Raw genomic sequence first — 1,031,815 nt, 5'->3', positions numbered from 1 at the left:
TAGTTCTCCTTTATTGGCGTAGGTAGCAGAGCAGTACCATGAGAGGAGTAGGACAGGAAGAAGGCAGACTTGAGACCTTTCAAAGTTTTGGCCCAGGCGAGGGGGTATGGGGGCATCATATGAGCTCCCTGCCTCAGGTGGCAAAATGTTGTGGGCCGGCCCTGGGCAAACCTGCATGCAGCTGCATCTGTGAAGCTAGTAGGCTCCATTGGTGTCATAAGTGCTGCACTTAAATGTCACTAGAATTGAGTTATATTAGATCGTTCTTAAGGAAATAAACAAGCGCTTGCATATTACTACAATTATGTATTTTTGAGCCCCCAGAAATGTGTTCAAGCCATCTAAGACATAACACCTGCCCTGAACAGAGGACAATCTCAATGTAACTGTTACGTGGTAAGTGAGGGCCAAAGACGGGAAGGGGAGGAGATAGATAAGGCTGACAATAATATAATTCTTACTTAGAAAGGACTATATGCTAGATGGTTTGGTTTTATTTTTTCTGCTACTGGATACTTCTCCCCTTCACTTTTCACAGTGAATATTTATTCAAAGATTTTGTAATAGTGAATGTTATCTAAAAATATATGAAGGAAATGTCTGGAGAAAGGTCTGAAGGTATAACGTAAGCATCAAAAAACCTTACAGCAGTTATAGATTTGCAAATGCAACTCTCTGGGATTTAAAAGACCTCAGTGATGTGATTAAATTTAGCTCTTTTGAGGAAACTGGAGCAGAAAGTATATTGAGAGCCTCACAGTGGCTTACTAGTTTAGTAAGTTCGTGTACCAGCTTACATTCAAATTTGACTTTGGTCACAAGGTAAAATTAGTTTTGCTACTTGTCCACAGTAGACATTCATCTATATGGCATAGTCACCTTGCAGTTTGGCACAATAGCTATAGGAAAAACTTTCAGAGGCTGTCTTCCATGTGCCTGACTGTCTAGCCAGTAGAATCAGTCCTGAGTAAATTGGTATCATTCATCATCAGCACAAAAAAATTAGCAATTTTTTTTAAATGGTGTAGCAAAGAGAAATTTGAGCCTGTCATAGGTCTCACCCCCACTTAGAGCTGTTGGGTTCCAAAATGGGGACCTGCATGGACTCCTCTAAACTAAAATCCTAGTTTAGATCTGGTAAAAGCTGCCACCACCCAATAATGTAAGTGTATTGGGACACAGTCCTTCCCCAAAATCCTTGGGGATCCCAAGAGCCCCAAATCCATGGAGTTCTTACACCTAGGAGAAATAAACCATTCCCCCCTGCTTCCTCCCCCCTCCCTTTTCCTAGGAGAGATACCGGGATCCAACTACAGAGGGATGCTTTCCTCCTCCCCCCTTCCCTTTCCCTGAGAATTCACCCAAGGAAAGATTAACCAAGTCCTTAACAGAAAAGATTTATTAAAGAATAAAAAGAAAGTAACTGTCTCTGTAATACCCAGATGGAACAATACACAGAGTCTAAACTTATCAATCTCTGGAGAGAATCCCCCCTCCTTTCTTTCTCAGTAAAAGCAATAACAGTACAGAATTAAAGAAATTCTATAGCAAACACACAATTGCAAATGTAGAAATCAAATTATAAGACTAATCCGCCTTTCTAATTAATACTCACTATGGATAGTAGGAACTACTCCAGGAGAACTTGAAGACATGTCTGGCCTCTCTTAGATCCAAAAAGAGAACGCAGAGCCAACAAGGAACACAGACAAAGGCTTCCCTCCACCGAGATTTGAAATTATCCTGTCCCTTGATTGGTCCTCTGGTCAGGTGTTTCTCAGGTTACTGAGCTTGTTAACCCTTTCCAGGTAAAAGAGACCTTAACCCTGATCTGTTTATTTATGACAGAGCCTATTACATGGAGTGGTTCAAGGAGTAACACATTTGTGTGACGTAACTATCTCTTTTTCCCCATCAACGCAAGCTACTTGCTACTCCAATGAGATTCCAGTTAGAAGGAGCAATAAAATAGCAATGTGATTTTAGTTATTCTGTCACTAGCTTATCCTATCTCAGTAGATGAATGTTCTTTTAATATTGCTGCATAAAGTCCAATAGCGCACTTAGCCTCTTGGTCCCTCCTGGGAACTGGCCTATATTTAGGATCTGATTCAAAGCCCACTGAAGTCTGTGGGAGTCTTGCCATGGACTTCAAAGTGCTTTGAATCAAGCTCTTACTGCATACCCTTGTGCAGATATTATTTTAAAGACACTTCTGAAAGTATCTCTCGCCAACCATATGACACTGGTAAACTTCTTTACCAATAGTGTTTAGATTAATACTTTTGCCAGCCCTGTTGAGTTTTAGAAGCAAAGTAAACGTGTTAGAAAAATTATTTATTAAAAATCAGTTGGCAGGTTTGGTGCAATATGATTTGGAAGCAGTTACAGTGTCCAGATATAATGAACAGATATACTCCGTTTTAGTGGGGAGGCTTTTTAGATATTTGTGCATGTTCTTTCCCTTGGTATGTCAGGTCCTGACCCAAAAGACAGTCTAGAAGAGTGATCACTTTATATAATAAGTAATAAAATACTAATAAGGAAACAAATCAACAAAGCCAGACGTGTACCCAGAAGCCTCCTGCTGCAAGACAAGCCCAAGAAAGAAACCAACAGAACTCCACTGGCCATCACCTACAGTCCTCAGCTTAAACCTCTCCAATGCATCATCATTGATCTACAACCCATCCTGGACAATGATCCCTCACTTTCACAGACCTTAGGAGGCAGGCCAGTCCTCGCCTACAGACAACCCACCAACTTTAAGCATATTCTCACCAGCAACCACACACCACACCATAGCAACTCTAACTCAGGAACCAATCCATGCAACAAACCTCGATGACAACTCTATCCACATATCTACACCAGCAACACCATCACAGGACCTAATCAGATCAGCTACAACATCACCGATTCATTCACCTGCACGTCCACCAATGTTATATACGCCATCATGTGCCAGCAATGCCCCTCTGCTAGGTACATTGGCCAAACTGGACAGTCTCTACATAAAAGGATAAATGGACACAGGTCAGATATTAGGAATGGCAATACACAAAAACCTGTAGGAGAACACTTCAATCTTCCTAGCCACACAATAGCAGATTTTAAGGTAGCCATCCTACAGCAAAAAAACTTCAGGAGTAGACTTCAAAGAGAAACTGCTGAGCTTCAGTTTATTTGCAAATTTGACACCATCAGCTCAGGATTAAACAAAGATTGTGAATGGCTATCCAACTACAAAAGCAGTTTCTCCTCCCTTGGTGTTCACACCTCAACTGATAGAAGAGGGCCTCATCCTCCCCGATTAAACTAACCTTGTTATCTCCAGACTGATTCTGGCCTGCATATTTATACCTGCCTCGGGAAATTTCCATTACATGCATCTGACTAAATGGATATTCACCCATGAAAGCTTATGCTCCAATACATCCGTTAGTCTATAAGGTGCCACAGGACTCTTTGTCACTTTATTACATATCCTCCTGTTTACTCAGGCTTCCAGTTACCCTCTATCTCGTGGACATTCTGTGCTGACATCTTAAAAAGGAATGCGTTGTTACTGTGTAATAGGGCCAGATCCTCCATAGGTGTAAATCAGTGTAGCTCTGTTGACTTCACTGGAGCTAATCAACTTACAGTAGGTGACCAGATGTCCTGATTTTATAGGGACAGTCCCAATATTTGGGGCTTTGTTTTATATAGCACCTTTAACCCCCCAAACTCCTTTCCTGATTTTACACACTTGTTGTCTGGTCACCCTAATTTATACCAACGAAGATCTGGGTTAAATTTTTCAAAAGCATCTTAATCCTATTTTTGAAAGTGACTGTTCAGTTAAGTTTCAGTGAGAGTTAGGGTCCTAAGTCATTTTCAGCAATGGGACTTAGTCATCTACGTTACTTAGACACTTTTGAAAATTTTACCCCGGTCCAAAGGTTGGAACACATGCCTGGTTTTCTGCTTAAATTGTGCAGCTCAGAGAGTGACATGGTTTGAATATTAATTCTATGTGACACGTTTGAGCCTTGCTGGCCCATGGAGTGTTACTTGTGTATCTGTGTCTCCCACAATGAACATGTGCAGCAGCCTTTTGCCAGGTTGCCAGGCCTCCTTCAATCACTTTCCAAAAAAGTACCTTTTTTCACCTGCTCCTGCATACTGTAATCTTCCCCATACAGCAGGGGTTGGCAATCTTTCAGGAGTGGTGTGCCGAGTCTTCATTTATTCACTCTGATTTAAGGTTTTGCATGCCAGTAATACATTTTAATGTTTTTAGAAGGTCTCTTTCTATAAGTCTATAATATATAACTAAACTATTGTTGTATATAAAGTACACAAGGTTTTCAAAATGTTTAAGAAGCTGCATTTTAAAAATTAAATTAAAATGCAGAGCCCCCCAGACCAGTGACCAGGACCCAGGCAGTGTGAGTGCCACTGAAAATCAGCTCGCGTGCCGTCTTTGGCACACGTGCCATAGGTTGCCTACCCCTGCCATACAGCATAACATAATTCATGACCCAGGGCACAACTGTTGTATTTTTAATAAGTTCAATTAATTTTTCAATCATCTGCAATGAGTGAAAAGGGAATAGAGGCAGGTGTTGGAGGACATGCTAGTTTCTGAAAGAGGAAGCATAGTGTCCCTTTGTAATTTGAATTGGCTACCTTTGGGAAAAGGGCTGCCTCAGAGGACTCTCAGAAACTGATGTAGTTCCTGCAAAAAAGCTGCTTGTCATGCAGATGATCAGAGTAAATACAGGTAGAGCTGTTGGGTTTTTTCAGGCTGTAGAAGAGCATTATAGTGTTGCTAAATGAACAAGCTCTCAGCTGGCTAACTTAGCTTTTTCTAGCAGGTAGTAAAAGCTTCTGGGAATTGAGGCAAGGGAATTAAAACAAGAAACTAATAGTTATAGGGGAAGCGTGTGTGTGTGTGTGTGTAATAAGAGAGGAGGGGAGGAAGAAATGAATTATTTAAATGTTTCTACAGAGGTAGCAAGTTAAAATTCCTCAGCAAGCAAGAGTTCTGAAGTTACAACTTCTTAAAGTTTAAAATGTAAATACTTCACTATAAGGTCTCTCTCATGCTAAATGTCACCCCTTGTGAAACATAACTTTTTCTGTTATAGTCTAAGACGGGGGTTGGCAACCTTTCAGAAGTGGTGTGCCGAGTCTTCATTTATTCACTCTAATTTAAGGTTTTGCGTACCAGTAATACCTTTTAATGTTTTTACAAGGTCTGTTTCTCTAAGTCTATAATATATAACTAAACTATTGTTGTATGTCAAGTAAATAAGGCTTTTAAAATGCTTAAGAAGCTTCATTTAAAATTAAATTAAAATGCAGAGCCCCCCGACTGGTGGCCAGGACCCGGGCAGTGTGAGTACCACTGAAAATCAGCTCGCGTGCCATCTTCGGCACACGCGCCATAGGTTGCCTACCCCTGGTCTAAGAGCTCTACAATATCATTATTTCCACTGAGATGGATTCACTGATGACTGAGCAGAGGAAGCAATGCACTATCTTGTGAAAGATGAGTTCAACAACAACCTAGTATTCACTTCTTCTGCAGGCCATGGACACAGCTGTTGATTCACATTATTATTCATTGCTTAAGCACCGTTGCAGTGCTCTGTGATGTTAAAGTGAGACCTTGATACAAAAAGCTGCCAGACAAACAAATAAGATGAAATGCACTAGAAGATCCAGACATTTTTTCTTTTATTATTGGGGTATAGAGGGAGCAATTGACTGACTTGGGGGATTTTCAGCTGGGCAGATGAACAATTATCTGAATCAGGGAGGGTTCTGGTGCATTGGGAGTGGAATGTCACTCCAGGAATAGGCACTGATAAACAAGAGGAGGCTCTTGAACTAGCTTCTTTTTACAGCTCCAACATCTGGATCCCACAAAGGACAATCCGCTTTTAATTAAACCTCTAGCCCTTTTACTTGAGGAGGGTTCTGAAAAAATAAACTGATGTAAACTGATTCCTGGTGTTGAAAGAAACAAGCAGCTGGGCCCCACTTCTGCAGCAGAATTCTGGGGAACCTAAAGATATCCCTTGCCCTGTCCTACATGTTAGAGCGCATGTATTTATTTAGATTTCAAATGGCAGTAAGTGCCAGTCCCTAATGGGGTCATATAATAAGAATAGATCCTAGAACTCTTTATTACCAGGGTTAGGCTATGATTACTTAAACCACGTGTAACCTGGAGTAGGCTGCCCTTTCTGAGTTGGTTTTCCAGTCTGCAGAGCACATCCCTTTCAAGTGACAAGCCCACGCCTCCACTTCTCTTTGTGGTGGGATCCTGGGATCCATTTTAGGCCATTGTTTCACCTTTTCTGCTTGGCTTCTTTAACAACTCCTTTTGACCTAACTCCATAGCAAGAAACCCATCATTAACAAACACAGAGAGGCATGCACAGTTGTGATGCTCTGTACCTCAGAGGAACACCTTACACTCCAATGTTCATCTTTATAAACTGATTGTGTGGTATCCAATGGCATGTTGGGTGTCTTCGGAAGGCTCATGATGCACTGAGCATGGTTGTTATAGTGATGTTATAGTAATTGTTACAGTAATGTCATAGTAATGTTATAATTTCATATATGTAGTTATGATGCTGAAAATATATCCTTGTGGCATAAAATAAGCCCAGGCAAAAACTCTCGAAAAGCAGAGAGGCAGTTCACACCTCATCAAGGCAGGTGTCGCAATCCGATTCATAGTTATGGCTCTGTATGGCCAATTGTTGGTCCACGGCCATCTTGTCCTGCTAAAAGGGCAAGGCAGCCTCCATTTTGGACCAGATTCTTGTTGTAGCTGTGTTTTTGTTTTTTTTTTTGTTGTTGGGCCATCTAAAGGTCAGGCTAGTTCTATGTATGAAGGCCTGCCTGATTCTGCCCAGCAACTTTTTTTTTTTGGTCGGTCGTCTGGAGGTCAGGTTAGTAGTAACTCCAGAGTACTGTATACAGAGCCTTAGTTTCTGCCCCAGACTCGAGACTTTCTTTCTTTTTTTTCCAGTCAGTCATCCAGGGGTCAGTTTGTTTTGTTTGTCAGCAACTCTGTGGTGCAAGCCTGGCTGGGTGGGTGGCACAGGGGTGGCACCGAAAGGGAGGAGGAGGAGGGAGGGATCAGGAGGAGCACACAGACAGAGGAGACCTTCTACAAAAAAAAATTCAAAATTTGTGTGGAGCATCCGCGTGTTAGCTGTGACACTGATGATCTGGTCTCCTCAGGGTCTCCGTCTCACTGTCGACTCGCTTGCGTGGTCGCGTGTTCGTTTCGATTGGACCTCCCTGTTGGCCTGTGTTGCTGTGGTGTCTGTTCTGCTGTCTGTTCTGCTGCTGGTTTGGTGCTGTGTGTTGATTTATTTTTTGATTAGTTATTTTTTTTTTCCCTATTACTTTACTTCTCTTACTTTACTTGGTATGTCTTAGTCTACTCAGGATTGTATTTTAGCTTAGCTTGTTGTATTTTTTAGCTAGTTTGTTATATTATTTATTTATTGTTTTGTTAATATTTGTTTGTTTTTTGTTTTTGAATCACTGCTGTGTCTGTGTGTCAGTGTGTGTGTGTGTGTGTGTGGGGAGGGTGCTCTGGGGGGTGGCTGAGTCCCTGAGTCCGGGTCAGAGGTGATCTGCGTCTGTGTGAGTGAGCCACCCTGCCTGCAGCCGCACCACACTCTAAGGGTGCAGTGGCCTGTGGCAGCAAGGGTGGCTGTTTCTCTGCTTTTCTGTCTCTCACCCTGGCACACCCTGCCTGATTCTGTGAGTCTGCCTGATTGTGTGTGTGTGTGGTGTGTGTGGTGTGGTGGGTGTGTGTGTGGTGGGTTGGTGTGGTTGGGTGGGTACTTTTGTTTGTTTACTACCAGTACACCCCCAGCCAATCCCAAAGTTGCCCAAGTTGTAATTATCCCTAGTTAAAATTAAGCCAAGCCACTTGGCTTTTCCTCTCTCACTCAATACCAAGCTTGAACGAACCCCCAGCTAATTCAGACAGCAGGTATGAGACAAACCCAGCCCAGCCTCACAGGAAGAAAGGACATTGGCCTAGGCAGCAACAAAAAATCTGTTAGATTCTCAAGGGAGTCACCCCCCTTCCTTTGGTCAGTTTGGGACTGCGATGAGGTAATGCTCACCTGACTCTGAAGGGGGGAGGGGCAAAGCCAAGAGGAAAGATAAAAGGAGAGACATTTGCCATGCTCTCTCTCTATTCCACCTACATCTATAGACACCACCACCACTAAGTGACTGAAGCGCTGACTAAAGGGGAGAGCCTGGCTGAAGAGCAACCAGCCAGCCTTTGGTGAGAAGCATCTAAGTTTGTAAGGGCATTGAAAGTGGATCAGCTTAGAATGTGTTTTGCTTTTATTTCATTTGACCAAATCTGACTTGCTATGCTTTGACTTATAATAACGTAAAATCTATTTTTATAGTTAATACATCTGTTTGTTTATTCTACCTGAAACAGTGTGTTTGGTCTGAAGTGTGTCAGAGACTCCCCTTGGGATAACAAACCTGGTACATATCAATTTCTTTGTTAAATTGTCAAACTTATATAAGCTTGCAGTGTCCAGCAAGCATAACTGGACACTGCAAGATGGAGGTTCCTAGGGACCGGAGATATTAGCTAGTGTCATTCGGTTGCACAATCCAAGGAACAGCTTACATTCCAGAGGCTGTGCATGAACAGCCCAGGAGTGGGAACTCTCACAGCAGAGCAGCGTAAGGCTGGCTCCCAGAGTCAAGGATTGGAGTGACCTAGCAGATCACCGTTCCGGATAACACCAGAGGGGAACGTCACAGCAATATTCATACAAAATGAAATTGATACTTCCTAGTTCTCCACAGTATGCATCCCATAATATACCCTCTCTCTGCACAAATGCTTCCTGACTTCTTGTCAGAGGAAGTTTTGCCACAGATTGAGGGCAGTGTATAGGCCTATGGGTTTGCTGTAATGCAAGGTTATATTTACCCCATAAATTAGTGATACGCAGAAGTCAATTCCACATTCTCTTATAATAAAACTCAAATAAAAAAAATCTTTAAAGTGCAGCTTTCAGTTTTTGGCTTTAATTCAAATGGCTAGAGACGAATGCTTCCTGCAGCCCAAGTAATTTTACAGATTAGAATGCAAGGTGAGATTGCTGAAATCTTATTTCTTAACATGTCACGTTAGAGATTTTATCTGCATTTTGTAATGTTCTAAGAAATTGCTGTTGCTAGCAATGAAGAATAGCTATCGAGGCAATAGAGATAAAAGAAACAATAAAGCATGTTTTCCTTTTCTTTCTATTTCCCCTGTCTGGTGAGTAGATTTTCCACAGCAAGTGAATATTTAATACTTGTTAAAGCTGCAAACAGTTGCTTGACCACTTCTCCAGAGTAAGATAAATAGAAACATATTTACAGAGGTGTGTCTGAATTTAAAATCCTCATTGTATTAATGGGGTCTACTCCCTGCACTGCCACTGATTTGCTCTGTTACTGTTGCTTTACCTCTCTGTGGCCTTTGTGAAGTGCTGAGAGAGCTGGAGTTGAAAAGTGCTATAGAAGTGCTAAGTGAGTGTGTTGTTTACATCTGTATATTCCTCCATCCCATCCCATCCCATCCCATCCCATCCCATCCGGAGATCTTTCTCTCAAATCGCATAGTTACAATATGCCAGTTGCCATAATGCACAGTAGGTTACACATTCAACTGATTACCTTGCCAGCAAGTGTAGACTAAAACGTCAGGAGGGGATAGTACATATATATAATATTTGACGTACATGGCCTGACAGTGGGCCAGTTCTGAGGTTCTTAATCAGTTTCCCCAGTATCTGTAATTTGGCAAGTAAAGCCAACAGGAGTTTTGCTTGAGTACACACAGCATGAAAACTGAGGACATCTCCTCTGTGCAGGAATAACTTTCACAATGACATGTAAACAGAGGTTTAATGTGATGTTTCCTCTGAATTCCCCTGGCAGGACACAGACTGGCACCTCATCTCTTTCATCTCCTCAGGAAGTAGCTTGGGGCCAAGAGCCTCTGGAGGCAAGGCATTTCTGTACACAGGTCTCTTGCCTCCACACTGCTGTCTGCCCTGTTAACTTCCATCTGCTCTTGGACAGCATGGTTCCCCTAACTCTAAGCTGTTCTTGAAGCCCCTACATCCAGAGAGCACACTAACTGCAAAGAGGTCATAGTGTGTAAGTTACTGCATAACTTATTCTGTCCATAGAAATTTACTCTACTTTGGTCTGTGTACGGGTTGAATTTGAATAAAATGTATCCTCCATATCTACTGATCTGGTGTTCTGAAAAAAATTGATCTCCCTGAATAACAACATTAACATTAAGAACTCCGTAATCATATTTGGCATTGGAGAGTAAGGTGACTCATCCTATTGCTATGCTCTTTAGTGAAAGGCTTTGAAAGGAATGATTACTACCTTTCTAGATGTAATCATCCCCAGGCTGCAATTGCTTCTCCTGCTCTGAATGGAATTACTGAAACCCCTACACCACCATTTCTGTTAATAAAAAGATAGTCACTCTTTTAATGGGCAGTGAATTGGCTTTTAATTTTCTTTCCATTCATTTATGAGGCTAATATTCCATTTATTCTTGGTCCTGCTACTCACACTTAAAGATGGGCAGATTGTTAAATCTCAAATGGTTCAATTCAGTCTTGGGTAAGTGCCCAAAAGTTTGGTTGTATACAAAAAGCTTTCACAAACTTTTTGGGTTCTTCTCTGCAGCCCTCAATAGTTCTCACAGTTCAAATATTGAGGGACCTGGATCTGACCAATGTCTCCTCTTCTCTTTCTATGGGAGATGTCACTAGTGGCTCTTTCTCCCCGGGTGTTCTGAAACGGGCGTATGGATGGTAACAGTAACAGGCATGTTTTCACCTGCAAATTGTTCTACCCTTCCTCCAGCTCCTTAAAAGTGCTCAGGGTTTATGATGATCTGATCCTAAGTCCTGTTGGCTGCGGTCAGTCTGGAGGGGTTCCATGGGAGAAGTGTGTGCTGAAATATACCATCTAAGAAATCTTCTGAGTGGTACAGCAGAAGCAATGCTAAAATTCCCATTCACTTTACTGAGGACAATGACTGCAACAGAATTCAACTGTGATAAGGAGCTGTGGGGGCTGCAAACTTGCCTTCAATGAGGAGGTAATGAGGACAGCTGTACAAATACAAAATATCAATTAAAAATGTTAAGTACATGTTAGAGAGACCAAGGCTGGCATTGCTTTGTAAACCTCCAGCTCCTCTGATTAAAAAAAAAAAAAAGCATTTTCAGTAAAACTACTCCATCCACTCTAAAGAGCTAACAATTTGTCTACTGTTTGTTCATTATTTTTCTTAATGTCCTCATCTTGTTGTGAATGTGCATATTTTACTGCACACTGAGCTCTCCTTTTAAGAAACAAAAAAGTATGGCAAGTTCTCAAGTACTGCCATTTAATCTGGGAGGTTATTTAGTTCTGAATAAAGCTCTGCATCAGCTTTGACCTTTTAAAAATGATTTGTTCTGTACTTCCTAGATAACCATGACTTTGCCACAATATTTATTTGCATCACTATCAAAAAAGAGCCACAAGTATGTGTCTATCAAATCCCACTGTTGAATTAAATATTCCTACTCTAGAAAATCTTTAATCACAGGTTGAATGTGAACTTTGACGTGTTAAGCGATAAATATACAATGAAGCCTTAAATGGCTGTAATCATGGAAACTTTTTGGAATTTTGTGTGATGTGCAACAGAGGGGTCCACTGGATTATTTCAGATGGTTTTGCTTCTAGTGGGGGAGGGCTGACAAAACCACTTGAGTCCCTTCAGTGCAGGGCTTTGTTTTATTCAGACATGTTTCTGAGCCCTCTGTAGCCTGTGTTTGTGTACACACACACACACACACACACACAGAGATATATAGATAGATATAGATATCTATATCTATATCCATATCTATCTATATAAATTGTATAATCCCAGGAGCATTGAAGGCTCTAACTTACTGTGTCCAAATCTAAACTGCTTGGTGTTTTTGTGCCCCAGTCAAAACATATCTCTTTGATATAAGAAGTAGGTCCAAAATCCTGCTCTGCTTGAAGCCAAAGGAAATTATGCGACTTGGAGTAGCTTCATGCCCAATATTTCTATGTTACTTTTGGTTCTGAACCTCAAAAGTTCTAATTTAGAATGGTATGGTGAATGCCCGAAGTAGCATATGATTGGATCCTTCTCTTTTCAGTCCTCACAAAGCACAAATTGGTCAGATGACAAAGCGCAGGGATTATGTTGTTTAATGTTTTGTTATCTGTTTTATTTCTGGTTGTGCTAAGACAGGAGTGAGTGAAAACTCTAACTGGTTTAATAAATTGTGGGAAAGCTTCAGTCCATGCCATGCTAAAATCGCTTTTTCTTATTGATAGGAAAGTTATTCTATACCATATTGCTGCTACTGCTGATTGCATCTCTGTAATTTCCATTACATGTATTCTTCCCCAAACAACATTAGCAGTATGTGGTGGAAAAGATAGAGCACCTTTTAACTTAACAAAGGCCAGGAATTGTAACATCTTATCAAGTTTCAGCCTTCCTGCTCCACAGGCAATTTTTAAAGGACAGACATATGCCAACTACTGCATGAGATCATTCAGAGGCATCACTGAAGATGAAAAGAAAGGAAAGGGATTTTCAGGTTGCAATGCTAAAAGACGGTAAAGATTTTGTTAACTATTCTCTTGTAAAAAGTAATGAGAAAATTGAAACTTTAGATCCTTTATGAGCTTTGAAATGAAGGAAAGATTTAGTTGAAGGTTCTTCATTAACTTATTAATGTTAACATATAATATATAGATAATAGGGCTGTCAAGCGATTATAAAAATTAATCGAGATTAATCGTGCAATTAATCACACTGTGAAACAATAATAGAATACCATTGATTTAAATATTTTTGGATGTTTTCTACATTTTCAAATACATTGATTTCAATTACAACACAGAATGCAAAGTGTACAGTGCTCACTTTATATTTATTTTTTATTACAAATATTTGCACTGTAAAAAAACAAAAGAAATAGTATTTTTCAATTCATCTAATACAAGTACTGTAGTGCAATCTCTTTATCATGAAAGTTGAACTTACAAATGTAGAATTATGTACAGAAAATAACTGCATTCCAAAATTAAACAGTGTAAAACTTGAGAACCTGCAAGTCCACTCAGTCTTACTTCTTGTTCAGCCAATCACTCAGACAAACAAGTTTGTTTACATTTTCAGGAGTTAATGATGCCCGCTTCTTGTTTACAATATCACCTGAAAATGAGAACAGGCGTTTTCATGTCACTGTTGTAGCCAGCATCGCAAGATATTTACGTGCCAGATGCGCTAAAGATTTATATGTCCCTTCATGCTTCAACCACCATTCTAGCAGACATATGTCCATGCTGATGATGGGTTCTGATCGATAACAATCCAAAACAGTACGGACTGATGCATGATCATTTTCATTACCTGAGTCAGATGCCACCAGCAGAAAGTTGATTTTCTTTTTTGGTGTTTCGGGTTCTGCAGTTTCCGCATTGAAGTATTGCTCTCTTAAGCATCTGAAAGCATTCTCCACACCTTGTCCCTCTCAGATTTTGGAAGGCACTTCAGATTCTTAAACCTTGGGTCGAGTGCTGTATCTATCCTTAGAAATCTCACATTGGTACCTTCTTTGCATTTTGTCAAATCTACAGTGAAAGTGTTCTTAAAACGAACACTTGCTCAGTCATCATCTGAGATTGCTATAACATGAAATATATGGCAGAATGCATGTAAAACAGAGCGGGGGCATACAATTCTCCCCCAAGGAGTTCAGTCACAAATTGAATTAATGCATTATTCTTTTAATTAGTGTCATCAGCATAGAAGCATGTCCTCTGGAATGGTGGCCGAAGCATGAAGGGGCATACGAATGTTTAGCATATCTGGCACGTAAATACCTTGCAATGCTGGCTACAAAAGTGCCATGCAAATGCCTGTTCTCACTTTCTGTTAACACTACCCTCTTCTTATTTACAATGTTATCTCCTATTTTGTTTTTGAGTGCAGATAAAAAAAGTCTACATTTGTAAGTTGCACTTTCATGACACAGAGATTGCACGACAGTACTTATATGAGGTGAATTGAAAAATACTATTTCTTTTGTTTCTTTCACAGTGCAAATATTTGTAATCAATAATAATATACACTTTGATTTCAATTACAACACAATATAATCTACCGTATGTAGAAAAACATTCAAAATACTTAATAAATTTCAATTGATATTCTATTGTTTAATAGTGCTAATCGCCTGAGTTAAGTGCGCTTAATGGACTTAACTGCAGCCCTAACAGATGATCAGAAAAATCCACAAAAAAGAGCTGATGCTGGTGTGGTTCTCTTGTATTATATAGGTCCAATTAGACCTGCGGTTCTCAAACTGTGGGTTGGGGCCCAAAGTGGGTCATGACCCCATTTAATGGGGTCACCAGGGCTGGCGTTAGACTTGCTGGGGCCTGGGACTGAAGCACAAGCCCCATCCCTTGGGGCCGAGGCTGAAAAGCCTGAGGTGGCGGGGCTCAGGTTACAGGCCCCTCACCCAGGGCTGAAGCCCTTTGGCCCCCCTGCCTGGTGTGGTGAGGCTCAAGCTTTGGCTTTGCCTCCCTTGCTCTGGAGCAGCAGGCCTTGGGCGGGCTCAGGCTTCAGTCCCCCGTCCTGGGGTCGTGTAGTGATTTTTGTTGTCAGAAGGGAGTTGTGGTGCAATGAAGTTTGAGAACCCCTGATCTAGACTAATATTCTTGCTTGACTGAATAAAAAGAAAAGAATTATGCTTTTGAATAACAGCATTTTACTCTGGCAACGCATACACATGGCTGTTCAGGTACATTAGACAAATAAAGATGCCTATATTTAATTTCATAGTGTCTATCACTAGATAGTACGAATCCCATTATTTTAGAAGTTTAACATGATACTAAAAAGCAGATGTGCTTGGAATCTTATAGACATGATTTACCACTTTTATTTTCAGATTGAAAAGTCACATTAGAAAACAATGCAGCTGGGCTAATTCAGCTGCTCCTCAATTTTTGCAATATACAGCCATTTCACTGTGATGTCTGAATCTATCCTACAGCTGGGACATCTTAGGTCAATTAGAGGTAGGGCCCCATGTATATTGGTATCATGTGGCTGCACAGATGGATCCATAATTTACCTTTATTTAGAATGCTGCATAAATTATGAATTATTGGTATTACAGTAACACTGAGAGACTTTAATCAGAACCATGACCACAACTGTGCTGAATGCTATCCAGGTCTATAGGAAGAGAGAGACTGTACCTGCTCTGAACAGCTTATCATGGTAATTTAGCTGTTTTAAGCTTGTCTGGCTATCATTTTCCGGGGCACCAATTGGTCTAAAATGGAGGTGCTAAACCGCCTTCTGTCTAGAGGGTCAAATTACTTATTTAATTAAGATCCCTGGGCCAGATTTATAAAGTTAGGGCTTTATATTTTAAAGGGATGTCTCCTATATGGGAAGTACCAATAAAAACTTTCAAACTAATAGATATTATTTAGTGTGATCACTGTGCTATTTATGGCACACCTTTTACTGGAAACAATGGGAAGTTTATGCAAAGACCAAAGTAGAATGTGTCCCATATATAGTAACAAATCTTTTGACAGTAAAGGTATTGTTGCGTTTTGAATCACTCAGTGAGGAAAACTATACTAGATACTTTTAGTACCTCTGCTGTTTCTGCCTTTTGTTTATTTGGGCTTGCAGTTACTTGATTTGTGCACACAGTTTTGGTAATTGTGCAAATTAGATGTACAGATGCTCACCTAAATTACTTGAAAATTTGTCTCTTAAAGTGTTGTCATTGAGTTTAAAAGGTTGAAATCTGGTCAAATTTCAAGAAATGGGTTACAGAGTTTCAGGTGCTAAACTTACATCCTTCTGCCATTTTTTTGTATTTTTTTTAATAATATTTTTTCCCATTACTTCAAACATTTTTCCTCTTCCTATTTCAGTGTGAAAGAATCACACAAATAAATGAAAATGACTGACTCTACCAGGAAAATAGTGAAACTGACAATAGAGAAAGTGCTGCCACATGCACTTAATAAACTGGAAAAATATATAGAAAACATTTTCTGTTCTTTGTCATGTTAATCTTGGGTGTTACTTGTAACAAGTAATTTAAAAAACAAAACAAAAAACCTTCGAAGTGTGATTTAAAAAAAATCTGTCCCTTTAAGAGTTAACATCTGAGATGAATGAATGCAGTTTTCTTCTTTTTTACAATAATTGTTGTATGCTGTCTGAGGACTCAAGAAGACAACTTTACATTGGTTTATCATCACTCAGTTCATGTTTGTGAAGTTACTGACCTAACCATAAGTGGTAGAAAAAAGCTTAGATTCTGCAGAAATTGGAACTGCCATGATGCTTATATTGATATTATGTGACAAATATGAATTTTGGAGAGTTTTAAAATGTACTTCACTCTGACTTCTTCAATCCTTGACATCAACCAGCTGCTCCAAGGTGCCACTCCCCCTTCAAGCAACAGTGGATAAGCACATCAGTTGGTTTTGTCTGCTAAAATGATCAAAAGTTAAATAGTTTGGTAACATGTAACTTGTTACCATTAGGTTTCAGAATCAACACCTCATTGAAATGAACATAGGCAGTTCACGCCCTTGGAGCTATTGCTTTGGGTCACCCTTTGGCAGATTCATGAAGATAACACTTTATCAGCTAAGAACTGGTAAATATTGGGAAAGCTTTCTAAAGAGGGAAAATGGTCATGTGGTTATACACCTGGAAATCAGAAGATCTGGGTCAAATCATCTAATTTCTTTCTATGTTGGTTCCCAATCTTTAAAATGAGAGTAATGATATTTCCCTACCTCATAAGGGAGTTGATAGGATAAAGTTGTTACTATTTGTGAGCTGTTCAGTTACTACAGTGATGAGCACGATAGAAAAGCCAATACAACTTAAAGATCTGGAAATTTATTTTAAAATGACAGCCTACAATTTGAAGCCAAATTCTTCTGGGGGGAGAATCTGTGGTTAATTCTGAAGCTGAGGATTTGCAGAGAACATAGGGCCCTGCTTGCAACCCTCGCACTGATCAGCATTCAGCTGTGGATATATATATGACTGCTTTCACTGTGAAAAACAGTGGGGCTAAATAAAAAAGCTTAATTGATTTGTGACTCTTCTTTGTACCATGAGTCAATTGTGTAAATCAGCATAGATCTACTGAAGTCAGTGGAGCTATGCAGACTTGCACCAGTCTGATTGCAAAAGGCAACATTTTTTCTCAGACCGCATAAAACCTAAGTGATACTAGTACAATTGCCTCCATGTAATAGCTTATGGTTTGGTAAATATATGACAAGCCACAGTATTGTAGAATTCTATCACTATATGGGACCTTGTGCAGAAAGGATTGTTTCACTATCACACTGTAAACTACCTTCTTAGAACTCAAGTGCTACTCTAAATGTGAGATGATATTTTTCTGTTTACTGCACCTTGATACATAAATATAGGTCTCTCTTCATGTCTCTTCATAGAACCATGAAGTCCATCCAGGCTAGAACAAAGTAATAAACTTTCTCTTCCCTGCCAGAGCAACTTTCTATAATAACACCTGCACCAAACGACAAAGATGTTGCAAGATTTGGAATAAAATTAACATCTGATACATAGTTACCTAAATGTTTTTTTCAAAATCTATATTGTTGGTTGCCATGTTACTTGTTTAGGTAGTGCAATCAGTTAGGGACGTATTTGTCTGGTCATTCTTTCTTTACGTTTCTCTCTTCTCTGGTTGCAGTGACTTGAATGTGGCTATTTGTTTTCATAAATGCTTTTGAATTTATCCTCTTGTAAATTGTCTATTTTTACATTTGAGCAATACATGTATTTTCCTATTTGGAAACTTTCTCATCTTGCTTGTCTAACACAAACGTATTGACTTTTATAACTCATTCCCACTGGTTCTTAAGTCACCGAGGCAGCAGACAATATTCATGTTGAGGCTTCTGAATATCCACTTTCAAAAAAGTTTAGTAGATTTTTATTTCATATAATGTCTGTCAAAGGTCTCACCCCCACTTGGAACTGTTGGGCTCCAATGTGGGGACCTGACTTGGTTTCCCTCTAAACTAAAATTCTAGTTTAGATCTAGTAAGCTGCCACCACTCAATCATTAAATGTGGATTGAGACACAGTCCTTCCCCAAAATCCTAGGGGATTCCAAGAGCCCCAAATCCATGGAGTTCTTGCACCCAGGAGAAACAAACCATTCCCCCTGCTTCCTCCCCCCTTCCTTTTCCTAGGAGAGACACCGGGATCTAACTACAGAGGGATACCTCCCCCTCATCTTCCCCTGAGAATCCACCCAAGGAAAGACCAAACAAGTCCTTAATAGAAAAGAATTTATTAAAGACTAAAAAGAAATACAGAATCTCTATGAGCCCAAGCTGGACACTCATAGGGTATAACCTTATCAATCTCTGGAGAGAATCCCCTCTCCCGCTTTTCTCAGTAAAAGCAATATCAGCAAACAGGAATAAAGCATTTCCTTTAGCAAACACACAATTGCAAATATAGAAATCAAATCATAAGACTAATTTGCCTTTCTAATTAATACTCACTATTAATTAGTAGAAACTACTCCAGGAGAACTTGGAGACATGACTGTCCTCTGTTAGATTCAAGAACAGTTCTCCCTAAGACAAAGGCTTCCCTCCACAGAGATTTGAAAAAATCTTATCTCTGATTGGTCCTCTGGTCAGGTGGTCACCAGGTACTACATGTTAACCCTTTACAGGTAAAAGAAACCTTAACCCTTAACTATCTGTTTATGACACGCCCCCCAAATCGCCAACAGTGGGAACTACTGGTGGTGATTTCCTCCTAGCACTGTAACATAAACAGATAAACAAAACACATGCACTATTACATATACTACTAAGTATGTAAACAACAAGATATTTGACATTGAAGAACACTTTGTATGCATTTGACCGGACATACTTGGCAACGTCCTTGCCCATTCCCTCCCAGTGGAAGGAATGTTTTTAACCTGTTTTTGCTTTGTTGACCCCAGAATGCCCACTGGGATGTCAGGGCCCAAGCTTAAGAGCTTGTCCCAGTACTTAGTTGGAACTACCAACTGTCTTTGAGGATGCTGGCCTTCCTGGTGTCCACCAGAAAGAATGTCCTTATATAAAATTCCTTGTTTTACAACAACCTGGAATTGGGTAGAAGAGCTGAGAGGCGGTGGGTTGCTGCGTGCCGCCGCCCAAGCTTTCTTAAGGCTGTCATCGGCTTCCTGCTCCGCTTGGAACTGTTCCCTTGAGGCGGGAGACACCAGTTTCTCTGGGAGTGATGTAGGTGATGAGGTTGTTTCCGTTGACTGTGAACCGCTCTCCGCTGGTGCACAAGGTGATATTTTAGGCTCTGGCTGAGCCTCTTGGGTAGAGTTGTCTGCTGCTTCTGCCAGTTTAGGCCCATTGGCGCCCCCTGGCGGTGGAGTTGCAAGCGCTGGCGTCAGTGCTGGCGCTGGTTCTGCCGCTGGTTGCTTTTCCAGTTCCGGTACTGGGACTGGATGTACTATGGCTGCTGTAGTTGTTGGCATGAGATCCGGTTCCACCACCTCTATCTGGGTCTGTGGTAACACAGACAGGGTCCTGGTGGATGGCTCAGGAACAGGGATGGGAGTGCCTGCTTGTTTGGCCTGGCCGCGGGTGACCACTCCCCCCCTCTTGGCCAGCTGCACATGGTTGGCCAAGTCTTCCCCCAGTAGCATGGGGATGGAATAATTGTTATAGACAGCAAAAGTCCACTTTCCTGACCAGTCCTTGTACTGGTCTTCAGGGATGCTGTACCCATGGCAGGTCCTTTTAAAATTTTTCAAGAAGGCCTCAGTGTTCTCACCTGCCATGTAGGTGGGAAATTTCTTAGGATGGGGAACAGTGCCTTCTGGTGCTGGCCACACCCCTCTGCAGTCAGTGAATTTTATGTGTGGCTTGCTGGTGTTGCTTTTTGGTGCTGGCCACACCCCTCTGCAGTCAGTGAACTGGTTTCCCCAATTCCTAACCCTTTCTATTCACGAAGAGACTGAATAGAAAAAAAAACTTTTCATTTGCAAATGTGTAGTTGCTGTTTGCTGATATACTGAGAAGACCAAAAAAAACCCAAACTGGTTTGTCCTGTTTCTAGCACTTGCTAAGTACCTCACAGTGGGGGTCCTTTCTAACAAGCCTCCTAGAAAAACTTGCCCCTCTTCCCTAGCTGTTTTTTCAAGCAGACAGAAAGAAAAAAGAAAAGAAGAAAAAAAAATCCTTTTCTAACACAGCCTGTACTTTCTTTTCCTCCAAGGTGCTTTTCTATGCCACCCGAAAGAAAACTGCTTTTTCCTCAAGCTGCCTGTCCAAGCAACCCAAAAGAAAAACTGCTTCCAACAAAGCCTGCTGGAAACTCAATTCCCTCCAGCCAACCTGGCTGAAGATTTCTTCTAACAATGGGTTCGAAACTCCGCTGCCACCATGTCAAAGGTCTCACCCCCACTTGGAACTGTTGGGCTCCAATGTGGGGACCTGACTTGGTTTCCCTCTAAACTAAAATTCTAGTTTAGATCTAGTAAGCTGCCACCACTCAATCATTAAATGTGGATTGAGACACAGTCCTTCCCCAAAATCCTAGGGGATTCCAAGAGCCCCAAATCCATGGAGTTCTTGCACCCAGGAGAAACAAACCATTCCCCCTGCTTCCTCCCCCCTTCCTTTTCCTAGGAGAGACACCGGGATCTAACTACAGAGGGATACCTCCCCCTCATCTTCCCCTGAGAATCCACCCAAGGAAAGACCAAACAAGTCCTTAATAGAAAAGAATTTATTAAAGACTAAAAAGAAATACAGAATCTCTATGAGCCCAAGCTGGACACTCATAGGGTATAACCTTATCAATCTCTGGAGAGAATCCCCTCTCCCGCTTTTCTCAGTAAAAGCAATATCAGCAAACAGGAATAAAGCATTTCCTTTAGCAAACACACAATTGCAAATATAGAAATCAAATCATAAGACTAATTTGCCTTTCTAATTAATACTCACTATTAATTAGTAGAAACTACTTCAGGAGAACTTGGAGACATGACTGTCCTCTGTTAGATTCAAGAACAGTTCTCCCTAAGACAAAGGCTTCCCTCCACAGAGATTTGAAAAAATCTTATCTCTGATTGGTCCTCTGGTCAGGTGGTCACCAGGTACTACATGTTAACCCTTTACAGGTAAAAGAAACCTTAACCCTTAACTATCTGTTTATGACAATGTCATACTTGATCTTCTTCCTACTGACAAAAAGGGCAAGCCTTTGGAAATGGGTATGCTGATCTTCATCTCACCAGTATACATTGACATCTCTCACCTCGGGTTCTCATCATTGATTGCGCATAGCCTCCTTTTCTTTTTTTAAAGCATCTGCCTTTTCCACTCTTTACCAGCCACAGAACCATTTGGCTCTTTCTAACTCTTCCATCCAACATGTTGAATATAATCACTCAATGGAAGAGTTGACAGAGCACAGTAATTCAGCTCATCATTCTGATGGCATTGCTTTTTAGACCAAAGAGCTAAATATATGGCTGTTGTCCATAGGGTAGTGCTGGTGTAAAAGAGAGGGATGTATATTAGCTGGAGCAATGTTTGGAGTCTAGGAGATGGTAGGTATCAGAAGATATAAAGAATCCTATAATAAGCTGAAGAGATGCTGTGAAGTAAAGTACCATTATTTTTGTAACATACCTATTTTAAGCGCAAACTGTCCATCAGAATTTTTAGAATTTATTATCTCTTCATTCCACACAGCAAATGCTTAATGTTAATTAGATTGTTCACAATATTGCATCATAAATGGTGTTTTTGTTTTTGGCTTAATAATGTGATTATCTGATTTGTCACCATTCAGTGGTAATGAAATCAATTATTCAGCAACTGAATCCAAATACCTAGTCTCTTAGTGTAAGATTTTGCCACTTTACTCACAGTCAGTAATATTTTATTGCATGAATATTCCCATTTATTTAAATGAGTGGCAGAACCTTCCCTTCTTACTAAGGCTGGGAATTTTCCACACTTACGCATGTTGGCAATACCTTAGGTTCTCATCATTAAGTCAAGGGAAAGATTTTGTTGACTTTAATGGGAGATGGGTCAGGCAGTAACTCAGGAAAAAGTCCTGCTTTAATAAAGGTGAATGGAATCTTTCCCTCACTTGCCTTCCATTTTGTTTGAAAATGACTTCAATTACTTTTTTTTTAAGTTCACTTCTATTCACATGGATTGAATTGATTTTCTGTGTCTACTTTTTCATTATTTTCAAAATTATGAGAATGGTAATTGTGCAGCATGAGATTGATCTTAATTTTTTCATTCTGGTTGCATTATTTAATTCCTTATACCAGTGTGACATGCTGTACCTCAAAATAGCACCCTGTAGCCTCCATATTCATCATTTGTATATGGTTGTGATGTTTCATACAAAGGTCATGATCTGCTGAAACTCATTGTTCTGTCAAAATATATATATCGTTATTGTGTATGAAGTTATGAGATTTTGCTGTATAGTAGTTATTGAAACATGTGAGTTTGGGAGATGCTCACTGCTAGCTGGGTGTGCTCTGAATGCTGGTGACTGAGTGATAACAGTACCTGGTAGAGTTTTCTGCTTGTCACTAGCAAAATATCATGAGACAGCCAAGGCTGGAGAGTTAAGGGGGCAAAGTGGTCCCATGGTTCCAGACTGTACCCCGGGGATCCTGTCACATCCAGTCTGCAGCTATCTTGCTATTTAATACTAGCCATAAATTTCCTCCAGCTCATTTGGAAGTCTCTATTGGTCTGTCTAATACTGATACACCAGTAGAGAGAACTATTGTTCCAGCTTGACTCCAGTTATTTCCAGGATTTCTTAGTGTTCCACTATGGGTCTGATTTCAGTCTGCATGAAGTTACTTATTGTTGGGGAAAGTATTATACCAGCTAATGGTTTGCAGTGCCATAATGATGCAGATAACACCTGGGCATACTTTAAGTATTTACAGCTACTATGATTTCAGTGTTTTCAAACTGAATTAATTGGTCCATTAGTTATGGAATCAATTATTGATATTGAAAGTATTGCACTGGGAAATCCTGAATTTGTAATAGTTCTTTTTGCTTAAAACAATTCTTGTGAATTTGAAGTTGTTTCCCTTAACTGTGCAATTCCTATGCAATTCCTATGGCTCCAGGGACATCCTCATTAAATTACAGAATATGTCATAAATGTTGGTCTCTTTAACTTGCTCTCTGCATATAATTATTGGAAAAGTCAGCAGCTAGACCACTTTTCTGGTCTTCTTTTCCAGTTTAATAAATTTCCCTGTATTGAGTTTCATTGGCTACTAATAAAACAGAAGGTATTTGGAGGCTGTGTTCCAATCTGTCTATATATATTAAATTCACCAACAGCCTGATTCAATACCTATTATAGTCACTGAGAATCTTTTCACTGACTTTAATGGGAGTTGAATCAGGCCCCCAATTATATTTATAAAACACTCAATTTGCGAATAGCTGGAGGATGAAGGTAGCAGCCAAGAACAAATCATGCCAGTCCAGCTTGATTTCCTTCTTTGACTTGGTAACTGGCTTGGTGGATAAGGGGAAGGTGGTGGACATAATATATCTGGACTTCAGCAAGGCTTTTGACACAGTCCCGCATGACATTCTGATAAGTAATCTGGAGAAATGCAGACTTGGTGGAACTACCATTAAGTGGATATACATACTTGGTTAAACAACCACAAACAGAGTAACTATTAATGGCATGATGTCAGATTGGAAGGAGGTCTCAAGTGGGGTTCCACAGGGATCTGTTCTTTGCCCGGTGTTGTTTAACATCGTTATTAATTACCTGGATGTAGCAATAGAGAGCATACTGGTCAAATTTGCACATGACACAAAGCTGGGAGTGTGTGTGTGTGTGTGTGTGTGCCAACCTTTGGAGGATAGAGCTAAAATTCAGAGGGATCTTGATAAATTGGAGAACGGGACTATAGACAACAAAATGAAATTCAGCAAAGAGAAATGTAAGGTGCTAAACTCAGGGAAGAAAAACCAAATGCACAAATACAGAGTGAGGGAAAACTGACTTGGCAGCAGCACTGCTGAGAAAGATCAGGGAGTTGTGGTGGATCACAATTGCAATGTGAGTCAGCAATGCAATGCGGTTGCAAAAAAACTGCAAATGCAATTTTAGGTTGCATTAACAGAGGCATAGCATGCAAATCATGGGAGGTGATGGTACAGCACTGGTTGGGCCTCAGCTGGAGTACTGTGTCCAATTTTGGTCACCAGTGTATAGAAAGGATGTAGAGAAAGGATCCAGAGGTGAGTGACAGAGATGATCAAAGGGATGGAATGCAGCCATATGAGCAAAGGCTGAAGGAACTGGGTATGTTTAGTTCGGAAAAGAGGATATTAAAGGGGGACGTGATAGTAGTCTTCAAATACTTGAAAGGCGGCCATGAAAAAGATGGAGAAAAATTGTTCTTGCCACAGAGAGCAGGAGAAGAGGCAGGGGGTTCAAACTACAGCATAGCAGATTTAGATTAACTCTCAGGAAAAACTTCCTAACTGTAAGGACAATAGGACAATGGAACAGACTGCCTAGGGAGATTGTGGAAGCTCCTTCACTGGAGGTTTTCAAAAGGAGGGGGGACAGCCATCTGTCATGGATGGTTTAGACACAACCAATCCTGTATCTTGGCAGGGGGTTAGAATATAGCAGTGGTTCTCAACCAGGGATACTGTACCCCAGGGGTACACAGAGGTCTTCTGGGGGCTACTTCAACTCATCTAGATATTTGCCTAGTTTTACAACAGGCTACATAAAAAGCACTAGCAAAGTCAGTACAAACTAAAATTTCATAGAGACAATGACTTGTTTATATTGCTCTATATACTGAAATGTAAGTACAATATTTATATTCTAAATGATTTATTTTATAATTATATGGTAAAAATGAGAAAGTACGCAATTTCTCAGTAATAGTGTGATGTGACATTTTTGTATTTTTATGTGTGATTTTGTAAACAAGTAATTTTTAAGTGAGGTGATACTTGGGGATATGCAAGACAAATCAGACTCCTGAAAGGGGTCCAGTAGTCTGGAAACGTTGAGAACCACTGGACTAGATGACCCTTGTGGTCCTTTCTAACCCAATGATTCTATGAATCATACCTTTTTATTCATTCTCTAAATAGCTTAGTTGTTATATATATTGTATTGTATTGAGTATGGAAATAAAGGAATTTATTTTGGCATTAGACTTCTGCAGTGGCAGCTGAATTGTAAAGACAAATTCTGAGGGATCATAGACTCATAGAATTTCAGGATTGGAAGGGACCTCAGGAGGTCATCTAGTCTATCCCCCTGCTCAAAGCAGGACCAATCACCAACTAAATCATCCCAGCCAGGGCTTTGTTAAGCCTGACCTTAAAAACCTCTAAGGAAGGAGATTCCACCACCTCCTTGGTTTACCCTTTCCAGTGCTTCACCACTAGTGAAAGTTTTTCCTAATATCCAACCTAAACCTCCCTGTAGGCATCCCTCACTCTTCTACTCAGAGGGAGGCCACTCTGGCTGGCCCCGTCTGGTCCAGACCAGGGTCTGCAGGGTAGCCGGGGGCTCACAATAGGGCTGGGAGATCAACTATCGCTACCAGGCTTCGGCCTGGTCTGGGGTAGCTCAAGTGGTTAGCTCCTCAACACAGTCTATCAGGAGTGGCTCCAGCCTGGGTGGGGCCCAAGCAGCCCACAACCAACCAGTCTTCAAGGGCAGGCCCTGGCCTGGGTGGAACCCAGGCAGCCAGTGAGCAAACAGTCTTTACAGGTGAGTGATAAGAAGCTCCTGTCCTGGGCTAGAGCCTCCTTGCACCATGTAGGGGGTCAGCCACCTGGGGTGGGGTGGCAGGGGGATGCAGGCCCACCCTATTCCCCCACGTACCAGCCCAGGGCCCTGGCAGGGGCAGGATTGGCTGACCCTGCATTGGCGGGGATCCAGCTGCAACACGCCGACTGAGCCACGCCGGGCTCTGCAGCTGGCTGCTCCAGGGCTGCCCCTGGGCTACTTCCTGCCTCCCTGGGGTTTGGCACGTGCAGTCTCCAGGCCTCTTCCAGCTCCTTGGGGTAAATGGCAGCGGATACTCCGGGTCAGTCCTCGTCCATGCCTGGGGATCGGGAACAGCCAGGCGCAGGTTCCTCTCGGGGCCTCTGGAGAACAGGCTGAGTGTCGTCCTCCATTGTAGGCTCTCCCCAAACTGTGCTGCAGCACCAGCCTTTTATACTTCTGGCCACACCCCGGTCCTTCTGGCATGGGGTGGGGGCGATCTAGGCTCCGCCTTCCAAGGGCCATGTAGGGGTGCCTTGCTCTCCTGCTCGGAGGGAGGCCACTTAGCCTCACTACACTTCCCCACCACAACTTGAGACCATTACTCCTTGTTCTGTCATCTAGTACCACTGAAAATAGTCTAGATCCATCCTCTTTGGAACCCGCTTTCAGGTAGTTGAAAGCAGCTATCAAATCCCCCCTCATTCCTCTCTTCTGCAGACTAAACAATCCCAGTTCCCTCAGCCGCTCCTCATAAGTCATGTGCTCTAGACCCCTAATCATTTTTGTTGCCCTCCACTGGACTCTTTCCAATTTTTCCACATCCTTCTTGTAGTGTGGGGCCCAAAACTGGACACAGTACTCCAGATGAGGACCAATGTCGAATAGAGGGGAATGATCATGTCCCTCGATCTGCTGGCAATGCCTCTACTTATACGGCCCAAAATGCCGTTAGCCTTCTTGACAGCAAGGCACACTGTTGACTCATATCCAGCTTCTCATTCACTGTAGCCCCTAGGTCCTTTTCTGCAGAACTGCTGCCTAGCCATTCGGTCCCTAGTCCATTCGGTCCCTGAGGGAGTCAAAGTCTGCTTTTCTGAAGTCCAGGGTCTGTATTCTGCTGCTCTCCTTTCTTCCTTATGTCAGGATCCTGAACTCGACCATCTCATGGTCACTGCCTCCCAGGTTCCCCTACTTTTGCTTCCCCTACTAATTCTTCCCAGTTTGTGAGCAGCAGGTCAAGAAGAGCTCTGCCCCTAGTTGGTTTCTCCAGCACTTGCACCAGGAAATTGTCCCCTACACTTTCCAAAAACTTCCTGGATTGTCTGTGCATTGCTGTATTGCTCTCCCAGCAGATGTCAGGGTGATTAAAGTCTCCCATGAGAACCAGGGCCTGCGATCTAGTAACTTCTGTTAGTTGCTGGAAGAAAGCCTTGTCTACCTCATCCCCCTGGTCTGGTGGTCTATAGCAGACTCCCACCACGACATCACCCTTGTCGCTCACACATCTAAACTTAATCCCGAGACTCAGGGTTTTCTACAGTTTCATACTGGAGCTCTGAGTAGTCTTACATACAATGCAACTCCCCCATCTTTTCTGCCCTCTCTGTCCTTCCTGAACAGGATCAAATTGACCTCCTGCTCCTGCTGGGCATCCGCATTGAAGCCAGTTAATACTACATGGCTGTGAATTAGTGCAGCATTGTTCTGTTGTTTTTCAACCATTGTATGCATTTGTGTTTTACAAAAAACTGTGGAATTTGTGTGAAATATAAATTTGATAGTTATTGGGGGGTGTCCTAAACAAAGGTCTTATTTGGATTTATATATCCATTTGTAAAACATACAAACATCTGCATTTAGAACTTTGGTATAGCTATTTTTGTAGTTCTCAGTGTTTTGGTTATTAGCCAAAAAGCTTTTCACTAATTTTATAATGAGGCAATAAACAGCTTGTTTGCACTTTTTACTGAGAGTAATGCCACTCTTCTGTCACTAAACTGGATAAAATATTTCTTCATGTGGTTAGACATGCTAAACGAGGTCTTTCCATTAACACACCACAAATTCAGACTATTATCTTTAATAGTAAGACAAAGTGGGAAGTTGGAAACATATTAAATGGTGTCCCATTTATAAGAGTCAGGTTTATGTTACTGTTGATTGTTTGGAATGAAAATACAAATTATGTTATTAATAAAGAAAATGTGAATGTATTCCCTGCCAGAAAAAGCTGTTAAGCTGGGACAATTAACAATAGTTATGAGTTCTCTGTTATCAAAGCTCCTAGCCCCATTTCAGGTGGTAAATTTTGACATTCTCTCTGCTTAACTTAGAAACAAGTTTATCTAGTTTCTCAAAGAAGATGGAAAGAAACTGACAAAAGCCATGCAGCTGTAGAGGATGTTCTCTTGCTGTGCATGCATACTTTCACTGATGTTGTGGATGAAACACTTGTTAACTCTTGGCACTAAGAATTTTTGGTTTATAAATGGACTAATCACCTGCATAGGCATAGTTTGACTTCTATATTTGGGGGGGTTGCTCCAGTCAGGCCAACGGGTGTGGGTGTGGGTGTGTGTGTGTGTGAGACACACACACACACACACAAATTCTGTGCCTGCCCATGGTAGTGCCATTTCAGATTTGGGGTGGGGACAGGACTTTAACCATGATTCCAAGGGCTACTTAGGCAACTGAAAACTCTAATATTTTATCTGACAGGAGCCTTATATCTAGTTCCTATATCAAGAAAGAAAATTAAATAAATATTAGACCCACTCAGCTCTAATACTAACATGTTCTGACATCTTGTGGCAAATCACTTATGGGACACTGGTTAGGTTTAAAATTGTAATGTATATTCTTACTCAGATACTTTTACTAAAGTCAGAAGGGACCATCGTGATCATCTAGTCTGACTTCCTGCACATTGCGGGCCACAGAACCTCACCCACCCACTCCTGTAATAGACCCCAACCTCTGGCTGTCCTGAAGTCCTCAAATCATAGTATAAAGACTTCAAGTTACAGAGGATTCACCATTTACACTAGTTTAAACCTGCAAGTGACCTATGCCCCATGCTGCAGAAGAAAGTGAAAACCCTCCACAGTCTCTGTTAATCTGACCCAGGGGAAAACTCCTTCCTGACCCCAAATGTGGCAATCAGTTAGATCCTGAGCATGTGGGCAAGACCCACCAGGCAGATACCTAGGAAAGAATTCTCTGTAGTAACTCAGATCCCTGCCCATCTAGTGTCCTGTCTCCTGCCGTTGGGGATTTTTGCTACAGGCAGTCACCGATGGCCACACACCATTGTAGGCAGTCCTATCAGACCATCTCATACATAAACTTATCAAATTCAGTCTTGAAGCCAGTCAGGTTTTTTGCCCCCACTGCTCCCTTTGGGAGGCTGTTCCAGAACTTCACCCCTCTGATGGTTAGAAACCTTTGCCTCATTTCAACCCTAAACTTGTTGATGGCCAGTTTATATGTATTTGTTCTGGGGTCCATATTGATGCTTAACTTAAATAACTCCTCCACCGCCCTGGTATTTATCCCTCTAATGTATTTATACAGAGTAATCATATCTCCCCTCAGCCTTCTATTGGTTAGACTAAACAAGCCAAGTTCTTTGAGTCTCGTCTCATAAGATAGGATTTCCATTCCTCAGAAGGGAGTAACCCTTCTCTGTACCTGTTCCAGTCTAAATTACTCTTTTTTAGGGCTTATCTACACTGGCAATTAAAAGCCCTGCAACTTTCTCGCTCAGGGGAGTGAACCCCCCACCCCCCGAGTGAAGCAAGTTGCAGCGCTGTAAAGTGGCAGTGTAAACAGTGCCCTAGCGCTGGGAGCCATGCCCCTCGTTGAGCTGGCTTTTTTAGAACGCTGGGAGAGCTCTCTCCCAGTGCTGCGCCATGACCACACAAGGCACAGTAAAACGCTGCCGTGGCAGCGCTTTAGCCTTGCCAGTGCAGACTAGCCCTTAAACATGGGAGACCAGAATTGCACACAGTATTCCATATGAGGTCTCACCAGTGCCTTGTATAATGGTACTAACACTTCCCTCTCTCTACTGGAAATACCTCGCTTGATGCACTCCAGGAACGCATTAGCCTTTTCATGGCCACATCACATTGATGGCTCATGATCATCCTGTGATCAAGCAATACCCTCACCTCTTTCTTCTCCACTGTCACTTCCAACTGATAAATCCCCAGCTTATAGCAAAAATTCTTGTTGTTAGTCCCTAAATGCTTGACCTTGCACTTTGCATTATTAAATATCATCCCATTTGTATTGCTTCCGTTTACAAGGTCATTCAACTCTTCTTATATGGTATTCCGGCCCTCCTCAGTATTGACAATACCTCCCAACTTTGTGTCATCTGCAAATTTTATTAGCACACTCCCACTTTTTGTGCCACGGTCAGTAATAAAAATGTTAAATAAGGTTGGTCCCAAGACTGAGTCCTGAGGAATTCCACTAGTAACCTCCCTCTAGTCTAGCCTGAGAGTTCACCTTTCAGTATGACCTGTTGTAGTCTTCCCTTTAACCAGTTCCTTATTTACCTTTCAGTTATCATCTTAATCCCCATCTTCTCCAATTTAACTAATAATTTCCCAGGTGGATCTGTATCAAATGCCTTACTGACATCCAGGTAGATTAGATCTACTGCATTTCCTTGACTAAAAAATCAGTTATCTTCTCAAAGATAATTTTGTCACCACCTCTTGAATACAACAATTGAAACAACTGTAAAAAAAAATCTGTAATTACTTTCTATCATTTAGGCTACTTACTTTTTGCAGTTCACCAAGCTTGGAACAGATCATTTAACGTTAGGAAACATCCTAAGAGCCCTTTCTTATTTTAATCACCTGTTAATCACTCTGTTTATAAACAAAATTCCGACTCCTTGGGCTGGTGGTGGTGGTGGTGTGTGTGTGTGTGGGGGGGGCGGGGTTGATGTAAGATACGCAACTTCAGCTACAAGAATAGCGTAGCTGAAGTTGACGTATCTTATTTTGACTTACCTCCCATCCACATGGCGCGGGATCGATGGCCATGGCTCCCCTGTCAACTCCGCTTCCGCCTCTCACCCTGGTGGAGTTCTGGAGTCGACAGGGAGCACGGCGGGGATCAATTTATCATGTCTAGATGAGACACAATAAATTGATCCCCGATAGATCGATTGCTACCTGCCGATCCAGCGGGTAGTGTGGACATACCCCTTGCCTCAGGGGCACAAACTGGCAGAATTCATTGCATTGCACACTCAGGATGCCTTCCCCTGAGGCTTGCAGTTTTGGGCGGCCAACATCCTCCTTTGCCCGCCAACCCAACTCCACCTATGACCACCTGAGAGAGATTGAGATGATTTTCCTGACTCTGAAGGAGCTCACCCCATCCCTGCCAGAAAGAACTAGCAAAAATTTCCTGAAGAACACGTTTTGCCTTAGAGTGGATCTTATTGCACAAAATGACAGGAATTCAAACAAACTTTGCCAGGTGGGAATAACCATTTATCCCTTTTCAAAGTTTTTAGCTCAACCCCCATCATCAGATTTTAGAAGCTGAACTTGGCGCAATATTTTAAATGCATTTACAATGTGAAGCTTGATATAAACTTTTGCCATCTTCCTTTGCTATCGAAAGGATTTTTGGTTATGGCAACAAATGAGGGGATTCCCCATTCCACTCCTGATAAAAATTCCCTCTGCAAGTAAACATGCACCTTGAACCCAGAGTTTATCAGAGGCTAATGGGAAAGTTTGCCGGAATCTTTTATTAAAACACTGGCATTTGTATTGTCTGCTCAGTGCCCACTATTAACTGTATGTGAAAGGCAAGTATGAATATATAAGTAAACCTCAAGAGCCCTTTTGGATTTGATTCAGATAAGCACCCCAAGCCCTGGATGCTTATTCAAACATCCACACCTCCTAAGTGTGAAAAAGTCCCTAGAGATTTTGTAAGAAGAGACTTTCTTGCAAGACTGTCAGAACTCCTTCCTTCGTGTCAAGTCATAAATACAAGATAAATGGGTCTTGGTGTTTCTTACGGTATTTCATCCCTTCCTATTCCATTTGGAACCACAAAATGCACAGATTTTCAATAAAATGAAAATGAATGGAGGAGTTGCAGGGCACGGATTTGATGAAACATTCAGTACAGGTTTAAGTCTAGGTAGGTGAAGATTCAAAAAATTCTTCTTTTTTTCCCCACACCTGTTCACCCATCCCTTGACATATGACCTATACTATCTCCCATCTTGCCTAGTGATGAGATCTATACCATCTTTTCCTGCATTTCTCATCTCTTTGCTGAATTTTAAATTTCAGGAGACAATGCTTATCAGCATGATGTAATCGATGTAGTATTGCTATCCCCAAGCTTTTAAAAATCATGAGTCAAAAATCATCAGATTGGCTTAAAAATAATAAAGTTAAAATAAACAGAATTAGAGGTTGTTTGCCTTCTACTTTTTGATCCTTTAGAGTATACTCAGTTCACGCTTTTCAAGCTCTTCTCCACAGCCAAGAAAGCTAGAAGCTTAATTACTTTTTTCAATGAAAGCTGGGATTTGCATGTAATCTCTGAAGACCACCACCAAATATTGTGAGACTAGTGATAAAATTGTGAGAGCTGGCAATGCTGTTAAAGGAGGCACACAAGATGTTTTATTTTCAAATTATTTATAAAACAAGATTTCAGAAGTCCACCCCCTCGAATGTTTATATTTAACCTTGTCTGATAAGGATGTGGGATAATGCTTCATGAAACCATTCTGCCTAATTGAAAATAGGTGTTAGATGAAAGGTGATGGGGCAACATGTTTTTTAAAAGATAGTCTATCCTAAAACAGATTGCATATGTTCATGGTTCTATGGATTGTATATAAAATAAGTAGCATAAAACATCAGGTTAACTTTTCTTTATAAATATGTATTTACAGTATGTTATGCCGTTGGCCTTTAGGCACATCCCATAGAGGTGCGCAGAGCAGTAGCTAGAATATTAGGGCTGGGAAAAAAGAAAATGAGTCTCTCATATACTCAAGTAATTTCAGTATAAAACCTGGCACCAGTGATGAGCTGCCAAAATCTTAACAACCGATTGCCTATAAAAAGTTCTGATTTAAGAGGGGAGGGAGCGGGGGAGGGGCCAGGGCAGGGGGAGGGGCCAGGGCAGGGGGAGACATACTTGTGGGGCCGGGGGCCCCTGCAGGACCTGGGGCAAATTGCCTAGAGCTTGAAGCACCCTCCCCCCTTACCGTGCCGGCAGCTGAAAGCAGCAGAACAACTCCGGAGCTCAGCTGAGCTGCCCAGCTGGTGCCGGCGGCTGGCCACGCTGCAGCTGGGGGGAAGCGGGGGGAAGGGCCAGGGGAGGCTCAGCCTGCCCAGCTGGGAATCCCGGGAGCAACAGGATGGTCCGGCCCACGGACTGGAGTTCTTTGCCCACCTCCTGGCCCTTTAACAACCGGTTCTCCATGGAGGTCTAATTTTAGCAACCGGTTCTTGGGAACCTGTGGGAACCTGCTCCAGCTCACCACTGCCTGGCACTGAAAAATCTTTCACATAAGAAAGCACATCTCCTGATTAGAACAACTCTCATTTTCTGTTTATTGTAGCAGCTACGTAACTGTAGTGGCACAAAAATGGTCTCTTGTTTAACCAGAAATGTGCCTTTGGTTTTCAAGTGTATGCAGTGTATGCCCCAACAGGTCATGGTATTCAATAAGCACAAGAAGGTGGTATAAAGACTACAAAGATAAATAAATAAGGGAGAAGGGTTCAGCAGGTGATGCATGTTTATGATCGCTGGAAGGGAATGTTGATGGCAGAAGAATATGAGGCAAAAAATGTATATTGCATGAACAATGGCATATCTTGAGGTGGATCAAAAGGACAATTCATACACAGAGATTAGCAGAGGATTCTACAGAATGAGCTACCATGGTTGCAAATCTCTAGTAATGGAGATTTCACATAAGAAGATGGGAAAAGGGTCCGCTGGGCTGAATTCAGGTGCTGAGCCCAGTTACTTTCTCCCCAGGCTGGAAAGAGCTATTGTGAGTACTGTGGGGAGATAGCATGATCAGCTCGGGCTGTGGTGAAAGCACCTCACATTTCTGTGGTGTGTCCTCCAGCTGATACTTAGACCAGTATCTGATTTTGAGCAATGCCCACTTGATTCTGGTCTTCTCTGAGTCTGCCCTCTTCTATATCTACTTACTCTTGTACTTTCCTATAAGGGCACAATGGCCAGTTCTCTGAAGTCTCCATGAGCCAACATATGGAAGGCAAGTGCTGACAGGTTGTGTGACTGGCACTCTATACCTCACTCCTGCCTCTTGGGGTATGTCTACACTGCAATTAAAAACCCACAGCTGGCCCACAGGGCTTGGGCTAATGGGCTGTTTAATTGCAGTGTAGACATTTGGACTTGGGCTTGAGCCTGGGCTGTAGGACCTTGCGAGGCCTACAACCTCTACACCTTAGTTAAACAGCCTCTTAACATGAGTCTTGTGAGCCTGAGTCAGCTGGCATGGACTAGCTGCAGGTGTCTAATTTCAGTGTGGACAGATTTAGTGTTCTGGCTTGGACAGGCACCTCTTCTCTCCTCCCTCTTAAATCCTAGGATCTTTCCTCATTGAAAATTCTCTCAAGTAGAAAAGCTTGATTGGGCTCTGAGCTCCAAAACAGGATGTTTAAAAGACAGGGGAGGTGCAATGAGGAAGGACTGTAAAAAGTTTGGGGTTAACCAGGAGAGAGATGAAACCTAACAAGAAAATTGCCAGGAGGAGGAAGCTGCTGGCCCATAAGAAGGTCCTGGAGAAGAAGGGATGTTAGTCCATATCTACCAGGCTAGATGATTTACCTTGTACATTAAAATTGATTCTGAAAGAGTAATAGTTCAGCTAAGTGCTTCTAACTATAGTTTTAAAAAAGATAAATTAAGACTTCTGTATTCTGGAGATAAACAGTTTTATTTCCCTCTGGGTCAAAGCAGTGGGATTAATTTGTCAAGAAAAGCACAAAGTTAGCCTCACATTGATATTTTATTTATGGTTACATATTCAATCTTTAAGTACCACACTCCTGGCCTTGATCCACTTGCTTTGTTCTGCTTAGACTCTGACAACTAACTCCCTGCCCTCCCCTCCCAACATTCCATGGTGCAGGAGGACAGAGGGGATAGGCACAGGGAGTGGCTAGAAACAACGCACTCTAGGAAGCCACAGATAGCTGCAATCTCTAGGGATTAGGATTCTGGAGATCTGGATTTAATTTCCAGATCTTACAGACTTCTTGTGTGACCTTGGGAAAGTCACAAATGTTTCTATCTCAAGTCCCCAACTGTGAAATGTGGATAATACTTCCTTCCTCCCACCCTTTGTCTATCTTTTCTATTTAGATCATCAGGTCTTTGCAGCTTTTATGGCCAAACGGAACCATTATGATCATTTAGTCTGACCTGCTACATAGCAGAGGCCATAACATTTTACCCAGTGATTCCTGCAATAAGCCGATATTTTTCTGGTGGACCTGGAGCATACCTATTAAAAAGTTGCTGTTCTCTTTTGCCCTTTCCACAACAATAACAATATGAAGGAACTACACACCCCAAATAACCATGTTTACTAAATATGCACAACAAGCAAGACCTAGTTATATATCTGTACTGCTGTTCTGGCTGATTTCTAAACCATAGAACACAGTGAGCTCCACTAGAGGGTTCACAAGCTATTTAAAGGGCTATTACTCAATTCCTATACATGACACACATCCAGTCCTGATTTAAAGACTTCAAGTGACAGAGAATATACCATATACCTAGGTAAATTGTTCCAATGGTTAATTACCTTCACTATTAAAAATGTGCTCCATATTTCCAGTCTGAATTTGTCTACTTCAGTTTCCTGCTAGAGGATCTTGTTATGCCTTTGTCTGCTAAATTAAAGAACTCTCTACTATCAGAAATGTTATTAGGTAGGTTCTTGTACACTATGATAAAGTCACCTCTTAACTTTCTTTTGGTCAAGCTAAATAGGGAGAGCTTCTTTGGTCTCATTGTAAAGCAGGTTTTCCAGACCACAAATCATTCTTGTAGCTCTCTTCTGAATGCTTTCCAATTTGTCAACATCCTTGTTAGTGTGGACACCATAACTGGAAATGCAGTGCTTCATTTTTAATGAAAGAGGTGCTGGGGTTCAAGCAATTTTTTTTACTTTCATAACTGATGTGGCTAGCCCAGAGGTGCCGGGGCTATGAATTGCCAAGCCCAGAGATGTTCAGGTTATGAACTGCCAAGCCTAGAGGTGACGGGACTCAGCCCTGGTACAAATTAAGCACTGTGGACATGGTATTCCTGGCATGATGTAATTGCAGAGCCATTGTCCATTATCTTTGAAAATTCATGGTGAGTGGGGAAGGTCCCGGAAGACTGGAAAAAGGCTAATGTAGTTCCCATCTTTTAAAAAGGGAAGAAGGAGGATCCAGGGAACTACAGGCCAGTGAGTCTTACCTCAGTCCCTGGAAAAATCATAGAGCAGGTCCTCAAGGAATCAATTCTGAAGCACATAGAGGAAAGGAAAGTGATCAGGAATAGTCAGCATGGATTCACCAAGGGCAAGTTATGCCTGACTAACCTAATTGTCTTCTATGAGGCGATAACTGGCTCTGTGGATGAGGGGAAAGCAGTGGATGTGTTATTCCTTGACTTTAGCAAAGCTTTTGATATGGTCTCCCAGAGTATTCTTGCCAGCAAGTTAAAGAAATATGGGCTGGATGACTGGACTATAAGATGGATAGAAATCTGGCTAGATCATCAGGCTCAACAGGTAGTGATCAATGGCTCCATGTCTAGTTGGTAGCCGGTATCAAGTGGAATGCCGCAAGGGTCAGTCCTGGGGCTGGTTTTGTTCAATATCTTCATTAATGATCTGGAGGATGGCGTGGATTGCACCCTCAGCAAGTTTGCAGATGACACTAAACTGGGAGGAGTGATAAATACACTGGAAGGTAGGGATAGCATACAGACGGACCTAGACAAATTAGAGGATTGGGCCAAAAGAAACCTGATGAGGTTCAACATTGACAAGTGCAGAGTCCTGCACTTAGGAAGGAAGAATCCCATGCACCGCTACAGACTAGGGACCGAATGGCTAGGCAGCAGTTCTACAGAAAAGGACCTAGGGGTTACAGTGGAGGAGAAGCTGGATATGAGTCAACAGTATGCCCTTTTTGCCAAGAAGGCTAATGGCATTTTGGGCTGTATAAGGAGCATTGCCAGCAGATCAAGGGACATGATCATTCCCCTCTTATTGGCATTGGTGAGGCTTCATCTGGAGTACTGCGTCCAGTTTTGGACACCACACTACAAGAAGGATGTGGAAAAATTGGAAAAAGTCCAGCGGATGGCAACAAAAATAATTAGGAGGCTGGAGCATATGAATTATGAGGAGAGGCTGAGGGAACTGGGATTATTTAGTCTGCAGAAGAGAAGAATGAGGGGGATTTGATAGCTGCTTTCAACTCCTGAAAGGGGGTTCCAAAGAGGTTGGATCTAGACTGTTCTCAGTGGTAGCAGATGACAGAACAAGGAGTAATGGTCTCAAGTTGCAGTGGGGGAGGTTTAGGTAGGATATTAGGAAAAACTTTTTCATTAGGAGGGTGGTGAAGCATTGGAATGGGTTACCTAGGGAGGTGGTGGAATCTCCTTCCTTAGAGGTTTTTAAGGTCAGGCTTGACAAAGCCCTGTCTGGGATGATTTAGTTGGGGATTGGTCCTGCTTTGAGCAGGGGATTGGACTAGATGACCTCCTGAGGTCTCTTCCAACCCTGATATTCTATGATTCTATAATGATCTCACTAATGCTGTATGCAGTGGTGGTAATACCATTTTACTTCTATTCTAACATACTATGTATATGTACAGTGCTTAGCATAATGGGAAACAAGCTTGGTCGGGGCTTCTAGGGCCTACCATAATACAAACAAATAATAATTTCAAGAGAGGGAGAAGAATGGATTCAGTCAGAAAGCAGCACAAACTGCAACCCCACAGCACCATGGCAGAATGGGCTAGACTCAGCTTCAAAATGAGGGACCCATAAAATTAGGGTCACTTGAAAAGCACTCTCAGAACAAATTTAATACCTGTTATTACATGGTTGTTAATCTTCAATAAATGTTTCAGTACTCAATTTCTATTTAACAATACAACAAATGTATTATTTAGTCTAAATGAACTGTGTGACGACTACTGTGATTTAAAGAATCATATAGACAGAATTTATCAAGTGTGTAGTCCATGTGACTTTATTTTGAATTAGTTTTAATTAAAAAACACAATCTGCCTGTGTAAAAGTATCCTGTAAATATTGCCTCTCACAGGCATTTGCTGGTGGTGGTGATGAGAAACTGTATTAATGGAGCTTCCCTTACATTATGGAGTTATAGTTCTGTACTGCTTTGAGAATAGCAGTATCCATATGTTTTCCCCCAACCTCCTTCCCTAAGGTAGAGCTCATCTGTTAAAAGGCTGTGAATTCTGACTGCTTTCCTTCAGGGAGATTTGTGATAAAAGATTCCTCGATTGCCTCCTGGGGAGAAGATGAAAGGCCTTTTTGTAAGAGACCTATATAGTTACATGGAGGCTACACTTCTGTAGATGAAATGACCATGATGTATTTAAAAAGTTGAATGACAATATGGCTTTGATTCTTTAAAGGCATTTCTAAATTTTTCTTGCCTTGATAGCAGATGTCATCAAAATTCTCTCAGGATGTCATATATTAGAAACAGCTGTATACTTGCCAGAGCTCTTTACTGATTTGGCTCATTCCTGTCAAACTTGCCTTTTGTAGTGTATAATGCAAGATTTCTCTGTACACAAAATGCTCAAAGAACAGAACACACAGAATGCCACCCTTCAGAACTCATTAGTGTACAAATCTGTTAAAATTGTTAGTGGTTTTCACTTGGCTTCAAGTAAGGTGGCATTGGTTCAAGTTTTCTTTCACTGTTTTTTTTAACTGTTCAAGAAATGCATGAATAGAGCTATGAATAGTACTGAGCAAGCTTGGAGCAGCCGTGGCAGTGAGTAGGAGGAATAAGAGGTGCTGATCCTTATTAAGTGTCCAGCCAGTTCAGAAGGTGCATAGGTAGCCAGAGACTTGCAGACTGAAACAACAAAGAGAAGGAAACACAAGTAGTCAATTAAAATATATTGAAGCATTAAAGTTTCAGTATTGTGTGTTGCAAAGATTCTTTAAGTAGTCATGTTTGTGAGAGAGGCACTGTAGCGGGGTGGCCACCCCATTCTGGCCCTGAAAGGGTTAAAGGCCTGCCCTTGGAGAGGGCTGGGGCTGGGAGCCAATAAGGAGAGGCTGGGAGGCAGCCAATCAGGGTCAGGCTGGGCCCTATAAAAGAGCTGCCGGGCCAGAAGGCAAGGAGTCTTGTTCTCCAGCCTTGGAGGGAGAAGGACTGGGCTGCCTGGGAGCTCTGGGTACTGGGAGTAGAGCAGGACTAGGGAAAGGCAAGAAGAGTTGGGGAGCTCTAGCTTGGCAAATCCCCAGGCTGAGGGCCTTGCTAAAGGCCAAAGCGGTACAGGGGTTGCAGAGGTGCAGTCTGGGGTTAGGCAGAGGCAGCTGGTCCAACCCCCTTGCCAATGATGAGTGGCCATTACAGACTGCAGTTTGCTCCAGTGAGTGGGGGATAGATGGTGACTGGCAGTAGCCACTGAGGCAAGGTGGGTTGGGGGTTCCCCTGGGATGGGAGACCCAGAGTATGGTGGGGTACTGCTGGGCAACACCCCAAGGTAAATGGCACCGGGGTCAAGGAGGGACACGGGGGCCAGCGGCAGGCAAGACACCGGCAAGTAGGAGGCACTCTGTATGCTGGAGAGCTAATTCCCGAGAGGACCAGCAGGAGGTGTCGCGCCGGTGAGGCATCGCTTCGCTACAGGCACCATTGTGTAGTGGCAAGAGCAGTCAGCTGGGAGTCAGGAAACCACAATTCTAGTGCTAGTTCTGTCATTTACCTACTTGATGCAGTTGGGTAAGTTGCTTGTTAATCTCTCTATGCCTCCAATTCTCCAACTGTATATTAGGAAAATGCTTACCCTACTTTATAAAGAGCTTTGAGATACCTGGATTAAAAATGCTATGTAAAATCAAAGTTTAATCAGGTTTTTACTTTTGACTTATTTATTCACCTTATATTCAAGTGGCTTGAATAGCCACTTTGTGGTACTTGCATAGTGAATTAGGGTATTGAGACTAATTCTTTGGGCTGTGGACAACTGCTGGTGACATGCAATTCCGGGGCCTCCCCTTTGGGTAGGTATGAAATCCAGAGATGCTTTTAAGAGAGATCCAATGAACTTTCTATGCGGTCATATAGCCAGGATCACCTCCATATAGGTTATGTAAGCATTCGTGTAGCCAGATGAGCATTTTTCATTAACACATTCGTCAACAAAGTACACTTAGCACTGCATTTCAGACCCTGTAGTAACAGATATCTGTTTTCTCTACTGAAAGATCACAAAAACACTGGGTCTTTTGATTTTCTCTCTTTATGGTTGGTTTATTCAGCACTGTATAGGAGAAATAATTTCCTTTGACAGCTCTGCATATTTATGTTTTCTTTTATTTTTCAGTGCGCTTCATTACATCCACTTTTACCTGTATTGCCTTGCAGCAAGAAGTCCCCAGGTGATTCTGGAGAAGAATGATGGTTCAAGTCACAGTCCAGTGACAAAGCAGCAGGATGCCAGTGGAATGTAGATTACAGAGAGTGGGAAACACAAAGTCAAAGGAAGTGGATATAGAAGACGAGAAATGTAAGTCCAGAGATACCATCTACTCTCTACCAAACAAATATCCATTTTAATTCTATGTATAATACCTTATTTTTATGTAGCACAACTTTCATCCTAAAGGATCCTAAACTGCTTTACAGAATACATATACAAGAATTGCTTCACTCACCACTGAAATGTGGCTTGCTCTGGGGCTATAAGCATCAGCTGTTTACCAAGAGCTCATGATGTGAAAAAGAATGTTGTGTCTAACTGACACAGTAGGAGGAATTGATTTAGCTAGACTGTAATTTAAAGCTGTCTTAATTTCCTCCTTAAGTTAGAAAATGGCCTATCTGTAGATGTGAGATCATAGAGTATAAAATGCACAGGTGATTACACCTGTTACTGAAAACAACTCCATGGTCATCTTTAACCAGCTCACACCAATAAAGTCATAGCTGTGTCTTTAAATTATGCTGCTCATACTGTTTTATCTGAAAAGTCAGGCCCTGATTACTTAAAAGCTTAAGACAAGTGTTCTTCCTTGAAAACATTTTATGGGTGCCCCTTAATTCTAGGTCAGCGTGCTGATTTTTCTGAAGAATCTTTTCTTGTGTAATTTGAATGTTGGTGATTTTCTTGCAAATAACTGGGTTTCAGACTCTGTTGTTGGACACTTGGCTTTCTTTATTGGGCTGACTGGGCAATGCTTTGATTTTAAAATTTTAGCATCTTTTTTATTAACCACAAGGTTGATGAAGGTAACAGATCCTATTTAATACATGGAGATGACTGATTACTATTAGTTATTTGATGTTAGATTTTTACTTGTAGCCTTTTCTCAGTCATACAGCTATTCAATGACAAAACTTAATACATCAAAGAAATAGCTGATGTTGAAAAAAACTTTCTGCCCTGATCAGCAGAAATTCCAGTATTGAAGCAAAGAAGGTGTTATAAGTAAAGCTGGAATAACAATCGGTAGCAAATAATTTATTTGATGAATGTTGCCTTTTTTTAGCTGGCAAATTATTTGCCAGCAGATTATTTTTTTGACTTTGCTACTTAAAGTTATTTTCTAAACTGTGACTGATTTCTGGTCTGTAGGTGGTTCATAAGCAGTTTGTTGCAACAATTGAAATGTGAGCTGTTTGATATGACAAGCAAATCACTTAGTATGCTTCTGTTCCCTGAGTAGACCATTCAAAACTCTTTGACTCAGGTTCCTGGTATGAATACTTGTGATTCTGAAATTGAAACTGGCTCTCCACAAATACTCAGCCATTTTTATATGTTTCAGTTAATATTCCTATTATCAAATGGGTTTAATCCCTGAGAGGGCTGTTAATGAGAGAGATCTTGAATCAAACTCTATTCATTGGGGAGCCAGTGCAGAGGACAGAGCATCAGCATGAGGCGCTCATAATAACCTGAATACTTAATCAAAAGGCTGCTGTTGTCTATACTGACTGGAGCTGTTTCCAGGACATGGAAATTCATTACTAGATATAATCTGAAATATTCAACACTGAAGACCATGAATGAGTGGAACACCTATTTAACAATCGAGACACAGGTATATTCAATAGAGGCGCAAACTCTGTGCATTTCTTTTCTCTTTCTGCAAATGTCACCTCTGTTTTGCCTGGGTTCAGCTTTCATCAGATGCTCTTCATCTAGGTCCTGATAATCGCTGGGTACTGGGAGATGCTGCTTTTCACATCTAATGTAAAGAGATGTAGTGCTGAGTACCTATGACATTATCCAGGGTACAATCTGGACTGATGAACAGCTGTCTCCCATCAGTTCACCAACCTGGGGGTGCCTTTTACACTGCTTCACTGTGGGAGTTAGTACTCCTGGTCTGCTCTCACACAGCCTCCAGCATGTAAGTTACTCCCAGTTCTGTTATGCGTGCTATAACCAGCCACCCTTGAATTACACTAAAGAGCAACATCAGCAAATTCCCAGTCCCCAACTTTCCCCAGAAATGTATGTCTTGTACTGCCCAGCCCCTCCTGAACAATACAAGCTCATATAAAGTCTGTCATGTTATTAATAAGAAATGATATGCACAAAGCCTGTTATCCCAAATGGAGTTTCCCAAACATTTCAATCCAAACACACTGGTTTAGATAAAACAATAAAACAAATTTATTAACTACAAAAGAGAGATTTTAAGTGACTACAAGTTATTTATATTTTATTTATTTATTTGATGTGTGCAATCTGGTCAAGCCAAGGCACAGCATTCTTATCAACAATGTTCAAGGCACGAAGACCTCCAGGAAGCTGTCATTTTGCAGTCCTGAACAATGTGTGTCATGGTTTGTGGCTGCCCAAATTGACATAGTGGACTGTCTCTAAAATGCCACAAATTCTGCTGCAGCACAAATTCCATGTCTGATACAAAACCGGTTGAGAAGGCTACCTTTCCTTTGTGGTAAATTAAACCCGGGTTGATGTTGAGTGGGGTCCAATACAAGATAATATTTTGTCACTTTCTCTGCGGACCATGAAACTTGTGGCGCGTCTTCTACTGTAAATCCATCATGCGATAAACTTATCCACAATGGATGACATGAAGGCATATGACCATGTCTTAGTAAAACCATACAGAGGAATCTTATAGCGTTATGTGCAATGTTGCCACACATATTTTACCAATACAATATTGATCAGCAAATTATTAGGTTTTTTTTCAAATGATACCTCACAAGTCATTCTTTGTACAAAATTTACCATAGTCTTGTGCAAGGGGTGAACATAGGGCTACAGACTGTCACAGTATCATTTTAATATCTGTTGTCTCACTAGCTCCCTTAATGACTTGCTACAGGTTTTAAAGAAGATGGGGAACGGGAAATGGACTGAGCTTAGATTCAGTCTGAGAGGGAAGATCTCAGCATTTCAGGGTGTTTCTTTGTCCCATGAAGCCTCTTGGAGGTGCCATAAGAGTATTTGGTTATCATCAAATGCCACTGAGATGTCTAGTAAGGTGTTTCTTCACTGTCTATGGACAGGATGATGATCCAACAGAGCAATAAACGCTGTCTCTGTACTGTGATTGAATGGCTTTCAGAATAATGGCTGTTGGGTGGTGTAGAAGAATATTCCTCTACCAACTTCTGAATTTTAGCTTGCTTAGAAAAGGAGATTAGACACTGGGAGTTAATTTGTGAGTTTCCTGGTATGATGGTTTCTTAAGCACAGGTAAGAAATACTTTTGCTTTTCCTGGCGGAATTCTCTCTTCAAAGGAGGTGTAGATGCTCTCTTTCGTAAGGGGTCCTAGCTGTGGTGAGAGAGACAGTTGGTGGCCTTGAATCCTGTTAGTACTTCCATGACTGCTACTGGTGAGAATGGGCTGAGTTCTTGGGGAAAAGGTGGGGTTTTTTTTTTGGTCTTGAGCTTGGTTTGTTGTTCCTAGTATTTTATAAGGCCAACTCAGATGTGAGGCAAGAGATTTTCTCTGAACAGAAATGATGGTTCCTCACCCTGGGGTTGGGTCAAAGCAGTTTAAGTTCATGAGAAGGAGGAGGATCTTTGACTCCTTCACAGTATTGACATGGGTACATGAAAATTCCATTGGGTCAGTTTTCCCCCCCCCCCCGCCCCCACCACCACACACACACACCCCGCCACTGACACTCAGATTTTCTTCCTTCCTGTTTTTTCTGTCCTGTGTCATCTAACCAGGTAGTGGGCTGGGAGAGGGGGCTTTGGTGCCAGGCTCTCAGTAGACAGAGAGTGGCTCTCTAGTTGGTAAAGTTTGCTTTGTTTTACAGTTTGGTGGGGGTCCATGCATTTTCAAGAGCTAGCATGGTGAGAGCTCTGATTTCCAGCTGAAGTAAAGGTTGGTCTGTCCAGGACAAGAATAATAGCCACATCTAGACCTGTGTGTGCCTGGAAATTATCTGTGAGAAACCTAAACTGCAGGGTCTGTAAATTTCTGATCTCCAGAGTCAGAAGTCTTCTTTACTCATGTGGATCTACGTATACAAAACTTTTTCTCTCCCCACCCCACCTTGAACCACTGGGCTCAGCTCTACAAAGGTATTTAGGTGCTCAATGCCCAGACTTAGGCACCTAAGTGTAGGTTCCATGGGACTAAAACCCAGGTCTGCAAAGCTTGGGATGGCTGACATTTCCCCATCACTACCAGGAGGGCACAGAGTCACATCCAAGAAGCACTGTGGTGATTAGGTGCCACAGGCAGTAATGTCCAAAGGATCCAGAGTGACAGCACTCTGCCACCTTCTGATTGGCCAAGTGCACTATTTAACCCTGGAGTTGTCTGGGCAACAGCATAGACTTCTGGCCTGCTGTGACTCCAGACCCCAGCATGCTTCTGATCTCCAGTCTCTGACCCCAGCCTGACTCTAACCTTGACTCTTGCCTCCTGATTTTCAGCCTCGTGGCTATCTCTGATTTACATTCCTGGCCTGACTCTGGCTTTTGCTTACTGATCTTGGCTCTAGTGATTTACTACAATCCCTGCTCACTGAATACCCCCTCGGGGCCATCCTTGACTTGTGGACATCAGCCCAGGTGTGACAGGTAGGCCAGACTGCCTGTGCTCCGGTTCCTTACACCAAGTCCCAATTTTAGGGTCTACTGCAATGACAAAATTCCCATTCGTTTGCTGCCTAACCGTGGAGATGCCTAAACTCACTTGGTGTCTAAATTTTTCAGTAAAAGTTCCCTATGTGCCTACGTTTCTACCTCTGTGCATGTGCACCACTGCCTCACTCTAGGCATCCAGACATGTATTTCCCAACTAAGTCCTGGAGCGATGCATAAACTGAGGGAAGATACTATGGGAGGGGGCAGGGGACCATGGCCCCCCACTTTTAAAAATTGGAGGGTTATGCCCTCCCACTTTTTACCGGCCATAAGGACAAGCGATGGTGGGAGAGGGATGGAGAGGAGCGAGCTGGGGATGGGGTTTTGGGGGGAAGAGGTGGCACGGGGACAGGGGTTCAGGGAGAAGGGGTGGCACAAGAGCGAGGGCATGGCTGGAAGTGGAGTAAATACTTCCCTATTCATATTTTCCACACCAATCATGACTTTATAGCTCTCTATCATATCACCCCTTAGTTGTTTCTTTTCTAAACTGAACAGTCCTAGTTTTTTTAATCTCTTTTGTTTCTCTTTTCTATACCTTTTCCAATTCTAATTACCTTCTTTGAGATGGGGTGACAAGAACTGCATGCAGTATTCAAGGTGTGAGTATACCATGGATTTATATAGTAGCATTATGATATTTTCTGTCTTATCATCAATCCCTTTCCTAATGGTTCCTAATGTCAAAGTTAGACTCAGAACTCACAATTTGTCAGACCACTCTGTTTTATTAGCAAAGAGCTCTGCTCATACACCCAGATAATGTGAGCACCATACAAGACACAAACTATCTTAGTTATACAGATAAAAGGGCGCAAACTTAACAAGATAACAAAAAGAAGCAGAATCTGATAAGTTTACCTGGCTAGACATGCATATCTTATTTCCTTACTATTACCGATCTCCTGTTAATGTCCCACCATTAGCTTGTGGACCCATTGTTTTGTACCTTAATGTTTCTCTTCTTGACAACTATATTTCAACATTCCTTATTTCTGCTTAAAGGAACATATAACATTTCTTTAATCCATTCTTATTTTTATAATATAATTCATTCTACTTTCACACTAACATCCAGTTAGCTTTTTTTGACTGCTGCTGGACTTTGAGCAGATGTTTTCAGAGTACTATCCACAATGACTCCAAGATCTTTCTTAAGCAATAACAGCTAATTTAGAACCCACAATTTTGTTGGGATTATGTTTTCCAATGTGCATTACTTTGCATTTATCAACAGTGAATTTCATCAGCCATTTTGTTGCGGCAGTCACATGAGATCCCTTTGTAACTCTTTGCAGTCTGCTGTGGATTTAACTATCTTGAGTAATTTTGTATGATCTGCAAATTTTGCCACCTCACTGTTCATCCCTTTTCCAGGTCATTTGTGTGGTTCAACATATCCATAGATCCCAGTACAGATTTTTAGGGGACACCTCTATTTACTTTTCTCCACTGTGAAAACAGAGCATTTATTCCTACCCTTTGTTTCCTATCTTTTAATCAGTTACTGATCCATGACAGGACCTTCTGTCTTATCTCATCACTGCTTACTTTGTTTACAAGCCTTTAGTGTGGGACCTTGTTAAGCCTTTCTGAAAGTCCAAGTACAGTGTATCAACTGGATCACCTTTGTCCACATGCATGTTGACACACTCAATGAAATCTAATAGCTAGAATATTGCATAGCTCAGTCATTAGCACACTTTCCTGAGAGACAGGAAACCCCAATTCAGAAGATAGGGGGCATTGAACCTACATCTTCCACATTCCAGATGAGTGCTCGAAGCATTGGGCTAAAAATTATTAGGTGTGGGAACCACCAAACCAACAACTGAATAACACAACATGTAAGTCCCTTTGTGGATCTAATGTGGGTTACTTCCCCTCATTACATTTAACTTTAAAACTTTTCTTTTCTCTTAAATAATGAATGACTCCTTCTGTAATGAAGCTGTCAACAGGCTGTATGAATTGTATAAAAATACAATGGATCAGCTACACTGGTGTAAATCTGGAGCAACTCCACTGAAATCAATAGTTATTCCATATCTGAACTGTAAAAGTTGAGATCAGTTTAATGGTTTGGAGTGGTCCCTCCCTGTCAGCCTTGGAGGGAGGCCACTCCGCCTCGGTATGCCATGTAGCAGCTGATAGCCAATTGACAGGGGATTAGCATGCTGTCAGCAAAGAGTCTATAGCCCTGGCCCTTTGGGGCAGAGCAGTAGCAGTCTATACCTCAGCTCCTCTGGCTGGGGCATACAGCAAACACAGTTAGGCTTAGGCCCTCTAGGTAGGGCAGAGCAGTAGCAGTCATAGTGAAGCTTCTCTGGCTGGGGCAGACAGCAAACACACACAGGCCACACAGCCTAAAATGTGTAGGCTGCCATCCCAGGGGTGGGGTTGGCAGCAAGGGGTAGGGGGACCTGGGCCCACCCTACTCCACTAGGTCCCAGCCCAGGGCCCTACCAGTGGCAAGTGGTCCACAGGGGTCCTGCTGAAATATGCTGTCTGTGGTTTCAGCCACACAACCAGACTAATGTCTGGTATCCCTGGGCTACTTCCTACCCCTACCTGCTTGTAAGGCTCTGTTGCTCGGGGAGTCCTCAGTCTCCTTGGGATACTCAGCAGTCAGCAATCCCAGCAGCTCCTTGGGGTATTTGGCAAATAGCAGTCTCAGCTGCATCCCTCCCTCAGGGTCCAACTCCTGGGATAGGCACAAATCAGTCCCTGGTATAGGGGCCATCAGAAAGGCAGAGTCATCCAGCTCCTTCCCTGCCTCTGGCCCAACTGAGCTGGAGGCCCCACCTCTGATACATTCTGTTCTGCCACTCTGCTTCTAGCATGAGGCGTGGACCCTGCCTGGTTCCACCCACCAGTGGGTGGGAAATGGTTCCTCCCAGTCAGCCTCGGAGGCAGACCACTCCACCTTGCTACAATCAGAATTTGACTTATTGTATTATATTGTTTTCTTCTTACTCCAGGTAGCAGAGGGTAGGTTTTTTTGAGTTACAGAATTTGGACAGGCAGACTCAGATGGACTGCAATTCAAATTTGCAGAAACAGGACATTTCTGCTATGATCCTGGAAAAAAAATATCGTTTTTAGTTTTTCAAACATAATGAAACTTTCACACTTTATTTTTATAAGTGTATCTTAGTCAACTGAGATCATACTTATCATCCATCAGGTGGAGTAATCACCTTGGATTTTATGTAGTCTTATATATCCATCGCTAACTGGAGATACAGTGTATATCAGTGTGTGGAGGAAGTAAGGCTGCTAGAGTTAAACTAACGGATCACAAGTCAAATCACCTATATCTATGGCAAAGCAGTTTAAAACACAGGTAACAATAGGGTGACCAGATGTCCTATTTTTAAAGGGACAGTCCCATTTTGGGGACTTTTTCTTATATAGGCGCCTGATACTGCCCACCCTCTGTCCCATTTTTTCACAGTTGCTATCTGGTAACCCTAGGTAACTAGGATGCTGGGTTTAATTACTAGGCCATACTGCTTTATATTGGGATTACCACTTCATAGCTGTTTCATGAGATTACATTTTAGATTAGTTTTGAGTAGAAAATTCCTTTACTCACTTTTTTGTAAACAGTGGTATATTGCAAGGCATTTTTGTTTGCAATAATATGACCAATGATTTTTGCACAGCTCACTGTATCACCACACTTTGGCAATGAGAAGTCATTGTCTCTAGGAAACAGAAGTAAGCAGATATTACTCCTCAAACTGGCTCTCCCCTTGGAAATAGTGACCATAATACAATAGCATTCAACATCCCTGTGGTGGGAAGAACATCTCAACTGCCCAACACTGTGGCCTTTAATTTCAAAAGGGGGAACTATACAAAAATGAGGGGGTTAGTTAGACAAAAGTTACAAGGTACAGTGACTAAAGTGAAATCCCTGCAAGTTGCATGGGCCCTTTTTAAAGACACCATAATAGAGGCCCAACTTCAATGTATACCCCAAATTAAGAAAAACAGTAAAAGAACTAAAAAAGAGCCACCGTGGCTTAACAACCATGTAAAAGAAGCAGTGAGAGATAAAAAGACTTCCTTTAAAAAGTGGAAGTCAAATCCTAGTGAGGCAAATAGAAAGGAGCACAAACACTGCCAACTTAAGTGCAAGAGTGTAATAAGAAAAGCCAAAGAGGAGTTTGAAGAACGGCTAGCCAAAAACTCCAAAGGTAATAACAAAATGTTTTTTAAGTACATCAGAAGCAGGAAGCCTGCTAAACAACCAGTGGGGCCCCTTGACGATGAAAATACAAAAGGAGCGCTTAAAGACGATAAAGTCATTGCGGAGAAACTAAATGGATTCTTTGCTTCAGTCTTCACGGCTGAGGATGTTAGGGAGATTCCCAAACCTGAGCTGGCTTTTGTAGGTGACAAATCTGAGGAACTGTCACAGATTGAAGTATCACTAGAGGAGGTTTTGGAATTAATTGATAAACTCAACATTAACAAGTCACCGGGACCAGATGGCATTCACCCAAGAGTTCTGAAAGAACTCAAATGTGAAGTTGCGGAACTATTAACCAAGGTTTGTAACCTGTCCTTTAAATTGGCTTCGGTACCCAATGACTGGAAGTTAGCTAATGTAACGCCAATATTTAAAAAGGGCTCTAGGGGTGATCCCGGCAATTACAGACCGGTAAGTCTAACGTCGGTACCGGGCAAATTAGTTGAAACAATAGTAAAGAATAAAATTGTCAGACACATAGAAAAACATAAACTCTTGAGCAATAGTCAACATGGTTTCTGTAAAGGGAAATCGTGTCTTACTAATCTATTAGAGTTCTTTGAAGGGGTCAACAAACATGTGGACAAGGGGGATCCGGTGGACATAGTGTACTTAGATTTCCAGAAAGCCTTTGACAAGGTCCCTCACCAAAGGCTCTTACGTAAATTAAGCTGTCATGGGATAAAAGGAAAGGTCCTTTCATGGATTGAGAACTGGTTAAAGGACAGGGAACAAAGGGTAGGAATTAATGGTAAATTCTCAGAATGGAGAGGGGTAACTAGTGGTGTTCCCCAAGGGTCAGTCCTGGGACCAATCCTATTCAATTTATTCATAAATGATCTGGAGAAAGGGGTAAACAGTGAGGTGGCAAAGTTTGCAGATGATACTGAACTACTCAAGATAGTTAAGACCAAAGCAGATTGTGAAGAACTTCAAAAAGATCTCACAAAACTAAGTGATTGGGCAACAAAATGGCAAATGAAATTTAATGTGGATAAATGTAAAGTAATGCACATTGGAAAAAATAACCCCAACTATACATACAACATGATGGGGGCAAATTTAGCTACAACGAGTCAGGAAAAAGATCTTGGAGATATCTTGGATAGTTCTCTGAAGATGTCCACGCAGTGTGCAGAGGCGGTCAAAAAAGCAAACAGGATGTTAGGAATCATTAAAAAGGGGATAGAGAATAAGACTGAGAATATATTATTGCCCTTATATAAATCCATGGTACGCCCACATCTCGAATACTGTGTACAGATGTGGTCTCTTCACCTCAAAAAAGATATTCTAGCACTAGAAAAGGTTCAGAAAAGAGCAATTAAAATGATTAGGGGTTTAGAGAGGGTCCCATATGAGGAAAGACTAAAGAGGCTAGGACTCTTCAGTTTGGAAAAGAGAAGACTAAGGGGGGACATGATAGAGGTATATAAAATCATGAGTGATGTTGAGAAAGTGGATAAGGAAAAGTTATTTACTTATTCCCATAATACAAGAATTAGGGGTCACCAAATGAAATTAATAGGCAGCAGGTTTAAAACAAATAAAAGGAAGTTCTTCTTCACGCAGCGCACAGTCAACTTGTGGAACTCCTTACCTGAGGAGGTTGTGAAGACTAGGACTATAACAATGTTTAAAAGGGGACTGGATAAATTCATGGTGGCTAAGTCCATAAATGGCTATTAGCCAGGATGGGTAAGAATGGTGTCCCTAGCCTCTGTTCGTCAGAGGATGGAGATGGATGGCAGGAGAGAGATCACTTGATCATTGCCTGTTAGGTTCACTTCCTCAGGGGCACCTGGCATTGGCCACTGTCGGTAGACAGATACTGGGCTAGATGGACCTTTGGTCTGACCCGGTACGGCCATTCTTATGTTCTTATGTTCTTATGTCCCCAGCATAACCCTTCTAATCTCTCAAATGTACTAAAGGTAACACAGAGTACACCATGTTCACCATTGTATAGTATGCCCTGGATATCAATCACTATATTGTACGAGTTACCCTACTGAGGACTGAAGCTTGTGTGCTCTACATAACCCACTTATTAAATACCTGTGTTCTGTCAAGTTTTGTCACATAGCACTGGTCTGGCTGCCCAGCCCAATGGTTTCCACAGAAGGAATGTAACTTTCATCAGCCACTTGGACAGGTTTGAGTTGTCACAAAATAAATTTAAACAGTGATTTAAATAAAGTTGGTTGAGGTTGAAATTTGCTGTGATGGATGGTGGGAGTTGTAGTCTTCTTCCCAGGCTGTCAGATATTGCAAAATGTAGCTGAACACAGAGTAGGGATCTGCCCTGTGCTTCGTGGATGGTGGGGGGAAATGGAATGAACATGGAAAAGAGACAGACCATATGCACAGCTGGCTGGGGATCCACAAGTTTGTGGCCAAGGTTCCTCTAGGGAGAACCCCTTGGCTCCCCACCCTTTTTGTGGGTGTACCTTCTGCCTTACTATGTCCCTGCCAGCCCTGTGGGGTTAAATGTGGCTCAGAGCCATGCATCAAAATCAACATGGCTTTTTGATTTTGTTCTCCTCCATACGTTTTTACATGGGAGGGGAGCATATGGCCCTGTGTATGTGTCATGCCAGGAATGTAACATCATGTATTTGTCTTGCCTGGATTAATTTGTATTTGTCCTGCTAATAATTCAACCCAATATGTTTGTTCTGACAGAAATTAAATGAGTTTGTTCTAATAGACTCCTATGTGTATGCTGCCAATAATTCAGTCCCTACTTTTCTTGCCAGAAATCATGTGCTATAGGTTTGCAGTGCCAGGATCAGAGGCCTTGGCTTCTACTGTATATTAGTCCTGCCAGAAATAAAACTCCTGTTTTTTTCCTGCATCAATTGAAGAGTAAATGGGTCTTGCTAGGAATCATTCATGTTCACTAGGGGACTTATCTGGCCAGAAATAATAGAAAAATCTTCAAAGGCAGAATTCAGTCCCATAGATTTGTCCTGCTGGGATTTGTATAATATTTCTCTTAAGAAAAACACATGTGGCAAAGCTACATTTTAAAGCTTTTGCCTAAAACTGAAGCAGCGCTGGCTGAAATTGATTCAGTAATGATGAAAGGAATTACAAGCAAACAAGTTTGCTGGTATTGTACACCACCTTCTTTCCCCCCCACCCCCGCCTTAGTCAGTTGCCAAATATAAGTGGCTATATACATGAATCAAAGCTACATGTATGTCATTTATCATGGTCTTACACCATTTACTTCCATGCCAGGCACCACATATTTACAGTCTTCTGACTCTGAAATGTGACTACCTTTGTTATCATATTTTGTTGCTGCCAAGCAATACACAAGGCTGCAGTAGTTTGTACCTTTTTGAAGATTTATTTAATGCACACTCTCATGATTTTGACATGGAAGACAGAGATTTTATGCCTTCATCATCCAGCTCTGCTCACTATGTGTGATTCACAGCCTCAATCAGTTCCACATACAAAGGAGAATAAATGAGGTGCAGATTACACGTTTCTATTTTGCCCCTTGGACATGTGGCCAGGCACATTGATTTATGTCCCTTTGACATATGCTATGCGTCCCATTGCTAATCATTTGTATGTAATGACAATGTTCAAAGGGGTGGGGGAAGTTCTTTGCAGTTGATCTGATTCCATGGGTGTCATAAGAACCCAGTTAAATTTGGTGTAAATACCTAAAGTTTCTTAATTCTAGTCACTAAACCACTGGAATGGGGATGAAATGGGGCAGATGAATAAAGTTAAATAGAAACTTATAATAGGAAAAGTATTTTTTCCTAAAAATATTTTTAATCTCAATGTTATTGCATATTAACAGAGACTTATAAGATATAGAATATCCAGTACAATGTTGTAGCTTGAGAACCTTAGTATGGTTGGTAATTAAATACACAAGATGTGAGTGTCTGCAGTCAGCTGCAGGAACTCTTCTTATAAAACAGTAATAAGTGTGTATCTTTAGGTGCACCTAGATAGATCTTCTACTAGCCAGTACCTGTGACAAGATGTGAATGCAGCCTTGTCTATAAAGAGTTACCAGGTTCCAGCCCATCAAATAGATGATCTGGGGGGAGTTATAAAATGAAAGGGGAAACTGATGCAAAGGGAGCTAGCAGCGGGGAAAGGTGCATTATCTCACCTCCCACTGTCTGAGACAGACGTGCTTGTTTGAGGGGATTTTGTTTAGTTTGTGAATATAAAGCAAGCCATGAAGAAAAGGAGATGAAAAAACCTGTAATGGTGACTTCCACCCCTTTCCCCCTTCCTTATTTGGTGAGTTGGTACACTGGCCTGCAGGAGCCATGTCTCAGGTTTTTATTGGGCTTCAGACAGGAATACCCCCAAATCTCTCACAACCGTCAAGCACAGAACATGGCAACATTCATAGCTCGTGAAGGGATGAGGTGCTTCTTTAAAGAGTGCCATGCAGATTCTTCATAGCTCCCGACTCTTTTCATACAATTATGATTACTGCATGGGCAGAGATCCCAGGTTGGTGTTCTCTAAATGGTTTAATTGCACTTGGACTTTCTCAGACAGGCCATGGTGCTACTCTGGCTCAGGTATTCAGGAAACTAGAAGAGGCCTTGGAAGTTGTAATCCAAGGGTACAAAAGAGCATACAATTATTTGAAATGAAATTGGAATCTCTGTGCGAAATGTCAATATGAAATAAAAAGTTTAGCTTTATCATATGCATTTAAAGATGGAAACAGTGACTCTGACTGCATTCTTTCACTATCTGAACTGGTGGCAGAGTCAAAAGGGGCATGCGATACTATCAGAAGATCTGACAATTTAGCCGTACATTAATCAGAAGATTTCCAGGCAATCTAATTTCATTTTTAAAAAAATGCTGAGTGAGGCTTAGGGCAACAATTAAAACACAGAATTATGAAAACGTATATGCATTAGCATGATGATAGCTACATAAAAAGCTCTTCTCCGAGCATGAGCATCTGCTCCCTTTTTATGATTTTCTGGGTGATCACATCATGCTGTTTTCTGTTTGCCAGTAGTTTTCAGAGTATGACCAAAGAAAGAAAAGTATTACCACCTCCACTAAACTTGCTCTGGCTCTCAGCCCCCCATTTTGGCTACTGCCTTGCAAAGCTCGGGAGTTTCAGTTCCTGGGGCTGTTTAGTTCAGGGGGTGTCACTCCCCATAAGTTTCACTTTGATTTTTTTTTCATTTGAACAAACTCACAAGCTCAGCCAAAAGTGTTTTAATTGTTCTTGGTTCCAGAGGGAAACGGCAAAACTATGACATTTAGAATGGTTTCTACCTTGTACTATAGTATTGTGTGTGCTTAAGGCTCAATTCCACCCTCAGTGAGAGAGCTTTCATAGAACTGGGCCCATACAGACTGTTTTTCAAAGCTGCTAAGCTCATGAAGCTTTCACGGACTTCAGTAAAAGCTGTGGGTGATAAAGTGATCAGCACCTTTTGATGCTCTTGTTAATTGTGGTTTAATGGCCTTTGCTGGTGATGGGTGTCTTGCATGTGAGAGATCCAGGGATTGGCCCTTCACTGTTGGAATAGAAGTGCAGAACTTGAAAGAAGCAACAATTCCCTCCTTTATATTGCCTGCAAAATGCCAGGTCAGTTGTAAAAATTAATAGCAACCAACAGAAAAGTGAATAAGAAATAAAACATTCTACTTACCTCAGAAGCAGCCCTATTCCCCTGGCCTCTGCATAGTCACACATAAGTCTTCTCTCTGCTTAGGCACCAAAATCCATTTAAAAACATTATAGACACAGGTGGATGAATTTTTGTCATTTAAAACCACTGAGGACTGTAAATGTATGCCTTAAGCATTTGTCTGGCTGGCAGTCTGGAAAATGCCACTGTCCTAAGTGTTAAAACTTCGATCTGTAAGAATGCATGTCCTCTGAAAAGGAACAAGTTAAAAGTGGTGTGTTTTATTTATATATATTTTAAGAAAAGAATTTATTTTCTGCATGAACCATTTACTTCTGTCAATAGGAGCAAAATATACTGCCCCACGAGGAAGCCGAAAGTGAAAATTCTGCTTTCTGCTAAGATTGTATGTTTTGGGAATTGAAAGCTTCCTGGGCATTCAGTATGTTTTATTGATAAGAAATGAATTAAAATAAAGAAATACAAATTTATGAAGAAATGGAAACATGATTTTTTAAAAAATGGACTGCTTGGTGTACAGTAATGCCCAAATGAACTTTTAACCACCTGATTGACTTTTAAAACATATCAAATAGACTACTTTTTAATCAGTTAATTTAACACTCCCCAGTATGGTAGAGTAATGCATAACTGGAAAAGGTTCAGATGAAAGTGAGTCTGCAAAATCATGCTGTAAATCTCATGAAAACAGGCTCTTTGGATCTCTACTTCATCCTGCTACAGGTGGATGTGGAAGTTACCCAAGAAAAGCTTTCCTCTTGGTATTTTGACATGCTCTTCCAGCCTTAGTCAGAATCAAGAAAGGCCCAGGCTTGTGAAAACTTTAAACTTTTTACATTTAAACACGATTTTGGCTCGGTTTGCATGAGCCCCAACCAAACCCCCAGATCTTGATTTGAATTAGATTTGAGCTGCAAACTCTCCTCTCCTTAATGAGCTGAATTGGAACACTGTGTCTAAACACTCTGATAGTTGGAAAGTTTTCAACTTTTATTTGACTTGCAGCTCCCCTTGTTTGGGAATGTAATCATCTGCTGAACTGATCTCTAGTTTCAATGGACATTGTTTTCACTGAACACGGTTAGGAGTGAAATAAGTCTGTTCCACTCTCTGGTGACACTGTACTGATATAGATATCCTAAACCAGTGTTTCCCAAACTTAGGACGCTGCTTGTGTAGGGAAAGCCCCTGGCAGGCCAGGCTGGTTTGTTTACCTGCTGCGTCTGCAGGTACGGCCGATCGCAGCTCCCACTGGCCACGGTTCGCTGCTCCAGGCCAATGGGATCTGATGGAAGTGGTGCTGGCCAAGGGACGTACTGGCCGCTGCTTCCTGCAGCTCCCATTGGCTTGGAGCAGCGAACCGCGGCCAGTGGGAGCCGCAATCGGCCGGACCTGTGGACGCGGCCGGTAAACAAACCGGCCCGGCCCGCCAGGGGCTTTCCCTACACAAGCGGTGTCCCAAGTTTGGGAAACACTGTCCAAAACCATCAGAAAATCCATGTTACAGGCACCCAGCTTATTCCAACTTGAAGCAGAAATAGGTTATCTTGCATCTTGTGGGAGCCTCCCGTTATTTCCTAAACTGGCCAGACATAGAGGAGAAACAGTGGTGGTGTTCTCCATTACTTCCAGTACAGAGAGTGGTGTGGAGGGCTGTATTTTCTGAGGTGCTGGCTGGAATGGTTGAGACTAATGGCTTGCCCTGCCACTAGTTCTTGGCACAGGATAGGTGACTGGTGAAGAGAAGCTCTGGAAATGCCTGCCTTGCTCCTATCAGTCTCATGGCTCTGGGGTTTTTTTTCTGCTGCAAACCAGGCTCTGAGGGAATTTGTTTCATAATGTGCCATGTTGGGCTGCACTGGGCTCTGGTGCGCCAGGCAAATGTAATGACAATAATCATTTCTTTTTTTTAATTTCAACTTATCAGTAAGTTGTCTAATTTAAAGCAATGTAAGAAGCATTTAGATTTGAAATATTCAGTTAACTTGCTTCTAAATATATAGGGTAAGAACCTCAACTGCTGCAAGTCAGTGTGATTCCATTGAAGTCAATGCGGCTATGACACTTTACATCAGCTGTTGTTCTAGCCAATTGAGTCTAGACACTATCTTCATCTCCATAGCAATATGGGAGAAGGGCGGGTAAGTTCTATGCAAAATGGAAACAATGCAGCAAACCAAACGGAAATGTTTATTACTTAAGAATGCTGATTTCTTCTTATTCTGAAGGATTACTATTCCCCCTCCCCCTTGAGTTAGGGTGTTGGAGGCCTACTTGATTGGTTGCATAAAGGCATGTTAAAGACAGAAGGCATTTATCTTTGTTCCTACCAATATCTGATCAGAGGAAATATTAGACCTCATTTCAATGCCGCTATCCACTTTACCCTGGGCTTCTCTTTTTATTAACCTGATTCAAAGAAAAGTTTTATTTAGGCTGAGTAACATATCAACATCAGAAACAGACCAAAAGCATTTTTGTTTCCAGTCAACCAACCCTCTGTGCATATAAATGACCAGAATAAAATTCTATATGGCACAACTCACATTCCTGCCTCGTTGATAAGTAGGGTGACCAGATAGCAAGTGTAAAAAATCAGGACAGAGAGTGGGAGTAATAGGTGCCTATAGAAGAAAAAGCCCCCGAAATCGGGACTGTCCCTATAAAATGGGGACATCTGGTCACCCTATTGATAAGTGTGTCTGTTGGGAATGTTCTTTTGCTTACTTTGCTTACTTTCTCTTGCCTTTTGAGTAGTGATCACAACTCGTGTTCGCATATCACAGCCCCAGCTGTTGCAGATTTTATGATGTTGCAACCCTGAGGAAAAATACCAAACCAAAATTTAAAATGATTCTTCATATGTATATATTCAGATTTGGGTGATCAGTACTCTTCCATTTATTTAATGCTATTGGTTATAAACCTTTTTATATGGTCTGTAAAGGGAAGTCAGAGCTCAAGGATTTGCATTAACCCACAGTTTAATGGTCCTAGTCTGCCCAGGCCTTCAAGTATATATTGGCTTTGAAACTCTTCAGGAGCTATAATAAAATATTTATGTTGTGAAGAAGCAGACTGGTGTGATCACTGGACTGAAAACAATTTGTAGGAGAAATCCTAGCCCAAAGTTAAACACATTTCTAAAATGATTTAACTTAAGTGAAACCCTGAAAAGTGACAGTCAACATGGTATCACTTCCCTCAACAAACTTGCTCTGGTTTCTGGGTATTCAGTCGAGTGGGACTGAAAGCAGGATTTCCATCAATGGAGGAGGACTGATGAGATTTAGCTTGAAGAATCTTTATTAGTAGTAGTGATGGTTGAGACAGAAATAGCACAGATTGAATTTTCAGGGTTAGCAATTAGAAAAAAACTACTTTTTATGTGAAAACTCCTAACAACATAAGGACAGCCATACTGGGCCAGACCAATGGTCCATCTAGCCCAGGGGTCGGCAACCTTTCAGCAGTGGTGTGCCAAGTTTTCATGTATACACTCTAATTTAAGGCTTCGCGTGCTGGTAATACAAATTAACATTTTTTAGAAGGTCTCTCTATAAGTCTATAATATATAACCAAACTACTGTTATATATAAAGTAAACAAGGTTTTCAAAATGTTTCAGAAGCTTTATTTAAAATTAAATTAAAATGTAGATCTTATCAGTTTAGTGTGATCCTTGCCCTTGCTTTTCCTTGCTGAGTTTTCCAATGTCTGGCACATATTTGGATACTTTAAGCTGCACACAGGCTTCTGAGTGATCAGTTGTTAACCGGCTGGAACCCCAGATTGGCAGCTGAGGTGAGTGGAGCTGGCGGCTGGTAGGGCTGAGCAAGGCTGGAGGCCTGGACCCTGTCTGGCAGGGGGCCTGCGCTGGAACTCCAACCAGAAGAAGGTGAGTGAGGCTGCAGCGGGGACCCCGGCTGGCAAGGGGCCAGCAGCCAGAACCCCAGAGCGGCAGCGGGCTGAGCGGCTCAGCCTGCGCCACATGCCATCAAAAATCATCTCTCGTGCCATCTTTGACACACGTGCCGTAGGTTGCCGACCCCTGATCTAGCCCAATATCCTCTCTTCTGACAATGCCAGATGCTTCAAAGGTAATTAACAGAACAAGGCAATTATCAAGTGATCCATTCCCTGATGCCCAGTGCCAGCATCTTGCAGTCAAAGGCTTAGGGACACTTAGAGCATGGAGTTGCATCTCTGACCATCTTGGCTAATAGCCATTGCTGGACCTATTCTCACAACATCCCCTGGTAATGAGTTCCACAGGTTGACTGTGCATAGTGTGAAAAAGTACTACTTTTTGTTTGTTTTAAATCTGCTGCCTATTAATTTCCTTCGGTGACCCCTGGTTTTAGTGTTGTGTGAAAGGGTAAATAACATTTCCTTATTCACTTTCTCAACAACAGCCATGATTTTATAGACTCTATCATATCTCCCCTTAGTCATCTCTTTTCCAAGCTGAAAAGTCCCAGTTTTTTCACTCTCTCTTCATATGGAAGCTGTTCTGTACCCTTAATCATTTTTGTTTCCCTTCTCAGTACCTTTTCCATTTATAATATATTTCTTTTGAGATGGGGCAACCAGAACTGCATGCAGTATTCAAGGTGTAGGCGTACCATGGATTTATATAGCAGCATTATGATATTGTCTGTTATTATCTATCCCTTTCCTAATGGTTCCTAACATTCTGTTTGCTTTTATGACGGCTGCTGCACACTGAGTGCATGTTTTCAGAGAACTATCCACAATGACTCCAAGAACTTTCTTGAGTGGTAACAACTAATTTAGACCTATATTTTTATATATATAGTTGGGATTATGTTTTCCAGTATGTATCACTTTGCAACATTGAATTTCATCAGCAATTTTATTGCCCAATCATCCAATTTTGTGAGATCCCTTTGTAACTCTTTGCAGTTTGCTTTGGATTTAACTATCTTGAATAATTTAGTATCATCTGTAAACTTTGCCACCTCACTGTTTACCTCTTTTTCCAGATCATTTATGAATATGTTAAACAGCATTGGTCCTAGTACAGATCCCTGGGGAACGTCTCTATTTACCTTTCTCCATTCTGAAAACTATTTATTTCTACTCTTAGTGTCCTGTGTTTTAACCAGTTACTGATCCATGAAAGGACCTTCCCTCTTCCCCCATGATGGCTTACTTTGCTTAAGGGCCTTTGGTGGGGGACCTTGACAAAGGCTTTCTGAAAGTCCAAGTACACTATATCAACTGGATCACCCTGGTCCATATGTTTGTTGATCCCTTCAAAGAATTCTAATACATTGATGAGGCATGATTTCCCTTTACAAAAGCTGTGCTCACTCTTCCCCAACAAATCATGTTCATCTATGTGTCTCAAAATTCTATTCTTTACTACAATTTCAACCAATTTGCCTGGTACTGACGTTAGGCTTACTAGTCAGTAAGTGCCAAGATCACCCCTGGAGCTTCTCTTAAAAATTGGTATCACATTAGCTATCCTTCAGTTATCTGGTACAGAAACTAATTTAAGTGATAGGTTGCATAGTACAATTAGTAGTTCTGTAATTTCATATTTTGAGATCCTTCAGAACTCTTGGGTGAATACCATCTGGTCCTGATGACTTCTTACTTTTTAATTTGTCAATATGTTCCAAAACCTTCTCTACTGACACCTCAATCTGGAACAGTTCCTCAGCTTCCTCCCCTAAAAAGAATGGCTTAGGTTTGAGAATTTTCCTCACATACTTTGCAGTGAAGACTAATGCAAAGAATTCATTTAGTTCCTCAAATTTGATAGGGAGTTATGGAAATATAATAAACTTGGGATCACACAATAATACTTTTACTGTCACTTTTCAGAATAGACTCACACTTTAAAACAGTCTATCCTGCTTTATCTTGTCATATATAAGTACACATGTGCTTGGTGTCTATATTACCCAGTGTAATTACCCCACACTGGACAACAAGGGTTTAAGGAACTACTCTGGGCTCAGCCAACCCTGCCCTAGCGCACCTGTAGGAAATACACCAACTGGGGAATGTGTTAATAGGCAGGAGAACAGCTCACTTGGGAGCAGACCAGGGAAAAGCGCAGACCAGCAACCTGCAGCTCCAGCAGAGAAGAGCTAAGGGAAAGCAGAATCTCTCCCTAAAACCTGCCGAAAGGTCCCTCCCTGAAGGATGGGAGGTTCTGCTTCAGAGAAGGGCCTGAGAAGAAAGCATCCCCCTCGCCCTCTCATATGAACTCTGGGTGTGTTAATTCCCTTTGTTTTGTTTGGACTTTCCCAAGAAGGTGGACTATACTACAGGAAGAGGCAGTTGCCACCCCAAGAGAAAGGAGGCTTTCACATGACGTGCAGACGCTGAAAGGTGACTTGCAGTGAGCAGACACCCTTCACACTTCCTAAACCCAGACGGCAGCCTTGGGACAATCACAGGGAAGTGGTAATAAGTGGCCCAGAGAGGGCAGTATTATGCGCCCCTGGCTGTCAGATCACTGACAGCCCTCAAAGGGCCTTAAGTTAGGGCCTGGTGGAGTGGGTGGAACTGGGTTCCCCTACCAACCACTGCCTCTGCAAGTTATGGGTCTAATCCCTGACCACTAGGTGATGCTCCTCTCCCAACCACCCCTGAGCAAGGACCATCACATACTCCTTTGACAACCAGGTCAGATTGGAGTGACTATAATTTTCAAAACAAGACAGGTTTTGTTAGCATTTTCTGCCTTGCTCCTCTCTCTTCATGCATGTTCTTTTACCCTCTCTCCTGTGGACCTCAGTTTTCCCCACTAATTTTGGTACAAGCCCTACCTTTTTCCTTGCTACTCTGCACTCAGTGTGCATGCATGAGTGTATTCATTTTTTTTCACTTTCTCCTTTGCTTCCTGTTCTGAGGGTTGCCTAAACCCTTCTTAATCTCCATTTAACCTACCAGTAGTTTGAAATGCTTGGTTGTTTGGCTTTGTAAAAAAATAAAAAATATAAATAAAAAGGGGCCCCTGTACCATGCTCTTGATATCCATGACACAGGTTATATGAAGAACATACTAACGGCATTTTTTCCACCAACAGAACTGGACCCCCTACAAACACCCTTCCCCAAACCTGCCTCTTTCCACCAACAGATCTTCGCCAATTTTATCCTCCTCCCCGACAGTTCTCCTTTACTCCTTCCCCCAGGTCTCTCCCTTCCTTCACTAGTTCTACATTCTTTATTATTATGGAGCTATAGTGTATACATATTATCAATTTTTCCCCTATAGCCTTTTTGTTGAATCAGGCAGGTTTGTGTCAAGAAGATGGTGTGACACGGTTCTTGACGCCACATTTGTGTGAAATTTGACAGTTTGGGCTCTAGGGGCTCGTATGAATATATTTTTTCCATTTCAACTCAGTTGGGTCTGAACCCCTGAAATTCAAAGTGAAAATCAGACAAAACAGCCAGGTTCACCTGGTGTCTGTGCAAAAAACATAAACCAGCCTCGTTTTCTCAGAACTGGGTTCAGTATAACCCCATGGAAGTCAATGGAGTTCTTCCTACAAGAACTGCTGTAGCAAAGTGCAGCATCAGGCCCGTTGTCTAAGTGTTGGAAACAAGGACATCTTGCCAAAAAGGGGGATTCCCAGATTCTGGGGTATTTCAATACCTGCTTGAAAATAAAAGAAAAAAGAGGGTTTAACTGGACAACAAGGGAACCAAACTAGATGACTGGTGATATTGGAATTTGAGTTACAGTGTGGTAAAAATGGATAGGCAGGCCCCTTATCTGGCTTTATCATTTGTATATGGGAACTGCCTTAGGCTTTGTACAGCAAAGTCACCGAACAGCATTATCCAAACACTGGCATTGTATTTTTTTAATATAGCCTGATCAAAATATAGAAGCTATTTAAGGCTAGTCAGAACAAAAAACATCTTTTGTGATTAATGGACTTGTGATTATAGGGGAACTTGTGAAACCTTTTTTAAAACATTAATGAGGCAGAAATGTGATCTTAATATGATGTGACATTCATGCACTTAGTCAAATTGCTCCCAAGACTCTGAACTTTGCCTTTGGAAGAAACTTCAGTGGGTGTTTTCCATAGAATTAGCATAAGACATGCTGAGACCTACATCATGTGTAACATAGAGAAGTCATCAGATATAGCTTGCATTATGCCCTTTGATTTTCAAGTGTTTCATTCTCAGATGCAAGCCGAGATAACTTTCATAGCTTGCACGATTTGTGTTGCATTGTCTCGGTTAGTGGGCAGCTTTACTGTTGGGCAAAAAATGAATTAATCTCAGTCTATATTCTTCCTACTGATCCACATTCTTTAGGGCAAGCCACACCCACACCAAGATGGAATCACAAACTGTTATGTTGCCAAGTATTTCAGTTCTTCTTTTGCCTGGAATACTGAGTATTCTCCCCTCCTTTTTTTCCTTTCCAGTTGGCCTATCTGCTCTCCATTATGCCTTTTTATCACCCTTCCCTACTCATTCCATACCTTTGATTCCCTCTCTGTCCTTCTTGCACACTCTTTCTGGCCTTTGCTTTGCCTTTCTTCCAGTCTTACTAGTCTTCATCTCTCTTTTCCTTCCTCCCCGACTACCTTCTCCTACATGATTCCCATATCTCACCAAGTTCTTATTCTTCCTCTTTCCTAAATTCCTCCTTCTTGCTCTGTGCCCCCAAATCTATATTTTGTCCCATGAGTTTCACACCCTATCCATTTCCTCTCCTGTCTAGTTCCCCTTCTTCTATTCCTCTCCCACAACAGACTAGGAAAGATGGTCTTGTGGCTAAGGCACACTACTGAATTCTATCCGGATTCTATCCTTAGTTCTGCCACATTATTCCTTTGAAACTTAGGGCAAATTGCTTACTTTCTTTGTGTGTCAGTTTCCTTATCTGTAAAATGGGGATGAGAATCCCTGTGTCACAGATGTATGGTTCAATTTATTAATGGTGAGCAAGCATTTTGAGCTCCTGAGATGGAAGGCTCTATATGCTGTAACAAATATCATTATTATTTTTCATAGGCTCTGCTGTATACTATAGCTGGTCAAACAGTTCTCACGTTATTGGACCAGCTGGTTCAGCACTGCTGATTAATCTCTGTCTCCCAACTCTGCCCAGGTAGCTCTCTTGTGACAGGTGGTCCGCTCTGCCTGATGCCACAGTGTATCTTTTTACATGGGAAGTACTGTATCAACTGGAGACAATGAACTACAGTTGTTAGCATGTTCAGTTGCAGTTTGACAGTAATTACTGTCACAGTATTCCTCGTGTTGAGTATAGGATTAATGCTGTGGAAGGGGCAAAACCGCAAAGCCGGAGATGGTCACCCTTCCATAATAGCTGACTCTGTGGCATGGGGTTTACCTGACCAGCACTCCCATATGGCATTGGCAAGCGCAGCATATTGACCTGCTCCACATGGCTTGCAAAATCAAAGCGGCATCTCTGCAAACTGGGGGAGCAGAACAGAGGATCAAAAATTGAGCAGGTGGTAACCTTAACTTTGTGTGTGCTGCTACAGATCTCACAACTCAGAGAATAACCAGTAGTGTGGGAAAGATGGGTAGAGAATCAGTCAATGCTCTGTTTAAATTGCACATATATATAAAAAATAGGGATGTCAATTAATTGCAGTTAACTCAAGCGATTTACTCAAAAAAATTAATCATGATTAATCCCACTGTTAAACAATCGAATACCAATTGAAATGTATTCAATATTTTTGGATGTTTTTCTACACTAAATGATTGGCTATTCTGGGATGGGGCTCTCTCTCTGTATCAATATCTAAATATTTTTTTCTCTACCTTGCATCACAGAGAATTTATTAGCATTTTTCAACAAAAAAAAGTTTTGCTGAAAAATTTCTGATCATCTGTAATACATGCACACCCAAAAACTTGTTTTGTAGGAGTCAGCTACTGAAAACGGCTGTCATGATGCTGCTTCCACTGAAAGCTGTATAGAGACCACTCTGCTGATCTGCTGTAACTAACATTGTGAAGAGGCATGAGATGCAGCAACCTCATATGCATATGTGCCTATGTCTGGATCAAGAAATGGTGTGTGTGTGTGTGTGTGTGTGTGTGTGTGTATTTATCTATATAACACTTTAGTTATAGCTGTAAGGGTTGTGAAACCTCTGTAAAATTCTGGCTCTGCCACAAACTAGTTGTGTGACCAAGAGCAAGTCATATAACCTTTTTGCCTCCATTTTGTTCCATTCTATGCATCCGAAGAAGTGAGCTGTAGCCCACGAAAGCTTATGCTGAAATAAATTTGTTAGTCTCTAAGGTGCCACAAGTACTCCTGTTCTTTTTGCGGATACAGACTAACATGGCTGCTACTCTGAAACCTGTCTTTTTGCCTCAGTTTCTCATCTATACAACTGGGATAATACCCACATGTTTATATCAGCAAAAGGACACTATGATAATACTTCACACTTACATTTATTATTTGTAAGTCTGCACTAACTTTTTTCAAACAAATATCATTGCTGTGTCTTATAAAATTGGTGGTAGCATATACAGTACATTGCTATTACCCTGGAGTCTGGACTCTTTCAAATTCAGGACACGTTTCTACTTTACAGCAATTTTTCTCATTAATATTCTGAAATCTAAGACTGGTAGCAGCAGGAATAAGTCACTCCACTAATATCAGTATGTAGGAATTTATAAGTGCTTTATTCAAATACTCATAAATGCCTGTAATGGTGTCCTTGAATCTAGGAGTGCCTGCTTAGGGCCACTCAAAATACTCTTTATGAAGAACTTAAAATTATCTGCAAAATCTATTATTGAATAATATTTAAACTATTGTTTAGAGATGCATTTAATTCTTCTATCAGCTTCATGACTATACAAGGGCCAAAACCCAGACACATTTATTCAAATCTCCCTGCATGTTGAGGATTTGGATAAAATGGAACCCTGATCCAAACCACTGCTTGATCTTGATTTTGCAAAGCAAAATTTTGTTAGGGTTTTACTCACAGCACCTGTAGTTTTGTTTGTATCTATTAGAAATCAAAATGGGCCAAACCCAGAACCACTTATCCAAACGCCCCCAAACAAAAACCCTTTTACACAAAGGTTTGCAGAAAAACTCCTACTAACATGATTGAGCCGAGCAGATGATTACAGTTCCATGAATGTTGATTACTGTCTTTCAGCATTCACTCCAGCTCTGCAAAATATTGAGCAACTTCAACTCGCCTGGATTTCCATGGGAGCCAAGGCCACTCAGCACAATGGGGTCAATATTGTGTTCACAGTCAGACTAGGCTGTATTAACACTTTGCATGCTGGATGTGCTGCTTCTGGGTCTTTTATCTGTACTACAATTGTTCAAACTGTTTCCTGCTGTCATTCAATATAGTTTGGTTTTAAGGCGAGTCTGCAGTGGCAATATTACACGGATTGTGAGAAAAAGTTTCCTTTTGCTGTAGAGGCTTATGGGTATGAAAAGCAGAGGCTTTGCTGTCAGGAGGAGTTTCATACAGAAGCCAGGACTCACTGCTGAGATGAGAGGAAGAAATTAAGAAAATACAAAGAGGTGACTGAGGGAATTTTAAGGTAATGTACAGTGAGTTATAGATTTTACTCCAAGAAGCATTTTTAATTGAAGATTGTTTAATAAGTTTTATGTTTTTCTTTCCCTGCTGGATTGATCTGCAAGTGGTGCTCTTTTTGTTCCATCTCTATTTTCAAAGGTTACTTTGTGCAGCATTAATCAAGATACTCCAGAATGCTTCTGATCTTGGAAAAGAGTTTGTTTTCTTTAGAAAAAAGTAACAATTTTTAAGATGAGGAAGAGAAAAGGAAGGAAAAATAGATGGTAGAAAGAAACAATGGAAGTGAGGAGGCAACACAGGCCAGATCCTCAGTGGATATAAATTGGAGTGTCTCCACTGAAATCAATAGAGCAATGCCAATTACACTAGCAGAGGATCTGGCAGAGAGAGAAGACCAAAAAATTCCAAAGGGAGTTTTTTTTAATTGTTTTTTTTGTATTTAAAACTGCTTAATCACATAGCAGCAATGTTCTTCCACTGCTCCTGACACCTTTAGTGCATTCTCTTTTCTTACTGTTGGTTTCCTGCCATTTTAATTGTGTGGAATTTATCGCTCTTAAAAAGAGAGCCATGGCAATTAATGTTTAACTGCAGTCTGAACTCAATGCTATGGAGTCCCAAATCAGAGCTTGTCTATCTGGAAAAGTTGCATTGGTTTAACTCAAGATAGGGATTTTTAAACCAATTTAGTTAAATCTGACCAAAAGGCTATGTGAACACTCCTATACTGGTTTAAACTAGGTTTACTTCAATTTAGTTTCGGGGCATGTCTACACTACAAACTTAAGTTGACTTAAATAAGTCAACATCCAGCTGCTGCAGTAATTGTCGGTAGTGCATGTCCACGCCACACTCCTTGTGTCGGTGGAGTGCGTCCTCCCTAGTAACGCTTGCATCGATGCTGAGAGCAGTGCCCCATAGGTAGCTATCCCACAGTGTAACTCACCGCAGGGGGTTTTGGGAAGGGCTTGCAATGCCTCTTAGGACCAAAACATTTTCACATGGGGGACTGGGCACATGGCTTGAACATCACATGATGCAATTTTCTCCCCCGCTCCCTTGATGTCAACTGCAACCCATAATATTTTGTGCCTTTTCTCAAAAGGCTGGCATAGCCATGTGTACGCCATCTCCTGAGACTCATGGATCCCGCTCAGCTGTGCACTATTATTGTGAGCAGGCACTACAAACATCACCCACCTTATCCTGCAGTATTTCCAAAGTTGGGAGAGGAGGTGATGCATGGAACATGGTAATGTCATTCAAGCAGCCCTGCTGGAAGCCATAGAACGAAACAATTCCCAATTGCTGCTGGCAGTCATGCAGCAGCTGAACATGGGGGAGCACTGGTTCTGGTCCCGAGAAACAAGCACTGACTGGTGGGATCGCATCATTATGCAGGTATGGGATGACGAGGAGTGGCTGCCGAACTTTTGTATGTGCAAAGCCACTTTTCAGGAATTCTGTGCAGAGGTCTCCCCAGCCCTGTGGTGCAGCGACACTAAAATGAGACAAGCTCTGACTGTGGAGAAATGAGTGGCAATTGCTGTGTGGAAGCTTGCAATGCAAGACTGCTACCGGTCAGTGGGGAATCCATTTGGAGTTGGGAAATCTTCTGTTGGGCTTGCTGTGATCGAAGTATGGAGGGCCATTAATCGCCTTCTGCTAAGAAGGGTTGTGACTCTGGGCGATGTGCAGGAGATACTGGATGGTTTTGCTGCAATGGGTTTCCCTAACTGCGGTGGGGTGATAGATGGAACACACATCCCTATCTTGGCACTAGACCACCTTGCTACAGAGTACATAAATAAAAAGGGATACTTTTCAATGGGGTTGCAAGCACTGGTGGATCACTAGGGGGATTTTAAAGACATCAGCTTGGGGTGATCAGGGAAGGTGCACGACGTCCACATCTTTAAGGACACGGGTCTGTTCAGAAAGTGCAAACAGGGACTTTTTGCAAAATCATTGACGTTGAAAGGCCAGTAGTGATCCTGGGAGACCCAGCTTACTCCTTGCTCCCATGGCTCATGAAGCTGCACACCGGCCACCTGGACAGTAGCAAGGAGCAGTTCAACCATAGGCTGGATGTGCCTTTGGCAGTTTAACAGGCCACTGGCACAGTTTGCTTACTTGGTTAGACATCAGTGAAAGCAATATCCTCATGGTTATAGTTTCCTGCTGTGTGCTCCATAATATCTGTGAAGCAAAGGGTGAGAAGTTTCCACAGGGGTGGGGCAAGGAGGTGAGAAGCCAGATACCAGGGCAAAAAGAAGAGTGCAGCATGGAGCACTGCGTCTGAGGGAGGCTTTGAAAACCTGATTCAGTAATGACCCTCAGGAATGAGCGCTGCTTCTGGAGTTGTGCCTTCCCATACTGTGAACCTTGCTGTGCCTGCTAGGTTTTTGTCTCCAGCAAATACCCTCTGTTTTCTCAGTTTTCCTATACCTCCCATTCTCCACTTTCCCCCATGGTGTGAAATAATAAAGATTTCATTCTCAGGCCATGGACTTTTCTTGCATAAACATGTTGGAAATGAAAGATCAGAAAAAGAATGCAACCTTGGACAGTCAGCAGAATACAATATGGATGGGGAAGAAAAACATTAATCCAGTATTTTAAATAGTGGCCTTGCCTGTCAAAGCTCACTGTATGTGTGCCTTTTATTACTAGTACCCTACCCCAGTGTTTAGTGGAAGGGGTATAGCATGTCCCCCCTCGCCTCCTGGAACATTTGGGAGAAGGGGAGGGGGAATATGGCAATGCAGGAATTCTGTTCTGCAGGGGTTGCAAAGGGAGTTTAGCCTCAAGGTGTTTCTCCTGAAGGTCTACCAAACACCTCAACATGTCTGTCTGTTCCTTCAGAATCCCCAGTGTCTCCTACTACTGCGGGCCATCCTCATGCTCCTGGGCTTCTCTCTTCTCCTCGCAATGTTCATGTTCAGTTTTTCAGAGAAAGAAATCCTCCCCGCTCTCTGCTCAGTGTCAGCTGTCCCAGAGGCATTCATAATCTCATTAAACATGTCATCACACATTCTCTTTCACCTTCTTCTAATCTGGGACAGCCTCTCTGCCAGTGTGGAAGATGAGCTGAAGAGCACACTTTCAGCTGTAAGACATGGAAAGCACAAAGCAATCATTGTCGGTGCATGCCCAGGGTCTAGTGCACAGTTGATATATAAAAATAACTCCCCTTATTCCACTGAAGTACAAGGCATAAACATTTTCATTTACACCAGGTATTCATTGAACCGGCTTGCTGTACCAGGCGTCATTGAACCAGCCTGCTGTACCAGGCATGGTGAGTATGGCCCGGGGACATAGGTGCCGGACTGTCTGCAGCATTGGGTGGCAAATCCGAAATGGGAGCACAGGGGACAGTGGGCCAATGCCATATTCCCTTTTTAACATGGACATTGTGTGGCCACCATTGACCCTGCCAAACTGCAAGCCTTGACAGAGGCAGTGCAGGGGGTGAGCTTGTGGCTGCGGGAGTGCACAAGCAAATTTCCTTTCCCTCCAAACCCCCCAGTGCCACTACAGCTAGCCATGGCTCAAGATTTGCAGCTTCTAAGCTCAACGCTGACCCCACCACCGAAACAAATGGCATGTCTGGAGCAGGGCCGTCCAGAGGATTCTGGGGGCCCGGGGTCTTCGGCGGCGGGGGGCCCCCGCTTCGGCATTAATTCGGCGGTGGGGGGTCCTTCCACTCCAGGAAGATTACTCCAGGAAGTGCCCCGAAGACCCATGGTGGGGGCCCCTTGCCGCCGAATTACCGCCGAAGCGGGACCCGCTGCCGAAGCGCAGCCAGGTCTTCGGGGCACTTCGGCGGCAGGTCCCGGAACGGAAGGGCCCCCCGCAGCCGAAGACCCGGCTGCACTTTGGTGGCGGGTCCCGCTTCAGTGGTAATTCGGCGGTGAGGGGTCCTTCCGCCCCGGAGTGGAAGGACTCCCTGCTGGCGAAGACCGGGAGAGGAAGAAGCTCCGGGGGCCCGGGCCCCGCAAGAGTTTTCCGGGGCCCCTGGAGCGAGTGAAGGACCCTGCTCCAGGGCCCCCGAAAAATTCTCATAGGGGCCCCTGCGAGGCCCGGGGCCTGGGGCAAATTGCCCCACTTCCCCCCCACTCCGGGCGGCCCTGGTCTGGAGAACCATTGCCTAATACAGCCACCCAGAACAGAGGGGAGTAAAGTCAGTGTTATGATACCAGCCACTGATCCATTCACAGATCCATATATTGCAACTAAATTCTGAGGAAATATGGGCAAGGTGTCTCTGAGAGGGAAATACTACAAGCAATTCAAGCTTCAGAAGAGTGCAGTGGGACCAAGTTGGAGTTAATGGAGTCTATAATTGAGTTTAGCAAACCAGCTCTTCGATAGAGTGGAGACTAAAACTAGACAGAGAAAGATGCAACTAATTGAAGAATATAATTTGATGCTTGAAACAGGGTGTGAAACTCACTGAGGGGTAAATTAGGGTTTTAATTGAAGAGTAATTAGTATGTTTGTATACAAACATATTCTGATTAGGGCTTTAATTGAAGAGTAATTAGTATGTTTGTATCCAAACATATTCCAGATATTCTGAGTTCCTGTTATGGCTGTCCCATGTTGTGGATCTTGAATATTAGTTTTATACGTAGTGAGATATTTGAAATTTGAACATTTACAACAATCTCTGTTGAAATAGACGTATGTTGGTTTGCTGGGCAATGGCCCTGATACCATGCCATGTAAATCAAGGAAGTTTTGCCATTGAGGTCAATGGGCACTAAATTGGTGTATATTTTTATCTGGTTATAATACAGCAATAAACCCTAAGGCTTCAGCTCTAAAAATATGAGGTTTAACACTTTGAAATTATTACCATTTAGCTAATCATGAGTAGCCATCATTGATCGTATCTTTGAAACACAAACTGTAATTTTGCCATCAGCAATGGAATTTTAATCTTTGAAAACAATGTAAATACTTAGACAGATGTTTATTAAAAATGATCTGCTCTGGGCTATGTATTAATTGGTTGAACCACCCTCAAAAACCACTGAGGACTTTCTAAAGTTGAATTAAGACTGTAAAACAGTTTCCATTAGAGAAATAGAATCTATAATTAGAGGGAATTTGCACACACATGATGTCTGACCAGAAAATTTCCCAATTAGCCATGTGCATGCATATACACCTGTATGCATTTAATTTTGTACACCTAACTTTGAAAAATCATCTCATTACATATTACAAATACACATAAATGCCAGTGAAAATATTTACAAAGGCTTCCACTTTCACTGGTTAACTCTTTTTTTTCCATTACATTTAATTCAAATTAGCAGGAACTGGCTAATTTATTTTGTAGTTAACATCATATTTTTCTCCTTTTAATTTTAATTAGCTTTTTAATGGATATGTTTAGAAAATTCAATCACTGATGACAAAAAAAATCTCCATGGTAGCTGAGAACAACAGACTTTCCTCATAATTTTATTGCACAATTGCCTATTACTTATATTTCACCTTTTTCTCTGAAACATCTAGTTTATATACACTTCTGGGGACAGGATATTGGACCAAAAGGACCATAGGTTTAATTGATTTGGCAATGTTTGTGTTCCTTTGTACCCTTCCTTAAAAAATTGCAATGGTATCATTGTTACCTTATTTTGTCTACTATAGGACAAAGACCATGCCAAATGGTCACTAAAATACAGGAAATACTGGATTGTGCCCTGTGTTATACTGGAAGTTAGACTAGATTACCATAATGGTTCCTTCTGACCTTAAAAAAAAATCTATTAAAGTGTTATTATTCTGGCATACACATAGCCATAGTTCATTGCTCTGTATTGTTTTCTGCTGACCTATGCCCTGCTTTTCATCTTTTGATTTATAGTCTCATAAGTAAAGGCCAACCTCAAATTACTACAGCGCTCTCTCTCTCTCTCTTTGTGTGTGTGTGTGTGTGTGTGTGTATAGACACTCTCTAGAAAACAGTTTAAAAATTTGTTGAAAGATCGTAAAACCGTAGAGCGGAAATCACAATGTGCAAATCTGTTCTGATTAAACAGGAACCTAAAGGCCCTGTCCAACATTAGGGTCCCATTGTGCTAGGCACTGCACAAACGCTGTAAGAGACCATGCCTACTGTGATGTTGTACAGTCTACATGGGTTTATAAAAATATGGTAATGAGTGAATATAATGTAACTGGAATATGCTTCATGCAAAAGGTCTCTTGTAAGGTATCATTACAAAGCTTATAATCTACTGAGTGTGATCATCCTATTTGTATAAATGTACCACTCTTGTATCTGGGACTAGACAGATGAAATATAACTCTGAGGGCCTATTGTATTATGCAAAGTGTGGGCTATTAATGGTGGTTTGGAATCTTAATGGCTCCCATCAACGAGGACAATTGTCTGGGGCTCTGTTTGTAAGCAAGTCTTCCTGTGAGTCAGGCTGGGAGGAATGAAGGCTTAGGTCTTACAGTGACATGTGATCATGTCACATGAACTGGAATCCATCTTTAACCTGGTGCTTTTCCAGTGTGTGGGGGGGTGGAAACCCAGAGAAAGACAAAGGATTCTCGCCTTATGCAAAAGATATATACAGAGGTGGAACAGAACAAAGATGAGGAGAGCCATCATGAAGAATCCCCTAGCTACCACCTGAGCTGGAACAAGAATTGTGCCCAGGCCTGGAAGGTTTCCAGTCTGAGGAAAAAACTTACTGAAGCATCTCTGAGGGTGAGATTATCTGTATTCAGTTTGATTAGACATTTGCACATTTTATTTTATTTTGCTTGGTGATTTACTTTGTCTGTTATTACTTGGAACCATTTAAATCTTACTTTCTGTATTTAATACAATCACTTTTTACTTATTAATTAACTCAGAGTATGTATTAATACCTGGGGGAGCAAACAACTGTGCATATCTCTCTATCAGTGTTATAGAGGGCAAACAATTTGAGTTTACCCTGCATAAGTTTTATACAGGGTAAAATGGTTTTATTTGGGTTTAGACCCCATTGGGAGTTGGGCATCGGAGTGCTAATGACAAGCACACTTCTGTGAGCTGTTTTCAGGTAAACCTGCAGTTTTGGGGCAAGTCAGACCCTGGGTCTTTGCTGGAGCAGATTGGAGTGTCTGGCTCAGCAAGACAGGGTGCTGGAGTCCTGAGCTGGCAGGGAACACAGGAGCAGAGGTAGTCTTGGCACATCAGTTGACAGCTCCCAGGGGGGTTTCTGTGATCCAACCCATCACACCTACCCCAAAGAGATTACATTCTCAATGGAGAAGACAGATTGAAGGTAAGAAGAAGGGGGGACATCATAAAATAAGAGGATTAGAAGAGACCACAAGGGTCAACCCCCTGCCAAGACGCAGGATTTGTTGTGTCTATACATTCCAAGACAGCCTCCTTTTGAAAACCTCCAGGGAAGGAGCTTCCACAACCTCTGAGGCAGTCTGTTCCATTGTCTTACTGTTCTTACAGTTAGGGCGTTTTTCCTGAGATTTAATCTAAATTTGCTATGCTGTTGTTTGAACCTATTGCATCTTGTCCTGCCCTCTGTGGCAAGAGAACAACTTTTCTCCATCTTTTTTTATGACAACCTTTCAAGTATTTGAAGACTACTATTATGTCTCCTGTCAATCTCCTCATTTCCAAACTAAACATTCCCAGTTAATTCAGCCTTTGATCATATTACTTGCATTCCATCCCTTTTATCATCTTTGTTACTCACCTTGGATCCTTTCCAGTTTCTCCACATCCTTTTTATTCATTGGTGACCACAATTGGACACACTACTCCAGCCGAGGCATAACCGTTGCTGAGTAGAGTGGTACTATCACATTCCATGACTTGCATGCTATGCCTCAGTTAATGCAACCTAAAATTGCATTTGCTTTTTTGTAACAGCATCACATTGCTGACTCATGTTGAGGTTGTGATCCACCACAACTCCCAGACCTTTCTCAGCACTGCTGCTGCCAAGCCAGTTTTTCCCCCATTCTGTATTTGTGCATTTGGTTTTTCTTCCCTAAGTGTAGCACCTTACATTTGTCTTTGTTGAATTTCATTTTTTTGTCTATAGCCCAGTTCTCCAATTTATCAAGACCCTTCAGAATTTTTGCTCTATCCTCCAAGGCGTTGACAACCCGCACTCCACAGCTTTGTGTCATCTGCAGATTTGATCAGTAGGCTCTCTATTTCTATATCCAGGTCATTAATAAAGATGTTAAACAACACTAGACCCAGAACAGCTCCCTGTGGGACCTCACTTGACAGGGCTGGATCCAGGCACCAGCATCCCAAGCAGGTGCTTGGGGTGGCAATCTGCAAGGGGCAGCAGTCCGTGTGTTTTTGCCCCCAAGCAGCGCACCGAATTGCCACCGCAGATGGCGGGGGCAGTCCGTGTGCCGTTAGGGCGGCACGCACGTTTCTGTGGCGGTGGCAATTTGGCGGCAGCTTCTATGTTCAGCTGTTAGCGGCAGCGCAGCTTCTGTCTTCCGGCTGAAAACAGCAGCTGCCTCCGAATTGCCACCGCGGAAACACACGTGCCACCCTAATGGCACACAGACTGCCCCCGCCATCCACGGCGGCAATTCGGCATGCTGCTTGGGGCGGCAAAAACAGTAGAGCTGGTCCTGCCCCATGAGACCTCCTTCCAATCTGATATCATTCCATTAATGGTTACTCTTTATTTGAAGTTGTTTAACCAATTATGTATCCACTTAATGGTCTGTCAAGCCTGCATTTCTCCAGTTTACTTATCAGAATGCTATGTGACACTGTGTCAAAAGTCTTGCTGAAGTCCAGGTATATTATGTCCACCATATTCCCCCTATCCACCAAACCAGTTACCCAGTCAAACAAGGAAATCAAGCTGATTTGTCATGATTTGTTCTTAGTAAATCCATGCTGGCTGCTAGTGATTATCTCTTCATGCTGTAAGTATTCCTAAATTGAATGTTTTATATATTGCTCTAGTAGTGTCTCAGGTATCAAAGTCAGGCTGACTGGTCTGTAGTTCCTAGGCTTCTCCTTCCCTTACTTTTAAAAGATGGGCACTATGTGGTGGGCAACCAGTGACCCATCAGGGTAATCTGCTGATGGTCTGCAAGACAGTTGGTTTACATTGACTGTCCACAGGCATGGCCGCACGCAGCTTCCAGTGGCTGCAGTTCGCTGTTGCCAGCCAATGGGAGTTGCGGGAAGCGGCGCGGGCCACGGGGACATGCTGGCTGCTGCTTCCCACAGCTCCCATTGGCCAGAAATGGTGAACTGCGGTCACTGGTAGCTGCGGGAAGTTGTGCCTGCGGATGGTCAATGTAAACAAACTGTCTCATGGCACACCAGCGGATTACCCTATGTAGGGTGACCAGATGTTCCGATTTTATAGGGACAGTCCCGATTTTTGGGTCTTTTTCTTATATAGGCTCCTATTACCCTCCCACCCTGTGTCCCGATTTTTCACATTTGCTGCCTGGTCATCCTACCATGATGGGTCACAGGTTGCCCACCACTGCTCCAGAGGAAGTAGCCATTTGAAAAGGGGGGGATAGGGTGTTTCCTTTCTAAAGGAGAAGCAGCAGCCATGCACTTTCATACATATGGGAAGAATGGCCTCCCTAAAGCATAACACTTTCCAGAACCTACACGTTGGCAGGCTGACTCCAAACCACCACCAATGCAGACCTCTGGCTTTATGCCACAATCTACACTATATTTAAAAAGATGTCTGCAAATACACTAGCCTGTTCCATAGTTATTATGACTGAGGGGAAAGAAGTTTCAATTCCATTTCACCCTTCAGATCTGTTACAGGTTTCATTCACGGTATTAGCAACATTACTATTGTTCTGCTCTGTCTATTGTTAGTAGTTGGAAACCTCCAGTTATACACTAGGGAACCTCCTACCTCACAACACAGATTCTACATTTGACTACATCACTAACACAGTGAATTACATGTATATTTAGAGACTTCCAGATCTCATATGAGATGGGGCAGAAAGCATTAATCAAAACTCCAGACTACTCAGCAGGTAAGATTCCTGCGAAAATAAATCTATCCTTTAACATCATAATAAGTGGCTTATAATTTATGTGACAGTAAAATAATAGAAGCCTCAGGAGACAATTTCCCTGCATTAGTCCATGGATAGTGAACACAAATTATTTGCTTAGATGTACGGTGACAGGTACTGCTGCTGCTGTAGTTGCCATCTGTGTTCTTAAAACCCTACAAAACAGGAGGGTAATGTGGTTAGCCAGAAAACATGAGATACCGCTTTGAAACTTTTATTATAGCTTTTATACTTGGTAATTACTTGTACCCACTGTATTAGATTACTCATTTACCCCTGTTGTCTTTTAAAGCCCCATAACATATTTACTGATATGGATAATGATTTTTATCCTTTAATTCCATCAAAGAATGAAGATTTCTTTTGTGTTAGAAAAAATCATTTTCAAATCCTTTTTTGTTCTCCCTTCACTGATTAGCTTTATTGAGTAAGGTGTCTGCTGAGGCAACACTTTCAAATATCCTATTATGTATGTACAGAAGAACCTTAAAGATAGGAACACCAGAGTTATGGACTGACCAGTCAACCAGACACCATGTGAAACTGGAAGTAACCAATCAGGCAGCAGCAAAGACACCCCCCCCCCAAAAGGCCAATTCTGTACTGAGCCTGTATTGCACTTAGGCGGGGGGGGGGGGTGATCCGTTAGCATGGGGCGGGCTTTGCCCGCCCCGTTTCCCGGAAACCCAATAGATACAAGTATAGCACGCCAGACTGAGACTCTGACCTCTTCAGGCATGGCTGGCTTCAGTGTATCGGCCTATTCAGGACAGTCTAGACAAAATCATCTTAAAGGTAGGCATATCTGGGCTGCCTGTTCCCACCCCTAGGAGCAGAGCAACCACTCACAGGTGTGAGGTGAAGGCACCAGTGCTGCCAGCTCACTGCAGCCAGAGCCTGCAGAGCAGGAGCAGTGTTGGAGACTGTGCTGTTTTCATCTCTCCCTCCTCCCACAGCTGGGAGGGAGATGCACTGTTTTAATTTCCCCGGGCAGGAGGAGGCATGCTGTTTTCACGCGCACACCCTGCTGGGAGGGGAACAAGCTTGCAAACTGTCCGACCCAGAGAAAGAAGCTGTCTGCAAGGAAGCTGCCTGTGTTGGAGCCTGGCCTGGAATGTCAGCTGCTGGGGCTGGAGCCCAAACAGCATTTTGTTCATCCTTACAGACATTTCAGAGTTATGGACAACCTTAATTCCCGAGGTAACTGTACCCAGAAAAGTGTATGTTTAAAGCATAAATAATAAGCTCTTCATTGTAAGGCTATTAACACTTTTTTCATACCAGGTACAGTTGTCTACTTTATTTAATACAGGCAAATCAGTTATTGTGGCTGCTTCCTGCAAATCTGAGGACTTTTTTGATTTAATCTTATTGCACCAATATTTGCTGCTGGAATTTTAGAGATTTTTACCCTCCACCCCTTTGTTCTGTATTTATTCTAATTAGGGGACAAAGAATGTGGAGGTGAGTTTTGCAAAAAAATTCCCTTTTCATTTAAGGCATTGTTTTTTAAGGGAAATTTAATTAAAGAAACCATATATTTATAAGTGAATGGAAGCCTGTGCTATGCAAACAACAAGGATTGTTTGAACGTAAGTCTTGCTCTGCTTCCAGGCTTGGAATAACATTAAATTTTGCAGCTGTTCAAACTTTGCATTTTGCCTAAACTCAGTGGAAATTTTGAGTTCTAACTCTAAAACAAGTCCCTCCAGTCCTACTAAAAACAACAAACAGATCATGATCCACAGAGAACATCAGGATCTTCACCTCCAGTTCCTAGTAGAGAGATGGTGAAATTGCAGATATGACTGTCATAGTTGGCACTTATTGGTTGGTGGTCACAAAGACTGAGGCACAGATTCTCAGCCCTTCTCTGCTCTCATTGCACAGCTCAGGTGGCAGGAAGGGAGTGGGGACTGGGTGCGATCTTGGCACTGGCATTTCCTTCACAAATAGTGAGGTTCCTCAGGGGGTCAGAGCCAGCATAGCCCTGGTGAAATGGATATGTCGGGAGTGAGGAGACACAGGGAGCAGGTGTGGCCAGATCCTGAGCCCGCTGACAGGTGGATCTTATGCTGTTCATGGCTGCAGCAGAGCTGGGGGCTGGGCAGAGAAATGGGGAATTGTAACCAGCTGCCTGACAGGACCCCTGGCTCTGCTTCATCATGCATAAACTTTGCAAACCAGAGAATCTAACTGAGAGCTTAATTATGCCATTTAGGCACAACCCATAGTAAGGGCCATATGGAGTTAGCAGATGTTTAGCCTCTATTCTGCATTCTCTCAGGGGCTGCATCTTACTCTCTCCTGTGTGAATGGCCAATTTTGCCTTTTTCTCTACCCATTCTTTCCAGAGGATGGAGCATTCTGTGAATGTAGGTGATGTATTTCTCCCTAGTCCTTATGCAAAGGGCACTGTGTGCATCAACATCAGAGCCAGAAAGAACCTGTCCCTGAATGAGCATGGATGGAGAGACCCTCTGTCTGAACATGTCCCTCTTTCCCCATGGAAGGGAAGTGGTGTCTCCCTGGCACTGTGTCTGTGCACCTTCTGAAAGGTCCTAGACTGTAGGAACAATTTAAACTGTACCCCTCCATGCTGTGTAAGCCCCTGTTTATGCTGGACGGTGTTAATGGTTGCTATCAAGTGGGTCTTTAATCTATAGACAAAGGTGTGGTTAAAGCCAGTGCATGTGCTTAATAGCACCCTTCTTTTGGGCTGAATGAAAGGAGCAGCTAAATGTCCCTGGCAATGTAGTGATAGATGGAAACAATAGGAGGCTACTGCCCAAGGCGCTTGGCCAGGCCATGTGGTCTGAGGGTTCCTTGACTGCAAACACACAGGCTGAGAGATTGGTTCTAGTTGTGTGTGTCTGTGTGTTTTGATCAGAAAGCCAGCAGACAGCAAGAGAAGCAGTTGTGAGGATGGCTCTGAGAGGGAGCAGAGACAGACTTCCTTGGGCACAGCACTCGTGGGTGAGGCAGACTTGGAAAGAGTGAGCAAGGAAACTGCCTGCTGCTCTTTGTTTTTACTGTGTTCAGGGAAACAGGACTTTGTGTATATGCTTTGTAACTAAACAGGATTGCACCAAAGACATGCCTAACAGGAACAACCCTACCAGGCCCCTTATATTCGTTAACCACTCAGGCCAAAGGGGCACTATCCCTTAAAGCAGTTAGGGATCTGTGGGGAGCCCGAAGCCAGTGTGGGGCACAAGGCATTTGTGTAGACATACCTGACTTCCGGTGGTCTCTCCAAGATCTTCAACAATCTTAAAAGATCCACAGATTCTGAGAATTGAACCCTGAGCTTTTTCCTTCTCATTAATACAGGAATCATAGTACTCTGTGTATTCCTTGGTTTCTGCAATTGCTTCCCCTTAGGCTTTGCTGTCTGGCCTTTACAGCTTTCTCTTGTTTACAGTCTCATTAACCTTTGAGGAATGAGGTGGACTGGACAACAGACAGTCAAAACACAGAGAATCTGAGAAGGTCAAAGCAGTACAAGTTTCAGCTGCACATCAAATAATGGGTTTTGTATTAATGTGTCCTGATGCCACACTCTTATGTCAAAGATTTCAATGAGGAGGAAGTAACACAATGTTCATCGTTCCCATAACGAACATTGAACCAGATTCTTATCCCCCATATGGTTCGTGGGCATTGCTCTGGTGGTGCAAAGGAATCCTGAAGCTGCCCCTAGCCTGGCCCCTAGGTTTTGCTTTGGCATGGAGGCATTCTTGTGTGATGTCAAGCCAGCACAGCCAACTATATGCCACCTTTTCCCAGTCCTGTTAGTCTAGGCGGTATGCAAGGGCATGCTGGAGGTGTGGCCAGAGTGGAGGACTGTGTTTGGAGTGTAACTGTGAGCTAGTGATTCAATGCCCCACTTGTGGGTTGTTACAACCAGTGCAATTTAGAGCAGCCTTAGGGTGATTTATGTTGGGTGCTGAACTGACCTCTGGCAATCTTGCAAATTGAGGAACTGCAATAATTATATAATATTTGAAGCAGCACCTTAAGGCCCTTATTGGAATTGGGGCCCTTTGACCACTGTACAAACAGACAGGTCCCAGTTCCGAAGAGCTTACCAGGGTCTAAGGAAACTCTGAATGTTAGGCTTCTATCAGTTGGCACGTTCTATGCTTTTTGGTACAGTTACATTTGGATCTGAGATAATTGTTTTGCTCCTTGTGATTTGCTCACTTTGTAAGTTCACTACAAACCACAGGGCATAGGGCAGTTTGGTTTGGTTTAGAAATATGCCTGATGACTGTTCCTTCTGGTTAAAACCTGCCATTGAGCCCTGCCTGTCTATAACCAACGTAGTGGAATCATTGGAAACCACAGACTATAGAAAAGGAATGTCAGCTGCAGAGTGCCTGTGATGGTGAGAAGCAGCCAATGATTATTCTGAAGGAATGAAAAGGCTGAGGGTTTTCTTTCACTGACTGCCACTAGCTCAGACTTCATTACAGAACTGTCGTTTCACACTCTGCACATTGCTGTGACTTTGCTATAGCTGAAGTTAACCACTAGCACAAAAAAGGATAAAAAGTAACCAATCTTTGTCCCATTGTAGCAACCCTGACCTCAGAGTGCTGTGTTTACTGAATGCTATTCAATGGTTAAAAAACTCCATTAACACAGAGTTAAGGTTGCTTGGGGGCATGTCAGCCCCTTGCAGAACACTGAGTTGAGCAAAACTGAAACTTCTTAAAACCAGGAAATGCACAGGTAGGGTTACCCCTGCAACCTTAACGCTGTCCTCTTTCGGCAATGACCCAGAATGTTCCATTAACCTTAATAGCTTTGCTCTTCCAACCCCCAGTTGCTGGAATGTACAAACTCTTCACCTACTTTTATAACTCATTCATTTTCATCATCCGTAGGCATCTACTGAACACCATTAAAGGCCAAAAAGGTGGGGGAGGTTGCCTCTTTCTTCTCTGAGTGATGCCTCAGTGTGCCAATAGCACATATACTACAAGTTTCAAGAGATGCCCGATCCTGGCGTATACTCACGTAGCCAACTCGTCAGAAGGAACACCACACATATACAATTAAATAGCTACCTCACAGCCTTTTATAACTCCCTTACACTTAGGGCTTGTCTTCACTAAAGAGCTAAATTGGCACTGCTGCAGTCGATGCAGTGGCATTGATTCAGCCGGTCTAGTGAAGACACGCTCAATCGATGGGAGAGCACTCTCCCATCAATTTCTGTATTCCACCTCAACGAGAGGCAGAAGCAGTGTTGGCGGGAGAGCATCTCTTGTCGACATAGCTCAGTGTGGACCCCGTGGTAAGTAGATCTACTAATGTAACTCAAATTGCGTAGTTTAGATTGACCAGCAGCGGTACTGTAGACCTGCCCTTACTCACAGGATACCATCTCAAACTTCACTTTAACTTAACCATCATTAAAATAATTAGAATCCTCTCATATTCCACCTCACTGATGACCATATCCTTTGTAATAAAAGCCCTATGCCCTGCTACTGACATAATCTACACAATTCTGCATAGAAATAATGCACCCTGAAGGTACACATGCACCTCCCTCCTTTCCTCATACACATGAAAGGATGCAAAACATAGATCTCCTCATGTCTCAATCACAGCTCTGTCACATACCTCAGAGTTCATTTCCATTGAATTTCCTAGTTTTTCTGAACAGGAAAAATACGTTATTGGTAGGAGTTAGTAGTTATTTAGGCAGTTGTACACATCATGTCCCACAATTTGCATATTGAGCCAACCAGGCCCCAACTGGGCCCCATCAGCCCTTCTTCAGCACATGTCTCAGCCCCTAACCCATGCATTGCATTTCCCACTCCAACCTGGCCCTCACTCCACTACTGTACCCAGGCCTCTCCCATCAAAACCAGGGAACACATCTCCCTGAAATCTTCCTTTATTGATTGTCAGGGACCACAAGTCTTGAACACTGGTCCACAGGGCTTGTTGGAGCTAGTAAGCCTCCAACTTGCCAACTGTTGTCAGAATAGGAGCTGAACTCTGACATTGGGTCTGGAATCCGACTGACAGAATGCTGGGTGTCCTGGTTGGTTCACAGCTTCTGTGTAAACCCAGCACAGGAACAGGAAGTTGTTCATGCAAGTTGGTTCTTCCTGCTTTAGAGTGCTTCCCCTGAGATATCTGCTCCTACTGCCTGCTGCTGATCACCTGGTAACCTGACCCTGTCTCCCTCCTGACCATAGGCGGCAGGTTTGTATAATTTTTGGTGGGGCCCAAAATGGTGGTGCCCCCCCCCGCCCCCCCCTGGCCGATATAAAAAAAAGCACAACAGCGCGCCAGCGCCACAAGAAAGGTCAATTAAAAGTGAAGAAAGTCAGCAGCACTTGCCACTTCTTATATACACTTACCACTCACTGTATAAAAAAATTTATCCATTTTTCAATCCAATCTAATTTAAAATTTAACATTTTATTACAATTATTTTTTTCAATTTTTCATTTTTTTAAGACTTACTTGTTTGTCTCTGTCAGTTTCAGACAATCCTCTATAATTTACTCCAGGTTTACTCCAGGTGTGAATCCAATCCAATCAATCATCACCTCTCTGTTTTTGTTTTGTTTTTTTAAGCTGTAATCAAAAGTCTTCATGGCTTCATCAAGCAAGTCAGAGCAGAGCAGCAGCCACTCTGCAGTAGGTCTTAGTCCTGGTCCAACTCTCACAAAAAATATTATTAACCTATATGATTGGGGCGGCATGGGGCCCCTCCCCCCCCTCCTCCACTCCCTCCCCTCCACCAGCTGCACACAGCTTACACTGCTGTTATGCTGTGGCAGCAGCAAGCAGCAGCAGGCAGCAGCAGCAGCAAGAGAGACGCAGGCGCAGGATGCTCAGGGGGGCAGGGGCGGGCCAGGGGGTTGCTTAAAAAAAAAAAAAAAAATTTTGCTGCCCCCTTGCCCCCTCCCCCCCCCCCCCTGCCCTCCCCCTCCCCCCTGCCCCCACTCTCCCCCTCCCCCCCACTCCCCACCACCCCCCCCACCACCCTTCCTCCCCCACCAGTGCCCTCCTCCACCCCCAGTGCCCCCCCCTCCTGGCCTGCTGCCCCCCCCTGCCTCTCCCCCCCTCCTGCTGCCCCCCCCTGCCACACCCCCTGCCACCTCCCATTGGCTCCCAGCCCTGCCCTGGTGGTAATTTGCTCAAAGGGGCGGGTCATTCAGTTTTCATATTTGGATGTTTGTGCAGTAACACAGACCGTGGAATTTGGTTAGTGGACTGGATGCAGCAAAGTGGCACAATTTTCATCTGTCCTGATTGGATATGGATATATTATTAGATTATAAGACTTTGTCCTCCATAAATGAGGAAATTTTTTTGTTATTTTTTTTTTTTCTTTTTCCTTTTTCCTATTTTATTTGCCAATGCAATATCACTGTCTTCCTTTAAAACAAAAAAAAAACAAAAATTAAAAAAAAATATATTAATTCTTCCCTAATTTTTTTGATTTTTTTTATTTTACTTTTTTTTGCAAGTTACAGGATCAGTATATTTGATTTGGGGAGAAATGAAGCTTGGCTGCCCAAAACTGGCTTGAGCACGCCTGGTGAATTTTGAGGTGTTCAAATCTGGGAGCTGGGGCTGGGGGTGGAGAGGGCTGGGGGGGGAGCAGGGGGGGCAGCATGGGGTGCTGGGCAGAGTCTGGGAGGCCAGAGGGAGGGGTGGAGGGGGGTGTGGCGGGGGGGATGGGGGGTGGGGGGGGGGGGGGGGGGGGGGGAGGCAGGGGGGGGGGGGGCAGGGGGGGGGCAGGGGGGAGAGGGGGGGGAGGGCACATGGGGGGAGGGGACAGGTGGGGTCCTGGGGGGGGTAGGGGGGGGGAGGGGGGGGGGGGGGGGGGGAGGGGGGGGGGGGGGGGGGAGAGGGGGGGAGGAGGGGAAGGGGAGAAGGGGGGGGGGATAGGGGGGGGGGGGGGGGGGGGGGGGGGGGAGTTGTGGGGAGGGGGGGTGGAGGGAGACAAGGAGGGGGGTGGGGGGGGGGGGGGGGGGGGGGGGAGGGGGGGGGGGGGGGGGGGGGGGGGGGGGGGGGCTGGGATTCAAAGGGGCTTGGGGATGCTGGCAGCTGGCTGATTGGAGGGGGGCTCCCCCTCTCTGGCTGCTGCCACAGCCGCCGCGCTGGGACTCCCTGGGCTCTGACTCTGCGCCTCTGGGCCTGCTGGTGCGCTGAGAGCCCTGGGGCTCTGGCCCAGGCCGGATTTAAGGCTGCTGGCTGTCTGTGCTGCAGGCTGCCCAGAGCTGGTCTCCTGATCTCGCTGCAGCAGCAGCTGGCTCTGCTCCGCCGGCGGCAGCCCAGCGCCCGGCCCTCGCGGCTGGACGCGGCGGGGATGCCTCGCTGGCTGGGCTCGGCAGGGGCCCTGATTCCCGGCGCCTCCCTGGGCCTGGCGCCCTGGGCCCTCTTGGCTGCCGGCCCCCCTCCCCCTGCTGCCCTGCTCGGCCCTGGTTGGGGCAGGGCAGCCCCCGGAGCCCCTCCCCGTGGCCCAGAGCAAGGGCCCTCTCTCCTCGCCCCAAGCAGGGCTCCAACGCAGTCTATGTCCTGACACCTGATTTGTGGTTTGCCCTCTGGCCTGTCTCAAACTCTGACCTCCTAGTAGCAGACCCAGCCTGACTCTTGACTCCTGCTCTGACCACTGTATCAGACCACCCACATCCTGGTCATGAAGTTGGACAAATGTTTCCATCTCCCCCCGCCTGCCATTCCTACAACCTAACTCAAATGCAGTGAATGGAGGGAATGTTACAGTGAAATACTGATCCTAGTTGTGTTGCACAATGGTTGGAGGTTTGATTTTATGGCAGGTCTGGTGAGAGAAATCACAGACAGCGTTTCTGTTCAAAAATACTGACACTTTTATGTTTGAGAGAAAGATCTTCTGTCCTCTATCTCCAAAAAACTCTGAGGTGCCAGAGCTTGTAATGGTTCTATGCCATACAGTACACATTTTCTGCTCAGCCAGAACCCTCTAATTTCCTAATTTAATGTTCTTCCAACACTTATTAATAACTTTCATATGGTCACGCTAGCAATTATTCAGACACTCAATCAAATCAGAGGGAACTGTCACAGCTTCTGGACACAAATCTCTGCTAGAGGTTTAACCTACTCTCATGTTTTTTATTAGGTACACATGAGGAATGAGGCCCAGATCATTTCTTCCATGTCATTGGTTAGACACTGTAGAGTGGGCAAAACATGATGCCATGTCTGCAGGTCATCTCTGCACCCTAATCAGCCCGTAATAGTAACCCCCAGGTCACGGTGTACTCCTTGCTCTCCCACAAACTTTTGCAACCTCATGACCAAGGAATTGCTGAGAATTCACACATTGGCAACCATGGCAGTGCACGTTCTCAAACTTTTGTACTGGTGACCCCTGTCACACAGCAAGCCTCGGAGTGCAACCCCCCTTATAAATTAATTACATTTTTTATATTTAACACTGTTATCAATGCTGGAGGCAAAGCTGGGTTTGGGGGTGACAGCTGAAAGCTTGGGACCCCCCATGTAATAACCTCACAACCCTCTGAGGGGTCATTTGAGAATCCCTGCCTTATTGGTTGAAGTACCTGCACTGTCCCATTCCAAATCTCCACACTGTATGTCTTTGGAAACAACATATTAGTCTGTCTCCAGATCAGGAGGTAGCTACTTGATCCCTCCCCCATTCCCCAGGGGCTAGTAAAATACAGATTTTTTTGACCAACCAATCCAAGGCTTGTCTGTCACCTGTTCTCATTTCCCACCTCCTCTCCAGTCCCAACCTTTCTCCCTGTCCCTCTTCTTTCCAACCTCCTTTGCCTTACAAAGTCCTCTGTCTGTGACTCTGGCTTTCCCCCTCCCAGTATAACAAAAATGTTGGTAAACTGGCTGCTGACTATTCTGCTCTGTTCCCAGTAAACCTCCCCATAAAATAAAAACATGTTATAACAGAGACAACTTGTAGCAAGCAATATGAGTTAGCCCTTCTTTGCTGCACAGGTGTAGAAAAGTTTGGATTAGAAATGTCATTGTTTGGGTGTTCATCAGGGGAAATAGCATTGACACATTCCCTCAAATTATTATTATTAAGCATTAACTTGTCCTTAGTTATGTTATGTGAAGAGTGAGTTCACAGCCTTCAAACTCAGTGAGGTCTGTGATTCATCCAGTCATTAGTACTTCTCAGTTTATCAGTACAAGGCAGCAGAAAGAAGCAGGGTTTGGGGGATGAAGGCTGTAACTTGGGAATCTTTTAGTCAAATGACCCCAAATTTGGATCACTAGTGCTATCCTGTGACCCAGGAGGCACACCAAATTTCAAAACAATCTGCGTAACCATTCAGATTTCAGAGCATTTACAAGAGTTCAGGTTTAAAGCATATAAAATGATGGGAATGGAAATCCTCTAGCCATTTTTCTCTATTGATGCATGTGCACTGTACAAATATACATTTTCTTAAATACCATTCTCAGTGATTTAGTGGGTGCCAGGCACACTACCTTGGATAAAACTTGGCAGATTGAGACCATTCTGATCCGCATCAAATCAATGGTTTGATCTCTAGCTTGGCTCGAAACCCCCCGACCTGGGAACTTTTTGAAAAACTGCTATTTTCAGGGTATATATCTTCAAAACCCCTAGCTCAAATGACTCTGAATTTGGTTTGCTCACTCTACCTTGCACTCTCCTGAGGCACACAAACTTTTGATGGAGTCTGACTAAGCATATCTATTTTAGAGGACTTAGAATGGTCGACCTTTAAGCAGAAGATGAGCTGCACCCATAACTATAGTTGTGCTGCTGTAATAACAATGGTATGCATGACAGTGTTTGGGTTAATGTTCTATATGGGATGGTTTTGTTACTCAGAAGCAAATCAGTCCTCTCAGCCACTCCCACTCATGCAGGTCCTCCTTGGAAATGTGGACTCAATAACTTAGATTGATGTTTGAAATCTTAATATAGCAAAGCAGTATAACACCTGTTTAAACAATATAGTATACAAAATTTCTAAAATACCTAATATAAGGTATTTTTAAAATGCCTCTCATCTTACTATCTAAGCACCAAGTAGATTAGTAGGTAACCCATGTCTCACTATAATTAAATGGTTACTGATATGTTGTTCATAACCACCGATGGGACTGTTTGCAGCAGTAAGCCCTACATTTGGTAGCAGGTATTCTCAGTTTAGGGGAGCCTAATTTATACTATGCTAATATGAACTCTAAGGTGATCACAATTAAGGATGTGTTTTGTAGAAATGCAGAAAATTTCCACTTGATCACTACTAACCAACTTGTATGCAAAAAAATATATATTACTCCTGTTTAAAACAAAAAGTAGCTAAAAAAATCCCAGTAATTTCCTATAGCAATATGCGGGCCTTTGGCTGTGACAGGGTAATTGTAATCATGCATGAGGTTCAGAATCTTCATACAGCTCTTCAATTATAGGCTAGTAATCCTCCCTGGCTCAAGAGATAGATATCTCATATACTGTACTCAAAGAATGCAGGAAGTTATGAATTTTTTTGACTACCATTCCAGTGTCTTTCTTGTAATAAAAGCTAATAAACCCATCAAAGGCAAGGGCTGAAAATTTCTTTTGTGTGATTTTTATATTAAAAGGGAGAGGGAGAATATGGGTGATGGCTTTGCTTGTATAGGGCAAAATTTGCGGTTTTCAAACTATAACACACTGGACAGATAAAGCTGCATTATTTATACTTTTGAAAGGATGGTACCTAGTCTGGAAAAGTAAGTTGTGATCTAATTGCTTGCTTATCTCACTAGAGAAGGCTTATTGACTTCATTAGAACTACTTTCAAGCACAGGGCAAACCGAATTTGGTCCTGTGAAGTTGCCTGTGCTTGTATTATTGCAGTGTCTCTGCATTTGTAGTTTCGAGAGGACCTTTTAGGTCAAAATTGGACTAATGTGTTATGTCCCATTCCAGCAAAATCAAACGGACTACTCATGTTCTTTGCTGGATATGAGTAATAAATTGTCGATCTAAAGAGGAGGCAATGTCTTCCTGATTGAAAATCTTTTTATTTTTTTAAATATCTTCTACTGTCACCAGGAAATTAAAACAACTCTAAACAATATCAGCTGTTTGTTGAAAACCAAGAGTGCTCTGTGCTTTGCAGAAACAGAATCTGGTTTTTGTGCTGTGTGATTTAGTATGGCAGAGACAGACTGTCCAACAGGAGAGGGAAGCACATGTGTGCTAACAAACCCCATGCTCACAGCACTGCTGTCATAATTGATAGCGGCGTTATCATAATCACTGAAGCTGCTGCATGAACAAAGAAGTGGCACAAGCAAAATTAACCATGTTAATTCAGCCCTATGGCAAACTGAATGATTTAATTGTTTGCTAAATTGACAAAGACAACTACAATTTCTTCTGTTGCTGTATTTTCAAGTTTGAGCGTGAGAGAGGTTTAAAGAAAGGAGAATAACAAAACAACTTCACAGCATCTTTTAATCCGAGGAGGAAAAATCCAGATGACTGGAGATAGAACATATTTTCCTGAATCCTTTATCTGGATTTTATTGTCAGTATAGGTTGTATCTAAATCCAAATGAAAACAACATTGGCAAATAGCTTACTTTGTCTTCTAGTTTCTCTTTCATCATTATCATTACTGCTTTTTACTTTTAGTCACCAATATCCTTTCACCTCCATTTTTCACTCTGTTCAGTCCACATTCAAATCATTTGGACAGTTGAATCTTTCAAGACATAGGTCAAACCTCCCAGATCGATGTGTAAGTGGCTCTAAATATGGACTTGTTTACACGGGCGTTTAATGCAAAGGTTTTGATGTGCATCAGTGCCTCACAGTATACGAGTTGCACCAATAGCATGCACATGGAACACTTGTTCCATTTTCAATTTGCATTGTGTGAACACATGGCAGCAGCTTTCTGCAAACTTATGGTGTAATGTTCTCTGGGCATATCCCCATGGTGTCACAGATCCATAGATAGTTCAACTGCGATAGACTACTGGTAGAGACTTGTACCTCTTCAGGGACTCCTGCAGCCCAGGAAGTATGTGCAGCGACAATCAATGTTTTTAAAACAGAGTAGAATTAATTAGTCAAGTGGAATTCTGCTTTGGAAATCCTTCGGTTAGCATGGATAAAATGGTTAGATAGAGATAAAGGTTAAAGCATAATCCATTCTGGTCAAGCCGGAGTAATTCATCAGCCACTCTGCCGAAAGCTCTGTATCACTGACTTTCTTAGTAGTCTCTGTTAATAACCAGTAGAGAGCTCCCAGCAGCAACTTCTTTCCTTCTTCTTTTTTTTTTTTTTTTTTTTTAGGCTAGCAGCCCCCCACAGCCCCCAGAAGAGCAGACAAGCAGCACAAGTTGTTGTTTGTTTACGCCTGGTATCTGTCAGGGATCTTCTTTCTTTTTTGGCCTAACTAGGGTTCAACAGTCTTTACCTGCTGCTGCTGCTATCCTGCTGACAGGTACATAGCAGCTAGCATATATAATATTCTAATAGAGGACTTGGGATCTGGGGGATTGGGTTGGGGGGGTTCTGGTTGGGGTCCCATTGGTTCAGGAGGAGGAGGAACACTCAGAACAGGGAAGTTCCCCACTCGCCTAGACTTGACTCTCCCCTGATCTGACTGACTCTGGACTGCTGTCTGGACCTCAGACCACTACCACCACACCACTGTTGTGTGTGTGAGTGTTCTGGCATTTTTGTGTCAAGGTCCATTTTTTTCATTGATATTTTTTGGGGTGGGGTGGGCCAGTCCTTTGATGCTGTCTCTTCTGTCAAACCACTCTCTCTCTCTCTAAGTCTCTCCATCTTCCCCCTTAAGTCTTTGCCCTAGCACTGACAGCACACCTTGCACAAACACTGAGCACACAAAAAAATGAGGCAAAAATTAATTAAAAAAATTACTATGTAAATTTTTACTTTGTTTGATGTGGCTTTTTTTGCTGATGAGGGGAGTGTTTGTTTTTGGGGATGTTTTTGTTTTTTTTTTGTTTTTTTTTTTGTTTTTTTTTTTTTTTTTTTTTTTTTTTTGTCATTTTTTTCTTTTTTTTTTTTCTTCTTTCTTTTCTTTTTTTTTCTGCTTCCTTTTTTCTGTGCACTTTTTCTATTTTCTTTCATGCTGCTCTGCACTGGCATTGCTGCAAGCAACAGTGCAAACACACAGATTACCTGGGATGTATTTCAGCACTCAGAGCTAGTTGAATTCAGCATCGGACTTTGCCCATTGCACTACCAAGCAGATGATGTGGGAGCTGGAGAATATTCTATGGAGGCAGGATGAGGCAGAAGAACAGGAGGACACTGAACTGTTTGGAACAAGAAGACTGGTTTCTGGATCACCTTAAGTTTTCAACACTGCTTCCTGGCCTGGGAAAGCAGTGGGAAATGGTGAGAGAGGATTGTTTTGCAGAGCTGTTATGACCAGCAGTGGTAAGAAAATTGCAGGATGGGTAGCGCTACCTTTTTTGAAATCCGTCAGAGCTCACCCCGGAGCTTCAGTGACAGTATAGCAACATGTGGTGTCTCACACCCATGGCAAAATGAGTCACCATTGACATATGGGAGTGACCCCTTTGGAATGTACCAGTCTGCAGCCAACCAATCCAGTGTATGGAGATCAGTTGTTGGGGGCCAGTCTCATGTATATCTGCTATGCCATTGATAAGGTGCTCTCTAACTGGGTCATGAAGATGGGCAACACTCAAGAAATTATTGATGACTTTGTTTGGGTGGGGTACCCCAATTGTATTGGGCAATTGATGGAACTCATGTGCCCATCATTAGCTCTCCCCACTCCCTCTTCTCCCCCAGGGTGCAGAATTAATAAACAGAACGGGGTATTTCTCCATGATAGTCCAAGGACTAGTGGACAACAGCAGGTTTACAGACATAAATGCAGGGTGGTCTGGGAGGGTCTATGGTGCTAGAATCTTTCAGTACTTAATAGTATTAAAATTAGTGGAGAAAGGACTGTTTGCGACCAGGAGCACTATGAACATTAATGGTGTGGAGGTTGGCCCAGTTATTCTAGGAGACCTGGCTTATCTCCTGATGTCCTGAATAATGAAACCCTACATGGGCTGTTTGAACAGAAGGAAGGAACGTTTGAACTTTCGGCTGAGTAGTTGCAGAATGGTTGTCAAGTGGGCATTTGGCCGTTAGAAAGGCAGGCGGTGCTGTTTATGAACTAGATTGGAAGCAGCTGTAAAAAATGTTCAAATCGTTATAACTGCATGTTGGTTTGCACAATATTTATGAGAGTAAGGAGGGTAAGTCTCACTGACCGGTGGAAGACTCGGTTGTGGAGACTTGCTCAGAGGTGCAAACGGCCAGCAAAATGTCCCACAGAGAACACAAACACCTGTGGGGATCAGGCAGGCCATTCATCCAGTTTTATGCTGGACAGGCCTGTTTTTAAATGGTTTGTCTCTTGTCCAGTATTGAGACAAAACTGGACATGGTATCATGGACAGAGGACGCCATTTTGGAGTGTGCCACTTATCCCCTCTGGCATGACTTTGAATGCACTGTGCCCGTGAGGTCATGCTGGTGGGGCGGAGCACTCTTCAAAATAGTGTTCTCCATGTGGCGTGATCTTGCAAGATGAGATTATGCCGGTGGGTCCACCCTGTTCCTGTAAGTACTGGAATATCCGGTATTCTGTGGATGCTTTAGTGGGAATGCTGTCAGGGATGGCTGCCGTTTGTTTTTCGAGTCACACACCTGAACACATTAGCCTGTCCATTGCGGGTACTGGGGTAGTGTCTGTGGGTGGTTGAAATTTAGTGTTTCCTATGTGTTTTTGTAAAACCCTATGAATTATTTTAGCTATATTGAAAGGATTTTCTGTGTTAAATACAATGATGACTCATAATGGATGTATTGTAAATGGTCTTTATTATGAAACAACCAATAAAAAGGGTTTTAATGACACCAGTGGAAAAATATTATCTTGCTATTTGGTTAGTTAAATGTATTTCCAATCTACTAAATAACCAGCTATACACAAACCTTCAATTAATGCAACAGTGCAAACAAAACTCAAAAGAACATTTCAAATAGAACATTTTTTGAGGAGTGCAGGTGCATAAAATTAAAAGTGAATGTACAACTTGCCTCTGGCTCTTCTTGTCTGCGTGAATTCTGGGGTTGTGCCCTGGCTCAAAATTCTCAGGGGTGTTTCAGGCCTCAAAAGAGCTGGACTCTTGGTGCCAGAAGCTGGATTTGAGAGGTGAATGAATGGGAGCACTGCTGTAGGGATACCAAAAATAGGGGTTGCATTGTTCAGGAACTGAAGGGCATGGCTGGATCCCAAAGCATATTTACCAGGAAGGCATTCTGGGTCAGGACAGCATCCATGAGTTTTTAGTATCTCTATGTGACTTTACCTCCCTGAGACTCTTACCGTCTCTAAAATTCCCCCAAAGAATGGGAAGTGGCCTGCATGTACAGAGGGTACTGGGTGCATTTGGATTTCTGTATCTATATTTTCATGCTCGTAAAGGTGGTGTGGTTGGAGCTATGTTTCAGATTTGTTTTTGAAGTTGTTTGTATGTTGGAGGCAGTTCTATGGCATCAGAGGTGAAAAGGGTGGTGGTGGTGGTGGCATTATTGGAAGCGACCTGTCTCCTCTACATCCCCTTTATGCTCTCCTAACCCTCAATAGTGTTATGCTGAGGTGATTGACTAGGAGTCAGAGATTGGCTTTACTCAAAAAGCAAAGAGCATACTTGCAAGACATGCTGTAATGTCCCCCCAGAAGTGCTGCAGGAGTGGAAAGGACTAGCAAGCTATACCACAGGGCCTGGGGCTATTCGCTATAATGTGCGAATCAAAATTGAGCAGTTTCTCAGCCTTAAGTTCTTCTATAGCTCCCCTGCAGATATTGAGACAGTGCAGAGAAGAATAGATAGGATCTCACACTGATTGTCAGCTGCAATGTGTTACAGGGCATTTGTACTGCAGTGGGGAGCAGTATTGTTTGTGCCTTGACTGGGGTAGTGGGGGGTTGGAATATGCACTTATACCTCATGTAAACTACGAAAGCTACTCAAACTTCTTTTCTGTAGCCACTGTCTCAAGAAATTGAATTTTGAACAAACAAATGCGTTTGTTATTTGAATCTACTGCAGGGTGGGTGGGGGGATACATGCCGCAACTGCATCATGCTGGCGGGAGCCATTCTGAAACAGCAGAAGGTGGGAGGGAGATGGGAGCTCCTTGGTCACATCACCAACAATAATATTAAATTATACAGCAGGGGTAGGCAACCTATGGCAGGGGTGCCGAAGGCGGCACGCAAGCTGATTTTCAGTGGCACTCACACTGCGGGTCCTGGCCACCGGTCCAGGGGGCTCTGCATTTTAATTTAATTGTAAATGAAGCTTCTTAAACATTCTGAAACCTTATTTACTTTACATACAACCATAATTTAGTTATATATTATTGACTTATAGAAAGAGACTATCTAAAAACGTTAAAATGTATTACTGGCAACTAAAACCTTAAATTAGAATGAATAAATGAAGACTCGGCACACCACTTCTGAAAGGTTACCGACCCCAGTTCTACACAATTAAAGTAGAACTCCTCACCCCAGGCACTATTTGGAACCTGCTGCCCACACTCTCCCCATCAAGGACAACCGGCTAGACCCACCAGGGAATGAGCAGAGGGATGCCAGAGATGAGCTGCTCCCTTAGAGCCAGGATCTTTGAGGGACCCAAGAATCTGATTCCAGCTGGCTGTTAAGACAGCCCCAGTCCTGCCCAGGCCCTTTTTTTGTGCTCTGTCTGAACTGAATCCAAGTCCAAGCCACAAACCCAGTCTGGAAGTAGTCAGATCCACTGGAAGAAACTTCAGCATGTAAATATCTAATCTGTATAGCAGGGGTCGGCAACCTTTCAGCAGTGGTGTGCCGGGTCTTCATGTATACACTCTAATTTAAGGGCGCGTGCCGGTAATACATTTGAAAGTTTTTTAGAAGGTCTCTCTATAAGTCTATAATATATAACCAAACTACTGTTATATGTAAAGTAAACAAGGTTTTCAAAATGTTTCAGAAGCTTTATTTAAAATTAAATGAAAATGCAGATCTTATTAGATTAGTGTGATCCTTGCCCTTGCTTTTCCTTGCTGAGTTTTCAAGTGTCTGGTGGCACCTATTTAGATACTTTAAGCTGCACACAGGCTTCTGAGTGATCAGTTGATAACCGGCTGGCAGGAGGTCAGCGGCTGGAACCCCAGATCGGCAGCTGAGGTGAGTGGAGCTGGCGACTGGTAGGGCTGAGCAGGGCCAGAAGCCTGGACCCTGTCTGGCAGGTGGCCTCCGCTGGAACTCCAACTGGAAGCAAGGTGAGTGGGGCTGCGATGGGGACCCTGGCTGGCAAGGGGCCAGCAGCCAGAACCCTAGTGCAGCGGGGGGCTGACTGCCACCACTCTGGGGTTTCCACCACCGGCTCCAGCCAGCTGGGGTCTCAGCCCACTGCCAGCCTGGGGTTCCTTCCCCCAGGCCAGCAGTGGGTGCTGAGAGAGACCCCGGCAGGGAAGGGGCCAGCAGCAGGAACCCCAGAGCGGCGGCGGGCTGAGCAGCTCAGCCCGCCCCACGTGCCATCAAAAATCGGCTTGCGTGCCACCTTTGGCATGCGTGCTGTAGGTTGCCGACCCCTGCTGTACACTCTGGAGCTACATCATGCACTCTGCTAAGGCAGCCTATATAGATGTCTATGATCTGTGATCTACCCATCTTTATCAACGTGGAGTAGTAGTAAATGCTTCAGTTCAACAAATTGCCGCAGATAGTTTCACAGCTGTATTGGTAGCTTTCTTAGACTCAGAGATGTGACTCAAACAGGATAGGGATTTAGATACAGGTCTTGGATGGTTAGTGGATACTAAAAGTGTCTCTGTGAAAACTGGACAAGGACATGTTTTCTCAATAGATGAGGCGTAAGGATGCTCATTTACCAGCTTTCTGGAAAATTTAGGGTGTAGGGAAAAGAAAATAGTAGAGATTTGTAAAGTATTTGACTTACCTTTTGATTTAATATTCTGACAATCTTATATTATCATCTTTAATTTTCCAGCTCGTTGAATTTGTGATGTTTCTTTGACTTACAGCTGTAGTTTTCCAGTCAACGCTTTTCAATTGTTTTCTTTTTCTGTGGTTTTATTTTATGTTTCCACTTTCCTCAAGTCCCTCTAGATTTCCATAAATACTATTTAAGGTCATTCTCTCATCTTTGCTGAGGACTGGGTTCTGAATCTTACATCTGCTTTGTATTTTTAACTCTGACATAATGTACTGTGTATAAATGTCCCTTTTCTGATATTTTCAAAAATGTTTACATTTAAAAGAAAACAGGATTGAAATCAGAGTAGAAGGCTAATGGCCCCTCCATAGCTTTCTTTCAGACATACCCTCAGTTGACAAGGCTTGTTATAATGTTCCATTATATAATGAAGCAGTCCATATAATACAATATGCTTAAATGTTTGCATCAGTAATACAGCATCACCTATTTAAACTTGGAAAATACATCTTTTTTCCTGCTACGTGATCTGAGCAATAAATAAAAAGAGAGTTAAATTTTTTTCTTTGATGTTCAGACTCTATAGATAATGACTTTGACTTTAGCTGGACCTCTTCAGGTGGTAGATAACCAGAATATGATGTGTATGATTAGAGAAGACAGTGTGGGGTCAAGAGGTTCAATTTCCAAATGGTCTTGGAGGATAAAACTAAAGGATTTTAAAGAGATAGTTAGACAGGATTTCAGAGACACTTAATCCTAACGAATTAGGCTGTTCCTGCAGGGTGTTCACTGTGCTAGCATATGGCTTTACATGAAATAAGGGCTCAGTAACTATTGCCTTATGTTCCTCAGGTCATTAGGCCTCCTCTGTGCATACAGTTTTCTTCAACAGCTGCTGTGTGGCACTGCTTTGGAGAAGGAGGATATCAACCTTCATGGTGAATATAATGTGAAAAGTTCTCCCATTTTATAGATCTCATATCATATGTATGTATCTGTAATTATATATTTATAAATATATAAAATAAATGGATGTGCACATCATTATGATCCCAATAATAAAACTGAGGAGCACTAAGCAGAAAATTTCACTGAGAAACAGAAGCAAAGTTTTGTAATTATTTTGTATTTTTTCTCCTTTTCCCCCACTAGTTCTGGAAGAGAGTAAGCATATATTGCCTTTCCTTACCCAACCCCTCCCTATTGTTTTCTTACTCATTGTGTTACATCCACAATTAGACTGTAAAATCATCTGAACAGAGACCTGTGTATTTATTCTGTAAAGCAGACTTGCGGCTGCTACAAAAAATAAATAATGCACTTGAAGCATACCGTAGAACACACATTATTAACATAATCAGTATTTCTACAAAATGTAGAATTCATAAATGGATAAACATTGAAAAAGAGGTCCAGACATTAGGCACTGATGTAATTTTCCAGAGGTCAAAAGAAGGGGAAAAAAAAGCAGTTAGTCTCCTTGGGGCATTAAATGTGTCCATTAACGAGGATGTGTTACCATTAAGTCATCATTTTAGTCCCACATAAAATCCAAATATTGCACAATGTGCGTTCAGATGAATTGCTTGTATTACTAGCAGTAGGATAAGTCTTAGGGCCTAGGACAGCGGCTTTCTTGTTCTCTTAGCTAGAACAGCTATTTGCCAGTAGACTCTGTACATAGTTTGTGCTTGAAGGGGAAGGAGTATTGAGAAAACAGTGGGAAATCAAATAATCAAGTGAATGAAAAATATGTCTGGCTTCTTCCTTCATATCTTAATAAAGAAAAGGGTGTCAGGAGTCATGGTGATTGCTTCCAAATGATGGGCAGGCTACTGCCACATAGCTGTTCAGAGATCGAAAGCTAAACTTGGTCTCTCTTTTTCCTAGGCCAGCAAGGAATTTTGAAGACCCATTTCAGTATCTAGTAAGGGCAATCTTACATCCATCCCCTCTACTGCCCCAACCAACCCTAATAAGTAACCAGTAACATAGTCAAGGAGAGTTTTGACCAAAATGATGCCTCGATCTAGCTCTAAATGCCAGTAATCTTGGACGCTAGCAGAGGGAGTCAAGTCTCAAAACAGGAAACCCTCCACTGGGAGCGTCCTACATTTATCCTTCAGAATCCTTTTTATGTTGTGAGACTGTCATGACAGATCAGCCAAGGTGCTTTTACTATTTCAGTGGAGCATACGGAAAGAGTCTTTCCTATTACATAGGTTCTAACCTTATAGACCTTATAAAGTAGAGCCGCCATGTTGAGTTTGCATGGAAATATGAGATGCAATTGCATAGATGGAGGATAGGAGTAACGGTGTTCGCAACAACCCACTGTGCTAAGCAGGCCATATCCTGAAGCATTTCTTCAATCGTAAGGTAGAGCAAATCTGTCTGTCCATCCCTTCTTGATCTTTCATGGATTTGTCTGTTTTGGTGACGAGATGAAGGCAATACTGATCAGATTCAATCTTCATTGTACTTTACTCCAAACTTGATTAATTTGAAAAGAAATGTGACCGAACATAGTTTTAAGAATTGTTCCAATGATAAATTCAATGAAAGGAGATGTGCCCCCATTGAGCAGAAGCAAAAAGGGACATGAAACATTCATTAAGTGCTTTGCAGAGTTTCTGGAGCTATAAATGCAAACAAAATTGGAAGAGAGAGCCCTGTTGCTATTGATTGAGAAAGTGTTTGGTATTTCTTTGCAAGATATAGAGAATATATCTTCTAGCTGTGTGGTAAGCTGTCTTTCAGAAAGAAACATGACCAGTAATGAGCAAGCTCTTTTAATCCTCCTGGCTAAACTCCAGGCCCATGATTTTCTTTATGTAGTAGGTGTTGATCAATTTCATAAGAAAAAAAATCAAGATTGAGTTCTGACTCAATTTATTTTTCTGTATACAAAATAGTCCTCTAATGAAATCAGCCTCTGTCATAATTATTCATTAGACGCAACCACCAATATTCGAGTGTATCAAAAGTTCATTAAGTTCCAATTCCAAAAAATGCCAATTAAAAATAACATGTAATCAAGGAAATAATTTATCCAAATAGTTTTATGTGCTGCTAAACACCTTGTTGGGCTGTTGATATGCCGCAGTGCACCTTTTTCCTTATTGCATTTGACAAGCCATTAGATTAAACTTTAGCAATAGGAGTGTTCTGTAATTGAGAATCCAAACTCATGTTTACAAAAGATATTCAGACATTTTTGATTCATAGATTCCACGGCCAGAAGAGACCATCATGCTTTTCTAGTCTGCCCTCCTGTATAACACAGGCCATAGAACTTCCTCAAAATAATTCCTAGACTATGTCTTTTATAAAAATGTCCAATCTTGTCAGTGACGAAGAATTGTTCCAGTGGTTAATTACTCTTACCATGAAAAATCTAAACTTTATTTCCAGTCTCAATTTCTCTAGCTTCAACTTCCAGCCAATGGATCTTGCTATATTTTTCTCTGCTAGATTAAACAGTCTATTATTAAATATTTGTTCCCCATGCAGGTACTTATAATCTGTAATCAAGCCGTCCCTTAAACTTCTCTTTATTAAACCAAATAGACTGAGCTTCTGGAGTCTATCACAATAAAGGATTAGAAAACTTGTCTTTAATCATTCTTGTGATTCTCCTCTACAGTTTATCAATATCCTTCTAGAATTGTGGACACCAGAACTGGACAGAATACTCCAACAGTGGCTTCACAAGATCCAAATACAGTGGAGGGCAGAGCACAGTGGCTTTTCTCCTGGAAGCTGCAGGAGGCATCATAGTGGCTTCAGGCACAATGTTTTCCATTGGTCTCTGTGGGGCAGTGCATGGCAGCATAATTCTCATTGTCTTCAAGTCACAGTTAAATATATATGGAGACATACCTATCTCACAGAACTGGAAGAGACCTTGAAAGGTCATTGAGTCCAGCCCCCTGCCTTCACTAGCAGGACCAAGTACTGATTTTGCCCCAGATTCATAAGTGGCACCCTCACAGATTGAACTCTCAACCCTGGGTTTTGGAGGCTAATGCTCAAACCCCTGGCCTTTGCTCTGATATTTCATGTTGGATACTTCCTTTGGAGGTAGTAAGAATATAAAAGAGAACCAGAAAATGTTGCAATCATCGTTTCTGTGTTCATGGGCTTTTTCTTCTCATTTTCTACTATGAGAAATTGTGGATGAAATGAATGCAGAAAATTGGCTATAATATTACATGACATATACATTTAATTATGAAAAACACCAGAGCTTGAATAATGAATGTTATAATAAAAACTTGAGTTTTACTTTTCTGGATAATCTACCAGGACCTATGCTTCTACATCAGATATTGCTACAGGGCAAAATAAAGAGTATTGACTACCTCATAGAGGGCAACTCTGACCTGCAGCGAAAACACTTTGTGCTTTGACCCATCAGATTTCACAAGCTAGGAAAGGTTGGGTTAATACAGGATTTCTCAAACCGGGGTCGCCGCTTGTTTAGGGAAAGCCCCTGGCAGGCTGGGCCGGTGTGTTTACCTGCCCCGTCCACAGGTCCGGCCGATCGCGGCTCCCACTGGCCGCGGTTCACTGCTCCGGGCCAATGGGAGCTGCTGGAAGCGGCGCAGGCCGAGGGACTTACTGGCCGCCGCTTCCAGCCACTCCCATTGGCCCGGAGCAGAGATCTGCGGCCAGTGGGAGCCGCGATCGGCCGGACCTGCGGATGGGGCAGGTAAACCCACCAGCCTGGCGCGCCAGGGGCTTTCCCTACACAAATAGCGACCCCTGTTTGAGAAACCCTGGGTTATTATCTGGATTGGAGATCGCAAGGGATACCTAGGCCTGGTCTACACTACGAGTTTATATTGAGTTTAGCAGCGTTAAACCGAATTAACCCTGCACCCGTCCACACAACGAAGCCTTTTATATCGATATAAAGGGCTCTTAATACCGGTATCTGTAATCCTCCCCGACGAGGGGAGTAGCGCTGAAATCGGTATTGCTATTTTGGATTAGGGTTAGTGTGGCTGCAATTCGACGGTATTGGCCTCTGAGAGCTATCCCACAGTGCACCATTGTGACCACTCTGGACAGCAATCTGAACTCGGATGTGCTGGCCAGGTAGACAGGAAAAGCCCCACGAACTTTTGAATTTCATTTCCTGTTTGCCCAGCATGGAGCACCGATCAGCACAGGTGACTGTGCAGTCCCAGAATCAAAAAAGAGCTCCAGCATGAACTGTACGGGAGATACTGAATCTGATCTCTTTATGGGGAGATGAATCTGTTCTGTCAGAACTCCGTTCCAAAAGACGAAATGCCAAAGCATTTGAAAAAATCTCCAAGGCTATGATAGACAGAGGCCACAGCAGGGACTCAACACAGTGCTGCATGACAAGCGTAACGGAAAGCCAAAGAATCATGGAGGGAGGGGGGACTGAGGACTCTAGCTATCCCACAGTTCCCGCAGTCTCCGAAAACCATTTGCATTCTTGGCTGAGCTCCCAATGTCTGAAGGGTCAAAAACATTGTTGTGGGTGGTTCAGGGTATATGTCGTCAGCCCGCCGTGAAAGAAAAGGGAAAAATCGTTTCTCGCCTTTTTTCAATGTAACCGTATATCTACTGGATGCTGCTGGCAGATGTGGTGCAATAGGACTGGTATCCGTCATCATCATCCCGTGAGTGCTCCTGGCTGGCCTCGATGAGGTCGGCAGGGGCGCCTGGGCAAAAATGGGAATGACACCCAGTCATTCCCTTCTTTAAGCTTTGTCTCCTGGATATTCAGTCCTGCCTGGAATATCATAGCAGCTGGAGGCTGCCTCCCCCCCATTTTATTTCAATAAAGTCAGTGTTGTTTCTTATTCATGCATTCTTTATTACTTCATCACACAAATGCGGGGATAACTGCCACGGTAGCCCAGGAGGGGTGTGGGGGGAGGGAAGCAATGGGTGGGGTTGTTGCAGGGGCAGCCCCTAGAATGGCATGCAGCTCATCATTTCTGTGGGATGTCTGTGGCTCTGACTTGGAGCAGCCGTTTGCATCTCTGGTTTTTTAGTAGGCGTGCCTGATATTCTAGGCAGGACTGACTCTACCTTTAAACAAAACATAAAGAAGGTAATGATCTGGGGAGTCATTCCCATTTTTGTCCTTGCACCCCCGGCCGACCTCACCGAGGCCGGCCAGGAGCACCCATGACAACAGCAGATGGTGCAATAGGACTGGTAACCATCTCTGCTAACTTACAAAGGCAAGGGGATACTGCTGTGTAGCACTGCAGTACTGCGTCTGTCAGCAGCATCCAATACACATACGGTGACTGTGAAAAAAGGCTGAACGGGCTCCATGGTTGCCGTGCTATGGCATCTGCCAGGGCAATCCAGGGAAAAGGGCGCGAAATGATTGTCTGCCGTTGCTTTCATGGAGGGAGGATTGACTGACGACATTTATCCAAAATCACTCTTGACACTGTTTTTGCCTCATCATGCATTGTGATCTCAACCCAGAATTCCAATGAGCCTGGGTCTCCTCTTTGCTGTGTTTCAAAGCCTGGGCTCCAGCCCAAACCCGAACATCTACACTATTTTTAGACCCAGACCGCAAACCCCACAAGCCCGAATCAGTTGACCCAGGGTCTCAGATTTGCAGGCACAGGGTTCCTTCCGCCCCTGTGTAGACATACCCTAAGTGTACATCTACACTGCAATTAAAACCCTGTGGCTGCCCCATACCAACTAACTCTGGCCCACAGTGCTCAGGTTAAGGGGCTGTTTGACTGCAGTGTAGACATTTGGGCTTGGGCTGGAGCCCAGGCTCTAGGTCTCTGTAAACTGGGAGAGTCCCAGAGCTTGGGCTTCAGCCCAAATATCTATACTGCAGTTAAACAGCCCTTAGCCCAAGTCAGCTGGCATGGGGCAATCATGGATTTTTAGTTGCAGTGTAGAGATACCATAAGAGGCAGAAAAGGGGAGTTAGTTAAAGATGAGCAATGCAAATGTACGTTAGAAAGAGAAAATGGAGCTTGTCCATAAACTAGGTAAACTAATGCAAGTTAATTTCCTTATCTAAGATGTAGCCTGTATTGTAGAGTGCACAACGGAACACCATTTATCTGCCTAGATCAGGGACAAAAATGTGTATAGACAGATGGGCAGCTGTGTGACAAATGTATGCAGGGCCATGAATGTAGGGCTGGGGCAGGGGATTGGGGTGCGGGAGGGAGTGTGGGTGTCGGAGTGGGTGTGGTGTTCAGGAAGGGGCTCAGGGCAAGGGGTTGGGTTTCAGGAGGGGTGCAGGGTACAAGAGGGGGCTCAGGGTAGAGGGTGTGGAGTGCGGGAGGGGGCTCAGGGCAGGAGGGCTACATCCTCAATATCAAACTGAATAACGTTATCTAAACAAACTGAAAATGTTTTCTTTGTATGCAACATAGTGTGTCTCAGAGTCTGACTTGCTGGGATATTAATGAAATATATTGACAAGAAGTCACTTTTCCTCTTGAAGAGTCTTGAACTTTCATATGCTCCAGCAAGGAATCATATGACTGGTACTAAAGTTAGACTTTGGACTGCAGTGGTATAAATCCACAGTAACTTCATTAATGGGATTATTCCAGATTTGTGCCAGTGTGACCGGGAGTAGTATCTGGCCCATTGAGATGAAGTAGCATAGATTTTCATTATGCGATTTTGAAGACTAGTCTGTGGTGTAATGGTATCATTTCTGATGATAAAGGCAAATGCATGTTTATACTGAACAAAAAAAGTCAGTAAATAGCACTCTATGTTTATGCCATATCAGCTCATGTGGATATTAAAATAATTTTGAAAGCTGCATGTAATGACAGGCTGGTTCATTAATCAATGTTTTGTACATATATCTTTTAGACAAATGATGTAGATCACCATCAGCAAGAAAGCCTCTTCCCTTTGACCCATCTGCATGTGCTCTTATGTGATTGACAGGAACTAGAAGTGTCTTCAAGGATAATAAAACCTTGGACTTCAAACCATTATATTCTTCTAGTTTGAGCACAGTGTTGAGTGACTCAGAAAATTCCACATTGTGTTTAATAGAGGTTTAAAAAAAGAATTATACTTGTCATGTTAAATTAGTGATTCCATGGGAGCCAGGATATGTCTGCATAAATGGTGGTGTGATGGGATGTATTCCTCACCCTGGCCCTGAGAGAGCTGAATTAGGCCAGGTGGGCACAATCTGCTAATTTAGTGGCAAACAAGGGAGATTTAGGCTGTGTGGAGAGCCTTGATTAGAAAGAAACTCACCTGTAAGGGAGCAGGAGGGAGCATCTGTAAGCCAGAAGGCTAGAAATAGTGTAGAGGAGCAGCAGGGAGGAAGCCTGCAGTCTCGCTCCCTGAGGTAACTGAAAAAGAAGGGGAGAAGAAGGGTGGTAAGAGCAGTAAGGATGGGGTAGATACAGACTGTAATTGTTTACTGCCAGGCCTTGGACTGGAACCCAGAGTAGAGGGTGGCCCTGGGTTCCCCTTTTGCAGAGGGGTGATGTTAAAGGCAGTGGATATAAAGACTACTAGGGTTGAAAATTTCAGTGGGATGTATTCCTGGACGTTTTATCAAATGACATAATCTTTAATTGAAGATCAATCTTTAATTCCTGGAGACTCCAGGGCAATCCTGGAGGGTTGGCAACCCTAAAGAGTCACTGCTGGCGTGACTTTGCCAGGGCAGCAGGCCTGAGAACTACCTGATGCTGCTTGTGGAAAGAGACTTTGAAAGATTACCTTGGAAAGGGAAACCACTGAGTGACCTGGCTGGATGCCTAACTCATGAACAGGCAGCAGCAGTTCCTGCAGTGAGAAGGGGCTGCACACTGAGAGAGAGGCAGAGTGCAACTGCAGGAAGGGCTGTCTGCCTTGCGGAGCTAATCCCCCAAACCGCCAGGAGGTGGCACCGTCCAGCAGTGAGTAGCCCACCCCATCATAGGTGGGGTTCCCCCTTTCAGGCTGAGGGTTGCAACTACTTTTGTTTTTAAGCTGTCTTCCAGGTAATTAAATCAGAGGGAATGGGATACTAGTTAATGGGATAAAATAATTCCTTGAGGACTGCATCACTCCAGGTTCTTTTCTTAGATTACCTGTTTATTCTGATAATCATGATATGACAGTAGTTTGGGGGGCTATCTACCTTGTCAACATTCAGAATTTTTGTGTGTGTGCAAGTCTTGCATTTGTGCTGACCTGTAGCTAAGACACCTGAGTAATGAGCCATGCACCTGACAATGAAACTTCCAAAAGTCCTTATAGATACTGTTGCCTTAAAATTCCAGAGAGGATATTAAACCTCTCACTTTCCCTCCCTAGTCCATTCCCCAAAGTTGCTGAGTAGGAAGTGCAAAGCTGTGCTGTGACAGTTGCTGAGGATGATTGCTTCCACTCCAGTTCCTTCACCTGTAGAGTGGAGCTCTTTTTCTCATATTAGTTTTGCTGATATTGTGTCTCTACTTAATGCTATATTTGCAGTGTACCTGCTAATTCTATCCAACAGTGCTTGCATTCATAGTGGAGTGAAGCAAATAATTCACTGCCTACAGTTAATAATTGCATATGTTTTCATTATTTGACACATTTTTGGTGGATTTTCCTTCCACCCTGTGGCAGACAGTTTGTTACTACTAGGGTTGGCTGGAACACACACATTCTGTTTTGCCAAAAATGGAAGATTCAACATTTGGTTTTGTTCCACATTAGAACAAAAACTAGATCTTTTGAGAGACTGACCCGTTGACTAATTCTGTGGTTAGAGCACTCACCATTAATGTGGGAGACCAAGGTTCAGCTCTAGCTGATTTGTAGCAGTGATTTGAAGCTGGGTTTTCTAAACCCCAGGGGATGTCCCTTTACTGAATCAGTTAGAGCAGGGATTTAAACTGCAGTCTTTTACATGCTAGGTGAATGCCCTAACTACCAGGCTATATAATCTGCTGTCTATTTATTTCATTTGGTGACCCCTAGTTCCTGTGTTTATGAGAAGGAGTAAATAACTTTCTCACACCAGTCATGATTTTACAGACCTCTATCGTGTCCCCCCTTAATCATCTCTTTTCCAAGCTGAAGAGTCTCAGTCTTATTAATCTCTCATCATACGGAAGCTGTTCCATAAATAATTTTTGTTGCCCTAATAATTTTTCCTAATAATTTTTGTTGCCCTTTTCTGAACCTTTTCCAATTCCAATATATATATATATATATATATATATATATATATATATATATATATATATATATATATATATATATATATATATTTTGATGGGGCAACCACATCTGCATGTAGTATTTGAGATAAGGGCAATATGATATTTTCTGTCTTATTAGCTAGCCATTTTTAATGATTCCCCACATTCTGTTCGCTTTTTTTTGACTGCTGCTGCACATTGAGTGGATGTTTTCGGAGAACTGTCCACAATGACTCTAAGATCTTTATTGAGTGGTAACAGCTAACTTAGACCCCATCATTTTATATGTATAGTTGGGATTATGTTTTCCAATGTGCATTACTTTGCATTTATCAACACTGAATTTCATCTGCCATTTTGTTGCCCAGTCACCCAGTTCTGTGAAATCTCTTTGTAACTCTTTGCAGTCTGCATTGGACCTAACTATCTGGAGTAGCTTTGTATCATTTGTAAATTTTGCTACCTCACTGATCCTTTATCAATATATTGAATAATATAAGTCCCAGGACAGAGCCCTGAAGGCCATCACTATTTACCTCTCTCCATTCTGAAAACTGACCATTTATTCCTACCCTTTGTTTCCTATCTTTTAACCAGTTACCGATCCATGAGAGGACTTTCCCTCTGAAGCAAAGTAAACTGTAATGGGATAAGAGCCTTTGGTGAGGGACCTTGTTCCTTTTGGGTCAGGACTCTCAATTTGAGAAACTCTGATTTTTTTTTTTTCTCTCTCCCACCCCGCTGAAATCTGTATAGTATAGTATAGGGTAAAAGCGAGCACACACACAAAGACAGATTTCACAGGGGGAGACCAGATTTCAAGGTCTGATTTCACAGCTGTGAATTTCGTAGGGCCTTACCTATTTAGGAAGGTCCAGTGTGCAAAAAGGGAAGGGGATTGGTACTCTTGGTTGGTTTTTGGGTTTTTTTTAATTGTTTTTATTTTTGTTTTTTTAAAAGCCTTAGCTGTTTGAGTCACTGATAGTTTGAAAGAAAATGATCTTGAATGCTTATGGATCAATGTCCTAAAAGATAAAGCACAAAATAAGTTGGTTTCTTCTGCAGACCACCAAATCACACTAGGGAAAAGGATGACCAGCTCCTTCCACATCTATCTACAACATGCAGGGAGAAAAAGCTGCATGATCATGGGGGACTTCAATTTGAGTGACATGCTGGAAGTCTCATGCTGCCAGTACTAAAACAGGACAATGACTTAACTTAGAAAGTGCTGCATACAATATGGGGGAATTGAACATTCAGTTTCATGTAGACCATAGTTTAGTTGTACATGATCATGACTTGATCACTTTATTCTGTTATCACATTACAAATGACCTGTGTATGTATATTTAAAAGGACCAGTTTCACAAAGCTGAAAACAATTATGAACCATATCAACTGGGAGGAAGAATTTAATGATAATGAATGATGATTGGGATTTTTTTAAAGAATACTTTGCTAGATGCCCAAAAAGCCACAATCAAGGCTGTTTTGTGTTTTTAAAAAAATGGTTCAGAAGGGAAGTATAGGCAGCTATAATAAATAAAATAAATAAAATTATATAACAAATGTAAGAAAGAGGAAGTTGATACAAATGACTATAAATCAGAAGCTAGGTATTACAGCAAATTGATAAGGGAAGCAAAGGGACACCCAGAAAAATCTATGGTCAGCAGAATTAAAGCTATAAGGAGATTTTAAAGTTTATTAGGGACAAAAAGAAACCTAACAATGGTATTGGTCCATTAGATAGATGTAAAAATTTCAATAATGCAGAAAAGACTGAAATGTTCAATATTGCTGTTCAGTATTTGGGGAAAACAGATGATCTAGTCTCATCATATGATAACTCTTTCTATTTAATATTTCAAGATGATTTTATAAAGCAGCTACTGAAGTTAAACATTTTTAAATCAACAGATCCAGATAACTTGTATCAAAGATACTTTAAAGAGCTGGCAGAGGAGCTCACTGGAGCATTAATGTTGACTTCCAAAAAGGTCTTGGAACACTGGGGAAGTTCCAGAAGATTGGAAGAAAGCTAATGTTTTGCCAATATGTAAAAAAGGGAAAATGGGATCACCTGGGTAATTATAGGCCTGTAAATCTGACATCAATCCTGGGCAAGATAATGGAGCATATGATATGGGACTCGGTTAATAAGGAATTCAAGAGGGTAATGTTATTAATGCCAATAAATGTGGGTTTACAGAAAACAGATCTTGTCACACTGACTTCATATCTTTTTCTTATGATGAGATTGCAGGTTTGTTAAAGGTAAGAGTTGATGTTAGAGTTCTGTTGGCATTTGACTTGGTACTGCATGACATTTTGATAAAAAAAACCAGAATGATATAAAATAATGTGGCACATGTTAAGTGGATGAAAAACTGGCTTATTGATTGGTTTCCCAATGTAACTGTAAACATAGAATCATCACTGCATGTGTGTTTCAAGTGGGATCCCTTAGGGATCTGTTTTTCACCCTAAGGTATTTGACACTTCTATCAATGACGGGGGGGGGGAGAAACATGAAATCATCACTGATAAAGTTTGCAGATGACACAGAATTGGGGATGGAGGGCAGGCAAATAATGAAGAGGACTGGTCACTGTTACAAAATGATATGGTTTGTCTTATAAACTGGGCATAAGGAAAAAAATGTGTTTTAATGTGGCTAAATCTATACATCTAGAAAGAGAGAATGTAGGCCATGCATCCCCCATTGGTAAGGTCTCCTGAGGAGCAGTGATACTGAAAAAGATATGGGAGTCATAGTGGATGATCGGCTGAATGTGAGCTCCCAGTGAGATGCTGAAGCCAAAAGGCTAATGTGATCCTACATTGGAATCTCAAGTAAGAGTAGAGAGGTTATTTAACCTCTGCATTTGTCACTGATGTGACCATTGCTGGAATATTTTATGTCCAGTTTTAGTGTCCACAGTTCAGGAAGGATATTGAAATCAGAGAGGGTTCAGAGAAAACCCTCGAGAATGATTAAAGGATTATAAAACATGCCTAGACTGAGCTCCTTGAGCATATCCCTATATTTAGCTTAAGAAAAAGAAGGTTAAGGAGTGACTCAATTATAGTCTAAGAACCTGTATAGGAAACAAATATGTAATAATGGACTCTTCAATCTAGCATGATCCATTGAATTTGTCTAGTTCAAACTTCCAGTCAGACTGGAAATAAAGTGAAAATAATTAATCACTGGTACAATTTACCAAAGGTCATGGTGGATTCCCTATCACTGACAAACTGTAAATCAAGACTGGATATTTTTGTAACAGATATGCTCTAGGAATTATTTTGGGGAAATTCTATGGCCTGTTATACAAGAACTTGGTTTGAATGATTATAATAGCCCCTTTCTGACCTTGGAGTCTATAAATATTGCCACAACATTAGCAGTCTTCTTGCCTTTTCCTGATATTCCAAGATTTATTAGAAATTAACAGGCCAGAGATCTCCTCTGCCTCAAGTTGACAGATGAAGGAGCTGATCACAGAACCTCTGCCTGCTCTTTTAGGACTCTTGGGTGCCAGTTATCTGATCCAGCTGTTTTAAAAATGTTTAACATTTTCTTCATTAAGGATCTGGAGGATGGTGTGGACTGCACCCTTAGCAAATTTGCAGATGACACTAAACTGGGAGGAGTGGTTGATACGCTGGAGGGTAGGGATAGGATACAGAGGGACCTAGACAAATTAGAGGATTGGGCCAAAAGAAATATGATGAGGTTCAACAAGGACAAGTGCAGAGTCCTGCACTTAGGACGGAAGAATCCCATGCACTGCTACAGACTAGGGACCGAATGGCTGGGCAGCAGTTCTGCAGAAAAGGACCTAGGGGTTACGGTGGACGAAAAGCTGAATATGAGTCAACAGTGTGCCCTTGTTGCCAAGAAGGCTAATGGCATTTTGGGTTGTATAAGTAGGGGCATTTCCAGCAGATCGAGGGAAGTGATCATTCCCCTCTATTCAGCACTGGTGAGGCCTCATCTGGAGTACTGTGTCCAGTTTTGGGCCCCACACTACAAGAAGGATGTGGATAAATTGGAGAGAGTCCAGCGGAGGGCAACAAAAATGATTAGGGGGCTGGAACACATGACTTATGAGGAGAGACTGAGGGAACTGGGATTGTTTAGCCTGCAGAAGAGAAGAATGAGGGGGGATTTGATAGCTGCTTTCAACTACCTGAAAGGGGGTTCCAAAGAGGATGGATCTAGACTGTTCTCAGTGGTAGAAGATGACAGAACAAGGAGTAATGGTCTCAAGTTGCAGAGGGGGAGGTTTAGGTTGGATATTAGGAAAAACTTGTTCACTAGTAGGGTGGTGAAGAACTGGAATGGGTTACCTAGGGAGGTGGTGGAATCTCCTTCCTTAGAGGTTTTTAAGGTCAGGCTTGACAAAGCCCTGGCTGGGATGATTTAGTTGGGTTTGGTCCTGCTTTGAGCAGGGGGTTGGACTAGATGACCTCCTGAGGTCCCTTCCAACCCTGAGATTCTATGATTCTATGAACATCCTCCTTGCTAATATACATCTTCTTCCTCAAATGATACAAGCCCATTGTTCTGTATTTGGAAAGAAGCAGGACAAAGGTAACACCCACGTTATGGGCCAGCCTGGCAGAGGGAATGTTGAGTAACATCCATCATGATTTGGACAGGAGTGAGGGTTTGGAAGGAAGACTAAAAACTCTGCTTTTGTCAGAGAATGTCTGAGATTTTAGGTTGAAAAACAGGAGCTGTAAACTAGAGAGGTAGATTTCTGAGTAGTCAGCATACAGATGACAGCTGCATTTGTAAATGAGATTATCTAGAGAGAAAGTATAGAGGCAGAAGAGGAAGGTGGTCAAGGACAAAGCTCTATGGGAGCCACACCTCCTCCTCCCCCCCAAAAAAAAAAATTGGATGGGGAGATGAGGATCATCCTCTGAACAAATCACTAAAGGATTGTTATTGGCAGCATTTGATTTTGAACGTTCAAAGTTTGACCTGTGTTGGTGATTGGACACATGGTTGACAGGGCTAGTGGGTAAGGGGAAGCAGTATATGTGTTAATCTCAATTTTAGTAAAGCTTTAGACACAATCCCACATGGCATTCTCATAAGCAAACTAGGGAAATGTGGACTTGATGAAATAACTATAAGGTGGGTGCACAGTTGACTGGGAAAAATGCACTCGAAGAGTAGTTATCAATAATTCACTGTCAAATAGGATAGGTGCGTCTAGTGGAGTCCCCCGGAATCTGTATTAGTCAACATTTTCATGAATGACTTGAATAATGGAGTGGAGAGTATGCTTATTAAATTTGTTTATAACAGCATGATGGGAGAGGTTGCAAGCACTTTTGAGGACAGGATTAGAATTCAAAATGACCTTGATAAATTGGAGGATGGGTATGAAATAAATAAGATAAAATTCACTAAAGTGCAAAGTTCTACACAAGGAAGAAAAAATCAAATCACCAACTAGAAAATGGGGAATAACTGGCTACACAGTAGTACTGCTGAAAAGAATCCGAGGGTTCATGGATCACAAATTGAATATGAGTCAGGGTGATGCAGTTGTGTAAAAGGCTAATATCATTCTGGGGTTTTACATACAACACTCCTGTTAAGACATGGGAGGTAATTGTTCTGCTCTACTTGGCACTGGTGAGGCTTCAGCTGCAGAATTGCATCCAGTTTTGATTGCTGCACTTTAAGAAAGATGTGAGTAAGAAGGATGTCCAGAGGAGGGTAACAAATGATAAAAGGTTTAGAGAACCTGATATACGAGGAAAGGTTAAAAACTAGGCATGTTTAGTCTTGAGAGTAGAAGACTGAGGTGGGGGGGAGCTGGGAGAAAGCCAACAGATGTGGAGGAGCACATGGTTTGGACAGAGAGATCCCTTAGGGGAGGATCTATTAATGGAGATTCCCTATGTCCTAGTAAGAAGGAGAAGATGGAAGATGATACAAGTAGGATCTGATGAGAAACAGTCAAATGTAGAAAAGTCCCATTCAAGTACATCATGTCATTTTTTAGCAGTCTGCCATTACAAGTTTTTTTAAAGTGTTTGTATACCAATGCTAGAAGTCTAAATAATATGGGTGATGTAGAGTGCCTAGTATTAAATGAGAATATTGATATAATAAGCATCACAGAAACTTAGTGGAATGAGGATAATCAATGAGACACATTTTGTACCCAGGTATTACTGTATTGGAAGGACAGAACGGGTCGTGCTGGTGGGGGAGCAGCACTATATGTGGAAGAAAGCAACAAGGAGTACAGATTTATTTGGGCATAAGCTTTCAGATGCATGGAATGAAAATTGCAGATGCAGGCATAAATATACTGACACATGAAGAGAAGGGAGTTACCTTTCAAGTGGAGAACCAGTGTTGACAGGGCCAATTCAGTCAGGGTGGATGTGGTCCACTCCCAATAATGGAGGAGGAGGTGTCAATACCAAGAGAGGGAAAATTGCTTTTGTAGTGAGCCAGCCACCCCCAGTTCCTATTCAAGCCCAAATTGATGGTGTTAAATTTGCAAATGAATTGTAGCTCTGCAGTTTCTCTTTGAAGTCTGTGGGGTTTTTTTTTTGAAGTTTTTTTTGTTGCTGTACGGCTACTTTTAAATCTGTTATAGAATGTCCAGGGAGACTGAAGTGCTCACCTACTGGCCTTTGTATGTTACCATTCCTTATGTCTGATTTGTGTCCATTTATTCTTTTACATAGAGACTGTCCGGTTTGGCCAATGTACATGGCAGAGGGGCATTTCTGGCACATGATGGCTTATATCACATTAGTAGAAGTCAAACACATTGTGTGTTACAGAGGTATAAAACAAAATTATACTTGTCATGTTAAATTAGTGATTCAATGGGAAAATAGAAAGGAGCCTAAACTCTAGCAAATGAAGTTTAAAAATATAATTAGGAAGGCCAAAAAAAGAATTTGAAGAACAGCTAGCGAAAGACTCAAAGTAATAGCAAAAAATGGTTTAAGTACATCAGAAGCAGGAAGCCTGCTAAACAACCAGTAGGACCACTGGACGATCAAGATGCTAAAGGAGCACTCAAGGACCATAAGCCATTGCAGTGAAAATAAATGTTTTTTTTTTTTTTTTTTGGCAGCAGTCTGGGGATGTGAGGGATTCCCAAACTTGATCCTTTTTTTGGTGCCAAATCTGAGGAACTGTTCCAGACTGAGGTATCATTAGAGGAGGTTTTGGAACAAATTGATAAACCAAACAGTAATAAGTCACCAGGACCAGATGGTATTCACCGAAGTGTTCTGAAGGAACTCAAATGTGAAATTTCAATACTACTAACTGTATTCTATAACCTATCATTGAAATCAGCTTCTGTACCAAATGACTGGAGAATAGCTAATGTGACGCCAATTTTTAAAAAGGGCTTCAGTGGTGATCCCGGCAATTGCAGGCCAGTAAGCCTGACTTCAGTACTGGGCAAACTGGTTGAAACTATAGTAAAGAATAAAATTGTCAGACACATAGATGAACATAATTTGTTGGGGAAGAGTCAACATGGTTTTTGTAAAGGGAAATCGTACCTCTCCAATCTACTAGAATTCTTTGAGGGGGCCAACAAGGGCAATCAAGTGGATATAGTATACTTAGATTTTCAGAAAGCCTTTGACAAGATCCCCACCCAAGGCTCTGAAGCTAAGTAAGCTGTCATGGGATAAGAGGAAAGGTCCTCACATGGATCAGTAACTGGTTAAAAGATTGGAAACAAAGGGCAGGAATAAATGGTCAGTTTTCAGACTGGAGATAGGTAAATAGTGATGGCCCCCAAGGGTCTGTACTGGGACTTGTACTATTCAACATAATCATAAATGATCTGGAAAAAGGGGTAAACAGTGAGTTGGCAAAATTTGCAGATGACACAAAACAATGCAAGATCATTAAGTCCTAGGCAGACTGCAAAGAGCTACAAAAGGATCTCTCAAAACAAGGTGACTGGGCAATGAAATGGCAGATGAAATTCAATGTTGATATATGCAAAGTAATGCACATTGAAAAACATAATCCCAACTATACATATAAAATGATGGGCTCTAAAACAGTTGTTACTACTCAAGGAAGATCTTGGAGTCATTGTGGATAGTTCTGTGAAAACATCCACTCAATGGCAGTCAAAAAAGTGAACAGAATGTTGGGCATTATTAAGAAAGGGATAGATAATAAAACTGAATATCATATTGCCTTTATATAAATCCATTGTACGTCCACATCTTGAATACTATGTGCAGATATGGTCACCCCATTTCAAAAAAGATATATTGGAAAGGGTTCAGAGAAGGGCAAGAAAAATGATTAGGCATATGGAACAGCTTCTGTATTAGGAGAGATTAATAAGGCTGGGACTTTTCAGCTTGGGGGGAAAAAGATGACTAATTGGGGGCTATGATTGAGGTCTATAAAATCATGATGTGTGAAGAAAGTACCAGTAAATAAGGAATTACTATTTACTCCTTCTCATAACACAAGAACTAATGGTCACAAAATGAAATTTAATAGGCAGCAGGTTTAAAACAAACAAAAGAGAGTTTTCCTGGTGCCCCATCAGTAACTGTCCATCCAGGGAACATGGGCCCCTCTGACTCCAGTTGAATTAATCATGATACATGTACCACTTCCTGTGTGAATACAGAGCTTCAACTTCATTTTCCATAAGCATTTCTTTGAGAAAAATGTTATCTATGGAATGTTTGCATAAAGTAAACCCCAAAGGGGCCTGCATATGATTGAAGCAAATATATTTTTAAATTCAAGTGAATGCTCCTGGAACACTTTATCTGCGGTAATTACCCAGCTTTAATTAATAATTGGACCTTCTTGTCTACAGCATAACTAAGCAACAATGTCTTTTTCATTCACTTATTTTGTGTCATGCTTCCTATATGCAATACACATTAATGCTCGTGACCAAAAATCTACTGACACTGCTACTACATAGTTGAATATTTCAGCTGCCAGTTCAAATCTATTTAAGCAATGTTGATTTTAAACTGTCAGAGTGTGCCAATGGGCAGAAGTGCCTATATTGTAATGGCTTTGGCATTAAGCCACTGCCAGTGAATGACAATCTGCTGTTGAGGGATATGTTGCATCTTGATAATGAAGGGTAATTGTTTACTCATAACATTTACCTCTCCATGCTCTCATTGTGTGCGACATCAGTATGCTGAGACGGCAGGAAAGCTTTTTATGTAGTGGATAATTAAGTCTGTAATTTGTTTTGCAAAATTTGTACATATGTCATAATAAATATAGGAGTCTCCCTGAACCCATTCACAGGGCCACCCAGGGGGGAGAGGGGGGAAGTGGGGCAATTTGCCCCGGGCCCCACAGGGGCCCCCATGAGAGTTTTTTGGGGCCCCTGGAGTGGGGTCTTTCACTCACTCTGGGGGCCCCAGAAAACTCTCGTGGGGCCCGGGCCCCCGGAGCTTCTTCTGCTCTGGGTCTTTGGTGGCAGGGGGTCCTTCTGCTCCAGGCGGAAGGACCCCCTGTTACCAAATTACCACCAAAACGGGACCCACCACCGAAGTGCCAGGTCTTTGGCAGCAATTTGGTGGCGGGGGGCCCCTGCCGCGGGTCTTTGCGGGCACTTCAGCAAGTCCCGGAGCGGAAGGACCCCCTGCTGCCGAAGACCCTAGGCCCCCTGAATCCTCTGGGCGGCCCTGCCCATTCATGGGTTTTCCCTCAACATTTATATGCTCCCAAAATGTACATCACTCACATCACCATATGCATCTGTATTTACTTTTTTGTGGATTGTGAGGTTACAAAATCCCATAGGTTTACAAGAATACAGATTGCTCAGCGAATGGAATTGGAAACAAAACCATGAGTCCCTCTCCCAGGCTCTAAAACCAGATTATGTAAATAAGTGGCAGACTTGTCTCTAATGTTTTTTAAGTGACCCTGTGTTCTGCAATACAGATTTCAGAATGATGGCGCATAGGGGGTCAGTGAAACAGGACAGAAGAGTAGGGACACATGGCCAGATTTTTTTAAGTCTTCAGTACTTGGGACAGTGAGTTGTTGAATAATTTAAAACAACAAGAGCTCTTGGTTACTGAGTGCTGTTGAAAATTTGGCTACTTCATTCAAAGGACTTAAAAAGCTCAGGTCCAGTTTGAAAATCTGGACTCTAGGGTAAAGGGAAAATAATTCTGTTATACCATTGCATTGTCCACACAGACAAAATAAAATAGTCTCTTAAGGTTACTGTTCTTCAATGTGTTTATCTCATAATGTCACAGTTAGCCACAGAGTCATAGAGTTTAAGGCCAGAAGGGACCACTGGTTCATCTACTCTGACATCCACATATCACAGGCCACCAACACCTCCCAGTGCCTGTACGCTAAGCCCAGTGACTGAAATTGGATCAAAGTATTACAGCCTACAGGAGACTAGATTATTATGTGCAACATGCAGAGAATAGCCGGGACTGAGGCACACCAGTATTTGAGACCCCCAATGATGGCAGGAAATGATTGAGATCTACTCAGATGATCCTGGCAAGTGACCCGCATCCATGGGCTGCAGACGAAGGTGAAAACCCTGCAACATCACTATCAATCTGACCTTCCCAACCCCACATATTTGATTAGTTAGTTTGAGCAAGAACCAGCCAAGCACATGAGAGAATATTTGGTTCCACCTCAAAATGCTGGTCCACTCTTCCCAGTGACTCATCTCCAGTTAAATAAGAGAAACAAAAAGGTGTAGGCGGCTAGGTCCCAGTCCTCAACTATATCCAGACACTTGTGTCCTTGAAGCAACTTGTTGACTTAAATACCACTCCACACAGGCACAAGGATCCACCATTATTGTGGTGCAGCAGCTGCACTATGATTAGATTGCCCTACAACTTCTGTTCAAAAGTTGACCTTGCTAAATCCTCTTGATGTGCTTGGATTCCGTTGAAATTTTGTGTGCCTCAGGAAGGTGTACATTAGGGTCAGTGACCCAAGTTTGGCGTTATTTGGATTAGGATTTAAGCCCTGGAAAAAATAGCCATTTTTCAAAAAGTTTCTAGGTCATTTTTTTTTTGTCTGTGTGGATTTTTTGTCTTTGTGATTTTTTGTACAGAGTTAGTGATCAAACTATTGATTGAGATGTCTCTGACCTGTATCACATTTGTCAAATTTTGCACAAGGTAGTACATGGCACCCACTAAATCTTTGGGGGATTTAGATTGAGAATGGTATTTAAGAAATGTGCTTTCATTATAGTGTACATGCACCGAATCAGAAAAATGGCTAGGGGTTTTCTATTCCTGTTTTAAAGCTTGACTTTTTGTCAGTGCTCTAAAATCTGAATAGCTACTCCTTGCTTTGAAATTTGGTGTAATAGGTCACAGGATTGCATTAGTGATACAAATTTGGGGTCATGGGATGAAGGGTTCCTCAGTCACAGGCCTTTTTCCTTCTGCTGCCTTGTACTGTTTAAACTCAGAGGTACTAATGACCGTATGAAGTACAGACCTCATTGAAATTGGTGGCTGCAATCTCATCCCTTTGGTATTTCTCCATTTAAAAAAAAAAAAAATCTCCTAGAACTGGAAGGGACTCGGAAGGGTCATTGAGTCCAGTCCCCTGCCTTCACTAGCAGGACCAAGTACTGATTTTGCCCCAGATCCCTAAGTGGCCCCCTCAAGGATTGAACTCTCAACCCTGGGTTTAGCAGGCCAATGCTCAAACCACTGAGCTGTCCTCCCCCACAGTAATTCAATTTACATAATTAAGGATAAATTAATTATAGGCCCCTACCTAACACAAAAGGCATTTTGGACTGAGTGACTGGAGGTTGCTATAATTGTCAAAGACATGGATGGCAGTTTTATTTTGGAGATAAAGTAATCAGTGTTTTGGGGGGCAAATAGACATGTGAATGCTTCCTGGGAGGGAAGGGGCATTAGGGAGCACAGGAGTGGGGGATAGGGAGAGTGGGGTTTGGGGCAGCAGTGAGGGGAGGGGGGTGGGGTCCTGGAGAGAGGGATAATTGGCAATGTGTAGTAGGGGAGGGTAAATATATGGGAGTAGGTTAGGAGAAGGGGAGGTGTGGGACAGTGCACTGAGGCATGTGGGGTGAGTGGTAGAGAGACTGGGGGAGAATAGGGGCCAGAGACACTTGTCAGCCCCATATTGTCCACATCCCATGTGTGAGCCCAGATCTGGGGGAATCTTGTTTCTTTAGGGGGCTTTGAGCCCCCATCCTTGCCCCCCTTAGATGAGCTGGGGAATGGGGGGCTTTGCCCCTCTTGGGGAGCCTAAGCTGTTCTCACTGCTCCCTGTGTGTTCCAGGATCTCGGGCGCTCATGATCATCTACAGGACTTGGACCCTGCCTCCCTACTCTCTTCCTATGAACAGGGTTCTGGAGAAGTCCTGCCTCCTTGGGGAGCAGACAATGTCAGGCATACTTCATGCATATCGCAGGCTCTAAAGCACTCAGGAGTGGGATGGGAACACTCACTAAGGGCTTGTCTACACTGGCAATTTACAGCGCTGCAACTTGCTCACTCAGGGTGTGAAAACACAGCCCTCTGAGCACTGCAAGTTTCAACGCTGTAAAGTGCCAGTCCCATTTTTAGAGCACTGGGAGAGCTCTCTCCCAGTACTACAGGGTATGTCTACATGGCTGCGGCAGTCCTGTGATGTGGGCAGTGTAGACATGCTTTATTGCAGGGGAGAGCTTTCCCCTGACAATTTTAAAAAAAAACCAAAACCACCTCTAATGAGCGTTGGTATCTTTATCGCTGTATATACTGGCACTTTTCAGCTCTAAAACTTTTGTTGCTCAGGGGTGTGTTTTTTCACACCCCTGAACGACCAATGTTTTAGCGCTGAAAGTGGGAGTGTAGACACAGCCTACAAAAGCCATGTTAAAGTGCTGCTGCGGCAGCATTTTAATGTTGCCAGTGAAGATGTGCCCTTAGAGGAATGGAGCTTTCCCATGCCTCAGGGCTATTGTTTTAAGCTGTAGTCCTCTCCATGGGGTGTTTTCATTCAGCTGAGAACATCACACTGAGGCAAATGGGCCACTTCACATCTCTTAGAGCCTTCTATGATGCAGATCATAGAATACCAGGGTTGGAGGAGTCCTCAGGAGGTCATCTAGTCCAACCCCCTGCTCAAAGCAGGACCAACCTGAATTAAATCATCCCAGCCAGGGCTTTATCAAGCCGGGCCTTAACTCTAAGGATGGAGATTCTACCACCTCCCTAGGTAACCCATTCCAGTGCTTCACCACCCTCCTAGTGAAATAGTTTTTCCTAATTGAAATGTCCTTTCCCTCCATCATCCTCTATCCTTCCTGTTTGAAGACTGACACTTCCACATATTCTAAAATTGGAATGCTTCCACAGATTTTCTTGAGATTTGGCATGGTTCATGGGAGTACAGAGTAGCATTAGTGACTCACATTTGGACCATTTGAGCAAGGTATTCCAGAGATATTCCTGGCTAATCTAATTGCCTTCTATGATGCAATAACTGGCTCTGTGGATGAGGGGAAAGCAGTGTTATTCCTTGACTTTAGCAAAGCTTTTGATACGGTTTCCCACAGTATTCTTGCCAGCAAGTTAAAGAAGTATGGGCTGGATGAATGGACTATAAAGTGGATAGAAAGCTGGCTAGATCATCTGACTCAATGGGTAGTGATCAATGGCTCCATGTCTAGTTGGCAGCCGGTATCAAACAGAGTGTCCCAAGGGTTGGTCCTGGGGCCAGTTTTGTTCAAGATCTTCATTAACGATCTGGAGGATGGCATGGACTGCACCTTCAGCAAGTTTGCAGATGACACTAAAGTGGGAGGAGTGGTAGATATGCTGGAGGGTAGGGATAGGGTACAGTGGAACCTAGACAAATTAGAGGATTGGGCCAAAAGAAGTCTGAGTTCAACAAGGACAAGTGCAGAGTCCTGCTCTTAGGATGGAAGAATCCCATCCACCACTACAGATTAGGGACCGAGTGGCTAGGCAGCAGTTCTGCAGAAAAGGACCTATGGGTTACAGTGGAGGAGAAGCTGGATATGAGTCAACAGCGTGCCCTTATTGCCAAGAAGGCTAACAGCATTTTGGGCTGTATAAGTAGGGGCATTGTCAGCAGATCAAGGGACGTGATCATTCCCCTCTTATTGGCATTGGTGAGGCCTCATCTGGAGTACCAGTTTTGGGCCCCACTCTACAAGAAGGATGTTGGAAAAATTGGAAAGAATCATTTTTGTTGCCCTCCACTGGATTGAGGGCTAGAAAATATGATTTATGAGGAGAGGCTGAGGGAACTGGGATTATTTAGTCTGCAGAAGAGAAGAATGAGGGGGATTTGATAGCTGCTTTCATCTACCTGAAAGGGGTTTCCAAAGAGGATGGATCTAGGCTGTTCTCAGTGGTACCAGATGACAGAACAAGGAGTAATGGTCTCAAGTTGCAGTGGGGGAGGCTTAGGTTGGAAATTAGGAAAAACTTTTTCACTAGGAGGGTGGTGAAGCACTGGAATGGGTTACCTAGGGAGGTGGTGGAATCTCCTTCCTTAGAGGTTTTTAAGGTCAGGCTTGACAAAAACCTGGATGGGATGATTTAGTTAGGGATTGGTCCTGCTTTGAACAGGGAGTTGGACTAGATGACCTCCTAAGGTCCCTTCCAACCCTGGTATTCTATGATATAAGCTCCTCTCCCCCAAAATAGCAGTTTTTCAAAAAGTTTCTAGATGGATTTTTTGCGCAGATCTATAGATCAGATTGTTGCTGTGGTGCATGCCAAAATGGCCTCACTTGGTCACTTTTTACCCAAGGTAGTGCATGGCATCCATTAAATCTTTGGGGGACCCAAGTTGTGAACCGTACTTGAGGACATGTTCTCTTCTAGTAATGTTGTAGGTATTTTTGTTAGGCTTATTGCCACCCGGTGGCCAATGCGAGAATAGCTATTTACTGTTAAGAGCCCTAATACCGTGCTGAGCATATGTCAGAGGGAAATTTTTCCACCCTGGAAGCTGATTAGTGTCTTTGTGAAGCTGTACCAGAGTAAAAGTCTCTTTTTTTTTTTCAGTTCTAATCTGTTTTGGGTCTCCATATACTACACTGGTGATGAGGATAAACTGAAAACAACCAGAAAGTTCTACACACTATGTAAGTGTCAACCCTTTTTCTCGCAAAGAAGAAGGGCTGCACCGGTAAAATGATGCAGAGCAGGAGGTCTGGATTCAAGATGCAGACTCTCCCAGTACTTCACTACAAATGATAGAGGGTGATAACAAACATGCCATTTTATTGAGTATTTGTGGAGTAAAAATGTATAGTTTAACTAGAAGTTTGGTGGCAGTGGAAAAACCCAGTGCCAAGTCCTTTGAGCTGGTGAAAGCTGTCATGCACCATCAGAGATTGTGCAGCATTTTAAATTGAACAGGTTCTCCTGCCAATCTGTAATGGCAGTGACAGTATTTGTAGCAGAACTGTGTCCTTTGCCAGAGCACTGTGGTTTTGGAGATGCATTGTGTGTGATATCAGTGATGAAAGAATTCAGAGATGTCTATTGGCAGAGTCCACCTTAGATTTTAAAAAGCTCTGGAAATTGCACAAGGCATGAAAGCAGCTGCACAGCATGATTTGGATTTACAGGGAGGCACTATGCAGCACATAAGCAAATGGTTGTGGGGACCATGTACAAATTGTCCAGCATTCCACACAAAGCAAATGAATTTTTAAGAAAACAGAGGTACGCGGGGGGGGGAAAACATAACCAAATCTCCTGCCAATACAAAGATATGAAGTGCAAGGTCACACTGCAAAAGTGTGATGTAAAAAAACTGACACGTGGAAGGGAAATGTGAGTCACATGAAAGAGCTTCATCCTATTTCCAAGGAGGAAGAGGAGTCAGAAGCTGAGGACTCTGTGTATACAATGTTTAATATTACCAGCAGAAGCCAAAAGGAGAAGCCACTGTGAGCAGATGTTACAACTAATGGACAAAGAATAACCATGGAGATTATGGACATAAAAGCTCCTGTGTCAGTCAGTAAGGTTACTTATCACCAGTGGTGGCCAAGGGACAATACACCACAATTGGGAGTGGCAAAGGTGGTGGTGGGTGGTGTGTGTGTACACACACACACACACACACACACACACACACACACACGTTCCTGTGAGAAGTACAGTCAATGTGGAGGTGGGATACCAGCACTAGGAGCTTTACTTACCTTTAATAGTAGTGAAGGAGGAAGACCCCAGTGCCATGCGATGAAACTAGTTAAAGTTATTAAAACTTAACTGGGCAGACATCAACCATGTCCATATACTAGTGTACTGAAAAACACTCAGCTGTTCAGCAAGGATCTAGGTAATCCAAAAGGGGTCACTGGCAGAATTTACTGGATCCAGATGTTAAGCCAAGGCTATTACCCTATGCCATGTGCAATAAGGAAGATCAAGAATTGGACTGATTACAGGCAGCTGGTATTATTGAGCCTGCCCAGTTCTCAGACTGGGCTGCTCCTGTTGTCCTTGTGCTGAAATCAAGTAGTGGGGATATACAAGGACTACAAGGTCAGAATCAGCTGTGTGGGCAAGCTAGATACATATCTGCTTTCCTCTACTGAAGACTTTTATTTTATCTTGGGAGGGAAAAACTTTCACAAAAGTCAATATAAGTAATGCATATGTCCAGATCCCCCTGGACAATAGATCTAAACCCTTTAACTATCTATACTCCCAATGGGTTATCCCATTACAGCTGCTTCCCATTTGGAGTGTCAGCAGCTCTGGGTATTTTTCCATGGGCAATGGACAGGGTATTCCAAGGCATGCCACACATCTATGTATACCTTGTTGGGGTTCTGTTTGCAGGGGAATCTGAGTCAGAACCCTGGCAAAACTAGGCGTGGGTACTATAAAAATGGCTGAGTGTATTCTTCATGTTGCTGAAGTCATTTACCTCAGACACAAAATTGTTGCAACTGGGTTATATCCACTGGAGGAGAAGATATGGGCCACTATTGAGGTGCCACCACCAAAGTCAGTGTCCTAATTGAAATTCTTTCTAGGCCTGCCAAATTTTTATGGTACATTTTTACCCAGATTGGCATCCATATTGGCTCTATTACACAAACTGTTACAGAAAGGGATACAAATCTAGTGAGATCAAAAACAAAAAGTAGCTTTTGCAGAATCAAAGAAATTGTTCAAGTAATTAAACCTTTTAGGCCAATATGATTGCCAGAAAGAACTAGTATTGTCTTGTGATGCCTCACCATACATGGGGTGGGGGTGGGGGAAGTACCAGCCCACCAGATGTCTGTCAGATTTAAGCATTCCATCAATTATGCATTAAGTAGGGTGACCTTATTTCCCCAAGGGAAAATGGTGACTGGGTGGGGCTAGCCTGAGCCCCACCCCTGCAGAGCTGGCTCAAGCCACTTGCCTGAGCCCTGACCCTCTGTCTCCCACACAGGGCTGGAGTTGCTGCTCACCCTCTGTGTGAGGCTGGGGCTAGCATTGCTGTTCTCCCCTCTACATATGCGCACACACACACCCCACACACGTTCCTCTGCACCCCACTCTTTTTTACAAAAGTGGGCATTTATCCTGTTTTTGTTCTTGCTAATTGATCACGTTGGCAAGAGCAAATGGGACAAATGCCCACTTTGTCCAAAAAAGTTGGGACAACTGGAACAGGGCTTAAAAAGGGGACTGTCCCGGCCAAAACGGGATGTATAGTCACCCTAGCATTAAGGTCACTAGCTCAGAAGAGAATTTACTCCCTTCTAGAATGAGAGAGGCTAGCAGTGGTTTTGAGGGGTTTTGAAGTTCCATTCTTACCTAATATGGCAGGTATTTTGTTGTACATTCAGAAAATAAACTTCTGAAAAGTTTGAGAGCACACCTGTACTCCCTATGGCATCTGACAGAATTCAGAGATGGGCTTTTCACCTTGTCAGCTTTTGACTAAGAGTTTGATTATAAGCTGGTAAAGCATTCGGTAACGTGACTATTCTGAGTAGACTTCCTTTACTGGATAGCTTGCCAAAAACACCTCAGCCTGAAGAAACATCCTCCTTATTGAGCTACTATCCACTTCTCTGATGCAGCACAGATGAAAAGAGAGACAGAGACCATTATTGTCCTGAGTGCAGAGAATGGTTACAAATGGCTAGACAGAGAGGGTAACACAGAGCTCCAACCTCATTACTCTAGACAGGGTGTTTAAAAGTTCAGGATGGCTACTTATTATTTAGGTCCCAGGTGATTATATCTCCAGTAAGTGGTGCTAAAGTTGTTACATGAAACACATCCTGGCATTGTACACATGAAGGATCTTGCATGCAGTTGCGTAGTGGCTGGGAATGGATCAGGAAATTGAGACGTGTGTGATTTGCCAATCCAGCCACCATGTTCCACTGAAAGTGTGATGGGAGCAGACACAGTGACCCTGGGTGAGGCTTCATGTAGATTATACTGCTCCATTTACGGGGAAAATGTTTTTAATAATTGATGCTCATTCCAAAATGGATGGAGGCACACACAATGCCCTCCTTTACAGCCAAGTCTACAACTGGTCAACTTACATTTTCTGGTAAGTTGGATTGCCTGGGACAGTGGTGAGTGACAGTGGTCCTCAGTTCATTGGTGGTGTATTTCAGGAATTTATGGGGGGGGGCAAAGCATTGAACACGTCATAACTGCACCATACCACCACTCCTTCAAATGGCCTCACGAAGAGAGCTGTGCAAATCCTAAGAGAGAGAATGAAGAAGATGGTACATGGTAGTATAGAAACCAAGATGGCCAGGCTTCTTTTCCAGTATCATGTGATGTCACAATAGGAAAGTCAGAACTCTTAATGGGAAGGAAATTAAGAACACATCTGGGCTCTCTACGCCCCAATGTGAGATGTAATTAAGAATACAGTTCAGCTCAGCAATACTTTATATAAGTTAGTTCCATATGTAATGCACTATTATGAGAAAAGGGCCTTTCTGTAATAGTCATAGTGGCAATAGGCTTTCAGCCTTTTTAGAAGTTATGATTTATGGTCCACATAAAATGTCTTTGTCTTCATTCGTCATGATAAAATTGCAGAGAGTTGCTTTAGATTCACCCCATTTTAGGTGTACATTGTAAAATAATAATGTGTCTTGACAGAAATTATTGTTCATTTAATTGAGTCCTTGTTAAGTTGGCTGTTTGATTTGGAAATGTATAGAAGATAAATCTTCATAATGATATTAGGTGATGAAAGTGAATGGTATTATTTTTTTGCTGTGGCAAATGAAAGAATAGAGAAAAACTAATTCATATATTTCTTATAAGAGAAAAAAGTTAATGCTTTATTCATGACAAATCTGCTATAGGTAAATTGTCATGTTAGCAATGAGTTGCAAGTCTTCCAAAACATGAATGCATCTGGTCTCTGATTTTTAAAAGGACTTCAGTGCAGCTTCTGATTGTATTGGTGCAATATTGTTCCTGCAATTCATTTCAGCCAATCTGGGTAGGTAGTTGTATAAGATCCTGTAATAGAGCAATTTTTGCCTAAAAATATCATTCATTATTGGAGGCAGGTCTGAGGTCCCTTTTAAAAATAAGAGCTTAAATGTTTAGAGTTGTGTGGGGTGTTTTTCCCCCACCCCTACTCTCCTGACCAACAAAATTGCTAGTGTAGACAGTCTAATAATCTGTTTCTGCATGTCTTGTCTTGTCCAGGGACAGATTAAAGAGTGGTTAATCTCTGAAAGACTTTTTTAACCTGGCATTGTGAGGATCTATGCTAATTGTTTGTTTCTCAAGAACTTCATAGCAAATCTGCATACTTCATTGGTAAAAATGTCTTTCCGACTGCCATGCTTGCAAACTCTCCTTTGGGCTCTAGAGTGAAGCTGTGTTCCTTTCTGCACTGGTAGCTGATCCAGGTAAGCCATGTTAGACAGTGGTTACTCTTTAAAATCTTTTCAGTTTTGTCTTGGATAACAAAATGTTTTCTTAGTGTCTGAAGGCAAGGGTTCCTCAATTATTCCTGAAGAACCTAGAACACTGCAAATACTAAAGACAGTTTATTTATTAGTTATCCAAGGAAAAATAGGAAAGATTGAAAAGCAATCACTGTAAATCTATCTAAGGATTTGTCTATACAGCAAGTTAGCACATGGCAAGCTCTGTGTACCATGAACTAAATCACCATGTGGATCCTGCTACCATGCACTCGGATTCTGTAGTGTACTTTGAACTTCTGCTATTTCAAACAGCGGTAGGTCAAAATGCAGTTATGGAGCTTCTAGTGTGCAAAGGGCCAGTTAGAAAGTGGCATACTAGAGCCCTGCAGGTTTACAATGCAGCTTGCAGCATCCGAGCTCACCCCATAGAAATGCCCTTGCTGTGCTTGCCATGCACTAACTTGCCATATAGACATGCCCTAAGGTGCAATTCAGTGCTGCATTTCAACCGTACCTTTTTTTTTATTCCTGCCTTCACATAATTGTGGCTTGTCCCCTTTAGAAATATTCTGTTTCGTCTTTTTCATCTCCCTAGGCGGAGAAAGAACAATCTTATCAGCACAGGCATTGAGGTGAGAAATCCCATGTGACTAAAGTCTGTCCCATGAGATACCTACTGTTTTTTTCCAGAAAAACATCATCATCATCATGTTCCTATTACACCTCTGGTGTTTAGGGCAGTGACGAAGCTCCTCCACTCCTATCTGTTTCTGGCAAGTCTTTCAATGGTTCCCCAGCTGTGCCCCAGGTTTTTCAGCTCGGCTTCCACAGCTCTTCACCATGTTGTTTTCGGGCGGCCTCATTTTCGCTTGCCTTCAGGTGTCCATCTTATTGCTACTCTGGTGATGGAATCAGTTTCCATCCGAAGCACATGATCGATCCATCTCCAGTGCCTCCTGGCAATGATGGTGCTCAGATCCTCTGTGTCAATAGATCTTGCTTTGAGATTGTTCTGGGCCAAAATATGGAGGATTTTTCTGAGGCAGGTTGTAGGGAATGAAGACAGTTTAGACATGTCAGACTTTCTCATTCCCCAGCATTCTGTACTATAAAGTAGTGTTGAAAGTACGCAGCTCTGATAAATCTTGAATTTGGTTTTGGTATTTTGTTTCTGCTGGATTTGACAGATGATGTTGCTCTCCTATCACATACCCAACACCATATACAAGGGGAAAAAAACACAATTAGACTCAATGCATTCAGTCAGCAAATTGGACTGAAAATCAACTGCAAAAAACAAAAATCATGACCTTTAATATTGCCTCAACATCACCAGGACGGATAGAGGATTACGTTCTCACCAGTGTAGAAACATTCACGTACTTGAGCAGCACCATCGGCCAGGATGGTGGAACAAGCCAGGACATCCGGAATAAAATCAATAAAGCCAGGAACACATTCAGGAGCTTAAATACAGTCTCTGGAAATCATCAAAATACAACTCCAAAACCAAACTCAACATAATGGTCTCTACTATTTGGATTTTGTTTGCCAGGGGATGGTGTGAATTTTCTGTGACTTAGATTTCCAATAGCAGTTGGCGTAAAATATAGGTATGGTATACCCAGGATACAATCCAGACTGATTAGCTGTGTCACCCCTACTCTCTAACCTGGAGTGCCCTTTACTCTGCTTTGCTGCTGTAGCTCCAGTCTGGACTGCTCACAAACAGTCTCTGGCATGCAACTCACTCCTAGGTATGTCTGTGTGTGGTGCAGCCAGCCAGCCATACCTTAACTCTTACCAGCCTTGGTTATATTGCAGGATGACCTCAACACACACCCCATCCTAGACTTGCCCCCCTTACTGACCAAACTTTTTGGGCCAGGACCCTTTCTCCAGTTCAGTGGCTGCTTCCTTTGTCTCTTCTGGTGCAGTGAATCAATGGGCAGAAACAGAGAGAGAGAAAGGAGTGTCTGCCCCTTCTTCTTATAGTTCTGTGGTCCCCCTTTCCCCCTGCCCCCTTGAGAAGCATTTCCAACTGGGAGCAAGGTGACATACAGTCTGTGCGGAAGGAAACTCCATGCTGTTTCTTTGCTAAAATGTAGCTTTTTTTTAAATTATTTTTTGTCCCTGCCCCATTTCTTGCCAAAGAATGACCACTTAGAAGGTTATGGTCCATCAGCCTTGTTTACACCTGGCTGAGGCATCAGCTTGCCTTTTGTCTCTGGGGCCACTCACTCTCAGGAAAACATAGTTTTAGTTGTGATCTCAGCTTTATGTTTATAACTTCACATATTAGTTGGATGACTTAGTCCGCATCAGAGCCCCATAAAGCGCCCTCAGTTGAATGCTCTCCAGGCTGCTGTGTTTGGGTCTCAGTATGCTGACCCATGTACTTTTAAGTTTCAGTTAGTCTGGGTAGGCTCCAGCCTTCTCTTTTCCCCTTGGCCTATCCAGTATACTTCCTGGACACAGTCTGTTACTCCTTCATAGGGGACCTCATGATCCAGACGTCTTAGGCCTCTAGAACCAGTGCTGATACCCCACAGAGATCCCAGTTGCTTAAGCACGTCCTTGTGGGACCTCTAGGATACAGTTTACCTCTCCAAGGTAATGTGGTGATTGACGCACATAACACAGAGACTTTACTCTTTAATCAATCTGTACTTTGGATAGCACAAAAAATACACAAATCCAGACAAAACTGTTGGTCATCCCTGCCTCGGTTTCATCACCATTTATGGAGTGTTCTTCAGGATCTGGGTCAGTGTCCTTTTGGGACTGCATGTCCTCTTGCCTGCACCTCACTCCTCATAGCTTCTCCTCTAGAACAAGAAGTCGATCCTCTGCTTCCTCAACCCAGTTTCCTTCACCTCTGTGGGTCCCTCTGAGGATATGGCTATACAACAGTTGGGAATGGTGATGCCTTGCTTGGGTAGACATATGTGTCATAGAGTTTAAAGCATGAAGGGACCTCTAGATCATCTAATATGACTTCCTGTATATTATTATCTTTTTATTCATATAACTAAATAAAACCTTTTTAAGTTCCTTGAAAAGATCTAATTCAATTTGACTTTTAGCATTTCTCAGTTTGTTTTCTAGCTTCCAAAAGATTTTTTTGACCAATCCCTTTTCCCATTCCCTTTAGGCTCTATGCTTACTCCTAATAACCTTTCTTGGGGTGGTTATTTATCCACTTGGGTATAGACCCTTTGTCCACAGGGTGGGTTTTTTCCCCCTTGTTTTGTATTTTCCCTTTCTTGGGTTGCAAATTTCAGTAGGTTTTTTTTTTTTTAATACGTGACTTGAAGAAATTCCAAACTTCCTCTGCATTTAAGTCCTTTAGCTCTTCAGTCCACTTCTCTTCTGGCAACCTCATAAGCACAGCTCCCCTGCAGCAGGCTAACTGATTGACTACACCACCTGACTGGACAGGAGGGGCCGCAGCTCTTTGGATGCTCAATGCATTCATGCATACAGCTCTGATTCTCCCTGGGCCTGCTCCTTGCCTCGCTTTAGTCCTATTCCAGCTTCATTTCCCAGTCTTGCACCTGCTCAGTCCCTGCTACCTTAGCTTGTTTCTGATCCTGACTTCTTTACAGGCCTGACCCTGGTTTTTGACTCTTGACTACTGGTTTCCAATCCTGGCTTTGACTTTTGGCTTGGCTATTAGTTTCTGGTCCTGCTTCTGACTCTTAACATGGCTACTGGTTTCTAACTCTGGCTCTGACCTTTGGATTGGATGTTTCCTTCCTGGCTTCTGCTTCAAGCACTAGAACTGGCTGCTCATGGCTTGGTCTCCAACACTAATTCCCTTATTTTCCCAAAGTCAGCTCTTTTGAAATAAAAAACCATAGTTGAAGACCTAGTTTTGATTATCCTACCTCGGCTTGCCTGCAGTGTTGCTTGCTAGTTGCCTCAGTATGTTCTTAGGCAGTCAGACGATATTGTTCTTGGACTGCTAACCAAAGCCACAGCTGCTATGGCCATGTTGCTATTTTTAGCACACTAGCTCAAGCAGAGCTAACACCTGCGTCTAACCATGCTGGAATTATGCCCTACAGCTGTTGTGTAAAAATAACCCGAGTTTTAAATTATGGCACTAACTGCTTTCTTTTGATTCTTGTGAAATCCCATTCCTTCAAACCCTAGTGCTGCCTATCTCCCCTTGCCCTCTCCCTTCCCCACAAAAAAGTTGGAGAAAACTGAAGTTACTCTTTTGTTCTCCCAGGTATGATCTATTCTGGTGCTGATAGTCTTCAACAGTCAGCCTATTCATGGACACACAGGCTGTCTACTTAGCACAAGGAGTACGAGGCAGAACACGCTCAAAGACAGTCAAAAGACATAAGGACACAGATCATAAAAATCAAACTAGAATTGATAAGTTGGGGCTTATTTACATCACAAATGTTTTTCCATGATAGCTATCCTGGCATAGCTATGCTGGCAAAGCCCCCTAGTGGCGACGCAGGGTATACTGAAAAAAACGAATTATCTTGCCATTATTGCCAAACCACCTCCCCAAATGACACAAACTTTACTGGTAAAAGGACTATATTTTGTTGGTATGACTTTATATTTACAAGGGCTTTTATTGGTATACCTATTGTCAGCTAGGGGATATGATTGTTCTCACACTCCTAGCTGAGATAGCTGTGGTTGCAAAAATTTGTAGTGTACGCTGAGCCTGGTACAAAGACAGATTCCCAGACTGTCAGTCTTTTCCCCAACATGCTAAAAATTGGTAATCATCTCTTCTGTTTCATAAGGTTTATTTTGTTTTAGCCACAGGGAAGAAGAAAGGTCTTAGGGTAACGCAATGGACAGACTCAGGACATTTGGATTCTATTCCCAGCTCTACCATTTCCTTCTTGTCCAACCAAGGGCAAGTCACTTGATCTCTCTGTCTGCCAGGCATTGTTATAAAACTAACGGGTACTTGTGAGGAGAAAACATTCAAATACCTCTCAAACATTTAAATGTATATGGTGATGGAGTGGGGACATACAGGTCCTAAATAGATAGGCAGAAGCACACAAGACCTGTTTTTTTTTCCCTGCGGTGTTTCTTGAATACTCTATTTATACAAAAAAAAATTTGGAATCTTTCCCCCCCACCCCCTTTCATCCCCTTCAAAGAGAGTCACAAGAATCCTGGTCTGCTTTAACGGGTGGCTGCTTCCAGATCAAGTTTCACATTTTACATTTTATTTCTTACCAGACATTCATGAATACAATGCGAATGTGTTTAGAAAGAGACGCAGAAGCAGAAATTTGGAGACGAGAGAAGGGCATGGCTTGATCTCACTTCTAGTAAAAATTAACACTCTCAGATGTAAATTCATTTATTGTAACCAATGTGTCCCATTCTTCCCCACTACTGTTTATTATCTTTGTTCCAGGAGGAGTTTAGAAATCATCCTGTTTTGCCTACATGCTCACAGTGGGCCTGCAAGGTGCTGATCACTTTAGCCTTGATCCAGAAATACATTTTAGCATGTACTTAACTTCAAGCACGTCAGTAGCCAGGCCTTCAATGGAACTGTGCATCCGCACATAGCTAACCATGTATTTAAATACGTTGCTGCAACAGGGTCAGAATGCACAGCAGAACTGATCTCAATACTGAGATATAATACATATGACCTTTTAAAATCCTCAGATACAACCACCTCACAAGTAACAAACATGTTAGTGTTATCTGGTAAACCACTAGTATATCAATCAGCATGGATATCATTTAGCATGTAGTATTAGAATTATTAAATATGCAGATTTATTAATATTTCACTGCATCATTTAGTTGGATGTTAAAAAAAAAAGATGTTCTGAATCTATTATTCAAATGAGATAAAGGATTATATGGTTCTTTATGCAGAAAATATCTCGTCTTTTACTTTATTATCTCATTTGGTTTTAGATGAAGGATGTCATATTGCATAATGAGGGAACCAGATCTCATTTTCACCACTGTTGCTCAAACTTAATGCATGTGCTTCAAGCTTCACCGTACTTCTAAGTAATACGCCTTTTATATGTCCTACTTTTTTTGTTTGTGAAATGTGAAGAAGCACATTGTGAAGTTTCTAATTTCATGGTGCTCAATTGCCTGTGACATTATTAATTGAAAAGATTACAGTATACTATGGCTTGCTGGGTTGGTTTTCTCCTCATTTTAATATGCATGGTTTTGTTTTTTCACAGCTCTTGAAAGGAAGAGAATGAGTGGGTCAAAAGCATTCAGCAATAGAATATTAACAATTTTTATTCATATACAAGGTGTGCATTTCAACTGCTTTCCAAAAATGTTGACAACAGAAGGAATTTCACAGGCAAAACTCTGTAAAGAGCAGCAACCAAGCTCCACCTTTATTCATATAAACATAACTAAAACTGAGCTGTTTTCCACCTAGTGCTCTATATAATTTTACAGAGACCTGTGTGTGTATCGGACTCCAGGTGAGGAAACCAGGGTGCACCTGTCTGTTCTTAATAAACCCTTGGATGGTTCTGTGCAGCTTTCCTTGAAGTGCCCAGAGTAAATTTATGACGCATAAATAGGGTGACTAGATGTCCCGATTTTATAGGGATAGTCCTGATTTTGGAGGCTTTTTCTTATATGGGCATCTATTACCCTCCACCCCCATCCCGATTTCTTTACACTTGCTATCTGGTCACCCTATGCATAAACCAATGGTAGTTAAATTCAACTGAGCCTCACTATCTCGCCCAAGGGCAGATTAGACCCTTAGAGCTGAATTGTGCAAGATGATAAGCACTATGGCCCCAATTCATACTTTTTGCTTCATTTGAAGAATGTGACTCAGTGCTTTGCTGGCTCAGGTCCAGAGTGTTCAGCACCTTGCAGGATCAAGCCCTAAATGTGCAGTTAAGTGTATGACATGAGGTACATTTATTTTTGGTGATTTGATTCAGAGTTTAAAGTTGTCTTAGGACTCTGACACCAAGATATTTAAAGAACCACATTCAGCACTAGGGCCCACTCTGTATAATTCCCCAGCATATATTACAAATTAACAGTGAAAATTGCCCAAGGATTCTACAGAAAGTTAGACATCATCTTCATTTGTATTTTATGTTATAGTGATTTGTAAAGCAAGCTTTGGTGGAGGTGGAAGTGGCTGTTGTATGAGTTAAGTGCCAGAGGCCATATATTTTCCTTATCTTGTTTAATAATTTCTTCTTTGTTCAGGGCACAGACTCTTATTCCATGCTTGTAAGCTGGTGATTGAGTTCTACTCACACTTACAGCAGTAACTCAGGATTTTGGCATAACACCACACCATTTCCTCTCTTTGAGTTCAGTATTGCAGGCCACAGCAACTTGCCTTTGTTACTGGAGAGTTAGTAAGTTTAACTGCATAAATATATTACTATGATGTCCTTAGTCTTCATATGTCTAACAAATGAATCCAAATCCCAAGTTCAGCACTCCAGCAATGCAGTTTAATTAAATGCCACCAGGTACTAATACTGGTAACAGCACTAGTCAATAGAACTTCATGCATTGTTCTAAATAAGTAAGAGAACCTGACACCTAAAAGAATGTATCTTGAACAAAAGATAACTCTTAATCTAAAGGCAGTGTATCCTAGAAAATAATAATTATTAGCCCATCCTGCCTGCAATATCTCTTCAGATGGAAAACATTTCTTTCCTATTTAATAGCTAGTTAAAATGTCATAAATAATAACTTTAAGATGAGTCATCTGGACTCATCCATGGCAAAATTTAGCTCTGTAACACAGAAAGAAATTGCCCCAACAGTATTGATGTGTATCATTGCAACAACCTTGCTTTAATCACTGCATTTTAATGGTGACCAAAGAAACCAGATTCATTAGTAATTATTAAAAAGATAATTGAGGATTGTTTAATTTATTTTATGAATAGGCTTTCCTCTGGTGCTCTTCACCATAGAGAGTGAGCCTCTCAAACATTTAGGAATTTACCCTCACAATCAGGGGCGGCTCTACCTTTTTGGCCGCCCCAAGCAGTCATGCGCGGGAGGCACCCCGGAGCCGCGGGAGCAGCGGACCTCCCGCGGGCATGACTGCAGAGGGACCGCTGGTCCCGTGTGGCTCGGCTGGACCTCCCGCGGCTGCGGACGGTTCGCGGGTCCGGCGGCTCCGCTTGAGCTGCCGCAGTCATGCCTGCAGGAGGTCCAGCCGAGCCGCGGGACGAGCGCCCCCTCCGCAGTCATGCCTGCGGCAGGTCCAGTCGTCCCGGGGCTCCGGTGGACCTCCCGCAGGCATGACTGCGGCAGGTCCGCCGGCCCAGCCTGCCGCCCCCCCGGCAGCAGGGGACGGGCCGCTCCTCGGCTCGCAGCGGCAGGATGAGCTGGGGCCCCAGCCTTTTGCCGCCCCCTAGATTTTGCCGCCCTAGGCACCAGCTTGTTTTGCTGGTGCCTAGAGCCGCCCCTGCTCACAATGCTATTCTGAGGCAGGGATGTATTATTTGCATTTAACAGAGGATCAAATTGAGATGCAGAGAAGTTAAGTGAGTTTTTCCAAGGTCATACACATTGTGGTGAACCAGGAACAGAATCCAGCTGAGTCCCAGTCCACATGACTATCCTTCCTACACATGGGGAAAACAAAATGACCTATAGTATATGATATGGAAATTCCAAGATGTGCCATATCAGAAATCAGTGACTGGAGTATAGGACACAGGGATCTATCTCAAACAGTAAAATTAATAATCATTAATACTATTATTAATGATCATTTCAAAGTTTCTCAGTCCAGTATCTTAACTATAAGACCATTCTTAATCTATGCATCTATATAGCTCTTAGTTAAATAATTGATTATTAACATACATCCATTAGTAAAATTAAACTTACTATTCCTATTAGACAATTTATAAATGACCAAAATGTCTCCTAATAAGATTGTTACAATTTTTTTCCAAATCAAGATATTTGAGAATTGTATGATTATAGTTTCCTTAAATGTTCACCTAGGTATGTGTAATATTCTCTTGAGTACTTTTTTGATGTGGAGTCTGATTTAATATCAGGTATTTTACATCAGCCAAAAAAGACTGCCATGTATGTAGGATTATTTGGTTTGTTTATACTCTAATAACATTTTATTGTTGCTTATGTTTAATAGCATCTATGATCGCTTATATTTTTTCTTTGAGTAATCCTGTTAGATAAATTCAAGCAGGTATCCTTTCACTGTCATTGGGGCAGAAAAAATATTTCAAGGAGAGGATAGACAAGATGGTGAATTTTACAGCTAACCCTCTCCTTTCTCCCCCCCCCCCCCGTGCACACTCAAAATCTATGTTGTAAAATGATGAACACATTTTGAATTTGAGAAATGAAAAGCAAATGAATCTTTATGCAAAACATCTTAAGGCACTTTGTCTGACCCCACATCCTTTGCACATCCAAAACTGTTGCTGTTGGGAAGAGTTTTGGGTGTGCATGGAGGGTTACATCCTGGTCCTCTTCCCAAAACTCGGGTAAACTCAGATCCCCCTTTTGTGGAAGATTGTGGGAGTTGGTTGGAGGGAAACAGAATCCATCACTAAACCATAGCCTAGGTATGTGGCAGCAAGATAGCTGATCTGCAGCCACTATTACAGTCTCTCAATTGTAGCAGTTGTGGCTGGCTGCACTCTCATACAAATGTTATGGTTTAATGAGGAGGAACTGCACTTGTGGCCTTTAAGTACTACCCCAGCATACATATTTAACAATACTGCATTGTGGGTCTTCCTTGATCCCTCCATGCCCCCAAAGGATTTCTCCCAGAATGTATGGTTGGGAATGAAAATAAATATAAGACCTTCTCTCTTTTTATTACATTACCCAGATCCTATGTGTTTCATGAGTACGTTGGAATTTTTAACTCTTAGCAGTCTTTTATACTGGAGCAAACTTGAGAAATGATGTGTTTTTTAGGAGAACAAAATTGACTACTTATTTGTCTTTCTGTATTAATTTCATAAGGCTTGAAGATGCTTGTTTGAATAAGGACACTCTACCTGTAGGACTGCCTGTAGTATCTTGTGGAAGAAAATCCAGGCTTGCATATGCAAAGTTATGAGGTCAATGCTCTGTGCTCATTAGCAGAGCTCCAGCACTCTGCTTGATATTTTAACAGCTGATGCAGTAGACTAACTTTGAGTGGTGATTGGGTTCTTAGGTTATAGAATATGGTGGCCGTAAAGGGACACCTCTTTACACTGCTCAGATTTTCTTCCTCCTTCTTCCTGCAGTGATGTCATAATTCTGTGTCTCTTGTGGTAATCTCTACATTTTAAGTTTAAAATCTATTGTCAAATAAGTGTGTGTGTCACAAATTCTGCATCATGAATTCACTGCAGAAGATGGACTGTGAAAATTATTGAAACACTAATGGATTTAGTAATTAGCAAGCATGGACACAAAAAATAAGGAAAAACTCATGAATGGTGTAAGTGGCCATAACTTTACAGCAAAGATTTAAAAAATCTCAGGTGTAAAAGCCCCCTTTAAGACATTCCAGATATCTACGTTTTTCATTCGATTTTAAATAAACCTTTTTGATACCAACTCTCAAATTTGCTTTCAACTCAACTCACATCATCTTTTTCAATTATCTTCTGTAGTGAGGCTAGTAATCAAGGCTGACATTATTCACATCACTTAGAATTTCATATCCTTCAATTAAATCCATTCTTGACAACCTATTTTCCTAGGCTATATTAGAAGTAGGCGTTGATCCATCTCTTAAAATTCAGAATGGGCTTCCATCCAGATTTTTCTCCTTGTCCAATTTTGGAATAGATTAGCATAGCAGCCAGCGTATATGAGAACCCTGAAGTTCCCCTCTTATTTTAGGTAGACTTTACAAAGTGGGAACAGCCATATAAGAGCTAGTGGTATTATTTATTTTGGGTTCTTAAAATTTTAGCCATGTGCCCAAAAGAATTACTCATTTGTTTGTTTTCACAGTAAAACTTCACAATTTAAATTTGCATTATCTCCATGCAAAAATTGCACTACAATAATTTGCAAATCCCTGTTAAAAACCCCACCATAGTGGGATCTTGTGATGCTTTTCCAAGGCACCCAGGCTTGTGAAGCATCTCACCACCACCCACCCATAGCATGAGGAAGTCCTGACTGTGCCTGCTCCCTGAAACCACCAGCCTCTGGCAACACAAGTGCTGCCTTGCAGGCCTCACTCTTTCTGTACAGGTTAGCGATAGGCACACACCACACCCCCTGTCCTCCGAGTGTCACTCAGCCCCATTCCACTGCATGCCCACAGAACTCTTAGGTTCATTGTTCCCAAAGGACTAGTACATGTTAGCTTGCAAGATGCAACTCAGCATCACCACTCTGCTTAACACCCAGCACTTAGATACAGTGAAAACAAGAATCAGCTTATTATTAAAGAACAAAGATTCAAGTAATAGTGAGAATACTGGAAACAAATTATGATTTTGTTTGATGTAACTATGTGTTTTCTAGAGCCTAAACTTAACTAACAGGGCATTCCCCTATCTCCTTACAAGTGAGCTTACTCAAATCCTTTCCTCAGTGTTGTCAACCAAGTTGGCCTACATCCCTTCTCCTAAGATACCCCTGCTGTTGGCTTGTCCTCACACACTGAAGGAATAACTGGGGATTCATCTGCAACCCTAATATAGCTTCAAAAATTCATTCTTACTCCTAAACAGGATAACCCCACCTGTTTTAGTTCTTTTCCCTGCAACCTCCACAATCTATTGATTAACATTTTGCTCAGACTGTAAATGGGCATCCATTGTGAACCATACAACACTTAATTTGCCAGAGTGAGATAAGTGTCTCTTCTTACCTCCCTGGAATATGTGGATCACTTTTTGGTGACCTGTCTTAACTTGCAGACCTAGAGAACATAATTTTTATTATATATACGTAAGTCTTCATGTATTTTTCCATACAAACCTCTTGCGATTATTATGACCAGTGTGACACAGGCTTTCATTAGAGACCTTACATGGCATTCTTTGGTGGACTAGTAGGTAGGTGCCAGACCCAGGGGATCTCTGTAACCCTTATGTACTCCTGTGGCCTCTGCCATTTGGCATCAAGAGGTCCTTGGGTCACAGATCTCACTGTATATGAAAACCTGAATGATGTACATTAATATTACTGAGAACTTTGATGTTCTTTTCTTTTACTGTGAAAACTCCCTAAGAATGAACCATTTTTAATGTAACAAATGTTTCAAAGTCTTCAGAGCTCAACTTAAGTTTAGAATTGGGTAGCGTGGTGATACATTCACATACAGAGTAAGTATGGCTAAATGTATACATCTCAGAATGAGAAATGTAGGCCGTGCATACAGGATGTGGGACTCTATTGTGGGAAACAGTGACTCTGAGGGTACGTCTACACTGCACACTCCTTACAGTGGCATGTAGAGTACATCCATTGAAGCCCTCTCTCTCCCCCCCCCGCCCACCACTCACATGCCCAAGCAGTGCCTCCCTTATCTACAGTGCTATTGTTAGCAGTTAGTTTCCCAGTGCAAGACTCCAGCAGTGAGGAAAGGCTGTGCTCCCCAGTGCCAGAGCCTTTTCCAGCTGCCTTCCCCTGCCTGAGCCTTTCACTGATGCATGTAGCTAAGCGCCACAATGCGGGCACAGCCTGCTTTTCACTGTGGCTTGGAGTTAAAATACCCTATACACCACTGCCAGTGATGTGCATTGTAAATATAGCCTGAAAAAGATCTGTGAGTTATGGTAGATGATCAGCTGAACATGAGCCAAAAGGATTAATGAGATCCTTGGATGCATAAACAGGGGAATCTTGAGCAGGAGTAGGAAGGTTATTTTACCTCTGTATTTGGCACTGGTGCGATCACTTCTGGAATACTGTGTCCAGATCTGGAGTCCATAGTTCAAGAAGGATATTAATAAATGGGAGAGGGTTCAGGGAAGGGGCAAGAAAATGATTAAAGGATTAGAAAACATGCCTTAGTGACAGACTCAAGGAGTGCAACCTTTTAACAAAGAGAAAGCTAAGGGGTGACTTGATTAGTCTGTAAGTACCTACATATGGAACAAATGTTTAATAATGGTCTCTTCAGTCTAGCAGAGAAAGGTGTAACATGACATAATGGTTAGAAGTTGAAGCTAGACAAATTCAGAATAGAAATAAACCACCCATTTTTAACTGTAAGTGTAATTAACCATTGGAACAACGTACAAAAAGTCATGGTGGATTCTCCACTTGAAAATCAAGATTAGATGTTTTTGTACAATGTGCTCTAGGATTTATGTTGGGGAAGTTCTATGGCCTGTGTTATACAGGAGGTCACACTAGATGATCACAATGGTCCCTTCTGCCCTGGGAATCTATTGGGGGTGGGTGGGACGGGGGGAGTCCTGACTCCATTGAAGTCAATGGAGGTTTTGCCACTGACTTCAGTGGAGCCAGAATTTTACCCCATGACTTAACATGGGAAATAGCAGGTTAAAACTGTTTTTTGTGAAGTATGTTAGAAGGGGGGCAAAATGTCCTGGAGCCATGAATGTGCACATCAAATCCCGTAAGGCAAGAGGAGAGAAGTAGAGAATGAATGGTTGAAGCAGGGTTTGAAGAAAAATACACAACTTTCTACTCCAAACTCTACAACTTGATCAACTTTGTGCAATTTGGAAGTTACTTAAATTAAAATTTTTGAAATGAGGTTGCATACATTTAATCACTTACTCCATGTAGAGATACCTGAATGTACGTGACCTGATTTCCATATTGCTGAGCAGTCACAACTCCAATTGATTTTAATATAGTGGTGGGGGATCAGCACTTACGAAAATCAGGCTGCATTAACTGAAATCTCTGTATGGGGATTTAGGTGCTGAACTTCAGACACTCAGGTCTGAAAATGTTGGTCTTAACTTCTTGAGCTTCAGTTCTCCCATCTATAGTTTAAGGCTAAAAGTGTTTAGTTTATAATGAAACTTCTTAGGTACAGTAAAAGTGTCTTGTTTTTTAAGTTTAATATAAAATTTGCTTGTTTGTTACAATTCTAAGTTCTGGTCTGTGCTTAAAATTTAGATTGACCTAGCCATGTTGCTCGGGGTGTGAAAAAAATGTGCAGCCCCGAGCACTGTAATTAGGTTGACTTCACTCATTGTATAGACACAAGTAGGTTGATAGAACTCTTCCATCAATCCACCACCTACTGCCGCTTCAAGGGGTAGATTAACTACATTGATGGAAAAGACCCTTCTGTCTAGGTAAGAAGCATCTACACTATGGTAATACGGCTGCAGCTGTGGCTCTGTGGTGCTCGAAGTGAAGACTTAGGGTACGTCTACACTACGGGACTATTCCGAATTTGCATAAACCGGTTTTGTAAAACAGATTTTATAAAATCGAGTGCGCGCGGCCACACTAAGCACATTAATTCGGTGGTGTGCGTCCGCGGTCTGAGGCTAGCGTCGATTTCTGGAGCGTTGCACTGTGGGTAGCTATTCCCTAGCTATCCCATAGTTCCTGCAGCCTCCCCCACCCCTTGCAATTTCCGGGTTGAGATCCCAGTGCCTGATGGGGCAAAAATCATTGTCGCGGGTGGTTCTGGGTAAATGTCGTCAGTCACTCCTTCCTCCAGGAAAGCAACGGCAGACAAGCATTTCACGGCTTTTTTCCCTGGATTGCCCTGGCAGATGCCATAGCATGGCAATCATGGAGCCTGTTTTGCCTTTTGTGACTGTCACCGTATGTGTGCTAGATGCCGCTGACAGAGGCGATTCAGCAGCGCTACACAGCAGCATGCTTTTGCTTTTGCATGACAGCAGAGATGGTTACCAACCATACTGTACCATCTACCAATCCATAAATTGGTAAAAAGATGAGCATGGCTACCAGTCCTTTTGCACTGCGCCATCTGTTGCTGTCATAAGTGCCCCTGGCTGCTCTTAGCCAGGGGCGCAAAAGCCAAAATTGGGAATGACTCCCTGAGTCAATCCCTCCTTTATGGTATCAAAAAACAGAATCAGTCCTGCCTAGAATATGGGCAAGTGTACTAGAGAACCACTGTATCATAGAACCAGAGAGCACAGCTGCTCTGTGTCAGATCCTGCAGGAATGATGAGCTGTATGCTATTCACAGGGGGTGCTCCTGCAACAACCCCACCTGTTGATTCCGTTCTTCCCACAGCCTTCCTGGGCTACCGTAGCATTGTCCCCCCACTTGTGTGATGAAGTAATAAAGAATGCAGGAATAAGACACAGTGACTTGTTAGTGATAAATGAGTGGAAGGCAGCCTCCAGCTGCTATGATAGTCCAGACAGGACATTAAGGAGTGTGGAGGAGAGGAGCCCAGCATCCCTCTGCTAGTCCAGGGGCAATTGAATCTTTTCTTTACACATGAAGGGTGGGGGCTGATGAAGCTCAGCCCCCTGTTGCTATGATGAAGACGGTTATCAACCATACTGCACTATCTACCATGAAAAATTAGGTGCACATGGCATTGGGGGACCTGACAGATGCTAGTCTGCATGGTTACCAGTCCTTTTGCACTGCACCACGTGCCAAAAAGCTCATGATGATGAGGACGGATACCAGTCATATTGCACCATCAGCCACCCATAGCGGGGGAGGTGGGAGCAAGGATGTTGGTGTTGACTGCTGCAGCATTGCGTCTATCTGCAGCATTCAGTAAAGATAGGGTGACATGTTAAATAGTCATGAGAGGATTTTTTTCCCTTTTACTTCTGGGGTGGGTGGGGGGGTGTACATTGCCGAGCTATGCCCTGAACCACCATGGACAGTGTTTGTTTGACCCTAGAGGCACTTGGAGCTCAGCCAAGAATGCAAATGCTTTTCGGAGACTGCAGGAACTGTGGGATAGCTTAAGTCCTCCAGTCCATGAGCGTCCATTTGATTCTTTGGCTTTCCGTTACGCTTGTCACGCTGCAGTGCGCTGAGTCCCTGCTATGGCATCTGTCTGGAGAATTTTTAAAAATGATTCTGAATTTCGTCTTCTATAACGGAGCGCTGATAGAACGGATTTGCCTGCCCTTACTGCGATCACATCGCATGGTCCATGCTGGAGCTCTTTTTTTATTTTTATTTTCGGACTGCATCGCCACCCATGCTGATCGGAGCTCCACGCTGGGCAAACAGGAAATATTCAAAAGTTCGCGGGGCTTTTCCTGTCTACCTGACCACTGCATCCGAGTTCAGATCGCGGTCCAGAGCGGTCAGTGGTGCACTGTGGGATAGCTCCCGGAGGCCAATACCGTCGATTTGCGGCCACACTAACCCTAATCCGATATGGCAATTCCGATACTAGCGCTACTCCTCTCGTTAGGGAGGAGTACAGAAACCGGTTTAAAGAGCCCTTTATATCGATATAAAGGGCCTCTTGGTGTGGACGGGTGCAGCGTTTAATCGGTTTGATGCTCCTAAAACCGGTTTAAACGCGTAGTGTAGACCAGGCCTTAGCTTAAATGTGGATGTTGAATTCTCAGTGCATCACTCATAGTTGCATTATCAGTACCTCCAGTTGTAGCTCAAATGACTATTGGTTGCCATTCCCACCCATCACCACTACTTCCCCTCCTCTGTTTCCTTTCACTTTCTGAATGCACTTCCTAACTTTCTTTCCAGCATAAAACCCTTTAATAATGCATACTTAATTTAAGAACAAACTGTTCCTAGCATGGGTATAAAACCATTTCCATCCTCTTCCCCCTTCTCTCAGTTCTACCTTTCCTTAGTAAATGAATAATTTAATACCTGTGATATTAGTATTCATACACATCCTGATCATTTAGTGCTGACAATTTATCAAGGCTGAAAACATGACTGTTTACAGAGAAATTAACATCTTTCATATATTGCATGCAAATGATATGTTATTTCCTCCAAGGCAGAATGCTCACTTTGCTAACATACTTAATTACTTCCCCTATCTCAGTTTGACTTGCGGCTCAGTTATTTTTTTTTTTTACTGTGGCATTTGGAATCCTCTTCCTCACAATGAATTTGGCATGTTGAATCCATCCTGGTGGAAGATGACACAAAAAGCCTTCTTTTAGACATCCTATTGCTTTGTGAATATATTCTAAACAACAGAAGTCTAAATTTAAACAGAAATGTCTACCTCATTACGCGTATCTTAGTTAAATTTGTTCAATATATTTGCTTTCTGTTTTTTCCTAATTAATTATTCTCCCCTTATTTGCAAGAAAAATGGCTCTGTCAAATATTCAATTGCAAATCTAGTATATAATCTTACTGTAAAACTAAAATGAAAACCAAAGTGTTGAGCATCTTAATATAGCACATTAACAGCACATATTTGTATCTGTTTGATAGTCTTTCAGGTCTGCTATATTTACAAGCTAAAAAAAATAGATTTCTTCATGAGTATGCCCTTTCTTTTGACAATTAAATAAAGGAATACTATCACTGAGCTTCCAAAAATCTGTACACTGCACAAGAGATGTGACACTCATATATCATCCTTTCTTTACCTTAATTGTAGAAATAAGAACAGCAACCAGCCAATCAAATGAATTGAAATATTTTGATACAATATAATGTTTTTTGTTGGTCATAGGCACAGTTATTTATCTTCCTGCACACTCTGAAGCCTTGCTTGCAGAAATCAACAGGGAACTGCAAGCACAGCTGCTGAGTGCTGGGGAGGTTGGCACAAGATATATAGAATAATTTATGATAAAGTCCCAGAATGCCTAAAGGACAATTTATACAAAATTGTGGTAAGAACAGCTCTTCTGAACAGATCAGAGACACGGGCGACCAAAGAGGCATTTGACAAGACCTGAAGCCATTGATATGAGGTATTTGAGGAGAGTGCGAGGGCTAATGGTGTTGGACCACATGTAAGATGAAGTCATCAGGAGTGAGACCAAGTCTGAGATATCAGATAGAAGCTGTAAGAGAGGAATTTGAGCAGTATAAGCACAAATGAAGGATGGATGAAGAGAATCCCGTCTGGGAGGCATTTGAGACTAGCGCTCAAGACTGGAGAGCAAGAGGGTGGCCAAGAAAACAGTGGATAAACCTTGTATGGTTTGAAGACTTCAGTAACTCAGACATAGGTTAGGGGTTTGTTATAGAAGTGGATGGGTAAGATTCTGTGGCCTGCTTTGTGCAGGAGGTCAGACTAGATGATCATAATGGTCCCTTCTGACCTTAAAGTCTATGAGTCTAAGAGGATGGAATGGATATGGAGTGAGTGTTGGATCAGCAAGTCTTGAAAAGACTGATCCAGTGACCTGACTCCAGGTACCTGGAAATGGGGAAGAAGTACTAAAGTGTGTGTTTGTTTGTGGATATATCCTGCAGGCAGCCTTAAAAATCAGTTGACAAAGGCAGTAATGTGCACATCTTCTAAAAAGATTTCTATCAAAACTAAATAATTAGCATTCCTCCAACGTCTAACTGCCTGTACGGTTAGTTAAATGGGCCTTGTAAGACTGTCTGCACTATTGCTGTCTGGTGACATATTAATAAGTCAATTTATGGGATTGGGGTACACTCTATGGGCTAAATTCTTCTATGTTACAACCCTGCAATTCCATTTACTTTGATGGAAATCTGAGTCAAGTATCACCAATTATATGATGTCACTGGTGGCTTAAACCTGCAGTTATGTCATGCAGTGAGGATCTCAGAAGTTGGGAATTGCCCTTAATGGATCTCAACATAACATTGTGCCTGTTTGTAATTAAATTCTCCATTGACTTTAATCCTATTCAGCCCCACTGAAATCACAAAGGTTGAAGTGGGGTTAATTCAGACCAGAATTTGGCCTCACCCCTGTTTATGTACATGTTAAGATTCTCGCAGGAGGGCATGTGGCTGTCTTGATCCCATGCAGCAGTTAGTGGTGCAGCTCTTACCAAAGCTGATATAGTTATGGATGCAGTATTATGCTGATTTTGCTGGTTTAATGTTTATGGCTTCTACATGATGGGGGGGGGGGGACTTTGACAGATAATTCACTATTGATCAATCTGAAAAATTGCCATTCATGAAGTTGCTGCTGCATCACTGTAAAAATCAACTGGGCTGGCCATCACTGTACATTGCCACTACAAAGACTCTGCCAACTAACACTGCAATAGTGGGTCAGAATAAATCTCATCTGGCCCAATGTGCTCCTGTGTTCTGATACTGATTATGTCAAGTGGACAAGGCAGCTGGTATGTCTTATAAAGCTAATGTGAAATAATTAGAGGTTAGGCAAAAAATGTGAATTTTGACCAATCTGAGTTTCAGTTCTGATCAGAAAGTTATTTAGTATGTCCAAAAGGAAATCCAAATTTTTACGATGTTGTATTTTACTTTGGTATTTTGTTTAACACAAAGTTGTAAATAATACTTCATTAAGTGAAACTAAAATAAAAATAAATTATAGTCCCTTCATAAGTTTGTCATCTTAATGTGAATGTTCTTGAAAGACTGTGATTCTTGAAGACTTGAAGTTATTTACTTCTTAATTAGTCCTATTAAAAAGCTGACCTACAGATTTATACTATACTTTTTTGTTCTTTGTCTGCTGCAGAGGTTCCCAAATTGATGTCCATGAGAACCTTCTCGCTGAAATGGGATAATTGAGAACTGTGCAAGGACTTAACTACTTTCAGAAATATAAACACAAAATAAATTTCTGTGACTTAGATTTTCCTCAATTGCTACACATACACATGCACTCACATGCTCAGATAACAATCCTTATAAACTAATTAAACTCTTTCTCCCACAGATATTATTTCTATTTTTAAACATTTGGTTTTAGAAATAAAACACAGATCAGATACGATGAGGGTAGGGCCACATAAATACCTATACAAATAGAAAAGCAGCTATTCAGACACAAACTTCTCACTTCATAGCATAGCAAGAGGAAAGATGCCTATTTCTCTCAGCTTAATATTTAGTTAAAAATCTTGACACATAGCACCACAATGAGGACAAGGTAGTCTTAAAAATCATAAGAATTCATGATGCATTAAATTTACTTGAAATAAATGGAACAATCCAAAATGTGAGATATATTAAAGGATTTTGTTATGAAAAGAGCAATAGAGCAGAAACGGTGTTAGTCTGGATGATTAAACAAAAAGACAAAGGAATAATTTCTACACTTAAAAGGCTTAACAGTGCATTGGTAGAAGCTAACAAGGAGATTAAGCAAGATTTTGTTTTCTATTACAAATTCTTATATAGCTCCTAGCATTCTTATAATAGCCATTCTCAGGAACAAATCAACAATCTAAAATTACCTCAGCTATGCTCAGAATAACATGGAGCTTTAAATAGGAACTCATAGTAGAAGTCATAATTAACATGATTAAAAAATCCCATCAGGCAAAATGGTTGGGCCCATATGTATTCATGGAATAATTTTAATAAGCCATTAGCAACAAAATTAGCCCTGCTACTAACTACGGTATTTTGTGATATTATTATGTGTTGGATTAAACCTCATTGAAACTGTGGGTGTAACAGCCACACTTCTTTTATTGATAAATTTAAGAAACAATTAAGGTCCTTTATGAAACCAGATAACTGAAACTATAGCAGCCTGTACCCAAAACAGCAGCATATTGCCACTCAAAACAAAGGCACATGCAAGAGACGTGGGTGGAGGGGTTTTTCAGGATACTGTTTGGTGGAGGTATGTGTGTCTTCTCTATGAGACAAGCAGCAGAAAGCCCCAGAGAAAACCAGGGCAAGCATTGGGAATGTGTTCCTGAGAAGAGCTTCGAGGGAGAGATTTTGGGCTGAGTGCTGACTGAAAAGAGGTTTTGAACTGTGAGCAAAGAAACTGTCTCCTGCTTTTTGATCCCTGTTTTGTTCAGGGAGATAGGACTTCCTAAAAAAAAATAGTATTGCATCAAAGAAATAACTGACTCCAGCATCAGTTTGTCCTCCTAATTGAAACCCACTAGATCTGAAATTTAGTTAACTGCTTGGGTTATTCAAAAGGAAAAATTCTTTCCATGTATGATATTGGCATCATGCTATGCCACAAAGCCGATTATGCGATAGATTTATAGCTAGCATATTTATCCATCTCATTATTAAATGCTGACTGAAATATCTCTTCCAGAATTTTGGCATTCAGATGGAAAGGGCTAATTTCTCTGCTCAGTCACAAAAGACCAAGCTGGGTTCATCCAGAAATGGCATTAAATAGATAACAGGTGTAGAGCAGTGAATCTAATCCGTTGGTTTGGTCCTTTGATAATCCTGCTATAAATCTCTCGTTAGACGCACAAAAAGCACTTGACCAGATTGACCAGTTACATATTCCAGCTATGGGCTTTGAAGGGAATTTTGTAAAGCAGCTTTGAGCATTATACACTTGCTGCCAATCAACAATAATTATAAATGGCACTAAAACAAGTAGTTTTAGCCTGGGGTTGGAAGTGGGCAGGGCTGTTCATTATCTCTGTTCCTTTGTAAAGTGGACTTAGGCCAAGAGTCTCAAATGTAACTATCTTTTGGTTGCCCAACTTGAGACAGCTTAAGCGGGGGTCTGATTTTTGAGAAGGTGGGTGCTCCAAAAGTCAGGGTGGGCACTTACAATTTGAGATACTCAGAATAATCAGTTACTTTTGAAAATATTGGCCATGAGAACTGTGTTCTGACAAAAATTATAACCGTTTCAGTATTGCATGGTTCACAGTGGATGCCCATTTACAGTGTGAGGAAAAGTTAATAGATTCCTGAGGTTGCAGGAAAAAAACAAAAACAGCCTGTGTTATCTGTTTAGGAGATCATACTTAGGATTCTGTGCATGCAATCAGCACACTCACATTTTGGTCAAAACCTGAAGTTTCTGTATTAAAATTGTAAATGGCACTGGAGGAATAGGGAAAATGTTCTGGGTTTATTTTTAACATTAAAAAATCTAATGCCATGATTCTGACTTTAAGTAAAGCTGAGAAGTATAAGGTTACTGTAGTAGAGAATGATTTTAAATATTTGGAAAGAAACCTAATATTCAACATTAGGTAGAGCTAGGAGAACTTTTTCAGAAGAATACATTATTTGCCAAAAAATGTTGGTCACCCCAAAAATATTTGGATTTGACTCCAGTTATTTTTGGCTAGGAAAAAGTTTTTCAGGGTTTGGCTTCAGCAAACTGTGCATGTGGAAGACCAGGTTTGAATCCCCATTCTGGAGCATAGCCTTGAATTCAAATCTCCCCTTTATCTCTGTGAGCATTCTCACCTCGGTGGTGGCTCTCAGTCCCTCCTGTTGAAGCTGTTGCACTTGGTATAAATATTTATGTAGTCATTGGATCAAAAGAGGGAGAGATTCTTTAGCCTGGTGATTAAGGCACTTGGAAGTAAGGTAGGAGATGTGAATTCAAATCCCTCCTCTGAACCAGGAAGAAGATTTTAAATTCACATCTCCTACCTCCTAGGTAAATGTCTTAATTACCATGCTATTGAATTATTCTTGCTCACTTGCTTTGGCCCTATGAATATTGAAGTATTTATACAAATTGAAACAGCTTGAGCATGATGAATTAAAACTGCTCCACCTCAGAAGAGCCGATAGTCTGGTAGTTAGGGCGCAAAGACTTAACTTCAGCTCCCTGCCCCAGAGAGAGGGTTCGGCCTCAGCTCCCCTACACCTATATGGGCACGAAACAAATTCCAAATACTTTTGGAATTGAACTGACTATTGGTTCTGATTTTCAGTTTGCTGCCATACCCAAAATAATAAGTTATTCTCCTAGTTCTACATTCAGAATTATTTGACTGGAAATGCATCTTGCTGCTAAAACAAACAGCCCAAGATTTACGTAACTGGTCCATCTTCTTATTAGTCAGATAGGTAGAATCAGGGTTATTTGTATGATAATCGTTTCCAGAATTTTATATTATTTTGACCTTCTACCTACTAATATTCCAGAGATCATCTTTAAAACTGGATGGATATAAGAAATTTGTCTGGAAGTGCAACTGACCACACATCAACTGGTTCACTATTATTAACCCAACAAACCTAGTTGGACTTGTATGTCCAGATTTTACTTCTAGGCCTCTACAGAAAGAGCTCTGATCAAGAGTTTCAAAAGTAGACACTGAAAATTATGCTCCTAAATCCTTAATTGAGCACTTACATTGGTGACCTGGTTTTTCAATTATTTTGTAATTGTTTTCAATGTCAACACTACCTGGAAGGTGAAATTTGAGCAATCTGTATAATTTTATTTAAAAATGTATATATAATTCCCTTGAAGAAACATGATCCAATGGTAACTTTTTTTTCCCCTGTTTATCTTCAGTGAATGCCATTAATTTACTAACACAATGGATGGGAGGGGAAGAAAGTGTCTTCATCACTGCCTTCCTTGATAATAATGAAAGCCTCATTTATGTTAACCATGTCAACCTGAAAATATTATCTGTTTCAGCATAAGAAAGGGCTTTAGAGAGGATGGAGTGGAGCATGTTCAGGAATGAACTCATGCATTAGTCAGACAATAGTATTTGCATTATGAGAGAAAGGAAATAGTAGTGACAGACACTTCAAGTAAAAGAGACAGTTTTATTTAATCTGACTAAAGGAGAAAACAGTGGAGCGGGGAGAGAGAGAGCGAGAGAGAGGCAGAAAAATAGAGAAGATGGAGGATCTGTAGATCCAAATTAAATATGAGTCATGATCAGGGGTGAAAGTAACTGAGGACACTTCCTGGTACGAGGGGTGAGAGGGTGGCTCTGGTCCCTGGAAGGGGCGGGGCCTTGGGCGGAAGGGGTGGGACTGAGGGTTAGCATCCCCCAGCCAGCCGTTGGACCGTGCTGCCCGCAGCTCCCATCTTGATTTAAAGGTCCCGGAGCTCCGGACACTGCTGTTGCGGTAGGGGCAGCGGCATCCGGAGCCCTGGCCCCTTTTAAAGCACTGCCCCCAGGGCAGCTGCTCCCTTTGCCCCGTGCCACCCGTCAGTGGCCGGGGGGGGGGGCTTGGGGGGGCAAAAGGGGCAGGGACGTTAAAGTGCTGCAGCGCTTTAATGTTGCTGCACCCTCCAACCCGCCCCTGTCGGCGGCCCCTCCAACGGGGAGGGTGCAGCAACATTAAAGCACTACCACAGCAAAGGACCATCCTTAAAGTGCTACCGCGGCAGCACTTTGATGTGTCTGCCCCTTTTGCCCTCCCTGTCGGCGGCTCTGCCGGTACGGACCCTACCGTCAGGGCAGCCTTTGAGGATCCTTAAAGTGCTGCCACAGCAAAGGACTGTCCTTAAAGCCGCCACTGTAGGGCTTTAACGTTGCTGCTCTTCCCCCCCTCCCCCGTACGGGGAGGCAAAAGGAGCAGGGACATTAAAGCACTGCCAAGGCAGCGCTTTAATGTGGGCTGGGCATGGGCCAGTGTGGGTTCTTACTGGTACGGAGTACCGGCCCGTACCGGCTCACTTTCACCCCTGGTCATGATGCATTAGGTGAGCATCCAACATTTCTCATCCATTAGAAAGGCACTCAGTAGTAGGTGTTTGATTTGTCAGTTAAGGCCCTGATTCAGCACTTAAGCATGTGAATGTAGTCACAGTGCCTTTTGAAGGGCCTAATTTGAAATCAATGCCAAGCTTTCCATTCACTTCAGTGGGGTTTGGAACCACGGACTAGTTTGGTATTTGCTGACAAGCAGGAGAACATCAGCTGTTTCCGTTGTGTTAACTCATCTTGGATTCTCACTACTGTTAAAAATGAAAATGATTTCACTTAATAGCAATATCAAATTTAATATCTTGTTAGAACCAAACTGACTGTCTTCAGGATTTTTCATGTTAATGCTTCCACTTCAAGTTCCCGATAATGTGATGTAAGTTATTTAGTATTTAAAAAAAAAAAATTCTTGCTGTACTTGGAGAGTAATAATACGTCTGAGCCAACTTACAAATAGTATAACACCATATTTATTATTTTTGACAAAGAAATATTTAGTATTTTTGTTACCTATCCTAGCAAGGAACTGGATTTAATGTTCTCAGATACTTAGAAATGTTAAGAAACAAAATGCAAATATGTGTCCCTGTTAAGGTAGAAATGTACTGACTTAAGTGGAGTGAAAAAACTGGTGAGGAGGGACCTCTTTGGAGTCACATAATGTAGAACACGAAGAACAGCATTCCCATTGCATTTGCTCTTTCATTTCCACCTCATTTACTTTCCATCTATAAACCTATTTGGAGCTTCTATTACACAGTGAATGGTTTTCCAATTTAAGTCACATTCATTCATATTTTACTTAGCGTCAGTGGATAAAAAAATAACTTTTTTGGCTTAAAGCTTAATGTAAGTCTTAATTAAACTTCATTTGGGTGGAATTTTAGTTCTGTAGTGTAGAGGGCATCAGGAATGAAGAATTGCAGATGTGCAAATTTCATGATTTCTGCTATTGAAAACTGAAATTTCATGGTGTTGTAATTGTATGGGTCCTGACCCAAAAAAGGAATGGGGGAGGGGTCACAAAGTTTATTATGGGGGTGTTTGCAGTATTGCTACCCTTACTTCTGCACTGCTGCTGCTGGCGGCGGTGGCACCGTCTTCAGAGCTGGGCAGCAGCTGCTGGCTGGGACCCCAGCTCTGAAGGCAGAGCCGCTGCCAACAGCAGCCATGCAGAAGTAAGGATGGCATAGTATGGTATTGCCAATGGGAGCTGCGGAGCTGATGCTGGGGGGCGGGGGCAGTATGCAGTGCTTTCCTGACTGCTCCTCTGCCTATGGGACGCATGGACATGCTGGCCACTTCTGGGAGCTGTGTGGAGCCAGGGCAGGCAGGGAGCCTGCCTTAGTCCTGCTGCACCGCTGACTGGATTTTTAACAGGCTGGTCAGCACTGCTGACTGGAGCCACCAGAGTCCCTTTTCAAGTGGGCATTCTGGTCAAAAACCGGAGGCCTGGGAATCCTAATGAGCACAGAAGTAAGAGTGGCATGCTATGGTATTGCCATCCTTACTTCTGGGCTGCTGTTGGTGAGGAGCTGCCTTCAAAGCTGGGTGCCTGGCTAACAGCTGCCACTCTCCGGCCATCCAGCTCTGAAGGCAGAGCAGAAGTAAAGGTGGCACTACCATGACCCCCCTAAAATAACCTTGTGACCCTCCCTCCCAAAACTCCCTTTTGGGTCAGTACACATGCCTGCAGCTGTGATCTCACATGCGCCTGGCCTGCTCCCAGCCTTGCTCCAACCCTGTTTTCCTACTGGCATCCTGACTTTGGTTCCTGACTCCAGCTCTGATCCCTTGAAGCTGGTGCTAGCTTCCTGACTCCATCTCCTGCTCCAACCACTAGGCCTGACTGCTCACATCCTGGGTCATGGTGGTGGGAGTCAGTCTTCTCTTCATTACATTGTGGTACAATTGAGAGTGCTACATTTTCTTGAGGCTAAAAGAGATTCTCTTACAACTACAAGGATTTCAGTGTTAGCATTTGAATTTTCTCTCTCGCAACTTGAAGGCCTATCCATAGTGATTGTGGGGTGGCTTGTACCACTAGCAGTGCTAGGCTTGTGTAGTCCTTGTACTCAAGTGCTCACAGAGACTGTACTTGTGAGCACTCCCCTTGGTGGAAGCTCCTTGAACTCTCCTTCCTTTGGTGTCAGAGGCTGTGCAAAATCTGGCACTGTATTTTGGTGGTGATGGTGGCTTAAGGTGATGAAGGGGGAAACTCTAACTACACTTTTGTTTGTACCTTTGTGTATAGAAAAAGTTTATTCCACCTGCTCACTCATTTTTCTCTCCTACAAATACAACAAAGCATGCCATGGAAAAAAGAACCCTTTTCTATAACACACACCTGTACAACTCCTTCCTCTCTCCTGTCGCCAACCTCCTGAAGTATAGCTAGGAAAATGCAACAGGCACAGAATGTTGTTTGAAATGAAACTTTTTACTAATATCTATCTTTGAATGCATTTTACTGGTAGTGCTGTGACCTCTGTCCCCTTCTCTTTTGTGTTAGTGAATGCTGCTGATTGTCAGGGTAAGGTTCAGAAGGAGATAACATGAGGGAGCAAGACGAATCTGAGCTTTGACCTCTTCAGTGAAACCATGCACTTTTTGTTTCAAATTTCACCGAGTGTAAGGTTTGTGGAGCTAGGCAGGAAATCTGGTGGGAAAGAAAGGAAGAGGCGGGGAAAATCTAAGGAGGGAGAAGGTAGAACACTTACAAAGCAAATAAACTGGACAAATGTTTGCTGATTCACTTGGTGTGTAAAATATTTTGCTTAGCTCTAGCTACAATGAATTCTTATTGTACTAGTTTTTTTTCTATTATACTTTGCAGAACTACATTCTCCAAAATAATGAAGTGAAATTTGTAGGTTCTGTAGTGCTTGAGGAATTGTCTAAATCTGAGCTTTTAATGTCTACATGGATATATTTGTGTGGGTGATTGTTTTATTTTATTAGCAAAAAATTTCTGATATAACAATAATTTGATTAGGTGTCTCCCTGCAATTTCTACTGAAGCATTTCAGATGCCATACATTAATTTAAAAATATCACGAAATAAAACCAAGTCCACATTGTGTCATTATAGAAAGGCAGTTCTGTAGTGTACTGTGTCCTGATCCTTTAGAGGATCCATTCTCCCCTGTGGTCTATGCCCTCAGTCTTCTTCTCTTTGTTGTCAGGACACAATTTTTTTCTTTGTACTGGTACATCTTAGGTCTGATCTTTTGCTTCTACTTCCATGGCCTCTTGTTACAACTGTCTCTTTCCAGGGAGCCTGTCTTACTTTCAGCCATATCCTCTGCTTTGCCAGAGTTTCATTTGTCTCTCTTCCCCCAGAGAACTTATGATTTAGATGATAAATGTCCATTCTGGTCTTATGGCTATGAATCTATCTGTTAACCGTTTGGCTGTGCCAATCGCAGAAACTGATATACTGTATATCTTTAATACTGGAGCTTTATGCCGCAATAACTCAGCTGAAAACCCCCGATATTCATTAGGTGATCTTATCCACTATTTGCAAATGTCTGTGTATATAAGATTATTGTTACTCATCTTATATTGTATAAATATCTTTCATCCAAGGATCTTAAATGTTCTTCATAACACTAATGAGTTAAGCCTCACGCCATCCCTATAAAGTAGGGAAGACTAATAGATTTTAATGCCAGAAGGGACCATTATGATAATCTAGTCTGACCTCCTGCATAATACAGGCTAGTAATTTCCCCCAGTAATTCCTGTATCTTTGTCAAGCATCATTATCCTTCTTTTACAGATGAAGAAACTGAGGATGTCAGTTTCCAAAGGTCACAAAGCAAATCTATGGCAGAAGTAGGCAGACAGCTGTGGTCATGTGAATCCCAGTCCCTTGTTTACAACTTCTATTGCATGCTTCCTCTCAATCTGTCCTAGTACTACTTACTAGAGCTGGGGAAAATAGTTCAGATAAAAGAAGAATTCACCTATATCTTCACTTCAAATTGGCACCTAATTTGAAGGGTTTTCCCCCAGCTTCAAAAATGTGTGTGGGTTATGTGTACGTATGTATGTCACAGTGTGTTGATTTTCTGAATTTCTTACATTTGCTGGTTCTGATGCCAGAAACGAAAAGCACTTAAAAAAACAAAAAAACCCATGAGACGTGCTCTTGCTGCATTTCTGACCAGAGTGGAGGAGATTTGATAAGAGCTTTGGATAGTTCATATATAGAATGGAGAAGTATAAAAATGTTGGAACTGATATGAACCCAACCACTAAACATTTTTGAGCTTCCTTCACCACTAATGTTAATTTCTCTCCCTAACACATACATTAATTGATCTATGTTTAGAAAATGTATGTAACCGAGAACACTCGTCTTAGCATAACAAATCTCTCCATCAGCATCCTGGGGCTGCTTGGTGTGATCTGACATCCCACACTGATGCTCTCTCACGTATACACTTGGATTGCACACCTTAAAGGGTCTTTTGGTTTTCTCTTACTTTGAGTTTTTTTCAACTTCCTTCTCCCGTCTAATCTCCATGTCCTATGTCTCCTATTCTTCCTGGACGTTCTTGCTGGTTCAGACATTCCTATGCATATCTTGTGGGAAGATCCCATGTTTATTCCCCCCCGACACCACCACACACTGTTCTTCACAACTTCTTGTCAACTGCTGGAAATGGGCCATTCTGATTACCACTATAAGGTGTTTTTTTTTCTCTCTCCTGCTGGTAATAGCTCACCTTAACTGATCACTCTCCTTAGAGTGTGTATGGTAACACCCATTGTTTCATGTTCTGTGTGTGTGTGTGTGTGTATGTATATAAATATATATATGTGTGTGTGTATATATATGTGTGTGTGTGTATATATATGTGTGTGTGTGTATATATATGTGTGTATATATATATATATATATATAGCTTCCCACTGTATTTTCCACTGCATGCATCCGATAAAGTGGGCTGTAGCCCACGAACACTTATGCTCAAAATAAATTTGTTAGTCTCTAAGGTGCCACAAGTACTCCTGTTCTTTTTGGAACTTTTGTGCTGCAATGGTTTATCTTTGGAGTATGTAATGTAGTTGTAGCTGTATTGTTCCCGGAATGTTAGAGAAAAGTGGGTCCAATAAAAGATATTTCCTCGCCCACCTTGTCTATCTTTGGAGTGTTGTTCATAAAAAGGAACTTGAAATTCTTAATTGTATGTGTAATAGTCTCATGGTACAGACTGGTACTGGTTTCCTAAGAAAATAAAGTGAATCTTATTATAATTTCCACTTTCAGTAGTTAGAGGGTTCCTATAGAAAATTCAGCTGTAGTCCTTTTAAAAGATAGGAATTCATGATCTGTGCAAATCCTGTAAGTCAGATAGAAGAATTCTGTAGCGCAGAATTGTAAGTAAATTGACTTATCTCCCCTCTACATAGGTTACATATACATTTCAGGAGGGCATGGCTTTTTTAATAATCCATGGTGCCCTAGCAATATTTACACCACCACAATGTTTTTGTTCAATAAAGACCCGGTGTTTGGCTGGATTAGAGCAACCCCAATCCACTACTGCCTTGAGCTGGCAGGCTTTATAGTACCATATAATGTTTGGAACAGCTAGCCATCCCGAATGAAGTATCTGCATTTACTCTGGGTCTTTTCTCAGTCCCTATAAATTCTAACATTTTCTGTATTCCTGCTAAAGTTTTATCTGGGATGATTCTAGGATTTTGAAACAAGAGAGACCTTTGGCCAAATATTCATTTTGACTGTGGCTTTTTGTCACATGTGTGGTCTTTGCTGCTCATGGTTCAGTGCCACTGGACTGGAGCACAAGCTAATTCATGCTGATTGAGTCCATGTGATAACATGACACCCTAGCAAATAAGGATCTCTCCCTGTCTATTGCAGCCCTGCCTAAGGTGTACTTCACACGTTTCCACCCTCCTCCTGTTTAACAGGAAACTTTCACCTGCTCTTCCCCTAAAGCAACAAACACACACGCCCTATTTCTCTCCATTCCCACACTCGTAGGCCTGGTTCTCTGTAACAGGAGAGAATAGCGGTGAGGCACTAGCCTAAGTGTTGAGAAACCAGTATTCAAGTCCCTGCTCTGCCACAGACTTCCTGTGTGATTTTGGGCAAGTCATTTAGTCTCTCTGTGCCTCAGTTTCCCAACAGTACCCAAGACAGAAAGACAGAGCAGTTTCTGGCAGATGAATGGAATGGATAAATGATTATTTATTCATTCCTATATTCTCCATTCTGCAAAAATAATGGGTGGGGAAAGTTGTACTCTGAATCATCAGATATGCAGCTAGAGGGCTACAGATAGGGCCCCAGGTTTGTTTCAAGCAGCCCTGTCCTGAAGGCAAAATTTGGCCCAATGACTGTGCAGGTTTGTCTAGACAGTACATTAATGCACACCAGCTAGGGTGTAAATTCTAATGTGCACCAGTGTGTCATGTGCTAACTGGCCTGTGTAGACCTTGCTGGCACACACAAAATATTCCCTTGTGCATGTTAATGTAGTATGTTTGAAATGGGACTACATCAATGCTCAGTAGGGTACTTTTAGTGTTTACATCTGTGAGCAACTTTGCTCATCCTTGAGCCCACCCCAGGATTTTAGCAGAATGGAGAATATAAGAATGAATGACTCCATGTGGACAAACCGTAACTAGTGAATAGATCCAGTGATCCTGCTGTCTACCCTGCAGAAGGTCAGATTCAGGAGGAAGTCATCACCCCTCTAGGAAAGCCTAGAATGACATACAGACAAAATTAGTACCATAGAGATTTAGGATACCTGAAAATACAGCAGGAGTTTGTGGCCTAGCAAGTTGAGTATTTTAGATATTCAGCCCCTTCTGTCCCACTATAACAGGGTAGACACATATATGATAGAATTCATCATCTTTCCTTTCAACCATTGGACCTTCAGTAACAAAAATGTATAAAATTGAAATGCTAACCTGCATTATAATGGAAGGAGAAGATCTGTGGTTTTATATTTGCACATTGTTGCAATGTCAAGAAGAAACTTTTAAAAGTTAAAAATAAAAGTGTAGAAGGAGAGTAGGAATATAGTTATAATACAAGTTGTTTTGGCTTACAAATATTGTTTAAAATAAGTCAGTGTATGCAATGTACTAATAGGTGCCAATCTTGTACTTGTGTGTGGTACACATTTGTATGCACACACATACATGGACAAGATGAGGGCTTTATTCTTGATTCAGCAAGATAAATAAGCACTCAAGATAAATAAGCATGTGCCTAACTTTATGCACGTTAATAGTCCCATTGAAGTCGCATGCTTAAATTCCTTGCTAATACAGAGCTTTGTGTGCAGAGAGGTGCTGTAGGTGTAGAATTTGATATCCAGAGTGTGAAAAACCTGCTCTGCACGATATAGCCTCAATTTTGCACATTGGTGGCTATTTAAAAAAAAAAAAGAAAGAAAGAGGGGGAAAAAAAAAAGCTAGCACTTAAACAAGATAGTGCAGGAGGTGAAGGATTTATTATGCTGGTTCAGGGACTGCAATCTCAGGTTAGCAGAAGAAATTTGAAAAATGAACTCTTGCATGCAGGGCCGGCTCCAGGCACCAGCTTAGCAAGCAGGTGCTTGGGGTGGCCTCTCTGGAGAGGGGCAACATCTCCAGGTATTCGGCGGCAATTCCGTGGAGGGTCCCTCGCTCCGGCTTGGAGCGAAGGACCTCCTGCTGAATTGCCGCAGATCGCGATCGCGGCTTTTTTTGGCTGCTTGGGGTGGCAAAACCCCTGGAGCCAGCCCTGCTTGCATGTGCAAATTACACACAAAATTGTACACCTAACTTGTATAAAAAAAAATATCAGATCTTTATTGTCTGCATCTTACAAAGTCCAGCAGTCTCAATTCTTTTTTATTATTGTTGCTTTGCTTTGCTCTGCAATAATCAGGAATGAACAGACACACAAAATAGATTATTTTCATAAATAACTCCATTATTTTTAACAATAAATCCTAAAATATCTTCAATTTTTCATATGTAACTCATATAACAGTGGGATTTTTAAAACTGAATAATGTCAGCAATGTAGGTATCTCTAAACCTAAAATGCTTGTTACTATACAATTGTTATCTTCAGAATTCCAGGCTCCTCTTCTGGTACTCTTAAGAATATTGTGTAGGTGCTGAATGTCCATTAAAATGATTTAAAGAAGACACATACTGGTATTTTTTTAAATAAAGAAATATCCATTTCCTATTAGAGGGGAAAAATGCCATTTTAATTCAGCAAGATCAAACAGAATGAATGAGTCAGCAGCAGAAAGGCAGGCTACAATCCATCTTAACACCTTTTTATCAGTCCCTGAGGAAATGTTCAGCTATCATTATTTTTTTTATATTTTTGGCATGTTTAATGTGAAAAACTTTAATGTGAGAGTTTAGATCTTCCCAAAAGGTATAATGGATAATAGTGATAAAATCATAATGACTTGGTCTGCATATCTCTACTGCATATCTGTAAGAAGATCAGGGATGTCATTAAGGGAAATTCTATGGCTGGAACGTAACATTTCCTTTAGGTTTTGTGCATGGAAAAAGGCAAAAAATATGTAGAACTTTAAAGATATATCCTGCAATTGGATACACCCCAGTGCCCATGCACATCTAATTGAAGGATATAGCCCTGAACATCTATTATTTTTCATCTTTTATTGATTATTTCAGGTTAAATTATGAGCTAGTCTCTTCAATCTTCAGATATGGGTTCAAATCCTCTTTGGCTCATGGGAAGAAATGAGTTTGGTAGTCTTATTCTAGTCACTAGTGGATAGGGTTCCACATCAATCAGTCAATTCACTAATCAGTTGTGCTGCTGGTCTGGAATGAGCTTCACTGGCAGATCTGTGCTGTAAGTTTGCAAAACACCTGCTCTCTGAATACCTGGCTCCAGACATTACTCTGAGTGCTTGATTCCTGTCATCAGGGAGTGAAAGTCATTACCATCTGTCGGTTGTTGTGTAGCTTACGTTATATGAAATGAACCAGCTATTTCAGTCCAGTTCATAGTCGACATCATAAAAATTACCACTACCATAAATGACACCTTTGTTGCAAGCAGTCTCAGCAGAAAGGCCAATGAGTTGAACAGATATAAGGGGGCAGATCCTCACCTGGTGTAAATTGTCATAGTTCAACTGAAGTTAATGGAGCTATGACAATTTACGGCAGATGAGAATCTGTTCCAAAGACTTTACCTTCTGACCCCTACATGTGGAAGGGAGTGGTGGGGAAGCCTGTACTGCAAATGTCCTTAGCTTTGGATTTATTGTTTTTTGACTAACTTAATTTTTTTCCCGGTCCTTCAGCAAACTGGCACTTTTCATAATTGCTAAGCTTAGTTAGTTATTATTTTTTTTCTTTTTTAAATAAAGGAAAGCAACCTTAGGTACCTCTACAAAATGGCCAAGGCTGAATTTACTGGATGTTTCATTCAAAGTCATGAAGAATGTCTTGTTTATGATTTAGTAATTGGGACTTAATTGAAAATATTACTATATGAATTGGCTTTTAATATCCTCAGTTGAACATTCAGGGTAGGTTGTAAATATTGGGCTATGTCTGCCATTTATTAAAAAAATAATTGACTTCTGAACTGTAATTTCTATTTGCTCATGAAATGTCCATTTGAACAATTCCTTCTTCCCACCCAGGTTTCTCCTTAGCTGGTATTAAGATATTCAAGTCTTCTGTGAAAAGCTATTTCAGTTTTAAATAATTCATGATAAATGTGATTTTCTAGCAGTGATAGATGACTGGTCATTTATCTATTATATGTCATGGTGTTTTATTTTCCAAAATAGAATTTTAATAGGCATTCAATCAATTAAAATGCATCTGGAAATCATTGCAGATTAAATGTTAAGGGCAGGATGCTCAATTCTCTTAAGAGATTGTTAACTCAAGAAGCTATGTCTTGATGTTGGTAATCTTCCCAATTAATCTGTTCTCTAGTCTTGTATCTGATAAAGGTTATGTTGAAGTGACTTTAATAATAATTGAAGTCTTACCTTGACTCTGCTGGTACAGTTTTAGGCACTAGTATGGTGAGGGAAATGCACTGGATTCATTTGTCAATTATCTTTGGTGGGTGAGAGACAATAGTCAAGTATAAATGATGAGTCTTTAAGATATATCAGCTGCTTTTGCTGTTTGCTCATGAGTTGTCTATAGGCTTGATATGGCTGCATATTCTGGCAATGATGGGTGTGCCGCTCTTGGGTGGCTCTATTCCTTTCTTGTTGGCATGGTCCACTGGGTAGTTTTGGGTGATAGAAAGTAGTGAATGGTTGGAGTGCCACAGAGTTCTGTTCCTGTTTATGTATGGGAGGCTGTTGGGAGAGAGAGTGAGGTTGCAGAGGAACATGGTCTCCAGTATGTGGATGACATTCAGTTCTATATGTCATGTGGCATTGGACCCAACTAGTGTGACTGAATGCTTTACCCAACTTCTTGAAACACAGTTGAGGAGGAGAACTGAAATAGTGGGGTGACAGTCTGAGATATTAAACATTTAGAGAAATGTCTGTAAAATTCCTTTTAATGAATGGGATGGGGACGCCAAAGGGAACTCATGCTATTGCACAGGGGATGATATGTAATTTTCATTAGTAACTACAATAATACTTTGATACAACACCTTTCATCCAGAAGCATCACAAAAGGCTGTATATGTCACATAAAGGCATCCCATCACCCTTCCCTGAAATGCAGCCTGTAGCCACAGCTGGGGTGGAACATCACAAGCACTTAACAGCACTATTCATAACTATTAACAGTATTTGTCACTTCATTCTTTTACCCGTTTTAAGATGGTAGACCCCAAACTTTTGATTGTGAGGAAACTTTTGTCTAACTTATCAAACTTTCAAGGCCCAAATTTCTCCTGCACATTCTGATGACCTTCTTCCAAATTTTTCATCAAAATGATTTAGCATCATAGCTCATTATACAGTTTAAAAATACAGACAGGAGTGTGCTCTCCCAAATTAATCATCCTTTATGACATCCTAACTGTCCAGTCAATGGCAGCTGCATCTCAAGTTACATCAGTCAGAAAAGTAATAAAGGTTTATTGTCACACTTGAAATATTGTTGCATATAACCGTTACATTCACTTTAAACTTTTGAATGTAATGAAAATATGAAAGAAGTCTGACCACACTTGTAAATAAAAAAAAAATTGCTGCTGATGGTAGCAGATATATAAATGTAAATAACTGAATTCTGCTTTGGAACTGAAAATGAGACGATGTAAAGTCTTGACAATCAGGTCCTGTTCTTCAGTTGCATCCTGAGGTATGTTTACACTGCAATTAAAAACCTGTGGCTGGCCTGTGCTCGCAGGGCTTGGACTACAGGGCTATTTAACTGTGGTGTAGAAGTTTGGGGCGGGGCTGGAGCCCTGGCTCTAGGACCTTGCTAGGTGGGAGGGTCCCAGAACCCCTTAGCCTGAGCTCCGCAAGTTTGAGTCAACTTGCACAGGCCATCCACGGGTGTCTAACTGTAGACAGTCCTGAGTTGCACTGGGCCCTCTTAGGGCAAGGGTATGTACAAAGGTAAGGAATTTCTCTTTGGTCCTGGTCTTCAATTTCACTTAAGCTACTTTGCAACCTGGGTCCAAAGTAGTCCTAAAGGTGTCTTAACTAGTAACGGGCGGAGGGGGGGGGTCATAACAGTACAGGTAGAGTCTAGAGTGACTTAGCATCAGCATAGTGACTTGCATGCCATCCGCCACATGGAAATTGGCATAGTTGAGGGAAAGGAGGGTGTGATGCTTCCCGATGGCTCCGCAATCCCAAGCTGCCATAATACCCTGTGAAAATGTGAATGCCTTTTAAGAGAACCAGATTAGCGTCACTCTAACCACAGTAAATTAGTAAATGGATAATCACCTGAGGCAAAGGTAGCAGGATAAAACAAAAACCTCAAGAGAAGTTCAAGTTAGCTTGGACAAATCTGGAAAGGGTATCCAAAGTCAGAGTTGGCTGCTAAGTCTTTTTGGGGCTATGGTCTTTTGTGATATTATTTATGCTAACTGTTGTTGTTTTTTTAGTTTCTCTTCCCATAGTGGAGAGCAGGGGTGTTGGAACAATTTGTATAATGTGGGTGCTGAGAGCCATTGAACCAAATGGTAAACCCAGGGCTGGTCTACACTAAGGGGAAAATCGATATAAGATATGCAACTTCAGCTACGTGAATAAACAGCTGAAATCGTATCTATATATATCACTTCACTACCCTCCCTCACGGCGATCGATCCGGTCCCTCTCCATGTCGTCGATCCCGCCTCCCATCATGTCGACGCCACCCACCGCGTGGGTGGTGGTGACAGAACGACAGGGAGCTCGAGGGGATCGATATATGTGTTGTGATGAGATATCGATCATGAGACGATCGCGATCGACGCGGGCAGTGGGGCGGGTAGAGTGGGCCCAGTCTATGATGGAAACCACTTCAAGCACCCCCAGTACCGCTATGTCCAGCACCTATGGTGGAGCAGACTAATACATTTTAAAAAATCACACTGAGCGATTGGGGCACCCTTATCTTCATAAGCTGATGCAGAACTTGGTATGCTCCTTGGGGCTATAGAACAGCCTCAGGACTTCTCTAACTGACACTGGGAGATCAGACCAATGAATAGCCAGCCTAGGATCCAGGGAGGACAAAGGTGGCTTAAATCCCTGCATCCCAGCTGGACTTGCACCAGTTGGGTTTTACCAGTGTTAGTGAGAGGAGCCTCACAGGTGCTCTAATTCAGTGGCTCTCAATCTTTCCAGACTACTGTACCCCTTTCAGGAGTCTGATTTGTCTTGCGTACCCCCAAATTACACCTCACTTAATAACTACTTGTCTGACATACAAAGGTCACAGCACACTATTATTGAATAAGTGCTTACTTTCTCATTTTTACCATATAATTATAAAATAAATCAATTGGAATATAAATATTGTACATTTGAGGAAAAATTGGAAAGAGTCCAGTGGAGGGCAACAAAAATGATTAGGGGGCTAGAGCACATGATTTATGAGGAGAGGCTGAGGGAACTGGGATTGTTTAGTCTGCAGAAGAGAAGAATGAGGGAGGATTTGATAGCTGCTTTCAACTACCTGAAAGGGGGTTCCAAAGAGGATGGATCTAGACTGTTCTCAGTGGTAGAAGATGACAGAACAAGGAGTAATAGTCTCAAATTGCAGAGGGGGAGGTTTAGGTTGGACATTAGGAAAAACTTTTTCACTAGTAGGGTGGTGAAGCACTGGAATGGGTTACGTAGGGAGGTGGTGGAATCTCCTTCCTTAGAGGTTTTTAAGGTCAGGCTTGACAAAGCCCTGGCTGGGATGATTTAGTTGGGTTTGGTCCTGCTTTGAGCAGGGGGTTGGACTAGATGACCTCCTGAGGTCCCTTCGAACCCTGAGATTCTATGATTCTATGATTCAGGGTGATCCTGCCATGGCCAATTAGCCAGGTAGCATGCAAACATCCCTAAGAGTGCAAAGTAAAAGTAAGCCATAGCACAGTTGAGTATCTGAACTAAAGAGAAGTCATGTTCTATTGGCTAGTATTTTTTAAGTGGCTGTGAGAATTTATTACATTCCACATTAATGAACTAGTGTGTTTAGATTGGGCTTCATACCCTCTCATTTAATTGTTTTGGATGTTGAGATTAAAGGGCATTACAGAAACTGGCTAAATAACAGCACCTATATGAAGTATTTTTAATCTCTTACAAATTTTACATGCCTTTTTATAGTGGTATAACATAAAAATAATTTGAAATCAAGACTTTTAACTAATAATTATTCCTTAATATTCCATACTGATTTTAAGAAAGACAAAATGGCCTTAAATATTACTTGTTTAACTTGAAAAGTGGCTACTGTACATAGGCACTACTTTTGTTCCTGATTTCATTCCAGGTACCGGTACATGGCTACAGAAATGCCAAACATTTTTATGGGACACATTTTTGCAGAGATGATACAGTTTATTTGTCATATATAAGACAGGCTAATTTATTTTATTTTAAATCAAAACTGATGTGTATATAATTCTATTCCAGAGATATCCAGTAAAGGGGAGAGGTTGTTTAACATTATATGAAAGTCCTTGAAATAGGTAAACATTTTGTGGGGAAAGGAGCACCATTTCTTTTCTGTACAAAGCCCAAGCTAGTTCCTCTCTCACACCTAGGCAAGTGACACTATCTGATGAAAAGAGACAAGATAATGCTGATTAACATGTAACCCGAGGGGTAAAAGTAAACAGGAGAGGGAAGTGACTTTTTCATCATAAAATAAGAACTATTTTTTCAGAAAGCTATTAAGACAATCATTGGGAAGCAGAACACCCGGCAATAACTTCAGAAGGGAGGGAAGGACAGGACAGAGTGCACAGCACTGAATTATGTTAACACGCATAACCAAACTTGTAGGCAAAGCTAGTTTAAGACAGCAGAAGTTGACACTGATTCTTTTAATTTTTTTTCAGATTATCGATACACTCCCCATTTCATACAATTCAATATGTAAGCTTTAGCTTCCATCCTAATTCTTCCAGATGTACTGATTTTGTACAATTCTGAAACTACATGTATGCTTTCTCCAATACAATTTTATAGCACAAGGTGGTACTACAGTGAGTCCTTGTTCACAATTATGTCCTTGAAGGCTATAATGTCTTTTGAAGGGGCGGCTTGGGCAGAAGGGGCAGGGCGTGCCGCCCATGCACACATGAGTCCAAAATGTTATAGGAAGTACTGTATAGGTGACTTACAAAAACAAACATCTTGTTACTAAGGTCTCCATCCTGCAACTGGATCCACCACTGCAGAGTCCTGTGCCCAGCGAAGCCTCATTGGGGGTCTTGGGGGCCATGATTATATGGATTAAGTGGTTGGAAATCTTTGCAGAGGGCTCATGGAGGGACAGCAACTAATGTTCCCATCTATATGGGAACGGTACACTAAAAATATGTAGGTTCTTATCTGTATTTCAAAAATTATCTATAGGTTGGAATAGGAGCATGCTCCTTGGTTGTGGGTGTTATGGTCACAGCATATACACCGAGGAGAAGATAAAACAGAATTTCTAGAAGGTTGCAGCGTTTCTCTACTTTATTTCTTAGAATTCAGAATGATAACCCACAAGCTGCTCCCTAAAGCAGAGAGGCTCAACTCCTCCCACCTTACTCTGGGCTGACTGGCTGGTTGCAAACTGACTGCTGCTAGACCCAAATTGGAGGCTTCCCTACAGAGCCCCTAGCATGCAAGCAGGACCAGGAAATTCCTGAGAACATAAAATAATAGATTGTAATTTTAACAGTTGTCAAAACAGCACAATGGTGACATTTTTCTTTCCTAAACTCCTGCAAAGGACTCAACATTTTGATTACTTAGGCTTTATGTATGTTTCTAGTACTAGAGCTATAGGGAAGTGGAGCAGAAATCTCTTCCAATTTAGCTTCAACATATTTCAGTGAGTATTTACTGTAATGAAACCTCCCTGTAAGCTGTATCTCTTTAGAATACAGCCTTTTATTCCATTGGTTGTCCGTTCCTCCTCTTTCAGGTTATGGATAAGGTGGGGGAATAGACTGTAGGGAGAATCCCTGACTTCCAGTATTTCTATATCTGCTCCCTTACTGAGAATAAAGCCTTCCTGGGCTGCACCACCATTGCCCTGTCCCATCCCCCACATATGAACACCACTACTGACATTATCCCAAACACCAGGAGTGAAAGAAAGCCATGACACTGTTCTTACGGTTAAAAGGAGATGGTTTGTCGCCAGCCAATCTTGCTAGTGAAACTCCATTTACAGTGATCTTGGGTGGGGTGGGGTGTGGGTGATGGGGATGGAGCAGACAGAGGTAGGGCGAGGAGGCCTCCAGCTTAGTTTGGGAGGATTCCAGCATGTCTCTTGGCTTTAGTAGGCTTTCATATTGTAAACCATAATGTAACACTTATTATCTGTCTGATCAATAAAACATATTCTAAGGAATCCCTTAATGAGCATTTGTCATCTCCATTTTAAATCAGTAAGATATTTACATAATGGAATTCAATTGACTTGTTTTCACACTGACACAAGAAATAGGGTTGTTTTAACAACTCAAATCCTTTAAATTTGGGGGGGATTTTAATAAAGAACCAGAAAAATGATAAATAAAATGGGAACTTTTTATTACAAGTCCTCATTTTGCATCTTCATATTTCATGCATCATCTATCCTTTCAGCATTTATATGAATCACAGAACTAAAATATATAAAATATTTAAATCCAGCTAAAAGAAACTTCTTGAAAATGTCTTGGCTCAATTTCATGGAAAAAATGAATGTTTGCTTCTAGAAAGTCAGGAGAAATAAAAATGGTACACTAAAAATATGTAGGTTCTTATCTGTATTTCAAAAATTACAGCCTACATGTATTGTCTTGAAAACAATCATGGATATTTTAAAATGAGGTGCTACATTAATATCTTTGTTATATATTTATGCTGAACAAATTATTAAATAGTTGTGATTCTCTGGTAGACAGGAGGAAAATATTAGAGGCAGGGCTGGAAACACAATGTATTATTACGGCTGTCTGACAGTTCCCATTATAAGACCAGGTTTTCTGTTGCTTATAAATTTACCAAACTTTAACTGTTCAGGCTGAAATTTTCCATCTCTGTATTAGGCCTTTTTTTAAAAAAATCAGCCAAAATGGTTCAGCCATTTCTGAGAATAAAATTAGGGAAATATATGTTGTTTTGTCCATATTAAAAAAAATGCTAGTGTCCTTTTTATTTATTTATTTTAATTTTTTGAAGAGCTCTTTTGGAAAATGGACTTAAAATTTGGCAGGGGGTTGTTTTTTGTGTCAGAGAGATAACTTTCCCTGTCTTGAAAATCCACTCAAATTTGGTAAAGTAATAAGCCTTTGAAAATTGAAGTTCTCACATGCTCAGTAGAGACTTAGATTTTAGCAGCTAAATTCCTGGAAGATACCATTCACACCAGGCATGCTCTAGCCTGAGACTGAGCAGGACTTCCTCTGCAATCACATCTCTGGGCTGCTGCTGCAGGCTGTGTTGGGACCAGGCACTTGAACTGAGAGCAGGGTCTCTTCGGTGCTCCCAGTGATCCTGCCCCTGCTGGGCCCAGGCAATACTTTGCATTGACAGAGGGAAATGGACAAGATGACTGTATTGTTCAAGGCCTTTTTCTACTGATAAAGTCTTGAGGTGAATATGTGAATTATAGCACATGTTAGAGATGGAAGGGCAGATTAATGTTTTGTATTTCCTTCCTTAGGTTTTGTTCTTATTTCCATCAGTCTTTCTCATCTTCTGTTGAACACTATATATTCTCATTATAAGGACATCCCTTGTGCTGCTTAGTATTTTATTGCAATGTTACCTAGTCAAAATCTATGATGCTCTAGTGGTTTGGGTCAGCTCTCTCAATTTAGTTTACCAAGGAGCCGTTTGTGCAGGGCTTTGTTTGTCTCTCTAGCTGTTAGAAGGCTGCAAAATTTGCAGCAGCACATTTGGAAATTGACCTTTTTTTGGGGGGTGGGGGTGGGAATGAGTAAGAAACATGTTAAATGTCAAGGCTATAACTGCAACTGGGTACTTTACACACTTGTTTCATGTACCATATGGTATTTTAATGGATCAATATTGGTGGTGATCTATGGCAAATGTTAGGGCCAATGCTATTACAGGACCTGATTCTGCAAGGTGTTCTGCTTTAAACATCCATTGACTTCAAAGAGAGTTGAGGGTGCTCAGCACCTCACAAGATCAGGTCGATTGTGCTGGATATGAAAGTATGAAATCAGCATAACTCATCATATCAATTGTAATACCACACATTACCAACATATAAAGGTACATTAATTTTCAGTGTAGTGTTTATACCATGTCATGCACTAGTTTATATATTGGATTTAACTCCACTTCAAATTGATTCTATTAGCTCTTATTAGCAATTGGGGAGGAAATTTGCCCAGGGTCCATTTCAACCCAATGTATTTATAGCTTAGTGTTTTACATTTGTAATCTAACAATTGAATTAGTTCCATTTAACTGGGAGGAGATGGAGGGCAATTATTGCCTTCCACATAAATATAAAGAAGCCTGTCAATACTCATTAAATATAGATCAAGTCAAGGGTTACGGCAACTGCTTGTTTTTTTCATTAACGTAGTTCAGTTTGAATTTGGCAATTAGAATTTGGAGAAATCATATAATCATATGCATAATGCATTTCTGGGATATCGACCTCAACTCCTACTTCTCATTTCAGTAACTGTGAAATTTGGGATATATAATTTATTTTGGTGGGGTTTTATTTTTTTAGCTACAAGATAAAATTGTTCCTGTGTAAGCACACTTGGAAGGTTAGCAATATTAAAGTTCATGATGTATATAAAAATTGAATAAGCATAGAGCCAAATGGGATTGTGTATTAAAGGGATATACACTGCTGCTATGATACTTTGCAAACTCATGGCATTGTAGCTTTAGCATTCAAGGGTCATATTATATTTAAGGAAATTTTCAGTCCTTAGAAGCTATAACCACATTTCCCCTTGGGGAAGAATTTTCCCAGCAAGGAAACTGTGCTGCCAGCAGAGGCCTAATATTGTTTTCAGACGATGAAGCTAATGTTACAGGTTTATGTTCCTATTTAACTTGTTGGCAGTACCTGGATCCATAAAAATTTAATGAGAATGACTAATAACGTGATGCATTATATTATAAATAGATTACTTTGCATCTTGTAACATGAAAAATAGGTATAATATGCATTTCCTCCTACCCTCCAGACTCATGTCAAAGCCTGTTTGAATCTTCAAGTGTGGGATCTCTTGACAATAGGACTTTTATATGCAAAAAAGTTGCACCAGTTTAAGTTAACGTGTGATTTTTAAACCGATTCAGTTAAGCCAGTGGAAAAAGCTTCATGGACACTCTCAATTTGTTTTAAAGCAGGCTTATTTGAATTTAGTTTAAGTGAATTAGGAATTGATTAAAGCTAAGCCTGATTTTAAACCAAAATAATAGTGTACACACAGCACTTTTACACTGGTTTAACTAAATCAGTTTAAAACCTGTGACCCAAGTACCCCTTAATGGCAACTGGCAAGGGGGTTACGGGAATATCTTGATTCTGATATGTACATTCTGGTTTACTAAAGAAAAACATATGAGGTATTAAATGAGAGCCAGGTCACACTGGTCCTTAGTAACTATACGTATATTTCACAACAATATTATGTAAGAAGTTATGTGTATGTATACTAAAAATGTTGTTAAAGTCTGTATCAACGCATTAGTCACCAGCAGAGGTGAAAAACAGGCTTTCCTCCAAACCAGAGGTAAGAAATGTTTCTCTCAGTTGGAATGTAAATTAATCATTGGAAGCTAACACAGTGAATACCTTATTTACACACAAAGTCTAATATTAATGACGAAATGTGAAGTCAACAAGAAAAACAAACCATGGGTGATTATCCTGTCTGAGTATTGACAATGAACTTTGGGGCTATATGTGGGAGGCCAAGAAGACTCCCCCTCACTCTGAACCAAATGTAAATAAATTGGCAGTGGGTTTACATTCATGAAGATGGTCTCTCAGCCAACCTTGGTTGAAAACACTGAAAAAAGACTTTGAGTGAGATAAATTTTTTTAGACAGGAGCTAACCTGATAGTTACGTTTAATCTCTGGAAAGCATGTTATGGTTTTTATTGATATGTAACCATTTGTTTCCCCATATCCTTACTCACTATCTCCTGAATCTCTAACCTTTGATGTATCCTTATTCATAGGGAAAACAAGAATATATCTCAGTGCTACGTGTTAAGCAAAGTGCTGGTCCTGAGCTGAATCGTACAAGCTGGTCCTTTGGGGCCAACAGGCCTGATATTTCTGTGAATGCCAGGGTCAGAGGCTGAATACCTCAAGAGAATGCTTCAAAGGGACTTGGGGTGCACCTATTTGTTAACTTGCAAAGGAAGGGGCTGACAGAGCCACTCAAGCTCTCTCCTCTGGACTAACAGGCTGGTGGTGTTAGGGAGCTGACACTCAACTAAGCACAAGCAAGAATCTCTCACACTGATGGCAGGGGGTTAACAAGGTGACTCAGAGCCCTGGGTACTCAGAGAACCATCACAAAACCACTTTCAGTTAAACAATGTAACTTTTTCAGGTGTTTTTCTTGGTTCACTTGCTCTGTTCACACAGCTTGTTCGTATCTTTGCTTCTGGTTTCAAGGCAAAATATTTCTGTTTCCTTCAAGGAATCTTCTTTCACCCCCTCTCCTTCTGGCTCCCCATTTATTTCATGTGCAGGACTTCAATCTCTTTCTAATACCCCTGGAAAGGAGTATGTTATCCACTTCAAGGGTATACCTACGCAACAACTGGGAGTGTGGGCAGACATACATGCACTAGCTCTGTTTGAGCTAGCACCTAAAAATAGCAGCGTGACTGTTGTGGCACAGGTGGTGGTGGCTTGGGCTACCAGCCCGAGTACCTACCCAGGAGGCAGGAGGGATAGTAGCTAGCTCAAGCTGCTGCCCATGCCGCCATGGGCACACTGCTATTTTTCAGTGCTAGCTCGAGCACAGCTAGTGTATACATGTTTACCCATGCTGGGAATTACACCTCCCAGCTGCTGAGTAGACATATCCTAAGGGACTGGCTGGAACCTATGGCAAGGACAGCCTGGAGTGTAATCAAGGAGGCCCTACCCTGCTCTAGGACAGGGCAATTTAAACAGGAGCAGAAAGCTGGGACAGAAAGAGAGGGGAGTAGAAGCCATCCTGGCTTCAGCGGGTGGTGGTTTCTCTCCCAGGCTGTGGGAGTTTAGCCTAACCTGACCCACACTTGTTTTGTGACCTTTAAGTTAGGGAGCTCGGAACCAGGGTCCTGAGATGAGGACCTTCTGAGCTGCTTGTTGTAATTGCTCCTGCCCTGAAACCTTATGAAATGGGGATATGCTATTTTGTTACATATGTTGGTTTCTCATTGCTCTGTGCTGTTAAAGTGAACCCACTGCTGCCCCAATTGGGGAAAATTAAGGCAGGGCCACACCGGGGCACGTGAGGATGGTCCATTCTTTATACCTCCTTTCATCCCCATTTTCCAGGCCTCTAGTTCTCTCTTTCTATACCCAGAGATTTTGCAGTGCCGTGCTTTGTCTTTGCTCTTTTGCAGCTCCTTCTTTATAAGGCTTCACTTTCAGAATGACTTTTTCTCTGCGTGTGCACATTCTCAGAGCCGTGGGAAAATGTGCATTCTCTGGGGCTATGCCACATACAGGGATGGCTGAGATTGTAGAGCTGATGGTGAAAAAAATTTCACACCCACAAAAATCTTCAACAAACCCCCCTTTTTTGGGTCAAAAGACTCGTTTGCAATTTTTCAGATTTTCATTATAAAAATAAAAGGCCCAAAGTGCGCACGTGCGCGCACACAAAAAACTGGCAAAAGCCCACATAAAATCCTTTAGGAGGGCATTTTTCACTGCAACTTCTATTTGAACCAAAGACTATTTTTCATCATACTATATAAATTAATGGAAAATGTTCAAGTAGCTCTTCTGAACTGGTTCTGATCAATTATGACCAGTCTCAGATTGCTGCTTCTTGCTGGTTTCTAGCCTAACATGAACCTTCTTTATAAAAGGGATGAGATAAGAAAGAAAAAATGAAAATATGCACAGCCTTCTGCACATGCTTTCCCTGATGTGTACAAGAGTCTTCTTGAGTAGATTGCATTCAGTAGTGGAGGAAGACCACCTGGGGAATATCACCAAAAGATGCAGTTGGCTGCAGGGAGAGAGAGAAGTCCTTCATTTGAGAAAGGTATCTATGAGTTTGAGTGGCAGCCTGCTTTTGGAAATAGTGTGGGAACATCTTTGCTGATCAGAGATGAGGGGAATGGGGGGATGGGGCTACTGAGTGGGGGGAAAAGGAAAGCAGGGATCAGATCAGATACTTTGGGGTGATGGGGCAGGGGGCTGGAAAGCAAAGTAGTATGGATAAGAACCTGAACTTTTTGTGGTGTAGCTGAACGTCTAATCCTTGTGAGAATTTGGCTGCTATTATGCATCAAGAAGGTCTGATACATATTTTAATAAGCCTTCAAGTTCATTCACTGCTATTAAATCACTCAACTATTTACAAAAAAGATAAATAGTACTGCTTGGAGGCATAGTGCTAAAAGAGAACAGAGGGAGAGTGACAAATTGTATGGACCTGGACCAGAGCAACTAGAAACTGCCTTCAGGCAGATTTCAAACCTAATTATAATAATGAATATCTACCCCCAGTGCTAGATTTCCATCATTGCAACAATACAAATTTGCATTTGTACAACTGTTTGCCTTCAGGCAGTGTCTAAGATTTTAGCACTATATTCTGTCCCCCAAGGTTAGATTTCTTACATTTATGAAAATATGGTCCTGACATTCCTCATTGTAGTGATTTGTATCACCAGAAGATAGATAACATTGGCTCTTTTTCTTTGTAGGATTTGTGCCTCTGGATCAAAGTTCTGTAATTATAGTGATATACTGTGTGGTAATTCCAAGGAGGATCTTCATTTTACAATGGTTAGCTGTATGTGGGCTGGCAATTGCATTCTGGCTAGATGTCTGTCTTCATATATAGATATACAGATAGATAGATATAGGAGTAGAACCTTGAACTTTGTTTCTAAGATATTATGCTGAAGAAAATATAACCTCTTTATTTTAGTGGACCTTATTTATTTATTTCCTCAAAAGATTTCAATATTAATTTCACTTCCAGCATATTCTGCAGGAAGTATTGCACCCTAAAAGGACCTTTTCCAAATCAAAAATATACAAATATCTCTGGGCAGAAAAATTTAAATTATTTTCTTTGCTTTAAAACTTTACAGATCATTCAAATAACAAAAGAGAAAAATAATAAATGTTGTGTCTGCAATTATAGTTATCCTCTGTTGGCTTTTCCCAGAACAGTTGGGGGATCAAAAACACATTAAAGAGTTTTCTTGCCTAAATAGTTGGGGAAAATATTTTCCATTTTGTTTTCGGGTATTTTTAGCTCATATTTGCTCACTGCAATTGGAAGTTTGTGAAGGAGAAACCGTGGATAAAGATATCCTTGCTGGGGTTTTGTGATTGTTTTAATTCTGTCACAATAAATGGAATGCCCCCAGAAAAAGGGCGACTATTTCCCTGGCAGGCAGAGCACAGAATAGGTGATGTTTGCTTGCAGGCTAGAGTATGAAGCCATGTATGGTTTTCTTCTGGTGTCACTTCCCCTGGTTCAAATTTGGTGGGTATGTAATAGAGTTTATGTGGTTTCAGGTGGGAATAGACTGACCTGTATTTGAAAGAACCTGAAATCTGCAGAATTAAGTGTTAGTTTTGGGTTTAGGATTGATTTTATACATGATTTCTCTCTGTCTACTGCATGAGGTATGTATTCAGGAGAAGGAGGACATTGTAAGTAAGGAGTTCTGAATTGTTTCAAAGGGTTTCCTTTTGTTATGAGAGTTTCTAGCCGTGGAAGTGCTTCAAGTACCAATGTCTGAAAGTTGTAGATAAATAAGTGTGATTGCAGGGGACAGTGGCACAAACTGTTAGTGTTGCCAACATTCATCTTTTTTATGATATATATTTATCTTAAAGCCCCAATTCCTGGGGGCTTCTCCATGAGAATCTTCCAGCCCTCATGATTGCAGAGAAAATCTTGAAAATGTGACCATTAAAGACTCACAAAACAGAAGGCAAATAACCCCCCCCCTAATTTATTATTTTTTGAAATCGTGGTTTGTTTTTGTTGGTTTGATCTGTTTTTTTAATTAAAGTCAATCTTATGGGTTTAGAACAGCTGAGGTTGGCAATATTAGTGTTACACCTTTCTTGTTTCTTGCTGAAAATTTAGCATGGGAGTTAAGCTCACTTAACATAGTGAGCCTTTTCAGAGGGCGAGTTCCAAAAGTGGGAGGTCATTGAGGGGCAGTGACATGGTTGTTCAACTAGTAACACTATACGTAGGTTGTGATGACAACCATCTTGGGCTCTTGCTTTGTTTTTTTCAATGTTTGTTGAAAACCGGATATGTTATTATGATTACTTATTGTATTCCCCCTCATGGCCACTAATATTCCAACATCCTGGTCTGCTTGGGTTGCCCATTTGGGGAAAAAAATGGCCTGTGAAGTGGTAAAAGATTTTTTCAATGTGAAAATAATTTTGTTGTTTGGCAGAACAAATCCCCCTGGCATTTTGTCATTTAGGATGTCAGGTTATTATGCTGAATTATGTTGAATACATTATACAACTACATGACTCACTTAAATGATGAGTACTTAAGACAGTATGTTGTATGTTACCTGCTGAAAATAGTTCTATCTCCAGTGACAGCACACTATGGCTTAGCAACTGAGATTAAATACTGAGAAGATAAAGAGATAAACCTTCATGTAGAATGTTATAAACCTGTTGGGACACAGCGATCTGAAGACCACCCCTTAGCTATAATCCTGACCATTTGTAAAGCAGTTCAGCTAGGTCTTTATTTCTGACTAGTAAAGAGTTATTAAACTGAGGCCTGCAGGGCACTGCTGTTTGGCCAAGGAGCTGGCTGGTCCTTTACTTCTGGTTCTCCTTGCTTCTAGGTGCTAGATCACATTTAACTCTTCCCGCCCCCGTCCCTTTGCATTAACTTTTTTCCTAGTCTTACGTTTTCATATACACCATTGCATATAAACATCACCACAAAGGTATTACTGGGTTACCAGTGGGAAGGAAGGTGGTCCACACAACAATGAATGTGTATGTAAAAACTTAGAGACAAGGTGGATGAGGTAATATCTTTTATTGAACCAACTCCCGTTGGTGAGAGAGACAAGCTTTCGAGCTTACACAGAGCTCTTTTTCTGAGGTGAGAATACCCCTAACTGGAGCTGAATTATCTGTGCTCTCCAAGTGACTGAACATCTGCCCCACCATCAAACTCGATACCACTATTCTTATGTTAAAACTTTACACAGATTAAAGACAGTCGATTCCTCAATCAGTGCTGTTCTTCAAAGGCTCTAGAGTGTGTAAAGGCAATTTTTGGCTTTGGCTATGAATGACTTGAATTTTATTTTTTAAGCTTGGTGACTTCTGCCAGAGTGAACAGTGATCTATGAGAACAAATCAGCTAGCAACAGCAACGGGGTTAATTGGACTTCTTCTGTTTATAAAGCTGCCATGTGACTAAGGCGACCAAATAAATGTCATGCATAATAAGCAGCCAAAGTGAATAGTATGTGCAACAACCTGTAGGCTCACATTTGTTCAAATGAGCTATCTGGAGAATACCTGTGAATATCCAGTATTTTTGCTCAAATTAGAAATGATTCACAAAGAGAAGGCCAAAATCAAAACAACCCCAAAGTAGTTCAGTTGACATAATTATTTGAGCCCATATACAAGCATGCCTCAGGTTACTGCATGATAGGTGGATACGGTATACAAATTCTCATTCTCCATAGATCAGTCACTTGTCATCGCTTTGATATTAAAATCAATGCTGAATTTATTTGCTACATCTCTACAGTTCATGCATAATGCTCTTCATAAATTACTTATACTTAAACATTGCTGCCAGATTACTTCAAGAAAAGGCACAAAAGGCTTCAAGAATATTGCTAACTGTCTGATTATACTATGTGTGCCTCTGTTGTTTACTTATCTGACATTTTTGCCAGTCATCGGGCAATAATACCAATCAATGAGTTAATGATATACACTTGGCTTGCATAGTAATTCAACAAAACAAGCCTGCTAGTCATAAAAGAAGTGATGCAATTTAGTTACATATTTTCCAAGGAAACACTGATATATGGCTCAAATGTAACTTCCTCACACAGACCATATTTCGTTAGAGTATCAAACTCCTAACACGTGCAACTCTAGAAAATAAAGTTTTAAAGCAACATGTGTAAGCATGGCTTTTTATGAACACTTCTTGGCCAGAACTAGATTGCTGCAATAGTTCTCTTCAAAGTGGAAGCCTGGATGGTAGCATATCCAATGAACAAAGTCAGCTTCTGTTGTTTTTGGTGTCCTCTCACTCTTCTACTTGTTCAGTCATCCACAGGACATGACTTCCGATGTGCCAATGGATCCTCGGTTCCACCAAAGGAAGCGTGCAATTTCAACAACCAGCGCCAAGACAGCAGTGATGAAAAACGTTGTAAGTAGCTCTCGGTGGGCTTCATCAGAAGTTAAGCAAAGTTTTTTGTAGTACAGTTAGATAGCTTTACTTATAAAATAACTAGCAGTGAACAGAAGGGCACAGAATTTCATTTTGGATGAAACTTCATGGAATTGTAGTTCATCTATTTTTTTTTTCTTTTACTCAAATGTTTCCTGCTTAAATTTCAATTTATATCCAAATCTGTATATCTTTAATGGATTTTTCTTATTCCAGGTACGTCACTAGATGAAACTTCCACCCAACCCTGCTTTCCTTTAATTCATAACCGCTTATTATAGTCAAAATGTATTAAATGTTAGCTAGATACAAACTTTCCCCCTGGAATTCAGGTCTGTTCTAAAAATAATTTTGTGAAAGAATTTTGGTAAAAATCTTTGTTGCAGGTCAATGACAGTTCAGTAATAAATGTTTCAGTTTTGTTTCGGTACAAGAATAGTGATCAAAGTAACACAGCTAGAGCTCACACAAAGTACTAAGTGAGCAAACAAATACAACAAAAGTTATGAATTTATAGCTTTGGCTTAATAACTTGAGATGTCATCAATGTTTCTGAATGTGGCTGTGGTCAAGTAGCCCTAAAACAGCCATCCAGATAATCTGAGTCCACTCAAGCTGGCTGCACTTACCTAGCTGAACTGAATTTACAGCTGACATTTACCTTTGCTATAACATTAAGCTACATTGCAACATACACATAACAATGCCCAGCACAAGAGTCCTGTTCCCTGAGAACCCTATTCCTGGAGCACAAGAAGGAGTTTGGATTTCCTGAATTTTGTGATTTTTAACTTAAAAACTTAAATGTCTCTGGTAGAACCTGGAGACTACCTTGTGGCAGTAGCTCCAGAAAACAGATGTTCACGTTAGCAGGTTACAGGCTTAGAAATGTGTATCCTGCAAACATAACCTTTGGTTTGGTTGAGCAGGAAGATAGAAGTGGGTTAAGCATTCTGTATGCAGTATCATGTTACAGTAGACAGGATTATGAATTACCAGGCAGAAAATTAAGTGCACTGAACCCCCTCACAAATGCAGTGCCAAGCATGTATCTTGGCAAGTTTCAACATAATAGCAGTTTGAACACAAGGGATGTTTGTATGTTATGTCCAGCTATACCTGAAAAGCTCAGTTTGAGTATGTAGTATATATGGTCCCTGGCTGTTGTTTCCTCTACAGAAGAATATTTCCTCCAGGCAGATAGGTCACTGAAATACACTCTCTGCTACATTGGCAGAATGTACAAGAAAACATGCCTTTTTGTTAATTTCTATGGCAGTTCTTTACACACTCTTGTTCAGGCCCATTCATAATTGTGCTACAGGAGAATCATTCATGTGAAAGCAGGAGAGGGAATAAGAGACCCCAAAAGACTCTTCTATAAAAATTATATCACCGGAGGCAGGAAACAGATCTAAAAGGGAAACAGACTTGAATTTAAATTAGAGATGGGAGCACCACAAAATTGGAAATCTGGATTTCAAACAGAGTTTGGGAGCATCTGAATATGAGGACAAGTATCAGAGGGGTAGCCGTGTTAGTCTGGATCTGTAAAAGCAACAAAGAATCCTGTGGCACCTTATAGACTAACAGACGTTCTGCAGCATGAGCTTTCGTGGGTGAATACCCACTTCTTCAGATGCAAGTGGTGGAAATTTCCAGGGGCAGGTTTATATATGCAAGCAAGAAGCAAGCTAGAGATAATGAGGTTAGTTCAATCAGGGAGGATGAGGCCCTGTTCTGGCAGTTGAGGTGTGAAAACCAAGGGAGGAGAAACTGGTTCTGTAATTGGCAAGCCATTCACAGTCTTTGTTTAATCCTGAGCTGATGGTGTCAAATTTGCAGATGAACTGGAGCTCAGCAGTTTCTCTTTGAAGTCTGGTTCTGAAGTTTTTTTGCTGCAGGATGGCCACCTTAAGATCTGCTATTGTGTGGCCAGGGAGGTTGAAGTGTTCTCCTACAGGTTTTTGTATATTGCCATTCCTAATATCTGATTTGTGTCCATTTATCCTTTTCCTTAGAGACTGTCCAGTTTGGCCGATGTACATAGCAGAGGGGCATTGCTGGCATATGATGGCATATATTACATTGGTGGACGTGCAGGTGAATGAACCGGTGATGGTGTGGCTGATCTGGTTAGGTCCTGTGATGGTGTTACTGGTGTAGATATGTGGGCAGAGTTGGCATCGAGGTTTGTTGCATGGGTTGGTTCCTGAGCTAGAGTTACTATGGTGCGGTGTGCAGTTACTGGTGAGAATATGCTTCAGGTTGGCAGGTTGTCTGTGGGCGAGGACTGGCCTGCCACCCAAGGCCTGTGAAAGTGTGGGATCATTCTCCAGGATGGGTTGTAGATCCCTGATGATGCGCTGGAGGGTTTTAGCTGGGGACTGTATGTGATGGCCAGTGGAGTCCTGTTGGTTTCTTTCTTGGGTTTGTCTTGTAGTAGGAGGCTTCTGGGTACACGTCTGGCTCTGTTGATCTGTCTCCTTATTTCCTCGTGTGGGTACTGTAGTTTTGAGAATGCTTGGTGGAGATTTTGTAGGTGTTGGTCTCTGTCTGTGGGGTTAGAGCAGATGCGGTTGTACCTCAGTGCTTGGCTGTAGACAATGGATCTTGTGGTGTGCCCGGATGGAAGCTGGAGGCATGAAGGTAGGCATAGCGGTCGGTAGGTTTTCGGTATAGGGTGGTGTTAATGTGTCCATCAATTATTTGCACCGTAGTGTCTAGGACGTGTAGATTGGTCCAGGCTGAGGTTGATGGTGGGGTGGAAGCTGTTGAAATCGTGGTGAAATTTTTCCAGAGTCTCTTTCCCATGGGTCCAGATGATGAAGATGTCATCAATGTAGCGTAGGTAGAGAAGGGGCGTGAGTGGACGGGAGCTGAGGAAGCGTTGTTCCAGGTCAGCCATAAAAATATTGGCATATTGTGGGGCCATGCGGGTGCCCATAGCGGTGCCACTGATCTGGAGATATATATTGTCATCAAATTTGAAATAGTTGTGTCTGAGGATAAAGGCACAGAGCTCAGCAACAAGTTGTGCTGTGGCCTCATCAGGATACTGTTCCTGACAGCTTGTATTCCATCAGCGTGTGGGATGTTGGTGTAGAGAGCCTCTACATCCATGGTGGCCAGGATGGTGTTTTCTGGAAGGTCACCAATGCATTGTAGTTTCCTCAGGAAATCAGTGGTGTCACGGAGATAGCTGGGAGTGCTGGTGGCATAGGGTCTCAGTAGAGAGTCCACATATCCAGACAGTCCTTCAGTGAGAGTTCCAATGCCCGAGATGATGGGGCGTCCAGGATTTCCAGGTTTGTGGATTTTGGGCAGTAGATAGAATAGCCCTGGTCGGGGCTCTAAGGGTATGTTGATTTGTTCCGGTGTTAGTGTAGGGAGTGTCCTGAGTAGATGGTTCAGTTCCTTAGTGTATTCCTCAGTGGGATCTGAGGGCAGTGGCCTGTAGAATTTGGTGTTGGAGAGTTGTCTGGCGGCCTCCTTTTGGTAGTCAGACCTGTTCATGATGACAACAGCACCTCCTTTATCAGCCTCTTTGATTATAATGTCAGGATGGTTTCTGAGGCTGTGGATGGCATTGCGTTCTGCACGACTTAGGTTATGAGGCAAGCGATGTTGTTTTTCCACAATTTCTGCCTGTGCACGTCGGCGGAAGCATTCAATGTATAGGTCCAGACTGTCATTTCGACCCTCAGGAGGAGTCCATGTGGAGTTCTTCTTTTTGTGCTGTTGGTGGGAGGGTAACTGTGTATCAGTGCGCTGTTCAGTGTTGTCCTGAAAGTATTCTTTGAGTCGGAGACGGCGAAAGTAGGCTTCCAGATCGCCGCAGAACTGTATCATGTTGGTGGGGGTGGCAGGGCAAAAAGAGAGTCCCCGAGATAGGACAGACGTTTCTCACCAGTAACTGCACACCGCACCATAGTAACTCTAGCTCAGGAACCAACCCATGCAACAAACCTCGATGCCAACTCTGCCCACATATCTACACCAGTAACACCATCACAGGACCTAACCAGATCAGCCACACCATCACCGGTTCATTCACCTGCACGTCCACCAATGTAATATATGCCATCATATGCCAGCAATGCCCCTCTGCTATGTACATCGGCCAAACTGGACAGTCTCTAAGGAAAAGGATAAATGGACACAAATCAGATATTAGGAATGGCAATATACAAAAACCTGTAGGAGAACACTTCAACCTCCCTGGCCACACAATAGCAGATCTTAAGGTGGCCATCCTGCAGCAAAAAAACTTCAGAACCAGACTTCAAAGAGAAACTGCTGAGCTCCAGTTCATCTGCAAATTTGACACCATCAGCTCAGGATTAAACAAAGACTGTGAATGGCTTGCCAATTACAGAACCAGTTTCTCCTCCCTTGGTTTTCACACCTCAACTGCCAGAACAGGGCCTCATCCTCCCTGATTGAACTAACCTCATTATCTCTAGCTTGCTTCTTGCTTGCATATATAAACCTGCCCCTGGAAATTTCCACCACTTGCATCTGAAGAAGTGGGTATTCACCCACGAAAGCTCATGCTGCAGAACGTCTGTTAGTCTATAAGGTGCCACAGGATTCTTTGTTGCTGAATATGAGGAGTTAGGTCAGATTTGTCTACATGGAGAAGCTATCACAAATTAAATTAGTTTTTTAATTTAAAGTGCAATACTTATTCCTCACTAGCTGTCAGTGCTGACACTCTTATTCCACACCAAAAGTGCCTTTGTGTGGATTAAGCTAAACTGCATAAAGGGACTTTAACATGGAATAAGTGTGTCCATGTGGACAAAAGAGCTATTCTGGACTGTTCCCTGTGTAGACAAGCCCCACGTGTTAATCATAAAATTCAGATGCAGATCTGGATTCTGATTTTGAATTATAACCCTATCATTGCCCACTGACCATCAGGGCTGTTCAGATTCACTGTTTTTTGTGTGAGCTAGTCTTTTGCTTAGGCCCCAGAACTGCACTCTGATGTGAATGGATGGACCCCTGTGCCCACGGAGAGCTCCACTGATTTAATTTGGTCTCTATATGGGAATAAGGGTTTTATCTGCATGAATCAGATTGTAGGACTGGAACCTCAAATATTATACTTTTATCACCAGTTTGGTCTCATCTTTTCTCTTTCACATCTGAGGTGTTTGTGCCTGAGAGAGAGAGAGTGGGATAAATTGTATATATATTGTATTTAGAATCATCTTTAAGCTGTGAGTTTCTATTGCAAAATATTCACTGGGGGAAAATGATAAAACTGCTCTTTTAAAATAATATTGCATTCCCAAAATAGCACTCTTGAAAATAATATATATATTAGTATATAAGTATGTGTGTTGGCTAAACTTTTAACTCTCCAAAAGCACTCAAGGAGCCATTAAAAATATACACATTATTTTCACTGGAAGTGTCTTTCTTTGTTGAGACAGTATCTTCTTATCAAAAATTCTTTAACATGTGATGCAGTGTCTCATGTTTCTAGAAAGATTATCAAAATTAAATAGACACAGTTGAACTTGAACTGTAGTTTGTTTCTCTGGGATTTAGACGATTTGTTTAACTTCGGGATGGCTTTAAAGACTGTTTTGTGCAAAACAAACACTGAGAAAAATGTGTCTAGAACAACCCACACATTTCATCCTCCTCCCCTCTGCTCCCCAAGCAGTAACTTTATCTGCATAAATTTATCTTCCAGCAAATTACATTGGACAACTTTCAAGTTAGATGTTCTGTGAAAATAAATAGAACTGATCTTTTAAAAAATAATCATGAGTGATCAGGAGTTTTAATTTAAAACAAAAAAACTGTGCTTCTTATTCTAACTTGTTGACATTTTAATTTGGTTTTTCAGCTATGGGAAATCTCCTGAGATAAGATTGAGTGTGATTCAGTTTATTTCATATAATACAACTATGCTCCAGCAGTGTTTGTGATAATGAACTATTGACATGCTTTTCAGCAACTGAAAGATATAGCACATTACCAAAGATGAAAACAGCAGCAAAAAAATAGCTGCTGGCTCAGCTAATCTATACATTAATCTACACTACAAATGCCTAAACCAGTGCTGTCTGCTGCCTCTTTTGCACCTCATAACTAATCATTGTGTTGCGTTGATGTGGACACAGAAAGAGAGACATACACCGTAGTATGGTTGAATGCAGAGGCTGCAACTGTGTTTAAAACTATTACCCAATGGTGGTTAGCCCCCCCCCTTTCCCCCCACCCCCCCAAAAAATTACCCAGCAGGGCTGTTCCATTGTGGACCAAAACTGGCAGCACTGGCCTGGCTTCTACAACCCTGAGGGTGGGTATGAAAGCCTCTCCGGGACTCTGACTGAAGCCAGCCATGATCCACTCCCTTCCTCCATGCTGGAGGTAGAAGAGACAAGATGAGGGGAACCACATGCTACATGAGATGTAGGAGATACCCTCTCACTGTGCAGTGTCATGCTGGAGACCAATGCCCAAGCAGCCCATTGCATTAAAGAGACTTCAGATCAGACTTTTATTGCATCAGCCACACTGGAACTCATCGCAGGAGACAACAGCAATCAGCTTGGGTATCTCTTGCCCCCCACCCTTGCATCAGGCATCTAGAGAGGAATCCACTCATTGCTTGAGGTGCTCCAAGAAAATATCCTACTCCTGTGTTGGATAGATATACCCCATCCTCTCTCAACAGTTTTGGGGGGCTGTTAAATTTAATTCCCTTATGGGAAATCACTATACCCCCTTGTCACTTTTATATACTTACCCGTTTCTCAATTCACTTCTTTCTTGGCCTGGTCAATCTTGGCAGGTCTGGCGACTCCTCACCAAACTTGTCTTGGTGTGAGCAGATCAAGACTATTTGAGGGGAAAGAGATGAAATGTGGCTGAAATCCCTCTTTATTCTAATGATCAAACTAGGCCCTTTTGCTGTGCCTAAGTAATTCTCCCCTAAGTGAATAATGATCACCGGCTGGGAATGGAAACAGCCTGCCATAGAGTGGATGAGGGGCACTAGCTGATCCCACAACCTCCTCTGATACCTCAGGCAAGCAACCAACATGGGAATGTAATCTAGATATGAGCCAGATTTTTGCCAGATGCCTCTTTATATGCCCAATAATTTTTTTTATTAAAGCTAATGTTTAAAATTATATAATACATAGGATAAGAAAAGAGTGTCTGTACATAGGTAATAATTGGAGATATACCAATCTCCTAGAACTGGAAGGGACCTTGAAAGGTCATTGAGTCCAGCCCCCTGCTTTCACTAGCAGGACCAATTTTTGCCCCAGATCCCTAAGTGGCCCCCTCAAGGATTGAACTCACAACCCTGGGTTTAGCAGGCCAATGCTCAAACCATTGAGCTATCACTCCCCCCAAAATAAAATATAATAGAATCATAGACTATTAGGGTTGGAAGGGACCTCAGGAGGTCATCTAGTCCAACCCCCTGCTCAAAGCAGGACTAATCCCCAAACAGATTTTTTACCCCAGTTCCCCAAATGGTCCCCTCAAGGATTGAGCTCACAACCCTGGGTTTAGCGGGCCAGTGCTCAAACCACTGAACTAGCTGTCCCCCCATCTGGGTATAGTGCTTAAATTATCCAAAAGTACAAAGGTTGGTTGAAAAGTCATACAATACATAGAGGACATAATCATCAATAACCCTATTAAGATTAATAAATTTAATGATACAATTTAGATATTAGCATCCAAATATTTGGGTACATGAACAGTTATGCAGAGAGTTGGTTATGGAAAGCAAATATATCAATGAGTGAAGATGGACAAACAATGGCTCTGAAGCCAAAGGGATGACTGCTTTTAATACCTTCATGGGGCAAGTAACCTTTTCACCACTCTCATTCAGCACAATTTTGGTACCATGACAAATCTGATCTGCTTTTAACTGACAATATCAAGATGACTTTTCCTTGATCCCATTGCAAGTTTCCTGTGGCAACACTTGGTTAGACTCATTGCTCTTTGAGCCAGAAACTATTTCCTCCAAGCTGAAAGCCCTCAAAAAGACCACCAGGAAGACTGCTGTAAATGGTACTGCTTTACTGACACTATTGCAAACTTGGGGAATTTAAGGACTAAATCTCTTTTTATCTGAATAATGATTGGTTTTCTGCAGTCTGCCTATGGTCCCCTTGAACATGGCCAACTTTCTAGTAATCTGCAAACTACACACTCAGTGCAAAAATTGGGGAATCCTTTTACCCCTTTACTCTTGACCTGCAATTGTAGATGAAGCCAGGCCTCAATGAACTAACTCTACCACAAACTGAATTACTTGCAGTTCTGGGATGGGCCATATGTGAGGTAGGCCTGGCACACCTTGAAATCCATAAACTCTCTGAAAATCTTGCTTTGTAAATTTGGAATGTCCGTGTGGCAGTGGAGTGTCATGCTAGCCGGAATGCAATCTGTAATCAAGGTTGCACATGGTATGAGGCATCACTATTGTGTCCTTTCAGCCTGTGTTGCTAATTCTCCAAATCTGAACACGAGACAGAGCATTGATCAGGCCATTATTAACACCAAGGACAGGTCAGGCTAGATGATCATAATGGTCCTTTCTGGTCTTGGAATTTATGTTTTCACTCTGGAAATGAACTCACTTATCCTGGAATCTGTTACCCAAATAAAGATGGACCCTAAGATAGAGGAAAACCCCCAGAAATCTGATGTCTTTGGTGATTCCCTGGATGATCCAGCCACCTCTGAGCACACCATTTCCCTTGGAAGTTGTGACAGGGTATACAAACTCTGCACTGGTTAGGTGAGGGTTAATGAACTGCTGGAAGCTCAAGCAGCCCTGCCTCACCACACCTACAAGATATGGCAGGGCTGGGGGAAGCTCAGCTGACTTAGCTGCAGCCCTGAGTGGACCACACACTTTCACATCCTCAGCTCCTGGAGGATACTATGGCTGAGAATAGGGATTGTTCACACAACCACAACCAATCTGAAGGGAAGGGTTGGCCAGACTCTGAATAGTTACTCTAGTACTATTGTTAGTGGTTCATCTTTGGCCATTGAGGTAGACTACAGCCTGTGAGAGGCCCCTTGAAGGAAGGGAAGCCTGGTAAGGGTGCTTGTCAGTTTGTTGGTTTTCTTTTTTCCTTTTTGTGGGCCTCTGATATCCCAGAAGGGGTAGGCTTCCACAGGACTCAGCCAGAGGGCTGAGTCTCCCACAGCTGTATCATCCTGACTCTGAGGACTGCAGGTTGGGGGGGTACAGGGCCCCATCACACCCCAAGGGGGTATTATAGGAGACAAACATCATGACAGAGGTACACTTGGAAGCCCATGCCACCATCTGTGTCTAAGTGGACCTGCAAGTCCACATCCAGCGTTCACTCTGCATGCCAAAATGATACCCCATTGTATTCTGACAAAAACATATCCCAAAACTTTAGGTCCCCTCTCATTTCCTTGGTCAGCCAAATATAGTGATGAGGCCTGGTAATACCAATTGTGGCTGCAGCTAGTGTATATTAAAATTACTTCCAGGAGCCATAACCCTGCATGCAAAATTTAGATGGCCAGTGATAACCTGCAGCTGTCAGAGGCATGCTTTCTTGGTTGCCAGAATGATGGATAATAATTCTCACAATTCTGCCAATTTTTCAAAGGGGTGATGAGAAATACTCGCTGCAGTATCCAATTCCAAATGGGTATCAGGACCTCTCATGTTTTATCTTGTTAATGGGGCTCCCAGACAGTGTCTGTTTCTGTTCCTCCTACAAAAAGAAAATCACCAAGATAATGAGTGACTTCTCTAAGTCTGGATTCCCTGACCAGTGCTGATTCTCATGCAGAACTAAGCTTTTCAAGGGCTATGCAGGAGGCGGAGCATCCCATTGGTATAATTTTGTTCAAGTAAAATTGCTCCTTGAATTGAAACCCTAACAAACTATGTCAGAAGGGTGTACAGGCAGAAGTCTGAAGTCTGACTTTACCATTTTTTTGCTATCAGAATTCTTTCTTCACACATCCTTATGTTCAGTGCAGGATTGAAGGAGGGACAGCAAACCATGCAGACAGCAGGATCAATAGCAATTGGGAATCCTGGTGGTGCTGAAGCAGGGAGGGGTGGAGAACAGGACTGTCCCCTTCTAACCTGGGGTGGGCTCCCCTACTGTGCCAGAGACAGCACCAGCCACTTCAGCAGTGGATACGAGGCCATGGGATCCTGGCAGTAACATCTCACCAATGGCCCCTGTGTTCCAGATTGTCCATAAGGAGGGAATACCATCCATAATTCCCAGAGGCATTACCACCAAATGGGGAGCCCCTACTGCAGAGGGGCTAGAAGTGCCTCCACCTCCCTCCTCCCCCGTAGTCTCCCCAGCTGAAGCAGAGTGTAAGGCAGCCTCAGAAGCTCCCACCAAAGCAGGGGGGTCAGCAGGCTGTTTCTCCCTGGGGCTTGGGTTCCTCCTGTCAGTGGCTGCTCTTGTTCCCCTTTCTGCATCCTCTGGAGCATCTGGTCCCAATTCACAGTGACTAGGCCCTGAAGCTAGAAGTGCTTTGGTAGCTGTAATACGAGTTAGAGCTCCAGGGCTAGCCTTGGCAGCCACTATCCTCAACACTTCTGAGAGGGCACTGCTGGGGCTGTTCAGAGGAACCGGCTTGCTCTCAGGTTCCCCTAAGCTGCCAGGTACATATCTTCTGCTCTGGCAGTGACCCCAGAGTTGCTGCTCCGCTTCACTCATTATGCAGCTAATCACCAAACCCCACCAGTACCCCACTGCACAATGGCAGCAGTGATGGATGGGGCATGCTCCAGCGTCTGAAAGAAGTATACAATGTCTCTCCTGTTCCCCATGCTGGGCGGCAGGAAGGGGGAAAAGAGAAAGAAACAGCCCCTTCCTCCTGAACACACGGTGAAAGAGAATAGGAGGGGAAAGCAGGGGGGACTGCATGGAGCACTGTCATACTTGCTCCCGGTTGAGATCTTCCCCCACCCCATCTCTGGTACTCATGGCCCCATCAAACTGGCACCCCAACTAGTGAAGTGAGCATTAGTCTAATTTAGTGCCCATTCATGGAAGGTGCTGAGTGCCTTATCCATCCATTGATGAGATGACACCCCCTGAGTAAGCATTCAGTAACTTTCAGGATTAGGCCTGTGGAGATTTCTGGGACTGGGTTCATACTTTCCTAATAAATGTTATAACCATGCTGTTAAAAATCCAGGGTTCAATACAGTGACAAGAAAGACAGTGGAGATAAAAATATTTGTGTTAAATGGTTATTTCCTAGTGTTTAATCTTCATTACTGCATGAGAAAGCCCTGTACTGACATGAATAATAGTGTGTATTGAAGCATTTGAAGTAAATGGTAACTTGATGATGTTGGCAGTATCTCTTAAGAAAAATTTTTATGCATTCAAAGTATTTTGCTAGCCTCCACAGTTTCCTGTACATTTGTAGAGATGGTGAAAATGCATATATATGGGACTTCATATGTGGTGGGAAAAGGGTCTGTACTATATCTGCAGTAGTAAAACAGGACATGAGATCATCCAGGAGATAGACATTGACTTTTTTTGCAACCATCATCCTCCCCTCCCTGTTATTCCCTCTGCATTGTTTATTGCTATTACTCATTGTGTCTGGTCTACAATTTAGGAAGTCTTTTTAGTCATTTAGGCTATTTCTGGGTGCTTTATAAGTAATAATTAAGACTAAGATTTTGTCATGGTTATTTTTAGTAAAAGTCATGGACAGGTCATGGGCAATAAATGAGCTTTTACTAAAAATAATCGTACAAGCTGTGGGGCAAAAGCACACTCCCCTGGCTGCAGCCCCTGCCCCAGCTTCAGCCACTGACAGGTGCAGCCGAAGAATTCAGAGGTCTGGTAAAGTCATGGAATCAGTGACTGCTGTGACTAAATCATAGCCTTAGTACTAACTAACAATTTATAATTTCATTTGTATCTATTTCTCTGGGTATGGTTGCATTATATATTTGCTCAATGAGTCAAACCTTTACTGCATACAGTTTCTGAAAACAGGCCTCTTTGATTAGGTTCTTCCTATGAAACATGTGACTTTGAAACTGACCTGTGCAATATGATGCATGGTGAGGACTTACAGACTGGATGGACTAGGAGAAATGGCCTGACCAACATGGGATCTCCACATTCTGACCACAATGGGAATAAAACTGGTAAGGGTCCCCTATATTTTAAAAAAGGAATAACCATGTCTTTATGAACTCCCACCTGTTTTATTTCACCAACTTAAAATACTCATGTTCTGTTGGATGAATTGCACTGAACAACAGGCTTGCAATTATGTTGTGTGAGGTAGAATCTTTTGTGTCCAGAGATGTTTAGTTGTCTGTTTATAATCACATTGTTTCTGAAATATTAGGTCTATTGTAGGCAATAGCATATGTCTATTTGGCCCTTCCAAATGAGCAATTAGTTATATAATTAGTCACTTGGTGTGCAAAAAACACAATTACATGCATTTTCTGAAAGCATGGGCCTATTCTTCAGATATTCATATTATTATTCTGGGTACTGGCATTTTTTTGATCTATATCCTGATCAACCTGTGGTCCACAGACCCGTGATCCACAGAACTCCATGAATCTAGCTCCACCTGCTGCACTTGATACACCACCACCTTTGGGGTATCAAGGATGGATCAAAAGCAAGGTCACTGCCCTGCACCAGCCAGTAGAGCTGGCTCTGCATTGGGTGAAGCAAATATTGTCACCTTTCAGTGGAGCTTGTGATTCTGAACATATTGTATTTGTGATGAGGCCAATTACTTTGGAAGCACCAATAGGATGATGCACCTCCACGCTGCCTCCAATAAGGCTAGTGCCTGTATAGTTCCAGTTGGGACCCTATTAAACTACCATTTTAGCAAAGGTTGCACTGGAGCACAAACACAGAGCATCCTCTTGAGATGTATATATTTTAATCCAGAGCCATAACAAGGAATATTTATGCCCGAGGCAAGGGCCGGCTCCAGGCTTTTTGGCAGCAATTCGGCAGGGGGGTCCCTGAGTCCCTGTCGGAGGGAAGGACCTGCCGCCGAATTGCTGACACCGCGTCATTCATTCTTTGGCAGCAATTCGGCGGCGGGTCCCCGAGTCCCTCTCGAAGAATGAATGAAGCGGCGGGGGCAATTCGGCGGCAGGTCCTTCCCTACGACAGGGACTCAGGGACCTGCAGCCGAAGAAGCGGCGGTGGTAGAGCTTCCGCCAAAGTGCTGCCCATCGCAGTAGAGCTACGCCACTCCGCTTTGCGCGCCCGAGGCAAGTGCCTCACTCACCTTGCCCTTGTTACAGCACTGTTTTAAGCATATTCCTGAGCACCATTTCCTTAATGATCTTGAACTGTATCAATAAATCTAAGCTGTGCAGTCTACAGGCAATTTCCCTCATTCGTGAAATAGGAAATCCATTCAATAATCATGACTTAAAATTTTTGATTAATTATCTTTTTCTGAGTTAATCTTGGCTGTCCCCGGGAATTTTATACTTATTAATCAAGTAATCAATCTGTTTATATGAGAGATGTTTTGGAAGCCTATTTTGAAAATCAATTGGGATATTAAGAGATGTGCTGTATCAATGTATGAAGTCAGCAAAAGCTCAGTGCACAGTAATTATAAGCAAGATATGGATCATTCTAAAATAAATTATAATCTGTTCATATCAAAATATGTAGCCTAAAAGACCTGCAAAATTAATGGTATGAAAGGAAAAAGAAGAAAATATAGTTTTTTTTATTGTTTTAAAATTGTTTTTAATTAAACCGATAAGAACATAGTGATTACTAGAGTCTCAGGCTTCAAAAGAGTCAGCCTTACTTTCTCTACTTACTTCACTTTAAAAGAACAAAATTGAAACCTATGGAAGATGATGGCAAATATATATATTTATATATATAGTGGTTTCCACAAAATCTCATTCTGTGTCCTTAAGCTAACATCCCACATTTTAAAAAGTGACCCATTTTATTACTGAGGTTGGAAGCGGTTTTCTGGAACACAGTTAAGGAAACAGTTATTTGAGAGTTATATAAGTGCTGGGCGAACCTCACTTCAGACTTGCTCCAAAGCCCATTGAAATGAATGGAAGGACTCCCATTGATTGTAGGCTCTGTTACTAGAGGCCTGGTTACCCTTCCTATTAAGGTTACCTGACACTTCCCATTATAAGACCCTGTTTTCAGTTGCTTATAACTTTGCCAAACTATAACTGTTTGGGTTGAATCTTATCATGCTGGGCATCTGCCTCAGGTTAAACATTTATGGAAAATTTTAACCAAACGGACTCAGTTATTTCTGAGAACAAGGCTAGGGGAAAATAGATTGTTTTGCTCATGTTAAAAAAATTCTGGTGCTTTTTCTTTCAGTTGCTCAACTCCCCCACGCTTTGGAGCAAGGTCTTCAAACTTGGCAGGGGGATGGCCTTTGTACCAAGGATGTACTTTTTGACATTCCCATGAAAATCTGCCCAAATTTGGCCAAGTTTCTGAGCTATTGAAAAATGATAGTTTGCACATGCTCCGTGTGATCTTGCTAGAGCTTTATAGCTAAATTGCCCAAAGATTCCATCTGCAGTGGGCATGCGCCTGTCAGCCTGGGACTGAGCAGAACTCTCTGTAAAGTTGCAGCTCTGTGCTGCTGCAGGCTGGGCCAGGCAGGGGAACAGAGCAAGAAGATGATGTCTCCTGTGCTGCCAATGGATGCTCCCTATTGGGCTCAGAAAGTATGGCAGAGGAAGCTACTTGATTCAAATGCAAAGGGGACAAGAGCCTGATTGGAAAGGGGGGTAGAGGGGATGACATGGCCACTAACGGGAGGCTGTTGGTAAGGAGGAGAGGGAAAATGGGTACTGGGGTTGGGGGAACATTAGGACTGGGGATTGGGGGGATACTGGGAGTTAGGGAGGGGAGACTAGGACTGGCCAGGTAGGGAGGCTGATCTGGGAATCAGTGGGGTGGGAGAAAGGAGATGTGGGGAAGGGGAGACAGATCTAATGAAAAGCCAGGATGTGGGGAAAATGCTGGGACTGATTGGGTAAAGAGATGGGAACAAGGAGCTGGGGGAGGGAGGGAAGGGAGGGGAGACACTGACATTAGATGAGAAGCCTCTGAACGGAAACTGGAACTAGGAACCAGTGGGGATGAGGGATGTGAGGAGGAATGGGGGTTGGATGACTGGAGACAAGGGGAGGGGAGAGAATTCGCATGATTACAAACCTAGAAAATTGTGCACAAAAATAAACCACATTAAAAGAATATTATTATGGTTGTAAAATAAGTCATGCACTGAAAAGTTAGGAAATGTTGGAATTAAGGTTATCTGTGCAACCTTAATTTGGCCCTGTTGTGCATATGCCTGATACAGTCTTTAATTACAACTATTTTTTACACAGAACTCCTGCCTCATTCTATGGACAGGATGGATTGTGCTCAAAAGGGTGTGGTAAAAATAAATTCATTAATGTTTATGAAGCACTCAGATACACATCATAGAAAAGCCCATGAGGGAGTTATTAATTCTGTCTTCAGAGCAGGGTTTGCATAGTGTACAGTCAATAAGGCTTGGGTCCTCACCTTGAACTGTGAGTAGAGTACAAAATATTGAATATCTGCTTATTCTTTTAACATAGTTTGTAATGTATACCACAAAAAATATCCTGGAAAAAGTCCTCTTATAGATAAATCTCCTCAATGTAATTATTTATCTGTTATTTCCATTCAGTTACCTTTTCTAATTACGAAATAATGTAATTTTTCTGGTATGTTCTATAGATTTGTTAGAATACCACTGGTTCTTAAACCTTCTATTTTATTCTTCTTCTTTTTTTAAATAGCCTATTTCCTCTTATTGTCCTCTGAAGTGGCCTCATCTCCTGCAACTTTAAGGAGCAGAGTTTTCTTCCCTACTGATAGCAAACACATTTGCCAGGTATTTGGACTGCACCTTCCTTTCATTATATTCTTGTCATTGTGATTTGCTGGAATAATCAGAACTTGTCTTTGTCCTAGATTGCATTTTACTATTGGATTGGTCAAATGAGGGGAACATTGATGGTGGGACTCCAAACACATTCTGATGGTGCTTTTGAAAACATCTGGCAAGAAGCAGGAGGGCTACAAAACCAGTGGAGAACAAATGTGATCACAATCAATAGCACTGAAAAATTTGAGGTTTGTAAATTTCTACAATGTATATTTATAATGGGGAGATTAGCATATGGTGTGAAGAGAAATATAAAAATTATCTTAGGTCTGGAAAATAATGTGAATCAAAAAAGGGATAGATGCACATTTTAGCTATTCAAGACCAGTATCATTTATTATTGCTTGAGTTCAACTTGTGGTGGAACTACTTGTGGTGTGTGGAAGCTAAAAACTGAAACCCACTTCAAATGTGCTCAGATTTTATACAGAACAATCACCCTTATAACATCATAAATTGGAACCTATCCATAAAAATTACTTGTTTCAGAGCTGAGATTAGTTATTGTATTCTTTCAGGCTCCAAAGAAGTTAACTGTTTTGCTGGACTGGAGCTTTTTGTATATTTGTTGGCTGTTAATTTTTATAGAGATTTGCTAGGTGATTAAATATTTACAATATTTAGTCGAGCTTTGAGACTTTGTTACACAATATATTTATGCAGTCCTTTCACTAGTTCTCAATTGCTGTAACCTTCTAAAAGTTTACTCAATTAGTTTCAACACTTTTATACATTAGTCTATGCGGACCACTAGCACAGTAAGGGATAGCATCATGGTTACAAAATGACATCATACATAATGTATTCTCACTGTTCTGCAGAATACTGTTTTTAAAATATCAGGGTAATTTTACTCCTAGCTTGTTATTATGAGGAACTGGCTATTATGCTTACCCTTCAGGTAAGGACCATCTGGTTATAAGAGCTCAGTAAGTCTCTGCTTTGTAATACATCTGACCAAATGCCTGATTACGCAATATACTTAGGGTGACCAGACAGCAAATGTGAAAAATCGGGACAAGGGGTTGGAGGTAATAGGAGCCTATATAAGAAAAAGACCCAAAAATCGGGACTGTCCCTATAAAATCAGGACATCTGGTCAACCTAAATATACTGTTACTGTCCATGGCAGTCATAATATCAAATCATTTGATGAGGTCTTTGCCCTTAGACTGAAGAACACTCATCACTGCTTGACTTGCAAAAGTGGCTACTATCCACTGTGACCTGCATTTTCAAAGCAGTGTGTGCCTCACCAGCTTACTAAGTTGCACATGTGCAGTGCAGCTTTCAGTTTTTGGGCTTATCTGACCTTAGTGGATACCCAACGGTGTGCAACTTCATGCTGGAGACCAAGATCTAGCATTACATTTGCTTTTCTATCTCCCATCCTTCTTTTTCGAGACTTAATAAGGGGTGAGGGGAATTGTTAATAGAATATGGAATCTTTTCCCTGTAATTGTAACTGTTTACTGGTTAGCAAACATTTTAACCTTCTGATAGCTGTTTGGGGGGTCATTGTGAAATAAGTTGATGGTCACAGTCCAATTCCTAGAGGACAGGTGTGCACCTTATAAAACAGATCATTACTACTGTTGAAATGTCACTGCTTTTAGCACTCTGATGAGAGTGGCCAAGGATCTGAACAGGCATTGAGACTGAACTGTCAGCAGAGCCAGCAATAGGCATAAGCAGACTAAGAAATTGCTTAGGGCCCCAAGCAACTTAAGCCCCTGCCCCAATTTGCTTTTTATTATAAGAAATTGCCTGTGTGTGTGTGTTGGGGGGGGGGGATATTTTTGCTAAGGGTCCCCAATGGGCTAGCTCTGGAACTGAAGTACCCTCTCATCCTTGGAAGTGTTCCCTCCAGTTCCAAGGGGAAGCATATTGTCAGAATCTTGTGTGTAATCTTGCAGTGCAAATGTCTTTCTGAACCTGGCCTGTGGATACTTAGAGGACCTCAGTCTACAGGGCTGTCAAGATGGCATTTTTCAGAAACACTGAACTCATGCAAAAATGAAAGGTAGAAAAATAACCATTGTGAAATAGTTAGTCAATAGCCATATTGGCTTATTGCCAACTACAGGGAGTTCTGATGTATTGAAATCTGCAGCTCTTTAAGCTGCCCATCACAAAATGAACTCAGCACATCCTTTGGCTAGCAGAGCTCTTTCTTCAAGGTTTTTTTCCCCGTAGTTGTTCTGTGCTGGAAATCTTACATATTAAATAACATCCATTTTTTGTGAGGCAGAGCATTGCTGTGAATAAATGAGATTGGGATGGTGGGTATTGTCCCTGTGATTCAGTCCCATACTTGTCATTGCTTCTGTATTTGCTGTCTGATTGCACAGAAAGGGATCTGCCTGCCTGGAAGACTGTTATCTTCATTGGGATTCAGCATTTGCAGAGGATTCAGCCATACAAAACAGAGCTGCCAATCACAGAAAAAGAGAAAGTGTCATAATCTTAGCCATTGTAATGCCTACACGCTGGTGGCCACTTGCACTACATGGTTAGCTAACAATAATAGGTCTGGTAGGAAGGAATTTTGATGCATTCATTGTTATGTTTATGTCAGCCAATGCTATTGCTAAGCTTAACAAAGCATTTCCATTATGATTTCCTCAGCCTTTTGGGCTGAATGTTTCCAAGCTTGGTCTCATGGAACAGGTAAATATTTATTGTTCAAATTTTGAGGGGAATCAGTTCAGTTGTTCTTGAGTTAAATGAATTGAGAGGGGGATACAGTTTTTGCCATTGGTGAAGAAGACCTTTATAACATTTTTAAAAAACAAAACAGTAGTGGAAGGTGTGAAGTAAGCATTTAACACCATCATTTTTCTCTTGGAGTAGGAAACTCAAGCCAAGTTTGAGAGAGAGAAATACAGAATTGGCACCCTTGAAGCAGAAAGGTTTAAAATTGGCATTGAACCTACTCCCTGTGAGGTCAATTGTATCAAGCCCTTCACTAGTACATTTTCAGTAGTGGTTTTTTTTTTTCCTTTCCTCGGTTTTATATTAGGAGATAAGACAAGTTCCCTGCATGTCCCAAGCCAGTATTGAATATTGGGCAAATAGCAGAAAAGTTTTGTGTCAGAACAGTGGCAAGAAGGTAAAGGAAAGGAAATATGCAGGAACTGAACATGTACAGAATTCCACAAACTTAAAAATTTGCCCATGCTGCTATTTATAAACATTGCTGCAATCTTGTTTTTCCATTCGTGTGCTTTATAATGCAACAAAGTGTTCAAACATATCAGAGTAATATATATCAATCTAAAATAATCCACTCGCTGGATGAAAACAGTACATCTTTAAAAGATTCATAGGAATCTGGGACATGTATAACCTCATGGGAACCTGTGATTATACCAATCATCAAGGCTGCTATTAAAGTATGGTGATGTACAATAACCATTGGTGATCTATTGCTAACATTTTTTGCTTTGCTAGGTGCAGGGAAGAGATGCTCTTGTAACATCTTTCACTGTGTTAAAAGTATTCTTCAAAAGATTCTGTGAGAGGAAGCTTGCAATCAAACTACTGAGGACATATACAGACCACTTCCTTAGATAGCTGAACTCTCAGCAAGTTTTTTTTCTTTCTGCAATAACTTTCTTTCATATGCATATGTTTAATACCTAGAGCTTCTATTTCCTATTAAATTATGCAGTCTTCACTATATCAGAGTCCACTGAGGTTATCTATTTCCCCAGAGAAGGCATCTGTCATGTCTTTAAAAAATAAGGACCAGATTAACCAATTTCCATCAGGTATTTTGTGCAACTCCAGTGACACAAAACAGCTGTAAACCCAGCTTGTTCAGACAGTTAAAACAGCTTTATGGCTGCTTAGCCTTGCTGATGCAAAACAATCAGTGTACTAGTGGATATGGCCCAAAAGGTGTTGGTCATCAAGTGTCATCAGAGTCAACTACTCTAGAAAGCACTCAATAGGTGCATTTAAGGGTATCCCCTTATATATGTGTGAGCGCGCATACACTGTTTTTATGCCCAATATCATCATCTATTATTAATTATTATTATTAGTCACAAAAATTCTGTGTGTGGGTGTTTAAGCAGGATAGCTGTAGTACAACATTTAATAATACCCCATATGGTAGTTCTGTAGAATATGGTTCTGAAACCGCTTCTGATTTTGCAAAGCTAAAACAAGACATTACTGCTCTAGTATTACCCAAATCATGCAAGTTCATCCCATCTGTACTCAGATTAGTCAGGGGGGTAAAATCAGGACAGTGGTTTAAATTGTTAAAAAAGTGAGCCTATTGAATAACCAGTCACATTCAACCACATACACAATACTAATTGTGAAATGGTCAAATGTTTGTTTTATTATTTTATTTGTACATTTTTAAACTCATGTTTGTTTTATTTTCCAAGTTATGATCCTGTGCTGAATAACATTTTTGGAGGCATAATTAAAACCTTATAATAAATAAAAAGGGAAAAATTGAATATATGATTATAATTACTACAGCATAACTCACCCAAGCTTTACTTGATATATTTAAACTTCTTTGTATAATATATGTATACATGAGAGATGGTCATAAATGGCCATCTCACATTTCAAATATCAGAGGGGTAGCTGTGTTAGTCTGGATCTGTAAAAAGCAACAAAGAGTCCTGTGGCACCTTATAGACTAGAAGACATATTGGAGCATAAGCTTTCATGGGTGAATATCCACTTCGTCAGACACGTGTCACATTTCAAAGTTTGTTTTCATTACAAATCGGAATGAAACATTGCATTTAAAACAGATGCTGCCTTTTGATAATGTTGAAACATAATATAGTATAAAATATATACAATATATCAGAATATTTCAATAAAATTTGTCAGTTATCAATTATATAGAATATTAAAACTATTTCAATATAATTCAAAACAAAATGAAACAATGTTTCATTTTCACATTACTGAAATGAGAAAGGTATTCTCCCATAGAACATTTTGTCAAGATAGATGTGTTCTTGAGAAATATATAGATTTTGATGAAACTATATGTTCTAACAGAAAACTGTTCCATCTGAATGCTTTTTGGCCAGCTCTAATATAAACTCACAAAATGGCACTGTTTCTGAATAACACTGTTATTTCTGAAGGGGCAGCTGCTCCATGTTTGGCTAGCTGTGGTTTGTCTGTAGTATTAATAAGGGAAAATGGTCACTAGTTATCCTACTCTCCACAATACTGCAGAGGCTGGAATATACACGCCATGGCTAACTCAATGTAGTTTTGGCAAATTCAGCTGTATATTCAGCTTTGAATGTGTATATATTTTGCTTTGTTGTACACAGTTCATATGGGTACACAAGCTATACCATTGCCTGTGAAGTTCAGACGGCGCCTAAAAAACGTAATGTGATTACAGTTTTGTTGTTACAGTAGTTAATGTTGTTTCCCTGGAGCAAGGCAAGGAATAAATATAATGATCATGTCCATGGTTCCTCAATGAAATCCTATGTGGTATTACCCCAAAATGTTTTGGAATATAGGTACCATTCTCTAGTGGAGAATATAATAATCTATGGCATAAATCAATTACAAAATATGGGTTTGCATGCCTAATGTCTTTACTATTAAGTTGTACAAGCAGTCCATAAAATTGTTCCTGAACTCTAAAACTAATATTGGAAGTTTTGCTGATTTAGTATTATCAACTTGACACTTGACACTTGAGACTAGATTGTGCTTTTAGATATCGTCCTTGTAAGGGCAGGGTGTAGCATCACCACACCATAAGGAGCCCAGGGAACTGTGATTCAGTGTTGGAATTCCTTTCTTATCGCCACTCCCACCTTGTTCCCAGGGGAAAAAATTACTACTCTTCCTACACCATAATCTCAGTTCAGATGCAGTGGCCCCCTCATGGTGGGGAGGCAGCAAAGCCTAGGTTCTACCATTTCTTACCTCTCTCCAGCCACTACTTGCTGACCTCTCTGATGAGGGAATACTGGATATGCAGCCCTACTCTCCCCACTTGGCCTGAGGCCAGGAGGAGGGAAGGCTGTACAGGGGAAATGTGCTTATGTGGTCTTATTCTCCTTATGTTCCTGTGTGGCAATTTAGGCTGGGTTACAATCTAGCCCTAAATCACTAACAGAAATGGAAGACATCTGTGCATAGCTCCAATGGTAGTATAGTTGATGGGAGAATATCTCCTTTGAGGCGTTAGTGATTAACAGCTGATAATTTTTGTTTCCCAAGATGCCAGTCTTGGACCTTCCATTGATAAAAGTTTACAGGCTGGAATGGCATTAACTGTCCTGCCTCTGCTCCAGATCTCTGCCTGGTAAACTCTGAAAATGAAAAAAAGCAAACTTGCTATCCCCAGGCCCTGGTGGAAGGAGTGACTTGATAATCCAATAATTTTTTTTCTATCTCTTAACCACTATGATCTTATTTGACTTAGTTCCTCTGAAAGGAATACATTCTGTTATGGTTTGCATGGGCCTTTTGGTTAAAGTCAACTTAGCTTTTGACCTGAAAGCATGATTAGGGTGTATAACCAGGGTGTATATCCACTAGTGATCAAAAGCCAGGCTGTTAATCTACTGAGATAATTATTTTTTTTGCATGACCTGGGCTTCTTTATTTCCAGTAGAAACTCTACAGTATACATTCTTGTGTGATTAGGCTGCTAGTTCACGTAATGTAACAACTTCAGGGAGTCTGCAGCATACAGGTATACTTTTTTTCCTCTTTATGTATGTGAGACAACGTGAATGACATTTTCTCCTAACTTGCTGCTAAACATCATGCAGGTTGTCATTCAAGGGACACTTGAGGCCTGGGGACCAGATGACACCATTGCTATTGATGATATTTCTTTCAGTGGTGGATGTTTTCCAGCATTTGGTAAGAATCCTTTCTTTAACCACACAAATAATTCTTTCCCCCTTAAGCCAAAAGAGAAAACGTAAAGAGGCCCTTTTGTACTCAAAAGATTTCTCAACTACTTAATCATTTTCATGTGGCTTATATTTTATTCCTCTAAATTATCTGCTATCAGATTTCATAAACACAACCACAAAGAAGGACAATAAATACTTTAACAAATCTGGTACAGTAACTCCTCACTTAACGTTGGAGTTATGTTCCTGAAAAATGCAACTTTAAGTGAAACAATGTTAAGAGAATCCAATTTCCCTGTAAGAATGAATGTAAATGGGGGTGGGGGGGGGTTAGGTTTCAGGGAAACATTTTTTTGCCATACAGTACAGTACTATAGTTGGGAGGTGCCCCCGCCTTACCCCACACAGGCACAGCCCACTGGCACCGGAGACAATGTGGCAGGCAAGGAGGCTGAAGCTGCTGTGGGCTAGGAGAAGCACAACCCTCAGCCCGCCCATGCCACCCCTTCCCCCAACCCCTCACCCTTAACCCACCTCTTCTTCCCCTCCCCATCCCCTTTACTCTGCATGCAGCATCCTCACTCCTCCCCCGTCCCTCCCCTGCCTCCTGCCTGCAGCAATCAGCTGGTTTGCAGCGTTCAGGGAGGAGGGGGGAGGAGTGAGGACTCAGCACGCAGGCTCCCCCGTCTCTTCCCAGCCTCTTTCCCATGGTAATCAGGTGGTTTTCGGCTTTGAGGAGACAGGGGAGGGAGGGGGAGCCTGCGTGTCAAGTCCTCGCTCCTCCCTCCCTCCCTCCTGAACGCCGCAAGCCAGCTGATTGCCGCGGGCAGGAGGCGGGGGGAGGAGGGGAAAGGCGCTGATCCGTGGGGTCTGCCAGTGGAGGGGAGGCATTGTGGGGAGGCATAGGGGAGCTGATAGGGGGGCTGCCATCTGTGGATAAAACAGGCAGCCAAAGGACGTTATAGCGAAGCATTGCACAACTTTAAATGGAGCATGTTCTGTAATTGAGCAGGGACATAAGATCGAAACAACGTTAAGCGAGAGGATGTTAAGTGGGGAGTTGCTGTATATTATAAATGGCTTATGAGTTTTCTGCAGAAATACCACCACAAAGTCGTCAATGGGCAGGAAAAATCTACCATTCTTTGCCTGAGAATTCATTATTTTCAGCCAGCTGAGGGAAAGCTGTGGAGCTGACCTTTAAAAAACCCTCAAACAAACAAACAAACAAATAGCCTTTTTAGGGTTTAAGGCCCTGATTCTCATCTCCACTGTGGATACTGCCTCTAAGCAGCTATTAAGTCAGTGTAGCCAGCCATGGGGGAGATCATCCAATGCACAGTGGTGCATTCTCTGGTGGTGTAGATCCAGTGGAATGTTTCCTATGCCAGTCCCCTTTCCGCGGCCAGTACACAGGGTTTGTCCAGGAGAAAATGGACATGACTGGGGCTTGTCTTCACTTCCAGAAGTCTCTGATTATAATAACAACCTTTTGGGGCCAGTGGCTGGTCTGGATTACAGCAAGAGATTGTACTTGCACACTGATGATCCAAAATTGCAGGAGTGCAAAGGTGACTTAAAACCAACTTTGCATCTTCCCACTCCTGAGTTGTGCTGAAAGCTGCTTGGCCTCAGCTTAGAATCTGAGGCTCCTTGAGTTTACTTTACCATGTTAGTGTATGTTTGCGATGCTCCCAGTGGTGGCGCAAGAGTGTGAGTAGAAACCTCAGAGCAGACTGCTGAAAAACCAGGACACAAACCCCAAACTCGCTGTGAGTTCTAAGCTTAGATTCCAACAACCAACTTCACCAAGTGCAAACGCATCAGGCACATTAACAGCCTTAAACAGAGTCACAGACAGTTCCCTTGGATACTCCGGTTTGTCTTGAGTTTATCTCTGTGATAGATGGCCCTTATGCCAAGAATCACAGCAGTGTTCAGGTTACTCCTACTCCCCAAAGACCAGACACTTACCCCAAGTCAATGGTGCCTTAGATCTCACATCAAGGCTAACGCTTATAAGCCAGTCCTATAATACACTATATGAAGATTTATTAAATAGGAAAAAGGAAATTTAAAAGTTATTTACAAGGTTATAGCGAGTGAATATAGACAAACAAATTAGTTAGTCTTAAGTTTTAAAAGGTAATAGAGGCTTCTATAATCAGCAAGCTGTATTTGTCCTTTAGGGTTAACCCAGGTTAAGTATCTGGGGATCTCTTGCTTATGCCTATGAAACTCCTTACTCCCCCCCCCCCACCTCCAAGACCCAGCAACATAGAGAGCCTTAGTTCCTTTTCTTTGGGGTTTTTATCTCCCTCCTGCCATGTGCTGTCAGTTACAAACTCAGTTGATGGGAGGAGTCCACTCACATGACTGATTTTCATGGGGAGGAGAGCAGAACAAAATAAGAGTCTTTAGCCCTTTTGTTGATGATTCCTCAATCCAGATGCAGGGAGTTTCCAGTTGTAAGATCCAACCATAACCTGTTGGGTATCAATGGGTCTCTTCTTGCAGGAGCTGCATAACAGTTTCTGTAGAAGAACAGCTCTTCTCACTATTTAATGTCCCTCTCCCGTATGGAGATTCATGGTCACAGAGGTTCAAATTACGCCCACTCAGATATTACATTATAGATGTAATACGGATCTGAGAAGTAAGATTAATGCATGGAGTAACTCACAAGCATTCAATACAGTCCAAACACTGAACACTTTCTTTTAATTCTAGTACCTATCTTATCAACGTTAACCCACAAGCGAGACAGATAGATTTCAGCGATGGTATTGTCAGTGTTCAGTTGAGACATGGGGACCTTGGCATGAACTGGTGTCTGGTCTGCCAGCATCACAATGTCATCTGGCATGAAGAATTTATACCTCAGATATATTTAGCTTTTGCAGACAGTTTTGTGAACTGGAGTCCAAAATAGGAGGCTCCCCTGAGAAGGCAATGGGAACAGACATCTAAAGTAGATATCCAATCTGATTAATATTTTAGAATGCTGAGCATCTGTAGATGATGTTACCTTCATCTTGAGAGTCAAACACAAATCTTTGGGACCATGATGATTTAGGGCTAGATTAGGGATATTTATTTCAAAGGACACATCTCTATTTAAATAGGAAAAATAAATTTCAGGTAAAGAAACTTGCTGTGTTATAAGCATTTCCATGCCTCAGATGCCCTGCATTTGGGAAAGGTAGAAGCAAAGTGGGATGCCAGGTGTACTTATTTACATGCCAGTACCCACTTGTAAACTGTTACCCAGCAGGGCTGCATAGGAGTGCTGGGAACAAAATTACAGGCTTTGTACCTACTTGCCATATGAACTGTGACTATTCTGCAGTGTGCTTTTTAGAAGACCAAATTTGAAACAGGGAGTCTGTGAAACTCTCAATGCAGAAATGTGATTTTTCTCTCTGTCTCTTCCTTGGAGGACTACTGCAGCTGAGATGGGATAATGGGACAGATGTAGAGAAAAAATGATAATTTGTCATTGTGGCCAATGAGCCAGTATGTCCTTTCTTCATTAACTGATTTCTCAAATAGCATGTGTATCTGTGTGTGTGTGTGTGTGTGTGTGTATATATATATAAATAAATAAAATCTACTGGCTTTATTTGTAAGCAGGGCTCTTTTAAAGCAAAAAATCCCCCACACTTGAATCATAGAAGATTAGGGTTGGACGGGACCTCAGGAGATCATCTAGTCCAATCCCCTGCTCAAAGCAGGACTAATCCCCAACTAAATCATCCCAGCCAGGGCTTTGTCAAGCCTGACCTTAAAAATCAATATATATCTTTAAATATAAGTGTTAAACTTATCTTACATATATACAAAACATGACGTATCAACTGATCTCTTGCAGCAGTACAAAGCACATCAGATGTGCTCAACCTGGAGCCATTTCTTGTGACATCCAAATTTAGAGGCACATGATATTTGACAAGTCAACTTCCTGAGATGACATCTCAGGTGCCAAAGAGCAAAGAGTCAGAAGAGTTTTAATTCCAGCTTCAGGAAAGAGGTTTTGCTGCAGCACGTTTCAAATGGAAGGTCAGATTAATGACCAGCTGAATGTAAACTCCTTATTGTGCTGGTCTTTGGGAAATGGCTGGGTAAGAGGGCTCTAAAGGGAGACTAGTTTTGATTTCATGAAATTTGTGGTGAAACTTGCATTTCTCCAGAAACTCTACCTGTCACAATACCGTGGGTACCAGCCATTTTGCACATGGAGCTACATTTGTGTTCACTGATGTAGAACTAAGCTTTTGGGATAACAAATAAATTAGCTTATTTAGGGTGTGTTCATTTTTTAAAGACTATTTTTTGGCCCAAACTTTGCCTGTTCACTGAAAACAGACATGGTTTCCCCCCCGAAAACAGGGCACATAAACATGCTACAAATAATTAATAAATATATATCCATGTTATGGCTCTGAATGGGCTGAAAAAGAGACACTCCCTCCTCTCTCTCTCTCATTCACTCACACACATGCACACACACAACCTCTCCTGCTTCTGTCCTCAACTCCTTTGCTCTCTTATTGTGCCGCTCCTCCTTCCTCAACTGTACAAGGAACTGCCTTCTGCTACCACCTTGTCTACTCCGCGCTCCCCCAGCAATCCTCTTCACAACTCTCCTCTACCTCCCACTGATTTCCACTTGTATGTAGCCCCCTTCTCCTGAAGTTAAAAAGATCCAGGAATTAAAAGTAATGGAGAGTTTTATCCAACTTCATAGCAAAAATATTTTCTATTCAGACCAAGACATTAGTAGAAAAATGTATTAGATGAGATATACTTAAATATAAATATCTCAAAACCCAGTTAAAATCTTCATTCTTTTATTAGAACTGGATAATCCAAAGTATTTCTAAACTCTGATTTATTTAAATAGGGTTAGATCCTATAGTTCTCTTGTAAAAAGAAAAAAAATTCCCACTGATGTCATCATTAAGCAATGATTGCTGAAATGTCAAACTACACCTCACTGTTCTGAGGCTTGTACATGTCTGTCATTCAGAAACATTGTAGAAGTTATATATGCCATGAAGGCAACTTTGGTTGGCTTGATATCAAGAGGGTGACCACTTTACATTTAAAATCCTTTGAAGGATTTAAAATGCAGTGGGAGCCATGGTCGGCTGGACCTGCGGACGGGGCAGGTAAACACACCGGCCCAGCCCGTCAGGGGCTTTCCCTACACAAGCGACAACCCCTGTTTGAGAAACCCTGCTTTAAAAGATAAAGCAAGATATTTGACTAAATTTGATGCTTAATTACATAGCTCAAAAAAGCCACAGATTTACAGCTATTATATAAACACATGTAAACTGCACAGAATGTCTTTTAATTGTTAAATAGTAAATGTTATAGAGTTGTTTTAAAAAGTCTCCTATAATAGCATATCTAGTGGAGCTTGCATTTCAAAGGTTTTCTATATACAGCCCAGTGTCTATGCTCCTATTACAGAAAAAAAGGATAGATACTGACATGCATTTTCAAGCATCTGCATTCTAATCTAGCCACAAGAAAAGGAAACAGTGGACTTCTGAAAATGAATGTTCCCAAAGAGGGAGAGGAAGGGACTGCTTTTTGTTTTGACAAAGTTGCATGTTTTTAAGTTTGCTAAATTCCTGCAAAGCTGGGGCAATTTTATGAAATATTTTAATTTTTACAAAAAATCTTAGATTAATTTTTTTCTCTCTCTGGAGACTTGAAAATAAGTCACAGTTGAGAGATTTGAGAGAACTTTAGGAAGTTGTGGTAATGTCCCCAAAAACTACAGGACAGGCCCAATTATTCTACTAAGTAGAACTACTCACATAAAGAGGGGTTGTACAAGTGAACCTCTGCATTTTAGATATACAGGGCTGGAGTCAGAAGACCCCAGGCTCTAATTCAACCTCTGCCACAGAATGCTTTTAATAACTAGAGTTGGGTGGAAAATGGTTTTCCCCTCTGGCAAGAATTAAAATTTTGAAAGGTCCCAACAAAAAGTCTAAATCGTCAAAAAATGTTGAAAACCAAAAAAAAATCAGAAAAAAACATTAGATCAGGTCAGTCAAACCATTGTATTTTCTAATGTTCATATTCTAATTTTTTACGCTTATTATAAAATAACATAATTCTTCACTCTGGAAGAATTATCCATCATTAGGCAGTGACTTTCTGAAGTGGTATCACTGAAGATGGCAGCCTAGAATACCAGATAAACCCACTGGTAGGCTGGTTACTTGTGAGGTAACCAGAAGCAGAAGGACTGTCAAGTAGTTTAATGAACATTAATTTTTAAAGGGAAATAATCTTATAAATAATGACTTCGGAGGTAACTGAATGATTGCTTTCCCATTTAGAGCAGCACGTTTGCAGTTTCGAGCTTGACATGTGTCACTGGAATTCAGATTCATCATTTGAACACGTTTCCTGGGTGCGCACAAAAGCAGGAAATAATCTTGCCTCAAAATCAGCTCCCCTGAAAGATCAAAGCAATGATACTGGAGGTAAGAATATAAAATAAATACATGGTTATTAGCTGCCATTAGCTAGACTGGTAATTTTTAGGAAAAGTCAGAGGGAAACTTTGTGGAAATAGAATTAAAAGTCATCACATGCTTTATTTTATACTTAAACTAGCCTTTATTTCGGAATATTCAGTATAACAAGATCTATACATATAGTATGAGAATATCAAGAGCTTTCATCTAAGTTTCCAAACAAGCTGATCTTTGAAAAATCAAACCTTACTCTAATATTTTTTGTCCCACCTTTGGGCAAGGATTACATCATGATTCCATAGCACATTAAGTCCTTCCAAGTCCACTGTCTGTTCCTTTTTGTCAGGTGCTGCTCTATATAAGCCTCCCATGCATTCCAAAGTTTCGCTTTACACCTTTAATTGGACCACCCAATGACAAAACAAATCGGTATAATTAATACTTAATTATAAATGCGAGCCTCTCTCCAGGGGTGGTAGCTTTCTGGAGGCATGTGAAGGGGACCACTCACTGCCAGTGCCACCCAGTAGTCAGTCCAGAGCGGGCAATTTGTCTTACTCCTGGACATTCCCCTTTCCCTCTATAGCTCTGCTTTGTGGTGGTCTGTCCTGTTAGTGACTCAGCCCTCTGACTGGGTCACTCGTTCAAGTCCACCCCTTCTGGGGTACACATAGGGTTACCAGATAGCAACTGTGAAAAAATGGGATGGGGGTGAGGGGTAATAGGCGCTTATATAAGAAAAAGTCCCAAAAACCAGGACTGTCCCTTTAAAAAATATCTGGTCACCCTAGGTACACATAAAGAATCCAATAATGTGGAAGTCTTCATGAGTCAGCCAGGGCTTCCGGGCTTCTTGGAGTCAGGATCATTGTACCAACTAGGTTCCCCACTGTCATTGTCCCCTCTTTAAAGGTTGGTAAATGAGTCCAGGCCCAACCTCTCCACTGGTCTCTGATCCAGGGCCCAATGGTAAACAGCTAAGTCCTACACCTTGGGGTGCTATGCAGCTGCCTCTGGATCACCCCCATCCCTCATTCCCACAGAGTAAAGTAAAGAACTGAACACACAAATACATTTCTGACCTTCAAAAGTCACTCTCCTTTGCGGCTTGTTCAGGTCAGCATCACCAAGCCTGAAGCAGCAAAAGCTCCTGTGGTGTTCCCAGCTCCGAGGAACTCAGAGTGTAGGTCAGCTACTTCCCCGCCTCCCTGCCACTGAGCTATTCTGTTTCCCATTTTTAAATGCCAGCTTGTGCAAGCTTTCCTGGTGCAGTGGGACGAGGCTGCTTGGGCCCAGAGCAACTCCTTATCCTCGTTTTCTCCAGTACGGGTTTGTATACCCCATCACAAGGTGTTACAACCTTAGTACATTTGCATTTGCCTAATCACCCGCCCCACAACTGTTCTTAATACCTGGAGGGCAATGGTCCCCCCTCCGTACAGACTTACATGAAATCCATGGCCCACAATGATACATAAACTTAATTCAATAAAGTTTATCCTGGATATTGCAGGAAATTGCCCCATCTGTCACAATTTCCACAATTGTCAGAAGCTGGGAATGGGCAACAGGGGATGCATCACTTGATGATTTACCTGTTCTATTCATTCCCTCTGGGCCACCTGGAATTGGCCACCGTCAGAAGACAGGGTACTGGGTGAAATGGACCTTTGATCTGACCCTGTATGGCTGTTCTTATGTTCTTAATGCAGCTCTCGCTACAATAGTCCTGGCGTTCAAAGCTGTTACACTTGTTAATATAATATTTTGGCAAAGACTTTTCAAAAGCATAAGAAACATCAAAAATGTCATGGAAAGGACCTCCAGGCCCATTTTGTTCTTGTCTTTTCTGTTAGGACTATAACCAATGTTTCTATGTAGCATTAGTTGCAATGGTAACTTTTTAAGTCTATAGCTTATTGATTGCTGTTTGAACTTTGCTGAGCCTAGAGATGCAAAATACTTCCTGCAAAATGTCATAGTAGTTGACATAGATGCTTTAAAAAAATAACAGCTGGTTGGAAGTTTTCAACTCTGTGTCCCAAAGTACTTTATAATAATGAATAAGATGTAGATAATGCAGTATTTCCCTCGTAGGCAAACATGGTTGCTATATGCACTTATTAATAGTACATATTTCTGGACATTAAAATGTGTTGTAGGGCAGAGGGAATGCTGCCTAGGAAACCAAGGTGATTCCTCCATTCTTTTGAATTATCCTGGGACCTTTAACTTCCACCTGGACAATTAGTAAAGAAGGGACTCCAATTTAACACCTCACATGAAGGATATTGCCTCAGTCAGTGACACACACTAACTTATTAGTGGAGTATTATGTCAGTAATGGCGATGAGCCTTCATGTGTGCCAATACGGGCAATGATTTTTCTCTAGATCAGGGCTTGGCACACTATGGCATGCGTGCCAAAGGCGGCACGCGAGCCGATTTTTAATGGCACACGGCTGCCTGCCAGAGCAGCGTGCCATTAAAACTCCTGTGCAGCCCAGCCCGGCCTGCTCTTCTCTGCTCTCCCCCCACCCCCGCGGGGGCAGGGGGCAGAAGCACAGGCATGCGCATGGGGTGTGCCCAGGCACACCCTAATGCAGGGTAGGGAAAATGGCCCCACTCTCCTGGCGCAGCAAGCCGTGGGGTCTGCGCTCCCGGGCTAGAGCACCCGGCTGAGTGCAGCAAGCTGCCGGCCTCCTCACTGGAGCCATGTCGCCGCACGTGCAGCACTCTGAGGGGCGGGGCTGCCCCCTCCTGCGGGGCAGCGTGTCTGGCTCTGCGCGGAGCAGAACATGCTGCTAGGGGCCTCATGGTAAGGGGTCCGGGGCCAGAGGGGTTGGATAAGGGGGGGCAGTCAGGGGACAGGGAGCAGGGTGGGTTGGATGAGGGTGGGATCCCCGGTGGGGTGGTTTGGGGCAGGAAGTGTCTGGGGTGGTTTGGGGCAGGAAGTGTCTGGAGAGGGCAGTCAGGGAGCAGGGGGTGGTTGGATGGGGCATGGGAGATGGGAGTCCCAGGGTCTGCAGAGAAGAAGCGGGGGCAGGGCCTTCGGGAAGAGGGGGGTGGAATAGGGGCATATCCCCTCCAGCCCCCTTCCCTGACAGCCCTCCCCCCCCACACAACACCCAGCCTTGTGCCCTGACTCCCCCCCCACACCCAGCCCTGTGCCCTGAGCCTTGTGCCCTGCACACCCCCCAGGCCCCTGCCCTGAGCCCTGTACCCCCCTCATACACACCCAGCCCTCTGCTTGACTCCTTCACCCGCCCCCCACGACCCCAGCCCTGACTCTGGCACCCCCACACATACCCAGCCCCCCTGCCCTGACACCTGCACCCCCCTCACATGCCCCCAGCCCTCTGCCGTGACTCTTGCACCCCCCACATACCCAGCCCCCCCATACACTCCCCCACATCCTGACTCTTGCACTCCCCACCCCACCCTGAGCACCAAACAGGAGCTCCTGCACACACACACACACACACACACACACACCACATTCCCACCTGCACCCCTTGCTCCAAATGGGAGCTGCCCAGGTAAGTGCCCCACACCCAAACCTCCTGCCTCAACCCTGAGCCCCCTCCCTCATTCTAGCTCCTGGCCAGACCCTTCACGCCCAGCCCTGTGCTCAGTGCAGAGAGAGGAAGAGAATGGGCCAGAACCAGGGAGAAGGTAGGTACCCACTGTATGTGGGCAGGGCCGGGACCCCAGACCGGCAGCAGGCTGAGCTGGTCCGGCAGCCGGGATCCCAGTCAGGGCCACCCAGAGGATTCCGGGGGCCTCCGCTTCAGCGGTAATTCGGCGGCGGGGGGTCCTTCCACCGCGGGTCTTCAGGGCACTTCAGCGGCGGGTCCCGGAATGGAAGGACCCCCCGCCGCCGAATTACCGCCGAAGACCCGGCTGCACTTCGGCGGCGGGTCCCGCTTCGGCGGTAATTCGGCGGCGGGGGGTCCTTCTGCCCTAAGCGGAAGGACCCCCCGCCGGCGAAGACCAGGAGCGGAAGAAGCTCGGGGGGCCTGGGCCCCGTGAGAGTTTTCTGGGGCCCCCAGAGTGAGTGAAGGACCCCGCTCCAGGGGCCCCAAAAAACTCTTGTGGGGGCCCCTGTGGAGCCTGGGGCCTCGGGCAAATTGCCCCACTTGCCCCCCCGCCCCCTGGTGGCCCTGATCCCAGCTGGCAGGAGCTGTTGGATGGAACCCCTGAGCAGCAGTGGGCTCAGCCGCATAGCCCACTGCTGGTCTGGGTCCCAGCCACCGGCCCCACACAGCCCGCTGCTGGTCTTGGGTTCTGGCTGCTGGACCCTTGCCAGCCGGGGGTCCCGGACACAGGCCCCGCTCAGCCCGCTGCTGGCCTAGGTGAACAAAACCCCAGACCAGCAGCGGGCTGAGCTGGCCGGCGGTGTAAGATCAACATTTTAATTTAATTTTAAATGAAGCTTCTTAAACGTTTTGAAAACCTTGTTTATTTTACAATACAACTCTAGTTTAGTTAAATAATATATAGACTTATAGAGAGAGACCTTCTAAAAAACATTAAAATGTATTACCAGCACGTGAAACCTTAAGTTAAAGTGAATAAATGAAGACTCGGCACACCACTTCTGAAAGGTTGCCGACCCCTGCTCTAGATGCTGAACACCCTAACTGCCCTTTTTATCTGCTGGAATGACTGTTGGGTATGTGACTGGGTCAAATTTAATTCCTTAACTAATCTGTATTGGAAATGAACATGTTTTTATATGCCTGTCATTCAGGTAGGTGGGTATCATTAATTGGGTAAATAGACACAAGTAATTGAGTAGGCTGAATATATCCTTCATAAATAATAGGTTGGGGCTGCTCTAAGCACTTTATATTATAAAGGAGAAACAACACATAAAAACATGAGAGAAAAGGTACAGCAGTACGCAGAAATGAATTCTTCATAAATGTTGGAAGGAATCCAAGAATTCTGAACTAGTTCAACTCATCTCTGCTTGATGCACACTTTTTCAGCATTTCTTTTCTTGCTAAGTATTCAAGTTATAAAGAGAGAGCAGAGGTCATCTTAATGACTGAAATGCTAAAAACCAGAGCTACAGTGTAATGAAGCCTCAAAAATTTATTGTAGGAAGGTTCAAACTTGCAAATAGAGCTTGACTAAGCTTTAGCTTGTGATTTTGATCAAAGCTTCCACTACCATAAATAGGAAGGGGTAGGAAACTAAATTACGGAGTCCAGGTCTAGATAATTATATTTATAAAGAAAGAATTGCCTATAGGATTTGAGTAATCCTCATTTCCTGGTATTCTTAAATTTAATAAAATATTTTCTGACCTTGGATGACTTTTTATTTTTTGTGTGTGTTGCTTCTTTGCTGCACTGGTTCTGTTACTTTATTTCTCCTAGTTTTTCTAAAGTTAGTTCTTTCAGAGTTTTTTCTCCCCTTTAACCTTATAGTTTCTGTCCTTACTGTATTTTATCCATTACCAGATTTTTTTTCTTTTTCGTTCTCTAAGCCTACACAACGCAGCATATGGCTCCCATAGTTATTTCTTCCTAAAAAATATCACAACAGATTCTACACCTTGGTTTAAAATAAACAAATAACAAACCTCACAAGTAACTACTGATGCAAATCCAATCATGTGTATGTCGTGAAAATGGCCCAAATCATTAAAATATATGTTATTTTCCCCAGATTTTTTCTTAAATTATTTCAGCAGTGAGAGGAGGGTTTTCAGTAGACAGAATTTCCAAAGCTGCTACTTGCCACTTCCTCATAATCTTGTAGGTCAAGGCCTTTTAAAATTTAGTTGAGAAGGGCATTTATATGAACTCCTTTCAGTGTCTATTATTTCCTTTTTGCTATGAATGTAATGGCCTTATACTGTACATCTGTCCCCTTACAGTAAAGTTTAAAATGTGTTTTAACACACTTTTCTCCAGTTTCCTAACAAAGCTTTGTTTGTTTAGTGGTAGGAACACACAAATCTGTCTAGTCCTATTCTGAAAGTGTTTCCATCAGTACTTGTTTATCATGTATCCATGCAACCCAATCAAAACTCTAAAATAAGAACCAAACCCTTTCCTGTGTTGTACTGATAAGTAGGGAGAAGAGAGCCTAGGCAGATGTTTTCCTCCAGTGCACTGTCTAGTAGTATGACTGGAGTGACTGGAGTCCTCGAGAGACCACTTAGAGTAGGATCCAGATTTCCCTAGGTGACGTGATCTCTTGGTGCTAACCATGCTCAGATCCTAGAGGGTAGGCTGAAATGTGTATCATACCCTTCCCTCTTACCTCTCTTGAAATGATCTGTAAATGTAACTGGGAATGCATTCCCCTTAGCTGCTTAGTGTGGCAGACCTGAGTTCAAATCCCTGCTCCACATCAGGCAGAGGGGGGGGACTGAATCTGAGTCTCCATATCCCAGCTGAATGCTCTAACCACAGGTCTAACAGTTATAAGGGAGGCACCCGCCAATCCCCGTTTGTTTGTTTTTTTAATCTAGCCTTTCATTTGCTTTGCTTTTATGTTAAAAAAAGTTCCTGACAACAAAACAAATTAGTTCATTTCAGGTTCAACAAGATATTTTGTTGAACCTGAAATGAAACCTTTAATGACTTTTTTGATTTACCAACATTTTTCACAATTTTCCAGTTGGGGTTGTTGAACCAATTTTCTGAAAGGCCCAGCAAATGAAAAAATCAGTTATTTGCCCAGCTCCAGATGTAATGTTATCAGCTGTAGGATTCTGAATTCAGTTGAAGAATGGGCACAAGAAATTCGACCGTTAATTTATGGCTGATTTCATAGTGTAATAGTCATAAAAATATAGATGCTTTCTGAATCTGCATAGATGTATTTTTTGGTGATATTGCCATTTCTATGGAGGTTAGGCTCTGTGATGAAGAGGGATAGCAAGCACTGTATTGCATTATGGAATCCTAAATAACAAGTGCAAAAGAGCAGCAATAAGGTGGAGTATGTGGCCTTTTTACAAAATCTACTGTAAACCTTTTTTATGAAATGACATTTCCCCCTTTTATGTTTCAAGTGTTCCAGGAGTAAGGTCTAAATTTGAGATCAAAATTATATTTACAGAAGGTGAAAGTGACTTAATAACAAACAAGGATGTCATGAAATATCTTAACTGGGAGCTGCAGAAAATAGCAAAGTATCCTGTGACTCATGAGGAAAAAAAGCTATGCTATAGCTAAAACAGGTGTCTTGTCTTTTTATTTCTGATAGATAAAAAGAGACTGTTGAGGACATAAGATATTCTTTTAGGCCTCTGTAGGAACACTTTTATGAGGGGCAGCAGGTCAAGAAAAGCCCAAATTGGTTTCCTGCTTCAGATGGAAACACAGTGTGCTGCTGACACTTTGGTGTACACATAAGCTCTATACAGATCTTACACCTCATGGTGTTTTCTGCAGGAGGACAGAATTTTTTCCCCCTTATTTCATTCTTTAGCAGATTTACTGTAAAATATATTTACTAGAAACATGCTGGGAAGGAAGAAAGACAAACTTCAGATAAAAGCCAACAATGATTAGGTATGGAATGACTGAAAATGTGAAGAAGCTAAACAGAATGTGGGACAAGTTGTGGCCTGAGACTATTACTGTCTGAAGTAACAGCTTTAGGATAGCATCAGCTGACACCAGTATTTGGGTGCATAGGGTTGTAGTATAAACAAAATCATTATAGCTTTTTTTATAAGAAATTCCCATCAATTCAAGTCATGTCATTTCATAATTTTAGAACAAGACAACCAGATCCTGGTGTTGAAACCATTAGTTGTCTTTTTGATTACAGAAACCCAGTATTCATATTTTTAAGGACTGAGGGAAAGAGGTGTCTTGTTAAATGGTACACTTTTTTTCTTTTCTTTTTTTTTCCAGGCCATTATGTGTGTGTGACAGCTAATGACAACACATTATACAAAAGTGCTTATCTTAACAGCTCCATGTATCACTGCTTTGGCAAGAATTGCCATTTTCAATTTTATTACTCCATGACAGATAGCAGTGTTCTCAAAGTGGTACTGTATACTAATAAGGTAAGGAGAAAACTTTCATTAATTTTCAGACTGTAAAGAAATGAAAGTCCTGCTCTGGTCAGTCAAAAAACCAGGAAGCCTTTGTTCAACAAACTTAGTATGTGTTCATACCCCACAATTAGGGACAGACTGGGGGCCAGATCCTCAAATGGTGTAAATCACTATAGCTCTGTTGAACGTCATGGAGCTGCACTGATTTAAACCAGGGGAGGACCTGGCCACATGACTTTTAAATCCTAGGATGTACTTTGATTGTCTCAGCCAGAATATAAGGCTTTCTGGGATTTCCAGGGAGCAGACGACAGCAGCACCTGTGGTGCCCTTTAAAATGATGTAATGTGTGCTTCCCTCCATGCTGGGCTAGGTCCCTTTGGGGAAAGTGATGCCACCTGCGTTGGTAGCTGGAGGCTCAGACTGTGCCTGTCCCCTGTGCAGAGGCAGTAGAAAGCAAAGATTCTTGCATCAGACATCCACACAAAGTTGGGAGCAACTCCTGCACCAACTGGTCACATTTTTTACTTCATTCTTTAACAGTTACCTTTTTCCTGTGATAAGCAATCACAACAAATAACGCTGGGTGCTAACTTTAATGTCAAACTACATTATAAATACTGGCTCACGCTCCTGTACTGTTCTGTTTGACCCCACCTCATCTGTAACGAGGACACATTCTGCAGTTGGGATTCCACTGAAAATCCCTAGAAAATCTCTCCCTTGTAATATTCCTGTCAAAGAACTTAATATTGATGCTACTGTACAATTACTCACTCAAGGCATGAGCACCGCAGCTGGTCTCATTAACTCGTGGCTCTCTATATTTTAATGATGGGACTAAAGAAATTAAATTGTCACCCGACACAGCAAGTATAATAAAGGGGGAGAGCTTTGTCATGCTGCATTCACAAGGCTTGCATATGAAATAGCATTGCCCAGTGGTGGTGTCTCGTGATCTGTGGGGCTGTCTTCACATACAGCGCTGCAGCAGCACTGGTGCAACTGCACCATTGTTGCGCTTCAGTGATGATGCTCCTGTGCCAATGGGAGAGTGTCTCCCATCAGTGTATTTAATCCACCTCCAGGAGAGGTGATAATCACATTGATGGTAGAAGCAATCCTGTCAACATTGTGCGGTGTATGCAAAGGGGTGGAGGTGGTGGTTGGTGTAACAATGTTGCTTGGGGCTGTGGATTTTTCACACCGTTGAGTGATGCAGTTATACCGAAATAGGTCTGTAGTGTAGACCTGACCTGAATATAGTAATGGGTAGCAGGAACTCTTGAATGTTAATCCTAGCTCCCCCACAAACTCATTATGTAGCCATGGGTAAGGCACTAGATCTTTTCTGTCTCATTTCCTTATCTGTAAAATAGGGATACTAATATTTATCTATCATATGGTGTTGTATCAGGGTACTGCAGTGTAGTGAGCATTCCAGGCCAGGATTTAGGAAGCCCCTACCTGCTAACACTAGACACAGAGTCTGTGTATTCCCATTTATATTAATTCCAACAGCGTTCCATCTCCCTGCCATCCATGGATCTATCAACTTCAGTAGATCTTCTCATGTACTTAAAATTATGCAAAAGCTTAAGTGTTTTGCTGGATTCGGGCTTCGTTATTTTTAACTGGTTTAATTTTTCTTTTTTTTTCTCCCTGCTTAAGGGAGAGAATAGGGGAAGAAGGACAGAAAGGTCAGTCTCCAGAACACAGGGAACTTAATCTAATTAATTGATAATAGGCTCATTGATATGCACACTCAAAGATATTTTATCGACAGTCCCTATATCAATTTGACCTACTCTGGTTCCACAATTTATCTTGTCCTTTTGATGTTCTAATTATTGCATTATTCTTACAGTCAAAATGTATTTACTGTATGTGAGTTTAGTAGGAACTGCCATGAGCTGTTAATCACATTGAAAGACTCTGCATAAAAGTCCCTTCAACTTGGCAGCTTACTGCCTAATATTTAAGGTGGGGGAAACAATCCATACTCAGTGCTATTCAGACATTTAAGCCTGGTCTAAACTACAAACTTAGGTCGACATAAGCCACGTTAAGTCAATCTAATAATGTATGTGCTATGCTATTGAGTACCTTCCACCAACCGAAGTGGCCTGTAAAGTTGACTTCTGTACTCCACCTCCGTGAGAGGTGTAGCGCTTGATTCGACATCCATGGGAGAACATGGGGATAGTGTAAACAGTGCATTGTGTAATTCAAATGAATTGGCCTCCAGGAGGTGTCTCACAGTGCTCCGCTGTGACTGTTCTAGAGAGCACTTTCAACTCCACTGCATGTCAGCCAGTTATGCAGAAAATAGCTGCTCCCCTGTTAAAGCCCTGGGGACTTTTGAATGTTCATTTCCTGTTTGATCAGCATGGAGCGCTCACCAGCCCAGCTGATAATGGAGACTCAAGGCCGCAGATTCACTCCAGCATGGAGTGCACATAAGGTGGTGAATCTTATTGCTGTGTGGGGAGAAGAGTCTGTGCGGGCCATGCTCTGATCCAGCAGAAGAAATGCTCACATCTATGCCAGGATTGCATGGTGCATGAGGGAAAAGGCTACCCCAGGGACACACAGCAGTGCCGCGTGAAAATAAAGGAACTTCGGCAAGCATGCCAGGAGACAAGGGAGGTGAACAGTTGCTCTGGTTCTGCCCCACAGACATGCTGCTTTTATGAGGAGCTGCATGCGGTTTTCAGCAGTGACCCCACCACTACCCCAAAATGCTCCGTGGATACCACCCAGGAGCCCCGGGCTACCTCAAGCAACAATGAGGAGGACGTTGTTGACGAGGAGGAGGAAGAGGAGAATCTAAGGCAGGAAAGTGGAGGATCCATTCCACTTGACAGCCAAGAACTGTTTTGACCCTGGAGCTCATTCCTTCACAGGACCAGTTGGTGGCAGAGTGTGATGCTGGGGAAGACACCACATTTCCAATCAAACTGTAGGAGTTACATGTTATTGTTTAATATAAACAAAGAAGTGGATGTAATAGGTATCGGTGGTCACTCCAGCTATGCAGAGGGTGCTCTCAGAAAAAGACAGTTTATATGCATGGGCCCGGGAATCCTCCATGGAGATCTCTAGGAAGCTTTCATGGAGGTACTCTACAATCCTTTGCAGAAGGCTTCTGGGAAGGCCTGCCTTATGTCATCCACCACGGTGGGACACTTTCATGTGCCACTACAATATTAACTCTGCTGGCATCATTGGAGTGCACAGCATTGCAGCATAAAGACCAGGTCTCTACCCAGATGCTTGCAGCATCTGCTCCCTTGCTGCCTCTGTTACCCTCAGGAGAGTTATATCGCATAGGGTCACCTATGGGAAACAGGGAAGTTTTCAGTGCTAGCCATTAAACTACAAATAATTCAACAAGTAATCTGCCCTCTGTTTGGTGAAATCTGGGTCACACAACCACGCTTTCACAAACGTGCATGGTTGTGGTTGCAAGCAACATTGAAGAAAAAAAAAGGGCGGGGGGGGATGGCTTTCAGTTTGCCTCCCTCCCCACCCAACCCAAGCCCAGTGCCACTTTTATAAAAAAACAAACTATTTGGAAGGCTTTACATTGGTGCCTGTCCTCAAGCACCATCCAGTTTGCTAGGGGAAAGGAGGCTTTTCTCAAGTTCCAACCTGTGATCCCAAGGATGTCTTCACAAAAGCAGCAGCACAAGACTTCTTGCCCATGCCTTGTGGCCTTACTCACCATGGCTGGAGCAGCAAACCAGCTCTTGCAGTAGCCAGTGGTTGTGATTACATTGTGGCTTGCAGTGAAGTGTATTGAGAGGTGATTTTTTAAATAAAAAAAATGAACCTTGCACCAGAAAAAATGAATGAGCTGTCAATGCTACCCTTGTGCTTTGCATTTCTTGCAGCTGAAACCTTGTCCGTTGGTACATCTTCCACACTGGGGACAGAGACTTTCCTAGAGTAGAAGACAGAAAAAGAAGACTTGGGAGGACATGTTGAGTGAGTTAATGCGTGCGTTCGAGAGTGACAAGACAGAGCCCAGCACATGGAGGATTACAATGTCCGAGAACCTGGACATGGACAGGGAAGACAGGAGAGCATGCACAAAACAAGACTGTGCCATGCAGGAAGAGATGCTGCGGATTATGAAGGAGCAATCTGATATGTTGAGGCATCTGGCTGAGGTTCAGGAAAGGCAGCTGAATGCTAGAGTCCCTTTGCAGCCTATGTTGAACCTGCTGCCATTTTCGCCCGGTTCTACATCATCCTCCCCCAAAGTCCTATGAGGTGGTTGTGTGTGTGGAGGGGAGTTCGGTATCCCTTGCACTCAACACCAGAGGAGGCTACAAGATCTGGAAGGCACCCATTCCCACACCTTTGTTTCTTATTACAGTGCATCTGTAAGCAAGCTTTCCTTGTTTCTCCCTCCACAGTGTTATCAGCCCTTTTGCCCGAGGTTATCTTACTTTTCTTTGCTGTCTCTGTGTGTTTGTGAGCATAATAAAGCTTAATAGATTGAGGAGAAAAGGCTCTTTATTCATTCAACACGTGGTGCTTGGTGGGTGTGGAGTTTACAGGTCAGAAAATACAATGGAGGGGACAGTTTGGTAAGGAACAACACAGATAAGTGTCACATTGCTCTGGCTCATTGCTGAAACTGGTATTCAAAGCCTCATGGAGACGCAGAGCTCCTTGATGTGCTCTTCTTATTGCCCTGGTGTCTGGCTGCTCAAAATTGGCTGGCAGACGATCTGTCTCAACCCCCCACCCTGGCGGAAACTTTTCTCCCTTTGTTTCACAGATATGATGGAGCACACAGCAGGCAGCAATAACAATGGGGAGATTGCTTTCACTGAGATCTAACCTAGTAAGCAAACTGTGCCAGCAGCCTTTTAAACATCCAAATGCACATTCTACCACCATTCCGCACTTGCTCAGCCTATGGTTGAACCGCTCCTTACTGCTGTCCAGGCTGCTTGTGTATGGCTTCATGAGCCAGGGGAGCAAGGGGTACGTTGGATCTCCCAGGATCATGATTGGCATTTCAACATCACCAATGGTTATTTTGCGGTCTGGAAAGGAACTTAAAGATGCACGTGTCATGCATCTTTCCCGACCATCCCATGTTGATGTCAGTGAAACGGCTTCAGTGATCCACCAGCCCTTGCAACAACATTGAGAAATACTCCTTTCAGTTTATGTACTCTTTGGCAAGGTGGTCTGGTGCCAAGATAGGGATATGCATTCTGTCTATCTCCCCACCGCAGTTAGGGAACACCCATTATGGAAAAAACATTCTCTATGTCCTGCACATTGCCCAGAGTCACTACCCTTCTTAGCAGAAGTCTGTGGATGGCCCTGCAAACTTGTATCACAACAAATCCCACGGTAGATTTATCCACTCTGAATTAATTCCTCACTGACCAGTAGCAGTGACATTGCAAGCTTCCCCAGAACTACCGCCACCTGCTTCTCCACTGTCAGAGCAGCTCTCACTTTAGTATTTCTGTGCTTCAGGGCTGGGGAAAGCTCTTCACAGAGTTCCTGGAAAGTGGCCTTATGTGGTCAAAAGTTCTGCAGTCACTGCTTGTCATTCCATAGCTGCATAACGATGGGGTACCACTAGTCAGTGCTTATTTCCTGGGCCCCAAAACAGCAGTCAACCATGTCAAGGTGATGTGTGACTGTCACTAGAAACTGTGAATTGCTCCACTCTATGTCTTCCAGCAGGGCTGCTTGCATGGCATCACATTGTTCCGTGTAGTGTATTGTGTATTGGCTCTGTAAATATTGCAGGATAAGACGTGAGGTGTTTAATGCTCACAATAACAGTGTAAATCTGAGTAGGGTCCATGCTTATCATGCTATGGCGTCCACATGGGTAACCCAGGCTTACGAAAAAAGGTGTGAAAAAGGCTTGTTTTTTTTGCTTTTGATTTCAGGGAGGGAGGGAGATAAGTGCATCATAGCATGCTAACGCCATGTTCCCATAATCACCCACACCAATATTTTGGTCCCGTAAGGCATTGCAAGCCCAACCCAAAATTCCACTCGGCTATGTGCACTGTGGGATAGCTACCCACAGAGCTTTGCTAGTGCATAGATGCAAGCCCTGCTAGTGAGGATGCACTTTGCCAACACGATGAGTGTAGTGTGGACACGCAAGATCGACTTTCTTAAATCGGAGGCTTGATGTCAACTTACATGAAGTCGACTAATTTTGTAGTGTAGACATGTACTAAGGCTATATCTATACTACAGACATTACAGCAGCGCAGCTGCAGCACTGTAAGGCCTCCTGTGTAGCCGCTCTATGCCAGTGGGAAAGCTCTCTTTCACCGACATAATCAACTCTCCCCCTGAAACGAATGGCGGTAGCTCCCGCCAACATTGTGCTATCCACACCAGCGCTTTTGTTGGTGAAACTTATGTCGGTCGGGGTGCGTGTGTGTGTTTTTTCACAACCCTGATTGACAAAAGTTTTGCTGACATAAGTGTTAGTGTAGACAAAGCCTAAGCTCTTGATGAAAAAGAGCAAGTGTTCAAAATTTGCCACAAAAAAAATGAGCCACAGAAACATCAGGAAATTTGAATGGTTCCTCGTGTAAAAGCCAGCAAAGCTGTTGAACTGCAGGGCAATGTTCAAAAGGAACTGACAATTAGATGATTTCTTACTAAATTACATTTTTTTAATCCCTAAAACTGAGTGCAGAGTGTTATCCAAGGCTGGATCACTGGAAAAGAGGAAAGATGAAATTACAAAAGCTCTTAGCTTGCCAACAGAAAATAGAGCTTTTCATCTCTGAATCAGGTTCAATATGGCCTATATTTAGAGACAGCAAATTGATCCCATCTGATGACTCTTGGGTGTCTTAGGTGGCTGATGTGAAATGAGGAGGTCTCAGTCCAGTTCTTAGAGGACAAGTGTATGCATCATTAAAGCTATCGTCATCCTTGCTAGCCATCTCAGCAGAGGCCAAGGATTGAATGGACACTGCGATTCTCTTATCCTGCAGATCAGGAAACCTGTTCACAGGATGAAGTAGAGAAACTTACATTTCTGTCCGTTGCACATAGAGAAGGACAGAGAAAATATTGTTTAAACCGCTCCCTCCAATGTGCACAGCACCTATCTCAATACATTCAGAGATAATACAGTGATAGTACTTGCCACTTGTAGATTGCCTTCCACTTTAAGGCATTTAGAATCATTAATATCATCCTCAACTCCGTAAAATAGATGAGCACCATTACCCCAATTTACAGATTGGGAAACTGAGACACGTAGATAATAAAGCCCCACTCCTGAAAAGATTTACAAATATGCATAACTTTAGGCATTGTGTCCCATTGCCTTCAGTTGGACTACTCACTGTGCATAAAGTTAAGTTCCTAAGTCTTTGTGGAATTGGAGACTAACTGACTTATTTAAGCTCACACAGGAAATTTGTGGCAGAGTCTGTCAGTCCTGCCTCCAAATCATGTGCTTTCACTGCAGAAGTTGTATCCTCTAGAAGTAAAACTAGGACAAAGGGGTTGAAGCCTTTTCCCTCTTGAAAATTAAAAGAACTGAGCAGTAACTGATTGTGTTGTGTGCAGATGTGATAGCCTGAACCCCAAAAGAGTGCTTTTTCTTGCAGGTTAATTTTGTTTTTCGGGATATCAGTCTGAGAGACTGAGACACCAGCTCATCAAAGGCAATACTTTTAAAAAGGGTTTTCAGAAATATTTTAAATGATTCATAGCTTTTACCTATCACAGAGAAGAGGCCTGGTGAGGAAAGAACAAAAACAGCCAAAAGAACATTTTATTTTTGGAGTGATTTTGCTTTATTATATGGTTTACAAAGCAGGTGGAGAGAAGGCAGTAAAAGATAATTTAATTCTTAACCTTCCATTAGGTTTATATGTGAAGGCATGTCCTCACCCACATGCACTGAAGTATCTTCAAATGTTCAATAACATTTACAAAAAACTCCCCTGCAGGCATAGTGAAAAATGGTCCCTTAGTCATCCTGGGGGGAAACAAGTATTTGTTCCATATTACTCACTGAAATGAAAGTAGCAGTGGGGTGGGGGTGGGAGGATAAGTGCAGTCACCACAGCTGTGTATATGAGTGCACCTGTAGAGAGATGTCAAAAATGATTTTTTTAATTTTTATTTGTATAACTGGAGTTCAGAAGGAAATAGTTCAGGGAAAAGATATGGTTATCTCTGCCAACTCTAAATGCCTCTTACTCCCATCTCTCCCTTGGAGTCCAGGCTGGAAGAGTAATGTAAAGATTACAAATAAAAACATGCAGTCATGTTTCCTCATGGAAAGTGACAGGGCAGACAGGAAGTTCTGGTTGTGGTATGAAAAGAGCAAGGAGAAAAAAAGTCCAGATAACTCATAGGGAGATAAACTTTTCTTTGTAACTTCTTATTCTACATATGACAGGAGGAACAAGTACTGTGGGAAACCAACACATCAACTAACAATGAGTGGGTCAGAGCAGATGTGCAGGTGCCAGCAAGTCTGAAAAAATTAAAGGTATGAGTGAAAAAGGCAAGCACTTGTCTTCTGAAAATGCATAATTTTTGTTATTGTTTTTAAAGCTTCTTGGAAACTAAGATAACTTACTAAATCATGTTTATTCTCAATGGCTCTCTGATTTTAACTGACTGGGTGCAACTTAGGCTCTGGTTATAGTTCCACAGAAAACAATCTAACAAAGCACTTCCTGCAGCCAGTAGCTTTAAATACAAATGTGTAAAAGATGTATCCCCATACAGTAGTCAGCTTGGCCCTGATTCTTCTCTAACTTCTTACACCATTTAACACTAGTGGAACTCCAGTAATTTCTGTGGAGTTACTCCTGATGAACACCAGTGTCAGTGGGAGGAGATAGCCCCATTTGATTCTTTTGGTTCAAAGAAGAATGCAAATTTTTCCAGTATTTAGTTCTTAAAATCTTCAGTGAATTATTAGGTCTCTCTTCTAATTTTGTTTGAGTAATATTGTATTTGTTCTGGTATTTTATACAGTAAGTAAGGTATTTGCAAACCCCATCAATTAAAAAAAAAGACTTCTGGGAAAAGAGAGAATATTTGGTTACTGAAAAGTATCTAAACAATCAGTTTCCCTAGTCTTTAGGTGTACTAGAATTTCATGAGCAAACTACAACAAACCCTTTACATTGCATAGATTATGTGCCAAGGAAACTGTAAAGAAAACAAAGCTGAATTAAGCTGAATAAAGAACAAGGCTTATGTCCTATGGGTTATTACATAAAAAACAACAAACAAAACCCCCACATTGAATTTGTACTCAAAAGTTAGGAAATGCCAGAATTAAGGTTGCCTGTACAACCTTATTTTGCGCCCCTTGTGCATACGCATTATCATAGGTGCCAACTCTGTGGGTGCTCCTGGGCTGGAGCACCCACGTAACAAAATTAGTGTGTGCTTAGCATACACCGGCAGCCAAGCTCCCCCCAGCGCCTCCCACCCACTGGCAGCCCTGCTGAGCTGTTCTGCGGCATGCAGGAGGCACTGTGAGGGAGGGGCAGGAGCGGGGATGGGGTGTGCTCGGGGGAGAGGGTGGGAAGAGGTGGGGTGGGATGGGGTGGGGATTAGGAGGAGGAGTTGAGTGGGGGCAGAGCCTGGGGTGGAACAGGGTTTGAGCACTCCCTGCGTAGAGAGGAAGTCAGTGCCTATGTGCATTATGATCGTCTTTAATTTCACGATAACATACAATTTTTTCAGCATAGTCCTCTACCTGTGGGGTAACTGGTAGCTCTGAGGCATGGAGGAGCTGCATCTTATTAATGAAACAGTTGTAAAAATAAAAAAACAATTAACACGGGCAATACATTTTTCTCTAGCCACACTCTTGGAAGCAGCTGAACCGTTAAAATAAAATTCATTGTGAAGCAGACACCCAGCATGGGAAATTTCAGCCTAAACAGTTTGTTTGGCAAAGATATAAGTAGCTATAATATAAGAGTCTTATAAAGAGCAGCTACCTGTACCATCTATAATAAATCCTTTACATTTTGTGAAAGAAAAATCCCTGTTTTCTTTTGTCAGTTCATATATTTTAACCAATAACAATTCTCACAGCTTGTGTTTGAAGGAACTATTCAGAGCAGGACAGGGTTTATCTGTCTGGATAACCTCCAGTTCTCAGACTGGGCAACAGAATCACCGGAGCTCTGCTCCCCAGAGGAGATCACCTGTGCCAATAGCCAGGGTGTTGCCAGTGGATCAGCCTGTGATTACCAGCTGGACTGTTCTGATGGAAGTGATGAAGATCCAACATCTTGTTGTAAGTCAGGGGTCGGCAACCTTTCAGAAGTGGTGTGCCGAGTCTTCATTTATTCATTCTAATTTAAGGTTTCGTGTGCCAGTAATACATTTTAACATTTTTAGAAGGTCTCTTTCTATAAGTCTATGATATATAACTAAACTACTGTTGTATGTAAAGTAAATAAGGTTTTTAAAATGCTTAAGAAGCTTCATTTAAAATTAAATTAAAATGCAGAGCCCCCTGGACCGGTGGCCAGGACCCAGGCAGTGTGAGTGCCACTGAAAATCAGCTCGCGTGCCGCCTTTGGCACGTGTGCCATAGGTTGCCTACCCCTGTTGTAAGTGAATTAAGTTGTTCTTTATAAAGAGAGGATGCCAAAAAGCACTGTGGTATAGAAGGATAACATGCTGTCATTCAGTCAGAGACCGATGAAATTAGAGAAAAATTCAAATTTTAGATGAAATTAGAGCAAAATCTAAACCCAGATTTAAAAAATATATATATACCTAAGAGATATATAAATAATTGGAGATAAGTCTGAAACACAAACATCATACAAATCTCTGTGCCCCTCCAAACTATTTAGGATTCATTATCTGGATCTGAATCTTGCTGCTGGGGCCTAGATAGATAGGAGTAGATAGATAGGTGTAGAAACAAGTGGAAAGAAAGATGGTGTGATCAGTTATAAAAAATTTTACACAATCTTGTAAATCATCCAAACCTTCTGGATGAAAGCTGCTATATAAACAAGGTACTATTATTATCAGTTTTCTATCCAGTTCTTCTCTAGTTATTATACAAATGTTCAAGGGAATATTTTCCCCCCGCTGTCAGTGGCTCTGCCGATACAGGGCTTAAAGCCTTGGCAGCGCCTTAATGTTGGCTGTGTACCGGCATGTACTGACAGCCACTTTCTTACTGGTACACCGTATCGTCCCGTACCGGCTTACTTTCACCTCTGGACCTAAGCACACATTAAATAAAAATGGAGTTAAGATAGAACCTTCTGGAATTCTACCTGAGGTGGTTTTTCTGTCATTCTGTAAAATATTTAGTCAGCATTAGCACTGTCTTGATTCCATATAGACTCTTAAAAAAGGGAAATCTATATCCAGATTTAAAATCCAAGCAGTGAAGACAGCCTATTGTAGTAGAAAGAAAGAAAGCTTGAAGCATGGGCCTGGTGCCTGGGGCCTGAACTAAAGTCAGCAAAAGTTATGCTATGAGCAACAGTCAGGCCATGTCAAAAGCAGATGCTTGCCTGCAAGCCAGTGTCCAGTACACAAACTTGGCACCAGTATTGCTAGCATTACAAAAACACACTGAATAAGTAAACACCAGTATTCCACCAGGCCAGCACAAGAACACCCCAACCTAGCACAAGACAAAATGATTTGACAAAAGTGATGAATAGTAATATTTTGCCTAAAATCTTAGGAGTGAAAGTACAAAGACAGGTGGTGAATAGGAATGTTTTGTCTGTAACATCAGGAGGAAAGTACAAGGGGAGGTAACAATAATGTCATAAAACGCGTAAGGTAATACGTAAGCTGTTGATCCTAGATTGTTTGTCTATAAATGTTGGAATATCTCACCTTAACCCTTTGTCCAGCCTAGGAAAGTCCTGCCATTGACTGAGCTGCATCCATTGTCATGGACACACATGTCGTAGTATCCTTGTAGAGTCTGCCGGGTGCTATTACCATGCTTTGTTGACAATAAACCTGGCCAGGCACCTTTGCTAATTAAGTCTTGTGATCATTGGGTAGTTCGATTGAGGTCTGCTGTGCCAACTATCTGAGCAGAGCTAGGGCAGCACACAAAACACACACACACACACAGCCGAACATCTAACACCACTTATGTAATTAAACAGGGATTTTAGGTTTGGACAGGTCTGTCCCTTACAAGAGGAGACTTCTGGCTAATGTATAAAGATTCTAACACTTGGATAATGCTATACAAATAGTAATATCCTTGCACAGTCACTTACTATGGAAAGTCTTTTTGATTAGTACCGTGTAGCCCATGCACTGTGAGCTTGTCCACATGGACATTAGTGCATGGCAAGTCAGGGTGTGAATGTACAGTGCACTAGCCTGCTGTTCACTAAGTTATCATGTGGACCCTGTTACCACATTCAACTTGTGTAGTGTACTTGAGCTGCTGCTGTTAGTACTCTTAGTGTGTTGTTGCAGGGTCCACATGGCCAATTATTGTGTGGCAAACTAGTATGCTATAGATTTAAACTCTGGCTTGCTGTATACTAGCTGACTGTGTAGACAAGTCTACAGTTTCTCATGCAGAAGATCTTTGCCAGGATTTGGAGGAGGCGGGTGGGAGGGGGCAGAGGAAATAGATATTTGTTTAAGTAAAGCAAATCTAAATGCATTCTTCTTTTTTTTTCATACTGCCCACATCAAATGACTGCCTAAGTAAGCATAATGCCTAGGGATCTGGGTATTTAATTAGTACACAGCAAGATAGCTTAAACTGGATAGCAATTTGCATACTCTGCTTTAGTGTATTAGCAATTGAAGTCTAATTAACAAGATACCTTGTCAAAAGCCTAAGCATTTCTTAATTAGATAAATTTAATAATATAAGGACCATCTTTAACTAATATACTATAGCAAATGGGGACCAGTGTATTAGATTAAAATTAAATGTGCATTGTAGATCTAATTCAGTGGTGCTGATTTAAGTGTTTTGTTTCTTAGCATAGGACTTATCAGTAGTTGGGAGAGCCTTTGTCTGCCTAGTGTGAGGAATCTTATTGCTGAGTCATGTGAGCAGAGCAGAACTCTATTTTATGTTTGCAAACTGTGAAAAGCAGAGCACTAAATGTAATCTGGAATGATAGTTGCATGATGTAATAAATGCTTTTGGATCTTTGTCACAGCCGTGTACAATCCCTCAGGGCCACTCAGAGGATTCCGGGGGCCTGGGGTCTTCGCCGGCGGGGGGTCCTTCCACTCCGGGACCCGCGGCCGAAGTGCCCTGAAGACCCGCGGCGGGGGCCTCCCGCCGCCAAATTACCGTCGAAGCGGGACCCACCACCGAAATCTTCAGCGGTAATTCGGCAGCGGGGGGCCCCCACCGCGGGTCTTCAGGGCACTTCGGCGGAGGGTCCCGGAGCGGAAGGACCCCCCGCCGGAGAAGACCGGGAGCGGAAGAAGCTCCGGGGGCCCGGGCCCCGTGAGAGTTTTCCGGGGCCCCCAGAGCGAGTGACTGACCCCACTCCAGGGGCCCCGAAAAACTCTCATCGGGTCCCCTGCGGGACCTGGGGCAAATTGCCCCACTTGCCCACCCCTCTGGGCAGCCCTGCAATCCCTACAGTACTTTCCACAACTGTGATAAATGCCCTAAAGGATTTAGAAAGGTATAATACATTTCCAGGTTGTTGTTCTGTGCTTGAGAAGAAAACTTTGATAATGTATTATACTAATAAATTATTTAATTTGGCTATAATTCCAGAGATAGTGCCTTCTTTAAGTTAAGTAGAAAATTGAGAGAGTGCAATGTTGTTATACAGCCAGTGTTGGTCTAATCTGAAGCCATTTGGACAACTTGATTGCAGTTTAATTGCCTTGTATGTTTTGGGTAAAATTTTCTGGTGTCTAAGTGATTAAGGAGCCTAAGTCCCATTTTCAAAAGTGACTTAAGCACTTAGGCCTTAAGTTCCATTGACTTTCAATGAATCTAAATCATTTAGGCCCATGAACATTTTACCATACATTCTTAATGAGCTTTCTCCTGTAAAAAGTTTTCCTTTTTAGTGATTTCAGGAAGTATTTGTAACTACTTGCAAATGAATCACCTGTTGACAGAACTCCATTAAGATTTCACCTTTAAAATCAAGAACTTCTTAATTAATACAGGCTTTTCTTCTTAGAATTGCGTGTATCACAACTGAGGATGGACAAACTTGTTTAGCATGTTACATACACTTTTAGAACATTGGTTATTCCCCCTCGCATCCCCCCAGAAAAGTGATTCAGATTGCAATAAACATACCATTCGTTCTTTTTTTTTTAAATATAGGGCAGACTAGTTTGCACTTGAGGAGAATAAGAGTGACAATTCCAGCATAAAACTGTTATATATAATTTTCCTTATTCTTGTGCTTACAATAGCAAATTATACTACGTGTAACTTTGAGTCTGATTTTTGTGGATGGAAGCCATTAAACACAGAAGATGCTAAGTGGAATATAATAAAAGGAGAGACTTCCAATGACACAAAACTTCCTAACAGAGATCATACAACCAACAGTGAACACGGTGAGCCTCTCTTGCATAGTTTCCCTTCTAAAAGTGAATTTTAATGCTCATGAATGATGCCTCACTGACAGCACTGGAGACTAAAAACTACACAATATATGTAACATGGATAGCATCCGTACAAGCTTATTCCCTCTGTCCCCTTAATGTTCCTCAGCTGTGCTCTTCCTGAGAAGTCCCCAGAGAAGTCATTGGAGTTTAGTTTCTATGCCTATACCATGATTAATTTCTTTGAGACAGCCAGTGAGGTGCTAATTAATGCTGGCTGTAATGTTGGTTTTGATTACTTGAGCTCTTGCTCGTTGGACAGAGACAGCCAACTTCTTTCATGTATACAGTTAACCACGATTATATCCAGTATTCAGACATGTTATAACAGACAGAGCCTATTATTTTAGTTATTTCTCAAGTAAATTTTCCACTGAAGCCAGGACTGCATCCACAGTAAATAATTTAAACAGTTTTCTTTTTCTACAGTACAGGCACACTGATCACTTCTGCTTGGGACAGGCAGAGCATGTGCAATATCCTTTGTATTGTTCTCTACCTCAGTCAGCAGCTATCTCATTGCTGTTGTGCAGTGTGTTCAGCTGAGGAAAAGGAATTTAAATAAAGAGGGCCCATTTGCATTCTTTTGCAAAAGTAAAATGCTTTTACAAAGCATTGTGCAATACTGAAAACATCTTACATGATAACCTACAGTGTCAAGCATTCTGTGATTGCAGCATTATCAAAATATAGGATTTATTATGCACTGTCCAGAGGAGAATAGACTAATTCAAAGCCTGACCACCTTTAGGGCGTGTTCCAAGACCAATTTTGGATAAAGCTTTCCCACTACTATTGAAATGAGTTTTTAAAAAATATTAGACATATATTACATACAAAAAATACTAAAACCATATTAATATTGCAAAAGTCAAGCAATCAACAATTAGGAAAAGCCAGAATTTAGGTCACCTGTGCCACCTTAATTTGGCTCCCTTATGTGTATTCATTATGATACAGTCTTTAATTACGTGATCCATACTGTTCTTTCCACAGGATCCATGCCTCTTTCTGGTTACAAAGATGGGCAAGCTCACTTAATGAGCAGCTCTTCAATATTTCATTTTATTTCATTTCAGTACGTGGTCCCACACATTATTTCCTGCACTCGATTCAAACCCTGCTGAATTAAGAGGCACAACATAGAACTTACTGCCCAAGAAAAGGATGCTGAGGAGTTTTGAAGCCACCTTTGTGCACTCCTAATCCGGGGGGGGGCTGGAGGAGTCCCAGGCATAACCTGGTCAGTCTTGGGAGCCTGATTAAGTTAAAACAGCCTCCTCAGGCTACCCTATGAGTTGCAGAGATGCCCATAATTCCTGCCATGCTGTGGCCCCACCTTAACAGATCCCTCCTAACCTCAGCCCCATCCCGACACTCCTTATGGCTGTCCATCACCATGCCTGCATGGGGGAGCCGCCCCTGGTTAGATATGAGGATTTTAGGGCCCCCTTACACTACTCTGACCCTTTTAAACAGTGTAAAGGGGCTGGAGTGGGGAGGGGTGAGGATCTCGCTGGTAGTTCTCCATGTTTCTTCAGTTCAGCTGGGTAGATTCACTCCTGATTTATGCCAGCTCCTGTCAGCATTTAGCAGGAGGTAGGGTCCCTCTGGTTGCAATAATTCTGCCAGCAGGAAGTTATAGATGTGAGATATGGCCACAATTTCCTTCTGCGGGGGGAGGGGAGCAGCACACCTAGAGCAGTGAGTAATGCTGGCTCAGGATAGGATGTGTCCTCCACAACCTCTGCTGGCAGGGCTACTATGGAGCCTCACTTACAGACTGAAGCTGTCCCCCATGAAGTACCAGAGAAAACACTGCCTGCTTATCCGTAAGGATGGCTTCCCTGATGCTGTGGAGAGTAGCAGGCTGTGTTTGTTCAGGAAGGTGCGCCTGGCACCTCTCTGTACCAACCGGGGTAACTCTAAACCTGTATATAATTGTGTATGTCATTAGTCACTTAGGGGGGGATCAAGCCCTCTGCTCCATTCCCATGGATCACTGGGGAAATGGCTACTGTGCATAATTGTGCCAGCACAGTAACTGATTTTCTAAGATACAAGGCGATGAGTGTAATATCAGTGGGCAAGAATGAGCCCTTGGTGTTACTTTGCATAGACTTTCATGAACAACTTTTCAGTATTCAATGAAGGCAGCATTGATGGCTCCTAAAATGTGCAGCTTCAGGGGCCCTTGAAGATGTTTATCCTTTCCTACCTTTGTCTTGAGCACATCTGTTCTAGTTCCAGTCCAAAGGCAGTTAGTTTGCCAGAATTCAGATTAGATCTTTAATTAAGCTTTCATCCCCACTAGCACAGACAACAATGTCAAGCCTGTGGACCCCAGGAGAAAATATAGCTTATTTCATTGGTTCACAACATTGTTAACATGCCTAAACACTGCTAGGCTGCCGTGGGAATTTGTTAAGGATAAACTGAATGCTGTACCTAATCTGAATTTCATTGAATTTTGATTCTAAACACTATTTACATCACTATTTAAAACCAATTAAAGTGTGTCTTTTGGAGCTCCCAGATGAGGTCTGTATTTTTTTTTTGATCTCCCAGGCTCTCAGCAATCCTAGTGGTGCACCCTACCTGCACTCTGAGAACTGGACCCATTCCAGAAGTGGGATGTGGAGAAGTGGGATAGCTGGGCAGCTGTAGTGCTTGACAGAGAGAGAGAGAGAGAGAGAGAGAGGTCTGAAGTTTTCTGTCTGAGAAAGGCAGATGCAAGAAGAACCTCTCTGGAGAAGTGCTGGACCCCAGCATTTGACCTTTCTTTGTAGATGTCCAGTGGTTGCACCCTCAACAGTGGCCTCTGAGCACTTTCAGGCACAATGATGGGGAGATCCTTAGCCTTGACTCCAAACCGCAGGGGCGGCTCTAGGATTTGCACCGCCCCAAGCAGGGCGGCACGCCGCGGGGGGCACTCTGGTGGTCGTCGGTCCCGCGGCTCCTGTGGACCTCCTGCAGACATGCCTGCAGAGGGTCCGCTGGTCCCGCGGCTCCGGTGGACCTCCCGCAGGCACGCCTGCGGATGCACGTCTGCAGGAGGTCCAGCAGAGCCCCGGGACCAGCGGACCCTCCGCAGCCATGCTTGCGGGAGGTCCGCCGGAGCCGCCTGCAGCCCTCCTGCGGGATGCCGCCCCAAGTGCGCGCTTGGCGCGCTGGGGTCTGGAGCCGGCCCTGCCAAACCGCCCAGTCACATACCCTTTAGAGTGTTGAGTGCTGCTGGAGTCACTAGTTTCTTCTTCTCCCACATGTCCCCCTCCCTTAGGACTTCCCACATGGGACCGCTGGGAGTAGGGGAGAGAGCGCCCTACACTCTCACCCTATCCTTTCAGACTCATACAGGGGCAGCCAAAATTTCCCTCGTGATCTATGAAGCACTAATGGAAGAGAATGCTACTCCAGTTGTTAGAATAAATGAAGATGTTCAACATGCATGAGGAGATCATTAAGGAAAGGCTAGTTCTCTCAGATAAATGTTCACCATTGTGGGACAGTGTTTCTAACATTTCATTTATTTTATTTTTCAGGATCATTCATTTATTTTGGAGGATCACTGCAGGCAAACACGAAACCTGTCATGTCCCACCTTGGGAGTCCTATCCTTACTAAGCTGTCCTTTGACTCTGCCCATTGTCAGGTAGCTGTTTGGTATGAATTGTGATCACTTCATGTCCTCAGGTGTTGTGTGGTGCTGCTAAATGCTGTTATAGTTGCTGTGGTTGAAAAATTGGCTGTATGTCAGTAGTGGAGCAAGTGATCATTGGGCCGGATTCTTTATTCTGGCTAAGATTAATGTATGAGCATGGGGATGGGCTAGCTGGAGGGGTAGAGGGCGGGACACACAAAGTTTTCCTTTTGCTTGATGTCTGGGAGCTGGCCAGTCTCCAGTCTAGCTTAGAGCAACCTCAGCCCATTCTACTTTTACACTGGGGCTACTCTCCTAGAGACTGTGGACAGCCAAGAATAGCCCTATCCATTCCCTTGGGAGTTAGCCTAGCACACCTCCCACATCACAGATTGGCATAGAGCCTTTCTGTCATCTCTTCCCCAGCCAGGAAATCCCCTTACACTGACATCTCCATGGTGGGAGTTCCATTACTATCTGTATAAATGTCTCAAGACATTGTGAATCATGCTGAATGTTAACTGAGGGGTGTTCAGTCCCACACCACATATAAAAAATACCCTAACATTTTAATTGAAAATAATTTGAGGTGGATGGGTTTTGTATGTTGATCAATGCAGTGTTTGACACATCGTCAGTATGCACTAAGCACATCATAGTCAATCAACTTGCACAACCTGGGCTCAATCTTGCAGCTATGCAGGGGAGTACAAGAGCAATTAGCAGGAGGAAGAGGAATGAGCTGGCAAGGAGGACATATAGGAAGCAGGCAGTGAGAGAGAAATCAGCAGAGTTGACAGTCAGGAGTTAGGCTGGTAGAAAAATGAAAAAACAATTTTGTGAGAAGTTTTGGAAATTTGAAGGGTTTGAAACTGAACTTTTTTGGTTTTGTTTTTTTCTTCCAAAAATGATCACAACATATATATTTTTCTTAATTTTTGAAATATTGAGGTTCCCCCCCCCTTTTTGCCACAGAACACAGAAAACATTGTAATAACAATAAATATTGTGCAGGTTTTAGTGGGAGAAGGGAGGGTTTCACCCCTCCCCCAATCCCTAACTTTTCAAAACTCTTTACACTTTTGGGAAATTATAGGGTCACAAAGTTACAATATTTCATTTTTCCTTTTGCCACTGTGTAACTTTTCTAAAGTTGAAAAGTTAGAGTGGAAAAAAAGAAAGTTGTGAAAACCTCCAAAATCCTAAACATCATTCATTCTATTGCATTCACTGGTGAAAAAGGCAAAAAAAAAGTGAGAAGATAAAATGTCAAAATTTTGACTTTTTTCAATTTTATGAAAAACAAAATGAAAATTTCAAGATGAAATACATTTTTTTTAGGAATTTTCTGTTTTGAAAAGTAGAAGAATGTCAACAAAAAATAATGGTTTGCAATGGGGTGTTAGGGAGAGAGTCTCCCTTATTTCTCATACTGAAGGAATCCTACCTCAGCTGGATCTAGGGATTTTAGAGCCTGTTTATGCCAATCTAATGCTTTCACCTGTCTAAAAGGGGCTAGAGTGAGCATGAGGAACTCCCCTTTTAATTCTTGCAACTTTACAGAGTGCAGCAAATCAAATGAAAACCATTTTCTGAGCATCTGTAAAGCATTGCCAGCATACTGCCCCTGCAGGAATTCCTGGAGGCATGGTGTCTGAGATGGGCAGGGTGTCTCTCAGAGCACAGGGGAAGAGCAGGTGCTAGATATATCCTTTGGAAGGTTCAGCTTGCACTTCTCCTTGTGTGGGGCCAGCCTGCCCGCTGGTGCTGTGTCGGAAGAGGGACCCTGCTCCGCCATCTTCACAAAGTTTGGTGTGACAGATGACATGAAACTCACAGAACGCTAAGCCCCTTTTATACAAGAACTGGGATTGTGCGCAGCCACTGTACATGGAAGCTCCCAGGACCCTCTCCCCATCCCTACTTTACACACCGATGTGTGGCAAGGCATAAGAGCCCTTCCTTCCCCTGCGTTAAATTTTAAAGCCTGCTAATATTTTCAACTAAAATGCTAATCCTCCTAGACTTGCTCCCACCAGTGTTTACAAATGATCCATCTTTAGAGCAGCTTTCCTCCAGAGAGGTAGCAAGTGACAGTATTGCACACCAACAACTTTAGGACATGGTTTAATTTACAGTAGGGAACTAAGGTTGAACAGTTAGCAGTGAACATTAATTTATAAAATTGTAGAAAGCTTATGAAAGCCCAGCTGGTTTGGTTTCTCCTTTGTGAGACTTTGATCAGAGGCAGATTACTGTTTTGTGGGGCACTGGGCCAGAGAAAATGGGGGCCACTCCCCACGCCTTCCGCCTGCAGTTCCCCCTGCACTCTACCAGTGTTACTGCCGGGGAAATGGGGTTGGGGCGCAGGTGCTTGCCCCGTTCCGCCCAGGCTCAGGTGAGTGGCAGCTGGCAGAGTGCCGCTGCAGAGGCCCTGCCCCAGTTCAAGAATTCAACGTGAGAGTACCCTGTGACTAAAAGGCCATGATATAAGACTGACAAACCCACATGTGAAGGCTTTGCTGTAGGGTAGCTGAGCGAAGGTCTTGCTTATACTTTGTGTTGGTCTTTCTCTGTTAATAAATAAGACCCTCTGAAGGGGGAGCCTCTTTAGTAACTGAAGACCTGCTTGGACTTATTTAGACCCTGGGGGAGAGGAAATCAAGGCAGAACTCATCCAGATCTCCATCTTTGACAGCAAGGGGGCATAGAGGGATGGCCTGCACCATGACAGTCCTGTTTCCCTGAACACAGTGGGAAGAAACAGGCAGTTTTCTTGCTTGCTGTTTCCCAGCCTGTCTTTCTAGACATTGCTCTGCTCAAAAAAAGCGCTCTCTCTCTCTTAGCTTCCTCCCAGGACTGCATTCACACTGCTTCTCCTCCTGTCTGCTTGCATTCTGGTCCTGTCTGCTGCTGATGATACACATAGCTGCAACTAAATTAATGCCCCAGACCCTGTATACTCAACCAGTCCATACTTCCACCTTTTCATGTTCTCTGTATGTATAAATATCCCCTGTCTGTGTGTTCCATTCTATGCATCCGAAGAAGTGAGCTGTAGCTCACGAAAGCTCATGCTTAAATAAATGTGTTAGTCTTTAAGGTGCCACAAGTACTCCTGTTTTTTTTATTGTCCCTAAGTTAGTTCTAGCTCAGGCCTTCCTGTGCAGCCCAACACTTTAGGCAGTGGCATCTATTAATTCAGCTGTCTTACTCAGAAAGGGGCTTAACTGTTTCTTCCATTTAGGCGATGTCTACACTATAGACTTCTGCCACCATGGTTGTGCTGGTCAGGGGTGTCATGAGATGTGATCCCTGACAGACATAGCTATGCTGGCAAAATCTCCTTGTGTACATACAGCTTACGTGGGCAAAACTGTATTTCTGCTGGTATATCTTATTTTGTTTGGGAGAACTGGAATAAGCTCTACAGGTGAAAGTTCAGTTTTGCCAGTATAAGCTGCGGCCATACTAAGATCACTTTGCTGGCATGGTATACCAACATAGCTATACTGGCAGAGTGCTCCTAGTGTAGACCTGGCCTTAGCCTGAATGAAAGATGGTTACCCCACCCATCAGCTTCAGTGAGATCTGTGATTGCCTATAGATCAAAGACAGACTTGCTGGCAGCCACCAACCCTCTCCAGTACAAGAGTGCTATGTAGTAGTTAACCTAAAATGGTTTGAGTTCTTTACATTTTTTTCCTTATAGCCTGTAATTTAAGAATAGGTAAATTGGAGAACATTTTCTATGTAATCCGACGATCCAAGGAACACTGTCGAAACTCAGCACAAAGGATGGATAAAGAACTGGAAAAGAGACTGTTTAATAGCCAGTTATATTCACCAGCTGAGTATCCCTTCATTTGCATTCAGTGATTATCAACTATCTAGGGCTTGCAGTGAATGGAGAGTTTTGCAGTTGGGGGATTCTAGCTTTTCAGTATCTAAAAAAATGGAAAAACTTATGAGAAGAAATAAGACAAACGTAGTTTCTTTGAAAATTGTATTTCTCTCCAGTTCTTGTGATCAGAATGGTTTTCAGAATACTACTTAATGAAACTAGGCCAGGATATATGAGCCAACAATCCTAGTATTACAGTGCTGTCTAGAGGGCTAAAGTCTTCTGTCTTGGTTTCTGTGCCTGCCACACCAGTCTTTCCAGCTGCTTCAATCCTGTTGTCCCCTCTTCCCAAGCTTTGATCCTGCACTTGCATTTCAGGGAACCGGTAGGATAATTTTAAAAAAAAATCCTCTCCCATAATTTTCAGCCCCTGGAAGGTTTATGGGATTGTTCCTAAAAACTGAGGATCAGATGAAGACTGGGGATGCATGTGGTATTTCATGGTTTTACATCATTCTCTGACTTTCCTTAAGCCTGGCTTAGTCTGCCTTTTCAGGTATTTCACCCATGTCTCAGGGTACAGTTTTGAAAACAAAAATTATTTTTCGTGGAGCTCCCTGATGGGAGCCCCCAGTGAAGTAAGGGAAATCATATATAGATGTCTATAGGTTATGATGGAAATACATTTTTTAAATCATAGTTACATATTTGTAATGGCTTTACCTTTTTGACACAAATTGCCATCCTTTCGGATCCTATATGTTCAAAGTGTGTTTCCTGTATGCCTGCTGCATTTAGACCTGTGGTTATGTACACAATACAGTGACACTGCATATGCAAAGCTAGTTTATATTATAATGATGTAAATCTATATTGAAATTGCTGTATGTTGGCAATCTCTCCAACACATTTAATAAATATTTCTTTCATCAGATAATATTTTGGTATCAGTTGTCTCAGGATTCCCAGCTCTCTGTCTTTAAGAGAACCATCCTTGGTGAGGATTTGCAAAAAATAGGTGACATGACAGGTTTGTCCAAGAGGCAGTGGACTAAAGCAAAAATTCTTATAGAAAGCAAACCTGAGGAAATGTCACCACCTTTCCAGGTAACTGTATTGGCAATTATATTTATTTTGTGTACAAATAGTTATTCCAATATGGCTTTTAGAATTAATTTATTCCCATAATTTAAAATAATCTTTACTTACACTTTTATAAAGAATTCCTTTAAGCTTTTTCTATAGATGTGGAAATAAAAGAGGAATGTCAAGTTTCAGAAGTTTATGCATTAAAATCACACATTTATGATGAAAATGTGATGTGCAGTATATTAAAAAAAATGGGATGAGTATTTGTGATACAGTTGTGGAAAAAGCGTATATCATTCTGGGGTGTTCTAATAGGACTGTTGTAAGCAAGATATGGGAGTCTCGCTCTATTCAGTACTGTATTTGTGAGGCCTCAGCTGGAGTACTGTGTCCAATTCTGGGTGCCACACTTTAGGAAATATATGGACAAACTGGAGACAGTCCAGAGGAGACAAAAACATGGTAAAAGGTTGAGAAAACCTGTCTTATGAGGTGAAAAAAGTGGGCTTGTTTAGTCTTGAGAAAAGAAGACTGGGGGCAGGATTTGATAGGTCTTCAAATACGTAAAGGGCTGTTATAAAGAAGATGGTGATCAATTGTTTTCTATATCCACTAAAGGAAGGACAAGAAGTAATGGGCTAAATATGCAGCAAGGAAGATTTAGGTTAGACATTAGGAAATACTTTCTAATTATAATGGTAGTTAAGCTCTGGAATAGGCTTCCAAGGGACATTGTGGAATCCCCATCACTGGAGGTTTTCAAGAACAGGTTGGACAAAGACCTGTCAGGACGGTCTAGTTTTACTTGTTGCTGCCTCATCACATGGGGCTGGAGTTGATGACTTCTCAAGGTCCCTTCCAGCCCTACATTTCTATAATTCTATGATTATACTAAAAAATTAGCAGCTAATGATGTTGGCTACAGGGAGGGTGAATGCAGCGTCCTGGACATTTCAGTCAGTAACAATCAATACTTGCAGCATTGATCTCCTGCCTTTTTTGCTCAGCTTCTCTCCTGAGAGATGGGGGAATCCATCTCCCTCTAGGTCATAAGTTGCTAAGTGTCAATGTTTGACTTTCAGATGATCTCATACCTGTATTTAACTAGGTGTAGAAAACAACTGTTGAATCACTCACCAACTAAAACGTAAAGCATTTAGCAAAGCCATCTTCCTGTTTTGGTCTTTACATTTTGTATGCCACCTTCATAATAAAAACTGTCAAACTATGGATTACAGCCAGGATCCTCAAACTTTTCCATAAGGAGATTGCTGCACAGATATCACAATTGATTAGTTGTTGAGCAACTTTCCACTCATTTCAGGTCAGTTGGACCACTTCACCTCCCAGTCATAATTGATAATGTGTCTGTGGCTACTATAGTAAAAATAGAAAAGTAGCACAGGGAAAGTGTTTGCACCTGTTCCTTTATTTGATGCTATTTAGCATGTGCAAATGAGGAGGAGAGTCAACAGCATGGGATCAGCAAGTGCTCCATGGTGCACGTGTAGTCCATAGAGCACAATTTGAGAACCTGGCCTACAGGTTTTTTTTCTATTTTAATGGAACCAGGGTCAGATCTCTAGGCCACTACAAAATTTTATGTTTCACCCATAGGATACATCCTCAGTGTTGATTCTGCAAATTGGTCATTAGCTCCCGCATTAAATATAATCCTTCATGTGGCACCGTAATATGGAAAATACATTAAGTTTCCCTCATGGAATTCTTTTCCATGGTGGGTGACGCAAACTGTTGACACTTTAGCAGAATCAAGGAATTTAATCAACCCAATTTCTGCTGTGCAGAATGCTGTTTGAACATCATTAGAGGTTAACAATGTGCTTATTTTATCAGATCAGTACCAAGAGGACAAAAGCAATAGCATTAAGCATTCCCAAATCAGCAATTATATATTGCACACTTCTTTAGTATGTCAGTAATGTTCTTATATTAGAATTAATTGTCTTCACATTTATAGGTTTTGTTTTTATCATTAGACATCTCATTAATATTGTTAGAAAAAATCTGTAATAATTTCACATGCTTCATTCCATATTGACATGGAAATTCTTGCCTCTTTTACTTTCTGAAAAGAGGCCATTCAGTGATACTATTGCTGAATAACATTAGAATCACTTCCTGCAATGAGTCTTTGGAGAATGTTGTAATGACCCCAAACTGAAAAGAGATCCTGTTTTGGAACCTACCTTATTTTGACAACTATTCTAGTAAAATCAAAGTAAATTATGGAACAGAGATATAGATAGGTCACATATAGAATACCTGATCAAACTGGCTTATAAAGGAGATCTCTAAAAATTTTATTTACCCACTTAGTGTATCTAAAGTAGTCAGCTGTCCTAGAAATATTGTGCCCATTCCTAAGAATACAGTATGGTACTAGAAATCACATCGCTGTGCCTGTCAAAGTCTGGGCCCAACATACATTACAGAAGTGTGGTCTTTAGGGACGTAGTATCAAATGTCATCATGAAAACTGCTCTACAGTGCTGCCTTATGCTATCATATCCTGAGGTAGGATCCACAGCAAGGCTCCATTGGTACTTCCTGAAATTCCAGTGCTACATCGGTTTAGAACATGGATTCCTCAGTTGAATAGTATCAGAGGGGTAGCCGTGTTAGTCTGGTTCTGTAGAAGCAGCAAAGAATCCTGTGGCACCTTATAGACTAACAGACGTTTTGCAGCATGAGCTTTCGTGGGTGAATACCCACTTCTTCGGATGCAAGACTTGCAAGACTTGCATCCGAAGAAGTGGGTATCCACCCATGAAAGCTCATGCTGCAAAACGTCTGTTAGTCTATAAGGTGCCACAGGATTCTTTGCTGCTTCAGCTGAATACTCTCCTTTCTGGATATGGTCAGAGACTGACATGTAGCAATTCCCACCAATAGGCACAAAGGGCCAGGCTGAGGGTTAAACACCCCCAGAGCCCTGACATGGGCACTCAGTTCTGACTACAAGAGTGGGACAAGGCAATCTCCCTTCAAGCACATGATGGGACATAATCATACTCCATCACAAGTCCCGCATGTCTTTTAGCACAGAATTTGCCTTCTGGAAGATATAGGGGCAGATCTTTTAGTAGATTTGCATCACTCCACCAGCATAAAGTCGCCATTAATCTGGTGAATCTGGCCATATGAAAATTCCTCCTGCATGTGGGCGGATCCTTGGGTTATATAGCACTGCATAGTAGCTCCTACACCACTCTTAACTGTGCAGGGGTGTGGCAAGAGTGTGCCAATGCCCCAGTGATTCCTGCCAGCTGGAATGGCCCCTTGTAAACTGTTTGCCTTTATTTTGGATCAGTCAATTGATCTGGGGTGCTCTGAAAAGTTTTCCTAAGGCATTTCATGGCTGGATGATCATGTGAACATGTCTTGTTTCATAAATGTGCCAGCCAGCCACCCCCCGTGATTATTTTTATCATCAAGAAAACTTTTTAAAATAATGCTAAGAAACAAAAACTATGTTCCACATCTGTGATATCCTGAATGACAGGGTGTAGTTCAGTGAATCAATATAGCTCTCCAGTGACTTTCAGGTATGAAATATGTTGGGGTTTTTTTTTACCATGCTAGCTGGCAGGGAGTTTGTGTGTTTAAAGGTATCTTTATATGCACACATTATACTGTATGTATTTCTTATATGGAAATGTCTTATTGATCTCAGCAGACATGGTATAAATGAACTCATGTCTCAATTAAATTGAGTTGTAAACCACCACATTTGGTTACCCTGAATAGCTCATTTAAAAAGGCATATAACTTAATGGTTCCACAAGGAAGACAGTACATTCAGGAAGTGATGATTATTATCGCTTAGGGTTGAAACAAGGTTGTTTAGGTTCCATAACTCTCTGTAAAAGTAGTTTATGTCTTTGAGAGTTTAGTTGTAAGTTTCTGCCTTGAATCTTACCATGCTAATCTCGACCATATGTTTCACTGGCTAATGGCGTTCTTCAAAATTGTGATGGTTGTAAATGGTATTTACTCTCCATACAGATACCGGGCATTATAAAGAAACAATATTTCCTTTTGTAATGTCAACTTTAATAAGGTTATTTATTTCTTTGTCATTATAGATCATTTTACAAGCCACTGTTCTATCAGAGAATGCCACTGTTGCTATAGATGACATCAGTATAACAACGGAATGTGGTATTGTGTATAAATCAATTTCAGATACCAGCCAAGAAAGCAAAGGCAAGTTAAATTAAAGCAAGCAAATTAAAAAAAAAATAGCTTGAAGGACAAAGTATGGTGTCAAGCTAACTTTCTTTTCTATACTTTGTTGTTCTTTCACAAAAAATATTCTTCTTGTTAATGTCATTTTGTGGTTTTCCCCTAACAAAAGAATTAAACAATGAAATAGCTAACTTGATTTTCAGATATTTTTAGCTTTTTATTGGCAACGAATTCCAGAATAATTTGAATTAGATATTACAGACGTGCAAATCATAAAATTCATACCTCAGAGTAATGTGGCCTTGTTAAAGTCAGAGTGTGAAAAACGATGCTACAAAAGTAGCTTTCAGCTGTATGGTTATACAGACACAGACTAAAAACAAGTGCTGTATATACTCGATCATAAACTGGTTCATTTATAAGCTGACCCCCCTAAGATGGAAAAGTAAAAATGGAAAAATGTATGACCCATTCATAAGCCGACCTTATAATTCAGGGGTCAGCAAACTTTGGCTGCCAGGCCATCAGGATAAGCCGCTGGGGGGCCGAGATGGTTTGTTTACCTTGAGCGTCCGCAGACACGGAGGTAAACCTAAGTAAACAAAGTGTCCCAGCGCGCCAGCTGCTTACCCTGACGGGCTGGGCCTTTTCTAGGCAAGTACATAATTTATCAGCACTATGGTGCACCCAATGCACTTAGGGATGTCATGGAAAATAATAATACACAAGTAGAAGGCTGCTGTCATCTAGAAAGGAGAATAACATTAACTGGATTTTTAGTTCACCAAAGATGGTGTGAAAAAGTCACTTTATATATAACTGATTCCATCTGTGTGCACTATTATATATGTAAATGGTGAAAAGAACATCTCTTTTTTTTTTTTAAAGGGGAAGCAAACTTTACAACCACTGAATCTTCATCCCTTTATTGCCCAGGGGGTTATTTACCCTGTGAAGATGGAGCCTGCATTTCATCTGACAAGTTTTGTGATTTCACACCTGACTGCTCAAATGGGGATGATGAAGCCAAATGCTGTAAGTGAAAACATATTGACTAGTAACTCATGCTGTAAGGGCATATATACATACTCACTGGGAGTATTCTGGCCACATTTCCATTACTTCATGAATGGTGTTATTTAATCAAGAGTAAAAACTCCAGAGATGCAGTGCTTTCAATATGAGTCTATATTGATGTCTCCTTTGTACTCTTTGTGCAGCTGCCCTGTTAAAGTTTAAAACAGAAAAGCTGTACACTGACTTATCAGCAGAATGGAGCTGTTTAAAAAAGTGTTTTATTTTACAACACCTATAATGTAAAGTACTAGATACAGTATTATGCTGGGCTCAGAAAATTATTACCATGGTAATCAAGGCCTGATTTTGAAAAAAAATGAGCACACACAATTGCACATGTCTAATTTTCACCTACAAATGCTACAATTGGATTTGTAAATCTAATATTTATGCATAGACATGGCCATTTAGAAGCATATACAGCTGCAGTTACTCAATTTGCACAAGCAATCATGGTTGCATATGTCCATATTAGCGTCCAGTTCCATGATGGCTGTGGGCATCTTACCATCACTGCAGCGTTTAGTCCCACCAATACCAAGTCCAACAACGCAGCTGGAGATATTTATAAACCAGAAACTCCAGTCAGTCTTTAATAAAACTCTGAGAAGTGATATCATTGTGATCCTGGGTGACTTTAATGCGTAATTAGGAAAGGCTAATGATGCCTGTGCAAGTATGCTCAGGAAGTTTGATATGGGCAGAAGAATAGGAATGAGCAGTGACTGCTGGAATTTGAGGGTGCCTATGACATGGTGATCAATGTCTTGCTCTTCGATCACCCTAAGTTTCACAAGCAGAACTGGTACAACCCAGATGGTTTCAGGAGGATTGATATTGATCATGCCCTCATTCACAATTATTGGCAGGCAACAGTTATGGTTGTATGAGTGCCCAGAGATGCTGAACTTGACATGACCATCAGCTTCTGCTAACAAAAGTGTGCCTCCAACTTCAAAGACCGTTGCCAGCTCAGTGGTGGAGCCTCAGCCCTTCAAACTTCATCCATAAATCAGGGAGCAGATGCTCACAGCAGTTGGAGCTAAGAAAAAAGTGAAGCTACAATTTGAGTCTTTAAAGACACCTTTCTTGAGAGCAAAAGCAAAGGCTTAATAAATTTGACTTCAGAATGTCATCCAGTCATTGTATAAGAAGACAGAATCGTCTGGTCAGCTCAGACAGCCAGTTGAGAACAGGCTGCTGCCAGGCACGGTCTCCACAACCTTTAAATCAACTTTGCAGCTGCAAGGGAAGGTGGAACCAGCTTATCCAGTAAAGAATTGGGATGACAGCATCCTCCAGAGTCTGCATGATCAGTTGCATCAAAGGGAAGATCATTTCAAGATACTCCACAATTGACTATTGTCTGTAGTCCATCTTCCACTTGAAGAAGAGGAAAAAGCTCTAGAAGATCCATCTTCCTTCAACCAAGAAGAGATCTGGATCATAGTCCATAAGCTGAAGTCTGGGAAATCACAAGGGATCTGTAATGTTACCCCCTGAATTGCTAAAGAAAGGTGAGAGTATTATTGTACCATGGCTACATAGGCTTTTGCAGACCATCTAGTGCACTGATATCATCCCTGATGACTGGAGGAAGGAGGTTATTCTGCCTGTGTTTATGATAGAGGTCCCTCTCTTCTTGGTCCCAGGGAAAGTATTTGCTTCCCTGTTAATAACTCAAATCAATTATTCACTTTGGAGTATATGCCAGGATATTTAGTGCAGCTATAGACCTGGTTGTTCCACTGTCGACCAGATCTTTACCTTGAGATAGCTTTTTGAGAAGATGACTGAATTTAATAAACTGTGAACATCACTTTTTATAGACTTCCACCAGACTTTCAGCTCAGTCCATTGAGCAAGTTTGTGGGATCTGATGAGGCATCTCAGTGTCCCTGGGAAGATAGTGTCACTGATAAAAGAGCTCTATAATGGGATGGAAAGCTGTGTTCGAGTCAATGGCACACGCAAAGGACAGTTTCCTTCCTCTACAGGAGTTCAGCTAGGCTGTGTTCTGTCACTATCATTGTTTAATATCAACTTAGATTGGTTGATGGATAAGCTTCAGGAGGCAGCTGTCGGTGGCATTGAGCTGAACATGATTCTGCTTCGAGATTTTGAATATGCCAGTGACATTGTCTTGTCTTAGTTTGCTGAATCACTTCAGCTGATGGACAATCTGGTCAGGCAAGTGTCCGAAATAGATTGCGGTCCGTTAAGCTTGGTATTGAGTGAGGAAAAACTGGCAGGACCAGAATAACAGTGAAAAGCCAAGTGGCTGCGTTTATTTGGGGGATAATTACAACTTGGACCGGGGGAGTAGTCAACTTTGGCTGGGATGGTATCAAAATTACAAACACACCCCAAAACACAGTAATAATACACTTTATACTGCTCACCACACCACACCAAATAGGCAGACACACCAATCACACAAGATGGGAACTAGGTTTGTCAGGGCGGTGCCCGGTGCAACACAGAAAAAGAGACCCACAGGCCACTGCCTCAACCGCCCTTGCTTTCACACTAAGGGTAAACCCAGAGTGTGGTGCGGCTGCAGTTGGGCAGATTCCACTCACACAGACCGCGGGGACAGGAACCCCTTGGTCAGCTAATCCCCAGGTGGAGACAGCTCCCAGATTCTTGCACTCCGGACAAAGACAGAGCAGTGATTCATACGCATAAAACAGTTTGCAGTTAACAATTCACTAACAACTGGAACAACTTTACAAGCTAGCTAAGCAATTGTGCAATTCTGAGCTCATTAATACAATCCTGATATCCTGAGTAGATACTTGGTACCGAGTTAGGGAGCGGAAAAATAAGAGGCTAGATAAGCTAACTGTCAGATATTAAAAAGCAAATACCGCACTCCAGGCGCAGCTGACCAGCAGAACAGACACCGGAAGCATGACGAGCTGACAGGGATCGGGTCCAAACGACAACGAATCCAAATGATACAACACGAGCGCGCTTTACCGGGAGGAGACCCTGGCCGAAAGGTTGATCAGGTCCTTCAGCTAACACGCGGATGCTCCACACAAATTTTGGGGGGAAACCTAGTTTTATTGAGAGGTCTCGCTCCCTCGTGTCAGTATCTGATTGGCTCCCTGGTCCCTCCTCCCTCTAGGCTTCGAGCTGTTGCCACCCCACGTTAGCAGGATTTGCACATGGCACACTGGAGTTGACAAGTAAACAAGCTTGACCCTTAGATGACTGGGTCCAAAAAGAGTGGGAAAGTGAGTCGCTGGGCAGGATTAACCTGACCTCCAGACGACCGACCCAAAAAACAGGTTGCCGGGCAGAATCAGGCCTTCACACACAGAACTAGCCTGACCTTTAGATGGCCCAGCAGGAGAGAGGAGAAAAAAAAGAAAAACAGGAGAACATACACAGCCAGTGTTGCTGGGCAGAATTGAGTCTCTGCCCTCTCCTATATACAAGAACCTAGTCCAAGATGGAGGCAGTCCTGTCCTTTTAACAGGACAAGATGGCCGTGGACCGACAATTGGCCATTCAAAGCCATAACTTCGTATCGGATTGCGACAGCAAGGAGCAGAAGTCATTGGTCTGCTTATTAATCTGGATGAAACTAAGTCCCTGGCCATTTCCATCAAACTGCCTCTCGCTCCAGATTACAATGAGCTCAGATATTAACCTGTCCAAATGGCCCATCGAGCAGGCGGTAGCTGTCAAATATTTCATCAGCATCATAGACTGTCCTGGAGGATGCTCAAAAGAAGTGGATGCTCGTAAAGTAACTGCTGCTGCCATTTTTCAGGCCCTTCAGTAGTCTCTGTGAGGATATCATGACATCAAACTTGCTACAAAGCCATGGATCTATAGAACTACAATTCTAGCAACTATGTTTTATGGAAATGAAAGTTGGTGCCAAGGAAGGCTGAAGAACCTGATTGACAGTTTTGATTCTTGTTGTCTCAGTAAACTGTTCCATATCAAGAGGCAGGACAAGATCAGAAATTAGGATATTCTAAGCCAAACTCAGCAACCTCTTCCATCAGCTCTGGTTCAGTTTCTCTTGGCTTTCTTGGTATGGATAGAAAAAAATGGAAGATCAATGAATTCTGAAGTGTATGTACCAAGGAATGCCACTACATGGCTGGTGATCACATGAGCACCAAAAGCGTTGATGGTGTGAAATGATTGCCAGTGGTGGACATATAATCAGACTATCTTAAGCACCTTGCTAGATTGATCTGGGGGCATTCAGTTTGCAAGGAGGTCACATACCTTTGGGATTTGCGATAATGATGAAATCTCTGTGTATGATGCCTTACTCATTGTGGTGTCTAGGCCAAGTGAGCTAGGATATTGTGCATATTATTTGAGATTATTTGAATTTGACACAGTTAACATGTCCTTGCTGAGAGATGTCATAAATGATTACACTATTGCACTGAATAGGTCAATTTGTTCATTGTTAATTGCAGTGTCAGTGCAAGTAACTAGAGAAATGTAATCTTGGTTTGCTCTGTGCAGTGTCTTAATGAAGCTCATAAATGGAATTGGGCCTGAACTTTACTGCCAGATCTGAATTCAGGATAAGAACAATCCCATATTTTAGAGGACCGGAATTCAGTGTTTGTATTCTCCCCATTAAGCAGAACTGGATAGGAACTGTGCTTTGAACCAAGATTCTGGGGCTGGATCCTGGGTTTTGTTTCTGGCCCAAAGCTACTCGCATTAGACTGCAATATTAAATTTCCTGTGCTGCCTATCAGAGAGCTCTCTGAACAGAATCTCATTCAAAACCCTCAATGAAACAAGCAGCTTTAGTACATGTTAAAAAACCACTAGATCTTAACATGAATAAAACCAGCATCTGCCATTATGCTAACTAGAAGCAAACGAAAGTATCCTAAACTCATTTCTTTTGGTGCCACTATCACTAAATAGGGCATAGGACAGAACCCTGGCCCTTGGTGGTGTATTTCTACTGAATAGGAGCAGAATTTCTCATTGTATATTCAGGGGCGGCTTTAGGAATTTGGCCGCCCCAAGCACAGCGGCATGCCGCAGGGGGCGAGCTGCCAGTCCCGCGGCTCCGGGGGACCTCTTCCTGGGAGAGTGGCAGGTGGCTCCGGCAGACCTTCCGCAGTCATGCCTGTGGGAGGTCCGCTGGTCCCGCGGCTCCAGTGGACCTCCCGCAGGCATGACTGCGGAAGGTCCGCCGGAGCCGCCTGCCGCCCTGCCGGCAAAATGCCGCCCCAAGCGTGCGCTTGGCGCGCTGGGGTCTGGAGCCAGCCCTGTGTATATTCCCTTGAAGATGATACTGGGAGAACTGCACCAGTCAGAGTATCACCTTCCCAGAGCACTTCTAAATGCTGAATAGTATTCAAGTGCCTCACAGTACTAAATAGAGTAATAGCTTTTTACAGTCATCTCATTTTATTCCGACCCTTGATCTTAAAGGGCTTTGGATTAAAAAGTAATCATTTTAAAGTACCTGTCATTATGCTTAATCTCCACTGTAGTCAAATGTCTAAACAGCAGATTTGCCAAGAGACACTGCTGTCTAAGGTGCTGATCCTGTAAACATGTAAGTAACATTAGTCTTATGAGTAATCCCATTGAATTTGCATGAGCAATGAACATGTATTGAGGTTCGAAGCATAAGGGCCTGATCCTTTTCCACTGAAATCAGTGGCAAAACTCCCTTTGACTTTGGCGGTGCAGGATCCAGCCCTTAGTGAGAGCAAATGCATGCTTTTTTTCTTAATCACATTTTCTTAAAAATATTTTTTTTCACTTCTTCAAACTATTTATTTGGAAGAGATTCCACCCCCCTCCCCACATCAACTACATATTATCCCTAATAATCCTCATGTCACATTCCAAGTATTTTGTATGCAGAACTTTATAAGGACTGACATTTGAAGATAAAAATGAGAAGGGGAAAGGATGGTCCTCTGATTAAAACACAAGGCAAGAAACAGACTGAAAATCTGAGCTCTGGTTCTAGCTCTGCCAAAGAACTCCCAAATGACCCCTGGCACGTTGCTTGACAACTTTATGCCTTAGTTTCCCTCCCTGCAAAATGGAAATAAGAATACTTACCTACCTTAGAAGGGTATTGTGAGGATAAATGCATTAATGTTTGTTCAGTGCTTTGAGGTCTTTGGGTGGAAGCACTATGTAATAGCCAAGTTTCGTTATATGTTTTATTGTTATACTGTGGCAACATTCAGGAATGAAAACATGCAATACATCTTAGTTCATTACCTGCATAACTTTTGTAATATACAGTATGTTTTTATAGAAATGTCTGTCACTATTCCAAAGATTAATTTCTCTCAGTGAAAAGAAATTTCTTTTTTCTTGTCAACTGTTGGAAATGGGTGACTTCCACCTTGATTGCATTGGCCTCGTTAGCACTACAAAAGTAATCAACTGTTGAGAGTAGGCCACTTCCACCTTAACTGAATTGGCCTCGTTAGCAGTGACCCCCCACTTGGTAAGGCAACTCCCATCTTTTCATGTGCTGTAATATATATACTGCTTACTGTATTTTTCACTCCATGCATCTGATGAAATGGGTTTTAGCCCATGATAGCTTATGCCCAAATAAATTATTAGTCTCTAAGGTGCCACAAGGACTCCTCATTGTTTTTGCTGATACAGACTAACACGGCTACCACTCTGAAACCTTCTGGACCAGAGGTTCTCAACTTTTTTTCGTTCTGAGGCCTCCCCAACATGCTATAAAAACTCCATGGTCCACCTGTGCCACAATAACTGATTTTCTGCATATAAAAAACAGGGCTGGTGTTACGGGTAGCAAGCAGGCAATTGCCTGGGGCCCATGCCACAGGGGCCCCCATGAAGCTACATTGCTCAGGCTTCAACCCCGGGTGATGGGGCTCAAGGCTTGGGCTTCCACCCATGTGGTGGGACTTTGGCTTTCTGCCCTGGGCCCCAGCGAGTCTAATGCTGGCCCTGCTTGGAGGCCCTCCTGAAACCTGCTTGAGGCCCCCTAGGAGGCCACAAACCCCTGTTCTAGACTCTTTAAGGTCTTTTTCCCCCGACTGGTTGCCCTGATTTTAAACTTTTTCACTCTCTCAAAACATTCTCAGTGTTTATTTCCTCTATATCTAACTTTCAAATGCTCTTTATACACATCTCAATCATATTTTGGTAATTTATTTTTCTTTTAATTAACATGACTGATTTTCCATAGATCTCCATGCAGCTGAAAATCTTTCAGCTTTGTTGCACTCTTCTGTAGTTTTTTCCCAAGTTGGATTAAAATATGTTATAAAATATTATGAGCTGAATGAATGGGGTTTTTTTGGTTTTTTTTGTTTGTTTGATGGCCAAACAAAAAAAAAATCTCAAAAAAGTCAGTTTTTGCTTTGTTCCCCCCCACACTCACACTTTTCAAGAACTATATAGCTAGTTAATATCTAGAAAAATAATTTCTAAACAAAAAGTTGGAAAGTGTTGCTTTTTTTTATCAATTCACCAACAAATAAAAAATAAATTCATTTTGAGTCAATCCAGAGTTGTATATTTTTGGCAAATAAACTATTTGTCTGAAAAAAATTGCCCAGGGCTATATAATATGTAATGAAAATAACAACAAAATACCATTAATTTAAATCTAAGAATATTTATCCCTGAAGCAGGGTGAGAATGTACAAGACTCTCATGCAAAACTATGCAGACAACTGATTTTTTTGTTTTGTTTGATGGCTGAACTGAAAATTTGGGGAAAAAATTGTTTCGGGTTGACACAAAATTAAATTTTTTAGATTCCTTTGTGAACTCAAAAAATCAGGAGAGAAAATTGTGAGACATTGTCTTCAATCTAAAACAAATGTTTCCATTTTGAGGTTTTAAACCTTTTTTTTTAGTATAACTGAAGTAAAATTTGAAATTAAAGGTCATTTTGAATTTTAAAAAAATCAAAAAGTTTTGTTTTTATAAATGCCAATTTTGAAAAATTTTCAACCAGAACAGATTTCATGAATTTGTGTCAAATTTGCCAATGTTTCATCTGATGTGACTACATTTTTTCTTCCAAAATAATTTGCCTAGCATTACTTGTGTGGACATTAAAATTCTTACAAAATACAACCTTCTGCCATCATACTGTATTATTTATTTGTGTTGTGATAGCATCTAGAGGTCTCCATTTAGAATCCTCACCAAGTAGTATATTTAGAAAAGTGATCTATCACATTTATGTGTGTCTTCTGTAATACCAGTATATGCTGTCAGTGCCAAAACCTGCATTGTACATTTTGGAAGAAATCTAAAAACTTTCTTTTCCAATCTAATGACGATGATGGCCTAATTGATAAGACATGAGATTGAGATCAGGAGACCTCAGTTCTATTATTGACCTGATGTGTGACCTTGGGCAAGTCATTTCACTTCTGTGTGTCCCACCTTTTATCTGTTTTGTCTATTTATACTATAAGATCTCTGGGCAGGGACTGTCTCTTGCTGTGTGTTTGTATGACAGCAATTTGGTCTCAGGTCTCGCAGTGTTTGTTGTTTTTCTTAAATCCCAGCTGTCAGAGTTATTCTATTATGTGAAAGCAGCAAAGAGTCCTGTGGCACCTTATAGACTAACAGACATATTGGAGCATGAGATTTCGTGGGTGAATACCCACTTCGTTGAATCTTTGTTTACATTTAAACAAAAACTAAAAAATGTCTAGCCTCGTGTTTGCAGAGAAACACCTGAAAACGTGAACGAGAAAAGCTAAAAAAAAACGAACCAAAGCAAAAAACAAACAAACCCAGAAGGCAAAGAGCCCCACATTTATTTTTTTAAAAATCACATTATTTTTATGCCCAATTCATAAGTTTTTAGTTCTCAGGTCTGTTGATATTGAAATATTGAATAGCTGCTCAGTAAATGAGCACCATCTATGCTATGCATTCAATGAGGTGGGGTCTTGTGGAAAAAATAGAATATGATCATGTAATTAACACGTTAATTAATCTGTATCACAATACATACAGACAAGACATACAGGAAAAGGGAATATTTACCTAGTATATTTAGCCTGTTACAGTGTAAAGTCAGAATTGCATCTCTAGATGGCAGTGGTAGTTTTACAAATTCTTTTTCTCTTCTGATTTTGCCTGTCTTGAATGAGACATTTTTCCTTCATTAAACAAGGCAAATATACCTATGTGCTGTGCCTACCAAACTGTCATGTCTGTCTATTCTTAAAATAAGCCTGTCATGCTGGCTGGAGTGGATTACCACTGTGAGGTAATCTCACAGTCAGGGCAGACTGTCAGAAAACAGGGCAGACTCCCCAAACTGGTGGTGTGTTCTACAATTAGATTTCACCAAGCCAGTAACAAATGTGAAGTCCTGTATCGCTATACCAGTCTTACCATGGAGTTAGACAGTCCCCTTCAACTCTCAAGCCTATCTTGCCACTCAGACAATCTGAACTTTGTGATAATGGTCACTTAAACCAAAAACCACACTACATCAGGTTTCTCCCAGTCCCAAGAGATCAGTCACTTGCCCCAGATCAATTTGTACTCCAGATCACACACCAAAGACAGCGCTGGCAGCCATTTCTGTAGTAAACTAACCAAAAGTTTACTAGCTAAGAAAAAGAATAAGAGTTATTGAGAGGTGAAAGCTTGTAAAATATATGTATAGGTGAATCACAGTTTGTAACTCCAAATGGTGGCTGTGATGTAATAAACTGCCAATTTCCTAAAAATCTTTCAGGGCTACCCAGAATAATTCTGGGGGGATTTCTGTCTTCTCATTCAATTATTCTGCCCTGTTAGAATCCAAACAGTCCAGAAATAAAGCATCTCTCTTTGAATCCATATTTAGATCTTTTCAGAGAAGACAAGCTGACAGTCTCTCTATCCACTTGGGCTTTTCCTTTGATGATGATGATGATTATGATGGGCAAGGAATGCACTTTGCACCTCTGACCTCAGGTCATCACCAGGATGGACATTTGCTTTGGAATTAGCACCTTTTCCGAAAAGTCCTTCATTAGCATTCCCCAAGGCTTCTTTGATGTCTGATGAGTTATTTAGTTACAGAGGTATAGGCAGTGTAAATGTTTACTATTACATTATAACAGGAACAGGTGAATGAAAACAATGCATGTAACATCCCATTCGTTTTATGAAGTTTAAACACCCAAAACACTAATTGCTTTGATCTATACTAATACACAAGTGAATTGACCTGAATACACTTTGACATTACCTGGTCTGCTGCTGTCACAAAGCCCACATGATTGAAATCACAGCTAGTTCTATTACATAACTGTTGTAACAGATTTTGTAACACATTCCACTGACTGGTGGAATGGGAAGCAAAAGAAAAAGTGTTGCCTGGCAGTTAAGAGCACTCATTGGGATGTGGGAGACCAAGGTTCAAGTTCCTGCTCTGAATCAGGCAGAATAGAGAGTTGAATCTATATCTTTCACTGCCCAGCTGATTGTTCTAACCTCCAGTCTATTACTTATTCCGAAGTAGGGTTCTTTCCCAACAAAAAAAATCACTGCATCAAAACATTCCTATCCAACTCTATTTCCAGCTTCTATGCCAGGACAATCCAGAAGACTTCCCTCTTATCTTTAGTATCTTATTTTTCCTTTTTCTACTTCTGTCTTTTTGTTTTTATTCACTTGGAGACATAACAACCTTCTTATTCTTTAACTTTAGGATGCAAAAGTGCAGTTGTATGCGTGCGTGCATTTGAGCATCAGTGAAGTCCATACAAGGAAGGTGCCAGAAAAAAGGTCCTCCAGTTTAAACCACCCTAACAATAATCTTATAAAATACTCAGTAAAATGGGTTCTGTATTTTGTGTTTGAGTCCTAGGAAACTGAAAGCTCTCAGCTGTAAACTGCCAAACAAGAGTCACCAAACTTCCACTTATCAGTGTTCTCTTAAAATCTGGATTGTAATCATCTGAGGGGGAGAGGAGGGAGAAAGGGTGAGCCACCACACTAGAATTGAAATCTAATGAGGAAACTTTAAAATTGGCTTTGAGGTTGTAGTTAAACATGAGATAATTTGATTTCAATATCAAAATATTTAACCAGCTCCAGGTTACGGATTTGATTGACATGGATAAAACTCTATAGTTGAGGTTTGTAACCAACCAGATAGGTACTTTCTCAGATTCATTTTTAGAATTTATATGGATTAATTATTGGTTATATTGATTTGATTACTTTACTAAGTGGATGATTTAATTCCAGTGCAACACTGTTGCTAACCTGTTAATTTGTTTTTGATTTGATAGTTGCAATGCTTTACTTTTCATTTAGTATTACCAACAGTAGGTTAGCTGAGGTGATTTTTTTCTTTATCTTTATTTAATATTTTAAATAATTTACAAAACTGATACTGAGTCACATTTCATTCAATAAACATCGTGGGTCCAGAACCTTGGAGAACCTGGTTAGGTACCAGCTGGTCAACCTAAAAGGCCACAGGATGGCATTATCATTAGTAGTAGTAGTACTGTAGTGCCTAGGAGTCCTGGTAATAAACCAGGAGCCCATTATGCTAGGTGCATACATATACGGTTCCTGCGTCAAGGAGTTTACAATCTAAGTATGCAAAAAGAAACAACAGATGGATCCAGACTGAGGAGTACAAGTAAACAATGAGAGAATAGTGGTCAGCCTGATAGGCAGCTGTCTCTGCATACCAACAGCCTAACCTTTGTTTTCTTTACCTAAATTACAACTTCAGATTACCAAACTAATTTGGACCTTTAAAGGTTTGTTTTGAGTTTTAGCTGAAAGTTTGAGTCAGTTCTTATTCTGTCTAAGTATATTCGTGCATTCCTAAACTGAATGCATGGTCTACTGCAGGGGTTCTCAAACTGGGGGTTGGGGATTGCAAGGTTATTACATGGGGGGTCGCGAGCTGTCAACCTCCACCTCAAGCCCCGCTTTGCCTCCAGTATTTATAATGGTGTTAAATATATTTAAAAGTGTTTTTAATTTATAACGGGGGTCGCACTCAGAGGCCTGCTGTGTGAAAGGGGTCACCAGTAAAAAAAAAGTTTGAGAGCCACTGGTCGCTCCCGGTGGGAGCAAAAACTAAAGGAGAAATAGTTTTCCTTGCCTATCTGTAGCTTCGTCTCTAATTATGTTCCTTCAATGCACCTACAGTCAACTCCACCAAATCCTGACTCCTTATAGATTTGCAAAATATTATTTGTTGTCGTGTCATTTTTCATCAAGATTTTCTTAATCATTCTCTTCTTTGTCATCTATGCTATACCTGCTTTTGGCATCAACAACACTGTTGATTTATATACCCCATATGAACTTATATTTTCCTTGATCGCATCCTGAATTTCCTTGTTGTTTTTCATTTCTAGGGTATTTATTTTAGTGGTGTCAAGTATCAGAGGGGTAGCCGTGTTAGTTTGGTTCTGTAAAAGCAGCAAAGAATCCTGTGGCACCTTATAGACTAACAGACGTTTTGCAGCATGAGCTTTCGTGGGTGAATACCCACTTCTTGCATCCGAAGAAGTGGGTATTCACCCACGAAAGCTCATGCTACAAAACGTCTGTTAGTCTATAAGGTGCCACAGGATTCTTTGCTATTTTAGTGGTATTCATCATGAAATATTTTATCTAATACGCTCTACTTAATAGCCCCAAAATTAGCTCTTCACCCCCGATGGCCAAATGATACATAAGCCTTTAAAATATGTGTCAAAGATTCTAATCAATCTCTTATGGAAATACCATATACAGTCAATAATTCTTCATTATTAAAAATAAAAATGGTACTTAAAACATATGATAAAGCTTGAAAATGATGGACAACATAAAACAGTGCAGAAAAAAGATAGAAATAACATTAGGTTAATTTATTTAGGATATCTGAAGTTTTCTATACCCTCAGTGTTCAGGATTCAGCATTTTAATGCCCATAAATGATTGTTTATTGCTGTAAATTAACAACACCTTTTCCAAGGCACTTGGATAAATTTGAGTTTAAAATGTACATTAACTTCTGTGTTGTGATCAGATGCAATTGAGTTTTATAGCCAGAAAGTGTGCTACTTGCTGAAGTTTCAGGTATTCTTTGAGGAGAATGTGAGTGATGCTTATGTTACCATGGCTGTCCACAGTTTTATTAAATCCAGTTTATATGAATAAATAATAAATCTCTGTATAAAATAACTACTTGAACGATTCTCTTTTAAACTCTCTTTTATAAAAAGAATGTATATATTGCAGGAATAAAATACCATTAAATTTGAGCAATTATATTTAAGAGAGTGGAGTCTGTTATTTTCTCATTTTTTGGTGTCACATATTTGTCAAGATTTCAGTAATTTGCCTCAACACTTCTCATTTATCCTGTCATCTTTTCACTTGCTTGAATATTTAGATATACTTCATTTAGCATTACACACATTTTCTTAAATTTTTACTTTTCCTTTAAATTAACCCCTCTGTCTTATCATTTTGGGGATGCAGTGAATGTATTTTCACACTTAACGCGGGGGGGCCAGGCTGGGGATGTCGTGGGTGCTGGGGAGGGTGGCCTGGGACCCCACTGGTGCTGGGGGGGAGGCAGTCAGCAGCATACAGCCTGGACTCCCCACTGGTGCTGGAGGGGGAGCGAGTGGTGGTGTGGCCCGGGACCCCTGCTGGGGCTGGTGCCGGGGTACAGGCAGTGGCACGCGGCTTGGGACTCATGCTGGGGGGTGGGGCAGTCAGCAGCACATGGCCCGGGCCCCCCATTGGTGCTGGGGGAGTGCGGGCAGCAGGCTCCCTACCTGGCTCCAATCAGCATGTCTCTTCAGTTCCTAGGAGGAGGGGCGGCCAGGGTGGCTCTGTGTGCTGCTCCCGCCACAAGTGCCGCCTCTGCACTTGGATGGAAACCGCAGTCAATGGGAGATGTGAGCGTGGCACCTATGGGGGCAGGCAGTGCACGGAGCCCCCTGGCCACTCTGCCTAGGAGCTGCAGAGACATGCCGGTGGGAGCCAGGGAGCGCACCCCACCCCCGGGTAAGCCCTTGAGCCAGCACTGGCTGCTGCAGAAGTTACAGAGATCATGGGAAGACTCAGAATCCGTGACCTCCGTGACTAAATCTCAGCCTTACCTATGATGCTTGATAATGATAAGGTAGATCTTACTACTAATCGAAGTATTGAGTGGGATTTGGAAGATATGGGTTCAATTCCTGTTTCTGACATAGACTTTCTGTGAGATCTTGAATCTCTTCATGCCTCAGTTCCCAATCTATAAAAAGAGGATAATAATATTACTTCCACTTTTTGCCTCTCTTGTTTATTTAGACTACAAATCGTACAATGTGCATGCTCATGTGCACAGTGCCTGGGCCAGTGAAGGCCTGAGCCTTGCTGATGACTATGTGCTACTGTAATTGAAATAAATATAAATTCACCTACTCTCATACCCTGTAACCCACCTGTCTTTTTCCTGGACACCTGCCTGGCACATTGTAGAAATGTTTTGGTTTTGAGCCTTGTTCTTTTACTTACATTTTGGAAAGTTTTTCCACAGTCTAATTAGGTGGTGGTGGTGGTGTTCAGAGCTACAAAGTGACTTATCTCTTTCAATATTTCAGCTGCTAAATGTGACTTTGAAACAGACAGCTGTGGCTGGTTTGAGACTGTTAGTGCAGATGGATTTGACTGGGTAAGAAGCTCCAGAAGTGCACTTCCATCTGCTTTTCAAAAACAAGCCCCACCAGAGGATCATACCTGTAACAAATCCGAAGGTAAGACATAAACAGGTCCTTGATGCAGATACACATACACTGAACTGCCTGCCATTAAATTGGGGCAATAACCCCTGCTGAAATCTTCTGTATTACCGTGTGCCCCTTCGCCCCTGTCACCATCAGTCAGGGTGTAACTCTTAATTATTTCAGCATTCACTGGCACACCTACAGGCTTGTAGCTCCAATTACTGGCAGCTAGTTTTACGGCCCCTCCACTGTCTATCTATTGCTGACGGGAGCCTTGGCCAACCTTATCTCTAGGGCCACTCCGGGGTTACTTACTTCCCAGGGTCCATAGTGGCTTCTACCTCGGGGGTTCTAACCCCAAACCTATGACGGACGCGAAACAACCTTCACAACACAGGCACGGCGTTGACAAGGAGTGCACCCCTGAGGTGTACAATCTTGTTAAGGTTGAAGCTTCCTTCCAGAGGAAACTGCAGTTTTGGATCATCTCTGGCATACCAATTCCACTTCTTTAAGTATTTAACAGTCGACTGATCATAATTCAAATACCTATATGCAGCAGGCGTGCTTTTGGGTGGGACCGGCGGGTCTTTTGACCCTCGGTTCCCCATACTCACTCCAGCTCGGTTTCACGCAAGCCAATCACACAAGGAATGCTTGTTAGGATTGCCACGGTTCTAACACCAATGGCTTAACCAGGCCTGCCCATGGCAGGAACACAAGGGGTAGGTCCCAAGGGAAATACTGCCTCCTCTGCCGAACCTACAGGGTAAGTGGGTAAGGTAGGGCGGGCTAAACGGAAAAGCCCGTGGTCCCCGCACGTCTCTCTTCAGCCCTGGGCACCAGCCTTCAAGCCAGTGGTGCTCAGTAGCTTCTGAGCTTACGGTACAGCTTCCTGGGGCTTCCCTCCTCTCCGAGGAAGGAAGGGAGCTTTTGGCTCCGAGGGGGGGGGGCAAAAGGGACTCTGCGGCCTTTTGTAAGGCAGTGCTCAAGGAGCGGTCACAGGGTCATGGGGACGTGGAAGGGAAGGGTAATGGGACGGGGAATACACAAGTACCTCGACTGGTTAGCCACTCACCAAGGCCTGCCAGTCGGGGAAACCTTTACAATCTCTCTTCAAGCAAGGTTGTGGGGCTTGCTTTCAAGACACTCCCGGTCACGAGCTTTCGCTTCGCAGGAGGCTTGGGCGTCTTCCCACAACCAGCAATCACACCGGCCGCACGGCCTTCACACATACAGGCACGTTTCCTGGCACAGCCGCCAGGGCGAAACAGTCCCCTGGTCCCTCCCAACCTAGTGGCTCCGGGACCCTGAACCCCCAACTAGGGGATCAGTCTACCTCCGGACCTAAGGAGCGCAGTCGGTCCGAGGTGTGGGGCTGCCGGCACAACCTGAGACTGAGACTAGAACTCAGCCTAACCTGAAACTGAGGCTGAAACTCAGCCTAACCTCAGACCTAAGACAAACAGACAAACGGACAACTACTGAGGCCTGAATAAGGGCGTCAAGCGTGCCTGACAATCACAAGGGTCCAGATCCAGCTCGTGACTTACCCCAGCCGGAGCCTACGGACCAGTCCTCTCCCAAACCCCTGCAGCAGAGATTTCAAAAGGTCTCTTACCTCTCAGATGGGCCCAGGGGTTGGAAGGGAACTGCCCGCGGTCTTCCGATCCAGGGATGTCATCTGTGGATCCCGGATGAGCCCCCAAATTGTTGTGGAAAATTGACCACATGGTTGATTTTGGATCAGGCAGCCCGAGGCACCTTTATTAGAGTACGAGTATGCATACAAGAAGGGTCAGCATGGCCCCACGCAAGGGGATAACTGGCCCCGTCTTTAACAGATTTCACCAAGCTTATAAAGGCTAAAACTGCAAATTAACACTTACTTAGATTCCCTTATTTGGGATTATCAATGGCAAATTAAGCAAGCTAGCTCAGTACTTTTCCATATTTGGTTTTTCCTGTTATTGTTCTTTGGCAGTTTTCGTTGGTAGTCTCCCTGCCTTTGGACCCCTGCTTGCGGTTACTTCTGCAAAAGCTCTTGCTAGACTCTGCATATTACAGCTGGGCATCTTAGGGCCGCTTGGTTCCTCTTTTTTGCTTTACTTCCTGGTGCCCTTTATACAGACAAATACATTTTGCAGAAGTATTAAACCCATTGCTCATATATGCTAGTAGGGCAAGGGGTTAAGGCCTACAAATTATGCCAAGCAGCAACGGGGGGTGGGGGTTAAGGTACGCTCAAAATTCTGGGCCTATAAGCGGGGTGGGGGATATTTTCCCTATCATACACATACACTGAACTGCCTGCTATTAAATCAGGTGCAATAACCCCAGCTGAAATCTTCTGTATTACACTGGCTCTGTGTATGAAAAGTTCTTTTCTATTTTTTTCCCCAAACAGGTCATTTTATGTTCATTCTGAGAAGCAGCAGCAGCATTTCACAGGTTGCTCAAATACGAAGCCCCAAGTTCAACCAGGCTGGATCAGGTTGCACAGTGTCCTTCTGGTATGAATTAAGTTTTATTTTAAATTTATGGAACATCTGACATTGCTTCTGTTGGACTGAAATTAAGGTTAGAATTTCCAGTAGTGTACATCTCCCTCGGCAATATTTATTGCCTCATTTTACTATTTAGTCGCACAGTCTTTGTTGTAACCACTAAGCAACAATAAGCTGAAGCATTTGGAAAACCAGACCTGAGACACAGAGTGGTTTTAGTTTTTGATCTTTAAGACATAATCCTTTAAAATGTTTTTTTCCGCAGAGTACACAGAAATCCGATGATGATTCCAATAATACATTTCTATCAAGGATGGATCAATCTCAAAATGTTAAGGAGGTTCAGTTTGGAATAGCTAACCACACAAAAGGCTAATGGCTCATCAAGGCCTCTGGGAAATTCTAAATCAGGCTGCAAATCTCAGAAAGACAGGCTTTATCAAATTATTTAGTGAACAAAAAAAAAAAGTTAAATGCAGGATGGTGGGGAAAGTTAACCAAGATTTGTGTGTTAAAGTTCAGGGTGGTGCTTATTTTTAAATGAACCAGTTTGTCATTCCTGAAATTTTGTTCAGTGAAAAAATTCAGAATTGGTTTTCTGAAGAAAGAGTCCATTGGAAATGACCTCATCTCTCTCATCATCAAAGAGTGGTACTGTCGTCAATGGGAGACAAGTCTGTTCAATGGTTAGATTATGAGACTGGAGGTTAAAAGTTCTGGTCTCATTCCCAGTTCTGGCACTGACTTGCTGTGTCACTGTTGGACCAGTCACATAATTTGTTTCTCTATGTGTAAGAGGGATATAGTAATACTAAATTCATGGGGATGTCATAAGCATTAATGTTTGTAAAGTGCTTTGAGATCGTTAGATGAAGTGCAAAGTGCCATTAATAATTACAGTGAAAGGAAGACATGTTCAGAGAAATCATAGAATATCAGGGTTGGAAGGGACCTCAGGAGGTCATCTAGTCCAACCCCCTGCTCAAAGCAGGACCAATTCCTAACTAAATCATCCCAGCCAGGGCTTTGTCAAGCTTGACCTTAAAAATCTCTAAGGAAGGAGATTCCACCTCCTCCCTAGGTAACCCATTCCAGTGCTTCACCACCCTCCTAGTGAAAAAGTTTTTCCTAATATCCAACCTAAACCTCCCCCACTGCAACTTGAGACCATTACTCCTTGTTCTGTCATCTGGTACCACTGAGAACAGTCTAGGTCCATCCTCTTTGGAACCCCCTTTCAGGTAGTTGAAAGAAGCTATCAAATCCCTCCTCATTCTTCTCTTCTGCAGACTAAATAATCCCAGTTCTTGTATACATCACATGTTTTGCTTTCCTTTAATGACACTTTAAATTTATCTGTTGAATTACATTCATACAATTAATATTTTGCCTGTGTGTTTTGTTAATTGCTTACTATGAAGGAGAATTTCTCTGTACAGTTGGGGATTCTAACTTAATTAAGAATCCTTCCTCCATCATAGTCTTAACTTGTTCAGAAGTGTCCATGATTCATATATCAGCCAAGTCTGCCAGAGCAGATAAGCTAATATAGCTATGATATGACAATGAGATCACATAAAGAATGGTGTTAATTGCTGCTGAACTGGATGTAGGCACTGTGGACTGACTTCATTCCAGGGGTGATTCCATTAAATTCCATAGAATTATAACAGAGCTGATACTGGTCCAGTATATTTAACATGATTCATCCTCATCATTTGCACCTTTTGAATTTTCTACTGCCTTTTCAGGTATTACAATTATGGACAGTCAGTTGGAGCAGCAGAGATGCAATTACATGTTGATGGACTGAAAAACGCTACTGTCCTCTGGAGGGTATACTATAATCAAGGAGAGCAGTGGTTAAAGGCTTTCATTCAGCTTGGCCGCCTCCCATGGCCCTTCCAATTATCACTGTATAAAGTCAGCCTTGGATTTTATGATGGTGTCTCAGCAATTGATGACATACATTTTGAGAACTGTGCTCTTCCACCTCCAGCAGTAAGCTGTGAAGGTGCTGATCGTTTCTGGTGCCGAGACACAAAGGCTTGCATCAACAGTTTATTGGTGTGTGATCTCGTGGATGATTGTGGGGACGGATCTGATGAGGAAAATTGCAGTAAGTACTTTCAGTTCTGTTCCTTGTCCATTAAAAAAGTAATAATAATGACCAATTTAAGACCTGGAAGTTGCATTGCTTACACTAGGGATGAATAGATCTGTTGTTGAAATACAATCTTAAAATGATTGACTGGTGCCATATATACCTGATGAGCCCTAGAAGTTAGCTCTTGTAGAAAATGAAAACAAATACGCACAGATCAATCGTCTTTATTAGAAATGAGGCCATATTTCTGTATTTTCTATGAAATATAGAAAGGCACTGCTTGTTCAGAATATAATTCTCAGAGTGGTAGTACGATGTGTGCTAGGGTTTTTTGTTGTTGTTGTTTAATATGTTAACTTTCCTTAAATAGATGAAGTATGGTGAAAATCTATATTCATATAAGATGTTGACATACTGTGGGGAATAATATCCCCCAATTCTGTATATGATGGAGGTAATAGTGAGATGGTTCTCCCCCCCCCCCCGCAGGGTACCACCTGGAACTGGGGTTCCACTGAGCCCTCTGACTCACCAGCCTGGGCTCCCTCTCAGCACTGTGCTGCTGTGACAGGCTACGGACCACTCCCAGTCCTACACTACCACCAGCATTCACAGAGGCAGGGACACACCTAGCTGCAGTTACATGCAGGCTTTGACCAGCCACTACATGAACCAACAATAGAGAGGCTACAGCCAAGATAACCCCCAGCTTCCCAAGCTAGGACCCCAGAGCTGTACTGTCCTGCCCTGATCAAAACCCCGACCAGTACAAATGTATTACTCAGTTTGCCTCTCCTTCAAAGTGGAGAGGAATATGCAACAAACTTATGTTATTCAAGCTAAGATTTTTCCCCAGGCACTTCACTTAAAGGCACACTGGTTTAGATTAAAACATAAAACCAGTTTATTAACTACAAAAGATAGATTTTAAGTGATTATAAGTGATAGCAAACAGATCAAATCAATTTAGGGCCAGAATTTGCCATGTTACTTTAGCATAACTCCCATTGAGTATGTTTATATTGCCACATATATGTGAGGAAAGCATCTAGTCCTTGTTTCTTGTTCAGACTGGGTTAAATATAATTAATTACACTGAGGTTAACTCTGAGGAGAAAAAGCAAATTCTAGTAGATCACGTTGTTTGATGTAGCATATTGCTTTCATTTGACAAGGTTTGTATCTACATATTTCAGAACCTGAGCTACAGTGTAATTTTGAAAATGGGCTATGCAACTGGAACCAGGACATGGATGATGACTTTGACTGGACCAGAAACCAGGGCCCAACTTCCACATTTGCCACAGGACCAATAAAGGATCATACTTTGGGCACAGTCAAGGGGCATTATCTCTACATAGAATCCTCAGAACCGCAAGTGTTCCAAAATAGAGCAGTTTTGCTGAGTCCGATATTTAATGGGATTTCCACTCATGGCAATAAAAGCTGCATTTTCCGCTTTCATTATCATATGTTTGGAAAACACATTTATAGGCTGTCAGTCTTCTGGAGAATTTTGAGCAACTCAAAGGGTTATCTGCTGTGGCAAAAGTTTGGAAATCAGGGCAACAGATGGATACGGCAAACACTCAACATTACAAGTGCTAAGCCTTTTCAGGTATGATTCTTTTAGTCTGTAATCTACTTACTAGAGCACCATAAAATGCTGAGAGAATGAGAGATTACACTAATGTAAACTAAACCCAAACGTAAGTAAGACTCTGATCAAATTTACTTTGAAACACATTTGTCATTTGATTAAATATGTTCCCAAACATTTTGTTCTGCTGCAGCCACATTTCCCCATAGCAAAATGCCTGGTTATCATCTTTGAAGATGAACACATGGTATTTTGAAACAGCTGTTACTTGGTTCTTTCAGCATTTTAATACAATGAAACTATGCTTGTGCCGATTGCAAAGCCAATTGGGAATATGGAACAGCTTATCTTTTTATTTTTTTGTGAAAAACCTTTCACTACATGACATTAAACTGAATATCCCATCAAAATATTTGGGTGAAGAGCCTAATGCTCATAGGTTGAAAAGTAGGTATCAGTTAGTGGAATACAAATTTATTATAGAGCACAACTGGAAATCCAGTGTCCTTTTAAAAAAATGCTTTATGTGTCATAAAACATTTAAGTTTTACTTTGTCTTGTGGGTCATATTGGGGTTGGTATTCTTGCAAATGTATTCGAGATGTTCATTCATTTGACTGTGTGATGCCAATTAATCAGAAATTTAATTGAAAAGAAAATATTAGCAAAAAATGAATTCCTTTATTTAACTGATCTAAGGCAATATTAGAGGTAAGATGGTGCCATGTTTTGTTTCCATAAGGACTATGTTTAGGGACAAAAGGCCACATTCTCATTGACACTAAGGCCCTGTTACATCATTTTGGCTATTTAGAGAAACCTTAGTGTGGGCGTAAAGGTTTACATCCATTTAAGGCCCCTTTGCACTACAGTCTACACTACAAAAATAAGTCTCCCTAAGTTATGTTGATGTATAGCCACTGCAGTAATTAAATCGCTTTTGCTCATCCACACTATGCTCCATGTGTCATCGGTGCATGTCCTGACTAGGAGGACTTGCACCGATTTAACTGTCAGTGTGGTTCATTGTGGGATGGCTTCTGAAGGCAGCAACAGTCGATATAACCAATGCAGTATCTACACAGATACTGTGTCAACCTAACTAAATCGACCTAAGTGCTACACCTCTCGCAGAGGTGGAAGTTGATGGAACCTACATAGAGCACCGAAGGGAGCTACATTTCAGTGTAGACAATTACAGAGTTACATTGATCTAAATCTGTAGTGTAGACCAGTCCTTATTGTGAATGAGAACAAGTGACTCTAGGGCAGAGAGTAACTACAGTAGAATCTGTGTGTATACAAACAGGTATCTAGTTCTTAAAACCTGGAACTAAAACTCATTCTCATACCTCATTTTCTATATTAATTTAGCCTACTACATAATATATTGATATCTAAACATTAATGCCAGTAGTACATACTGTGCTTTTTGTTGTGTGACATCTGGATTTGTTTTTATTGTGACCAGGCATGCAGTATGCAACCTACTTGGAAGGAATGTGAAAGACATTTTTTACATTGGCAGCTTGATTCTACTCTCACTTCTACCAGTTTCACACTGGGATAAATTCATTGTTTTGAAAGGAGTTACTCATAATTTATACCTGTGTCTGTGGGAAGTGAACCAGGCCCTAAATATGGAAACACTTGACTTTGAATTGAATTGAAATGTGCACTGCATTTAAATTGGAGTTTGAACATCTTTTAGTTCCTCTTTGTGCAAGTTCTGCATGCATACTTGGTTTTATTTTTTTGCATAGAAAGGAAGTATGTTGGATGCTTAATTGTTTGCCTAAAGAACTCCAAAATCAATAGTCATACACAAGTACTTGATTAGGGTTAGGAAGATGTTTTGAGTTAGTGAGAACACTTACTGTGACAGCACCACAGGGCTCTCCTATCTTTCCTTCCTGTACAGAGTGTTATGAATTGAATATAATCTTGTTATGGATTGAATTAAAACCTCACTCAAACTTATATGTAAATGAATCCATTTAAGATAGTTGTAAGAGACTGTTAAGGAGTCACGTCCAAAACAAAGTCTAATAGAGTCTGTCCAGAAAGTAGCACCAGGTCGGCAGACAGGTTGACTGGGTATTGTGTCCAAGTGGATGGGGGTGTCAGAGAGAATAGACAGAAACAGAGAACAGACAAGAACAGAGAGAGGGGGGGAGCGGGGCAAGAAAGCCATGCAGGAGCCTGTAAGCACAGTGTTATCCAGGAAAAAGTTAGAGAGAGCTTTGGGTCTGGTACTGGGTAAAGAGGCTTGAGGGCTGCAAGCTAAGAAACTGTTCCTCTTATTCTTGGTTCATTCTGTGTTTGAGAGTCAGGACTTCGTACATTCCTTGAAATGAAGAAGATTGCATCAAGAAGATACCAGTCACCATAAATTTTTACTTCAAACTGGAACTTCCCAGTTTGGAGCCCTGAATTTTGACTAGCTCTCAGGTCAAAGGGGGCAACAGGGAAAGCCCTAGGGCCAGGTTTGGTGTAAAAAGGGGAGTAATGGGCAGAGAAAACATCAGCATGATATTGAGTGCCTTGGATATTGCTCAGAGTTGGAAATTGTTACTGAGTTGTTCAGTTTTTGTCGATTGTTGCCTTGGCCATGTGTTGTAGAGTAAGCTTTTCACCTACCTTGATTATTCATTTGGGGATTTAATTGCTTTGGGAAGGAGAAGTCTACTAGGTCAGTTAGATCAATAGCTATGGCTCATTCCTATGCCCACTACTGTTCTTGACTGAATTTTGCTGCCGGGTTGTCTACCCTTCTTCCAAACTTAGTGATTTTCAAAATGAGATGGTTTTGGCTGGAATTAGAAAAGCACAAGTGATAATGCACGTTCCAAGTTGCATAGGAAACAGCTTGTTCTTCTGATTGCTGACATTTTCAATTGCAACGAATAGAAACAAAATGTGTAGTTTCAAAATATACTCTGGGTGGTGGAAATGGTACTTCATCCATGTGATTGGCTCCCACTTAGTGGAGGTGAAGTGTGCGGGGGGGGGAGGAGGAGGTCAGTTGATACTGTTTGCTCATTGTGAACTTCCTGTTTCAGCCCCACCCTTAATCTAGTTTCTGGATCTCTGTTGATTCTGGGGGCTTGGCTGGTCACCAGTTTTATGTTCTGGAAGGGATTTTTCCCATATGGCAAAAATGGCAAACTGCCGTGTGGATTTTTTTACCCTCCATCTGGCATGTTTATGGCATTTATGGGGGGAGGGATAGCTCAGTGGTTTGAACATTGGCCTGCTAAACCCAGGGTTGTGAGTTTAATCCTTGAGCAGGCCACCCAGGGATCTGGGGCAAAAAATTGGTCCTACTAGTGAAGGCAGGGGGCTGGACTCAATAACCTTTCAAGGTCCCTTCCAGTTCTAGGAGATTGGTATATCTCCAATTATTACCTTTATTACCATTGAAGTTACAATTGTCACAACTTTGACAGATGCATGTGGTGGTTTAGTTAGAAAAGGTCTGACTGAGGTCTTTGTAACTCAGTCAGACCTTTGTAATCTGCTTGGGTATTGGTTCTGGGCATAATTTTGCACATTGGGTTTGCCTCTATGTGTCATGCACCTTGTGGCTCCCTTTGTCTTATCTCTCCTATTTCTGGTGTGGAGGAATGGATGAGTCAAGACTGGCTTCCAATTGGGGCCCTGAGCCAGACCTAAGAGTATAGAGGGGCATGGCCTTCACATTCAATCTCAGGATTGTAGTACATGAGGGCCATTAGTGCCCCTTGAGATCAGCACTGGAACAACCCTGCTGAGTATTTTTGGGTTGTCACTCCAGTTGGGTAACACTGTAGTTTTAAGTAAAGTTGCAGCCTTTGCATTTAACCATATTAGGATATCTGTCTCATTGTTTCCATGTGCACATCAATGGAATGTTTCAGATCAAATCAATATTTTGAAAGGACATATTTATATTAGCTTGGAAATATGCATTTGGAAAATTGAAAAAATTCATAGAAATCAACATTTTCTGATAGAAAATATTGATTTTGATGAAAAAACTTTTTGTTTGAAAATTTTTGACCAGCTGTACGTATAGGTAAGGAACACATCAGAAGAAAAATTCCCTTTCCTCCCCCACTTTTTTTTTTCTCATAGATGGTTGTCACTTGTGTACTTAGATGTCCACTACATTCTAGGAAAGAGAAACAACTTGTGAATGATAAGCAATAAAGGGCCATATGTTAACATTATTTTTAATTATGGAAAGCAGGCCAAAAAAAGAGCAGAGATAAGTGATATTGCAATCAAGCCACTAGACTAGATGTTTTTAAAAAACATGTAATAATCTGCTGATTTGATGAAAGGATACTGGAGCCATGAATCATAGAATCGTAGGACTGGAAAGGACCTCGAGAGGTCATCTAGTCAAGTTGCCTGCACTCAAGGCAGGACTAATATTATCTAGACCATCCCTAACAGGTGTTTGTCCAACCTGGTCTTAAAAATCTCCAACTTCCCTAGGAAATTTATTTCAGTGCTTAACCACCCTGACAGTTGAGTTTTTCCTAATGTCCAACCTAAACCACCCTTGCGGCAATTTAAGCCCATTGCTTCTTGTCCTATCCTCAGAAGTTAAGGAGAACAAATTTTCTCCCTTCCTCCTTGTAACAACCTTTTATGTACTTGAAAACTGTTATCATGTCCCCTCTCAGTCTTCTCTTCTCCAGACTAAACAAACTCAGTTTTTTCAATCTTCCCTCATATGTTATGTTTTCTTGACCTTTTATTGTTTTTGTTGCTCTTTTGTGGACTCTCTAGTTTGTCTACATCTTTTTGTCCACTTTCTCTAGTTTGTCCACACCAGAACTGGACATAATATTCTAGTTGAGGCCTAATCAGCACAGTAGAGTGGAAGAATTACTTTTCGTGTCTTGCTTTCAACACTCCTGCTAATACATCCCAGAATGATGTTTGGTTTTTTTGCAATAGTGTTACACCGTTCACTCATATTTAGCTTGTGATCCACTATGACCCCCCCAGATCCCTTTCCGCAACACTCCCTCCTTGACAGTCATTTCCCGTTTTGTATGTGTTCCTTCCTAAGTGGACTACTTTGCATTTGTCCTGATTGAATTTCATCCTATTTACTTCAGACCATTTCTCCAGTTTGTCCAGATCATTATGAATTTTAATCCTATCCTCCTAACCAGAACTGATCCCTGTGGGACTCCACTCAATATGCCCTTCCGGTTTGACTGTGAATCACTGACAACTACTGTCTGGGAAAGGATTTCCAACTAGTTATGCACCCACCTTATAGTCACTCCATCTAGGTTGTATTTCCCTAGTTTGTTTATGAGGCGGTCAAGCGAGACAGTATCAAAAGTCTTACTAAAGTCAATATATACCACATCTACTGCTTCCTTTCTATCCACAAGGCTTATTATCTTGTAAAGAAAGTTATTAGTGTGGTTTGACATGATTTATTCTTGACAAATGCATGGTGACTGTTACTTATCACCTTATTATCTTCTAGGTGTCTGCAAATTGATTGCTTAATTATTTGCTCCATTATCTTTCTGGGTACTGAAGTTAAGCTGATTGGTCTGTAATTCCCCTGGTTGTCCTTATTTCCCATTTTATAGATTGGCACTATATTTGCCTGTAATGGGGCGGTACTCACTACTGCGGTGCCTCCTGGTGGCCATCCTGGGCATTAGCTCTGGTTTGCCAGTGCGCCCTCATCTAGTGGCATCTCGCCGCCATCGTCAAGACCTGTGTCACTCTCAGGAATGTGGTGTCCTCTTCTGGACACAGCTCTCCTGCTGTGCCCCACTCAGTTCTCTCCCTCCACTTCCCAGGGGGCCAGCAGTCCTCTGCCCAGCCACTTGCCTCAGTGGCAGGCTGCAGTCGAAGGTCTAGCCACCTGTGTCAGTGGCAAATGGCAGCCCAGACTCTAGCCACTCCCCTCAGTGGCAAGTGGGGCCAAGGGGGAGGGGGTGGGGGAAGCCTGCTACTCCAGGTCTCGGCTCAGCGACCCTCTAGTCAGCAGCCATGCACTGCATCACCTCCAACCCCCGCCATCTATTTCCCTGGGCCACTTCCCTGCAGCCCTAACACCTTCTCCACCCTTGTATCTGGGTTTCAGTCGGGCAGCGGTCTGCCAGAAGCTCACTCATGCTCCCCTGACATGGCCAGCACTGCTCTGACCATGGTGCTGTCTCTTATCCCTCCTTCAGGGCAGCCAGTCCTCCCTTCTCAAACTTCAGAGAGTGACTGAAGCTGCTCTGGTCAGCAGCCCTTCTTATATGGCCCAGCCTGGCCCTGATTGGCTGTCTCTACAAGCCCTTTCCTAATTGGCTGTCTCCTGTGCAGCCTCCCCGGGGCTGCTTTAACCCCTTTTCTGTCAGTGTGAGGCAGACACCCGACCACATTGCCCTAAATCTCTCCTGTCTTCCATGACTTTTCAAGATAATCGTCAATGGCTCAAATATTTCCTCAATCAGCTTCTTAAGTATTCAAGGATGTATTTCATCAGATCCTGGTGACTTGAAGACATCTAACTTGTCTACGTAATTTTTAACTTGTTCTTTCCCATTTTAGCTTCTGATCCTACCTCATTTTCACTGGCATTCACGATGTTAATGTCCAAATGGTACTATCCTTTTTGGTGAAAACTGAAACAAACTCTAGCTAGTTTGATCTCTTCCTGTGCCTTGGCCTTTCTAATTTTGTCCCTACATACTTGTGTTATTTGTTTCTATTCATCCTTTGTAAATTGACCTCGTTTCCACTTTTTGTAGGACTCTTTTTTGAGTTTCAGATCCTTGAAGATTTCCTGATTAAGCCAGGGTTGTCTCTTGCCATACTTCCTATCTTTCCTATGCAGTGGGTGTGATGGGATCTCCAGGCTGCAGCCTGGGACTGTGGGTCCTCTGTACCCCCTTAACTCTCTCCAGCCTGGGTTGTCTGTCTCAATGCCTTGCTAGTGGCCAGCAGCAAACACCTCCAGGTGCTGTTATCACTCAGCACAACTGCATGTGGAGACCCCACAGCCAGCTAGATTGCATGAATGCTCCCAGAGCCACTCATGAATCACACAGAGAAAGGCACCAGAGCCAAATCCCCCCTGCTCCCAGCACTGTACCTCTGGAATATACCTTCTTGCACTGCTCAAGACGAGCAAACTCACTGGTAAAGATAAACAGTTAAACAAATTTATTGACGACAAAAGATGGATTGTAAGTGATTATACATGATAGGTAAAAAGTCAGAGTTAGTTACCAAAAGAAAAGAAAATATAAGCACCTAGTCCAAACTCTTAACCCTATTAGACTGGGCAACATCTAGATTAAGCAGTTTTTCTCACTCACTGGATATTGCAGTTCATAGTACACAGATTTCACCCTTGAAATCTGGGCCAGTCTCTTCTGATTAAGTCTTCTCAGTGTCCTTCTTGCTTGCAGCATGGGAGTGGGCAGGAGAAAGGGAAGCATGGGCCTGCTGTGTTCTGTTTTATACTTTCAGTCCCATGTGCTTGTTGAACACACCACATGTCTGGTGGGCATTACTGAGTCCCCAGACAAGGTTGAGTAATTCCCCTGGAATGGTCTCATGCAGGTGAGTCATTGAATTGTAGTTTCCTTGCTGGACAATGGCTGTTGATGGGTTGTTTGATACCCCACTTGGGTGTTGGTTACTTTCCTTGCTGTTGTCTCTGGGTGGGGGGGCTAATATCTGGCTGATTCCCCAACTTACAACATGTTTTAGTGACAACCATACAACACAATTCTCATAACTTAATATGCATTAATGATATACATATATGAATAGAAAAATGATTTCAGCAGATCATAACCTTTCCCCTGATACCTCACATGGCCTGCTTTATGTGCAAGTTCACAATCATATATAAATGAGGAATATGGTGCTTACAGGGTGCTTTCCCAAGGTACAGAATGTCACAGTGGGACAGTTTGCTCTTGTACCCTTAATAATGTCTCTTTGAAAATCTGTCAACTCTCTTGAACTGTTTTTCCCCTTAGGCTTTCTTCCCATGGGATCTTACCTACCAACTCCCTGAATTTGCTTAAGTCTGCCTTCATGAAATCCATTATCCGTATTGTGCTGTTTTCCCTCCCATCATTCCTTTGAATCATGAACTCTACCATTTCATGATCACTCTCACCCAAGCTGCTTTCCACTTTCAAATTCTCAACCAGTTCTTCCCTATTTTTCAAAATCAAATCTAGGACAGCCTCTCCCCTAGTAGCTTTCTCCACCTTCTGAAATGAAAAATTGTTTCCAATACATTCCAAGAACTTCTTGGATAATCTGTGCCCTTCTGTATTATTTTGCCAACAGATGTCTGGATAGTTGAAGTCCCCCATCATCATCAAGTCCTGTGCTTTGAATGATTTTGTTAGTTTATTTATTTATTTATTTTTTAAAAAGCCTCATCCACCTCTTCTTCCTGGTTAGGTGGTCTGTAGTAGACACCTACCATGACATCACCCTTGTTTTTACCTCTTTTATCCTTACCCAGAGACTGTCAAGAAGTTTGTCTCCTATTTCCATCTCAACCTCAGTCCAAGCATATACATTTTTTAATATATAAGGAGACACCTCCCTTTCTCCCCTGCCTGTTCCTCCAGAGCAAGCTGTACCCTTCCATGCAAATATTCCAGTCATATGTATTATCCCACCAAATCTCTGTGATGCCAACTATGTCATAGTTGTTTGTTAACTTGCATTTCAAGTTCTTCTTGCTTATTCTCCATACTGTTCGTGTTATTATACAGACATCTCAGATACTGATTTGATTTTCCCCATATGTTCTCTCTTGTCTCTCCCTTATCCCTGCTATAATGGTCCCTGCTTCTCCCAGATTCCGACCCTTCTCCCAGGTCTCTGTGTTTTTGACTTACCTATAGGCATTTGTCACCTGCCTCTGTTGAATTTAGTTTAAAGCCCTCCTCAGTAGGTTAGCCAGTTTGTATCCCAATATACTCTTCCCCTTCCTTGATAGATGAACCCCATCTCTGCTTATCAGTCCTTCCTTCCAGAACTGCATCCCATGGTCAAGGAAGCTGAAGCCCTCCTGGTGACACTATCCTCACAGCCAGGAATTCATCTCCAGAATGCGCTGGTCTCTCCCAGGCCCCTTTCCTTGACTGGAAGGATCAAAGAGACTGCAACCTATACCCCCAACTCCTTCACCCTTACTCCTAGAGCCCTGTAGTCACACCTGATCTGCTCAGGGTCATACCTTGCAGTATCATTAGTGCCCACATGGATGAGTAGCATTGGGTAGTAGTTAGAAGGCCGGATGATCCTCAGCAGTCCTTCTGTAATGTCTTGGATATGGGCCCCCATCAGGCAGCATACCTCCCAGGATGCCATGTCAGGCTGAGAGATTGGTGCCTCTGTCCCCTTCAGAAGAGAGTCACCAACCACCCCTACCCTACATTTCCTCCTGGTAGTGGTGGCTGCGATCCCCTCAGCCTTGGGGGGTACATGGCTTCTCCTCCTCCACCTTTGGGGGCTATTCCTCACAGCTCATTGCCAGGGCAGCATAACGGTTCTTCATCACTTTGGTGGGTGGACTGGGAGTAGGGGTGGAACATTGCCTGCTGCCAGAAGTAACCAGCAGCCAGTGTCCTCCCTGTGACAGAACCACATCCTCCTCCCATGGTGGCCTGACAGCAGACTTCTCTAGCTGGATAACTTCCTCAGATTTAGACATCTCCATATGAATACTCTCAATGAATTCCTCGTGGGCACTGATGCTCCTCAGCCCAGCTAGCTTCTTCTGTAGCTCTCCCACCTGCTTCCTGAGAGATTCCACCAGCAGGCACCTTTCACACTGGGTGGTCCCCCCTGCCTGGCTTTGTGAGAGTGGGAAATGCAGGTGACAGTCTCTGCAAATCCACACCAGGATCTGGGTAGAGGCATCCATGGTTAGGTTCTCTGTCTGGATATAGGTGGAGAAGGCAGGAGCAATGTTGGCACTGGCAATGCGGCCCTTTCCAACCATAGTGATTATATTGGGGCTTCCTCTTGCAAAATCCCTCTCAAACTCCCCTGTTCACTAGCTCCCCTGGGTTACTTAGCCTCTGGCTTTTTAGGCCTTCTCTTCATTAATCACAAGATGGAGAGGGTGATCATTAGGCAGACTGAGGCTGATCAAGGATGATCTGGGGACAAAGGCTCAAACAGTGCCCAAACACACAAACCCAGCTGAACCTGTAACTTTAAAGAACCTGAAAGAGAAAGAAAAGCACAAAAAGCTAAACAAACTCACTCACCCCAAGATAAGTACTTGCACCTTGTTCGTTCAGCAGGGGATCTCCTTCTCTCCCTCTCAAACTTCCCTGTTTGCAGTCCCCAGTTTGCTAGCAGTTTGAAAAAAACATATCCTCATTGTTGGGGTTGGTAGTCTACCGAGATTAAATTTATATTGCCTTTGGTTGAGTTCTGTGGCATGAGCCCAGTGCAAACAGCACTCAGAGGCTTGTCTCGCTCATAGCACAGCCCATGGCGCCTTGTTCTCACACCGTTAAACGTCTCCAAAACTCTTTGTTCCAGCTGTAGTCAAAAGATTACTATAGTTTATTTTGTCACTGGTCCATCAGATATTGCACATCAAAGGGATAAATGTGATCTCAATGAATTGACAAGGAGGGAATGAGTGAAGAACGGGGTGGAGTAAAAGACGGTTTTAGAGGTAACTAATTTAAATGAAAGGAATGCAAGGCAGTAAGCCAAAAACTAAACTTAACTCTCACATACTAACTGACAATTAACAGTACCTGTCCAAAACACACAGCATATCAAATTCAGTTTTAGTTGTAGAATAGCGTGACACTGGGGTTCTCTTTGATTTCAGAATTGTTGACACAGTGGTTTGTAATGAATCTGGGTGTATTTACTAAAGGAAAGTTATATAATTTAATCTCTTCTTATGACTTTATCTTGTAATGTAAGCAATAACTGAACAATCACATATTTTTGCAATTTCTAGATGTGGTTTTGATTTGAATACAGAAAAAACTATTTTGCTAGAGACTTTTTTTTTTAACATTGTGTTGGTAGAGGTTCAGTTATGGAATGGAATGTTCACCTGTAATTCTTCAATTGTTATTTTAGCAAACTCTCTGATCATACAGAGCTCACTTGGGTATTCTTGTTGTGTAATATTGAAAATACAGCAGAGAAGCTAAATTCCAGTTCTCAAAACTGACAGAACTTTATTCCTTGTAAGAGAAATTACTTTTCTGGTCTAAGACATTCATTCCAATATGAGTAAATATAACTGGTAAGTGTATTTATCTTCTTAATCTCCTTTAGCAGTCCAATTTCATGTTTTCCATATAGGTGGTGTTTGAAATCATAGTAAAATATTGAACTGTCCAGGATAGCTCACTTATATTGATGATGCACAGTGTTTGCTTTATCATCAGTGGGAAATCAATGCCTGACACAGTTTCACCTCAGAAGAGAGGACAGGTTTTGATTATAGTTATTTGTTAGATAAATGTCATTGTTTTGCTCTGTTCCTTCAAACTGCCCCACATTTGGCAAAAATAAGTTATGATGTTATGTTTAAATTAATAAAGTGATATATAACAATATTCTTCATTAGCCCAGGCCCCTTCCTTTTAGTCGTGGAAGTTACAGAATGGATATAAATCAGATGCCTACAGTATCCTTTAAAATGATATTTAGGGACATTCTGGCATATTTTAAAATTAATGAGGTTATTTAAAATGTAAAAACAATTTTGTCCTGATCTATTTCACATTTAATTCATATGTAAGTTTTGTAAACAGAGTTAATTACAACCCTATGATATCGCAAGGTGTAGGGAGTCATTTAATGTCCCTAATCCTCTATGATTATTTCACAATGATCACCCCAGGCCTTCTCTAATGCCTATTCTGATTATGAAGCTTCTTTCAAATATGCAAATTCAATATTGAAATAGATTGCTAGCTACTGCTACTCAAAATTTGCATTATTCAGGTATAATTCTGCTACCATATATGTCATTTGTCTATTAAGGTATGAAAAACAAAACCCAAAAAGCAAGAGAAACCAAAACTAACTCTCGAGCCAAAAAATAAAAATGGAAGATACTAAAGAATATAAATCTATCTTCAAAATCACAATAATTTTCTAAAAAGTTGGGTGTAAAATATCTTTAGTACTTTATTAGTTTAAAAAATGACAAAGGAAGACATATGACTAAATACATAATAATAGTTCTGTTTTGACTAACAATTACATACTATTGTATCATAAGGTAGTTGAATATTGATTGAAGATTATGGGGATATATTGCCTATGCTTTATAGACAAGAATGAAAGCCAGGTCGCTGCTCTAATTTTTTTTTTTTTTTAATTTTTACTTGTGCTGTGGTGGTGCCCAACACTATACAGAAACAAATATAAAGACCAAGAGGTTTGCAGTTTAAGAGTCTGATCCTCCAAACACTCCAGGTTCCAGCCCAGGGACCCTATCATCAGCAGCCAAGGTCTACACTGTCTCAACAATCACTGCTCTTTCCCTTGGCTTCTTTCTAAACCATGTTCCACAGGCTTTCGTCGCCCAGAACACATCTGGGTAAATCCCTTCCATTGGGGACAGGATCTCAGGGCTTTGGCTCCCCTTTGGGCTTCATCCTACCCACCTCTTTGTGCCTGGAGAGTGACTGTACACTCTGTCCTTGCCACCCACTTCTGTCTCTTGACTCCCTGGCTTTAGACAAGTTGTCAGGCTGTCAGGAGTGGCTCAGGAGCATGAAAACCAATTTCAGGGCAGACTGTTAAGAAGCAGGGCATAACCCCAAACTGACTGTGAGTTCTATACTTAGATTTCACCAACCAAATATCAAGTGTGAACTCCTCAAGCACTATAACAGCCTTAACATAGAGTCACAGAGAGTCTCCTTGGGTACTCTGGTCTATCTTGCCACCCAGTTAAGCTTGCCTTTGTGATAGCTGGTCCTTTACACCAAAAATCACAACAATATTCAGGTTATTCCCAGTCCCAAAGGACCAGTTACTTACCCCAGGTCAGTTACACCTTAGATCCTACACCAAAAACAACGCTTGTAGCCAATCCTATAATAAACTAAATAAAGATTTATTACCTAAGAGAAATATTTACCAGGGTAGCATGTAAACACACACATATGAGTTACAGTCTTATGCAATAGAAGCTGCTGTAATATGCAAGCTCTATGTGTATGTCTACACAGAAAAGAAAATCCTGCGGTTGGCCCTGCAGGGTCCTAGATCCTGGGTACCCATCTGAGTCCAGAAGTCTACACAGCAATGAAACAGCCACATGAGCCCGAGCCATGGTACCCCAAGTCAGCTGGCACAAGCCAGCTGCAGCTTTTTCCTTGCTATGTAGACATATCCTATATGTCTTCTAGTGCTAACCCAGGCTAAGCAGCTCTGGATCCCTTGCTTATGCTTAGAAATCTTGCCCTCCCAAAGTCCAAGCAGCATAGAAACACAGTTTCCCCTTGCCAAGCATTTTTATTCTTTCCCCCCAGAATTCAAACTGTTGGGTGAGTCCTTGTGCATATCTTCTGTTCATGGGTCCGGGGGAGCAATCAACAAAGTCTTTTGTCTTCTGATGTTCCACAAAGGTTTGCCTGGTGTCTATAGGCCTTCTTTTGTTGGGCAGGAGATAATACCTCCTGTGGTAAAATAGTATTTCAACATTTGGTAATGCTTCTCTCCTGACTGGTGGTTTTATGGTTTCAGTGCAAACACCTTTACAATTACAAAGCAAACACTTAAATATTGCCTTATAACATGGGATACAGATATTATAAATGAGATTAATGCATGCAGCAACTTACAAGCATTTCATAAAGTCTAAACATATTTTCATAAACTTAATATCTATTTTAACAATACTAACACACAGGGGACCGAGACTGGTTTCCGGTTATGCATTTGTCAGTGTTCAGTTGAGGCATAAGGGCCTTGGCATAAGCAGGCACCTGGTCTGCCAAGCATCACACAAGCCCAGACTGCTCCTCCCCAGCTGGGCTTCATCTTCAATTAGTGCTCATTAGTCAAGCTTGACTGTCCCCGAGGTGCAGCCTTAAAGCTAATTGGCTCATTTTAACTCAGTCAGAGCTTGTGTGGGACACCCCATCATGAGCACTATTCACTAAACAACCAGAGATAATGGTTGGGATGTGACCAAATATGTCAAGATAGTGTTGAATTACAGCATGCATCTTGTTAGATTACCAGTTCATTATTTATACATTTTATATTTTAATGTGTTATGTGTAGTGTTTGCATGATCTGACATGTACATCCAGTACATTGAGTTATATATTGTTGTAACATACAGACAGATAAATGATACTAGGCACTGGCATACATTGAAGAGGTTCAGATCCCCACTGTCTCTGGGTGGGTTCAGGCATGATGCCTTTCTAAGTGGCCTGGTAGGCAGAAGGATGTGCAAATGGTGCGTCTGCTCCCCACAATGTATCTGACTTGCTTAGTGACTAATGCAAAGAGGAGAGAGAGACTGTCATGGCTGAACTTCCTCTTCACAACTTTGGATCAATGCATCCCCTTGGGAGCATGCTCAGGGAGTAGCCTTCCCATATGCTGCAACTGCAGTGGAGTAGTGTCCATAACCGGTGAAGGCTCTTTGCAAAGTCTGCTTTCCCATGCACCCTGGCAAAGGCCAGTCACAGTACAGTCCCATGTGTGATGCAGCAAAACAGTCATAGTTACTGTAGCTGGAGCTATTTAAAATATTTTTGTTACAGTGAAATACAATTTATATGAAGGTAACAAAGTTATAGTAGCTCTGGCTTTATTGAATTTTGTTTACAAATTAGTGATACAAATTAGATTGACAGCCACAGAGGGTCTCATCAAGAGTTACTGATCCATTAAGTAAATATTGACCTTAAAGTTAGCAGATGAACTTCAAGTGAAGAATTGCCTTGAGAGACAGCGTATTTGGGAATCACTTAAAACAGAAGCCAATACAAATATTGTTCTGTAGTCCATTGGTTTTTAGACATTTGCATTCTAAAAATTACAGAAGATAGAGTTGAAAATGCTGTTGCCATATTTATAATTAATATAGTATGCCAACACCCTTTATTTACTTGCAACAAACACAATATTCCAATACTAGGCCTAGATCCAATATTCCATACAGGCCTAGATCCAAAGTGAAGGAGGGCTCAGTGAAGCTCAGGAGGACTATGAAAGTGGCTTTTGATGTTTCCCTGATCCTGGATTAGCCAGCTAACAGCAGCAGGCAGGGATGAAATGGCAGCTAGACATTGATGAGGTGTAGGAAAGTCCTGGCAATGTCCTTTATACTAGAGCAGGAGTACATAGGGGTGGTGACTACATCACTGGAGGAGCCTCCTCCAGGGGAGTAATCTTCCTGCAAGGGAACACCCTGGTTTCAAGGCCAGAATCCACCCATTTGTGGCCCTACAGCACCCAGATGTGGGCTACCTGTTGTAATGATTCAGCAGTTTGGGTTTAATCAATATGTAATTTTGACTTGAGTGCATTGAAAACTATTTTCTAATACAATCTTTGCAGCTTTTAGTAAGTATTATAACAGAACAGCTTATCGATCAGGGGGAAGTTAAGTTTGAGATCCTATTTATAGGGATATAAGAGCATAAGTTTCCTTAGTGGTATTTCATTTGTGATCAGTTATATATAACTTTTTAAAGTCATTGGGAATCTTCTACAAAATAATATTTTGAAGTAGTATAACAATCAGGTTGTCCACTTTTCAAAGTATCTCAGGCAGCTGCTTCATGTTCTTATAGGCTAGATAGACCCAACTTAAAAGGGTGTATGGTGGGATAGATGCTTTTGAAATAAAAGAAGCTTTCCTTTAGTGCCTACCTAACCTCTTGATCATCATCCCGCTAATGCCCTCAGCAGCTATACCTGCTGTGCTGTGTGGAATTCCAGTGAAATACAGGGAAGTAGGAGGGTATGCCCTGAGCGTTGTATGGCTTCACTAACACTGTTTTGGGGATAGGCTTTCCACACCAAATGGTGAACTAAGAAAATGCACTGCTATTAATGCCATTACTATCCTATGTGCTGCACTGGAATGTAGTGGCATTCCTTTAAGTATCAATCTTTAACTGGAACTTCACTGAGGACATAGTATTGCATACAGATGGCTGCCCGGGACCAAAAGGGGTATTTTCCTTTATATGTGTTACCTGGTATAATACATGGTGTGCATCATGGTTATACTCTTAATTTACTTATTGAATGGTGAAATTTGAGCATAAAATGTACAGATTATCTGTGAAACAGTAGTTTATTACACGGACAGTTTATTAAACACTTCAAACTTCACTTACTATAAAAACACCCCTTTAAAAAAACAATAACAAAAAACTGGTCTTTGTATCCAGAAATATTTCATTTTCTTCAACACCTGCTTAGGGCTGCAATTTCAGGTAAGATTTCAGCTATTCAGCTCAGTAACTCACTAGGATACTCTAACTCCTCACTTAAAGTCATCCCGGTTAATATTGTTTCATTATTAGGTTGCTGATCTATTAGAGAACATACCTGTTTAAAGTTGCACAATGTTCCATTATAAGGTTGTTTGGCTTGCCCCATTCCACCCGCCCTGTGCTCCTGCCGTGGAGCGGGGGCTGGGGCTTGCCTGCTTCCTGGCTGTAATGCTGGGCAGGTGGAGTGGGGTAAGCCCCTGCACCCCAACCCTGCTCCCCAGCTGGAATGCCGGGCAGGTGGAGCGGGTCAAGGCTCTGCACCCTGACCCCGCTACGCCCCTGCCTCAACCAAGCTTCATAATCATCATTGGTGAGTACTGTATTAAATTTTGTTTAAAATTATTTAAAACTTATACTGTATGTGTATATAATGTCTTTTGTCTGGTGAAAAAAAATTTCCCTGGAACCTACCTCCCCCATTTACATTAATTCTTATGGGGAAATTGGATTTGCTTAACATCATTTCACTTAAAGTAGCAGGAACATAACTACAACATTAAGCAAGGATTTACTGCACTGGGTAATTCTGCAAACACAGGTGCCTATATTTGCATATTGTGCTGTCCCTCTGCTTTGCCTGTTTGCTCCATTCTTGTGAGTAGGCAATGTATACAAACATACTGCTCAAGGGTTCTGCTTTCTGAGCCTTTGGGGGATTCTTTTTGTGACAGATGTTACAAACATAAGCAACATCTTTACAGTCCATTGTTTCAAATTTATAAAGGTTATTTATACGTTGGAGCCAGTCCTTGAAAACATGAAAACTTTCCTTTTGAAATTTAAGTTAATTATAGTAAAAAAAAAAAAAGTTTTAAAATATAAAGGGGTTAAAAGATTCAGATTCATCTGAACCAAAATTTTGTTGAGATTGCCAGTTCATTAAGTTTCCCAGATTTTGACATTTCATCCTGATTTGAGATGGGAACATTTTTTTTTGAATTCTTATAAATTTTCCCTGGAAGGAAAAACTGTTCCCAGCCCAACCCTACCTGAGACACAGTTTCAGACTTACATTTTATTATTATTTCCTTGCAATAAGATAAAAAAAACCAAGTGTAATATGTTCAGATTTCCTGAGACAAGGTAGGTGAGGTAGTATCTTTTGTTGGACCAACTTTTGTTGGTGAGATAGATAAACTTTCGAGCAGCTACACAGAGCTCTTTCTCAGATCTAAGGAAGCTACTACGATAGTTTAACATAAGTAGTTAACACAGTAGTTAATATAAGAAACTATTCAAGGTAAAGTGGCCCATTAACATCCCTGTAGCCATAGGACAAAAAAGGGGGGGGGTGTTAATGGGATATAAATTATTGTAATAAGCCATAAATCCAGTGTCTGTTCAGTCCATGACTTTTAGTGTCTATCAGAATTATGAATTGAATCTCCCAGGCTCATCTTTCGAAAGTGTTGTGCAAGTTTCCTTTGAGGATGAGGACTGATAGGTCAGATATAGAGTGATTGCTTGTGAAAAGTGTTCACCCACCAATGAGATGGTGTTTTTGTCTTTTATCATTTTCTTGTGAGACTTCATTTGAAAGCGTAGTGATTATATGGTTTCATCCACATAGTTGTTATCAGGGCATTTAGTGCATTGATGAGGTATAGCACATATTGTGATAGGCACATGTAGGACACATGGATCTTGAAAGGTGTGTTGTGAGGGGTGTTGATCCTTGTAGCAGTAGAGATATGTCTACAGAGTTTGTATCTCTTGTTCTGGCAGGGTCTGCTGCCTCTTTGAATTGGTATATCCTGTTCGGTGGGGAGCTTGTCTATGGTGATGAGCTTGAAGAGGTTAGGAGTTGTTTGAAGGCCATAAGACAGAGTTCAGGAAAGATTTATTTCAAGATAGGATCCCCATCAAGTATGGGTTACAGTTGTTTGATAATACCCAATATAGGGTCCAATGTGGGGTGGTAGGTGACAACTAGGGTTGTGTGGTTGGAAGGGGTTTTATGTCTGTACTGAAGCAGGTTCGCTTTGGGTATTTGGGTGGCCCATTCCATGATTCAATCTACTTCTTTGGTGGAGAATCCTTGTTTGATGAAGGCGGTTATGAGTGTGTTAAGGTGTATATCTCAGACTTTCTCCTCAGAGCATTTTTGTAGTATCTGAGTGCCTGGCTGTAGATAAGATTTATTGATGTGTGTGGGGCGGTTACTGGATCACCAGGTGTGGTGATCCGTGGGTTTCTGGTATATCATTGTCTGTAGGATTCCATTGTTAAAGCTGATTGTGGTGTCCAGGAAGTTGATGCTAGTGTGTGAGTAGTCTCCAGAGAAAGTTTAAATGATGGGTGATGATTGTTGAAGTTGTGGTGGAAATCTATGCGGGAGTTTAAATCATCTGTCCAGAGGATAAAAATATCATTGATGTATTTCAGTTATATGATTGGTTTCGTGGAGCATTTGTCCAGAAATTCTTCCCTCAAAAGCCTATTTCAGAATTTAAGTAACTTTGCAGTGAGAGTGGTTTTTTTCCCTAATATCTAATCTAAATCTCCATTGTTGCAGATTAAGCCCATTATTTCTTATCCTACCTTCAGTGGACATGGAAAATAAATACATTGATCACTGTCCTCTGTATAACAGCCCTTCACATATTTGAAGACTGTTATTAGGTCCACCTCTTAGTCTTTTTTTCTAAAGAATAAACATGCCCCATTTTTAAAATCATTCCTCACAGGTCAAGTTTTCTAAACTTTTATCATTTTTGTTGTTCTTCTCTGGACTGTCTCCGATTTGTCCATATTTTTGCTAAGATGTTGCACCCAGAATTGGACACAGTACTCCAACTGAGGCCTCACCAGTAAAATGTAGAGCAAGGCAATTACTTCCTGTGTCTTACGTAGGACACTCTTATTATTACATACCAGAATGATATTAGCCTTTTCCACAACTGAATCACATTGTTGACTCATATTCAGTTTGTGACCCACTATAACCCCAGCAGTACTACCACCTATCCAGTTATTCCCCATTTTGTAGTTGTGCACTTTATTTTTCTTTCCTAAGTGTAGAACTTAGCACTTGTCTTTATTGAATTTCATCTTGATTTCAGACCAATTCTCCATTTTTTTTTCAAAGTCATTTTGAAGTCTAATCCCATCCTCCAAAATGCTTGCAACCACTCTCAGGTTGGTGTCATCCTCAAATTTTAGAAGCAAACTCTCCACTACATTATCCAAGTCAGTAGTGAAAATATTGAATAGCATAGAACCTCACTAGATATGGCCTCCAAATTTCACAGCGAACCATTAATAACTACCTTTCAAGTACAATTTTCAACTAGTATGCACCTATAGTAATTTCATCTAGACCACATTTCCTTAGTTTGTTTATGAGAATATCATATGGGACTGTGTCAAAAGCCTTACTAAAATCAAGATATATCATGTCTACTACTTCCTGCCATACACTAGTCCAGCAACCCTGTCAAAGAAGGAAATTAGGTTGGTTCGACACGATTTGTTCTTGACAAATCCATGCTGGCTATTCCTTATAACCGTATTATACCTCAGGTGCTTACAAATTGATTGTTTAATAATTTTTACCAGTATCTTTCCAAGTATCAAAGTTATAATTCCCCAGGTCCTCTATAGTCCCCTTTTTAAAGATAGCCCTCTGGGACCTTGCCCATCCTCTGTGACTTTGCCCATCCTCTGTGAGTTAGAAAAGATAATTGCTAAATGGTTGAGAGAGCAATATTAAAATAATACAAAAATTACCATTTCATTTTATATAGTGTGATGTAAATGCTCAGCCTTGCCATCTGCAAGACTGAAATAGTCTGAATATTGTATCCTTAGCTTCCTTCTCCCTGTGGATTTATGTCATAGACTCCTGAAGGATCCTACCATGTATCCTTCTCTTTAAATCCCACAACCCAAGATGGGTAAGCACCCAGATCGGGATGAGGAGAAGACTCAGAATTGACTTCAGAGTCAGTCAACATCACTCCTAGATCAGCTGGTAGGCAACATTACTGAGAAATATGATAGCATCCCTTTTCTTTGCAGACAAAATATGCTGCAACCATTGTGCTGCCAGTTTTCATGTGGCTTATCTACTGCAGGGTACACAGAAAGTGAAAAATTGTAGACTTCATATTGTATCAATGTAAAGAGAAAATAATGTTGAAGTCTTCACATAAAAAGGAGTCTGTTGGGATATACTTGATATTGTTTTTCTTTGAAGAATCAAACAAAAGGAGAGTTGGATCAATTTCAGTGAAATATTGATATTATCAGCATTGTATTTTAGACTACTTGGGATGAAAAAGAAAAATGAATACTAAGATTTTTCATATGTTATATCCAGCTCTACAATATAATAGGTGTGATCTGTGATGGGATCAGCAAAATATCACTTTAGTATTTGGCTATTCAAATGGTGGGGGAAGTATTATTTTTAATTAGCTGCAACATATTAATCCTCTGCTGTATTTGCTGTACAATGTTAAAATGAAGAATTTTGGCCTTATTTTTAGCACTAGAAATAACCTACTGAAAAATTACATTGATTGTAAAGTCAATTTCATTCATTTTGAAATATTGGATTAAAATGAATTGTTTTTCCATTTTATTGTGCTTATTGAGATCTTATCATTTGTCATCTTATTTGTTTAAAAATAAGATAAGTTCTACCTTCATTATACTGTTTTTCAGTTTACTTAGCCTATTAGCTCAGTCTTAAACTGATTTATTGTCAGTCACTCCTTTTTTTTAAGAGTAGTTTTACCCATAGAATTAGTTGTAGACTCATGTTATGAAATGTGAGTTATTAGCTTGGTCTTGGGGACAAAAGGTTTGACTTAGAAAATGGAGCTTTAGCTGCTTCCTTTCTTCTTGTTATGTTGACCAGAGGCACTAATGTGTTAAGCATTATATTCACACACTGTGAAAATATGGTGCCTGCCCCAAATAGCTTACTATCTACATATATGCTAGATGCCTGCAACAAGTATGTATGGGGGGTACTAAGTAACAGTGAGATGATTACAATTACTTTAATTAACAACCTCTCACTTACCTTCAACATGCTCCATTTGTATTCTTTGGGTGAGCTAGAATAAGAGTTCGGTCTTCATTCCATGCTGGGTTTTTGTCAACTGATCTATCACAATTTGCAGGTGAAAATCTTTGGCTTGACAGCCCTGTAGATGGAAGCCCTCTTTATGCACAGAATAGATATAGCAGAGGCAAAGCTAGCTTCTTCACACTTCTGGGTCAATGTACCTCAGACCTGAACTAGCAGGAGTGCTTCTCTGTGGCTAAGAGGCTCCTTCATTTCTTGACCTGTTGGATGGCGAGTTATACTAACTGGTTGTGGTTTTGTTATGTTGACACATGCCCACTAAGTGCTGCACAGAGATCACCAGCTGATTTTGCAAAATCTACTGAACAGTCATCAGACAGTAACGCCTAATTTCATATTTGTCATAATCTAGGTAAACAGAAATAATAATAATTTATGGCTGTGATATGCCATCTATCAAGGGACTGCAAGCCATAGTGTTATTCCCAATATAAGGGCAATTGGGGTCCCTCTATCTAAGCTGTGACGTATTTCTTGTATATATATATGTGTGTGTGTGTGTGCAAGTGTGTATGCAGAACCTCAGTATTCATATGTGTACAGCCCAATTAGAAAAACCAAACCAAACAAAAAGAACCCCCCAACCCTGATGTGCTACTGTATTTAACGCACAGGTCTCACAAGAATTTCTCCCCTTAGTTTGTGATAAGTAGAGAGGGGGAGGTGGGGGACTGCAGAATCTATTCTCATTTAAACCAAAGTGCTTTCTCAGAAAGGAAACACTTAACTGAATATGGCAAATAAATTGTGGATTTTATGGGAATGTTTATCCTTCTGTTTGTGTAAACTATACTGAATGTTTTGATAATTTTTATAACATTGTTATAGAAAAATAGAACAGTATTTTTACAAATTCTAAATATTAAACTAATATATATATTTAATTATGATGAGAGAGGGTCCACACAAATGGACTTTAAAATTCTCTAAATATTTACAATAAAAAATCTAAAAAATAAAAATATATATATATATATATATGAGAGTGTTCAACTTGTGTATCTGAATGAAGTGTGAGTGGGTGGAAATCTTTTAGTAGACCCATTTGGTGCAATGATGTATATTCTAATGGCAAAAAAAATAGTACTTTGCTGAAGTATTGTTATAAACTCCAGCAATGTCATCTCAGGCAAAGAGGATTTAGCAGTATAGAAAGGGGGGTGAAGCAGGAAAACCACTATCCAAGACAGGGAAAAACTTTGTTCAATATGGACACTAATTGAGACAAGGGTACTGAAGAAATGTTACTAAGGGCATGGCTGCACTTGCAGATGTAGAGCACTGGGAGTTAAACCAGCCCTTGGAGACCGCAGCAGGGAAAGTGCTGCCGTGTGTTCACACTGTCAGCTGCAAGCCCACTGGCATGTCCACATTTGCGGCACTTGTAGCAGCATTGGGAGCGGTGCATTATGGACAGCTATCCCACAGAGCACCTCTTCCCATTCTGGTGCTGTGGCTTGTGGAAAAGGGGTTGGGCAATGCGGGGCATTCTGGGTTCTGTCCCAATGCCCTGTGATGCATCGCTTTGCACCCAGCAATCCTGGTGCTTCTGTCCACATTTGGCACCATCTTTCAACGTTTTTTGTATTACGCGCTCTGTCTTCCTTTTTGACCTGTGGGAATTAATCCTGAACTTGTGAGAAATATGCTGATGGGTCTCACCAGCACATCACGAACTGCAGTCGAGTTACTCCTTAAACTACAAACTGACAGTGAGGAGTGTGATGATGATCTCAACTCACATAACGCATACGACACGAGATTGCTTGTGGCATTCATGGACATGCTCACCACAGTGGAACGCCGCTTTTGGGCCCAAGAAACAAGCACTGAGTGGTGGGATCACATTGTCATGCAAGTCTGGGATGATGAGCAGTGGCTGCAGAACTTTCGGATGAGAAAAGCCACTTTCATGGGACTGTGTGCTGAGCTCGCCCCCACCCTGTGGCACAAGGACACAAGATTGAGAGCTGCCCTGCCAGTGGAGAAGTGGGTGGCTATTGCAATCTGGAAGCTGGGAACTCCAGACAGCTACCAATCGGTGGTTAACCAGTTTAAAGTGGGAAAGTTGACCGTTGGAATCATGTTGATGCAAGTTTTCAGGGCCATTAATCGCATCATGCTCAGAAGAACCGTGACTCTGGGTAATGTATGTGAGATTGTGGCTGGCTTTGCACAAATGGGTTTTCCTAACTGAGGAGGGGTGATAGATGGGACACATATTCCATTTCTGGCACGAGCCCACCTAGCCTCCAAGTACATTAATCAGAAGGGGTATTTCTCTATGATTCTCCAGGTGCTTGTGGATCACCGTGAGTGTTGCATTGACATTAACGCAGGCTGGTCTGGAAAGGTGCATGATGCACGCATCTTTCAGAACATTAGAGGAGTGAAGTTCTGGAACTGCGTGCCACGGGGAGTAGTGGGGGCAAAAGACATATCTGGCTTCAAGACTAAGCTTGAGAAGTTTATGGAGGGGATGGTATGATGGGATAGCCTAATTTTGGCAATTAATTGATCTTTGATTATTAGCAGGTAAATAGGCCCAATGGTCTGTGATGGGATGTTAGATGGGGTGGGATCTGAATTACTACAGAGAATGCTTTCCTGGGTGCTGGCTGGTGAGTCTTGCCCACATGGTCAGGGTTTAACTGATCTCCTTATTTGGGGTCAGGAAGGAATTTTCCTCCAGGGAAGATTGGCAGAGTCCCTGGAGGTTTTTCGCCTTCCTCTGCAGCATGGGCACAGGTCACTTGCTGGAGGATTCTCTGCACCTTGAGGTCTTTAAACCATGATTTGAGGACTTCAATAACTCAGACATAGGTTAGGGGTTTGTTACAGGAGTGGGTGGGTGAGATTCTGTGGCCTGCATTGTGCAGGAGGTCAGACTAGATGACCAAAATGGTCCCTTCTGACCGTAAGTCTATGAATCTATGAAACACAAGCCTGTTCAGGAAGCTGCAAGCCGGGACATTCTTCCCAGACCAGAAGATCACCATAGGGGAAGTCAAAATGCCCACTGTGATCCTTGGAGACCCCACTTACCCTTTAATGCCATGACTCATGAAACCCTACACAGGGAGCCTTGACAGCAGCAAGGAGCAGTTCAACAGCAGGCTGAGCCAGTGCAGAATGACAGTGGAGAGTGCTTTTGGCCATTTAAAGAGCCGCTGACGCTGTCTGTATGGGAAGCTGGACCTGGCCAATGACAACATCCCCACAGTTATATCCATGAGCTGTATACTCCATAACATTTGTGAAGGGAAGGGTGAAAGCTTCACTCAGGCATGGACCTTGGAAGTTCAACACCTGGAGGCTGAATTTGAACAGCCAGAGACCAGAGCTATTAGAGGGGCCCAGCACGGGGCTGTAAGGATTAGAGATGCCTTGAGGGAGCAATTTGATGCTGAAAGCCACCAGTAATATTTGGTGCCCTGAATGGGAGTGAAGTGCAGTGGTTCCAATGTTAGTAGGAATCTGTGTTTGCTATGTATGATGCACTGACTTGCAGTGCCTGTTGCTTTCCTGGGCTACGGTATCTTTTACTTAATGCAATAATAAAGAATGTTTTCAAAGCCAAAAAATTCATTTATTGAAAAGAAAATTCATTTATTGAAAAGAAACAGAAACAGAAAGGGCATGACACATCTGTGCCATGAGGGACAAGGGAAGGAGGTGAGGTGGGGAATGGGACAATCAGAAATTTGCGTATGTCCTGTTATCATGCTCAGCCTTCCTGTCTGGAGTGCCATGCAATGACTGCTGCACTTCAGGATGGCTAAAATGCATGGTGATGGGAGTTGAGTGCAGTGGGTAAGGGTCATAATTTGCAGAGCTGGGTGGTGAAACTACAGGTGTTGGAGACAGCTGGTGGCGATAAGAATCCAGAGGTTGGGGAAAGTGGGTTGGCAGTGACATGGGGGCACAAAGGAAAGAGTTTTGGGACAAGGGCTGTGGGGGATGGGGGTTGGGGGCAGATGTGCTCTGCCTGCATTGCTATGAGTGACTGTATCAAGTCTGCTTGGCGCTCCATGATGCTTAGCTCCGTGCTTTGGTACTGGCAATCCGCATTCTGCTGGCAGACAGTAGCGTAGCTGGTGGGATTCAGCAGAAGCAGCTGCTTCCGCACAGCCGGAGGAGCCGCAGGGTGGCAGGCCGGCTCGGAAGTGCAGGAGGGAAGGTGAGCCGGGGTCCAGTCTGGGGCGTGGCCAGCGGGGCGGAGCCAAGGGGGGGGGGCTTTTTATGTTTTGTGCTCCCCCTAAGCCGAAAACCTGCTCCCATCAGCCTAGCACTGTCTACATTGGGGGTTAGGTCAGCTTAACTATGTCCCTCAGGGATGAGGATTTTTCACACTCCTGAGTGATGTAGCTGGGTCGACTTAACTTCTGAGTTTAGTCCTGGCCTGAGTGTCTGGGTGTTAAGCAGCTCCATTTCAGTGCTCTGATTCCAGCGGGGTGAAGGAAGTTTCAGGCTAGTTTCTCCCCTCTCTGTCCCCCACTCCCCATGCTTGCTAAAATGCAATTGATCTGTTCCTGCAAACTCCTCTCCCCTGCTGTGATGCTGAGTGGTTGTCTCCTTCCCTTGTTGACTTTGATACTACTGATTACTTTCTATGTAAATTGCATTCCCATTGTCTCTTAATGTACTTTGAAAATACCTCCAGATAGCAAAACCACATTCCTTTGTCTAGAGTGGGGTAACTTTAGTCCTGCCTGGCAGATATACTTTAAGAACATAATTTCCAATGTGTTTCTAATTTTGAATTTATCCTCTGTACATTCACCAGACAATAATATTAATGATCAGTATGTTATTAGCTTTATATTGATAGTTCACATGACACCTTCTAGATAGCGCTTATGACATTAGTGGGTTGGAGTACATTCAACTGGTTAGGCCAGTTAAAACTCACTACCAGATTACAATGATACCCTTGTCGTCTTCCATTGAGATGCTGTTAGGGCAGTGGTGGGCAACCTGCGGCCCATCAGGGTAAGTTGATTGCAGGACATTTTGCAGATGTTGACCATCCTCAGGCACGGCCCCCCGCAGCTCCTCAGATGACTGTTCCCAGCCAATGGGAGCTGTGGGAAATGGTGGGCCACAGGGACGTGCTGGCTCCTGCTTCCTGCAACTCCCATTGGCCAGGAATAGTGCTCATTGAGCTGCACATCTACCAATGTGATATATGCCATCACGTGCCAGCAATGCCCCTCTGCCATGTACATTGGCCAAACTGGACAGTTTCTATGCAAAAGAATAAATGGACACAAATCAGACATCAAGAACTGTAAAACTCAAAAACCAGTAGGAGAGCACTTCAATCTCCCTGGACACTCAATAACAGACTTGGAAGTGGCAATTCTTCAACAACAAAACTTCAAAAACAGATTTAAATGAGAAACTGCAGAACTAAAATTAATTTGCAAACTGGACACTATCAAATTAGGCCTGAATAAAGACTGGGAGTGGATGGGTCACTACAAAAGTAATTTTCTCTCTATTGATATTCACCCCTTCTTGTCAACTGTTGAGAATAGGCCACTTCTACCTTAATTGAATTGGCTTCGTTAGCACAGACCCCCCCCACTTGGTAAGGCAACTCTTATCTTTTCATGTGCTGTGATATATATACTGCTTACTCTATTTTTCACTCCATGCATTTGATGAAGTGGGTTTTAGCCCACAAAAGCTTATGCCCAAATAAATTTATTAGTCTCTAAGGTGCCACAAGGACTCCTTGTCGTATTTGCCATTGAGTCGTTCATAGAGTTTTACCTAAATATGACTCTTCTAGTTTGTAGGCACCAGCTTTCTTCTATTCAATTATATTCTTGACAGTGTAAATACAATAGGGTGAGAAAAACAACAAGGAGTCCAGTGGCCCCTTAAAGACTAACAGATTTATTTGGGCATAAGCTTTCATGGGTAAAAAACCCAGTTCTTCAGATGCATGGAGTGAAAATTACAGATGCAGGCTTATTATACTGACACATGAAGAGAAGGGAGTTACCTCACAAGTGAAGAACCAGTGTTGACAGGGACAATTCAATCAGGGTGGATGTAGTCCACTCCCAATAATTGATGAAGAGGTGTCAATTCCAGGAGAGGCAAAGTTGCTTTTGTAGTGAACCAGCCACTCTCAGTCCCTATTCAAGCCCAAATTAATGGTGTTAAATTTGCAAATGAATTTTAGTTTGTTTACAGACATCCCCCCAAACTGAAGCAAATACTCACCAGCAACTACATACCACGCCACAGAAACACTAACCGAGGAACCAATCCCTGTAACAAACCCCGTTGCCTACTCTGTCCCCATAGCGACACCATCAGAGGACCCAACCACATCAGCCACACCATCAGGGACTAATTCACCTGCCCATCTACTTATGTTATATATGCCATCATGTGCCAGCAATTCCCCTCTGCCATGTACATTGGCCAAACCGGACAGTCTCTAGAGAATAAATGGACACAAATCAGGCATCAGGAATGGTAACATACAAAAGCCAGTAGGAGAACACTTCAATCTCCCTGGATATTCTATAACAGATTTAAAAGTAGCCATACTTGAATAAAAAAACCTTCAAAAACAGACTTCAAAGAGAAACTGCAGAACTAAAATTCATTTGCAAATTTAACACCATTAAAGAAGTTCTATAACTTGAGCTATATTTTGTGCGTTGTGGGCTTGAGCACTCTGGTGCTGATCCAACAACACACATAAATACAGAACTGTGTGAATAACTGACTTTTTTTTTCATTCTGACACGTCAAACAAAAACTGATTATTTCTGGAATTTTCAGCAAATTGAAAACGTTGGGAAAAGATGGTTCGACCTGAAACTAAATGTTTTGGTTCAGATATACTAAGAAAAGCAAAGGAAACAAAGGGCTAGATTAATGGAAACAGAGGAGGAGGTAGTAGTGGTGCCCTCCTCATGACCTTAGGGCATTCAGCTAGGATGTAGCAGTTCCAGGTTTGAATCCTAACTCTGGAGCAAAAACTTGAACCTAGGACTCCCACTTCCCTAGAGAGTATCCTTAGATCTGCCTTTCAGCAAGTAAGCCTTGATTCAAGCTGGATCTGAGCAGTTCTTAGAGCTGGAGAAATCAGAACTATTTATCCTCATTCAAATAATAAGTGAGATGTGAAATGAGCTTCATGGTAGATAAGTTCCCTGCAGATTGTTTTATAATAGCATATTCAGTTTGCAGAGTTTCAGCTGGCAAATTAATTTAAAAGTGGTAAACATTTACAAAGGTTTCACATAGACCCAGCTATATATTGCAGAACTAGATCAGAAACTGACCCTGTTTCCGCTTTTAAACTGGCAAATACAGAGTAGTACTTAAAACAACCTCAGTGCTTTGAACAGCTATTCTTTTAGAAAGCCTGTAGAGAAATCAAAGGTTCAAATAGATTACAGATCCTTAATATGAGTTAGAACTACACTGTGAAATTTGTGTGAACTCATGTGGTTGATCCTGTGGCACAATTGAATGAACATGTCTAGTAGATACTTCCCCAAACAAACACGTTATTTTAAAGAATTAATTTGAATCATGTTTTATACAAAGGTATAGACCCATGATACTAGTCACTGAGTAACTAAAGAAGCCTTCCAAGAAACTCAAATTTTATTTTATTTTTTCTTTAGGGTAGTGAATTATCAGAGGGGGAAAAAAAAATCTTGAGTTAAAATTCACTAGATAAAACACTTTTTAGAAAATACCCAACCTGTTTCTATGTTTACATTGCTAATCTGCAGGACTCCTGCTCTCTTTCTGTGAATACAGTCCACCGAAAGATGTACATTAGGTCTTTCAGTATCACAACAAGGTGTAACAAGGACGATTATTTCCATTGTTCCCAAAAGGTACATGTGCTTTCACACTGTCATCATGCAAAGAACTGTCCCCTGCAACTTCCTATACCTGGATATTTAATATCCTTTAATTAAATGATAAAGTCCTTTTGGTAGGATGAGGGAACTAATTCTCCCTCCAAGGATAAGGGGCAGTGGTGAAGTCTGGTAGGGGGTGACAGGGTGAAGATGGGTTCAGAATTTGAGGAAGTCATGTTTGTGGGTGTATGTGCAGGAAATTTGTGGCTAGAAGCCATCAGCTGAGCTGACCAAGGTTTATAGCAGCAAATCACAGCACAGAGGTCACCAGCACATTTAAGTACAATAATAAGATTGTTTTCAGAATGCTCATTTTTATTTTCGGAGTATTAACTATATGATGAGCTAATAAAAACACCAGTCCTTGGCCTGAATTTTAGTCTGGGATACAGTTGTTAAATAGAAAACACTGTCAAGTTATAATTTAAATGCTGCACATGTGACTGACTAACTGGATTAAAATTGAACACAACTGAATTTGGAGTGTTGGCAAGTTACCTGTATACCTTCTTGTGTGGTGTTCACTAAAAATGGCTATCCTGATTTGTCCTATCACGGTGCCTTTTTTATAATGCCAGTATTAAAGAACGCTGATTGAGGTGTAACATGGACTCCATTTTAAGTTAAATGGAAAACAAAAGGATGGGATGACTATTTAGGATATGATTTATGTGTGTTATGGGGAAAAGTAACGCTCCTCGTTGAAAGGACAGGAGACTTGTTTTCTTGCAATAATTCTGTTGGTTTTTTTTATTAGAGGTTTTCATTTTAGGCACACATTATGCTGGATTAATTAATATTCTCTTCAAAAGCATGCTTTTTAAAAACAATCTTTCATGCATACATTAGTTAATTTCACCAAGAAACTAGAACACTATGCAGTGAATTAGTCAGTGAGAAATCACAAATGAGTGTCATCTTGCAACTCAGTACTTGCTTTGTCTACAGGACCATTGTTCCATAAATAAATTGCTGTTTTTGTACCTGTTCTTTTTATTGAATAGCTTTCTTTGATGTTGTCAACTATATGCAACATTAGAGTGGAAGCAGCATCCTAATTATTTAATGTTTGCACAGTGCTTTAAGATTTTATGTTATTTACAATCACGTGATATCCTAGTGGCAAACTATTCTTGCAATTTTCATGTGGACTGTGGGCAGGATTGTGCATTTTCCTACACGTATTCAGATGGGGGCATAAAGGTGAGCAAAAACCCCTGAATGGGTGACAGGTTATGGGCTACTATTCCCCTTCCTATTCACATGACCAGGGTGTGGAAGGAACTTGACCTCCAATACCCGGGTTACTGCAGCTGAGTTAATGCATAGGGGAACTAATCCGTACTAGGTAAAGCTCTGGTGGAGATTACATGCCCCTTGGTCTCCTCCTGGGGTTTGATTCTGCACCATTGAAGTCAAGGGGAATTTTGCTATTAACTTTAATGGGAGCAGGAGCAGGGCCCTGAAACAGTGCAACTACATGCTGCCCTTTACTCAGGGATTATGGTAACTCCACAATGAAGCCTTAAACCATCAAATATATGCAAACTCATATTTGTGAGGGGAATGTAGGAGCATATCTAAAGCAAAAAAAGTAATTTACCCCAGCCCTCAATCTGTATATTTTCCAGTAGTAAGAGTATGGCTAACTATTCACTACTGCCATTGTAGTAGCTAACCATTCACCATTCATTTCCTCTTCCTTGCCTTTACAGTATTTTAAGGTAGATTCCAGCTCCTTTAGTGGACGTGACTCCCACAATTTTAATCACACAGGATTCTTTGCCATGCCTTAGGGGACACCATAATTAAAAACAGGTATAATAATCATCAACTTTATAATGACTTTTATTATTAAAGAAAGAAATAAAGATATTACACAGAACATCACAAAACAGAACACAGATGATAAACAATTGTTATTTCCATTGTATTCTTTCCTGTATGTCTCCCTGGATGTGGAGAGCTTTTAACAGAGGTGGACCTCCCTTTTAGAATGCTTAAGAATGCTCGGGTGGGCATGCTCTTCTTTGGTAAATTAAGACCAAAATTAGCAAGGAGACCTGTCTTAATAAACCATAATCATTTTGTAGCTGTGCTTGAGCTAACTGTCTCATCTCTCCATGTTGTCTTCACTGGCTGCAGCAGCAGCGTTTTAACGTGGCTTGTGTAGTCACGGCACAGCGCTGGGCGAGAGCTCTCCAGGGCTCTAAAAAAACCACCTCCACGAGGGGCATAGCTCCCAGTGCTGGGGCACTGTCTACACTGGCACATTATAGCACTGAAGCTTGCAGTGCTCAGGGGGGTGTTTTTTCACACCCCATGAGCAAGAAAGTTGCAGTGCTGTTAAGTGCCAGTATACACAAGCCCTTAGCAAAGTCACTGAGGTTGTTTGTTTGGTGGTCCTCTGATTTCATTCTTCTTAGCAGTCTTGCTTGTGTAGACAACTGGAAGAGTTGTAATGAGTGCTATAAAATTAAGGAGAGCAGAAAATTCTTGAGTACCTTTTGAGTAGGTTTAATTAGAGGCTTTCTCCTGCAAAGTGTTGGGTAGGAAAGCCCACTTTAATGTTTTATGGCTTCTGATAACCTCTCCCATGCTCCCACCCCCACCCCAGTCTTGCATTCTTCTAAAGTCAGGACAAATATTTTTCAAAGTCTGTTGTTTGAAATAAAAATCATATCTGTGCCAAATGATATTTTAGACCAGAGTGGTGTTACATTTTTTGATAAAGACAATTTGTTGTCTGTTGCCTTTTTTCCTTACACTTCTCCTTAGATTTATGACCTGTTGTTTATAGTATTTACAACTGGCCATTAAAACTTCTATTAAATATTTTGTACAAAGCACAAATTGCAATAACCAATAAACACTTTAAAACATAGTACAAAATGGAAATAGTATAGAATTAAAACTAAGTAGTAGTTATAAAAGCTGCATTTTAGAGTCTTCATAAACATACTTGGATGTAGTAAACATGGTTTCATGGCCAAGGAAGTGTCACCTTCCTTTGACACATGAGACTTTTAACTATGGAATAGAAAGTAGAAGCTTCCTGAAATTTCTTTAATTAATTTGAATATCTTATTTAATAACATAAGCAACCAAAACCATAAGGTAATATTGTTATATTCTCCATGCATTGCGGGCATAGCAGAAGAGTAGGTATCTCTTAAAATTCAGTAAAGGCACAGACAAGTTTATAATGATCCTATATTATAAGAATAAATTATAATAATTTAATGATAACAATTTTTCATCAATATTGAGATTTATCTAGCACAGTGGTTCTCTTAGAGAGTAAAAACAAGCATCTGTAATTCTTTTTTCTATGTTGTTGGGGACCATGCCTGCTTGAGATGCAGTGCTGATTTCGGAAACTGTACATGCTTTAAAAGAGCTAATTAACTATAGGACAAAAAAATAATTAAAGCATAATATCCAAATGTATATTTCTGAGATGGCATTTGATGCCAGGATGCTTTATTCAAAATGCTACTGACATTTAATCTAGACACTTCCTCACAATTACCACATGTCTTTGGTGACTTTATTTGGAGTTGTGGTTCATTAATTTTTGGAAATAAATGTTCTGTTTTTGCAGTTTTAGACATTATTGCAAAAACATTATGTTTTTGTAGTACTGTGAAGCAGTACTGTGGCATCTTGTTACAACTTATTTTTTGTTCCTTTGTGTGAACTTGGTATTGAGTTCCAATGTCATGTGTTGAGACTTGCATTTGAGTTTTTAACCAGCATTTCATGGGCTTTGTGGAAACTCATTCCTGTGTGCATGTTATTTCAGTAATTAACTATGATGTTTTTTTCTTGGTATACACAGGTTATTAGCTTTCCCTATATAAAGTAAGGAAACCAGGACAGTAAGTGTGGCAAGGGCTATATTACTTAGTAATTGACCCAGTCACTCATGGGAGTCATCTTTGGTGTGATTGAACCATAAGTTGGGCAGAGGGACAGCTGTACCTTGCAAGACAACTTAAAATGTTTTGGGGATTCTCAAGGAGGTATTGGATCATTACAATGGGGGTGATCTAGAAATCTTGTTGCGTGTGGGGGGGAACCGAGATGAATTTTTTCTCCCTTTTTTAATAAAAAAGTTCTCATTTTTCAGTAAGCTCTAACCTTGATAAACATCCAACAGGGAAACAGGGAAGCCTGGTACATTTTTTAAAAAAAGAGAGAGCATTTTAAGGGAGCTGTATAAGAAGTAAGGAATTTTTTAAAGGAAAGTTAAAATTAAGAACATTGAAGCTGACAGGGTCTCCGTAACTGTATTGGTTGTGACATCACAGTGTTTGACAGTTCTGAATCATTCAAAAGGAAAGAAGCTAATTCTCTTGCCTGTTGTTTATTCTAAATACTAATCTGTTCTAAGTTTTGGCAATAATGAGAATAAATGTATCAAGTATCTGCTATTTTAATGAAATATGTACCTCTCTTTAAAGTTTGCTAGAGTATATCTGTATCTAATTATTTTCAGTTTAGTGGGAATTCTCATAAAAGTATATATCTTTTTCACATAACTATTAAAATAAATATGATTAATGTTATTACAGTAACTACTAAAAGAGCTAATCATAGTGTGCCATTTATTATACCATCTTGCCATCATTTTACGTCACAATGTTTCAGTGGATTTAAATGTGACTGTATAACCAACCACATTAATGTCATAGTTCACTGTGATGAATGTGAACAGCAGAGAGCATTGATAATGATTAGTCTCTTTCATGAAGTGTTACCAAATACAGTATCTCCACAAGAACAAATTTAAGCTCATTTTAAAATCATGAAACATAGTAAATGGCTCTTCTATCAATTGATATTTAAATATCTAATGAAAAGTGAAAGTCTAGTATATGCTGACAAATGGTTTCGTAATTATTGTTTCCCTAGATCTTGGTGGAAGGTACTGTGGGAGACGGTTTCTGTGGAGACATTGGAATAGATGACTTGTCCTTTACAGACTGTAGCCTTTACAATGGTGAGAACAAAGTCCGAAAATAACTATAAATCTCTTTGCACCCAGAGCCCTGGGACTTGTAATTGATTCATTTTGGTTAATAATGTCAGTGGAGGAACTTGTTCTGTAAAATGAAAAGCAGCTCAAATCTTGCCTCTCCTGTCTAACAATCAAATCCCAACTAGTTTTCCCATATGTCCAACCCTGCTACCCAGAACCTTACACCATCCCCTGGTAACAGTTAGCTAGCAATGTCCTGGAAATGTCCTCAAGCAGGTTCAAGAGTGTGCTTATTGAGTACAGAAAGGAAATATTGTGGCAATCGACATCTGGAAAACTAATTAGTGAAAAGCAGAAAATGTGATTTGATTATTACCTGTTCTGTTCATTCCCTCTGAAACACCTGGCATTGGCCACTGTTGGAAGACAGGATCCTGGGCTAGATGGACCTTTGGTCTGACCCAGTGTCAGGGTTCCCTCCCCACTCTGAACTTTAGGATACAGACGTGTGAACCCACATGAAGACCCCCTAAGATTATTTCTACCAGCTTAGGTTAAAAACTCCCCTATTCCTTGGATTAGGTAACGCTGCCACCACCAAGTGATTTAAACAAACATTTAGGGAGGGCCACTTGGAGCCCTACCTTCCCCAAATATCCCACCAAGCCCCTACACCCCCTTTCCTGGGCAGGCTTGAGAATAATCCCCCAAGGCCCAACACCCCCTTTCCTGGGGAGGCTTGAGAATAAATCCTCACAAATTGGTACAGGTGAACACAGACCCAAACTCTTGGGTCTTAAAACGATGAAAAAACAATCAGGTTCTTAAAAGAAGAATTTTAATTAAAGAAAAGATAAAAGAATTACCTCTGTAAAATCGGGATGGTAAGTACTTTACAGAATAACAAAAGACTCAAGAACACAGAGGATCTCCCCTCTAGGCAAAACCAGGGATAAACTTCCCTCTAGACAAGGAAAATCACAAGCCAAAATAAAAGTAAGCTAACACATTCCCTTATTATTACTTACTAATCCTAATGGAGTTGGATTGCTTGCCTTCTTGATCTGTCTCTGGCAAGCACACAGAACAGACAGACAAAGAACAGACAAAACAAAGCCTTTTCCCCCTCCCCAGATTTGAAAGTATCTTGTCCCCTTATTGGTCCTTTTGGTCAGGTGCCAGCTAGGTTACCTGAGCTTCTTAACTCTTTACAGGAAAAGGATTTTGTGCTTCTGTACTGTACTGTATACAGAACGGTGGTTACCCTTCCCTTTATGACACCCAGTATGGCCGTTCTTATGTTAGATATACCTGGTATCCTGAGTCCTGACCGTATAGAAAAAGGAAGTGCCTCTTGATACTTCAGCTCAATGTCTAAGATCAGGTTAGATGTGTAAGGGGAAGAAACTGTGCTCAGATGCCTGGGGACACTGGCTAGAAAATAAGCTCTGTAAGACAGAAGTTCCAGTATCTAGGGGTGGAGGGAAAAAATGTCAGCAGCTCTAAAAGTCAGTCACAGGAACTCATTTTCCATAACCAGCAACAAGGTAATTTGATTTCTTGAAGGAGCACCAAACTTCTAAAGCAGTGTAAATATATTAAAATTTCACTCAGCAAAATTCATTCCATCTTTTGACTGACACAGAGAGAGAGAGAGAGAGAGAGAGAGATCTGCACATACATATGTGTATAATCAATGTAATGAAGACATTATTCTGACAATGTCAAAACAAAGAAGTCAAACACACACTACAGTACACAAACAGTTTTAATGATACTACTGTCTGCCTGAAGTCTTCACTACCTAATTTGGTACAATGTCTACAGAAACATCATACCTTGTGTCCGAAGACATCTACAAAATCCCATGCCTACCGTGTTTCATTACAAAAACAAAACAAACAAACAAAGAGTAAACTTCCAAGAGGGCTGGTGTTAGCTGCAGAAGAAAATGAAATGTAATATATGGTCTGACAGCTAACTGACAGTAGTAAAAGAAAGCAGAAGAACAGCAGACATTTTAGCACAAAATGATTTTCCTAGAATTGCTATCTTAGCAGACTCTCATGCAGACAAACATAGTTTTAACATGCACAGACTTCTTCTAGGCAAAATGATTAGGTCCAGCAGGACTGTACTGCATGCTGTATGCTTTTTTCATGGATCATTTCCCCTTTTTTAAAATCAAATCTAAATAGTGCACAATACAACTTTATTGTGTATGGCATCTTTCACACAAACAATGTATAAAGTTAAATGATACAAAGTTAATGTAAAAATATCTGCAATGGTGGAGGGGGAGGGAAATTAAGAGATATAGACAAAGGAGCAAATATCTTCAGCTGACAAATGAAACTAGATAGGGAGGCAGAAGGATTTAAGAAGTCTGTTCCAAATGATAGAGATCCAGGGGGAAAGGCCCCAACACAAACAGTGGTGAGTTTGTATGAAGAAACAGAGGGGGCTGAAGGTGGCCAAAAAAAAAAAAAAGGAATAGAGGGATGATCATAAATGAGCTGGGAAAAGGGATAAACAGTGAGGTGGTAAAATTTTCAGATGATACAAAATTATTCAAGATAGTTAAGTCCAAAACAGACTGAGAAGAATTAAAAATGGATCTCACAAAACTGGGTGACTCAGCAACAAAAAGGCAGGTGAAATTCAATGATGAGAAATGCAAAGTAATGCACATTGGAAAATATAACCCAAACTATACATACAAAATGATAGGATCTAAATTAGGAGTCATTGTGGATAGTTCTCTGAAAACATCTACTCAATTTGGAGTGGCAGTCAAAAAAGTTAACAGAATGTTGGGAATCATTAAGAAAAGGATAGATAATAAGACAGAAAATATCATATTGTCTCTATATAAATCCATGGTACGCCCATATCTTGAATACTGCATGGAGATGTGGTTGCCCCATCTCAAAAAAGATATATTGGAATTGGGAAAGGTTCAGAAAAGGGCAACAAAATGATTAAGGGCATGGAACAGCTTCCATATGAAGAGAGATTAAAAAGACTGGGACGTTTCAGCTTGGAAAAGAGATGACTAATGGGGGATGTGATTGAGAAGATGTGGAGAAAGTTAATAAGGAATTATTTACTCCTTCACATAACACAAGAAGCAGAGGTCACCCAACGAAATTAATAGGCAGCAGGTTTAAAGAAAACAAAAGGGAGTACTTCTTCAGGTAACAAGCACTCAACCTGTGGAACTCATTGCCATGGCATTTTGTGAAGGCCAAAACTATAATGGGGTTAAAAAAGAATTAGATAAGTTCATAGAGGACAGGTCCATCAATAGCTATTATCCAAGATGGTCAGGGATACAACCCCATGCTCTGGGTGTCCCTGGCCTCTGACTGCCAGATGCTGGAAGTGGACTGTGGGAATTAGGTGCTTAAACCTGATGAGAAAGGAATCCAGTGGAGAGGAAATTGGCATGACACAGTCAGAGTGGTGGGACAGGAAGGTGATTGTCAAAGTAACTTTTTTTTTTCTTTCAAATGGACCGAACAGCAAGGAGATGATAACAAAAGGATGTTAGATAGGAGGAGATTCTCACAGCAATTCCACAGTTCAGGTGCAGAGATCAAAGAACTGTTGAATAAAGACATTGTTTGAATTATTTTTTTCATAAGGAAATTTGCCAACTATCTCATCAACACCCTCGGGAACTTCAGTTCCTGCAACACTCCCTACGAACAATTGCACAGAGAAGGAATTTGTCTGTAGAGAAACGGGCCACTGCATCCAGATGATCCAGAGATGTGATTTCAGACCTGACTGCTCTGATAAGTCTGATGAGTCCTCTTGTGGTCAGTGAACTAATTATTATGCTGTACTAACACATTAATTCTGAGATATTAAAATATTTAATTATTCCATATCTTTATTTGCTATTCTGTATTTATGTCCTGGCATTAATCTTCATGTAAGCTTCCCCAAAGAAAGACTAACCTTCAGCTTTGTAGTATGGGAATCTGAGATGTTATGCATCTTCAACCTTCCAATGTGCGGACTGGAATTTGACACTTTATATTTCAACTCAAATTACTTACTCAAAAGCTTATATCACTTAGTGTTTAGTTGCTATACATAGCCATTTTTAGAAAAAATAAATACAGTTTCTCAAATTAACTGAACCAGTAATTACTGCTCATCTTTTTAAAGCAGCAAGGCAATTGTTGATGAGCAAGAAATTAAGATAATATGGCATTAAGGGAAGAGTGGATATAGCCAGAAGAGTTACAAAGAAGTAACTTGTTTGTTGCTCCTGATGGATTTCTAGTATCAAGATACTTAATAATAGAAATCAGACTGTTGCTTTATATTTGTGTCTTAAAATATAGTCCTTGATAATCCTGGTCTGCTAGTTCACAAGAGGAAACTATTTAGACTACCCCTTCAGGACAGGAACTGTGCCTATATTAGAGGTGTGGGAAACCAGAATTTCCAGGTTATGGGAAATTCTGCAATTTCTAAATTTGTTTTCATTCTGAATTTGAATGAAACATTGAATTTCAAAAATTGCCACAAAACTACATTTTTTTTAAAAAAATATGTTCAATCAAAACTTTTAGTTTTGATTTCCACTTTCAAAAAAATCATAATACAAAATAAAATTGTTGTCATGAAAAGCAGTTTCAAAATTGGAAACATTCGGTTCTGAAAATGTTGAAATGGAATGTTGTGATATTATTGAATGCTTCATTTAGGTCTTTTTCTAAATGACATGTTGTTGAAATCAACACATTCCCATGCACAATTTTGATTTCAGTGAAAGAGCATTTTCCAGCCAACTCTAGTCTAAATGTTTGTTCAGCACTGAATACAATCAGCTGTTATGGATCTTCATAGTACAAATAAATAATAATAAATGATTTTTAAATTTTTTTAATACTCATGAAACTTCCTTGAATATAGCAGTTTCTTCAAAATTATTTGATTTTAATTTCACAAATCTCTTCAGTTTTTTCCTGTATAGATTGATTATGAATATTGAAAAATTAAGATATTGCATGCATATGATTGGTCAGCCAAATCACATGGTATTGTTTTTCTTTCCTGATTAAATGTGTGAGAATTTATAAAGTTAAATATTTTGTTTGTGTATGTACGAACATAAAATATATTGTCCACAAATACACTCGCATGTGATTTTGATATCTACTTTCTGTTAACATTTGTTTCAGTAAAACATTAGGCACTGAGTGTCCATGGTAAGTGAGCCATAATGGAAAAAGTGGAAGTGATTTACAAATTCAAATATTGATGGACATTTTCATGCAGTATTCATCCAGCTCTAGTTACTGAGGAGAAACACTGAAGTGAAACTTTAGCATAAAGCAGAGCTCACTGGGTAGAACAAGTTTTTTCTCACAAATTCACTTTGTCTGTCTTCCAAGTCACCCTTCATCTCTTCAGGGGGATAAATGCTATGGAGAATACTGCTTAATCTACTGCATGCAATCTGAAGTCTGCAGTCGCCACAGAAATGAATGCAATTCATCGCTTAAATGGCAATATCTGAATATGCCTGAAGTACGTCCTGCAGGCAGCAATCTGTGCACAGGAGGGTGTTATCCACTGTCAATTGCACTTTAAAGCATAATATTTATATAACACGTAAAACTGTAAAAGAATATGTGTCACTTCTCACTGTCAGAAAGCATTATTAATCTTATAGATAATTAGGCAGAGACATTGGTTGTGGTTAGCTTTACTGTAACTTTTTAACTAATAAAGCTGCTCTACTAGCCCCCCCTTCATTCCCCAACCTCTAGTCCCCCAAAGAGGTTACCCAGGACAACATGTTGTCCTCGCACATTATAACTTACCAATACAGAGATCATCTAAGGCAGGGATCGGCAACTTTTGGCACGCGGCCCATCAGGGAAATCCGCTGGCAGGCCGGGATGGTTTGTTTACCTGCAGCGTCCGCAGGTTCGGCTGATCGCAGCTCCCACTGGCCGCAGTTCGCTGTGCCAGGCTAATGGGGGCTGCAGGAAGGGGCGGCTAGCACATCCCTCAGCCCGCGCCCCTTCCCGCAGCCCTCATTGGCCTGCAATGGTGAACCGCGGACAGTGGGAGCTGCGATCGGCTGAACCTGCGGACGCTGCAGGTAAAGAAACCATCCCAGCCTGCCAACGGATTTCCCTGACGGGCTGCTTGCCAAAGATTGCTAATCCCTGATCTAAGGCTTGGTCTGCACTGAGCGAAGTAGTTATAGTGGCCTAGCCCCCGGGATAAACAGCTCTGCATTGATGGGAGGGCTCCTCCTGGTGACATAGCCACTACCTCTTGGGGAAGTGGAGTACCTACGCTGAGGAGAAAAGCTCTCTCATCAGCATAGGTAGCATCTTCAATAAGTGCTACAGTGGCACAGCTGCAGTGCTGTAAGTGTACATGAACCCTAAGCAGCACCAACCTTTACAAGCTGCATGGGTTAGCAATAAAACTTTCACATTCCCCTGTAGAATCCTCAGAGCGGTCCCCTGAACTAACCTGAGCTAATCTGTTTGAGCCTCCTGGAACCTGACAGGGACTCATCCTGCACCACAAGGCAAATTTGGAGTTTCTATAAAGTATTTTGGAAGTTACACTGCAGTTGATCAGTTCCCTAAGTAGTGGAAATGACCATTAGTAAGGCTATGTTTTAGACACAGTTATTTTTAGTAAAAGTCACAGACAGGTCACAGACAATAAACAAAAATTTACAGCCCGTGACCTGTCCATGACTTTTACACCTCAACCCCAATATAACGCGGTCCTCTGGAGCCAAAAATCATACTGTGTTATAGGTGAAACTGCATTATATCGAACTTGCTTTGATCCGCCAGAGTGTGCAGCCCCACCCCCCTGAGCACTGCTTTACCGCGTTATATCCAAATTCATGTTATATCGGGTCGTGTTAAATCAGGGTAGAGGTGTACTATATACCCCTGTCTAAAACTTGGGGAGGGGACGGCTTGGGGCTGGGGGGGCACTGCAGGAGCTGTGGGGAGGGAAGTGTGACGAGTCTGGGGCAGGCTCCCTGTCCAGCTCCTGAGCTCCATGTGCTGCCTCTGCTCTGCCCCAAGCTCCGGTTCTGCAGCTCCCATTGGCTGGGAACCGCAGCGAATGGGAGCAGTGGGGGCAGTGCCTGCCAGCACAGGCAGCACAGGGAGCTAGAAGCTGAGGGAGGAGAGTTGCTGTAGCCCTCCCAGGGAGCCCTCCCTAGATAAGCGCTGTCCTGCACCCCAACCCCCAGCCCTGAGTCCTCCCACACACCCAAACTCCTGCTGTTGGGGGGGTGGGAGGATGAGACTGCCCCAGCAGCAGCTGGTGTGACTGGCCCAGTGGTTGCCTGAGCTGCTCAGGTGGCCCCCAGGCGAGGCACACCGGCCGCTGCAGAAGTCCCGGAAAGTCACATAATCTGTGACCTCCATGACAAACACAGAGCCTTAACCATTAGCTTCTGTGTGTGGGGACACTGAGTGGGACAGGGCAACTGGAATACTCATTTGTCCCATCTTCAGGAAGGGATCAGCTAAGGCACAGGAGGCTGAAATACTACCCAAATAAGGCATTCAGATATGATTTGGATTGCTAAAATAAAACTAATTTGCTTTTTTGAGTTCCCTTCATAAAGTTGCTATCACAGTGATAGCTAATGGCTTTTACACTGATATCTTCGCATATGACGTCACCAGAGGAAATGGGTCCTTTTCATATATAATATGATCTGATGTTAGACACCAAGGTGAATAATGATTTTTCTCCCCAGATTAGAATTTATTCCTTAGCCAATAATATAGTGAGTATAATTGGTATTGTGACAATAGGGAAAAGCCATGCTTATTGATGCTGTATAAATACTCATTAAAGAAACTAAACTGCAATTCTCTTATACCCAATTGTTCACTAGACCCAACATCGACAGTCTGATCATTCCCAGTTAGTAGACATATACTAAGTATTCTAATTTTTTCTTGTAAAGCTGTGGAAGTTTGTGATTTTGAAGGTGAAAACCTATGTGAATGGTATCAACCAGTAACAGAAGTGGCAGCAGCAACTGTTTCAGTCCATTCCACTAATGCATTCCAGTGGGGCCTTGGAAATGGAGCAACCGTGCATCCTGGGGAAGAAAACCACAGGCCATCAACTGATCACACAATGTGAGTAAGATGTTCACACCTACACACTTACCTCTTGGGACTGTATATGGTTAGTCAGCTATGGCACTTGTGAATTCTGCTACCATTTGCTCATAAGTGTCAGTGTTAAGTTATTCTAGACCTGTACTAAGAGCAGAATTTGGCTCAGTGCATGTGAAAATTGAACTCTCTCCTAACATATAAATGTCTTGTATACCATTAGCAGGGGAGGAGAATTGCTGCCCCACCATGTCCTGCACAATGCTGAGTTTTCATCTGCAGCAGTACTAGCTCTGAGATGAGGCAGCCAATCAGTATTCCCGTAGGGACCAGGGTGTGAGCAATCATGCCTAATGCTTAGAGTCAGGTGCCTGAAACCAGAACCAGGGTCAGAGTCAGGTGCCAAGCCAAAGGTCAGAACTGGAGTCAGGGTCAGGGTTAGGATAGGAGCAGAGACCTGGAATGAGGCAGGAAAGCAGGAACTGGCAATAGAAAGGGTTCTGAAACCAAGAACAGGCAGGGCGCAGGAATCAGGCAAGTAGGCAGGGTCCATAGCAGTTGCCAGCCAGCCAGGCACAGCTTCCTGTGCCTCTTTCTGGTTTAAGTAATGTGTCCCTGCCACTCAGGGGACATCTCCTCCAAACAGAAGCTTTGTGGGCCCTCTGTGAGCTAGAGCTTCACTAGCCCACTTTTCCATATCTTTGGGTGAGTGGCTAGGCGGTGGTCACAGTCTCAGTCCTGCCTGGGGGCTCATGGCCCAGATTCTAGGGCCTGGATTACTAGCTGATGTGTTAGATCTGAGAATACAGATGGAAGCAGACATGGGCAGCATGTATAATAGGCCAGGGGAAGCTAAGCCTTCCCTAACCCAGGTCGTGGCCCCGCCCTCACTCCCCTTTTCCCCTAAAGCTGGTGGGAGCTCAGCTCAGGCCAGCGGCCTGGAGCTTGGTTGGCCGGCCACTCAGGCTGGCCAGAGGCCTGGAGCAGCTCGGGTTGGATCAATGCTAGGGCCGGTTGGTGGCCTTGGGATCAGGCCAGTCCTCGTCCAGCTGGGGGTCACGGCAGCTGGTGGCCCAGGATTGGGGAGGCTGGGGCAGGCGGGCCAGTGCTTGGGCCAGCTGGTGCAGCTAGGGCAGTCTGGCCAATGGCCCAGGGATTGGGAGAGCTTGGGTGGGTGGGCTGGTGCTTGGGGCAGTTTGGCCAGGGCTCTTCTGGCAGTAGGATGGAGGGGGGCCTCGGGGCCCTGGCAGGCAGGTGGGGAGGCGGAAGGGGAGGGGTAGGGGCAGGGCCTTGGGAATAAGGAGTGGGCTGGGAGCTAGCCTTCGCGAAGGGGGGGTTCACACACCACCCATTGAAGCAGTGACTCACTGCTTTGAGATTGTGGATAATTTAAGGGTATGCACTAGGGCTGATGATTAATTGCAGTTACCTCGCGTGATTAACTCATTAATTGTGATTAATTACATTGTAAAACAATAGAATATACATTGAAATATATTAAATATTTTTGATGTTTTTCTACATTTTCAAATATATCTGTTTCAGTTACAACAGAGAATACAAAGTGTACTGTGCTCACTTTATATTTTTATTACAAATATTTGCACTGTAAAAATGATAAAAGAAATAGTATTTTTCAGTTCACCTCATATAAGTACTGTAGTGCAATCTTTTTTTATCATGAAAGTGCAACTTACAAATGTATTATTTTTGTTACATAACTGCACTCAAAAACTAAACAATGTAAAACTTTAGAGCCTACGAGTCCACTCAGTCCTACTTCTTGTTCAGCCGATTGCTAAGAGAAACAAGTTTGTTTACATTTATCGAAGATAATGCTGCCCATTTCTTAATTACAATATCACCTGAAAGTGAGAACAGGCATTCGCATGGCACTGTTGTAGCTGGTGTTGCAAGATATTTACATGCCAGATGCGCTAAAGATTCATATGGCTCTTCATGCTTTGGCCATCGTTCCAGAGGACTTGCTTCCATGCTGATGAAAGCTTGTTAAAAAAAATAATGCATTAATTAAATTAGTGACTGAACTCCTTGGGGGAGAATTGTATGTTTCCTGCTCTGTTTTACCCACATTCTGCCATGTATTTCATGTTATAGCTGTCTCGGATGTTGATCCAGCACATGTTGTTCATTTTAAGAACACTTTCACTGCAAATTTGACAAAACGCAAAGAAGGTACCAATGTGAGATTTCTAAAGATAGCTACAGCACTTGACCCAAGGTTTAAGAATCTGAAATGCCTTCCAAAATCTGAGAGGGATGAGGTGTGGAGCATGCTTTCAGAAGTCTTAAAAGAAAAACACTCTGATGCACAAACTACAGAACCCAAACCACCAAAAAAGAAAATCAACATTCTGCTGCTGGCATCTAACTCAGATGATGAAAATGAATATGCATTGGTCCGCACTGCTTTGGATCGTTATTGATCAGAACCCATCATCAGCATGGACACACGTCCTCAGGAATGGTGGTTGAAGCATCAAGGGACATATGAATCTTTAGCACATCTGGCATGTAAATATCTTGCAACGCCGGCTACAACAGTGCCATACAAACACCTGTTCTCACTTTCAGGTGATGTAAACAAGAAGCGGGCAGCATTATCTCCTGCAACTGTAAACAAACTTGTTTGACTGAGCAATTGGCTGAACAAGAAGTAGGACTGAGTGGACTTGTAGGCTCTAAAGTTTTACATTGTTTTATTTTTGAATGCAGGTTTTTTTGTACATAATTCTACATTTGTAAGTTCAACTTTCATGATAAAGAGATTGCTTTACAGTACTTGTATTAAGTGAATTGAGAAATACTATTTCTTTTCTTTTTACAGTGCAAATATTTGTAATCAAATATAAATATAAAGTGAGCACTGTACACTTTGTATTCTGTGTTTTAATTTAAATCAATATATTTGAAAATGTAGAAAACATCCAAAATATTTAAATAAATGGTATTCTGTTATTGTTTAATAGAGTGATTAATTGCACGATTATTTTTTTTAATTGCTTGACAACCCTAGTATGCACTATTGAAGTCTTTAACCACAGTAGAGACTTTTACAAAATTGTTTTCTCTATTATTGATTGAGATGTTGAATCTAGTTATAAATGTATAATGATGAGACAAATCATCTATCTTGGTGATGCCTGGGCATTCACTGAAAATTATTGGGAAAAGGAGCAAATATTTGTTTCTTTGCTTCATGGTGTTAAACTTTTTCATGATTGTCCATCCAGTAGAGGGGACAATGTATGCAGAACCATTTCCCTTCCTTATGCTCATGGTGTACTGTGCAGTACAACTGAAACTGCTACAGACATTCAATGGAAACTTTGTAAATAATACCTCTCACATCTGTAATGCAGAAATTCATCATATTGAAAAATAAATCCACTCACTTTGCTCTTTTGTCAATAGATCAATGCTATCAGGATATTGTATTTTATAGTGATAAAATTCTACGAATGTTGTAAGCAATGGCTTATGTGCTCATCTCTAGATATGCAAACATCACTTTTGTTAACAGAGATTCAAAAATGAAAAAAGGGCCTTATCCCAACTGCTAAATTTGTATACCAACTTGTAGGGCTTTGTGCATGAAAAAAACCAACAACCTGGAGATTCAATTTTAAAGGCTTTAGTTTTGAGAATTTGACCTTAATGTGCATTAAATGGGTTGAAAAGATACAAAGTGAGCCAGCCTTTTTCCTCTAAACAGACAGCAACAACAAAACACAAAACCTATAGTCCACATAAGAAAAAAAATAGACGGGGAGGAACAGTTTAAGGAGCTCAGTCTAGTTTTAATACTTGTATTCTAGTTGATTGCTGACCCAAGTGTTTAATTTGCTCGGATTTTGCTCCTTCGTCTTAAAGAATATGGTTGGAATGATGCCTTTTGGGGCAGAATTTGCCATATGGACATGCCAGAAATCTTGAATAGAAGCCTGGAAGGAACTCCTTTATATTGGCTCTTATGTAGGGGAAAGAAAATCTTCTCCTAGTGCTTCATTCCTGTGTGTGTTTCTTATACTCTCTCAAAGGATATTATTGAAGTCAAACTGTCGATTCCAGATAGAATCACTATGATAATTACTAGCTCCCAATAAAAATATTCATTTCATTTGCATAATGAGCAATAATTTGCTTTTTCATTGAGATTTGCTACATTTAGTAAAGAATATGAAATTGTACTTTAAAAAAAGACTAATTCATTTAATTTATATCAGAATTATAATATTGACTATATTATAGATTGACTATATTGAAATATCTCCATTATCTCTATCTCTATCTAATCTGTGTGTGACCACACACACAAGTATGCTAGACAGACACATACATACTTCTATTTAATGTTGTATGAAAAAAATACCAATAGGCCAGATATACTTAAATACAAGCTTCTTTCAGTGATGTGCAACTCGAGCTCCAGTCAAGAAACATGGGGTTTCTATATGATCTGAGAGATGTTCAGTAATCTGAATAAAGAAAAAACAAGATTTTCTATCTGGAATGATAGATGCATGCAGCTCTCTGTGAAAGTATGAAATAACTATTTATATGTGGCAAGGAATTCAAAACAGAACACCAATGTTACTAATTGCAGTAAGAGTTATTATTTTGATGGTAGTTTAAAACTAGATTTATGTTTATTTTTAGTGTCACAGTAATACTGTAGAGCATTCAACCTGACAGCATTGTTAATATGAGTATAAAAGAATTACTGCATTTCAGCTTAATATGTTAAGGTTTTTAGTGTTAGTAAAATTACTATGTTTCTATTGTAAAAAGCCCCATAATTTAACCATAGTTAAAAATTACAGTTTTATTTTGTCATTTTTTTGGAAGCAATTTAGACTTCCTGCAGAACATCAGAATGTCTTCCTGCTTGAAGAGAAAAGGAATATGATAAATCAAGAGTAAAAAACTTGAACTGACTAAAGAATATAAAATCTTATGATATAATTGTTGCATAGTAGATAATACTAGCATCACATTTGCTGTTTTACAGAATCCTCTTACAGCATTTTCACCCTGTACATGTTTTAATGTACAGTGGTATTTGATCTCTTTTAATGTACAGTGATAGACATATGTACTAGAACTGGTTAATGTTTTTAATTGAAACTGTTTTTCAACAGAACATTAGATTTTTCATATAGTTTTTTTCCCCCCAAATGTGTCTGCTTCCACCAGAAAACTTTGATTTTTTTTTCATTTAAAAATAAACAACCTTGAATGTCATAAAACTGAAAAGTTTTGGTTTTCAGTTGAAAACTGAAATATTTCAGAAGAGAACTGAAATATTATGGTTCAGATATTCTACCACAGTGCCTCCTGCGAGTGTATTTTGGTTGCCCCATGTCCCTGTTCCCCTCTATGTGCTGCACTCCCTAGCCAGACTTTATCTTCCCATGATGCACTATGTTCCTGTATCAAGAGGGCAGACCATGGTGTGTTGTGGGAAAAGTAGTCTAACCAAGGAACCTGACCTACAGAGGAGAATGAGATCATGAGAGCACCCAAATTACAGCTTGCATGAGGTGCATCAGTGCCATTTCCAAAACAAAATATTTCTATTTTCCATTTCTCACTGACCTTTTTTAATTGTCATCAAAACTTTACATGGGGGGAAAACTCATTTTCTGTCCAGCTCTAATGTGTACACTGTGTAACTGCCTGTTTTCGTACAGTATATTAGATTGCCATGCAGAATGGATGAAACTCTTACTGGTTCAGAGAGTAGGTGTGATGGGGGGAGAGGGGCCCGTTTATTGAGCGGGGCCATCCCTGTTGTCCCAATGTGGGATTGGTACACCCCTTCACACAGTTGTCTGGACTCCTTGTGGGATCAAATATTTGCAACAATGTGGTGTCAGGACTCCTAATGGGGTCAAGCAAATATCAACCCTTTGCCCCCAGGCAGGGTAGGACAAGCAGTCCATAACCTCTGAGACTCCTGGCCGAAACAGATAATAACAATTAGGGTTTCTGATCTTCCAGGCAGAGTATAGCAAACAGTCAGTCTATAGCCCCTAGGTGAGGCTGAACAACCAATCAGTCTAGGGCCTCTGAGCTTCCTGGTTGGGGCAAGCAAGCAGCAACTGGGGGTGGGGGTAGGGGTGAGGGAGTTCAGACCCTTTGGGCAGGGCTGAACAAACAGTCAGTTTGTAACCCCTGGGTGGGGCAGAGTAAGCAGATGGTTTATAGCCCCTGAACCTCCTGGCTGGGGCAGGCAAACAAATAGTAGCCACACCTAGTTGGAAGTGGGGTGGGGTAGGAGAACCCAGGCCCACCCTGCTTCCCCGAGTTCCAACCCAGGGCCCTATGAAGCCAGGGGATTCCTCATTAAGGGTTTAAGCACCAACGTTCACTGCATTCCCTGGGTCGTTTCCTACCGTGAGGTGCATTTCGGGCATCTCCCTGGCTGGCAGCAGTTTGGCGTCCCCGTCAATCTCTGCAGTCATCTGGTTGTCCACAGAGTAGCCCAGGTCCACAGCTCCTACTGCTTGGAGAGTCTCAGGTGTCTCTACAGTAGCTTGTAACCCATGTCCTTCCTCCTCCTCAGCCTGCCCAAAGAGAGCTGGGCTTCCTCCATTTCATCTGTCCCTGCCACCTGGGGCATACGCAGCAGAGGTGAGGGGAGCCTGTCCCCATTGGCCCAATGCGAAGCACCACTTAAACTGCATAGTGCAGCATTCCAGCAGAATAGCTATAAAGGGTGGAAGCTCCACAATGGAGCTGAGTTAATAATTGATTTTTTGGTTCAGCCAGCAAATCGAAAAATCAGGGAAAATATTCAGTGTGATTCCAAAAATGTTCAGAATTTGTCATCAAATTGGAAAAGTCAATTTCAGGGCAGCAAATCTATGTATGCATGTATGTCTGTTTATGCCCCTCTCATATAAGTCTTAGCCTTTAGGGCACTTACCTGGGACACAGGAGACCATGGTCTGAATCTGCACTCTGGGGCAAGGACTTGAATTCAGATCTCTCCTTTGCTAGATGAGCACCCTAACCAACAGACTATCAGCTATTTTGGCGTGAGTGGCTCTCAATCTCTCATTGAAGTTGTTCCATGTAGTATAAATCATCTCAATGGGACTTCTAGGTGCTACTGTCATAAATAATAATAATAAATAATAAATAATGTATATAGGCTTAAACAAGTTCATAGACTAGGCAAGTAGCTAACTAGATAACTGCAGGCCTCATAATTCATTTCCACTTGAGAGAAAATGATTAGTGATATAGCAAAGTCTGTGGAATTAATAGGAGTATTCAGGTACCTTTGGTTTATACTTTGCAAATATTGCAGATACTTAGGAATCTGTTTCTTCTGTCTGCTGCAGTAACTTTGAATTAGATAATTCATATCCAAATATCTCATCAAAACCAATGAAGCAAAAACAACAAAAAGGATATGAATCCTAAATTCTGAGCTCACATGATAATTATTGTTTTGTAAACAGCTCCTTTGATAACCATATGCTTAGCACATCTGTCTTGCTTTGTGTCTGCTTTTCTGACAGGCATTATCCAGGTTTGGCATTCAAAAGGTAAAATAAAAATCAATAAAAAGAGAAAAATAACTAGAATAAACTGCAGCAAAAAGCAGTTTTTGCAGCAATCAGGGAAGTGATCAGAACTGTTCTAACGTAAGTGGTGATAGGTGAAAAAATGTCATGTAGTCACACAGGAGTGCAGTCACATAAAAAAATGGGAGGGGGGGCAGATCAAGAGTCAAGAAGTCTATAGAATTCAGCTACATACAGGGGGATAGGATAGGAAAAATTTAGCGAAGACACATGTCTCATTTCCCTACTCAGCTGAGGTGCCAATGTATTTCTACTTTTTCCTGCATGTCCTATTGCTTACCCTACATGTTCTCTTACGGTGCTTCATTCAGCTAATGTCAATACATAACAAATGTCAGTACATAACTTAGTGTCACTGTGCTTCCCAGAGCAACCACTTCTGCAAAGGGTATGGGGAGACGCATGCTGTTGGCCCAACATTACTTTTCCAATGATTCTAGTAGTAATATATATAAGTAATTTGACAACTGTAGCAATGGATCATAACACCTAGTAACTTATTCAAGAGCATGACTTCAACCTTTTCAGACATCCAGGAAGAGCACAATAATTTTTGAATGAAGATTTGCTGGAAACATCAGTCAACTGTTTCATTTAAATTAAATAATGACTTTAGCAATTTGCACTTCAGTGAATTTTGGTTTAATTAGGAATTTTGGATATGGGACTGATTCAAATTTTGGAGAGAATGAGAATTCAGATAGTCAGGCTTCAGGAAATTGGGTTTTACCTGTATAATCTTTTTTGACAAACTGCAGCATAATGTTAGCTTTTCTCCCAAGTGCCTAGGGGAAAAGTTTGTGTGAATCTCTTGTTAAAATATTGGTGGAGAATTGTAACAATCAATGTAGACACCATCTCCACCAGTACCTGGTGCTATATCTTTACCCTAGTTCTTGTCTTGTATATTGTTATGTTGATGCATTTGATATGGGAGTTTTAGCAGGACATTCAGTCCTGCCTGTCTATGCTGGAGTGGGCACTTGCAGTGTTTCAGTCAGTCCCTGTGATTCCTGGTGGCAGCAGCTTCTAGATGGCACAAGCACTTTTGCTTGAGAAGAAATGTATTGGTCATTCAGATGAGACTAGAATCTGCGAGCACTTGACAGACTTTGAGCTCCCAATAATTGATGAGGAGGTGTCAGTACCAAGAGAGGGAAAATAAATTCATTTGCAAACTTAACACCATCAATCTGGGCTTGAACAGGGACTGGGAGTGGCTGGCTCACTACAAAAGCAATTTTCTCTTTCTTGGTATTGACACCTCCTCATCAATTATTGGGAATGGACCACATCCACCCTGACTAAATTGGCCTTCAAAATTGATTCTCCATTTGTAAGGTAACTCCCTTCTCTTCGTGTGCCAATATATATTTATGCCTGTATCTGTAATTTTCACTCCAGGCATGCTGAAGAAGTAGGTTTTTTTACCCATGAAAGTTTATGCCAAAATAAATCTGTTAGTCTTTAAGGTGCCACCGGAATCCTTGTTGTTTTCTTAGGCAGTGAAGACCAATGAGACTAGAATACAAATACACCCTTTGTCACCTGTGCATATAACACCAACCAGCACTCAACTATCCATTGCTCTCTCTATGAGATTATTTTTGAACCCCCCAGACACATTCTTCCCTATGACTTGATGTTCAGGCAGCAAGGATTACCCATGCACCCACAGAAGTAAGAGGTATTGTGGAGTCTTATATCAGAGACCTGAGGACAGTATTGCAGAAGGTGGAAAAATAGATGAGCCTGAAGCAAGCAAGCCAGGAACATGGGAAAAAGAGAATTACATGCCCATCCAAGAAGGAGAAAAGGTGTGATTATGCAACTGGAAAAAACATCCTGGAAAAAAAATCTCAAATGTACTTCTTTTTGGAGAAGACCTTACACAGTAATTAAAAGACTAAGTAACTTATCCTTGCTAATACAAAAAGCAAGAGCTGGCCTCTTTATAGTGCTACTCCAGCAGTTTCCTGTGGCTCATAGTGGGAAAGTGGTTTTGATGGAGGAATTACAAGCATGTGCTCAGAACCTCAGCAGTCTACAGCCTTCAACAGTCTGTCTGTCCGCAACAGATAGGCCTGACCTAGAGGATGGGAACCCTGCACTCACTGATTTTCTAGATCCAACTTCAAATGATGACTCCATGACTGATTATGGGACTCAAGCGGGCAGAGCAACACAGAAACCTGTGTGGGTGGCAGACTGCATGGATTCCTAGGAGTAACTGTTTAAAATTTTTATTTAACTAGAGGGGACAAAGCTGTAATGATCACTGTAGACAGCACCTCCACTAATCGATGGTGCTGTACCTTTATCTTGATGTTAAGTTGTTGTCTCATTGCTGTTATGCTGTTGTATTTGATGTGAGGGTTTTAGCAGAAAGTTCAGTCCTGACTGTGTATGCTGGAGTTTGTGCTTGTAGTGTTCCAATACCTCCCTGTGATTGTATAAGTATTACAATATGTCTTACTGTTCACTCCGGATAACATTTGAGGTATCAGTAAAAGCAGCAAGAGCGATGTGTCAAATTTTCTGACACCAAATAAAAAAGCATATTTACCAAATAGTTTGCTGAATTAAAGTGAAATTTCATATTGTTGCAAACTGTAGTAGAATTTCAATTAAAAGAAATCATGCCCACTGTGATTAGAAGCTGTGGTGATATTTTTACTTCCATCTTTATTACTTGAGAGGGAGAGTCTATCCTATTGTTTCCTTTTCCCTTTCACAAGGATTTGAGCAGATATGATGAAATGCTAATGAGATGTGGCATGTTCAGACGAGCCACAGAAGAATTGTGAATTAATCACAGCTCTTTGTCAGTCAGGGGCAGCCAAGCTAAAAACTCCAAATGAAAATTCCACCTAACAATTGGAATAATTGTAATGCTATGATCAAAACATGGAATACTTAATCTCTGCTGCCATTTATTTTACATCTTGGTTTGTACGCTGCAGTGTTTAAATCAGATGCTGATAAAAGTGAGTTTTTGAATAGATATTTTTAAAGAATGATAACACTGATAGACTAAAACAAAGAAAAGAGAGCTGGAGGTAGAAAAAGGGATTATATCCATTAGTAACCTACTAATCTTAGCTCCAGGAATCAGCTATAATGGGCATTTATTTTGGCTACAACTAAACTGATCAGTTTTCAGGTTTTGCTAACAGCAGAGATTGGCTTAGTTGTTTGTGCCAAACTAAGATACATTTGAACCAAGTGGGCCAATTTCTGCTCTTAGCTGAACTTGTGCCTCTCAAGTCAATGGGGTTGTACATGAGTTTAAGTGAGGGACATAACCAGACCAGTTTGAAGATCCATGAACAGCACCGACGATAATCCACACAGATGGAAACATTTAAGAATTTACAGAATTTCAAGGTGTGCTCATGGGCATGTTTTGTTCTGCGGAGGACAAGGATTCTAATGTCTCTCTCAAGCAGCTGTCAAAGTAACTCTAGTGAATATGTCAACATTTTATTCTGTTTAATTGGTGATATGATTTGCTGTACTGCATCAGATCATTGGTCCATCTAGTCCAGTCATGCCTCTGTTTGGCCTACTGTGACTGGCTCACTAAAATTGTTATGATTTCTAGATAAGTTTTCACTCTGATCTTCAATCACATCTACATAGTATTCTACATTCTCTGCCCTTCAATTAATCCTGATCCTCTAAAGATTTGTGCAAGCGCTTAACTTTACACTTCAAGTAGTCCTAGTATCAGAGGGGTAGCCGTGTTAATCTGTATCAACAAAAACAGCGAGGAGTCTGGTGGCACCTTAAAGACTAACAGATTTATTTGGGCATAAGTTTTCATGGGTAAAAAACCCACTTCATCAGATGCATAGACTGAAAATTACAGATACAAGCATAAATATACTGGCACATGAAGAGAGAGAAGTTTCCTTACAAATGGAGATTCAGTGATGACAAGGCCAATTCAGTCAGTGTGGATGTGGTCCGCTCCCAATAATTGATGCGGAGGTGTCAATACCAAGAGAGGGAAAATTGCTTTTGTAGTGAGCCAGCCACTCCCAGTCCCTATTCAAGCTGAAATTAATGGTGTTAAGTTTGCAAATGAATTGTAGCTCTGCAGTTTCTCTTTAAAGTCTGTTTCTGAAGTTTTTTTGTTGAAAGATGGCTACTTTTAAGTCTGTTATTGCATGTCCAGGGAGATTGAAGTGTTCTCCTACTGGCTTTTGTATGTTACCATTCCTGATGCCTGATTTGTGTCCATTTATTCTTTTACATAGAGACTGTCTGGTTTGGCCAATGTACATGGCAGAGGGGAACTGCTGGCACATGATGGCATATATAACATTAGTAGATGTGCAGGTGAATGAGCCCCTGATGGTGTGGCTGATGTGATTGGGTCCTCTGATGGTGTCAGTAGAGTAGATATGGGAACAGAGTAGGCAATGGGGTTTGTTACAGGGATTGGTTCCTGGGTTAGTGTTTCTGTGGTTTGGTGTGTAGTTTCTGGTGAGTATTTGCTTCAGGTTGGGGGGTTGTCTGTAAGCAAGGACTGGCCTGTCTCCCAAGGTCTGTGAGAGTGAGGGAATGTTTTCCAGGCTAGATTGTAGATCGTTGATGATGTGCTGGAGAGGTTTTAGCTGGGGGCTGTACGTGATGGCCAGTGGTGTTGTGTTATTTTCCTTGTTAGGCCTGTCCTGTAGTAGGTGACTTTTGGGTACCCAGCTCTCTCTGTCAATCTGTTTCCTCACTTCCCCAGGTGGGTATTGTAGTTTTAAGAATGCTTGATAGAGATACTTGCAGGTGTTTGTCTCTGTCTGAGAGATTGGAGTAAATGAGGTTATATCTTAGGGCTTGGCTGTAGACAGTGGATTGTGTGATGTGTCCTGGATGGAAGTTGCAGGCATGTAGGTAAGAATAGTGGTCAGTAGGTTTCCGGTATAGGGTGGTGCTTATGTGACCATCACTTATTTGCACTGTAGTATCCAGGAAATGGATCTCTTGTATGGACTGGTCCAGGCTGATGGTGGGGTGGAAATTGTTGAAATCTGGGTGGAATCTTTGGAATTCTCCCAAATAAATCTGTTAGTCTTTAAGGTGCCACTGGACTCCTCATTGTTTTTGAGTAGTCCTGTTTACCTCAGTGAGACTACTCACAGTGTATAAAGTTAAGCATGTATGTAAGTCTGTCAGAATGAGGACCTTAGATATTCTTGGTGCCCATTTAAGAAGTCAAATGTGACTTTGTCTCCAGATATAAGACTTATGCCAGCATAATTTTTAACTCATTTATAAAATTCTAGTTCCTGCGGTAAAGCATATTTTAAATAGTGTACCCTGAATTTTTTTTAATTCTCTCAAAATATTTTAAAGAGGTTCTTTGCTTCTTTCTTGATGTTTCCTGCAAGGGAAAAAATGACTGAAGGAAAATTTCACTGGGCTACAGAGAAATTTACCATGTAAAAAGTGCTGTCAAATGCACAAAGCAAATAAAATGGAAAGGGAAAGAGAAAAAAAGAAAGGAGTATCTTCAAAAGATATCTCAAGTATTACTTTTAATAATAGTTAATTTTTTCAAACAGAAAAGCAATTTTCAAGTTGACAGTTCTCCCTTTAAATTGACTGATCTTAGCAATCATAATTTTCAATGCATTTTTATCCATCAAATTTTTAATGAAATGCTTTATTTAATTCTCTGGATTCATTCTGCTAGAATCAGGGGTTCTCAAATGTCATTGCATCATAACTCTCTTCTGACAACAAAAATGACTACATGACCCCAGGAGGGGGACCGAAGCCTGAGACTGCCTGAGCCCTGCCGCTCTGAGGGGGGGCAGGGGAAGCCCAAACCCAAGGGCTTCAGCCCCAGCAGGGGGCCTGTAATCTAAACCCTGCTGCCTCAGGCTTCGGCTTCGGGCCTGGGTGGTGGGGCTCAGCTTCGGTCCCGAGTCCTAGCAAATCTGAACCAGCCCTCTTTGGGGTACTGACCCACAGCTTGAGAACTGCTGGGCTAGACAATCTGTGCCTTTTCCTCATACTGTATCAGAAAATGTTGAGTGCATGTTGCCTCTGGCTTAAATATAAATGCAATATCTGACTGATGAAATATTTTTTTAAAGTGCACATCAATTTTTTTTAAAATAACTGTCTTAACCAAAAGAAAAAATAGAGATCTAAAGAAAACTGATAGTAGATCTATAACCAAATGACTAGAGGATAGCTAATGGGACACCAATTTTTAAAAACGGCTCCAGAGGTGACCCCAGCAATTACAGGCCAGTAAGCCTGACTTCAATACCGGGCAAACTGGTTGAAACTATAGTAAAGAACAAAATTGTCCGACACATAGATGAACATAATTTGTAGGGGAATAGTCAATGTGGTTTTTTGTAAAGGGAAATCATGCCTCACCAATCAGCTAGAATTCTTTGAGGGGGTCAACAAAATGTGAACAAGGGGGATCCAGTGGATATAGTGTATTTAGATTTTCAGAAAGCCTTTGACAAGGTCCCTCACCAAAGGCTCTTGAGCAAAGTAAGCAGTCATGGGATAAGAGGAAAGTACCATGGATTGGTAACTGGTTAAAATATAGGAAACAAAGGATAGGAATAAATGGTCAGTTTTCAGAATGGAGAGAGGTAAATAATGATGTCTCCCAGGGGGCTGTACTGGGCCCATTCATATTTAACATATTCATAAATGATCTGGAAAAAGGGGTAAAACAGTGAGGTGGCAAAATTTGCAGATGATACAAAACTACTCAAGATAGTTAAGTCCCGGGCAAACTGCAAAACTGGGTGACTGGGCAACAAAATGGCAGATGAAATTCAGTGTTGATAAATGCAAAGTAATGCACATTGGAAAACATAATCCCAACTATACATATAAAATGATGGGGTCTAAATTAGCTGTTACAACCCAAGAAAGAGATCTTAGAGTCACTGTGGATAGTTCTCTGAAAACATCCACTCAATGTTCAGGGGCAGTCAAAAAAGCGAACAGAATGTTGGGAATCAATAAGAAACGGATAGATAATAGAGAGAAAATAAATATCATATTGCTTCTATATAAATCCACGATATGCCCACATCTTGAATACTGTTTGCAGATGTAGTCACCCCATCTTAAAAAAGATGTATTGGAACTGGAAAAGGTTCAGAAAAGGGCAACAAAAATGATTAGGGGTATGTAATGGCTGCTGTATGAGAAGAGATTAATAAGACCAGGATTTTTCAGCTTGGAAAAGAGATGACTAAGGGGGGATATAATAGAGGTCTATAAAATCATGACTGGTGTGGAGAAAATAAATAAGGAAGTGTTATTTATTCCTTCTCATAACACAAGAACAAAGGGCCACCAAATAAAATTAATAGGCAGCAGGTTTAAAACAAACAAAAGGAAGTATTTTTTCACACAACACACAATCAACCTGTGGAACTCTTTGCCAGAGGATGTTATAAAGTCCAAGACTATGACAGGGTTCAAACAAGAACTATATAAATTCATGGAGGATAGGTCCATCAGTGGCTATTAGCCAGGATGGGCAGGGATGGTGTCCCTAGCCTCTGTTTGCCAGAAGCTGGGAATGGGTGACAGGGGATGGATCACTTGATGATTACTTGTTCTGTTCATTCTTTCTGGGACACCTGGCATTGGCCACTATTGGAAGACAGGATACTGGGCTGGGTGGACCTTTGGCCCGACCCAATATGGCTGTTTTTATGTGCTTAAAACTCACAAGTTAAACAAACACTACATTTAAATGCAATATAACGCATTGTGGGGAGTGTTCAATTTGTGTTTGCAGTTTAGTGGTTAGACACTTTCCACTGTAGTATATTTATGCATTGCTTTGAGGTAGTGTGAAATTAATATCGGTGTATTCAAAAGAGTCTTTGAGACAGAGAATGCATAAATGATGCCTGAGAATGCTATAGATAATCTTACATTTATACCTAAGTGGAGAAAAAGAATGAGTTTTATGTAATACTTCTACACTCCATAGATCTGTTCTCAAAGGTATTATTTACTTAAAAATGTATATTCATTCTATTCACAATGAAACGAAAAATAGAAAATTAAGTCCCATAGGCTGCACATCATTCTCTGTCACAATGTTATTCCAGGATTTGTACTCTCTGGGCAAATAGAACGTAGATGAAGGTGATGCTTTAGTTCTCTAAGGAGGAGATTATCTGCCATACCAGTGTATCACAGGATCTGTCCACCCAGGGCCTCTTTCTGATTTCATGTACTCTGGTGTAAATCATGAGCAACCCCATTTGAGTTACATTGGTGTAAGTTAGATCGGAAGAAGACCTTGAGTGCCTCCTGATAAGCACAGTTAATATTAGACTTGAAGTATATAGAGCAGACTGAGCAGTTTATGCTCCTGTCTGGAGACTGCCCAATACTATAACCAGAAGTTGGAGAGGACAAAAATGAGGTAAAATGATATGGGCAGAAGCTTTTGTTCTTTGATATTCATAGTCTCCAACACTAAAATGTTAGCGCAAAAAGGGTGTTACAGATAGCATCAGTTGTCATGTAATTTGTTCCTAAAGATAAATAACACTGGGTAACTCCTTATTTCAGGCAATTTACCCTGCCCATCCAGAATAAGCAGTAAAATAAGAAGGCTTCATTCTTGTTTGGTTTTATGTTGAGAATGTTCAATTAAGGCAGCCACTTGAACATAGTCCCTAAGTTCATATTGAACACAAAATATGACAATAGGTTGATGCCCTTTGATTAGGGAGCTATATCAGCCACACACTGTGATTTCTAATCCTGTTAGATGGTACAGGACCCATCTGTTTTTTCTCCATTAGCACACTGATGCACCCCAAAGGAGAAGCATAGTTCTCTCCCTGAAATCTAACAGTTTTCTCTCTATACTCACCCCAAATAGTTTAATTTTTGAGAAATCCATTGAAAATAAGTGTTTTGCCACTAACGTATAATGAATTATCATAGTTCAGCTCTAAGTTATAAGCATTCACAGGCAGAAAGAACAGAAAAGCCCTATTACTGGTTTAGTAGTTTTATATACTTTGATAGTTAATGATTCATGTATTGTAACACTTTCTGTCCAATGCCTGATACAATTATTAGGACATAGGGTGGACTGATCAGTAAACTTAGTTTTCAAGGTGTTCTAAACATAAATCTCCTGTACTCTAAAATCTTGTGGATGTGGTTTCTCTCCCTTCCCCCACCCTATGAGAAGAAGAACCAAAAATTGAAGTTTGAATATCAGGGTGCATCACACAATATTTACAACAAAAGGGCTGTCTTGGATAATGAAGTGTGGGTCTTATCTTTGTTGCATTATCACTGTGACTTGTCAGAATCAGCCTTTCGTTCTCTGGTTATTTTCTGTGTGCCAAGGCCAACATAAATATATATGGAAAAAGAACATAAAAGTGTACATAGCAATCACATAAATTCATTTCTCTTAAGTGAAATAGACATTGGTGTTTTTCCTATGTCTTCCAGAAGCAATATGTTATTAAAGACAAATTTGAACAACACACTGATAACTGATGTACGCAAAGGACCAAAAAATCCTTCACACTGAATGTTTATCTGAATGTATCAAGTAATTTTGAGGGCATCTGATTTTTTTCTTATTTGATCCAAGTATCTAGAGTTTGGTATCTTTTTAATTGACTCATGGGTTTCATACTCGTATTTTTGTTACATTTGTTTGTTGTTGAATTTGATTGAGGGCTTTCCTTATGTTAATCTATTGCCTCACCTTGCATTGGGACTACTGATATGAGGAAGCTGAGCAGATCTTGGCTTTAAAAGGTAGAAAATGATGTACCATTGGAGCAAACTATACATTGTATTCTGGCCAGACTGTTTGGCATTGAGGAAAAAATTGTTAATTGCAGCAGAGAAAGAGGAAGGAAATGAAGGGTCTTATGTAAATTCTAGTGAAGAGTGAACATCAAATGGTATGGTTCATTTTAGGATAGGTATCCAAATGTCTGATTGCCTTTCATATCTTTCCTGAACTTATACAAAGCTTTGTAGCCTGTACTTTCAGGTTTGAAGGTGGGTCAGAAGTACCAATTTTTTCCAAATCTACTTCCTGCCAAAACTAGCAAATGTGGATGAGCACTAACTTATTTAATAATATTCATAATATTTAACTGGATTTCCTGAATATCAGCAAATTTGGGTTAGTATCAGCTGGGTTTTAGGCAGAGGAATAAAAATAATGTAAAGAACTGGCTAGTTATCTACATGTGATGGAGTATATAAACACCACACTGGCAGTGACAGAGTTAAAGGGAGCCAGAGAGCTCATTTAACCTATTCTATGGCACCTGGAAAGAAGACATGTAATTAAGAATTAGACCTAGGAGTGGAGAACCAGACTGGGTGGTCCCTACAAAGAAAAGACTGTAGACAATAGGGAGATGGGACCCAGAGGAGAAGGAGTTGGGAGTTTCCACTTTCTGGGAAAGGAATCACATAGAGGCTTGCAATATGGCACTTGTGCCCTGGGACTGTCCTTTGGGGGAGAGGGCAGCTGAGGAGAAGAAGATGTCACTCCCAGAGCAGGTCTGGGGGAAGAGACATTCGGGGAAGAAGCTTTGAGGTTCAGCAACTCCGGAGGAGCTGGGCATCCTGGGAGAAAGCCCTGGGAGGTGGTAGCACTCTGTAACAGAGAGTAAGGAAGAACTATTTGAGGAACTTGCTGAGGATTGAGCCTGGGAAGGATGAATGAGTTTTTATTTCTTCAGTTTTGAGTTGGGACTCTGGACGAAGTGAGTGGTCTGCTGTTCATAGGTGCTGAGCACCTCCACTCTCACTAATGTCTACATTCGCCTTTGACACTCACTCCATTTGTTTAGGCATCTAAATATGAATTTAGGTGCCAAAATTTAAATACTCACATTTGAAAATGTTATCCCTAGCTGTGTGGCCTACTATCCCTGGACCTAATCCAATTTTTAAATATGTTTATGGGAGAAAAGGGAAATAAAATAACTATTAAATTTAAACCAAATACAAGGTAAACAAACCAAATCTCAAAATAAAATGTGAAAAGAGCCAGTTTTATCACCTCCCTGAAGCAGTAACTATAAAATTTCTGTCAGTAAAACTGCAGGATGATTGGGCCCCCAAGTTATACTTCTGAATGCCTTTAATAGGTATAGTTTTATTGCATCCTTTTGGATATCTACCTTTCAGCAAATTTACCTCTACTTAGCGATGGCCTGAAAATGATATTGCTTTTTAAATTTTGAGTTTATTATGCATGAATGTTAAACATTTGATGGAGGTGATGGGGCAGGAACGTTTTTCCAAAACCATGTTGGGATTATTTACTCTTTTGGGTAATTGCTGTTTAAATTACATTTTAGCACGTACTCTCCAAAGTGAAGATCCACATTCCTGACCACAGTTTACTTTCAATTCCTTTTTTAATTATCTGAGAAGTGTTCAAATAGAAAACAAAGAGTCTAAGATATCAACAGAGGAAAGCCTGCAGTATTGTAATCTTTCAGCAGTGCTTCTCAGTGGTTAATCAAAAAATGTAGATTTGAGTTACCAGCTGCTGGAAATATTTTAATAATTGAAAAGTAATGAGCTTTGTGAGTGGGGAAGGGGGAAAATCCTCTTCCTCTGACGCAGTGGCCACTGTTAATTTGAGCAAAAGATAAGTTTGAGTCAGGAGTATAGAAAAGCAATCCAGACATGTAGTAGAAGGATGAGATTATCTGGAGTTGATAATCCCTTTTAATATAATTGAAAGTTATACATTCTACTGAACATGATTTGCTTTAATCCTGTATATTTAGGCCCTGTTCCTGCAGTAAATTCCACACAAGTGGATGCCTTCATCCACATAGAAGCCTTTTTGAAGTCAGTGGGGCGTTGTGCAAGTGACTGAATAGACTGGGGGCTGTTGCATTAATTTAGATAGAATATATGGACTAAAGGTATTAATATGACCCAGACACTGGCCAACATTAAACAAAGTCCAGGGCTTGGTATAAAGAGACCTCAGTTTCCTTAGCACCATGATAAGCACACCATTTAAACAGTTAAATCATTTCAAATGTAAAGTATGAAATAAGGTGTTCATTTTAACAACATCCCTTGTTCCCTTTCCCTTTAGCCGCAGAGAGTTTTTAAAAGGAAACCTCCCTGTTGTTTGACAGTCTCTTAGATGGTATTAATGATGGTAATAACTGTTCTTTTTAGGGGAGAAAGAAATTGGTTGAGATGGGCTGCTGCTGCTGTTGCTCTTGTTAAAGTCCAATCTTAGAAGGACAAGCCCCCTTGTTTGACAGTCTCTCAGATGGTATTAAAGATGGTAATAACTGTCATTCCAGGTGGTGTTTGAGATTCAGCTGGAGCTGGTGGGGGTGGCAATCTCACCTGCATCCTTCTCTCTCTGACCCATTCTGGTTAGGACACCTCCCAGGATCAGGATGATGAAGGCCCAGGGTCCCAGGAAATGGTGGGGGTGGCTGCCATGCTGGTAAAGCTCACTCCAGTAGCTTCTGTCTGTTCTTTCTGTCTCTTCTTGTTGTTCTTCTGTGCTTTCCCCACAAAATCTTTCTTTTAAGGACCTGGAAAGCGAGTGATGGGTGGTGATTAGTTTGTCCACCAATTAGGCCTAATCTCCAACATACCAATTTCCCACTCCATACCATAATTTCAACACAGTCCTTGAATCATATTAACTTGGCCTTTTTGTTTAGACTAATTAAGTTATAATATCTCCCTTTTCCCATCAATATTTGCTACTTATAGATTATCGTAACATCTCATGAAAATTTACAGGGTTTTTTTTATGGTTGAGCTCACAATTTGGATAAATTTTTAGGCCCACTTGTCACAAAAGGACCTTAAAGAGTCTGTTTTCTCTTTATGTTCATGTAGACCAGGATACACTTAAGATCAGGAGATTACTATTTTACGTCCAAGTGATGGGTGCCCAATGTGCACAGATACACGCTAGGACACCTGAGAAGAACAAACACAGGGTGGAAGTTCTCCAACCCTGATTCTTGCCTCCTAAATAGCACTGACAAGCCATTCCTCCATGATATGAGCCAAAGAGATGAGTTGCTGGACAGTGCCTGTATTTCAGGGACATATGCCTCCTCACACAACGATGGCAACTGTCCACAAACTACGCTCCCAATATTCGCTTTTAACCTTTTAGAAGTAATAATATGCATGGATTGACTGTGTGTAGAGCCGATGTTGGCCAGAACATGGGTGATGAATTTGTTCTTGTATAGGTCCTGTGCCATAAATGCCCCTTTTCTTCTTGGTTAGAAAGCTCTTCCGAATTAGATCTGCTTGGGAATTTTTCAACAAAATGTTTTTCTTTTCATGGGAAAATGCCATGGAACCAAATCTCTCTGTGGAATGTATCAGTTTCAGTAAAAGTTTTTCAGGTCCAGGATGGAATTTTGAGAGCAATAAGGACTAGAATAGCTGCGGACCACGTGGTAGAGCACTCCCGTTTGTGCCTCATTTCATAGCCTATACGAATGCCCTAATCTCTGGGACAAGTCTCTCCAGAAAATTTTGAAAGATCTTGGTTTTGACCCAGTGTGGAATGGGAATATTTTTTGAAATCTCTACAAAATTTTGTAGGATGGAAAAACTATTTCCCACCCAGTGTGTAGAACTCTTTTGTGAGTATTTACAGACAGACTTGAGCTTGAAAAAGTAGCTAGGAGCTGCACAAGTTTTCCCTGTTCTGGATCCATTTCTGGGTTGTTTGCCCATATTTATGTATTTTTAAGTCTAAACTATAACTTTATCTATTTAAACTGAGTTGCCTTTTTTGAAGTCACTATACTCTGTTGCTTATCCTTTTAAGCTGGCAAAGGAATGTTAATATGGGTGCATGTCTGCACTGCTTTTGCAGCATGTAATGCCATCTCTGTATAGCTGAACTGTGCAGGGCCAGAAAGTGGCTCTGAAGTTTACACACTAAAAAATGTAAGTAAAATTTATACCACTTCCTACCTCCCTACAAGCATTGCCACAATAGCAGTTTCCTGACATTTTGTGTGTTTGTCAGAAATGCAGAAGGTCAGAATAACGTGTGGAAGGTTATAAACCTTGTAATGACATATATCATAGACTTAAAAAGTTTAAATAGTCAGAATTTTGACCAGCCTCTTCAGAGCAGGCTACTCTCACTGTAAACAAAGAATAATGATGATCAACGGAGGATCAAACTGTAGAATGATGGAAAGGTCAATGTAGCACAGATTACAACCATCTTTCATGGAATAGATGAGGCATTAAAATACTGATAGTGTACTCTGGTGACAAAGTACATGAAAGAAATGACACAACACAAATCATCTCTCAGAAGCATCATTGTAATGAGAAGAAAGGAGTTCTTTAACTCACTATTAGCCATTTGGTCAATGAGCTTGCAAAGTGAGGGTTCCTCCTTACTGAGACCACCAAAGGTGAAGTATTAATGCTTATGTTTGTAAACCGCTGATTCATCTGAGAACCAATTTATTTAGAGATTCTCTGTGAATTTGTGGTAGTTCCAAAGTAGAGATAAGGCTGAACTAAAACACCATCTGAGAGCATTTCCAATGGCTGGTAAAGGTCAGATTTTTATTTGAATTTTGAACCTAGACACTATCACTATATGGAGCCAAAACTTGATTCCAGATATTCCCCCAGGAGTTGGGAATGTTTTTTTCTGTTTTGGAGCCACTTCCAAACACTTCAGCTCCAGACAATCTCTATTGTGAAGCAAAGGATTAAAGTTTTACAACCTGAATTGGCAACACTGGGTTAGGGATTTTGGGAGGGCCTGCAAAACAATTTACACACACACACTCTCTCTCTCTCTCTCTCTCTCTCTCTCTCCAGCCTTCAAAACATACCAGAATCTAATCATGATCACATCAAGGTGCATGGAGCTGACCTGAAGGTTTTGAGGAGGATGCCTACTATAGTTTTTTTTAGGCATTCCCATATTTAGCTGACCTCCTGTATATAAAAGGGTGTTGGGAAGCCAGTGTTTGCAACAAACTCATACTTCAGAAGTGGAGTCCAGCTGCTCATGCTGAGGTCTGTGCTTCCAGTGAACTTCATTAAAATGTTGGCAATTTTGTCTTTTGAAATTATTTAGTGTTACTGAAGTGTTACAGGAATTCCTGTGTATAGGGAACACTTACACTAGCTCAGTAAAATTAATTGCTTTCAGAGGGTAAATGTCAACAATATAATGATGCCTGCTGTAGCTGTCAACATTGAGACAAGCTTTCCAGTGGATAATTTTTCAAATAAGCCAGGGATCTAGTGGCCACTAGGCCCCCAACCACAGAAGGAGTCTGTGTGCATTGTAGCACTCATGTAGCACTATACTGAACACCCAATTCTACCACCTTTATTAATGTCAAACTGTGCTCTGCTGCATGATTGGCCCCACTGATTTCATGAGGTGTCATTAACAAGTGTGGGTTTGAGAGTGGTCCTGCACAAAAACACAGCATTTTCAGATACATGTTAGAAATGAAAAGTGGTGAGTTAAGGGAGATGTCAGTAAATTGCATGACTGAGAACTGACACACCAAAAGTAAGATTGCCAGCTGACCCAACGTGCAATAGCAGATCTCCTAGACAGTGAGTTGGTAATATCTGAGTGAAAAAGCCTAATAGGATGGGGCTTGAGGAGTAGGGTCACCAGATGTCCCCATTTTATAGGGACAGTCCCAATATTCAGGTCTTTGCCTTATGTAGGTGCCTATCACCCCGCAGCCCCTGTCTTTATTTTTCACACTTACTATCTGGTAACCCTATCGAGGAGAAGTATTTTAATATAGCCAGGACCTATTCAGCTCAGGGGATTAAAAAACAGCAGGGCCAGCTCAAAGAATCTTTCACTTTAAAAGCAGCTGTTTCATGTATTGTGTGCTAGGTAATAACATGAAAGTATGCAATGTTTCTAAAACTAAACTGGCTCTCGATTGAGAGAACTTTTTATAAAGGTACTTCAGCTGCAGCTAGCATTCAAGCCATGGGCACGAAGACTGATTTCTTGGTGCCTCTTCCAAACTCTTCTATCCTGCAACATGCACTCCTACAAGCTTCATGCAATTGCTACAACAACCAGTGTAAAAAAAAAACCTCAAGGTGAGCACAGTATTCACCACTAGCTTCTCAGTTTTGTGAGAAAAGTTGCTGCTTCATTCTGTGTGACCTGCAAGCAATAGAAAAGCCTTTCTGGTGAAAGCCCAACTTTGCAAGAATTGCACCAATGAATTCCTGTGTTTTAGGTATCGTTCAAACCACTGGGGATGATTTTAGACACATCAGCACCATTTCTGGGGCATCGAAGCAGTGCATTTCAATAAGCAGCCAAATTTCTACTTCTCAAATGTTTTTGAGGTATGGTTCAGAACAGGGTATTCCTGTTGTGAAGAAGTCTATTTAAACTTATCCACACATCTTTTATGGAAAAGATTCTGATGAAGAAATCCAAAGCAAAACCAGAAATTCCAAATTACTTCAGAATGATTGAATGTCACTGAGGTAATGGCCTTTCACAATAAGACTAGCTATGGGAACAGCAATTAGACCCACTTGAACCAGGAGGCTATCTGCAGCTACGCAGGTTCCAGAGCATTACCATTTTCCCTGTGTGTAGCTTTATTGGGAAAAACTGCTAAAAATGCCAGGTCTGCTCTGAAGTTTTTAGTCTGACTTACCTTAATTCACATAACACTTGGGTAAACTTTGGTCTGATTTCTTATGACCAAAATAGCTGCCCTGCAAACATCTACATCATCATCTTGGAACAGTAGCTTTACAATTACTAGAGTCAGACCATCAGCCAGTGTAAATCTCCATTGATTTCAAGCTCCTTGAAGTCAATGGAGCAATATGATTTACACCAGCCCCTACTTTTTAAGATACTGTGTTCTGCTTTTGTTTTATGAAAAGCTTCACTGATAGATGGCTTATACAAAGTTTTATTGGTGAAGGCATTTTTAACAGGTGGCTTGGAAGGCCAGGCAGCCTAGTGGTTAGAGCTGCTGGCTTTCAGCCCCCTGCTTGGTTGAGGCACCACAACCAACCCGAGAGCAGAGAGCCAGCTACTCTAACCACTAGGCCGCCTGGCTTCCAAGCCACCTTTTACAAATGGAATAAGGGGACACAGTTCCTTCCTCTCCACCAGATCCCAGCCCAAGGCCCTGTTTACATCAACCCCTGAATAGGGGAGAGGGCGGGAGGAGAAGGGGGAAGGTGCCCCTCCCAGCAGGGAGTCAGAATCCACTGCCCTGGGCTACTTCCTACCATTCTGTTCAGTTTGGGGCATGGTCTCTCTAGTCCAATTTCCTGGGCGGCCTGCTTCCTATAGGGTTCCTTCTTGGGTCTTGGGCAGTGTCTTGACGCGGTCCCAGGCTTCTTCATGTGGAGCAGCCGTCAGCTGGTGACGGTGAGCCCCACAATGTCTCTGGGGTTCGCTCACTCAGTGCTGGAGGCTCCTTCACAGTCTCCCTTGGCTGGTGCTTACTCCCAGATTGGCTGCAGGTATAACAGAGCAAGGCTTGCTGAGCCAAAAGGCTCTCTTTAACCTCTGCTGTGCTGCTTCATCACAGTCTACCCATAAACTACCATGCACTTTCCTTCTGTTATAAGAAAGAAATATTTAAAGAAGGGGACTGGTTAGCAATGTTTTATGGGTGATGGTGGACACATTAGCTCTGATCATTACTATTTCTCTCATGCAAGTATTTGATTTCACCTGTGCCTACGTGCCTGGATAGACCCAGCCAACATGCTGCTGTGTTTTTATATAGTTCTTCATTTTTCCCTTATGAATCATACATATCTCATGTACCCCAATTAACATATGAGATTATCTGCACAATGACATACCATTGCCTGAATAAATCCTTCATTTTATGGGATCTTTTACTACTTCGTTTTTCCCCCCTAACTCAAGAAGACATGCTGGGAATTATTCACCTCTCTTTATTTAGAGAGGTTTTTACACCAGCTGTTGTAGCAATACCATCTTATACAATCAAAGCAACCTCACCAGCTAAACAAGGTATGGCTAGATCAGAGATTGTATGGGAGACCTTCAAGGAACACCTAGTGACTTTAGAAAAGTATTGCTGCTGATAACAGGGGGAAAAAAAAGATGACTATCCAATCAGTTCTGAACCATGCTGCTGAAGGTGTTCTGCACAGCTTCACAGTGATCTAGAATTTGCCTTCACTTCCCACTTCTACACTTCCTCTTCTACGCTACAAATAGGCTGAAACTATAGGAGGGGTAGAAACTCTTATGTTTCAAGACATAATTTAGCCATTGATTGCAGGGGTTAGAAAAAACTTAAGTCCTGGGCAATTGATTACATAATTGTCCATTACTGGGACTTTAGACCTTACTGTTCAGCAAAACTTTTAATAGTAAAGAAAATGAACCATTAGAACCCCATGTGGGATGTCGTAGATTTTCCATCACTTGACGTTTTTAAAATTGGGATTTGGATGAGTTTCTAAAACATATGCTCTCGCTCAAGCACAAGATATGGGCCTGCTGAAGGAATTACTGGGTGAGTTCTATGGCCTGTGCTATTACAGGAGGTCAGACCAGATTCTCAGAATGGACCTCGCCTTAAAATCTATGAATGGAGGCAGGATACTGGCTACAGTGATCATTGGTGTGATCTAATAAGGGAACTTCTATGTTTCTAACCCCTTATAGCATGCACTGTTCAGCAACCCCAGATGTTGTACCCCAGAGATGGATCATTTTACCTGCCAATGATATGCAATCATATGTATATCCCTCATCTACCGTAGAGGCATTCTGGGGCTTAATTAATATTTGTTATAACACTATCATCTTATGAAAGGTGCTGTATAAAGTATTATTACAGTTTTCTAGTGATAAACGTGCATACCTTCTCTCAAAGTGACTCCAATTGCAAAACTATCATTTCCACGCCTCAGAACAAGAGAGAGGAAGTCTGTGACTAAAGCATTAATGAACAGATTTGTATTCATTATTTTAAAATGTTCTTTAAAGAAGCAGTTCAAGTCCAAGGCTTCAAGGAATCTCAGCTGGATTATTGAAAAATGTTTAGAATTTGTAATATCTGTTCATTCCCCTAGAGCTGCTGGAACTCATCAACAAAACAATGCACCAAATTCTTAGTTCTAACTCAGTGGAAGTGACAAGATCCTTTAGGAACTGGGGTCTAATGGTTACAGCTGAGAGCCTGAACGTTAGGCTTCTATTTCTGGCTCAGCTGTTATTTTACAGAAGTATCTCTGCAAGACACCAACCTCCCAAGCCACTCCCTTATTTCTAGGGCGACCATATTTCCCAAAGTGAAAATAGGACACTCTGCAGGCCTCATCCGAGCCGCCTGCTGTAGCCTGTCACCCGAGCCCCACTGCCCAGTGCTGGGGCTGACAGCCTGAGGCCAGGTGCCTGGCGTTGCCATACACATGTGCCTCTAGGGGGTGTGCCCCACTTTTTGGGTAAAACTGGGCTTTTGTTCCATTTGCTTTTGCCAATTGATAATCAGTTGCCGGCCAGGCACAGTTAAGTCCAATTGGACCTTGTGCAAGATTTTAAAAAATGGGTCCTAAAGTTGAATCCTAAACCCTTCTTTAGTCTCCTAAATAAGTGATGCAAAATTGCTCAAAATTGCTGAGCACTCAGCAGCCTCCACTGAAGTCAATGGAAGCTGCTGGGTGCTCATTGCTCAGTCATGTATATCAGTCATGAAAATCAGGTTATTTAGGATCCTAACTTTAGGAACCAAATCTCAGCTTTAACTTCCCTGTGAAATGGGAATAACACCTGTCTTCCCAGGGGTTTTGTAAGATTTAGTGATATATTAATTAATTAAAGAGCTTGTGGCTCCTCAGATGATTGCAAAGCAGTATTACCATTTGCAAATCTAGAATTTTACTATGAATATATGTATTGTTTTAATAAAATCTGCTTCTCTGAACAGGGTTACTAAAGAAGGCTGGTATCTGTATGCAGACAGTTCAAATGGAGAATTTGGTCATACTGCTGACATTGCCACTCCAGTCATTTCGCTCACTGGACCCAAATGCAAACTGGTATTTTGGAATCATATGAATGGTGCAACAGTGGGTTCTCTGCAGGTACTGAAAAGACATTAGAGTTTTCTGAAATTACTGTATAAAAAGTCATGCCCTATCATTTAGTTTCCTTAAGTCTAGACTGCTAATAAATGATAATGAACAATTATCCACACTTCACTGCCCCCAATACGGTGTGATTGTGGGAAGTGTTAGCTGGAGTAAACTCCTGAAATGGTAACTTTTTACAGAATGGATGCAGCTTCTGTACAAGTAAAGCTTTGTACTGCATAATCTCCCTTGCTATTAAAATACATTGAGTGGATATCTGAACATCAAGATCTTTGGTTGTGACCAAAGGGTTACAATATGAAACTATCTTTTGTTAGTTGGGTTTTTTTTTAATTGGCTCATCTGTGTGATTTCCCCTTGAGGTTTCATTCATCTTGTTGCTTAATTTGATTGAAACAAGCCGAATCGAGATTTTACTAGCATCTAATTATAAAAAATATTTTACCCTTACCCCATTCTGCACACCACTGTAAAAAGGAAAGCACTTAGGCTTAGTTTACACAAATACCTAACCCATGTAACAGCATATTGACCCAATTCATCTGAACTAAGAGAATAAAACAGGGAAACAATTCTAGACAGGTTTTATTGCAGCAAGTATAAATAATTGTTATGGGGTTATAAATGTATAGTATAGAACAACAGCAGCATTTCAAAAATCCGTAGTAAAACTATTTTGGATAAAATACACAAAGGCCAGATCCTCAGCTGGTGTAAACTGGCAAAGCTCCATTGACTACTCAAATACTATAAGTACTTTTAAAAAGGATGCTGAAAAACTGGATAGAGTTAAGAGAAGAGCCACAAGAATGATTCATGGTCTGGAAAACAGTCCCAACAGTGAGAGAGATAAGGAGCTCACCCTATTTAGCTTATCAAAGGAAAGGTTAAAAGGGGAGTTGATGATGATCTATAATTACTTACAGAGGGAGAATATACGAGATACTAGAGGGCTCATTATTTTAGCAAATAAAGGTATTATAAGATTTGATGGCTGAAAGTTGACATCAGTATTGTTCAAACTGAAAATAAGACTTTTTAATAGCGAAGATAACTCATCACTAAAAACAAGGGATGTGGTAAATTCTCCATCACCCACAGTCTTTAAACCAAAATTGGCTCTCTTTCTAAAAGGTTTGTTTTAGTTCAGCCACAAGTTATTGGGATGGATGCAGGAATGACCAGGTGAAATTCTAAGGTCTGTGTTAAGTGGAAGGTCAGACTCATATTGGTCCCTTCTGGCCTTAAAAATCTGTTATGAATCTGTCTGTGATTCAAAAATATTCAAAATAACTAATCATGGAGCTTTCATTTAACTGTTTTGGTACCAATCAAAAGCTCTTTTCCAGTGCCTTGTTTGGGAATAAATTGGAAATGCTTTCCTCACTAATATTCCAAGGTCTGGTATCAGATTAAAAACTTGTGGTCAAACTCTGAATTAAGTACTCTCCCATTACAATATGCACCTCTATCCAGTAGAAACATTCTGTTACAAACATAAAAACAGTTGCATAATTGAATTGCCAAAAAACTGGATTTTGTATATGCAAAGCAAGGTGGACAAACTTTCTCAGCTTTCTATTGTATCCTTATTAGCTGCTGGATGTAGGTGTAACTTACTAGGAGAAAGAAACAGATAAGTGAGACAAGCTGGAAGCTTAAATCAGGCTTTCTCAGTGTAATGAGGATTCAGAACTGGTCATATATCCCCCTAATAGGCCTTCCCATCCTGCAGAGTACTGAATATTCCAGGCTTGATATAGAAAAACATTTAAGCATGTGTGTAACTTTAAGCATATGTCAAAATTTAGGTAAATAAAACCACAGAACAATTAGTATAACCTGAGTATATCTTCATTAAGTACTTCTGTCATACTTTTCCTTCCCAGGGCTCTCTATATCTCTTAAGCTCGAGTCTCTTTAAAGATTAGACATTTCTCACATTTTAAAAAAATAAAATAGATATACTTGGATTTTAATGGGTCATAAAATATGATTGCATTTAGTCTTTACAAAGGTATGACAACTGGCAAGAAATGGCAGAAAGTCTGAATTTCTAGTGAAGAGCTGGGACTTGCCTATTAAGGAATAGTATTTGACCTTGGAAAATTTACATCCAAGTCAAATTGTACTTTTTTAGAAGATCATAGTTATTCTCACGTTTGATAACAACGAAAACATGTAGATGTATTATAATGTACATTTCTGTTTTCTCCATTATTTTTACCTATTTCTGTAAGCCATTATTGATGGAGGATATCTGTAGACTCTTACCTTTCTTGTCACTCCTTATGCTTGGAAAATAATATCCCCATCCTCTGTTTTTTGTATTTTTTTTTTAAAAACCACTTCTGAAACCCCATGTGTTCTGTGAAGCATCTCACCACTGTGTCTGTCTTGTGTGTTTAATGTATTGCACTCTTCCCCGTTGTGTCTCTAGAGTGAAAGCTCTTCAGGGCAAGGACCCTGTTATTCATTTGGCACAGCTTACCTGTTGTACAGCATCACATACGCTTCTGGGACTACATAAATTTAAAAAAATGCCAGTTTTTCATTAAAGTGAAAAATGTCTAGGTCATCCTAGATCTCAAAAATAGGATTACACTGTGAGGGGAAGATGATAAATCCTTGAGAGGAGAGGCAGTTCTGGAAACAGGGGATGTGATGTAGTTTTGTCAGTACTGACTGGAGAGACAGCTTGACATGCTCCATCTACCTGATATTGTCAGCTCAGTTCAATTCAGATGCTCAAGAAGTCAGAGAGAAGCACATTTAGGATTGCTGCTCATGTGGAGAAGTGACTCTCCAATTCAGCGACTATTCACTGAGGCAAGACATTAGGAGGATATTTTGTGCACCCGCCATTGTCCAAACAGATCAAGTTTTCTGTATTGAGAGGACAAGTTTATTTATGAATAAATGGGATGTTTCTTGTGTAGTTGGGGCACCAAAACACTCCTAGAACCACAATGGAATAATCTAATAGACATATGAACTCTTAGACCTTTCATTACTCTTGCCATTAAGATTATTTTCTTTATTGCATTCGTGGGTTCTGAACCTATCGGTTGCTGAGCATCTCTTGTTTGTGGCTGAGTGCTCTCTACTCCTATTCAAATCAATGGCAACAAAAAGCACTGAACTCAGCATGCACACAGGACCTGCTCAGAACCAGTAGCATGAGGTTCACAGACTAGTAGATCACACTCATGATTGTTTTCCACTGATGATTTTAAAGTGTGGGATAGGGGTTAATGTAAGGGCAAACTCCGACTGAAATGACTATATTAATGAGTTGAGAGAGATTTGATGTGACCTGGAATTCACAATTTCTCTTCCAGATACTCAGTAAAATTGGTGATGTAACTTCTGTCCTTTGGGTTCAAAGTGGCTCCCAAGGCGCTCAGTGGAACAGAGCAGAAGTGTTCCTAGGAATTCGCTCTGATTTTCAGGTTTGTGCTTCTATTTCATGTTCCCCATTAAGTCAATTCTAGATTACATTTTATCTTAATCATTCCCATTTGCACTCTACACACTTTGTAGCTCTTCAATTCACATTGGTCTCCTGAATATTAAGAACAAAATCATAGAATCATAGAATATCAGGATTGGAAGGGACCTCAGGAGGTCATCTAGTCCAACCCCCTGCTCAAAGCAGGACCAATCCCCAACTAAATCATCCCAGCCAGGGCTTTGTCAAGCCTGACCTTAAAAACATCTAAGGAAGGAGATTCCACCACCTCCCTAGGTAACCCATTCCAGTGCTTCACCACCCTCCTAGTGAAAAAGTTTTTCCTAATATCCAACCTAAACCTCCCCCACTGCAACTTGAGACCATTACTCCTTGTTCTGTCATCAGATACCACTGAGAACAGTCTAGATCCATCTTCTTTGGAACCCCCTTTCACGTAGTTGAAAGCAGCTATCAAATCCCCCCTTATTCTTCTCTTCTGCAGACTAAATAATCCCAGTTCCCTCAGCCTCTCCTCATAAGTCATGTGCTCCAGCCCCCTAATCATCTTTGTTGCCCTCCACTGGACTCTCTCTAATTTTTCCACATCCTTCTTGTAGTGTGGGGCCCAAAAGTGGATGCAGTACTCCAGATGAAGCCTCACCAATGCTGAATAGAGGGGAATGATCATGTCCCTCGATCTGCTGGCAATGCTCCTACTTATACAGCCCCAAATGCCGTTCGCCTTCTTGGCAACAAGGGCACACTGTTGACTCGTATCCAGCTTCTCGTCCACTGTAATCCATAGGTCCTTTTCTGCAGAACTGCTGCCTAGCCACTCGATCCCTAGTCTGTAGCAGTACATGGGATTCTTCTGTCCTACGTGCAGGACTCTGCACTTGTCCTTGCTGAACCTCATCATATTTCTTTTGGCCCAATCCTTTAATTTGTCTAGGTCCGTCTGTATCCTATCCCAACCCTCCAGCATATCTAGTGTCATCTCCTCCCAGTTTAGTGTGCAAACTTGCAGAGGGCACAATCCACGCCATCCTCCAGATCATTAATGAAGATATTGAACAAAACCGCCCCCAGGACCGACCCTTGCGGCACTCCGCTTGATACCGGCTGCCAACTAGACATGGAGCCATTGATCACTACCCATTGAGCCCAATGATCTAGCCAGCTTTCTATCCACTGTATAGTCCCCTTCCTGGTCCCCAGACCAAGTATCTCAGCTGTATGCTAGTGAAATCTATGAGGGAGGGAAGAGAGGTATACTTCAACCCAGCCCCTGGAGCATCTCCATCGCTGCTACTCCAGCTTAATGAGTGGAGGCCCTAATGGCACAATAAACCCCAGCATACCCTTTCTAAGGTGGAAGGAGCCATGTAGCTGCGGAACCTCCCCTAGCCCTGAACCCCACTTGTGTGACAGCTTCCCCAAATTCTTTGTCAGGTGGGGCATTGCCAGGGTTGGGGCTAGGGTCCTAGGTCCCAGCCCTGTGTCTCCACACAAATACACACCCACCCTCCCTCCTAGGGGTCAGTGTCAAGCACCACACTTAACAATTCAACAACAATTTTAGCTAAGCCAGACAAAGCCAGAAGTAGACTCAGCACAGGAACTCTGGCAGGTGTTATACATACTCGCTTGTCCCAATACAGCATACAACACGTCTCCACCCCCCAACACCTAGTGCTACACACACACATCCCTCTGCCCCACAGCAATGCAACTCCCCATCCCCCTTGGGTCAGTCCAACCTATCCATGCGTTCTGATACTGGCCTGGGTTGTGAGGACAAGCTGGTGGGTTCTGCCGTGTGGTCTGAGGTGCTTTACAGTCTGTGCATCTGTATGAGTTCCCTTCTCCAAGCACCAGTGTAGCAGCTGGCTCTCCTCCAAGCAGCTCCTAGTTCAGACTCTGCACCCCTACACTCTCCTGTGTCTCTGTCCCAGCTCAGCACTGCTGCTCTTGAGCTCTTTCTTTGTTCTCTCTCCAAATCTTCCTGGACTTGTCCCTCATCCCCATCTGTTCATTGGCTCAGAACCTCCCAGGGTCTCCTTGTTTTGGTGGGCACTTCCCAACCAGCCAGTCAGGTTTGCACAGAGTGGCAGGGAGCGGAGAAAGGAAGGGCAGGGTTGGGGAAAGGTTGGATTTGGATGTGGAGCTCAGAGAGGTGGAGAGTAGGCTGAGGAGCTGGGGAGAGACAGGACAGGCAGAATGGTTTGGGAGGTACATGGACAGAAGGGTCTGGGCCTCTTTGTCAGGTGGGAGTTATCAGGGTTAGGTAAGGGGTCCCCGCTCCCAGCCACACACCTCTGCCCAAACACCAACACTCCCTTCTAGAGGGTCAGTATTAACCCCTGCAACAAGCACCAGGCTTAACAAGAGAACAACAGTTTTATCTAACCAAGGTAAAGCCAGGAGTAGACTTGGGTCAGGATTCTAGCAGGAGTTTACAGACTCCCTTGCTCTTGATACACAATAAGAGCATAAGAACGGCCATACTGGGTCAGACCAGTTGTCCATCCAGCCCCGTATCCTCTCTTCTGACAGTGGCCAATGCCAAGTGCTTTTGGGGTAATGAACAGAACAGGTAAGCATCATGCAATCCAACCCATATTGCCCATTCCCAGCTTCTGGCAAACAGACACTAGGGGCACCATCCCTGCCCATTCTGACTAATAGCCATTGATGGACCTATCCTCCATGAACTTATCTAGTTCTTTTTTGAACCCTGTTATAGTCCTGGTCTTTACAACATCCTCTGACAAGGAGTTCCACAGTTTGACTGTGCGTTGTGTGAAGAAATACTTCCTTTTGTTTTAAACCTGCTGCCTATTAATACACAGTACATGACCCCCCTACACCTGGCTAGGCGCACACAGACTTTTTGCTCCATGTCAGTGCAACCCTCTGCCCTGCCCCAGCCCATTGGGGCAGTCCAACCTATCTGAGTACTCTGATGCTGCCATGCACTGTGAGTTCAAACTGGTGAGTCTTGCTGTGTTTTCTCAGCCGTCCTGTCAGCTCCAGGCTGTGTGTCTGTAAGATTCCCCTTTTTGCAAGCATCAGTGCAGCAGCAACAACAGCAGCAGCCGGCTTTCCTCCAAGCACCTCAAAGTTCAGGCTCTGCACGCTGGTGTCTCTGCCTCAGCTCAGTGCTTCTGCCACTGCAAGCACTGCTCTTTCTTTGTTGTCTCTCCAAATCTTCCTGGCTTTGTCCCCCATCTGGTCATTAGCTCAAACTCTCCGTGGTGAGCCATACTTCATCCTATGGCCTCGTTTTGGAGTTGCACTCCCCAGCCAATCAGGTTTGTGGAGAATAGTGGGGAGAGTGAAAGGATGGGAGAAAGGAAGGGGAAGAGGGTCACTCTACCCAGTCCCATCCCTGTCTTTCCCTTGTGTGGCAGAACTGTGCTGATTCCACTCCAGAAGGGTCTTCTGTACTCATGGAAGGTAGGAGCAGGATTTTGTACCAAGTGATGTTAGTTAATACGTGTGCAGCACTTTTGAAAATATAGCACCATACCATATAAATGGTAAACATAAGCATCAATGCATTTGGGTTGTGACTGATTCTTATTCATATGTTTATTTAAATATCTGCCTAAAGCATCTGATTTTACACTCTTCAAAATATAAACAAAAAATTCTCCAGCACAACAGAAAGCACTGGGAAGTTTTCCATTGATTTCAAGGGGAACAAGATCAGCCCCTTGCTTTCTAATTGTACACTTAATGTATTTTTCTTTTTTGCCCTCTGTTATTGTAGGATTGTGGCTCCTCCAGCAGCTACAGTATCAACCTTTGAGGCATAAACCAGCACTGATTCATGTTTATGCAGCTTATATTTACATCAGTAAGAACTGAAAGCAATATCTAGTACTAAACATTTAGAAGACTTGGGCAACTTGCAGGAAGCATAGATACATCATGTTTTGTGTACTACACATGGCGTGTTTCAAGCTTTTATACTTTTCCCTCAATATTTCACTGACTTTTCTCTTTGTTAGATTATTTTCAGGGCAAAACGTGGTGTCAGTTATGTGGGAGATGTGGCAGTGGATGATATTTCCTTTGAAGATTGTTCCCCTTTGCTGATCCCAGACAGACCCTGCACTTCTGAAGAATTCACATGTGCCAATAAGTACTGCATCCCAAAGGATAGTCTGTGTGATTTTGTGAATGACTGCGCTGACAACTCAGATGAGAGCCCTAACATTTGCAGTAAGTATGGTAGTTCCTCACTCAAATTATCAGAAGTAACTGTGCCTGCTGTGAATTGTCAATGTAGCAACGCTATTGGCAGTTCATCAACAAAGAAATTTAAAATAAGGTTAATAATGTAAGTATATTCCTTAGGTTGGTGGGGTTTTTTTCTCCGTTTAATCTGAAATCATGTCTTGCAAAATAAAATGTGCTGCTCACAGATTTTTCCCAACGTAAATTAATTCAGAGAACAGCTCTGCCTTTTAAAACAAACAGAACCAAATCATTGTTTTCCGTATGGAAAAAATAAAAGCAAAAAATATGTCAAGCAAAATACATCTGGGATCTTAGGAACCTTGCTTATTTTGATGTGTCAGGAATTGTCAAGTCTCTTAGCTCTTTCATGAATACCAGACAACTTTAGTTTTGCAGCAGAAATCAACAAACAATATTTTCAGTCTAGAATTCAAAAACAGCACTTCATATCAAAAGTGTACTTCTGTAAAGGATTGGATCACACTATACTCTATTTCAGTATTGCTGGCAGCCTCTTCCGCCAATAAAATCTTGGTAAATTCTCATTCAGGCAAATCTGCATTGTTTGGTACACCTCAAACAGCTGTTTCATTGTAAATGTTATGAACACAGCTCATCAAAAATTAGATTATGACAAAGAAGAGATCATTCAGTAAACACCAGGTCAGATTCTCAGTTAGAGGAAATCAGTGTAATGCCATTTAAAATCACTTGAGCTGTGCTGATTTATATCAGCTGAGGATTTGACCCACTGTTTCTGGTTTCTGCATGACAAACATTTTCCTTGGTTTCCATGAATGGTGATGTCAGTGTAGACATACTGGGACTGATTCTGATTTCACACAGCTGTAAACCAGGAGTAGAGCAGATTGAAAATTTGAATTTCCATCTTGTGGAAAATTCTAATAGTTTCACATTTGTTTTAATTCCGAATTCGGATAAAAAGTCAAAATATCAATATTTTTTGCAGAATGGAAAGTTCTAAAATTTTTGTTTCAGAGCAAACAATATTTTGATTTGCAAATGTCACTTCATTTCAGTACTTTCAATTGAAATTAAATGGTTCAACATTCCCAAATTGAAATGTTTAGTTTAATTTGTTAAACCAAATCAAAGCATTTTGTTACAGCTTAATTACAAATTGAACTGCTGCAGTGCCTGCTGGTGGTTGTAGTTCGATGCCTCATGTCCTCATTCTTTGTATGTGTCAGGCTCCACTGTGAGACTGCATTTCGCATGATGCACTATGGTGGTTCAGCCAGATAGGAAACAGTGGTGCATCATGGGAAAAGTGGGGAACCCAGCTGGGGAACCCATTCCATAGAGGAGAGTGGGGACATGAGGCACCATGGCACTGCAGGCAGACCCATGTTCAGGGGCGGCTCCAGGCACCAGTGCAGCAAGCGCATGCCTGGGACAGCAAGCCACGAGGGGCAGCCTGCCGGTCGCTGTGAGTGTGGCAGTCAGGCTGCCTTCTGCGGCGTTTCTGGTCCCATGGTTTAAGGGGTAATTCAGCGGCGGGTATGCTGAAGGTGCGGGACCAGCAGACCTGCTGCAGAACCGCCGCCGAATCCGCGTGACCGGGATGGACCTCACGCAGAAACGCCGCCGAAGGCTGCCTGACTGCCGTACTTGGGGCTTCAAAAAACATAGAGCTGCCCCTGGCCACATTAATGCTGAACTGATCCAAAAATTCAGTTTGAAAAAGTTAAATGGTTAGATTTTGGTTGACCCAATCTGAAACCAAGTATTTTGTTTTGATTTTCCTGACAGAAAAGTTTAAACATTTTGGCAAAATTGAAATATTCCTGCAGAAAATTTTGCTTTTGTGGAAAGCACATTGTCTGTCAAAACAAATAGATCCTAGACATTTGGATGGAACATTCCTAATTTACTGTAAAAAAAAAAAAAAATCCAATAAAGTCACTGGATTTAAACACTGGAATGGCCCAAATTGAGAGAACAGGGCCAGAATCAGCCCTAAAGTTTCTATAGCAGAGTTCATTAGACATATGGCCTAATTTCATGCAACTGTTAAATATGGAGAGCCAGCTTATGATCCAATTCCTTTGGTTTAGTAACACCTTATTTCATAAGATGTTCAATAAGAGTCTCATAGTCTGACCCATAGTATCACCATAAAACACAGACTTGGCGAAATGGTCAACTTAACTTAGCCTTACATTTCCTTGTCATTGTACTTTGCAATATTTGTGTTGCCTTAACAATGTGTGTGGTGTTTTGATTTTCTTAGTGTTTTTTTCTTGCATTTAAAAGGTGCTAGAGCAGGGGTCGGCAACCTTTCAGAAGTAGTGTGTCAAGTCTTCATTTATTCACTCTAATTTAAGGTTTCATGTGCCAATAATACATTTTTACGTTTTTAGAAGGTCTCTTTATATAAGCCTATAATATATAACTAAACTATTGTTGTGTGTAAAGTAAATAAGGTTTCAAAATATTTAAGATGCTTCATTTAAAATTAAATTAAGATGCAGAGCCCCCTGGACTGGTGGCCAGGACCTGGGCAGTGAGAGTGCCACTGAAAATCACCTCACATGCCGCCTTTGGCACATGTGCCATAGGTTGCCTACCCCTGCGCTAGAGTGTACTAGTGTTTCCTTCCCTTTTCTGATACTTTTCCAATGCGAAAATTAGAGAACAGCTAACTGTAATTTGCCAACAAAAGAACAACGGACAGAAATGTCTCCTGTGTGTTCCCCCTGCCCCCTGAGGACATTATTTCTGTAACATAGCCTAATGTGACTTGCTCTGGTAACAGTGCCTCCTAGCCTCCTTTTCACATCCTCTTCTCTTCACAGCACTTAATGTTAACAGATGAAATTCTTAGAGACTGGAGCTAGAATCTGGAGACTTCAGTTATTTTTCATGAAAACATCTTTAAAAAACTGCTTTTAAAACTACAAAAACAGCAACCACCACACTCTTGGTCACTAAAGTGAACAGCAGATGTGGGCATCATAGTTTAATTTTCCTTTGAACTAAATGAATGACCGTGTAGTCAAATCTAATCTGCAGCAGGCAATAAATAGTTCATCAGCTTGCTTCTGCTCTCAGTACATTTCTGTGACTCTATAACTTGTAATAGTCACTTCTTATATTTTAAAATTTGGTTACCAGATCAAAGACATAAGCTTACCAGCTACAGGTTAATCAGTACTGCACAAACAGGAAGAGACAATATCTAAAAACATGTACTGAAGAAAGCATTCACCTTTGTGAATACAGCGAAAAATCCGTTGAAATGGCATATAAAAGTTGTGGCTTGTGTCCTGAACCTTTATCTTACCTTGGATGATGATGATAACAAATAAAGATTAGATTGTTTTTTTCAAGGCAAATTTCCCAAAAGAAAAGAACAGAAAAAATGCACATTTCTAATTCTGTGTAGTCATTTAAACAGTACAAAATGAGTTATGCATTTGATTGACTCCATTTCCATTCTAGAGACAAATATAAATCAGCCCCTAATATTGCTGACTACTCAAATTTACAGTCTAATAGGTTTTTGTCTGGGAAAAAAATCAGCAGTGAATTTGATAGTAGTGAAAGTGGGGCCTTTATAGCTTTGGTTTGAGCCTACACATAAGGGATATAAGGTAGGCAGATTCTATACAGTCTTCCCCACAAACTTCTGTCTGTAAGTGTTAACATGATTTTCTGTGGAATCCCAGTTTCAACTTACAATGGAGACTGCCAAGCATGGTAGATTAGTGGTTTTGTGCTGAAGAAAAGTATCCATGAGACTATATATTGAGATCACAAAACTCATTTTGACTCATTCTTTCAGGTCACCAGAAGTATCAGATTAGTACATGCTTATGCACACTGCAATTTATCCTCAAGATTTCTCATCTTTCAGTTCTTGTTTCATGGTGAAACTTCTGTGTAAACCAGATTTAGGTGGTCATTCTGTCAGTAATACTTGGGACTGATGGCTTTGGATTGACTGTTGATGTGGCTTGGCAGAAGAAAATTCCCATAAATATGAAACATAAACTTAAGTAAAAAGAAAAGCAATCCAGATTTTTCACTTTGATATTGCTTTTTCTGTAAGTATTTATGGTTACAAAAGATTTTGGGCCCAATTACCATTACAATACTTAATTTTATGGTATGCATATCCTATTCAACCCTTCTCATGGACAATAACAAGGGTTTTGTTTTCGTGTCATAATCCAGGTCTGACCTAAGGCTGACCTTTCAACGGTGAGCTTTTTTCCAGTTTTATGTCATGGTAAAGTCTATCCTAATTTACCCCAGAAAAGTGCTGTTTCCATTTCTTTTTCATTCTGTAGGCTGCCTCATAACAGAGAGCCATTAAAGGATCCCCCTGCCCACTGATTTTTTGTCACAATTGTTCATTTTGTGGAGCTACCAGAGAAGGATCCCTTCACCAACTGCTAAGCCGCAAATGACCGTTTGAAAACGATTCCCCCAGGAGTCTTAGGTCTGTGCTGTCTTCTGTGGAGTCCTTAGAGGAGAAAAGTCTGCAGGGTTCAAGTGTAGAAAACCAGAAATTGGTAGTGCTGGTGAAGGATGGGAGTGGGGGCAGGAAGCCTGAAGGATATGCTGATTCAGCACATCTGTTTAGTAGCTTTCAGTGATGGGCTTTTATGGATCCTTAGCCATAACTCTAGGTACCACTGCACCCCCTGAATGTAGAGAGCCAGGCTACTTCAGAAATTTGTGATTTTACAACTTTCTGCTCCAGACTGGGAGAATCTGGCCCATAATCTCTACAAAATCCATGACGACCCAAAACATGAACAGAGCAATATTGCAAGGCAATACCCACAAAGACAGTTAATGTAACGGTGCTCTAAAATATGATTCTTCTGAGACACTATTGCTAGTATGTTGTTCAGTATGTGAATCCATCTTGTGGATAAAGGATTTACTTCTGTACAGGAGTGCGTCTTCTCATAAAGGGAGTTTTTGTTTACAACACTTTATAGAGGATGGATTGTTAACTTTATAACTTTGGATATTTGTGCTGGAAAGCAGATCAGGTACTACAAGTGTTAGTGGGCAGACTAAGGTTACCCTGGGGACAGTCAGCTCTTTCAAATATCTGGGATTTATCCCTGCATATTGCTGCTGAGAGAATGATCAGGGCACAGCTTTTATCAGGCCTCTAATATGATAAGCACTGGTCATTCTATAGCTGATTAAATTTGTCACAGCTATTGTTCTTCAAATATTGTAATATGTTGAAGTGTATCATTAGTACTGCTTTGTTAGTGTAATTACACAGGAGTATAGTAACCACAGAATGGTGTCATCATGGCAGAATATATTGCAGCATTATTACAACAGTGTTAGGAAACTGCAGGCATCTTTACTGTACACTGAGGCTAACTGTGCACCAGAGGGGATCTCTGAGCCAGCTCTGAATAAGCTGATGTGGAAGTGCCTAGTGGAAGTGGGCTAAAAGCGGGATACATGTTTACTGTATGCAGATCCTTCTGAAAGAGGCTCAGTAGGGCAGCAGTGTTGTTCCAAGCCCAGAGGCTGGATGAGTGCCACTGGAGGGGCTGCACAGCCACCCTCTGACCTGTCTTTAGAGCTGGGTGAAATTAATTCCATTTCTATACCTCTCCCACAGTGAATTCCCTACCAAATCCTGGTAACTTGGTGTCCCGCTGTGTCTGTAGGAATGAATTTCACCCTAAGTAAACAATACTTATGTCAATTTAGTCAATGAATTGTTATGGCCCAGATTGCACCTGGCTCTATGCCCACCCCTGTGAAGCCTCCCCACATCTTAGTTCAGGGGCTGGGGAGGAGAGCAGGGCTTGGAGACTGGAACCCCCCCTCCCAATATGTAACATGGGTGGAGATCCCCAGGAAGCAGGTGGAACCTTGGCTGTAAGTTTCCTGGGTAAGGGTACAGTTTTGGGAAGAGAAGTGCTGCACATCTTGTCTGCTAAAGAGAGACCTTAATGCTCATAAGTAAAGTAGTTTTGTGAAAAGGAATATGGCGGTATCATTAAGCAGTTAAACCTTCAACTGTAAATCTGAATTTTTAGTTTTCTACCCCATTTTTACTGGAAGAATGACCCATTTAAAATTGCTTCATTAAATAAATATAATAAAGGCCCTGAAGCTTTAATTTACATTGAAATGCTGGCAAAACAAACATCATAGAGCATCAGTTTGCCAACTGCAATTCTCCAAAGCATCTCACTCGTTAATTTTGCCAGCTAACAATATACTTCAGAATGAAGTTTTCATTTCCCCAGTTGTAAGATTGAAATTGTAATTTTTCATAAATTCTCAGACTAGAAAGGCACGTTAGCTTAGAAATAGGTTAGCTTTTGCTCTATTTAATTACCTCTTTTTATACAGGTGTCTCATGTAGGTCATGTGTGGCCAATATAATTTTGATCACATGCTTAACATTCCTAATATAAAATAATTTATTTCTTAATTATTCAACTGTTGTCCAACTGATTAACTAGCTAATTCACCAGCCCTGTTCCATTACTCCAGAAGCAACAGGTTGGCTTTGCCTTTATACCTCTTGGTTCACAGAGGTACCTGCTAGAGGGAATTTTACATATAATATGTGCAGCACTAGTTAGTATATTAAATATCAGTATAGTTTCAGGTCCTGATTCAGGAAAACATGCTTCTATGTGAAAGGTGCTTGAGCATGTGCATACTAAAGGGAGATGAATTTAGCAAGCGTGGGAGTCTTAAAACTCATAATGAACATGGGACAGAAGTTGGGGCTGCAGTGAATTTTGTTGGCCAGTTACTCGTAACTGAAAGTTATTATTATGTTTTGAATGACTATGTGCTAATCCTTTTTGCACAACTGACCTTTTGGTCATTGTTCAAGACTATACGATATTCACAAACAAAAATTGTCAGGAAAATAAACAAATTTTGCTTGAATTTTCATTAATTTTTTTTTTAGTTTTCCTTACTTCTTTTTTACAGACAGTTAAATTTCCAGGAGAGAAATGTTGGGGGTGTTTGGCTGTGTTGTTTTGGTTCAAGCCCATCTCTAGGGCTTGAAGAATCGTTGCCCTCTCGCCTGAGACTTCTAAACAGATGCCACTTAAAAACTGCTACCTCTTAGATGTTGAACTTTATCAGACCTCAGGTTCTGTTTGTACTTTAACAGAAGGCTTTTGTGAGTTCTTCTTTTGTCAAACAAATCAGGATGGGTCATTTGAAGAATTGAGCTTCAAAATACTTTTTCTTTCCAGCAATAACAACAAGAATTATTTGAGGCTTGATCCAAAGCCCACTGAAGTCAATGGAAAGATGCCCGTTAACTTTAGTGAGCTTTGGCTCAGGTTTGTAATTATCAGCAAATTTTAAGAAAATCTAGATAAAACTCTTAAAATATTGTAATTCTGTTAACATAAATTTATATGAATAGCTGACTTAAAATGTTGACCAATTTGGCACTTTAGAAAATAAATCTAAGTACTTGAAACTTGTGAAACAACTGTACAGGAAATATAAAACATGCATTTTATACATATAAATATAATCAGAGTTTGACAGCTTTATGTACAGACATAAAATAATGTTCAGTTATAAGCATCTCGATTTGCATATTGTCAATTAAAATGTGTGTGTTAATTCTTACTGAAAGCAAATGGTTAGAGAAAATAAGCTAGAATTAAAAGACAGAAGTTGTTTGGTAATCAGAAATCCTTTTAAAATGATCTAATTATCAGCAGTCTTTTTATGATAGTAAACCAACCACTTGTCTATTAAAAAGACTCATTAATAAAACAAGTTCATGGGGTTTTTTTCTGTTGTAAGGATGTAGATAAATCACTTGTTTGTCTATTTGGTTATAAGTTGGTTCTTTGGGTCTACCTATATTTGTACACAGTGTATTTTACAATAATTTTCACAGGTACATCCATGGGGCGCTGTGATTTTGAATTTGATCTTTGTGCCTGGGAGCAGGATCAGAATGATGACTTTGATTGGAATCTCAGAACTGGCAGCATCCTGAAATCTGGCCCTGGACCAGCTGCTGATCATACCTTGCAAGGGCCATCTGGTCATTACATCTTCATAAAGAGCTCATTCCCTCAGTTGCCAGAGCAGAAGGCCAGGATTTTCAGTCCCAAGCTAAGCAGAAGGAGCAAAAACTGCAAGGTATGTCAAGGCATAATACTGGGAGGTATGCACTTGATTTGTAGAATGCTACAAAGTAATCATCACTAATGTGATAGATTATCACTAACGTGTTTCTTAAAGAAAACTGGCATGTTCTAAAAATATTATGATCCTGATCCTGTGTTGACCTTGAAACCAATTACAAACATTGTGTTTCTCATGGTGCAGAAGATTAAAGAAGAATGACTTCTGTTGATGAATTAAGTACTCTGGCAGACTTGGAAGTAGTCAGTAGTAGAAGCAGATATTGTCTGTTCAGTGGGTGGCTTGGAAAAAGCTTATATAACAAAAGCACTGAAAAACCTGCATATATCTGCTTTGTGCTTTAATGGAGAAATTGAATAGAGGTACATTAACAACTGGATACAAAGGAGTGTAACTGGAAATGGAAGAATACATGATGAGAAGATTCTTCTCACTGATCTATCAGTGAGAAGGGAAGAGTAAACTTTTATTTATCAAAGTGCTACAGCACATTTGTCATTGGTCCTGAAAAAAAGCCTGGTAAACATTTGGAAAAAATGGATTGAAAGGCTGTCTAGTTTCAGTGCATCCTCTGCCTTCTTTGCTAAACTGCTGTTTTGTATCTTCTTCTTAACCTAGTGGCTTAAAACAGATATGCCTGTGGCTCCTGCAGTCACAGTACACTAGAATGGCATTTCTGGAATTTTTTTGGGAAATGTTTTTATAGTATTACGTGCTCTGTTTATATACTGTATTTTCCCACTCATTGACTCTTGTTTTCCACAATTTTAAGGTTTTACAATGTGCAGATAAATGGGGTTGTCATGACAGATTAACACTCTATTAAAAGAGGGTTATTAAAGCATTCTTGCTAACCTAATTGGTAATGCATGCATAACACATACACTTTCTTATTTAAATAATAAACCGTACACCCGAATCAAACATAAATATTGCCAACTCTGTGTATTTTCACTAGCAGAAATAATTTTGTTTACCATTGTCTCTCCTTCCTCCTCCTGTATTTAACTCCTGCCTTCCTTCATGCACCCAAACTTGCACATGTGAGCATGCATAAAACTACTGGAGGAATAAAGGATTTGAGGCCTTTGTAAGAAATATTTTTATGAGACATTCAAAGGAGGAAGGAAAGGAAGTTTGAAGGCAGCGCCAGGAAGGGGTTTCCAGGCATAAAGGGTGGTGTTGAAGAAGGCCAAGAGAAAAGACAGGAGATTAAGGGGTAAAGTTAATTTAGCATTTTGGATGGAGTAAAGACAAGGTGAAAGATAAAAGGAGATGTGGGCAGAGGTCAGAGAAACCTAAGTTGTGTACAGCCCTGAAAGTTAGGGGAAGGAATCTAATGAATCTTGAGTTTAAAAGCGAGCATTCAGGAAATATAATTTCGATTCATAAATGCAAGATAGAATAAATCACTGTTAGCATGTAAATATCTACCCAGCATACTAGCAGAAATGTCAGCCTTTTCAATTTATCCATTTACGTGTACACCTGCTCATCAGTTCTTTGCTGTTCTGATCACAAAACAACCACTCCTTCTCCCATCACCTTGAAGTATCTCCGCTACTAATTATATGGCTGGAATTCTTAATCCATCCTCATACAGTAAGTGAGTTCCAGTCCCTTGATTGAAAGAAAATACCAATGCCTGCCTGCTTGCACAAATTTTATCATTTTATTTAATTTTGACTTGTAAAAGAGGGTGTTTCATCTTTCATATTAGAATTTTGCAGAGATTCATTTTGTTTTGCTGATTAACACCTATACAGCTACTTTATCTTAGTTGCCCTCCTGACATGTCTAGTTTCTATATTGAATCAAACTATCAGAAATCTTCTTGATGCTGACAAATTTAAATTTGATTTTTAAAGAGCCTTTGATTTGAGCTGATTCTGAGTGTACAGGTGCAGAGCTGCTCTTTGGAACTGAGGCAGTCTAATCCAAATACATTTCTAAATAGATTTACTGAATTTTTCAAATGGAACCTCAGCTCAAACTTTAACCCCTTACCCAGATAGTTCATACTGAAAAAGAGAAAGTGTAATAGTGATTTGGGAAATTTACTTTTAACAGTTTTGGTTGGTTTGCTATTTTCCAGATCACTTGATTTCACTTTCTATATCTTCTTGTCAAATCCCAAACCCTTTATAGATAAGAAATTCAAGAAATGTTAAACAAAAATGATCAGATTTTGTTATACAAATATAACATGAGTAACTCAGTTTGTCAATAAAGAAAAAATAAACTAACCACTAAACATTTAACTTGGAAACTCTGGGCCATGAACTTGTGTTTTCCAAATCAGTTTCCTAGCAGCCTTCTGAAAAAGATATATGAAAAAACATCTTCCCCTATATTTGAAAATTTCTGCCTACATCCTTTCTCCTTATGCTCTCGGTCTCTTAGTCCCACTCCTTTTAACATCTATGTGTAAACAATAAAATATGCTTTGAAGAAATATAGACTAACTAATGATAAATGGTCCATTGTATGTATATTGATTTATACTGTATATTAAGTGCCAGAAGAATGGAGGAGGGTCACAGCTGGCAACAATTAGCTTGTTCATGACTAAATGTGTTTATCAGGTATATAGAATTGCCTTTAATCTTTAAGCAGAAGACCTCTTTCCTATTTTGAACCAGTCAAAGCCAGCTTTGACTTTTCAAGCACTTTTTTGAACATCTCTGCAGTTTTGAAGTTTCCTTCTATACCAGTTCTTCAAGAGAACTTGGATTTGAATCATATTGACATGCACACACAGATGGCTGGCTTTGTGAACTGTAGCCAACTGTATTTTGATGTTCAGAAGTGCTGGTGAGCATCAGTGATTGAGAGGCAAAATAGACATGGAATGGAATAAAGAATATAATGAAATAAGGATGATAATCTTGTGTTTCACAGAATACATTGATTGCCTACAGGGATCAGGAGGGTTTTCTCTCATGCACACAATTGCATATTTAGCTACATATATAATAGGGTGGGAATGGGGATACCATTTTCAGTTGATGCCACCTGAAGATGCAGATTCCAATCTCAGCTGACCAGTGTACTCGTCTGATATACAAAATCTTATGTTCCACAAAAACTACCTGTTTTAAGGCCCAGGACTGCACCAGAATAGATACGTTTTCTTATTTCTTAGAATGAGCAGGAGTCTAAATTCTTTGGAGTCAGTGCAGAAGCTACTAAAGTATACACATTAGAGCCATAGGGAGAAATCCTGGCCCCACTGAAGTCAATAGCAAAACTCCCATTGACTTCAATGCACCCACCATTTCAGCCATAGAAGATATGCAAATTGCTAAATGTAAAAGAGACAGAAGGCAATGAAGAAACAGTGTGGTTAAAAAGCAAGATATATTCAAGCCAAAACAGTATTCTTCAAAAAGTGGAAAGTGATACTAATAGAAAGGAGCATAACTTTATGGCAGGTATACTGTGTAATCTGTCATTAAAATCAGTTGCTCTACAGACAACTGAAGGATAGTGAGAGTTGAGTCTACATTTTGTCAAGTGCCAAGATGATCCCATAAATTACAGACCAGCAAGTTTTACTTCAGTACCAGGAAATTAGTTGAAAATATAGAACTCATAATTGTAATTTATTTTAAGAAGTCTTTGATAAATCCATCACAAGAGGCTGTTAAGGACACTCAGTAGTCATGAAATGAGAGGTAAAGTTCTGTCATGGACTAGAATCTGGTTGAAAGAGAACAAAGTAAAAGAATAAATGCTTCACTGGCAATGACAACATCTTCCCTTCAGTGTGGTTCTTCCTTGTACTTTATCTACTGTTATCCTACTTGAGCACTGTCATTATGTTCAATAGTCTATTTTTCTCTTTTCACTTATGAGTCCTTCTATTTTCCTTACTGTCTCTTTGTAGAAGCTCACCCTGAAGCAATCATACTAGGGTAGGAAAGAGCTCTGTGCAGGTGAGGCACTTCAGAGTCCATCAACAACACTATAACTAGCCTGAAAAGAGTCGCACTTGAGTGATTCAAGATACTCCCCATATGTTAAAGGATATTGCTTATACATTGCTCCCTGCCTCTGCTGTGTCATCAGTTTTCAGAGTTTTAAATTTAAACGTGAAATTTGCTCAGAAGAAGTCTACCAGCAGCTCTATAAGCCCTGAAATGTTGGTTTCCAAAATAGCTTTCATTAGTTTACTGAACGAATAGTTCTACAGATTACTACTAATGATATTTTTCCTTGTGTTTAATTAAAACCCTGGATAATGAATGATTCAGCAATTTTGATGCTCTTCTGAGAACTGAGGATCCTTCTGTAGTGACTATTTAGGGTAATTATAATGACAGAGTATACTTAATGTTCCCTACTGGGTATTTAATGACATTACTCTTGGTTGCAGATATTATTTTATTACAATATGTATGGAGTGAACATCGGATCATTAACCATCTATCAGGTGACAGCATCAAACCAAGAAGAAGTCCTATTCCACCTAACTGGAAACCAGGGAAATTTCTGGCAGAGGAAACTGTTGCTTCTGAATGCAGATGAGGACTTTCAGATCATCTTTGAAGGGCAAGTTGGGAAAGGATACAGGGGCGACATAGCAATTGATGACATCACGTTCACTAAGGAATGTTTGCCATCACCTGACTTATCAGCAGAACCCACAGCACTACCTTCAACAGGTACATTCCTATTAAATAGACTTAGCAATTTCACAGCATCAGATTCTGGAAAGAGTAGCAAACAAGCCTTGCTTTGATTTTTCTGTTTGGGTTTTAATGGTCAGAAATGAATATAATTTGAAGTAGCTCTTTAGTATGTTAACCAAAGTATTGCGTAGAAGAGCTGTTTGGAAAAGTGAGTCACTGATCCTGAATCTGCGTGACATACTCATCTTGAGCAGGACAAACTCACAGGAGTGGTCCCATTTAAGTCAGTGGGGCTATTCACTTGTAAAATCAAGTGTAAAAGGACAAAGAGTGCAAGGGGCTTGCTTCCCTAGAGCCCATATGCAAAGACTAGGCAGAATCCCAATGGGGAGTATAGGTACGGCTTCCTGCTAGCACCTCCCTGGATGCAAAAAGTACATGTGAGATAAGAGGTAGAGGGCAAAAACCCCTGCCTGCACACTTGCCAGAAGAACTGTTGCAAGGGTGACAGAGCTGCTACTCCAGCATATGCTCCCACTGTAATTAGTGTGCCACCAATCAACACATAGCTTCCAGCATGAACTGAAATTTAAGTCAGAAGCTAACCCTTAATTTCCATCAATTTTGATTGTGAGTGATTCATAGCCAGTGAATCAGGAAAAAGCTCTTCCTGTTTTTTAGACAGCATTTGGCAGCTAGGCTCTCAGATGCAATCTATGAATATGCAACTCAAATTGGGATTTCTGCCATGGCTTGAGGGCAGTATAGGACTCTCAGGATTTTGTATCTTTTGAAGGGGAGGCATTTATAACAGGTTTTCATTGAATTGGGAGTCTGTTATTTTCCTAAATCTGTTTTCAGAAAGCCTCGTTGAGACAGTGAATTGGGATACTATAAGCTGTAATTTTTATTTTATTGATCTTTTGTTTCACATTTGTTCTTTCCATAAGTATAGTAGTTACCATCAAATTGCATAACTACTTGAAAATTATGACAAACACAGTTTAAAACAGTCTAGGCTTGGCTGTGGTAGAAACGCTGTACTTTTCCTAGAGAATGATATTTTTCTAATGGTTGATGGTTTGGATTCACTTTCCTCTTTCTTCTCTTTGGGGTGGGGAAGATTTTTCTTTCTAAAAGGCCCTGTGATTCTGATCTTCAGCATAATATCCATACTAGAGCTGGTGGGAATTCTCTAGATTAAATGAAATGTTGTCAAAATATCCTGTTTTGCTGAGACATTGGTTTCAATGAAGTTGTCATCGGAGATTGGGGGTGAGACAGGAGACACACTGTAGTCTGAGGGTGAGGGCATTGGCCTGGGATTCTGCCTGAGTCACAGCAGAGATTTTCATCCTATATCAATCTGACTCCAAGACAGCAGAGACTTGAACCTGGATCTCCTAGATCTCAGCCAATACCCTAGCCAGACAGGCATATATGAACACACTCTTGCTTCCTGAATTGAAAAGCTCAGGTTTTAAGCTAAAAATAACTGACAATTTAGGTTTTTTTTAAATGGCTAAAATGTTTTGATTGTGTTCCAATGGAGAATGAAAGCAATTTTGAAACCTCAAATGTTGCTGCAAAATAGAACGGTCATCCTCCAGTCATCTCCAGTCATCCCCTTCCCAAAATATATATAGGCATCAGATATAGTTCATGCTAACAGTCATGGGTTCTGTGGACACAATGACAGAATGGCTAGCATTATCAATGACTGAGGCTGGTTGCAATGAGATAGTAATTGCCATTAGGTACAGAAAGATGGTAGTTGACATTTGCTATTACTCCATAGTGTTCATTGAAATCATCTGACCTCTGATGCAACATCAACAACAAATTATTTAGAACAAAAGATGTAAAATGTAGTTGTTTTTGTTAAACTGGATTGGACCATTATTAACAATTAAGAAAGCTCTTTGTCCCTCTTCATGAGGGTGTTATATTCAGTTTACCTACACAATCATTTTGAAAATTGCAGATGGCATGTGTACAGAAATCCTATCCCTTTCCATATCCCCAGGCTGAGACAGAATTGGTCAAAATTCTCCAACATTTTTGATTTTGCAATTAATTTTTTAATTGAAATTTTGATTGTGTGGGGAAACAAACACAACTCAGACATATTTACCAAAATCATTTTTTAACATTTTTCATAGATATCTAGGCTGCAATAACTTCTACAAAGCAATTATACACAAAAGGTGAGAGATTAGGGCCAGGGTGTGGGACAAACTGACTCCTGTCAGTTAGGGGCTATGTGTGAGCCCTAGGAGACTATGGCACCTACCTGCCACTTGACTGCCTCATGAGGGGAGGAAATCTTAAGTCACAATGAGACCACAATGAGATTCTGCTGCCCATATCAGGATGTCTGGAGAGATGCCTCCTCCCCCAGTGTCACTTCCCACTGCTCTCATGGCCATGCCTGGTGGTAGCAGGCAGGTCATGGACTCCGCACCGGGGAGAGGTAGTTTGGGTTTTGTGGTAAAGTTAATAGAGTGGAATTTTGGGGAGAGATTTTTCCTGGTTCTACCTTAACTTCCTGTCTAGGAACTTTAATATTTATTTAATCTCTCTTGTCTCTGTTCACAATCAATAAAATTAAGGTATTTTCTCATCTCACAAGATTATTGTGAGGAGGAGTCCATTAATTTGTGTGAGGTGCACAGACACTACACTGATCAATACCATGGAAAAGTCTATAGAAACACGGAAACTCATTATGTGGCTGCTGCTAAAGGATGGTTTTCTTCTTCAGAATTTCATTTACCACACTTCAGGCACTTGGTCAAGCTGGGCTGGAAACTCCATCTAGCACAGTTCATCAAGGTCAGAATTTGGCCCAGGGTGTGCAAAGGTTTCAAAATATATCCTTAATACCTCATCAAATCCTTACAATCCATGCCATTCACTGCTCACTTCAATCACAGCCCAGACTCTGTGGCCTTCATTACAGACAGGATCAATACTTGAAAAGTAAAACTTTATACTATTGTGACCCCAAGAAGTGCATTTGCTGAGGTTTCTAATTCTGTACTCTCTGATGTTTCTGGACCTGCTGCATTTGCAGTAGATGTGAGTCCCTGTGGCAACATTTGAAACTTTAAAAGCTTTGCTTTTGATGGTGAAAGGCTGTTCAAAAATACTTCTATCAAACAAAAGTTATTAAAGCCTAAGAAAAAGCCATGAGGGACCCATTCCTTTGTATGATATGTCCAGGATGTAATCTGTAGAACTTCAGATGTTCACAGCAATTTCAAAGTAACAGTATTGGTGCCTTAGGATTCATCTTAGCTGACATTATGTTTAGAGTTTATGTAAATCTGTTTTCCTTTTCTCACCTACAGAATATCCATTTGTCCTGACCAGAGATTTAAATTCTGATTTCCAAAGGTTCCAGCTAGACCTGCTATGAAACCATGTTTTCTGCTGCATTATGGACAATTATGGGGATGGAATTAGTTGCAGGAATTTGGACCCCTTGATACCCTTTGATACTGGGCAGAGAGAAACAAAGCAGCACCTGAAACTGTGCAATTGAGATAAACCAAGACCGAGACGTTTAGTCTTGTTTCCGTAGGTTTAATTTTATAATGACCAGTGGTGTGTTGTCTGTGTTTGCAATGAATGCATTGCAGGCCCCAGGACTGACTGTGTCCACAGGCCAATTCTGTCTGACCTCCAAATGCACCTGAAGGATGCCATTTTATAGAACAGGAGGAGAGTTGCTCCACCTCAGAGACTGCTAACAACAGAAACAGGGCAACTGAGAAAGGAGACAATCACAGGCGTCATCACTCCTGATGCTGCGTGGACCAGCTGCAAAGCAGTATGCCCCAAGAGGAGGGGCTGGTGATAGACGAGGTGCAATAGAACCTGATAGACCAAGCTCATATAGCTGACTCCAGAAAGGCTGTTTGAAAGACAGGCCACCTTTGCCTTTCTTTGTTTTCCTCCCAATTCCTCTCTCTCATAAGGGAAAGAGAGGGGACAGGACCTTTCTTTTGTCTGTTTGTTTGACATGGAGAATGCCTCATGTGCTGCAAACTGGTTTTTTTTTGGGGGGGGGCAGTATAGATGACAGGCAGGGGGGTGGAGGGAGCCCCTGTTCCCCACATATGTCAGTACCTGGAGACAGATAGTCACAGCTGCTAATTTTAAAAGAGAACAGAGGTATAATTCTATAATAAGGCACTAGTCTTCTAAGTATTTAAACTCTGTATTTCCTGTTGCTGTTTCTCTCCTTGGTAAATATTCAGTAATATTTAAAGGATGGAGGAGAGGGTTTGGCAACTTTTAAAAAAAAGTCATTTTGAAAGCATTGTCATGGACTGCTGACTAACTGCCTGTCTGCATGGCGCTGCTTAGCAACCACCCCAGACTGGCAAGTCACTCAGAGCTGCTTAGACTGTTGAGGCTCAGAAACAATAAAGCCTCATTTCAGGGCACTGCTTATCAACTCTTCACTGTATGAATAGTGATGGCTATTGTAGTATCTGGAGCTGTTCACATTCTACAATGGTAGCCTGTGTAGGAAGACAACACTACTTACTCCTTCCACTGTGGCTTTCTTTGCTTTGGGCTGGATTTGAAATGTACAGTCTGCCCTGGGTAAGGGGAAGCACATAGCTGCTGCACTTCTGGAGCAGCCCTGGAAAAAAACTGTGACTCCTCTGCTCTCCCTTTGCTCTGGAGCGTTCATCCCCTTTTCTGAAGTAGCCTACTCCCCACTATGTGCCTGGCCAGTCCACTGCCAGGCCAGCAAGAGGGGATTGGGGGGAGTCGTGCTAAGGTTCTTCCCATATTCCATCCCTCTCTGCCCCTTTGCTCACAGGGCGACTGTGACAGTGTTGGGGAAAACCCCATCCGGTGCGTGGTGAGTGTGCCCCATCACTCTCCTAAACCCAAGTCAATATACTCACCCTTCTTAGTAGGGAAAGGAGGCCTCATGGTCAAAGTCAATGTACTCTCCCCTAATAGCTGGGCAGTACGGCCCAATGGCCAGAGACAATAGATTCGCCCCTCTTGGCGAGGCAGTAAGGCCTAGTGGCCACAGTCAGTAAATTCACCCCCGTGAGATAGGGCAGTCATGCCTAGCGGCCAGAGTCCATAGGTTCATCCCCCATAGCAGGGAAGTAATGCCTAGTGGCCACAGTCAGTAAATTCACCCTGGTGAGACAGGACAGTAAGGCCAAGCGGCCAGAGTCAGTTAGGATGGGGGCTTCCACGCACAAGAAAGGGGGGTGGCAGCCTGGGTAAGAGGGTCCAGGCCCTCCCTCTCCACCAAACCCTAGCCCAGGGCAAGGGCACATGCCACTGAGTCAGCAGGTGGGGCAGGGGGACTGAACAAAACACACTGGCTCAAAATTCCAGTTCACCAGCTGGGCACCTATCAAATTTCCCTGGGCTGCTTCCTACCATCATTCCCGCTGCCATGGTCTGGGCAGCTCTTTTATGTCTCGGTTCTCCGGTCTGCACAGTCTCCAGTGACTCCGGACTCTGCAAGGTCTCTGTAGGTACCTTGGAATCTACCTGGGTTGCGGCATCTCCAGTTCCCATGGCTTCAGGCTTCAGATGATCCTTGGCTGGAGCCAGCAGCATATATCCTTTCTCCCAGCAGTCGGCCACCACTGAACTGACCTGCTCCCTTTTATACCAGTGCACCTGGAGCATGCCCAGTAGAGTGAAGGGGGCACGGTTTCCTCAGCCCACAATGTAGGGTTAACCCTTTCCCATCCAGTGCAGGGCTAGTGCGCCCTGTCACAGGGGCATATCAGGCAAGTGTCGCCTGTTCTCCTTCCACCATAGCTGGGCTGAGTAGGGGAGGTCAATAGAAGTCACTCCCTTGCACAGCCAAGTAATGGCTGTGGAAAGGTGTGAGGACCTTTCCATGTTATTAATTTTGGTGGAATATGAATAGATCTCAGAGTTAAGAGTGACCCATTTTGCATTTTCATCTATTAATTATTATTATTATTTGTGTTACTGTAGTGCCTAGGCACCCTAGTCATAGACCAGGACCCCATAGTGCTAGGCACTGTACAGACACAGAACAAAAAGGCATTCCCTTCCCCAAAGAGCTTATAAAATGGCAAGCCAAGAGGGGAAGAAGAAGTAAACAATGGAACAGTATTGGGCAGCTTGACCACTGGTGGTCTCTGTTCACTATCAGTCTAACTGTTGTCAAGTTTTTCATGGACATCATGGGAAAGAGTTTTGAGGAGGAATTGAAAGTGGATAATGAGGTTGTTTTGGGGATGTTAATGGGAGCTACTCCCAAGCTTGTGGGGTAGCATGGGAAAAAGCAGAAAGGTGCTTATCTGAAAATTTAACAAGAATGCAATGGAGATTGGCGTCATAGGCCAATCAGAGGCAAGCATTGACACTTCAGTTGTGAATGAAAGATGATAGATGGATGGCAGAGATTGACTATGAAGGGCTATGAAAGTGAATACAAGTAACTTATGTTAGAGAAGAAGGAACCAGTAAAGGAATGTAAAGAGAGAGATGACATGGTCAAAGTGACAGTCTAGGAAAATTATTCTAAATGGGTAGGAGTGGGGCAAGGTTGCATTTGCCAAGGCCAGAGAGAGAGAGAGGTTGCCATAATCAAGATGCGAGAAGATGAGAACCTGGACAAGAGTTTTAGCATTGTGGATGGCTAGGAAAGGCCATGTCTTAGAGATATTATGCAGAGAAAATGGGCAAGAATTAGATATAGCCTGGATGCACAAATTATGGGCCTGAGTTACATGGTGATGCCATCCACCGTGATCAAGAAATGAGGGGGTTGAGAGGTTTTTGGGGAGAAGATTAGGTGCTCTGTTTTAGCCATGTTGAGCTTGAGCTGGCAGCTAGACATCCACAAGGGGAGGTAAGGGAGACTGACAGAGATTTTAATTTGAACAGACCGATCTGGAGTAGAGAAATACAATTGTGAACCATCTGCATAGTGATGGTAGTTGAATTTGTCTTTGTAGATGAGCTTATCCAGAGTTAAGGTAGAGAGGGAGAAAAGAAGGGAACCCCCATAGAGAGTTGGAGGAGGGTCCTCTGAAGGACATGCTGAAAGAGCTATTATAGATGTAGGAGGAGAACCGGGACAGAGACACAGAAGCCCAGGGAAGACAGGATTTCAAGAAGAGGAGTCAAAGGTGATAGTGCCAAAGGTGGCTGACAGGTGAAGGAGGATGAGGATTGAGTACTGATACAGAGCTTTAGAGACTTTAGATCAATAGAGACTTTGGCAAGAGAAGTTTCAGTACAATGCAAGGGTTGGAAGCTGGATTGGAGAGGGCCTAGGATTGATTTGGAGGAGAGGAGCTCCTGAAAGCAATTGTAAACAGCCCATCTCTCTTTCATCTCTAAACTCATTGAATGGGCTGTTTATTTAAAGGTGGGAGAGACTAAAGCATGTTTGTATTGTGAGGGGGAAAGCCAGAGGAGAGTGAGAGGTTAAGAAGTAGAGTAAGGTAGGGAATGAGGGTGGGCACAAGGGAGATCAGAATATGGAATAGAATGGGGTTACTGGAGCAAGTGGAGAAGTTAAAGGAGGAAAGCAGATGAGAAACTTCTGCATCAGGGAGAAGGAGAAGAGAGTTGTAAGGGGAGAAAGGGGAAGCGTTCTTACCTTGACTAGGCTATAGCTCAACATTGACTTGGCTATAGTTGTAGTTGGGAAGGTGTGTAGGATCATTATTTAATGTAATATATGTATTTATTTGAACATAGCCATGGATGTGCATGACACTTTACAGACGTAACGTGGTAGGTCCCCATCTCAAAGAGCTTACAATCTAAGACAAAACAGTAGGGAGGATGACATAACCCATGTGGGGAGAAGATAAAGGAAGATTGAGTTACAAAATATGAGCTTGTGAGGCTATTTTTGTATGAAATATGCACTATATTAATTCTTATTTCACTGATTCAGGGATGGGAGTCAACGTTGTAAAAGTAACAGTAATAAGATACCAAAGATTCATGTTACAGTGTTCGGTGATTTAGTGTTCAGCACTCAAGCTAGAGTGCTTTGGCACCACAAAAAATATCATATTTACTACATATGGAATAATGTTACACTGAAAATTCTCTTAAGACATTCAGTTAACAGACAGACATTGAGGGGACATGACCTGTGGGGGGCATCAGGGGGTATCAACATATTCAAGTCTGTTTCAGATAAGATTATTTTAGACTCATAACACAAAGCTCTATCTCAAAATGTTTTACAGAATTCAGTAATGCAGTTAACATTAAAATAAATGAAAGCAAGAGGAGAGAAATTAAGAGGTAGAGGATGATCTTGAATTGCCAAATTCTGTCAATTGCTCTCAATCTTGTGTATCCAAAAATCTTCTGGGTATTCACCATGACACTATTTTCACATATACTGATGTGGCTTATTGCTACAGCAAGATTTAAAAAGATTTAGACACAAATAAGAATAACCTCTGCAGGTACACTAAGATACAATTACGAGAGCTTCAGAGTATAAAGTGATCTTCAGCTAGAGTCAGGAAAGAAATTTCTCCCCATGCACAATTAATTGAATTAGAGGGGGTTTATATCTTCCTCTGAAGCATCCAGTACTGGGTACTCTCTGAAACAGAGTACAGGATGAATAATAAACAAAATGATAATACATGTTTGGAGCATATTGTTGAGCAAATCTTGAAGCATAAAACTGCTTCTAAAATTGCACCCACAATTTCTATCTGCACCTAAACTTGTACACGTGTAACTAACTTTCAGGTAAAAATAGGCTATAGACACCTGACTTCCAGAGTGTTCCTGCAATGGTGATAGTCTATTTTATTTTATTCTCACCTCTGATTGCTGTGTACTCACAAAATTGCAGGTGCCATATTAGGAGGCCAAGTGAGGCCTATTTGAAAATTTGTCCTTTATATTTGTACAGGAAGGTAAGTACAGACTACTATCCTCTTTATACAATGGGAAAAATTGACACAGAGGTTAAATGAGTTGTCTAGAGCTACATAGTCAATGGCAAAGCTGGGATTAAGATGTAAGAAGTTCAAAGATTGCAGCTGAATCCATTGGATTTTGGGAAGGGATAGAACCATCAATAGACTATTCTGGTATGGGAAGTAATCTGTTCCCTGGTTTTTGGACTATTGCAGTTTAGATTAGTGATCCTAAAATCTGAAACTTCGTGATGGTTGTCAATTTAACCCTAGGATAGTGCCTCAATAAAAATGAAAGGTATGTCAAATTATAAGTCTACCTACTTTGACAGTTTCAATTATAAATATAACATGGTCTGATATCTGAGATGATGAAACAAAATTCATACAGAATAACTGTATTCCTTGAATTATAACTGAACTTTGTATTTGAAAAAAGATGTCTTAAATTCAACTTGTCGCCGTTCCACTGAAGTAATTATATGACAAATCAAAGGAGGCAGTAACAACAAAGTCTGCTGTGTAAATTCTCTTCTAAATGCCTTTTTACTGTGGCTTGAGTTCAGGTGGTTCTATAAAGTACAATAGACTCAGAAAGAAAATTGATATCAAATAACCTGCCTTCTTGTGTAGGATGGGCAAAGCTAGGATACAATTTCATACAAAAAATTACTTGACCAAGAACTGTTCTTCATTTTGTTCTCATCTGGTATGTGTTTACTGCCTTATTCACAAATACAGAAATGTGAATTTCTAATTTGGGCAGGAATGACCTTCCCAGATGAATCTGACATAAGACTCCACTGTATCAGCAATTTTCAGTTTTACAATTATAGTTAATTTTAATAGCATGAGATTAAAGTTGCTAACTTAATAGAGATGTTGTAGGTACTGTAATAATACAGTAGCAGGTTTAAAGTAATCTGCTGTACATAATACTATGCCACCTCCTGAAACTAAGACAAGATTTTTCCTGTACTTAGAAAAATAGGAGAAGGTGGAAGTAATGTAGAATGAGCGGGTTACTGTAGTAGCTTCACTGTATAACAATAACATTCCTCAGCATAAGTGATCCAACACTGATTACCCGGTATATGCTCAACAACTCATTTAACACCTTGGTAAGGTTCTAAAGGCAATTCTCTCCTACAGAAAGGAGTGTAAGCTGCCTACATTGCCTGGAATTTCATACTTTTTAGACCCTTGTATACCTTCTCCAGCCAAGCTCCACCTATGTCTCATTACATGAGTTTGGCTTGCTCTGTTGCATTAATACATAATTTTGGATCCAGCTATTTCATTCCATATGTATGTTTTTTTTAAATAAATTCAAAGGCAGTTGAAGTCTCAGAGCTAGATCTACAAACTTATTAGCATTTACTCTGAGACAATGCCTGTTCTTTTTTAGCACTACTTGAGGTCAGAACACCTGACACTTAAAACAAAACACAAAACAATCTGTTTCCTTCTTTCCCTCAGTTCTGGAATGCCCCCTCTGAAATTACTCTTGACATCAATGTTAGTTCAGGATCAGTGGCAGGTTTAGGGAGCAATACCTCATGACCTGTTAGGGCTAGAAACAGAAGATTCTCTTCTTACCAACAGGGCACAGAATTTGCTATTAGGTCACAGTACAGTGGACTTTAAAACCAAGACACTGGTATGTATGGAAAAGCTCCTTTAATTCCCTTTTAAAGGCTTCTAATATTTGCTGTAATTTTATCTCCCGCTGAGACCCATACAGTTTTGTATGTAGCATTGAACAGAGCCTGGCTGAATAGGTTAAGTGATATGAAAAATTGTGGCAATATGTTTTGAATATACTCAGACATCTTAAAAATAGTTTTACTGTAAGGCAAGTGGTGTGTGCAGAATGCAAGATAGCATGATGTGGTAAAAAGACCTGACTGGAACTTAATTGGGATGAGCTACATGATTCACATGTGGTTTGACCACTTGTGAGTAATATGGTCACCCAGTCACATGCTGATAAAACTTTCATGACACAGCACTTCATCATGTTCTTCTTCTCTTTATATATATATATAGAGAGAGAGAGAGAGAGAGAGAGAGACCCAGTCACACAGTACCTTGTAAAAATAAGTCTATATAATGAAACTGCTGTGCTTAGTCATTCTTGGGTCTAATACATTAAATGTAAGAATGAAAGAACATTCAGATCTATAGTGAGATCAGAGCATGGTTTGAACCATAATTAATTAAGGCTCTGAGAGTGGGACAATAGAATATGATTGTCATCTATAGCCCTTTGAAATGTGGCACAGTCAGCACTCATTTTCTCTTTGTCAAAGAACTTTGGTACCAAATAAGTATCTTGGCCCTTGGGCATCCAGAGATACATTTAAGGGAAATGTGTCACATCACTGACATCAAAGTATGTGACAGGTCAGGAGGAATTACTCGTTAAGGCAGGAACTTTGAAACTGAATGGTCTTTGAAAAACTGCAGTTAACAAAGCACATTTAAGGAGCTTGTATTAATTTTTGTGCATGCATGGGGCAAGCTAATGATTCCTCTGAGGCAATGGACTGCTGAGGGAGCAGGTATACTGTCTGATGGTGGTTGTGGGAGTCATTATGACTTTAAAACCCACAATGCCGCCACTAATGAAGAGGGACCCCACCGGGGAGTAGCTGTTGCTACACTTTTGGAAAGGCATAACCAGCATTGCTCTGCCAATACAGCTCTGTCAGCACTGGGAGCATAGTGAGTAGACCATGTCTGCACCCAGACCAGTCCTTTCTGGGGCCACTAGTTTTGCTGGCAGCACTAACTCTCTTTTCCGACTGGGTTCTCCAAATCCTGTATCCGAAGTCTGCCTCTGCATGGATGGACTGGAAAAGTGAGGAAGAGTGCCCCTTCCCCACTGTAATGCACCTTCTGAGGGCCAGCCATAAATTTTCCCACAGTGTATTTACTGTGGTACCTGCAAACAGATAGCCATAAAAACATCACATATAAGCCTTTCATGGAGGGGATTGTTGTGTTTTTGTTTTGTAGAGCACCCAATACAATGGTAGCCCCCAATCCCATTTTTGTGCCTGTGGGTACTACTAACTGCTGACACATAGTGATAATGAGGCTACAGTATGGAGTATATTTTAATTAAGATTCATGGAAATAGCTAGATCAACTGTCTCCACTCTAGATGTTCAGTTGCTCACATGCAGGGCTTGTCTACATGGGGGATTCTTGTACCAGTGTAGCTGATTTGAAACCAAAGGAAGTGCTAGCCCTGTTTTATACTAGTGCAGCACACTTGGCTGGCATTTGAACCAGTGTAGATACTAGCACAAAAAATCTCTAGTGTAGATGAATCCACATGTATGTGTAAGCAGGGAATGAATGAGCTTCCCCCTGACATCTAATGAGGAGCTGAGGGAAAAGACTTCAGGAGCAGACCATATTTCCATAGACACACTATATTTAACTAGGTGTTTAGCAAACAGAGAAGCTTTGCCAAAGTGATCAACTTTTGCCGGCTGTGGGTTACAATTCACTTTAGTATTGAATGCAGGAGTAGTGAGATGTTATTATCCTTATTGTATGAGTAAAGGGCAGACAAATTGTACTTAGCCTGCCCTGACTGTGGGCACAGAATTTGGGGGTCTAAACTGAACTGAAACCTCACTTGCTAAGCAGGAGGTAGGGATGCCAAGTCACAGTGAAACAGTGAGGAGGTGGGGACAGGTGTTCCTACAGGGTCATGTGGACCGTGCTTAAAGAGTCCTAGACATCATTTGACACTCCCCTCTCTAGTGTTTAAAGACAGAGCTGATTGGACTCAATTGAGAGTCCTTGTTTCTGGTCACTCATGACTAAAGCTAAAATCACTGAGCCAGGCCTAAGGGTTAAGCCTTAGACTTGGTGTGGGGACAGTGTTGCAGTGAAAGAAAAATATGTAGGCTGCACTACTGGTGGGGTTCCCAGGTACCCAGAGCTGGGTTAAGTGGCAGAATCTCAGAACATGGCACCGCAGAAGTGGCAGTGAGTGTCAAGCAGCAGCAGTGATAGTGGTGGCAGAGCTGAGAGGCAGCAAAGATAGTGGTGGTGGCAGAGATAACAGTAGCAACAGTGAGCCAGCTACAGCAGCAGAGGCACTGTTTGACATCCCCACCTTTCAGGGTAGGAGGTGAACCTATGTGAACGCACCTCTGAACTATCAGTCTCTGCTGACCAAATACAACCGTTAGTCAGGTGCAATGGAGGGAATGAGGAGTGTGGGCTAAAGAACATTCATTTGTTGGAGTTTCACACTGCAAGGTGGGAAACTGAGGCAAGGGACACTACCCAGGATACTCTGGAGTGGGTGTTTGCTTATGGTCACATGCTTTTGAATCATGGTTGCAGTGTTTTCCCAAATTAATGCTGGGCTTCCTTTTCCTGTTAATAAAAGTTTTGTTATATATAGGTTCAATGCTTGCGAGTGGGAGGCATCAAGTGCTGGTATTTAATTTTCCCAGATTACTGGGTGGGGGCTTGGGCTGTTTCTGTTTTGTATTGTTATGAGGTATCTCTAGATATTGAAGCTGGCCCTTGTTGCTGCCGACAACACCTCACAGGAAGGTTACATTTTGGGGGGCTTGTCTGAGATTCCTGATTGAGCGCCCTTCACTAACACACTTTGAATAATCCATTAATTTGGGGGAAACAATGTTATATTTTTGGGAAATCACAGATTGTATAATGGCTGTATACATGTTAGAGGATACAGCCTGAGGCATTCAACGAGGGCTCAATGGAATCTGCTTTTACCAGCAGCCAGAGAATGCCTGAGCAAGTGCAGAATGTGTGGGCACATGTTTATGAGTGAGGATGGTGCCTTAGTAGCACTCTGTGAGTTGTCCGTTGCTGTGGAACTTTTACAAGTTCCAAGTGAGCTAGCAGTGGCAGATGCCACATGGTAGTGCTGGAAGCCAGTCCCTGTTGGCTCCTGCCTCAGATGTAGAGTTGTTAAAGGAAATGTCGGTCTTCTTAAGGAAAGAGGGAAACACTCTGCCTGATATGCTGGGTTTGTTGGGCCTTGACAAAAAATCAACCTTCTGCTGGTGGCATCTGACTCAGATGATGAAAATGAACATGCATCTGTCCGCACTGCTGTGGGTCATTATTGAGCAGAACCCATCATCAGCATGGACGCATATCCTATGGAAAGGTGGCTGAAGATGAAGGGACATATGAATCTTTAGCGCATCTGGCACGTAAATATCTTGTGATGCCAGCTACAACAGTGCCATGCAAACACCTGTTCTTGCTTTAGGTGACATAAACACGAAGCAGGCAGCATTATCTCCTGCAAATTGTAACCAAGTTTATTTGTCTGAGCGATTGGCTAAAGTAGGATTGAGTGGACTTGTAGGCTCTAAAGTTTTACATTGTTTTATTTTTGAATGCAGATATTTTTTGGATGTAATTCTACATTTGTAAGTTCAACTTTCATGATAAAGAGATTTCACTACAGTACTTGTATGAGGTGAATTGAAAAATACTATTTCTTTTATTTTTACGGTGCAAATACTTATAATAAAAAATAAATATAAAGTGAGCACTGTACACTTTGTATTTTGTGTTGTAATTGAAATCAATATATTTGAAAATGCAAAAAACATCCGAAAATATGTAAATGGTATTCCATTAATGTTTAACAATACGATTAATCACACGATAAATCATTATTAATTTTTAATCACTTGATCGCCCTAATAATAATAATTATAATAGATTATAAAACCCCAAGATGATGGAAATAAATGGGATTAAAAGAATCCATAGCCTAGGGAGAAAAGCCATCCAAGCTTTCCTTTCTTGTTTAATCTATTTTGCTTTACAGAAATGGCTTTGATTTCTCTCAAAGACTTTAATGTAGCTGAAATCTGAACTGTTTCATGTAAGTTAACCAACACCAGCATTTTACCACCCAGATGCATTCATCAATACTGCTTTTTTCCTCTTAATAAAGAAATTTATGAATTGGCTATATAAAATGTTATATGACATTGTTACCTTGATGATATTATGAATAAGCCTAAGGGCATGTAAACTATGATTTACATGGTTTGCCAAAGAACAGAATGTGCCTTGTATGATAGAAGAATTGCTGTGCAAATGTTTGCAGTAAATTTCATTGCACATGGCAGAATTAAGTTGCAAGGCCAGATGCAAACACAATATTAGGCAAATGTCTGTCTTCTAATAGCTGGTTTTTGGAAACTAAATGATAAATAAAACACTCTCCAGTTTTATTTATCATTTAGTTTCCAAAGAATTATTGTCACTGATACAGAGAAAAAAGGAAAGCAGAAGTTCCAATGAATGCTGCCTTCCAACTGGACAAAAATGTCTTCAGAATGCCACTGCTTGAGGTTAATGCTTTCATTCCAGGTCATGGAAAATAATCTTTTTACTAATATATATGTATATAATATATAAAAATCTATAGAACAATAGAATGTATGGACCACACATTTTTATCTAGTACTATTTGGAGTTTTCTGTAACCAGGAGAAGAGAGTAGAGTTGGTATTTACAGTTGAAAAATTTTACCAAGCTCCTCTTAGAACATGATGTTACCCAATATAAATGTTTATCTTGTACATATTCAGTTATCTGAGGCATTTCTTGCATTTCTAATGTGAGATTTGTATTTACATACATAGATCATTCTTACTTCTCTCTCTCTCTCTCTCTCTCTGTATATATAACTTACAAATGTAGATTTTTGTTGTTGTTACATAACTGCACTAAAAAAAAGTAAACTTTAGTGCTTACAAGTCCACTCGGACCTACTTCTTGTTCAGCCAATCACTAAGAGAAACAAGTTTGTTTACATTTATGGGAGATACTGCTGCCCGTTTCTTATTTACAATGTCACCTGAAAGTGAGAACAGACATTCGCATGGCACTTTTGTAGCCAATGTTGCAAGGTATTTACATGTCAGATCTGCTAAACATTGGTATGCCCCTTCATTCTTTGGCCACAATTCCAGAGGACATGCTTCCATGCTGATGATGCTCATTAAAAAAATAATGCATTAATTAAATTTGTGACTGACCTCCTTGCGGGGGAATTGTATGTCTCCTGCTCTGTGTTTTATCCATGTTCTGCCATACATTTCATGTTAGAGCAGTCTTGAGTGTTGACCCAGCGTGGTGTTCATTTTAAGAAAATTTTCACTGCAGATTTGACAAAACGCAAAGAAGATACCAATGTGAGATTTCTAAACATAGCTACAGCATTCGACCCAAGATTTAAGAATCTGAAGTGCCTTCCAAAAACTGATCGGGACTGGGTGTGGTGCATGCATTCAGAAGTCTTAAAAGAGCAACACTCCAATACGGAAACCACAGAACCCGAATCACCAAAAAAGAAAATCAGTCTTCTGCTGGTGGCATCTGACTCAGATGATGAAATGAACATGCATTAGTCTGCACTGCTTTGGATTGTTGTCGAGCAGAACCCATTATCAGCATGGACGCACGTCCTCTGGAATGGCGTTTGAAGCATGACGGGACATATGAATCTTTAGTGCAACTGGCACGTAAATATCTTGCAATGCTGGCTACAACAGTGCCATGCGAACACCTGTTCTCACTTTCAGGTGACATTGTAAATGAGAAGCGGGCAGCATTATCTTCTGCAAATGTAAACAAACTTGTTTGTGTGAGCAATTGGCTGGACAAGAAGTAGGACTGAGTGGACTTGTAGGCTCTAAAGTTTTACATTGTTTTATTTTTTTTAAAATGCAGGGTTTTTTGTACATAATCCTACATTTAAAAGTTCAACTTTCATGATAAAGAGATTGCACTATAGTACTTGTATTAAGTTATTTGAAAAATACTATTTCTTTTATTTTTACAGTGCACATACTTATAATAAGGGAGCACTGTACACTTTGTAGTCTGTGTTGTAATTAAAATCAATATAGTTGAAAATGTGGAAATCATCCAAAAATATTTATATAAATAGTATTCTATTATTGTTTAACAGCTCGATTAATTGTGATTAATATTTTCAATGGTGTGATTAATCGTGATTTTTTTTTTAAATTTCTTGACAGCCCTAATTAATATGTTTAGTACTCTGCAACAAAATAGCACACACATCCTATGATCTGGATAACAAACTTCTTTATTTAAGAAAATACTTTTTCCATTGTGAATGCACAATGCAGCTGCACTGAGCCCCTTTCTATATTTATACATTACTATTGCTATTGTCTATTATGTTGTGTACTTTTGCTTACATTGTAGCCACAACAATCAGGAAACAGGACACTTAATTAGAATGATAGATAACAGGTCACTTTGTGTAATAGTCAGGAATAAACAGTTAGCTATTTGACCCTTAAAGCTCCACTATCCGAGAAAGAAATATTATTGCTCTGTAATAATGAGGGGAAAACTAACAAACAAAAGCCATTTTCTCCCCCAATTTAGCCTGTTTTCTCATTCAAGGTCTTGCCTGTAGCAGAGCTATTGGTTTTATGCTGGGTAGAGACTAGGATGGATTTGCTTAAATCCTCTTCTCCATGCCCCTCAGAGCCCAGCTCTGTGAAGGGTCCCTGCATGGTTCCATGCAATGACCATTTGGAGACATGTGGATCCACCATTACTCAGATTTCCTGGACAGAGATACCTATGTAGGTGCAAAACCAGGGCTACACAGCTAATCCATCCATGCGGCTGAAGTTGCAGCCACATAGTAGCTCTTCCACAACACCACAGCCCAGGTGAAGAGAATTCCTTCCACTCTAACCCCCTGAAGAACTACTCACCACCCAGCCCAGTTATTCAGGGTGAGTTCTGAAAACAGGAGATTGCCTCTTAATGCACAAACAAAGTTTTAAGGGGTGAAATTGCCAGTTGGAGAGAGATTTATTTAGCTGGGCTGTAATGCAGTATTCCAAATTTATTACTGTGTATACAATACATGATCTATTGCTATGTAAACCTTGAAAAATTTGTAGAATCATTTTGGATAATCACCCAAAATGTGGATGTCTACTTGGATCTTCTCCAAACAAATTAGACCTATTTGGTCAGCAAAAAGGTAGCAAAAATACTGTGGAATTTGGGCACCTTTGTTTCTGGTCCCAGCCAAAACATATGAAATGCAGAGGAACTTTTAAAAATATTGTTTTAAGTTAGCCCGCCACATACAGCAATGTATGATTAGCTTCAAAAAGGGTTTTGTATGAAAAACATCAGGAAAGATTTTGTGTAACTTTTTAATGAGAGTTTGAGTCAGAGGAGTATGAGTTTTGTGGGGAGCTTTGAGTTGGTTTTCATTTTATCCAGGATCAGTTCATAGTTTTCTCAGAGAAGGGTAGCTACTGCGGGTTACAAAAATCCACTTTTTCTTATTTTGAATCACTGGAGAATCACATTTAAGGCAAGTAAATGTATTAGTTGAACCTATTTCCAAAGCATGTCAGACTTTTGAATGAAATCCTAGTTCCATTAAAGGCAATGGGTCAGGATTTTCACCCTTTATGTTCCTTGTATTCTTTTGGCTGCTGATGGGAGTGATCGTCTGAAATCCCATCCAGGTTTTGACTAGTACTAAATGTTCCAGGAACAACCCTTTCCTAAGATGCATTTTGGGAATAGGAAAGTTGTTGAGAGTAACTGGTCTTCATTTTTAAGCAAATATTCCTCTACATATTTACGGCCAGATCTAAATTATCGCTCATTATGTCAATGGGAGTCTTGTAATCCCCCATGCGTCCAGTTTGTTAGCCTGTCCCACCTCAGGCCATTATATCTTCCAAAGTTTGTCAAATAATGTTTTGTTCCTTACATAGTTGATGGACTTATGTGGCTTTGCTAAACATGTTTTTAATGTGAACAGATTGTGGTCTAGTGTTTAGAAAAGGAATTGGGAGAAAGGACTCTTAGCTATGATATTAACTCATGGTGTAACCTGGGCATTTACTGCTCTGTTCCACAATTTAGTCATTTGTAAAATGGATGTACTAATACTTACCTACCTCGGAAGGTATTGCAAGAAATTATGACTATTTATAAAGTACTTTGAGAACATTTGATGATATGTTCCGTTAATAATAATTAATAACTATCATCACATACTGCAATATAGAAATTCTACTGAATTGGACTGATATTAAATGGGGATAACTAACACATTTCATGAACTATTAAATTATTTTTGTCTAAACAATTTTATCTAGTGATAAAACTTCTGCTGTTTGTGAGATGGCATAATCACAAAAACTACTTCATCAGGTTAGGAAATATACGTAATTATGAATAAGGAAACTCCTGATGCTTTAACATACAGTTTCAAATGCAATTTACTTTGCTTTGCAAAGGTCTTGAATCACACCACTCATGCTAGATTTTTAGGTATACTGTTCATCACCTCTCACTGTATAAGAACAAACAATAATGCAATAGAACCCAAATAAGGGAGAAATTTAAAGTACTAAAAGCTACATGTTGCTTTGAGATATCTAGTGATTAAAAGGTTGCTGATGTCCGTACCTTCCACTAGGAGTCAGATTTTTGTATTTACCTATTGACCATTCCGCTGAGGGATCAAAGGTGAGTGGAAGGCTGCTCAGGGCATTAGTTGCATCTTTTAATCATTTTGTTCCTTTCTGCTCACTATGGCATTATGTCCAGGCTGGATAAAGAGATTTGTAATTTCACACTGTGGAATGGGATAATCCTGAGTCTTATTCCTTTTGAGCACTGAGAGATGAAAAGTTGTTAGGGGTCAAGAGATTTACTTTAATCAGCTTTGGGCTTCTTTTTAGATTCTCCTCCACCCAAGTTCATACAAGTATTGCTAAAGATTTTAAATACACTGATGCCTAACCACTTATAGCAACACCATCACAGTTTCAACCTCTCTCATCTGCACAGTATTATCCACACTCCAGATAAGTTTGGCGTGCAGACAGTAATCTAATCAACATACTTGTTTTGTTGAAACCTAAATTCTACATTGTATTTCACTTGTAAGGTTGATTGAAACTGAATAAAGATTCAGAATCAGTGTCGACCTCTGATTTGTGAACATTATTTGTTACCTTTTCCCTTTTGAAGGCTGGACAAATATCTAGGGTTCTGGATGGGCTTGTGTAGCCCATGCTGGCATGGCTTCAGTGCTCCAGTACCCAAGCTAACTAGACTATCACTAGCTTGGGTATGTCTACATGAGCTGCAATCACACCCCACGACTAGGGCTGCCCAGAGGATTCAGGGGGCCTGGGGTCCCCGCTGCCGAATTGCCGCCAAAGACCCGGCACTTCGCCGGCGGGTCCCGGAGTGGAAGGACCCCCTGCCTCTGAATTGCCGCTGAAGACCCAGAGTGGAAGAAGCTCAGGGGCCCTGTGAGAGTTTTCTGAGGCTCCTGGAGCAAGTGAAGGACCCCGCTCCAGGGGCCCTGAAAAACTCTCGTGGGGGCCCCTGCAGGACCTGGGGCAAATTGCCCCACTTGCCCCTCCCCCTTTGGGCGGCCCTGCTCATGACTGCTGTGTACACCTACCCTAACAGGCACAGCACAGAGCTCCTAGCCCAGGGAGAGGAAGGTTGCTACTCCAGAGGCTGGAGAGGCCCAGTCAAAACTTAGCTTCCTTGGACTACCCTAAAGAAACCAGCATTGCCTACAGAGATTTTCTGCCCACCCCACCAATACAACTCTGCATTTGGTCTTGCAGGGGTGGCTCTAGGAATTTGGCCGCCCCAAGCAGTGCGGCACGCCGCGGGGGGCGCGCTGCCGGTCGCCGGTCCCGCGGTTCCGGGGGACCTCTTGCGGAAGTGCCTGCGGAGGGCGCGTTGGTCCCGCGGCTCCGGTGGAGCATCCGCAGGCACACCTGCGGGAGGTCCACCCGAGCTGCGGGACCAGCGAACCCTCCGCAGTCATGCCTGCAGGAGGTCCGCTGGTCCCGCGGCTCCAGTGGACCTCCCGCAGGGTCCACCGGAGCCGCCTGCCGCCCTGCCGGCAAAATGCCACCCCAAGCGTGCTCTTGGCGCGCTGGGGTCTGGAGCCGGCCCTGGGGGCTTGGAAGGAAGATCCTCAAAAGCCAACTTTTCAGCTGTCTTCTACAGTTCCTATACCAGGGAAATCTTATCCTGGCCAGATACAGAGCTTTTTAGGGTGCTTTTATGCTGCTCCGGTTCTTTTATTTAGTGAATAGTGGCTGGACTTGGGGGTTAAGGGTCTCATATTTCAAAATACATGTGACTATGCAGGTGTGAAAAATTTAAACAGCTACAAGCATTTCTCATAGAAACCACAGATGAAAATTCTTCATTGTACATAATTTGGAAGAGTGTGAATTTCATAATATGATTTTTCTCTCATTGCCATCCTTGCTATACTGTGATGTTAGGGACTACTTTGGTTTACTTTATGAAACAGTTTGAGAAAGTCAGACCAAAAAAGATCCTACTTTTAAATAGTGGATACCAAGAGATAAATTAGAAAATCATGACTGCCTTGTGTAATGAAAGCCTAATTATATTTCCTTCCCCCGCCATCTTTGGGGTATTTTGTTGTCAAACAGATCTTGTTCCACATTTCCACAACTTTTGAAAACCTCTACATGAATTTAGTTATTGTCTTACATGAAGAGCAAACTCACATAAGTTCTTTAAGGTTTTTTTAGTTTAGTCAGGGTATATTTATCATCTGTGTCTACTCTCTAGTATACTCTAGTTTCTTCCAGTTGTGAATTCCACAGGCCCACTACAAACTATATTGCTTTCCCATTACTACCCTCCTTGTCCTCTAGGTAAGGAGAAGAAAAGGGCAGCATGGACACTGGGGAGGTTGATGGGTGAAGTTGAAAGGGAATATGGGAGGAAACTGTACTCAGCTTACAAGTTTTGTACTTTTGTACTTTTTGCTTAAGAGTCATTGCAATTTTTTAAGCATTGCTTTCAAAACAAGGTGCATTTTTCACATTCTCTCTGCTGACATATCATTACCTTTATGCATCACAAATTGTGATGAAAGCCCTTCACTAGATGCTGTGTCCTTGGGACATATCAGTGCGGGATTTGAGGAAAAATGCTCTTTTGAACTAATGGTGTTTTAAAAAACACACATACACAATTGAACCTTACAGTAATGTTTCCTCACAGCGAAAGTGATGATGGAGGAAGTGTCACAGGGGAAAAAAATGCAGAGATCTGAATTATCTAGAGATCTGAATTATCTATCCTATTGGTGTCAAACTCTCCGCCTTTGATTAATTATTCTGGCCTCTGTGATAGATTAACGTTCTGCAGAACTCAAGCTTTCATTTTAAGAAAAAATATATTTCTAGTCATATGGTTTCAAAGGAAACCTTTTGAAAGTGACTTAAAGTTCTGTCTTTCTAATCCTAGAGATGCCTATAGATTTACCCAATAATTCTGAGGTGTGTGTTGCCCCCATTCACTTTAATTAGCTTTTACTTTGAAAAATTAAATAATCATGTTTAATCATATCAAAATACAAGATTACTACAAATACATTTTTGGGGCTTTTAGGAAGAAGGCTCGGAATATTTTAGTTCCTATGGTCTTGGAATTCAGGTGATGAGATTGAAACCATGACAAAGTACAATTAAGAATGGAAAACAAGGGACAAACGGATGTGCTTGTTAAGGAGCTAAGTGTTAAATATTTTATGATGGAGCCGTAATTAGTATAATGCTATGTCAAATACTACTCCTCCCTTGCAATTTCCCCGAGATTCTGGATCATATCATGGCTCATTTTCATGATTATATTTATTAATTGATTTTCCATTAAATTGAAGATGGTGCTTGAAAAGTATATTTTGAAGATACCCAGTTGAAAGGAAGAAACATACAATTTTAGCTAAAATTTTAGAAAATGAATAGATTTTTGAGAACTAATCAGTCCAAATTCTTTGATGCCATCTCGTGACCGGCTCCTGGTGGGAGAAGAGGGTTAGTGGTTGCACAACATCTGCTTGCTTATCTGTACTCCCAAAACAAAGCTCTAGCTAGCCTGTGCAGGGAGATAGGGGTGGTTCAGACTCCTCCTTACTCTCTTGCATAGGCATCTAACCCTGATGTGTGGAACCTTTGCCCAGCCCTGGAAATGGTCCCAACCAAACTATTTATAGGGTTCTAAAAAATGTGGATAATGTTTTTAAAAGAAATTTTAATTTTAATGTGTTTCTGAACTTTTTTATTCCATCTAAATGCCGAAGCAGAGATTCTGAAATAGTCTGAATAAACCAGGGGAACAACTTTCTTTTTAAGCTAACTAGAATCTCTTGAGGAAATCTGTTCTTGTGATATTTTCAGTCTTATTTTGGAGATGCCAGATGGATAATTTGTATAAACATCCAGATTTTCTATCACTAATTTTGGTAACAAGCTAAGCAGTCATATCCTTTATAATACCTATTAAATTCCTAGATTCATAAATTGTATGGCCAGATGGGACCATTGTGAACATCTATCCTGACCTCCTGTTTAACACAGAACACATATTTCACCCAATAATTCCTGCATTTGGTTCAATAACTGTTGGTTGAACTGGACCATATCTCTTAGAAACAGATCTAGTCTTGATTTAAAGACCTCTAATGATGACAAAAATTACATAACTGGATTATCTTTTCCAATAGTTAATTACCCTGACTGCCAAACATTTGCATTTTATTTCAGTTTCAGCTTTGCCGACTTCAACTTCCAGTCATTAGGTTTTCTAATATTTTGTCTACTGGATTAGAGAGATCTTCTATCAGCGGTCTTCTCTCCATTGTAGGTAATTGTAGAACATCATCAAGTTGCCACTTAGCCTTTTTCTTTGATAAACTAAGTAGATTGAGTCTTTTGGTCTCTCTCATTGTGAGTATATAATCATGGACAATTCTGGTACAGATTTTTCATGACTATGTTAAGCAAATATGACTCAACACATTTTGACATATATTGGCTGAAATTGAAACTAGTATATTAAGAACTCTTTTAAAAAATTAGGTGTCTCATCATGCAAACCCTTTGTGATAGTTTTGGATGGATTTAAATAATAAATAAAGAAATGACATTATTTAAAAACAGTTAAGGAGAGTAAAACTACCCAGGGGTGAAATAAATTGCAGCAACAAAATCTAATGGAGAGAACTAAACTACTGGCAAAGGAATTTGATTGGCTGAGAGGAATAGTAGCTGAGCCTATTGAAGAAAAACTATGTCAAAAAAGGACCTAGGATGTGGATTTAATGTTTCTACAACCTTTTAAGTGTTAATGGAACACACATACTTTCCATGCAATTGCCCCATTAGAGAACATGGGAATTAATCAGAGTATTAATCCCTGACTACCAATGCAAATGATAATTAAACTCAGTGGTATATGAGCATTGATATTTCAGTTTATAATTTAGTAGTTTTGGGTCTCTTTGCAAGTGTCTTCAATTCCTTTTAATCTTTATTGGTACAATACATGACCACTCTAATTCACTAGTATTTATATTTTCATGCTTTCTAGGTGCAGCTGGCTTAACACCGTTGCCAAGTGACAAGTTCCTTTCATAAGGAACATTTAACAAAAGGACACTTTTCCTTTTCATGTATATTTCATTGTGGGGAAAAAAAACATTAAAGATAGTTTCTAATTCTGTTACGGCTACATCCAATGAAGTGCAAATACAATGAAACCAAGTATTCCATGTCCTGCTAACAATGGTAGTTTGTTTAATGTGGGTTTTTTTTAATCAGTGTAAATACTTGTGAGCGCTGATCATGCTCGCCATTAAATGGTTATCACTGGTTCCTTCTTCCACCTCTCCTCCCGCTGCCCCATTCATTCCACAATAGCTATTAGGAAGCTGTAAAGTGCTTTTTAAAACCAAAATTGTGGATGGTTTTGTGAAACATAATAAATCCATGTGCACAGTGATTGACCAGGCTGGGCTTAGCAACCTGTGTTTCTCATTTGACCCCTCCTTTTGTCCAACATACCTTTACAGTTGCGTCAAATTATGGATGAACAGTTATAGCTGTTACTAATAGCCAGTTTCACAGAGATTGCTTCACAGAGATGGTGGCAATTGTTATTTCTGCAGAAGTAATTACCTTTGCCATGGACAACTTATTATCTGTCAGATATCTATGGACTGAAAGTAAAGTACAGGGTTGGAAATGATTAAAGTGAAAACAGAGTGAGAGCATAGAAAAATACTGAAGTTAGATCACTAACATCTAGGAAGATTCTTTGTTTAGTGCTTTGCTCCTTTTTCAGTCTCAATCTATTTTATGGGTAGCTGCTTTAATATGTATGTGTATACAGGACAGATCTATTCAACCATGTCAGCCTTTATTATTTGTATTTATTTATTTGATAGTGCTTCCAGTGTGTGAGGTGCTTTCCAGACGTGAAAGAAGGCACAGTCCCTGCCCTGAAGAGCTTACAGTCTACAAGACAAACAAGCAGAGAGCATTTGGAGTAATAATAACATATAATGGTGGTCAATGCAGGGGTTGGTCATGTCAGGAAACACGGAGCCAGATTCCCTGGTGCAGCACAGTCTCATTGCACAGCAGCTCTGGTGGACTTGAGCCTTAGAGGAGCTGAGGGGTAGGGAGAAATCACCCCAAATTAAGAGTTCTTATATCACTTGCTCTGTCGGCTGCCACTGTAGCAGAGACAAAGCCCCATGGCCAATCCTGGACTGTGGTTTTGGCCTTCCAATTGCTCTAATTTGGCACAGGAAGACTGCCCATTCACAGACCAGCCGCAGGGATCAGGGGGGTGCAAAGATGTCTTGGTGAGTTACGTAGATTTCCAAGAACTCACAGTCTACCTATTATTAGCCAGTTAGTTCCTTATAGTTATCCTGGATCTGTAGGAGGGATTTGTATGCAGTGAAGATATGGACCAGCTCAGAAAGGGTGTTTTATACACAGGGGGACAGTACAAAAAACAGCATAAATCTATTTGTTAGAGAAGCAAATAAACAGGAAACAAGCACTGTGGCATAACAGATAAAGCGTGGAATTCACTTACTCCAGTACTCTCTGCATTAGATGTATCTTTGTGTTTGGGGGATTAGCAAAGAGAGCACAGAAATATAGATTTCTCTAATCATTACTCATGGGAGTACGTACTTACACATGTAAATACTCCCACTGAAGTTAAGGCGCCTACATGAATAAGAGTGCAAGATCAAGTCTTTAATGTAGGCATTCCACCTGTAACATAGCCTGCTTTGCTTCAGTACCGTAGCCCATAAACCATGGTGTGTTGTTCTATCACTGACAAAAATCCTTTAAATCGCATTGGGATAGTAGGATAAAACTAGGCTTTGACTTTCCTTGTTATTTGTCTATAATTAAATGCAGTGGTGTTTGCGCCGTTAGGCCTCTTAGCTTTATAATGGTGGGTTGTTGGTACCTGGTTTTTTCTATATACATTTGTATGAGACTTTTTTTTTAATGGATATGTTTAGAGACACTTTAAAATACATCCAAGTTATTCATCCAAGTCCCAAATACATATATAAACATTTAATCCCTCCCTGCTCTCAAGATTTATTCAGATCCTTTTAAAAATAGTGCTGGTTGCCTTGACAGATTCTAGTAGCTTTTGTGCAGCCATTATCCTCTAGTGTGTAAATCTTCCTCAGTTCACAGATTATTGATCTGAACAACACTACACAGAGCCTCTGGGTCCATTATAGTCTAGTGTGTTGATGCAGCTGCCACACAAGGGCATGAAGTCCACCTGCTAACAATCTTTACAGAGCATTGCTGCAGGAAAACAGTTACTTAGCCTCACAGAGAAGATGCTTCTCTCAATTAAATAACTTGGCCCTTCTTATTACTTTCCCCTGTCATACCCAGAAGGCTTTGCCTTATGTTATAGACTGATGAAGCATACGGTGTGGGGTTTTGGAAGTTAGAACTTAAAAATAAATTTCAGTGGACTTATTTCTTCCATGAAACTTTTACACGTGCTTGAGAAAAATTAATTCTTCCCATGACTCAGCATTCCAGGTTAATTTTTATATACAGAGGACAACCAGTTCCACATTTCAGCTCCCAAGTTTTTCAGTCCCAAATTGAATGCTATGATATAGAGCAGTGGTTCTCAACCACGGGTCCGGGGAGCCTCAGAAAGAAAAAGGTTGAGAACCCCCGTGGCAGAGAATGCCCTCGCTAGAGAACAACATCTTAGACTCAAGCTGAAAAGTCCTGTTGGTTGATAGTATCTGTTACAGTGGATTGTGTGACTAAATAGCTATGTTTTTTCATAGTATAAAATTCTATGAGGTAGGGCTGGAAGGGACCTCAAATGGTCATCTGTTCCAGTGGTTCTCAACCAAGGGTCCGGGGCCCCCTGGAGGGCTGGGAGCAGGTTTCAGGGGATCCTCAAAGCATGGCTAGTGTTAGACTAGCTGGGACCCAGAGCAGAAAGCCAAAGCCCCACCACATAGGGTTGAAGTCCAGGGTCCTGAGCCCTGCCACCAGGGGCTGAAGCCAAAGCCTGACCAATGTAGCTTATGGGGGCCCCTGTGGCATGGGACCCCAGACAATTGTCCTGCCCTAATGACAGCCCTGGCTTTTATATGCAGAAAACCAGCTACTGTGGCACAGGTGGGCCGTGGAGTTTTTATAGCGTGGGGTGGGGAGGGGGCTCAGAAAGAAAATGTTGTGAACCCCTGATATAGAGGAACACAAAATGCTATAGAGATGTGATCATAATTGTTAAGCATTTGGTGGGCAGAATGGAAAGCACGGAGAGGAGCAGACACTACACTACCCTTTAGTATGCTTTTGAATTCTGAGTTTGCTAGGAAAGTTCAATTTATGCCTAAATTCTTAGGGCAAGCACCTAAACAGGGATAGCAGGATTACAACAATTAGCTCTTAAAAACATCCACCTGCTATATTATGTAAAATCTTTGTAATAAATAGCTTAATTTTGGTACCAAGCTATGCAGCCACCATCTTCATTATACCTAACAAAATCCTAGATTTATAAATGCTAATAAATATCCAGAATAGCAGCAAAAAGGTTTTTCTGTCTTCTGTTGGGGAAGTAGGTAGCATGGCAATTGTGATTCTGAGAGAGAAAGGGTTGTTTGGAATGTTTGTGATGCACAGCAGTCCTGCTTGCCATGGAGAAGATCAGTTACAGATGCGACTAGAGTGCTCAGCACCTTACAGGATCCACCTATACAGGCTGGCAATTAGAAAAACCAGTATGATGAAAGGCAACATTATCCCTGCAGTGATGCATGCCCCAGCCTAATACCCCTCTTAGCTACCAAACCTTAGGACAAACCAGACCACATAAGCCTTGTGTTTCCCCAGTTTGGCTCCCTGCTTCTTAAACTCTCCTGTGTCCTTGGAAAGCCTCTGCTCCTTCTCATAGAGTAAACCTTGATTTAGCAGGGCTGGATAGGACTCTTTCTTTGGAATCTATCAACATTGCTATACATGGCATAGGAATAAGGCCAAGGAGGTGACAAGTTAAACCAAGTTGCTGCAGTTCTACCCCTCTGCCACACTGGCTAAAATCCCTGAGGATATTCTACCAGTTTTGGAGAAGGCTGCTATGATTTTGGTAACATTCCTGCAGATTTTCAGGTCCACATTGTATTTCATCCAGTGCATATTATAGGGTTTGTTGCTGCTGATGTGACATTTGACTGTTCTTTTTAATGATATGGTTGGTCCTCTCCTTTTATTCCCTCTTGGGTCATATAGGAAGCAGGGCTTGTAAGGAGTTTGCATGGTCTCCTGTTTGTTCTGTTATTTAGGGTTGGATCCCTGATTGTAGAGCACCTTTTAGTCAGTCCTGCTTGGAGACCCCTTTTCTGAAGTTAGCCCGGATACAAGGATATGATATAAATGGATTGTGAGTGGCATTTAGCTATCTTCTGTCTCTCCCTTTCTTTAAATTACTGCAGGGTTCTGTCTTTCCAATACTTCCACAGAGCAGAGGAGCCTTCCCTTATTTCTTTTCCTAATTTTAGGGACTTACTGGATGACTAAGGGCTGTAGTGTGTTTGAAATTAAGTTAAATTAGAAAAGGAAAATTAATGTTTCCCATAGTAAAGGAAAAGATCTCAAACTTGATTTTTCAGAAGTGCTGAGTACCCACAACTCTCACTAAAGATCATTAAAGCTGAAGGTGTTCAGCACATCTGACAATCATTCTAGTAGTTTGTTTTACATCCACCTTCATTGCCCATCCAATGATGTAAATGTTATCTTACCTGATTAGGAAATGGTTAGTAGTTACCATTAGTCACCATCTACTCCAGCTATAACTAATTTAATGAGTCACAGATGCAGTTATAAGTGTTCATCAAAGACTGAAGAAATGAAAATCATTTTACTCTATTCAAAAAATACTAAACTGAGCTCTACTTCTTGTAAGAGCTTTGGAGAGATAGGACTGTCTGAGAACCAACTTTAGTATAGCCATGGAATGAAAGTTCTGAATTTTGGTGGTAGTCAGCATTCCACTAAGCTTTGCACCTCACCTCTTTAGTTTATTTTTCTTTTGTTAATAAACCATTTGTTCAATGCTCCTTAGAACAGTCTGGCCTTTTCACCTTTCTCTCCTGGTAACTTGGCTAGTGATAGTGGAAAACCAAAATGTTTACCTTGTTCTCCTTTGCTTTTTATCAACAATTGGTCCTAATCCTGCCAACGGTTATGTGAGTAACTCTTTACATACATATGCACTATCGTTTAATTTAGTGAGACTCCTCCATGTGTGTGAAGTTATTCACATGAACACATTTTTGGCAGGATCAGGGTCTTAGTTTTGGAAAACAATGGGGGCTTGTTGGTTTGTCTTAGTTTCATGTCTGTCTCTGTTTCTGGACCAGGGATGTGCTAAAGGGACCATCTTCTAGCCAAAGCATTTCAGGAACTGATCTGAAATGAAAACATGAAGCATGGAAATGGGTCCTGTGAAATGAGTTCTATAATGCTCAGGCTTTACAGTAGCAAAGCTATCTTTCAGTTATGCCAGGAATAATACACAAAAAGGAAGCACCACCCCATTGAACTAGCTTGCACAAAGTCCACTAAAAGGCAAAACTGTAAAGTTAAAGGCTTTTTCTCTCTTTCTTTTCAAATTGGGACTGCTAAACTAAGCTCAACTTTGCAGTTAAAATGAAATGGCTTAATCCTACACCACATGAAAGGAAAATGTCAGCAATTAAGTCAGAGGAGAAAGTTTTTGTTCGTGAAGGAATGCATGCCTGGAACTTGCCCTCAAAGGCTTTACAAGGAAAACAGTCATTTATTTAGACCATCTCTTCACAAAACACAAAAGAAATAAACTGATAATGGATTGGCCCTTCAGGGGGACCAAAGACTTTAAAAAAAAAAAATGCTGTGGACCACCCTCCTCCTCCTAAGTATCAAATTGTCTCAGATGTAACCTTCCAGTAACCTTGCAAGAAGGCACTACAGCGTGATTCATTAGTATACCCCTATTCTTTTCTTTTCAGGCTCCTGCTCACATGGCTATTGGGAATGTCAGAACGGCAAGTGTTACAGACCAGAACAAAGCTGCGATTTTGTAGATGACTGCGGGGATAATACCGATGAGAATGAATGTGGTACTTCCTGTACATTTGAGAAAGGCAGATGTGGCTGGCAAAATTCCCTAGCTGACAACTTTGACTGGGTTCTGGGAGTCGGCTCGCCTCAAAGTCTCAGACCTCCCAGGGACCACACACTTGGAAATGGAATTGGTATGTTATCAATTCACAAACAAGGATATAATCCTATTAATTAAGCTTCTCATGTGTTCCCCATGAGACAACAGAAGGGTTCTAAATATCTAATTAGGGTGTCATTATTAATAAATGAAACATATAATTGGTTATCAAAACATAATAGTAATTACTGTTCTACAATGCCTGTAGGTCAGAAAACTTTGATTCTCGGTTGCCCTTTCTCTAAATAATACTGCATGTGATGAGCAAGTCATTATTTTACTTGGCAAGAGAGTGACATTTGATTTGGCCACAGATTTTAAGGATGAGTTAACTAGGCTGAGAGAGCCATTAGGATCCACTCCACCAGAGTCAGATTGCATATCCAGAAAGCTCTCGTTCATGTCAGGCACATAATGCTGGAACATTCAGAACTTTTTTCTGTACAGACAGTGGTCCCTAAGTACTATTCGAATATACTGTTGAGAAGGGGTGGAATTATCTAATATATTGAAGAGATTTTCAAAAATTAGTTAGGTTCTCAGCTCTCACTGAAAGTTAGTTGGAGCAGAGCCCATATATGCCCTCATGCCTTAGAGAAATCTCTCTCTAAACTGTTAAATCATCTCTAAAGAGTGTGTGCTAAGCAGGGAGGAACAAAGCTGTTTGGGGAAATAAGAACTGCCCCAAAATTCCTCCCTTGACTATAGCTAGTGTGGCTGCAGCTCTCACCACATCTTCCAGAAAACCTTCCTTAAGTTCTCATGTCTCCCTGCTCTTGCTCAAGAACACCCAAGCACATAGTCTTTCCCAATATCCATTGAACAGATTTTAGCTTCACCTCCTACCTTTGAAGTTCCCATTACAGAGCCACAGAGCTTCCCTTAGGAAAACCCCAAAATGATCCTGAATTCAAATCTTCCACCTTCTAGAGTGCACAGAGATCATGAGACTTGAATTCAGCAGTTGCCAGAAGGAATCACTAGGTTGGATTATGTGAAGGACTGTAGGAGGAATATGGATTGAATACAAGAAGGCCTGAGTTTACTGGATGATTGTAGGTAGAAAAGGAGGTAGGGGCTTGTGGAAGCTTGTATGAAAGGTATAGAATAATTACATGAAACTATTTGTACATGTAGTGCCAAAAATTAGACATGGTCTAAGTGGCCTACCCTCCACTGATGACATGAGTAGGAAGCAGTGCAGAAGAGATGGAATGAGCCAGATAATTTGTTTTTCTCTTTCTTTCGGCTTTTTAAAAGTCATAAGAACAGCCATACAGGGTCAGACCAAAGGTTCATCTAGCCTAGTATCCTGTCTTCCTACAGTGGCCAATGGCAGGTGTCCCCAAACAGAGGCTAAGGACGTCACCCCTGGGAAAACACATTGCTGGTGTTCAATTTGTAACATCTGCCTGATCTCCTATAGAAAGAAATATTTTTCCCACCATAATATTATGGAAAACATCTATAATGCAAGTGAGCCTGAGAAAAGTTGAAGTCAGTTCTAAATGATGAAACTACCTCACTCAAATGGATTTGTATCCCTAATTCAAATATAAAATGCAATATTTTATGCAGTTATAAATTGATCAACAATGTACTGTTTATGCTATGATTATGTGTATTTGAATTCCAACTATATTGTTATCATCATAGCAAAAAAAAGATTGAATTTGAAATCTTGCTCTGTTTATTATGCTTTGTGATTGAAATATCTATCTGATTGGTTTTCATCATGAGAAAGAAATGGAGAACTCAAGTGCCACCTCATCTCCTGAAATGTTATTTAACTATCAGTATTTATTTGGGATCTTTTAGGGACTTAATTTGAAATGCAGCATAATACTTTTGTACTGGGGAATACAGATGGTCTGAACCAGTCTGATTCTTTATGGATACCTATAGAACCACACAAATGCAAAGGATTTGAGATTGGTTGGTCCCTTTGCCTACCAGAGCTAGCTTTGAACTGGTGTGACCTGCTATTTGGAGACCATAGAAGACTCATCCTCAGATTTATCAGTGTTGCATGATGTGACATGCTTACAGAATTGCCATCTGTTAGAAATGGTTCCTTTGGGAATTATGACCTTGCCAATAGCTATTCTACTTTAAAATGATGCAACTATTGGCAGCCCACAGATAAAGCTCAATAAAGACATATGGGGCGAGATTCCTGGCCCGCATGAGCACTAGCAGAAGGGTTTATGCTTGCTTATTCTGGTAGAAATGACACTGGAGGGCAAGACCGCTGCATTGGAAAACATCTGCAACTCTGCTATTTAACATGGCCTGAAAAGCATAAAGTACTCTTGAAAAAGAGGATGTGGCCAGGATGGCTAAAACACGTGTCAGTTCCCCATTTCTCCTTACAGACATCTTCCAGCAGAATTTCTGTGTAGTCCCAGTGAAAAGTTAACCCATTTCCTAGTGTAACATGGGCAGAGGAAAAAGCACAGCCCATCTCCCACTCTTGTTTGCATGCAATGGATTTGGCTGATACAGGGTGTGCATTAGGGGGTATGCTTTACATTCTCTGCATTAGTTCTGCTGAGTTTTTAAAAACTAAAACAGTTCTTCATAACATGTAACTCTTGATTCTAGGAGCATTCCTATATCTTGAAGCTACACCAATAGGCCTAAGAGGTGAAAAAGCCCATGTGAAGAGCTCCAGGTGGAAAGAGTCGGGCACAGCTTGTATGATGAGTTTTTGGTACTACAAGTCCTCAAAAGCCACAGGACACATTCAGGTTCTCATTAAGGTAATGATCAAATAATCTTTTCCATTTGAATATGCTGATACTTATACTGTCTGTAAGAATGTGTGGCTCCAGCTGAGAATGATTCTACACACCTTCCAGTGGCTCAGCTGGTGAGAGGATTCTCTTCAGTTCTTCTGTTGTTTGTGGATCAATGTGGACTCACTGTCCATGACTCCCAGACCCAGTTTATCCCAGCATTGTGCCTTTCATACAGAACCATACACTGTATGCTAATCTCTTTAACATGCTTCACAAAACCACTCTTCCAACCCAAAATTTCTCACCTAAAAAGCCATAGACAATCTTTAGAAACCCTCTCCCCACTCCTATGAAAGTCACATAAATAGAATTTACCTCTTACACCAAAAGGTCTCAATAATTCATTAAACAGGTCTCCCTCTCTTTCACTTTGCCTCGGAGTTCACTGTCCCTAATGCTGCTTTTCTTTTGATATATCAAACCTCTGTCGTCTTTGATACTTTCCATGTCAGAGCAATTTTAACTTTTTTTATTTGGTTCCCTTTTCGTTGATAGCCGTGTGTAGCCTTGTGGATCTGATGTGTTGACATCCATGAATAGAATGCATTCAGCAGCCAGCATAAAGAAAGAGAAAATGTAAAAAAGTATGCTTTGGTTGGCATATTTCTTTTTATTTACACACATGCGCATGCACGCACACGCACAAAATGAACAATGACCTTAGTTTTAGAAATGGCATTTATTTTCATAAGTTAGGGGATGGTGTCATAACACATAAGTGCTGCAACCAAAAGTTTATTGAATAAAAGTTATCCAATAACAAATAAAGACTGATGCCCTTCCTGCAGCTTGCTGTTATATTTATTGCTATGGAAGAGATGTATTAAAGCGAAAATGCAAGTTGACAGTCAAAATGCTGATTATAAACAAAATATAGAAACGTATCTTTGATGCTATATAAACACATATTTCAACTCTTTGTAGATTATAAGCCACTAAAAGTATTTCACTACTATGAATCTATGTAGTTCTACTTATAAGTGCAATCACAAATCACCCCGTGTGTGTGCGCATGTGCAGTATATTAGTAATAAAAAAAAATTATAAATCAATCGTGCCATATATTTGCCATCTAGCTGTTACGATCTCCCCCTGCAGTATGCCTAATAAAGATCAGGACAGAATTCATTTTGGGGAACTTCATGACAACTCTGATTTCCAATGAACACGTTATCTTAACTCTTTAATTTAAATTACATTCTGCCCTTGAAAATAATCTACAGCAAATTCTTTCCCTGATTACCTCTGTATTATATGAATGATTCAAATCCCTGAAAGTTAAAACACTTCAGTGAACTTTAACATGTGGACATATGACCCAGAGTAAGTCTGTCTGAACTAAACAAAACCATGGGCCTTTGGCAGTCATTAGCAGCCTTTTTTCTTGGATTAGTGCAAACACATACAAGTAAGAGGTGACTGATCTTTAACTAGCTGTTTAGTTTAATGGATCATGAGATAAATTTATACAGCTATTTTCCAGAAGAGATCGAATCCATAAACCAAACAGCTAGGTGAAGACTGGTAATTCCGATTATTGATGTGTTTCTAAAATTACTCTTCAATGGTAATCCAGTCATAGGTAAAGGCAGAAAGATCCTGATGTTTAGAATGAATGAAGTTCAATGGCAAACACTTATTTCAAGTCAGCATTTGCTTTGTGTTCTAATCTTTTTAAGTGATTCAAAGATATGATCTGTGACATCTAAATACTATAGTGATTGGCCACTTAGAAATGCTTAATAATTAATATTCATATGTACAAATGACTAACCTGGGTGACAAGTAAATAAGGAATTGTATTATGTATATACCCATTGTGATATCAACATTGATTGCCTAAAGTAACTATAACTATAAATACACTACTGTATGGAGGATTTTGCTAGAAGTGCAGATGGCCATTTATTACATGTATATCCCACTTTGATTACATAGAATGCATTTAAGAGGAAAAACAAAAGCAGATTCTTCTACTGATCTTCCAATGGCCCCAATCCTGATAAGTGACCTATGCAGGTGGACTCTGCAGGATTGGAGCCAAAGAGGTTTTCCTTTTGAAATAACACAACATTCTGCAATTTTCTCTTTAAATACTGAACACTTGATTTTTGTTCTACCTCTTTTCTTGTGACTGAGCAGCTGGTGCTCGTTAAAGAAATGTAATATATACAAATTAAATGACTACTTTAACAGTAGGTGGAGAGAGTTGGTAAATGTTGTGTTCATTGTTTTTAGAGTTTGAAATGCAGTTATTTTACATTTGAGCTCAGAAACAGAAGGAATGTCAGCCTTACCTCCATGAAAGAAACAACACTTTGGGGGGGTTCTTAGATGCTCTTTACCTTAGATGCTCTCTACTTATGTTTGGAGCATGCTGTCTTTCTTAAAGGTATTTTTACTATCACTGTTACTTTAAGCCATACACTAGCATAAAATATCTGATTTGATTTAGCCACACAATTGCTTTAAAACCATCCCAGTACTATTTAAAATGAGTTTGGAGTCCATGAAACCAACCTCATTTGCTCTAGGGTTTTTTTTTAAAGGAAGTAACAATACACTGAAGAACTAAGTAGGAAATGTACCCCTCTTCCAACTGAATAAAGGGATTATTAAAGTTCTCTTTAACTTGAACAGATGATCCTTACCAAATAGTTCTCTCTGTCTCACACTCTCTCTCTCACACACACCCCCTGCCACAATACTTAAGGAAACATCCTATCTATAGAGCTTTTTGAATCATCCCACAGAATGTAATACAGATTTATATCCTTGCTATGGAATTCTTTAGAATGGTTCAAAAACCTATACAAAAATCCCTTTCTCTACGTTTTAGAGTAATTTCTATAGTAACCACTTGGTTTCAAAACTATTCAATTAAGTCATTTTCTCCCTTCCCTCCCTTTTTAAATTAAACTAACATAAACCATATAGTCATTGCATAAATGCTTGTAGGCTATTTTTAAACGATCCCACCCTTCTGTGAGCTGCTGTTTTTCATAATTAATGGCTGCATAATGTGAGTAAGTTAAAGTCAGTTTGAGTGATATAAATTTGAGTGAGAACATTACTAGCCCAGTTCTCTGCCCTATAACAAAGTCATGTATTAGAGACGGACAAAGAAGAAAAAATTCACATTGTGGCTGGAGCCTCCCAATTCTTCTACAGGAAATTGGTCTTGTCCTTCCATTGCTTTGCATATACAAATCCCAACAGCAGTGCGGACGGTAGTCTGAATTTCTACTTAGCAGCATCCAGTCTCACATAAGAACTGAAGTCTGATCAGCCAGTACATTGTCGATGAGAAGACATAGTGGAGTTCCCCATCTTGTTTCAATCTATTTTAACTACTGCGCCAGTGTAACTTCATTGACTTCAGAGGAGTTATTCCGGATTCAGTGGCATTAACTCCCGACTTATATTAGTGTGAGAGCAGATCAAGCCTGTAGTATCCTTGTGATGTGTATAGATGATTTATGTTAGCATTAATAGGGGTTATGAACCTTCATCAAAAGAAGTATATTATTTGTTATATTCCTAAAGTGTTATCTTAGATAATGAGCTCAACGTCACATCTGCTGTGGGACTTCTTCATAGAGAACATTGTATTGCTGTCAAGCATAAGGAGACTTGTTGGGACTCTCAGTTAAGGGTGTTGCAGAAAATTTCTGTGAAAATGTCTTTGAATTTATTGGGTTTTGTTTTAATGCTCATATTATTATTAACATAAATCTCTGTGTAGAATAAGAATTCTCTCATTGAAATGACACCGATGGGCAGTTCAACTAGTTTTAGAAATACTGTGTGTTGCAAATCAAAATCCTTGCCATTTATGCAAATGAAAGACATTGACATTATAGCTGTGTTTGAAGACTGCATTATCTACCTTGCCATCCATCTAATTTGAGACTGTGACGTGTTCAGCTGCAGTGCAGCAACCACAACATGCAAATAGATTATTTCCAGGCTGAATTTGAGTGCTACTAACACTATTGCTTTAAGACATGTCTAAAATGATCTGTGTATGGTTGCAGTAGAATAGGATTAAATGTAAGAGAAACTGACATTCTGAGGCTAAAATGTAGGAAGAAAACTGAAAAATCCCATGCCCAATTTTTTTGTACTGCTTTCCCACTCAACACCCAAATATTGATTTATTTTAAAACATGGAGAACATGGGTTCTCTGTTATTATGTAATACGTTTACAACAGAGCTACAGAAACCATTTTCAAATTGAAGAAAAACCCAACAATTTTATCGCTGCTTATTTTTGAATAACTGTTTCCAATACTGTTTAAATTGTCTTGGCCATAGGAATAAAAAAAAATTTGGGCATCACAATGGAAGAGAAATTACAAATCAAAGGGTTATGTTATTTGCTGCAATGAGTTTTCAGATGCCAATCTTAATTGCATTGAGTATTAACCTAATGTAGTTTTAAAGGTTAATTTAGGGTCTGAGCAAGGCTTTTGGGGCCTCTTCAATGAGTTTGGATCAGTTCCCTTAGAGCAATAGAGAAATGTGCAAGGACGATAAATAGCCATTATCAGCTATCTCCATTTACTATGACAAAGCCAATATGCACAGGAGCTCATTAGGAATTTCCAGTGGACCTTATTCTGGAACTTGTCATAGGGAATTTATTCCATCCAGTAGATGAGCAAAAACGTAATGACATTCAGGAGGACAAGACATCCAAGCCAGCTCATGGCAGCCTAAACAGCGAAAGTCCCGTAGATAGTTCCACAGCTACGAACTAGCCGATCCATTGGATTAATCGGCATAGGGCCAGCTGTACCCAACAGCCAGAGTCCTGCAGCTGCTAATGGATTAATATATTGCAGAACTTGTCACCTGGGTACTGCCGCTTATTATCAAGTGTCATAAACTATCACAGATGTTGATTTTTCAGCTATCAGAAGGCAAGGAGGAGAGGAGAAAAGAATAAATATAGAAATGTGCAGCTTAGCTGGCTCTGCAGCCCAAGGTCTAGATGAACTGTGGCCTTCCTGAAATTCCCTGGTCATTTTTAGTGGAATTAAGTGTACAAAAAATGTCTCCATAGTGAGATTTGAAGAGGGAAATCTGAAGAATGGGGGTGCGGCAGATGCCAGCTGATTTATTTTGGACTCCTGTGTTTTTACGTTTTGTAGAACTTAAACTTAAAAATGAAATTTTCACAAATCAGTATCACTGGCCCCCATTTACTTGAGCTGCTTCCCATGAAAGTATGCAGTTTGAGGAAACTACTTATTGGTGCTTAGGAGATTAGAAATAGCCCATATCATCGCACTGATGCTCATTTCTGGCTGCATAGAAAATGATCAAATCCTTATGTCAGCATGGGTTCTTTTCTGACAGTGTATCTAAGCCCTGTGGAGTTGCAGGATAAAAGAGTACATTTTCAAAGAATAACATAAGGTTTTTACTGATTTGATTTTAATGGGAGTTGTGTAATCAGACAAGTTGAAAGTCTGTGGATAAGGATTTTTAATCCCGCTTCTGAAATACAAGAAATCTTCCCAAATAGATGCCTAAAAAAATCTGGTGCACAAATGCAAAAATTTGCCAGCAACTCTTTTTATAGCTAGGTTCAGTAGGTTAAATTCTTACCTTGTTTTTCTCTCAACACTTTAATATTCTGATCATCTCAAATCTGTGTATAGTACTTTTGCTTCCTTAGTTCTTTAAAATATTTTTGACCAAAAAAAATCTCCTTTTGTTTTTCATTTTATATCCAGGAGAGTCTGGTTAAACATAACGCAGGTAAGGGCCAGATTCTGTCACTCTCTTATTTATAGTGAGTTGCACAAACTCCCCAACAGCCAAATTTTCAACCCCCTATTCCCACTGGTGAATCAAAAGTCCTATTTAAATCAATCGAACAACTTATACAAGTAACCACTTACTGGTGGGAGTAAGGGGTTGACAATCTGGTAACCCAGGTGACCTAAATTGAAATCATTGTGGCTGCTTGCAAAATAACTACTCAACTTGGGTAAGGGTGGCAGACTCTAACTGTAATAGGGGCTTCAGTATTGAATTCATGGGCAAGAAAATGCCCCCTAACTAATCAAATGTACTGACTGACCACAGTTTCCAAAACCACATGCAGCTAGCTCACTTTGCACTTAGTGGGCACTAACTGAAATGGAGTCATACCAGAGATGAATTTGACACAATGATTCCAGCACTTTATGAGCAGATCTCCTAGAAAATTGTGATTGAAGCACTGAGTAGTAAATATAAAGATAAGCCAGTGATAATGGAAAAATGTTATATCTTTCCAAATTAGTTTTCATAACAGGAGAAGAAAAAGCTGTGTGAGACTCTGAGCAGAACTGTTATCATTTACTGTATTACATTTTCTCTAAAATAATTTCCTAACTTATTCATCAGTCTTCCTACTGGTAAATTACTGTAAGGGTAGCTCATTGTGTTCTTAAATTGCAGCCAAATTTAAACATTCATTCAAAACAGTTTGGTGACCTGGAATAATAAATCTTGCAGGTGCAGGACAAAGCAAATTGCTATTTTTTTTAGCCAAAGCCCGGAAGGGTCACTACTACACTTTGAAATCTTGTTTGTGAAGACAAAATAGGAAGAAACTGATTGATCAGAGGATTTTATCACTTAAATACCCATGTGTGTTTTGTGAGAAACAAACAAGATCAGAAAAAATTGCGTGTAACTAAATTATTCATCCTTTTGACCTGAGTTCCTTGAGAACTTGGCCCCTTTTTCCCCTTCTTCTTCTTCTTCTTCTTCTTATTTTGTCCTGAGGAGGCCATTGGGGTAGGCATCAGCATTGAGATTCCATCTCCAAAATCCACTTGAACTTCATTGCATGATACTTCAGCTCTGTAATACTGAGTCCCTGGACTTGATTTACTCCATCTTAGGGAACTTGTAGAGTCACCCTTGAGGAAATCTGTGTTGTCTGCTTGGCCATTCTTTATCCCAGTAGTTTTGGCATGGAAAGGTAGTATTAAATTGTGTTTCAGACTCTATGGCTGGTGGAGCTTTCACAAGACAGACTTGCTTTGCACAGCACATTTTGGGGTACACTTACAGCCAATGGGGATAGCAGCTCTGAAGCCCACTGACAGAAGCTGGTATATCCAAGGGCTGAATCAAGCCCCCTTCTTTGGAAATGGAATGAGTTTTTATATTATTCTAAAAGGTGGTATGTGTAATAGAATCTGACACTTATTAAAGAAATTAATATATTGTAGAGGCTGTCTCATGCTGACCAGATGTGAGTCCTAGCACACAGTCTAATTGCTCCAGACAAGCATCCCAGTTTGCAAAAAATGAAAATGTCTGTTGCCAAGGATTCCAATTAAGCTCAGCAAGACTGTAAGAAGCTGACAAGTCTCCTTCCCTACTTCTTGTTTCCCTTTCCAGCCCCTTTCCTCTTCCCTTCTGATCATGTTCTCAGATAATCTCATCCCACTATTGAAAATTGACTGAAATGAACAGAGGATACATTAGCAAAACCTCAGTTAGTGCTAAGGTAGCACTGAAGCCCAATACTTGACATTAAACAGTTTACCAATTTTATCTATATGTAAGCAGAGTCAGAATGAGCTCTACCCTGACATCTGGTGGTGAGTTGTGGAAAAGGACTTCAGGGGCTGATCTCGTTTGCATGGACACACCCACCCCGCCTAGCATGAAGGGACTGCTTGCCCAAATGGTCACTTTGGTTGCTGTGGGACCCCCCTAGTCTCTTTGTTATTGGGGCAGGAGTAATAAAGGGTTGTTATCCTGATTATGGAATCAAGGACAGTAGAACTGTACTCACCCTCCACTAGTAGCACTCGCTAGGCAACTGACACGGGTTCCAAAGCCCACTGAACTGAGAGAGGCTGGGGACAGGGATGTGTACCTGGTAGTGTGCATCCCTCCTGAGGGCTCTCAATACCACTTTGAACCTCTTCTCTCCACTGTGTAATAACAGCGCTAATTTTGACTCCATTAGAAGTCTTGTTATGTGCTGCAGAGCTGAAATCACTGATTCCTAGGCCTAAGCATTAGACCTACTTTGGGCAAGTAATTCTGAGTGTGCTAGCACTGGGCCCCCCCTACTAACAGCTGAAATCAGTAAAGAGCTAAAGTTACTAAAGAGCTGAACTCGCTGAGAGCTGTGTTAAGTGGGGAGGAGGGCTGAAGACATATTGGTGAGTGGCTAGCAGGATGGCTGGCAGAGAGGAGCAGCCAGCAGGATGGCTAGTGGAGAGGAGCAGCTGGCAGTGAAGACTGTAGCAGAACCCCGCGGAGAGGCATGGCAATCGGCCGTTGACCTGAGCAGCATGTAAGCTGCCCCCCCATACCTCCCCCTACTTTCACCCAGGCTGGGAGGTAAACTTTTCAGATGAACTTCTGAGCTCTGGAGGCTGCACTGACCAAGGAGAGAAACTATGGGTGGGGGTGACTGTTGGGTTGCTAGACTTAAGACTCTGAGGGGAAAAGGACACTGCCAAAATGGGGGTGGGTCTTCTGCCCATGGTTTGTGTTATGAATCCTGTTTGTGGTGTTTCCCCCAACATAATGCTATAATGTTTCCCTCCTTTATTAAAAGGCTTTTGCTACACTCAGACTCTGTGCTTGCAAGAGGGGAAGTATTGCCTCTTAGAGGCGCCCAGGTGGGTGGTATGTAATTGTCCCAGGTCACTGGGTGCGGTTTTGCATTGTGTTATTGAAATGGAACCCCTAGATACTGAACCTGGCCCTTGTTGCTGCCAACTCTGATGGGCAGAAGGGTTACATATACATTTTGTGTGTGTTTTTTTCCAGAGTCCTGGATTTGTTCCATTTCATGGTAGTGATATTTGATTAGTTGACAGACTTAGAACATTAAGTCCACATATGTTTAAAATGATCTTGATTAGTCCAAAAAGACTCATAGTGGGAGGAGTCCAATTGTACTTACCAGAAACTATTTCAATTTCTGGCCTCCAGTTTATAGATTAAAGTAGGTTATGGAGAAACAACCCTGTTTCTACTTTTGGTGACAATCCAAAGTAATTTACTTTACAAAGATGGCCGGATCTGATCGCTTTCCCATTAATTGTATAAAAAGGTCATATTAGATATTATGCAGGCCTCGTACTTGCGCTTTCCATGATCTATGTGCATACTTGCTTGTAACTAGGCCAAATAGCATTATTTAATGGTAAATTTAAATGTTAACAATGAAAGATGCTTTAGAAAGAAGTGTTGCATCTTTGCAACTACTGGCTTCCTGCCAGTGGTAGTAAAGCAAGATTATAAGTAGCAGCATTGAGAAACAGTGTAACATTTCACAAATCTTCCCAAAGTATTGATTAACCTTTTTCATCTATTTTTCTATTATTATTTTGTATTATTTATTATTATATGCATATATATGACACCCAAGTAGTGTCTGGTGCACCTAATATAGATAGATTAAGAATGAACAATATTTTTCTAATCTTTGATATCACCTGCTTTATATAAATAGCATACCAGAAAGGGACAGACATGCAGGAACCTGGCCAGCAACTGAATATTAAGGGGATTCTAATTTACAATTAGTAGAAAGACTGGAGAAAGTTGTGTCTTACATTTCATTTTAATGATGGCCTTTCCATATTAATGCTTATTCTTATATTAATTTCTCAGCATTTCACATATCACTGTTTTATTTTTAAGTTTCTGATATCAAGTTATTCTTTTCCTCCAATGAACAAGAGGAACCCCAACCCTCCATCACAGCTCCTTGTGCAAGATTCTAATGCAGTATACAGAGGGAAATTTAAGTAGTTTTAAATTATATGTATATGTATGTTTCTTTAAAAGCTTTTCTTTCCTTGTTGTGTGTGGGCTGGAAAGAGTTTGTGTGGTTGCTATGCTGCCCAAAGAGGCTGCATCTACCTACAGATATTGGAATGATTCCAGAGCCCTCTATGCTCCCGATCCCAGTCAGCTGCTTTTTGTCCTGGCAATCCAGGCTAAAAGCAGCCCCAGCATCAGTCCTTCACCTTCCCACCACTGGTAAGAGCAAAACCCCGGGACTTCTAGCCCCCCTCATCCCTTTGTGATAGTTCCACGTCCTGCCTATCTTTTGTAGGGTCTGGACCTCTCTCCTGGAGGAGGTAGAAGGTAGCTGAGCTCTTGCTGATTACCCTCTTCAGACCAGTCAGACCTCACTTCCTGATCAAATTACCCTCAGGCTGCATGGAGCTGGAGGCCCAGGAGTAGAGCACCGTGGGGGGAACAACTTTAAAAAATAGAGTTATTTAATCTTTCCAGAATTTGACTGTTCCCTCTGTCTGGGATATTTGAACTGCATCTCTCTTCCTGCAAGTACTTGGGATTTGTCTGTATCGCTTCAGAGCCTGAGCCTATCCCTTCCACCTTCAGACCAGATTCTGTGCCTTTGGTGATGAAAGGAGAGATACAGTTCAATGTTCCATGTGTTATCATTGCAATCCCAGCTTACTCTGGAGCAGCAGTGAGCAGAAACTTTTTTTTCTTCCCTATCCTCCCCTCTCTCCAAGCCTCCATCAAGTTGAACTATTGAAATAATTGAGAGAGGACTGGCTAAACTGAGAGCAGATAAGCAACTCTTCTTTACCAGGGAAGCAGACCAAAGCTCACTGGAAACACACTGTTCTCAAACGTTCTCTGTGCTTTCCTGCAAGCTTTTGCTACTTGGAGAAGTGATTCAAAATATGAGGAGTCAACAGCCATTTTTGTCACCCACTGACCAAGAAAGCTGTGGGAATCACTCACAGGGAAGAAGGTACTGTGGAGGTTTCCACTCCATTTTCCTAGTAAACAGGATTTCCTGTATCTGGCTCTGCTACAATCCAGTTACTTGTAGTTGACAGCACAGCTATTGAGTGGCAAGCCCTAAACAAGATGGGATGCTCATACTAAGTAATGGAAACTCTCCTAGCCTCCTGCAAGCTTTCCTCTGTCTTGGCTCACATAAGAGTTTGGACACACATCTGTGGCTGGTGTCAGGAGAGAGGCATGAAGACTAGAAAAAAAGGCATTTCAGCTCTTTTGGGTTTCTTACAGGATGTCTTCAATTTGGGCTTAAGACCAACTGTCAGGGAACCACAGCTGAACCCAGACCCTGCTCATTGTCCTCAGGAAATGAATCCAGCCCCCCAGGGCCGGGCTGAGGAAGTTTCGTGCCCTAGGCGAAACTTCCACCTTGCACCTTCCCCAACCCTGAGGTGCACCTCCGTGGCAGTTCCCCCCCCCCTGCCCTGAGGCACCCCCTCCCCCCCGCGGCAGCTCCCCAACCTCCCAGCCAGGGAGCCATGCAGCGCCTCCCCACCCCAGCTCACCTCTGCTCCAGATCCTCCCGGAGCACGCCGCCCCCGCTCTAATTCTCCTCCCAGCCTTGCGGTGCCAAACAGTTGATTGGCGCTGCAAGCCTGGGAGGTGGGAGAAGTGGAGCAGCGACCGCGCTTGGGGAGGAACCGCTGTAAAAAAAAACAAAAAAACTGCCTAGTTCGCCTTAATGGTAGCAATGGCCCAGCAGCCCCCTGAGTGGCAGAAGACTCCAGCAGGCACAGTCTTAAACCCTGGCTCCTTGGCTGCTCAGTAGCGTTCCACATCCACAGTTGTTGCTGGTCTTACTTCCTGTTCCTGCTCTCAGCTCCCTTCTTGCTCCTAGTCCTCAGACCAGATCTGCGCTCCTGCTTTCCTGCTCCTTCTCCCTGGTTCTGCTCCTGGATCCTAGCTCCTGCTCCCACCCTGACTGATACTCTGGCTCTGAACCCTGAATTTTGGTTCCTGGCTCCCAGCTCTGGCTTGCTTCCTGGATGTGTTTCTTGTCTTCTGACCACATCTCTAACCCCTGGATTGTGGTTTCTGTCTTTCAGCTCTGGCTCACTCCCCGGACTTGGGATTCAGCTTCTAACCACTGCTCAGACCCCTGGCTCTAGCTCCAGCTCTCCTCCTGGACTTGATAACTTGGCTCTTGACTCGGCACCTAGGCCTGGCTATCTCTGTTCCAGCCATTAAACTAGCCTTCCCCCCTGACCATTAGGCAAAGCCACCCAGGGCCCAGTTGCTACACCTCCCTCCCATCATTTCTTCTCAGGTTTCAGCATTATACAGTGTCATATGCAGGTATGAAGATGTAATTGGGTTACAAGCCAGGGTAATCACACTTTAAAGCACTCTTCACTTGCCCACCTTTATTATTTGCTTGACACTTTGTCCATTTGGTTTGGAGAAGACCTCTCTGTCTATAGCTCTGACAGCTGGGCTCTGATAACACCAGTGATTTCAGCTATTCTCTTATTTGCCCCAGCCTTCCCTGGAATTCTGTTACTTAAGAGGAAATAGAACCGAACGGTGCCATAAGTTCTCATTCATGGAACATAAACTCCCATATAAAGCAAAGGAGTGCCTGATTCTGATCTCATTTACATCAACCTTCTCACTAGTGTGGACAATGGAGTTAGTGCTGATTTAAACTGAGGTAAATGATCTCAGAATCAGGTCTCACTTGTTTACTTACAAATCAAAAGACAGACACATTTATTTTGTAAAGATGTCCTATTAAAAGACATTACTTCTCATCTCCCATATGATGCATGCAGATGTAATCATCATGTTTGAATATGAGTGCAGTAGGTTGACAGTTGCTCACTGTACCATTAGTGAACAATTGTGTTCTAACTGATTTAGAATAAAGGTTTGTGGGTTTCAACTAATCAGAGACTATATTCGCCATAAAAGTACATCTTTCAAATAATATTCTTCTATGATTAGTCTGATTTTTAGCTCAAATTTTAAATATCCCTATAAATAATCTGACATAACAGAAATCAACTCATTATAATAAAATAGGATTAATGCCTTTGAATTCAAGGCTCAAGTATAAGACTATTTCCATTACCTATTACTTTATCAAAGTTTAATATATGGGCTGATATTTTCAATGCTGAGTATCTGCCTCAGGCTGAATTTTTGAGAAAGTTTTAGCCAAAACAGTTTAGCAACTTCTGAGAATGAGTTTAGGGCATAATATGTTGTTTTCCCTATATTGAAATTTGGGGTTTTTTAGATGCTCTAGCGCCTCCAGGGTTTGGAACAACAACCTTAACATGCTTTTAATGTATTTGTGTGTATGTAAACCAAAGTGGATTCAGACTGCTGGCATGTAACATTAGAAAAGGTTGCAGAGCAATTCTTAAACTAAGAGATGGAGGAAAGCCGATTGCTGCAGAGGAGCACATGGATTGGACAGAAACTTCTCTTAGAGGAGAGTCTATTGACAGAGATTCTCTAGGTTTTAGTCAGGAGGAGAGGATGGAAGGGGATAATGTAAGGGCCAGATCAGATGAGAAACATTCACATAAAAAAGTATATGACACATCAGAAAAAGGCAGAAAATAAACAGTGACAAGTTTTTAACGTGCTTGTACACAAATGCTAGAAGTCTAAATAATAAGATGGGTGAACTAGAGCGCCTTGTGTTAAAGGAGGATATTGATATAATAGGCATCACAGAAACCTGGTGGAGTGAGGACAATCAATGTGACACAATCATTCCAAGGTACAAAATATGTTGGAAGGACAGAACAGGTCATGCGGGGGGGAGGGGGAGTGGCACTATATGTGAAAGAAAATGTAGAATCCTATAAAGTAAAAATCTTAAATGAATCCACGTTCCATAGAATCTCTATGGATATTAATTCCATGCACTAATAAGAATATAACAGTAGGGATATATTATAGACCACCAGGATGGTGATAGTGACGATGAAATGCTAAGGGAGATTAGAGAGGCTATCAAAATAAAGAATTCAATAATAGTGGGGGATTTCAATTATCCCCATACTGACTGGGTATATGTCACCTCAGGACGAAATGCAGAGAAAAAATTTCTTGATACTTTAAATGACTGCTTCTTGGAGCAGCTGGTACAGGAACCCACAAGGGGAGATGCAATTCTCGATTTAGTCCTGAGTGGAGCGCAGGATCTGGTCCAAGAGGTAACTATAACAGGACCGCTTGGAAATAGTGACCATAATATAATAACATTTAACATTCCTGTGGTGGGAAGAACACCTCAGCAGCCTAACACTGTGGCATTTAATTTCAGAAAGGGGAACTATGCACAAATGAGGAGGTTAGTTAAACAGATATTAAAAGATACAGTGACTAGAGTGAAATCCCTGCAAGCTGCATGGACACTTTTCAAAGACACCATAATAGAAGCCCAACTTAAATGTATACCCCAAATTAAAAAAAACACAGTAAAAGAACTAAAAAAGAGCCATGGTAGATTAACAACCATGTAAAAAGAGCAGTGAGAGATAAAAAGGCATCTTTTAAAAAGTGGAAGTCAAATCCTAGTGAGGTAAATAGAAAGGAGCATATACACTGCCAAATTTAGTGTAAAAATGTAATAAGAAATCCAAAAAGGAGTTTGAAGAACAGCTATCCAAAAACTCAAAAGGTAATAACAAAATGTTTTTTAAGTACATCAGAAGCAGGAAGCCTGCTAAACAACCAGTAGAGCCCCTGGACAATCGAGATACAAAAGGAGCGCTTAAAGACGATAAAGTCATTGCAGAGAAACTAAATGAATTCTTTGCTTCAGTCTTCACAGCTGAGGATGTTAGGGAGATTCCCAAACCTGAGCCGTCCTTTGTAGGTGACAAATGTGAGGAATTGTCACAGATTGAATTGTCACTAGAGGAGGTTTTGGAATTAATTGATAAACTTAACAGTAACAAGTCACCGGGACCAGATGGCATTTACCCAAGAGTTCTGAAAGAACTCAAATGTGAAATTGCGTAACTATTAACTATGGTTTGTAACCTGTCCTTTAAATCAGCTTCTGTACCCAATGACTGGAAGATAGCTAATGTAACACCAATATTTAAAAGGGGCTCTAGAGGTGATCCCGGCAATTACAGATCGGTAAGTCTAACATCAGTACCGGGCAAATTAGTTGAAACAAAAATAAAGAATAAAATTGTCAGACACATAGAAGAACATAACTTGTTGGGCAAAAGTCAACATGGTGTTTGTAAAGGGAAATCATGTCTTACTAATCTATTAGAGTTTTTTGAAGGGGTCAACAAACATGTGGACAAGGGAGATCCAGTGGACATAGTGTACTTAGATTTCTTTAGGAAAGTCTTTGACAAGGTCCCTCACCAAAGCTCTTACATAAATAAAGTTGTCATGGGAGAAGAGGGAAGATCCTTTCATGGATTGAGAACTGGTTAAAAGACAGGGAATAAAGGGTAGGAATAAATGGTAAATTTTCAGAATGGAGAGGGATAACTAATGGTGTTCCCCAAGGGTCAGTCCAGGACCAATCCTATTCAATTTATTCATAAATGATCTGGAGAAAGGGGTAAACAGTGAAGTGGCAAAGTTTGCAGCTGATACTAAACTGCTCAAGCTAGTTAAGACCAAAGCAGACTGTGAAGAACTTCAAAAAGATCTCACAAAACTAAGTGATTGGGCAAATGAAATGGCAAATGAAATTTAATGTGGATAAATGTAAAGTAATGCACATGGGAAAAATAACCCTAAGTATACATGCAATATGATGGGGGCTAATTTAGCAACAACTAATCAGGAAAGAGATCTTGGACTCATCGTGGATAGTTCTCTGAAGACGTTCACGCAGTGTGTGCAGCGGCAGTCAAAAAAGCAAACAGGATGTTAGTAATCATGAAAAAAGGGATAGAGAATAAGACATAGAATATCTTATTGCCCTTATATAAATCCATGGTATGCCCACATCTTGAATATTGTGTACAGATGTGGTCTCCTCATCTCAAAAAAAGATTTACCGGCATTAGAAAAGGTTCAGAGAAGGGCAACTAAAATGATTAGGGGTTTGGAACGGGTCCCATATGAGGAGAGATTAAAGAGGCTAGGACTTTTCAGCTTGAAAAAGAGGAGACTAAGCAGGGATATGATAGAGGTATATAAAATCATGAGTGGCGTGGAGAAAGTGAATAAGGAAAAGTTATTTACTTGTTCCCATAATATATGAACTAGGGGCCACCAAATGAAATTAATGGGCAACAGGTTTAAAACAAATAAAAGGAAGTTCTTCACATACCACACAGTCAACCCGTGGAACTCCTTGCCTGAGGAGGTTGAGAAGGCTAGGACTATAACAGGGTTTAAAAGAGAACTAGATAAATTCATGGAGGTTAAATCCATTAATGGCTTTTAGCCAGGATGGATAAGGAATGGTGTCCCTAGCATTTGTTTGTCAGAGGGTGGAGGTGGATGGCAGGAGAGAGATCACTTGATCATTACCTGTTATATTCATTCCCTCTGGGGCACTTGACATTGGCCACTGTCAGTAGACAGGATACTGGGCTGGATGGATCTTTGGTCTGACCTAGTATGGCCATTCTTATGTTCTTATATATAAACCAGGCTTATAATAGATGTATAATGCTGTTGCTCTTTCCTAATTACTGTCAATAGCATGCAATGCTATGCCATAAGGATGGTTATTTTCCCACTTTGCTTTATTCTGCATTTCTACCCTGATATGGTAAAAATATTCAATTTTTTTATACACTCTTTTCACTACATTAAGAATCCTGGTTTTGCTATTTAAGTAGGCCAGTTCCCAGATGTAAAGAAGGTTGTCAGGCTGCGAGTGATTGTGATAATAGAAAGATACAGTGGATGTCTTTGGTTCAATATATGGACTTCACTGCTTTATTCCCTGTTGGTGTAAGCATTAGAGTTCACATCTTGTTCTCAACTTTCCAAAAGTTCGGTGATAGTTTGATGTTTTGGTTTGTCTCGTTACAAGAGTACTCACCAGGTGGTAAGTTCAGATCCACATTTTGGTCTTGGGTCTGTCTGTTTATACTTCTAGCAACTACCATGCACCTCATATACTTGATCAAAAGCAGTCATGGTTCCACTGTGATTCTATGATGTGTGTATGGTCAACAAAGGATGCCCTGCAAAAGATGTCCAGTGGTGTGGCGGTGGACAGGTAGGACACTTTGCATTACTTGTCACCCAAAAAATGATGTGCCAGAAGTCACTGCCCCTGATGTTGTTATTTTCTCATGTGTAAATAATTGCAGTTCACCTCTCCTTGTAAATTGTTTGTTGTGTTCACTTGTACTTCTAGAGTACAACCACACTACGCTGAACTGATGATAGAGATTGGTTTAGCTGTATCATTTCTGCCAAATCTATTAATCTGTAATATTTTTGGAGTTAACATTAATGGAGTCTATTAGTGCTTAAACACTATGATTTGTTCATGCACTAATTTTCCCCACACCTGCACAGAAAGATACTGCTTTACCTCCCTATGGTGACAGATTGCATTAGGTCTGATGCCCTAGCTGTGCAATTAGACTCATAAAGTAAACCTCAGAAGGTATGTGGTCCTTACACAGCTGAAACTCCTATATTTGCCTTTGCCTGTGAGGGAAGCAGTAACCAGGAGTTGCAAAAGTCTAAGTCTTATGAAAGAGTTACAAAACAAGTTAGTCCAACATTATATAAGAAAAAGTCCAACAAAAGCAAGATAAAAGTAAACAATATGCAGATACCAGCCCAGAATGCCAAGTATCCAGAGTTCCATGGTTCTTCATTACTGCAGATTTGGAAAATAAAAAGGAGAACCAGGGCCACATTTTTCTCCTAGTTTCAGCCAGACAACTGTGGGTCTAACTGGAGGGCAGGATGCAGCCCAGACTGCTTTTCCAATTAGTTAATTTATACTGTATTTGTATTTGTGACTTTTAAGACATAAACGATTTGAATTACTATGTGTAATGCTCCTCCTGTAACCTTGCTCCCCTTGACGAGAGGCTATGGTCTCTCTTCTCATCCCGATGTTCAGAGAAGTGATAGTTACCACTTCATGGACGTGCAGCCCTCAGGTCCAAATTAAATTAATTTACCTTAATAAGTTCAGCAAGATGGGGTATCAGGTGGCCAGACTGAAAATATTATTTAAGAAGTAACATAAACAGTAGCAGGTAACACTGGAACATAAACAAAAGTCATCCAAGTTCCATATTACCCCACAGCACATCCCTCTTGAGCTCACAGGCTTCAGTCTCCCTCGCACATACTTTGGACTCAGTCACAATCCTTTAGCCCCGTTCACACAGGTTGTCCAACCAGTCCCCCACAAAATGGTTGCTCTGCTTCATTCTCTATTGGCCTGTCCCCTGACTTGGGCTACGCTCCATCCACAAAATTCAAAGAGACTTTCTAGCCGTAAATGTGGAGTTCTAGCACTACTGCTGAGAGAGAAGGCTTTTTCCCAAGGAAGTATTTGTGGTAATGTGAGTTACTGTTTGAATTCGCTAGGTGGTGAGAGATTATACTTAGATGATGCTACAGTACTAATGAAAGTGAATGGAATAAAATCCTTATTGCTGGTTATAAGTACCTTGATTATACTTAGATTATATATTTGCACAAAATGGTGCTCTTTCCTGATTTCATACTAACACTGAAAAGTCATGTTTTTTTGTCTTCCCTACATCTCAGGCTCTCACTCTTTTTATGCTCCTAGTTTTACTCCACTCAAGGAGATTGAAATCACAGGATCTTACGCAAATAGAAACAGGAACACCCTTTAATATGAGTTTATGTTTTATGGAATTACCAAGGAGAATTACTTTACCTTTAACACAAATGTTAGCAGCTAACAAGAAACATAATTGTGCAAAGTCAAAGTCAGAGTAGAGAGTGGAGGGAGGGGGTGAATTTTTCCCCCAGGGAAAGGGGACTTTGCAGAGAAGCAGACTTTGATTTCTAATAGACCTGGTCAGTGGGGGCACAGAAGGAGGGAAATCTATGGAAAAACTGGGATTAAACAAAAACAAAATTTTTCATCAAAATTGTCCTTTGGATATTTTCAGATTTTCATCAACAAAATCAAAACATCAAACCAATATTGTTTTCAGTTTTCAGCATCCAAAAACTGAAAAATATCAGTTTTCTACAAAATTGATTTTTTTTGTTAATTGAAAAGTTATTTTTGTTGAAAAAAGATTCAACAAAAAAATTTCAACCAACTCTAGTTTCCAAAGCTCATGGCAAGGGTAAGAAGGGAGGCACTGAAGGAGGAGTGGGGAATATACAATTTTACAAGCTCCAGATTTTGAGTTTCTTTGGTAAATCAGCCATACAGTGGACACTATTAAAAAGTCAATATTTAACATGCAGTTGTTACAGTTAATTATTATTCTAAATATAGGGGAAAACAGTTGTCTTGTTAATTGTGACCACTTTTCTCATTGAAATGAAATGTAAGGGAATGGAGAGTATCAGGATCTTGTAAAACCGCACACTCAGCCAAACCTGTGCACATACAATTGGACAATGCCATTGAATATGTAATGGAAATCTCAGTCTGATTGTTGGTGAATCTTCTTGGTAAATTCAACAGTAGTTAGGCTACAGCATCACTGCTGTGCAACTTAAATCCTCTGTTTGCTTTGTTAGCACAGTGGAATTAAAATTATTTACATTTATTTTATATATATAAATATAAAAATAATTATAACAATATTTATTCTCAGTAGTGGATATGTAAATTAACAGTGATGATGTCTGAGGCTGCTGAACATTCTCTAATGACTGATGGATAGTTCGGGTAAACATCTAAATATTATTTTCTTTTTGAATGATGACATCACAATAACATTAATAATGTCTAGGGTTCAGCAGCAAAATGCAGTGAGTTATCACAATAAGAGTTTATGCTTGCAAATATTTATAATAAACATCAGGCAGGCACTATTAAGTGGTGATTAGTTTTCTATTTGCTGTCTCTGTATTGCACAGGCACAAAACAAGGTATCAGGCCAAATAGGTTTTTTGAGTACTTCAAGCCCACTGTTAAAATGTGTACCTATTCAGAGAAATCCATTTTTTAATTGTGCTGTAATTTAGAAAAATATTCTTCCTATCCATCCTTAGTTGCCTTTCGATCTGCATGGAAGTTTATTGATACATTCTGTGTTATTTATGTTTGTGAATTTATCGATTTAAAATTATATAATCAAACCTCACATTTTTGTGTACAATAGTTATACATGTAACATACAAACAAATCCACCACTTTGGGACAGATACATAGTAATTTTTTTTAAATCCATATTTTCCTCACCAGAAAATGCTGAGGAAGTTTTTACTCAGTGAAGCATTAATTTCTAAATTTTCAAAGATATTGATCTGTGTTTGCCCTTGAGACTCAGACACTTAAAACTCACGTACAGTTTTTTGGAAATGTGGGAAATCTCTCTCCAGCTATTTGTACCTTTGTTGGCTAGGGAATGGGGAAAACTGTAAGTGTAGAGATCAGAGTCAAGAGCAGTTTACAGTGCATGGAAGATATATGAAAGACTGTTGTTTTTGCTGGAAACTCTGTTCAGTTGTTTGGAACTGCCGTGAAATGGACTCACAAGGACAGTCAGTCTGTATTAGGCTGGATCAATAAATACATCTAGGAACAAAGGTGAAACATCTTACAGCTTTTAAACCAATAGTTTAGACTTCTGTTCTGTACATTTATACTGTGTCACTTGGGCAGAAAAAATAATACCTGTTCTATTGATAAAGCTGCAGTACTATTTGTCAAAAGAAAACTTGAGACCTGTTTTAAGGTTTTATTGGCTCTTCATCTGAATTGCTTACGGTCACTTTCTCCTGAATTGCACCACTTAGCACCTTCCCGTCATCTATCTTTAATTGGTTTGATCTATCCAGGAGAAAGGGAGAGGATTATTCAAATCAGAATTCTTAGTTTTGATCCAGAAGAGGCAGTCCTCAAATTCTGAATCATGCGCCATCAGATCCATTTCATTGATCAGCAAATAGGAGAGGACGCCTGTGATTTATGACATGCATTATATAGGTAGATATGAAAGATCTCCTATTGTGCAGAGTATAATTCCAGTATTCTTGACAGTCTGGTTCAGGGGTAGAACTGTGCTCTGTGATGGGAGGGTGTTAACTAGAAGCTCATACGCAGCAGCAAAATGATTAGTTCAACTAGATATCCTCTTGCTTAACCATTTTGTGCACATGAGTGGTTCTTCAAGGGAATGTGAATTCTGCTTTTTCCACCGGGAAGCTTTAATGATTAAGGATGATTTCCTAAAAAATTTAGAGGTCTAACTACTAATGAAAATCCTCCCCCTCACTTATTAGCTTTTGATGTTTTATCCTTCTTGGTCAATATTGTACTGTGTGCGTCAATAAATCGTAATGGAGAAGCTCCTTCTCTCCAAAGGAAGTTCAGTGAGGTGTGACAGTTAATTAGAGCATGAATGCTGGCTTGGAGTACTGTGTTGTGGCAAAGAGTTCATTTGGAACATGAACAGTATTGATGGGCTTGCGGAACATGGCACAGTGAACTCCTGAGTGCTCTGGGGCAATCTGCCAGCATCCACTTCCATCTGCTGCGTGGCACCACCCTTTTCCTTCCACAAACCAAAAAGCACACACCTTAAACTGTAGTGATGCCAACTTGGGGCTCATCAGCAATAGCAAACACCTCTTCAATCCATAAATCCAGAAGAAGAAAGCCCTCCCCCCCCAATGGCTGCTGCTGAGAGCAGTGAGAATGTGCTGACTCTATTCCAAAAGGTGGCTGCAGACACCCTCACAATTAAAGCTACAGTTACCAAGCTCCAAACATTAGTGTCTGGCTATTGAATCCTCCTTGCAACTACTATCAGGTAGGAGGTCAGAGGCCAAGGGCTGTCAGAAGGTAAAATGAAGGGCATGGCTGCCCTAAGTGAGAAACACCTCAGGGATAGAAAATAAATTAAAGCTAAATAGACTGATCTGAAAGGCAAATCATGCAGACACAAACTTAGAATCATAGCAGTCCCTGAAGGAGCAGAACAAGGCAATCCTCAGACTTTTAATAGAAATTCTTGGTGACTTAATATTTGATAGTGAAAGAACCCACAGGTCTCTGGCCCCAAGACCCACCGCTGAGGCTAAATCCAGAGCCCTGATAATCAAATTTATCAAGTTCACAACCAAAGAATCCTATCCATTCTATGCAATGTAAGGCAAAACAAGAGAGCTTCATTGGGGTAATCCCCTATCTCAAAGAATGACTTTTTTCAAGTTTTTGCAAGCAAAGTTATGAGCAGAGGGCAATTTTTGTCAGGGCCAGAGCACTGGCAAACTAAATGGGCTAAAGTATTATATGAGATTTCCTGCATTGTTACATGTGGTATCTGGATGCAACCCTTCTGCCAGGTGGGGCTGGCAGCAACCAGGGCCGGATTCAATATCTAGGGATTCCTTTTCAACAACACAACACAGAACCAGCTCAAGCTCCCGCCCAGTAACCTGAGAAAATTACACACCACCCCTGGGCGCCTCTGAGAGGCAATACTTCCCCACTCGCAAGCACAGAGTCTGAGTGTAGAAAAGAAACTTCTAATGAAAGGAGGGAAGTCACCCAACATTAATTAGGGAAAATGCCACAAGCAGGATTCATAATCATAAAACTGTGAGCAGGACACCCACCCCGGAGTTCGTGGGGCAGTGCCTTCTGCCTCATGTTCTTGAGTTCTACAACCAACAGTTCCTTATCCGGGCCCCTCTCTGCTCTCTCATCATACCCCACTCACAGTGGTTGTCCTTGGTCAGTGAGGACCCAGGGTTCAGAGGTGCATCTGTTTGAGTTCACCTCCCATCTGGGGAAGAAGGCACCTTGCTTGCTCTGCCATCTGAGCACTTGCTCTGGCTGGTCGGCCCACCAGCTGCAGTTCCTCTCCGCTGGCTGCCTTGCCAGCTGCTCATTTCGTTCCACTCACCGCCTCGCCAGCCGCCATTCTACTCGCCGGTCACCTTCTGCCACCTGCCTCTCTTCTGTGACCTCTGCAAGTCAGTCTCTTGAGGTTTCACCCAGCTCTTAGTGATTTTCAGCTCTTATGCTGGGCAGAAACATTGCCCCACCACAAGTGATTGTCAGCACTTTTGAGCACTTAAAATAACAAAAGGCTCTTAATGGAACCTATTTAGCTCTATGTTTGAACAGTCAGGAGGAACAGCTAGGACCCTTCGGGAGAGTCCACTCCTTGTGGTTGGGATACTTATCCCCACTGCTCTTACTTCCACAGAGGTCTGGCATTTGAGCCCCTGGCTTAATGAAGTCCTTTAAGCTGAGGATGACCCCCTCATTTGGGACAGGTTAAGCACAGTTCTGCTCCCTCTACTCATACAATAAAGACAACAACACTGATAACATTTCACTACCCCTGCATTCAGTACTAAAGTGATTTGTAACCCAAAACCAGCCAAAGTTTATCACTTTGAGCAACCCCGTTCTATCTGCTAGATATCTTGGCAGAGTAAGTGTGTTCATGTAAATACAATTTGCTCCTGAAGTCTATCCCCCTCCCAGCTAGCTGTCAGGGGAGAACTCATTCAGACTTTGCTTACATGGACAAATGACCCATTCATTCCAAAAGCCTCAGAAGGCTGAGAGCTTCATAAATAACTTACAAACTTCTTTTGGTGTGTTGTGTTCCTGGTTACTCCAGCTGCTGGTGCTTGGTTTGCAGATGTAATTGCCCCCATTTTATTTACACATACACAGTCTACCCCTTCAGTTAGAGTCCACCTGTATGGTCTCTGTTTTCTATATGGGGTTTTGAATTATGACAGTAATATAGCATGGTTATGTGTGGGCCATCTCACTGCTGAATCCTTAATGCCATACCCTTGCTAACTGAATCGTCAAGGCTGTGATTGCTTTAATGAGCTGCCTGATGATGAGGGAGTAAAAACATAAAACTTCCCCATCCAAACCCTGCACTGGTGGGCAACAGCAAATCCAATCTGAACCGTGTACGAGAAACCACTAGGTGGCTCTATGCACAGAAGGCTGCACAGAGGAGACAATGGTGAACTGCAGAGACACAAGGCTGTCTGCATGTCATGGGGAATTCTGAGACCTGAAGAAGAGCTCCTCTGATTTAGACAGTGCCATGGCATTGCTGACTGATACCTGCAGTATGGACCTACAGACAATAATAAGGGAACTTACCCACCAACAGCTTTTCATACCTCTCTATATTGCTGCAAGATTGTAATGTAACTATCAAACATTTTTAGCAGACAGACTGTGTGTCTGGGAATGCTAGTTTACCTTCATTCACTTCAGGTTGGGATAATGGATGTTGGATTAATTGTTTATTTTTTTAAAATACAGGGGATGGAAATTCCTATATAAAATTACCCCCCTACCCCCATACACACACACATGCAGGAATTCTGACATCACAGAGACCTACTTGGAATTGTTTGGCACAGAGGGTCCCTGACACAAAACCCTGCTGAGCTCATGCATCCAACACAATCTCAGAGACTGATATAACCATCTGTAGGATGCTTGCGCCATTATGGAATATAAACATCAAACCTTCCATGCCTCTTTGTTGGGGGATGTTTCCCAAGTGGGGGTATTACTTACAACAATTTTTATACCCATATAGGGGTTTGGCTGCTGCGGGGACCCCAGAGCAGTGAAAGGCTGCCTATTTCTCTACCTGCTCCCCCAGAGTATAAGAGAGTTTTAGCTCTTTTTAGTCAGAAGCATTCTTTCAGTGTGTGATAATGGATTATATCAGCCCCATGCTTTGCCAAGTACACAAATGTTCCTATGTTGCTATCATTTTTGGTTTTTTTATTATTATTATTTTTGATGTCTACTGTTTGGTTCCCTCTTGTGTTCCACTTCCTATTGTTGTGCCCCAACCCTCTTTCTTCCCCTTTTCTCCCTCCTGATCCTCACACTCAGGAAAATTGCTCCCTGCATGACCGTGATATGCATCGAACTGCGACTAATGCTGCTGCCTCAGCGTCTCCCCAATTCCCCCTCACCTTCTCTAATCTCTGGAAGTCTGGAAGGTGGAGAGTATCTGGCAAGGTAATCTCAAAATCTGAGGAATAAGTATTGGAGGCATTTCAACCATAGACTGCCCAACTTCTGTGGGATTCTGTGTGAGAGGCAGGATGGGATGTAATAAAGCAAATGACACATATCTTCCATCTACTTCCCTTGTAAGATAACACATGACAAAAGTTATTCCTAACACAGCCAAATGGTCCTGAATCTAATTGTATTTTCTGGAATGTAAAGGGATTCAACACTCCAAATAAAAGAAAAAAGTGTACTCATTAAAGTGAGCAAAAACAGATATAAATTCCTAACTGTCAGGCTGGTTAAGCGCTGGAATAAGTTGCCCAGGGAGGTGCTGGAATCTCCATCACTGGTGATTTTTAAGGGCAGATTAGAGAAACAACTGTCAGGGATGGTCTAGAGAATACTTAGTCCTGCCATCAGTGCAGGTGGCTAGACTAGAAGACTTCTTGCGGTCCCTTCCAGCCCTATGAGTCTATAAATGGTTCTGAACTAATCATTGCTAATATGTATGGGCCTCAATGCTTAATTTGTGCGAGGGCTTGGCAGGCCTGAACTCCAGGACCTCTAGGCTTGGCAGTTCATAGCCTCAGCACTTCTGGCTGAACTTGCGTCAGTGAAAAAAATCCCTTGAGCCCCAGCGCTCTTTCATTGCAAATTAAGCACTGATGGACCTAACCTCAGTGATCATGAAAACTTTCATAGTTTTTTTTTTCACTAAAGTATATGGAGAACCTCATATCCCTATTGTGATTGCTGGGGATTTTAATTAAGTGCTTGATCTTTTTGTGGCCAAACTCACCTGCAGGGTCATAAACCAACCAAAACTAGAATGGAGCTGGAATTCACATTAAAGACCCAAGGCTATGTTATATGTCCTGCCCCACACGTTCTTTGAGTAGGGACTGTTCATGCTTTTCCCCAGTACATGGGCCCTACTCCCATATGGATTTCTTTTTGCTCTCTAGTGACTTGATTAATTTTAAAAAGAACAGGAGTACTTGTGGCACCTTAGAGACTAACACATTTATTTGAGCATAAGCTTTCGTGGGCTACTGCCCATTGCATTGTATGCATAGAATGGAACATATAGTGAGGAGATATAGATACATACAGAGAACATGAAAAGGTGGGAGTTGCCCGAAAAACTCTAAGAGGCTAATTAAAAGCTTATGTTCAAATAAATTTGTTAGTCTCTAAGGTGCCACAACTACTCCTGTACTTTTTGCGGATACAGACTCACATGGCTGCTACTCTGAAACTTGATTAATTTTGTAATTGACTCCATTGATAAGTTGCTGTCTGTCATCATGCACCTTTAACTCTTGAAATAGGAACAGACCTGGATAAGAAACAACCATGTAGATGGATATTTCATTCTTCACTTTTATTATATCTCAATTTCAAAATTGCTATTGAAAAAGAAATTGGCCCATTCCTGGAGACAAACAAAAACTTAAAAACTCATGGACTATTGTAGGAGATGTTCAAGGCCTATATGAGGGCTAAAATTATTAGATTTACATCTGCCACAAAGAAGGAACATGGAGAAAATATATGATGCTGTTGAGAAAATAGTATAATAGCTTCATTTTTTGGTTTATGTCACAGCCCCTTCTCTAGATTCATTGTGATCTCTGATCAATTGTAGATATGAATTCAACAAGCTGCACTCAGTATTGGCTGAATTCACCCTAAGTCGACTCAGGCAGAACTTCTGAGAATTGGGTGAAAAAGCTGGGAAGTTGCAGATATGCCACCTAAGATAAAAGGCTTCTGAGTATAGAATCACACCGATATGTGATAAACACGGTAAATTATGTACATCACCTAAAGATAAATAATAATAATCTTATAAGAGAGGGAAAAGCCATTCACTGCATTTCCTTTTCTGTGTTTCACAGGAAACATTCCATGTTTGGTATCTTGAAAGTTGGTACAAATTCCATTTGGTACGTTTGCACTCTAAACGATAGCTGTTCTTGGAGTTGCTACCATTGCAGATACATGGTGCAACCAAGTACTTCCAAACTACAAAGAAAAAGATTCTGTTACAAAAGGAAATCTGCTGTTTCTCAGAAAACACTTGAAGACTGCAGGAATTATGGCTAACTCATAATTCGTTACAGTATGTTTTTGAATGCTGTCAGAGGATAAATGTTTCAGAATTATGCTGGAGGAGTAAAGGTCCAGAACTCATGCACTTGTGAAACTCCTAATCTCTGCATCCATAACATAACCTCTGGCTACTGGAAAAGCAGGGAGGAGGTCTCCTTATAGAGCTTTGATGTAATGAAGTATTTACTGCGTAGAGTGCTAAGAGGAGAGTGCATTTGTGGAGAGTGCGTTTGACAACTGTACATTAACATTGTAAATCAGCTCTTTGTTTCCTGTTTAAGAAACTATAATTTTCTCCATCGGATGAAAAGGAGATAGGACTAAGCAGCCTTTGTAAAGATGTCGCTGTGCTCAGCAGCTATTCACAGCACAGTTTACAAACCATTTAACAAAAGCCTTGACTAGATAATGAACTTGTTATTTTTTTCAGCCTTACTGTTTTGACTCCCCTGAGCCTACCCAGCACTTCCTAGCATCCCATAGGAGCTATTCTATGTCTCTACAAGCCCAACAGCAATTCAATCAAATTGAAAAGGGCATATTCTTAATATGAATATGCGTAGGCTGTAGAGACAAATAATGGAGAAAAGTGTATCAATATATCCAGAACTTCTCCCTGTGTCAAACCACATAGGAGTCTCTGATTGAGGGTAATCACTCTCTCTTTTCTCAAAGAAGAGCAAAAGAAATTATTTTTCTGATAATTGGATGGGAATGTTCATGTAAATTCTTGCCCTACAGACTTGTCATTTTAACAAAGTATTGGAATATTTCAAGGCTGTAATGTCTAACTGTATACTAGCTATACAATATTATTTATTAATAGCTTATGGTGTTGCTGTGTAGGGGTCCATATTTAAGTTTAAAGAAAAGCAGATTGCTATTTTAAAAATGTATTATCTTTAGGTAGTTATTATCAAATTACTTCAGCAGATTGCCAACAGTCAGTTGCATATGTGTACATTTGCTCTTCACTGGTTATTTAAGTCATGTGGCATTGTTTTTGTTCCTTGATTGGAGGACTTGTGCAACTAGCCAGCACAGTGTGAATTGCAAATTGTGAATCTTGAATTTAATATCCTATATAGTATATTCCCATTTATCCAATACCCTATTATCTGAACCTCTACATTATCCAAATCCCTTCATTGTCCCTACTCCCAAAACAACTGCCTGCATGCAACCCCTGGTGAAACCTCCTGCCCATCAGTCACCATGCAACCCGCCCCCCCACACCCAGTAAAAACCTCTGCCATCCATGCTCAGCTGCCTGCATGCACATCCTCTCCCCCCTGCTGCCTCCTCCTCTCTGCACCTCTGCCATGCAGGTACAATCCACCTGGTCAATGTCACAGCTCTGACTCAGGCTGATGTAGCTTTGAGCTGCACATCTCCCTCTTCAGCATGGCCTCCACCGTGCTCCCTGGATGGCCTGCTGGGAAGTTTCCTGCTTTGCTGTTACTGCATATGCGTACTGACAACAGTGAAGTCTGTACCCTGGCCAGCTGTTTCGGACTGCAAGGGAGAGTTCTAGCGGGATTGGGGCAACAGGCTGTCTTCTTGATTATCTGAACAAAATCCATGTCCCCCACATTACTTGGATAAACAGGAGTATACTATACATAACCTAAAATTCACTTTGGGAAATCTTTGAGTTTATAGTTTGCTTTTAGTGAATTAGACAGTGAGGAGCTCAGAGGGACTGTGGGGGCAGCTGCCATTCTTATCTCCCTTCCTCTGGATCTCTTGGGTGTTGACATAAAGGGAACACCACTCTGGCAGACCTCAGGGGATGCACAGGAGAAGGGATTCTTGTTGGTAAGTGTCCTTTGGGAAGAACCCCAGGTCTTCCAGTGGTTAGCAGGCTCACTGGAGTCCATAGAAGGCTTGTTGTGTGCCTCTCCAGCCATACCTTTGCAAGTTGTAAGTAGTTTATGGGGTCTGCCTCACATGAGACTTAGGAGGTTGATGGGTTCCCTCCAACCACACCACTCTGTGAGCCATAGGATTATTTTAAGGAGTCAAGCAATCCCAGTCCACCTCCTCCTCCTTCAGCACCACCTCCTTCATGTCACAGGAAGCTTGTTAGTCCACATCAAGCTACAATGGGGTTGGCAGCCACTGGATGAGCCTTAATAGGATCATCTGTCTCTCCTTATAGATGCCCCATAATATGACAATCTTATTTAGACTGGTCAGGATCTGATGAGCCCTAATCAAACTTCAGTGGGTGTGGAAACGGGTAGTGAGAGTCTCACACAAGCGTGTTAATGTATGGAAGATGAAGTCCTCCAACAGGTCTAGCAAGTCTTGTAGGCTTGGAAACGTCCAAAGGTTGGAATAGGAGTGGTCTTTTAGGAACTCTGTCTGTTTAGTTTAACAAAGAGAAGGGTAAGGAGTGACTAAATCACAATGTAGAAGTACTTGCATGGAGAACAGAAATATGAGAATAGAGGGATTTTTGGTCTAGCAGACAAAGACATAAAAGAAGCAATGGCTGGAAGTTTGAGCTAGACAAATTCAGACAAGTAATAAAATACAATTTGTTCACTGTGAAGGTAATTAATCATTGAAATAATTTACCAAGGATTGTGGAGGATTCTCTATCACTGGAATTGCTTAAATCAAACTTAGATGTTTATTTCTAAAATATATGATGTAATTTAAACAGGAATTAATTCAAAGAAGTCTTATGGCCTGTGTTATGCAGGAGTTCAGACTAGATCAGTGGTGGGCAACCACGTGGCCCGTCAGAGTAATCCGCTGGTAGGCCATGAGACCGTTTGTTTACATTGACCGGCCACAGGCACGGCCACCCGCAGCTCCCAGTGGCTGTGGTTTGCCGGTCCCAGCAATGGTAGCTGTGGGAAGCGGCATGGGCTGCAGGGACATGCTGGCCGCCGCTTCCCGCAGCTCCCATTGGCTGGTAAGTCCCCCATGATCACACAGTTTTTTTCCCCTTCATATTATTGATAGGTATGTGAGGAGGCAGTCATCCTGTTCCCTAGTGTGATCCTTTTCCCTAGTCTGTGGAAGACACAAGCTAATATCTCATCTTGTGCTTTATTTGTTAGGACATTGACCTATAAGCATTTGAGATAATTTTTTTCTGAGTTATCAGTGACTTGAAAAAAGGTAACACCATTTTGTATGTAGTGTATCCCTCCTCCTCCCATTAATGCTGATTTTCAATAAGTCTGGGAGCACTGGGGAAGTTACAGAAAACAAAGGAAAGTAATGTGCCATTTTTTAAAAGGGTAAACAGGATGACCTGGGTAATTATAGTCCTGTCAGCCTGACATTGATCCCAAGCAAGATAATGAAGCAGCTGTTATGGGGCTCATTAATAAAGAACTAAAGAAGGGTAATGTAATGCAAGCTAACAACATGTGTTTTGATATTGCTAAATGTAAATGTAAAGAATATAGGCCATACTCACACAGTATGTGTGTGGGGGGGGGAGGGGGTGCTGTTCTGGGAAGCAGTGACTCTGAAAAAGATTTGGGGATTGTAGCGGATAATCAGCTGAACATGAGCTCTCAGTCTGACGCTGTTGCCAAAAGAGCTAGTGCAATCCTGGGATGTGTAAACAGGGGAATCTCAAGGAGGAGAAGAGAGGTTATTTTAACTCTGTATTTGGCACTGGTGCAACCACTGCTGGAATCCTGTGTTTAGTTCTGGCGCCCACAATTCAAGAAAGATGTTGATAAATTAGAGAGGATTCAGAGAAGAGCCACATGAATGATTAAAGGATTAGAAAACATGCCTTATAGTGATAGACCCAAGGAGCTCAGTCTATTTAGTTTAGCAAACAGAAGGTTAATGGGTGATGTGATACAGTCTGGAAGTTGAAGCTACACGTATTCGGACTGAAAATAAAGCATACGTTTTTAACAGTGAGAGTAACTATCTATTGGAACAATTTTCCAAGGATCGCGGGACCTTTATTTTACAAGTTTGTAATTCTTTACTGAGCAAATCTTTACATTTGGAGAGCAAAGTGAGGTTTTGTACTTAAAGTCACAGATTAATTTCACTAGCTCTGAATCACAGAATTAATTTTGTAACCACTAGCAAAAAGAATAATGATTAAATATAATGATCATGTCATATTAATGTGCTGTAGATTGAAGCAGAGGAATGTATTTTACTGTAAAGTCAAAGGGAAACCCATGTGATCTAGGGCAGTGATTTTCAAACTTTTTTTCTGGTGACCCAGTTTAAGAAAATTGTTGATGCCTGAGACCTAATGGAGCTGGGGTTTGGAGTGTGGGAGGGGTTCAGGGCTGGGGCAGAGGGCTGGGATACAGGGGTGAGGATTGTGGGGTGGGGCCAGGAATGAGAGGTTCAGGGTGTGGGGGGTCTGGGCTGGGGCAGGAGGTTGGGGTGCCGGGGGGGGGGGGTTCAGGGCTCTGGCTTGGGTGTGCAGGCTCTGGGGTGGGTCCGGGAATGAGTGGTTTGGAGTGCATGAAGGGGCTCTGGGTTTGTTTGGGGATCAGGGCTGGGGCAGGGGATTGGGGTGCAGGCTTACTTCAGGCGGCTCCCGGTCAGCGGTGCAGTGGAGGTGCTAAGGCAGGCTTCCTGTCTGTCCTGGCACCACGGACCACGCTGTGCCCTGAAAGCAGCCAGGAGCAAGTCCAGCTCCTAGGTGGAGGCATACAAGCAGCTCCGCACAGCTCTCACCTGCAGGCACAGCCTCCCCAGCTCCCATTGGCCAGGAACAGGCCAATGGGAGTGCGGAGCTGGTGCTGGGGGTGGGGGCAGTGCGCAGAAACCCATGCCCCTCCCGCCCCCCCCGGCTAGGAGCTGGTCCTGCCGCTGGCCACTTCTGGGGACTTTACAGCCCGGTCGGCGGTGCTGACCAGAGCCGCCGCAACCCAGCGCCTTACATTCTAACCCACAGTTTGAAAACCACTAATCTAGGGATCAGAAATAGAAGAGGGAAACCAATTGGATGGTGAGCAGTTAGTTTTGTCAAATCAGGATAATCTCAGACCATGCTAGCAATCAGGAATGCTAACTCTGTGGCTTGAGTAGCCAGTGGGAGGCAGAGGAGGGAATTAAATAGACGATCCAGCTTAGATACCTTCAAGGACTTTGTTCCTCAGCAACGGTTTTTTAGTCACCATTGGACATAAGCACAAATACGCTAAATAAACCTCATGCCGCTGAGTTCAGCTGGGATTTAGAAACAAAAGTTGGGGTAGGGGAGCTGAAGAAGCACAACAAGGCAGTGGAGATGAGAGAAGGGAGACATAGTTCAAAATCCTAGGAAATGAACAAAAGCTATTCATTTCTGTGAAGGTGTTCAAAGCATTGTGGTTGTTTTTAATAACATTCTTAACTGACTTTTGAAGGACAGTCTCTTCTCCCTCTGTCACCTGCCAACAGACAGTTGCTTTCCAAAGGAGGTGGGAACCTGCTGTTCAAGTGGCCGTTAAGTAATGCTGTGAGGGAAAACCGACACCATTTATTAGTCTTTAAAAAGTGTTGTTATGGCATTACTTTTTTCAGCCTGTTTCTGGGCAGTGCATTAATCAACTGCTACCAATTCTAATTTTCTCTCTCCTTCCCTTGCTGGGGGCTGGATTAATGCCTGACCATTATGAAGATGTGTGGGGGGAACCAGGATCCTCCCCGTTTTGTGCAGGGGCCTATCGTATTTGCAGTCCCTTGCTCTACAGAGGACATGCTTCTTCGGTTACTTTGGTCTAAAAGGAGCACAGAAGAGGCAGGGCCATGACCCCTTGCTCCTCCCCCCTTGCTCATAGTACAGGGTCACGGTCCAAGTGGGAAGATTATGCTGTGTTAAAAGAAACTCAGAGAAGGACCATTTCTCCTGGAGGAATGCGGCTCCACACCAACCCCGTTGCAGAGCTGTGGTTAAATCAGACAATCTAGCCCTGAGAGGTTTGTGGCTATTGTGGGAAGGAAGGGACCCAGGAATCTCTTGGGCTGCAAGACTTTTCAATTCTGTATTGTGGTGTGGATGTAAACTCTGGTGATAGCCAGGTGCTTCTAAGTGTAAAAGTGCAATTTGGTAGTTCTTGGTTGAGAAATTACTGGGTCCCACTCACAACAACCTCCTCCCTAAGAGGGCCAGTAGGACCATCAGCCACAGCCTGAAGAAGGCCTTGGAGGAGGAAAGCAGGACTGCTGGGCGAGGGCTTATACCCACATAGGAAAGCAAGCTTCCTGGACACACCCAAGGAATACTTTTATCCAATGGGGTTTTGTGGGCTATGAAGCTACTCCCTAAAATGTGTGTCTATCCAGAGTGGGGAGCAGTCCACCTCCAAAAGTAGCTATCCCCCACACATGCAAACGATCTGTCTGGTTTGGTCCAGATGGTGGAAAAGTTTGGAGTCATAGTTCAGTTAAGCGATTGATAAGCATCCCAACTGCTGGATGCTTATTTGAGCTTTATCTAACATTGCCATTTACTTTTTATGGGCCATTGACTAGGTATCAGAATGTTACATTTTCTGGACTCAGTTAAGCTCTTTAAGCCACCGATAGCTTTATCTTCAAGCTTCACTTGCCATAGAGGAAGCTAACAAGATCATTTATGTAATGCAGTTCAGCAAGACCCCATTACTGGACAGTCACCCATTGCTATTCTAACGCAATGTCCCTCTTCCTGGCGCCTACATACTCGTAGTTTGAAAGAATAATTTGATTCCTTTCTGTCTGCCCATAATGCAGTTGATAGCAGAAGCTGCTGATGCTCAAACAACAAAGCTATAATGAGCTAAAATGCAGTTCTTAAATGAGATGGGCAGTGAAGTTATCAGCACTGATGTAAAAGGTGTTGCCTTTACTGCAGAGATGTGTGGAACTGCATTGGTTAAGGACAGAGATACTAATAAAAACAGCTTTCTTAAAAGGGAGCAATTCTACAGGCAATATTGTTGTGTCCAGTTAGCAAGACATTTGTGAACAGGAACATGGCAGGTTTGAGTTGATCTTGTTGTTGCAAGTATCTTGCTAATTGTGTGATTTCACAGGGTGTTGTGCTCTATGTACAGTGCTGTGTGTAAGTTTAGTGAAACAATAGCTGAACTAAGAGTTTGAGTTTATTTTTTGCACGTGAGCCTAGGAATCTAGAATTCCATGTGTTGCGGATGCTTAGGATGCATAATACTGCAGGTAGGTCTAAGAGTCAAAGGCTGTAATGTTTTCTAAAATCTGCCCATTTATTTTTATGGCAACAATTGTCACAAATGCTAGTTCTGGATTTCCACAGGTACAGGTGCCCTGGGCCTTTTAAATAGAAGAAAATGGCGGAAACCTGTAAAAAAAAAAAAAGATTAAATCAAAAGTGTGACATTTGAGCCAAAATTCAATCATACTGCCTGAAATTCAAATGAATCCATTTAAAATGGCTTTGATGTTAACTGTTACTTAGTATTAGCATAGATAATCTCAGAAATGAAATCAAAGCAATCAAAATTGTATCCATTAAACTGCTTGAGAATGGAAAGACACACTGAGGAGAGTTTTTAAAAAATACTGCTAGAGAGGCAAACAATAAGAGTTTTCATATGCGGGAATAAGATGACTGGCTTTCCATCTGAGGATATGAAGCTGATAAACAATGCACAGTGCATATGGAATGAGAATTTAAAGTGAAGAGCTATTGCGTTACCCTGACCGAAGTAGTAAGTATAATGCATGATATGAAAGTGTCCTCGAAGAGCCAAAGCATGCTGATAAGCACTTGATGGCAGATGTTTCAGGGAAATGTACAAAGATATAATCTGGGGTGAGAAGTGTTTTGTTGTCTTTAGATGAAAGCTGTCTTTAATGAAAATCTAACAGGTTTGGGAGTTTGAAAAGGCACAGAAAAAAGTATATGCATCTCTGATGCTTGCAAACCAGGGAATACTCCTTCAGAGGAAATCATGTATCAGTTAACATACTCCCCTTCCCCTCCACTGAATGAGGGCTGAACTACGTATGAAATGTTGGCAATATATTAGTGATTAATATGCATGGAATAATCCGGTATCTGCTGACAATCTGTGTAGTCACTGTCCCGAGCATCCACTCCAAACTCTAAATTCACCTTAACTTCTGGGGAAGGCCATGTGACCAGGTGACATTCCTGGAAATGCCTACTCCCTTATAACCATATCCTGAGGTCCTTCCACAGTTTTGACTCAGTTTTTTAACCCAGTCCTTTTTCAGGCTAGCTCCCATCAACTCAATGAAAGCTTATATCAATTATGGACCAAGTGAGAGCCTCAGCACTTGGCTCTTAGAAAATACTTCAGGTGCTAACACCCATCATAGTGTGAGGCAGAAGAAACCTTCAGACACTGCAGGTGTTTGAAGAGATCAGAACTGGCATGTTTAAGAAAGTAATAATGTAACACTATATTTCCTATTTTCTTTACTAAAATGTATCTTTACACTATATATTTGATGATGATATAAGCATTTTTATTATGATGCTGTTAATCTTGTAACCAGCAATTGGGAGAAAAAGAACTTTCAGGGAGCGAAAATGATCTCAGTGCTTTGCACAACTTTGAAAATGAGGGAGAAGAATGGGCGATGTCACTAACTCTGATTATAGAAGCCTACTGAGAACAATACATGCATGTTTCTTAATAAAGGCCCAGAAGGAGCTGAAACGTCAGTGTTTTTTTCATCCATGTTTTCCTCTTTTTTATACAACATATTGAAAATTCAATTGATTGTAAGTTATCTTTGACAATTAAGCAAAATTTTCACACAGGCCAATGCATGTGTACATGACACACCATGCTTGGGCAAAATACCTTTGGAAAGTTTAACTCTGTCTTAAAGTTGGTTAGGGTTTTACAGATGCTTTTATTTAGGGCAAGGTAGAGCTAGGTGGCATTTGTAGAGCCTGTCTGAAAAAAAAATTACCAGTCTTTGAGACAAACTTTTTTCTAGTCAACTCAATCCTGCTCAGTGATGAGTGTCCTGAATTCTGATTAAAGTCACTGGAACTGAGGGTACTCCACACTTTGCAGGATCAAACCCAAGGTGATTTGGAAGGTAAAACCCTGTCTGCCATGTGGCTGACTGATTACATTCCCCCTGCTTTGGAATGGTCACCATTGAGATTGTTGCCATGTGGTTGTGTAACGGTCCTCTCTTGGGGAGCATGGCTTAATGGTCATGGCTGCAACTCCTTACTGCCAAATTTTGGGGAGAGGAGCCCAGGCCCTCCCTCTGAGGAGAGCCCAGGGCCCCGTGGGCTACCAGTAATCTGGCAATTAAGACTGTCTTTTCTGGGCCTTTTCCTCTCGTCTACCGCCTTGAGGTTAGCTTAGTCCAAGCTTTCCCCGGGTGGGGAGACCTAAGCCACAATAAGTAAGGGGGTTACCAAAGTCCAAGGTCCACAGGATACGTCCCTCTATGGTTGAATCTGGGGTGGATCTCCCTTCCCTCAGGGAGGGCTCCTCTGGGTAGCTGCATCAGAGCCTTCTCTGGTCTGCTCTGCTGCAGCTGTAGGATGCAGGTCTTCCCACCTCCAGCTCTGCCACCCAAGTGAGCTAATTCCATGCCTTTTAATTCTTACAGCAGATGGTGCATTTCCTGCAGGTGGGGTAGGTGGGCAGGGCTAACTGAGCCCAAAATAATCCCTTAACCCCTTGTTGCCAAGTGTGGGATTTGTACACCCCAGCACATGTTGATATCTGTGTAAGATATTTTTTCCATCTACATTTTTTGAATATTTTTAAATCTTTTAGCCTGTTGGTGAAAGTAAATAAAAGGTTTAGCCTTTAAAGCTTTCACATTTATTGAAATTGTTTCTCTTTGTCTCTCTTGCAGTTCTTCCAAATGAAATTGTTTTTGGAATTGGACCTGGACTGGTTTATGAGTTTGATGTAGAGCTCCAGTTTTAGATAATTAATACTAATTTTCAGTAGATTCCTCTGATATCAGCCTTCAGGTCCCTGTTGGTGGATTCATTAAATAAGAGGGACAAATTTTCAAAGGGACAGCTACAAATACTGTACAACTATTGCTATACTCGTGGTATTTGTACATGATTAACAAGATTAAATTTAATGACTTATTTTGATTTACATACTTAACAAATTATATATAGTGCTTGTCTTCCCCCAAAATAAAATAGCACATCAAAGCTGAGATGAGTTACTGTTAGTTATGCTGTCATAAAGTGCTACTGAGCTGTTTGTATTGGATTGTTATGAGCCTACAGAATGACAGTGATCCAGGGGATAGGCACAGTCATTCATAACTCACATCTTCCTCATGACCTTACTGTCTGCTCTCATTTTTCTTACTGTCATAAGCTTCCTAAAAGATCTTGTTTTATTTTTCTTTTTAGATTATTCCTCTCTATTAAACCATTTGGGATTATTTCTTCCATTTGGCATTCTAAGACTATTACTGACACAACAGTATTAAGAAAAAAAAAGCCATCTGTTCCATACCTGAGTGAGGAATGCTCTCAACATTTAGAATGTGGTTATTGTGCAGTCACCTGCTCTTCTCAGTTTTCCAGCATCTTGAATGGTGGACATTTCGAGAGGTCAGTTATTTAGGTGAGATATCTGCTGCTATTGAACCAGAGATAGAAAACAGGCTCCTTCCTGTTTCAGCTCTAGCCCAGACCAAAATGAAAACCACAGGGGCATGTGCAAGTCTGGGAATGGTCCCGTGTTCGATTCAAAGTTCTAGTATTGGCCCATCTCATGAGTGAACAATTTTTGGATCTAGTTGAGTTAGCCTTCCTCACGTGAAGCCAACAGAAAGCCTAACTCTGGAAAGTTTGGAGGATTGAGCTGTTTAAGGTACTCTAAACAATATTCTTTTAGGAAGACTAGATGACTGTAACTGTCTATGGAGATGGTTGAGTTTTAAGAGGAAAATAATGAGAAATGGAAAGAGAGGCAGAACCTATTACGTGTTTTCAAAAAGGACTTGAAGCCCTCTGTTTTATTTTGTGTTTTAATCTAGAAATTAAGTGGCACATTTTTCAAACCAGGCTTTAGGGATTTAATCCCTGGCAGGCCCAGGTTTTAAAGCTGACTTGTGATTCTGGGTACCTCAGTTTTTGCATAGCCAGCTTGACAACTTTGCAGGATCTAAGTTACATATGTCAAGAGCTCAGCACTTTCTGAAAATTAGGACTCTTTAAGCAATGACAGCTTGGTCACATAAACCCCGAGGTACTGAAAATCACTAGACACATCTGGAAATCTCAGCTAGAATCCACTGATGCGTATGTGATTTGCAGAGCTGCATCTGCCTACTGGGCTATGAAAATGGATAGACAAATAATAACTGAGTTTTCCTCATTTTCCCACATCTTGGATTTGCTGGAGCAGAAGCATAAGTCTCTATTCTGCTCTTTGCTGAGAAGTGAGAGAACTGAGTCTCACTGAGGGGATCCCAGCCTCAAACAACCAGGTCAGCTATTGGAAGGCCTCAATTATATTTATAATATCCGCAAGAAGAGCAAATGTGAGCAGTCACTAGGACTTCACATAAGCCGTTTTTTACTGATATCATACCATGAAAAGTGTGTGAGGCGATGTGCAGAAAGTAAGAAGACATTGTTCCAAAGAGTTTGCTGTCTAATTAAGAAATATATAAAGGACAGGGGATTAATGGGCAGTGATATTTAGATAAGCATTGTGTTAGTTCCACAGTTGACTTGGTTTTTTGGGGGGGAGGCAAGGGTTGTTTTACATTTTTGGTGATATTTATCATTTGGTAAAATCTTTGGAGTAAAGGACTAGGATTTGCAGGCCTCTTGGAAAAAGTATGTTTTCAAAAGGAACTTGAAGGAGCAGTAGGTAGGAGCCTATTGCCTGTTGGTTAAAAGGGCACAGAGATGCCTTTCAATAGTATTAAAGGAAACCTGGAAGACCCTTTATAAATATGAATAATGTATATTTTAAGGCTTTTGTGATTCATCTCTTGAAAGATTTCTATCCCTGATGAAAAAGCCTAGAAGAGGATATTTGTTCTTGGGAGACCAGGAACATTTAGCAGTTGTTTTCATTGCCTCCATCCAGTTGGTAAAATCCAGTTTCATTTCCTGTGCATCTGCTGATGTAGATATCAGATGCAAATGAGGTGGGGAAAGATTTTGAATTCCTTTATCACCATGGTATGGGGAGAGAAGGAGAGACATGGCAGCAGTAAACAATACAAATCCAACAATATTTTATTGTACTATCAAGGCAGTTTTTTCAAAGCAGGACTTTTATATTCAGTCTGGAATATCTGGTGTGTCCTTGTGTCACAGAGTTAAAATCTCTTATGTATTGTTGTGTAAGGAAAAATCACTTATTCCTCTGCATCTGAGGTCAGTACTTAATGTTATTATGAACACATTATAACATCAGTCTAAAGAATTGCAGTCTTTACTACACAGGAAAAATAATAAATCTGGTTCAGAAAAGAAAAGGCAATCAAACAAAGGTAGTAAGAAATCCTCACCCTTATTCCCAGGGGAAGGATAATCCGACTGGGAACTTCAAGAGGAGTTTGAGCCTAATGAGAGGTTATTTCCTCTGGAGTTCTTTTAACCGAGATCAAGGAGAGTTCTAAGCACCTTAAATTCTCCAGATGAAAACAAACCTGAGGAAAATCTGACTTTAAGTTTAGTGAAATCACTATAAAATAATTCCCATCAGACCACAAGAGGAAGTTTTGGATTCCTCTCCAGAAAACCCTCATAGATGCAGTTTACTCAGAATATAAATTTCCTAATAAGTCTAGGTGTGTAAATATACAAATTTTAACTTTTTGCAATATATCTAAAGGTAATTCTCCCATTGTTTTGGGGCAGCTGTCATTTAGCATGACTGGGTGCTGGCAGACTGGAAGCCATGAGTACTATTATTGGAAACCACTGTCACTGTCAGTTGCTACTCTGTTGTTGCTGCTGATGCCTTGACTAGAGCTGGTCAATAATTTTTTATCAGAAAATGCTGAAAAGAGAAACATTTGGAAAGAATCACTGAGATCCTGTACAGAGAGGGAACTGAGGGCATGGAGGATTTGAGGACTGAGTAAAAGTTGACAGCTGGGTTTGGGGACCTGGAATTCAATTAAGCTGAAGAAGCGGAGTTTGTTAGCTAGAAATATGGAATAAATAAATTTTAGTGGAGGAAGTGAGCTTAGTCAACGAATTTACCCAAATGATTCTCCACAGTGTGAGAGCAGGAGCAGATGAAGTGGATGTTCGGTCTGAACCAGGAATGGTGGTTGGCACGGAAGACATTGCACAGGGAACCAAAGAGTCAAGAGTGAAGGAGAGTGAGGAATGAAAAAATAAAAGGAAGAAAGAGAAGGGAGGAGAGGACTGAAAGCAGACAAAAGGTCATCAACATTGGTAGACTGGAAGTCAGATGGGCTGAGTGACAGGACATGAGGGAGGGGGCTAATGGGTGATCCTATAAGATACAAGGTGATGTCCAGAGAGGGAGAACTCAGCAACAGAGATATCAGAGCAAGAGCAATGCGTGATAAAGACCAAGTTAAGTGAACAGCACTTTTGGTGAGTGGGAGAGTTGGACAGGGCTGCAGGTTGAAAGGAGACATGAGGGCGAAGAAACGTGCAGCGAAGGGGTCGGCAGGATGGAAGCTGAAGTCACTGAGGATGAGTGTGAGAGATTGTGAGGAGATGAAGAGAGAGAGCCAGGGGTCAAAATGAGGGAGGGATTCAAAGTGGCAGAAAAGGGAGAGTATAAGCCCAACACCCCCACCACTGTCTGCTCCAGGGTGGGGAATGTGAGAGGACAGGCCTCCGTGACAGAGGACAGCTGCAGAAGCCATGTCAAACTAAGGAGTCCAGGACACTGCGAAAGCCAGAAGCTGGAGGGAGTGAGCTCTGAAAAGGTCATGAATGGCTGTGAACTTTTGTAGAGATGGAATGGTGATCTAGAGACAGCAAGAGAAGGGAGGAAGATGGAGAGGGATGGATGGGAGGTTAGGAATGGTGTCACAAGAGGGGCAGAGGTGATGGTGGTGGGACTGGTGTGGGAGGCGGAGAGGTTCGGGATGAAGGGACATCAGGGATGTGGCAAATGTCACCCAAATTGAGGAGGAGGAAGCAGATGTAGTACCTAGATTGATGCTGGTAAGAGAGGGGAAGGTGGAAGTAGGGCTGGTGGGAACTGTAAAGGGGTGAAAGTGACAAGGCGGGGGAAATGAAGCCTGTGGGAGAAAGGAAGGAGAAGGAGGATGGTACTATGAGGCTGAAGAGGTGTGTGGTGAGAGCTAGGAATAAGTGACAGATGGACAAGATTACACAAACACACAAAGCAGAGTTTGAAAAGTGCTTTGAATGTACTTTTACATTGCCCCATGCTGATAGGGAAAGTAACAACCAGAGTGATCACTGCACACACACAAGCGGCAGCACTGGTATTAGTACCAGAAATAACAACTCTTCAACATCCTTTATTACTCTAATGGAACATATGGTTAGCCTGGGCCTTTCGCCATCAGCCCAGGTTGAAGCAGCAGTCCAGATAAACTCAATATGTGCATGTGTCAGTACAAGAATAGCTTCATAACAAACAAACAAAGAAACAAAAAGTCTCTCTCAGTGATCTGCAACGTTTTCTGGACTGAGTCAGCTTTCTTCTTATTGTCATATTTGCTGCATTGTTTTATGTCAATACACATATATATACATTCAATACATAAGGGTCACAGGATGATTAGATGCAATAGGAAGGTCAAAGGCAAAGCATAGATTATTTGTTTATTTCGCCCTGGAGTTATGTTTGTTTTTATAAAACACACAGTATGAAGGTAAAAAAGAAATGCCGGTGCCCAAACAGAATGAATGGCTGGAGAATACCATAAACAAAACAATAATTCCAAAAACAGAATCCAGAATATTGTCAGAATGAGCTGTGAACTGCTGATGCCAGGTACATACCAGAAAAAAGGGTGCATCTTACATCCTACCTCACACTGAGCCAGCTTCACTGACTGGCATATGTTGGGAGGGGAAAAGGAACAGAGACAAGGAAGCTCTCTCTATCTGCCTGCTTCCATCCCCTTTTTGCCCATTCGCTTCCAGTGGGTGTCAGCCACAATGCAAGGGCTGCATTGTTCAGGGGACCTGAAGCTCTGGTTAAACAGTCCTAAATGCAGCTGTGTAGAGGAGGGTGTGTCTCACTGTCTTTTAGTTCCCTGTGTACGGCTGTGGTAGGCCAAGTAATAGCTAGTTCTACATGTAGTGTGCAAGATACTACTATAATATATGTGCAGAAAATCACTGAATCAAGTCAAGTCATGGATAGAAATGGAAATCTAGTCTCCTGACACCCTGCCCTATGTTTAATCTGTATGACTGTATATATGGCTTTTTGAGACAGGAAGATACATCTCCTCCACTTTTACAAAATGTGCATGTGAAAAAAATTGAGCAAAAAGGTATGTGCACACCTCACTGTGAAAGTATTCCATCTTCTGCGATTGCCCAAAGAATCAACACTTTGAGGCTGTGACATCATACAAAATGGCTTGGTAACAAATTTTGCACAAGTTTTTATGAAAATGTTTAATCAATTTCACCCACTCCTTTCATCACCCCTTTCACACATACCATGGCAATGAGTGTGGCATCAGAACCTGAACAGAAAAAAAATGGAATAGTTAGTCAAAATGCCCTTGAAATCAATAGGAATTTGAGTAAGGAGTGATGTATTTGGGCCCCTGATATAGTTAAATGGGGTACATTTAGGCCCTGTACCTGCATGAATTTACATACATGCTCAACTTTACATATTGATAATTGATCCATTGACTTTCATATGCATAAAGTTAAGCACATGCTTAAATCTTTATCATATTAAGACCCCGAATTCTGCAATGCCCAGAGGTACTGGATATTTCTATTTTACTTTATTACAATTAAATGCTTAAATTGATAGGAATTATATCATTTTTAATATCTGCTTCAGTTTAAGCCAGTGTTTAATTCCCCAATCAATACATGTTACTCTACTTCTTTTTTGTAAAATTAATCAGTGGTTTCTTTCTAATAATGTTGGGGAAGTTTTCCCATACCAAAGAGATTTCAAGGGCAGACTGCACGTATGTGCAGAGACAACAAAACGATTAAATGCACTTAAATGCCAGAGAATGCTTCTGTTCTGTTTTGTCTACCATGCTGTAAAACTAAAAGCCAAATGCTGCTCTTGGTGTTCATCTATTTTATTTGTGTGCTGGATAGATGAGAGTGATTTCCAAATTTTAAACCAATTAACCCTAATAAATTGTAATCCTGTTTAGAGATTGTTCAAGGAGAATAGAATCAAAGGGATGGACATTTTGGAGTTATTGAAACCTTTACCACATAATGTTGCCGATGTCTTTTATGAATAAAAATAATACATGAATGAAATAAAATTAGATTTGACAATCAATTTTACAAACTCTGTTTCAATCAGTGTTCACTATATTGCATCTACCCACTAGAAGTCCCAGGGTCATCCTAGAATCTTTACTCCTGATTTCAATCCTTCACCTTAGTTCCCCCCAAAAAGAACATTTTAATATACACTTCTGCTTTCAGGCTGTAGCTCCAAAGGAACCGTTTGAGAGAGGCCCACATTCACTTGACTAAAGAATTCCCATCACCCTTAATTATGTTGCTTGTATGCCAAAAGGGGGCTTGACACACCTGATGAATGGATCTATAACATTTGAAGGCAGAGAAACAGAATGAGTACAGGAGTTTCATTGTAAGCAAATTAGTTATGTAAGTCATAATTGATTTCAATCAACATCCATCTCATTTATATTGCTAAGTACCAACAAGAGGCCTTTGTATGTTATTTTATCTTTAATCATGCCATAGGTTCTAAATCAGTGAGACATTACAAAGGGTCAGAGGCAGGGGCGGCTCTAGGCACCAGCAAAACAAGCTGGTGCCTAGGGCGGCAAAATCTAGGGGGCGTCCCCTGCCGCCGGGGCGGGCGGAAGGTTGGGCCGGCGGACCTGCCGCAGGCATGACTGCGGAGGGGGCGCTCGTCCCGCGGCTCAGCTGGACCTCCCGTGAACCGTCCGCAGCCGCGGGAGGTCCAGCCGAGCCACGCGGGACCAGCGGTCCCTCTGCAGTCATGCCCGCGGGAGGTCCGCTGCTCCCGCGGCTCCGGGGCGCCTCCCGCGCATGACTGCTTGGGGCGGCCAAAAACCTAGAGCCGCCCCTGGTCAGAGGCTAAGTTTGCAGTGTGTGTCTGTGCTCAGTCATTACATGACCCATGAGATATAGCTAATGATGAGACACTATGTATAGGGCCATCAGTTCAATGCCGTTGGAGTCAATCACTTAGTCGCATGTCAGTTTTTTCAATGTGTGTTGTGTCTCAGAACTTCCTTTTAATACAGGTACCAGCAATTCCATGCTTAAATTATTAGGTAATTTGTAAAACTGATGAATAAAATATTTGTGTTCATGCATTGCTTATGTAGTATCCAAAGTGCTCTGCTTCACTTCTCTAGTGCTCTCAGTTGCCATAACCATGTATGATGCAGTATTATTCACATAAGCATGCTCCCAACAGTCACACCATATACAGAGATATTATTCATCTTTTTGCTTCCCTGCCTACCTTTACTTTTGCCTCCATTCCTTTTAGATTTTCATAGAATCATAGAATCATAGAATTCAAGATCAGAAGGGACCATTATGATCATCTAGTCTGACCTCCTGCTAGATGCAGGCCACACATCGATCCACCCACCACTCTTTAGCAACCCCCCCCCCCCCATGCTTTCGAGGAAAAAAAAAAAACCCACTGCCCATATTCCCTGGAGGAAAATTCCTTCCCCCCCCCCCCCAAATGGCGGTCAGCTGAACCCTGAGCTCTCAAGGGCAAGACTCCCACCCTCTGGAAAAGTGGAAATCATATCATTGATTCATTGATTGTACCCACTTTACCAGTGGCACATTGTTTGACTTTTGATTTATCTATCCTATCATCTCATCTCTCCCATATCTCTCTCTTATCTAATCTTAAAGTCAAGTCATTTCCTCTTCCTCCTCCTCTCCCTGTTGTGTCAGGCTGTTCCAGTTGGCACTCCTGATGGTTAGAAACTAATCCTCATTTCCTGAATCCTGACTGACAATTTATATCCGTTTGTCCTCGTCTCCACATTAGCCACCAGCTGACTGAAATTCCTCTCTTCCCTCTCCTCTCCTCTTCCTTTATATATATCATATCTCCTCTTATCTCTCTTCTCTTATCTTTATCCTTCTTAAAAAAAAAAAAAAAAACTCCTCCTCCTTCTCTCTCCTTCCATCCATTCCTCCTCCTCTCTTCCTTTCGGATCATCCCTTCTTGTGTTCTTATCTGTTCCAGTTTCATCACATCCCAAACAAACAACAATACTCAAAACACACAATAATCCTTATATACCTCTCACTAAACGCTATCCTTATCCACTAGCAAATACTTCCCTACTAGAACCCAAGACTACAAATGCATCAAGACCCCTATCATTTTTTACTTTCACATCACACACATCATACATATCCACATAGATCAACTCCTTAAACCCCCCCACCTGTCATCCCCAACTTTACTTATCAGCCCAGGTCAGCAATAAATAGATAAAATAAATAAATAGAAAAAATAAAAAATAAAAAAACCGAACACTCCCAACTCCCCCCCCCTAACCCCTCCCAACCCCTTCCCCTCCTTCCAATACTCCCTCCTCCTCCTCCCTTTAACCAGCTCCTCTGGATCCATCATTTTTTTTTTTCAATCCCCAATTTCAAATTTCAATTTAATCTTTCAAATTTTATATTAGAACAGATATATACCTTTCCATCAAAATTCCATATTTTCTCAAAGAAAAATCTTTTAAAAAAAAAATCTGTTTTTTTCAAAGAAATGGTTCAGGTTGGTTTTCGTACCTATCCCATCTCTCTCTCTCATGCTGTCCATCCATTTTTGCTCCTTTTCATCTTTTTTCTCTTTTTTTTTTTTTTTTTTTCCATTTTTTTGCACTACTAGTATGTTAACTTTACTTGAATTTCCCCTTTTGAATATTTTTTTTCTTCCTACAATATATAAACTCCAGTCATTATAAACAAAATTAATTTAGACACTTATTAAAAATTTAATTATAAGATTAATTATTAAATATATCAATATATCTATCCTAATATTTACTTTATCCTTTCTTATATATCTCTATCAGATCCGTTACCTCTTGTTCATTTGTTCTCTCTTGTATTCCTCTACCCCCTCTATTCCCCTACCTTAGCCCTTCCTCTCCCCTTCATTCTCATTAGCCTCATTCTTTAAATTCCTATTCCAAATTTAGATTTTCATATTTCTCCATTTTTATCTTATTCATTCATAATTATTTTCTCTTTTTTTTTCTTCTTTTCTTTTCTTCTTTTTTTTTTTCTTCTTTTTATTTCTTTTTTTCTATTTTCTTAAAATTTTTTTTGCTTGCTTTTTACCTCTTCCCTACACCCTCTTTCCTCACTTCCTTTCTTTCTTTACCTTTCCCTTCCACCTCTCCTCTCTTTTTTTTCTGTTTCCTTTTTTCTTTTTCCCTTTCTTCTTCCTCTTCTTTTTTTCTTCTTTTTCTCGCTTTCTCCAGCTCTCTTGCCTCATCCTAGCTCATCCATCTCTCCTACCCTCCAACCCTCTTCCCTTCTCTGCTTCTGCCTGCTCTGCCACCTGCCAACCCCAACCCCTTCCCTAACAAGTAAATCCAGTCCATCCTCCTTAGTCCCCTTCACTTAGTAAGTAAGTCCCTTTAAGTCCTAAAAACCCTAGTTTAGTAAGCACCCTTGTTTATCGTAAACCCTGATTTTGCTTGTTTACAAACTGTTTGCTGTGATTCTTCATTATTGGTCGTATTCGACTGATCACCTACATCACATGGTGTTTGTTCAGCTTGATTAGGTGACTGATTTTTTTTAAATAGGAGAATAACAAATAACTTTAAGGTGGATAGACATTAAAATATGGTTTGAATATATGTTGCTGACAACTCAAGTTCTCTGTCTCTCTGCCCTTTTAACTACCTGGTGGCAAACATTGATATGCATAATCCAATCCTTAGCTAAAGACAATGAGACTCAATAGGCTCATCTCAAGAGGTGGAACATATTGTCTGTGTAGCATTAATCAAGCTAAAATTATAATATAAAATGCATAGGAAAGGAAAACTCTGATGTTTGATAAGAAATTTTCCAGCTACTGTTAGTTTTACAAGCTAAGGACTTCCATAGTTTACTTATGAATGAGACTTCCATCTCTCTTGGTTTAGAAAAGAAGAACCCCTGTGAGGCAACAGACAAGTGTAAATGCCCCCTTTCCGGTGCAGAGTACCCCATTGTCTCATATTTGTTAATTAAGAACTAGAGAAGTGGAGAAAAATATGTAGGTTTAAATTATTTAGGATTAGCCTGACTGATGATCCAAAAACCTGAAAGCGCCAAAGATCAAACTTCCTGGTACCTCAGGAACTTTCTCTCTCTCTTTCCTTCCTTCCTTCCTTCCTTCCCTCTCTCTCTCTCTCTGTGTACATATATATATAATTTCACACCAACTTGGAAACAATACGTTTGTTTGCTTTGTGAATCAGATAGAAATCTCCATATGTGAATAATCTATCTTGTTCTTCTAATGTAATGTCTCACATCCTATGATAAGCCTTGAAAGATGTGAAGAATGTCAGATATAATCAAAGATTTATCAAATCAATCAAATCAAAGTACTGCGTGTCTACAAGATTTAGAAGATCATAAGGAATTTTGTTTGTTTTCTCTGATTAATGATTGTTGCACTCCAGAAGCAATAGGAATTGTATGGCACTAGAATGAAAAAAGGAATGTTAAAAGATAAAAGACTCTAGCAAGGGTATAACTTTAGAATGTAAGAGTTATTGCTTTAAAGCAGTGGTTCTTAACCTTTACTGCAGCCTGCACCCCTTTGGTTATCAAAAATATGTTCTCGCACCCCTGCTCAAAAATCATTGAAGTAGGTCAGTTCTTTAAACCTAGATTATATCATAATTATAGAATGAAAGAGAGAGAATTATATATTTATTTTAATTTTGCAGTTAAAATTTAATGCAGTTATCATTAAAAACATATAATGTTAATAAATACATTGGTTTGATGAAACAAAGTAGTTGTACTTACGTGCTTAATTTGTGTTTTTGATGATTTACCTTCTAAAAAATTCTGGCATGTCTTGCACCCCCAGAAAGGGCATCTCGCACTCCCAGGGGATGCATGCACCCCAGGTTAAGAACCACTGCTTTAAAGGGAGGATTTATATTAATAGTTGGTGCAAATAACAAAATACAATCTTGAATTAAACCCTCCGACTAAAGGAAGCATTGAATAAATTTGTTACATACTGGTACCATCTACTGGATATCAACAAAACAGCAGAGAAACCGAGAGCTGAAATTGGAGCACTCAGTTGGCACAAATCTAATAGAAATCAGAGGGTAGCCTCCTTCAAGGAGCTTGAAATCAGGGTATATAAATCTGAGGGCTCCACATGGGACCCCAGAGGTTTTTTTTCTAGCCACAGAATCCCCAATGCGACCAAAATCTGCACCAGCTGGATGGAAAGGACTCTTCTTTATTCCAGGAGTAACAGGATAAGAAGTGGTGAGATTTCATTTCAAAGATTGTATTTTCCCTTTTTTCTTCAACACACAATATTGTAAGTTATCTTGCTGAGCCTACATTCTTTAATGAAACCTCAAGTAACCATATTTTAGGTTTGAACTAATGATATATCTGTGCCCTCTTTTGTAAGTCCAAGCAAATTGGCTTAAAAGAGATTGAACCATAAATTTAAGCAATTGCTTTTGATATTCTAAGCTTGTTCCTTTGGACCAATCCATTCATATAGCAGGAACCATTCTCTTACACTTGTCTTGAAGGTACTTTTATCTTTTTTCTTTGGAGTAATACTGGAATGTGTTTCCAGTACTAAGGAATTGATTATCGATAAATCATAAGTAAATGTTATAAGAAATCATGGTTATTTGCTCTGCTCCTTGATATAACCGCTGAGCCTCAAACCTAGTCTTTGACAGTTGCTTGCAGGACTGTATTGGTTTGTTCAGTACATGCCAAGAACTTGGTTGCATTTGATTGATAAACTATTGATTGTATACTAATGTGGTTCTGGGTGAGTTAATAAATTGTTGATTAGTTAAGAATAAATAAATGCAACTATATAAGAAATATTATTTGAATTAAAAGGTGACCTGAAAAGAATTTAGCATTAAATAGTAAGCTAACACTTCTTGAACTCAATTTAAAAAAGATTATCCTAGTAGATTCCATTCTAATATTAGCTTTAACGTTTATCTAATTGGGAAATGTAGTTTGTTAGATTTTAGCTTTAAAATCTAATTGATACCTAGCATATTCATGAAATGGATCCCATTTCATTCTTACCTGGCAAAATGAAAGCTTGTAAAATACATTTTTGGCTGACAAACCATTCGTTCTGAACTGTGTGAAAATCTGGGGGCCACAACATTTTCATAAATAACTGGTGTTTGAACAGTCAGAGCTACAGATCCACCAATCATAGTAAATGGATTCTGTGATTTTATTCACAAAAATACTTTCAAGTCATTTTTTACTATATGAGGAATTATAATATTGATATTCCTCACCAATCATGCCTCACCAACTTACTAGAAATCATGCCTCACCAACCTACTAGAATTCTTTGAGGGGGTCAACAATCATGTGGACAAGGGGGATCCAGTGATTATAGTGTATCTAGATTTTCAGAAAGCCTTTGACAAAGTCCCTCACCAAAGGCTCTTAAGCAAAGTTAGCTGTCATGGGATAAGAGGGAAGGTTCTCTCATGGATTGGTAACCGGTTAAAAGATAGGAAACAAAGGGTAGGAATAAATGGTCAGTTTTCAGAATGGTGAGAGGTAAATAGTGGTGTCCCCCAGGGATCTGTACTGGGCCCAGTCCTATTCAACATATTCATAAATAATCTGGAAAAAGGGGTAAACAGTGAGGTGGCAAAATTTGCAGATGATACAAAACTACTCAAGATAGTTAAGTCCCAAGCAGGCTGTGAAGAGCTACAAAAGGATCTCTCAAAACTGGGTGACTGGGGAACAAAAGGCCAAATGAAATTCAATGTTAATAAATGCAAAATAATACACATTGGAAAACATAATCTCAACTATACATATAAAATGATGGGATCTAAATTAGCTGTTACCACTCGAGAAAGAGATCTTGGGAGTCATTGTGGATAGTTTTCTAAAAAAACGTCCACTCAATGTGCAGCAGCAGTCAAAAAAGTGAACAGAATGTTGGGAATCATTAAGAAAGGGATAGATAATAAGACAGAAAATATCATATTGCCTCTGTATAAATCCATGGTACGTCCAAATCTTGAATACTGCATGTGTAACCCACACACCTCCTGGGTGTGATGTTCTCTCCCATCTAGTGGCACTGAGACCACTTAGAGAGAGAGACGAATGAGTTTGCTCTACAACTTTAGCTAACAACCAGTTGGCTTTTAGCTCATGCAGTAGAGGCTCATGCACTAAGCTCCAGAGATCCCCAGTTTAATCCTGCTGGCTGACGACCAGGGTCTGTCAACGTTACACGTGCAGATGTGGTTGCCCAATCTCAAAAAAAGATGTATTGGATTTGGAAAAGGTTCAGAAAAGGGCAACAAAAATTATTAGGGGTATGGAACGGCTGCGGTATGAGGAGAGATTAAGAAGACTGGAACTTTTCAGCTTGGAAAAGAGATGACTAAGGGGGGATATGAAAGAGGTCTATAAAATTACGACTGATGTGGAGAAAGTAAATAAGGAAGTGTTATTTACTCCTTTGCATAACACAAGAACTAGGGGCCATCAATTAATAGGCAGCAGGTTTAAAACAAACAAAAGGAAATATTTTTTCACACGATGCATAGTCAGCCTGTGGAACTCCTTTCCAGAGGATGTTGTGAAGGCCAAGACTATAACAGGGTTCAAAAAAGAACTAGATAAATTCATGGAGGATAGGTCCATCAATGGCTATTAGCCAGGATGGGCAGGGATGGTGTCCCTAGCCTCTGTTTGCCAGAACCTGGGAATGGGCAGCAGGGGATGGATCACTTGATGATTATCTGTTCTGTTCATTCTCTCTGGGGCTCCTGGCATTGGCCACTGTTAGAAGACAGGATGCTGGGCTAGATGGACCTTTGGTCTGACCCAGTATGGCCGTTCTTATGTTCTATTCAAATACTAAGCATAATGTATGCTGTACATCTGCTTGGCTTGTGTACTGTGATTTAAATACAGGCTTTTGAGGCTAATTTTTTATGTACATTGGCACACGTAATTCAGGATGTTACTGTTTCCATTTAAAGCATATAGGGTAGACCTATGGATTTCTTATCTTTGTTAGTTTTCTTATTACATTTATTACCATGGTAACAATTGTAAAAATATGTCCCTATTTGAGAGAGATCCCCTATATTTAAAATTGAAGAAATACCCTTGTAACCAGTAATATATTTCTAAACACAAAGAATGCACCTGAGTGGAGTATAAAGTTGAATGTACTGCTGCTGACATTTTTGATCACTAGCATTTACACAAACCAGCATTAAGTATCACGGTGGGTATTCTGAGAATGATAAGAGAGACTGATTCATGTGTGTGTAAGTATAAGATAACAACGTACACTGCTTTGAAGTTTAGTCATACACACAGTAATTTGTGTATTAGTGCTCCATCCATTATAGATGTTTATGTGATATGTATGATAGTCTCTTCTTCTTACTCTTTTTTCCTCTCTATCCCAGCAAAGCATGTGTCAATCATTTATTGACAAAACTCAGTATAATACTGGAGTATCAAGGGACACATCCCAGCGCCTTCTCTTTGTCTGCTAAATTACTATTGTGTGAAATCTGTGCTTTATATATACCTTACTATACATATGTCCTTTCATCTTCAGACTGATAACGGCCTTTCAAAAGTGTGGAGTGAGTCTGGGAACCCTTGTGATGAATGGAGGAAAGCAGAATTGCACTTGGGGAAGCTGAGGAATTTTGAAGTCATATTTGAAGGCATTCGTGCCAAAGACCTAGGTGGAGGAGCAGCAATAGATGATGTTGAGTTCAAGAATTGCACCACAAGTAAGTGTAAGAGACTTGTTTTCTGTGGAAATAGCTAGAATAGAAAGAGTGAGCTCATGTCTGATTTTAAGCATTCTGTGGTTTAACTGATAAGATTTGCCATGATGCCACTATATATAAAATCAGTCATGAACAAATTATTTTTATTCTTGAAATTTTAATAGAAATTCTGTTTAAAAGGGAACTTTCATACCCGTGCAACATTCTCAAGCAAGTGGACAAAAAGCCAGTAAATGTCCGAATTCTCTTTTCTGTTTTTTAAGCTATTTGGTTTTGAATAAGAGCTTTCTCCTTGTCAAAGCAATTTCTCCTGTTGGATTCAACACTGAAGTTGACCCTTGGTCAGATCCTCAGCTGTTGTAAATTGACATAGCTCTGGTAAATTGAGATATTCCAATTTGCCCTAGATGAGCATCTCCCTGTTGTCTCACAGTTGTGTGAATGGAGGTCACAAATGTCCTCTCCCACTCCCCACCCAGCCTCAGAGTTAGGGAGGCATTCCCTGAGCCAGCAGGGAAAGAAAACCTCTCCCCCCTTTAATGATTGTCCCTCCTTATTCCTTCCTCTCTATATGGATGCTTATGCTCCTTGTGGGTTTGGGGAAGTGAGGAGGAGGGCTGACTGGCTGGTTGGAAGGCTGCAGTAGAAGCCCATTGACTCCCATACACCCAAAGAGGAGGGCTTATGAGCCAGTTCACCTACCTGGGTGCCTTTCTATGCCTGGGAGCAAAAGCTTCCTCTCTCTTCCCACCTTGGGATCAGAGTAGCGTTGTGTCCATGGACTTTGCTGTGGGCATCATTCTAGTAGTCTTTTGGGGAATGGGAAGGAATTTTCCCCTCACTGCCAGATTGATCCAGGCAGGGTGGCTCCCTCTGAGCAGTGCGGCATCCAGTGGATAGGTCATATTGTATTCCTGCTGTTCTGACTTGACAGGTGCCAATGCAGGTAACCATTTAATACGGGGTCCAGTTCCCTGATAAACTGAAATTGAAAGTTGTTTTCTTAAAGAAGATGTGGAATGGGGTTACAGCTCCTAATGTCTGGTACAGTGAGGAGACCACCCCTTTTGCTCTTTCCCTCAACCTTTATATGAGAGGAGTGCAGTGAGGTCCCAGCAATGGTTTTGGGAACAGGTTAAAGGTGGAAAGGGGCTGAATGCAGCCCACCCCCACGTTGAATAAATAACCAAAGGAAGGTTGACTTTCACCAGAGAAGTTCTTGCTGGATTGTGCCCAGATGTATTATATTAATAAAGCTGTGGACTAGTTAAACCAAAGTCCTGGTGTCTTGTCAGTCTTCCTACAGTGTCCAGGACAATTTACAAATTTGAGTTCACTGCAAAATTTAAGAGGGATTCAGCTAACAAAAATGACAAGGAAATTACAAAAAAAAATGTAAATTCATGTCATACGTCTGGGACCAGTATATTTTCATGTGAATATACAGTTTTAAAATAATAGTGCACATTTGCTAGTGCAATTAGTAGAAGCAAAATGTATTAGGACTTACAATTACCTTGCATTATATGAAGTTAAAGGTAAACAATATATGTATTGAGGTTATGCTATAAAATTTGCTTCTACTAACTTTACGTGCTAATGAGCGCTGCATTTTGAGAGTGTATGTAAAATATATATATGTATTAGTATTGGTATTATATAAAAAATATTCATGGTTCTCTTTAATTCCATATATTGTAAGATATTTTGAAAATAACACTATATTTATTATTGAAAATATTCTATATAGAACTGTCTTTATAAGGAAGAAAATGTTTGCCTCAGTAGGGTGCTCTTAAATGGATTTTAAAATTCCAAAGTATTTAAATGTTCAAGGTTTACTTTAGGTTTAGTCTCTCTGACTTATTGTCTGAATCTGAATGTTAATATCGTTTTATAACCACCCTCGCATTAAAAGACAATTGCAGTGAGGCAATTCAGAAAGTAACTTTGGTTTATTATGATGTTATAGCAAATATTTCTTTTAAGAGCACTACTTCAACAATGGGCTCCGCTGAGAAAGCAATTACATATGAGTTAGGATTATTTTCACATGCATTACGACTTCTGCAACACCATAGTCCTGTGTAATTTTCAGAATGTTAGTGTTTATGAGCATGGATGACTCATGGGATGCTTTTCTTGTAGTTGTCTGGGCTATGCTGTTGAACTCCAAAAGGAGGCCAAGTGATTATGAGAGAGGCGCAAAGTTGCTTTATAAACAAAACTGAAACGAAAAAAGATCTGGTCAGGAAAATTAGAAGCACAAGATAATCTTCCTTTACGGAGCTCCGACTTGCATGGCAGATATCTTCGGCAACATTGTGGGGAAATCTTTACAAAATGATGAATTACTCATTTATCTATTGGACACAATGGGGTTTTCATTAAACTTCAGGTGTACACGTCCAATTTCTTTAACAGTCTCCTTTTCTTTTAGCTTTACAAACACCATATATTTAAGCCAATTGAAGGAAAACCTCATTCCCCAGTGATTTTTTTTTAATTTCTTTGTATTTACTCTCTGGATAGCCTAGAGTTCCATAGGTTACACTCTCAGATTCTACACTTTGGTCTTTGTGTTCCTCTTATAGGGAGAAAAAAATAATCCAAAACCCCAGGGGCTATGAAAGTTTTGCTATTGGTCTTCCTTCTGCTCAGTCCTGCATTGCGGTAACGGAGGCAGCATAGTATGAACTGGGAATTCTCCTGGGTGGGGAGAGGGGGGAGTTTAGATTTACAAGAAACTCTGGCTACAGTCCTGTGACTCCTCACCTAGTTATGTAGTCTCTCTATGATCCACTCAGCTAACCCATAATGGAGCTCTGTTGCTCTTGGTTCCAATAGCGCTCTAATCCCTTCATTGGAAGTGAAAGTGTACAGAAGAGGAGGTAAGACTCCTTTAGGCAGCATTAGCTACTCTGTTTTTTATGCAGATGTTAGGAATGCATAAAGATTGGGAAAATGCTGTTAAGAGCAGCTGTTCCCTGATTCCTCCCTCTACTCCAGGGCCCATTCCCCTTTTCCACATGTGGCCCTTCAGCTACAAAGGAAACAACATCCTCTCAGGTAGGTAGATGCATTTTCCTCTCCATGTCACTTCTCCCTTCCTACCTCCTGCCACCTATGTTTTCACAGTATCAAAGCAGTTTTAGGCCCCAAATCTTATAAATGAGATTTGCAGCATTTTCTTGGTAGATTTCCCATTCTTTTGGAGTTCCCTCCATGCTGAAATATGATTAAGCACAAATTCAGTAATTTTTAGAAAGACGCATTTCTTTGCCAAATGGATTAAACCCTGGTTGCCTAGCTAACTAGTAGAGCTGCAATTACAAGGGAGGTGTCTCTGGTTGAAATCATGAATGTCTCGGCTTACCTATATTGTCATAATAATTATCACAAGCAATTGTCTGGTGCTTAAGTCATCTATAGTATTTTAGAGGAATTCAGCCTTATTGATTGCTGTAAGATGATTACTGTAGCTGCCATATTATGATGGCCCTGTGCGTAGAGAGGAGTTTGTCTTTTGTGAGGAACTCCATACTCCAGAGCCACATAACAAATATTCAATCTTATTGGTGCCTGGGTGGCAAGAATGTGCTGAATAAATAATGGAACCCAGGCCGTTTCCCACTATGGGACTTCCCTCTTCACAGGGGTTTTAGAGAGAGGCACAGGTTAGGAAATTAAGAGAGGCACTGCCTGGGGCTGTGTGAATTTTATGCCGTTTCCGTGTACCTTTTAGGAGACAGGATATGGGACTGGTTGGCTTCCCCAGCCACACTTCCTGTTCAGTGATTATTTCTCCTTCTTAACAGATATGCATGTGCTGTACTGAACGGAGCTGCTGGGCTTGTTGCATTCTCCACGGGTGCCTTCCTGGGGGATATTTCTATATAATTTGGCACCATTTTCCTGACTGCTCTGTGCAATTAGGGCCTGAACTAACACTCATCAAAATCAAAGGGATTCTTTCCATTGGCTTTAATGTCCTTTGGATCAGGCTATTTGGAGCAGGCCATTAATATGATTTTGTTCACTTCTATGCTACAGTTTGGGCCACGCTTTTTAATTTTCCTAACACATCTGGAGTGCTGGCGTTTGTCTCAGTATGTTGTCATGAAGGAGCCTGCCCTTCCCTTACTTGTTCTTGTTTGTTATTGGCTCCTTTACTTTTGTAGAACAGGCAAATAAATTGCATTTTGCTGTATTCACAAAAACAACATTTCCCATCTGTTCCTAGCCTGGGGCACTCAGGACTACAGAAAGCATGTTGTGTCTAAGTTGTTTTTGTAGCACAAAGCATGTGGTTTTATTATTTGATGTGTATGACTGAGGAAGATGGCTGTTAAAACAAACCCATGAGCACAAAGTATCGTGCAAACAGGTTGGATTTTTCTCCTTGTGACACTGCTCTTGGCACTGTGGAGGCAGTTGTGGCATCTATAGCCTAGCTAGAATTGCTAAGGTGAGAGCAGTGGTGGTCACATTTGTATTCTCCAGTAAACAATGAGATATGCAGGGTTGCAGTGTAATATAAAAGATATTCAAGCTGCTGTAACTAACACAGAGGAATAAATCACTAAAACAGCTCACAAAAGCCTTAAATAAAATAAAGAATAATTAACTATCAAGCTGGCAGCTCCCTCCATACAGCTTGCTGATGCATTGTAAGACTGAGATAATCAGAAAGCAGTGGAAATCAGAGTGTTTTAAAGTGGTTAGGACATTTTTTTGGCAATGTCCTGTGCATCAGAAAACTCACCCAGAGCATGGGCAGCATGGGGTAGAAAGTTTTTAGCACGGCTCTGGTCATCCCAAATGCTCAGGAGAGGCTCAGCCACATGTTCTCGGCCTACAGGAGCTACTGAGGGCTATTCCAGGTGACTTGCTCATTTCTGTTTCTAACAGGAATAATTTACCACTGGGGGGTCTCAGTGAAGGCTGTTGCTGTCCAGAGTATGGACACATATTAACATTGCTTTTGCAGGGATGAAATGTTGGGTAGTGGCTAGAGCAGAAGTTAATAGCCAGGGCTCACAAGTTCTGTTTCCAGATCTGGAAAAGACTTACTGTGCATGTGCACCCTTTCATTTGTTTCCTGCAACAACTCTCAGCTAAAGGGTGCAATGCATATTATACGTGTCATAGTGTACTTTGCCTGGTGATGGCTGAGCATTGCTTGTTCCTTGAATTCAGAGCCTTTATGAAAGCATAACCTAACAAAGCACAAACTTTTCACTTGATTTCCTTAGTTTTTTAACTTGAGTGTTGTTAACTAAAAACACTTATCTGAGCAGAGCATACAAATAGCTTTATTTCTTAAATGCTGAGCAGCTGGATCCAATCCTGAAAGGACTGAGTGCCCTAAACTACCACTGACATTCATGGAAGTTGAGGGCAAGCAGCACCTTGATGGACTTGCACCCCTAATGTATGTCAGGACTCAGGTAACTGTGAGAAATGGTATTGGACTCTTTTGTCAGAGCCAGAAACAGTTGTTCTTTTTAAAGAGGAAAAGTTTGATAGAAAAAGATCAAATCTGGAACCTAATTTGCAGATTTATGTATTATAATTCTTGCTGAAAAACTCCCAGTTGTCCTAAATGAGCCAGAGTGAATTTACAATGGTTGATACCTATTTCTTAAAATGTTCACTTTTATTATTGTACATATATTGTATTTGTTATTTGCAGGCCTATAATAATGGAAAATGGAGGTTATTTATGGTACAAAATAATGTCCATGGATTGTTGGGTTTTTTTCTAATTTTTGATCTCTTCATTATGGCCGTCTTGCAACTTTGCCTAAAAATAGCTGGAAAGAAGTTGCAGTCCTGGACCACTTCCAGTCCCCCTAAAGAGCATACGGGGCATTGCTATTCATAAATGAAAGAGACAGGCTCAGTGCTGATAGTTTGCCATCACATAATAGTGGACTAAAATCAAGCATGCAAGATCTCAGAAGTGCCATAAGTCTAGATTTTGTACATAAGGTAGTGGAAGAATCACTGCCTGTGATAATTTGTTAAAAAATATCAAGTTCTACTCCAACAGGATGCAAGAGCTGAGAATATCAGCCTGAAAAAATACCTCACTAAACCAGATGATTTGATTTTGGCACTAATTATTTATCACAAGGCACAATTAAAGAACACAAATAATAACAATAATTCTAAATTCAAATGTAATGGAAATTTCCAGGAAAGTGAGAGGAATGATCCATGTTATTCATCTGCTGAATGAGTAGCTGATTCATTTGGACTTTCATGGTCTGTTAAATGAGCCTTGTGAAAATGCAGGAAGAAGAAACGATCTGTACAGTTCCAGTGACTTTTGTGAGCTGCTTCTTTGGAACCATATTTCACAAGGTTTTTTCTTGATCTTTAAGGAGATTAGGACTGGCATTCTCAGCTCCCTCCTGTAGAGATGCTATAAGCATACTCAATTAAAAAAACAAAACAAAACAAACATGGGAACTGCGACCTAACAGAGAAGGGAAACTAGTTTAATTTATAATTAGTGCTGACCAGAACACTTGCCCAAAGCTCTAACCAGATTTGATCTAAAATGCACAGGTGGTTTAGAAATGTTTGGTTCACTTTTTAATATTTTTTATCGTTTTTGTTCCTCCTCACTTCCTCCTTGTGGCATGGATGAGAGTGAAAGTATTGAAGTAACCTCAGAAGAGCTTTGCTTTCACCCCATCAGAAGACGGAAGCTCTGGAAGTGTTGGGAGGAAAATCTGTTCAGGCGAGAATTCCAGCCCAGATTTACAGATCCAAGAGATTGTGGCTAACCCAGTGTTTGGCTGCTTAGCCCAACTTTGGATTTTTTTAAAAACAGGCCATCACTTTACTTATGCAGGATTAGTAAGGAATTTCCTCCCAAGTCAGATTGGCAGGGTCCTTGGGAGCTTTGCAGCTTCCTTTGCATCATGTGGGGCAAGTCACTTGCTAGGTTCATCTGGGTATATGTCACTTAATTCCAGAGGTGAGACTAAGTTAGGGTTACCATATTTGAACATTCAAAAAAGAGGACACTCCATGGGGCGTGTTGGCCCCGCCCACAGTTCACCCCCGCTCCTCCCATGCTCTGCCCCCACTCTGCCCCAGATCCCGACTCCTCCCCGCTGCACCCTGCCACCACACCCTTCCTCACCCGCTGGCCTGCCGCTGGCTTGCTGCATCCCTCCTCAGTCCCCCACCTACTGCTCGCCTCCTCCCACCTGCCACTCACCTCCTCACTCCCCTGACAGAAACCCCCATGCTCACCTCAAGAACCCCTGCCTCACTCCTGCCTGCCCACCCGCCGGTGGCTCCCTCACCACTCACATCTTCAACCCCCGCTGCCTGCCTCTGGCCTTCCCCCGCCTGCCGCTGGCTCGGCACTCGAAAAAAAGACAGTTTATTTAAGAATGAGGATTTAACTAGAAACAAGAGTGATGGAAACAAATGATTACAATATAAAACAAAATAAAAAAAATTGAACCTGGGCCTACACTTATCAAGAGTTACCTTTCTTATCTCAAAGTAGGTTCCTCCTCTCCCCACAAAGTTCAGTCTTCGCAGAGTTGGTTGGTTTCCCAAACACCAGGATACAAACATTCATGAAAGCAGCCCTGTTTTACAAAGGGTTTCCTCAGTGAAAGGATACAATGTGCTACTCTCTCCTCTGTGTTATACTGAAAACAGACTTTGTTTCTATTTGCACACAGGGCGACCCCCAGTCCTGTTGTAATGTTTCTTTTTTACCTTCAAGGTGTTTCAGTTGTTTGCCATTGCCTGTGATGGTGTCTCATTCAAAGTCTTACTATTGTGCAAAGCTAAACAATTGAGCCTCGCATTGCATCATCAGCCAGGTTAGGCAGGGTGACAAATCCCCCTTGCCCCAAAAGGCCATTATCCCCTGGTAACTAATTTCTACTCCAAGTCTATAAAGCAGACTTTTAAGGTAAATACATTATTCCTTCAATATTACCCATGCACACATCTCACAAAGATTCTCACTCTTGACAAGTTACCAGCCTTGTGTAGATCCCTTCCACGTTTCTCTTTGTGGGTAAGTGCCCTGTAAGACACATGCGGGGTGCAGTGAGTTTGTCAGGCCTGCGGTGATAGCTGTTTGTGAAGATCAGGGGGCCCTTTGCCAAGGGGTGCTGGTGTCACAATGAGATTGGAGTGGCTGACAGTATGGGGCAGGGCACTGAGGCTGGTGGGACAGGTAACACTCACTGGGCTGGGGGCAGGAGGTGCCGGGATGGGGCAGGGGCAGGTACCGGTCAGTCTCCAGTGCTCGGTCCATGCCAGGGCCAGTAGCCTCTTCACCTCAGAGTCTCCCCGGCTTGCCCAGGGGCTGCTTCTCCTCTGGGGCTCCCCAGCTGCTGCCACCACGGCTGCCCGGGAGGACGCGGAGCAGGGGGTACCACCGCGGAGGAGACACAAGGGACCGGGCTCAGCTGGGGCCCTGCACCTGCCGGCCGAGAGCAGCAGGAACCGGGCACCACTCGGGGGGAGCCAGGTGACCTGAGTCCAGGGCGGCGGCAGCCTCCGCAGCAGCAGGGGCAGGCGAGGAGTGTAGCCCGCCATGGGGCAGGAGAGGCCACGCTGCTGCTGCTGTTTCCCAGCCCTGCCGTGCGTCGCAGGAGAAGGAGACACCTACAGCCGCTGCCCCCTGCTGCCCATGGAGCTGGAGTGCAGGGCCCGGGGCCCAGCCCCGCCTGACACTCGCTGATAAGGGCCAGGCTGTGACTTCTTGCTCATCGCCACAACACCAGGCCAGGAGTGAACCCAGCCCCCGCCAGCACCCCCTGCTTCCCCTGCCTGGCTCACCCCGGCGGCCTCCACTCCCCCTGCTCAGCCCCGAATCACTTTCACGGTAGGGTTACCATACGTTGGTATTTTCCCGGATGTTTTTAGATATTTAAAAAGTCCTCCCAGACGGCGATTTAACAACTAAAATGCCAGACACATCCGGGGAAGTACGGACGTATGGTAACCCTTAAGTGATCCAGTGGGCCATTCTGTCCTTAAACTTTATTACTTGAATTTTCAATTCTGCACCATGCAACACTTTATAGTTAGTGGAGAAGCTAGTTTGCCCTGCTCAGGAACTCAAGAAGAGAGCAAAAGTTTATAACAAATAATATGAACAACCACTGCAGAAACTGGCCCTGAAATGGTACTCTTCTGTGGACTTGAGAGAGAAATAAAAGCTGGAGTTGGTTTAGCTTCTCCATATATATATTAGTATTAGTATTTCATAATGCAAAGCATGTTACCTTTTTATGGTTTTTTATCAGTTATTCCCTTTCTTTTTTAATCTTTTCTTCCCCCTTTGGTATTGCTTAACGTTTTATAATGCTTTGCTCTTTTTCTATAATTTCTCCTGTATTAGGCTATTCTGAACAGGGGCGGCTCCAGGCCCCAGCACGTGCTTGGGGCAGCATGCCGCGGGGGGCGCTCTGCTGGTCGCCGGGAGGGCGGCAGGCAGCTCCGGTGGACCTCCCGCAGGCGTGCCTGCGGAGGGTCCGCTGGTTCCGCGGCTTCGGTGAGCAAATAGCAAAGTTAAGGACAGACCAGAGTCAGAAGCCAGAGTCCAGGGTCTGTAGAAAGCAAGGTCTGGAGCGGAAGCAGTGATAGCTTCCTGGTTTAAATGCTAGCATCAGCCAATCAGTGGCATGTGAGGGTCCACCACTCAGACCGTGCTGGCTGGTACTTTCTGCAGAGCCTAGCTCCACATAGTCCTCCCGCAGAAACCTAGCCTAAGGATCTAGAACTTGGCCACAGGATCTAGTCCTTCATGTTTTTACAAAGCGACTCTAGAAGCTTTGGATCCAGTCAGGGAAAAATTTCCCTAGTGCAGAAACTGAGGAAAATGTCTTCCAAGGACCCCTGAAATGCCCTTTCACAGAAGGTGTGCAAAGGGCTGGGGTGAGACAGGAGTGTTGGTGCAAGGCTGCAATACATAGCGCTGCAGAGATTCTGTACAGCAATGCTGCACACAGGCAGCTGGAACAGGTTGCCTTAACTTTGTTGTCCAAGTTATACTCGGGGATGCTTGGACCCCTGGAGCAGCCCAGAATTATGAAGGTAAATAAAGTGACTTAAATCCTTAGCTGCAATTTCACTGCTGGATCTCTTAGCATCTTGCCCTTACTGTATTTCAATAATCAGGCCCATAGGAACAAGGGAACATGAGAGACAGTTTATAAGAGCAGCCTGATAAAGCCAAGACATAAAGTAGCTGAAGGAGGACTCTTCTTGGGAGACTCAAGTTTGCTTTATCCCACTTTGTTCCTCTCAGTGAAAGAGTACAACTACTTATACAGGAATACCACAGTCAGGTACAATAGAAGGCATTTATATACTCTGCAGTAGGGAAAGAACTATTGTACAATTCATATTATACAAACACCATAGCTGCCCAAGTCTCATTACGTAAGAAAAATCTAAAAGCCATATTTTAAAACATAAATTCATTTTTACTGAAAGCTTTAAAGAATTGCATTACTTGGCTTTTTGTCTTTAGGTTAGCAATAAAACTGCATTTGACAACCAGTCCTGAAAGAAAGAAAGACGCCAGCTTGAGGTGAAGCAGTGATTAAGAGAGTACAATAGAGTTCCTCTTGCACTAGGTAGGAATCTTTCATATCTCTGAAATACTTCAGAGCTCTGTCATTTTTTTAAGAGCACACAAAAAATGCACTAGAGCAGCCCATATTGCTTTTAGGCCATTTTTGCTTCATTTTGTGAATCCTATGTCCCCATGAGGAAAACAATTGAACTTATTAATCATGGGTTTTGACTTTGAGAAATGTGTTTTTGGTACTTAACTCACTTTGACCACAGATAGAACTTGATTTTGTTTTCAGTTTCTCTGTTTGTTTATATGAATCTTGTAGAACTCTGTTGACATGAGGGATGATTTGCTTGGTGTGCAGCTTCAAAAGAAACTGTGTATTCAAAGATAAAAAGTCCATAGTTTTGAACTTCAATCCATTTATTCTCATAGGCTGGGTACCTAGCTACTGCTAATAGGCCCTGCCCTTTCCTCGTTAATTACCTTTATCTCACCAATGACTTTAGTTCTCTTATTGAGCATCTTTGCCAGGCTATATATTTCTTTCTTTCTCTCCTTCATTTCAAGATGCGCATATAAGCCTTCCATGGCTTTGGCTTTAGTGCCTCTTTCTTCACTAGGTTTTTGTTGTCTTTTTACTCCTGAAAATCCTGATGTTGGAGCATCACCTGCCAAAGTTTAAAATATTTTTTTCATTTTTTTCACAGCTCTCGAACTTTCTCATTCTGCCACAAAATCTCATTGGGGAAAAAAACTCTTGCTTTTACTTCACCAAGCAGGCTCTTTGCACATTCTTGAATTTTGCTTTCAATATGATTTCACCCTTGATTAATATTTTCTTTTAACCCTTCTAAAGTGATCTTCTCCAACACTTTCAGTTTAACCTACTTGTTAACTTAGTTAAGCTTCCACCACTTGGTTTTCTGAACTGCTGTGGACTCTTTTGTTCTCATGGATGATATGTATCTGTAGTCAAGAACCAGCATTCTGTGTTGAGTTGCAATGCTTTCTGTTGGGCTAGCCTTACAATTTTTGATGTTCTTCAGCTCAACTTGATTTATTGGGAAGTAATCTATCTGCACCCTCATGTTACCACTTTTATAGGAAATCAGATGTTCTTCCTTCTTAGTGAAAAATGTATTATTGACTATCAAATCATATGTCTGGCCATACAGTAAGATAGTTTCCCCTTCTGTGTTCCTACGTCCATATCTCCATAGTACCATTTGAAGCATTTACTATCTCTCTCCCCTTATGACCATTAAGGTTAGCTCCAGTGATGACTGGACTTCATCACTTTCTATACAACACTGTGCATTTCCCCCTGAAGATGCCCTGTTTCTTGTTTGTCACATCCCACTTGTGGTGCATATGTTAAATTATAACATTTAGAGGGCCATTTTTCAAGAGTAAATTATTGTGGAATGTAGGCATCCTTTCCAAAGACACATGCTACGTAAAGCAGCTGATCTCTTGTTACCCAAAATGTCCCCCAAAACGGGAATCCCCAGCATGAGCTTTTTGCGTAGAGGGGATTTCATAGAGACAGGGGGAACATGCAACTGAGTCATTGCCACCCATCTGTGTACACCCTGGCTCATATCATCCTGCATGCCGCTGGTGATGTCACACCCATTCTGAACAGCACTGGCACATGACTGTATACCTACAGAAAGAACAATTTTCAGATGAGATGCTTCTCAGAAAAATCCTGTGACTGAAGGATATGGCACTGGTGATTCAGTGGCTGATGTGCTTCATTTTTATCGGTACTGAAAAAATGGCCTGACATACAGGACAAATGTTAGTACAATAGGCTCAGTCCCAAAAGTGCCCATCTACCTACCCACTCTGAGGCTTAGAGTGCTGCAGCTATCCCTCACTGCCTCATCCTCCTAGGTGCTCCTGTAGAGTTCCCACCCAAATTATGGCAGCCGCCACTGACGGTATATTGCAGGGAGCAGGAAACTACAACGTATCTCCCACCATACACAGTGTGGCACAAACTTATACCTCTTTATCTGATTTAACAAGTCCCTATCGAGCATGTGTGAACACACAGCTGTCTGTGACTGATTTATTGTTTTCAAAAGAGAAAAAAGAGGAGGGTTACAAAAGGAGCACTTAAAGACAATAAAGTCATTGCAGAGAAACTAAATGGATTCTTTGCTTCAGTCTTCACGGCTGAGGATGTTAGGGAGATTTCCAAACCTGAGCCATCCTTTGTAGGTGACAACTCTGAGGAATTGTCACAGATTGAAGTGTCACTAGAGGAGGTTTTGGAATTAATTGATAAACTTAACAGTAACAAGTCACCAGGACCAGATGGCATTCACCGAAGAGTTCTGAAAGAACTCAAATGTGAAATTGCGGAACTATTAACTATGGTTTGTAACCTGTCCTTTAAATCAGCTTCTGTACCCAATGACTGGAAGATAGCTAATGTAATGGCAATATTTAAAAAGGGCTCTAGAGGTGATCCCGGCAATTACAGACCGGTAAGTTTAACATCAGTACCGGGCAAATTAGTTGAAACAAAAATAAAGAATAAAATTGTCAGACACATAGAAAAACATAAACTGTTGCGCAATAGTCAACATGGTGTCTGTAAAGGGAAATCATGTCTTACTAATCTATTAGAGTTCTTTGAAGGGGTCAACAAACATGTGGACAAGGGGTATCCAGTGGACATAGTGTACTTAGATTTCCAGAAAGCCTTTGACAAGGTCCCTCACCAAAGGCTCTTACGTAAATTAAGTTGTCATGGGATAAGAGGGAAGATCCTTTCATGGACTGAAAACTGATCAAAAGACAGGGAACAAAGGGTAGGAATAAATGGTAAATCTTCAGAATGGAGAGGGGTAACTAGTGGTGTTCCCCAAGGGTCAGTCCTAGGACCAATCCTATTCAATTTATTCATAAATGATCTGGAAAAAGGGGTAAACAGTGAGGTAGCAAAGTTTGCAGCTGATACTAAACTGCTCAAGCTAGTTAAGACCAAAGCAGACTGTGAAGAACTTCAAAAAGATCTCACAAAACTAAGTGATTGGGCAAATTAAATGGCAAATGAAATTTAATGTGGATAAATGTAAAGTAATGCACACTGGAAAAAATAACCCCATCTATACATATAATATGATGGAGGCTAATTAGGTACAACTAATCAAGAAAGAGATCTTGGACTCATTGTGGATACTTCTCTGAAGACATCCACACAGTGTGCAGCGGCAGTCAAAAAAGCAAACAGGATGTTAGGAATCATGAAAAAAGGGATAGAGAATAAGATGGAGAATATCTTATTGCCCTTATATAAATCCATGGTACGCCCACATCTCAAATACTGTGTACAGATGTGGTCTCCTCATCTCAAAAAAGATAAACTGGCATTAGAAAAAGTTCAGAAAAGGACAACTAAAATGATTAGGGAGTTGGAACGGCTCCCATACAAAGAGAGATTAAAGAGGCTAGGACTTTTCAGCTTGGAAAAGAGGAGACTAAGGCCTGGTCTACACTAGGACTTTAAGTCGAATTTAGCAGCGTTAATTCGAATTAACCGTGCACCCGTCCACACCAGGAAGTCATTTAATTCGACCTAGAGGGCTCTTTAGTTTGAATTTGGTACTCCACCCCGACGAGGGGAGTAGCGCTAAATTCGACATGGCCATGTCGAATTAGGCTAGGTGTGGATGCAAATCGAACTTACTAGCTCCGGGAGCTATCCCACACTGCACCACTCTGTTGACGCTCTGGACAGCAGTCCGAGCTTGGATGCTCTGACCAGCCACACAGGAAAAGTCCCGGGAAAATTTGAATTCCTTTTCCTGTCTGGACAGTTAGAATCTCATTTCGTGGTTGGACATCAGGGCGAGCTCAGCAGCACCGGCAGCGATGCAGAGCTCTCCAGCAGAGGAGTTCATGTAATCTCTGAATAGAAAGAGGGACCCAGCATACACTGACCGGGAACTCTTGGATCTGATCGGTGTGTGGGGCGATGAGTCTGTGCTTTCGGAGCTGCGCTCCAAAAAATGGAATGCAAAGACCTATGAGAAGGTCTCCAAAACCATGAGAGACAGAGGATACAGCCGGGATGCAACGCAGCGCCGCGTGAAAATCAAGGACCCCAGACAAGGCTACCAAAAAATCAAAGTGGCAAACGGACGCTACGGAGCCTGCCACCACTGCCCCACCAGTGACCATGGACTCTGACGATGGGACAGTGTCGACGGCCAGTTCCTCGGCGATGTTCGCCGACGGGGAAGATGAGGAAGCGTTTGTGGAGGACGAGGCAGGCGACAGCGCTTACAACGCTGGTTTCCCCAACAGCCAGGATCTCTTCATCACCGTCATGGAGATCCCCCAACAACCCTCCCCGGCCGTTAACCCGGACCCTGAATCAGGGGAAGGAGCAGTTGGTAAGTGCTTTAACCATGTAAACTTTTATTCTTAATATAACAGGAATCTGAAGTATGTGAAAAGGAGGTCTCTCTATATATGGGGATAGAACAGAAATCCTCCTGGGAGATCTCCACGAAGCTCTCCTGGAGGTAATCGAAAAGCCTCCGCAGAAGGTTCCTGGGGAGAGCTGCCTTATTGGGTGCTCCGTGGTAGCACACTTTTCCGCGCCAGGCTTTCATGAGGTACTCAGGGAGCATTGCCTCCCCGAGCACGGCTGCATAGGGCCCTGGTTTGTGCTAGCTTTCACGCAGCATGCGCTCTCTATCTCCTTCAGTGACCATCCTCAGGGTGATTTCGCTCGGAGACTCCTGCATCTAATTAGGGGAATTACTGTAATGTTACGCCTGGTCCAAAGTATTTTTCAAAAAACTCCGGACAGACGGCATAGCACAGACTCAGCACGCTGCTGCGTGACAAGCGTAACGGAAAGCCAAAGAATCAAATGGACGCTCATGGAGGGAGGGGGGACTGAGGACGCAAGGTATCGTTCCTGCTGTCTCCGAAAAGCATTTGCATTCTTGGCTGAGATCCAAATGCTTCTAGGGTAAAACACAGTGTCCGCGGTGGGTCAGGGCATAGCTCGGCAATTTACGCACACACACCCCCAGAAGTGAAAGGGAAAACAATCCTCTGTTGATGCTTTTACATGTCACCGTATCTTTACTGAATGCTGAAGATAGATGGGATGCTGCAGCACTGAACACCGATATCCTCACTCCCCCACCCACCATGGGTGGCTTATGGTGCAATATGACTGATATCCATCGTCATCATCAGCCTATTGGCACTTGGGGCAGTGCAAAAGGACTGTTAACCATGCGTACTAGCATCCGTGAGGTCGATCAAGGGCGCCTGGCCCTAATTTTTCCTGGTAGATGGTACAGTATGTCTGATAACCATCGTCGTCATAGCAACAGGGGGCTGAGCTTCATCAGCCCCCACCCTTCATGTGTAAAGAAAAGATTCAATTGCCCCTGGACTAGCAGCAGGATGCTGGGCTCCTCTCCTCCACACTCCTTAATGTCCTATCTGGACTATCATAGCAACTGGAGGCTGCCTTCCACTCATTTCTCACTAACAAGTCACTGTGTCTTATTCCTGCATTCTTTATTACTTCATCACACAAGTGGGGGGGGCAATGCTATGGTAGCCCAGGAAGGCTGAGGAAGAATGGAATGAACAGGTGGGGTTGTTGCAGGAGCACCCCCTGTGAATAGCATACAGCTCATAATCTATGCAGGATCTGACACAGAGCAGCTGTGCTCTCTGGTTCTCTGATACAGTGGTTCTCTAGTACACTTGCCCATATTCTAGGCAGGACTGATTCTATTTTTAGATACCAAAAAGGAGGGATTGACTCAGCGAGTCATTCCCAATTTGTTTTTTGCCCCTGGCTAAGAGCAGCCAGGGGCACTTATGACAGCAGCAAATGGTGCAGTGCAAAAGGACTGGTAACCATGCCCATCTTATTACCAATTTATGGTATGGTAGATGGTACAGTATGGCTGGTAACCATCTCTGCTGTCATGCAAAAGCAAGAGCATGCTGCTGTGTAGCGCTGCTGGACCGCCTCTGTCAGCGGCATCTAGTACACATACGGTGACAGGCACAAAAGGCAAAACAGGCTCCATGGTTTCCACGCTGTGGCGTCTGCCAAGGCAATCCAGGGAAAACGGGCTTGAAATGATTGTCTGCTGTAGCTTTCCCGGAGGAAGGGATGACTGACGACATTTACCCAGAACCACCCGCGAAAATGGTTTTTGCCCCATCAGGCACTGGGATCTCAACCCAGAATTCACAGAGACAGACTACACTGTGTTCATTGTTCGCAAAAATTTATCTTTGCAAGGAATTCACTCCCTTTTTCCCATCACATAGCTTCGACTGTCTCCAGACCTGCCACAGCATCCCCCTCACAGAGGCTGGCAAAGATTAGGCGGTGAAAGAAAAAGACACGGGATGAGATGTTTGCTGAACTTATGGGGTGCTCCCGAGACGAGGCAGACCAGCAGAGCCAGTGGAGGGAGACCCTCTCTTTGTACCAGCGCTCACACAGCGAACGGGAGGAGAGGTGGCGTGAGGAAGACAAGCAGGCGACTCAAACGCTGCTTGGACTAATGAGGGAGCAAATGGACATGCTCCTGCGCCTTGTGCATGTTCTGCAGGACCTCAGGCAGGAGGACAGAGCTCCCCTGCAGTGTATCTGCAACTGCCCTCCCCTGCCACAAAGTCCCATACCCCCCTCACCCAAAATAACCAGAAGGAGGGGCGCCAGAGGCCGTGTAAACTGTCACTGCACCCCAGCAGAGTGCTCAATTACCCAAAAGCTCTCATACCCTAAATTTTGAGAAGTCCTTTCCTTCCCGCCTCACCCAAGCCCCCATCCCAGTTTCATCCCCTAACTGTCTAGTTGATAATAAAAAATACTTTTCTGTTAATTACTGTTTCCGTCATGTTCTTTTAGAGGAGACTGTGTTTGAAGGGGGGGAAGGGGGTTGGTAATTTGACAGGACAATCACCTTTACCAGGGTACAGACATGGGGGCAGGATCAGCAGCACGTCACACACACACTGCAGTCAGTACGCACCCTGGTCGGTATGGGAGGTGGTTTGCAGGTTCTGTGTGGGTGGGGGGGTACGTGACTTCGTAGCGGGGGAAAGGGGGTTACAGATCTCATGCAACGGTCCCTGTCCTGGACCACAGAGCCACGCAGCAGAGGAATCTGTATCCGTCCTCCCCCGCCAAAAGGCCACATAGCCCCCGCACACAGAGTCCCAAAAAGGAGGGATGGCAGGCTCCGTTGAAACATCCAGTCCGGCACTGCAGACCGCTCTGGGAGCAGGAGCCTGTCATTCCTCGAGTTTACAGGCGGTCTTTACATCACTGCACACCCTACCCAGCACAGTCCGTGTCCCAGTTTCAACCCTGTAACGCAAAGTCATCAATAAAGAAACCTTTGTAAAGTTACAGTGGAACATGTATTTTATTTTTAAACGTGTGTTGGAAGTTGGGGAAGCGGGGTGGGCGGGGTATGTAACTGCAGATGCTAGTCAACAGTCACTTGGTAAAGAAACAGGGGCAGGTTCAGCTTCTCTATAAAGAAACTGAACAGTCACAGGTCATGCTGCTCACTGCTTGCTGGTACTTGAAGAGTTCCTTGTCGCTGTGCAAGGCGCCTGCACAGAGCTTCACGAGCCAGGGAATTAGCGGGTAGGCTGGGTCCCCGACGATCACTATAGGCATCTGCACATCCCCAAGACTTATTTTGTGGTCCGGGAAGAAACTACCTTCCTGCAGGCGTCTAAACAGACCAGAGTTCCTGAAAACACGCACGTCATGAACTTTGCCTGGCCACCCGACGTTGATGTTGGTAAAACGTCCCCCATGGTCCACCAGTGCTCGCAGCACCATTGAAAAGTAGCTCTATTTCTCAGCAGCTGACTGTGGAAGAGGTGGACGATAAGGTGCGAGGAGTTGACAACGGCCATAACTGCAGCGGGATCCGTGCTCAAAGTGCTGTGGCGCCCGCGCTGTCACTGAGCAGAAAAGTGCATGAACAGATTGCCCGCAGGCGCTTTCAGGGAGGGAGGGAGGGAAGGAGGGCGTGATTGACGGTTCAATGATGACAGTTACCCAAAGCCACCCTCGACACATTTTTCCCCCCAGCATGCATTGGGGGGAAATCCCAGAATTCCAATGGGCAGCGGGGAGTGCGGGAACTGTGGGATAGCTTCCCACAGTGCACCGCTTCCAAAGTCGACACTGGCCCCGTTACTGTGGACTCACACAGTCGAACTTAGTATTCCTTGTGTATTTAGTGTGGATTCACAACTTCGACTTCATAAGGTCGATTCCACAAATTCAAATTAAGTTGATTCGAAATAGTCTTGTAGTGTAGACGTACCCTAAGGGGGGATATGATAGAGGTATATAAAATCATGAGTGGTGTAGAGAAAGTGTATAAGGGAAAGTTATTTACTTGTTCCCATAATATAAGAACTAGGGGCCACCAAATGAAATTAATTGGCAGCAGGTTTAAAACAAAAAAAAGGAAGTTCTTCACACAGCACACAGTCAACCTGTGGAACTCCTTGCCTGAGGAGGTTGTGAAGGCTAGGGCTATAACAAGGTTTAAAAGAGAACTTTATAAATTAATGGAGGTTAAGTCCATTAATGGCTATTAGCCAGGATGGGTAAGGAATGGTGTCCCTAGCATCTGTTTGTCAGAGGGTGGAGGTGGATGGCAGGAGAGAGATCATTTGATCATTACCTGTTAGGTTCATTCCCTCTGGGACACTTGGCATTGGGCCATTCTTATGTTGAAGAGAATCTTTTCTGAACTATTATATTGCTCGTACCAGAGTCAATTATATATTGATAGATCTATGGTAACATCTATGATTCTTGCTGTTTGGTGTGCCTTAGCTACCAAATACTTGCTCTCACCATGAACATCTTTGGGAAGTATATTGCTGGGCTTTTGTGCCTACAGATGAAATTCTTTGCTAGTAGTCAATATAATTTGTCAAGTGTAGGGTTTATGTCAGAGTCAATGTATGTCATCACATTAGACCTGGTCTTCTGTATGACACATACACTGGATAAAATTCCCGCTTCTGAACTGAAAGAGAACCTTATTTGAAATGATTTCTAGCTTGCATCTGTAGAAGTGCTTTATCTAGCTTTCCCTGCAGAAGACTGAGAAGGTCATCGATGGACAGAAACATCATTGTTGGGCATGCTAATGGTGTTTTGATGTTTCTTTTACAGATCTGTGCTTGTAGAAAACTGTGCTGACAAACCAGGCAAATAAACTAAACTCTTCGTGTAAATAGTGTGCCGTGACTCCTGCTATATATTCCAACTTAACTTTCTAGGGTGCTATGATACTATAACATTATAGATGAGCTTCAGTTCTAATGCAACTTTTTAGTGGCTTGTGTCTGGCCCATTTTAATTTGTTCCAGGCTGAAACTTAGTGAACAAGATCTTTTCCTGTGGGTAATATTTTCTGATCAAATTTTTTAAAAATAATCATTTTATAAAAAAAGTTTGGCTCTCATGTTTTAAAAATGTTTTAACAAAACATGAAAGAGGCATTTAATGGTTTTTCTTGTACCTTTTTTTCACTCTTATGATTCAGATTTAATTTAAACAACACAAATTGGCAAGATGTCAGTCCATAATAGGGTTTAATCATTATTGCTGCTTTGAAAATAAATTAAGATTAGAGCTTGTGCCCAGACAAAAAATTCCTACTTTGTTTAAATAGAAATAATATTAAAAGAATCAAATTTCCATTGGACATGTACTATTGGTTTAATTGAATAATATTGGTCTCGTCTATTTATACTATTGGATTAATTTTTGCATTTATTTCATCCTGAAAAGATATAATCAGTCATTTTTGGGACATCAGTGCAGAATGCCTCGTTCTAGAATAGGAAACAATGCTCAGGGGGTAACGTGTCATTCTGTATAATGCCCAAGAGATTGGGAAGCCTTAATTCTGAAACAGCTTACTACTACAGGAAGACGAATGAAGAAGTCATAAAAATTACTGGACAAGGTACCCTTTTCACAAATAATCTACAAAAGAAGACATCAGTGGCTGGGACATGGAAAAAGAATGCTTACCAAATACTGCCCTTGAATGGAAGCCAGAAAACACAAGAAGAAAGAGAGGAAGACTGTGAATAACATGGAAACAAACAGTTCTGAATGACATCAGCACCTCAACATGAAATGGGAAGATTAGGAGAGAAGGGCAGTTGATAGGCAAGGATGGCAAATGTGGGTACCCCTATGTGCAGCAAAGCATGGGATGGACTAAGGTCTAAGTTTAAGGTTACTACTTTTGTGATGTGACAGACATTTCAAGATGGAGAGCATTCATTGTATCATTGTGGAAGGAGAATCCTGAAACTTTTCAGTATCTCTCAATTTAAAGGAAGCCTGTCTTCACATTTTGACTGTTTCAACTCTCCTGCAGTTTCTCCATTTTGTTCTAGGCAATGGTAATCTAGATTTCAGCACTTCTGTTCAGCCTTTCCTGAGCCCCCAGAGTCTTTCTAGATTCTAAATATAGTGGTTTTGTCCTCCACCAGAGGAATGTGTCCATCTGATTATAATTAGACAACTGGCTACTGAAAGCTTTGTCTCTTCAGAAGTTTACAAATCTAGTGCAGGAGTCGTTGGCCCTGCTATATTCCATCTGGGTTTGTAGCAAACTTCAAGAGCAAGATGCCTCTATCCCAGCATCTGACTATGCCACAGGGATGCACTGATAGATAATCTTCTCTTAGGAACCAATGAAGGTCAGGAGTTCAGGCTGATATTCTCAGATTTATCAACTGCTTTCAAAGCCATTGATCATTAGTAGTTGTTGGCATGCCTGCAAACTGTAGCAGCAGCATACACAGCTGGCTTTCAGTGGTAACTTGTAAATTGAAAGGGTTGACAGGTTTGTGGCTAATAATGATGAACCACACAATTCCAGGATTCTGCACAATGGAGGAAACATAAAATTAAGGTCTGAAGTACAAGTTGCAATTGTAGTTCCCAAGACGCATTTTTACAGCGGTGGTGGCTTTAAATATTAATGTCCTGGACAAATTATAATTATGGAAATTATACGCCTCCTGATGTATCAGAATTCTTCCTGAAATTTATCCTAAATTGTGTTGTTGTACATTCATGAACAGCTGCCATGTTTCCAAGGCCAGATAGGATCATTTTGATCATCCAGTCCAACCTCCTGTATAAACCAGTCAATAGAACTTCCCCAAACTAATTCCTAGAGAATATATTTTAGAAAAACATTCAATCTTGATTTTAAAATTGTCAGGGCTGTAGAATCCATGACAACTCTTGATAAATTGTTCTAAAAATTAATTGCTTTCACTTTTAAAAAATGTCTTATTTCTAATCTGAATTTGTCTAGTTGCAACTTCCTATCATTGGATCATTTCTCTGCTAGATTGAAGATCGCATTATTAAATATTTGTTCCTTGTGTATGTATTTATATGCTGTAATATGCTGTGATCTCCTAATCTTCTCTTTGTTAAACTAAATAGATTGAGCTCTTTTAGTCTAGCACTATAAGGCATGTTTTCTAATACTTTATTCATTCTCATTCTCTGTCTTGAGGGACAGATAGCTCAGTGGTTTGAGCATTGGCCTGTTAAACCCAGGGTTGTGAGTTTCAATCCTTGAGGGGGCCACTTAGGAATCTGGGGAAAATCAGTACTTGGTCCTGCTAGTGAAGGCAGGGGGCTGGACCTGATGACCTTTCAGGGTCCCTTCCAGCTCTATTAGATAGATATATCTCCATTATCTCATAGCTCTTCTCTGAACCCTCCCTAATTAATCAACATTCTTCTTGAATTGTGGGCACCACAACTGGACAAAGTATTCCAGCAGCAGTTGCACCAATGCCAAATATAGAGCTAAAATAACCTTCCTATTTCTACTCAAGTTTCCCATGTATGCGTCACAGGATCACTTTTGCCCTTTTGGCCACCGTGTTGCAGTAGGTGCTTATGATTAACTGATTATCCCATCACAACCCGTAAATCTTTTTCAGAGTCACTGCTTCCCAGCATAGAGTTCCCCCTATGTCCATCCTGTAAATATGGCCCACTTTCTTTGTTCCTAGATGTATATAGTTACATTTAGCCATAATAAAACACACATTGTTTGCTTGCTCCCAGTTAACCAAGAGATCCAAATTGCTCTGTCAGTGACAGTTCTTCATTATTTAGCACCACACCAATTTTTGTGTCATCTGCAAACTCTATAGTGATCATTTTTGTTTTTGTCCAGGGTCATTGATAATATTAAGTAGTGTGGGGCCAAGAACCGATCCCTCCAGCATCCCACTGAAAATGCACCTGATCAGTGATGTTTCCCCATTTACAATTACATTTTGGCATTTAATGTGTGCCATATTAATCTTATAACATTCTAGTTTTTTAATGAAAATGTTCTGAGGTACTAAATCATATGCTTTACAGAAATCTAAGTACATTATGTCAACAGTATTACCTTTTATCAACCAAGATTTTTAATCTCTGGGGAAAAAAATATACCAATTTAGATTGATTGGATCTGTTTTCCATAAACCAATGTTGATTGGCATTCATGATATTACCTTCCTTTAATTCTTTCTTAACTGGGTCTTGTATCACCTTCTCCATTATCTTGCTCACAATTGATATCAGACTGACAGGCCTGTACTTACCCAGGTCATTCCATTTACCCTTTTTAAAATTGGCACATTAGCTTTCGTCTAATCTTCTGGAAATTCCCCAGTGTTCCAAGATTTATTGAAAAATCATAATTAATGACCCAGCAAGCTCCTTGGCCAGCTCTTTTAAAACTCTTGGATGAAAGTTTCTGGACCTGCTGATTTAAAAATGTCTAACAATAGTAGCTGCCGTTTGACATCCTACTGAAATACTTGTGAACTGGAGTTTATATGATATGACTACATCATCATTTTCTCCCAAATAAAAAACAGAAATATTGTTCTCTAGGACCATGCTGTTATGTAGTCCTTGCAGGCAGCTTCTGCAGAATTCCCCATGCGGGTAGGTGAGGAAGGAGGAGAGTTTGTTCCTAGGCAGGAGAAATTACTGCTGATCAGTACAGTGAGTCCCAGATGGATTTTCAATGGGAAATATGCCTGTATCTGATGGACGCATGCTGCACAGAGTTACATCTCATCCTCCCCTTCCGGCTCCATGTTCCCTCCCCCAAAGCCATGGGTCTGTAGAGAGGGTTCATAGGGTTTTGGGGACCAGGACAGAAAATGCAGGACAGCTGCTATTCTTTCCCTCACTGTGTCTGTTCACCATTTATTACTTGCCCAACCAAGACTGGAGCTTGGTGCTGTACAGATACATAGTACCAGGCAGCCCAAGTCTCAAAAAGCTGAGCTTACAACCTAAATAGACCTCACTGTCAGAGGATAGGAAAAGAGAAATGTTTATCCCCATTTTACTGATCGGAAGTTGCAGCATAGGAATTAAGTAATTTGACTAAGATCACATACAATCTGTGGGCAAGCTGGGACTTGTACTCTGTCCAGGACCTTAATCACAAGACCATCTCTCATCTTTCCTTGCCACAATTAATTATCTTCAATGCCATGCAGTGAAAGGTAGTATGTAATCCAGTGTTCCCTGCTTACATGGGTGTTTGGGGTTACATCTGATAGATCTTTCCAAAGTAATATTTCACTGTCATGTCAGGGAGCCTTAATTCTATGGCAAACCTACACTTGGATATAAAGTATTTTTTTGCTTCATACTTCCTATGGCATTTTTTATAAACATGATTATCCTTTACTGAGAACCAGCCAAATTCTTTACCTTTCGCTAGCTCACAGTTCCATTGTAATGATACAGTAGTTTCAAAAAATTGGTTGAAGATTACACTGTTAACAATTTGCAAGTTAAACTGTAATGCTTTTAAAAGAATAAATGAACATATAGGAAAAGCCCTATTAAATTAATATAAACATGTTAGTTTGAAGCATCTATCACATTGCAGAACATAGTATATACAATTCACAGAGACTCCTGGAGTCTAGTTGAGTCTTCCACTATTTTTAAATATTAGGCAAGTTAACACTTTGAGAGATCTTTGCTGGGTCCCCTTTAAGTCATACAGTTTCCTTCTCTAGCCATTTGGAAACCACAGACATTCTCCCAAGCCTCCATTTGAATGCCATTCTGTGAAATGCCAGCATTCTTGCTCTAAGGGTTATATCATGATAGAATGTAACTCTGAGATTGGCACGTGCTGCTCTTTTGAAACATGTTGCTGCTCCATGGGTCAATGGATCCCTATAGCTTTCCCTTTGAATATATAAGTGCAGCCCAGCACGTGAAAACGAGATCCTTAACGAACTCTTGCTTTGTATGCAGGTATTTGCTGAGGTTTTTTGGTTTGGAATGACTTCTGTGTGTGGCGATGGGGACAGTGTTTAGATTTCCATGGGCTTTATTTAGGAGTTAGATTCTTTAAAAAAAAGTACGTGTATTTAAGGGATGTTGTTAATCTTGAATGAGACTATAAGGTAACTAAATACCTTTCCACTTGATTAAATGTCAAAGCACAGCCAAGGAATGTGATGAAACACAAAAGCCATTTATTTGCACACATCCTCCCACAGTATGGACAAATGCAACAAGACAAGAAATTGTGGAGAAAAACCCTTATTTTACATGAAATACATCATTTTACCTTTCAACCACATGATAATTAAGTAGTTCATCAGGAGGAGTTAGACTGGTTCATAAAGCAGTTCCACAGAGAGATTTAAATGTCACTCTCATACATTGTAGTGTTGTAACTCAATGGGTTAAATCATGGTAGAATGTCAGAGTTTGACAACCCATTTTTTCAATGGCAGACGGGAAGGAATTGGCAGGATAATATTTTGAAAATCCTCATATGTTCTATGTTGATAGAGCTTCTAACATGTTCTTATGTTAAATTGCACCCAAGCCTCAGAAATGAAAGTGATATATATTAGGTTTTGGAAGTGTTCTGTGATTAAGTATTTCTATTTTTAGAAAAATATTTAAAACATTAATGGTAAAATGATACTTGAAAGGGTGCCATTCTTGTGAATTTCTTCAGTCACCGTAGTTTCTGTAGTTACCTTTTATGATCAACAACCATCATCATGTTTCTTGTTTTAGTATGATTTCTATCAATACAGTGGCTCTGGTCAATCAGGGCCACTATTGGTTTATGCAGTAGAACGCTGAGTTCCCCCTGTCCGTAGCCCCCGCATTTAGAGTTGAATTTTGGATAGAGTATGAAGTTTGGGGAAGGGTATTTTGTTTTTAGATATTTGTACCAATTTTGGCATGTTGATTCCAAAGAAAGATTTTGCCTTGGCCTTTGCCAAAGCCTTTGGCACAGCCTGTATCCTGTTTGTAAATGTAAACTTCATTTCATATGCAGCTACCCAGAAAAAATGTGTTCATGTGAGTTCTTACTCCAGAAGAGTCCAAGCCACAAAGTTTTGAATCCAGATCCAAACTTTCCAATAGTTATGTCTATTCAGAAGTGCAGTTTGGGTAGGACTCATCTACAGTTCATCCAATCTGACTTCAGCAACATAATTGTTCCCAGCTTACTGCCTCAGATGTTTTTAATTTTTAAATTAGTTAAGAAGTATATTGCAGTGTTGTTGTAGCCATGTTGGTTCCAGGATATTAGAGAGACAAGGTGGGTGAAGTAATATCTTTTACTGGACCAACTTCTGTTAGTGAAAGAGACAAGATTTTGATCTTACACAGAGCTGAAAAATGGAGGAGGAGGGATAGTTCAGTGGTTTGAGCATTGGCCTGCTAAACCTAGCGTTGTGAGTTCAATCCTTGAGGGGGCCATTTAGGGAACTGGGGTAAAAAAACAATCTGGGGATTGGTCCTGCTTTGAGCAGGGGGTTGAACTAGATGACCTCCTGAGGGTCCCTTCCAATTCTATGAACAGCTATTACCTTCACTACCTTATCTTTTTAAGAAGTATATAGTATTTTGAAAACCTGGGTTCTATTTCTGGTTTTACCACCAAGTCACTTAAGTCCCTGAGTGCCCTTAGGTAAATCACTTAAACTTTCTATGCTTCAGTTTCCAAATCTGTAAAACTATGTTTAATTTATGATTATTATTTATTATTTATTTAATTGTATTATCTTTCATTACAAGATTTGAGACCTTTAGATCTAAGGGCCAATACTATTCATAGCTTTTTATTGCATATGAAGACTTGCCTCAGTCAGTGCTACATTTAACTAAACCAGTCATTGAACTCCCTTTGAAGGATTTGAGTTACATTTCATGTATTTTTTGAATGTTTCCCTGTTTATGTGCTCTGTGGAACTAGGATTTAGTTTTGCTTTCTCATTTTGGCATCAATGAGGGCTTGTGGGTCTGCCTCTGAATATCAGGTTTTAGGCAGGCGTCTGAAGTTGTGCAATCCAAGTTTTGAGAGACATACAGAATCAACGAAATCTCTTTAAAATGTTGGCCTTATCCCTTTACATACTTGAAGTTGCGCTGCTCAGAGCTGTTGCTGATGATGAGTCCCACTTCAGTCATGTTTGAAGGAGCCATAGAACAAATTACAAAGAATACAGTCAAAGCACATTCTCCTGTGTGTATCACTGAACAGCTTGAGGCACTGGGAGGAAAAAAAATCTCAGACTCATAGAAGTGCATTTTAAATGTTGTGCTTTGGGTTATCAGCACAGCTCCTATTAATACTAATTGCAGTTATGTAGCCAGTTCACTGAGTCACTTGATGAACATTTATATGAGTATTTTTAAGCTTGACAGATCTCTGAGGACTGAATCCAAGAGCTATCTGGCCTTGGCTCATTCTTTGGGTGTATTGCCCCAACTTATTCATTCATTCCCATTCACACTTTTCCACTACTTTACCCAGATTCAAGAGCGACTGAAAAGTTGTTCTGGTAAAATGAATCTTCATTTTAAATAGTTTAGGCTGAATCCCTATGCAGCCTGCATGTTGACTGCAATAGGTTTCTCTGCCGCACACTGAAAAATCTCACGCAATTAAATGACCTGAAACACTCCAGAAAGCTATGCACTGTATGAAAGTAGCATAGTGATCATTTCAGGCAATTTCTTATTTCTAAGTTATGTCATATATTGAGATGAGGTTTAATACTTTGACCTGCCCTCCTTAAACCAGTTTGTAGCAAATTGAATTGTATGCACAGATATCACACCACAAATAAAGTAGGAAGAGAGTTGTGCTGATGTGGAAATGAATTCCTATCCACCAAAACATTCCATCCTCGCAGCTTTGAGTATCGCCAATATAGCAGTCTAGGCAGGCACAAGACATCATTAAAAGAGAGTGGACTTGAATAACATCTGTTGGATGCAGTAAATCACTAAAGTGATAGTATATAATGGGTAAACAAATCAAAAAGGTCATACTTTGATTTAATGAAAGTATCGATTTAAATGTCCTGTTGGTTTCAGTTGGAGAGAGTCCTAGGGAATGCCCAGCAGTCACTGATTTTATGTGTTGGAACAAGAACTGCGTTGAGTCTCACCTTGTTTGCGACTACAAACCACACTGCAAGGACCTATCAGATGAAGCTGATTGCAGTAAGTACAATTTTCTATATTAATATTAAAATTTTAACCATAAATACTGTAACCCAGCTTAGGTGGATTTGTACAGCTGCTCAGGAGAAGGTAATATAAGCATACTTGTTCCCCATCACACAAAGGGCTAGTCTACACTTACCGTCCGGGTTGACGCGGTGAGTTCGACTTCTCGGAGTTCGAACTATCGCGTCTGATCTAGACGCGATAGTTCGAACTCCGGAAACGCCGCGGTCGACTCCGGTACTCCACCACTGCAAACGGCGGTGGTGGAGTCGACGGCGGAGCTGCGGAGTTCAACCCCGCCGCGTCTGGACGGGTGAGTAGTTCGAATTAGGGTACTTCGAATTCAGCTACGCTATTCCCATAGCTGAATTTGCGTACCCTAATTCGAACCCCCTTTTTAGTGTAGACCAGGCCAAAGTTTTACACTTTCAGATCCTCAAAGACATTTATTGAGCAAAAATATGTAAATGTGACTTAGTCACAAATGTGCAACATAACCAAAATAATGAGCAAATAGAAGAGCAAGTTCAGGTTTTTTTGAGGAAAATAATCCAAGGATTATTATACAAATTATCTAAAGGAAGAAACTTGAAAGGATTTTGAGCTGTCAACATTAAAGGGAAAAGCTTAATAAGCAAATTGGTAAAAATACAGAAGCATTTAAAGTAAGGTTCTGCTCCAAACACTGACCTTGTAAAAATTACCCTTCGGATCAGCTCCCTGCATGGGTTCATTTTCATGACACAAGTACATTTTTATTGCTCTTTACTACTCCAAAGCTAACAAAAGACCAGAATGAGTGAGCTGCATCATCAACAGAACTCTTTGATAAATTCCAATCTGTTTACACCTGTGAAACCTCAGTGACAACTGAAGATTGGAACATAATTTGGCCAGCAGAACTTTATTATTGATGATGATGTGTGAGAAGGAAAGAACCCAGTTTGACTTGCAGAGCTTACATTAATAGGGCTTGCAGTTAAACAAACTACCTTTAAACACTTAAACTGATTGTATTTGATGTTAAGATGCAGTATACATGGAGCCCTTGCCTCTGTCCCCACCCTGCCTCCAATGCCATTTTTGCAGAGTCACTTTTGAGACTAGAACTACATTTTATGAGCAAGAGGACAGAACAGTTTATTAAGGCATGTACTTAATCCTGGCAATCAATCTGTGTTTCTTAATCTTGAATCTATACGGCCAAATTCTGCCATGGTATACATGTGAAACTATTACTGAAATCACTCTTGATATGTAGGGGAGAGAAAATGTATCAAATGCATCTTAAACAACAAAAATAGATTTTTTCCCTCTCATATACGGTGGATGGTCACATTAGACAAGTCTCGAAAAGAATAGAATGGCACAATCTTAAATCCTATATTTAGAGATTACAGAGGCCATATAAAGTGTTCACTGAGAATCTGTATTGTGCCCAAATGTGCAAATAATGTCACTCTGGCAAGTATATTAGGAAGAAGAGGAAGGAAAAGGCATATTATCATTAAAATATTATATGATACTGGAACTCTTCTCCCCTCTCTCTCTCTTTTTTTAAAGTAAATAATCTATATATCTGAAGTGTAGATCCTAAAGCAGTGTCTTTATGCAGTCTTTTGGCCAGATTCACAACTGAAACAAATCTAAATTGAACTGCACCTTTAAAAAGATAACCAGTTCAAGTAAATAAATGGATTTTTAAAGGATTGTTCATATTTTATAACATTACATTAATATTTCTTCAGTAGTCAGGCAGTGTGACTGCAACAAAATACTTTGTAAACTATCCACGATTATATTTTACAGAGCCCCAATAGAAAAAATCATACTCTGAATCTCTGTCTAACGCAAACTGCTTTTTAATGACACTCAGAAAACTAATGAAGATCTTGATTTATTCTGTAAATGTTGTTATTGCATACAGTAGTTGCCATTGGCTTCTGTAAGTGTTCTCTAGAGATAACTTGTGAGACCTTCGGCTTTCTTTTCTTAGTCAGACAATGAATGGGAGCGTTTAATGCCATAAATCAGTCCAAGTCACAACCAAAAGTTTGTTATGATATATAAAAGGTATTCTTGGGAAAATATTAATTACAATGCACCTTCAACACATAAGGCTTCACATATTTACCATGGATGGAGAGGGCATGGGGGACTTCTTTCTCCCCTCTGTCAAACAGTAGTTCAATATTGCAATGTGGCACGCAGAGTGCTAAAGTAAGTGCTAGGTTGCCCTGTCCAGCATACCACAGTGCCAAGGGTTGGAGGTGTTTGGATTTGAGCCTGGGGTAGAGGTGATCCCTGGGTATGTCTGCTCTGCTGTGGTGTAGAATAAGCACTAGATGGGGGCATAAACTTCTCTTTTATAATGAAGAGCAAAATGTACTCCAGTGTGCTTTCATCCTTCAGCCACCTTGAGCCCGCACAGGGTTGCTGTTGATCATAGAATCATAGAATTCAAGATCAGAAGGGACCATTGTGATCATCTAGTCTGACCTCCTGCAAGATGCAGGCCACATAAGCCGATCCACCCACTCCTTAAGCAAGCGACCCCTGCCCCATGCTTCGGAGGAAGGCGAAAAACCTCCAGGGCCACTGCCAATCTACCCTGGAGGAAAATTCCTTCCCGACCCCAAATATGGCGGTCAGCTGAACCCCGAGCATGCGGGCAAGACTCTCCAGCCATACCCTCTGGAAAAAGGCTAACAATATCCTATCATTGACCCATTGTACTAATTACTAGTGTGGCACTTAATTGACCTATTGACTAAGCCCGTTATCCTATCATACTATCTCCTCCATAAACTTATCTAGCTTAATCTTAAAGTCATGGAGGTCCTTCGCCCCCACTGTTTCCTTCGGAAGGCTGTTCCAGAATTGCACTCCTCTGATGGTTAGAAACCTTCGTCTAATTTCAAGCCACTCCACACCCCCAGCATAATGCAGCTCCAAATAGCAAAGATCAGATTTTCTCACACAACACTAGGGGGAAAGCCTTTGCCCCTTCAGCCTGCATGCAGGGACCTTCCAGAACCCTCCCCTGGTCAGGAGAAGCAGCTGGAGTTGTTAAAGACGGGGCAGAATGACTGTGAGAGAAACACCTGCGGCTCCAACCTGCCCCATCCTCGCATCACCTTTGGATATTTGAAACTTTTAGCTGTGTTTTTTCTTTTTTCTCTCAGCTCCAGGTTGGACTTGATCCCCTACTTTGTTACACCAGTGTAACTATTGAAGTCAAGGACCCAGTTTTGCTGATTGTAAATCTGGAGTAATTCCACTGAAGCATTTCTCTGGATTTACAATGGAATTTGGCCCAACAGCAATCATATCCACATAAAATTGGTGTAATGGAACATTGTGTTGCATCCTATTTAAAAAAAAATTGCAGCAGTTGCTTTTTGTATGCTTCATTCCTTACAGTGAGGCAATCTTGCACAATTTTCATTTTCTTTCAAAGCCCATTGGAAGTACAGATGTGAAAATCACACATGAAAGCCATTTCAGTTTTCGTGAACTGTAGTCAATTATACATCCCGATCTGATTAATAGCAGGCCTCAACATTGATGAACCATCTAGTGCAGTGCTTGAATTACTGAAATAAAAGCAATTTTGCAGACAAATGGACCAGTCCTTTTCTCATAACTCCTAAACAGTCTCTGTTTACATCAAAAAGAAGAAATACCCAGAGGTGCAGACATGCAGGTGACTTCATCGACCTGCAAATGCTGTTCATAAATATTTATTATTAAATGCTTTCTGAAGCGCTGGTAAGATATTAGAGCTGAATTCCTGCTGTCAGGCAATGTATTATAAATAGCGTTATAAAATCAAAATTAATTTGGTCTTTGATCTGTTTAGAACTGTACAAGACACATATACTTTCTCTTGAGATTGCACGGCCAAATTATTTGCACTTCCTGCTTGTCTGTTTCACTTATTAAAGCTCAACTGTCCTTTGTAGTGCAGCGCGGCGTATGTTATGGACCAGTGTGGTATGTTCCATGTGTTTGTGTTCCTATTTTACTTTAATGGCACCAGTTGAAGGATCCTCCTCTTAGAGTTCACATGCTGTATGTGTAATTTTAGCGCCTTCGTGGCCAAGATGGAGTCTGCTCTGCAGGCAGCTCTGGCCAAGAGAAGGCGCACGCAGGAATGCAGCAAGGAAAGTTCCTTCTACCCCAGGGGCACCTGTTCCAAACCCCCCAGAGTGAACACACAGGAAAAGTACAAGGAATATAGGAAAGGGAAATATTTATTTACAGAGGGATGAAAGGAGGAAAACAACAAGGGGAAATATAGGGGGAGCGGTAAAACAGGGTTGCATTCAACTCAAGGCCCCACAGGCCATGTGGTACCACAGTCTGAAAGGGGCAGACACCCAGCAGTGTGTCTGCACACAGAGTTCAGGAGTCCTGGGCAAAGTTCCAGTCCAGCAGTGAGTCTTGGGTGCTCTTGGTCATCGTCAGTGCCAGTGAACTTCCCCCAAAAACCCCTCTAGTGCCCTCGCCTGCCGCTCTCTGCAAAGCCATACACAGCGACAACCTCCCCGCTTAACTAGCTAACAGCCCCCCTCCTTATTCCCACTCTCCTGACCGATATAGCTATGCCGGCAGAAGTCTGTAGTACAGATCGAGCCTTAGGGCTAGTCTACACTTACCAGCCGGGTTGACGCGGTGAGTTCGACTTCTCGGAGTTCGAACTATCGCATCTAATCTGGACGCGATAGTTCGAACTCCGGAAGCGCCGCGGTCGACTCCGGTACTCCACCACTGCAAAAGGCGGTGGCGGAGTCAACCTTGGAGCCGCAGACTTCGATTCCGCGGCGTCTGGACGGGTGAGTAGTTCGAACTAGGGTACTTCGAATTCAGCTACGCTATTCACGTAGCTGAACTTGCGTACCCTAGTTCGACCCCCGCCCTTAGTGTAGACCTGCCCTTAGTCCTTGTCCCTCTCCTGGAATCTCACAATTTAAACATGTCCTCCCTAACCCCCTGGGCTTTTCCCCTGGGAATTCCCTGAGTCAAAAGCTGCTCACCTGGGACCATTTGGCCTTGAAAAGTGAGTCTAGATCCTAAACTTCCTGTTGTGTAGATGTTTGAAATCCAAAGGAACTCCAGAAAAGGTTTGCCTGCCCAAACCAAGGATGGTTTATCCCTTAATGACTGTCTGGGTGCACTGAGAGTTTCATCCTGAGTTTTTATACATCAGTGACTCGTAACATTCATGACATTAGCACCTATTGCCGTGACAATATTAGCTTCTGTTCTTGCTTTTTGCACCTTAGTGCTCATTATGAAATTAGTTGGCTGGTAGTGTTGAAAATAGTATCCCACTGGGAAAAAAAAAAGTAAGAGGGCAAATGCTGAAATAGTGAGAGGATATGTGTCTCCTTCATCAATCATAGAATCTCAGGGTTGGAAGGGACCTCAGGAGGTCATCTAGTCCAACCCCCTGCTCAAAGCAGGACCAAACCCAACTAAATCATCCCAGCCAGGGCTTTGTCAAGCCTGACCTTAAAAACCTCTAAGGAAGGAGATTCCACCACCTCCCTAGGTAACCCATTCCAGTTCTTCACCACCCTACTAATGAAAAAGTTTTTCCTAATATCCAACCTAAACCTCCCCCTCTGCAACTTGAGACCATTACTCCTTGTTCTGTCATCTTCTACCACTGAGAACAGTCTAGATCCATCCTCTTTGGAACCCCCTTTCAGGTAGTTGAAAGCAGCTATCAAATCCCCCCTCATTCTTCTCTTCTGCAGGCTAAACAATCCCAGTTCCCTCAGCCTCTCCTCATAAGTCATGTGCTCCAGCCCCCTAATCATTTTTGTTGCCCTCCGCTGGACTCTCTCCAATTTATCCACATCCTTCTTGTAGTGTGGGGCCCAAAACTGGACACAGTACTCCAAATGAGGCCTCACCAGTGCTGAATAGAGGGGAATGATCACATCCCTCGATCTGCTGGAAATGCCCCTACTTATACAACCCAAAATGCCATTAGCCTTCTTGGCAACAAGGGCACACTGTTGACTCATATTCAGCTTTTCGTCCACCGTAACCCCTAGGTCCTTTTCTGCAGAACTGCTGCCCAGCCATTCTGTCCCTAGTCTGTAGCAGTGCATGGGATTCTTCCGTCCTAAGTGCAGGACTCTGCACTTGTCCTTGTTGAACCTCCTCATATTTCTTTTGGCCCAATCCTCTAATTTGTCTAGGTCCCTCTGTATCCTATCCCTACCCTCCAGCGTATCAACCACTCCTCCCAGTTTAGTGTCATCTGCAAACTTGCTAAGGGTGCAGTTTACACCATCCTCCAGATCGTTAATGAAGATATTGAACAAAACCAGCCCCAGCACCGACCCTTGGGGCACTCCACTTGATACCAGCTGCCAACTAGACATGGAACCATTGATCACTACCCATTGAGCCCGACCATCTAGCCAGTTTTCTATCCACCTTACCGTCCATTCATCCAGCCCATACTTCTTTAACTTGCTGGCAAGAATACTGTGGAAGACTGTATCAAAAGCTTTGCTAACGTCCAGAAATAGCACATCCACTGCTTTCCCCTCATCCACAGAGCCGGTTATCTCATCATAGAAGGCAATTAGGTTAGTCAGGCATGATTTGCCCTTGGTGAATCCATGCTGACTGTTCCTGATCACTTTCCCCTCCTTTAAGTGGTTCAGAATTGATTCCTTGAGGATCTGTTCCATGATTTTTCCAGGGACTGAGTTGAGACTGACTGGCCTGTAGTTCCCTGGATCTTCTTTCTTCCCTTTTTTAAAGATGGGCACTACATTAGCTTTTTTCCAGTCATCCGGGACCTTCCCCGATCGCCATGATTTTTCAAAGATAATGGCCAATGGCTCTGCAATCTCATCGGCCAACTCCTTTAGCACCCTCGGATGCAGTGCATCCGGCCCCATGGACTTGTGCTCGTCCAGCTTTTCTAAATAGTCCCGAACTACTTCTTTCTCCACAGAGAGCTGGTCACCTCCTCCCCATACCCCTCCTCCTCCCCAGAGTGCAGCTGTCTGGGAGCTGACCTTGTCTGTGAAGACAGAGGCAAAAAAAGCATTGAGTACACTAGCTTTCTCCACATCCTCTATCACTAGGTTCCCTCCCTCATTCAGCAAGGGGCCCACACTTTCCTTGACTTTCTTCTTGTTGCTAACATACCTGAAAAAACCCTTCTTGTTACTCCTAACATCCCCGGCTAGCTGCAACTCCAAGTGTGATTTGGCCTTCCTAATTTCACTCCTGCATGCCTGAACAATACTTTTATACTCCTCCCTGGTTATTTGTCTAATCTTCCACTTCTTGTAAGCTTCTTTTTTGTTTTTAAGACGAGCAAGGATTTCACTGTTAAGACAAGCTGGTCGCCTGCCATATTTACTTTTCTTCCTACACATCGGGATGGTTTGTTCCTGCAACCTCAATAAGGATTCTTTAAAATACAGCCAGCTTTCCTCAACTCCTTTCCCCGTCATGTTATTCTCCCAGGGGACCTTGCCCATCAGTTCCCTGAGGGAGTCGAAGTCTGCTTTTCTGAAGTCCAGGGTCTCTGTTCTACTGCTCTCCTTTCTTCCTTGTGTCAGGATCCTGAACTCAACCATCTCATGGTCACTGCCTCCCAGGTTCCCATCCACTATTGCTTCCTCTACTATTTCTTCTCTGTTTGTGAGCAGCAGGTCAAGAAGAGCTTTTCCCCTAGTTGGTTCCTCCAGCACTTGCACCAGGAAATTGTCCCCTACACTTTCCAGAAACTTCCTGGATTGTCTGTGCAATCGATCAGTTTTTCCAAATGTAATGTACTCCAAGATTGATCTGTCCACTTATACTTTCTTCCTGTCCAGCCAGAGGCAAAGCTACCAGATACCCTCTCTGATGGTGCTTCTGGTGAATTATCAAAAGGGATACAGAATTGCCCTCTACACATTTTTATCCTAAATGTTAATGTATCTTAGAGTCAAATGAATTATCTCTGCAGATTTGAAAAGAAGAATTTCTTGGGAATATCTTGTTGTTTTCTCTCTCACTGTAAAGCATCTTGAGACTTTGTGTTGAAACATACCACATAAAGATAAATTGAATTTAATTCTAAATATCTAGAGCTGGCTCATTTAAAGGAACACTGTCACAGTGGGGAATGGTAGTTCAATATGAGACTACTTACATCTTGGTTCCAAGAGCATGTAACTGCTATAGTAGTGGGAGAAGTGAGTGGATGCAATTTCTGAGGAAATGCCTCTTTGTTTAAAAGAATTCATAAATGATCATTATTGGTATTATGGTAGCATCTAGATGCACCAACCAGCGAGCGCCACAGTGCTAAGTGCTGTACGAACACATACTAAGAGACAATCCCTGCCACAAAGTGAATGGAGCTCAGTGAGTTAAGGGCCTGCTGCAAAGCCCACTAAAATCAATGGAAAGATTCCTATTGACATCAATGGAATTTGGAGCTGGCCCTGAGTCACTTTCCCTAGGTGACACAGGAAGTCTGTGGTAGGGTTGGGCATTAAACACAGATCTCCTGAGTCCAAATCCAGCACCTTAACCACCATACTTTCTTTCACTTATAAAACTGCGCTCATAGGTCACCATACAGTAATGCCAATATATGCACATGTGAACGCTTGAGCATAGAAGTTGGAGTCCAGGTTTAGCATCTGGTTTGCTGTTATCTTCTCCACTTCACTGAGCTCAAACAACTCCCATACTCAGTCATGTCTCCCTAATGTCCTCACCATTGGCCATAGCCATACACCAATGACGTTAAACATATCCAAAGGGTAGAGGGCATATCAATCTCTAATAAAGAGAACACTTTGCCTCTCAAGCCTGCATTATATCAAGATATACCATATATGTATACCAAAATGTAGAAACATATGGTAAGTAACATTCTCAGCTTAACATATGTAAATTTGGCATTAGTTGAACAGAATCCTTGCTATTACTATGTGCAGTATGCTTATCATCATATTTTAAATATAGCAGCTGATATACAATATATTGATATCAAGAGAGTGAATTTACTTTTTATTGCATTTTCAGGCCAATATACCAGTATCCCTGGAAGCTGTAACTTTGAAACAAGAGACCAAGATTGGACTATTGCATGTGGATTAACACAAGATCCTGTCAATGATTTTGATTGGAGTATTGGCAACAGGGTTGTCACAGGGCAAAGTGGTCCTGATGGTGACCACACACCAGGTAATATTATGTTCCCCACATCAAGTTGGGGAAAGGGACAGAAAATTCTCACTCTTAGCTCTGAAAATCATTAAGCCATATGCTGAGGAAACAAAGTATTCTGCAGAATTAGTCCCACAATAGACAGGAGGCCTGCTTAGTCAACATGAGATCAATTCAGTGTATTGTGCCAGAAGGTAGTGGCGGTAAGGAAACTCCACAGTTTTGTGGTGCTAATTGGAAAATGCCCATAAAAATGTTCCATTCTTTTGGATGATATGGTACAATAAGGGATAGACATCATAAATGGCAGCGCTAAAGTAGGTAAAGTAGGCCAGATGAGTGTATTGAATCTTGTCATGTATACGATCATAGTAACCACAAGTGTTGTCTGAATGCAATTAAAAATAAACAGCCTAATAGAGAGGCCTGTTATCAGCTGTTTTAATCATTGGTTGAGTCAGCATCAGTGTAATTTTATAGATTGCTCTTTTTCAAAGTGGCCTTGATTATATCATTCTTGATACTCTATTGTGGTTTGATGCATTTATTTAGTCATCTCTAGACAATGAGCTGCTAAATCAAATGTAAGGATACTTATTAATCATGACCCCTGAGGAGAAACAAACTTTTTACAAGATGGCACAGTGGATTAAATAAACCTACTGTCCATTTGCAAGCATCTGGCAAAACCCTTATTAATTAAAGAGGTATTTGTAAACCTACTCAGTTAGACCTATGAAGATGAAGAATTAGATACAAAAAAGAGGATACAGTCAGTGACAATAATGTTTCCTTTTCTATTGGACTTTTCCATAGGCGTTGCCTTATATCTTCCTGATTGAGGGTCATTGTTTTGTTGTAATTCTGCTGCACTTTACATAATGAGCCAGGTTCTGCTTTCGGCTACACTGGCATGAATTCACAGTAATGCCACTGAGCTCAATGGCTTATTTTGTATATTCTGTGTAATGAAGCTGTAAACACATTTCTATAGATATTGCTCTTCAACAGCATCTAATTCAGATGGTTACAAACAGAAACAAATTTGACATTTGGCTTTCAAAACTCAGAATGGATTGTTTTGTAAACAGCAAACCCATTTAATAAATTAACAAAATGTGCAGGTGGGTGGTAAGCTGAAACCTCTGCTTATTATACTTGCCTACTTTACTGTTATCTTGTCCTTCCCTTTTCCCTGTTTCTGCCTCATCCACCTATTGCATTTTGTCATAATCTAGTATGAGCTCTTTGTGGTCTTTTTACTGTTCATCTGTACTGGACCATGTATGATGGGGTCCTGACCCTGAATTGATGGCCCTAAGTGCTCCTGCAGTGCAAATAATAAATAGTAAGAAATCACTGCAACAAAAGGATCTGACGTTAGGGGCCAAATTCTCTGCTGGTATAAATGTGTGCAGTTCCAATGACATCAAGCATAGCACTCTGCTGCAGGTCATCATTTTCAGTGTCTGTCCTGGGTTGAAGCTTGGCATAACACTGATGGGTTGCAGATGAAGATTCTGAGTTATGCACAGGTCCTTGAAGGATGATTGAGGAGCAAATGGGGGAAAAGGAGTAATTGTTGAGGGGCCACTGTTATATCCTTGGGGGCAGCCGGTTTAGGAAGAAATCACTTGAGGCCAGACAGCAGACAGCTAACAAAACTACCATTTTATTTACAGACACAGAGCTCACCCAACTGGCCGAAGCTGGCTGGGCTATCCCCTAATAATCTAACTCAGTTGCAATAGGAACAAAAACCATGACAATCAAATACACAACATATTCCTCCCCCCCTAATAAGAACATCCCCTAAATAAAACACACACTAGACTAGAGAAGGAGGGTAGACTGCCTCCATTCCCGGCTAAACCCTGGGGATTATTTTGCCCCATAACCGTGGGTTCGCCCTAGCTAAAGATCCAGCCGATGAGGAGGCCTTCTGTCTCTAGGTGGATTACGGCGAACTTCTGGTGGTGTTGCACCCGAAAGTACCATGGGCTCAGGGTCTGCAGCATGAACAGGTGAGGAGGTGGTATCAGCTCGTGCTGGGCAAAGGGGTATCTCAGCCACCAGCAGTAAGGGAGGAGAACAGTCAGGAACAGGTGATATGTGATTCAGTGTCTCACCAGAACAGCAGCATGTTTCCTTAGAATAGGGGTTAGACTGGTTTCTTCTTTAGTCATCCGGTGCACTTCTGCCCAGTTCAGTTGAATCTTCCCAAGCCAAGACCTACCCATTAAGGCTGGGTAGTTACCTCTCACCACAAACAGTGGCAATTTAGCAGCCTGTCCATTGAGCTCCAACTTAACATCAATAGTGCTCAACATGGGCACAGCTTCTCCCGTATACGTCTTCAGAACAGTTTTTGTTGCCTTAAGCGGAAGATGCTGTAGCTTTTCTTTATACACAGTCTCGGAGACCAGCGAGACGGCTGCACCGGTGTCCAGTTCCATGCGTATAGGTTTGCCATCCAACAACGGAGTTACCCAGTATTCATGTGAGCCCACTGCCAAAGACAAAACATGCAGTGGCACTTCCTCTTGCGTGTCAAGGTGTCACCTTGATCATCCTGGGTCTGCTCTAGGGTATGCAGGGTTCCTCTTTTTGTTGGCCAGACCACAGGCCTCTTTTTCTTTTGTTTACAGGCACACTCAATATGTCCCTTTTTGCCACAGTGTCTACACACCAGGTCCTTACACCAGCATTCTGATGCCTGGTGACACAGCTTACCACAGCAGTAACATTCTTGACTCTGCACAGTTTTGTGGGTCGGTTCTTGTGACACTTTTTGCACCCTAGGGGATGCACCGATATATTGCGCCTCCCTTGTAGCCAGTTCCATGGAGACAGCAATATCAACAGCCTTCTGTAATGTAAGCTGAGCCTCTGTCAGTAGGCACTTCCGTATAGCTTCACTGTAGAGGCCACACACTAACCTGTCACGCAGGGCATCATTTAACATCTCTTTAAATTCACAGTGTTCTGCTAGCTTTTTTTAAATTGCTACAAATTGTACAACTGTTTCATCTTCCTTTTGGTCTCTTTTGTGGAACCTATATCTTTCAGCAATTACCAGTGGTTTTGGGGAAAAATGGGACCCCAGGATTTCCACAATGTCACTGTAAGATTTAGTCTCAGGCTTAACAGGGTGTAGTAAGCTGCGTAGCAGGGAGTAGGTTTTAGCCCCTACAACACTTAAGAATATTGGCACCTTCTTCGCTTCTGTAATGTCATTTGCAATAACAAAAAGCTCAAAACGCTCAGTATACACATGTCATTGCTCTATATTCTCATCAAAAGGTTCCAGTGGCCTGGTCAGAGTAGCCATGATTTTTAGTTTCACTTTCACAGTCAGTGCAAACAAGCAGTTTCTTTTGTTTGTTTGTTCTTTACCTGGACTTCTACTTCCTTCTGTTACTGGAGCAGCACTGGAATCCCATCCATCGTCGCCACTTGTTATATCCTTGGGGTAAGCTGGTTTAGGAAGAAATCACTTGAGGCCAGACAGCAGACAGCTAATAAAACTACCATTTTATTTACAGACACAGAGCTCACCCAACCGGCCGAAGCTGGCTGGGCTATCCCCTAATAATCTAACTCAGTTGCCATAGGAACAAAAACCATGACAACCAAATACGCAACAGCCACAATAAAAAATCTCAGTGTAAATTATTCCTTCCATGTTGGGGCTGGTCAAGAGCTTAAATACACAACACATGCATTTTGTATTAGCATGTCCCAACAAAAATACCAGCTCCTGATAGCAAAGTAACACTTGGCAATACTCACAGAACAAAATATACTAACATGGAATACAATTCCTGGTGTTCTGAAGGCAACAGGCTGTCATGTTAAGATTTAAGGAGAAAACAAATAATGCAGAACAAGTATTAGTAGGTGGTGAAAATATTGTAATATCCATTGTCTTCATTTGTATCTGTGACCAACATGTCTGCCAGCTCTTGTCGTCTCCTTGGTCTTTCAGATTCTCCTCTTAGGGCTGCTTGCTATAGTCTGTTGGCAACACAACGTGACTGGTAGTTGTGCCCCTGGACCAAGACTGAGAGGGAAACTCTTTAACCTCCAGCACCTCTCTCTGCATATTATGGAGTCCTTGTCCACAAGCAGACATCTGCCTGAAATTATCCAGACAACAATAATCTCAATAAAAACAAGACTGATTAAAAGAGAAAATGGAATTTAAACAAATTTAACAGTTTGCTTAACACATCTAGCTTTGCTCTTCTCATAAGCTAACCTCCCCAGATTTTTCACTAGCATAGCCATTAGGTGTTGCTTTATACATCTTCAGAGAAGACAGATAATCAATTAAAAAATACTCCAACCTCAAACACTTTAGTCCAATGCCAGAGCAAAATGATTATTATATTAATCATTTTTATTGTCATAGTACCAAGGGGCCAACTAGGCTGGGTCTCTATTTTGTTAGGTATGATACAAACATATAGTAACATTCCACTTGATTTAGGATACAGTATATCCATGTCACTGAAATAACTTTTTCACTTGAGAATGTTTAAAATCTAACATCTCTTGAAAGTACTGAGGTGTAACACCCACACCCTGATAATCCAACCTGAGCAGATCATCTGAAAAAAATATTACATACAGAGAGAGAAACTGAGAGCATTTCACTGATAGTCATTGCAATTTGCAAAACCTCCCTTTTCACGGTGTTCCAGACAGAAATTACATAGGTTTGAGGTACAAATTGAATAAGTCTCATTCTGAATAAGTGATCATTTGCAGGTCTGTGAGAGTGGCATATTGTATCCAGGGGCGGCTCCAGGCCCCAGCACGCCAAGCGCGTGCTTAGGGCAGCATGCCGCGGGGGGCGCTCTGCCGGTCGCTGGGAGGGCGGCAGGCAGCTCTGGTGGACCTCCCACAGGCGTGCCTGCAGAGGGTCTGCTGGTCCCGCGGCTTCTGTCGAGCATCCGCAGGCACGCCTGCGGGAGGTCCACCAGAGCCGCGGGACCAGCAGACCCTCCGCAGGCACGTCTGCGGGAGGTCCACCGGAGCCGCGGGACTGGCGACCGGCAGAGTGCCCCCCGTGGCGTGCTGCTGTGCTTGGGACGGCGAAATGGCTAGAGCCGCCCCTGATTGTATCCAGTAGACAATTTCACCTTATGAATGAGTGAACTAAGTGTGTGTGCAATTTTAGGTAAAAATAAATGCACTTCAACTGGGAAATAGCCTTTGATGTCATGCCCCCAGTCCATCTTGAAATAATGAAGTAGTGAGCAAATATCTTTGTGTTCATTTTCACTTTCTCAAAAGGTTTATTATTTACCATAATATGAACAAAATTTCCAGATCAGTTGCCAGAAACAGTTTTGTGTTCAAAAATCACACCAAAATAGATCTTTATTTAGATGTTCCATCAGCCAAACTCCTCAGAGCCAATGAGTGGCATCATCTGATACTTTAGTAATGAATTCACCTTAGTATATTCTAATTGTTAAAACTGTAACACAGCTCTCTAGTCTCACCCCGGTTATCCTATTACAGGAAAAAGCAGCATTCATCAGTAGCTCTTTGGGGCAGGCTCTGTTTCTTAATATGTATTTGTACATCACTCTAGCACAATGGGGCCCCAATTTTATTTGGGTCCTCTAGGCACTATGATCATAACAACAGTAATAATTAGCAGGGAGGAGTTAAACCAGAGTTGTCATGAGGCTGCAGAAGGGTTTGGGATTTCCAGAGAAGGGGACTGGTTGGGCTTGCTTGTCCCTAGGGTATCTGGGAAGGTTTGGCAAGTAAGTGTGTGTGTGTGTTTTGTCTGAGATGGGGTAGAAAAGGTGTATGTTACTATTCACTGGTCTTCTCCATGGGTCTTGCCTCCCCCTCCAGAATATTAATTCTTCCTTTCAATATTTCTTCCATGCCTCCTCCTCCACCCTCTATTATCATCATGTTCTTTGCAGAACCCCAGCTCCACCTTCCTTAAACATGATCTTCTAGGTCAGCTGTATAACACCTATGCTTCACCTTGGCATGATGCCTCACACTTGAATTGTTGGGCAATCTGGTGCACAATGGAGTTTGGAATACTCCAAATCCCAGAACATATGAAACTGGAATTTGGAGGGCCCTAAATTCAACCACAAACTAGCAAGAGTACGCAAGTTCAAATGTGAGGCCACAAGGCAGATGGGACCCAAGCTCACCTTTAAGGTAGGGAGAATGGCGCTTTGAGAAATAGGTATTACTGCATGGTGGTGTACTGTTGACTGCAGAAATGATGCAAGACATCACTGGAGAAACTGTCCACCATGGACAGTGAAGTCCTCCTTCCAGGGAAAATCTTATTGTTGTGTTCCTAAAAGCCTGTCTTAATTAGACCATATTAATCTACTTGTAATTGCCCTAGAAGTTTCTCCAAACTCACAGGGAACCTATCAATTTGATTTCGCAACTTGTTAGCCAATTATGTACCAAAGGTTTAGAAGAGCCCATTAAGTGCTGGGACACGCTACTATGTGATTCTGAATATGCTTGTAGCTGATTGTGTTTAAACAAGAAAGAGTATTCTGTGTACTCCTTTGTTTGAAAAATTCTGAATTTTATCCTCCAGAGGAAAATTACTCTGACCTTCCTCGCTGCTGCCACCAGAACAAAAATAGTTTGTCTTATCTGAGCAATTGAGCTATTGTAAATGTTTGAAAATGGGATTTTAAGAGAGCTTGCTTAATCAGAAAGTTTTTGTTGCTTAAAACAAATGTACTTGGAAGGTTATATAATTACATATTGTGTGTTACTCTTATTTTGTGAATATGTTTATGTAAAATTTAGCTACTGATTGGTGCAAAGTCATTTCCATGTCATTTAGGAGTTGACACCGCTGTGAAGCTCACAGCAACCTTGTCATGTGCCAAAGTCAAAAGTGAATTCTATTTCTATAATAGTCCTTTAGACTTTTGACTGAATTTTTTTACAGCAATCAATATTAAGAAGTCAAGTGAAGGAAAGTGACAACAGTACACAGTGAGTGACATCTGAGGGCTTGTATTCCCTACCAGGGTAAGTTGACCTAAGTTACGCTACTCCAGCTGCATGAATAATGTAGCTGGAGTCGACGTAGCTTAGGTCAACTTACCCTGGTATCTTGACTGTGCTGCATTGATAAGAGACGTTCTCTAGTCAACTTACCTTACTCTTCTTGGGGAGCTGGAGTACTGGACTGGAGAGTGCTCTGCCGTCAATTTAGCGGGTCTTCACTAGACCCGCTAAGTCGACACCCGCTGCATTGATTGCAGCAGCGTTGATCAACCTGGTAATGAAGACAAGCCTGGAGAGATAGCAGCCTGAGTTCTCCATTACACTAAGGCCCTTTATATCACTCTTTAAAGAAGCCCTAAGTGAGGGTAACTATAACTGACCTCCATTTTAAGGCCCATTTACACTGCTAGAGCAATGCTATTCTGGACAAAAGAGACTACTGTGGCATATCAGATGCCATTGTGTGATAGCTCTGGCAATGCTGGCTTTTTTGTTGTGGCCACTGTATTTTAGAGGGAATGTTTGTATGGAAGTGAAGTGTTTGGAATAAGGCTGTATACAACAATAAGGCTGACCCTATACAACCATTATGAAAACGAGAGATGTCTGTCATTAGGTTATACTAGGATGAAATATTACTAATATATCAATACCCATATACTCTCTTCCAGTAAAGAGAGTAAGAGTGATTTGCCAAGGGAGAAAGCCACTCTAAAGGAAAAAAGAGTAAGTGCATTCAAAAGAAATCAGACCTATTTAAAACCAGGCAATGTGTCATGTTACTTATATTCTACAGAGCTGTTAATGTACAGTGCTACATCTCTGGTTTAGTGGTAAAGATTTACTGGTAAGTCTTTTAGTGAATTATGTTCATGTAAGGTGCTGCTTGTCTCTAGCCCATGAAGGACCCACTGCCACACCCAGAGTTTTTTTTCCAGGCACTTTTATGTTCCAAACACAGGCAAAAACCACACAAACACAGTACCTCAGCCCTCCCAGAGGACTTTCCTCTTTGTCCCTCTCAGTCCCTCCTGATTCAGGACCTACGCCAGGACTTCTTCCAGGCTATTTTAACTGAGCACCACTTCCCAGGGCTTTCTCCTGGAGGTCTTTTCCCCCAACAGGTTCCTACTGCCTCCTCTCGCAGGGGATGCCGGCAGCCCCTCACAGGGCTCTCCCTGCTCCCCAACTAACACCCTGGCTCTTTATAACCCCCAGTTCTGCCCCCTCCTCTTAATTGGCCAAATTGAGAGCACCTGTTCTGGCACAAGGGAGTTGGACATACTTCATTTAAAGGAGCCAGTCACCTTGTGACAGTCCAATAACCTTCAAGTTTTCCTGCTTACATGAATAACAATGTACAGGTAACATAACTGGGAGCTATTGTTAATTCTAGAACTAGCAAAACCCTTTCAAAAGAACAATGACTTTCATAGGTAGAAATCACTATCTCAAACCTTTTTTAGAACACAGTGGTTCTTTTAGAGATGAATTTGCATTCAGATCTGAACATCCCCAATGTGTTCAGGTCCACCTCTACTAATTTCTTTCATTTGCAACAGAGCTAGGGCCAAGGAGGTAGGTGAATAGCAAAAGAGGCTTTAGGAGGGTTTAGGGAATAAATTTGTAAAATAGTTCTGTGTTAATAATATGTGCATGTGTTATCAGACCCTTGGCCTATGTGTACATGTATATTTGGATCTGATAAGATACATTATTGCGCTCACTATTTAACTAGCTACCTGTCAACTTATCTATCCTGGCTTATGCTCTTAAGTATGAGTAGTATTCAAAGAACATTTTTATTTATTTTAAGGTAATGGACAACATTTTTTGTATGTCAACTCATCTGCCCAGCAGGAAGGAAATAGAGCAAGGATAATTACAACAAAACTCTTCCCAGCAAGCCTCGGAGTGTGTAGAGTCCGGTTCTGGTTCTGGCTGTGTGATTCCAGGCAAACAGGAACTTTAAAAGTAAGAGAAAAAGTACTACTATTTAAATATCTAATATTAATATTTGTGTTTCTTGTGTTTTGAATGGTTTAAATCTCAAACGCTATATTAGCTTTGTTTAATCTCTGCTTGGTTGATGGTTCCTTACCCAACCTTTCTGTATTGACAAGATCAATACTGACAACTCTGCTTTAGTCCCGATTTCACTGGAAATCCCATTAGTACATATGTGAGTCTCATCTAGTCATTGCAACCAATCTTACTGAACAGCAACACTTTTCTGCTTTGCATGCTTCTATCCTCAACATAAAATAAGTGCTATTTCCGGTTTATATAACACAATAATCCTGAAATGTGCTATACACAGTTAAAAAGAAAAACATTGTTTTAAAAATATGAATTTTAATGCTCATGAAGGGTAATAGATTAAAAGCTCTGGACGTAAACTATTTACTCATAGAACAGATACAAGATGGAGAGTGATAGTGCAAGCTTCCATGAAAATGCCCAACAGTGTTTTTCAAGCCTATCTACTACTTCTACCTCTAACGGTAATGGAGTGGGTCTTTTTGTCCTCTCTCCTGAGCCTGCTGATAAAAATGCTAGTTGTGATGTGTCTATAAACTGGCTTATGACCATCAGCTCATTTCACATAACAAATAACGTATCAGAGAGTAATGTGTTTACTGACCCAAGCCAGATTCATGTGTGTGTGTTTATGTCAGTCTGGAAATGTGAAAATAGAGATTATGTCAATCATACTACACGTGACACAAAACAAAATTCAATACAGATTAATTCAGCTAAAAGAAAAAAGAACAAGGGATGTTATTAAAATGGATACCCAAGAAGAGTAAGGGCTGGTCTACACTACGGGGGAAAATCGATATAAGATATGCAACTTCAGCTACGTGAATAACGTAGCTGAAGTCGAAGTATCTTATATCGAATTACCTACCATCCTCATGGCGCGGGATCAATGTCCGCGGCTCCCCATGTCGACTCCGCTAACGCCGTTCGGGTTGGTGGAGTTCCGGAGTCGACAGGAGCGCGTTCGGGGATCGATATATCGCGTCTAGATGAGACGCGATATATCAATCCCCAAGAAATCGATTGCTACCCGCCGATATGGCGGGTAGTGAAGACGTACCCTTAGGCAATTCGACTGGAGAGCCTCTCCTGTTGATGCAGCACTAGTCAAGACACTGGGTTAAATCGACCTAAGCTATGTCGACTCCAGCTACGTCATTCACGTAGCTGGAGTAGCAGATCGACTTACCCCAGTACTGAAGACAAGCCCTTAGAAGTAATTTGTATGTCTAAATATATGACCTATGAGTCTGGTAGCAGGTGGCCACATAAAACCTGCATTTCTGTGATCATTTATTAAACTACATTAGTTAAACTTTTAGGCCACAAGTCCACAAAGGGATCCATAAACATGAATTCTTACTCCTGTACAGGAGTAAGGTTCTGTGCTTTATCTCCTTCAGGACTAGGCCTTTCATGTGGGAGCACATAACAGTAAAATTCATAACAGACAGAACTACTCCACCAGAAATTATACACATATTTTCTTTCTCTTGAAAAAGTTGCACACTGAAGACAATGTATCTTTAGTTGTGTCCTTCCCTCATGCTATCTAACAGGTGATCTGATTCAGCAGCAAGCAATTTTTTTTTTAAAGAGGCAAATCACTCAGGAAAAAAAATCAAACAATCACTGTGAACAGCTCAGTGAAAACCTCTGCTCAGTTTGCAGTGGAGGTTAAAAAAGCAAGCCATGTTAGGATGTCTGCAAAATGAGATAGAATATTATAATGCTATTATGAGAGTTAATGGTACATCCACCACCTGAAATGTTCTGCTCAGTTCTGATGACTCTATCTCACAGGATATGGGATGGGATCCCCAGAGATGGGAGTTTAAAGTGACTCAAGTCATTGAGATACTCCAGAAGAAGACAGATTTAAAAGACCGGGACTGTGGTTTAGAGAGGAGATATGTTAGAGGCATACAAAATAGTGAGTGGTAAAGAAAGGCACACTGGGTGATCCTGTTTACCCCTTTACAGTACAAGAAAATTCAATGGAATTAAAAAGTATAAATTGAAAACTGACACATTTTTACACAATGCATAGTTGTGGAACTTATTGCCAAAAGATTTCATTTCACTGAGGAGAAGAACTTAGGTAGTATTAAAAATGATTAATTATATCTTTATAAAGATAATTGCATTAGATAGTGTAAAACATTTATAAGGGAGATGAGCCCTCACACTTCAGGGTATTAGCCAGCTGCTATCTTCAACTACCAGAAGTTCTACAGTATATTACAGTCAGGGAAGCAAGGAAGTGGCCTAGGCCTTCAGATGGATTACAGGTACCTCAGACTAAGCAAGTTGTTCCATAATTTTCCAGTATGGGGTTTCTTTCATCTTCCTCTTAAGTATGTGGTAGTAGACATTGAGGGAGAAATAATTCTGGACTAGACAGACCACTGATCTAAGCTAGGATGGCAATTTCTCTGCTCACAGGAGTAGTTTTAGGTCAATTCAGTTAAATTACATTACTCTACAAATAAAAACAATGCATTTCTTTGTAGATTTGGATAGCTATTCACCCACATTTATGCAGAGCGGGAGAGAGCTTGGAGGAACCAAAGTATTAAGCACAATCCCTCATAAAACAGATGGCTTGTCTTTTAAAGTTTTTTCTTCAGTCCTTTTTGCTCCATTTGAGTCTATCTGTATGGAGAGGAGTGAAGCAATTACAGTTTCACTATTCAACATTGTTCCTCTTCAGCTTTTCTTCCACACATTGTCATACCACGGAGAGTTAAAACTAAATTAATTCCCCATCTGACAATATAGTTCCAATATTTCAACTTTCTGGATTGTTCAGGCAGTTAATATTAACAGAGGTCGCTATGAACTAGGATGCAGTAAATTCACTAAAAATGACTAATGGGTTTGCATTACTATTATTATTTAAGAACATAAAAAGACATTGGATTACAAGTTTTTAGAATTTATTTTCAATGTTATAGTGGGTGGTGGGCAATGTATTCAGTGAACTTTGCTTAATTAATTCATCTGTTTAGTTTGGCAAATCAGATGTTCCAGACTACGTTACATTCAGGGAAGTAAGGAAGAGGCTAGGCCTTCAGAAGGGCAGATCTTGAATCTGATTTCCACTGTGAACCCCAAATATAATGTTATCTCAGTTCCTGTCATTCTTGTTCATTTTGTATACAGGCACATCTCGTATTAGTTTGTTAGTGGTCTCACTTCTTGCAGTCTAGCAGGAGACACTGCTTTAAATTATGTTGATTCAGCATGAGGAGGAAAGGTATACTACCAGTTACAGTAGAACAAAAGACACGGGTAGTCTGAAGACATGAACTTGCAAGAATGTGGTAGAAAAAAAGACATCATCATTCTATATTAAAGTCAATGGTCATCTTTCTCAATTAAAACTGGGTTGTGGCTCACAATAAAATGAACATGTGTGGTTGCCTTTCACAAGACTCAGGTACTCCTAGTTTAATGACTGGAGAATACAGTGTATATGGTGGGAATAATCAGAGATTATAAAACGAGTTCATAGTTACCTGAGAGCGCACTTCTTGCCATGCAACCTATAGATCTGCCAGGTTCTCAGATATACAGAAAATCATGTAATTAACCTTCCAGATGGAATACAGACTCTTCCATCATGACAACTGTTAGTCAGGTAAGATCAATCAGGTAAAATAATATGTTATTTAAAAAAAATATTTAAAAGCCAGCAAGAAGGCATGGAAGAGCCTCGTGTGCTGCAGCAGCTGGTGATTAAAGAAAGAGTAGCAATTTATATTCCCTTGTCTTTCAAAAGTATGTGCCCCCTCCCAAAAATTTATAGTTGGTGAAAAAAGAATTAGCAAACCACTACCATGCAGCGCACACTTCAGAGAATTAGAACTGAGTCAAAATTGTAAAACAAAGAAATAGGATTTGCTAAAGAATTCAGTTCCCACACCAGAATACAAATGAAGCAGGTGCAAAGGCACCTTGCAGAAGAACTAAAAATCACAGAGCAGAGCCAAAGTGGCTGTTCTGTACTGGGTACTATCTGTGCTCCTCCATGTATGAGTCCATCTCAGCTCGTATGGAATGGAAGGAGTATTGCTCTGCCCCTCCTCCACTTCCCTCTTCTACAGAGGCTAATGACTCTGTCAACATTAGCCTTAAGCTGTGGTTGCGCTCTGTGTATCCCTGTGTAGAGGCCACATACAAACCTCGTCCTTGTGCTGTCTGTATAAATTGAGCATAAAGACTGAGACTGCATCTAGCTCTTGAACATCAAGACACATTTGGTTCTTATTGTGGTGGGAGGCTCTGGCAAAGAATGCAGCATTGCAATCTGTCAGTTATCCTCTTCACTCGCTATGGGCATATTGGAGCCTGTGACGGGGCAGCCCTGCCCCACATAGCCCCAGCAGCGTAACACCAGTAGCTCTGGCGGCAGAAGTCCCGCCCCGCTCATACTGGGCATGCTCCAAGTGCTCTGGGAGTATAAAAGGAGGGAACTCAGCTCAGTCTGGGTTGGCAGCTGCAGGGGAAGGACCTACCTGGGAAGCTCCTGTGGAGAACCAGCCACCACCCTTGAACTCCCTGGGATCTGAAGCTTCCCCTGGCCAGCACAAAGCCCGGCTGTGGGTGGAGCCCAAGGAGGTGATGGACCCGGAGGCCCGCGAAGAACCTGGAGATTTGGAGGAGACCCCAACTCTCATCTTGGTAGGAAGCAACCCGGAAGGAGTGACGGACTGGTACCTTGCCTCCAGTAAGCCTCAGCGTGCTTCAGTAGGACGCTCCCGCTGAGTCTGTGGCAAGGTCCTATGGCGCTGTTAGGGGCAATTCTATAGACTTTGGCCACTAGGCCATGTTACCCCATAACCAGGGGCAATCCTAAGGACTCTGGCTACTAGGTCATGTTACCCTGTAACAGGGGCAAGTCTATGGACTCTGGCCACTAGGCTGTGTTACCCCGTAACCAGGGGCAATTCTAGGGGCTCTGTCCACTAGGCCGTGTTGCCCTGTGACGAGGAGCGTGAACCCTCACAGAGCCACTTACCCCAGAGAGAATAACACCTACATTGCAGGTAAAGAAACAGAGTTCTAATTGAGGTTTACATTTTTCTGAACCTCTTGGGTAATTGCTGAAATAAATCAAAATCAAAACTTTTCCATATATATATATATATGTTATGGCATTTTGTAGAGGTATCAAGTGAGAATGGGACCCATTGTGGTGGGCATTATACAAATACATCACAAGAGACAGTCCCTACCCTAAAGAGGTTACAGTCTACACACACAAAGGATTGGAGAAAGGAAGTATTATTACCACCATTTTACAGATGGGGACCTGAGGCAGCTGGATTAAATGACTTGTCCAAAGTCATACTGGAAACTGTGGCAGAGCAGGGAATTGAACAGAGATCTCCCAGATCCCATTCTAGTGCCTTACCCAGAATACTGTCCATCCTTAGAGAAATTCAGGTAATTCTACATCAAGAAACAGATCTGGCTCGCCATTGGGTTACTCCAGCTTTACATTAGCGTTGCTCTATTGATTTCAGTGGAATTCCACCAGTTTTAAGCTGGAGGAATGCAGTCATGAGCCACACATGAAATGTGTAGAATAAGAAACGTATTGTACATCAAAGCAGGATTTTTCTAATCTGAAGCTTTTACCAAAAACCCTCTCTGATATTTCTCCACTAAAATTTAAAATCCGGAGCTCAGGAAAAAGAGCCTGTGTTCTGAGTCCTAGAGTACATTACTTTTGTCCACACCAGAACTGAAAGCAGCAGAAGGCAGAAGATAAAATTCAGGGAGAGACTGGGATTCTAGATCCTGAGTTGGTAGAGGCTGGCTAGGCTACTTAGGTGAAGAATAGTAAAAGGCCAATATGGCTCCACCAGGAACCCCTTTTTGATTTTCAGGTAATTAAAGAAACCTACAAAAAGTAGAAACATGGACAAATTGCTAAGGAGGAATACAAAAGAATAGTACATGCATATAGGACCAAAATCAGAAAAGCTAACTCACAAAATGCGTTACACCTAGTAAGGTACATAAAAGGCAATAAGAAGAGATTATTTAAATACACTGGAAGCAAGAGTAAGATGAAAGAAAGTTTAGATCTTCTAGTTAGCAAGGAAGGAGAGCTAATAATTGATGACATCTAGATGTTTAATGCTATTTTGCTTGTCTTCACTGAAAAAGTTAATGGTGATCAGATACTCAACATAATTAATATTAACAACAAGGAGGGGAAGGAACACAAACCAAAATCGGGAAAGAACAAGTTAAAGAATATTTAGATAAGTTAGATATATTCAAGTTGGGAGGACTTGTTGAATTTCATCCTAGGGTACCAAAGAAACTAGCAGAAACAATCTCAGAACCATTAGCAATAATCTTTGAGAACTCTTGGAGGATGTGTGAGGTCCCAGAAGATTGGAGAAGGGCAGTGGGAAATGTGGTCTAGATGAACGTACTAAACGTACTAAAAGGTGGGTGCACAACTGATTGAAAGACCAGCCTCAGCATACGTGATTTGCTGAGAACAGGATTAGAATTTAAAATGACCTTTACAAATTGGAGAATTGGTCTGAATTCAACAAGATAAAATTCAATAAAGACAAGTGGAAAGTACTTCTCATAGGAAGGAAAAATCAAATGCATAACTACAAAATTGGGAATAAACAATGTGATGCAGCTGTAAAAAAGGCTAACTTCATTTTGGGGTGTATTAACAGGAGAGTTGTATGTATACCAAGGGAAGTAATTGTCCTGTTAGACTCAGCACTGGTGAGGCCTCAGCTAGAGTATTATGTCCAATTCTGGACGCCAGATTTTAGGGAATATGTGGACAAATGGAAGAGAGTTCAGAAGAAAGCAACAAAAATGAAGAAAGGTTTAGCAAACCTGACCTATAAGAAAAGGTTAAAAAATTGGCATGTTTAGTCTTGAGAAAAGAAGACTGAGGGGGGACCAGATTAGTCTTCAAATATGTTAAGGGCTGCTATAAAGAGGACTATGATCAATTTTTCTCCATGTCAGCCGAAAGTAGGACAAGATGTAATGGGCTTGAGCAAAGGAGATTTAGGTTACGAAAAGCATTCTAACTCGAAGGGTAGTTAAGCTCTGGAATATGCTTCCAAGGGAGGTTGTGGAATCCCCATCATTGAAAGTTTTTAAAAACAGGCTAGACCAACACCTGTCAGGGATGGTCTAGATTATACTTGTTCATGCCTCAGCACCAGGGGTTGGACTAGATGACCTCTGGAGGCCCCTTCCAGCCTTATATTTCTATGATTATATCAGCCAAGGTGCAGAATTTGCACTGTTGTTCTGAAAGTTAGTACATATCTTGCCTGTCAACAAACAGAAATTTAGGCAGAGGCACCTGGAAGAAGAAAGAGGTTACAAACAAAAAACATAAAGAAACTGAAAGTATAAAAGTCTCTGATCATTAAAAATTCCCTTCAGCCCTAGATGTAGAAATATGCTTAGTCTGACAATTAGAAAGTACAGTCCTGGGAAAAAGATAAATGACTAAATCCCAGAAATGCTATGGGAAACAACCAACAAATTTTCTGCCTTCTGGTCATCCCTCGCTATCCAAATGGGCCTTTCCCCCCCCCCCCCCTTCAGAAGAATTCTTTGTCATAGGAGCCTTTTTATATTTAGTTTCCCTCATCTATTCATGAAGGGGTGTGTGTGTGTTTTTATATAATAAATAATACACACATGCACTTCAGTTATGTTTGGTGTCCCTTTTTTTCTAGTCAAATCAGTCCATTGCTAGAAATTAAATATATTCATTGACATGTACTCTGTCATGACAGTGGAGGTGGCATACTATCTAGTGAAACGATTGCTAAATCTATGAGTCTGAAGTCTGTTCCTCAGGGAATAACACCACATCATTTTTCACCCTATTGATTATCATTTCTATTCTTAAATTGCCCTCGGAGGAAAGCTCTAAGACAAAGGGGAGGAACAACTCCTTTGTCTATGTAGAGGCTTCCAAGCAGGTGGGAGTTATTCCACTGGTTCTTCCCATTTCAATCTCATTTAGACAGTGAAGCATGCCCTTGACATGGATATTTACTTCCTTTCCTCAGCCAGTTTTTCACCGATCTAAAGATGACTGAAAGGTAGATACCCGCAGAGAGCTGCTGGAAGCAGAGACTGACTCTGTTTCACTAGATATCTACTCTGATAACATTTTGTCTCAATATTCTTATGCAGTAAAGCTCAAAGAAAGTATCTGGTTTAAGGTCCTGGTTGGTTTTTAACTCAATTATCCAACTGAATTGGTTGCGGGACATGAAGGTCAAGTGACTTATTGAAGGTTATGCAATTAATCAACCTGGATTTAAGCCCAGCATTTTCTTGGCTCTCATTCTTTTCCTTTTCTTTATATTTCATTGCTATATCAGGGACCCTAGGTTGGGAAATGAGCTCCAGAGTGGAGGATATCAGGCCCAAAGGTGACACTCACAATTTCTGGCAATCTGAGATGCCAAAAATATAATGCTTCAGTGTCTCCTGCTGGTCAGCTGATGGAGTAAAATTGCTTTTAAAAAATCACAGTATATCAAGATTATTGGGCCTTTCTGTTGTATTTGAGTGACACTGGTTCAATAGCTTTGTTTTGCTGCAAATTCATTCCATGTTGTTTGTTTTAATATTTGATTTTGTTTTACGCTGACATTTATCACTAAGTTTATACGAGTCAATTTGCCATCACTGAGTGCAGTGTAAATTGCATCACTGAGTGCAGTTTTTTAAGTGTTTGTAACAGATGCCAGATTGAAACCACTAGGTGCTGAAGTCCTCTATTTATACATCTAAAAGCTTCACATACTCTCACAACTCAGTTCAGACAGGGAGGGACCACCTTGAGGGAGGTTAATTCAACCTCTGTGCTAAGTATTTCCTTTGACATAAATAGATTTTGGATCTGCTTCTATGCTGGCCAAGGCTGGCAGCAGGGTTTCCCAATTAATAACTTCTAGCAGCATTTTCTGTTATGTGAACTCTTGTTTACTAAAAATTGGACTGAGACCACCACGGCCATGTCACAATATTCAGTCATCACCAACCAGGTAATGAACCACAGCAGAAAGGCTCCGTATTACATAGCCGGTCGGCTGAGCCCTCAGACTTTGTTGGGTTGACCTAACTAGCTGTACTTCTCTGTAGTTTCATGCTGATTACATTTTATTTCCTGGGTTTTGTTGTCAATAGGTGTACACTGTTGAAGAATATGGAATGCATATTCTGATGTGGTCTTCAAATGGAAATAAAGGAAGCAGGTGGACGTATGCAAATGTGGTTCTCTCTAGCAACAGTCCTTTCAGAGTCGCATTTGAAGCTGAAGTGGGAGGGAATGAGTTCACAGAAGTTGCTCTTGATGATATTTCTTTCACCCTGGAATGTATGGATGCAGGTATGTGAAACGCAATCAGAAATGAAGGGGTTTACCATTTTACAATGGTGAGTTTGTGTTGTGCTACTAATGTGTACCAAAATATCTGAAGTCACCAGTAAAAAGTATTTAAAGAGATCACCATTTAAAAAGTCAGCATTTTCCGGTCATTGCAGACTTGGTATCTAAGAACCCACTGTTAAGAATATATTCCAGGGAAGAATATAGAGAAAAACAGTGAGATCTCAAATACCACTGCATGGAAATAGGTTTGTTTGTTTGTTTGTTTTTAAGAACAGCACAGTACTAGTCCCATTTTACAACATCCATCAAAATGTAGAATGGAAAACAAACTTTTAGTCTGACCACAATACAGGACAGTGTGTCTCTGCATTGGAGAAGAAAACTGGGTGGTAGGAGACAAAGGGGAAATTTCTCCTTTCTGATCTATATGGCAGATTTTGCTTTAGTCCATTGGCTTTCCCTATGTGTGTGGATTTCCCATTGCCATCAAAAGTGTTCCACCTGTATAGGAAGAGAAGAATATTTGAATAAAGATATTTGTCATGTGGATCTCTGAGGACGATTCTGCCCTAAAACTAGCATGTGAATAAATTTGTAATTATAACAGCCCCCGCCAGTATCAGTATAATTGAAGGCCTGTTAGTGTTTTATTCTGAACCCTGTTTGAGAGGGATTTATCATTGCTGCACTGTAACAATTCTCTCCAGGATGAAAACAATCAGACAAGGTTTTAGCTTGGGATGGAATAGTTTTATGAGCACAGAAGTCACTCACAATTATTTTAAAAAGTAAATGGCTTGTTTTTATCTTTACTCTCTTCATGAACTACCTCAGCAACATAACAAATTTACCATGCTGCCTTGCAATTTTGAGAATTTATGATCTTGAACTTCTACTATAAAAGCTTTATAACTTGAACTGTGCAAAAAATGGCTTATATCCTAAAGCCCTACAATACTATTTATTATGCCAGTGTAATGTATCATATAATACAACATCAAAAGAAAAAGTATATGCAAGATACTGTACTGGCTCTTTTTCAGCCACTAAAATCTATGGAGATTTTCAGCACAAATAGTGAGTATTTTTATTCGCACATGAACACCATGTATGCAAATAATGGTATTTCCATGAAGTTCAGTCATTCCTTAAACATTTATGTGAACAAAAAACAGTTTGTTGTGAATGTTTGTTGACAAATAACCAATAGGGATTGGATATGGCAAAATAAAAAAAAAATAAAAAAAATACAGATTTGTATGAAAATGTTCTGGAATAATTTTTTCCACTGTTCACACAGTTCTAATAATGAATAGTGACCCAGAATTGTTCAGACAGCATCTAGGAAACACAGCCCATGTGCGAATTACTTGTATCACACTGTGTTTAAAACACTGCTTCTATTGTCAGTGATGATACAACCAGTCTCTGGGGAGATAAGCCACATGCTGGTTTGTACTTGAAGTATTGATGGTGCAGTATGTTCTCACTTATGTGAGATTTGCTAAATCTAGAAATACAAAGAGCAGCTTTTTTCTGAAAAGTGCAGTTCAGGCAAAGGCTATTATTGGAATGACTTCCAATGAGCTGGGATACGCACACATGGTCAAGTGCTTGTCCTAGATTTTTTTATGTCAACAAACTCATTCTCTCACAAGAATCATTTAAAACTTTCACTGAATGTTGGAATTACATGATATTGTGACGAGGGTCACACCAGAGGATTTTTTAAGTGATATATTTTAGTACCCGTGACTAATTGGAATACCCCGCAGTCCCTGTTTAAACCCCACTGAAATCTATAGATTGTCTTCTGTCTCCTAGTTCACCTCCTTAACTCCTATAGACTTCACAGGGAGTCAAACGAGTTAACTCAAGGAAAAAAATCTCTAGTTAAACAGGCATAGTTGTCTGTTCAAATGATGATAATTTAAGAAATAAGATAACTAGTGGTACTGTACCATTTTCTGACCGCTCTGATTTTTCCAAAAGGTTTCCCGGTTACAGAACATTCTCAGGCAGATAGCAATTTCTGGTTTATTCTGTATTAAAGCCATGGCTTGATCATGAGTAGACCTCTATGAATAGTCAGTATTCATAGCTATTGAGTTAGGTTGGTTAGTTGCGATTGGTCAAGTAAGTCACAGGTCAAGTAGTTCTCTGAATTGGATGAGCACCAGTCTGTCAACACAAACACTTTTACTTGCATATTTAAAATTTGGTTTCCACAAATATTTGTACATGAAGTTTTGACTTTGGCTGTCTCCAAACATTCATACCAGGAAAAAAGCAATTGCACAGATGTTTGCTGATTAAAAAACGCAAAATGAGGAATAAGTGTGGCTGAAGCAAAAACAGTTAGTCACGTATAATCACTGTAGGACCTCCCATTGGAATTTGTGAGAGGTTTCTCACATGAGGCAGACACACACAGAGTCTTCATGATTAGAATCTTTATGAGCCATCTTGTCATGTAACTAATAAAGAGAGTTGTGGTCTAAACTTTATATCCCTGGTCTCCCTCTGGCTCCTGAACTAGAGAAGCTGCAACATACTCATGGCTGCCTGACTGTACTAGAAAGCACGACATGATGTCAGAAGTGACCACATTGTGCATGAAGCAAGATGTGGCTGCTTTTGTCAGGAACACAGTGGATTAGGAAAACTACTACATAGAGGAAGAAACTGCAAGCTATAGACCACCAGGAGCCAAACAAAAAGTACAAAGTACTGAGATGTAGAACATAGTCAGTACACATAAATGAAACAAAAAATAACACTGTAAGAGAGAAAACAGTTTTTTTAATAAGAAAAAATTAACATAAAGGATTGCAAGCCACCCCACTTTCATCTTTCCTTGCTAATATTGCTGAAAATTGGAGGAGAGGGGAACAATGACTCCACACTGGGCTTTGTAGCAGAGCATGGAGCAGCTCCAGAGCAGTGGAGCTGCAGGTTTTTGCCTGGAGTTGGAGAGGAGCCGGAGCACAGCTCCAAAGCCCTGACTCCACATCTATATGACAGCCTTAGGAGCCTATAAAAAAAGAAGAGGACATAAAAGAAACCATTTTATTGCACATAGTGGGAGAGGAGACTCTGGAAGTGTATAACACATTCTTACAGCTGCCAACTGAAAATCCCATTTGGGGTGAGGTCTTAACAATGCTTACTGTGACAGATTTTCGTTACCAATCTGCCTGGAGCATCAGGTGATCAGGCTGATGCTGCAGGATTGTTTGGGGAGGAGATGACATAACACACCAAGTGTTTAAATTTTAAAGCTTTATTAATAAAATAATAAAAATATAGCAGAGTGTGCTGGGAACGCCCCAAGCCCTAACCCACTTTCATACTCACATCCACACTACCCAAACCTGGCCAGGCCTGGGTGTAACGTAAGAAGAAGAGGGGAAGGGTGGATGGGAGTTCTTGCCCTGGGCCCAGGTCAGCTGGGGGATCCGCTGTAATCTCCCAATTGCTCCAGCGCTCAGGAGGGTTTTAAGTCCTGGGCTCTTTTGAGGGTGTTCCATTCCGCGACCTCTGTTCCTGGTGCTCCTTCTGCCAGTCCAAACCGCTTTCTGTGGTCTCCTTGACTTTCCCCAAAACACACCGGCTAGACTCTGTTGTTCTCTTTGTTTTCCTCTGTGCTGGCCTTCGCTTGCCTTGCTTGTTACGGGCTGGCTCTGCAGGTCTGTGGCTGTTCCATTCCGGGCCCCCCTCATTTTTGGCCGGCAGCCGAGAGTCAGATGTGTGCTGTGGCCTTGAGCATTTTATCTTGGGGCCTAGAAGGAGCATGGAGTTAACCCGTTCTCTGCTCTTCTTCTTTCTCTGCCCCCTCTCTCTTGGCCTCTCATACTCCTTCCATTCCCCACTCACACACTTTTGACCCTCCCCAAAATGCTGTGTGATGCTTGCGACAGCATTAGCTACATACAGTGCTGATCTGCCTTCCCCGGGGACTCCCTGAGGGAGGGGCCGTTGGGGTGTGACATTAGGATCTATTGTAATCCTGAGAATAATGTGATGTTCAAACTATACCTGTTCTGGGCTCACCTACACCTAGGAGAAGAGAAGATAGACAAGTATGTCACAGAGACAAAAAGTAAGAGATTGTGAGTTTGGAAATATTAAAAATGACATGCTCAGAGACACTGTGTTCAGAGTCACTGATAAATGACTAAAGGAAAAGTTGTTGAGGAAGACTGATTTGGGCTTGTAAAAAGCAATATATATTTGCACACCCTCTCAAGCCATAAAGACACAAATAGAGCTCAAAGCTGGGCCACATTCTGACAAGTTTATACAGGCTTTTACACAAAAGTATGGACAAGACCCAGTCACATGAGAATCACAGCAAAGCAGACTCACCAACAGCTCACACAAAGAAACTATGCACATGCTGTGTGGTAAGACACACCCACCCAGAGTCTGCCCAGCCATTGCAGTAACGTCACAAGTGTGGACAATTAAATCATTATTCTTCTATGTGCAGAGCAACAAACATACCCAAAAGACAAAGCCACAAATATCTGGCTGAACTAGAATGTGAGCAATCCCTTGTAGATATACTATCACAGGGTAATAGAAAACATATAACACACACTCAGCAGTGTATACATTCACTGAATATAAAGAATGCACCTGAATGATACTGGAGATGAAGCTAATATTTTATCAGTTCACCTTTTGAAAAAGATACCAGGTCCCATCAGAATAAAGCCATCTAATGTTGCACATATAGCATATGGCAGTTCCAGAATAGACTCTGAAGGAGAAGTCACACTAACAGCAGTGATGGCCAAGGCGAAGGTCAGTCTTCAGTTCTTCATTACTAAGGCATTATAACATCAAAGTTAAGCAAAGAAGCTTGCACACAGCTACCTAATAAACAGAACAGGCATGCTTTGCACCACAGCACCCAACACTAAAGAAAAATTGATTGCACCATACCGAAAAAACCTTAGAGAACTAGGAGAGTTCCATGGGAAGCATCACAGACCCATCAGTCACCCCATCATACACTCCTGCAGAAATATCCCCTTTGCAGTGACAGACAGACTTAGAGATGCATGCAGGCCATTAGAAAAGGGTCATAGCAAAAGTGAATTGACCCACTCCATGGATTACCAGCTTGGTCTTAATTGAAAAGAAAAATGGCACGATTAGGATGTATTTGGATCCTAGAGACCTTAATAAGGCTATCCTGGGACAGAATTACTCCATCCCCAGATGTTTAATGCTAACTATCTGGTAAAAGCATATCCACTATTTCAGATGAGAAAGATGGATATTGGCAAGTGTTGTGATAATTGGGCCTACAAATTTACACTCACTTTTTAGAGTTGAACTCACAGTTAGGGTAAGTTCATAAGATGTCACAATAACCTATAACAACAAATGTTGATGGGAAAAGGTACAAAAGGGAGACAGATTGAATTAGTCCAAACAAAAAGTCCAACTGATATAACTCAAGGACTGTGTTAAGATCAAGCCTTGCAAACAAGAAGAGGGTGGAATCAGAAATCAGTGACTCAAAACTGGTGTGCCAGAAACCAGGCCTAATTAGTGGACAAAATAATGAGGGGATGGGTTGTTTCACTGACCATTCCCTTTGTGGGCCCTTAATGAAAGAGGCTTTAAGAAAAATTGGGTTCTGGAGTGAGCTTCACCATCAGGGCTACACCCCCACCATCTCCTGCACCTCCAGGCCTTCATCATCTTGACCTTGAGAGATGTCCTGACCGGATCAGGCCAGAGAAAGAGACCCAGATGACATCTCCACCTCTACTGGCTCCAGCTGAATCCCAAACACCACCTGGGATGAAACAGGATTGGACTTTAACAGCTCCAACCCATCTCAATTAACCTCTTCTCTTTTCCCCAAAAGGACAGTTATTGTCATTTTTGGTAACATCTAAGAGACTGTCAAACAGGGGCTGGGTTTCCTTCCAAAAACTCTCTTCAGCTAAAAGAAAAAAGAACAAGGGATGTTATTAAAATGGATACCTTGATTAATACTTTACATGTCAAAATACTTTAACTGTTTTTCCTTCTCTTTTCTGTATTTAAGACAAGGTTAAAATTTTAATGGAATGTTTGCCATGATACTAAGCAGGCTAAAGTCTCTGTATACTACATCCTGGACATTGTTTAATATTAAACGGTGACTAAGTTATGTTGACAACTTCAGCCCATATATCCTATCTAAATTAATTCACCATGTCACATTAGATTAGGAGTCATCTGAACTGTGCACTTTGAATACAGCCTAGGGAAGATACAATTTTCTCCATCTACCTTTTAGAATAAAGTCAGCTAGTGAAGTATCAGAGAGGTAGCCGTGTTAGTCTGGTTCTGTAAAAGCAGCAAAGAATCCTGTGGCACCTTATAGACTAACAGACGTTTTGCAGCATGAGCTTTCGTGGGTGAATGCCCACTTCGTCGGATGCAAGAGTGGAAATTTCCAGGGGCAGGTAAATATAAGCAAGCAAGAAGCAAGCTAGAGATAACGAGGTTAGATCAATCAGGGAGGAATCTCACATAATGGTTCTTTTTGGTTACTCAGTCTACATTCCTGAAATAATTTGTCCATCCTTCTATAAGTTGTTCTATATTTTGTTCATACTTGGCCACTACACTGTCTTCTCCGCTCTTGCTTTTGTTCAGCGAATGCCTTGGTGTGACCCATTTAAACAGTTAAGCATTTTTTTTGTGGTCCTGTTAGGAATAATTATCCTGTCACCAGCCATTAACTGGCCATCACATACAGTCCCCAGCTAAAGCCCCTCCAATGCATCATCAGGGATTTACAACCCATCCTGGACAATGATCCCACACTTTCACAGGCCTTGGGTGGCAGGCCAGTCCTCGCCCACAGACAACCTGCCAACCTGAAGCATATTCTCACCAGCAACTGCACACTGCACCATAGTAACTCTAGCTCAGGAACCAATCCATGCAACAAACCTCGATGCCAACTCTGCCCACATATCTACACCAGCAATACCATCACAGGACCTAACCAGATCAGCCACACCATCACCGGTTCATTCACCTACACATCCACCAATGTAATATATGCTATCATATGCCAGCAATGCCCTTCTGCTATGTACATCGGCCAAACTGGACAGTCTCTAAGGAAAAGGATAAATGGACACAAATCAGATATTAGGAATGGCAATATACAAAAACCTGTAGGAGAACACTTCAACCTCCCTGGCCACACAATAGCAGATCTTAAGGTGGCCATCCTGCAGCAAAAAAAACTTTAGGACCAGACTAAGAGAAACTGCTGAGCTTCAGGTTTCAGAGTAGCAGCCGTGTTAGTCTGTATCCGCAAAAAAAAAAAGGAGTACTTGTGGCACCTTAAAGACTAACAAATTTATTTAAGCATGAGCTTTCGTGAGCTACAGCTCACTTCTTCGGATACATCTGATACATCCGAAGAAGTGAGCTGTAGCTCACGCTTAAATAAATTTGTTAGTCTTTAAGGTGCCACAAGTACTCCTTTTTTTTTTTTGCTGAGCTTCAGTTCATTTGCAAATTTGACACCATCAGTTTAGGATTAAACAAAGACTGTGAATGGCTTGCCAACTACAGAACCAGTTTCTCCTCCCTTGGTTTTCACACCTCAACTGCTAGAACAGGGCCTCATCCTCCCTGATTGATCTAACCTCGTTATCTCTAGCCTGCTTCTTGCTTGCTTATATTTACCTGCCCCTGGAAATTTCCACTCTTGCATCCGACGAAGTGGGTATTCACCCACGAAAGCTCATGCTGCAAAACATCTGTTAGTCTATAAGGTGCCACAGGATTCTTTGCTGCTTCAGCTAGTGAAGTGTTTCAACAAAAGAATAATGAAATATCTGGAGATATTTCAGACGGCCATATAATAGCGGACAACACGATAATAGCAGCATCAACTCAGGCAGAACATGATCAGATACTGAATAAAGTGTGGCAAGGGCTCATGCAGAGAATATCAAGTTCAACCCAGATAAAATCCAGTTTATCTTAAAAGATATCAAATACATGGGACACATTCTCTCATCACAAGGAACTAGGCCAGATGACAGTAAGGTTGAAGCCATCGCTAACATGAGATCTCCACAGGACAAAAAGGCATTACAAAGAAGCCTGGGGGTGATTAGATTCCTTGAACAGTACATGCCAGGTGAAGCACCTTTGACTTGCTCTACAGAGACAATTCCTATGTGAGAATATAACTTGGCAATGGTTATGGGAACAAGACAAGGCAATGGAACAGCTAAAGACTGTGCTCTGTAATGTTCTGGTACTCAGTCGCTATGAGCCCAACAAGCCAGTCATTATTCAAGCAGACACATCCAAAGGTGGTTTAGGAGCTTGTCTATCGCAAGACAGAGGCCCTTTTTCATATGCATCATGAGCGCTGACAAATTGAGAAGGAACTACTGGCAATTGTGTTTGCCACAAAGAAATTTCATCAGTACATATAAGGAGTACAGGTTGAGGTACACTCTGATTATAAATCATAGGAAGCAATATTCTCCAAACCTTGAAGAAAAGCATCTGCAAGGCTACAATGCATGCTACTTCCATTGCAGAAATATGATCTCAAAGTCACAGAAACCCCTAGTAAAGAAATATCAATTGCAGACATTATCAAGAGTTGCAGTGTAATATACTACGGAAAGAGATAATGAAATCACTGATGAAAAGGTTGTCTATGCAGTTGAGGCCACTTCTACACTCAGGACAGATTTGTTAAGCTGAAGGAGGACAAACAGAAACATCCTGTAATGCAAGTTTTACAGGATATTGGACATAAACGCTGGCCCTGCAGAGAAGACAAATGAATCTCAGACAGCAGCCATATTGTTCTGTGAAAGACTCTATTTCATTAAAACAAGGGTTGTTAATGGCTGGTGACAGGATAATTATTCCTAACAGGACCACACAAAAAATGCTTAACTGTTTAAATGGGTCACACCAAGGCATTCGCTGAACAAAAGCAAGAGCGGAGAAGACAGTGTAGTGGCCAAGTATGAACAAAATATAGAACAACTTATAGAAGGATGGACAAAGTATTTCAGGAATGTAGACTGAGTAACCAAAAAGAACCATTATGTGAGATTCCTGATCTGCCATGGCTGGAGATATTCCTGATCAGATATTCCTGATCTGCCATGGCTGCAGATATTATTGACTACAGCAGACACTGATATCTACTTCTAGTGGACTACTTTTCCATATTTCCAGAAGTTCTGCATCTGCCTGACAAGTATGTTCTATTATTGCTAAACTGAAAGCTGTATTGGCAAGACATGGCATCCATAAAAAGTTAGTGAATGACTATATTTAATTTGCAAACAGAGAAATGGGAACTTTATGAGACCACAGGGAGTGAAACTCACTCACTCCAGTCCGGGATACACGCAATCTAATAGAATGGCTAAGAGAACCATTCAGATGATAAAATACAGTGTTTCACAAAATAGCTGCATCAGATATTGATCCCTACTTAGCTATTTTGGAATTGAGGAACACACCACTGACAGGACAGAATACTGTCCTGCAAAGTTGCTGATGGGGAGGAGGTTGAAAACAACTCTTCCATCCTCACATACATTTCTGTAACCGAAAATACCTCCGAAGGCTCACACCAGATTAAAGCAGCTACAGGAAGGACAGAAGAAATACTGTAACCAGAGAGCTAAGCCATTATCTGTCTTCCATCATTGAGATCCAGTACATGTGGAAACAACACAAGGTTGACAACCAGCAAGGGTGACAGTAAGAGGTCCAAAGTCATGGTCATCTCACATTGAAACACCTACAGGAGAAAAGTACAGACATAACACATGGCACCTAAGATCTGACTATACAATGCAAACAATAGCTGCACAACAAATATCTCAATGGGAAGAATCACATGAGCAGCAAGCAGTATCTACACCAGAAAACCAGCAATCAGAATTGACACCACCATGATCTGAGACATAGGTTGTATCGGAAAGAAAATTCACAAGAAGTGGACGTCAGGTGCACCTATCAGCACAATACTGTAACTTGTAAGAAAATTTTATACAGGGACAACAGGCAGAAGTAGACTGAGCCAATGGTAAAGATTGAGCAGCAGCCAGTTAAATGTTAACAACCTCTGACTCACACAGATGAAGTCAGTTGCAGGGGGGAAGCTGGACTTTTCAGTGTTTTTTTTTCTTTTTATCACATTGCATCCTTTTTCCCACCTCTATTTATTAGAATATTCAACTTATTGAAGCTCATTTTTCATATTCAGGCTCTGAAGAATTGTCCCCTTCCAACAAAATTCTCATTGTTCTCTTAATTCCCCCATTTACACTTCTCACCTGTCCCTAGGGTAACTCTCCAAAGTTCCACATTCCACCTCCCCATTCCATCTCTTGCCCCTGCCTCAAATGCCCTACCCAATTTGAAAAGTCAAACTCTTTATGCTCCCCCAGCCAGACATCCCAATCCCATGTCCCCCATTCAATTTCTGCATCTCCCACCCAGTCCCTTAATTCCATTTGTTCACTCACTATTCTATCTATGATTTATATTTGTCCCCTTCCCGCATTCATGTCTTGTTCCCTGTTCACTTACCCTCAAAATCCAAAGTGTAATGTAAACTCTTGCTGAATTTGGGACTGAGAGAGTAACAGCTGGCAGTTGTGGCCTCCTGGACAGATAGAAGATGGTACCTGAGTTGGACTGTGATCTGCTGCTGGCCTTCAGGCACTGCTGCTGACTGGTGTAGACTGGCAGGACACTCAGGTACCCTCTTCTTTCCCCACTGGTCTTGGACCATCTTGAGAAGAGGACTTTCTTTATGACTCTTGCTGACCTGGGTTGGTAAAGAGACAAGAGTAAACCATCAGCAGAGCTGTGTACCTGGTTAGAGAATCTATACAAGAATGCAGAGACAAGGTCAGGAGGAAGGGGGAGGAATCCACCTTTTAGTTTATTCAGGATCTGCCCTAGCAGCAGCACCTCCTTGTGAATGTATTTTCCTAGTGGCAACTTCTTTTACAATAAAATCTGAAGATTCTGCTCTGCAAATGGCAGAGACGCAGTGTTCTAGATAATCTGAGTTTCAGGTCTGATTTGCTTTTTTTGCAGAATCAAAAAGAGAACAAAAAGGCAGTTAACAGATATATCAAGTCCTTGAATGAAAGATTCCACCATTCTGTGCCAGCTTTTATTTTGATTTTGCCCATAATATTTGTCTTTGTTTAAAGAATTCTCAACTGCAAGGTAAAGAAGTATGTCATACCCGAAGTTACACTTTTCTTATATTCTCCCTTTTTAAAAGATTGCTTTGCTGCTACAGACTTTTCCTCTCTCTTTCTTTCTCTCTCTCACTGCATTACTACTTCTCCAGCCTCACTTTAATTACTTTAGGTTTCCTGGGGCAACATGTTCTAAATGGAAGCAATCATAATTTAGCTGGTTGGGAGCGCTAAGCAATAAAACATTTCCAGCAGCTCTAATTCAGCTGAGGTTTTTATTTGTTTTTTAATAGTGAGACCTCATTAACTAAGAGACTTTCTATGGATCCAAGAATATTTCTGAACATTTGAATAAAATATGATCATGCTCATCCCCAGTTTAGTGCTACTATCCTTTGCACATTGAGAGCTACATGGCCAGCTGCTGATCGCAAAAAACATTGCTGTCTTCAGAACTGCCTGGCAAATGAGATGTAAAGAAAAAGGCTTGCCAGGATCCAGAAGTTTCCCCTGCCATTCAAGCTACTTAGAGATTTCAGATTCCTCTCCACCAGTAGGAAGAGGTCAGTTTTAGGGATGGGAAAATATAGTTAAGGATCAATCCAAACCTTCTCTTTAAACTTAAATTTTAAACCGGTACTTAGTGTTATGAAAAAAGTTCATTAACTTTAAAAAATAATAATGTTTCCATACCTAGTTTCATATGGGTCCAGAGGATGAAGTACTAAAATACTGCATAAAAAGCTATTCTCTTTGTAGTTCTAGCCCAGCTGAAAAAAGGAAGGATCAGAAATACTGTCAAAATGCCTTGTTTTACATGATTTCCATGCCAATTCAAGCTCAAAGAGGATTGTATCATATACCAAACATCCAAACTTTTGTCTGCTAAAGCAAACCAAAATTCTACATTTTTGGTTTTCACCATCACTGTTTTAATTAGTTACACTTCATTAGTTACAATGCCCGCATGCCAAAATGCCTCTGGCATATCCTAACAAGCATAACTAATAATTTCATTTCAAAAAGAAAATCTGGCTGATAATCAAGCATCTTATAGCCTATTAGTAAATCCTCCAATATCCCACATCCTCAACACAACCCATTCAAATCAATATCCAACCAAAAAGGAAATTTAATTTGCCCTGCAAGGAGGGCACAGATGAATTCTGGCTGCAGTACCAAGGCTGTTTAAATGAGTTGTTGTGCTCCATTTGCTGCAACAGAAGGAATGGAAATCTCTTTGTAATTGAGGCACTTGAGGGGAGACGGGGACTCTATCCAGCCCAGCTCTCTAAGTTTCAGTCTGAGGCCTTCAAGACTGAACAGCTAAATTTCCTGTTTTCCCAAGATTGTTATTTATTTTTATTGAGGTAGCATCAAGGAGCTCTCACCATGGACCAGGACTCTGTTGTGCTAAGTGCTGTACAAACACAACAAAAAGTCCCTGGAGAACTTGCAGTCTATGCCCCCCGCCCTCCTTTTCAAAGCCAAAGTACAATAAAGTTCTCAGTTTAGCCAATCTGTAGCCACACTCCCTTGGAAGCTTTCCCTTTTCCCAAACAAAATACAGCAAGACTGCTTGCAAGTGAACAGTTCTTCTTCTGCTCTTTCTTTCTCAGGCAGGCTAAAATAAAGAGACCCAACAGCCTCAAGCCTACAATAGGTTCACATTCAGGTCAATTCAGGTAGGACTTGCATCTAACGAAGTGGGTATTCACCCACGAAAGCTCATGCTCCAAAACATCTGTTAGTCTATAAGGTGCCACAGGATTCTTTGCTGCTTATTCAGGTCAATAATATTCCTTTGGTGTGTTGCAAATCTTTCCCCTCATCCAGTTCCATGGACTACTTAACCACCTTAAAAAGCCCTTAGCTCTTGACTTTTAAATGCTTCAAGAAGGCTGCTTCCTGGCCCTGCTGAATCATTTCTTTCAGATTGTGGAATGCCAGGGCTCGGTGACCGGGCCACACTCCTGTGCTGTTGGGGACCCAGACACAACACTGAATTGGGATTCAGAAGATGTGGATTCTATTCCTGGCTTGGCCAGTGGCCTTCTGGGTGACCTTAAGCAAGTCATTTCACCTCCCTGTGCCTCAATTTCCTGATCTGTAAATCGGTGATAAAGATATTGTGGCAGAGCTCTGACCATGCTCCTGTGGGTCCTGCGTTTCTAGGCGGTTTATGCTAGCCTCAGTGGCTCACTGTGACCCTCCACGTAGCCCTTCTCTCTCTAGGGCCAGGGTTACAGTCTACTGAGCCCTTTTCATCATAGGCTGCAAGGAGGTTGGTGAGAGAACTCCCACAGTCTCTGTTCAGCCTCCTGTCCTGACAGGGACCTGACTTCCCCTTCCAGGAGCTGTTCCTGTAGTGGTGGGTTGGGGGGGAACCCAGGCCGGCCCTCTACTCCGGGTTCCAGCCCAGGGACCCTAATGGTAGCAGTTGTTGGCAGCCAATCTTTCACTGCCAGAGTTGCTACATTTCCCTGGGCCAGTTCCCCACAGCTCTCCTGCTTTTCCCTTCTTCACCCTTACCTTAGGGCTCCTTTAACGATGGTTTGAGGGTGTCTTCAGTAACCAGCCACACTTACTCTCCTCTGGCTCCCTCACTCCTCTGCCTGACTGGAGTGAGCCCTTTTTATAGTAACAACAGGGCCTTAATTAGAGTCAGGTGGTCACATTAACTGAATGGCCTCACCTGACTCTTTACAGGTTAATTAGAGTCAGGTGTTCTCATTAGCCTGGAGCAGCCCCTGCTCTGGTCAGTCAGGGAACAGAAAACTGTTAATCCAGCTTCAGCTATTCTGCTGTACCCAACTGGCCTGAGTCTATCACAATATTTACCTCTTTTGTAAAGCATTTTTTATATCTATTGATGACAAACTCTATATAGTAGCTAGATATTCTATTCCTGTTACAATACACTAGCTTTGCTGAAAACACTGCAGCAAATGAACTTTATTTAAACAACCTTAGTGACATATGGAGTGGGGAGAGCATTCCAATGTCACAAGCCTTCAGGAGAAGTATTAGTCTCCTGTACATTCAGAATTACACGGCGAGATGGTGAGCATTTCCAACCCCATCCAACTCAAATATTTCAAGATCAGTTGGTCCCTCAGGTAGATTAGACCTAAATTATGTGTGGCTTTATATACCAAAAGCAAGATCTTGGGGCTCACTCGGTGAGTTATAGGCATCAGTAGTCATTTTAATGCTTTACTGAACAACCGTGACAATTCAGAGGTGTGTCAGAAAGCCATAAACAAGGCCAAAAGTTTGACTTTGTGGGCTTTTTCAGAGATCAGTCAAATGCAATACTTGCCCTTGCACAGATGATCTGCTGGAAATTAAGATACATGTGAATGCTAATTTTTGACTGCTGCTTCAACTTTTTCCGCACTGAGGGATTCTAAATGATGCTTGGAAATAAGATTTTTTTTTAAACTAATTAGTTACAATTTTGGTTTATTCAGCTTTAGAAGATTGACTTCTGTCTTGAGATTTTATGATGAGTATCTATATAGCATAACCACAGGTATAAACAGGAGCAGACACACCATAAGAAACTCTGGGCTGTTGGAGACAATGAATTAGGGCTGTCAAGTAATCGCAGTTAACTCAAATTAACTCAAAAATATTAATTGCGATTTAAAAAATTAATCGCAATTAATCATACTTTTCATTGCACTATTAAACAATAGAATAACAATTGAAATTTATTAAATATTTTTGGATATTTTTCTACATGTTCAAATATATTTATTTCAATTACAACACAGAATACAAAGTGTATAGTGCTCACTTTATATTATTTTTATTACAAATATTTGCACTGTAAAAACGATAAACAAAGAAATAGTATTTTTCAATTCCCCTCCTACAAGTACTGAAGTGAAATCTCTTTATCATGCAACTTACAAATGTAGCTTCTTTTGTTACATATCTCAAAAAAACAAAACAATGTAAAACTTTTGAGCCTACAAGTCCACTCAGTCCTACTTCTTGTTCAGCGAATTGCTAAGACAAACAAATTTTTTTACATTTATGGGACATAAGGGTGCCCGCTTCTTATTTACACCTGAAAGTGAGAACAGGTGATTGCATGGCACTTTTGTAGCTGGTATTGCAAGGTATTTATGTGCCAGATATGCTAAACATTCGTTTGCCCCTTCCAGGGCCGGTTCTACCATTTTTGCCACCCCAAGCAAAAAAAAAACAAAAAAAAAAAGTCGCCCGGACTGTGCCACCCCAAGAATGGACAGAATGCTGCCCCTTAGTATGTGCCACCCCAGGTGCCTGGAGGTGGCCCTGGCCCCTTCATGCTTCGGCCACCATTCCAGAAGACATGCTTCCATGCTGATGACACTCGTAAAAAAAATGTGTTAATTAAATTTGTGACTGAACTCCTTGGGGAGAGAATTGTATGTCTCCTGCTCTGTTTTACCTGCATTCTACCATATATTTCATGTTATAGAGAGTCTCGGATGATGACCCAGCACTTGTTGTTCATTTTAAGAACACTTTCACTTCAGATTTGACAAAATGCAAAGAAAATACCAATGTGAGATTTCTAAAGGTAGCTACATAACTTGACTCAAGATCTAAGAATCTGAAGTGCCTTCCAAAATCTGAGAGGGATGAGGTGTGGCGCATGCTTTCAGACGTCTTAAAAGAGCAACACTCTGATGCAGAAACTACAGAACCCAAATCACCAAAAAAAAACAAAAATCAATCTTCTGCTGTGACATCTAACTCAGATGATGAAAATGAACATGTGTCAGTCCACACTGCTTTGGATTGTTATCAAGCAGAACTCATCATCATCATGGATGCATATCCTCTGGAATGGTGGTTGAAGCATGAATGGACATATGAATCTTTTAACGCATCTGGCACATAAATATCTTGCAATGCTGGCTACAACAGTGCCATGCAAACACCGTTCTCAGTTTTAGGTGACACTGTAAACAAGAAGCAGGCGGCATTCTCTCCTGCAAATGTAAACAAACTTGTTTGAGCAATTGGCTGAACAAGAAGAAGGACAGAGTGCACTTATAGGCTCTAAAGCTTTACATTGTTTTATTTTTTAGTGCTGTTATTTTTTTGTACATAATTCTACATTTCTAAGTATTAAGTGAATTTAAAAATACAATTTCTTTTGTTTTTTACTATGCAAATATTTGTAATAAAAATAATATAAAGTGAGCACTGTACACTTTGTATTCTGTGTGGTAATTGAAATCAATATATTTGAAAATGTAGAAAACATCAAAAAATTTTAAATAAATTATATTCTATTATTCTTTAACTGTGCGATTAATTTTTTTAATTGCTTGCCAGCCCTATTAAGAATCCATCATCTGCTTTGCCCCATTCAGTCATAAATGTTAGGAATTTCTCAGCATTGTAGTGGTTATATAAAACTGGTTAACCAAACAATGAACATTTTTCAAAAAATTAGAGAAAGGTTACTCTTTTTTTAAAAAAGGACTCCAGTAGATTTCCCTTTTCTCTTCTCTGTCACACATTTTTTCTTTCTCTTTTCTGTACCTTTTCATTTCACTCTTTTTAGTCTGTTTTCTCTCGCAGTAGGCTTTTCAGTAGTGTTTAATGCTGTTTTAAACTTTATTTCATGATGTCTTGTACTTCATTGTTTTTCTTTTGATTCTTTTTTTTATTATTTTCTACTTCTGCATTTCTCAGTCTGTTCCTTCTCCCCACCCCACCCCTTTCTCTCTATATTTTAAACAGATTAAAATCAAATTTATCAGTTTATCAACAGAATAGGTAGAACAAAGGTGGCAGCTGCATACACTTCCTCACATTGCACCAACATGAATCTAGCTTCACCTGGTAGGGACTCTCATGTTTAACATTGGTGTCAGATGATTCTGGTTAACCCTGCTGATAAGGCCTTAGAGGTGAGATTATACTTCACCTTGCATGACACCTCAGTTCCTGACTTCATTGCTCAGGCTGCCAACAAAGGGGCCAATTGTCACTGGATTATGCCAACTAGGTGCTAGAGGATAGTATAATTTTTTACATTGGTTGGTCACTGCTTTCACTGGGGTGAAAGGTTCCATTCGATAGCTCAGAACTCATGCAAACCTTCCCATCCTTTCAACACCAAAAAAACCCAAACCATTATTGCTCCTTGACCCCAATATAAAAATCAACTGTCTCTTTCCTGAGAGGAGAGGCTTGAAGAAGCAAATAGACAAACCAGTTGGAAATTGCTGGATTAAATTTTTGCTGCAAGGTTCTTCATTCTCTGTCTTTACTGCCTCAGTGAGAAACCAGAATTTGGAAGTCAGACCTAGGCAGTATCCCAACTGTTTGCAATGAGTTACTACCATTCAGCCCCCCTGGTGGTACAACTCGCAAATGAATCTCAATGGGATATATATTGATTTTTGGTCTCCCCTTCCAGGAGCTGTGAGCCTCCTCCATCATGCACTCAAAAGAGACATAATTTTCCATCTGAGACATTCCAGGTGTTCCCCCTCTCCATCTTACCTATAACCTTCATGTACCCAATCTTTAGTCCCTTATGGGCCACTGTAAAAGATTTTGAGATAGTTATCTAATTGATCATCTTCCCCAAACTTCCTAGCTCTGCCAAGAAGAGCTGTGGTGGGAGGGAGGGAAAGGGATGCTTCAGTAATAAAATAGCATTAACAATTTTTCAGAAAAATTGCCTCCTTTTGAAGGATGGTCTATGGTCAGTGTAGTCAACAGGTGGATTTGTTTGCTGATTTCTAAAATGTAGCTAGGTTTATTTTCAATGACATGGAAAAGCAGTTTGGTGCTTCCTAACTTAGAACCTGAAATGTTTAAGAGGTGTGTCTAAATCTTGATGTTTTGTACTAGCCTGCTGGCTAGCATAAAGAAGCAGCTTTCCCCACACCATACTGGGAGAGATGTCACCCATGTGCCTGGCAGGCCTTGATCCTGGTATTCCTAAGGCACCAAACAATTTTGGTTGACCTCAGTGAGAGTTCCACATGCACACAGGTTGCAGTATCAGGCCTGAGATCAGAGTAACATTCATGCCTCTGGAGGTACTGGTACTATAACTGTAGGTTTGCTTTTCAAGCTAAGAGTGAAAGTGGCCGCAAAATTTAGGAGCACAGGAAAATTTGAAGAAAAATATTATGCAAGCTGGAAAAGTCATGGATCCAGAATCCCCTCACCTCTTTTAAGAAGAAGAGAACCATTACCTGGATGAATGGATTTGAGAAAAACTATTACAGAATTAAAATGAAAAAGACTCTGAAGAGGGCTTCATTCCTATGGTAATTTATTCCTTGGCAAAGAACAATAGCCAAGATTTTCAAAAGTGAATTCAGGTTGCTTATGCAACATAATTTTCACCTCAACTCTCCTCCCTAGAAGTGGCTGCTTCTAGAGTGCCTCCCTTGGGACTAATTAGACGGTATCTTAGATTCTTTCTCTTCCGAACAACCTTAGTGCTTCAGTACAATCTAGGTAACCTTTTACCAACAGGAGCTAAACCTAATTACTAGAGTGTGGTGTCTCAGGCAAACCTTGCCAACCTATTTTAGTGTGTTTGTACAACACCTGCCCACAGTGAGCCTGCAAACTTGATTGGACTTCTGGGTGCTACTTCATACATGCATAGTAGTATATAATAACACATTGATCCAAGACCACCACTTTTCTGTCTATCTCTGTTCAAGCTTATGCTACACCCATCCTGAGTTTTCTATTAAAGAGAGATCCCCACCTGAAAACCAAAGGTCACAGATGTATTCATTTTTTTATAAATAATTGAAATAACTTAATTCATTAGTTGAGTTGATCAGAGCACCAATCCTAAAACCTATATTTCACACACACACACACACACACACACACACACACACACACACACACACACACTTTCATGATATTTTGCCCCACTGAATTTGTTCAGGAAAATCTGTAGAATTAATGAAAGTATTTAATTTTCTATCCAGAATGACATAGCTGCACTATATAGATTTGGGAGGGAACATCATATCCTGAAGTCCTTAATTAGGCAACTCCCCACATTCACCTCAATGAGCATTTTGTCTGAGTAGCAACTGAAATATTTGGCTCTAGAGTTGCATAAAATTTCCAATGTTCTCTTCTCAAGTCCATTGCATGTGATGATTTTCCATCTGCAAAATCTCCCTTTTTTATTCTTCATCTAAATATACAGCTGAGAGAGAAAATACTTTGGTTGCCTTTTTTCAGGAACCAGCGTCAGGAAAAATGTGAGTGAGTAATTCATGTTGGTAACAGCCATTCTTACCCTGCTCTGAAATTGTCCCTATAGTCCCTGTTTCAGTCTGTTGGAAACCAAACCTTCACACAGCTTTTTACCAATTCTCAATTTCTACTGAAAAGAAAGGACTTGCATATGTCAGACAATAGCACAAATTGGTTGTTCCTGAACTGCTTATTGCAGAAGTATGCCAAACGTTTACAATATTGTACATAGGCAATGGGCAAGCTTTAGTCAATAATATGGGCCTTCAGAGAGAAAGTTCAGAGTCCCATGAGTCTTAGATCTACTGGTAGTAACTTCACTGTCAGTTTAACATTGTATTTAGTCTTCAGCGAGCCATGATCACGTAAACTAGTCAAGACAAATACACATTGATAGAGTTATGTTAATTCACTGAGCCAAGTTGTGTTTTCATTTACTCCAGTTTTACACCAGTGTCACTGAATGCAAAATTTGGCCCAATAACCGCAGCACCATCCAGATAGGATAAAATATTAATTGATCTGCAATCCACTGGAGTCCTTTTGGGTACTCTGTCCAGGAACAAAAGTCTTCCCAAGTTCTTGAAGAGGAAGAGGATTGAAGATGAAATCATCTTTTCCACTATGTCTCTTTATAAATTTGTCATCCAGTCAGGAAACAGAAGCAATACTTTCTGACCAATCACAAGCCATGAATAACAAAAAGACAAAAACATAGCTATAGCATATATTTACATGAAGTAACTGAATAATTGAAAATAACAAATAAGTTCCTATCCTGCCAATACTTATGGATAAGCTTAACTTTCAGCATGTGCTTGATCCCTTTGACTTCATAGTCAAATTTCAAGTTGTAAAGTTTTCTGTTCTCAAAGTAGATAATGAGCTTGTCATAATTATAAAGGGAAGGGTAACCACTTTTCTGTATACAGTGCTATAAAATCCCTCCTGGGCAGAGGCACAAAATCCTTTTACCTGTAAAGGGTTAAGAAGCTCAGGTAACCTAGCTGGCACCTGACCAAAAGGACCAATAAGGGGACAAGATACTTTCAAATCTGGGGAGGAGGAAAAGGTTTTTTTTTTTTGTGTGTTCTTTGTCTATCTGTTCTGTGTGCTTGTCAGAGACAGATCAAGAAAGGAAGCAATCCAACTCCATTAGTGAGTACTAGTGAAGAAATGTGTTAGCTTACTTTTATTTTGGCTTGTGATTTCCTTTGTAGGAGGAGGGAGGTTTATCCCTGGATTTGTAACTTTAAGGTTTTGCCTAGAGGGGAGATCCTCTGTGTTCTTGAGTCTTTTGTTATTCTGTAAAGTACTTACCATCCCGATTTTACAGAGGTAATTCTTTTATCTTTTCTTTAATTAAAATTCTTCTTTTAAGAACCTGATTGATTTTTCATTGTTTTAAGATCCAAGGGTTTGGGTCTGTGTTCACCTGTACCAATTTGTGAGGATTTATTCTCAAGCCTCCCCAGGAAAAGGGGTGTAGAGGCTTGGGGGGGGATATTTGGGGAGGGGAGGGCTCCAAGTGGCCCTCCCTAAATGTTTGTTTAAATCACGTGGTGGTGGCAGTGTTACCTAATCCAAGGTACAAGGAAGGATTTGTGTCTTGGGGAGTTTTTTAACCTAAGCTGGTAGAAATAAGCTTAGGGGGTCTTTCATGTGGGTCCCCACCTCTGTACCCTAGAGTTCAGAGTGGGGAGGGAACCCTGACAGAAGCTGTATTCACTATGCCACATATTTTGCAGCTGAAGTAGTCAGATATACTGGTGTGCTACTCCCCAGGGTAACAATGTAGATAAATGTATACATTTTATCTAATGGGTATGGGGTCTATGTATGAAAAACTGCTAACAGTCATTACAATTGCATCATTGTATAAGCAAAAATTTGTAAATTTTTTGAACTCTAGTCTTTTTATTTTCTCTTTCCTCTCCTGGCCATAGTTAGTTTCCTGTTTCTTTTACTAGTTCTGGGCTACGATACTCTGGCTAGTCTGGCTCCTCAGCCTACACCCTTGCCTAATGCCCAACACAGCTGTGTGGTGCACAGAGGATTTCCGGCTGTAACTGGAATTTCATTGTACCATGTTCACTTAAAGTAGTTGCTAAATATATTTTTAAGCCTTCCTTTAAATTTCAATATTCATTGTATGTATTATAGGTATGAATGGCAGTGTATAAAACAAAACAGATTATATGGCACAGATCCATGTAATTATGTAGTATTATGCAAAGGTTATAAATTGTCAGAGCTTCATGGACTTCGATGGAGCTACGACAGTTTATATCAGTAGAGGATCTGTGCAATGTTCTCTGGGGCAGGACTTATCTGTATGGTTCCAAATGTACTCTCAGTGCTCATTAAAACAGAGTATTGATGATAATATTCCCTTTATATATTGTAATATTGTTTTTGGTTGGCTTGTTTTTCCCTCCATGTCCTTATACTGAATGCATTCCTCAGTATCTCCCAGACCTGACTTTGGATGACTATCCAGCCTGAACTTAAGAAATTCAAGTTTTCTCAGGATATATATTTTGGAATACATTATTTTGTATAGCATTATCTCCCCCTGCGCCCCTTAACTCCCACCCCTTTTTGGATGGGTGGATGAACTGTATATAATACAGTACATTGCTGTAGCAAATAATACTGCCCTAAGTACAAGTCACTATCCTTCAGTGACTGGGGAAGTATCCTTTCCAACAATTAATCAGCACGTAAGTAAATGGAGGAACATGGGCTCTTGAAAGCTTGTATGTTTGGTTTCCAATTGTTGCATTAAAAGTTACTCTCTTAAGAAAGTGTCTGAGTTAAATTTCATGGCCCTTCATCTGAGGGCAAAAATAAACCGCTATTCATTACTGAAAGATACTGCTTAGCATTACTTATTGTATATGGCATTGTTAGGAAAACATTAGCATGCACCACATGTCAAAACAGAAATAAGCAGTTATAAAACCAACTAGATTCAGATGTACTAAGCCAATGGGTCAGTTTTACTTCTATGCTCGAGACCTCTGGTTTTGACAAACATGAAACTTTTATATTTAGCTTGATGTTATCATAGCTGTGCTTTCCTGCTATTCTCTCAGCTTTTGCAAAGTCTCCTTTTTAATACTACATACTTTACATATGGAGTCGATATCCATGTGATAAATTGCATGATACATTTATTTATCATGTTCCTTTGACTACCTCGTCTGACTCCGGCTCACCCTAATCCATCCACTACTCTCAAGATTTATTCTAAATTTCAAACAAATACAATATTTAAAAATTGACCTGCCACACAAGTATTTCCTTTTCCTCTCTCAAATGTGGAATTTCCCACCAAAAATTACTCCTTCCTGAGGCCCAGGAAAAACAAGAGTTCAGCCTTGGAGTGGAAACAGCTTTTCCACATTTGGAGGAAGAGGAAAGACATATCTCACCTTCTTATATACAGTGTGGGTATATAATATATACAATGTATGTGTACGTATTTACACGTACAAACACACACATCTCTATAACACATATGTATATAATGCTCATGTGTATGTAATAGATATGTGTCACTTCTAAAGCTGTCACAGGAAGGAGGCCACTATGCAACTCACTAAAACAGGATATTTACTATGAAGGAAGCTCTCAAAGTCTGATGTTCAACTAGCTTGCTATCAGCAATATTAGTGCATTCTGCATTTCAAAACCTCACTGCATCCCTAATGGTTTAGTTTTTCTCCCCAATATTAAGAAAACAATTTAAATATTCCTACCATTAAGAATGAAATATGTCAGTAGCAGATACTACAGCGATGTAGGTGTAAATACTGAAAGAGAGAGTAGCTTTGAAAGCAAAGAATTAATGTTGCGTTAATGACAATGCTGAATGGGACTTCATTCTAATTTAACATTAGTTACTAGACACAGCAGACTTACCCAGTCCTAATCAAGAAGTTTGAATCCTTTGTTAATTATGTACAAATGAATGTTTGATAAATTCTCAATATTCTTAGCATAAACATTTCATTTCTTCTGTATATAAACATTTATAACCTACTTTCTGTGTGGAGGCCAAATTACCCTCTGGGGGACACATTGTGGAGCCCTATGGACTTCAGTGATGTTTTAGCAGCTGTCATTTGGAGCATAATTTGGTCTAGTGTATTTAAAGGTATGGAAAATGTGGAATAGTTAACATAAAAGGAGAGGTAACAAGACAGCATGGTGGTATTGAAGTCAGGTCTGTCTACTGGCTCACAGCGCAAGTTTTACAGTTTTAAAGACAATGAGACATATTTTGATCTTAGTTACACTGGCATAAATTTAGAAAATTCCACTGACATCAGAGGTGTTGCTTTGGATTTACAGGGAGGGAGTCAGGACAGCAGAAATGTTAAGCCACAATTCAACAAAGCATTTATACATGTTTGTGAATGCTATACTGAGGTAGGATGAGATTGTTCATATTCTTAAGCCCTTTCCCAAATCAGGACCATATATTTGAATGTATCAACATTTTATGAGCCAGAAGTATATATAAAAGTAGACATAGGGTTCAAAATGGAACCACAAATTCAAATACCTCTGAGCGTGAAGCTGGGGGAGGTTAGAAACCTGGATACGACTCAGTAACATTACCTGATCTTTAACGATGTCAGTTACAAAATTCACATTAGTAGAGAATGAGCTATATTCAGCAGTTGTCTTCACTAACATTGTTTTGGCATAAGAAAGGGCATAGTTTGTGTCCTCTGGACTAAATCCTCAGCCTGGGCCCAATTCTGCCACCATTACGTAAGTTGAGTAGTTTAATTAACAATGATCTAGCCCAAATTCAGAATGAAAAGGAAAAAAATTGAAAAGGTTAAAAAATGTTAAGCTCTATGAATAGTTTAACGAAATGACAGGTCAGAAGGGACCATTAAATCATCTAGTCTGAGCTCTTAAATTAATTACTATCTGATATAAATGAATTCCTAAAATCAATCAGACAAATGTATCTATTATTTAGGAGCCTTTTGAAGATACATAAAGTGAAAATGATAGATTTGTAAAGCAAAAAACAACTTAAAACATACGTTAAAACATTACATAAAAATTGGAGTACCTTATTTCTTCTATTTAATAATTATATATGGATCCAATACTGCTTTTAAAATTAAAACATCTAAAAATAGTGAATATTGTCTTTGCAACAAAGATATTGTGGTAAAGAGAAGAATGAAATTCTTAAACTAGTTATTTGTCAGAATAAAAACAAAGACTTTTAGTCATGGCTAGAGACAGTATTTAAAATGAGATGCTTGAAACATCAGTGATTGGAATGTACATGTGACATTGCACAGATCTTGAAAACTTTTTAAAAAAGTTAATTAATCATTCTAATCTTGCGTAGGAGGATTATGCTGACATTCTGACATAAACCAGTAGTTTACTATTTTTACTGTGTCAAAACAATTGATGAGGACTATTTTTAAGTATGGCTTATGGCCAAAGTATGAAGGATAGCACATCCAGCATCACAGCACCACGTTTCTCAAGACATTGAGCACCTGGAATATGCCTGTAGTATGAAGGCCATTTTCTGTCCTGGACCCACATGATCATCAGAGATTTCTCACAGGTCAAATGTCAGCGTCTAGAGTATAGAGTTAGGGCAGGGGGTGGGAGCTCTTTCTCCCTGTAATATTACTGGAAGTCACTAGATGGGACTATTACAAAAATATTATAAATTCTGTTTATTTGAATGGTAAAGCAGTTAGATCTTGAAAGAAGTGCTTATTGTCCATTGTGGAGCACTTCTTTTAGATGCCAATCATGCATCAATAAAGACTTTCTACTGTCATAGGTCCCGATCCTGTAATGTGTCATACACAAGTCGGCAATGATTGCTGCATTGAAGACAAAGGAAAAGATAAATGATGTAGCCTCATTTGTATATTCCCATACAAGGTGCCCTGCCTCACTGCAGCAATAGCATGTGATTTCCCTTAGTCTCTCTGACTGAATCATTTCTTCACTGCAGCTGCTGTCTACAAGGTCTACCACCATGAGCAAACAAAAACATTGCATGGTGTCTCCATATTACTCTCCTGTTGGTTAATTCTCATCATCACATGATTCAATAAAGCAAACTAGCACCACGGGTGAATTTCCAGATTTAGGCCTGCTTCTTCTCTTGTTGAAGTCAATGGCAAAACTCCCATTGGCTTTAATGGGAAAACTGTTTGACATGTAGTGTCTTTAACGCTGTTGGTGGTAATATAAATCATTGGACTTACTGGCATGCTGTACGTTCATCTAGATATAAAGAGAATCGAGCATACAGGGCCAGATTCTCCAGCCTGATCTTACGTATACCTTTTGCACTCTCACAGTGCAAAGGCTCCGGAAATCAGACACATCTTTCCGATGGGGGAATCATTGTTATACTGGACACAGAATCTGCATAATCAGACCCTTTTGACACCCCCTCCAGGAATTCTGTGTATGGAATATGTGGGAGCAGACATAGGGCATGACTAGAGTGCAACAGACAGTATCATTTGGCAGAGTTTAGTGCAGCCTCCAGGTTTCTGTAAATTCCACCGGGGCCCTGGCTGGAGCAGACTAAACTAGAGAATCAGGGAGCCATAAAAAGTTTCTTGTTGGTTCCTTCCCTCTCTGTTGCACTGAACAAAAACTCAGTACAACAAAGAGTCTGGACCATAATTTGCAACAAATTATTTATCCACAGTATTTAGCCTGTAAACTTTCTTTCTCTTTGCAGAGTATTCGCAAGATTATTGCAATTTCTTCAAACCTGAAAGAATATAGTGACTTTTTTCCAAATTTGTCAATTTTGAGAATTGATTGCAATGAACTATATTGTCTATTCAATCAATGTTGATTAGTTGTGATCGGCTAGATAAATTGCACGTTATTACAGTAGCACCTCAGAGTTCTGAACACCTGGGGAATGGAGGTTGTTCATAACTCTGAAACGTTTGTAACTCTGAACAAAATGTTATGATTGTTCTTTCAAACATTTACAACTTAACATTGGCTTAATGCAGCTTTGAAACTTTACTATGCAGAAGGAAAAAGGTTCCTTTCCCTTTATTTTTAGTAGTTTACATTTAACACAGTACTGTACTTTATTTTCTTTTTTTCTTTCCTTTTTTGTCTCTGCTGCTGCCTGATTGCGTACTTCTGGTTTCAAATGAGGTGTGTGGTTATCTGGTCGGTTTTTAACTTTCATGTTCATAACTCTGGGGTTGTACTGCACTTCCATTCCGTGATGGATGAGCACACCAGCACTTTCAGCACAAATTCTCACATGTGTAGATTTAGCCCAAGCCCAAGCAATGCTGAAGTAAATTAATTTGAGTATTAGTCACAGAAAATAATTTCCAGTATTTTTCAGCTCTAGAAATAAATGTTATGTGTTGGGTTAAGCCTCAATGAAACTATGGTGTAAGAGCTACTTTTCATTATTGATAAACAGTTCAGCTCCTTTTTGGAACCAGATAGTTGAAACAATAACAGCCTCCACCCAAAACATGGGCACATGCAAGGCACATACGGGTGGAGGTGTTTTACTGAGTATTGTTTGGTGGAGGTATGTTTGTCTGTCTGTATAAGAAAAGCAGGAAAAACAGCAGAAAAGCAAGGATGCAGTGGAACAAGCACTGGTAATGTGACTCTGAGAAAAGCCTAAAGAGAGAGCTTTTGGGCTAAGTGCTGGCTCAAAAGAGGCTTGGAACTGTCCAAAGAAACTGTCTCCTGCTGTTTGATTCATGCTGTGTTCAGGGAAACAAGAATTTGTACATTGTTTCTCTGATACAATCCTTTTTATTTATAAACTCCAGACTCTAGGATCAAATTCTTCTAGCCAAAACAAGCCATTAGACCCCAAATTTTGACTAACTGCTGGGGTGAAAAAAGGGTAACATAACTATACAGTGTGCCTCCCTATTGTCAAGGGTTTGGATTACTCCAAGGGTTAACCAACAAAATGCCAGTTTTTGCTCCAGGGGTTAACCAACAAAATGCTGCTGGTGAATTGTATCCTGAAAAACCATTACACAGTCCTTCCTTTGATTTAATTTAATGAAGCTATGCTACAGAATAAAAGCAATACATTGATATAACAAAATAGTTTTCTTTGCAGCTACCCTGCAAAAATTTTTCCCTTTCTATTTTGTTGATGTCTAAGGGTAAACCTTGGAGTACATAAAAGCTTTCTGTGTGAAATGTTCTTGTTGATCTAGAGGCTTATATAACCCTTCTTTGTTATTGTTTTAATCCATTAAGTCTATTGAAAGAGGAGCACTATAACTTGATGGCTGCCAAAAATATTAATAAACCTTTTTCTAATACAGGGTGAAAGATAACTTTTAGCAACCCTTCTGTATTAAGTCTCCTGCACAAACAAGGTACAAACAAAAGAATCAAAATAAATGGTGCATTTAGGCTCTACAAGAAAAATGCTGCAACAAAATAAACAAGGAGGTGATACACAGACTTTTTAACAGTGAATTCTATACTAAGGGTGGAATGTGTTCATAAATAATTTGTAATCATATTAGAAGAGTTGAATCTGCCAAATGAATTGCCTTCCCAGTAATCGCTAGAAGGCAGGATATAGTGACTTCAAGACTGACATGATAATTATTCCTTTCTTGGTCTTATTTCACCTGTCTAGGAACAGCCAAACCACAACCTCCAACGTGCAGTGCTGACCGGTTCACTTGTGTGTACGTACAGCAGTGTGTACCTCTTGCCGTAAAATGTAATGGGGTAGAGGATTGTATGGATGGAACTGATGAAATTAACTGTCCTACTGAGATTCCTACCACGGCTTCTCCATGGCTTTGCAAGGGCACAGAGTTCCTGTGTGCTAATATAGGTTGTATCCCATCACTCCTGAGATGTGACGGCGTGCCTGACTGCCAGTTTAATGAAGATGAAACTGACTGTCGTAAGTTACGTTTAGTGATGTCGTTATACACATGCTAACTTATTTTAATAAAATGACAAAGTACAATAGAATTGTACTAAACAAATCCAAATCCAGTGAATTTAGTATGATTGCACAGCTAATAACATTTTTTTTTGTATCTGCATATCATATATGATTGTTTATGGTATGATCATCAGTGGTTAACTCCTTGTTCAGACCTCCCACCACTGATCAGAGGCAAGTAATGAAGCACAATTGAGGAACAAATGTCCAATCCATTTCTTGAGCAGAATGCAGGAGAACTCTGTAAGAACAATTGCATGTTACATAAAAGGGGAGAGACCTGTGGAAAGGGACCATTCCAGACCCACTCCTTCTCATTTCCCACATTGCTGTCCCCATGGTCCATGGAGAATGGATATCATGGGTCCAGTAAAGGACTAGTGGGGTGGAGCAGGGACTCATATGTTTCATTCCTCACCCCCATGGTATCTTCCATTTCTTTCTCTGTAAGAGCCATATCCCCTCAGCAGCTAGGTGGTGTTTGCTCTGGAGATCCTGGGTGATGCCTGCTAACTCTGTTTGAGGAGGAATGTTGCTCCTGTCTGATGTTACATGCAGGTACATCTAGTGTTTCGAAGGCAAGGACAGTATTGGAGTCTATGTCCTCCACTGTAGCTGCCTCAAGATGCGCAAGGAAATACCCAACAGGAAATTTGATGGTAGAACTGAGAGAGGGAGCGCAACCTTTCCAGGAGGATGATCTACAGAGAAGAGGGTGCAGTGGGACATGGTAGAGAAGATAGTAAACTTCTGTGCAAGTAACTGAAGGAAACAGCAACTAGGGAGCATCTACAGCCAGGGTTTGGTACTGTTACAGTGTTAATTAAACTGCGTGGCTGAAACAGAGCATTCTAGGAGGCTGCCATTTTACAAGTTCCAACAAGGAGGAGAAGATCCTCCCTAAATCTAAAATACTGCTGATGGGTCTGATGTTATACAAAGACTAATGATGAATGGGCATCCAGAACTGGATAGCTATTCTGAGGGAGTTCTGAGTCAACATGGGTAGTGCATATCCTGGAAATGGACCACAAAGAGATTTTCTTTAATATGTTACGGGATATAAAAGGATATTATTTTGTTAATCAAGCAGGGAGTGCAGCCCATAATACTGTACTGCTCCATAGAGTAACCACGGTGACAAATGCTTTTAAGTGACTGTATGGTACTTCTGCTAATATACATAATTGGAAGCATTTTTGCTTTTGTTCTTAGATCACTCAGCTGCATTGCTTTGCGATTCTGCCAGTTCAGTGTTCCAGGGAACACTCCTGACCTCACCAGAGTTTCAAAAGCAAGTCTGGTGCTGTAGTAGCAGCAACCTGTGTCCTAGTTCCATAGGGGATGAAAGCATGAGGGACCTGAAACTCCAGCTCCCGGGGGCACTACAGCAGCTCAGACTGATACAGAGATTAATGCCGCCCAACCCAAAATGTTTATTCCAGGTTGACAAACTGAAACCAAATGTTTCATTTCATAATGAAAACACATGTTGCAATATCAGATTTTCCTGCTGGATGGAAATTCGATTTTTCAGTCGTCTCCGTTGATACATGTTATCCATGCAGACAAATAATCACATACTGTATCTAACACAATCAACTACTGTACACATGCAGGAGGTGTTCAACAGCTGATTTTACAAACTATATGGCAGAACTTTCCTGTGAATCTGAGCTGAAAATTGAGCTCTGTGTTTTTGTAGAAAATTCTGAAATTGAATCAATGAAAGCACAAGCTCCAGGATGTTTCTGTCTTTAGATCATTACTTAATTTAAGGGCTCCAAGGCCTGTCTGTGTCAAAAGTCCCTGCATTCAATCCTCTACCACCTCTGTCTGCCCTAGACCTGTCCCCTATCTTTTCTAGATTATCTCATTAAGTCCTAAGGCTAAGATCCTAACTCCAGTCCAGCAGGCCAGTTGTGTGCTCCTAGGATCACATATCTCCCACTACTAGTTCTAATGCTCTTGAAATATTACTTCAGTACAGTAACTCCTCACTTAAAGTCATCCTGGTTAATGTTTCGTTGTTACGCTGCTGATCAGTTAGGGAACATCTCGTTTAAAGTTGTGTAAATGCTCCCTTCTAACGTCGTTTGGCAGACGCAGGGCCGGCTCCAGGCACCAGCATTCCAAGCTGCTGCTTGGGGCGGCAATTTTCAAGGGGCGGCAGTCCCTGTTGTTTTGCCCCCAGCAGCGCGCCAAATTGCCACTGCGGATGGCGGGGGCAGTCCGTGCGCCCTTAGGGCGGCACGTGCGTTTCTGCGGTGGTGGCAATTTGGCAGCAGCTTCTATATTTAGCTGTCCGCTGCAGCTTCAGCTAAACATAGACACTGCTGCCGAATTGCCACTGCCGCGGAAACACGCCTGCCGCCCTAAGGGCACATGGACTGCCCCCGCCCCCCGTGGCGGCAATTCAGTGTGCTGCTCGGGGCGGCAAAAACTGTAGAGCCGGTCCTGGGCAGACGCCTGCTTTGTCTACTGCTTGCAGGAAGAGCAGCTCATTGCAGCTAGCTGGTGGCGGCTTGGAACCAGGGTGGACCAGCAGCCCCCCTATCAGATCCCCTTATCAACTCCTTACTCCCCTAAGTTCCCTGTGCAGCAGCAGCCCAACAGGCTAGCAATTGCGGCTGTCCCTCCCCCTACTGCCATGTGCTGCTCCTGCCCTCTGCCTTGGAGCTGCTCCCCGAGACTCCTGCTTGCTGTCCAGGGGGGAGGGAAGGAAAAGGGGGGCTAATGTCAAGGTGTCCCCCTCCCCCTTGCTCCTGCACCCCACTTACCCCATCTTCCATAGAGTAGGGGGGACACACCAGGGCTCAGGACACAGGGAGCTTGCAGCAGCTTCCCTCTCAGCAAGTTGATCTAATTAACAAGGCAGTGTACTTAAAGGGGAAATGCGCATATCTCCCTCCATTCCTGCTGCCTTGTAGAGTGGGAGAGTTAACCCTTGAGGGCTCAGCTAATTGCTAGTTCATAATTTAGCAGTAAGGGAAATATCCCACCTTCCGACTCCTCCACCTCAACCAAGCTTCACAATCATCATCACTGTGTGCCAGTATTAAATTGTTTGTTTAAAACTTATCCTGTGTGTGTGTATATATATAATATAGTCTTTTGCCTGGTGAAAAAAATTTCCCTGGAACCTACCCCCCTCATTTACATTAATTCTTATGGGGAAATTGGATTCGCTTAACATCATTTTGCTTAAAGTTGCATTTTTCAGGAACATAACTACAACGTTAAATGAGGAATTACTGTATCTTTCAATCTTAAAGCTACACGTTGGGAAGGAGGCAAAGTAATTTCTGACATAGTCAAAGAACAAACAGCTGCATGCTGAGATCTTAAACCCAGGAATTTTGGGTGGGTTGGAAACTTATTCAAACCTACTATCACATCCCTACTCCAAACATTTGATAGTTTTATGCCTACAGTAGGTAGCTGACAATATAACACTGCCATGACAGTTGACATTCCCTCTCTCAAGATCATGATTGAGGTTGGTGATGCTTTGGAACTGAACTGCAGGGTGGTTACTATTGTGCAGACTTTTCTCTCTTTGCTGTTGGTATGCTATGAGGGCTTTGCAGCATTCATCTTCTCTTGCTGTCTACTTTTGACATGTCAGATACCATGAACATTTGTCAGCAGAGGAAAATCAGAAGGGGAAAAAGGAAACACTATCTTGCAAACTTAGTTTACTTTATTGGAATTTTTGCATGTCCTGTAAAAAAATTGAGTGTTGTGCTAGTAATCACACTCAGATGATGTTTTCTTAGAAGATTTTTGTGAGACCTGAATTTGAATTTCTTTTCCTAAGCATAAATGAGCATAGCAGAGTGCAGTTAAGCTTTGATGGCTACCAGAGCCATTCTTTTAGGTTAGATCATTTTTAACAAAATAGTAAACATTTTTTCTGCTCCCCCACTGTCTATTTAATTCTCTTTGATAAGCTCCTTCCAAAAAGAAGCCATAGTTCTGTCTTTTGAAATGACATTTCTTTGCTACTCTTTTTGAAAGGCTTCACCCAAAGCACTGAGGTCAATGGAAAGACTCTCATCAACTTCAGTGGGCTTTGGATCAGGCCCTAGACTCCTTTCAGTTCACGTGCACTGTTTCCCTTCACAATTTCATTTACCTGGGGGTATGAACAGGAAGCCACGAAATGCTCATCCTGTTTCAGTCCCAGATTGTATCAAATGATAGCATCGTCTCCCAGCATGAAGACAGATTGGCAAAATGTGTTCTGTAGAGATAAAGTATAAATCCTGAAAGAGGCCACAGCAAAGAAAAAACAAACACAAATGCATTAGTCACATCTCTACTACAACCACCATCACCACCACAGAAATTTCACCATGTATGATTTAAAGATTTATGTAGAAAGTAATTTCCTGCAGAGGTCACTGAACAGTTTGCTTATGAGGTGGCATGTTAATGTTGTATTATACCTATTAACTTGGTGGATTTTATTTCTTGCTGCTCTTTACAACAGAAGCTTCAAGTTATGTTGCCTTTACAAATGCTCTGCTTAGCTAGCCTAGCTAGCCCTTCTGTCACTTCTAATTTTAGGAAAGGTCTCTTTATCTTACCAGCTTTTTTTCATCCATCCCGGTAAATTGCATGATCTAAAATGGAAAGGGTATAAAATAAACATAAAGACCCAAGGGGTATATGCATTACTTTCCACATGCCCCCAATAGAATCTGACTTAAGTGCTAACATTAATGAATAAGAAATGATTTCTCATTTCTCTACGGTGCAATAAAATAGATCTGTGGTGTGCACCTATAAACTTCCAAAGACATCATAAACGTTAAAATCATACATTTTCAAAAAGTTTTTCTTTCTTTCTTTCTTTTCTTTCCTCACACTTAATTTGCACTTACAGAATGAATTGTGGATGCAAACCTGAGTATTTGTGCCCATTTGCTCCCATTTTAATCCCTGCATTTGGCATCTGCATCCTTAAAACCATGGTGGTCTCTTATGACATTAAATTATAACTCTACTGAAGCCCATTGTAGTTGTGTGAATGACAGAGTGTGTTGACTGTATCCAAAGCATTAATGCAATATTAAAGTAGAAATATCAATGTTAAAAAGTCAGAAAATTCTAAAAGTTAGTTACTGCTGCATTGATAACTCAGTCATATTCCCTTTCTTAACACCCGCTGCAGTGGTGCAATGCAGTCATGAAGGAGATCCACCCTCTGGAAGGGGAATTATAGGGTGGTGCAGAGCCACGCAAGCAACTTCTTCCCCACCCTCCGCAGTACAGGCGTAAGGGCTGGAGAGGTGGTAACTGCGGAGAAAAGGGCACGTTCAGGGCATCTCTATGCCCCAACAATCCCCAGCTACTGAAAAAGTCCTTGGGACTAATGACAGCCAACACAAAGTAGAGAAGCAGCCCAAAGATTTCTCTATTTTACCCTATGGTATCTGTGTAGCGGAGAGCCAGTCCCAAGACTGGGGAAAGTAGAAGTGGCTCTATGCCACATTTGTCTCCCCAGCACAAGCTGTGCTGAGCACAACTTAAATGTAGCCCAGGTACAGAGCTCCTATGTTTATCACAGTGTACATTAAACAACATAAGCAATACTACATGTGTCCTTACATGGAGCGTCTTTAAAATAGATGGGTAAAAAAAATCATACAAAAGGTCTAAGAGATATAAGTGAAATTGCTGAGGTTAAAGACTTGAGTTTTTAAAATATCAAATTCTCAGGGCTGTGTGCAATTTCACCCCTGATTTTGGATGCATTTACTGCTTACTGCAGTTATATGCACAAACTTGTATTTGTGCCCAAATGTCACAAGCTACATGAGCCCTGTGATGTATGCAAAAGGAGGAAAACTCGCCAAGATTTCCTAAATTGTCCAGTAATTTTGGATATATTTATAGTCCTTGGTAAACTGAGTGTATAAGATTTATGGGCCTGATCCTGTGAACCTTTACTTCTTGGAGTCTACTTGTTGTCTGAGAGACTGCCTGCATTAGCAAGATTTGGCAGGATCTGATGTAATATTCGTATTGCAAGGTTGAAGTGCAGTATTTTATATTCAGCATTTTCTTTTGGCTCGGTGTAATCCAGTCATTTAGAGTACTTAAAATATTCCTAAATTCTCTCATGCTTGTTATAAATCTAAAGTCTGGGCCAAATTCTGCTTACCGGTGATATGTCTAACTCAAGTGAAAACAGAGTGTTACTCCTGGTTTACGCAAGCATAATGGAGAGAAGAATTTAGCTCACAGTCCCTTAAACCAAGATGTTCAGAAATAATGGCTCAGGGGCAGTCAGAACATTTCATTAGCTAGAATGTTTCTCAAAGTGACAAAATGCTGTTAGATTCTCAGACAGAATGCAGAACCACTGGGTACATCTTATAGAATCAGTGATGCCATAATGAATTACCTGGAGGCTTATGTGATTCTGTCAAGATTTCCCCTCTATAATTCCTTTAGATGAGTTTAGAGAATATAACTGAATGCTACAGCATGACAAATGTCTGTAGGTTTAGATTTTTAATGTAGCCTTTCTCCACTTTTGTTAAATCAGCCATATATTGTGTTTAGCTTTTAGCAACAAAATGGAATACATTTACAGCACTTTTCTGTTCTATGTTTAAGAATTAATTCAATTATTTGGTTGATTATGTTTTCTGATATCTGATTGTGGATTTTCATTAAGCATTGTACCTATTCCATCAATATTCCATCAATAACATATCAAATGTAAACACCCCTTCCCAGGATTTGAACATGGTAAAAGCTTGATTCGGCAACCTAAGCCGTCTTTTTTAATGTCTAAGTCATACACCTCTCAAATGGAAATTTATAATGGAAATGCCGATCCAGATTTATATACTCCGACACAAATAAGCTGCTATAGTTTTCCAATAGTGTTTTATCAGTGAATAAAGGAAATGTGTCTGACCATGTCATCTTGTTACTTTGTTCCAGCCACAAAGGACTGCTTCAATGGTTCTTTGTTGTGTGCATCAACTAATACATGTATTCCAGTCTCCAAGCGCTGTGATGGTATTGCAGACTGCTTTGATTTCAGTCTTGATGAATCCAGCTGTTCAGGTAGTCAGTTTCACATCAAAATATATTTTCAATATAAATATATAGAGGTTTTTATTTAACCTGCAAATGGTGCACAATATTGACTGAATTCATCCTGCTGAAGCTCAGTCAGATTACATGAGGGACAAATTTGAAACATTATGTTATTTTTATAGCGAGGATAATGGGAGAAAACAATGAAAAAACTGTGACTTTGAAATGGGGATATTTCTTGGTATATATATTGAATTACAGTAAAACCTCTATCCTGCAAACATATAGTCTTGATTTTAATTATGCAAGTAGTCCCAGTAAAGTGAATTGAATACTTGGAGGTCCCTGGGATTTCTCATGTGCTTAAAGTTAAGCACAATGCACATGCAGGACTGGGGCCTAAATCAGGAAATAGAGACTGAATCTTAACATAATAAAAATATTGCAAAGCCTGATATTTTTAGTACAACAGACAAATAATGGTTAAAAGTAAAAATAGGAAATGCAGTTTATCTAATGAAAATCATCTTTAGAACATACATTCAAAGTGTTTAACTCAGAAAGCATCCATAGAGCTATATTCTGTGCCCAGATGTTAATATGAAGCATTCACTGACTTCTGGGGGAGCACCTGGAAAAGAATTAGACCAGAAATACAGTTTATATTATGCTTCATATATATATATAATATGGAACAGTAATATTTTACCATGAAAAATTCATAGTAATATAAAATGCTTGGTAAATAGATGTTGTAATCTCTCTTTGGTAATTTTGTAATGTTTTGAGTGAATGTTATAAATGCAAGGGAGTATATTTAGTATCCAGTTAAATGTAGAGGACTGTGAGATGGTAAACATAAAGCAGTACATTCAAAGAGTAGTAAAAAAGGGCCTCCTGCTGCTTTTCAGGTGCCATATCTTTTAAATAATTTGCTTCCCACACTATCTTGCTGGAAATTCAGGTATCTGAATGGAATAACTAATCTGATATTTTTTCTTTTATGTCTCCAGCAAACAGCCCATACTATTTCTTTTATCTGACTCTATGCAGCAGTGAATTTGGTCATAGATTTTCTCCCATTCTAGGAAGATGGCCCAAATCCCATACTTAACTCTAACACCAATAGACCCCTGTGTCCAGGCAAGGCACCACATAGGTGTTGGAGTGTGGCCATGCCACATGCCATGCCCAGCCAATTGTAGGATTGGGACAATGGTGGGGGTTTCAATAGCTTATTCGGTCCCATAACATTGCAACTGTGTTATCTGAACAATTACTTGCTTATTGTTCAGATTGTGCCATATGGTTTCTAATGTTGTTTTGGGATACATTTTCAAAGCAATGAGCCACTGCCATTGTTGTTAATGGAAGTTCTGTCATTAAGAGCTGAATCCTGCAAACTTCAGTGGAACTAGTCACCATGTGTGAAGTGAAGCTCATGTACAAATCTTTGCAGGATCAGGATCTTAGGCATGCATGTAACTTTGCTCAGATAAGGAGGCCCACTGAGTTCACTGTGCATACCAGTAAGTAATAATTTTGCCTCTGATTCTGCAAAACTTAGTCACATACTTGACTTTACTCCAGAGACTAGTCCCATTAAAGTTCATGAGACTGCTCACTTAAGTAAAGTTATGCATGTGCCTAGAGTTGCAGGATAGCAGCCTAAATTATTTTACTGCTGTAGATATTGCCATGGGTATAAATTCCAGCAGACTGTTTTGAAAGTTTAGAGGAGCATGTACTGCCCTGCTGTAATTATATAACTGGAATGTGGGAGGATATTCAGTGGTAATAAAATAGTAAATAAAACAAGACAGATTCATTGTAACAGGAAAAGGATCTAACAACAAACATTTGTAAAAATTATTTTGTTACTTTCAAAACCTTTGGGTTCTGTTTTTGGTTTATTTGGGGCTTTTTTGGTGAATGAATATTTTTTAAATTAAATGTGTAAATGCTAAAATATATGTGAACTTAGGTTGACCTCATGCCCACCAAATACCCAAGGTGTGTCACAAGTCCATAACGACACTTGGCTTGGCATGTCTTTCTTCTTAAACATCTTATTCTATTAAGACTGATTTCCCTCGAGCTGTATGAACATATATCTATGAGACATCTTTAAGGAAAAGACTGGTCACACAGCAGATGGTGAACATCTGTTCTTATCTCATCCTTACATTTAAACTATTCATAATAATATCGGACATAGGCACTAAATCAATCTATGAAGTTCAGCACTCTAAACTAACTCTTTTCTCTATTGTATAGTGTTGGGAATCTTCATATTGTTATATCTGAAGGTTCCAATGAATGGCAGAAGCCCCACTATGAGAGTCCTGTAAAATTTGACCTGAGAAATCACTAGGGCCTGGACCCAACAAAGCACTGGGATTACTTTAAGCACAAGTAGTGCTATGACTTTGGTGGAGATGCTTAGGATAGGCATGTGACCAAGTATGTTACTGAATCACGGCCTACAGTGCTGGTCTTCAGAAATGCTCAGCACCCAAAACACCAGATATACTAAATGAGAGCTGTGAGCATTCAGCAACTCTGAAAATCAAATTGTAGAAAATCTGATGTAGGGAAAAAAAATCTTGCATTGGCAGGAGGAACAGATTAATTTCTATTACATCTTCCTTAATCTAGTTACCTTTGTTTACTTATATTTTCCTAGGTTGTCCAGAAGGATATTGCAAAAATGGAGGAACTTGTATCATCAAAGACGCTGTTCCTTTATGCCAGTAAGGTTCATTCTCTTATTCTTTTGAGAAGAGTTTCTTTTGTTCCCTACAATTAGAAATGACAGTCAATGGAAATGTATTTCTGGAGAGTAAATTTGCACTGCATGAGTTTGCACTATTCTCATTTACAGTAGCTGAGTGAATAAGAGACCAACAAATAATGAGGGTGTTTTGAGAAGAATATTAGCTAACAAGCAGAGTTTTCCATAACTTTCATCTGTCCTGTATTAGTTAGGACAGTCTGTTTTTTCAACACCTAACATTTCCTCCATCTCATATTGCACATCAGCATTTAAAAGAACATATTGTTATGAAAAATAATGCCTTGTTTATAGCAGACATATTGTCCATCTCAAGGAAGATTCACAGCAGGCCATGTTGCCAGCTCTTCATTAATTTATGATGTATCTCTGGCATAACATTGTTCCTCAACTGCTGCTTTTCCATTTATGTCAAACAAAGGGTTAAATTTAGGAACGTTGCAGTGCAAACCAGGGGAGCAATTGTGAAAAGCTTCTGAAAAGCAGTCGCTTTTTATTTGTCGCAAGCAGTGATTTTCTGTATTTTCAGCATAGGCTGGATCACCAGGTAGCCAAATAGACTATTAACAGGTAGATTAAGATCTCTATAGTATTAAGGGAGAGTGAGTTTGGAGTGGCTGCTTACACTAGTGGGAAAAAACAATCAAGCACTCTAATCAGGGTGAAAGTTGAGGGTGGCTTTACCTGGCATGGGTAAATACAAGAGAAGAATCAAGAACACGGTGTTTCTAATTTTTAAAGTGAGCCTCAATCTGCCTTCTATTTGACTTGTTCAAACATAGATCATCAAACTACAGATGCTGCATCCGTTTGATAACCACAGCCAAAAGGGTTGGTAGATGCTGGGGATGATAGGAAGACAAGGTAGAAAAAATCAGGTAGTAGGCACAAGTCTCGATCAGGTTTCAACATCTGTTTGACATCTGGAGCACAGTGTTGGCAGACATGGATCCTGCCATTCAGTTCATGTTGCTGAACATAAATTCATTAGTTGATAAATCATAAAAAGTAATAACTTTAGTTAAGGGAGAGGCGCCTTTGTGCATACAACTGATGAAAGGATGACACTGCAGGGCTTATATTGATGTAGTTGTCTCCAGCCAGGCTTACAATTAAACATAGAGCAGTGGTGGATTGCAGCTTTGGTGGGGCTGTATTATTTGCACCTGACCTGAAGATCTCCCACTGACTTGTATGTGAACCCTGAGCTGGGGATTGTTCTGGTGTGCATGTCACTCCAGTGCCCCACGCATTCCTAGTTGACCTGATTAAGTTCCTGTCTGTAATGGCTGTGCAACTCAATGCCCCAGCACCTGCGGGGCCCCTGGGAAACCTCCGCCCCACCCCCCCAAGTTTTACTCATGGGTATTTTTAGTAAAAGTCATGGACAGCTCACGGGCCGTGAATTTTTGTTTAGTGCCCATGACCAGTCTGTGACTTTTATTAAAAGTAATAGTGACTAAAACGTAGCCTTAACGATAAGGGGCGCACACTGAACATTTGTGGTCATATTGCTCCGAAGTATGATGGTATAGTGGCAAGAAGACTGTGCAAGTGTCCAGAGGCAAGAGAAGCTGGAGGCAAGAGAATATTTTCTCACCAAATTGATTATACAGAGTTTTAACTCTAATACTAGCCAGACAGCATGTACAGTACTGTACATTCACATGTAATGCATTCAGTACACTGCTTTATCTTCCCTCTATTTAAAGCAGATACTGGATATATAGCAGGCCCAATTTAGGGTCAACTACATCTGGCCACTATAAAGTGAACAAAGGACATGCTTTTATTAGTGCCTGAATTGTAAGGATAGGCTGTTGCTAAGTAGTAAATGTAATTACATCCCTTGCCCTGTAGTTAAACAAGTGTGTTAGAATTATATCTTCATTAAACACAGTTTTTCAATCATACTAAATATGTACAATCTAGCTAACTGAGCTATAGAGATTAGAATTTCAAGGAAACATCATACATAGATAATTAACTGAGGTTATATTTGTACCCGTATGTCTCAGAAAATGTTGGTTTTATCCAAAATATAAAAATCAGGGTTTCATTTTGTTTTACTAGAATGAAATGAGAAAGATGCCTTTTCCTTTTTATTTTACAGAGGAGAACTGATATTACAGGATTATAGTTGATTCAGATGAGCCTTTTAACTGTTTCTTCTTAGAAATGCTAGCTGGCCTCAAATTTTCACTCATCACTCTTAAGAGACCCAAATAATCCGTTTTAATGCACAAAGTGGTTTATTGCCTGTGGCACACTAGTGTTTAGCAGTATGGCATGAAAAGATGAAAGTGGAACTTTTTAATAGCTAGACATTTTCCTCAGTGTTTGAGCTGGTCTCTCAAAATCTAAATCCTGTAATATGGCAGGAATTTGTACTTAGAAAGCCTAGGACTCCACAAACAATTCTAAATGATGCCATAGTATATTCGATTTTTGGTACTAGATAAAAGTTCGTAAATAAACTGTTACTAACATGAGTGACTGTCTAAAATTGACTTGTCTCTACACACAGTGGTTCAAAGTTTGAGGGTGACATAAATGTTGTATAAGTGAATGCATGCTGAAAGGATGGTAAAGTGGGGATGTAGTAGGAAAATCAACCAAGCGTAGGTTGTACATAAAGCAGCATCTCCCCTGTTAAAAGCATTATTGTCTATGGTTTTAGAGTTCAAGAGTAGGAATCAAGAGATCTCAGGTTGATTCCCAGCTCTACCAATGACTCAATGTGTGACTTTATGTGAACCTCTTAATCATCCTAAACCTCAGTGTCCACATCCATAAAATGGGAATAAAACTTACTGTACCCACCTTTGTAAACCACTTTGAGATCCTTTGATGGAAAATGTCATTTTGAATATTTAATCATTTAATTATTATTTTAATTAATTATAATCTCAATTTAAGCAAATGTCATATGTACTATATTATACTTATAATCATAACTATATTCATTACAGTAAATAAAATTGCTGCTGATAATTACTGCAAATACATTTGCTTCAGTCTCTACAAATTCCACACCTTATAAATATCACATGGCCTATTAAGGAAAAGTCAGAGTGAAAAATACAACCTGCACTGCTAGTAGGAGTGTATGAATGCTCATGTTGGCATCCACAGTGATTAGAGGTTCAAAAATGCAAGCACAGTTATATGCAAACACAACATTTTGCCCTCAAAAACTAAGGCCATTTTAGAACATTTGGGACTTAATTTTAACAGTAGACAAGATTTGAGAGCTGTTGTTGCATGGGTATATTTATTAATGAAAGACATTGTTCAGGTGGAAACTCTATGTAACATCAGAATGATACTTGATGCACAGCTCATTAACTTTTTGTATGGGCACATTAAAAGTTGCACTCAAATTATTAGCTGACTTTTTTCCTTCTGAATTCACCTGAATTACTCTGAAAAAAGCTGCAACTCTTTGAAACCGGGGTTGAAAGCTAAGTCATCAGTCAGTTGGTCACTGCTTACTTTAGAGCAGGAGGCCTTATAACTAAGCAAACAGGAATATAAGTTTCTCTCAGCAGATTTCTGATAAATTACATTTAAAAAAATAATTTCACTTAGTCATTGGACACCTTTATGGGATTTACTTACATACACAAACTATATATTTCCACTGCTTTTTCACATGATGTTTTCAAGAAAAGCTGTCAAACTGATCTTCAGTACAGGAGAGCCACTTTCCTTCAAAAGCATTATTAGCCCGATAGACAATCCAAGATGTGTGCTGTTTCTTTTGAGCTAGCTACAACTATATCAAATACTGGAATGTGTCTACAGTTTACCATACTTGAAATTTTGCTTCTTTCCTCAGTTTCAATACCTAGGTTTTTTGGGCAATAAAATCAGTCATTTGAAGTTTGCTTTCTTTTAATATGGAAGCAAGAAATTCCACTTTATTTAAGATTGAAGGAGGAGGAAACAAATTGCAATTTGGGCTGACTACGTGTGCCCCCATTCATATTCACTTCTGTGGGAGAATTCATAGAGTTTGTGTGTATGAATGTTTGGGGAGGAGGCTGTGGCATTGATTCTCCACTGCCTTTCACTTTGTGTGGTCACTTACACCTGCACAAATTGGTGAAAAATGCTATCATTCTGATTTGCTCTGTCCTCTTTGCATAGGTGGTAATGACCTGCATTTATGTGAATATGTTTGTCTACGCGCAGGCACATATATTTGTTTGAGAGTCTGAATTTTCACATGGGAAGTGGCATACCAGCTATATTACAGGTATTGTCTTTTTGGATCTTACAGTGAGGGTGGTAGAAGGTAAGAGCAGAGGCTGGTTTTAAAAGCTGAAAGGAAAGGAACTGTTTGGTCATCATGAATGCTGCTGAGAAAGAGTTTCAAGGAATATGTGCTTTGTTTTAGCCATGATGAGGAGTTCAGTGTAGCACCGGGGCAAACGTTTTGGCCTGAGGGCCGCATCGGGTTTTGGAAATTGTATGGAGGGCCAGTTAGGGGAGGGGGGCATGGCCTGGCCCCCACCCCCCATCCACTCCCCCCGCTTCTGGCTTTCTGATGCCCCCCCCGGACTCCTGGCCCATCCAACCCCCCCTGTTCCCTGATGGCCCCCCTGGGACTCCTGCCCCATCCACCCCCCCACACACCCCGCTCCCTGTCCCCTGACTGCCCCTGGAGCCAGCCACGCAGCACAGAGCACCAGATCAAGCCAGGCTCTGCGGCTGCGCTGCCCCAGGAGCTCACCGTTCCACCACCCAGAGCATTGTGCTGGTGGCGGGGCAAGCTGAGGCTGCGGGGACGGGGAACAGTGGGGAAGGGGCCGGGGGCGAGCCTCCCAGGCCAGGAGCTCAGAGGCTGGGCAGGAGGGTCCCGCAGGCCGGATGTGGCCCGCAGGCCATAGTTTGCCCACCTCTGATGTAGCAGGTGATAAGTCTGGTGTTGATAAGTAGATTTGAGCATCAGTGGTGTGGAGATGGTACTTGAACACATGCAAATGGATAAGGTTACCCAAGAATAAGTTATAGATAGAAAAGAGGACTTGATGTAATCCTGAGGGACATGTAAGCCTGAATGGAGAAAACGAGAGTAGAGAAGCGGTTGCTGAATGAGTGGTCAGAGAGTTAGGGAAAAAAAACAAGCTGAGATAGTGTTATGAAACCTGCGGTGGCACAGAATATTAGGGAGGAGGAGGTGATTCTAAGTGTCGAAGGTTGTTGGGAGATTAAGGAGGATGACGATGGAGTTTAGGCCTTGAGATTTAGTCATGGTGAGAGCAGTTTCATAGAGCAAAGCGGACGGATGCCAGATTGGAATGGATCTCATAGTGAGTTAGAGGAAAAGAAGCCTGTATACAAGTTGCAGACCACTTGTTTGAGTTTAGACATGCAGAGAAGAATGGAATAGTTGAAAAGACAGGTAATATTGAGATTTGGCTTTTGGAGAATGAAGAAGGTAAGAGCGTGTTTGTATGAGTACATTTTGGGGGAGGGATAGCTCAGTGGTTTGAGCATTGGTCTGCTAAACCAAGCATTGTGAGTTCAATCCTTGAGGGGGCAATTTGGGGGATTGGTCCTGCTTTGAGCAGGGGGTTGGACTAGATGACCTCCTGAGGTCCCTTCCAACCCTAATAATCTATGATTCATACACAGATTACATAGGTAGCACAGAGAAGTTCAGTTTCATATTTTCCAATTATATTACTACCATCTGCAAAGTGATATCAAGGCAAATACAAAGAATTTTCCTGACATCAAAGTATTTGTGAGTTAGAAGACAGATTAAATATTTGACTTCCCCTGGTATAAATAAGAATGAAGCCACCTGCTGCAAAAGGAAATATACAGTATTGATGGAAAAGGTCCTTTTTAGATTTGCTGATGTCTCATGGGAAACTCCTTGCTGAACATCCTGATCAAAAACAATTCTTTTTTTCCTATACTAAGTTCTGTATTCTATTTACATTTTGTTTTTATTAAGAATATTTGCATGAAAACAAGATGCTTGCTCCAGACGGATTAATCTGCCCTATTGCTGTTTCTCACCTGAAGTCTCTAACATCATAATCATCTCCAGAGCAGCCAAGTGTGATGTCACAAACAATATTAGTCTGCAAGTGGACAATAAGCTTCAGGAGAAAATGAACCCTCAGGAACAATGTCTTGTTTTCATGTCATAAAAACAAGAGTAATAGGAAGCAATACAGGAAAATACTGCATTTGCAGCATAGACAGAACTGTCCCTAAATACAAAAGAGCAAATGTTCTGTGGCTCCTTAAGATCAGTGTTGTGGAACCTGTTTTGTAGAAGTTGTGTGAACAGTGCTAAACATTTTTCTTGAATATTTGCTTTCATTTAACAATGAATTTGCTTTGGCCACCTTCATCTCTTTTGTGTTTGCTTTCAGCAATCATATGAGTGATTAAACGGTATTCACCTGAATGCTTGTGGAATTTAAAGTTTGCAGATTCAGATAGTCAAAGTTCACGTCTCTCTTCCTCCCTTGATCCCTGAGGTACGAAGGGAACTAATGTACTTCGAATCTGGGTCCACGTACATAACCAGGGTATCGCGCTCTTGGTTATGTATTTGTGTAATTTGTCTGTTCCCTTTCAGCATACAGTGAGCCAGTACTAGACCTATCTCATCAGTTTCCTGTTCATGCTGCTGGGACCATAGAGAGGAATTTCTTCTCCAGCAGGCAGAGAAACGGTATCATCTGGCTGTTATCAGCTGTCACAGAACTGGCCAAGCTTCCCCTTCTGGACACTTAGTGTGCTGCTGTGTCCAGGCTCACACACTGGATCCAGGTGCTTCTGAGCTCCTCTGAGTCTGGGCAGGCTCCTGGCCCAGACTCTGCTCTGGCCTTTCGACTCACTCCCAGGGTGCAGACTCCCTGTCTGATACCCCTTCTTGAAAATGGGACTCCTACAGTCTAGCTACCCTAGTGGCTAAACAAGCAAGTTTCCCTGGCAGCTTAAGCATACCCTTTCTCAGAAGTCCGCATTAGTGCATACTCTGCTTTGCAGTTTAACCATTCGGGGACACATGACAGCTGAAGCCAAGAACTTAGCGGATGCGCAAAGTAACTCCTTAAACATTTTATTCTTAAAGAAAGCACAGAGATGTATAGATCCATGCAAAAACAATAAACCTGCATGCAAAACTCTCCCTCCGGTAGCCTCACAACTCCAAAAACCCTTTGGGATTTGGTCTGAGTCTTTCCACGGTCCAGGTCCCCCTGGACCTCACTTCTTCAACTCAATCTTTTCTTCCTGGTCATAACTTCTCCTCTCTGACCTCTGCAGCAGGCTGTCTTCAGCTGGGGCTGGTCAAAAGCTTCCCCCCTCCTCAGAAAGTATGTCCTTTTGTATCTTCCCTGAACCTCCCGGCATCTGAATTTTTAAAAGCCAGTGCTAATGCCTGGTTTCTTCCTTTCTTTCTTCTTCTTCTTCTTGGATTTTCCACTCCTCTGCAGATAATCTGGGAAGAACCAGGTTCCCTAGCCTCCAGCCATCCCATTATATTAATGTGCTCCCATTTGAACAGGAAGCTATTTAGGTTAATGACTCTCCATTGTTCTTGGTCTGGAAGAGAGGTGACACCAAACCTGGTACTAGATGACTGATTGCACATCTGCTGAGTAATTCAATGATGCAGCTGTTTCATAAAATCACCCAGAATTCATAAATTGTACATAGACAGATTCCCCAGGTCATTACACCAACATCATCACCAGTAATCAGCTTTGTGGATTTTTCAAAGGTACAATCCTTTATGAGTGATGATTCTGCTGGTGTTTTTCTTGAGTGGATCAGCATAGGTAGCAATAGTACACTTGGCACTATACATAACTTCCCCAAGAGGCAGTCTCACATGCAGAGTGTTTAATCCCACCAGACCCAACATCTTTCTTCATCTGGTGGCAGTGAAGCTGATTCTCCTCCTGTAGCTTTTAGAGAAGGCATGAAACTGTAAGACGAGCTGAACTGTAAAATAAGCACCAGAAGCACCTGGACCAACCCCTCAAGAGCAGTGAGAGAAGCCAGTAGGGAGAACTAGGAAGAAAGACATATTGGGTTGTGTGGGGTTCTGAAAGGAATAGTTAAGACCATCCTCACACATACCTATAGACCCCAGAGGAACCTGGAGAAGTGAGTGGCTAAAGATCTTCCTTCTCCCCAGAAAAGAGAAGCCTCAATTTCAAATTGCTTTCCAGTTTTTGGAGTTCATTACTGGGCAAACAGAACTAACTGGCTGTTCTGGATACAGTGTCTTTGGAAGGAATCTGCCTGCCTCAGTTTCTTTTATGCCAAAAAAATAGTTTGCCTCACTGTGCCTGTTAAACTCTACCTCTGAGTAGCATGATGGAGACAGGCATCTTATTTGATTAAACAAATGTGACAGCACTGCCCCAAATTTTTTGTTTCTGAGCATCCAGCATTGTAAAGAAACCTGTGGTAATCAATTTAAGTAATCAGATCTAATTTTCTTAGTAAGCAGCATATTTTCTGCAGTGAGAAACTGAAGGTCAGATTTCTCTGTAAAATTGGAAGAAAGCAAAGTATCTTCTACCTTTCTGTAACCCACTGTCTGAAATGAAATATTATTGCTTTGGTGATCTGACAAAAGTATTATTTGACTAGCACTGTTACAATATTCAGGATAGCACTCTTTATGGAAGGACACTGGCCGGATTTAGTCTATTGTCATCCTGCACAATGAATTGTTATCCGGATATTTTCCAGTTCCCCTTTTATGACTTGTTTGGTAAGTGGATAGTTTTTTCTCTACGGAGAAGTTGTACAAACCCAAGACATTTTAAGTTGCTAAATAAAATGGAGAGACTCATGAAAGTGATATGCAGCCAACAGCCATTCTTATGAGTTTGAGGAGCTGAGTGGAGCCAGCCCCTGCTTTGAGAGTAACAGAAGCAGAACATGGTAAATGTTACGGCCTAATTGGTGCAAAGTGTATTTTATCAGTCCCATTGGAATATGCAGGATCTGTTCTGCTGGAAGGGCAGAAGCAATGGAGCATAATTTAACAAGGAAAGTGAAAGTGACTCCGATCTGTAAGAATGCTGAGGAAAAAGTCATCTCTTGGACTTGAGATTTGTAGTTCCCCATACAAAGCTCCTGAGGTAGGCTTACCCATAGTGCTTGAGATGCAAAAAAAGCATTCCAGCCTGTCTGATATATGCCCTGTGTACCAGCTTGGATTGCCACAGTTTTCAGTTGTGCCAAATATGACAAAATTACAGACCACTTACAAGACAATCCGCTCCTCAAAGAGAAAGCAGATACCTGCGAGCAGTAGAGAGTCAGGGTGAGGGCTGCTAGCTGGGCAGTACCTTATGGCTTACCCTTACCTCAGGATGACTAGCACCCCCGGACCATCTCTATCATCCCACTGAATGTTGAGGTCAGTGTGCGTGAGTGTCTGTCTACAATGGGGAAGAGGTTAGGTGAGTGTCTGAGGAGGAGTCTGTACTGCAGAGGTTTCATATTTGAGAGGTAAGGGGAGAACTTTGTACTGGAAGGGATGGTGTTTGGGTGTCTTGTGGGGAAGGAGGTTATCACATTCTTTAATGCATCTGCTGAAGCACTGCTAGGAACATGGCTGAGAAGCCATAATAGTATTTTGTATTATACTGAAAAAGAGAGAAATATCCAGAAAGCCAGAAGTAAATTAAAAACAAAAAAAAACTAGGGATGGTGAAAATAAAAAAGGGAAATCGGGCAAAGAATAAAACATCTTCTGCTGCCTCCTTCCCTCTCACAGCTTCTCTCTGCCTTTTGTCTGCATATTGTCTATAGAGATTAAAACATCCTTGGGGCAGGAATCTATCCTTTTTTTACATTCATAAAGTGTCTAGCACATTTTTGGACTCCACAGAATTAAATAATAATTAATGGCCAACTTCATTAACTTTACCCAAGATGAGTAAGTACCTTCCTCTGAGATTGATCCCACTGACTTTAATGAAGCTACTTGTGGATTTAAAGTAGCACGCCAGGTGAATGAGAGTATCAGAATCTCACCCTAAAAGGATTAGAGCAGCATGTCTGTGCTGTAGCTAAGCCAGCTCAGAGTTCCATTGCCTAAGAGAAGTTTGCATGTAGGGATTTCTCTGAGAGGCACCTGCATGCTGGTTGTGCATATCTAAAGAGACCATACAGAATATAATATGAAGAGGGCCTGGGGGGGATAAACTGTGTCCTGGTATGACTGTGGTTAAGGGTTGAAGACTTATATTGCAATGGAGAAGAATGTGATGTGGGGAGAACCCATACTTGAGAAGAGGCAGATTGGTGGTTAGAAGAGTTAGAGGGTGATTTGTACTGACAAAGAGGTATGTCCTCTATTCTGTGTTGATAGCATAGCATCCTGACCTGTGACCCAGCCAGTCCGCCCCTGCAGGACTCCCTGGTGGCACAAGAGCTGCAGGTTACCTTGCATCTCTCTGATCTTACTTTGTCTTTCTTCCTGCTCAGCCAGCATGAGTTTAACTATGTGAGAATTAAACCCTTTGTGCTGTTGCTAGGTGGCTGGGGCACCCTCTAACAAAAGCCAAATTAAGTAGAACTTCTTGAACTTCTCTTGCCAGCTATTACAATGCTGACAGATCTGCAGTGCTCCATGCATTTTAATTTTAAACAAATACACACAGAGGATTTTTCTCATCACTCTGAAGGGCCTTTTCGTGTTTGCCATTGCTCTAATCAGCTACCAGTCTGCATCGCTAAGAGGAAAGCTGTAACTATGTGCTATTCCCACACAGCCCTCAAGAAGTATTCTTATTTTTACCCTAAAGCTTGAAGAACCATGTCTATATATTAGTGTCCAGGTCATCTAGCCAATTTACATAAACAGTCTTCTTGAAAAAAATTAGAGCGGATTTTAAGATGCATTTATTTTAGAAAGATCCTTTATGTTAACATGGTGGGCAGTACAGTTATGCCCCGGAAAAAATATGGCCCATTGTGCCTAGCACACTGTAAAATGCAGAAGGCAATTAAACACATAAAGAGTTAATTTTGAAACGATTAATGTAAGCTTACTTTCACAACCTTTTAGCAATCAGAAAGGTTTGGACTCCAAGAGTGAATTATCTCCTTCTTGGATGAGAAATGATTTGGGTAAAACATACAATATTTTATTCTCATCTCTGTTTATTTACAACATGTGTGCTTTTGAACACAGGGATTAGATAGCAAAACAGACCACAGACAAGTCACAGGCCAGAGTGCTGGAAAATAATTGTATCAATTACCGTCTGCTCTGTTTGAGCCCTGTCCTAATTTACACTCTGTGCATTCCCACTGAGGCCAGTTGGAATGCACAGGGTGAAAATCTGGGAAAACTTTAACAATTGGTGTGTCAAACTATTACAGGACTCTGCTGGACAACTCTCTGGTGCTGCATTTCCTTTCTGCGGCAGAGAGGGATGGCTGTCAGACACAACTGGCTGCCTGATTTTCCCTTTGGTTCTATACACGTTAAAGCAGTGGTTCTCAAACTTTTTTTTTATCCTGCAGACTACTTGAAAATTGCTGAGGGTCTTGGTGGACCACCTAATGATCTTTCCAAATGTTGTTTGTACCATTAGCTAACTATTGTAAAGTGCTTTGGATAAAAGCGCAATATAAAAAAATTAATAATTAACTTTTTTTGTTCTACAAATAAAAGGACACGACTCATATTTTAATATCTGTAGTCTTACCTTTCCAATGTGATGGATGTGCCCTCTTCTCCCCCGCCACTGCAGCCCCTGAGCTGGGCTGGGAAGGATGGGGGTCTCTTCCTCTCTCCCTCACTGCAGCAGCTCTCAAACTGAGGCTGGGAAGGAGGGCCATCTCTCCCTGGCAGCCACAGCCCTGGAGCTGGAGAAAGTCACCTCTTTCTCTGGCCGCTACAGCCCTGCACATCCCAAATTCCCTCCACCCTGTTCTCACCTCACTGCCCCCTCCCACCTACCCTGTATTCCCCCCGAGGCCACCACCTCACCTTACATGTGCGTCTTCCCCAGGGTCCAGGCACCTAGTTAGTGGAGTCACAACTGAGCGGCTCCAATAGGTGGGTGGCCCTTCATTCCCTTGTGTGTGGCCGCCCAGACACACACCTTAGAGGGAACTATCCGTGGACCACCTGAATGGAGCTCGCAGACCACTGGTGGTCCACAGACAACAGTTTGAGAGCCTCTGTGTTAGATCATCATAGGGACTGATGCAGCCTGCATATTCCAGCCAGGTATTGCTCTGGTGCATTGCACTTTGGTCCACTCTCTGCAAAAACTTATTTCAAATATGTAGTTCTAATAACTTTTTAATGTTGTGTCTTTACCATTCTTGCCAGACCCCTTTGTTAACTATTGGTGGTTTCAAGGGACAAATTCCTGTCCTACTCCAATCGATAGCAAAACTTCCATTCCCTTCAGTGAGGCCAAAAATTGGCCTGGGAATGTAAAACAAAAACAAAACAAAAAAGGTAAATACTTGAGACTACTTGATGACTGATTTCCTAAAATACGTAACAGGAATTTTGTACCCTTAGACACTGGTGTGGAGGTTTGGACCTGGACTCTGTTTCAAACAGTGACACCAGACACACCAGAATGCTCAGTTCAGAATCCTGATGTTGTTTGCACAGGATAGAATCTTAATGTTATGAATAGGGGGCTCTTCTCTGGAACAAGCCATTTGGAAACCACTGATTTATTCCTAGGTGAATTAAAGTAGATGGTTTGATATGTATTGCAGTCTAGCAGGCAATGGTCAGTAGGAGTTCATTAACCAGCCGTTATTGCCAACAGCTTTCGAACAGGGGGAAAAAACCACAATCCTTTTTTTATTTCAGTCCACCATGAAGTAGTAATAATGCAAATGCTATGTTTATCTGGCGATTTTAAGAAATTTGAAGAAAGTTCTCTTATAAAATGTGCTGTCTTTAAGTGCACTTAAAATATTGCACTAATATAGGTATAGTAACCCACTGGGGTAAACTCAATATGCAGATTATTGCTGCATGCTAGTTCTCATCACAACAGTTCAGAATGGAGGGTTGTGTATGGGATGATTTGGTGTGTCAAGGCAAAGTTGTAGTGACTACCTAATGGGTGCCACCCCTACCATTACAACTCTGGTGCTGCAGAGTATTGGCCATTTGGGGGCTGCACTGGGGCTCCACACCTTGGCCCTTCCTCCCAAACCTTGTGTAGATCCAATTTGTAGACCCTATTAAGATGGGACCAGATATAGGCCAGAGACTGAAAATATTTGTATTTACTGCTAATAGTTGTGAAACACTTTCTGTTGGTTCTCAGTAAATAAATAATAAAGCCAGCAGTCGATATAACCCTAAATTGTACTATAGGTTAGCTTTTGTTAATATATTTCTATTGTCTTTACACATATATTTCCACCATGAAATATTTTTCAGCATTTTGTTATAGTGGAAAGATGCAATTCATATCAGTTAGAATTCCTTATAAACATAGAACTCTAATATATTTGGAACTCGACAGTCATCTCAGTTATCATAGAAGTAAGTACACAAATCCTCATGCATCAAGATGAGAATATAAAATGTAGCAATATGTTTTGTTCAATATAAGAAGATAAGTGATTAAATAGGTTGGCATGAAGAGAAAACTGACCTTTCTAGAATTATTATGGACTTATTTATTTATTTACATTGGCAGTGAAAAATGTCTTGCAAGGAGTACAAAATAGCATTAAAACTTGAACTCACCATTTTTCGTATTGCTGTATTATATACAGTTTTAAAGTGCAGCAGAGTATAACTGCAATGCTCATATAAGTCAAAGACCAAATATTGCACAATAATGTTAGTAATTCTTTGTATTGCTATAGCTGCTAGGTGCCCCAATCAGGGCCCAGGGCCCATTGTGCTAAGTATTCTACATGTACACAACAAGAAGCTGGTCCCTTTCCCAAAGTGCTTAAGCCTAAGTAAGCCTGGCAGAAGAAACTCAGCACCATGTACAACTGGACCCATCATTTTCCCATGCTATTCCATAAAACCAACACTTAGTATAGCATCCTTGACCTTGACATGTGAGCTCATTTTGCAACTTTTTCACCTCCAGTGTAGAATTGTTTCTGATAACTTAATGTATACAGTCAGTATAAGAACAATGCACTTGGCATTTGCTTTCGATAGCCACTATGAATATGTTTGTAGAGTATTTTCAGGCCAGTCAAATGTATTCAAGTATTTTTCTTACATACTGTAGAGACTGTTGAACCAATGTTCTGAAAAAGAATGTATAACAGTGAGTCTAGAAAATGTAAAATTACAGCACTTTTGTTACTGTAGCCAAGTTTGTACCATCTAACCTGATAAGGGAGCTCTGCTGAGTATGTATGTACTGCAATAGTAATCGAATAAGAGATAACCAACTGAGATTTCATGGCTGGAGATTCATTCTGACCAATCTCCTCTACTTCTTGAGGGGGATATATACACACAGTTGTTCAGAGACAAGATAAGGTAGCATTTATTGATCAGACAGCCTTCAAAGAATTATATATATAAAGTTTTTGCTTAGACTTGAATGTTTAGTGGTTTCTGTGCCACTGGGGTGGGGGGGAGAGGTAATACTATTTCTAGTGCAATATGCTGAAGAAAGCAGACCTGCCTTATTCTTTTTTTAGATTGGCACAGGAAGGCGATCTGTGATTCTCTAGAGACCACTGAAAGTGAAGGGTAGGACGAAAAGGGCCATGTAATGCTCTCAGTGGTGCTCCCATACAGATAATTCCATCTATGAGGGGCATCCAAAGGCAGACCTTGGCCAAGTCTGCATTAGTCTTTTCTCTTAGAATTGGGTCGGAGAACAACCTACACTAGTCTACTGGGCTCACTGGATTATGCTCTTACGTAAATGGAAAAAAAAGATTTTAACTTTAATACTATGAACTGTAATGTGCTTTGACTTCAATCGGAGTTATGAAGTGGAATTAGTGCTAGCTAATGGGGGGGGTGGATTTCCAGACACAATTCAACAAAAATGAGGAGGGGTGGAATTGATTCTGCTGAAATTTTCAGTGAAAAATTTCAGTTTTTTCAAAATACCAAAACATTTGTAGTTTTCTGATGGAAAATCACAAATTTTCAAGGAAGTGGGCACTTTCTAGAAAATGGTTGTTTCATCAAAACACCAGTTTTCAACAAAATATTTTGACCTGCCCCAGCCTAAGTCCTTCATGTATCAAAAGGAGAAGAAAACCTCCCCTCCTCCTCCCAAATTCTTTGACTTAGTATTTTTGTTGTTGCTGTTATTTATATTACAGTAGCACCTAAAGGCCCTGTCCAAGACCCACTGCTTTTGGTGCAGTGGATTTACTAAACACATTGTCTGTCAGTTCCTCATTTGTAATATGGTGATAATAATAATACAGTACTTCCTTTCTCCCAGTCTATCTTTTTTTTTTTTGTCTTATTAGACTGTAAACTCTTCACAGCAGGAACTGTTTCTTTCTATGTGTGTGTACAGATTACAGAACCTATCACAAAGGGAACTCAATTTTAGTGGGGGCCTTTAGGTGCTAAATAATAACAACAAATACAGTAATCACACATGCAAATTAAGTACACCAATTGTTGTGTATTTTTTGTATGCTGGCATAGGCTTCTAACTCATGGAACCTAGTTCTGAAGAAAGAGATGTAATTTAAGGAAAAATACAAGCATAAAATGAGTCATTCTCAAACATTTTGATTTTTCTTGTGTTTTTAAAATTGCCAAGTGTTGAAAACTAGGTAAATGTAATAGACCATTTGCAATGTATTTTGTACATCATTGACATTTCTTGGAAGATGAGTGTTGGGGTCATTTAATTATAGGCTATATGGAGAATGAAATTCAGTCTCAATAATTGTTGATAATTATATATAGTTGTAATGCTAGCTTTGTAATGCTCTCTTTTAAGTTCTGATCCTGCTGCCATTGAAGCCAATGGCAAAACTCCGATTGACTTCTATAGTGAAGGATCAGACCTTGTTTAAACAAAAAATTGTGAGCAGAAATAATTTTCATTGGGGATAGCAGCAAAACTGCAATGATGTTTTTTCTAAATGTCTGTCACTACAGTGAATCTTTGCTTAGCTACGTTTTGAATTTTTATTTTTGTGGTTACAGTTAGTCACATATTGTATGCAGTAGGAATCAACAGTTCTTTAGACCAAAAGTGTAATCAATATATCTCTGAGTTCTCGGCAATTTATACTGTGGAAAATGTGTTCTCTTCTGCTGTCTTGGGGTCACACATAGACAAAATTCCTTGTGTGTAATTCTCATTGATGTTAATGGACTTACACATCTGGATCTAGGTCAGTGTACGGAACTTACTAATGTCATCGACCATTAATGAGTTTACCAATACACAGTAAAACTAGATGTCCAAGTGGCTGTGTACCTGGTTCCATGAAGCTTCTCAGGTGGCTCAAGGGTGAGACAGGAATTGATACTATCTAAGCAATGCCAGTCTTTCAAAATTATTATCCTGAACTTTCCTCCAGTTCAGGCAAACCACAATTACATGCATATCACAAGGGGTTCGGCTGGGGGGGTGTTATTGGACTCAAAATAGCCCTTCCATCTTCATTCATTTTGAAACCCTATGTTTATGAAATGTCATGAGAAAATAGTCCATTTACTTACCTTCCTTGTGATTAGCTAAGCCAGGGTTTAGAGGTTGGAGTTACAGTCACCACAAAATAAGTACATCTGCTGCAGCTTTAAAAGTGTGGAACCAGTAATGCTTTCCTAATCACCACAGATATGGCTAGTGTGCAGCCTCCACAGCATATTTTGCCCATTCCTGGGTCTCAGTTCCCAGTGAAGTCACAACCCCCACAATATTGTCTCTGCAAGTCAAGCTTTTGGCAACAGGATCTTGAAAGAAGGCTCAGGTCCAAACCATAAGAGACATGTCAGCAAACAGTTTAACTTCCTTTTTGCCATGTGGGTGACCAGAGCAACAGGAAGGCTGTTTTTATTGAAACCTCATGGAAAGAGAGTTCCCAACGTTTGTTTCTAGGGGGGGAGAATAATTAATGCTTTATCGTGGGCTTGATAGGAGTCAAATGCTCAGCTAACATAATTGTATCCAGAGATAGGTACATTTGTGTAGTAGCTCGATCAGAAAAATGCCAAATATGAAAACTGCTTATCCTCTTTCACCTCCCACCCTATCAGGAAGGAAGAAATAGGGATCTGGGGGTCATAGTGGATCACAAGCTAAATATGAGTCAACAGTGTAACACTGTTGCAAAAAAAAGCAAACATCATTCTGGGATGTATTAAAAGGAGTGTTGTAAGCACGACACAAGAAATTCTTCTGCTCTACTCCTCATTGATTAGGCCTCATCTGAAGTATTGTGTCCAGTTCAGGGTGTCACATTTCAGGATAGATGTGGACAAATTGGAAAAAGTCCAGAGAACAGCAACAAAAATGATTAAAGCTCTAGAAAACAAGCTCTATGAGGGAAGATTGAAAAAATTTAGTTTCTTTAGTCTGGAGAAGAGAAGACTGAGAGGGGACATGATAACATTTTTCAAGTACACAGAAGGTTGTTGCAAGGAGGAGGGAGAAAATTGTTCCCCTTAACATCTCAGGATAGGACAAGAAGCCATGGGCTTAAACTTCAGCAAGGGCAGTTTAGGTTGGACATTAGGAAAAACTTCCTAACTGTCAGAGTGGTTAAGCACTGGAATAAATTGCTTAGGGAGGTTGTGGAATCTCCATCATTGGAGCTCTTTATGAGCAGGATAGACAAACATCCGTCAGGAATTGTCTAAATAATTCTTAGTCCTGCCTTGAGTACAGAAGACAGGACTAGAAGACCTCGATGCAATCGATGCAGCAGGTGTCTAGTGAAGACCCGCTAAATCAACTACAAAACGCTCTCTGGTCGACTCCGGTACTCCAGAGCCCTGAAAAGAGTAAGGGAAGTCGATGGGAGGGCATCTCCTGTTGACGGAGTACAGTGAAGACACTCGGATAAATTGACCTAAGATATGTCGACTTCAGCTACATTATTCACATAGCCGGAGTAGCATAATTTAGGTCAACTTACCCCAGTAGTGAAGACAAGCCCTAAGGAAGACAGTCCATTGAATAATGAAACCATTGCATCATATTATTTGTATAGTTAGGTTTCTTAAATGCAGGATTTGACCTTGTATTTTTTCCTTCTCCATCTTGCAGTCTGCCATAAATTCTGACCTAATATTTATGGGGTCACCGGTTGATTTGTAGCTGTCATTTCAGTAATACTGACTGTTTCAAACCTAATCTCATTCTGAGTCTAATAATTCCTCTGAAATGCTCTCTGTTTGAATTGTAGTCCTCCAAAAACTTTCATATCTTTTAATATAACTGACTTATTTCCACTCTGATGAAATTGAACATAAAGGTGTAATATCAGTTGCTCAGCAGTACAGTTTGCTCTTACTAATAAATGGATCAGCTCCAGCATGAAATGTCTTTGTTCTAATCCAGTGTTTGCCAAGTGCCTTCCTATAAGGGACTGGTGAAGTGGTTCAAACAAAATATTAATCAGCTCAATCACCCCAAATTTAGACCTAGATGAATTAGATTTTGAAACAATTGATTTAACTTTTTTGGTTTTGTTTGTAATTTTTTGCTTTCTTTTTTTCATTTCCAGTTGTTAGTAGGATCTTATGTAAAAATACCACAAAAACCTATTCTTGTGGTATTTGTCACCTGTCCAAAATGAGAAAGTACTGAAATCTCATGAGAGACCTTGATTTTGTTGGATTTCCATTCCAAGTTCTCAGGCAAGGAAGCTCAGAAAAGACTGTAATGTACTAGTTGCTATATGTGGATAATCCTGTAGCACTACCGTCTTCTGGTTGAAACTATTATTTGTGATTATAACCTCATGTAATGGCTGGCCTACAAAGTAACGTTAAGCCGTAATGCCATAGCAAGCAAATGGAGTTTGTCCTAAACTTCAATGGTAGAGGCCTGTGTTTTTAGAGCACAAGATCATGAGTTCATGCGTGTGCGCTATTACTTGAACTGCAAGAATTGTATATGATCATGGAATATTATGGTATTAAACCTTGGGATGTGTATGCTGTCTGGCCCTCCAAATCTTCACTAGTTCATAATAATGATGGTTGTTTTTACTTATTAAAAATGGGACATGCAGTTGGGGAAATGTGCAAAGCCATTATTTTAACCAATATATGATTAAAGTAGGTTTCCAACTGCATTTCTCAAGATAACAAGTAGATGAATATATAATGTTAGGACTTGAATGAAACTTTAGGCTCAGCCTGTGTATGAGTCAGACCTGAGTCACAATTCTTTTCCATACCCCTCTTTGCTCCCGAAAGTTATTCACTGTCCTGTAATTCGGCTATTTAATTCTCTCATCCAGTCAGGCTGAATAAAGTGCAGCTTATGCCCCTACCTCATTCTGGCTCCGCTCAGCTCAGCTGGTTCTGAGCAGTAGAGGCTGGGTAGGAAGAGGTTGATTCTCCTCCTGAGGACAGGTTGGTATGTGGTGTGTTTCTGACCTGGTGAAGGGTCTGAGGAAGCTAAGAAGGTTTAGGAGGTTCTTAGCTGGGAGGGAGGTGGGAGAGTCAATTAAAGGCTGTAGGAAAAGTGGTGTGTTAAAGGTAAGACAGAGATTGAAGGGCGAGAATGTAAGATCAAGAGAGAACAGTAAAGGGGTGACTGAGAAAGAAACTGTTTTCTCCCACCCTGCTTTTTACTGCAAAGTGTCCCAGTTCTTTAACCTGAAAGGTGTGAGAGGGAAGCAAGCATTCCTTTTAATTCCCTCATCTATTGCCAAGCTCCTTCATCTATTGCCAACATAGTTCTCTGTGATCCCCTTGACCTCCACTTTTTCACTTTGAAAATATGATCAGCTTGCAGGATAGAGGGGCAGGTTGCAGATATTCACCTCCAGTCCCGCTACTTATTTGGGACCAGCTGCCAATGCCATAGAGTACACAAGCAGCTGTTTTTTGATTTGTCGTTACAGACAGGCCTATGGATTAGCATTTCCTCTGGAGCATGTGAGAATGTACTGCTCTGGCACAGGGCAGCTCTGTGAGATTTACAATAAATAGCTATGGTTGAACCATTCCATAGTCTACCCTGGCACACGACTTTCTGTCCTGCGGTTAACCACCGCTGCCAATCCAAGATATTAGTACAATATAAAGTTGCTTTAGTCTCTTTAGGAGAATAGTTGAAACTTTTAAAGTACGGTACTTAATAGTACTAAAGTTTATCCTCATTAGAATAAGATTTAAAAAACAAAAGCACCTGAGAAGCTGCAGATAAATAAACATCATCATGTGGTGACATGTTAACAGTGCACAGAGATCATTGCACAACTCAAGAAGTACTTTAATGAAAAACTGCTTGCTATTGAAAATGCACTTCTCTTTTTAAAGCTATAGGCTAGGCTTAACCCCTTTCCCTTCCTACTCAAGCCCCCTAGGCCTCAATAGCCCAGCCTCTCAAGGACAGTCACATGAGGGAGCGGAGTCAGACCCCCTGACCCCCAAGAGATAAGAGAATTCTTTTGGCTGCAGCCAGAGCAGCAGTGGGAGTAGGAAGGAAGTAGTCAGAGAGGGCTTTCCCATTTCTGGCCCACTTCTCAGAGCCTGAATTTAAGCCCCAGGGACCCCTGAGGAAAGACCCATGGGGTAGGAGCCTCAACCATCTCCTGAGATGTGAAGCCAGACCTCCAGAAGGCCAGAGACCTTGCACCTTCACAGCTCTGAGTCCCTCCCTCTGGAATCTGGAGTATCATTTCAGCTAACAAAATGAAATAGCTGCTGACAGAGAGACCCAAAAAACCCTTAAAGTGAGACTAGGTGTTACTCTCTCAATGAGCCTGAGATGGGGTTATGGGTCAGAGGAGAATTTGGCATAACAGGGGAATTTTAATATTTTTAATCTTATTATTTTTAGTGGTGTTGATTCACTGGCAAATGTTTACTTGCAGGTAAATAGGGCCTTTCAAAACTTGAAAATAAGTTAGGGATAAGTTAAAAAATGTAAAAGAGGAGGAACTAGCTATAATTAGTACCTAGAGATTGTTCATATCTATATCTTAAAAAGGATCTATGGTATTACCAACTGCAAATGTGCAAACATCATAAATCAAGCCCTGAAAAATCATGACATTGCCTTTTTGCATTCTTTTTATTTAAATTCTGGCTTTTGAATCTTTAGGATGTAGTGGGGTCATGTTAAGCTTTTTTCTGCAGCCATATGTGCTAGAAACTTGCCATTTTTTAAATGAAAGCTGAGATTCTCGCATATTCACATGACTCAGAGTTAGGGCTTTAAAAACAAACCAAATGTCATGAATGATAGAATCGCAAGAGTTGGCAACACAGGAACTAACATGGCATGTGCCTATCATCATCATTACCATTTTGTTTATATGTTTCTCCCTCCTTTCTATCCAATATGTGTCTTTTTATACTCTGAATTCTGTGGGGGAAGGAACCATTCTTTCTTCTAGGTGTATGGACCCTACATCCATAGGGCCCTGATCCTGATTGTGGCTGTTGGGTACTGCCACAATATAAGTAACAAAGTTGCAGAAGTTGGAGAGCTGATAGATAAAAAGTCTACCTTGAAATGGTGGGCTGTAAAATCTGTAGAAACCAGTGCATCTCGGAGGACAGCAGTAGCATTTTTGGACAGAAAAAAATGACAATGTTATAATACAAGACCTCAGTTATGCCTTAGAGAACAGGAAAAACCTGAGTTCCATATTCACTAGAACTGGTAGGAAAAAGTCTGTCTAGGAAATAAAATAGGAAATATCTTTTCAGGATGCAGTTTTTGTGTCAGAAGAGAAGCTGTCATACATTCCCATCAGTGCAGTCTCCTATATATGCCACTGAACTGATTCATTCAAATAATTTTGTCACTGCTTTCCAGGATGCTTCTCAACTTTAGATGCTAATAGGATCATTACGATTTTCTTTCCTTATCAAGAATGCAAAGTATTAGTTTCAGTATTTTTGTCTCAGCACCCTAGCGCTGTGAGAAGCATTGTGAATTGCTGTATCATTTGTTTGGTTATGACTGTTGGTTGTGGGAGAGAAGGGTGAGGCAAAGTTCCTGCTTTATAGTTCTCTTTGTGTTCGTGTAGTAGTGGCAACCATCCAAGACAGCTCTGCAGTGATGACTTATGTTTTATGTTTCAGATAGATGAAAAACAGCAGTGTCTTTGTATCTGGGAAAAACAGGTGAATGAAAAGACCTGACTGGTGAGATTTACACAACTTAAAAAGAAATAGGTTCTGATCCTGGGCCTCACTCAGTTGGTGCACAAAGGCCCTAAGCACTGTGGATCAAACCTCCAGGAATTCTCGGGTGATCTAAAACCCCTGTTGTGGCTCCATGCTGGTGGCTGAGGGCCATGGCCAGAGGAAGGGAACAAGAGCAGGGGTTCCATGTGCCCTGGAGATCCTTGGATGCCATTTCTAGCCCTTGGGCTCTTGCCAGGTGTTGCAGCTCAGAGTCACCTGAAGGCAGCTCCAATTTGCACCAGGGACTGGCCTATTGCAGAGTAATGCCAGGATTGGGGGAGAGCAATGGACACGTTTGGACTCCTGCTTCCTCACCTGCACCGAGTGTTCCTAGGCTGCAGCTGAGGATCTAGCTTATAGAGTGGAGGAGTGTTGCAGCTATTTGATAGGGTGCCACTTTATACTCCGGGAGTATTGGGCACTAAGGAGGACATAGTTATAGCAGAATGCCATGAACCCATCATTGACTCTGGCAGACAATCAGCTTCCAGGCCATGTGAATTGCTCAGTAAGTTTCAGGAATGTGGATGGAGGCTAATATTTCATTCTTTTTGTACTGCCAGCTAATGTGGTCATTCCCAATGCTGAAGTTGCAGGGTTTAAACCCTGGTCATGATGGAGGAGTTGTCACAATGTTCAGAATAAAATCTAGTTTTTCCTTTTTAAAAAAATAAGAAGGTGCCTACCAAAAACTATTTTAATGTTGTGACATTACAATTGCAATGTCAAGTACTCAGACATTAGGAAATGCCAGAGGTAACATTCCCAGTGTTGGAGGAAACAATAGCATGGGATTCTGTAATTAAAGGCATTCCCTTAATGCCTGTGCAAAAGAAGCCTGAATTATAGTTGCACAGGCATCCTTAATTCTGCTATTTCCTAATAATTGAGGGTTTGAATTTGCAACCTTAATGACATTCTTGTAATGTCAGGGATTTTTTGTGTAATTATTTATATAGTGTCCAAAGTGTCCTAGAGTCCACTAAATATCTTATAATTTAAACTATATTTCTGGAAGTCGGAGTGAGAATTCCCCTAACTGCTATGGAATTAATTTGTGGATATCAAAAGAGGACAACTACAATCAATGTGGGAACGTCATCATGATATTATTGTTTTACATGTGGAGTACGCCAACCACAAGTGCTGACTTTTGTTTGTGCCTGTGGGTGCTTCTCTCCACTCCCTCCCCTCTGTGCAAGAGGCAGGCGAGGCCTTAGGAAGAAGAGGCTGGGAAGGGGTGAAGTCTTGGGGTGGAGCATAAGTGGGGCCTTAGGGGGAAGAGGCCAAGTAGGGGTGGGGCCTCAGGGCAGAGTGGCAGGTGGGGCTTCGGGGGGAAGAAGCGGAGCAGGGCCTCAGGATGGAGCACAGGCAGAGCAGGGGGCAAGGCCCACAAAAGATTAATCTGGCCCTGCAGGTGCTGAGCACCCCCTATTTTTTTTTCGGTGGGTGCTTGAGCCCCAGAGCACTCACAGAGTTGGTGCCTGTGATGCCAACAATTTATTGTACAGCCTTTGCTGTGAAATGAATGCTTCAAATGGAATGTAAACCATTGTTTCCATATAATGGGGAAGTTTGACAATGCAGGGCTGCTGCTTTTCGTTCCTGGAAGTGTACAACTGAAACATGAAAAAGAAAAGTTTTGAAAGAATACATTTCATAACTATTGATTCCCTCTGGTGCTACAGTTGTGCACCTGACTTGTAAAATGTTAAGAAGAGGCTGTGTTAGACATTATTGTTGTATCCAGTTGGAACAGATGCATTTATGATTGTCTGGGAATGACAAAAAATATTTAGAATTTCCAATCTGTACTGCAATCTACCTGGCAGTAGTCATGTCCTATGCTGGCAGACTCAGGTTAAAGCAGGCCATTTCAACTGATAAGAAGACCAGACCAAGATTTAAAAAAAAAAGGGAAAAGAATTTTATCACAGATTTTTTTTAACAAAGATGTGTGGCATAACACATACAATGAAACATAGTCATTGCTCAAGCCTTTTAAATGACTGACTGTTTAATTTTTATCAGGGCTTTGCAGATTCATTCATTTGAAAGATATTCAGAAGGTAAACAGGAATTGAAAGCAGATATGCAGACCGGCTTTGACAGGGATAAATGTCCATTTCCTATCACTATAGAACTGATAATGCAATAGTGTCTAAATAATGCAGTGCCACAAACTCTCTCTGATTATTGCACAGTAATAGACCAGTGTTTATTGAGGAACCCAGTTTATTCATTTAAAAAACTCCAGCTTGTAAAATAAAATGCTTTCAATTCAGCTGCAGAACCAAAACAGCTTAAAATAAGAGGAAAAAAAGAGACTAAAGTCCAAAAAAGCTTATAGCATCCCAATGTGGAAATGCTAAAACAGACATGAAAATATAATCAAGAGACAAGTAACACTAGAATTACAGATAAGAAAAAACACAGAGAGTAAATCATAATGAAATTAACATGGCAATAGATTGTTTTGTTTTAAATCAAGAAGGAATGCAACAAGAGACCATGGAGGCATAAAGGGGAATATGAATAAACAGACATAAAAAAAATAAGAGCAAAACAGGGAAAGGAAGGTGATCATAGTAAAATATAGCCAGTGTAAATATATTCAGGTATTTTATTAGATTTTTTTTTATTGCTCTTTAATCCCCATCTGTTCTAGCAACAAAATTATCATTAAGCAGAAGCTTTCTTCTCTGGAGCCACCAGGTTTGTCTTAAAGCCACAGTATTTGTACTTTCTGCAGTCAGGTGCAGCTTTGCAACCCATTATTTCCTCTACACATTTTCTTCCTTATTTTAACTGTATGTGAAGTTGGTGGCACTTGTCAAAGAGAAGGATGTTTTTATTATGATGGACTATGAACATACAATGGTCAGACACAGGGCAGGCTCCTAGCCATAATTTGATCAATACAGAAATTCATTTGTCAGATTCCACACTCAATACCCTTACAAACATTATAACCAAGAAATGAGGAGAGAGAGAAGGTGGAACACACAGAGAGGGAAAGCCTTGCAAAAGTGATGGGGGGAGTGCAAACTGCGAAAAGGGAGTCAAACACTTTTTACACTATTGTAGCACGGCGACCTATTTTATACTAGTACAATCTTTTAACTCTACCCCTATCTACGGTGCCAGAAGGACAGGAAACATTGGATGTAGTTTTAATTAGGCTGTAGCTTTATTCTTAAATATCTGGGAGTATCTGACAGGTAAAATAGTATAGTGCAGGTAATTCCATATACATTTCTATATATGTGGGGCTGCTGTCAGCCCTCCCCTTTTCCATCCTGGTTCTACCCAGCCCACTGCTGAGACCCTGCCACTCCTACTTTTAGAGAGTTAATGTGGGCTGTAAAGAAAGGGTGGTTGACTACCTCCCATACTAGTCACAGGAGCCCTGAACTGCCATTTTCTGTTCTTTTAAAGGATGCCTTCTTTAAATGCTTTACCAATCAATTGTATCAAATTGCTGTATCCATTCATATGGAGTTAACCAGAGTCGACGTCTGCCACAAGTTTCCATAATGAGTTGCAACATGATATCCGAACCCCAACTTTCCTACCCCACCAGGTCTCTAATTTGCTGTGCGGCAAGTGAACCTCCCCACACACACACCCTGCCTCAGCCTTTTTTGGCAGTGAGGGAAAATTCCTTCCCAGCCCCCAGGGCCGGCTCCAGGGTTTTTGCCGCCCCAAGCAGCAAAAAAATTTTAAAAAGCGGTGATTGCAATCAGCTCTACTGCCGCCGCTTCAGTCTTTGGTGGCAATTCGGCAGCTGGTCCTTCCCTCTGACAGGGAGTGAGGGACCCACCACCGAATTGCCGCCAAAGAGCCGGACATGCTACCCCTCTCCGTTGGCCACCCCAACCTGCTTGCTGGGCTAGTGCCTGGAGCCGGCCCTGCCAGCCCCTCAAGAAAAGGAGTGACTAGTGTAATGACCATTGCATATAATGAAGAAACCTGGTATTTTAACTACTTCCATGACTGTGTGTGGGGGGGGGGAAGGGGGGTGATGCTAGCCTGGTCTGGATTAAAGAGGGCTTTCCCTGAACTGCCCTGGGAATAAATATGCCCCTTTTCCCTTCTCATCAGCGGGCAGGGAAGGAGGCAGCATCTCCTGCATGCCAATCTGGTCTGGCTGTGCAGCTTTCTGCCTCTTTAGCTGTAACAGGTAATTCTTTCAGGGAGGAGCACCTTAAAGAGGCACCACACCCCTTCCTACCAGTCTACTGGACAAGCTCCATCCCTGGAGTTAAAAGGAACAATTCACCACCTCCATCCAGCTGGACAAAGGGCCCCACCGCTTAATTCACTGTGAGGATGTTCTTATCTGCAACATTCCCGCTATTACACTCTAGAGTTTCTCTTAAGCAAGGGGTAACTTATTGTCCTGCATTGTGGCGTGGTACTTTTGTAAAGAGCAAAAACTGTGGGCTAGGACGAACCATTGGATATTGATATTCCCTTGTGACTTAAGCCACCCTTTGAACTCTGATCTCTTGTGGCGAATGGCCAATGTGTTTAACCCACTACATGGCTTTCAGCCTCTCAGTTTCTTTTCAGTGGTGTTGCATTTTAATGTCAACACCAGTTTAGATAAAAGGACAAGGCTTATTTAGTGGTTTGACCTCTAAATGTGATAGTGTCGAAATATTCTTTTCGCCTAGAAATATTGCATCAAAAACAATCACTTTACATAAAAAAATAAAACAAATATTTCTTCTGGAAAATAGATTTTGTAAGTTTTATTTTGTTTAATGGTTTAGCTGGTGAGGCAGTCATTTTCCTGTTTACTGAACCTAGCATAAATCTTTCTTTTCTTCAGTACCAGGAGTTATTTTCTGTAGAGTCTCATTATTGGCTTTTAGCCAGCAGTGTTTTTTTATATGACAGTGAAAAATTTCTACAACTAGACACAAAAGAACCACTATTTAAGAAGGTGAGAAAATATAGCATTAAAACGATTGTACATGTTTGAAATGATAGATTTCAAATCTGATCATCCGCTATGGGAATGGTTCCATTTCATTTCTGTAGTCCTCACCGGGACAAATTCTGCCATAATATATGTGTGCAACATATTTTAACTTGGATTTAAGGATTACTTAAACTAGCAGCTGTTTTTTTGAAGAGCTAAGGAAATGTAACTTTCTCCTACATCCACATCAGCTGCCCACAACTGCCTCAGCTCCAGGCAGTTTTCCTTGGAGGCTGCCCTGGAGCCATGGAAACTAGTAGCCTGGGCTGCCGAGGAGCTGTAACCTCAGGAGCCGGGACAAACAGGGCTTCCAGGTTCCCAGCTTCCCATCAGCCTGCCAGGTGAGCTGGTAAGGATCTGGGAATCTTGAATCCTGGACTGCCAGCCCACCAGGTTGGGTGGGTAAGGAGCTGGGTGGGTGAGCTGCCTGCGTTCTGTCAGAACATAATCAAAATGGGACCATCTGCAAAATGTTTCAATTTTGACGAACTGGCAAATTCCGACAAAAAGTTTCATCTCTATTTTTCCAACCAGCTCTGTTTAAAACAAGACAACCCTTTGCCTTCTCCTCAGCAGTAAGTGGTTTCTCCAGACTTGATGAGAAGTTACATCCAATTGTGCATGTGTTACAAAGCTCACTCACATGCTTTCAGTCCAGAGCTTGTTTCATGTAGATGTTTAACAGCTGACATTCATTCTTTAAATTTGTTCAAGGCCTCCTCATTCCACAAAATAAAAGAAAATCTAATTAGATACAATTATTGCAGGCAGATATAAACCTATTTGCAATATCTACATGCTTGTTAAATGGAAGCTACAAGTTATAGGAGCACTGAATTACCACCCTGTAAATGGACCATTGGTCCACGTGGTCTGTATCCTGACAGTAGCTGACAGAAGCATATACTTCAAAGGAAAGTTTCATAGTGGACAGTAATGGAATAACCTACCCAAAGAAAAGTTTCTTCTAAACTGCCATCAGGTAACGATTGGCTTAGGCAATGACCGATGAGGGTTTTATTCCTCATTTTTAAAAAGTCCTCTCTGATACATCCCACTAAACAATTGGTCTCAATGGCATCTTACTTAATTACGCTTTGTATAGCAGTGTTTCTATTTTATCAATATAACCTTAGTTTCCATTCAGTTTCATTGAATGCTCTTATATTACGAGAGGATCAATAGATGGACCCACTTTACCTTCCAGGTACCATTTGTTATTTTACATAGCTTTATCATGTATACTTCTGCTCACATCCTTAAGCAACCCAGCCTTTTCAATCTCTCCTACACAACTCTAAGCACTTCCATCTCTGAACCCAGTTTTCCATCCTGTTCCTTATGCCTCTTTACTGTTTTGTTTGCTTTTTTTGATGACTACTGCAGAGAGCGCCAATGTTTTCATTGAGCGAGCTACAACAATTCCCAGATCTTTGGGCTGAGTGGTTACAATTTAATTAGAATCCAGCAGAGTGTTTGAATACATCATATCATTCCTTGCTATACTGATTACTTTGCATTTGTCAACCATAAACTTTAACAATGAAGTTTCTGCTCAGAAATTTCAATACAGATGGGGCTACATTACCTTTTCATTGAGGACTCCATTGCAGTAGGAAACCCCCTTTAAGGGGAGATGATGATGGCGGCTCAGATGCAGCAAAGGGAGACAGCTTGGCTCCACTGGGACTAAAATTCATGCTGTTAGGGAGTTGGAGAGCACCAGAATTCCTGAGTGGGTGCAGAGACATAAGGGGTCTGCATAGATGGGTCTGGCCTCCTTTGGTATCGGTGGGATTTGAAGGCTGGGTCTGCAGCTCTTTCTATGCAATGTTAGTGCTCCCACCCCCAACACAAAGAGTCTTCTCCTCCCATGGGTTTTACCACAGGAGGAGGCAGAGGGCAACCTGGCCTGTAGCTGTTGTTCTGATCAGCAGACAGCATGGGTATATTCACAGTACTCATGTCATCTGCTGTTGCAAATCATATGACATTAGCTAATGAATAATGGGTACCAGCATTTTGGAACAGCAACAGGGAGGTATCAGAGAACTTGTGTTTGTTTCTTTCTTGATTAAATCAATTATATCAATGGGAGTGGACATGGGAAATTATGGTACTGAGGGAGTGGGCTGCCTTTGTCCCATACTCCTCTAAACATTGGCTGCCATGAAGCAATGAAGAGTTGCTGTCCTCAGCATGCTCACAGGCTTATAGTGAAGGTGGTAGTGTAATATTTAATAGTAAGACCGTTTAAACGCCACTCACTGCGACTCTGCAGAGAGAAAGCATATGTCAGCAATGCATTGGAAGGACTTTTGCGTTTCACCCTATATTTTCCCCACTTTGCAGAACAACAGGAATTTATATTTAATATTGGTCCAGACTGTGCCCAATTGTCCTATGGATGCCCGGGGGGAAACAGGGGTGGGAGTGCAAGGAACCCTCTTATATCCCTACACAGCCCCTGGACATAACTAAAGTCTCTGTGTTTCACAGAGAACAAAACTGTTTCTTTCATTTATACCTTGGCCCCACCATTAGCCTGTGCCCAGGCTGGGAGTATGTTGAATGGCATGAATGGATATAGCACCCCTCCTGCACGCTGTTGGCACTACATTATAATCACCATATACCCATGTTACAAATGCAGCAATAGTGAATTTGTGATCATGAAGCAGTCACGAGATTAGTGCAGTGTGACAGTTTAGGAGACAGGCGTATCTCAAGCGTATACAACAACCAAAGTACAAAATCATTGTCGGTCCAAAAATGTCAATAAAAAATTTAAAATTTAAATCTTAGTTTAAAAAATAAGAAAATGTTGCAATATTGATACTCATCCATGTCTTGTTCCCTTTCCCTAATTCTGATCACACTCAAAGTAAACAATTGTTTGACTAAATTAGCTTGCTCTAGAGCCATTTTGAATTTATACATGACATGGCTCATCATGATTTCTCTGTGACTAATGAAAGTGAAATTAGGAGACACCAAGAGGGCTCATGGGGAGGAGTTAGTTTGGCTCAGCAGCTAACTGAAAGTTAGGGGGGTCGGGAGTGAAGAAGAGGGGAGAGGGTGTGGTTTGATGCTGATTTAAGGGCAGGGATGGTTAACTCTGGACTTGCCATTAGTTAACTGAGGACTGTATTTCAGAAGCAGATTGAGTTGCTTCATGAACTCTTGTATTAGGCAGAAGTTGAAATTTGATTTCCCATGGTGTGCTGGTGGTACTTTTACAGTTTTCATATGCTTATTCTGTCCACAATCTCATCTATTTTCTCTGGCTATTCTTTAAGGGAGGGGCTTGATAGAGATCTGAGTCTGCAGGGGGCGTGGGAAGGTTTGCGGGAGTTCTGCAGGGTACTGAGTTTTGTTTGATGTTATTAGGTTAGCTACCAATTATTATATTGGGTTCCCATAACTTGTGTCAGGGTACCTAGGGCTTTAGCTAGGCATTCCTCGATATATATTTGTATAGATTAAAATAAACAAACACATGGAATTATTCTGTCTGTATTTCCATTATCACAAAGAGTTCCCAGCAGCGATTAGTAATTTAATCTGCCTTTTAAATTACTTTATTGAAAATTTTATCTGGCACTTGAGAGGTTAACTTTCACGTGAGGAGAGTAAGTTTAATACTTTTAGCTGAAGCATTTATTTGTGATTAAAAGTAGTTTTACCATTTATCAGCTCCCACACTAAACAGGAGAGCCCTTGAATGAGGTATTGCCAATAAAATGGATTGACAAAGGATTGCTGGACTCTAAAACAGAACTGCAGAACACTGTTTGACATCCATGCAGCTTCCTCATTATGGAACATTAGTAACTATTGCTGTAGGGAAAACAGCAGCTTTCAGCATTCAGTTATTCAAATACATCAAGCCCTTCGCTTAAAATACAGCTCACTGAGTGTTTTTCCTGCTCAGCTAATGAGGAGCTCATATCACCTCTACATTTGAAGGTCATGGGCCTGATTCTCCACTGCCTTGCACTGGTGATGTCATTTACTCCTGTGCAAGGGTGGTGTATAATGCTATTACATCCGAGAGGTAGCATTTTACATCCACTTTGCACAAGTGCAAATCACTGCACAAGTAGAGAATCAGACCCAAGCTGGAGATATTTAAATCAAAGTGAAGGCATTGGAAATAAGCATTTGCATTAGTTCTAATTGTTTTGAGATTTACATGTACAGTCCTTAATGTAATGTAAAGTTCTGTAGCCTGAGATGCAGCAGTGTGTCATCCAGACATGTTCCTGGTAAATTAGACCTGCCCTGTACAAACACGTAAAAGGAAAAAATCTTCCCTGTTCCTTATTTCCTGAGTTAAATGAGCCACGACCACAGGCCCAGGCAGAAACATAGGCAGTGCTATAGTTCATTCCACAGCATTACCAGTATAGGTATTAGGGAGTAATGAGTTGGAAATCCTAGGGGCAAAATTGGAAGAGTTAAAACCGTCTCACTCCAGGGTGACTCTCCCATCTGAACTTGCTAATAGTGGAAGACATTTTATCAGACAGGATAGATTAGGATTGTGTACTGGGATGGAAGGATTCTAAATGATGGTTTATCTGTGTTTCTCTCTCTTCCTCTTCCTGTTTTCACTATGAGGATGCCCCTTGCCTGGATGGATAGGAATGGTTATCTCCCTAGTTCAGGTAGGCGCTGGATGGCTTTTAGAAACCTAGCACTTCTTTGAAATGTGCAACTGCTAATTAGTCAGCAAGAAATTAGTCCAAGCAAATTAATTGTACGCTCTTAATGTGGAACTTCAGAGCTTTATGGCTCAAGGGATTTATTCAGTGATTTCTACAATCACCTGACTTCAAAATAAAATGAATAGCTCCAGGGTAAGAGAGGCTTTTTTAAGGAATGCCTTCAAAACTCCTGCCACCCCTGCTGGTGGAGACTTAACATATTGCCCAGAGAGCATATTTGACCTCTGTCCTGGAGGGTCTCTCCTTCACATCATAATTTGTGTATCTCCAAATGCCCAAATCTTAAGAGGAAACTAATAGTGACTTTGATGAAAGCAACTCATCTGCCTTTCAACTGAAAGTAATGTGCTGTGAGTACAGTGTAATCACAGCAGTGGGAAAGGTAATTAGGAGTGTTCTTCTTCATTAACTTGACTTCAAGTGACCGGACTCTTGGGTTTACACCACAAGCTGCACAGACCTACCTGGAGCTGTTAGAGCAATTAAAATTCACTTCAAGACAGTAAGACACCAAGATTATATCTATCTATATAATGAGGGCTAAGAAATCTGCCTTCATTTCCTTATGTATCTGCCTGATATTATGATTACTGTTATTTATTTTTTGCATTATTCCAATAATGCCCAAAGGCCTCAGTCCAGATTGGGCCTTATTTTGTCATTTGCCCTACAAACACACATGGAAACATATTCCCTGCCCTGATAGAGCTTAATCTAATTTAGAGTTTACAGTCTAATTTGCTATTGAATCAGGAGATTGCCTTGCACATCTTTTGTGGAGATTTTTATTTATTTTTTTTACTTACAAAACAGGTCCAAGAGAGACTATGAGCTTGATTTTTCTGCTGCCTTCCACCTTTGCTAGTCATATATACCTGTGAGAAGCAAGTGAGTGTAAATCACCACCCGATCAGAATGATGACATTTTACACCCATTTTGCAAAGATGTAAGTGATTATGCAAGGCACAAGGCAATGGAGAATCAAGTCCATAGAGGTGTACACATAAATCTCTCTCTCCTTTCAGTTGTATGGGTTTGGTTGGTTCTCTTTAGTTCATTTTCCTGTGGGTTTTTTTAGTACAGAGTTCCTGTGTGAAGGCCTGGTCAAAGAAATAGGGTTTTGTCTTTGGTTCTGCTGATGGTCTTAGGATCATCTTGGTCTCTTTCAAGAGTGAGCTCCAGCTTTATGAATTAGTTTCAGAGAAAGTTCGGTCTTCTGCATGCATGAGTTTCACTCTTAGGGTCAACAATTCTGTGTTCCACTGAACAGTGCTGTTGTGCTAATCATGTAGTGTGAAGCTGAAAATTGGGGATTTCTGGGAGAATGGTACCAAGTCCTTGTGTTTGACCTAAAATTCCCTGGGGAACCAGTGAAACACCTTGGAGTCATGCTCTCTACAGCCTGTGTTGTTGAGTGGTCAGGCTGTCAGATTCTTGATCAATTTTAACTTTTACAGTTTCAGCAATTTCATACCTAGGAATTGAGAATCACAGTAACCAAACCAAGAGCCATGAATGCCTAGATTATTGTGCCTAAATCTGTATCTGTCAGGAAGAGGTGTGGTCTTCTTGCCACCATCCAGGGAAAAGGGTAATTTTTGTGGCAATGGCTATTTGGATATTCAGAAACAGTGAGAAATTGGTATATCTCCAATTATTACCTATCTCCTAGAACTGGAAGGGACCTTGAAAGGTCATTGAGTCCAGCCCCCTGCCTTCACTAGCAGGACCAATTTTTGCCCCAAATCCTTAAGTAGTCTCCTCAAGGATTGAACACTCAACCCTGGGTTTAGCAGGCTGATGCTCAAACCACTGAGCTATTCCTCCCTCCCAGTTGTACACTAAGGTTGAAGTTTGCCTTAACAATCTGAGGCAATGTTATAGAGCTGACAAGTTAGTCAAATACTTCCCTCTCCCAACCAGTGCCACCTCAACCAGATCTCGGGCAGACATTGGATATTGAGAGATTTCTTTGGATCTGCTATGAAAGTGATGCAATGCAGGATGTCATCTGTGTATTGCTGACAAATAGTAGTGTCATTTTTCTGAATCTCAGTTATCCAGAGCTCCTTGTTATCCTGAATAAGGTCATGCTCATTTGATTTATTGATTTTGAAATTTCTCTCAATTATCTCAGCATTCCCAATGTCCCCCACTCCTTTGGGATAATTGAGATTTCATTGTATGGCTTGTACAGAAATACTATTTGCAATTGTTTTTAATTCATGGACTGGCTATGTTTAACATCTTTCTTTAATCATTAAGGACCAGATCCCTCCATTCAAATTGGAGAGTACATTCTCCACAAATGGTCTTACTGAAGTCAGTGAGTGCATATGTGGTATAAGGTGCTATTCGACATGAGTAAGAGGATCAGAATCTGGCCCTACATGAATGTAGGCAAACGTCTGTAAAGACATTTTGTACACCTTCCTCCTCTCTATCCAGAAAAGAGTTTGGCTTCAGTAGAAGCTACATTCAGCATCCACATATGCTGGGTTGGGTTTTGATCGGAAAAAAAAAGCCCACCCCATTTTATTTCTAGGTTTGGTGAAATCTGCAGGTATCTCAGCTTGTTTGGGAAGATGCCCATTTGTAATTAATAAAGGGCTAAACCTCAGAAGGATTTGGGTGAATCTCCAGATTACAAACAGGGCTTGTCTGATGGATTTACATTCTATTCCAGTGGCTGATACTACACTAAATTTCCCCTACCAACGGATAAAAGGGAAAAAAATAAATTAAATGGTGAAGCCAAGGCTAGAAGGCATGACTAGTAGGTGAACTCCCTTTCTACTCTTCTCTTGCTTCACAAAATGTCTTTCCATTATCAGCAGTGATTTTATATTCATTTCCAGATTACTGATGAAAATGTTCAATAGCTTCATCCTAGTACTGTACTATACTATGTGGAATCCTGTGAGAAACACCCCCATTCAATGATGAGTCACCATAGCAACTACTTTTGGAGATCTGTCAGTTAGCCATTTCTTAATCCACTTAATATATATAGCCAACTGCAAAGATATACCCCTAGGAACAAGGAAGGCAAGGCCATTCCTACAGAACAGGATACTGTATACTAGAAAGCAGTGACTCTGAAGAGGATTTAGGGGTTATAGTGGATAAGCATCTCAACATGCTGTGACAGAAAGGGCTAATGTGATCCTTGGATGTGTAAACAGGAGGCGAGGCAGACAAATTTCCCTCTGTATACAGCATTGGTGAAACCAATACTGCCCTACTGTATCCAGTATTGCTGTCCTCATTTTTTAAAGAATATTGAAAAATATGAGGGGTGCACAAAAGAACAAAAAAAAAGATGGAAGGCTGGAGAAAATACAGTACCTTAAAAGATGCAAAGAGCTCAAACTGTTTAGCTTATCAAAAAGAAGACTGAGAGATGACTTGATTGCAGTGTATAAGTACTTTTATGGGGAGAAAACACTGAATGCCGAAAAGGCTCTTTAATCTAGTAAAACAGTGTAAGAAGAACCAGTGACTGGATGCTGAAACCAGACAAATTCAAATTAGAAATAAGGCACAATTCTTAACAGGGACAGTGATTGATACTTGAAACAAACTACAAAGTAATGAACTCTCCAGATCTTGATTTTTTCAGCTCAAGACTGGATATCTTTCTGGAAGATATGCTTCAGTCAAACACAAGTTGGGCTCAATACAGGGATAACTGGGTGAAATGTAATGGCCTGTGATAAGGAGGAGGTCAGACTAAATGACTTAATGATCCCTTCTGGCCTTAAACTACATGATCTCTGAAATCCCTCTTTCTTCCCCCCAGCCCCTTTATAGAGAAACATAAAGAGAAGTGATCATATAATTAAAGACTGGATCATAATGCACAGGCACAAGGGGCCAATTTCAGGTTGTACAAGCAACCTTAATTCTGGGATTTCCTACCTTTGAATGCTTGACTTTCCAACCTTAATAATGTTCTTTTAATATTGTTTGTACATGTGTAATTCACACAATATGTAGATTTGCCTATCCATATTTTAAAACTCAGCGTAAGAGTCTGTGTGTGGTTTATTGGCTCTAAATTAAAATATTAAAACAAATTGGTAATGGAGAGAAGGAGTTTAGCATCTGTAAAAGGCAAGAGGCCATCATAATTACCAGGATGCTAGACCATCCTAGATATCGGGATTATAGACATGCTTCTGGATCTATGTATTCATAGGTCAGTGAAATCGCTGCACTAAGCTGATTCTCTCTGTCTCTCAATTGCCTTCATATATGGTGAGACTGAGAGTGTGCTCTATGGATTCCACAGTTGAACCTCTAGCCACTTAAAGTGAAGGGATCAGCAACTTTACAGTCATTTGAAAGGGTTATAGTGGCTGGTCTATTTTGGTTAGTCGGTTTTTCAGTGGAAATTTGGTTACGGATTGTATTTTGAAAAGAATAAAACAACAAATGATTGGATAGCAATAAAGAAAAAGAAACAGATTCTGTCTCTCCATTCCCTGCTCCCATGCCTTCTTCTCCACTGGGGGGACTGGACTCTCTACTCAGAAATATTTCTTATTCTCACTGGAGCCAAAGAAAACAGGAATAACAGGGGAATGAGTCACACTGGTCAAGTATTGGTATAGAACAATGCTGTTTGGTGATGGACAGTGATGACAGAGCAGCTAAACGTGGGGGCTGCTTCTGATGCTTTCTGGATTGTTTTTTGTGTGTATAATTTGCCTTTTCAGTCCATAAATGTTGATCCTGCAGGTTATGCATTCTGGACACAGCTATAAATGCCCAAGAGCATTTGGATTACCTGAACTGTACTTTCCAGTGCTTTCTGTCAGTCAGCATGTTCCCTACATTCTCTGCTTGAAAGCATTCCCAGGTCTTCCTTTCTCATAAATTTCTTTTATGTTATTCCCAGATGTGGAAAAGAATGGCAAGGAAATCGTTGCCACACCAAGGTTAATCCTCCCCCAACTTCAGTTTCCATTCTCCTTCAAAATGGTAGGTCAGGTGAAAAGACATTAACAGCATTCAAGCCATTCTTTTACTGTTTCCCTGTGCTTATTTCTCTTTCATTGGTCTGACTTTGCAGATATTTGGACTGGCTTGGGTGTTGCATTAGCTTTCCTACTGATCAAAATCACAGTCGCTATGTTGTATTTCCTTTGGAAGAAGAAAGTGCCAAGAACGTAAGTGAAGCCTTTTATTGTGTGCAAAAGCAGACAAAAATGTACCACAAAGCAACGGCTAACTGCCCAGTTTCTGAGGTTTCAGCTTTTAAATCTCCTCTCAGTCTGTTTGCCTTAAATATGCAGCTATAAACATAAAACCTAGCTTTGCACCACAAGCTGACCTTGGCGGACCTTCAACTGGAAACAATGAAATGCATCTTGATTGCTTAGAGTACCTTAAATGCAATATTGTGTGGTTATTACTGAATTAGAGAGCCTTGGGATCCATAACAGCTCAGAAATGCCCATCTTTTTTTTACTTGATGTTTAAATGGGAGGACATAGGAGACATCTGTGGTTTCTCAAAACTTCTAAGGCCAAATTCAATTCTCAGATGCACCCCTCCAAGTCCCCTGGAAGCCAGCAGGCACTGTCTGTACTTCAGAGAGCAGTTTTGCCCTAAATGTTTTCTAAAATGTTTGCAAAAAATTAAAGAACTTTTTGTTTTCAAAGCATCCCCCTCCATGTGAAAATTAGTTTGCATGGAATAGAAACATTTAACAATAAAACCATAAAAAAGGATTAGTGCAGAAAGACTGAATAGACAAATAAGAATTCAAACAAAATTTATGGAACTACTAAACTGTGTGCTCTCTTCTCTCTCACCATTCACACTTTTATCATCACTTCCCCCATTCTCTTCTCCCCCCTCCATGCCCACACTCCTATAGATTGTGAGGTCGTCAGAGCCGGGGCCCTATCCGTCACGTGCCTCATGTGCTGTTGGCTGTGCAAATAAAAGCAGTCTCTCTGCTGACATGCCAAAATATAAAATGACTCCACCATAATTATCAAAGAAGAAAGGAAAAACATTGCAAGAATGGCTTGAATAAAGAAGTGCTGTTTCTATGATGCTGCTACATAGGGTCTCTTTAACCAGTGGTTCATTTTCTCATAATCTTTGAAAAATACCTCTCAGACTCACAGATCACTGACAGGTCTCTTGGGGTTACCTTAGCAACACTCTCTGCCTTTTCTGTTCCTCTTCTCTCAACCCTTCTTTCCATTCCTACAGTCCAGTCCAGTCTCTCCTCTCTCTCTCTCTTTTTGCATTTTCTGGATTTTTTGTTCTCTCTCTCTTTCTTTCTACTGCTAGTTGTCTGTCCTCTCTATGGTGTCAATTCTCCTAATCTTTCTTTCTCTCTGCCCATCTCCCCCCAATTTTCATCCTCTAATGCCAGTTCCTCCCCTCCCCCCTGCCCAAACACACAACTAGCTACCAGGGTGTCTCTTTATTGTCAACTCCTATTGCTCTTCTGCCTTGTCCACATCATTTTTGTATTGTCAGACTCCCCTCACCCTCAGTTTCTCTTCTCCAGGCTTCATCTTCAAAAGCCACCTCATCCCCTTCATGCCCCTACTTTACTGCAGACCTTTTTCTCTTCACGACTGTCCCTCTCTCCCCCAACATCACTGCTAAACAGTGCAACTCTAGTGACTGAGGCTATTGCTGAGGAGACCCCACTAATCAACATTCTACCATAACTAATGCAGCATATCTTGCTCATCAGAAAAGCAGCTACAGGGAACAGGAGCAGGCCTATTACCCTTATACAGCTGCTGGATTAAGGGTTATGACTCACATGATGAGACCTGTTGGATTAAATTGTATCTTTCTTTCTTCTCCTAATGGACAAAAGCAGCCAGCCCCATGGCTTGACAGCTGTGTATATCACTGCCACAATGACATTCCAATATGGCAATGACTACATGGCTCTCAGTTAGGGTTTTGGGCAACTTTTGTAGAGAGAGAAACCCCAAACCTGGAAGAAACCTGACAGGTTCCCACATTCCTGCTTGTGATCCAGAGGTGAGGTGCCCAGGCTCAGTGCATGGCTGCCAGCCATGATCCTTTCTCCGTGGCAGATGCCCTTCCAGACTGAATGGAAGCAAGGTGCTAAGATGCCTTCCAGTTCATTGCAGTTGTCAACCCAAGCTTGATTTTTTTCCCTTCCAGGATAAATGTTAAACAATTACTAGAAAATCCTTTTTCAAGCTGCTCAGCTGTGTTTATTTGTGCGGTCTACTGCACTGCCAGTGTCCCTAGGTCTTCTGATTCTTTTTATTATCCACCCTTTGCCTGGTCCACCAGAGACAGTGTTAGCGTACCTTGGGAGATGATGTTCCTGTCAGTCCCAGTGAGCACAGAACTCCAAATCTCCTGGGATTTGTCAGCAGCATCACTAGTAGGCAGGGATCAGAGAGTAAACAGACTCAGAAATTCTGGGGAAATGGGTTACAGGAGATAGTGGCAGGAGATGGAGGCTGTTCTTTTGGACAGGAGGAGAGAGGAGGTATGGTCTTCTGGTCAAAGCACAAGACTGGGCATGAACAGGCATGTAGCTCTTCTCCATAAGCTGTTTTATCAGCCTATGAAAGCACTCCAAATGCCACCTTTGTTTCTATAGGAGCTATTTCCAGCACCACTGCATTTTCCTGGAGAGGACATTCTATGCCATAGTAAGAAGATCTTGGTTTATTCTTGCCTTTTTTCAGAAATTATATTTCTGATGGCTATTACACTTAGGATAGGGAATACAAGGTAACTGGAGGAGAGAAAACCAGGAGATCACTCAGTCTTAGAGTTGAGCACGACCAAGATGAGAGATGCAAAAGCCTTTAAAAAATAAAAAAAAATAACTGAGAAGAAAATGAAGTACAGAACTAGGCAGCCAAGACAGTATATTAGCAGCCTAATCAAGCAAGAAACCCAGAGGTACAGTAATTCTAAACCAGTCACCATAACTGTCTTTTGAGTCTACCCAGATTGCACCCTGACATACATTTCCTCTGCAGAATGGAATGACTACACTATATTTTCAAGCCTAAATTGTGTGTAAAAAGCTTTGTAAATATTTTAGGAACTAAGACCTTTTGCTATATTTACAGTCTGAAACATCTATAAAGTATGTGTTCAAGAGATTAGTGTAATTAGAATTGACTTGTCTGTCCTTTAGCTGTTTTTTTTTGTTTGTTTGTTTTGTTTTTCTTTTTTGTTATGAGTGTGGTAAAATTCAATTGAGGGCACACTCTTCTTCTAACATAGACTGCATAGACTGTTGTGTTCTGGCTAAAACTGACAATGTTTGGTTTTGCAGTCAAGATTAAGTTACAGAATTCTGAATTGTCACATCAAAACCAATTAAATCCAAATACATTGATTTTTCCATTAAAAAAGCATTATGCAGCTCAACGATCTGTTTAAACACTGACAAGTGTTTCTGTGATCAATGCAACTTTCTCCCATCTCTGATAAGTGTGCAATGCTATTTGTGGTGAGTGGAATCTGTACAAAAGCAACAGCTGCTGCTCCATCATGGAAATGAGTTTAGCAAAAGCATCACCCATGTGATCTGCTCTGCAACCCAAGATGATTAATTCTTTCCTTTCCTTTTTGTGGTTGCTCTGGTTATGCTAGAAAACTCAATTCTATCTGAGCTGTTTTACCCATACATTTGGTTTAGTTTGTTTATCCTAAAAAGCCAACCACTTGGCATTTTTCCCCCTAATTGATCCCTTCTTTTTCCAGTTTTGTTAATCTGAGATTTATTGGCTTTTCACATGCAAAGTATTCTACGTGGCTGCATTTTATAAGCTTGACCTATTGACTGATTATTTTGGACTATGATATTTGTGAGTGATAAGTTGGTTTAACCTTTACTGTTGAGGGCTGACACAAGATAAGTAACTTAATTCCCATTGTGAGACCTTGTGATGGACGTAGAGCTCATGGCTGCAGTCATGAGCTATCGTTTCCAGTGAGAGTAATGTCAAGTAACAGCAAGTATTGGAGGAATGAGATTAACTCAAGTCACTGCTATATATTTAGTAAAATTGACTGCTCAAGAAGTTTAAGATTAGGGTGTAAACTGATAACCAGCTGGCATCAGGAAGAATTTTCATCTTCTGTGTAATACTGCAGTTCTATGCCTCTCTCTGCAGCATCCACATTAGTAATAGGATGCTGGAGTGAACAAACTGCTGTCTGTTCTAGCACAATGATATAAAGAAAATGATTTCATCCCACATATTGCTCCCAATATAGCACTTTTAATAAGGCACATGCAGTGTTGTTGTGATATTTACTTACCCTGCCTACTAGCTTTGTTGTTTGAATGTCTGGCAACAGTACTCCAATCTGTTTTCACCATACCTCAAAAAAATCATAAGCAGTTTGATTAGGAAGTTGAAAATCTGCTTGTTTATGGATAAAAGATTGATTAATAATTGGGACTTACCAAGGGTGAGTGAGCTGCAGCGGCCCGCTTGGCTAGTCATGTCCTGCTGAAAAGCAAGACATATAATTCCAACTAGAAGTCAGAGAGTAAAGGGAGTGAGGGCAATTTGCAAGAGCAGGTTCTTTCAGCGCAAACCAGAACTTTGCTCCTGCTCATATTTCCTTTATACCCTTCTTGTCTTCCTCTGCCCATAACTCTGTTATGCTCTCCACCCCCAAAAATTCCCTCTGTCTCTTTCAACCATTCCTGACTTTGTGTCTTCTTGCAAGTTACCCCCTTATTCTTGGAACAGCATCCTAACAGCATCAGGCTCGCCTCCATTAAAATAATCTGTTTTGTATAGCATTCAGGTCTAAGACCACATGCCACTCTCTTCCTTACTGCACTGCACTGTACTGTGATGTCTTTGGGCCAGGCCTGCTTGTGCCATTAAAGTGTAAGCTTTTGAAGGCCATATCTATACTTATCGGGGATTGATGCTGCTGCGATCGATGAAGCCGGGGTCAATTTAATGGGTCTAGTGAAGACCAGCTAAATCAACTGCAGAGTGCTCTCTGGTCAACTCTGGTACTCCACTGGAAGAATAGGAGTAAAGTAAGTCAGTGGGAGAGCGTCTTCCATTGACGCAGCATGGTGTAGACACCACAGTAAGTCGACCTAAGCTACATCAACTCCAGCTACATTATTCACTTAGCTGGAGTACCGTTACTTAGGTCAGTGCAGAAAGTGTAGAAAAGGCCTGAGTCCATAACTTACCCTGTTTGGCCGAGTTTGACCTATTGTATAGATCCAAATATCCTTACACTACACTTTGTAAATCCATGCTGTATAAGTCCTTGGATGTGCAATAATATATTAATTTTTAGCAGAAGCAAGTTAAACAATTCTATTTTTACTGTCTTTTCAAAAACTGCTAGTTCACAGACCCAGAACAAAACGCATCAGACCAAATTCATCTCCTATGTAATTCCATTAACTTCAGTGGAGTTATATCAGGAAAGAATTTTGCCCTTTATTTTTTTTGGCTCAGCCTTAACCAGTTTTATTATTTGAGAGTCTATGTCTTTTTAAGGAACCTGGAGGAAATCCATAATACTGCATTCACTAACCCATTGTATGAGGATCATAGATCACCTGGGGAAGTAAAGGTAAGTAGCAATAGCCAGTTGTACACTTACAGAAATAGAAAGTACAAAGCTACAGTGTTGTTCAAACACGCTGCCCAGGGAAACAAATGAATGTTTTTAAATAAAGAAAATAAGTCTTACAAAACTATTACGTTGCCACTGGCAGTCAAGGTAAGATTTCTGCTACACTGTATTTTCAGCATACTAATAGACCCATTTGAAGGCAATATAGTGTTAGAAATGTCTTTGTGGTTACAGCTAATATTCTCTGGCTGGTGAATCTGAATAACACCTATTTTGGCTAGAGTATTTAGTCAGATATTTAGATCAAATGCCCATTCACTAGGCCTCCCTCTCTCCTCATGCCTCTGAAAATAAAGAGCATTTTCAAGACAGAGGGCTAGCTAAACTACAGCACTTAGCTACATATGCAACACCACTGGATTTAGTGAAAACTATGATATGCACTCTAATCTTTTAAACACATTGCAATGTGCATTGCTATAAAATATTATAGTAGACAAAAATACTGCAGAATATATCATTATTGGGACTGCTTTACCTAATCCCGTTTGTTGAACATAACTGAGTTTACTCTACTAATAAAACATTGCTAATTATATTATACATCTAACAGCTTCATACGTTTGTAAAGATTCAGGAAGAAAAGATTCAAGCATCAAATTATATAGTGGGCCAAAAATTCTGCTGTAAGTTAGATAGTTCAACCCATTAACTGAATGCATCTCAGTTACATAGCTTTGGTATTATGAATTATTTTAAATTAAAAAATAAACCATATGAAGAACATTATCCATATGCCTTGGAAATAAAAGGTGCAAATTAAATCTTAAAGCATCTTCCCTACCTCATTTTGAGACTACTCTTATCAGAGCTATAAGAATTAGGCTGGTTTTGCTATGGCAAATAAAATGTCTCATCCTTTCCTCAGTAAGTAATATCAGATTCCACCAGAGTATTAAACAGGATTAACGATGACATGCCATTTACTTTCTATAAAAAGTTCCTCACATCTGATTTTGGAAACATTAGATCAGATTCATTCACTTGCAGGTTTGGGTTTGTAAGACCATGCTGGAAACATTCCCATTACGATCATGTCCATTTTACTAGGACACTTCTATTTTAGTTAAAATAGATTCTTGACAGGCTTCATTTAATAGCAAGTTGACAAACAGAAGTGTGGTGTCAGAAGAGATATTTTCATACTGGATGAAAGATCCCTGGCACTGTGATTGAAATTCGGTGCTCCACTGGATTTTCTCTTTTGTTTTCTTTAAGAATAGAATGATATGTGCTTTCTATAATTTTTTCTGCAAGAGCCAAAACAAAGGTTACGCTATTTTCCCAGAGCTTAAAGAACATTACGTTTGAGTGACTCATATCTCCAATCAGAAAATATAGTCAAACAGTAAAAGTCTCACTAATCTTCAGATGAAATCAATTAAGTACTTAACAAACTCAGTTTAACTGACCTTCCTGACTGTCTCAACCTAGATCTACCATTACCAAATTTTTGCCCATATAATTGTATAATTTGTTGTTTATCTTTAATTTTTTTCTCTCAGTTGTATCATTTGATGGCAATATTTCTGGTGTGTATCTCTTTAATGTCACTTACTGTTGAATACAGTTGCTCTGAACCTAATATATCTCTTTTGTAGACTCCTGAGTATATTGCCTCACCCATTGTTCAAATCAGTGTTTCCCCATGGCAAACGCAGCAGGAGGTATGTATCAATAATTTTCTTTTCAAAATGCTGTGTTCATTCCTATGATGGGTATTTCAAACCTCTCTCGAATTATTGCATTATTGACAAACTACTTCTCTACTTTGCCTTGTTTCTGCTTGCATTTGCTAAATATTACAGAAAAGATTCCATAGATAAGCATAGTTAGGCACAGTACTAAGTATGAAGATGACTTTACTACAAAGTGTTTGTTTTTAACAAAATTATTGCTTGAAACAACCTTGTATGGAGTTTAATTTGAAATTCTGAATTAAGTTGCAAATCTTAAATTAAATGTTTTTCGAATCTCCTTATTAGGGTTTTCCTCTCTAAAAGGACTAAGACATCTACTCAATTTGAAATGTTTCATATACCAAATACAGCAAATGCAAACAGACTGCTCTTCTGGATGTATTGTGTTCATCTCATAATTAAGACAATTTCAAGACAAATAATTATGCTACCAAATTGTATTGAGAGGTGCCAACCTTAAATTGAAGCTTCTCTGTGAGTTTTACAAAATGGAAATTCACTGTCATGGTTCTAAGTGCTACTAGCCATTCCATTGCTTGCTTATAATAATCTCTCAGAAGAGTCTTAGATAATCTGTTAAATAGGATTTCATCTTTCCTTATTATATATAGCAGTATTAGGAGGTGCCATCAATGTAATATTAAAGGAAGGGCTAGGAACTTACTAAAATTCATAGATATTCCACCATTCACAACTTTTAGCAGCAATGCAACCCAGGTACTGCTGAAGCTACTGCCATGAACTTCATTCAGTTGCTTAATGTAGCATAGCATTTCACAGTCATGCAGCAGTTTAACCCTTATCAGTAAAGCAGTTGCTCTAGAAATGGTCAGGGATGACAAAAGGCCTTCCCTGGAGAGTAACTTTATATCCTTGTCCATAAGTCAATGTATATAGTGCATTAAACACCACTCCAGGGATGAGCAATCAGTTACTTAACCAAAGCACCCCTATAATAACGAGGCAGCAAAAATGTACTCAATGGGTTAGATCATCATTATTCATTTGTATTACAGTAACACCTAGAGACCCAAATCAGAACTGGGGCCCCATTGTGCTAGGGACTGTACAATCACATAGTAAGATAGCCCCTGCCCAAAAATGCTTATAGTCTACACAGACAAGACAGACACAGGTGGGAAATAGAGATATAGAGAGATGAACTGGCTAGCCCAAGGCCACCCAGCAAGCAGTTACTTCAGCAGAAGTATGCTCATTTACACCAGCTGAGAATCTGGGCCAAAATGTTTGGGATTCTTGGCTTAGTTTGAACATAAGGATGGTCTCTGGGGCAGATGTTATTTGGATATCCTAATATCTACTGCCATTCTTGTACCTATTTCCATACAGCACTTACTGCTGAAATAACATTTTTATGTCTTTCTTCCAGCATGCTTCCAGTAAACATACAAGTGCCCCTTCCTTTGCCAATCCTCTTTATGGCAAAGCAACAGAAAACATGGAGAAGCTGTGCAATTTCTTCAAAGTAGACATACAATAGAATTGATACTGTGTGTAATTTTTTCCTTTGTCTGATGATTTTGTTTCTAAAATCTAGTGGAAAGTATGTGATTAGGATACTGCATTGGTAATTTGAATGATTGTGAAATAATTCCTCAATTAAAAATAATTGTTCTAAATATAGTACTTCTGTGAAAATAGCATCTATGCATATGTGAAAGTTTAAACCTATGTGATATTTCTCTTGGTACAAAAATAGACTGGTAACTGTAACTACGAATTCACTGCACATTTGAACAATTGAAATTCCAGTATATTAATAAAAAGAAGTTTCACTTAATCCAAACCATTTTCTTGGGTTTTTTGAGTTCTAATTTTACTGCTATAATTGAGAAAAGATGACTCATTTCTGTAATTTTGAACCATAAGGGCACTTAAATAGTTATTTTAGTGTTCCAAAGATAAAAAGTAGGAGAGCTAATGTACCATCCAAACAAGCAGATCAGCCTATAGCAAAGTGATTATAATAAATGTCTTAGTCTTGGGACCAGCTTTGCAAGTCAGAGGTCTGACACACTGTGTTGTATACTTGACTTCACAAAGACATAAAAATTAAAATTGAAAACCATTATGTGACGGGGCAAGGCCAGATGGCTATAGTAAAGTAGTGGGAGACAGCTATATTAACCACAGGCTAAACAAATCCCTGTGACTAGGATAAGCAAATTGCAGCTACTCCAGGTCAATTAAGACACCTGGGGCCAATCAAGATCTTTCCAGAAGGCAAGGAAGACAGCTAGGTTAATTGGGACACCTGAAGCCAATCAGGAGCTAGCTGAAACTAGCTAAAAGTATCCCAGTCACCCTGTGGGTGGGGCTGTGCTGTGCTTGAAATCGAACAGTACAAACCATGCTAGGCACAAGGAAGGAGGCCTTGAGGTAAGGGTGAAGTAGATATAGAGGAGGAGGGGGCTGCTGTGGGGAAGTGGCCCAGGGAATTGTATGTGTCCTGTTTCCAAAAGACCCACTACCATAGCTGATACTATTAGGGTCCTTGGGCTGGAGCCTGGAACAGAGGGTGGGCCTGGGTTCCCTCTCCCGATGTTAATCACTGAGACTGAGAGACAATAGAGACTATGCAAGGGAAAGTAGCTTCTCCCCTTCCTCACTGGTTTATGATGAAAATGGCTTAGTAGGCTGTGACTCTTGCCTCTAGGGAGAGAAGAGCTATGTGGAGTGTCACAGTGAGTCTCTGAGGCTAGCAAAATCCACCAGAAAGTGTGGGACCTGTGGTGATAAGGACAGAGCTTTGTCACAATACCTATACAAATGTCCTTCTGCTCCACTTTTCACTACAAGCTACCTAATGTTTTTAGGTTGGTGGTTGATAGAAGGTGGATATTAGTCTCTGCAACAAACCAGCTTACTTGCTGAATAGGTTGTTTCCCACCAGAGCCAAGAATTATGGCCTCCTAACCTTAGTGGAATTCTGAATGATGAGTGAGATTTTAGAGGGTGATAGTGGATTGTTTCCTAATTCTGAATATAATGTGGTGCAAGGAAAAGATTTGAGATGTATTGCAAAGTTACTTGAACTATAGACATCTTCCTCCACAGAGTCCCGTAGACTCATATAGTTGACAAAATTCTTTTTTATTTTGCCCTTAAAGAAATATCCTGCAGGAAAGGGATGAAGTACTTTCTGGGACCATTACCATAGAACACTGTAATTTTCTGGTAACAGCTTTCTCCTCTTGATTATATGTTGAAGTATTGAAAGAATAAATATGGAAGTAATTTGCTGTACTACTCTCTCAAGCCTGGTGCATTGAGAATTGGGGCTTGATCCTGCAAGGTGCTGAGTAACATCAACTCCTGAGCTCACTAGGATTGCAATTAAGTCCAGAGGAGTTGATTGTCTTCAGCATTATCAAGAGGCTCAAAACTTACAAGAGTGAGTCCTTGTAGTAGAAGTCTCACTTATTCTGCCATAGCCTAACTTTTAATTCCAAAATTGTGCTAACACTGTGAGACCCTGAAGTGTTGTATGTTGTAGCCCTTCATTCTCTAAACATGCTGGCACACTTTGCAGTGCTATTAAAAGTTATAGTGATGGGGAAAATGTTACAATTAACAAATCATAGTTTTACCCAGTCCCTCTTACTGAACAAACTCAACCACTTTATTACATAACAAAACTAATCAGTTGTTATCCTTAACAGAGGCATATAGATGTAAACAACTATATTGGAGATACTAAATGAACTCTTGATTATCATTTATTTTCAATAGCTGTTTCCTGACACCTGAAATGAGATCACTCCTCCAGGTTATCTGTACACCACAGTGGGACTTTTACCTAAATCATCTTCTGATCTAAATGTAAAATCTGATGACTTACTTTCTTTTAAAATACTTTTTCCCTTTCATCTTTTCCCAACCTTCAATTATTTTTCACTACCCATATTGCACCGGGAACAAAAGATTAATTTATATCTGCTAAATAGTAACTGCCTTGTGCTTGACAGCTGAGGAACAGCAGGCAGACTACTGTATTCAGGACAGTGTTATTTCCATCAGTTTGGTTGGGACTTTCCAGCAAGCTGCCTGTAAACAGTCTCTTAGAGCCAAAGAGATTTCACATTTTCATTTTCACTTGCCACAATTTTGATATTAAAAAATATCTCAAATCAGTGCCAGAAAGAAAATAAATATTATTAAATCTTTGCAATTGGGTTTTTCCTCTTCTGAATACCAGCCCTTGACTAAATACACTATATAAGCTCCTATTCATACTCTCAGTGCTGCTGAGCATTATAAATGAGGGTTGTTTGCTGGGAAGCTGTTAGTTGACAATATCCTGGAGACTTTGTCTTAGTCTAATGTATGTACACACCTGAACAGGAATATCAGACAACAAAAGCAACATGCAGCACAAATCTTTAGGCAAAGCTCTGGCCTAGTTTGCAGCCAGACTGATAGTTTCTGTGCTTATCTCATAGCTATCCAGATATCCAAAACCCTGCCTCAACACAAAGAGCCAGATTCTGGTCTCAGTTATGCTAATGTAATTCTAGTGCAGGGGTCAGCAACTTTTCAGAAGTGGTGTGCAGAGTCAGGGCCGGCTCTAGACCCCAGCGTGCCAAGCGCGTGCTTGGGGCGGCATGCCGCGGGGGGCGCTCTGCCTGTCGCCGGGAGGGCAGCGGGTGGCTCAGGTGGACCTCCTGCAGGCGTGCCTGCGGAGGGTCCGCTGGAGCCGCGGGACCGGCGACCGCCAGCGTGCCCCCCGCGGCATGCTGCCGTGCTTGGGGCGGCGGAATTGCTAGAGCCGCCCCTGTGCAGAGTCTTTATTTATTCACTTTAATTTAAGGTTTTGTGTGCCAATAATACATTTTTAATGTTTTTAGAAGGTCTCTTTCTATAAGTCTCTAATATATAACTAAACTATTGTATGTAAAGTAAATAAGGTGTTTAAAATGTTTAAGAAGCTTCATTTAAAATGCAGAGCCCCCTAGACCAGTGGCCAGGACCTGGGCAGTGTGAGTGCCACTGAAAATCAGCTGGCGTGCTGTATTCGGCTCACGGGCCATAGGTTGCCTACCCCTGTTCTAGAGTAACTACAGTGTAATCATTTGAACACTTCACTAGAATTACTCTGGATTTACACTAGTGTAAAAGATCAGACTCTTTTATTTATATATATATATTTATTTATTACACACACACTTTCTCTTTGGACCACATTCACCTGACTTGTGCAAACAAGTTCAGTCCAAGGTGTATATGTAAGGTGAGGCTGCATGTAACAACATACAAAATTGCATCTTTTAAACTGTGGCTTCTTTGTCAGCTAGGAGAGCCTTATTTTGTGTCTTATCAAGAGGGAAGAACACTAATAAATTAACAAAGATAATTCATCAGTTACTCCCGAGGGAATTCTGCACCAAAAATTAAACATTCTGTGCACAATATTTTAAAATTCTGCAAACTTATTTGTCAAAGGCTCCACCATGGCAGTGGGGAGCACAGGCCACTGACTGCACAGAGGTGGGAGATGACTCCCAGGACATGGCCTCAGCTGTGAGGCTGCACCCAACCCTGACACAGCACAAGGATCAGGCCTGTCCCTCTATGCCAGGTGCACCAGGTGTGGGGCAAGCAGGCTCAGCAAGGCAGGATCCAAGTGTGGAGGGGCTTAGTGTGGGGGGTGATCCAGCTGTGGGTTGAGAGAGTTCTGTGTGGGGCAATCTGGGTGTGGGTGGCTCAGTGGGGGATCCAGGTGTGGGGGAGGGGGGATCTGGATGCACAGGGGCTGTTGAGGGGTTCTGGGTGCCATGGTAATGGGACTCTTCAGGGGGGTCCAGGTGAAGTTTGTTAGGGCTCAGTGGGGGGTGGGTCTGGGTGTGTGGAGTATAGAGCTTGGCAGGGGGGTGTCTGTGTGGGGGCTTCGGTGGGGGTGTCCAGATGCTGAATGAGTGGGGATCCAGGTGCAGCTGGTTGAGGCTCAGTAGGGTGAGGAGAGGGTATGGGTGGCTTGTCAGGGTGGTCCAAGTGCAGGCGAAGTGGGGCTTGTTTTGTGGCGGGGGAGGCTAGGCAGGAGGGTCTGGGTATGTGGGGGGAGGGGAACAGCTCCCTGTACAATGACCCCTCCCCCTGCAGCTGAGGAGCGATGGGTGCAGGAAGCATGGGTTGGGGGTGGGGGGGGGAGAGTTTGAAGAGCTTCCTACAGCCAGAGGAGAAATCTGGGGGTGGGTCTGACACAACCCTGGATGACATGGAGGGGAAGAGGAAGTCCTGTCTCCTCCATCCCAGCCAGGACTAGCAGGAGAGCTCAGCGCAGGGTAGGAGCCACCAGCCTGGGTCTTCCCCTGCCCCACAGTGATTTATTTTTCTGCCATCTGTGGTGTGCACCCAAAACATACTTCTGGGGAGGGTTGCATGACTGGTTTTGTGGCTTCCCTTTGCTTCTGTCAGTCTTTTTTTTTTTCCTGTTGGGAAGCAAATCTGCAGGGGACATAAATTCTGCACATGCGCAGTGGTGCAAATTTCCCCAAAGAGTATAAATTAGTGTACTAAGGGCATATTGCTACCTGCCATGAAATAACCTGTGAAAACAGAGGGGGGGGGAGGAGAGGTTAAAATATGTACAGAGGGGAACTTTTATGCTCTAATCCTTGAAAGTAAAACTGAACCATTTATTTTCCTATTAGTGTGGTGTTTAATTCATGTGACTAAAACTCTCCTACACCGGCATATATAGGGGGTAATGAAGTATAAAATGCAGGGAAGGCACAAGGAGTGTGGTAGCCCATGGCATGCTATTTCCCCCACACACATATACTCCACCATCACCACCTTGCCACTGGCAGCTCCTCTACAGCAGCCCCATCTTCTTGAAATTACATGCAATTGGCTGGAAAGGTGGTTGAGCGTGGCCACTTTATGTGCTATGTTCCAGTAGCAGCCCACTACTGCTCAGATGGCAAATTGCCAACTAAGTTAATGGCACTTGTTTCAGCTTTAATTTGTCCATTGTAGCTATAACCACCCTTAAAGGCCATGGGCTACATGGAAAGGATTTAGGCACCTGTAAATTTAAATGCCTAAATCCCAGATTCAGGCCCCAATGGGATTCACAAAACTACAGCTTCAGCTTCCCCCAAGCCCTGTAAGTGCCTAAACTTGCTCAGTGCCTCCATTTTTGCAGTAAAATACTCTAGGCACACGTGTTTCTTCCTCTGGGTGTGCGTGCTGCAGCCCAAGCCCAGAGCAATGTGCACACTTGGGAAATACAGACATTCCTCCACCTAAACTGCGGGGTCCAATCCAGCAGTCATGCTCAGATCTCACCTACTGGATCAGCCCCTCTAGGCATGCATGCACAAGATGGCCTAGAGAGGGAGGAGGAAGAGGATCGCCCTTGTAACTTTTAGCCCACTGGTTAGGGTACTCAGGATGCAGGAAGCCCCCAGTTCAGGTCCTCCCTCCATCTCCGGGGGAGAAGGGATATGAAGTAGGATCTTCTACAGTTCAGATGGGAGTCTCCTGTATACCAGCTTATCCTTCTCCCCTCCTGCCTGGCTTCTTGCTAAAATGGCATAAGTGCTGAATGCCTAGAAAGGGTTGCAGCTGAGAATCCCAGACAGAGGGAGTTATGGGGATTAATACAGGCCCCTTGGCTTGGCATCTCCCATTGACTAGCTTAGTCAAGGAGCCACCTAGCCTGCTGGCTTTTGAAAAGCCCATTCTAAGGTGCCTCTCTCCCCCTAATCATTGTATAGAGAGCCTAGGGGCTGAACTTAGGCATTGGTGAATCCCAGTGATTTTTCTAGGCACCTAAAAGTGACAACAGGAAACTAGTCTGCAGCCTCAGTGGGGGAGCCAGCAACAATATGGCACTTGAGCCAGCTATGCTAGTTGATAGGTTGGGAGCTTGGAAACATGCCAAATGGGCAATGGCTAAGCATGGCTGGCCATGATCTGTGGGGATTGCTTGCAGATATGTAGGCTCTTCATTAGTGGCAGGCCACCCCCTGTAGGCCTCCCACCACTAGACCCAGCCCACGGAAAGGGGTGATATATATTTTACATTTCCTTAGTCCAGTGAATGTTTAAATGTAATGTTGACCATTTTTTAACACAAGCAGATACTTGCAAATCAAGGGCCAGACTAAGTGTCATTTCAGAGCTTCCCAGATGTGAGTAAAGGTCAGTCAAACTCAGAAAACTGTCTAGGCAGCAGAACTAAGACTGCCAAAGAGATCAATCAGCTTAGGGGAAAGGTTTTTCTTCCTTCCTACTCAAAGTGTGATTGTGTGAGGGTAGTCAGTGGTGCACGCCATACTGAGAGACATGAATTAAAAAGAAAAACCTGAAGACAAGTTATCCCTGGGAATTCTTTAATCTTATGAGTAATTATATCAGTTCCAGACTAAAGACTTTGGATTATTCAGCCCAGTGTTTAGCATGCAGCTATGGAGGCTGTACACATATAAAACACAAGAAATGAAAAGCGATAGTAGTTTGATATTTGTTGCATTTTCCAAGTGTTTGGGACATTGGACTAAATCAATTTAAAGAGTATTTTAAAGCAGTTATACCAACTCTTCTTCTTTTAAACAAGCTATTTTTTGGTTTGTTCTCCAGTTTGAGCTCTAAATTTGAATCTTGATCCTTGGAATCTTTTTTTTTTTCCTTCTCTGGATCATGTGGGTCATTTCTGTGGCAAGCCTTTACGATGTTTATGCCAGGTTATGTTACGAAGTCTTAGCCAACATTATTATATTTTTGATACCAAAAGATAAAAATACAATGGACTGAACAGTAAAGCATAATCACCTAGACACACACATTAAGGGCCTCAAACATTAATAGTCTATTTGGCATTCATAGGAACAACTTAACAAGAAGTGGACATTAATAAATACTACATTACAATTGGTCTCCAATGAAATGAGTATTACACTTGCATTAGTATCTAAAGTACCTACCATGATGCACATCAAGTGTTGTCAGGGAATTAATGATTTGCTACATACTTCAAAAAGGGGCTGCATTCGTTGTAACATAACTAATCATGGAATAAATAAACTCAAGGAGGTAGGGAGTACTCTTAGAATTACATACCACCCTCAGTCTGTGTGGAACTCCTAGTGATACCAAGAAAATCAAGAGCATTAAGGAAAAGAGCCCTATCTGTTTCAGTAGCAGAAACTGAAAAACCATGATAAATAAGGCCCTACTTCACTTGCAATATTGCAGATGCCACAACATGAGGCTTCCATTGCAGTTTTGAAAGAGGATGCCCCCACTCCCATCCCTGGGCTGCCGACAGCAGGTGCCTTCCTTCAATTTTTTTTTAATTGCAGATTACATATAAATCTTGACACTGAAACAAAGTTTGGTTTCAGGTCAAAGGAAATGTTTTGTTTTGACTCAAACTTTTTTTAAACTAATCAAATTTGGAAAGTCTTTTTGGGATCAACCTGAATTTTTTGCCAGAGCTTCCAGGAAACTGAAAAGTCTTAATTGCACAGCTCTAATTGTAGGTGTGCCAAAGTTCCTAGGCCTCTTTGTTTCTTTATTTCACACCATGACCCAAAAGACACAGATGCTGTGTGATACACTGAGTTGCTGCAGCATCTCTAGTAAGAAAAATGACAGGTATGTTGGTGGAGGAAGAATCTATTTTTTTTTTTTTTGAGAGAGAGGTCTTATCAGACACACTGCATAGATTTAAAAAAAAAGTAATGTGATGAGTAAAGCAAGCATAAGACAGTCAGGAATTTTATCATCAACTTTGTATTTACAATAATGAATGGTACAGCTGTTTTCTCTGTGAAAGCTGTGACATGGATTTTAAATCTGAAACAAAACAGCATTTGTGACTGCATCCTTGACACAGGATTATGCAGTGGTTTATTGGCATTAACATTTTGCTGGAGGTTACAATAAAGAGGAGAGACTTCATTTGACTCTAGAAAGTAAAAATTGCCATGTTATCTTCAGCTCCTTTGAGGTGTAGGTAAAATCTGTTGAAAGAGACAGCTAGTCCCTCCCTCCTAAGCTTCCACCTTACTGTTCTCCTTCCCCCTCCCCCGGGGTGGGAGCTTGTCTCAGTGCAGTATTTCAGATCAAGTCTAGGTTTTTGCTCACTAGATGGCCTTAGGGATCCACTTTCTATTCTAGGTAAATAAATTATGCAGCCCAAGTTGAAGATTTTATATATATGAAAGTCAGGAAGTTGAGACAAGATCCTCACAGAAACCCTAACTTTGGTCCCTGTTGCCAGTCCATTACAAGGGCAGTATCACCCAAGGATCTGTGCAATATATGTTATCACTTAGGGCTTGATCCAACACCCATTGAAATTGATGGAAAGCTACCCGCTGACTTGCATGGGCGTTTTATCAAGCCCACAGTGTCCAACACATTCAGTTCGCTGATGCATGTGCACATAAAAAAAAGAGAGACTTGCAGGTACACACCTAAGCCACCAACAATCCTTGCAGGTTGCAGCACTATCAGTGCTGTCTGCTAGACTGTGGAATAGAATGGGGGGCGGGCAAGAGGATGGAGAAGCTACATTAGGCCTTTCAAGTCTTATTTCACATAGGCGCCGACGAAGTCTAGCACCAAGGGGTGCCTTTTCTAAGTTCTGGGCATAAAAATCTCAGCCTTAATGTTGCATGGATGATGCTTTCAGATCCCATTAGAGGCCACTGAAGCCTTGTCTGATTATAGGTAAAACTGCACTAATAAAGGCAAGGCCGAGAGTGGAAAATGAGCCTGCAGAATCTTAGAGAACCAGTGGTTTTGGGAATCCTGATAAAAAGGTCAGATAAGAAGCACAGTCGTTGGTGGAATTGAGCTTTCTCCCCATGGTCATTTCATTATGTTGTGTGTTTGCTTGGTGTTCAGTCATGTCAGTGGAAAAATCCCAAACCTTTCATTTGCATACCCAGATGGTCAGTGAAATCTGGGTATAGTTTTTAGGAGTGTTAGTCACCTAACCAATGTTGCAGATGAAAGTGGTGTGTCATACAGCTGCAATGATTGTAGATCATTAATTTGAGGAGGATCACATGAACCCTATACACATGGGTGAGAACTCATTTAAGAGGGGCAATTCTTCACCGTGCACAGGAGGGGACATTATCACCTCGCTGTTGGTGAGAGTCTTATTGGTGACTACAGAGATCCTCATTCCCATGGGTGAGCACATCAGGTAGCCCATAATTTGGTTTGTCTTCTGAACTGACAGATGCAAATGCATGTGAGTGCACTTGCTCTGCCTTGTGGGGTGTAGAATGATTGATTGCAATTGCACCCACAATTTTGCAGTCACAGAGACTGAATTTAGCCCATTTTAAATCAAAACAGTGGGGCTATAATTTAAAAAAAATTCAAGGAAACATCATCTGTGTGAAAATATGCCTGCAGTGCTATCAAGGTTATAAAGACCTACGTTTTTATGCTACATAAAAGACGGTCATGTAAGTTAAATTTCCTAGTGGCGCTTCTCACTAACAGCCCAATTTCTCACAAAACGCTCGAGAGAAGAGCAGTAGAACTTCTTCATTCTAACCTTTCCCTTGAATGTGCTGCAGGTTTCTGAACATGCACACCAGATTCTGAGATTGAGTAAGATGTTAACAATAAGTGAATATTTATATTGCTGAATTTTTCTCTATGAAATAACTATAGAGCTGCAGTGTATCGCTGAGGTGCATTAGACCACTTTCCCCACTTACATGATGTTAAAATACCAGATATTGTAATAGGCTCTACCTAGAATCACAATAGATTTACAAAACAGCCTTTGCACCAGAAGAAGATATTTTCTCTTCTATGAGACCCATGTGATATTTTCCTATACTGTGTATGGTTTGCCAGTCACAGAGTACAGCCTTACTCTATCAGTAGTCAAGCAGTTGTATTCTCTTGGTGCGGTTCTTTGTGAGACCACTTTCTAGTTGGCTAAGCAGTGAAAGGGAACTTGGTATCAGTACAAATCGCTGTATGCGGGAGAGAAACTAACAATGTGTAAGTTTTCAATTACAAAATGGAAGTTGTAACCATGGGTGGCTCTAGCAATTTCGCTGCCCCAAGCATGGCGGCAGTCCACAGGGGGAGCTCCAGCGGTCGCCAGTTCCGCGGCTCCGGTGGACCTCCTGCAGACATGCCTGCGGAGGGTCCGCTGGTCCCACGGCTTCGGTGGAGCATCTGCAGGCATGCCAGCGGGAGAACCACTGGAGCCGCCTGCCGCCCTCCCGCTGACTGGCGGAGCGCCCCCCGCAGCATGCCACCCCAAGCACGCGCTTGGCGTGCTGGGGCCTGGAGCCGGCCCTGGTTGTAACCAACTTCAGGGAGAGTACAGACACAACACTACTCCATTCACCAGCTAAGGAAGAAACAAAGTAATAAAGGTACCAATTGTCAGAGATCCCAGTGAGTGCCCCCTCCTGGCCAGCTACTAGGACTGCTGTGAGAAGAATCCAAGCCTCTGTGGTTAGGGTCTCCTGGAGCGTTAAGCTTCTGAAACTTCAGGTCCCTGCAATACTAGTTCTTCCCTTGGTCTTTCTGGCACGTTTCTTGGGCCCTGACTCTGTCTGCCACCCCTTCTTGGAAATGGGGCTACTCAGCCCACCTACCATAGGCCTCCAGAACCAGCACTGATCCCAAGATACCCCAAGTACTTACCCACTCCTCTCCCCCCATTAAGCCATCCCAAAAGGTTTGAAGCCCATGGTTCACAGTTTGGTGCTCTTGGGGCACACAGCAGCTGTAAAATAGTTAACACACAATTTGCACAGTCTAACAGGTTTATTCTTAATCATGTGTAAAACACAAGTATAGACCATACAAAACATACATGCACGTCCCGGCCTCTGTTTCCTCACCACTCCAGGGCATTCTGTGGGCTGGGTTCCAAGTTCCTTAGGGTCATATAGGTTCAGGAAAGCAGACAGGACCACCCTTACCCCCATGAGGCTGCTACATGTTGGGTCGCCTCTTCCTCCCAGAGCCCCTTACACATGTTCTGTGACCTTACTGTCCTGCTTCTTTCCATACTTTTCCTGTGCCTCTCTGTTCCTGTGTTTCTTTATTTTTCTCTCTTTCGTTCTACTCCTTCAACTTTTCACAGCTCCTACCTTTTCCCCCTCCCTGCAGAAGTGTCTGCTAAACTGATTGACTAAGGAGGCAGCTAGCTCACTGTCCCAGCAGTTTGCACCTGAAAAAGGTCTAAGTCCTAAGCACCTTCTATTGCATTTGGCTGGTGTGTGCCTTCCACAAAGCTTGTCAGCAATGGTGGATCCACATAGATACAGGCACTCATATAACACAGCAGATTTTTCATAATACAACTTCACCAGACCAATCAGAATTCATAAGTTGTACAGACAGCCCCGTTCAACACACCAGTTAAATACTTTAACTTAGAATAAAAGACAAATTGCTTCCAAAGGAAATGGCTAAATGTTTGATTTAAACTCTGTATGTTGCAAGACAGTGAATTGTATAGCAGGCACCTGTCATATTCACCATTAACTTAATGTCACATTTTGCCTTATTGCCTGTAGATTACGTAAGACTAATTATATGGGTGATGTCCTATGATGAGGTGTACAAACCCCTGAGAGGGAGGGATTAAAGAGCTACTTTGAGCTCAGGCACCCACTCCCACTTCCCCTGCAAAGCATGGATGGGCTGCAGGAGGAGCTCAAAAGGAGACCAAACCATCTGAGTATTAGGTAGCATGTGGAGGTGAAAAGATCTCTGCTCTTAGTTCATTGAAGGGATGTACTGCAAGAGGTCTAGGTAGGGCCTCTGGCTATTGTGACTCTATTAGATCTGCTGAGGCTACAAGGACTCCTAACGCTCAGATCTGAGCTGTACTTCTGGTTTATTTTATTTAAGGTCTTTACTTTGCCCCTTGATAGAAGGGGCTAGGTAGGAAGCAAGCCAGGGAAGCAGTGGTACAGCACCTTTTGGGGTGCAGACCTTTGCCTATCATGGGGCCCTGGACTGGAACCTGATGGTTCCCTGCTATCCTCTAGGCTGCAAAAGACTGTTAACCTGCACTGGCATGGGAGAACCTGAATGGGAAAAGGGCCTCAAAAAACAGGAGAGCAGGGACCTTCAGACATGTACCTGGGGATGCTCTGGAGGATTTCCCCCCCACCCCCCCACCCCATGGCTATCTGTTGTCCTCCTCTCTGCATAACCTGAGAGGAGTAAGGCACTATCTGCATGCTCTGGAACTAGCATTCTGGGTCCTGAATGTGGTGGTGGGTTAATTACTGGGGCTGATTCACCAGAATAGTGAGCCCGGATGCAAGGGGGTGACTTGGTAGTGAGTGGCTTATTACATATGCCTTCTATTTAGAATAGACTGCAAAATACCACCAGTAATAGTGCTCCCTTAGGTAAAATTTAAAGGGAAATGTCCTTTAAAGTACAATGGGCATCCTTAAAACAACTTCTGACTATAAACATTTAACAGAAACTCTGACCTCATTTGTGATTCCTTCCCAATGTTCTACAATTTAAAGGGCAAAAAATCTGCAGATGTAACTTTTGTGTGTGTGTATAGGTATGTATTGTGAGTATAAACATTACAGAGAGTAGTTGCTTTCCTAGTTCATGCTTTGTGAGGTGGCTTTTTTATTTATTTATTTTTAAATGGTACAGGACAAATTACAAGAGGAAAATCTTACGTTGATTAACATTTGTTTTAAGTGGTGTTTTTTCCTTAAAATCTCTCTGCCGTGATATGCCTTATTGTGTCACTGTTTGATGGAAAGCAGTTCTGCTCAGTGTTGCTGTTAACATTAATGGTAGCCCTTGGAAAATAATAGCAATTGATTGTGTGATCAGCTGGAAGATGTAATTACACATTTAATGACCCAGTTTATGGTGTACATCTGCACCACACACTTGCAATTCATCAAGAATGAGTAGGTATGCTAGTTATGAACATCATGAAGATGGACTCTTTCTGCTCTGTTCTCCATCAGATCACAGTCCAGCAGCTCCTGTAAACACATGCTTAACTTAAAGCACATAGTAATTCCAGAGTGGTCCCACAGAAGTTAATAGGACTAAACACATGCTTACCTTTTAAGCATGTGGGTACATGCACTACTGGAGTGGGGCCTTAGTGAATTGTTACTTTGTTTTTAGAACATACTTCCTATCCTGTTTACTGCTTGATCACAGTGAGTTTTTAGGTAGTAAATAGACTTCACAATGTTTAGTGGTTTGGTTTAAATAATCCTCTCAATGTTTGAATCATAATCTGTACTTTAATTTGTTTTAAAATGTTTGCAGTAAACACAAATTAAATTTAGTTGTACAGAAAGGTGCAAATAAAACTGATAAGAGGTGCAGATGAGTTCTGTTAAAGGCTTCCATTCAGCAAAATATTTAAGCATGTGCATAACTTCTAAGCATAGGTTTAAATTAATCCATATTCAGCAAGCACTTCAATCCCACAGAAGTAATTCTCTTCTGTGTGACTTAAGCAGGTGCTTAAAGTTAAGAAGATTAAATACTTTTTGCAACTGGGGCTTAAGAGGGCTAGATTCACAAAGGGCCTTAGGCACCTGTCTTAGGTACTTAGGTCCCTAGTGGTGCTTAAGTGCTTACCTGTTGACAACCACTTAAGTTATGTGCACAACTGCCTGAAGCGTGCCCCCCGCCCCAGCAACAAGCTGCTCAGAGCCCTTAATCACCCCTAAGCCCTGTTGGGGTTCTCCAAGGTATTCCTCTGGGTGGGACCCACAGATAAGACAATAGCAGCATTCACAGGGCTTTCCTCTGGCATGTGGGAAACACAGGGGTTCAATCCCCACTCTGCCTGACTTCCAGTAGGGACTTGAACCCAAGGTTCCACACCCAAGGGGAGTGTCCTACCACCAACTAGCATATTAGCTATGCTGATGTGTGAGGGGAGGAGCTATCAATCTCTCCTGCTGAAGTTGTTCCACTTTGTATAAATATTCATTGGAGCAGGGATTAACTTTTCCACATCCCATGGAAAGGCCCTAACCACTGGACTATGGAGCCAGTTTCCTCACTTTTGTTCTCTCTGGCCCAGTGAATATTTATTAACAAGGTGGAACAACTTCACCAGGATTAATATATTTCTGTAGGTGCTGGTCAGTGGTGATTTGTATCAGGGATTTACAATAGCTATGCTCAAACACATTTCCCCTCCCATCTTTGTGTGAAAAGGTCAATATTTTTATGCCTGAATGAAGCACTAACCCTTCTAAGCACAAGCTGCAGAGAGATTTCCCCGCCAAAGCATCCCTGTCTCTCCTGAGTTTCATACTGTATGAGACTTGGATCAGTAGAGGGATGCCATTGAGATGGTCCATTGCTAAGAGGTACAAGAAGGTGCAGGTTGTACATTATGGCGCAACTCCAGAGCAGTAAGTAAACATTTGTGCTGACGGCGAAATCTCATTTTATCAAAGAATTACACAAAGAACAGAAAATATTTTTTCTCTTTGGGTTCTGCTGGGACTATACATGTCTATAGTTTTGTAGCTCATTCCTTTCTCCCAATAAGTGGATGTTTCCAAAGTAGTTTGTTGGAGGCTTCAAGGATACAAAGATCACATATGACTGAAGTATCCAAAGATCCAAGTAACACAATGGACCAGAGCCTACTTGCTTTACACAGCTAGTCCCATTGAAGTCACTGAAACTGCTTATGTAAATAAGGTGAGCAGGAACTGTCTCAGCATGATCAATGACATAGAAACTGGGGTTAGGTACAGAGATCTAGGGTTAATGAAAGACCTAGGGCTAGGGGTTTTTTTTTGTTTTCCGTCCCCCGCCCCCTCCCAAAGGTTTTATAGGCACCTAGTAAGAGTTGCAAAAGTGCTTAAGCAGTATAGGCACCGAACTTCCTGTGAAAGTCAGGGAGTTAGGAGTCTAACTTGCTTACATGCTTTTGAAAATCCCTATAGGCACCTATCATCATTTTTAGGCACCTGAATGCCTTTGTGTATCTTGCCCCAATGAACAACAAAAAATCAGCCTGTATGCTATCAGGAGCACTGTCCTCAGGAAATGAGCATCTGTATGTCATGACGTATATAATTTCCCACCCCTTTCCTCTGAGCACACAGTGGAGATGTGAGCTTTCTTGCCTTGAAGGGTTAATGCAACTTCTATACAATTCTCCAAATTCAGATCTCTGCAGAGATTTGAGATCTGGCTGTCATGAAAGCAGACAAGACTATACTTGGTACCATAATACATATTTTGAAAATATAATTTGCAAACACTGCTAGCCATATTTCTCATAGGAGATTTTATTATGACTGCTAAATCATCCCTCTTATTTTTCTTCTTTCTTGAGCATCTAGACTTTTTTTCCTAGCCTCTTACTTTTTTTTAAGGGGGGGGATATTTTGGGAAGATCCAATTACATATCTTACTGCCTACAGAAAAACTTGGCAAAGATTTCTTTGCGTATGGGATAGATTCCATAGCCAAATAAAATCTATTATGTAGTCCAAAAATGGTACATTTTAGTTTCTGATTTAAAGTGAAATGCAGCACCATGTATCCTGCATAACAATGATTTGTCTCACTGCCAGGTACATCTTGTGTTCGGTTTCTAATCTTTCCAAAAACCAAAAGAAATAACACAGGCACAAATCTGTACTTTTTTTCATTTTAAAATATGCAAATTACTTCCCTGACTTTTTTTAAATCTATGACCACTTCAGAACAAAGATTAGGGGAAATTGTTCTGTTTTCTTAAGCACAGAAATCAATCAGAAGGCAGAATGGGATCTTTTATCACTGAATTTCTGAGCAATACTCAAAAAAACCTGACAGCTGAGCTTTTTTCCTCAAACAAAGCATATCTTCTCTATAAGACTCTTCATGAAACTCAAACAATATTTCTGTGAGCTGCATATTACATAGGAAGAGGTTTACATCTGACTTCAAGGAGCTGCAAGACCGAGAACGCCACTAACACAGGTCATTCATATGGTAAACCTTTAGAGGGCTGTTTACCTATTGCCTTAAAAAAACCTGTCATTGTACAGGCTATAACTAAAATGTTATCAATATTTTCAGACTCCTTTCTACCTGGAATCTAAAGCCTAGATGCCTTGTTCCCTGAGTGTCACTAGCTGATACTCAGAGGGGAGACCACTCTTCAACTGGAAAACAACTTAGAATTGGATTGGAACAGGTTTTTCCCTCTTCCCTACTACAACAAAGCCTTTTTTGGTACCATCTCCTTTCTTCAGTAAGGCCAGTTCTGCCCCCAGTTACAGGGCTCCAACTTCCACTGATTCAGCACTTATGTCACATTCTCACTGGTGTAACTAAGGTCATCTGAGCAACTAAGATCAGAATTTGGCCTTATGGTTTTATAAATTAGATTTTTTTTTAACTTTATTCCTGGTGACCAGTAAAACACTTCTAGTGTGACTGATTAACTTTTTTTTAAAAGCTCTTTTTTGGTACTAGATTGAAGTTGAAAACCTTAATACACTGTTTCAGAGTCACTGCTTAACTCTCTCTTCTTGCCTCTTGAATATTCCTGAATCATTGTTGTTGGCACCCATACTCCTGGATCTTAAAAGCAAACTTGTATTTGCTCTTTAGTAAACACTACCAGTCTCCAAAAACATTGATAGATTTTTTTAAAAAAAAAATTATTTATTTTAGAGAGAAAACAATTTACCACATGCAGGAACATATTATCTATCCAGACACTCCTCATGAATATGCTCTGTTTGTCCAGTGAGGGATGTTAGGAAGGAGAGAAATGGGAAGGTTACAAATAAAGAGTGACATAAAGAAGTGCACAGTCCACTACACAACATGTGCATTCATTTGAGGGAGGAGGAGAGAAGGGGAATGAATATAACTAATTCTTATTTCCTGTGGCTCATTTGCAGGGTGGGGAGGGGGTTAGCAAGTGTTAGCTACTGTTCTTCACAGCTTGCTGAGTCAAAATGAAGAACAGAGAAAACCAGCACCAAGATAGCCTTTAGCAGACACTTCAGGTGTCATGGATTATTAATGTGAAGTTTCATTTACACAGGAAGGCCCTTTAAGATCTATGTAAAGTACTTGCAAGAGAATGAGAAAGTAGCATTAATAAAGATTGAACAGGCTACCTCTTAGCCAATGGAGCTCTAGTCTCGGAAGCAGGCTCATATTACAAAAAGAGTAGATAATGCTACGCAGTACTTGAGGCCAACACTATATCAAAATACCTCCTGTAGGGGCTAAGGCCGGTACCCAGATGTTTTAGGTAGGAGTATATATTAATTCTTCAGTACGTGATGAAGGACTCTTACTAGGTATCTGCATAGGAATCCTCTGTTCCACATGCATCTGATCTCAAATACAAATGTGGTTCTCACATTGAGTCCCACGCATGTGAGGGTAGAACTGGGACTACCGTCTCCACATACCCTGAGGCTGTTTAAATGAGTTGCTGCATGGCATTTGCTGCAGTACTGTCTCTGCTATAGGCAATACAGCACAAGCAGTGTAATTTAAGCATCTTTGGTGATTAGTGGGCTCTACCCTTAGTGGGAAAAGTCAGCAATAAATGTGACCGGTGTCCTCTTAAAAAAACCTAGTCAGACTCAGTAAACTGAAATCCAACTGAGGCCAACATCAAGATTATCAGTCACTTCGTTCTATTTTTATAGAAATTGCACATGGGAGGAAAAATCTGACTAGCAAAGAAGCTTTTGACTATAATCTTCTGTGTGTTGTCCTAAAAACTTATTTGGAAGAGAGATTTTAAATTCTCCTCCTCCTTGCTGGAATCTGCTCTGTGTGTGCTGTAACAGTCAGGCCGGACGGCTGCAAGAGGGTGTGGGAAGGCAGATACGTTAGCCCTAGAATGTTAAAGGCCCTATACTCTGAGAAGGGGTTACCTCAGTTCCATTAGGAACACCTGGACCCACTTAAGGGCTACCACTGAACTTCTCCAGGAGGGGAGGACATGCTCCTCCCCATAGGGGAAGCAGACAAGCCTGAGTGCCTGCTAAGGGTAGGACTGACACCCTGGGGCTGACTACAGGGAGACACCCAGCCCTTGGAGGAGGCAGGGGAAAGTATCACCCTTTTTTTGTGTGTGTTTATGGGATTATTACCCTTTTTGTTTGGTGGAGGATCACCTCATAGGCCTACCCAGAAAATATGACCAAAGGAGCACAGAAAGGGGAGGACAAATGTTGCCCAAAGTGGGGTGAGGGTGACTTACCCCAGGCCCACCATTGCCAGGGGGGAAGTGCTTGGTCTGGTGAGACAAAGGAGGTGCCTTGCCACAGCATGTTTCAACAAAAATGTGGTTGATACAAAAATCCTTTATATCCTAATCCACTATGTTAACTCTCTGTGATGTCAATAGTACTGTCCTCAAGCTTAGATGCTTTGTAACAGTATTTGAGGATGCTGGTATCACAGAACCATGCATGTTTGGGGGTATTTCAACATGTGATGCTACATTAGTCACATTATCAGCTGCAGTACTGAGAGTAAGAACTGCTTTTGGGCTCATCTCCTCTGGAGCTGACAGTAGCTATTCCATTATTCTCTTTTTCTGGTTCCTCTGTCTTCTGAAGGAAGAATTTGATTAAACTGATTCCAAGCCATAGCAGTTACTATGGGTATTTTGAAAGTGCTTTTCTAGTGATTGAATGGAATGAGTGATGCTCTTCGACGGGCTCCAGGGAAAGTGGGCAATGTGTGGAGAGTGAGATGAATGAGGATTAAGCTGCCGTTGCAGAGGAAAACAGCTTCTGGGCATGACACCATTTAGGAAATGGAAAACAAGGGCTCAAAGACTCAGAAGAATAACAAGGAGTATTAGGGGAAAGAGGACAAAGGTGTTTTATTAAACCTGTATTTGATCTAAACTAGTGCAATGGCTTAGGCAGGAAGTCTCTGGCAATTTCATAGTCTGTACTATAGCTTAACAGAAGGTCCAGTTCAGCAAGGTTCTTAAGCTCCTGCATAACTCTCAGCATGGGAGCAGTCCCTATTATCTTAGTGTCTGGGCATCTTGCACTACTTCATGTATGTAGCCTCCCAAACCCCCATCAGATAAGACAGTGTTGTTATCCCCATTTTACTTCCTCTAAACCTTGCTTCTCCACCTGTAAGTGACTCAGCCCAGATCTCCCAAGTGCCACGCTAATCCCCTATCCTACACCATCCTCCTCCTCAGCACATGCTTAGTTACGCATGTGCCGAAGAACCTTGGTGAACTGGAGCCACAGAGATCACCTTCCTTCCCCTTGATGGCTGTAGATGATTTCATTCATAATTGTGAGGGCCACGTATGCTTTAATTCTCAACTGCATAACATTCTTAGGGACACTACAGCAATTCTTTGCATGGGAAAGAGCTGGTCTGGGGGCAGAGGAAGGAATTAAAAATAAGTCTCCTGTGTCTTCATCTAAATGTGAAAAATGTTGACCAGATCAATAGTTGACTTGATTTATAAAAAACACTGAAAAAAATTAGTGAATATCACTGACACTACTTCACCTATTTTGTTTAAAAATCATTAACCAGCTTTAATTTTTAAATGTGCAATTTAGCATTTGGAAATAGAGGTGACCCAGCACCACGGAGCAAACTAGGCTTTCTGTGGATCACTGCAGAGCCACAAACCACTGCTGGGGAACCACTGTCCTAATGTGCCCAAATCTGCATAGCACACTGCTGTTTAAAACAGCAAAACACATTGCACATTCCACTCTCAAAACCTGTTATATTTTTCTTTTTAAGTTGATGGTGATTTTGCCTTTTAATGCCCGATTCCTCAAGAAAATCAAAGATCTGAGCTGAAAGAAGAATCATTCCATGCACATGAACTCCAAATGGGAGTTCCACCAATTAGAGAAGCAGATGACGTGAACTTTGGGTCCTGATATAGCAATTCCTATGTAGTGGGCATAGAATTCTTGACCTTTGGCTTGACCAGCTCAGGCCTCTACTTATTGAGATGAAGGCTAAATTCTAGCTGAGCCAGAAGTGAACTAGCAAACATTTGAGCAAGTGTAACATTTGAAGCAGGCAAGGGCAGTGATACACACAACCCTGCATTCTCTGTTGGCTATGGCAGAGCCCATCTTTGAGCTCAGGACAAGAGAGTTCACAGGATTTCACTGCAGTTTAATAATACCAACTTGTAATGAACTGTAGTTGTAGGATAATACTATCTAACTTCAAAAGAGCACGCCTCTAACCAGAGCTAAAGAAACAACTTCAGTAACTTACTAGCTTCCAGCCACCAAAGAAGTCTGATCTCCTATCTAGTAGAAGGCAGAGGTACAGGTACAAGCCAATTCATTACATGCCTCATGTTATTTTTAGTCACACTAGCTGATAGTTACATTTCATCAGATTCTGAAGCAACAGAATCGGCTGTAGTGTACTGTAACATGTTAGGCTTCAGTACAGATTAAAAGTAAATAGCATGTGTTTAAAACTTGGATTGCACTAGGAAGCCAGCCATTTTCAAAACTTCAGCGGGGTCACCAGCCAGTGCCAGATTGAGACTGCTGAATACTCAACAGCTTTCTTAGAATGGGCCTGAGCCCCAAAATCTTTATTCCGTGAAAACTACCATTGACTTTCATGAGACTGGCTGACTCAGACTCTGCACCTCTGCATTACAGTCCAGATCCTTAACTGCTGTAAATTAGTATTGCTCCATTGACTTCAGAGGAACTACTCCAATGTACACATGTTAAGAATCTGGACCTATATTTCCTTTACTATAAGGATCCTGTGGTTGTTACATGACTGGAGCTCTCAAGTGAACTTCCAATATAGGCTTTCACACAGCAACAGGGGCTGGGGGAGGGGAGAAACTTTAAGTGATTGTAAATTTGCAGCCACAAAAGGCAGGAGGACTCACAGGCAGGTGAAGTATCTGGAATTTTTTTTTGTCAATCACCAAATTATTTGGCTCTTTTAGACACAATGGACGAAACTCTTAGCCAGGGTAAATCACTATAGCTCCATGATTTTGGTGGAGCTTTGCGACTTTTTTTTTAACCTCCAGAGGAGAATCTGTTCCTATGATCCTAAACCTGTTATCTTTAATCAGACAAACTTATCTGACTCCAATAAGAGCATGTCTAAGTAAAGATCGCAAGACTTGGCCTGATACATGTTAGTGCCTTGAAAAAACAGTATTATAGATATGAGTTGTTACATGTAACAGCTGGAAAGCAGAACAAAACACAGAATGTAAGGAACATGATCTCTTTCCTAAGTAAAAAATTGCAGATGTATCTCTAAAGCATGTAAGAAATGATAATATACTTTTGCTGGAAACAATTTTGGAAGACTTATTCTATTATCAAATTTACAATTTACTTTAATGATTAAAAGATTGTTTGAAATAGCTATAAATATTTGCAAACATAGTTCAAACTATAGACTGTGCAAAGAATCCTTTCTGGCTTCAAAACCCTGTTCTCCTCTCTCTCGCGCACACACACTCAAAAAGAGTGAACAAATAAAGAAAAGACATGGATGATGGTCTATAAAGGGTTGGAGTTTCTTCAGCACAATAAAGTTTTACTTTCTCCTTTGATTAGACAGTATATTTAAGGTAGACATCATGATATATGTTAAAACTCATGGTTGCCAAAACACATCATAAAATTAAATTTAGACAATATCCCCAGATTTTGAAATAGGATATTAGCTCTTTAGGCTTTTATTTTATAGTGAAAGGAATTAATGAGAGGATTTTGTTTCCTTTTCATCAGCTGTTCTATAATGTGATGTAGCTAATTATTACCACCACATTAATTAATGTGAAGACTGAATCATAACTTGTGGCAAAAATTTTCCTTCAGCTGAAACTTCCCAAGTGCAGCCATGGTCTGAGACTAAATTAGGTTTACCAAATTTGATAAAATTTAGCATGGTTCTTTTTGAGTTACCAGTATTCAAATATTTTTTTGTTTAAGATGCTTGTTTGCATTCTAATAACTCACATAATGGCTTTGTTCCAGGTAGAGGTTGTAAGACAATCAGTCTCCTATATGTATCACTCACTTGAGTCCAAAAAAACAATGAACCTGATTTCTCCTTGACTTTAGTGGAGGTACTCTTGATTCTCAGTGGTGGCCAACTGAGATCAAACTTTGTCCTAACATGTAAAACTGACCGATATGATTTACTGAGTAATTTGAATGATTTGTTGAGCATCAATTTATCATTTTCATAGTGATATTAACATCCAGTGTCAGAAAATAAGATGTTAACTGATAACATGACTACTGAACACTTCACACTGGTGGCTCATTGATTTTAATATTGTAAACTTGTCACATCAGTTTCCTTCTTATAATGTTGAAGGAACAAGCTTTGTGCTGTAAAATTCCTGGGCCAAAGCCTGATGCTTTTATTCAAGTTTACTCAGTCTTTACTCAACCAAAACTCCTACTGATTTACTCAGGCAAAAGTCTAATTAAAGGCCTTATGTAAATAACTATTGAGGTGAAACACATTTTCTTGCTACACGTAACGTGAGAGATGTTTCTTTATAATTTTATGTTCAGGGAAAGAACAGTAGACTGAGAAGAGACTCGGAGCATTTTTTTAGTGTAATCCAGCATATATAGAAACCTGCTACTGAGTCTGGAAATGTTAACCAAACTGAACAAAGCTCAACATCCTATTTAGCAATAGTAACCCTTAATGCTTCATAAACTCTACTGCCTAGACAAGTAGAGGTAGCAGTGTAACAATCATAAATAAACAATGGATGCATAAATCTGTATGTTGGATTGTTGCAGATGACCTTTTAAGAAGGATGGAAACTTGAAAGAGGTTGTCAGGACTAGGACTACAGCTAACAGAGAATCTGTTATTGCTCCAGGGTGGAGCCAATACCTTGGGATCCACAAGTTCCAAGATAAAGGTTTAGCTGGGAGGGGTTCTCACAAAGAAGAAAAACATCACGTAAGTAAACAAAGTGAAATCCACTGAACAGGAAAGAGCTTTGGAGCTGCTCAGGGAATTCCTGTTTAATGAGCTCCCTACCCCCATCACAGTGCTGCTCCCAACACTGCCCTCCTTTGTACACTAGGGTTGAGCAGGGAGCAGCTTAGGGCTGTAATAGCCCTGTTGCATGGACTGAGTTGGAGGCTAACATGGGAGACTCACCCATGTCCTACCTTCTTAAAAATAGTGCACCTATCTCTTTGGATGGGAGCCACCGCTACAACTCCCTCTCTTCTGCAATATCCAAAAAGGGACTCCTGCTCAGGTCAGCTGGTGCCTTATGGGAGTACCTCGCTACCCCACCTGGACATATTTCCAGAATTCTCTCTGTTTTGGGAACTTTCTAAGCAAAGCAGGGAGTCCTATCACCAACTGAAGGAAGAAAATCTTCATCTTGATAGGCCAGCTGGCACTTCCCTTTAAACAGGGCCGGCTCCAGCTGTTTTGCCACCACAAGCGGTGAAGGGGGTGGGGGAGGTAAAGCTGTGATTGGCAGCACTTTGGCGGCTGCTCAAGCACGCTGCTTCATTCTTCGCAATTTGGCAGCCACTCCTTCCCTCCGAGAAGGACTGAGGGACCCACTGCCGAAGACCCTGACGTGCTGCCCCAAGTACCTGCTTCCTGCTCTGGTACCTGGAGCTGGCCCTGCCTTTAAAGAAACATCCCCTATTCAGACTGCCAAGTGTTGCATGACACATGTATTTGTCATGCATTCCCCCACGTGGTAAATGTCACACATTTTTAAGCTACCCTTCCCCATGCAATAGGGGAAGTATAGGCCAGGAGCCCATGGATTTAGTGACGTTGACAAACAGGTCAGTCCATGGCTGCAGGCCAATACACAGTGTTAGATCAAAGCAATTGTTAATGTATAAGTGCATTCAGATGTTTAAACTTCATGAAAGCTAATGGGTCATTATTTGTATTGTTCTCCCTTATGGATTCCTGTTATGTAACAGCAAAAATTTATATTTGTGTATAAGCCTGTAACTAAACTACCTATCAAAGAAATCCTTTTAACAGAAAATGCTAACTTCAAAGCAAGTGGTCATTGTGTGTGAGATGATCAGGGTCAAAGCGAATAAGTGCATTCCTCACTGTCATCAAAGAAGAAAAACAGATGTCATCTTGCTTTCTGGGTAAAGGAGCTATAAATATGGATTCAAGAAATGATCCATCATCTCTGACTCTTTGGGGATCTCTGCTTTGCATCTGTTACCTTCCCTGTAAGAGTCCAATCTGGGTTACCCTGAAAGACTCTTGGGAGGGAAAATGGGAGTTTATTACATTACTTTTACCATTTGGAATTACAAACTGTTGTTCGTCTGTTCATCTGTTCATATATTTTGCCTACTTTAACCTCTCAATAACTCTCATTTCCTTTTCTTAGCTAATAAACTTGTAGTTAGTTTACTATAGAATTGGCTACCAGCTTTGTCTTTGGTGTAAGGTCTGGAGTACCAACTGATCTGGAGTAACTGACTGGTCCTTTGGGACTGGGAGAAACCTAATGTGCTGTGATTTTTGGTTTGTGACTTTTATCCCTAAGTTCAGTTTGGCTGGAGAGCCTATGGGGACTGTCTGACTCCATGGTAAGACTGGTATAGTGATACAGGAGTTCACATTTGTTGGTCTTGATTGATCTAATTACAGAACACACTACCAACATGGCATGTCTGCCCTGAGACAGGCACTCACAGTTGTGAGCCACTTCAGACAGCGCAACACATTCTATTACTTGCTCCTCTAGTGACTGGTCTTAATATTTCTGTTTATTTCACATCTCATTAACTAAACTGTTGCTCCTGGGGTGCACTTACACATCCCTGCATTGTTTCAAATCTCAGCCCTTTCCGACTAATGGGGGAGGGATAGCATTGGCCTGCTAAACCCAGGATTGTGAGTTCAATCCTTCAGGAGGCCGCTTCGGGATCTGGGGCAAAAATCTGTCTGTGGATTGATCTTGCTTTGAGCAGGGGGTTGGACTAGAGCAGTGGTCCCCAACCTTTTCGTCTGGTGCCCACCAGACGAAGGACCATGGCGGTGGTGGAGCATCCGCCGAAATGCCGCCGAATTTCTGCGGCGTTTCGGCGGAGGCGACCCCTCTCAATGTCACTTGTGGGTGGCAAGTGGCGTCATCGAGAGGTGTCGCCGCCGAAACACAGAAATTCGGCAGCATTTTGGCGGATGCTCCACTGCTGGCCAGGACGTGGGCACATTTAGATGCCCCTGCAGGTGCCATGGCACCTGCGGGCACCGCATTGGGGACCCCTGAACTAGATCTCCTGAGGTCCCTTCTAACCCAGATATTAAAAAAAAAAAAGACTTAATTCAGGAAGTACATGAGTCATGTGACTGCAGATGGCACGCAACATCTGCTGTAACCAGAGACTGCCTACCCTGAGTAAGGAGAGACCCAGGATCAGTGAACACCCTGAAGGAAGTAGGGGAAGCATGTGTCTTCACTTCCTAGTTTGCAGAAAGCAGGGAAGCATCCGTGCTTAAGTGTTATGTATTATGTTGACTTTGTGTTTTCTGTTGATTTAATGAACTCATCCTGAGGAATGGGACAAGAACCTAAACTGGACTATCCAGCTAGGGAATCTGACCCTTGGTGTACACTGTTACCTCCCTTAAGGTGGTTGGATGAGGCCTATCACCCATTTAACAGATAAGATAACTGAGTGGCTGAACCAGGTCCATGCAGGTAAAGCTGAGAATAAAACCCAGGTCTCTGATATGACAGACTTAATTTGCCACACAGAAGCTGGGAATGGGCAACAGGGGATGGATCACTTGATTACCTGTTCTGTTAATTCCCTCTGGGGCACCTGCCATTGGCCCTTGTCAGAGGACAGGATACTGGGCTAGATGGACCTTTGGTCTGATCCGGTATGGCTGTTATGCTCTTATGTTCATACTGCCTTTCAACAGAAATGGGACAAATTATTTGCAGTCTAATCCTAACACTAACAAATACAAGTTTGAGTCTGCAAATGTTTCCATGTTAATTTGCATTGTCCTTTAGCTCAAGTGGTAGATAATCATGTTCAGAGACCCTAAATTAATTCCCTGCACGTGATGCAAAAGGAGGTTGTGTTACACTTGCTATACTGTGTCTAACTACTAGACAACACTCTACTCCCAGAGCCAGGAGTAGAGCCCAGGAATCCTTGTACCCAATAGTCCAGTGTTGGTTCACAAATGGGTATATAATCAGTGACACAATATTTTGTGTCTCTTCCTTTAAGAGCTGTTCCTTATAGACCATGGCAACGTGCTTGCCCACTCCAGTTACAGCTCAGGTCTTCTCCTTGGGAGTTCAAACTTTGCTGATGACCCATGGCACAGGGGAAAATACATGCAAGTTAGGCTGAGACTACGGAATACATTCTGAAATGACTTTATATTGTAAAGCATTGTTTTTAGAGGTGAATGTGTGTGCGTTCTGTTAATACTTGGTTTATTGTTGCAGGTTTAGTGTTTGTATTTTGGTTAATGGGAGCTGATTCTTTAAGAAAAGTATGGGCATATATTATAGGCCTTGTGTGAAATGACTGAGAGCAGTAGATAGGAGAGGCTGCTTGTGTGTCCAGAGAGAGGAAGACCTTGCTTGTGTAAGCTCCATAAAAGGTCAGAACTTGATTTAGTAACTTCTCTTCCCTGAAAGCAAGCCTCATTCTCAAAGGTGTAACATTAGCACGTATTAGGGAACTGGTTGCCTCAAGGCACTGTTGATGAGGTACCGTGCCTTCTGCCTATTAGGTCACCTATTAGAAGCCAGCCCAGCTCGGCCAGGACTAAAAACTTTGCCCATCTAATGGATGTGCGGTGGCTTTGACATGAGTTTGGGGTTCAGTTCCAGCTCCCACATCACAAATTCCCACCACACTTTGGACTAGTTACCAGACTTGGCTGAGAGACCAAGAACTCCAAGAGCCAGGGAGGCTGAACTCAGTCTTACCCAAGAAGAAGCTCTCCCTACCTTAGGGATGAGGCATGCCGACAAGTGTGTGTGTGTGTGTTACCCTGTAGATATGCTTGACAAGACTGTACAAGCACTCTAATAATTTTAAAGCTAGAGTTCAGTGATGTTAATTGGTTGCAATTAAGCAAATTAGCTCATTTGCATAAAATGTCATGCAGGGAGCTGCACAGAACATGACAGTAATGCCTGCTGGATGGGAATCAGCCAAGAAAGAGCCCTTCCCCTATACAATGCTGAGAGAAGCTCAGGGTGTCTCCCAGTCAGGCAATCTGCACTGTCACAAACTCAGCTTGGGATGGGCAGAGAATATGAAGCCTTATAAAGGTGTAATGCAGCTTCTCCTGAAGGTTGCTGTATTTGCCTGCTTAATTAAGGTTGTGTCTTCACTAGAAACACTGCAATGGCACAGCTGCTGCACCACTGAAGTTGTACACACTCACTACAACTATGGGAAGTTTTTCTCCCATCACTGTAGTTAATCCACTTCCCTGAGAGGTGATAACTCCGTCAACAAAAGAATTCTTCCATTGACCTAGTGCTGTCTACACTGGGGGCTAGGTTGAGCAAAGGAGCTGGCCCACCTCAACTATTTTAGTATAGACCTGGCCTAAGGAAGCTGCTTCCCTGCCAATAGCATGCAGAAAAGTTTTGGCCCTTTAGTGAACTAGCAACCTCAGAAGCAGCTGTGAACTGAAGAAAGCCCTATATTTGCAGCGGAGAAACTCAGGCTAAGTCTACACTTAAAAAGCTACAGCTGCAGTAGCTCTGTGAAGACACTCACTACAACAATGGAAGGGTCTGACATTCCCCTCTCATGTCATCTGGATCGGTGATCTGCTAGGTCACTCCAATCCTTGCCCTGCTCTGCTGTGAGAACCACTCCTGAGCTGTTCACGCACAGCCTCTAGAATGTAACCCGCTCCTTGGATTGTGCAACTAAATGACTAGCCAATATCTCCGGTCCCAGACTCAACCCTAGGAACTTCTGTCTTGCAGTGTCCAATTATGCTAGCTGGATGCTGCAAGCTTATGAGTTTGTCAATTTAACAAAGAAATTGATCTGTACCAGGCTTGTTATCCCAAGGAGAGTCCCTGATCTGCTTCAAACCAAACACATTGCTTCAGGTAGAATAAACAAACAGATTTATTAACTATAAAGATAGATTTTAAGTGATTATAAGTCAAAGCATAACAAGTGGGATTTGGTGAAATTAAATAAAAGCAAAATGCATTCTAATCTGATCTTAATACTTTCAGTGTCCTTACAAACTTAGATCCTTCTCACCACAGGCTGGCTGGTTGCCCTTCAGTTAGGCCAGGGGTCTGCAACCCGCAGCTCCGGAGCCACATGCGGCTCTTCAGCCTCCTTGTTGTGGCTCCCTTCGGCCTTGACAAAAGAAAAAAAAAAGAAAAAAAAAGAATAACGGTTATTTATTATTTTAATTTTTATTTATATATTTTATTTATATATTTTATTTTTGTTTATTTTGTTGCACAGTTATCTTGGAGTTCGAGGTGATACTTTAACATCGAATTTTTAAAAAGTTTTTATAATTTGTCAATTAAAATATGCGTCACATCCACGTCTATAGCCCTCGCCTTTATCTGCAGGCGGCTTCTTGAGTGTGCGACCCCCGCGGTAAGCTAACCATGAATACATCCCAAAAAAGAGAAATCTCAGAAGAAAATAGAGAGTTTAATTCTGCATGGACAGATTCCTTTGCCTTCACTGCCAACGACGCTGGCTTACCTGTGTGCTTGATATGTGGCGAGAAATTAGCAAACAACAAAGAATGTAACGTTGAAAGACATTTTCAAAACAAGCACTCAGCATTTTCTGAAAAGTACCCAACTGAAGATGGGTGAAAGAGAGCGATTTCGGAACTGCTACGGAAAGTTGAGCAGAGCAAACATACTTTCAAGAAGTGGATCAACTCTCCAAACTCAACTACAGCTGCTAGTTTTGTGGCAGCTCATGAGATCGTAAGGAGGGGGAAGCCGTTCACAAATGGAGAATACATGAAAGAATCGTTCATAAAAATATCAGAGCATCTATTCTCCGAATTCAAAAACAAACAGGAAATTATTCAGAAAATTAAAGAAATGCCTCTCTCTGCAAAGACCGTCAAGGACAGGACCATTAAAATGGCAACAAATATCACCAGTAAGCAAATTGATGACATGAATTCAGCTCAAGCATATTCAATTGCCTGTGATGAGTCAAGTGATGTAAACGATGTTGAGTAGACAGCACTGTTATGCAGATATGTGAACTCTGATGGGTCGCAGGAAGAACTGATTGAACTCATACCGCTAAAGGGCCAAACGCGGGGACAGGACATTTGTGAGGCTGTTTTGAGTTGTCTAAAGCCAAAGGAATAAACACCAGGTGAGTGGTGTTTATTCCTTTGGCTTTAGACAACTCATAATTAGTCTACTGATGGTGCACCCAGTATGAGAGGAGCACAGAAGGGCTTTGTGAATTTACTTCAAAAGTCGCTGGATCAAGAGCTGATGACGTTTCACTGCATCTTGCACCAAGAAGCACTGTGCGCTCAAACATTCCCCCCTGAATGTGTGGAAGTGATGAACCTCGTTATTAAGATAGTGAACAAAATAATTGCAAACGGGTTAAACCACCGACAGTTTTGTTCATGGTTAGATGAAGTCAAGAGCGCATATTTGGATCTCCTGCTGCACAACAGAGTTCGGTGGCTGTCAAGGGGAGACGTGTTGAAATGCTTCGCTGCTTGTCTGGAACATGTGAAAACCTTCTTGGAAAGCAAAGGCCTCAGCTATCCCGAACTGGGAGACCTCGATTGGCTGGAAAAGTTTTATTTCATGGTGGATATGACAAGTCACTTAAACACGCTGAATAAAAATCTCCAGAGAAAGGGAAGCATGGCCCTGCAGTTGCTGGAGGATGTTCTGGCGTTTGAGCGCAAGATGACAGTGTTTGCCAGAGATGTACAGAGAGGTACGCTCTCTCACTTCCCCTCCCTGAGAGAGTTCAAAGAAGAGAACAATCACATAAATTGTGATTATTTACACCGTGCAATAATGGCAATGCAAGCTGCATTTGGAGAAAGATTCAGCGAGTTCAGAAAGGAAAAAAACACTTTGTCCTTCCCTGTCACATATCCCTATGAATGTGGATATGTCCACATGGGATAAGTCAGCCCGATCTTGAAATTGAACTGGCCGACATAGCGGATAAAGACTTATGGGTGTCCAAGTTCAAAAGCCTGACAGCGGATCTCGAAGAAGTCGCCCGTCAGAAGGCCACTCTCGCTAAAGAGCACAAATGGAATGATATTGAAAACCTCCCCAAACCCGACAAACTTGTTTTTGAAACATGGAGTGCCATTCCCGACACGTATATGAACATGAAAAAGTATGCATTTGGAGTCCTGTCCATCTTTGGCTCAACATACTTATGCGAGCAAGTTTTCTCGAGCATGAACTTCATAAAGTCCAAATATCGCTCCCGCCTCACAAATGAGAGCCTACAGTCCTGTGTGAAGATCAAAGTCACATCTTACAGCCCCGACATAGGGAAGATCAGCATCGAGCTTCAGAAACAGAAGTCACATTAAACAGGTGAGAACACTAGCATTTAATAGGCTATTATTATTCAGAAAAAAACATTTATTTCAGACCCGGAGCTGATGTAGTTTTTTATTGTATGTTCAGGTGCTTCGGTTGATTGCTGGCCGAGAAAGAAACCCGAAGAGGATGAGAGCACACTGAAATGGACTTGTCAAAAAACGTTCCTAATTTTATGTTTACTTTTTTAAAACTGCTAAGCTGCAACTATATGTTTTTTTATATTAAAGTGGGCTACGTTTTATTTTAATTTTACACAAATACGGGAAGGACTCAAAAAGGCCTGCATAGTTCAGTGTTTAATTTATTTCAAAGTAGGCCTACACATGCACACTGCACTTCTGTTTGTTGTATTCTGTTGTTGTAACAGGTAAAATTAAAAAAAGATTAAAACTTTTAAAAGTTTATAAGCAGTGTTATGTTTTGCGGCTCCAGACTATTTTTCTTTAGTGGAAGAGGGGGCAAAATGGCTCTTTTGATAGTAAAGGTTGCCGACCCCTGAGTTAGGCTCTCCTCTTTGATCAGAGCTTCAGTCGCTTGGTGGTGATGGAGGTGGAAAAGAGAGGAAGAGCATGGCAAACATCTCTCCCTTTTATCATGTTCTTTCTTTCCTCTTGGCTTCCCTCCCCCCTTCAGAGTCAGGTGAGCATTACCTCATCGCAGTTCCAAACTGACCAAAGAAAGGGGGGTGACTCACTGGAGAGTCCTTTTGTTGTTGCCTAGGCTAGCATCCTCTGTTCCTGTGAGGCTGGGCTGCGGGTGTCCCATACATGCCTTGATGAGGTGTGAACTGCCTCTCTGCTCTTGGAGAGTTTTTGCCTGGACTTATTTTCAGCCTCACAACTATATATATGAAATTATAACCTATAACATTACTGTAAAAGCAATTCTCGGTGCATCATAAGCCTTCCGAAGACACCTGACATGACAAAATTTGCATTGGATTCCACACAATCATTTTTACAAGGATGAATATGGGGATGCTGGGTGTTCCCATGAGGTACAGAGAGTCACAAAGGGGTTTTCCCATCACTGAGTTGAATTAACTACAGTGAGAGGTGGTAACTAAGTCAACAGAAGAATTCTTCCATCTGCTTAGTGCTGTCTACACATAGGGGGATTATTCACACCCCTGAAAGATGTAGCAACGCCTCTGTAAGTTTCCAGTGAAGCCCAGCCCTTTTCTTCAACATTAAGTGAACTGTCCCAGCCAAATTTCCTGTAGAGGTAAAATTTCACCCACTTAGGCCCCAATCGGCCCATCAACGGGGCTCCACATGGACGCTGGAGTCTGCCAGTGCCCAGCTCATTGCAGGGCCTCAAATTCTCCATGCAGTTTCAGCTGGACGTTAAGATTTTTTTTATCCAGTGGTGGTTTTTGGTGAAAGCTGTCTTGTAGCTTATAACAACGGAAATATAGCATGCAAAGGAAGAAAGGACCATTGGTATTACTGGATCAGCATAGCAGCATGGACTGATTTAAATCAGCGATTTTTTTTTTTTAAATCACCAAGTGAAAAGCCTTGATTTTAAATCATCAATTTTAATCAACTCTTAAATTTGTCATTCAGTTCTCTTCTTAAAAAAAAAAAAGTGCAGTCTCACCGGTTGCTATCCCTGTGGCACTCTGTACCTGAAAGCAGCACCCTGAACCCCCATATTCACCACTGCCCTATGTTTTTGTACAATGTATGCCTTGTGATGTATCATTTTAAGTCTTGATCTGTTGAACATTAATATCCTGTTGGTTGTATGTGCAATCATGGCATGTGAATTTATGAAGTTTTGTGCTGTGTGTGTGTGTGTGTGTGTGTGGTTGAAATATGTTGTGAGATTGGGAACACCCACAACCAGCCTTTCAGGTACAACGATGGAGTAGCCAGATGTGTTTCCCTTTAATGGGCCATCCACTTACCCAGAAGCCATCCCATGAGACTTCTCAGAGAGAGCATGTAGACTAGGGGTGGCCAGCCTGTTGCTCCAGAGCCACATGGGGTTCTTCAGAAGTTAATATTCGACTCCTTGTATAGGCAACAACTCCAGGGCTGGAGCTACAGGCACCAACTTTCCAATGTTCCGGGGGGTGCTCACTGCTCAACTCCTGACTCTGCCACAGGCCCTGCCCCCATTCCACCCTTCCCGCCCCCTCCCCTGAGCCTGCCGTACCCTGGCTCTTCCCCCACAGAGCCTCTTGCATGCCACGAGACAGCTGATCAGGAGGCGGGGGGCGGGAGGTGCTGATCGGCAGGGGTGGGAGGCTCTGCGAGCGGAGGGGAGGTGCTGCTGGGGGGGGCTGATGACATATTACTGTGTCTCTTTGGAAATGTACATTGGTAAATTCTGGCTCTTTCTCAGGCTCAGGTTGGCCGCCCTGATGTAGACCATGGAAACTGCTTGACTAATGGGATCAGACCCCGTGTCACAAGCAAAAGATCTTTCCAGCAGGCTAGAAGAAACTATAAAAGAGTGGAAGTGACATGACTTGGCCTCATTTTCCCCCTCTTCTCCCCCCCCCAACTGAGCACCTGGAAACCAGTCTGGAAGACAAAGACTTTGAACTAGGGAGGTGGTCCCAGACTGGAAGGCAGTTCCAGCCGGTTTATTGAAGATTTGTGGCCTGTTTGTACCATCTATCAGGGTGTCACACTGCTTGATTCAAATCCTGTATAGAACTGACTGAAAATTTACTTTTATTTCTTAGGTAATCAACTGATCTCTGTGCTTACTTCTTATAATCACTTGAAATCTTTCTGTAGTTAATATCTGTTTTATATTTTACTTAAAACTTTGTGGTTTTGTTTGAAACGCTTATGAAATCTCAGCTCAATTTATAAAGGCTAGTGTGTGTCCTCTACATATTGAGCTGGGGAGGGGGGTGAGGGGACAGACTGAGTAATGAGCTTACACTGGTCAGGCTTTTGACCGGTGCAAGATGGTAGGGTTCTGGGGTGAAAAGCTGGGGAGCTGGGAGGAATTGTCTGGGGCCTATTGTTGGTTCATGAGTGGCTGGCAAAGCATTCATGGAACTCAGTTGGATGTGTCCCTGCCTGTGGATAACTGTGTAAGTGCAGCACCTGTCAGAAGTTTGTAGCTTCACAACAGCATCACAGAATGAGAGGGATACTCCATGTTGGTGGGGCAGAGGGCTCAGCAGTCCCACAGTCCAGGCTGCACCCCAGAAACCTGTCACAATAACCATTAAAACATTTTGATTTACAACTAGAGAGAGACTTTACTCTAGATTTGCTACATCTTTTTATCTTAAATGTTTTGGATATATAAACTTCTCATCAAAATATGTTTCACATCTACATATTATTTATTAAAGGAACAGAGCAAATAACAATCAGTGAATTACATTGCTTATTTCAGATCAACCTGGGGAAATTTTCAACTATGTGTAGGTGAAAGTAACTGGAACTTAAGTCTCTTGAAAATGAGACAAACAGACTCCTGGGTTACTTCAGCTGTTCAAACTTTTAAAACTAGAAGATCTCATTCCCTCCCTCCTCATTTTATTCATAGACTGGAAGAGAGAAACAAGTTTTACTGCTTTTTAACCTCCGAATCAATTCTCAACTTCGAATGAAGTTGTCCAAATGAAGAAAATATTCTCTCTGTCTGCTGAAGAGGCTCGTGCTGTCAAAAACTGGTTTAGCACTTCAATAAGTTCTTGTTCCAGGTGCTTACCAGGTGACTTCCACCAATACAGCAAGGGCACCTTCCTTAAAATATCATCAAACGTGTACTGCTTGAATGGTTCACCACGAGCCCTGATATTTATTATGGGTGGCATGATTGATGGGTGATTATTAGATGCCCATGCCACAGCAGCATCTTCTTCAGCACTTAGATATCTACTCTGGTACTTTGGGTTGAAAATACTGGGAAGAAACTAAGTGTTTGACCCATCTTCTTCTTTACTGCCTGCAATTTAACTTTGTTGTTGGGTATTTCTTTCTTCAATGTATCTTGAAGTTCTTTCCAAATTCAACAGCATCAGCAATACAGCCGCAATCTTTCTGCAGTTTGTCCAATGCTATGGAAATAGGTTTCAGTATATTCAGCATATCTTCCACATGTTGACTACTTTGGCTGTGATAGTTCTATTTATTTTGTCATAAGTTTCTTTACAAATTGTCATCAGAATAGGCTAGTTCTTAATATATAGTGCAAAACAGTCAAGCACTGAATTATGTTGTACATCTTGAGGGAGAATTAGTTTGGATTCTCCTTATCTCTTCAGTGAAACTGAAGGTTATGGAAATTATTTTGCAATTTCAGCAACATTTTCCTTTATTCCTGGAGTTGTACTTAAGTCTTTGGCTAAAAGATGCATCAAATAAGTACTGTACCCTTAAGTTATAAGTTTCAGGTTCCCTTCATTATCTTCTTTCTTATATTTGCAACATTTGCAGGATTGCCTGGGATAAAGCTACACACTTGACACTTGAATTTTTGTTCACAGCTTGTTATAGCTTTTACTGTTACTACTTGTAAGTATTCTGCTGTTGGGCATTTCCTGATGTATCAATTGTTTCTGTAAAATGGGCAATCCCGTCTCCTGTTGTCATACAAGCACATATTACTGGATCATTGTGTACATTGCTCCATCCATCAAGACTCAGATTAAAGAATTTCCTGTCAATGTTTTTTGTACACTGTTCAATTTCCTTCTCATATACTGTATCCAGCAATCTTTCAGGAATGTCTTCTCTGCCAGGTGGAGTGTAGCCTGGTTGTAACAATTGAACCAGGTGGATGAAATGTTTGTTCTGAACTAGTGTAGTGGGGCCATCAGCCTGCTCCAATTTGGAAGGGATTAAAAACCAGCCTGGGGAAAGGGCTGCCCCGGGGAGCCAATCATGACTGGGCTTCGGACAGTCAATCAGGGCCAGTATAAGAAGGGCTCCTGGGAAGAAGAAAGTCAGTCTTGCTCCAGCAGTGGAGCAAGAAGGACCTAGCTGTTTGGTAGAGACAGGGATACCTTGGACAGAGCAGTACTGGGAAAGGGCAGGTTGAGCTGGGGAGCTCTGGCCTGGCGACCTGCCAGGCGGAGGCCTTGCAGCATAGGTCTGAGGTAGTACTAGGGCTGCAAGGAGGCAGCCAGGCCAGAAATAATGAGTCCCTTAGTTTGTTTTTGATACCAGTTACTTAATATTTCATTGAAGCAGTGCTGGTGGTACCAGCAGATGGCTTTGAAGTTGTAGACCTTACAACTGATGCATGTTCATAACCCCTTATGTCTAAGATGAATCCTGAACAAAATGGTTTTGTATTTTTTTTTAAAGTCACATTCACTCACTGAGTGCACTGCATTTAAAAAAAAATTGCAAAGGAAAGATTCCTCCTACTTCAGCTGTTTGTACCACTGTTTATATTAATCTTTTTCTAAATCAGTTTTACAGGGAAAATAATTAACAAAGTATAGGGATTATCTAAATCAATTTAAACCCTTATCTCTAGCAACATATGACACAGCTTGATTTTTTTAAATGTTAAAATTCATAAACGCCTAATAAAACTTTAAACAGGACATCTTCACCTGTTCAGTTATATTGAGCAATAAAACAATCATTTCTGAAGTCCAGCAGTAACAGTAAAAGTGTTGTTGTTAAACTCCCACAATAAACATATCAATTAAATTTTGAACAAAAACATTTTCAAATTCTTAAGTAAGCAATCCAGCCAACTTAGATTGTCATAAATTTGTGTTCTCTACTAGCATAGTAAAACCTGGTAGGCAGTCCCTAAGAATGGTGCAAAAATAAGTCTACTATCCAGTTGCTCCACATTGGACATGTCTGAACAATCATCTGCAAAAACCTTGTCTTCTGATGAGCATTTTTCATAATGTTGATTCATTATGACAACCAGGCCTTCAGGCCTTGCATCTTTTGATTGAACTCTTTACATTTGGCACATGTTCCTTTTTTACCCAGAAGTGCAGGAATTCCTTGAAAATATTCCCAAATTGTGGATGGGTGTGTGTGTGGGGGGGGAGGGATTATTTGTAGCTAGGGCAGGGTTTGTTTGTTTTTTTCCAGTTCCCATGTGCTGAAATCAGCACTAGAAGCTGCACTCTGAAAAATGTTTGTCCCTTCTTCCCCTGGTGTCCTGTTTTGACACTAGTGTTGCTCCTTTCTGGTAGCACACTCTCTGCTCCTGCTCCCTTGTTACATAATCCCCCCTCCCCTATTCCCTGAAACACAAAAGAACTAAAAACAGTATGGGAATTCTGCTCGTATAACCTACATGCCATTTACACTACAGTATTTTATTTGTTTAGAGACTGAGAGGCAATTAAACTAATGGATTTCTGTTTGTTTGAATCCCTGTCTGTGTACATATGCAAGGAGACAGAGGAATACCATTTACTTGAAGCATCTAGAAGCGACGGTTAGTAGTTACTGGGCAGATCAGTGTTTTTCCATGAGCTGGAGATTAAGTTTTTGGGATGTGTGGAGTCATAAATATTCATTATTTGAGAGGTGATCCAATCAGAGCTCAGGTAGGGAGAAGTTATAAAATAGGTGTATGATTCCACACATACATTATGGTGTCTTCCAGAATCAGAGGCCCAGTCCCAATGCCTCTGATGACTTTGCCAGTCTCTTGCTCCCAGTAGCACAGCCCCTGAGTCCCCCACAGGATCAAGCCCTTAATACAGTACATGACCAACTGTGAAATATTAATAAAGCTTGCCCTTAAAAGTTAGATGTTCTTGATTCTTTATATAGAAAAGCAGCTTTAACTCAAAGTTCTTGATACAGGCTCATGGATTAAGCATATTTATTTTTATTTAAATGTTTTAAGAGATTACAATTTTAGTCCTTAACATAATTTGTATTAAATTCAGATTTCATTTTAAACAGGTTATGTTTAAAAAGAACTTATAATTTAAATAACAAAACCTTATCTTCCCCTCCACCTTGCTGCATTGCTACTGCTTAGCTACAATATTTTGGTATGTTCATTTCACCCAAAAATGTAAAGGAACATTCCCAGAAGAGAGAAACTTCCAAAAGTGCATGTCTACTTTTCAAACCAATGCAACTTGAGTTCTTTTTGAACCTCAAATACTTTTACTCCTTGTTGTTGTTGACTTTTACTTTTGGTCATTTGGGTTTAATATTTTTATAACTAATCTGAAAAACATGATTACAAATAACTGTACCTAAAATACTTCATGGTCAAAAGATGTATAAGATTGGGTTGTGAAATATTTGCCCAGTAAGGGCCACACACTTCAGTACTCATGCGGAACAATCCTTGCAGATGCAGTCTATGGGCCCTAAAAGTATGGTGTATTTGTTTAATTATACTAAGACACCACATCTACAATAGAAGGTATTGTTAGTTGTGGTCCACTTACTAGTGAGCTAGCACAAGCAGCCAACATTTCCCCACGTATTGACAGTAGGTACAACTTCATTATATATAAAAACCAACATCTGTTTCTTGCTGGAAGAGGGTACAAAGATAGCTCCCCTCTTCCTGCTGATGCTACAGGTACATATCATTTTCTCCTTTCCCAAATGTAGGAAGAAGAGACACCCTATCCCAACAACATCCTCTCAGAATGACTTCCAGAGTCAACATGGGAGGAGCCAACTCACTCTGGGGGATGTGTGTGTACACAGTCACCTTGCCAGCACCCTCACTCTTTTGCTATGATTAAAAAAGGGTAGGATATGTGTCAGTTCTGGGCAGCTGCATCTGACTCTCCCCTCTACGGTCCAACAAGAGCACTCACTGTAAGCTCCAGGCTTCTCAGCCATCCCCTCTGTGACAAAGTGGGAATGTTCTTAATGTTTTCGCTGAATACTATGGGTGCCTCAGTTTCCCCTATGCAGTTCTTAAGTATCTAGAATGGCTGATCCCTGTCTCCTGGCACCTGATGGCCTGGGCCCCTCCTCTGCAAAGGTGCCAACTGAAGGTGTTGGAGAGCAAAGAAAGTGGGTGACCTTCTGGCCGGAAAAGAGACAAAGGCCAGAGGAGGGGCTGGAGAGTTTCAGTTCAGAGCTGGCTTGGGAAATGGAGGAGGCCCAGATGGGGCTTTGGCCTCCCTGGCCCCAAGATGGACCTGACTTAGGGGTCCTGTTTCCTGTATCTACAAGCTCTGTTTTGGACCATGTTCCTATCATCTAATAAACCTTCTGTTTTACTGGCTGGCTAAGAGTCACGTCTGACTGTGGAATTGGGGTGCAGGACCCTCTGGCTTCCCCAGGAGCCCCCCCTGTGCAGACTCGCTGTGGGAAGCGCACGGTGTGCAAGGGGATGCTGAATGCTCCAAGGTCAGACCCAGGAAGGTCGATGCCCTGGAGACAGTCTGCTCAGAGAAAGGAGGCTCCCCCAGAGTCCTGACTGGCTTCGTATGGAGTAGTTTTAGATCATTGCCCAGTGACTCTGTGACACCCTCTCTCTGATGGAGACAGGAATCTCTCTTCCCCCTGACCTGGGTATTTCCAGGCTGCTCAGGCTCCTGACTGTATGGTGTCATTTCCCAAAAGACAGACTGATATAAGTTAACAGCTCTAAATTACCACACAACTCTTTTAAAGCAGGTGCTTTTATTCTTAAAGTAAAAGCATTACAGAGAAAAAAAATAGTGAAACAATACAAGAACCAAAATACATGCTAATAAGCTTACCAGAGATCACCCCAATTCCCACACAGGGCTTTTTCCTGTGGGCACAAGCTAATCACAGCTTCAGCTCAGAATCAGCTCCCCAAGTCTTATGGGGCCTCAGTAGGTCAAAGACCTGCCAATCCTTCTCTAGGGGTTGGAAGCCCCCTTTAGACAAGAATTCCTGTCCATTTATTGTTCCTGTCAGAAAGGAGGTTTTACATTGGGTTATTTTTTTTATTTTTTTATTTTTTTGTTTTGTTTTATAACTCATGCTATATAACCAAAAAATCCTTCTTTGTCTGTTGGTCCCTGGAGAATCAAGTCTGAACAAGTATATCTGAGCCTTTGGCCAGGTGGCGATAGTAGTTCTCTGGAGGTATTCCAACCTGAGGGAAACTGCCTAATCACCCCCCACAGTTCCTAGAGGGCTGTAGTCCCTCTCCCTCATGGAAATACATAACATCTTGCATTTTTAATACAAAGAACTCCTAGGATACTTAATTCAACAAGGGTTTCCCAAGATATTGCAGGATTTGTCATATATGTTCTAATGTGAAGGGGAGAAATAAGAAGTGGTTAAAGCTCTGCTCTACCAACATGATGCAAGAAGCTGAGAAGGCTGTGGGGTTGAAAGACTCTGATACAAGAAGAAGAAAAAGTGAAACCAGTGTGTGGGCGAGAGAGAGAATTTGAAAGTAGTGAGGCAGTTCCAGACAACAAATGGGTCTCTCCTATCCTCCTGGGATGATTGATGATACAATCAGTAATGCTGGAGTTAAGTAGGAAGATAAGAATTTAGGACCATATCCTTGTCTCGTGTAAATCAGAGCAGCTTCATTGATTTTTAGTGCAACTACACTGATATAGGCCTGCTGAGGAATGGTTCCTTAGAGACATAGGACAATATGTAAAGGAGGGAGAGAGTAAAACAACATTATAGAGATGAAAAATTATCCTGTCCAAAACAAGTTAAATCCATTGAGTCAAAGAACCATCAAAGAAAGGTGCCGTCTCACAATTTGTTATATTTTATTAATATACATGAATAAATATGCTCTATCTTTGCTATGAATGCCTCTTAGCAATGACATTGCCATTAATCACAATAGTATTATTAACTTGCATCTGATTTTTTTTCCCTGGCACACTATTAGGTTTTACTTGTCTCTTTGCACACAAATTACACCAGGACATGTGTATTGGTTGTCTTTTATAGTGCAGAAGAGTAATGTATTTGTTTTTCCTCTTTGGAGATCTATGTTCTAGTTCTAACTCATCAGAGCACAAGTGAAAGTGAATTTGATGCTCTTATCCTAATCCCTGTGTCCACATCCCACCACCAACAAAGTGGATTGTTTCAGTTTATGATTGTAAGTTGTCAAAGCTGTGTGGGGAACCTTGTATGACTCCCATGTACAGATTGCTTGGGCTCAAGACAGTATAATCCCTCACTTTCTTTGAGCACTAGAGTATTTGTGAGATAAGTATAAGGAATATAAATCTAAAACGATAAATCCAGGTAAATAATAATATTTAGCACCAAGCCGCAAACGAAGAAAGAAAATTTGGCTTGCACTCATTTTGGCTTCTCTAAAAATGCTTTCAGGCCTTCTTCATACACCATAATCTAAAAGGATGACTTTTTTTATATTAGAAAAGCTGCATATAAGACATTCAGATCTTTCCTTCACTGGAAGACTCTAGTGTGACTGAAGAATGAGTGAATGTATGACAGCATAACAATGCTGAGCAAAACAGAGGACATTTTTACTCAGACTGCTAAAGATTCCTTGGTTCTTATTTTGCTTTTGTTCTCACCTTTTTAATATCAATGCCTGATTAACACTTGCAAGAAAGGATGTCTTTGTTAAAAATTCAATAGCTGCTCCTTCCATTAAAATGTGAGAGCTCATGATTCCCACCTCTAGCACCAGCAGAAGTTGGGAAGACTGGACTTGCATTCCTGATACATCTAAGGTTAACAAATGAAACCTAGCAGGTACAGTAACTCCTCACTTAAAGTTGTCCTGCTTAATGTTGTTTTGTTGTTATGTTGCTGATCAATTAGGGAACATACTCATTTAAATGCTCCACTCTTACATTGCAATGCTCCACTCTTATGTTGTTTGGCTGTTTGCTTTCTCCACAGGTGGCAGTCTCCCTATGCCCCTCACTCCCCCATGCCTCTCGCCCACCGGCAGACTCCACAGATCAGCACCTTCCCTTCCCCATCCTGCCCGTGGCAATCAGCTGGCTTGCGCATTTTAGAGGCAGGAGGGAGTGGGGAGGAGCAAGGACTCCGTGCGCCTTCCCCCTTGCAGCGTTTAGAAGGGAGGGGGGAGGAGCCAGGATGCAGTGTGTGAAGTAAAGGGGGAGGAAGTAGTGGGGGAGAAGAGGCGGGTCAAGAGTGGGGGTTTAGAGGAAGGAGGGGAGTGGACGGGCTGAGGGTTGAGCCCCCCACCCCTGGTGCTTGCAGAGTAGGGGAAGCTGCCCTGGAACCTAACCCCCCCTATTTACATTAATTCTTATGGGGAAATTGGATTCTCTTTAACATCAGTTCACTTAAAGTCACATTTTTCAGGAACATAACTACAACGTTCACTGGGGAGTTACTGTATTCTTTATGCATCATAAAGTTAAAAAAATCAGTTTTTAAAATGTCACCTTTTTAAAGATTATCTTCAAGTGACTTGGCCAAAGTCACACACACTGTTTGTGGCAGGACCCAGTTCTCCAGAGTGAATTCCTGACCCCACTGGAGTAAATAGCAAAACTACCATTGATTTCAATGGAGCCAAAATGTCACCCTAGTCTTCAATTTAGCACATTCTCTCCTCTTCACTCTCTCTCTCTAGTACAATGACAGCATTTCTAAAATTATTTGTTAACAAATAATAACTGGCTTGATTGATAAATCTTTCTGCTAATCTCCTGCAAATAATCAAGACCCTTAAGGAGGACAAACATAATGGACCCAAGAGTATTTAGCTGGGTCAGCTATTATTCTGCAAATGGCTCAGATATATAGTCTACTTCATAGTAAATGATTGTGCAAAGTTCTGCTTATAGGGAAAATATGCATTAAAATAACTTCTGCTATGCTTTATGCATATGTGTGTCAAGACATTAAGGGTAAAACAATTATAAAAGAGCTGATACATTTTTAATCTCACAAACAGTGGTATAAATTACATGAAGATAAAATCTCATGGCTGCTTCTTTTAGTGGTTACATATTAATAGTTAATTTATTTTTGAACTGCAGCAGCCCTATTTAATTATCCTGGGTTGAAAGTGTATGTGGTATATTAAGGTTTCTCCATGAGAATTACTATAGCAATGATCTGCTTAACTGGTTAATAGGACTGGGTGAGTGCTAGCACAAACTGGTCCCTCTTTCATTTCCCGGGCCGCCCGGGGGGTGGGGTGGGGGCAAAGGGGGCAATTTGCCCAGTGCCCCGGGCTCCGCAGGGGCCCCCAGGAGAATAGCTGAGGCTCCCACCTCCGCCCCTCTCCTGGAGACTTAGCACATCAAGCGGCATGTCTCCGGCGGGGCCCCTGAGCGGGGGTGAGGGGGCGGGGCTGCGAGTTCCAGGCTGAGCTCAGCTCCCTCCGCTCGCCCTGGAGCTCGCAGCCCCGCCCCCTCACCACGCGGCTCTGAGCGGGGCGGAGCTCAGGCCCCGCCAGAGACACGCTGCAGCTGTTCAGCGACGTGCTGAGGCTCTGGGTGAGGCAGGAGCCGGGGGTAAGAGGCTGGGGCCAGGGCGGTTGGCTAAGGGGCAGGGAGTCCTGGGGACAGTCAGGGCACAGGCAGGGGGCGGAGGTGGTGGGGCGGTCAGGGGGCAGGGAATGGGGGGTTGGATTGTGGGTGTTCGGGGGGGTGGCTAGGGGTTGGGACAGACAGGGAGCAGGGGTTGGGTCCTAGGGGGGTGGTGGTGGGGGGTCTCTGGGGGATGGTGAGGGGACAAGGAGCAGGATGGGTCAGGGATTCTGAGGGGGGCAGTTGGGGGCAGGAAGTGGGTGGAGGTCGGATAGGGGGCAGGGCCAGGCTGTTTGGGAGGCAGAGCCTTCCCTACCCTAAAGCTCATTCAGCAGTTTGAGGCTTGCAGAAGAGCCAAGCTGTTAGCTTTTCCATTAGAGCTACCGTCCCTTTCACTTCTCAAATGCCAAATTATAGTCTACATGTAATTTCAGTGCCATAGGGAGATTCATGTCAGGGGAGGGTGGCTTCATTTAAAATTAGCCACTGGGAGGAAGGATCACATGCGAAGAGCAATATCCTTCCCAACCCTACCAAGGGAGACCTCCCTCCCCTGCATTCCCTGAGGCTTCAGAGGGGTTAATTCAGTGGTTCTCAAACTTTTGTCCTGGTGACCTTTTCACATAGCAAACCTCTGATGTGACCCCCCCCCTTTATAAATTGAAAACACTTTTTTATATATTTAACACTATTATAAATGCTGGAGGCAAAGCAGGGTTTGAGGTGGAGGCTGACAGCTCACGACCCCCACTAATAACCTCGTGACCCCCTGAGGGGTCCTGACCTCCAGTTTGAGAACCCCTGGATTAATTTAATTTTAGCACCCTGTGTCCATTCACATGCATGTGCTATTTTGAGCATTTCAGTTTTGACAACATAGGCTCATCCCAGATTCTGGAACAAGCTCAAATGCTCAGTTCATGGAGTATGTACATAATCTATAGTAAAGAAAAAACCACAGTAACCTTCTCCAGTTTGTGAGGGACCCCATGGAGCCAGTCTCTAGGAAACAGATAAATGCGTGGAGATTAAGTCCATTAATGGCTATTAGCCAGGATGGGTAAGGAATGGTGTCCTTAGCCTCTGTTTCTCAGAGAGTGGAGATGGATGGCAGGAGCGAGATCACTTGATCATTACCTGATAGGTTCACTCCCTCTGGGGCACTTTGCATTGGCCATTGTCAGTAGACAGGATACTGGGCAGGATGGCCTTTGGTTTGACCCAGTATGGCTGTTATGTTCTAACCTAAATGAAACCAAAGTTATGGAGACAGATATGAGTCAAGGAAGCCAGAAGAGTATCAGAAACCTGGACAAATCTCTGCCTGGATGGGCTCAGGTGTTTGGTTACAAGCTGAGGTGGTTCAAAAGTTTTGGATTTTTTTTTAAGCAGAATTTTTTTATTGTTTCTTTAAACAATCAAACACAGCAAGCAGCAAATATTTGGTCACACACTTCTGAAACCTCAAACCATATTCAGGTTTTGGCAGACTAATTTCAGCTCTTCAATTAAAAAAACACAACAAATTTTGAAGGAAAGCAGATATTGTCTGTGATTTTTTTCTGCTTTTTAAAAACCCCTAGTTTTCAATCCAGAAAAAGTTTTGATGGAAAATATTTGTCCAACCCTTTTAATGAGCTTTATGCCTTTTAGCACTAGCTGATGCTGAGAACCGGTGATACCTTGTAAAGAAGTTTTCTCAAAACTGGGTTTGTGCCGAAATGCGGAAGGTTTCTTTTTCCCAGGGGCACCTGTGGAGGGGAGCAAGTGGGGCAATTTGCCGTGGGCCCCGCAAGGGCCCCCAGGAGAATATAGTATTGCAATTTTTTTATAGAAGAGGCCCCCAAAATTTCTTTGCCCCAGGCCCCCTGAATTCTCTGGATGGCCCTGTTCATTTCTGTGCCCGAGACAGACATATATGGTTTCCGCAAGTTTTACTCGCATGGACCCTTGATCCTGCAAAGATTTATGTATGGGATAGGATTATTCAGATTGCATTAAATTAAGCACGTGGATAAATCTTTGCAACGTATTAACCATAGTTCCGATAGTTTAATACTGTACATCTATCACAACCATTTACTTTTCAGCAAAGGGGCTGACTTGTCCAAAAAGGATTACTAGTGACACCTCCTCATTAAAAATGTTTAGTGTTTATATGCCTCTGCTTTGGGGGGGGAAAGAAGGGGGGGCATTTTGAGCAGAGGAATTTATAAAAATCAGGATTCTTGTTTCATAGACTTTGTACGATATTGCCAGTACTCACCAGGGTACGGGTTAAATGGAAGGGGCTCTGGTTGGCTACAGTGATACTTTCCAGAGACATACCGGGTGACCGTCCCCACTTACACTGTCCGATGCTCTTTCACCCACCTCCAGGCTGTGAAACAGCTCTCGGGGACAGATTGTCACTGTTCCTTTCCTTTGAACCCCGCTTATTCTCCAGCCCTCTTTCCCGATCTCCAGCTGAGCTCAATGCCAGAAACTGACATAAGCAAAAGTCAGGACCAAGCCAGTTTCCCTAACTAATCTTCTTCTTTGCACTTTAGATGGCAGCAGCAGGGCCATGAAAAACTCACTGAGTTTGGGGGTTTTCAGGGACATCCCTCCCACCAATAACCAAAATGCCTCTTTATCCTCCCGTCTAAGGACAAATCCTTTTTTAATTTGATTCCCTTTCTCCATCCTCCACCACCTCCCCCCACCCCCGCCTCTCCCGAATGAACGCTGCCTGCGGCCACGCTGCTCCTGGCAGAGCCCCCCTTTGTGTTTGCCGGGGGCGGGAGAGCGGTGCCCGCCAGCAATCCGGGCGCCAGTGGGGAGCTGGGGCCCCCTCTCGCCGGCCGTGGGCTGGGGGGCGCTGGGCGCGGAGCTCCTGCCTCTCCCGAGGGGGGATGGGGGCTGCTCTCGCTCGCTAGCTCAGCCCCGGGAAAGTGCAGCAATCGGGCAGGTCCTTTCCGGCCGCCTGGACCCGAGCACGGGGAGCGGGGCCGCTCGGGGCGCCCAGCCGGCGGCGCGCTCTCCCCACGCAGGACCGGCCGCAGCAGCGGCCAGGCGCCCGCTCCAGCCCCGAACTAGTTCCCCGCGCGGCTGGCCCCGCCAGACACCGGCTTCGCCTCGGGGCTCCTCGCTCGGTTCCCCATCCCGCTGCGAGGAGCGGCTCTGCCCTTCTGGCCTGACCCCACGGGGCTGGAGCAACAAGACACCGGTGGGGGGCGGGGGGCAGAAACTTCTTTTGGTCCCTCCTCCCCTAGAGCCGCGCAGAGCCGCGGCGCTCCCGAGCCGGCGCTGACGGGCAGGGGGAGGCTTTGCCTTGACCTGCGCGTGGAGAGGAGCCCCAGCCCCCCTCCCACTGGGCGGCCAGGGGGGCCCGGCCAGCCGCCGCAAGGAGGGAGAGTTGGGCGCTTGGCGGCCGGAGCTGGGCTTGTCCTCGCCAGCTGCTGCCTTCCTGGGGCTGCTCCCGCCGGAGGGACCGAGCCCGGCGTCTCCCCGCGGCCGGAGGGGAGCCGATGCGAACCAGAGGCGCCCCGGCCGCGGCTAGCAGTGGGATCTGCAGGACTCGCCCGGCCCCCACCGCCCTGCAGGCGAGCGGCGCAGCGAAGGAGCGAGCGAGCCCGGCAGGCTCGGGGCGATGGCGAGCCCGAGGCACGGCCACTTAGCGGCTGCAGCGCTCTTCCTCGCCCAGTGCTTGGCAGCCCGCTTCCAGCTCGTGGACGGGGAGACGGCGCGGCGACCGCAGGGTAAGGGCTGCTGCGGAAGTTCCCCGGTCCCCTGGCGGGGCTGTTCTGGGGGTGCGCGGGCGAGACACCCGGCCGGGCACACGCCGATCAGCAGCCCCCACCGTGGCATCAGGTCGGGTCCCCCCAGGCGCCGGTGCTGTGTGTGGCCAGCCCCCTGCCCCAGCCTCCCTCTACCCACCCCCCTCCACTTTGCTGGCCGGCCGAGGGAGATCGAGCCTGGCCCCCCTTCAGCGAAGCGGTGGCCACACTAAGATGCTGCGGTTGGGGCTGGGTTTGCCCCTTGCCTCTGGGTCCGTGGGAAGGTTGCTGCCTTGGAGCTGATGGAGCTGGGACCTCCCCGCCCCCTCTTCCCGGGTTTATTGGGGGTAAATCGGGAGCCGCTCAGCTGAGAGGGTGTGGGGGGATGTTTCTCTCCTGAGTCCCAACTTCTCACTAGGGCCCAGGAGTCTCAGTCCCAGCCATGATACTTGGGCGGTGGGAGTAGGGTGACCAGAAAGCAAGTGTGAAAAATCAGGACAGGGGATGGGAGGTAATAGGAGTCTATATAAGAGAAAGACCCCAAAATCGGGACTGTCCCTATAAAATCGGGACATCTGGTCATCTTAGGTGAGAGAGAGGCGCTGCAAAGGCAGAATGGCCTTAATTAGTCACCTAACTGGGCTGAACACCCCAGAACCAGAGTCTCTGGGGAGCTGTGACCCGGCCCTGCCCCCCAAAGCCTGTCAGAGAGACCCTGGCGTTGTAAAGCGCAGCATTAATTGCGACATCCCCTCTCTGGAGGGGGACAGGCTTGCAAAAGGGAGCCCCTGTTCTCTGCTGGGCTCAGCGAGTTCCTTGCTGTTACTAAATAGGCTGCTTTCTCTATGTGGGTCTCTAGTAATGGGTGTTGTCTTCACTTATGGCCTGATTTACAGAGGTGCTGAGCAACTGCAGCTCCTTCTGACTTTAGCTGGAGTTGAGGTTGCTCATTACCTCTCAAAACCAGGTTGTAAGTGTCCCCGGAAAACTTTACCTCCCCTCTTCAGCAGGCCTTTTCTCCCTGGATCCCACCAATCCTAATGTTTGCAAAGTGATCTGGGACTGACTCCCGATGATCAGCGCAGGCGACTGAGACCGGCTAGAGCTGCCTCTCACTCTGGCTGAGTTCTCGGAAGCCCTCAGCTGCATGCCCACCAATAAATCAGCACACATTAGTTCAGTACTGGCAGGTGCGTAGCTCGAGCCCTTTCTGGTACCATGGGCTGACCACGTTTCCTTGTAACCCTTTCAGGGTCCTCTAGTTCAAAACTTTCCTAGAAACACCTGTTAGTGCATCAGGCCAGCCACATGTAATGGGCTCTCATCAGCTACCCAGTCTTTCCCCAAATGTGGTCCCCTTCCTGGTCATCATATCCCATAGACCTCTGCATGCTTTTAATCCATAGGGAGAATTGCTAGAGAAGTCTTGGCATGCTTGGGAAAAGTTGGCTGATGAATGAGATAGGGTGAACATTTTTAGCATATTAGGAGGCTAAGAATAACAACTGAAAGTTGCTGTGTTTAACATTATGGGTTAGGTTTGGGAATGCAAATATTTTATTATCATTCAACATCCATCTTTAGAGCCATAAGGACACTTTACTTTCCCTCCCCTGCCAGCCAAAAAGTTAACCCCTAAACTGAGTCCTGTAGTCCTTCTACAAATAGTCTGTAAGAAAACTAACCCCATTTTGCACAGGTGGTTTGATACAAATGTGAAGAGTGACATGAGCAGTCTAGATGTAGGAGTTTTAAAAACATCCACCTAGGGCTATGCCAGACCAGGAGGGCCTACCACTGAGTTTAGGTATTGCAGGTTGCTGAGGGCTCACATCTCAGTTCAGGGAAAACCCAGAAGGAAGGTTTTCATATACTTCTCTTCAGCATGTATATGTCCAACCCCGTGCTGCAATTTCTAGGGCTTTGCCTTTAGGAAACATACACAAATATTATTTACTGTAAATCACTAGAGAAAATAAAGGAAAGGGGTGAGGCTAAGAAAAGAAAATAATAAAGATGTAAGGCTGTAGTCTGAGCATGTGAAGTTCATTAATTTTCCACCGTAGGCGTGTTTGTGCAAAAGAAGTGTCAATAATTTCTTGATTAAATACAGTCTGTTGATGAAGTGAATGATCAATGCACACTGCTGGTCATTCATTGCTGATTTAGGCTTTAGAGTTGCATTATTTTAATGTCTATCTCAGCACTAAATAGAATGGCATATCACCTGCTCATTAATCTGTTATTGGTTTATTAATATGCTATGTCTTATCAGGTTAAGGAAAAATATTTAAGCTTTGAATATGATCCATAGTGTAAAGTACCAAGATAGTTATTATAAAGGTGAATTTTATTTTTATGTTAAGAAGTCCTGATGAAATAATCTGTAAGAGATAATCTTCTCTCATAACAGTAAAATGGAAATTTTAAATGACAACTTTTGACAGGTAGCTTGTTGTGAGGTTTATCTTTTAAAATCCTTTTTCTAAAAATATGATGTTACTGTCACAAGCATGTTGTCGAAATTCAGTAACAGAAATTGAAATACATTCAGCCTTAATATGTATGGCTTTTTCGTTCTTCAATAGAGAAGCACAATAGAATAATAGACTATATTTCTTACAGCAGTAGAGAATGCTGTTATGCAGAGCAAGGAGACCTGACTGCAACAAAAATATATTCTGAAAGTTATTCCATGAATTTTTATATCCGCGTGTCCAAGAAGTACCATTTTGAAAATGAACATCTGTATCTAACTTCAGTTTATGTGGTTTGAAATGTAAAAAGTGCCATTTAAAAGTTTTACTTGTACATCGAGGTCAATACCATGCCCCTTCGGATACGTTTAAATATAGTCTTCTAAATTTTAAACTGAACCAAAAAATCTTCGAAGTAACTGCAAATGCTTAATGGGAGTTTGATTATAGTTTGTGTCTGAGCTATGCATTATTTACATTCTCAGGAGTAAAATACGTTCTTGTAATTGAAATGAAATAAAAATAGAAAGGAATGCAGACAATACATGTGGTATAGGTTCTTGAATAGCTGGAGTAAAGAGAGGATTTTATGGAATGTTATCAAATGAACATCATGATTTCATATAAAACTGACCCACAGTTTGCTGAGCCACAGTTTTGTATGGCTTTTGCCAGCAGTTCAGAACTAGACCCTTCAAACTTCCTGAGATACTAACCATTTGTCTAGTAGCCTAGAGGTTTGATGTTTAGCAATCAGTAATTTTAGAGCAAACATGTTTGGCTGTAACCAAACAAAAAGGTTCCTGGTTGTGGAATTAAACGTGAAGTGTTTGTGCTGCTGATGAATAGGAAGCATCTCCACAAGAGGGCAGAACTGTTGTCCCCTGCAACTTTGTCTTTCAGCAGATATGGTTCTTTTCAAAATGTTTCAGACCAATTGTCTTATATTATTTTTTTCTATATTTGTGTTTGCGTAGAGCTTCATTTTGCTGACTAGAAATGGCATAAATCAGTGGTCAAGGTTCTTAAATGTAAGATTTGGGCATATGTGTGTTTTAAGATAATCACACTGAATATGAAATAAGTTCAGTGAATGGAAACAAATGTTCTTTGGGAAGCTAGCTGAACAATTACAGCTTCTGGTTTTCTAAGTGAGGGCTTCTTAATTGTTGAAGTATTCCCACAAGAAGCCTTAAAAATGTTACTTTTCTGGAAACACGATCAGTCAGAATTAGGAGGCTTTTATTGTAATTTTTGTTAAATCAAAGTGTGTTCCAGTGTTTTGGTATAATTTATATTCATTGACAAACAACCATTTCCAAATATTGCTATTTAGAGGGGGTATTGTTCAATTTGTTCCATTTTTATTCTTAGACTAACCTTTAGCTAATACTCAAACATTCCAACCTGCTGCACTGCTTGAGTTGCTTGTCTGTATTACTTTTTTCTCATTAGGAGACTTGGCTGATTAATATTTCATCTTAAATCAGCAAAAGAAACAAAATATTAAGCAGTATATGTGTTTGGTAACTTCTGTTTCTATTGCATTAAATGTTATACCTTATTTCTGTGAGTTAATGATATTTGTAAACGAAAAATCAAATAGAGAAATACAGGTGGCCATTACTGATACTTTAGCAATAAAGCCAACACATGTCCTATATAAGTAGTACTTAGAATTCCTTTTAAGGAACTCATCTCTATTTGTACATCCTTACTTTTCCTACTTTCTCTTTTTGACGTATTATCACTTTTTCTAAATGTGTGGTTTGAAATATTGCTGATATACAAAGATGTTTGTCCCAGATTAGTCAGGTTGATCTGTGTCTCTACATTCAGGTTTTGTAACATGTTTCTACAAAACCTGCAGTAAGATCAATAGTTATAGTTCATTGACTTTTTAAAAATTACTCTGAAAACCAGGGCCGCCCAGAGGGGGGGGCAAGAGGGGCAATTTGCCCCAGGCCCCGAGCCCCACAGGGGCCCCCCCCAGAGTTTTTCGGGGCCCCTGGAGCGGGGTCCTTCACTCGCTCCGGGGGTCCGGCAAACTCTTGTGGGGCCGGGCCCAGGAGCTTCTTCCGCTCCCGGTCTTCACCGGCGGGGAGTCCTTCCGCTCCGGGGCGGAAGGACCCCCCACTGGCGAATTACCGCCGAAGACGGAGCGGGACCCGCTGCCGAAGTTCAGCTCAGTCTTCGGCGGTAATTCGGCGGCGGGGGGCCCTTCCGTTCCGGGACCCGCCGCCGAAGTGCCCCGAAGACCCACGGCGGGGGGCCCCTGCCGCCGAATTACCGCCGAAGACCGGGCTGCGCTTCGGCGGCGGGTCCCACTTCAGCGGTAATTCGGCGGCAGGGGGGCCCCCGCCGCGGGTCTTTGGGGCACTTTGGCGGCGGGTCCCGGAACGGAAGGGCCCCCCGCCGCCGAAGACCCCGGGCCCCCGGAATCCTCTGGGCGGCTCTGCTGAAAACAGCTTGTTATTTGCATCCCCTTGCATCATTTGCATCAGACTTGTGACTAACTCTAAACTTGAAATTAACTATAAGGCACAGTGGAACTGACTATTGTCCCTGTCCAAGCTGTCAACAAATATAATTAATGATGAAAGGTAAATTAGACTTCTAAAAATTCTGTCATTTTGGGTCATTTAGTTTATTACCACAGGTAAATTAATGTAAAGCAAAACATGGGGTCATATCCTGCAGTCTTGTGAAAACCCCAGGGGACTCATGGAAACGCCATGAGATTCAAAAATTACAATTTCGTTGGAATACTCTAATGAGGGGAATGGATTTGAGGGACTGTGAAGGAGGTAGCACAGGGTTTCTCAAACAGGGGTCGCTGCTTGTGTAGGGAAAGCCCCTGATGGGCTGGGCTGGTGTGTTTACCTGTCCTGTCCGCAGGTCCGGCCAATCGCGGCTCCCACTGGCCACGGATCACTGCTCAGGGCCAGTGGGAGCCGCGATCGGCCGGACCTGCGGACAGGGCAGGTAAACACACCGGCCCGGCCTGCCAGAGGCTTTCCCTACACAAGCGGCGACCCCTGTTTGAGAAACCCTGAGTAGAAGATATAGCCTGTGTACAGGGCCGGTGCAAGGATGTTTCACGCCCAAGGCGAAACTTCCACCTTGCGCCGTCCCCGAGCCCGGCAGTGGCTCCTTGCCCCTTCCCACCCTGAGGCGCCCCCCCTGCGGCAGCTCCCCCCCCCCGGGAGCCGTGTGGCAGCTCCCTGCCCTGAGGTGCCCCCCCAGCCATGGCAGCTCCCCCCCCCCCCCCCGGCCCGGGGAACCATGCGGCAGCTGCCCACCCCATCTCACCCCTGCTCTGCCTCCTCCCCGAACACGCCGTGGCTGCTTCACTTCTCCTGCCTCCCAGGCTTGTGGCGCTGGTGTACACACAAATAGCTAAATCTGTTGCAAATGTAATTTTCATAACTGTATACAGGCTTATGCATGTGCATAAGTTTATGTGCATAGGCTTATGCGTGTGCATTTCACATGCACAACTACATGCCTATACTGTTTCAGAATTATTGCCCTATTAAGATGTTACCCCATCCAAAGGTTAGATATCTTCCTATCACAAAGGCCACTGACAGTCAGTCACCTGCTCAGCAATGTCTTCTTCTAGAGAAATTAGAAACTCAGACTGTGTGTCAGTCTTTATGGGTGGAGCAATGATAAACCTTGCCTTCAGGTTGGATGATGTCATGATACAACCACAATAAGGTTCTGTTTTCAAACCCTCACACATATTGGCCCCAAATGTTAACCCCAAGTATATTTACCTATATGTATAGACCTAGAAATCATTTAGGTTAATAGAAACTGATACTAAAATTCAGACAGTTGAGAGCACTCTGTCTTAAAGTAGGCCTCTGCTTTTTCATACTTCCTTTCCCACAGTGGTAAATGGAATATAATACAGATCAAAATGACTAAGGTAATTTTCATTTGTTTTGGGAGTAATTTCTATTTAATTCTATTCTTGGTTTTCTCCCCACTAATTTAACCTGAAGCCAGAGTTTAAAATAGACTCAAAACAGTACCAGGCTTGTCATTACTCAGTGATGAAATTTAATTAGGTCATAACAACATTGTAAAACTCAGACAGCTTATAGCAAAACTACTTCATTTTAAACCAACATTTGGACAGAGGAGATAGGGAGGCACAAGAAAGAGGATTTTAGGATTGTGAGCAAATAGCAAATAGTCATCTAGTACTATCTTGCCAGCAGTGTGAGATATCATCAGATCACTGAAGGGCTAATTAGGGATGGGCTCAGAATGCCGGGCAGTAGAATCTAACTTCTTGTTCCCCAAATTGCCAAACAAGAGCATTACAGAAGCAAAAAGGAACTAACATCCACTCATGAGATTTCTTTCTACTCTCCATATATTTCAGAAGTGACATCAAGTTCATGTTTCTGTCTCTTGGTGTTCTTTATGGCAAATGAGCATGAAACATACCAGAAAATGCCGTTAGATGCTGTTTGTGAATGCTGTGTGGTTTGTTTAATCACGGAGCACTACTTCACTTAATTTTGTTCTGGCCCTCCTTGATACAGCCCATTTTAGCCTGGCCCCACATATCTTTCCTTCTGCAATCTGCATTCTGCAATCTGCTTTGCTGAGTGTATTTATTAATTCTGGGTTTGAAAGATGGTATGTAACATAGTGACTCTATGACTAGAACACAAATATGTGGGAATATATTCTCTGCTCATAGTGGTCTTATTCCCTTTGATATGATGTTTGTATTGATTTCAATGGGAGCAGATCAGGGCCTCAGTGCAGATACAGGAGACATATTCTGGATCCCCAAAGCACTTAAGTATGCATGTAACTGTAAGTATGCAAGAAATGCCATGGCTTTGCTGGATTGGGACCTATGCTCCTTTGTCAGCAGTATATGTAGTTTTAACCTAAGTTTTCTAGCATTTCAATGACTACATCCAGACAAGAGAGCTTTTTAATTTCTAGTTTATTTAGAGTTCCTCCTCTTGAAATGGCTTTGATTCTCAATTCTTTTAGGGGCTTTGGACTTTTAAAATAAACATTATTGGAGTTTCACAGTGGCCGGTTAATACCTTGTTCTTAATGAATAGCATTGTAGAGACATTTTATTAGAGCGTGTGTATTTCATATCTATCACATGTACTGTATCTTCATGCAGTAACTGATCACTGACCTCTACTAAGAAATGTTCACAAATACCTGTACAAGGTGTAACCCTCTCCATTATCCTATCTTGAATAACACTTTAAATATGTATTGTATCATAATGAGTAGATGCTGAAATTTCTGTACCTTTTCTTTGTAGGTGTTCCATTGTAATTTAACTTTAGTCAATGGTCACCTATACTAAGGTTCTGTTATAACTTTTATAGCTTTTACAATTCCTTCTTTAATCCCGATAGAGAATACAGCAAATTCTGTCCAGGTTACACCTATGCAGCTCAACTGACTTCAGAGAGCAGGATTTAGCCCAATGACTTTTCAGTTGCAATTATGTTACTGCTGCATTTAATTGTTTTCTTCTATTAAATTATTACTTAATCTTTTCATTTTGACTCTTGTTTTTTATCAGACTGTGACTCTTGCAAATCCTGCCAATTTGGATTTTCAATTCTGACTTTCCTTTGTATGAAAGCTCTGGCTGGACTGATTGTAAAAGGCAAGTTATCCCATTGTAACCGTTAGTAATATTAGCCAAAATTTTCTAATCTGAGTGCATCAAGTTAATCTTGTAGATCAATGTTCAGGCACCAAAATTAGTAGCCTTATTTCTGAAGGTGATGAGCACCTCACATTGATCTCAGTGTGATTTTCATGTGCTCAGCCCTTTGGCACTACATTTATTTATATGCCTAAATATGGATTTAGAAGCTCAACTTTGAATGTTCTGGTTCAAAAATTTTGTCTGAAGCTGCTATTTTCCAACCATTGGAAAGAATTGTGTAAGAGTTTGTTTTCACCCTGCTGTTCAAAGTTTTGTCTGCTTTGAAGATGTCATGATTGTGCCAAATCTATATTTAGATGTTTTTGTTCAAGCTCAAACCATGATTACAACTTCCTGTATTTTATTACTATTTTGTTGACAAGAAATGGAAGGTTGGGGAGAGAGAGGTAATATTTATATAGGGCCTGCATTGCTTTATGCTCTGTTTCTGGAGATTCAGCAGAGGGAGTGTAAGACAATGAACAAATCCTGTCCTGAACACCGTACTTGTATCATATAAAATGTTGAGTTGGAGTCAAAGTCTGTTTTTTTGGATTTCTGTGTGGCTCTCTTTGATGTCAGTAGAAACCTTGATGTCTTGAAAATCTGTGCCCCTTCACCTTGTGGACATACAGGCCAAAGTTGGGACCTGATGGTGAAATCCAGGGGCTTAGTGTCCTGTCCGAGCTGAAAGGTGGATGTCTCCCTGGAAGTGACAGTGAAGCAGAAGGACTCTTCCCATCACTGTCCACTGCAGAGCTGTTGCATGGAGACCACTTCAGCCGGTGGATGATGTAGCATTTGCTCTCCTAGTGCACCTTTGTAACAAGGGGAGGACTGGAGGATATACTTAAAGGTACCTATCTAGGCCCTGCATTTCACCCATGCCATGCCATGCCCCTCCTTTCTATGCACTACCACACACACATTCCCTGCAGAGTTTGGCTCTGAATTGTGCACTTCCTCCTCTGCTCCCAAACCCAACATACTTTCCCTGCCTAGAAAACTGCACTAGTTGAATTGCTACAGGTACCTCTGACACACCCAGGGTCAGGGACTGGATATACCTCAGTAAGGCAGCAGATACAAAGCCATGTTGGATTGTGATCTATATAAGAAACAGGGTAGGGGTATCCAAACTTGCTACTGTAGATGGAAAGAAATAACAGTTTGAATGGACTTTTTTTTTAAGTCTGTACGTATTACAAGCCCTCCAAAGAGAGAGTACAGAAATGGAAAAGTAGAGAATATTGGACAGTTCCCTTTAACACCAGTGGTTATTTTGATTAGAGTGGTCAAAACATTTTCAGCAGAACAGTTTTCCATTGGAAAATGCAGTTTCGTTGGGATTCTGACCACATTTTCAAGGAGAAGATGTCAAAACAAATTTTTATGACTTTCTCATTTTGTTTGAGTCAAAATGTTTCATTTCAACTTTGTTTTATTTTGTTAAAGCTTTAATGTTATTTTATTTTAATATATATTTAATATTTATAAGGTAAAGTTTTTCAACATTATCTAAGAAAGCAGTTTCTGAATCACCCTTTTTTGGAGGGGGTGAGTGGGGGATTTCCATTCTGTGAGAAATTTTGATCTTTTTGCTCCACCTGGGAATGAAAATACATTTCAAAATGTCAGAAATTACCTAAGAGCTGGAAATTCCATTTTCTGACCACCTCCAATTGTGAGTCCTCATTGTTGAGCATTTTTGACCACATGCTATGATCTCTTTCAAAACAGATCATTTTCTTCATAAAAGCTGCAGTTTGGGTTGTTGTGGGTTGGCTGAAGTGAACAGTCCAGCTGGGTCATTTGCCTGGGTTTAGTGAACTCCTGGCTTTATGACATATTGCTCATTCAGGCTTGCTTCTTAGTTAATATTGAAATTCATGAGGGAATTAAATTAAAAGAGGGCACATTCTCCAGATTGCAACTGCTGTAAAGATAATAGACTTATGGGTTATTTGCAGCAAAGACATTTATGGACTGGAAGCTTAGCATTTGGTATATTGCAAAACCGTGGCCTCAGTATGAGCACAATTTATTATTGAATGCTAATCAGAATACATACATACTGATCTAAATGATCTTCTTAATATAAAGTAAATAGATACGACAAACTACTTCCTTATGGATGAATGCCACCTTTGTTTATCATTTCATATATTTTTAACATCTTACTAGTTTTTCAGATATTTTTTAACCAAGTATATTTAGCAAGTATATTTAAGACAATATTTTATAATTGAAGTGGTACAGGGGTTGCATAATAAACAGCAGAATCTGTTTCAGAATCTGAAATCTCTGAAATACAGAGATTTCAAATTTAAGTTAAAAAAAAACCCACCAGAAAACAAACAAACCCCCTACCCCCAACAAAACAAAACCCCAAAAACCAAAACCTTCCCCAAGAAACAAATGAAAGGAGAAACACCACCAGATTTTACTGACAAAAAATCTATTTTTGGTTTCACAAAACTTTCTCCCTGACTGCTAATGCTAAAAGTCATTGGAGGCATTGCCTTTTTTCCAGTATAAAAAAAACAACAACAAAAACCGACTGACAAAACTGTGTTTAGCATACCTCCTTTACTATATCCTGTTTACTTACCCATCTGTCTGCGTGGCCTGGCAAAGCAAAGCCACACTTGCTGGTGATTCAGCTCGTTAGACTTTTAGTCCCTCATCTGCACCCTATACAGGATTATGTGGATGCTCACTGTTGACTGAGTATTTAGCTATCTTTTTTTTTCTCATTCAAACCAAATGAAATTGGGACACTTCTTGGAGAAGCCTAAATGATCTAAAACAGGTGTTGTTCCTTTGATATTAGTCATAAAGTTGAGTTTGAATGGAAAAGAATACCATTATCTATAATAATTTTTCATTAAGAAGCCCCTTAGACCTGCAAAAGAGGCTAGTTCTTAATTCTAATCGAAGACTGCTAGGATTGGCAGTTCTGTTATGAGGAGGTTGGCCACACAAGGGTCCAACCTTTGGAGCATATTTCACTTTTTGGGGGAGTAGGTTGGGGTGTGGATTTCAGATATTTCAGCTTCTGAGAATTGGTCTCATACTTGAATGTTTGCTACAGTCCAAGCCCAAATCTTGCTGCTTCTCTCATCTTGGTCTGTGAACTCTTCATCATCCACCACCAAAGTTGTGCCTCCAGAATGGGCTTGTGATTTATTTAAGCCTTGAACTCCAAGTCTGCAAATCACTCCTCCCTATTCCAGGCCATGTTTCTCTGTAGGTCTGTCTAGTTAGCCTCATCATCATAGTATTTGAGCACCTCACTAACATTAGTGAATGTATCCTCTGGGAAGTAGGGTGATATTGTCCCAATTTTACAGACGGGGAATTGAGATTTGGAGACAGTGAGTAATTTGCTGAAGGTCACGTGGAGGTCTTTGACAGAACCAAGATTTAAACCAATTCCAAAGTCTGAACCCTATGGCCATCATCCATTCTACTTCATAGCAAATGAATCCCTTTCTTCCAATATACCCCCAAATTTCACCAAAGTTCAGGGGTTTGGCGCCCCTGATCCGGGGCTATAATTGATCCCAGCTGACTCTAAATCCACAAATTCAACTTGTGGGCCACAACGTCACTTCTGTCTACTTCTATCTAAAAAAATCACAGGCAGATGGCCAGAGACTTTAGTCTTTCTGTTGGGTTCCATCTGACTTCTCATTTACCACTGGTGTTATTTTAGAGCTCCCTGTAAATTGCACTTCCTACTGCTCTGTGCATCCATGAATGGAAAGCCTGAATTGAGGAAGTGACCAGCTGTGAACTTGACTTCTTTTTTTCATTTGGTTGAACTTAGAGAGGAAGAGAACTGCAGCTAGGGTCTAATCCTGCAAGGTGCCAAGTGCCTCCAGTTGTTCATAGACAGTCATTTGTATGCACAGTTCTGTAGGTGCAGTCCTTAGTGTGTGGGCATTACAAAATTTCCATGTAAACACAGGGCCGGCTTCTCACACCTCCTGAGAATCTGGAATGCTGTTGCTATCACTAGCTTGTACTGTTGACAATACCCACAGAATTGCAAGAGTAAATGACTGTGTTTGTAAACCTAAGGGCTACAGCCTGCAAATTTGGCCTCTGAGAGTTATACTTAAGATGAAATAAAGGAACAAGCCACAATAATTGTTATAAATGTTAGTATTATATTGTACAAATGTAATAGCACCACTTACGGAATGTATGGCCCATGAACTTTTAAGCACAGGCATTACCAACATATGTAGTATAGCCTGTGCTTGTCATGCTCTAAAATAAATCATGTTGAAATTTCCTGCAGTGTGAAAGGGTATGAATACAAATGGAGTCAACCGCTAATAAAATCACTGTTCTTTCGTGTCTGCTATTTTCTGGTGTACCGTACAAGAGCTATGGTAGGTGGTTGAGAAATGGAGGCAGAAATAAATTTCTAAAAGTAACTCTTGTATTTATCTTGTAATGTTTTTCTAAGCCTGAAAAAGGGATTCACACTATCCTTTCCAGATTAATTATAGCATCAGTGAACCTCAAAAGATGGATGCTGTCCTTTGAAATGTCTCGGCTTACATCTTTAGGCTCCCATTCATGGCAGCATCCGCAGTAGAACCACACTAAAATATGTGCTTGGTGTTCCATTAAAGTCAATGGAATTTAAGCATGTGCTTAATATTAAACATTCTTAAGTGCTGCCCTAAAAAGGGATAGACTTAAGCACACGTTTTAGAGTGTTTCTGAGTCAGGGCCATAGAGCTCAGTTTTCCATGAGGCACAGTACATTACTGGTATATAGTTGCAATATCCCAAAAGGGTCTCTAGAAGGAATTATACTCTGTAGACTGGTACAGAAGGAGATTTATGGTGCTGTCTCCTCCATGCTCCATTGGGGTGTTGTGCAAACAGGAGGAATACAGATAGAGTAGTCCCTGCTTTTTCTGTATGTGCCCTCACCACACTCCCCCATAAGGGCCTGGAATGATCTCACTTATGGTGTACAAATGATATTTAAGAACTGTACGAACCAAATATTCTCATTACCAGGACATATTTCAGCCCTGGTAATGAGGGACTGAAATATGGCCTGATCTTGAGAGGTGCCTCAGCTGCTATTAAGATCAATCTGTGGAGGTGTAAACACCTTCCACATGCTACTACTTTACTTTAGATTAATAGTCTTGACACAGACAAAATTCCCATTAACCTCAGAGAATGGCTCAGAGATATTAATGAATCATCATTTTTCCCCCAGGTGTGCATAGATAATATTTGATTGCAAGCTTTTCAGGACAGGGAAATTATCTTCAGGTATGTCTGCAAAGGGCATAGTAGTCAGTGGGTGCTGTATAAATAATAATCTCCTGCTTGTAACTTTGGATATGTCCCTTCTCAGTTGGTATTCAAATCCCCTTCTCTTATCCTTATTGCACTATTTGATGATGCTGCTGAGTGAAGGTGTATTCCATACTAATGTTCTCAATGAATTTTAAAAACTCCTGTGCCACAGAGCACTATCCGTGTTCAGTGACCTTCTGCACCACACAACTATGTCTTGTGGATGGTAATAAACATCATACTCTATAAGCAGATGAGAGAGACTGAGATCAACACTGATGCTGCTTAGCAGGGCCAGCCCATATTCCCCAACATGACACTCTCAGCCACCAAAACTGCCCCTCTTTTGTTGGGGAAATGCCTTCTGGACTTTTATTTAGAATTAAATATTTGGAAGATCATTGAATTCCAAAGTGTTTTTAATTAATTATACCACTACATGGCTGGTGAGCACAACGTCACCAAAAGCAGGGCCGGCTCCAGCTTTTTTGTCGCCCCAAGTGGCAGAAAAAAACTGAAAACGATTGAGCTGCCCCTGAAGTGCTGCCGAGGAGGAAGACAGGGAGTGAAGGACCCGCCACCGAATTGCTGCCAAAGACTGAAGTGGGCCAATTGAGCTGTCACCGAAGTGCCGCCGCCGACGACCCGGACGTGCCGCCCCAACAACGGACGGACTGGCGCCCTTTTCTGTTTGTTGCCTTCACTGGTGCCTGGAGCTGGCCCTGACCAAAAGATTTCAGTGGTGCAATAAGGTTACCCATGATGAACATAAACTGAATAATTAGCCAGACCTTCTGAAGGACCTAGCTAGAGACTGGTCCAGGTGGCATTCAGTCTGCAAGGAAGCTATGACCCTTTGGGATGATGATAGCATATCTGAGGCTGTCAACAGAGAAGGAGGGATAGAGAGAGTAGTTGTGCATTTATTGTAATAAAGCACACAAAATAATTGCTACTCTTTTAGGCCCTGATTCAGCACAGCACTTAAGCACATGGTTAAATTTAACAACTAGCTTAAGTCTCATTTTAAGTCAAAGTCAAGTACATGCTGAAGTGTGTTGTTGAATCTTGGCCTTAGCACTTCCTGTATCCAGAAGTTCTGCAAAAATGGTTAAACAAAATAATTTGTATATCTGTAGAGGTGTTAAATTAGCAAGCTAGGGCTTAAAGTCTGCCCTCTGATAGAAGTAGTTGTATTCAGTAATATGTGTCCCTAACTGAGAGGATACTTTATCTGTAAAGTTTTTGCTTTAATTCCACACTATGCTCAACATTTTCTAAATTTTATGTAAAAGGTTTTAATGTAGAATCTTTGGTCATAATTTGGTTAGATACCATTTTCCTTAGGGAGTTAAATATGGGTTGTTTCCCATGAAAGAGTCATCTTGTTGTTGTTGTAACTTTTGCTATTGTAAATTCTATACTGTCTTTCTTAAACATACTGATATACTTTTTGAAGATGTTTTGATATACTTTTTGAAGATGTTTTATGATTTGGAGGTCCTAGGAAACCTGAAATATTCTAGTTGCCTTTCTGTTCTTTATTTCCAGTGTTTGAGCTGTGTTATTAAAAGCTGAAGGTGAAATTGTTTTTAACCACAATATCAAAGGAAAGTGCATTAACTTGTAGCATCTCAAGCTCTCTAAATACAAAAGAGGGGATAAAGTGAGAGCTACTGGAACATCTACAGCAGAACCTCAGAATTGCAAACACCAGAGTTGCAAACTGATGAGTCAACCACACACCTCATTTGGAACTGGAAGTTCGCAAGCAGAGGCCAAAAAAACAAAAACAAAAAGGAAAATACTGTGTTAAACTACTAAAAAATAAAGGGAAAGCAACATTTTTCTTCTGCATAGTAAAGTTTCAAAGCTGTATTAAGTCAATGTTCAGTTGTAAACATTTGAGAGAACAACCATAACATTTTGTTCAGAGTTACAAACATTTCAGAGTTACAAACAACCTCCATTCCCAGGGTTTTCTTACCTCTGAAGTTCTACTGAATTGGAAACTAAAGGGCTGATTCTGCGCACTTATTCATTTGAGGAGTTGTACTGATCTCTGAAGAAGAGTTGTTTGCTTGAAGGTTTAGACTAGAGGAAAGAAACCAAGAGATCCAGTTGCTGATCTAATGGTTTTAAAGAAAAGTAAAGTCACTTTGTTTTTTAATCTTCTGCACGAAGCCAAACAGGCAGGAGCTGGAGAAGAGGCTAGGCAGATGCTCTACAGAAAAGCAGACTAGTTACAGTGAGAATGTGTTTCTTATTCTAATTAAGTCCCTTGTTTAGCATTAGAAGAAAATGATTCTTTCTGTGATTGTTTAGCATTGTCGCATGACAGTCACATAAAAGAGGATCTGTCCATTGCACACTTCTGAGAATGTCAAAATCTTCTTTATAATAAAGGGCATATGAACTGGAAGAGGAAGCTGGTATTTGTTCCCCACCTGTATTTCCCTGCCATGTGACTGCTCTTATCAATGGTTACCTTGTAAAAGTGTCTGAGGAATGAAAGGATTCATTGTCTGCATATGTGCTGTGCTGTTCTTCTAGGCATTCCTGAGAAATGTGTCCTTTTAATTACTGGACACCTGTTTTACCTAAGACAGAAGGGTGGGAAGCCTTCTAGTCTGTAGCATTTCTTTTAAGATTCCCTTGGTAATATAACCATATAAACATGCTTTATTGATGGGGAGAGAGAGAGAGAGAGAGAATGAATAATGATGATAATGACAAGGCTAGGGTCAGCTTTTTTGGCCCTACAGTAATTTTCTGTATGTTTACAACTATACTGTGGCTTGGACTGCACTTTAACAAAGTATCCTCTGACCATAATTCTGGTTCTGTAAGCAGAAAGCACTATAATATAACCAGAAATCATGCATTCATTTTATAGGAGATGTTGAAATGTCAGTGTATCCTCCTATAAATGTGCACCCATCTGCAATTGTGGGCTGCATTTCCTTAACTTGTTAACTGGCACATCAGATCATTTATCTTAGTTTGCCAAGGCAAATCACTTGCATTTCTCATATTTTCTCATGAATCATAGAAAATGTTCCTGTCTTCCCAAACATCTCCCTTCCACCTCTGCTTCTCTTTTATTTGGTTCTTGTTCAGTTAGGGTCTTTGATGCCCACTTGCCAGGGTATTAGTAGAAAGCTCATTGAATTGTAGCCACTCTTGCTGTTTATATTTATCCGTCCAAATGGCATTGGAAGAATAATAGCCATCCTATGGAACAGACAGAGAAATCCTGTATTAATTTTAAGATTTAAAGTCATGTCACACATTCTTTTTACTGATATATTTTACGTATCGCCTGTCAACTTACAGATGATTGCTCAGAATTTTGGAATAATAACTGTTTATAAGCTTTTCTATGGTTCTCCTCACCATCCTATTTGAGCGCCTCACAAACAATGATGGAGTTAGCCTCTAAACAGCCACATCAGATAAGTTGGTGTTATTTGTTCCCACTTTACAGATGTGGCATTGAAGCATTGAGAGATTAAATGCTTTACCCAAGATCATGCAGACAGAATGTGGCAGAGTCAGGAATGAAATCTAGGTCTTCTGATTCATAGTCCAGTTTTTTAACCACTAGACCAAATGTTGTGCCTTCTCAGCCATTGAACAAGAGATTACAAAAACTTGTTAATCAAAACACAAGCAGGTATCAGATATGCAGTTTATGTTTGAACTCTGGTCCACACCATGCTCCTTTCTGAGGAGGATAGAACCCACCCACAGGAGAGCAGAAAGAGAAATATCAAGAAGTTTTATGCAGCTCTCTGAATTTTGATAGGGTTCTCTTGTTATGAAGTGGACCAAATCTACTTGATTCACATCCTTCCAATTCCCATCCTTCTAAATGCCTGTATTACAGAAAATATCCTTGTCTGTTTCTTTTGTATGGGATGTCTTCCTGAATGACCTTTTGTCTTTAGATCCATAGTTTCAAACACTGTCACATGCACATCTGGAAGAACCTTGACTCCTGGTGTAAACTTTTATGAACCCCTTGAAAGGCAGTTGCTGCAGTCTCCCCGCTCTCAAGCAGTCTAGAAGCCATATTCATGGACCATTGGAGGTTTCTTTTAAACAGGGTAGTGGAGAAGAAAAAGCAGCACTGCAGTCTCCCAAGAGAGATGGAACAGGTCAAACAGGGGAGGAAGATTCAGAGCCAGTGTTGCTTCAGAAATCTCTGCCACCTCAAACTACTGCATGACTCTCTTCCCTAGAAGTCTAGGAAAGCACAGGGAGGCATCAATACTTTAGTCAGCTGTGCATTTGCACCACATTTAATGGGTGAATCTGAAAGATACTTCAGTGAGGCTATTAATTGAAATACCAGTGGAAGGAGAGATTCATTCAGTCTCCTACATTAAAACAAAACAAAATAGTATCTGATAGAAGATACAACAGTATTGGATTTGAAAGCCTGTGTGATTGGAGTTGCTGTCCCTTTGTATCCCCTATGTTAGAGTTCCCAACTTAAATCTGCAATATTTTCCTTTGCATCTGTATCCTCTTGCAGCTGATGGAGAAGCTTCATCTACAATTGTAGAGTGTGTCTGGAAGACCCTGTACGTGGCTATTCCCTGGAGGATCTGACAACATGATTTTTCTCCGATAGTGAAATGAGTGTGCTCAGTGTTTAGGGGATGTGTACAGAGGTATCATAAATACTTTGTGGTGACTTTTTAATGAGCCTCCACCTTTGTGATTGCAGCCATCAAACTCTGCTCTCAGATGCACGTCTCTGCCTCCCAGTGATCTGAGGTCAGAATTCTGAGTGTTTTCTTGCCCTGAGAGATGTGATTCCTTCAGGAGGATTAAAAGCAAATGTAGCAGGTAACTGTGTACAGAGTGGGTGTTAGTGTATTTGGTGTATCCAGGCACTTGGATAAAACTAGAGGTCTAAATTTTCCTGAGCTTCTAGCTTCCTAGGCTTTAGAAATAAATATCCATATACAAAAGAGCAGGAAAATATCAAGAGTGAATTCTAATCAAAATCATTCTCGATTTATTGTTTTCACTTATATTTTGGTAAAAGCCAAAGGGACACATCCTCAGGACTGGCCATTTTGGCCTGCAGCTCAGCTTGGGAGAAATCACCTCTGGGCCACAGCCTGGTCCTGATATGCAAGTTGGAGCAGTCTCAGTGTTGCACTAAATTATGTTAGTGGGAACAGCAGACATAAATTGACTGGATATTATGGTTCCCTAGTCATGTCCCTGTTTCCCCAGCAAGTCCCCTGTGCCAGTAGGAAGGCCGGGAAGGGGTGGCTTAGGCGCTACAGTAGTAGTCCTATGCCAAGTGTGGATAGTCCCCATATTAGAGGTATCTTAAGGTAGCTTGTTAAGATGACTTTGCAGCTCCCACAGATGGTATTGGCCCAAAATCTGTCAGGTGCTGTCCATGCTAAGGGAAAGACTCAAGCCTTGCCCTGAAGGGTGCATAAACTAAGTATAAAATTGACATAAATCATTCATGTATTGAAATAACCTTGATAAAGGTTTGTCAAGTTGTAGAACTGTTTCCAAAGAAACGATGACCAAAAAACAGCCAACTGTGAGATGCTGATTTTCTTGTGTACGTTTAAGCATTTCAGTATAATTTATAGCCCTTTCATTGTATAACATTAATGGCAAGTACCATTTACTTAAAGACCTTCTATTAATTAAACACATCAGCCGGATATCTTATTTTTCTTTTTGAAGAACAGTTATCCAATTTGGAGATATAATTAAGTCATCATCTAAAATTATTGTCTGAGTTCAGTAAAAATATACTTTTTCTTGAATATTCAGAGTATTTATAAGTGGAACATATAGTAAGTTTTCTGTTCTTTTGTTTATGCTACATTTCCATTGTTATCTTTGATAACCTCCTTGAAACATGTGCCCCAGTTAGTTTGGAATATGTGATTTCACAATGGTTGTAGTACATTCAGAGCTCTTTCAGCAGAGCTGACAACACGTGAATCTGTTAATATGAAGAAATTACCTTTAAAATCATAGCATTTAGTTCTAAAACTGTTATGGTGTGATTTCCTAAATACTGCATCCTCAGCATTGATGTCAATAAAATCTAAATGAAATAATCTCCCTATACATCTCTGTGTGTGTAATCTACATGGGTATATTTTGAGTGCTGTTTATATGGGCTTGTATTGTATTCACTTCTAATAACACCAGATGAAGGCTGTGTAGTGACCTGGACAAAGCTCTTCAGCTGGAAGCAAACTAGATTCCAGTCATTTAGTCTTTGGAGACTAATATCAGAAAGGTGATATAGAGTATAATATTCAGTCTCTTGTGACATTGAGTTCTGATCTCTCATTCCATGTACTTATATTGCATTAGAGTATGTATTTTTTATAAGAGCTGTTCACTTTGATTCGTGACTTGAGATGCTTATACCACACAAATGGTTCTCTAACTGGCCTATGGAAAGCTATTAGTCTGTGGGACACTTCCTTGCGGTCTGCAAAAAGCTGGCTGATCACAGGGTTCAGGCGGTCTTTATTCCCAGCTGGTAAATTTCATTTAAAGAAGATTAAAATACCTTGTGATTGCCACTGGATGCAAATTGGATAGGCTGTTTTAAGAAGTTATTATGGTGCATTGGGGTGCTTTATTGCAGCAGTGTTGATAAAATGGTAATTTTTCATCATGGATGACGTTTCATTAAGAATGTTACTAGGACATTGTTAGAAAGGTAACATTTGAGTGTTCATTAAGGTACCACTTAACTAGGTGCATCCATTTACCCTCTCTGAATTTATTAAGTATCTTCTGATAGATAGTAGGGTTGTCGTAGCCTTGTTTCTGAAGAGAAATATTATGCAGGAATGAATATGGAAGGTTTAGGCAATCATCTCACTGGAGAAACCAGTGCGTGCTGAATTTGCCTTATTCTTTATTTACATAAACTGCACTGAATTTTCTTGGTTAAACGTGCTTCTTTGCCTTCATTTTTACTCTTAACTTGCCCAGTTACATACTAGTCTCCATGGTCTCTTTCTGTAATAAGAATGTGATTGTGAGCATTTAATGTATGTATTTCCCAGAGGAATGAAGCCTATTACTGTTTGGAGGATGTTATTTGTATACAAGTTTTTCTGTTTATTAAAGTTTTACTTTAACTCAGTGATATATTGTGATCTATTCAGGGAGGACACAATTCTGTTTGTTCTAGTATAATTGCTCTGTTTTCAGTAAGTCCACTTCTTGTCTCATAGGCAATAACTAATCAATCTGTGGAAGAGTGCAAACTGCCTCTAGTAATGATCTTTTATTGAAATTTAAATATTATAATTTGATTGAAATGTTCATTATCGGGAACTTAGTTTTAAAATATGGGCAAGAGTAGAAATTAACGTGCCGTAGAAGTGGGGAGAAAGCTATTGCTGCTGGAACTGCTTTAATAAAAAGAAGGCCTTCAAGCTCTTTGCCGTTTTAATTTGCTAGAATTTCTGCATAGTATGAACTCCTCATTTTTGCAGTTTAATAGTACTTGAGACTATGCACAAATAAAATGCCTAAGCACTGGTAACAGGACATTACTCATCACACTTGCTGAAATCATTGCACAGGCGAAATATTGCAGTATTTACAGATGATAGTCCAAATTCTACTGCTCTTACTCTGGCAATACTCCCAATGGCTTTAATAACATTTTTTCTCAGGCTATGTCTACACTACAGCCTGGATTGACATCTGAGATCGATCCACCAGCGGTCGATTTAGCGGGTCTAGTGAAGACCTGCCAAATCAACAGCAGATCAGTTTCCAGTCAACCTCTGTACTGTACCCCTGATGAGAAGAGTAAGGCTATGTCTACACTACAGTCTGGATCGATGCTCTGAGATTGATCCACTGGTGGTCGATTTAGTGGGTCTAGTGAAGACCCCCCAGATCGACAGCAGATCGCTCTCCAGTCAACCCCTGTACTCTACCCCCAATGAGAAGAATAAGGTAAGTCGACGGGAGAGTTTTTTCCATCAACCTCCCATAGTGTAGACCCTGTGGTAACTCGACTTAAGGTACGTCGACTCCAGCTACGTTATTCATGTAGCTGGAGTTGTGTAGTGTAGGTCGACTTACCGCGGTAGTGTAGATATAGCCTCCGTGAGGTTTACAGGATCAACCTTACTGAGCAGTTTGGGCCAAATTGTTGTCAGTCACTGCCTGTGTGTGCGCAAGGGGAAGGAGGCTGTAAGGAGCCCATGAAGCTAGTTAGCCATCCCTGGTGGAGGGGGTGTATATTTCCCTTAGGTTGAAGTGCAGCAACCATGCCCCTTCTGCACCTGGGAGGCACTGTAACTCACTGAAGCATAACGCCTTCTGGAGCTTGCCTTTTTTGACTCCCACGCCTTGCATCCCCATCCCATGGCTGGGGCTTAATGCCACAGTGGAGCCTTCAGTTTCAGGACCTTGATCCCCAGAAGAGGAATGCTCTTCTAAAAGCTGCTGTTCTGCTCCATTTAAAATCAATGGCAAAACTCCCATTTAACATAAAATGGGAGTTAGGATGAGGAACTAAGGTTGTAGTTGACACCAAGGGCCCAGTCCTGTAGTATCAAAATAGTAACCATCAACTTCTCACACAAACTGAGCAAGGACTGCAGGATTGGGCCTGTGGAAAGAATCAATGATCTGTTTATGGAGCATGTTGGTTTCCCACCAGCAGGTGTTCTCATTCTAAAGTTTGCTTGTGATCTAGACTTTATCTTTCGTTTTACTTTTATAAGTAAGCTTAGATGACATTAAAACAAGATGGTTTGAATACGCGACTCTTAAAATACTGTTCTTCTATTCAAGAATAAAGAACTGAAGAAATTGGGAAATGCCTAATGACTTTTGATAAATAGAATGAATTGGCAGCTATGTTCATGTAATTTCCTGCTCTTGAGAGCTTTATGACCTCTTCAACCTTAACTGTCTTTCTTTTACTGCAGTCCTCCATCTGTTAAAGTAAATGAATCTCGGAAGGAATCATTGTCAGAGGAGAAAGCAGCTTTATGCTATACCTCAGCAACTATGTACCAGTGTACCCTGGACTACTTCTTCATTAGGACTCTAAAAATGATGTGTTTTTTTTAAAGAGTCTAATTACAGATCTGGTGAAACATGAATGAAGAAGAATCTAAGCAGGACCACAGATATTAAAGATACTTACACAAAGGATTTTCTGTATTGGAGAGCCTTCCATGAAATAATATGTTCAGAAGGCTGGTCTGTAAATTTGTGATAATCCAATCAATCTCAAGAAACAAGTAAGCAAAATCCCTGACCTGAACCTCAGTCTAAGTCAGACGTGGGCAAAGTACGGCAAACTTTTTGGCCCGAGGGCCACATCGGGCTTGCACAACTATATGGAGGGCCGGGTAGGGAAGGCTGTGCCTCCCCAAATAGCCTGGCTCTCACCCCCATCCACCTCCTCCCACTTCCCGCCCCCTGACTGCCCCCCTGAGAACTCCCAACCCATCCAGCGCCCCTTGCTCCTTGTCCCCTGACCGCCCTCTCCTGAGACCCCCAACTCCTATCCAACCCCCATGTCCCCTGACAACCTTGACCCTTTGCCACATCCCCGCCTCCTGACAGCCCCCCCGGGACTCCCAGTCCCAACCCTCCCTGGTCCCCATCCCCTGACTGCCCCCCCAGAACCACCCCCTCTGCCCCATCCAACCGCCCCCTCCTCCCTGACTGCCCTCCAGGACCCTCCGCTCCCTTACCCCCTGCTCCACACCCAGGAGCAATAGGAGCTTGAAGCCGGGACACCCGGCCAGAGCCAGCTGTGCTCCCCACGCTGCCCAGTGGGAGTGGCGGGCCAGAGTGCGGCCTGTGTGGCAGCGTAGCTGCGGGGGAGGAGAGACAGCAGGGGAGGGGCTGGGGACTAGGCTCTCCGGTTGGGAGCTCAGAGGCCAGGCAGTACGGTCCCGCGGGCCGGATGTGGCCTGCGAGCTGTAGTTTGCCCACGTCTGACTTAGTAGATGTACAGTATCGTATACCATGTCATGATTAGCATCTAAGCATTATAACAGGGAAGCAGATGTAAGAAAAATATTATAATAATAATGACACTTGCATAATGGTGACATTTTGCTTTTAGGTTAAAAACCTGCATAAAATCCTTACAAAGCGCAAATGATCTGGTATTTTGCCTCTCACACCAGTTTAACATATTCTTTAAAGTAACTTTTTTCAGTCTAATTGGAGAAAATAAAGACATGAAATTCTATTCTTTATTGGGAGACACTAGAATGTATCCAGAAAGCAGTTGGGCCAGATTCATGCTGAGTAGAGAAATCAATTTGCAGCCCCTTGCATCTTTGGCACTAGTGGTGTTTTGTCACTGTCTTTCCAGGGCTCAGCTGTGGAGGACACTATAATATCTACTGTTGCCAGTCCCAAGCATTCAAAAGTCATGAGTCTGGCCCCAGGAAATCCTCAAAATGGCTTTAAAAACATGAGATTTTACAAATATATATTTTTACAAATTTATTTGCGTTATAGTTTTTGAACCTTTAGGATGCATGTTTTTACAGCATTTATCTGCAACCAGGGGAGAAGAAAATGAAAGATGAGATTCTTATGTGATCACAAGACTCCAGCAGCTGGGGCTTTAGGAAGAAACACCAAATATTCCAAGATTTATGATAATATGGTGACAGTTAGCAGCACTGTGTCTTGTTAGGGGTGCCTAGAAGCCCCAGTGTTGAATCAGCTACCCTAACCCTGCCCTTACTTGGGCCAGCTCTGGCTGCTTTTGGCTGTACCCCCGAGGGGTTCTGCATAGCTTGTATCATTGCTTCCTCAGTCTAGGTGAGTTTGCCACAAGTGGGGTTTCTCAAACTGGTTTGTTCCAGCTCATATATCCAGGTTGTTAATCTGGCTTTTTTCAACCCTTTTACTACACCTTGCTATATAGAGAATTTATAGTCTTCCCATATCATCTGTTCAATATTTTCTATACGTTCCTGTTTGGATTTGAACTAGGGCTGTCAAGCGATTAATCAAATTAATTGCAATTAAAATTAATCATGATTAATTGCATGATTAATCACTCTGTTTTATTTTGAATGCAGTTATTTTTTGTACATAATTCTACATTTGTGAGTTCAACTTTCGTGATAGAGATTGCACTACAGTACTTGTCTGAGGAGAATTTTTTGCAGCACAAATATTTGTAATAAAATAAATATAAAGGGAGCACTCTACACTTTGCATTCTGTGTTGTAACTAAAATCAATATCTTTGAAAATGTAGAAAAGATCAAAAAATATTTAAATAAATATTCTATTATTGTTTAACAATGTAAAACTTTAGGGCCTCAAGTCCATTCACTCCTCTTTCTTGTTCAGCCAGTCACTCAGACAAACAAGTTTGTTTACATTTCCAGGAGATAATGCTGCCCTTCTTGTTTACAATGTCACCTGAAAGTGAGAACAGACATTCATTCACATGGTGCTGTTGTAGCCAGCATCCTAAGATATTTACATGCCAGATGTGCTAAAGATTCATATGTCCCTTCATGCTTCAACCACCATTCCAGAGGACATGGTTTTTGTTTTTGAGTGCAGTTGCCTAATAAAAAAAATCTGTGTTTGTAAGTTGCACTTTCATGATAAAGAGATTGCTTTATGGTACTTGTATGAGGTGAATTGAAAAATACTATTTCTTTTATCATTTTTACAGTGCAAATATTTGTAATAAAAATAATAATATAAAGTGAGCATGGTGCACTTTTTATTGTGTTGTAATTTAAATCAATATCTTTGAATATGTAGAAAAACAACCACAAATAGTTAATAATTTTCAATTAGTATTCTGTTGTTTAACGGTGCAATTAAAACTGTGATTAATCACGATAAATTTTTTGAGCTAATTGCATGAGTTAACTGTGATTAATCAACAGCCCTAATCTGAACATTTGTTGTTCCTGTGCAATTCTAAATATGTGGCAAAATCCTGCATTCCTTACTTGGGCAAAACTTCCTTTAACTTTAGTGGTTGTGAGATTTGACTCATGGGTTTTGCAGGAAGTCTGAATGTGATTGTGATACTGGTTTATTTTGCACCAGAAGTCAAATGGTGTAAACAGATCTCAGTCCCTGATGTCATCAACAACAAAGTTTAGAACAGCAGTGACAAAGTCAAAACAATTTGGTGGTTAGGACTCTCAAGAGAAGCAGTAAGTGCAAAAGGTCATTATTTGCTAACAGCTAGAGCAGTAACTCAGAATATGCCCTTAGCTGAAATGTTGTATCCTTTTGGTGTGAAGTTACTATCATGTTTTTTTTTTCTCCCTACAGGCTCCCAAGAGAGATTTCCTGGTATTGAGGGGGGCAGTGGCACCATTTGAACTGTAATTTCATTATTTGTTTAATAAGCCTGGCTTCCTTTTTAAATCTCAAAATTATCTTAAAGCCGTGGTCTGTGGCTATAGAATATGGCACTAATGTATCATCTGTGTGCATTTATGCACTTATGTTCCCCTTCTTTCCAATATTTCCCTCAGAAACCTGTTTGATGAGAAATCTTTAATGTGATCAGTGGTTAAGATTCCCAATCTTGACAAGACCTGGCATGACATAAATGCTGGCACAAAAACTCTGTGTATGCATGTTAGGATTTTGCATAGTGCCCATCACCATAGTATTGGAGTACTTTCAATGTCTGTGAATTTTTGATGTATAGATTAGATAAAGTGAGGTGTGAGCTCTGTGTGTATGTGTAACCCATTTCCAAAGTAGATTACTTCAATGCTTTATTTTCTTCAACTATCTTAGTTACATCTCTCACTTGCTATAATCCTTTATCTTCCTATATCAAATTTTCTCCTCCTCTGATGGATTTTATTTTAGGTAACCTGGAGATACTTGTTCAGGAAAATCACCACTGCAATGCTATGGCTGCAATTATCTCTTGGGTTCTGCTTTTGGAACTGCACTTTCACAGTTTCTAACATCTTGAGATGCTCCTGGTTGAGTTACAGCCTTGTATTCAATTAGAAATCTTGTGGGTTTTTTTATACAGAATTTGAATAGCATGGCTGTTTTCCCATAAGCACCTGCTTAATTCTCTTGCAGTCTATCTCCACATTACACATGTGCTGCTCCTCTTGTCGTTCATTAATCTTCCTTGTCAGTTGCATGTTCAATCATTCCTGTTTTACTAGGTCCTGAGGAATATATGTAGTGTTTTTTTCTTGGTACAAAATGTGAGGTTCTTTTATTTTCTCTGGACATTGTAAATTGAAGTCATTGTCAATTTTCCCATCTATTGTTCCTATCAAATCATAGCTAATCTCTCTCTCTCTGATTGTAACAGTTATTTGTTTGTGTTGCTGTAGGGCCTACAATGCATTCAATAACATAGTCCCTGTCTTGAAGACAACACAATCTGAGAAGAGTTTATAGGGGAAAAAGTACACCAAAACTGAATGCACTATCTGACTATCTAGAATCTATATATTCCTATTGAGGTCTCTTTATATGGCATCTTCACCCTAGTTTCCGGGTGGGTGGAGTCAGGCTGGGCTCTCCCCAGGGCCGGCTCCAGGCACCAGCTCAGCAAGCAGGTGCTTGGGGCGGCCAAGGGGAAGGGGCGACACGTTGGGCTCTTCGGTGGCAGTTCGGCAGCGGGTCCCTCTTGGACGGAAGGACCTGCTGCCGAATTGCCGCCGAAGAAGAAAGCGGCACGGTGGAGCTGCCGCTGATCACGATCACGACTTTTTTTTTTTTTCCCCCTCCGCTGCGTGGGGTGGCAAAAACCCTGGAGCCGGTCCTGGCTCTCCCCCTCCCACTGGAAGTTGAGAGACAGGAAGAAGTATAAAAGCTCAGTTGGAGCCCAGACAGATAAGGAGACAGACATGCCTGGCTCACTGCAGGCCTCTGTCACTGCTGCTGAGCCAGGCAGTGGGACACTGAGGAGGACCTCTGATGTGGTCACCCTCACTAAGGGCCTGATTCTCAATGGGGGCTCAGTCCAGCTAGATGCTGAGCACATTGCCCCAAATCCAGCAAAGCATTTAAGCATATACTTAACTTTTAAACACATGGATAATTCCATTGAAACACATGCTGGAGCACACTCAAAATGTTTGGCACCTTGCAGGATGGAGCCCAGAAGCTACTAGGGTAGTAAGATAATACTCACAGTGTATACAGGTGGCAAAATCAAGCTCCACAAAATAGACAGTGATCACCAACTCTTCTCAAGTACTGTGGGTCGCTGAACAGTTACCATGTTGAGCTGGGTCAACTCCATGCTGGTGACTTGGAAATGAAAGGATGTGTCACTATTACCAATCCTCTGAGCCATCTTGCATTCACTAGTGTGTGTTTATCATCCTTTGGGTCAGTGGCCAGTAAGCCCTTTCAGCTTTATTATAATGCTGGCTGTTCATTCTCTTTTATAAACAGCATTGTACCACTCCTAGAGATGAACAAACAGGAAACGATTGATTTCACAGCCTCTCCATGTTACAGAGTTTGGTGGTGGATGAACAGAAGGAATGTACTAGGTAAACTTAATCCAAGATCTCAGCAAGCATTTTGCATAGCCTAGTGAGCAGCAGATATAGTGAATGCCCAGTTCTGAAATGGCAAGCTGTCTGTTCATGAATTTTTAGGTGCCAAATCTTTCGGATCCTGTTCTTGTTCAGATTACTTCCTCGCCTGCAGTGCTGAGCTAAAGCTTATCATGTTTTAATTATCTTGTTCTTGTGCCTTGTTGCTGAGGTATTTCTTTGTATATCTCTGGATTTTAATTCATGGAATAACTGTGGGGATTGAACTGTGTTTTTGGAATGCCTATTCCTTTCTGTAAGAAAGATTTGGTATGTGTAGTTTGTAAATAATTTAAAGTGGAATCTTTCTGAAGCACAATGTTGTCACTGTAGTAGAAATAAAGTTGTTAAATTCATAGCCAACCATTTTGCCTAAAATAGTTTTATATTCTCTACAGTGTAATAATTAAGGGATGTTTGAAATCACGCCATGACTTCTGGTAGGAAAGCAACAAATTCACTTTTGCGTGATGATGTGGTTTTCTGTAGTACTTAGAACCTTGTTCTTCCTGCAGTTTGGATACCTAAGTCTGATGTTTCTTTCATATCTTCAGTCTAGATGAGGAAAGAGGAAAGCTGAAAGTGCTCATAACTAGCTGTGAATTATAGTCATAATAGGGTGACCAGTCAGCAAATGTGAAAAATCGGGACAGGGGTGGGAGATAATAGAAGCCTATATAAGATAAAGGCCCAAAAATCAGGACTGTGCCTATAAAATCGGGACATCTGGTCACCCTAAGCCATAATAATGTGATTACAAAGCCCAAGTGAGGTCCTGCAATGCATAACAGCATGGGTACACTTTGTTTTGTTTTTTATTAAGAGTCCATATGAATCTAACACAACAATGACCTCTTTCTTTACTTACAAAAATAATTTGGTAGAGAAATTACACAGAGTTCTAACTAACTGCAGGTGGATACGTTTTTGCTTGTTTCTTTTGTGGGTTTACAGATACAGGGGTTGGTCATGCATCATTAAAGCCTATTGGAATTTTTCAGTTGACTTGAATAGAAGCTGGATCAAGCCCATACTCTACAATTATCATTAAATTAGCAGCTAGAATTAGATAGTGAAATAGTTTTTCAAGTTAAAAGGTGTTGAGCTGCCTCTAGTAAAAAATCTTTAAGAATAAACTCAAGGGGGTTCACATTAAGAGAAAATGCTACCCTTGTAAAACAGTGAAGAGGGCCTTACCAAAGCTATTATTTTGTGAGAAGTACATGTGAGCACTCTAAAAATGTGTATGCAGTGTGCTTATATATATAATGTTTACATGTTCACAAATTTTCTAAAATCCATTACTGTAATAGAATTATTTTTTTAAACTAGAAGATTTTGTATGATTAAGAACATAAGAACGGCCATACTGGGGCAGACCAATGGTCCATGTAGCTCAGTGTCCTGTCTTCTGACAGTGGTCAGTGCCAGAGACTTCAGAGGGAATGAACAGAGCAATTAATGAGTGATCCATCTCCTGTTGTCCACTCCCAACTTCTGGCAGTCACAGGCTTAGTGTTCCATCGCTGATCCTCTTAGCTAATAGCTATAAATGGACCTATATTCCATGCATTTGCCTAATTCTATCTGAAATAATATTGAAGCAGCATGCCATGTTTACATCAGAATACTGGAGTAACTCTGTTCAGAATGATTGCTTCCTCTCGAAGTATAAACTGCTGAACTCTTTTAATCTGTGACTTTGAAGTGGCAGGAGAGTCTTTGAAGCTGAACTGCTGTACGAGGACCAAATCATAAAAAGAGAATCACTGGGGGAGAATACTAGACTTTATACCACTGTAATTCCTCAAGTAGAATGCAGGAGTTCTGCCAGCTGAGCACTCTGTCATTACTATTATCCCAGGGAATGCGTGCCACCTTGATAATTTTGTTCAAAGTATAAAAATCTGAACTTTGCTTCACTGGCACAGTAGTTGGCTTGGGGAATTCAACTAGTTACACAAACAAGATTGTCATTTAGCTTATCTGAAGAAATCACCTTTCCTGCTGTTCTTGGAACAAACAAAAAATGACCTATCTCATGATGGAACGTGGTGCGGAAATGAGGACAAAATTAGGAAATTTTCCTCTTGGGCTGCTGGGCTAATTTATCACTTCTAGGTATGTCACCATCACATCTCTCTTCAGCTGAATACATGGGCGCTCTTGTAGGGGCAAATCCAGTAAACTCTTTCGAGAATGTTTCTTTGTGGCAATGTGCATGTATTTAAAAAATCCTGATTTTTGTCAGCCTCTGGATTTAGGCACTGCTGCACAGACTTGACAAATTTATCAGGCATCTATTAGCTATGGTAATATGTAGATTCAGAAGACAAAATTGAGGGAATCCTCAGTGACGTTCAGAAGCAATGCCTTGGGAAGGAGCCCAGCTCTTCAATTCTTCCATCCATCCCCAGCTGATCAGAATTGGGAGAGTGCTGGGCTTTCTCCTGGTGTGCTGTTTCAGAACCCTCCGCAGAGGTGCCATCTCTCATGGTGGTTAAATTTTTGAGACATTTGATGCCCAATTCCCAGAGGGAAAAATGTTTAGGAATAAGAATGGGAACACCCTGTGTAATCTATATGGCTTCCATCACTGTAGAATTTGAGCAGGATAGAAAATAATACTGAAAACAGTATAATGATCATATCAGTCAGTGAAGCTATATCCAGTTCAGGTCATCTCCTCTTAAAAAAAACAAAACAAAATGAGAAGGTATCCAGAGAGAGGCTATGTAAATAGCCAAGAGCATAGAAAAACTGCCAAATGAGGAGATACTGACAATTTGGGGACTGCGTAGTTTTGAAGGAAACAAATGAGGGAAGACATGATAGAGATGTCTTCTCCTAGATGGAGCTACTATAAAGTGGGTGCATAACTGGTTGGAAAACCATTCCCAGAGAGTAGTTATCAGAGGTTCACAGTCAAGCTGGAAGGACATATCAAGTGGGGTCCTGCAGGGATCAGTTCTGGGTTTGGTTGTGTTCAACATCTTCATGAGCATAATTTAGATAATAGCACAGAGAGTACACTTATAAAGTTTGTGGATGATACCAAGCTGAGATGGGTTGCAAGTGTTTTGGAGGATAGGATTAAAATTCAAAGTGATTTGGACAAACTGGAGAAATGGTCTGAAGTACATAGGATGAAATTCAGTAAGGACAAAGGCAAAGTACTCCACTTAAGAAGGAACAATCAGTTGCACACATACAAAATGGGAAATGACTGCCTAGGAAGGAGTATCGCAGAAAGGGATCTGGGGGTCATGGTGGATCACGAGCTAAATATGAGTCAACAGTGTAACATTGTTGCAAAAAAACCAAACATCATTCTGGGATGTATTAGCAGGAGTGTTGTAAGCAAGATAGGAGAAGTAATTCTTCTGCTCTACTCCGTGCTGATGAGGCCTCAACTGGAGTATTGTTTTCAGTTCTGGATGACACAACTCAGGAAAGATGTGAACAAATTGGAAAAAGTCCAGAGAAGAACAAGAAAAATGATTAAAGGTGTAGAAAACATGATCTATAAGGGAAGACTGAAAAAATTTGGCTTGTTTACTCTGGAGAAGAGAAGACTGAAGACGTATAACAACAGTTTTCAAGTACACAAAAGGTTGTTACAAGGAGGAGGGAGAAAAATTGTTCTCATTAGCCTCCAAGGATAGGACTAGAAGCAATGGGCTTAAATTGCAGCAAGGGTGGTTAGGTTGGACACTAGGACAAACTTCTTGTCAGGGTAGTCAAGCATTGGAATAAATTGCCTAGGGAGGTTGTGGAATCTCCATCATTGGAGATTTTTAAGAGCACGTGTCATAAACATACAGCTAAGGGTAGCATAAAATCCCTCCTTACCTGTAAAGGGTTAAGAAGCTCAGATAACCTGGTTGGCACCTGACCAGAAGGACCAATGGGGAAAGAAGATACTTTCAAACGGCGGGGGTGGGGGGGAGGGACTTTGTTTGTGCTGTGTGGGTGTCCTTTCCGGAGACACAGGGAGAGACCAAGCAAGTAATCCAGCTCCCACTGAAATAATACATCTAATATTACAAAAAATAGTAAGTAATAGCAAGGAAATGTGTTACAGTATCTTTTGAATTTTGAAGTAGCTTGTGAATTTTGCCTGTGCAAAAAGAGAGGTTTATCCCTGTTTTTGTAACTTTAAAGTTTTGCCTGGAGGGGAAATCCTCTGTGTTTTGAATCTTTTTGTTACCCTATAAAGTTATCTTCCATCCAGATTTTACAGAGGTGATTCTTTTTTTTTTTAATAAATTCTTTTAAGAACCTGATTGATTTTTCATTGTTCTTAAGGTCCAAGGGTTTGGGTCTGTGTTCACCTGACCAATTGGTGAGGATATTATTCTCAAGCCTTCCCCAGAAAAGGGGGTGTAGGGCTTGGGGGAATATTTTGGGGGAATAGGACTCCAAGTGGTCCTTTCCCTGATTATTTGTCTAAATCACTTGGTGGTGGCAGCATACTGTTCAAGGACAAGGTGGAATTTGTGCCTTGGGAAAGTTTTTAACCTAAGCTGGTAAAAATAAGCTTAGAGGGTCTTTCATGTGGGTCCCCATGTCTGTACCCCAGAGTTCAGAGTGGGGAAGGAACCCTGACAGCAGGTTAGACAAACACCTGTCAGGGATGGTCTAGAAATAGTATTTAGTCTTGACATGAGTGCAGGGGACTGGATTAGATAACCTCTCCAGGTCCCTTCCAGTGCTATGATTCTATGATGTTTAAAATAAAAAATGGGATAGAAAATACAAAACAAGCAGTCCTGTTTACCCTTTCTCCTATTGCGAGAAGAGCACATCCAATGAAATTGAAAGGCAATAAATTCAAAACTAAAAAAAGCAATAGTTTATGACATGACTTGTATTTAACCTATGGAACTCCCTGCCCAAAAAAATAACTGAGTGTGAGAACTCTGCAGAACTCAAAAAAGGACTAGCTACTTAGAATAAATGTGAACATCTGAAGACATATTAAATAGGATAAAAATATACTTTAGTGAGTGTGCAGCATATTCAGAGCTATGAAATATATAGTCATTTCACAGAAATGTATGGCAGCAGTACTTCTTGTAAAATACAAATCCATCTTTATTCATAATATCTAGTTCTTAGAGATTCTCAATTTCTAATGTAACAGGTTTAATTTTCTCTTACAAATTTTACTTTCATTTTGAAAAGGGGCTTTCATTTTCTGATACATACAATTAACCATTGACCTGGCACATTTTCTTCTAGGGCTCTGTTTTACTCTCAGATAGTCAGGTAAATATTGTCACATTAACTAGATATTGTATGTTTTACATGCAGGCACAGAAACACTGATACATTTTTGAAGATCAGAGAAAGATCCTGCTTGCATATTGGGGAATGGACTAGCTCTCGACCTCTGTATTGTAGGTGGAACAGAATAAAAGCTTATAATATGGTCAATGTAAGAACACATTCAATATAAATGACCCATTTTCTAAGTTTTTACTACTATTAATGTTTTGCAACCTTAATATTTGGATTCTGATTAAGACAACAAATGGAAATTGAGGTACATATTAGAAGAAATGCAGCCCATCCTTTGCATTGTGTGTCTATATTTCCAAAATGTTTAGAACTAGGAGAGAAGATACTTTGTAATGCTTGATTAAAGAAGCAACTACTGGGATTGCTACAACCAGGGCCTGTGATGGACCCACAGCCTGTTCTGTGTCTTTTTTTCCCCATGGATCAACACTAAGTGCCTGAATTTAACTGTATGTGTTAATTTGCCTCCTGGGTGGAGGTGGAGGGATTGTGCATTCAGTGGCAGGATTGGAAGGATTCAAAATAAACCTGTTCATTAATCTTTGAAAAGAAACTTTTGAATCCAGATCATATTACTTAATTCCTGTGATTTCAAGTAAGGCTATATTTTTAAAAAGTCTGGCCAGTAAATTTTAAGGAGTAGGTTAAACTTGACCCATTTTAAAGGCACTCATTGCTAGTCATGAACTGTAGATTCCTTTCCATGCCTCCCTGTAAGGTTGCAAAGGTTTTTAGTAAGAGCTTCCTTATCTACCCATTTTGGTATTTGCAAGGTTCTCTGTGGTATCTGAGAGTCACATGTATCCCTACTGAATTATTAAACTTGTAAGTGGGCAGGGAATCTGTCTGGAGGAATAACAAAATAACCGAAAGATTTATTGAAATAAAAGTTAGCTGAAGTGACAGTGTCTTTCCCCTATATGCTGTACAGCAGGGATGGGCAAACTTTTTGGGCCGAGGGCCACATCTGGGTGGGGAAATTGTATGCAGGGTTCGGGCAGGGGGTTGCGGTGTGTGAGGGAGTGTGGAGTGTAGGAGGGGGGCTAAGGGCAGGGGTGTAGGAGGGATGCGGACTGCGAGAGGGGGCTCAGGGCAGGGGGTTGGGGTGCACAGGAGTGCAGTGTGCAGCAGGGAGCTCAGGGCAGGGGGTTGGGGTACAGGAGGAGTGTGAGGTGCAGGCAGGGAGATTAGGGCAAGGAGTTGGGGGGTAGGGGGCAGGAGGGGTTAGGGATCCAGCCTGGCGCCACTTACCTAAAGTGGCTCCGGGATGGCAGCGGCGCGCACTGGGGCCAGTGCAGGCTCCTGCATGCCTGCCCTGCCCCTGGTCCCGTGCCACTCCAGGAAGCGATGCGGCCCTAGGGGAGGGCTCCACATGCTCTGCCCTTGCTGCGCCTCCAGGTACCTCCCCCGAAGCTCCCATTGGCCGCGGTTCCCTGTTCCCAGCCAATGGGAGCTGCGGGGGTGGTGCCTTGAGCCAAGGGCAATGCATGGAGCCCTCTTCCCCCCTGCCCGGGAGCCACAGGGACATGGTGCTAGCCGCTTCTGAGAGTGGCACAGGGCCCACAGTGCCACGGGGGACAATCCTGCGGGGCCGGATCCAGCCCGCGAGCCGTAGTTTGCCCACCCCTACTGTACAGTAAGTAGGAAAGGATTTTCAGCTAGGTTCTGGTCCCTAAAAATCCAGTAGCTGAGAAACTGTCACTCAGTATTGACAATAGATGGGGCTACTTACCGTAGTCAGAAATGTTTCAACCTACAGGTGCCCAACAAGGGGACTGGGCAAGTGTATCACAAGCCCATCAGCTTTCACAGGGAGAAATAAGGAGGCAAACAATTTTGAAAATGATCCTTCTCAGGCCCCAGAAAAGGCAAGTGTGGTCACAGCTGACGGGTACAATAGGGAGCAGTAGCATTCCTCCAGCAGCATTTTCAAAAATGGACAGGCAAGAGTGAATGGTGGGAAGGTACAGTTCAGCTGAGAGGAGTAAGATCATTTCCCAGGAGGCTTCCCAATTGCATAAATAAGGTTACTGATGGATCCTGTTCAAGGATGTAACTCCCTAAGAGCCTTGCACAGTTCCATGGGCTAATAGACCATTGTTGTAGGATGCTGATGTGCTGAGACCACTGCCCATCATACTAACCAATATTGTCTCATTGTTTTCTTATATGCCCCCCCATCAGTCTGTCTGTATCCATCTGTTTTATGTCTTAGATTGTAAGCTCTTTCTGATAGGAATGGTCTTTTGGTTCAGTGTTTGTGCAGCATCTGACACAGTGATACTCAGACCTCAGTGGTGCAGGAGTCAAATTAGCTATCAACATTACCCACAAGAGCCACAGTAGTGTGAATTCATTGTTTCGTTTACTATATATGTGTGTGTCACAGCAAAATGACTGACCAAGTATTCTACAATTCTACTAATAACATAGTAAAACCATCCTGATTGGTTATTAATGAAATCACACAGTGTTTTAATATTGTGTGCTGAAAAGAGCTGCAGGAAACACAGTAAAGGGCCACTTGCAGCTCCTGAGCCTCAGCCTGAGTATCACTGATCTAACACAATGGTGTTTTGGTCCATGACTGAGGCTCCTGGGCACTACAGCAGTACACATTATTATTTTATTTTATTTTATTTTATTTTATTGCTATTGTTTTATTAAATATAATAATAATTAAATATCATAATAATACTAATAATAATACCCTTGACTCTCATTGGAACCCAAAACAAGGACATGGTCTAATCTTAATGGAATCACATTTCTCCCTTCTCCTGGGGTATGTCTTTGACCACTATCTGTGCAGGAATATTGGTAGTATTTGCAAACCAGCAATAATCTGTTGCCAAGAGAATGCCTATATGCCAAGATATACTCAACATAATATAGTCAAATATGGCCAAATAAGGCAAGGTAGAGCAATTACAAGGTGCATTTTCTTGTACAAAATATTTAATATCTCTATGGACCACTCAGTTTCATTCCTTTGAAAATGGGCATATTTTCTTGGTCCTATCCTATCTTGCACGTCTTGCCAGCATTTGGGGCTCCATTTCCCCTTCTGTTTCACCTGCTCTTTCTGTCAAGAATGAGCAGTGGCTCTCTAACTTGATGGTGTAGACCCTTTCAATGTTTAGCCCATTTCCTCTGTTGTCATCCTGCCTCAATATTTGAAAGTACAGTAAAAGGAAACTATAGAATATTTCTCATTTGCTTCAATTTCTGTCCTAGCTGAATGAAAATGTAACTGACTAAACTGGATGAGTTTTTGTCTTACAAACTGTTCCATCATCCACAACACTAAGGGACAATGCTGGTTTACTTGGGAGTTTCAGCATTGCCTCCTCTGAGTGCTTGATACCATTGGTAGAGTTTTGTTTTGTTTTTAGTGCTACCGTCTGGTATATTGAATGGAGAGTGGCAGAATTGTGCAATTTGGAAACTACCGATAGTTTTCAGGCTACGAGTTTTCCTTTTAATCTTCACTTCTTGCCCTCGTGGTTGGGTTCATCCATGTGGAAATAGTTGTTGTTTAGTTGGTATTTTTGTTATGGGTGTTTGAACAAGAAAAAAATGTTAATTTAGCAAGAGAGCTCATTTGCCAGTCCTACATCCCCCACCCCAAACAGTTCAGTCTGTTCTTTGTTAATTGCCACTTTCATGTTCCCCTGCAGAGTGTATAAAACAAGAGCTAGAATTCTTAACTGCTGCTTGTTCGATCATTGTAACTGCAGCATAAAGATTTATTTGACATAGTTCCTTGAGAGGGATCTTTCAAAAATACCTAGATTATTCCACTTTAGCTACCTTTGGGGAATAGTCACAAGCAAGAAAAGAGCTTCTTGTCAGTGCAGGTGATTAAAAAAGCCACCCAAAAGTGCTTTTGTCATATAACAATGCATAATCTTGGATAGCATCTGTCACATGCAAGTGTTGCAGGATGCTCCACAGCTGACTGCAGTCTGTGTGCATAAATATAAGAAAACTTTGTCGGTTGCAATACATCATACAGGTGATATCTCTAGTGTTGTGCTGCTCTTAGACAACAAAAAGGTCAAAAGAGCAGCCTGTAGTGAAGACAATGAATGAGAACAATTTGTATAAAGCTGTCTACCATCTCCAGCCCAGGATTCAACAGCAGATATGGTACAGCAAGATAAAGAATGGAATAATTAGTGTTAATTTAAAAGAAAGTAGGAAGACTCAAGGATTTGATTGTTCTGTTGGAAAGAATTCTAGGAGTCATAGCTTAATGAGAAGCAAGGAGACTTGAGATGGTATTTGAAGACTTGGGGCATAAAGAGAGTCTCTCTTCCTGGAGTTAATGGCAATTTGAGGAGATAATTTATGGGGACAGAAAAGACCCGCTGTTTCAAGATCTGAGGAATAGTTTTCTGGCAAATGTAACTGTTTTTGGTAGATTAAATAAAACAGTTCCTGCAGCTTTCAGAGTGTCATGCAAAGCTGAAGAAAGTTCTTAATTGGAAATATACATATGTGTATATGGGAAAACAAAACTAAAATCCCTCTATCCAGCTAAACTTCTGTTTTCTCTCAGAAAATTCCAAGTAGTGACCAATCTAGACATAAGGAAATAAATAGTATTCAGAGTGGCTCATTTCAAAAGACACAGCATTTGTTGAACTGAATTTATACACGTTTCTGTGGCCTAGAAATCAGATAGGAAATCTTGGAAGCACAAAGTTTCTTGTGATATTTTAGATATTTCCTGGTTACTACCAAGTCAGAAATATCATGAGAATGGTTTATCATATATCCAGTAGGGTCATCTTAGATACTCAAAGAAATGTCAGTTTGGACCAGTCCTCATTTTATCCTTACTGATTCATCCATTCTTAATTTGAAGTGACTGTCTGAGAAATGTTAGTGCAGTGCAAAGGAATTATAATCAGTACAGGAGAAGCAGTGAAAATACTTTTTGCCAATTGCATGAAAATTAATTTATCAGAATAATTTAGGTATTGGACACATTTCAGAAAGACCATTTATATAACTACTCTGAGCAAGCTGTTTAGCTTTGGAGCTGTTCTTTCCATTTCTAATTTATCAGTTTTCATTTTGAGAAGATAAAAGATACAGCTAAAGACTACTAATAGTTTAAAAGGTTTCTGTAGAACAGACAAGGGATGAAATGTTGAGCCTTTTATTAGCTGAAACTGATTCTCTAACTAATGGATAGGTAGCTTTTGTTCCTCTCCTGCATGTGTCACATTTCAATGACAGTAATAATAGTTGTATCCCACATTCCTTATTTCACAGAATCTCCATTCTACAAAGATCAGTGAATGGCCTCTGATGGTTGAAGTGGTGTTGATAGAAGACATTCTCTTTGTCATACAAAGCATTCCACTGTTGAATTCTTTATTTCATGGAATTTAAAGGGATTGAAAATTATTAAAATTGTTAAAATTTCTGGCATCAGTTAATACTGTGATCAAATGCACCTACATTATATTTTGTTTATGAAACCAATAAATATTATCAGAGGTCCAATCCTGCAAGCTTTCCTCATAAGAAAGTTCTGTTGAAGCTGATAAGAGCTTTGTACGATTAAGGCTTTGAGGATCAGGGCTGAAATCCTGATCCCATTGAAATTAATGGTTGTTTTATCATTGACGTCAGTGGGGCCATAATCTCATCCCAGATTTCTAAATTGATACAAAATATAAGTGTACATTATAATATTATGTGGATCCACTAATGGCAACAATTACTTTGCTCAAAAATTATGTTACAGGTGATATTGTTTCATGGCATAAATGCACAGAAGATATTTTTTAAAACCTTTATAAAGTATAGGGATGGATTCTGAAAACCCCAACTCATATGAATGGTCCCACTGAAGTAGAATTATCTATGTGAGTACGAACTACATTAAAGAGTAAGGGTTGCAATAGTTTGCCTACTGCATTAGAAGTATCATAGGTAGGCTTGGCAGAATTCAATTTATGGATAATGATGTTTGTTTATTTTATGTGTTTTTAATTTTTTTATCAATGTAAATTTTCACAGTTATGGGACATTGTGGGGGGAGAAGGTTGGACAACACGGGGATCAGACAATTATTTAATTTCAGAAGACAATGAGATTAAAAAAGCTAAAGGATTATAACCATTACAACAAATTATCAAAATCTCCTGTCAAAATATACAAAATAAGGATCGTTAAATCAGTTAAATCAAACTGTAATATGTTATCAAGCAACATTTTTCCTACTTTGCCTGTCTGTAAACTTTGATCATTATCGATGAAAAATTTTTCTCATCAGTTTGTGTGTGGACAGTGAAATCCACATTTACCGATAATCTAATCCAGGGGTCCTCAACCTTTCAGAAATGGTGTGCCGAGTCTTCATTTATTCACTCTAATGTAAGGTTTCGTGTGCCAGTAATACATTGTAATGTTTTTAGAAGGTCTCTTTCTCTAAGTCTATAAAATATAACTAAACTATTGTTGTATGTAAAGTAAATAAGGTTTTTAAAATGTTTAAGGAGATTCATTTAAAATTAAATTAAAATGCAGAGCCCCCCGGACCGGTGGCCAGGACCCAGGTAGTGTGAGTGCCACTGAAAATCAGCTTGCGTGCCACCTTTGGTACGCATGCCATAGGTTGCCTACCCCAATCTAATCCTTACAAGCTTGATCATAGGTAATATATTAATGGGTCACAGAGCAGAAGAATAGTGTTTTAAATGGCCAAACACTGAATGTAGGCAAGGAATTGTTTACAGTTCCATGACAATAGAAAATTAATGCAGGTGGACAGTGCAGTTGGAATGCTAAGGTACAAAGAAGTAGTTTGGGTAAAGATAAACTCTGAAAGAAAAATGGTATGTCCTGGGAGGAAAATCAGTATATTTATTTTGTATTGTAATCATGCATAGTTCAAGTATAAAAAATAAACCCCCCAAAGTTATTTAAAATGATGCAACATCCCTTGAGGATCTGTTTAAATACCGACACTGTAAACTAATTACTAAAATATAACATGATTTTTTCTGTACCCATAATATGCTCTTTGCTGTGTATAGAGTAAAAAACAAACAGCTCCCCTCCCCATTGTCTGCCCTGAAGAGCTTACAGTTTTACAGACAGACAAAATTGCTGTAAGTACACTGAGGATTTTCTAATGTTATCCCACTGTTGCTTTGGCACTGGTGCTAAAAATGGTGGGAGCATTGTAAGATGTCTGAAAAACACCACTAGCTGGTGTACAATAGCTAGCACTAGCAGCGGGAGCAATAAAGAAAGTCCTCAGTGTAGATGAAGCCATAGAAAAGGCAATGCACTGGAGATATCTTTTTAATTGTGTAAATGTACTGCTTGTGGGCATGCATTACATCAGTGCTATTCACACTGACTCATCACAAATGCCTTATCAATTATAGTATTGGTTTTAATGATGAAGTTTTGATTGGAGGCAGGAAACATCTAGAACTTGTGTTGGGTTGATTATTAAACTCATGATGCCATAAAGTTAAAATGAATTTTGACTGAGTAATGACTGCAGGACTTGGCCCACTACTAGCCATGAATTTTTAGGCAACCATATTCTTTACTGCTGCAGCGTTCACTAACCTCTGCAGGGCAACACAATTTTGCAAACCATATGTCACAGAGACTCGCTAAAGAAAAGATGAATTTGACTAAAGCTAGACACATGGACAGCAGAGTCACTGGTTGTCCAAAGCGTATGCACCTTCCTATGTGCCTCCTCTTATCTGCTAGCTTTGCTCTCAGCCTGTTTGCTTGCATCACAGTACTAATGTCCATAGATCTGACTTATTTGTTTTTATCATTTTTTATTTATATTACCATAACACCTACAAGCCCCAATCATGGAACAGATCCCTATTGTGTTGGAGCTGTGCAAGCAAAGGACAAAAAGACAGTCCCTAACCTAAAAAGCATAATTTTAGTTTGTCAGTGTGAGGTTGTCTCCATGGTCTCCAGTTGGGTTCATAACAGAGCTCAAGTAAATGGGAGTATGTTCAGTAGATTAATATTGTTAATGAAATCTCCTTAACTTCTCCTACTAAGCATATATTACAAGGCCACCTTTGTCTAATCATTTCAGGAATGAGAGGAGCTGTTGCTCATTTTGTACAATGTTACTAATTGGTTTTCATGGTAAGAAAATCCTCAGAGAAAAATACATAATGTTTCTACTATTTAAAAATATTCCTCCTGCCTTTCTCCCCAGAGTAACTTCTATTTCCAAAATATTTTCAATTTTAAGGGGTTGGTTGCTGCAAAGAGGTTCTATAACTACTACAGTCCAAACGTGTGTTCTATCATGAAGTGAGTCTAAGCAACAGAGATGGGGAATTTCAGGCATTTGCCTTGCATATCTTCTCAACAGACCCATGTCCACAGTAGAAAACACCCATTGAATGGATGGGGCTTGATGTATCTTTTGAATTAATAGCCTGATTGACTATAAAAATGAGGGATGCAATCAATGGACAATGGCTCTTTCACAGACAGAAACATTTGTGTCAAAAGAAACAAATAGTGGGTCAGACTTTCTGTTCCTGATAAAAATCCTAGGGACCTTTTATTACTGAGTTTATGGAGAAGGACTTTGCAAGAAAAATGTTGGAAGATATTTTCAGTCCTCTTACCAACACAGACTGAGTACCAGAAATGCAGTCACCACCATTGGAAGGATTTTGAAATGCTTTCATAGCAGTACTTTACTCTTAAAGAGATTAGTTAAGGTACGTCTACACTACGGGATTATTCCGATTTTACATAAACCGGTTTAGCAAAACAGATTGTATAAAATCGAGTGCGCGCGGCCACACTAAACACATTAAATCGGTGGTGTGCGTCCATGGTCCGAGGCTAGCGTCGATTTCTGGAGCGTTGCACTGTGGGTAGCTATTCTGTAGCTATCCCATAGTTCCCGCAGCCTCCCCCGCCCCTTGGAATTTCCGGGTTGAGATCCCAGTGCCTGATGGGGCAAAAATCATTGTCGCGGGTGGTTCTGGGTAAATGTCGTCAGTCACTCCTTCCTCTGGGAAAGCAACGGCAGACAAGCATTTCGCGGCTTTTTTCCCTGGATTGCCCTGGCAGATGCCATAGCATGGCAATCATGGAGCCTGTTTTGCCTTTTGTGACTGTCACCGTATGTGTACTAGATGCCGCTGACAGAGGCGATTCAGCAGCGCTGCACAGCAGCATGCTTTTGCTTTTGCATGATAGCAGAGATGGTTACCAGCCATACTGTACCATGTACCATACCATAAATTGGTAATAAGATGATCATGGTTACCAGTCCTTTTGCACTGCACCATTTGCTGCTGTCATAAGTGCCCCTGGCTGAGATCAGCCAGGGGCGCAAAAGCCAAAATTGGGAATGACTCCTTGAGTCAATCCCTCCTTTTTGGTATCTAAAAATAGAATCAGTCCTGCCTAGAATATGGGCAAGTGTACTAGAGAACCACTGTATCATAGAACCAGAGAGCACAGCTACTCTGTGTCAGATCCTGCAGAAATTATGAGCTGTATGCTATTCACAGGGGGTGCTCCTGCAACAACCCCACCTGTTGATTCCGTTCTTCCCCCAGCCTTCCTGGGCTACCGTAGCATTGTCCCCCCACTTGTGTGATGAAGTAATAAAGAATGCAGGAATAAGACACAGTGACTTGTTAGTGAGAAATGAGTGGAAGGCAGCCTCCAGCTGCTATGATAGTCCAGACAGGACATTAAGCAGTGTGGAGGAGAGGAGCCCAGCATCCCGCTGCTAGTCCAGGGGCAATTGAATCTTTTCTTTACACATGAAGGGTGGGGGCTGATGGAGCTCAGCCCCCTGTTGCTATGATGAAGACGGTTACCAGCCATACTGCACCATCTACCAGGAAAAATTAGGGCCAGGCGCCCTTGATCGACCTCACTGATGCTAGTCGGCATGGTTACCAGTCCTTTTGCACTGCCCCATGTGCCAATAGGCTGATGATGACGATGGATATCAGCCATATTGTACCATCAGCCACCCATGGCGGGGTGGGGGGAGCAAGGATGTTGGTGTTGAGTGCTGCAGCATCGCGTCTATCTGCAGCATTCAGTAAAGATAGAGTGACATGTAAAAGAGTCAAGAGAGGATTGTTTTCCCTTTCACTTCTGGGGGTGGGTGGGGGGGTGCGTAAATTGCCGAGCTATGCCCTGAACCACCGCGGACACTGTGTTTGACCCTAGAAGCATTTGGAGCTCAGCCAAGAATGCAAATGCTTTTCGGAGACTGCAGGCACTGTGGGATTGCTTGAGTCCTCCAGTCCCCGCTCCAGTCCCCCCTCCATGAGCGTCCATTTGATTCTTTGGCTTTCCATTACGCTTGTCACGCAGCAGTGCGCTGAGTCCCTGCTATGGCGTCTGTCTGGAGATTTTTTAAAAATGATTTTGAATTTCGTCTTCTGTAACGGAGTGCTGATAGAACAGATTTGCCTTCCCTTACAGCAATCACATCCGCATGGTCCATGCTGGAGCTCTTTTTTTATTTTGATTTTTAACTGCATTGCCACCCGTGCTGATCGGAGCTCCACGCTGGGCAAACAGGAAATATTCAAAAGTTCGCGGGGCTTTTCCTGTCTACCTGGCCACTGCATCTGAGTTCAGATTGCTGTCCAGAGCGGTCAGTGGTGCACTGTGGGATACCACCCGGAGGCCAATACCGTCGATCTGCGGCCACACTAACCCTAATCCGATATGGTAATTCTGATACTAGTGCTACTCCTCTCGTTAGGGAGGAGTACAGAAATCGATTTAAAGAGCCCTTTATATCGATATAAAGGGCCTCTCAGTGTGGATGGGTGTGGCGTTAAATCGGTTTTACACTCCTAAAACCGGTTTAAACGCTTAGTGTAGACCAGGCCTCAGATCAGTCACTATGCCCAATCAAGGGCACACATGTGTAGATTAATCACACATTGGCTTAGTCTGTCTGTGTTCATGTTTTCCTTTCACACCAGTTAAAAGGGTGGATAGGAAAGTCTTGAGGGAAATTGGTCAATGCTGTGCTTGCAGGGCACCTTGACAAAGAAAGGTTGGGGTGAAATCCTAACTCCACTGAAGTCAATGGGAGTTTTGCCACTGACTTCAATGGGGTCAGGATTTTACCCCTGATCTTATTCCTTCCTGTTTGCTTTAATAATATGCTGTCAAGCGATTAAAAAATTAATTGCGATTAATTGTGTGATTAAACAATAATAGAATACCATTTACTTAAATATTTTTCTCTGTTTTCTACTTTTTCAAAAATACTGAGTTCAATTACAACACAGAATACAAAGTGTACAGTGCTCACTTTATATTTATTTTTATTACAAATAATAGCACTGTAAGAAACTAAAGAAATACTGTAGTATTTTTCAATTCACCTAATACAAGTACAAGTGCAATCTCTTTGTCATGAAAGTTGAACTTAATTCTACATTTGTATGTACCAAAAAAAACTACATTCAAAAATAAAACAATGTAAAACTTTAGAGCCTACAAGTCCATTCAGTCCTACTTTTTGTTCAGCCAATCCCTAAGACAAACAAGTTTGTTTACATTTGCAGAAGATAATGCTGCCTACTTCTTGTTTACAATGTCACTTGAAAGGGAGAACAGGCATTTGCATGGTATTGTTGTAGCTGGCATTGCAAGATTTTTACATGCCAGATGTGCTAAAGATTCATATGTCCCTTGATGCTTCAACCACCATTCCAGAGGGCATGCTTCCATGCTGATGAGAGGTTCTGCTCAATAACGATCCAAAGCAGTGCGGACCGACACTTGTTCATTTTCATCATCTGAGTCCGATGCCACAAGCAGAAGATTATTATTATTATTATTTTTTTGTGATTTGGGTTTTGTAGTTTCTGCATCAGAGTATTGCTCTTTTAAGACTTCTGAAAGCATGCTCTACACCTCATCCCTCTGATTTTGGAAGGCACTTCAGATTCTTAAACCTTGGGTCAAGTGCTGTAGCTATCTTTAGACAAAGCAGCAAAGAGTCCTGTGGCACCTTATAGACTAACAGACGTATTGGAGCATGAGCTTTCGTGGGTGAATACCCACTTTGTCGGATGACATGCACCCACTTCGTCGGATGACATGCATGCATGCGTGTCATCCGACGAAGTGGGTATTCACCCACGAAAGCTCATGCTCCAATACATCTGTTAGTCAATAAGGTGCCACAGGACTCTTTGCTGCTTTTATAGATCCAGACTAACACGGCTACCCCTCTGATACTATCTTTAGACTTTCATATTGGTACCTTCTTTGAGTTTTGTCAAATTTACCGTGAAAGTGTTCTTAAAACAAACAACATGTAATGGGTCATCATCCGAGACAGCTCTAACATGAAGTATATGGTAGAATGAGGGTAAAAGAGAGAAGGAGACATACTGTTCTCCCCCAAGGAGTTAAATCACAAATTTAATTAACACATTATTTTTTAACGAGCATCGTCAGCATAGAAGCAAGTCCTCTGGAATGATGGCTGAAGCATGAAGAGACATATGAATCTTTAGTGCATCTGGCATGTAAGTATCTTGCGACGCCAGCTACAACAGTGCCATGTGAATGCCTGTTCTCACTTTCAGGTGACATTGTAATTAAGAAGTGGGCAGCATTATCTCCCATAAATGTAAAGAAACTTGTTTCTCTTAGCAATTGGCTGAACAAGAAGTAGGACTGAGTGGACGTGTAGTCTCTAAAGTTTTACATTATTTTGGTTTTGAGTGTAGTATGTAACAAAAAAAAAATACACTTGTAAGTTGCACTTTTATGATAAAGAGATTGCACTACAGTACTTTTATGAAATGAATTGAAAATACGATTTCTTTTGTTTATCGTTTTTACAGTGCAAATATTTGTAATAAAAATAATATAAAGTGAGCACTGTACACTTTGTATTCCACTTTAATTGAAATAGATTATTTAAAAATGTAGAACATCATAAATATTTAATAAATTTCAATTTGTATTCTGTTTAACAGATTAATTGTGATTCATTTTTTTAATCATGATTAATTTTTGAGTTAATTGCGTGAGTTAACTGTGATTAACTGACAGCCCCATTTAATAAGCAAGATTTTTTTCTGCATCTGTGTCGCTGCTTTTCAGAATGGCAGCGTGACAGATAGAACTCCATGGAATTTATAAAGACTGGAACTAGGAATGAAAGGCATTGTAAAAATGAAAATAAATAAGTTGGAACTGTAGGAGCATCTTTATTTTATTTTATTATAGGGTTAATCAGAGATATGGCTGGTAGTTTTACAGTGGCAACTACCTTGAATTTATTCATATTATACTTAGACGTTGCAACTAGTCACTGAAACTTTTCTGCTTGGCATACTGAAGCGTTCACATCTGCCAAATATGTTAATGTGTTTTTCCTCCAAGCAATAAACAATGGTAAATTTGTGGATACCCTATCCTAGGTCATAAATAATAAAATCTGGTATTTCAAGCTTCTGAATTACAGTATATATGACACTTGTTCTTCCAGGGTGCTGGTTGTCTAGTTAAAGGCAAGCTTAGTAGCATTGCACACAGTACTTACGGGCCAGTAAGATATTTATAGCTGGTATGGCATACCGGAAAGACACAGGAGGAGTCCCGCCCCCAGCACTTCCATGCAACCAAGTCTCCTGAGTCCTTCTGCTTGGGGTCTGTACAGCAGGCCCACTAGAGGACTGGGCTGAGGAGGGGGAAGGGCTGGGGACGGTACAGCAGCTGTGCCAGATGAGCTGCCAGCGTTGGGCTGCCCTGCGGCCTCACATTCTGCTCCTTTAGCTGCTGCAGTTCCGGAGAGCCCTGATCTCCGGAGAGCCCTGATCACAGCAGCAAAAGGAGCAGAATGTGTGGCCGCTAGGCAGCCCCATACTGGCAGCTCCTCCAGCATGGCTGTACTGCCCCCAGCCCTTCCACACAGCTGTGTCTCCTGAGGCCTCCTGCACAGCAGAAGTCTCCAGCACAGGTAACGTGGGATGGATGTGGGTCATGGGGAGGGGACAGGGAGAGCACTGGGGCCCCAGGCTGGGGGTGGGGCAGGGAGGAGTCACATGTGGGGAAGTTGTGTGCCCCACCCCTTTGTGTCCCTCTCATGAGTGCAGCGTACTGGCAAGAAATGATTTCTACTTGCACCACTGATTGGACAACTAAGACTGATGTATTAAGAACTCTACAAGATGTACAAAATAATAATTCATGTTTTATTTGAGTGTGATGCCTTGTACAATACAGTATGTTTTCTGTTGGATCAGTATTCTGTGCTATATTATTCAGCATCCCCTGTGGCTCTACATCTAGTCACTACTCTGGCTCCCAACCTTAACTGGCAAACTTCTTCCTCAAGAAACCAACATTTTTGGGGGGGGGGGTGATGGAACATCTGTAGATAACTACATGTGAGTCCTTTGATTCCAGCAGTCTTTAATTGACAGAGGAATCAAGAAAACTGCTGTCTCCAATGTACATGTTCTATTTTTTTCATGAGACTGACTGGATGAGCCATTCATACTTCCTCCTGAAGCACATGCCTTTCTTAACATACCAAGCCGTCCTTCTTATAGATACAAGTAGCTTATTTCTTGCTGTCTCTTGTTATTTCTTCCGCAAATTATTATGGGTTCTGGTGGGTTTCTTCCTTTGCTGAGAAATGGGACAAAATCATCTCTGATTAATGGGTTCTCCAGACTATTTGTAAATATAGTGTTATCCTGGCCTTCCTCTAAAATCTTTTTATTTTCCATGTGTCTTGCCAGAAACTCAACAGACAAAGAATTATTTTTTTCCTCATGCAATGACAGGGCCACTGATTGTGTCAGTATGTGCTTCTAATTAACATAAACCAGGATTTGGGGGCCTTCCAAGGGGAATTGAAATATAAGGTAGAAGACTTAAGGAAGATTTCCTGTTCCAGTCTGTCACTCCCCAAGCCAGTGGTAGCTGGGGATATAGCGGGGTTCATGCAGGGAAGGAATGCCTTTGACTGATAAATGAACAGCATCCATAGCTTCAAAGGGAGTCCTGTCCAGTACTCAGCTGAAAGCATAATGGGAAAGTAGTAAGAGATGAGTTGATCACTATTATTTCTGTGTGAGAGAACTCGCTGCAACATGGTTTTCAAAGGAGAGCACAGAAGTGCTTGGATATGATGTGATTTCCAAAAACCTGAGTTAGCATGGTCTGAGTGTCTGTCTGTAAACTAGATATCCTTTAACATGTTGTCTTTGGTCATAACTCTGAGCATATGTTGTTTTCCCCAAAGAGTTTCTGTCACGCCTTGCTTTCAGAGCCTCTCTAGTCCAAATAATTTCTGGAGATCCAAAAATTGAGGTGTTTTTATTGGGGTATATCAATGATACAAAGAAGACTTCAACAGATATGGTGCTCAGTATTATCAGCCTGCTATATTAAAGAACCCTATGTTCAAGTACCTAAACCAGTTCAATAGATCAGTGAGCTGAACCTAAAGCATTCAGTTCTTTTTTTCAATGCTAAATCTTAGTGTAACGCCAACAGACCCCGGTTGTCAGTGGATAGAATAGAACCTGTGACCTTTGGAGCTTAGTGCATGAGCCTCTACTGCATGAGCTAAAAGTAAACTAGCTCCTAGGTAATGCTGTAGAACAAACTCATTAATTGCTCTCTAAGTGGTCTTGGTGCCACTAGATGGGACAGAACACCACACCCAGAAGGTGTGTGGGTTACATTAGCACCACTAAAAATGGTCTGGACACAGGTTTCAATCTAAGCTATTCCCATATGAGAAGGAAGTATGATACATCTTCTGTTAGCATAGAATGAATGGTAGAGTGGCAAACCAATTCATTCTGGGAAGTAGCAGTAGTCTTTGAATTCTAAGATGCATTCTTTGCTGCACTTTTAAAAAAAATTCTAACTAAATTTACCTTCTAAAAGATTTACTGAATGGCTATTTTTGTTTGGATCAGTCTTCCATCTATTTCCTTTGTTTGTAATTACTATTTTTGAGGTTGTTCACCCTTCCTGTGCAATTGATGGATGATGGTCACTGTTTGCTGCTTCTCACGAATTACTTCTGTCCACAAAAGTGGCTGTAACACATAAGAAAGGCAAAAAATATTTTCTTTCGCCTGGTGTTGATTCATTGTTTTGAACAGACCTTTCCTATGCTAATTGAGGGCAGCAAGGGATAGCTCAGTGGTTTGAGTATTGGCCTTCTAAACCCAGCAATTGTGAGTTCAGTCCTTGAAGGGACCATTTGGGGCAAAAATCTGCCTGGGGACTGGTGCTGCTTTGAGCAGCAGGTTGGACTAGATCAGCAATTTTCAAACTTTCATACTGGTGACCCCTTTCACATAGCAAGCCTCTGAGTGCAACCCCCTTATAAATTAAAAACACTTTTAAATATATTTAACACCATTATAAATGCTGGAGGCAAAGCAGGGTCTGGGGTGGGGGCTGACAGCTCACAACCCCCCATGTAGTAACCTCGTGACCTCTTGAGGGGTCCCAAACCCCAGCTTGAGAACCCCTGGACTAGATGACCTCCTGAGGTCCCTTCCAATCCTGATATTCTATGATTCTAATAGCCTATGTATGTTTGGTTCAGCACTGGATTCCCTTTGCAATTTCTCCAAGTCAGGGCAGAAGAATGTGTCTAACAAGGCTAAATTGTCACAGAATGGCATGTACACAATGGTTGTAGTTTTGTTTTTATTGGTTCCAAATTGTACTATATGTAATTTTTATATATATGAGTTTTCTATCTCCTCTGCTTTGGGGACCAGTGGCTCTGGTGCTGACATTGAGAGGTTCCAACTTTTTTGTTTTTTTAAATCTATATTAAGGCAAAAGTGTCTCCATTCAGCTAGATTGGGCAGAAATACCTATGAATTATGATATTTTGGTTACTGAGTAGTGGATCCAAACTAGGGAAAAACAAAATGACAGGTGAGAGAATTGATTGTGTCCTTTTACATCCTAAGTCAGGGTATTAATAGGCTAAAATGGAAACTTTTCTAATTATTGAGGACTTCACAGACTATTATACCAAAGTAACTGTGTTCCACACAAATTTAGTGTTCCTTCAGTTTTATTGTTGAAAATCATTTACCTCAGAAATTAGGAATCGTGACACTGAAGTTGTAGAGAGAACTACACTACAGAACAGATTTCAGAGTGGTAGCTGTGTTAGTCTGTGTCAGCAAAAACAATGAGGAGTCCTTGTGTCACATTAGGGTATGTCTATACTACCCACCAGATCGGCGGGCAGCGATGGATCCAGCAGGGGTGGATTTATCATGTCTAGTCTAGCTGTAATAAATCGACCCCCGAGTACTCTCCCATCAACTCCTGTACTCCACTGCCGCGAGAGGCGCAGGCAGAGTCAATAGGGGAGCGGCAGCAGTCGACTCACCACAATGAGTCAAGACATTGTGGTGAGTAGGTCTAAGTGCATTGACTTGAGCTACATTATTCACGTAGCTGACGTTGTATGACTTAGATTGATTCTCCCCCCTCACCCCCCGCAGTGTAGACCAGGCCAGAGGACTAACCAATTTTTGTTAGAGACTAACAAATTTGGGCATAAGCTTTCGTGGGCTAAACCCCACTTCATCGGATGCATAGAGTGAAAAATACAGTAAGCAGTAGCTATATCACAGCACATGAAAAGATGGGAGTTGCCTTATCAAGCGGGGGTCAGTGCTAACGAGGCCAATTCAATTAAGGTGGAAGTTGCCTATTCTCACTCCATGCATCTGATGAAGTGGGTTTTAGCCCATGAACGCTTATGCCCAAATAAATGTGTTAGTCTCTAAGGTTCCCCAATGACTTCTCGTTATTTTTACACTAAAGAAGTTACAGGAAAGGAATGTATCTACAGCATTTCAAGGTTCCTGCATGGGTACACTTTTCTGTGTCCCTCATTTTGGGGTTTTTGTCACACATTGTGTTTCACATTTGGGCTTTGGCAGGTCATGGAAGTTTAGAACCAGGCCGATTAACTGAAGCCTATGCAAAGTGCTCGACTAGTGTGATTTATCTGTTTTGCTGCCTGTTTTTCTTCATTCAGAGCTGTCAGTGGTTCTGACCCTCCCATCTGCTTCAAGCAATGCAGTAAACAGAAAATAATTTCTTTTTCATTTGTTTTTTCTTGGTAACAGATAGAGTAAAAAGCTAACTGTGTGGAGTGGCTAAGAATATGCCAAACTGATTTATAGCTATATTTAAGTCTTTGAGGGTATGTTTACGCAGCCCTCAGCAGTGAGCCTCCCAGCCCAGGTGTGTAGACTTGGGCTAGTGGGGCTCACATTAGCACTCTAAAAATAGCTGCGTAGACAATACTTTGCTAGTGGCTTCTGGGAGAAAAATCAGAGGCTGTATTGTTAAAGGCTCCCCCCCCCACCACCAGTATTTTCCATTCTTTGCCCCAGAAGCTATTTTTAATTATTTATTTTGAAGAGACATTTGTCTTCCTGTATAGATATTTGTGCTAAAGTTGTATTGGCACAAACATCTGCACAAATCCCAGTTCAAAATAAATATTTAGTTCAGGGAATTATTACAAAAACAGCTAACTGCTGGCATCATGTTACTGCAGGGCTGGCAAGACTGGAATTCTGCACATAAGTTTTTCCTCTGCCAGTTGTATAGAGACAGCTGGGTTGCTTAGATCTTGCATAGCATGTTGTAAGGAGTAAAATATCAGACCAAACAATCTAGACAGATTGAGCATCATTGCCCCACCTTAATCAATGCTCTAGGGTTCTGTGCATGTATGACAACACAAATGAAGCACTCTATTATTACTGACACTAAGGAGGGACTTGTCAGTGAGAGACATCAAGTACTTCACAGTGTCTGCTAGTTAAATCTAAGAGCGCAATGGTGCAAGGAGAACAACACCTGTTTTATTAGATCTCATTTTTAAAATCCCATTCTCACTATTCTCTTCAGTGAATGGCAATTTTGTGCACAGAAGGAAGGACAAGGATTTTCTATAGGCCTTACCTGATAATTGTCCAATAAAATTTTTCATATGGCAATGATAAATGTCTGATGGATGAAACAGAGGGAGAGGCGGGGGTCATCAGTAGCTTTCAGAGGATAACAAATGTTTGTTTCAGTTTTTAAGTCTCTGAGATAAGTGTATGTATGACTGTTCTGTAGTAGTGCACACTTTAGTTACATGAGCTGAGTGCCTTTCTCATGAGTGACATATTGAATAAAATTGCCAAGCAGGTTATTCACAGTCAGTACTGGTCAAATGATGACACATTTGAGTATGCTGATCACAGTATCATATATAGATGTATTATGGCCAACACTTTCAAATATTGGAGCTTAACATTAGGCTCCAAAATCCATGTTTAGGTACTTAAATGAGTGGCCTGTTATTTTTCAGTGGTACTGAGCACCTGCTACTGACATTAAAATCAGTGACAGCTGCAGGTGCTTACTCAGCTGCTCTTAAAATCAGGCTACTTTCATTTAGAAGCCTAAATATGCATTTAGGAGCCTACTTGAAACAACCAGGTGTGCAGACAATGACCATTTCCTACAGAGCAACTTCCTATAAAGTTTTGTGTTATCTACATTGGTTCATGTTAATATTTGTAAAAATATTGTGATTTATTGAAAGTCTTTATTTCCTACTAGCATGTTAACATATATATTTGTACAGACAATATGAAAAATAGCCTGATTTATATTTGTAGGTTAAAGGGGTCTTCAGCCTTGTATTTTAAAGTGGAACAGTGAAATAAATTAACTTTTGTGACCCTGAGCCAGGTCAGGTGATGGTGCTAGGAAATAAAGGTTAATACCCCTGCATCCAGTACTGACTCCAGTGTGTGGTGTGTCAGGGGCTGTATCCTGCATCTTCCTAGCCTACTTTGCATCATGCCCTTTACCCAAGCAGAAAAATTCCGCAGAACCGTCCCTCAGCATGATGGTGCTGTACGTAAGCAGTTCTTTTCCAGCAAGCCAGCAGTAGAGGTTTGGAAGAGACTAGAATCAATAATATCATAGAGCACAAGGCCAGAAGGGACTATTGTGATCATTGCATAACTCAACTTAGTTTCAAATTGCTACTTTCAGTGCCAACAGAAAAGAGATGCCATGTGTTGAGGGATGATTTTCCTTTGATGGGGACAATGCTGCAGAATATAGGGAAAGGGCGATATTGGATATAATGGAACAAATGGGCAGTGAGACAAAACAAAAATGGAGATTGTCTAAAAGAGAGAGAAATTGCAGTGATACAGTAATGGGACTGGAAATTAACAAAAATCCCTTCCAAAACAATGTGCATTCCCCAAAATATGTTGGAGGGACCCCATGTGGTAGAATAGGATGATGCAGTGATTACAATGAATCCATGTATCTACGTTGTTAAATCAAGAGTGCTGTCTTTTTGTTTCTTTAAAGTGAATTAACGGCAAAAGAACCTGAGCAGTTGTGTTTATTGCCATAGGGATGCATCTTCTTCATGCATTTTTCAGGGTCATTTATTAGCCCATGAACGCTTATGCCCAAATAAATGTGTTAGTCTCTAAGGTTCCTAATTTTTACGGTACCGGTATTTACCATACTTGTGAGCCACCAGTGAACTTGTGAGCAGTTCACTGTGGGGGTGAATAAAGGGAGTGGGAGGGGCTTAATAGCAGCGGTATTTTTAAAATACTGTAGCAGTATTTTAAAAATAAAAGCAATTGGAAGTGATAATTTAAGAGCAAACATGGCCATGGCCGTAGTCTGCATCAAATTCTCTTGGCAACACTTAGCAGTTTTCTCCAAGGGACTTGCTCAGCCTGAACTTCCTAGCTGTGATAGCAGACAATAAGAACCTACACTTCGATGCTTTCAACTCTCCTTCATTACAGACATCATAGTCATGATTATATCATATGAAGTGTTGCCTTGGAGTTGTTGTTTATGCCTGCCTCCTTCCCCGCATTTTTTGTGGTTACTTACACTTCACTCACATGAAACTGAAATGAAAAGCTTCTTTGTTTCCTTTCCCTCTTTACCACATTGTAGGTTTGATCCTTAAAGGTAAGGAAGACTAAAGGAATTAAGGTGAAACTTCCTGAAACAGGATTTGTTTGAAGGATTTATGTGACAATGTTTGTACAAGATGTGTGAAAGCTTAATCATCCAGATAAGGAGAGGCAAAGATGACAACCCCTAAGCATGCCGGAAGAATGTGGAGTTATGTTTGTTTTTAAAGCCTTAATATCAAGCAAATAGAAACTGAACACTAGAGTTTAGTATCTGAAATTTGGCAGGCCAACAGCCTAGTAAAGTATATTAGTGGGTTGGTCTGCTTTGGAAGAAAATATTAAATAACTGTCAGGGGAAAAATAAACAATGCAGTTATTTTGTTTAGAAAATTACTTACTGAACCAGTAATAATACTTTGCCGTTATATGCCATCCTTCATCTGAGAAAGTGCTTTCCAGGGGTGGTAAGTACTATTTCCTTTTACAGATGGGGCATAGAGATGCTGAACGATATGTCCAGGGTTACGCAGTGAATCAGTGATGGTAGGGACTAGAACCCAGGTCTTTGAGAGTAAATTGAGGGACAGACCCAGGTGTCCTGATTCCCAATCCCTAGGAAACAGTTGCCTTCTACTTTTTTTCCCTAAGGATAATTTCCTACAGTTTTCTGTATGTCAAAGATGATTGAGAACAAGACTAATAAAATAACATGATTTGCATAAAAGAACTTCTGGCATCATTGGATTAGCTAGAGCTTAAATGTAGGAAAGTAGCAATAGTGATCGTTTACTGACACAGCTTTCTGTCCATCACCTGGTGATACTGTGGGATAGCCAAGACAAACTGTGCAGTAAAGCAGTTCTCGCATTATATCCCTGAGCAATATTTGATTGTGGATCAAGTCCTAAGCTCTGAATCTGGAAGTTCACGTGCCAGTAATGAACAGTTAATACTGTCTAATTCAAAAGTTCAATGAATTGCTGTGTAAATATTGTAACACATACATGCTAGGGAATTAGCTTGGATAGTAAGCACTAATCCTCAAATCTAACCCAACTAAATTAAAAACAAGGCGTCTCTAACAAGGTTAAAGCAAAACTGTCAAGTTCCTGAGAAACAAGTTAATATTCAATAACAGATGTTTTCTCAGAAGTTACCACAGTCAGAAGCCTGTGTAAGGAAAAACTAGCAAATAACTCAAAGGTTTACCTTTCTTTCTTTAGAATCCATTACATCACAAAACCAAAATACAGACACATTATACATGGACAATGCTTTCAAGTGAACCAGTGGAAAGACTATAACTAGTAGACATCCAATATTCCTTGGAAAGAACACTAGCATAATGTGAGGGAAAGCAACATTTTTAAGATGTATAATTCTTTATCTTCTACTTTGGGTTTATGAAAGTGCAATATTCATTCTGTTAGTCAAGTAGAGAAACAAAAGACTTGGGCCTGAATTTTAAATGTATTTTTAAAGATGCTTAGTGGGATTTTCAAAAGAGCCTAGGAGCCTAACTCTCATTTATTTCAGTAAATATATGTGCCACCTGGACAAGAAAAGCAAGAGCTTTGATTTCCCACGAGGCAATGCATTACATGGCCATTAGCTTACTGACTGGCATTAGAGTTTAGATGTTATAGGAATGTGGTGTTCACTTAACATATTAGGGACTTGATTTTCACTCGGTTGGTTGGCATACAAATACACACCTGTTTTGTGCTTATGGTGGCAGATATACGTGCATGAAACTGACACTCAAATATGGCTATAAAGATGCTTCTCTAGCTACATGTGGTTGCAAATTGGGAATTTGTGTGTGGAAAAAATAGCCATGTATTAGCATATATGCAAAAATTTCCCGACAAATGTACTGTAAATTAGGGCCTAGGAGTAGAGTTCTAATTCAGAAATTGTTGTGCTATAAAAATGTTTATCTACATAAGTAGTAATTGTAGTTTACCTTAAACATCCCAGGCAGATAGAAAAAAACTCTTACCTGTCAGCTTACTAGAGCCAAGAACTAATGTCCAATATATCTCTTCATGGCAGTGTCTGGAGGCAGCCAGAGCTATCAAATATCTGAGACTATAGTTCTTCAGATGCATGGAGTGAAAGTTACAGATGCAGGCATTATATAATGACACATGAAGAGAAGGGAGTTACCTCCCAAGTGGAGAACCAGTGTTGACAGGGCCAATTCAATCAGGGTGGATGTAGTACACTCCCAATAATAGATGAGAAGGTGTCAATTCCAGGAGAGGCAAAGCTACTTTTGTAATGAGCCTGCCACTCCTAGTCCTTATTCAAGCCCAAATTAATGGTGTTAAATTTGCAAATGAATTTTAGTTCTGCTGTTTCTCTTTGAAGTCTGTTTCTGAAGTCTTTTTGTTCAAGAATAGTTACTTTTAAATCTGTTATAGAATGTCCAGGGAGATTGAAGTATTCACCTACTGGCTTTTGTATGTTACCATTCCTGATGTCCACTTTGTGTCTATTTATTCTTTTATGTAGGGACTGTCCGGTTTGGCCAATATACACGGCAGAGGGGCATTGCTGGCACATGATGGCATATATAACATTAGTAGACATGCAGGTAAATGAGTCCTTGATGGTGTGGCTGATGTGGTTGGGTCCTCTGATGGTGTCGCTAGAGTAGATATGGGGACAGAGTAGGCAACGAGGTTTGGTACAGGGATTGGTTCCTGGGTTGATGTTTCTGTGGTGTGGCGTGTAGTAGCTGGTGAGTATTTGCTTCAGGTTGGGGGTTTGTCTGTAACTGGCCTGCCTCCCAACGTCTGTGAGAGCAAGGGATCATTTTCCAGGATAGGAAATCGCTGATAATGCACTGGAGAAATTTTAGCTGGGGGCTGTATGTGATGGCCAGTGGTGTTCTATTATTTTCCTTGTTGGGCCTGTCCTGTAGTAGGTGATTTCTGGGTACCCGTCTCGCTCTGTCAATCTGTTTCCTCACTTCCCCAGGTGGGTATTGTAGTTTTAAGAATGCTTGATAAAGATCTTGTAGGTGTTTGTCCCTGTCTGAGGGATTTGGTTGTATTTTGGGGCTTGGCTGTAGACAATGGATCGTGTGAGGTGTCCTGGATGGAAGCTGGAGGCATGTAGGTAAGTATAGAGGTCAGTAGGCTCCGGTATAGAGTGGCGTTTATGTGACCATCACTTATTTGCACTGTAGTGTCCAGGAAGTGGATCTCTTGTGTGGACTGGCCCAGGCTGAGGTTGATGGTGGGGTGGAAATTGTTGAAGCCATTTACAAGACATTTACAACGCACACTTCACTTCTCTACAGAGGAAAAAGGACAGTAAACTATCTAAACTCCTACATGCCACAGGGGGCTACAACAGTGATACCCTCAACTCACCTAACAATATTGTTCATCTATCCAACCAGACACTTAACCTGGTGGAAGAGTCTGTCCTATCACAGGGACTCTCTTTCTGCCCCACCATCCCCACAATCATGATACAGTTCTGCAGTGATCTGGAAGCCTACTTTTGTCATCTCTGACTCAAGGAATATTTTGAACACATCACTGGTTAGTGCACTGACCCACAGGAACCCTCCTACCAACACTACAAGAAGCAGAACTTTGCGTGGACTCCTCCTGATAGTCGAAATGACAGGCTGGACCTCTACATAGAGTGCTTCCGCAGACGTGCACAGGCTGAAATTGTGAACAAACAGCATCACTTGCCTCATAACCTCAGCCATATGGAACACAATGCCATACACAGCCTCAGAAACAACTCTGACATTATAATCAAAGGGGCTGACAAAGGAGGTGCTGTTGTTATGAACAGGAGGCTGCCAGGCAACTCTCCACCACCACATTCTACAGAGCACTATCCTCTGATCCCACTGAGGAATACCAAAGAAACTACACCGTCTGCTCAAGAAACTCCCGGCTACAACACGGGAACAAATCTACACGAAGGCTTATGCCTAAATAAATCTGTTAATCTTTAAGGTGCCACCGGACTCCTTGTTGTTTTTGTGGATACAGACTAACACGGCTACCCCCTGATACTTAGGATTATAATGAAAATTCACACCTATTATTTTCCTGCCCCACAGTGGGTTCTTCCAGATCTGACAGTGCTAGAGATATAACACCCACGAAAAGAACGATTTTAAATGTAACAAACACTTTGCTCTTCAGACAGGCTGACTAGGAACTATGACATACTTTGCTTTCAGGATTGTTGGATCATCAGATGCTAACACTTGAGGGGGGAAAGAAATTGTCAGCTTTTCTTTTTGAAGTGGCCCCTGATCTCCATTAGAGGGGAAACAAAGACTAGCAAAGAGATACTAGAAATGAGAGAAGGAGGATCTTCAATAATTCTTTATTCTCTTGCAATTATCTGGTTAGGTATCACAGCATAGAATATCTTTTTTAGTAAATGCTGCCTTGGAAGAAACCTGGAGTATAAATTCTGGAACAGTTGGTGACTTTGCAGATCTCTTTGTTGAAAGCTGCAGATTCCTCCACAAAAGGCATGGGTGTTATTTTTGGTCTTTGGAGCTTAGATTCCTTTTTGTTTTTATTAGTTTAAATGCTAATTTGTATCCATATTGCTTGCTAATACAGTGTTTTCCCACTGTAACTTGGGTACAAAACCACAAAGAGAGAGGTAGGCTTATGGATTGCCTTAGTACTTGTTAGATAAATACTTGGTGCTCTTCTGACATATGGTCTGTGTCAGGCTTTATCCTTTCCATGCAGTGGATCTGGGCAAAAAGATAGGATCAAAGATTGTTTTGGATTTGTGAAGCGACGAGTTTCATATCCATACAAAATCTGGTGTAGTCCATAAGACTGCTTTTTCTGAATGGAGCATTGTTCTATAGACACTGCTCTCAGCTCAGATTCTCCTGGCTGCAGGGATGGACATTAGAACAGTTATTCTGATAGAATGGAATTCTGAAGCATTGTATTCCTCTTCTTGAATTCATTGATGGTATGAGTTTTGCCAAAATAAGGCCAGACTAAAATTTAAGGAAGGACTTCAGGATTTGATCTCTGATGTTGTTAATTATTTATTTTGATGTTAACCATGGGAGCTAGTTGCTTCTATACAACCTGCATTGAATCACAAGCTGTGCAGAATGCCTAATACATTGCTCAACTTAAGTTTAATTTGATCTTTTCCTATTGAAGAAGGCAAGAAGGTCATCGCTGTGCAGCAGAAAGCATACAACACAATGCAATAGTAATATCTGAAAAGTCAATGTTTTATTTTCCACAGTGTTGTCAGGTCCTTCTCAAATCAACATAAATAATCATCAAAAATGTATAAGGCAGAGTAGATATTGATTGAATTCAATTAGAGGAGGGAATAGTTTTTTGAAAATAACGGCACTAATGAGAAAGTTAATTCAAATTAATTTCTTTAAAGCATACGCTAGTGAAAGACTTTGAGTTCCACTTTCTACAAAAAAATTCTCTACTAAAAACTTTCTTCTTTAGGACAGTCACTTTTCTCATAGGTATTGCCAGTTACTTCAGCGTAACATGAAAAGAAGTCATTCTGCACCTACTGGGTATAGGTGCAGGATTTTATAATTGTACTGCAGATGATACTAAACTGCTCAAGATAGTTAAGACCAAAGCAAACTGTGACAAACTTCAAAAAGGTCTCACAAAACTAAGTGATTGGGCAACAAAATGGCAAATGAAATTGAATGTGGATAAATGTAAAGTAATGCACATTGGAAAAAATAACCCCAACTATACATACAATATGATGGGGGCTAATTTAGCTACAAGAAATCAGGAAAAAGATCCTGGAGTCATCGTGGATAGTTCTCGGAAGATGTCCACGCAGTGTGCAGAGGCGGTCAAAAAAGCAAACAGGATGTTAGGAATCATTAAAAAGGGGAAAGAGAATAAGACTGAGAATATATTATTGCCCTTATATAAATCGATGGTACGCCCACATCTTGAATACTGCGTACAGATGTGGTCTCCTCATCTCAAAAAAGATATACTGGCACTAGAAAAGGTTCAGAAAAGGGCAACTAAAATGATTAGGGGTGTGGAACGGGTCCCATATGAGGAGAGATTAAAGAGGCTAGGACTCTTCAGCTTGGGAAAAAGGAGACTAAGGGGGGATATGATAGAGGTCTATAAAATCATGAGTGATATGGATGGAGAAAGTGGATAAGGAAAAGTTATTTACTTATTCCCATAATACAAGATCTAGGGGTCACCAAATGAAATTAATAGTCAGCAGGTTTAAAACAAATACAAGGAAGTTCTTCTCCACACAGCGCAGTCAACTTGTGGAACTCCTTACCTGAGGAGGTTGTGAAGGCTAGGACTATAACAGCGTTTAAATGAGAACTGGATAAATTCATGGTGATTAAGTCCATTAATGGCTATTAGCCAGGATGGGTACGGAATGGTATCCCTAGCCTCTGTTTGTCAGAGGATGGAGATGAATGGCAGGAGAGAGATCACTTGATCATTGCCTGTTAGGTCCACTCCCTCTGGGGCACCTGGCATTGGCCACTGTCTGTAGACAGGATACTGGGCTAGATGGACCTTTGGTCTGACCCAGTACAGCCATTCTTATGTTCTTATGTACTATGAGAATTAATATATGATTCGATTTTATTTATTTGGTTTCATCCTGCCAGCCACCCTTTTTGAATAGCAGAAAGGAATGACAGACCAGAACAATTTTTATGACTGATTATGGTTACCCTTTTGTTTTAGGATAAGTTATAATGTCTACTATGGTTTTCTATATGTATTACAAATTAGGCACTGTAGTTAAATATACATTTATTTGTTTTAAGGTTTAGAAAGTAAGAGACAGGATTTTGTATTGTGTTTATGTTAAGGAGATTAGAGGAACATTGAAGGCCTGGTCCCCAATGTAAGTTGTTTTGATTGTAAGATTTAGAAAGTCTTAATTTACAATGATTTTTCTTGCGCAACATAAAAACTGCTGTATACTTTTAACTGTAAAAGACTGTGTGAATGAGAAATGTATGCATCAGAAAACGATAAGGTGTGAAGGCTGTTGTTATAGCCAGATGGTCAAGGAAGAAGGAGTGAAGAACCATTAATGTGCATCCATAATAAAGGAAGGGCAGAGTGACCACCCTGAGGTGAAGGCTAGCACCCCTAAGGACAGGACAATTGATTAAATTTAAACCAGGACAGGATGACCCTCTTGGAGGTGTATTGGAATGTTTACACCAATTAAGAAGTAACCGGTCAGAAACCGACACAGCAAAATTCATAGACTTCAATAGAGAAAAAAGACTATAAGAACAGGGTGCGTTGCCATGGGACTTTGGGTTTGTTTTGCCACACTTCAGGAGCATCGGCTCGTGACTGACAGAGCCCGGCTCCCCTCTGCGACCAATCTGGCTGGCCACTAGATTGATCCAGATTCTGGACTGGTAACTATAAACATTAACTGGCAGGACTCTGTGTGTGTGCATGTGTGTGTGTGCATGTATGACTAAAAAGCATATGCTAACTGCTGTATTTTCAATAAATGCAGCGTTTTTGCCTTCTCCTCTATAAAAGATACCATGTGCTTTGTATAGCATAACGTGGGGACTTCCAGCTCAGGCTAGTGGTGCCTCAGACCCATAGTAAAGATTATTTTTCAGATGAATTGATGATAGGGCATTCAACAGAACCCTTTTTTTCACTTTAGGGTATAGAACTATCAGACATTCAGAATCCTTTCTCTTAATAAAAGTGCCTTTTGAAACAGGGTTCAATAAAGCCTAGGGAAGAAGAGAGGGTTTTGAATGATACAGATATCAAAACTTTTACAAGAGTCTGTTTCTTGGCATGCTAATGACCAGGATATGGAAATTGCGCTGGATCTTCTCCTTTGCATGGGATATCAGATTAGCACTGAGTCCCAAATGCTAGGCCCACTTGTGCACATCAGCCATGGACCACATACAGGTCAAGGCATTTGTTTGATGGTTTTTTTGTATACTTTATTTACCTCAATAAAGCACCAACATCGTGGCCAACAAGAACAGGTTGGCTGAAACAACAGTAATTGCTTCTACTAAAGAAATCAAAATTTTCTGAGAAATCTGGAGTTCAGCAATGCTCTGACATTGCTATATTTTCAAACTGTTTTTAATTAGGAAGTAAAGTAACTTAAACCATGAGGGAGTCTTAATATTACTGAAACATTGGCTGACAGTAACTCTGGGCCAGATTTTTGCAAAGCACATGTACAAAACTCTGTGCACACTTCTCTGTCCTCTCAGCTTCCATATCTGCATAATGCCAATGCATGCACACATCATGATTTGGACACACTCATGCCTATATGCATGAGCTAATCAGGAGTTTATGTGAGTGCACATCAGGTGCACACACTTTAGAAAAAATATCCTTGAAAATATATCATGGAGACACAAATAGTTTAAATTATAATGTGAAGTTAGCTGATAGGAACTAAACTGCAGGCTTTGATGAGCCATTGTGTTACAGTATTGTGTAAATTTTGTATAAATTAAGAAAGGAATGTATGTATTGTTCATGTGTTTTCTAGAACAGGGGTTTTCATCCTTTTTCTTTAAGCCCCACCCTCTCCCCCAACATGCTATAAAAACTCCACACCCACCTGTGCCGGACACCACAACTGGTTTTCTGCATATAAAAGCCAGGGCCGGTGTTAAGGGGTAGCGAGCAGGTCAATTGCTCAGGGCCCCACTCCACAGGGTGCCCTGCAAAGCTAAGTTGCTCAGATTTCTGCTTCAGCTCAGGTGGCGGGGCTCAGGGCCCCAGGCTTCTTCCCTGCATGGCTTTCTATCTAACACTGATCCTGCTTGGCGGACCCCCTGAAACCTGCTGGCGGCCCCTCCAGAAGGTCCTGGATCCCTGATTGAGAACCACTATTCTAGACTACAGATAATTGTTCAAATTTTTGGATTACAAAACGCTAAGTATGGTAGGTGACCCTGCCAGCAGGTAGGGGATCTTGGGGGACAATTACTGCACTGGTGGGGTGCAAAATAAACTTTATTAAGAAAATGCAAAAACGGAAAATTCAATAGTGAGGGGTATGGGGCTTGTTAAGGTAGACAATTGGGGAGGGGTTTCTTTTGGTGAACAGTATAGGGGGTTTCAATAGTGGGGTACAATACAGTAGGATACAATACAGTGGGTAACCAATACACACAAAAATATAAATGTAACAGGTAGCTAACAATTTCTGTGTAAAGGGTGTGTCACAGCAGCATATAACCAACTAACAGTTATGGATAAAATATGTTAAATAGCAAACAATTTTAGGTAAAAATGTGTCACAGTGGTGTAAATGTAGAATGTGAGGTGTATCAGAGAGAAAAAGTAACCAATGGGGTTTTATGCTAGACTTTAGCAATACAATTGAGGTTTGGCAGCAGTAAGAGCAAGGTGAACACGTGAGGGAAGGAATTAAAAGAGAGAGAGCATGAGGTGGAGCAGAGAGCAAAGGCAGAGGCGCTGCGGAGGGAGATTTAAACTCAGAGAGACACAGAGAACAAACAGGCTGTAAGTTTAAGCAGCAAAGACTGCAACAAGTCAGGGAGACACAGAGGAAGCCTGGGGGGGCGGAGGGGGCTGACAGTGAGAAGACAGACTTAATCACAATTATACAGAACACAGCAAGATCTTATCTATGATCTAACTTAACCAAGACTACACAAATTAGCAAGTAACAAAACACAATGCAACAATTCTCTAAGCCTAACTTACAGAGTACAATGCAAACAATTTTCTAAACCTAACTTAACCACAGCTATGCAAAATGAAATTACAATTTATCTAGACTAAAGGCTAAACCTAACCTAATGGGTGCACCTTATACTAGGGGTAGTTCCAGAGGGCAGAGTGGTGTGTGCCCAGGATACAGCTCCAAGGGGGGGTCAATTTAACTGGTGGTGGCTGCAGCAGTGGGGCGGCTGCAAGCAGGCTTATTTCTAGCAGCAAAGGTGCTGCAGAGCTAGAAGCAGATTACAGATACAGACCAAGGAGTTAGCTTGGGTCTGCCTGCTGGGGAAAGAAAGCCAGCAGCTAGGACAGGGGGAGTTTGCAAGAGGGAGTTCCTACCAATCCCCAAAGCAGCAGCAGGAACAGCAGTTTCAGCATCAGAGGAGGCAGAGAGGACTCAATTCACTCACAATAATCAGGAGATCTCCAGGCAAAATTCGTTGTTCGTGGGAGGGGAGTTTAAAAACGGGGGTACGCTCAAAAACAAACGAGAGCGGGGAGAGGGCCCCCCAAAGACCCCTAGCTGATCAGACCAGGTGGCAAAGCAAGGACCTTCTCCGAGGTCTGATCAGAACATGTCTGGTTATAAAGGCAAACTCAGGCAGCTTCCCGCCAGTAACTTTGATTGGTTCCCCTTGTTAGAGGGGAGGAGAGGAGACTTCAGGTGAGCACAGACATGCCTGGGCAAGTTTCTGAGCCACAGGCATGACTCATATGCTCAGCTATTCGGGCCACTTTAGGTCTTGCATTTTTTGGGCAGCGCCCCCTACACCGAGCCGGGTCCGAACAAAGAAGCTAGACAAAGGAGCAAAAAGCCCCCCTCCCTGAGCGGAGCAATGGCTCCAGTTAGTCTGCACAAGCCATTACCAGGGAGAGGCGGTTGGCCAATGGAGACTCCTGCGACTGTGGGGCTTGTTTCCGGTCCCTCGTCTGCTCACGCTCGGGGGGGCGCGTCTGGGCGACCGCTGGCTCCTGGCTGAGGAGCAGGCAGAGGCAGTGGCGTGTTGACCACATTCCTGTCCCTGTTCTTTTATTAGTTGTCCCCCGCAATTAGTGGGTTTCTGAGGCTCTGTGGCACCTCCCCTTAGGCTGGGGGGGGTTCCCATTTCCTGGAAACCCAATAGATCCATGAGCAGGGCCAGGCTGTGACTTTTGTTAGCCCAAGGCCGGGAGGGGCAGCCACACAGAACAAACAGAAAGGAGAGGAAAAAAAAGGAATGCAGCAGGGGGACAGCTGTAACAGACAGTAGGATTGTAATCAGGAGGCATATAAATAGTTAATTTTGTAAAGTTCAGCTATTAAATTAGTTCTGGAAAATGGGGAAAAAAATGTAATGGGAGGGACTAGGCAAGAGATAATTTTTCTAGACTGTTGTTTCTCTCAGCGTGTTTTCCACTTTCATATGCAATGCAAGGAGCATAACTGAAGGCAGAGTTTGTTGCTGTCACTGATTTCTGTTACCAAAATATGACAGGAAGAAAAGAATAATATTGGAGTGATTAATGCTGCTAGGTTTTTTCCATTCCATGGGGCAGAGGTCTAAGTCACTGAGCACAAGATTAAAGGTACAAATGGTGGTTGAGTGGCATGAAAGGAGATAAAACAGTCGACTGTTTAATCGAAAGAAACTTGTGGAAGTTTAATAAAAAAAAAAATTCATTTTCACTGAAAATTGTTTTGTTAACAATTGAAAAAGACTGAATAAGTCTGGCACTCCTTACAGCACAGCACCTAAAAACATACCACAGTTCTGTATAAGCGAAAGTAGTTATGGAGTTTGATGTAAAGGTTACAGCCTAGCTCTTTGCCATCCCTTCACCCTGCCTCATTCCTCGTCCTTTCTGTACCCTATTCTCAGTCTTTTATGCTGAATGCTGCTAATGTCTGGAAAGCAAAGTTAGCGGAACTTTTATATAGCAAAATAGTTAGATGCCCCTTCCACTTAGGCTGACATCAGTCTTTGTATGCTTTGAGACCTGTAAGATACACTCACTCACCTGGTAATATCTCAATTTTTTCACAGAAAAATGTCTTCTGTGCTCCATACATATGAATGAGAGCCTGAAATTGCAGTCCTGTGCCTCCTGACCTCACTTTTGATTTGAGTCAGAATACCAGTCCTGTCTTTGGAATGATCTTCATGCATTTACTGTTGAACAATATCATCTCTATTGTTTTCCCAGGCTGAAGAGTTTCTGGAGCCAAGGCCTATGTAAACAAACCTGTTGCTGTCATCCTTGGCTGTGTTCCTGTGTTGTGAATGATGAAGTGAAAAGTATGTCTCAAGAGAATGTGAAAAGAAGCTGCCAACACCCTCTACAGGGGGAAAAATGTGTAAATGTTGATGCCATAAGCATAGAAAACCCCAGCAATAGTGCATTAGAGGCAGCGTGCAGAGGTGGTCAAAAAAGCAAACGATGTTAGGAATCATTAAAAAGGGGATAGAGAATAAGACTGAGAATATATTATTGCCCTTATATAAATCCATGGTACGCCCACATCTCGAATACTGTGTACAGATGTGGTCTCCTCACCTCAAAAAAGATATACTGCCACTAGAAAAGGTTCAGAAAAGGGCAACTAAAATGATTAGGGGTTTGGAACGGGTCCCATATGAGGAGAGATTAAAGAAGCTAGGACTCTTCAGCTTGGAAAAGAGGAGACTAAGGAGGGATATGATAGAGGTCTATAAAATCATGAGTGGTGTGGAGAAAGTGGATAAGGAAAAGTTATTTACTTATTCCCATAATACAAGATCTAGGGGTCACCAAATGAAATTAATAGTCAGCAGGTTTAAAACAAATACAAGGAAGTTCTTCACGCAGCGCACAGTCAACTTGTGGAACTCCTTACCTGAGGAGGTTGTGAAGGCTAGGACTATAACCGCGTTTAAAAGAGAACTGGATAAATTCATGGTGGTTAAGTCCATAAATGGCTATTAGTCAGGATGGATAAGGAATGGTGTCCCTAGCATCTGTTTGTCAGAGGATGGAGATGGATGGCAGGAGAGAGATCACTTGATCATTGCCTGTTAGGTTCACTCCCTCTGGGGCACCTGGCATTGACCACTGTCGGTAGACAGATACTGGGCTAGAAGGACCTTTGGTCTGACCCAGTACGGCCGTTCTTATGTTTTTATGTTCTTAGATGCACACAATGAGTACACTATGTTAAAATGGTGTGAACTGCAGCAATCTGGCAAGAATACTCAAGAAGGGGTTTAAAGTCAGAAATTCCAAGGCCAGGAGGGACCATTATGATCATCTAGTCCAGGGATCAGCAACCTTTCAGAAGTGGTGTGCCGAGTCTTCATTTATTCACTCTAATTTAAGGTTTCGCGTGCCAGTGATACATTTTAACGTTTTTAGAAGGTCTCTTTCAATAAGTCTATAATATATAACTAAACTATTGTTGTATGTAAAGTAAATAAGGTTTTTAAAACGTTTAAGAAGCTTCATTTAAAATTAAATTAAAATGAGGAGCCCCCCTGGACCGGTTGCCAGCACCTGGGCAGTGTGATTGCCATTGAAAATCAGCTTGCATGCCGAAGGCGGCATGCGTGCCATAGATTGCCTACCCCTGCTAGTCTGACCTCCTGCATAACATAGGCCATAGAACTCCCCCATACTCCCCTCAAAAATCCTAGAGCATAACTTTTTTGACAAACATCCAATCCTATTTTAAAATTGTCAATGATGGAGAATCCACCACCATCTTTGGTAAATTCTTCCCATGGTTAATTACCCTCAGTGTTAAAAAGTTAAGTCTTATTTCCAGTCTGAATTTGTCTAACTTCAATTTCCAGCCACTGGACTGTGTTATACCTTTCTCTGCTAGAGTGAAGAGCCCATTATCAAATATATGTTCCCTATATAGGAACTTATAGACTGTAATTAAGTCACCCCTTAATCTTCACTTTGTTAAGCTAAATAGATTGAGCTCCTTGAGTCTATCACTATACAGCATGTTTTCCAATCCTTTAATCATTTTTGTGGCTTTTCTCTAAATCCCCTCTAATTTATCAGCATCCTTCTTTAATTGTGGACACCAGAACTGGTCACAATTTTTCAGCAGTGGTTGCACCAGTGCCAAATACAGAGATAAAATAACCTCCCTACTCCTGCTTGAGATTCCCGTTATGCCTGGAAGGATGACGTTAGCACTTTTGGCCACAATGTTGCATGGGAGCTCATGTTCAACTGATTATTGCACAAATTTTTTTCAGAGCCACTAGCTTCCCAGAAACAGAGTCCCCAATCCTGCATTTTTTGTTTCTAGAAGTATACATTTCCATATGGATGTATTAAAACTTGTATTATTAGCTTGTCTCCCACTTGCCAAATGCTTCTGATCGCTCTGTATCAGTTACTTGTCCTCTTTATTTACCACTCCCTCAATTTTTTGTATCATCTGCAAACTTTGTCAGTGATGATTTTGTGTTTTCTTCTAGATCATTGATAAAAATGTTAAATACAGTGTAGGGCCAAGAACTGATCCTTGTGCCTCATTGGATCCCCCATGGAATATGCAAGACAACGTTCACTGCAAGTTAACACTGTTTTGAGCAGCCATAACTTACAATTCAATGTGTTTGTTTGGAGGTGTGGTAGGTAAATTACTTAGCACAAAAGAAGTAAGATGAGTACAGCATAGAAATAGTTAATTGTGGCAGTAATATTTGGGAAAGACATACACAGTTACTGTGTGGGCAAGCATGTGCTTTCTGACTCTTCATATGAGACCGATGCCAACAAATTAGATTCTTGGGGAACATGCTTGTGTTGGGCATATTTACAATGTGATGTTCTTCCTCCTTCTACATCTTCATTGACCACATCCATTGCTGACAACATATGTTGTGGTGGTTCTAGAGGTTCTGCTGCAGCATATATTTCTTTTCCTTTGTATTTGGTGGCTTAGTGACAAATTTTAAACTTAAAGGCAGAAAAATGTGAATATTAAAATGGCAGAGACTATGAAAATAAAAATCCATGTCTGGTGTGTGAAACTGACTATAATGTTATACAGTCAGAAGCATATGATAAATTAAGTGATCAGTTTAATTTACCTTTCTCTGTATACTTTGTTCCCATTACTGCTAATAGGAGTTATGCATGCAGATCCAGAGTAGAATATACGAGACCACAGAATGGCTACATTATGCAAACTGGTGCCTTTTGGAAAACTGCTTTTTTAGTTTTATTTGTTATTGTACATTACCATTAATCTTGAATCTAGTGATCAAGATTTAAGTATTTATATGCACAGGATTTTCAAAGTAAACACTCTGGCAATCGTTCATCCCAGAGTTAGGTGTAATTTAACCTTTATGGAACAAATCTTGCAATCCTTATGCTTTGTTAAAACTCCTGTTGACATCAACAAGAGTTTTGCCTGAATAGATCATAGAATATCAGGGTTGGAAGGGACCTCAGGAGGTCATCTAGTCCAACCCGCTGCTCAAAGCAGGACCAATCCCCAACTAAATCATCCCAGCCAGGGCTTTGTCAAGCCTGACCTTAAAAACCTCTAATGAAGAAGATTCCACCACCTCCCTAGGTAACCCATTCCAGTGTTTCACCACCCTCCTAGTGAAAAAGTTTTTTCTAATATCCAACATAAACCTCCCCACTGCAACTTGAGACCATTACTCCTTGTTCTGTCATTCTTCTCTTCTGCAGACTAAACAATCCCAGTTCCCTCAGCCTGTCCTCATAAGTTATGTGCTCCAGTCCCCTCATCATTTTTGTTGCCCTCCGCTGGACTCTGTCCAATTTTTCCACATCCTCCTTGTAGTGTGGGCCCAAAACTGGACACAGAACTCCAGATGAGGCCTCAGCAATGTTGAATAGAGGGGAATGATCGCATTCCTCCATCTGCTGGCAATGCCCCTACTTATACAGCCCAAAATGCCGTTAGCCTTCTTGGCAACAAGGGCACACTGTTGACTCATATCCAGCTTCTCATCCACTGTAACTTCTAGGTCCTTTTCTGCAGAACTGCTGCCTAGCCATTCGGTTCCTAGTCTGTAGCAGTGCATGGAATTCTTCTGTCCTAAGTGCAGGACTCTGCACTTGTCCTTGTTGAACATCATCAGATTTCTTTTGGGCCAATTCTCTAATTCGTCTAGGTCCCTCTGTATGCTATCCCTACCCTCCAGCTTATCTACTCCTCCTCCCAGTTCAGTGTTTAGTCATACTTAAATACCACAATAGTAGGCCTTATTTCTGATACATATCATAAATGTTAAGCATTAACAATGCATATGCTGTACAGTGCTTGAAGTTATGCAGACATTTGTCATCGCCCACACTATGAAACCCCTCTTTTTCATATTGAATACATGTTTCATGGCTTGATTTACCTTTACTGGCATAGCAGTTTGCTGCACAGTTTTCTAAAAGTGATACTCAATCTTAACTCAAACAGATTGAAGCACTCCATAATTTGAAGTGATAGTCTCAACGTGCTAATCAATGATGAAAACGAAAATCAGTGCTTGGCTTTCCCTGGCACTCTCTGGGAGTCATTATATGTCACCCTTCCATTTCTGATTGGTTCTGGGAGTAACATTGTTGGAAGGAAGTTTTGAAGCTGGTGTTAAGGCAGGGGTCGGCAACCTCTGGCACGTGGCTTGCCAGGGTAAGCACCTTGGCAGGCTGGGCCAGTTTGTTTACCTGCTGCGTCAGCAGGTTCGGCCGACCGCAGCTCCCACTAGCTGCGGTTTGCCGTCCCAGGCCAATGGGGGCGGCGGGGAGCGGCACGGGTGAGGGATGTAACAAGGGATGTAACAAATGAATACTTCTTTAGAATTCCAGTAAATTCTGGTGAATTCCAGTAATACAGTTACCTGGGGCTTGAATCTGAATATTGTACATTGGAGGTCACAGGCAACTATGTTAGATTCATGTCACCCCATCTCATTCTCTCCAGAATATTTAAGAAGCCAATGCTAAAGCTGTGGTTTCTCATCCCTGAAAATGACATTCTATCTCTGTGTAGTGATCTTAGCAATTTGGCAAACTTGTCACAGATCCTCCCTGAGATCTTATTGTGGAATAGCTGGCTAATGATCTTTCTCTTAGAAATTATTCTAGTTCTCAAATATTGCATGTTTTTCTTACTCTCTTCAGTTAGAAAACATCTTTCTTGGACGTGATAATTCATTAAGAGTTGGGATAGGCTTTTCATCACCTGGATTGTTTGGAATTTTACCCTTAAAATGTTGTGCACCATATTCTCTAATTATTTTTTAACAAGGGAGGGACTTTGTATTTTCAGTCTGAGCTTCCTTCATTTTAAAGAGAGTAAGCTGCTTTTCTGTCCTGCTTACAGTAATGTATTATGAGAGCACAACAGTGCTTTTCATTAGTGACTGTGAAGTAGGTATTGCTGGATGTAGAATAGCTTTAAAGTTTAATGTTCTTATTATGAAAAAATGAATGTTGAAACCCATAAACTTGCACATTGCTTTTTACAGTTATACTGCTTCCATGCTCAGATCATAACTTGTGCTCAGTTAATGTAATTATCCAGAAATATGGGACTTCAAGATTAAAAGCCTGTTTCAATGTTTGTCTAGTCTTTGTAAAATATGAAGGAGTTAAGTACTATTACTATAGTGTCTAGTTCAGAGAAATTGCTCTAGGAATAAATCTAGTTAAAAATGAACCCTTCTGTGCACTTAACCGAACATTAAAGGGCCCAGTAGTAGTCTCTTTGCATATATCTGAATGGATCTTGATTTATGGCAGATTTCATCATCTGCATGTGTTGAGGAATGTGTTTCTTCGGCTCTCTCAGTGTAAGATGTGCAGGCAGGTAATGACATGCCACAGGTTATTAGGAGATTAGGATATTTTAGGTGCATTTTACTTTAATTGCACAGTTTTCTCAGGAATCATCTCACAATGATGGTGCGGTGTAAGGTGACAGCATGAATGAATCCTGTAGCTGATACTTTAGTCCTGATTTACGTACAAGGAGTACTGTGATCATTTAAAACAGAATAAGTATGAGACTCAGAGAAAGGGAATGACAAGCCCTGTCACATCTTGCATGGTGGCCATAAAATGACTGTGCTGTGTATCTCCACTATATGGATATGTGGGCGAAGAAATGACAATTAATTTGCAACTAGTGAAGTAACAGCTCGGATCTGTGTGAAACCTATTACAAAGTACATACCCATACTCTTTTCTGCTTCTAGCAAAAATATGCTGGGTTATAAGGAGAGCTGGGGAAAGGTAACCTGAACACACTTTAAGCATGTTTAGGGTAAACTCATCAGGGACTGCGTCAAAGATCAGATTCACAGCCTTAGTAGAAACTTAAGCTAGTTTTCTGCCACTGCTGTTACACTGGCCACACTGATGCACTAAATGTGATTCTCAACTCTGCTTCCCTTGGGCACTGTAGAGCTGGGTTTCAATTAGTAATCACAGCCCCGTGTAGAGGAGTGTGCACAAAGCCCATACTCTCTGACAGTGGAACAGGAGCCTGGCTGGGGCTGCTCCTCATCCTTCAAGCAAATTAGGGGGAAACTTCCTATCCTCATCTCTATGTAGTTCACCCACCCCTTTCCTCTCCCTTTCTCCCTGCCTCCCTCCCCAACACACACATCCTGCTTACTTGGACTCTGTCCAGTGAGAAGTAGTAGTGGGAGTAAATTTTACCCAGTAGTTAAAAATCAAAGAAACAAAGAAAACTGTTGCACAGCACTCTGATCATTTTTTCCCCCATCCAGTAGGCAGTGCAATGGTAGGCTTTGCAATTCATGTAGGTTTTTTGAAGTATTTTGCCATTTGTTCATTTTTCTGCAGTAGCAAACCCTATATTAAGCAAAAACAATGAGGAGTCCTTGTGGCACCTTAGAGACTAAGACATTTATTTGGGCATAAGCTTTCATAGGCTAAAACCCACTTCATCGGATTTATGAAGTGAAAAATACAGTAAGCAGTATATGTATGAAAAGATGGGAGTTGCCTTACCAAGTGGGGGTCAGTGCTAACAAGGCCAATTCAATTAAGGTGGAAGTGGCCTATTCTCAGTTGACAAGAAGGTGTGAGTATCAGCAGAGGGAAAATTACATTTTTGTAGTGACCCATCCACTCTCAGTCTTTATTCAGGCCTAATTTGATAGTGTCCAGTTTGCAAATTAATTCCATTCTGCAGTTTCTTGTTGAAGTCTGTTTTTGAAATTTTTTTGTTTGCCTAACATTTCCCATTAAAAAAAATCTGACTTTTGGAGAATTTTTAATGTCTCATGAAATTCTAGTGTTTTCATCAGGATTTTGAAAAATTGCAAGGGGGTGGTCCTGGGATCAAGGAGGTGCTCTTTTGTTGTTTCCATGAAAAACCAGGCAGGTTTGGCTTAGCTGTTAATTATTGATCATTCTTGTGTGAAGTCTGCATTATGCACAGATGAGCTTGCTAGAAGCTAAAATCCCTCAACGTTCCATTAGCACTGAGCATGCTCCCCAGTGTCTCACTTCCTCACAGAACTGAACATCCAGATGGGACTCTGGCAGAATGCTCAACATTTCTGAAAATTGGGCCCAGATGCCTCATGAGGAGACCTCAGTTAGGGGCCACCTGTGAAAAATTTCATTTTAAGTGACCTCCGCAGCATGACAGATGAAATCTGTGACAGAGGCAGGGACACAATCCAGTTCTCTTGTGTGTCATTCATCTTCCATAACCACAAGTCTATCCTTTTTGTTTCTGCAGTCCATGTCTCATTCTCTACCTGCCTGTCTTCCGACTTCTAGAGCAAATGAGGGAAGGGTCCTTGTGATGGGGTTGGGACTCACCACCATAGCACCACCCGCTAGTCACTCCAAGAATTAGCTCAGTCCTTGGCGGAGCACCCTCTGCCAGTGGTGTCCCGTCCGTCGTCTGTTCCTTGCTGGTGTCTGGACCCATGTTGCTTCCTGCTCGGCGGCGTCCTCTTCAGGCCACTGCCCTCCAGCAGTGCCCCCTTGTCCATCCTCACCCTCGTATCATAATGCATGCACAGAAGGGGAAGAGGATTGATTTAAATCTGTGTGGGTGTTTCCTAACTATTGAGTGCTTCACTTTACAACATTAATAGCAATCGTTTAGTGTACTTTTTATGTGATTATAAGACTAAATTTTAGTTTAGTTACTGATGATCCATGATACCTCTTTGACGAGGGATGCAGATAGTTGGCTCCATTTTGTTGGCTGTAGAGCCATATTTTCTAGTCTGTCTCAGCCCTCTTCTCCTATCCATCTTTTGGTCACTGGTGTTGATTGCCTTTTTTTTCAGTGCATGCACTGGTGAGGAATATTGATCCTATAATTGTGTATCCTTGCACTTTGTATTGATTAAAATAATTGCACTGGCCCAAATTCATCCCTGGTATAACTCTAATGAATGAATTTTTGCATGTTATTGATTTACCAGGATTATCAAATTGCACGTCTGGCTCTGAGTTACAGCTGATTATCAGGTTTTTTTGAAAGATGTCCTGGGCATTTATCCACATTCATCCTGTTGTACAGAAAAAGAGAGGACTTGAGTCCTCAAGGCTGCCAATCCAATCCCTTTCACAACCCTCACAGTAACATATTTTCATTTAATTTGGAAGAAACTCAGTCAAGTGAAGTTGGTGTTATTTGCTGTTGATGATAAACTGCTTTTATGACAGCATCAGAATCCTAAAGAGGTCAAGGCCTCTAGATACGTTTAATGATCAGAACCTGATTTATTACACGGGAGGAGCAAATGAAGATCAACTCTTAGGCACACAAAGTTGTTTACCTCAGAGAAAAATGGGCAAGAGCCATTGACGGGCAATAAATGAAACAGACCTATTTTCTAGGAATTAGTAACTGATTAGTCTGAAAGAAAAACCTAGGGTTGTCGATTTAATTGCAGTTAACTCATGCGATTAACTCAAAAAAATAATCATGATTCATCACAGTTTTAATTGCACTGTTAAACAATAGAACACCAATTGAAATTTATTAAATATCTTTGGATGATTTTCTACATTTTCCAATATATCGATTTTAATTACAACTCAGAATAGAAAGTGTACAGTGCTCACGTTATATTATTTTTTATTACAAATATTTGCACTGTAAAAATGATAAACAAAAGAAATAGTATTTTTCAATTCACCTCATACAAGTACTGTAGTGTGATCTCTTTATCATGAAAGTGCAACTTACAAATGTAGATTTCTTTTTGTTACATAACTGCACTTAAAAACAAAACAATGTAAAACTTTGGAGCCTACAAGTCCAGTCAGTCCTACTTCTTGTTCAGCAAATCGCTAAGAGAAACAAGTTTGTTTATATTTACGGGATATAATACTGCAGGCTTCTTATTTACAATGTCACCTGAAAGTGAGAACAGGCTTTCACATGGCACTTTTGTAGCCAGCGTTGCAAAATATTTACATGCCGGGTGTGCTAAAGATTCATATGCCTCTTCATGCTTCAGCCACCATTCCAGAGGACATGCTTCCATGCTGTTGACTCTTGTTTAAAAAAATGCATTAATTAAATTTGTGACTGAACTCCTTGAGGGAGAATTGTATGTCTCCTCCTCTGTTTTACCCGCATTCTGCCATATATTTCGTGTTATAGCAGTCTCAGATGATGGCCCAGCATATGTTGTTCATTTTAAGAACACTTTCCCTGCAAATATGACAAAATGAAAAGAATGTACCAAAGTGAAATTTCTAAAAATAGCTACAGCACTTGTTTAAGAATCTGAAATGCCTTCCAAAATCTGAGAGGGATGAGGTGTAGAGTATGCTTTCAGAAGTCTTAAAATAGCAACATTTTGATGCAGAAACTACAGACCCCAAACCACCAAAAAACCAAAATCGGACTCAGACGATGAAAATGAAACATGTGTCGGTATGCACTGCTTTGGATTGTTATCGAGCAGAACCCGTCATCAGTATGGACGTAAATATCTTGTGACACCGGCTACAACAGTGCCATGCGAACTCCTGTTCTCACTTTCAGGTGGCATTATAAACGAGAAGCGGGCAGCATTATCTTCTGCAAATGTAAACAAACTTGTTTGAGCGTTTGGCTGAACAAGAAGTAGGACTGATTGGACTCGTAGGCTCTAAAGTTTTATATTGTTTTATTTTTGAATGCAGTGTTTTGTACATAACTATATTTGTAAGTTCAACTTTCATGATAAAGAGATCGCACTAAAGTACTTGTATGAGGTGAATTGAAAACTACTATTTCTTTTGTTTTTTACAGTGCAAATATTCGTAATGAAAAATAAATATAAAGTGAGCACTGTACACTTTGTATTCTGTGTTTTAATTGAAATCAATGTATTTGAAAATGTAAAAAACATCCAAAAACATTTAAATAAATATATTCTATTATTGTTTAACAGCACGATTAATCACTATTAATATGTTTAACCATGTGACAGCCCTAAAAAATCCTCAAATCTTTCTGGCTCAGCAATTTTAAACTTTTGTATTAAAGCTGGTTCTACTTTTTTTTTTTTTTAAGAAAGTGTTACCAGGACACAGGACTAGACTAGCGGCCTGTCTCTGGGGTAGGGAAAAGAGGCAGTCATTACATCTATGATACATGGAAGATCTGCATTCTCCTATGTGTATCTCAGATTTGTTCACTGCTATTCCTACAAAAATTTTATTTATCTGAAGATTTATCAGGCTCATGTAGGGTAAGTGTGGTATGAAATATTCACCATAGGCAAATGAGTGAATTCTTGTAGGTGTGTATGGGGTGTGTGTAAGTGTAAGTATTCTGGGAAAGGTTAAAAAGCTCTATTTCATATGTATTTGGGTTTCATGACTGTTCCTTTGTTAGAGGTGAATCCTGCGCTGCCTTCCACAAACATGAAGGGCCTTTGCATGGATGTTTTTCCATTGCACAGAAGCAAAGGAGGCTTTCTGGAGCGCAAACAACACTATTTGCCTTTTGCTGAGCACAGCTGCTGATGTTGGGTGGGGTGGGAGCAGATTGCTTCAAGCTGCGATTTTTCTTTTGTGTGTTTCTAGAGACTAGGAATCAGTGCAGAAAGCAATGAGAAATCCTTTTAAAACTAGGTGCAAAAGATTTGCCATACTGGAATGGACCAATGTCTGATCTGATTGGAGCCTCTCTCTCTGCCATTGTTTAATGCCAGAAGCTTCAGAGTAAGGTGTAAAACCACCATCTTGCATCTAACTGTGCAATATTACTCCATAGGGAGATATTTTTCCTGGCCTTAACTGGTGATCAGTTTATTCCTAAAGCATGCTTACTGAAAGCCTACCAAGCTACTTAATTCATATAGCTCTTCATTCTTATTTTTGAAATCTTATTTTAGTTACATCTATACTGTTCTGCAGTAATGAGTTTCATAGGTTAGTGTGGGGGTCAGCAACCTTTCAGAAGTGGTGTGCCGAGTATTCATTTATTCACTCTAATTTAAGGTTTCGTGTGCCAGTAATATATTTTAACATTTTTAGAAGGCCTCTTTCTATAAGTCCATAATATATAAACTATTGTTGTATGTAAAGTAAATAAGGTTTTTAAAATGTTTAAGAAGCTTCATTTAAAACTAAATTAAAATGCAGAGCCCCCTGGACCGGTGGCAGTGTGAGTGCCACAGAAAATTAGCTCGCGTGCCACCTTTGGCACGTGTGCAATAGGTTGCCTACCCCTGGGTTAGTGTGTATGCTGCACACATATTTCCTTTTGTTTATTGTATCATGGGAAGGAGAACATAGGCCTGCCTGGCTGACCAATAACTTTGTTTATTCAACAACACTCCTCTCCACTACCCTGCATCCCAACCAAAAGCAAAAGTGCTTTGGGGTACTAGATGACATCATAAAAGTAAGTTCGTATACATTTTAAAACATGATGCTAAAATATCATGCTGTGAAAAGTCAAATGATTATCTCCTTCCCAAGCCAAATAGTCCTTGTCTTTTTAACTTCTCCCAATACAGAAGCCTCTCTCCCTGCTGCCAGATATTTTCATAACCTTTTTCTAAACAGCTTGTGTTACTCCCATGTGTTTTTTTGAGATTTGATGTTAAGAGTAGAAATCAGTAATGCTAGTGGGACCATACCACTTATTTATAATATTGTGAAATATATGGAGATATACCTGTTTCATTGAGCTGGAAGGGACCCCGAAAGGTCATTGAGTCCAGCCCCCTGCCTTCACTAGCAGGACCAAGTATTGATTTTGCCCCAGATCCCTAAGTAGCCCCCTCAGGGATTGAACTCACAACCCTGGGTTTAGCAGGCCAATCCTCAAACCACTGAACTATCCCCCCCATAAAAATAAAACATTATTTTATTATTTTAATATTAATATTAATATAATATATTATATTATAGTTATAATTAATTATAATAAAATAAATAGTATAAATATTATTTTATTATTTTAATGTTATTAAAAATAAAATATACAATGTTTTTTATTCTCTTACTTTTTCTAAATAAAGCATATTTTGTTATTCACTTTTGTAAGGTGCTATACATTGCCCAGGCAACATGATTAACTATCTCAAAATGATGCCTGGAGCTTTTTTCTGAGGGGGACAAAATTTGTACAGAACCTTCCAGTGTGCTGTATAATCACAGTTATTCCCTGCAGCATGCATTGCCCTGTCCTTGTCTATGGCAGATGTAATCTGTCCTTGTATTTTCAAGTTATTTAGTTTGGACCCTGATCCTGAGAGACGCTGAGAATCTGCCTCTCCCAATGAAGTTTTTCCAGCATTCTTTACAATCCCCCTTAGTCCTTTAGTATGTTTTCACATCATCATTCGCTCTTTCTCCCAGTTTATTAATAATAAATATATTGAAGAAATCTGGTCCTGAACCCAGGAATGATCTATTATTAACGTCTCATGTTAAGAAAGGGCTGTTTATCTCTGCTTTGTGTTTCCTATGACTTGACCAGCAGAATGGTGACTCTTCATGAGAAGGTGCAACAGCAGCCGCCAGCCATGAAAGGGTTAACAGGATTTGAGAAGACTGACACTCAAGTGAAAATAACAAAATAATTAACCAATTAGTTTGTGGTGGGGAGAAAAAGGGGGTGGTTTTTTATAATCACAGTTAGACATTCCAGGCAGGGCATGTGTCATTTTGAAATAGCATTAAAGCTGAGGCAGCTGAAGGCATTAGACAAACAAGGCATGCGGGGTCTAGAATTATTTAGCCCAGCCTACACCCTTTCATGTTTAATTGCTTAATTACAGTTTACTGTACATTCTAATAGCCGAGACAATGCATCATTCAGGCTAAAGCAATGCATGATGCTCCGGTGCTCACTGCATTTTTTCCAGACTAAGTGAAATTCATTAATGTGCCCAGTCAAGTAAATGAAATGATCTTTTGTGCCATTTGTTTTTGTTCCTCTTTTGTTTTCTCAACTGACTGGCGACCTTTTTGAGTTAACGGCTTCGCGAATAAAGGAAGGAGGGAATGGCAAGTGATTGATGGGATTGTTTTCTTTCGGTGGGTACTGAGGATGGTAAAAATATTGGAAAATGATACCGATCAATCCAATGTTTAGCAGAGAACAGTAGATTTACATTTTTCAAGCAGGAGTCCTTGATCTGCTGATTATTGATCTCTCTTGGCTACTGGAGCATGCTATTTGGCAGTTACTGTATTAACACACTGTTGAATTGCCAGCTTTTCTTTCAGGGCAGCTTTAACACCTTACTGGTGCTTAAGAAATTCTTTGACTATTAATTAAACTGTTCACAATAGGCCAGTCTAGATCCTTTTTATAGGATCAGTTAATTTAGAAACAAATTAGGTGGCCTGATTTATACAATAATTTCAGTGTGTATTGTCCATCAGCATAATTTCACAGCGGAAAAATACTCTCTGGGAAATACTTTTATGACATGTTAAGAGAGTTACCAGCTTCTGGCATGCTATTCTGAATTGCACAGTTTCTATGGCATATTACAAATGACAGACCCCAAGGCCCAAAGCTCTCTCGTCCTGTATCCTGGTGATTTCAAGTGCTGTCATCAGTAAGGCTTAAATTAAACCTTGGATATAGTGAAAAGGATAAATGCTCGATAGACATTCATTAGAAATGTCACTAGCTAGTTCTGATGATACACTTGGTGGGAAACAAGCCCTGTTAGCAGTGTCATGAGTGAATCCTGTAGGTGTCCCTTTGGCCCTGATCATCCCATCCCACATGCACTCTGGAAGAGAGGAAAAGAGCATAATGGGCAGCAGCCTCATTGAAAACAGACACAGAGGGTGAGACTCTGGCCCCCCTGAAATCAATAGCAAAACTGTAATTGACTCCATTGGGGCCAGGATTTCATTCAAGAGTATATAGCAAATTCAGTGTTCTGATGCCCCTCCTGAGTCTTTCACAGAGCTGCTGAAGGCTTTTTTTTTTTTTTTTTAAATAGAGATATACCTATCTCCTAGAACTGGAAGGGGCCCCGAAGGGCCATCGCGTCCAGCCTCCTGCCTTCACTAACAGGACTAAGTACTGATTTTGCCCCAGATCCTTATTGAATTCACAACCCTGGGTTTAGCAGGCCAATGCTCAAACCACTGAGCTATCCCTCCCCCCTGTAGTGGAACTAGGCAGGCTGCAGTGGGGGAGGCCTGTTCCTTCCTCTGCTGTGAGGCCTGTCTAACACCCGCCACCACCAAAAAGACTGAACATAAGAATGGCCATAAGAAAGGTCCATCCAGCCCAGTATCCTGTCTACCGACAGGGGCCAATGCCAGGTGCCCCAGAGGAATTGAACCTAACAGGTAATGATCAAGTGATCTCTCTCCTGCTGTCCATCATCACCCTCTGACAAACAGAGGCTAGGGACACCATTGCTTACCCATCCTGGCTAATAGCCATTAATGGACTTAACCACCATGAATTTATCTAGTTCTCTTTTAAACGCTGTTATAGTCCTAGCCTTCACAACCGCCTCAGGCAAGGAGTTCCACAAGTTGACTGTGCCGACGATAAGTGAGGCATTGGCCCCACTTGGCAACACACTCCATTCCCTTCCCAAACAACTGATGGTGGTGGATCAGCCATTGCCACCAAAGAGCCCTTGAAGGGATGGGGATAATGAAGGCATGAAGGCCCCTCTCTCTGAAGACCATACTGATATGTGGGGGTGGGAAGGGAGGCTGATCCTTTGGAGGGAGAGCTGCCATTTTGTTTTGGATGACTGAATCCAAATTTTAATCAGGAGGACTAGAAACACAAAGCCTGTACTGTAACTCTGGCAGCATTTGGATCCAGAGTTGAATGGAGCCATTTTGGTCAACCTCTAAATGTTGGCATTACTTGATGTTGATTCCAGTGAAATACGTAGATTTGTTATGCTGAGCCTGGAATTTACACACATGTTTTATTCCCTGTGTAATGCTAGGAGCGGACAAGAATCATATAAAGGAGAAATCGAGAATATAATTTTCACTTGATAATGGCACAAGTGAGCATGGAAAGCTTTGCCCTTTTATCCAAAATGAAACCTACAGTAGGGATGGTTTTGTCATTGAAAAGGCAAATGCTATGCTATGCTATTAGTGTTTTACAGAAATGCAGTTGCTTGGGTCTGTCCCTCCAGCTGCAGCTTGAGCACTTTAAAATTATTTTTCAGTGCTGTCTAGATTTTTCTTCTGAGCTGAACTTCTGCTAAAATTGTTTTAATTTTTTAAAATATATACACTTATGAAAATGTTGAGTTAAAAGGAAGTGACAACAATATAACCTTAAAGGGACCACTCAAAGTTGACATGTTAAAAATGTAATTTATTTTATGTTAAATCTCCCCCCACCCCTCCAAAAGTGTGCATGTGTGTGCGTTAGGGAGGACTTCTCTTGATCCTGTAAAAAAAACAAAAAAATATAACCTTGCTACAACAAGAGCTATGATCTTGATAAAATGGCATGTTGTACAACAAACAGCAACAAATCCAGTATTTGGGTTTCTTTTTGATTACAGCTGTATGCAAGGACCTTGTGTTCTGCCTGCCCATTCTTGTGAGGGGGCAGGGCACTGAAATGTACAATAATCCCACCACAGGAGTTGTTTGAAGAATGAGATTCTTGTGCATTTCAGTACTATATCTGGTGAAAAGAACTGACAGATGGAATTAAGAAATGCTTGATCATCTACACATACACACACACACACCCCATGCATCCAAACCAACATACAACTAGTGTGACTAATTTTAGGCCTACTAGTCTCTAGTCCCTTTAACTGCAACAGGCTGAGCAACACACTAAAGCAAATAGATACGGACATCTAGATTTTTTGTTCTCAAACTACTTCTACTTATATATAGTTGCTTAGGCTCATTCATACTTGAATAACTTTACTCATGTGTGAGAAGTCCCCCTTACTTGTGGAGGTATTTGCAAGATCAGACCTTTATTGATTAAGTAAAGCACTTGAACTTTAATTAAATGAATCTGTTTTCCCCTTCATATTCTGGCACTCCACACACATTTACTATGTTTAAAATTGTTTATTTAGTTTAAAGAATTAGATTTTCATTTTTTCAGATTTAGATAGGGCTTTCCATAAAAAAAAAACACAGTGGTAGCTGGTCTGTGATCCCCTGTGCATGGATTTGCTGGTTCAATACATTTGCCTGAATTGTGTTGTTGACGAGACTTGTAACTATGAAGCCAATAGTAAGCAGTGGTCTGAGAGAAGAGGAAGTATGGCTAAAGGACCAAATTCTGGCCCCTCATCCCTCCAATCTTGTATGATAAATGTTTGGGACTGAGAAAAAAATAATATTGGGTGCATATAATCTCTGGAGTCCTGTTTTGAATTTCTTGAGCTTACATCCACTATCTTTTTTCCCTCTTGCCTCAAATAAGCCCTGAAGTCCAGTATGGCAGCGTTCATCACTGAGGTCTATAACTGTACCTTTCTACTCTTCTGAAAGTAGAATTCATCCTAAACTATGGGACAGTCTAAATGTCAAAGTTCCTGTGTCTTTAGGCATTAAAATCTCATGATACCCGCATGGGCAGGGTTGGAGTCAGTGATCTGATAGCACTGAAATAAAACAGAACATTGGTCTGAAACTGCATTTTGCCATGTGTGGTGCACATGAAGCTAATAACAGAATGAAGAATCCAGTGAAAAAATAAACACATGTAGGTGTTAATTTCTTGCTCACAGTGCACGGGGGAATTAGACACGCAGGTTTTGCTGACAGTAATTGATTTCTGATTAGTAGTAGTGTTTCTGATTCCTCTTTATATTCTTATGTTCACATGGTCACTGTTCAAACTGAAACAGGTACAGAGAAGGGCTACTAGGATGATCTGAGGAATAGAAAACCTGTTTTATGAAAGGACACTCAAAGAGCTTGGCTTGGTTAGCCTAACCAAAAGAAGGCTGAGGGAAGATATGATTGCTCTCTATAAATATATCAGAGGGATAAATACCAGGGAGGGAGAGGAATTATTTAAGCTCAGTACCGATGTGGACACAAGAACAAATGGATATAAACTGGCCATCAGGAAGTTTAGATTTGAAATTAGGCGAAGGTTTCTAACCATCAGAGGAGTGAAGTTCTGGAATAGCCTTCCAAGGGGAGCAGTGGAGGCATATTTGGCTTCAAAACTAAGCTTAATAAGTTTATGGAGGGGCAATTTTGGCAATTAATTGATCTTTGACTATTAGCGGTAAATATGCCCAATGGCCTGTGATAGGACACTGGATAGGGTGGGAATCTGAGTTAATACAGAGAATTCTTTCCTGGGTGTCTGGCTGGTGAGTCTCGCCAACATGCTCAGGGTTTAGCTGATCACCATATTTGGGGTCGGGAAGGAATTTTCCTCCAGGGCAGATTGGCAGAGGCCCTGGGTTTTTTTCGCTTACTTCTGCAGCATGGGGCAAGGGTCACTTGCTGGAGGATGCTCTGCAGCTTGAAGTCTTTAAACCACAAGTTGAGGACTTCACTAGCTCAGACATAGGTCAGGGGTTTGTTACAGGAGTGTGTGTGTGTGGGGTGGGGGGGGTGAGATTCTTCGGCCTGCATTGTGCAGGAGTTCAGACTAGAAGAATATAATGGTCCCTTCTGATCTTAAAGTCTATGAGTCTATCACAGCCCATCATTGAGAAATCGTAATTTTCCTCATTTATCTAGATACAATTATGATTAATGCACTTTGGTGGTGGTTATTCTTCGACATCAGGAGGAAAGGCTTCCAGGACTTCCTGTCCTACACACTTCCTGGTCCTTTGTTGGTAGTGTCAGTAGTCTTGTGGCTACAAGCATTTGAAATCCTAACAACAAATCCTCTGTAGTTAATACAAGGTTAATAGAAACTGTAAACAAACAGTGTTATTGAATGGTTGTTTGTAATTTTGCTACATACTTCAGTAAAGAGATTCACAGCTATTGCAAGTTGTATGCAGTTGTGATCAACATGCACTTAGTTTATAATACATAATCCCAGATACCTAGAATCTCAGCAGCTACACTGAACCAATTAAATTACCAGTTATTTTTGTTCTTACTGCTGCCAGGGTTGAAATCCCTCTTTGCTTTCTCAGAGTGTAGTAAGGCTGAAATTGGTGGGATTCTATTGTAGGTATTTGAAGACTCAGGTCTGTTTTATCTTCTATCTCGAGGGATTGGTGCTGACCTTCATCACTATGGAAAGCAATAATCTTGTTTTTGATATGACTGACAAATGCAGTCATATCTCACTAGTCATGCGTATACAGGATTTCAGGAGGGCTGGCGTGGAGGATTGACTTAGCGAACAGTCTATGGAAGTTTTTGCTGTGACAAGCACAGATTTTTGCAAGGCCCAGGTGCTCATGTGATTTAAAATTACACGATTCCTAATCTTTACAATATTCTGTGTATATAAGGATTACATATTCTTGAAAGGGTGGGAACACACAAGAACTATTTGGTATTGTTCAGACCCACTGCAGATAGCTTGTAAATGCATTTTTAAGCCAAAATAATCATTGCATCTATGTTTTCAAGGCTCAGCTAAATATTCCCAGAATAATGAGAGCACTGAATTGGAACCACTTTATTTAGATATACCTTTTTGATCAAAAGAACATAGTTTGATAACTAGTCACATAATACTGAGCCCACTCTTATTTTCTTACATGTCTTTGTTTTCTATTTTACTTTGTCTTTACTGGCTTTTTGGATAGCTATGATTTTGCATGCCAGAATGTTACTGAGTACATAGAAATCACTCTCCAATATAACTCAGAGGCCAAACATGTTCCAAGAGGTCTGGACACATTACGGAACACATTAACAAAATCGAATTGTGAAACACATTAAGAAAATCCATATTCTGGACTAAGTTTAAGCCTTCTAGGTCTATGGAAAGCTGCTACAGTGGAATAAGCTGTGGCAGTGCTGCAGTCTATATATTAATAAAGTCTCTGTAGTGATTTAACCTAAAGGTACCAGTAAATATACCAGTACACTGTATCTATTACAAAAAAGAAAAGGAAAATTAAGACTAATGGAGAAGCCAGAGAGCATCGTTAGCTAGAGGTGGATACATGTCCCACTCATAGTCATCTGCTAGAATGGAGAAAATTCTAAACCTACATCCACATAATTCCCTCAGATCCCATCTCTACAAATGCATGTTAGTCGTGAATACAAAACTGTTTAAAAAAGTACATGTGCAAGCTAAGCAGGCTAGAACAGAAATAAGGTTTGTAAGACCATACAGCACTATTTGTGACAACACAGTTTCTGGACAATACAGTGAAAAGAGATTGTGCAGAAACAGTGTTTCCCATGTACGTCTCACCCGCTAGCTGGCATTTTTTCCATGGTTCTCGTGATAACAGCCAGGGCCGGCTCCAGACCCCAGCGCGCCAAGCGCGCGTTTGGGGCGGCGTCCCGCGGGAGGGCAGCAGGTGGCTCCGCTGGACCCATGGCTTCGGTGGACCTCCCGCAGACATGCCTGCAGAGGGTCAGCTGGTCCTGCGGCTCCGGTGGAGCATCCGCAGGCACGCTTGCGGGAGGTCCACCGGAGCCGCGGGACCAGCGGACCCTCCGCAGGCACGTCTGCAGGAGGTCCACGGGAGCCGCAGGACTGGCGACCGCCAGAGCGCCCCCCGCGGCCTGCCGCCCTGCTTGGGGCAGCGCAAATCCTAGAGCCGCCCCTGATAACAGCTGCCCTTCTTGTTTTATAACATTGTTTATGCTATTGCAGTAAGGAATGTATCTGTGCAAAATTACTGCATTTAAACTGAACTCCTATATTGCAACTGGATTATGCCTTTAAAAAAATTCAAGCCCTGACTTTTTTCTCATTTATTTTCTGTTCGATGTGACAAATCTTTATTATAAATAGTCAGTAATCTCTCCATACCTAAGGCTGCAATCAGCTTCCACTATAAAGCCCTATTTTCGGTCCTCTGTAACTTTTGGAAAAATAACTAGGTCTGAAAATTGTCATGTTTACCCTGAAGGTGAAGGAGAATATTTCTGCAATTTTTGAACAAAACTGGCAAAACCATTTGAATGACAGGTGTTAATATGCTGTTTCAAGTCAGGGATAATATTTTAATGTGTACAAAGAAAAATTCATTGTTATGGAGAATTTCAGTCTGGAGGATACATGCTGGAAGTCTCATCCTGCTATTAGTAAAACATCCTTTAAAGGAAACAATAATAATTTTAATAATATGCACCCTTACAGAATGGGGGAATGTATTTTGGAAAGCAGTGACTCTGGAAAAGACTTTAGAGGTCATGGTGTGTAATCATCTGAACATGAGCTCCAAGTGCGATGATATGGCTAAAAGAGCTATGCAATCCTTGGATGCATGAGCTGGGGAATATTGTAAATATTGAAAGTAAGGGTGTTGTATTTCCTCTGTAGTTGGTATTAGTGACACCAGTACTGTGCCCAATTGTGGTGTCCATACGTCAGAAAGGATATTGGTAAACTGGAAAAGGTTTAGAAAAGAGCTACAAAAATGATTTGAGGTCTGGAAATCCTGCTTAGCAGAGAGAAACAAAGAAGCACAATCTTCTTAATTTATCCAAGAGAAGGTTAAAAGGTGGTTTGATTATGGTCAAAAAATACCTACATGGTGAAAAGATTTCTGATAGTAGAGAGCTCTTTAATGTAACATACAAAAACACATAATAAGATCCAATGGCTGGAAATAAGCCACAATTTTTACAGTGAGGGTTATTTAAACACTGGGACAATTTACCTAGGCATTTGGTAGATTCTTTCACTTAAAATGACAGCAAGATTGGATGGCTTTCTGAAGACATAGTATAGCTTAATGGGGAGCAATGGGCTTGATGCAGGAATAAGCAGGAGAAATTCTATGGTCTGTGTTATGCAGAGGAGGTCAGATTAAATGATCACACTGGTCCCTTCTGGCCTTATCCTGTGAAGCTGAAATTTTGACTGCTGTCTAATGCTTCTTTGTCTACTCTGTCTCAAATATAACTTGTTACTGCCACTTCATTCTTTTCACAGAGTGAAAGCTAATGTGCTGCCTATATTTCAAGGAAATAAGGAGTATTTGAGCAAAGTTATGAACAATTTTATTTCACTGACATCAGTAGGAGCAGGATACAGCACTACATATTTGAGAGCATGATGCATTTCATTGGCTGATTGCAGCTTAGAAGGAAGAAAAGTTCCTTCTGTAATTTACTGAGATTTTCCTTTGGCTGCAGTGTTAGGAGCTTGTGTTGTTGGAACTGTGGGGCTAGGGTTCTGTTCTGTTGTAATTTATGGTCATAGCCTGTTGACTGTTTAGGTTTATTTACCTCTCCCTTTTGACTGCATAGAGAGAGAAATCCTCAGACTTTCCCTTTTTATGGGTAAGTCTCGTTCAAAACCAGAATTCTGAACATTTTGAATGGACTGCTTGAAATTAAAGCTATTAAAATAGCTCCATCTGAACTTTTTTGTGAAGCATCTAATAGTTTTCCATGCCCCTCTGTATACCCAATAAAACCACATTACATCACAAATTTCACAGTATAATTAGGTTTACCAATTTCCCCCAACCATACTGGGGTGTAATTCAGGTGCAGCACTGTGGTGCAGAACCATGGTGGCACAAATCATGGATAAATGCATATAGGAAAATATGCTTGTAACATTGGCTTGTGCAGCAGGCAGTTGAAAAGGGAAGGGCTAATAAGAATAATTGAAATCGCTCCTCAAGAATATACTGTGTACAATCAATACATCCCTATTCTTTGATCTGGTCATTGAAAGAATCCATCAGTGACAGGGTTGCTTGTAGAATATAATTTCTGCCAAAAATTTCTCTTCTCCATCATCTTTAGCTATGGAGAATTGTGTCTGCCACTTATCAAATAATGGCAATGAATGAAACTCAGTACTGTTTCTTCCCTTGAAACTGTCTGTTGTTTAAGCCACTGTCAATAATATTCTCATCTCGCTGTATTCCTAAAACACTTATCACTATAGTGCTATACCACAGGAGGCAGCCCCTATGGTAGCAACCTGCATGGAACTTGGCTTGAATGGTAGCTTCAGGTGCAGCTCCTCCGTAAATAATTCTCGTAATAAAAAGCCAGTTTAGTTTTATAAGCATGGAGTCCTCTCATGTTATTAACCAGTGTGACCGGGTTCCTGGGATAAACCACACTGAGAGTGCACACTCAGAGCAGACTGCAAGAAACAGGGCAGACAATCCTCCAAAACTGGTGGTTTATGCTGTAATTAGATTCACCAAACCAGTATCAAAAGAGCTTCTGTAGTACCACACCTGGTTAGAAAGGAGTCTCCTTTAGGCATTCCAGCTCTAGTTCCCATCCAGACAAATTGGTCCAATATAGTGAGAGGTTACTGAAAACCCGGTTACCATATATGAGTTTCTACCAATCCCAAGAGATCAGACACTTAGCTCGAGGTCAATATGTATCTCAGATCTTACCTATCACACTGTCAGCCAATCCTTAGTGAACTAACTGAAGATTTATTTATAAAAGAAAATAAGAGAGTTATTGAATGGTTAAGGAATCATATGGATACAAGTGATTTTCAGTGTTCAGAGACCAGGATCCATAGTAATGATGGAATAGGCTGCTGGCTTGCAAAAGTCTCTCTGGTAACTTCCAAAAGATTGGAAGGTCCTTAGTCCATAGTTCAAAATTCTCCTTTTCGTTGTAAACCCACAGTCCAGAGAAGTGGAGCAGGAATGAGGAAATTGGAGGTGTCTCAGGTATCTTTTATATCTTCCACTATATGCATGGAAATTTACTGTCCCAAACAAAGCCCACGGGCCCTGTGTATGGAAAGTTACTGACAAAGATGGAGTCCGAGGTCACATGTCTGTGTCACATGCCCTTACACGTTTTGCTGAATCACAGGGGTCACCGTTGGCTCCTTGCAGTCTGAGGTGTCCTCAGGAAGAGCCATCTGGAGAGTTGATTCTTCTTAATGGCCCATCAAGCTTGAATAGTCTATTCACAATGAGCTGGTGAGACTGGATATAAACTATTTTGTTGGTGTCACCCTGAGTACAAACACCCTGATGTACAAATACAGGGCCAATATTCATAACTTCAGATACAGTGATGATACATTGATTTAACCAGGATAATCTTACTTGACAGATTTTATTTTCCATTGACACCTTCCATGATACACTTTGTATAAGATTTGTTGCAAGTGTATAACAATGGTAGCAACAAATGGTGATCTTCAATCATACAGCATCAAACCCAGCGCACAGTACATGAAACACCTAACCTGCTGTAAACAAGAGAAGAGGTAATTTAAGGGATGATTTTGCCCTTAAGCTATTCACAGAAATGGTAAATCATTTTGATTTAACAAGATTTCTCATGAGAATGAATGCAAGGGACCTGTATCATGGTGTCAGCACCTAGATGCTACATGCATTAAAAGCACCAAGAAGTGCTTACTATGAATTAAATGTGAAGCTGGCCAAATAGGATTTGATCCTATGCTTCCTCAAGTCAATGGCAAAGCTCCCAATTAATGGTGCAAGGTCAGGGCTATAATGCAAGAAAGGGGTTTAGTTATTTGGCTGAATTTGTAAATCTCAGCTGGCAGCCTCCTTCGCTGTCTCAGCAGCATTCCTTAAAATTGGCATGGAAGCTGAAGAGCTTTCATCCTCAGGGCAGGGTTGGGGAACACTTGCAAACAATCTGCATTTGTCCATGCTATGCCTGTGCAGTGAATAAAAAAATGGCTGTAAATCTCTACCATTGTTGGTCAATCACCATATATGTGCTCCAAACTCCCTTAGAAAAGGGTTAAAAACCAGATGAAGCACTTTTTCTGAGTGTGTGTGGAGGGGAATGAGCAACAATTTACAGTAGATGGAATTTGCAAAAGGCTAATAGTGGGAAAATAGGCCATATTTTGCGTCTCATGGTATGTCTACTCAGAAATTCAAAATCCGTGGCTGGACCAGGTCAGCTGTCTAGGGTTCGCGGGGCTCAGGCTGCAGGGCTGTAAAATTGCAGTGTAGACATTCGGGTTCAGGCTGGACCTGAGCTCTGGAACCCCAAAGGAGGGGAGGATCCCAGAGCCTGGGCCCAAGCCTGAGCCCAAACGTCTGCACCACAACTTTTTAGCCCCGCAGCCCAAACCCTGCAAACCCGAGTCACCTGAGATTGGCCAGCTGTGGGTATTTAACTGGTATGTAGATATACCCTCAGTGATTTTCCCCATGTCCCTTTCAATCATAGAGAACTGAATGATCAGTGTAGCTCTGTAAACATTATCAAGTATATATATTTGTTCCTTTTTAACTTATTATATGAAGTTCAGTAGACTTTTAATATAAAATAAAAAATAATAATCAAGGCACAATCACTTTTCATTGGACTCCCACATTTGTATTTAAATCTTTTATACAGAATGCCTCTTTGGGCCCTGATCTCTTGTCAGTGCATCTATCTTTTAGCATGATTTAAAATGAGAGAGTGAAGCTGTCTCATTTAAATTCCATTGTTTGGCATCTGAAAATTCCCCCACATTTTCTTTAGTTACATGGGGATGGGCAAAGTGGCATTTATGTAAATAAAACGATATCACATACTGCAGTCTACTCTAGGTTATATAATTTAGGTAGTTCTATGTGATTTAATCCTGTAAGGAGGAGAGAGCTTGTAATTAATGTACAGTGGAAACTGGAGATTCTTGAAAAGTAGTAGTTTTGTATGTGATCTTGCAGTTATGTAAAAACATTTACTTCCTTTGCGTGTCTTCACTTTTAAGAAGTTCAGCTATACATGCGTATATAGTTTATTGTATATGTTATTTTCCCCAAACTGATTCCACATGATGTTATTTTCAGTTGCGGAATCAAAGATGTGCATGAATGACTCTGTAAGGGCTCTCCTGTTCAGTATTCCCCAGGCTTTTTCCTTAAAAGCATTCAAAGCCTGTATTCAAAGACCATACTCCACTGATGCTATGACTTCTTGTGATTGCTCCTTCGGTTCTGCAGAATGCAATCCTATTGGAATATTATTATTATTATCATCTATTATTTATTACTGGTTGTTAAACTATGAAAGTGTGCTGTGCAAGACCAACCTACCAAGAAAGTTCTTGCTACTGAGAACCACAGTCTAAACAAATATAAAGCTAAAATGCACTGGGAGAATGTGAGGGGGTGGTGCCCCACCCCCTGAGGAAAAGGACTGAACCAGGCCCGAGAGGCTGCACAGACCAGCAGCCAAGGCCTAGAGAGCCAATCAGGGCAGGAAAAGAGGCAGCCAATCAGGGCCAGGCTAGATCCTATATAAAGGCTGCCTGGCAGAGGAGAAGTCAGTCGTGCCCTGACTAGTGAGGGAGAAGGACTGGCTCCTGAGCTAAGGAGCAGCACCTTGGACAGAGCAGTGCTGGGAAGGCTTGGGGGAGCAGAGCAGAGCAGAGCAGAGCTCTGGCCCAGATACCTGCCAGGCTGAGGCCCTTGCTAGAAGGGGTCGAGAAGGTGCATAGGGCCAAAGGGGAAGTGGCCCAGGGAAACTAGGCAAATGAGAGGGGAGAGGAGGACAGAGGGAGGCTGCCACTAGAGGGTCCCTGGGTTGGGACCCAGAGTAGTGGGTGGGCCTTCCCCGGTCCCTTCCCCCCTTGCATTGCCCTGGCCACCGAGGAGAGGGGCCGAGACAGGCTGCAACCAGCCCCTGAGATGAGGGGCTAGACTCTAGGGTTGTGGTTGGCTACTGAGGCAGGGGCAAACAGAAGGACTGTTGTTAACAAACTGCCCCACCCCCCGGAAGGGAGTGAGACCAGAGGAGTAGTATCCTGAAGCGAATGGAGACTGTCCTGAAGAGGACGCCACCGAGCAGGGAGCAACGCAGGTCCCAGGGCAGCAGAGCGGAGACAACGGGCGAGCTACCACGCATTGAGGATGGTCCGAAGGGGTCGAGAGCTAATTCCCGGGGTGACTGGCAGGAGGTGCCAGCGGTGGTGAGTCAAGCCCCATCACAGAGACCCACAGGAAGGAATCACTATACAAGTATTTTTTTAAACAATTCTTAGCCTGATCATTTTCATATTGTTTCTGTTATGGTGGTACCCCAAGGCACCACTCAGTCATTGTGCTAGGTGCTGTACAATCACACGGGTAATCAGGATCCCTGCCCACAAGAACAGATCCCCATCCTGCAGACACTTACACACATACTTCACTTTAAGGACGACTTCTGTGGGTCTCATCGCAGCAGGATCAGTGCTGAAGTCAAGACAAAGACATAAAGTGCACTAAGAAGGAAGTGGTGAGAGGTTGAGGATAACTGTGATAAGATCATGGTTAGATAGGATACTATGTGCAAATTCAATGGCTCTGAATTATTTGAGCAATTGAGGCTAGATCCTCAATTGGTTTAAATTGGTGTAGCTCCATACAGGTGTGAGTGGGGGCTTCAGCAGCACCCCCTGGCTTGAAGTGGTTTCCATCATACACAGAAAGGTTCACAGTTTTGTTCAGTGGCTTTCAGCACCCCCACTACAAAAATTGTTCCAGCACCCCAGGCTCCATAGAGTTCTAAAGAACAATTTTAAAAGGCCGAGAAACTGGTGCCTGATTTTTAAATTACTTCCCTATTAAACTGTAGCCCTGTGTGCTCCCTTACCAGTTACTCCCACTCTCCTCCATCCTCTGACAAGTGACTGTTGACTCTCTGTTCTTATTTCTGTAGTATTTTGTTGTTTTGACCCCCTTCTATACAGACTGCCCTGTGGCACCCATCTAGCATTATTAGTTTGGGGTTTTTTTAAGCGATGTATTTTACCACAACTCTCTCAAACAATTTGTCTCCGCTTGCCTGCCTACCACATATTCTGTTCTGTTCCACTCAGATTCTTACACCTCTCTCATCACTGTAGTACCTGAGCACCTTCCACTTGGTACCTTAAGTGATGGGACTAGTATCTGTCATATGCAATTCACTCTTTCTCTCATCCTTTCCCCAGCAGGAGAATTGTGTGTGTAGTGTGGTGTTAATTTTGTTTTATAAACTATACATGCACAGTATTGTAATGTATTTATATTCGTGAAGACAAGGACAAAGACGTGCACACTGTATTTCAAGCCAAAGGTGGTGAGGTTTGTGGTGGTTCTGAGGTCCTGTGGAAGTTTGTTCCACAGTCTTGGACTGGCCCCCAAGAAGGCTCAGTTGCCTGTATGGACAAGCTTTACTTTTGTACTAGATTGGTTCTCATCCAAAGCTTTCTGCATTCTGGGACGAGGTCATTGAGTGCCTCGAACATAAGGGATGAGTGGAAACAACTATTTGCCCCCTAAATCTTGGCTCTGCAAGTGTGGGCAGGGCTTACCTCATTTTGGTGGTGCTGGCAGCCACTAAAACAGCTGCTGTGGACTCTCTTTCTCGGAGGATGCTGGGGCCTTCATAAAGGGCCATGTAAAACATTTTGTTTGTGGGCCTAGTGGAAGAAGTGAATCTCTGACAGGGATTTGAATGTTAAGAGCCTCTGGCATGCTTGGATTGAGAAGCTGTTCTGTGTATAGTGGACAGATTACATGGAAAAAGGCACAAAGTTGGGAGTGGAACAAGGAAGTAAAAGCAAACCACATATGGACTTGGTTTTACAATTTGACTTTGAGATGCATCCTTATTGCCTGTGAAAACCCCAATCCTAGAAGCGAACATTGGAAAATGTATTTTAAGTGTTGAGATGACAGAATTCTGATGGGTGTATTTTTAACAGCTAAGTGTAAAATTTAGGGCAAACTTAAGGTATATTTATGGGTAAATAGATCACCTTTCATTCACATCAATTTTACACCACTGTAAATCTTTCTTCAGTGGAGTTACTCTTGATTTACAACCCCATTAGAGAAGAATCAAGCCCAGAGCTTGTTAATGTTAAGGGCATAGTGCAGAGCAAATCTGTTTACTCAGGCTTTTGCATGTAAAGTGGCAGTATATTTATATGCTTGAAGTCAAACTTTTCTTTATTAAGCTTTGAGTAAAGGCTCTAGAACTTGGTCTTTGTTTATTATGGGCTGAGTTTATGTAATATTTGTTATATCCTTTTAAAATGGAATATATAACCAAAAGTAGCTGCAAGGGTGTATTTTAAACTTAGAAGACAAATCAGACAATATATGTGACTTTTTCATTAATCCAAAATCATCTCTAAATATTCTGTTCCATCATAAGCTACTTTTAAATTATCATATGCAATGAAGACATTGTTATTTTCATGAGTGGTAACACCTACTTTTTGCTGAAATGTAGACCATTTTATCTTATGGATGATAAGATTTATAGTTTTTTCTATCTTTTTGTTCACACAACAGGAATAAATACTCTAGAGATGTTCAGAGATTCAAAGGCCAGAAGGTACCATTATGATTATCTAGTCTGGCCTCCTGTATAACACAGGCCACAGAACTTTCCAAAAATAATTCATAGAGCATATCTCTTAGCAAAACATCCAATCTTTATTTTAAAATTGTCAGTGATGGCAAATCCACCACACTCCTCCATAAATTGTTCCTGTGGTTAATTATTCTCACTGTTAAAAATCTACACATAGTTTCTGGTCTGAATTTGTCTAGGTTCAACTTCCAGCCCGCCATTGGATTGTGTTATATCTTTCTCTGCTAGACTGAAGAGCCCATTATTAAATAATTGTTCCCTGTAGTGGACTGACTATGTGGAAAAATTCAGAAAGTTAGGAGTGGAAGAAGGAAATAAGAGCAAACCAGATATGGACTTGGTTTTGCTATTTGACTTTGAGGTTCATCCTTATGTATTTCTGTACTTAGACCGCAGTCACGTCAACCCTTAACCATCTTAGATCGAGCTGTTTGAGTCTGTCAATTTAGTTTATCACTATAAAGCATGTTTTCTAATTCTTGTGGCTCTTCTCTTAACCTCTCAACATCCTTCTTGAATCATGGTCTCCAGAATGGGACACAGTGTTGCAGCAGCCTTTCTCCTTCAGTAATATAAAAGATACTGTCATTTTGTTCATCATTCTGGGATGTTTTAGCAAGACCGTTTCCTAGCAATTAGTAGCATCATTTAGCAACCATTAATCAAAACTTTTGCACACATTTTTTCATCTTGAATTCATTCAAGTTCCAGTTAAAAATTCACTCTTTTCATGAGACCCACAAGTAATCTGTTTTTATTTTAAAACAAACACACAAAAGAAACCCAATTAAGTCATCTCTTCCTCTAGATTTCCCAGTACATCTTACCTTTGTTCCTTAAGTTCTGTGCAGCAGGTGGCCTAAGAAAATCTTTATTCCCTGTGCATTAATGCACTTTTGACCAGTTGATGTACACATTCATATCTGGATTGTTTTTGCATCAGCACCTGAATTAAATAGAGCTACTTTGCTGGACTTGAGATTAAACTGGAAAATAGGTGTGAGAACCTCTAAAGCAAAAAAGCGAGAAACAAGGCTCACTTTTCTAGAGAGTATTGCAATATACAGCTGTCACTGGGAAGGGGATATAAACCCTGGAAGTAGAGGAGAAGCTCCCTAAAAATATATAGTTTCCCCAAGAGAAAAAGGAAAAAGTCAATGAGGCATAACTCTTTTATAAACTGGTCTCCACTTGAACTTAATGGTACCTCTTTTCCCCTGGCTTATTCCCTTTTGCTCTATTTGTAAGACTGCATTAGAGCAGGTTTTCTGAATTGCGTACTTAATTTAGATGGAACTGGAATGGAATTGGCATTATTCTGTGTAGGGACTTTCTCCCCTCAGGGGAGATGATTATCTGAAATGCAGTTTCAGGCAGGGTATTTCTTCAACATCCAAGCTGGGACACTATGACATTTTAATTTTAGGCTCTGGTAATCAGTATCTCTCAGTCCTCAAGTTCACTGAATGTTTTGATAGAACTCAGGGCCTAGACTAGTTCTGAGAAATTGTTTCCAATTTTAGTCTCTCAACAGCAAAACATGAAGACCAGCATTCTTCCAGACTTGCTCATTCCTAATGGGATCAGGCCACCTTTTTTGCTTAGCAAGGCTGAAATGTCTATCCCTTTTAATACCGCTTACAAGAATTCACACTCATTTAGTATTCCCACTGCAAGTGCTATTAAATAAATACTCTTTAATGAGAGTTAAAATTACAACACAGAGAAATGTGCTAGTTTGTTTGGAGTCACATAAAAGACTTACTGCAAATCCATAATATTCCATCTATGCTGGAATATATTTTTCACTGTTAAATCAGTAGCCTGCAGTGTGTTTACAAACTGGCAATGTTCATTTAATGAATCAGATTGTCTATGTATCAGAGGGGTAGCTGTGTTAGTCTGGATCTGTAAAACCAGCAAAGAGTCCTGCAGCTTATAGACTAACAGATGTATTGGAGCATGAGCTTTCGTGGGTGAATGCATGCATCCGACGAAGTGTGTATTCACTCACGAAAACTCATGCTCCAATACGTGTTAGTCTATAAGGTGCCGCAGGACTCTTTGCTGCTTTTACAGATTGTCTATGGTTTATTCATCTGGAGTCAGTCATACTATGAACACCAAAACTACTTCTTAAGAGTCATCCTTGCCCCTTTTCCTGATCCCTCTGTAAATTTAACAGTGGGAACTGGGTCTTTTGTTTATACCATGTATTCAGTGGTAATGACTATACTCGCCATCCTCCTCTGAACTCCTTGTAGACTAAGAAACAGAACTTGCAGTTTTCTCTTCCATATTGTTTGATTGCTCTTATTCTAGAAGCAGTCTGTGAATGTTCTCATCAATTGTCCTGACCTAAGGCCAGTTTGACAGAAATTATGACTATGCTTTGTACCTAAAATATAATCAAACACTGAAAGACCATATTAATTTGTATGTGTAATATGTATAACAGATTTATTACAACATTTTAAATATAAACTTCATTCATCAAAATATTGTCTTAGTGTACGTACATCTTTAGTGTTGCTTCAGCAGTCGAGAAATTGTAGATACAACCATAGATTGTATATAGTAACTCCTCACTTAAAGTCATAGACTCATAGACTTTAAGGTCAGAAGGGACCATTATGATCATCTAGTCTGACCTCCTGCACAATGCAGCCCACAGAATCTCACCCACTCACTCCTGTAACAAACTCCTAACCTAGGTCTGAGTTACTGAAGTCCTCAAATTGTGGTTTGAAGACCTCAAGCTGCAGAGAATCCTCCAGCAAGTGATCTGTGCCCCATGCTGCAGAGGAAGGCTAAACTTTAAATGAGCCAATCTGCCCTGGAGGAAAATTCCTTCCCTACCCCAAATATGGCAATCAGTTAAACCCTGAGCATGTGGGCAAGACTCACCAGTCAACACCCAGGAAAGAATTCTCTGTAGTAACTCAGATCCCACCCCATCTAACATCACATCACAGACCACTGGGCATACTTACCTGCTGATAATCAAAGATCAGTTGCCAAATTAATTGCCAAAATTAGGCTATCCCATCATACCATCCCCATCATAAACTTATCAAGCTTAGTCTTAAAGTCAGATATGTCTTTTGCCCCCATTACTCCCCTTGGAAGGCTGTTCCAGAATTTCACTCCTCTAATGGTTAGAAACCTTCATCTAATTTCAAGTCTAAACTTCCTAGTGTCCAGTTTATATCCATTTGTTCTTGTGTCCACATTGGTACTAAGCTTAAATAATTCCTCTCCCTCCCTAATATTTATCCCTCTGATATATTTATAAAGAGCAATCATATCCCCCTCAACCTCCTTTTGGTTAGGCTAAACAAGCCAAGCTCTGAGTCTCCTTTCATAAGATAGGTTTTCCATTCCTCAGATCATCCTAGTAGCCCTTCTCTGTACCTCTTCCAGTTTGAATTCATCCTTCTTAAACATGGGAGACCAGAACTGCACACAGTATTCCAGATGAGGTCTCACCAGTGCCTTGTATAACGGTACTAACACCTCCTTATCTTTGCTGGAAATACCTCGCCTGAGGCATCCTAAAACTGCATTAGCTTTTTTAACGGCCATATCACATTGACGGCTCATAGTCATCCTGTGATCAACCAATACTCCAAGGTCCTTCTCTTCCTCTGTTACTTCCAACTGATGTGTCCCCAATTTATAACTAAAATTATTGTTATTAATCCCTAAGTGCATGACCTTGCACTTTTCACTATTAAATGTCATCCTATTACTATCACTCCAGTTTACAAGGTCATCCAGATCTTCCTGTATGATATCCCGGTCCTTCTCTGTGTTAGCAATACCTCCCAGCTTTGTGTCATCCGCAGACTTTATTAGCACATTCCCACTTTTTGTGCCAAGGTCAGTAATAAAAAGATTAAATAAGATTGGTCCCAAAACTGATCCCTGAGGATCTCCACTAGTAACCTCCTTCCAGCCTGACAATTCACCTTTCAGTACGACACGTTATAGTCTCCCCTTTAACCAGTTCTTTATCCACCTTTCAATTTTCATATTGATCCCCATCTTTTCCAATTTAACTAATAATTTCCCATGTGGAACTGTATCAAATGCCTTACTGAAATCGAGGTAACTTAGATCCACTGCGTTTCCTTTGTCTAAAAAATCTGTTACCGTCTCAAAGAAGGAGATCAGGTTGGTTTGGCATGATCTAACTTTTGTAAAACCATGTTGTATTTTATCCCAATTACCATTGACCTCAATGTCCTTAATTACTTTCTCCTTCAACATTTTTTCCAAGACCTTACATACTAAGTCGTCCCGGTTAATGTTGTTTCATTGCTGATCAATTTGATACATGCTCGTTTAAAGTTTAGCAATGCTCCCTTATAACCTTGTTTGGCAGCCACCTGCTTTGTCCACTGCTTGCAGAAAGAGCAGCCCATTGGAGCTAGCTGATGGCGGGGCTTGGAACCAGGATGGACTCCGATCAGCTCCCCACTCCCCTAAGTTCCCTGTGTGGCAGCTGCCCAGCAGACTATCAATTGCCTGGCAGTTCAGCTGTCCCTCCCCCCACTGCTGTGTGCTGCTCCTGCCCTCTGTCTTGGAGCTGCTCCAGGGAGCCTCCTGCTTAGAGGGGTGCTAATGTCAGGGTGTCCCCCTCCCCTTGCTTCTTCCCCCCATCTCCATAGAGCGGGAGGAGGACACACGACAGGGCTCAGGACAATGGAGGGAGCTTACTGGAAGCAGCTGCTGTCTTAACTTGTTGATCTAATTAAAAGGGTAATGTACTTAGGCCTGGTGTACACTATGATTTTAGGTTGAATTTAGCAGCGTTACCTTGACTTAAGCCTGGACCCGTCCACATGACTAAGCCCTTTTTTTCGACTTAAAGGGCTCTTTAAATTGATTTCTTTACTCCACCTCGGATGAGGGGATTAGCGCTGAAATCGGCCTTGCCGGGTCGAATTTGGGGTAGTATGGATGCAATTCGATGGTATTGGCCTCTGGGAGCTATCCCAGAGTGCTCCATTGTGACCGCTCTGGACAGCGCTCTCAACTCAGATGAACTGGCCAGGTAGACAGGAAAAGGCTCACGAACTTTTGAATTTCATTTTCTGTTTGGCCAGCGTGGCAAGCTGATCAGCACAGGTGAACATGCAGAGCTCATCAGCATGATGTGCACATTGTCGGGGCACATTGCCCAGCCCATACTTTGTGAGAAGTCTGTCCATGCCTATGTCCTCATCACTCTCGTCACCACGCTGCCGTTGCCTCCTCGCCTGGTTTTGCTTTTGCAGCTTCTGGTTCTGCGCTGAAAAAAGGCGTGAAACAATTGCCTGCCATTGCTCTGACAGAGGGAGGGGCGACTGACAACATGGCTTACAGGGAATTAAAATCAACAAAAGGGGTGGCTTTGCATCAAGGAGAAATACGAACAACTGTCACACAGAATGGCCCCCTCAAGGATTGAACTCAAAACCCTGGGTTTAGCAGGCCATTGATTTCACAAAACAAATTGGGTCAATTTCTTGTTTTGATCCATCTATCTTTTACATCTTACGCTGGCAGCAGATGGTGCAGTACGCCTGCTAGCCATCATCTCCTGGCTGCTCGCCAGAAGATAGTGCAGTATGACTGCTAGCCATTGTCATCTCCGGGCTAGCCATCGTCACTCCCATGTCTGCCCAAGAGCCCTTGACTGACCTCACCGAGGTCAGCTAAAAGAGCACCCAGGAGTATGACAACGATGGCTACCAATCGTAATGCACCATCTGCTGCCAAAAGGAAATGATCTGCTGCTATGTAGCAACGCAGTCCCACATCTGCCAGCACCCAGGAGATATACGGTGATGGTGAGATGAGCAGGCTCCATGCTTGCCGTGGTATGGCGTCTGCTCAGGTAACCCAAGAAAAAAGGTGCCAAACCATTGTCTGCTCTTGCTTCACGGAGGGAGGGAGGGAGAGGGGTCCTGATGACATGTACCCAGAACCACCTGCGACACTGTTTTTGCCCCATCAGGCATAATAATAATTGGAGATATACCTATCTCCTAGCACTGGAAGGGACCTTGAAAGGTCATCAAGTCCAGCCCCCAGCCTTCACTAGCAGGACCAAGTTCTGATTTTTGCCCCAGATCCCTAGGTGGCCCCCTCAAGGATTGAACTCACAATCCTGGGTTTAGCAGGCCAATGCTCAAACCACTGAGCTATCCCTCCCCCCGAATTGGGATCTCAACTCAGAATTCCAATGGGCAACGGAGACTGTGGGAACTGTGGGATAGCTGCTCACAGGTCAACGCTCCGGAAGTCGACGCTAGCCTCAGTACTGTGGATGCAGTTGGCTGACTTAATGCACTTAGAGCATTATGTGTGGGGACATGCACAATTGACTGTATAAAAATGATTTCTAAAAAAACGACTTCTATAAACTCGACCTAATTTTGTAATGTAGACATACCCTTAGAGTGGGGTCAGTAGACTTAAAGGGGTAATGCACATGTCTCATACACAGGGTGTGTCTCGGTCTCTCTGCCATGCTGTCTCCCATCCCTCCATTCGGGCTGCCTTGTAGAGTGAGGCTACGTTAACAACAATGTGTTAACCCTTGGGGGCTCAGCTGAGTGCTAGTTCATCATTTAGCAGTAAGGCATTCCCTGGGAAATATCCCACCCTCTTCCACCCTCTGACTCCCTGGAACCTAACACCCTCCCTCCCAATCCATTTACATTAATTCTTATAGGGAAATTGGATTCACTTAACATTGTTTCACTTAAAGTAGCATTTTTCAGGAACATAACTACAACGTTAAGTGAGGAGTTACTGTATATGATAACTTGAGGGTGGAGGGTTCAGTGCCTTAGGAGTTGACACATGCAGAAATTTGCACTCATACATTTGCCCATATACTTCCTGAAAGTCAGGCACAGTATACACAAGTGTTCAAAAAGCCATTATCAGCACTGTGAAAATCAAACCAGAGAGATTCTCTTCTCACCACTATTCTTTCTGGACTTTCTCCCATTTATAAAGAATAGAGCTGTTTGAAAATTTTAAATGAAAAATATCCTTTCCACCCAAAAAGTTCATGGAAAACCTTCTCTCCCCCCTCCCCACCCCCAGAGTTTCAGTTGATGGCTTTTTTTGGTTTTAAAACAGAATCACAGGAAACTCAGGGGAAAAAGTGAATAAATAAATTTAAAAAATGCTGTGTAAAATAATTGGCATTTTTCGACCAGCTTTGAGAGGTTTCCCAAGCTCACCTCATCCTCCAGAGTCACATTGTATCTATCTGTTTTAAATCTTTATATTTTATCAATCCTGTTAATCTGATCAGATTTCTCCATCCATTGTATGCTTATCAACCCTGGAACCTGAAGGCCATAGCTATCACAGTACACACACACAATAATTTTTTTGTCATTTTCTGTAAAATTTTGACACCAAGTTTCTATAAATCAATAACATTCTAACATGCTACATCTCATTTGTTTTTCTTCTGTATGCTTTCTTCAGTTAACGTTTCCCCATCTTTTCCAGAATCTTTCCCCCCTCTAATAACTTTTCTTTTTTACCCTTCATCCCTTTACATAATGCAATCTCCTGGGTCTGGGGTCTAGAAACAACACAGTTGTGTCCTAACACTATTAAAAAGAGTTTAATCATGCACTGTTCATGAGGCGGAACTGGTTTTTAATGATGTTCTTGAACTGGGCTAGAGCCCTGCAGAAGTCAGAGTGAAGTAGTTTGGAAGCACAGTTAATCTTGTCTGTACTGCAAGACTGAACTGTTAAATGATTATCATGTTGTGATGCGTCTTCAGCATGATGGATTTTTTCATAGAATGTCAGGGTTGGAAGGCACCTCAGGAGGTATCTAGTCCAACCCCCTGCTCAAAGCAGGATCAATCCCCAACTAAATCATCCCAGCCAGGGCTTTGTCAAGCCTAACCTTTTTGTGGAAGTTCACTACTAGGAATGGGTGTTACACCGAGTAAGTCTAAAGGAGTCTAAGTTAGTGTGATATGCATGTTTAGGGAGTGGAAGTAGGTATAATTTACTCTAACTTAATTTCTGTTTAGACTTTTTAGACACATCTGTAAATATGGCTCATTGTATTGAAATTCTGTTTTTGCTTACACCTGAGCAACATCACTGATGGCAATCGATATGTCCTGCAGCATCTTTATTACTGGTGGTGGTGCACAAGCCAGAAAGAACAGAGTTTGACTGTCACATCTCAGGCTAAGTAGTAGAGCTGACAGTTTCAAACAAACCTAAAACCCCCCCAAAAACTTCGTTTATTTGTAAACTGAGCTAGTTTGATGTGTTACTAGTGAGGTTAACAAAGGTGGATTCCCAACAATGCCAGTTTGGTAAAGTCACTTTTCAGGGCAGAAGTGCAGTTTAATGCTTTATAGTCATGTACAAGCAAGGAAGACTCCTTGTCCAGGCACTTAATTTGCAACTGTGTGGCACTCTTGGAGGAAGGATGGTCCAGTGGTTACATCCTAGGACTTGGGAGACTTGGGTCCACATCCCTGCTCCATCAAAGACTTCCTGTGTGACAGTGGGCAAATCATTTAGTCCCTCTCAGTTCCCCACTAGGAAAATGTGGATAATGGGGCATTATGAGGATAAATACATTAAAGATTGTTAAGCACAAAGATACTACAGTGTCTTAGATTGCCCTTATTGCTGTATTATCTGAGTGTCTGATGGAGGGGTATGCATGTGTATACACAAAGTGAAAGTAGTCTTTTTATTCCTGTATTGGGAAGTCAGTTTCAATCCTTCTTTCCTTCTGCTTTTGCTCTATATATAGGAGTATTTTTAGTATCTGATTTTGATTCAGAAGCTTGATGTAAGCAGAGAGCCTTTCAAACCACCACTACTTCCTCCTCGCTTATTCTATGTGAGTGATCAGATTGGGAATTGCTAGATGAAAGCCCCTATGCTACAAATCATTCTCAGACTCAGAGGAACATTGAATGAGGCTGCATCCCAGGCAGTACAATACACATCTAAAGCCAACTGGCAGTTTCCGTAACTTTTATTATTTTAGCGTTCTGTGATTTAATTTACTTTGGGTTTGAACAGGGTATTGCAGGACACAAATGGTGACTTTGAAAATGTGTCTTTAATGATTGGCTATCAGTACAGTAAGGAATATATTTGAGTTGCATGTACTCTTTTAACAGTTTTCTTTCTGTTCTGTTTCCACAGATGACATTCTAATTCTACTATATAAAAGTATCACATTTTCAGCATAAGCAATATCTAATGTGAATTCCTTTTTTAAAAAAAAACCTGTGATTTTGACTGATTAAAAAGCATGGTGCTGCAGTCTGGCTTTAGAATACAGAACACTCTCCTTCTCACAATGACATGAGATGTAGCAGAGTTTAGGTCTTTCATCTACTGAGTTTTAAACCCTGTTTTTCCCCCCTTTTCCACTTTCCTTCACTTTCCTCTCTGTTAGGGTCCAATCCAGTGTCGTGTTGCCCACTCTGCAATCCTACTGCAGTTGATAATGCTCAGAACCTGACAGTATGCAGTCAGCTCCTAAAAGGATCAGGCTCTTACTGTATTAAATCTTCTCCTGTGCGCTTAGTGTGGAAACATAACTCTAATTTTTCAGGTGGAGATTTCACTTTGTTCTGTTTCTAAAAACAAATGCAAGTACAGATAAGAACGAAACTAGATAGGAATCACAAGAGTGAAATGGAAGATGTCATAAAAGGGGATAAATATACAAAATACAAAGAGAAAGTTTAAAAAAAATAAAATTGACATTAAATGGAATAAATCAAAGATAGCAACTTGCTTCATATTTCCCTGTCTCCCACACTTATAGAGCATTCCATGTATTTTTATTAAATTGTATTACACTAATACCTACTAACTCTAAGTAAAATGGGGATCCCATTACTCTAGACCAGGGGTCGGCAACCTTTCAGAAGTGGTGTGCCGAGTCTTCATTTATTCAGTCTGATTTAAGGTTTCGCATACCAGTAATACATTTTAACGTTTTTAGAAGGTGTCTTTCTATAAGTCTATAATATATAACTAAACTATTGTTGTATGTAAAGTAAATAAGGTTTTAAAAATGTTTAAGAAGCTTAATTTAAAATGAAATTAAAATGCAGAGCCCCCCGGACTGGTGGCCAGGACCCGGGTAGTGTGAGTGCCACTGAAAATCAGCTCGCGTACCGCCTTCGGCACCTGTGCCATAGGTTGCCTACCTCTGCTCTAGACTGTACAAATACATAATGATATGAAGCCTCTGTCCCAAAAAGCTTACAAACTAAATAGACAATACAGCTGGCCGAAGGCAGCCACATTCTAGGTTTTGAAATTTGTTTTGTTCCATGTTGGAATGTAAACAAAGCCTTTAGAACTTTTTTTTTTAAATACACTTGTGTCAAGATGTCTGTTTTCAGAGTGAAACCTCACCTTTTTGATTCAGGAAGATAAGAGAACACAATTTATTTTAATCCCAGCTCTCTATGAATCCTGGTATAGCGGGGATTCAGATCTGGGTCTTCTACATGTCAGGCTAATTCTGTAACCCCCAGGCTGTGTTGGGTGAGGGGAGAAAATGTGTTCCTCTCTCTAAGGCCTGGACCAAAAAAACCTCCTGACGAAAACTTTGTTGAAACCAATATATTGCCAAGAAACATTTGGGCTTTGACATTTCATTTAGTCAAAAACGATCCAATCAGATCTAATAGACAAGATGTGAGATCCTTTATGTTGCTTCTAAACCTGACGCAAAAATATTGCTTACGTCTTTCACCTCAAGACGTGATAAAATTTTGAAGCCTGGGAATAGGACTACTCACAGGCTTTAAAGTTAAGCTCCAGTGCTTTGTTGGATCAGGATCTAAGACAGGAATTTTGTCATAAACTTCTATGAGAGCAGGACTGAGCACTTAATGAGCAAATATTCTTACTGGCAAATTCCTACATGGAAGAAGCCTTCTTTGCACTTGCATATTACGTATTACTGCTTGGCTCAGCATTTCCCACAGATTAATTCATCTCTGAAGGCTATGTACTTTGACTTTAGTGGCTGTAAAAATTATTCTAATACGTTTAAGCTTCTGTGTAAAAAGAAAAGTGCAAAACACTTAGAAATGACTAATTATGTATATTCTGATTTTTTCATCGACCCAATGTGTGTTGTAAGGGGCTGGACAATAGAGAATTTCATCCAGGGGTTAAGGCATCAACTGGAAACTGGGAAAAAGCAGGGGAAATTGGTAAGCTTAATCAAGGGGAAGAAAGCAGAATTTGAGAGTAGGCATTATAGAAGAAGTTAAATAGGGCCTCAAAAGTGTCTGAAGGTCTGACTTTCTGTATTACTTAGACTACCATTTAAGTGATACATAAACTCACTTTGGCTTTTGAAACCAGCTTTTGTGTGAACAATAGTATCATTTCAATAGAAGTTGCAGTATATAGCAGAGTAGACCCAACTTTAATTATCTCTTAATCCTTTTTCTTCCTAGACATATAATAAAAAACATTGGTGGAAGAGGCTTTTTATGACACTTCCTGATGTATTTTTGTGGTAAATTGGTATAATAAATGGACCAGAGTATGATTTTAAAGGTGTAAGTCTCTCTGCATGTCACTTAGAATATAAAATATGGTATTTCCAAAAGTATATATTTAATCTTTTATTTAAAACACTTTCTAAAAACATCTTTATTTAGGGAGAAGGGTTTTTGATTGGTTGCTCTCTTATGCTCTGGCTTTGTTGGAATGATTGTCAAATCTATAAGATATGTTTATTTTCCCCGAGTGCTGCGGATGCGCGGGGGAAGGGCCCCAGTAATACATACTGCTGTCTGAACATTAATGGTACTCATCTAATTTTCATTTACATGCATAACATGATTGAAAAACACATTATTTTGTATGTAGATTCTTGCTAAAGGGATGTGGGTTCCTGACAGAGCCTGTCCTAATTACCCAATTTAATTGGGATCCTGCTGCAAAACATCTGCAGATCAGGGAAAAGTAGAGAGAGGCAATAGCAGATGTTATAATTAATAGATAATTTTAAAAACAATTACCACATTATACTGATTTTTTTAAAGCAGCCAATTAAATAGACATATAATAAGCATACAAGAAGAGTAATCTTAATTCATACCCCCTGTACGTATAGATGATTGTTAAGAAGACAATTGTCTCAGCATGTAAAATATTAGTTCTTGAGCTCATTATAGTTTTGGCCCAGGGTCTAATCCCATTGCAGTCCTGAATGCTTCCTGGTGGGTAGTGAGTATCCTCAAATTCCATTGACCTCAATGTGCTTCATAGAATCAGACCCCTAATCAGATTAGGCTTTTGTTTTATTTTTTGTCAGTGTTATTATCTAGCTCAATATGGCAAAGGCTGAAGTGGTGCTGGTAGGAAAAGATAAGGTTTTAATACAGTTAATGGAGGGCAGGGAGGGAAATCTAGCTGGAGTTCTGATGTCTCTGTCTCTTGTATACATATGACCTCCTGTTGTCAAGATTGTACATGCTCTTGGAATCTTTTTGGAGTTGTCTCTCCTCATAGATCCCCAAATGGTGGCAGTGAGCAGAAATACCCTATTTTCATCATCAGATAGGGAGGAGGTAGTGCCTTCCCAGTCATATCTGGTGAATCTGACCTCACTGACCAATATTTTGACTTTTCCAGGCTAGACTGCTTTAGTGTGCTTTACCTGGGACTGGCTATAGGGAAGCTTCAGCTGGCCCAACACATAGTGGTCAACCAGCTAGGTTCACATATGAGAGCACATCACACAATTAGTCCATGTTCCCCATCCAGTGCTAGGTTTGTTGCCAGCTGTTGATGCTAGACAATAAAGCCTTCAATGTTCTGGTTTCCAGGATCTCAGACTGCCTTTCCCATCAAGACCCACCTTGACATTTGTGATCCATGTGGTGATGCTATGGCTGACTGAAGCCAGCTTGAAACTCTTGGGCACTATCATCCCAGCCTGTAGACCATCAACTGTGAAATTCCTGGTTCTTGGAGATCAGGATGAGCCTATATCTTTACATTGGCACATATTTAGGACACAATATAAGACCCATCTAACACAAGCCTTCCAGCAACGAAAATGACTACAGAATGGCCAGCAAAGCCTTCACCATATAACAGACATGCAAAGAACAACCATCCTACCAAAAAGCAGCAAAATCCATGCCAACCTAAGGAGTGTGACCTTTATGAATGAATGGTGCTTTCTAAAATTAGGGATGTGTGGTTTAATAACTTCATAACTGACTTGCATTTTTCAGCACAGTGATATTTCATTCACCATAACCAAAATTATACCACTTACTCTTAGGGTGAAGAGAATTGATGCCATAGTTTGCTCTGATTTATTTTTGGTTTACAGCTGTGTAACACCATTGCCACCATAGCATTATTCCTAATTAACAGTGAAGCAGGTCAAAAATTAGCCCTTAACAAGTGGCTAGTCACAATATAAAATATGTTCAGAGGTGTACAAATTTACAGTGACTCTGTGTCTAAATCTAAGGATGCAGCTGGGAGCTCCGGGGTGATTTAAAAGCCCTGGGGCTCCCAGCCACCGCCAGAGCCCCAGGGCCTTTAAATTGCAAAAGGCCACGCCTCTTCCAGTTGAGGCCACGCCCCTGCTCAGGACTCCGGTGTACCGGTAAGTCCTGTAAGTTACTTTCACCCCTGTGGTTGTTCTTTCAAAAGTTTACAACTGAACATTGACTTCATACAGCTTTGCAACTTTCCCATGCAGAAGAAAAATGCTGCTTTTTATTCACTTTTAGCACAATACTTTGCTTTGTATTTGCTTTTTTTCTCTGCTGCTGCCTGATTGCGTACTTACAATTCCAAATTAGGTGTGTGGTTGACAAGTCAGTTCATAACTTTGGTGTTTGTAACTCTGAGATTCTACTGTAACTTTCTGGCAGCAGCATTGCTGATCCTTTGCCATGTTGGGAAAAGGATTCCTTGTCACTTTGTCCACCATGCATCTCCCCAGCCCCAGCCTGAGTGATCCAGGCTCAGCTCTGGGGAGTAGATTTGGTGGTTACCTACATGTTGGATTTATTCTTTCCTAATGGTTGAAATGGTCATGCTACTTTTGTATTCTGTTTTCTGTGTGCACTCACAGTAATCTTTTGTTGGACTTTCTTTCTGCTTATTGCTTTAGTTTTAAGATAGGTTTGACTACATATAATTGATGTTTCTGTGTGTGTAATGATGTGTTGAGTAAGCTTACTGAATTTTGAAGTCTACAACCCAGTTTGATTGTTTTTTGATTGATGTATGCTGTAGTTTTAGCTCCCACTTATTTTTTTGTTGTAAACAAGACTGTATTCTCCATAGATTTTTAACCTTTTTAAATATTTTGATAGCTGATAGTTTTAACAGTTACAAGTGGGAGGAAGTGGGCTTAGTTCCTGAGCTGTTGGGCATTATTCTTAACATGTTGTGAGAAAGAAGTCTCTTATGATGACATTCTGTTAAAATGCTGCCTTCTGATTTAGTAATAAAAGAATATTGTTAATGTGGGCTGTGTTTCCCTCAAGGTGTTGAATGGCATGATTAATAAATCTGAAATTGTATAAAGTACTGTCTTTCATCTGAGGATCTCAGATTGCTTTGCAAACGTCAAGTTTGCAACATTCTTTTGAGGCACAGTCTGTTAAATGGATTTGTAATCTGAATCCTTCCCGCGCTGTCAGGTATTGCTTAGGGCATTAACAAAGCTCTGTTTATTTTATATATGGATAAAAGGGATTGTCCAAGGTCATGCCATTGACAGAGTCAGAAAAGGAACCCCGTGGTCCTGGCTCAACATCTGCTGCTCTCTCCACCATACTCTGCCTCTCTAAAAATTACCACAATGTTCAAAAGCTTGGCTTTTTGGATTATTATATTGTTCAGTGGGTACAGGTTTTTCTACTACGAGATAAGATACTCTTGGTTAATAATGCAGAACCCCCATTTTACAAACTCAATTGGGAATTAAGGAGTTAATAATATCAAAAAGTTCATTAAACTGAACAAATTGCAGTAGGTGTGGTGGGTAAATTGCAGTATGGCCATTGCACTGCTTTCTTCCTGTCCTTCAAATCCCTGCAAACTGATTTTCAGTGCATTGAAGACATTGGAATGTGAAGGGACGTTGACTTGGTCTTCATCAATATTACTTCAGTTCTGTGATTTTTTTTTGTTTTGATTCCACCCCCCCACCCCCGCTCAACCTCATGTCAGGGCAAATATTTCATATAACTAGTCATTTGTAAGACTGGTGTTCATAAAATCAAGGTTCTACTGCAGAGGTGGGCAAACTATGGCCTGGAGCCGCCCCTACATGGCTGTAGTGCTGCCAGCCACCAGTGCTCCAGGCAGCGTGGTAAGGGGGCAGGGATGGGGGCAGGGGTGGGGGTTGGTTAGAGGGCAGGGGAGTTTGGGGTGGTGGTCAGGGGTGTTGATAGGGGTCGGGACAGTCAAAGGGCAGGGAACAGGCAGGTTGAATGGGGGCAGGAGTCTGGGGGGACAGTCAGGAAGGAGGGGGGTTGGATGGGGCGGCAGGGGGCAGTGTGAGTCTCTCTTTGGCTTCCTCTGTCTGCAAAAACAAAGGCCAGGGAGCTGACCTCATTCCCCTAGCAGGCCCTGTCACTGCCTGCCAGGGCCCTTCTAGCAAAGAACGACGGCAGGTCACAAGAGAGAAGCTCCCTAGGTCTCAACTCCCTGATTCAAAGGGTGCCACCTAGAAGTTGGGATGAGTTGGTAATCAGAGGAAAGCCTGTTTATTTTCTATGTATTTGTGAAAGACTCACCCAATTCCTCATACACATGCAAGGGTCAGTCAAAACCTGGCCCATAATTGGGATTTCTTGTTCAAACTACTAATGTTTTCCTTGCTGGTAAGAAACAAAAGTTTTAAATAAGTACTTGCTGTACCTGGCTCACAAACATTGTTGGCACTAAGACTGTTTTTTATTCTTTATTCCACAGAGAAAGCAGTACAAACACAGGCATGACACATGGATGTTTTAAGGCTGGAATTAGAAATAAAGAGCAGCATTCTGTTCTTGGAATAATTCTATATAAATTGATGGAGTTATCCCAGGTTTACAACAATACAAATGAAATCACATTTTGGCCGAAAGTAAACACACTTCTAAATAGTGATTCTAGATTTTTAAAATCAAGTTTCGTCAAGACTTTGCCCTTTAGAAGTTTGTGGCCACACACAGGACCCTCTTCATTTCCCTATGCAAAGACCATTGTCATGGTTCTAAAAACACTCTCTGCTGCATGCCCCTGCAAGTTGATTTATCTCACAATAGTAATCCTCAAGGCAAGTTTTTCCTAGTTTGAATTATGGTGTGGAAGTTGAAAAAGGGCTGAGAAAAGTAGCAAGAATGTATAAAGAGTACCTGGTATTGTTAATTTTATGCCCTGACATTTACATGGCAGGCAATGCTTTCAGATGCTAACCTTGGCAGTGTTACAGGGGAAGTAACTGCCCCGCACAAGGAGGGGCAGTTCTGGAACAATTTATTGTATTACACAAGCATTTTTTTCATCATCTGGCACACAAGTCTTTTTGTTGCATCTATTTTTTCTATAGAAGAGAGATTTTGTGGAAAGAGTAGTGGATCCAGGACGGAGAGCCTGACCCCCTGATTTCCAATGCTTCCTTTGATGGGCCTGGGCATGCCATTTCGGACCAGATCATGAAACGTGCACATAAGTATTTAAGTTACTGTTTAGGCCCCTGAAGAAAAAGTCTTTTTAATGGGAGCTATGTATACTCAGCACTACTGATAATTGGGCCACTCATTTAGTTGCCTAAGTATTAACTGTGGTGCACATTGTTAAGCACCCATTCTGAACATTTTGGACTTAGACTTTCATAAATGATGGGCCTATTGTTTTATGAAAACAATAAACCATTCTATCTAGATCTTCTCTATTAATAGAGGTGCCAACAGATGCAATAACTAGGTGACTTTGTCCACCTTCTGATTTGTAGTAACAGAAGTTTAATTGGCATGTGCCAGAGAATGTTGTAATGATCTAATAGTTGTCAAGGAAACTTCTAAAACGCATATTCTAGAAGTTTTCCTGAAAGAAGAACACATGTCATTTGAGTAGTTGGGATGGATCGTTTGACTGGAACTGCAGTGAAGTCCCAGGCTGAAAGACTCAGTAGCTAAAAGGCAAAATTGTTCATCTGCGGAGTGAGTAGCAGGTTTGACTCTGGATTTGACTGCTGAGGTTATCAAAGAATAATATTTCCAGTTCCCATGATAGAAGTTGTGATGGCTGGATAAGAGAAACCCATTTAATGATTTTTAAATAGAGAAATGGTTATTGCTTATAATTAGAGCTGCTCAGGAAATTTTGAAGAAAAATGGATGATTCCACTGTCCTGCCTCCCCATTTTTGGACCATCTCTTTTTATAATTCAGCATAACTTTTAGTTCGTTATTCCTGTATAGAAAGAACTACTTAGTCCTTTTGTAATTGTTCTTTCAAGCCCAGTTCAGTTTTTCTTTTCTGTTTTATAAATAGCCCTTCATTAGCTGTGGACTATTATTGAATGATTTTTTTAAACTTGTTTTCCCCTTAAAAAATGGAGATTACTTTAAATAAAGCAAACTCCCTCAAAGGAACAAATTATCCAGGAAGGAGAGAGACTATGGCCCCACATCCTCTCTTCATTGACTGGTGGAGTGGGACCTGCACACTAGGAAAGCAATCTGTGCCATCCTGTGGTCTCCCCTGTGGTCTCATGGCTCTATGCTGCAAGAGGCATGAATTAGTCTTAATTTGGGAGCCATGCAACCTGTTTTATTTTACCATCTATTGCAAAGATCTGTCATTGTACAGCCAGCTGCTGGATAGGGATCAAAGATTGGCACATTTTTATGCCCACTTTCCTTTTTTAGAATAGTCTATATTACGTTAAACCAGGGGTAGGCAACCTGCGGCACGCGAGCTGATTTTCAGTGGCACTCACACTGCCCGGGTCCTGGCCACCGGTCCGGGGGGCTCTGCATTTTAATTTAATTTTAAATGAAGCTTCTTAAACATTTTAAAAACCTTGTTTACTTTACATACAACAATAGTTTAGTTATATATTATAGACTTATTGAAAGAGACCTTCTAAAAACGTTAAAATGTATTACTGGCACGCGAAACCTTAAATTAGAGAAAATAAATGAAGACTCGGCACAGCACTTCTGAAAGGTTGCCGACCCCTGCGTTAAACCCTTGTGCTTAAACTATTTCACAGTTAAAATGATAAGCTGCTGTCAGCACAGTCAGTTTAATGGTGCTCTAGAATTCAAGTGTTGATTTTAATAGATTCATGCATGAACTTTTCTCTTTTAGCATGTCTAGACAGAACATCCTTCTCAGACCTAACACTATACTTTAGAACTTAGAATGCCCCAATCAACAATAGTAATTAACTATTCCACAGATGTTCTAGAGTGAGTGTGTAATTATATAGCTTTTTACTGCTCCAAAATCTTAATCTTGACCAGGGCCGGCTCCAGGCACCAGCTTAGCAACTATGTGCTTGCGGCGGCCACTTTGGAGAGGGGCGGCACGTTCAGGTATTCGGCAGCAATTCAGCGGAGGGTCCCTCACTCCTGCTCGGAGCGAAGGACCTCCTGCTGAATTGCCGCAGATCGCGATCACAGCTTTTTTTTTTTTTTTTTTGGCTGCTTGGGGAGGCAAAACCTCTGGAGCTGGCCCTGATCTTGACATCATAAAGGCATTGGAGTATTAAATATCATAAAGGATTTTAGAAATCTGGCAGCCTCCAAAAGTATAGTTACACTGCAAAAACAAAAACAACCCCCACACAACCTGCAGCAGCAAGTCTGAGCCCAGGTCAACTGATCTGAGCTAGTGGGGCTAAAAATAGAATAATGGACTCGTATGACTGGAAGGGACCTTGAGAGGTCTTCTAGTCCAGTCCCCTTCCCTCAAGGCAGGACCAAGTATTATCTAGACCAGTGGTCTCCAACCATTTTACGCCTAAAATCACTTTTTTGAATCTAAGGGCAATCTAGGATATACCCCATCCCTTCCCCAAAGCCCCACCCTGCTCACCCTGCCCATCACCCGCTCTCCCCCACCCTCACTCACTTTCCCCAGGCTGGGGTAGGGGGTTGGGGTTCAGGAGGGAGTGTGGGGCGCAAGCTCTACATGGGAGTTTGGGTGCAGGAGGGGGCTCCAGGCAGGGGCAGAGTGTTGGGCTGCAGGAGGGGGTGCAGGTTGCAGGCTCTGGGAGAGAGTTTGGGTGCAGGAGGGTGCTCTAGGATGGGACGACTGTTGGGGTGCAGGAGGGGCTTTGGGGTGCTGGCTCTGGGAGGGGGCTCAGGGTGGGGCCTGGGGTCCAGGAGGGGATATGGGGTACAACCTCCCACCGGGCAGCACTTACCTCCAGCGGCTCCCGGTCGGCAGTGGGCGCAGCAAGGGTAAAGCAGGCTCCCTCCCTACCTCGGCCCCACACCACTCCCGGAAGGGGCCAATGCACTGGGGCGCTATGCGTTGCCCCTCTCTGCAAACACCACCCCTGCAGCTCTCCTGGCCAATGGGAGCTGTGGGGGCGGTACTTGCAGGCAGAAGCAGTGTGGAGGGAGACCCCTGTCCCCTTGCTCCCAGGGCCGCGAGGCTGCGCTGGCCGCTTCCAGGAGTGGCATGGGCCAGGGTGGGCAAGGAGTCTGCAATTTTAAGCCCATTGCTTCCTGTCCTGCTCTCAGAGGTTAACAAGAACATTATTTTCTCCCTCCTCCTTGTAACAACTTTGTATGTACTTGAAAACTATTATCATGTTCCACCCCCCCCCCCCAGAAGCTTCTCTTCTCCAGACTAATCAAGCTCAATATTTTCAATCTTTCCTCATAGGTCATGTTTTTTAGACCTTTAATCATTTTTGTTGCTCTCCTCTGGACTTTCTTGAATTTGTCCACATCTTTCCTGAAATGTGGTGCCCAGAACTGGACACAGTTGAGGCCTAATCATTGCAGAGTAGAGTGGAAGAATTACATCTTGTGTCTTGCTTAGAACACTCCTTATACATTACAGCAGGGACCGATACACTGGTCAATTGTGAAGAAAACCTGCAACCAAAGCAGGGCTGCTCGCTCAGCTGCTGCTCCAACAGAGTCGTGGTGAGTCAGCAGTCAGACATGCGGCAGTAGGCTATCCTGGAGTGGAGCCTGGGTCAGATGACCCCCAAGTTCAGGTACTTCCCCAGCCCTGCCACAGCTGCAGATCAGTCTGTACAACAGTTCTACGCAGCCAGGAGCCCTTCTGCAGCCTTGCAGCATAGCTGACTGTAGACTCCTAGTCTGCTCCCGATCCACTTCCTGCTCCAGCCTTGCCTCCACCCTGACCTTGCTCCCGCCCTGTTACTGACCAGCTCCACCATTGTCTCTGATCTCGGTTCTGACCCTGGCCTGTCCCTAGATCTCGATTCCAGCACTACCCCCAGCCCAGTCCTGACCCTACATCTGGCTTTGACCTCCACTCCAACCACTAGACCTGAGGATTGGGAAGCAGCACCTGACCTCAATTGGTTCATCTTTGCATTTGAATTACAACATGTATTTCTACTCCTAGATGAAGGATCTCTTGTTATATTGCATAATTCAGTCATAAGCCTTCACTTTATTAATGGGAATTAGGCTTGCTAAAAGTATCTCCTCAGAGATTTTTACTTGTTTGTCAGCTTTACAGTATCCACAGTTGCTCCATTTGGATACAGATTGAGTGGTCTCAGTAGGGAAGAAAAGTTTTAATAAGTCTAATTTTCCTTTTAATTGTAAATTTTCTTTGAAAAGAGTAAATAGCTAAAGGACAGCACTTTGTCTGTAGTAATATATTGTTAGTAAATCACCCTAGGGGTAGGAGAGATGTGACTATCTCCTTAATCGAAGCATCAGCAGGTGGAATTCTCTTTTTGTGCTACAGTGTTTTCATAATGGCTGGGCAATGTAATACACAATTACTACCAAAGCCTGATTAAATTGTTTGCTCTGTGTTCTAAAATGGAGAGAAAAGACGCACTTCAGGTTTTTTGCTTGTTTGAGATGTTCTAGGAAAAAATCTGCATGCAAATTTTCTTTTAAAAACAAGTGGTTTATGTATAATATTATTGTTGTTACCAAGAAAGGTATAAATAAATATTAAATACATTTCTAATGATAAATGAAAGCTAGTACAATGAAGGTTGCAAAACAGTTTCTATTTTAACTCCCTGTTTTACGAGCTCCTAATTGAAACACATAAATAAATAAAAATATCATGAGCTGATATTTCCCATACTTCATTCATGTCCAAAAGTGCTTTTTTTCCTGAACTCCCCTCCTTTGCTGTCTCCCACCACAAAAAAGTAAATAAATCCTTTTTTAAAAAAAACTCCTGATACATGAAAGAAATACACTTTTCCCATTGTGCTTTCTAGAATATAGTAAATAAATAAATAAGCTCTAACCGTATTGTTTGAATAGGGTTACAGATAAAATGAATGAAGTTTTAAACTTGCATTTTCTAGTCAGTCTTCTCAACTTTTCATGTATTCAAAATTCATCTCCTAAAAAGTTTAAAATCCATTTCAGAGAACCATCACCCAGCAAGAAATGTATTAACTTGATACTGTCTTTCTGAAAGCACTTTGGCACTAGCTTTTTCATGCTGTTAGTGAATAATATACCATTGTAGAGGCTCTCCCCACTGCTTTTTGCTGAAATACATACATATGTTAAATAAAACATTTGGAAGAAGAACCACATGGTAAAGGGCAGATCACCTGAGGAGAATTCCGGACAATTGATGGACTAGTATAGTTATGAATAGAGCCCTGCAAATCTGCAGATATCCACTTTATAACCGTGGACCATTTTTTGCAGATCAGATGCAGATACAAATTTTATAGTCATGCAGGGCTCTAGTTATGAAGGGGAGCACCAAGGCCACAAGGTAGAGTAGGTTCAGGGAAAGGGGGAAAGTAATAATCCAAAGAGAGAAACCAGTGGTGTAGTATAGATATAAAAAAGTATGGGTTTGTCTAAATTTCAAGCTGGGGGTACGATTCTTAGCTTGAGGGGACGTATTCATGCTCATATTGAGCTAGTTCATTATAAACAGGCTGCAGCTGCAGCAATGTGAGTGGCAGGAGGGGCTACCTGTCTGAGTACATGCCTACGGTCTTGGATGGGTACATACTTGGAGCGGCTAGCCTCTCCTATTGGTCATGATGCCTCAGCTACACTGTTTTTAGCACGCTAGTTGGATGAAAGCTAGCATGGGTATGTCTCCTGGAGCTGGGAATCACACCCCCAGCTTGAAATGTACTCGTACCATATGAGGCAGAAGGCAGATAAAATTCAGCTAGGTGGTCAGCCTTTGTCAGACAAGCCTATGTGTAGTACATCATCGTGATTTTATCTATAGGAAGACAAAGTACCCTTAGCACTAAAGTTGATCTAGAAGGATGTTTTCATTATTGACAAACTGAGTTTTATAAATTCACTGATATCTCACTAAAGCACCTTGCATTTTATATTGAATGTTACAGGAATAGGGTTGCGATCTCAGCACTCTTGAACTAGACCACATAATAAAAAGGGAGGGTGGAAGTTACTTTATTTTTGAGCTTGTCATTTTGTATAAAATGTGCCTTGGGTGGTTAGTTTAAAAAAACACTGACAGCAATTTCTTATGCCTCTTTATTCTCAGCCCACCAGTCTGAACTGATGGGTTTTTCTCAGCTCTCCATTTAAAAGGCAGCAGCAACAGTAGTAGTAGCTGATGACAGGGCTGGATTTTTGGCACCTGCCTCTCTGCTCTGCCTTTGCACTCAGGAAGCAGCAGTTCCTCAGTCTTGCTCTGCCTCACTGAGTTCGGGTCATGCAGCAGTGCTCTGCCCTTTTTATTGTTCTTTACTGACAGTGCTTCAAAAGGTTGGTAAAGAGAGGAAAACATTTCCGCAGTATAAACCTAGCTCCCCTCCCCCAACATTCCTAAAGAAGCTGTTCTATAAAATACATATACATGGTGGTGAGGAGTGGCGCTAGGTTTCATTGGTGCCGATTTGGGGTGACCTGCATGACTCACTTCTTGGCTTTGCAGTTTGTGAGTAAAGAAGCCACCTCACATTCATGTTGATAAAGGGCCTGATTCAGGAAAACAGGTGTTTAATTGTAAGGAGGTTTTAATTCCCATTCAAGTCAATGGGATTTATTCATGTGCTTAAATCTATATACCATACACTCCGTTATACCCTGTAGATAAATGTGTATGTACACACAATATTTAATGTTCACAGAATCCAAGGGTTATTTCATGTGACCAGTGTTTAAACACAGATCATCCATGGGTCTCACTAAACTTGGCAGCACTACAGGGATCATAATTTCACATTCTCTAATGTATTAGACCAGCAAGTTTTTTTTGTCTGCATGAGGCATACAGATCTTCTTTTTCCTTCTTACCACTTTCAGCTAATTAAGTTATCCTGGAAATTACAAGGAAAATCTCTTCCAAGTTCCTGTCTGAAGTGCCGTGTCCCAAAGAGCAGCATAAAGCCTCAAACTCTTGGAGACGATCTAGAAAAAGGGATTGTTAATCTGAGATTTTAAACTTTGTTTTCCATGGCTTCATATGGCTAGATTCTGAAAAATCTTGTTGTAGAAAATACTTTTTCCAGATGTTCTAACATTTCTAAATGGGTTTATAGAACAATTTAAACTTTCCAAAATTCGAAATGCTTCACAAAACCCAAGACAACTTCAACTTCTTGTTAGGTTTTGCTGATTATTTATATGTAGTCATCTTAACCAGTATTAAAATTTATAGTATTAAACATCTACTTTATTTAAGAAAATCCTTGTTCAGCAGTACTTAATTGGTCTATTGACTACACTACAGTACGAATACTATACTATTTATGTTAATAAAGTGGCATATTAAATGTGGTTGGCAGTTAGATGCAGAAAGGGCTATTTTTTGTTGGTGTATGGTGCATTTTTCTTGTCATAAGAGCTTAACATTATCTCTAAAATTATTCTGTCTCTATGGTTTATGCATCCAAGACTGTACAGGGTGGACATAAGAGCCAAAGACATCTAATGAGATCAGCAAACACAAAGGGCCAAATCTTCAGCTGAGTTGAAGTCTTGCTTCCCTGTTCATTTATGTGCACAAATGAATATCTTGTGCAATTTTGGTAGCTAATATTCTCTGTGACAAAAGTTGATCAACTTTGCCTTTCATTTTCTGCTCACATAATATCTGCCAGCTTATTGCAATTTTCTCCAAATTTATTTATTGTTTTTCAAAATTATTCAGTAAATGTTGTTTTAATCTGGAGGTCAATAGCACATATTCCAAAACCAAACTGTGTATTAGGTCAGCTAAATTGCATGTTATTGCTTTCGTTTCCTGATTAGATGACCATACATACGCTTCTGGCAATAATACTAAACTCAAATTCTGCCAACATTTGTACAAGTGAATTGGATTTCTTTAAAATGTTTATGGAAAACAAGATGCAAGGTGCTAATGTAGTTGAAGTAGATTTGTTTAAAAATTTAACTAAATATTCATAGAACCTTTTTTTCATTATTCACTCAACTTTAGTTTGATGTGTAGCTATCAGATTTGTTCCTGTAATAAAGTGGTTGGGCAAATAACTACTTAAATTTGTGCCCACAGTTCATAGTACTCATAAAAAAGGTTCGGGGCACTGACAATTTCTAGTTCTAAATATGCACAGTATAAATGTTATATCAACCATTATATTGCAAAGGCTGCACAACACATCTGCCTTTTTTCATCAAAAAAGAGTACATGGATTTTCAAGGATTTGCCACATCTACACATTGTCACGTTTTTAAGCCTTGTCAGAAGAGAGATGAATTCTTTTTATCAGCATAATAATTGAGCACAGCATTAATCTTTGGTCATGGAGTGGTCATTGCTGGCAGTTAATGGTTTCTATTGTTTCATGTTTTAACTTTTTCCCCCCCAAGGGCTATCTCTGACATGTTTCCAGAATCCATTACCCTAATGAGTTGGGGTTTATAAAAATTGTTTTCTCTATTTTTTTCCTTATTTGACTGCACTTATAGTAAAACCTGCCTTAGCGATCCCCTTTGAAGAGAGACCACAAGCAACTATTTGCAGAGGCCATGGGATGATTTCCCCTATAATTTAATTCTAAAGAGCGATGACCTGTCATCTGTGACCAGCAAACACATTTGCTTACTTCCATCCATAAAATCAAACCTGTAGGAGAAACCGATATTCACTTATCAATAGGGGTCTAGTGTACCATACCATGCCACCCTCACTTCTGCACTGCTGCTGGTGATGGCACTGCCTTCAGAGCTGGGCACCCTGCCAGCAACCTCCACTCTCCTGTGTGCAAACCTTTGAAGAGAGACCACCTCTTACAAATGACCACTTTTGTTAACTGTTAGTACCTTGCCTGGTTGATACAACAAACTTCAGTAGGACTTTAAAAATAAAGTGGAAACCTCTTTACCAAGCTGCTGCTGCACCCCTTGTAACTCTCGCTCAGCCTCCTCAACTCCTCCCCCATCTTTCCTGTTTCCCAACAGCCAGTGCTCCCAGTACTAATAATCACAAGCAACATCTAAACACCACATTAACTCCCATAAGTGGTCGCTCTTGGCAAGTTCTACTGCATTTTCCCTATTATAAAAACATGTAAAACATTTATGGGTTAAATACATTTGTTTACATAAAACTGTTTTGAGCCACTTTAATCAGCCACTACTCAGAGACCTAGACAGAAGTTTTCTTTCGTTGCCAAGTACAGTTGGGCCTGTATTGTTTACATGGTTCTGAAATCGGGGGACTGGCACCCAGAGATCCAGTCCAGGAGTGGTTGGACCGCAGATTCCACCCTTAGGAGATTCAAAGGAATCTTTGGCACCTGAGGGGTGCACTTGAGAGGGACAAAAAGGGATCTAAAACTCATCTCACCCTGTAACCATGACACACTATATCAGGTATACTGTGGCTTAATTGAATATGCTGTGTAAGGAACGTGGTGATGTTCCCTTTATAGCCTTTTGCACAAAGGGACTTGACAAAATAAGATACACCCATCATTCTCCTGCTCATAGCTGTTTAACATATTAAGATCAATTTAGACAACCCTATTCATAAATGTTAAAACTTATTTTTTCCAGTAGGTATTAGATTAGTTTAATAGCTTTATTCCAGTGCTCAGGATCCATCCAAAACCAGATCACTATGCTGTGTTTGTGAAATATTAGAGAAGACAAACCTGCCTGTGTTGCTAGTTTCCTATCGGCTTTGCTGAATTTGTAATACTTTTGAACACAGTGAGCACAGTTCATATTTTTGCTTCCCTGGCCTCATTCCAGCCATTTGAGGAATTTCTTTAAGTAGAAAAAGTAATGCCTTGCTCTTTTAGATGTATTAAATCCTACAAAACTGTCCTCGGAGAATGAATTATTCCAATGGCTTGTTTACTTGGAAGAGAAGGCAGTAATAAAGGTGATATGTGCTTTTTTCTAGATGACAGACTTTGGTCATGCATTGCTCATTGAGATTATCATTTACCAGGGTTGATGGAACTGAGCCTTTGCACATTTTAAAGTAGCTTGCTATTAACTGTTACCATTTTCTTGTTTTAAAAGCTTTCCAGCCATTTTCCATCTCCCAGTGGCAGTTCTGAAGGGAGAGCCAAAAATGGACTATGCAGTATATTTGATAGGAAATTGAAGGAATTGGGATTATATTAGAAACCAGCCATAAAGATTCCTATCAAATTGAAGGCAGTTTCATGTACTTTCCTGGAGATCTGTGAAAAAGCAAGTCTCACTGCTAATAAATGCCACTTAGAGATTAGAGAAGTGTGTCATAACCCCACTGGGTAGTCCTCACTTCCTAAGGGTTGGGCAATGAGAAGAATTAGACAGACTTATTGGCTGACTACACTCTGTGATATCTCATGCCTCTTGCTACCAAAAACTAAACTAAAACATTATAATCTATTTCTGATTAGCCCGGGATCATTTAAAGGACTAGATTCTGCAGATGCTTTTAGGGCCTTTAACTCTCATTGATCTCATTGGACGTTAAAGGCACTCAGCACCATGTAGAAGGGTGTACAGCAGTTTACAGGATTCCAAGGGAAGAACGCATCCATTTGGATGGAGGTCATAGAAGAGGCTAGCTGACAACTTTCAATCGCTGACAGTTAAAATGTCAACAGAATAAAAGAAACAGCCTAAAGAAATCCATTTTTTTTGGTACAGTGGAAGATCTGTGTTAGTTATCAGTAAGTACACTACAGAATTGTATGTGCCTGCAACACAAGAGTACTGAAAAAGCGGCGGGGGGGGGGGGGGGGGAATGGACACACCAGGTTGATCAAAGGTAATCAAAATTCTACAAGGAGAAACTTCAGTATAGCTTGGGGCTATTATAACACAGATCTCCCCCATGGGATGTTTCAGACACTTAAGACATTGTTTCTTGCATCTAGTCTGATTAAAAAGACCCTAAGGGCCAACATATTTTAAAGAGCTTGGGACCAGGTTTTCACATTCTGAGCATCAGCACCCCTCCATAGGGATACTTATGACCAGATTTTACATAAGCTCCTAAGAAAGTCTGGCCACATATTTTGGTGTCTAAATGGAATCTGAGCTCTTTTCAAAACCTGGTTCCATGTATTATTGCTGTTTTGACTTGTAGTCTTGTCTATACGACCCACACATTAGACAGACAGGTGGAAAAACTCTGGATCTTAGCAAGATCAAATGACCAGTTAAAGCCATGATTAAACAATCAGGTTGAAAGACAACCTTGTAGATCCAGAGAGAGTTTTTTGTCTTCGGCTCAGAACATCTGGCAGCCCTCACAGAAACATGTTCCAAAATGGGCACTGAAATGGATACTTGCTGCAAGTACAGTGATTAGTAATAAATAACTTAGGAGAAAAGTAAATGATGGTTGCTGAAGGTATTCCACAGCACTAATCCTTAGTGCTGAGTAGCCTACATTAGTGATAACAGGAAAGCAAAGTTACTTCTAGCCCATAAAGAGAAATTAAGTTTATTTTTATGGTGTACCTTTTATTTAATGTTTTATGGTGTAGAATTTCTGCTTTGGGACTAGAGCAGGTGAGCTGAATATATTTGGTTGTCTACCGTGTTCACCAACATTCGTTATTCTGTTAGTTTCTACAGTGTTTTTTAACTTTACTAACATTCTGGAAAACTAGATACTAGTATGTTCACTGTAGTACACTATACAAGGGGTTCTCAACCTTTTCCTTTCTGAGGCCCCCACAGCATGCTATTGAAAACTCCACAGCCCACCTGTGCCAAAATAACTGTTTTTCTGCATATGAAAGCCACGGCCAGCATTAGCGGGTAGCAAGCAGAGCAATCAGGGCCGGTGCAACCATTTAGGCGACCTAGGCAGTCGCCTAGGGTGCTAGGATTTGGGGGGCGCCATTTTCTTCGGCAGCGACCGCGGCGGCCAGATCTTCAGCAGCCCCAGTAGCCACCGGCATTTAGGCGGAGAGAGCTGGGGCAGGGGAGCGCGAGGAGGGCCGCCTGCAGCAAGTAAGGGGGGGGAGGAGGCGGGGCAGGGGTGAGCTGGGTTGGGGGGGTGCCTCAGTGTGGGGGGTGGGGAGCTGCCACAGGGGGGATGCCTCAGGGCGGAGGGGGGGAGCTGCCACGGGGATGGGGGCACGCCTCAGGGTGGGGTGCGGGTGGGGGAGGGCGCAAGGTGGAAGTTTCGCCTAGGGTGCGAAACATCCTTGCACTGGCCCCGAGAGCAATTGCCCGAGGCCCCACGCCATAGGGCTCCCTGCGAAGCTAAATTGCTCAGGCTTCGGCTTCAGCCCCAAGTGGTGGGACTTTGGCTTTCTGCCCTGGGCCCCAGCAGGTCTAATGCCAGCCCTGCTTGGCGGACTCCCTGAAACCTGCTCACGGCTCCCCAGTGGGCCCCGGATCCCAGGCTCAGAACCACTGCACTATACACTGGCTGCTCTGTTCCGGTTCTTATTCCATGCCCATCACCATGGTATCTCAGTGCCATGTAGAAGCATCTTAAGCAATATGACTAACATTTGTCATGACTTGTTTCTTCCTTCCTCCCTAGTGGCAAGATGTTTGTTTTTAAACAACACATTATTTGTGCTGTGCTCTGTGTATTAGTGAAGACAAGGTCAAAGAAGTGCACCTTCCACTTGGAATGGAACATAGTGAAGCATGCAGGAGTTCATTCTAATGTTGTGTATCAGCCCCTAAAAAGCTCTGTCTCCTTATGGTATGCCGGAGCTGTACAGTTGTTGACCGTGGTCCTCATCTCAGAGCTTTATGCTTTAGTTTTTACATACTCTGAATCCAGATCACTAATGGCCAAAATATTAAAGGTGTCAGGTTCCCGGGGAAACAACCTGACTCTCTCAGGCTTGGGTCAAGTCATTTCTGATAACCACCTCCTCCTGCCAATGGAGTTGTCATGATGGCAGCTGCATGCCCCACTTCTACTGAGTGCCGTTACCTCGCTGCACTCTGTGTGCACTTTGGAGTGAGTCTGCTGATGAATTGCAGCAGCTTTCATTCCACAGCATGGATAGCGCAGAGAGGCAGCAATGGCTAGCAGGAATGGGGCACGCAGCTGACATGCCAACCCTCCAGGCAGGAGATGGCTGGAGACAGATTTCAAGCATGGTCCATGGAGAGTGGGAAGCCCCCTTCCGGGCTGAGCCCCAAGAACAAGGCAGTGGCAGCCCTGACACAGATTCATGGGCAGTGTCGAGTTTGGGTTGGGGCTGAAAATGACTCAGGTCATTTATACTTAGGTTGGGTTCATGTCCAGGTCAGTCTTTAAAAGTAGACCAGAGAAAATTTCTGAGCTGTAGAGAGCAGTGTCCACAAGTTACATAGTCTCCCAAATGAGAGCTTAGCATAAGCGAAGAATTCATGAACACTTTTAAATTGCACGCTGCTGTGACATTTTTTTTTCTAATGAATGACTACAGTATTTACACGGTTTAAGGAAAAAAACTTTTTGTGGGATATACAGTATGGCTTAGTATATATCAAACAATCATGATTAAAACTGTAGTGTTTGTTTTCTATTTCTATGAGACAGGTATTCTAAAACAATAAATGACTCAGGACAATTGTATGTTAGACTTTTTTTAAAAGTAAGGTAGGTTCAGATCCACTGAAATGATGGTAGGAAATGTCCATGTACTAGTCTGCTACAGTAAGTAGTGTTATGATCGAGATTTATTCAAGGGTGCATGGGATATTAGTTCATATGTAATGTTCAAAGTTAAGAATTAGGGCTGGCAGCTGCTCCATCCCTAGCTTTTCTCAGAGGCGTTTGCATATCTAACTGCAGTTGTATCTGCATATCTTCTGGGAGTACACAGGGTGAGGTTTAGAGAGACACTCTAAAAATGTAAGTGCCAACTTAAACTGCCACTTAACACAGCAATTGGGTAACACTAGGGAGACCTAATGCCTACTGAACACGAGTGACTGAGGGGCAGAATGAAAACAATGCTAAGTTTTTTTTCTTAAAATATATGAATTGTTCCATCTCAATAGATGTAGCTGGTGTCTGAATAATGAGAAGTGATAAAATGGTTTGCTGCAAGGTGTTGCTCACAAGGCCCTCTTCTTTTACAGAAAGGTGTATTCAGCAAACACCATCTGACCTAAAGGTGACATGCAAAATGTTTTTGGGGGAGGGATAGATCAGTGGTTTGAGCATTGGCCTGCTAAACCCAGGGTTGTGAGTTTAATCCTTGAGGGGGCCACTTAGGGATCTGGGGCAAAAATCAGTACTTGGTTCTGCTAGTGAAGGCAGGGGGCTGGACTTGATGACCTTTTAAGGTTCTTTCCAGTTCTAGGAGATAGGTATATCTCCTATTATTATGTTTTAAATATTAGACTTGAGCCCATTTTTGCTGCATAATGATCTGTAAAGAGGATGTGAAAGAGTTATTGCATTTTAAAAAGGTTTTGTTTTGTTTTTATCCCCTGCTTGATTTTTATCTTTAATGGTCTTAGTCCTCTGACAGTAAGTCAGTCTCTAGCATCTTCTTGACGACCACCAGCAGGTTCCAATTTCTCCACCATGCAAGTGCAAATGATACATTTGCTTTCCAGAACAACTCCTAGTCTCTCTGTATCTTTTTAATTCTCCCCCAGCAAATCTCAACTCAGTCTCTGACCCTATTTGCTCCTGATCCGCAAGAATGTGGTAATCTCACCACTTTTCTCACTCACTTTCATTATCCTCAGAATTTCCCAGTGGAGGGCAGAATTAGAATTGAAAGAAAGGTGCCTGCTGCCATTTCCCTATTGTCAACATCAAACTTTAGGGGTTTGACATAGTGGCTTGCTCCCACATTAGACCAGGATCAGATTTTGAGGAAATTTTGGGTGGCAAAGTGAAGTCAGAGAGAATAAGCATGTAACATTGCATGGTTTAATTATGTAAGGAGGGTCATGTCCTCATATCTTCAATGGATGAATTCCTTACCAGGCAGACTGGCTTTCTCAGGAGATATACCATTTGAATCTGCCCTGGGATAGTAGCAATCAAAAGTCACTGCCATCTTGTTAGTGGCTGTTAATTGGTTTTATGTGAAATGAGTTGGTGGTTTTAGTTGCTAGCATTCCTAATGGACATGGCAAAACCCAACATTGCACCCTTTTTGTCAAACTCAACCAAGTGGCCAAGAATTAAATGATTACAGACTGAATTACCTTTCAGCTCTAAATCTGTGCCCTCCAGGTCAGACTTAAGATACATATAGACAAGTATAAAGGGCCTCAGTTTCTAATGCTGTTAATCCAGTGCTTTTGCACAAATGTGTCTTTTTTTTTTAAGAGAATTCATAACCACTGTAGAAGAAACAATCACTGAGAATGAGGTTTCGTGGGAGGTGTGTGTGTGTTTTAAATATATGTAGAAGAAAGCAAATCAGGTTACTGTCTTTTTTCCTTTAAATGTGAAAGCAAACATTCCAGGTACTGTTCATCAAACTCGTGGCAATTTATTCAAATTTCATTGAGCTCAGCAAAGGAAACTAGCAACTGATACTATTTTTTAAAGAGAGGATTCAAGAAATCAGATGCTAAGTGAATTTGGAGCTAATGATGTAATTCAACAAGATGCTTCAGACTTATGTTAAAATGTTGTGTCAGAAAAGAGAGAAAAAACAGAACAACCATTTCTGTTAAGACTGAAATATTGACATTTTCAACCATAAAAACATGGTCAATAGTTAAAACTAAGTTGTTTTTCTGCAAGTACTAATTGCAGTTTTTAAACCAAGGGCCAGAATCACTAGTTTTAAAATAGTAGAACACCTCTGAAGCCTGTGGAACTACATCAGCTCAAAACTTGGTGTATGACCTTCGTGAGTCAGGCTCAGAATATCTATCTGTATTTACCAGCTGGTATCTTGGGACTATCAGGTCTTTAAAGCATTCATTTCATTAGATCAGAAAGGTACATGGATGCCAAAGCCTGGTCTTGTTAAAGTTAATTAATGAGAACTCCCATCAGTGAAACCGGTATTTAGGTCTCATGATGCAATTGTCAAAGGAGCTGCAACTGGTCCTCTAAACTTGTCTCCTGCATTATAACTCAGGAGTGCACTAAAATTCAGTCCAACATAAACTGGGTGCTGAACTAGCATGCAGCAGCATAAACCCACCACAGATGTGTCTTTGCAACCCTACTTCTGCCTGCAGCAGCTGGATACCAAACCTGTAGAATTCAGGTTACATGATATAGTCTCTGTAGTGTAGATATACTCCAAGAGACTTTGCAAGTGCTCTAGTCTTAATATCATCACAGGTCACGCAGTAGACTTAATATCTAGGCTGACTCCGAAAATGCTCTGTTAGTGCCAGTGTGAGAAAATGCAGACTTGTATATGCTTGTGCTGCCTCTGTCCTTGCATTTACAGGCATTGCTTGGCTTGTACTGATACTCCCTGTTTTGCTCACATGCAGCAGTGCATGCCACCATAGATCATGGGTTGCATGTTTATATTTCCTTGCCCCACCCCATAGAATTAATCTTGGATCACATGTTGCCAGGAAGGGGGAAGAGAGGAGTGTAGGGCAGGGAAGATGGAGGTTCTTCCACCCTCCAGTGAAGCTTTATATGAAAAGCCTGCCCACAGCCTGTAACATTTGCTATTATAGTAATGAGATTTGTTATAAGCAGGCAAAGCTTTGTGATGTAATATCACCATAACAATAAAAAAGATGGTGGATCGCATGTTACCTGACTTAGTGATGCTAGTTCCTCTGCCACATCCTCCCTGGTCCATTGCCCTGTCTCTCCCCGAAGAGGTGCTGGGACTGCAGCCTGAGGTAATGGTGTGCCATGGCTCAGTCAGCAGCATCAACTCTATGCTCTCTGGTTCCAGCTTTCCTGGTGTCTGCTCTTATGGTCTCTGGCTCTGGTCAAGTACAAGCACTGCCTGGAGTCAAAATTCTGTTTAGCATGCAAATGGGCTCTGTGTTCGGGATAGTGCTGAGCGCTTGGTCCAGCTCATCAGAGAATGTGCACATTCTCCATGACTTGCTGAACGGGGAGTTCTGGACTTTGGTCTTACAATACGAAATCTGGAGGTATTTGATTTTTCTGCCTGAACTGAGGTCCTGTCCATGAAATCCCTTCCTCAGCCAGCTTTCTGGGGAGTGGCCTTGTAGACTTGCAGATTTCAGGTAGATCTCCACAAATTGTGGGTCTTAATGACACCAGTGATTATCCAGAACCTTGGTGTCCGCCTCCAGCCAGCTGGCAGTATGCTTGGAGTATGATTTCCTGGATGCGCTCTCTTTCAAATGCTATGAAAGAGCAGTAGAAATATAGAAAGCTTGCCAGTACAGCAGGCCATGCACAACATGGGATTTAAACACTGAGCCTGTGTATATAAACTGATGGGTGATGCCTAGTACAGAAGAAGGGAACCGGTTGATTAGCAAAATGTATATATTTCAGTTATCAACCGGCTCCCTTCTTCTGTACCAGGCATCACCTATCAATGTATATACACTGGCTTAGTGTTTAAATTATATATAAAATGTATATTCCAGGAGGAATTGTGGGATGGCACTGGAGGGCTATAAAGACCCCATTTGATTGGTTTGAACCCACACTGCAGAGTGGAAAGGTTCTATCTGGGGGCTAGCTAGCCTGGGTTGATAGCAGCAAACTTGGGCTAGAGGTTTTTGTGTGTGGATGGGAGCTGGGTTAGGGACAGCACTGTGAAGAATGGCACACTAGTGTAGAAAGAAGGGATGACAGTATTAAGGCTTTTATCTTTCAGACTTGGTTGCTTAAATTTAGGAACCCAAATCCTTATTGAGTGACCCCACAAGAATGGCCTGATTTTGAGTTTCTGAGCACCCACAACTTTAACTTTAAATGAGCTGCACATGCTCAGCACATCTGAAAATCAGGCCACGTGGTTTTTAGGTAACTAAATATGGATTTTGCTCTATAATTCTACACCCAAATATGACAAATCTATCCTAAGTGTACTTAGAAGTCCTAGGAAGTATATTGAAATAATGACAAATCCTTTTTGTATTTCTCTCTCTCTCTCTTGAAAAACCACCTACACCTCTACCCCTTTATAACGCCACCTGTTATAACACAAATTCAGATATAACGTGGTAAAGCAGCGCTCCGAGGGGGCAGGGCTGTGCACTCCAGTGGATCAAATTAAGTTCGATATAATGCAGTTTCACCTATAATGCGATAAGATTTTTTGGCTCCAGAGGACAGCATTCTATCGAGGTAGAGGTGTACTTTCCTATACAGGATATTGGAACCAACTTTTTAAAAAGTCACTTTCCCAGTCAATAGTACCATTTATCATAATAGTTCTGTTTCAAATGAATACGTTTGCTGTGGATACAATAGACTTCTTTTTTGTGTGTGTTTCTTATTTAAGAGGTGCCATGGTCTATGTCAATTAATCAGTATTACAGGCCTGCACAATTTCTTTTATAAATTTCCTTTTGGGTGCTGAAAATTATATATATTTTTTATTTAAAGAGAATTTTCTTTTAATTCCTAGAGTGAAAGACCTCATAATACTAGCAGGCACTGCTGTTACTGAAACCGAAGTGAATGGCTTGTTTGCAAAGTTAGTTTATTTAAAAAAAAAAAAGAAATGCTGTTAGGTTGAGCCCTGCTGTGTGCCATTTCAGACAGAAGTACATTATTTGGTTGAGTTATGATCTTGTGCAGGTAGGGGACTAGAATGGAAACAGCAGCAGCCCTAGTATACAGCAGTGCAAGCAACACTGTTAGGATACAAATAAAATATTAAAGCATAGTCATAAGATAAAACTATTTTATGATGTACTTGAAACTGGGAAAATAATTCTGCTATTATGAAGTGCATTAATGCAAAGCCATGAATTCAACTCATTGAGTTATTTCTTTACTGATTTTACTAATATTAAGGGACCATTACAAGACTGAAGTGTCTTTTCCCCTGTGACAGTTGGAAGGTTAATCAGAGTCAGAAGACCTTTTACAAATAAACACGGAGGAGCTATTAATTTGAAGTTATCCAAACATTTGAAACTCTTTTATATAACATATTACTTCTATTTCAACAGGGCAGTAAGAAATACATTGTGAATGCACTGGAAAAGGCTATAATTAAAGAACGAATTTTGCCCTTACTAGCCTACAGGGTGCAGTGCCAGTAGATTTGCTCAAGGTAGTTCTCAATGTAAGGGGGCAGAATCTGGCCCTATATAAAGGTCAGTAAGTTACTGTCTTAATTTGTTACTGGTTCCATCATTGTTATGCGGATAAGTGTGTATTTAGAGTGAATCAGTATATCACACCTCACTTTTTTTCACTGCAGTAGTTGGGAGGAAAAACCTTCCTATGCTCTTTAAGCTTGGACAGAACAGGCATGGCCCTTTTTCATAGGTCAGCACCCTTGGTTTGAAAGCAACGCTTGGCAGAACATAATGGCAAGAAACATAGAAGATAATAGCAGTCTGTTAAATTTGTTTCCTTGAAAGCTTTACAGCATTTCTCTCCTAGTTTTTTTAAGAGAAAATCAAATGACTGTAATCCATTTCCTCATGTATGTGCCTCACCAGGGGATTTACCCAAATTTCAAAGTTCAGTAGCAAATATGCCAGTGTTTCAGCAGCTAGATGAAGTAGGATGTATTACAACAGGCTGCTGCTATTAATTCTTCACTGGAAAGTAGTTTTTACCAGTAATTCACATTATTGGATCTCAGACTACAGAAAAATTCTCATTTAAAACATTACCCATCCTTCTTTCTAGTTCTAGTAAAACTCCATTTGTGACATTGTTGACTGTGATTTAAAGTATATTAAATAACACTAGAGCTGCTGAGTATCTGCGTGTGAATGTTTCAGTCATATAGATAGAATTTTCTAACAATTCATTCGAAGAACACTGGACAAATTCTCAGTGGGTTGCCATGTCATCTTAAAACCTGAAGTTCAGAGGAAACGTATTTCTGCTGTGCAGGAGAGCTAAGGAGTGGACTGTTTGCACCCACCCTGGCATGCACTGGAGCAAAGGATCTGGGAATATCAGAAGGTCCAGGTGTATCCAGTGCACAATTTCCACTGGGTCAAAATGCAACATAGTGGGCAGTCATGCAGTATTGACCACAGCATGGCTATGTACCAGATACTGCTGGTTGGGATGCAGGATTCTGACTCTCAGCTGTGGAATGGTTACATGTTAGTCCCTAGTTTAGGTTCAAATAATGCACTTGGAGGATACTCTCACCATGCAGCTTCTCTTTAGAGCCAACAGTAATCGGAGGTAGAGATGTGCCTAGCTCTTCGGAGAAGCCTGTGTAGCATCAAACACAGTGCTATCTGCTTACCTGTGGGATTTGGCTATTTGACCTACCCTTCAGACTGGTGTGTGACTCTATCTTGCATGAAAAACCTTAGGAAATACAATTTCTAAATAGGATGGGAAGGGAATCAGAGCTCTGATGCATTAAAAGTTTTGAAAGAACCCAACAAAATACTCTTTGTACACTGACCTGTCCTGGTCCCTGCTATGAAGGAGGAAGTGGGAATAGGGAATGGGGACACAGGCAAGGCTCTGCGGCGTCAGAGCTGGGAAGAGGGTTACGGGGTAAACGCTCTGCAGTGTCAGAGCTGGGAAGGGGGACATGGGATAAACACTCTGTGGTATCAGAGCTGGGAATGGAACACTGGGAAACAGACTCTGCTGGCATGTGGAGCCAAGGACGTGTTTGCTTGGAATTAACCCCAATAAACATCGCATTGCCTGCACTTCGGACTTCTGGTCTTCTGCTTTCTGCCTGTCTGACAAGAACCAGGGGACAGGGTGAAGGGAAAGCCCTCTAACAGTCCCCTCAAGGGTAACTTATTTTTATCAGTAGAGTTTCAATAGACAAATGTTTGGGAGGGAAGAAATTATTTAAACCATGTAAAATAACTATGGGAGGCCGAGGAAGGGGAGAGGTTAATTATTACACAGTCATCAGAAACTCATAAGGCAGCTATATGGGGAGAAGTGGGGCAGGAAGAAGAAATGTGGAGGTGGAAAGAAGAGTCAGTTATCTTGTATATTGCAGCTCCACTGAGCTGTCATGTTTTTCAAACGTACTCGCTGGATATTTTGCATATTTAAGGTTATGGATGTCTAGTCCCTTCAGAGATTATTTACAGTGAACCAGAATGGTTCAGATAACAGAAACCTAAATCCTTCACACAGCTTCTCAAGGAGTGGAACTCAGACTCAGCGATACTATCCTGTCTACAGGTAATAACTAAGGGTCTGTCTTCACTTTAAGGCTAGCCTGGCATGGACGGAGCCTCGCACTGCAAAGCGCTACCTGTGCCAGACATGTGTAACTGTGTTTGCAGTGCTGCTACATTAGTGTATTTCTGGTGGGATATCCCAGGATTCTTAGGGGTCCATTAAACTGGGCTGCTGTTTAAATTCATTTTCGGAGTGTTCTCTCTCTCCCTCCACCCCCAGGCATGGAGCTGCTGTCTGTGGCAGTGACATGAGGACAATACTTAATATAATGAGTTCCAAGTGTAGTTACTCATTAATGCAGACAGTTCTGAAGGCAAAAGCAAACAACATTTAGAAGCAAGAACTTCTAATGAGGATGTCATTGAGGACTATAATCTGCAAACCACAAAAGTGATTCTCAGTGACCTGACTGACTGCTCTGCCTCTTTGTTTCTTTCCTGTTCACTAAACAAAAATGTTATTTTGTGTACTTTTCCACAAATTGTGGGCTCTACTGACATCACACCGCAGCCAGGGCCGGTACAAGGATATTTCGCACCCTAGGCGAAACTTCAACCTTGCGCTCTCCCCCCCCCGCCCTGAGGCGCGCCCCCCCCGTGGTAGCTCCCCCCCTCGGCCCTGAGGTGCCCCCTCCCACAGCAGCTCTCCCCCTCCGCCCTGAGGTGCCCCCCTTGAGGCAGCTCCCCAACCTCCACCCTGGGGCATCCCCGCACGGCCCAGCTCACCCCTGCTCTGCGCACGAGCACGCCATTGCTGCTTCACTTCTCCTGCCTCCCAGGCTTGTGGCGTCTAAGCTGATTGGTGCCGCAAGCCTGGGAGGCAGGAGAAGTGAAGCAGCTCACTTCTGCCCCGCCTCCTCTCCGAGCACGCCGTCGCTGCTTCACTTCTCCCGCCTCCCAGGCTTGCGGCGCCTACACTGATTGGCGCTGCAAGCCTGGGAGGCGGGAGAAGTGAAGCAGCCACGGCGTGCTCGGGGAGGAGGCGGGGCAGGGAGTTCCCCTGCATGCCGCCCCCCATCCTTACTTGCTGCAGGCGGCCCTCCTCACGCTCCCCTGCCCCAGCTCCCTCCGCCTAAAAGCCGGTGGCGACCAGGGCGGCCGAAGATCCAGCCGCCATGGTCGCTGCTGAAGAAAATGGCGCCCCCCAAATAGGCAGTCGCCTAAATGGTTGCACCGGCCCTGACCACAGCTTTACCAGCAGGCTGTCAGTGTCTGTCTGACTGGCAACATGAAAGGTGGATTTATGGATGGCATCTCTGGTCAAACGCTATGGAAGTGCTGCAGAAATGGAGCAGGCAAATGTGGGGATAAAACACAGAACATAAGAAGGGAGGAGTTAGGCAAGAAAGTACAATCCAGGTGGAATTGTGGGATAAGACTGATTAACTTGTAATACCACTGGAAAATAGGCAGGTTTCCCACCAGGGCTGTAGTGAAATGTATACCCTTAGCTGTGCCTGCTAGCTTTGACTTAAAGCACCCCCAAACGGGGTTAGATGTTTTTATCTGTGGATGAAAGAGGAGTTAGCGGAAACACATGGGCTATAGTCTAGGCCAGGGGTAGGCAACCTATGGCACGGGTACCAAAGGTGGCACGCGAGCTGATTTTCAGTGGCACTCACACTGCCTGGGTCCTGGCCACCAGTCCGGGAGGTTCTGCATTTTAATTAAATTTTAAATGAAGCTTCTTAAACATTTTTAAAACCTTATTTACTTTACATACGACAATAGTTTAGTTACATATTATAGACTTATAGAAAGAGACCTTCTAAAAACGTTAAAATGTATTACTGGCACGCGAAACCTTAAATTAGAATGAATAAATGAAGACTCGGCACACCACTTCTGAAAGGTTGCCGACCCCTGGTCTAGGTCAACTCCACAGTGAAGAAATACCCTAAGTTATTCTACCTCTGTGGCTCAGTTCTAGCCAATACTGAATCAAAACTGCTGTTGCCATTGAATTCTGTGCTGGGATTTCTGAGGTTAATTTGTGAAGTCAGGAATCTAATTTCACTTTCACCTGAGGATCTAACCTGATTTTTATCTCTAAAATGTACTGTTGTATACACTACACTATGCAGCATTGACATAGAATCTCGATTCAATTTCTCAGTGCTTCCGATGGATGATATTCTATCAAATCGGTAAAGTATTTGCTAGGAAGGAACATGAATGTTAAGCTTGCCTTACTGCCTTATTACAATGAGCTATAATAACATGACGTTTATTAGCTTTCAGTAAGTACCTAAGGCAATATAAATGTTAGGTTTGTAGAGTCATTTCAAATGTGTTTTGCTCACTTTGTTTTTAAAAAATCACGATCCTGAGCTGGTATGTACAGGTGTGTTGACTAGCAGCAGAAATGCTGCTTTTCTGGGATACAGATGTGAAATACAGTGGGAAATTCATGCAGAGTGGTTTTGCACTTGCATGTATGCTATGAGTGTGAATCTGCTGTGGCAGATCTTCACAAGAGAATGCAGAAAAGAGAAAGTGAGTAGGTCAAGGACTTGACTGTATTCCATGCACAGCATGAATCCACATAGCCCCAAACTGGCACATAAAAATAGTAAAAAATCATTGTAAGTATTGCATCGTTAGTGACCTTTCAGTACCCCACAATTCCTGGCAACTGATGAAGTGTTCGAGTATTCAGAGCCTTACTAGTATGTTGGAGCAGAGAAGTCAATCTCCCAGCTTTGTTATGTTACCTTCCAGTTCTGCATGAGTATTGCCCTCTTAGGAGTACTGAGCTGAGTCAGGATTCCACTCTTAGGCAAAAGTCACATTGGACCAAATTTTTTACTGAATTTGTTACCAAGTGAGCACAAACCTTGATCTGTGAGTGCATGTGGAGTTCGTATGTGCACAGATAGTGTAGGTTTACAGGCTCACTAACCTGCCATACATGCACGTTTTGGGGTGGAAGGTTGCACGTTTAAATGGGTTATGCCCAAAGTGTACACACTTAGGTGCATGCCTACAGTAACTCCTCACTTAAAGTCATCCCAGTTAATATTGTTTCGTTGTTACATTGCTGATCAATTAGGGAACATGCAGTGGTGAGCTGGAGCTGGTTCGCGCAAACCGCTTGTTAAAGGGGTGAGCAAACTCCGGCCCGCAGGCCACATCCGGCCCGCGGGACCGTCCTGTCCAGCCCGCCTGAGCTCCCGGCTGGGGAGGCTCCCCGCCTTCCCCCATCTCCCAGAGCCTCAGTGTGCTGTGCCACCAGTGCCAGCGCTCTGGACCACTCCTGGGCAGCTCTGCAGCTCCTGCTGCTTTGAGCGGCATGGTAATGGGGTGGGGCTGCAAGCTCCAGCAGGATGTGGGTGGGGGTCGGATGCGGGGGCAGGCTGTTTTGGGAGGCACAGCCTTCTCTACCTGGCCCCCGATACAATTTTGCAACCCCGATGTGTAGGGCCGGCTTTAGGAAGTGCGGGGCCCGATTCGAATAGTTTCAACGGAGTCTCGGCAGGGATGGCTTAAAAAAAACTACATTAAAAAAAGTGGGGTTTGTACTCACCGGGCGGCGCTCCGAGTCTTCAGTGGCACTTCGGCAGCGAGTCCTTCACTCACTCCGGGTCTGCGGCAGCACTGAAGGACCCGCCGCTGAAGTGCCGCTGAAGACCCGGTAGGGAACTGGTTGTTAAGATTTTGGCAGCTCATCACTGGGAACATGCTCGTTTAAAGTTGCGCAATGCTCCCTTATAACATTGTTTGGCAGCCGTCTGCTTTGTCCACTGCTTGCAGGAAGAGCAGCCTGTTGGAGCTAGCTGGTGGGGGCTTGGAACCAGGGTGGACTGGCAGCCCCACATCAGCTCCCCGCTCCCCCAAGTTCCCTGTGTGGCAGCCACCAGCAGGCTATCAATTGCCAGCAGTTCAGCTGTCCCTCCCCCACTGCCATGTGCTGCTCCTGCCCACTGCCTTGGAGGTGCTCCCAGGAGCCTCCTGCTTTCTGTGCAGGGGAGGAGGGAGAAGGGGGCTAATGTCAGGGTGTCCCCCTGCTCCTGCCCCCCACTTACCCCTTCTCCATATAGAGCAGGGTGGGGTCAGAACAGGAGGGAGCTTGCTGGCTGCAGCTGCTGTCTCAACTTCCTGATTTTTATTGTTAAAGGCAATGTACTTAGAGTGGGGTCAGCATACTTAAAGGGGCAATGCACATCTCTCTCTCTCTCTCTCTCTCTCTCACACACACACACGCACTTGTGCACACACACACACACACGTGGTGTGTATCTCTGTCTGCCATGCTGTCTTCCCTCCCTCCATTCATGCTGCCTTGTAGAGTATGAGGCTACATTAACAACAATGTGTTAACACTTGAGGGCTCAGCCAAGTGCTAGTTCATCATTTATCATGAAGGCATTCCCTGGGAAATATCCCACCCTCTTCCACCCTCTAACTTCACCACCTCAACCAAGCTTCACAGTCATCATTGCAGTGTACAGTATTACATTGTTTGTTTAAAACTTATACTATGTGTGTTTGTTTAAAACCTATACTGTATGTGTGTGTGTGTAATATATATATATAATACACTCACACATACATATACATACATATACATATTACACACACACACACACATATATATAGATATAGATATAGATATATGTTATTTGTCAGGTTGTCTGGTGAAAAAAATTTCCCTGGAACCTAACCCCTGCCCCCATTTACACTATTTTTATGGGGAAACTGGATTCCTTTAAACATCATTTCGCTTAAAGTCGCATTTTTCAGGAACATAACTTCAACGTTAAGTGAGGAGTTACTGTATTTGAAAATTGGAGTAATTGTAAATGAAGAGACACCTTTAAATTATTGATGATCACTTTACTCTTTTCCACTTTTCTAAGTAATGTGAGAATGAGTTAATGTTCTTGCCACACACCATCTCAAAGGATCAGGGCCAGTGCAAACACTAGGCGAACTAGGTGGACGCCTAGGGCGCCTAGAGGTTGAGGGTGCCTAAAAGCCCGCTCAGGGAGGAGGTGGAGTGGAGGTGAGCTGGGGCAGCAGGGGGCACGGGGAGGGCGCACGGGGGAACCGCTCACAGTAACTGGGGGGGGGCGCACGGGGGAACCGCTCTCCGCCCCAGATCACCTCCACTCTGCCTCCTCCGCTGAGCACACAGCCCCCGCTCTAAGTCTTCTCCAATCGATGCCGCAAGCCTGGGAGGGGAGGAGAATTAGAGCAGCACCAACATGCTCAGCGGAGGAGAGCTGGGGAGGACTCCCCGGGCGGTGTTACCTGCCGCGGAGGGGGCAGGGCTCACCGGGCAGGGTTAGCTGCCGCAGAGTGTGTGTGTGGGCTCACCGGGCGGGGTTAGCTACCGTGGAGGGGGGCTCACCAGGCGGGAGGGGAAGGGGGCTCACTGGGCAGGGTTAGCTGCCGCTGGGTGGGGAGGGCTCCCCAGCCGGGGTTAGCTGCAGGGGGGGAGTGCCTGCTGGGCGGGGACTCCCTGGGTGGGGGGCTGGCAGGCAGGGTTAGCAGCCCCGGGGGGGTTCCTCTGGTGGGAGGGGCGGGTGGGCGTGGTTAGCTGCTGCAGGGGGGGCAGTGGGCGAGGTTAGCTGGGTGGGGGGTGCAAAGTGGAAGTTTTGCCTAGGGCGCGAAACTTCCTTGCACTGGCTCTGCAAAGGATGCCTGAGAATTTGAACAGTAGTGTGTATCCAGTATAGTTCTTTATTACATATACTATATAGCCCTTAAAAGTCCACCTCTATGGGTTCAAAATGTAGGTTGAATGTAAAATCCGAAGATGACCAGTGATCCCCAATGTACCATATGCCCTCTTCTCCTACCCTCCGGTTCTTCAGATCCCTGCTAAAGACTCAGCATTTCCACCGGGAAACCAAACACTAATCAGCTAGCTGCTGCTTCCACCCCACAGTTATGGATGAGAAATGGGGATAGAGGGTGAGTGATGGATTTATGTCAGTTTTAGGATTTTACACAGCTGTAAAATCACTGTAGTATCTGAGCGATTTCTACGTAAAATGGATGGCAACAGTGAGGCCTCAGTGGACTTGATGGACTCTCTCTGGCTCTCTTCAGGGTAAAAACTCAGCTTGGGGTGTTTCTTCTTGATAAATGTGTGACATACCAGAGTGCAATCTAGACCAGTGAGGTGCTGTGCTACCCCTGACCTGCAACCTTTGGGTGCCTTACCATACCTTGCTGCAGTAGCTCCCACATGGGCCTCTCACAAAAAACTTTCCAGCATGCAAGTCACACACTGAGTGCCTGCGTGTAACTGCAACCTGCCAGGCACACCTGGGTTACAGTCTGGCTTTTATCAGCCTGGGTTACCTCTGCTGGGTGACTCCTGGATTTCCCCCCAGAAAACTATATCCTGTACTGCCCAGCCATCTCCTGGATAGTTCAAATATATTAAGTCCATTATTCCTTTAAGGAACTCCTCACCACTTTAAACAGAGTTACCCAGAGATGTTTTATTGTTTCATCTAATCCAGTGTATAAACTACAAAGAGAGATTTTAAGTGAGTACAAGAAATGAGGCATAAAAGTTAGAAAAGGTTACAAGAAAATAAAGATAAAAATGCTGTCTAGGGCCCTGCTTAACAAACTATATTAGATTCAAATCAAAGTCTTTCACCACATGCTTCCAACAGCAGTACTGACCAAAATTACAGGTCAGTGAAATCCTTCTCCCAGTGTCTAATGACTGTTTCCTTTGTCTTCTCAGGTGTGGAGAATGAGATGGGCAGGGAGAGAGAAGGGGGGAGTCTTGGGGTGTTTGCCTCTCCTTTTTGTAGTTTCAGTTGGAAAATATTTCCATATGAGAACAAAGAGACAGGGGTCTTGTGGAAGAAAGGGAGCTCATGCTGTTTTTTTGCTAAGATGCAGATCTCTTTGTACCTGTCCCCTTTCTTGCCAAAGATTGGCCACTTGATAGGTGATGGCTAAGGCTATGTTTTAGTAACGGGTATTTTTAGTAAAAGTCATGGATAGGTCACAGGCAGTAAACAAAAATTCATGGCCCGTGGCTTGTACCATATACCCCTGACTAAAACTTAGGTGCTCTGGGGGTAGGGGGGATTGCCCAAGAGGTGCCATGGGGAGGATCCATACACCCCCATCCCAAGCTCCTGCTCCACAGCCCCCTTTGGCTAGAAACCACGGCCAATGCAAGCTGCTGGGGTCACACCTGCGGGCAGAGGCAACACACGGAGACACCTGGCCATGCCTCCACCTAGGAGTTGGACATGGTGGCCGCTTCCGGGGAGCCCCCCGAGGTAAGCGCCACCCAGAACCTTCACCGCCTCCCATACCCCAACCCCCACTCTAGCCCTGAGCCCCGTCCCACACCCAAACTCCTGCTGCTGCTGTGGGGGAGGTGCGTGGTGGCCCAAGACTGCCCCAGCGACACTGGCCGCTGCAGAAGTCACTGAGGTCCTAGAAAGTCATGGAATCTGTGACTTCTGTGACCCCTGTGACAGATTCACAGCCTTAGTGATGGCCCATCTGCTTTTCTGAATACAGAAAAAACATACCAACTCCGCACCATCCTTTGGGTCCATCCTGTGTTATTGGGGCTGTCTAATGGTCTGACTTCAATGGGAGTAGATTTGAGCCCTTAGACTATGATGGGAGAGCTTATATACACCATTTAAAGTCTCATTTATGCTCTCAAAATGGGATTTAAATCTTATGCTGATGCTCTTTTGAGGAGGTGCACTTAATTCTCCACTTCTGTGTGCTGGGTCTGACTTCATATTTTTGTATTGTATTGTGCTGAGTACATATATACCTGTGTCTATTGCCTTTATTGGTTGACATTGTTGAATTCACATTGCCAATTTACACTGAATACACATTGAGTTCATGTGCTTTATTATTAAGTTTGCTTCACCTAGCATACAAATGTTGAGTGCTGAAGCAGATTGTTTTGAAACATTTTCTGAAATGCTACTAATCTGTTGAATAGTAGACTGGAAGATTTTTTCCAGCGCCTTCTTGAACTACATGAACAGGCATCTATCTGCACTAATATGGACTAATTGCTTTGCCAAATTGGGGGGAAAATATTTGAAAATGGGTGAAACTCAAGACACAAGTTACATTTCCAGATAACATAATCAGGGCCGGCTCCAGACCCCAGCGCGCCAAGCAGGCGCGTGGGGCAGCATTGTCCTGGCAGGACGGCATTTGGCTCCGGCGGACCTTCCACAGTCATGCCTGCGGGAGGTCCACCGGAGCCCTGGGACGAGCGGACCTGCCGCAGGCATGACTGCGGAGGGTCCCCTCTTCCTGCGGCTCCGCTTGAGCTCCCGCAGGCATGACTGCGGCGGGTGCGCTGGTCCCGCGGTTCGGACGGAGCTCCCGCAGGCATGCTTGCGGATGCTCCACTGGAGCCGCGGGACCACGGGACCGTCCGCAGGCACTTCTGCCCCGGCCGCGGGACCGGGGAAGGGCGGCACAGCGCGCCGCCCTGCTTGGGGCGGTGGAATTTCTAGAGCCGCCCCTGAACATAATGTAGGTAAACATTGACGTAACCATGACCTGTTGTATGTGAAATGATAACTTGCCTCCAGAATGCTATATACATAAAAGCACTGTAATCCTTCACCTTTCACAAGGAAAAAAATGCACTTAAGAGTATAATTAAAGTAACCCAATGGGAAAAGGAGCGTTGTGTAGAACAAAACTATTCAGAGTTCCCTATTATACAGCCAACAGCTTGCCACTAAAAGCTCATTTATTATCCTATCCAGTTACGTCTGCAGTGGTTAGCTTTCTGTAGTGCACAGTTCAACACTCCTTTTGTTAATTTAAAGCTTCACTGTCAGTTAGATTCAATTTAGAGTTAGTGTTTTAAAAATTATTTATTTACACAAATCTAACATTAAAAAGAACATTTGTGTGGCCATCACTGTCTAAAAACCTTAGTGAAAACAGTTTGTGTTTGAATTTAAACATCACCCAACAGTGCTTGCATTTGAGGTCTCTGAAGATGCAGTGCCAGTGAAGCTGCTCAGTCTAGATCTCCTCTCCTGGTGACTGGTACTGTCCTCGGGCGGACTTCTCAGGCACAAATGACATCATTAGTACTTACTCAACATATAGCCAACTGTGCATTATGAAGATGTCACCACAATTAGTTCATTTTTTTGTGACTTAGCACTTCCATCTTAGACTTTCTGTTTACTGTTTTCAGCATGCTACTGTGTAGGCAATGTTCTATTAGACCTTTTTTAAGAGAGACTATCAAATGTTTAAATGTTTGTTAAAAGATACAAACATGTGTCCAGTCAGGGGTGGCTCTAGACATTTTGCCGCCCCAAGCACAGCGGCATGCCATGGGGGGCACTCTGCTGGTCACCGGTCCCGCGGCTCCGGTCGACCTCCCGCGGTGGAGCCACGGGACCAGCGGACCCTCCGCAGGCACGCTTGGTGTGCTGGGGCCTGGAGCCGCCCCTGTGTCCAGTAATGACATAATACGTTAAAGCTGGATGAATTTCTAACTTGCATTTCTGTATTTAGACTCTTCCTTTTTGCATTTCACTCAGCTTGGGCAATAAAAATAAACAAGTCATCTGCACTTGTGTTTTAGTTGGTTCTAGTGTCTGGTTCATAGGAGCACAATGCTGCAATGTCTGGGTTGCAAACATAGTAAAGAGATGTTTAAATCCTAACTGCTTGCACTAAAATAAAAATAATCATTGACATTTAATCTAATAATAGGGATTGTAAAACCTTTATTTTACTAGCAGGCAAGGAATAGAGCACCTGACATAATATCTTTAAATCAGCATAGGTATGGGAAATCTTTGCTCAGTGGTGGAACAATAGTAAAATACAATTACAATTACTTCCTTCTTTTTTGAGAAGATGGTTAATGGGATCACTTTACCCTACAAAACTACCAGGCCATCTAAACTGCAGATTCGGGAGTGTTGGGAGACAGGGTTACAATACAGTATCCCCAACCTGGTTAAAATATGGTTCCATCTTGTAGTATAAATGGGACCCTAACTATGTCGTTCCGATGCTCCAAACTCTGCTAAAACTTTGGATGGCTGAAGACTTTAGAATGACTGACTGGGGAGACAGACAAGATTTTGTCTATACTATAAGATGAAATCCTGTTTTAACTGTGGTGTAACTGGGTTCTTTGACTTCTTTGTTTCTCCTGCAGGAGAATTACTTCACAGAGAAGTTGTAACTCCTGGGTGGTATTTCTGTCTAATCCCCTGGAGTGGAGGCAGAGTTCCACTTTACTTGTGTTTTTAAACTGAAAATATAACAGTCAATAAGGTGCTTAAATTTCACATCTTTGAGAAAAAAATATATTAATCTATCATTTTCACCCCCAAGTCCCCTGAAATATGGAGGGGGGAAAAAGGGGTATGTCATGATATATGGTTTTCATTCTAGTTTTTCCATCAACAAAATTATTTGTGGGGGTTTGTTCTGCTTCTGTTGATTAAAAAGACTAACAAGAAATCTAAACAGTGTAGTGTTGAATCCTGCAAATAGAAAATGCCTGATATGATATGGTAGCACATCCATGCTGTAATTTATGTTGAAAATGTCTAGCCTAATAATGAGAACCCTGGTCCTGCACTGTGATTCACTAGTGTATATCCCTGCTCCTTTGCAGAATCACATTAAAAGAAAGATTCCATCTCAGAAAGGATGCTGAAAAATTAGAGGGGATTCAGAGAAGAGCCTTGAGAATGATTAAAGGATTAAACATGTCTTATAGTGATGGACTCCGGGAGCTCAGTCTATTTAGTTTAACAAAGAGAAGGTTGAGAGATAATCTGTAAGTCTTGTTAGGCCTGAATAAAGATGTAGCACAAAACCAGTTGTGCCAACCTGACAAAAATCAGGCTAGCAGAGGTTTCTGGGAAAATCCAGAGTGAAATACTGAAAAGCAGTATTGTCTTACAAAGCCCTGGGAAACCGTGAGATCAGTGAACGGGCTGGGACCAGCTGTGTTATATTGAGAGACAAACTGTCTCAAGCACTGATAAGGAACACAAGCATCTCACAGTTCTGACTAACTCCCTGGTTTAGTGTTCGGTGTGTTTTTAACTCCCTCACATTCCTAACCTTTGGCGCTTGTTGAGATATTAACAATTCAATATTGTAGAGACTATATATTAAAAGGTGTCTAATTTCTAGTTGTTAGTCTAGTGAATGATTTATGACGTAATAAAACTGTCTATATAATATACTAAGTTGTAAAGGAAGTCGCTAAATGAAGAACAAATATTTGATAATGGTTTCTTCAGGATAGCAGAGAAAGTAATGATCCAATAGCTGGAAGTTGAAGCTAGAGAAATTCAGACTTGGAAATAAAATGTAATTTTTAAATGTGAGAGTCATTAACCATTGGAACAATTTACCAAGGGTTGTGGTGGATTTTCTATCGCTGGCAATTTTAAAATCAAGATTAGATGTTTTTTCTAAAAGATGTATGCCTGTTTTATAAAGCAGGGCCGATTAGGTGGTCACACCAGTCCCTGCTGGCCTTGGAATCTATGAATCCATAAAAAGTGATGGGGCTCTAAGGGCATAGGAGGCCACATCAGCAGACCTCAATTTAGGACTAAAATATTACTTATTAAAGGCCTGATCCAAATCCCATTGAAATCAGTGGAGTCTAAATGTTGGATCAGGCCCTAAATCTTTGCAGATGTCTTTCTTTAGTCTACTGCTTAGTTGTCAGCAAATCAGGGTGGGTTTTTTTGTTTTGTTTTGTTAGCCAAGTCACCAATGAAACAAACTGAAGGGGAGGATTTTTTCTGCCAGGTCCACTGTTTCTAGTTAAAATGTTTAGTCTTCAGAAATGTCCTTATTTTTGTTCCAGATCAAAATTACACTGCTGACTGGGAAATGGAATATCTTTTTGGAAAACTGGGTACATTAATTGTAGCTAAGTGAATCTGAAAAGCAGAGCATGTGATCTTTTTGCCTTTCATTGAGAATAACTCTTGTGGTATTTTGGACAGCTAACTCTCCGATGAACAAATGAAGGAAAAATAATGTCATCATTATGAGATTATTAGAAATGACATGGATGGAAGCATACTTTACTGGAAACATTGGCTAACATTGTAATTGCTGTACTGAAGCAATAAACAGCTGCTGTTCTTCTGATCTTTCTGGTGAAAAACAAGCTGCTGCTACTGTTATATTTCATATATATGTTAATATAATGCATAAGGTGCGCTAGTTGGTGTTTATATTAACTCAGTGCTGTATATTACAGTAAGGGAAAATTTCTCCCTTCTGTATGATATTCACAGAGTTACCGAGGCTTATAGTATCTCCCTCTCAGCTCCACTTCTGAAGGGTATATATTAATTCATTCCTCAATGGATGTGGGTAGCTTCCGTTATCTTTTTTCATGACACTTGCAGCTTTTAATGAGCATTTTAATTCAGATTCTGACCTCAAATACACTGGTGTACAACTGGAAAAACTCCATTAAAGTCAATAGAAATATTCTGGTTTTACCTCAGTGTTACTGGGGTCAGGATCAGCCCCAGTGAATGAGCCACTATCCTGTCTAACTTCAGCTTGACAGAGTGCTGTAAGTAGAAGGTATAAACTACTTTTTTTTTCACATGATGCCACATCATTCATATATATAACTAGACTGAAGATGATATAATATAATGACATGGGAAGGGAGGGAATCGATTATGGGAAAACAGGAATCTCTGTTCCATCAGCATCAGTCTGAGAGCATAAGCAGCAGCTGAAAGAAGAGCAGGGAGAGAGAACTATTGGAGAATCACTCACAGTCTTGCTTTGTTGTTGCTTTGTCTCCTGCTTTTTGTCATTGTTGGTTTGGCGGTGGTTTCCTTTGGAGAGGAAGGAAGAATTTCAAGTGACCCATAATGTTAGGATTGCTGTTTGCAATGGAATAATTGCTAACACAGTGGGTGGTGAGTTGGGAAGACTAGTGGTGTCTCCTTAACTCCTACTGTGGGCAGGACCGGCGCAACCCATTAGGCGATCTAGGCGGTCACCTGGGGCGCTAACATTTGGGGGGGGTGACCACAGCGGCCGGATCTTCGGCCGCCCTGGTCGTCAGTGGTATTGCGGGGGCGGTATTTCGGGGGCAGGACCTTCCGCTGCCTAGGGCGCCAAAAAAGCTGGTGGCGCTCTTGACTGCGGGCAGTGGCATGTGAAAGCATGGGATGGGGGTGTAGACTGTAAAATCAGATTTATTTTTTGTTTAAGTGATGGAATAACGTTTGAAGAGTGCCTTTATAGTTTTACCAAGAGGTTTGCCTTTCTCTCCCTTTTACCCTTTCTTTAGGGTATATAAGGCACTTTGTTTAATTTACTGAAAAAAGTAATTATAACTATAATCATATTTTTGAATAATGGTAGCAATCTGGATTTTATGAAAAAGTAGTTGTTATGGCATCGCCTAAGGGCCAACAAGGAGTGGGACCCCATTGTGCCAGGCACTGAGTAGTAGTCAGTCCCTGCCTCAAAAGCCTTACGATCTAAATGGACTGCAATTCAAAAGATAGCACTTAAGTGCCTGGGCCATGGAGGGCAGAACTGGATATCAGCTGTGTTTTATGTAGTGAAAACAGTTCTTTCCTTTAGTATGTATAAATTAAGGACCAAATGTGATACAATATGCCCCCCAACGGATAATACCTTGCCCTATGGACTTGATAATTAACCTGGTATTTTCCATAGCTGGCTACTTAGTTTGCTGGATACCACATAATAATGGCTACCACAAAAATAAGTCTGAATTGATTTGATAATTTGAGATATGTGCTCTGTCATGGTTTGGATAAAATTGGTGGTATATTGTGGAATAAAACCAAACTTAGTAAGTCTCACACTGAACATAGAAGAGGATTGCAGAAAACATTTTAGCCACATATATTTTGTAGGCTGGTGGAAAAAATGGGCCAAGCTTTGATCTAAGTTTGTTGCCTCATCACTACCATAATCTGTTTATTTTCTAACATGTGTTTTATTACTCTTTTTCAGATGTATTTACTAGACTATTATACTTGCATACAAATTTTCATGTGACAGTGCTGTTTGCATGAACTGAATATACTGCACTGAAGTACTCTGGTTATATGAATACAGAAATTACAGTAGTTAAACTAGATAATGGATAATTTGTGTCTAAATCCAGTAAAAGTAACTGGCTTGTTCACATCAATATTTAGATAAGAAATCATGAACACTGGCTAATTTGATATGTAAATAGGCCTGATTCAGAGTTTGGTCATTTCATCTACAACTATTCTTTGCTATGGAGAAGAGTTTTTCTAGGGTATCCTTTTTATGTGTGTCTGTATGTTGGGAAGGAAATCTCATTCATTCTGGTGTTTTGCTGGATGTCTTGTGAAAACTTTTGATTGAGCACGGAAAATACATTAACAGATGGCATAGCCTGACAATAGGCCAGTAATCTTGGAAGTGCAAGACTGCCAATCCTGAAATTGAAAACAGGTGGCAAAAATTTCACTTGGAGACTTGGCATCTGTAAGTAATCAGTTAGTGTAAGAGCCTTGGTGGCACACAAATTAGCTTCATTGCTGATTACATTTTCAATATCTAAAGGAGACGGCAGCTGTATTTATTTAGAATTATAGTACGCTATTAGAAGTAACTGATCACCTGTTACACTGCTTGATTTTCTTCTACTTTGTTAATACAGGTACTGATGTAACAGATTTTTATTTTGGTTGAATAACATATTTCACAACCATTGCAGTAGCATGGTGGCTGATACTACTGGTGGGAAGTGGTTTCTTTAAAAGTTGTTACTCTGCTTCTTCCCATCACCACAACGCCACCCTTGCCCTTTAAAAAAAAATAAAGAAATAAAAAACCAAACACACACATCTGCACTTGGTTTTCCTTAGCTGAAATTAAATCCCACAAAACCAAAACAGTGGTTTGCATAGAAAATGTTCATTACTAAAGTATGCTAACAGGGAGATGCTATCTTCCTGACCTTTGTCCTTTTTTATAGTGGTTTATTATTTTTTTTAGGGAATAGTGTGTTAGCTTGGAAGCCAGACTGAAGCTTGGAACCCTTTGAAAAGTATCTTAAAGTAACTTTCATAGACTAAAACAGTGGTTCTCAAATAGGGTCCAGTGCCCTGGGAGTCGGGGGGGTGTCGGCCGTGAGCAGGTTTCAGGGGGTCCGCCAAGCATGGCTGGTGTTAGTCACTAGGGCTCAAGGCAGAAAGCCAAAGCCCCACCACATGGGACTGCAGCCTGGGGCCCCAAGCCCTACCACCCAGGGCTGAAGCTGAAGCCCGAGCAATTTAGCTTTGTGGTGCCCCCTAACTCCAGCTCTGGCTTTTATATGCAGAAAAACATCTGTTGTGGCACAGCTGGGCCATGGAGCTTTTAGAGCATGTTGGGGGAGGAGGGCTCAGAAAGAAAAAGGTTGAGAACTCCTGGACTAAAAGATACTGCAGGCCAAACCACCTGAAATATCTTTTTAATGTGTGAAGAACAAAGCCCTTTGATGCAGCCAAACTGGAGGACTTTTGGCTTAAAGCTAATTAGGAGAAATGGGTTTTAATCTATGGGAGAAACTGAGTGATGGGGGAAAATTAACCCTGCAGGACATACTAATTAACTCACCAAAACAATTTATTAGGAACTGTTCCTGTCGAAAGTGGTCCAGATTTCTGACTTGGATGAAGGGATGATCCGATTCTCCTGTGTCAGCTTCCATTTCTTGTGTCCTGAAATACCTAAAGTACTTAAAGAACCAGGAGTTATCAAACTCATTGTTAAAGGGCAACCATTTCCATGCATCACACTCTAGTTGATGAGAGATGGTTGTTTGTTCATTGTTTGGTTAAAACATTTATGAAAGTGTTATCAAATCTGTATCCCCCTGTTAGAGATCCTGTTCCTTCTCGGGACCTCAATTTGGTGTTGGCCATGCTGGTGAAATCACCCTTCAAATCCTTGGCTGAGTGTTCTTTCTGCCATTTATCTATCAAGATGGCTTTCATTATTGCTAGGAGGATAAGCGAATTGAATACCCTTATGACTGATCCACCCTTCACTTCTTTCCATATGGACAATGTCATTTTCAGACGTGATCCCAGATTCATACCCAAGGTGGTGTCTGATTTCCACATCAATCAGACAACTAATTTGCTCATTTTCTTCCCTAAGCTGCACTCTAATGGGGCCAGGGTTGGGTGGGGGGAATCAATTCTACAAACTTTGGATGTTAGGGCTTCTGCCTATTAGCTAGTTTTCATAAATTGCCTAGGTGGTTTGTATGTTACACCAAGAACCAGATGAGATATATGGTTTCTTCCTAGACTGTTTCTTGGTGGAATAAACAACGTATTGCTGAATGCTACACACTGGCAAAGACCCTGTACCTGCTGCCATCCAAATGCATTCCATTAGAGTTGTAGCTTCTTCCTTCATCTCCCATTGAAATTTGCCCTCGGTGCCTTGTGACTCTGAGGGGAGGGGCAGGAAGCACAGTAGCTAACTCTGCTATAAGAAGGTTCTACTGCAAGGCATCACAAGGTGGCGCACTACCCACGGGTGTGAATATGCAGAGCCATCTCAAGCAACTTGGGTTATAGGTAAGTAACCTTAATTTGCAATTGAGAGGCTGGTTGGTACCAACTTTTAAGGAAGTCTGTGCCTACAGATGTTCATGTGTACTGAAGGGCAAAAAGACTAATATATGGAGATATACCTATCTCACAGAACTGAAAGGGACCTTGAAGGTCATTGAGTCCAGTCCTGTGCCTTCACTAGCAGGACCAAGTACTGTCCCTGACAGATTTTTTTTGCCCCAGATCCCTCAGTGGCTCCTCAAGGATTGAATTCACAATCCTGGGTTTAGCAGGTCAGTGCTCAAACCACTGAGCTATCTCTTCCCCCTTCAAAGCAGAGACCTTCCCTAAGACCTTCAAAACTGTTTAGTGATTTTGGGTGCTCATCTTGAGAAACCTTTGCGTGGCTTGGTTTTCGGAAAGTGCTGAGCACCCATCTTCTGAAAATCCTTTTTTGATGTCTCAAGTTGGGCACCTAAAACTCTTAGTCACTTTTGAAAATGTTGGCCAAAAAGTTTGCTAGAGCAAGAATTCTCAAACTTTCCCTCCAATTTTAGCAGAGACACTGTCTCATGAGCTCACCTCTCATTCCGTTATGCAAATGCACAATTGCCTATACTCCTGCTGGCAACTACAGCAATTATGTTCATGGAACAGTAATATTAGGAAAATATGTAATTTACTTTGAGCTTTTCTCTGTGCACATTAGCAGCTGGATACAAGGAGAGCAGCCAGCACTGTGTGACCAGCCAACAGTCTGCAGACCACCACCAAGTGCTCCGCAGATTAGTAATAATCCACACACTGTGGTTTGGAAACCACTGTGTGAGAACAAACCATAACCATCTTTTTGATACAGTTTGTCTTGCAATGGCAGAATATTAGAACTGTATTTTCTCCAGGTTTTTCAAAGCCCTTTCTATGGGATCCAATATGAATGGCAGGGGGGTTAGACTAGGTGACCCTGGTGATCACTTCTAACCTATGATTTTATGAATTCACTCTATGGCTAGTGGTTCTGAACAATATTTGTAGTTATATCCATTGGATTTACTAGCTCCCTTTCTTGAAATCAGAACATGCCATCCTTTTAATGCATATAACAATGCCTATCTTTTGACCTAATTGTTTGAAATCAATTTTTTTTCAATGGGGCTTTCATCTCAGTTCTGTACTGCTATTTTTCCACTGGATCAAGTGATTTGTGGAATTTTCCATTGATATAGTGTAGCCTTTATCCATGTAACTGCGGGGGATGGGGGTGGAGGGGGGTTATCTATAGTGTTCTATGCATGTCTAAACTATATTTTGCACTCTATGCACATTAGCTATGCTGATGGAAACACTCTTCTTTTGGCATAGCTGTGTCTTCTGTGCTGGGAGTTCTGTTGGCATAGTTATGTCAGTCAGAGGTGTGTGTATTTTTTTTCCACACCCCTGACCAACATAGTTGTAATGGAATAAATTTCAAGCATAGACCAATCCTCAGCGGCTGTAGATAGCTTGGTTCTGATTCTAGCATGGGTTGCCTTTAAAGGAATGAACAGTCTTTCCTTCCACCCCCAAAAGAAATTTTATTTGAAGCTGTTGAGGGAGGAGTGAAGATTTACCATCATCTCCAAAGGCTCTTGTCTGGAATGTTAAAACTCTTGGTGTTTATAATAAAAAATATTTGAGCTGGTATTTGTTAAATCAGTGGTGTTTAGAAGTTAAGCTGCAGAAAAATCTGTTGGTAAGCTCAGGATTTCCTATGGAGAGGCAGTATGAATGAATGTACCACAAGTATCTACCCTCATTCCTCTCACAGAAAGGAATTCTGGGTCATTACAGCATTACTCTGATACTGTTCATTTTAGCAAACTTGTTGGTTATAATAAGACAAGTTGTTTTTTCCTGTCAGTTAATGAACATTTATATGAGAAGATAATATAACGTGTGCGCGCCTGCACATGTGAAATCTTCCCTTTCTGTCCCCCAGATTAGATAACAAATTATATACGCTTTCAAAGTTCATTCAACTTTTAGAAATAAAAGTTTCTTACCAATCTTTAGAAATCACTTTGGCAGATCATTTAACCAGGGTATAAGCAGGAAGCTCATAAGAGTCTGCAGCTTCAGTATAGTTAGGACTGGAACTGTGAAAATGTTGTTTGCACATTGATGTTAATTTTGGGGCTGGGAGGAAGTGGTGAGCCTATGGTTGCCTATTAGTGGAAAGGTAATAAGAGTGGTTGTGAGTAGTACATACACTGTTTGGTTAAACAACTGTCATTTGAGAGAGACTGTTTTTTGGAAGTGGTCAGTGGTTTTGCAGCTCGCCTCCAGCCAAAGGCTGTACCCAAACAGAAGAGCCTCTGAGAAACTGACATACGGATAAAAAGAAATCAGAAAATTAAAGTGTAAAAGATTTGTCAACATAAGAAGTTTGTTTTTTTCAACAAAGGGATATATCTGTTGGCCAGATTGATAAACCCATCCTTTGACAGACTTTTTTCCTCCTTAAATCTGTTCAGTTGTTTAAACTTGTCTCTTAAAAAAAGTGACCCTGACCAGCACTTGTCTGTTTGTTTCCATTAACATAAATCATATGCATACATAAAGGAAGAATACCAGCATTCAGTAAGGAAGCACTGGAGCAGGCTTGTTCCCAAGATGTTATGCTAAACAGAATGAAATTCAGACCCATGCAGAGGGGCCAGCAAAAGTCCTATGAACCACTTAAACTCATAAAGTTGGATTGCTCATGATTCAAGTATGATTTAGGTGGTGCAATGGCATGGTTTAAGTGAGCCATAAGCAGACATTGTGCCCATGCTAACCCTCTGCACAGGTGTGAATTTCACCCAAGAATGAGAAACAAAACAAAAAAAGATTGACTGTATTACGAACAATATGTAGAGATTATTTTTTAAATATTATTTGTAATGCCACGTTCCCTTCAGGAACTAGGTAACGTGTATGAGTGCTAGCATACTTCCAAAGCCCTCAAATTATTATTGAATCAGTTGCACACCACAAAATGTAAAGAGTTTGCTTCCAAAACTTACTATGGCTTCTGTGGCTCAGGATGGGCTGTCAGCCAGTCTGATGACTAAAGCCTTGGCAACAATGTTACACTAACATAGACATGTAAGGCTGTTTTAAAAACTGTCTTTCATATAATTGGTTGATGCTTTATCTTCATTGAGGACAGAGGACATGGAAAAAGGAAGCAAACTATTGGGACTGTGCTTGGGTTGAAAGGGAAAGTGATGTGTTTTGAGAAAGCATTAGTATGTGCTTGCTAGCAAAAAAACAAAATTGGGGCAAGAATGAGGAAAAAATAGGCTAATTTTTAAAGTACATTGACTGAGTCTCAGTCCCCTCCTAATAAAGCAGACGTCTTCCCAACTAACATTTTATTCCCAGATTATTATGCATGCTTGAGTAATCCTTTCTTGCCTGTGATTAATAAGGCTCAATAAATTTAGTGCTACCATGTCTAATAACTTAAATTAAAAAATCCCCACTATATTGTCCCTTATCACCAAACAGCCATTGTTCATTTTTCTTTCTATTTTCTCCTTTGATTTTTTGCAATCTAACCAAGAAAAAACAAACAACCTCCCTTCTTCCCACCAAACAAACAAACAAACAAACACACACCATGGAGAATTATTTATAGGCAGGGTAGTAGTATGCATCATGCTGACTGCTGAAGAGGAAAAACTAGTCTATTTGTGAAGGCATCCTTGTTGTGCCATTCATTTTGTTGTGTCTGTGTACTGGGGGGTTCCAATCTGTTTGACTCACTGAGTTTACATATTCAGAGTTAATCCAAATCCAGCTGTATTGACCAAATAAAGCCCCAGAAACATTTAAGCACTTTGCTGTTCTATATAAATGTACTGTGTGCTATTGGCATTTGTGTTGTAAATCAAAAGCAAAATTATTGACTATGCACTTTACACTAGTAGAACATGGAACATCAGATATTGCATAATATGTGATCTCCTATTTAGAAAAATGCCAGTACACCAAACACCAGCTACATTAGTAAATCTGTTCCCTTCTTACTTGTATAATGAGGTCATTTTTGCTGCCTTGCCTCCTACCAAAATATTATGCATTTTGCAAGTGGAACACAAACAAAGCATTGACTCCGATTTAGAAAAATGTGTTGGCAAAATGTGTCTTATCATTTTTATCTGTAACTGGTATCGTTCTAAAAAATTATTTATCTGCTTCTTGATGGTCTTAGGTTTGAAGCCCTGCTTTTTCCTGATGCTAAATGTGTTGCAATTTACACTACTTCTTGATACACATTTGTATGATCTTTTTGGCCCCCACATCAAGTGGCTCCAACAATTTAGATTTTGTGCCAGTATTTCAGAACAGTCTCAATTCTTATTTCATCTCATTTGTGTGCCAGCATGTATAGAGAACAAGCATAATCATGATATTTTTATTCAGGCAAAACTCTTAACGAAGTTAAAATTGCAGTTATGACTGAGTAAGGACTAGGGATTTTTGGACCCTTTGTAATTCAACAAAGAAATGTCCCATACTTATCCTCACTCAACAAGACTGAAAGCAGTTTGATTCTGCACAATAGTCAAGAGTCAGATTGGAAGAAATGAACAGTGGTGCTCCAGCAGGGATGAAAGTAAAATTTCTCTCTTACCGGTACAGGGGGGGCAGCTCCCCCAGCCAGCCAGCCTGCCCACACCGCCCGGGGCTCCAGGGGCGATTTTAAATCACTGGCCCCGGGGTAGCTGATCCTTTTGTCCTGCCCCCGTTGGTGGCCTGGGGGTCAGGGGGAGGGAAGGGGCAGGGACATTAAAGCGCTGTCCCTGCCCCTTTTTGCGCTCCCCTGTCGGCGGCCCTGCCAGAAGGGACCTGGCAGGGCTGCTGATGGCGGGTGGTGGTGGTGGGGGGCAAAAGGGGCAGTGATGTTAACGCACTGCTGCAGCAGCGCTTTAAAGTCAGCGGTACGGGCCGGTATGGACGGTCACATTTTACTGGTACGCCGTACCGGCCTGTACCGCCTTACTTTTACCTCTGTGGTTCAGTAAAAATAGCGTAGCCCTCATCTTGTGCTTTTCATGATTATCTCTCCAAGTGCTTCATAAAAGAGGTCAGGATCATTATTTCCATTTTACAAATGGGTAAACCGAGGCACAGAGCAGTGGCGTTACCTTTCCACGATCAGCCAGTAGGCCAGTGGCAGAGCTGGGAATAGGCCCTCAGTCTGAGTCCCAGTCCAGGCTACACCAGCCTTCCAAAGCGCCACCACTAATGCCAAAATGACAATGATCACATGACTGTCCAACTCATTTTGTATTTTCATGAATAATGAATTAACAATATTACAATCAAATTGTTATCATTGGTCTTCATTGCTAACATCCCATACACCTCTCTTAGAATTGTTTCTGGTTGTTTGCAGACTCAGGCAGAAATTATCATATCAGTTTATAAGCTTTTTACTCATTGCTCATTACTCTACCAACTTAGAACACTTTTAAAGGTTTTTTGCTTCAGTATGGGCTTTATTTTTCCATGCAATGTAGGCCATGTCTGCACTAGAAAATTGCACTGGTTTAACTGAAGGTGCAGTTTTAAATCAGTGTAGTTAAATTAATGCCAGCCCTTGTGCGGACACTCTTATTTCGGTTCAAGAGAGGCCTATTTCAGTCTAAGCTTAACCTGATCCCTAACTGACTTAAACTAAACTGAAATAAACCACCCTTAAACTACAATCTGAGGGAGCCCACAAAGGGTTTGCACTGGTTTAACTAAATCAGTTTAAAATTGCACCTTTTTTAAACCAGTGTAATTTTCTTGTGTAACCATGGTCTCACATTCTGCGGGTAGTTTGTAAAGGTGTCATCTTACTGAAGAGCCTCAGCTGGGCCAGTTCAGTACCTGACAGTTTTAAATTTTCCTAGGATGTAAGCCTTCAAGATAAAATACAGTGCAAACCTCTTTGTGACATAGATGCCCCATAACACTAATCAGATCTATGATTAAGATGGAAGAGAGAGGGAAGGAAGAACTCTAGTGTGTAGGCCCCTCTGGATTATTGTAACTCAGGGGTAGGCAACCTACGGCATGCGTGCTGAAGGAGGCACGCGAGCTGATTTTCAGTGGCACTCACACTGCCTGGGTCCTGGCCACCGGTCTGGGGGGTCTCTGCATTTTAATTTAATTTTAAATGAAGCTTCTTAAACATTTTGAAAACCTTATTTACTTTACATACAACAATAGTTTAGTTATATATTAGACTTATAGAAAGACCTTCTAAAAACGTTAACATATATTACCGGCAACAAAACCTTAAATTAGAGTGAATAAATGAAGACTCGGCACACCACTTCTGAAAGGTTGCCGACCCCTGTTGTAACTATTATGAGGTACTCAAAAATCACCGAGCAAGGTATAAATATCTAAAGTAGATTGATTACGGCGGTCTATAAACTACATTTTTTTTGCAGTCTAGCTGGCAGCAAAAAGCTGACACCAAATCATCTGATCAGTTTATAGCAGCGGTTCTCAAACTGTGGCTCGGGACCCCAGAGTGTGTTGTGACCCTGTTTTAGTGGGGTTGCCAGGGCTGACGTTAGACTTGCTGGGACCTGGGGCTAAAGCCAAAAGTCCGAGCCCCACCGCCCAGGGCTGAAGCCGAAGCCTGAGGGCTTTAGCTTTGGGTGGTGAGGCTGAGGTTACAGCCCCCACCAACCCCAGGGTTGAAGCCCTTGAGCTTCAGCTTTGCTCCCCCCCACCCCCCCCGGGAGGCAGAGTTCAGGCTTCAGCTGTGGCCCCTCTGCCTGGGGCTCCATCTTCGGTCCTCCTTCCTGGGGCTGTGCAGTAATTTTTGTTGTCAGAAGGGGGTCACAGTGCAATGGAGTGTGAGAAACACTGGTTTATATAATCTCATTATTCAAGAGGGCGCCAATGCTACCCATCCGTAACTAGCCCTGAATAGCAGCTGTTTTCATCTTGGATCACTTAGGAGTGAAAGAGAAAAAATAAATCAAAGGAATATTTGTAAGTGTCTTCAACTGGAGAATGGATTACTCAGGGAATATGTACTGGTATGCTGCAGAACCTGTTTTCCATAATTTGCAGCTTCAAATCCAGCCCAGGAGGTCTAAAAGATAGTTGCCAACATTTGACATTTTCCCCCTAAATCAATATGTAATCTTGGGCCCGCTAAACCCTTTACTGCTGAAGTTTCATCTGGGTGCTTTTTGATGCATTGTGGGTTCTTCAGCGACCAGCGGATCAGCACTGATACTTGCATATTACAAATCTTTCCTGATATTGCGAAAATGATGAAAAAATAAGTCGTGATAGAAAACCTTAGACTACTTGGAGTTTTTATAAGTATCCATACATCCAAACACTTACTGAGCCAAGAGAGTTGCTCTCAGTGTCCCACCCCTCTGCTTTACCACACATCCTGTTCTGTGTTACCAGTAGCTGTTGTGTGAGGGCAGGCCCTGTGGCCTGCTGCACCCCCTGCCCACTCCCCAGTGTGCTTGTGGGTTTTGTAATGGAAAATCACGTCTCTCCAAACTAATAGGATTGTTAGAGAATGTTAACAAAGCAGTGGATAAGGAAGAAACAATAAACACAATTTGTTTGGATGTTTTACAGTCTCCTTTGCAAACCCACATTTTGAGTAGAAGTCGTGATCTTCAGATTTAAATGCTATAAGGCAGGAGCGGGCAAACTTTTTGGCCTGAGGGCCACATTGGGTTGCAAAAATTATATGGAGGGCCAGTTAGGGGAGGCTGTGCCTCCCCAAACAGCTAGGCTTGGCCCGGCCCCTGCCCCCTATCCGACCCCACCCCCTGCTTTTTGCCCCCTGATGCCCCCCGCGGGACCCCTGCCCCATCTACCCCCCCGCTCCCTGTCCCCTAACCACCCCCCGAAACCCCAGCCCCTGACTGCCCCCACACCACCCCATCCAACCCCTCCTTTTATTTCTGACGCCCCCCCGGATCCCTGCCCCATCCAACCACCCCTTCTCCCTGACCGCCCCTGGAACCCCTGCCCCTAACTGCCTCCTGCCGTCCCATCCAACCCCTCACCTCCTTCCTTACTGCCCCCTGGAACCCCTGCACCCATTCAACCCCCCTGTTCCCCGCCCTCTGACTGCCCCGACCCCTATCTACACTCCTGACCACTACCCTGAACTCCCTTGCCCTCTATCCAACATCACCTGCTCCCTGCCCCTTTACCGTGCTGCCTGGAGCACCAGTGGCTGGCGGCACTACAGCCATGCTGCCCGGCTGGAGCCAGCCATGCCACAGTGCAACACAGAGCACCAGGTCAGGCCGGGCTCTGCAGCTGTGCTGCCCAGCCGCCCAGAGCATTGTGCTAGTGGCACAGCGTACTGAAGCTGTGGGGGAGGGGTAACAGTGGGGGAGGGGCCAGGGGCTAGCCTCCTGGGGCCAGGCAGGAAAGTCCCATGGGTCAGATGTGGGCCACAGGCCATAGTTTGCCCACCTCTGCTATAAGGAATGAAGAGACAAAGTGGGTGAGGTAATATTTTTTTATTGGACCAACTTCTATTGGTGAGAAAGATAAGCTTTTGAGCTTACACAAAGCTTGTCTTCAGGTCTGGGAAATAGTATCAGAGGGGTAGCCGTGTTAGTCTGGATCTATAAAAGCAGCAAAGAATCCTGTGGCACCTTATAGACTAACAGACGTTTTGCAGCATGAGCTTTCGTGGGTGCAAGTTGCATCCGACAAAGTGGGTATTCACCCACAAAAGCTCATGCTGCAAAACGTCTGTTAGTCTATAACGTGCCACGGGATTCTTTGCTGCTTTTACAGGTCTGGGAAATGTACTCACAGATATGTGTAAGACCTCTGGATCTCGAATGAACTAATATAGGAAATAGTAAAAGACAAAAGCACCATATCACTCATGGGTGAACACTTTGTACAAAACAATCACCCAATATCTGACTACTCAGTCCTCATCCTCAAAGGAAACCTGCACAATGCCTTCAAAAGGCAAGACTGAGAGTTTACATTCATAACTTTGCTAGATACTAAAAGTCATGGACTGAATAAAGACATTGGATTTATGGCTTATTACAACAATCTATAACCCACTAAACCTGGCCCCTCCCATTTTTTTCCTCTTCCTTTCCCTCTTATGAATGGAAAGTTGTTAACTGGCCACTTTGCCTTGAATGGTCCCTTGAAATATGTTTTAACTATTTATGCTAAACAGTCTGTTCTATCCTGTATTTAGCAGTGATACTCTGAGTAAATTTCCCAGACCTGAAGAGGAGCTCTGTGTAAACTCGAAAGCTTGTCTTTCTCACCAACAGAAGTTGGTCCAAAAAAAGATATTACCTCACCCCGTCCTTGTCTCTCTAATATCCTGGAACCAACATGGCTACCACAGCATTGCCTATAAGAAAATGAAGTAACTCAGGCTTACAGCACACTAGTCACATTCCAACCTCTTCCTGTTCTAGAATCAATCCGTAGAACCTTTGACTTTCAGATCTGTCATGTTGCTAAGTAATACGTTTCTAGTTTTTCTGAATCACTTTTTAGTTTTGTCCTTGTGTAAGTCATTTGGTGTTAATTAGATCAAACCATACTTCACTGGGGGTATGGCTACACTACCCGCTGGATCGGTGGGTAGTGTTCGATGTATCTGGATGCGATAAATCGATCCGCTAATTGACGCCTGTACTCCACCTCGGCAGGAGGAGTAAGCGGAGTCGACGGGGGAGCTGTGGTGGTCAACTCGTCGCCGTGAGGACGGCCAGGTTAGTTCGAACCCCACTGCTAGTGTAGCCCAGGCCTGGGAGTGCAGCAATAGTGTCATCAGCCTTTGGTCCATCCAGTGCCTCTGCAACTTCTGTCAGTTGCTTTTATAAACTTAATGACTCACTGCAGAGTCACAATTTAATTTGTGTAAAACTCTTGTTATATTTCACTTGAACTCTGCCTCAGAGAAGTGTAAATGTGAACATGTTTGTGGTATTTAGATGAAATTCTAAGGACTCAAGGCCAGGTCCTTGGCCCTAATATAATCACTTTTGTGCCATAAAGCTGTCCTAATCAGGCATTTGGGTGTTCCTTTTATATGGGGAAATTTTATGGATAATGTAGCTGTGGTAACAAAAAATAAAGACACTGAAAAGAAGCCCCAGCTCCTCTCCCTTAGAAAACTCAATATCATCCCTGTGCCTCTGACCAACCCCTCTCTACAGAAAAAGCCCGAATAAAAAAGCCTTGCTAAATAGACACTTCTTGCAATAAACATGTTAATAATTTTAAAGCACTAAGGTTTTAGATATTTCTCTACCATAGCCAATTTAAGCAGGAACCCACTGCATGAGCACAGTGAGACAAACTTCATTTCTCTTAAATGCTGGAGCAGGTTTCTTGATTGAGAGTGCCATTTTTCTTTACTCTTAGCAGAGGATCCATGAAGAGCCTGTATTATCAGCACTGTATGGTGTGTTCAGATGCTAAACCTTCACTTTTTATTAATCAATGCCTAAAAAATCAATACATTCCGTAATAGCTGACATAATCTTGCCAAGTTCTATGCCACTATTTCAAATTGACACTTTTTTCAGCCTTCATTTGCTGGAAAAAAAAAAGACCTCTCATTTAATTCGTAATGAAAATTGAGAGGTTTTTATTTTTAAATTGTGTCCAAAATCAGTGTGTGCATCTTCACATTGGTTTGAAGTAAATCACAGGTTATCTTAAAACTGAATTTTTCCTTCTTTGAAAACCAGGCCTTCTGTCCGCAGATGCAGCAAAAATGTGTAGCTTTTTTTCGTGGTGATACTATTGTATTGCCCACTGCAAACTTTTGGGCAGTCTCATTTGTTTTCTCCTTTCCAGTATGCTGAGTTTTTGTGAAACAGCTAAGGCCACAAACTACATCCTTTTTACCATTGACAGTGAAACAAAACATGACAGAGCCAACATCAGTATGTAACTTTCTATCCACCCTAGGGCCAGGTTCCATGGTCTTGTCTTTAGGTATTAAGGGTTATGTACATTCTAATTAGTAGTATTACCACTGGATTTATTTACCTCAGGAGTTTGTCCATATTTAGGCACTAATTTGCTAACAAGATGATCATAGATGTTCTCCCATGTCAGGGGTGGTGTGGGACACTTGTGGTTTGGATAATACGGATTTTTTTGTTACACCAAGTTATACCGCCTTTATTCCCTAATTTATGCTGTAGTAAGGACAATCTGGGAACTATTATTATTAAGAAAAGGCACAGTGCAGAGTTGTTTGGATTTAAATCCTGGATTGTGTTTCTTTTCCATTTAAATTGTCATTTTAACTCAGTTTTCTTTTCTCTTCTGTATTTCTTGGCTCATGCTGTCAGATCTTGTCTTCAGTGTGGGTATGACATTGAGTCAGGGAGTTGGAGGGCTCACAGTTGCAGTCTGACTAGGCTGCCCATGAAACCAATTACCCTCCAAACTCCAATATTACTGAGTCTGACAGGCATATTGAGAACAAAAGTATCTTGGCCAGACTGGTGGCAGTGGAATTAACACGCTTAGCCTCTGCGTTCTACAAAGAAGCCAGTGTTCTAACACTATGGTTAGCTAATCCACCATTTAAGCAGTATACTTGCATCTCTTTTAGCCTTTGGCTTTCCCTCAAGCTAAAACTGAACAGAACTGCTCCACCAGGGCTGCTTTTACCATTACCTGCTAGGAAGATCAGAAACTAACCAAACTGGCATAGTTTGGAATATCACAGATTCTTTGTGGTCTTCTCCTTGCACACTAATGCAAGGGAGCTTCCAAATATATGCACATTAAAGTTGTATAAATTATCAGTACTGATTATTACTGATTTTGGTTTGCTTTTCTTCAGAGTCCCCTCATGGAAACTGGTCCTAATATTCTGTCTGCAAAATTGTCAGTCTCATTCTTTCCCACCTTGTTTTATTGCCTCTATGAAATTGAGAATTAATAATGCTAGATGTTTTATATCATCACAAATCTGCCAGCCTAATGAAGTGAAGTGTTGATTTTTTTCCCCTATAAGAGCCCACAGAATGCTGTAACGATGAGTGAAGAACCCCCAGGAAGAGGTTTTACCCAATTCCTGGACAGGCACTTGTTTTTATGTGTAATTTTGTGAGACACTTTAAGGGACAAAACCCCCCCAAACCTAACAGGCTGCCTTTCAAGTTATGAGTCTGATGTGAACGTACTGTAGTGAGCTTCATTAAATGTTAGTGTCTGATCTTGGCAAACATTTTGTAATCCAGTAATTGACTGGAAAAAAAAGTATTTGTCAATATATGTACAATGAGTTTAAATAAGGTAAAGTTAGTATTAGCATTCTCTGGAAAGACCTCAGATCCAGACTCAGAAAATGAGAAGGGTGTATAAATAGAATATTAGATGGATAGTTCTTTTTTTGTAACAGGTCAGTTTTGGTTTTTTCCCCTCAATCTGATAATGGTGTAGCTTTTAGGCAAACACATAGAATGTGTTTTAACTGCATGGTAGTAGTGTTATGATTAAAAAGACAGAAATTAGCATAACTTTTTTGCCATTATTACTACAACTAATAATACAAAAGCCATCGGATCTAAAAACGTGTTAATTTTCTGCTTTTCTGTGCTGTGCTCTGATACCTCACAAGAAAAGACAGGTTAAAACAGTAGCCACACTCTGTAAAACTATGAATTGTGAGATGGGGGACAAAATGTAAAATTATTTTGAGAATACGACTGACCTGCTTTCTTCTGACTGTATATGCAAATGGCATCCATCATAAACTGTACTCTTGAATGTCTGGAGGATCAACAGTATCAGAAAAGTCCATTGTACCACTGGGGAAATGCAAATGAAATCTCTTTGTGTGGAATGCAAGCATTCATGTAAACCAGATGTACACTGTGGACCAGATAATGGACAACTAGAAATACAATATCTAGAGGAAAGTACAACTCTATTCAGCGCAATAAGAAAATACTGATTTTCCCTGTTCAGGCTGAGTTTAGTTAATTCAGTAATTCTGTTAACCACCTCTAGATTCTAGAATGCAAATCTGATCTCTCTGTATGCTAGGAAAGAGGGAGAGGGAAGTGGGTGCAAGTTGCATCCGACAAAGTGGGTATTCACCCACAAAAGCTCATGCTGCAAAACGTCTGTTAGTCTATAACGTGCCACGGGATTCTTTGCTGCTTTTACAGGTCTGGGAAATGTACTCACAGATATGTGTAAGACCTCTGGATCTCGAATGAACTAATATAGGAAATAGTAAAAGACAAAAGCACCATATCACTCATGGGTGAACACTTTGTACAAAACAATCACCCAATATCTGACTACTCAGTCCTCATCCTCAAAGGAAACCTGCACAATGCCTTCAAAAGGCAAGACTGAGAGTTTACATTCATAACTTTGCTAGATACTAAAAGTCATGGACTGAATAAAGACATTGGATTTATGGCTTATTACAACAATCTATAACCCACTAAACCTGGCCCCTCCCATTTTTTTCCTCTTCCTTTCCCTCTTATGAATGGAAAGTTGTTAACTGGCCACTTTGCCTTGAATGGTCCCTTGAAATATGTTTTAACTATTTATGCTAAACAGTCTGTTCTATCCTGTATTTAGCAGTGATACTCTGAGTAAATTTCCCAGACCTGAAGAGGAGCTCTGTGTAAACTCGAAAGCTTGTCTTTCTCACCAACAGAAGTTGGTCCAAAAAAAGATATTACCTCACCCCGTCCTTGTCTCTCTAATATCCTGGAACCAACATGGCTACCACAACATTGCCTATAAGAAAATGAAGTAACTCAGGCTTACAGCACACTAGTCACATTCCAACCTCTTCCTGTTCTAGAATCAATCCGTAGAACCTTTGACTTTCAGATCTGTCATGTTGCTAAGTAATACGTTTCTAGTTTTTCTGAATCACTTTTTAGTTTTGTCCTTGTGTAAGTCATTTGGTGTTAATTAGATCAAACCATACTTCACTGGGGGTATGGCTACACTACCCGCTGGATCGGTGGGTAGTGTTCGATGTATCTGGATGCGATAAATCGATCCGCTAATTGACGCCTGTACTCCACCTCGGCAGGAGGAGTAAGCGGAGTCGACGGGGGAGCTGTGGTGGTCAACTCGTCGCCGTGAGGACGGCCAGGTTAGTTCGAACCCCACTGCTAGTGTAGCCCAGGCCTGGGAGTGCAGCAATAGTGTCATCAGCCTTTGGTCCATCCAGTGCCTCTGCAACTTCTGTCAGTTGCTTTTATAAACTTAATGACTCACTGCAGAGTCACAATTTAATTTGTGTAAAACTCTTGTTATATTTCACTTGAACTCTGCCTCAGAGAAGTGTAAATGTGAACATGTTTGTGGTATTTAGATGAAATTCTAAGGACTCAAGGCCAGGTCCTTGGCCCTAATATAATCACTTTTGTGCCATAAAGCTGTCCTAATCAGGCATTTGGGTGTTCCTTTTATATGGGGAAATTTTATGGATAATGTAGCTGTGGTAACAAAAAATAAAGACACTGAAAAGAAGCCCCAGCTCCTCTCCCTTAGAAAACCCAATATCATCCCTGTGCCTCTGACCAACCCCTCTCTACAGAAAAAGCCCGAATAAAAAAGCCTTGCTAAATAGACACTTCTTGCAATAAACATGTTAATAATTTTAAAGCACTAAGGTTTTAGATATTTCTCTACCATAGCCAATTTAAGCAGGAACCCACTGCATGAGCACAGTGAGACAAACTTCATTTCTCTTAAATGCTGGAGCAGGTTTCTTGATTGAGAGTGCCATTTTTCTTTACTCTTAGCAGAGGATCCATGAAGAGCCTGTATTATCAGCACTGTATGGTGTGTTCAGATGCTAAACCTTCACTTTTTATTAATCAATGCCTAAAAAATCAATACATTCCGTAATAGCTGACATAATCTTGCCAAGTTCTATGCCACTATTTCAAATTGACACTTTTTTCAGCCTTCATTTGCTGGAAAAAAAAAAGACCTCTCATTTAATTCGTAATGAAAATTGAGAGGTTTTTATTTTTAAATTGTGTCCAAAATCAGTGTGTGCATCTTCACATTGGTTTGAAGTAAATCACAGGTTATCTTAAAACTGAATTTTTCCTTCTTTGAAAACCAGGCCTTCTGTCCGCAGATGCAGCAAAAATGTGTAGCTTTTTTTCGTGGTGATACTATTGTATTGCCCACTGCAAACTTTTGGGCAGTCTCATTTGTTTTCTCCTTTCCAGTATGCTGAGTTTTGTGAAACAGCTAAGGCCACAAACTACATCCTTTTACCATTGACAGTGAAACAAAACATGACAGAGCCAACATCAGTATGTAACTTTCTATCCACCCTAGGCCAGGTTCCATGGTCTTGTCTTTAGGTATTAAGGGTTATGTACATTCTAATTAGTAGTATTACCACTGGATTTATTTACCTCAGGAGTTTGTCCATATTTAGGCACTAATTTGCTAACAAGATGATCATAGATGTTCTCCCATGTCAGGGTGGTGTGGGACACTTGTGGTTTGGATAATACGGATTTTTGTTACACCAAGTTATACCGCCTTTATTCCCTAATTTATGCTGTAGTAAGGACAATCTGGGAACTATTATTATTAAGAAAAGGCACAGTGCAGAGTTGTTTGGATTTAAATCCTGGATTGTGTTTCTTTTCCATTTAAATTGTCATTTTAACTCAGTTTTCTTTTCTCTTCTGTATTTCTTGGCTCATGCTGTCAGATCTTGTCTTCAGTGTGGGTATGACATTGAGTCAGGGAGTTGGAGGGCTCACAGTTGCAGTCTGACTAGGCTGCCCATGAAACCAATTACCCTCCAAACTCCAATATTACTGAGTCTGACAGGCATATTGAGAACAAAAGTATCTTGGCCAGACCGGTGGCAGTGGAATTAACACGCTTAGCCTCTGCGTTCTACAAAGAAGCCAGTGTTCTAACACTATGGTTAGCTAATCCACCATTTAAGCAGTATACTTGCATCTCTTTTAGCCTTTGGCTTTCCTCAAGCTAAAACTGAACAGAACTGCTCCACCAGGGCTGCTTTTACCATTACCTGCTAGGAAGATCAGAAACTAGCCAAACTGGCATAGTTTGGAATATCACAGATTCTTTGTGGTCTTCTCCTTGCACACTAATGCAAGGGAGCTTCCAAATATATGCACATTAAAGTTGTATAAATTATCAGTACTGATTATTACTGATTTTGGTTTGCTTTTCTTCAGAGTCCCCTCATGGAAACTGGTCCTAATATTCTGTCTGCAAAATTGTCAGTCTCATTCTTTCCCACCTTGTTTTATTGCCTCTATGAAATTGAGAATTAATAATGCTAGATGTTTTATATCATCACAAATCTGCCAGCCTAATGAAGTGAAGTGTTGATTTTTTCCCTATAAGAGCCCACAGAATGCTGTAACGATGAGTGAAGAACCCCAGGAAGAGGTTTTACCCAATTCCTGGACAGGCACTTGTTTTTATGTGTAATTTTGTGAGACACTTTAAGGGACAAACCCCAAACCTAACAGGCTGCCTTTCAAGTTATGAGTCTGATGTGAACGTACTGTAGTGAGCTTCATTAAATGTTAGTGTCTGATCTTGGCAAACATTTTGTAATCCAGTAATTGACTGGAAAAAAAAGTATTTGTCAATATATGTACAATGAGTTTAAATAAGGTAAAGTTAGTATTAGCATTCTCTGGAAAGACCTCAGATCCAGACTCAGAAAATGAGAAGGGTGTATAAATAGAATATTAGATGGATAGTTCTTTTTTTGTAACAGGTCAGTTTTGGTTTTTTCCTCAATCTGATAATGGTGTAGCTTTTAGGCAAACACATAGAATGTGTTTTAACTGCATGGTAGTAGTGTTATGATTAAAAAGACAGAAATTAGCATAACTTTTTTGCCATTATTACTACAACTAATAATACAAAAGCCATCGGATCTAAAAACGTGTTAATTTTCTGCTTTTCTGTGCTGTGCTCTGATACCTCACAAGAAAAGACAGGTTAAAACAGTAGCCACACTCTGTAAAACTATGAATTGTGAGATGGGGGACAAAATGTAAAATTATTTTGAGAATACGACTGACCTGCTTTCTTCTGACTGTATATGCAAATGGCATCCATCATAAACTGTACTCTTGAATGTCTGGAGGATCAACAGTATCAGAAAAGTCCATTGTACCACTGGGGAAATGCAAATGAAATCTCTTTGTGTGGAATGCAAGCATTCATGTAAACCAGATGTACACTGTGGACCAGATAATGGACAACTAGAAATACAATATCTAGAGGAAAGTACAACTCTATTCAGCGCAATAAGAAAATACTGATTTTCCCTGTTCAGGCTGAGTTTAGTTAATTCAGTAATTCTGTTAACCACCTCTAGATTCTAGAATGCAAATCTGATCTCTCTGTATGCTAGGAAAGAGGGAGAGGGAAGTGGGGACAGGAGGGAGAAGCTGCCCTCTTCAACAATATTGACTATTTAATGAGTACTTAATTTAATGGGGATCAATTAACTACTTCTCTTTCTCTTAAACTTTGTCTGAATTTGTTTTAGTCTTTCTCTTTTTTATGGTGGACTCTTTCATCCAGGGAAATACTTTCGAGGAATCATACAGTTGTATTTAGAGTTTCCTTCATGCCACCAAAGACCAATAATTTGTGAGGTGAAGAAGGGGACATAACAGACTCACAGCAGTTTGAAACAGATGAAATCTATAACAAAAGAAGAGTAAACCTTTCTGTTGGAATGTTTCTTTTGACTAATTGTTTTGTATTAAGACTAGTGGCCCCATTCCTGTATCAGGTAATGGGCTTATATTGCACCAAGGGAGATTTAGGTTCAATATTAGGAAAAACTTCCTAACTGTCAGGGTAGTTAAGCATGGGAATAAATTGCCTAGGGACATTGTGGAATCCCCATCATTTGAGGTTTCTAAGACAAACACCTGTCAGGGACGATCTAGATCAGTGGTTCTCACAACAGATTTTTTGATGGCCTCAAAGTGAGGCCACCAACTCTTGCTGGTGACTGCTCTGACGATTTTTCCTAAAATACTTCATTAACTTTAGGGGAAAAAATAAATATGCACATATACATGTCCCAGTCATTGTAACTTATTTATGTAGGAATTATTTTTTGTAGACTCAATAATAAAAATACTATGTAGTTGTCTCTATTCTTTGCTGGACCTAAACAGAATAGAAACACAAATAAGGTGCTTTGAACATTCTTGTCCTTATGTCTTTTGCTTTTTTGGTTGTTTGTTTTTTTAAGACCTGCCACCCACCACACAAGGGCTGAAGCCTGACCACTGGTCCTGGGAAGGTGGGGAACTCACTGTCTGTCTGCTCCTCCAGCTTTTGGGTCACCAGAAGTGGGCAGGGCCCAACCACTGCTGGTTGCCCTGCAGGGACAGGGCTGCTGCTTTGCCTCCTGCCCCCAATCACCACCCAGAACGCTGTGGCGTAAGAAAAGTCCTTGGTGGCCACATGCATTTGAGCTAGATAATATTTAGTTCTGCCTCAGTGGTGGGGACTGTACTAGGTAACCTAACAAGGTCCCTTCATTTCTTTGATTTTATGATTCTATGATCAGTAATAGTAGCTGAAAGGCCCTGTGGTGTGTTTTTGTGTTTTTATCATATATGGTAGCTAAGTTTATTGGAGCTTTTCTTTTGTAAACAAAGGTTAAACTAGAATCATTGCAGTCTTTCATTGTGGGTTCTTCACAAAATGAACCATGGCCAACAAGAGCTGTGGGGGTGGCACTTGCAGGCGGGGGCAGCGCACGGAGCTGCCTGGCTGTCCCTGCTGATAGGGGCCACTTCTGGGAGCCACGCAGAGCCAGAGTAGGCAGGGAGCATGCCTTTTAGCCGTGCTATGCCACCAACTGGACTTTTAGTGGCCCAGTCAGCTGTGCTGACCAGAGCTGCCAGGGTCCCTTTTTGTCCTGGCATTCCAGTTGAAAACCAGACACCTGGTAACCCTACTTATAACTCTAATATCTGTTTTGATACTACTAGCATACAGGCAAGCCAGACTGGCTTCCAGCTACACATGTCAGTGTTAGTGAGGGCCAATGACCATGGCATGAGCTGGCACCTAATTTGCCAGTGTCACACCAGTGTTCCATTTGAATTGAATTACGTATTCCTCTGCAGGCTAATTGGATGAAAACACTGAGATTTAAATGGTAACAGTAAAACACTTTGTTACATTTCCTGTAAACCGCTGTTCTTTGCATCAGTGATTCATTGGCTGAGTTCACAATGAAAAGTGAAATAGCTTTCACCTGGGAAAGAGCTGCATTTCTACAGCTCTGCACATATATTTTCCTGAGCTGTCTGACTTCAGAAGTTAGAAGACACTGTCACTGAACTAATTGATTTCCATCAGTGATTAATTAACTTTACATTTACTTATAGTGGACAGAAAACAAACAATCTGTTCAGCCGACTTCAGGAAACTGATGCTGTATTTGTCATTTCCTCAAGACTGGAGATTCATGAAAGGGAAGCTGTTTTGCTGATTTGGTTAGAAAGGGCCCTTCTTAAGTTTTGGCTGTTGCTTTTAGAACAAACATTGAAATAATTTGGTGGACTTTATCACATATAGAAATGTGATATAGCAATATTTAGAAACAGTAATAAGTACAGGCAGGGGCTGAGGAATACTCCATAGTATAGCTCTGCTATTTCACCTCATTTTCCCTATTCTACCAATCCTGGATCAATCATGTTGAATTCTGCAGTAGTTTTGTAATGTGAACAAACAGCTTTTACAGGTGAAGTTGAGAGATCACAAGACTGACTTCATGCCTAAGGTCATATCTACACACACAATTGTATTGCTTCAACTCTATCGGCAGAGCTAGAGACTGGACACAGTTATATTAGTGTGTACTGTTGGCCTTATACCTGTATAGCTTATTATTGAAGGGAAGAATAAGCTAAACTTGCGGAAGGCTCCTTTGTGTCATAATAACTGTGTCCACACTAGGGCTGTATGTACACTAGGAGTGCTTTACCAGTATAGAAATACTAGTATACTATATTGCCATTGCACTTCTAGTACCGATGTAATAAACCCACCCTCCACAAGCAAAACAAGCTATACTGGTAAAAGTGCAGCGTTACCAATATAACGTGTCTGCACTAGGGTCTTTTACTGGCATAACTGGTCAGGGATCACAGCTCTTCACACCCCTGACTGACACAGCTATGGTGGCAGAAGTCTGTAGTGTAGCCCTGAGCTAGGAGTAGCACCAATTTTACTATTTCAGTAGAAAATCATAGCCCTAACCAAAATAATTAAATCTGTACAAAAAGAGTGAAAACCAGGCCTAACCTATGTTTGAACCTGGACTTTCAAATAGGAAACTGTACAGTTACCCACTGCATTATTTGGCCTATGAAGAAGGGCCATGCTAAGTTCAATTGTTATATTAATAACCTGATATAATTGTACTGAATGTGAGTTTTGACACCGTGTAATTATGGGTGTTTGTGTGTGTATATACCCCTGCTTTTCTCTCCAGGTGTCTGTTATCAAATAAGGATGCTTACAAATATAGTAACTTGGTGTTTTCAGTCATACTGTCACTGATTTGTATTGCAGGCACTAAACACATCTTTGATTGAATCTGTTATGTTTGTCATATTTGTCAGCACTGTGTGACCCGAGGCTCTATTATCCCTTAACATTCTGATGAGCTTCTCTTAGGTGAAGCAGGTAGGGTAGCTTTGAATGGATTTATGACTGGCAGTTGATAAAGCTTTCTGAGCAAACGGGTCAGTTCAGCTACTGAGCGGTCCCTCTGTCTCTGGCAGCTGATTGCTAGATAAAACAAGGAAATCTGAAGCAGTTTATTGAAGAGTGTTTTAGGCCTTTCAGAAAACACAGTGCCTAAAAGAAAGCAATGGGATTAGTTGGTTTCTGGAGACAGCTAGGGCCTGAGACTATTTATTCTGCTTTAAGAATGGCCATTAAAGGCCAGATTATTTCAGGGGATGACCACCTTCAGCTCACATTAATTTCCAGGGAGATGAGGGTGATCAAACAGCTTGGAGGAGGAGCTCAGCATCTTATTGGCTAGTGTCCCAAAATAGCCTATACAGCAGCCTGAAGTCTGTCATAGCATTTGTCACTATTGCAACTGACTCTGCTCTGCAAGGGGTGATGGCTGGTAGATCCATCCCCATCCTCAATTTCCTTACATGCCAAAATGCAGGAATTCCTTATTTCTCATTTAACCTTTTGAATGCTAGTTTTCTGTTCTCTTCATCTAAAGTGTCAGCAGGAAGATTACCTATTAGAGCTTTGGAAATGCCATTTTGCTTAACTCGGAGAGTTACTGCAAGGGAAAAGAGCGATAGAAACTATTTGACTAACTTATTTTTCAGCATCCGAAAATTATTTCCCCACCTTTATCTCTACTGTACCTCTTCCCTTGAGAAACCTTATGGATCCTGCCCCTTTAATCAGATGGAGGTTCACTACTGAGTATTCAGAGACCTTTCGTCTCCCTCGGAGGCTGGATACACTGCTCCCACAGCACTCCCACCTGCATGTTCCATGGGGGACGATACTGGGGATAAGGGTCAAATCTGATCTCCTGCATGGCAATGCAGAATACTGAAACTGTTGCTTCTGATGGTGTATAGAGATAAAATATGATCCAAGTGACTGGGACTGTGATTCTCCTACTCCTATATCCTGCCTCCTGAGCCTCATGAATCCTGCCACCATATCAGATATTTCAGAGGAATATGAAAAAACACCCCACATTGCACCTGGTCAATTATGCAATGCCTTGCAAATACAACTATTATTTAAGCAATTCAAATGTTGGGTCCAGTTCTGCAAGGCCTTACTTGGGTGAGTCATCCTTATTCATAAAAGAGAGGTTTTGCAGCATTGAGAAAATGTTTTGTTTCTTTGTAGTGTTAATATGATAGTAACAATGTCTAATGGACTAAGCATGCGATTGGGAATCAGAATTCTAGTCTAGCTTCTCTTTGGGCATGGAGTGTGCCTTAGCTGATGTTTGTAAAGTACCATGTAATTTTACAGCACTGTTACGTTATATTTTAATAAATCATAAAGATTCTTTGCCAGTTCTTCCGTCCAGAAAATGAGGATAATGTTACTTACCTACCTCACATTGGTTTTGTAAAGATTAATTACTTAATATCAGTACAGAAAGGCCTTTGAAGACATACAGCAAAATATAAATGCTAAGTATTGTTATATAAATTAAATACAGTTATTGTGAATTAACAAATGCATTTTTTATTGTCTGTTGGGTTGAGCAAAGTGGAAATTGCTCAAGGGTTTTTGATGTTGGTGTTTTTGTTCACAGCAACAGAATAAGTTTACTTGTAAAGCCCAAAAGGACAGGGATAAAATGCATCTCATGAGACTACATATTTGTGCTAATGGCATTGTCAGTCTCGATACACTTCATATGTCATTAGCATTTATCACTACTAACTAATATCACTAGTATCACAGCAAGCAATATTTGCTTTTTATGCTGAAACAGGTATTATGGGGAAGTCTGCAGTATTTAATATCTATCATAAGGTTTTTAAATTGCCACCATAGCATCTGAATGCCTTCCACATAAAATCAACAGCTGTAGTGAAGCCTTTAGTGGACATGAATGTCTGGTTCCTCTTCCCTTTTGTGAATAAAACTCTGCCTGGGGTATGTTTTTATTGGGTGGTTGTTTTTGTTTGTTTCAGATTTTTGGTTTGGTTTGAGGAGCGATGGTACTTAGGTAGATGGAAGCGTCAGCATGGAGAATTTCAACCTTTTTGTCATGGAAAGGCTTTTCTTAAGCCATGAAATAGGGATGAAAACAACAGTGCTCTGTAGAATTTAGTAGGGGTCTACAAAAATCACTCAGATCTCTTGAATTTGATAAAATGATATTTTTTCTGTAGATTTTTCCAAATCATTTTATAGAATTAATGTCAGATATATAGTATAGTATTAAATTAAACAGGATGGTTTAAAGAACCTATAGAAAGATTATCAACTTTTATTTGATTTTATAAGACTCTTCTGTAAGAAATAATCAGACCTTTTAATTAGCACTGTTACTTTTATGATCAATAAAACAAAGTGATTGGCTGTAATAGCTGCTTGGATCCCAACTGATAAATAATCATCTGTCCCCTACATTATTGTTGTTTTTTCTTTTTTCAAACAGGTGTGTTTTATGAAGTTGTTCAGAGCGCCCCTCGAATGGAGGAAAACGTACAAGTGGATTCACACCTATACAGTCACAGGTGGAAAAGGCACTCAGAGAATCTCAAATCAGTTGATACTAACAGAGCCAGCATGGGGCAGGATTCCTCAGAACCCGGGGGCTTCACAGACCTACTACTTGACGAGGGACATGACAACACCACACAGATTGAGGTAGAGATTCGTTCCACGTGAACTTTATTCAGTTTGTGAACTACACTGTGAGTGGTGGCATGAATCAAAGTCCCAGAACCATACAAAAGCTAAGAGATGAGTTCAGTGCATTTAAACTTTGATATCTGAGGCCAGCCTAATGGCCTAACAGTTTATGTAACAGGTTATCATGTGGGCTCCAGTTTCTGCTCTCCAGTTGCTAGGCTTGGAGAGTCTGGGAGGGAGTGACACTTGTGACTCTTGGGGAAAGAGATGTTTCCTCCCATTGCACTGGTCATTTCAAGATGGAGGCTGTTTCCTTGCTGTACAAGACAAGGGAGGCTTTTTGGCATCATTAGGAGTTCTTGTTGGAGGACCTGAAAAGAAAAAGAGACTAGTATATAAAAAAGGGAGCAACTTATTATTAATTATTTGTACTACTATTGTACCTACGAGTCCTAGTCACGGACCAGGACCCCATTGTGCTTGGTGCTGTACATACACAGAACAAAAAGAGTCCCTGCCCTAAAGAGCTTAGAATATAAGTATAAAACAAAAGAAAACAGATTGACACAGAGAGCCTGATGGGGGACTATGAGGGAATAATGAAACAATATTGGTTGGCATGATAGGTCTCAGTGCACCAGCAGCCTAATTGTCAATTGACAAAGGAGAGTTTTAAGGAGGGCTTTGAAGGAAGATAATTAGATAGTTTTGTGGATGCTGAGATGATATTTTTACAAGCAGTGAGGGGCAGCATGAGAGAAAGCATGAAGGCCACCCTTCATAAAAGCCTTACTTTTGTGCCTTATCCTCTGGTCTTTTGGTGACTCAGAACCTGGGTGTGAAAGGGGTAAATGCGCAAGAAAATTGGCAAGTAGTTGGGGAAACACCAAGTTAGATATGGAGATGAGCAGCTCCCTCTCCATCCAATCCCAAATCCTACTACAAAGGTATCCTCCCAAAACATTAATATATGGAGCCTTGTATGGGAAATGCTGAGACATACTTTCTCACATTTAGGACTTGATTCATAGCACATTGAAGTCAGTGGAAAGAGTCTCCATTGACCTCAATAGACTATGGATCCTTAGAGCTGACTGTTGTTTGAATGTGTGAATATTAGAATATATACTTAAATTTGATTATATGCTTAGGATCCTGAAGGGACAGATTTTCCACTTTGTAAATCCAGATGAATTCTATTGACATCAGTGGAGTTACTCCCATATTACACCCGTATAATTGAGAGCAGAATTTGACCCTAAGTATTTTTGAGATTCTTCACTCTGATTGGTTGGTGACCAGTAACTGAGTATTTTTTAGAGTTGAGCTATTTTTCTGTTGTCATTTGGAAATCCACTCTCTGATTAGGTTTCAGAGTGGTAGCCATGTTAGTCTGATTAGATTTTGATGGACAGTAAGTAAAGACTTCAGTGCTGATTGTCTTGATGTTTTTAAAACAGTAATTACTTCTTGTTGTTTGCTTAAATGCTGAAAAATACTCTATATTCTTGAAGCAGAATATATTTTGGAATAAATAATTATTTAATCTAAATCCTATACAATTCTACTCTTTATATTTTGCTTCCTGAATAACAGTACCATTTAAATCTTAATTCTAGGAGAACTTATTCTTGAATTAACAAAACAACTTTCAGTTTTTCTGGCACATCTATTTTAATTTATTATTTATTGTTCTTATTATTTAATAATTATTTTGGCTAAAGAACAACAAATACAAGGAACACAAAGCGATCTGTGGAGACAGTGGTGTTTCAGTCAAAAATGATAAGGCTTTTCTGGATGGGAGGCAAGGGGAGATTGTTTTTGTTTTTTCAATTTTACAATATGTACATGCTAATTGCATCTTCTGTTTGCATTAACATGGAAGTTACTGGCTGGTAAATGATACTCTTGACCTGTATGTTGATTTATAAGTTGTTTATTGCCTCCTGTACTCCCATCTGGGCACATATGTAACTAGTCAGTCAGGCACGACACAGATCTTGTTTCTGATTATTTGGTGGATAAAGTAAGACAACCAGCTACAAATATATTCATGTAGCTGAACTTTTCATGGCTTATCTCTAGAGAGTAATGCAGTGTTGCCTTGCTTCTCTCGTCTGTTGCTGTTCTAAGATTTTATAATCTGAACAGGCTGTAATTCCAGGAGTGACACTAAAATGTGGCGGTGTGCGGGTTAGAAGAGAATATTTGCAAGCAGGTGTGGGTAGTGGTGATATTTTCCCACACACATCTTCCCTAACTATGTTTAGATTGATGAGAGCAAAGTGCACTGACAGTGTGTACTAACAAGCTTCACTCACAGTAACCTACTTTATTAAATTCAGGGGCAGTACCCCTTCATAGTGCTCCTTTTCTAAAGGCTTCACCGCAGGGTAAAATAACTGAATTGTGGCTCTTAACTGTATTGGATTCCATTATAAATTCTCATTATAACACACAACCACCTTACAAAATCCTTGGTGCCCAGCTTCATAGAAGAGGAGCAGTGTATAACAAATATGTAGCACATTCCTCTCCTGCACCTTTGGAGATCAGCAGCAGTTCTGGTAAGGCATACTGATTTTTTTAAGTAACCCTTCTTCCCTGTATATTGTAGTTCTTGTTGAAGAATATCCACAAACTGATTGTCTCTTATTCATATTTAATGACAATAAAGCATTACAAGACTCATTCGCAATAGATATTGTTTGTCTAAATTATGTTCATAGAATCATAGAATCATAGAATCATAGATCAGAAGGGACCAATATGATCATCTAGTCTGACCTCCTGCAAGATGCAGGCCACATTAGCCGATCTCCCCACTCCATTAGCAAGCCCTCGGAGGAAGGCGAAACTCCAGGGCCACCACGCCAATCTACCCTGGAGGAAAATTCCTTCCGACCCCAAAATATGGCGGTCAGCTGAACCCCCCATGCAGGCAAGACTCTCCAGCCATACCCTCTGGAAAAAGGTTAAGAATAACATATCATTGACCCATTGTACTATTTACCAGTGTGGCACTTAATTAACTATTTTGACTAAGCCGGTATCCTATCATACCATCTCCTCCATAAACTTATCTAGCTTAGTCTTAAAGTCATGGAGGCTGTTCCAGTATTGCACTCCCTGATAGTTTAGAAACCTTCTAATTTCTAGCCTAAATTTCCTAACTGACAATTTATATCCGTTTGTCCTCGTGTCCACATTAGCACTGAGCTGAAATAATTCCTCCTTCCTGGTATTTATCCCTCTGATATATTTAAAGAGTGTAATCATATCTCCTCTTATCCTTCTTTTTGTTAAGAAAAAACAACCGAGCTCCTCAAGTCTCCTTTCATGACAGGCCTTCCATTCCTCGGACCATTCTAGTGGCCCTTCTTTGTACCTGTTCCAGTTTGAATTCATCCTTCTTAACATGGGGAGAAAAAAACACACACATACTCCAAAAATGGTCTCTCACCAAGCCTTATATACTACTACTAGCACTTTCCTTATACCTACTAGAATACCCTCGCCCTAATGCATCCCAATTTTTTTTTCTTTTTTAACGCACATCACATTGCCATCATGGTCAGTCATCCTACATCCTACTCCTCCCTCCTCTTCCTCCCTCCCTTCTCCTTGCAACTCGTGCGCCCTACTAAATAAAAAAAATTGTTAGTCATCCAGCTTACAAGTCATCCAAATCTGATATCCCATCCTTTTCTGAATTTGGTTCCCAGGTCAGCAATAAATAGATTGAATAAAATTGGACCCAAACCAGACCTTGAGGAACTCTCACTAGTGACCCCAAATAAATAGATTGAATAAAATTGACCCAAAAACGAACCTGAGGAACTCTACTAGTGACCTCCCCAGCATCCACCTCTGGATTTTCATTTCAATCCCCATCCTTTCCAATTTAACCAGTAATTCCTCATGCGGTACCGTATCAAACGCCTTACTGAAATCTAGATATATTAGATCCACTGCATTTCCCTTGTCTAAAAAATCTGTTACTTTCTCAAAGAAGGAGATCAGGTTGGTTTGGCACGATCTACCTTTCGTAAATCCATGTTACACTCTTTCAATGTGAATATCAAAGTTGCTTTGACATACACCCTAAGGATGATGTATAATCTCTCCCCATAGCTTCCTTTACCATGATGAGTCTTGTTTCAAATCAACTGTAAAACAAACAAAAAACATAAACAAGAAGAAAGAAATATGGTATTTGTCTTATTTTGTAAAAAAGCCATAAATTCTATTTCCTAAGTGTAGTGTCAAATTTGACCTTTCTTATGGAAAAAAAAAATTCCTAGAGACAAATTGAGCCTGGGGTAAGTGGGTGCAGCTCCATTGATTTTTTTCCTAGTATTTTATAGCACTATAATAATAACTTTTCACTTACAGATTTTCATCAGAGGACAGCCGAATGTTTTAGACGCTATCAACTAAACCTCACAACCCTCCTCTGCCCCACAGTCTGTCATAAGTCAAGAAGGGTTAATCTTGTCGGTTATGTGGATTGAAGGCCTCCAAGTAGTGGTGGGGTGATTCTGTTTGCAATTTCTTCTAAATCAGGGCCTAGCCAAGGACCTCAGTGTTGAACCAGTCTGAGATTATTAGATGTGCTGTACTACTGCAGGTGCAGTCTCTTGAATGAAATGTAAGTCTGAGGTCTTGAGCATCATTCAGGATCCTTCAACATTTATGGCAAGAGTGGGAATGTTTACTCTCTTCCTGGCCAGAATTCCCTTTCTGCCTACTGGGGCTAGATTCAAAAAAGCATCAGAACTTGCTTAAACTAAAACACATGGTCAAGTGTTTTCCTATATATGGATGTTTTCTTGAACGGGGCCCTTAGGAAGGTGGACCCTGTTGAAGAGAGAGAGAGCTTCAGAGCCTGGTGGATTCATCCATTTAATTTTCGGTAGGGACAGATTAAGACATAGATTGTATTGGCCTAGAGCACCTGCTGCTGGAGTCACATGATTACATCCTAATCTTATCTTTCATTTTTAAAAGCAGTAGATGTTTAGCCCTTATTGTTGCAAAAAAACAAAAACACCCACACACCTTGAAAACGTGAACTGAGTGTGACAAGCACAGCAATATGTGCTTAAGCTTGCAGAGAGCCTGCAGCAATAGCTCTGAGTGGTGTGAACTGCCCCAGGCATCTCTGCAGAGTGCTAACTCCACTGCTCTGGGGGGCCCTCCCAACACCATCCCCACAGAAGATTGTGTGTAGCAGGAAGCAGGGCCGCCCAGAGGATTCAGGGGGCCTGGGGTCTTAGGCAGCGGGGTGCCCCTGCCGCCAAATTGCCGCCGAAGACCCAGCACTTCAGCAGCGGGTCCCGGGGCAGAAGGACCCCCCGCCGTGGGTCTTCGGGGCACTTTGGCGGCGGGTCCCGAAGCAGAAGGACCTCCTGATGCCGAATTGCCGCCGAAGATGCGGAGCGGAAGAAGCTCCGGGGCCCCTGAAAAACTCTTGTTGGGGCCCCTGCGGGGCCCGGGGCCTGGGACAAATTGCCCCACTTGCCCCCCCACTGGGCAGCCCTGACAGGAAGAGAAGACTATGGTGTGCCCAGCTCACCCACTTAGTCAGTTTCACCCCTTCTGATGGGTTAGGTCCTAGGGGATGGGGTTCCCCTACCTCACAGGCCGGGGGGAGAACCCTTACTGACACCCCTACTGCTCCCAAGGGGAGGGAAAGAGGCTGGTGCCAGTCTGTTGTGGGAGGGGGAGAGGCCATCCAAAGCTTCTGGCAGACCATACCATTCTGGGAGGGTAGGAGAGGGTGATCCACCAGCCACCACCACTCCAAGTGAAGCTAGAGCCCTGTGTGTGCCTAGGGCACTGAATTGCCTTCATTACCAGGCAATAACCACAATTTCTAGAAGTGTTCCCATTGAGATCAATCCTAAAACTCAAGTGTATAACATAAGGCATCTGCTCAGGTACCTTACTGAATCAGAGTGAATATGTCTGCAAAGCCCCTTGTACATTATACAAAATATTATATTATTATTAATTATAATGTCTATTAATAGGTGAGGTGTAAGTGATGTACAGGACCCTCTGTGGGCCCTCTGCATATGGGTGAATCTCAGCCTACATTGCTAGTTTTGTTTCTTTGTCCCAAGTCCTATTTACTGCACAGAATGGTAGATCAGCTCCTGCTGCACCATTTGCCAGAGGACACTAGTAATCTGATTGGCCTCTTACTTCACCATGTCTTTTTTCTATTCATTGTGCATGCTTTAAAATGTCCCAGCTGCATACTAGGGAAATACAGTGTTAAAATTAAAAAGGTTGAAAATAGGGCCATTTCAAAAGGGTATTTTGGATTGAGGTCAACAGAATATCTGTTTAATTAGTTTCGGGGATGGGTATTAATATAGCATTTGCAGCCACTTTAAAATACTACATCAAAATTAGATGTTTTCATTGATTTCAGATGTCAGAACAAAACCAAACAAAGTAATAACTCCAAGCATAGACAAGTAAGAGCTGACATCAAACATGCTAGCAGATTGGTTTTATTGCTTAGAATTCTGAAGAAGGGGAGAAATGCATGTGAAAAACAATAAAAATTTATAATATAACGAATTATTGCAACAGTATGTCAGGAAAAGATTCAGTTCAAAGTAAAAAACCGCATGTTCAACATGTTAAATCAAACCAAACTCCAGTATATTTACCTTCTCCTCACCTACCATAGTATCTATGTGAATACAGGATTTAGTACCAACTCAGGGAAAAGCAAATATATTAATCAGTAGTGAGGTGACATATTTATTCTTCTGGAGGTGCTTGGCATCTCCTGCTGTGTACTATTTTCGTTAGCAAAGTAGGATTGTCACCAGCTGAAGACTCTCTTCCTCCCCACCCCCCCACTCCCTTTTCTTGTTGTTTTTTTTTTATCCCCTTTGATTCCTGTAAAAGTTTGCTGAAATATAACTTTCCAGCAGACCCTGTAGTTGAGACCTGCAGGTTGTCTTGATCCAGTGATGACAAGGCTGGTGGGTTTTTGCTGGAATAGGGACTTTGCACTTGTTTTGTGTTTCTCCTGGAGTTGTTCCTGGCAAAACATTTTTGTCCTTAACTCCAGTCACTCATGAAAGTGAATGTCTGATTCAGGCTGGCAAAAACAACAACAGGGCCTGAGTTTTTCAGTTGTTTGGGATTTGAGAGCGATCGCTCTCCACTATTGACTGACAGCATCTTCAGCATAAAAAGGCTTCAATGTACATGCTCTTTTCTTCTTTCTTCAAATCTGAGCTAGGAAACAAAAATAATGATTACAACTAAATTGCACGGAGCTTGATGAATGAAGAAGGCATTACTGGAATTAATAAGTCATTGCTGGAATTATTCCATAATAGTATTACAGAAAACTTGGCCATGCTTAATTATAAAAGTCCTTGTCTCGCTAGCAAAGACTAAACAATGTCATGGTCACATATTGGCTGTTTGGCCAATTCTTTTTTTTTTTTTTTTCTTTCACATTGCTTTGCTCACCAATTGTGTCTGAAGGATTTTGAAATAAACAATATAGTAGATATTGTGAACTTTAAAAAGTTTTCTTTTTTGCAGGCTGTTTGGAAGCATGTACTGTGGCCAAGAAAAAGAACCCTCTTTATCGCATAATGTTACTGAACACATCTTCTAGTCTCTTCATTCATCCTGAGTTATGACCAAGGGGATTTTAAAAACTATTATCCATGCTATAGCTTCTAAATTAACATAGATGAATTCAATATATATATATAGAGAGAGCTGTCTTTCAGTTTGTTGGGGGTTTTATTTACATTTTGATGGTTTTATTTTAAATTGCATTCTCAGTATCTTGCTTTCCTACTTACTTGGCACTTTTCACTGTAATAACTGCATTCTATAGACAATGTTTTCACTTGTAGACTCTAAATAATAAAATTAGAGCTGTTATTAGTCTGCATCACAAATTAGAGGTGGGATTTTTCCCTTCTGATGGACAATTGTGTTTTAAAATATGGATTATAAAATATCAGACAGAATAATGTAAACATACTTTCAGCGTTTTGGAAATGTGTGAAAAGTTTTTAAAAAATTGTTAAAATTTGACTCACATTTTAAAATTAAAAGGTTTTGGGTGTGATTGGGAAAGGAGCCGATTTTTCCAATTACATAGATTTACTGATGGAATAAGTTGAAACTTTAAAAGAATCTTGTAGGGCTGCATGTGCTGTAATTTATAGTCACCAAGAGCAAGAGAAAACTCTTTTTTATGAAACCTTCTTAGGAAACCCAAAAGAATAAAGAAACAACTCTAGCTGCATCTTCAGTACATGTTCTCTTATGCTATTTCATTCTGGGGTTTGGAGATGTTGGATATCGGAGAGAGTGTTTCACATCTACACTGCTTGTCCTGGGTATAAAACTGTTGAATGCCCTGGGTCAAGCAGAGAACATCCTTCACTTCAGAATTGTTGATGAGGAATTCAGCCTTTAGTGGTCTTCATCATAGGTTCCTCTTCTGACTGATGACCAGATGGGAGCAGAATGGATTAAAAAAAATCAGGGAAATGGGATATGGTGTTGTGTAGAGGGGAAAAGAGCTATATGGTGTGTAACCATGGCATTGTGTAGCCACCAGCAGCACTGCCCTCAGTCACAACCCAGTAAAAGGCAGCACTGCTTGCTAGGTTGGGATGTGCTTGGAGTTGAGAAACAGTTGCTGAGCTAAATATAGCATACTACCCTTGAAAGCAGTCACAACTTAGAATGTTGTATATCCCATGTGTTACTGTTGTTGTGAGCAACTAAACTCCCTCCAAGAGTGAACAGCAGTAAGATCCTTCCAGGTGAAGTGTCAGAAGCTAGCCATACTGTCAGTCCTGGGAGAGGGACTAAGGTGGAGCCAGCACATATACCCCATGTGTCTATGGAGCGGAGTTTTTATACTGGAAAGGGATAAGAGCCAGAAACTCCCATGAATTGCACTAGAGTTACTACTGATTTTGTGTGGAAGGTGCTCAAATACTGTGGGATAAGCAGATAGATACACATATTTAGTTAAAAATTCATAACTGCTGATATAGTACATACGAAAACACAATCTCTGTAAGTAAAGGATCAATCCAGGAGGTGCAAGAAGACTGGGACCTCTCTTGTAGTTTGCAATTCACTTCTCATCATCTGAATTTCTTATGGTCTTCTGGCGCACAGCCTGTACTCTTCTGTACTCCCTCTCACAGTTCCCCACTGTAAATATCCTTATCAAATTTCCACGGACTTCAGCAGGGCTCAAACTAGACTGAACCAGTTTAAAACTTGTTTTACAGTTAGTTGGCCATTGAAGATGAGTCAAATCAAGTTTTAAAGCATTTTAGACAACGTTCTAATTTAGATTGTGTTAGTCTGTTTCACATGGAATCATATTTAAACCTAATTTCTTTTAACGGTTCAGAAAACATGCATTGCGCCTTCTGTAGATGGGGCCTAAAAGTTTTCCAGCCTCGCTGAACTCGTATTGCTCTATCCAGATCTGAGGTTTAGCTTGCAGCCAAGTGAAATATTGAAAAGTGATACAGAAATGTAAAATATTATCAAGAAAACTCAGAGGTAGGTTCCATTACATTCTGAATGATTCCACCTTGGTCCTCACTTCTGCAGGTCATTAGCAGCAGCATATTACATTAAATCTGATCCAATGCCATTTTATCAATGCCATACAATGCCATGTCTTTTTCATGAAGAGAAGCTTGTAACAGAGGTTTGTGCATAAGATAAGTAGGTACTAGAAAAGAGATCTCTTCAGAATGTTGATTATATGCTTTAAACCAGTAGGCAACCTATGGTACACGTGATTTTCAGTGGCACTCACATTGCCCGGGTCCTGGCCAGGGGTCTGGGGGGCTCTGCATTTTAATTTAATTTTAAATGAAGCTTCTTAAACATTTTAAAAACCTTATTTACTTTACACACAACAATAGTTTAGTTATATATTATAGACTTATAGAAACAGACCTTCTAAAAACATTAAAATGTATTACTGGCACACGAAACCTTAAATTGGGGTGAATAAATGAAGACTTGGCACACCACTTCTGAAAGGTTGCCGACCCTTGCTTTAAACTATCGGGGTGTATCTTTTGCTTTGCCAGGGAACTTATTGTTCAGCAAATAATTTGGATCATTATCGAGTATGATAAGGTGTTGTGTGTGGGATAAAATTTGATATTGAATGGTTAAATCATTTACTAACTGTAGGGACAGATCCTAGAGAGTCTCTAACTAAATTTATATTATTCTGTATAGAAAATTACTTTGCTGTTATTGAGGTGCTATTTCAAAGTGTTTTCATTCAAGCTTTTCAAGAATTTATTCCAGAAAATTACCTTGCCACTAGATGAAGAATGTAATTTATTCTGTGCATAATCAAATCTCCTTTGTTCAGGAAACAAATGGTTCTGGCAACCTTACTATGGAGTTAAGAGAAGTATTTGAAACATTTTCAAAAGAAGCTGCTTTTTCAGATGATGATCACAAGCGAATAGTAATTTACTGTAATTGACATTCTTTCCAGTACTCTATTGATTTTTGTTGCTGTTGTTGTGAGTGGGTGTGCTGGTTATAAAAAACTGCCAGAAAGTGAACTGGTCTAGAAGAAGCATATTTCAGCTATAAAACACCCTACCCTTTTACTCCTACCCTACTAAATCAAAGCAAATCGTATGTCAGCCTGCACTGGAATCAGAATCTGGGAGTCATTAGTTTATGCACTTTTGTTCCACTTTTAATTCAGCTGAGTTTTCCACCAGTGATGTCATGCTTTCTAGCTAGCCTGTGGCCCCATATATCACTGTCCTGTTTTCTTCCTGGCTTGCAGTTGCAAAATGGTAAAGTAGACTAACGCATCATATATCTTTTTAATTTGAATTTATTCATTGCTTACTTAGATCAAGTTAATCTTGATGCATGTTCTGGATAGGAGGTCTCAACACCTTGTTTAGGTGGAGTAAATTTATTATAGCAAGTCCTGTGAGAGCTGTTGTTGCAAAGGGTCCATCAACAATTCTATTATTCTCACTCTAAAATCAGGGGTTGATACCACCACTACCAATTAAATCACAGCTGAAATTTAAAATGGCTGGGCCTGATGGTGAGTCTTAAAAAATAATAATAATAATAAAAACAACTAGGGCTGCCGATTAATCACAGTTAACTCATGCGATTAACTAAAAAAAATCACGATTAAAAAAATTAATCACGATTAATCACACTGTTAAACAATAGAATGCTAATTGAAATATAATAAATATTTTTGGATATTTTTCTCTGTTTTCAAATATATTGATTTCTGTTGCAACACAGAATACAAAGTGTACAAAGTGCTCACTTTATATTTTTATTACAAATATTTGCACTGTAAAACATGATAAACAAAAGAAATAGTCTTTTTCAATTCACCTCATACAAGTACTGTAGTACAATCTCTTTATTGTGAAAGTGTAACTTACAAATGTAGATTTTTTTTGGTTACATAACTGCACTCAAAAACAAAATAATGTAAAACTTTAGAGACTACAAGTCCACTCAGTCCTACTTTTTGTTCAGCCAATTGCTAAGAGAAACAAGTTTGTTTACAATTGCTGCCTGCTTCTTATTTACAATGTCACCTGAAAGCAAGAACAGGCATTCACATGACACTTTTGTATCCAGCATTGCAAGGTATTTACGTGCCAGATATGCTAAACATTTGTATGCCCCTTCATGCTTCAGCCGCCATTCCAGAGGACATGCTTCCATGTAGATGATGCTCGTTAAAAAAAATAATGAATTAAATAAATTAGTGACTGAACTCCTTGGGGGAGAATTGTATGTCCCCTGCTCTGTTTTACCTGCATTGTGCCATATATTTCATGTAATAGCAGTCTCAGATGATGACCCAGCACATGTTCGTTTTAAGAACACTTACACAATAGATTTGAGAAAACACAAAGAAGGTACCAATGTGCGATTTCTAAAAATAGCTACAGCACTGATCCCATGGTTTAAGAATCTGAAATGCCATCCAAAATCTGAGAGGGACGAGATGTGGAACATGTTTTCAGAAGTCTTAAAAGAGCAACACTCGTATGTGGAAACTACAGAACCCAAACCACAAAAAAAGAAAATCAACCTTCTGCTGGTGGCATCTGACTCAGATGATGAAAATGAACATGTGTCAGTCCGCTCTGCGTTGGATCATTATCAAGCAGAACCCATCATCAGCATGGATGTATGTCCTCTGGAATGGTGATTGAAGCATGAAGGAACATATGAATCTTTAGCGCATGTGGCACATAAATATCTTGCAATGCCGGCTACAACAGTGCCATGTCACTTTCAGGTGACATTGTAAACAAGAAGTAGGCAGCATTATCACCTGCAAATAGAAACCAAACTTGTTTTGTGTGAGTGATTGGCTGAAGTAGGACTGAGTGGACTTGTAGACTCTAAAGTTTTACATTATTTTATTTTGAATGCAGTTATTTTTTACACATAATTCTACATTTGTAAGTTCAACTTTCATGATTAAGAGATTGCACTACAGTACTTCTATTAGGTGAATTGAAAAATACTATTTCTTTTGTTTTTTACAGTGCAAATATTTGAAATAAAAATAATATAAAGTGAGCACTGTACACTTTCTATTCTGTGTTGTAATTGAAATCAATATATTTGAAAATGTAGAAAACATCCAAAAATCTTTAAATAAATCATATTCTATTATTGTTTAACAGTGCGATTAATCGCGATTAACTTTTTTAATTGCTTGACAGCTCTAAAAACAACCCTAATATGAAAAGCAGCACATTATTTTTTTAGAAGCTCACCAAAGCAAGGAAATTCATAGTTGTCATCAACAGTACTCAGGGTACCTAGACATTTCAGCACACAGGAAACTTAATTTAACATGCTGATGCTAGGACCTTGTAAGGTAGCATACTCAACATCTGTAGCTCCTCCTCGTGTCAGGGTGAGATTCAGCAAGGGATTCTTGTCCGGTGCCTCGTGCTGGTAGGGGAACCCAGACCACCTTCTACTCTGGGTTCCAGCCCAGGGACCCTGTATTACACAGTTAGGTCTGCCTCTTTCTTTGTGCTGCTGTTTCCCTCGGCTGCTTCCCAATTCCAAGCCCTCTTGTGCTGCTTCCCTGCAGTCTTTACTTAACACTGCCACCTTTGGTTCCCAGACCTCCAACTTCTCCCTAGGTCCCCCCAGCTTCTCCTTTCTGTGCTGGTCTGACAAGTCTTCCACCCTTCCTAAGCTCCACTAAAGTGTTTTACTGATCCTACCTCAGGACCTCCCCCATAGGAGCCTAACTTCCTCCTGCAGAGTTCTTCCTCTGTTGCTTCTGGTTTTAGCAGGTTTTTCCTTGCTGCCTCCCTTACCTAGGGGAAGCTGCCAGAGTCCCTGAGGATCTCCCTGCTCTGTGTAGGCCCTAGATCAGGGCCTTCCTCCACAGGAGCTTGTGTTGCTCCCTGTGGGTCCTCCTCCCTGACTTCTCTCCTGTTTAAGCCCTATCACAGAGCTCCCACCCACAGAAGTCTGAGCATGCTCACTGTGGGATCTCCTATCCAGAGGTGAAAGTAAACCAGTCTGGTCCAGTCTGGTGTGCCGGCAAGAGCTGGTACGCCGTGCCGGACTGGACTGGTTTCTCCTGTGGTGATTTAAAGGGCCCTAGGCCCTTTAAATCACCACCGGAGCTCTGGCAGCCGAGCTCGGGCAGGGATTTAAAGGTCCCTGTGGAGAGCCCCAGGCCCTTTAAAGTGCTGCCCAAGCCCCACTGCCAGAGCTCCGGTGGCACTTTAAAGGACCCAGGGCTCCCCGCAGCGGACGGCCCTTTACATCGCTGCCAGAGCCCTGCCACCGCTGGGGTAGCGAGCAGGAGCACCGGGCCCTTTAAATCCTCACCTGAGCCCGGCTGCCGGAGCCACGGGGCCCTGCAGCCAGGCTCCGGTGGTGATTTAAAGGGCCCGGGACTCCCTGCTGCAAGGAGTCCCAGGCCCTCTTTCGCCCCTAAGCCCAGGACTCCCAGCCACCTCTGCAGCTGGTAGCTCTGGGGTGATTTAAAGGCCTTGGGGCTCCCAGCCACAGTCGGAGCCCCAAGGCCTTTAAATCGTGAAAGGCCCCGCCTCTTCCGGATGAGGCCATGCCCCGCTCAGGACTCCGGTGTTCCGGTAAGTCCTTTAAGTTACTTTCACCCCTGCTCCTATCTGCAGGAGAGTCTTGCCTCCTCTGCAATCTCTCTCCTCAACTGAATTCTCCATTCTGTATGTTCTTTTCCTAACCCTTTCACTGCTGGGGCCACTGATTACCCTTAAGTTGGCATATTGTCATCAGTGGGGGCCTAACTGCCAGGTCATAGGCAAGGCTGAGCCCGGTTTACCTTAATGGGCCAGCCAGCCTGTGATAGGCCTGCAACAGTGAGGATCAAGATGGGTTGCTCAGAATGTAATGGAACCTGCCTCTGAATTTTCTTGACAATAATATTTCACATTTCTTTATCACTTTTCTACTCAAAGATTCTTAAAGTGCCTTACAAATATACTGGAATCACTCAACCCACCACTGAAAGGAGCTGTGTGAAATACTGACAGCAGACCTCATTCCCATTTGTTATGAGCCCTGAATTCAAGGTTTGATTCATTTGTGTTCCTCAGCACGTGCTCAAGAAGTTCACTGACTATAGGCTCAGCTGGTAAGAACTGAATTCGCAGAGCAGGTTGAATGTAAACCAACCTCTCTCTTTCCTCTCAGTCTCCTGATCCTCAACAGCTGTCCTTTAACTTCCACCTCTCCCTGGGATGGCTTCACCACAAAAATATCTAAAGTCAAAAAGCACAAAACAAACAAACCAAAAATGGGTGGTGGTGGTGGGAAGAGAGTTCACCGGTGTGGGGAAAAGGAGAGGGATTTCTTAGAGGGAGAGGACTGAGTATCATAAAACCTCCAAGAAAGATTGTATGGGGTTGTTATACTTAAACCTGTGTGAACCAAACAGCCCTACCATGTTTAAAAGCAACGCTGCACGGTCAGTTCAGGGCAATAAGTGTGAGGAGAAATACTTTATCCAGCTGTAACTGTAGCAGAATTGAGATGGGTAGATAGACAATTGTTACATTAATTCACATAATTCTAGTTTAAATAAGTCAGATCCACAGGGATAGATTTTTTCAAAGCTTTATGAATTCCAGTGGCATTGATGGGAGCTAGATGGCTATATCACTGTGCATTACTTTGAAAAGTTCTCATAAGAACATAAGAACGGCCGTACCGGGTCAGACCAAAGGTCCATCTAGCCCAGTATCTGTCTACCGACAGTGGCCAATGCCAGGTGCCCCAGAGGGAGTGAACCTAACAGGCAATGATCAAGTGATCTCTCTCCTGCCATCCATCTCCATCCTCTGACGAACAGAGGCTAGGGACACCATTCTTACCCATCCTAGCTAATAGCCATTTATGGACTTAGCCACCATGAATTTATCCAGTCCCCTTTTAAACATTGTTATAGTCCTAGCCTTCACAACCTCCTCAGGTAAGGAGTTCCACAAGTTCTCCCTTAGTGTTACTGTAACATAGGAGAATCATTTATCAATTATCTCTAAAAATTATCTACTTAGCATCTAATCAGATAGGCACATCAATTGAATTTGATCAAATACATATATCCTTAGACTATTTTGCCTGGTAAATTACAATGACTACAGCTTGCCATATGTGTCAATAACAGTATGAAAGACACAATGGATTAGTTAATTTTTTCTCTCTCTTCATCTTTTACCTTGTTAAAATGCTTAGGAGGGTGTGCGTATATGCGTCTGCCTCCATATATATTACAGATTCCACAATATATACATATGATTACAGGATCCAAAGAGCTAAAAAGACTGCAAAATCAAATAAAAATTTTTCTTGGGAACTATCTGCATTTTAAAATTCTTTGTGCAAAACAACTTCTTCATAGTGTTTTGTCTTCTCCATAGATCTTTCTTTCATATCTTAATTAATTAGCTTGAAATTGCAAATAGAACTCCTATAAAAGTAAGAATTACACTCTGATGCTCTGTCCTTTAGCAAATACAATTTTAGAAGTGGAGTGATACAAAAAAGAGAGATTTGGTAAAGACAGCACAACATTAGAATTTACACAAAGAAGCCAAAATGCCGTTTAAAATATGGTCAGAAATAGTCACTTTCATGAATATCTTTTTAAGAATATTTAAGGGAGTTTACATTTTATAGTAGTCTAGTTTAAATATACCGGCCCTGATTGTCTGTGGCCAAAAGGTTCACAGTATAACTTTGGGGTGGGACCAAGTTGGCTTTAACCCACTTATGCACACCTATAATCCTTAACTTACTGTGTACTAGGGAAGTCCACTGGAATAAGATAGAGTAGCCTAGTGATTTTCAGACTCATCAGAAAGAAGGATATTTACTTTGTCAGAATAACTGCTGAGTCTTCAGAGACCCTGGGGAAAAGAGTAGCGATATAGAGTTTTCTGAATGCTTTTACAGTGCCTGATATTATGCATATTGAGTGCCTTTGGAATGACTAACTAGCAAGTGCCTTATTAAGTGTCTAGGTTAACTATTGTGTCTTACTATTGTGGTTCTCAAGGGATGTTTTGTGGAATATCACTATAATGTCAGATAAGAAAATGTTTCCATAAACATGTCCTTGGGAGTCCCTGGTTGCAAGAATAGTCTGATTAAATCTCTTATCCCACAGAGTTTTCTCTTTGGTTTTCCTATCTGGATTCTGATGTTTGCTGATGAATCAAAAAGTACCCATTTGGATTTCCATAAAAAAGTACATAACTTAAACAACTTCTAGTAAAGAAAAATGTTCTAAGGAGTAAGAGAACTCACAACAGCAACCTAACCAGTTTAGTTAGCAAAGCCTTTTTCTCCTTAAAGACCTTAGAAGTAATTTTGAAATTCTGAATGTTAGCTATGTGCTTTGCACAGTCTTACATGTTAGTCTAGTAATAAAGGGTCACTGGCATCCGTATATGCACATGACCTAAACCAGAAATAATAATTCTGCTACATATACAGCACAGTGTTCTGCTTTGTCACTATTATATTGCCACTGGGCTAAATTAAATAGCATTGCTTTGATATGGCCTGCTGCTCAGTGGGTTGAATATAGTAAACCTTTATTTTAAAGCCTTAGACTTCATCCCCTCCAGTAAGAAGCTAGTGTTTTATCTAATCCATACTCCAGCCTGTATCAACCTTAATGTCAGCAGTGCATGTTCTTACAACTGATTGTTTTGAAGTTTCCACTGTAAGCCCTGATAAATCAGTGAAACATTATATTAACAATTGAAGAAGTTCAGCACACATGGGTACTTGTGAAGGCAGTTTCCGGTGCTGTCCTAACTAAAGCCCTCATCAACTGGAAAGTACTACTACTACTACTAGTAATAATCTTGCATTACTGTAATACAGGGATCGTCAACCTTTGGCACGCAGCTGCAGTTTGCCGCTCCAGGCCAAGCGCAGGCTGAGGGATGTGCTGGTCGCCACTTCCCGCTGCCCCCATTGGCTTGGAATGGCAAACCGCGGCCATTGGGAGCCACGATCGGCCGAACCTGCGGATGCAGCAGGTAAACAAACCGGCCCGGCCCGCCAGGGTGTTTACCTTGGTGGGCCATGTGCCAAAGCCCTGCTGTAATACCTTTCATCCTGCTTATGACAGACTGTACTACCCATTTGATTCTGGTGTGGCTTCTGGGTGGCTTGGCCTCAGATCCACTTGGCATGTTCTCTATTTCTCTGTTGGCTCTACAGACAGAGAAGGGCTAAACGGTGTGGAGCAACTGCATATGGTTTCCATAACTGGTCAGTACCAGGTTCTCAGTACAAAAGGAGAAGGAAGCAGGCAGTGGCAGGCTGGGAGGGTATGGGGGTTGCTGTCCTTGAACTCAAGAAAGTACTAAAGTACTTTTATTTTAAAATGTTGAACTGTTGTTATATCTTAGGGAAGGGAAGGATGTATGTATTTATTTGTTGAACCATTTGTTGTGCCCCACACAAGGTAAGATGTAGAAGGTTTCTTTTACACTTTGTGGTTTGTTGTGTTTTATGTGGATATTGAGAAGGAAGAACACACTTTGTGACAAAACTGTACATGTAGGGTTCACTCCCCTGCCACAAAAATGCTTCTCTCTCCAGGGCAGAAGTAGCAACCATTCTACACCAGCAACAGTTTTTTTGAAAAGAAAAGCAAATGACCTTTTCCAATTTATCAACGTTTCTCCTGTTTTTTTTTATTCACATAACATAGTTATGTGGAGTAGCTGTTGTTGTTATGTCAAGATGTTGGATATGGCTGGAAAATCCAGTTGGTTACCCTTTCACATAGGGTTGCAGGGCTCTGAAAGCTGATCGGAACAGAGAGCTGCCTGTTTTGTGGGCTGTTAAGTGGATGTAAAGTTAAAAATTAAAATAACATTTATTTAACACTTTTCTTGATGTGGAGAACAACACATTAGTTATCCTAATTGGAATTAGGTTAGATTATTCCTCTTATGAGAAGTGCCATGGGATATTTAAATTATCATGTGATGCAAATAACATATCAGAGGAGGAATCTTGCCTGATGAATCAAAGATTCAGGCAATACTGAACATTCCGAGACCTGAAGATAACAAGGGAATTCAAAGGCTGCTAGGCATGTTGAATTATGTCAGCAAGTTCATACCTAACTGTACAGCTCATAGAACTCACCTAAGACATCTCCACCGGGTCAGTGAATAGGCATGAATCTCAGAGCACAAAAGAGTTCAGTGATTTAAAGCACATTCTGACATCAACTCTAGTGCTGCAATTTTTTTTTACCCATTAAAAGACATAAAACTCTCTACAGATGCTTCCAAAGGAAGACTGAGAGCTGTACTATTAAAGTGTCATGGAACTGATTGGTTGCTAGTCTTGCATTCATCTAGGCTGAACCAGCCCTATAGATGAGGTACACACAAAGTGAAAAAAAAACCCTCTAGATCTCATGTATGGATGTACAAGATGTCACAACTTTCTCTATGGTCATAACTTCAAAGCAGAAACTCATTGCACATCATTGATTGCAATACAGAAAAGAGGGGTTGGAGAAGCATCACCTGGGACATTGCAACTACTTTTGAAAATAGACTCAGACTTTATGGTCAGTGATCATCTGCGTTCCTGCACATCACAGGCTACAGAAACTCACTCACTCATTCTTGTAATAGACCCATAATCTCTGGCTGAGTTACTGAAGCCCTCAAATCATGATTTAAAGACTTCAAGTTACAGAGAATCAATCATTTACTCTAGTTTAAACCAGCAAGTGACCCGTGTTCCATGCTGCAGAAGAAGGCAAAAACCCTTCAGGGTCTCTGCCAATCTGACCTGGGAGAAAAATCCTTCCCACCCCCAATATGGCGATCAGTTAGATCTTGAGCATGTTGGCAAGGCCCACCAGCGAGAAGGGGTGCTGGAACAATTTTTATATGGGGGTGCTGAGAGCCATTGAATCAAACTGTAAACCCTGTATATAATGGAAACCACTTCAAGCCAGGGGGTGCTGCAGCACCCCCGCGCCCCTTGTTCCAGCACCTATGCCAGCCGGACACCTGGGATAGAATTCTCTTTAGTAACTCAGAGCCCTCCCCATCTAGTGTCCCATCTCAGGCTGTTGGGGATATTTGCTCTTAGCAGTCACAGAATTTAGCAAGATGGCATTGGCCTGTCAAAGTTACAATTATCAAAGAGGAGTCACTTCATTCATACTCAGTGATCACAGACAAAGGCAAAATCTTAAGAACATATTGTAAGCATCTGATCAAGGTACCTGACAACTTGGCTGAGACAAATGAAGTGAGAGCAGATGTACAAGGTGAAAACAATTCTCAAGCTGACCCTGTTATTGACCATGAGACTGAACAGCCTGTTATAGACAAGGACTTTCCTTCAGAGGGTTTTCAATACAGCAGGTTGGGGAGATTGCTGAAACACCCTAAGAGACTCATTAAGACATGTTAAAATTGTGTTAAAGAAACCTGAAGGGATATTAAATAATTTATTTATGTTAACATTTTTTTGTTTAATTTAATAATATTTAATTCCAGTAAAGAAATTTTTGAAAGGGATCTAAAAAAGGGAAGAGATGCTATAGAGAAAGTCCTCCAAGCAGTGTTGGGATGCCACACTTCCTGTACACTCCAGAGACAGTCTTTGGTTTCCTGGGAGACATTTCCTGCTAGGACAGAAAAAAGAAGCCCAGGACAGGGCAGTCACAGGCTGCAGCTACATGGAGTAGTAGAAAGTTTGTTACCTTATTTCTCTGTATAGTTCCAGTTCATAACATAGGGTTTATCTTGGCACCATCTGCTCATCAGTAAGACATAGCATTTACTAGTAAAAATTTAATAACAGAGGAAAAACACATACGAAAATAATATAAGAATGGCCATACTGGGTCCGACCAGTGATCCATCTAGCCCAGCAAGTAGACCATTAACATTAAGAATATAAGGGCAGCCGTACTGGGTCAGCAATGGTCCATTTAGCCCAGTATTCTGTGTTTGACAGTGGCCAATGCCATGTGCTTCAGAAGGAATGGACAGAACAGGCAGTCATCGAGTGAGCCATCCTCTGTTGTCCACTGCCAGCTTCTGGCAATCAGAGCTAGGGACACTGCTAGGGATAGACGCTAGAACCTTTTAGCAGGTTCTTCACTATACATATTCCACATTCAGCTAATCCATTTGCTTGAGGATATCTGGCACTAGATGTTTCATGATGAAAGTCTAACATTTTAGCAAAGTCCAGGAATTTCTTATTCTTGAATTGTGATCTGTTGTTAGTTATTACAGTTCTTGGAATTATACAATGTGCAATGTGCTAGGGATGTAACCCCGGAGCATGGAGTTACATCCCTGACAACCTGGGCTAATAGTCATTGACGGATCTAGCCTCCATGAATCTTTTTTTGAACCCCATTATCGTTGTGGCCTTCACAACATCCCCTGATCCCCTGACATGAATTCCACAGGTTGACTGTGTGTTGTGTGAAGAAATACTTCCTTTTGTTTGTTTTAAATCAGCTGCCCATTAATTTCATTGGGTGACCCCAGGTTCTTATGTTATGTGAAGGAGTAAATAACACTTCCCTATTCATGTTCTCCACACCAGTTATGATTTTATAGACATCTATCACATCCCCTCTTAGTCATCTCTTTTCCAACCTGAAAAGTCCCAGTTTTTTTTAACTCTCCTCATACAGAAGCTGTTCTATACTCTCAATGTTTTGTTGCCCTTCTCTGTTCCTTTTCCAATTCTAATATATTTTTTTAGATGAAGTGACCGGAACTGCATGCAGTATTCAAGGTGTGGGTGTACTATGTAGTGGCATTATGATATTTCTGTCTTATTATATATCCCTTTCCTAATGGTTCCTAACATTGTTAGCTTTTTTGACTGCTGCTGCTTCACATTGAGCTGATGGTTTTCAGAGAACTAGCCACAATGACTACAAGATCTCTTTCTTGAGTGGTAACAACTAATTTAAACCCCATGATTTTGTATGTGTAGCTGGGATTATGTTTTCCAGTGTGCATGACTTTGCATTTATCAACATTGAATTTCATCTGCAATTTTGTTCCCCTGTTGTCCAGTTTTGTGAGATCCCTTTGCAACTCTTAATTGGACTTAATTATCTTTAGTAATTTGAGTATACAATGTTTCAAAATTATACCAAAATAGAATCCTTGCCAGATATTTGCATAGTAATTTTATTGTGATAGTTTCCATTATCTTTGCTTTGATCCGAGAATGCTACATTCAAAGATGACAAATTTATATTCTGAGAATGTTTTGTTTTTTAGATCCTGCATCAGTAAATCAGAAACAAAGCTGTGTAACAGTTCATTATTGTATTCATTCTTGAGTGGCTTGGTGTAAAATTAAACTCTTTGCAGACCAATCTGTCCCTCCCTTCTAAACTTAAGGGTGTTTGGATGTTGCCTTTCACTCTTTCCATACAAGTTTCTCAGGATAAAATAATCCAAGCACCCTGAAGGGAGCATTAGAATGAACCCTAAATATGATAACAATAGTGAAGAAGTCTCCCAGAGATAAGCTTCCTTCTGTTGCTGGCTTCATATGGTTTAATAAAAAATAGTGGCACCAAGCTGATTCTTTGCATTGCCTGAATGAGTGAATGGCTTATTGGATTAATAATAGGTTTATGGGGCCTTTCACCTCAAGTCTGCCTGTCAGTGACTGTGGCTTTGTCTACACTGCCAATTGAATGACAAAACTTTTGTCGTTCACAGGTGCTTAAAGAACTCTTCCCTCCCCTGCACCCCCCCCCCTCCCCCACCACACACAAGTTTTGCTGCAGCAAGTGGCAGTATAAATGGCTTGTAGTCGGCAGGAGCACTCTCCTGTTGACAACGCGAATCCCGCTTGTATGGGGTGGAAGTATGGGGTGTCGACAAACATCATTTATGCTGTCTGACTTTTAGCGACACAGCTGTGTCGACATGGCTGTGTCACTAAAAGCTGTGTAGTGTAGACAAAGCCTGTGACCCTGCATTATGGGAGCTGTGAGGCACTCAGCTAAGAGAGTGCAGTATAAAAACCTAGTTAAAATTCAAGGTGTTAGGACTAATCTATAAAGCCACACATTTATATGGTTGAGTTCCCGGCTCTATCTCTCCTTGTTCTATCTCAGTAGTTGAGGTGCTTAAACTAACAACCTCCTCCAGGTGTAAATCTGTGGGATTGTATTCATTACTCAGTGAGTTGTGTGGCTCTATGGCTCACTCTCCTATTGGCAAGAAAAAGCAAGTTTCCTCATTGTCTCCTTCCCCTGACCAAACTTTAAGGCCTATACACAGTACTCGCACAGGCTTTTCCCACAGCAGATGGCGTGGGATAAAATTTGAGGTATTTTTGTGTGGGATACTGTTAATTCCTTGAGTTGACATTGAGTCAGTATATTGTAAGAATTTATTTTGTGTATGTGTACACACGCTTAAAGGCTGATAGTCATAGTACATAAACAAAAATGTTCCTTTTCTACATGAATATTAAAGCATTATTATTTTAAAATTCATTTGGATGGTAAACAACTTAATTCAGGATTCAGCCCCCAAAATTAAAGATGTTCATTAAATATTCATAGAAAAAACCTTCCACATTACAGCTGGTGAACTTTAGCTTTAATTCTCTAAAATTCAGATTTTAAGCAATTTTTAAAGTCCAGATTTTTCTCATAGGCTAACACAAGTAAACAGCGAAAACAATTACTTCACTATGCAGATAGGTTATGTCTCATTTGGAGTATTGCAATTGGCTTTTGGGCACCATATTTTGAAAAAATATTGACAAATAGTAATAGGTTTGGAAAATAAGAACCAGGAGGCATGTTTGAGAGCTTGTGCCTGTTCAATCTGGAAGGGAAGCATGATTTTGAGTTGTAGGGGGTCACCGTCCTCAGAAATGCGAAGGGATATTATAAAGATGCCTGGACAATTTATTATCGTTTATCAACAAGGACAGAAAAATCAGTAATGTGACTCAGGCAACTTCAAGGAAATCTTAGTTTAACATTTAGAAAAAGCTTGGTAACTCCATCTACAGGTAGGCAATAGAAAAGCTGGTAAGGGAGACTGCAGAATGATTGGGCTAGTGGTATTCAATGCTAGAAAAGACATCGACCTGTTATGGGCAGATAATTAAATCAATACTTCCATGATACAGAGGAACAGAGTATAAGACTCATTAGAACTAGTTTCCAAACCCAATGATTCTGTAGTGTCTCATCTGTTTTTAAGGCAGCCAATAGTAGCTCCAGTGGAACCTACCTATTACAGGTAAAACATAAAGCAGTTGCAGTTAAAGTTAAATATATATTCTGAATATTTACTTTGTAGTATAGGAAACTGATTTTTAAAAATATATTTCTTTATATTAAAATTAGAGATGAGCCCGAGTCTCAAATCTGAACAGCTAACAAACTTCATTTCAGTTCCCAGATCCAGATATGGTTCTGTAACTTTTGAGTCAAGATTTAATCGTTAGTGTATCTGGGTATCCAATCTGGAAAATTAATTCTATAGAAACTGATAAATTGTTCATTTAGTGAACTACAATACTAATAGTGCTAATAACAGTGCTTGTTCAGAGCATCCCACATAGCAGTAGAGTAGGGCAAATAACTGACATTGGTTTGCTGGCAGTTCCAAAATCAAGGGGAAATATTGGTTTGGGTGAAACTTAATCCAAAAAGTGTAATTATTTTTGATGAATTTAAAAAATCCATTTCAAATTGAATGTAACATTGTTAGTTTGACCCAAAATGGATTTTTTTATTCAGTGTCATTATGAATGACTCTGTATTGCTGCTATGAATGATAATGAATTGTCACTAGGACAGAGAAAGTGAGTGAGAATAGCTCTTTATAGCCTGGCAGTTAGGGCACTCCCAGTGGATTTGGGAGAACCAAGTTCAAATCCCAGCTTCACATCAGGCAGCGGGGAGAACTGGACCTGGGTGAGTGCCCTAACCACTGGGCTAATGGTTCTAAGGGAGTCTGCTGCCAAACTTCTAAGTTCCACAAAATAATTTTTTTGCCTGAAACTATTTTGTCAAATTCCTGAATAGTTTTGGGGTGAAAAACTGCATTTTTCAGCAAATAATCTTAGTCTGAACATTTTCACTGCAAACTGAGAACTGAGACTATCTTCAGGAGCCATAGGTGCTGGAACTGAGGGTACAGGGAGTGCTGCTGAACCCCTGGCTTGAAATGGTTTTCATTATATGTAGGGCTTACAGATTGGTTCAATGGCTCTCAGCACCTCCACTATAAAAATTGTTCCAGCACCCCTGTTAGGAGCATAAGATTACAGTTCTGGTTTTGTACATGTTAAGTCATTTTTGTAAACTGGAAATTTTCTTGATAGAAATTTACAATGTATGAATGCTGTTGAAAAGAGAAGGGATGGGCAAAGGGTTTATCCTTCATATAAACAACCTAGAAGATGAAGCAGTGCTGAGAATGACTGACTAGTAACAATCAGTTCTTCTGAATGAGCAGTTGTTAGCTATATCTTATACAAGATTTTCATACAGTAGTTTGCAAAGGGCTTATCCACTATAATTAGTCTTTTCGCATTTTTGAAATGCTTGTTCTAAATAAGTCATATTCAGAGGTCCTTGTGTATAACATGCTATATACGTGCAAAATAACATTATTTACTATTATGCTTTGATTATAATTAAAGGGAGTTCTGTGCTAGCAGTCTTTTCTGATTGCTAAAGCACAATTTCATGAGGAAGCTGCACTGCAGCTCTTAGTAGAGCTATCCAATTTTCTTCCCATCCAGTTGTCCACTATGAACACATCCCAGTATGGATCAGAACTCATATGCACACAGAATCTCTCACACACAACCTCCTTTCCTAATGGTGGTTGGACGTGTACCTGACACTCCCCACAATGGCATGGATTCCTTCCTGGGTCTAATTTTAAAAATATTGAAAATGTGCATAAATCAGAGTCTTAATCAGAATTGCAGCAAACAGGCCATTCCCCTGCCCGGTACCACTTCACATGCTTGTGATCTTCTTCCAGCAAGTCCAGGGGCAGTGATGGAAAGGACCTGTAAGCAGCTGCAACGCTGTTGATGGTGAATTCACATTAATTGTCTTTTTTGTTGTTGTTTGTTTTTTCTTCATCTTGTTGCTCTTTTTTGTCTGGATAATAATACTCAGTGCTTTTCATCCATTGACAAAACATTTTTACCCACATTTTATATATGGGGGTAATTGGCGCCGAGATTTTGAGTAACTTGCTCAAGGTCACATGAGTCAGTAGTAAAGCTGGGAAAGGAACCCAAGTGTTGTAATTCCTGGTTCTGGTATCCAATGCTGGACCACGCTGCCTTGCTGTGTCATTTTGATAGCAGTACTTTTTTCTCTATGGAGTGAAAATGAAGAGTATACCCAAAGTACTCTTTTGCAGTAGGGAAAGAATTTTAATTGCTGTTATTCTAAAATGTCATTTATTGTATTTGTGGTAATTTCCTATTTCTAAATTTCCAAAACCATTTTTTATCATTATCTATGTCTACTCTTTCTGAAATATGACCTGTCTTATATATAATTTGCCTGCCTTTCCTCCTAGTTTTGCCATTTTGTTTTGCAAATGTAGATTGAGGAAAACATAACTGATGTATAAACTGCTCATCTGTAAATGTCCATATCTAATTCAGAATCGAAGATTCATTCCTTAATTCAATTTTCTATAATTTTGTTTCTCTTTATGATAATTTTTGCAGAGTTATATCTCTCTCTCTCTCTCCCGCCCTCCCCCCCCCCAACATTCTCTCCCCCACCGCGGCAGCCCCCAAGCTGGGGCTGGGAAGGAGGAAGGTCTCTCCTCGGCAGCCGCAGTCCTGGAGCTGGACAAAGTCACCTTTTTCTCTGGTTGCCACAGCCCTGCATGTCCCAAATCCCCCCCCTTCTCACCCCATTGCCCTTTCCCACCTACCCACTATTTCCCCCAAAGGCACCACATCACCTTACATGTGCGTCTTCTCTAGGGTCCAGGCACCTAATTAGCATGGCTCTGCTAATTTAGGTGCATGGCACTTCATTCTCTTGTGTCCGGCCATCCAGACGCGCATTCGCGGACCACCTGAATGGAGCTCACAGACCACTGGTGATCCATGGACCACAGTTTGAAAACCTCTGTCTAATACATTTTATAAGAAAGGAGGTATGGGAGAAAACTAGTAGAATCATAGAAATGTAGAACTGGAAGGGACCTTGAGATGTCATCAAGTCCAGCCCTCTGTGCTGAGGTAGGACCACGTAAACCTGGACCATCCCTGACTGGTGTTTGTCCAACTTGTTCTTAAAAATCTCCAGTGATGGAGATTCTAAAATCTCTTTTGGAAGTCTGTTTCAGAGCTTACCTGCCCTTAAAGTTAGAAATTTTTCCTAATATCTAACTTAAATCTCCCTCACTTAAGATTAAGTCCATTACATCTTGTTCTACCTTCAGTGGACATGGAGAACAGCTGATTACCATCCTCTTTATAATAGCCCTTTACATATTTGAAGACTGTGACCATGCTCAATTTTTGTAACATATCTTCATAGATTAGGTTTTCTAAACCTTTTAGCATTTTTGTTGCTTTCCTCTGAACTCTTTCTAATTTATCCACATTTTTCCTAAAGTTGAGGCCTCACCAGTGCCAATTAGAGTGGGACAGTTACCTCCCATGTGTTCCATAGAACACTCCTTGTAACACCCCCCCGAAAGATATTAGCCTTGTTTGCAACTGCATCACATTGTTGACTCATAGTCAATTTATGACCCACTATAGTCCCCAAATGCTTTTCAGCGGTACAACCACATGGTCAGTTATTTCCCCTTTTCTAGTTGTGCATTTGATTTTTCGTTCCTGAAGGTAGTACTTTGCACTTTTCTTTACTGAATTTACATCTTGTTGATTTCAGACCAATTCTCTAATTTTTCAAGTTATTTGCAACACTTCTAAGTTTGGTGTCATCTGTACATTTTATGAGCATACTGTCACCCTGTTTTCTAACTCATTCATGAAAATATTAAACAGTACTTGACCTGGGACTCACCCCTCTAGACACGCCCTCCTACTTTGACAGGGAACCATTGCTAATTACTCTAAGTACAATCTTTCAACCAGTTGTGCACCCACTTTAGAGTAATTTCATCTTGACCACATTTTCCTAGTTTGCTTATGAAAATGTCATGTGGGACTGTTTCAGAAAACCTTACTAAAATCAAGATATATCACGTTGACTGCTTTCTCCCGTCCACTTGGCCAGTAATCCTGTCAAAGAAGGAAATTAGGTTGGCTTGGTATGTTTTGTTCTTATCACTTGCCATCCAATTGGATGTAATATGTATTTATTTTTTCTAGGTGTATAGAAGCAGTATCTTTAGTTCATTCACAAATACAATTCGGCTATGAGTTTGCTGTTCCCATAGCAATGTTTTGATGATCATGTATTTGTTAAAACTCAAACCCCAGTAGTTCAGTTTACAGTGAGAGGATGAAATACCTAGTAATGTCCAACTCCATTTCCTTGATTACTTAAAAATTTCTTCATCCTTTTGTTTCAGTGTTAGTCATACAGTACAATTTCTATAAATAGCTCCCTTTTCTTTGGACACTATCTCATTAGGTGCAGTTTAATTGTGTCTTTTATTCTGGCAGGCAATCATTTTTGTATTTGTGAAGTTTGCTTACTGATATTTGAAATTTAAGAGCCTTGAATTTTTCATTCTTTGATTCATCATTTTAAAATTAAAGTGAATGCAGTGCTAGATTGAGAGTTGTGGAAACGAAAGTCTTGTATACATATACAATACATAGAGGGTAAGACTGGCCTGAAGGGAAGAGCAAAGTTAGAACCACCAAAGTCTAATAATTTTCTGTCTGGAGGTCCCACTTAAAATGGTTTGTTTTGTGTGACTCTTTCCCCACCCCCATTTTACTCCCTACTCCCCCCCCCCCAAACTCCTCCCAAAAAGTTGTCCTTCTGTTGAGACAGTACAGACAATGGTATGAATTCTTCTACATTATCCAGTGAATGGTATAGCTCAACTCTGAGCTTGAGGAACTAGTTCTAAGAGTGAGAAAGTAATTCAGTCTGACACTTCTCTGATGGGACTGCCAACAAGGTTGCTGTTTGTAATTTCTCTGGTAGGAGTGCTGTAGGACTGCCACCTCCCCTCACATAAATTACCAAAGTGTCTTTAGGTAACAAAGACTTTATAGTTTGGATGCAAACATTTTTTAAAATGAAACCAACGGAGTGTGGATTGAAAATATCAGATTCATATCCCTCTTGGATTCAATCAGATCAGTGTTTGAAAGTAGAACCCTTGATGCAGTTGCATCCACAATAAAACCTATCTAGGCCTCATCCTGTGATGCCCTCTGTCTTCTAACAGATGTGATGAGGACCAGCCAGCCTTCACCTCCATGAGTGGCTGGTAATGGTGGAAATCACATGAGAACATCCATTCTTACTAGATTTCTACTGCTTTGATTTATACAACAGACACTGTGGTGGTTTAGCTAAATATACGAACATGTAATTATTACTGATAGGCTCTGCAAAAACCAGAGGCCACTGGGTTTATCTACTTCTACTAGGTGAACGTGATATTGTAGAAAGATCTTGTGCGTTTCTGTAAAAAATTACCAAAAAATGGACTAAAAATGTTTAGTTTTTGAAGGGTTTCTGCTGATGCCTCATTAAGTTGTGCTCAAATGGCTAGTAGTAAAAAACTTCAGCACTTGGGGTCTGATCTAATTTTACTGAAGATGGTGAAAAGGTTTTTGTTGATTCCAGTGGGAATTAGATCAGGACTGCAGTGGTTTTTGCTTGTGTAAGCATAGAGTGAAGCTATGGCCTTTTATAAATCCTGTCTCGTTAAACAGTGCACACATGGTTTTTAGAGCAAATATATGAAAGAAGTTTAGATACACAATACCGCTTTTGCTTTTGGAGACACTAGTCAGTAACCGACTGCCTCTCAGCCACATCTTTCACAGATTTCGGTACACTTCTCCTACATATGAAATGTGAAGAAACTCTTGTGAGATGTCATTGATTTTTAGTGTTAATTTCTTTTTCAAATTTATGACTTGGACTCTAAGTGCTCCACTTTGCTTCCATCGGCAGAGTAAAACAGAGAGCAGCAGATTCAGGCACTGAGTTGGCGCCACAGGAGTTTCCTTAGGCCTACAGAAAGATCCTGGAGCAGCCTGCCCCTGCTTCCCCTACTCTTCGTGTTTTTCCCATGCCCTAAATAGGGGTTCCGTAGAGTGAAAACACATACTGTTCCTCTTGCAGTACACAGACACAGACTATTCCCATATCTTTCATTTCTGTAGTGGTGGGGGAAAAACTGCCCTGTAAGTCCATATATAAAGCGTTCCCTGCCCCTATGTGAGAATAACTTATATGAGGGATCATTGTGAAGAGAAGAGCTTTTATGAGCATCTCTATAAATGTTTATCTTGGGGTCCACAGTTGGGGAAAAATGTGAAACCATAGACCAGACAGCAATGATCCCCAGACTTAATCTGCCTATCGAGAGGACTAGTAGAGCCTCTACCATAAGTACCGGACTTGTTGTCGCAACAACACGGGATAGTTTAACACCTGGATCTTCAGTCTCTTCATCTAACAGCATGGAGACTAGAACACTCAGATTGTTAGAAAAAAGTTATTCATTAAAAGTGAAAAATGTATTGTTACATTCCAGAAAAAAGTCCACATGAAAGTCTTATAGTCATAAGTGGAAAATGTGGATTTCCATGTATGGTATAAATCCATACACAGTACCAATTAGTTATATATGAGAATATTTATTGTATCTTAAAAAAAAACAGCTCTGTCACTATCTTCTGTGAAGTTATCCTTTCAGCTATATCAGAATAGCATGCTCCTGGAAGTGGTAAACCAATTTTCATTAATGATGTAGTCAAAATGTTTTTTAAAAGGTCTTAATAAGACAGCATGTTCCATCTTGCGATTTGAACTTAGTGCTTTAGCAATTGATGAGACCTCCCTTTGAACCTTTTGGGAAGTTGTGCTTTGTTTCATCTGTCAAGCAATTAAAAAAATTAATCATGATTAATCGCACTGCTAAACAATAATAGAATACCATTTATTTAAATATTTTGGATGTTTTCTACATTTTCAAATATACTGATTTCAATTACAACACAGAATACAGTGTTCAGTGCTCACTTTATATTTATTTTTTTATTACAAGTATTTTCACTGTAAAAAAACAAAAGAAATAGTATTTTTCAATTCACCTAATACAAGTACTGTAGTGCAATCCCTTTATCATGAAAGTTGAACTTACAAATGTAGAATTATGTATGAAAAAAACCCTGCATTCAAAAATAAAACAATGTAAAACTTTAGAGCCTACAAGTCCAATAAGTCATACTCCTTGTTCAGCCAATCACTGAGACAAACAAGTTTGTTTACATTTTCAGATGATAATGCTGCCTGCTTCTTGTTTACAGTGTCACCTGCAAACCAGGCATTTGCATGGCACTGTTGTAGCCGGCATCACAAGATATTTACATGCCAGATGCGCTAAAGATTCATATGCCTCTTCATGCTTCAGCCATCGTTCTAGAGGACATGCGTCCATGCTGATGATGGGTTCTGCTCAATAGCGATCCAAAGCAGTGAGGACCGATACATGTTCATTTTCAGCATCTGAGTCAGATGCCACCAGCAGAAGTTTGATTTTATTTTTTGGTGATTTGGGTTCTGTAGTTTCTGCATCGGAATGTTGCTCTTTTATGACATCTGAAAGCATGCTCCACACCTCATCCCGCTCAGATTTTGGAAGGCACTTCAGATTCTCAAATCTTGGGTCTTTGCATTTTGTCAGATTTTCAGTGAAAGTGTTCTTAAAATGAAGAACATGTGCTAGGTCATCCAAGATTGCTATAACATGAAGTAATGGCAGAATGTGGGTAAAACAGGGTTTCTAGTGGAAAATAATTCACTGTACTCGTGATACAAGCACATTCTCCTTCTCCTCCTCCCTTTCAAATATAAAATAGAATTATTTATTTAACACTTCTGCCTTTTCTTGATCTTTATTAACAATTTTACATGCTCCATGTAGTAATCGACTTATACCATTGCTAAAAATTCTTTTGTTCCTAATATATTTTTAAAAAATAATCTTTCATTGTCCTTAGGCTTGCAAGCCAAAGACTTTCCCCTGTCTTTAGCTTTCCTTATCAATTTTCTGCACATTATAACATCTAATTTATATTGATTGCTATCTCTTCCTCATTTTTTCCATTTGTTATAGATTGTCTTTTTTATGTCTAATTGCTGCCTTCACTTTGCCACTCAACCAAAAGCTGTTCTCTTTCTTGATTGTGGATTTGTGGCCTTTTGGCCATCTGAAACTTTTCTTAAAGACCTCTCAATTTTCAGTTAAAATTTATTGTCTAAATTTTTCCTCCTACTCAATTTCACTCATAATTTTCCACAACTTTGAAAAATTATGCCTTCTGAACCACCAAGTATTCATGTTTCTGATTGGTACCATCCTCTGTTTGCCTATATTGAATATAATCAGGTCATGATCACTTGTTCCCTAGGCAACCACTAACTTCTGGATTAATTCATCTTTAACCAGCTCAATGAGGTCCAAAATATTTACCTCGTGTTGGGTTAATACCTTATGAGTTTGAAAAGTATAGTTAGTATGCTTAGTCTAGGTTCTTGAATATAAGTCTCCACGTCACAGATTGTCACTGCATTGTCACTGATTGGCACCAATTTCTATACTCAGCACAGAGAGAGCAAGTACTCTCAAATTTCCCGTTGATTTCAGTATGCTGTGGATCAGTTTCTTAGGGTACGTCTACACTACGGGACTATTCCGAATTTGCATAAACCGGTTTTGTAAAACAGATTTTATAAAATCGAGTGCGCGCGGCCACACTAAACACATTAAATCGGTGGTGTGCGTCCATGGTCCGAGGCTAGCGTCGATTTCTGGAGCGTTGCACTGTGGGTAGCTATCCCGTAGCTATCCCATAGTTCCCGCAGCCTCCCCCGCCCCTTGGCATTTCCGGGTTGAGATCCCAGTGCCTGATGGGGCAAAAATCATTTTCGCGGGTGATTCTGGGTACAGCCTCACCCCTCCCTCCCTCCCTGAAAGCGGCAGACAACCATTTTGCGCCTTTTTTGCTTGGTGAACTGTGCAGACGCCATAGCACAGCAAGCATGGACCCTGCTCAGCTCAATACTGCAATCGTGGATGTTTTAAACACCTCGTGCACTCTCGTGCAGTATATGCTGAACCAGGACCTTCGAACCGAGGCTAGGAGGAGGTGGATACGGCAGCGCGGCGATGACAGTGATGAGGACGTAGACACAGAATTCTCTCAAACCGCGGGCCCCGGCGCTTTGGAGATCCTGATGGTAATGGGGCAGATTCTATCCATTGAACGCCGATTTTGGACCCGGGAAACAAGCACTGACTGGTGGGACCGCATTGTGTTGCAGGTGTGGGACGATTCCCAGTGGCTGCGAAACTTTCGCATGCGTAAGGGCACTTTCATGGAACTTTGTGACTTGCTTGCCCCTGCCCTGAAACGCCATAATACCAAGATGAGAGCAGCCCTCACAGTAGAGAAGCGAGTGGCGATAGCCCTGTGGAAGCTTGCAACGCCAGACAGCTACCGGTCAGTCGGGAATCAATTTGGAGTTGGAAAATCTACTGTGGGGGCTGCTGTGATGCAAGTAGCCAAAGCAATCACTAAGCTGCTGCTACGAAAGATTGTGACTCTGGGAAACGTGCAGGCCATAGTGGATGGCTTTGCTGCACTGGGATTCCCTAACTGTGGGGGGGGCGATAGATGGAACCCATATCCCTATCTTGGCACCGCTGCACCAGGGCACCCAGTACGTAAACCAGAAGGGGTACTTTTCAATGGTGCTGCAAGCACTGGTGGATCACAAGGGACGTTTCACAAACATCCACGTGGGATGGCCAGGGAGGGTTCATGACGCTCGCGTATTCAGAAGCACTACTCTGTTTAAACGGCTGCAGCAAGGGAATTACTTCCCAGACCAGAAAATAACAGTTGGGGATGTTGAAATGCCTGTCGTTATCCTGGGGGACCCAGCCTACCCCTTGATGCCATGGCTCATGAAGCCATACACAGGCAGCCTGGACAGTGGTCAGGATCTGTTCAATTACAGGCTGAGCAAGTGCAGAATGGTGGTGGAATGTGCATTTGGCCGTTTAAAGGCGCGCTGGCGCACATTACTGACTCGCTCAGACCTCAGCCAAACCAATGTCCCCTATGTTATTGCTGCTTGCTGTATTCTCCACAATCTCTGTGAGAGTAAGGAGGAGACCTTTATGGCGGGGTGGGAGGCTGAGGCAAATCACCTGGCCGCTGATTACGCGCAGCCAGACACCAGGGAGATTAGAAGAGCACACCAGGAAGCGGTGCGCATCAGAGAAGCTTTGAAAACGAGCTTAATCAATGGCCAGGGTACAGTGTGACTGCTGTGTTTGTTGATGAACACCCAACCCCCTTGATTGACTCAGTCCCTGTAAGCAACTCCCCCTCCCCCTTCGAGTACAGCTTACTTATGCAAATAAAGTCACTCATTTAAAAAGCATGAATTCTTTATTAATTCATTATAAAAAGGGAGAGAAGTAAGGGTGTGGTTTGGGAGGAGGATAGGAGGGATGGAGAAGGCCATTAAAAAAAAAATTCAGAGTAACGACATCCTTCTGGTTGGGCTGTCCACGGGGGTGGAGTGGGCGGTTGCACGGAGCCTCCCCCCACCCGTTCTTACACGTCTGGGTGAGGAGGCTAAGGAACATGGTGAGGGGGGAGGGTGGTTATACAGGGGCTGCAGCGGCACTCTGTGATCCTGCTGCCGTTCCTGAAGCTCCACAAGACGCCGGAGCATGTCAGTTTGATCACGCAGCAGCCCCAGAGTTGCATCCCGCCACCGCTGATCTTCCTGCCGCAACCGCTGATTTTCCTGCCGGTCTTCCTGCCGCCACCTCTCATCTCGGTTGTCCCTCCTGTCCTCACGTTCACTGGCCTCTTTCCTGTAATTTGAAACCACGTCCTTCCACTCATTCAGATGAGCTCTTTCATTGCGTGTAACTTCCATAATATCCGAGAACATCTCATCTTGCGTCTTCTTTTTCCTCCGCCTTATCTGTGCTAGCCTTTGGGATGGAGGAGGGATGGTTGAAAAATTTGCAGCTGCATGAGGGAGATAAATATTTAGAAAGATACATTTTACAGAACAATGGTTATACTGTTTCACAGTGAACATCACTATTCACCTAGCACATGTGATTTCCCTACAAGGTCACATTTTTCATCTTAATAGTGAGTGCTTGCAGCTCTGGAGTTACAGATCTCACAGACACAGGTCCAGGCATCAGAATTCAGCTTGCATGCGGCCATGGTAAGCCACTGTCTCAGTGATTTACCCCTCCCCCCCAATGCATGGCTAATACCACGCTAGCTCCCTGCTAATCAACAACCTTCCCCCACCCCCCCACCCACTGCGGGTATGGTAGCTTTGGGCAGATCGCCGGTGACCCAAAAGAAAAGATCATCGGCATTTCACCCCTCCCCTCCCCCCGCTTCGCTACGTGCAGGAAAGTGTTTTTTTTAAGCTGCTGCATTCCATGAACCCAGTAGAAAAATGGCCACCCCCCTTACTTAAATTCCTGATTTTTAACCAGGTTATCCTGAACAATATCACTTTGCTGAGGATAACAGAACAAGATAAAGAGCGGATGCTTCTTGAATGCCAGCAGTCACCGGGACAATACGCTGCTATGCTTTGCCACGCAATGATACCTGATTACTTGCTACATGCATGGCATGGTAAAGTGTCCTACCATGGTGGGCGGAACAAGGATGCCTTGCCCAGAAACCTTCTGCAAAGGCTTCTGGAGTACCTACAGGAGCGCTTCATCGATATGTCCCTGGAGGATTTCCTCTCAATCCCCGGACATGTTAACAAACTTTTCTAAGTAACTATACTGTCTGCGAATGCATCCCAAGTCCTCAGGGCAAATCAATCATTAAAAAAGGCTTGCTTAAAAAACAATGTTTGCTATTTGCAAAGGTACACTCACCAGAGCTCCCTTCCATGGCGTCATTGTCTGGAATAGTTGCTTGTGAGGGCTGGGAGCAGGGTAATTCCGTCAGGGTGATAAAAGCTCCTGGCTGCTGGGGTCACGGAGTGCTGTGTGCTCTCTGCTAGGTCTTCCTCTTCTTCTTTATCTTCATCTTCCCGTCTGCATAATCCTCAGACATGGCAGAGATTACAACCCCACCTCGGAATCCACGGTCAGGGTGGGGTACTTGTGGCACAGCCCCTAAAATTGCATGCAGCTCAGCATAGAAGCGGCATGTTTTTCGACCTGCCCCGGACCTTCCGTTTGCTTCTTTGGTTGTCGGGTAGGCTTGTCTGAGCTCCTTAACTTTCACTCTGCACTGCACTGAGTCCCTGCAGTGGCCTTTATCCGTCATAGCATTAGAAATTCTTTCAAATACTTTTTCATTTCGTCTTTTGGAACGCAGTTCTGTTAGCACTGAATCCTCTCCCCAGATAGCGATCAGATCCAGTATCTCCCGTGCAGTCCATGCTGGGGCTCTTTTACAATTCTCAGGAGACTGCATTGTTAACTGTGCTGATGAGCTGTGCGTGGTCACCTGTGATGATGAGCTCTCCACGCTGGGGAAGCAGGAAATGAATTTCAAAAGTTCGCGGGGCTTTTCCTGTCTACCTGGCCAGTGCATCCGAGTTGAGAATGCTGTCTAGAGCGGTCAGTGGTGCACTGTGGGATACCACCCGGAGGCCAATACCGTCGATTTGCGGCCACACTAACCCTATTCCGATATGTTAATCCTGATATTAGCGCTACTCCTCTCGTCGGGGAGGAGTACAGAAACCGATTTAAAGAGCCATTAAAATCGATATAAGGTGCCTCCTAGTGTGGACGGTTGTGGCGTTAAATCGGTTTTACGCTCCTAAAACCGATTTAAACGCCTAGTGTAGACCAGGCTTTAGGGGGATAGGGAGACTTATCCTCTCATTCCTAAAGGGTGGTTCCTTCAATTCTGACATGAGGCAGATTGGCAGGGCAGCATCAATATTTCCCATGCATTATCTGTCCTGAGGATAAACAGATAATTCCGACCTCCATGGCTGTCAGTAAGGCACCTTTAAATAGACAAGTTCACTTCAAAAAATTAAACTAAACTAATAATAATAATTAATCAAGGGAAAAGAGTCAAAGGAACAATCAATACTGAGTGATAGTTTCTTAATTAAAGAATTCTCAGATGATTTCTGTATCTGCACATGCTCTGACTCTTCCTACCAAGTCACAAGTGATTATATTGTAACCAGCTCATGGTGTCTGTACATCCAAATGGAAGTTGCTTTTCTGTCCTATTTGCTGATAATTTACAGGTTAACTAGTTTCTCATTTCACTTTCTTCCTTGGCCAGAGACCTAACTAGCAATCTGAATATATTTTGGAGCCATTAAGTGGTTATTACATTGAAATATTACAGATATGAACATCATGCATGGTTAGTTGTAACAGCTTTTTAAAAAATCAAAGTGTTGGAAGGTCATGTACAGATAATAACTAAAAAGAAGTTATATAAGTAAACTTGCTACAATGATTGATAGTCTAGGTGCCAAGGACCATTACACCACACCCGAAGTGGTAATGATAAGGACAAGGCCACAAGAATAGTTAAATTCGAGAAAAACAGGAAAACGCCTGGCGCAATGAAATAAGCTATCTAGATAATATGAGTGGAGGGGTGCATAACCAAGGTATGCTAAGAAAGTGTAACCCAGTCAGGAAAAGAGTGTTGTCTGTGATTATGAAAATGCAGGCTGTATATAACTTGAAATATACCAAGTATGGATAAGGGTGATGAGTGATCAGTTAGGTAATACATGCAAGAACAAGGATGGCTCTTGTGTGATGTATGAGTTATGTAGGCGTATAAGGGATAAAAGAGTGTTAATTACTCACCCCGAGGGAACAACGCAGGATCTACACAGCCAAGTGACTATGGACCTGATAACAGAAACAGCCTACCTGCACCCCAGGACTGGGTAACTGATCACTAGCCTATCCTGCTCTATTTTACTTATACTTCATATTTGAATAAGGTGGTGATATATTGCCCTCAATTTTTTCTTAAAAAAACATTAACACTGAGTAAGCTTAATAATTGGGTGTGGACTGTTTGTTTTGTCCAATAAGATCACCTAATTCTCTGCCACACATTGGAAATCTTAATCTGTGAAAGGAGACTAATTTTTTTCTGGAATAGGAAAATGGTTTTGTGGTATTTAGATTATATTCTGATGCATTTGTACATGCACCATATGGTCTGTGTGTTCTGTTATTTAATTTGACAAATACAGGACAAGTATGATCTGCAATGGCACTGAACACTCATTCACTGCAATGGGAATTACAGGTGTTCAACACTTCTGAATAAATCAGACCCAGTAAGACAACGAGAATTGTATAGATCACCATGCAACTTCACTGGTCAAAACACTGTGAAATTAAATTTTATGTGTTTTGGGTTTTTTTTGTTTACACACAGTAGGAAGAGTGCAACTCCAACAAAGATGAATTGTTAATGATTTATGTAATTAACAGTGGTGACAAATAAGTTGTTCATGAAGCAGGGAAGAAATATGATGGAAGTTTCTGTTCGGCATCCCCTTTATATATCGCACCAGTTGAAATATGGTTAATGCAATAATCCCACCAACCAAACTGAAAAAGTCTGGGGAAATCATTTTGATAAAAGCTGTATGCAATAATCTGGGGAAGCTACCTCTTACAGCATATTTATGGACAAGGCTACTGCTCTAGATGAAGTGGACAAAAAAAAGTACCTCCGAAAATAGTGTTCAAATATCAACTCGCTAAAAATCTTCCATTTTTTGCTCCTACAAGAAATTAGATGAAACAAGAGTTGGCAACTTTCTCTGCATGTTGTTTATTTTCTGTCAAGCTTTTACTGCATTTGAAATATTTTTAAAGTTTGCTCTGATTCCTTAATAGCTACATTGCTTTTATATTGCCATCACTGATTTTTACAAGGTCTGCAGACTTACATGCTCATGTCTCAGAAAGCTAAGGAAATAAATAATAATAAATTTTAAAAAATACAATGTCTGAACCCAACACTAGCATCAATTCTAATATAGTGCTTTTTGATGTTCCTATATATCTAGACTCTATTAATAGAATGTATTACAAAAAAGATATACTATTGACAGAGAACCATAAATCAGAGAATAAAAATGATAGGCCATAGATGCTTGTTGATACAAATAAAACATTATTCATTAGCTGGGCACTGTATTAAGGCCAGCAATCTTTGTGCTGATTTCTTTACTGGAAGTATATGTATCAAATTATGTGATGTAGGAACGTGGAATAGAACCAGGATTCTCTAATTTACCAAAAATAAAAAAAAAATAAAAGGGGCGCTGGAGTTCTACCAGAACTAATGTTAGGCTACCTACACCGTTCTTTTTCAGCTGCTCAAGTCCAGCCACTGTAAGATTTACAAATAGTAGAAATGGGGATTACAATAAAAGGGCATTTAACAGTGTAGTCACAGAATGTTGTCTGTGAGAAAGATGTTTAGAATGAATTTAGACCCTTTGTTGAAAGGGCAGATGCTGGTTTCCTTACATCATCCCTGTTGAAACAATTTTATTTTTTCTTTAGAAATACATGAAGTTCATGTATCTGAATTATGGCAGTGCATAAGACTGGTTTTTTTACACAAAACTTAATAGCTACTTATACATCAGTTATTCTATACACATTGACTTGGTTGTTGAGCTGAAGGCTATAATTAATGTTTGATTGCAAGACATTAAAAGATTCTCCTTTTAGCATGGATCAAGGTACCATTTAAAATACTCTTATAAAGCAGTTATTTGCCCTTAATATTACAGCCTTGGGGGGGGGGGCGGGTGGCTGTGTAGTCATTTGGTTGCTAGAGACAGTAAATGGAATAGTTTTGATCAGTTATTAGAAATTGTCAATAAATAAAGTCCTTGTGGAGCTTTAACTGCAAATTAGCTTTGCTTAAGATAAATAATGCAATAGTTATTTTGTAATCCCTTATTCCTGTTTATCTCTGGAATTGATCTCTTCCTTGGGTCTCTATGATGCTATTAACCTAAATTTTACCTTCTGTGGAAAAATTATGTCATCTGAATGATGAATTGGACTTGGAAGCTTTAAATTTACTGTCCCTTTTTTAAATCATCTACCATAACAGTAATAACTCTTGACTCTAACCACTCGAAAAGAAAAGTACTTTCTGATAGTATGGTTTTACTTATGTTTACTTTTATTACAAACCTGGAGCTTTTGAGGATATTAGGAATTGCTTATTAAATGTCATCACTGAAGATAATGCACTTTGGCATATAGGGTATATCAGAAGATAACCATAAAGTACCTCCATCTGCAATAGCTGTGAGTGAAGTGCATCAGTAACAACTGCTAATAAGTTGTCATTTCCATATAAAGCAAAACTTATGGTCAGTATATTTCCCTTTAGCCTTTTTATTTATTTAAATTGAATTTAGTAATTTTGTATTAAATTACCATGGGTTCAGCTCCTGTTGTTACAGTTACAAGTTCAACAGAGTGAAAATTACCTCTGGTGATTTTCTCAAATTTGAAGGCTCTAGGAACACAGGAAGTCCAAAGATAGTGACCACAGAAACAGTCACAAGTACAAAGTCTTAACAGTACTACAAGTTTTATTAAAGCAATAAGTTATGTTACAATTACCTGTGCATATATAAATCCTACAAAAAAGCATGCTGTGACTAAGACTGTAGTCATACTCACATCCTCAAAGATATTGCAGAGTCCGATGGATCTCTCAATAGACGATCATCAACAGAGGGATTGTTCCTGCTAGGGTTTCTCATGGGTCATCCTTTGGGGTCTTCCCACTTTTATCCAACCAGGGAACCTCTCTTATCTTGTTGTTATGACCACACCTAACAACATATGCATATACATGAGGGTTTCAACCCTCTTTTCCTTATCTGTACTTCCATCCCCCATGAATATCCCATTTTTCATAGGTTGTTCTTAGTTCCTCTTATTGTCATTAGAATCTATGCACAACATGTGTCCTTGGCAACCTGTAGTCAGGACAGAACATTCAAAGATGTTACAATCAGGTGTCTTGTGGCCTTGGACAATATATTGCGGTCTATTGCAATCTACTGTTCCATAACATCACCTATTGGCACATTTTTTTACAGTAATCTTGTGACCTTCCTTGCATAGAGTTATTCCTTGGTTGCTCACTCATGTCAAACATTCTTAAGCCTATGGCCTAGTCTGGCTAAGCTAAAATCTTAGAGGTCTGAGCCTGTAGGCTTTGCTTTTCAGCAGTGCTTTACTTATACACCTAATAAACACTCCATCACTCACTCATCATCCTTATATTTCTATAGACCTACAATTTAAATCTATTTAACATACATTGATTATATATGAAATAGCATATGAATTGACCACAACACCACATAACACAATGACAAATAGCTGATAAGTCATGTTTTCTAGACCTTTAATCATTTTTGTTGCTCTTCTCTGGACTTTCTCCAATTTGTCCACATCTTTCCTGAAATATGGTGCCCAGAACTAGACACAATACTCCAGCTGAGGCCTAATCAGCGCAGAGTAGAGCGGAATAATTACTTCTCATGTCTTGCTTACAATACTCCTGCTAATACATCCCAGAATGATGTTCGCATTTTTTACAACAGTGTTACACTGTTGACTTCATATTTAGCTTCTGATATACTGTGACCTCCAGATCCCTTACCACAGTACTCCTTCCTAGGCAGTCATTTCCCATTTTGTATGTGTGTAACTGACTGTTCCTTCTTAAGTGGAGTACTTTGCATTTGTCGTTATTGAATTTCATCCTATTTACTTCAGACCATTTCTCCAGTTTGTCCAGATCATTTTGAATTTTAATCCTGTCTTCCAAAGCACTTGCTTTTGATCTACTCTAGGCTGTCCTTTGACTAGAGAAAGTTTGAAATTAATGCTAATGGTTTTAATTTACTCTAAGTCTAGTAAGATTCAATTACTTTGCTTGGTGAAGAAAACTGGAAACAGAAGTATGTAATCCTGTCACGCTATTTCTTGCTGCCATTGAGGCAAGACGTGTGTGATCCTGTCACAACTAGAAGTAGACGGTAAACCTCCTTCATTTAAATTATTTCTGACAGTTACAACAATTTGTGACAAAGGAAAACAATTAAAGAGAAAGAAAAGAAACAGGAACATTAGATAAGTTCAGTCTCTTGCTGTCACTCAAGCACCTTTGTTTTCCATCCCTCTGATCCTCCTCCTTTTAGGCATCCTACAAGGTAGCAGCTGTCATATTAGCAGGACTATCTAATCCAATTAGATCCCCAAGTCCACTGGTTTCCATTCTTCTGCAGATGCCATGCAGTTATCAGCAATTGTAAAGTTCTTTAGTTTCAGCTGTAAACATGGATATCCAGCTGCAATGGATGTTGCAGATCCACAAGTAGAAGTGCAGATTGTAAAATCTTTGGATCACAACTCAAGTTCCTTTGTAAAGGGGAGAAAATGTGAAGCTAGAAGGGAAAATGCTAGAAGCCAGCTCCATAAAGTCATTGATAGTCCCACCATCTTCCAGTCCCTTGAGCACATAATTTGGGTTTTCCCTTTAACATTTCTCTAGACCTGTACATCCAGGCCATTTCCAAATCTTTCCATTTCTTTCTCCACAATGTTTCTAAGCCCTGGTCTTTTCTTGCTGTACATGCTGCCAAAACTCTCACCCAGGCCCTTATCTCCTGTTTTGAATATTCCAGCCTCCTCCTATATAGCTTTCCTGACACCAACCTCCTTTGCATGAGGTCCAATCAAAAGATGACTGCTAAGATTGTCTTCCTGGCCCACTGTCATGTCATTCCTCCACTTTTTGAGCCCCTCGCTTCTCCACTCCACTGAATGCAAGCTTCTTATCCTTGCCTGTAAGACCCTTCTAAACCTAAGCTCCATTTGGCCAACAGCACCAGAATTATCTCTGAATAATTTATTTTTAAATACAATTATCTTGAAGTCTACTAGTTGTGGTTGCATGGCTAGTGGTATAGTGGCTGGAGCATTGGCATGGCATGCAGGAGAGCTAGCTTCTATTCCTGGCTTTGTAACAGACCTGCTGTATGATTTGGGCAAGACAGTTCCCCTCTCTGTACCTCTGTACCACCTGCAAAAATGTGGGGGTGTGGGAGGGGAATAATACTGACCTCCTCTCTAGAGTGCTATATAAGAGCTAATTATTATTATGGATCTATTTTTATCAGTGCTTCTATCCCATTGTTCCTATCCATGTTACCTCCATCCTACTTTTCCTTTCCAATTGATTGTTAAACCCACTTGTTGTTGTTATCTTAAAGCAGATGGAAAACTCTTCAGGCCAAGAACTATGTTTTAATCCATGCTACAGCACTCAGCACAATGGGATCCTGATCCTGACTGTGGCTTTTGAACACTATTATACTACAAAGTGTGTGTGTGTGTGTGTGTGTGTGTGTGTGTGTGTGTGTGTGTGTGTGTAATCATGTCAAATTTCAACATCTTTTGTGTGCTGAAGAAAGGTAACAATTTTGTGCTATTGGGCATAAGCTGATTGCCACAGAGTAGAGTGTTACATTTTTCTGCATGTTATACTACCAATACTTAACCCTTCTGTTGAGGCTTCCATCCAAAGATCTCAAAGCAGCTTAGAAACATAAACGACTTTACTCACTGGAGTACTATTGGGCTAGTTGTTTTATTATGCTCACTGGACAAGATTTTCAAAATTGACTAGTGAATTTGAGTGCCTCAGATTTTAGGTGCTCAGCTTGAGATGCTTTGAAAGGGGCTTGAACTTCAGAGTGGTGGATGCTCAACTTGGCCATTCAAAATAACTTGTCACTTTTGAGTGTCTTGGCCAATATGTGCACCATAGATAACATTGCAGAAGTGGACATAGACACTGAACTTCTTCTGAAACATCACAAAGTTGTCACTGTTTTAAGCAGCTGCAGAACTTGGTGCACTTAATGGTATGATCCATTATAGCAAATTCAGTCCTCACATATTTTACCTTTGACTTTGCTTCTGGGGATGTTTAAGCATGAGCATTAAGTACTGTCAGTTTAGAAACCGCAGAACTGGGAATTTTATTTCAAAACATATGTATGGTAATTTATTACCCTGAACAGTTACGATTTTATAGGGGTAGAGCCTAGAACTAGGTGCATTTTTTCAGAGGAGACTTTTTTCCCCCTGAAATGCAGATTCAGGTCAACTGAAACATACTTCTGAATTGGTGTCAATTTTGGCAAATTGTTTTGGACTAAATGAAAAACAAAAATTGAAATGATTTATTTAATCAAAACGAAACATTTCACATTTTCAGTCTAGATTCACAAAGGAAGTTTGCCACCATTCACAAAGAAGCAATTATAAGGTATTCTGGGAAGGTACCTCTCAATCTCTTCTTGCAGCTGTTCTACTTTGAATAAAACAGTTGAATAGTCATTGGCCAGAAAGAGAGTGAGAATGATTCCATTGCCTGCTGATTAGAGTATTCACCTGGGCTGGGGAAGACCTGGGTTACAGTTCTTGCTCCAGAGCAGGGATTCAGACATGAATCTCCTACAGCGCAGCTGAGTGCCCTAACCACTAGGTTAAAGGTTATAAGGGACGCCTCATCCTCTCTGGGTTTTTTAAATTTGGTTTGGGTTTTGTGGGGTTTTTTTTGTGAATGTAACCTCTCATTTCCTTCACTTTTATTAAAATACCCAAAATGAAAAGTTTCATTTTCTAGTTGAACAAAATATTTAATTTGACCCCCAAAATTGTTTCCAACTTTTCAGATTTGTCAAACAGACACGCGCACACAAACTTTGATTCTGGTCAACTAGAAGAAGTTTTTCAGAACTTCCAGCAAACCAAAAAATCAGTTATTCATACAGCTCTAGTTCATACCTCTAATAAACATACACTAGAGAGATGGACATTCTGGCTTTGGTACAGCAGAATCCATTAAGTAGTTAGATCTCTTTATTGAGTGGAAGACGTACAAAAAAAAATAATCTCATGCTAATTTCAGATGAAATAGTAGAGTAGTCTGACACATACCAAAGACCAATTTTTATTATCAATAATGGGCATTCTAATAAAAAGCAGGTCAATAAAAGGAAAACACATTAAAAATTCCATCATTTTAAAGCCATTAGCTGAAAGTAGTACTGCTCGTTGCTGTTATTAAAGTGGAGAAGTTGTTACAGGGGATTTACTGGCCATCACTCACTTGGAAGTCAGCATTCATTTTCCCACAGATTTCAGTAAGGCCTTTACAGCAGCTATATATCTGAGTTTTGGGGATGACTAAAATTTCATTTGTAAGATAAGATTATAACATGCAAGGCAAATACTTGCCTCCTATTTTATTTATTTAAATATATATATATATATACACACACACATACACACTATACTAGATTTAAAGTTTGTACCTTTTCCTTATTAGTTTACTTGCCATAGAAACAGTTTGGTCTTATTTGTTGCTTTAAGGAACAATAAAACTTAGTATTTCAAAGACAAAATTTAGAAATGTTTGGGAGACATTTTCCATTTTAATCTGTACTTGGTTTTGTTTGTGTGTTTCCCCCCGCACAGGAGGATACAGATCATAATTATTATACTTCCAGGACATACAGCCCATTTGATTCTATCAGCCGGGATTTGTGGGTGAACATAGACCAAATGGAAAAAGACAAAGTGAAGATCCACGGGATTCTGTCCAATACCCATCGGCAAGCAGCAGTAAGGGATTTGCTATACATTGATACTCTCCTCTTTGACTGGCATTGATATTTTTCTCCTATGACTGACACATCAATAATTATCTAGGACAACTTCTACTAAAGGCGGTTCACCTCTGCAGTTATAGCTCAGAGCTCTGGATGTCTGTACAATGCTGTGATAAAAAGAATCCATGTTGCTTTAGTGCATCTGCTGCAAGTGTCCCTCAGGGGATATTTTCCTCAAGGAACTTTTTCCAGATGAACTGAAAATTCACCTTAGTTGTGTTCAAGGTTAGATCAAAAACTGTGATGCACAAAGCAATCCCCCTGCTGTCGAAGTCAGTGGGAATTTTGCTCCTGGCTTCACTGACATCAGGATTGGGCTCAAGATTAAATTGCTTAACTCCTGTGTTTAACCCCAACAGGGAGTAGACTTCCGTTTACACTTTAAATTTCTATGAAGTGCCAGCCACATTTTCCTTTTGAGAACTCTTAAATTCTTGCCAAAATACTATTATTTAAACTTTTTTTGTCAACTGATGATAGCTAAAGGGCAGATGTAATTCCATTTCTAGATTAGAACGCTGCCTTGACTAATTCCGATCACACTGTCCTGTACCATGAATACTAAAATAAGCAGCTAGCATACAATTATAATTGGATGCTGCATGATTTCCAAGTTGTATTCCCATGTCTGACCAACTACTGGAAACTTCCTGAACAGAAGAGCCAATATTGGCGTTAATTAAATAAGGAAAATTAAGATTCTGTGTTGTGACTCAGAGTTCTTGCTTCATCTACCGCCCAGTTAGTTGCAACAATGAGATGAGGTTCTGACAGTTGAAAAAACTCCAAGTGGTGGCTTTGCTTGATAGCTCAGTGGTTCTTAAACATGCAAGAGGAGTCTTCGGAGGCTGAGAGAACAAAAACAATGCTAAAATTCTTTTCTCCACTGAGTTCTGTCATATTATTTCCCATAACTAATAAACCCACCAGCGAGGTGACAAGCTCGGAGGGAAGCAGGAGATAGAAGAATCACTGTTGGATTTAGCTCAGAGTTCAAAAACCAAGGAAGGTAATACATCCAGTAGATTTAGGCTGACAGACGACAGCATTCAGCAACGTTTTGCCTAGCCAAAAGGTGAAAATAAATACACCTCTACCCCAATATAACGCTGTCCTTGGGAGCCAAAAAATCTTACCGTGTTATAGGTGAAACCGCGTTATATCGAACTTGCTTTGATCAGCTGGAGTGCGCAGCCCCCCCACCCAGCACTGCTTTACCGCGTTATATTCAAATTCATGTTATATCAGGTCGCTTTATATCAGGGTAGAGGTATAGCTAAAAAGTCTGTAAGGGGCTGGAGATAATGGAAATAAAGACGTTCAGACAGTTCTCTATCTTATGGGATGAATTTAATAAAGCTCTGTATCAGTTATCTGTGACTTCTGCACACATTCCAAGTCAGTTGGGGACGGGGACGGAGGGGAGTGTGCCACAAATAAGAATCTTTCATGGTTTTGCTACTCTGCCGGAGGCTTCTTCTCATGAGCATTTGCTTCACCTGAGTTGGGAAAAAAACCTGAAAAAATGCAAACTTTGTACAAAAGAACTAATAATGCTTTTCCCAGAGTTAAATATTTTCCTAACAAGAAACACTCTGGCAATAGCTGGGGCCCTAAATCTAGGGTTACATTCAAATTAGAAAGGTGACATAATATTGTTTGGTAGCCTTCACCTGGCATTAATTTTTTCTCTGAATGCACATGTTAACTTGTAAGCGCACTTGTTTCAACTTGGACCATTGTGGCTAAGCATGAGAAATTTCAGTCCAAGAGCAAAATTTTGTGACAGTTGTGAGGGAGTGAATCCAGAGGTTTAGAATGAGGGGAGGGATAGCTCAGTGGTTTGAGCATTGGTCTGCTAAACCAAGGGTTGTGAGTTCAATCCTTGAGGGAGCTACTTTAGGGATCAGGGGCAAGAATTGGTCCTGCTAGTGAAGGCAGGGGGCTGGACTCAATGATCTTTCAAGGTCCCTTCCAGTTCTAGGAGATTGGTATATCTCCAATTACTATTTTTTTTATAATGGACTGACTCTTAAAATGCTGCAGTGGCAAAGCTGCACCATACTGTAGTACTTCAGTGAAGACACTGCCTATGCCAGCAGGAGGGGTTCTCCCTTCAGCATAGGTACTCCACCTCCATGAGAGGCAATAGCTAGATCAGTGGGAGAAATCTCCCATTGGCCTAGTGCTGTCTACACTGAGGGTTAGGTCAGTTTAACTTTGTCACTCAGGGGGGTGGATTTTTCACATCCCTGAGCAACATAGTTATACTGACCTAATTGCCTAGTGTAGAGCAGTCCTAAGTGTATGTCTACACTTAAACTGCTATAGCAGGACAACTGCAGTGAAGCAGCTGTGCTGCTATAGTGCTTCAGTGTAGACACTACACTACACTACAACAAGAGGGGTTTTTGGATTGGTGTAGGTAATCCATTCCCTGAGAAGCAGTAGCTGTCCACTCCAGGGATTAGGTCATCATAGCTAGGTCTCTCAGGGATGTGGATTCCTCATGCCCGTAAGAGCTTGTCTACATGGTGAATAGCCAGGAGAATTAATCCAAATTAACTAAAGATATGAATTTGAAGTGGATTAGTTAAACCATATTAATTTTATAAACTAAACCAAATTAAGGTCCCTTTAATTCTGATTAACAGCATCCACACAGGGATGTAATGTGGTTTAACTAATCCATTTCATATTCACCTCAGAGAGTAACTGTGAATCCACCTGGGTTGTGTCCATAATAGATAGAAATGTAAGTACTGATGTTTGCCCACAAAATTCAATTATAGACATAAAAATCCAGGCATAGATTTTGCTATTGTTTTTAAGACTTCTCTCAAGACCTCTGTTTTATGTCCTCTCTAAAAGATGGATAAGTACCAATGAATCTACCAGTAAGGTTTTATTTCTCTGTGTGTAATTGATTTGTATTTGCATGTTTGATCAAGCAACACCCACATATGCTGCATGGCTCAGCTGGCCTGGAATGATAGTCTGGAATTGGACACATTCTACAAACTAGCTCCTACATAGATTTTTTTTTACAGGAAAATTTAAAAAAAAGACTCTCTACACTAAAAGCCTTTTAAATGAATTATGCTTTTAATATTGCTTTCATACTTCACTCGGCTTTCTGCTAGCCCAGGGATCAAGACTTTTAGTTCAAAGGGTAAAAAATAGTAATTCTAAAAGACTGATTATGGTTAGGTCAAAATTCTAATCTTGCATCTAGAGAAAAGGAATGTGAGCTATAGTTGTACTTGACACCAGTTCATAGCTTTATGCTTCCTTACAAATGATCACTGTGATGACTTTTGAAAAAATAAGAAACCATGAAACCAGTATAGTGTTAAAAATGCCAAATGGGCGGTCTAGTTGGAGCTGGGCAGAAACATCTCTCATCTCCTTGTGCAGAGCTGAAACTCCTTCATTACTCAATGAAAGGTCAATTCACACATCTTGCCGAGACTTAGTAATTTAGATGCTGATGACGTCTTAAGCATCATTCTTTAGTACAGGAAAACAAGGATTCAGATTTACTTAAAAGCTCAGTGTTAATGCATTTTGTAATTTGGGGGTTCTGAACAGATGTAAAAAAGCTTGAACATTATTGTTTCAACTTGTAAACTGTTTGGAGCTTGAAGTCATAATGAACTAGAAAGGTAATTTTGCAAAGTTAATATTTGGAAAGGTTCATTGGACACTTAGTTTGTTAGTTCATATACTGTCATTAGATGTGCCATCTTGATTTGAAGTGTTCAGTTTATATATATATATAGAGAGAGAGAGAGAGACTACATAGTCCAGTTAGCACAATGAAAATGCATTTTGCTGTTCCAGTTGTAAATAAAAAAATTAATAACAAATCCCTTCAAAATTCTGGTTTCCATTTAAGAAGAAAGAAAATCTAATTTCAAGTCACTGTAATCTTCAGTGATTAATTTCATGCCAAATAAGTCATTAAAAATCTCTGACGGCTGGAGAAACTAATCCTTTTGCAACGGAGCCAAATTCAATCCAAAGGTAGTATACAAATTAAAAACAAGACAGAAGTAGGCTTAGAAAAATACGTTTGAAGGATATTTTAAATACAGACCATTGCCTGCAATTGATGGAGTGGACAAATATTAGGGTATGTTGTAATATTCAGATACTATTATAGCCTTGAAATAATGATGGTTGTCATCCTAAGAAAAAAGGCAGAAATAACCTTGCTTAGTGGTTAACGTTATGTTAGTCTATAAGGTGCCACAAGACTCTTTGCTGCTTTTACAGATCCAGACTAACACGGCTACCCCTCTGATACTTGCTTAGTGGAAACCCTTCCCAAACATGATGATTACCCATCACAGAATAGAATCATATATTTCGCGGAGCTGTATGTTTTTTTTTAATCAGTAGTGTAGATCCTATGTTTCCATGTGATGTGCTTTCAGGCCTTTAGCTCATACACATTTTTCCCCCAATTTAACCACTGGGGATTCCAATGAGGGATGGCAAGGCTGCCTTAAAAATGGCAGGAGTAAATGGGTTAATCACATTTTGAAGTGGACGGCTCTTCATTTTACTCTTCCTATTCTTAACATTATTGATTTTTTCTTTTTTGGTGTTGTTCCTTGCAGAGAGTGAATCTGTCCTTCGATTTTCCATTTTATGGACATTTCCTACGTGAAATTACTGTGGCAACTGGGGGTAAGTGGCTTTCTACCCATTCACTTTAAGGAATCTGACATGAGTTTCCTGCAGCTGTTTTCTTCAGATGTCAAGAGATAAAGTGTAGTATTTATTTGGGAAATGTTCCTTTCCACAGAAAGCACATAACAAAATAATTGTCATGTTGAAAAACCTCCAGCTGCTCAAGTGAAACTGATCTAAAAGTGTTTTCAGCAGAAAAACAAATAGTCTGAATAATTTTCTGTTTAAGTATTTCCCCATTCTCCATTTGTTTTTACTTCCTTGTGTGATCAGGGCTGTAATGCTGGTTGTGGAAATTGGTCAGAAGCCACAAAGGAGGAAAAACTTAAGCAGGGGAGGAATGAAATGACTTTTTTCAATTCCAGATTTTGTTTTCTTTCACTGACCTCTGTAAAAAGTAAAGAAGGGCCTGAACTACATCCCCTATTCCAAGACCCATCCCCCGATTCTGGAGAAGATTTTATGCAGATCCAAACTTTCTGGCTTGGATTTATCTGTATAATGGGCCTGACTCAAAACTTTGGGAAAACTTGGATTTAGATCTGAACATCATAGCATAGGTTGATTTCTGTTAACAGATTTACAATTCCTGAGGCAGATTATCCACCTAGAGGGTTCAGTGCAGGTAGAGAAAGTGTGTTAGGAAAGCTACTAGTGAGATGAGAGAGTGGCACAGCTCAGTGAAGCACTGGACTCACTGTGGAGGTTGGTGGTAGGCTGCTGTGACATTGCCCAGAGTATAATCTGCACTGTTGAACAGCTGTGTCCTCTCCATTCTCCAGCCTTTTACATTGCTTCCCTGTGAGAACAACCACTCCTGTTCTGGTTACACATAGTCTCTAGCATGCAAAATCACTCCCAGCTGAGTTACGAGAGAGCTTTGCCAGTCACTCCTGAATTATATCACAGGGTGACACCAGCCAACTTCCAGTCCCAGACTCTCCTTCAGAAATTTGTGTCATGTACTGCTCAGCCCTTTCCTTGTGGACAATACAAGTTCATAGAAAGTCCTTCATTTCAATAATAGAAAATGATATGCATGGACCCTGTGATCTCAAATGGAGGTTCCCAAACATGTCAGTCCAAACACACTGATTTAGATAAAACTATAAAACAATTCTAACTACAGAAAGATAGATTTTAAGTGATTACAAGTAATGAAGCATAAAAGTCTGAATTGGTTACAAAAAAATAAAAGGTAAAACACAAATTAATATCTTAACAAGCTAAGTGAATTTAAAGCAAAAAGATCTCTCTCACCACATGTTCAAGCAGTGTTACTGGCTGAATCTTTCAGACAGGATCCCTCCCCAGTCCAATGATGCTTCCTTTGCCTTTCAAGTGTTGATGCTGTGAGTAGAGAAGAAGGGAGAGATGATTTGGGTCATCTCTTCCCATTTTTTATAGTTGTCTTTTCCCTTTGAGGATCATCTCCATGTGGGATTCAGGAGATGGGGATGGGAACCTCCAGCTGTTTTGTTGTTGTTGTTTTTTTGCCAATATATACATTTCTCACTCACATCCTTCTTCCTGCCAAAGAATGGCCACTTAACCAAGTGATAGTACATTTTATTTTATTGACATCTGGCTGAGGTGTTGGCTAGCCCCTTGTCTCTGGGGAATTGGTTGTTGCCCCAGACTTGGAACATATCTTATACAGTTGAATGTTATAACTTTACATACAATGTCACCATGCATATTTTACCAGACAATAATGTTCAGCAGATTATGACTTTTCAGATGATACCTCTGTGACACTCTGTACCCCCAAAGCAGCACCCTGGCACTCCCATATTTAAAATGGTTGTATGATTATGATATGTTTTGTACAAAGAATGCCTTGTAAGGTATCATTTTAATAAGTCTTAATCTGTTGAACATTAATATCCTGTTGAATTGTATGTACTATCATTGTATGTGAAGTTACAAAGTTTTGTTATGTGTAGGTTCCTGAAATATGTTATGAAGTTGGAAAAACTCAGGCCCATTAAGGGGACTACACACTCACAAGCACTACCCCAAAAACTGTATACAATGGAGACCTCTCAGAGAGAGCATGTAGACAATGGAGACTGCTTGACACACAACATAGCAAAAGATCTTTCCAGCAAGCTGTAGGAACCTGTAAAGGAGGGGAAGTGACATCATTTGTCCTCACTACCCTCACCACTCAACACCTGGAAACATGTCTGGAGAACAAAGACTTTGAGCAGGGAAAGTGGTCCCAGGCTAGAAGGAAGAATCTCATCTTGCGTATTAGGCTACCATCAGGCTAAGAAACTGCTTGATTCAAATCCTGTCTAGTTTATAGAACTCAGATTGTGATTTTACTTTTATTTCCTAGGTAAGTATCTTGAACTGCATGGGTAACCTGCTCAGGAACAAGAGCTGGTGCATGTCCTCTCCACATTGAGGGAGGGGCGGACTGGGTAATAAATTTACACTGGCCAGGCTTCTGACCAGGGCATGATGGTACAGCTCTGGGGTCCCAGGCTGAGGAGCTGTGGGGAATTGTCTGGAGCCTCTCTGTTGTTGGTTCATGAGTGGCTAGGAGAAGCATTCATGTAACTCAGCTGGGAGTGTCCCTGCCTGTGGATGTCTGTGTAAGTGCAGGACCTGGAGAGGTTTGCAACTTGTCAAAGCATCACAGTGTGAGAGGGAGCTCAGGTTGGTAAGACAGAGGACTCAGCAGTACCCCAGTTCCAGGTTGAACCCCAGGTAACCTGTCACAACCTCACAACACATACTTTGTATAAAATTTATCATAGTCTTGTAAAAAGGGTGAACCTAGGGGTACAGACTGTCACAGCAATGTGGTACTTGCTTGTTACCAAGAGTACCAGTTTCCCAAGTCAGTAGCTGCTGACTTCCCCATTTCCATTATGCAGATGAAGGCTCAGTTGGATGAGACATACTTAGTCTTCCTCCAGATGCAACATAATTCTAATGAGTGCTGGTTGAGCTCGTAGAAAGGGCTGTGTGTTCAGGTTCAGGTTTTGATTCACTGTATAGTCTCAGAGTATGGGGATTTTTTCCCTTTACCATATACTTATTCTGTGTGTGCTTATAGCCCAATCCTGTGAATAGTTCTGCACAGTAATCTGCCTTGCAGTTTAATGTAACTGTGATCTCATGCTTCCTCTGGGAACACATAACACATTGCACACTTAACCTATGTACCTTTGAATACTTCCTAAGGTTATAATCAATGTGTGGGAGATGAATCTCTCCTTAGAGGAGGGGTTCCGCCTCTGTGGCAGAAGGCTCCTTGAAAAGAGACAGAACTCTTTAACTGCCATTGGAAATGTGCTGTGTGTCGCAGAACTGGGTATTTCCTTGTTCTTAAGGGTTTGCATTGGTCTTAATCTCTTTTCAGCATAGTTGTTTTATAGTTTTCTGTTTCCTTTATAGTTGCTGTCATTGAGTTTGTTGAACAAGATTTTTCACTTAGTATTTCATTGAGCTCCGATCATTGTTGCTGGAAAGTTGAATACTAACATGGTCTTTAAATTAACAAAATTGTAAAGAGGGAGGAAGGCACTAGAACAAGCAGCCACTGGGATAATAGTTGTTGTTTCAAAGCAGTGCTAATTGGCAGCACTTTCAATCTCAGGGTTAAAATATTGTAGCTGGTGTTCCTTGAGGCAAATTGCTCTAGTGTCGGCTGGTGTGAACAAGTGGCAATATTGAATAAAGGTTGGTGTTAGTTTTTCTTCTGCGTGTTTAAGGATTGGTTACAATGAGGCACAACAAAAAGAGTACAGACTTGTGTGATGATCTTCATTATCAAGATTTTCTCTTTCTTAGCACCAAACTCTGACAGGGAGCTGGCCTCCATTATTCTGAACCTATTGAATATCTGCAGGGATTTCTCCTTTGTTTTCCATTCCACTTGGCCTTGTATTTACATCTAAGTGCCAGATATCAGGTGCTCATTGCTGTAGTGTTTGCTCACAGGCAGATCCTCAACCCAGTACCAAACCCAGGTAAATGCTCAACCCAGTACCAAACCCCCTGGTTAGAGCCTCGGATGGAAATACTCTCCCTCTACACTCCCCCAGCACCTGCTGCAGCTGGAAGATGGCAGTCGCCCCGTGACTGCTACATTCTTCCTCCTCAAAGGTCACTGACCCTCTGGGTCCACTGATTCCATCCTTACCTCCTTGTGTAACCTCTGTTGTGGAGTTGGGGGAGATATGTTCTCCATAGTCCTGACATTTTACTATCCTGTAAGTGTCCCTCTCAGTAGTGCCCTAGAACTTGTGCATTTCCATTCAATTCCTTCTCTCCCCCCTGCAACTCTTCTTATGTGGTTACAGCTGCTGCCTCCCTTGCCATCAAATCTCCCTTCATGGAGACTCTCTAAATCCTTTCCACTCCTATACATGTGGCTGTACAATGGCTGTATCGGTTCCACTGAAATCAGGACCTTTGGTGGCCACAAGTGGAGGAGATTTCTCAGACAAAACTCCTAATGACTTCTGTGGGAGTTTTGCCTGAGTAAAGACTTCAGGAGGGAGCTCTGGGTTGCTGAGGCACAAGGAGAATCCTTTAAAACTAATTACTTTTGAAAATGAATGTTTGATGAAGTTGTGGAAATAGCCAATGGAGTGGGGGTTGGGAAAACTATGCCAGACTCTACAAAGATTTTCAGTTTCACCAAACTGCAAAATTTTGTGGAACACTACTTTAGTATTGTGCAGTGAGGGCTATTGGTCAAGCAGTGGGAGCCAAAGAAAATGTGGATAAGTAATCAGATACGAATAGGAAATTTGGGAAGTTGAGTTTGGGTAAGTATTCAAATCTTTGAGGTTCACCCATCACCAATAGTTATTTCTAGGAAAGTGATGCTTTTTACACTTGTTAGGAAAGGCAATTTGAAAGGAAAGTACCCAGATATTTGATGCAGGCTTGCTTTGTTTTACTGTACTTTTCATAGGGGTATTCTCGAGATAATGGACCACTGAATGATCATTTTGCTTCTCTTTTCATTTACTCCAATTTTGATACCTTGTTTTTTAAAACAACATATTGTATCAAATATACATGAGGGATATTTTGTCAGTTAAGCTAAACATGTCTTTAACAAAGCTGCTACCAAGGTCACTGGTATTAGTACATTATTAATTCTAGCTTTGTTACCACCGTGTATAGCAGTTTTACTGTCTTTGCTCTTATTGCGAACCAATAATCTTTAGTCAATATTAGTTTTTAAAACATCATTTTGGTAAAGATGAAAGTGACTATATGACATCATGTTACTTCATCCTTCTGCAATTGTAAGAGAATTCTGAGATTCAAAATTAGCATTTTTAGCAGGAAAAGGAAGAGTTGGTCCTAACTGTGGGCTTTGACTACACTTGCAAATTACGTAGCTGTACTACTGTCATCAGCATTGAAAGCTGTAGTGTGGACAGGGCTCATGTGTTTTGATGCTGTTGGGCTAACAGTACTCAGTATTCAACACTCTGCTATGGTACTTTCTTTTATTAGAGAACTGGAAGACCTCCCCACGTTATCCTGAGATCAAAAGAATGACCAATTTAACATAAGCATGTCCACTTCCCAAAGAACAGGACCAGGGCCGCCCAGGGGGGGGGTGCAAGTGGGGCAATTTGCCCCAGGCCCCGGGCTCTGCAGGGGCCCCCAAGAGAACGGGTGAGGCTCCGGCCCCGCCTCCACCCCTCTCCCAGAGCCTCAGCACATCCAGGAGCGTCCCTGAACAGCAGTGCAGCATGGCTCCGGCGGGGCCTGAGCTCCTGCCCACTCAGAGCCGCGTGGTAAGGGGGCGGGGCTGGGAGCTTAGGCCCTGCTGTAGCTCGTAGCCCCTCCCCCTTACCACGCGGCTCTGAGCCGGGCGGAGCTCAGGCCCCGCTGGAGCCACGCTGCACTGCTGCTGGATACAACGTGCTGAGGCTCCAGGAGAGGGGGAGCCGGGGATGAGGGGCTGGGGGGGTTGAAAAAGGGGCAGGGAGTCCCGGGGACAGGGAGGGGGCATAGGTTGCGGGGGGTGGTCAGGGGACAGGGAATGGGGGGGTTGGATTGTGGGCGTTCTGGGGGTCTGTCAGGACTCAGCAGGGGGGTGGATAGGGGTTGGGGCAGTCAGGGGACAGGGAGCAGGGGTGGGGTCCCAGGGTGGTGGTGGTGGGTCTCTGGGGGACAGTGAGAGGGCAAGGAGCAGTACGCGTCGGGGATTCTGAGTTGGGCAGGCAGTCGGGGGGCAGGAAATGGGTGGGGGTCGGCTAGGGGGCAGGGCCAGGGCCATGTTGTTTGGGAGACACAGCCTTCACTACCCTAAAGCTCACTCAGCAGTTTGAGGCTTGCAGAAGAGCCAAGCTGTTAGCTTTTCCATTAGGGCTACCATGCCTTTCACTTCTCAAATGCCAAGTTATAGTCTATATTTAATTTCAGAGCCATAGGGAGATTCATGTCAGGGGAGGGTAGCTTCATTTAAAATTAGCCACTGCGGGAGGGATCACATGAGAAGAGCAATATCCTACACCACCTATCTCCTTCCCGACCCTACAAAGGGAGACCCCCAGCCCCTCCCCTGCATTCCCTGAGGTTTCAGAAGGGTTAATTCAGTGGTTCTCAAACTTTTGTCGTGGTGACCCCTTTCACATAGCAAACCTCTGAGTGCGACCCCCCCCCCTTATAAATTGAAAACACTTTTTTGTATATTTAACACTATTATAAATGCTGGAGACAAAACGGGGTTTGAGGTGGAGGCTGACAGCTCACGACCCCCAGTAATAACCTTGTGACCCCCTGAGGGGTCCCGAACCCCAGTTTGAGAACCCCTGGGTTAATTTAATTTTAGCACCCTGTGTCCATTCACATGCATGTGCTATTTTGAGCATGTCAGTTTTCACAACATAGGCTCATCCTAGATTCTGGAACAAGCTCAAATGCTCAGTTCGTGGAGTATGTACTTAAGCTATACTAAAGACAAACCCACAGTAACCGTCTCCAGTTTGTGAGGGACCCCATGGAGCCAGTCTCTAGGAAACAGATAAATGCATGGAAGTTAAGTCCACTAATGGTTATTAGTCAGGATGGGTAAGGAATGGTGTCCCTAGCCTCTGTTTGTCAGAAGGTGGAGATGGATGGCAGGGGAGAGGTTCATTCCCTCTGGGGCACTCGGCATTGGCCATTGTCGGTAGACAGGATACTGGGCTGGATGGACCTTTGGTTTGACCCAGTATGGCTGTTCTTATGTTCTAACCTAAATGAACCCAAAGTTATGGAGACAGATATGAGTCAAGGAAGCCAGCAGAGTATCAGATACCTGGAAAAATCTCTGACTGGATGGGCTCATGCGTTTAGTCACAAGCTGAGGTAGTTCAAAAGTTTTGGATTTTTTTAAGTAGAATTTTTTATTGTTTCTTTAAACAATCAAACACAGCAAGCAGCAAATATTTGGCCACACACTTCTGAAACCCCAAACCATATTCAGGTTTTGGCAGACTAATTTCAGCTTTTCAATTAAAAAAAACACAACAAATATTGAAAGAAAGAAGACATTGTCCGTGATTTTTTTCTGCTTTTTAAAAACCCCTAGTTTTTGATCCAAAAAAAGTTTTGATGGAAAATATTTGTCTAACCCTTTTAATGAGCTTTAGTGCCTTTTAGCACTAGGTGATTCTGAGAACCAGTGATACCTTGTAAAGAAGTTTTCTCCAAACTGGGTTTGTGCCGAGATGTGGAAGGTTTATTTTTCCCAGGGCTGCCCGTGGGGGGGGAACAAGTGGAGCAATTTGCCTGGGCCCCGCAGGAGCCCCCATGAGAATATAGTATTGCAATTTTTTTTATAGAAGGGGCCCCCAAAATTGCTTTGCCCCAGGCCCCCTGAATCCTCTGGGCAACACTGAACAGGACATGATTATTTATGGTAATAACAAGACTAGAAACTGTTTTATATCCCAGTCATTAATTAAATAACCTTGTTAAAAGATAAGTTGGGGCCAATGGCACATTAAATCCTCATGATGGTGAAATTTTGTGGATGCCCTGTCTGCCAAACAGCTTTTCACCTGTTTCACCATAGGAAAATCACTGCTTCAACCAGGGAGGATAAAAATCAATGATTTTTTTTAATAAAAAATATCAGATTTTTTTGATAAAATGTTTTTTGAGGAAAAAACCTGTCTAAAGATAGCTTCTAATTAAGATACATTATAGCTCAAAGATATCTCATCATGGAATAGGGATTATAAATTCTAATTCTATAGTATGAGATGATATATTCATGTAATGTTTAAGAAAAGTTTTGTAAATGAGTTCCAATAGTTCATGGATTAGGGACCCAATCTTATGGGGCTCCAAGGGCTTCTGTATAAATTATTTAGGTTACTCTTTCTATCTACCCAATGGGACTCAGTGCTCAGTCTAGAAGATACCATCAGAGGTGCTTAGTTTTGCAGTTCTCAAACTGTGGATTTGTGTCTCCAGAGATAACATGCTTGTTAACTGCAAAAAATGTTTTTAAATAAATAAATAATATATAGAGGTGAGAAATAACAGACCTCAACCCTATTGTCCCACTGCAAATTTGTATACACAGAGTCAATCCCTTATGTCTCTCGAAAAGTGCAAAATTTCAAAAAGTTCAATGAACAGAAGATTGTTGGTGTCGGAATAGATCTGGACAAGGAGAAGAAGTCTGGAGATAAATGTGAGAAGGGAGGGACAGGCAGTAGAAACAAAAGTGAAACTGTTTGAACAGCATATTCCAGAAGTCTTGAGGTCTTTCTGACTGTAGCCTTCGTTGAGTTGAGATCTACCATGCCATTCTCCAACTAGAAAGGAAAACCTGTAATGGCACCAGTCTGTAAAAGAGACCCAGTTTGGGAATAAGAACAATTCAGGAAATATATGTTTGCTGATGATGTTTTAAAGAAGGTCACCCCAGTGAACTGGGGGAAGTCACTTAAGCACTTGGATTCAGAGACTATTGAAGTGATAATATCACTGTTAACAGCAGTAGCTTCTTCTGCTGGTGTAGAAAGAATATTTTCTTCCTTTGGACTAATTCATTCCAAATTGAGAAATCATTTGGGACCTGAAAAAGCAGGAAAGTTTGTTTTTTCTTTTCCAGATTATGAACAAACAGGAAAATGAAGGTGAAGATGACTGAGTTAGTTGGAGAAGCCAATATTTTAAGTTTCTCATGTTGGCCTGGCTGATGTAGTCAATTTATTTATTTTATTTTTGTTTAATGTCATTTAACTATTTTAGTTAAAAACAATTTTAACAAAAACAAACCTGATTTTAAAAAACTTGAAAGTTTAACTAAATTCAAAAGTTCATATGTTTGTTTTGTTAAAATACTATGTGTTTGCTGTTGAAGAAAAAAATCCAGAATACATAACATTGTTGTTTTAGTTAAATAAAACAATTTATCTATCAGGTAATGTTCTCCTCCTAATATAGCATGGCAAGAAAATCCTCCAAATATTAATGATTAACCTAAAGAACTGGAGATAGTTCACCTTCCAATGACTTCATAAATATCTGCTTCAATTCCTTTTGGTAAATGAAATAACCAAACAATCATTCATTTTCTGATATAGCTGTAAAATTAATCTGAATTTTTTTCAGAATAAATCACTTTAAAAATGTATAGTGTGTACCTTCTAAAAATGAAACCTACATCTATCTCTGAGTTATGAAGAGAATATATTAAGGTTATAACAATCAACAAGAATGCATTTCTGTGTAAAAATCCATGATTAAATCGAGTTTTCCTGACTAGTGATTTAAATCCTGATTTAAATCAAATTGATTTAAATCAAATCCACCCTGGTGTCAAAGTTGGCTGTTAAAGACACTGCATAGATATAGACCTTCTTTCAGTTTCATCTGTTAAACTAAAATTAGTTGCTGCTTCTGAGTAGTCTTGATGAGAAGTTGTGTTTGGCTGAACAGAGAAATGGGAATGAAATGATTGGTTTGGGGATTTAATGTGTCATTGTCATCAACTTCCATTTCAACAAGGTTACTTAATTTATGACTAGGAGGTAAAACTGTTTAAAGTGTTGTTAGCATAATTCATCATGTACAGCTCTTAGAGAAGTCAACATCTGTCACATGTGATTCCCGTATATGTTAATTCTGATATTTATTTATTTATTAATGCTCTCTGAATACTTCTGGAGGGCTTCAGGTCTTTAATAATAGAAGGTATCATAATAAGTTGCTCAGTGTCAGTTGACTGTGAAATTTCCTTGAACTTATGGTTTACAGGCCAACAGGTTTTTTATTCCTTTGCTCAGGTTTTTGATATTTTCATTCTAAATGTACCTGAACTGTGACCTGTCCTGTGCATAGGCAGGAGGGAGCTAAGCACAAGGAGCCTTTCTTTCTTCTGCTCCCCAATGCCAACTAGCAGATCTAGCTGGCTGAACAGCAGGGCGCACACTCCCTGTGGAGCTCTGGGAGGAATTCTGCCAGGAGACCCAATCCTTCCCAAAGCTGTCCTGGGGGTTGGGAGCTTCTAATCCCCCTCAACACAGTGTTTTTTATTTTTAGTTGTATTAATTTTCCATGCTAATGGCACTAATAGCTCTTCACTATTTTCTCTCTGTATGTGGCTAGCTTTGTTATTCATTGCTCTACGTTTCCAAGTGGAGACCTGTGTCATCTAGTGTAAGTTACGTAGCAGGCTCTTTTCCTATTCCCACATCTGGCCAACAACAGAGCATTTCTCTTCGATAATATCCATTGCTGTGTTAGCATAGTTACGCAGGGTGGCAGGAAATACAGCCTCTGGTAATTCATATGTTTGCCCCCAAGTCTTATGTTGATTACTAGGCTCTAATGAGTGTTCTGATTAACCTTTGTGTCACTACCCTTAGGGTCATAAAGTGATGTTTCTCTCCGGTCTTTCCATGGAACAAAAAGATACTGCTATAAAAATGTATTTTGCAAATGAAGAATTTTGCTAAAGTCAATGTGTAGCTTGAGGACCATGGGAAAGTCACCTGTTTCCAGTTTTAACACAGCTAGTTGGTAATAAAGAAAAGGTTGTGCATGTGAAGTGAAAATGATTTTTGATTATGAAATGTTCTTCAGAACCATAAAGGAACAATTAAGATTGTTAGAGTAGTTTATTAGTGAGAAAACGTACCACATTATATATGGACAGACTTTTATATTTTAATTATGGACTCTGTCAAGTATGATTAATTAATTTATTTTTTAAATTCTGACAAAAAAAATCTTTTTCATGCAATTAGACTGTGGAACTCATAATTAGACATGATTAGACTGTGGAACTCATTGCCACAAGAGATTGTTGGGACTAAAAACATATCAGGGTTCAAAGAGGAATGGGACATTTATAAGACTTAACAAGAATTTCCAGAATTATAAAAGTAAAGACTTGAGGATGTGAAGGTGTTTTGGAAGGGATACAAACTCTCATGCATCCAGGTTTAAGTTACTCTGTAATTATTAGGATTGAGGTGATTTCCCTGAGGAGCAAACTATGCCTCCTCTCCACACTGCAGCTTATTGCACTTTCCTCTCAAGCATCTGGTACTGGCCACTATCAGAGACAGAATACTGAACTAAATGGACGACAGAGATCTTATCCAGTATGACAATTCACAATTTTTTCAAGCATTTTCATTTTTTAAATTACAAGAATATGCATATTGATCTAAAACTGTGATTCTCAACCCCGTGGGGTATGCAGAGGTCTTCTAGGGGGTACATCAACTCATCTAGATATTTGCCTAGTTTTACAACAGGCTACATAAAAACCACTAGCAAAGTCAGCATAAATTAAAATTTCATACAGACAATGACTTGTTTATACTGCTCTATATACTATACACTGAAATGTAAGTGAAATATTTATTTTCCAATCCATTTATTTTATAACTGTACGGTAAGAATGAGAACATAAGCAATTTTTCAGTAACAGTGTGGCTGTGACACTTTTGCCTTTTTATGTCTGATTTTGTACGCAAGTAGTTTTTAAGTGAGGTGAAACTTGGAATGCCCGAGACAAATCAGACCCCTGAAAGGAGTGCAGTAGTCTGGAAAGGTTGAGAACCACTGATCTGAGAGGGTGGCACTATACTTATAAAGTAATATCTGATCAATACAAAGACATACAGTGGACTATACTATGTTGAAATAATTTATTGTAAGTCCTCATTTCCTTTTGAACTGTTCTGAGTTCCATATTGCTCTTGCTGATACTTGCTCAGTTATGGGTTTATTCTGATCAAGCAGAATCTTACAGGCGCATGCCATGAACACTGGTTTTTACCTAGAGTTAGCAATTGTAAGAGAGCTTTTTTTTTACCGATTTTTGAAGTTTTAACGTCAGTAATACCAGGGATACACAACTATGGGATTATAGGAACAAGAATTTCCAGCATGTCCTTCATTGTGGTCTTGGAAAAATGAATCTGAATACTTATACCAGCATCATTTCTTCCATCAAGCATGCCCTTTAATTTCATGTGGAAATGGTACCCAAGAATGTTGGGGTTTTGGCACTCGCACATAGAAAAATTGCATGTTGGACCTAAATGTGAAATACATTGTTACTGTGATGGGTTCTGTCACAGAGACCCCCTTAGGACTGTCACCTGGCGTGCTGGAATTACCTCTGAGCCCGTTTTCCACTGATAGCTTGGGACTCCAGAACCCTGCCTTGTTGAGCCAGACTGCTGCAACACAGACCCAGGTCTGGTCCACACTCTCAAAGCTGCAGACTTTAACCAAAAACTGCTCAGCAAGTCACCTATCTCCAGCACCCAGACACCCAGTTCCCAATGGGATCCAAACCCCAAATCAATCCATTTTACTCAGTATAAAGCTTATACAGGGAAAACTCAAAAATTGTCTGCTGTCTGCGGTGACCGGGAGCTGCGGGGGTCTGCCTACCACCCATGGCAGCCAGGAGCTGTGTGTGTGGGGGTGGGGGGGTACACCGCAACTCCCTGCCTCCACAGATGGTAGGGGACCCTGGTGCTGGCTGAAGTCATGGAGGTCTTTGGAAGTCACAGATTCCGTGACTTCCGTGACCTCCAAGGCTAAATCGCAACCTTACTCATGGAGCATAAACAAGAGAGAAGCTTTCCCTCTTTTAATAGTTTATCTAATTGCTTCCTTTGTTACTCTTTTCCTGGCAGGTCAATATTTAGAGGCTTCAAAACAATTGGATCATCATCCCAGGGTCAATGTGACCTTCGAGTGAGCCAATCTTTCCAGACTCCTCATTTAAAATAAAAAACAGAGATACAGAGACTTCCTTTAAAACTCCCACTTTTTTTTCTGATTTGGCAGTCTTGGAAGTTTCAGCTTGGGTTTTGTTTTATTGTATTATTTAAAAGTTTGGAAAATCTGCTCCAAGTAGGTTTTCTTTGGTCTCCATGTTACAATTCACAGTCTGCCCTTTTTGTGCTGAACCCAGACACTCCTTTCTCACAGGTTTTCTTCACTTTAAGTAGCCTTCTGAATACCATACTTAGTTATGAAAACTAGTGTTTGCTTTGCACAGTATAAATACTGGAGTCCTTTGCATACTGGTTGTGATTGTAGACTTGAAGTATGTTTCTCTAACATAGATTCAAGTCAGTTAATTGAGATGATATTTGTCATGGCTATTTAATATAATTAATTAAATTAAGTTTTATTCATTAAAAAGAAACAGTTATAGTAACTCCTTGAATAGCAAGCCCTTAGAACATAGGGTCAATTAATTGCATCAGAGTGATTGGAGAAACCTACTCTATGGGCCAAATCCTGAAGCCCCTGATTGGTTTTTCTTAGTCCTTGTTCAAGCAAATTCCCACTGATTTTAAAGTCCAAAGGGGGAAGCTAGGAGGAGAGGAGATGTGGGGAATGGGAAGGCTGGCACTCAGGAGGTTTTGAGATTTGGGTGTAGTCTACAAAGCTCGGAGGATGGGGGTATAGGGAAAAGGAGTGCTGAAAGTGGAGAAGAGGCCGATAGAGTGGGAGGTAGGAGTTGAGAGAGTCTGAGTTGGGTTTGTACGGTGGAGAGAGAATGCTGAGCTTGTATGGTAAGGAACCAGCAGTCTAACAACAGTGAGGGAAATGAACTGGGGAAGGGTTGGTACAATGCACATGGCGATGCATGGGGTCAAGACCACAGGCCGGTGGATGTGGCTTGAAGTGGAGAGGGACAGAGAGGGGTAGCAGGGAGATCTAGGAGGCTGTTGGGGACCCAAATAACAAATGACAGTGAGCCTTGGCATAGGTAGGGGAAACATTATTGGGGGAAGAAGGGTAGGGAGTGTGGAGCTGGAAGTTGGTGGAGCTGGGGAGGAGAGAACTGTGTCCACCTGGCTGGTTCTAAGTGGAGAGAAAGCAGCAGTACAGTTCTGAGTATAGAAAAGGATTTGGGGTGAGTCAAAGATACTGGAACTCTTACACTGAGGTTTCCAATCATAATAAACACAAGGGAAGCAGAGGAGCCTCTGCTTCTGGACACATTTCCTCAGCACCTCCCATAAAGCAGAGCTACCACTTTCTCAAACCTGTAGCCATAGATGAAGAGGTGTAGCAAGCTTACCTTGCTGACTGTATTAATGCATATCTCCAGAGCCACTCTGAAACACTGAGATAGTGCTTTATATGCCATACCTGCTGCTTTGGGCTCTTCCACCCAGGAGACTCATTCATCACTTAATGAAAAGTGAATTTTCTAGCAAAAATTAGAGAACTAGCAGCAGATATTAGATGGCACTGGTGACATTATGATACTGAGTCCATCACACTTATTTCTAGTCAAAATCCTCTCCCCGTTCGTGCAGGAGAATCTGAGAGGAACCCTTGCTAGAGTGTGTCTGTTTCACAGGATCATGATTGCCACGGGACAGGTCACCATTTAACAGCTATGAGGAATTGGCAGTAATAACTGTGTAGAACTGGCCATTGACTAGTAAATACCATCACATGGTGATTCTGCTTATCACCATTGATATGTATGTTTTGTACTTCGTATTATGGAGGAACTGATGAGAAAATCCCCTCTCCATAAAGCTCCCTTTGTCTGCTACTCCTATGCTCATCTCAGCCTCTTTTCACGCTGTCCCTTTATTCTTGGACCTGCCTAGTTCTCTCCTTAAAGAAAGTGACGCTTCCCCTGAGAACCCTCTTATTTCCCTTTGCGTTCCATCACTGAACCTTACAACTCTTTCTGCTCCAACTGGTGTCTTATCCGTACAAACTGGATCAGGAGAGCCTAAGGGCCTTTTCTATCAAGATCTATATACATCTACATCATTATGGCTTTGATTCACCAAAGCACTTAAACACTTGCTGGATTTTAAACATGTGGGCAGTTACGCTGAAGTGTCCAGCAGAACTCGTAACTCAGGCATCTAAGTCGGGTGTTTAAGTGCCAAAGTACCTTTGTGGATCCCACCCCGTATAACTAGCCAGTAGAACTGCTCACTTACTTAAAGTCAAGCAAGTGCTTAAGTACTTTGCAGGATCAAATCCTTAATATTTAATAACAAAATAACTTGTCCAGTGATGGGGTCAGTACTCCTTTTTGGATAAGTGGTAGGTTATACTCGTACCTCCAGGGACTGGCTGTATGTACTCTGACTCATCCCTAATGTGTCATTATGTATGTAGAGTTTACTACTTGAACATACATTTGTGCATTCTGGTTTTTAGTTTAGTAGCACTGTAACAATTTTTACTAATTCTTGAATTCTTTCATACTGTACTTTAACTGTACAGTAAATAACCCTTAAGTCCAGTTTTGTGTGCTACTAGGGTTTTGAGGTGGTGTTTTCTAAATCTTATACACAGTGTGTTGTTTGTATGGTGAGCTGTAAGGTTATTTATGAGTTCAGGAGTAAGCTTTAACTCTGTTCTGCCTTCATGGTGAGTGACTGTGAAATTCACTGTGGACATCCAGTCTATCCAGTCTCACATTTTTTGTGTGTTTTCTGTGCTCTTACCACAATATATGAGCCTCAGTTCTTAATTTAATAGATCGATCAGGGATTGTGAAGTACAATTATTCTAAAAGTCGTTTACTAGGGGGAAAAAAATCATTTCCAAACTTAACAAACCAGACAACTGAAAACTGATGAGAAAAGTGGATAGTATGTTTAATGTTTAATTAAAAAAGGAAATTTCTGATAATGAGTAGAAAAACAAGCTTCCCCTCCTCCTTCTTTCCCCACCCCCCCAGTAACATTGTATTTCACAATAATGATTCCTTACTATAGATAGCATAGACCTAATAAAACCTGTTCAGGCCCTTCAACTTTCTAATATCTACAGGAACTATAAGATGTATTTTAAAATCAGTGTTTGTGCCCTACTGTTCTGTTTCATAAAATAAAATCAGTCTGACTGGAAATGGGTCAAAAAGATCTGGAAAAATTCACATAACCTCTTGAGACAGACTGCAGGGAGTGAACAGGTGAGCCTGCACTCTGATCACTTAGATCAGTGATACTTAGACCTCAGTAGTTCAGGAGCCAAATTAGTGTTTAACATTACCCAAAAGAGCCACAGTAGTGTGAATTCATTGTTTCATTTACTCTCTAGATAGACAGACAGATATTCTCACAGCAAAATGATTGACCAAGTATTATTATTTTATCAACTAGAGTTAATAAACTACAACATATTAAAAAGCATCCTGATTGGTTAATAACTTAGGGTATGTCTACACTACGGGATTATTCCAATTTTACCGAAACCGGTTTTGTAAAACAGATTGTATAAAGTCAAGTGCACGCGGCCACACTAAGCACATTAATTCGGCGGTGTGCGTCCATGTACCGAGGCTAGTGTCGATTTCCGGAGCGTTGCACTGTGGGTAGCTATCCCGTAGCTATCCCATAGTTCCCGCAGTCTCCCCCGCCCATTGGAATTCTGGGTTGAGATCCCAATGCATGATGGGACAAAAACAGTGACAAGGGTGATTCTGGGTAAATGTCGTCACTCAATCCTTCCTCCATGAAAGCAACGGCAGACCATCATTTCGCACCGTTTTTCCCTGGATTGCCCTGGCAGACGCCATAGCATGGCAGCCATGGAGCCTGTTTTGCCTTTTGTCACTGTCACCGTATGTGTACTGGATGCTGCTAACAGACGTGGTACTGCAGTGCTATACAGCAGCATTAATTTGCCTTTGCAAGGTAGCAGAGACGATTACCATCCCTATTGCACCGTCTGCCATTGTAAATTGTCGATGAGATGATGGTTATCAGTCATTTTGCACCATTTGCATTTGGAAATTGGCGATGACGGTTATCAATCCTTTTGTACCGTCTGCTGCTGTCATGGGTGTTCCTGGCTGGCCTCGCTGAGGTCGGCCGGGGGCACATGGACAAAAATGGGAATGACTCCCTGGGTCATTCCCTTCTTTATGTTTTGTCTAAAAATAGAGTCAGTCCTGCCTAGAATATGGGGCAAGTGTACTAGAGAACCAGAGAGCATAGCCGCTCCGTGTAAGAGCCCCAGAGATCCCGCAGAAATGATGAGCTGCATGCCATTCTAGGGGGGTGCCCCTGCAACAACCCCACCCGTTGCTTCCCTCCTCCCCCAACCCTCCTGGGCTACCGTGGCAGTGTCCCCCCATTTGTGTGATGAAGTAATAAAGAATGCAGGAATAAGAAACACTGACTTTTAGTGAGATAAAATGAGGGGGAGGCAGCCTCCAGCTGCTATGATAGTCCAGGCAGTACAGAATCTTTTCTTTAGACATGAAAGGGGGGGCTGATGGAGCTCAGCCCCCAGTTGCTATGATGAGGACAGTTACCAATCCTTTTGTACCATCTACCGGGAATGACTGGGAGTCATTCCTATTTTTACCCAGGCGCCCCCGGCCGACCTCACCGAGGCCAGCCAGGAGCACTCACGGGCTGATGATGACGATGGATAGCAGTCATATTGTACCGTCTGCCACCGGGAAGGGGATGCTGGTGTTCAGCGCTGCAGCACCCCATCTACCAGCAGCATGCAGTAGACATAGGGTGACATTAAAAAAAGGCGAGAAATGATTTTTTTCCCTTTCGGGGGGGGGGGGGGGGGAAGGGTGTAAATTGACGACATACACCCTGAAACACCCGGGAAAATGTTTTTGACCCTTCAGGCATTTGGAGCTCAGCCAAGAATGCAAAAGCTTTTCGGAGACTGCAGGGACTGTGGGATAGCTGGAGTCCTCAGTACCCCCTCCCTCCCTCCATGAGCGTCCATTTGATTCTTTGGCTTTCCGTTACGCTTCTCACGCAGCACTGTGCTGAATCCCTGCTGTGGCCTCTGTCTATCATAGCCTGGAGATTTTTTCAAATGCTTTGTCATTTCGTCTTCTGTAACGGAGCTCTGATAGAACAGGTTTGTCTCCCCATACAGCGATCAGATCCAGTATCTCCCATACGGTCCATGCTGGAGCTCTTTTTGGATTTGGGACTGCATCGCCACCCGTGCTGATCTGAGCATCACGCTGGGCAAACAGGAAATGAAATTCAAAAGTTCGCGGGGCTTTTCCTGTCTACCTGGCCAGTGCATCCGAGTTCAGACTGCTTTCCAGAGCGGTCACAATGGTGCACTGTGGGATACCGCCTGGAGGCCAATACCGTCGATTTGCGGCCACACTAACCCTAATCCGACATGGCAATACCAATTTCAGCGCTACTCCTCTCGTCGGGGAGGAGTACAGAAATCAGTTTAAAGAGCCCTTTATATCGATATAAAGGGCCTCATTGTGTGGATGGATGCAGGGTTAAATCGGTTTAATGCTGCTAAATTCGGTTTAAACGCGTAGTGTAGACCAGGCCACAGATTGGTTAATTAAAATCACAGTGTTTTAATATCATATGCAGCAAAGAGCTGCAGGAGACACTTGCAGTTTGGGAGCCTCAATCTGAGTATCACTGATTTAGATGCTAATTAGTTCACCAGAGGAAGCTGATTGGAGTAATTAGTTAATCAAGCTGGCAGGCTGTGTGGGATAAAGTTTCAATTAGCCCATCAGCCCAAATCTGATAAAGAGGCACAGGAAGGAAGTTGGAGGGGAAGAACAGGACTAGCTCAGCCCAGTTACACAGAGACCTCAGAAAAGGGAGACCTCAGGTTCTGAGGAGAGGGCCAGTAGCTCTGTAAATATTGTAAATAGACTGTGGTATGGGGACTGTAGTAGTAATGATGGAGAGAACTTGAAATAAAAGGTCACTGAGTGCACACCTCACGTAATCAGTGCAGTTTCTGTGGGGAAGAAGACAAGAGCAGAGCCGTGCCCCGTTATACCACTGAACACAGGGAATTTGGGAAGGGTGGAGAAAATATTGAAAATCCAGCTAATCATTATTGATAATATATTTAACATTCAGGTTGTGGTAATGTCTAATGGTCATAGCTAGGTTTTGCCCCATTATTCTAGGTGTTGTACAAACTGTCCCTGCTCCAAAGAGTGTAATTCTTAAGTAAGAATTCTTCAATATATTGAATTCTTAAGGACCCTGACTTGAAAGAAAACTGCAATGGATTATAAAATGGCTTCTACTCACTTATTCCAGTGTGAGTCACGATGAAGGGCCTTCTCAGCTTCCATGTAAACAAATGACTAAACTCATGTTGACTCCAGTGAGAGCATGGATTAGGCCCCAAATCATTATTTCTGTAAAAGGTGCTATTAATAAAAAGTTTTAATATAAAATAATGAAGTTTGAAGCAGCTAGTATAGCTGGCTATCTTGTCATCATCTACATGAGGGGAACTGAGTGCTGTATCTCTCTGAGATGTTTTCAGTTCTGTGTGTGTATCCATGTCAAATTTATAATTTTTACCCCCCGAAAAATATGGAAATCTTCATCTGTTACTTAGAAGCAGCAAAGAATCCTGTGGCACCTTATAGACTAACAGACGTTTTGCAGCATGAGCTTTCGTGGGTGAATACCCACTTCTTCGGATGCAAGCAGTGGAAATTTCCAGGGGCAGGTGTATATATATAAGCAAGCAAGAAGCAAGCTAGAGATAACGAGGTTAGATCAATCAGGGAGGATGGGGCCCTGTTCCAGCAGCTGAGGTGTGAAAACCAAGGGAGGAGAAACTGGTTCATTCACCTGCACGTCCACCAATGTAATATATGCCAGCAATGCCCCTCTGCTATGTACATCGGCCAAACTGGACAGTCTCTAAGGAAAAGGATAAATGGACACAAATCAGACATTAGGAATGGCAATATACAAAAACCTGTAGGAGAACACTTCAACCTCCCTGGCCACACAATAGCAGATTTTAAGGTGGCCATCCTACAGCAAAAAAACTTTAGGACCAGACTCCAAAGAGAAACTGCTGAGCTCCAGTTCATCTGCAAATTTAACACCATCAGCTTAGGACTAAACAAAGACTGTGAATGGCTTGCCAATTACAGAACCAGTTTCTCCTCCCTTGGTTTTCACACCTCAGCTGCTGGAACAGGGCCCCATCCTCCCTGATTGATCTAACCTCGTTGTCTCTAGCTTGCTTCTTGCTTGCTTATATATACACACCTGCCCCTGGAAATTTCCACTGCTTGCATCCGAAGAAGTGGGTATTCACCCATGAAAGCTCATGCTGCAAAACGTCTGTTAGTCTATAAGGTGCCACAGGATTCTTTGCTGCTTCTACAGAACCAGACTAACACGGCTACCCCTCTGATACTTGACATCTGTTACTTGTGTTTCTGGCTACACCTCTGAGCTTCCCAACTGGGCTTGTCATCAGGCTTTCCTGTAGGAATTGCTGTTAAAATGGCAGCCCGCAGATATTGGGTCCTAATCATGTTTCCAATAAAGCCAGTTGCAAAACTCTCATTGACTTCAGTGGAGCAAGATGATTCCCTTAGGCCTGCGTCTACACTGGTGTGTGTGTGTGTGTGTGTGTGTGTGGATTTATCTAAGTTACGCAACTTCAGCTACGGAATAATGTAGCTGAAGTCGACGTACTTAGATCTACTCACTGCAGTGAGTCAACTGCTGCCGCTCCCCCGTCAACTCTGCCTGTGCCTCTTGCAGTGGTGGAGTACAGGAGTCGATGGGACAGTGCTTGGGGGTCGATTTGTCGTGTATAGACTAGACATGATATATCAACCCCCACTGGATCGATTGCTGCCCACCGATCCGGCGGGTAGTCTAGACATACCCTTAGTCTGCCATTTGTTTCATGTCAAGGAGATGTTAACATATTTGTAACTACTGCTTTGTAATTTCCTTGTTTAAATCAATCTGATGAAGTGTAACATTATGTGGTAATCTAAAACAGTACTGAACTTGCTGCTGCTTGCCTTTGAGATAGCAGAGTGCATTTAGAAATTGTAGGGAAGCAACAGAAATCGTTACTTTAACCATTTGGGATTTCTGTAAGGCCCATCTTTTTCCCAAGGCATTTAGGGAGGTTGGAAAGGCATCAGAGGACAGGCTGGAGGAAGATATGGGAGGAGTATCTTTGTATATATAGATAGAGTAGTATTCATTCTTGTAGAGTAATCTATTAATTGGAAAAATTATAACTGGAAAATCTGACTAACTGAACTGTTGTACTGCAAATTTTAGCTAAACAAATGTTTGTGTCAAATTTTGGAAGGTTCGTGGAGCTGTGGTTAGATGCCAGTGAAGTCCAATAACTACTTTTGTTCCTCTATATACTAAGGACTAAATCTTCAAAAGTGACTAGTGATTCTGGGTGATTACATTTTTGAGTCCCAAGTTTGAATCTTAAAGGGGCCTCATTTTCAGAAAGTGCTGAAGACTCATCATCTGAAAATTGGGCATTTTTGAAAACAGGCACAAAATCCAGAGAGAACGTCTATTCTTCTGTTTATTTAATAAGAGACAAGAATTCTAAGAAAATGAGAGATTTACAAGTCTGAAAGAATGCCTTAAGATTCTGTTTCTGTTAAATTTATTTGAGCATAAGCTTTCGTGGGCTACAGCCCACTTCTTCGGATGCATGGAATGGAACATATATTGAGGAGATATATATACGCATACAGAGAGCAAGAAAAGGTGGGAGTTGCCCTACCAACTCTAAGAGGCCAATTAAGTAAGGAGGAAAAAAAAAATTTGATGTGATAATCAAGATAGCCCAGTACAGATAGTTTGATAAGAAGTGTGAGAATACTTACAAGGGGAGATAGAGTCAATGTTCGTAATGGCTCAGCCATTCCCAGTCCCTATTTAAACCTAAGGTGATTGTATCTACTTTGCATATCAATTCCAGCTCAGCAGTTTCTCATTGGAGTCTGTTTTTGAAGCTTTTCTGTTGCAAAATTGCCACTTGCAGGTCTGTCATTGAATGACCAGAAAGGTTAAGGTGTTCTCCTACTGGTTTTTGAGTGTTATGATTCCTGATGTCAGACTTGTGTCCATTAATTCTTTTGCATAGATACTGTCTGGTTTGGCCAATGTACATGGCAGAGGTGCATTGGTGGCACATGATGGCATATATCACATTGTAGATGTGCAGGTGAATGAGCCCCTGATGGTATGGCTGATGTGATTAGGTCCTACGATGATGTCACTTGAATAGATATGAGGACAGAGTTGGCATCGGGCTTTGTTGCAAGGGTAGGTTCCTGGGTTAGTGTTTTTGTTCAGTGATGTGTGGTTGCTGGTGAGTATTTGCTTCAGGTTGAGGGGTTGTCTGTAAGCGAGGACAGGTCTGTCCCCCAAGATCTGTGAGAGTGAGGGATCATCTTTCAGGATAGGTTGTAGATCTTTGATGATGCGCTGGAGAGGTTTTAGTTGGGGGCTGAAGGTGACAGCTAGTGGTGTTCTGTTTTTTTTTTCCCTTTGTTGGGCCTGTCTTGTAGGAGGTGACTTCTGGGTACTCGTCTGGCTCTGTCAATCTGTTTTTTAAGGGTATTGTAGTTTTAAGAATGCTTGATAGAGATCTTGTAGGTGCTTGTCTCTGAGGGATTGGAGCAAATGCGTTTGTATCTTAGAGCTTGGCTGTAGACAATGGATCGTGTGTTGTGTCTTGGATGGAAGCTGGAGGCATGTAGGTAAGTATAGCGGTCAGTAGGTTTCCGGTATAGGGTGGTATTTATGTGACCATCGATTATTAGCACAGTAGTGTCCAGGAAATGGACCGCTTGTGTGGATTGATCTAGGCTGAGGTTGATGGTGGGATGGAAATTATTGAAATCATGGTGGAATTCCTCAAGGGCTTCTTTTCCATGAGTCCAGATGATGAAGATGTCATCAATGTAGCGCAAGTAGAGTAGGGACGTTAGGGGACGAGAGCTAAGGAAGCGTTGTTCTAAGTCAGCTATAAAAATGTTGGCATACTGTGGGGCCATGCGGGTACCCATAGCAGTGACGCTGACTTGAAGGTATATATTGTCCCCAAATGTGAAATAGTTGTGGGTGAGGACAAAGTCATAAAGTTCAGCCACCAGGTTAGCTGTGACATTATCGGGGATAGTGTTCCTGATAGCTTGTAGTCCATCTTTGTGTGGAATGTTGGTGTAGAGGGCTCCTCCCATATCTTCCTCCAGCCTGTCCTCTGATGCTTTTCCAACCTCCCTAAATGCCTTGGGGAAAAGATTGGCCTTACAGAAATCCCAAATGGTTAAAGTAACAATTTCTGTTGCTTCCCTACAATTTCTAAATGCACTCTGCTATCTCAAAGGAAAGCAGCAGTGAGTTCAGTACTGTTTTAGATTACCACATAATGTTACACTTCTTCAGATTGATTTAAGCAAGGAAATTACAAAGCAGTAGTTACTTGCTAGTGACAAGCAGCAACCCCCTGTTGGTGCTATCACTCAGCCACCACACACCCAGCTAGACTGCATTTATTCTCTCTAAGCCACTCATGAACTATACATAGGGAAACACCAGCAAATCCCCCCAGCCCCCAGCTTTGTATCGCCTTACACTGCTCAAGACCTTCTCTTGAACAATGCAAGGTCATTAATTACTTTGCCACTCCATCAAGGATAGTGGACATGCACCAGTCTTTGTAACCTCAGCAGATCCCCCAAGCACTTTAGACAAACTCACTGGTAAGGATAATACATTAAAATAAGTTTGTTAACTACAGAAATATACATTTTAGTGATTATAAGTGGTAGGTATAAAGATCAGAGAAAGTTAAGAAAATAAAAATAACATGCATTCTAAATCCTAACTTTCAGACTAAGCAAGATTTGAATCAAACAGCTTTTCTCACACCACTGGACATTGTGGGCAGGTTACAGTTCTTAATACATAGGCTGAATTTCCTTCTCAGCCAATCTCCTCAGTTCAAAGTCTTTTGTCTTCCCAGCATTCTTGTTGCCTTCCAACTAGGTGGGGGAGGAGAGGGGTGATCTCCTGGTGCCACTGTCCCTTATTTTATACTCTCAATTCATGTCCCAGGGAAGATACTGGTGCAAGTAAGTCCTGGTAGATCTTGCTGAGTCACAGAGTTGAGCAATCCTCATTGTGTGGTACTTGTGCAACGGGTCTCTTACAGAACTGTACATCTCTTGTTTACAATTCCCCTGCTGGTCAGTGGCTCATGATGGTCACCACCTTTGTTGTCACTGGAAAGCTAGCCGTGGGCATCTCCCAAACTCACAAAATATATATCAATAACCATGTAGCAGAATATCATAATTCCATATACAATGATGATACGCATATTTTGACAGAACAATGAGTTTCAGCAGATCATGACTTTTAATATGGTACCTTACAAGGCATACTTTGTATGAAACATTTCAACAATATACAAATGATGAATATGGGGGTTACACGGTGTTATTTTAAGGTACAGCATGTCACATACCTGTAAAAGGGTAACATTAAGAATGGCATTTTATTAATTTTTTAATTGTTCTATGGACTTGATTAAATGGCTGTTCACACCTCACTCCTGCTGGATCTTAAGTAGAGCAGCTACTGTTTGCTTGCAGATAATTCAAGAAAAGAATGCATACAGCTGTTGTCTAAAATCACATTGTGCAAGATCAGTGTCCATGTCCCATTTATCCTTCTGTGACTGTTGTAACTGCTCTTTTCCAGAGTTATTGACATCCATCTTGTCCCCATCCAGCCTCTCCAAAATGTTGTTGCTAAATTCATCCCCCTTGGAAATTACGATCCATGCCACTCCACTCTGTAAGGTCCTGATCTGAAAACCCATTGAAGTAAATAGACTCCCATTCAATGAGCTTTGGATCAGGCCCTAACTTCCTTCATTGGCCCCTCATTTGCCTGGGTATTAAGTTCAGACTTGTTCTTCTTGCATTCAGGTTCCTTTCCCCTGGCTTACCTTACTGACCTGGAATTTAGTTACAATCCCTTCCTCACTCCATCCCACCAGCAAGTCAGCCTCAACTACTCAGTTGGTTTTTGCCTCCACTTATAACCATGTTGCCAGTTATGCATGTAATGTTTTCTCCTGAGAAGGGAGCTTGAATTTTCTGATATAAGACAGTGTAAAAGGAGTGCAAGTGGCTAAGCAATTGTTTTGGTTGTTTTTTTAAAATAAAACTTAGGCCTTGGCTCCTTTGCACAGGCTGCTACTTCGTCAGCCCTCTTATTTGGTGTGTGGATAGAAGAGAAGAGACACTTTGGGATGCAGTTCAACAGTATGCTGATGATACTCAGTTCTGCATCTCTTTCCAGGCAGTGCAGTTGCAAGTTCACAAGACCCAGACTATCAATTTCCCAATATTCAGTTAAGACTAAAGTTTGAAGGTCCTGCTAGATGTAGCAGGAATTTCTGTGATCAAAAAATATCTCCTTATTTAAATTTGAGTGAAAGGTTGGATGTGACCTACCTTCCATAATCAATGGGCTTGGCTACACTTACAAATTTGCAGCGCTGCAGCAGGGTGTGAAAACACACCCTCTCCAGCGCTGCAAATTGCGGCGCTGCAAAGCGCCAGTGTGGTCAAAGCCCCAGCGCTGTACGTTATTCCCCACAGGGAGGTGGAGTACGGACAGCGCTGGGAGAGCTTTCTCCCAGCGCTGGCGCTTTGACTACACTTAGCGCTTCAAAGCGCTGCCACGGCAGCGCTTTGAAGTGCAAGTGTAGCCAAAGCCTTAGCATAGGAGTCATCAGATACTGGAGCTTTATTAGTCTTTAGAGCAGGTATCTCAAACTCAAATCATCACGAGGGCCACATGAGGACTAGTACATTGGCCCAAGGGCCGCATCACTGAAACCTTTTCATACAACGATACAAAGGTATAGTCAAAAATGAAAAAAGTGAAGAATTATATAGTATGCTATTAAAAGTCAATGTATTAACTTTTTAAAAACTGTAATGTGAACAAGGGTTTTAATAAAACATAAACACTCAGTAATGCACCTCACTCAAATGACAAAACACATTTACTTTTAGAATTACTTCAGTTAAAGCCTCCCTGCCCCCAACCCCGTCCCCACTCCATCCCTTCCATGAGGTCCCACCCCTGCCCCATCTCTTCCCACCCCTTTCCCGCTCCCATTCCAACCTCTTCCCCAAAGTCTCCACACCCTCCCTGCCCCATTCCAATACCTTCTCCAAATCCCCGCCCTGCCCCCACCTCTTCTCCACCTCCTCCCCTGAGCACGCCGCGTCCCCGCTTCTCCCCGCTCCCTCCTGGAAAGTCCTAAGTGCCGCCAAACAGCTGTTTGGCAATAGGAAGCGCCTGGGAGGTAGGCGGAGGAGCGGGGATGCAGCATGCTTGGAGGAGGGGAGGCGGGGGGAGCTTGGCTGCCGGTGGAGTTGGCTCCTATGGCAGGCCGCAGGAAATAACTCAGCGGGCCGCATGTTTGAGACCCCTGCTTTAGAGCTTGAACTCTGTTCAGGATTTCGAATACAGAATTGTTTTAATGTATTGATAAATGGAAAGTGTTTTTTTTTTTTATGTTTTCTCAGGAACTTGGATTTTTTAAAAGGTATTTTAGTCCCATTTTATTTTGGACCATTTCTTTCCTGTCTCTTTTCTATTCCGGCTTCTTTCTCAGGTCCCTCAACATCATGAATTCAGTATTATAGGCAGGGTTCATAGCATCACCTCTTATTAAGGTTGCTGGTCTCTTCTCATTATTTTAATAATAAATTCATATATTGTGTGTATCATATTGTCTGTAAGTTTAAAATATATAGAATAAAGCACATAGGTGCAGATCCTTAGGACTAACTGTTGCACCCTATGCAGAAGGCTACCTAAGAGGCCTTTGTGTCTTCCTGATTCTTGGGCCACTAGTTCAGTCTAGAGGAGCCTTTGAAGGCAGGGTTTGTCTGCTGTACCTGTCTCCCCGGGGGACAACTGAGTAGGCAGAAACACCACTAATGCTCCAACCATAATTCCTTTTTTACAGTCACTCCCCCCCCCCCACACACCATTAAATGTGGGATGGGGCAGGCAAGGGTATGGTGCCAGCTACATCAGCTCTACACTTCTCTAGGGTGACCAGAAGTCCTGATAAAATCAGGACTGTCCCGATATTTAGGCGTCCCGACCCACGTCCCGACCCATGTTTGGTCAGGACGCAATTAGTCTCAGTATTTTGCACTTATTTTTTTGCTCCGCAGGCGGCACTCAGTTTTTTTGTTTTTGTTTTTTTTTGCTCCGCCGGTGACCCCTCCCCCCCATGTGTCCCGATATGTTCTTCCTCTCATTTGGTCACCCTACACTTCTCCCATGCACTTCTCCCAGCCTCAAGTCTGGTTTGTATTGCTAGAATGTGCAGCAGCACAAAGTAGCCTCATCTGGCCCCATAGTTCCCATATAGCTTCCAAAAGATTCTTTTAATTTCTATGCTTTATTGTACTTTAAAATCTGTTCACACTGAAGTCTAGGCCATAACTCTCGGTCCTAAATCAATCTGAAGAACAAAACCAGACCCTGTGGAACTGAATCATACTCTCCAATGCCCAGAGCTGCGCACCCTTGAAAAATCCTTTACTAGATGTTTGCTCCAGTATAATAGTGGATTTTGATTTTCACGATCCTGTATGTGGCAGTATGGTACGTGCCTGCACACCTGAGAGCAGACTGAGTCAAAAGGCTCTTGAGAAGAATTTAAAAGGTGATTGTATAACGTATTTCAAAGCACTTAATTGACTCTCTAAGAACTAGTGTGGGGTTGTACTGGTATTTCAGCAAAGAAGGAGTGTCTATTAATTTGTGAGCAATAGGCTAGCTGTGTAAATACTATAAAAGAAGTATATTGAACTCTGAGCTGAGTGGCAGTGATGGTGTGATTTCATGTTTCTCAGTTTTAAGTTGCACTGAAACAACAAATAAAATCAGTTGTGAGAGAGGTGATTGTTTGGGGATAGCTTGACTGTGCAATATAATTCAATTTCTGTACCCACATTCACTCACTGTAATAATGCTGACATCTTCGCCATTTTCAAAGAGAGGGACAGGGCCGACTGTGGCAACTATCAAGACATTGCCCTCCTGTTCATCACTGGGGAGATTCTTGCTAAGTTAATACTGAATCACCTGCTCCCTTTTGCTGAGGAAGTACTTCCAGAGTCCCAGTGTGGCTTCAGACCATCCAAGGCAGCACCAATATGATTTTCTCTGTCAACCGTGAGCCTCTGTGGAAAATCATGTCAAAGTTTGTCTGCCCAGATTTATCACCATTGTAAGACTCCTCCATGACCAGATGACTGCCTCCATCCTGTCCTCTGAGCCCTGTGTCATCCGAACTGGCGTAAAACAAGGTTGTGTAGTGGCACCCACCCTTTTCTCCATTTTCTTAGCAGCTATGAAAACACTAACACAAGACCGTCTGCCACAGGGCATTGGCATCCAATATTGGATTGACGAGAACCTCTTCAACTTTTCTTGTCTCCGTGCCAGAACTAAAGTAATATCAGCAACAATAACTGAACTCCAGTACGCAGATGATTGTGCTACACACTCAAAGGAGGATCTGCAAACAGCCCTTAATTGCTTCTCTGAAGCTTACAAAAACCTAGGGCTAACTCTGATTATTGGCAAAACAAAAGTTCTTCACCAGCCAGTCCCTGGTTAATCATCAGACCCAGCAAGGAAGATCTATATTGACAAAGAAGAACTGGAAAATGTAGAATACTTTGCCTCTCTTGGCAGCCATCTCTCACAGAGGGCAGATATGGATGTCAAGTTTCAGCACAGAATTTGCTGTGCCAGCCTTGCCTTTGGCAGACTGTCTTACCAGGTGTTCAACAATCACATCACCAGAACGCATACTAAACTTTTAGTTTATAAAGCAGTAGTAATCCCAACTCTCCTCTACAGCTGAGCTGAAGTGGGCTGGGAGGGGGAGGGTATCTCAGTGGTTTGAGTATTGGCCTGCTAAACATAGCATTGTGAGTTCAATCCTGGAGGGGGCTATTTAGGGAACTGGGGTTAAAAATCTGTCTGGGGATTGGTCCTTCTTTGAGTAGGGGGTTGGACTAGATGACCTTCCAAAGCTATGATTTGAGGGAGGAGGGATAGCTCAGTGTCTGGAGCATTGGCCTGCTAAACCCAGGATTATGAGTTCAATCCCTGAGGGGGGTCTGGGGCAAAATCAGTACTCAGTCCTACTATTGAAGGCAGGGGGATAGACTCAATGACCTTTTGGGGTCCCTTCCAGTTCTGTGAGATAGGTATATCTCCAAGTCAGCTGTATATATATTTTTACAGCTGTGAGACTTGGGTGACCCACAGAAAACACCTGAAAAACCTGGAACGCCAGCACCAGCAATTTCTACAGAAGATCCTCAACATAAAGTGAGAGGATCATCCCACTAATGTCAGTGTTCTCACAGACACCAACCTCTTCAGCGTTGAGGCCCTGATTATCCAGCACCAGTTGAGGTGGAGTGGGCATACCTGATGTACACTTACCAAAACAACTGCTGTATGCCCAACTCACCAAAGGAGAAAGGAAATGAGGAGGCCAAAAGAAACGCTTTAAAGACACCCTCAAGATAAACATGAAGAGATGTGGCATCAATACTGCACACTGGGAGAGAGCAGCCCAGGACAGGATAACTGGCAAAGACTTGTCAGAGAAGGAAATGTCTGCTTTTGAGGAAAATAGCCTTGCCCTGGTTGAAGAAAAACACCAGAAAAGAAAGGAAAGACAACAGTCACGGAGCAATTGCGGCCCAACCCTGTCTTCCAACACCACCCACAATGTCTGCCAGTGAGCCTGTGGCTCAAGAACCGGGCTCTTCAGTCAACAAAGGACCCATGAAAAATAAAGCCCGTGAAAGTGATCATCCTCGACCTCGAGGGGTTGTCAGCGACTACTCAGCAGGAGTGGGTGTGCTACTATCAAGCCCTGGCTGGACACATCTTGCTAGACACATCTGCACCTGCTACGTTAATTACACTAAAGCCATCTATATAGCATATTTATTGGATATTTTAAAATAGTGGTTTGGTGCTGTTTTACTGTGGAAGACATGCTTTATTTTGGCTATCTCTCTTTTAAATTATAAAAAGCACACCCATGTTAGAAATTGAAATTATGCAACTAAGCACACATCTATCCATAACTGTGCATGTAAAAACATGTTGTGTGCAGTGTTGTCCATCAATATTTTAAAGCACCTTTACTTATCAATGATTCCAATGGGACAACTTGTGGAGTTAATGTTCAATTTGAGTAAGGGTGGTAAAATCTGCTCCAAAGCTTTTGGTTCACTATGGTGGTGGGTGTATTTTAGGGTTTAAAATATATATCTTCTGGATACTTTCTTATCTGAAGATAGTATTTCATTTGTTTATGTATTACTGATTGCAAGTTTGAATACAACCACTTCTATCATATTTTCCTGCCTGTCAACACTATAAAGCAAAGAAGTAGCACATGAATCTTGTGTGACATGTTTTTAATTCATGTGACTAAAAACACTTATCTCTTAGGGGAAAAATGCAGAACTGACTGGACACTGTCAAAAAGATTCTCAAACATTTCTGATGCTGAAATTCCTTGTTGTGAAATATAGCTCTGCTTGTTATTTTTTATTTTAATTCTAAGTCATTTTGACAGTCAGCCAACATGTTAAAGGTAAACTCCATTTACAAAGGCACTGATAGATCATTATGTATTTTGGAAACTAAATAAAGGCTTCATTTTCACCTTCAACGCACTATTTTTTTTTCTATTTGGGATTGGTATTTAGAGGACTATATTCCCCCCTTCCTCTCTTTATCCTCCCCCCCAAACAGGTGCATTTACAATTTATTCCTTATGCTCATGAAACCAGGATGACAGAATAGACTGACTGTTTCCTAGTTTCAGTCAGACAATAAGATAGTAACTTGAACTATAAGGGGTTTAATATCAGAGGGGTAGCCATATTAGTCTGGATCTGTAAAAAGCGACAAAGAGTCCTGTGGCACCTTATAGACTAACAGACATATTGGAGCATAAGCTTTCATGGGTGAATACCCACTTCATCAGACACATGTAGTGGAAATTTCCAGAGGCAGGTATAAATATGCAGGCAAGAATCAGGCTAGAGATAATGAGGTTAGTTCAATTAGGGAGGATGAGGCCCTCTTCTAGCAGTTGAGGTGTGAACACCAAGGGAGCAGAAACTGCTTTTGTAGTTGGCAAGCCATTCACAGTCTTTTTTTTAATCCTGAGCTGATGGTGTTGGATTTGCAAATGAACTGAAGTTCAGCAGTTTCTCTTTGAAGTCTGGTCCTGAAGTTTTTTTGCTGCAGGATGGCTACCTTTAAATCTGCTATTGTGTGTCCAGGGAGGTTGAAGTGTTCTCCTACAGGTTTTTGTATATTGCCATTCCTAATATCTGACCTGTGTCCATTTATCCTTTTACGTAGGGATTGTCCAGTTTGGCCGATGTATATAGCAGAGGGGCATTGCTGGCACATGATGGCATATATTACTTTGGTGGACGTGCAAGTGAATTAACCGGTGATGTTGTGGCTGATCTGGTTAGGTCTTGTGGTGGTGTCACTGGTGTAAATATGTGGGCAGAGTTGTCATTGAGGTTTGTTACATGGATTGGTTCCTGAGTTAGAGTTACTATGGTGCGGTGTGTGATTGCTGGTGAGAATATGCTTAAGGTTGGTGGGTTGTTTATGGGCAAGGACTGGCCTGCCTCCCAAGGTCTGTGAAAGCAAGGGAACATTGTCCAGGATGGGTTGTAGATCACTGATGATGCGTTAGAGAGGTTTTAGCTGAGGACTGTAGGTGATGGCCAGTGGAGTTCTGTTGGTTTCTTTCTTGGGCTTGTCTTGCAGCAGGAGGCTTCTGGGTACATGTCTGGCTCTGTTGATCTGTTTCCTTATTTCCTCGTGTGGGTATCGTAGCTTTGAGAATGCTTGGTGAAGATCTTGTAGGTGTTGGTCTCTGTCTGAGACGTTGGAGCAAATGTGGTTGTACCTTAGGGCTTGGCTGTAGACGACGGGTAGTGTGGTGTGTCCAGGATGGAAGCTGGAGGCATGAAGGTAGGCATAGCGGTCAGTGGATTTTTGGTATAGGGTGGTGTTAATGTGACCGTCACTTATTTGTACCGTGGTGTCTAGGAAGTGGACCTCCCGTGTAGTTTGGTCCAGGCTGAGATTGATGGCGGGGTGGAAGCTGTTGAAATCGTGGTGGAATTCTTCCAGAGTCTCCTTCCCATGGGTCCAGATGATGAAGATGTCATCAATGTAACATAGGTAGAGAAGGGGCATGAGTGGACAAGAGCTGAGGAAGCATTGTTCCAGGTCAGCCATAAAAATGTTGGCATATTGTGGGGCCATGGTGGTCTGGAGGTATATATTATCACCAAATTTGAAATAATTGTGCGTGAAGATAAAGTCACATAGCTCAGCAACCAGTTGTGCTGTGGCATCATCAGGGATACTGTTCCTGACAGCTTGTATTCCATCTGTGTCACATCTGCGATTCTTGTCTGCATATTTATACCTGCCTCTGGAAATTTCCACTACATGTGTCTGATGAAGTGGGTATTCACCCACGAAAGCTTATGCTCCAATATGTCTGTTAGTCTATAAGATGCCACAGGACTCTTTGTCACTTTATAAGGGGTTTTGTGTCACCTTCCCCCCTGTCAACTTATATTTTCTCCTTGGGTTTCTCCTTTGTGTTTTGATGGGATGCAGCTCCTGATGACCCACATATCAGGAGAAGCCACCTCAGCCGGGGCCCCTTTGACTGAATCCTCAACTGTCTAAGACCTTGAGTGAGTGCTAAGATTCCAGACACCCTCTGTCCTTTGCTTCTTGTCCTTAGTGAATTGAGGGGTTTGCTCTCTTTTGGGGTGGTTTGGGTGAAATTACCCATCTAACAGTCTGAGACACCTTGTGACCACCTTAAAAACAAGATTTTTTTAAGGGGAGAGAGAAAGAAGAGGAAACACGAGGAATATGTATCCCACTAGAAACTGTGCTTCTTACACTTGACAGATAAAAAACAGTGTCTTAGAAAAGCAAGAGTAGGCTTTATGATGCTGCATGAATGATAGAAGACTGTAGGTCACCTGACCTTCGAGGATTTAAACATAAAAATGCATGATCCTTGACTTCTACAGAGGTGTCATTGATGGGATACAGTTCCGCTTTGAGAAATCTCTTAAGTCCTGCATATAACAATTCCTTTTGTATAGTGTGTGCTCAGGTACTCGGATATATGGTTGTAACTGGATATGGTTGTAACTGACAGGGTTGTTGTTGTTTTTTATCAAAGTGCACAACACGATGCACTTCAGCAGAGTGGTGCTGTTATTGCAGTTATGTTATTGTCTCCCAATGAGCACTCATCAGTGCTGCTCCAGCTTGACTGCCCGTAATGGCCAGTTGGTTCTTCCCCAGCCACGTCAGAGACATGATTGCACAACTGGAGTATCCAGTCGAAGGTTGATAGCAAGCATACCGGTTTATAGAGCTAATGTAGCAGTCCCGTTCCTTATTTTTTTTACAGTAGAATCTCAGAAATTATGAACACCTCGAGAATGGAGGCTGTTCATAATTCTGAACAAAATGTTATGGGTGTTAATTCAAAAGTTTACAACTGAACATTGTCTTTCAAACTTTACTATGCAGAAGAAGAATCAGCTTTCCCTTTATTTCATTAGTAGTTTGTTTAGCACAGTAGTGTACTGTATTTATTATTATTATTATTATTTTGTCTCTGCTGCTGCCTGATTGCATACTTCTGGTTCCAAATGAGGTATGTGATTGACTGGTCAGTTCATAACTCTGGTGTTCATAACTCTGAGGTTCTACTGTACTTGGACAATAACAGTGGAGGAACTGAGCACCTATGCTATTTGAAAATGAAAATGGCATGGTGACAATTTTGATATATTTTGGAAACACAGCAAACAACTTCTGTCACCACAGCACATGAATGTACAATTGGGAGTGTTTTAAACAAAGCCTTATTTTACAATCAATGTGTCCTTTTAAACCAGGAGGCCTTAAGAACGTATTTATTAGAGAGTTTTGTGGAGCAGGTGGTCTTTACAGCTAGTGGTGATACCTAGGCCTCAAAGTAGCATTTGTCAAGAGGAAGATGCACTGGTGGGGGGACGTAATAGTTTGAGGTGGTTACAGAATCTTTTCATCTATTCTTTCATCTTCTATGGCGCATTACATTTTCAATTTGTATTTTAACTATAAATTGTCTAACATTGTTTCTCCTTCAATGTGTTTGACAAGAGTGTTCTGTTTTACTCACCTGATTTCTTTATCTTTAAATCGTTACACTTAGTTTTCATGTTAATGTTAATGTGGCAGTGTGCCTAGTGATTTTCAGGTTGTGACACAAAAACAAAAAGCCAATAGTCTGTACTTGAGACATTTCTTGGTGCATAAGATACTACAGCACATTCTTTAGGTACATTTAACGCAACAGTGCGTAATGATACTGTCTCCATTTCCTATGCTGGTACAAAGGGGTGTGCTGCGGATGAAGTGTTGGTCTTAATGTTGAATTTTTTGTTTGTCTTTTTGTGGGGAAAAGTCTGAAACATGCTGAACACCTGAGAACTCACAACTCCCACAGGAGTCAATGGGAGTTTCCTTTAAAGAAAGAGTATAGAATTCTGGCCTTGTATCTGCCCAATAGCATTAGTTAAGCCTTGTGGTTAATTCTCTTTATTTTACTGTAGTTAATTTTTTTTAAAGAAACAAATCAAACAAAACCAGACCCATTTGTAGAAATTTGTGAGAATTAACGTGATGGATTTTAGTACTCATTTTATAGCCACTTTTCTGTACCAGGTAATTAAGGATTAGCAGATATTTTTAAAAACAGGATTATGTAAATGTGAATTACTCCTATAACTTGCTGTAAAGACTGGTCCAGAGCCATGGCAGTCAACTGCATAAATCCATATTTAGGAGCTTTAAATATGTGGATTATTTGACTAGATAAAACATCGCTGAGAATCTATTGGACTGGCATTTATCCAAAAATTCCAGACAAACTAGTCATGATTTTTAATATAATTTGTATAATCTTATAGCTTCCTGTCCCTCTTTCAGTGCATTTTAATTGCAGCTGCAGACTCAATAGTCCTCTTCAATGACTTGTACTGTAGGTCCTCTTTTTAGCATCCCATGTGTTCTGATCATGTCATTGATACATGCTATCTTGAGAGTTTGACCAAAATAGTCTCGTGTTGAATTACTTTTTATCCTATTTAAATTCCATCTGACACTCACTATCCCAAACTCCCAGTCTCTTTCAATCCATTTAGTTTCCTACACTGCACCTGAGTTGTTATTAACCAAACAATGTGTCCCATAGTGCTCTATATAAAGGAAAATGTGTAGGCAATGAATCTCTCCTATTGTGGGTCTTATTCACATCCATCTTTCTCTGTTCATTTCTGGTCCTTTTTGTCCTGTTGCATCTCTCGGCACTTCAACTTTATCTTCCCCCCTGTCTCGCTTGTCTCTGTAATTGTTTCAGTGCTTGTTTTCTCACCTTTCTTTTCTCCATCTCTCATTCTGACTTCTGTTATTTTTTAAATTAATCTTTGCCTACCCCTAGTCCGTCTGTAACATCCCCTTGCTCTAAATCAGCGGCTACTAATGGAGCCTCTAACTGTAACTTAATTATCACATGCACTGGGATCTGATCCTGCTCCCACCAAAGTCTATGGGAGATTTGCCATCATCGACTTCAGTAAGGATCAAACTGTAATGTAGTACAGTCTTATCCTCCTATTGTGTCTTGTCGTTAATCAAAATTGTAAGCTTTTTGGGGGGCAAGGACTGTCTTTTTACTATGCGTTTGCACAAAATCTAGCACAAGAGGCCTTGAGCACCGATTGGGATCTCTAGGCAGGAATAATAAATAACAATCTTGCCTGAAATATTTATTCCTATAATTTAATAAAAACTATATAAAGGGGAAAACTATATTGAATTTAATATAAAATGGATGTGAAAGTAATAATATGAGACAGAACGAGATGCTAGCATTCTTCACATCTTACTTATTTATTATTAGCATTCATATTCTCTCCATCTCTGTGCTATCTGGACACACTTTACATGCCTCTTAGCTCCTTAACACATTTTCCATGTGTTAAGGAGCTAAGACCCTACAACTTCTTTCTGCACTATGACTTTAATAGGGCAGAGACGAGGAAGACCTGGCCAGGAGACTAAACAGTAAGGGAAACAGAGACAGCAGTAACGTCACAGCTTTCTTTGTACACCTGTGCTCTTGCTGCCATTCTGATCTCAGTGAAATTTAATAAGGATAAAACATCAGAGAGTTTCACATTATGGATTGAGACCATTGTGAGGTACCTCTAGGACTCCCCACCTAACATGGGTTAATTTGATCAAGCGACAGACTGGTACGATTCAGTGAGGCAAGGGAACCTGGCCTAGTAATTAGAGAAGGGGAGACAAGAGTCCATTGGGACTCTGGTTTCTGTTAGTTGTACTACTTAATCACTGTATAACCGCTCTGGACCTCAGTTTACCACAATAGATACGTTTTACAGGAGTATTGTGAAAGTGAACTGCTTAATCTTTGTAAAGTGTTCTGAGATCCTTGGATGAAAGGAGCTATGTGAATGCAAAATATTAAAGTATTATTACAAACAAGGAGGTACTGTTTTTGAATCTGGGAGAAACTAAGAAAAGTATCGGGGGGAGGGGACGTTCTCTGAAATGTTTTTCTTGGCTCTAGCTGTCAGTTTTAGTACAATATATCGTTCCAACTTATTGTACTACTTTCCTTGGGGGTCCTTCAGAACTGAAGGGTGGCTCTGATATTGTGAAACTGTTTGATAGACAGAACAAATGTGTTGATTTTTTTTAGAAAGGAATCATCTTAAAATGAAATGAGCTATGTCCAGTAGTCTGGAGAAGTGCTGACTGGCTCAGCTGTAGAAAGCAGTGAAGCCTGGCTGTTCCAGTGTTTGACTTAGCAAAAGCAAATGACAATACATTAAACATTTCTCATCTCACCTGCTCTAGCGAATGAGTGAATCGAAGGCACTGGCCTAAAAACCCATTTGTGTCACAAAATCTATAAGCAGGCTCCAGCCGAGTAGCTTCACAGTAATCAACCCCAGGAGGAAACAAATAAAAAATTGCCTCTTTGCTGTGAGTGCGTAGAGAAATTATAAGGAAACATTGTGTGGGAGAATCTCATTACAATAGCTGATGATATCCATGGAAACCTTCTCAACCCTGTAAAACCATAAACAGTCATAAGGAAAAGTGCTAAATGGGACACAATGCTTTATCGGTTAGTTCAGTTATTAGTATAAAGGAGCCTGTAGCTTTGGCCCCACCTCTAGACCCATCAGCAAAATGCTCAGTTACACAGTGTGTATGAATTTATAATGCAATGTGTCCCTGTTTTTGGTGAGGAAGGTTTCCATGGTAACGCAGGAGACGATTGATAAATGGGTTGTGATGTGATCTACAGAGTGCCTCACCTCCAGGTAAAGTTTGAAGCAGAATGAAAACGGTGCCATTATCAGCAAACAGCAGACAGTTTGTGTAATTTAGCGGGCCACGCAATTTAATTCATGAGTTACTCTAACTCAAACCTGAAGGATAGCCCTATTCGGTAATTGTCTCGTTTTCCCCAGCCCCAGAGTACAATTTAAGAGTAAAATTGTCATGTCCCAAGAGGCAAATGATAACATCTCATATAGCAAGGCAACAAACATGAGCTGGGATCCTTGGTTAGTTTACCAGGTCTGCTAGTATTCTAAGGATTGTGGTGCCCTTAAAATTTTTGCTTTCTTATCAGCTTGATCTCATTAAACTTCTAAGTTTCAAAAGATCATCCATGAAATGCTCATTTCCAGAATGTTGTTTTGCCAGAAGACATTTCATATCCAAATGGAAATTAAGGGACATTGCATAAAGTGTACATGTAATACCCTAAAATGCATTTGCCTATGCTCGGCATAAAGGTAACTTCTAGACAGAAAAAAATTGTAAATATTAACCTGTATTAATCTTATGACATTCTCTTTCTCCTACTTTTGTTCAAATAAATACATAATAGGCCAAATTTAATTACTTCAGTGAAGTTACACCAGACTGAAGTTGACCCAGTGATGCAAAGCTGATTTTTAATGTACACCATTAGTGTAAGTGGTGCAGTAAAAAGCTATCTGCAGACTTCTGTGTTTATAAGACTCTAGGAAAGGCACTTGAGTGTGCCCAGCAATGGTTTCAGCCGCTAGGCGAGGGAGGAGAAGAGATTATAATATCCCTAGGTGCATCTCATGTAGCTTTGCTTAGCTTCTTGGTTGTCAGTTCTCCTATCATCAGAAGTGTAGTGTTAGCCAGTCTTTTTCTCTTGCTGTTCAGTAAAAAGGGAAGAAAAGGAAACCTTTGTCAGCAGTAACATGGTATCAGTATCCATCTATATAGCTTTATATATCTCATCTAATCAGTGTGCTATATGTAGCACCTACCTCCATGATATGAAACTGTTGAAGAGCACAAACATTAAAGAGCACAAAATTAAAGAGCACAAAAGCTTATAACAAGTCTTTCTCTCTCAATTCTTCCGGGCAAAGAAGCATGAATTTGTGGCTATACGGTTTTTTTTTTTAAGGGCATTGATTATGGAGGAAGGTTTTCTTGAAAAGATTTGTTTTATACATTGATCTAAACACAGCCAGACTGGGGCTCAGTCTGCTCTCATTTGGAAAGGTGTTCCACAGCTAGGGTCCTGCCACTGAGAAAGGAATATCACTTCCATTATTATACTACAGACATTGTTGCCCTGCATTAAAGTACAGGAAGAGAAAAGGTGATGCAAGACTACTAGGCACCCAACTAATTAACATTTGCTCTTGGCTGATAATCTAGTGTGTCACACTGATCAAAGATCAGTTCCAAACAAACTAAAGCTCCAGGAGTAGCTTAGTTAAAATTGGAAGTCCTTTAGCCAGGTAGTGAAGGAAAAGATTGATACAGCAATAAGAAATATGTAGCCCTGCATGACCTGTTCTGTCTGACTCTTTGTAATTGTGCAAACATTAGACAGCACCCGAATGAAGTAGTGAGGGTTCTTACTGCATCCACCAGTTCCCATCCAAGGGCAGGCAACTGATAAACTGACAGGAGGGTTATCATGCAGCTTGGTAACTAGTATCTAACCAACCTGCACACTATTTTTCTTCCCTTTTATCTGCTATTGCAGAAGTCACAGTCACTGCCTGAAGTAAATCTTCATAGCAGGGCATTGTGGCACTACAGTACACTTTCTCTTTACTCCTGCTATACAAATTCACTCCTATTAGGAGACTGCTGATGAGTAACCAGGAGCAGGTCATATCTGATGAGCTAGAGGATAAAAAGGAAATCAATGTTCAATAGTCATTTGCACCGAGAAATAGGTTAAAAGACGGGAGGGAGAGGGAGAAAGTTGCCCTTGCTGGAGGTAAATTATTTATCTTCAGTCCTTTAAAGTGCTCAGATACTATGTTGGTGCTAAGATAGAAGTGCTAATACATAAAATGAGTAGAGTTCTTTGTTGGAGGTGCAGTGTGTCAAAAGATGCAAGGTGGAGGACATCATCAAAGGAGATTTCAACTGGATGGCAAAATAGGCAGGGACCAGAGTATGTATTTTAATGTGCAACTTGGAGGTTCAGCCAAGAAAGCGAAACATCCCTTGCATAACGTATTTGGGGAAACAGCAGAAGAGGGAGACAAATAGTGTGGGATAACTGGAAGCCAAGTGCATTATAGCTTCAAGAAAGGGTAATTGTCAGAGGGCTCAGAAGAGGACCAATTAGATAAAAGTCAGAAGGGATAATGGTTGTGTTATGCAAAGAATACACCCCCACCCCCAAATATATATAGTCACTTCACTTGGAAGTGTGTGTTTAGTATTAGTCACTGAATTTAAAAAAAAGATATTAAAATTATTTCAGAAAAACTGTTACAGAAAAGATACAGATGAGGTCTGTTTTAGGAGGAAAGACTTTAAAGAGCTGAATATGTTCAGTCTTGAAAAAGAAGAGGGCACTTGGTTACAGAGTTTAAATATTTACACACAGTTTGGAAAAGACCTGTTGGGATAATAGAGGACAGCAAAATGAAGGGTCATGATATGGAACAGACGAAAGATAAGTGATATGTTTAGAACTGTCAGCAAAGGAAAGGTTTATCTCTAAGGAGGAACACACTAGCAAAAAGGAAGAGTGAAGGTGAGAGACCCACTATGCATTAATTTGGGAAATAGTGGGCATGTTCTTAAGCCAAAATTTAGAAACTTGGGTGCTAACAGTCAAGCACCTAAACCCACTGAGAATCCTGCCACTTTTATCAAGGTGTCTAAATGTGGATTTAGTTGCCTAACTTTAGGCACCTGAGTTTGAAAATGTTTGTCTTGCTCTCCATTCAGATTAGATGGTTTATACCTTCTAAAGCTTTCCACCTGAGAGGTGGCAATGAATTAGATGGCCCAAAGGTTCACTTCATTCACTGCATCTTCTATGTATCTGGCATTTGGTGAAATAGGGCACTGTGCTTGTATGATTCAGAGACTTTAACTTGTGCCTGAAGGGCTATCAGACAACCAACATCTCTACCCTTCACCTGACGGCAGCTGTAACCCGACTGCTCCTTGAAACCCACAATCTGCAGAGGTTGCATGCCACAGGAGGTTCTTCTAGTGATCTGACTGACAGTATTTTAGCAATCCCTGGTTGGCTTCTTGATCCTATATAACAGTGATTCTCAAACTTTTTTACGAGTGACCCCTTTCACATACAAGCCTCTGAGTGCAACCCCCCGCCCCCATCAATTAAAAATGCTTTTTTATATATTTAACACCATTATAAATGCTGGAGTCAAAGCGGGGTTTGGGCTGGAGGCTGACAGCTCGTGACCCCCCCGAGGGGTCCCAACCCCCAGTTCGAGAACCCCTGCTTTATAAGCCATGGGGCATACCAGGAATTGTGCAGGCAACAACGTGGATCCCTAGCTGGCTGCCCTGGTTCCCTGTTTCTGAACTTGCAGTGTTGCCCTCAGCTCTGACTTGAATTCTTACTCCCGATGGATCCCTAGAAACTCAGCACAGCCGCTGGTGCCTGGTAATAATTCTCGGCCTGATTCCTGACCCTGTGTCCAGCTCTGACCCTGGGCTTCACTCTTGACTCTGATACTGGCTCTGACCGCTGGTTTCAGTTCCTAGATCCCAAACTCTTGCCACTAGTACTGACTACCTTCACCCAGGATCCTGACATTTTCTCAGAGGTGTATTCAGCTATGATCGTGATTTAAACAACTGTGTTTTCATACAAAATTCATGGAACCATGGAAAAAACAACCTTATTTTTCACCATACAAACATGAAAAGTTTTGTCAAGTGTTGGTTTACATCAAGAGGTGTCATTTTCCAGATTCTGATTGTCATTGGGATTCAAGCTGTTCTATTGCCAAGGATCTGGCGTAATGCTTGCTGAAGCACCTAGGTTAAACTAGTTTAAAATGACTGCCCTTGCCAGCATATAAGCCCATGTTAATTATGCTTCATCTGCTGTCAACACAGACTACTACCTTTTGTGCCACTTATCATTTATGCCACTTATCATTTATGCCTCTTCTCATACGAGCTAGAGGTAATACCCTTCAGGTTTGAAGTTGTTTGCTGAAATTGGATGATTCATGCCACATAGTTGTTATATTTTATCCTCTGCGCTTAACAAAATCCTTCATGCTACAGCTTGACTTGAACTTCATTCAAGAAGAGCTCCTAACAGCTGCTCTGTGTACTTGTTTTACAAAGTATGAGCTTCCACGGCTTATTAACTTGCAGGCCAAGTAAAAGGTCACCATTCACACATCACATCAGAGGGTACAACTTGCAAATCCAAGCAAATGGACATTCCCAAGTGAGAGGCTAAACATGGCCGAAAACAGCCTCTCTTTAGAAATGCTTCAAGTCCCACATTCCTATGTGCTTGGCTGTGCCCAAATCAAGCAAGCCAACATTGTACGAAAGAGAGAGAGAGTAATGTGAAAATGCTGCATTAAAGTGTTATTGGAAACAGAAGGTTAATCACTGGAAATGCTGCTCCATGGAGTACATTGTCTGCTTTATGTGTGGGGCACAGGCTTGCTGATTCTTGGAGAAGGCACCTATGTTTGAAAGCTGTAAACAAGATGATGTGAAAACAGGAATGAAAGGTAATGGCAATAGCAGTAGTGATGAAAAAGCGTATTTCTGTGACTCCTGTGCATTAGCTGGTGATAGTCAACATCGAGGATGGAGAGTGAGATGGTGACAGCCATTTGTCATCTTCACCAAACTGGAAAAAGAGCAAGCACTATATATCTTTCCAGCTCAGCCCCAAACCTTTATATTACTGGTTGGTTCTCTTCATTCTCTAAAACATGCTGTCTGCTTTGTTTTAACAGACATTTGGTGGGGGGGAAGGGAAAGATCAGTCCAGTGTCAGCCACATTATAGCTTTGGTGTGTAGATAAGTTGATGAACAAGCTGAGTGCTGAAGGTTTTGCTGGGTGCCTTTTTGAAATAAAAATAAAGTTCTATGACCTGAGCTCTATGGATTTTTCATGTAAGCAAGGTGGACAGACAATTATTTGACTGGCAGTTTAATTTAAAAAAACCCTGTATAAAATAACAAAGGCTTTGTCACTCTCTGAAGCTGGATAGAAGGACAGGTAGGAGAGACATGCCTCATCCATCCAGAAAGACCCTTCCCCTTTCGGAGGTTAGAAAGGTATAGTGGATTATTTCAAATCAGTGGTAAGTGTACAAGGGCTGTGCCTTTCCAGTTTGGGATATGTATTTCATTCTCCCTGCAACCTCACCCCCATCCCCCAGTGTGCAAATGGTTCTACTGTTGTATGATTTCCACAGATGGGGGTATGGAGTGCCTGGAATTATCCTGAAAAAGTGTGGAGATGGTGCACAAGAAGTCTCCAGGCTTGGCTGATGTCTTTGCCATCCTCTGAGCCACTAGCCAACCTAAAGGAGTGGAAAAGAGGCAGGGCCATGGCCCCACCATCTTGGATTGCCTGAGGAGATGGCTAGCTGTGGACTGAACTGTTGGAAGCACTCCTTAAGCATTGTAGGTGCAGGCATACTCCTACTGTATGCCTGAGAACTCCAAACGATGAGCCTCCCTCAATCACAGGGCCTCCCAAATCTCCCACAAAGCTCTCAGTGCAGGTTAGTAACTTAAATGCACAACTAGGCCCTTGGTTAAATCTGAATTCCCATCCCCTGTGGCATGTGTGGCTAAGCTTGTTATGTCAAATCTTTGCATTCTGCGTTTAGGGCTTGATCTCACAAGCTCTCTGAGAAGTGCTGAGCACCCTTAGGTTGCTCTACCTCTTGCAGGATCAATCCCTTAATTTTTTTCTAAAATCTGTTGTTATAATGTGAAGAACTTTCTTTGCAACCTGCAGTACATTGAGTCCCTTTAGGGTTGCAAAATAGGTTCTCTCCTTGGTGCTGTTACTAACCACTTATGAATCACTGAAGCATGTAATTTATTCATAAAATGTGTGGATTGCCTATAGTCATCTTTGTAAATAGTGTGCATTTATTTTATGAATCTCGACTGGTTAAGTATTTACTGTAACTTAGATATGGGAGTTCTCTCTTTTTCTGCTCCCTTCTTTTGGATTCTTCAGCTTTACGCATGTGCACATGTGCGTTCTTTCTCTCTCTATCTCTCTCTCTCTCTCACACACACACACACTTTTATGTAGCTTATTCCTTCCATAGTTTGTATAATTGATGGGAGTTAACGGAATTAAGGAGGTACTGTATTTTTATATTGTCTTCTCCCAAAAATGAGTTGGTATTCAATTAAACAAAATTTACCAGACACTGGCTGTGCCATGCTGAGGTTTAATCCCCCAAAATAAAGCATAAGACTGCAAATAAAAGCTGTACAACTGAAATAAGCTATAAATCTACAATTTCTAATGTATATGATTAGCCAGAGAAGAACAGGCCTGTTAGAATACAGATTTATGATTTTAGTTATGTTTTTCCTCTAGTGTTTTTAAGTGTCTTGATGTAAGGTTCTCTGATTTGTATTTATGTTGTGGTTGATACTAATGTTGCGGCTGTAATTCTAAACATCAGGGTCCAGTTTTTTCTGCTATACGCTTGCTTTCTCATGTACACTCATTGAATCTACACGCTTGTAAAACGAGAATAGAATTTAGTTCCCAGGAATTTCTGTTGTCTCTCCTTCTGTCTGTAGTATCTTTAAGTCACTGTTGAGAACTGTCTTCTGGCGGTCCCAGAGCTATATGGCTGTGATGGCAGATGCCCTGTGACTAGACTGTAATCTCTCCTTCTTTTCAAATAATAATTTGGCTTTAAACCTGAAGGTGACCTATTTGCATATGAAACCACTGCTGCTTCCAGTGGAGACAAAAAGGGAAAATTACAATCTATGTGGAATATTTATACCAAAAGCCACAGAGAAGCAGATTTCCTGTTTGATTTCACTCCAGGCAAAGCTTTTAAAAGTTTGAGTGGGTACAAACTGGCATTTGAGCCCCATCCAGATTGCTGAGAGCCCTGGGGATATTCAAGGCTGATGTTTGGTCATGTCCAGGAATCCAGTGGTTTGAGCACTTCCAGTTCTTCAAAGGAATTTGATGAACAGCTAGCCAAAGACTCCAAAAGGAATAGCAAACATTTTTTTTAAATACATCAGAAGCAGAAAGCCTGTTAACCAACCAGTGGGGCCACTGGACAATCCAGATGCTAAAGGAGCACTCAAAGACGATAAGGCCATTGCAGAGAAACTAAATGAATTCTTTGCATCAGTCTTCACTGTTGAGGATGTGAGGAAAATTCCCAAACCTGAGCCATTCTTTTAGGGTGACAGATCTGAGGAACTGTCCCAAATTGAGGTGTCATTAGAGGAGGTTTTGGAACAAATTGATAAACTAAACAGTAATAAGTCTCCAGGACCTGATGGTATTCACCCAAGAGTTCTGAAGGAACTCAAATGTGAAATTGCAGGACTACTAACTCTCATCTGTAACCTATCGTTTTAATCAGCTTCTGTACCAAATGACTGGAGGATAGCTAATGTGATGCCAATTGTTTAAAAAGGGCTCCAGAGGTGACCCTGGCAACTACAGGCTAGGAAGCCTGACTTCAGTACCGTGTTGATTGATTGAAACTATCGTAAAGAACAAAATTGTCAGACACATAGATGAACATAATTTGTTGGGAAATAGTCAACATGTTTTTTGTAAAGGGAAATCATGCCTCACAAATCTGCTAGAATTCTTTGAGGGGGTCAACAAGCATGCAGACAGAGGAGATCCAGTGGATATAGTATACTTAGATTTTCAGAAAGCCTTTGACAAGGTCCCTCACCAAAGGCTCTTAAGCAAAATAAGCAGTCATGGGATAAGAGGGACGGTTCTCTCATTGATTGGTAACTGGTTAAAAGATAGGAAACAAAGGGTAGGAATAAATGGTCAGTTTTCAAAATGGAGAGAGGTAAATAGTGGTGTCCCCCAGGGATCTGTACTGTGCCCGGTCCTATTTAACATATTCATAAACAATCTGGAAAAAGGGGTAAACAGTGAGGTGGCAAAATTTGCAGATGATACAAAACTACGCAAGATAGTTAAGTCCCAGGCAGACTGCAAAGAACTCAAAAGGATCTCACAAAACTGGGTGACTGGGCAACAAAATGGCAGATGAAATTTAATGCTGATAAATGCAAAGAAATACACATTGGAAAACATAATCCCAACTATACATATATAATGATGGGGTCTAAATTAGCTGTTACCACTCAAGAAACTCATCAGTTCTCCATGCTGGAGAAGTCATCACCCTGTCTTTGCTGGAGAAAGATGCCCTGTGAGTGAACTGCTGAAGAGCCTCGAGTTACCTTGGAGCCTGGGGAAGGCAATGAGCACAGCAGTTCTTGGAGATTATAGCATCATGTAACAGAGAGGTTTGACAATCCCAGCTGAATGCATCCAGAGAACGGGGCACCCCTAGTGAGAGCAAATAATCAAGGAACGTGTGCCACCCTTGTTTAGCTTTGAAAATTCCCTTTGTTATCTGAGTGCCAGAGCTGTACATTCAAACCCTGTAAAGACATCCCTTTTAAAATCTCCCTGTGTATTTCTTAGTTTCTTCACAAATGCCAAAAACTCCAATGTAAACAAAGGGTATAATTCCCTTTTACTTTCCCACAAATGCTTTTGTATGGACCAGTTTAGCAAAATAAAATCTAGTTTCTGAATAGTTTTGACCTCATCAGAGTTGGGGCGATCCTCCTGAAGTGTTTGGTAAGCACCTAGCACACAGTGGGCACCACAAGAACTAAATAATAAAGGTCCTTTGCTAGATTTCTGTTCTGCTCATAGTTTATTTGCTTGATACCTATAGTTTCATACAGCATCAGTTGAATTGATTTAATTCCCTGAAAAGGACCTGACAAATATATTTTTAAGATCCTATGTTTATGCAAGAAGAATTAAATCTTAACTAGGCTTTATGAGAATCATGATGATTGTGATCAGTTATATTCCCTAAGAAAATGTACTCTGCAGTGCTGCACTGCTCAAGACAAATCTAGTAAACCCTAGCCTGAGTTGAGAGTCATGGCAATAGGAATGAAATAAATGTGAGAGTGTCGTTAGAAAACAAACACTGATATTGCTTTCTTTATAGGAACCTAGTCTATTGCCAGGCATTGCCACTTTATTCTCTTGGTGAACCCACTGCAGAAAGCATGTTTACTCATGGGTAAGGCTGCGAGTTTTTCACAGAGGTCACGGAAGTCACGGATTCCGTGACTTTGCGTGACCTCCATGACTTCTGCAGTGGCTGGTCCACCTGAGTCAGGGGCAGCTCAGGCAGTCCCTGCATCAGAAGCACAAGCTGCTGCTGGGGCAGTCTCAACCTCCCCTCCTCCAGCAGCAGGAGTTTGGGCATGGGAGGGGGCAGGGGGTTGGGGCACAAGATGGGGTGAGGCGGGCTCTGAGCAGCACTTACCTGGGGGGCTCCCAGAAAGCTGCGACATCCCCCTTGCTCAGCTGCTAGGCAGAGCCGTGGCCAGGCAGCTCTGCGCACTGCCTCCGCCTGCAGGCAGTGTCCCTGCAGCTCCCAATGCCTGCAGTTCCCAGCCAATGGGAGCTGCAAAGTCAGTGCTCTGGGCAGAAGCAGCGCGCAGAGCTGCCTGGCCAAGCCTCTGCCTAGAAGCTGAGCAAGGGGGATGTCGCCGCTTTCTGGGAGCCCCCCAGGTAAGTGCCGCTCAGAGTCCGCCTCACCCCGTCTTGTGCCCCAACCCCCTGCCCCTCCCACACCCAAACTGCTGCTGCTTGGTGGGGGGAGGCACGGAGCCAGGTAGGGAGCCTGCTGCTGGCCCAGCCAACTCCCCCCATTCACCCCCACACACACCAGCGGGGGTCCCAGGCCACGCACCACTGCCTGACTCCCATCACCTGGGCTGCCCTCCCCCAGCACCCGCAGCACCTCAGGGCAGCCCCCCACCCAAATTTTAGTCCAAATCATATAGTAAAAGTCATGGACAGGTCATGGGACGTGAATTTTTGTTTACTGCCCATGACCTGTCCATGACTTTTACTAAAAATACCCATGACTAAAACGTAGTCTTACTCATGGGTGTTAGGGAGAGATGGAACATGGAGTAGCATGTATTTGTATGAACTTATCTACTCTCCTGGCAGCTGGAATACAAAAGATCATAGGTTCTGTTTCCTGCATTTTGGCATTTCTCACAAAGAGCCAGACCCTTCAGGCTTTACTCCCAGGGACTTCAAGCAATCTGGGCAAGAATTGCAAAATCTGGCCCCAAAGGGAAGAGGCTGAGCAGTAGAGGCAGTTCTGCATTCACAAAAGAGAGACGGTTTTCTCTTTAAACAAACAAATACTAAAAGATAATGTTATGGGGTTGTAGCCAGGTGAAAGGACCATATTCAATTATTGCAATATAGCTTCTTCTGCAATGGCCAGCCAAACAATCTGCCTGCAGATTTTTGACAGTTGCCACTGAAATATATAATTCAGACTAACAAGATATAACTAGAAAGACCAAGCAAAAGCAATCATGGACAGAGAGATGCTTGTCAGAGACAGGGGCCCCTGCAGAGGGTGCTGCTGCTGATGATGAATTTGGAGACAAGAATTTGTCCAATATCTTATTTACTGTAGAGGCATACAGCCTAAGAGAACAGTTAGTCTCTACTTGGTAACAAGGGTAGAGATCTGATTGTACTGTTGATTTACTGCTGCATATATATGACCTATTTATGTGCTGTTTCTCTTAAGTCCTGTGACTGAGAGTGTGAAGTATACAAGCCAGAGTCAGTGATGCTACTGTCTAACACAGTGAGACTTTGTTCAGAGACAAGACTGATGGTCTATTCCTTCTGTTGGTGTTCTGTGTGAAACGGTGTACACTTCCTTATTTAAACTCTTTCTGCTCTTCTGCGCCTGTTTGCTGGTGGTGTGTTTTATGGAGTGACTCTGCTGATGTCTGTCTCCCCTTTGCCTGAGCTGCCTACCCCGTGGCCCTCTTGCTTAATCCCAGACTGACAGAAATGCTGCCTCATATTACTGATACACTCTTGGACTTGGTGAGGCATGTGGAAAAGACAATTCATTTCACAGCAGGCATGGACCACTTGTCAAGCTGATGACTATCCGTGAATATACAAGCTTTGTGGCATAGACCTTGGACAGGGAGAAGGATGGTGATGCATTCCGTTCTGCAGCATGCAGCAAGATACCAATCTACGTGCAAATGCCATTTCAGAAAATTATATACCGCCTGTAATTTGTTACACAAGCTGAGAGAAGTAATAGATATGATATTAGCTCCTCTCTCTCCCCTAGGTTTTGTGGCTCAGATAATGGGGCCACTCTGGTGCAAGTGGTGCATGAAAGCAGTTGTGTCCTAGTACCTGCTATTGCGTATTTCATGAATTTGATCTTGTAGGAATTCCTTCTTTTTTTAAAAAAAAAAATAAGGCAGAACATGAACAACTGCCACTCCACATCTTGCATGCTGAAATTTCAAGTGAAGTTCACTGGCTTTTGTGTGTTTTGATCTGAAAAATAACCGTTAACTTGAAGTCTTCTGTTAACGTTTGGGTTTGCAAAATCACCCAAAGGAAAACAGAAAAGCGTGTGTGGAAAAAATTGTCCTTGCTTTTGCACAGCTTAAGTTTGATAAGGGACAAGCTGCATATTGTATATTATGCCACACCTGACCATTTATGACCAGTATATGGTGAAATGCCTCAAAGCATCATTTCTCAAACTGGGGTCTGCGGACCCCAAGGGGTCCGCGAAGGTACTCTAAGGGGTCCATGGGTGCCACTAATCAACTCCTCCCCATCCTTCCCTCAAATCTCCCCCCTCCCAGCACCTTCTGCATGCCAGGGAACAGCTGTTCTGCGGCATGCAGGAGTCACTGGGAGGGACGGGGAGGAACAGGAATGGGGCACGCTTGGGGAGGGGGTGGAATCAAGTCTGGGCCACCAGCCTCGCTGATCAACTCCTCCCCATCCCTCCCAGTGCCTCCTGCACACCATGGTACAGCTGTTCCCTGGCATGCAGGAGGTGCTGGGAGGGAGGGGGAAGAGTGGGGATGGGGCACACTCGAGGGAGAGGGCAAGGGTGGAGCAGGGATGGGGCCTTGGGGAAAGGAGTGGAATAAAATATAGGGGTGCAATAAGATAATAAGACAGAAAATATTATATTGCCTTGATATAAATCCATGATACACCCACATCTTGAATATTACATGCAGATGTGGTTGCCCCATCTCAAAAAAGATATATTGGAATTTGAAAAGGTTCAGAAAAGGGCAACAAAAATTATTAGGGGTATGGAACAGCTGCCATATGAGGAGAGATTAATAAGACTGGGACTTTTCAGCTTGGAAAAGAGACGACTAAGGGGGAATATGATAGAGGTCTATAAAATCATGACTGGTGTGGAGAAAGTAAATAAGGAAGTGTTATTTACTCTTCTCATAACACAAGGACTAGGGGTCACCAAATGAAATTAATAGGCAGCAGGTTTAAAATAAACAAAAGGAAGTATTTTTTCACACAACTCATAGTCAGCCCATGGAACTCCTTGCCAGAGGAGACTATAACAGGGTTCAAAAAGAATTAGATACATTCATGGAGGATAGGTCCATCAATGGCTATTAGCCAGGATGGGCAGGTATGGTGTCCCTAGCCGCTATTTGCCAGAAGCTGGGAATGGGTGACAGGGGATGGCTCACTTGATGATTACCTGTTCTGTTCATTCCCTCTGAGACACCTGGCATTGGCCACTGTAGGAAGACAGGATACTGGGCTAGATGGACCTTTGGTCTGACCCAGTATGACCATACTTATGTTCTTATGTGAGGTGGGGGCAGGGCTTAGGGATGAGTGGGGTGTTTGGGGGGTCAACAAAAATGTTTCAATCAAAATGGGGGTCCTCAGGTTGCTAAAGTTTGACAACCACTGCCTTAAAGTATTGTTAGTCCTTTATAGCTATCAACTGAAGTTGTGTCCGGCAAAGACTTCTACATTCAGTGTAGGTCCTGCTAGCTATCCTGCCACAACTGTTATCTTTTTGGATGGGTGGGTGGGTATGATAGCTTCTGTTAAATTTCCCTAGTCCATGTTATAGTGTACAAATATATTTTCTTTGCTTGGAAACTAAATGGCTTTTTCTTGACAAATATAACACAACTGCATGTGCTAATGATATTCAGTTAATCCAAGACATTGTAACCACTCCTCTGTCTAAAAAGGCAGGAATTACTGTTTATATAATCTGTAATTACATGGTACTTGCTTACCATATACCATAGATATCTTGCTGCTACTAGTAACGTACCATAAGATTAAATAATCCACATTTATCATCTGAATAAAGAGCGTGTTGCATGATATTTGTACCTCATAAAACAGAGCATTATTGTAATGTCATTCTTGACCCCTTCCAAAGCTAACTTGCTTTAGTTCAGTCAGAAGGTAGATCTGTAGAATGAAGGAGAAATTATCTGCTGATCTATTTGTTGTGGCTGTTTCTAAAACACTTTAACTGTTCATTTTAAGACCACTGGATTATTGTCAGGGGACTGATATAAAAAGTTTGCCATCTGTTCTACTGCTTGCCTGGAATTTCCTTCAGATTGCATAACATGGCACACTGAATTTATGAAAGGTGACCCTTCCAGTCCTTTTCAAGTGCTTTGAAGAGTTGTTAACAACTTGTATTTCCATACATTTTTGTCATAGTGAGGCACAGAGATACAAATCCAGTTTCATGCTTGCTTTAGCATACAATCCCTTGCTTTGAGCCATTCGGATGATATTTATTCATCAAAAGAGTCTGACTGGCAGGGCTAGCAGCAGTATGCACTGGAAAGCATCAGCAGACCCACAGATAGGCAACTAACTGTATTGTGTAAATGCCAGTAGGAAGACTGTGATTAAACCTGTTTAAAATATATTAATGAGTAGGGCTAGTGAGAACCTTGCAGAATGCAGTTTGGAAAGGGGTTTGCAAAGTGAACCCATGCAGTTTGGTTTGCAGGGATTAGAAGTGAATGAGATTCTTAATATTGCCTTGTGGAATCTAGTTCAAATGAACTTAGTACTCCCGAGAGAACCAACATCCGCCACCTATGCTCCTAGAGCTCAATAGATGTTATTGGAAGAGTGGACTTCCGGGGCTTATTGAGGTTTAGGAGAAGCAGCTGTTACAGCAGTGACAGGGTTCAGATCTGAGGCAGGGAAGTTCCCTTGCCTTCAATACCTCTGTGTTCACAATCACTGCTCACAGCCACCAAACATTTGTAGATGGACTCCGTGTTGTATGAACTTAAGTTGAATTTGACCCAGAATTCTTATTTAGTATTTTTTTGTGGATGAAACAAAACCTTTCACATATTTCTGTTAATGATCTCATCCGCTGACAGCACTGTCACCATAGTCAGGGTGGGTTACATCACTATTTCTGTTGCCCCAGGGGTTGTGTTATAAGTTCAGTTATAAAGTTTCTTCTGGGCTGAAATTTATTATATGCTACACGGTTGTATCCTGACACCATTTTTTTCCATTTTGTTTTTAGTAGAGTTATAAAAATTTGGGTTTAAACAGAACTGCTACATTGTACAGTTTACGACAGGAAGTGAAGAAGACTATCCTATCTAAATAACACTATTGATTTAAAGAAACCATAATTTCTTTATGGGGGAATTGATTTAAAGAAACCATAATTACCAAATTTAACAGCACACATTGTATCAAAACACCATCCTGAACCTCCATTCGGTACTGTCTAAAGGAAAAAGTGCTGTTTGCTGAATCATCACACACCATTCAGCATCCTAGAACTGAATCTTCCTAAGCACCACTCCCAGCGTGGTCAGTTACTCAACATTTTCTCACTACAAATCAGATGTGCTGCAAAATATATTAAAAATAAGCAAAAGATGGTAAATAAATAAATTGGAAAATGGGCCGAGGCCCAGCCACCCATTTGCAGATCTTGTATATGTTTGGAGGTGCTGATTAATACAGTGCTATAACTTAATCAAATGCAAGAAAGGTGACAAGAGAGCAAGAGAGGACAAACAGTTCTGATTACTGATGGTACTAGTGCTAGGCTGACTTTAGTGCTGTCTACCTGCCAAGTTCCCATTGCCAAATATTGAGACTGGTATATTATCTCCCCCTGCTTCCACACACACACACACACACACACTGTCAATGGCTACCCACTTTCTAACTGACTGTAGCCAGATGTCTTTCAGGAAAAAATCAACATGTGTTCACTGTAATTATTTACAAACGGGAAAAGGGGGCTAAATTTGTTAGTTGCTTTTTATAAATTCGACTCTAATATGTGTATGGAGTGTGAAAAGTTATGAACCATGGCTAGAGCCAACTGCTTTTCCCTTAAGAACTTTTCCTTTAGAAAAGGCTGATCATTTTTCTCCCATGAGGAGGAGCACTGTTAGAAAGGGAAATTCAGTATAAGATGAGAAACCAGAGGTCAGGATTCCATTCCAAATAGCTCCCAGCCCTTGACAAGAAAGGAAATGAAAAGGGTTATGAAGAAATGTGATGCTTATGAACAACAATGTAGAATAAACCACGCTCTCTGAAACAGAAGTCATGCATGGATTTTCTCTTAAATTCCTGCATCCTCTCCCTTTCATCTCCTCCTTCACCACCATCCCACCAATCATAGTTTTCTATTGGGGAGCTCATTGTCTGTAGCAAAACCATATTCTCTGTCCTGGGTCAACTCTGAATATCATCTAAATAAACATGGCCATCAAACAAAGAGCTGCAGATGAGTATAATATTGTAGTCTCCATATTGCAGCCATGGCAGGAAGTGAGAGGAAATAATGATAAACAACATCTGAAATCCTTTTTGAATAAGGACTTCAGTACTGGCATAAAAAAATCTTGGCCTATGTTATTTCAGTTCTTAATTTAATCAATGCATATTTCTAAATCACCTATCACCGTACTATCTAGCAGCTTTAGTTCTTTTGGTGTGTTTTTTTCTTTCACACATTTATGAATGTAGTATTTGTGAAAAGTTTGACCTTCTATTTCCTTTGTGGCTTGTACACCTTTTTCATGGCCGGCTTTTGCCAAGGTTATAGCATGATAAACTCAATAGGACTGGTCCTCTGAATCAAAAATCCTTGTCAAACACACTTGAGCCTCAGCAGTTAAGTACTTTTTCTGTTTCACAGGATTTTCAATGGAACAGTGTCTCATTTTTTAAAAACTTTCTTCTGCCATCTTTTTTTTGGGGGGGGTGGGGCGCACTGAGCACTATACAATGAATACAAGGTTATGTTCTGTGTTTGTTTGTTTAACACCCCCCGCAACTTTTCAAAACTTCTCCAATTTGGAAAAACGACAGTGGCAAATGTGTCATTTTTCCTCCTGGCCATTCCGTAGCCTTTCACAGTTGAGGAACTTTTGAAAAGTTAGAATGGGAAAAGTGGGGAAAAAAGAGAAAACTGGTGTGTGTGTGGGGGGGAACATCCTAGACATTGCTAGTTCTGTTACTCTCAATAGCAAAAAGGGGAAGGAGAAATACAGGGAAAACCAAAAATCTGAATTTTTTAAAAAGTTTATGTTTTGAAAACCAAAATATTTTTTTCAACTCAAAATTAAACAAATTTTCTTTGTTTCATTTTTATTCTGAGATTTACCATTGAAAAATAAATAAAATGTCATTTCCCCTGACAAAAATTTTGCTTTTGGCATTTTTTGGCATAAAACTTTTTGACAAGTTCTACAGAATAGATTTTTTTTTTTACAAAACAGCAAAGAGCCTACAAAATTAGAATTTCCCCTGCAGATGCATTTAAACTTCTTCTTAATATTTTGCAAGTTCAAGGTTAGCTACAGTAGCATGCCAAGACTGCATGCCAGTAACTGCCAAGATGTACAGCCTGAGAGAGGTAATCCTTCCTCTCGTCTCTCCTTTACTCTGGTTCTGACCCATCTAGGAACCAAGCTAAAGGCTTTGTTTGGTAGGCTGGAGGTGTGAGTCACTTGAGAGCTATCAAGTTTCAAGGCTTCTCATTGAATAGATACTATTTTCCACTACAGATCATTATGATTCTATCCGGTACCTTCTCTGGGGGAATAAGTGCCTGATCAGACAGGAATGATGAGTCATTAGAATCTAAATAGCCTCATGTCTTGTTTTCTCATGAATGTGAAAGTTCTATCTCCACAATTCAAAGAGTATAAATATGTAATTAAAAACAGGAACAGGTACATCAGTTACAATTAAAGCTGAAGTTTGGTTATTTCCTGCCATGGCCTCTTTGCTGGCAGTATTCTCCTCTACCCCTCCCCGTGATATCCAACATTTGTATGAAAAGGTCCCTTTTTTGGCATTTTGGAAGAAAAGTGTCTAGTGGCAGTGTTTCATAGTACATAAAAACCCCTAAATCCTCTTGCTCAGTTAAATGGGATATTCAACAGAATGGATTACAATCCACCCAGATCATATATTTTTTTTACAAAAGTAATGACTATTACAGCAACATGAGAAAATCACTCACATAACTCAGTGTCAACACATTGGAGAGAGAAGGTGGGTGCATCAAATGCTTCTGTGGAAAATTATTAAAATATATCAAAAACGCAAAGGAAAAAGTATCAATTTGCAAAGTTGTTACTTGGTGTAGCGATCGCTAAACTATATTTTAAACCACTGAACACTGGTAAAATATTTGTCACCCTGCTTAGATGAATATGTAAGCAACGCTGTTCCTGATGTGTGTTATTTCCTTCGTACTATATCTTACCATTTATTCATACAAAAAGCTTGCAGCTCTACCCCCAAGTGAAATGTTAGATTTGATCTCAAATATATGAAATAAAATAATGGGCCAGATCTTCACCTGACGTAAATCAGAGTTTTTCACTGAAGTCAGTAGAGATCAAACAGTTTACACCTGCTGAGGACTGGTGCAATAATCCAAACTCTGCTTTTCCACCCCAGGGAAAATTCTAAAACAAATGGAATTAAACCTATTTACCAAATACATTTGAAAGCACTTCTGTACAGTTTGACTCCAAACAGATATCTTCCAACCTAATGAAAAGATGTGTCTGAAGGAGTAAAATAAAAGTTTATAACTCAAGGTTAGAATAGTTGCAGCAAATCTGTCTTTTACTGCCCAAAGAACTGCTTTGAAGGACCGTAGTATGTTTTAGGAAGGAAATAAGTGGAGTATGGTGTAAATTCTATGTCCAAGACACTTCACTTGTCATCTCACTTGCAAAACAAGACTGTTCTGAAGTTTTTATGTTTGTTTCAGCAGTTAGGAGAAGTTTCTGCAAATCAATTAGAAGAGTTTGAAATGAGCTTATCTGGGATAATTAACCTTGAAAAGATTTTGGCCACATTTTATTAGGTCCTGAATTTTAAGATGATTTATTTTACAAACACATCTTGAAAGGAAGATATCAATGTATGTGAATGGCTGACGTGGAACCATTTGCTTCAAAGGTGGCATGTTTAAGTGGCAAAATAAACTTGAATCTTGATATTCTTCTCCATGACTTTTTCAGCAAACTCTTCCCCCCCCCCACCCGCAACTTGTTAAGGTGGGATTTTTTGAGGCTTGAAGCCTTTAGATCAGAGAGTTTTATCTAACAAGCTGACCTTGTGTTACAGTGTCTGCTTTTATCCTTAAACATTTCAGAGAAGATTGAGCTTCACCACCTGTTTAAAACAAAAAATAAATAAATCCCTGTGCCAAATGTGTTGTATGTGTGTTTTCTACAGTGCTGTTTTGCTGGTTTTGATTCAGGTTTAACGTTAAAATAACCATTCAGAAATCCTAGCTGAACCGTTATTTTGAATGTAACTTCTACTTTCTCCAGTCTTGTAACAGTAAATACTATTATTTTAAATACATTTCCCCTACATTTCCTTTAAAAAACATAGATGGAGAGTCATTCATTTCCCACAAGCATGCTTCATTTGGAAAGCTAATGGTTTCACCCATATACTTGTACAAATATTCTGAATTCCTATTCTACATATAAAATGTGTATAAATGCTCAGTTGAGTGCATTTATATGAAACAGAACATATATTTAAATGTATATTTCAAATAACATTGAAATGCTTTAAATATATATTATTTTCTTACCTACGGAATATGGTAAATGTTATGCAAAGTCTGCAGAAGGCATACCATGTATTTTGTATACTGTGCACATAATATATTTGATTAAATGTACAAGAAAATTCTGGCTCACAAAGGAGCATAGTACTAAAAAAACCAAGTGCAGATGTTAGTACAGACAACTGTGCTAATCACCACCCAAATTCTGGCTGCCAGTGGCAACAATGTTATCCGTGTGCATATATTGGTGAAGGTATGGTGTTGGTATACTCTCAGTATCTGCAGATTCAGCCATGTCTCCTCTTTTCCTACCCCTCCCTGTTGCATGAAAAAAGCACTGAAGTGGAAAGGAATTTTTGAAATAGTTCAGCATTTGAACTCTGGACTTGGATTTTACACGTGTATAACACATAGGGTGCCCAGATGTCCCAATATTAAGGACTTTACACATGTATAACACCAAAGGTTGCCAGCTTTCTAATGGCACAAAACTGAACACCCCTGTCCCACACCTTCCCTGAGCCCCACCCATGCTCCGCCCCTTCTCCAAGGCCCTAGCCCCGCTCGCTCCTCTCTCCGTCGCTCGCTCTCCCCCACCCTCAGTCACTTTCACCAGGCTGGGGTAGGGGGTTGGGGTGCAGGAGAGGATGCGGGTGTGACGTTGCACTCTATATGATTTTATTAAAAGATGCGGATGAGTGTGAATATAATGTAATTAAAATATGTTTCATGCAAAAGGTCTCTTATAAGGTATCATTACAAAGCTTATAATCTACTGAGTGTGGTCATCCTATTTGTATAAATGTACCACTCTTGTATCTGGGACTAGACATATGAAATATAACTCTGAGGGCCTATTGTAATTATGCAAAGTGTGGGCCATTAATGGTGGTTTGGAATCTTGATGGCTCCCATCAGCCAGGACGATGGACTGGGATGACTCTGTTTGCAGGCAGGCCTTCCTGTGAGTCAGGCTGGGGGGAATGGAGGCTTGGAGTCTCACAGGAAATGTGACCATGTCACCTGGTGCTGAAATCCATCTTAAACCTGGGGCTTTTCCATTTAGAAAGGGGGTTGGGGACCCAGAGAGACAAAATATTCCCGCCTTGTGCCAAAGCCATATAAGGGGGTAGAACAGAACGAAGGGGGCTGCAGTCATGAGAAATCCCCTAGCTACCACCTGAGCAGGAACAAGGGCCATACCAGGGGAAAGGATTGTGCCCAGACTAGGAAGGTGTCCAGTCTGTGAAAGAAACGTATTGAAACATCTCTGAGGGTGAGATTTTATCTGTATTCAGTTTTCTCACTGTATTAGGCATAGACTTGCGGGTTTTATTTTATTTTGCTTGGTAATTCACTTTGTTCTTTCTGTCATTACTTGAAACCACTTAAATCCTACTTTCTGTATTTAATAAAATCACTTTTTACTTATTAATTAACCCAGAGCATGTATTAATACCTGGGGGGCGGGGGCAAACAGCTGTGTATATCTCTCTATCAGTGTTATAGAGGGTGAACAATTTATGAGTTTACCCTATATAAGCGTTATACAGGGTAAAACGGATTTACTTGGAGTTCAGACCCCATTGGGCATCTGAGTGTTAAAGACAGGAAAACTTCTTAAGCTGCTTTCAGTTTAAGCCTACAGCTGTTAGGGGACGTGGTTCAGAACTGGGTCTGGGTTTGCAGCAGGCTGGCGGGTCTCGCTCAAACCAGGCCTGGGCCAGGGGGTTGGGGCATGTGGGGGGGGTGAGGGCCAGAGCCCCTCCCGCACCCCAACCCCCTGCCCCAGCCCGGAGCCCTGTCCTGCACCCCAGAGCCCTCACCCCCCCATCACCCCTAGCAGGAGCCCTCACCCCAACTCCCTGCCCCAGCCCGGAGCCCCCTTCTACACTCCAAACCTGTCATCCCGCCCCATCCCCAGCTGGAGCCCTCACTCCCCTGCCCCCCAACCCCCCTTCCCCAGCCTGGAGCCTCCTCCTGGATCACAAACCCCTCATCCCTGGCCTCACCCCTAGCAGGAGTCCTCACCCTCCCCACACACCCCAACGCCCTGCCCCAGCCCAGAGAACCCTCCTGTATCCCAAACCCCACACCCCAGCCACAGCCCAGATCCCATACCCCCTCCCGCACTCCAAACCCCTCAGCCCCAGCTGGAGCCCTCACCCATTCCTGCACCCCTGCCCTGAGCCCGGTGAAAGTGAGTGAGGGTGGAGAAGAGTGAGGGATGAAGGGAGGGGGATGGAACGAGCAGGGGGCAGGCCTCAGAGAAGGGGCAGGGCCAGGGGTTTGGTTTCTTGTGATTAGAAAGCTGGCAACCCTACTCTGTGTGCAAAGGGACCTGATCCGAAGCCCATGGAAGTCAGTGCAAGTCTTTCAGTTGATTTCAGTGGAGTTTTGATCAGGCCCCAACTGGTCATGTTGTGGTTTCTCCATCACGGCGGAATCCCTAGAACAGGTACAGTCAGCATTGCCAGTTCCATGCCAGCCCTCCAACAGCACCTAGGGTTCAAGTAGGCTGAGGATGGGTGATGGCCAGAAGTTAGTGCCACCCTGATTCTGGCTCTGACTCATGCCAGGGATGAATTGGTGGCCCCAGAATCTGCCGGGACCAGGGCAGAAATAGTCTGAGAATCCAGGAGCTTCAGCTGTCTCTTTTACAGCTTCCCCTCTCCGCTGCCTGCAGCGGTTGTTGCCTGGATTTGAATGAAATGATCAGTAGAGGGTGTGTACTCTCCCACCGATTAAATAAGGAATATAAAAGGGAGAAACAAAAAAGATCATTTCAACAGCACACAGCAAGATGGTACAGTGGGAATGAATATCTGCTATTACATCTCTGCTACCACAGCTGCTTATTTTTTAATATAAAATCACACAGCTGACATCAGGCCTTCATAGCTGGTGTATCTCAGGCCATTGGGGTATAGGGGCAGATTTTTCTCCATTTCCATTTTTTTTTTGGAAATTCTCATGCCATTTTCCTTCTAATTTGTGTGCTGCTAGAACACAACTAATAAACCTGCAGTGAGCTGTACGCTCAACTGGCAACCCAGCCTCTGCCCAGTGGAAGCCTCTTTCATGCCAAACCTTTCACTGTATTGTCACTGCTGGCAGATGATTACTTTTCCAGCTTGCTAACCAGAGCTCTTTGTCTTAGCGGGGCTTTGAACATATGGTTTTACTCAACACTGGTTAAATGATAAATGGGCATTTTCTTTACAAGGTAATCTGATTTTTGCATGTGTAAAGTGATGCTGTTTGTTTAGATTTTCTTTTAAAATGTGCTTCAAGATCAAAGTATGTGTGCCAATATATTTTTAAAATAAATACACTTCCAATTGGCCCAATAACCACATTAACTATTGTTCCCAAGCCTAATACCTCCTCTTTAATCCACTGGCCATTAACCTGTCCTCTTGGGAAAGAGATGAACCTTGGTATGTGCATTGGAAGTCAATGATTTCAGGCACACTCAGGCTAGCAGCCAGAGTGAAGTCTAGAGCTCAAGTCTCTTCAGTGACATCTTCCTTTTTACAGCCCCATCACTTATCATCTGATGTCAGGTGCTGCACAAGGGGAGAGTGGTCTCTAATATAACCAGACCCAATCCAGTTAGGGCTTGGTAGGTCATAAAACCAACTCTTGTATAGCACTGAATTATGAATACACATGTACAGTAGGTGCAGAGTCAAGTATCACCATGTGGAGGCACTTGACATGCTGTATATTTTATTCTGGGATTATGTTATATGAATTTCATCTAATGCTCCAATCCAGCTCTTGTCATTTTCAGAGCTACAAGATCAAGAGAAAGACAATTACACTTTGCTATAGAGTCCTTCAGACCACGGCTGCCCTGAGGATTCAGGGGGCCTGGGGTAGGGCCGGGTCTTCAGCAGCAATTCAGCGGTGGGTCCCTCTCAGAGGGAAGGACCCACCGCCGAATGCCGCTGAAGACTGAAGCGTCGGCGGTAGAGCAGCCTAAGTGACGCCGATCGCAGCTTTTTTTAATCCCCAATGCTTGCGGCACTTGTACTCACCGAGCAGTGTTCCGGGTCTTCGGCGGCAGGTCCTTCAGTGCAGCGGAAGACTCGGAGCGAGTGAAGGACCCGCCGCGGAAGTGCCGCCGAAAACCCAGAGCGGCTCATGGAGCCCCTGCAGAGCCCAGGGCCTGGGGCAAATTGCCCCACTTGCCCCACCCCCACCCCCACCCCCGGGCGGCCCTGCTTCAGACAAATGTCAGAATAATGCTTCTCTGCCTATATTTGTGAATAGATTATAACATTCTCAGTCCTGTTAAATGAACTTCTTGGTAATTGGAATAGAAGACGACACTGTTTTATATATTTATTTTTAATAAGGGTGGTTTTGGTGAACTAACAAAATTAAAAAGACCTTCTATAAAAGCAATGACAGGAGTATTTCAAAATGAAATTCTACATTCATTATCTATGTTACTGTCACCTGGAGCCATAAAAACTTTTATTGTTGAAAGTACAAGTGTCATGAGGTGGAAAGAATTTTTCCTACGATGTTCTTGTTGATAGCATTGTACAGCCAGGTAACTTCTTCCATTTAAGGGGTTTGTGTTTTCACTCAAGGATAACTAAATGATACAGCGAATGCAGTGGGAGTGACTTAAGAGATGTAGATGGCGAGAATTGCCAAGTACATTATTGTCATGTATTAAATATGCCATTTTAGTTGTCAGATTACACCTTTTCCCACTGGCATTCTAAGTATCTTCAAATAAAATATCTTTGTTGAACACCTGCCATAAGCTTGCAAACAGACAAGTTCCTGTAAATGCCAGGCATTCAAATAAATGCCATAAAACATTACAAACAACATGTACACAGACAAAACCCATGTAAATCCACATCTTGCAATAGCTTCGAAGGAAACCTGGACAATAATATCTGGGCGTCTGAAGTATGTGCACTGTGAATGGAATCTTTCAGACTCTTTTACATGTGTATAACACCTTTTTGCAATAATACTTCAGCTGAACTCTTTACTCAGTCGGATTTGTGACTGCTTTTAGGTATCACCTATTATTTGAGTCATCCCTCTACAGTATCCTGGAAATCACAATTTAAGCTGTTTATTTTGGTCCTAATTCCTCAATGTACTTAAATATGTGCCAAAATGTAACTCTGAACATGTGAGTAGTCTGACTAAAGTCCGTGCATGAACTCACATGCATAAAATGAGGCACATGTTTAATGTACTTTGCTGAATCAGGGCCTTAGAAAGGAGACTATTTCCAAGACAGAATATTTCATTCTTTTTACTTACCTGTATATCTCATGTGTTGGTATGTCTTCAGTGAAACAAAGGGTGCTGAAAAGTGGGAATCTGTGTAGTCTAATGGCTAGAGCACTGACCTGGGACTCAGGAAATGTTGGTTTTATTACTGGCCTGCTGGTTGACCTGGGGCAAGTGAGTTCACCTCCCCATCCCTCAGTTTTGCCAGCTGTAAAATGGGGACAGTGATCCTGACCTCCTTTGGAAGCTACTGATGAAAAGTGCTATATAAGAGCTAGCTATTGTTATTTAATTATTTATTAAATGGCTTAGTTATTAACACTACTCAAAGCTGATATCCTACAATTTCCTTGAATTTGGTGAATAATGCAGGAAGCTTATGTTGGGTGACTGGTGTCTATGCATGCCTGTTGAAAGTGAATGAAAGAGGAAAAAGCCAAAATCTGCAATCCTTACAAAGGCAAACTGCCACTGTTGTTTGAGAACCAATACTGGGCCTAATTCTATCCTTGGATCAGCTGATGAAAATCCCAGGTAACTCCACTGAAACCGTTCAAGTGTGAATCTAGAGCAACCAGTGGAACAGAGAACACCATTTGGTTTTGTCTTCTGTAAATGGAATTGAATTTTTGGAAATTGTCCCAGGTCAACTAAAAAGCTGGCCCACAATGTGCACTTCTCCATCAGTTTGTATACGAATGTTTGTATGTATATGTACACCCACACACCACATGAGATTTAGCCTTTTTATTTCTATACTATTCACCTGTACTTACTTTAGGTTTTGTTTATACTTGTTCTTGTTTTACATAGAGCTGTTTGTTATAACTTATAAAATCCTGAACAACAGAGTTTGATAAATTTCATCTGAACATTTTAGAGGCAGCTAGTATCTTGTGTTTCTAGCTTTAGTCCTTTGGATAGGTTTGCAAAAGAGCCTTCCAAACTCTTCCCACAAATTGAGGATTAAGTGGTTCAGGAAATTGTAGGTCTGGAAAATTCTTCCTTGATTAAGTGAATAGACGGTTATTACTACCATCAGAAAACTGGCTTACAGACAGTATAAGCCACTGCTTGCCAACTTTCTGTGGAAGCCCCTTCAGGGATAAGTTAAATTTGTATGTGCTACGTACTTTAAGTATTAGTGGCAATGATAACATATCAACAGTGGTTCAGCCTCTGAATCTCTGGGATGCTTTGAACTGTCTTTGTGTTTCTTTCCAAGTTGTTCTGAAGCATGATGGGAGTTCTCATTAGAATGACCTTTGTTCAGAACCTTCCTGGTTTCCAGTTATCTTCACCCTTCCCTCCCTGTTTCCACTGTTATCTAAAGGAAAAATGTACCACTGGCAAACAAATGGAAATATGCATTATGGCTACTAACTACCTGGATCGATTTATTTATTTACTTAAATATTCTAACAATTAAATGTTTCCCTTGTATTTTTGTACCTGGCCTGAGTATTAGTTGTGATGTTAACGTTTACAAATGTGAACTGGAAGAGAGGGTGTGCAAGTGTATGAGGACATTGGAGTTACACCAGGAATTAATTTAGTGCAAGGTGTTAAAAGGTAATCCTGATACATGAATGTGACTTTCAAGATTGTATATATCACCTTCAGCATATTAGGGGTGTGGTTGTGGGTATATAGATCTAGACAAGAATATGACAAAAGGCACGTACGTGTTACCTATTTTAAATGTCTGAATAAGCCAGAGGGAAAATGCTTCTCAAGAGAGTTACATTTAAGAAGCAGACAGCAATAACTCTGAACTAATAAAAATGCATTTTAGTGACCATTGTCTGGTAGGATTTCTGCTTAACCTAAGAAGACATATGGCAGAATACAATTCATGTTGAAAATCTATTTGCAATAGGAAATGTGAAAAGTTTAGATTTTAAGTGACTAAAAAAGCACATGAAGAAAAGGTGAGGAAAGAAAAAATTAGTTTTTTATAAGCAGAGAGAATTAATTTTTTCTATCAGTTCACAAAAGTGAACATTGTAAAAGATGTTTGGGTGTGTTTTGTCTGTCTCTGTGAACCTCTGAAAACCAGGTCACCTGCAGTTAAGGACCTAAATATAGATTTGAGAGCTGAATAGTAGACATCCAGGTTTTAGAATATTACCAGCATTTGAAACTATGAAACTGCAAGCTGTGTTTTAAAAGAAAACAAAGGCAAATGAATCCTCTAATCCAGCCCACGGGAATGTAGGATGTTTCCTAGAATATATTTTCTGGTGTTTTCTCCAGCATAGTTTTAAATTTTTTAATTAATGAGTTTTCTATAATTGCAGCAAGGGATTACCTCATGATATTTAGTGATAACTACTACTACCCAGGCAGATTGTGGTTTTTTTTAAATAGCCTCTCTAGTCACTGCACAGTGCAACATGTAAAACTGTATATCTGACAAACTCAGTTATACGGTGCAAGCATTTAGTTAAAAGGGGTCAGGAAAAGATTGTTAGTGAAGATGCATGAGCGGGTTATGATGTGGACTGGCACTCAGGAGATCTGGGTTAAATTCCTTGCTCTGCCACAGATTTCCTGTGTGGCCTTGGATAACTCATTTAATCTCTTTGTGCCTCACTTCCCTGTGACAGAAGTGAAGTTGTGCTATAATACTTCATGTTGACTAGAGTTGACTGAAAAACAGATTTTCTGTCCCGTAGGAAAATGAGAGGGTTCCAGATTTTTTGTTGTTGTTCTGAAGTGTCAAACCTTGGATTTCCTGTGAAGGGAAATATCCTGATTTGGGTGCCATCACCTATCTCAGGTATCATTGTCCCTCTATGCTGTTCCTTCTTCCCGTGTTGCATCCAGATAACAGAGAGGGGGAAGAGAGACACCCCTCCTCCCCAAACAGGAGATGGGAGGGTGAGGAGGGGGAAGGGAAATCCATGTGCCTGAGACAGGAAGGAACACATTCACTATCACCATTGCTGCTACCACCACTCTTCCCATCATAACTTTCATCAAAGTTGACATGTTCCTGCAAAACAGCATTTTCCGATGGAAAACGATCTGGTTGGAAATTTTTTTCAACCAGCTCTAATGTTGACCTGGTTGTTGGGATGTTTACTGTTTGGATATATTGGTTTAGCTTCACAGGAGACAGAAAGGAAAAGCAAGCAGAAAGGAAACAATGGCTCAAGATAAACCATCCCTCAGTAAACACTAAGGGTTCTTAAGAGACAATGTCCAAACTATTAACTGTGAAGTATCTACCTCCTGGCTCCAGCCAGCTTACAGAACCAATTTTGACAAGCAGGGCCAAAGCCTGGGAATTGACAAGCAAAACGATAACAGTTTAGAAAGAGACTCCCTTTCAAGAGGGGATAGCTGTTTAGAGAGTTGTTTGGGGAAGGCAGACTGAGATGGGCACCTGCTGGGTGTCTGAAGATGCTTAGGCTACCATCAGCGGAGAGTAAGCCTGGAGGTAAAATAGATATGCATGCAGGTTTTACAATCTCTCTTCTTTAAATATTTTGGTTTTGAGAAGGCCATCTGATCACGATATATGCCACTGGTCACAGACTCCTGAAGGAAAGAACCATAAGTGCCAAATTCAGTCAGATCCATTGAGTAAGCATGGTTGAGTGCTGTAGTCCAGGGCCCAGTCTAATAAGGCTTGTCTGCACAGAGACACTAAGGAAAGTTAAGATGCATCAACTAAAACTCTGAAGTGAAAATGTGTGTTAAATCCCTGTGTTAACACTCCTATTCAGGAGTAAAGTGGCCTGAGTATGTTGTAGCTTAATCCTAGGAGAGTATCCACTCGGGTTTGATGTATTTTAACTGCAGAGTACAGTAGAACTTCAGGGTTATGAACACCTCATGAATGGAGGGTGTTCATAACTCTGAAAGGCTCGTAACTCTGAACAAAATGTTATGGTTGTTCTTTCAAAAGTTTACAACTGACCATTGATTTAATATAGCTTTGAAACTTTACCATGCAGAAGAAAAATGCTGCTTTCCCTTTATTTTTTTAGTAGTTTACATTATAGACAGTACTATACTCTGTTTGCTCTGTGTGTGTGTGTGTGTGTGTGTGCGCGTGCGCTGTCTGGTTCCAAATGAGGGGTGTGGTTAACTGGTCAATTCATAACACTGGTGTTCATAACTCTGAGGTTCTACTGTAATTTCACAGCTTCAGTTAATTTGTCTTAACTCTCCTGAGTGCCCCCATGTAGACATACCCTCATTGGAGAATTGCAGAATTCCACCTCAATATAGGCACCAGGCTTGGACCTTACTCGGGAAGGGAGCGGCTCTCAGAGAGACTAGAAAGGTGACAGAGATGTAGCTAGCCTTGCAGCTACACCTCTGTCAAATACTTGTCTCTCTCACCATTCAGCCATCTTGTTCATTAAAATTGCAAATGCTTCAGAGCAAAAATTGTCTCTTAGGCTATGTCTACACTGCTCACCTTACAACGGCATGGCTGTGCCACTGCAGCCGCACTGTTGCAAGGTGAGCAGTGTAGCCACTCTTTTATCACCAGGAAAGAGCTCTCCCGGCGACAAAATAAAACCACCCCCAACGAGAGGTGGTAGCTTTGTTGACGGGAGAGTCTCCCAATGATGAAGCACTCTCCACACCGGTGCTTTTCATTATCCCTGAACAACAAAAGTTTTAATGAGGAAAGTGTAGTGTAGACAAAGCCTTATTGTGTGTTTTACAAAAAGAAGGTGTGGTCTCATCCCTGAAGAGCTGACAGCTGAAAAGACAAAAGAGGCAGACTAATGAAGAGGGGGGGGAAACAACACATGAGGAAAGTAGCAAAGATGGTGATTGGCTGCATTTTGATAATGTCTGCTTTACTCAGCCTTTCTGAGTTTCACCCAAAACTGAAAACGGCCTTCACTGTACAATGAGTTTCAATCTATTTTTTTGGCACTATGAAAATCTGTTCCTTGAAATGATTCCTCATTTGTTCAGAGCTCATTCTGATTGCTCTCATCAAACTTTTTTGCCATTTATTCTGTTGTTAATTTACTGTTAGAAGTTGGCGATAGGATTATTTTATCTTTAAAACTCTGGCAATATCTAGTTAAATCGGACATTTGTTAAATCTTTTTAGAAATGACTTTTTTTTTCTTCTTTATTGTAGGTTTCATATATACTGGAGAAGTTGTGCATCGAATGCTAACAGCTACACAATACATTGCACCCTTGATGGCAAATTTTGACCCCAGTGTGTCAAGAAATTCAACAGTGAGATACTTTGATAATGGTATGTGATAATCTTACATAAATGAATTTGTCTATCCCTTGGCTATTTATATTTTCCTAAATAGCTTTTAAAAAAAAAAGATGAAGGCTACTTAAAATATTGTATGCGGCTAATAGGCCATCTAAAGAATGTGGTTAAATATTTGTAAAATGGATTCTAAAACATGGTTAGACATTCATGAATGGATTGTATTAAACGGTTTGAAAACCCCACACAGATGGTAGAACATGTAACACCACTTCTAGGGTATGTCTACACTACAAGAGTAGTTTGATTCAACTTAATTCAAATTTGTGGAATCGACCTTACGAAGTCGAATTTGTGTATCCACACTAAGGACACTAATTCGACTTTGTGAGTCCACACTAACGGGGCCAGCATCGACTTTGGAAGCGGTGCACTGTGGGAAGCTATCCCACAGTTCCTGCACTCCCCGCTGCCCATTTGAATTCTGGGATTTCCCCCCAATGCATGCTGGGGGGAAAACTGTGTCGAGGGTGGTCTTGGGTAACTGTCAGAATTCAACAGTCCCTCCCGCCGACGGGAAATCAGTTCGCGCACTTTTTCTGGTCAGTGACAGCGCGGACGCCACAGCACTGCAGTGCGACCATGGAGCCCGCTGCGATCATCGCTGCACTTATGGCCGTTGTCAACTCCTCGCACCTTATCGTCCACCTCTTCCACAGTCAGATGCTGAGAAATCGGGCGAGGAGGCTCCGGCAGCGCGGTGAGGACATGAAGTCAGAGAGTGGCTCAGACCTCTCACAAAGCAGGGTACGCCGCGCCGTGGAGATCATGGTGGCAATGGGTCATGTTCATGCTATGGGACGGCGATTCTGGGCCCGGGAAACAAGCACGGACTGGTGGGACCGCATAGTGCTGCAGGTCTGGGATGAATCACAGTGGCTGCAAAACTTCAGGATGCGTAAGGGCACTTTCCTTGAACTGTGTGACTTGCTGTCCCCTGCCCTGAAGCGCAAGGACACCAGGATGCAAGCAGCCCTGACTGTGCAGAAGCGAGTGGCCATAGCCCTGTGGAAACTTGCAACGCCAGACAGCTACCGGTCAGTAGCGAACCACTTTGGCGTGGGCAAATCTACCGTGGGGGTAGCTGTGATGCAAGTTGCCAACGCAATCGTGGAGCTCCTGCTCTCAAAGGTAGTGACCCTGGGAAACATCCAGGTCGTCATAGATGGCTTCGCCGCGATGGGATTCCCAAACTGCGGTGGGGCTATAGATGGGACTCACAATCCCTATCCTGGTACCGGCCCACCAGGCCAGCCAGTATATTAACCGAAAGGGCTACTTTTCAATGGTGCTGCAAGCACTGGTGGACCACAGGGGACGCTTTACCAACATTAACGTCGGATGGCCGGGCAAGGTTCATGTCACGCATGTGTTCAGGAACTCTGGTCTGTTTAAACGCCTGCAGGAAGGTAGTTTCTTCCCGGACTACAAAATAAATTTTGGGAATGTGCAGATGCCTACAGTGATCCTCGGGGACCCAGCCTACCCGCTAATGCCCTGGCTCATGAAGCCCTATACTGGCGCCTTGGACACTGACAAGGAGCTCTTCAACTACCGGCTGAGCAAGTGCAGAATGGTGGTGGAGTGTGCTTTCGGACGTCTGAAGGGGAGATGGAGGAGCTTACTGACTCGCTCGGATCTCCGTGAAACCAATATCCCCATTGCTATTGCAGCTTGCTGTGTGCTCCACAATCTCTGTGAGAGCAAGGGGGAGACCTTTATGGCGGGATGGGAGGTTGAGGCAAATCGCCTGGCTGCTGATTATGCTCAGCCAGACACCCATGCAATTAGAAGAGCCCAGCGGGAAGCGGTGTGCATCCGGGAGGCTTTGAAAGCTAGGTTCCTCAGCGAGCAGGGTAACCTGTGACAGTTCTGTTTCTTTACAGAGAAGCTGAACCTGCCCCTGTTTCACTTACTGTTGACTTTTTTCTATGCTTACATACCCCGTTCACCACGTTTCCCCCCTTCCAACACCCGTGTAAAAATAAAGGTAATGGAGCATTTGTAATTAACAACCTTGTCTTTACTAATGACTTCACGTTAAAGGGTTGAAACAGGGACGCAGACTGTGGTGGGTACGGTGTGCAGTGATGTAGAGACAGCTTCTAGACTCCAGGAATGATAGGCTACTGCTCCTACAGCAATCTCTGGGGGGAGGACGGTTACAGGTGGGTGTGCAGGAAGGGGTGAGGGGTGCAGGGTTTGGGACGGAGTTTGGGTGCAGGCTCTGGGCTGGGGGTGGGGGCGTAGTAAGGGGTGAGGGGTGTGTGGGAAGGGGGAGGAGGTGTAGGGGGATGAGGGCTCTGGCTGGGGCTGAGGGTTTGGGGCATTGTAGAGGCTCAGGGCTGTGGTGGAAGGGCAGCGTAAGGGCAGCCTGCCTTGCCATTTGTGGATGGCAGGTGCTAGGATCTTGGGGCAGCAGACAGAGACCCACCTCCAAATACACCTTGAGCAGGGCACCTGCCGCCTATGAACAGAACATTAAAAACACCTCACAGACTGACCAGGCTGCCTAGTGACTGCACTCTGTGTGTGACCTGCTGTTGATCATGCCCCCATGTCTGTACCCTGGTAATGGTGAATGTCCTACGCAATTACTAGCCCCCCCCCTTCACACAAAGTCTTCTGCAAAGAAACATGGTGGAAACAGTAATTAACAGCAATCTACTTTTAATACTCAACAACACAATTGGGGGATGAAACTGGGATTTGGGCTTGGGTGAGCCAGAAAGGTAGGGACTTTTCAAAATTTATGGACTGAGAGCTTTTGGGTAATTGAGGTCTCTGCTGGGGTGCAGTGACAGTTTTCACGGCCCCTCGCGCCCCTCCTTCTGGTTATTTTGGGTGAGGTGGGTATTGGACTTTGTTGCGGGGGAGGGCGGTTGCAGATACAGTGCAGGGGGGCTCTGTCCTCCTGCCTGCGGTCCTGCAGAACATCGACAAGGCGCCTGAGCGTGTCTGTTTGCTCCCTCATTAGTCCAAGCAGCGTTTGAGTTGCCTGCTGGTCCTCCTGACGCCATCTGTCCTCCCGTTCGCTGTGTGAGCGCTGCTGCTGAGTGAGGTTCTCCCTCCACTGGCTCTGCTGGTCCGCCTCGGCTCGGGAGCAGCCCTTAAGTTCAGCAAACATCTCGTCCCGTGTCCTTTTCTTGCGCCGCCTAATCTGCGCCAGCCTCTGTGAGGGGCATGCTGGAGCAGGTCGGGATACAGTTGCAGCTGTGTGATGGGAAAAAGGGAGTGAATTCCTTACAAAGATACATGTTTACGAACAAGGAACATAGTCTAATCAGTGTCTGTTAACAAGACCATGCACAGCACCTATCTCATGCGAACTCACTCAGGGAAAGTTTGATTTTTCTGAATTCGCTTTCATTGCCTGGGATATCGCACTGCAGATCAGAGAAGCAGGGCAGGACACCAGAATCCGTGGAGCAGCCCGGCATGGTAAGCCAAAGACTTTTGGCTGCTTAAAAGTGAATGTATAGCTCTGTCCTCTTGCTGCAGGCAATCCTGAAAGCATAAACTCTGCCCCTGTTCCACCCCCTCGCGGCTCTTCCCTGGGAAAGATCCCTGTATGCTGCCACTCTGCAGCCTCCACCACGTGGCTGTAAAGTGACGCTTCTTGTTGTGCAAAGGAACAGTGAAGCACTACCAGTACTAATAGTACACAAATTACTCTACTTAAATGCAGGAGTCTGCGCACGAGATCACCCTGAGGAGGGTCAGTGAGGCAGACAGAGAGCGCATGCTGCATGAAAGCCAGCACAAACCAGGGGCCTTTGCTGCCATGCTCGTGAAGGCAATGGTCCTGGAGTACCAGATGAGAGCCTGGCGCGGAAAAGTGTGCTACCACGGAGCACCCAATAAGCCAGCTCTCCCCAGGAACCTCCTGCGGAGGCTTTTCGATTACCTCCAGGACAGCTTCCCGGAGATCTCCGAAGAAGATGCCTGGTCCGTCCCCCTATATATAGACCTTCTTTTCGCCTAGCTTATATTCCTGTTTTGTTAAAAAAAATGTTAACATGTTTTAATCACTTACCGACTGATCCTTCTCCTGATTCAGGGTCCGTGGTAACGGCTGGGAAGGGTTGGTAGGGGATCTCAGTGAGGGTGATGAAGAGATCCTGGCTGTCGGGGAAATCAGCGTTGTAAGCGCTGTCGCCTGCCTCGTCCTCCTCAAACCCTTCCTCATCTTCCCCGTCCGCGAACAACGCCGAGGAACTGCCCGTCGACACTATCCCATTGTCAGAGTCCACGGACACTGGTGGGGTGGTTGTGGCAGACCCACCGAGAATGGCATGCAGTGCCTCGTAGAAGCGGCATGTCTGGGGCTGGGCTCCGGAGCGTCCGTTTGCCGCTTTGATTTTTTGGTAGCCTTGTCTCAGGTCCTTGACTTTCACGCGGCACTGCATTGCATCCCGGCTGTATCCTCTGAGTGCCATGGCTTTGGAGACCTTCTCGTAGGTCTTTGCATTCCGTTTGTTGGAGCACAGCTCCGAAAGCACAGACTCATCGCCCCACACAGCGATCAGATCGAGGACTTCCCGGTCAGTCCATGCTGGGGCCCTCTTTCTATTCTGAGATTGCCTGGACTCCTCTGCTGGAGAGCTCTGCATCGTTGCCAGTGCTGCTGAGCTCGCCCCGATGTCCAACCAGGAAATGAGATTCAAACTGGCCAGACAGGAAAAGGAATTCAAATTTTCCCAGGGCATTTCCTGTGTGGCTGGTCAGAGCATCCGAGCTCGGACTGCTGTCCAGAGCGTCAACAGAGTGGTGCAGTGTGGGATAGCTCCCAGAGCTACTAAGGTCGATTTCCGTCCACACCTAGCCTAATTCGACATAGCCATGTTGAATTTAGCGCTACTCCCCTCGTCGGGGAGGAGTACAGAATTCGAACTAAAGAGCCCTCTATGTCGAATTAAATGGCTTTCTAGTGTGGACGGGTGCACGGTTAATTCGAATTAACGCTGCTAAATTTGAATTAAAGTCCTAGTGTAGACCAGGCCCTAGACTTGAAATATACTTTATCATTTTAAAGAGGAAAATCTATCTCCTGCCAAGGTGCATAGCCCTCTTGATTCATTTATGTAGTAAGTCCTGTCCATCCAGTAGCTCTAAAGAAAATAGCCTTGTGAGATGTAATATTAAGCATACACAGAGGCAGGGCATGTGTGAGGTTAATAAACCTGTTACTGATTAAATGTGCAGTGTGCCCCAGTATAGGAATTCAATAAACTAGTCTATACTAGCAGTCCTTCATAGGAAAATCTGAAAAGCTAAAAGGCAAAGTGAAATGTTATACTTAGGGCTCTCTTTGGGATACATTTCTAAAGCATTAAATATGAGGATCGTAGTCATGTAGTCTGTTAAAAATCAGCATTTTGAAAACTTGATCCTCTGTGATGAAATGACATCTAATGCCTTAACTCTGATCTCTAGTGGCAAATCTAGTGATGCCACACAAGATGCTGATTCTATATTTCATATTTAAAACTTTAGGGTACAATTTTAAAACATGTATGCTTAAAATTAGTCATCTAAGGCCAATATTTTCAACAGCAGGAGCCTAAAATTAGAAAGACTGCTTTATATTTATATTTATGTTTATATTAATAGGGACTGTGCCTATTCCCGAGCAGAGAGACTGGCTGGGAAATGCCCACTCTACAAAACATTTCTTTTGTATTTGCTTTCCATGAATATTCTAACAAATGAATTTATGGGGAGGAGAGTGAATTTTAAGAACATTTTATGGAATCTTTATGACAACGTTTCATGTTTGTAATCATGAATATTCATGCCAGAAAATGTATCTTAAAAGTTATGCTCATCCAAATAGAAATCAGCAATGCCTGTATGTCACTCACAGTCCAGTAATTTTTTTTGCAGAATTTATCTGACAAAAACATTCAAATAAATTCATTTGAGAAAACCATGCTCACTTTGCAGACAATTTACAAAGAGAAAAGTGGTGACATTCATCCAATAAATTTTTTGACATGAATTGTTCTGCCAGCAGTGGTCCTAACATAGCAGTGTGTTTGGGCAGCTATTTTATTTCTTCTTAAAGTGATATTTGCTGAGAAAGATAAAGGCTATATGGAGAATTTCCATTATCATTAATTGTTAATCTAGCTATACAACCAGTTAGGTGCTATTGTTGAACCTGTATTGTTGATGTAGCATTATGTATGTGTATCTATATATGTGTATGTATTTTATACGTCATATCCATGAATGACAAATGCAAATCCCTGCAGATATAATGGAGCTACAGGTGTGCTATAGCCACTGAGGGAACCAGGATAACTGAAAGGGATCGGAATGTCCTTGAGGAGGAATTACTTAGGCTCCATACCTCCCTAATGTAATTCCCTGATGCCTGGTAGTGGCAGACTGCGTTACATTGCCCTTAAAGTGATGGGGTTAGGCCTCAGAGTATGTGTCTACCCTTGAAAGTAGCTAACATTTCCATAGTCATGAAGTTCTGCTCTGCTGCATGTGCTTTAGGACCAAGGAATTGGCTGGTTACTGTAAATGAAAAGAAATAGAATAAGTCACATCATCAGCTACATAGTTCTGGTTTTGCCTTTGTCATTCTCCCTCGGCTGTTTCTCCTTGAAGTGCATTAGTTACTTTGGAAACAATTCTGTATCGATATGGGTAGAGCTTAGTGACCTACCCGTGTTGTTACCTCTCGTTGTTGTTACCAGTCCGGCAGACAGCTCCCCTGGGAAAAAAGAGACAGTGCCACTGAAGCTGCTGACTCCCACTTATGCACAGGAGGGCTGAGATCCAGGGCCACCCAGAGGATTCAGGAGGCCTGGGGCAAAGCAATTTCGGGGGCCCCTTCCATAAAAAAAAAGTTGCAAAACTATAGAATATTATATTCTCATGGGGGCCCCTGCGGGGCCTGGGGCAAATTGCCCCATTTGTCCTGTCCCGCCCCCGAGCGGCCCTGCTGAGATCCATAGAGGGAGTAGAGTCTCGCCCATTGATGAATTTTTGTTTGTAACTTTATGCGGGTGAAAATTAATCCTGAAATGGGAAAAGTCCTTTTAAAATTAAAATTTAAAATAATCTATTTAGCATTCAAAAATGAGCTTTCATGCTTATTGCTGTCCATGAAGAATACATTGCGTACAGTATTGATTTATGCGCTAAGACCATGAAATATACACTTGCAAATGATGTGATAGACTTGCATGTTCATAGTTTCCTAAAACATATTGGCAAAAAACAGGCATATAAGCCATTGTGCTAAAGATCTATGGCTGAGGAGTTTGCAGGATTCATCAAACGTGTGTTGAGCTACAGGCATATTGACCCACCTTGAAGCATCCTCGTGACACTGTATAGTTAATATTTATTGCCAACCCCTAGTATTCTTCAGCATTCAGATACACAGTGAAACTTTACATTGTACAGAAAAATTAATGTTGTTTATATTGTTGCATTGTTAATGGAGAAAACTGAGTACCTTAAATAATCACTTTTTCAATACCAGCAATTCCATTAACTTTTCAACCTTGATAGCCATTGGGTTATAGGATAAATGAAGGACATTGTGGTGTTGTGGTTAAAGAAGCAAACTTGGAGTAGGAATACTGGGTTCTGTTCTTGATAATTGACACTGACACACTCTATGACTTTAGGCAAGTCACTTAATCTGTCTTAACTCAAATGTATCTATATAATTGATATGATTAATTATAACACTGTAATAAACATGTTACAAGAGGGTTTGGTGCTCAAGTAATGATTATTAGACTTTTGGTGCTTTGAGGTCTTTGGCTGAAATATGATATATAAGGACAAAGTATTGTTTTTATTTAATATAACTTCAGTAAATGCTTACACTAATGTTAATGAATATTTTTCTTGTGTTTTTCTTCCCCTCTCTGGGACTCACAGGCACAGCACTTGTTGTCCAATGGGATCATGTACATCTGCAGGATAATTACAACCTAGGCAGTTTTACTTTTCAGGCTACCCTTCTCAATGATGGGCGTATCGTTTTTGGATATAAAGAAGTAAGTTGGGTCTGAAAACTATCATTGGAATAATTGTATCACTTTACAATCCCACAGTTTCTGTCTGTCAGGACCTACTCTGTATAATTTTTAGTTTGGTTACTTGAAAGTTCAAATGTGTCAAAATCACTTTTATATTTTGCTACACATAAGATCTCTGTTCTGCTGAAACTTGAATTCTTTTGTAAAGCTGAAGGTCATATGATTACCTTGAAAACCTTGGCTTGAATATCATAGTTGGTGAATTTCATTTGACTGTAAGATGATGTTTTCTGGATGTTTTCAGTGCTGATTGTTTAGTAAAGTCCTAGCGAGGGTTGGGAGATGGAATCTAATTTGATGGATTAGTTTAGCTAGATTTGGCCCTTTTGTAAATATTGTATACATAGTAGTTGCCATTAATAAGTGACCATTTACCAATAGCTACCATACCTTGACATCTGAGACACTGAGGTATTTTCCTGTATATAAATAAATAACTGTCGTATTTCACTGTTAGCTCTGTGTGGAGTTTTCAGGTTATATGCAGATTGGAGACAGATTGATTGTCCCACTTGGTAGCAGAACAATGTTGGGTGGTGGCAAACAAAGAGTCTTTTCTGCTTCAGTTTTGCTCACTCAGGCTCAGAGTGGAAATGCTTCAGAAGCTTAGAGTTGTGACCTACACTTTGGTCTCAATTCTTTCCTTGCTGATGAAATGAGTTGCGGGGATGGTTTTCTAGTCAATTTCATTCAAAGTTGTTTGTCCACCTTGTTACTCATGTTCACAGTGACCAAGATATTTTTTAATCTCATTTTGGCAAAGAGGTTTTGACTTTTCCTTTTGGATGTGGACCTGCCTATGGTTATTCATTTTGTAGAAGGGAAGGATGTGGCTAGGGTGTGGCCTGGGATTCAGAAGATAAATTTCCTACCCTGCGACAGACATCCTGTATCAGTACAGGCAGGTCACTTAATCTCTCTCTGTCTCAGTTCTCTATCTGTAACATGGGGATAATAGTACTTCCCTAGACTGCATTAAAGTCTTAGATGCCACAGTAATGGGGCCATATAAGCACCTGCTATAGATAAATGCCCCTTGTCACCTCCAGACTGGATTATTACAATGGAAAATTAATGGGGCTAATTCTTAAGACCACTTGGAAACCTCACGTAGTGTCGAATGTGTAGGAGTGCCTTCTTAGCTGTGTCTCTCACAGAGGACAATGCTGTTTGTGATCCACTGTAACTTTGAATTCATTTCTGGATGTTACACAAGATGTTAGTTTTGATTTATAAAAATGTAACTTGTTTGACTTTGGAACAGATTTGCCCTCTTGGTGCAATAGCACACCACTCTGATCTTCAGGGTATGTGGCAAGACTTACATTTTCCCCCTGGCTCTCAAAGAGGAGGAAGGGTTAAGCTCAATAGGAAGGTTAAAATCCTGTGTCTTGAATGCCGTGTCATCAATTACACCTGTGTAGAATGGGTGTCAGAGACTGTCATTTTGATTTGGTAACATTTTACAGTCATTTTGCACTCATTTTGTATAGGTGTAAATATTAATAAAAAGGGCCAGGCACTCCGATACCACCACATTTGCTCCAAAGAGAAACTTCAGAATCAGAACACACATCTAAACACACTTAAAAACTGCCTTCTCTAAAGAAGGGAACTCCACCAGAGAAGTAAATCACATCATGGAAAAGGCCACCCAAATACCCTAGGAGAACCTGCTTCAATACAGAAGAAAAACTCACGGACCTCAGACCCCTAGTTGCCACCTTCCACCCCAGACTGGAACCCAGGAGGTCATCTGGTCCCTGCTTAAAGCAGGACCAATACCAACTAAATCATCCCAGCCAGGGCTTTGTCAAACCAGGCCTTATAAACCTCTAAGGATGGAGATTCCACCACCTCCTTAGGCAACCCATTCCAGTGCTTCACCACCCTCCTAGTGAAATACTGTTTCCTAATATTCAACCTAGACCTCCCTCACCGCAACTTGAGACCATTGCTTCTTGTTCTGTCATCTGCCACCACTGAGAACAACCTAGCTCCATCCTCTTTGAAACCCCCCTTCAGGTAGTTGAAGGCTGCCATCAAATCCCCCTCACTCTTCTCTTCCGCAGACTAAATAGCCTCAGTTCCCTCAGCCTCTCCTCGTAAGTCCTGTGGGGCTCCTCAAACAATTGCAATCTATATTTGATGGGGACCACATCCTGAAAGAAATAATTGCTGAACTCCCTCTTCTGGTGATCAAATAACTCCCCAGTCTTTCCCAGCTCATCATCAGAAGCAAGGTCCACACAGACAAAGACTTATGAACTCAAAGCAGCACCAGACCCTATCAGTATCCACTGCTATGATGATCAATACCCCCGCAACACATCTTTCAAGATTCACAGGTCCTACAGATGCTTTTCACAACATGCGGTATACCTCATCCAGTGCACTAAATACTCCAACAGCATCTATGTGGGTGAAACCAGACAATTACTGTGCTCTTGAATGTACTCACACAGAAAAAATGATAAAAGAGAAAAACATCACATTACCTGTGGGCAGATCTTTCAATACTTTTTCCTCAAAGGAAATCTGCTTAGCATCTTCTAAAGGTGAGCCTGGGAGCTTAAATTTATAACTCCGCTAGACACCAGAAACCATGGACTGAACAGGGACACTGATTTTATGTCTCATTATAGCAATTCGTAACATACCACACTGCCTGCTACTCCTAATTGCCCACTTCAAAACACTTTGTACATAACAATCTAACTCCCAGTTGCCCATTTAATTTCAAGTGACTACCTCCAACATGCATTACCTCTTCTGCTGGACAATCTGTCCTATCTTGTATTTAGCTCAGACACGCTGCTTCCTTTCCCAGGCCTGAGGAAGAGCTCTGTGTATCCTGAAAGCTTGTACCTTCCACCAGCAGAAAGCTGGTCCAATAAAAGATATTACTTCACCTACCTTGTCTCTCTCATAACCTGGAAGCAACATGGCTACAAGAACATGCAAAGTACAAAAGTTAGACATGTGGCAAAAAAGTTGGCCAATAATACTGAGAGACTGAGAGTCAACTGTTATCTATAAGGATTCAAGATTAAAAATAACTCTGACTACATGCTTCAGGGTACTGGGAGTGGAGTGGAAACTAAAGCACCTTATCTGAAGCTTTCACATCTCGTTCCTATTTATTCAAACCATCTGAGATTTTCCTTTTTCATATTCTTCTTTCTATCATCCTGGCCCACTACAGGCCTTCTGACCCCATAAATACTGTGATGTTGTATTGAAGCAAGGCCTCAGGTCTAGCTTAACAGGGTTCTAGAGAGCTGTGCTGTTAAAATCTTGCACATTCCCTGGTCAGGTATACTCCAGAGGTATTGCACTGCTTACCTTCAAAGCCCAAGGAAACTCTGAACTCACATGTTGAAAACAGCAGCTAGCCCAGCAGAGATTGTTAGCGCTACTGAGACTCCAAAATGTGTTCCAGGAAAATCAGTAGGTAATTTGGATTTGGGAAGAGGGAGCTATGTACCTGAAAAATTTCAAAACTGAATATTTAAGTTCTCTGTGAAATATGGGCTTGGGTTTAGCCTCATTCTTTTTTTCTCTGAACTTGTTTATCCATCCCTAAATAAGTATTTTTATCATCCCCTTTTCTAGTGTAGTTTTTTGATATTCCTTTTCCATTATAATATCAGAATTGATTTACAAGAATGTAAATATACTTTGTATAAGCCAAAGGCTTCTGTGTATTATAAATTCCTTTGAAGAAAGAAACTAGAAAGATTTTCAAGTAAGCTGAATGTTTATTTTTTAACATTTTAGTTTGTTTATGGTGTACACCAGGGTTTCTCAAACAGGAAAGCCCCTGGCGTGCCGGGCCAGTGTGTTTACCTGCCCCGTCTGCAGGTCCGGCCGATTGCTGCTCCCACTGACCATGGATCGCTGCTCCGGGCCAATGGGAGCTGCTGGAAGCGGTGGCCAGTAAGTCCCTTAGCCCACGCCGCTTCCAGCAGCTCCCATTGTCCTGGAGCAGCGAACCGTTGCCAGTGGGAGCCGCAATCGGCCAGATCTGTGGATGGGGCAGGTAAACACACGGCCCAGCCCACCGGGGGCTTTCCCTACACAAGCAGCGACCCCTGTTTGAGAAACCCTGGTGTACACATTTTCTCTTTGAATGCTGCTTTGCTAATACTTAATGTTATTCAGCATGCAGAACCTCACGGAAAGTGTATTATATTGTCTAACTAATGCAGTTTACATTAATGAATATTTTACAGGTAGTTCGTAATGCTTAGGACACACTGAAGTGAGAATTCAGTTTTGTCAGTAGAGAATATTAATAAACAATCTTCAGGGGAATGTGCTTATGTATGTTTTAATCGTGACTGCCCTTTGCTTCTATAGTAAATCTCAGAGAAGGTCAGTTTTTAAGAGCTTTACAGTTTATTAAAGAAAATAGCTTTCTAATCCAGTCTTCTGTTGGAAGTACTTAAAGCTAGTGTTCCTTAGGCCAGGTCTGCACTACAGAGTTGGGTAGACATAAGGCAGTTTACATCGACCTAACTTTAAGTGTCTGCGCTACGGCATTGCTCCCCTGATTTAAGTCCCCCACTACACTGACATAACTTCACTTCCACAAGAGGTGTGGCGCTTAGGTGGATGTAGTTAGCCCAAGGCAGTGTCTGTATCGGGGCGGCTCCAGGCCCCAGCACGCCAAGCGCGTGCTTGGGGCGGCATGCCGCGGGGGGCGCTCTGCTGGTCGCCAGGAGGGTGGCAGGCGGCTCCGGTGGACCTCCCGCAGGTGTGCCTGCGGCGGGTCCGCTGGTACCTCGGCTCCGGTGGACCTCCCGCAGGCGTGCCTGCGGAGGGTCTGCTGGTCCCGCGGCTCTGGTGGACCTCTCGCAGGCGTGCCTGCAGGAGGTCCACCAAAGCCGCGGGACCAGCGGACCACGGGACCAGTGGACCCTCCACAGGCACACCTGCGGGAGGTCCACCGGAGCCGCCTGCCACCCTCCCGGTGACCGGCAGAGCGCCCCCCGCAGCATGCCACCCTGCTTGGGCCGGCAAAATGTCTAGAGCCGCCCCTGGTCTGTATACTGCGTTACTTACATTGCCTGTCAGCTCCGCATCCTGTCTGGCACTGAGAGGCCAGACTCTCAGCTCAGTACAGATCTCCCAGCTGGAGCCCATGAAGGAGAAGGGAGCTGTTTGAAAAATAACCCAGTCTGAAGGAGACTGGGCAAGGCAGTGTATGTTTGGAAGGTGGGAAGAAACCCTGCCCTGTGACAGAGTCTAATTGATGGATTGCTTTTAAACAGAGGGCTTTGAATGAGGTTTTAGGATTAGGAAGGGCATTCTCACAAGGAAATGAAGTTAAATACACTAAGTCAGTTAGGCCAATTCTTCAAAGTGAAATATAGCCTATGTCAAATGATTAATATTACAAAACAATGGTCCAGTTGAAGTAGACTGGTAATTCATATCACATAATTAGCCCAACGAAAACATCCCCTTCATTAAATATACAGTGTTTTACCTCTGCCACCAGCTTCCGCTCCCCAGTACCCTCCTCCTGGGGAATTATTTCCCTCACTCTTCAAGGCTCTCCACCTCCACAGCTACCATCTTTCCCAAGTTCCCTCTTCAAAGGGTGGAATCACCTGATGTGTCCCATTTTCGCACACCTGAAACACTCAGGCCCCTTCCTACCCCTCCTGGTCCAAACCTCCCATCACTACCTGGGGCAGGGGCATGTGCAGGAATTTAAATCTGACCCTTTTTGGAGGGGCATGTTTGTAGCCCCCTCCAAGAGCTGGCTCCCCCACACACCCTGGATAGAGCTCGCTCTTCCGTCCCCCACCCCCCTCCCGCCCCAGCCCCAGTCCTGGCCCTGGTAGGAACTGGCTCTCTCCCCACCCCGGCCACGGGAGGAGATCGTTCTTCTCCTCCTCCCCTCCACTGCCTGAACCCCGGCCTGTGGAGGAGCTCGCTCTTCCCTACCCCCTGCCCCAGCCCCGGTAAGAGCTGGCTCTCCCCCCACTCATGCCCCAGGAGGAGATCGCTCTTCTCCTCCCCACCCTCGGCCCCCGAAGCAGCTCATTCTTCCTTGGCCCTGGAGCCGGAGAAGTTCTGTGCCCCCAATAATTATAGGGGAGGCCGTGTTGCTGCTTCCCCCTCCCCCTTTTACACACCTCTGACTGGGGCACCCACATCTTCAGCGTCAGTCTACATTCCTACAGTCTACATTCTTAGTGGGGCAGTATCTTATAATGTCCTTACCCACCCCCCCACAACAAAACATACACCTCCTGAGAACCCTATCGTCCTTGCCCCTTCTTGAACTGCAGTAACCTGCACTGGGTTCCACGCTGGGTCTCCCCCATTTCTATGGTGCTACCCTGTGACGGACTCAATATGAAAGCATTATTGGAAAACATGTAATTAGATTTCTGATCCAGTTTATTGGTTCTGAGCTTTAGGATCTTAGATTGTTGGCCCTTGCTATGTGTTAAAGATTGGTTCCATGCTTAACATCTCATTAGAATAAGCATACGAAAGCCGAAATCTGCAGGGAATTTGACAAAATCTGCCAAAATATTTCTGCTCCAAATCTTTGTGCAGACGGCTCTATTCCTGTTTTCCAGATTACATGGCTCCAATCTCCGATTTTAATACCTGATATCACCATTAGACACAAAATGAGACATTCACAATTTTTATTTTATGGGAACACTTGATATCATTTACATCTCAGGCTACCAGTTTTGTGGGCACAGTTAGATAGTTACACACACACACAAACTTGAACTGCACCTGTAGTTTTTTGTGACCAAGAAACTCTGGTTACTTAGCTCATCTAGTCTGACCCCTTTGTATCTTGCAGATCTTATTCACTGCATCTTCCCCCAGCAATGTCTTATTTAACCTCGTCTTGAATAGCTAAATGGATGATGCCTTTTAGAGTCTCTTTTCCTCCAGTTTAAGAATATTTCTTTCATATGCAGCATAAGATTTTCCTTCTTTGTCCCACAGTCTTCTGAGACTGTGATTAATTCCCTTCTTTCATTTATACTCTCACTTTGAAGGAGTTTTCTAGACTCTGATTATATCTTCTTTGAGTGTTATATTTTGGAGACTATGAAAATATGGTTCTTTCAGACTCTTTTCATATATATTGTCCTCCAGTGCTTGTACTAACCTGAATATATTCTTACGTTTTTCTGTATCTTTCCCAAACTGTGGAGACAAGGACTACATAAAATATTACAGGAACAGTTGCACCAAAAAGTAAATGGAATGCCAGCATATAAAGATTCCTACGAAGGATACATATGTCATCTGGATGAGTTTGCTGTGCTGATCAATATTTAATAGTAGATATTAAGTTCAGATAATTAAGCCATCAAGTTAACCCTCCCATTAAAATGAACATGGAAGCTAATACTTTTCTAGGGCAGTATCGTTCCCAACTATTTGGCTGCAGACCCAGACGGTATTGTAGCAATTGTCGTTGTCCAGTCTAGCTGAACACAAAAGGAAGGAAAGAAGTGTTTTGTTTTGTTTTTAAAAAGAGGTGATTATGTAAATGTTGTGGAATAGGCTGTAAATCAAAGTAGGGTAAAATTAAAATCAACAGTTTTAGTCTGTATTAAAACATTGTTTAGGCACGCTGCATCCTTCTTATAATATGTTTAAACTTCTATTTTATATCTGTTAAACACACACTATACACTCATTCTGGCAGTACTGTTATTTTTAGCCTTGAATTTCTTGATGTAAAAATTAATATTTAATGCACATCAATCTATTTTCTCTTCCAGATTCCTGTTTCAGTGACACAGATAAGTTCAGCCAATCACCCAGTGAAAGTGGGACTGTCGGATGCATTTGTGGTGGTGCATAGGATCCAGCAAATTCCCAGTATGTAATAAAAGTTCTGTATGATGTGAACTAGTGTGGAGGTGGGAAAACAAATTTTGCATGGAGGTGGATTTAACTGAACAACAAATCAGTTAGCTAATTTCAGTTTGTTAATTCAAATGCAATTTGATGTGATTTATAGATCCCACTGTGGCTTTCTGTTTTGTTATTTTTCTTGAACTGATGACTTAAGTACAATAAAATAATTAAAGAGTCAGACAAAGTAAAATAAATCAACCAACACAATTCTGTATTCCATATAGGCTATTCCACCTTAGTTGCTGCAATATGTTTCTTTATTAGTAAATGGGAATAAATACTATTTGCATAGAATGCCTTTCTACCTAGGTGAAAGATAAAATCATCCTTTCAAAGTTGGATAGTTTTTTTTTCCTGAAAACACATTCTACACTGTGAATGTCAGACCACCTTCCTTCCTTTCAGTGAGGGGAAGGGAGAGAAGACACAGAACTTAACTAGTGTTTTGTGTTTGCATAATCTTTTCAGTTACACTGCTTTTTGCCTTTTTATTTTCTCTGCGGTTAAAGGTGTTATAAAAGCTTTATATCATCTTGCTTAAAATTAAGACTAGTCATCACTCCTTATTTTATCATTTGGTGTTCGTATACCTTGATCATAGCTTGACGTCAGTTGCACCATTAAGGATTCCAATGCACACTTCATTTTCTAGGTGTGCTGTCTTTACAGACATACTTCGGGCCAGATTGCCCATTACACCTTAGGGAAGGCCCCTGGCAGCAGGATATACTTGGGAAAAAGGTGCAATGAAACAAGCTGCCCAAGACTGTCCCTAGCGCTTTAGGACCGTATAAGCAGTCCCCAAAGTGGACAATGCTGGCAGGGGTGTGACATAGCCAAACCTGATGTGAGCTGACCTGATTCAGCACATCCCCAAAGCAGCCAGGCTGGGCTACCATGAAATTTAAAGCTGCATTCAACCCTTACAAATGCCTTTTCTATCCCTGCACCAGCAGGAGTAAGTCTGGCCCGACACATGTCATTTAATGGCAAATGGTAACATAACCAAATGGAAAACATAACCTCTGCTTGTGTGGACTCGTTCATTCCAAGAGTTCAATGCTTTGCAAGATGGGTAAGGATTTTTATCCTGACATTATATTCTAAGGTGCCAAAGTGGATAAGGGCCGCCCAAATGGAGTGGATAAAAGTTGTAGGTGTTCATTGCACTAAGGATTTGATCCAATGCTTTGAAGTCAGTGGAAATTTTCTAATTTATTTTAATGGGCATTGGATTACAGCCTAAGGAATTGCCCAAGATCACACAGCAAGTCTGTAGAAGAGCTGCAAATGGAAACCAAGTCTCTTGCATCTAATCCCCTGTACTAGACACGACTGAAAGGACTTTTCCTTATATTTACAAATTTAGAACATATGGCATGCATGTTATGCCTCAGACATCAGGTATCTCACACGTACCCAATTTTACTTTTCCCTAACATTATTATGTTTGAATTTATAGTCATCTAATGAATTTCACGGTTACAATATTTGTAATTCCTAATTTTGAGGATATATTAACTTTTCAGCTACATATGTGGTTTGGGGGAGTGGGGGGGATTGTTTGTTTGTTGTTTTTTCCCCCCTGAAGTGACACTAATTTACCAACGCACATATTATAGAGTGTCATTTTAAGCTTATTCTGTTTATTTTGTCATCTCTGGTAAATGGCAGATAAGCAAACTGCAAATTGGTGATAGGCTCTAAGCAGTGGAATTGCAGCGACTATTTTGATTGTTTCCTTTCTACACCACCTACTGTACTCTTTAGGTTGTGCTACTTTGACTTCTTCACTTACAGGAGAGTACTGTTTTGTGAAGGGGGGGGAATTCTTGGTAACTCTGTTGCTTACTAGCTTGCAGTTCTTGAGGGAAGTTTTATTATTCAAGGGAATGGCCAATTTGCAGTTGACTTTCTTGGAGTCAAATAGTACTTTCAACAGAACAAGTTTATATTAGTATGTGCCAGCAATATAATAGTACCCTGACAGAACTGTTAAATAGTGTTGGCCTGTAGAGAGCCAATGTCAGCTGCTCTTTAAGTATGCATGTTCTTGCATTCTTGTCTTTCAGAGGTGTTAAATCAACCATGGTTCCAGTCAATTACTGCAAAAGTGAAATAAAATATAGTTGTTTTAGTTTATTTGTTGGGACACAGAAAGAATATCAATTGCTGCTTACTTTGTCCCTGAATAAGGCACAGAGTTCCTATAGTTGTGTTATTAGTTTTTGTCTAATATTTTAGCTAGGACTTTGTATCAACTGGCTAAACAGGATGGGAAACTGTAAACTGGAATATGAATTTCACATAAGGACTCCTTTATAACCCTTTTAGAAAAGAGCTTACAGTTCATAATTTGTGTTGATTCATATGTTAAATGTTCAGCAACCTCCATGTCGTGCTCAAGAACTGGTTGACTTCATACTGTCAAGTTGGGGAAATGCCCTCAGTCTTCTTGTACTAATGCCTTTTCTCCTGATGCTTGAAAAGCTGTTGTTTCAACCTGCTCGCTAGGTGCCACTTCCATTTATGGCAATGGGACAAGGGCATGTTTCCTGTGGAATGATAATGAAAATTAAGTTCAATGCTACTTGAAGTGAACTTCCAGCGTAGATAGCTAGTATACACTCATGGCTGATCAGTCCCAATAGTGACTTGGAAACAGAACATCATCCAGAGATGGATTTGGAATCTATTTCAACACTTCAAACCTGCTTTGGTATACTATAGAAGGTAAATGAATTAGAATTTGGATAGATTGGGAGTGAGGTTCCTTGAACTGTCCACAATAAATGCTTATTCCAGAAAAATTAAGGCTTTGGCTTTGCACTGAATGTAACTGGCCAGAATCTGTTCTCAGGCATACCAGTATAAATCCAGTATAACTATAATGAAGTAAATAACATTCTCTAGATTTACAGCCGTGTACAGTAACCGAGTGCTTTCTCACTGTAAGGAGCAAGCATTTTCCTTTCACAGAGCAGCAGAGATGTAGCACATAATATGTGCAGTGTGTTTTTACATTGTTCAACCAGGTGAACTTCTCTTGACTGAGCAGAGCTCTCTTTAAATACACAACTAGGTGTTTGACCTTTTATATACCTATAATCCTTGTTAATCTTTGTCAAAAGGATTCACTTTCTCTATATATAGCATTTCTGGCATTTTCGTCTATAGTACAGGCTAATGGGTGTGAGAAATCTGAGGTGAACCTCACTTTACCAGGACCTTTATTGGACATATCATCAAAACTTTTCCAGATAGTCTAACATCAGTGGATGCAAACTCAAAATGCCAAAAGTGAAATTTCTTTGACTTATTTCCAAAATTCTTCACTTGGGTCAGTTCATCTTCTATTATACAAGAGAGTTTATTCTTTGGTGGCTTCTAAATGGTAGGAAGCAGCTGATTTACATTTGATCTTTTCAAATTGTGTCACCATTGTTCAGTACAAAATGTAACCATGATATGTTGGCTATTATTAGGCATAGACAGATAATAAGCTTTTGTATTTAAAACAAAAAACCAGCACAATTGGCAATTCAGCTGGGAAAATAGCAGACAAAGTGGCACAGTGATAAATTTTGTGACTCACTGTACTGATTTCTCTTCACTAGATGTCTTATAGAACCACATCTGGTTTATTTGGGGCTTTTTTTCATTGTTTTTTTTCTACCCACTCAAAAAAAATTAAAACCAAAAGTATTTTCAGAGTTTCAGTGGGATAATATTTAAAAAATGATTATGACTGAAGTGCATAACTCAGTATTCCAGCAGGGACTGGCAATAAAGCTGTTGTCCTCTATTTCCCTCAACATTTTTGAGCTAGTTAAAAGGCTTAATAAGTCTGTTTTTCAGAGGTGCTGAACATCCTTATTTCCCACTGACTTTAACTGGAATTATGGGAACTCAGCACCTCTGTAAATCAGGCTGTACAACTTCAGGATACCAGGCTGCTTTTTATGGAAGAAAATTTAGAGCTAACAGCTGGATCTTTCAAACATTGGCCAAAAGAGAAAATAAATTTTGTAAATATTCATGAAACACATTTATTACAGAGTCAGGCAAAACTGCTTAATGTTGATGAATAAACATGCTTCCCTGAAAAATCTGATTTGGAGGCATTTCATTTTTGTTATGTTTAGTTATTTCCTCTAAAAGGCATTTAACCAAGACTGAAAAAGGAATTGGGAACAAAACTGAAGGATTTTTGTTTTCTTCACAGAGAAGGCTTAGTGTTTAGAGAGTTTATCTCAATTGATAGCATTTAGGGAGGGATAGCTCAGTGGTTTGAGCATTGGCGTGCTAAACCCAGGGTTGTGAGTTCAGTCCTTGAGGGGGCCACTTAGGGATCTGGGGCAAAAATCAGCACTTGGTTCTGCTAGTGAAGGCAGGGGGCTGGGCTCAATGACCCTTCAGGGTCCCTTTCAGTTGTAGGAGATAGGTATATTTCCATTGTTGGAAGGATATATCATTAGCTAGTTACAGTTTTCCTGTTAAATGTGAGATAAAGCTATGTACAATCCATTCAAAGTCTCATTGTCTAAGGGAAACCTCAACAGAGGAAATGGGCATCAGAGCTATTTGGATTTAATTCACTCATTGGTTTCTTATCAAACAAAACATGAAAAGTGGTACATTTAGTGATGGGTCAAGCTTGGAATTCAGTTCTGATAAACACTCAAAGGTCTGGATATGCATGTGATTCTGGCAAGCGACCATTTTGTCTGATGTTAATATAAGTGTCTGTCCTTCCACCCCCAAAGGCTTTGCAGTAGCAACTCTTTGTTCTCTGTCTACGGCATGCATTTACCTGGGATATTTCCTAGGATTTGCCCCATTGCTATTGCAAAGCAGTTTGAGGGTTTTACAGGGAATGGGAAAGTGAGTGGGATGTGGAATTTTGGTAGACCTCTTTGCTTTGCTGGATTTTTATTTTATTTTATTGTTCTTGTTTGAATATGTTCCTAGCTAAATACTGTGCAGAGTTGCTAGTGCAGAACAACTGCTACATTTCAGATGTGCCTGAGTTTGTGTGAGGTGTATTTCCAGGACACTATAAGAGGGACGTGCCATTGGTCATAAGAGGGATGAGTCTGGGGGCGTCTCTGATCTGTCTATAGACAGGCTGAATGTTCTTTAAATTAACTTTTCTCTCTTGCAAGAAAGCACTCTATAAGTCTTAATATCTGTCTTCAGGTCAGCTATTGCTGTGATTGGCAATAGTTCTGATAGAATGGCTAATTCTGCAGCTGCTCTCAGCAGGTCGTCTTTCCTCATCATCCCTGCTATATCAACTACCAACTCCTTGCACCTCTGTTGCCACCTCTTCACTGTTCCTTATTCTTTTTTCTTCTCTGTCAGACCAGCCCTTTGTTTCTACTCCCAGGCCGGTCTCAGTCAGCTCTCTCTACTGCATTCCCTTTTCCTACTCTCAAGCTTTACTTTTACGCCTTGGTCTATCATCTCTGTCCTAAATCCCTTCTCTCTCTCTCTCTCTCTCTCTCTTTTCCAGGACACTCCTTTTTCAATACCTTTCTCCTTTTTTAAAAAATAATTGTTTTTAAATTGCTCATGTAGAAAATAATGAAGAAATATTGCCTTCAACCTGACACTGTGTTCAACTCTAAAACACCGAGCAAGTGTTCTGCTTGCTGAGCTCACACTGCACTGAGAATCATGGTCCCTAATGAACAAAATACAGTGTAAAATGATGTGAATGCTCAGTTTTCATACAACCTCACAGTGGGTTGCTACTCCATGCTGGTTTTTTATTGGAAACAATGGTTGGGATAACTCCTATAATGAAGACACATAAATGGCTGGACTTTGTCCCACTGATGATGTTTCACACTGGACTCTGTTAAGGCAGGTTCAACTATTTTGCTGTGACAACCCAAGGTTTAAAAACACTGGCATTCCTCTACAACACTGTGCATGCAAATCAAAATGGAAGTTTAGCTTTCAATTAACAACATTCCAGTTTTAGTGCAATTAGTGCCACTCAATATATAGTGGAACTCAAGCATGTATAATCAAGACACATCTCTGTATATTAAAACTGTGAAAGATTTTACTCTGGTTTGTAAACAGCAGTGACGGCCCTGAAAGAACATTAGGGTTAAACTTCTGAAGTCTCCAAGAAGGGTGTCTGCTGGTTGTCTCTTGATATTCATCAGGTTAAGATGAAGCAGCACCATTTAAAATGAAGGGCCTAATTCCCTGCTGCCTTGCATGTTATGTGGTTATTTACAGCTGTGCAATGTGGGTGTAAAAGTTTAACATTCTGATCTTGCAGCATTTTACACCCACGTTGCACAGATGGAGATGACTACACAGGCCAAATCTCAGTCCCAATATGCCTCCCTGATTGCATGTCAAGGCTGAACCATGCACCTGAGGATTCACAGGCTAATTTAGAGGTGTGGCCAGAGCACTGCTGCACAGTGGCAATCCTCTGATCACATAACAGCCCCTGGGGTGGCTGTTACCATGTGCCTGAAGTGAAAACAGCTCTAAAGTTGCTCTAACTTTTGTCAGGGGCTGACTTGGCTCCTAGCCCTCGCCAAGATTTGGCAATGCGGAATGCTCCTAGTGTAAAAAACATTTGTTTCCCCAGCCCCAGGTCCCGTGCTCAGCACAGCTCAGTTGGACCTACAAACTGGGTCAAGATGCAAGGAAGTAGAGAATACTGTCCTATTGAGTGTTTCCCCAACCAGCTAAACTACAGGTGGCAAACACTCAACTGTGTCTGTTGCTGGATGGCTTTTCTACATTACTCACAAAACAATTATTTGGAACTTAATTCATTGGCTCACTCATTGGCAGATTATCTCATCTGTGTGTCCTCAACTGCTACCCTTTCACACCATGATTTTATAACTTCTGTTGAACTGAGGTGCAAATTCCTCCAACTGCTGGTGACTTTGCAGTGTTTTGAGTAACTTTTAGAGAATGTTAAAAATGACTGTTGTACAAAGAGGGACCCACATCTTGGTTGGAAGTTTAGGGCTTGTCTACACTTCCTCACACTTCAGATTATGGGGGGTGAATAGCAGTGTACACCAAAGTGCTGCACTGTAACTGCCCTGTTAGATGCTGAGGGCATGAACTAAATCGCTCCTCATTTGTGTTAACATAGTTCTCTTCAAATAGGACTACATTCATGCTAACGAGGAACCTTTTCATTCGCACTTAATGTATTCGCATGAGGAAGTTATAGCGCAGCCCTTCGGTGCACTCTGCTATTCACACCCTGAATTCCAAGCTGTGGGGCACTGTAGACACAACATATGCATAACCGTGCATTATAGGGAAGCAGCACTTCCCTAGTGTCAAACAGTAGATTCTTGTTTGTAGATTCATTAGTTAATGTTAGTAATTTACAGACCTTTGAAGATGGAAAGTGCTTGAAGTGCTGAGGGTGAATATTACTTTGAAATTAATCTTCAGACCATTCTGACTCTTTTGCCTTGAGTAGGAGTTGGCTGCCAGTCATATGGGACTAGCAGCATGATCAACCCAAAATTCATACTTGCTCCTATGGCATGAAGATCTCAGAAGTAGTTTTAAAAGTCATATTGTACTGAGATTTGCCCCACCCTCTTTTGTAACTTTTATTTGAGTCATAAATTGCTGGTAGTGTGAGCTGAATATCCTTCATAGCTTGTTTATTTCGTACTGAGCTGTCATACTCATTTGTAAACAGGTCATTTTTGTTTTTGTTTTTTTCACCCCTTAGATTCACAAATACATAAGAACTCTGAGTAGATAAGCTATTTTTGTTAGTGGTTCTTGCTGATTCTAGGGCTGATGTTGAATCCCTGGGGATCTTTAAGTGACAAAGCCTTGTCATTTTTGAAGATAAAATTAGAAGATTTAACTGAAATAGATTTAATAGAAGAAACCTAATCAGGGTTTACATCTGTCAAACTTCTGCATTCAGAATAGTTCAGTACAAGTACTAACCCTTTTGATATGTTGTAGAAGCCTCTGCTGCTCTTGTGTTACTGCACCATCTGCAGAGCCTCCTGCATTCTGTAGCTAATGTAGTAAACTCTGGCACTTCTGATTCAAGTAATGTTTATATGTCATTATTTCATTTAAACCACTGTGATAATCCTGTAGAGAAAGATGTGCTATCAGACCAGTATCTTAGACATCTATAATTTACAGATACGTTGCTTAATCTCTTGCAAGGACTATTGCAATTGGCCTTGTGACCGCATGCTATCTTTTTAGAGGCTAGCAACAGTGCTGAGGTGTGCAGTTACCTCAAGAGGCTAGTTTTCTCTTCAGTTCTTTTATGCCAGAAATCTGCCTTTGTTTTTGTATTCAAAGATACTACATCTGGACTATTTGGACTACATTGTAAATGCAACAGTTGCCCACAGGTAGAAACTGTTACTGAAGAATTATGCATTATTGATCCTTTTCAAATTAAAAAAAAATCATGGGAGACAAAAAAAGACAAAGAAAAGTAAAACATTTTCATACACGTGCTCAGGGAAATACTATTAACAGAAATGTATTTCTAATACCCACCGAGGTTATCTAAGCTATCGTGACATGTAGTATTATATTTTTTGTCATGCCAAAAGCATGATAGATGCTTTACAAACAAGTATAAATACAAAGTCCCTGCCCCAAGAGATTGCAGTGTAAAGCCTCGTTTCAACAAGATGCTTAAGCCTGTGCTTAACTTAGTCTATGAGTAGTCCCCTTGACTTCAGTGGGACTACTCATGCTTACAGTTAAGCATGCACCTAACTACCTGGGTGAAGTGAGGCCTTAGACTGCAAACTCTGGTGGGGGAGACTTTGTATTTATACTTGTTTGTTAAATACCCAAATAGACAGCCTGTGAAAAGCAACAACAGCACCCAAGTGAATGATGCATCTGTCTAGGATTGGGGACTTCAGTTGTGTTTTCTGCTTTGGTTTGGTTTCTGGCTTTTGTTCTCTTAGGAAGAAGAGGATTGAGGATTATAGGCCTAAGGAATATGTGAGTTTTTAAAGGGGATGAAAAGTTCATTTCAAGTCAAATTTTCAAAAGAAGCTGTACTTGCATTTTCCATATGTTTTAACTGTGTACACAAATCTGAGTGCTTGTACTTCAGCTACCTCTTACAGGCGCAAATCAAGTAGTTGAGAGTGCAAGTACTCAGATTCCTACCTATGCCAGGCTTTTTTACACCACATGTCACCACAGTAGGGAAGCCCACATTAGGTTTTGTGGGTACCAACTGTTTCTCCAAAAGGGAGGGTCAAGTCTCCGTTCATCTGAAAATCTATCACTTAATGGGATTAGCAGTCATGCTGCATTCTGCATGATTATAAATCAGCTTTTATATCAGACATCATCTTACATAATATTAGGATTTTTAGTAATTATCTGCAGTGTGGGTGTATGACAGACTGTTTCCTGGGGATTTTGGAAAGCCTGAATAACTGGTTTAATACACGTTCCCCTTGGGCATTTATTGTGACAGACTCAGAAATAATAAGATTATGGCAAACCAACCTGCACTGTTCACCTCTGATAATGACAGAATGCTGCCGGGTTCATTTATAGTGCCAGTGCCATCATTTATATCTGTTTCCATTTGCCTTTTTTTTTTTTTTTTTTTTGGTCAGGAGCCAGATTTTAAAAAAACAAAACAAAAGAAAACAAATGAAAGCTTCAGGCATCAGCACGAATTCATTTCAAACACAGTCCCTGATTGCTTTGATTTGGCAGGTGCTTCTCTTGGTCAAAACATTCTGGGAGAATATATCCTTCACTACTGGCAGGAGATCTACCCAAACCAAGCCCAGATTAGCTTCATCTTGGCAGGGTTTCCTAGCCTATACCTTTGGAAGTCTGGCAGGTATCAGAACATCCACAGCAGATGTCTTGCCTTGCCAGGATCTGCCTACTATCCAATCAGAATCGCTTTGTGGTAAAAATATATATGTTACCAACTTAATAAATTATCACTGCATCCAAGATAAAAACAGAGATCCTCCACCAGCAGTGGTTCAATGATAGCTGAAGTCAGCCTCAAATAAATAACAAGTTGAGTTAATTGGCAATGGAACCTTAAGCCTTATGGGGAGTTAGATAGAAGTATTATTGTTTGCAAGCAAGATTCTGCCTATACATACCTAAAAGCTTGTTCAGAGAGGAGAACAGAGAGGCTGTCCAGTGCAGTCGCTTCACAAAGAATCTTGCAAGGGCAGGATTTCACATGACATCCCAGCCCAACCCTCCTTGGGACTGTCTTCACTGCTCCTTCCTTCAAGCAGGTACCAGCTGCTTGCTGCTTGCTTTGACAGCCTTTGCTTGCTGTTGGTGGCAGCACATGTACTTGTCCCAGCAAAGCTCATGCACTCAGGCCAAGCTGAGCTCTTCAAGTACAGTAGCCAGGTGTATCTCCTAGTGCTCTCTTAACACATCGTGTAGAAATTAATATTTATTGCTGTTAATGTGTTTATTTCAGTGTATAATAAATATATGAGTAAAAAGCTTTTTTTGGATCTGAAAGAAGTGGCCACGACCTTCTGGACAAAAGAAGATGGGGGAAATACTTTTTTTGTCACAGCTGCTATATGATTTCCTAACAACACTTGGGGATGCAACAATACTCTTTAGAGTCCATTGCAGAATGGCCCATAAAAACCGTATGGCTGTGCCCCATTTGCAAGGTGCAGAATTGGCAACACAAGCCTGCCTAAGCATAGGTTTGTGGTTCTCTGTGCTATTTTCTCCTCCCATCAGCTCAGACGACAAAATTGACCAAGATAATCCATTAATCCAACGTCTGAATCTGCTCATTTCTCTTCTGTCCTAATCCTACTGAAGTGAGAGTGTTTGCGGTGATTTAAATGGAAGATTGATCAGGCCTCTGACAAAAAATTAACCTTGAATCCAAGGCCTACAGAAATGGTGAATCATTATAATGTAAGACCAGTGGTATAGTCTATACTTCTAATTTGCAAATGTTCTGGTCTGCTTTGCAGCCAGACACTTAATATCTGGAATATTGAAGATGACCAGAATAACTAATAGAACACTGAATAGGAAACTAACAATAAAATCGTTTTTTTTGTTGTTTTTTTTACATTGCCCTTCTCTTGCTTTTGGCTTGTGTGTTCAAAGCTGTCAAAACAGTACACTTATAACTCTGCAGTGAATCTTCTGCTTTGAGAAACATACCTGGTTTCAGTTTATGTAGTGATTTCACATGCAGCTGCCTTTTTAGTAACACTTTTCTTGGCTCCATTTTTTTAATATTAAAAAAGTTCTAATCCAATACTTTTGAGCAAAGGCTGCCGTATTAAGATGTGAAGTAGCTTCCAGCTAACAAATAAATTAAGTGATGAAACCATTTTTGTTTGCACATTTTGAGAACAAATGGCATTCCGACAGTATGTTTCTATAAGCACTTAGTTTGGGAAACATCTTCTTGGGGGAAAATATATGAAATATAATCTAAAATCTATTTGAGTATCAGCTTTAGAAGTTATGCCTAAATGAGTTAATGGGCTGACTGAGAGCTCATTCAGCATTTTCATAGTCCTTTACTGGTAAAAGGCTCTGATGGTTTCTCAAATGAATCTCCCATTCTAGAGTTGTTAAATTAAAATTGTGTCATGGGGGAAATGTGCTGTGTGTGTGTGTGTGTGTGTGTGTGTGTGTGTGTAGTATAGCAATCTCACAGGTGCAGCTTGCAAAACAATAACATATGAAAATATCTCCTCCCTGTTTTCCTCCCTGGTAGATGTCCGTAGAAGAACGATTTATGAATACCACAGGGTGGAGCTACAGATGTCAAAGGTTACCAATCTGTCAGCTGTTGAGATGATACCTCTACCTAGTAAGTAAAATTTAATATGGACAGGTCCAAAATAGTTGGAAAATGCAGAGTTCCAAAATATTTTCCTAGTATCTGAGGGTTTGAAAACTTTATGTAGCTGACTAGCGCTTCAAGTAAGTTAACAGATCTGAGTTTTATCATAACTGCCAGTAGATCTTGAATGATAACTGCACTAAATGATTTTCCAATGAGTGTCTATATATCCATTGTTTGCTTCATGAAGAAAGGGAGTAAATTTCAAGCTTGTGAGTCAAACACAAAAATGTATGTGTGCAGTGCAGCCCATCTTAAACGAACACACAAACAACTTTTACAATTCATCCACCCTCTTTGCTCAAGGTAAACCTACATTGTTTAGAAATCTTAGCATTTAAATTGCCAGCTGTACCACTATGATACATTGAAAGTAGCTATCACTCTTTTTTCCTAATCCAGTTATAGTTCTTACACATTTTCCTGCCAGTCTTCTTATCTGCATATGTCTAAATGTTAGCTATACCCAGAAATGTAAGAATGAGAAGGAAGGAGACTTAAGGAAATAACTTGATACGTAGCAGTAAAATAAAAAATTTGCAACCTTAGTGAAAGGAGGTTTTTGGAAATGGGATTAAATTTACAAATGGAAAACAAATTAAATCCTGAAGATCAAAAGTACCTTCTCTGGATATATCTGTACAGTACATGCTAACGGGCTATCTTTGGTATGTCATGCTGCACATCTGTGAGCCCAGTGATCGCTTAAATATATTTTTGGAGAGGATTTATTCTTGCTTTGTACATGCAGTAAGAATTGTCTATAAAGTTAATGGATGTATTAATTTTTATTTATTTATTTATCCATCCATCTTCCAGCCTGTCTCCAGTTTAACAGCTGTGGTCCCTGTGTCACTGCCCAGATTGGCTTCAACTGCAGCTGGTGTAATAAACTCCAAAGGTAAAGAGCCTTTTTTCTTTGGCCTTTGATATACGGCCATGCTCAAAATGTATTCAAAAAAAGTTTGACCTTATATGATTCAGCATATAGGACTTGTTCTTTTGGGAATATATCTGCTGAGGAAAGACAAGGGAGATGCTTTTGGCATTGTAATTTACAGTATCATTCTAAAGTAATATTGTTCACCACTGTGAACCTCGGCAGCTCCCATTATCAGCAACACATCACTACCCCATTTAACTTTAATAAAGAAAGCTAGGAAGGAAGGGCCCAAGGGCTCACAGAGCAAGCATATGTTTCTCAGAGTTCCTCTTAAAACCGTTATTTCCATATTCTTATCTGAAGTTCTAATTATCTTTGGTTTAAAGTGACGGATAGAAACCATAATTAAATTCATATTTGCTCCTTGTATGTCACCAGAAAGAATCAGGAAGAAATGTCACTGCATGCAGAGGCCAAGGGGCGAGTATGTAAATGTAGCTATAAAAACCTGCTTGTCCCCCGAACAGGAATGAGACTGACACAGCCAGGAGTTTAAAAAAAAAAAAAAAAAGTCTTTGAGCCTCTCATCATGGTTAGTGAACATGCTGGGTCTCGTCATCCCCTCACTGCTGCATTCACTCTGACAGTCATGTCAGTTGCAGGAACAATTTGGAAGCTTTACGGAATAGCTGAAGTGTAAAGAGCAAAATGATAACTCTGTGATCGTGGCTTTTCAAAAAGTTCTTCATTTGCTGACCTTGGTATCTAGAAATTATTTAACAGCAGTTCAGTTATGTAAAATACAATATAGTTATGGATGTGAATTACTTGTGTTTTGCTTTTCAACCTTAGAGATTAAGTACACAAATCTTATTTATAAAGTGTATGAATAATGAAAGGAGAAAAGGCTATTAGCATTTTAAAAATGTGCAGTTATTTAACAGGATGCTGAAAGACTGGCAAGTAGTTGATGAAGGTGGTATGGAATTAAAAATTTGTGGTAGTTTAAATTCATATTTTCCTGAGCTGTTTTGCTGGAAGTAGGCTTGTATCAAAGCTTGCTGCAAATCAGCTTTGTCCACTTAATTTTGCTAGACAGCCCTGATATGGTATTTTATCTACATCAGATTGTATCATGCAGCATGCAAATGGTGTACAGAATAAAAATATACACCTGTAGCAGACTATTCCAAGGAAAGGCTAAGTGAGCAGGCCTTGCAAGTGTGCCCCATTTGCTTGGTGTGAAGTTTAGTCTTAGGATTTGTTCCTGCTCCCACTGAAGCATGAACCTGCATTGACTTTGTTAGGTGCAAGATCTGATGCTTTGGGGCCATGTTGCAGTCCTCCTTGCTCAGGTGAAACACCCACTGGGGTGAGTGGGAGCTTTGTCCCGTGGAAACAAGGATTGGTCCCTTTATGAAAGTAATTTTAATTAATTAGCCTCTTAGAGTTGATATGGCTACTTCCACCTTTTCATATTCTGTATGTATATATATCTCCTTACTATATGTTCCATTCTATGCATCTGAAGAAGTGGGCTGTAGCCCACGAAAGCTTATGCTCAAATAAATTTGTTAGTCTCTCAGGTGCCACAAGTACTCCTGTTCTTTTTATGAAAGTAAAAAACCAAAACCTCCCAGCCTTTGTTGTACAGTTTCTGAAGCATTATGCTGAGCTACCAGAGCACTAGAACTGCTGCAAAAAAGGCTTGATAAATCAATTCAGCCACTCAAAAGTGGCAAGTATGGGGGGTGAGACTTTGATTTCTATAGAATTTAAGTTTTCATTAAAGAGATTCTTGTGCTTCTGGTTGTAGATCACCTTCTACCAAGTATGTAACCTAGTACTATATTGTTTTCTGCAAACAGACAACTCCAGTGCTGTTACAGTGCTCATGGCTTTGACAAGCAGTGGCAGAGTAAAATGAACACCACTGCAGATTTGTTGCTGCTACTTGTGGGTGGGAGTGAAGCTGTCAGTCATTTCATGCTGCTTGTGCGTGGGAAATCTCTGACTAGCAGCAGAGGCAGGATCTGAAGTTATTCATGAGAAGGATCAAAAAATGGAGACCAAGGTTATGTCTACATACAGAAATTGCACTAGTTTAAATACAATTCATTTAAAAACTGGTTCTATCATTTAGCTTAGACTTGTAAAATTACTGATAGGAAGCCAGATTCAAACCAAGAGAGGAACGTCCACCCAGGATTTTGCACCTGTTTAACTAAAATTAGTTTTAAAACCGATTTTTGTTAAACTGATGGAACTTTATGTATGGGACAGGCCTAGGAGAGGGGAAGACTAACACAGACCTCTTTGCTCTCTTCACTTCTGCCTGCTGCCAGGAGGCTTGAGGAAGAATTAAGCAGTGCAGACACCTACCTTGACAGCAGCTAGGAGGCTCTGAGAGAGGAGAAGAGACAAAAAAGTTCCTCCTTTCCATTAGCAACAAAGGAGGTGTGGCTTCACATTTATCAGATGGCTACTAGCTAGAGCAGTGGCAGTCAAACTTTTTGGTCCGAGGGCCACATCTCCGTGGGGAAATTGCATTCAGGGCCATGAATGTAGGGCTGGGGTAGGGGGTTGGGGTGTTTGGAGGGAGTGGAGGGGGTGTGGTGTGCAGGAAGGGGCTCAGGGCAAGGGGTTAGGGTGCAGGAGGGGTGCAGGGTGCAGTAGGGGGCTCACGGCAGGGGGTTGGGGTGCAGGAGTGGTGCGGGGTGTAGCATGGGGCTCAGGGCAGGGGTGCAGGGAGGGGTGCAGAGTGCAGGAGGGGGCTGAAGGCAGGGGGTTGGGGTGCAGGAGGGGACTCAGGGCAGGGGGTTAGGAGGCTCATGGCAAGGGCTTGGGGTGCAGGAGAGGTGCAGCAGGGGTTCAGGGTATGGGCTCCGGCCCTTTGCCACTTATCTGGAGCTGTTCTGAGGTGGCAGCGGCGCACAGCAAGGCTAAGGCAGGCTCCCTGCCTGCCTTGGCCCTGTGCAGCTCCCAGAAGTGGCCAGCATCACGTCCCTGTGGCCCCTGGGGGAGGTGGGAGCAGAGGTCTCCACGCGCTGCCCTCGCCTGCTGGTACCTCCCCTGAAGATCCCATTGGCTGCAGTTTCCTGTTCCTGGCCAATGGGAGCTGCGGGGGGAGGTGCCTGCAGGCGAGGGCAGCGTGTGGAGCTCTCTGTCCCCCCTCTCCCCTCCGGGGGCCACAGGGACATGGTGCCGGCCACTTCTGGAGTGGCGTGGGGCCCGCGGCACCACGGGTCAGCAATCCCGCGGGCCAGATCCAAAGCCCTGATGGGCTGAATCCAGGCCGCGGACCGTAGTTTGCCCACCCTTGAGCTAGAGAGTGGTACAAAAGATGGACAATAGATTCTCCATTGCTGTGCACCTCATGCAGTCATTTACTTGGGAATACAGCACTATTAGATCAACATAGTGGCAATGTTTTACACCCTCTTTGCATAACTGTAAATGACTTCATAGTCATACATGGAATTGCCAGGCAGGATCAAGGGACAGCACCCTGGTAGAAACCTCAGCACTAGAGCCCTGCATGAGGCAATTTTTTTAATCCCACCCTCGTCCCGCCCCGTAATAACCACTCCCACCTGCTTCCGCATTGTTTTGTGCAGTTTTCCCACCTGCAAATACATTAGATCCTGCAAATTACTCAACAGAGACAGATTCCCCCATGCTCCTAAAAAAAAAAAAAAATACACCACAGTCAGTTAATATTAGGGCTGTCAATTAATCGCAGTTAACTCACGTAATTAGCTCAAAAAATTAATTGCTATTAAAAAAATTAATCATGATTAATCACACTTATAACAATAGAATACCAATTGAAATTTATTCAATATTTTTTATGTTTTTCTACATTTTAAATTGTGATTTCAGTTACAACACAGAATACAATGTGTAGAGTGCTCACTTTATATTATTATTTTTATTACAAATATTTGCACTGTAAAAATGATAAACAAAATAAATAGTATTTTTCAATTCACCTCATACAAATACTGCAGTGCAATCTCTTTATTGTGAAAGTGTAACTTATAAAGGTAGATTTTTTTGTTACATAACTGAACTCAAAAACAAAACAATGTAAAACTTTAGAACCTACCAGTCCACTCAGTCCTACTTCTTGTTCAGCCAATCGCTAAGACAAACAAGGTTGTGTACAATTACGGGGCATAATGCTGCTTGATTCTTATTTACAATGTCACCTGAAAGTGAGAACAGGCGTTCACATGGCACTTTTGTAGCCAGTGTTGCAAGTTATTTATGTGCCAGATATGCTAAACATTCGTATGCCCCTTCATGCTTCAGCTGCCATTCCGGAGGATATGCTTACATGCTGACCATGCTCATTAAAAAAAATAGTGCATTAATTAAAGTTGTGAACTCCTTGGGGAAGAATTGTATGTCTCCTGTTCTGTTTTACCCGTATTCTGCCATATATTTCATGTTATAGCAGTCTCGGATGATGACCCAGCACATGTTGTTCATTTTAAGAACACGTTCACAGCAGATTTGACAAAACCCAAAGAGGGTACCAAAGTGAAATTTCAAAAATAGGTACATAAAAATACATTAAAAACACATAAAAATAGCACTCAACCCAAGGTTTAAGAATCTGAAGTGCTTTCCTAAATCTGATCGGGGCGCGGTGTGGAGCATGTTTTCAGAAGTCTTAAAAGGGCAACACTCCTATGAGGAAACTACAGAACCCAAACCACCAAAAAAAAAGAAAATCAACCTGTGGTGACATCTTGCTCAGATGATGAAAATGAACGCATGTTCTCTGGAATGCTGGTTGAAGCATCAAGAGACATATGAAGCTTTAGCACATCTGGCACATAAATATCTTGTGATGCCAGCTACAACAGTGCCATGCGAACTCCTGTTCTCACTTTCAGGTGACATTGTAAACAAGAAACGGGCAACATTATCTCCTGCAGATTATAACCAAACTTTTTTGTCTGAGTGATTGGCTGAAGTAGGACTTAGTGGATATGTGGGTTCTAAAGTTTTACATTATTTTATTTTTGAATGTAGGCTTTTTGTACATAATTCTAATTTGTAAGTTCAACTTTCACGATAAAGAGATTGCACTACAGTACTTGTATTAGATGAATTGAAAAATACTATTTCTTTTGTTTTTTACAGTGCAAATATTTGTAATAAAAATAAATATAAAAGGAGCACTGTACACTTTGTATTCTGTGTTGTAATTGAAATTAATATATTTGAAAATGTAGAAAGCATCCAAAAATTTAAATAAATGGTATTCTATTATTGTTTAAGAGCGTGATTAATCACGATTAATTTTTTAATCATGTGATTAATCGCAATTAATTTTTTTAATCACTTGACAGCCCTACTTAGAGCATGTAAGCTAATAAACCAATACTAAACAAGTATCTATTCAGTATAAAGTAACACTCTATAACACTCCCACAACCCCTTTTTCTTGAGGACAGCATTTATCAAAAGCTACGTTACTACTAAACACAGCAGTCTATATCTTTTGTCTCCCATGCACAGTACAATACAATTAACATTTTATATTGTGCCATTCATTTGACCAAGCACAGTTGTTACAACAATAAAATCTTTATTCAAAGGCCTCATCTACCCAGAAGAAATCAACCAACACAGCTATTCTGGAATAACTATTCCGATATAATTTAGCTATTCCTGAATAACTCTCTTGCATGGACACGCTATTCTGGAATAAAAATGATTTTACTTTTTTCAGCAGAGTAGAACGTCCACATGGAGAGCTATTCCGGAATAGCTATTGCAGAATATCTTAGTCCACAGAAGCTATGCCGGTAACTTTCCTCATGTAGATAAGCTCTAGGAATGTGAAAGTAGACATGAACATGAGGCAAGGGTAGATAATAATTAACTCCAGTGCAGGATGCTGGCTGATAGCTCCTCAATTGTACACTGTGGGGGAAAATGGGATCTGAGCTGAATTTTTGAGATGGGGTGTGAATGAAGAGAGGGCAGCCTGTTCTCAGTAGCTGGTCTGGCATCAGCAAAAAGATCAGCTTCCCACAGGGTGATCAGAAGGAGATGGTGAGGAATAACACCCAGTGCTGTTTTTGAAGGGAGCTGTATATTTACTATAGAATAGTTATATTTAGTACTTGTATTACTTTACATCCATAGATCTAAATGTGTTTTACCCCAGGGCATAAACATGTTTATCCCCATTATACAGATTAGGAAATATAAGTACAGAAAAGTTAAGACTTAATTTTTCAAAAGCATCTCCTAACTTTGGGAGCTTCAGCATTGGGTGCCCAGTTTGAGACTCCTAGCAGCCAGGGAGACCCAGAAACGAGCTGCTTAACAGAAATATCCAAAACACAAAACTTGGCAGTAATAGGGGACTTCAACTACCCAGACATCTGTTGGAAAAGCAATATGGCAAAACACAAATTTTCCATTAAGTTCTTAGACTGTATTGGGGACAACTTTTTGTTTCAGAAAGTGGAGGAAGAAGCCTCGGGGGAGGAGAGAAGCCATTTTAGGCTTGATTCTGATCAACAGGAAGGAATTGGTAGCAAATCTGATGGTGGAAGGCAGTTTAGGTGGAAGTGATCATGAAATGATAGATTACATGATTCTAAGGAAAGGAAAGAGAGAGAGCAGTGGAATAAGGACAATGGAATCCAAAAAAGAAGACTTTAACCAACTCGGAGAACTGATAGGTAAGGTCGCATTGGAAGAAAATCTAAAAGAAAAAGGAATTTCAAGAGAGCTGGCAGTTTTTCAAGGAGATAATATTAAAGGCACAGCTGAAAACTATCCTGATGCAAAGGAAAGCTAGGAAGAATAGTAAGAGGCCAGTGTGGCTCCATGAAGAGATCTTTAATGACCTGAAAATAAAAAAAGGAATCTTACAAAAAGCAGAAGCACGGAGGAATTGCTAAGCAGGAATACAAAAGAATGGCACAAGCACGCAGGGAAAAAATCAGAAAGGCTAAAGCACAAAATGAGTTACACCTAACAAGGGATATAAAAGGAAATAAGAAGAGGTTCTTTAAATACATTAGGAGCAAAACAAAGATGATGGAAAGTGTAGGTCCTCTACTTAGCAGGGAAGGAGAGCTAATAATGGATGACATCAAGGGTGTTGGGTATTTAACGCCTGTTTTGCTTCAGTCTTCATTAAAAGGGTTAACTGTGACCACATATTCAACTCAATTAATATCTTCAATATGGGGGAAGGAATACAAGCCAAAATAGGGAAAGAATAAGTTAAAGAATATTTAGATAAGTGGGATGTATTCAAGTCAACAGGGCCTGATGAAATTTATTCTATTGTACCTAAGGAACTACCTGAAGCCATCTCGGAACCATTAGCAGTTATCTTAAAGAACTCCTGGAGGATGGGTGAGGTCCCAGAGGAGTGGAGAAGGGCAAATATTATACTTATCTCTAAAAAGGGGAACAAAGAGGGCCCCAGAAATTATGGGCCAGTCAATGTAACTTTGATACCTGGAAAGATACTGGAACAAATTTTTAATCAAATTTTAAGCATCGAGAGGACAATAGGGTTATAAGTACTAACCAGCACAGATTTGTCAAGAACACAACATGCCAAACTAAGCTAATTTCCTTTTTTGACAGGATTACTGGCCTAGTAGATGGGGGGAAGCAGTAGGTCTGATATATTTTGATTTTTCTAAGGCTTTTGGCACAGTCCCACATGATATCCTCATAAGCAAAATAGGGAAATGTGATCTAGATGAAATTACTATAAGGTGAGTGCACAACTGGTTGAAAGTCCGTAGTCAAAGAGTAATTATCAATGGTTCATTGTCAAACTGGGAAGGCATATCAAGTAGAGTTCCTCAGAGGTCAGTCCTGTGTTTGGTACTATTCAGTGTCCTGATTAATTACTTGAATAATGGAGTGGAGAGTATGCTTATAAAATTTGCAGATGACACCAAGCTGGGAGAGGTTGCAAACACTTTGGAGGATAATATTAGAATTCAAAAGGACATTGACAAATCGGAAAATTGGTCTGTATTCAACAAGCTAAAAATCAGTAAAAATAAGTGCAAAGTAATTTGCTTTGGCTTTGTCTACACTACCAAGTTATGTCTATATAACTACGTCACTCAGAGGTGTGGAAAATCCACACCCCTGAGCAATGTAGCTATACCAACCTAACCCCTGGTGTAGACAGTGCTATGTTGATGGGAAGGCTCCTCCTGTTGACATAGCGACTGCCTCTCAGGGAGATGGAACTCCTACACTGATGGGAAAAGGTCTCTCATTGGTGTAGGTAGCATCTTCACTAAGTGCTACAGCATCACAAGCTGTGCCTCTGCAGTGCTGTAAGTGTAGACAAGCCCTAAGGAAGAAAAAATGAAATGCACAACTACAAAATGAGGAATTACTGGCTAGGTTTTAGTACTGCTGAAAAGGACTGGGGACTACTGTGGATCCCAAATTGAATATGAGTCAACTGTGCAGTTATGAACAAAGCTATTGTCATTCTGGGATGTATTAACAGGAATGTTATATGTAAGACATGGAGGTAATTGCCCTGCTCTACTCGGCCTCAACTGGAGAACTGTGTCCAATTCTGGGTGCCACACTTTAGGAAAGACGTGGACAAATTGAGGGAGTCCAGAGGAGAGCAACAAAAATTGAGAAAAAGTATAGAAAATCTGACCTATGAGGAAAAGTTCTAAAAAAACTTGACATGCTAGTTTTGAGAAAAGAAGACTGAGGAAGGACCTTGATAACATTCTTCAGTTATGTTAAGGCCTGCTATAAAGAGAATGGTGATCAATTGTTCTCCATGTGCACTGAAGGTAGAATAAAATGTAATGGGTTTGGGGATATTTAGGTTAGATATTAGGAAAAATGTTCTGACTATAAGGGTAGATACATTCTGGAATAGACTTCCAAGGGGGATTGTGGAATCCCCATCACTGGAGATTTGTAGAGTTGGACAAACTCGGTCCTGCCTCAGTGAAGGGGGCTGGACTCGTAAACATCTCTAGATCCCTTCCACTCCAGCATTTCTATGATTCTATCATAAGTGTGTACATGAGCAGGAGTAATGCTGAATGTCTGAATATATTTGGCAGAACCTGACCAGATACATCCTAGAATACTTAAGGAATTGGCTGAGCCATTAATGATTATCTTTGAGAACTTGTGGAGGATGGGAGAGATCGCAGAGGACTGTAAAAGGGCAAATATAGTACCAATCTATAAAAAGTGAAATAGGGACAACCCAGTGAATTATAGACCAGCCAACTTAATTTTGGTACCTGGAAAGATAATGGAGTAAATAATCAAACAATCAAATTGTAATCACCTACAAATTAATAAGGTGATAAGTAACAATCATCCTTCTTTGACAAAGTAAGAAGCCTTCTGGGTAGGGGGAAAACAGTATATGTGATATATCTCAACGTTAGTAAGGCTTTTGATACTCTCTCACGTGACCTTTTTATAAGCAAACTAAAGAAATATACCCTAGTTAAACCTACCATAATGTAGGTGTACAACTGGTTGGAAAAGCATACTCATAAAGTAGTTATTAATGGTTCACAATCAAGCTGGAAGGGCATACTGAATGAGGTCCCAGGGATCTGTCCTGGGTTCGGTGCTATTCAAGATCTTCATAAATGATTTGGATAATGTCATAGAGAGTACATTTATAAAGTTTGTAGACAAAACCAAGTTGTAGGGATTGCAAACACATTGGAGGACAGGAATAAAATTCAAAATGATCTTGACAAATAAGAAATGGTATGAAATATATAGGATGAAATTCAATAAGGACAAAAGCAAAGTAATACACTTAGGAAAGAATAATTAGTTGCACAAATATAAAATGGGAAATGACTTATTAGGAAGGAGGACTGAAGAACAGGATCTGGGGAGCAGAGTGGATCACAAACTAGATATGAATCAACAATACAAAACTGTTGCAAAAAAAGCAAACATTATTCTGGGATGTACTAGGAAGAGTGTTGTAGCCAGAATGTGATAGGTAATTCTTCCACTACACACAGCACTGATAAACCCTGAACTGAGTACTGTTTCCAGTTCCGGACACCACACTTCCGGAAAGATGAGGACAAATTAGAGAAAGTTCAGAGGAGATTAACAAAAATGATATAAAAGTCTAGAAAACATGACCTACAAAGAAAGAGTGAAAAAATGAGTTTGTTTAGTCTAGAGAAGAGAGGACTAGTGCAGGGGGCATGGTAACAGTCTTCAAGAACATAATAGGTTGTTATAAATAAAAGGTGATAAATTGTTCTCTTTATCCACTGAGGACAGGACAAGTAGTCATGGGCTTAAATTGCAGCAGGGGAGATTTAGTTTAGACATTAGGAAAAATATTCTAACTATAGGGGTAGTTAAGCACTGGAACAAATTGCCTAGGGAGGTTGTGGAATCTCTTTCATTAGAAGTTTTAAAGAACAGATGAGACAAACACCTGTCAAGGATGGTATAGATAATATTTAGTCCTGCCTCAGTGCAGGGAGCTGAACCCTTCTACTCCTACATTTCTATAATTTTATGTCTTCGACACTCATTTAACTCATTTGGAGCTAGGGATGCTGAACAGTTCATTGGTGGCACTCAACATCTTGCATTTTGTGATATCAAACTTTTAGTACAGACTTTCTAAATCCCACTGTGGAGGCTCAAGGGTGTGAGTGGTCATGTCTCATGGTTAGAGTCAGGATCTAGGAACCAGAGCTGAGGTCACAATCAGGTGCCAAGACAAAGGTCAGAGCTGGAACAGAGTCAGGAGTCAAGTGAGGGGTCAGGGGTAGGGTGTAGGAGCAGGGACCTGGAGTGAGGCAGGAAAGCAGGAGCTGGGAAGCGATGGCAGTCTGGGATAAGGAGGGCAGGCTGGAAGGCAGGAGGCTGGCAAGTAGGCACTGTCCGTAGTAGCAGCCAGCCACAGAATTCACCTAGTTGCTCAGACAATTTCTTGTGCCTCTTTCTGGTTTTAGTATCCATTCAAGCCAATTGATGAGACTAGACATCTCCCCTAATCAAGAGATTTGTGGGTGGGGCCCTTTGTGAGCTAGAGCTTCACTAGCCACCTTCTTCACTGGTTTGGGTGAAATGCTGGGTGGCAGCCATGGTCTCCGCTCTGTCTGGGGATCCACAGGCCAGGCTTTGAGGCCCTTGATCTCTCACACCCTTCTCCCAGGATCTAAGAGACGGAAACCCCCCTACCTCACAGAGCTACCCCTTCTGCCATTCCTCTACACTTGCCCTGGTCTCCTGCTTCAGTCATACATGTTATCCAGCAAAAGCATTGCCTTGGAAATGTGTGTTCCCTAGTTTTCTTCTTACTTGTGGAAATGTATTAGAAATAAGTACTGCTGGTAATGAAAAAATGACTCATGGTTACCCATTTTTGGATGTTCTTCTTTTGTTAAAAGACCAAAAGAATAAGAAATAGCTGCCAAAAAAAAATTCAGTGTAGATTCACATTCAGATACTGTGGATATTGACATTTCTGGTGAACTTTAGGAAAGCCTTTGATTACAACAGTGGACTGGAACTAGTGATATTTCAGTCGTCTTAAAAATTAAAGTTGGCCACATAGTGTTCAATTCTTCATTCCTTGCATACCCAAAACTGAGGTTCTACCTCTCACACATATAAGACTCCTCAGAGTTTCTCAGAACCTGTAATGTATTTTCCTCATTATTTCCTTTGAGACAGAGAGAGAAGTCTTATTGTCCCTGTTTTTCAGATGGGGAACTGAGGCCTGGAGAGGCTTAGTGATGTGCCCAAGATCATGCAGGAAGTCTCTGGCAGAGCAGGGAATTGACCCTCGGTTTTACAACTCAGAGGCCAACCTCTTGGCCACCTTTTAGAAGGGGTTTGATGTGTGTACAAGGAACACTAGATTGGGCCTCTTGGGCCCCATTTCAGGAAAGCATCTGTATTCAGACTGAGTGCCTAAACAGACACTTTTGCTTAATGCTAGGGACATTCTTAATTGCTTTTTTGAATGTGGGTGGACTTACGCATGTGCCTAAGTATTTTCATGAATCTGGACTATAATGATAAGGAGTAGGAGAAAATAATTCCCTCTAATGTTTAGGTGTGTATACTAGTAATGGCACCTCTTACGCAAACCAGGATATTATCATTGTGTTTTAGGTCAGTGGTTCTCAAAGCTGATCCGCCGCTTGTTCAGGGAAAGCCCCTGGCAGGCCGGGCCAGTTTGTTTACGCCGCGTCCACAGGTTCGGCCGATCGTGGCTCCCACTGGCCACGGTTTACCACTCCAGGCCAATAGGGGCTGTGGGAAGGGCGGCCAGCACATCCTTCGGCCTGCACCGCTTCCTGCAGCCCCCATTGGCCTGGAGCGGCAAACCACAGCCAGTGGGAGCCGCAATCAGCCAAACCTGCAGACACGGCAGGTAAACAAACCGGCCTGGCCCGCCAGTGGGTTTCCCTGAACAAGCAGCGGACCGGTTTTGAGAACCGCTGTTTTAGGTGATGTGCTCAGCACAAAGTCACAAGTCAGAAAGGTTACTCAGAAGGGTCCGAGTAATGTCACTTAAAGTCTTGATATTTCTGAGTTCTCTTTATTACAATAACAGCTTCTATCTAAACCGATAATGAGGAAACACATTATTTTGCATTTCAGGCTGAATAACTGGAAGAGGGGAAAAGCAAGTTTGGGAACTTGCTCTTGTCAGTAAAATGATTTTAAACTGAAATATCATTTGATATTTTTGTAGATACTCTTACAATAGCTCCATGTTGACACACAAAACAATACCTTAACACTCTACATGTAGATCTCTGGGCAAGCCTGAAACGTTCTTGTTTGCTTTTTTCTTCTTTTCAGTAGCAGTTTCAAAGATATTAAGTTTAATTTTAAATCTGATTTTGGATATGAAAATCTCCAACATTCAGGGTGTTGGGGAGGGGTTTGTTTTGATTTAGACCTATCTGTACCATAAATATTTTCATATAAGCTTTTGGGGGCAGGTTACTTGAATATAAATAATAATCAGATGTGACCATGTTGCTTGTCCACCGCCCCCCCCCCTAAAAATTAAAAAGAACAGAGCAGGGAGAGAGATGTGATATTGATTTTATAAAAACACTGAATTAAATGAGAGTTATTTAAATGGCCCTGAAATAACATTAAAGGCCACTTTTTCAAAGAGATCTGGACTAAAATTTCCAGTGCTCAGTATCCACAATCTGAATCAGGCTCAAAAAAGTGCTCAGTCAACACCCAGAAGCTCCCATTGTGACATGCATTATGCTAAACACCTTTGTAAATCTGGCCCTAACTGAGGATGCTAAGCTTTCTTGAAAATCGTGGCCTGTTTGTGTTGTGGTTGTGGTGTTCCTTCAAGCTTCATAGATCCACCTTTGGGAGCATTGAGATGCAGGGAGGTGTTCATGGTACAGTGTCTCATGTAATTGACCATTCAGATAGTTAAATCTGAATTATCATGGCTCCTTTTTAAATACTTTTATTTTTTGTAATTTGATGGAGTTTTCTTTCTTTTTCCCCTTGTGCATGTTAAATATTTATAATCAGAATTAAATGGGGGGCGGGGTATTTATATTATGGATATTTTTACCACACCCCAATTTTAAGTGACAGCAATGGGCTGGTATAACAAAATCAGGTACAAGATCTGATCTCCTGAGTTACAAAGAAAGAAAATGAAGAATTTGTACCTGTTAAGTAGACCACCAGAGGCAGAATACATAACCCAATGAACGTAGTCGATTCATATACAAATGACAAGGAAAATCTAATTTGAAATGTTTTATAAGGGCTAGAGATTTCAAACAATGTATGTACCCTAAACAATAGCACATTCTAGCAGCATTCAGAACTTTATGAACGTGAGACCCAATTTGCTGATTGTTTTGCTGCTTCAGGCAAAGAAAAGTGGGGGGAAATTGTCCAGATTCTTGCTCTCTCTATAATTAATATTCTAGTTACAGTGATTATTTTGGGAGTGGTGCTAGAGTGGCTTTATATGAAAAACGTCAAACATGCAGAGTTCTAACATCTCGGTCTAAAGTGGCAGTCTATTAAATCAGTTAAAATGTGTTCCTATGATAAACTGAAGATAATGTTAGTGCTTTTATTCCAACTTGGGGCCAGTTGCTGCCCAGATTATACCACAATCACATTGAAATTCATGAGGTGTATATATGAGGAAAGAATTAGGCCCTTTCTCAGGGAGAGTGCTTTGATTTTAACACAGTGTTTTGTTTTCTTCTTTTTTAAAAGATCGTCTTGTGATAGGGAGGGGGTCTTTTTAATGAAGAGCAATAAAAGTGTCAAGAATTATAAGTTTTGTATGGGGAAATGTGTCAGCCCCTGATATGTTGCTGATAACTAGAACTGTATTTTATGGAGCAGAAAATTGCTCCACACCCAACTTCTTCAATTCCCTTCCAAGCTGCTTTTTTCTTAATATGACAAGCTAATCTGAACGCATGAACTGCATGAAACTGTAAGGAAATTAGCATTCAATAATTGAGAATTTGGTATGCATGGCAAACCTGATGGAGTAAAACAAGAAAAGAAAGCAGCACTGGACTATTTAATGAACAAAGCATTTCCTCAAACTGGGGTGAATGTAGTGATGTTTGGGATGTGATGAAAGGGGCCTTGTAAGATCTTAGAAATAGGTCTCCCACATGAGATGAAAATTGTGTCTTGAAGACAATGTAGCTTGAGTGAAGTTAAAGGCTGTCTTTTACAAGTATAGTATCATCGTTGAATATATATGATTATGAGTCCATAAAGCATTTATATTGAAAGTTAGCCTCTAGCCCAGGGGCGGGCAACCTTTTTGGCTCAAGGGCCACATCAGGTTTCAGAAATTGTATGGAGGGCTGGTTAGGGGAGGGGCTCATGGCCTGGCCCCCACCTCATATCTGTCCCCCCGGGACTCCTGCCCCATCCAACCCTCTTTGTTCCCTGATGCCCCCCCAAGGACCCCTGCCCCATCCACACACCCCCATTCCCTGTCCCCTGACCAGCCCCAGGCCTCCGCCTCTGACTGCCCCCCGCCACCCCATCCAACTCCTCCTCTCATTCCTGATGGCCTCCCTGGGACTCCTGCCCCATCCAACCACCCCTTCTCCCTGGCCCCTGACTGCCCCCAGCTGCCCCATCCAACCCCCCCTCCTTCCTGACTGCCATCCTGGGACCCCTGCCCCCGTGACCGCCCTGACCCCTATCCATACCCCCACCCCTGACCACCACCCTGAACTGCCCTCTATCCAACCCCCCCACTCCCTGCCCCCTTACCACACTGCCTGGAGCATTGGTGGCTGGCGACGCCACAGACGCGATGCCCGGCTGGAGCCAGCCACGCCACCGCATAGCACAGAGCACCGGGTCAGGCCCAGCTCTGCAGCTGCACTGCTCCAGGAGCTCGCAGCCCCGCCGCCCAGAGGATTGCACCGGTGGAGCAAGCGAGCGAGCTGAGGCTGCAGGGGAGGGGGAACAGCAGGGGAGGGACTGAGGGCTAGCCTCCCAGGCCAGGAGCTCAGGAGCCAGGCAGGACCAGGGCCGGCTCCAGGCACCAGCCCAGCAAGCAGCTGCTTGGGGTGGCCAACAGTGAGGGGCGGCACATCCGGGTCTTCGGTGGCAATTCGGCAGCCGGTCCCTCACTCCCTCTTGGAGCGAAGGACCCGCCGCCGAATTGCTGCCGAAGACTGAAGCAGCAGCGGTAGAGCTACAGATCGCGGTAGCGGCTTTTTTTTTTTCCCCCTCCTGTTTGCTGGTTGGGGCAGCAAAAACCTTGGAGCCGGCCCTGGGCAGGACAGTCCCACGGGCCGGATGTGGCCCGCAGGCCATAGTTTGCCCACTTCTGCTCTAGCCAGATGAGTTAGACTTTCATTGAGATTTATACATTAATAAACTGCAGATAAATTAAGCAGTCCTTCTAATACATAATATCATTGTGTAGATTTTAGTAGCAGCTGGACTTTATGAAATCCTTGTGGAATTGCTATGGAATCCACAGGACACAAATGTGTGGAGAAAACCCAAATTACAGTTTATGTATACCTCATGGCTGGTCCATACAGAATTATTTTCTCAGGACACACCCTGGCATTTTCCTACAAACTGAGCTTTTTACCACTCTACAATGTTTCTTTCCTTCCTCACACCTTCTTCTTCTGGAGTGCCTTCACGTTGTTCTGCTCACTGATATTCCCCAATGTCCAGCTGCTAAGAATGGATAGCTAAGCTGCTTGCACTGTTCTGTTAACATGTCAGTTTATAGTTATTATTCACATCTAAATTATTTAGTGGATATGTTCAGGAATCCTGCTCAAGAACAGAAGCCTTTCCATTCCTTCCTGGTACAGTGCCACTGAACAAGCTTTTACATACGTTATCAGCTCCTTCCTGTTGAGGCTACTTTCCCTGAAGCTCTAAGTCTGCTCAATATTGAAGCAGGTTCTTAAGAAATGTAATGTTGAGTCACAAAACCCTGCTATACTTGATTTTGAGTTTGTCTCCAGACAATTGGCCAAAAGGACGAATGATGTTCCCCCTCCTCTGGAATCCTACTCTTGTCATAATCTTGCATTTAAGAATGATTTACTGGGAAAGTGTAACAATAACCAGGACCAGAGTTAGAGACCCAGCCAAACCCCACTACTAACATTTCTTTGATAAAAAGGACTTGCTCCAAAAGATGGTTTTTATTTTCATTCTCCTTCCCTTGCCATTTCTCTTAAGGAATTATAGGGGTTTCCTAGTAGACATTGCTTAGATTTCATTATGTTCTCAAAGCTGTTGCTGTGGCTTCAAAGTCCTAGATTACTGGAAAATATTTTTTCATTTTCCTTTCAGTCTATCTGAAACTTTATGTGCTGTCAAGTTCTGCAAGTAATCTGGACACAGGCTATCGAAGTCACTGCCAGATAAAATAAGAATGACCACTAGCCTTTGCTACGTTCAGACCATTTCAAAATCCATTTCTTTGACTTTGCTTTCCCAACACAGGCCTCTCAAGCATAACATTCCTGTTATGTATTCTGTAATATAGGTAGGAGATTTTTAAGGGCACAAAGGGCAATTAAACATTTAAATCCCATTCACAGTAGGGGAGTTGAGTACCTAACTACCATTTGTGCTTTTGAAAATGTTTATTTTTGCTGGCTGGGTTAGAAGAGAGATTATAATTCTTGTGTTTAGTTTTCATGGAAGATCTTCAGATACAACAGTGATGAAACCCTAGATAAATAGCCCATTTCCCTCCCTAGAAACGTCTGTTATGTTTCTGTTACATTCCAGTAAGCTATTATTGCTTATTTATAATAATGGAACAAAACAATGAAAATGCCCGGTCTTCAATGAGCCAGTTGTATCAGGAGTTGAAACTTCCATGCCAACATAAATCTTTGAAGTCTTAGTACAGTATAGTTAATTCCTTAATTCCTGCATTGTTTGCTTATCTTGGTAATACTAAAGCCATAACAGTGAACGTGGATTAAATAGACATTTGCTGGCAGAATTACATCATGTTCTGTTGCACCGCAGCTTCCACCATCACATTGTCTTATGCTTGTTTTTGTACATTGATAGCTTGTATCACACCAAAGCTTGGATTCAAGCATATTCCTATATAACAGGCACCTTGAGAATCTCGGGTGTAAAGTATTAACAATAAATGTAACAAACTCAACCCAGAGTGGTAATTCTGTTCATTGTCACTATCTGCAAATGGTTAGATCTAGGTATGTCATAGGACGAGTGCAACTGATCCCTGACCAGATGTCTGGTATCACTCAACCATGACCCCTGATCCAGCAGGCTGAGGAGTAGCAGTATCAGGCTTTGAAACTATTCCTGCCCCATACTTCCCAGGCAGAATTATGGTGACTAATAAGGAGTTTTTATGTTGGTGGATGACATTTCAGGGGTTTGATGGGGAAGAGGAAGAATGTGTGTTTGTGTGTGGGGGGTGGAAATATAATTTCAATGCAAGCAAGAAGTCTGTTTATAAGTAAGGACTACTGCACTGCAAAAATTCTCCCAATCAACTACTGGCCAAATATATAATCAAAGCATTTCTAATAAATTGAATTCCTTATTGTAATCCCAGCACAAATCTGTATTGTGAAAGACAAGAAAGTAACTGGCTAGTTTGGTAGTCCTAATTTTCTTACCATTAATTTTATAGTGTTCATATTCAGAAATTTGCATGACAATTTGGCTAGTATTTTAGTGTGTACATTACATTCTGACTAGATGTCCTGAAATAAAACAATTGACTGACTGAATCTTGTAGCCCCAAATATCTATTTTAGCCATGGATGAGCTGGGAGGCCACTATCTTGCTAACTTCTCTTCTGGAAGGACTAAATTATTAAAGCTGTGCTTCTGAAAATGACTTGAGCATAACTGGAGACATGTTGACACTGTAGTGCCCTTATAAATACCTTGTTTAAGATAGGGGGGATTAATGAAGATGCTGCTTTTTGGTGTGAAAGTATTTTAAATGGCATCATGCAGTACTTCAGAACCATAATGATTAAGTAAAATATTCATCCTATCTAAGGTTCCCTGAAAAGTGTTTTTAGGTAAACTTGAAGTCAAATAAACTATTTTCTTTTCACCTTCCAAATACTATAATGTATATTAATGTGTATTTCTAACAAGGAAACTGATGATCCCCAACTGTTCTATAATTCTTCAGAAATCTTGCTGAGTATTGACTATATCAGGGGTAGGCAACGTATGGCACGCATGCCGAAGGCGGCACGCGAGCTGATTTTCAGTGGCACTCACACTGGCTGGGTCTTGGCCACCAGTCCGGGAGGCTCTGCATTTTAATTTAATTTTAAGTGAAGCTTCTTAAACATTTTAAAAACCTTATTTACTTTACATACAACAATAGTTTATATATTATGGACTTATAGAAAGAGACCTTCTAAAAACGTTAAAATGTATTACTGGCACGCGAAACCTTAAATGAGGGTGAATAAATGAAGACTTGGCACACCACTTCTGAAATGTTGCCGACCCCTGGACTATATCATTTGACTTTGCACTTGTTTTAGGAAAAAGAGAGTGAGTTAGGTGGGAGAAGAAACAAATACCTTTTTGAACTTAAAGGTGGCATCATCACAGCTCTCTAAGCAGAGTCAATCATGTGACATTTCAGTCTCTTTTGTTTCATTGCTGTCCTGCATTGATTAAGTTTTTGAGATTCTTTAGCAGAGTTCCACATTGTTTTCCTTTGGCTTGGTTTTAATTATCCTCTCCAATTCATCTTCACAAAAACATCACTATGAACATAGAGCTTCTAGAATTGTATGGATTCTTAACAAGAATAGTGAAGAAAAGATTTCCTATTCCACCAGGCCGCCTAATTAACCTCTTAAACATTGGCTGTCATGAAGGATCATCATATTGTGTAAATTACAACTCTTCTCTCAGGGTCTTATCCTCTCATTGACCTCTTAACAACTCTTCCTCCTTGTAGCTGAAATCTCTGCATGACCTTTTGGAGTGAGTTAGGACTTGAGAGGGTAACATATCATTGCAACTCCTGAATGTTTCCATGATTCCCCTTTTAGTGGTGTAGGCATCACTCGTCAGTGATATTGAGATAGCCACGTTTTCTTTATTAGCTATTCCGGTTACACCATCAGCATAGTTTAGGATGGGTTGGAAAGGGACTAGACCAGGGGTTGGCAACCTTTCAGAAGTGGTGTGCCAAGTCTTCGTTTATTCACCCTAATTTAAGGTTTCGCGTGCCAGTAATACATTTTAATGTTTTTAGAAGGTCTCTTTCTAGAAGTCTATAATGTATAACTAATCTATTGTTGTGTGTAAAGTAAATAAGGTTTTTTAAATGTTTAAGAAGCTTCACTTAAAATTAAATTAAAATGCAGAGCCGTCCAGACTGGTGTCCCGGACCCCGCCAGTGTGAGTGCCACTGAAAATCAGCTCGCGTGCGTGCATGCCATACGTTGCCTACCCCTGGGCTAGACACTCCAATTTTGAAGGGTGCTGTAGGCCTGCTTTGTTGCAAGGAACATTTTTTTCTTAATTATCAGTTCTTCCTGGTTTAAACTCTATAAAGATGCTCCAGTGAAAAGGTTTCTAATCTAATCTCAGGAGTGGCCCTTCATGTGTTTTAATGGTGAAACAACTACAAAGTGAAGCTGAGAGGCCAGGATCCTTAACAAAGAAAGAGCTATGCATCCACTGATAAGCTATACAATCGCTCAGGGCTTTTATTAGTAGCATATTACAAAATAAAAGTGTGAATGTAGTCCATGTAAAAATGAAGGCCCTTATAGATAGCATTGGTTTGAAGCAGGCACAGTGTGAGTAGTCATTGGGCAAGATTTTTCACAAACTGTAACTTTACCAATGCCGCTCAGCTCTGATTTGCAACACTCCTCCTATTCTAGGCATCTTTAGAGCAAAATCTACTGGTTCTAATGGTTTGTACATTGGGGTTTTTTTATCAAATGAAAACTTGTTTTTGCACACTTGCCTGTTCCAGAATTCAGAGTTTCTGGCTCCCTGCCCCCTCTTTATACACCACAGTACCTGCAGTACTTTTTCTAATGACAAAAACTAAATCCTTATAGTTTAACTCCTGAGCAGGCCTCTCGCTGGCTATCCCATCCTCTCCCCGTGGGTTTGCCTTTTAAGTAGGAAAAAGTTATGGTTAGGAAAATGTTAGAAAAACGGAAACTTCCATATGTAGGTACTTTCTTATAGGGACCATTTACAAAATCTGTCTGTAAGGAGAAAACGCTTGCCTTGCCTGCCAGTGAGTGAAAACCTTTGATTTATTTTTGTCATAAGCACTAGCATCCGTTCCTAGCAATCATAAAAGCCTCATTCCTCTCTGCCAGTCTTTCTTTTACACTGCTCTGTCTTCAGTGTTCTAACTTCATAGCAGCCATTGACAGAATATTTGTTTTGTCTTTCACCTCTACTCCCCAAGTCTTTCTTATGGCAATTTACAGTGGATGTTTCTGTAAGAGAGTTGAATTCTTTCCTTTACAACTCAGAATGGGCAGAGTTGAGTGTTTCAAATTTGTACACAATCAAATATAAAAGAAACAGGTCCACTCACTTAAAAATGAGAGCGAAGAGCTTCTAAGCTGTAGCAGATAAGGTTATGGGGCAAGCTCTGCTCACCTTATTCACACAAGTAAATCTCATTTCAGGCAAACCATTTTGCTTGCACGAATAGGGTACCCAGGATTTAGTCCATAATAATCAGTTTCTTTTTTTCTGCCTTTACAGAGGGATGTAGTGGAAGTCTCACAGTCTTGGGTCAGTTTTCCAAGGATGATGGAGAAGGACATAGGTCAGAGACAGACTAAGGTTTAGGTACTTTAGGCCCGTACATTGCCCCATTACATCTAAATATGAGCTTTCAGTTCAAAAGGAAAAAAATCTGTAACTGAACTTATGACACGAAGTAAAAATGTGCCACAACTGTAATGGGTGCAGCAACATCTGCACACAGCCTGGAACAGTAGCTCTAAGAGATGTGAACTGTCTCATTCATTTCTATGGTCTGTTAACACTCAGACCCAGTGCACTTGGCAGCCCTGGCAACACCACCTGAGAAAAGGACTCTGTATGTGCACAGGCCCAGCGCACTTACCAACTCACCCAACAGATGCACCCTGGCGATTGGGGTGGGGGTCCTGCTACCACAACCTGCTTGTCATGGAAGGAGAGAAGACCCCTGCTGACACCATGGCTATTCCTAATTGGGGGGGAGAAGGTGGGGTGCCGCTACACCTGGGGGGAGAAAGCGGCCCCATGTTGCTGCCACTACCTCTCAAGGAGGGAGGTCCTTCTGCCACTACCACTCCCAGATATGGTGAGCCCATTGCCTGGGCATTGAGGGTAGCAGAGCCATGGAGGGCTCTGTGTACTAGAGTACCAGATTGCCTCAATTTGGCCTTGTGCTAGTTTGTATATAGATAATGATGTAACTGGTTATATACAGCTTAGATTAGTTTACAACAGACATAGAACCACATCTAGATTACATATATCAGTGGGCATTAAAGAAAGTGTGTCATCTTGTAGTTAAGGTATTGGAGACCTGGGCTCTGCTACAGGCTTCCTGTGCAAGCTTGGTCAAATCACTTAAAATCGCCCCTGTGCCTCAATTCCTCATCTGTAAAATGGGGATAAATGGCACTTTCTTCTCTCTGTGTTTTAACTATTAAGTTTGTGACAGGGACTAGCTCTTACAATGTGTATGCACAGGGTGTAGCACAACAGGGCCCCATATCAGTTTAGGCCACTTAGCACAGTTGTGATGCAAACAATAATAAATCAAATGGCAAGTAACAGTAGACTAGGAATTTTAATCATTGTGGGGGATGCTTTGGAGACTATTTTGTGGACAGAATATTGTCTGAAATGCACAGATTGGTTACGGGCAGCCAGCCTGAATTCCTATTCAAGAGGCCCCACTTAACTGATCAGCAGCAGTTCTGTGGGGGCTGGCTTGGTGAAAGAATTGGGGATTGAGGCTGCAGGGAGCCTGAGTGACTGTGAACACTCCCTTGCTCTCTCCTTACAGAGCTGCTCCACATGTCTGCCTCTGCTCCCAAAGCAGCAGCCCTTTGAGCTGCAGCTGGGAAGAAGCCTACTCTGCTTCTAGCCCTATCCTAGTGAATGAACTTCAGTGAATCCCTTTCCCTGCTTCCAGGGCACTGAGGGACAGACAAAGAGCATGTTCCTTCCCAATGGCCTGCCAAAGGTGCTGTTGGGAGGTTATTAAAGATGGGTCGTATTAAACATTCAGAGCTGGCTACTGCTTGCCATCCAGCTTTCTCCCCAGCAGCCACACTTGCTTGTATTGCTCCCCAAAGCCAGGTCAGGCCCCACTGACCAGTTATCCCAGCCAGGTGAGAGAACCCCAGCACAGCTCATTCTCCTGCCCTCCATGCTGCCATGTGCCATGGAGAAGAGAGGGTGCATGTGCCGCTCTTTTGCTGCTGATCTTAGTGCTGCTGCTCTTGGAAGCAGCAGTCTGTTATTTTCCAGCAGCTTCTGCTACCCTTGTGCACACGCTTCAGAACTTGCCTCCTGCTAATGATACAGGAAGCTACCTGCATAGGAAAGGGGAAGTGGTCAGATGCACCAAAAGGAGCTAAGTACTACTTAAAAAATAGATAAACCAAGAAACTCAGTCACGGTGGACCTCATTATTCTATTTAAAAATAAAAAGACAAATCAGTGAGTGGGTGAGCCCAGTTGTACTCTAAAGGAAGTCAGAGTCGAACTTTATTTAGAAAGCGATTATATAAAGCTTATCACTTATTTATTTATTTATCCACTGGGCGTGCTCTGCTGATTGGTGGCGGGGGAAAGTAAATGCATTGCCTGAGGAGGTAGTCATCCTGGAAGATTTAAACTAGGATTTTAGTTTAGAGATAAATTTCATGCAGGCTTGCATCCGAAGAAGTGGGTATTCACCCACGAAAGCTCATGCTGCAAAACGTCTGTTAGTCTATAAGGTGCCACAGGATTCTTTGCTGATCCTGGAAGATCTCACTCTGAAATTAAAGGGGCTATGTGGAAAAGAGATAAAAGGATTCAGACCCGTAAGCCAAGGTGATTGTAATAAAATAATTCTCGTGCTGCAGTTAAGAAGCCAGAACTATGTAGGTGGTCCTAATAGTGATATTAAGATTCAGGACCTGACTCCCCACTGCCTTGCACAATGGGGAAGTCATTTACACCTGGGCAAAGTGAGTGTGAAACACTACCAGATGGGAATTCACTGCTGACTTACACTGGTGATAGCGGTACACCCTTTTTGCACAAGGATCACTTAGTTACTACACTAAGTGAAAGACAGTGGACAGTCAGGCCCTCTGAGTCCAGTGTAGTGCAGCTACTTTCAGAGAACATGTTTACTTTTTTTGTTTTCTGCAGATTATTTGTATTGTAGATTCTAGAAGCCTATTTCCAAAGTCTCATAAATTCCTCTCTGGATCTCTCTTGCCCTCCTCCCTTTTTTTGTAGTTATCTAAGGCAGTGCCTCAGTTAGCAATTCTTTATCTTCTTTTCTACTGGTTTCCGCTTTCCTGATAATAACTTACTGTGCAACTTTGTCTTTCTAACTGACATTTAACCACATAAGAACTACTCTGCCATTCTTCTTTGATCCGAATTCAGTCTTCTCTCATCTTAGCTAGTTTATTACCTTCACTGCAAAGATAAGCTCTCTCTTTTAGCCCAGTTTTATTCCCAGGGTCTTCCAACCATAATAATTCCCTGTGGGACTCCTTGCTTCCTGCTGTCTATTCACATGTTGCTGAAAACTAACAAACATTGGGTAATTACACTCACCAGCCTTCAACCTTTTCTGATGTAAACTAACAGCTCTTTATTTCTCCAGTTACATTGGAAATTTTCCCATTTTTACACAATATTGCAGGAGTACTTCACAGAATGTATTGCTAAGGGTTTTTTGGGAGGGAGGGAGGGGGGGGTTTCCCACCAGACATTCTGATTTGTACAACTGTGGGGCCATCATCAGTCTGCTGCTTATCTGCTGAGACTTCTGCCCCAAATCTGTGGGATTCTTCTGATCACTAACTTTACATCATAAATCTTGAGATGTTTCTCTTGCAAATGAAAGTATGTATTCAACATTGCAGACATGGCTATGACTCATCAATAATTATTTATGCTTCATTAGTCATCATATTTAATTTTTGCATAAATACTAAAATTATACAGTCTCCTTTAAATGGTTTAGGTTTGTTTTAGCTGCTCAGTAGCAGGGCATATAGCAGTCACGTAGGAGCAAATTTGCACTCAAACTTCCCCTTCCCAGCACTACTATAGAGAGATCTGTGGAGACTCCAGGAATAGGACCTAGTTAAGCAAGGGGTTTAGGCATGTAATTAAGGAAGAGATTAGGCATGAGACCACTCACATGCTTAAAGTGAGGCATGGGCTTAAGTACTTTTTACAAAATCTGGGCCATAGGGCACAACCCGTTTTACATCACAGTAATTTACAGTGACACTTAAATGAATTCCATACACATTTATCCAGCTCTGGAGTTGAGATAAGGCAAGTGGGAAACAACAAGAGCAGGAAAATGCAATTTCTTTCCACCCTAAGCTGCATGAGAAGAAAATGATATTGGGAGAATGGGAGGGCCAAGACAAGGCCTGTCCTGGAGTGAAATGGAGGAAAAGTCAGAGTGAGCATAAAGATAACATTTCATAGAATATTAGGGTTGGAAGGGACCTCATAAGGTCACCTAGTCTAACCCCCTGCTCAAAGCAGGACCAATCCCCAATTAAATCCCCAAATGGCCCCTTCAAGGATTGAACTCATAACCTTAGGTTTAGCAGGCCAATGCTCAAACCACTGAGCTAGCCCTCCTCCCCATTTTTATATATATATTATCCCTTTCAGTGCTTGTTTCTTACAAACATCAGATGGTGAGGGTGTGGTGTCCAAGAGCAAGTTACTGCATTAAGATAAATCAGTTCAAGTACAATTTGTTAGGGGTTTGCCCCAATGTAACTAGATAGATTGTTAGCTTTTGCAGTATAAGGATTCTATTGTAGAACATGTCACAGGTGCAACGGTTACTGCCACCAAGGCTGACAGTATTTTCCCTGACACTTCCTTTCTCTCTCAGTCTAGTCTGAGACTGCATTTAAAATTACACTAATCCATTCAATAATTTCAAACAGTACAGTTGCATTTTCCCTGAACAATAGTGTGCTGTTTGTTTTCAGCCTGCCAACTCTTCTAATTAATCTACCAGTTACACTTGTATTCAGAGGAATAGGTAAATGTTTTAACTGTGCTGAGTCAATATTTATGTACAGTGTAGTTATGAAACTGATTCAAAACCTTTGTTGCCGAGTGTGTCTTTTCTATGCCCAGGATCTGAGTGTTTGTTTGATGCTTCAGATATCTTGGTAGAGATATTTGGATTGCTATTAATGTGGAAGATAAGTGTCATAGAAGGGGTTGAATCTCCTGATTGTGTTTCGTTCCATCTGTCAGGTACCTAGATTTTTCACTGGGAGTTTTGTCTTTTTCCTTCTCAGTTACTTTCCCCAGTGTATTTATCCTGCACAGAGCATATTGTGCTAAATCTTCCATATTGGGTTACTGTGGGAGCTGGCTGACTTTTTTCCAGCACTGCCTCTATAGCAGAAAAAAGGGATAGGGGTTTGGCTACTAGAGTAAATGGAAACTCCTCCTCATATATCTGCTCTCTACCAAACAGAGGTAAACAGCCTCTAGTAAATCTGATGATGTTTACAGCTCCTTTCTGTCTCACATAAGTCACAATGGAAGAATTCATACTTCATTTTTGTGGCATAATGTCAAGTGTGTCAGCCAGGCCAAACCATCACCATCACATATGTAAACGCTTGAATTTTCCCTCTGCTTCCTAAAATTGCACATCTATGTTCCACGTAAATAAGGAAGCCTGGGATTCCCTGTTTCTCAAATAGTGTCCTTGTTCTCATTTCCTAGAACATGCTATGTTAATTGCTTTGCTAGGAGCAGATCTGGGTCATCACTTGAAAATGAAGTTGTTATAAAATGGCCGTGTTTGACAGATGGCACAAATGGCATAGCTAATCAAATCTACTCCAGTGTTTTCATGGCAGTAGGGAATTATTGCCATGCCAGTAAATGAAAGTCTTATAAATGCTTAATGTAGAGCAGGCGGTGCACTGTTGTAATGACAGGTTCCAGAGTCCTAACTCAGCGATGCAACAGTGATTATATCCTCTAAGACTGGCATTTCCTTGACATGTGTCTCAGAAATATTTTGCAGACAATTTGTTTGGAGCCAAAACTATCTAATTTCTGATAAAGCTGCTTTCCCATCATATTGTTTGGGATCACCAGTGCGTCAGCAGAAAGTGCTAAATAAGCAGTGTCAAGCCTTTCAAATTCTTTAGGGGACAGTAATCTTAGGAATGTTTGTTTTACATGTTTTCGATAGGAGCTGTTGCAAATCTTTTCACAGAGCATGGCTGTATTGTTAATTATAACAAATTATATTGCCTACTGCAATATTTCAGTGGTTTGCCAAAAAGAAACTTCAGAACAGTAAATGAGTAAGTCTGGGATAAGTTTTATTCATTCAACCTAATGAATTTTAAATTTGGCACCATCTCGATCCAAGATATAATGCAAGATGGTCCTAGATACTGCTGGACTCCAGTAAGTGTGGTGTATAATCTGGCAGTAATTATCTGTGTATAATAATATACTGTGGGGTTGGGTATTTTAGTTTCTAAACTTTGGGCCTAATTTTCAGAAGTGCTGAGCCCCCAGCTCTGACTGAAATAATAATAATAAAAAAATCCTGCAGGTGCTTAGCCCCTCTGAAAATCAGGCTTTTTTTAGGATTGGGCAAATATGGTATTGGAAAAGCCATTCAAACATCATTGAAAATTAGGGACTGAATGAGCCTTTTGAGCGTCACATGCAGGTAGGAATGTGGCTTTCACCAGTTCCATTCTGCTCAGGCAAGTCACCCCTCATCTCCCAGTGAGAGAGGAGAACCCTGAGATTGGGAGAAGAGGACACCATCCCTCACCCAGCTTGACACTCCTTCCTTGGCCCCCAAGTGAGGGCAAGGATAAACACACCCCACTGTGGCCTCTATCAGAGTGGGGGGGGGGGTGTGGAAACTCATAGCCACCAAAATGCCATGTTACCACCAAATTTGGGAAACCACAAACTTTTTTAGAAAAGGGTTCAAGTGGCCTCCACAGTCTTTTGACCATCCCTAATTGTTTCATGGTTTTAAAAAGATGTCTAGGCACCTTTTAATTATGAAGGGCCAAATAATACCATCCAAATATACATAATTGGAGCGGTGGGGGAGATTCCTTATGCTTGGTAATGTGAACAAAAAGAACTCAAAACAACATAGACAGACTTCAACACAATTGCAAGTGCCAAAAGTGTTTCACCTGTTGCAGTCTTGTACTTGAAAAAGCCCCCTTTTGTTTTGTTCCTTTTACTGACCTTTGTGTTGCATTGTACTCGAGCTATGTTGTGCCCATTTATGCTGTGGTACATCATCCCTGGCATGACATAATGCAACATAGTGCCATGCAAAGCCATTTGCTAAACAAATGTAGGCAAAATTTTCAAAGCAGTCTTAGGAAGTCTAGCCACTTGCTTGCCTTTTTAATATAACTTTGCATCTCTATAGCTCCTTCCGTTGAGGGATCTCAAAGTGCTTTACCGGCATTAATGAACACTCCTATGAGGTGGGGAGGTCTATGGGACTCATTAACTTAAAACATTACAAGCTGCTTTGAAAGTTTTCTCATTATTTACTGAAATGAGAAAGGATTTTTAAAACAGGTTATTAACCTCAGTTAATTTGGCAAGAAATTCATATGTAACCTAAATCGTTTCAGCTAGTAAGGAGATTGAAGCAGCTCTACAGTATTTGCAGACTGCCACTGGGAGTGTTCAGCTGGGTTGTTATATAATTCTGGCATGTTGATCATACAGCTGTGAGTGTCTTGATGTTTCAGATCACCTAGACTGATAAAAAGAGAGCAGTAATGACTGATACATTATGTCCTTTCTGCTGTTGCTTTTTACAGACTAAGAAGAAGCCAGGACAGAATGAATTTAATGACTTAATTCTATATGCTTGAGATCAAACTTAAGCCCACGCTGCTTGGTGCAGAGAAGCAATTAACCATCAAAAGGGATGGATACTCTGATATCTAAAAAATGTCTAACTAAAATAAACACACTTAGGTGAAAAGAGTTAAATGATTTAATCATATTTCAGTCAACACACTGTGCTAATCATTCAGATTATAAAATAAATCAATTAATTACAGTCTCTCTGTCTCTCTCTGTCCTCCACCCCACCTTCCCTACCTCTTTCTGTTTCCATCTGGACTGCGTTTATCTCTTTCATCATTTAAAGATGCTCCAGTGGATTTGATCGCCACCGGCAAGATTGGGTAGACAGTGGCTGCCCTGAAGAGGTAAGAATGTGCTTTACAACCTTGATATGACCACCAAAGGAAATTTGCATAGCTATTATTAGGGCCCTACCAAATTCATGGTCCGTTTTGGTCAATTTTACAGTCATAGGATTTTAAAAATCATAAATTTCATGATTTCAGCTATTTAAATCTAAAATTTCATGGTGTTGTAATTGTAGGGGTCCTGACCCAAAAAGAAGTCGTACAGGGGGTCGCAAGGTTATTTTAGGGGGGTTACGATACTGCTACCCTTCTGCACTGCTGCTGGTGGCAGCTCTGCCATCAGAGCTGGGCAGCTGGAGAGTGGCGGCTACTGGCCAGGAGCCCAGCTCTGAAGGCAGAATCATCACCAGCAGTAGCCATGCAGAAGTAAGGATGGCACAGTATGGTATTGTCACCCTTACTTCTGCGCTTCTGACTGCAGAGCTGGGCCCTCAGTCAGCAGCCGTCACTCTCCGGCTGCCCAGCTCTGAAGGCAGCAGCACAAAAGTAAAGGGTGGCATGGTATGGTATTGCCACCCTTACTTCTGCACTGCTGCTGGTGGGGTAATGCCTTCAGAGATGGGTGCCCGGCCAACAGCTGCCACTCTCCAGCCATCCAGCTCTGAAGGCAGTACAGAAGTAAGGGTGACAGTACCGCAACCTCCCTCAAATAACTGTGTGACACCTCCTCCTGCCCCCCCACCCCGCAACTCCCTTTTGGTCAGGACTCCCAATTTGAGAAATGCTAGTCTCCCCCATGAAATCTGTATAGTAGAGGGTAAAAGCACACAGAAGACCAAATCTTTTAGGGGAAGATCAGATTTCATGGTCCATGATGTATTTAGGTTGAGCAATGTCATTATGATGATGTATGTAGGTTGAGCAATGTCATTATTATTTGAAGGTATAAAATGGGCATAATGTGAATTTTTTTATTTCCATGAAAATATGGTAAACCCAAAAATTAATGCAACAAAAAGGCTAATGCTAAACTTGTGACCCTGGATTGATTGTTGTAGCACTAAAATTCTCATCAGAATGATGGCAGAGACTGAACTGTAGTTGCCAACTGCCCTTGAGCTTTCCTTGCCTTTGCTCCTCCCCATTTTAGTTGTATGAAAATAGATCCTTGATGGACTCTACAAAAATAGCTGTAGCTAAAGATACAGCCCGAGCATTTTGGTTATGAATTCTGGCCAAGCCTTTAGCATTAAGTACAGATTTTGCTGTTACTCGTTTTTAAAGACTTGTTACATTCAGTTCTCCTTTAAAAAAAGAAAACAACAATAGCTGTCTGGCATGAGGGAGGGTGGGCGGCGATCCTGGGACTGCTGCTGACTACAGGAGATGCAGCCAGAGGGTAAGAAGGCCCAGAGCGGGTCATTTTCAAGTCACATTCATTAGTATCTTACAATATGTTGGTCTTTTTCCAGTGGCCTCATTGTACCAGTCTTTTTCATGTGAGGATTTGTGGTAATATGAACTCCTCGTTGTTTTTGCTAATTCGTCTAACAGACTTTGATTCTCTCAAAGGCTGATAAAGAGCGTTTACTTCCCCTTTTTCAGCCCTAAGGGCCAAATTCTGTCTTCGGTTACAACAGCGCAGCCCCAGTGACAGGATATGGCAGGGTATAATTAAAGGCAAAGTATGTCCCCAAGTGTCTGTTTAGAAAAGCACGCTTGATTTTAGTCTCAATAATTGAGCCCAATGCATACACTGATATGAGCCCATTGTGGTGGGGGTATTTTTTGTTGGAGTTTTTCTTCTTATATAGCCTTAATTGCAAAGTAATGCTGGGTGATTAGGTACAATAATTACATACTAGATGGCTGTTATAAAGGCTTGTAGCTTCAGCTTTGCAATTTGCAAACTGAATATCTAGTGATGGGGTTGCCCTCAGAGTTTTAGTGCTCAGAGAGGTAACTTTTTGAGAACATGCAATTAAGGCTACTAGTAAATCTATCAGTATGGGGTGGAACCTCACAGAATGGCTCACATTAAAGGATATTGATGGCCACAGGCCTCTGTTGTGGGTCACACAGTGCCACCACACCTCACCAGGACCTCTGGGAGGCATTTTGCCTCAGGCATATTGTCATAACTATAAAGGGAAGGGTAACAGCCCTCCTGTATATAATACTATAAAATCCCTCCTGGCCAGAGACACCAAAATCCTTTTACCTGTAAAGGGTTAAGAAGCTCAGATAACCTGACTGACACCTGACCCAAAGGACCAATAAGGGAACAAGATACTTTCAAATCTTGGTCGGGGGAAGGTTTTTGTTTGTGCTCTTTGGGGGTTGTTTGCTCTTGGGACTAAGAGGGACCAGACATCAATCCATGCTCTCCAAATCTTTCTGAACAAGTCTCTCATATTTCAAACTTGTAAGTAACAGCCAGGCAAGGTGTGTTAGTTTTATCTTTGTTTCCTCAACTTGTAAATCTTCCTTTTGCTAGAGGGCTTACCTCTGTTTGCTGTAACTTTGAACCTAAGGCTAGAGCGGGTTCCTCTGGGCTCTTTGAATCTGATTGCCCTGTAAGTTATTTTCCATCCTGATTTTACAGAGATGATTTTTACCTTTCTTTCTTTAATTAAAAGCCTTCTTTTTAAGAACCTGATTGATTTTTCCTTGTTTTAAGATCCAAGGGTATTGAATCTGGACTCACCAGGAATTGGTGGGGGAAAGGAGGGGGAATGGGTAATTTATCCTTGTTTTAAGATCGGTGTTCACCAGGGAATTGGTGGAGGAGTCTCTCAAGGCTACCCAGGGAAGGCTTATAGTACTTGGGAAGGAGATATTCTGGGGGTGGGGGAGGTAGACAGAGTTTCCCAAATGACTCATAAATAATTTGGGTGGTAGCAGCAAAACCAGATCTAAGCTGGTAGTTAAGTTTAGAGGTTCTCATGCAGGTCCCCACATCTGTGCCCTAGAGTTCAGAGTGGGGAAGGAACCTTGACATGGTGGCAGAGCAGTGGGATCATTTTAAACCAAAAGCCAGTAAGATTTTTTTTCTCCTTTTTAGCTGGGAAGGTAGATGCAGATCTTATCTCTCTTTGCCTGAAGGCAGAGGTGTTAAGTTTTTTTAACAAGGGTCTTTGTGAAGGGAAGGTTTCAAGCTGTGAGCAAGCAGCTAGCAAAAGGAATTTACAAGCTGAATTGTTTTTTTTCTTTCTACCTCTCGTGTAGGTAGAAACTCCTGTATAGCTAGCTTAGAAAGGCTGAACACTGAATGCTGTGAAAGTCTCTGTTAACTAAGCAGCCATGAGCTGAGTGCATCCCAGTTTCAGTGAACTGCAGAGGGGGTGTGACTGAGCACAAGAAAGCAGGAAAATGACTACCAGTGAGGCCGCAACTAAACTAGAGCTGGCTAGACTGGAAGCAACAGAGAAAGAAAATGAACATAAAAGACTGATGGAGAGGGAGGAGGCTGCCCACAAGAGAGCAATGGAGCAGAAAGAAAAAGAGATGAAGGAGAAAGAAAAAGAGAGGGAGGAGAGGGAAAGAGAGAGGAAGCATGAACTGGAGTTAGCAAGGGCTAAGCAGGATATACCAGCCAACTCTAGCAACCCCTCTCCAGGTACCGCTTCCCATCCAGAAAATTCCCCACCTACAAGGCAGGCGATGATACCAAGGCCTTAGAAATTTTTGAAAGGGCCTGCCTTGGGTACAGCATCTCTACAGACCAGTACATGGTAGAGCTGAGGCCACAGCTCAGTGGACCCTTAGCAGAGGTGGCGGCTGAAATACCTAAAGAACACAAGAACAGTTATGAACTTTTTTAAAACAAGGCCAGAATCAGAATGGGGCTAAAACCCGAGCATGCCTGTTGGCGGTTCAGAGCCCTAAAGTGGAAACCGGATATGGCATTTTCCTGACACACCTACCAGACTGAAAAAAATTGGGATGCCTGGATATCAGGAGCAAGCGTTAAATCTCTGGAAGATCTTTCTTTCCTAATGAAAATGGAGCAGTTCTTAGAGGGTGTTCCTGAGGAAATAGAAAGGTACATCCTAGATGGGAAGCCCAAAACTGTAACTGAGGTGGGGGAGATTGGAGCCAAATGGGTGGAGGTGGCAGAAAAGAAAAAAACTAGTAGCAGTTGGAGCGAATATCAGAAGGGGCAACCCGAAACACAACCATATCACCGGGGGCAACCCAAGGCCCCACCTACATCCCAAGGAAAACCCCAGACACCTTATCATCCCACCACATCCGTCTCCAGCAACCCACCTCGCCCCAGTGACCAGTCAGCTGGTCGATGTTTTAAATGTAATGAGCTGGGGCATGTGAAGGCCAACTACCCCAAGAACCCCAACAGACTGCAGTTCATTATGCTGGAGTCACACCCAAGGCCCTCAGGCCCAGATGCCTCCCAGGTACCCTCAGATCGAAGGGAAACTGTGAGTGTGGGCAGAAAGAAGGTTCCAGCATGGAGGGACACTGAAGTACAAGTGTCAGCTATCCACCAATCCTTAGTGGACCCCAAATTTATCAACCCAGAAGCCCCGATGACAATTCAACCCTTCATGTCAAACTCTTTAAACTTGCCTACAGCCAAGTTGCCTGTCCAGTACAAGGGCTGGACAGGAATGTGGACTTTTGCAGTCTATGATAATTATCCCATCCCCATGCTGCTGGGGGAAGACTTGGCCAACCATGGGTGGGAAGAGGGTGGCAATGGTCACCCGTAGCCAGGCTAAGCAAGCTTTCATCCCCAACCCTTTTCCTGAGCCTCCACCAGGGCCCCATCTGTGTTACCAGAGACCGAGACAGAGATGGTGGAATGGGATCCCCTGCCAACGTCTGCAACAGCCATAGTGGATCCAATCCCAGAGACCCAGCCAAAGCCAGTCCCAGAACCGGAACTGGCAAAGCAAAGAGCACCAGACCCATTGCCAGCACTGAGTCCAGTGCTTGCAAACCCATCTACAACTCCAACGCCAGAGGGCACCAGCGAGCCTGAACTGGCAGAAGCAGCGGATAATCCTACCCAAGAGACTCAGCCAGAGCCTGAAATACCATTGTTGTGGGTCACACAATGCCACCCCACCCCACCAGGACTTCTGGGAGGCATTTTGCCTCAGACATATACAATGCCTTCCTGAGCTCTGGGGAATGCTGGTGGACCCTGACTGCTTGGGCATATTGTGTTGGCAGCTCCTATCTGCACTCATCCAGTTCTGCTGGCTAGTGACCTCTCCCCTCTTTGTCGAGATCTGTACTAGCAATGCTAGCTCTGTGAAAGACTTGCATTCCCAGAGCACAAGGCCTCTTTCAGTGATCTGCAAAGGGAGAGAGAAGAGATACTCATGCCCCCTCCGTCCCTTGGGCACCTATAAAGGATGCACTCTTTCTGGCCCTATATATTTAGATATACACGTAATACCTGACCTACCTATCAAAAATATTACTAACATGGGGTTGAATTTGAATGAGTGACTGTGTTTTGTGACTAAGAGAGCAACCTTATCTTTGGCATCTCCTGGGGATTTTTTTTCTATTTAAATATATAATATTAACATAAGGGCTTGGGCTGGGTTTTTGTAGGTGGGGATGGAAGGTGGTGGAAGGGTTGTTTGTTTTGGGGTTAGTATTAGGGTGTTGTTTTTTTTCATTTAAAATTCTAGTTTGCTCTTATAAAAGAAAGGGTAGAGGGAAGAGAGGACAGGAAAATAACCTTGCATGTCAAAAGCGAAACAATACACACTTGTTTTTGAAGTACACATTTCACTGAGATGAACACACTGCCAGGAAACAGAGTTCACAACTCTCTGAACTGGATGATGTATGCCGGGTGTGGGGCGGGGGTAGTTCATATATTTGCTGCTGTTTGGCTGGAAATATTTTTCTGCAAAACTGTGTTATAGATGCACTGCAATGCAAAGCAAAACAAAACAAAAAAGGTTTTAATCTTTACCCCTACTGAATATATAAATGTGACCTTGAGTTAAAAATGTATACATGTGTGTCTGTGTATACATATGTACATACTCACATATGTGATTTATTATATAAAAATAAAAAGCAAAGGTAACTATTTATATGTAAAGCTATTTTATATATATAATTATTATTGTCTTTGATAATTTCCAAGGAACATGTAATTAATTAAAAATTACAATTAACTATATCTTATTTTTTGTGCTATACCATATTTTCAGTATTTTTATTTTACCCAGACATGTATTTTGCTATGAAATTTTTTATGGCACCCAGAAAAAAAGATTGATTGAGGTGTGCATTCCAACCACAATAGCAAAAAAAGAACAACCCTCTCCCCAAAAGTAACTTCCTAGTGATGAATTTAGATGTTAAAACTTTGTGGCAGTAATAATATGCATTTGGTATTCAGAGCCTTCACAGCTTTGTCATCAACAGTTTAGGCATTGTAAAGTTTCCAGTTCAATGGAATACCTGTCGTTCTACAGAACCCTGTGCAAAGTATTTCACTTTAAAAATAAATAAACTCTCCAAATATTCCTTGATTTAGTTTCCATTTTCATTCTTTCTGGCTTGGCAGTTTGTTCATATTCAGACTTTTAGTTCAGTGACAAATGGTCTGCACTGAAAACTAATTTTCTCTTGGCTTGTTTTTCATGTTTCTCAATAGTCGAAAGATAAAGTCTGTGAGAAGAATGTGGACACAACTGAGAAGCCCCCTCATACCACCACTTCCCTCCAGCCAACTACCACGAGGTTCAGAGTTTTAACCACCACCAAAGGAGCCACTACATCCCACCTGCCAACCAGCCTGCCCACAGAAGGTGGCTTACTATGGAATGCTTTAGTCCATAATGAAAAGTTGTCTTATTTACAATGATAAGGAGAAAACAAATCTTTTGATTGTTTAAGTTTGCGGGGGGGGGGGGGGGGAGGAAGCAGGAGTATTGTTTGTTTGGTTGGTTTTGGTTTTTGGAGGGAGAAAACTTAGCATGGAGCAAATATCTGAAGGGCTTTGTATGTTTCCAAAACAAGAAGCTTGGATAGTGATGAAAACCAAAGCCCTAATTTTTCTTCTTAGACCAATGACGCAAACTCTGTGTCTTCAAACAGCTCTGCCTGAGCTTCTTAATTCTAACTGCTACATCCTGGCTGCCACTACTGCTATCTTGGCCTTTGTCTCAGTAGAGACTGCCAATTCTCTGTTCCCACTATGTTCAGTTGAAGTTATTTGTATTACAGTAATACCTAGAGGTCCCAGCAAGGTTGGAGGCTTCATTGTGCGAGGTGGTGTACAGACATATGGTAAAAGACAGTCAACATTTCAAAAAATTTACAGTTATGAAGCTTAGGAGGTTATTGGTGCTCATTGGAAAAATCAGGCCATATGGGCCCGAAGCAAAGCTCATTGAAGTCAATGGAGAGACTCGCATTATTGACTTCAGTGAGCTTTGGGACAGGTCCTGAGGGTCCAGTGTTGGCCATCCAAAAACAGAGACACTCAAAATTAAAGATTTATTTCGATATTTGGCACTAACCTTTTGCGCCAGTACTGACTGCAGTATTCTTTTCCAGAAAGACCCTTTTCTTTAGAGTCCCAAAGCAAAGTAACAGGATTGAGAGATAATATGGGAATTCACATTGGTAGCTGTTCCTCTGACTTCAGAGTTTAAACCTTGCCATCCTGCAGATAAGATAGTCTAGCCTCCTGCATCTGGTAGAAGTTCAGCTGGATAGAAAAGCTACCTACAATGAATCAAATAGCAACTATAAAATATAATGGCAGCTCTTCTTCTAGCAGAATTGCCTGTTAATATAATGGAAGCTGTACAGTGTGGCCAGAATTTTTTAATAGATTCCAGCAGGAACATTTCTAGCTTCTAAGATATTCAAGCATTAAGCCTAAAACTGAAGACGTTACAAGGTGGGAGTCTATTGATGAAAAGGACTGGCTTTCATTGCAGCAAACCAGCAAGAAAAGTTTAGAAGCTGTCACTACAGTATTTGTAGCTTTATTTCTGAATGCTCATTTGCTAATAATGCCCCAGATATTTGGCTCATCCAATGTACAAGTAATAAGAGAAATCTGGAAATATATAGAGACTTTGAAACTGGTATATTTTTCCAATTATTTCTTATGAGAACAGTTAATAATTGTTTTCCTTTACTGTCAAATGCTACCTGAGTCCTGAATATGTCATGTGACCTACAGAGTAAGTCATACAAATAATCATACTTATATTACATACAGGACCGGCGCTCCCATTAGGCGACTCTAGGTGGTCGCCTAGGGCGCCAGGATTCGGGGGGCGGCATTTTGCTCCCCACCACCGCGCGCACGGCGGCCTTCCGCTTCGCAGCGCCGCCGCAAGGACTTTCTGCCGATGACAGGCAATTGAGCAGCTCAATGACTGCCGCTGTCGCCTGCGGCATTTAGGCAGAGGGTCCTTCTTCGGCAGTGGGATGGGAGTGAAACCAGAAGCTCCCGCGCCCCGTGGGGAGCGCACAAAATGCCGCTCCCAGAATTCTGCCTAGGGCGCCAGAAACTCTGGCGCCGCTCCTGATTACATATACATGGCAAAGGTAAAGGTGCTTTTAAAAGCTATGTGCTAGATGCTCATACCTTTATTCATTTTAAATTCTACCTTACTCCACTGATAGTCCTTTAGATCTCTTAGTACTATTAGAGGAGTAAGGTACTACTCAGTGTGAGGAAGAGGATCAAGCCCTATATGAGTAGAACACCAAAGTCTATTCTGATGGTTAAATCTGTTGGACATTAGAATATCATTAAAGCGATCTATGACCTAATTAAACTAGGTTTCCTGTGTTAGTAATGGTGAATTTCTTTTTTAGATGATACCAAGATAGCACTGCACCTAAAAGATAATGGAGGTAAGAGGTGATTTTTGTGTGTGTGTAAACAATGTCAATAGGGTACATAACTACAGCCTGCTCAGCTTAATTAATCTAAATCAGAGTGTAGAAATGTCTTATACCAGGCCCCCAAGGGACTTAAATTACCCACATCTCTGAGGCAGAGTACCAGGGCAAAAAGACTAATCAACTGCTTAGTAAATCAAATGTTTACAACAGTTTTTATAACTCATTAGTGTAACAGTAAAATAACTTTAGCATTCAAAAAGTTGATCTAATAAAGGCAAAAATCTAGAGGAGAAGATGATTTGGGGAGTGGGGCTGGTGATAGTTTTTTAATAACATTATTCATATATGTGTTCTGTTATGATACATTCTTTATAAGGTACTATAAGCTACAGTATTTGTTTTTATCACAGTTTACAGTTGCTATCCGCATGTATTCTCCAATTAGGCATATAATATTATGGCCCCTTTCCAATGGGGGGTGCGGGTTCTGGGGTGGGCCAGAAATGAAGAGTTCAGGGTGTGTGTGGGGGTTCCAGGTTGGGATGCAGGTGGGGGGGCGGGTGAGGGCTCTGGCTGGGGGTGAGAGCTCTGGGGTTCTCTTGAGGGGTTCGGAGGGCAGGAGGGGGTCAGGGGTTCAGGCTCCTGGCAGCGCTTACCTCAAGCAGCTCCCGGAAGCAGCAGCATGTCCCCCCATCTAGCTACTATGCGGAGGCACGGCCAGGTGGCTCTGCATACTGCCCCATCCGGAGGCGCCGCTCCTGCAGTTCCCATTGGCCCCATTTGCTGGTGGCAGCATGTGGAGCCCCCTGGCTTCTCCTATGCATAGGAGCCGGAGGAGGGACGTGCTGCTGCTTCTGAGAGCTGCGAGGAGCAAGCCTCTGACCCCGCTCCCCAGCAGGAGCTTGAGGGCCGGATTAACACATTTGAAGGGCCGGGTGTGGCTCCCGGGCCATAGTTTGCCCACCCCTGCACCAAATATAGCTCACTGAAGTCAATAGAAAGACTCCTATTGACTTCAGCGGGCTTTGGATCAGACCCTCAGGGTGAATGCTGATTTGCTCTGCATGACGAAATGCACTGGACCTGCACTGCTGTAAAGGGAAGCTTTACTGTTGATGCTAATTACCTTTTCCGGGTCTTGTACAGTTTTCTTAGGCTTGAAAGAATGTGTGGTGTCCATATGGCCCTTGACATTCTGGATTGCTTTTTTGCTGCGTGGTTCACCAGTGATATCCTTGAGTGGTTTTTTATTTAGTTCCCCCCTCACATCCCAAGTTAAATATCCCCTCTCTGTATCATTTTTCCAGTCGCTCCTCTGTCTGGATAACATCTTCACTTCACTATCAATAGCAACAGCACAGCTAGGAATGTATTGAACTTTGCCTCATGCAGGGCTGTTCATTTGTTGTTAATTGGCATGGATTTGAAATATAACTGGAAACTCTGAATAAGGTAACTTACAAATTAACCATTTAACCACTTTATTAAAAGGGATACTGCTATGGTTGATCAGCCCCACATTTGACTTGTTCTTTCCCTTGTTTGTTTTTGAAAGTTGTTATACTTTGTTTTATCAAAACAAATGCTTCAGTGCTCTTTTTCTTCAAGAGCATAATCATATAAAGTTACATCAAACCCAAACAATATATTTTTTAAAAATAAATTCCAGTTCTCTCCCACACTGGGAGAGTTACTTCAATCACTGTATTTAGCTTGCCTCCTCTTGCCTAAGATCTGAGAAGGAAATCTCTGAAACAGAAAGCAAAATGTTCAAAACCAAGAGGAAGAACTCTGATGTAGTCCCTTGGTAGAATTTGTGGCATGGCTTTCTTTAAGCCTAGGTAGGCAGTTTCAGTGTATAAAGCTTCTTGATTTCAAAAATAGAAACCAACAGCTATAGATTCACTTTTCTTGGGTTAGTTCTTGAAATAAAAAAGAAGGTGGTGATATGGGCTTCAAACTGTATGGAAGCAAAGTCACTCAGCAGGATTTCTCATTCACATAGTAAACCTAGCTGTTAATCTGGGAAGTTCTTCATGAATCTTCAATTATGCATTGAGTTTTACAATAGCCCTTAGATTAGGCTCTGATAAAACCTCTGTAGCCACAGGTCTCTTCTTTGATTCACTGTGATTTGTCAGCCTTTCATAAAGAGAAGAAGATTCCAGGTCAACCAAATACAGAGTCTTTAGCCTTTCCAAACTCGATCCTGTAAAACTCAAATCAAAGTGAACCTTTTGTAATGGAAAACTAAGCTCTATCTGATCAATAAGGACCTACAGCTAGATGTGTCCTTGGATGATAGAAGTCAATAGGTGATTAGGTACAACAAAAGGATTCTGTATAAATTCTGCATTTCCCCTTTGGCTGGAACTTTTGAGGCCAAATTTTATCAAGCAGTAACTAAATTAAAATTTTAAAGCAGACTGCATTTGTAGGTCAAACTGCCTTGACCTTTTAGTTATATGAGAAAATCACTTGTAATTTAGTGCTATACCCGTTCACATATAACCTTGTGTGGCACCTTTTACCATAAATTCCAATTTAGCTTTTATCTATTTCTTCTGTATTTGTTCTTCCATCACTGCCAGTTACCCATATGCACGTTTAAGGATTTTTTACAGTCGGCTAGCTTAACATCACACTTGTTAACACTTAATTCTATTAAAAGTTTTCAAACTTGAAAAACCTGGTTTAGAAGCTTAGGAAAATTAAAAAAGTTCTTGTATAATAGCATTACTATTTTATATTTTATGTTATAAAAGCCCTTCAATCCATTGTTGTTCTTATTTTCCTTTAACTTCATGTGTACCAAAGCTAACATATTTCAAAAGCAGCTACCTAATTTTTCATAAAAGAAGCAGGCAGCTGGCAGTAATGATACAGTAATAGCCCTTTCATGTTGAGAATTCTTGGGTGGATGATTTAGAATCACTCATTCAGGGAAGCTAAAAAATGGAATTTAAATAGTTTGGTTCATGTAGGATGAACTCAGCTTTTCTAGTTTAAAATTATTTTATGATTGAGTGAGCCCCTTTTTCACTGAACTAGTTCAAACTGAATTTAGATGAGAACAACAGATGATTGTCCCAGAGTTCTATATATTTGTTTTTAGATAGTTCATTACCATGATCTGCTATCTGTAGATTCTTCACTTGTCTTGAGTTTGAGCACTGAGAAAGACAGGAGTTATGTGTAAGGCAATGGCCATGAGAGCAACTGTTGCCATTTTACATTAGTCAGAATATCTTCTTAAAGAATAAACTTCCATTTGAGGAATGCAAAGTTTCGCAAATTCATCCTGTCTGATGTGCTACTGTGAAATTCGCCCTTGAGCAGAAGACCAACAAAAGACCTGTATTAGCATGTCTGTACTGCAAAGAAAAACCCTTCCTGCCAAGTCTCAGAGCTCAAGTCAATTTGCAGGGATCAGGCTGAGGGGCTAAAATAGCAGTGTAGACATTCCTGCTTGGGCAGGAGCCCAGGATCTGAGATCATCACCCCTTGCCAGGTTTCAGAGCCCAGGCTCCAGCCTAAGCAGGAATGTCTACACTGTTATAAATAACCCGAACTGCATGAGCCTGAGGCCTTGGCTACACTTGCAAATTTGCAGCGCTGCAGCAGGGTGTGAAAACACACCCTCTCCAGCGCTGCAAATTGCGGCACTGCAAAGCGCCAGTGTGGTCAAAGCCCCAGCGCTGGGAGCGCGGCTCGTTATTCCCCACAGGGAGGTGGAGTACGGACAGCGCTGGGAGAGCTCTCTCGCAGGGCTGGCGCTTTGACTACACTTAGCGCTTCAAAGCGCTGCCGCGGCAGCGCTTTGAAGTGCAAGTGTAGCCATAGCCTAAGTCATTTGACCCAGGCTCTGAGATTCAGCACCACAGGTTTTTCTTTGCATTTCATAGAGACGCCCCATGCCGCTTATGTCCTACTTAAGCTCTTAAAACAGGGCTTTAGCTTGACGTGAGTGTTGTATAAGACATCTGCTGGCCTTTTGTATAGGGTGAATTACGGTGTGTGTAGTATGCAGATGGCCGTAAAAAAAAATCAAGTTTTGCAGTCTTGGGGAAAAGACTGTTGCATATATTTGGTACAATACAGTGTTTATTAAAAAGCAATATAAGACTGGACTTTTGCAATGAAGACTAAGGGTTTTAGAGAAACAAGGTGGGTGAGGTAATATCCTTTTTTGGACCAATTTCTGTTGGCGAAAGAGACAAGCTTTCAAGCTTACACCAACCTCTTCTTCAGGACTGGGAAACGTACGCGAGGTATCATAGCTAAATACAAGGTGGAACAGATTGTTTAGCATAAATAGTTACAGGGCCGCCCAGAATCCGGGGGGGGGGGCGGGGCGGGGGGCGGGGGGCCGGCGCTCTCAGCCAGCCCAGCGCCGCAGGCGTGGGCGCGTGGGGCCTGCCTCCTGGGGCGGGCTTTTGCAGGCATGCCCATGCAGCGGTCGAGGGAGACGGCACGGGCACTGGCGCGGGGTGTGGGGTGCCGCGGCTGCGTGGTCCCGCGCTGCCGCATGCCTGCATGATCATGCCTGCGGCCCGCGACGCCGCGCCCTCGGCCCGGCCAGCGCGGGCATGCGGCAGTCGGGTCGTCCCCGGCCGCTGCCTGCGCATGCCGCCCCCGCCTCGGAACCGAGCCGCGGGGAAGGGGGAACGGGAGGCAGGCCCCGCCCCGGGAGAAACGGGGGGGGGGGGGGGGGGGGGGGGGGGCCCCTCCTCCTCCCCTGAGTAGTTAACATATATTTCCAACTCCCATTGGAATTTGGGCACCTAACTCCCTTTGAAAATCCCAGTCCAAATTTATGCAAACTTAATAATAAACATTTGGATAGGGGCCAAATCTTCACTTCTTGTGCACCCTGAACTCCAGTTGAAATCTATTATTATGTTTATTACATTGACACCTGCTAGTCATTATTTTAAAAGTATTTTCTTTTAACATACTAAGTTTATGCATGATTCAAAAAAGATGCTAAGAATTTCTCAGGTAGTGATAGCATGGTGCATTCAAGAGCTATATTACTACTATTTCAGGGAGTCGGAGGTAGAGCCTGCACAGGCTAAGATCCACAGGTCACGGCTTTTTTATTATTCCCTCAGATCGTGGCTTGCCCAAGATAAATAGTACCTTTGCCCTCTGGCTAATCGGCTCTGATGCCAACTACACCTGTAAGCCAAGGAGTCAAGAAGCCATGGTTCAGTCTTCCTCTTCCAAGACTTTTCCTGCAAGAAGGGGAGGGCATGAACTCTAGTCTGTACTTTGGCAAAACTCCAAATGGGATTTGGCTGTACAATTTAGTCTAACCCTGTGTTTCTCAGCTGTTTAAAAACATGTGAGTTCTGACATAATTGCAGAGTTTATGCAGTTCATGGTAGCAAAGAATTTCCCCAGTGGAAACTTGACAGAGTATCCAACCGTTCTTTATTTTATTGATGCTATACCGTGTATTATGTTTGTTTAAAAACAGTCTTATCAATAAGCAGCTTTATGCTTGTGTCATTAGTGACGGAAACAGCAATCATAAAAAATAGAGAGATGCTACCAGAGCTCAAAGATAAGAGAAAGAGGGGTGTGGAGGGAGGGAGTGTATTAATAGGATAAGGACAGGAAGGTGGGGCTTTGTGAAAAGCAATTAGCCATCCAGATTATCAAATAAACCAGAAAGAAAATTGTCTTGTGCACATAATTTAGTTGTCTTTTAACAAATCAAAAATAACTTGTCATTTTTTATGTGAAACCAAGTATCTAGGTAGATTTGCATATTTATTTAATCTAACGAATGCTCTGTGTTGCTGGATATCTCCCCTTTGCTATCTCAGCAGCATCAGCCCAACAAATTGTCAAGCCATTTCTCCTCTAGCACTTCCAAGCAATGAATTTGTTCACATAATCAAACTCTCTAGACTGGTTAAAGTTGGAATAGGGTCTTGAATACATCCCAGAGCACTCCTGTTTTCTTCAGTTTTATATGAAACATAGTCGGAGTTAGACTACAAACTCCAAATGTTTTGCTAACTGCAGTTCATTGGCTTGTACAATTTCATTCTATGTGCCTGGAAGAGGAAGCCACTGTTTCCTGAGAAAGGGTCATGGGAAATCTACAGTGGCATGTGGCTGTGAGCAACGTTAACTTGACGTGCCCAGTCTGTATTAAAATAAAAAAGAATTAAAGTTCTTCCTTCCCAAAACAGCCTATGAACCAAAGGTATTAAAAGGGAAATATATAGTCTATTAAAGAAAATACCTCTGGCTGCTGTTAGATCTAGAAATCTACTAGATAAGAGGATGACAGCATCCATTTTAGCAAACAGTGGGGATTGAACCAAGACCTACAAAGCTGAGAGTCTTTGCAGCTTGAGCTAAGGAGCCAGCCTGCATAGTTAGGGGCTATAACAGACTCACAATCTCTGTGTATCAGACCCAGAGGGGAACATGTTATATGTACTGGGTATGTCTACATTGCAGCCAGAAGAGAGCTTGGACCCAAGGGGCAGGGTTGACCTCATGTGGCTAGCCCGAGCCTCCACTGGCACTACAATGTCCACACTGCTATTTTTAATATACTAGTGAGACCCCCACTATCACTAATCCCAGACAGAGCGTAGACATACCCACTGATTGGTGGGTTATGCTGGGAATTACTAAAGCAAGTACAAACAATGAGTACCAGCCATTGGATGAGTTGTGAGCAACTCAGAGTGGGACTATCCTACCAGGAGTTCCTGGAGGCATTGTGCCTCAAATAAACAGTGGTCACATGAAGCCCCAAAGGCTATCAGTACTTGTTGGGAATCATTCTCTCAACCAGCCCTTTCGTCATGTTAACAATTGGGCATGAGTGATGGGTACCTCTAACCTATGCTCAGTTTTAAAGTGCTTCTCCATATTCTACCAACCATTCATTCCTGGCAATATGTTCATGTCTGGGATAAGCTAGAACCCCCACATGCACCAGTACTACAGAGGACTCAGACCCTAAGAAGTTGACACAGCTAAATGATATGTTCATAAAGATAACCTCAAAATCAATCACCACCATTCACTCACAGCCTTCTGACATGCACGGTGCTCAAGGAAAAGTGAAACAAACATTCACGATCCCCATCTGCAACATTAGAAAATTTCCTCCTTAATCCTTAAAGACAAGCACTGGTATAGCACAAAGCATGGCAGATACATGGCAAGAGTGTGCTGCCTGGGAACTCCTAATGCAGTCCAAGCACAGCTAATGCTTACAAGATGGCGGCAGGAGGATCTTGATATTTTTAGCCATAGTGTTTTGTAAAATCAGTCTGTTCTCCTCAGCCAACTCTGTTTTCTGAGACATGGGGCTTGACAGCTGTTCCTTTTATAAAATAAATTCTCAGTATTGCACTGCAATCCCTAAATGATTTTACGTAAAAATTGTAAGTATCCTCTGCAACTGTGACAGGAATTAATTATACTCCTAGCAACAGATAATGCAGCAGTAAATTTGCATGGTGCTGTTAGTTACTGAGGCCATGCTTTATTATTTTGAAATAAAAATAATGACTTGTCGAACTGCAATCCGGCACAAGATCTCTTTACAGGATGGTAATAAACTTGTCACCACTATAACATTTATGCAACCAAAAAATGGTCTTTTATATTTTCAAGTGTTGTTCAATTTTTTTATGGTTCAGTCCTCGTTAATTGTAAGGCTCTTAGGCATGCAGTACTGTTTGGTTCAACAAATGTGAGCTGTACACTTTAAATCCAGCCTGCTTTACCAAGGACTATCTTAAATTCTCAGCCAGAGGGAAAAGTGCTGAACTCATCCATCCTGGGAAAACAACATCACAGATTAAATTTCCTGAAAGTAAAGATTATTAATCTAGTAAATCTGATAAATTGCTTTCACTTCAGTTTGCTTCCTGGTGCTTTGGAGAGGGCCCAAAAAAGCCTTAAACTAAAGTATGTGCATTTTCTCTAGAATTTTCACATCTCCCCATTCACTGCTCACCAGTTTTGCTATCATTGTTTTCTTACTGCAGTTATCCTCACAGTAAATATGGGAAAAAAGGAGTAAATTACCTAGAGAGTCAATACATATAATTACAAAGTCTTCCCAAAAAGCAGAGCCATTGTTATTTTCTATGCAAAGAATGCATGTCAGACTCTGGCTTTGCCCCAAAAGGCTCGTCTACACAAACAGACTGTGGTGGTTTAGGATATGGTGTAATATTTAAGCAATTTAGCTAAAGTGAAACATCTCTGTATGTAGACACACTTACCTCGATTTAAGCCTGGCTTATTTTATGCTGGTTTAATTTGCCTCTGCTGCTGACATATCTATTATTGTAAGCCAGATGTAAAGGGATCCACACACACAGTTGTTCTGGTTTAACTGAATCAATTTAACACCATCCCTTTAATTAAACTACTGCAACTTGTATGTGTAGGCCAGGCCAAAGTGTTTTGCTGGAGAGCAGACAGGGGAGTGGAGAATTAGGCACTGTCCAGACTGAACTCCTTTCCTTTAAAATTTCCCACTATTGCTCTCACCAGCACAGCTCGGAGCCCTGTGTACACTAACATTCTCATCCTTGCTACCATTGGTGAGCTACACAGTTGTTTGTGGAAAATTTCAAGGGAAGACTAATGCAGATACTCCCTGAGTTGAAGTGCTCTAAAGCTTTATACCTTCACAGGGAAAATGTAATGAATGCCTCATGGAGCAATAGCGGCAGCTTTAGAAAGAAGGTAGCATGCATTGGCCCAGTGTCTGCTGCCTAACCTCAACTGGCATGCAGGGGAGACAGTGCCTTGGCCACACTTAATCCAGCTAGCCACACTCCCATGGGGATGAAGAGCACATGCAGGTGCTTTGCCAGGCCATATGATACAGCACACAATTGAGTTCCTTTGTGCCAGTCAGACAGACTTAAGTTATTTCTAGTAGAAGCCCCTGGAGGTTTTGGCGTGATTCTAGTGCAGAACAATGCAGTACTTTGCACCACCAGCCTATGCCAGTAGGGCGTTGGCACCCAGCAAACTAGATCAGTGGTTCTCAACCAGGGGTATGCATACCCCTGGGACTATGCAGAGGTCTTCCTGGGGGTACATCAACTCATCTAGATGTTTGCCTAGATTAACAACAGGCAACCTAAAAAGCACTAGCAAAGTAAGTACAAACTGAAATTTCATACGGACAGTTACTTGTTTCTACTGCTCTATATGCTATACACTGAACTGTAAGTACAATATTTATTTTCCAACTCATTTATTTTATAATTATATGGTAAAAATCAGAAAACAAGCAATTTTTCAGTAATAACGTGGCTGTGACACTTTTGTATTTTTATGTCTGATTTTGTAAGCAAATAGTTTTAAAGTGGGGTGAAACTTGGGGGTACACAAGACAAATCAGACACCTGAAGGGGGTACAGTAGTCTGGAAAGGTTAAGAGCCACTGAACTAGAGAACTTGCATCCGAAGAAGTGGGTATTCACCCACGAAAGCTCATGCTGCAAAACGTCTGTTAGTCTATAAGGTGCCACAGGATTCTTTGCTGCTTTTAGAGAACCATGGCACTACAGACCCTGTTCATGTCCAGCATCCTGAACAAAGGATCCCTTTGGACTTGCTACTTCCAAGTCTTCTTGACTCTAGTCCAGATCAGACTGAGTGAAACGAAGTGACTTGCCCTTGGTTACACAGAAAATCTGTGGAAGAGCCAGAAATTGAACCCAGATCTCCTGGGTCACAATATGAAGTACATGAATAAGACCATCTTTCCTCCCTTACATGCAGGGGGAAAGATAGACATTACCTTAACCACAAATGCAGTGGCAGATTACTGCCACAGGCAATTTGGGGGACCCCAGGAATGCATTCACATCCTGCTATATGTATCTCATTGTGCTGGTAGTGCTAGTGCCGTGCTGTAATGACAACGTTATGCTAGAAATATAAATCTTGAAAATAGTGTGATGATCACTCTGGGCTGCTAATGTGAATCCTCCATTTTTTGAATGCAGTGTTGTTGTAGCCCTGCTGGTCCCAGGATATTAGAGAGACAAGGTGGGAGAGGTAGTATCTTTTACTGGAGCAACTTTTCTTGGGGAGAGATGACCTTCCGAGCAGAGCTCTTCTTCAGATCTGTAAGCTCGAAAGCTTGTCTCACTCACCAACAGAAGCTGGTCCAATAAAAGATATTTACATCACCCGCCTCGTGTCTCTAATGTGAATCCTGTCATTCTGGCCCTGGGTGCATCCTAATATACTGACAGCATGAATTTTGGCCACTAGAGGAGGAGTATAAATCTTAATGCTAGTAGCCTGCTGTTTAAATCTTACTCTACACTGAGCCTGGGAATTTTAATTTTGGCATGTGTATCCTGATGCCAATCCAGGAAGGCAGTGGAGTTTGGAAATAAGGTGAACACAGGGCCAGCCTTACAGGTGGATGCTGTGGCCAGGGGGGGTGCGGGGTCGCTGTGATCAAGAGGCAAGGAGCAGGGTGAGCCTGGGGTGCCATGCCATGAAAGGGAGCTCGGGGCAATAGGGAGGAGGCAGCAGGGCTAAGGGACCATGTGAGGGATTCCTCTGCCACTCTGGCCTTGGGCCCCCACTTTTACAAGGTTCTGGCACCCTTGGGCTCCCACAGCAAACCATCTCCCTGGGTGGCTGCCATAGCTTTTACCACTGCCTGGCTCTGGCTTCCGGCCTGGCTAAGGGGCAGGGCCTCGAGGGAGAGGAGGAGTAGGGGGCGGGGTGCCATGGCGAAGGGGTGGGGGGGGCAAAAGTTCTTTGTGCCTAAGTCCCCAATAAATCTTAATCCACTTCTGCATAAATGTATTAGCCCTTGTGCAGCCAAGCAAATAACAGTGATGCAGAAAGCTCAAAAATATTAATGAATGCTAAGGGAAGTACTTCAACCCAGAACACCGACATCATACTCCATTACAGTGAAGAAAGATGGAAGTTGAGAGCATAAAGTGCCTGCAACAGCAGTAAATGCACTGTTATGGATGTTCCTTTGATTCTCTGTAGGGTTCTTCAAACTGTAAATCTCTCTCTGCTTTCCCAGCATGTAAGATCCTAAACCATTTGTTTTCTGAGATGACTGCAGATAGTTCCCCATCAGCCATATATGGTAACGAAACAATCCTTGGGGCTGTCTTACAACTTCTTCACAGCTAAGGGTTATGCACCAGGAAGAGCTTTTCTGCTCTTGCACTGCCCCATGGGGAGAGAGGGGACATGTGGGAAAGAGCCTTTGCCTGGTGATTCCCAGAAGATTCTGTTATGAGGAAGCAACTATTTGGTATCTCCTGAAATTCCTGGGAAAGGGGGCAATTGGACCAAGTAGGGAGCAGGAAGTAGCTTAGGAGAGAAAACAAGAGGGGCTGTGGAAATGATGTTAGCCTAGGTGCATTAGTATTTTGAATGGATGACTTGGGTTGTAATGCAATGAGGTGAGTGTCTCAAGTTCAGATACAGAACTGAAATCTCCCAGTGTTTGAGGGTGTAACCCTACAGCTTCCCCAAAAGCAGAAAATACGCAGCCCCTAAACCCCATTCTCAGCATGTCCCTCTTTCCCCAAGACCTCAAGATTTGCAGATTGCACTATTTTGCACAAACAGGTAAGTGAATTTTAACAAGCTGAGGGCTTGCCATGGAGAATACCAGCCCCATTCTCTCATAAAAGACAGGGGCTCATAGGGTGCAGCCATGCATTGGCCAGGTGACGCATTAAATGACCTAACAACTATAGGTCTTTAGAAGTCTCTAATTTCTGCGATTCTATAATAATTGTGTGATTAAAATCCTTTATCATGTGTGATTATGGGACAAAGGGCTCATCTGTAAAACTGCCATAGCTCAGCAGTTTCCATGTAAGGTGCAAGGGTATATTTCCATCTGCTTTGAAAAAATGATTATGAACCCCCCAGACCAGGTCTGTTCTTTGTCTGTACTCTTGTCATTTCTGCTTATTTTAGTGTCTCTCTTTAGGATCAGCACTCTGGATTGTGAGCTCTTTGGTGATCTGACATGTCAGTTAAAGTGTGTGTAAAGTCCCCCCCCCATTTGGATGCTATATACATAAAATAATAATAATGGATTAACATATTTTAATATTCCCAAGCAATGATTGGAGAGAGCCTGTTTATTAAGACCATTCGGGTATTACTATTGCTTTTGCATTAGTATTAATAATACATCATACTGCATGGTTTATCAGCCAGCACAATCTCCATGCTACAATCCATTGCTTAAAAATCAAACCCAATCCTGAAACATTCATTTTTTCATCTTTGCTCATGCAAATTGTGCCAATCAGAGTTCTGTCATTGACTTCAAGGAAAGCAGAAACAAGCCTAAAATCAGCAAAGACAAAACCAACAAAACAAAAACTAAAAAAACCCAACCTATACCAAATGACATATTCACACAAAGACCCTGAAAAATGCATTGTAAATTCTATTTATTTAACATTTAAATTGCTATAGGACACTAACTCACTAGTTCCAGAGATCAGTGTAAATATGTGATGATGCTTTATCACCGTTAGGGCCTGATGCTACTACAATTACTCATGTGAATAGTCTTTCATTCATCTGAATAGCCCAATAAAATCATTATTTTAGAATGATGGTTAATAATACATTATAGCATTGCCACATGGCCTAACAGCAAATGCATTTTTAAAGCACGCACAGGAAAACAATTTCAATGCCCATCCTGTATTCCTTTGTTATGAAATCAGGGCCTGATCCTGCAAGTCTACTCACCAGAGTAGTCCTTTTAACTAGTCACACTAATGCCAACAGGAGTTTTACCATTGGTTTAATGGTCTATTTAAGGCAATAAGGGTTATAGCATCGGCCCTCAATAATTTAAAGCTGGACTCATACTGAAATAAAATTTCAACCTTAATTCATTTTCTTTTTTTAAAGAAAGGTTTTGTTTGGGTATTTCACTGTTTGGTTGGTTGGTTTGGTTTTATTAAGAACCAAAAGTTTAACTTGGATTAGCTTGTAAAATACCCAGGTTGGGGACCCATAGATAGATCTCTGATAGATCTTGTGAGGCCATCAAAGCCGGACTCCCCTCCTGCATGTTTCATAGCAAGCCCACAGAATGGGATAGACTCATAGAAATGGAGGGCTGGAGGGGACCCCTTAATCTAGCCCCCCTACACGAGGCAGGATTATATCTGAGAGGGATATGGGAGTAGTCGACAGTGGAGCAGGGGAGGAAGAAATCTAAGAGGCTTTTGTCCACAAGGAAAAATTTACTCTTATGTTTTGTACGTAGAAAATTGTATGGGTTCACAATATTTAATGTGGATTAAAAATTTCACCTTTTTTGCCCATCTACATCTCTCAAGGTCTTCTGTGTCCCCTCCAACAATCCTCTGGTTCCCCACATCTCCCCCAAATTCCCTTGGGGCCCTTGTGCCCCACTCCATGTGGCCCACAGGCGTTCACAGGAGATCAGTTTATATTGATAAACTTTTAAACATTATTTTTAAATGCCTCAATATATAAGTGAAGAAGAGTTCTGTTTGGATGTGACTGGGCCATAGCCAGGAGTAGGAAAAAATAAATAAATAAAAACAAAAATGCATCCTACCACTTTCAGGCAGACATATCTGTACAGCTATATTGTGATTTATGAGCAGGGCTTTTTGCAGCCTAAAATATAAGGGCAAACTGATAAGAAGGGCTGCCTTGCTCCAACTGGGGCCTAAAAAGGCAATGCTTAACTTACAAAATCTCTTGCAAACAAAATAACTCCTCAGTGTAGCTACTCAGTTCTCCTTGCTTCCTGGTCTGGAAGTTCACTAACTCTGTCCTGCAGTGGTGGGCAGACAGGGCTTCCACCGAAAAAATAGTAGTGGACCTTCAGGGATTTTCCTTTCACCTTCCACTGTCTCCTCTTTATATTTCTGCTCTAATGAATTCCTAGTTAGCCCCTTCCCTTCCTTCTTCCATTACTGAGGGGCAGGTGCCCTCACAATCTCTCTATTATAATAATAGCATAGTGGAAAGCTAGCATCAATCTGAACTATGGAGCAGATCTTGTAGGAAGTATACCATAGTACTGTCTGTCATGTACACTGTTCTAAGGAGCTGAATGGTTAGTGTGCTATAGGGAGGCGAATGCTATAATACAGCATAATGGGTTTTACAAGATGTGCATACCATTACCAGTTTGGGGTTTTTTGTTTTGTTTTTTTTAATTAAGATTTTGGACACATTCTTGCAAAATTCCCATTGACTTCAAAAGGAACAGGGCAGGTCTCTTTATAATGCATCTTTGAGTCTCTCTGACGTCTTTCTACACTAGAATGTCCGCAGGAGCTAATCGGACCATAAGTCATAACATAATCTAATATCAAACCAGATAGTCTCTCTGGTTTTAAAATATGTTTTTAAAGGTAAAATTCCAGTTATGAAAACATTTTTGATTTTCACTCATCATCTGTATAGGCTTGTCTACACTTACAGCACTGCAGCAGTGCCCGCTGTAGCACTCGACGTAGGTACTCCACTTCTCCAAGAGGTAGTAGCTATGTCAACAGGCAGGCTTCACCCGTCAACATAGTGGTATCTACATTTGGGGTTAGGACGGTATAACTATGTCTCTCAGGGGATTTTCCACACCCCTGAGCGATGTTGTCATACCAATGTAAGCTGGCATTGTAGACCAGGGCTTCCTTGGAAGACCTTCCAGCAGCAGAAGAGGAGACTGGAATGAATTAATATTTAGCTCATTTGTGTGTTTGTTTTTTAAAAAGTATGTAATTACCCACTGTTTCCTTCCTGCTATACAGTCCATAAAGAAAAGCAGCCTAACCCTGAACATGTGAACACACTCCTTTTGTTTAAGAGTTATACTAGAACCATTTTTGTTTGAGTAATTGGGTGAGCTTGCAAAGGCCTTATACTCAATTCAGTGGCATATCTCTGTTTGTCTGTCAGGCCATCCAATCAATTCAAAAAATTCAGGGAATGTTGTAGGCAACAACAGCCAAGAACCCTGTGGATTTGGGAGGAACTTGGAAAACCAAAAGGTGGGAAATGGGGGGCACATGAAGCCCCTGCCAGAGCTCTTCAGCACAGCGAAACCTCAAGCACCTCTGCAATCATCTGTAGGACAAAGAACTGATTGATGGCACCCATTAACACCTTCCAGCCTCTCATCTCTGCCTATCCTCCCAATGGGGTTTTAGCATGTTAACATCCTGAATGGCTTATATCCCCCAGACAGAAAGAAGAATAAGGATGGAGGAGAAAGAGGACTTGAAGAGAGTGGGGACCCTGATATGGAGGGAGGGTAGAATGGGGTGCACAGAACCTTTGGTGGATGACAGGTTGGTAGAAGGGGAAGAAGGACATACAGAGCCCCTGGTAAGCCAGGGGAAAGGAGAAAGTGGAGTTATGAAGGTTCAGACAGAGCCCTTGGCATGGGAAGAGACTGGGGGAACCTGCTAGTGGTGGAGGGAGGAATGAAGACAAACAGAACACCTAGTGATGGGGGAGCTTGGGGGCCCCTGGTAAGGAAGGACATGAAGGGACAAAGGGGACTGAGGTGCACACAGAGCCCTATCCATGGGGAGGAGAATGTTGGATTCTGAAATGGGAAGAGGAGGGAATGGGGAGCACACACAACCTTTGAGGGGGGGAGATTGGTATGGAGATTAGTTAGTATGCAGAGCCCCTGCCATGGGATGAAAAGGGGGACTGGAGAGCATGGGGGAAGTGGAAATGGAAGGGCACACAGAACTCCTGGCAGGGGAGTGACTGGGGGGAGTTATAAGAAGTCCCTGAAATACAGGGGGACACACAGGGAGCTCGTCAGGGAAGGAGGGAATGAATGGATGGAAGGAGCCCTTGGTGTGTGCCATAAACTCAGCCTACACAAGGTATGATGTGTGTGACTCTCTAGTAAACAGAACATGCTATCTGTAACACCCACTGTCATAAACAGATAGTTAAGGGTTAAGGTCTCTTTTACCTGTAAAGGGTTAAGAAGCTCAGTAAACCTGGCTGACACCTGACCAGAGGACCAATAGGGGGACAAGATACTTTCAAATCTTGGTGGAGGGAGTCTTTGTTTGTGCTCTTTGTTGTTGTTCGTTTTCGGGACTGAGAGGGACCAGACGTCAATCCAGGCTCTCCAAATCTTTCTGAATCAGTCTCTCATGTTTAAAACTTGTAAGTAACTAGCCAGGCAAGGCATGTTAGTCTTATGTTTGTTTTCTCAACCTGTAAATGTTCTTTTTGCTGGAAGGATTTTTTACCTCTGATTGCTATAACTTTGAACCTGAGGCTAGAGGGGGTTTCCTCTGGGCTATCTGAATCTAACTACCCTGTAAAGCATTTTCCATCCTGATTTTACAGAGATAATTTTTACCTTTTCTTTCTTTAATTAAAAACTTTCTTTTTTAAGAACCTAATTGATTTTTCTTTGTTGTAAGATCCAGGGAATTGGGTCTGGACTCACCAGGAGTTGGTGGGGGAAAGGAGGAGGAAATGGTTAATTTCTCCTTGTGTTAAGATCTAAGGGGTTTGGATCTGTGTTCCCCAGGGAAGGTTTTGGGGGGACAGAAAGTGTGCCAGACACTAATTTCTGGCTGGTGGGAGTGTTACCAGATCTAAGCTAGGAATTAAGCTTAGAAGGGTCCATGCAGGTCCCCACATCTGTACCCTAAAGTTCAGAGTGGGGGAGGAAACCTTGACACCACCACTGGAGCAAAAGAAAAGGAGAGTGTGAGGGAAGCTCATTTGTGAGAGCTGCCATCAGGAGGGGATTGGTCTTCAAGACAAATATCCTCCTTACAGGTTTAGCCTTGCCTGCAGCAGGAGATGGGCTGTGATAAGCTTAATAATGTTTTTGCACCTGAAAAAGATTCCAGGTCTTCTTTCTAGCATTCCCCTCTGTGGCTTTTTAAAGACCTGTCCTTGATTTATGGCAGAGGATATTTTCACAGTTGACAACATTGTTTATTGTCTGTGCAAACAGAGTGAAATCAATTTCTTTTCAGCATTCTAATACTGAGGTCAGTGAACTGAAGTGTGATTATGGAAATCACTAGTCACTTACACTTGTCATTTAGAAAACCGTGTATTTATATTTTATTATTTTTTGCATTTGCCATTCTGATCATTATTTCAATGTACTTGGAATACTTTACACAATGGGCTAGAAGAAATACTGACAGGCTGCTATCATTTAGAGTCTCTCATTTACAAATCCAGGTAGTAAACACCGACAGTGTATCAAATTAAAGGGATTAGTTTGATCTGGTCCCTATTCCCTGGCTAGGACCTTTCTTTCATATGTCTTTAGAATATGATAGTCCACAAAGTACTTGTCAGGCATAAATTGGTCAGAAAATGGGTGTAAATGGTCAAGTAAATTTAACTTGTGGTAATCCAGCATTCAGTGGAAGAGCAAAGGAGTAGGCAGTTGTAAAAGGAAAAGTAACTATTAGGGGGCCAGTTTATGAATCCCTTACTCCTACTGATGAGTCAATGGGACTGTTCGTGCAATTAACTACTCATCACTGCAAATAAAGGATTCACAATCTGGCCCAGGGCGTGTAACATAAAGCAGGCCTCTCCTGCTGGCCTCTAGATAAATTAATTGATGTTTGCACAGTGCTTTGAGAATGTAAAGCATGTACAAGTACTAGTATTATTATCTTTATTTCTGTGTATAAGCTGGAAATTGCAGTTTGAGCTTTTATAATTCAGTCTAGTCTCAGGTGCAGGCATATAGCCGTTTTATAAATGATTTAGGGCCTCTTTCTGTCACTCTGACTCCACTGAGTTGTACTTTACACTATGCGGTGTCCCATTGACTGCCTGAGGTATTATACAGCCACACCACAGGGTAAAACGGCCCTATCTCAAGATTTTGGAAATCCTGGAGAGGAGCAGGGGAGAGTTGAATGATTCCAGATTCTCCCTTCCTCCCACAAATTTGCTCCTGTGGCTAGGTCAGCGGTTCTCAACGTATTTACCATTGTGGGCCACATGTGCAAATCTCTGTGTTATGTGGGCTGCATCCAAACAACATATATATACTACCTGTATGGCCCTGAGGATGTCACATGGGTCACTGCTGTGTTCTGATTGGGCTGCAAATGACCACCAGCTGTAGGATGAGAACCACTGGGCTACCTTAAATTATCTCTTAAAATCTTTTAAAGCCATCTTCCTTTTTTTCACTGGTCCTGTAATGGCCCTGAGGGCAGCCAGTCATGGGAGCAACTCACATCTGCACACTTCATCTGGTGTGCTTGTGTCATAAGGAAAGATGGCAGAATGGGACCTATGGTAGTAAAAAATTGTGCAGATGGTACAAAAAATAATACACAAGACCCCTTGAAATGTAAAAAAAACATGATTAGCATAGCAATTTTGAAATGTATCTGCTGCTAGCTGTGAACAGTATGAATAAACAAAGTTAATTCAATTTAAAGTGTGCTGAAATGGCTAAGACCCCACAACTTCTTTTTGTTGTAGAAGCCTCCCCCACTCCTTGTAATGATGTGGGGGCCCCAGCTCTGTTCCACCGTACTCGAGCACATTTGTCTCCTCTTCTTTCTTTTCTGCCCATTTCCTTTCTCTTTCCCATCCTCTTCTGCCTCTTGTTTCTCTTTCTCTCATCTTTTACTTTCTTCTTCTTGTGCCTGGCTTTGCAACACTCCCAGCCCCGCAGGCTACAAGAAGGTGAGGTTGGGCCTGGGCCCCATGTGCTCTTGTGGTTGAGCTTAGTGCTGTGAAAGCGGAGGAGAGAAGCTTAGGCTGGTCGACTGCAGTCTGAGCCTGCAACATGTGAAGTGTTCCATAGCCAGCTGCTGCAAGATCTGGAAGAGAAGACTACTGGCTTCCAAGAAGTTTCCTGCTGCTTTACCAATAGCCACAGAAGCAAATCTGTGGGAGGAAATAGGATCAGATGTTTATGCTCTTCTCCAAGATCCCAAGTTAGGGCAGCATTTTAAATTTCTACCTATGGTTTTGCTTATGGGCCTCTAGCTTTATACAGTTTATTCCATCTGAGAGTACTACTATGCATGAACATGTGTAGCTGGGATCATGAGAGTTAGCCATTCACCCTAAGTGCTCAGCTGGTACCATGACAGGCATCATTGTGAGAGAACCTAGATAGATAGACTCTTTCCTATTCTTTTTCAAATTTCCTTGTCTACGATATGCTTTGAATGGTCTGTTGGACAGCTGGTGAATGCTAAAAGATCATGTACAGTAGTTATTACTATTTTTATGTACCATTTGTTTGCAGTGGTGCCTGAGAAGTACTAGGTGCTTTTCAGGCACATGAGAAGGTGCAGTCCCTGCCCTGAAGATCTCACCAATTAAGGACAAACCGATACATCCTACATCCTAGTCTTGGAAAGGGAACAGCAAAAGGGATTTCTATACAACTCAACAAGCGTCACTATAGGCAACATGACAGAAATGTGTTTTGGAGAGGGGCTTAAAAGTGAAGGGTCCTTGTTAATGAGTTCAGCTTTCAGTTACATAAAAACAGAACTGTCACTCAATCAGTTACCACACTATATGTAGAAAAGAAACCAGAAGAGGGCAGCTTTGGATTGATTCAGAAGCCCAGAACGTGGTCACATGAAAGCAGATGACATAGGTGATTGTTCGAAAGACTGACAAACAGGCAGACAAGGATGGGAACACTAGCACCAATATTAGTTTTTGTAGGCAAATCATGTGTTCCAATGGGTCTTAAAACTAATTCAGAGCTTCTGAATCATTCTAAGGCCTTCCTCTTCTTCTTGTTTCTTTTCTATTTACAGTATGGCAACTGATTATGTGTGAATTCTGTTTATAGGCAATAGTAGCTGAATAACCTACTGTTGATGTTTGAAATTGCTAAAATTCTCTGGGAGTGCCCAGAATAGGAATCAGACTCACCCAAGTGCAACCAGTACCACCAATGATAACTAACTAACTTAATAAGACTCTTTCAGCATAACACTGTTAATCAGATTTTCAATTAGTTGATTTATCTGGGAGTAGTGATGTTATTTGCTTTAGGGGATATATACTCTGGTATGTCTTCCCTCCCCAAGGCAAATGTGTAATACAACAAGAGACCTATCAGTATAAAGTTTAACGAAATGATCAACTTCAGAAATACTTGTACTCCCTTCATACTAAGATTAAAATATTTGAGGGTCATTTCACATTCATTTGTTACACTTTTGCAATGTGATTCAGTTGCACAGGACTTTGGGAAATCATTCTCCAAGCTAATGAATCAGGCTTTCAGAATGTGTTTATTAGCTACCCCTCACAGGGAACTGTGACATCTCTCAAATTGAAGCTTGCCAAAAAAAAATGACAAAATACATATTTCAAAATGTATTCAATTAATACTTGATGTCTGTAGGACAACTGTGATAGTTTTTTGGGGAAATCAAAGTCAATTTTTGTTCTTATGTAAATTCATTATGTAGATAATTAGGAACTTTAGAATGTTCAAATTACTTTCAGAAAGAAGGATATTAATTTTGTTTATTGAGCTAGAAATAATAAAACATTTGGAAATGTCATTTCATTAACATCATATGAGTATGCATATGGGGGAAGGAAGATGTAATTTCTTTCTGCAACTTGGGCTACTGAGAATATTAGGAAAATGTAGGACAGAGAAAACAAATGTTCAATTGTCATCTTAATAATTTATTGTAGACGAGAAGAAATAATCTCTCTTAATCGCAAAACAGTTGCCATGCTAATAAGTATTCCATGCTTGTAGCTTCTACAGATGATAGCGCTGCAGAGAAGAAAGGTGGAACTCTCCATGCTGGTTTAATTGTTGGAATTCTGATATTGGTCCTCATTGTAGCAGCAGCCATCCTTGTAACAGTCTATATGTACCATCATCCAACGTCAGCAGCTAGTCTCTTCTTTATTGAGGTAAGTCAAAGGTGCCATGATAGGTCACTAATTCTGTTACTTGTTTAACGTGATTATTCAGGCTACAGAATAGTACTTTCTAAGCTAAAACTATAGATTATTCTTTGAATCCTGATTGGTACTAGCTTTAATCTGTAATGTTTATAGAATCGTAAATGCATAACCCATAAGCTGCTTCTATAAATACAGCTCTGATTGGCCCTGGCATCGGAAACTTATTTATTTGTTAACAGAAACTTCCAAAAAGACTTGATTTGTGTGGCAACACTATTTTCCAAAAGGACAGAAACAAGGTACTGGCTAAGGGTAAAATGAATATTAAAAGGCGGTTTCTGAGGTGCGTAGTTACATGGTCCAGAGCAGAAATTCTACCAGTTAACAATTTATTATTATTAAACATCTGTATTATAGTATTATAGTATAAATGTACACAGTTCTCCCTGGAACAGTAGAGCCAGCTACTACATAATATATTTACTGTCACCAAAAGTGAAGTAATCCCAGCATTCAATGCTAATGAACTAGCTTACTAGTTTTCAAGACAGGCTGTTAGAAAATGTGGTAATGATCTTTCTATCCTACCCAAAATGAATAAGATGCATGAAAATAAGGACAGTTATTGGTATGTAACAAACTAGTGATGATCAAAACTATGACTATTACCATTACTACTAGTGCTGTAAGCTACATAATCCTTTTTTTTTCTAGCAATGATATAATATTTGTGAAAACCATAAGTTCTGCAGAAATTAACAAAAGTACAAGCATGGGTATTGTGCCAGGAAGGGGTAGGCTTTTGGGGTCAGTTTCATGATAACAAGTAGAGATGTTCCTTAAACACTGAGACTCAGACTTGCAGAATATTTTTATTGGGTTTTTTAGGTGTTTGAAAATGAGTAGAGAAAAGGATTATTCTGAATTTTCGAACATTACCACAGCTTTGGAAATATAATAGCAAGTATCTGCAGCCTCCAGTATAGGAGAATGCTGTTGCTGTCTGAAATGCAGTTGGTCCTTGCTTCTATTAAGTACATTTTTATTGTTTGATCTTTTCAGATACTTTCATAATTACTACCACTGATCATTTAATTTCACAAAGAAAAACTATAAGTAGTTTGTCCAATTCAGAAAGTGCACTCATCCTTCTCACCTGGTGCACAAGGATATGCACATGCAACTCCCACACACGGAGATCAGAATGTATCCCCCTAATATTTGCTTTTGGAAAGAACAAAAGTGCATATGTGAGAGGGAATGTAGAGGAAGATGATAAAATATAATTGTTACATGGAGACAATTTATACAAAAGCATTTGGTTGTAGAAAAAATACTAAAGGTTCTGTCAGCATAAAGATTCATGACTGGGAATAAGAGAGATTTCTGAGTAAGCGATGCCGGTAGCACAATGATGTAAGGGAATCCTTGTTAGAGGGAGATTTGAGACCCAAATACTCAGTCAACAAGGTTGGCAAGGTTCTCCAAAATAGCCAACTTACCTTATTTATTGGAGATGAGTAGAATAGAGATCTGGTGTTAGTATTGTAGGATATGGATTGAGAAATGCTGCCACAGGCTTGACCAAATAGCATGAACGAAATTCCCTCCTTCCCCTGAACACCCACTCAAACACATGCACACACACACAAATGTTAGGTAAAATAAGAGTAGTGTACGGGGAAAAAAGTTGTGTTCATATATTTTGTATGATTTAAAGCACGAGTAGGCAGGCAACTTCTTCACATAATTGTATCTGAACAATTGACCTATGACCAGTCTGCTTTTCCAGAATTGCTGTTCCTTGAGCAGAGAGTATGAACTGTACCTCCTTGCCTTGAGTGGTAGTTCAGTCCTGTAATGCTCAAGGTGAAGCCACAAATTCATTCTCATTTGTCATACTCAATCAAGATTTGAATCTAGGTCTCCAGAGTGAAGGTTAGTCAATGCAATAAACAAATAGCCAATGTACTGCTGCAGAGAGAAAAAAGAGAGGAAGTGGACCTGCCTTTCCTGTGCTTATAAAAACAAGCTATCTGCACCCTTATAAAACATCTTATGGCATGTAATGATAACCTTTGTACAGAATTTTTAACCCAAGTTATAGAATTCTGTAACAGAAGTACAGAGAATCCACTATTAAATGCTACAGGATGATCTTTTAATTCTCTCTGAAGTATGTAATTTTATAGTAGATTCAGAATATCAGGGTTGGAAAGGACCTCAGGAGTCCAAGCCCCTGCTCAAAGTAGGACAAATCCCCAGACTTTTTTTTTTACCCCAGTTCCCTAAATGGCCCCCTCAAGGATTGAACTCACAACCCTGGGTTTAGCAGGCCGATGCTCAAACCATAGAGTGACTGCCATAGAACCCTTTGGGTTGTATCCCTATTAAATGCATAAGACTTTTTCCATGTGGAGGGTATTTGTGTCTGGACTGGGTCTGAATGCTGTGACCCAGAAATATTGTGCTTGTCAGTTAGGAAGTCACAAATGAGCCCCTTAACTGGAGTTTGTATATATAGCTACTTCCACTTGTTTGATTACATACTAAAATTATAAATTGTTCCTGCAACATAACACAGCTAGAAGAGACAGCAGTGTGATTTCCATTTGAAGTCTATATATCATTATGCTGGATAGCCAGTCACCCTACATAAACCAACTGCCATGTAGCATCTACTATGACTGGACCCAGTGACACCTGTACAGTACATACTCTTAGTTAGCAAAGGCAGGTTTCATTTGCTATTTATACAATGGTTCTTCGAAAGAAGACAGCACACTGCAATTCATTTTCAATAACCAAAGCATTTTATTATTCACTGCTCTTCATTATAATATCCTTTCAGAAAACAGGAAACAGTCAAACACCAATTTTTCCATATGTTTCCTTCATTGACTCTCAGAAGGCCTGTCAGATTACCATCTATTTTAATAGCAAATATTCACCATAACAACAAATGTATAAGACAATCTCTGCTGATGTTTTGTTAGCTTGTTAATGTAATGAACTGAAAAATATTTTACTCCTCTTTTAAATTTGTGTTTTGAAATAGAAAATGTTTTATTTAAAAGTGGAATAATTTTGACATTTTTGAGGAAATGGTAATTAACAAATGCAATACTCCTTAGTCGGAGTGTAAATGGATAAGTCTACACTACACGCCAGGGGTGTGATTCCCAGTTCATGTAGACATACCTGTGCTAGTGTTCATCTGAGCTAGGATGCTAAAAATATTGGTGTACCTGTGGGAAGCATGGACACCCACAGTGGTAGCACAGGCTAGCTGCTCTGAGTACAAACCTACCTGAACCCCATAGGTATGTACTCAAGGGAGCTAGCCTGTGTCACCAATGCTGCTGCCCACGCTATCATGGCTACACTACTATTTTAGCAAGCTAGCTCAGAGGAGACCTTGCACACTTATGTCTCTGCAGGCTGGGAATCATACCCTTAGCTAGCAAAGCAGACATAGGCTAAGTCAGCAAGAATTTGACATCATTTGAAGGGATGGGAGATTCTTGGTGGAGATTTTAGTACTGGCCAGCAAGGTAAATTTTCACTACAAACGAGGTAGTTACTAATAATAATCAGTCATTTCTTCTTATCACATATTAATGAATTTGCAGATATTTAATAATCCTCAGTATATTTTAGAATATATCCAACAACCAAGTACAGAGTAATGGATTATCAGCAATGGACTGATTATAAGAGAACTTCATAGATTGAAAATTGTGTATCAAGTTCCATGACTGGCTTGCAAATTGTCCACTCAGAGGGCACTGCACTTTTTTCCACCCTTTGGATTGGAGGAGAATAAATGTATCCAAATGGAGCAGAGAACCCAGAAAAAGAGAGCAGCAACTATGTATTAGTAGTGCTTTCTATGGTAACTATGTTTGGGACCTTGCATGTTTTCAGGAGGGAATGGGTAAAGAGAGAAGGATTATTCTAGGCAGCATGATTCCTTTATAGTTCCAAGTTGGAACACTTATTCACCCTCTTGGAACTGGTAGTTCATGTTTATTATTCAGGAGAAAAGCAAACAGTGAATATTCTGAGCTGGATTACTGCCAGAGGATAAGAGGCACAGCAATTAAAATAAATGTCTTTGAAGTAGCACACATGAGGCTAACGTTTCCATGTCAGATAATGACATGATAGAAAACAGAATACCTCTTGTGTCATTTCCCAGAAAACTGTGTGGGTTTTTTTTCACCTTTTGACTGGAAACCCAGAATTCTACAAAAATGGAACCTACCCTACAGCATGTAGTAATGTTCTTACAGCACTGGGAATCATTACTGTGGACCACAGTAGTATTTCTTTTAAAAGGGAAGGAATTGTCTAGAAGTATACAGCATTTTAGACATACCGTAGAATAAATACATAGCAGTTGATGGCGATTCTTGGGAAATGCTATTCCAAAAAGATAAGTCCAGGTTGTTCCAACAGCCACCAGCAACATTATCAAAAAAGAAACCAGAAAAAGGTCAAAGCCAGAAAGTCCACCAAAGATTGTAGTAATACAAATGCAAGAAGAACGTACACCAGAGATTGACATACAGTCTTACAGCTGCCACTAATTCTGGAGATGGTAAAAGAACAACCTAACTCTCACTTTCTTCAGTGGAAAGACTCCCTTTGAAATCAGTGGATTTGGATGAAATCCTAAAAGAGCACGTCAAGGATAATTCATTACATGCCAAATTCACAGCTGGTATAAACTGACATAGCGGCAGTGAACTAGAAGGGGCTGTGTCAGTTTATACCAGCAGAGAATTTGGCACTCAATTGAACAATAAACAAAAAAGATGAAGGGCTAACTCCTGATTCCATTGATACCAGCAGGAAAACTCACACTGAATATTGGTAGTGTATCTATGTACCAAAGCACTTTTGAGTAGTCTTGTAGCTGTACAATTAATAAAATGTTATACACACACACACACACACACACACACACACAAACACATACACACACCCCTCTGGTCTCTACACTAAGAACTCGTCTACACAGTGGGGTAATGCACTCTACATAGGGTTCAGAGTAGCAGCCGTGTTAGTCTGTATCCGCAAAAAGAACAGGAGTACTTGTGGCACCTTAGAGACTAACAAATTTATTTCAGCATAAGCTTTCGTGGGCTACAGCTCACTTCTTTGGATGCATAGAATGGAACACACAGACAGGGGATATTTATACATACAGAGAACATGAAAAGGTGGAAGTCACATACCAACTGGAAGAGTACAATCAATTCAGATGAGCTATCATCAGCAGGAGAAAAAAAACCTTTGAAGTGATAATAGATGACCCATAGAAGGTGTGAGGAGAACTTAACATAGGAAAATAGATTCAATTAGTGTAATGACCCAACCATTCCCAGTCTCTGTTTAAACCTAAGCTAATTGTATCTAATTTGCATATTAATTCGAGTTCAACAGTCTCTCTTTGGCATCTGTTTTTGAAGATTTTTTGTTGCAAAATTGCCTTCAAGTCTGTCACTGAGTGGTTAGAGAGGCTGAAGTGTTGTCCCACTGGTTTTTGAATGTTATGACTCCTGATGTCAGATTTGTGTCCATTTATTCTTTTGCGTAGAGACTGTCCGGTTTGGCCAATGTACATGGCAGAGGGGCATTGCTGGCATATGATGGCATATATCACGTTGGTAGATGTGCAGGTGAACTAGCCCCTGATGGCGTGGCTGATGTGATTAGGTCCTATGATGGAGTCACTTGAATAGATATGTGGACAGAGCTGGCATCGGGCTTTGTTGCAAGGATAGGTTCCTGGGTTAGTGTTTATGTTGTATGGTGTGCGGTTGCTGGTGAGTATTTCCTTCAGGTTGGGAGGCTGTCTGTAAGCAAGGACTGGCCTGTCTCCCAAGATCTGTGAGAGTGAGGGATCATCTTTCAGGATAGGTTGTAGATCTTTGATGATGCACTGAAGAGGTTTTAGTTGGGGGATGTAGGTGATGGCTAGTGGTGTTCTGTTATTTTCTTTGTTGGGCATGTCCTGTAGTAGGTGGCTTCTGGGTACTCTTCTGGCTCTGTCAATCTGTTTTTTCACTTCAGCAGGTGGGTATTGTAGTTTTAAGGATGCTTGATAGAGATCTTGTAGGTGTTTATCTCTGTCTGAGGGATTGGAGCAAATGCGGTTGTATCTTAGAGCTTGGCTGTAGACAATGGATCGTTTGGTGTGTCCTGGATGGAAGCTGGAGGCATGTAGGTAAGTATAGCGGTCAGTGGGTTTCCGGTATAGGGTGGTGTTTATGTGACCATCGCTTATTAGCACAGTAGTGTCTAGGAAATGGACCGCTTGTGTGGATTGGTCTAGGCTGAGGTTGATGGTGGGATGGAAATTGTTAAAATCATGGTGGAATTCCTCGAGGGCTTCTACATAGGGTGTGATTTCTTAAGTGCTCTAATGTAATGCATTTTAATTGGTCCGTGTAGACCCTGTTGATGTGCACTAAAGGTTCCCCAGTGCACTTTAGCATAGCGCTGTTTCAAACTGCACAACATTAAATTATATTAGTGCACACCAGCAGGGTCTACACAGACCATTTAACATGCATTATGTAAGTGCACTTTAGAAATCACAACCCTGTAGAGCGCATTATCCCGCTGTGTAGAGAAGCTCTGAGTCTGTATATTTTAAGTTGTACATTGGTTACGTTACTGAGGTTGATTAGCAAAAAACTCTCTTTTTATGTAAGTGCACAGAAAAGGATAAAGCCGAAGTACGTTTTTCTCTGTTTCATCATTTGTGTGTCTTATGGCCATCATACTGCATGCATGAGAGCATACACACACTCTTTTTTCGTTCTTTTTGAAAACAAACCAAAGTGCCGAAGGAAGGAGTCTACAGTCTGCAGAGGCTAATTTAACTGGGTCTACATTTTTAGTGGAATACTGGATTTCAACAAATTGTATGCCCAAGACAAGAAAAATGCTATTAACTTCAAAAGAAGCAGTGTTCTTAAGATTTCTGTGAACTTTTCCTTAGAGTATGAAGCAAAGTAGGTGCTGAAGTGTTTGTATTTGGTTTATTGAGCACAAAACATATGTTCAGTTACACTTGGAACAGAAAATAGATATTGAACTGATGGTATGATTTGTGTGTGTATTTATTAGTTAACTAGCCATGATATCGCTATCATTTATATGGAATGGTGTCAAGGTAGTTTCATAATTTTTCAAAAAAATATCCTTTTTTTATTATTAATCATTTGGAAGATTGAAATTGTAATCTGACACCTCTCTTCTTCTTCTCTGCACTGTATTCCACACACATTTCCTTGTTTGGTATTGTTGGACTACTCATAATGAAGTGCTATAGCGCTTATTTAGGGGATTAGGACATACGGAAAGTTTCTATCTCAGAAAATAAAATGTGTATGTGGTCAGGTGGAAAGAATTATGAACTTTTCAAACAAAAGGACCCCTCCTGTTCTCATTGACATTTCAATGGGAACAGGCCCCAAACCAAGAAAAATGTTTATTACAATATGGAGCCTATTTACTTTGACAGAGTCTCTTTTAAATAAAACATACATAAAACATAAGGTGTAAAGATGTATTATCAGTGTAATAGAGGAGATATTGCCTGCTCAGGTCCTTTTTTAAATTATTGTTAAGATCTTTTTTCTCCTCTTGGAATACAAAAGTAAAATGCATTTAGTTGCCAGGAATACTTCCTTTTGAATCAGGTCACAAATTGACTCTGACCTTCAAGAATTCCTTCACAGTATCTCTTGAGAATAAGGAATGTTGCAGCAAGATGATACTTTAAAATCCCCCTTTGCTGATTTTTGGAGGATAATGCACATATAAAGACTGATATCTTTCATATTTGTTTTAACAAGACCAAAGCTCTCATTAGGCGCCTTAAATACAACAAAATTAATGAACCACAATAATAGTTAGCTATAACACAATTATAAAATTAATGTAGCCACTAATCTATGTGGTGTAAAATATACTGCAGTCAGGATCTAAGATTTGTCTGGCAAAAAGTCAGGCATGATGTGCCAATTATGGTGGATTACGTTTGTGAATACAAGAACACATGAAACAGAGATTAAATTGAAGGGTGTGCTTTATAAAGATTAAATATGAGAAAACATGATTCAGGAATTTCTGAAGTTGCATTTGAATGAGGTTATATTCCTCCCCGTGTAACTTGGTTGATTCAAATGTGAGCCTTAGGTCTGAAAGGGACTTATGCGTGAAGGACAAGCCTGACAAAATTAAGAGGTAATATTTTAGATGATATAAATTAGACTGTCTTGTATCCAGACATCTTTACCCTACTTGTTCCCACTTACCTGTGTATAAGGCTAAATCTATACTACACAGCACTGGCGGAGGTGTATACTGTCAGTGTAGCTACACCCCGCAGTAAAAAGTAGGCTCCATCCACACTGCCGTGTGTAGCTGCCTGGCAGAAGGGAGGCAGCAGAGAAAGGCTTCAGCAGTTCCCTGCGGCCAGAATCTTTCACTGTGATGAGGAAAGAAAGAGCTGGAAGGGAACTGGCAGAGCCTTTCCCCACTAAGGGAGCCTTTCCCTGCTGCTGGTGTCCTTCACTGCAGTGGGGAAAGGCTTTGTAGCAGGAAGCTTCTGGAGCCTTTCCCCACGGCCTCCCTCCCCCTACCAAAATAGCATTGCTAAAAATTGCAGTGTAGATGGAAAAGCAAGGAGAGTGTGTACAGGGTATGTACTTGGATACGTATTCACACCCTTCAGACATGTCTTTACTCTGCTTAACTAAATCATGCATCACCAGCTATGCTGCTATCTATATCCATGCTGGCAGGGCTTTGCAGGTATATACGCCGGGGTGAGCTGCAGACGGTTCGCAACGGTTCACGCGAACCGTTTGCTAAAATTAGACGCCGGACAGAGAACCGGATGCTAAAGAGCCAGGCAGGCAGGGGTGAGCTGGAGCCGGTTCGCACTGGTTCCCGCGATCCCGGTTGTTAAATTTAGCAGCCATTTTAGAACCGGTTGTTCCAGGACAACCAGTTCTATAAGGGCTGCTAAATTTAACAAAAGCTCCAGCTGAAGCTCACCTCCCGCTCCTCTCCTGCTCCGCCCCCTTCTCCTCCCCCTCCCCTGCTTCCCGCGAATCAGATGTTCGCGGGAAGCCTGAACAGGAGGGAGGGAGGCAGGCAGGCAGGTAAGCAAGCGGGGCGGGCGGGGCTCGGCTCCTGCCTTGGGGTCCGCGGGGGGCGCGGGCGGGGCTCGGCTCCTGCCCCGGGGTCCGCTGCTGGGTGGGGGGCGCGGGCGGGGCTTGGCTCCTACCCCGGGGTCCAGGTCCGCGGCCCGGCGGCGGAGCTTAGCTCGGGTCCGTGGCCCAGCAGCGGGCGCGGGCGGGCTCGCTCCTGCCCCGGGTCCGCGGCTGGGTGGGGCGCGGGCGGGCTCGGCTCCTGCCCCGGGGTCCAGGTCCGCGGCCGGCGGCGGCGGAGCTTGGCTCGGGTCCGTGGCCCAGCGGCGGGCGCGGGCGGGCTCGGCTCCTGCCCCGGGGTCCGCGGCCGGGTCCGGGTCCAGCCGGGCCGGCGCAACAGGGCTCCTGTCCCGACGTCTGCGGCCGGTCCGGCTGGGCGGCGCGGCTCCTGCCCCAGTGTCCGGGTCCCAGCCCCAGCCCAGCTGGGACCCCATCTCCAGGCAGCAAGGTAAGGGGAGCAGGGAGGGCGTGATGGATAGAGGGCAGGGAGTTGGGGGTGGATTAGTGTTGGAGCAGTCAGAGGGCAGGGAACAGGGGATTGAATGGGGTAAGGGTCGGGGGGGAGTCAGAAAGGAGCAGGGGTTGGATGGGGCGGTGGGGGACAGTTAGGGGTAGGGATTCCAGGGAAAGTCAGGGGACAGAGAGAAGGGATGGTTGGATGGGGTAGGGGTCCCGGGGTGCCATCAGGAATGAGAGAAGGTGTTGGATGGGGTGGTAAGGGGCAGTCAGGGGACAGGAAGGGGGTTGATAGGGCATGGGTGGGGGCTGTCAAGGAACATGGGGGGGGTTGGATGGGACAGGAGTGTGGGGGGAGGAGGGAACCAGTTGTTAAAAATTTGGAGGGAGGAGGGAACCGGTTGTTAAAAATTTGGCAGCTCATCACTGATATACGCTACACACTGCCGAAAATGGCGTGAATTGTTGATGTACCCAAAGACAGACTATGTGGGTGTAACTTACATAGAGAAGTCATAGCAGGTGTAAAGTACACATAGTTATTTTCTCTGCTATACTTCCTTCTCAAGCCCCCCTAGTGTCTGAGCTACATTAGTTCTCACCCCAGTTTTGTCACCTTTTCACTGCCTGAGTGGCACAAAGGGGACATCATCTGGCTGAAGCTGGACAGCTGAGAATTCCCCCAAAAGAATAAAGCCAAATGAGTCCACTCCTGTGCCATTCTCCTCTACCTTGGCAAGTGAGTGCAAGTAAAGCATGGCAATAACAGAGTGGTATTCCCCTATCTCAGCTGGAGTACAGTGCTGCAGGAACCATGGCCAACTGTCATGAATTAGGTTTGGGTTTAGACTGTGTTATCTTACTTCAGGGCTGGTGCAGGGGCAGCTTGAGAATCAGGGAGCCATTATCAGCTCTCTATTACTGAGTGGATCTTGGCACAGGAGAGAATCTGGCCCCATTAGAATTACTTACCTTCATCAGGCTCAGTGTGCCAAATTCAGAGATTGTGTGTCTGTGTTGGTAAGAATTACACATTGATAAGTAGTTCTGAGTCTAAGTAAATCTGATGGATTCAAAGTAACTGTAGAGGTAGTTTAGGTTGGTGTAAAGTTCACACTGAGGAAACCAAAAGGTGTAAATTATCCCTATCTAGCTCTCCTGTGGTGACTAGGTACCAATCTCAGGGCAGACTGTTAAGAACCAGGGCACAAACCCCAAGTTGGTTGTGAGTTCTATACTTACATTTCACCAGCCAATTTTCAATTGTAAACTCCTCAAGTACTATAACAGCTTTAACATGGAGTCACAGGTAGTCCCCTTGGGAACCCCAATCTGTCTTGCCATCCAGATAAGCCTATCTTTGTGATACACCAAGAATTACAGTAATCAAAGCACCAAAGGATCAGTCTCTTACCCCAGGTCAATTGCATCTTAGATCTCATACCAAAGATAATGTTTGTAGGCAACCCTATCAGATGTATTAAATAGGAAAAGGAAATGAGAGTTATTTACAAGGTTAAAGCAGGTAAACGTACATACACAAATGAGTTACAATCTTAAGTTTCAAAAGGTAATAGAAGCACCTATAATAAGCAAGCTCTGTTTTTCCTTTTGGTCTAACCCAGGCTAAGCAGCTGGGGATCATTTGCTTATGCCTAGAAAACCCTGCCTGCTAGAGTCCAAGCATCCTAAAGATACAGCTCCTTCTTGTTTGTGGTTTTTATTCACTTCTCCCCCCACCCCATGCCCTGAGCTGCAAACTCAGCTGATGGGAGGAATCTACTGCAGACCTTATCTTCATGGGGGTGGGAGAAGAGAAGAGCAACAAAATTTTGTGTCCTCTTTAATGTTTCCCAATAATCCATCAGGTGTTGATGGACCTCCCTTTTCTGGCAGCATGTAACATCTTCTGTTGGAGACCAACACTTTACACTAGTTGATGTCCCTCTCCTGTCTGGTGATTTACACAGTCAGAGAGGCTTACACTACAAATGCTCAACTATTACCTTATAACATGGGAAGCAGATGCTGTAAGTGAGATTAATGCGTTCAGCAACTCACAAGCATTCAATAAAGACTAAACACTTTCTTATAAATCTAATACCTGTTTTAATTATATTAACACACGGGGTGAGCCAGACTGATTCCAGCCATGTATTTGTCAGTGTTCATTTGAGACATGGGGACCTTGGCATGATCTGTCACCTGGTCTGCCAGCATCACAATTTCTACTTTGATTCCCAATAGAATCACTTAGACTCACCTTTCAATTTGGTTCTCTCTGCCCCACTCTTAACTCCCACCGCCATCCCAATTGGCTGTTTGAAAGGAGACAACTGAAGAAAAAATAATATAATTGAAAACCTAGTTTGCAGTATTTTTCCTGGTGTTGACTTTCAGATTTCTGGCCTTGATGGGCTTTTTGGGCTCCATCTGAAGTTCAGCATTTTACATCTTTGTATAGAGCAGCACATAGCAGATAAGATTGCACAGTGATAGGTAAGGATTTTTCATACATTATTTCTAACAGTGCAGTGATTTCACAGATGCTGCATAGCTCTTTAAAATAATGCAAAATAAATAGGAGAAAGAGAATTGTAAGGCCAGATTCTCAGCTGATCTAAATTGAAGTTGATGGAGCAATGTTGATTTATATCAGCTGAGGATTTGGCCCATAATTTCTTTTTTTTTTTTTTTTTAAAGTCTGAAAATGGCCAGGCACCCCTGCTCATGAGCGCTGTCATTGATCTAATGCTTCCCTGCACTGACAGATGTGTTCCGCATCCTGAAACTAATGATTAAAAGAAAAAAGAACAAGTATAATTTTTCTGTTCTTTGAAAGTTCTACATTGTCCTGCCATTTTGAATACTGCCATTGATCTCATTGTTATTGCACTGCACTGACAATACATTTATTTCTTCAAGAGCTTATTCAGCTCAGCAGGAACCAGCAACTCAGCAGGGGAGACCCAGATCATGTCAGTTGGAGAACCTGTAAAATAAATAATTATCACTGAAAATAAAAGTCAAAGGGGTAAGGAAGGAGGGGTTCAGTTTTTCATCATTCAGCAGCAGCCTGCTTAGATGATCCTACCTGCTGCTGGTCCCTAAAGTTGCAGAAACTTTTTTTATAAGGCGAAGCATTTTAAATCAGAGAGGTCTATTTTGGAGAAGGATTTGTATTGAGTGAAAGAAAGAAATGAATCAGGTATTTTCATTGGTATCTCCATATCATCCTCTTGAATTGTATAGCTTGGGTCAATCTGTACTTTTAAATAATTTCTATTATGCATCCAATTCTTGTGGTGCCAGGCAAGTCATGTTACCTAGTTACTTGGAAGTAAGGTATATTGGAGACACAGTGTTTGCAGGCTCTGGGTTGGACCTGATATTTCAAACCTGCTCATCTCTGACTGACATTTAGTCAAAAGAACTGGGTGTTTGGGGTTCAGAGAAAAAAACAGGTCAGGCTGGCACTAAAATTGCAAGTATTAAAAAAATACTCAAATAATTGTGAGGGTGCAGATGATCCATAGAGCAATCCTGTTATGGTCAAGACCATCAGTGGTAGACAAGACTAGGCATTTGATTACTTGTCATGGGACAATGGAAGTCATGGATACCATAATCAAATATTAGTTTATGTGCATAAGGATGATATGGGATCTTGTTGATACTATGTTACCTTATGCCTTTATTTCTTAGTGGAAATTACAATTTATTTTAATTAATGTTGAAGACTGCAAAGCTGTCACAGATAACAGTTGTCTAATATTTAGTAAAAAGGAACATGATTTATATGTTCCTATTGAGAATGTACTAATATTGATTAGTGCATAATAAGATCAAAATGTAATAGATTAATATAGTTTCGTCCTCCTTTCTTGGTTCATTGGGTAATTTTGTACTATCGTTTTAAATCTTTGGCTCTCAATCCTGAGAGGTGTGAGGAATCTATATTTAAATATCTCTGCTTGTGAAACATAAACATCTGCTGTTGACAAAGACTGAAGTTCAGTCAAAAAGCCCATGAACACTTCTAATAAACTTTTCACTTGATGTTAGACATCTTTAAGTCTCATCCACTGAGCTGGATAAGAATATGTGCCATAGACAACTTCATTGAATTGTATGAGATATAAATTTGTCAGAAACAGTGGAGGCGCCCTTTTAAAGTTAAAAAGAATGGTAGATATAGAATATAGAGCTAGGGAGGGCAGGGTTGCATGAGAAACCTGAACGTGAAAGATGCTCAGTACCCTAAACTTGCATGGATTTTAATGGGAGGTGACAGTGGTATGTCCCTCTGAGAAGGCCTTCAGGACTTTGCAGGATCAGGCTCTTATACTGATGTAAATCAGAGTAACTCTATTAAAGTTGATTATACACATGTAAAATAGTCACAGTCAAATCCCCATTAATCAAGGTGAGACCATATGATTAAGTTGATAACTGGTTAGGGATGAAACTGCACAGCAGACTCGTTGGAATTTGGTGCTGGTAGGATGATACTATTAAAGCAAAAGGCAAGTTTTGCTAGTAGTTTACAGGCTTCTGAATACAGGAAATGGAAAGAGACATGATTGTAATGGCAAAAACAATGAGGAGTCCTTGTGGCACCTTAGAGACTAACAAATGTATTTGGGCATAAACTTTCGTGGGCTAGAACCCACTTCATCGGATGCATAGAGTGAAAAAAAGTAGGCAGGTGTAAATATACAGCATGTGAAAAGATGGGAGTTGCTTTACCAAGGTGGGGGGGTCAGTGCTAACGAGGCCAATTCAATTAGGGTGGATGTGGCCCATTCCCAACAGTTGACAAGAAGGGATGAATATCAACAGAGGAAAAATTACTTTTTGTAGTGCTAATGAGGCCAATTCAATCATGGTATATGTGGCCTATTCCCAACAGTTAACAAGAAGGTGTGAGTATCAACAGAGGGAAAATTATTTTTTCTAGTGACCCAGCCACTCCCAGTCTTTATTCAGGCCTAATTTGATGGTGTCAAGTTTGCAAATTCATTCCAGTTCTGCAGTTTCTCATTGAAGTCTGTTTTTGAAGTTTTTTGTTGAAGAATGGCCACTTTTAAGTCTCCCATCTTTTCATGTGTTGTATATTTATACCTGCCTACTTTTTTTCACTCTATGCATCTGATGAAGTGGGTTCTAGCCCACGAAAGCTTATGCCCAAATAAATTTGTTAGTCTCTAAGGTGCCACAAGGACTCCTCGTTGTTTTTGCAGATACAGACTAACGCGGCTACACCTCTAAAACCTGATGATTGTAATGGAGATTTTCCTTGATTAGTTTTCTGACACTGTAGCGGGTCTCACTGCATAGGATTGTACTATTTTTGTAGTCCTCAGTGTACAGTTGTAGAGGATGGTACATGTCACCAAACTACTCTCCACAGATAATATTATCCACAGATAATACAAACTTATTTTGCAGAATCCTGAAAGGAAATGTAAAAAAAGAATTATTAAGAATTGCAGCAAATTAACAATGAAGCACAGTACTCAGTGTGCTTCATTATAATTATTATAAATGAATTCCTGTCACAGGTGAAATGTACCATACCATTGACTGATCTTTCATAGAGATTATATGGATCTTTATAAGGGATAACAATATGTTTCTCAGTTCCTTCAGGAGGCCAGGGAAAGCAGTCATTAAATGCCAATACTCCCATATTATAGTGCTTGTACTCGATCTGAAAATGATTATATGCCACTGAGCACATCTGTTCAGTCCTTCTATAATCGATCTTCTCCTACATCACTTATCCCCTAATCTTTATATTCCTATGGCATCTGCACAGTAGACTTTTCCCTCCTTCCCTTTCCTTTTTCTGGCTCACATTCAGTGCATTTCCTTCTTCTTGTTTTTATATATATTTAAAACCATCTGAAACATCTTCCATTTATTTTGTAGCAGTTTCTTTACTGAAACACAGAAATGATTGTTTCCTTTGTTTTCAGGATAAAATTGGTTAGAAATCCTGACTGAATTCTAGGCTGTAAGGAAGTAAAGTCATTTATAATGTTCTGCAGAACTTCTCAACTGAATTGCAGTTGTTTGTTCAGCTCAAAGCTATGTATTATATTATTTTATAGTTATGTCATCAGTGGTCCTGTGGATAACTATAGATGGCAATAGAAAATCTATCACACCTCTTTAAATGGTGTATGGTTGTTCAGAGTGAGTCTGAAGATTGAAACCAAAGGTTTGTTTTCCTTTTCCTCCCTTGTATACCAGGGCTAGTAATGTCATTTACTAGAACCCGCTTCATGGAACTCAGCCAATCAGATTACATTTCTAGATGGCACTAATTTATATGAGAATCTGCTGGAGGGTTCAGTTTGGGACATGTTTAGGGGTCCTTTTAAACACATTACTCTGCAAGTGAAAATCAGCTGATTTAAAGCTGACCTGCAAAGAATTTCATAAAAGTCCCTCAATTCAGTATGTGTTGAATGCCCTCAGTTGCCAAACTAATTGGGGCATTCAGCTCATTACAAGCTGTATCTCTCAGGCCTGGTCTACACTGGGGGGGGGGGGGTGTCGAACTAAGGTACGCAACTTCAGCTACGTGAATAGCATAGCTGAAGTCGAACTACCTTAGTTCGACTGACTTACCCATCCTGATGCCGCGGGATCGAAGTCCACGGCTCCCCTGTCGACTCCGCCACCGCCGTTCGCGATGGTGGAGTTCCGGAGTCGACGGGAGCGCGTCCGGAGTTCGAACTATCGCGTCTAGATTAGACGCGATAGTTCGAACTCTCAGAAGTCGAATGCCACCCATCGACCCGGCGGGTAATTATGGACCTACCCTCAGAAAGCAGCTTCCTGGGTCTCCTGAATTTCCTGAACTAAGCAGCCAAGCTCCTAATGTGGATGTGGGTCCTTCTGTGGTTGACTGAAATTCTGTCAGTGAAGAAAGAAAGGGGCATATCTGTTTGCATGCCATATTTCTTTGTGGCTGATAACTCCATTCTAATGTCCAGCCAGGAATAAGAGTGGTGCCCTGAGGCCCAGGATTCTCCCGAATGAAAAGGTGGTGAGGGGAATAGTGCTACCCACTGGGATAAGCCTGGAGACCTCCTAGTACAATAATAACGAAGGGAAGACGCCCCAAACTTCCACTCTAGTACTTCTGTTGGGAAACATCTCATCTGTGCTCTTAAAAAGGAGACAGGCAAAACCCATCCTGTCACTGCTCCAAGGTCTGCATAAAGATGTTTATTCTAGGCTAAGAGCAGCAGGAACTCCAGCAAACTGCATGGTCCCAAGCAGTGGTGCAATGGATGGGTTCATCACAGGGAGTTTGAGCTTGGAAATGTCATTTCATACATTATCCTGCTCTGGAACTATTTCTCTTTTTACCTTTATGGCCTTCCACAGGGAACCAACCTCTTTCTCCACATACGGCAGGTCATTCTTCTGCACACACAGTATCCATGGCCTTCTGGGGCTTGCAAGACTGGGCTATTTTCCTCTAGCAGATTTGCTTAGGAAGATAATCCTGGGACCCATTTCTGGAAGATTCAGTCATGTGAGAAAAATCCCAGTGAATTCAGTTGCAATACACTTTCTATTTACAGTACAGCAGTTCAGAAAATAACTTCAAAGGTTTCAAATTCTAAGGAAAGAAACATGTTTTCTACCTACAAGAGGGAGAGGACAAGAACTAAGGAATTAATCTAAATAGCTCCCTCTCTCCTCCCCACCCTGATTTGTTTGTTCCTTGCTCTACTTGAGAGAGAGCAAATGCATAGAATTCATTATGCTCTTCCTGGGCTGCTATGGTAGCTTGAGGAGCTTCAAATCCCATGATGCCCATTAAGTTACTTTTAGTTTTATCAATTAAAACTGTAATATCTCTACAGTTTTATCTGGGTCAGCAACAAAGTTTAGTGAATCGGTAGCTTGTCGATGTTCTGTTTTCAAAGACTAGATACTCCCACATACACACATACAAACAACAATAGCTACAACAACAAAAACCCTACTGTATGTAATTAGCAATGTAAAACCTGACAAGGTAGCATAAAAATATTTCTCTTACCTCTGGCATGAAAAGAATCTTCACAGAGTTTGAACTCTGGTGTTTGAAGATGACCTTCAGATTTATTTGTTTGTTTCTGGGGCAACAGCTGACATTTACGCTTTATCCCATGTTAGGTGAACTCATGCATTTTTCATCAAAAGGAAGGGCCAATTAAAAAGTATGTTGCCCATAGACAGCAGAGCTAAAAATGGTAAAATCATTGGTAGTAAAAGAAGGAGCCAAAAACTAACCTTGGTTACATTTTCAAATAAAATTGGAGAGCATCTTAATACATTAAAAGTTAGGTCATCCTTAGTCACTGTCTTCTGAGACTCTATTTCTAATTACCGTATTTTTCCCTACTGGTTTTCCATTGGTTTTTCATTTTCTCTTTTCATTAGAGACATATCAGGTTAAATTCTGTTCTAATTTATAATGGTGTAAGTCTGGAATAACTTCATTGGGTTTAATCAAATTTATCTGGATTTATACCAGTGAATCTGAGAACAAAATTTGATCCTTCTTTGTTAGCAATAACCTAACTGTCCTTTTTAATTTTTAAAACAATCTGAATCAAGTATACATGGAAAGTCTAAAAAAATTTGGAATGGGCTGAGTTTCCTTATTAGGGAAAACATGTCCTTTCAAAAGGACAGCACTACACATTCCTCTTTTAATGTTGCGAGGTTTTATACTAAGAAGCCATAGATTTTAAATTAACTGTCAAATAAAATTTACCATTGCACACCTCAAAAGCATACCTGACGCTAGAATGGGGGTAGGGGAGAGCAGCAGCTTTTGTACAATATCTGCATGACAGTGATCCCCATGTAAGCCTTTCTTTGTGCCCTACCACCAACGTCCTCACAGTTACAGTCTTTTTGAGATTGGAATTCAGCAGCCCCTGAGAAATTCTTTAGCTAATCCTGCTCTAAATTAGCTTCACTAATCCCAATATAATGTAACAGCAGCGGGTATTCAGTGGTTCTTAGCACAGATTGTCTCTACCATCAAATATTTTAAACAGCAAGAAGCGTAGTAACACGACAGCAAAAGGAGACATTTAGAGGAATTTATTTTCAGGACAGGAAAAGTAAAAAGATCTTGTGGTCAGAATAGAGTTTTCCTCACAGTCAAGTAGGAATCTGAGAAAAAGCCATTTAAGCTGTGTCTCGCTCGGTCTTAAAATGAAAACATAAAATGTAACTGATTTTTTTTCCTCATCCTTCTGTTTTCCACGAGCACTATTGGAATGTAGCAGTCCCCTAAAGCTGACTGCTACTTTATGTAGTAGCTTTGAAGAAGAAACAATAGGTAATTAATAAAATATTTACTTATGCCAAAATTTTCAGAAGTGACTAATGACTTTGGGCACTTAATTTGAGATACCTTGAAGAGGCTGCTTTTCAGAAAGTACTGAGCAATCAGCCTTTGAAAATCAGCATCCTTAAATATGCATCAGCTTGGGCACCCAAAAATTGAGCCCCATAAACACTAGTTACTTTTGAAAATGTAGGGCTTAGAAGTGTCTTTCATCTCAGAAGGCATTATAGATATCCAAGAATCTCATTTCATCTACCACTGAAATGTATCCACCTCACTTGGCTGGTTCTTGGCTGATCCTTAAAGAACTGATCTAGTTCCAGATGAAGTCAATGGAAAAAAATTCAGTGGGAGCTGTATGAGGCCCTAACAGTACAAAACGCATTAGGATGGTTGGAATGAAGATACTACATCTATTTTAAATGGCTGCAGGGAAACTCACTCAGGCAGAATGTAGTTGTCTGGCTATACCGAAAGACGTACCAGAGACATTTGATATGGTTTTAATCAGGTGGCAACTTTATTATTAGATGTCTGGAATGTCTTCCACCAGCCCCCACTCTTTTCCCATCCAGGTCTCCCAGCCAACCCATTCCTGGGACTGTACCACCCGCCCCCCCCCCCTCGTAGCAGGTTTAAGGTGGACTATAAGAAAGGGGAGTTGGCTCCCTACCATACCATTCATAGGAGCCCCAAACCCTCCCCACATTCCATTCCTTTAATCAACACCTCCTTTTTAAATCCTTTACCAGGCCATTTATCTGGTCACTGTATAGCTTGCCTGTGGAGTACCTGCACTGGACAACCGCCACAAGGAGGTGCCAGCAATTAGCTTGACTGCCTCCCCCGCCAAACCCAGTCAGGTTCCCAGACATCTCCCACTGCCCTCTTTTATATTGGCGAAAACCAAATCAGCACCCAAGCCTGGCTGGAGAACCCCATCCTCCCTGAATAATTCTGGTGCACCGCGTTGCAAAATAGCGAAGCCTCTTATGACCCCTGGGAATTTGGCCACCACCTTGTTCAGATCGTCTTCGCCTTATCCAACCAGATGGTGCCCCATGGCTCCCTGCCAGACCATGCCTTAATGCATGTCTGACTACACAATTTTTACACCTGGCAAAATTCAAGGATCAGTACTGCATCTATTTGAAACTGCTACAGGGGAAATTAATCAGGCAGAATGTAGTTATTCAAATTGGAATTTTAGTCTCTTGGAAACCCAGCTAAGAGTGCCAGAATTTGGCTATAAGGACTGATATGAAACAGAAATATCTGTTGTATTAATACAGATGGAATATATGGGCCCAAAGAGTCAAAGGTGTTAACATAACCCTGAAATGGCCAAATATGAAACATTTTTAAACAAGGTTTGGGCTTAATACCATGGCAAACACATCAGAACTCTTTTTAACCTTTTATAAAAGGTACAGAAGAAGAAGGATAAACAGTTAAAGAATTTGAAATGTAAAGTATTAAGTAAGGCTTTCATTTTAACAACATCCCTTGTTCCCTTTCTTTTTGGCTGGAAAGAGTCTTTTGAAGTAAAAACACTTTCTTTGAAAGTCTCTTAGATGGTATTAAAGATGGTAATAACTGTTCTCTTGGGAAAAAGAAAAGAAGTTAGTTGAGATGAGCCAGAGCTGTTGTTGGTAAAGTCCAATGCTGTTTCCTAGAAGACAAAACAAGACAAACATGCATAAGAGAAGAGAAGAAGATAGAAAATAACAACTTCCATCTCTGTTGAATGTTGATTCATTTGCAGCCTCACAGCACACAGTCTTGTCAAACACTCTGAGACCTGGCAAACTTGTTACAGCCTTGGCTGTTTAGGGCATTGCTTTTAGCTCCCTCTTTCTAGTCATAGGCTCCCAGCAGTATTGCAAAATATGCAGTCTTGGCTGGCTAGGCCAGACTTTTGTTAGACAAAAGGAAAAAGGAGAGTGACAGGAAAGAACAAAATAGGGGGGAGGAAAACACATGGGGGACAAGGGTTAGACATAGTCTCACATCCCAGGGGGTGACTGAGATTTTCCTGGAGCCAGTAGAAGTGGAGGTAGTGATGTCATCTGGGTCCCTCTCTCTGATCGGAATATCTTTCAGGATTAGGACAAAGACCGTTTGGGGTCCCCAGAGATGGTGGGGTTTACAGTCATGATGGTGAAGCTTGCTCCTTCCCCTTAGACTCATTTTTCAGTCAGCCAATGTTGCATAACCCTCTTCCCCTCCTCCAAAAAAATCTCCTTTTGAGGACACCAAAAAGGAGCGATGGGTGGAATAGCCCATCCCCTCATTATTTTGTCCACCAGTTAGGCCTAATTTCCAAAATGCCAATTTTGGTTAATTGATTTCTGGTCTCACATGTTTTTTTGTTTACCATGCAAGATCTTAACTCGGTCTTTGAATTATATCAGTAGGCCATTTTGTTTGGCTTAATTCGGTCTTTCTGTCTCACTTTTGCACTTTTTCCCATCAGCATTTGTTGTGATAGATTATTGTGACACTTCATAAACTTTTATCCCCTTTCCCACAGCTAGGCTCACAATTAGGGTACATTTATAGGCTCAAGAATCACAACATGTCACATTGCAACCTGGACTCCACCTTTCTGCAGTGGAAGAGAGACCATTCAGCGGGACTGTGTAATACTCTGCACCGCAGAGTAGAGCTTGATGGCAACTCTCTATGCAGGACTATGAAAGGAGGCATTGTGGGCAGGCCTGGGAGTGGGTTGATTGGCCAGTGACTCTGTGCACCGTGAAGATCTACCAAAACCCCAGATGGAGAGGGAGGAGACAGCAGGCAACACTAGCACATCTTCCCAGGACTAGTAGCCACTGGTGGGCTCCTTGAGAGTGCTAGGCTTTCCTTATGAGTCTAGAAGGAAGGATTAACTTCTTCAGCGCTGGTCATCTACCCTTTCCCCACAGCTCCCAAAACAGCCTACAGTATTAGCCAATTGGATTTCAGTATCAAGGCAAATGAAATTATAAGGTACTTTTAAACACGTGCTTTTTTGTTGTTATCCCTTACATATTCTAAAAAGGATTTTGTTGTTGTTTCTTTTGTAGCGCCGCCCAAGCAGATGGCCTGCAATGAAGTTTCGAAGAGGCTCGGGACATCCTGCATATGCTGAAGTGGAACCAGTTGGAGAAAAAGAAGGCTTCATTGTATCAGAGCAGTGCTAAAATTTCTAGGACAAGAGCACCAGTACTGGTCTACAGGTGTAAGACATTTACTTTGCCTCTCTTTAAAGAAAAGGAGGCCTGAGCTGCTGTAGCTGTAAAGAAAGAAGATTGTTGGATAAATCTTGTCCAAGAAGAAAAAACGATCTAGGATACCAGATTACCACTGCGCTGTAGTTTTCCTTAGTGGATTGACATACAATAGTTCATTCAGAACACCCTGAGTGGACATCTACAGTCTCAGAAATGTGGCACAAATGCCATGTTATTGGCTTAAGTAGGGGGTTGCATAAGAATAAAAAAATATAATAAAGCTTTAGTTCATCAGGGTGCTACCCTTTTGTTCAAGCATTCTTCTCTGGTGTCTCAAAGATAAACTGTGTTACAAATCTGTAACCCTTTCATGCAAAGAGCAATGATCAGTTTTGACAAGGTTGCTAAGAAAATCAATTCAATGCAGGTAAAAAAATAAGCAATTTTCTATACTTCTACAAATGAATGTGGAATACAATTCTGAGTGTTCAATGCCAAACTAACATAACCAAGTGAGTGAGTGAGTTACAGTACAACATAAATTCTTTCCAAGAGTAGTAGAATGTTTCTTGTACTTTGTTGGTTAATATCCCTTAAACAAGCCATGATAAAGAATTATAAAGTTAGCACAAGGAGGTTAGAAAAAATTGCTGGGAGTTTTCACTATGGTGAAATTGGGCTGTATAATTGGAGTTCTTGGTGAAATTGGACTAATTTTCAGTTTCAATGTTCACTAAACAATTAATTATTGGATTTGTTTTAAGGAATGTCGCTTCCATTTCCAAACAGTGGGCTGAAATGAAGTCAACAGATGCTTTTGGCTGATGCTGGCAGAAATCAACATAGACCATTTCTCAGACAAAGTGATGAAAAAATGTTAAGATTTTAAACAAATGGATTTTTATCCTCATTGCGAGTCCTTCCTGAGAAGCATTGCAGATTCCAGTGCACCCCTCCCAGAGATACAGATTCAAAGTGTTGCAGAACCCTGCTGATCCATTCAGTGATTTTGTTTAATACACATAGTAGTTGCATAAATATATATATAAATATATTTTTTTTTATAGCTAACACAAGGCAGGCTCTTGTGGCTGTTAAGACTGCATTTTTGTCATCCAGACGGAGGAAATGGATTGCATTACTGCATATTTCCACTGAGTTGTAAAATAATCCTTAATATTAGAATATTTTTATGTTGCTTAGGGATGGTGGTTCGTTTAGTTGCAGTGCCATAACTTTTCTGCATACTGGAGCCACGTTTCCTTTAATATCAACCCTTTTCCTCCCTGACTAGGGAAAAAAAATATGATAAATTCCCAGTGAAAAGAAAAGATATTACGTTGGGTGGAAAGGAGTTAATATACACTGAGCTACTAAACTTTTCAATTCAGGTATTGTATGTACATTTCATTGTGGTCTTTCACTTTCAAATGTTTTACACACTGTACAAGCAGAGGCCCTTGAAGCATTTTAAGATACAGTATTCAACATTTGCAGTTTTAGGTCTCAAGTAGTTTAGCCACCTTGTAGTTACAACCTTAATTAATCAGTTATTTACATTTCTTGTCAATGCTTGTATGGTCTAAATTTGTTTACTTAACTGTTTTAAAAATAACATGATTTTTACTTGTTATTTTCTTCAGTAAATAATACAATACTGTATTTTCTGTATTCATTCTTTATTCTATGTAACACATATTTTACAGTCGGTTTTAAATCATCCACTATGCAGTTTGAAATGTTCAAAATCTAACCAGTATTCATTTGAAACTGCTAAAAACCACATCTTGAGGTCTGCTGAAAATCTTGCCGCGATCACTCTTTTATATTTGTGTGGCTCTACCAACACTTATTTCTGATGGGGGAGGGATTAACGTACTGGCTATTAATTCAGATAGCAATAATCAAATATATGCACATACCTATCTGGTGACACTAATTTTTAAAATAAAACATGTAACAGTGCACATAATTTGAAAAAAACAAACTTCTGGGGTCTGATACTTATGATCAGTTCTTATTCCAAGTAGAATTGCAATCATCAGCTAGGATCTATTGGCCTAATAAAACAATTACAGAACTCGCACTTGTGATTTTTGAAGCATGATGCCCTCACCGGTTAAAATAAATGTTATTCCAGATCACATCATGACATATCAGCCAACATATAAATATTGTGAATCTGACTGAAGAGTATCCACATGATGCTGCACCATGTTTGGTTGTCTAAATATTCATGTAAGTAAAGACTACTCACAGAACTCTGGGTTTGAAGGCTGAAGCATTGGCTTAGTAAAACAAGCTGGATTAAGTTTTACTTATGTATGTTATACAGAGTAAACAGTGGAGCTGGCTGAATAATACTGATCATGTTATTTGTGGGTTTCATGATTTTTTTTCATAGTCAACAAATTTTTCTGTTATCATTCCTATCCCCTTTATAGACCTGGATGAACAGTTTGTGATAATTCACAAATAAACATACATTTGATGACATTTCTTAATTGAAATATTCATGCTTTTTTTTTCACTCTTTGCCCATCCTTGGTAAATTGGTGACAGATTTCACTGAATGGCTGACATATAAGAAATATCTTAGGACAGTTGATTAGGCTTCCCCATACTTCTATGTACTTGGTTATACCATGATTAGTTGCTGGATTTATTCAATAGGCATATTCCTGTGTCTGAAGAGAACTGATGTCTGAATGGAAAAACTCCTGCATACCTGTAGAAACTGATAGTGTCTCATCAGTATCTGCTTTGATATATTCTATAGTATGTTCCATTTATCCCAGTGGGTGACGGTAATTAAGTAATCTGTTGCTGTTTTATGATTCCATCTGCTTTTCTACATTTTTAAAAATTAAAAATGATACAAATATGATTCTTTGCTTCAGCAGCTGTAATGAAATATCAGAAGACGCAAAGAAGCCTATTGTTATCACTTTATAAACTGTAACATTAATTGATCCAGGTGTCCCTCTTCATGACAAACCAAAAGAAATTCCAGCCTGATAGCGGTGGAACAATGGCTTCACTAACATTCTCCCTGGTCCTTAGTCTTAGCGTACTACAAAATTATTCAACAAGGTAATTGTTTATTTAAAGTGCCATTTATTGTAGCAGTTACTGTATCTCATAGCCCATTTCTCTATGCACAGG

The 1,031,815-nt window shown here is 41.4% G+C and overlaps 2 protein-coding genes and 4 long non-coding RNA genes across 12 annotated transcripts; 4 read left to right on the top strand and 2 right to left on the bottom strand.

Moving 5' to 3' along the window:
* Nucleotides 1-104,425: 104,425 nt before the first annotated feature.
* Nucleotides 104,426-580,922, top strand: MALRD1 (MAM and LDL receptor class A domain containing 1). Its single transcript, XM_039526296.1, has 42 exons — nucleotides 104,426-105,034; nucleotides 176,919-177,024; nucleotides 189,098-189,238; nucleotides 192,914-193,008; nucleotides 193,089-193,250; nucleotides 199,854-199,947; nucleotides 206,306-206,452; nucleotides 214,333-214,490; nucleotides 222,913-223,005; nucleotides 224,577-224,781; nucleotides 228,903-229,049; nucleotides 232,640-232,749; nucleotides 237,515-237,688; nucleotides 241,780-241,900; nucleotides 242,771-242,917; nucleotides 257,560-257,712; nucleotides 260,090-260,195; nucleotides 261,941-262,308; nucleotides 263,493-263,914; nucleotides 298,339-298,426; nucleotides 302,053-302,229; nucleotides 306,393-306,570; nucleotides 334,154-334,310; nucleotides 337,661-337,771; nucleotides 341,790-342,003; nucleotides 349,925-350,172; nucleotides 354,557-354,845; nucleotides 385,236-385,481; nucleotides 388,052-388,209; nucleotides 440,264-440,444; nucleotides 468,512-468,640; nucleotides 477,710-477,871; nucleotides 486,696-486,853; nucleotides 496,139-496,340; nucleotides 524,517-524,792; nucleotides 531,801-531,926; nucleotides 534,586-534,652; nucleotides 571,654-571,736; nucleotides 571,828-571,924; nucleotides 577,277-577,352; nucleotides 579,017-579,082; nucleotides 580,506-580,922. The coding sequence occupies exons 1-42, from the start codon at nucleotides 104,822-104,824 to the stop codon at nucleotides 580,614-580,616; spliced, it is 6,762 nt and encodes a 2,253-aa protein (XP_039382230.1). The 5' UTR covers nucleotides 104,426-104,821; the 3' UTR covers nucleotides 580,617-580,922.
* On the bottom strand, nucleotides 495,836-531,141 carry LOC120398720. Of its 2 annotated transcripts, XR_005594660.1 has the most exons (6): nucleotides 531,010-531,141; nucleotides 529,430-529,465; nucleotides 508,274-508,350; nucleotides 506,955-507,195; nucleotides 499,701-502,308; nucleotides 495,836-496,844 (listed from the first exon to the last, which is right to left on the bottom strand). It is a non-coding gene; the product is annotated as an uncharacterized LOC120398720 (long non-coding RNA). The 2 variants fall into 2 exon arrangements; XR_005594659.1 differs by lacking the exons at nucleotides 529,430-529,465; nucleotides 531,010-531,141 and adding an exon at nucleotides 510,113-510,158.
* Nucleotides 572,522-579,934, bottom strand: LOC120398722. The gene is made up of 4 exons (XR_005594661.1): nucleotides 579,780-579,934; nucleotides 576,205-576,250; nucleotides 576,057-576,119; nucleotides 572,522-574,583 (listed from the first exon to the last, which is right to left on the bottom strand). It is a non-coding gene; the product is annotated as an uncharacterized LOC120398722 (long non-coding RNA).
* Nucleotides 580,923-581,429: 507 nt separating the features above from the next.
* LOC120398735 lies at nucleotides 581,430-615,054 on the top strand. Of its 2 annotated transcripts, XR_005594668.1 has the most exons (3): nucleotides 581,430-581,515; nucleotides 603,907-604,072; nucleotides 614,064-615,054. It is a non-coding gene; the product is annotated as an uncharacterized LOC120398735 (long non-coding RNA). The 2 variants fall into 2 exon arrangements; XR_005594667.1 differs by lacking the exon at nucleotides 603,907-604,072 and having other exon boundaries at nucleotides 581,441-581,515.
* Nucleotides 615,055-627,160: 12,106 nt separating this feature from the next.
* On the top strand, nucleotides 627,161-1,030,312 carry PLXDC2 (plexin domain containing 2). Of its 5 annotated transcripts, none has more exons than XM_039526378.1 (14): nucleotides 627,165-627,839; nucleotides 800,667-800,878; nucleotides 846,298-846,444; nucleotides 851,117-851,186; nucleotides 918,657-918,779; nucleotides 926,718-926,836; nucleotides 934,657-934,756; nucleotides 946,557-946,652; nucleotides 947,505-947,586; nucleotides 976,550-976,610; nucleotides 983,206-983,359; nucleotides 985,392-985,430; nucleotides 1,006,213-1,006,373; nucleotides 1,028,504-1,030,312. In XM_039526378.1, exons 1-14 carry the CDS (start codon nucleotides 627,731-627,733, stop codon nucleotides 1,028,618-1,028,620), a joined length of 1,590 nt encoding a protein of 529 aa, XP_039382312.1. In that variant the 5' UTR covers nucleotides 627,165-627,730; the 3' UTR covers nucleotides 1,028,621-1,030,312. The 5 variants fall into 5 exon arrangements, with proteins under 5 accessions (XP_039382317.1, XP_039382312.1, XP_039382314.1 ...); XM_039526380.1 differs by lacking the exon at nucleotides 627,165-627,839 and adding an exon at nucleotides 720,052-720,515; XM_039526382.1 differs by lacking the exon at nucleotides 627,165-627,839 and adding an exon at nucleotides 777,390-777,436.
* LOC120398771 lies at nucleotides 740,106-746,566 on the top strand. Its single transcript, XR_005594692.1, has 3 exons — nucleotides 740,106-740,183; nucleotides 743,047-743,206; nucleotides 746,466-746,566. It is a non-coding gene; the product is annotated as an uncharacterized LOC120398771 (long non-coding RNA).
* Nucleotides 1,030,313-1,031,815: the final 1,503 nt, after the last annotated feature.

Source organism: Mauremys reevesii, linkage group 2 (genome assembly GCF_016161935.1).
Source record: "Mauremys reevesii isolate NIE-2019 linkage group 2, ASM1616193v1, whole genome shotgun sequence".
NCBI classification, from domain to species: domain Eukaryota; kingdom Metazoa; phylum Chordata; order Testudines; family Geoemydidae; genus Mauremys; species Mauremys reevesii.
This window is presented reverse-complemented; position numbering and strand designations above follow the sequence as displayed.

Excerpts from the sequence above, each read along its gene's own strand:
- PLXDC2 (XM_039526378.1), top strand. The coding sequence starts at position 627,731 with ATGGCGAGCCCGAGGCACGGCCACTTAGCGGCTGCAGCGCTCTTCCTC. Across the intron at positions 983,360-985,391 it reads AACCAGCCTGCCCACAGAAG|ATGATACCAAGATAGCACTG; the intron begins GTGGCTTACTAT and ends TTTCTTTTTTAG. Across the intron at positions 1,006,374-1,028,503 it reads CTAGTCTCTTCTTTATTGAG|CGCCGCCCAAGCAGATGGCC; the intron begins GTAAGTCAAAGG and ends TTTCTTTTGTAG.
- MALRD1 (XM_039526296.1), top strand. The coding sequence starts at position 104,822 with ATGCTGCTTGTGGAAAGAGACTTTGAAAGATTACCTTGGAAAGGGAAA. Across the intron at positions 257,713-260,089 it reads TACCTGTAACAAATCCGAAG|GTCATTTTATGTTCATTCTG; the intron begins GTAAGACATAAA and ends TTCCCCAAACAG. Across the intron at positions 262,309-263,492 it reads ATCTGATGAGGAAAATTGCA|AACCTGAGCTACAGTGTAAT; the intron begins GTAAGTACTTTC and ends TACATATTTCAG.